This window comes from Odocoileus virginianus, chromosome 26 (genome assembly GCF_023699985.2).
Source record: "Odocoileus virginianus isolate 20LAN1187 ecotype Illinois chromosome 26, Ovbor_1.2, whole genome shotgun sequence".
NCBI classification, from domain to species: Eukaryota; Metazoa; Chordata; class Mammalia; order Artiodactyla; family Cervidae; genus Odocoileus; species Odocoileus virginianus.
This window is the reverse complement of record NC_069699.1, coordinates 35196811-36350243: the sequence shown is the minus strand read 5'-3', so window position 1 is coordinate 36350243 and position 1153433 is coordinate 35196811. Positions and strand designations below refer to the sequence as shown.

Here is a 1153433-nt window from a genome sequence, read left to right as displayed (position 1 = left end):
ATACCATATTCCTGTTTTCTCTCTTTCTCCATTTTCTTTCATAAAGGATTGGGGTAGCTTTAGCAGATAGAAAAGCTGTGATAACTGTTTTAACTTTTGTTCACACACACACATGGTTTACTTTTTTAAACATTTGATTTTTGATAACATTCTGTTAATCTAGACTAGATAACTTATCTGGATCAATACATAAAAATTCATGTTTTAAAAAATAACCTGATGAACTTCCCTAGTGGTCCAGTGGTTAAGAATTCACTTGCCCAAGCAGGAGACACGGGTTCAATCCCTGGTCTGAGAAGATCCCACGTGCCATGGGGCAACTAAGCCTGTGCGCCACAACTGCCAAGCCTGTGTGCTCGAGCCTGGGCTCTGCACCAGGAAAAGCCACCGCAGTTAGAAACCAGTGCGCTGCAGTGGAGACGTGACCCCCACTCGCTGCAGATAGAGAAAGCCCGTGCACAGCAGTGAAGATCCAGCACAGTCAAAAATAAATAAATAAATTTATTTAAAAAAAAATCATGTCATTCTCTCATATAGATGTAGACACACCATAAGTTATCTGAACATTTCCTTACTGATCAGCATTTGCATTGTATCCAGCTCTCTGACACCACCACAGTGCCCCAGTATCAATCCTGATATGCTAGTGCTTTAGTTTTGTAAAAGAGAGTGTCAAAAATAGGGCTGCTGGATCAGGGAATGTGGTATTATTTTTCTCCTGTGCCCTTTGGTACTTGGCTTTTAAGAGTTGATTCTTTATAACAAAGAATGGAGGAAATGAGTGGAACAGCTCCATAATACAGAGGCCGAAAATAAGTGAATTGATCAACCATGAAAAAATTGCTTTTATTGGCAAACATCAGTTGTTGGTTTGCAGAACGGGCAGTTGCTTGTCTCATCAAGTATATGTCTTGACGGCTAATGTAGGGTAGTGTGGCAGGTATGTTTTTTGAGGGGGGAACTGAATCTATGCTATAAACTCTTTGAAAGGGTTTCCAGACAAATGTAGTCAGATGGAAACTATTCAGAAAAAAGTGACAAAGTCTTTACAATAACAGTTACTTCTGAATTAGAGACTTAGGAGATGGAATTTTATCAGATATGATATTTGAGAAATTGAAGTGATCCAATAGTTTGCTTGTTTTATTGTATGCTGTTCATAGCTTTGAAACCATTTTTTACTTGAGCTGAAGTAAAGGAGGGAGAAAAAGGAAAGATTAACCTATTAGTCTTTTGATTAGTTGACCTACCTATTGATCAGTGATAGCAAAGTAATAAAGAACTCCAGTTTGGTAGATAGAAATGGTTTAAAGTTCCAGGGTTGCTGTTGAGTTGGAAGTTTGATACATGTAGCCAAAATGAGAGCCTTTGGATTCAAGATGTTTATTGGAAAAATATTAATTTATTGAATATTACTTTTATATATAGGTGTTTCAGGTGAATGATGTCTCTTAATTTCTTCCAGAAGTCCTGAGGGGAGGGCATGGTTACTATGGTGACTTTTAGGTTTGAAAATCAAGGAATACAGAGTTAAGTAACTTGCCTTTTGCACATGGCTTTATCCTCAGATCCTAGAAAAGGACTTATTAGCATATAGTAAAAATTTGGTCCATGAGTTAAGAAAACTTCAAAGATTCTACTTGTCCATCCATGCCAGGCTTCGAGAGTGTCTAAGAGATTACAGTCCTTCCCTAAAGTCGACCACACAGAACACAGCAAAAGATGACACTGAAGGTTTTTTTCCTCTCAAAACCTACTTAATTTTCCAATGCAGAGTGTGAATGACTTTGACCAAGAGGTCTCCACAGTGTGAGACATGGTAGTCTGGCCCTGGGACAGGACCAGACAGCATCATTATTCATTTATATGCTTCAACTAATCCTTTTTGCAGAAGACAGTTCGGGTATATATAAATATCTCACCTGGAATCTGTTGCTGGCACTTGGAAATGTGGCTCTTTCTGTAAGTAATGTGAGAGTCGGTGCTGGAGCTCTTGTGTGTCTCACCAGAGCAGCACCAGACTGCACCTGGGGCTCACTGGTTTCCTATTCTTTACACTGGGGAAGTCTTGACCACTCTCTTGGGAGGTTTCAGTGTTAAAATCGTTGTTTCATAATCAGCGTCCGTATAATTGACACCCGGGATGTGACGTGGTGTCAGCAGGGAGCCAGCAGGGAGTGAAGTGAGCTTGCCTGCCCGTGTCTGCTCCCTGCTCCTGTCCACAGGTGACTGTTGAGCAACTCCTCAGGTGGTTGTGAAATCACAGTCCTGTAAAGGTTGTTAAAACAAGATTGAAATAAGGGCCTAAGTGACCCAGGCATGGCATTATATCTGATCTTGTCTTCTAGTGAAGAGTTTATTCTTTCATAATTTAATTGTTCACCTTGTTCCAAGTTGGGCTCCTTTTCTGTGCCTTCTGCAGTTCTCAGTTCCCAGCAAGTCTCCTCTCCCCTCACCCCCAATTAATCATTTTCATCAACTTGTCATTATGTCTGATGCTTTTATTCCTTAAAGAAAATGCTTTCAACTTTTTAACTTGCAAGACTGTAGGAAAACCTGTGAAATAGCATAGATATGGCTGCCTCACTTCCAGAATGTGGATATGCCTTCTTAAAAGGAAGGACGTCCCTGGTGGCTCAGTGGTAAAGAATCTACCTGCCAATGCAGGAGACGTTGGTTCGATTCCTGGGTCGGGAAGATCCCCTGGAGAATGAAATGGCAACCCACTCCAGGCTTCTTGCCTGTGAAATCCCATGGACAGAGGCACCTTGCAGGCTATAGTCAATGGAGTTTGGAAAGAGATGACTGAGCAACTCAAGGACAACTTTTTGATAATACTGAAATAGTGTTGCTAGAGAAATGTTTGGGAAACCTTCCTTTTGATAACTTAGCTGATATAAAAAGATAAGCTCAGTCTTATCAAAGGCTCACCAGTCTTAAAAATAACTTCACATATCTAGCTCATTTCTATGTAAAACAAACACTATAAGATCTTGGCTGAGTTGAAAGTTCTGATTACAGTGTATTAGTTTGGTCCGGATTCCTACTGCATCTCCAGTAGGGAGTGATGTGGAGGCCAAGAGATGCTGTTTGCTAAGGGAAAGTAGTATGGGACAGTACTGTATTAGAAAATCAGAGTATTTTCTAATATTTTTATACTACTGGAAAACAGTATTAGATGGTACTTCTGTCTCATCCAAACTTACTTTTATCAGTTTTTTCCCTTTTGATGAATTGGTCATGAAATTGACATGCCTCCTTAAGCGGTTAGATGATTTCTGTTAACCCTAGGTTCCCATTATGAGTGGAATTTTATGTTATTTTATTTTTTTCCTAATCCAAATTTTATTTATTTTTTTATGGGTGGAATTTTAAATTTAGTTTTCTTGAAAAGGTTGACACTGACATAGGTCCTTCCCCTGTTGCCAGAGGAGTAGAAATTCTAAGGATCACTTGGTGGTTATGGGAAGGACCAGTTGTGTCTGTTACTTTCTCTTGGTCGGACTAGTCCCTCAGACTTAACACTCAGCAGCTACCATTGAGAGGGAGCCAGGAAGCTACCTTCTGCCCTGGAGCCTTATGAAGGGCCTTTCCACATTTTTTCTATGCAACAAATCCTGTCCGTTTAACTGGATGCTCCAGTTTTTTGATGTTCTGTGGTTGTGATGATCTGTAGCCTTATATTTTGCCACTCTTTCTCTATACTTCATACTTCAGCCCCAAGAGCATTTGTCGTTCCTGAACATTTCTCTGATTTTTCTCTGCAGCTGAATCTTAATTTACACAGATTTTTGAATCTGAAATCACTTTTTTTTATTATATCTTAAAATCTTCCCTGTCTTATGTATTTCAAAAACCACTTCTTTGCCTAAATGTTGCCAGATTTTAAAATTTTAATCCAATTTGACCTAATGGCTACATGCTTATTAATTTTGCACTGAATTTTTAGCTAGTTATTGACTGGACTGCTTTGCTTTGAATACTTATTTGTGAAGTTCTTGAGAGGCAAGCTTCAAGTTTCCTTCCTCTTTGAAAATTTGCTGGGCCTGGCTTGGTACCCACACATAGAGAAGTTCCTAAATAAATATTTCAAGGACTTTATTGAATTAGGTGTCTCTGTGGAACACAGAAATAACATTTCTTCTAATCAATAAATAATAAAATATTTACTTGGCAGCTTTATTTTGTAAAGATCCATATCAGTGCTGTATAGTAGAATTCTTTTTGATGATGGAAATATTCTGTCCTGTGCTAACACAGTAGCCAGTAACCAGACGTGGCCATTGAGCACCAGAAATTTGGCTAGTGTGACTCAGAAACAGAATTTTAAACTTAATTTAATTTTAATTAACTTTAAATAGTGGCTGTTGGCTGGTGGCTACTGTCTTGTACAGCACAGGCAGAAAAATATTTTAATTTGGGTCATTTCCTCTTTCATTTCAGCTATCTTTGTTAAACACCTATTAGGTAAATGATACTTTTTCTAGACCGTGAAGATACCAGGTACGTTTATTAATTCCAGGACTCAGGAAGCCCTTGGAATACTGCAGAGAAGCTGACAAGATCCCTGCAGTCATTAATACAGGACACAAAGTGTGAAGCTGTCAAGATAGAGAGAATTGGGAACATATAGAAGAGGGTTCTATCAATGTATGGATCATTTGTAGCTGAAATCATGAAGCTGGGCAGTACTGGAGAGGTCAAGGTGTGCACCACAGAGGAGGGTCACTGGAAGTGAGCCTGTCTACTGGCACACAGCAAGAGTGAATTCGCGATCTGTTTCTAGATGCTTGAAACATCGTAGATGTTCCTCCAGCAACTGATTAACTGTATCCAAAGAAGACTCCCATAAAAGTCCTATTACTCTGTCCATTTCTTTGTGTCTAAGTTGTAGCAGTTAAACTTCCAAGGCTTCAGGTACCAGGTGTTAGCGTATATAGTTGACCCTTGGACAACCAAAGGTTTATCTGAGTATAATTTATAGTTGGTCCTCTGTGTCAGCGGTTCCTTTGCATGCAAGGGTTCAACCAGCCATGGGACCATGTAGTTCTGTAGTATTTCCTATTGAAAAATGCTCACCTGTCAGTAGACCTGGAACGGTTCAAACCACCTGTTCTGTAAGGGTCAACTGTAATTGAATCTAACACAGTACCTGTCATGTGGAAGGGGCACAGGAAACTCATTTCTTCGCGAATTCACTCTTTGATCTGTATGGCAGATACTTGATGGTCTGCTCCAGTCCAGGTGCTGTGGCTGCAGTGGAGAACATGACCATTTTGGCCCCAGGTTCTGTGAGACCCACTTTAGTGGGTCATTTGGTGAAGAAATTCCTGAATATCAATAGATAAAACTGATCTCCTGTAGTCATGAAGGAAATGAATGGGCTTGTGATAGACAGAAGCTATAGGCAATCTATTTTACATAGACAGTGAATGAAAATCTCCCAATCATGTGATGCTTTAGGGAGAAAGAATTCCAGGCTAAAAGAGCTAGTCCAACAAAGATCGTGTGGTAGGAGAAAGTGCATGGGTTGCTCCAGCATCTGCTGAAGACTGTGACACTCTAAAGGAGATTGGCATACTCTGAGTTGAGGCCCCAGAGGGAGGGAAGGAGACAGGCAGGAGCCAGATTCTACAAAATCTTTTAGGATGTATTACAGAGAGTGAAATCCTAAGGAATCTGAGAAATGATTAAGAGTGGGCAATATTTACATTTGCTTCAAGAAGATTTACTTACATACATACTCAAAAGGATAGAAATGTGCAGAGTCTTAATTGGTCTTAAGATTTCCTGTACACTTGTGGTCCCTTGTGTTGCTATTTTGAGTAGCCTCTTCTTGGCCTTGGACCAAGATCTGTTAAGAAACTTAACAGAGTTCTACATTCTCATGGGAATGCTTGAAGCTAAGCAGACTGGGGGAACATCTGATGAATCCTTGGAGAAACAAAAATGGAGGGCATAATACTGCACAAGTAGGTTTTGACTCCTGGTCTGATTTTAAGCGTTAGCTCCCTGTGAGAGGCAGTAGTTGCCCAAAAGAGTGATTGTCCCTAACTGCCTCCCTAATTACACATCCCTGTGTTGGGAGCTGAAGACCTGGTGCTTGGCACTGTACGTCATAGGTGACTCGTCCCTAGAGAGAGGAGACTAAACTATGTCCCAGGGATGAGCCTTTTTTCAGTCCTCCAGGCAGTGGGGATGCTGACAGGGGGAGCTGAGTGATATACATTATGTAGAAGGACTTTGCAGGTAGGGAGACATGAGCCAGCTCAGAGAGTACCCATCCCATCAAACCTTCTAGCTTTAGGAAGGTTGATTTCTGAACTTTTCTTATTTAAGCCTTTGCCATAATCAGTAGAGTATGCCAAGAAGTTGGAGTAGCATAGATGCTGTTGCATTCTGTTCATATTTTCTCCTCTCTTTTCCAGCCCCCCGTTTTTTGTTTTGCTTGCTTTCCTTTTTTTTTGCATGCTGGAGTGCATTTCACCTGCTGGTACTTGCAGGTCTTTGCTTGAGGGTTCTCCAGGGCCCCAGGAACCTGCACATGATAGTTGGGGAGGGCTGGGGAAATAAACCCGTGCCCTGGCGCCAGTAGCTCTCCGCCATTGATTGATCAGGTTTGAATACTAACTCCCTGTCTCCTGGTTCTGGGTGTTGCCTGGGTCATCTCTCAAAGGAAGCACTACTACTTGAGTCTTGGCTTCAGGGTCTGTTTCTGAGGAATCCTAGGCTAGGAAGATATTAAGAAGAGTTGACACAACTTCACGGCCACAAGACTTCATTACCAGATAAGGAAGTCACATATGAAACCAAGGTTGAATTTGTCTGAAAAAGACAAAGTCAGGATTGTTATATAAAGTATAATCAGGTCATGAGAATTTGCTTGAAATTAGTCATTTAATCAGTAGCTCTAGGTGATGACAATCAGACTTTGCTTTGTCATTTTGCAGGAAGGACCTTTTTGTAAAGTGAAGCTGGAAGATAGACTACTGAGTGGGGGACAGGCAGACATTTAGGCGCTTTGTGAGAACTTTGGGAGTGCTCCATGGAAGCTGTCGTGAGTGTCCTGTGTGAGACAAGTCAGAGGCAAACTAGATTCTACTTCATTTGGTCTACAAATTGTGTGTCTGTCTTTAAACTAGTTTCTACGTTTTATGTAAAAATTTAAAAAAGAAAAAAACTTTTTCCCCATTGTGTGGCATATGGAATCTTAGTTCCCCAAGTGCGAATTGTCTGTGGCCCCTGCTATGGAAGCACAGAGTCCCAACCTGGAGTGCCAGGGTATCCTGGTTTTCCAGCTTTTAAAAATTGGGGATTTTCATTTGAAAGGCCACTATTAATATCTTCCCTTAATGAAAATTACAGTGCACACATTCTAAATGGAACTGTAAAAGTGAGACATTCTGGCCACATGGAACCCTCCTTCCTGCACGACTGTAGTGCTCCTTTCTAGTCCCACCCTGCTGCTCAGTCATTTCTTTCACTGTGCATTTTCCATTATCTGTCTGGCCTAGGGAGATAGTTGAATTTGCATCCCTGATCTAAGAATCTGTTTTCAGTTCATTCACTATTTGAAAAACTTAATTCTTAAGGCACTCCTGCCAATTAGCTTTCAATATGAAGATAAAAGATCTGTGAAATTAAAATGCATCTCTGTCCAACCTCTTTGTTTTAGAGAGCGATCTACTTAATGGTGTGATACTATGAGTTAATAGGGTTCTGTTAATGAAAACATTGGTTAGTTCAGAGCTCTCCCAGAACGCGCTTCCAGAAGGAATGGAGAGAGATTTTTGTTATTATATAGCTCCTAGAGTGTCTAACTTGGGTCTCTAGTTAGTTAATTTCAACTGACTTAAGAGTGTCTGCCAAAAAGTTGAGGGAACGTGTAGATATTAAAAAGATTTGGATAGAAAAGGTTCTGTGATGACCTCTGTAGGGAGAAGGATGCTGTTGCTGTTACATACTGGGAAATTCATCTTTGATTTCCTTCTACCTACATTTAAAAAGTTCATAAACCTTTAGGAGTGGAAGAGCCAGTGAAATGGAACTTGCATAGTGGTTCCTATAAAATCGGTTTACTTGTGTGTGCATTTCAGTTAAACCATTGAAGGATGACTGGGTTTATGAGCGTTCAAAGTCTTGTGTTTTCTAGGAGTAAATGATAGGAAAAAAAACCCCTGTAACTTCAGTTTGAGGACTGTCCTTTGAAAGGTCATTGTTTCAAGTCTGTTATATTTTCTGGAGACGATGAGGAATATTCTCTGGGAACAACAGATATGGGACACATATCATTTCTGCTCCTGTTGTGGTTCCTTCATTGAAGAAAATTTTGTCTCTCATGATGGTAAGCTTTTTTACCAGAATGATAACAAGACTTAGTTATAAATACACGCAAAGAGTTGATTTTCGGCTGAATTGTGAGGAGTGTTGATTACTTCAATTAACTGAATTAGTTAATAACTGTTCTTTCCATTGTTCTTAATAAATGTGATTTAAATCTTTCAGGGCTTTGCTTATCAATTGTTGACCAGTGGTACCTCTAAGTGAGTATAATTCCAGTTGTGAGCAAAGATGCTCACATCTTTGTAGGTAATTTGTAGAAGTGCTGTGTTAAAAGGGAAACATTCATTCCAGCATGACTTTTTAGGACTTGTACAGCAAGGGGCCAGGTCCTTTGTGCTTCCATCTTTCTTTTGCTTTCATGAAAAAAATTTAAAAAATATTGTTATAAATATTGTTATTTACTTGGCTGTGCCAGGTCATGTCTGTGGTATGTGGGAGCTTTAGTTGCGGCACATGGGGTCCAGTTCCCTGACCAAGGATCAAACCTAGGCCCCTGCATTGGGAGCACAGAGTCTCATTAGCCCCTGGGCCTCCAGGGAAGTCCCTGAAACTTATTTTGCATTTGCTACGTCAGATGTTTATTTTGCAAACCATCACTAGGCTAATTTGACAAAACCATCAGTGCTAATTCAATAAGAGATGATTACAGTGCTTTATGCATCAGTTGAATCATGTGTTAAATCAGTCAATAAATTGAGTGTGAACCATCAGCTAGGCTGGTGAACCCAGCCTTCCCACTCAGGTGAGATGAAAGACAGACATGAGACAAATCATGTCACCACATATTGCTTTAGAGGAAGAGTTTGGTGTGTAGTTAAACAAGAGTGTAGGGTGAGCCAAAAACTGTGACGTGTTAAGGAATAGAGAAATCAGTGGTGGTAATTGAGGTAGAGTGGTCTAGAGGGACAAGGATCAAAGAGAGTATTAAAGAAGAAGATGTAACCTACTTGACCTGGATCATCACAGAGCTCTTGCTTCTCAGTGTGATATTTTAGCTCAAGGTTATATACAGGATGTGCCCTTTCTTTCAGGGTAACTGTTAACATGAGTGTGGTTGTATCTTTTTGTAATTCACTTTTTAAAGTATGTATATACAATGTACTTTATGCTGACCACTGTCCTGGATCCTCAAGGACTTAATAGATGTTCACTGTAGTTAGGGTGGGAGAGACACAGAGGATAGTTCACATGCTGTTATGTGATAAGTGCAGTACTATGAAAGTGTATATGGCGTTTGGGACTGAGCTAGAAATTGTCCTAAGGTGTTAGATGGTGGACAAAGAAAATTTGTGGGTAAGAGGGTGATTCTTGTCCTGAATCACAGGGAATAACTGGAGGTCACTTGGCTGAGAAAGATTGGATGAAGTGTGTTTGCGGTTGGGAATGAGGTTGTTTTCAGTAGGATAGGAGCTGTTTGCAGCATTATTTGTTGCAGCGGACAAAGTGTGAGAATGATGTAGAGATCAGAGCTGGCCAGGTTCACACTGGGGAGACACAGACATCCCCCAAGCCCTGGAATGAATTTGAGGGCAGGCAGTGGAGGTCCATGAGCTTGGATTTCCAACCAGGAGCCTTCTTGTTGGGAGTCTTTGTGCCCTGTCTTGAAATTTGAAATGGAGAACCAAGAACTGAGTCTGTGCAGGAGATTGACTGGGTTAATTTGGGGTGCTAGCAGGGTGTCCTATTGGAAAAGTCCAGTGGGCCATTGGCTATTTGAGCCTGAGGTTTGGGATGGGATGAAGATTTGGGATTAGTTGAAGTCATTGAAGGGTAAGTTATAGAGCAACATTCCCTTTAAGAAATACTGATTTTTAAGGAGCCGTTAATGGACGAGAGACCTCAAAAGAGAAGGCTAGAGAACAGTGAGATTGGAGTGTTGGGTGAGGCACAAAGTGTTTCAGAAATTTTGAGGAGGAGCCTTAATTGATGCCACTGGAGCCTGACTCATAGGAGTCTGCCTCCTTTTCTGAGCACTTAACCTGCACGGCAGAGCTCCATGATAGTTGGGGGGGTGGTGGTGGTGGTTTTTATTGGTCAAGAAGTAGCTGCTGCTGCTGCGAAGTTGCTTCAGTCGTGTCCGACCCTGTGTGACCCCATAGACGGCAGCCCACCAGGCTCCCGCTTCCCTGGGATTCTCCAGGCAAGAACACTGGAGTGGGCTGCCATTTCCTTCTCCAGTGAAGGAAAGTGAAAAGTGAAAGTGAAGTCGCTCAGCAACCCATGGACCGCAGCCTCCCAGGCTCCTCCATCCATGGGATTTTCCAGGCAAGAAGTAGCTATTCTCTAACTAAGAGTTTTCTAAATGTGTATCATCATAGAGAAATGTTTTTGATTCTGCAAAGGCATGTTTTTAACCTCAAAAGTATGTCTGTGTGTGTGTGTGTGTAAAAGGTATCATAGGTTATTCCTGGAAAGGGTACCATAAACAGAGAAATTGAGGCAGACTTCCAAGCTGCCATCTGTGTTTTACCGTTAGCTTTTATGAGGCACAAAACTGGGTGTAAGTTTGTTGATCTTCATAGTTAATCATTTTTAAGTTTCTTGGGCATGGTACTGGGAAATTAGAAGCTTGATAGTATCATCTGGTGATCATGATCTGTTACTTCTACGCACCCTCCCTCGCCTTTTTTACATGTAGAAGCAAATACCATTAACAGCCAAAATGACCCATTTGCTCTCATTATGAGATACAATTCTTTTCAAGAATTTAGTATGCATATCCTTGACCTTTTTTTGGAATTAAAAATTATCTTGAAAATTTACCTCTCCATCTGTAATTTCTGTGGTGTGCTCAAGAACAGCTTAATAGTCTGAAAACGGATGAATTTAAAATTAGAGAGTTGAAGGTCATAACCCAGCAGTGATAACTCAGCTAATGAAATATTCATTTCCAACTAGGAAGTGGCACCGTATATCAATATGTTGTCACTGTCTGTCATTGTTACGTAGAGTGCAGGTATATTTATGCATTTATAAATAGCAGAGGGGAAAAAAAAGAGGCTAATTACATGCAAAACTGTGATGGAAATTTTCAGGGCTGTGCTTCTAACAGGCAACTGCAAACCATTTTTCCAGGCCACGTTTATGAATTAAGTATAGGTTCTGCACATTAACCTCTGCTGTATTTGGTTTGCCGAATGATGTAATTAGACAGAGGACAATTCAGGATATACACATGCTTTTTTAGGTCATATCCACACCAGGGGTTTGTTTATACAATTGTAAAATGAAGTGCAGAATTTACCACTTACCTCAGAAATTTAAACGAGAAATGCTTTGGGTTGAATAATCTAGAAAATTGTAGAAGACATATATTTATATAATTAGCTTTACCAATTAGGAATGAATTTAGTTTAGCAAAAATCAATGTAATTATCCAGATAATTCAAGCTAATTAAAGTCTTTCCCAAATCCTTAGATTTTCATTAGCTGCATATTTCTGGTAAAAGCAGATTTTTGGGTGTTAAATTAGCTTTATAATTTGTGTCAGTCTTGCTGTATTTTGTTGTAGACCTGGCTTCAATTGATAGTGCCCTTTTGAACAACAGATGTTCTTCAGGGACAAGATACAGTGGGAAATAAAAAACATTACCCATCACATCAGAAGCCTGCTTACCCTCGTATTGATAAACCTTAGAATACAGCAGCATCTTTATATCAACATATACACAGACAGCAATAAAGAATTCATTAGAAGTCAAATAAACAGGAGTGAACACATATATAGGGTCGTGATAATATCCTAATGAACAGACTGTTTTACACACACACACGAGCATTTACTGGAAATGAACTCAGTCTCATCGAACCCCTTCTCTTTGATTTCTGTACTTCCTTTGGCCTGGTGGGAGCCTCCCCTTTCCCCCCATTGTGGCTACCCTTTACCCTTTTTTCCTGTAGCCCCATCTCTAAACTGACGGTGACAGCCAGTAGTTAGATTTATAAATAAATGCCACCTTAAATGGATGTCCTGTATAGGTTCCCAAATCATATGTGCCTCTAGCCTTTTCTTCCCATCCACTGTGGAATTTCAGAAAACATACTTTTCCCCGGTTATCTGAGGGAGGTGGAGTAGGTGGTGTCAGATGTTCTCATCATCTTGGTTGCTCAGAAATTAAAAGAGGAAAATTTGCCTTGGGCAGTTGTTACTTTATTTTAGCTTCTGGAAATTTCATTTTGTTCTTTTTCTTCTGTCTTGTTCTCAGCTTCTAACATGAGCAGAGAACACAGCTTGTAGCTTGAGCTCACCTTGTGACCAGGAAAGCACATAATACAACCACACTTTTTTGTACAGTGTTTGACTATGGGTTGACTTGATGGCTAAGCCATACAGAGTATTTTGTTATCAGTTAGTCACTTTCTCTAGTTATGGTCCTTTCTCTTTAGAGAGCTTTAAGAAAAACTGTGAAATGACCACTTGGGTTTGTCCTAATTATTGTAGGAATTCAAGGCTGGTTGGAGAGTCAAGGCAGGGGAGATCTGGAAAAGAGGAAAGAAACGCACCCCGTGGAGCGAGTGTTTGGAACAGGCAGGAGAATGATTTTTAGAGGAAAGGGCTGGTTTTCCTTGCATGGTCCTTTTCTTTTTATATTTGTATCTAATGATTTTTATTTAAACATAAGGAATGACATCTGCCTATCAAGTTTTTGAATTATAATATATTTTAAAGTAATTATTCTGTCTTATTATGTCAATTTAGAATATGCTAAATCTGAGGAAAATTAGCATGTTGTCTCTGAAATGTCCCACTGGGAATAGAAGTTGCTCACACTGTACCTGTGCTTAAATGACAGGGAAGAAGGATGTGCCGAGTTCTTCCTGAGTTACCACCGTGGTGATGTTCCAGGTCTCACTGCTGGCTTTTCTAAGCAAAGTACAGTTTCAGCTTTTAACATATTTCCCTAAGGGGTAAATAGTAGGTAATCTGATGTGCTCCCTACCCCTGTCTTGCCTCTCCCTCTTTTTCTCTCCCCATAGTAACCACTAGGTTGTTCTCTGTTTATATTCCTCACATTTCCTCTTTATGATTAAAGTTATGGAAAATGACTTCAGAAAGAATCTAGCAACAAGAAAAACTTTGTACAAGGAATATTGAATTCATGCTGTTACTCTCTTTTCTGCCTTTTTTCTGAGCAGACCTGATTTGGTCTGCTCAAAACATTTTCTCAGTTTGAGAAAACTCCTCTGTGTTTAGTTTCAGTGCATCGGTTACCTTATAGGCGTTTGAAATGGGGGAGGTTCCTAGTGGTATCATTACTGTTTGTATCTGCAGGGATCTGTGGAGTAAAATGTCCCTGTGATCACAGAACTGTGCAGACAGTAACCAGGTCACTGGGATCTGCTTTATTAGATGCTTCTGGGGGGGCACATAAATGCTTCCTCCCTGACCCCATGGACTGTAAATGTCTGCCTTTGCCTGTTATGGACCTCAATGGTCATTCCTTATTAGAAGCCTTTCATTTTGATGTGATGGACCCAACGATATCACAATGGTTCCTATGGAGTTGTTAAAGTCAGTTTGTTCTTCGAAACTTCTTAAAAAGGCCGATGTATTGACTTGATGGGCTGTAAAGCTACTTCCGTCTATGACAAGAATTACCGTTTTAGGCAGGCATCCATGCCCACGATGGCTGTGCCTTGTTACCCAGTGGAGGCCTGTTAAAGGCTTGAAAGCAGGCTGTTTATTCCCCCGAGGACCTTGTCTCCACTGTTGCACTTGTCTCTTGAAGATGGTGCCTGAAGTGCGGAAGAGTAGCAGCAAGTGGCTCTGTCAGAAAAATAAAGATCTGTAGTGGGTTAGTTGCTCAGTCGTGTCCGACTCTTGCAGCCCCGTGGACTGTAGCCTGCCAGGCTCCTCTGTCCATGGGCTTCTCCAGGCAAGAACATTGGAGTGGGTTGCCGTTTCCTTCTCCAGAGGATCTTCCCAACCCAGGGATCGAACCCAGGTCTCCTGCATTGCAGGCAGATTCTTTACCAACTGAGCTACAAGGGAAGCCCCAAAAATCTGTAGCAATAATCAAAGCAACTGTAGACAATAGCTCCCAGTTTCAGAGACTCCTGCTCCTTATTTCTTGTGTCTTAAGAATTGGCTTATGACCAGCTTCTTCCCTTTCCCAGTTTAATAGCTATTTATCCCCATGGTTCCAACTCTTTATTTTTCAGCTTCAGCGGGTGCAATTTTAGTATCAAGGCTAGGATTCACATTTCATGCCACTTACATTCATAATCAATATTTTTAACTGCAGAAATTGGAGTATGTAGTGTTTCAGAGGGCACTGCTTGTACTGAGATAATCAGAGTATTACAGTTTGTGATTTGGTAATACATGAACTGTTTTAAGAAATATATTCCCTAATAAGATCTCATGTGAAGTGAAAGTTGCTTAGTCGTGTCTGACCCTTTGCAACTTCATGGACTATACAGTCCATGGAATTCTCCAGGCCAGAATACTGGAGTGGGTAGCCTTTCCCTTCTCCAGAGGATCTTCCCAACCCAGGGATCGAACTCAGGTCTCCCGCATTGCAGGCAGATTCTTTACCAACTGAGTCACAAGGGAAGGGGTCAAGACTCCAGGTCATTTCAGCCTGCCTGGTACTTTTCAGATCTCATAGCAGGTCTAACGACTATGTTAATGTAGAAGTTGTCATGAATGCACATGACATTTTGAGATTCCTGCAGCAGCTGTCATGTGAATGGTTTCTGATGATACATTCTCAAGTATGTACTGCTAAAAGTACTGTGGTTTTGCTTAGGTTCATAAATTGAAAGAAATGCTTAATTCAATAATCCATGTGATGTTGAGAATAAAAAAAATTTTTTTTTCCTTCCGAGTTCTTACTACAGGTTGTTCTAGACCAAGGTCACAAACTTTTCCTGTAGACAGCAACATAATAAATACTTTCGACTTTGTTGGGTGTATAGCCCCTGCTACAGCTCCTCAGCTCTGCCTGGTGACAGCAGCCAGAGACAACACCTCAACCAGTGATCACGGCTGTGTTCCAGTGAAACTTGATTTAGACAGACAGAGATCTGACCTTTGCCCATGGCCATTGTTTGCGGCTCCTTTTCTGGGGGAAATTTCTTCTTGCCAAGATCACTTACCACCTTTGGTGACAAATCCTCACTTTGGGACTTAATCACTGATACTGCTGTTTGTGATGCACATGACTTTCTTATCATTGCTGTTTGGGTCCTGCACCCATCTTACATTTCTTTTGCACTATGTTCAATTTAATGAACATATGCCTCAAGCCCTGCCATCTCTGGCTTCTTAAAATACAAAAAGATGACTAAGACATACTCTCTGCCCTTACAGAACCTTATACTAGTTGGGGAGATCAACACATAAATGGGTAACTTTAGTGTCATTATTGCTACAGTAGCTGTGCATAAAATGTTACTGGGTCCATGAAAGGACAAAAATTAATACCGTATTTCTTCTTCAGGTGACTTCTCAGTCCTTTGCACTTAGTCCTTTTTATAGGAAAGAGTTTTATCTTTTCATGGCCCAATGTATCGGAAAATCAATCTATATCTAAATAAATGTTTTATTTGAAAAGAGCATAGAGTTCAGAAATCATAGGTGTCTAGATTATGGTCATGGAGGATTATTCACAGATAGTGATAGCAGATTACTTTGGATATACTTTGTTTCTTTTTTTAGGTGTTAATTTTAGGTTTCTCTTTCAAAGGAGGAGAGGTAAAGATGACATGTAAAACACAGTCCTCTAATCTGGGGGACTGAATTTTGTGCAACGAGTGCATTTCCACAGCTGGTGTATGCTACCTTGCCTAGGATCCTGTTCATCAGGTTATTCAGGACTTCACTTTGAGCAGCTCTTTCCTGTTACTATCAGGGTCTCTGTGGCCATTGGGTGTTTATCTGCTGGGTTTACCCCAGTGGATGGTGTTCACCTGAGTCTCAAGAGTTCACAGGCTGCAGCTGGGCTCCATGGGGTAGACGTGCAATCACTTGGCAGGTTCTGTCCTGGGCGGTGGGGGTGGAGGATGGCTGCCCTTGCCCTGGCTCACGCCTAAACTGCAGGAAGCCTGAGGACTGAGTGTTTTTCCATTGATTGAATAAATCTTTATCCACTGAGGTTTGGGGATGTACTGCTGCGTGGTGGGCTAGTAGGCTTCCTATGGTCAGGCCACTCAAATGATGGCTGTTCTCTTGCCCTCTGTCCATCCCCTGCCTGACCAGTGCTTGCTGCAAGCACCTGTGCTGAGGCATGTGACTGGTCTTCCTGGGGACTTGCCCCAGGCCGCAGCTGTGGACTGATTTATCAAAGGGGTGGGGCGCTGCGTGCTCCTCCACTGGTTTCCATGGTAACTAATGAGCCCACCTGAGGTCAGTGTCAGTTCCCTTATTACTGGTAATCCAGCCTCCCCTTCCACACTCCTCAGGGAGTGAAGATGCCTTTGGCCGCCATGTCCTGCCCTCTGGGTACTGCTCGAGGTGGGGTGTCGCTCCAGGACCTTGCTTCAGACTTGTAAGCTCCCACATCCGTTTAACTATTGATGTCTCTGTTCTTGTCTCTGAGCTCTTTCTTTGGCCTTTAAACTGTGCAGGCACAAAGCTTGTAGACCTGCGGGGTGCAGCCCAACAAGTTGCTGGTTTCTTCCCTGCATTCTTTTTGTCACAAGCCCAAGGTCCATGTGAGATCTATCTTGTCTTCCCAGCTATCCTAAGACCCTATTTATCATGAACTTGCAGTTGAATGAAAGGTGCTTTTGTCCTGTGGTTTGGTTTAAAATCACACTTGATGGCAAAACGCAGGCCAGAAGCTATTTTTCTGAAAACATCAACATTGAGTTTGTTTCAGCTTCAAAAGTTAGAATAAGAACTATTGTGGAGAACAGACTTGCTGCTGATATGTTACTGACCTTCCTAGTTAAACTCTGGATCAAATATTTCTTCTAAAGTGATGAATATATAGTTTCTATACATGTGCCTGTATGCTAAGTCACTTCGGTCATGTCCAACTCTTGGTGACCCTGTGGACTGTAGCCTGCCGGGATCCTCTGTCCGTGGGATTCTCCAGGCAAGAATACTGGAGTGGGTTGCCATGCCCTCCTCAGGGGGTCTTCCCAGTCCAGGAGTTGAATCCATGTCTGTTGTGTCTCCTGCATTGGCAGGAGGGTTCTTTACCAGTAGCACCCCCTGGGAGGCCCTATATGTTTATATGTACAAGTGACTAAATGCATCTGGAGTACTGGATCATTACAGCTACTTACTTTGCTATTGATTTCACAGTTTCCTTCACCGAGACAACTTTTTGGCCTCTGAATGCCTTCCATCTCTAAAGTACTTTGGCTTTGCTGACTTTTTTTTTTTGGTAGTTTTTTTCCTGGAATTCAGTTACTCATGTTGTGATTTAATTATTTTATGTAGGAAAGTATGTCCAAATAAGTCTTTCATCTCTTCCATAAATAGGAATAATGATTGATCTGTTAAGTCTCTGTATATTAGTAAGATGAAGATAAGGTAAAATCTGATCTTTTGATCTGTGGTATATTACCAAAGGAATTCTTGGTTGAGATGAATTATAAATCACCACCTCTTTTTTCCTCTTACTGTGTTAAGGTAAGTCATGGATCATCAGTTTAAAATAACAGTCCAGTCAAGTCCAATCAGTTGTTGTAAATTAACCTTGAAACAGGGGAAAGGAGTATGATGTGATGGGATTTTTGTTATTTGATTTTACTTATGTGCATGTATTTATGCAATTCATCCTAAACTCTTAGATCTCTAGATTTGGGGGTGGCTCTGAGGAGCCGGAAACCAACATTTTTTTAGTGGGTTGGATGAACAAAGTCAGCATTTATGTGGGATGCTTAGAATGTCTTGTTTCTTAGATTTGTAATTCAGGTTTGCTCCCACAGAGGTTGGAGATGATTTCCTATTATAAAGATGAGTTCTTTGAGACATGTTCCAACCTTTGATTCAACATCATAAAGTAATTGGAGTAACTAAAACAATCCTATTGCATAGATAATCTGCTTGAGGCAGAGATTGGGCAGGTATTGGTAAGTTTCAGGTTCTCAGGACAGCTTAATTCATAATAAATGTATCTGTAGTCAGTGATCATTCTGCAAACTGCAGGTCTGTGTGCTAGCTGGGATGTTAAGGCGTTCTTTTGTATTCAGAGGTGTTTATTACTGAATTTATTTTAATCTTATCCCATTTTTTGGATTTAGTTAAAGATTTGCAGAGCTTTAAGAGAAGAAGGAAGCAGGAAAGTACATATTTAAATGCATCTTCATGAATAATAAGCGAGATCCTGAGTTCTAGAGGCTGGAGCGTCTCAGTCATTAGAGCTCATCTTCTGCTTGGGTTGCTGTGGCCTCAGAGGACAGAGCTTTGGGGGGCCAGAATGATAGGATCTGTAGCCTTACAGTTGGTGCAGTGTCTCCAAAAGGGGCCCTGGTAAGGACAGGTATGCTGAGCCCTAACCCCGTCCTCAGCTCTTGAGACTTTCTGGCTTTGTTCAGCCTTGAGCCTCCTGTTGGTGACCTCCTGTGGGCACATGCCATGTTTCTCTCAGATCTTGGCCCTTGCCACCAATGAATTCAGGAATTGGCATTCAGATCTTAGATGTGTTTTAAACATTCTCTTTAACTCTTTTTTCCATGAAACACTTTTCTGTTTTCTTCTCCCGGCCCACAGCTTACCATTCATTCAGTAAATAGCATATTGAAAGAAAGGTGTTGAGTTGAGAGTGGCACAAGAAACTAGTGGAGGACCGGTCTCTGGGATTGAGTGGGCATCATTGTTGGAGGTATCTCAAGATAACATCTCTCTTGGTCCAGTCTATCCATTCCCTAGGTCCCCTCTCCATCCCACCCTCTAGGTCTCCATCCCACCCTCTACACAGGTCTTGTCTGGCTGTCCATCACAGGGTTCAGAACAAGTGTGGGCCACTTAACTAGCCCAGTGGTAGTTAACACATGTTATTCCCACCTTTGCTACCATATTATCAAATAATGAACTAAAATGATTCTATTGCATAGATAATCTCCTTGAGACAGAGATTAGGCAGGTATTTGTAGCATTTTGGGATTCTTGGGACTACTTTATTCATATTAAAAGTATTTTGTTCTGGTTGTATGTCCCAGGTGAGACTGATAAGTGTCTCACTTTAGTTGGCTGGATGGACTCCTTACAAGCAGAGAGTTTATCTTCTTTTGCATGTGTTTATTATCCAGAGGAGAGTGTGTTTTAGTTTTGGCTTTCTGAGGTCAGCTTCTTGGTGTGAAAATTACAAAGAAAATTTGCAGCCTCTTGAACCAGCTGTACCTGAAGTCTTATATCTTCAGGTTCCAATTTAAGTCAGTTGATTTCCTTTATCTCCTCTTTATCCACTTATATTCATGTCCCTTTCAATCAAGAGCTACCGAAGTATTATTCTAGGGAGAGGGGCACACAAAATCACTGATTTTAAAAAATAACAACAAGCTAGTACTCCCAGCACAGGACTTTAACCTGCAAATTGACAGGGGTCCAGATACAGCTCTCTGGATGTGGTCTACTTGTCTTTGCTGTGGCTGCTGCCATCACCACCACCCTACCCTTCTTTGCCAGTTTCCTTTTAGCTGAAAGGATCAAAATTAATTCCAAGTTTGGCTAGGTTATAAAAAATAAACTGTGAGTCATGTGCTCCGTTTCTCCCTGCTGTACAGAAATAAATACCTTTTTGATTATTAAATTGTAGCAAAGCGGATGTTTTCCCATGGCATGTTGAGGTTGTTCCCACCAGATGATGTTTGTGGAGTGGACTGGTGGTCACGGAAGGGGTGGCATCCTCCGCAGCGGGTAATGACCCAGTTTCTGTGAATCTGCTTGGTGCTGGAGGCTCACTTCCATGTTCCAGTTGCTCAGGGGCCTCATGGCTCTGTGAGCACAGAAGATGGTTTTAGTTAAATGCTTTTATCTAAATCCTATCTTTTTTCTTTTTTTTTTAATGACTTTCTACTGTTTTTTTTTATACTCACCCCCATTTTACTATTTTAAAGAATCAGTAAAATTTATGATGATTAATTATTGTGAACATGTCTTTGGGGTATCTTTTTTTAAAGGACATGTGAGATTTATTCTTAATTTAAAAATTTTCCTTGTCTTTATTTTTCTGTTGCCATCTGTTGGTTTAAATTTTCTCAGACTGTTTACAGTTCCAGTTTTCCCTCCATACATTCTCTGGCATTTGGCTCTCCTTTCCTGACATAATAGGTCAGATTTTCAGAAATCTGGCCCCTGTGTAACTTGACTTTCTCCATAGTCAACACACTGCCTATGCCTTCTGAAGTCTTCCATCTCTGAGGTCTTTGAGCAGATGTTAACTGTTTAAATATTTTGTTGTTTGGGTGTAAAGAAAATTGAAATGTAAGACGTCAGTGATAGCATGCTTTGCTTATACCCGAGCAGATTGCTGCCTTCAAATTAAACATGCACACGTATTTAAAACATGGAGAGCTCCCCTTATGCATTTTAACCATAATCTACAGGTTGTATACTCTGAAAAATGAGTTAAATCCATCCAGTTTTAATGGAGATTTTGTTGCGTCCAGAGGATATCTAAAAAGTGGTTTATTTATTCTCTGAATTGGTTTACAACAATGGGCCTTTCCTGGTGATGAATTCAGACTTCCCCATGGGAATGAGAAAGGAATTTGGGTGTGGTTTATACTCTGGTTTATGTATTAGTGATGGTATTTGGTCATCACATGAATGGCTAAAATAAATGAGTAGTAAGTTACTGACGTATAATCGACTGGGGATGCAATATTGCCCTTGGTGTAGTGGTATTGGCTTGAGTAGGATCAGTGACTAGCTTCATGGTCTGCCTGACATTGTGTGCAGGGTCCCACTGAATCCTCCAGACAGCTCGCTTGTGTTGATCCCTATGATGGCCCCGTTTTAGAGAGGAGAGAGCTGAGGTGAGAATGGTTAGCTAGCTTTTCTAGGTCATACAACTGAAAAATGGTGGAACTGGGGCTTTAGCCTGGGAGGTCTGTGTCCAGTCTTTGCATTGCACTTCTGTGTGGTGTAGACTTGAAGAGCACAGGCTGCTAAGGTGAGGAGGAGTTGGAGCCTCTCAGTGTTAGGTTTTTCATCTGTAGAAAGTAGATGGAAACAGTAGCTGCCTTCAGAGTAAGGTTAAATGACAAAGTACAGATGCCTGGCTGGTAAGTGCTCAGTAAATACTAACTATTATCATTGTAATTAAGGCTATTGATTAGTATTGTCTATAGAACTAGATATATATTGTGCATCCTCCTGCCCTAACCCCACGCCACCATGATGTAGAGGCCCCAGGATAGTAAAAGTTCATTATAGCTTTGAGTGTAATCATATCTTCAGGTAGATAATGCATCACTACCTCTGTCGTACATGATATATTAAAATATTGAACAGCAGTAGATTTCTCCTTAACTTTATTCAGATTTTGTCCTTGGCCTGTTCGCCACCAGCCAAAATGAGGAGAAATTTGTAGCTTGGTCCCTCAAGTTGAAAGTGGGCATTAATATTAGCAAATTCCCTTTAATAATCATCACATTAAATTTGATGACCAGAGGGGACATCCTTATAGCTTATAACTGAAAATAATGTCTCTGGGAGACGAGGGAGGGTTTCCCAAATGTTCACCACTGAGCAAGATTAAAGAGACCAGAGACTGGGGCGCCCGATGGCTGGTGTTATTAATCCAGTGGTCCACAGGCAGGTAACCGGCTTTGGGTTTCCTGAGCATCTGTGGCCCTTTAATCTTCACTGCAGAAATAGAAAACAAGGTTGTAGAAACCTGTCTTGGAGCAAGGATTATTGATACTTTTTCCTCTTACATGACTCAAAACAAAAGAGGGCTGTAATAAATAATGACTCTGGTTCTTGGGGTTATTGAAGAGGAATCATTAAATCCAGCAGTTTGGAGAGCTGATAGCTGTCCATTCAAGAGCCTGAATGGGTAGAACCTGGTTCCTTGGGGCAGATGAAACCTTTAATTGCTCATAGAGGGTGAAGGCCCGTGTGGCCTCTGGGTGAGAAGTGAATGTTTGGCGAGGTGGCTGAATCCTCTCTCTTTCCAGTGCAAGCAAAAGTGTTAGTTGGTCTAATCGGACTCTTTGAGACCGCATGGACTCCTTTGTAGCCCGCCAGGCTCCTCTGTCCATGGGGATTCTCCAGGCAAGAAGACTGGAGTGGGCTGCCATGCCCTCCTCCAGGGGATCTTCCCGGCCCAGGGATCGAACCTGCGTCTCCTGCACTGCAGGTGGATCTGTTACCACCTGAGCCGCCAGTGCAGCCCAGGTTCGATGTGAATTCTGAAGTGTGGCCTCTCCAGAGCACTCTCACCTACGTACGTCACTTGGTGTCACTGCTATCACCTTGTTTATTGTTTCTGTCTCTTACTAGACACCAGGGTGAGGACTTTGTCTCTCCACTGTCTACTCAGAATCACTACAGGGCCTGCCGACACTTTGTTCTCTAAAGTGATTTGAATGCTAGCATCAGTGATTGGTTTACTTCATGATACCTCTGTTTTCTCCCAGTTGAAGGGTTAGTTTTTGGCCCCACTTTCGTAAGTGTGGAAGATAATCAGGTTGAAGGGCCATAGGAAAAGGCAGAAAGCACATCCCTCTTCGCTCAGGTTATTAGAGACCGAGGATCACACACATGTTCTTGTTACTCTCCGTGACTAAGATGTCTAGCATCAACTCTTGGATCCTGATTTCCATTTTATCCCTGAATGGCAGAGATGATGTTTACCATGTTGCAGTCTTCCCTTGAGGACTAAATGATGTCATGGATTTCATTGATGCTGAAGTTTTCCTCCCTTCTTCTTCACCTTTTAATATCTCTGAAGTCAGGATGTAATTTCCATCTAGTAGTGTTTGAACACTATTGTCTGGGGCTTTTTTTGTTTGTTTGTTTTAACATCTGAACATCAGTGGAATTGGGATGGTATCTTTAACTTCATGAAATAAGGTAGTTACTGGAGATGTATCGTGGTTAAATCTATAAATGTTTGTTTCCTTATCTTTGTCCTCAGTAACAGAAAGAGAAGAGAACATGGGTATAAACATCACTGTGAGAAAGAAAGGCACCTTCCTGTGGAAGGAGAAGCACAGGCCTTGGAACTGGGAGGCTGGTTCCTTTGCGGTATCAGCATTAGCTGTAGATGGTAGTCCTTACCCATCCCTCTGCCGGGTTTTGTCAGTCAAGGATTTGGCTTTGCAAAGAGGTTCCCTCTGTCGTGCCACTGATTGCCACTGGCTCATTGGAGCTGTTTGTTCGGAGTTGTGAAGCCAAGCCCCAGGACTGTAGGCAGATGTCAGCATTGTTCAGTGCTGGCTGCCGTGAGCCTGATGTGCAGAAGAGCACTTACGAGCAGCCAGCATTTCCACTCCTGGGTTCCCTGGTCTTTGGCTCTAATCCGTAATGTCACAAAGACAGAGAGATGAGTGGGGCCCTGAGTCTTGAAGAAGGAGAAAATGAAGGAAGAAAGGAAGGAGAGCAAAGAAAGGAAAGAAAAGCAGGGTGTATGGAATTTTTCCAGCATAAAGTACAAGAAGTCAGGAATTTTGAGACTGTCTGCTGAATCTAAGCATGTAGTAGTTTGGTTGGGACACTTGTTTACTTACTTTTTTCTTTCTTATTTCTCTGCATTTTAACACAGAGATAATTACATGAACTATTTCTTATAGGAATAAACTTTTATTGTCTTCTTTTTCTAAAATCTTACCCTGCCCAGTCTAGTTTGGAGCTTCTAAAGGGTTTGCTGACTGTGATGTGGGAAAGAAATGTTTCAGATGATTGTTAGAAGTAATGAACACAACTGGAAAAGTACATTCTAACTCAACATTCTAGACCCCCTTCTCTCCCATAAATTCCCACCAAAATACTGTATGTGACAGTAAATGAAAACTAGTTAATTTTTGGGGGGTAGTTAACAAAGGTTCATTAGGTGTTGAATTAGTGTCAGGCATAAAATTACTGTGCCAACAGAGGTGCATATAAGTCAAAGCTATAGTTTTTCCAGTAGTTGTGTATGGATGTGAGAGTTGGACCATAAAGAAGGCTAAGTGCTGAAGAATCGAAGCTTTTGAACTGTGGTGTTGGAGAAGACTCATTAGAGCCCCTGGGACTACAAGGAGATCCAACCAGTCCATCCTAAAGGAAATCAATCCAGAATATCCATTGGAAGGGCTGATGCTGAAGCTGAAGCTCTGATACTTTGGCCACCAGATGCAAAGAGCTGACTCATTGGAAAAGATTCTGATGATGAGAAAGATTGAGGTCATGAGGAGAAGGGGTGACAGAGGATGAGATGGTTCAATGGCATCACCGACTCAATGGCCGTGAGTTTGAGCAAACTCCAGGAGATGGTGAAGGACAGGGAGGCCTGACATGCTGTCGTGCATGGAGTCGCAAAGAGTCAGATACGACTGAGCAACTAAACAACAACCACCACCATCACATGAAATTATCAGGGTAGTGCTGGTTGAAATCATTTGCAACTTATCGCCCTTCCTCTGCGGCTTGTGTACAAAAGCTGGCCCAAGTGGGAATTAAAAATTTTCAGTCCCCTTACTTTTTAAAAAGCCCATTGTTGGCCATACTCCTAAGACTTTCAAAGTGTTGTTGATTTAAAAATTTTTTAATCTTTCAGTTTTACCTTTGTATTGGAAAGGTCCCGTAAGGAAGGTGGTTTGCTTTAATTTTAAAATGTGTTCAGTTGATAGTTGGCTCAAAAAAAAAGTGACTTAAATTACCAGCTTTTATGAACGAGTGTAGGGAATAGAGCTGTCAGGAGAGCAGCGTGTACGCAGGATGGGTCTGAGAGTGCCTGTTGATAAAGCAGTGCTGTGTCGTCAGGCCAGCCTCTGTGCCCGAACATAGCTCCCCAGTCCCAGGACTGGAGTTTTGGAGGATTTCTTGACCTGTGTACTTTCTTCCAAGTTTTAGGGACAGTGTTATTCAGTCACTAAGTCATGTCCAAATCTTTGCAGCCCCATGGACTGTAGCCTACTATGCTCCCCTTTCCATGGGATTTTCCAGGCAAGACTACTGGAGTGGGTTGCCATTTCCTTCTCCAGGGGGTCTTCCTGACTCAGGGATTGAACCCACGTCTCCTTCACTGGCAGGCTGGTTTTTTACCACTGAGCCACCAAGGAAGCCTATTAGAGATATAAACAATTATTAATATAAACATTTTATTTTAGAATACTTGTAGGTTTATGGAAACATTGAGAAAATCTTTCACAGGGTTCTCAAATACTCCATATCCAGTTTTTGCTGATAATATTGACCTCTTTATTTTACCATCACTATTTAGCCAAAGTTGATCCATTGTTGCTAAACTCTCTACTTACTCAGATTTTCTCACTTTTTACCTAGTGTCCTTTCCTGTTCTAGGGTCCGATCCAGGATATCACATTACATTTAGTTGTCATGTCTCTTGAGCTTCCGCTGGGCTGTGACAGTTTCTCGGGCTGTGACAGTTTCTCAGACTTTCCTTGTTTCTGATGATCTTGACAGTTTTGAAGAGTACTTGTCAAGTACTTTGTAGAATGTCCTTCAGTTTGGGTTTGTCTGGTGTTTTCCTCGTGATTGGATTGGGGTTGCAGATTGTTGGGTGGTAGGTCACAGACGTAAAGTACCATTTTCATTACTTCATATCAAAAGTGCATTCTATTAACACTATGACTGTTGATGTTGGTGCTGGTCACTGACCGTGTTTGTTAGGTTTCTTCACTGTAAATTTATCTTCCAACACACACACACACACACACACACACACACACACACACCCCACCCCACCCCACCCCACCCCTCCCTCCCTCTTTGGAGAGAATTCAGTCATGACTTTAAGGAGCTGGGTGTTTTGCTCTACCTTCTTGAGAGTGTATTCTCCCCCTCCTGAAAAAAAAAAGTATTGATTAGTAAGGAGTTAATTTGATTCTTAATTTGAAGAATACCTAAAATGAAGAATACCTCTTTATTTCAGAGGTGGTATTCTATTATAGTTAAGAGTGAAGATGATGAAGCCAGACCAGTGGGATGTGAATTTCGTCTCTGCTATTTCCTGCCTGTGTAATAGGGGTCCTAACAGAAGCATAGCGGCCACGAAATGAAAATACCCTATGGTGCAGTGCTTAGCCCAGGACCTGGCAAATTCTTAATATGTATTGCTTAATAAATACCATTGTGATTATATAAACAAACTACTTTCTCCATGTCTGGTCTTAAATTTATTTCAATGTGTTTTTTCATAAAGGCAATTTTGTAGAAGGTGGTAGGATTTCTAGGTGAGTTGAAGACAGGTGACAGGCTTCTGCAGTCCCAGTTTCAAAATTGAGAACAATCAAATAAGAAACCGTGGTTTAAAAATATCCTGAGCCCTGGTAGAAAATGGAGTTTTCATGAGAAGGGGAGTAGGTGTGGAGACTACATAGACTCTCAGAGACGCATCTCAGCGCCTTTGCTACTTTAGAGCTTGGTTGGTCTTGATGAAGAGCCTCCAGAGCCTGAGAATTCTCTGTGAGGTTGTCCCAGCTCTCCTTCCCGTCTCTCAGGATGGGTGTTTCAAGCTGGAGGAAGGAAGTAACATTTCCCCGTGGTGTTAGGATGCAGAGAGGACTGACCTGTGCTGTGGACATAACTCTGTAACAGTTCCTTTTTGGAAGGAGAAGGATCAGAAGGAAACACAATGTGTTCAAAGTTCTATTTGAGGTGTTGCTAGGCGGGAGCCCCTGACTCTGCCCTGCGGGTTTCAGTGTCCATCTGGGAGGTGACTTTCTGATGAGGTACAGAGTGTGTGACCAGCTGTTCCTATAAACAGATGTACTGGCAGCCCAGGGAGGTACTTGTGAGGTGGGAAATGGTTCCTGACTGCTTAACATAGCTTCAAGAGCATGTATATTTTCATGATACTTCCCAGTGGTCTGTACCTGGAGGGTATAAATGTGTATGTGTGGCCCATCTCTCAGTCTTGTTCAATTCTTTGTGACCCCGTGGACTGTAGTTTGTTACAGTCTGGATTTTCCAGGCAAGAATAATTTAATGGGTTGTCATTTTTTCCTCCCGGGATCTTCTCCTAAGGATGGAACCCGCATATTTGTGTCTGCTGCTTTGGCAGGTGGATTCTTTAGCTCTGAGCCACCTGGGAAGCCCATAACCACCCATAGACCTCCCAGATACAGATCAGTGGGAAAGAAGGGGAGGAGAGGAGGAAGGTGTTGGTTTTAGGAATCCCCCATTGACAAGGTAAAGCAGAAACTCAAGCCAAGTCGGTTTCAACAGTACAGGAAAAAGATAAACGTTGTTGTCCTCAATTTTCGTTGGTTCCAGCTGCTCAGGCCCATGGCGAGAGATGCTGTCTATTTCTGTCTCTGAGCTCTGCCACCCACGGTGTCTGCCTTATCCTGATGCAGGCTCCCCATTGTAATGGCAGTGTTGCTGCCCACAGCAGCTGGTTATCTCAGGTTAACTGAAGTGCATCTGCAACCTGGACGGCGGGGTGTAACCTTGAAAATTAATTTTTAAACTATGAAAATGAGCAGTAACACACAGAAGTCAAGAGAGCAGTGTCCCAGTCCTCAAACTCATTATGAGCTTGGGTGGAGATGGTTTTAATCATGAGGCCATGATTTGGATAGGGAAGGTGGGGCCAACCTAGATAAACTCCAGCATTGTCACCCAGACATGTTGAAATCGGTATCAGGAAGAAGACCAGAGGGGGTTGAAGCCCACCACTGTGTTCCTTCCACAGGCACTGGGTACGGCCAGCCCCGTTAGATGTGTCAGGCTGGGTTGTTTAATAGTAACACGCGGTGCTACAGAGGCAGTGGCCCTGCTTTCTCTTTCCTGTTCATGTCTGCGTGCTCGAGAAAGTTCACCATATTTTTACTGTAGGCCTAGGTTTCTTTATCAGTAGGAATCAGTATATACTCTCTGATGGAAGTCTATTAATCCAACTTTAATTATTAATTAAAACTCCTTTTCTGCCTCCGAAATGATATGGTTTGGGTGAATAATGATATGAGTCAACTGATGGTAGCCCTTGATAGAAACTCCCAGTATCAGATTCCATGACCATGTGGCTCTTTGGCTTGCCACTTCCTAGGACATCGCTTTCACAGAGGGATACATGCACATGGCCGTGGTATGAGGCAGGTCAGGTAGACTTGGTGAGTGACGGGGGACCATGGGATTGGAAACAGCCAGGCCCAGTCTAAAGATACTCACATTTAGGTTTGCTCAAAACTCATGCTGGATATAAAAACGTATATGAGACTAAATCATATCACATGCCCTTGATGTATTCATCTTCCTCTTTATAGGAAGCTGTTAATGATCTGGTCCTTGAGAAGGAGGCCAGCTGGGGCTCACAGGCCAAATTCATCTGCCTGGTTTGCAAACAAAATGTCACTGAAACACAGCTGTACCCACTTGTTTATATGTTGTCCATGCTGCTTTGACACCGTACACAGAGACAGAGTCTGAAATATTTACTGTCAGGCCCATACAGAAAGTTTGCTGATTCCCATTGTAGAACAGTGCTTCCATTAGGAATCTCATGGGAACCATAATGTGAGTCACACCTGTAATTTAAACTTTCTAGTGACTTCATTCAGTTCAGCTCAGTGGCTCAGTTGTGTCTGACTCTTTGCGACCGCATGGACCGCAGCACGCCAGGCTTCCCTGTCCATCACCAACTCCCGGAGTTTACCCAAACTCTTAACCATTGAGTCCCAACCATCTCATCCTCTCTTGTCCCCTTCTCCTGCTCTGTATCTTTCCCAGCATCAGGGCCTTTTCAAATGAGTCAGTTCTTTGCATCAGGTGGCCAAAGTATTAGAGTTTCAGCTTCAACATCAGTCCTTCCAATGAACACTCAGGACTGATCTCCTTTAGGATGGACTGGTTGGATCTCCTTGCAGTCCAAGTGACTTCATTAGAAAAGTAAAAAAGAAAAAAAACTGAAATTAAGTATAATAGTATATTTTATTCAACCCAGTATTTCCAAAGTATTATCTTTCAATATATCATTGATCAAAAAATTATAAGTGAGATGTTTTACATTCTTTTTCTTTCTAAGTCTTGGAAATGCAGTGTGTATCTAGCACTGTAATGACACCTCAGTTTGGACTAAGCCACATTTCAAGTGCCTAATCTGCCATAGGTCGCTCGTGGCCACCGTATTGGATAATGTGGTTCTAGAAAGTATGTTGGAAGCCTTTCTCTGAGCCTGGTGCAACTCAGCAGTACCTTTCCAATTTATGTTCATGTTTTATTGAACAGTTGATGAGGTGTTTTTCCTGAAAGGATTTTTATTACTGCTTCCTGAATATTGCTTTTGTACGAGAACAGTGTGGCAATGTGAACATCCATTGGGTCGGCTAGGCTCTCTACACTGGTGATATGATGTCTGGGAGTGGCTTCCTGGTGCTGGTAAGTCATTTCTTCCTCAAGAGGATTCGAAATATCTATTTGTCTTAGGTCTTCTTCATATGTTAGAATAATTACCATGCATTTGGGAAGTTAACAGTAGCAACGCTAGGGTCTTTTTTACTTCCTCTAGGATGTAACCGTCAGATATGAAAAATCTGCCATGGCTGGATCCATTTACTGTATTAATCACTACTTTTCCCTTGGCGTTGATTTATGGTTCAATGGGAAGTTCTGGAAAATGCATTGTGCAGCCAAGACCACATTCATTCATGGAGAATTTAGAATACACATTTGAAGAATAAGGACAGTGTCCAGGGCCCTTAGGAAAAAGTGTTCTCTCACTTAATTTCCCATGAACTTTCTGTAAGAACCTTGAACCTTGTCCTGTGTATTAGTTTTCTAGCATCTTACAAGAGAAGGGGAGTAGTGTTAATTATTCCTGGCCAACTCACTATAAAAGGTACCTTTGGATTTATCCCAGATTGCCACTGCCATTAATGAAATTTCTTTAAATTTATTCACTTGGCTGCACCAGGTCTTAGTTGTGGCATGATGTTCGTTGAGGCACATGGGGTCTTTAGTTGTGCCATCTGAACTCTTAGTTGCAACACGTGGAATCTAGTTCCCTGACCAGGGATTGAACCTGGTCCCGCTGCATTGAGAGGACTGAGTCTTACCCACTGGACCACCAGGGAAGTCCCACCATTGTCATTGGAGGTTTGATACATTAAGACTTACTTCCCAGACTACATTTCTTATTAGGAGGATTCTGACTTTGTGGTGCAGTCCTGGGTTAATGATTAGAACTAGATTTAGCATTCTCTTCACTGGGCTCTGAGTTCTATCACCTGAATAACTCAGTATGTTGGGCAGAGAGGGTAATCTCATGTCCTAGTTGGATGTGGTTTGCTTTACTATCTCCCAACAGACTTTGCATCCATCTTTATCCCAGTGGTACCATGTGCTAGACTGTATTCAGCAACTTCTTCTGCCACGGGGTTAAAATAAACCTGGTCATCAGTGCCTTTTTGTTTAAGGGTAGTTTAAAACTGCTGATGGTTAGCTTTACTTTCTCATATGCTCATTCTTTATTTTTACTGCAGGAGTTACTGACTTTTTTTTTTTCCTGTCTCTCAAAAAAATCTTTATTGATTCATCAAAAAGATGAAAAGATGTTATAAATGTACTTTGACTTTTTCGTTTCTTTGTGGCTTCCTTGTCCCAACTTTTCAAAATAGGTCTCATAGCATCAGGCATTTACCAAAGCAGCAGTTTTGAAGCCTAGAATTTCCCTCTTTCCTGGTGTATAAAGGCTACACATCTCTTGGCATTTGCCTTTTCGGGGGTTTCCATTTTATGTTAGCACACATTGTGAAGAGTTTGGCAGATCATCTGGGTAGAGATAGGTCTGTTGCTGTTTTTGGGACCTAGCGTACTTGGTGATGGCGGCGGAGGCGTTGGAGATCCCCAGAGACTGGGTGGACCTGCAAATACTCCTCAGCAATGCTAGGAGTGGCCTAAGTAATGTTAAAAGGGACTGTCTCGTTAGCTCTAAAGTCTTGGTTGTCAACTGGCGCCATTTTCTCTCCAGGATGACGTTTGACAATGTCTAGAGACATTTCTGTTTGTTCCATCAGGGCTGGGGCTACCAGCATGTAATGGGTTGAGGGCTGAGATCCTATACATCCACATGGTGCAGAACAGCCTCCCACAGCAAAGAAGCATCTGGCTTGAACTGTCCCTAGTGAGGAGGTTGAGAAGCCTGGCTATAAGGATGCTTTCTAGGGTCGAGCTGTGGCCTGTATGTGTGTTTCTCCTGTTTTTCTGTTTCTTAAATATGCTAAAAAGTGAAAAACCACCAACTATATCCATAATAAATTTCATCTTAAAGAAAATCCCAAGTCTACTTTTCCTGCAAAAAGGAGAGGGGAAAACACACACACACACACAGAAGTGGCCCCATGGTATGAGTTACCCACAGATGATATTAAATCTTTCCCTCTGAGGACTGTTTTCTTGGTTGGGGTAATTAACAGAGCCCAGAAAGTCATGTAGTCTCTTCCAAAGGGTGTCACAGATTTGGTCCCCAGATGAGCCAGCCCACTAGGAAGTGTAATGGTATGAGCTGCCATTATGCCTCAGGATGTATGTATTTTCTGTTTTCTAGAAGCAGTGTTCTCTAGTCTTCTCTAGTCCTTTATACTAGAGGAAAACTCATACTTTTTCATTTTAATGTGTGCTTTCTTGTGAATGGTAGGTGTTTGATAGCGAAAAGGGGGGAAATGAATTTACAAATGTTACACTTTGCAAAGTATGACATGACCTTTTGTTTTTACCTTGTGGAACTGTGTTTTCTATTAAGCTGTCAATCTTATTTTTTCTCTTTGCCATTTCAGACGAGACCACAGACCATTTTGCAGATTTTGATGCATAGTAAGAAGATTTGGTGGGATGATTGCTAAAGTTCTAGGATAGACTTTTGGACCTATATATATATATATTTTTTTTGAATGGACAAGTATCACATGTGCTAAGTATGGTGTTATGTGCCTGGGTGTCTAGTAGGGCTTGCATTCAATCTTTAGCCTGTGTTCATGGGACAGGGACAACTTCAATGATACTTCAGTATTGCCATTTTGTTCTTTCAGGAGGGAGGGAGGCAGGGAGAGAGAGAGAATCCAATTATAGCAAGAACACTTGATTGAATAATCTTGGAGTGGACTTTGTGGGCAATAGTGGTGTTGGGTAGAAACAAAGTTGGGTTTCTAAAATTAGTGAATGTGTCCATCTGTCAGAACAAGTGCATGTGGGCAATCTCCTTCCAGAATAAATCAAAGCCTATTTGCAGAAGATAGGTTTAAGACTTTGTTTCGCCATCCTCCTCTTCCAAGTTCTAAATACATATGCCCTGTCTGTTCTGGGACTCATTTAAGATGCAACGAGTGGAAAATTGAATTTAATGATTAAGTCCCTTTGATTTCTGAGTCGTGGAAATTCTTGTGATTTTTGTGCTTCTGGATTTTCAGTGCATCTTAATGAGTATCTCTTTTTTTTTTTTCCTTCTTAAATGATCTTAAAAATATGATTGAATAGTTAGTGGGTTATGCTGGTTATGTTCATGGCCTAATGAAGGAAGAGGAGGTGAGAAAATAGTTTTCCATGAGCCCTGGTTGAATCAGAGAGTGGTAATTATTCTTTAAATACTAAAATAGAGTTTTCCTTATTAGAAGCATAAAACCAGCATCCACCATCTCTCTGATTTTTGCTGTTGATGTAATTTTAGGAAATTGAATGAACCGAGATGGAAATTAGGTTTCATCCTCAGCAGCTTGTGTACCCCGAGTTCTATTAGGTTTAACAGGAGTTTTGCAGGTGGAGACACAGCAGGACCACAGCCTTTATCACTTCATAAAGAGAGAATACAGGATCATCCCCTTTATCTTGCTTTTAAAAATTCTGTTTTTTCTGCACCCAAGTTATTTATCGCCTGCTTGGAGCGGACAATTCAGGATATTGTGTTTTGAAAAAGAAAAAGAGAAGCCATTCAAATTCCTGTTAAAATGAATGGCATTAGCTGTACATCACTTTCTCATTTCTGAGACTCCTTATAAATCACAGAGAGAGAAAGGGCATTCTACCATTGGTCAGCAGGAGAATGGGAAATTTAATAGTTTGTCAAAGATTAATAAGAAAGGATTACTGCTTGCAAAGACCCTGACTTAGTGAGCAAGTTCGTTTTGAAGTTCATCAAGCTCATAAGCAGATGGAGAGTTTAATTAAAGTTACTTGTCATTACTCACGTTTGCTTCTCCTCAGGCCCTGGGGCAGACGTGTGTTAACTGTGCCAGTGTCTTTTTCAGAACTTAGGTTTGACCTCTAGAGGTGTGGGTTTTTCTTTTTATCCTCTTTGCATGCTTCTTGTGATGATTTAGGAGCTGGTGACTATCTCTTAATCTTGGTCACTTCTCTGTCACAGGTGTTAATCAGTATAAGTCCTAGCGGTTTTAACTGTATTAATGTATGTTTTTATTATTTTGTTTTATTTAAAATTTTTAATTTTTATTGGAGTATAGTCACTTTATAGTGCTGTTAGTTTCTGCTATATTGATAACAGATCAGATGTATGTGTACATATATGTGTGTGTACACATATGTTTATATGTGTGTATTTGAATGTTATTGGTATGAGATTTACTCTTTCAAACTCTGAACTGCATATTCGGACTGTTTATACCATTCTTCCAAGCAAAGCTCTTTCTGTATTTCCCTGAAAGCAGCTTAGAGAATGACTGTATCTGTGAGGATGCAGTTTAGACCTTGTGTGGAGCCAGGAGCACTTTGACATATGGTTGAGTAAAGGTGCACAGGCTTAGGTGGTCAGCACTCGCGGTGCTTCTCTTAGCGCCTGTTTATCAGATTATTGAAAGGCAAGCTGCTTTCCTCAGAATGTGCTCCCTGAGTTTATGTAATCCTATCCAGAGAGCTTCCTGATATCTGAATATAATCAACTCTTAGCACGTGTTACCGGAACTCAGAGTGGATTCTTCAGGGTCAGGGCTTTTGTGTGGAAGTAACCAAATATGCAGGAGACATGATAACCCTTGTCCTGACCTTTTCAAAACTGTAGTTGCTGGAGACAAGAGCCAAAAATGATAAGAGAATCCACTGATTTTTTTTTTTTTTCTGCACAGTTATTTTCAAGCAAGTGGGTACAAAAGTGTTAGCGGTTAAGGTGTAGAGTAGGCTAGAATCCAGTTGTTCTCAAGTCTTGCACCCCTGGGGACCTTTGTAAGTGACACCCCTCCCCAATTCTGTAACTGTGAAATCTGATGTTTTTTCCCCCAAGCATCGCAGAAAATTTGTATGCAGGTGATCCCTTGGTTTGATTTGGGAATCCCTAATACAGGTTATCAACCTCATCATAACGTTCTCTGGCAGGAATTGATTTCTTTGAATGTAAGTCATTTAAATTCCATAATGCAATATTGGATCTTAGAGCAGATTTAATTATGTAACACAGACCGCTGTTTTTTCACAAAACACGCAAAGTGAGGCCTGCAGTCTTTGGAACATATGGAACATTGAGCACAGATTTGTTGGCCTAGATAACATTGAATTAAACTGTGCCCTTTCTTGCCCTCCCACACAGAAATTGGGTAAGGTATCCCAGTGAAGGTTATCCTCAAGCCCAAGCCTGTTATTCATATCTGGCCATGAAAAGAGCTTTTAAACTTGGTTCCTCTCCTAATGGAGCCTTTTGATCCAGGTGGTTTGAGTTAGATCTTTTGTTATCTTAGTTAATGAAAACTGGAGTGTTAGTATAACATTGACTTAAAAAAAGTTATTTCTTATGGAACCTCTTGGGTTTGAATCTTTTTATTCCATTAGATGTATAACCTTAGGCAGGTAACTCTACCTTGCCACACCTTGTTTTCTACACTATAGAGATGAGGGTAATAGAATTTGTAAAGATATCACAGGAATAAATAAAAGAATGTGTAAAGCATTATCTTCTGCATAGAAAAGACTCGATGTCATCTCTTCTTACTGTCCTGGGGGGTGTGGAGATTATAGAATGAATGTGTAGCTGATCAGACTGTGGTCAGGAGCCTGCAGCCTCAAATTTCGTGTAAGGTATAGTTAAATTACCATAGTACAAGTAAGAAGGACTGAAGACTATGAAGGGAAAAGAAAAAACTGATTTCTCTTTTTATCAAAGGAGAACGCAATTGCTTATGGTTTTTGCAGCATCTTGTGAGAGGTAGTGACTTTCATCTTTGTGATGTGGCTTTTTGAGTTAAGCCCAGAGGGAGTGGTCTAAAGGAGTAGGGTCATTAGAAAGATAAACTGGTAGTGGAAATGATATCTTGTATTAGTATCTGGTACATAGAAGGTACCCACGATACAGTGGTTGAAAAGTGTGGGCTTGATGGAGAGAAACTTGCATTGAGTTCTCGTCCTGTGATTTGTGTTATGGGTGTCTTAACACTGACCACCTTGGATTGTATGGAGTAAGTAAGTGAATACTGTGTGTAGCGTGTGTAGCAGGCCATTTGGTGCATCGTAAGCTCTCAGTACCAGTGGTTGGTCATACAATTATTCCCAGTTGATGTGAAGGGAAATAGAAAGACATCAGCTGGCAAGATAGATGTGCCCTGGATAATGAAGGCATTTTAATACTGACCTCAGGAGTTTAGGTTTTGTTCACTTGACAGGTGGGAACTAGGGAAGCATTTTGATCACATGCAGAGACCTTGATGCTATGTGCTCTCATGATTTCAATACAATGCTTGGGAGAATATCAGAAAAAGAACAGTTTCTTCCCACAGATATCTTCCTGTCAGGAAGTCAGACCTTCTCCAGAAGCCCCATTGAACATTCCACCTTGGGGCCCTTCTGCTTGGGATTTTATCTCCTGCCCATCTCATAGCTACAGAAGAGGTTCCTGGAATGTGGTGAAGCAGCTGGTGGTATCTGCCCCTAATGGTATGTTGTAGCCCAAAAGTGTGCTCAGTAGGAGATGCAAGAGAAAAGAAGAAAATACCATTGATAAAGAGCATATGAGCGGTGGTAGCGGGTTGTGTAGATGCCTGGTAAATTCAGTTCCAGACCCAGAGTGAGTTCAGGGGGAAAGTAGGCTATCCAGGAAAAAGTGGTCCACAGACAGTAGAAATTTTGGATTTGAATGCACAGCTGCAAGTACTGATCTGGAAATCATTCACTTGAAAGGTTACAAAGAAATACCAAGATTCCCAAAGAAGAAGAGATGAGAGAGGGATGGATGAAAAATAAATAATAAGCCTAAGGGAGTGATTTCTTTTTAGGGGGGCTTCTCAAAGGCAGTGACATTGCTAAAGGGAATCCTCATTTAATATTTGTAAAGAAAAAAAAAATCCATTAATCCCAATCTCCTTTGAGACACATACCCTCAGTAAGAACAGGGATGTGCGAATTTTACAATCTGTGCTAGAAGACAAGTTTCTGGGTCTGGGGGCCCATTCCTAGACTCAGCTCTTTGGGCAGATTTCTCCTGTCATCACTGTCTAGATAGAAATTCTGTTGTTGCCACTGTGGTCTCTTTACAGACCGTACTGGCAAGTGACAGAGCCACTGAAACTAATTGGAATGAGTGGGCATTTATTATGATGTATTATAGGGAATTCAAGGACAAAGAAATCTAGTCACCAAGAAGGACTATAAATAGATCAGTTGAAGTTGCTTTTGTGGACTATATTACTTTAGGGTTCTATCACCAAGTGAACAGCAGAGAGAGAGAGAAAATGAGGATCTGAATGGCACCTATCAGCCAGTGAATGGATTATTCCTGCGTCCCACGTCCTCTTAGCGTATTTCCATGTACCTGTGGTGGACAAGGAGAGGCTGTCAGCAGGAGGGCAAGCTCAGGTGAACTGTGCAGATCTGATTATCGTGTGTGGGCAGAGCTGATCGTTGGTGCAGACGGGATGCTGTCTTCCTGTCACTGCCCTCGCAGCCCCTTGGCTGAGTGGCTCTGCTCGGCCTCCTGGTAGGTGGACACTTTTCTGTCCCCTAGACTTGGGACTGGACTTTGTCCCGTGGGATATTCTGGAAGCATGTGGGTAGAGGGCTTCCATGTCCTTGTGTGATGTTTGTTGGTCCCTCTGTCCTGCCGCCTGCCTTAAGTGGACCATGACCCAGGTTGCTGCTGGTCCCACAGTGAGAGAGATAGGGGGCATCCTGGCCCCGACCTTTAGCTTTATGCATCATGATGTCACCCAGTGCACCCAAACCCCAGTGAGCAAGAAAGCAGCCTTCCTGTTGTCCACTGCCATACTTCTTTTCTTTTTGGGCGAGTCACACAATATTATTGGAACAGAAATGTGACCAGTTCAACAGCCAAGTTGACTAATAAAGTATCTGTTCTTTGTTCGGAAAACTGAGGAGCGGGCGTGGTCAGCCATGTGGGAAAATGAGTCCATCTCTTTCAAGGTCACGTAACCCGCTTTCTGTTTGACCGAAGCTGAATTCCAGCGAAGCCCTGGCATCAATCACGCCTGTTTTCAGTACTGCGAGATGATCTGCTTTTCCACAGAACACAACTTTCGCTTTCGTTTTCTGATTAACAAAGGCTGGTATGCATTATTAGACTTAATTTAAAGGTATAATCAGCTGTGCCAGTCAGATAAGGAAAAAAATAGTACCATGGACCTTTTCCGAATTCCCACAGGCTTCAGATATAAAAACTCCCTCCAGAGTGCTGACAACACACCTTGCCTGTTATTACGGCTTGGATTTGTTTTGTTCCTCTGCCAGATCCAGAATATCATTAGGTTACAAATCAGATCTAACGGGTTAGATTATTGTTCATCTTGAGCTGTGTACTTTCTCTCCATTAGTTGTGGCATAACAGAAGTAATTTAATTTATTATTAGGCCGTCTTCAAAAGCAGCTCTTATTTCACAGTGTGCGCGAGGACATAGTGGCGAGAACCATGAGTCTTTCCTCAGTGTCTCGGGAGGTGTAAGTGCTAGCACAGAACAGATTTTGAAATGCTGTGGTTTTGCAGGATGAAGAGATGTTTGTACCCTGATGGAGCACATCCTTGCTGCAAAGAACAGATTTCTTGGCAGCTTCTTTTTGGTGGTTTTAGTTTCTTTTTTTGTTTTGTTTTTAGTGTCATGGCAATGACATTAGATTACTGTCCTCGAGGTAATTGAGCAAGGGCTCCTGCCATTCACTCATTCATTCGCTGTCAGTCCATCTGTTAGCCATTCAACAAATAACAGATATTTATTCTCCACCTTCATTCCAGGGCACGATCAATTTTCCTTTTGTACATAATCATCTGTCATACAAGGTTGAAGATTATTCAAAATGGACATTTTACAGTACAATGAAAACTCAGCCAGTATTAACTCAGATTTGTTATTAGATTTCTAAGCTTGCATATAATGCCTTGAAGAGCTGCTTTGTTCAGTAGAGGTTGAGGATTGTTCTGCAAATATGTGTCTTTGCTCACCAACTTGAACTCAGATTCAACATTAAATTTCTTAAGTTTTCAGGGAGCTCAATTAGCTGCTTTCCACAGGACAGGGAAGCCTGGAGAGCTGCAGTCCATGGGGTTGCAAAGAGTTGGACACAGCTGACTGAGCAACAGCGACCAGAGTACAGATTCTCAAGAGGCATCGTGCCTGCGAAGTCACTTCAGTCCTGTCTGAACCTTTGCGACCCCCTGGCTTCTCTCTTCATGGGATTCTCCAGGCAAGGATACTGGAGTGGCTTGTCATTTCTTCCTCCAGGGATTCTTCCTAAACCAGGGATGGAACCCTCCTCGGCTTACTTCTCCTCCTTGGCAGGTGGATTCTTTGCCTCTAGTGCCTCCTGGGGGTCCCTGCGGGGTAGCCTCATCCCCTTAATGGTCTGGGTCTTCAAAGAAGTTCTGTGCCCTCAGGGCTTCTCTGATAATCCACCTTCTGTAGTCCTTCCCAAGTTGGTCAGAGCCTGGAGCTAAATTGGGTGATACAGATAAAAGTGTGGAAGTGTTTGAGGTCATTGAAGCTGATAAAAATGCTGTGAACAACTGTTTTGTTGGTTTGATGAATATTTAATGTGCACCTACTGGTTCGGATTCATTTAAATGTGCATACCTGTCTTATGGTCTTAAATGCCCCGTGCCTTATGGAGAAATTTAAATTTTAAATCCAAAGATCAGTATTGTTACACTCACTGAATAATTGCTTAGATTACCTTAAGCAACTTTTCATCCACTATTTAGCAAACACCAGGGTCTTGAGACACTAGGTCAGTTAGTATGGTGTAGGATATAATAAACCTTCTAGAACGAGTTATTGCATGGGGCTCAACTTAATGGCAGAGGATGGGGAACAAGGTTTTAGAAAGAGTGAGGAATAGAAGAACTAAAATCTGTGTGTGTCTGTGTGTACATGTTTACTTCTACTGATTTATTTTTCAGCCATCTTAGTTTTGAAGAGATCTGGATGCCTTTAAAATAACAGTAGTAGTTCTATCTGAAGTGTTTATAGTCATTTATTGAACTAATACTGTGGTCCTGGCCCAGTGCTGTACGCTTTACGTGAACTATTTTGTTTGGTTTATCCCACCAATCTTATGATGAAGGGGCAGTTAACATTCTCACATGACAAACGAAGTGTTTCTTTATGTCCCAAACATTTACATAATGTTTTAGTATGTGCCAAGCTTTCTCCTAAGTGCCTTTCAGCTATTACATTAATCCTTACAAAAATCTTACGAGATATTATTTTTAAAGACAATGAAATTGAAGTGGAGACAAGTTAAGGCACCTGTCCAAAGTCACAGTTAATAAATGATGGAGGAGATTTGAACTTGGGCCTTCTGGCTGTAAAGTGGGCTCCTCAGCGGTGTCCATTGTTAACTAACCCTGCATGGACATCGCCCCAGATGTGTTCTTGGACCATATTGCATAGGAGCTTGTATTCGGTGGTTGTTTAGTTGCTAAGTCGTGTTTGATTCTTTGTGACCCCATGGACTGTAGCCCACCAGGCTCCTCCATCCTTGCGCTTTTCCAAGAAAGAATTCTGGAGTGGGTTGCCATTTCCTTCTCCAGAGGATATTCCTAACCCAGGGATTGAACTGGTGTCTCCTGCATTGTGGGTAGATTCTGTAGCCTGGAAAGACATTTGTATTCTGTAGCCATTACATTATTCCAGCTCTTGTATGATAGAACAGATTCAAGGATGGACTTTGCTTGTTTTTAACAGAAAGCAAATCTGAAATTCAGCAAGAGAACTATGTCTAGTGGTAACTTTACTTCATTGAGATTTGATCTGCTGTGGTTCAGCCTCACTTTAGTCACCCCATATGTTTTTTTCACTTGGTTTTTGTTTATCCTTTAAGATCTGCTCTTAAAGTCTACTCAGACCTTAGGGAACTATGAGTTATGTGGAAGGCTGCTTAAAATTTTTAAGTTTGGTTTAGCTACCTAGGGTGTGTAGTCTTTTATGTATAAGCAAAAGGGGAAAGATGTACACATGTAAAAACTTAATATACCCTCGTGGAGTATCTCTCTTCTTTTCTACTACTTTTTTTCTCTTTTTTTACACCATCATTTATTTATCTAGGATGATTGGAAGGGACTCTGGAAGAAAAATTTCATTGCATGACTGCTTTGTGCTAAGTATATTGCCAAGTGCTTTGTGTGCCTGATCTCATTACCCCAGGCAGCAACTCTGGGAGGGAGCTACAGTTTTCATCCCAGTTTTTTCTAGATGCTCAGACTTAGGCCAGGATTCAAACTTACATTTGCCCAGCTCCAGATCTAGTATATAGTCCCCTCTTGAAAGACTATTTCAGACTCGAGTTCTGTGACCTGCCTCCTAGTTTGATTGTTAATGGCTTTTGGTTTCTCAAATTTAGTTTTATTATTAAAAGAAATCCCGTTGCTTCTTTTTACTGGTTGTAATCCCATTTCTACTGCAGGGTGGAGATGGGCATTACATTGCAGTGCAGATAACCATTTCCCAGTGCCATCTCTGATTTGAGCTAACAGGAGAATATAAGCTTATATTTTGTTAAGGTTTAGGAATTCAGATAATGGGGCCTCATTATTTCACTGAGCAAAAAGGAGTTTATCCATTCCCTATTGCCAGAGCTTGTTGAGAAACCATATTGCTCTTGTGATCTTGGTCATTACCAGACACGATGAAAGATACCGTGGCTTTTATTAGGTTTGGAGAGGCCAATTCATCCATCCAACAAATATTGATAAAGCTCCTGTTACATGCTGGGCAGTGCCTATAAAGGCACTGTGGATACAGCCGTGAACAAAGCAGATCACTTTTTTAATTTGCTTCGAAACATGACTAGTGCTTAGAAATTCTAGAATGTACATCTAATTATTTTCTCATTTATTTAATTGCAGTTTATTTCATAAGGATAAAGAGTCTGCCCACAATGTGGGAGACCCGGGTTTGATCCCAGGGTCAGGAAGATCCCTGGAAAAGGGAATGACAACCCACTCCAGTATTCTTGCCTGGAGATGTCCACAGATAGAGGACCCTGGCAGGCTACAGTCCATGGGGTCGCAAAGAGTCAGACAGGACTGAGTGGCTAACACGTTCACTTTCACACCTGTTTCATAAACTCAGTGGTTACTGACCATCCTTAACCCCTGAAAATATTAATGCAAATGAAGATCATTCAGTAGCAGAACTAATGCCTTTAGTTTGCTGGTGTTCCTTGCCTGCAGTCAAATAACTTTTTAAGGTTTGTTATGAAATCTATAACGATGACTTCAAGATTGTCTATGGAAGTTTTTACATTTATCTGGTGAGGAAATTGAGACCCAAGGATGTGGAGTTCAGATAGCAAGGTAGCTTTACTTTAGTTCAGAGGAGAAATTTTGACTTGTTGCTGTTTTGTGTCTTGGTATTCCTGAAAAGAATTCATAGTATCAGAAAAATGGCAGACTGTTAAGCTGTATCCCATGAAAGGTACAATATTAGCTCTACTGGTTTTTAAGGTTTAGGAGGCCAAGTATTCCTTGGACATCTCCCCAGAAAAATACGGTTGTGTGCCAGATCTCATTACCCCAGGCAGCAACTCTATCAGGGAGCAACTGTTATCATCCCAGTTTTATAAAGATGCTAAGACTTAGGCCAATAATGGAGATAGAATTGAGACTCATATTTGCCTAGTTCCAAATCCAGTACCTTTTACCTCTTGCAAAGCTGCTTTAAACTCAGATTCTGTGTGCTCCTTGCTAGTTTGGTTGTATATTCAATTTGTTTATATATTATTTGAAAATGGATTGAAGAGGGATATAGATGGCTGGTTTTGTACTGACTTTGGTGAGAGATGATGAAACTTTGGTTGAGAATGGTAATGGGATAAAGGGTAAGCAGGTTTGAAGGCTGATGTCTCAATGTGCTGATTAGAACGGTTTTACTTGAAAATGTGTATGGAAATGGAATTTTTTTTTGGGGGTGGAATTTTTTTCACAACATTAAATTTAGTGCTCTGAAGTTTTTCGGTAGGTCTATAAGGGTTTCATTAGTTGATTCTCTTGTGTGTTTGTGTATTTCATGATAAATTTACAAAGGGCTAATGATAATCTTAGAAAAACTCATTGCTAAATCTTTTAGGTTTAATCTCTAAAATAATTTCATGTTGAAAAGCAAAAAAATCATGGAAAACATGAGGAGGTGGGGGTCTTTGGTTTAGTGAGAGTTGGAATATTTTAATGTACTTTTAGTATTTTTAAGAAATACTGAAAGTTTAATTGGTTGGCTTTGGACTCATTATAAATTGAGTTTCCAGTGAATTCTGGGAAGTGACACCAGTAGTAATGGTTTTTAAACCTCAAACTCCTCCATGAAAAAAATACACCAACTAGGAGAGCTGACATTAGAAACCCACAAACAATATTTGCTATAAAACTAGGATTTAAGATATCTTCATTAGTCTCAGAGTATGTGTGGATGAGACAAACCAGTGACAGCTGTAAGACCTGTGTGGGAATTGGCCCTGGAAGGGAGTGAATGATCCGAAATCCCCCAGGTCAGCTGCAGATCCCAAAGAAAAGTGTGATGAGCCCATAGGAATTACGTAGAAAAGCTGAGAGTTGTAACAGGCCTTCTAGTTCTAGGGCGGGGAGACTGGGAAACAGTGCAGTGTGGTAATCTCTCCGCTCTGTTATTTTATAAACTAACATCCTGAATGTCCCTTCCACGGTAGGAGTCAGCATCAAGGGAGGAGTGCTGGGGTAGAGCCCAGAGTGAATAAAGTGGGGCAGTGAGGGTCAAGGAGAAAGAGGGTTTTGGTAAACGTGTGGGCATGGAAAAGACAGATCTGTAAAAGCAGAAGGTCACAGCTTTTGACGCTCTTTGTGACAGCACTTCTAGTCATTTGAACGAGAACACAGCTACAGACCCTCCCCATATTTGGGAGTATTTATTTTACAGAAAAAAAAAATGGGAATAGGATAGTAACGCCGTACAAAGTTATAATTAAAAAGAAAATAAGGAGCAGTACTCACAAGAGCTGAAAACTGTATACCTGATCTTTTAAAATGGGACAAAGTGTTAGCGTGGTGGAAGTGTGAAAGTTCATTATGTATCAGTATTAGAGAAACAGAAATGGTTTGAAAAGAAAGATGGGAGAGTTTATGAAAAAAGTACAGATAAAACTGATTTTTAGAAATTAAGAGTAAACTAGAAAAATAGGCAGGAGCAGGTGAACAGAACAGTTTATACTTTGAAAAAAGTAGAGGAAGATAAGATGAAATGTTTTAACAGTTAAACAAAAATATAGTAATGAAAAGAATTTAAGGAAATATTATATAGAAACTATCTAAAGAAGTACCAAGTATGTATAACAGGAGACCTATAAGATGAGATTGAAATTAAGCAGAAAAAAACTAATATAAAAAATCATTAGAAAACTTTATTGAAGAAAGAATCCTTGAAGCTGTGTATTGAAAGGGCCACTTTGTTCCTCATGAAATCATCTCAAATCATCACTGTGATATAGTATAGTTAGAGTATGGTCTTTAATGCAAGGAATACATACCTTTGAGCTTCCAAGCAAAAAGACTTCATCACTATAAGGAAGAAAATTAGGTTCTCATGTGACTTTTTTTTGACAGCAGTGCTTTATGCCAGATAAACAATAGAACATCATAAATAAGATAATCATGGAAAGAAGTGTGAGTCAGGGAAGTTATAACTAACCAAGCAGATCTTCAAGTGTAAACTAGCGGACATATTATTGTGAATGTGATAGAAATGAGGGAATATTATTCCTATGAGCTCTTCCTGGAGAGTTTAGTGAAGTCTTAGCTTCTTTGTGCTCTTTGGTTCAGACAACCTTAAAGCCTGAAGAAATGCTGATGAAATAAGTATACCCAGGTAACTAAATGGGCTTCCTAGGTGGTGCAGTGGTGGAGAATCTGTCTGCCAATGCAGGAGATGCAAGAGGTATAGTCTGATCCCTGGGTAGGGAAGATACCCTGGAGGAGGGCATGGCAATCCACTCCAGTATTCTTGCGCAGAGAATCCCATGGACAGAGGAGCCTGGTGGGCCGTAGTTCATAGGGGTCTCAAAAAGTCCGACATGATTGAGAGACTGAACACACTTACACAGGTAACTAAATGGTCAGTAAAGAATCTTTCTCTTTTAGAAGTACTTCAGATAATAAATCTCAGCTCTGTCTTTAAGATTACTAAAATTGTAGTTTCCAGTGGATTCAGAGAGAATTGTGCCAGTAGTGATATAGTTTTACCACCCCTGATAAATTTGCAGACATAGGCAATGATCATTGAGGGCCTCTATCATTATAAATATGGGAACACCTAAACATGATGTACTTCTTGATAGATAGATACAACTCTATCTATGTCTGTCTATCTATCTTCTATACAATGAAGTAGTCTTGCCAAAAATGAAACTTTAGGGTGATCAAGCCTCTAGGTCTGTCATTTACAGAAAATAAATAGTGGTAACAAGTTAAATGACACCTTGGGGATGTAATCAGTAAAACTGGCAAAATTCAAAACATGGAAACTTTATAAAAGACTTAAGTCTTAAAGCACAGTGGGTAAAGGAGATAAAAGGGAAACTTATAGGTTAAAAGAGATTTAGAACGGCCTCAATTTATGTATGGACCTTTTTTGGATCCTAGATCAATCCAACAAACTGTGAAACAGAGAAAAAGATCTATTATAATTGGGAAAATGTGAATATTGGATTTTGTTTTGAATTGGTCATTCATATTTTTAAATATTTTATCATCTTTTGGCTTTTGTTAGTAGTAGTGAAAAGAGTAACTTTAGGGGAAAAAGTCTGGGTGACCACTTAGAGATTATAGGATTTTGGTAGATGTATTAGAGTGAACAGAATCAGTAGGATGAGTATAAATCAAAGTTAAACCAGACAAATGAAAGTAGAAAGATTTTTTTAATATAGGATTGGCTCACATGGTTATGGAAGCTGAAATGTCCCGTGATACCCAGCAGAGCCTCTAGTGTAAGATCCACCTGAGGCTGAAGCCTTCAGAAGAGCAATACCAGTTCAGCAGTCAGGAAGAGCTTGATTTCTCCTTCCTCGGCCTTTCTGTTCTATTCAGATCCTCAACAGCTTGGATGATGCTCACCCACATTGAGGAGGGCCATCTGCTTTACTCAGTCTGTGGATTTAAATGCTAATCTCATCTAGAAGCACCCTTATGGACACACCCAGAAAAAGTGTTTCACCAAATATCTGGGTAATCAAGTTGACATAAAACTAAAGCATTTTTATTTCTCATCCCCATTGTTACTTTTGTCCTCCTAGCTGTAGGTGATCACACAGTAATTCACTGGTGTTGAATCACTGTGGTCCTCAGAAAAAAAAAAAGCAGGTTTTGCTGTTCAGTAAATTGAGGCTCCTGGTGCCTGGGGATCACTCCAGTAACAGCTCCAGTGTTCATCTTCAGGGGTCCGTTTTTTGCACTTCCTCTGTTAAGGTAGTGGGAAATTGAATATGAGTGAAATTTCCTATCTTTTGTGCACCTTTTGGTGAACTTGATTACTTGTTACCTCTTGCTACTTTATAAGACATGTTTTGTTTTGACTCACTGTGGACATATATGGGCTTACTCCCTCTTGTACGCCAAGGATGTCAAACATTACTTTCCTTAGTTTTTTTTAAGTTTATTTTTTATGTTTATTTCTTTATTGACGTGTAGTTGATTTACGTTGTTATATTAGTTTCAGGTGTGTAACAGTGACTCAGTATTTTAGTTATACTACATTTTAAAGTTTTTATGAAATACTGGCTCTATTCCCTGTGTTGTACAATATAGCCTTTAGCTCGTTTATATGTAATAGTTTGTACTTCTCAATCCCCTACTCTGTTTCCTTTCTTTCCACTTCCATCTTGCCTCTGTCTGTTCTCTGTATTTCTGAGTCTGCTTTTTTGTTACATTCGTTCATTGGTTTTATTTTTTTAGATTCCATATATAAGTGATAACATGCAGTATTTGTCTTCTGTGTCTTTCTTAGTCAGAACTTTTAAATGCCATTTTTTTTTAAACGCCATTTTTAGTAGACTTTACATTTTGTACTGTTCATCTCAATGTTGGTTTACTGTAGCTATTGAGGGCTACTTCTTCGCCTTAAGAATCTTAAGTTGTTCAGAAAAAGTAACACTAATAACAAAATCATACTTGTTTCATTTTCATTTGTTCTCCATAAGTTCTAAATTGCCTGCTCTTCTCAGATTGACAGAAAGCTTGATAAGTTTTACATTTTTGATATTATTTAAAATTCTGAAACGTGATATTTCTTTCCTTTCAGAATGCCAGAAAACTGGAGATTAAGTGATAAGTGACTTGTTATGAAATAAAATCTAAAGGGAGAGAGTTAGATTGAATCTAGGGGGACTTTAAAGAGGCAGGTGATGAGGGAGAGACAGAAATGTTAAAAAATATAAACATTAGGAGTAGTGAGTTGTGAGCAAGTTGGTGAATGAGGGGCTTCCCAGATGGTGCTCATGGTAAATGGGTTCAATCTGTGGGTGGGGAAGATCGGCTGGAGGAGGGCATGGAACCCACTCCAGTATTCTTGCCTGGAGAATCCCATGGACAGAGGAGCCTGGCGGGCTACAGTCCATAAGATTGCCAAGGGTTGGACACAATGGAAGCGACTTAACATGCACCCTCATGTGAATAAGGAAAACTATAAGTGATGACAGTGCTAATGACCATAATAATAGATAACGCTGTCCCAGGAAGGAAGCTCAGACCTCCTGGATTTCATGTACCTCTATCAGATTCCCGCTGTTATTTTCTCCATTGTACAGATGAGTAAATGGAGGCACTAGGATTTATGTAACTTGCCCTGGGTAGGCTTAGCCAAGAGGTCTGGGGCCATGACTCAGTAATGTTACTTCCTGTTACACATCCTAGTGAGGTGTCCAAATCCTCCTCCCAGGGATTAAGTGCCCTAGACAGGTTAAGCAACTTCCCTAAGCACTTACGTTTCCATCAATGGCAGAGCCAAGAAAAGCTTCTTTGTTTTCTGGCAGGGAAGCGTTATTTTGACTTTTCTCAAAGAGTTTGTTTGTGGAATAGCTCCTTTAAGGCCACATTCTTGTCTTCTCAGTACAGTTTCTTTGACTTCCTTGCCAGTTTGTTACTGTTCATGTCTTCACTTTCCATCCGAGTTCCCAAGTAGGAAGTCAGTAACAGTTGGGTTTCACACAATAATTGCAAAAGATAAAAGGTAATCTGAAAGTAATCTGGCCTGTTGGGAAGGCCAGCTTGACGTTGAAAAAGTTTTCTTTCTTGTCCCTGACTCGAGGCTTAACTTTCCCTTTAATGAGGAGTAACATGTTCCTGGTGTCCCTGAACTTTATTTGTGATAACTCACCAATGGGAGCGCTCACAGCCAGCACTGGTGATGAATGGTCACAGCGACCTTCTGTAGAAAAGGAAAGAAGGAAATCTTTTCTGTTCTCACAGGGATCTTTCCTGTTTGGAAAAACCAGAGGGACAGAAAAAATAAATGAGGCACTTGAAGGAAAGGAGCTTCATTCTTGAGAAAGTTGCTTTCGTGAAAGTGCTAGTAGCCTAGAGATTTTCTTTCCAATTTAAGCACTGAACAATTTTCCAAGGTGAAGTTATTTTTCATATGGCCATTAATTGGGTAGTTTTGGTGCAGCTCATTGGTATAGCAGTCTTTACTCTTCTAGCTGTATACAGCAGGAGAATTTCCTCTATAACTGTGTCCTCAGACCTTCCCCCAAAAAAGGAGACAAGGAAAAAGGGAGTATTGGTTTTAGACAGATCCTTTCCATGGCTGAGGGTGTGTCTCTTCGGGGAAAGAGAAGAAAGCTGCAGAGGGCAAGCCTCTGTAAAATATTTTTTGTGCTATGTTTCCTAGTCAGGACTTTTCAAGGCATATTATTATCCTGGGTAGAGTATTTTGTGCCTTGTACTTCATCCCGTTTTGTGCACTTTGCTCCTGAAAGTTTGGCTACATTAGGAGATGGATGGCATTAGAGTTAATGATGAGTTGTACAAGGGTTATTAATTAGTGGAATCTTATTACTCAATGCAAAGGCAAGTAGAGCTTAATGGGCTCATTTCTGGTGTGAGAAGTATGTGCAATTAAAATGGAGTAAATTTGAGCTTAAGAAAAGTGATGGGAAACTGAAAAGTTGTGGTTGTTTATTTTTATATTGTAGACAGCAAAACAAATACAGATACAATGAAACAAATTAGAACACCCCCCCCCCAAAAAAACCCCCTGCTTATCATGAAGATAAAATTTACATGGATTTACAGTGGAAGTAGAAATTGATAAAGCAGGACATGTAGAAATATCTTTAGCACTTAGATTTGTTTGTGCAGCCAATTTACTGATGATATGTATCCGTGGGCTTAAAAAATATTTTTTATTTAGTCTTATATTTTAAATTTAAGTTTAACTGTGGTATAATTGACAAAACTGTTAAGATACCAAGTATATGTTATGGCAATTTGAAATATCTATAATATATCAGCTATTTAATGAGTCTAAAAAATTGACACTTATGAGATTTGGGACAGAGGACCATGAATTGTTTTGCAAACCAGCCCAAGTATTCCTGTTGAGTAATTTGAAAATATTCCTGGACTTTTTTTTTTTTTTTTTTATAGAAAGTACTTCTTAAATGAACATGTTCATTCCGTCTGGGAAAGGGAAGTGAGGTTGAACTTTCATAGTTTAGTTTCCTTGGCTGGCAAGATTGTACTTCATAAGACAGTAAGCAGCTTTCACCCGCAAACCATGTAGAGCCTTCTACCACCAGGCTGCTCAAGTAGGACAGTTAAGTCAAAGCAAACCAAAATTTACATTGAAGATGACTCCCCATGCAGTAGGAAAAACCTAGTTGCAAGTTTGTTCCACTGTGAGAGTTTTCAGTGTCATTGGGATGCTTAAGTAAAACTGTAATTTCTCCACAATCAGTTGCATAGGAGATAAGCTAAAACTCCTTAACATGCTCATGCTCATAAGCTACACAGTGTCCAGCTGGCTTCTGTAAATTTCATGACCTACTTAAGACAGAGCCAGAACAGTGGAGGAGATACGCTCTTGGACATTTGATTTCATGAAGTATGGCCCGGAGCCTTGTGCTGAGGTACGGACAGTGACAGAATGGCAGACGGATGTACGGACAGTGACTGAATGGCAGACGGATGTAAACCTTCCAGAGTAGTGATAAGGGGACATTGTCCTCCAGCCCTGGCTCCCAAAGTTGTCTGCTCTAAGAATGATGTGTGAGATCATTCAGAACCCTGAAGATGGACCAGGAAGCTTACTTCCTTTCTTTCCAAGGTCTGGAGAGATTCTGGAGTGTTTACCCTTCTAAGTGTCTCAGCACTTTTAGAAATCATCAAAGAAAAACCCAGTGAGGTTAATATTTCCTCAGATTTTATCTTATAGCCCAGAAAGTTAAATGCTTAAAGTAGAAGGCTAGTCCAATGGAATACGGAATAAATGGGACAACTTCAGAAAAATGCAAATAGATCCTTATGGTCATCTAAGAGGTGAGTTTTCTTCTGGTCATGATCCATAGAAATAGTAAAGACTCGAACATACAGGGAAGCATGGACATTTAAGTATTTCATATATAATTGTTTGGTTTTACAATATGTATTAAGAGTTAAAATTGTTTCTTACATAGGCGACAATATTATGTGGTAGCTAAAGTTCACAAAATTTGAGTAAGACCAAGATTTGATCTCATTTATTCTATCCCTGATTCTATAATCTTGTTAATAAAATGAAGAGAAAACTAAGAATTTTTTTTTTTTTGAAAACTAAGAATTTTGTAAGATTCATAGAAATATTCTGTGTAAATTGCTTAGTGTGCATGGCACATAGAGTGCTTAAAATTTCTTGGCCATCATTGTCATTAACAAGCGTCTGTATAGTTTTCAGAGGATAAATAGGTTTCTGAAATTTTTAGAAAAATCTTAATTATTGATGAATGTAGTTTTTGGATGGCGGGGCCTGGAGAAGCTTCTTCATTTGTTTCTCTCCCGAAGATTCAGTTTGTATATGCTAAAAACATTTGTCCCTTTTCTGTCAAAGGGACCTGTCTCCCCAATGATGAGTTGCATATGGTGAATATCAATGTATTGATATTCAAGATTTGAATACATTCAAATCTTGGAGGCACCAGGATATTAACCTGCAGTGATGCTAAGTGGATCTGACATGATCATGACACGGAGGTCATTGATGATTAATGTAGGTCACAAGGGATCACAGGGAAATGCATTTGTCCTCTCACCCGACCCTCCCACCCCTGCAGATGTTTTTGACAGTAGTTTTGGGATCACCCAAAACTGTGTGTTTTTGCACATCTAGAACTTAAGAATCTGATGTCTCTACTGTTTTTCCCCTTTCCACTGTGGCTATATGTTTCGTGTTTATGTTAATGTCAGCCTGAACTTAAGTAAGATTTTTTTATGGTGATAAAAATATTTGTTATCCTATCACTTGTTTGTTCTCCCACCCTGTATAACCTTTTCTGTAAGCAAAGATGAGTGACTCCACATACCATCTATTTTGGTTCCCTCGGTTTGAAGTTCCCGAGACACATACTCAAATATGAAAGTTTCTGGACATGGAAATGTTAAGAAATTGGTCAGTTCAGTTCAGTTCAGTTGCTCAGCCGTGTCCAACTGCTTGCGACCCCATGGACTGCTGCATGCCAGGCCTCTCTGTCCATCACCAACTCCTGGAGTTTACTCATGCTCGTGTCCATTCAGTCAGTGATGCCATCACTTGTCCTGAAATTATTTGGTGACTGAAGTAGTAATTGATGTGCTTCAAGAAATATTTTGAGCTACCCCCCTGGGCAGATGGTATCACTACATGTCCCTGGTCTCTTCCGAGGTGGGTGTGGTCTGCCCTCATATCTGTCTCATATAGCTGCCTCATATCTGTCTGTCTAGAAGGCTCTGCCTTACCTGTCTGTTTCTTCATATTAGATTACACAGCTATCAAAATAATATAAATTTTAATATCAAGTAGATAAAATGCAAAGATTTTGTCTTCTGAAATAACACCTTGTCACTGGTAGTTCTGTCATTGTAGAGCTAGTTTAGGGACGCAAGGAGATGCTGTCTGTTTTGAGGAATTATTTCAGGAACACAGTACATGCTGTGCTCATTTTACAGTACCTTAAAAACACCTTTACTAAGAGATAGTAAGTGGTGTATTATCTCATGTACTACTTGAAGAGAGATCTTTAGTCTTACTTTATTTGAAAGTGTTAGGTATTGTTCTTACCACTGAACTATGTTTTTCCTTCAGTTGTTTCCTTAAACCAACTCATGATCCTTGGATCAAGTCAATTATGCTCAATTGCCTTATGTTCCACGTACAGTAATTAGTTTTGTTTTGCTGTGAATACTGAGTCACTGCTACACTTTTGCCGAGAGTATGTGAATTTACTCTTCCATGTGCCTTTTCTCTGTGTATTGAGACACGTTACATGGATTTTACACTGCAAACATTTCTGTGAAATAAAATAACTGTCATTCAGATTTTAAAGGTTTAAAAGCCTAGGATTTCAAACAGGTAAGTCACTTTTCCATCTGCAGTGATCAAACCTGGGTGACATGGTAGGAAACATATTTAGTATATATCTACCTGTCCCTCCTTGCCCATAGCCACATGTGTTGTATAACTGTAGGTACCTGGCATAGTCGGTTGCATCTGGGAATATATAGATGAAGAAGATGTAAGTCCTCTCTGTTCCATGGGGAGAATTCAGACTAGAGTGAAATGAGGTAGAGAAGGTTTCACAGTGCCTGGCAGATGCTTCGCACCAAATAATGACCAAGAGAATTTCAGCTCGCAACAGACTGTTGCCACCCCGCGGCAGGTGTTTTATTTAGCCTCTCAAGGAGCCATGTGTGAACCCAGAGGAGGGAGTGACTGTGTGTACAGTGTGTGGACACTGTTGGGGTGGGACGTATTAGAAAGGCTTCAAGTAGGATGATACTGGAGTTGAGCCAGTGGGAATTGGCTTGGTGAAGGCTTATGGGAGAGAGAGTGACAGGTCTTGCCTGCAGTGACAGCAGCTTCTTTGAAGGCCCAGTGGCAAAGATTTTGTGAAAAAAAGATGAACTGTGGTTGTCACTTCCCTGAGGAATCTTTTTATTTGGGCCAACATCTTTTGTATTTCTTTTGTTTCACTTGGTCATGGGTGTAATATAGTTACTTATGTGATGGAGCCTCAACTCAGAAGAGGTCAAGGCTCAGAATGGACCATTTCTCCAACACTATGAGGATTATGTTTTGTTAGTATCGGCTTGCACTGATACAGATATACAACCTTAGCACATGTGTGTGTGTGTGTGTGTGTGTGCGCGCACGCACGCATGAGCGTGTGTGCATGCACATTTGATTGAGGATAAACAGACTTGGTATGCAGTAAAGAAGACATTTGGTGTTTGTTCAGACCCATTCATCCCAACAAAGGAGAAGATCCATGGTATCCTGCATAAAACCTGAAGCACTAAATAATATCAAGAGAGCCTTTCTCAGCCCGCCGCGAAAAGTACATTAATGTCAAGGAAGTGTCGAGGAATTCCCAGAGAGCATTGTAGTTCAGTAATGACCACTATTTATCACAGACGTACACTCTGTTTGTTCACATTGGGTAATGAATGACCTTTCTGTCTCCATGGTCAGGGCCAAACGGGCCTGTGTTGCCTCTGGTGCAGGCTGGGTGCCGTTCATCACACCTCACTTAGCTTACCGCTGCCTTGAGCCATACCACCAGGGAAAATATTCCTCAGGCTTGAAGTATCATTCTGAAAGAAAGTCTTTGTGGGTTAATCACTTCAAAGGCCAATACTGCCTACTGCCTCTGTCTCTGTCTTATAAACAGAGACACAGGTTTGACTAGAGTTTGAATAAAGTCACTGGATGCTGTTGTCAAGAAGCGAGTCTTAACTCACCCCGAAAGTCCATGTCCCCCATGAACGCCCCTTGCAGAGTTTGCGGTTTTGTTTTGTAGGCACACTTGCCTGTAAAGATTTTTTTTTCCATTGAAAATTTTTATCCACCTTCACAGAATAGGGCTGAAGTCCACAAATTTGCTTAGTAAATTTAATTAGCTGGTTTGTCATGACCCTGAACTTGGAGAAAAAGGCAGTTTTGCTTGTGACTTATTTGACTCTGTTGGTTATGCATACAACTAAGGAAGACCATTCCTCTCATTATAGTTTGATAAGTTCATGACGCTATGGTTCAGAGAAGACAAAAATCTTTGCATGGAATGATCATACAGTGCAGTGTAAAGATAGCATCTTTCTTATACAACAGTAATTGTCCCCAAAAGTTGGATTTGCCTCAAAGCCTCATCAAATTTACTCACTTACAAATGTATTTAAAAGCTGCTTCTGAGAAATGCTGTGATGTCACCTGGCATAACCCTGGAACACTGCCAATCCTGGGAACTTGAGTAGCAGATCAGAAGTGTCATGGTTTTGGAAGCCTCGCTATGTGAATTTTGAAATGGCTAGGCTTTGGAGTTGTATGCTGTGAGCTGTGTTTACTCTCTCGTAAACACAGGATGCTATCGTCTTTTAGGTTAATAATGTTTAATTTAGTTGTGTGGCTATATTTCAAGTGTAAAACAGGAAAGAAAACATACATATTAAATACATGTGTCTGTACATTTTTTAAAAATGGAAAGTGGAGAGTCTTCTCTAGTATTGCTGATCCTTGACAGATTTGTTGACAATTTTGCTCTTTTTTTGACTGCATCGTTTAAAACTGGTATGGCTCTCCTCATCAGAAGCTAAGAGATAAGCTACATCATGGTTTGTAGAGCCAAAGTGAAATTTGTGCTTTGATTTTGCTTGGTGGCTTCTTTTCTGTTTTAAGATTCAGTGAGAGCATTTAACACAAATACTTCTAGTTCAGCCTTTGAAGCCTTATCTTTCTCAGTCTGGTATCCTCAAGTTTTTCAAGCCTGTCAGGAGAGGGGTGGACATGTAGTGGTAAAGTATATTTTTTTAATGATCTGTATACTTAAAGCTGATGCAATACCGTTTATATATCTATCATTTTAATGGAGATATCAAATTCATAATACTCCTAGCTGATGTTATAGACTTTTCCACTGCAGTATATTAATAATATGTGTAAAACATTTGCTTTACAAACTTTATGAGACAGTGCAATACCCATTTATGATGAAGAGAAAGAATAAGATGATTAAGACATCTAGTAGTTGAATGAACAGTTTTTAAGTCATAAAACTTGCATAAGAAACAGAGACTTTTTACCTATTAATACTATAAGCCTATCACAAACAGAGTGGGCCTTTTGTTGCACTTTTTGTTTCAGGTGACACCTGCTTTTTATTCCGTATCACTTCTCTTGCTTCATGCTCAACCCAGTTGAGAGTGAAGTCAGACCATTCATTCTTCTTTCATGAGTCTCATTCATCTGTTATCCTTTTGTGTTGTTAATCCAGTTGCTTCATTTATAAATGTTTCCCACTTGGAAATACCAGGAATGGGTGAGTTGGGATAATGCCAGTGACCAGTGAAACACAGAGAAAGCACTACCAAATTTAGGGTGTTTTTTTGGCCTCTCATTTACGGGAGATGACAGTTTTGAAACTTTTTTCCTCATTGAAAAAAGGATAGATTTTTAATAGGAATTGTTGATTCTAACCATGTGTGTGTGTGCATATAGTTATACAAATAGAGACATACATCAACACTGATATGATGGATATTTATGGTGGTAGGATTTTTCTAATAGCTTAGGATAGGAAAACTAAAAAAAAAAAAAAAAAAATCTATTGAGGGGGAAAAGGGGATAAATTCACTTTTAATTGTTTATAACTGTTCCAGGTAGAGTTAAAAAAAAAAAAACAACAAAATATTTAAAAAGATATTTCCAGATGAAGAATTTAATTTATACATTGATTTCTTATAAAATATCCCAGAAAAAGTCAATCAAGAAATTATATCTGCCAAAATAAATGTAATCATGGTGTACAGCCTAACAAGAATTAGGAGGTTCTTTGCATGCACAATTCCATGCAAATGAATTCACATTTCCATCTCGCTGTTCTGGGCATATTCTCTCCACAGCTGTGCTTTTAGTTTTGACATGGTGATAGAAGCTCCACTTTGAAAATTATTTGGATTTTGAAATAGGGTTTGTAATTTGAATTTCCTGCCTAAAATAATGTCTATTTTTTAAAAAAAGTGTTTATGTACCAGGTATTGCTGAAAACCCCACACCTGTCCTAACTCATATAAATCTGCTAGCAACCCAGAGGCAGGTACTGTTACAAACTCCTTTTTGGTGAGTCTTCAGGCTTAGAGAGGGTAAACATTTGATCTGGTGCTGATACAGCTGGTAAGAGACGGGTCTGAGTTAGAATCTAGGCTTTTCTGGCTTTAGAGGTCACCCTGTAATCTGCTGCCTTCAGGATTCAGGCCCTTATCTCGCACCATCCCTCCTGTTTCCCCCAGTGTCCATATAGGTTAGGTGTTATCTTCATTCTACAGCTAGAAAACTGGGACGCAGAGTAAATCCACTGAGTCTAGGGAGTTCTCTATTTTCCTGTTTCTTCTTGTGGCATGGATGGAGTAGAGTTGGATGAGGTGTAGGTGAAGTGCCTTGATTGAAAGTTTTAAAGTGAATTCTGCACAAGAGACTGGATGTTCTGTAGGGCATATACCTAAGTGCCCATAGTTTTGCAGGGCAATTTGCTGCATCTGTCAAAACTAGGCACATCCTTTTGGTGTAGCACATTGAGTTAAAATATTGCAGAAGAAATCGCAAGGGCACTTATTAGCTTTTTACTGATTTAATCTAGTTTTTTCAGAAATTTAGGTTTTATGCTCAGGTAGTGTTGGTGATGGTTCTACACTAATGCAGAGACCCTGCAAGGTTGTTTGCACCCCATGTATGCATCCGCCGGTGTGACTTTTATCCCCGTCCCTTCTCTTGCATTCCATTTTATCTCTTGCCTTTAGCATGAAAGTGTTTTCCGTGCAACCTCATCTATTGAAAGATTGCTTAAATGTTAGGTATTATTATTCACAAGGTTATGGGTTTCCCTAATTTCTTACCTCCATTACCGGTTCAGTTAGTAACTGCTTATAACTACTTATGATTAGTGAAGTGTGAAGGTCAGTTTTAGGACTTCAGAAAGTAAGTAAACATTATAGATAGCTTATTATATCCTTTCTTTTTAGCTTCTTTGTAAAGAAACTACATTTGCTTTGAAAGGAAATTATTTGTTATAGCATCTTCTTCTGACATGCTGCCTCTCTGAAGTCATTTCTTGACAAAAAACATCTCCTGCAGTTAAAATTGTTTGGATGAGTTTTGATAAAAAATAAAAATTGGTCTTAGTGTCACCTGGAGTATTTTTATTGTCAGGTTTGTTCCTGAAGATTTCTTTTTTGGTCCTAAGGTTATTTCTCTCTTAAAAATATTCTCCCTGGTAGGCGGGCAGTTTAAAGTAAAGAACTTTCTTTACTGTTGAGCTTAATTTATTTAGAAATCTGGTTCTGATACATGATGCTGAGTTTGGTTGCTCATCCTGAGAGTTTAAACAGTGGACATATCATGGAATCCAAGGCTCATGGCTTGGGTGGTTTTATTTCAGCCAGATTGTATGTCTAAGCCTTAATTTGTAGGCTTACTTATTCATATTTTGGGCTTTCTTTCCTACTAGCATACCTTTTGCCTGTGTTTTCCATCATTAATTCAACTAAATACCATAGTCCAGCATCATAAATATCAGGTCTACTGAAAGATTATTTGCCTTTGTGTTCAGAATTATCTTGAGAAATTTGGCAGTTTCCTGATCTCTATCGCATTGGATGAGAGGCTGTCTGGCATTTGGTAGCCCTGTTGCTGTGATTCCACCTCAAAGTTTTCTTGGAAGAACAGGAGTGAGATTATTGCATCAGCTTCTGGTCAGCCCTTCCTGCATCTGATGTTCTATGGTAGAGTCAATTTTCTCAGTGAGGCAAGTCTTGTCATTGCCACCATCCAGCTCCTTGAAGGTCAGGTCTTGGTGGAGCTTGAACTCTTACCTCAGTGGTTCTCAAAGTGACTTACCATCAGGATAATTTTGAGTGTGTTTGAAAAGTACAGGTACTCTGGCCCCACAGCAAGCTCTTCGGATGTTTTCAAGCATTGTTCTTAGATCTGTGACTGGGGTCCTTACCTGCCCAGGCTTGTCTCCTCTTTTCAGAACTTTTTCTCTGTCTATGACTATTAATCTTGTCTGTCACATCCACTAGCCACTGACCTTTCTGGTTTAGGCACCCCTGACTTACCCCCTTGTTTTTGCCCCTGTAGTACACTTGGAAATAAATGTCTGGAGGGAATGCGGTTTGAGATTGTAATATTCGGAGTAGTAGGGTTGGTGGTCAAGGGTGGTAGACTTAATTCCAGAACAAGCCACTAGGTTTTCATCTCTCCTGCCTGCCAGCCAACTTCATTTAAGGTTAGTGATACTAAGTATGCGGGTGCGTGCTCACTCAATCTTGTCTGACTCTTTGTGACCTCTATGGAATGTAGCCCGCCATGCTCCTCTGTCCATGGGATTTTCCAGGCAAGAATACTGGAGTGGGTTGCCATGCTCTCCTCCAGGGGATCTTGCTTATCCAGGGATTGAACCTGTATCTTCTGCATCTCTTGGGTTGGCAGGCAGATGTGCCACCTGGGAAGCCTGTTATTAAGTATAGCAGCTACTATTTATGACACTTATATTGTCTTCCAGACACGTTTTTAGTTTCCAACGATGAATTCTTCAGTTTTGGGGGATCCACAAAAATAGGTGAGGAAACTGCGGTCAGGTGCATGCATCTGCTTGGCCGGCCCCTCCAAAACGCCACAGATGAGGTGCCTTAAACAGCTGATTTTGTTTTCTCACAGCTTGGGAGGCTGGAGGTCCACGGTCAAGGTGTGGGCAGGTTTGGTTTCTCCTGAGGCCTTTCTCCTTGCCTCGCTGGCTGCTCTTGGGTCACTTTGTCCTCATACTTCTTTCGTCCATGTGCCTGCTTCTCCTTACAGAGACACCAGTCTTGTTGGCTTGGGCCTCCGTCCTGATGACTGCATCCTGATTATTTCTGTAAATGCTCTGTCTCCAAACACTATGATATACTGGCTTAGGGCTTCAACTTATGAATGGTGGAGGGGTGGCATAATTCAGTCCATAACGCCAGGGGAGGTTAAATGGCGGGCCTGAAATTCTAGATACCGTGAATGAGAGGGAACTGGACCAAGAAGTCAGAAATTTACCAGAAACCTTCTGGGAAATGTACCAGAAGCATTGTCTTCAACTTAGTGTGAAGCAGTTACTGTGGGAAGGTTGTACGGTTGGGTGGCCTACCTCCAATCCATTGAAGAATTGTTCTTTATATTAAATGATTAATTCTAGAGGTTAGATCTGACTGTAAATAAGGGCACCAAAACTGCACAGGTGTATATGTATGTCTGTATTTGGTCTGAATGTTCCCCTTTTGGTTTAATTACAAAATAACATTGTCAGATTTAACCTAGTAAGTTTTAGCATGCCATTGAGTTTTCCATGTTCTTGAATCAGTTAAACTGCTTCTGCAAACTTGCCTAAAACGAATGGAGTGCCTCAAGTGTCATATTCTGGCCTGTGTGGTGATTAAAACCAGACTTTTCCTTTAAAACTCTACATAGGAGTTTATGACTGCAAATCCCTTAAGTAAAGATGATCCTTTAAGTAAGTAATATACTTAAATATGCTGATGTGGACTAAACCTTTTGAGGCAAACCAAGTTAGAAAAACTTTTTAAAAACAGCTGACCAAGTTTTATTTCAATAGCATCATAATATTTTATATCATGTGACTGGTCAAAAAAATGAGAAATTGAGTATTCTTACCATTCTCCCTGAGGTTTTTCTTTTTCATTTGCTTTCTTCTGCTAAAACTGTCATTTGGAATTAGTTCTTGTCTTGTGTTTCTGTAAATAAAATTGATAGCGTGTTATTAGTGTCTTTGTTTCCAGAAATCTGAGAGATTGCATTTAAAAGGGAGCTATATAAAATCTTAAGCTTTTCATGCTTAACGCTTAATGGGTTGGTCTTTAAAAAGTGAACAATAGTGTGAAGTTAGCACATATTAATTAAAATGTCTGGAAGACTAGTGCTTTATGAATTCAATAAAGACGGAGAGAAGGATGCAGGTTTCTGATTTATGTGTTACTATCAGATAATTTTTAATGTAAGCAGATCTAAAACTAAGAAGGTCTATCTCTTGTATAAGATAATAGTTTTCATTTACAGGTTTTAAAAAACTGAATTGTGATACAAAACATCATTGTAAAGAGAAATATGATTTTTTTGTTTCACAGGAAATTGTCATTTTTATTAGTGGCAGGAGAAGCTTACCTGATGTGTTAACTATATTACATAGCTCTTGAGTTGATTATAGCTGAAAAATGCTTGCTGTTCAATAGATCTAAGTTTGGCCTCTCTAAAATGAAAGTCAGCCTCTTATTTCAGATGCATTGGGCATGAGGATATTGTTCAGTTTCTTTAAAAACGTCCAGCTGCTCCTGGAAGCCTCAGATCAGCATGGAAGATAAATGCAAAAACAAACTTAAGTAAAACAGTAAATATTCTCCAGCTGCCAAAAGACTGGAATTTCTAGGGTGAACCAGCTCCAAGAACTTTGGCCCAAAATGTAAACTGAGCTTGATAGAGTTGGGGCTTGAACTGAAAAGATAGGAATTTGCTTAATACAGGTTTATAGAAGCAACATTACTTTTCTCGTTTGAAACAACGCCTTGAAAATATTTTTGATGATGTTTAAGGTTAGGGGTAATGAGTGCTCAATACAGAGAAGTGGAAAAGGAAGAAATATAGAGAAATAAAAAATGCCAATAAATTTTATTGAGGAAAAAGAGTTGCTTTTGCCAATTTGTGGATTTTTTTGCAGTCGCTTTTTCCTACCAGGTACTCTTTCAGCTCTCATCCTCCGACTCTTAGATTTTCTTCATTAGAAAATCACCCTTCTCACACATTTGGATTGTTTTGTAGTCCTAATGCGTCTTAGAGTTGTGTGTATTTTATGTGGTGCTATTTCTTTTCCTCCCTCAAAAAGCTGCTATTAAAACGACTGAATTTCAGAATTCATGGAGTCTTGGAATTTAGGGAACAGAGCACACATATATTTATAGCCACACTTAAAATTTATATGCACGTATATATTTCAATGTGTACCTGCATTTTCCCCTTGATATTGTGCATGTGCATTCCCTAGTAGTATTAAGGTCTTACCAGCACTTTTAACAGCTCAGCCTTATTACTTTGCATGATTGTGCCTACAGTGATAAGATTCAGGTTTAGTCATTTAGGTTGCTTTTATAAAAGGTTAGACTTTTAAATGTAATTAATTTCGTTAAGAACGTTCTTTGTGAATTCTCTGTCTGAATATCCATGACCTGTTGCATTAGCATTCTTCCAGTTACTGAATCTTTAAAGTTTAAAATATTGGAGGTTGTAAACTCGTGTTACCTAAAAGGTGAACGTTGAATTATGATTTGGGCAAGTTTATCATATTTTAGGGCAACAAAAAATTAGACTTTCATCTCTTTAGCTAAGTGATTTAATGTGTAATGAGGATGATTGCTTTTTATTATAAATAATGTCAGAATGTGAATTAACTATTTTTTGCTTTGGTCATGCTAATTTGAGCATGCGATAAAGAATCTTTTATTGAGTACAGAATTACTGATTGCATAATGCTTTCCCAGATATTTTGTAGGTGTGAGTGAATGAGAGAGAATTATTATTATTTTTTTTTTGAAGTTGCCATTGGAGGAGGGAGGAATGGTGTTGAGGTAGAGAATATGTTAGTAAACAGGTACAGAAGATATAGATAATTTCAGATCGACGTTTCTGTTTGTTTTTTTTTGTTTTGGGATACCTTTTATCTGTCCATTGAGCATTTCGCTGAGTAGAACAAATAGGAAAATATTAAAAAACATCCAGTCATGCATTGTGACTGTTGAGAAGCGAAAACAAAAAATCTTAAAGAGGTATTTTATGTGTATCTAAGATAATGCCATTATATTAAGGAGACAAAAGGAGAAGAGGGTGGCAGAGGATGAGATGGTTATGTAGCATCACCAACTCAATGGATGTGAACTTGAGCAAACTCTGAGAGAGAGTGGCGGACAAGGAGACCTGGCCTGCAGTCCTTGGGATTGTAAAGAGTTGGACACGACCTCGCAACTGAACACTGACAACAAAAACTTTTCTTTGGTTTTCCAAGTCAGCTGCTGGTTGAATGGACATGAGTTAAAATGAAGACTTCCAGTGCATGCTCTGGGAGGAGAAATTAAGAGATAGTTGCTTCCTCTACAGTAATTTTAGTTTAATGGAGTTTCTTTCTTTCAAAAGAAAAGAGAAAAATAAAATCTCTGCTATAGGTATAAAGCCATTACTGAGACTAATGAGGCATTGAACTACAGGGTAGACTCTGTTTTAAACCTTTTTATTGATTTCTTTTGACTTTCAAGTTAAAGGAGATGTGATTAAACTTAGCCCTCTTCACCACCACCCTGTTGACCCCAAGAAGTGTTTTCATGCTTAGGAAGTGGCACCAAAAAAAGAACAGTTATGTGTTTCCATCCACTGGCAGTTTGCTAAGTGAAATTAACTAAGAGTAAGAGACTGCCATGGAATGGTGAAGTTTCTTGGGTACCAGTAACCTCATAACCAAAGGACTAGAAGTGGATGTCTGACATGGGGAAGGGAGCTCACTGTGGGCGAATGCTCACTTTTCTTGCTGCTCCAGTGTGAGACTGACTTAGGAGCTATGATCTACTTGAAAAGCTACTCTGAGGTCCTGGGGACAGCCGCAGCCAGAGCCCAGGGGAAATTCTAGAGGCATTGTTGGGGTGGGTCAAGTATTTTTTTGTAGAATCAAGGAAGGCAAGTGTGGACTGCTAACAGAGTTAAAGTCAAAGACTGTTTAGCTGGGTGGAGGGGGAGGGGTGCCAGAGTCCGCAGGAAGGGTAGGACCAACAGCGAGACTTTTAGGATGCTCAGAAATAGGCTGACTGCCTGCCAGACTGGTGGCTTAGGAGCCTGGCCTAAGTGTCCAGTGTCAGGGTGGACAGAGGCATGAGATGGAAGACAGGGTAGATTGGGAACCCAGATACTGGATTTGTTAAAATTAAAGCTAGAAATTAATGTGTGAATTCTTTGCAAACCCAGGGAAAGTACCACCATGACTTTTTATCACAGTTGACAACTGATTCTAAAATTCATTGGAAACATACAGAATCAGAATAGCCAAAACAAATTTGAAAGGAAGAAGAGTCAGAGGACTCAAACTACTTGATTTCAAAACTCTGTGTAAAGATTCAATGACTAAAGCAGTGAGGCCCACAAAAACCTTATTGAGACTGTTACGCAATTGGTAAAAACCGGAAAGAACTCACTTGTGCATCAACTGGTGAGTACAGACTTTGTGGTGTATCCATACAGAGAAATTCAGCTCAGTGGTAGAAAGGACCATACTGCAAACACACACAGCAGCATGAATGAATCTCAAAAACATCATGTTGTGTGAAAGAAGCCAGATGTAAAAGACAGTATACTTCATGGTTCCCCTTTTATAGCATTCTAGAGAAAATAAAACTATAATGGAAATCGTTTGGGTAGTGTGCAGGTGTTAGGGAGAAAATTGACCACAAAGGCATTAGAACATATTGCATTATGGAAATGTTGTATAACTTGATTGTGGTGCTGCTTATACAATTGCCTTTCTTATTAAATAATCAAACTGTACACTTAAAGGGGTGAATCTTATTTTATGTTAATTATAACAAGTTGATAGCAAATGAAAACGAGAGATAGGTAGACAGACTTCCAAACTTTTCTCTTTGAATGTATCCTTGAACGGAGGGTTTGGAAAAATATTTCTTTGAATAGCTGTAAATTATGAATTTTCTAAGCTATCCATGGTATGAACATAAACTGCAATGTTACTGTTCTTTTCCTGCCTTTTATGGCCTTTCAGTGCCTGGAATTGATAACTTTGGGAACTTTTTTTTTTTAAGAAACATTGAACTTTTAGGTGATTTTCTGCTTGAGTACCTGGGGTATCAGGTGTTAGCGTCAACTAATAATGTATTTCACTGGAGCTCTCTTAGAGAAGATATTAGAGTAGTAAAGGAAAAATCTTTTCTAGTCAATGGAGTCCTGCTGATAAAAGAAATAGTTTTGGTTTGGTAATTAAAAAGAGAGGAAAATTGCCTTGGGGATAGAGTTCATGGATTTGGGGAGGACTGAACAATTTGGGAACTGCCAAAGTTCTTAAAATACCTTACATACAAGCACAACCAGCAGTTCAGCTTCACCAAAACATTTCAGTTGCTTTTCCCTACTGTAAGTTGTCTCAAAATGCCCCCCAAAGTTAAATACTATCTCATATTCATTTATAGTTCTCTCAGTTCCCATTTGTACATGAGGCTGTTCTAGGCCCTGCATGTATGTTTTATTTATCTATTAGCTTTTGCTTTGTCAGTACTAAATATAGGGTATACTTTTTATAATGTGATTGCTTCATATTTATTTTCTTTCTTTAAAATTTCCTTACGGTGCATGAACTGTACATTTAACCTAGCCATTTCCAAACATTGGTGATAATGAAGGAATTGGAGGCTTATAGAAACTTAAATGGACACATGGCGCCAAACTGGGTTTTCTTTGCAGAATAATTCAACATGAAACTGGCATAAAAGAGACTTTTTCTCTAAAATGGAGAAATTTTCTAAATCATGCTGGAAGGACAGAGTCATAAGAAAGGTTTCTTTAAATTTCATTTCATGAAATATAACTTAGATTTCCACTTGCATTGCAAAAGCTTGAGTATCTCTTAATACAGTAGTGGCTCTAACAGGTTCTATCATTAGTTTCACAGACTAAAATTTGTTTTTAATGCATGCAAAGTTCGTCTTTCAAGTCTTGGTTCTCATGAACACACCCAGGCTCCTCCTGTCTTGTAGCTCAGCTTCCCCCTCTAGCTTGGAGCATTGTAGACGCCAATTCAAGAAGCTGTGCACATCACATTAGCTTTCTATAATGCACATAGGTCAGTAATAATGAAAGAGTTTGAGAAATGCACTCGATTTGGATCTGCAAGAAGAAAAGAAATCAGGTTTATTGTAGCAGTGGATGTCTCTGCAGCATTTAAGTCAGTGCCCAGCACACACTAACATAAATTGGGTTGCTTTGATGAGGACCCTGAGAATATTGCCTCTCTGGCTCTGGGATAAAAGTGATACAGAGCGAAGGTACATTTGGACCGTTTTCCCTTGAGTACATTTCTGGTACTGACTACAGTCAAGTGTGAAGATTGAGCCGAGGAATGCTGCTCACCAGGGTGGGACTAGGAAAGATTGAGGGTAGGAGGAGAAGGGGGCGATGGAGGATGAGATAGTTGGATGGCATCAGTGGCTCAGTGGACATGAATTTGAGCAAACACTGGGAGATGATGAAGGTCAGGGAAGCCTGGCATGCTGTAGTCCATGGGGCTCACAAAGAGTCGGATAGGACTTCACGACTGAACGATAACAACAGGCTGGTGAGAGAAGGTACAAGTGTATCTGTGTGTATATTTGCATGTATGTGTGGCAGAGAATCTAGCTCCTTGAAGCGTGTGGCACTCTCTGTAGAAACAGTAAGAAATTTTACTACTGCCAAGTGACGGATGCACACAGAATTGATGACTGTTTGGAGGAGCAGGTTACTAACCTTGACTTATTTGAATTGAATGTAATGTAGGGTGTGATGGCATACTTAAAGGTAGGCTTATTTATCTCTTGTCCTGTTCAACGGTGCATTGTTTTCTATAACACGTTTGTTCAGAAAATTTAGAAACCACAATCCCATGAACAAAACATTTAAACCTTTCACTTTTGCTTCACCCAGGGAATTCCATTCACAAGTGTCATGGGATTGGATGGTGACCCAGGTTCTCTTGTTGTGTGTTTCCGCCATTTATACTGACGATTGTTACGTAGTATTTTGCCTAAAATTCTTAACTCTTAGAGCTCTGGTACAAAAACCTATATTTCACGTTTGTTTTACATCCTATTATTGCTTAAATGATGGGTTAAGTTTGCCAGATCCAATATAGGACATACTTCTTGTTGTTCAGTCACTAAGTCATGTCTGAGTTTTGTGACACTGTGGACTGTAGCCCGCCAGACTCCTCTTTCCATGGCATTTCCCAGGCAAGAATACTGGAGTGGGTTGCTACTTCCTTCCTGACCCAGGGATTGAACCTGTGTCGCTTGTGTTGGCAGGTGGATTCTTTACCACTGAGTCACCTGTAAACCCCAGGCTATACTTCGTAGAAGAATAAAAAATCATTTGTCATTTATCAGAAGTTCAAATTTAACTGGTCATGTGTATTTTATTTACTAAACCTGGCAAACTAGTTTCATCATATGATTTAAAAACAGATTTTAAATGCTTTGATACTGTGGGGATAACTGAATTAAATATTGCAATAGTGAAATGTTAAGACTGTATAAACTTGGATAAGCCTATATCTCATTTGTTTCTTTATTCCTAATCTTACTACAATTCCTATCACATAGTAGGTGCTCAGTATCCATTTCTTTTTTTTTATAAATTTATTTTAATTGGAGGATGATTACAATATTGTGATGGTTTTTGTGATACATCAACATGACTGATTAAAGGAAAAAGTCCTTCATTCGTTTTGTCATCCTGTTTCTTTTAGGTTTGTAGCACCTTCCCTGGTTGCCCATTTTAATCATCTTGTGGGTGGAGGTTGTTTCATATTATTTTTGTTTGTTTTCAATGTATGAGTGACTTGAAAGGCACCTTTGTACATAATGCACAGTTCCGTGAAAGAAGAGTTGCCAGTCAACGGTTTTTAGTGGATGCATAACCACTGAGAGGGGATTTTTTTTGGGAGAGCAGCTTGTGATTACCATGTGGAAATTTAACAAAAAGAATGTTAGACTCTAGATGTGAACAGAAAACCTAACAGTGAGCACGATTAAACTGTGGGGTGGCCTCACAAGGCAAACTGTGGAGACTGTTGCTTTAGTCAGTTGGAGGCAGTGCCTCCAACTGGGAAGCTGTCTATTGATCTTATTATCTGGGGACTTGAAATAGGGTTTCAATTTTCCCCTTGAAAAGCCATGATGTTGTTTGTTTTCTTTTCTTTTTTTTTTTTTTTTAAATCACATGCTTCATCCTTAAACTCTCATGCAAAAACCATTACTTGGGCTAAACCTTTCTTGCTAGAAATATCTTCAAGGAACACACTTGACATAAGGATGTGTGTTATAGAAGGTTAGAAAAGAGTTTTTGTTCTCTGTGTTAAATGGCAGGGGCTCTTGGCGAGGCGGATGCCTTTGGAACCTATGAAAATCTTCGTATAATATAAGTCTTTTCCATTGTTTTTACTGGTAAATTAGTGTGTGTTAATAGGTTTTATGAAATCATACGGCAGCATGGTTCAGTGAGAGGGTTTGGGAATCCTAGCAGATGTGAGTTGAGAACTATTCTTTTGTTTTGTCACCTGAAGCAAACTGCTTAACCTTTGAAAGCCTGTTTGCTCATCTACTAAAGTAGGGACAATAATAGAAGTTAATGAAATTGAAGTATGTCTGTATAATGCAGTACTCACTTCAGTGTCAAACATCTGAGAAATGCTGTAAAATTTTCAATTGCTCTGTTTTATTTATACACATACTGTTCAAGAGGTAATTATTGTTACATTGTTTAAGACCCAAAGCTCCAAAAGCAAGTGATTAATCCTGAGAATAGCAATTAATATCTGAGTGATGCATTATCTTCCCATAAGAAGCAGCTAGAAATACAATCATCCATGTGGCTGTTGTGTGTTCCTGGACAGTTTCAGAAGTTAAAGTGTAAATGGAAGCAGCTGCTGTATCAGCTCAAGGCATGGGCTTGTGTGAAGTAAGAAAGCGCCACGTGCTAAATCAAGTCCTGACTTACAGGCTCTGTGTCCTTGGACAGAGTACATGTATTTACCTTCTCTAAAGTTGAAAGTGAAAGTTGCTCAGTTGTGTCTTGAGTCTTTGCAACCCCATGGACTATACAATCCATGGAATTCTCCAGGCCAGAATACTGGAGTGGGTAGCCTTTCCGTTCTCCAGGGCATCTTCCCAACCCAGGGGTCGAATCCAGGTCTCCTGCGTTGCAGGCGGATTCTTTATCAGCTGAACCACAAGGGAAGCCCAACTCTAAAGTTAGGCTTGGGTAACTGGTGGTGACGGTACCGCCTGTGCATTGAGCTTCACATAGTGCCTGGAATACAGTAAGCCATGCGTGAGGTCAGTACAGTGAAAGAGGAAATACTCTAGGCCTATGCTGTCCAATACAGTAGCACCTAGTCACAGGTGACCTTTTAAGTAGTAACGAATTAGAATGAAATGAAAATGAGATCCTCAGAAAACCATAGTTTGAAAAGACACATGTATCCCAATGTTCATTGCAGCACTATTTACAATAGCCGGTACATGGAAGCAACCTAAATGTCTATCAGCAGAGGAATGGATGAAGATGTTGAGCCTATATACAATGCATTATTACTCAGCCATAAAAAGAAGAAAATGGTGCCAGTTGTAGCAACATGGATGGGCCTAGAGATGATCATACTGAGGGAAGTAAATCAGACATGGAAAGACAAATATCATATGATATCCCTTATATGTGGAATCTAACATAAAGAGTACACATTTACAAAACAGAAATAGAGTTACAGATGTAGAAAGCAAACTTAGGGTTACCAGGAGGTAAGCAAGGGGGAGAGATTAATTGGGAGATTGGCACTGGCATACGAAGCACTACTATGTATAAAATAGGTAGCTATTTTGGATAGTAAGAGCCTGCCGTAAAGCACAGGAAGCTCTACGCAGTACTCTGAAATGACCTATGTGGCAAAAGAATAAAAAAACGAGTGTGTGTGTGTGTGTGTGTGTGTGTGTGTACCTGATTCACTTTGCTGTACAGTAGAAGCTAACTTCGTAACAACATTGTAAATCAACTAGACTCCAACAAAATTTTAAAAAATTAAAAAAGATCCTCAGACTTTTGGTTTGAATTGCATTCTCTCCAGATTTATGATTTGGGGTCCTACTTAGCACCTCAAATGTACTTATTTGGCAATAGTCATTGCAGGTGTAATTAGTGAAAATGAGATTATAATGGAATAGGATGAGCTCTTAATGCAGTGTGACTAGCTTCCTTATAAAAAGGAGGAATTTGGACACAAATGTATACACAAGGAGAATGCAGGTGAACTTGACGGCAGAAATTAGTGTGCTGCTTCTACAAGCCAAGCAACACTGAAGATGGCCTAACACCACTGGGGACTAGTAGAGGGCCTGGGACAGGTTGTCCTCACAGACCTCAAGAGGAATCAACCCCGTTTGCTCCTTGATTTCAGACTTCTGGCTTCCAGAATGATGAGACAGTGAATTTTAGTTTGTTAAGCCAACTACTTTGTTGTTGTTGTTGGATCATAATCGCTTTACAATGTTGCCGTTTGTTTCTGCTATACAACAGAGTAAACCAGCTGTATGTATACACGCATCCCTTCCCTCCCGAGCTTCCCTCCCACCTCTGTCTTCACAGGTGTAGGTGAGCTCCGCGTGCTATACGACAGCCTCCCACTCGGTGTCTGGTTTACACGTGCTCGTGTCTATGTGTCATTGCTACTCCTCGAGTTTTCCCATGCTCCCCTTCCCCCTCTGTGTTCACAAGTCCGCAGACTTCTACCTCTGCACCTCTGTTCCAGCTCTGCAAACAGATTCATCTGTGTCATTTTCTAGAGTCTATATATATGCCTAATGTGCAATAAGACCACCCACTTTGTGAGACTTTGTTACACTCGTCTCACTTGCCACTTCCAAGCGGCACTTCCACTGAGTCGCCACATGTGGCTGCTGCGTTGGATGGGAAGACACTGAGTGTTGCTGTCCTTACTGAAAGCACTCTTGGACAGTACTCTTCAGGGGATTCCATGCTGTTCATAGTTTAAGCAAAAAAAAAAAAAAAAAAAAAGTATGAAAGGTTGAATGCGTTATATGATGTATGTTCCTTGTCCTGAAATTGAGGGCAAAGCATGTAAGTGATGTAAAAGTTAAAAAAGAAAAACAAAAAAACTCTTCTTAAATCTGTGCTGGTCAGACAGCCAAGTATACATGGGGACTTCCTGTTCTGGGGGAGATGGAGAAACCGGCCAAGGCAGCCTTGTCTTCTGTGCAGGATGAATTTCTGATTTTGCTTCCCTGGTTAAACTCTTACATAATTGCATTCTATATATAGAGCTTTCCTTTGTATCCAGCTCTACTTTCCCCCGTTGTTTTCTTCTGCAACTGTGTAAGTGTTTGCAAGATGCGTTGCGTCTCCCTGTCCTCCCCGCCCCCCAATCCTCCCATGAGCTGTAAATAGACAGGACAGATGAGGGTTTGCTGCTCCAGTTTTCTAAGTGCTTCGCCATGTGGAAGGGTCACGGAGTCCTCCCTAGTTCCCAGCCATGGCTGAGGACATACTGTGGAATTCTCATGGTCCCTTTACTTTGGCTGGCGAGTGAGTGCCTGAGAACCTGTCTGGGGATAGGGCTGGCTGTGAAAGGCCTCCTTGGATCAGAGGTGAAAACTTCCCTGTGGGCGCTGCCCTTCATCCTGGAGGGGATTTGAATTGGCTGGCAGTGGTTGTGACCTCTGGTGGGGCAGAGTCACCATCCTTCCTGCAGTCTGTGCCCTCTTTTCAGGAGGTTATGCCTTGGATGCGGGGAGAGCTCTGAAGGTCCTTAATCCAGGGAAATCAGTTTGTGTACCTGATCTCCCACTGCTCTTTTCGACCCAGAAATGCCTCTGTTGGGAAACTTGGCCTTCAATGAGTCAGAATTAAAGGAAGATGCTGAGAAATGTTTGCATTTTTTACCTTTTAAGTTAAGGATGTTCTTTTGAAAGTGGGGTGATACTTCAGTATATTTTTAATATCCCTTTTATAACAACTAATGTCTTGAAAAATTATTTTGTCTTTTCATATTACGTTTGTTATTTCAGGCCACTTTTCTCATAGCTTTTGTTAAGTTGAAGTCATTGCTATAATGAATATGGAATGTAAAGTAATACCCTTTCCTAAGTAGCTCAGTATTCTCTTTCTTGAGTTGTTCTATACTCAATCTAATACTCTATTTAGGGGAAAAAATATGTATGTGTATGCGTGTTATATAAAACCATCATCATGTCATACGGTGTGCCAGGTGTTTTGCTCAGCTCAAGGCATTCATTTTAACCTTTAACAATAAATCTTCTAAATAGGCAGCTATAATAATTAGCTTAAAACCAAGATGAGGAAACTGGCATTTAGGGAAGTCTCATGACAGATAACAGGGCTTCCCCACCGGCTCAGTGGTAAAGAACCCTCCTGCAGTGCAGGAGATGTGGGTTCCATCCCTGGATCTGAAAGATTTCCCTGGAGGAGGATGTGGTAGCCTACTCCAGTATTCTTGTCTGGAGAACCCACGGACAGAGGAACCTGGCGAGCTACAGTTCATAGGGTTGCAAAGAGCTGGATATGACTGAAGTGACTGAGCACGCATATACACGGAACAGATCGACTGGCTGGCGATCAGCAGAAAGCTTATCCGACATCACAGCACAGCCCCCCACTCCCAGAGAGCTTGTGAACAAGCAACTCCATTAAGTATAGTTGAATTAAAAATTATGTTTGTTCTTGGAATCTTTGGAGTACATGGGGGCCTTTTTGCAGTCAGAACAAGCCCATTTCCTTTCTCAGTGGGAAACACTCCAAGTATTCCTCTTGAAACAAAAAACGCCAAGGATTATTTTTGCAGACTTCTGTAGAGTGGTTTTTGGACAACACCCTGGAACAGGAAACCACAGTTTCTCCTAAATTTGTACAGGATGGAAATAGATAACATTCTTTAGAAAACCACTGCCACAATTAGTGCTTCCAAATCAACATAATGGTGGATGGTTCAATTTATAAATTTCTTACCTGAATAAAGTATTGGAACCTGCTGCATGAGAAATTCATGAATCTTTTTCCAGAGCTTTATTTTATAAACTGGAAATGCAGCGAAAAGATAGGGGTAGTTGAAGGAAAGGAGTGTGGTATGATTTAAACTATTTGAAAGCATTCCCTGGAAAATGGATTTGAAATAGAACAGGATGCTGTAGCATAAGTGATGAGAACACAATTTGCTGTGACTTTCCTAATGCCCAGAAGCTGTTTATTGTTATTGAAAAGAATGAATGAACTCAATGAAATGGGAGGCCATGATGTGTGAGGGACATTGACACATTAAGCAAAAAATGACTGTCCTTAGACACTGAATTTTTTTTTTTTTTTAATGAAGATACAGTAGCCAAAACTCTGCATAAAACATATGGTAGGTATACTCATAGGCTTCCCTGGTGGATCAGCAGTAAAGAATCCACCTATAATGCAGGAGACACAGTTCCATCCCTGGTTCGGAAAGATCCCCTGAAGGGGGGGACATGGCAATCTGCCCCAGTATTCTTGCTTAGGAAATCCCGTGGACAGAAGAGCCTGGTGGCCTATAGTCCATGGGGGTCACAAAGAGTCAGACACGACTTAGAGGCTCAACAGCAACAACAAGGTATTCCCATGACAACTCCTGAAGTATTGAGGTTACTTAACTATCTAACCTCAAGTCTTCATGCCTAGAGTCATCTTTCCATAGTGGTTGAAACTCCTTTTACATTTGGAGTCTGTTTCTGCAAAGTTCTGATAGCTTAATTGAGCTTTTTCAGATTACTCTACTTTTATGATTAGTTTTTAATTATTGTAAGCAACACATGGTTATATACTGGGGACAAAAATGGAATGATTTGCACAAACCTCATTGCTTGATTCATTCCCTAATTCCAGGCCCCCCTTTTTGTCCTTCCTCTGAAAAGCTATCAGTTTTGTAAATACTGCTGTTTTGCTCTTAATGTGTTATGTGAATGTCTTCATATCTCTTTGGAAAATAGTTAATATCTTTTTTTTAGCTGTGGAAGGTGTAATCTGTATAATTCTGTGTATGTTTGTGTAAATATTATGCTTTTAAAATCTTTTCCCCCTGTTTGTGCCTTGCATATGTTGTCCACATTGGTTCGTATTTGTTTGCTTCATGTTTTAATCTGCTCCATAGATATTTTCTTACTGTGCCTGTTTCCTGGTGCTTTATTTGCTTATCCATTACTTGATGCTTACATTGTTTCTATTTTACTGACATTAAGAAAGAAAATTGACTGAACATCTGTCTACCCTACCCCTTGTACACATGTGCTATTGTTTTGGGGAGGCACATTTAAAATTTTAGTAAACACTGCAAAAATGAGACCACCATCTTTCAGCAGTTTGGGGAGGACTGTTTGCAAAGTGAAACGTGCCTTTGTATGAAATAGGATGCATTTAAAAGTGGGTCTCAGCTCTGTTTCCCTGTAAGATGCCTGATAAAGGATGCTCCTGTGGGTGCCTGCCGCTTGGTTTCTCAAGAGCTGATAGCATCTGTGAGCTCAGGTCCATGTAAGGTGGGCTTTTCACAACGCAGACAGTTCCTGTCGCTCTTTCTGCCCGCTCACTGAGCTCAGTGCCGTGGCTGGCACACATCTGCTCTGTGCCGTCACTGCTGTGTCCACAAGTAACAGGAAAGTAAGTGGTGCTGCATCGAGGCAGTGTTGCAAGCAACAGAAGTCTACTCTGGCTAAACTTCAAGAAAGATGGACTTTATTGCAGCAAGATAAGGGGCCTGGTGAAAATTCTGACAAAGATGAAAAAGTCCCTCAAACAGTAATAATTTCTGGGATGAATCTGCTCTAGACTTACTTGAAATGTCTGTGTCTAAAAGACACTGGTTGCATGATGGGCCTAGTGTAGGAGAAGGTGTATATCCTCCTTGCATGGCCCATCAAGAGAAGACCTAGCTGGGAGAAAAAAAGGTGCACAGAAGGAAATCCAGCTACTTTGAGCAAAAGGCAGAATGCAGATGCTAGGTGGCCAGAGACACACTATCTGCCTGCCACTGAATACCACACACACACAGAACAATTTAGTTTTGACCAATATATTTTATAGCTTATGTTATCAATACCTACCATTTCAAAATTTGATTTTCATATCTAACACTTGTTTGCTTGCATAGCTGGGGAACTGCTTGTTTGAAATATTTTCAAAGAATTAGACTAAGATGAAGTGCATGTAATACATTTGAATTTTTAAATGACTGAGAACTGGCATTAAGTGGCTTGGAATTATTAGACTCTTTTTGCTGGATCTGTGATTCTTTATTTAAAATGATAGAAAACAAATGTTCTGATTGGGATTCTGGCAGAGCTAGCATGCTCAGTTTGTTCTTTTCTTTTGTCCTTTGATGGCATAATTTTGAAAGTAAAAAATTAGAAAGTGTGGTTAAGAAATAATAATTGTAAATTGGAGCCACTTAATTGTCTCCTATTTTATGAGTGTGATTATGTAGGTAGGATGACCCTCAGAAATTGTGATGTAATAAATGTTAGTGCTTTGAAGTTACCAAGTTTTCAGGTAGTTTGTTACACAAACTACTAGTCAATGTAGTACTGATACATCTGAGGCTATACTTTTGGTTGATGGGAACATTTCTGATGATTTTGGGACTTGATTTTAGAGAGTTTAACAAAACCATCTGTGTTAACAGCCTTCTTTCTAAGATGTTTAAAAGAAAATACTAAATATTCTGTTTTCTCTCTCTGCCACCAACATTTCCTAAAAATAACTTTCGAAAAGGAGCATTTTACATGTTGCCCACTGTGCTTTTCCAAGAGGTCTGACTTTCTCTTGTTCTAGTCAGTTCCAAAGGACTGTCATGAGGATTATTTTGACCATGCTTGAGGGTCAGTCATGGTGGATTATCTTCCAAGCGTGCTGTACAGAGAGTATATGATGGGCCACAACCTTGGATAACAGTTGAAAAACTAAATTGCTCTGTTGTGTGTGTGTTTTTTAGCTTGCCCTGCTAGGAGGACTGTACTAGTGTACTATATATTATATGTGTGTGTGTGTGTTTGTATTTATATATGTATACACACATACATGTATGGCATTAAAAATGTGTAGACTTATCAAGAGCTATTCTTAGTGGACAGACATTGGTAAGACATAAACCGGTCTTGTCCTGTGTATAATCATTCCCAGTGGTCAGTACTTACCTGAGGTTTAAACCAGCTGCCAGGTCAGAGTATTACTCTATGGAGAACCACATATCCTAACAATCTATGATGAGGGATGTGTAGAGAAGGGGAATAATGTCAGAGCAGTGGAGAGGGACTTGCTATATTTCTGGTTTCCAAAATAGCTGTAGAAATGTCAGCTTTAGTGGTTAGTTGCTTGGTCATGTCTGACTCTTTGCGACCCCATGGACTGTAGGCCACCAGGCTCTTCTGTCCATGGAATTCTCCAGGCAAGGATACTGGAGAAGGGTTTCCATTCCCTTCTCCAGGGGATCTTCCCAACCCAGTGATCAAACCCAGGTCTCCTGCATTCTAGGCAGATGATTTAGCATCTGAGCCACCAGGGAAGCCCATATCTACCTTATGCATATCTAACACTTTTCAGATTAGATACTCCATTTGTTCTAGTCTTTTTCCCCCTTTGCTGACCGAATCAAATATTTGCATTAATTTTTCTAGTGAAGCTGGAGAGCTGCTGGTGTATAGAGGTATGGATTTCTTTTTTTAAAGATGGCTATGATTTAGCTTTTTCCTGTTTTCATTTCATTGGAAGGAGAACAGAGTTACTGTACGGGTCTCAGTTTTGGTAACAAGGCTTTCCTTGCCTGTGTTGTGCCCGGACCCATGTTTAGGGCCCTTAAAAGACCGCTAAACTCTCTGGTCCGTACTGACACGAGCACCTGGGGGATGAGAGCAGAAAGATGGAAAGCTTTCAGGGGACAACTGAACTCTTTTTATTGTTCTTCTCTGCTGGGTTTTTGTTCTGCGCCACCCCCCACCCCCCAACTTTTCTGAGATTCACAGATTTTATGATCATCTCATTGCAACTTACACATCAGCCTTTTGAAGTTAACTTCTTCCTTGTTTTCATGGTATAGATGGAGATGCTCTCATCTTTCTAAAAACAGGATTCTTGCCGAGGCCGGGTGGTTTTCAGAGTGTATCCTAGAATGCTCTGACTCTTTGGAGTCTTACAGAATTTTGCTTCCTTTATTTTGGTTTTCTGTTTACAGCTTCAAAGCTCAGTTTGAAAGAGCTTTAAGAAATTCTTGTTAAAGTAGACCTGAGAGTTCTGTAATGTTTTACTCAGGGAGCTACAGTAATATGACAGGCGAGATCTTTTAAAAGTAAAGAACATACGTAATTATAATAATTTCTTTTACTTCTCATGTTCTTGGTTTGAATAGTGCTTCAAGCCTCACAAAGGGATCTTGCTGAGGTTAACAGCCTCGAGTTGTTTGAACAGTGTCTGGCAGGGGGTTCGTAGAGAACCTGGGGCAGAATTGACAAGTATTAAACCAAGGAAGCTTAAGGGGAGACTCTTGCTGGGTCTTCGGGTGTTGTAGAGCCTGGGGTTGGGCTTACTGTGAGTTATAGGTAAGCAAATATCTAAATATCCCTCTGGGCTCACCTGGGTTTCCACCTCTTTCTGTTCCTAGAACTTAGAAAGTTCCTTTCCTCCTGTAACTGTTTCCTTTGTTGCTTCAATATCAGATGGTGGAGCTGACCACAGTCTCTCTACTTCCACAGAATGTGAAGATCAAGAATTTTTAAATTGTGGAAATTCCATTCCTGGACAGTCTAACAGTTGGGACTCCACGCTTTCACTGAGGGTGTAGGTTCAATCCCTGGTCAGGGAACTAAGATCCTGCAAGGTACATTGAGCACCACCCCCCACCCCACCCTCACCCCAAAATACCTAGAAGAGTTTTAAAATTGAACAATACATTTAAGATAAAATTTATCATTTAAACAATTTAAAATTGTGCAGTTCAGGGGCTTAGTTCATTCATGGTGTGGTGCGGCCAGCACCATTATCTAGCTCCAGAACTTTTTCATCACCACAGACGGAAACTCCATACTCATTAAGCATTCATTCTCCATTTCCTACTCCCCCCAGCTCCTGCCAACCACTGACTGACTTTTCAAGAATTGTTGAAGGTAATTGAAAAATAAAAACATTTATCTTTTTAAGCTACAGCATAAGAACTAGCCCAAAGAACAAATCTGAAGTGAATCCCACAGTGTAACCCACAGTTTCAGTTTTCTTTTTACCACCCTTCTTCCCCCAATCTCAGTGCTGAACATTTTGGAATGTGTCTTTCACACTGTTTTTTGTTGTTGTTTTTTTTTTAATAGCCTGCACACACATGTACTCGCATATCTTTGATTCATTTCCTTATTGCTTATGAATATGGGATTGTTGTATACACATCTCTCTGCAACTAGCTTTATATATATATGGGCTTCCCTGGTAGTTCAGACAGTAAAGAATCAGCCGGCAATGTGGGAGACCTGGCTTCGATCCCTGGGTTTGGAAGATCCCCTGGAAGAAGGCATGGCAACCCACTCAGCATTCTTGCCTGGAGCATGCCCATGGGCAGAGGAGCCTGGCAGGCCACAGTCTATGGGGTCGCAAAGAGTCAGACACAATTGAGTGGCTAAGCACAGCAGCATATATATATTATGAACATCTCTCCAGTCTGTTGCAAGCAACTTGAACTCATTCACTTTGCAGCTCTGTAATATTTCGTAGTTTGGATCATCCATAAATTACTCAGTCATGCTGCTTTTCATGGCCTTTTGAAGGTTCAGTAATTAATTTATAGAAAGTCTTGTGAGAAGGGCTGGGCAATTGCAATTAGCCCTTTTTGTCTATATGGACAGTAAACCTCAGAGAGATTAAATTATTTATCTTATAGAGTCACAGACATATTACTGCTCTATGATGTGATTACTCAAAGTGAGGTCTTAAGAATCTAATTCCAATGAACTTTTTCCATTACTGAATGCTATGCTTTATTTTTTTAGAAAATAATGCCTTTTTCCGTTGGACATTTATTTTCTGGTCAATTCCCATGCTCCTCTCCTATTCTGTGTGTCTAATCTTTCTTCTTTACTTTATCTGCATAGCGTTAGTCATTTAGTATTTAGCAGTTCTGCAGTTGAAGTGCAAAATACCTTAATGACTCCAGAAATGCTATATTGTAACATCTTATTTAAAATTCGAATAAAGGATTCTTTAAAGATTCCTTAAGGAATGCTATATAATTAAAGGAAATAGACCCAGAGAGCTTATGTGACTTTCAGTTCATGCAGCTTTTCAGTGACCAAGGCAAGACTTGAACTCAGTCCTCCTGAAATCATATCTCATCATGGATGTCAGATATGCATCTCCCACGCCAGTTCCATGGACTGGAGCACCACAATCAGAAAAATTGAAACTTTGATCAATTAATGATGCCTGCTATGAATGGGAGTGGAGACGACCAACTGTGGTAGACATGCCATACACTGTGCCCCAGCATGCCACAGACAAGGATAGTTCTTAAATATGGCTTGAAAATTGAGAACCCTTATTACACGTCAAGGGTTGCAAGAGTCAGCTTGGGAGACCAATCACAAAGTCAAGTTGAGGTCTTATTCCTTACATGGATTTTGGACCAGTTGGCCAACATGTGCTTTAGTGTTTGGTTGGTTGGTTGTTTTAATGAGCATTTGAATTATACTTTGCTCCTGGGGGTTGTTATCGTATCTTTATACTAGTCTTGGCAAGAATAATGTAATTCCTAATATTTTAACCACTATTAATCACTATATTGGTGTTGAATGTTGGATTTGTGAAATTGGCTTTTTTATTTTTTGTTCTGCCATCATATATGGCTTTCATTTGCCTTTGGAAGAAAGGATATACTGGTTTTAATTAAATCTGGGTGTCTCAACATCAGTGCTATGGGTATTGGGACTGGGTAATTCTCCCTTGTGAGGGGGTGTCCTGGGCAGTGTAGGGTGCTTTACCAGTATCCCCAGCTTCTACCTACTAGAAGCCAGTATCCCTGCACCTCAGGGATACTGTGAGTCTCTCCAGACATTGACAAATTCCTCCGGGAAAAAGATCACCCCTGTATGATAGCCACGGAGTTAAACTGATTCATGCTTGAAGTGGGTTGTAATACATTTTTTAAAAGGTTACTTCTCTGTAGACCATTTGTATTTCGAGTGTTGGAAGTGACAGGAAAGAACGAAGGAAAATAAGCACTCATTATCTTGAAAAAGACAGTAGGGCACTTTGCTTCCCTATAGAAAGAAATAGGGAATCTTCAAACACAGAAGCTCGTTTTTTAACAATAGGTGGCACACTACTCCCAAAAGCTACTTCAGAAAGTTCATGGAGAAGATAGTTGAATGAGTACATGTATTTCAGTCCATTTTTATTAGCAATATCACCAACTCCTTTTATTTCTTTTCAATTGATATGCAACTTTAGCAGTGCTTCTATAGCCAAATTTATTCTTGGAAATGAATACAAATTGGCCACTGAGTGGGAAAAATCCAACCTATAATAATATAGTATTTGTAATAAAAAGATTGTATCATCATGGTAGTAAACCAAATTAACTTTGATATGTCAGATGTTTTCTCAGTGTGGTACAGAAAAAGACATTTTTTGTCTTCCCTATGAGATGAGGTATTCTGTCTCATTTTTGAAACAGATAAATGAAGTTTTACTCACTTTTAGCACTTTTAGTTAAGATGCTTTCTAAAACAATACCTGGCTTCTGTTGAAAACATGTCATGAGATGCCAGTTGGGGTTAGCTGAGTTGTGGCACCCTAATGCCTCGTTTATGCTAGTAAAATAGCCTTAACTTTTAATTATGATGCTGTTGTGTGTAGTTGGATCTGACTATAAATTCAATTTTAAAGATAATAACCATGGTACGTATATTTTGCATGATAGACTAGCTCATTACACGCTTCCTTTTAATAAACTGCTCACTAATAAATTTAAGAATAAAGACTATTCTTTCCTTTTCCTGGTTTAGCAAACATGACTTTCATTGTTTTGTATTTGCAGGTCATAATGAGAAAATAAGAAAGTAGAGACAAAAAATTTTCTGAACTAACACTGAAAGTTTTATGGTGGTGTCTTATGACTTGCTTAAGGGTTGGTTTTTAAAAACTTGAAGTGGAACAGGTTAATCTAATGGAGACTCTCAGAAAGAGCAATAGTTTTCTTTTGCAAAATAATTAAGTATATTTTAACGTGATTCTCATAGCTCCTGGGATCTTAGTTCTCTGGGCCCTAAGCAGAGAAAGTGTTGAGCCCTAACCACTGAATGGGCAGGGAATTTCCAGTATTAACGTTTTGAATGTTTAAAGATGCTTGGGAATTGTTGATCATCAGAATTGATCATTTATTATCCACCCACTATGTGCCAGGCATTAAGGCCTTTGGGGCATTGTCTCACTGTAATCCATATGATAATTTTGTAGGAATGTGGAAATTGAGACACAGAGAAAATTATTAAATAGCTCATGTTACAGTGTTATCTGAATCACAGACCTGAGATTCAAACCATGTTTGATTTAAAATTACCTTTTATCTTAAATCATGGAATATCACAATAAGGAAAAATCAGTCATCATGAAATAAAATTATACTTCTTCCCATAGCTCTGCTGTGTATACATCTAATGAAAGGAGAGCTTCTTGTCTGAAGCCCTGGTAAGGAATCCATAGTTTTGGTTGCTAGGAGTTTGCTTGTCAACCAATGAAGTGGTCGCTGGTCAAGACTCTTGTTTTGTTTGTTTGTTTTTTTAAATAAGGGAAATAAGTTAAGAATGGGAAGCTGGTGAATGGCAGGCACATTGAGATAGTTATAAGAACTAATGACCTGAACCCAACAACAGCTTGTCTTATGTCCTTAGGTTTGATCAATAGAGCACATCATTTGTTAACTAGCATATCAGTTTTTAAAAAATGTGAACCATTTTTAAAGTCTTTATTGAATTTTTTTGAATATTATTTTGTTTCTACATTTTGGTTTTTTTTTTGGCTGCAAGATATTTGGGATCCTAGCATCACAATCAGGGATCAAACCAGCACCGCTTGAATTGAAAGGCAAAGTCTCAATCACTGGATCACCAGGGAAGTCCCACATTTCCTTTTAAAATTTCATAAACTTTGGAAAGACACTGAGGTTTTCTGACTTGTACATTAATCCATAAAATCATGCATGATTGCTTTGTCATGTTACTAAAGACGGTGAGATAATAGAGAAGGAAACATTCTATGCTTGTTTCTGAATGAAAAGTTGTGCCTCAAGGTAAGGATGCGAAATTGAAATCGTTGATATGAGTGATGTCAGCTCATAATGAGTTGATATGAGTGCTAGACTGAGAAGGAAATCCTTTTCTTAAATTTTAGCATGTCTTCCAGTCATCATATTTTATTTTGCTGACAGTTGCTCTTGTCCTTTTTTGCTGCCATAGACTCTTGGGTGATTCCTTCTTTGCCTTTAGCAAAGGGAGCAAAAAGGCTTTTTTTCCCCCTTATAGGACTTAGAGGTACAGCTGATGTTTTTAAATAAAAAATTTTGAGGTAACTGATACTTCATGAATTTGTAGTTTCTTCCATTGGTGACATTTTGCAGAATTAATGTGTAATTGTACACCCAGGACATTGACATTGATAGCAATCCCCCTGTCACATTTAGTGATAAGATTTTCTTGTTTTCATTTGTGTGTGTGTGCGTGCATGTGTGTGCACAATGTGCATTAGTGTGTGTGCATATTAACATCCTACATGATTTTATCACTTTTGTAGGTTTATGTATCCACCACCACAGTCAACAGTTGCAACCCCACAAGGATCCCTGGTATTGCCCTTTTATCCCCACACCTACCTTCTTCCTAGCTTCCAATCCCTATCCACCTCTAATACAGCTCCATTTCTAAAGTTTTGAACATTTTCAAAATGTTATATGAATAGACTCATACAATAAATCACCTTTTGTTTGGTATTGGCTTTTTCGACTTCAGTCTGACTTTGTAGTGAATCACCCCAATTGCTGTATATTAATAAGTGGTTTCTTCTTATTGCCAACTGAAGAAAATATGGACTGCTATTTTAAAATGGTCCTTTAGAAAACCAGCTTTTATTATGATAGTTTCAGTGACCTAAGGTGGCAAAGACAGATTGTTTGCTGTAATTGTCATTCTCCAGGGTTTCCAATGAGCAGCTTTTATTGAGCCCCCCAGATTGGCACAGACATCACTCTTCAAAGCTTTTGTCAAACTGGGGGCCCACAAACAAAACCCTTCGAAGACGTTGATCAAAGATACCAGTGTCAGAGTCAGTCCTTGAGGGCAGAAGATGCAGTCTGCCTTTGACTTTCTCGCCATGGTGCTTTTCCTGGAGTCTTGTCCTTTGTCTTCAAAGCTTTGGAGAAATCCTCCACATAAAAGAAAACGATGCAGGGGTCAATGAAGAGGCTTGCCTTTGTTGTCATCTATGTGGAAAGAATTGTTTTCTGCTATTGACAAAGTAATTTTCATCTCTAGGTGAGCCCAGATCAGTTGCAGTGATTTTCATAAGCCTTAAAAGAAAGCGTAGACTGGTGTTATTTAGAGATGGAAGAGGAGAGGAGAACATGTGGCTGGAAACGCCATCGGCATGGCGTTCCTTCTGGAGACTGGGTTCACTCCTCGGCAGTCCTGGCAGTTAGCGCATGTCGATGCCAGTGGGTTTTATCACACTATTTGGGTTTCTGCCATGTATCCTCGTGATTGGAATGCACTAATGGTTTTGACATTCATTGTCTGCATGTACAGTCACGTGTGATTCTTTGTGACCCCATGGACTATAGCCTGCCAGGTTCCCCTGTCCATGGAGTTTTCCAGGCAAGAATACTGGAGTGGGTCGCAGTTTCGTCCTGCAGGGTATCTTCCCTATCCAGGGATCAAACCCACATCTCTTGTATCTCTTGCCTTGACAGGTTGGATTCTTTACCACTGAGCCACCTGGGAGGCCCAGAGATCCATTACGTGTTGTCAGATGAGACTGAAAGAATCTTCTAGGGGCAGAATTAAGATAAGGCGTAAGCAGAGGCTGACGGGGTTTTTATACTTCGTATTATCATCTAATAAATGTTGTGAAAACTTTTTTACATTGTCACCTAGAAGAGCGGTCTTTTTTGAACTTTGACTAAGGAACCTTAATCAGTATTAAAAGATCATTGCTAACAATGTGAGTGTTTCCCAGACTCTTATTTATGTTTGTTGGTTTATTCATTCATTCATTGACTTTTGGTCACTGTGCTGCTTGCAGAACTGTAGTTCTCTGACCAGGAATTGAACCTGGGCCCATGGCAGTGAAAGTGCCAAGTCCTCCCCACTGTACCACCAAGGAATTCCCTCCCAGACTTTTGAAAGAGTGACAGAATACAGTTGCATTTTGCTCATTAAAACCTGTTGCAAAGCATTTCCCTCCTGTTGGGTTAGTTTTTATCTGCCATCAGGCCAATTTGTATTTTAGGAAATACTCCAGGTATCTTATCGGAGAGTTTTAATTCCCCTTGGTTATGGAATCCATATGTGATCCTATATGGCATTTTACCTCTTGAAATCTTATTTGCCTCAAGTGTACAGTAAAAGATTAGGTTTCACTAGGTGACCCCTAAACTCCTCTTCAGTTCTAGCAGTGAAAGTAAATCTGTGGGTATAAAGTAGAAGACCTACTGGGCTTTCTCTGCATTGAAGGTGATGAGATAATATGGTTGCCTGAAATTCTCTGTGGAGATCCAGGAAGTGTCCCAGAGCAACGGAGCCAGTCCTGTCAGATTGCTGGTGCTCAGCTTCAGACATGGGGTGGGAATGTTTGATGGTAAGTTGGCAATGACCTGATGCTGTGGCTTCCCCTTTCTTTACCTCTGTCTTGCCTGACCTGTGCATCTGCCTTGGTGATGTCAAGGAGAGCTTTGAGGTGGTGGGCATGTAGGTGTTCACTTCCAATTTTATATGTTTGAACATTCTCACAATAATAGGACGGGGGGGAAAATGTAGTGGGAATTTTATTGCTGTAACTTTGGGGCCAAAGCAGAGTGTGTATTTAGGCCCAGGTCCTAATAGCATAGACTCAATTCCTGGCTGTTGGATGCTCATCAGGGCTCACCTCTGGAGAGACAGGTGTCTTCAGGGCAGAGATTTGTAGTGGGTGAAGGATGTCTCCACGTCCCCTGTGTCTTCCCTGCCAATCTGCTGTGTAAGGCAGCACATCCCAGCTTCCCATTGTGGGGCTCCAGAACCCCTGTGTTACCTTGAGCAACACGACTCTGGGGTCCCAAGATAGGGCTCTGCTCCTACTTGCTCTTTTCAAGCCTTGGGGTGAGTCTCTCTGCCTGGGACGGGGGGGGGGGGGGGGTCATCATTAAATTCTGAACACGTCATTTAAACATTTAAAAGAAAGGTCAGATTTGTATGTATAGTGAACCTTCAATTCAACTGTTTTCCACTTTCACTAGAAGAGAGTTCCACAGTAAGAATATTACCTGGAATGAACCTCAGAGGTGCCTTACATATTTAGCAGAACTCATTCATCTATATCAGCTATGAAGAGGTTGTCCAAGGTTATGTGCATGCTGGTGAAGAACAACAGCAGTAAGATCGAGGTAGCTCAAGGTCAAAACCGTAGGTCGTACTCTCCCCTAAGTTAATGGAACTTTAGACAAATTAGTTAACTCCTTTGCATCCCTCATTCTTCTCTGTTGTAAAGTGGGGAGAAGAAAATCACTTACTACGTGGGATGTTTATGAGAACAAATACAAACAGCCCTTCCTGTGGCACTTGTCATTGATAAGGATCAGTGAATGTTTGTTAGGGTGGTAGAATTCTTCCTGCCACATAATTATGGCCTATTCTTTCATCTTACTCCTTCATTTATTCACCCAGGACTTCAATCCAGTAGCCCAGAAAACAAAAGTGTTCCAGTGTCTCACAGCACTGTTGGGACTTTGGCTTGTGATACTGATCTCTAAAGACGTCCATCTTTGTCTATCGATCAGCCTATTGATCAGTGGATCATGCTCCCCCTGACACCTGACTGCCGGGTGTGGAGACCCTTAGTCTTCTAATGCTGCTTAATTGTAAGCAAATCCGTTACACTGAGCATCTCAGGGATTCTGGGGGAATTAAGGCAAATCCCAGGGGTATTATGGAACCAGAGTCATTTGCTTGTCACTTGATTTTGCTCTAAAAAACGATCAAGTTCTACTTTGTGTAGTGAACTGAGTCTGTTTCAGCTCTTGATTTTTCACCTTGTAGCTGTAATTTTCTGGCTGCCATTGCCCTCTTAAAATCTGGTTCAGCAGTCACCCGGAGTGTTCAATAACCCAAATGTTTTAAGGTTTTCTCTTCAACATCTGTGCTCTGCAAATTGAGAGGAAACGACAGATTCGAAATACATTCTGAAGGAGGCTCCAGGATTCAGCTCCTTGAAACATGCAGCGTCGGTTTCCTTTTCTTCCTAGATTACTCCCTGGTGTTCCTGTCCATACTATTCCAGTGCTTCTGCAGAAGGTGTCTTGTGAGGTTTCAGTGTCTTGGAAGGGACATTTGTGTCAGCTTGCCAGTGTCAAATTGTCATTTCCTCGTCCACCCCTCTGCCACCCCAGCTCTGTCCCCTCCAATCTACGGGTTCATAGCTGTTTCCAGGTATCCAGAGACCAGGGATCATTTTTATTGGTCACTGGGGATGATGATGCTTTTTGTCCAGAAGCAAGCTGGGGGACTGCATCGTGTATATGACCAGTGAATCTGTGGGGTCAAAAACAGTGCAGCTTAGAATGTAACTTGATGTAACCCTGTTCCATCAACCACCACCGCATCAGTGATAGTAATGGTCATAATAAAGCAGCTACAAGTTAAGACAGCTACACTGTTCTCATCTTCTCTAAAAGTCACTTGAGGAGAGTACTCTTATTTTTCTCCTTTTCTAGCTGATAAAGCTGAGTGCTCGAGGCCTCAGTCTGAAGCACATACCTAGTGAGTGGTGAAGCCAAGATGCAAACTCAGACCACCTCTGCCTAGCGTCAAGTGGGTACTGACTGTGCACCATCCCATTACTCCCTGCAGTGGAGTAAGTGGGGCAAGGCTTCCTTCTGCTCCAGATGGCCTCTTACCTGAGCATCATAAAATCATCCTGTGTTGGACTAGGGTACCCCCCATGCTGGCAGGCAGGTGGCAACAAGCTGCTTCTCCATGAGCGAGGCAGAGCGTGTTTGCCTTCTCATTGACTAAGTTCTCCTGCTTTGCTGTGTCTGCACCTTGTGCCACTGGGGCTGGATCCCTGAGCTGAGCGCATTACCCCAAGGATAGAGTATATCTCCTCTGATGGCCATGTAGCCAGGACAGCCACAGAAGGCCTGGGGTGTTGTACTGGGGTTAATGTCTGTGGAGTTAAGTCAGTGGTGATCCAGGCTTCCTTTGCCAGACAGAGGGACTCTGGTTTGTCCATAGATATAATCTTCAATCTTACATGGCCAGCATAAGAATATGGTGACCTCTGATGGGGCTGCTTTATAAATGAACCAGGGAGTTCACCTATCCCTGCTTCCATGTGCGATGGGTAATTCATGCAGCTCCATTCCCACTACATCCAGGAACAGGCTGAATTTGCTCTGTCCACTCTTTAGGAACTCTGCCTCCTGTTGCTGTCACCGGCTATTTTATTACTTCATCCTGCCTATTAAACATCTGTACTTCCCTTTCCCCACTCCTGATACATGTGAAGACACATTCTTCGTTTTGCCCCTGGTCATACACACTTTTATTTGCACTCGACCCTGATTGCATTCCTTAACCCTCATGTCATAGAGGGGCAGAAGGTGGTGTTGGTTTAGGAATTGGAAGGCTTCTGATCCATCCTGTCCAGACAGGTGAGGTTGAGACAGGGGCTGAGGACCACAAGGAAGAAGGGCAAGCACATCCTTATCTTAGAACACCTGGCTGGAAGTTAGCACAGAGAAGTCAGCATCGCTCCTTCCTGTAAAAATTACACTTCACAGGGTTTTCCCCTCTTCGGAACTGGATGTTGTTTTATCCTACTGGAGATGTGTGTTTGTGGGAAAAGAGACCACAGCAGCACTGGGCCCCAGGTCATAGGAGGCTTGGATGTGGGATTCAAGTCTTGTTGGCTGGGTGGAACATCAGCCTCCCAGCCAGGCATCGTGCTTCATCAGATTGCCCAGGATTGGGACAGCCGCCCTACCAGATGGCTTCCTGGCCCCAGAAGTTCCTTCTGGAACCCATCAGGGTGTTCCTTTCACTGTGATCCAGCAGCAGCAGGCTTGATGGCGTCCCCGCTGGGGGCCTGGCTTGGCTTCTCCCCCCCTGCTGCCTGCAGCCCGCCTCCGTGGCCAAGGAGTGGCTACATGTGGAGACACACCAGTGGCCCCCATTGAGCTGACTTGGTTGCCTGAAGTGAGAATGGTTAAATGGGTAACTGATGGAAGGAAAGCCAGGGGAGGCAGGTCCCTGCTGGGTAGCTGGTTCACTGTGAGGGGATGTGTCCAGAAGTGGGTGACCTTTGCAGAACATGAGCCTGTCCCCTTCTCTTCTTTCCCTCCCTTTTGTTTTATAATAATAATAACTTTCATTCCTCACTGCTTTTTTATGAACCATACACTATAGCTCTTTTCATCCGTTACTCATTTGATCTTTTGATGACTGATCAACCTAGGAAAAGTAGGGAATCAGGTCATTTTGGGGAGTGACAGAAGTGGGCCTTGGGTGGGTCTAACTTCCTGACAATTCAAGCCTTTATCCTGCAGCTCTTCCCCATCTCGCTGTGATCCCTCTCCTGGGATCTCCCTAGAGCATTCATCCTGTATCAGGCTGCTGGTGGAGTTCATAGAGATAGGGGAAATAGCCCTTCTCTTAGTGCATGGGTGTGTGTGCTCAGTTGAATGTGACTGTTTGTGACCTCATGGACTGTAGACCACCAGTCTCCTGTGTCCATGGAATTTTCTAGGCAAGAATATTGGAGCAGATTGCCATTTCCTACTCCAGGGGATCTTCTCAATCCAGGGATCAAACCCTCCTCTCTTCCATCTCCTGCATTGGCAGGTGGATTCTTTACCACTGCACCACCTGGGAAGCCCTTCTTTTAAAAAACACTCACAGTTAACTTGTCATAGGACAGACACATGCTTCTGACCCATGGAAGATGAGAGACAGCCCAGGGCTGTGTGGGGCTCGTTGATGAGTTCCTGCCTGAGTCTGGGGCCTAGAGGTGGGTTGTAAAGTTTGAGGCTAGTGGTCTGTCTTCCACTGAGAGTCTGAGCCCTTGTGGTCTTGTGGACTGAGCACCTTTCTCCCAGCAGCCCAGAGCATGAGACACAGGAATAGTTGCCTTCTTCCGTGACTGTCCTGTGGTTGTGGTTTAACAAATAGACTTGGCTAGTACACCCCGGTTTTTAAGATCTCCTGTTCTACTTAAGCTTCCTCCTTCTGCCCTACCCCCAAATAGTCCCTTCACCAAGGAGAAGAGAGGGTACATGTCTTGAGACCCAGGTTTGTGCCAGGCTCTGGATTGGACATGCAAAATGATAGTTATCTCATATGATCCATATGCAAACTGTGTGCAGTGAGTCATGTTCTGTCCTACCTGATGATGGAAGAGCCCCAAGATCAGAGATTGTCAGATATCTTTTTATCACTTCTTTGCCCACAGTCCTCGTGGGATTCCTTTCCTTTCTCAGAATTGATTCCTCAGTCCCTAAGTTTTAGAAGAAAAGATCTTCTGTGGCCGTACCCCTGGTGGGCTTGCTGATTTTGCTTCTTTCCGGTCACCGCCCCAGGCCCCTGCACCTGGCCTCCCTGCTGTCTTCTTGGATGTCTGGGCTCCCCACCCAGAGCTTTGGATTCCAGTGCCCCCTCTTGCCTTCCTTGTTCCCTCTCCTGTTCCTCTCCCCACCTTCTGGGCTCTCACCTCTCCCTGTTGTATTTTTCCTGTGTGAGTTTGAGTCTGAAGGTTTTGTTGGGCAAAGTGAACACATTTGACCTGTAGAATTACCCTGAGGCTAATTTGTAACAGAAAATTGTTAGTAAAGATATGGGGCTTTTTTGGTTGTTCAAGTAAGCACAAGTAACGCAACAATTCAGGGTCAAGGTCAAATGCTGTTTCTTACAGTTTTCGAAGTTTCTAGGGCCAGGCTTTCTGGAACTCATGTTATTTTGAATTCCTTTGGGCACTGGTCTTTGTACCTGAAATAGCCTCATTTTTAATTCAGCAGGCATATTTATAACAAGGTCTTATTTGATGACTTGCTTAGAATTTTTTATAGATTTTAGCAGCATTGTAGGATCGCTGGCTTTGAGGTTAGTTACCTCTAGGAACTGGTAAATTAAGCCTATTCTCTCTGTGGCTTCCCTGTTTCGCTTAACCTGAGGAGGATGGGGTTTGGTAGTCACTATGGTTTTTTCTGCTGTGGGTTTTATTTTTGCTCTGATGTACCTGTTATTGGGCTCCAGTAACTCCCTCAGCTCTAAAATCACTGTGGATGGTGATTGCAGCCATGAAATTAAAATGGTCCTTGGAAGAAAAGCTATGACCAACCTAGACAGCATATACAAAAGCAGAGACATTACTCTGCCAAGAAAGGTCCGTCTAGTCAAAGCTATGATTTTTCTAGTAGTCATGTATGATGTATGCAGGTGAGAGTTGGACCATAAAGAAAGCTGAGCGCTGGAGAATTGATGCTTTTGAACTATGGTGTTGGAGAAGATTCTTGAGAGTTCCTTGGACTGCAAGGAGATCCAACCAGTCCATCCTAAAGGAAATAAACCCTGAATATTCATTGGAAGGACTGATGCTGAAACTGAAGCTCTAATACTTTGGCCACCTGATGCAAAGAACTGACTCATTGGAAAGGACCCTGATGCTGGGAAAGATTTAAGGCAGGAGGAGAAGGGGATGACAGAGGACAAGACGGTTGGATGCCATCACCGACTCAATGGACTTGAGTTTGGGCACACTCGGGGAGATGGTGAAAGGTAGGGAAACCTGGTGTGCTGCTGTCCATGGGCTTACAGAGTCAGACGTGACTGAGCAACTGAACAACAAGAAGAACATGCTTGTGTATAAAGTGAACTCACTTCCATTGTTCAGCAATGACATGTGTGCTGAGATGCAGGTCACAACCACGCGGATAGATGCAAAGACTGTTCCTGGTCCCTCATGAGGATTCCCTTGCACCCCTTCCTTATCTGTAAACTCCCCTCTCACTGAGGGAAGCACTCTTCTCATTTTTGTGGCCATTGATGAGTTTTGCCTGTTCTGGATCTTCCTACAAATGGAATCATACCATATGTTCTTTATGTTTCTGGATTTTCTTTCTTCATGTCTGTGAGATTTGTCTATGATGTTACTTATGTAGTCTGTTGTGTCTTTTCCTATGTCCTGTTTTATTGCATGTTTCTACCACAGTTTACTTTTCTGTGCATCTTGTTGATGGGCATCCGAACTCTTTCCAGTTTATGACTGCAATTAATATATCTGTTGTGAACTTAAGTTTGCTTTGGTGAACATCTGTATTTTTATTCCTCTTGATATATAAATTAGCATCAGTCTTCCCTGATAGCTCAGTTAGTAAAGAATCTGCCTGCAGTGCAGGACATCCTGGTTCAATTCCTGGGTCAGGAAGATCCCCTGGAGAAGGGATAGGCTACCCACTCCAGTATTCTTGGGCTTCCCTTGTGGCTCAGCTGGTAAAGAATCAGCTGAAATAGCTTTATCCAGGTGTGTGCATATTACAGCTTTTACAGTTTAAATCACTTACATATGTAGTTCTAAAAGTGAAATACAAGTAACTTTAAATGAGGGAGTAGACTAGATGTTGTGTATTGTCTTATTTAATTGAAAAAGTGTTACAATTTAAGATCATCCAAGCAATTGTACATGTGAAATATAAAATTCTCGGCATTGTCTTTTATATCATTTTAGGAAAAAAGTATCTATATGTGCTACTTAACAATGGAAAACTCAGAGTCAGTGAAGTATATTATGTATTAAAACTATTAACATGTATTTCCAGCAAAAGGCAAGAAAACAATGTTATTGTGTCTATGTATGCTACTATATAAATAACATTGTTTTCTTGCCTTTTGCTGGAAATACATGTTAATAGTTTTAATACACAATGTACTTGACTGACTCTGAGTTTTCCATTGTTAAGTGGGAAAAATGATTCTTACTTCCCAGTTCTGTGACAGTGCTGTACAAACTGTAAAGTTGTTTTGAAATGTTAGTTAAAATAGAATTGTAAAAATTACCAATAGCCAGGCTGTTTGTGCCTTACATTGTGAGATCAATTAAGTCACTTACAAAGAGGTCCCTTGATAACTATGAAATCTGCTTTAAAACACTGCTGTCTTGAAATCAGCAGTGAAATAGAATTACAGATGAAGTTCAAAGCAGAGGTTTTAGGAAAAGAAGGGAATCATTGGTTCAGATTGTCGGTCTCTCTGTACTTCAGTTTCCTGGCTTCTAGAATGGAGGATCATTAAGTAGAGCATCTTGAAGGTCCCTTCAGGGCTCCAGTTTCTTCTTGGTTTCTTTTGTTGTTAAAAAAGCATAAAAGTGCTGACTCTCCACTGGGTACTTGATTCTAGTAGGGAAAATATCATCCTCTGGGCCCAGTTGGATGACGGGATGGATCATTTGACAGAATCTGTAGTGACTTCCATGAAATGAAGAAAGTTTGATGTGTTTAAAAAATATTTGCTCTGTCTCTCTTGCCAGGACTGAGCTGTCATGTTAGGATCTGTTGGGTTCCAGCTAAGTTACCTTAAAAGTGACAGGTTTGCACAGGGGAAAAGGGGAGAGACCAGTTTCTCTCTCATCTAAGGTTTTAGAATTCATCTTGTGTCCCGCTAACCGATCGATTCTGGGGTAGGAGTCGTGGTCATCAGGGCAGCCAGTTCTGGGAATCACCGAGGCCTTTTAGAATCGTGGCTCCCAAGCAGCACTGCTGGCTTGTGGTGCATTTTGCAGGAGATAAATGGCTCTCTCTTTTCTCACTTTCCTTTCTGTGTCTCATCACAGCTGTTTAACTTTAAAGGCCACAGGCAGTCAGATTTCAGGGATCTGTATTTTATACCTGAGTGTTTTCGCCCAGCATTTCTGATGCCCAGCTCAAAGCTCTCGACAGCTGAAAATACCTCCTCACTCTGTGTAAGTGATAAGCAAACAGCGAATTCTTGGATCACAGAGCTTTCTCCATAAACTTCATTTACTGTTGGAACCTCAGTAAGAGAAACACTGGTCAAAAGGTCTTGCTGTGGAGTAGACTGGGCCAAATAAATATATTTCCTGTGGAAGTAACATGCACTTGTACTAAATGCAGTGTCTGTCCTGCAGTGGGTGTTTGAAATGCAGTATTGTTGATTTGGGAGTTAGGATGAATTGCTTTTGTCGTGTTTGGCTCCGTGACTTGCTGGCCTTATGATCTTGGACAAATTACTTATGCATTTTGAGCCCCAATTTCTGCATCTATAAAATGGCATCACACTTAGTTTTGAGGCTGGTTTGGTGATTGTGTCATTGCTTGGCTTGTCTGGCCCTTCCTTCGTGCTCACTTAGCATATGGCACAATCATCCCTGAGGTGTATCATTGTATACGTGTGGTCTGACTCTTTGCGACTTCTTGGGCGGTAGCCCACCAAGCTCCTCTGTCTGTGGGATTTCTAAGGCAAAAATGATGGACTGGGTAACATTCCCTTCTCCAGGGAAGCCCCCGTATGTGTGTGAAGGGTCACAACAGTTTCTTCTGTGAGCTGGGCCAGGGTGTGTGTGAGCCTTCTGCACATCTAGACTGTGTGTTCCCAGAAGAATCCAAAGGTTGTGGCGCAAACAGAAGACCCAGCTTGGTGAAACAGGTATGTTTGGAAAGAAAGAGCTTTTCCTTGAAATTATGTTTCTCATTTGCAGTTCCATCTTCAGAAAATCTGAGGCGTTTGTTTTGAATCAGAACCTTCCATCTCTGGACTGACGAAGAGTTAAAAAGTGAAGTAATTGAGTTGCCAAATGTGTCTTATGTTTTCTTCCTCTTTCAGAAGAGGCATTGGATGGGAGCAAATGGATTCCACCATTTGGGGGAGCTCTTCACTAAAATTGAAGATTTCTTTTTGATCAAAAAAATTCCATTTGTAGCTGAGAAAAACTCTTGATACAAGTAGCCTGGGTGACATGTCAGATACTCATCACAGCACAATTTGTGATGCAGAAAACTGGCTACAAACCTCAATGACTCCCACCATGCAATTGGTAAATCCATGTGTTACATTCATGCCTTGGGGGACCAGGCAGCTGCTGAAATGAGTAAATAAGACCCATCGGTCAACTTGAATAAACTTTTAGCTTTACCCGTAATATTTCATTTCTTTAATGTTAAAACAAATCTAAAGCAAATACTATGGAGAAGTAAGTAGCATCCCACTCCAGTGTTCTTGCCTGGGAAGTCCCACGGACAGAGGAGCCTGGTGAGTTATAGTCCATGGGGGCCGCAAAAGAGTTGGACACGACTTAACGACTAAACAACAAAACATCAAAAGTAAAAATACTGAAACATTGAATCCTGTTAAATAAACAGTGGTAGTCAGTTGTATTTTTTTCTGGACATGAGAAGCATTTTTCAACTTTAGGTAGCTGGTAGAAAAAGAAGAGTACTGTAGAATGGCTTATTGGTTGCATTTGGCATTTATTTTATGTTATAAAATATTATTTCCTTCAGGAAAGTAAATTGGGAATGTGTGGTATAGTGATGAATGTGGGTGTATGTTTCTGGGAGCGCCGAAGGAAGGTAGATTTTTCCACCTCATTTCTCTTACTTATCAGGCAGACGTTTTTACCGATTAGCTCTCTAACCTGACTAAGAATGAGTGACGTTTCCGAAGGCAGTGTAGATGAGCAGCTAAGTGATCAGGCCGCCGAGTCAGCTTTTCTGGGTTCGCGTCAGTTCCCAGCCCTCCTGACGGCGCCGTGAGAGGAGAGAGCCTCGGTCGTCTTCTGTCTGCCCTGCTCCCTCTCTGTCAAACAGCGTCCAGGAGAACAGTGGTCATGAATGGGATTATTTCTGTTGATTTGAATCCTAGACAGCGTTTGACACAGCAGAAGTGTCAGCTGTTTCTGTTACTGTGGTTTTTGGTGGCAAAAGGCTCTCTGAAACCAGTTGTAGAGGCTAGCAATGAGAGCCGTGGATCAGACCGTCCCAGCCACAGGAATGCAGAACCCCGAGCAGGACGCTTTGCTCCATCATCTGCTCGTCTTGGCAGCTCAGGCGCTCCCCGGCCAGTGTCATCCACAAGGGCCGTTCCCCGTTTTCTATTTCAGGACTTGAGATGTGGGCTTGGCCTGGCAGCCTGTGCTGGATTCTCTCTACCACCTTTGGGAAGCTTATCTCCTCAAGTTTGACTGGGTCTCATCACAAGTTTTTCTTCTCGGGATTTTGTCTACCTTCTGTAGATTGGTTTTCAGTGTTGCTGTTGGGTTCTGTATTTACTATCTCCAGGCTAATTTCACATTTATAAGGACTTCTGGGATGGGAGTGGTTTTTGGATCAAAGAGGTAAATTGTCTTCCTTTTCACTGAAATATCTACAATACTGTTTTCTTTTTCTCCCTTTCCCTTTTTTCCCTACCTTTTTCTTTGACTATGCCAAGACTTTAAGAGGTGTACTGGATCAGTAGGAATAAAAAATCCTTGCCTTTAGAAATTCTCCTTCCTCTTTTCCTTCTGCCACATGCCCTTATCTAAAGACGGGAGATTCAAGGTGGATAAAGATCTCATGAAATCTCTTGCTCTGGGTTTTGATCCCTCTTCTCCTTTACTTCCTCTCTTGTCCGTGTGTAGAAATCATACACCAAAGCACAAGACCCGCTTAGAATATGGAGTGTTTGTAGAGGCTGCAGCCCTCTTTCTTGGCATCCCGTTTCAGCAATTGACACTCGAAAAAGTGGTTCCTATTGATACCATGCAGGGAAGCGTTTCAGGAGGGCCCTGGGATTGCCTGGGGATGGTGTCAGGAGTACTTGAGTGCCACTGCGAGGCAAAAGGCTTTAGAGAGAGAGAGAGGATCCTCGTTTAAAAGAATCATAATGTTTTTTAATGATAACTACACCAGCTACTTGATTAATCAGTAAATGTCTATCTTTGTAAAGGAGAGAAACTGGCAAGTGTTTCAAAGGGAAGTTACCTCGTGTTTCGAAAAAAGTGTTTGCTCTATACTTGTGTTTTGGTGTTTGGGTAGTTAGTGATTCAGACATCTATCAGATGGAGGTGTGCCTCAGTGATACACATGCACACGTTTCACAGACTGGCTTCAAGCCTTTGCCAAGGGTCTTTCCATTTTTATTTTTAAGAGTGCCATCATTCCTTTCTAGGGATGTAACTGGAGAACAAATCTTGCAGAGATGGTTGACTTTTTTTCTACTTCCTCCATGTACCTAAAATCAGTGTGAAATACTGGCCTGATGCCCCCTTGATACAAAGAACCAACCCAATGTGAGAGACATGAGTGGCGATGGGGAAACTTTACAACTGAAATCCATTTCCTACTTTTTTGAAGTCGTAACCATGATTCACTAAAAGCAGTTTCTCTCTCTCTCTCTCAAAAAAAAAAAAGGCATTACAAATAATGGTAATAAATGTGAGCATTCAATAACCCAATGTCAATGAAAGATTCTCTTAGAATTAGAAACAGTAATCAGGAAGGATACAGTATTACTTCTATGGTATTCTTGCCAAAACAGCATAATGTCACTCCAGTCCTGGGATTCTGTCAGATACCCCAAACTGAGGGTCATGCTGTGGGTCAGGATTCTTCCGTTGAGATGGTGAGAGGTCAGGAAAAATGGAGAAACCGTTAGAGACGGGAGAAGACTAAGGAGGAATTACCGAATGCAATATGGGATTCTAGAACTGAGAATATATGAATGAAAACCTGGAACATTTCATGTAAGGTCTGTCTTTCAGTTCATTGTGTCTTGCCAATGTTAATTTTCTGGTTTTGATCATTGGAATGCGGTTATATAAGATGACATTTGGGGAAGCTGAGTGAAGGAAATGATACTATTTTTGCAACTTTTCTATAGTTCTAAAATCTGTTCAGTGTAAATTGGTTGCTTTCAAAAGCAGTAATTATTGTCTAGAGTGAAACAAGTTAAATAGGTTCTGTTGTTCGCTCATCCAGATATAGTTTAAATACCATTTCATATAAATAGTTCACAAATGTGTTAGTTTTATGAATTATAAAACCATGGAAGTATTAATTCTAAATAATAAATGGCTTTTTTTTTTACAGTGGAGTACATTAGGAAACTTTTTGTGTTTAGTACTTGCAATATAAAAAAATTATAGAAGTAGCAGGCTTAATGTGAAAAATTAAATAATGAAAAGTAGAAACAAGTGTTCTTACTCAATTCCTTTTCCACTCTGCCTTACTTAGGGCTCATACCTCCCTGTGTTAAAAATGAGATACAAATTCAGGATTTCAAGTTCACCAGTGTCTGTCTAGGTAATATGTAGTAGAATGTGATGACATTGTCAAAGCCTTTCTATAACTTACCTTCCTCTTCTCCCACCTAACATTATTAATTCATGGCTTTCTTCAGTACCCGTATTTCTACCTTATGTCATTTATTTGCTGTCAAGTATTACTTCTTTTGCATCTTTTATAATAATGTGTTTTGTTCAGTCAGTAAGTCATGTCCAACTCTTTGAGACCCCATGGACTGTAGCATGCCAGGCTTCCCTATCCTTCACTATCTCCTGGAGTTTATTCAAACTCAGTGTTCACTGAATCAGATAATAATGTGTCTGACTACTTATTTATTGGAATTTCAGCTGTCTTCCAGTTATATTTATGAAGTATTCACATCTCTTCCCCTCTGTGTATTCTTATTTTTTTAATATTAAGAAAGGTAACTTTTAATTCAGGCCTACATTTTTAAATCAGAAAGAAAGTCTGGGTCTTTGCCTTGTGCAGTCTTTGTATTCCTTTTTAAAACTTATTTTGCATCTGAAGTGTATCTAAAGTGTAAATTCCTAGATATCAAATGCCAGGGTCCAAATGTAAGAACATTTTCCATTCAGTCTACCAAGAAGAAAAGGCATATTTAAATGATGTGATTCTTAGCTTTCATGTAATTTTAGTCCAAAGTGGACCCATCAGAAACACATACACATGACTTTGTGTTTGTATCTTTATCGCTATTCCCTGAGTATTGAGGTCGTGAATGTTCTGCATCAGTGGAGAGGTATTTGACAATGCTAACCTGGCCCTCAGACGTTAATTTTGTGTTTTTGAACTTTGGTACAAATGCTTAGGTCCCCAATAGGGGGTTAATATAACTGCAGAGAAACCACATAGGTGCCTAATTTTGGTTGTTTTGTAGTTTATCATTAAGCCAGAAATGGGGAGGAAACAGCTGACCAAACAGCTTGCAGAAATTTATCATCTTTGAGTGTTTGATAAAAATACACTAAATAGAATAATGTTCAGTAGTTGTGTGTAGGCCTTGGTAGTAAAAGCATTAATTGTTCAATTGCATGTCAGAAACACACTCAGGGGGTGTTAATGTCTTTACATATGGAAACTGCTGATGCAGTGGGGTGGAAACAATGAAAATATTGGCGGTTAGGAGAGAGTGTAAAATGAATGCTAGTTGGTGAAATAAAATACCTCTTCGTTTCCAAAATATTTAAACATTGAGCAAGCTGTATGTTTGTAGAATTTATTGGATTAGCAGTGACAACTTTCAACATGAGGAGGACCTTATTTTGAGTATAGAACGCTGGCATAATTACTGAAAGTACAGTAAATGTCCCGCTCATTCTTTTGGTTTAATCTTAACATAATTAGCTCCTTGCACAATAGAGTATTTAATTTGAAATGCTGCCAAGGCTTATTAAGTGAGAGAAGTGCTTCCTGAGATCTCTGTTGTTAAATTTGGGACTTTCTACAGGAGATAATTTGCACCCGAAGTGTCAGGGTATCAGAATTGTTGCACATATTCTGGCATTTATCACCAAAACTCACTGAAACACTTAACATTTTCAGTTTTATTGATGGAGCCTTTTATGAATATTGGCGAATTTGCTGCATCTTGTGGAAAGAAATTAATTTTGGGAGTCCTGACAAGCCTGAGTGATAGATCCCTTTGCCCTGGAGAGCCTTCTTCATTCCGTGACTTGGGTAGTGATGATGAGCCAGTAGGATTTCATTCTTTTTTTCTGCTTTCAGTTCTCTTTAATGGTTCACTGTAGAGTTAGTCATCTTATAGGAAATACAATATGTGAACACCAGTTTCCTTTGATTTGCATTTCTCTTTTTGTTCTTACTTGACATTTTCCCTGGACTTGTAAAGCACAACAGAATTATCCCACATTTTGAAGTTGGAATGCCGAAAATTTAGTTGCCTTGTCAGTTTGTAGATGTATCAAGTGACATGGTTTCACCAGTAATACCTTTTATTCTATAAGATCACCAACCTGTGTATCAGAATTCCTTGGTCTTTTCAACTACTGCCATATAGTAATAGAAAAAAGTCTAATTAGGGTTATAAAAACTGCAAAGTAGCCAATGTAGGTTCACCATGAATAAAACCTGTGGAATTTACCTCATTTCCTATTTTGATAGGAAAGAAAGCAAACGTGAAAATTCCTTATGAAAATCATTGGAAAATGTGGTATTTACATGGTGATCAAACCATTTGAACCTTGATTAATAAGACGATTAAAACCTTAAAGGACAGCTTTCTTCATAGGCTTCTAGGCTATCTATCTCTGTGTCCTCAGAATCAGTTCCAATTAAAACACTGGAATAATTCAAAGTCTAATGTGTGAACAGGGGATGTCTGTCATTTTACTTAGGTTTTTAATTGGTTTTTATGATTTCATTGTAGTTTTCAGTGCACTGATGTTATACTTCAGTAAAAATTATTCTGAGAGATTTTATTCTTTTTCCTGTTTTCAATTTCATTTTCAGACTGTTCATTTCCAGGGTATAGTTTTATATATTTATCAGGAATGCTTCACTCATTTAGTGGCTCTGATCATTTCTTGGTGGTTTCCTTTGAGATCGTCTATATGTAAAATTGTATCTTCTGTGACTGGAGGTAGTTTTACTTCTTCCTTTATGATCTAGATGACTTTTATTTCTTCCCTTGTATGATTGCCTTGGGTAGAACTTCCCGGACAGCATTGAATAACAGTGGTAAGATTGGCCATCATTGGCTTCCTTAGGTATTTTAAAGTGCATTTTTTTTGCTTCCCAGATTGTTTATATAATCTTCTATGGTATTTTTATAATTTTTCTTGTTAGAAGGAAACAAACTCAAAATAATTTATAATTGAGGATGTAGAAGACTGAACTGGAGGTTGTTTTCACTGTAGCATACCCCCTTTTTCTGGACTTGACCTGTTCTGTGTTCATGTAAAAGTTGCCGTGGTGATGATTCTGGTGACAGTCTATTTTTCTGTATGTCTTCATTGTATTGTACTGTAAAAAAGAGCATAACACTCTCTGCTTTATTAATAGAATGGTCACATCAGGCATACTAATCAGGATTTAAATATTCATTTAGTCAGCAAATGTTTATTGCATACTTACCAAATCTCAGGCATGATTGATATTCTGGAGAAATAGCAGTTTGTAAGAAACTTTGGAGGCTATTTGCTGGAGGCAGACTGATTAACAAATTGATAGATATAAAATGTGTTTTGTCTGTTTGTCTCCTCCTCACCCACCACCTTTTCTAGAATTTTTATTTTCAGGTGCATACAGGAAAGGCCATATGGCATGGTGAGAAGGTATAAAATAATGTATTGTGAGGAAGAGCCAACAGCATCAGAAAGGGATTGCCTGCTGTTTAGCCAAGAATCTTGGGATGTGGGTGAGGAGAGAATGAAGTTACATAATAGTGGTTACAAGTATTTGTCCTCTGGATGCAGGAACATACTGATTAGCTTTCAGACTGGTGGCTAATGAGTGGATGTTAGAGTGAGAGAGATTTTAGTATCTTTAAACAAGGAGATATCCACTGGGTCAGTGTCTCTTTGGCTGCAACCAGTTAGATGGGCAGCCACTGACTGCTTTAGATAAAGCATGCTTTTTCTCCCCCTGCAGTTCCTTTCATGCCTTATTGTCTCCTTTTGACATGTCTCACTCATTCGTTATCTTCTTGACATCCTTGTCATGTTGTTTTATAGGGGGATTTTTCTAGCTGTTCAAATGGTCCGTGGGCAGAATAGGGAGGAGTTTAGTGGCAGTAAGAGTAATAGCCTCTTTTTCAAAAGAATATTTTAGTTACCATTTTTCCTGGAAATACAGAGTTGACTAGATTGATTACTTCAGGTATGGAGTACTTCACTCAAATACTTATATACAACACCCTTGCTCCCCAGTATACACAAGTGAAGAGAGAATTTTAATCCAGATCTGTATCCTCTTGACTTTCTTTTCGTTTCCTTAGACTTTCTTTTCGTTTCCTTAGATAGCTCCCAGTGGGCCTCTTAAGGACCATGGACACAGAAAGTCCTGGTTCTGATAATCCTTGGAGATCTGCATTCCTCTACAGTAGTCTTCCTCAGTCTCACCATTATTGAATGTTGCTGGTGTTGTTCAGTCGCTCAGTCGTTTTGGACTCTTTGTGACCCCATGCACTGCAGCACACCAGGCTTCCCTGTCCATCATCTCCTGGAGCTTGCTCAAACTCATGTCTATTGAGTCAGTGATACCGTCCAACCATCTCGTCATTTTTTTTTTTTTTTTTTAAACCATCTCGTCTTCTGTCGTCCCCTTCTTCTCCTGCCTTCAATCTTTCCCAGCATCAGGGTCTTTTCTAATGAGTCAGCTGTTTGCATCAGGTGGCTGGCCAAAGTATTGGAGCTTCAACTTCAGCATTAGTCCTTCCACTGAATATTCAGGGTTGATTTCCTTTAGGATTGACTGGTTTGATCTCCGTGCAGTCCAAGGGACTCTCAAGGGTCTTCTCCAACACCACACTTCAAAGGCATAAATTCTTCCTATTGACATTTCAGTTCAGTTCAGTTGCTCAGTTGTGTCCGACTCTTTGCGACCCCATGAATTGCAGCACGCCAGGCCTCCCTGTTCATCACCAACTCCCGGAGTTTACTCAAACTCATGTCCATCAAGTCGGTGATGCCATCCAGCCATCTCATCCTCTGTCGTCCCCTTCTCTTCCTGACCCCAGTCCCTCCCAGCACCAGAGTCTTTTCCAATGAGTCAACTCTTCGCATGAGATGGCCAAAGTATTGGAGTTTCAGCTTCAGCATCAGTCCTTCCAATGAACACCCGGGACTGATCTCCTTCAGGATGGACTGGTTGGATCTCCTTGCAGTCCAAGGGACCCTCAAGAGTCTTCTCCAACACCACAGTTCAAAAGCATCAATTCTTTAGCACTCAGCTTTTTTCACAGTCAACTTTCACATCCATACATGACCATTGGAAAAACCATAGCCTTGACTAGACGGACATTTGTTGGCAAAGTAATGTCTCTGCTTTTTAATATGCTATCAAGGTTGGTCATAACTTGGCTTCCAAGGAGTAAGTGTCTTTTAATTTCATGGCTACAATCACCATCTGCAGTGATTTGGGAGCCCCAAAAAACAAAGTCTGATACTGTTTCCACTGTTTTCCCATCTATTTGCCATGAAGTGATGGAACCAGATGCCATGACCTTAGTTTTCTGAATGCCGAGCTTTAAGTGACCTTTTTCACTCTCCTCTTTCACTTTCATCAAGAGGCTTTTTAGTTCCTTTTCACTTTCTGCCATAAGGGTGGTGTCATCTGCATATCTGAGATTATTGATATTTCTCCCTGCAATCTTGATTCCAGCTTGTGCTTCTTCCAGCCCAGCGTTTCTCATGATGTACTCTGCATATAAGTTAAATAAGCAGGGTGACAATATACAGCCTTGACGTACTCCTTTTCCTATTCGAAACCAGTCTGTTGTTCCATGTGCAGTTTGGGTCCGTTTAATTCACTGATTGGGCTTCCCTGGTGGCTCAGTGGTAAAGCATCCACCTCCCAGTGCAGGAGATGTGGGTTTGATTCCTGGGTCAAGAAGATCCCCTGGAGAAAGGCATGGCAAACCACTCCAGTATTCTTGCCTGGAAAATTCTATGGTCCGAGGAGCCTGGCAGGCTACAGACCACAATGTTGCAAAGAATTGTACACAACCGAGTAACTAAGCACGCACAGACACAGTTTGCTGATTGGGGTGGGGGCTGTCCTCTGTACTGTAGGATGTTTAGCACCGTTGGTGGCCGTCGACCCACTAGATGCCAGTATTTCTTGCCTCCTCAAGTCATGATAATCCAAATGCTTCCAGACATTGCGAATGTTCCCAGGGGCCAGAGGTGGGTGCGATACAAAAAATGGTCCTGGTGGAGAACCACTGGGTCTATATTAGTTAAGTTACATCTTTTCAGTCTTTAATACCCAGTTGAGGATATTTACCAGTTTTTAGTGATGAAGCATCAACTTTAGTAAAAGACAGATGATGGGTTTGATTCCTCCATGGTTTGTCTTTAAAATGGATTTTAGTAATATTTTTCTCATAGGACTCATGCAAGTAAATACAAACAGAGTACATGGTATAGAACTTGGAAATAGAGAACAAACACTATAATAGATGGTTTTGTTAGTGTGTTTATTTCTAATTTGTGTGTGTGTGTGTGTGTTTATAAGCGATTTCTAAACATTCTTGTAACTCCTTTGAAAGAAATGTTTATTTCAGGGTTTTAATCCCCATTTTTGTTACCCACTCCTATGAAATACATTCCTACAATCTCCTACCCCCACCCCCAGTCAACATGCAGATAACAACAGGCACATATAAAAGAACTGCTGCTTCCCCCCTGCTCGGAGTAAGGACTCAGTGTGATGGGAATTCCACATTTGGTTAACCCCCAGGTACATGGCACTGGTACCGATAATGTCCCTCCTTCTCAATAAAGTACATGCCAAATCTTTCATTTCCTGAGAACATAAGCTGGGAGCAATTTTCCGAATGGAAAATTTGTTTGGCATTTTGAAACATAATTAAAGAGCATCTGGGTAACTCATAAATTGTGGGTCAGTCAACTGCACGTATTGTTTCCACAATGCCAGTGACTGACTGGCTGGAAAGCTGTTTCCCCTGAACTTAATGGCTTGCTTAGATGGATTTGCTTTCTGCAAGGCTAGGTTTGTTAAAATCGCTTTATACCCTTTAGGAGGCTGAAATGTCCTGGAAACTGTACTGTCCTGATATGACATACTTTGAAACTACACTAATGCATTTACTGTGGCATTACTCCTAATTGAATTAGGTAGATGAGTCATGGATCTTGTATATAGATATAGGTTTGACTTGATGCAATCTTGGTGACACAGCATGAAGTATAAGGGCTTTCAAGCTGTGTGCCATTTGTCTCATCTTTATTTTTTTCAAAAGAGTTTAGAAGCCCCACACGTTCCCATGGATGTCAATATTCATAAATTGTGGATTCATGTGCTTCCCTGGTGGTTCAGCGGTAAAGGAGCCCACCTGCAGTTCAGGAGACGTGCCAGGAGATATGGGGAATGAAATGGCAGCCTGCTCTGGTATTCTTGCCTGGGAAGTCCCAAGGACAGCCCTTGGCATTGCAGAAGAGTCATACGTGACTTAGCAACTAAGCAATAGTAGCAAAAAGTGTGTATCTAAGTAACTTGGAGCTCACACTGGTTGACATCTTGGTTTTCAGAGGTTTCCGTCTCTGGATTCACTGTGCCCTGGGTTTCCCTCTGTTCGAATCCCTGTTAGTGTTGTGTAATGGCCAGTTCACTTGCTTGTCTTTCCCATTGTTGTTGGGAGTGGTTGTTTTTGCCTGTTTCTGTGTCATGCATGAACGCACAGGAGATGTTTGCTGACTACAGGAATGACCCAGGCTCCTCTGGCTCTGCCTCCTGACTCTGTTCCAGTGCTTGGCCTCTGTCTTCCATTGCATCTGCTGCCATCTCAGGCTCTGCCTTTGTGGCTGGGCAGCTTCAGGAGATGCTTGATGGTCACTGTAAGGCCAGGCTTCCTCTGAGCAGATAGAGCTCACTTGATAACCTTCAGCTTTCTGAACTTGTCATGAAAGCTGCTCATATCCACAGGAGGCCACCAGCTCATCCTTGGAAGTTCATTTGGACAGAGGTTTTGAGGCTGGACCAACAGTTGTATCCTTCTTGAGGATTAAAAAAAAACAAAACACGTTTTTAAAAAAATTTACTAGTATAAAGTTAATAGAACCTTTGGGGTAAAACAAACAAAAAAAATGATATGAAACTTACATGCTGAATTGTATTTCCTATTTCCTGTCTTCTAATTAAGTCACCCCTCAACTTCTCTCTGTTCTCATTAATGTGTCAGACTGTTTGCCACTTGTCTACTGGCAGGGCTTCTTGTGTTCCCAGTTGTTCTTCATTTAGAAATTCAGCAGTCCCCTTGTTTCCAAGAAAGGAATTAAGGTGGTTTACAGGGTAAGTGTCAATAAACATTTCATATGGACAGAAACCAATATCTTTGAGGGTTAGTATATAAAATACAGCCAGAGATTATGTCAATATAAAAATACATGTTATAAAGTTTGAGGTACCTGTTATAGGTACATATACATGCATAGATACCTGTTACTGGTTACAGGACTTAGCTTGTTATATTCTTAGTAATATTCTTACTGCCTTCAGTTTTTGGTGATTTGCTTTTGGTGATTCAGGTGGCAGAAGGCAGTGACAGTGCCTGACGTCTTCTGGACACTGGCAGCTCCGTCTCTCCTCGTCCCCACATTGTTTGGGAGTTGCACCTTTTTTCTCCTGCCTTCCTCTTTTCATCCCCCTCTTCAAACTGACCTATATGATTGATAAATTGCTATCTATGTTACTGCAGCCAAATGCTGTAGGAGACAGAATATTGATTTAGTAACTGAGTTAAAATTGGTGTTTTTCACTTGCCACGAAAGCATATGATGTGTCAGCTGCATGTAAATCAGCTTTACGGTTATAAAATGCTGGATCTGCCCTAGAATTGAGTCTAGGGGGCAGACTGCAAAAGGTAAGAAATGAATTAATTAAACCAGGAGTCCCCAACTTCTGGAGTCTAATACCTGATGGTCTGAGGTGGACCTGATGCAATAATAATAGAAATAAAATGCACAGTAGATATAATGCATTTAAATCATCCCCAAGTCCCTTACCTCTTTGTGGAAAACTTGTCTTCCTTGAAATTGGTCCCTGATGCCAGAAAGTTTGGGGTTCTTTGCATTAAATGGTTAGAGATTGTCGTGAGACCCTTGGAGTAAGACAGTTATGAAACAATTGGTCTGTCTTGAATAGAGGTTGTAGAAGGTCTTTTCACGGTGCATATAAGCTGAGCCATGAGGTGGGCATGTTGTCTCTGGCGGAAGGGGAGATTGCAGTTTACACAAAGGCCTCGATCCAGCCTGGCAGTAGCTTGATAAGTTTGAAGAACTGAGGAATGTCTGTGTAATTGGAGTAGTAATTTAAATGCTTTTGGAAAATTCAACATTGTCTTTAAAGGCATGCACTTTTTGTGTCTGAAGGCCCTCATCTCTTTTTGGTTTGAAAAAGCGGATGTTTGTTTATACAAGGCTACACGGTGCTTCAAAATTTCTACATGCCACTTCTAGTAAACTGTAAGGCACTGATCTTCAAATTTGATTCCTGACAGATTTTAAATGCCTCTAGCAATAGAAAACCGCAGGGGAAAAGCATGGTTAAGGTTTGGGAAAGAGGGAAGCTGAAGTTTAATCGGAGGACCTGCTCTTCTGCCCAGAGCCGCTTATAAGATCTGTCCTGCATTTGTAGTTGGTAAATAATCTTGACAAGGGGTGCTTGCTTTCATTGTCGCTAGAGCAAAATGTCATTTATTTCCATCTGCCAGTTCAAAAACCATGCTCTTTTATGAAAATGCAAGCAGATGAGGTGTACAGGTGCGGTTTTTGCTATCTTTTCAACTGATTTGTAAATTTCATAGATCACATAACACCATAAACTGTGACAGTTTTGCTTAAAACCAGCAAAAATTTATTTGAAGTTTTGCCTATAAAATCTCTATTCTACTGTACTGTTTCTGAAAACACTTGGGTGGGTTTCTTTCCAATATTGTAGAATATTTGGAACATACTCCAACAGTTCAAGAAGGAAAAATGATTACCTGTTCTCCTGCCGCCAAGGGCTAGCCATCATTGGTGTGTTTTTTCCTAGTTTCTTTTTCTGTACATGCATATTTACATTAATTTATGTAAGAACTCATGCATGTGCAGTCTTATTATCCTTTCTTGTTTTCCTTTCACCCAGCTTTGAGATAAAGATCAGGTATCAGATCAAAACTGTTTAATCAAAAGCAAGGCTGATTGGATGTCACCATTTGTATCTACAGTCATAGTGGAGCATCTTTAAACTTCATATTAGGTGCAAATCTTCAGACCATGAGGAGATGGGGCATGCAAGGAAGAGCTAGACAACACTGCAGGAACATGTCGCAAGTCTCATACCACTTAGAGAAAGGGAACTAAAATGAATAAGCTATCCTCAAAGTTAGAGACCCTGTAAAATACTTGACTCTACTTCCTTGTCGGTATACAAGTTACTTCTCCTTTTACAGGAGAGTCGTAGGTGAGGGGATTTGATGGGAAGTTGCTACTCTCTTAAAGGGAAGGAGTGTAAAACTATTTAAGTTTAGTTGAGTTCAGTTGCTTAGTCGTGTCCGACTCTTTGCGACCCCGGGAACTGCAGCACACCAGGCCTCCCTGTCCATCAGCAGGTCCCGGAGTTTACTCAAACACATGTCCATTGTGTTGGTGATGCCATCCAACCATCTTATCCTCCGTTGTCCCCTTCTCCGCCTGCCTTCAGTCTATTTAAAGATATACATGAAGGTCCATCTAGTCAAGGCTATGGTTTTTCCAGTAGTCATATATGGATGTGAGAGTTGGACTATAAAGAAAGCTGAGTGCTGAAAAATTGATGCTTTTGAACTGTGGTGTTGGAGAAGACTCTTGAGAGTCCCTTGGACTGCAAGGAGGTTCAACCAGTCCATCCTAAAAGAGATCAGTCATGGATGTTCATTGGAAGGACTAATGTTGAAGCTGAAACTCCAATACTTTGGCCACCTGATGTGAAGAGCTGACTCATTTGAAAAGACCCTGATGCTGGGAAAGATTGAAGGTGGGAGGAAAAGGGGATGACAGAGGATGAGACGGTTCGATGGCATCACTGACTTAATGGACAGGAGTTTGGGTAAACTCTGGGAGTTGGTGATTGACAGGGAGACCTGGCGTGCTGGAGTGCATGGGGTCACAGATTGGACACGACTGAGCGACTGAACTGAACTGATAAAAGTAAACATTTCCTGACTTTCCTGGTGGTTCAGACTCTTAAGTGTCCAGTGCAGGGGGCATGGGTTCCGTCCTTGGTTGGGGAAGTTCCACTTGCTATGCAGTGTGGCAAAAAAAAGAGTAAGCATTTTCTCTTGGAATTTTCCAGTTTTAATGTCATATTTAATGATTGTCTAATAGTCCATTTACTTAGTGGCATTTTGACCATACCTTTTTATGGTATTTTTGTTTTATTGAATATATATATATATATATGTATTTTTGAGGTCCAAAGGAAACCATTGCAAAAATAGATGGCCTAGAGCAAATAGAAGAGTGATCAGAGACACTTAACATCTGATGTTGGTTGTTCTACATCTTAGGTGCCTGCTAGAGCCCACCTGTAGGTGTTTCGATCCACAGGAATGAAAGAGGGAAAGGTTGACAACTTGAACCACAGAAACAGAAAGCTTGTAGATTATTTGACAGTAAGATATGTTGTTGGGGGACTATTTCCTGGTTAGTCAAGAACCACAATTATCTTGAGCTTTATTAACTACCCTTTCTATTTTCTGTTTCTTTTCAGATTTGTGTTTTATAATCTTCTTCCAAATAGAAGGGTTTTATTTTCTGCTTAATTGAGTGTAAGCAATTGATTACATGTTTGCTTCATAGACTCTGAGTGTTGTGGTATTTTTCTGCCATTAGAGAATTGATAAGGAAGAGGACTGGACTTCTCTCTTTTTAAGTGAAGTTTTGATTAGGGATGAAGTCCAGCAGTGCTCAGTGTTCATGGATGATCAAGCAAACCGATGAAGCATCTTTTGTGCTCTGCTAATAATAATAATGAAAATTAAAAAAAAAAAAAAAAAACCTCTCCAACTCTACTTTTCTGATTGCCTTCCACTTAAACATTATCTGGAAGTACTGTTTTTAAAGTATAAATAACCATAGCATCTTATTTTTCAGTGCCATCTTTAATACCCATTTCAGCCTGCTAAGACAAATTCAGCCCTTTCTGAGGGAAGGTAAAGAAAGTGAAAACAGATCTGCAGGATGAACCTCTGCTGTGATTCTAAACTGCTGGCAGTCTTTTCTTTGCCCTAACCAGAAGTCATTAAACCAATTTTAACAAGACCTCTAGACACAGCAAAACGCTAAGAATCAAGAGTCCAGCAAAACTTTAGAGGATTTTCTCACTGAGCAATTTCCCAATGTGCGGTTTACAAACATGTCCCAGTCTTGAAGTGTATTCAGATTTCTTAAGGCAAAGATGGACTAAAAACACACTCATCAGAAGGGACATTTACTTACCAATTAATGAATTTGTGAGGACTGTGGATGTGAGCTGCTGTTTAACCTTTTGTTGGATTTAGGGGTGGCTTTGAGCAATAATAACGTTACATGGTTGAACTACTGCTGTTTTGCAAATTGTAAGCCAAGTGTTACCAAGCTTTAATTATGGATGATTGCTTTCGGTAAGCCAAAGAGAGAGAAAAGGGGAAAAAGAGTGAAGAGTTAAATCATCCATGTTTATTTAGGCCAGAAAAACAGGACCTCAGAGTATTTTTGCATATATTTTTCACTCTTAAACAAAAATTAATATACTACTTATCTAAATATTGCTGAGGTCACATTCCCAGAAATGCAAAGATGTTAAAGGAACATTACTCAGTCTAATTTTTCACAAGAACAATGCTGTAGATTGAATTCAAAAGTTCTGTAGATTATCAAAATGAATTGATGTAAAATCAAATCAGGGACATGTGTTAAAAAAAATAGAAGCAATCAGAGATATAGAAGGTACATGTTTTGTAACTGAGTAATTATTCATGTCTTTTTCTGTGTCCTTGAGAGTTTTGGAGACCTTTTGTTTAAAAAAAAAAAAAAAAGAATCATTTGAGACTTCAAAGAAGTTGCAACAATTGTGGAAAACCATTTTTGTATCTCTGATCCAGATTAACCGGTTTTTAAAAAATCATTTTTTCCCCTCTGTATGACACTGTGTAAGTATGTATTTTATGTAGCTAACAATGTGCCTGAATAGTTACAAATAATTTATTATTTATATCCTAGGAATAAGAATTTTTTTTGTGCACCAGTAGTAAATTATCTAAATCAAGAAAATTTTGTGTTGCTATGACACCATTAGGTTCCCTGGTGGCTCAGTGGTAAAGAATCTGCCTGCCAATGCAACCCACGTTTCACCCCTGGATCAGAAAGATCCCCTGAAGAAGGAAATGACAACCCACTCCAGTATTCTTGCCTGGGAAATCCCACGGACAGAGGAGCCTGGCGGGCTGCAGCCCATGGGGTTGGCCACAACTTAGCAACTGAACAACAACCGTGACACTATTGCATAAATTCACTGTCCGTGTTCAGATTGTGCTGTTTGCCCCTAGTGTATCCGTTGGCTGTTTGCTCTCCAGGACAGAATCATACATTGCCCTTTTTTGTCTTGTCCCTTTAGTCTCCTTTAATCTGGAGCAGATGAGGCTGACATCTTGAAAAGTATAGACTAGCTGTTTCTCAGAGTGTCACTCAAATTAGATTTTCCCCAATGCTTCCTTTGATTATATTTAGGTCATGCACCCTGGCAGGAATTATCATAGGTGATGCTGTGTTTTTTTCAGTGCGTCTCATCACAGCACACAGTGACGTGGATTTTCAAAATTTAAGATGAAATCTGTGACCACCAGATCTCTGAACTTTAAAACTACTCCTTTCCTGAGTTATTTGTCAAATAGCAGCTGTATTAATATGCTATTTTTCATTAAATGTTTCCCACTAGTTTTAATATCCATTGAAAATTGCTGATACTGCTATGAAGGTGGCCAAATGGTGGTGATTTCCAAGTCTGTGATTCCTTCGTATTTATTTCTCTATGTTAGTTGGCATTCTACTAAAAGGAAGTACTTTATTCCCCACTCACTGATGTTTATCATTAGGACTCATACATTATTTCTTTATTGAGTGGGATATAATCTATTACTGTGATTATTTCGGTGTTGAAATTGATTGTTCCAGATTTGACCAGTGCGATCGCTTTAAGCTGATTCCTTTGTTGTTTGTGTGTGTCCATATTGTGTCTGATTTGATTAGGAAAGTTAAAATTTCACACAGTAGAGGTGTATTTCTATACGATGTAAAGACTTAACCTTTATCATGTTGTTCTGTTCTACCAGTATTTTACTTTGCTAGTTCAAAAGGCTGTTATTATTTTTGGTGTGTTTGTTGGAGTCGTTAACTGATTTAGACATTAGCGTCTACTTAGAGTTAATTAATGTTGTCTTAAAGTGGAATTTTCCAGTAAGTGGATGATTCTTATGAGGATGGCAACATGCTCTGGCCCCAGAAGTCAGTCATGCTTTGCTCAAGTATTTCCATAATGAACCGCAGATGTGACTTTGTCTGTATTTCCTGCTTGTTATTTTAATATTTAGCTTATTTCCCTCGTCACTTCTGCAGCAGACCCAGATTCATAATCTAGATTTAATTAAAAAAAAAAAACAGAGACTTCTGATACAGACGCATACCTGCAGACAAGTTACAGAACTGAAGTCTGAGAAAGCGCGTGGGGAGGATTCTCTGAAACACGTGGCATCATTTCAGCCAGCGAGCTGCTGAGGTGTTGCCACAGCCTGAGATTTTGCACATAACTATTCTCATGCTTTCTGAAGAAAGATATTTTCAGTTTCTCCCGCTTCAGCTTTTCTGCAGGGTGTATGGGGCCAGCTGTTGTATTCTTTTTAGTAGCAGAGTATGATTTATTTTGCTGTCTGAAGGTCAGACTTGAAACTCAATTGCTCTCCTTGAGGTATTTATTGGATGGGAAATAATCTATAGCTTGATATTTAAGGTTAACCAGATTGCCCAATTTAACTGTAGAAACAATGTAGCAAAGGATGCAGTCATTTCTGTTCTTTGATTAATCTTGTCTGCCTTTTCAGTGGATACCTGTCTTAGGTGTTGGATAAGCCAATCATTCAGCATTTTTCCACCCAAGGTGATGGGTGATGGGGGTATTTGTGGGGGGTGGTGGCCTTTTTATTGTAAGGTTTTGTCAATTTTTAAGCCCTAACTCAGTAGCTCTGTCGTCTTTGAGCTAAGACATCTGGAAGCTTTAACAACAGTGAAATTACAGGCATTCCTTAAGATAGCTGTGTTACTCTGCTTCATCCCTTTTTGTTCCAAATGTGCAGAGGGTTGAAATCCAGTCTTCACTAACTCTTGCATTTGAGAAAGGGTATTTGGTATAAAAATGGGCTTTTTACAGCTGACTTGGACTCAAACCCTGTTTTAGCCATTGAGTTTCTGACAGAAGACATAGCTTACATCAGCAAGAGGAAACAGGAGGGTGTTTTTTCAAATTGTGTTTGCACTATCAATACTTTACATCAGTGTAAAATACCTCTTTGTTTTATAATTAGTTGTGTTCCTTTGCAGACTTTGACCAGTTTAATATCATTACATTTGTTATTGAAAATTCAATGTTTTTATGGATAGAAGCTGTTGACTTCCAATTTCTGTTTTATCTGTTTTAAAAAACATAAAGGCTAATCTCCCTGTGGCTTTTCTCATCCTTCATTCCACTGTGCATTTGATCTCAGCTGGCTCAGGTCTACCCCCTAAGCAATCTTTTTCTTATGTTCTGAGTGATAGGAGTCTACATGGGTTTTTTTATGTGCAAACAGTTTACTTTTTGTCTTACAGTAGGAAAGACAAGTGTGTAGGCTAAAAGTCTTAGTCATTTTATGGTAAGTCAACTTGGCAATGCCCTAATGGTGGTTAACAGATACATGATTTAGAGAATAAAGATCTAGGTCAAGAAATGTTCTTATGTAGATGCCTATATTCTGGAAAGAGCATGGGGTGACTGAGAGCAATGGAGAGAGATCCAGAAGTTGGTTTTAAAGTGTAAAAGTCTTATTCATCTAGAATCTTAGGGAGATGATTCTAGTACAGGCCAATATGATTTGTAAGCCTACAATTTATATATCTGGTATTTAGTGAAACTTTTTTACCTTACTATGCAAAACATTCACTTTTTCACTTTAATGAAGATTGTTGATATAAGATGTTCACCCACATAAGTGTCAATCCTTCTGCAAGCTAGCACTTTTTAAAGAACAGTTGTGTGACTTCTCTAAAATCATTGTTATTTTATTTTATTTTTTTTGGCATAAGTGAATTTAGCTGAGTTTTCAAATAATTTCATAGAATAATAATAACTTTGTTTTACTGTGTGTGAATGAATAATGTGCTCAGCGCTGTGCTATTTTTAAGAAAAAAATTTACTGGATCTTTTCAATAGCTTTATGAAGTAGTATTGTTATCTCCATTTTACAGGTGAGAAAATAAGCCTCAGAGAGCTCAAGGAACATTTTCCAATCTGTCCAATTAGTTAAAGTAGAGGAAATTAGATGCCCGTCTCACCCTGTGTGGTTGTAACGCTGACGGAGTTTAACCCTGTTGTTGGTTATCAGTATCTACATGCATCAGTTAATGGGATAAAACATTAAGCTCTGTTCAGTTTTCAGTAAGATGGTCTTAAGGATTTAGGCTGGCAGGTAACCAGGAGAGGATATAATACAGAATAAGAATCAGACCTGATGTGTTCAAGGCATCCAGTCTCAGTTTCTAAGTAGCAAGGGAGCAGATGGAGTTGCATTTGGACTGTTACTTTGATGGGTGGCACATTGCTATCGCCACCTGCTGATGAAGTGCAGATGCGTGCTGCTGGGAGCTGTATGCTGCAGGGGGCATGGGGAGGGGAGTTCTAATTGGAATGCTCAGAGTGTGGAAAATTTAAGAACTTACTGAAGTTTTAGGAGGTGTAGCATGTTTTGGGAAAAGATATGTGTCTACAAGATGCTGAAAGACGTTCTAGTACATGCTTGAAAGAATCAATAGCTACAAAAGGCCAAGATTGTAAAATTCAAATTCCTTTGCTAATAAGCATAATAATAGCATTGTTGATTACCAGCTAGTATTCAACTGCATAGGTAATAACTAATTTGATCCTCATAAGAACCCTACAAGTTGGGTACTTTTGTTACCTCTTTTCAACAGTCTGAGTAAATAACACCCAGAATGGTTAGATTACACCAACTGTACCTGGAAGAACCATAACCTGGCTTTGATGCTTGAGTTCTTAACCAAGTTTCTGGATTCAGCTGCCTTGGTGGTTTGATGTTTTTGCTAAGAGTCATTTGAAGACTGGGTGGTATTTCCTGTAACAGGAAGGCTTTCCTTCATCCAATTAGTTATCCTGGTGCATTTTTGAGTCTTAAGATAGAAACATTTCCGTTTAAACCTTGAAGCAGCCGTGCCTGTGTGTTCACCATTTTATTCTTAGTATCCAGCGCTGCCAGCCCCTCAGTGGTGTGTGATAAATATTTGTTTGCCAGACTTTGAATTCTGAGCTGAGGCATCTAGTTTGCATCTTTAGGGTCCAAAATAAGCATTTTATTTATATGGACAACTCTTTAGAAATGTAACTGCAAAACTGTTAGTCTCAAGTGTTCTGAACTGCTTTGATCATAGAAAAGGTGTTTGTCTCATAATTAAGGTTATCCCTAATATAAGAATATTAGTGAAGTGAGTTACGTGGCTGATAAAGATGCTTAGTGGGGTTTTTCACAGAAAGAAAATGACACTAAGTTTATGTCTTGAGAAATGGGCAGCTCTTACTGAGTGTTGGAAAAGAGGAAACTAAGCTAAAAGAGTTATCCGATTAATCTTGAAAAACATGAAGAATAAGAAGTGTCTGACTTTGTTGGTAGCTAAGAAATAAAAAGATAGTGGGGCGAGAAAGGCAGAGAACTCATTAGCAGTAACAAATACAGGTTCTTTGATACCCCGTATCTTATTTATTTTTCTGAGAGCTCTTAGAAAGAAGAACAGCTATGTTCCTTTACATGTAATAACTGAGACTTACCAAACATATTTTTCCAATGTCACTCAGATACTACAGAGCAAAGCTGGAATTTCGACTTGGACTTTGTGGCTTGAGAATCGATGTTGTTAAAATAATGGTCAAAAAGAGCATCATCTTCTTGGAGTTGAATCAGAAGATGGAGGCCTAAGAGCCACCTTTGTCCTGGAGGTCACCTCTGCTTGATAGCTCTAAGTTATTGGCTCTAAATAGCTCTAACTATTTGTCCCCACATTTTACATTGTATGTGAGTATTCCTGTGGTTAGACCCAACTCAAGTATGCCCCTGTGTCAAGGAGTTTAAACTCAGCACCAGTGACATTTGGCCCCCATTATTCTTGGTTTGTTGGGGCTGCTCTCAACCTTGCAGAGTGTGCAGGCATCCGTGGCTGCCACTCCCCAGAGGCCAGTAGCGCAACCAGCCCCGCCCTGCTCCCCAGATGTGACAACAGAAATGTCTTCAGGCCACTGTCAGAAGGAGAGACCAATACATTGTAAGCAAGTATTTAAACAGGGTCCTGTGACTTCGTGTGTATAAAGTCGCTTGATAGCTTCTTCACTGTAGGTCTTTTTGAGCACTACTCTGATTTAGTTGGTCCAGGCAGGAACTAAGGAAACTGCAAAGTGATTTATGTGGGTTAGTTCTTGATCCTGTGTTTGGAAGAAATGCCCCCAAAGAGTTGACTCTCACATCTTTTCCTACAAGCCATTTGTGCTTCCAGAGTGCAGTACCTTTGTGGGTATTTAAATGCTTTTCTCCCTGTCCTTTTAATCTTCCTTAGATCTGCCAGCCTGTCTTGCCTCTGATTAAGTTTACAGTTCAGCTAATGATTTGCTCCAAATTCCCCAGCTTGTAAAATCGCATGCCGTGCATATAAATGTGTAGGATTGTGACCTTACAAACTGAGTAGCAGTTATCGGCATATCTCAAGACAGAGGAGGCCACCTTTTTACTTTGAAAATACCACAACAAGGACGTTTTATGATAGGAAGTCAACTTTGGTGTTCCTAAATATCTGTGGGGCTTTCTTGGTAGCAGTTTAGGGCAAAATTTTAATATGAATAGAGGTTGAGACTATTGATTAACAATGAGACCCAGGATTCAGTGATGTGCTGTGGCTCACCTCCTGTGGCTGCAGATAAGCAAGAGCTGCTTCTCTGGGTGACTTCGGCTGGTTTCTAGTATTCAGTATTCTGCTAGCAAAATCTCAGTGGGAAGGGTGTTATACTGGAAGTGATCCTTCGCCTTTAAAGGGAGTCCTTGGCTTTTCAAAACACACTTTGGGCTTGGCTTTGATGATTTTTAAAGTGATACTCTTCATGCTGCTAAGTCTATGTCTTTTTAAAAAATTTAAGCCTGTATCTTTTTTTTTTAAATTTACATATCTTTTGAGATTGAAGATTCACATGCAGTTGTACAGAATAACACAGGGAGACCTCATCCGTGTTTCAGTTGCTTCTCCGAAAGGTAACATTTTGCAAAACTGTAGTGTATCACAGAATATTGACATTATATCATGTGTGTGTGTGTGTGTGTGTGTGTGTGTTCTGTACAGTTTTATCATCTGTTTAGGTTTATGTATCCACCACCATAGTCAAGATGTTGAAGAGTTTCAACACCACTGAGCTCTCTCATGTTTCCCTTTTATCAAGCACACCCAGCTCCCTTTTACCTCCTGACCCCATTGCTGGAAACCACTGATCTGTCCTCCATTTTTAAAAAAAATGTATCACTTCAAAAGTTACATAGTTGGAACCAGACAGTATGTAAGCTATGGATCAGCTTTTTTCACTCAGTAATTTGGTGGGATATACAAATTGTGTGCATAAGTAGTTTATCTCTTTTTACTACTGAGCAGTTGTAATAGTGTAATAGTAGTGTAGATATGGGTGTTAGAGTTCAACCTGTAACTTGGTAAAGTACATCTGGGCTTATTATAGTATCTTTTATAAATAAAACTGCTGTGCATATTCTTGTAGATGTTTTTGTGTGAACCTGAGTTTTCATTTTTCTGGGATAAATGTTCCACCTCTGCAATTGCTGGCTTGTATGGTCATCACATGTGTAGTTTCATAAGGAACTGGTGAATGGTTTTCTAGAGGGACTGCGTCATTTTACATTCTTTACAGCACTGTATGAGTGATCCAGTTTTTCCTGCATCCGTGCAAGTTTTGCGTTGTCCCTGTGTTTTATCTTATCGTTCTAATAGGTGTGTAGTGATCAGTGTGGTTTTCATTCGTATTTCCCTGATGGCAGATGATGTGGGCCATCATTTGCTGTGCTTATCTTCCAATCTGGGTGGTGTCTTCACTGCAGTATCTTTTCATGTCTTCCCAATTTCTTTTCTAATTGGCCTTTTTCTTTCTTTTTACTTCGAATTTTGAGAGTTCTTTATGTATTCTAAATATTAGTCTTTTGTTGGATTTGTGATTTGTAAATATTTTCCCCAGTCTGTATCTTGGCTCTTTGTCCCCTTTGTATGGGTTTTCCTTCATAGAGCATACGTTTTTATTAATCTTGATTAGCTCTAGTATGTCAGCTTTTTCTTTTATGGATCGTACTTTTGATTTCAAGTCCAGTAACTCTTTGGTTAGTCCTCCATCCCAAAGGTTTTCTTAAAAGTTTTAGCATTTTACCTTTAGGCTCGTGATCCATTTTAAATGGAATTTTGTGTAAGATGAGGGGTTTAGGTCAGTGTGCTTTTCTTTTTTTTTTTGCCAATAGGTGTCCTGCTACAGCACATAATGCATCTGAAAACACCATACTTCCTTAATCCTAAGTCTTTGTTAAAAGGAGTCGAATGTATTTCTGAGGGTCTATTTCTGGGTCCTCTCTTCTGTTCCGTTGATGTATGCGTCTGTCTTTCCCCAGTGCCACAGAGTCTTGATCACTGTGACTCTATGGTAAGTCTTAATATCAGGCAGAGTGATTCTTCACTTTTTATTCTTCTTTGTCAAGACTATTTTTTATCTCTTCTAGGGCTTGTGCCTTTCCATATAAATGTTACAATAAGCTTGTTTATGTCTGCACAAACTTTGCTGGGAGTTTTATAGGGATTCCATTAGCACTATAGATCAGCGCGCGGAGAATTGACATTTTTACTATGTTGTGTCACACAGTCTGGGAACACAGTGTGTCTCCATTTGGTGAGGTTTTCTGTGATTTCTTTCAGGGCCATTGGTATTGTTAGCACACAGACCCTGTACATATTTTGTCCAGAGTGTACCTAAGTATTTTATTTACTTTGGGATAACTGTAAATGGTATTATGTGCATTTCTGTTTGCTCAGTGTTAGTATATAGAACTATGTTGTATTTTTCTATGCTAATTTCTCCCCGCCCCCGCCCCCCCCCCCCCAAACCTTACTGAATTCACTTATTTCTAGGATGTCTTCTTTTGTACAATCTTGGGGCTTTTCTATATGGACAGTCATCTCATCTTCAAATGGAGATAGTTTTCTTTCTTCACATTGTTTCTGTCTTTCCTTCTTTTTTTGTGCCTTATTTTAGCAGCTAGAGCTTGGTACCATGATATTTTAGCAGCTGGAACTTGCATTACCTTGCATTGCCTTGGTCTCAGTCTTAGAATAAATATGTTCAGTTCTTCATCCTTAAGTATGTGTTAGCCGAACTCCCTTATTTTTTGGTATATGCTCTGTATTACATTGGGGGTAATTTCCCTCCATTTCTCAGTTCCTGAGTTTTTATCATAAATGCGTATTCAATTTTGTCATGTCTTTTCTATGGCAATGAATATGATCACATGATTTTTTTTTTGTTTGTTTAAATTGATTCCATGGCCTATATATGTATATATATATATATATATATTTTTTTTTTTTTTTTGATATTCAGTTTCACACTTATTTTCATGACATCAGGCTTCAGAAAGGAAAGTCACGAAGCCTGCGTCTTCATCAGTGTTGCACAGAGGTACACTTGCTTCATTGTTTGCCTTTGTGCCTCCTCTGTCTTCATCTTGTTCTGACTTTATCTTTGTTTCTTTTGTCATATTTATTCAAGTTACGCTTCAGATAGTCCAAGCCAGAAAAGTTGAAGGGGGTACAGTTAGCTTGAGACATCTGAATCATCTGAGTTCATACTTAAAGTGAGCCTTTCTGATTTGACAGATGATTTGACTCATTTGAAAATGGGTGTGACAGGTTTCACGGCGTTGTTTCTTCCAGCCATTGCACCTCTTCACTATGTGATTTTTCCATGGTTTCTCTTTTTCTCAGCGGCTGAAGCTTATGGGGAAAAACTTTTAAGTGGAAAGGAGGACACTTTTTTCTTTTTTTAATGTTCCCTTGCTGCTGAAATAATTAAATACAGAGGAAGAAAGACTCAAAAGAAAAGTTTAACAAACAACAATAAAGTAAAAGTGTTTGTGTTGTTTCTGGGTTTCGGTTTGAACCTGAAACCTGGGAATTAATATTGGTATGTCCTGGGGCAACTTGTTTAGCCTCTTACTATTTTAAAAAATCTGTGAAGTGGGGCATCTCTCACAGGGTGGGTTTAATGAAATAATGGAAGTCGCTTGTGCCGCCTGCTGCTGAGGAGCCTTGTATGCTCACTTGAAATGGTGCTGAGTTCTGGTCACAGTGTGCGTACTCTATGTGGAATCAGTGAATAATTCTAGCAGGGAGGAAGAATGAATAGGAGAGGTGGTTGCAGAATGAATGGTGAAATGTAATTGCTCCTTTTATCAGGTCAGAGGCTCCTAAGGGACATTTTTTCAGGATAAAAGCCAAAATACTTGAAACAGTTGTTTTGAGAGGGAATGTGTTGAACGCATGTGACTTGAAAGCGATTTTGAATGCCTTTGCTTCTTGAAAGGGAGCTGCTGGTTTCTGCTTTGGCAAGGTCTCAAAGTGGAGGTGTGGTGCTAGTGGTAAAGAACCCGCCTGCCAATGCAGGAGCCATGAGAGATGCAGGTTCAAAACCTGTGCTGGGAAGAGCCCCTGGAGGAGGGCCTGTCCACCCACTCCAGTATTCTTACCTGGAAAATCCTATGGACAGAGAAGCCTGGTGGGCTAAAGTCCACAGGGTGGTGAGCAGTCAGACACAACTGAAATGACCTAGCATGCACACACAACTTGATTATAATGGTGCTGATTGTTCTCAGCTGCTTTGCAGGATGAAGGGGTGAGCCTTCCCAAAGAACCACCAACAGTGGTTCCCCCACTAAGTTGCCCTACAGACTCATCTGGGGAACACCTGTTCCATGAACAGATTTTCCGAATCTGCTTGCTGGATTCTTTAGGAAGTAGGTTTGGAGGAGGGCCCAGGATGCTACATACACTACTTGAGACAAAGATCCAAAAAAATTATGAAAGAAAATTAAAAGGAGGAGAAGGAGAACCACTGGGATGACATCATCATTAGACATTTAGCAGCTGTCATAGCCTTATAAGTTCCATTACCAATTTTGTGTGCAATCCTAGGAAAACTGCTTAACCTTTTTGTACCTTTCTTTTTCTAAATTATTTATGTGGCTTCACTGGTTCTTAGTTTCAGCATGTGAGATCACATTCCCTGACCAGGGATTGAACTCACGCCCCCTCCTTTGGGAGCATGGAGTCTCAGCCACTGGACCACTCGGGAAGTTCCCTTTTGTAACTAGCTTTTTGAAAGAGGAGGCATGAGGGATAAAAATTTCGACCTATTTTACATGGTTGTTGTAAAGAATTACTTAAAAAAAAAAGAGAGACACACACAAACTAGAAGCGCTTTGCAAATAGAAATTGTTCTGTACATGCATTTTAAAAGAAATGTAATTTTCTAACACAGTTTTAAACACCTGTCAAGTGCATCAGCTCAAATTACAAGTATCCAATGACATGGTATCATGGTGGCCAGAACCCAAAGTTTGGAGACATCAAGGAAACAGGCTAGGGTGGTAATGTCTTCCTTTATTTGTTTTGTCATTAAAAAATAATGCTGATGCCAACCTCTAAAATCCACATTTTCCCTTTTGGTTTGTTTTGTATTTTTAATAGGCCACTCCCACCAATTTTTTAATTGGAAAAATACATGACTTCTTCCATTGTTGCTGTGATGTTCATCCCCCCTCCCCCAGTGTCTCAATTAAAGGCTTGCTCCCCTGTCACAGACACAATGTGGATCTGCTGGAAGTCTGTAAACGGGTGCAGTGTCTCTGCAGTGTTGGCAGAGACACTCTTGGTCCCGTCCCCTGATGCAAGCTGTGTTCTCCTATCATTCATTCATCCTGGCTTGAGAGCTTGAAAGTGCTCCCCTGCACATATGCCCCAGCACTTTCCCCACACCACCCCTTTCTCTCATAGTAAGGCAGTGGAAGCCCATCAGTGCAGAGGAGAAGTTACATCTGGGATTTACAGGTTGTAAACTCATTTTCCACCCCCAAAATTGCTGGCAGAGTTGTTGAGGTTACATCAGATGTCAGACCAGGAGTATATCTGTAGGAATTCAGAACACATTGTTTTAGCCATTTGTCTCTATATTCATGTCCTGTAGTTTTAAAAAGAAATGTAGGTGGCAGTATGGAATACTTGCTTTGAGATTGGACTGGCTGGTCCCAAGAGATTTCACCTCACCAAGCATCCTTTACCTCCTCTTTAATCTGGGAAGGCTACCAGTAATTATCTCACAGAAGTGTTTTGAAGATCAATGGAAATAAGCATAGAAATTTCTTCTTTGGAGGCTTGGTGCATGTTAAGTGTTCCACATTGCCAAGAAGGCATATCTGCTGATAAATGCAGTGCTCCCTTATAGAAGTACAAAGTAAGAGCATGTGGATCTCAGAGGTCGGATTGGTCTGCCTTGAAATATTGTTAAACCCTGGAACCAACAAATGTATCTGTGTATTTTTTACTTTTTTGTAATACTTTCTCTTGAATTATATTTTGAATATGGGGGATGTGTGTTTGCAGTTGTCAGTACAGATGGAAACCACAGAAATTGATGCTGTTGTATGGATTATTTTCACATTGTGTTTATAGGCCAGTGAGCATGAAGGTTGGATTGGTAAGTGAAGAGCTGCCTCTATTTTTGACTTTTCTTGTCAAAAATGTTATCACATGGCTGTCCAATCAATGGATGTCTCTATTGATAGCTGAGGTTAGGAAAGTGTTATCAGTTGCTCCCTCTGGGTGCGATAGGTATTTTGATCAGGTAGAATTAGAAGGAAGAAAACATTAGAAAGTAGTGCTTGAGCACCCTTGCAGAAGGTAAATCTGCAGGGTAGGTGTACAGTCTATGTGCTCCCCAGTTTCTACTGAAGACCCCTCAGCCTGCAGAGAAATGGTCTCCTGTTGCATTGTCCATTAAGACTGCAATAAGTGTGAATAGCAGCCCAGAATCTTCAGTCCAGGAAGCTTAGAGACTTTTCACACTGTCTTGCAGATAGACCAGTTTGCCACCTGTTCTCCCACAGTTACCACCTGCTACTAGGGTCTGAACCATCCTGTTTTAGACAAATTCAGGGTCCACTTTGCTAAAATACCTTCTCTTTCTTTTATGTTTTAACATGGATATCATTGCCAGATATTTGCTTCATTAAAAGAACAAAAAGAATCTATTTAATAAAAAATGATATTTAAAAATAATATTTTGTCATAGTTGTGATCACCCAATTTTAATGCCTTTTTTTTCTCATTGGAGACTTTTCTCTTGTGATGAAACATGGCAATAAAGAGCAAATTGCAGGGATAGTTACGTAGTTTGGATGGTCATGTACACACTACTATGTTTAAAAAGGACAACTAATAAGGAGCTACTGTAGAGCCCAGGGAGCTCTGCTCAAATGTCATGTGGCAGCCTGGATGGGAAGGGAAGATGGGGGGAGAATGGATACATGTATATGTATGGCTGAGTCCCTTCATTGTTCACCTGAACCTATCACAACATTGTTAATCAGCTATATCCCAATGCAAAATAAAAAGTGAAAAATGTAGAGCAAAGTAGATAACAAGGTACTGTGTTCTTCTATCAGCTTGGCTTGGAAAGACTGAACAGGTTGACACTGGTTGGTTGGTTATCACCCAGTAGGAGTTGTCCTTATCTCTCCCACCATGAGGCCCACCACATGCAGACCTGTGAGCTTGCTCTTGAAGTCTAGAGAGAGCCTCCCTGTGTTTTCTCGTGGGCTGATTAGAACTGAGAAAGATGGCATGGCTGTCAGGGTAGCTTTGGAGAATCTTTGTGGCTGCTTGGAGGGAAGCATGTGGTCAGAGAATAGACAAAGAACAGCTTTCCATAGTGTGGCTGTTGACTCACTATTGACTGGGTGAGTTTTGCACTATGCTTATTTCCATTGATCTAATACCTGTGGCCTGCAGTGGATGTGAGTGGATATTGAAACACTCTGGTCAATAACATTTGGGAAACAGAAGAGGTATTAATGTATCTCTGGTCAATAATGTGTTAATACTGCAGTGCTAAGAAGCATAGTGCAGAGGAGTACAAGCCTGGACATGGCTGGATCCAAGGAAGCAAACTTAGATTCATGGAGCCTTAGTTTCTATAACCTGTACCTTGGGATTTACTAATCCTTTTACTGTTTCATGCAATTAGTCATTAACTATACTTATATTTATCCACTGTTTTTAAAACTTAACCACTCTTTTATGTACCACTAAGAAAGAAATCTCACTACTAATTTACCTATGACATTGCAGCGGATGGCTTTCCCTGGTAGCTCAGATGGTGAAGAATCCACCTTCAGCGTAGGAGACCCAAGTTCAATCCCTGGGTTGGGAAGATCCCCTGGAGAAGAAAATGACAACCCACTCCAGTGTTCTTGACTGAAAAATTCCATGGACAGAGGAGCCTGGCAGGCTACAGTCCATGGGTCGCAAAGAGTTGGACACGACTGAGCGACTAAGCACATGTTGCTAAGGATTCCGTCAGTTCTAGCATCTGTCCTGATTTCAGGGAGATACGGATGTGAGTTGTAGAATGTGTAAGGAATCATATCACAAATTTGCAAGGACCATAATAGTTAAGACATTGCTCATATGTTACCAGTATTAACACATAGCGAGTGCTAAGTCATCATTAACTTACTGCTCTGTCCCAGTGGGGTTTTCTTCCTTATCGGTAAATCTTTTTTGAGTGTATAATACATGCCTGGTGTGTTCTTTGTATTTTGCACCTATCAGTGAACAAAGGAGACATAAATCTTACTAATGGTGCCGCTTGCACTCTTCCTTGTGGACAAAAAAGGACCCTCTACCTCCTTAGTAAGCATCATGGTTGACCCCGAGCTCAGCTCTCCTTGTCCACCAGAAAGAGCTACTTTTCTTGGCCATATCCTTAGGGTTGAATGTGTGTGTCAGTAGCATATATACATACAACATCTGCCACGCTCTTTACAGTCTTGTTACCTTCCAGCATTTTCTGTGTACCTCTCCATCTGGACATCTTGTCGCTCGCACAAACCAGACCATGCCCCAGCTCCCTTCTCTTCCCCTTGCTATTTTGTCCCTCCATCTTGCCCTTGGCCATGGACACGCAAGTTCCCTAGCAGTCCCAGAAGCTACCTCTTCCCCTAAGCCTTTCCTCATCCGTCCATCTGAATGCAATTTTTCTTCCTAGATTTTGCCCTTGTACTTCTGTGCCCTTGTTTCTGTGATGGTATCCTCTGCATGTAATACAATAGCCACCTAAATACAGGTTGCTTAAGGAAGCCCAGTGAAAAACAATTACACACCAGAGGTACGTGTTTTTGTTAACACACCATCAGCAAGTCACACCGAATTACACCAATGAATAGTCTCTGGTTTCAACAATGAAGTCCATGGCCTTCTGGTTGGGTCATATGGCAGTCCTGCACTGACTCAATTATTTTTGTATTTTATTAACAGGAAGCATGTCATTAAAATCTGAAGGCCCTCTGCCACCCTGTTTCCTTTTTATATGTATGTGTTCTGTCTTCTCACATTTCTGGACTGACTTAAACTTGTCGTCTGGAAAGACGGCTGCCATTCAGGTACTGGCAGGAAGAGCAGCTTCTGTAAATAGTCTTTTTTCACATCTGGGTGTTCAGTTTCCCCTGCTGGTGCTGAGAGAATCTATGAGCTTTGGATATTTTTTCCCCCCATACCCAGGAGAGATCCAGCCTGGGCTGCTCTCTGCCTCCGCCCCGGCAGAACCTCATTCTGTTCTTCCTTGTCTTCAACACCCAAGTGCAGCGGTGGGACTCTTCCTTAGCCCCAGACCTGCCAGTCCCCGCCACTTGGAACTGGGCCCTGCTGTGATTTTAAGTCTCCATTCAGAAGGAGCTGAGTAGTTGTTTTTTTTTTTTCTCCCCTTTCCCCACCCCCCCACCACCACAGGATTCAAGAGACTGTGAAAGTCTCATGAAAAGAAAAAATTTTGTGCCAAGAGAAAGAAGTGCAAACACCCTCTGTTTTCTGCCTCTGAAAGCAGGGCCTGTGGTTTCTGCTGTGTGTTTTTTTTTTTTAAATGTCGTTTGACTAACCATCTCCCTACAGGCCCAAGCAAATGTGGGCAGTGCTGATGCAGCCTCCCAGGATCCGTTGAGACTTACTGTGATACAGTATTTTGCAGTTTGCAGCATGACTATAGATTGCCTCTTTTAGAGGATTTAAAACCTTCCTGTCAGATGCCCACAGGCCTCCGGCTCATATCTACCTAGTTTGGTGGTCAGCTTTCTAACGCTTACATAATCCCCAAGCATACAGCTGGGGTTTTCACTGCCTTTAAATTGTTACTCAGAATTTACTGTAGTCTTTTAAAAAAGCCAGCCCCTAGGTGGTTTACAAAGGTGTAAATCCAGTCTGTAAAAGCCAGGAAAAGCATATATATGCGTATAGTTGGCATTTAAATATATGTATATGTGTGTGTATATATATATAGGCATTTCACATATGTATGTATTTGCAGTTGACAAAAATCAACCTCATAATTTTACACTTGGTTTTCATCTCAGGCAAGTAGATTGTTAAATATTACCAAAGTATAAAGTGATCTTTGATTTTAATCAGAAAGACTTTCTTTTTGATGCTCAAGAGCAAAGTTGTAAATGGGTGGAAAATTGTACATTTGGTTCCCGCCGTCTACCTTTCCCTGCACTTTGATGAAGGAAGGGCTTTTATCAACACTAGGAAGACCTCAAAGAAGCTGCTTTTTTTTTTTCCTTAAAGGAAAAGACTCCTCCCTGCTCAAAAGGTAGCTGTACTATGCTGCTAGTGCTAAGTCACATCAGTCGTGTCCGACTCTATGCAACCCCATAGACAGCAGCCCACCAGGCTCCCGTCCCTGGGATTCTCCAGGCAAGAACACTGGAGTGAGTTGCCTTTTCCTTCTCCAATGCGTGAAAGTGAAAAGTGAAAGGGAAGTCGCTCAGTCGTGTCTGACTCTTTGTGACCCCATGGACTGCAGCCCACCAGGCTCCTCCGTCCGTGGGACTCTCCAGGCAAGGGTACTGGAGTGGGGTGCCATTGCCTTCTCTATACATAATTGAAAATCAGATGTAATCATTTGAAGAGGATTTTGGCAGTCTGACTGCAGTGACCCGTGTAGTATATGTTGCAGTCATGTATATGTTACTCGAGGAGAGCTAAGCTGGGCATGTCCACTTCATTAGGGTCAACTGAGGTTAGAGAAGTATAGGGCCTTGCCTGTGACCATATGGCCATCACCCCTGTGAGCCCAGGACTCCAAGATCAATTTCTGCTCCTTTAAATAGTCTTTCCGTGTACTTTCTGGGAGCCACATTAGAATCTTCTGTCCAAGCACATGTCTGGTGACTGATTAGGTCTTTGAGGATTGCTTCCCCTTCTGTCTTCTGATTCTGTTTGTTCAGCCCTCAGGATTCTTTGTCTGCCTTCCACACTTAATTTCCCAGATTGAACTTTCATCTTCTCAGGATGTAGGTGGTTCTTTAAATAACATTTGCTTGCCATAGTTTACTAGTTCATCCATTTCTTTGTCATACACTGAACGTTCATCCCCAGGAGTCAAGTGTCTTAAGTGAATCTTGGAGAATCTTTTCCAAGCTTTGGCGTTTATCTGAATGAAAGATCTATACATTCTGAAATGAAACCTACACTATTCAGATATTTGCCCACTTGTAGTTGATTTTCAGTCTTGCTATTGTGGGGTAAACAGAGGTACTATCAGGGAACTTTCAGTGCTGTCAGTAGAAGTTAAAGGAAGAACCAGTGATTCCTTACTCTTCTCTATGTCCATTTGACTGTCCAAATACTTGCCTAGAAGAAGTGAGACATATTTAATATTTGAATACTCATTTCATATATTCATTGTGTTTTCAGGAAGCAAATCCTCTGTGTTTTGGAGGAAATATGCTCTTCAGAAAGAACCATGTGAATATTAATTTTCTCATTAATGTGTTTAATTTTAGAGAGCTGTAAATGTACTTAGCTTTATTTCTTAAGTTTTCATTTAGCTTCAAGGTTGCATGTGTTATCATTAGAGTTGGATAGGATTTTTCTTCATCATGGAGAAAGTAAAGTTTTAAAGAAACAAAATCATATTTGAAGAAAACATTTTAGTACCTGAAATTTTTATGTTATGAGACTGTATTCATAGTAGTCAACCTATTTGAGTTAGGTTTTTAAAGGTCTGACTACTGTTACTTCTGGCTTAAACATTTTAAGAAAAGTGTTCAGCTTTCTCTTTGGGAAGAGCTCTGTTTTTCTCCCTTAATAGGAAACAGAATTGACTGATCCACTAAGTGATGTGGTTGCATGTTTGAGGTGGACAATTTAAAACACACAAAGTTTGAAATGATGTAGCATTTTCTTGAACAGTTGTATCTGGGGTAGCCTTGTTTGTTTCAGTGTGCCCCGCCTTCTCAGTTTCCTTCCCTTCTCCTTTCATATTAATGGTCTTCCACAATAAATACTCATTATAGAATATGCCTGGTTTGTACTGTTGCTAAGAAAAACTTAAGAGTGAGTCTCAAAGACTCATTTTAAACCCAGCAATTGGAAAGCCTTAATCCTAGATTAGTGCTACAAGTATTTCCTCTTTCTCTGTGCTCAAGGAAGTGAAAGTGAAAGTCACTCAGTGCTGTCTGACTCTTTGCGAGCCATGGACTGTACAGTTCATTGAATTCTCCAGGCCTGAATACTGGAGTGGGTAGCCTTTCCCTTCTCCAGCAGATCTTCCCAACCCAGGGATCGAACCGAGGTGTCCTGCATTGCAGGCGGATTCTTTACCAGCTGAGTGGCAAGTGAAGCCCAAGAATACTGGAGCAGGTGGCCTATCCCTTTTCCAGCAGATCTTCCCGACCCATGAATCGAACCCAGGTCTTCTGCATTGCAGGCGGATTCTTTACCAGTGGATCTGTCTTTCTAGCAGGGCCCGATTTACCCTCCTGATTCTTCTCAGCATTGCTCTGCACACTGACTCCCTGCTGAGATGAAATCTGCATGTCATCTTTGAATGTGTTTATCTTTGTTGTAGGTCATTTTATTAGGCAAAACTCTCCTGAAGGGACGTGCAAAAAATTACCTTATTCTATGAGTTTATATTTCCAGTTTTGATGGCTACTCCAACACCAGGTAGAACCATAAGCCAAGTACAGATCACAGCTCCTGTAATTAGAACGCAGATGATCACTCTCCACCCTGGAAAATTCTGAGCTGCTCTGATTTTATTTGACATCAGACTTGTCTCTGGAAGTTCTTTCTCAATTGTAGTAAAAGCTAAAGAATTTGTTTCCTTTCTAAGTGTTCAGCAGGGACAGGTTTGAATCCGTATTTAAAATCAGTATCCTAGAAATGGAAATCTAGTTATGATACATATGTTGGGGAGGGTCACAGGCTACATTTGACCCCAATTCTGGGTATAAACTTTGGAGGGCATGGTTAGAATTGTCAGTAATATAGGATCAGCATTTCAATCCTGTATTATTTAGTGACTCAGCACAGTAATAAACCCTGGAACCTTCTGCTTCTGTGTTTCTTCTCTGTAGGAATTAAGGGCAGATAGGAAGAAAGCAAACATGAATTAATTTGATTTTTATGTGCTTAAGCAGACATAATGAGAATCTGTTGGTGTGGCAGAAGCTACCACCAGTCTACATAAAAATGAGTAATACTGACATTAAAAGACAGGGCATTAATTATGTTGCTGTGGTTGCTGACTTAAATCATTTCAGGGGCTCAGGCTTACACACGAGGGCCCCGTGTCCCTGCATGCCGGACAGTGTGCGGAAGCTGAGAAGACCGGGGCCCTGAGACACTGCCCTGCAGTGTGACACCCGTGACCCGTGACATGGGCTGCTCCTCTCCTTGACTCTGCTTCATGCTTGGTACCATCTTTTCTCAGAAACTCTGAAAAGGCTTTGGTGTTTTCAAAGAGTAGTATTGAAATGGATTTTCCCACCCCTTTTGAATAACCAGGTACTTTTAATAGCAAGGCTATTCTTGGCATCAGTCCTTGGCCGATTTTGTGATAACTTTTTGAGCATGTTGGAGCTCACATACTCTGCGAAAAACCAGAGATCAGTTACCAAATATTTCAGATTTCCTGTTAGGAGGTCAAGAAAATGATACAAGTTACGTAAATGTTTTCTGAGACCATAAAGGAACTGTTCTCTTAGGCTAAATGTACCCTTTCTAGCAAGCTAATATGAATCTCTGTCAACTCAGCTTTTTACATTTTTGGTACTGTGCAGTTTAGATGTGAAAGGTAGTACAGTCATTTAAAAAAACCTCGAATTGGTAAGATTTCTTAGAAAAGTACAGTTGCTACTATTAGTACCATGATATTTATCACTGGAAAAGATTAATTTCAAAATAATTTAGAAATTCAGTTTGTAAAATTTGGTCCTGTGATTCAGAAGGCATCAAATACTTTATGGTGTGTTATGATCCTCAGTTTGTGAAAAGTTCCTACATGTTATATTCATTATTTTTTTCCCTTCATTCTGATTGCATTTTCTCTTTTCCAAAGAACCTCACTAGTAATGGTTTTAATTCACCTGAATGTTTTGTGTTTAGAACTCAATTTGTTATTGTGCAGTTTCAATCAATGTCAGCTTTGAAAATTTATCTCCACTGTTTTATGTACGTCTTATTTGTTCATTGTTTTTGATTGCCGCACAGTGTTCCATGCAGCCAGCCATCCCATTCTGCTTACCCATTCCCACAGGAAAAGTCCCCTTGATTGTCTATAACTTGTGTTTTTCATTCACAGTGCTACCATGAGGATCTTTATACCTGTTGCCTTATAAAGATGTATATGTATAGAGGTAGGTGGCAACACCAACGCGACGGACATGGGTTTGAGCAAGTTGCAGGAGTTGATGAACGACAGGGAAGCCTGGTGTGCTACAGTCCATGGGTTCGCAAAGAGTCAGACATGACTGAGCGACTGAACTGAACTTGTGTGTGTATATGTGTGTGTGATGGCTCAGCAGGGGAAGAATCTGCCTCCAGTGCGGAGACATGGGTTTGATCCCTGGGTCAGACAGATCCCCTGGAGGAGGAAAATGGCTATATGTGTATGTGTGCATGTTTGTACATTTGTGTATTCATCCATCCAAAACGGGCTTCTTGAGTCTTACTATTGAATTTGGTTATTACCAAATTTCACCCCAATCTACTGGTCCCTGGCCAGAATGACCATGCTGCTGCAGCTGCTGCCTAGTCACTTCAGCTGTGTCCGACTTAGTGAGGCCCTGGGGACTGCAGCCCACCAGGCTGCTCTGTCCATGGGACTGTCTAGGCATGAGGACTGGAGTGGGCTGCCGTGCCCTCCTCCGGGGGATCTTCCTGACACAGCGACTGAACCCAGGTCTCCTTTATTACAGTGGGGTTCCTTACTGTCTGAGCCACCATATCACCCTATTATACTTCCATCCTTTGTATCTGGAATTCAATGAGTATACCAGTAATTTGCCTGATTTTCTAATGGTTACCAAGCCAGTGGGTATAAAATGGTAACTCATTCTTTTACTTCTCGCTTCCTTTTGTTGATCTTGAGGTTGAACATCATTTTACATCTTTAACCATTACATTTTCCCCTCTTGGACATTGCTTCCTTAAATCTCCTTCTGTTTTAAATTTTGTGTTTCCCTTCCTTTTTTTGTAGTAGTTACTGTATTTTCTTAACTGTGTTGAAGAAGCTGAGCATGAAGTCATTCCTGCAGCACTTGGAGCTGACTTTGTGGCTGCGCGATACCCCTGAGATTAACCCGAGCCCTTCTTTTTGCCTTGAACAACCTCGAGTCTTGCTCCCCCTGCATAGCAGCTCCTTCGATAAGCTCCTGCCTCCCTGCAGTGCAGCTCAGTAGAAGTGAGCAAACCCTGTCAGGTCCCTGCTTGGCTGAAAAGCTCCAGTGGCTCCCCTTGGCCTTTAGGGGAAAGGTCTGCATCTTGGCTGGGTCTCAGCGTCCCCGCTTGTTTAATCCTTGAGTCTGGTCATCCCCATGCCGGTGTTGCAGCCCCAAGAGCCTCCTTCCTTACCCTTCCAGGGCCTTCTCCGGCCCCGCCTGCTGGGCCCTGTGCTCCCACTGCTGAGTTGTTCCTCCTTGATAAGCTCCCCTCCCGATTTCTCACAGCATCTCCAGAAAGCCCTCCTGTGTCCTCATCCTAGGTGAGGTCTCTCCAAGTTCCCCCATGGCATCCTCTGCTTCCGTCTTTGAAACTCCTTCTCTACCTATGATATCTAATCCATTTTCTGCTTAAAGACAAAAGGGTGAGGACAGAGGCATTTGGGAATTTCACGAGGTCAGTACCTGTGTCTTTGTTCTTTTCTGTTGTTTCCCAAGCATCTAACTTAGCACTTGAGGCACGGAAGCGCAATTAATCTTTGTTGATACAGGAATAAAAATGGATGCACATTAAATGCAAATTCCCTGACTCTGGCTCCGTGACTCATTTTCACTAAACATTTGGATAGATTTATCCATTTGAGCCTTCTTTCAATGCTGCTTTTTACATTTACGATATAAAATACCTTTAATTGCATTTTCCTTGTTGATCGAATATGTTTACTTAAATACATTTCTCTCTGTTATTAACACTGTCTACAGGTTTAATTTTTAATAGAGTTGTGTGTGCAGAATATTAGCTTAAATATCGTTACATATGGTGCTGCTGTGTCACAGTTTGTATAATTGTTCCCCTATTTTGAAGCATTAGGTTGTTTTCAATTTCATTACTCTATAATGAAATATAATATTTCTTGGTATAAATTAATTTCTTTCTTCCCCAAGTTATTTCTTTGGAATTACTGCTTTTGAACAGCTCTTATTAAAGGCTGCTAGATCATTAAGAAAGATTGAAGTTGGTTTCATTGCCAGGCAGTGTGTACCTGTTTATCTAGAGCTCCACCAAAATTGAGTTTTATAATTTCATTGTATTTTAATAGCTCTGAAGTGTAACTCTAAAGCTGTTTCAATTTACATTTCTTTCTCTACTGTTAAATCTGTGCGTTTTTCACCAGGATGATTTACACCCTCTCTTTCCTCTATTTAAATTGTTGGTATTCATTTTTTGATGTCCTCCCAAAGTAATCAAATCTCTTTTTTCTGTGAGTGGTGTAAGGTATAGGTAGTCAGGACCCCATCCTGATTACTGTGTTTTAGGGTGTTTTTGGAACCTCGCAGGATATATTTCTAAAAATATTCTCTGATACTTTTCAAAAATATGTAACAATATACAGTCAGCTCTGGTATATGCTCCTTCTTTATGAATAATTCCCATTTAAATATAGTCATGGCCCTTAGCACTGCTAAAACTAAACCCAAACAGTAGGGCTTCTGTTCATTTGGGTGAGAAATTTTCCCCTGAAAAGATAGAAATTCATGTATCAGAGAGTGTGTTTTCTTGGTTCCCTTTTAAATGTAAAAATTATTTATGGATTCGCATTCCATAGTATCTCACCATCATTTAGAATTAGGTTTTGCTTACTGAACTCAAACTGCAAAGCTTCACTTAAGCATGACTCAATTACCCTTTAATGTATCAAGAAAAAAAAAAGGAAAAGGAAAAAATCCATCGAAATTTGTCATTATGATTGATTCTGGTGCACAGAAGACTGGCAGTCTTTTCCAAAACTTTCATGGTTGTTTTTTTGATCTCTGCCTTTTTGTTTGATATACTTGAATAATCTGCATAGTTTTGATATTTAATTCCCCTTATTCTTGTCAGTTGGGAGCTAGGTTTGGGAGGTTGGCATTTCTTTATTCTCCATGCAGTTAGGGGTTTCTTCTAAAGCATTTAAATTATGCAGAGCCTAGAGTTATTCCAAGAGTGGTTTGCTAAGGGTATTTTGGGTTACCGGGAGGAAACGGACTACGTGGATTTGAAACAAATCATAGCTTGACGGTTAGGTTTGAAGTTATTTTTTTTTCCCCCCACCATTTAAAAATATTTCTTTTTCTTCTAATTTCTTTTCTCTTTACTGATTTCTCTCAGGCTGAAAATAACGTGGACTTTTACATGTGATAGAAGGGCTGCCGTTGACAGCTGGGCAGGATGTTCACTGTGCAGAAGCAGTGTCCAAGGGCAGATGAGGGCTGCATTTCAGAGCATGGGGCACTTTTTCCCACCTCATACAAACACACTGTGTGAAGGTATAGCCACCCTACAGATATGTGACTTCAGCAGCTGCTAAGAGTTTTCTGGGTATTTCTATCAGGGTTTCTTTTCCTTTGTCTTTTTGCAGTCTTGCTTTCATGATCTTCCAAGAAGAGATACCCAGTGGTCTGGACCTTATTTTTGTTTGTTTGTTTGTCTATAGCATATTCCTCAGTAAGTCAACACTTTGACTAGATTCTTGTCCTGTTCATCTGAGTTCAAAGGAGTGTCCTTCATTATGTTACTAACCTCTGAGGGAATACTCTCAGCTTTCAGTTCTTTTCAGTGCTTTCTTGTCACCAGTGGGAATGTCTGGTTTTTTCAAAGCCATGTAAAATGAGAGGTATGGTCTTATGAGAAAAGTTTGGCTCTCGGAGATTAGCCCAAGTCTGCTAGAGAGTTTCTTTTTGTGTCTGTGCTATAACAAAAAGAAAACTTCCTTTTTTTCCAGGCTAATTGGGTGTATTTCACAGTGGGAGCACAAAGGCTCCGGTTTATTCCCTCTCTGAGTCCAAACAGGGGTGGTGGAGCTGCCTTGCTTCTCATCGGAGGCATTTCAGTCCCCATCTTCAGTGGACCAGGACTCAGGCAGATGGTTCTGTTACAGATGTTAGGATCAGAAATTGTATGAAGGTCAAGATAAAGATGCCACTGATAGCTGACTTTTAACATCCTCTGACCCACTTTCCTTGTGTTGGAAGGAGTTCATTTTACTTTACATATCATTTCTTTGTGATTTTGTGTTGGAATCATATATAAGGTTCACTGATGTTCTTGGAGATGAGTCTTTTCCTCTAAGACCCAGTTGAAATCAGTGCCCTCCAGGGATTGAAGATTTCTGCTCCTTCCTCATTTTATAGACCCGTGTTGGGGACTCTCAGCTCTGTTGGGTAGTTCGTTGCCATCTGGTTGTCATCACTGTCGAGGTCTCTCTTCCTGCTGTAAAGACAGCCGTGTAGGAGGGACGTATCTGCCCATCCCCTTGTTTTCCTGCTCAAGCATCTGATAGTATTCTTCCTAAGTCAGAACCAGCTTTATCATCATGAACAAAGATATTGTTCTGAAATGACATGAGTGTCTTTCATTTTCAGAGTGAACTACCTGCCTGATTTTATTAGCTCAGTATTCTTCCTAGCTTAATACCAAGTAAAAGATGGATCCTCAGGAAAAGATGTGTTACCTTAATATTTAAATGAGTTATACAAAGATAGGGCTTCCCTGGTCGCTCATACGGTAATGAATCTGCCCGCAATCTGGGAGGCTTGAGTTCGATCTCTTGATCGGGAAGATCCCCTGGAGAAGGGAATGGCTCCCTACTCCAATATTGTTGCCTGGAGATTTCCATGAACAGAGGAGCCTGGAGAGCTGCAGTCCATGGGATTGCAAACATTTGGACATGACTGAGTGATTGATACAGTAGGGAGATAAGGAAGTGTGTGTGTGTGTGTGTGTGTGTGTACACACACACACACACACACACACACACATACACGTACATGCACATAAAAAATTGCTACCTCTACCCTGAAGAGGAGAAGGGGAAGGGTGGGGAGAAAGATGCAGGCTTTATAAGGGATTCATTTTGGTTTCACCAAACATGACTAGATAAACTCTTTTAAAATGAAAATCTGTTTCTTACAAAATAATTTTTATGTGGACAGAATTTTAAAATGCATTTTAAGATAAAGAGCTCTATAGATTAATCCTGCCTTCCCTGCCCTTGTAGCATGTTCCGAAGGAAGGCAGTCTTTCTCAACCACTTGGGTTTGTTCTGTGTTTACAGAGTATTTCAGAATATCTCTCATTTTTCTCTTGTTGGCTGGAGCATAGCGGTGGTGGGGGAGTTGAACTGAAATCCTGATTAATGTATTTGTGTTTCTTTACCATTTTTAGCAAGAGACAGCTTCGACTTGCAGGAAGGCCTTGTTGTTCTGTAAATAGAGCTGCGGAATATATCTTATTTGTCATCATCTTATTATTCCTTGGCCTGTTTCTAGAGATTAGCACAGTAAAGTTTGTGAGTCCTTCTTCAGAAGCTATAGTTTTGGCCTTTGCTGAGTGAGGCTTAATAAGAACTCCCCAACCCCAGCCCCACAAGTTCAGGGAGTGTTATTTTTCAGATAGTATGGAAACTGAAATTAATTTTTCAATGAGAGCACTACATCTTAGGAGATGTTATTCGAGTTTACCAAGCTTCATTTATATTATCATTTGATTTAAAGTCAAATACCTGAAACTGAATGTAGCACAGTGTCAAAGAATCTGCATGCCAGTGCCGGAGACAGAAGAGATGGGGGTTCAATTGCGTGGTTGGGAAGATCCCCTGGAGTGGGAAATGGAAACCCACTCCAATATTCTTGCCTGAAAATTCCATGGACAGGAGCCTGGTAGGCTCCTGTGCATGAGATTGCAAACAGTCAGACATGACTAGGCGAGTACACACAGACACACACACGAATCTGAATAATATAGGAAATTCCATATAGCGACTGTGAATTTAAGGTAGCCTAGGTTGCTTTCACTGCTACTAAGAGAACAGCACAAATAATTGCAGCCCATTCTTGAATGAACGTGTCTAGTTCTGTGTGACTTAGCACATATAAGGGGAAAATTGTCAAGTAAACTATTCACCTGTTGATTCTTACGAATAGAATATATACAGAAAGCACTGTTAAGTCAGATAAGAATATTATGGCACTTCAGTCCCTCAGCCTGAGTTGAATCAGTTGCATTTAACATGGAAGAAATTTTAATTAACCCTTTAGTCAGGAAACTGAAGGAATATTCTTCTCTTGAGCTATTAAAAGCTGGCTCTGTATTTTTCTTTGTTGTTGTTGACATTTGTAAATTGAGTTTTTACCATGACCTAGACTTCCTTTGGGCTCTGTGTAGAGCGCCATAGTATTTCATGAAAATATAGGTTGATTCAGAACTAGGACAGTGTTGGAAATCATTTTAGTTAGAAGATTATTATAGGTGTAAGTTAAATTTGAAAATCCTAATTTTAGTGCTAAGTGGCACCCTAGAGACCATCTATTTTGACCTCCCCCTCCAGTGATTTTTATAAATGAATTCTATAGGAGAAGCCATGACAGAACTGTGCTGAGAAGAAAATCTCCTGTTCAAATCAGGCACTTTCTTTTGTGCCCTGTAACATGAAATAGTGATCATTTAGGTTCCAGATGGAGTTCTGTAGATGTTGTCTAGTTATTTATCTTTAAATCTGTTTTGGGCGAAAACTCCTATGTAATTGCTATTATATGTTTCGGTACATAATATATACATTATACATCTGTATATTATACATCTGTATATAATATGTACATTTTAACCACTAGCTTATGTTAGACTCCATACATGTTCAGAATCCCTATATATATTTAACTCTTCATCCTGGTCTGGGGCAGTATAGACACTTTTTTGTTTTTAGTATAGGCACTTTTATCATGCCCATTTTTTTCAGTGACGAAACTGAAGTATAGAAGTATTAAGTGACTTGCCTTGGCATGTGACGGATTCATCTCCATTCCAGATCTCAAACTTTTAAACACTAATTTTAAACCTCTAGCCAATACCCTGATAAGTTTAAACATTCTGAAATTTTAAAAACTTAAGTCTAAAAATGTTTTTAAATTCTGAAAATATGATGTGAAAATAACAGGACCCAGAGTGATGGTGAAGGATCTCCTTTCCTGTGGAAATCTTTCCTTGTGTTCTGAGCCATTCGTTCTCCTTTTAAGCCTTTGACCTGTCTTTGCCCCAGTGACTCTATGGAATAAGCCATCCGGGCTGATGGCAGATGTGTTTGGGGTCAAGGTGGCAGCCGATGCTTTCTGGATCCCCTGCAGCTGTGCAGACAGTCTGAATCTGTGCGGTGGAGGTCTGCCAAGTTAGATGCGCGAGACTCCTCCTTATGCTTCAGGAACTCACACTTTCCACAAACCTCCTGCCCTGCAGCGGCTCACATCAGTGCATTGCTATGTCAGGCTGAATAATTCGCAGCATTTAGCACTTAAATTGGCTCATTGCAGACAATCCAATTAGAATAAAGTCTATTATCGTTTGGGTACCTTGGAATGAAATGGAGTGTTTAAGGGATGAACATTCCACGTTGCCTGGCAGTCGCTCTGTGCCCAACTCATCTTCTTTGTCTTGCGGGTTCTCTGCGTCTTGCTAAAATGACACCCTGCCTCTGTGTGAGCCATGTATGAAGTCTGGTAATACGCCTTCCTCATGCAAACTTTCTCTGGATGTGTTAATATCGGGAGGATCCCGAGAGCTCCACAAACACCTCTTCAGATAGCGGTTATGTGTGTCTTGCTCACAAGGGCTGTTGAATTAAGGTTGCTTTTCGGATTGAAGTCCAGAACCCAAACAGACATTGATCCAGGAGGTGATCACACCCTGAAAAAAGACATAAAAGCTTTAGTGATCAGTAAAATTGAGGCAGGAAAAATTTGAGTAATAAGCAGTTTATAGCAGCAGTTCCCAAACTTTTTGGCACCAGGGACCAGTTTTGTGGAAGACAGTTTTTCCACAGATGGGGCTGGGGGTGGTTTTGGGATGATTGAAGCACAGTACACTTAATTGTGCATGTTGTTTCTATTAGTATTATATCAGCTCCACCTCAGGTCATCAGGCATTGGATCCAGGTGGTTGGGGACCCCTGGTTTATAGAACTCCTGTATTTCCCCTCCTATACGTTGGCCAGTGATGAATGAGAAGCAGGGAAGTAATGAGTAGAGTCCGTGTAGTGGAGACATGATTCAAGAAAGAAGCTTGACAGAAAGTCCTTGCATTGGGTGCAGAGAGAAAGATGGTTTCTAGGTGTGGTGGTCGGTTTGTGGGCAGAAATTTTGATGTCAGCAGCAAAGTGTGTTGCATTGTTGGGAGACTCACATGGAGAGAAAAGTTGTTCCTAAATGATGATGTGAGGACACAGATGTATTTCTACTCATCAGGTTACAAATGAGGAAGAAGTCAATTTTTGACTGAAGATAAATATTTTTTATTAATGTATTTATTTTTAATTACCCTCAGATGCATGCTAAAAAACTTGGATTTGACATTCAGCTCCATCATTTTTTAGTTGTGTGATGTACCAGCTAGAGAGATAGCAATGAATCTTTCCCAGCTTCATCTAATAAGGAGTATAACATCCCTCTGTACATAGAATAGAGAAGATAGGAAATAGTATGTAAATGCCTTTAGTAAAATCCGCAAATGTCTATCTGTTTCAGCCATGAGCTCAGAAATCACATGGACAACAAAGATGCCTGGAATAGAGTCCTCTGCCCCTTTAAGGTTTTGAAAAGACTGTACTTGAATTAGTCACCATGAATGGATTGGAGGGCAGGAGCGGGAAATGCCCTGCCATCCCCTGAATATGGCAGTGATTTAAACCATCTCTCTCTACCTCTCCTTTCTTTTTGTCTAACATATACTTTATATCGCTGGCCAACTGATTCTCATTGATTCCTTTTACACTGTGAGTCAAAAAGCTACCTCATTTCCTGGGGAAAGCCCAGTTCTCTAAATATCCTTTTATCCTTCTGTAAATGCTGTTAATGACTTCTTGAGGAAAACTCTATGGCTGTGAGAATGGGACTGGGAAATTTTGCAGTTTGCTCCCACACTATAATAGGTGAGTTGGTTTTTCACTTGGCCCCCAGGGGCGGAAGTGCTCCTGAAAGGTCAGGGCATTGGTGCTTGTAATTCTTGTGATCCCCTGCTTTTGATGTTAGAGACCTGAACCAGAAGGGTGCTGTCCTTGGTAACCAAGGCTTTGGAGCTGCAAAGAGACTGTTTTTACAGGAAGTCTGGTTGACAGATAATCACTTCTCTTGCTGCATTTCAGGTGCTGTGTGGGAGGCGTTGGAAAGAAATGCAGATGTGACTGGTGGCGTGTGGTCACTTGGGAGAGTGCTGTAGGCCTTTCCAAAGGAAGGGACGTAATGGAAATAGCAGGACACCTAGAGAATGGTCAAATGGTTAGTTTTAGTGTATGCCGCAGCAACTAGAAAGCCAATAAAGAACCAGATCATACCCAAGTTTCATTTATTCGTGGACCTACTTAGCCACTACTCGACTGTCATATTAATTAAACAAGGAGGCCATGAGACTGAGGTGGGGCTGAGGCCCTAGTGGCCTGTGGAGCAAACCCAAAGCCAAACCTGCACATGCCTCAGGGTTATGAAATTGACACCTAACACCAACCAATCACAAACTACTAGCTGGGCTTCAGCCAATCAAATTTCCTTATTTTGTTTCTACTTTTTCTCTATGAAAGTCTCTCCTCAGCTCCTGCCGGTGAATATTGTCCTATATGAGTTGACTTTTGATTAAATAAACTCTTAAAATTTTTTTTATGCTTCAGTTTATCTTTGAATACTACCCACTCACCTAGTATAAGAAGCAACATTTAAAGAAAAACTTTTTGCCATGCAGCACGTGGGATCTTAGTTTCCTAACCAGGGATCTAACCCGCATTGCATTGCATCTGCATTGGCAGGGCTGGATCTTAACTACTGGGCCACCAGGGAAATCCAGGAAAGCAACTTTTTTGAATAAAAAGTGGTTACCCTTGGGACTTCCCTGGTGGTCTAGTGGCTGAAACAGCACTCCCAACGTAGGGACCTCAGGTTTGATCCCTGGTCAGGGAAGTAGATCCCACGTGCTGCAGCTGGAGTGAGTGAGTGAGTAAGTATTGAGTGAGTAAGTTTGCGCGTTATTGTCCTGGGACCCAAGGAGAACCCTTCTTTGGAACAGACTCACTAGCCTGCACTTACTGTTTCCTGTCTGGATCGTGTGTCCCTCTTCACCCTGTACCCTGGCCTTCCCCACAGGGCACGGAACTTATTCTTTCACTCAATTCTTGTCTCTGTTCAAACTTCACCTTCCCAGGAAGGCCTCACGTAAGCCCTTGTAGGACAGTACTCCTGTCTGCTCTCTGTCATTTTCTGCACTTCCTTTAATTGTCTTCAGGGAAATTACCCCACCAGCCATTAGTACCATGTTCCACTCGTAGAACTTAACCCTTTGAAACACCTTTTCTTAGTGCCTAGAGTTCAGTGGGAACTGATTACATTTATTTGTTACTTAATGCTGACACATCAGCTCAGTCCATTTCATAAACTTGAGCCCTTTAAAACACTTTCTTTCTTTCCCCTAAACACCACAAAACTAAGCTTGTGTCTTGAAGGTGCTTAGGTTGTGACTCTGAGCTGTGTAATGAGAAATAACGGCTTTAGAGTAGTGCTCATTGTGGGCTCAAATATACATGATATTCACCGCTCCTGGGTATTTCTTTACTTCCTGAGTGAAGCTGCTAACCTTCTCCCAAAAGGAAAGGCCTCATATCGAAACTGTCTATTTCTTATTCATGTTTCTTTGAGGAAGAATATTGAGACATAGCCTGCCATAGATTAATGATCTGCTATATATTACTGAGACGGGTGGGACAGATTGGGAGAGTAGCGTTGACGTATATGTACCACCATGTATAAAATAGATAGCTGGTGAGTAGCTACTCAAGACTTTAAAACATCTATACTCCAATTTAGAAAAAAAAACTATATATTACTTGTAATAACTTTTCAGGCACAGGTATATAATACAGCGTGGGGGAGATTCCTTTTTGATAATGTCAACAGTGTGTAGGGAAAGGTAAAAGTAAAATTTTGAAAAGTTAAAGGTTAATAGGTAATGCATTTCAGTGATTTTTATGTGTTCTTTACTTTAAAAATAGCAACAATGATATATCGCTGCCATCTATTGAGTATTCAACTCAACAAATGTGTAAGAGAAGTGTTAGTATTATGTCTATTTTATGGATTAGAAAACTGAGGCCAAATTATTTACCCCCACCCCTAAGCAGGAACTCCAGCCAAGTTCCAGCTCTATAGAGCATGGTTTTTGGTTTGGTTTGGTTTTTTTTTTCCTTCTTCATCATTGTGCTATTAGGCTACAAAGATACAGTAAAAGGAATGTATCAATTGCTAATTCTGTCAAGAAGTTTCGTTATCTTTGAATATAACTAGTAAGCATCCATTTCCATCATAGCATTTTGCAACAAGATACTTTTATAATAATGTTCAGAGTTCTCTTTAAGGTATCCTCTGGTAGCTCTTTTACTGTAGGAAGTTGGGCCTTTTATCACCCTAGGATCTCCTACTTCTTTTTCCTTTTCTTCCTTTATTCAAAATTTATGTTTCCTCTTGGGCTCACAGAAGGCTGCCTACTATTGTGTGTTCTCTCTGCTGTGGACTCAAGTTGGCTGGCGAGCAGGCCGTCCATCCCGCTGTTGGCTGAGGGACTTGCGATCATGCAAATTCTGACCTGCACTTCCAGGCCCCAGGCTGTATTGCTTCTGGATACAGTGAGTCCGGATTTGGCAGCTCTATTCTGTCCTGCCTGTAACTGATCGGAGAGGAAGGAAGTGGTATTTGTGGAGGATGAAAAGCAGGTTATTGCTATTAATAGGATGTTATATTAAGCACTGTCATTTTTAGCGTATTCTAAAGACTGAATATTGAAGAGCCAGAGGAAGGAGCACAAACTTGCAGATATCTTGATTAAAACATTGGAGCTTCATTGCAAATTGCTCAACTCATTGCGCAGCCCCTATGGGCCTGGTACTGTGCCCCGAACTGGCAGATAGTAGTAAACAAGATAGCTAAGGAGTTTCTTGTCCAACAGGGGAGGAAGCTTTTGAAACAGTCACGCTGGTGAAATACAGGATGGGATGAAGCATATGGGGCGGTGATTTAACAACCTAGGCCAGGGGTCAGCAAAATTCTTCCGAAGAGGGCCTAGTTATAAACACTGGAGGCTTGCAGAGCCATGTGGCCTCAGCTGCAACTTGTCATCTTTGTCACTGAGGCATAAAGCTAACCGTAAACAGTAGACGGATGGACATGGTTCTGCTCTAATAAAACTTTATTTACAGAAACAGACGGCAATCTGGACTTGGCCTGTGGCTCATAGCTTTGTGACCTTTTTATCTTGGGCTCTCACGTGGAGTTCACTCTGTGGTCTTCTGTACGTGACCTTTCACCTCTGTCCTTGGCTTTCAGATGGTTCCCTCGGCCCCCTGTAGCCCAGACTCGCATGGCAGAGGCTGCCACAGGAGCAAAGCTGGGAGGGACGTCCAGCCAACTTCCCCATAAAAATCATTGGCTCAAGCTGGACCCTGTGCCTACCCTACACCCGTTTCTAGCAGAGAGGACTCCAGTTCCTGGGACTGGGTTGGCTCCAGCCTGACTCAGCCCTCAGGTTGATTAGGTTGCTGCTCTTTGATAAGACGGAGAAAGCTGCCAGTTGGGAGCCCACAGTGTTTCCATAGTTACTGAGCTCCTGGCTATGCACAGCTTGATCTTTGGACCAAGGGCATCGGCATCTCCTGGAAGCTTGTTGGAACTGCAAGAACTTGGCACCCCACCCAGAATCAGAATAGAAACTGCTTTAAAACAAGAGTCTCAGGTGGTTTGCAGACACTTTCAAGTTGGAGAAGTACAGGTCTACAGGGTCAAAAAAGGCCATTTTGAGGGTGGTAAAACCAAGAATGGGCGATGGAGTGGAATGAGTGGTTGTGGTTGGTGAATCTCACCTTGGTTCCTGTTTAAGCACCTGAATGTGCCCTTACAATTCCAATTTGTAAGGTTATTCTGCATTTAAACTCAGTGCTTTTTATGGCATTCAGTGTTCAAAGTGGACCACAATTATTCAGAGGACCTATCTCATTCCTTCTCCCCAGGAATTCCTAGCAGTGTTCATGGTGGTATGGGGTCGAAAATAAAAACAAAGTGGAGAGAATAAAACAAGATTTGTAGACATTGTTATTGCTTCTGTTTTGACCCACATTATAGTGCATATTGGTGACATGCCGTGTCTAGCTTTTATCTTGAAAATAATTTGCCATGTTTCATGACTGGTCACTGCGTGAATTCACGTGACCATCAAGTGTCTGGATTCTATTTTTGACGACAGGAAGCTCCACAGTTAAGCAGCCGAATTGCATTTCAGGATTCTGTTTCTATTTTTTGTTCTGTTCGTTTGATCTTTTCCATCGATAGGCATATTACCTTCCCAGGCATGAAGAAGAAAAAAAATTGTTTTTTTTTTTTTTTTTCTAGCTTGCTTCTATTCAACATGCTGACGGCTTCCCCAGGAAATTGAAGCCTGTCTAACTGGAAATATGGTTGGCCGCCTGGTACATCTGTTGGATCCGGACAACAGTCTGTGCCTGTTGTCATCTTTCTAAGACTCGCCCCACTTTCTAGAACTCTCAAGTGACCCTTGGAATTCCATTAGCCAGTGTGCTTTGGGAGCTCAGTGTGGGGAGAGGCCTATTGAAGACTCTTTGCCAAGCGGGCAAGTCTCCCACTTGGCTGTTTGGAGAAGGGTTATATGCTGTACCCTTGAAGCAGGATGAACTTGGCCATGAGTGTCAGCCAGAAGCCCTCTATCCCATTTATGCGGCGGTACTGGCTGGGATCTGAGAAGTACATGATTTCATTTGGGAGCTGACTGTGGTTTGCTGCTAACCATCTGAGTCTGCAAAATGATGCCTTTTGAGCATGACCGGGACAAAATAACCCTGGGGCTGTATTTGGTGTGGTTTGTCAATTAGGTTTAAATGCTCACTATAGGATTTCCTTGCTTTATAAAATTGAGGCCTCCTTTAAAGTTGTGTCATTTCTATGGTTTATAAATCAGATTATCTTCCTCTTGTACTGGCGGTCGTTTACATTTAATAGAAACAGGAGATAAGATTCATCTATAAAGATGTCATAATTATTTGGTAAAGTTGGGTGTTTTCACTTCTCAAAGTGCAGTGTACTTGTACTCAAAGAGAAGAGGCCTGGGAGGCAGGCGGTGGGTGAGGGCCCTTTCAGAAGCCCTCTGTACCTTGGGTGTTCTTTCTCTGTCGGCCACCCATCTGATTCTGAGGGAGAGTTTTCCATGTAGTTGTGGAGGAAGATAAATTAGCCAGGTGATACATTGCTGGCCATCCTTCTGCTGTTAGGAGTGTGAGGCAAGAGGTTAAGTGACACAGTTCATTTCTAAACGGAGGACAAACAGAGGTGCGTAGCTCACTCTGATGCCCACACTCTGCTGCTTATGTTGTTGCCTCTGGACTCTCTTTCCGCCTTCTTTTCCCTGAGAGCATACCCCAGAAACCTCGGAGGCATGCTGACGTAGCGTGCCTGGTCTCCCCCACTCTGAGGCAGCTCCACCGTGAGAGCTCAGGAAAACCAGAGGTATACGTGAACCACACCGGATGCGACCATTTTCCATCTCAAGTGGGCATAGACTGAAACCCAATCATCTTTTCCAAACTAAACTTGTCATTTTGCCTCCTTGTCCCCCCCCTTTTTTAATCCCCGACTTTCTATTGGGCAGATTAAATTACATGAATTTATTGAAAGAAAAATCATAGCAGGTGTCAGACTGCAAGAGGAGGGAATTTATTTATCTTTCAGGAATGGGACCAGTGTTTCCTAGACCCGGTTACTGAAGTTTATGAGCTTGTACATGATAGGATGTTGTTTGGTGGTCTCCATAAAAGGAAAGCTTTTTTTTTTTTTAAATCACCCCTGTGATAGATAATAAGAGTTAGGAGAAGACCATGACACTGGCGGTTTCTTTCTTTTTTTTCATTTTAGTTTTTCCTTCTATTTAAAAAGTTTTAGATGTGTTTTACAAATTACAAAGATGCTGGAGATAGGGAGGCTGAAAATGCTTTATCTCTTTTCAAACTTGATGTGTTTTTATAAAGGTATCAACTGTATTGTGACAGTCTTCAGATGTAATCAAGTGACATTTAAGTATAAAATAGTGTGATTGCAGTAGCACAGCCTTCTCGATTAAAGGTGATTTTCCTCTTTCTTGCCCTGCTGGAGAAGTTTGGCAGTAGCGACATTTGTGGTTATCACAATAGGGAGGGATGTTGCTCCTGGCACTTAGCAGGTAGAGGCTGGGGATGCTGCTGAAAGTCCTACAGCGCGCAGGACAGGACCACCCCCCACACACACACCAGTTAATGTGGCCAGAAATACTAATGCTGATGCTATTGAGAAACCTTGCGGTGTCACAACCAAAACCAAATGCTCTGTCTCTGAGCGTTCGTGCTTTCACGTGACATTTATGACATTACCAAAAGCATGTCTGGAATGCCACATATCACAGGGGAAAAGCATTGTTTTCTAACATAATAAGCATGAGACTTCTGAGCCTCATTGTTTCCTAGAACTTGTTCTCTCTTTAGGGAAGGAAGACAGATTTGCCTTTCACGTTCTGATTTCCTGGTAGATTGTGAAGCCTTATGTTTACGTTTTTTATAATAACATTGGTTTACCAGGTGGACTTAGCAAAATTTCTTTGGCCATATTCTATTAATTCAGTGATTTTTCCAACAAACCCACATGTTCTGTTACTTCAGTGATTTTCCAGCAAACCCATATTTAGTTCTAGGGTTCCTTTCCCAGACTGGAAATCAACATTTCATTGTAAAAGGAACACACGATTCTGGTTCCACATGCTTTTCATCGTGAACGTCCTCTAAGAAAAGCCCATTAATTGAGCCAAATTGTCCTCTGGATGTGGGCTTTTCAGTGTGGATCCCTGCCCAAAAGGTGAGGAGTTAAATGTTCTGCCCATTACAGTTGTGACCTGAGATGAAGAGACGTGCATTTGAAAAATGAGGCTCAGGTTGTCGTTCAGGCACCACACGAGCCCCAGGTCTTCAGACTTCGTGTAGGTATCACGGCTACTCCGGCCCTTCGGCTGCCATGTCTGAGGGGAAAGATGGGTTGGTTCTTTGCAAAGTGACGGCCTTTTGACCTTGAACAGCATTGACATTTTCATACTTACAATTCGAACTGCCTGATTTTTATTTTCTTTTGGTATGTATCCTATGGGAACCAATTCATGTATCCCAGTTTCTACTCAATAAAAGGGCATTCAGTTATCAGTAATAGAATATCAACTTTTAATTAAAGTTATGCCCTTTCTTGCTCTGGGTGCATAGATATTGACACATTTGATGATAGTATAACAGACGGTGTGGCTTTTTTTTTTAAACGCCTACAAATTGCTTTTAATTCTCCACGATCTGGTTGACAATTGCCAGTGTAAGTATTTATAGAGAAAGATAAAGATGGAGCTACCTACACTGTATCTATAAATACAGCTGAATGTACAAAAAGTGATGGTGACAGCCATTTTGGCTGTATCAGATGTGCGTGTTTCTAAGATTTCAGTGTAGAAGATCTGTATTTCTATAAATTAGTTTTCGTGTTTTGTATGAGTTTTTCCTTTTAAAGGTGACTTTAGAAGAAAATTTGACCTGTGATACCAGAAAATTAGTTCCAACAAATTTCATCTGCAAGAATGTTGGTGATTTTTGGATGATCAAAGTTGTGGCTCTTTCTGTGTGTGTGTGTGTGTGTGTGTGTGTCTGTCTGTCTGTCTGTCTCGCTGTTTTTATCTTCCTCTCTCTTCTCAGGAGTGTCGTGAAGAATTAATAGCCCAAGGATGATCCCCTCAGTTCACTTTGGGGTGTAGGATTGGATGTTACCAGTTACCTTTTACTTTTGACTTGTTCCTAACAACTATTTTCCTTGTCAGATGGCTAGAGATACAGATTTTAAGCAAGACTGGAGGAAGAATGTTGAAGGGTATTTGAAAATAAAAATACCTCAAAACTCTGAATGGACCGTGTCCTGTGATTCTTTTTGTGTGGGGCTGGACGTCATCTCTGGATGTTGCAAAATTTAAGTTAAGGAATATGGGTCATAGTGCTGCTGAACCACTGCAAATGGGACGTATAGGAGAAGGCCTGCTGTCTTCGTGCATTGCTGGCAAAGGATCTGAGGCCTCTGGGTACCCAGTGAGTCTTGCTATCTGGCTCCTGCCACACGTACCCCCGCCCCGCCGACTTAGTCTCCCATCACCCGGTCTCTGCTCTCCGTCTCTCGAAGCTGCTGCTCCTGGCTCTTGCCAGTTGAATTTCTTCTCACCCTCAGCATCTCCTCTTACAGGCTTGTTCCTTGTTGTAGCTGTCTCTAAGTTATCTTGTTGACTTTTTAGTCGCTCCAGAATTATTATTATTATTGTTATTTTTACAGTTTTGTATCAGGAGTGTTAATTCTGTGAAGCAAGTTGTTGTGCTTGCCTGGTTGCATCTTCTATTCCTCCTGCCTCATGGAGCGAGCACTCCTTAAAAATCCAGTGAGCAGATAGATACACTTTTACCCCAATCATTTATGTCATAATGATTTTAACATTTAAAGTAGTAGAAATCTGGAAATTCCCTGGTGAGCCAGTGGTTGGTGCTCTGTGCTTTCATGGTTGAGGTCCTGAATTCAGTCCTGGTTGGGGACATAAGAGCCTGTAAGCCATCTGGTGCAGCCAAGACAAACAAACAAACCAAAAATAAAAGGAGTAGACAACCATTTTCCTGGAGTTTTGCTTGACAGAATTTGATAAATAGACTATTGTTAAGCACAATTTGGGTTTCCCAGGTGGCTCAGTGGTATAGAATCAGCCTGCCAAGCAAGAGACACAGGTTTGATTCCTTGATTGGGAAGCTCCCCTGGAGAAGGGAATGGTTACTCACTCCAATATGCTTGCCTGGAGAAGTCCATGGATGGAGGAGCCTGGTGGGCTACAAATCCTTGGGGTCCCAAAGAGCTGGTCACAACCGAGCGACTAAATTACAAAAGCACAAATTGCAGTTTCATCCCATTTAATGCTGGGAGGTGATGTCATGTCCACAGACACTAGGTTTCTGCCCTACTTAGTTCTGCCCACTGTGTCCTCCATGAATTCCTCTGGAGTAAGGTTCAGCTCACTGGATCTTTTGGAAAGGCTGTGGTGTGCCTGGCTCCCGCTGGGTTGTGGCTCCAGGCACAGGTCCTGCCTCTTCTTAGAGCTGCCTTCCCAGCCACCTCATGGCCAGGCTGTGTCCTCATTTTTCTCTGCCCAGGAAGGACAGTATTTAAGTTTATGTTCCACCTTGATTGCATTTTTCGGGAGCACCAAAGCAGCAGTGAAGTCTGTGCTATGTACTTTGTAGTGAAATCCCCCCTCACCCCAACCAAAAACCCAAACCAAAACCAAAGACCATGGCAGGAGATTACAGAGTGATGACTGTGGTGGGACTTCCCTGGTGTTCTGGTGCTTAGGAATCAGCGCTTGCACTTTAGGGGGCGCAGGTTCCATCCCTGGTCAGGAAACTCAGAACTAGCTTGCTGTGTGAAGCATCCAAAGAAAGATGAGTGATGATCATGTAAATTCTACTCAGTGTTTCCCTCCCTGTAGGCTGTTGGGTGAATACCATAACAACCTCATGGTGTTCTGTGCTTATCGCCAAAGGGAAACCTTTCAGCCTAGCATTTTAACATTTTTGAATCATGGCTCGTCTGTGTTGCTGTCCTTTCTTATCAATTGGCAACATTTATTTTACCTTAGATAAGGCAGTTGTTCTTCATTTGTGTTTTTGATTTTTCGCTTTTTGTTTTTGCTATTTGGAACACATTTTTTGTAGAAAGCATTTCCTCTGCCAAAAGCTGCTTCCTCCTTTTAAACGAATAAGATCAGAATTACTCTCCAGGTCAGTTAAAGAGCTATTGCTAAGTGGCTGTATGTGATGGGGTCTACAGATGTGGTGCTGGCTTGCTCCTTTTTTTTTTCCTTTTAAATCTGATAGTTTGGTAAAGCTTTGTTGGCCTGGGAACTGCATCTCTGAATTGGATATTGCATAAATTCTTGTTACACAGCACTGCATGGAATTATCCCAATGTGGGCATTGGTGTTGAACACAGCCGACCATAAAATTCCATTTCGTTTCTGTTGCATAAACATGGGATCACAAATAGTGTGATTATTTCTGGCAGCCTCAGGCATCTTAGCTAGGAGGAAGATGTAGGAAAATATGAATACTTAAATGTATTATGAGCTTCCCAGCATGAGCTGACCAAGTGCCTTTGGCACTAGCCTTTAAAAGGGTCAAGTAGAAAAACATCTAATCCCCATCATTTGCTGAGTTCTGACCGTGCAAGGCACTGTTTTCATGGTTCATTTGCCTTATCACAGCTGGTCCTCACCATAGTACTGTGTTAGATTCTTATTTTATAACTGAGGGGATGGCGGCCCAGAGAGGTCAAGAGACTTGCAGAAATTGTATGGAAAGAGAAAGAGGTAGGATTTTAATCCATGTTCTTTGACTCCAGAATTTACAGCCACGAGTGTAATGCAGCAGTCTTGGTCACAAGGTCAGAACTAGTTGACTTTCCCCACCGTTTCTTTGATCTTTATTGGCTTTCTCTTGGAGATTTCCAGGGGTATCATGCCCTGTTCTTTTCCTCCTCTCAGTATCTTCTGAGGGCAGCCGGGCTCTTAAACTGAGGGGGAAATCTTATCTTGACCAGATCAGAGTTGCAAGCAACCCCCTCACTTGCTGTCTGTCTTTATGCTTATAGAAGCTAATGTACACGATGGTTATGCCTTCTGTCTGGAGAGCGGACTGCCAATTAGGAAACCCATATGGCTAAGGATTTGTGGACAGACAAACAGAAGTGTTTGAGTAGAGTCTCTGCTGCAATGCTATGATTGGGGTTCCAGAAGCAAATAAGTATCTGCAGGAAGGCCAGTCAGGAATGATAAATATGTCACACAGGGGAGGTAGAAGGCAGGAGATTGATGGAGCCCTGGCCTATATGGTAGGGCGAGTGCTCTTTTTAAGTTAATAAAATAACAAAGACAAATTTTTAAAAGTACCCTAGTAGATCTGAATGTTGCTACGATCCAAGTTCATGCTTTCTGAAGAAATAATGTTGGGCCTGTGAAGTCAGAGACTTTGTCTTTTTTTATCCTTTTTTGCTCACAGTTAGTAAATGTACACAGTACTGTGTAGATGCTCATTAACTGTATTATTAATTAATTGTAAGCTTTAGTTTCCTCATCTGTCAAATGCCCATCCAAACTAATAGTTTATAGCGCAGGATTGTTGAGGGGATAAGCTGTATGGAGTACACTTTGCTTATAATGTCCTGTGAATGTAAATGATAGCTCAAATATTGGCTTTTAATAATAGTTTCCACTCGTTGATTATTGCTTCCTACAACATCACTCTTTGCTTTACTTGCTAGCAATAAACTTTTGAAAGAAGTCATCTGAGTCCAGCCAGGTATGATTCCCTTTGACAGTGGTCACTGTCACCCATCTCCTGCTGCTCTTTTAGTCCCATTGTTTCTCTCCATTTTGAAGAGTGTTTTTCAGACTGTATCTCACCCGTAGTAGTAAGATAATCTAAGAGATTTCCCTCTTGTCTCCTCAATGATGCCCCTGTTTTCTTTCTTTGGCATTTATATCAAACATGTAATCAGTAGATCAGCTAGTTTGAAAATAGTCTCCACTGTAGAAAATCACCCCATTAGATATCTGTGCCATCAAGCCCAGCGAAAAGCAAATTTCCTCTCGGCAAGTTAACCACATGTGGGTCAGCCTGGGGTCCCATCTCTCACTCCTGCACCTGTGTTTTCATGCCTGAATATTTTATGGACTCAAACATGCAGTTATAATTACCTCGCTTGTGAGAACATTTAGCTTGTTCTACTGGGTGTTTTGAGTCTCAGTGATGGAGGAAATGTATGCAAGTTACATATCCTCGTTAGAGCTTAAAAAAAAAGGTATCAATCTTAAACACAGCTTTCATCACATTAAGTTCTATATATGTATATATATATATATATATGTGTGTGCATGTATATGTATTTATATAAATTAGAATCTCTGACATTACATATTCTGCTGAATATTCTGAATGCCCTTTGAGCAGGATGCTTAAGTAATTTACAGACTGAATTATGTTCTGGCATTTGCTCTGAAACTTGGATCTTCTAGTACTGGTCTGTCATTCACAAAATCACAGTGTCTTTTCTAGGCATCTGTATTTGGATTTTTGTTCATCTGTTATAACAGTAGCCCTAGTAGCAGTGATTTAAACAGTCTAGTGCATTTCATTCTCATGGAATAGTCTGTGTGTGTGCTAAGTCACTTCAGTAGTGTCCGACTCTTTGCAACCTATGGCCTGTAGACCACCAGGCTCCTCTGTCCTTGGGATTCTCCAGGCAAGAATACTGGAGCGAGTTGCCATGCCCTCCTCCAGGATGGAATAGTCTACACCCAAGCAATTGAATGTTGATACAGTGAAAGTGTCAGCGACCCAGGCTGCATCTATAGTAAGTCTCAGGATCTCCGGTGGTCGCCCCAGCTCCTGCCCTGCCATTATATGTCCTCCAGCCAGCTGGAAGGTGTGTAGGGGAAAAAGAAGGTCTGAGGTTTACATGCTGCTTTCACTCTTGTCCTTTGATCATACTTGCAAATACATTCCTAGCTGCATGGGATACTGGGAAAAGTAGTCACAAGCTTGGGTGGGTAAAACTTAGGAGATCTATTACTCTTTTCTTTCAATTAAGCTGACTTCTCTAATCCTCTAACTGTGAGGAGCCTATTGAGTGACATGATTGCTGGCGTGTCATCCATGCATGTATTGCTTGAATGAATGAATAACATGGAGCCCAGAGCCCATCTCATTTTTGGAACTTCCTGTGTGGATTTCCACACAAATCTCTTCCATCTCCTTTTTATCACTCTTTCTATTCCAGGGTTTTGTAGAATGACTCCATCCCCCATCCCACGGATGTGTCTTTACTTGGTTTAAAGACAACTGCCAAGTGCAACTCCCCCCTCCTCCAGGCCCAGCACCCACATTTCTTTTAGCTGTTACACATTTTCGTAAGCATTTCCTGAGGACCTTCCGCCATCCTTGTCTCTCACCTCCGAGTACATTCCAGTTTTGCTCATTTCTCATTTAAAAGTGTGATCTACAGAGCGGAGCACAGCTTCTCAGCTTTGCAAGTAACAGATGGACAGAAAGCGGTCTGTTTCATGTGCTTTTGATGGACACCCTGTCTTCTCCACACTCTTGACTGCCGCTCCTTTCCATGTGGCTCAGGGTGGCAAAGATACGCATGTGCATTCATACCCACCCACACACGCGACCCTGCCAGAAATACATATTACATAACCTCCGGAGCACATAGAGGCAATGAACTTGCTGGACCCTTCTCTAGAAGCTGGAAGAAGTACCATTTAAGCAGTGCAGAGAGTCTAGGCATAAAAGCTGCTCGGTCATTGGTGCTTTCCATATCACTCTTAGTGTAATAGCACCAGTGTAGGGTTTTTGCTGCTGATTTTGTTTCCTTTTTCCTGCCCTCATTCTTAGATGCTCTTACATTTTCATCTTCTTAATGTTTTGATTTCTACATATTTGCAGAATGTCTCAATTGCGAAGAGTTGCTCTTTATGTATATCTTAAGATTATATTACTATTTGCCACCCTCACCTAACCCTGAGTAAGACCTGCACTTTGGTCTAGACATTTCATTTAGAATGTTTAGTAACCTCCTAGTGGAAGGGATAGCATTTCTATTCTCTCAAAGAAAACTGAGCCTGCTGCTGCTAAGTCGCTCAGTCGTGTCCGATTCTTTGCGACACCATGGACTGCAGCCCACCAGGCTCTTCTGCCCATGGGTTTTCCAGGCAAGAGTACTGGAGTGGTGTACCATTGCCTTCTCCGAAAACTGAGCCTAAGCAATGCAAATGCCAGCCCAGTTTTTGCTTTTCTTTTTTTTCAGAGATGGGATTCAGTACCAAGAGGTCTGATTCTAGGCCTCATGCTTTTGATGATCATGAAGCCCCACTGTATTCACTTGCAGCTTTGGCGCTTAGCTTTTACCAGGGCACCCCTTGGCTGTCATGCTAGTTCGTGCGTATTAAAGCAGTGATAAATGAAAGCCAGACAGCAGTCACACAACCCTTGCTCTTGCCCGATGAGCATACCTGTACACACATGTATGTTACCCACCAGTCAAAACGAACTGAGCCTGGTTCAGTGGTGATACGAAGGAGGACCAGACTGGAGAGCTGTGTTGAGAAGGCCTGATTTCCATGGCAGCTACATTGCTACAATCACATCTCTCTGCTCTTCCTTAACATGTCTTTTTGAAACGAGGGTAATCACATTTGACCCTTTTTAACACTGTGATGGCTCTGAGCTCTCAGACCTCTAAATTCTGGAAGTGGAAGTTGTGTAGTTTATAGCCAACATGTGAAGAGAATTACCAAAAGCGATAATGGGGAAGGAATACCTTCTGTGGTTTTTCGAACTGTCTTCTCTGAAGACAAGGCATTGTTGCCCCCTGTCACTTCGATGAGATACCCAATCATAAGAAAGCGCTCAGTATTTCAGCTGCAAATGTGTTTCCTTGAAAGATACAGAACTTGGAGAACTTCTAGTCTATGAAGAAGTTCAGCTCAGTCATGTCTGACTCTTTACAACCCCATGGACTGCAGCATGCCAGGCCTCCCTGTCCATCACCAACCCCTGGAGCCTAGTCAAACTCATGTCCATTGCATCGGTGATGCCATCCAACCATCTCATCCTCTGTCATACCCTTCTTCTCCTGCCTTCAGTCTTTCCCAGCATCAGGGTCTTTTCCAATGAGTCAGTTCTTCACATCAGGTGGCCAAAGTATTGGAGTTTCAGTCTTTCTGATGAATATTAGTCTTTTCAATGAGTATTCAGGACTGATTTCCTTTAGGGTGGACTGGTTGGATCCCCTTGCAGTCCAAGGGACTTTCAAGAGTCTTCTTCAAGACCACATTTCAAAAGTGTCAGTTTCTCAGCACTCAGCTTTCTTTATAGTCCAGCTCTCACATCCGTGCATGACTACTGGATATAGCTTTGACTAGACGGACCTTTGTTAGCAAAGTAATGTCTCTTCTTTTTAATATGCTGTCTAGGTTGGTCATAACTTTTCTTCCAAGGAGCAAGCATCTTTGAATTTTATGGCTGCAGTCACCACCTGCAGTGATTTTGGAGCCCCCCAAAATAAAGTCTGTCACTGTTTCCATTGTTCCTCATATATTTGTCTATGAAAGGGACTGCCTTTTTGAAAGTCATCAAGTGGAGGGATTGAATATGGCTGCAGATTTGACTTCCCTGCCAGTTGGCTTTAAGGAGGAATTAGCATCCATTTCACTTTGACTCTGGTTTCACCACTGTTGCAAACCATCTTTCTGAATACCAAGGGTGCTCCGACAGGGCTTGCTGCTTTCTCCTATCACAGACATTTTGAACTGCAGTCCTTATGTCAACTAAGCCCAGAGTCTGACTCAGACCACCCTTAGATACTGGTTGTCAGATCCAGAGTTTTCTAAACAATTTGAAATATCCTTCTCCTCACTGAGAATTTAAAGCTGATTGTAGTTCCATTCTTTAAAACAAATGCTTAGAAACGTAAACTCAACTTACCTTTGATGAATGCAACTGAAACAACCCCCCTTTATGAGTTCTCTGTTCACATCTTTGTAACTTAGAAACTTGGAGAAATTTTCACAGCTTTTTGCTTATTTTAGAGGCAAGAAACATGCAGTCAGAGTGATCACATTTTTAGATTCATAACAGGTGACAGCAAACAGAACTGCTGGTGCCACTTCCAAGGCCCAACTCTGGGATATTTATTAACATCTTTTGAGCAACGTCTTAAAATTATCTATTAGGCACAATTTTTCACCCATTCTGACAGATTAGCGGTGCTGCCAAGAAGCTTTTTAAGCTGTAAATGAAAAGAAAAGACAATCCTGCATTTGATCTTGATTTTTTTTTCTTCCTCTTCTTTGAATTATCTTTGAATAGTCTTTTGCTGTGGGTGCTTTTATTGAAATTTAAGAGTATAATACTATCTTTTACTTCTGTGTGGACTTAAGATTCCCCACTGTTCTAAGGCTGCATTTGAAGTTCTCTATCTTACATTGATAAAGGTTTTAAAAGTATTCTTCATTTTAATCGAAATTTCTTCTCTCTGTAGTTAGCCAAGTCTGAGTGGCTCTTGCTAACAAAGATTTTTTTTTAATGTGTTTGTTTTCTTGGATGTATTTTCCCTCTTTCTAGGTCTCCTTTTTTTTTTTTAACTTCCAAAATTTTCTCCAGATTTGCTGAGATAACCATGCGGTCTGGGTATATAAACTTGTGTGTGTATCCATGAACCTTGAAAATGGGTTTTAACAAAGTATTTACATAGTCTTACCTTGCGAATTAGAGACTTTCTGATCTGGAAAAGAACTTAGGATATGTCTCATCTATTTCGCTGGAGTTTTATGTAAATTGAAATTTATTATGAATCAAGTTCTATTTTAGGTATTCTTAAGGAATCTATAACTGCCAGTAGAGAAGGGAAATTGATTTAACATTCGGGATGTGATGAATATCTGTGATGAATATCATAGTGTTTGAAATGTGTAAGTGCTCTCCTTATATTGGTTATACTTTGCTAATAACCTTTCAGAAGTGCTGGCTAATGAAAGCTGTTGCCAGTTCTTCATTTAGGGTGTGGTCAGAGTTTAAAATGGAAAATGATAGCTTTTATTATCATGGTCTATTTTTCTAGAAGAAACAAACAGGTTGATCTTCTGGGATGGGAAGAGATGTTAGCATAGCTTAACGTTTTCGTCATCCAGTGTCTGGGTGTTGCTGGTGTCCAGATTTATGCTTTGGGCACAGAAAGCTTCATATGTGGCTTTGTGTTCCCATTGTGTTTCTGTGAATGGAAAGTAAATTCAGACATCAACAATAATTACTTGAAGTGGCCCACTCCAGTTCAGTGTAAATGTGTCATTTCAGTTATTACACATGGAAATTACCGAGGCTAGTTGCAAACCAGAAATTGGTACTGCTGCGTGTCCATGCTCACCGTTTTGGCAGTGGTTTGAATACTGTGAAGACTAGACCACACTGGGTGTCACACTGGCAGTAGGATTTGGATGGGTTCTTTTTGCACAAATTAAGGAAGTTTTAAAAATAAAACCTTGTTTTCTGGTGCAGACACCTTGTAGTTACACTGGGATTGCAAAGCTCAGTGCAGTAAGGCGACATGAGATGACTCCAAGCAAACCTTAGACAAGCTCCTTTCCTCCAGTCAGTCTTACAAGAGGATGCTTACATAGCACAATTGAGTAAATATGTGCAGAGCTCATAAAAAGTCAAATGTGATTGAACCTAAAGAAAAAGCCAATGCTTAATGAAATTGCAGTGTGAAGGTATACTGCTTAATCTAGCCTCAGAACAAAATGCCAGGCAAAATACACAGAAATTGCTTAAGACTTTATATGATTTTTTTGAGTTCTCGGCATGTAAAAGAAATAAGGCACTTCATTTTAGAGAAAGTAATCTATACTCTGTTTCCGAAATCATGGTCTTCCAGTTTTTATTATTAATATTAATAATAAAAATATTAATTAAACTATTAGGTGTTTATTAATAATGAAATGTTTTGAGAGGTTTAACTTTCTTCTGCTTTAAGACAAGGGTCCAAGTCATACTGACTTTTATTAAGGAATAATAATTGTTCGTTTTGGAATGTTAAATAGCAGCCTCTAGCTTGCTGCTTGATGAAGAATTGGAGTTTCTGCTCCATGTGCTTTCTGCTGACCTCAGTGCCTTTGGTTGGTGTTCACATGATAGATGTGGAGATGGAACAAAGGAAAATGCTGGAGACCTTTTGAATTGAATGAAATCTGGACTGGGTCCACATCTTGTCTTCATCACCAACTTGTTTTTAATGTGGTTTTGTTGCTTAATTCCTCTGTACTCCGTGTAGCTTTGAAAGAATACAAGTCATTTTATAGGAAAATACTGCTTCCCTAAGTGGCATGGTGGTAAAGAATCCGTCTGCCAGTGTAGAAGATGCAAGAGATGCAGGTTCGATCACTGGATCGGGAAGATCCCCTGGAGAAGGACATGGCAACCCACTCCAGTATTGTTGCCTGAAGAATCCCATGGACAGAGGAGCCTGGCGGGCTGCAGTCTGTGGGGTCATAAAGAGGTGGACAGGCCTGAGCACATACAGTGCGCTGAGGAAGTAAATCATTTAGGTGGCAGTTTGTTAGGGCACCAACTGAAAGGTCACACGTGAATGAATGAACTTTGAGTGACATTGGACTTGAGAACTTCTGGTTGCAAAACTTTGAGAATACTTTGAAAGCAGTTCTGAGATGTCATTCTGATCAATTGGTGGCTTTTGCCCTAATTGTTACTGTACCTGACTTAGAATTTCCTCATATACATCTTGTGAGTCTTTCTGCTTTTATTATATTGATAGAATTATACATTTTTCTCCAGACGAGACCAAATTTTATTCTTTTTTTTTTTTTTTTAACTGCGCTCTCTGGATTCAGCAGATGCTATTTGCTGTATATGGTGGTGAAACAGATGTGGTCCAGTGGAAGCAGTTTTGCACTTGAGGTTGTGCAGATTGGCATCCTAATCCCAACAGCAGCCATTGGTGCTACTTGAGTGGATTAATTGACAGCTCTGTACATTCATCATGTATGACATGGGGAAAGAAAAGTATTCAAACCTGTTGAGTGGGTCAAAGATGATAACTCACTATGACTGTAGGAACCATTTTCCGGTAATTCCCTAACGTGTCATTTATATAAAGGGCTTAGCCTCATTCTGAAAAATAAAATTCTATAATTTTAAAAATAGAAGAAAAAGAGGCTAGTGATTTAGGGGTGCCATAAAATGACACTTTGTACTGAAATAATTGCTTAAATTTAGCCAGCAATCATTCCCCACTCCCCCCACCCCCACCTTTCTTTTTCTTTTTTAGAATAGTTTCTAAATTGTCCATCTTAGACATATATGGTTTTTAGTTTAACTCATACTTCAGTTAATACTTTGTTTTCAAATAAATGTTTGATGTGTTATCCAACAGGTAAAAACAGATTTTACTTTATTTTCTGAAATAATCATAGTACTTTGCATCATGAGAAAAATTAGTCATAGCCAAGGTGGTACTCTTCTCTTTCCCTGGGTGTGTGCTATCATGTTAGCTGTGGTCCCCATCTTTACCTGCTGAGCTCTGACTAAGAGGCCACAAAGTTAATGGTTATTTGTAACCACACATTTAGTGTTGTTTTCCAGGTAACAGAACTAAGAAGTGAAATACCTGTGTTTTTCCATATCATGTTTAGTATTTGCCATTGACTGTCTTCACTCCTCTTAAGTTCCCTTTATGGTTATTTTGGTCATTGTGATTTTGCAGATGTTGTTAGTAGTTTGGTCATTTTGAGTTTGCAGATGTTGTTAGTGGATAAAAATCAGGTTCAGCTAATACTTATTGTCTACTTTATGCTACTATCTCATTCAACCACCCAGTCTTTGAAATACATAATTATTTCATGTTTTTTAAGAAATGAAGAATTAAGGCCCAGAGAAGGTTGTGAATGAGCCTAAATTTACACAGCTCTAAAGTAGAAGAGTCAGACAGGTTATTTTTTGTCTCTGTTGCACCAGAGAAACTCTGCCCCACATCTTGAACCAAAGAAATGGTCATGGAAAACAATTATCCTCCAATTAAAAATAAAAATTTTTAAAATGGTCAGTTTTCATTTTAATGTTAAAAATAAACCAGAAAACATTGCTCTTTTATTAACTATGGCTTTTTTTTTTTTAAACTATGTTTTTTAAAACAACAATCCTTGGTATGGAAATGTAACTTTTTCCATAAAAGTTAGGACGAGCTTTCTTCCCAAAGCTAAATGAGGATGGGAAATAAACAGTGAAATCTCTTTGTAGTATACGTTTCAGATTTCATGGCTAGTTTGCTAGTCGGGAGAGGGGTAGTCTTCTTCACTGGAAGGAGAGAACTGGTACTCACAGATTTCTGACATGTGGCTGAGAGTGGATCTGCTCACCAGATGCAGAATGTTGTCTTTGCCTTGCAACTAGTTATGCCAGTGGGTCATATGTGTATAGGTCATTGCGTTTTCATTTCAAGTTTTCACCCCCGCCTCTGATGTTAACGTTCCAGATTTGCAGAAAAATCCCCACATAAAAAAGTAGATATCTTAAAAAAATGATTATTTGTAGTATGTAGAGAACTGAATTTGGGGATGGGGTTTGGGAGGTTTTGGCCTAATAACCACATCCTACTTGGCATTTGGTCATATCATTTTATTGTACTAGGCCTGCTTTCTGAAAATGCTAATAAAAATATGTAATATTGGGTTGGCCAAAAAGTTCTTTTGGATTTTTCCTAACCATCTTACAAGACCTGAACGAGCTTTTTGGCCAACCCAGTATTATAGTCCTTCCCTTGTAGGGTTACAAGGCAATACTAAGGAACACAAAGCAATTAATAATTTTTTAAACTTTAATTGTGTTTATTTATGGCCGTGCTGGGTCTTTGCTGTGCGGGCTTTTTTCTAGTAGTGTGAACTGGGTTACTCTCAGTTGCAGCACATGAGCTTCTCATTGTGGTGGCTGCGCTCGCTGCGGAGCCTGGACTCCAGGGTGCGCAGACTTGAGTAGCTGCAGTGTGCGGGCTCAGTAGTTGTGGCTCCTGGGCTCTAGAGCACAGACAGGCTCAGTAACTGTGGCACATGACCCCATTTGCCCTGCAGCATGTGGGATCCTCCCGAATCAGGGATGCAAACGATGTCTCCTTCATTGACAGACAGATTCTTTACCACTGAGCCACCAGGGAAACCCCAATAAATTCTTAATCAAACATATTTTCATCATGTCATTGATTTGCCACCACCATCGTCATGCCCTAAAATGTTTCATTGTCTTGGTGGGATACTTGGAAATTTTTCATACCACTCACTTTGTGGGTCGTCGTAAACAAAGCCGGAATGAAATGAGAAGACATAGACTCTCAGAGGATTGGGTAGCTGATATTTAGCTCATCGGGTGGAAATGATCACCAGTCACCAGAAGTGGAAAAGAGAGAAAACCAAGAAGTAAGGTTTTGGGGGTGGTCTCAAAGGTGCGGTTATGCATTATATTTCCCCCTTGTTCACATTTAATACAGTGATCAGTGGCTGTATGTCTGGACTACAGCAGCAAACAAAATATCATATTTCATTGGTAATAGCTGAGTTTCACCTGAGCATTACTGACATTTTGTGGCTTCTGTCCTGTGCTTTGTAGGATGTTTCACAACACTCTTGGCCTCTACCCACTTGCCAGTAGTATCACCTCCCAGTTGTGACAGTCAGATCTCTCCAGACATTGTCCAAATGTCCCCAGGAGAATAGAAACACCCCTGCTTGACAGCTGCTGAGTTTCATGATTCACACTTTTCACGTACTAGTGATCCTGTCACGGGGATGCATCTTAAACAAGCGATGGCCAACCCCCTGTAAGTAGGATTGGCAGAGGTGATTCCTCATGGTGCGTAAATGGAATTGTGTGCTGGATGAACACAGTGCTTCAGCAGTAGCATCTTTTCCTTTCACCCTGGTCTCAGAGCTCACGGTTGCCTGGCTGCAGGAGAAGTCTGGAGACTAGATTAGGTGAATTGAAGTTCCTCTCAGTTTGAAGAACCCTGTGACTTTTTCACAGACTGACTCTCCCTTTTCCAAAGGGTCAGTCACACAGTGATCAATTGTCTGTCCAGCCCTTGAATTCATCAGGGAAAATGACTGGGATAGTTGTCAGGTTCTATATTGCCCAAATATAATCCTGAAAAAATTGTCTTTCAGTGTATTCCTGTGAAATGTCATAGACTGGATCTGGTTTAAATCCAGTAACAGGTTGGATCTGGTTTAAGTAGTTTTTACTTGCATGATGTTGCATTTATCTGTGTGAATTTAGCTACTGAATGAAAACTTTTGGGGACCCAGATAAGATGGCCAACTGTTGTCCCCCTTCCACACCCCAATTCTTCCACCCCCTGCTGGAATCCTCATGGTGTTAAAGCTGTTTTGTAAAGTGCTCCCTGAGTTCTGTCCTACAGAAGTGGGTAGACCGAAAAAAAAGTCATTACATTTAGGGGTGTGTTTCCCTTTCTTCTTTAATTCACCTTCCTTGTGTGTGAAACATCCCGGCAGTGGTGGCAAAGGGCAGAGCTGACTTTGTGACCATTGAACGGACTGTCAGTACGTGTTTCAGGGCGTACAGTCTTGGCTGACAAGCTTGAAGCAAAGTACCAGAAACATTCTAGTTTAGTAGGAACTTCTGTATTCTTTCACAAACATCTGATGACTTACCTGATCCCGCTGATGGGGAAGGCCCTTGGAAGGAAAACTTTAAATTGAGGCACATCTGGGAAATTGTGGAAACTGACCTGAACCACAAAGGGTTCATCTACATCTTTCTCTGGGAAACTATGATGATATATGATAAGCATACATTTGCTTACTTATAAAAATATTTATTTATATGTATTTATTTATTTGACTGTGCTGGGTCCTAGTTGCGCCATGCAGAATCTTTATCTTAATTGTAACAGTCAGGACACTCAGTCTTCCTCGTGGCATGTGAACTCTTACTTGCAGCCTGTGGTATCTAGGTCCCTGACCAGGGATCAAACTTCGGCTGCCTGCGTTGGGAACGCAGAGTCTTAGCCACTGGACCACCAGGGACGTTCCATTTATTTTCTGTATTCAAGTAGTGTTGCTAAATTAATAAGGTTTGCAAGAGTTTTTGTTTGTGGACCACCTAATGTTTACCCAGGCGCGCTGTCCTGAGAACTCTGAATGTTGAATTAGCACTGATAGCACCCATAAGGCTAGTCTCATCTGTAGGTAGACACGATCCCCAATTCTGTCTCAGAGATGAGGGAGATGAAACACAGAAGCATGATGTGGCTTGCCCAAACTCTGCACTTAATAAACATCACCATTGAAATGGGCTTTCATCTGTCTTTCCAGGCTTTTTGATGGAGTCATTCATAACTATTTGTACTCTTCTCTCAACCCTGGTACCCAACCATAAAGTATTACTTAGAACATTGGACTTGTGATTTGGTTACTGAATATTCAGACAGCACCAAATTAAGAACTCATTTTACTGGAAGGTTTTTAAGACACAGCGGAGGGTTAGTATTTTGTGTCTGTTTCCTCCAGTCCCAAAGTCAGCTGCACCCTCAGTATCAGTAAATGGAATCATAGGAGATAACGTGTTTGAGATTGTCTGTCTGTCAGATGTATCGTCAAGGCTGTGCTCTGAGTCAGTTCCCAACCGGCTGGAGCTGAGACACAAAATACAGTTTTTCATGTGATAAATAAAAATGTTAATTCCGGCTCTGCCTCAGAGGTTTGGAGTGGGGAATAGAAAAGGATTTCACATAGGGAGTGAGCAAGATTTAATTTAGAAATGATTTCATACGGATCTTGGTTATAATTAAAAAGAATGAAGGGAGAGTGTCAGGCCCCCAAGCCCACACTTTTTGGGGATCTGTTTTACAGGGAGTCTACTTCTATCTCCAGACATCTCCCTATTGCAGGGATATCTGTGCATTTTCATCCAGATGGGATATTTATGTGCAACTAAGACAAGTACAGGTATATTCCATTGCCATGCATTTAGCTCTGTCTCAATTTTATAATTGAGAGGCCAAAAATACCTTGCTTAGTAATTAGTATCGCTTTCTGCATCCGCGTGCTGTTTTGGCACTGCCGTCTCCTGTTGCAGAGACGTGAAGACATCTGTTTACTTTCAACTCTGGAAGACCTTTCCAAGCGCACGAAATATGTAGGACACGAGCTTTCTGAGGTTGAGTGCCTTTCGGCCTCATCTCTTCTAGAACATTTCTACCAAATTATTGAAAATGAGTAAAAACATTTGAACAAATTTAGACATGGTATGATGAGAAATGACAGCTTCTAATAAAGGAAAGAGTGTTCATCTAAAAATCTCTTTTTGGGGGAGGTGTGCTCTGGTGAAGTCAGGCAGGGTTTCAGAGGTTTCCAGCAGAGATTTAGTCCTTTAAAGACAAGGCCTAGGTTTCTTTTTTAAAAAATCAGCAAAGTGGGCTGACTGGGATGATAGTGCTTTTATTAGTGGTGATAATTAGTCCAGCTTAATTATGTCAGCAATCGGGGTTTTGATCCCCTGCTAATTTGTGGGCCTGTAGAAGGAGATAAACTTTTGCAGACTAAAGATCAGTTTTGCAGCTGGCCTGTGTAATGAACATCTCTTCAAAGCATATAGAATGATTGTTTGAAAATTCACAACAATTTACAAAACTGCCTTACAGCACAGAGTGGACAGTTCTTGATTTGTTTGTGAGGAATTACAGATAAAATATACAGGATACCAGGGATGGATTGATTTGAGCTGGAGGGTTCTGATCAACAGTGCCGGGGCAGTGGAGGATGAGAGATTGAGATCAAGTGCAAAGAGGTTCTTAGTGAAGGAATTTGGGTGATATTTAGAGAATCTGCAGATTTGGGGTGGCCCAGATGAAGGTGAGAGGAGGTACGTGTATCCTTTTGGACTTGTTCAGGCGTGTGTAACAGAAAATCCAGAACATACTTCACTGGAGCAAAAGTGGCAATGACTAAAGTAACTGGAACGTTCGGGACTGGGTCTGAGTGGCTCGAGACTCATGCAGCTTGAATGGGTCTTTTTTCCTCTCCTGGAGTGGCTTTCCTTGTGGTGGTCCCTGACCTCCATAGACTTAAATCATCCTAATGGCTGCACTAGCAGTGTCACGAGAACTTGTTTCTCTGGTGTTTCCTGCAAAGGTCTCATCCGTGGACTCCTGCATCTAGAGGGATGAATGTGTCTAGTTATTAGCTTTGGATATCTGTCTGCCTGCTTTTTTCAGAGGACATCAGACTTTGGTTGCCTTTTTTGAGAAAAACTGAGTATGGATTAAGGAGATAGTTGCCCAAAAGGAAATCTGAGTGTGTCATCAGAAAGGCAGGAATTGATGCAGGCTGCGTCTGAACACCAGCCATTTTGTAGGGAATCAAAAAAGAAACTGCAGTCTGATCATTCATTCATTCCCTCATCCTTTCAACACACACTTATTGGGCACCTATCATGGCCAGGCATCATTCTAGGTGCCCGGAGTCTAGTGGTGCACAAAACTCCCCTAAATCCTTTCCTTTGTAGAGCTTATTACATTTTCATGCTGTTGTTGGAAGAGGCAGGAATGGAGTATGTTCTCCAGATATGGAGTGGTGGTTGCTATAGATACAGTAAAGGGCAGAGGGATTGACTGCTTTTCAAGTGGCCAAAGTAATCAAGGAAACAGGAGATGGGGTGTATTAGAGACAAGGAAAGAAAGGATGGAGGGAGGGTTGAACGCTGCCAAAGAGGAGGCTGACATCGGATACCTCAAGTATTTTACACAGCACAGAGGGATTTAGCATAAGTGTGTAAAGAGCCCCTTTGTTAATTGGGAGTGAGAGTTAATGTATTTACCTTTGAGGAGCAGTCATGATACTGTGTCATTTTAGATACTTTGCCTGCCTTGGAAGAAGAACCAAGTTGATGATCTAATAGCTTGTTACCACAGTTAATGTCTATGATTATCTTTGTCACAGTGGGAATATAGCTGTCAGGGAAAGAGAAAGGCATTTCTTCTTCACTTTCAGTAAGGGAGCTCAACTTGCTAACACTCCAAAGAAGATGCAAAGGTAGTTCCTGAAATATATAAGCAAAATCATGCCTTGGGGCATTAACATGTGGTGGTTTTTAATGGGAATGTCCAAAGGGTGTCACCAATGACCCGATTTTCCCCCCAAATGATCTTTTTTGTTTAAGAGTCTGACGCAAGGACTTAACAGCAGCAACAGAATGAGTGTGATAGGGGGCTTTTTATAACTGAGAAAAGTATCAGATTTAAATGAGCATGTGGAAGAATAAAAAGAAGACAGTTTTTCTTGTTGATGGTAAAAGAATGAGACTTCTGTAGCTGTTTATTTTTTGAGGAATGTACAAATATGAAGGGTCTGATACAGGCTGATAAGGATAGGAGCATCAGAAATCAAGTCTGTGGAGGGGAATTAGGGGTGGGTATCTTTGAGGGGGAGAAACCATAGTTCAGGTGAGGCTTTGAGTAACTTGAACCTGGTTCCTCTTGCTTCCCAAGAGCCTGGAGTATCTTATTTTATGCTCAGCTCACCCTGCCTGGAAATCAGTGTTTTCCTAATGGTACATATGAGCTTCCCTGGTGCCTCAGCTGGTAAAGAAGTTTCCTGCAATGTGATGCAAAGAATCTGCCTGGGTTCGATCCCTGGGTTGGGAAGATCCCCTGGAGAAGGGAACGGCTACCCACTCCAGTGTTCTGGCCTGGAGAATTCCAAGGACTGTATAGTCCATGGGGTCACAGAGTCGAAAACGAGGAATTTGCAATGGAGAGAGGTTATGGAGCTAAGTTTCCACTGGTGACAAATGGCAGTTCAGACGGAGAAGGTCAGGACAGTTCTTCTTCCTAAGCCTTTGGGTTTTAGCCACTGCCCTGAGTTTCTGAAACCATCTGGTGAAGTTTGCAAAGGTGATCGGGTCCCGGCCTCGGAGGATTCCCTGAATGACTTTGCATGGTCAGGAGGATAAAGTCTCAAATTGCTTCCCCCGGATTACCGAGTGCTGTCTGAACCTGCTCCGCTATGTGGTCCCCACCTTGGCACGAACTTGTTCTCTCCTTCCTGACCTTCGTTTTGCTCCCACCTCGCTTCTGTTTCCAAATTACTGGCATCTTGTTTCCTGCTATGCCCTGCCCTTGTGCTTTCAGCTCTGTTGTGAGGAGGATGCCTCCAGTTGTATTTTTTCATATTCCTCACTGTGGGAGTTTTAGGGGTATTCCAGTCTTGCAGAAGTTATATCTTGTTATTTTTTTCCACATAGTAGATACTTGATGAAGTGAATATGGAAAGAAAGTATGTAAATGGTAGGTTTGAGAGGGTTTGTAATCGTTGGTATTTCTTTTCAGACTAAAGCCCCAAGAAGAACTTTAGGAGCAGCAATCTTGCTTTAAATGGTTTTTCATTAATTTTTAAAAAAAATCATCAACTCTAGGTTATTTTTGTGTTTGTATCAGGAACCGATTACATTTGCTTTGCTCTGCTCCTAGTAATTGGATGAAAAAAATCTTCATTCACCTGGGAAATCTTGATGTGTACCTGAACTGGCTGATTCAATCCTTGCAGTTATTTTACCATATTTATGCTTGCCAGTAAAAATGTGAGATTGGGTATTTTTAGGTCTTTAGGTTTGTTTGTTTGTTTGTTTATTTTTCATTTATTTTTATTAGTTGAAGGCTAATTACAGTATTGTAGTGGTTTTTGCCATACATTGACATGAATCAGCCATGGATTTACATGTGTTCCCCATCCCGATCCCACCTCCTGCCTCCCTCCCCATCCCATCCCTCTGGGTCTTCCCAGTGCACCAGCCCTGAGCACTTGTCTCATGCATTCAACCTGGGCTGGCAATCTGTTTTACACCTGATAATATACATGTTTCAATGCTATTCTCTATTGTTAATATTAGGAATCAAAATTGGAAAGAGCTCAGGTGATACATGACATACTATATTCATAAACATTTTCATGTTAATAAATACCATGTCCTAAGTTAAATCATGGGGACTTTGCAATAATTCTTTGTCTTGTGGTATAGACAAGGAGTTCTGGTATAGGTGAACCCAGGAGTCTCCAAACCATATCATTTTTCCCTTCCAATGCACTAGTTTTGTGAAACTTGCAGGAACGTAGATCCGGATAAAAACTAATTTTCTTCAGTAGTAGAAGAGGTCATGGATTGTCCCAGTAAGCATTGCTAGGTTTTCTTGCACACCCATGCAGAATTTAGGACTGTTTCTTTTTCAGCTAGTTCTCATCTTTTCTATTAGAAAAAAATTTTCTTTCCTCCCAGTTGAACCCTTTCTCCTAGATACTAGAATTAAAAGTGCCAATCACTTCTAATCCACTCTGTCCAGTGTTTTCTATGAGCCCTTTTCTGTCACTGTTGAGGAAGGGCATTGTTTCCTAGTGGACTAGGGAAGCCCTTCAAGCTGAAGCTTCTCATGGTCTTGGTTTTGTAATAATCCTAACTCTTCAAAATTGGCTTCGTATTCCCATTTTTTAGCCTCTATCAACTGTGTCTTTGTGCTCTTTTGGAAATCAGTCCTTTCACTGGTGTTGTAGGCTTCACATCATGGCTGTATTTTTCTTCAGGCAGCCTTTTCAGAAACACTCTTCATCTTTGTGTGGTGGTAGGAATTCTTCACATGTGTAGATCTGGACCATTGGCAGCAGGATGTATTCCCGTCTATCCTCTTTGATCTTCCAGAGAGGACCCGGAATGTTCCTGTGTATATGCAGTGTCTGGCTGTAAGGCAGTCTTCACACAGTGTTCACAGCGGAAGGTGCAAGGATTTCTTCTTGGCAACAGTAGAGTAATGGTTTTGTAGGAAAGGCCGAAAGTTGTTACTCTGTTGCTGATGGGGTTGTTGATCTGTTCCATGACTGGTATTAACATATAACTCAAGCCCAAACCAAAAATGCCAGAGTTAGAATGCTGCCATGCCTTGGACCTCCGAAGTGGACACAGGTCATGCTTGGCAGCATTAGGGAGAATGGTAACCTGAGGAGACCACTACTGACCTCATGGGCCCGCCTTGGCACTTGACCTATCAGTCAGTATTTTAAAGTTTTTGTGGCAGTTTTGCTTTGAGCATTACAAGGAGGACTCTTGGCAGTTTTGTGGCCTGGGAATGCACAGAAATCTGGAGCAACTGTTAAAAGTGGAACTATGACCACACGACTCCTTGAAAGGTGTTGACAACCTTTCAAGTGATTTTTCCTTCCGTCCGAGGATCCATTCCAGCAGTGGATTTTCTCTGCGACATCACCCTGCCCGCCTCCCTTGCTCTACCTCGGGTGCACAGTTTCCCCTGGGAGCCTTTCATCGCCCTCCAAGTCTGCTGAAGGTCTTTTCCCTCCTCCCAGCCTTGCGTCTCCGCTGTCACCTCGTTAGAGTCTAACTCAACATCAAGGCTCAGCTTAAATTACTTCTCTCACTTCCCGTCAGGCCAGAGCATTTTGCTCGTTCTCCTAACACTGTACATTGTTGTTCCACTGCTGATGGTCAAGGTTTGCTTGAGAGGAGCAAAAACAAAAGGAAAAGAGATACTGGTGTAGGGATTCAGGCCAAAGGGATGGAAAGGCTTGTTCTTGTTGACTTTGTTCTTTGGTAGTTAAAAACCTGGGCTTCACTTGAAAAGGCTGCATGCTACATGAGTCCAGCTATATAACATTCTGGAAAAGACACAACTATACAAACAGTAAAATGATAGACTAGTGGTTACCAGGGGTTAGTGGTTGGGGTGTAGATGAATAGTTGGACCACAGAGAATCTTTTTAAACGTGTTTATTTGGCTGTGCCGGGTCTTAGTGGTGGTAGGCGGAATCTTTGCCATTTAGTGGTGGCATGTGAACTCTTAGCTGCAACATGTGGGATCTATTTCCATCACCAGGGATAAAACCTGACTTCCCTTTATTGGGAGCATGGGGTATTAGCCCAGTGGACCACCACGGAGGTCCCAGGGCCAAGAGGATTTTTAGGGCAGTGAACACATTCTGTATACTGCTGTAATGATGGATGCATGTTGTTATACATTTGTCCAGTGTCAGATTTGCGCACATTTATTTACGGGTGACGGTAGTGTGGACGGAGTAGCGCGAGCAGGCAAGGGTGTTGAATTGACCCTAGGGTCCCTGACTCTCAGGACTGGGAAAAGCTCTGAATACCATCTGCTCCCATCACAGAGATGTACTGTGTAAGGTAAAATGATAGATAAAAGCAGGGTTGGCTCGTAGAGCTTTTGTATTTAATGAAGTAAGCAATAGGGACCTGCGAGAGATTCATGCGAGAGACATTTCTTACAACCCTGAAAAATGGCACTGTTTGGCAGGCAAAATTGGAGGGGAGAGCCCAGACTCAAGAGAGGCAAGGGGGAGAATTTTAAGATGGAAGATTTTTCAGAGGCTGACACTCATAAGATACTTCCCTTTATCCCTTATGAAATCCCAAACTATACCCATTATTCTTTCTTGAGCTCAGATATAGCAGAGGTCCACTGGAAATATTTTGTGGTGAAATGATGGGAATTTTGCTGCATGAAGTAGAAGGATCAGGGGATGTAGAGGGGAGGACATCTCAATGAGGTGTGGGGCCAAGGGCTTAACAAATCAAATGGGGAAGGAGATGGTGAAGAGAAATCAATTCCAGTAAAAAGGGATGCATGTGTCAGAGTTTGACTGAACAACACCAACATATCCTGGGAAACTGCCCTCATAATGGTCTGATCGAATCAACTTGTGATACAGTGTTATAATCATAGAGTATTACTTCAATTTAATGACCATGCATAATGACATCTCCCAGCAGTTAATCTAACATTAACCCCCATCCTAGGTCTTAGATATAAGCTGTACTTGAGGCTGAAAACATGATGGATAAGAATTACTGACTGTTCTGGACCTATGTATATGTGTCATATCATTGAAGTTTATTAGTGTTATTTTTTTCTAGTTCCATCTCTTTCAAATCTTTATCACTGAGAGCCAGTCTTTATTGTTTGTGACTCAGTAGGCTGTTAGATGTTTTTAACTAGAAAGTGTTAATGACCATTTTTTTATGAGAAGTAAATGTTGTATAAATTGAATTTTAATGTTCTCCTTGTCCCAGAGGAAGATGAAAACCATTAGCTAATGATGATGGTAATGTTCAGATTGTTTTTAATTTTAAAATAATATTTATAACCTGTAATACTATGCTGTCTCATTTTGGATTTAGGAAAAATTTATGAACATCTACGTATATGTATGTGAATTAGGCACCAGGAAGAAGATGGCTTAAAAGTATAACTATAGTTTAAGTCTATTTATATGTATGTTTTGAGCTTGAACAATATATGTATCTGGCTAGAAGCCTGCCTGCTCAATTATGACTAAATGTCTGATTCCCCTACAGTTACCCATTATTAAAAATATCCTTGTCTTAAATTTACCTTGGCAGGGAAATGTACCTGTTAGTTATCATACTGTGTTACTCTGGGGAATTCAAGATATGTATTATGTTTCAGTTCTACTGAAATAATAGCATTTTCAGGCACACACACATCTGTGTGTATATACAAACGTGCTTGAGAAAGTTCTCCTTTAACAATAGCTGATGTTAGTATTGTCTGAAGATGAATATGTTTTGCTTCATGTCACTGTGGAATATCCCAGAATTCTTGTTTTTTTCTTCACTCCTAAAATAGGTAACACAACATAATATGTTATGCTCATTAAAGAGCAGAATTTCAGTTTCTGAGACAAAGTTGCCAAGTTCATTATTTCTTTGGAAAGGAATAAATACCCTCTCTTAGTTTAACCTGCAAAATGAAAGAGTATATGAATTGAATGAAATGTATTTATTAAAAAAATCGAATTTTTTGCCTTATAGTTATATGTCTTTATTTCTAACAGACACGTGATCACCATCCGCCCAACAGTGCCATGAGGAATTATGTTTAATTTTTGTTCAATTAATTATTTACATTGCTTCTATCCTCATGGCACCCAGCTCTCATACAAGTACACATCAACATACGTGCTCACCATGTGCTCAGACATTTGTTCCAAAGGGAAAGAAAGAGAACAGGAGACAAGGTTTGATACTGATAGTGCAGCTATATGCAGAATGAACTCAGAACCTTCTTGTTGAAACGTTTGGTTTGGCTTACCATCTGTGTCTTTGAGTGTCACTACTTATTGAAGAAATATTTAATGAGGATCCAGTAGATCATAGTCTAGTTAATTCAAGTGATTTAAAAAGGCTGGTCATTTACCAGTTTCTATTCTAAAAATGAGTTGAATATTCACCTCAATGGATGCATCAGGCCCTAAATCTAGAGATGAAATGTAGGAGAATGAGATAACCCAAGGATGATGTAGTGTGGCACAAAGGACTGTTACTGGTCTGTTAAAATGAAAGAATATTCTAAGAAAGACTTCCACATCCATATGTTGAGCTTTTTGTCACTATTGGAAGAGGAGGAAGGCCTGCCTCTATCTTCAGAGGCATCTCAGGACATGGGGACAACTCTGACCAGACTAATTATGTGACACCCAGGAGGGGGTTTTAGTTATTGGCTCATTTAGCTGTCTTTCTTTGTCCTGGAATAGTGAGCAAGTGTGTTCTAAGTCGCTTCGGTTGTGTACGACTGCGACTTCATGGACCGTAGCCCATCAGGCTTTGTACATGGGATTCTCTACGCAAGAACACTAAAGTGGGTTGCCATGTCATTCTCCAGAGGATCTTCCCAACCCAGGAATCAAATTGTTGTCTCTTGCACCTCCTACATTGGCAGGTGGGTTCTTTACCACCAGTACCACCTGGGAAGTCCCCCTAGAATAGTACCTCAATGCATCTGTCACTCCTTCTAAACATTGATTAATGAAATTGCTTTGTGTCATTGCCATTTCTATGATTTACTTTCTTTATTCTGTTAACTTGTTTAAGGTAAATAGGAAGTTGGGTTGAAAATCTGTTAGTATTCCACATTAATATTAACTTCAAGTCTGTCCCTCATATCAATGAATTACTACAAATAAAAACTGGTAACGTGATGTATGTTGTTTGTCTATAAATATCACCTGAAACAGAGAGCAAATAAAGCCGTGTATGTTTAACTGGGAAGAGTTGAAAATTAATGCGAAATTAAAATATTGTCACACAGATTAGTAGAGGCATCCTCACAGTCAGTCAGTCTCTGATGCCGTTCCCTTTACTGTGAACACTGAATAATAATTATTTTATGAAGGTAGTGCATTGTAAATATTTATAAACAGAAATGTAAAACAGTGAGACCACAGTGAATAAATTATTTTGAAATATTTTAAAATCCAGTTTTTATATGCTTTTTTAGTAAAAATTATTCATGGTGATCAATATTTCTTTCTCACTTGCCATCTGCTCTGCTTCTTTGGCTGTGCAGTTCTAGGTGAATGATGCACTGTGCTGTATAATGCACTCCGCCAATTTATTGACTTGGATGCTGCGTTTTTACAGAGAGCATGCAAACATGTAATTGCTGAACATAAGTCTTCTGGGGTAGGTAATTGCCAATTCTTCCCCATCCCTGGGAACAATTAGGTGATCATTACATTTGCCATGAAATGCCTGTCTCCTCTCTTAGTGCAGGTGGCAGTCAGTAGCTTCTCTATTAGAAAGGTGGAAGAAATTCACTCCTCATTTTCCTAGAATGCATGGTCCAAAGGAATTGTATGTATCCTGTGTGTTGCAGGCAATTTTGGTATTTTTTTCTGTTGCATCTGTTTGTGAAGAGGCCCCATTTTCATGCAATTCCATTTTCATTGATTTTCAGCAGCCAGTTTTGTACTATTGAAAATCACCCCCACCTGAAAGCCTCAGATAGGGTCTTTGGGCTGGAACAATGGCACTTAGGTGGTTTGGCCACCTCTTTCTTAATCTGAAAGCAGATGTCTGTAGCCAGTTAATAGCCTGTGACTCTTGTTCTTTCCTTTCTTTATCTGGCTTAGAGGATTTGCCTTAATGAGGTTTATGTGTTTTCCTGGGTTGTTGGATACACTTTCCATTCCCCCAAGCAAACCATTGTCGGCTTTATTATTATTATTTTTATTTCTGCCTGCCATTGGGCTGGCTACTAGTTTTTAAGGAATTTTCTTGAATCTGGTAAAGTGATAGCAACACAATGATGTTTCCTGTGTTTGCAGACAGATGAGGGTCAACAAGTTTTTTATGCTTCTTTTCCTGTGAAGCCATCATTGATTCTCTTAGTTTAAATAACTAGCCCTCTTTTGGATTCTTCCATAGTTACAGATTTTTTCTCCCCCTGTTACCTTCTTCCATGAGCCTGACCTGCGAAAGTTGCCTTTATGACCATCTCCCTACTGCATGTCAGAGTTTTCTGAGATAAGAACTGACTCTCATTCATCTTTGCTTCGCTCTGCAGAACACAGAATACATGCTTGATAATTGCGTGTTAAATTGGAGATGGTCAAATTTTCTAGACTGAATGCCCCAGACTCCTCATTGTACCAGTCTAGGATCGCTGGGTGGGATGGATGAAAACCTGCATCCACTGTCTTTGGGCAAAGGGGTTTATTTGGAGGATTCAGGGGTTTCCCTCAGACACAGGACTGGACAGTAGATTTGGCCAGGACTCAGGATGGAATCCCGTGGATAAGAGGAGCTGGGAGGGCTACAGTCAGTGGGGTCACAAGAGTCGGACATGACTTAGCGACTACACCACCACCACCCTGTCACAGGATGGAACAGAGACCGTTTATGGGAAAGCCCGGCCAACTCCATTCTCTGTCTGTGCGTATCTCTTGAACGGGTGGTGTTGCTGTGTTGGGATCTCAGCCTCTGTGGAGTCTGTGTCTATAGTTCTTGTTTCCTTCCTTGACCAGTGGAGCCCAGGATAATCTTGCTCTTCTTTCAACTTTTAGAGAAATATACAGAGGTGTTACTTTGCCAACAAAGGTCCATCTAGTCAGAGCTATGGTTTTTCTGGTAGTCATGTATGGATGTGAGAGTTGTACTATAAAGAAAGCTGAGCACCGAAGAATTGATGCTTTTGAACTGTGGTGTTGGAGAAGACTCTTGAGAGTCCCTTGAACTGCAAGGAGATTCAACAAGTCCATCCTAAAGGAAATCAGTCCTGAATACTCATTGGAAGGACTGATGCTGAAGCTGAAACTCCAGTACTTTGGCCACCTGATGCAAAGAGCTGACTCCTTGGAAAAGACCCTGATGCTGGGAAAGATTGAAGGTGGGAGGAGAAGGGGACGACAGAGGATGAGATGGTTGGATGGCATTACCGACTCAAGGGACATGAGTTTGAGTAAACTCTGGGAGTTGGTGATGGACAGGGAGGCCTGGCGTGCTGCAGTCTGTGGGGTCGCAAAGAGTTGGTCACGACCGAGCAACTGAACCGAATTGACGGGTCATTCATTTCACATCTGTTTTCTGCCGATCCCTACCCTGCTCCCCAGCTCTCCATGCTGCTCTTAGGTTTGTCTTTTGCATCACAGCTTCTGTTCATACTCTTCCACATGTCCAGAACACTGCTCCGTCGTCTTTCATATAGAAGATTTGTTTATTTATCCATTTCTGGCTGCACTGGGTCCTCACCACAGCACACCGGCTTTCTCTGTAGTTGTGATGAGCAGGGGCCACTCTCGAGTTGTGGTGTGTGGGCTTCTCATTGCAGCGGCTTGTCGTATTGTGGAGCATGGGCCCTGGAGCTTGTGGGCTCAGTAGTTGTGACTTCTGGGCTCTAGAGCACAGGCTCAATTGTTGTGGTACACGGGCTCTGTTCATCCCATGGCATGTAGGATCTTCCTAGGTCAGAGATCGAACCCAAATTGTGTTCCTGGCATTGGCAGGCAGACCCTTCATCACTGAGTCACCAGGGAAGCCCCACTTCCTTGTCTTTACTTGTCCATCCAGGCTCAGCTTAAATGTCACTTCCTGAAGAGGCCCTGTATTATGTCAAGTCCCCCCCACCCCCAAGAGCTTTACTTCACATTCAGTAATTTCAGATTCTTTCTCATAAGATGCATTTACATATGAGTGTACTTGGTTACCTGTCCTGTGCCTTTCTCCCCTGCTGGAAAGCAAGCTCTTGAAGGCCCAGGCCATCTCTGCCCTGTTCACCATGGGTCCCAGTGTTTGGCATGCACTGGGAGCCCCATCGATGTGGCTTTAACGTGTGCTTGTCCAGCTGCCGTCCATCTCTCCGAGGTGTGACACAGCCTCTTCTAGAACAGCTGAGCCTGAACTGTGCATCAGGCCATTGGTATCAGGGTGATGGATTCCCTGTTTGTGTAGTCGGCTGCCCTGCCACGAATCCAGCACTCTGTAATGTGCATAATAGAATCATTTAGCTTTTGGGGTTGTTTTTCTGCATCATTTGATAAAGTCATAAACTTAAGTTATGAAGTCAACTCTAGAGACTAAGTCTAAGTAAAACAGATCAATGGGATCTGTCTCAGGAGCCAGAAATTTAATATACTCCACTTGACAGCCAACTAGAGTCATTGTTTTTGCTTCCCAAATGCAGGGCTAATCGTCCAGATATGACAAGGGTGGTTTGTATTTCTGCTGAGCATGGTAAGCAGTTTCGTCTTCCTTGCTTCTGGGTCAAAGGATGAGATGGTTTGGGCCTACTGCTCTTGCTGGTGAGGAATAACCACTTGGTATTAGGACTTGGGGGGGCTTTATGAGTCCCTATGTTTCTGATTCAGGTTGCCAAGTATCCCAGCTTCTGAACTCTTACAAGTAAGGGCAGCTAGTGGTGTGGTTTGCCCACTACAGACTGCGTTCAAATCCCAGCCCCTCCACTGGTCAGCTTCATTATCTGCAGCAAATAATTTAGCAGCCTCCTTTCTTCATTTATAAGCCTGTCTGTGCAGGGATCTAGTTACAGATTCAGATGATTAGTACCATCAACACAAGGCCAGCAGTTGAGTGTTGTGTAAGCTTTGACATCACCACCAGCATCATCTCTCAGAGAGATCCCTAAGAGGAGGCACGGCTAATACCTGGAAGGAGGCCAGGAGGTACAGGGTGATACTGAATGGTGTATACATTATCTTGGGCAAGATAAATATTTATAAATATGAATTCATTTATCACTCACTGCTTTGAATTTATCTTCACCTATTGTTTCTGAATGATGCCTTTAGGCATCATGATTGTGGGGACAGACCTGTGCGCTATTGTCCCTCAGCTGCAGGGATCTCTTATGGCTGAGATATACATTGGGTCATCTTAAATCCAACAATTCCCTTGACTGTGTAGAGCAAAAGGAGACCATTTTATGTCACTTTATTACCCACGTCAGACTGGGTTCTTTTTCCTTGGGGCAAGTGTGACTTGATGCTTTGTTTTGTCCCCCAATGTTACTAATCACTTTTAGGCACATCATTTCTCAAGGGTTAGACACTCTTGGTTGAAGTCTTCTTCTGTACACTGTTTTAAAAATAAACATTTAATGGGAAAAGCCAGTCTTGCTTGAAAGGTATTAAAGTTTTTCTGGGTCTCCCTCACTTAGTTTCAACAATGGGCTGGAGATGAAAGGAAGGTGATCTGTTGAAATTGGTTGTTCTCAAAGTGTGGTCCCTGGACCAGCATCACCTGGGAACTTGTTTAGGAAAAAGAAAAAAAAAAAAAGCAAAGCCCATTTCCAGATTCTTGTCCAAGGCTTCTAAGTTTGAAATTCTCAGACTCTTTTCTGTTCTGGTAATGTCCATAGAGCTAGAGTTTGAGCAGCATTATTTGGGCCATAGCTTGTGACCTGATATTTTCCACAGTCCTCAGTCTTTTCTGGTATACACCCAGCTTTACTCCCTGCATTAAATGATCTCTCTTGTACCTAGAGGTATTTTTGTCTGGGGACTGGTTTGGGTTTTAGAGTTGGGTTGCCTTGTGTGCTGATTTACGTTCAACTTCAAACAGATCCAACACCTTAAGCTTTTCAGTCCCCTGAGCTTCTCTAAGCCTGAGAACGAATTTCATGGTGAGAGGGATTTATCTCTAAGAGTCTGTTTAACGTTGTGGAAGACTGTTGACAGCTGTGTTCACTCTCAAGACAAGATCTGGATAATAGACTGCCTAAAGACAGTATATTAATTTTATTCTTTCAGATAGAAGAGAATCAGATCTTCCCAAGTACCCTGGAGAGCTGGGGTTTGGATGAGGTACAGTTGGCTGGGGAACCTCAACTTTGCTCCTTAAACTGCTAAGCTTAAATGAACTCTTTTAACCTCTCTGAGCACAGCTTTGCTCATCTGTGAAATGGGTATAATATAACCAATATCAAATGGTGAGAATTCACTAGTATGCATACAGGAAATATCTTTATTTCAAGGTTCATTTTTTTACGTTTACCATCAAGCTCTTTATAGTCAAAATTGGTGAACTTATTTCTCGATTAATCAATAAGCAATATATTTCATAAATCCTACATGACTCATTTTGTTGATGTGTTTTGAATGCTTACTTGGTACTGGGCACTATTCTAGAAGCTAGCATAACACAGAGAAGTAATTATTGAGACAAGATCCATGCATTTATGGTGCTTCCAACTTGGAGAGGGAGGGAAAAGACAATAAACAAGCATAAGAATAAATGAATGTTGTGATTTTACTTATGCTCTCAAATAGCATTGTTTACAGTGCTTTAGCAACAGTAGCTTGTTCAGAGTATCCAGGAAAGGATCCCTTGCCAGGAATCAACCATGTGGCATCTGCTTCGGAAGGAGCCGACCACAACAGTTACTGTGTGATCTTCTCAGGAATGTAAAACTAAGTCCATGAAATGGAGCACACAGTTTCATTCTGTCATCATAAAGTGGTTCAGAGACTTTCCCAACAGTGTCGCCAAGATGGCTTCATAAACATAAACTGTGACTTAGAGAGGGTAAGATTAGTCAGTAGTCATCACTGAGGTGTAAAGTGGTGAATGAGGTGGGAAACACCCAGAGGAAGAATTTCTTGAATGATCCTCCCCATAGTGTCCACTCCTGGGCAGCATTGTCATGTGTATTTATTGTGGGGTTATGAGTTAATGGTCACTGCATCTGCATTTTTGCATAGCAAAATGTTAGTTGGAGATCAAAACCCCATGTCCAACGTTGCTGAATTCCAAACATCTGAGCTGTCCTTCACTGTAGGAGAAAGTGATAATGACCTCCTCCGCATTTCTCCAGGTGCCTCTGAAGCCAATGATTCTCCATTCATGTGTGTCTCCTCTTGTCTCTATTGCCTCAGCCTCCTTTCTCCACTCTGTTGTGGTTTCTTTGTCTGTCCTTGTTGTGTCATGGCTTTACACAAGTGGCTTAGCCTGAGCCTGAGGCTTTGTTCTCTCTGCTTTTTTAAAAAAACTTTTTGATGATTTGCTGGGTAGTTCCAACCCTCACTATTGTCGTTTGATCGCCTATCCTTTCATTGCCCTAGAATTTTAGAGGAAAATGCAGTCTAGATTAGTGTCTCACAGAATTATTTGGCCTTTAAAAGAAAAAAAAAATTCAACTCAAATGAGATAATTGTGTAGTTAGTAAGGAATCTAGACCATGCACAGTGTTCATTTGACACTCTTCAAAGGGACTTGTATTGATGAGTAGAGAATGTATGAGTTGTTTGGATGTGGATTCTTTCTCTACTATCTGTAGAGATAGTTTTATGTTTTCTCAGTCATTTTGGGGGCCTGCTGTGTGTTCTGAATTGGGTATTAATAATGTTCAGGGAAAAGACCTTGATGCTGGGTAAGATTGAAGGCAAGAGGAGATGGGTTCGACAGAGGACAAGATGGTTGGATGGCATCATGGACTCAATGGACATGAGTTTGAGCAGGTCCGGGAGATGGTGAATGGCAGGGAAGCCTGGGATGCTACAGTCCATGGGGTCACAAAGAGTAGGACATGATTGAGCGATTGAACATAACAACAGATGCTCAGAGTACTAATAATTAATGCTTCACATGTCGTATGCTCAGTGTTTGCAAGGCATCATTTTAAGAATTTTGCTTCATTATAGCACTATGGCTTAGGTATTGTTACCATTCCCATTTTACAAGTAAGAGAACTGAAGTGCAGAGAAATTAAGTCACTTGCTCAGGGTCATTACCTATCAAGTGGCAAAGTTGAGATTTGGTGGTCCAGCTCTAGAATTCATGATCTTTACCCTTAAGCTATGCATGGCTTCTTTTCTTGTTGAAGTGTTAATGTTAGTTGCTGGGCCCTGTCTGACTCTTGGTGACCCCATGGACTGTAGCCCTCCAGGCTCTTCTGTCCATGGAATTCCCCAGGCAAGAACACTGGAGTGGGTGACCATTTCCTTCTCCAGGGGATCTTCCTGACCCAGGGATTGAACCAGGGGCTCCTGCATTGCAGGCAGATTCTTTACTCTGAGCCAACAGGAAGGTTCTTTTTTTACTGAACTTGTCATCTAGTTGAACCTATCCCATACAGTTTTATTTCCAGGACTCGAAGCATACCTTTCTTCCATAACAAAAACAAGTTGTTATTCCAGCTGTGCATTGCCATAGGTTTCAAATTAACAGAGTTCAAAGGAATGAGATTTAACCATAGTTACCGTGCTGTCCCAGCTGACATATGACTTCCGTGTCAGCAAGGTCTTTCATATTGAGTGACACTTACATGTGATATTTGGTTATCGGGTTTAAATTAGGAAGTAGCTTGCATGCTTAACTACCTGCTGCTGAATTTTCCAATGTCATGGGATGTGTCAGAACCAGTGGAGCATTACGAGTTAATTACCTGTATGCACAGCGGGCAGTGCTGCCGATGGGCAGCCCCCAGTGATAGGAAGATGAGAGAGATGACTTGAGACTGGGCTGTTAATGAGTCATCCTGATGAACAGAGAATGGGGGATGTCAAGAGGGCTAGGTATGCCTTGTTCTGATGCAGTGTTGAGCTTGTGAACCAGTGTTTTACATAGGTGTGCTGATGTGAGGCTGACTTCTGGTGGCACTTGTACGACTGGTATTTATAATGCCACTTATAATGCCACATCAATTCCATATGAAGAAATGTGTTCCGAGCAATAGAGCTTCCGATTTAGTTCCCACTCATCTATTAGTTTGCTTCTCACTTTATTCAGTCAAGAAGGATTTACTCGGTGCCTGTTATGTGCCAGATGCTTTTACTACCCTTTTGGGAATAATGAGGAGCAAAATGGGCAGGTGGCTCTAGAATTTTTATATAAGGTTCAGCCACTACAGCCTGGGTGGAAGTTGGAGCTATTGGAGTTTGTCTTGCAGTAATATTGGTATGGCAAGCACTCTGCTTTTATTTAGCTTGTATGTTTGGTTTTTAAACAAACAAATATTTGTTATTTGTTTCACTGTTCTGGATCTTAGTTGCACATGGGCATGAGGAATCTTTAGTTGTGGCATACAGACTCTTTCAGTTGTGCCGTGTGGGATCTAGTTCCCTGACCAGGGATCACAGTTGGGTTCCCTTTACTGGGAATACAGAGTCTTAGCCACTGGACCAGCAGGGAAGTCCCAACTTGTATGTTTATTCAGGTGATCTTGGAGAGGTCCACAGGCAGAGGTCTCTTGTAGCTATTAGTGAAGTCTGCCATGACAGTTACAGTTGGGTTGGTGGGAGGCTGGAGTTGTTATGAACAATATAGGTTTAAATTCTTTTATGAGAATGAATGACATTTAAGAGTAGTCCCAGAGGAAAGCAACATGATTTTCTGCAGTAAAATCATGCAGAAACTAGGCAAGTAAACTAACCTAGAAATGGGGACCAAGGAAGAATTCCTTGATTAAAGTCTCTTCAGCTGTAATTTTTACATGTGACCTGGAGGCTAGGCCTGAGCTGGGCCACTGGGACACCAGATACCAGTTCTACCACAAATGTCCTTGGCTAACCCATGTCCACGTTGCTGGTGGGGAAATGGGCCTGTCATGGTGACTTCTGATTGCCTGTGATTTGATTTCTCACATTGACTTGTAAAATCTTTTTAATAAACTAGGTAGAATGGAGTGTTAAAAATCTCTGTGAGAAAAATTTTATTATTACTCATTTTATCACCAAGACCTTCAATTCATCTCAGCTTTTTCAGCTCCCTAATCTTTGCTCTACTTGTCAGAAGTGGTAAGAAATATTAACCCACCATAGGAATGGTCTCAAGCCTCGTTTCAAATGTTAGTAATGCATCAACACCCTAAGCTGCATTTTAGATGTCTAAATTCATTTCCTCATTGGGAAGAGAAGGTAGATCGTTTAAACACAAAAATGGACTAATGATAATTGATAATCATGACCTTCTGATCAGACACGAGTGCCATTCTCCTGGATTTAGTGCACGTGAATGCTGCCAAACACTGACTAAATTTAAATTTCACTACTTGAGACAAATGCTTTCCATGTTAATTAAGGGAGCCATGTTTATCTCTGACTAATGTTATAGAAAAATGTTCTAAGAACTGGAGTTCATGGATCAAAGTCAATGGATGTTTTTAAAGATGCTGATGTAAAAGGGTGCATGTGTTTTGTGAATACATAGGTATTTACATGTATATAAATGGCTTTTAGATTTTCTCTAGTGAGCATGTCAAAGAAGTGTTTCAAATAGCAATAAAAATGCTATATGACTAACATTCAGTATAATATCGTGGTCTTCTTGGGGAATGTTTATGTTAATGTTTCAAGCATGCCTTACTGGAAGTTGAATTTGAATGAGGAGAAATTGTGCCACGAAGATACCTTTTTCTTTCATGAAATAACTGTTTCTACCATAAAGCTAAGTGGTTGATGCCATTTTGATCCTGTGAAAGTACTACATTTAGCTAATAAAATGGCCCAGACCCTTAAAGTGTGTTATTTTATCAAAGCTTTGTGGTTGTTCGTAGAGTCATGGTGGATATTTAATTTTATATTGTTTTTTCTGCCTTTCAGTATCTCTTCTCTTGCTGAATGGCCTTCTCAGCTATGTTTCAGAGCTATGTTATATTCCACCAAATGATTATAGCCTCTCGTTTTTGAGCCAGGAAGTTTTTTCTTCCTTTTAGCATTGAGAATCAGGATATGAAGTCTATCTGTGCATATAACCCTCTTCTTTTATTAAATTGGGTTTTCTTAGGTTCTTAGATTCCCACTAGATTTAAATGTGAAAATTGTGAAGGCATTAAGTACATATTGTAAGAATTCTTTCCAAAATGTATGTGGTGCCTCTGGAATTGTCTGAGGGTACGTCTAGCCTTGTACTCTTAATTAATGGTAGTTTTCATGTGTGAGAAGATCTGTTTGATAAAGGTTCTGAACATGGTAAAACCAAGGTGCTACCATTTTTGAGTTACCTTTGGGCTGTTCACTGAAGCCCTGTTCCCTGTTGAATGGGAAATAAGGAAGGCCACGGTGAAGGATTATGATGTAGTAGTACTTCCTAGCATCAGTGGTACTGTTTCAGGGGATTATACAAAGTAAATGTGTGGTAACAATTAATCCACCTTCAAGAACATGTGATAAGAGGGCAGCAGGGGATGAGATGTCTAGATAGCATCATTAACTCAATGGACATGAATTTGATCAAACTCCAGGAGATAATGGAGGACAGAAGAGCCTGGTTAGCTAGCATGCAGTCCATGAAGTTGCAAAGAGTTGGACACGACTTAGCAACTGAATAAGAACAACTAAAGAACATGTGCAGGGTAATTAGTTTCATAACCTACCCTCATTTAAACCCTTAATTTCTTCTGAGACATGGTGTCTGTGCCACACATTTTATTGAAAAGTAGATGTCATGTATGATTGAGTACAAATGAGTCATAGATTCACTGGAATTTGTATTCCTACCCAATGTGACTTCTTCATGCATCACTTTCCACATCTGTATAATGGAAATGCAACTATATTTGACACAGGATCGGATGAGGAGTAAAATGAAATGTTGCAGGCCGATTGTCTGGTTAAGTGAATGGTTCACTGCCATTAGCAGCCACGTAGTATTGATGTATCTATTGCGGCAGTAGTCGTAGGCACAAGAATGTGTCTTCTATTCAGGCAGAGAACTTTATCCCTCCACAGAGTTCCAGTATACCTGGATGCAGAGCTCTTTAAAAATGAGCCCTGAAAAAAATAAAAAACCTTGAATGTGATATTTGCAACAATGAATGCATAATGGGGACAGTAAATGATTATCAGTGTGTTATGAGCAAGTTAATTATTCTTCTTGGGGAATTTTAATTATTTCCACACAACAGTTGGGCACACAGGAGTCCAGTAATGAATTGTGTGATTCAAGTTACCTTTCTCAGAAAAAGCATCAAGGAAGATGGGAAAGGCTTTATTGAGAGGAGCAGGATATGGGCAGATTGGTTAGTGGAGGGTGTTCAGAAAATACAGTGAGAAGGTGAGATGAGTCTGCGCTTCAGAAAGGACAGCACGTAGGATGATCTTCCCACAAACATGCTGCAGACTCGGTGTCCTTCGTTTCCTTCATCTTGCGTGTGCTTCAGGGACCCTGGTGAGCACATCTGGCCATTCAGGACTGAGACGCGTGCATGGTCTCCCTGCAGCGGCCCGCCTGTGGAGCTGAGCACCTGGCCCAGCGCGCCTCGTGACTCTGATGGGGAAGACAGATACCTGGATGATGCTTTTCCCCTTGGAAAGCTGCAGTGGGGACATGGAACTCACCCTGTACCGTCTCTGTTATATGTGTAACATCGACTTATTTACATGAGTGTGCAAATTAATATGAAATCAGGGAGGTTCTTTTTGAGATATTTCAAAGTAAGCATGGGATAATTGGGAAGCTCTTCTATCTCAAGCCATACATAGATTCCTGTTGTTTCCTTTGAGCATGGATAATCGTTCATTTCTCTTTAGCCATAAATTTCTTGAGCAAGTTAATGAAGTGCTGAAATGCCAATTTTTTTTGGAATTGGCTGAGGTATATCTCTCAGTTGCTGATGTTTATAATGTCAATTCAGGTTACCTTGATTGACTGGAATAGGATATCTGGGTGACTTTTGGGATGGTGTTGAGAAACTACATCTCCCATGAGGAAAAGGAAAGAATGATTTTAATTCCTTTGTAACATCCTGCCTTCTGTCTGTGTTTCAGAGTTAGGGAAAAGACCATTCTCAAGGAATTTTCCTTTCTCCCTTGTCTTAAAAAATAAAGAAATGCAGCAGACAGAGAGAAACATCTCTTTTTAAAGAGGCCTGAAGAAAACACAGTTATCTTATCTTCAAATTCGTTTTAATATTTGCTACTTTTTGGAAGCCAATTTAATTGCTTCATCTGCTGTGAATAGTAATACTTGAAAGACACCCAGTGTGTTTTGCTTGGAAATTTTACTTGTTAATGTACAACAAATTATACATAAATATGGATGGGAAAAATCACCTTTGGGATTAGAAAGAGTTGTTTGACATAACTAATAATGGTCGATCAGTTCAGTTGATTATTCATGTCTGCCTCTTTGCGACTCCATGGACTGCAACATGCCAGGCCTCCCTGTCCATCACCAATTCCCGGAGTTTACTCAAGCCCATGTCCATCGCATCAGTGATGCCATCCAACCATCTCATCCTCTGTCATTCCCTTCTCCTCCCACCTTCAATCTTTCCCAGTATCAGGGTCTTTTCCAAGGAGTCAGTTCTTCCCATCAGGTGGACAAAGTATTGGAGTTTCAGCTTAGAGCACCAGTCCTTCCAGTGAATATTCAGGACTTGTTTCCTTTAATATGATTTGATGGATATCCTTGCAGTCCAAGGGACTCTCAAGAGTCCTCTCCAACACTGCAGTTCAAAAGCATTAATTCTTAGGTGCTTAGCTTTCTTTATAGTCCAGCTCTCACATCCATACATGACCACTGGAAAAACCATAGCTTTGACTAGATGTTGGCAAAGTAATGTCTCTAATTTTTAATATGCTGTCTAGATTGGTCATAACTTTTCTTCTTTTAATGTCATGGCTGCAGTCACCATCTGCAGTGATTGTGGAGTCCCCAAAAATAAAGTCTGTCACTGTTTCCATTGTTTCCCCATCTATTTGCCATGAAATGATGGGACCTGTTGCTGTGTGTATGATCTTAGTTTTCTGAATGTTGAGTTTTAAGCCAATTTTTTCACTCTCCTCTTTGACTTTCATCAAGAGGCTCTTTAGTTCTTCTTCACTTTCTGCCATAAAGGCGGTGTCATCTGCATATCTGAGGTTATTGATATTTCTCCCAGCAATCTTGATACCAGCTTGTGCTTCAGCCAGCCAGGCATTTCACATGATGTACTCTGCATATAAGTTAAATAAGCGGGGTGACAATATACAGCCTTGACCTACTCCTTTCCCAATTTGGAACGAGTCTGATTTTCCATGTTCAGTTCTAACTGTTGCTTCTTGACCTGCTTACAAATTTCTCAGGAGGCAGGTAAGGTGGTCTGGTATTCCCATCTCTTGAAGAATTTTCCACAGTTTGTTGTGATCCACACAGTGAAAGGCTTTGGCATAGTCAATAAAGCAGAAGTAGATGTTTTTCTGGAACTCTCTTGCTCTTTCAGTGATCCAGTGGATTGTGACAATTTGGTCTCTGCTTCCTCTGCCTTTTCTCAAACCAGCTTGAACACCTGGAAGTTCATGGTTCATGTCCTGTTGAAGCCTGGCTTTGAGAATTTTGAGCATGACTTTGCTAGTGTGTGAGATGAGTGCAATTGTGCGGTAGTTTGAACATTCTTTGGCATTGCCTTTCTTTGCAATTGGAATGAAAACTGTCCTTTTCCAGTCCTGTGGCCACTGCTGAGTTTTCCAAATTTGCTGGCATATTGAGTGCAGCACTTTCACAGCATCATCTTTGAGAATTTGAAATAGCTCAACTGGAATTCCATGACCTCCACTAGCTTTGTTTGTAGTGATGCTTCTTAAGGCCCACCTGACTTTGGATTCCAGAATGTCTGGCTCTAGGTAAGTTATCACACCATCATGATTATCTGGGTCGTGAAGATCTTTTTTTTGTATAATTCTTCTGTGTTTTCTTGCCATCTCTTCTTAATATCTTCTGCTTCTAGGTCCATACCATTTCTATCCTTTACTGTGCCCATCTTTGCATGAAATTTTCCCTTGGTATCTTTAATTTTCTTGAAGAGATCTCTAGTCTTTCCTATTCTATTGTTTTCCTCTTTTCTTTGCATTGATAAGCAAGGAAGGCTTTCTTATCTCTCCTTGGTATTCTTTGGAACTCTGCCTTCAAATGGGTATATCTTTCCTTTTCTCTTTTGCCTTTAGCTTCTCTTCTTTTCTCAGCTATTTGTAAGGCCTCCTCAGACAACCATTTTTCCTTTTTGCATTTCTTTTTCTTGGGGATGGTCTTGATCACTGCCACCTGTACAATGTCACGAACCTCTGTCCATAGTTCTTCAGGCACTCTGTCAGGTCTAATCCCTTGAATCTATTTGTCACTTCCACTGTATAATTGTAAGGGATTTGATTTAGGTCATACCTGAATGGTCTAATGGTTTTCCCTACTTTCTTCAACTTAAGTCTGAATTTGTCAATAAGGAGCTCATGACCAGAGCCACAGTCAGCTCCCGGTCTTTTTGCTGACTGTATAGAGCTTCTTCCTCTTTGGCTGCAAAGAATATAATCAATCTGATTTTGGTGTTGACCATCTGGTGATGTCCATGTGTAGAGTCTTCTCTTGTGTTATTGGAAGAGGGTGTTTTCTGTGACCAGTGCGTTCTCTTGCCAAAACTCTGTTTAACCTTTTACCTGCTTCATTTCGTTCTCCAAGGCCAAATTTGCCTGTTACTCCAAGTATCTCTTGACTTCTTACTTTTGCATTCCAGTCCTTATAATGAAAAGGAAATCTTTTTTTGGGTGTTAGTTCTAGAAGGTCTTGTGGGTCTCCATAGAACTGAGCATAGACCTGGATTACTGTGATATTGAATGGTTTGCCTTGGAAACGAACAGAGATCATTCTGTCATTTTTGAATTTGCATCCAAGTACTGCATTTCGGACTCTTTTGTTGACTATGATTGCTGCTCCATTTCTTCTGTGGGATTCTTGCCCACAGTAGTAGATATAATGGTCATCTGAGTTAACTTTACCCATTCCAGTTCCATTTTACTTCACTGATTCCTAAAATTTGGTGTTCATTCTTGTCATTTCCTGTTTGACCACTTCCAATTTGCCTTGATTCATGGACCTAACATTCCAGGTTCCTATGCAGTATTGCTCTTTACTGCATTGGGCTTTACTTCCATCACCAGTCACATCCACAACTGGGTATTGTTTTTGCTTTGGCTCCGTCTTTTCATTCTTTCTGGAGTTATTTCTCCACTGATCTCCATTAGCATATTGGACACCTACCAACATGGGGAGTTCATCTTTCAGTGTCCTATCATTTTGCCTTTTCATACTGTTCATGGGGTTCTCAGTGCAAGAATACTGAAGTGGTTTGCCATTCCCTTCTCCAGTGGACCTCATTTTGTCAGAACTCTCCCCCATGACTAGTCCATCTCTGGTGGCCCTATAAGGCATGGCTCATAGTTTCATTGAGTTAGACAAGGCTGTTGTCCATGTGATCACTTCAGTTAGTTTTTGTGACTGTGGTTTTCATTCTGTCTGCTGCCTGATGGATAAGGATAAGAGGCTTATGGAAGCTTCCTCATGGGAGAGAGTAACTGAGGGGGAACTGGTCCTTGCTCAGTAAATGTTTAATCCAATTTTCTTTTGATGGGTAGGGCTGTGTTCCCTCCCTCTTGTTTGACTTGAGGCCAAACTATGCTGGAGGTAATGAAGATAGTGGCGACCTCCTTCAAAAGGTCCCATGCACGCACTGCCCCCGACCCTGCAGCAGGCCACAGTCAACCCACGCCTTCACTGAAGACTTCTGGACAGTCATGGGGAAGTCTGGGTCTGTCTCTTGTGGGGTTACCAGTCCTTTCTCCTGGATCTTGGTGCACACAGGTTCTTTTTATCCCCTCCAAGTGTCTGTGTCCCCAGTTCTGGAATTTAACCAAAGTCTCCTGCATTGCAGGCAAATTCTTTAGCAGCTGAGCTACCAGGGAAGCCCAAGGTAGATTAGTAGTGGTTTCTTAATTGTAATTTTTTAAGGTGGATGTTCAGTATTTATTTTAAACTCTCCCTGAAAATTCTAGTTTCTGTATCTGTGTCTTAAAGGCATATTTATTTCTTGGCTTTGAGCTTGGTAGGGCTGAGTTGGCAGGCTTGGAAGAAAACACAAAGTAAAGGGATTTGATCCAAGTTCAAATATAAGAACTTCTACGTGCCACTTAGACTATATAAGAACTTTTACCTCCCACTTAGGCTAAATTTCTTGAAGTATTCAAAAACTCTAAGGTTCAAAGTCCCATATTGATTAAGTTTTTATTTTCTGTCCCTTCATTAGTTCATTAAAGTGTCAAGGTGGTTTGAATGTTAGTGAATAGTAGTATCAAGGAGCACTTGGTTTCCAAAAGTTTAGGTTGCTAACTGTAGACTCCTGATCATGGAAAGTCATTGCTGGGCCTATCTGAGCAAAGTACTGTTGAGGAACCGGGTCCCATTGGGAATATATCCAACCATTCAGTGAAGAAGATCTTTTCCCCGTTTGATAGAGGTAATGTTAGGAAATCAGTGTTGGTACAGTAATTTCCTGTATGTATTACCCATGTTTCTGGTTAAAGAACAGGATTCAAATTCTAGTCATCTTAGTTCCATGAATTTCAGTGATCTGGGTACTGTATATGAACGAAAAAGAAATCTGCAATTTGAAACAAAAGGAAATTGTAGATTGATGAGTACCAGTTCATGAACAAATTACTTCATATTCAGTGTTCCTAGAAGTTTGATTGTGTTGTGTAATACAACAAGGGAGATGTCACATAGGTAGCTACCCAATTAAAACTTCCACTCCAAATCATTTGATAAAATGGAAGTGATGTGAAACTGATTTGTGGTGTTTGTTGGTTGCATAACGCTGTAAATTTACTAAAATAGTCATTGAACTGTATACTTGAAATGGTTGACTTTCATCGTATATGTTATATACCTCAATAAAGTTGTTTAAAAAAACTGTCTATTGTAAACTAAGACTACATTGTTGTTTATATTTGTCAGGCTATTTCTTGACCTGTGTATATATAGCAAGGCACCTAACAGGTGTTTCCCTGTCCTTGCAGAGTTCATATTTCAGAGGAAATGGTGAATAGACAACAGACAGTAAATAAATGAAATAAGTATGTTACAATATGAGAAAATGAGTGCTACAGAGTAAAAGATAAAAAGAGAGCACAAACATGAAGGATGCAATTTGAGTGGCAGGACATTGAAAAAAATGACGCGAGTTATGATCTCAAGAAGGTGAGGGGTTACTTGTTACCTTAGATAGGACAGCAGTAAAATGCTTGACATGTTCAAGGGACAGCCAGGTGGCCTGTCTGGCTTTCATAGAGTCAGTGCATAGAGAAGTGGGAGCTGTGATCAGGAAGGTCATTGGGGGCAGGGAGCAGATGTGTGTGGTCTTGCAGACTATTTTCTAGGTCTCAGGCTTTTCCCTCTGAATGTCAGAGGATGCTGTTGAAGGATTTTAAGCAACTGAGTGACATGACTGGACTTATGTTTTAGTAAGATCACTGGCTGCTGGGTTGATATTAGAGCAATGAGACAAGGTGGAAGATAGCCACAGCAGTCCCTAGGAGAGGTGACGGTGACTTGGACCAGAGTGGTAGCAGGTGGAAATGAGGCGAAGTAGTCACCTTCTGGATCTCTGTAAAGGTAGAGGCTAGCATTTGCTGCTGAATCTGTTGAATACTATCAAGAAGGAGTGAGGAAGGACATCAAGGGTTTTGCCATGAGCGTTGAAGGATGCTTGTAAGGTAGTACAGGCCACATTGTGCCAAGTTTAGGGTAGAGGAAAGCTTTGGAAACTTTTAGGTTTATGCTTGTAATATATGAAATGGGTTCAAGGCATGGGTTTTTTGATCAGTTGTCCCCAAGGGCCTGCGGCTTCTGCTGAGCATCTCATGAGGGTTTGGAACAGTAGCCATCCCAGCTTGCAGGGAACTGTTAGGCTGAGGTTAACAGAGATTCCTTTATCCACCCCTAGTCTCAGATTTACACATGCCCACTGGGGCTCAGGACCTTTTTCGTTATCGAGAACTTCAGACCAAGAGCAGTGCAGGTATTTTGTTTTACTGGTTATTGGCTTTGATTGTGTATGAACAGCCAGTGCAGTAGTTTATTTGATTTCACTTGCTATCCTGGAATTATTTCTCTTTGGATCTCACCCAGGGGTGGAAACAGCCCTAATAACACATATTGCAAAGCAAATTCAGAATGGAATATTAAGTACAGTACTTTAAGTGATCCTTAGAACCACAATAGTTTAGGGGTTTGGTCCTGTGATCCAGTAAATACGGTTAAGAGATTGCTGCTTAAAGAACTAGTCTGTTCTTTTGGAAAGTTTTTTTCCTTATTTTTCTGATTTAGGTGTTTTTGGAGGGATTTGGAGAGAAAATTTAGTGCTAATAAATGAAAACAGCCTCTTTTGCCTAGATATTCAAAAGGTCTACGCTCCTTCCTTAGAAGGTGGTCCCACAGTTGACTATAAAGCTTGCAAAAAGAATGAAGGCTGATTACAGCACATTCCTCCTCTTTGCCCAGCATCTTCTGAAAATGATAATTTTATATTAAGTCTTTGCCTGCATTAGCAACTTTATCTGCAAGGAAGAGACTTCTAAAATGCTAATTAAAGAGCTTGTTTTTCACACCCAAGAGCCTATTGTTTTGGAAATTACTAAAACATTCTCTCTGGGATGTAAGGTCCCCAAGTAAAAAATTCCTGCTAAGTCCATTATGATGATGGCCAGAACTTGACTTAAGCTTGTATTGTTCATGGTTGGAGTTCTAAAAATGCAAAAGGAAAAATGTATGTTCCGTCTGCTGCTTAATCCCATGCTGTCGATCCTAAATTCAGTTTCTTATTAGTCATATTTCTTATGCATCTTGTCAAATACAATTCTTCATTCAGTTGTCTGAAAAAATAGTTTCTCCTCTTTTTTTCGTTAAGCATTTCATGTGTATAGAAAGTTCCCGATATAACTGTGAAATTGTACTCTGTCTTCTTAATAATGTACCTCAAATGTAGTCAGAAGGAAATTTTTTTTCTTATGGTATCACTGGTACTAAATCACTTAGTTGAATAATTACAAGACCAACACTGCACAGCCACACCTTAAGCCAAAATTTGTTCATTTCATGCGCATGTTTAATGCAGTTATTTACTTTGGTACCTTTAAAAGTATCCTTTAAAGTGAGTTGATAATGTTTTAAAAATCTTTTATTACCTGAAATTGGGTATTCCCTCTTTAATATGCAAAGATAAGTGGGGTTTTTTTTGATACTCATGTAATTTGCCCATCAGTTATTCCTTCAGTGGTAATCTCTCAGTGTTCATGGCATTAGTCTTCTCAGGTTTAGTAGGGTAATTCTGGGATGTTAGACCTTTCTGTGACCATGGTTGCTTACTTACTTTGTTTTCCTAATCAGCCTGCCTAGCTTTGGGCCCCACCTACAGACACATGGTTTTATTGAAAAATGTTAGTACTTTGATAATAGCATTTTCTTTGCTGACTATGAAGAATCAAGGTCAAAGCTACTAGTAGGCTATTCAAAATTTGTGGAGCAGAGTTTTGGACCTGGACACATAATCTCAGTTGAAATTGACCTCCAGATTTGGCTAACGTCAGAACTGTCTATAAGTATCTACCTATTCAAGTATTACTGTATCAGAATATTTAAAGAGTTGTCTGTGGAGCCATCTAAGTTTGACTTCTGGCTCCCACTACTTACTTAATGGATTGACCTAAATACCAGATAAATAAACCTTTCTAGGTGTAGTATCTTCATCCATAAAATGAAGATAGTATTGTCAGGAGCAAATAAGATAATCCATGGATTCTGACTGCTTGTCAGGGGCCCATAAATGTTAGTATATAAAGAATATATTTGAAGTGGGAGTTAAAAGCTGCTTACTAGGAGAATCATCTTGAGCAGATTAGAATACTCTCTGATCTTACTCATAATATTGGGTTGGCCAAAAGTTTGTTTGAACTATTTTCTAATACCCTACAGAAAAACCTGAATGAACTCTTTGGCCAACCCAGTATTTAATGAGCATATTAAGGATAATAGTGAAGTTTATTGCTTACATTTGATTTCAGAAGATGATTCTTGAAAAACACAATGTCTTTAGTGACAATATCAGTTCTTAATACTGTTCCTGGCTATTTTCTGTTTCTTATTTTCAGTTTCCTTGATCCCACTCTGGAAGGTGCTGATATGAGAGCTCAGAAATAGTGGTTTCGTTTTATTTTTTCAACTTTTTATTTTGTATTGGAGTATAGCCTGTTGAGAATATTGCAGTAGTTTCAGGTGGACAGCAAAGGGACTCAGCCATCTTTCTCCCCAAACCTACGTCCCATACAGGCTGCCGTGTAACATTGAGCAGAGTTCCACGTGCTGTATAGTAGGTCCTTCTTGGTTATCCATTTTAAGTAAAGCAGTGTGTACCCGGAGGAATATGGGTTATATTCATTTCTTAAAATTTTTTATTGCAGGGTAGTTGCTCTACAATATTGTGCTGGTTTCTGCCGTACATCAGCATGAATCAGCCACAGGTATTCATGTGATGTCTATGTATTGTTTTTAGAGAAGTTTTCTGGTCATCACGTCCATCTCTGGGCTTTGGGTCATCATTTTGTAATCACTGTTTCTGTCATTCTTGGTCAAAAGTGGGCTACCACTTCCTGCCACTTAAATCCTGAAATGAAAGTCTGTTTCACCTGAGGATAAATTCCTTGCTATTTTTCCTGTACACTTTTGTCTTTCACGGTGACCACTTTCTTTGCTGTCAGTATAAATAGATCCCATCTGTCCCTCCTACAGTTGCATTTGTTTCTTCCTCATCACTGATCAGTTCAGTCCCTCTAAGTATAATAGTGATGCCTAAAGTTGATGAGATTTTCATCAGAAATCTTATGTTGATCACAAATTTCTGGCAGAATGGGAAACAGAGCTGGCCATTTTGTCATCTCGCTGATTTGCTGCTTCTGTATATTGCCATTCTGTGCCCTGTTTCTGTCATGCAAACCTTAGTTATCCACTGCCTGCTCTTCCTAGGACGGGTAACAAGGGTGAGGAAATTAAAGTATGTCCTGCCCTCAAAGCACTGTGTGCTGATAATTGCAGGAAGGTCTTTGTTCACAGCTCTCCCTGTTTAAAGCTCTGCCACATGTTGAAAACATTGCTGAATTTTCAAGCACAACGAACACAGGCATCTGTATTTCAGAGAGAAGCCTTGACATGCTATCTCTTGATATTCCTAGAGTTAGGACGGAGAAATGAGGATTCTTGGTAGATTGAAAAACTCTTCCCAGGGAATTCTGGATAATGCTCCACTGTAATGATGGAGAGTTCTATCTTGGGCCCTGGCCTTTTGAGCATTTTTATCATCGACTTGACAAAGGAGATGGATTTATTAAATTTGCAACTGGCATGTTACCGGGAGGCCTATGGCTAAAATTAGATGACAAAATCAGGATCTCTCCAGTTCCTGTGAGGCAGGAATGATGGGTAAAAATTCAATAGGATGTAGGAGAGAAGCAACAGGCACTTCAGCCAAAACAAAGAGTTATAGTTGTGCAGATTTGGGTTCAAATCATAGCCTCAAGTACTTGCACTCCAAGTAAGCGAATCCAGTTTCCCTCTTGTAATAATGGGTATGTTAGTGGTATTATTAGTATATTAGTATTATGATGGAATAATGGAAGATAAAATGGAATGATAGTAGAATGATGAAAACAATTATTCCAAAATGATGAATGAAAGACCAGTGCTGGACTTGATGACTAGAAAACCTCATGAAAAATGAAATCCATATTCCTATAGATACACACTGCTATATTTACAGTGGATAATCCTAATATACCATAGGGTTTTCGTATGGGTTTATGACATAAAATTACAGTGAGGAACATGTGACTTCTCAGTAGTATTGGCTTTTTCAATAGTTGTCTCAGTTTAAAGTTGAAATAGAAGTTCTACTTTCACATGGATCTGACTCAACAGTCACATGAAAAAGACCTGTGGAACACTCAAAGCTCTTGCTCTAGGACAAGCCAGAGGGATGGGATGGGGAGGGAGGTGGGAGAGGGGTTTAGGATGGGGGGAGACATGCGGACCCATGGCTGATTCATGTTGATGTATGGCAGAAAACCGCCACAAAGGAATTATCCTCCAATTAAAGTAAATGAATTAATAAAAAAGGAAAAAGACTTGAGGATCTGTTTTGCCTACAGAATTCTTCAGTCTTTTTCTTCTCAACCTTATTTTCTGTTACTGCCCACTGCCTAATTAGATATTTTTACATGATAGTTTTTGTAAAACACACTCTCTTTTGTAGTAGTTCATACTGTGTCAGCTCTTGGTACTGTCTGTGACTTGTTTCACTGTTCTCAGAACAGTTTCCTGGATCGCACTCTTGAAGGTGCTGCAATGGGAGCTCAGGAAAATGGATTTTATTTTTAATGAGGTTTTAGGTATTTTCCCCCTAATCACCCCTTAGCATGTGAAATTTTAACTTTATAGATTACATCCTCTTAATCACCCCCATCTGATTACACACATACATACATGCCTGTGCTTTAAAGATGAAAATAGTAATATATTTTCCCACAAAGAACAAACTTTTACCCTCCTGGGGCCCCTGTTAGAATGATGCCATCATGTATTAAAACCTTCAGGACTTCCAGAGTCCCTCAAGAATATTCTTAGGTCAAAATCTCAGAAGTGTGTATCCAAAATAAAAAAAAAATAAAAAAATAAAAATTGTTGTTATTAAATAAAGCAGTACATGCATGTATCCTCAATAAATATCTTTCTAGATCATATTAGCATCTTTTATTCATGTGTAAGTAATTTATTTCATGTTCGCTGCTTAGGTGTTCATTTTAGCCTTCCACACACATTCATGTATGTGCATCTTTTGACTCCCATCCTGGAGCTAACCACCATTTACAGTTTAGAAAGCTTCTTTGTAATCTTTGTTTTTTGTCACTGGTCTTAATTTTAATTTTTTTCTGTACATGATCTGATATACTTCTGCAGTATTTTCTCTGTAGTATTACCACTGAATGGTATCAGGTACTCCTCCATGCATGTTAAGTTTCTATGTGTACTTAAGTTTTCCTGTTAAATAGGTTAGTATATCACAAAGGGCATAAAAGAATAAGTAGTGAAAAATATCCTGTTCTTATTTCCTCTTCATTTATTAGTATTATGCTTTCTGAAATATGCTTCCAGGGGTATTTTATATACCTACAGTAAGAATATATGCGTATACGTATATAGTTATATACATGATCATTTATTTTCTCATTTTTTAAAACATAAGCCCGCCTGGACCGTCTGTCCATGAAATTCTCCAGTAGAATACTGGAGTGGATTGCCATGCCCTTCTCCAGGGATCTTCCTGACCCAGAGATTGAAGCTGTGTCTCTTAAGTCTCCTGCATTATCAAGCAAGTTCTTTACCACTAGCGCCACCTGGGAAGCCCCTAACTAACCTTAACCTTAACTTGTTTGTATGAATACAAGTATACCTGAAGAATTAACACCAGGCTCAAAGAAGTGCACATTTTTCCTTTCAGTGTACATGTGTGTACTAAGTTGCTCAGTCATTTCTGACTCTGTGTGACCTTATGAACTACAGCCTGCCAGACTCCTCTGTCCATGGGATTCTCCAGGCAAGAATACTGGAGTGGGTTGCCATTTCCTTCTCTCGGGGATCTTCCCAACCCAGGGGTTGAACCCACGTATCTTGCATCTCCTGCATTGGTCAGGGAGTTCTTTACCACTGGTGCCACCTGGGAAGCCATATCCTTTAAATACTTGTTATCCAATTTTCTTTTATGAAGATTGTTTCAATCTCTCTGTGGCATAAATGAATGTACTTACTTGAACACATCAGTGTATATTTAAACATCTTGGTGTTTCCAGATCGAGTGAGTAAAAGAATGCATCTATACCATTTTAATTTGTGTTTCTTATTATTGGAGTGCCAGAGCAGCGCGTCCTGTGTTAAGGGGCCATTTGTATTCTCCTGTTTTATTTCAAGTGTTGATTCATACCTGTTGCCCATTTTAATGTCTGGTTTTGGATTTATCAGTTTCTAGAATCCCTTAGTATAATAAAGACATTTTCCTTTTTGTGGTTTGAATTGCAAATGTTTTTTGCAGATCATTTGTTTTTAGTTGTTTCTTTTGGTGCATTCTGCTATCAGAAAATTAAATATTTCTTTAATATATTTGATTTTATTAGTCTTACTGATGCTTAGGATTTTACATATGTAGAAATACTTTTCCTACTTCAAACTTCCTCACAACTACTTCTTGTACCTTTACTTATTTTAAATATTTAAAACTTGCAGCCATTGGGAATTTATCTGAGAATAGGATTTGTATACTTTTGAACTGTTAAGTATGGAAGTAGTTTGCTTAGCAAGCCCCTACTGTTGGATATTTACATTGTTGCCAGTTTTTTTCATTTTGTCAACAAAAGGCTAGATGGTAAATATTTTAGAGGGTTTTTGTTTGTTTGTTTTCTTTTTTTTTTTTTTTTTTGGTCTCTCTTAAGACTAACTCTGGAGTTACAATCTGGAAAAAACCATGGATAATACATATGTGAATGGCTGTGACTGTATTCCAATAAATCTTTATTTACAAAAACACATGGTGGGCTATATGTGACCCACGTGCCATAGTTTGCAAACTCTTGTTTTGTAGCGTGGGTTATTCCCATATATCCGAAGTTGACTCCATGGTCTGTCACTATGTGAGGGCAAGTTTCCTAGCTGCTGAGCTTCAATTTCTTAACCTGAGAAAGAAAGAAACATATATACTTGACACAAGTTTTTGAAAGGCTCAAAGAAGATAAAATATAACAAGTTTCATCACGATGCCTGGCATGTAGTGATTATTCTCCGAATGGAATCTCTTTATTCATGTCACTTGATGGCTGTATACTATTAAATGTCAGTCAGTCGGTTTTAGTAGGGCTGGGACTAGAGTGTCAAAAAAACCTCCATAATCAAGAGAAATTACATTTTAATGCAATATTTGCCATTTCTGGTTTTCACTTTTGCCTCAGACTCCAGTAGGACTCTGTACAGGACTTTGTTACTGACAATATCTTTAATTTTTTTTTATATTTTGCTCATCATAGGTTTTTTTTTTTCTTTTTTTGCATTCACTTCGAACTTTAAAATACTTCATTGGAATATTATCTATTTTGATACCTGCGTTTTAGCGAGTGCTTCACCTTAGTGCTGGCCCTTTTGACGCTTATTTGTTGAGTGCTGTCTGTGTACTGAGTGAACCAAGTAGTCAATTATCTAACATCATGGAGGTTATTTTCTCATGAATTGTATACTCGGAAGAGAAATGCACGAGGTCAGGGAAATACAGCTTGGATGAGGGGGCTATTTTAAAAAGCTAAGTTAGCAGAGTGTCCTGTGATTTGATGAACTGAAAGGAGTTTATGTTCCTTTTTTTCACTGTCGCTTCTGCTGATTTCTCCAGGTTTTCCTTATAGATCCCCTTCATTGGATGTTACCCACACTATAAATTGATTGAAATAGAGGAGAGTGTAAGTTGAAGGGAACTATTCACAATGTGTCACAGAGGCATAGAATCCATCATGTTGTTTTGGCTTCACCTCATAAATGTGGCACTTTATGTCTAGACATTTCCCCAGATGGCACTCAATAGTTAATACATTTTGGAGCATACATTCCTCCTTTTATAGTTGTTGCAGGAAGGGTGTGAATCATCCTGTCTGTACCCTCTGAAGTGCTTCCCAGACCCACACACCCCATCCACCCCAGCTCAGCTGTTGAGTGAACACCTCATAAAATGATTTTTAATTCCTTGTTCTTTTCCTCTCAGCCCTCATATCAAAAGGCTGGTCTGTACATTCTTAGCCCTTGCAAACGCCGAACTCCTAAACTGTGTCTGGGAATGTTTCCCTGTTCCTTCTCATGATGGGGATTTCTCATAAGCTAAAGTAGCTTCTGTTCCACAACACATTGTGAGGCTAGGTACTTCCTATAGAGTGAAATGGTGTGAAAAAGGCCTTCCACTCAAAGACAGGAAGTCCCAGCATTGTCTGAGCCAGACTGAACTAGACCCTAATTGTCTGTCTTGTTTGCCCCACCCTGAGATGAAATTGTGACCTTTGGGAACCACGCATGGTCACCTCGGCAGGTCTTCCCTAGGTAGTGACTTGGTTGTGGCTTGTCTCTTAGGCCAAAGACTTCTGAGAGAGGCATCTGGTCCCATTAAGTCAGGGATTCCTGTCCTGTGACCTCTGTGTTACCCACTGTGGATTTATAGCCAGGGACTTCAGGACCTGTTCCCTCTTCTTTTGTCTAAATGAGATCTTAAAAGCCTTACCAAGTTTATCCTCTTCTCTAGGGAGGGAGGAAAGGAAGGGGAATCAGGAGATATTATCCTTATACATTCCATCCAGCATGCGTTCCTGATTTTTATCTTTATAATTTGACATTTTCTTCCTAGTGATGAATGTGGAAAGCACTGAGTGATTTAACTGTTGGTATTTTTAAACTAACATTCTGATTATCTCCTATATTTCTTCAGTCACAAATAGCAGAAAGCCTAATCAAGAAGTTTTGACTACAAAGACACTTAAAATTGAGAAGTCTAGAGATAAAATTTGAGTTTCAGTATTTGTTTGGTCAGGTCCTCTCCCTTCTCCTCACTGCCTGCCTTTTTCCTTGTCAGCTTTGGCCTCCACTTCATTCAGTCTTGGTTCAAAGCCAGTCCATTCCTTGCCTCTTCTCTATTCCCATTCAGGGAGTAGGTAGGTTGTTCCCTCAGACTCAGAATAAAAATCTGGAGCCTGCTTTTGAATGTTGTAGTTCAGTTGCTAAGTTGTGTCTGACTTTTTGTGACCCGATGGACTGCAGCATGCCAGGTTTCCCTGCCCTTCACTATCTCCTGGAACTTGCTCAAAGTCATGTCCATTGAGTCAGTGATGCCATCTAACCATCTCATCCTCTGCTGTCCCCTTCTCCTTTTTCTTTCAGTGTCTCCCAGCACCAGGGTCTTTTCCAGTGAGTTAGCTCTTTGCATCAGGTGGCCAGAGAATTGGATCTTCAGCTCCAGCATTAGTCTTTCCAGTGAATATTCAGAGTTTATTTTCCTTTAGGATTACCTGGTTTGGTCTCCTTGCAGTCCAAGGGACTCTCAAGAGTCTTCTCCAGCACCACACTTCAAAAGCATCAATTATTCATGCTCATCCTTCTTTATGATGCACCTCTCACATCTGTATATGTCTACTGGAAAAGCCATAGATTTGAGTATACAGACCTTTGTCGGCAAAGGTTAGGTTGAATCCTATCAATTCAGTTTAATTTAGTCATGTCCAACTCTTTGCAACTCCGTGGACTATAGTATGCCAGGCTTCCCTGTCCATCACCAACTCCCAGAGCTTGCTCAAGCTCATATCCTTTGAGGCAGTGATGCCACCCAGCCATCTCATCCTCTGTTGTCTTCTTCTCCTTCTGCCTTCAATCTTTCCCAGCATCAGGGACTTTTCCAATGAGCCAGTTCTTTGCATCAGGTGGCCAAAGTATTAGAGTTTCAGCTTCAGCATCAGTCCTTCCGATGAATATTCAGGACTGCTTTTCTTCAGGATTGACTGGTATGATCTCCTTGCAATCCAAGGGACTCCCAGGAGTCTTCTCTAAACCTCCCCCGTAAAACATTTCCTCGGACCCGGGAAATCCCCTCTACTCAGTGCTTTAGTCCTGGATTAAGGCTCCTTCCTGAGTCAATCTCTTGGCAAGGACAATGGAATTAAACTAATGGCCAGATAAGCAATCGGGTGCTATTTTTGGAGCCCTGGAACAGGGTCACATCATCCTGAATGTAGTTTTGCTTGTGGTTTCCAGATGAAAGTATAGATACTCCTGCTTACTGAGCACTATCAGCATGTGTCATGTACTGATGGATGCACTCTGTGTGTGTCATCCTCACCAGATCCTTGTGGTTACTTTCAGGACTGTATACAGTGAGAGTGAATGTTAGCTGAAATGTCAACAGAATTTAATATGCCTGTTTCATTCTTCTAGATGTTACAGGAAGTATTCTTGTAATATTTAGAACTCTTTGAAGTTTTAGAGATGATCTGGGGATGAGCAACATGAATGCTTTTTAGTCCTTCCGTTTTTCATGTATACAGTGTTTTAACTTAACAACACGTAATTAGCTACCAGGGTTGGAAAATGCACCATAAGAATGCACCAGAAGAATCATAAGTTAAGTCCCATAAAGTTTTTTAATTAAAAAATAGAGTAGTTTAAATACGTGCTTTAGATTTGGGAGAAAAAACATTAATTATACTGTTAGGTTAAAAAATGAATATACATTATTTTTGGATTGTTGCTGTTGGTTAAAAGTAGACACCAAGATGCCTGGATCAAGGTAAGCTTTTAATGTAAATTCCTTGAGGGAGGCATTAATAAGCATATTTGACTAGAAACAGCATATAACATGTATATTAGTTTTGTTTTTAATTAGATTTAGACAGAATTCATTATTTTTAATAGCTTTTCATTAGTGAATAGAAACCATTATTTGGATGTGTTATTAGTAAAATAAATTCAAGGTGTATGCTTATTTTCTGCAAAAAGTCTCTTATGTATTTAAAGAAACCATTGTTTGGAATACAAATCATAGACATTTGAAACTCTTTGCTTTTAGACAAAAGTATGATTTATATGCTCTACAGATAGTACTTTTACCTCCTTTTCTCAGCTCAGGTATTAATAGTGAACTATACTGAAGTGAGATGTTTTACTTACAGTGTACAAAGGTCTTATTGCTAACCAGTTATATTTGCTCCTCTTAGTTTTTCAAGTAATATTGTTGGAGATGTGGAGGGGGTTGAGATGTGTCTCAGATTTTTATTTTTCTTTGAACACATTAGCTTAGTTGGGTTCAGAACGTATGCATATCAGCCAAGTTCTTTGAGTTAAATATGCCTTAAAGACGCAGTGCGGGATCTCAGACATGAACCCGGATTTACAGTATTTGCCGTTATTTTCACATGGGGGATTGTCTACCTTAAACAGGCCAGTTGGAATTAATCTCCAGTTGTGTGATTTATTCGGCCTCCTATAGAAATATGTCTTCTTGGTGCTAGTCCTACTGCATTGTAAGCATCTCAAAATGAGAAAATACAATGACTTGTTAATGGTCCACCCTGGAGGTAGAGGTGGGTGCTTTTCATGCACAAATGAGCCATAAATTAAGCTAATAATGTTTTTCCTTAGCTATAATTTGTCCAACTTTTGAAGGTTTTTATGTAACCTTAAATAATGAAATTTCCTTCTTTAGGTCCCCTCTCTTTTCCTTTGGCATTGCTCTGTGCAAATTTCTTTCTTACAAAGAAGTATGACAATAAGCACAGCATTATCTGTAAATCAATATCCATCTCCTTCATCCGCTAGGCCATAGAGCTACCCCCAAATATATAACAGTAAAGTCAGTAAAATCTAGATATTAAAATGTAGCCCACTTAAGAACAATTAAGTTTTATTTGCTTTCTGTGAGTTTGATAAATATGTCGTCTTCTTTCTTCCAACCTTTATTCAGAGCTCTCATGGGTTTTCTGACTAATTTCCATGTTTGGTTCCATTATTCAGTCTCAAATACCACATTGCAGTTTTGGTCTCAGCTCCTAAATCTTCTTTGGTCTGTGACAGTTTTTTATTGTCTTTCCTTGCTTGTCATTACCTCAAGGTTTTTTTCTTTTTTTTTTTTTTTCTCTTTATTTATTTATTTATTTTTTATTTTATTTTTTTTTTTTTATTTACCTCAAGGTTTTTAAAAGAATATTGGCCAAGTGTTCTGTAGAATGTTCCGTTCCTCAGTTTGGGTTTGTCTGATGTTTTCCTCGTCATGGGAGTTACAGATTTTTAAAAAAGAATCCGAGAGTGGTTCTGTACCCTTACTTACCACACCCTATCAAGATGTGCATGATAATCCGTGATACCGAAGGTGGGGTTGACCTCCATCACTTGGCTGAGGTGCTGTTTACCGGGCTTCTCCATTGAGAGGTTGCCTTTCCCCCCCTTTTCTGCCTTATTCTTGGGAAGCTAGTCCCTAAATGCAGCAGGTCCTTGGGTTAAACTTCACCTCCTGAAGGGGTCAGCAGTACTTTTGACTCTTGTCCTCTGCCCATGTGGGAAGCACTTGGACCTAGTAAATTTCTGTCCAGTTCTGGTGTGAATTTCTCTCCTTGAAGTGTCTCTCCTCTCTCCCTGTGTAGGGCATAATGCCTGCCTCCACCTACGTTAGTCCTTGCTTGGGTTATTTCCTTCATTATATATGGTCGGGTTCTACAGGGATTGCTATGTATTTTGTAACACAGTAACAGTGACAGTAATCATACCAGCCACCACGTATCGAGTTTCTACAGTTTTTTTCTTATACTGAGTATCTTCTGTGGATTATCTTATCTGATCCTCATAACCAGCCTTTGAGGTCAAATCACTGCTGTTCCCCATTCGTTGTACGGATGAGCTGACAGAGGCATCTGTCACATCTCCACCCCCAACCACCATTTCTTAGAACTGAGCCTGGTACTGAGCATTTGTTGAGTCAATGTTGAAGTGACTTTGGTGATGAAGTAATGAACAAGACTAAGTTTCCTCCTTGATTCACCTTCTTTGATTAGAGAGCTCTGCTAAAGCGTAGGAAAAATGAACGTCTTAAAAATGATCATTCCCCAAAAGGTTTTGAAAGCAAAGTTTTATCGCATTCCTTTCTTTTAAAAAACTTTCATTGCTGTTGGTGGACTTGTTAAGTTTGCACATAGATTCTATCCTGCACATCATGTCTTTGCTGATACAGTGTTACTGTATCACTGTTCAGATTAATGTAATGTCTTAATGAATAAATGAGTGTTTACTTTGAAAGCTGACATCTTGAGTCCAGGAAATGAAGATTTAGGAAGAAATCAGCAGATAGAAGTGTAAAATTAAAACCAAAGTAATGACAGAGAACATGTCATGAGAGACAGACCTGTGGAAGATTTCTTAATGTCATCTTCCAATTCATGTGTTTGTGGTAAAAATACGTATACTGGGAGCTCATTGTCTATAAAGTTCTATGCTAGAGAGTAGAATCAAGTCAAACAATGTAGAGAAGGAACCTGTTCTCATAGAGTAATGAGCTGGTGAGGAAGCCAGACACTAAAGAGTAAATAATTACATTCATGATAAGATGTCCTTAGGCAAACAAGAACCCATTGCCAGGAGAATACAGAACCCTCTACATTTCTCACGAAAGCCTCCTTGGCAAAGGGATATTTACACTGAGGTCAAAACCCTTAGCCAGGAGTTTCAGATGTGTTCATTGAATTTATTAAAAGGAAAATACTGGAAATTCCCTGGCAGTCCAGTGACTTAAGACTCCGCACGTCTACTGCATGGGGCATGGGTTTGAGCCATGGTCAGGGAATTAAGATCTCCCTTGTGCCCAGCCAAAAAAAGGAAAATATTTTTCATTCTAGATTGAGGGGAAGTCACTGTTAAATTCCCTTGGTACTAATCTGTTGGCAGTATGTCTCAATCAGATCTAATTCATACCAGACTCTTAACAGGTGAACAAGGAGTTACTCTTGGCAGCCAAGCTACCCTGTGGTTTCTACCTCTGAGCCCCATGCCTCCCCATTTTGAGAAGATAGCCTTGCATATTAGATTGTCATGTCAGAGTTGGTGAACTGCTCTAAATAGGTCCAGCTGTTAAAATGCAGATATTCTAAGAAAGAGTCCATAAGAGGAAACCAAAATGCACATGACTTTTTCTTCTTGTTTTAGGTGGGTAATCCCAGATCTGAGAGAGGAAGGCTTCTTGCTGATTGCTTTCCCTCCTTCAAAACTAGGTTTCAGTCAACCACAGTGGTTTGGTTTTGTTTTGAGTCATATTTTTTGCTTAAAGGCATTATTCAAAGTTTTGAAAAACAAAGCATTCAATGCTATGAGACTTGTGCATCTGGAAATGATTAATGATATAATTCTCAGTCCTTTATAAAGTGTCTGAACACTGAAGAGATTTATACAGTGTGGAACGGCCGTGGTGCTTCAGCGTGAGAATAGGTAATCGATACCTGCAAGCTTGAAAAAAGTGTTCTATTTCCTCCACTAATGACATAAGGGGTTTTTGCAAAGCAAGGGTGTCTGGAGCATGAAGCACTCCAAAGAAGAATTAATTTAAAATCTGAAGTGAAAGATCAGTTTCAATTAAAATTACACTTGAGCATTTATTGGGTAGAAGTGTGAAAGCAAGCATGGTAGTTGGCTTAAAGCTTCAGATTTTTACCAGTGAATAAATGAATCTCACTGATATGAACCCTGATTATATTTTTATAGAGTGCTAACTTATATTTCACCCATGCCTGGCAGGTTATGAGAAGTACTGTGAATGGCAAGTATCTATCAGAGGTTACAGAGTTTGTTTTGTTTTGTTTTGTTTTTGTTAGTAGGATAACTACCAGGTGTCTAGGTGTTTTTACAAATGATGGCTTGTGTTCTTAGTTCTTTGGAGTCACATGTGTTAGAATTGATTTTTTACCATGTGTTTTTTTCCCATTGAGTGTAATTTTATTGTAGTAGTGAGTTTCTGAAAGACATTGTATACATACATAAACACACACAATATTCTAGCACTTCACTTTCCATATTTCCAACATACAGGCCCAGTTGTAGCTTAGCCAGAATTAACATGGTGCTCAGTTATCAAATACATCAACGGCACTTTATTCAATTTTTTAAGGAATCTTTTTGGTATGTGGAAGAAAATCTAGAGCAAATAGGATAATTGGAGCCATTCCCATCCGCTTTCCTCTCCTTTTTTTCTTCAACTATATTTATGCAAGGTGAAACATACACAAATGCACACTCTGTTCCTTTGTGACTCATCTCACACAGTCTTAGGGAATTTGACCAAGAGGTGACATGACATGAGGAAACAGCCCTTGACAATTCCTAATGTAGTTGGAATCCTACAGTAAAGGAAGTGGTGATGCTAACTTTTTGCAGAAAGTCTTCTGGCACTAGAAGTAATTGTGAAATGTGCCCTGAGGTCGCTAAATCTTTGCCCAGTCAGTGAATGTTCTTTCTGATAGTCTCTTTTATCTTAGTCTTTGGGATGAGGATTAGGGAAAAGGACCCAGGCATAGAGTGAGGCTGAGCTCTTTGCCAGAGAGCAAGCGTTTGAATCGTTTGGGGGGCAGCTTTGTCAGTTTCTTTTGCAGCCATGGAGCTTCCATTACTGTGACTGAAAAGGTTTTTTGTGGTCACCCCTCTGTTCATGGTACCCCTGTTTGTATCTGCTGTGAGCTGTATCAGACTTAGGGGAATGGGGAAATCCATGGTCAGTGAGTGAGTGGTGGGTGTCGGGCACAGGTGTGGACTCTTCCTTGGTAAGAGGGAGACCTAAGATGCCCTCCTGTCTTCCATCGTGCAAGGTAAGTATGGAATGAGGCAGAAAGGAATGGGTTCATGGATGAGTTGATCACCTCAAGTCACTTGGGCCATTCATCCTCTTTTATTTGATATGTGAAGAAATTTAAAGCTTAAAACACCCCGCTAGGAATACAAGTATGTGTATATGTTTATTTATACACTAAACTCTATTGATTGAGAAGCCTCAGTTTTATCTTCTAATCATTTTACAGTTATTACATGCTGCTATATATAAAATAGATAATTAAGAAGGACCTATAGTATAACACTGGGAACTACTCTATGACCTCTATTCAAAAAGAATCTGAAAAAGAATATATATGTATATGTATAATTGAATCAATTTGCAGTACAACCTGAAAGTAACACAGCATTGTAAATCAACTGTACTCCAATATAAAATAAAAAATTGAAAAATTATACTGTTTCGACCTATTATATATCTGGTTTTCAAACAAAAAATGTATCTTAATCTCTCTAGTAAATGATTTTTTTTCTAGTTGACTACTTCTGCTTTGTCGTGCCATGAAGTTTGTAAAATTTTCTCTCCCTATGCCTGCTTGACACTCATTAGGGTTGTGCATGATAGCTGCATTCTCTTTGTCTATTTCCATGGAATATGTCCCTCCAAAATCTTTATACGAATGCTGAGTCTAGTCTTAAGGTAGCTTTGTATCCCCATCTCCTATGACAAAGAGGGGCTGAGAAAGAGAAATGAGTGCCTTAATACGTAAGTGTTCAAACTGGCTATAGTGAAAAATGTCACAATTAGCCAAAGGAAAACCATATCCTATTGAGTACATTGTTTGTAGTGACTCTCATCTAGTGTTGTGTTGCTTTTAATTTTTTTTCCAGTTCAGAAATTCCTAGAAACATAACAAAAAGTTGTTTCATATAATGTTCACAATAGCAGAACATGCTAAATTGATGAAGGTGTTTTCTTGTGAATAAATGTTCTGTTTATTTTAGGAAAATTATTTTTAAAACAATTTTTTTTAAAATGTGGATAACTCCGAAAACTCTTCTGCTTAATTTTCTTAATTGGGTAATAGAAAAAAATGAGCAAATATTTGATTACAAATCAAGAAGCCAAACTATCTCAAGTGAGATTTTTTACTTACATTTTCTTGCCCTATCCAGCAAGTGGCTTGGGCTGAGCTTTCCAGTGCAGTAACATCGTTGGGGTGGGGATACATAGGAAAATGTATCCTGGCAGATGAAGTGCTTGACTTTTTTGTGTCTTATTCATTCCATCCGTGCCCTTTGAGCCACAGAAATTGAAATCTTGTCTTCTCTTAACAGGTGCCTACGGTCCTGAGCACTGGGTCACGTCCAGTGTCAGCTGTGGGGGCCGTCAGCAGTCGCCTATAGACATTTCGGACCAGCATGCACGTGTCAGTGAAGAGTACCAGGACCTGCAACTTGATGGCTTCGACAACGAGTCTTCTAACAAAACCTGGATGAAAAACACAGGGAAAACAGGTAAACTGCATCTTCTTTACCTGTCTGTAGGACAACATGAAATGTTTCTGGTGTCTCTGGTCTGTACCTTAACCATGACTTGTTCTTTTAGTTGTGCATGTTACTATAGACAACATAAAGCTGAGTGAGAACTCTGGAACTGACCCTCGGTTTAAGAACTGGCTGCTTGCTATACTAGCTGTGTGATTTTGGGCAAACTGCCTAACCACTTTGTGCTTAAAGATTTTTTTTTTTCCAATGTGACAGGGTAAAAATATAAAGATAAAAATGTATATGGATAATAACGTATATGTATCAATCTCATAGAATTGTTAAGATTTGAGTGGGTCAGTCCATGTAAAGTATATAGAATGAACTTTGAGACCTCTGTTCTAATATGGTGACCACTAGCCATATGTAGCTATATTTAAATTTAAATTAATTAAAGCTAAGTAAGATTAAAATTTATTGCCTTAGTTTTAGTAGCTGTGTATAGTTTTTTGTTTCCTGCCTTCTTAGGGTGTCTGTTTGCAATGTTGGAAAGCAGAGGAGACACACATTAAGATCTTTGTATTTTGGGGGTAGAGGTGTAGGGGTCACCTTTATTTTTTTCAGCTTTGTTAATATATAGGACTTCCCAAGTAGCGCTGGTGGTAAAGAATCCGCCTGCCAGTGCAGGAAATGCAAGAGACATGTATTAGATCACTGGGTCGGGAAGGTCCCTGGAGTCAGAAATAGCAACTCACTACAGTATTCTTGCCTGGAAAATTCCTTGGGCAGGGGAGCCTGGCGGGCTATATAATCCATGGGGCTGCAACGAGTCAGACATGACTGTACCTGAGCACACATTAAGATATAACTGGCATATGACATTTTGCCATTTCATTTTTATTGGTCATTTCTTTTGCAGTGCAGAGCTTTTTATTTTGGTGAGTCCCGTTTGTTTGTTTTTGCTTTTGTGCTGTGTTCTCTTAGTGTCATATCCAAATTATCATTGACATGACCAGTGTCAAGGAGCTTTCTCCCTATGTTTTCTTCTAGGAGTTTTATAGTTTCAGGTCTTAAATTTAAGTCTTTAATCCATTTCACGTTACTTTTCATGAGGGATGTAAGGTAGTGGTCCAGCTTCATTCTTATGTGTGAATGTCTCATTTTTCCAACACCATTTATTGACAAGACTGTCCTTTTCCCATTGAGTTTTCTTGGCTCTTTTGTCAATTTTAAGTGAATAGTCATATGTGTGGGTTTATTTCTTAGACTCTAGATTGTATTTCATTGGTTGATGTGTTTATTTGTATGCCGGTTCCATACTGTTTTGATTATCATAGCTTTGGAGTATCATTTGAAATCAAGAAGTATAATGCCTCCAGCTTTGTTCTTCTTTCTAAGGATTCCTTTTCTTATTCAGGGTCTTTGGAGGTTTCATAGGAATTTTAGGATGGTTTTAACTTTTTCTGTGAAAAACACCGTTGGAGTTTTGATAGGAATTTCAAAGAACCTGTAGATCTCTGTGGGCAGTATTGTACTAGCCACATTTTATATGTTCGGTAGCCATATTTAGCTAGTGGCTACCATAACAGGCTGCACAGAGAACATTCTATCTTTACAGAAATTTCTACTAGACATCACCGTGCCAAATGCACAGATGGAAATGCATTTCTTATCTTCCTTGAGAATTTGATTTGTTAATATTTGTTTTGTATTACAATACAGATGAACACTGTCTTATCCCTTTGTGTATCAGACCAGCAGTTTGATCCTCCGGCTTCCTTTTACCTACCTCACCTTTCACTTAGGGTCCATGCATATGAAATACCACATTTTCAGAATTGCTAATGCAAAGTGCTTCCGTCTTAATCACTACCATGCAAATAACAGTTACAGATTGTTGATGGAAGTAGCAGAGATTGCCTTGCTGTGCCCCACTGTTTGATTTGAAAATAACTGCTTAAGTGTTATATTATGGGATTCTGTGGTGCTAAAGGTATTTTTTCTTATTATTTTTCTACTCTTATAACCCAACCCATTAAAACTGACTCACTCTCTCTCTCTTTGAAACAATCCCTTTGTAACCCAAGGATATCAGTACAGAGCACTCCAAACAATCCCTCCAGGACCCTTGGCTGTGCAGCCCTCATGTGAAGCTAAAATGACTTCATTATCTGTCTTTTGGTCCCATTCATGTTGTGGGTCACTGAGTTGCCTTTAAAAAACAACAACAACAATACCTAAGTGGCTGCACATACAACTTTAGGCCTCCATTTTCTTTCTCTGAACCAGCATTTGTCAGAGATTTTTTTGTGGCTGATTGCTTTGGGTTGGTCTGACTTGATCTTAGAATTGTTTCCCACTCAACACAGTGGTTCCTGGCTTCGAGCTCTTTTTCATAATGTCCCCATAAACAGGTCTTTGAGCATTATAGCAGGCTACTTTCTCCTGTACCTTGATTCATCCATTTGAGCAGCTGCTCAGGACAAGCTTGTATACCAGTGATATTATTTATACACCCCTTTTCACCTGCACCTTTCTACTCCCTGAGTTTAGATGGTGTGTTTATAGCTACAACTCAGATTTTCTCTGACAGTAGCTTTGCTGTGTGTTTCAGATGTGAGTGTCCTTTGGAGATCCGTGATGGGAATATTACTCCACAGTCAGTCTGAATGTGGTGGACGAGAGCTTTGCTATGCTGGGGTAATCAGATCTGGGGGTTGAGTGCCACCTTGGTGCCACATTCCGGAAGCCTGCCAAAGGCAATTTGCTGGGCTCTCTGATACGGTTTTCTACTTGACTTGAAACGCTTGACAGCCTTCTGCAAAGATAACATGTTTCAGTGACAGCTTTCAGCTTGGTATCTCCAATGACAGGTTTTAGACAAGTGTAGGGTTCACTCAGTGCAAGTTGATTCATGACCTTGGTCTTCCAGAAGCTTATTATCAATCTCTGTCACTCTGCTTGCCTCCAGAGTGATCCACAAGTTGTTGCCTATCTGTGGGCGCATGCGCCTGACTTTACAGCACAGCCATCCAAATATGAACGCATCTGTCTCTGAAATTCAGAAGTACGGCTTTCTGAGAAGCAGAAATAAATCTCTGTTACTTCTCAAACTGTGCTTATGACTTCAAAATTTATAGCATCATACTCGACAGGCTAATAGCCCATAAATAATCAACCTGTTTCCATAGAAGTGATTTTTTTTTTCCAAGTACCAACCATTAAAAAAAAATTATTTATTTTAATTGCAGGCTAATTACAATATTGTGGTAACTTTTGCAGTAGATTTACATGAATCAGCCACGGGTGTACATGTGTCCCCCATCCTGAACCCCCCTCCCACTTCCCTCCCCATCTCATCCCTCTGGGTTGTCCCAGTTCACCAGCTGTGAGTGCCCTGTTTCATACATCAAACTTGAACTGGTGATCTATTTCACATATGGTGATATACATGTTTCAGTGCTATCCTCTCAAATCACCCCACCCTTGCCTTCTCCCACAGAGTCCAAAAGTCTGCTCTTTTTATGTGTCTCATTCGCTCTTGTGTATAGGGTCATCGTCACCATCTTTCTAAATTCCATATATATGCATTAATATACTGTATTGGTGTTTTTCTCTCTGACTTACTTCACTCTGTATAATAGCCTCCAGTTTCATCCATCTCATTAGAATTGATTCAAATGTGTTCTTTTTAATAGCTGAGTAATATTCCATTGTGTATATGTATCAGAACTTTCTTATCCATTTGTCTGCTGATGGACACCTAGGTTGCTTACACTTCTTAGCTTTTGTAAACAGTGCTGCGATGAACATTGGGGTATGCAGTGTTAAATGTAAACATTGAATTGTATTTTCTGTTCTCTTAAAAGAGTTTTAGTGTATGTTTCTCTAGAAACTTGGGTGCTGAAAAACCTGTCTTGTTCCTTATTTTTTTTTGAATATGCATGAACCTAGGAACAGCTTTATTCTGTTCTTAAAATATCAGATGAGTTCATAAATATTCCAGCATTTTTAGTGAAATGAAGATCCATTTGCTTTGTCTATTACGCCTGGATCATATAAATTGAGTTGAACACAGTACAAATACAGGGCAGGATGCTGTGTATCTGAATTAAATGTGGGAGTTGATAATACCAACAGTGAATAGTATTGATAGGCAAGCTGGATAATATTTGTTAAAGAAAAGTGCATACCGTTGTACTTTAGTTTTATAAGATTTGACCGTTTGGGGAAACTGAATAAAGGGGACACAGGACCTCTGTATTATTTCTTAAAACTACATGTGGATCTGCAGTTATCAGGAAGATTAAAAGTTTAATTAAAAAAAAAAGTATATCATGAGTCACATTGTCTTTGTTATCATCATTCATTTTGGATCTAACTTTCTTGCCTAGGTGCCAAAAAACCTTATTTTTCTTCAGTCATTAATTTTTGAGCCCCAAAAGTCTTTCTTTGAAACTTGCACTTCCACAAAATAAATTCAGGAAGAGATACTCATTTTTTCTGTTGGAAATTTACAGGTCACTTATCTGTAAAATAGACTGTCTTTTGGATATTAAAATATGAATACAGAAAGTTAATATTTAAAGCGGCCTGTAACATACAGACAGTAACTTTCCCATAAAGCAGTTTTAATGTTCATATCTGTCTTAACCTGTGGAGAGGACCATATATCCAATTCGGCATAATCAATAGAGCACTGTGGTTGTCCATAGTCCACTTCTCGAAAGTTGTCTAAAATATCTTTAGAAGACAGATAACATCTCTCTGTTTCTTTCCGAACAGCCATAACTCTCTATTGTGCCAGTTCTCATTTGATTTCATCTCAAGTTATTTCCCTTTCTTTCATCTTTGTAGAATGCAAAGATAATGCATTCAACAAGAACGTTTCAAGATAATCTTGCTGTTCCTAGCATTAGCTTCTAACTAAGTGATTGGAATTTAAGATGTAGATAGTGGTTCTGGTCTATGTTAATAAGCCATGGTCTCCTGTGAGTTTTAAGTATTTGGAGGGTGTTTTTTAGTTTTTATTTTTCCACCTCTTTTTCTTTTACCTTACACTAAGGACAGACAGTAAATACAGTTGCCAAAATGCATGTTACTGCTCTTTCCACACTTCATATTGGTTTGCTCTATTTTTCCTTTGCCTACATTCTTTCTTATTTGTCTACTTATACCTGACATAGATGGATTCAAAAAGTAGTTGTTAAATTAATAAAAGTAGATCAAGAATTGAGAAAGTCTGCATAGGCAAATTGTAGAAGAACCATGTCCTAATATGTTGCTGAGCCCATATAATTCAGACAAAGATTAGGAGACTGTTGCATCTACTTTATTTCACCTAGTCCTTGGAGCTTTTATGATAAAGCAATTCCATAAGAACCCACAGACTTACACTAAGTTTCAATGAACCGTCTCACTGCAGGCTGGTATAAAGAGAAAAATACAGTCTTAAAAACAACCTCAGTCATGTCCACATGCTCATTCCGTGACTGAGCATGTCACCCCAGCTCAGTGCAAGAGGAGCATCTGATGCTGCTTCTCTTTTTGCTCACATGGTGAGCCCCGCTCCACCCCCAGCCAAGCGAGTGTCTGACCAGAAAGGACGCCCTGCATTCATTGCAGTTGCCGCTTGACCAACTGCTGCCTCCATGGCGCCCTGAAGAGTCAGCGTTTTGACCAAGGTTGGTGGAGAAACTGACGAGAGCCTCACTGAGAGCCATCATGGGCTCCTTACAGGGTTTCCAGTGGTGATTTTCATGATGCTTGATTTCTGTCCACACTCACAGACTTCTGTGCTGAGCCCATACTCAGGAGGGAGCTCCGTAGTTTCAGCATAACTGTCCGGGTGTCACATGCTTAGAAAAGCCTTTAACAACTCTGAGATTCATGAGGAATATTCTAGGAATTCTCTGTGTGCTTGTCTTCTTGACTCTCAATATTTGTGCTTCCTGTTCTTTTACTTTGTAGTCTAGTTTTGTCTGTTCATGAGTATGTCTCCACATGCTTTCTGTTTTTGTGGATTTGCTCTCTCCCATCTTTTCTCTCACATCTCCCTGAATTTCCCCTCTCCTGTAACAAGACTGACTCTTGCCTGTTGGTCTGTCTTTACTCCCAGCTCCTAACTTTGTCCCCTTTCTCTTCCTTCTTCCTGTTGTCCTTATAGCTAGTTGCAGATGAGAACCACGGTTTGAAAAGGGGTTTTGTTTACTCCGTGTACAGAGTAGAGAATCCAGCATTGATGGTGAAAATCTAAGTATGTCCTCATTCCAATAAAACCTCTATTCCTGGCATGTTGATGTAGGACAGGTTTTTGGTACAAGTGAAAATACACAGTGATCTCCCAAGTCCATTTTCTTAGGGTTTCCAATTTGGCTTAGTAAGAAACCGTTGCTTATTTTTATTTTTTTCGTTACTTATTTTTATTTCTATCACCCACCACCCTATTGCAGTTATCTTGGTGATCCTTGATAGGTACTGAAGAGGGACGAGCATTGGATCTTTTTCCCTGGATCACATTTTCTTCTTTAAGCTGTGAGTTTTATTTATGCCATTAATGAATTGGTCATGTTGCTCACAAAGCGGCTGCCAAGGTTAGAAGCCGAGCATCAGCCAAGTAGACAGATGTTTGAAAGCATCTGGGTGATCGGCAGCATTGACCCTGGGCCTGCCCAACCCTGTCTTTGTAATACCCTGCAGCACCTCTGGTTAGCTCAAGGTTGCCCAAAGAAGAAAATGTAAGTGTAATTAAGAAAAAATTCCGTTCTTCTTTGGGGGATGCTAAATGTGCTTTGGCTCTTCACTTTTTAAAGTTTCCTGTTTAAAATATCCAGATCCCTTATTATTTAGCCATTAAAAAGAGTGAAATAATGCCATTTGCAGCAACGTGGATGGACCTAAAGATTATCGTACTGAGTGAAGTCAAAGAGAGAAGAGAAATATCATATGACATCCTTTATATATGGAATTTAAAAAGAAATTATACAAATGAACCTACTTAAAAAACAGAAACAGACTCACAAACTTGGAGAACAAACTTAGGGTTGCAGGGGAGAGGGGTAGTTAGGGTGTTTGGGATGAACACATACACACTGCTGTATTTTACATGGATAACCAGCAAGGACCTACTGTATAACAGACAGAAATCTGCTCAGTGTTAAACGGCAGCCTGGATGGGAGGGGAATTTGGGGGAGAACAGATACTTGTGTATGTATGGCTGAGTGCCTTCGCTGTTCATCTGAAATTGTCACAACACTGTTAACTGGCTATACCCCAATACAACAGGAAAAGTTTTTAAAAATTCAAATATCCAGATTCCTGGATTCTTGTCAGCCTGTCAGTGTTCAGTCTTGCCTGAACCCTGCAGTTCAAGTTGGAGCCATTTCCCTAGGTCTCTCTTTGCAGGTTACACTGTGAGCTCTGTTTCCTGCCTGCCAAGCTCCAGATCCTTCCTGTTATTCCCTCAGCCCTCGCCCTGCGCTCAGGTAGTGGCAGCTATCTTCTGAGTAAAGTGAAGCTTAATTTACCAATTACAGAATGGGCAAACCAGCGCTTTCTTATATAACTAGACTCATGTAGGTTTTGAACTTGGAGGGTAATTTTTAAAGTCCACTTTTCTGTGTTTTAGGACACAGAACCTTCTACTGGGTTGTCATCCAACATATTTTATGATTAAAAGGTCAGCTCTTCTGCCTTGTCCATCTTGCTTAGTTCCAGTTCAGTTCAGTTGCTCAGTTGTGTCCAACTCTGCGACCTCATGGACTGCAGCACGCCAGGCCTCCCTGTCCATCACTAACTCCTGGAGTTTAGTCAAACTCATGTCCATTGAGTCGGTGATGCCATCCAACCATCTCATCCTCTGTTGTCCCCTTCTCCTCCTGCCTTCAGTCTTTCCCAGCATCAGGGTCTTTTCCAGTGACTCAGTTCTTTGCATCAGGTGCTGTGGCCTGTTTTCCCCACCAGCTATACACTCTGTGAGGGCAGGAGATAATACCTCATTGAAAATCTTTCCTTTGCTTCCCCAGTAGTTATTGGTAAATATTAGATAAAGTAAATGGTGATGCCTATAGGGAAGTCAGTAGAAGATTAGCACTTGAGCTTGTGTGTGTGACCATCAGACCAGGAGCCCTAAAGCATTCCCTGATGCACACTGGAACTGTGGATGGTTGGGGGTCTCAGCATTAATGATCCAATAATGGTAGTCTTTTCCCATCTTGTAGTGTTGAAAGCTGGTTGACAGGTGGTGGAGGTAAGATACTGAGGAGCTTATTTTCCTTCTCACATCGATTTTTTAAAAACTTTTGGCATCTGTTGCTATTTAGTCAGATTTTAGTGGGAATACTTGCTTTAGAAGCCAGCGTTATTTAGATGCACTGAGTATAATTTATTAAACGTTAATGGATGTCCTGCAAAGAATGCAGCGAATGCCTGGTCCTTAGTCACCTTGTCAAATTTGGAAAGTAATTCGTTATCCATGGTGTGACTCGTATGTCTCCCCTGCCCCTATGCAGAGCATTGTTGCATATGGGAAGCCCTGGACACAGGGGGAATCTATGAAAGCTGTGGATCCTCTTCCTGAAAGAACTGTTATAAACAGTAGTTATACAATGCCATCTACTTTTTAAATATAATCTTGAGGTATACAGTATTATAATCTGACATCTATGTATACTACAAGGTGATCAGCACTCCAAGTCTCATTTACCATCAGTCACTGTACAGTTGATTCCCTCCACACATTTCACCCACCCCTGGTAACTGCACCTCTGATCTCTGTATCTATGAGTTTATTTCCATTTTAGTTTGCTCATTTTTTTTTTTTTTTGAGTTTCCACACATAACTGAAATAATACATATCTGTCTTTCTCCTTCTGGCTTATTTCACTTAGAGTAATATCTTTAAAGTTCATTCATGTTGTTGCAAATGGCAAGACTTTTTTCTTTTTTGTAGCTGAGTAGTATTCCATTGTGTATGCATATCCCACGTCTTCTTTATCTATTCGTCTATCTGTGAGCACTTAGGTTGTTTCTATATCATGGCTGTTTTAAACATAGACATTCACATACCTTATCAAATTAGTTTTCATGTGCTTAGGATAAATGCCCAAATGGAATAGGTAGGTCAAATGACAGTTCTGTTCTTACTTATTCTTACTGTTTTCTATAGTGGAAAAATTCCCACCAATAGTGCACAAAGTCCCCTTTTCTCCACACCATTGCCAATACTTATTTCTTGTCTTTTTGGCAATTGCCGTTGTAACAGGTGTGAGGTGATTTGCACCGTGGTTTTGTTTTGCATTTTCCTATTAATTAGTCATGTTGAACATCTTTTCATGTGCCTGTTGGCCATGTGTATGTCTTTTCTGGAAAAATGTCTACTTAGATCCTCAACTAATTTTCAATCAGATTGTTTGTCTTGTTGTCTTTGAATTCTGTGAGTTCTTTGTATTTAACCCCTTATTGGGTATACACACTGCAAGCACCTTCTCCTATTTAATAGGTTGCCTGTTCTTTTCTTTTGGATTGTGTTTCCTTTTTTTAAGATGTGTATTTATTTACTTTATGGCTCTACTGTGTCTTCATTTCTGCGCGAGCACTTTTCTCTAGTTGCAGCGAGTGGGAGCTGCTCTCTGCTTGCGGTGTGCGGGCTTCTCCCGGCAGTGGCTTCTCTTGTTGCGGAGTACAGGCTCCAGGCGCACGGGCTTCAGTAGTTGTGGCATATAGAATTAGTTGCTCTGCGGCATGTGGGATCTTCCCAGAATGGGGATTGAACCCATGCCCCCTGCATTAGCAGGCGGATTCCTAAACATTGAGCCAGCCAGGGAAGCCCCTGCTTTTTCATTTTGATGATGGTTTCTTTCTCTGTGCAGAAGCTTTTCACTTTGATGTATTCCCATTTGTTTAATTTTGCTTTTGTTTTTCTTGTCTTTGTAGTCAGATCCAGAAAAGAAGGAGTAAGACCCATGTCAAAGAGTTTACCACCTGTGTTTTCTTCTAGGAAGTTTATGGTTTCGGTCTTATATTCAGGTCTTTAATTCATTTTGAATTAATTTTTGCATAAGATATGAAATGGTAGTGTTCATTCTTTTGTATGTGACTGCCCAGTTTTCCCAGCACCATTTGTTGAAAAGTCTATCCTTTCTCCATCATATGTTCTTTGCTCCTTGTAAATTAATTGCCCATATATGTATGGATTTATTTCAGGCTTTTACAATGCCATCTTCATGCAGTAATGTGGTGAATGAATTACTCTTCTGGGCATTCACCCTATCTCAACTATTGTGATCCCACAACAAACTTGTGAAGTTGCTGTTGGATTGTTCCAGTTTTACAGAATAGGAACTGAAACACCCAGAATTGCAGTAACTTTGTCAAAACTGGATAGTGGCAGATCTAGGACTGAAATTCAGACCGAAGCAGCTCGAGAGTCCAGCTCCATTTATGTCCCCGTGCTCAGAATTTTACCTCCGATTTCGGGAGGGCATGGGCCCCCAAATCTGTGAGCAACTGTTGCTGTGGACGTTGGACTCCAGGTTAAGGATCCTGGATTTGAAACCTGTGGCTTCTTCCACTTCCTCCACCATTCTGTTTCGACTTCATCAAAATCCATGTTAGCAGCTGAACAGCCCGAGGGCCTCATTCCTTAAAGTCCCTCCTAGGTAACTTACCTGCCTCCTCATCCTCCTCCTAGCCCATCTTTTTCCAATCTTTAGCTGTTGCTTGCTACCTTCTTTGTTGCTTGCTACCTTCTTAAATGTCGCCTTACCCAGTTTCACTTTTTTGTGCTGTTGTTTTAAAATTTAAATTAAAATGTATTTATTTATTATCATAGTATCATTTACCTATCATGCTATATTACTGTTTTTCAGTTGACTCCCTTCATCTTAATTAAAATGAATTGATTTTAAAACAAAACATTTTATCAACACCTTATTGCAAAAACCCGTGCTATTTGACATGTGATAGACATATGTAAAAAATTATGCCTATAAGCTGTGAAAATAAATAAAAGGTACCAGTGTTACTACTTTCTAGCTTAAATACTTCTAGTAAAAGGGGAAAATGAATGAGTATCATTTGAAGTGTGGAGTGCATATTGGACATCAAATTGAGATTTCTTGTCCATTGATAAGCCCAAAAGGATACAAATAATGGAAATACGTTTTTTACTTGATGTTATAGTAAATTCAAAGTAGCTACTCAACACTTAACATCTCAAGTATTTGGGCCACATCTACCTTTGCTGTTTGTTGTTTCTCCTCAAGGACAGTTTTGTTTTGTGGGAAAAACAATATTGCTTTAGAGTGGAACTCTGTCTGAAAGTGAAAGTACAGGTGTGGTCACCCATCTCCATGGTGCGTAGTTTGACAAGAACCCACATTGACCGTGCAGTTGCTGAATTGCTGGCACTGTGTTCAGCGCTTTTTGTGTATGATTTCCTTCAAACATCAAAACAGCCTCCCCAGGTGTAGGCACTGTTAATGCCATTTGAGCAATGAGGGAAACCGAGACACAGAGAAGTCAGGTAGCTTGCCCAAAGTCACCCAGCTTTTAAGTGGCAGAAGATTCTCACCCAGGTGTGTCCGTCCTCTGAGCTCGAGGCTCTTGCCACATTCTGTGCGCTGCAGCAACTCCCTTTGGTACATTTTGTTGTGAAACAGAGCTGTGTTATCTGTGGTCAGCAGAAACTTGTTGCATGGTGGCTGGGCAACTTCTGTCTTCCCAGTGTTCCATGTAAACTAAAATGTAAGCCGTAAGCTGCTTTCGGAAGGTGGGGGCAGTATGTGCTTGTAGCATGCTGTGTTCTCTAGTGAGAGATACTGTAAAATGAAAAATGAGATTAGTGTTTCAGGTTGTACGGTTGCCTAATTATGCTTTTAATTATTCATGTAAAACAAGTAAAATGACCCCTGACAGAGACATAAATGATTTAGGTAAAATCAAATATTTATAAGATGCTGCTGAGTCCCTGGATGTATTGTAACAGATGCACTCCAAATGCTTTGCCTCCGTCCTTTGGATGCAAAATGGTTATGTATAGAATCTGTAACCGGCTGAGAATCATCAGCAGTGTTTAGGACACTACTGAGCTAATTCATAGGTATTTTGGCTTTGGCACACAGGTTCAATATAATAGTTTATCTTCTAAAACATACTGTATCCTAGATCACCAAACGACAACCCCCTCCTGCTTGTTCGTACCTTTTTTGAATGGTTGGGAAAAGAAAAAAACGAAAAAAGGATAAGAATATTCCATAATCTGTGAAAATTATATCCAAATTGTAGTATGGATAAATTTTTATTGGAACAAAGCCTCACCTGAGCATTTACTTGCTGTGTTTCACTGCTTCTGTGTTATGAACACTGTTAAGTACTTGAAACAGGAGCCATAGGACCCACCAATCCTTAAGTATGTCTTATCTTTACCTTCTACAGAAAAAGTTCGCCAACCCTTGTTCTAAACCATGCTAGCAGAAATAAAGGTGGAACAATGCTGTAGCATATTCAATCAGCCTAAGAAACACTTTTATTTCATCTTATCCTTTAATCTCTATTCTGCTAATTGAATATTTTTCAGAAGTTGGAGGAAAACTGCCTTTTGAATGCAGTAAAAAGGGGTTTACACAAACAGGTTTCCTTCACTTGCTTTTAGTGCTCGCTTTATATAGAGAAGTGCTGAAACTAATTATACTTGTTTTAGAAATGGGTCATTAGTTTAGTCCCTATCTTTTATGGAGAGCTAATTTTCATGCTGGATTTCTCTCTAAGACTCGAACTGGGATCTCTTTAGGAAGAGCAGATGATGAGGGTATGCAAGGTTTTCCTTGCCTTAGAAAAGCTTACCTTTTGATCACAAACCATTTAGTATATTGGTTGGAACTTAATGTGTATTTAGCAGCTAATAAGTGTTTGAATGAATGAATTCATCTCAAACAGAAAGGAGGGAGAGATATATGACTTACAAAATAAAATCTTTTTTATCCACTTGGGTATTCCATTCCTTTGGGAAAAATAATTTTTCTGCTAGTCTAAGTCCATGTTTTTTGTTCTTGATTTCTCTTTTCCAGGTTTTAAGGGAGAGAGATGTGGTTTTGAAATTTAGGATTTGAATTGATTGACGTTTTTTCAGATGGGCTAAGCAAAAGTTTCTTAGAATTAAAAGAAATGGTAAAGTGAAACTACTAAACTGCAGTTATTTGAGTGACTTAATGAGAATTTTGACTGCACTTTCCTGTACACCATATCAAATATGAACACATTCCCCAACCCTGGCTGTCTTCCCTTTATTGTTGCCTTAATATCGGTTTCTTGTTATAGTCACTATGTCATGTCTGACTCTTTATAACGCAATGGACTATAGGCTGTCAGGCTTCTTTGTCCATGGAACTTCCCAGGCAAGGATGCTGGAGCGCGTTGCCATTTCCTCATCCAGGGGATCTTCCTGACCCAGAGATTGAACCTGGATCTCCTGCATTGGGAGATGGATTTTTTACTACTGAAAAGCCCACCTTAGTATTTGTAAACCCTGCAAGTTTTATTACCTGATACGTTGCCTTAGTTTTCTGATTAAAGAAATATGTCTTTTGCATCCAGCTTATGTGTATTTCCCATCTCATTCCAGAGTGAATCTTGGGGTGGCAAGATTCAGGTGAAGGAAGTGAAAGTGTTCGTCACTCAGTTGTGTCTGACTCTGCGATCCCATGGTCTGTAGCCTACCAGGCTCCACTGTCCATGGGCTTCTTCTGGCAAGAATAGTGGAGTGGTTTGCCATTTCCTTCTCCAGGGGATCTTTCCAACCCAGGGATAGAAGCCAGGTCTCCAGTACTGCAGGCAGATTCCTTGCCATCTGAGCCGTTAGGGAAGCCCTAGGAATCAGTGTTTAAGAAAGAGAAATAATTTTGATCATCAAGCAGATTTCGGAGACCTGATTCAAAGCAACTTACTCTGTCATTGTCTGTGGTTTGTGTTTGTTTTTTCTTTTCCGACTATGAAATGGATAAATTCTGAGACCATTCCCTGGGAATTTTCAGAGGTTAGAATCAACTGACTGTTGAGAGCATTCTTTACCTAGAATGTGCTAATGTATGCAAACTGATGTTTTTGACTTGCGTTTTAACAGGTACATGAGGAAATAATTCACATCATATAACCATGAGCTTTATTTAATGCAACAGAAGATACCTTTTAAATTTGGTTTGGAAACTCATTGTTTCACCCCCACACCCTATTTTTCACAGTTGCCATCCTACTGAAAGATGACTATTTTGTCAGCGGCGCTGGCCTGCCTGGCAGATTCAAAGCTGAGAAGGTGGAGTTTCACTGGGGCCACAGCAATGGTTCCGCCGGCTCTGAACACAGTGTCAACAGCAGGCGGTTTCCCGTGGAGGTGAGTGCAACCTGAGATTTCAGGGGCAGCTGGCTCTTGGGCCTTGGCATTAACGGAGAGCTTTGTCTTTACCCCCCAGACATTTTGCGAGTGAAACTTCTACCGTCCTTTCCTTTGTGTCTGGAAATCCTACATATGCAGCATGACAGAGGGATAACTGTTCTCAAATTTCTCATCTTTGTTTAATGGGCGCAGCATATAGAAGTCACAAACATTGTGGTCTGAGTCGACTTAAACCCTTGGTTTATGATTTCAAACCCTTGGTTTCATTTGACATGATTTCTTCTCCCTGTCCATTTCTGAGACTCTGCTTTCTAAAAGTGAAATTCTGTCTTCATTTTGACCTTTTAGAAAAGCGAAAAGGTAGTTGATATGTGAAGGGGAGTCTCAAAAGTATCTCTCAACGGGGAAGCTGCTTGAAAGGTTTGTGTACTGCTGAGGAAGATGCTGTGGCCACTGACTCACTGTTACCTTTTTGGGATTGATGGTGTCGTTTTGCTTCCTCTATGTCAGTTTTCTCAGAGATCCATGCAGAAGAAAGGGTGGGTGCGTTAGTTCATGTGTATCCTTTCGGTGAGAGAGGGAAGGAGCAGTTCTCCAAGCTCTTGTTTTAATCTTTGGTGGGGACAACGCATCTCCTTCATTGCTAGCCTCATTTTTTTATATCTTTAATCACAGTCAGGATGTAAATATTCTTTCCTGGGGACAAGCATATTTGTTGATTATTTGGATGCCCACATGGTAAGCTTTACAAATTTGTCAAAGTAGTAGGTAGGCTTGTACCCAGGCCTGTGACTGAACTCAAAACATGGAATGGCAACTCTCTTAGTGTTTTATGACTTCAGTAAGTCATGATCTGCTTGGGTCATCTGATGAATATTTTCAATCCTTCTCCATAGAGAAAAAATATAAATGTGTATTTGCATGTAATCTGTAGGGTTTTGTCACTCACCCTCACTCCTCCAGCACATTCATGGGCCTTTAGGTAGCCTTGAAGCTTAAGTGAAAAATCCCTGCAAGAGGTGGAGATGGTCTCTTATCCATGATTGCTGGAGAAACCAGAGATCATCATTCTGAGAAAGTGCTGCTTTTTTTTTTTTTTTTTTTTTTGGTGTTGTTGAGCTGATGAATTCACAGTATTAAAAATTCTTTCTGCATTAGTATTCCTCTATCATGGGACTTCCTGTCCTAGTCGCATTAATGTTATGCCTTATGAGTAGAGTTTCTACTTAATGGGCTCTTTTTTCTCCTTTTTATGTTGAATGAATCATTTCTTAGAAATCTTAGCTTGATTTGTACTTGGAAAACTTGATTCCTAGAAGCCAAGTTGCATCAGGTTTTGAAGTGTGGGGTTTCTCTTTTGTTCCTGTTGGCCAGTTCGCATTGGCAGTGTAGCCGAAGGGAAAGTTTCTGTCCAGCTAGGTTTGCTTTAAAGCTTCTTTATCTTAGAATCGGGTTGCCATTTGTCTAGTTAATGTTGATCTGGACAAAAGACCTGTGCTTGAAAGTTGGGGAAACAGTTTGGCAGCTGTCTTGGAAAAGAAAAACTCTGGAGAAAGGAACTGGAAACTCCTGCTTCATGCTGAAATCACATTTCTTAGTGCCTATTTCCTCCTCCTGTTTGATTCTGGAAAGATGAATAGACTAGATACATATTCTTTTGAAAATTTATTGCTTTAAATGAATTTTTTTTAACTCAAAAAGGGCCATGAAATTTAGAAACTAATTAGAAATGGCAGCTACAATGCCCAGACTTACTGTTTGACCAAGCTCTTTGAATTTATTTCTTCTCAGTAATGTCAGATGGTAAGCTGCCTATATTAATTGGGTGCTTCATTGAAACCCATCTGGTTCCTAGCTTGTTTTTCTTTTTAATGTGATAAATATGTTAAATTACTTAGTGGTTGTAGTTGGAGGAACTTGAATTTCAGAGATCAAAGGTAACAGGATCAAATTTAATTGTAAAATACGCACAGAAATGTTGCTCATTTTTGCACAAGAATTAAATTGCTTTGAGTTCCTGATTAACACCAGGTCTTCCTGAGATTTTTATACTGTTTGAACATCTCAGACTTGGTTTATATCTTTCCACATAACTACACTGCTTTTCAAGAGGTTAAAATGAAAGGGAGAAAATCATAATGTACCACATGGTAATTTATCAGCATTGGGCATATTATTGGTCTTTTATAGAGAGCCAGAGAAGGAAGAGCTATTGTGGACGACTGGGCTGGGATTGGTCAAATACAGCATTGATGCTCCACTGGAGATAGCATCCTCCCCTCCAGAGGACATTAGGCATTTTCTGGGGACACTTGTGGTTGTCACCATTGTGGGCAGTGGTGTGCTATCAGCATCTAGTGGACAGAGGCCAGGGATGATGCTAAACATCCCAGTTCATAGGATAGCCCACTGTCACTATTGGGAGGCTCTCGGGAAGAGAAGGCTGTGTGTGTAGTGGAATCCAGCCTTCCTTTACTTGTGTGGCATCATTTTAAGTAGATTTGCGTAAAGAAGCCTCATGGCAGAGTTGTTCCATCCTCCTGCGGTTTTTAGGGAGGAAATTGCCTCTCTTGCCTCCTGGGTCAGTCTTGCTGGTCCTGGTTCCTTTAGATTCCATTTGGAATAAAGTCGTGACCTTGAGTGTTTTCTATTTCCTCAGTTGCCTCGGCCCAGCACTTCAGGTTGGATTTTGAGTTTATGCCCCACGAGATTCTGGACCTGCTCCCTGAGAGTGAACTGCTGCAAAACCAACCTTGTATGTTTTGCTGCTTCCCAGGAATTCTTTGAGGTCATCTGCAACGACTTTGTACACATTCAGAAATTAAACCTCTCCGTGTTTTCCTGGCTGAAATCCTGGACTCAGCCTTGTCGTTCCTGCACTTAAAAAACATCCAGCCTAACAGAAAAAAGAAATGTCCTTGTTAAAGCAAAACAAAAGCCTTTCAATAGTGGCATTTTTTACAGCTCAGTTAAAATTAGAAAAGAAAGTCGAAATCAGATGACGAGGCTAGGAGACTAGACCCACTTTGGGTCCTCAGATGCACTCACCTCCTAGTATTCAGCTTTATCTCTTGTCTAGAAGCAAATTTGTCTGGGTGCCTCTGTCATGTGGATGCTGGGTTATAATGATGAGGCAGAGAGCCTTTTCATCGAGATAATTATGCTCGAGTCACAACACAGATATTGACCAAACACTCACATATACAGGTTTGTAATGCTGGTTGTGAAACAGTCTCTGAAGGAGAAGGGCATTTTGTTATGAGATGAAAGACATCAGTGGAGAACAGGTATTTATTAAGAGGGAAGAGATTAATTGGAGCCTGCCCAAAGAACAGAGGTGTGCAAAGGCCCTGAGACAGGTGATACCTAATTGCTTACAGGTACCTTTAAGCAATTAAGAGAAATCAGTTGGGATTTTGATAGGGTAAGACCCTCCCCCGTACAATGTTCACTCACTAATTTCTGAAACCTGTGAACTTCTTTGTTACTTTATCCAGCAAAAGGGACTTTGCAGATGTGATTAAGCATCCTTAAAGTCAGAAGGTTTAGAATATTCCTATGATTAGGACAGGGGTTCTGTTTGAGTTTTTCCATGGTACTCCACTTTGTTTTACCTGTCCAATCAGCTATCTGTGATGGCTCTGTCCTGAATATTCTCCCTACTCCATACTCATTCCCTGTTTTAAAAAAAGTTCATGTAGCACTAATAGGAATTGAATCATGCCGTGTTTTCGCTAATAACTGAAGTTGGAGTTAATGCAAAGAGAAACCTCCAGATGAAACCCTCTGAGAGCTCCATTAAGGTGGAGGTTCATTGCATGCTTATTTTCTGAGGTAATTAAAATCTTGTTTATTACAATAAGAGATCATGGGAGTTGTTGATTCAGACTTATCGGTGCTTTATGAGTTGAAGTCTTCAATAAGCTTAAACGATCCAAATTGATTATGTGTGCCCTTTCCAGTGAAACTCACAGCTGGTTCACTTCAGTTCAGTTCAGAGCATCTTAGCAAGTGAGTAGAAGCAAAGACATTTTTCCTAATACATACCGTGCACACAGTACCATGTGGTGCAGGTCTGTGATGCCTTAGCCGAAACCCTTGGGACCAGATGTTTTAGAATTCAGTATCTTTTTTAGAAAGGCATGATGGTGCATATGCCATATATATTTACAGAAGACACACAGTGGGGTCTGGGACTATACCCCTTGAATGCATTTATATTTTTGCAGCATGCAACTGAATATTCACACAAGTAGGAAATACCAATATTCTAAATGGCTTCACGTCTCTCCATCTCTGATTTTAGTACTGAATTAGTTTTGCACCAAAATTATGTATATCAATAATAACAACACCTTTGATCTCGGAAGCTTTTGAGGTTTCATTGTCACTGATAAAGGATTTATGGACCTACATTTTAAAAATTGGTCCACAGTGTAGCACTGGTTTATGTTCCAAAGAGTATAGGTTATTTCCACCCATGACACAAGCACACACTAAATTCTTTGTCTCCCTGATAGCCTGTGTATGTCTGGGTCCCACTCTCATCCTGCTCCCTGCTCTGCTCTGCCATGATACCATACAACATTCTTAGTCACAGTTAGGTTTTGTCCAGGGGGCAAGAAGGTGCTAGTGTTAGCCTGACCTCAATGTGTGGTTCAGTCCCATTTTAACGTTCTATTTGAGCCTGCATTCTCCTCCAGTATCCACGTTTGTGGATATGTTACCTGGACCTACTCTGTATTCATTCTTGTCTGCCCAACACCTCCCTTTGTGCTTAGAGTCAGACTGATGATTTTCCTTTCATTTTGTGAAAGTGCTTCTGTCCAGTGCTTCTGTCCTCTTCTGGTTGGATAGTTGACTTGCCTTAAACCCCTAGATTATGTCCAGGTAACTCACATCTGCCTTCTGCCAGGTAAGATACTAAAAACAACCTAAAGGGATGACAAGAAAAACGGTGACATAATGTACAAGTAAAATGAATCCTAGTTAAGATTTTGGAGACATTGGAACCCAGATTCTCGAGTTCTCACACTACACTTCAGCCGGGGCATTTAGCATCCAAGAAGCTCAGCTGTGCCACCTGTAAGATGGGTGTGATAAGAATACACTCATGCTCTTGTGACACACACACGGGCTTCACACTCTGTCACTGTCTCTCCACTCATATAAGCATGGCAGCTACTGCATAACTCCGATGTGGACCAGTCCGGCCAGGGTTCGAAGTGCCATGTGGAGGCCTAGCTTCAGTAGCGTGACATTCTAGAACAGGACTGTGTGGGCTGAAGGCAGTTTGCCCATTACTCTTGTGTGAATTTCTTTTTTTCTGCTGGAAATAAAGGTTGACATATGAAATGCTTTCTTGAAGACTTACTTTATAAAATGGCATTGCAAAGGCTATTAGAAGTCCTCCATTGAAATGTGTTTGACAAGTGAAAGTGAAGTTGCTTAGTCATGTCCAACTCTTTGCAACCCCATGGACTATAGCCTACCAGGCTCCTCTGTCCATAGAATTTTCCAGGTAAGAGTACTGGAGTCGGTTGCCATTTCCTTCTCCAGGAGATCTTCCCAACCCAGGAATCGAACACAGGTCTCCCACATTGCAGGCAGACACTTCACTGCCTGAGCCACCAGGGAAGTGGAAATGTGTTTACCTTTGTGTAAATTGGTATTTTTCTGAACTTATATAACTACTGTCTCCTTCCTTTGTCAGTGTAAGTTAGACATATCACTCTTTCAGAAATGAGATTCATAACTTTCTCCTCTCCTCCCTCAGTCCATTTTCCTTGTAAGAAGTTGAGTCCTCTTCAAATAAATGTTTTTAGAGGACAGAATGGATGATTTGGATTTCTGTCATGTTGAAAACTATAAAACCAGCAAGGCTCATTCACAAAACAGTTGTTTAGTGTCTTTATAAACTCGATGCTGTCTTGCTTTGTCATTACAGAGAACTGTCATTAAAGGGAGATTGAGACATTTTCTACTGAAAATAATTTTTGCAGTACCACGCTTTTTCTTTGGCCTTGCCTTGTTCTTCACGTACATTTCTGCAGCTGTTACAGGTTCTTGGAAAAGCTGCTTTGTATGCAGAGATTCCTCAGTCGGTGGAGCGCAGGACAGGGCCTGGTTTCCTTGTCTTGCCCCATTCTGGAACATAGAAAGTGTTAAAGAAATTGTTACCCGGTTATCTAGTGTTGGCTCTTCGGAGATGTGTCCAGTCCTGTTTTTCTTTAGTGGCTTCCATCACATGGCAAGAGAATTGGTTGGACTTTAAATAATGACTTTATTGAAATAAGGATTCCATGAAATATTTAATTTCCATCTGGCTGATTTTTTTTAATGCATATGTCCCATGTTAATTGGATTTCTTTCCCTGGTGGCTGCAGTAAAGAATCTGCCTGCCAATGGAGGAGATACAAGTTCGATCCCTTGGTTGGGAAGATCTCCTGCAGAAAGAAATGGCAACTCACCCCAGTATTCTTGTCTGGGAAATCCTACGGACAGAGAAGCCTGGTGGGCTAGTCCACGGTGTTGCAGAAGAGTCAGACATGACTGAGTGAGCACACATGCACGCCTGTGTTAATGAAGAAGAACATTTGAGGAGGCCCCAGTACTTAATGTTTATCTCCAAGGACAGAGGAGCCTGGCTGGCTACAGTCCGTGGGGTCGCACAGAGTCGGACACGACTGAGCGCGTAAGCACACACAGTAGCTAAAGTATGCTCAGTGGAGAAGCTCCGGCCTGGCTGTACAGAGCCGGAGAGGAGATTCTGTGAGGTGGAAGCAGTGTCGGTCCCCTACGTGAAGATGTCTGGGGTGTCCAGCAGTCCTCATCACGCGCTATCGTCCTGAGATCTGAACTTGACTCTGGACTGCTTTGTGCTGTGTATCTGTCGCGTGGGATCTGGTAACTGATTGCGTTGAACTGAAAAGCTCAGACAAGCAGAGGATACGCTCTGAAAAGCAGCTTGGTTAAATTGGAAACATTCTCAATAAAGAAACGTGAAGACTTCGCAATGGGGGTGGGGAGGTGGCTTGGACAACCAAAAAGAAGACTTTGGGAGGCCATGATGGCGCCAGAGGTGGTGCTGCTGTTACCGACTCAGGTCCTTGGCCTCATGGTTCAGTAGAAAGTGATAAGGCCACGGGTGGAATTCACACGTCGCTTCACTTGAAATAGTGCTGAGGGAACCCGAGGAGGTTGGGCTGGTTCCTTAAAAGGGGTGAGGGTAAGGGCAGTTTGGTGGGTCAGGCTGGAGGGTTGGTTAGGTGGTCTGCCCCCGCCCCGGGCTGCTGTGCGCAGGGACCGCACCTTGCTTTTGCTCTTGCATCTCAGAAATGTCAGTTTGGTTTTTGGCCCTTTGGTATCTTACTGGTAATAATTGTTCTGACTGGGACTGCTGCATTCATGCGGTTATTTTTATTTATTTTTTTCAACTTATATTTAAAAATTTTTTTATTTCTGGCTGCACTGCATCTTCATTGCTGCACGTGGGCTTTCCCTAATCGCGGTGAGCAGGGTCCACTCTGCTGTGGTGCCTGGGCTTCTCACGGCTGTGACTTCGCTTATTGCAGAGCTCGGGCTCTAGACTGTGTTGGCTCAGTACTCACTGCCCACAGGGTTAGTTGCTTTGTAGCATGTGGGATTGTCCCAGACCAGGGGTCAAATCCCTGTCTCCTGCACTGACAGATGGATTCCGAACCACTGGAGGTCCCTGGTTAGTTTTAGACCCTTATAGTGTCTTTGTATTTTGTTGCTTGAGGAGACAGTTGTCCAGGTGCAAGCACTGCAGCTAAGGGTCCCAGGTTCCAACCTGTCTCACTGGTACTTATGATTGTGTAACAGCGATACTGCAGACACCATTTAATAAGCGTTACTTGTGTCTAGAATGTTTCAGATATTTAATTTTCTCATGTGCCTTATGAACGCGGTGCTCTCATGATACCCATCTCACACATGGCACAACTGACCTGGGATGCTAAGTCGCTTAGCTGAGGTTTACTGTTAGTACTCCAGAATCTTAATGATTATGATCATTCATTGTGTTTGATAAGTTATTTCACTGTGCTTCTTATCATCACTTTAGGTTGTTTTTAGTATCACCAGTAGAAATAGTTCTGTTGACATCATAACCACTATTTATTGTATAACAGGAGAAAAAAAAATCAAAGAACTTAAAATGTCCAAAGATGATTGAACCAGCAGTAAAACCTACAGTAAAAAAAAAAAAAAAAGAGGAAAAGTGAACAGAAAATGCCTTCAGCTTCTTGCCAAGAGATATCTGTAGCAAGCACTACATGTTTTATCTGGCTTGACCACTTTAGTCTATTCTTAATCATGTCGAGAGAGACACTGTCTGATAGAAAATATAATATGACCTATACATTGTAATTTAAAATTTTGGGAAGTCACTTTAAAAGAGGTAAAAAGAAGTGTTTTTATTTTATTTTAATAATTCATTTTACTTTCTATAACGTATAATAATAATCACTGATACAATTTTAATCATCTATTATTTTTACCAAATACATTAAAATTTTGGAGTTCCTAGACAATACTAGTGGTAAAGAATCCACCTGCCAATGAAGGAGACGCAGGTTCAATCCCTGATTCAGGGTAATCCCCTGGAAAAGGGATAGGGCTACCTGCTCCAGTATTCTTGCCTAGAGAATTCCATGGACCAAGGAGCCTGGTGGGCTCCTTGGGGCCGCAACGCGTAAAATTTTACTATTTCAACATGTCGTTGTTGTTTTTCAGTTGCTCAGTAGTGTCTGACTCTTTGCAACCCCATGGACTATAGCACACCAGGCTTCTCTTTCACCATCTCCCGGAGCTTACTCCAACTCGTGTCCATTGACTCAGTGTTACCATCCAACCATCTCATCCTCTGTTGTCCCCCTCTCCTCCTGCCTTCAGTCTTTCCCAGCATCAGGGTCTTTTCCAATAAGCTGGCTCTTTTCATCAGGTGGCCAAAGTATTGGAGCTTTAGCATCAGTTCTTTGAATGAATATTCAGGGTTGATCTCCTTTAAGATTGACTGGTTTGATCTCTTTTCAGTCAAAGGGACTCTCAAGAGTCTTCTCCAATACCACAGTTAGAAAGCACCAATTCTTTGGCACCATCTTTATGGGCCAACTCTCACATCCGTACGTGACTACTGGAAAAACCATAGTTTTGACTATACAGACCTTTGTTGGCCAAATGATGTCTCTGCTTTTTCATATGTTGTCTAGGTTTTTCATAGCTTTTTCTTCCAAGGAGCAAGCGTCTTTTTAATTTCATGGCTTCAGTCATCATCTGCAGTGATTTTGGAGCCCAAGGAAATAAAGTCTGTCACTGTTTCCATTGTTTCCCCATCTCTTTGCCATAAAGTGATGGGGCCGGATGCTGTGATCTTCATTTTTGACTGTAAAGTTTTAAGCCAACCTTTTCATTCTCCTCTTTTACTTTCATCTAGAGGCTTTTTAATTCTTCTTCGCTTTCTGCCATAGTGGTGGTGTCGTCTGCATATCTGAGGTTATTGATGTTTCTGCCGGCAATCTTGATTCCAATTCGTGCCTCATCCAGCCTGGCATTTCCCATGATATACTCTGTATAAGTTAAATAAGCAGGGTGACAATATACAGCCTTGATGTACTCCTTTCTCAATTTGGAGCTAGTCTGTTCCATATCTGGTTCTAACTGTTGCTTTTTGACCTGTATACAGATTTCTCAGGAGGCAAGTAAGGTAGACTGGTATTCCCATCTCTTGAAGAATTTTCCACAGTTTGTTGTGATCCACACAGTCAAAGGCTTTGGCGTAGTCAATGGAGCAGAAGTAGATGCTTTTCTGGAATTCTCTGGATTTTTTCTATGAGCCAGTGATTGGTAGCAATTTAATCTCTGGTTCCTCTGCCTTTTCTAAATCCAGTTTGTGTATCTGAAAGTTCTCTGTTCACGTACTGTTGAAGCCTGGCTTGGAGGATTTCAACATGTAATCAAGATTAAAAGCTGAGATATTTCACGTTCTTTTTTTTTCTTTAATCGATGTATATTTTAGACTTAAGAGATCCTCTCAAGTCAGATGGGTTGCATTTCAGAGGTTCAAGATCCATGCACAGCTTGTGGTTACTGTACCCACAATGTGCAAGACTTGAGGGCACCAGACTTCAATAGCAAAATTTAGATAATAAACTGGGGCTTCCTTGGTAGCTCAGCTGCTGTAAAGAATCTATCCTCCTACAATGCTGGAGACACCAGTTCAATCCCTGGGCTGGGAAGATCCACTGGAGAAGGGATCAGCTACCCAGTCCAGTATTCCTGGGCTTTCCTGGTGGCTTAAACGGTAAAGAATCTGCTTGCAATGTGGAATACCTGGGTTTGATCCCTGGGTCAGGAAGATACTCTGGAGAAGGGAACAGCTACCCACTCCATTATTGTTGCCTGGAGAATCCCACGGACAGAGGAGCCTGGTGGGCCACAATCCACAGGGTCGGAGAGTCGGACAGGAATGAAGCAACTTAAAACAGCACACACAGTTAATAAACTAGCCAAAAGAGTGGCAGGAATTCTTTAAGAGAAATCTTTGCTGAATTTCTGGTAATTTTTGCACTTCTACTCTCCCAACAATAAAACAGACTCAGTAGTTCACTTTTGTGTTGGGATCTGAGTTGGTTGTTGAGAAGCCTTCCCCTGGATGTGATACAGAATTTCTTTTGTTCCTTTATAGACTTTCAGGTCGTTTCTCATTGTTTAATTTTACAACATTTCATTCCTGGGTCTGTGAGCACTATTCTTCTCAGAATCTATTTCCAGACTGAGGAAGTCCAATAAAGCTTGCTGGGGAGACCTTTGTGCCCTAGGGGCAGGGATGGACCTCAGGCAGCCAAATCGGATGCATTGTAAGTTCAGGTCAAGCGGATTTGTGGACATTGGACTGAGAAACACCTACCATCTCAGACAGACATCACTATCATTTTTTCTTTCTTTCTTTTTTTTTTTTGATCCTGTCAAAATTTGAGCAGGAAGGTTTCAAATCATCTTAAATCTAAAGCCTTTAGCTAGTTCTTTAGTGTCAGCATCACTCACAAAACACAGTTGGAAACATTTATAAGGAATAGAAAGAAGTCAGGATTGAAAGAAAGTCTGTTTCCTCCCTCCCCTTTAAATCCCTGGCATAGAATTTCATTGCATCCCCCTTTAACGAGATAGGAGCAGATCCCTACAGCTTCCCGCTCCAATTGCATGGGCTGACACCCTGTCTGTGCAGATACCAGTCTGGGTGCATTTCCTGTGATGTACTGAGGCCAGTTGGGCAAAGTCACCAAAACCCCATTTTAGTTAAATATGCAAAATTTTGTCTCCTGAATGTTTGAGAATGTCTGAGAAGACTGGGCTGTAAAACTCAGGTTAATACATGAAAGATAGCTGGGTTAATAGTAAAATACCTTCTAAATCCCAGCCCTTTCTATTCAGACTGAGCTTTGGTTTTTTAATTTCCCTATTAAAACCTTTACTGCTTCAGTTAATAAAGTTAAACATTCATGGAATCTTCTTAATTTATGCCTCGGTGTTGGCCATTCTCTGATCAAGAAAAGCTCAAGGTGAGAAAAAAAAAAAGAACTCATCCTGTGATTTTCTGACATTGCTCATGCTGCCTCTGACTTTAATTTTGCCTGTCTCTATCTCCCTGTCTCTTTCTTTTTTCTTTTCTTGTTTTTCGTCACCTTATTTATGTTTATTTTTCTGGCCAACATGGGCTGAAATATCATAACTATACATAGGCAGTGCCCTTAGAAAAATACACCCTTGGTCTGTTTTCTAGATTGTTGTTGTTTAGTTGCTAAGTCGTATCTGACTCTCCGTGACCCCATGGACTGCAGCACATCAGGCTTCCCTGTCCTTCCCCATCTCCCGGAGTTTTCTCAAACTCATGTGCATTGAGCTGGTGATGCCTCCAACCACCTCATCCTCTGTCACCTGCTTCCTTCTTGTTAGTGGGTCTAAATGTATAAAAAGTGATCTGTGGTCAGATAGATGTAGGAAATCCTGTTTGTTATGTCTTCCTCTTATATTAATAACGTGAGAGTCAGCTAATATGGTAATACTTGAGGAATATTTCAGTAGAGCAGCCTGCTTAATTTTCATCTGACTTGGAATTTCCCAAGCTCAGGTGACCATGGAACTCTTCTTACTGGTGCCTTCTGAGAAACTAATGAGAATAAATACTCGGGGACACGCAGTGTCACATAGTTCCAAGGACAGCTCCTTCTGACGTCTAGCTGCTAGCTATGTAATGTTTAAATAACTTCCTTTATGTGTCTGAATTATCATGAGTGTTTGCTTGTTAAGTTAGTGGACAGAGCCTTCTCTACATGGACCAGAAAATGCCCTGGTCTCAAGGAACCTTTATTTTAGCAGGTGCTATGGCCCTGAGAGAGCAGCTTGCCTCTCCTGCTTGAGCAAGCAAGGGGCAGAGTGATAGGAACAAAGTCAGCAAAACAGTCACGGTCCTGATGATACGAGCTCTCGTGGACCGTGTGAAGCTCCGTGACTTTTTCTCTAGGTGAGTAACCAGAGGAGCGACATTATCTGGCTTATACTCGAGAAGGATCTTCCTGGCTGCACTTGAGTGTAGGGAACAGAAGTCAGAAGATGATTCTAGTATTCCAAGAGAGAGGATCCTGGCGTGTGTATGCCATAGATGGCACTAGTGGGAAGAGGCTGAATTCTGGTTATTTGACGGAAGAGTGTGTTAATCAAGGGAGATATAATATTGATGTTATCTCAGGAGAAAAAGTTTGTATGTCTTGATTAGGGAAAAAAATACAATTTGAGGAGAGAAAACTGTGGATCAGTCACTAGTCTGTAGGATTTTCTTGTATTTCATTTCGCTTTTAAATATTCTTTTATATCTTTTTTGAATGTTTTATGGTATTCAGATGGTGTTTGTATAATAGGTGTTATATACCAGTTTTGAGTATATACTATTAAGTTCAGTTCAGTCTCTCAGTTGTGTCCGACTCTTTGCGACCCCCGTGGACTGCAGCACGCCAGGCCTCCCTGTCCATCACCAACTCCCAGAGTTTACTCAAACTCATGTCCGTTGAGTCGGTGATGCCATCCAACCATCTCATCCTCTGTCGTCCCCTTCTCCTCCTGCCTTCATTTTTTCCCAGCATCAGGGTCTTTCCCAGTGAGTCAGTTCTTCACATCAGGTGGCCAAAAGTATTGGAGTTTCGGCTTCAACATCAGTCCTTCCAATGAACACCCAGGACTTATCTCCTTTAGGATGGACTGGTTGGATCTCCTTGCAGTCCAGGGGACTCTCAAGAGTCTTCTCCAACACCACAGTTCAAAAGCATCAGTTCTTTGGTGCTCAACTTTCTTATAGTCCAACTGACACATCCATATATGACTACTGGAAAGACCATAGCTTTGACTAGATGGACCTTTGTTGGCAAAGTAATGTCTCTGCTTTTTAATATAATGTCTAGGTTGGTCATAAGTTTTCTTCTAAGGACTAAGCCTCTTTTAACTTGATGGCTGCAGTCAGCATCTGCAGTGTTTTTGGAGATCCCCAAAATAAAGTCTGTCACTGTTTCCACTGTTATCCCATCTATTTGCCATGAAGTGATGGAACTAGATGCCATGATCTTAGTTTTCTGAGCCAACATTTTCACTCTCGCCCTTTCACTTTCATCAAGAGGCTCCTTAGTTCTTCTTCAATTTCTGCCATAAGAGTGGTGTCATCTATATATCTGAGGTTATTGATATTTCTCCAGGCAATCTTGATTTCAGCTTGTGCTTGCTCCAGCCCAGCATTTCTCATGATGTACTCTGCATTTAAGTTAAATAAGCAGGGTGACAATATATAGCCTTGACCTACTCCTTTCCCAATTTGGAACCAGTCTGTTGTTCCATGTCCAGTTCTAACTGTTGCTTCTTAACCTTAACAGGTCAAGAAATCTTGTCAGATTTCTCAAGAGGCAGGTCAGGTGCTATGGTATTCCCATCTCTTAAAGAATTTTCCAGAGTTTGTTGTGGTTCACCTAGTCAAAGGCTTTGACTTAGTTAATAAATCAGAAATAGATGGTTTTTTGGAACTCTCTTGCCTTTTCGATGATTCAGCGGATGTTGGCAATTTGATACCTGGTTCCTCTGCCTTTTCTAAATACAGCTTGAACATCTGGAAGTTCATAGTTCATGTACTGTTGAAGCTTGACTTGGAAAATTTTGAGTATTACTTTACTAGTGTGTGAGATGAGTACAATTGTGAAATAGTCTGAGCTTTCTTTGGCATTGCCTTTCTTTGGGATTGGAATGAAAACTGCCCTTTTCCAGTCCTGTTGCCACTGCTGAGTTTTCCAAATTTGCTGGCATATTGAGTGTAGCACTTTCACAGCATCATCTTTTAAAGATTTGATACAGCTGCTCAACTATTTAAAATTCTGTTACCTCCACTAGCTTTGTTCATAGTGATGCTTCGTAAGTGTATTCCTATGTATATATTATTAGGTATACACCAAGGAAGAGCATAGCATAGAGAAATGATTAATGTAAGCTACAGTTCTGGCGAGGCAGAAAAGGAAAGACGACCTCAACAGAAGTAGGTTACCTTTATTCAGGCAAGGAGGGGCGACAGTCGGCCTAACCACCAGGCTGAGCGCCAAAAGGGATCAGGGAGGCTTCATACTTATAGGGAGGTTTGTGGAAGCGATAAGGGAAACGTCATTCAGGCGGGATATTTTGAGTATTCTTTTGTTGAGATGACACTTGTAGTTGGGCAGGGGGTGATGAGTCTTCTGGGCAGGTGGAGGGGGTGGTAGGTTTCCGGAGAGGGGGTGATAAGTCCCAGATAGATGCAACTGGCCTGGAGCATCAGGATGGAACTGAAGTTACGCTTTGTTTTCTCCGCAGTTCGATGATTCAGGAAGGGGCCTTTGAGACTGCTGTTCTCTTTTCTAGGCTCAAAAGACTCCTTCAGTTAAACATGACAATGATGAGACAAACCCCATCCTGGACGGCTTCACTTGAGTTAGTAGCTGTGGAGTGCTGCAGCAGAACTGGAACATTCTAAGAGTGTGTTCGATATTCCCCATTCCCCTTATTATGTACAAATTTGCTCCTTCTATGAGGCAGGAGATCCTTAATCCATCTGTTTATTGTCTTTGCCACTGTCGTCACCCAGGTTTCAGCCATCCCCATCTCTGACTTTGACTATTGCTGTAATTTCTTCTAAGGTCCATCTTGCCCACCCACGCTTCTCCATAACAATCCACTCCTTATTCAGTATCGACAGTTTTAAACCCTTGAATTGCATTACATTTTTTCTTTAAGATCTTCCAGTGGTTTCTGACCCCATGTTGAACAAATCCCAAAATCCTGCCTCGCCTTACTGGCTCCTACCCTGCTGAACCCTCTGCTTTCACTGGCTGCTTCCTCAGTGGAGGATCTTCACTCCCTGATTATCCCTTTTCCTTGCTCATTCCTTCCCTAATCCTACCCATTACAGCTAACATTGCATGCTTACTCCCCTCCCAACTCAGCCACTTTCTTTCCTATTTACCCAGTTTCATTTTCTTCATAACGCCAGTCCCTTTTTGAAATTGGTTATTGTTTTATTTCCTTGTTTATTAACTTACCACCGCCCCCCACCCCTGTATGCTGCATGTAAGCTTCTGGAGTAGAGAGGAGTTGGTCTGTCTTGTTCACTGCTTCATCTTCACGCCCATGGATACGACCCCAGAAAAGGTTGAGCAGAATACATTTTAGGAAACAAACATCCTCATATTGAATCTTCATCTTGTCCTCTCAGTGACTTCAGGGTGAGGAACTCTAATCCCTGAGAAAAAAAGTTACAACTCATTCCTGTAAAGGACATATAAAGAGACAAGTCCTGCCCTCCCGTCAGACTGCCTCTTGTATTAAGGATGTGAAAGACCCAAATGAATTAGTTACACTCCCCAGTAAACACGCTCATTCTGTTGCCTCATGCTGCTAGGCTGAGGGCTAGGCATACAGCTTGGAAAACTGATTTTTTTAAGGTCTGTTCTTCCAGAGTGGAGCTCTTATATTAACAACCATTACATCTACCTATTAAGACAAATTGTTCCAATTAGTCAGTGAGGTCCAGGTTTTTGAGAGCTGTTAATATGGACATGAGCAATTACTGTAGCAGAGTTAAAAAGGTGTGCCTTTGGGAATTTTGGATTGAGATTATCAGTTTCATTCATGAACTAAAGCAGGAACCTTGAGAATTAAGTGTAGCATTTCTCCACCAACTTATGTGCTAGAAGGTTCTCCTGTATCCACACACAAGGATTATGGGGTTGGCAGTTCCCCTCCTCTGCCTCAGTCTCGCCCGCATCCCAGACCAGTGCCTTCCTCTGTAATTGTCTACAACCAGACACTGTGTTGAGCATTAGGAGATTTTGTAGTGAACAAGATAAACAAGCCCCTTGACTTCAGGGCACCTGAGAGACCAGAAGAGAGAATCTCAACTGGAATTTACATCAAAATCAAGTCGGCATTTTTTAATTTTCGTAAACCAAGTTCAAGTGGTTTCCACTCATTCCTAATTAATGGTAAGTGAAGGGAAAAAAAATTAAACAAAAATGCTTCATTGATGGTTGGTATTTCTACATTCCAATAAACTGTCGTGTATTCCTCCTATGGGCATCATGCCTCTTCCCTGTGCTCAGGTGCTCAGATGCTCTGTCTCCTTTGTAGAGTTTACTAGAATCCTGTAATGGAAGCCAGCACTGGATTTGTAGTTTTAAAAAAAAGCAAATGATTTGTAGGTCCTGGGGGTAATGCTGCCTCTTTTAAGAAGGCCAGTCTCTTTGAATGATTGTGCTTCTCCAAGTTTATCTTAAGGTTTGGTGTCTCAAATTCTTCGATTTGTGTTCAAGTATTCCTGCCTCTTCAAATGCTAATATAAGGGAAAAAACAAAATATGAGAGTTGTATCTCTTGAACACATGAATAAAACCAAACAGATCCTGCTTCAGAGGTAATGCAAAAAGAATAAGATTCAAAAGAGGGCCTTCCCTGGTGGTCCAGTCGTTAAGACAATGCAGGGGACGCGGGTTTGATTACTGGTCAGGGGACTAAGAGCCCACATGCTGCACTGTGCTACCCCAAAGAAAGGAAAACAAAGGTGGACAGGGCTGGATACCATGCTTCCTGGGGAGAGGGAAAGTCCGGATATATGAATGGGGCTGTGAATTGAAGAGAAAGTGAAAGTTGCTCAATCGTGTCCGACTGTTTGCGACCCGATGGACTTCTCCAGGCCAGAATACTGGAATGGGTAGCCTTTTCTTTCTCCAGGGGATGTTCCCAACCCAGAGATCAAACCCAGGTCTCTGGCACTGCAGACAGATTCTTTACCAGCTGAGCCACCACGGAAGCCCAAGAATACTGGAGTGAGTAGCCTATCCCTTCTCCAGGGGATCTTCCTGACCCAGGAATCGAACCAGGGTCTCCTGCATTGCAGGTGGATTCTTTACCAACTGAGCTACCAGGGAATGATTGGAGAGAGGAGGCCTTCAATCCAGTAGTGATTAGACCTGTCTTGTCAGTGAGCCAGCCACACCTGGAGAGCAGATGATCTGAATGAACAGGGGGGTGTGCAGAGTGTAAGAGTGAGTCTCGATATTTGTGAAGGGGGTCTCAAATTGAAATAAAAAATTACCTTAGTACTTAGGAGCCCAGAATGGAACCAAGACCAATAGCAGCTGACCCTACTAAAGAAACTGGTTACAGCTCAGGCACAGCACGCAAGCCAGAAGCAGGTACCTACCATGGCTCCCTCTTTTCAAATAATTCAGGGGGGATTTTTCAACATCTAATTTTCTTAGTCCCTTCTGGGAACTTCAGAGTCAGATGGTGAGAGGCAAAGGCTATTCTCCCAACTTCTGCCATCAAAAGCTGCACCTGGGATGATAAAGATGGTTAACTTTGCAAAAAAATACTTCTTGTATATACTTAGAGCATTCTTCACACATTATGTCATTCAGTCATCACTTATTAAAAATATCCTTCCATGAAGAAAGCAGTTAATAACAAGTATCTCTATTTTTCTGGTAAGAAAAATGAGGTTAGAGGGATCCCGAGACACATCCTAGTAGATCCTGAAGTTGTCTTGGTAGAAATCATCTACGAAGGCTAATGGTCTGTTTAAATGCCGTTTTCTACTGATCATAGAATGATCCCTGTTAACATGTTGATGTATTTCCTTCCAGTATTTGGCAGGAGGGTGAGAAAAGATATAACTATGGTCAGTATGAAAGTGAATACAATCATCACCTGCTTTATTACTTCACATATTGTGAACATTTTCTAAGTTTTGAAATATTTTTCACTCCTTCAAAAATTTTAATTTTCTTACTTGTCATTGCTATAGTCGACCAATTTTTCATAATTAATACATTTTACTTTAAGATCTTGGGAGGAAAAATAAGCAGAACAATGAACCTAATTTAATGTCATTTCTGAGACCTTTTTTTCCTAAGTGGAAACAAGTACAACGGCAGCATATTGAAAGCATAAAAAATATTTCTTTTCTGACTATGCAAATAGTTTTGTAGTTTTTTTTTATTTTCAAGGTAATATATGTTCATTATAAAGTAATTGAAGCAATAGACTAGTTAAGAAAGAACGTGTTTTTCTGGCAAACAGCACTTTTTAGAAATGCCAATGTGATGTGCATAGTTTTTTTTCTTTTTTTCTTTTTGTGCATAGTTTTATAGGCTTGTTTCCCCTTCTAGATGAGAGAAGTCTCCCATTGACAGTAAGTAGCTCTCCACATCATGCTATTTAAACGCTGCATAGCTTGGGTTCTGAGGAAGAGTATTGGAGCTCAGATCTCATCACTGCCACTTTATAGCTTTGTGACTTTTGGGAATCTACTTAACCCACTCCTGTGTCTGTAAACCAGCATTTAGTACTAATATATATCTGACAAAAGATTTTTTGGAGGAATTAAAAGTACTATGTTTACAAAATGCTTGGTTTAGTGTCACAGAGTAGGATGATAGGTAAATGTTTGCCTCTCCATGGTGTGAATGTGACATTGTTTAGTTTAGCAATGATTGTTGATGGAACTTTTGGCTGTTTCCAGTTTTCCCTGTTAGAACCATCATAGCTATATAAAAGCATGTATTTGAGATTAACTCAGGTTCTCTAGGGACCAGCTATGTGACATGAATGTGAAAGATTGGAATTGTCCTAAATGCTATTTGGCTTGCTGACATTTGAGAATAAAGCAACATGAGTCAGAAATTTTGGCTTTTTCAAAAGAAGCTGAAAATCTCTGGTTGAAAAGGCCCCAATCTCTGCATTTATGTGGATACTACGGTCTTTATGTAAAATGTACTCTCTTGGTCTTCACAACTTACTGGTGGGCTAGAATTGATTGGTTGAATTTCCTATGCAGGATGTTTAATCTCAAAGATCGAGTTCCTTGTGTTATAGTTCACTCTGCCTTTACCTTCATGAAATAAGAATATTCAGGATGCTCTAGGAAAAGTTGATTTGTTAGTTATTATATCATGTGGCTTTATATATAGTTTCTAAAACTGTCTATAATAATAATAATTAGTTTCTCTCACCAGAATGCAGTATATGAGTTCCTAATATGTGGCTAATAAACTTCCTGAAATTCCATGTGAAATTTTGTATATTTTCATGTCTTTTTTTAATGGACTGCTTCCTTCAGACTCTAGTATTGTCTTCTGATTCTCTTTCTGACCCTCATCCCTGAAAGAGTGAAGAATTTGGAAAGCAAGATTTTTTATAGGACATTTGTTTTTTGCTTTCTTATGTTTTGAATATATAAAACTTGCATAGTTTTATTCATAACCTCATTAGTAGTCTCATGGATTTTCTACAGTTTTGAAAATTCACAGTGAAGGCAGAAATGAGTGGCTATTCTGCCACCATCCAATGGACAAGGACCATCATTTTCTCATTAATTTCTATACTCTCAGCTCCAAGCACAGAACACTGGACACCATTGATGACCTATGTAAGTTTTTTGTAAAGTTAAAGAATGGATCCATTGCTCTTTATCTTAGTTAATACATACAGGGAGTCTTCCAGCTCAGGTTCACAAGAACTGGCTCACAAAACCTGTCCTTTAGTCAAAGCTAGTTCTTGGTGCACCAGCATCAGTGCCGATTGGGATTGTGTTTTGACATAGTGAGTGGCAGGCACAATGCTTGTCACCTTCCGTTGACTCAGCAGAGAATGGAAAGTTGAGCAGATCCTACTCAACCGGCTTTGTTCGATTTAAGTAGATTATAGAGTGAACGATGGAGGAGAAGAGGACAGGCAAAGAGCTGGAATTTGAATAGGAGGTCTTGATATGTCTAATGTTCTTATGAATGGGAATGGAACCTTGATTTTTGGTGCTAAGTAGAAAGATTGGCTATAGAATTGATAGTCTTGGCTGGATTAGTAAATTGATTTCCTAAGAACTAGAATGATGCACCTTTTTGGTCTGAAATTCACCTGGCAACAGCTTAAGATAAGAAACCTAGTGGCTCTAGTACTTCAAAGGCATTTTGTACATAAGCTAAGTGGCTTTTCTGTAGAACTACTATTTCTACAGAAATAAAAGCTAGTATTTTCCTTAATAAAAGTGGGTAATTGATTTCTTGGTGACATATTGCTTATCTGAAGCATTTTATTTTTCCTGACTGTTCTTTTTTGAAAATGTGTTCTTTAACCTTCTCATTACATGTTTATTAAAATAATATGCTAAATTCAAATTAAAAGGAACTCGTTACTTAGAAAAATACTTCACTAATTAATTAAATTTAACCTCCAAAGGCTACAGTTTAATTTTACTGATACATATGTTTTGGTTAAATTACCTGTTCTAAATAGTTTAATAAAGTAGGAAAAAGCAGTAGTGCTTATTATCTGTTCAGTGAATTAAAGCTTTTTGTTATATTTACATGTAACCCTGAATCAACCTCAGTAATAAATGTATTAGTAAGCAGATACTGAGGTTTTTATCTTTATGGTCTTATTGACAATATCAGATCAGAATTTTCCTTCGCTAGAGATGGGATTGATCAAAAATAGATGTATGGTGACATTTATGTCAGCTGTTCGTTAGCACTAGTAATACAAATATATATTTCCTCAGTGTGTAGCTTTTTAGAAATTTCACCCAAAGACCTCTGTCTTTTCCAGTTCTCTTTACATCTTCTTGATAGGATTTCAATAAGCATTTTTATTTTAAAGTTGTTTGTACATGGTCCATGTGGTTCAGAATATTTCTTATTGCTATACATTTATCCAAGTATTATTTTTAAATAGATATTACTTTTCCCTCTTCATCATCCTGTTTCTTCATCCTTGTGTACTTCTATATATAAATATATTTTAAAGAAAGTCATTTCAAGCATAGGTTACCTAATATAACTTAATTTTCTGAATTGTAGAAGTATCCAAAATCTGCCCTTTTTTCTTTTTGTTTCTTTCTTTTTTTCTTTTACTAATATGGAAACCCAGAGAGGCATAGTGTTTTGAGATCCCAGGAACAACTTTGGCAGTGCCAGAACTTGAATATGAAAAGGTTAAAACGTACAGTCCTGGTTTATGGTAAATTCACAGAAGGTGCTAGTTGCCATAGTGTTTTAGAATATAGTAAATGCTGAATAAATAAGTGTTTTATAAAATGCAAACAACATTACAAGTATTGTGTAGTAATCCTTCAATAATAATAATTCCTAATGGGAAATATTTAAATCTCATTGAAAAGCAGATTTACCTGAGGTCATATCATAATTGCCTTCACAGATACGAAGAGGTTCAAGGAAGTCCAGCTGTGGTCATTACTGAAAAGATGAATGAGATGAGGTTACTCAGAGAGTGTCTTGTAGTGTTACCAACTCTTTCTAGACTCTTACTGTTATCTTTTTCCAAGTCTTTTTGATTTAATTCAGTATACTCAGTTTAAGTCAACGTGGTGGTGGTAATGAATTGAGCTTTTTTAAATATCAAGTCACTGCTACTGATTCCCATCTCTTCACTTTTGCATAATGTGATTAATTTTGGTAATAGTTATAATAAAAGTTTACTTCATTATCTTTTGGGTGTTTTAGTACTAGAAAAATGCCAGCTAACATCTAAAAAACATTTGACTCTGTTACTATCATTAACTTTTTTGATTTTCCATTCCATCAAACTTAGGAAAACAATACTGAAGTCTGAATTAAGCACTAGATTTAAAAAAAGAGAAAAAGACACCTCAATGTACTTTTAAGTAGAAATGGAATGAAACGTAGACTCAAATTAGAGTTGATCAGAGTTTCATCAGCTGTTTGTGGATTTTCTAGCTGTTTACTTCGCTGTGGAATCTTTTGATCATTTCATTGCTTGTTACCCTTTATATCAAGTGAGTATTTGAAGAAAGTGAATAGTTTTGGCTTCAAGTCTTTGCTTTCTAATCCCAAACATGTTCTCTGATACGTAAAGATTGATTAGTTAATGAATGGATTTAAACTTCATAGATCTGATAAATGCTTTAGATTTGAATTCATGTTATTGGGTTTAGCATCAGAAACAGGGCTTTATTTTGTGTAATTCAATGTGAGATTTTCTTATTTCTCAGTGTCATATAGTGGGAAATTATTTTCCATATTTTCAGTAATAATCTAAAAACAGGTGGCTACTTTTGTCATTTAGACCTCACTAGAGCAATATCCTGCTGTGGGTTATTGTTGTTCAGTCACTAAGTACTGTCCAACTCATTGTGACCCATGGACTGCAGCATGCCAGGCTTCCCTATCCTTCATTATCTCCCAGAGTTTGCTCAAACTCGTGTCCACTGTGTTGGTGATGCTATTTAATTATCAGATCCTCTGTCACCCCCTTCTTCTCCTTCCCACAGTCTTTTGCAGCATCACAATCTTTTCTAGTAAGTCAGCTGTTCACATCAGGTTGCCAAAGTATTGGAGCTTCAGCTTCAGCATCAGTCCTTCCAATGAATATTCAATTCAAGGTTAATTTTCTTTAGAATTGACTGGTTTGATCTTACAGTCCAAAGGGCTCTCAGGACTATTCCCTGGCACTACCCTTCAAAACCATCTATTCTTCAGTGCTCAGCCTTCTTTGTGGTCCAGCTCTCACATCTGTACATGACTGCCGGAAAAAACATAGCTTTGACTATACAGACATTTGTCAGCAAAGTGATATCTCTGCTTTTTAATATGGTGAGTTAGTCATAGCTTTTTTTCCCCCCAAGGAGCAAGTGTCTTAATTTCATGGCTGCAGTCACCATCTGCAGTGATTTTGGAGCTGAAGAAAAGAAAATCTATCACTTCCATTGTTTCCACTTCTATTTGCCATGAAGTGATGGGACTGGATGCCATGATCTTAGTTTTTTGACTGTTGCGTTTCAAGTCAGCTCTTAAACTCTTCTTTTCACACTCTCCAAGAGGTTCTTTAGTTCCTCTTCTTTTTCTGCCATTAGAGTGTTATCATCTGCATATGTGAGGTTGATAGTTCTTCCAACAATCTTGATTCCAGCTTGTGAGTCATTAAGCCCAGCATTTCACACGATGTACTCTTGCATATAAGTTAAAATAGCAAGGTGACAGTATACAGCCTTGACGTACTCCTTTCCCAATTTTGAACCAGTCCATTGTCACATGTCTGGTTCTAACTGTTGCTTCTTGACCTGCATTCAGGTTTCTCCGGAGACAGGTGAGCTGGTCTAATAGTCCCATCTCTTTAAGAATTTTCCACAGTTTGTTGTGATCCACACACTCAAAAACTTTAGCGTAGTCAATGAAGCAGAAGTAAATGTTTTTCTGAAATTCCCTTGCTTTCTTTATGATCCAGCGGATGTTGGCAATGTGGTCTCTGATTCCTCTGCCTTTTCTAAACCCAGCTCTGAAAGTTCTGGGTTCACTTAGTGCTGAAGCCTAGCTTGAAGAATTTTGAGTGTAACTTTGCTAGCATGTGAAATGAGCACAATTGTACAGTAGTTTGAGCATTCTTTGGCATTGCCCTTCTCTGGCATTGGAATGAAAACTGACCTTTTCCAGTCCTATGGCCTTTGCTGAGTTTTCCAAATTTGCTGACATTAAGTGCAGCACTTTGACAGCATCATCTTTCAGGATTTTAAATGGCCCTGCTGAAATTCCATCACCTCCACTATTTTTTCATAGTAATGCTTCCTCTAAGGCCCACCTGACTTCACACTCCAGATTGTCTGGGTCTAGGTGAGTGACCATTCCATCGTGATTATCCAAGTCATAGAGATCTTTTTTTTTTTTTAATAGTTCTTCTGTGTAGTCTTGCCACCTCTTCTTATTCTCTTCTACTCTGCTAGGTCCTTACCGTATGAGAGTTATCGTTGTGAAGTATAAAAGCCATGCTTGTGACCCCAGTTAGAAGGGAGACATTTATGTAATAGGTTGGGAGGTAGACCAGAAGGCTTTCATATGTGGGCAGTGAAGTCAAACAGTTATAAAAGGGAGCAGGATGAAGCACTAGAAATTTTTAATATGTGGTGTCTTAGCTGTCACTCTCCATCTCTGCTTAAGAGAAGAACTTATTATAAAAAAATTATAGGTTTGAATGTGTATATATAGCAATAAACATATTGTTGATGCAGATGTACTGTTATTATGGGGAATCTTGCTTTACGTTTTGCTTTGGCATTTGAAAATTCAGCTTTGCAACCTTGGCAGAAAGACTGGGACTCGGGAATGTTTGTTGTTTGTGTTTTTCTACCTATACTTATTTTTTAGGAATTCTCAATTCAGTACAGTGGAAAATCATTTTTTAGTTCTTTTCATGACTGTTTTTCCTTTGTTTTAGTAACCAAAATTTCATCTGTATTTTTGAGTTGATATGACCTGATTTTAAGACTTCAAAAGGGATCTAAGGTTTTGTTCTGTTGACAAACATGAAATGTAACTGTTCTCAAGCAATTTTTTCCCTTTGAATTCTTTCCAATTGACGTCAGTTATTCTACTGGATTTTCTCTTGAGTATCTACCTATCCTTAAAGATCATCCAGTTTCAAAACAGCTCTCTTTCGAACTAATGTAAAAAGTATAAATGTTTTAGCATTAAGACACAATAAAACTAATCTGATTTGAAAAAATTGTTGGATAGGCTATGTATAGACTTCAATGATAACCTGACTAAATTTGATCAGAATTGTAAGAGAAAACCTTAAGCAGTGTCCTCATCAAGTATTGGCTTGTAAAAGGCAAAATCATTTTTATATTCTTTTTTATATTTTACTGATACATTTCTAATCACAAGTTTTGCAAAAAGTTGATAAAAATTGCAGTGCTTTATTGCCATGATGCTTAAATGATTTCTTTTTCAATAAAGCATATGTTATTAAAGAGAAAAATGATTTTGTAACCCATGCATTAAGAGATGCAGTGCCATCTGTCTTAAGGCTTGGTAATCAATGATGTAAGTGAGGCTAGTTTATTTTTCATAGATTTACTGGTGTCACTGCATAAATAGCCATAATGGAATTGATCTCTTAGGGCGAAGCAGCTTTTATCACATACTAGGGTTTGATGATAACTGTATTAAACATTGGTCTTTGATTAGGCTTCCCTGGTGGCTCAGATGGTAAAGAATCTGTCTGCAGTGTGGGACACGCGGGCTCAGTCCCTGGGTTTGGAAGATTCCCAGGAGAAGGTTATGGCTACACACTCCAGTCTTCTTGCCTGGGAAATCCCATGGACAGAGGAGCTTGGCGGGCTACAGTCCATGGGTTCGCCAAGAATCAGACATGACTTGGCAACTAACACTTTGATTGTTCTTAGTCTTTCTTGGATACAGAGGTTCCAGAACTTCATGATTAAAAATGCACGTTTTTTACATTAATTACTAGCCTTTAATACTATTTCCTAGACATGTCCTAATGTTGCATGTCTCTCAACTTTCCTGTAACTCCGTGAAGTGCTGTGGTTACCCTACCATGGCCATCTCCATCGTGTTCATTTCAGAGGCACAAAAAATGGAGTGGTGAGTAAGTGTATAATATTTGAACTCAGACGTGTGTGCCTGGGTTTCAGGAGTGCCTTCACTCCTACTTGTATGACCTGAGCAAGTGACTTGATTTCTGCAGGCCTCCGGTTTCTCATTTTAAAAATGGATATGGGAATTTCCCTGGTGGTCCAGCGGTTAGGTCTCAGCGCTTTCACTCATGGAACTGGGTTCAATTATAAGCTGGGGAACTCTGATTTTGCACGCCATGCTGTGCTGTCAATTTAAAAAAAAAAAAGATATGAAAATCCTGCTTATAAGATTGTTGTACAAAACAAAGCAAATATGTGTTGCTCATACTTGGCAGAGTGCCTAACATAGAGGCAAAATGAAAAGTGAAAGTCGCTCAGTCGTGTCCAACTCTTTTTGAACTATACAGTCCATGGATACTGGAGTGGGTAGTCATTCCCTTCTCTAGGAAATCTTCCCAACCCAGGGATCTAACCCAGGTCTCCCACATTGTAGGCATATTCTTTACCAGCTGAGCTACCAGGGAAGCCCCAGAACATAGGAACAAATAAGTGGTAAAAATTATTAATATTGTTATTGCTTCTACTACTGCTATTATTATCTGCTCTTATTATTTCTACTACTGAGTCAGACTTATTCACAGTAATCATCTAGAGGCCGCATATGTGTTTTATTCTCCTGAGAAAAAGGAAAAAAAAAAGTAATTCTATTTTATTCCATTTTCCTGTGGTATAGTGTTTTTTACCATGTGTGGCTATTTAATAGGGTAAATTGGGGATGACTCTCATTGTGTTCATCCAAAATTGTTTCTCTGCAAAAGATTAAAAAAACAAAATCACCAGTGAATAAAGCAGTAAAGGCCTCCCTTCTGTGCAGATCTAGGTCTGGAGAACATTGTGAGGGCAAGGGAATCTGTGTTTCATCCACTGCTCCCAGAGCAGTCCTACCTAAACTGGCCTCCAGAGTCTACTCTTTATTCTGGTCATGGAAGGTGACTGACTGGCAGCTTCACTCCTGTTTGCTGGCCCCAGTGTGCCTCCTGCCACCCCACCCCCTCTGCTGGAAAATGGAATTCCTACCCAGCGAGCTTGTATCTGAGGACATTGTCTCCTCAGTCCCCCAGTTGGCAGTCAGACTGAACGTTGAAGATGTTCGGGATCCTGGCTGAAAGCCAGTGTCTGCTTGAAAATAATCTGTCCCTTACCTGGAAAAGCCTCTATCCCATGGTAAACCTAATTTCTCCAAATATTTTCGAGTGCTGACTCCTATTTTAAGCCAAGCAGCTGACAAAAATTTGCCTGTAGGCTAGCTTCATCAGACTGTAACCTAGTCTGAGGCCCAGCCAAAGAAAGAAACTTCTTTCACAAGGAGAGATTTTTTCAAATCTGTCAAAACATGTGCCCCAGGTCCCGTGTGAATTTATTTTTTTAAAGGGATTTGCTAAATGGTAACCCAGGAAATGTGTGTGTGCATTTATAGGACAAGGCCAGTGGTTAGAAGAGTCACGTTTTTGTGTTTCAGTAAGTAATTTTCCTTGTTATAATAAAAAATCACAACCCTTGTTGGAAATCTGGTCGGTGCCCAAATGCTCCAGGCAAGTGTTTTCAACTCGTGATTATTTATTCCCTGGATCTGTTTAGATGTGCTATGTGTGAATCAGCCCAGCCTGCATTTAAGGTTTGAAAAATGTTCTTTAGGATTCCTTGGTATCAAAGCATCCATTAATTACTGAAAGGATAAGCTAGTGGTTTACGGGAAGTCGGAATCTGCGTGGCTTTTTGTTCTGACAGGGACAAACGGAGTCTTCCAGAGAAAGGAAAACCACTTTTAAAGTTATCCTTTTAATATCCTGTTGAAAGAGACGTATTTTTTAGTTATAAAGAATTTTTTCAAAATGATCTTTCTGTAGTGACATCCACATTATACTGGAAAATATTCCTGTGTTTCTGGCAACGATACACTAATTACTGCCTATACATTTTTAATCTGTCATATTCTAAGAGGGAAGTGACTCCATCTCCAAACAGGTGAAATGCATGACCAAACACAGTACACGATATGTGGTTTCATTAAATCCTGTTGTTAATTCAGTGAGAAGAAAATTCTTTAGTTGATCAGAGGAACAGGAGTACCAAGGTATTATGATTGCATTTCCAAATATGCACATACCTTACTATTCATTGTCAAATTTTGTCATGATAATCTAATATACTGCTTTGGGAGCTTCAAAAAAAGGAAGACCTGTCACAATTTGAAAGGAAAACATTGTCATAGATGGTAGTTCTGTTAGTACTCATGGGTTGCATAGAACAGAAACCTACTGAAGGCAACTTAAACATAAAAGGATAGTTTATTATAAAAACATAGGAGTGTCTCATGGAATTCAAGGGCACAGATGTGACTAGAAGCAGCTGAAATTTCTGCTTTGTGTCTCCATGGTTTCTTTTGTATCTTCTGCTCTGAGCAGGTGCTCTGAGTCTCTGTGATGCATTCTGATTCTTGATAGTTGCTGAGTTTGTGGATAATGGGTTGATACTCACCCATAATCCTTTGGGCCTAACACCAGAGACCCAGAAATGACAACGTGATTGGTCCTGTTGGGTCAGGAGGTCCATACCTTTTCTAAATCTCAAGGGTGGTGGTCTTGCAGTAACTCTCTGTGCCTCATCTGAACTCTGTCTAGCAAGCATGACTGACCTGGGTCTACATTAGAGTCAACCAGGAGACACTGCTTATTATTTAATTCTCACAAATCCATCTCCCATCTTCAGAAGCTTCAAACTAGCCTCCTTAGAACAGAAGAGAAAGATATCTATTATTTAAAGACACACTCATTATCGAAAGGTTACCAGGGATGTCCTAGCTGCAACTTACATTCCTAGCACGCCCTTAAGAACTGCTAAAATATTAGGTGTTATTTATGGACGAGTCAGAATAGCAGCATGTCCTCTGAAGGGATGCCTAGGTTATTTATTTATTAATTTATCTGTCTCCGTTGGAGAACTTACCATCTGGATGTTGTCCACATTGAAGAAACACATAAATTAAAATCTAAGGCAAATTGACTGCAACATGGGTGACCTTGAAACCCCTCTCATGCCAGCCAGCCACTTCCTGTTGTGATTGCACTGAAAGGCAGGAGAAAAGAGGAGAAATACATACACACATAGTTGTCTGCTCCTATTTATTTGGTGGGATCAGATCTTCCTTCTTAAGACCTTGCGTTTACTTTAAACTTTGTATTATAGATAATAAGAAAATGTGAAGTATGAATACCACGCTAAGGTGACACTCTGGCAACAACACAATGCCTTTTCTCTCGCCTGGCCCCCCTTCCCCCTTCACAAGGCATTGTCCAATCTGATTTTCCAACCTGCATTTCTGGCTCTGCTTGAATGACTGCATAAATTGCTTTTATGATTATCCTTAAGGTCTGTGAAAGGATACAAGTTTGATGAGTAAATACATTGTTTACAATGCTTCTATCATTTGTGTGTTCTGAGCTGCTCTCTTTTAAATTGCATGAGGTTTTTGGGGAAATCATGTGTATCCAAACACAAGTTTAACTTTTTGCAGCTACGTGTGCTACATAGAGAAACAGTTCTTAAATGATGGAAGGGGGCTTACTGCTGGTCCAGTGGTTAAGAGTTTGCCTTCCAAAGCAGAGGATGAGGGTTCAGTCCCTGCTGGGGAAGCTAAGAACCCACATGCCTCATGGCCAAAAAATCGAAACATAAAGCAAAAGCTATATTGCAACAAATTCATTAAAGACTTTAAGAATGGCTCACATTAAAAAATAAGAATAAAATAAAGTGATGGAAGAATTTTCCCTCTGTTTTTAAACTTAAGTCACTTTCATTTCTTTTATTAAAGTCCATTTAGACATATTACACCCCCCAAAAAATTTAGTTTATTAAAAAATGTTTTTGTTGTTACTGATATTTGTATGAGAACTTAATTTCACCCTCAGTGTCAAAATTCTCATCGATTAATTAACTGTAAGAACAGTCTAATTGAAATATTTCTTTAGGGAAATGTTAGGGGTAGGTAAGAGGACATAATATACATAAAACTAATTAACATTTTCCAATAGATGGTACATTTCTATAAATCAGAACGTTCAGCCTAGGGATTTATTGTGGGATTGTGGTTAAATAGGGATTAGTCAGCTTGAGCATGTTTCATAATGATGAGTAGAAGGAATTGGGTTTTTACTGTAAATGCCATCATTGATCAATCAGTTGACTTTCAAACGAGTCTTGAGGAGGCATAGGTCTTTGAGTGGTAGTGGGGAGTCAAGCATCATAAAATCCAGTTTGGGATACCAGACACCATCGTGAACAGTTAATGCATAGCAAACGGGGTGAAATAAAGAATGTTGCATTGTAGACAAACCCAAGGAGATGATGTGAGTGTCTATAGGGGGAGTAATTGTGGAAAAATCTGAATAAGATAAGGAACTGTCATTGACTTCTTTTCAGATGAAGGCTACTTGACCTCTGGAACGAGGCAGTAATTTACACTGAATCCCACTGCCTTTGTGATAGTCAGCCAAGGGGCACGGAGCATTGGCTGAACAGCGGTCTGTGCTGGGTGAACAAGGCGGAACTAGTTGTTGTTTAGTTGCTCAGTCATGTCCAAATCTTTTGTGACCTGCATGGACTGTAGTCTGCCATGCTCCTCTGTCCATGGAATTTCCCAGGCAAGAATACTGGAGTGGATTCCCATTTCCTTCTCCAGGGGATCTTCCAACCCAGTGACCAAACCTGTGTCTCCTGCATTGTCAGCCAGTTCTTTACCACTGAAACCACCAGGTACACCCCAGCAGAAGTGGAGTGAGTGAAAGCTGCTCGTTTCAGGTCCAACTCTTTGTGATACCATGGACTATATAGTTCTTAGAATTCTCCAGGCCAGAATACTGGAGTGGGTAGCCTTTCCCTTCTCCAGGGGAGCTTTCCAACCCAGAGATCGAACCCATGTCTCCTGCATTGAGGGTGGATTCTTTACCAGCCGAGTCAAAAGGGAAGCCCAAGAATACTGGAGTGGGTAGCCTATCCCTTCTCCAGTGGATTGTCCCAACCCAGAAATCGAACTGGGGTCTCCTGCATTGCAGGTGGATTCTTTACCAGCTGAGCTCTCAGGGAGGCCCTGGCAGATGTAGTGCTCATTAATAATTGTACTTAAAAACAACAAGTGGCCTATAGTGGAGGAAAATGACACGAGTCATCATCTAGACTGGAAGCTCAGGGACTCTTTCCTGAGAGGACTTCCATATTTTCTGAAACCTGAAGAATGTTTCAGAATGGGTGAGGGGAACCTGGGGAATAGGATGTTGTAGGCAAAGGGAAGAACAAGTGAAGGCTCAGGGTTTAGGGAGAAAATGACATAGATGAGGGAAAAAGTCCAGGACAGCTAGTTGAGTGGACAGAGTGACAACGTGTCAAGAAAGAAGCCTGGAGATGTCAACAGAGGGATTTGGATTATATCCTAAGGAAAATGAAAATCCTTTAAAGCGCTCTGAAGAAGGAGAGTGATGTGATCAGCGTTATCTCTTAGGTAGCGACTAGAACTGTGGTGCAAACGGTGCCCTGCAGAGTGAGGTCCACTGGGGAGGCTCCCGAGTGGTAGAGGTACATGATGGTGGATCTGACTGGGGGCAGAGGCCTGGAAAGAAGTGGGTTGATTTGAGCACTATTTGGGAAATGAGGTTGACAAGTCTTGGTGTTGGATGTGGAGAGAAAACAGATGATGTCAGTGTTTAGGTTTGCACATGTGAGTCCAAGACAGTGCTCTGTTGAAACCCTGGGCCCTATGGAAGGGGCGGGATGTGTTCTGGTCTAGAGGTACAAGGTGTATTCGACTGGACGTGTCTAAGAAACCGATTGATTAAATGGATCTGCCACTCAGGATACAAGTCTGAACCAGAAATAAAGATTTGAGGGGCATTTGCACCCATGTGGAAGTGAATGGCTTGGTGCTGATGAGCATGACAAAGAGGCCATTATGTTGAATGAGAACCATTCTTCCCAAGCCACCAGCCTTCGGGACACACCTAAGGGAAGAGGTACGTTCAGAGGAGACAGACATGTCTTGGCCCAAGAAGTCAACAGAAAACCTGAGCATACACATATGGCTAGGGACAGACACATTTGTTCTGCGAAACACAGGAGCAGTCCATGGTGTCAGGTGGGAGTAAGAAGTGGGACAGAATTCAATTATAGGAAAACTTAGTGGTGAGCCCCACCCCGCCCCCAAACAGTTGCTTTAGACTTAATATGGATTTAAACAGAAATATTCAATGTACCACTTGCTGAGCCAACCTGAATAGTGAATACACAATTACAGGAAAGTCTAAAGGTCCCAGTGACTGCAGTGGCAACACTGATAGACCCTTTGTGGCCAAGGAAGGAATGAAGCAATGGGGTTTTATTGGAGAGTGTTCCAATTTCACAAAAGTATTGAAGGAAGGAGGGAAGCAACAAATCTGATTTAGTGAAGACATTTTCCTTGACAGCAAGATTTACTCCTGGGTTATAAATTTGCCATGATAGAGACTAAAATGCAGTGAAAGTTAAATTTCACCTATATCTCATTCAACGCCTAACGTGATTTAAATGACAAGATTTCAGAAGTGACATGTAGCCTTGGATCTAAATATATTTTTTATGGCTGGAAATCTTAATTTCAGATCAGTGAAAAATCATGACGCCTCTTCATGTGTAAGAGACTTAAAGAGTGGAGCATTAGGCCGGTGCAGATGGTTTTGTCAGGCAGAACTATTAATGCTAAGGGGAGTCAGATGGCAGAATTTGCACAGGCTTATCTATAAATTCGCTCCTGCAAGATAATATTGAAATGGTTGAATGACCGACCTAGTTCTAAGATAGAGACACGATGAGTTCATCTTGTTTTAATCTCACATTGGATGTTCAGTTTGCCCATGACATGCTGGTGCAGATCTCCTATAAAAAAGTATTATGTGTGTGTGACCCCCGTTCCTGCCTCCCAGCCCAGCTGCATCTGGAAATATGTTTTCTCTTATTATTTCCGCTCCAGTTTCAGTGGCCTTTTTCCTTCCAAGGGGTTTGCTTCTTTCTGTCTCAGGACCTTTGGACCTTCTCGCCTGCCTCCCCCTTTAAACGTCTCCATTCACCTTGTAATTCTTGGTGGAAGCCTTTTCTCTCACTTCCTTCCTGACCTTTCTGAGGTCCCTGTTATTTATTAATTTTTATTATTATTGTTTTTAGCCATTCCACATGGCGTGTGGAATCTTAGTTCCCCAGCCAGGGATTGAACCTGCTCACCATACACTGGTAGCACAGAACCTTCACCACTGGACGGCCGGGGAGATCCAGTTCCCTGTTATTTACTCTCACTGTCCCCTGAGCTTTCGGGGCTGATGGCACTTTCGGGGGGGAGGGAAGAAGGGAGAGAATTTGGTAGCAGCCAACCCTGACTTCTCTTGGGTTTTCATGACCCTTCTTGTGAACTAAAGATTTCCATAGAGAAGATGATGTTAGGAGTCGATGTTTATTGGGTGCTCATTGTGTGCTGAGCATAGGGATTATCTGAATTCTCACAAGAACCCTTCGGTGTTGGTACTCTCCTCCTGTGTGCTGTATGGGGAAACTGAGGCACAAAGAGGGTACGTCTCCCAGCTAGTAAATGCACTGAGTGCCATTTCAGACCTTGGCGTGGCTTCCTCAATGAGGTCTGATGGTGGGGGTTTTTTTTTTAAAGGCGACTACACTCAGCCATGTGCTGAGTCACTCAGTAGGATGTGTTTTAAGCCCCTCTCTCTTCTGGTGTTTCAAGCTCTTCAAAGTTATACTTACTTAGCAGTCGATGTCCGTTATAATTCTCTGTCCATTAGATTGCTCTGTTGTGATGGTGACTAATCCAGTCAAGTGATTGAGACAAAGAAATACCAGCAGTCAGCGCCCCCCCCCCCCCAAAGAAAGTTTAAAAATATCCATCCCAACAGAAGAAAACTATGAATGATTTTAAAATAAATAAGATCAACGCCATGACTTTGCTGAGTTTTCCAGATGATTGTCTGCGGTGAACTTGGCCAGTCACTGGAGATGCCGGTTCGATAAATGTAATGGGAGCAATCTCACTCTATTACTTTTAAATTAACTTAGTCCGTGTGGTTGTCCTCGTCCGTGGCTCACTCTTGGGGAGCGGGACGGTACCATATTGATTCAGCTGATGGATGAGAATATCAAACATTCACAGGCAGTATGAGGGACCAGCATCGCGGCTTCCACCGTGTGCAGACCCCTCGCTTCTGAGTAGGTCAGTGCTGCTGGATGATAACAGAACAACCCTGGGGGTAGACTTAAAAGCTTAACATCAGTGCTTTGCTTGCACCTTGAAAATGACAATTTTCAGACTCTGCATTTGGGGACTGTTTTCTCTTTAAGTACAAGTCGAAGCTAGAACAAAGTGACGTGAATTCCTGGTCATCGGGCAAGACTGATATTTCACAATCTTCCCAGCACCTGAAAACAAGAAAGTAGCTCTTCCAGACATAAAAGCCAATCAAGACAGTTCGGCTTTCACGCCCAGAAGAATGGCCAGGGTGGGTGGGTGAGATGGTGTAAAGATTCTTCCAAGACATTGCAGAGTAATTGGAACAATAACACATTAAAGTGTCAGGAGAGGAGCTGACTAATTGAATTTGCCTTCGTTTTTCTCATCTATTTGCTTTTGGTCCTGTCTTCACTGTCCTCTATTTAAAAAAAATAATCCAAATTGTCCTGCTTTGCCCAGTCCCCAGCATTCTCTCTGAAGTCTTTTATTATTGCAAAGTGACATATGTGAAACCTTGCCACTGACATTCATAGACTTATAATCCTGCTCCTTCAATTGCTTTATTAATACCTTGGCTTTTAGCATAGAAGCCAGCACATTGAAAACCACAGAAAATTTCTGATGATAACAGTGACATTTGTCATCCTCTAATGGAGAAGTGGTGGCTTCCAGGTAGAAAGCTCGGGAGTACATTCAATGCAAAATTCCTCCTTTTAAATGCATTCCTTACTGAGAGTAGCTGTTCTCTCTCACTGGAGTATTCTTAAGCCTCACACAGTTGTAGGTGCATGTCTGACAAATTGGTGGGAGCACTGTTAATAATTTTTAACTATTGATTTTATGGGTGAAGAATTGATGCCATGTTAACACATTATTGACTGGGGTATTTGTGCAGAAACCAACGCCTGTGGCCAGGGATTTGTTATGTAAGTGAATATTGAAACACTCTGGTTAGTAATGTTCAGGGGACAAAAGACATATGTGTTTGGTCAATAGGTTGTTAGTTCAGTGATGTATTTAACATAAGTGCTTTCTATGTGTCAGACACCATTATATACACTATAGACAAAAATTCTTTTGCCCTACATTCTAGCAAAGGGTAGGCAGACCAAAAACAAACAAACACGAATTATCGTATGTTAGAAGGTGTTAACTATTAAATTTGGGGAGACAATAGAGTAAGTAATGCAAGTTCATTGAGCCAGGCATTTGTTCTGGCTTGGGGGTTACAGTTTAAGAGGCCTCATTGAGAAATTGACATTTAGGCAGAGGCCCTGAGGGAAGTGAATCTGATCTGGAGTATCTCAGAACTCTCACAAGGAATTCCAGTTTACGTGGGCAAAAAAAAAAAATCCATATTGGAAAGTAATAAATCCTGGGTCACTGGAGCCTGGAAATGCTTTCCCTTTTTTCCTTTTCAACATGAGTTCTTTTTCCTTCTGTCGAATCCCTGGCATTATTTGGGGACAGTGGCCCACCCTCTGCCCTCCACCCCACTGACAGGAATGGCATGATGAAATCCTGAGAATTCAGAGTGTGACCTTGGTGTGTGACATTCACAGATTGTCAGGAAATCCATTCAAGAGTTAAACAGATGGGAAGGGGTGTTGGCTTCAGGCATGCTTTTGCCTCACTTTTATTGGCGTTCACTGTGATTCACTGACCTGATTCAGTTCTAATGGTTCACTTATACATGCAGCTTATTGGGAAGGAAAAAAGATAAAAATGTCCCCAGAGCAGTTTTACTGAGATTTTGGTCCAAAAAAAGAAACAGTGTAAATAAACAGCAAGAAAAGCCTTGTGCTCCGGAGCAAGCCGAGAGACAAATGCAGGGTAATTTGTACCTCCTCTGATTAAATGGCCATGAGCAGATCCTGGAGCCTCCAGGGCATCTCCTTTCCTCTTGGCTGGGCAGTGAAAGGGCTTCCCAGGTGGCGGTCATGGTAAAGAAGCCGCCTGCCAATGCAGGAGACTCAGGAGATGCAAGATCTCTGGCTTGAGAAGCTCCCCTGGAGGAGGAAATGGCAACCCGCTCCAGAATTCTTGCCCGGAAAAGTCCATGGACAGGGGAGCCTAGCAGGCCACAGTCCATGGGATCCCAGAGTCATAAATGGCTGAGAGACTGAGCATATGTGGGCACAGCTCTGCACTGACATAACTCAGGCCCAGTTGCTACTACTCCCCAGCACCCTGAGTACCACACACATAGTGTTCCCTGATGTACCCAAGCCAGTCACTATGCTTCAGTTCAGTTCAGTTGCTCAGCCATGTCCGACTCTTTGCAACCCCATGAACTGCAGCATGCCAGGCCTCCCTGTCTGTCACCAACTCCCAAAGTCCACCCACACCCATGTCCATCGAGTCGATAATACCATCCAACCATCTCATCCTCATCCTCTGTCGTCCCCTTATCCTCCTGTCCTCAATCTTTGCCAGCATCAGGGTCTTTTCCAATGAGTCAGCTCTTCACATCAGGTAGCCAAAGTATTGGAGTCTTAGCTTCAGCATTAGTCCTTCCAATGAACACCCAGGACTGATCTCCTTTAGGATGGACTGGTTGGATCTCCTTGCAGTCCAAGGGACTCTCAAGAGTCTTCTCCAACACCACAGTTCAAAAGCATCAATTCTTCAGTGCTCAGCTTTCTTCACAGTCCAGCTCTCACATCCATACCTGACCACTGGAAAAACCATAGCCTTGACTAGACGGACCTTTGTTGACAAAGTAATGTCTCTGCTTTTTAATATGCTGTCTAGGTTGGTCATAACTTTCCTTCCAAGGAGTAAGTGTCTTTTAATTTCCTGGCTGCAGTCACCATCTGCAGTGATTTTGGAGCCCAGAAAAATAAAGTCAGCCACTGTTTGCATTGTTTCCCCATCAATCTGCCATGAAGTGATGGGACCGGATGCCATGATCTTAGTTTTCTGAATGTTGAGCTTTAAGTGAACTTTTTTACTCTCCTCTTTCACTTTCGTCAAGAGGCTCTGTAGTTCTTCTTCACTTTCTGCCATAAGGGTGGTGTCACCTGCATATCTGAGGTTATTGATATTTCTCCCGGCAATCTTGATTTCAGCCTATGCTTCTTCCAGCCCAGTTTTTCTCATGATGTACTCTGCATATAAGTTAAATAAGCAGGCTGACAATATGCAGACTTGACGTACTCCTTTTCCTATTTGGAACCAGTCTGTTGTTCCATGTCCAGTTCTAACTGTTGCTTCCTGACCTGCATACAGGTTTCTCAAGAGGCAGGCCAGGTGATCTGGTATTCCCACCTCCTTCAGAATTTTCCACAGTTTATTGTGATCCACACAGTTGAAGGCTTTGGCGTAGTCAATAAAGCAGAAATAGATGTTTTTCTGGAACTCTCTTGCTTTTTCAACGATCCAGCAGATATTGGCAATTTGATCTCTGGTTCCTCTGCCTTTTCTAAAACCAGTTTGAACATCTGGAAGTTCTCGGTTCACATATTGCTGAAGCCTGGCTTGGAGAATTTTGAGCATTACCTTACCAGTGTGTGAGATGAGTGCAATTGTGCGGTAGTTTGAGCATTCTTTGGGATTGCCTTTCTTAGGGATTGGAATGAAAACTGACCTTTCCAGTCCCATGGCCACTGCTGAGTTTTCCAAATTTGCTGGCATATTGAGTGCAGCACTTTCACAGCATCATCTTTCAGGATTTGAAATAGCTCAACTGAAATTCTATCACCTCCACTAGCTTTGTTCGTAGTGATGCTTTCTAAGGCCCACTTGACTTCACATTCCAGGATGTCTGGCTCTAGGTGAGTGATCACACCATTGTGATTATCTGGGTCATGAAGATCTTTTTTGTACAGTTTTTCTGTGTATTCTTGCCACCTTTTCTTAATATCTTCTGCTTCTGTTAGGTCCATATCATTTCTGTGCTTTATTGAGCCCATGTTTGTGTGAAATGTTCCCTTGGTATCTAATTTTCTTGAAGAGATCTCTATAGTCTTTCCCATTCAGTTGTTTTCCTATATTTCTTTACATTGATCACTGAGGAAGGCTTTCTTATCTCTCCTGGCTATTCTTTGAAACTCTGCATTCAAATGGTAATATCTTTCCTTTTTTCCTTTGCTTTTCGCTTCTCTTCATTTCACAGCTATTTGTAAGGCCTCCTTAGACAACCATTTTGCCTTTTTGCATTTCTTTCCCATGGGGATGGTCTTGATCCCTGTCTCCTGTACAATCTCACAAACCTCCGTCCATAGTTCATCAGGCTCTGTGTCTATCAGATCTAGTCCCTTAAATCTATTTCTCACTTCCACTGTATAGTCATAAGGGATTTGATTTAGGTCATACCTGAATGGTCTAGTGGTTTTCCCTACTTTCTTCAGTTTAAGTCTGAATTTGGCAATAAGGAGTTCATGAGCTGAGCCACAGTCAGCTCCTGGTCGTGTTTTTGCTGACTGTATAGAGCTTCTCCATCTTTGGCTGCAAAGAATATAATCAATCTGATTTTGGTGTTGACCATCTAGTGATGTCCATGTGTAGAGTCTTCTCTTGTGTTGTTGGAAGAGGGTGTTTGCTATGACCAGTGCATTTTCTTGGCAAAACTCTATTAGCCTTTGCCCTGCTTCATTGCGTACCCCAAGGCCAAATTTGCCTGTTACTCCAGGTGTTTCTTGACTTCCTACTTTTGCATTCCAGTCCCCCATAATGAAAATGACATCTTCTTTGGGTGTTAGTTCTAAAAGGTCTTGTAGGTCTTCATAGAACCGTTCAGCTTCTTCAGCGTTACTGGTTGGGGCATAGGCTTGGATTACCATGATATTGAATGGTTTGCCTTGAAAACGAACAGAGATCATTCTGTCGTTTTTGAGATTGCATCCAAGTACTGCATTTCAGATTCTTTTGTTGACTATGATGGCTACTCCATTTCTTCTAAGGGATTCCTGCCCACAGCAGTAGATACAATGGTCATCTGAGTTAAATTCACCCATTCCAGTCCATTTTAGTTCGCTGATTCCTAGAATGTCGACATTCACTCTTTCCATCTCCTGTTTGACCACTTCCAATTTGCCTTGATTCATGGACCTAACATTCCAGGTTCCTATGCCATATTGCTCTGTTACAGCATCGGACCTTGCTTCTATCACCAGTCCCATCCACAACTGGGTGTTGTTTTTGCTTCGGCTCCATCCCTTCATTCATTCTTCAATTATTTCTCCACTGATCTCCAGTAGCATATTGGGCACCTACCGACCTGGGGAGTTCCTCTTTCAGTATCCTGTCATTTTGCATTCTCATAGTGTTCATGGGGTTCTCAGGGCAAGAATACTGAAGGGGTTTGCCATTCCCTTCTCCAGTGGACCACATTCTGTCAGACCTCTCCACCATGACCCGACCGTTTTGTGTGGCCCCACACGGCATGGCTTAGTTTCATTGAGTTAGACAAGAGCTGTGGTCCTTTCATCAGATTGAATAGTTTTCTGTGATTGTGGTTTCAGTCTGTCTGCCCTCTGATGCCTCTCACAACACCTACCGTCTTACTTGGGTTTCTCTTACCTCGGATGTGGGGTATCTCTTCACGGCTGCTCCAGCAAGGTAAAAGAAGTGCTTTATTTTTTTTCCCTTTTTTTATAGTTTTTATTTTATTTTTGTCACAGCTTTATTGACATATAGTTCATATACCATACAATTCACAAATTTAGAGTGTATAAACTGAATGATATTCAGTATATTCAAAGAGTTGTGCAACCAGTTAACTATTCAGTCAAATATAGGTATGACGTATGGGCACATGCTCTAACATCAATGTACCAGATACTATGAGGAAGAAGTCAATTGCAAAATACCATGTATTTTGAGATTCTGTTCACATAAACTGTTCAGAATAGGCAAATATACAGACGAATGCTTTTTTTAATCCTAAGTTTACAGATGGGGTTGGTGTGGAAACTCGGACAACCTGGCACCATAGGTCAGGCAAGAATACATTCACTTATATCCAGTTAAATCCTTTTTGTTGACATGATGCTAGACAGTAGTGTTCCTGGAACTGGTCTCTTGATGTTCTGCTTCTTGATTGGCTGGTTTAACTTCTCAAGCCCTCCTCTTCTCTTCCCTTTCATCTATGTCTCCTTGCTGATGTGTCCTCTTTACATAGATGTCCCTTCCCTTCCTCTAAAAGTCTGATGAGTTTAGAGCTCTTTTATTGAGGGGTGGGGGAAGGCTGCCATGCAGATTATAGGATCTTATTTCCCCAGCCAGGGAATGAACTCAAGCCCCTGGCAGTGAAAGCACTGAATCCTAACCACTGGGCAACCAAGGAATTCCCATATAACTCTTTATAAAAAGTTGGTCACCTTAGCCCACTGTAATTTTCTTGTAGTATTTCTGGGAAATCTTAATTGCTTTTGCTGACCACAAATGTACATGAAGAAAGACCAGTACATGCATGTTGTTGTTGTTTTTCTTTTTTTGTAGCTACTGGCAGTGCCTGGCAGAACTCAATATGTACTTGTTGAATTTACCCAGATCCTCCTTCAGAAGTGTTTGTCCAGGGTCACTTATGTGTCAAGTAGTACTTGGGAGCAAGAGCTCTCAATGCAACACCACTGACGTTGGGCATGGTGGTTCTCTGCTGTGAGGGGCCATCCTGTGATCTGAAGGATGTTAGGTAATGTCCCTAGCCTTAACTCAGTAGGTACCAGTAGCACCTCTTGCAAATTTTGACAATTAAGTGTCCCCCAGCTTTGCCATGAGGGCAGAATCACTCCCTAGTTGAGGGACCTGTGGTCTGGATGCTCAGGTTACACAGACCTGCTCTCATGTGCAAAAATTAAACTTCTCATCTCCAGTCCAACTTCTCATTTATCTGGAAAATGTTCCAGGTGGAACAGTTGTGACTGAGTGTCAGTGAGTGAAAGTCAGTTTGGGCTGTCATAAGCAAATACCAGAGACTGGGTGGCATAGACAACAAACATTCATTTTTCACAGTTCAGAAGGCTGGGACGTCCAAGGGCAAGGTAGGGTTTATTCTGTGACCTCTTCTCTTGGTTTCTAGACAGAATCCATTTCAGTCAGTGCTCCCAGGGCCTCCTCATGCACTCGGGGAGAGAGAACAAGCTGTGTGGTGTCATCTTCCAAGGGCACTAATCTTATTACAAGAGCCCCACCGTCATGTCAGCATTTGACACTGATCACCTCCCAAAGGCCCGTCTCCAAATGCCATCATATTAGAAGTTAGGGCATTAACATGTGAGGGAGACAGATGATCAGTCCACAACACTGGGCCTCAATATGTTGAAAGGATAAAGAAGGAGCATGAAGTCCAGTAGATAAAAGTTCACTCATGTTCCAGCTTATTTAGACATGTTATCTAACCTTTCTTAGCCTGTTTCCTGACCTGCTATTAATAAGTGGGGATAAAACGATTTGCTTCATGGGTTTGTTTTGGAGATTAAGTGGAACAATCTAAACGGTCTCATTTTTGCTAGGAAAGGGATATTTGGTCTCTTCTCTCTTAAAGTCTCCTCATACATACCCTGGGTGGGTGATGCAGGCCTACCTTCAAAGTTCAAAAAACATAGCAGCGTTTTTTTTGTAGTTTGTAGCATTTGGTGTAGTCTTTGCATAGCATTTTATTAAATGTATTATAATTTATACAATGGATAATTATGCTTTATTTTTTGGTCACCATAACTGTTATACAAATAAATGGGGCAGAAAGAAAGTGATGGAGAAAGAGAAGGAGTGCTTAAATGTACTACTTAAGCAAAAAAAAATATACACACACACACACATATGTATATATATATGCAAAAAAGAAGCTTCTGGAAAGTTTCTTACCATATCTGTAAGAAACAGAGTTTTCATGCAATAGAGGAAAAATCCATTTTCTTCTAATAAAGCTGTGGAAACAAGATGAGTAATAGCAACATGACAACATAGGGTGTTTTCCAAATACTCTGGTGTTTGTCCCACATTTTCTTTCACTTCAGGCAGATCGTGGCCTTGTACACAAATTTGAACTTCAGATCCATTTTTTGTAGACATGAAGAGAGTCTGTGTACAGAACTGTTATTTGCCATCCTGAGGAATTAACTTCATAGACAATGGCTAAACAAATGTGGCTGTATGTCAGTCGCAGAATACGTTTGGGGCGATCCTCTACGCAGGGACTCCTAGAGCTGTAGAGCCTTTAAATGCGCTTTATAACCGTCTCTGTCTGCTGCCAGCACAGCTGTAAACACTTGGCTCCTTTGCTTTGTAATAGTTACAGCACTTGCCTTTTTTTTGCCCAGATTTAGAACAGGGCTAATCATTAAGTATGTTTAATAAAAAATATCTTCCTAGCCTCCAAGTGACTCTATGTGTTAAATATTTTAAAAAGTTACTGCACTCAGTGAGACACTCTTGACATTAAATAGATTTAATAAGAAATTGTTGGTTTCTGATGGTTTTCAGTGTTAAGTATCTTTTACAGGTAGTTACTTTTCCAGCTGACAGCCAGCTCTAAGTCTTCAATATTTAAAAAGTTGCTTTTATAGCTGCTTTGGTGCATCTGTGTAGAAAACATAAGATGAGCATTGCCTCTAAATTTTGAAAGACTCCTCTTAATGAACATAAGAAGAAAGCATTTTCATTTTCTAAGCATGTTTATATTTCATACACCAAAGTAGATTCCAAGTTGCACAAATTGGAGACAATCTCCCCCCAAATATCAGTTTTCATATCTTGTAAGTTGCCACACGCAGCAGCACACTTGAAGAGATGTATTTATCTAGTGTTGAGTACCTATGGGGAGTGTGCTGTGGGTGATGATTAAGGCATATAATTTTGTTTCCCATGGAAGCTCTGAGACATTGCAGATAAGTAATCTGCCTTCACAGAGTTTATTCCAACTTGCACATGCTTCTCGTGAGTAGATATTTAAGGTAGAACACAGGGCAGTCAAGTAGGAGAATTCAGAGCTCACTCAATGATCGCAGAGAAAGCTGCGCGCCCCCCCCCCCCCCCGGATTCTGTTTTGAGAGCTTCATCCTAGGCCTTATTGGTGTTCAGCTCAAAGTTAGGATGATCTCTGTACAGAGCGTTGGTAAGTTGCTAAGCCATGTCTGACTCTCTGACCCCATGGGTTGTAGCCTGCCACGCTCTTCTGTCCATGGGGTTCTGAGGCAGGAATACTGGAGTGGGTTGCCATTTCCTTCTCCAGGGGATCTTCTTGGATTAGGGATCAAACCCGTGTCTCCTGCATTGTCAGGCAGATTCTTTACCACCGAGCCACCTGGGAAGCCCCATGTTTATAGTAGCTGTCAATAATGTTGGCAACTTTGATGGGTTAGCTGACTTTGGCTAAACCCTGGGGTTGTTCTGTTGCAGGAGGCAAGTGTGGAGAGTAGACATAGGGCATGGTGATGGATAGAGCAAGCTTTGAGACCTGACTCTCCACTTTCCTGAGTGTGTCTGAGTCAAGGCACTTAACCCCTCAGTATGTCAGCCTATTGCTCTGTAATATGTGAGTAATGATATCTGATTCTTGTGGGTTTTGTGAGTATTAAATTAGCTGATGCATACTGAGATTTTCTATTCAGCACCCACAGTATATTGTGCTTGTTATTTACTGTTTTATATTGTGTATTTGCCATTGAATTGCAGAGTTCATTCTTTGCATCCATGCTTCACAGAAAGACTGACTTGCAGACTTTGGAGCCTCTTCAGTGCTAAATTTGATCGTTCCAGTACACACAACTTTGTCACTTCTCTTATAGGACTTGACGAACATCAGTATATTTTCCCACATGTGAGCAGATTGGTGTCAGAAGTTTGTGATGATACCATGCGTGAATTCTAGGGATATATAGGATGCTTAACCTGAAATTAACAAAGGTCTGAGGATGTCTGTGGAGATCTTCCCCATTGTGAAAGTTGCTCAGTCGTGTCTGACTCTCTGTGACCCCATGGACTGTACAATCCATGGAATTCTCCAGGCCAGAATACTAGAGTGCATAGCCGTTTTCTTCTCCAGGGGATCTTCCCAACCCAGGGATCAAACCCAGGTCTCCCGCATTAAGGGCAGATTCTTTACCAGCTAAGCCACAAGGGAAGACTTCCCCTTTATAACGCAAGGAAATTCTCCAAAATCTCTTCCCTCCAATAAAACATGTGACCTATTTCTCCCACTTTGCTTAAAATTTGCCTTTTTGTCATTTTCCCCAGTATCTGACACTCTAGGATGTTCTCCTGGATTAATGTGGTGAGCTGTAAAGATCTCATTTCTGCCTCCAAAATCTTTCATTGGACCTTTGTGCTCAGATGTGATGTGGTGGTGACTATGGAGATGGTACCTCCCTTGTGTTGGCAGTCATCGTGTGCTTGGTATGATGCTAAGTTCCTGAGCTTGTAGGCTCTTCCTCATTCTGTATCATCACCATCCTTCCTGAATGGGCAGGCTTTAGTTTGCCCAGGACTTTAACCCAGGAAGTGGTGAGCTCGTATTAGAACCCAGACCCTACTTCAGCTCCTGTGGAGGAGTGCGGGGGGGGGGGGGCGCTGGTGGTCACTGAACTTCCTTCTGGAGCTCCTAGGATTAGGGGTAAGCTCCGATTTAGGCAAAGTTGACCTGGAACTTCCCCTCCAGCTATGGAGGTAGTCATGAACAAGGTTTCTAGCACTATCGTGGCCTCTCCTAAAGCCGTATCCAGGGGCTGGCATAGAATAAATCTGGGCTTTGGAGGTGGGATTCCAGAGACCATTTGCCTTCAGAACAAGTCCACAGTGGCTTACCATTCATATGTTAAAGAACTGTGATTTATACAGTGTGTCCTTATGCTGAAAACCACGCTGTGTTTAGCCTTTCAGATCATTTAACAATGATTCCAGGTCTTGAGCTCCCTTTCTATATAAATGATCTGTAAGCATGTTGTTCCTTTGCCCCTGCCCAAAACTTCCTTCCTACTTCTCCCCCACCTCACAGAGAGCCAGCCTTCACTATTGCTTTTCCTCTGGGTCTGGCCTTAATTGCCTTATCCTTACACCTTTTATCTTCAGCTTCCTATCTGGTACCTCTCTTCCCTGGTGCTGTTCTCCTCTCATGGCCTCCTTCACATTTTGCGGGAAGTGCTCATTTCCTCCTTGTCTTTCTCAGAGATCATGAGCTTCCTGGTGATGATAAGTCTTGTGGCATCTGTTCATCCCTGTGTGCTCAGCATTTAGCACCTGCCTTGGCTTAGTCAGTATCAGTTGCCTGTTTGAATAAATTCATGTCACATTTGCACCTCAGAACCACTTCAAGGAGCATGGAATTAAGGAGCTGGCATTATGACTTTTTATCTTTTGACCTACATCTTAAAAGGGTCAAATTCTCCAGTTACATACAAGCCATCACAGTGTAGTAAAAATACATTTCCTGTTGAAAGATGCTTTTCAAGGGTACACTTTGTTTCTAAGTAATGTGTCAAGGAAGTTATTGGACTAGATGTAGATGATAAGTTCATCAGTTTGAAATGTTCATTTTTAAAAGACAGAAGGCATAAGGAAAGGCAAAACTCATTTTCCTCTTCTATTTAATTTCATCACATAAAAATTATCTCAACAAATACAAGGAAGCCCAATATGTTTTTCCATTAGGCTTCTCTGTTTATTTTGTAGAATCAACTCTATAGATGTACCTCCAGTGTTTTGTCATCTAGCATGCAATATTGTTTATTTTCATATCCTATTTTCTCTCTCCAGCAGCACATCAAGACTTTTTAAATCAACATTCAATTATCACCAAATGACTTTTCTGCCTGTTTTGGAATGATTTTAATGTGGCAATGTTTATTTTATTAAAGAGTTTTTATATCTGCCTTGGGATAATGCAATTAAAATTTTTCCTTTTACGCAATTTCTACAGAACCCTTTGCATAAGAGAATAAAGACAATAGAGAAGGAAAATGGTTTTGGTTTATTTTAAAAGGGCAGTTAAGATGTCCTCTGTTTTTAAAAGTCTTTTTTTGGCCCTCTGTTTAAAACAGCCTATCTGTGGATTATATCATGCACTTAAGATTTAAGGCATCTTGATGTAGGTATCCAAAAACAAGCTTTAGTCACAGCTCAGGTTCTTAAGTTCTGCCAACTTTACTATTCGGACCGTGATTGCCTCCTGTGGGTTTCAAAAAAAGTAAAAGACCCAACCCCTGTCCAAGGAGTAGTATAATTTCATTAGAAGAAACTACATGAAGAAGAAAAAATAGTCTTAGGAAAGAAGTTTTGAAGTCTTCATCAAAAGCTATTAGAAAACAAGACAGCTTTTCAAAAATCTTACTTGGCCAGTGCAGATGGGTAACACACAAAAAGAACTAGAAGCAACCAGAATGATTACGATGGACAGTGTCAGTTTTCTTGGATAAAGGCACTTGGAGGCTCATTTGCTCCCAATAAGAATGGAGCCAGGGAATCCCCTGGTGGTCCTGTGGTTAGGACTCCACACTTCCACCGCAGGGGGCATGGGTTCCATCACTGGTTGGGGAACTAAGATCCTGCATAGTACAGTCCAAACAAATAAATAAATAGATAATCAGTTAATTAAAAATGATCATGGAGCCAGCACCCTCTAATCTGGCACGAGCCCCTCCCATTTTCTTCTCTTCTCTCTCTGGAAGCTTTCTTTTTCCCAGAATCTGGTTATGAATGCACATCCTCAGCTCTGCTCCTTACTAGCTGTGCACTCCTGAGCAAGTCATATAGCTTCTCTGTGCTCACTTTCCCCATTTTTAACATCAAGGCAATAGTGACACTAGAGATCGCTGTAGGATCAATTGAACTGTCACATTTAAATTAACTAGTTCAGCATTGGCCACACAGTAAATACCCCCAAAATCTTAGCCATGGCTATTAATAAAAAATAAAAATAATCAATGACATATATTATGCAGCCATATTGTCATTGTTGTTAATATCTCTCTAATCTCAGATATGTCATTGCTCAGCCCAAATGCCAGCTCGTCCATTAAGCTTTCCCTCTTCACCCCCTGGAATTAATTGCCCTTCTGTATTTTATACTTTTTATGTATGTTTATTGTAATCCTTAATACTTGATGGATTTTGTTAGGAATGTCCCAGAAACTTGGGACAACTTCTTATGCATCCTTTTAATCAAGCCTGACCATAGTAATTATTTTAAATTAAACAGCATTGTGGTAGCAGGAAGGATAAAAGATCGTGACCTGCATGAGCTTTTTCGATGGCTTTCAGTGCAAGACTAGGGAGGTGATAATATTGTGAAGCGAAGGCAGCTATTTCCTGAAACTCAGGAGAGTTGCCCTGGAGGCTAGCTACTTTCACTGAGCTGTGTGTTTGGATATTTGCTTAGATTTCAGCTGTTGCTTTTCAAATAATGCAAACTCTGTCCTAGGTCGAATATTCATTATGCAGTTCAGGAAGAAGTTTCCCCCAGATGGAAAGCCTTGAATTATTGATGCAGTGTTTATCTCTGAGTTTACTTCCCATCACAACCAATTAAGGCTATTTGGTTTCATTAAAAATAGCATTTTCTCATTTGGGGAAACATTTTATCTGAAAGAAATTTAAATTTACCCAGTTGGAAGCTTCAAAGCTGGTGTCAAGTTAGCCATACAGCCTTTAGCCAAGAAACAAAAAAAAGGAAACATGCGTTTTTCTCCTCACTAGACTGGTTTTTTTCTTCCTTAATTCTTTAAGACTTGAATTACATAAATCCAATCTCATTTTGTCTAGTTTTTAGATTAAAATCTCTACAAATCAGAAAGCATATAAATGGCTTACATGTATAAATACATGTAAGTATATTGCAGTCACCCTAAAAACTGCTGTTTTCTGTACCATGCCGAGTGCTCTGAATATGAGTTATGATCGTTTAATACATGGAGAATGGTATCAGTCTCTCAGCACTTACCATTGTCCAGTCATTACCTTGAGTAAAATGTGTTTGGTCTTCTCTTCGTAGGTTATGATCTGTATAACTCGTGATTCTGAGCTCCTCCCTCTCCCGAGTTCTAGCAGTATTCCATGAAAAGCTATATTGAAGCTTTAACATTTATAATTCAGATTTTGCATTCATTCGTAGACACCATATTTGAAATGAGACTGAGTTACACTTTGGAAGGGCCAAGAGGAGCACAGCAGTAAGGCCCACAGCTGTAGTGACTCTTTGGCGAGGTCATCTCCAGGACACTGCTCTAGTTGGGCCACGAAAGGCTCAGATTCTTCATCAGGAGGCAGTTGATTCCCATGACGCGCTCGCTCCCTTGCCCTCCGCTCATGCAGTGGTTACATGAAGCAGCATCTGACTGTCACGTTGCCACTGAGGGCCCTAATGTCAGCTGTGGGATGCTCCAGTTAGCTCTCCACGCTACCCTCTTTGCACTCAACGTTCTGCAGAAGGCCAGTTATTTTAGGGAAGAAGGGAAGTAGAGTAAAGCTCACGTTGGATGCTGTTGGTGATTAATATCAGGCTGTGTCCCACGAAGATTATCTATTGGTACACACCCATCCACCCTGCCCTGTCCTTCAGGGAATATGTGGAGATGAACTCTACAGGATTCTGCAGTTTACCTCCCTTTCATGCGACCACCCATCTTCTCTTCCTTTAGGGGGGAACCCATGTCTGCTGGATTTGCAAGTTTCATCTCAAAGTTAAATCGGTCTTTCTGTTTAATATATTCGGTGTGACCCAATCCTGTTTACTTCTATGTAATTGCCCTATTCTGAATTTGAAAGTAGCTTCTAGAGTGCAGGAATGATTGTCATTTCTTGGTTCACAACTTCCTGTTGTTTACACAGTATCCCCGGATGTCTTGCTCACAGTTCCAGACTTGCATGAAGTTCAAGTTTTTGTAAGACTTTTATACTCCATTCAGCTGTCACCTTATGCAACATGCATTTGCCCTGGTCTTTAATGCTGGTGTCAGTGCTGAGTTCTTCCGAGATAGTACATGCCTCAGGATGGTAGGACCCCTTCATCCCAGATGTAAATCATCCAGCAGAGGCCTTTGAGTTCATAAATGCAGCAAGCGTTTTCTATTTTCCTACCCTTCCTGCTCCCTCCCCTGCCTTCTTAAAGCAGATTTCAGGTTTAGATTTTCAGAAATACAAAAAACCAGCATGGTTGTTTAGCTCCAATCTGCAGTTAAAACAGTGGGATGCATAGCTAACTTCACTCATATTTTTTTTAGTGTGCATTAGTAACCTGACACTCCATTAATTACTATATTTCATGTTGGAAAGCTAAACTTGCTTTTCATAGAAGCCTGCTGAAAGTAAGACAATTACCTCTGCAAGCCATCTAAGAGTGTTTCATATTTAATATAGCATGTTAACAAAATCTGCTCCATGGAGAAAGGAGGGTGAATTATATACTGATAATAAAAACCCTGCTTTAAAAAATAAATTTAAAAAGAAAAGAAAGTAGAAATGAATGTTGCTCTGTCCCGGGAGGCAGCATCTACACAAGTCAGGAAAAAACTAGTCTGGTTCAGGTAGGTCGTTTTAACCTGCCTCTTTGGCAATTTGTGGCTTTTCTTCTACTTGGCTTTAACTCTAATGGGGTGAGAGGGTGGCCGGTAACAAAACAGTCTAGAGCACATCCTTATTTCTCCCGAGATACAGACTTTGTGACCTCTCAGCATAGATGAGATAGGTAAAAAGGAAATCCTCTGTCTGTCAATGGAAAACCACAGAAACTATTAATCACTTCTTGTAAAGTTGAGATGAAGGAAAACACTGTGATGTTATCATCAGGAAGAACAGCCTTTTATATACATTTACATCTTCTTACCAACTTTTTAATTTACTACCCAGTTTATTTTAATGCCAGGAAATCCCTCGATCACATGTAGACTGAAAATGAATGAGACAATGTATTAAAACACTGTGACTGTCTTTAGAAGATGTTTGTGGTCCTTTATTCTTCATCTGGAATCAAGCAAGTCACCTGTACCACATAACTGCTGTGTCATCACATTTTTATTTGCTCTGTAAAGTTGAGCGTGTTTTCTCCCCCTCCCTCAAGGAGCAAAGTCAGAGAATATGTAGAATTCAAAAATTGGTCCAGTGAAGGCACATAATTTTCATTTAATTAAGAACTCTGAATAAAGGCAGTTTGAGATAAGGTTGAACAAGTGGCCAGCTGCCTGTTTCTCTCTCTGGCCCTTTCAAAAGGGACACGATATATAACTGAGGATTTCATGAACTGAATGAGAAAATATTAAAAAAGGAGAAATGACTTTGACACAAATTTGAAGATGATAACCTTGAGAAAGAGTGAGTAGGTAAAGATCCTGAAAAGTATTTTCTTTAAACCAGAATCTGGGAAAATAAAGTGTTCTCATTGTTCTCCTTTTGTATCCTTCAACTAATGCGTGACTCAAACTATTTCCTGCCCATTTGAGATCTAGGTAATGCAAGCTACGTGTATGCTCTTTTAAGGTTTTAACCCAGATTACGCAAACCTCTCTTGCTTTTGAAAATGAGTTGTGGCGTATCGTTTTTCAGTTTCCAGATAAATTAATAGGTATGTAGCCTTTTGACATACTGAGTAGAGAAAATTTGTTCAGAAATAATTTTGAAAGTCCCAGTTTGGTTATTTTCCATTGGATGTATTTGCATGGCAGTACACATATAATGGAAGTATACTCTGAAAGGTGCTTATTGTTTCCTGTAATCAAATGCATTTTTACTTGGTCACTTTTCAAGTGATGTGTAGGATTTTCATTGTTCTGTGCCCATTAAAATCATCAGCTGGAATGGAACAGCTCGATAAGTTTCAAAAGACGCTGAGAGGTAATTTGTTTTTGAACTTGGCTAAGTTTGGAATACCATAACATGTTGATGTGAAAGCTTTCAAGGGAAATGTACATGTAAAACATTTTGAGTTCTGCAGAACTCAGCCTATATGATAAGTCAAAGGGAATTCCATTCCAAGCAGGCAAGAAAAATATTTCTGAGCTGTAGAGATAAATTCAGAGGAAACTTAAAATTTGTCGGTTGAAGTACAGTGGTGTTGCAAACTAATTTTCATGTGATTCTCACACACGCGCGCGTGCACACACACACACACACACACAGTCATGTGCTTGTGTGCCTTGTTGTGTCTGACTGAGCAGATGCGGAGTGTGTCTGGCTCTGAGACTCCATGGACTGTAACTCGCCAGGTTCCTCTTTCCATGGATTCTCCAGGCAAGAACACTGGAGTGGGTTGCTGTGCCCTCCTGCAGGGGATCTTCCTGGCCCAGGGATCCAGCCTGCAGCTCCTTCCTTGGCAGGTGGATTCTTTACCATTTGAGCCATCTATCTATCTATCTATCTGTCTGTCTGTCTGTCTGTCTGTCTATCTATCTATCTATCTATCTTTCTATCGAGAGAGAGCGCGCCAACACCACACTATGCAGCTTTGGTTCTCTGACCAGGAATCAGAGGCACGTCCCCTGCAGTAGAAGCATGGAGTCCTAACCATTCTACCACCATGGAACTCCCCTACGTCACTTTCTATAGAATCTCTCTCACTTGTTTCTCCCAAGCCTCGAAAAACGTCCAAAAATGGTGTTTAATTGGGGAATATTAGAAATAATTGAAGACGTGACTAAATTGACCGCAAGAAGGTTGTTAAAGATGACAGTGGATTGAAGAGTTAAAGATGATCATACTAAGTGAAGTGAGTGAGACAGAGGAAAACAAATATATGATATTGCTTATATGTGGAAGCTAAAAAAATGACAGAGATCACTTTATTCATAAAACAGGAATTGACTCACAGACATAGAAGACAAAGTTACGGTTACCAAAGGGGATGGCGGGGAGGGGTAACTTAGGAATTGGCTCTAGGTCCATCCACCTCATTAGAACCGACTCAGACGCATTCCTTTGTGTGGCTGAGTGATATTCCGTGTGTATCTGTACCACAGCTGCTTTAACCATTCGTCTGTTGATGGGCATCTAGGTTGCTTCCATGTCCTAGGTATTGTAAACAGTGCTGCAGCGAACACTGGGATACGTGTGTCTTTCCAGTTACGGTTTCCTCAGGGTATCTGCCCAGTATTGTGATTGCAGAGTCATGTGGTACTTCTGTTGCTAGTTTTTTAAGGAACCTGGAGTCTATTATACAAAGTGAAGTATGTCAGAATGAGAAATGCTGTATATTAACACATATATATGGACACACACACACATGTATATTCACCCATATATATATGGAATCTATAAAGATGATACTGATGAACCTATCTTTAGGGCAGCAGTGGAGATGCAGACATAGAGAACAGACTTCTGGGCACAGTGCGGGGAGAGAGAAGATGGGATGATTTGAGAGAGGAGCCCTGAAGCATAGACATTGCCTTATGTAAAGTAGGTAGCCAGTGGGAATTTGCTGTATGAGGCAGATGCAGGGAACCCAAAGCTGATGCTCTGTGACAACCTAGAGGGTGGGACGGGGAGGGAGGTGTGAGGGAGGGGACATGTGTGTGCCTGTGGCCAATTCATGTTGATGTGTGGCAGAAAACATCACTATATTGTGAAGTAGTTATCTTCCAATTAGAAATAAAATAAAAGACTATAAAAAATTAGGAGTCTGGGATTAAAATATGCACACTGCTATATATAAAATAACCCACAAATACCTACTGTATAGCACAGGAAACTCTGCTCAGTATTCTGTAATAACTAGGTTATTAGAGAATGGGAAAAGAATTTGAAGAATAAATAGATATATGTGTATGTATAACTGGATCACTTTGCTGTACACTGAACACAATGTTGTAAATCAATTATATTTCAATAATTTTTTTAATGGAAAAATGGCAAAACAAAGAAACCAAAAAATGGATTAAACTGTTCAGCTTCTAGCCACTCTGAGGCTTTGTGCACTAAAATAAACATATATCCTCAATAGAAAAAAAAATGTTCAACAGGTAAAGCACAATAGAGACATGTAGAAAATAATAGAAACATAGGGGCTTGAGAGACAGCCCAGTGACCTTGTTTTTTTACGAAAATTGAGGGACTTGACTACTAAGTGGTTTTCACCATTGTGTTAGTATTGCTTTGGTTAGGAACTACAGGATCCATTCCCATTTAGCTTAAGAAAATTATGGGGATTTAATGGCTCACTTAACTGAAAAGTCCAGAGGTGAAATTGATGTATTGCAGTGAAGACAAATGACCACTACGAAGGTGTTCTGTGACCTAGCTCCTCCTTTTGGGCAGGCTGTCTCCTTGAGGTTGTCTCCTTCAGCTCCAGCATACCCTCCTAGGTTCACACTGAATGGGAAATCCTGTCTGAGTATTTCCTGGAAAGCACCCCTCCCCACCATCACTAATTTTTCCTGTGTCTGAGTGGATCACATTTCCATTCCTCTAGCCTGGGTGTGTTTCTTCTAAAGATAGGGAAGAAACGGGTATCCCAAGAAAGTTGGAACTTGGTTAACAGAGGCGAGGGTCACACCTCCTAGCATCCTGAAGGTAGCACTTCGAGCTACCTGGGGGCAGAACTGAGGCTCACCTCCAGCTCCTGACTGTATCAGACTGCCATTCTTTCCATTGGGACCATTAATCTAAAATATATTTGAGTGTCATCCACAAGCAAGATGTAGAAAGTAGCAAGAGTCTCATTGCCAAATTGATTCCAGTGTGGATCGGAGTGTCACTAGGGCACTGATGTCCAAAGTTGTTTGCCATGGGGCTTGTCTGGCACGGCTACTCTGACCTAGTAAATCAGAATCTCTGGCACGGGAGCCCAGAAATGTGCTATTTCAATGAGCATCCTGATGATACTGATAAGCAGCCAGTTTGGAGAACTACTGTGCTAGGAAGAAGTGCTCTAACTAAGAATCCATGTGTCTAAGGGTCATTTGTGGATTATTTCTGTCATACCTGCAAACCGTGTTGGAGTTTCTCAAGCGAGGAGTGCGGAGTTCCTGATTTACCAAGTTAGACTCTTCAGTTTTCAAGGACCCCTGCATACGTGCTCATCCACTCAGTCATGTCTCACTGCAACCCCATCGACTGTAGCCCGCCAGGCTCCTCTGTCCATGGGATTTCCCAGGCAGGAATACTAGATTAGGTTGCCATTTCCTTGTCCAGGGGTTCTTCCCAACCCAGGGATCTAACCTGCATCTCCTGCATTGGCAGGTGAGATCTTTGTCCCTGAGCCACCTGGTAAGGCCTTTCTAGGACTCCTAATCTACACCTATTGGAATTTCTACTCTTGAGTTCAGGAATCTGTATTTTCTCTAAGCTTCCCTGGGGAATTTGAATACATGATACAACTGTTCCCCCAAAAGGGCTGTGCAACGCTGACCCATTGAGGCTGAGAAAGAGTGTGTGTTCTTTTTATTGTTCTCAGTTCAAAGGAAGCTTTACTAATATCTGATGTATCCATGGCAGCTGGCACTCTCACGTGGTCTGTGCGCCAGGCGGTCACATGCCTCATGTGGCAGGTATCCAATGGAAAGAATAGGAGTGCCAGAATACATGAGCATTCAATTGCCTTCAGCATATTGTAGTCAGTTGCATTTTATGTATGCCTGTATAACTGAATCTATGTGTTAATATTATGTTTGTAACTGAATCCTCACTCCCAAAATAGGCAAATGGCTTAATCAGCATGCTGTCAGCCTTCTTACAGGTAAAAATTAAGATCTAATCAGATCTGACATGAGAGCTATAAATTATCAAGACAATTTGATATATGCTTTTTTTTGTCCCTTATCATTAGCCATCAACCTCATGTGAAATATATTTTCTTAAGTATTATTAAATGGTGTGGTTGTGTAATATTTTGAAATAATATTTGTTTCACCCTTACTGCATCCATTTTTTTTTTTATTTCTACCTCTGTGCTTTAGAACGAGAGCATCGTGTTTAGTGCAGTAATGTAAACCTATAAGTTATCAGTAAACAAAAGTATTGGGAAAGCTTGCACACCCAAAATTTCTATCAGTGGGCTGGGCGTATGACCTAAATAATAGAAACCACTGCTTTGTAAAAAAGAAATAGCTAGTCTTTAGAGCTCTGGCTCCCATAGTATGGTACATTTGATCAGCCGTTCATTTCCTTATTGCTTGGCTTTAAAATAAAACTGCCATTTAGTATTAGATTTAAACCATAAGGAAAATAACTCCTCTGTCTTCACATGTTCATAAATTGCCTTCACTCCGTCAGGTTTATTTGCATATTTCTTTGCTCTGTTGGTAGAACAGAGGGAGATGCCCAGAGTAGCCAGATCAGCTCATATAACACATTAATTTTTAAAGTGTTCTTTAGATCAGAGTCTCTTAAATTCATTGGTTTTTCCAGTTCCAGTACCATTTGACAAATGCTGTGTTCATTTGCGTTCCCTCTGGCTTTGAAATTTTTTTTCTAAGGGTACATCAAACTCTTGACAGATACTTGAGTGTCATTTTTCTCGGTTTAATATAGACGGTATTCATATTTATAAATGCAATTGCTCTCCAAAGGAAATCAGTAATTTGGAAGCGATTATCCGTATTTCAAACTTCACTGCCTTGCTTTTACTACATGTGAAACTTCTGTAACTGGTGCTTAATATTCCGAAGGCACGATTTGTTTGCTGTCGGAAAGATAAGCGTGACTTCTTTTTCACACCTGTGGTGTGCTCAAAAGCATGCAAGGAGCTATATTCAGGGTTCTTCACTGGCTCTCCAGAGAATGGTGTCCATTCTGAGATTTCTTCTCATTTAAATGTAAACAGAAATCTCAACATCCCTGATACTTTCCCTCAACTGTACACTTTTAAAGGGTCTGGAGGTTCAACCTGGCTGTTAGATAATTTGGCTTCCCAGCTCTGCCAAGAAAACTGTTTATACAGTTGTGAATTTTAAAATTTTTCTATTGTGATATAACATACCTGTAGTCAAGTTGTCATGTAATAAGTGTTCAACTGGATGGATTTTACGTATGTGTATACCCACGTAGGGTTTCTCTGGTAGCTCAGGGGTAAAGAACCTGCCTTCCAATGCAGGAGACAAGGGTTCAATGCCTGGGTAGGGAAGATCCCCTGGAGGAGGAAATGGCAACCCACGGAAATCCCACGGACAGAGGATCCTGGCAGGCTGTACCCTGGCGGGGTTGTGAAAGAGTCAGATACAGCTTAGTGACTAAACAATGACAACAACCAGGTAACTACCATCCACAACAAGATGTTAAACTTTTCCCTCACCTTTAACATCTGCCGAGTGTCTCTTCCTGGTCAGTAACCTGGTTCTTACCCATAAGGGCTCCTTCAGGGTGGTTCAGGTGGTAAAAAGTCTGTCTGCAATGCAGGAGGCCTGGGCTCGATCCCTGGGTCAGAAAGATTCTCTGGAGAAAGGGAATGGCTACCTGCTCCAGTGTTTGTACCTGGAAAATTCCATGGACAGAGGAGCCTGGTGAGCTGCAATCTGTGGAGTCGCAAAGAATCAGATATGACTGAGTGACTAACAGTTTCACTTTCTGCTGACTTTGGGCCTTTCTGCCCCCTTTTGCCTGCTCATGACCAAAGTTAATTGCTGCTGATACCCTAGTGCTTATTGGGTTAGAATAGTATTATTGGTACACTAAACTTCTAGTTTCTATAGTGCTGAACCAGGGAAAAGCCCTGTCTGCCTTCAGAATCTTCTCGTGGGCTTTCAATAGTATGGATGGCGTCCATTATTAGTTGGCTTGTAATTTAAGTTGTAACTTTATCTTCTCTCTCCAGTTGGTCTTCAGTGTACATGCCACCAGCTCAGAGTAGCTTGTTAAGATATTAGTGTCTGCAGATTCATTTGTAACAATCAGTCAATGTCATGAACTTGCTGATGGTAGTGGGGGCCTCCAGGCAGAGAAATGTGGCCCAGATAATTTGATGAAGAGGAAAGAATCTAGAAAGTCTGTCATTCTTCTGGGTGTCTCTTGACTTCACCCAGGAAGATTAAGGAGGAAGGGGCAAGGTTAAAAGCAGAGATCGAGACAGCTGCCTAACCACGCATCTCTTTGGGACATTTGAATTCCTTGAGGTTTATGGAAATGGAAACAAAATGGGAGTCCCTATTATGTTTGTCCCAGGTGGCTCACTGGTAAAGCACCCTCCTGCAACGCAGGAGATGCCGGTTCAATCCCTGAGTCAGGAAGATCCCCGTGAGGAGGAAATGGCAACCCACTGCCGTATTCAAGGGCCTGAGAAATCCCATGGACAGAGGAGCCTGGTGTGCTACGGTCCAAGGGGTCGCAAAGAGTTGGACAAGACTGAACACAAACACGCACGCACCCATTATGTTTGTACCTTTTAAAGCATCACAATTCACAGTCTTAACAGAACCGCGTTAGTTTTTTAAATTTGTTAACCATGTGACGACACACGATAGGGGATTCAAAGATGAAAAAGATGCGTCTTCTTACTGTTTGGTTCTTAGACGGGAGAGGCTTGTGTTTTGCCAAATCAGTCTATAGATGACTTTTCAAGTCTGAATTGGACACAGAAAGTCATCCCTGCCTCTGGAGTTCTGAGGGGAGGCTGGCATATTTCTTAAGAAATACTTTACATAGCAGGTAACTCTTAATTTGAATCTTGAAAGATGATGAGTAGGAGTTTTCCAGGTAAAATTACATCTTGAGCTTTCCTGATTCTGGTTGTTCTGGATTGATACCCTCACATCATAAATTGTTGTTGTCGTTAATATTGTAATTAAGGCCCAATTATGTTTCAGGTATTAGCAGAATTGAGTCCATACTTTCACTGCATTGCAAAATTTAAAGCGGTAATTAATATAAGGCTATTGTTACAGCATTACACTTGTTTTAAAGATGACATCATACTACTTTACATTTTGGATTAGAATTGCAAAATGTGTTGGGGAAAAAAAAAAGACGAATGTGTCCTAGAAGTGGAGCTTCACCAGTTCTAGTCACTGATGGTGGGTGTTCTGATGTGAGAAGAGTTCCTGCCTGTTCAGCATCTAACATGGGCTAGTCACTTGGCTTCCTTTGTCACATGTGCTTTTCACAGCAGCCTCAAGAACTGGATATTGTTATGTTTAATGCCACTTAACAAATACTGAAAACTGAGACACGTGCATAGGTCGCTGTATTGGCTTTCTAGGGCTGTTTTAACAAAGTATCGTAAGTGGGTGTGCTTTAAACAATACAGATTTACTGCTTCTCACTTCTGGAAGCTACAAGTTTGAGATCAAGGTGTCAGCCGGGTGGATTCCTTCTGAGCACTTTGAAAGAGAATCTGATCCGTGCTTCCCTGCTGACTTCTGCAGGCTTGCTGGCCATCTGTAGTATTCTGTGACTTACAAATGCATTACCCCCCTTCCCCTTCACAAGGCATTCTCCCTGTGTGTGTCTTCATGTCCAGATTTTTTCCTTTTTATAAGGACACAGTCATACTGATTTGGAATCCATTCTCGTGACCCCATTTTCACTTGTCTGTGGGCAAGGACCCCTTTTCCAAATAAGGTAACAGTCACAGGTAGGATTTAGAATTACAGCATCAATTTTTAAAAGACTTTTATTTACTTATTCAGTGGCTGTGCTGGGTCATTACGGCGCACGGCCTTTCTGCAGTTGTGGCAAGCAGATGCTCCTCTCTCCTTGTGTTATGCAGGCTTCTCATTGCAGTGGTGTCTCTCGTTGAGGACAGTGTGTCCGTAGTTGTGGCGCATGGGCTTAGTTGCTCTGCGGCATGTGGGATCCTGAAACAGTTCCAACATGGAGTCAGAATTGGCTCTTCCTTGCAACAATCTTAGTTCCCCGACCAGGGATCACACCCATGTCCCCTGCATTGGAAGGCAGATTCTTAACCACTGGGCGACCAGGCAAGTCTCCACAACATCTTTTCAGCCCATAGCTTTACATGAGTTCACCCAGGTAGAATTCAGTAGAGACAGTAATCCAACTCAAGTTCACATTGACTCTGCAGTCAGTAGGCAAACGTGATGTGAACATCTTGTCCAGATAGGATTGATTTGGGAATAGGCAGGGGAAGAAATGTTAGCCTAGTCATCTTGAAATTGGAAATTTTTGTCCAACCTTCTGTGTATGAGGAGCTTCTGAGCCATTGTCCACCGAGTCTGAATAGAACAGAGAAAGTCAAACTTATCAGAGAAACTTATGACATTTTGGGCTGGATAATTCTCAGTTGCGTCATGTACATTGTAAGGTGTTTACTAGCATTCTAAGCCTCTACCTGGGCTTCCCAGGTCACGCAGTGGTGAAGAATCCACCTGCAATGCAGGAGACTCAGGTTCAGTCCCTAGGTTGGGAAGATCTTTGGAGGAAGGAAATGGCAAATCACTCCAGTACTCTTGCCTAGGAAATCCCGTGGATAGAGGAGGCTGGTGGGGATTGCAAAGAGTTGAACACAACCTAGTGACTCAGCAACAACACAAGCCTGTACCTACGACAGGTCAGTAGCACCCAAACTACATTGTGTCAGTCTGAAATATCTGCCGACCTTGCCAGGTGTCCTCTGAAGAGCAGCATCACCCTTATTTGAGAATCAGTGGTTTACAAAGAGAGGAATGGCATTATGGATAGATGGTGCTGTCCTGGCACTTGCTGTGTTGTGCCTAGACTTCATCTTTATTTAAAGGGGTTGCTGGTGGAGAGCATGGGGAAGACAGCTATTTTTGTTGCATTTACAGCTATTTTGTGCTGTCCATGGACATGAGAAGGAAGACAACAGGCAGGATGGAGAGTTGAAGACCCAGTGCACATTAAACATGCTCTCTGAACAATACGATGATTTTTCAAGCAAGCAGGTTGTTTTGGAATAAATTTAAGATTAAAAAGTAAGGGTCTTTCATCTGAACACAAGGGTTATCCACATTTTTAGAAAAACGCAGATGATTCTGATGGCAGACCTGAAGCTAATGTTTCTTCCTTACTCTTTTGGGAGATATTTACAATTAAGATCAGGGTTTTGATGGGCCCTCTGTCTTAGAGGAAGGGATAGTAAACCCTGGCCATATCTACAGGAGACTGTGAGTTTTTTCCTGGGTATTTATGGTAAGAAGCCACAGCCATTCTCAGCTGAACACAGGAGTGTTCTTGGGAAATTCTGACTTAAGGTTCATCTCATCCTTCATCCTCCCATTTCCACTCTTTTCTCCTGTTCAAGAAGATGGAGAGGCTTCTTGGGTGGCTCAGCGGTAAGGAGTCTGCCTGCCAGTACAGGAGACATGGATTCATTCCCTAATGTGGGAAGATCCCACACGCCATGGAGCAAGTAAGCCCATGTGCCACAGCTGTTGAGCCTGTGCTCTAGAGCCCAGAAGCCACAACTACTGACTCTAGAGCCCAGAAGCCACAACTACTGAAGCCCACGTGCCCTAGAACACGTGTTCCTCAACAAGAGAATCCACTGCAGTGAAGCCCACAGACTGGAATGAGAGAGTAGCCCCTGCTCACTGCAACTAGAGAAAATCCTGCACAGCAGCAAAGACCCAGCATAGCCAGTAAATAAATAAAATTATTTTTTAAAAAATAAGAGAAAATGGAGAACTGTAACTCTTCTTTCAGGAGAAATGCTTCTTTGTGGGTTGCTTTGCCAGGGTACCCAGAGAACCCTGTTTCCCAAGATGTGTTGGGGTATCTATACCCCAGGGTTGCCAGGCCCCCACATCAGTCGGTGTGTTTTCTCTTGTCCCCCAACTGTTAACACGGTTGTGTACACTGGTAACAGTTTATAAAACTGGAAAATGAGCTCAGAGCTTCACTGCCAGGAAAGCCAATTCACAAAGATAACTCTGCCAGAGCAGGACCCGAAGAGGTTCACAGCTCCGAGAGCCCCAGTGCTGATGGCCTGGAAGCTCAGTAGAATGGCTCTGCAGAAGGCAGAAATCCATCTGCTGTGTGGTTAATGTTCCAAAAAGGTAATGCCCAAGAGCTCCAGATGGGTGTTAGCATGCTGTTTAAGACTCAGAAAATTGAGAGAGCTGTATGTTCTACACCATCCTGTGCTCGCAGACTGAGAACAAAAAACGGTATTTCCGTGCAGCACAAATAGACAATCATGAGGAGGAATCCGTGGGTAGGAATCATTGAGCCAGCATGTTAAAAATACTTGAGGTGTAGGTGTTTGAAGAAATAACAGAGCCCGATATTCCAACCTTTAGACCAGGACATGTGCTGTATTAAGCTAGAATACAGTGGGCTTCCCAGGTGGCTGAGGGGTCAAGAATACCCCTACCGTTGCAGGTTCCATCCACAGGCTCGGAAGATCCCATGGAGAAGGAAATGGGAACCCACCCCAGTATTCTTGCCTGGAGAATCCTGTGGACAGAGGAGCCTGGTGGGCTGTAGTCCATGGAGGTCGCAAAAGTGTTGGACACGACTTACCGACTAAACAACAGTGCTGTGAATAAAAATATACCCCTCTACCAGTGACCCCTTTAAATACAGCAATGCATGTGTGAACGTATTTCCCTGGCATGCAAATCCCTATGGACCCAGCCTTTAGAAACAGGATGGAAGATTCTGTTTACCTAGCCATGTGTCTGGTACAGCTCCATCCCTAACCTCTGCTCAGTAACTATGTAAGCAAGCTAAGTTACCTTACAGTGAAGAGAGACCTTGCTGGCCAGTGACGTTTGGCTGGATGTTCAGTTTAAGTGGGTCTGCTCTTGAGTTCTCAGTCCTTCCCCTCTCCGCGATTTTGCTAGTGTCCAGAGCCCTGTGACCTCTGCTTGTTCTTGTTCTTGGCTTTCGTTTGTGGCCCTGGGTTGTTTCTGTACCGAGTAGGTGAAGACTGGGCTTCTGCTGAGCTGCAGTGCATACCCAGCTGCTGATGGTTAGCACGACTCCACTAGGCAGTTAGGACCAGGGTGAGTTCAGGGTGCTCACAGCATCTCACAGATAGGTCAGAACTTTAATTGGAAGCAAAGCAGTTGGTGAGACAAAGTCCGTCCATGCTCCCTGAAGACAGAAAATAGAGCCCTAGTGATCAGAGCCGACTCAGGCTGAGACCCTTCAGTGAGACTTTCTGCTGTTGGGTGTGCTCTGCGCTGTGGCCATGAGTGGTCATCACACCAGGAAGAGCCAGGGCTGCGCAGTAGAACCGCCTTTGATGGGCTGAGTGAATAGTCCTACATCATCTGACGGGTCCCATGGGCCCGCCTGGCCCACATCCCAGGCGTCTGATCTGTTGGGGAGCAGCAAGGCTGGGTTCCCGACTGCTCACCAGCTGTTCCTAGAAGCAGTTTCTACACTTTTCTGCATCTCCCCTTTCCTGTCTCTAAAATGAGGACAGAAGCAGTAGCACCTCCCTGTAAAAGTTGTTATGACAGAAAAAGTGCCCTAATTTTTGTAAAGCACATGGCCCGGTGGCTGTTTCATAAGTGGAGCACACAAAAGTATGGGTGATGACTCTGAGACATGGAGTGTCTCACATCCCTGTTTCTTAGGACCTCCTCCTATCTACCTCCTAGCAATCATCTTGAAAATAGCTCAAAAGGGTGCCTCTAAAGGCTCCGAAACACTCTAACGAACCCCCATCATCCATAAAAAAAGCCAGGGAACAAAAACTCACTGATTTTCCAGCTGTCAACCCTTGTAAGAATGTGGACTGACGTCTGGTGGCAAAGAGAGGACTTGCTTTAAAGCATCGTAGAATCTCTTGTTTAAAATGAGCTGAAAAGCTCTCTGGTTAGAAGGATGAATCTCTGCTAGTGGATGTCAGGAGATGGTTACTCTTGTTTGAGGGTAGTGACCAGATGGAAACACATGGGGCTTCTGGGGTCCAGAAGTGTTGCATGAGTGCTCACTCTGAAACTTCACCAAGGTAACTTACAAGTGCATTTACTCTGGGCACTGTTCTGTATGAAAGTCAATACTTCATAAAATTTGATGACGCATCTTGTCCTCTGTATGTTGTTTGGTTCCTGTTTAAGTCTTTCTCTGTTGTTGCTGTTTTTTGTTTATTATCTTAAATACTTACAAAAGAAAGTTTTCTCATTGAAACAATCTTTAAGCAGTACTGAACATATGAAGTAAAAATGGAATCCATTGTGTCATCTCTGCATTTTTAGTTCTCAAAGGTAACCATAGTTGTGCTTCTTATAGGTTGTTCCAATGTTTTCTTCTTCCTCACTGTTGGTGTTTCTGTGTTTTTTCCCTTTTCTTGAACAATCAGATGATTACATACATAGTGTTCCATAACTTCAGTTTTTGACTTAATGGTGTCTTCATGGGCATCTTTGCATGTCAGATATAGAATAAACATCATTCTTTTTAAGAGCTGCATAATATTCCACAGTTTGCTCCCAGTTTATTGAGTTGTTTTCTCATTGATTGACAATGAGTTTATCTACATTTTTTAATAGAAGTATAGTTGCTTTACAGTGTTGTGTTTCTGCTATTCAGTGACGTGAATCAGCTGTATGCACACATACATCCCCTCCCTTTTGGACCTTCCTCCCATCCCACCCTCTAGGTCATCACCGAGCTCAGCTACCTCTGCTATAGAGCAGCTTCCCGCTGCCTGTTTTACACACGATGGTGATTACATGTCACTGCTGTTCTCACAACTCGTCTTCCCCTTCCCTTCTCCCGCTGTGTCCACGTGTCTGTTCTCTATTCCTGCCCTGCAGACATGCTCATCTGTCCCATCTTTCTAAATTCCATACATATGCATTAATATACAGTATTTGTTTTTCCCTCTCTTACTTTCTTTACTCTGTATGACAGACTCTCAGTCCATCCACATCTCTATGAATGATCCAATTTCATTTTGTTTATGTTGAGTAATATTCTACTGTATATATATATATACACACCATATCTTCTTTATCTATTCATTTGTTGGTGGGCATCTAGGTTACTTCCATGTCCTGGCTATTATAAATAGTGCTGCAGTGAACACTGGGGTGCATGTGTCTGTTTGAATTATGGTTTTCTCAGGGTATATGCCCAGTAGTGGGATTGCTGGGCCATGTGACAGTCCCATTTTTAATTTTTTAAGAAGCCTCTATACTGTTCTCCATAGCAGTTGTACCAATTTATATCCCCACCAACAGTGCATAGGGCTTCCCTTTTCAGTACATCCTCTCCAGCATTTACTGTTTGTAGATTTTTTTGGTGATAGTCATTCTTACTGGTGTGAGGTGGTACCTCATTGTAGTTTTGGCTTGCATTTCTCTAATAATGAATGGTGTTGAGCATCTTTTCATGTGTTTGTTGGCTATCTTTACGTCTTCTTTGGAGAAATGTCTTATGTCTTAATTTGCCACCAACTTTTTTGATTACCTTGTTTGTTTTTTTGATACTGAGCTGCATGAGCTGTTTGTATATTTTGGAGCTAGGTATTTTTGTCCATCTCTGTCAATTGCTTTGTTTGCAGATTTTTTTTTCCCATTCTGAATGTTGTCTTTTCTTCTTGTTTATGGTTTCCTTTGCTGTGCAAAAGCTTTTCAGTTTAATTGTGTCCCATTTGATTATTTTTGTTTTTATTTTCAGTACTGTAGGAGGTGGTTCAAAAAAGACCTTCCTGTGTGTTCTGTCAAAGAATATTTTTATTATGTTCCCTGTAAGAGTTTTATACTGTCCCATCTTAGTTTTAGGTCTTTGATCCACTTTGAGTTTATTTTTGTGTCTGGTGTTAGGTAGTGTTCTAATTTCTTTCTTTTACATGTAGCTGTCCAGTTTTCCCAGCGCCGAGTATTTTGCTGTTATAAATCAGACTTCTTGAACTCCATGAATCTTCCTAGTAACATACACAACTCTGCTGGATTCCCAACTAAAACAGCCAATTTTAAGCTCCTTTTGATTTAAACGTACCTTCTTCGTTAAGATTTTGGGCTGGAGTTCTGTGGGGAAGACTCTCTTCGGTGGCGGAATCTCAAATGTGGAGATAATGAATCAAACTTCCTGGATAGACTGCTGGGTGTGTTCACTGTTACATTATGTATTATAAATTCAACACAAGTGAAACAAGCGTTGAGGCATAGTTACACTTAATGTATAGTCTCTCTGGGTGTGTTCTGGTATTAGCTCATCAGAGTGGGGAATGAATGGAGCCAATCAATAACATGATTATTGACTAACACTGTCTCCTACAGACTCTTGGTTTCTTCAAGACCTAGCTTTGATATTTTGTTGTTTTTGTCCAATTCTTTAAACTCTGTCTTTATTCCAAATTATGAACAGTTCCCTGCAGAGTTATAGCTATCAGAATCTCAAGATGTTCTCATTAATGGAGTTATTAACCCCCTTGCAAACCAGCAAGACATTCCCTGGCTTGGACCCAAAGCCTGGAAAACATTGCCTGGCTTTCTCTTAATATTGAGGTAACTAGTTGACTGCCTGAAAGTGCTAATTTTTTTTCCCTTTAAAATGCAGTACCTGATAAAACCCCTGGATAGAGGAACCAGTTGTTATTTGATAAAGCAAGTTTCTTAGAATATTAATGTTAAAATCTAGTTGGCAGTATATAGGTGTTCACAGTAATATTCTTCAGCTTTGCTCTTATGTTTGAAACTTCTTCATAAAAATATGTTGCAAGGGGGAAGGAATATGGAACAGAATGGGAAATGAGAAAATGTAATCAATAGAGGACTTGGCTCTAAAATCATACAGTCAGTGAATTTAGTACTACATAGCGAGCTGAACAGAGACATGTATTTTTTAAAAGGACTTTCATGTAATAATTATCATAGCCAGAGTAATAATGAGGGAGAAGTTATTAATATCATCCATAGGTTTTGTGGTATTTAATCCTAACATCAAACCTGTACACTTAAGAGTCAGTCATCAAACCTCTTTTTAAGTCATCATCATTGAAATTAACCTAATAACATCATCTCAGTTTTTCATATTTAGAAACAGGGATCTAGAAAGTATTAAGTGATTTGTCTCCAATTGTAACACAAGATGAGGCAGAGCTTGAACTGGAACTTAGATGTTCTAATCATATCCGTGTTACTCCATCATGTGTTTGCTCTGATTATAAGATCCCGAAATTCAAAATCATACTCTGGGGAATTCATGGAAAGGAGGCTCATTCAGCACGAATATTATGAACGACGATCAAAGCACTGTTGGTGGCAGAACTCTGTCCTCATTACCACCGAGGCCTGCAGCCATTTCCTAAGAGCTTCTTCCTAAATCACTGCTTTCAGGTTATACTCAGGCCATCAGCAGAGCCATGCTTTGCCCAGCTTTGGGCAGCCTTGCTTTCCTCCTTAATTTGCTGGTGTTTTCCTGACCAAATATACAGTCTGTGAGCATTAGTACTTTGTGTTTACTAGGTGTGCACGCTGTAATTTTATGGCCAGGTAGGTGGGAAACTATTAGTCTAAATAAATATACTTTTCAACAGAGCAGCTGTGTTAAGTGAATTGAATAGTCTGTGTAGGTCAGAAACAGTAGCTCTATCTTTTTCTTTTTTTTCCCTTCCTCCTTTGGAGTGTTACTGAACTTGAATAGTCGTGTTTCACTGCAGGCAGAAATAAATGAAGAGTGGATAGTGTCAGAGTGAAGTCAGGAATAGAGCAGGATCACAGCCTGTGTGACGCTGTGCTGTCTGTCGCTAGGGGCTGATGGATTCATTCCTTTGGAGCACTTTGCTGATAACACAGATTTTCTGAGTTTGGTCCCCCAAATGAATCCATTAGCTTCACCTTCCCCCTCTGCAGTAGTGATGGGGATTTTGATTCTGTTCTTTTATTTTTCGATTCTTCCCTTTCCTTTCCCTCATTTGGAGGAACACCCCCCCACCACCCCAAACACAGAGAAACTATTATTTAGAGCCAGCAAGTATTTTAAACCATTGGAATAGAACAAACTACCTTCCTTGGCTCCAAACCAATCCAAGTCCCCTCTCTAGAGAAAACCACTGTTACTAGTTGGTGTTATTTTCCATAGCCTTTTCTTTCCTTACTGTTGTATATCTGTGCAGATGCATTTGTTACTGTTCAGTTGCTAAGTTGTGTCAGACTCTTTGTGACCCCATGGGCTGTAGCACGCCAGGGTTCCCTCTGCTTCACCATCTCCCAGAGTTTGCTCAGACTCCTGTCCATTGAGTCGGTGAGTCCATCCAACCATCTCGTCCTCTGTTGCCCCCTTCTCCTCCTGCCTTCAATCTTTCCCATCATCAGGATCTTTTCCTGTGAGTAAGCTCCTCACATCAGGTAGCCAAAGTATTGGAACTTCGGCATCAGTCCTTCCAGCGAATATTCAGGGTTAATTTCCTTTAGGATTCACTGATGCAGACAGATACACAACAAATATTTTGTTGTGGGGCTTTTTAAAAATCAAATGTGTGTACCCTTTTCAGGGGAAAATTTGAACGACTTCTAGGGATCTGTCTTAGCGAAAAGATTTTGTGCTCATAGAAGCATATTCACTTAATTTTTGTATCAGTGATTCTTACCATTTCTGGCTTGTAGGACCTGTGAAGATTTTGATGAAAGCCATTGACCACGTGGCATCAGGACTGAAAATGTGGTAATAGGTATAACCATAAGAGTTTATCTGATGAAAAAGGTAGACAGTGTCCAGTGCACACACGTACAACCCTTGGCAGTATCTCAAGGGGTGTGCAGACCCCCAGTTTATAGCTCCATAAGTTGGTTTCCCCCCTCCTACAAGTTTTCTACCCAAAGCTGTTGTCTATAAGGGAAACTTAAAAATCAGAACGAGTTTGAATAGAGCAAGGCAATGCATTTCCTCCTGTGCAAGAAATAGCTCTTTCCTTTAATTTATTCCACAGTCATTTAATGAGTAACTACTGTATTCTTGGTCCTGGGGCCAGTACTGCCCAGTGGGAGAGGTCCCAGCACATCAGACCTGGAAGAGTCCATTGTAAGGGCACCTCATGTGCTGTGCTCAGGCGCTCAGTCATGTCCGACTCTTGGTGACCCCATGGACTGTAGCCTGCCAGACTCCTCTTGTCCATGGGATTCTCCAGGCAAGAATACTGGAGTGGGTTACCATCCCCTCATCCAGGGGATCTTCCCAACCCAGCGATCAAACCTGGGATTCCTAAGTCTCCTGCATTGGCAGGTGGATTCTTTACCACTAGTGCCACCCTTCAGTAAAATTAAACAGAAAATCTGAGTAGCAGAGAGCTGCTTTAAGGAGCAGATATTCTAGTTCAATTGACCCAGCTAATCTAAAAAATGCCTCCTGTGGAGATTACCCTTAGAACATAAGAGGGTGAGGTTTTGATTTATAGAAGTCTGAAAAGCTTTGGAAACCATCCATATTGTCTCATATGTCCATTCTCAGACATGTTTTGCATAAACCTGTTTCTTTGGGAGAGCTTAATTTGGCAACATTTAGCTGCAAAGGGCACACTGCAGTTTTCTGGGTAAAAGTGCACAGCTTCTCTTTGTGTGAAGCTTTCTGGCAGACTTTTGGCTGGGAGAAAGGGAGGAATACAACTAATTCTATACCTGTGTTAATTTTATTTAGCTTGATTGCAGATTCATGGCATCATCATTTCCCCAGAACCTATCAGGGGGTAGAAAGTACAATATCAGAAATGAGGACAGAACCATAATGGGAATTTTGGGTGAGTCAGTAACAAACTGTATTTCAGGTTTCTTGTATTTCAAAGTGGGAGACATATTGCTGATTCCTCGTTGGTTTTGAATGATTTATAACCTTTTATTTGTGGTTGAGTGTCACAGTCTATGTTGTCATGGAAATTCTATTGAATTTATAGGTCCATTTATCCAAAATGATTTTCCAGACTTCATTTCATGGTGAATCATGTGGCTGTTACTCCCAAGTACAAAGCAATTTCTAAAAAGTTTCACATTACAAAGAGCACAAACACTGAGGTGGTTATTTTCCTGTTTTTGAAATACAAATGAGTTCCAGATGCACCTAGTGCTCCCCACCCCCTCTGCTGTGTCCAGGGCATTAAGCTCCACTGCATCTCAGAACCAGGCTTAGGTACAAAATAGCACACAAGGATAGGTTGTTTTAATAGAAAAGAAGGTTATTACAGTCACTCCAGTAGGTGAAAGAGGTCTTAAGTTACTGGTTTATGGGTAAGGGCAAGACCCTGCAATCTTTGAGCCCCATTATAGCAGACTTGTTCCTCCTCCCTGTAAGTTCAGTAATAGGAAAGAGAATATCACAGAGCTTTCCCATAGCCATTGACTAGCCTTCCTGTGGCAGTGGGTGTAGGCATGGTTTGTGCACCAAAGCACTATTGACATTTTAGGCTGGATAATTAGTTGCTTTGGCGAGGAGTATCCTATGCATTGTAGGGTGTTTAGAAACCTCGCTGGCCTCTCCCTAGTAGACGCCAGCAGTAGCATCTGACCCCAAGTGACACCAACCACAGATGTCTTCAGACATCGACAGATGTCCCCGGGGTCCAAAAATCAGCCTGTTTGAGAACACTACCCTAGAAGCTTTGTACCAAGATCCTAGCAATTGCTAATAGGTCATGCTCATGGCTTATGGGGATTCTGGTTAGGATGATCTACCAAGAGGACTTTTAAAGTGTGGGCTCTGGGTTTGAATCCCAGCTTTATTTCTTAACAGAGAAGACATAATATCTCAGCCTGAATTTCCTTTTGTTAAAAATGGGGGGAATAATAGTACTTTCCCTTGTGGCTCAGCTGGTAAAGAATCCACCTGCAGTGTTGGAGACCTGAGTTTGATCCCCAGGTTGGGAAGTTCCCTGGAGAAAGGAAGGGCTACCCACTCCAGTATTCTGGCCCGGAGAATTCCATGGTCTGTATGTATATATAGTCCATGGAGTCGCAAAGAGTTGGACATGACTGAGCAACTTTCACTCACTCACACACCCTCCATACATGCCAAGGATTGAAGGGGTGAATTAATGTAAAGTGTTGTAAAGAGTTGGATACGATATGCTTCAGCAGCCCTCTGCTGCTGCCTCTTAGCTTCATTCTGCAGCGTCTGCCTCAAGGGGATGGGTGGAAAGAAGCAGAGTTGGGCCCATGTCACTGTTACTTGGTCCTAGGCAGGCATGATTCTGCACACACCTCCGCTCATCCACCCTAATTTGCTCTTTGAAGCAAATCAGTTCTCTGTAGCCATAGCCGCCTGTTGGGAGCAGCCTCTGTTGTATGGAATGGGTACAGAACAGGGAAACAAGGTCACCCTACTCCTTTATTATAGGAGAAGATTATATTTTGTTTATCCCAGTTTCAAAATTACAGCTATTTCACTAATTTTATTTCTTTTTCTTTCTTTAATGTGGACCACTTTTTTTGAAATCTTTATTGAATTCATTACAATATTACTTCTGTTTAATGTTTTGGTTTTTTGGCCGCAAGGTTTGTGGGATCTTAACTTCCCAACCAGGGATCGATCCTGCACCCCCTGCATTGGAAGGTGAAGTCTTAACCACGGGACCCACCCCGCCCAGGGAGGTCCCTAATTTTATTTCTTTATTAGGAAAATATATATATAGAGAGAGAAATTCACAGATGATCAGTGTGCAGCTGAATGAATTTTCACGCTCCTGGAACCAGGCCGCAGATCAAGAAAAATCACTTTATCACCGGCTTCTCCCCAGGACCCCTCTTCCAGTTACCACCCGCCAGGTGTTGGCTTGTAACTGCAAGAGTTTTTCCTGATTTTGTACTTCATTGCAGCAGGATCACAGAGTATATCCTTTCTGTTAAAAGAAAAAAAAATCAGGTTTATTTGTCTCAGCATGGTTTGTGTTTGTGAGGTACATTCATACTCTTATGTGCCATTGTTGTGTGTTCTATTATGTAGTCCATTATTGACTGGCATCTGGGTAATGCCCAATTTGGGGTTATTGAAAACAACCTGTGCACTAATGTATTTGGGTTTTTTCCTTTCCTTTTCCCGTCCATTAACTACTTTCTAAAGACATATGATTCATTAGGGGGCCTATCGTATGTCAGCTATTGTAGGAAACACTTTACTTATTTTATTTAATCCTCAATGTAGCCCAATGACCTGTTTCCGATCCTTAGTTTCCTGCTAAGCTGCCAAGACTCAGAGAGGTGACCAACTTCATCTGGGTCACACAGCTATAAAATGGGAGAGCTACAACTTACTCTCTCTTTCTGGAGTCCATGATAAGGGACCAACTGTAGCCAGATGCTTAACCTACCTCATTTGCGTCCAAAGTTAATGCTGAGCTTTTAAGAAATAGCTCACGAATCACACATAGGAAATCCTTCATTGATGGAAGCAAGAGCCTGAACTTTTCCCTACCAGGAAACAGCTTAAAAAGTTAAATGTGTATTTGACTAATAAGATGCAGAAATTAAAAAAAAAAAAAGTAATAAATAGCATAAACAAGTTACACACAAGAGACTTTTGAAAGGGATTCCCTCAAATACCTTGATACCCAATTGTATAGGAGTCATGGCACTATGGTACACGTGGGGTTCTTCTTCTCCAAAAATTTGGATTCCTGCTGTTTACAGTTGAAGATAATTCCATATTACAGGACAGGGGAAAAAGGGGAAATAATTAAGGATTGGCGCACTCCATGGTTAATGATATTTTATAAAGCAGATGCTTCAGAATGTTTATTTAAATGCTGCCTTGCCTGTAAAGATGTTGAATGCCATCTATTCTTTGGGTCATTTCTTCTAAAAATATTCTTGGAATGAAGGCTCTGTGAAGCCCACACACAGGTTTCTTTGCTACACCTTGTGGCATGACTCATTAGGATTGTTGGCTGGTCCTTGGAAACAATTTGTTTTCACCTGAATTTGCATCTCTCTCCTGGTCTGAAGAAAATAATAAAGATACATAGTAATAAAAACTGAGGGCTATGGAGTTTCTTCTTACTTTTCCCAAGCATGCAGTAGTGTTTCTTTATTACAACCATCCCATGAGGTATGCATTACCTCTGACAGAAGGGGACAGTGAGCCTTAGAGACCTCAGGCGTCTTCCATATACAAATCAGGTCTGATTCTGTGGCCCATGTCGTTTGGTCTTCATTTTATATCACCCAGTTGTGTTGTCTGTCAGTTTCATGGATGTTTTTCTGTAGGTCGCAAGAGTGTGAACTGGGTTGTAATAGGGCCTCCATTCTCCAGGGGAGAACCTTGTTAGAAAGAGACAAATGAAGAGGATAAAGCTCAGAGCTCAAAGAAACTCAAAAAGGAATGAAGTTACAGAACAGTTTTCTAAGGTGAAGCACAGAGACATATAGATATATTGGGATACATTTTGCTTAAGATCAGTAGTGACTTTTAGGGTTGTATTAGTGAGAGTTCACCAGAGAAATGAGACCAGTGTGAGAGAGAGAGAGACTGAGGTTTTGTTTTTGGTTTTTTACAGTTTTGGGGTTGGGCAAGTATGAAATATGCAGAGCAGGCTGGAAATTTCAGCCTTGCTGAAGGGTTGTGTTGAAGAGTTGATGTTGCAGGCTGAAGACTGAAGGCTAGAAACTGAGGCAGAATTTCTCGTTGCAATCTAGAGGCAGAATTCCTACCTCTTCCTCCAGGTTTCAAGTGATTGGATGTGGCTCCCACCGTATGGAGAGTCTCGTGATGTAAACAGTAGTCACATTTAAAACAAGACCTTCACAGCAACACGTGGAATACTATTGGACCAAACAAGTAGGCAACATAGCTAGGGCAAAGTCGACACGTTAAAATTAACCCTCACGGGATAAAAGTATAATCACGACACTTTAAAAAAAAGTTACTGGGAGCAAAGACTGTTGATCGATACAAAAGAAAATACCTATATCACAGTTCTGAATTCAGAGTATTCCTTATATATAGTGTACATAGTGGGTGTTTATAATTTCTCTCCATGATTTAGGTGACTAGATTTTCTTTTGTTAGATCATTAAAATTTCAGGCTAGAGTTGCTTGGGTAGAAAACAGTTTGAAATTCCTTGCAGATTAAAGAGAAAGGAATATTGCCTTTCTGTTGAGCAGAACCATACCTGGTTCCACTTAGTCATTTCATAATGATTGTGGATTATATTGCACCTCCTTGAACATTTTCTCCAGCAGTTTTAAGTCCATTCATTCTCTTAATATCCTTATCTCTCTTTGTTATTCATCTCACTGTATAATTTATTCCTGGAAATCACAAGGCCCTCAATGTAATGTTTGTGACTTTATCATTCGACTGTCCTTGCTTCCAGTCATCTAGAGCCCCTACTCATTTTATTCATTCCACGAATGAGTTAATGGAATTTACAAGAACAGCACTGTTCAAGACAAAGTCTTTAACTAAGCAGGTAGCCTTCCTGCCCTCATCAGTCTTGCTGTCTGATGGCAGTGACAGAATGAAGGAATCGTTGAATGTGTGTGATCTGGCTCTTCAGTCGTTAAGGTACAGCATAATCTAAAAATAAGCTTAGAGTAAGAACTTGTTATCCTAAACTTTGTGACATCATCGTTTGCAAATCATCCCACAAGTAGAACCAGCAGATCATTAACTGTGTTTGGATTTTTTTCCTTCGTCTTTACTACACATTTTTATCCTTGGGTGACTTTTTGGTCCGCTACTGTGTTCTCAGCTGGCTGGCTACATGGTAGCCCCAAACACAATCAGAAAAATACATTTCACCTTTTTAGTCCTGTTACGTACCGCCTCCTCGGTGACTTTAAATTCTGCTGTTGCCCTTTCCGTCACCATCTTTATCTCGTCGTGTTTACATCTCATTTGTTCTTTTCCTGTACTTTTCCTGTGTGTTCTTCTGTTCTATTAAGGATGAACAACAGTATCCTGGAAGTGTCTGATCAGTCTACCAGTGTATTGCCTATCCTCTGGGCTGTCTGCATGCCATTTCCTTAACTCATCATGAATTTTTCTTGGTTCATGTATGTTGGAGGAGAGCACATTGGAGAAATACGTGTTCTGAGAGGAAATTAAAATGTAGAGCTTTCTGAATCACCAGGGAACGTTCTGTTGGGTTTCCCGCTCCTGCATTGGAGTCATTTCCTCTTGCTGCCATTACAACAGGCATATGAGAGCTGATTTAAACAAACCTCTACAGCATTAGAAAATAGGAATTCCAGCTTCAGCAAAATCTCCCCTTACCTGGTCCGTGCCCTGTGTTATTCTGTATTCATTTAATGTATGCCTCACATGACCCTGAACCATTTACTACCTTATGCTTTATTGTGGTACATTTACATATGACTTAACCTGAATGTAATCATGAGAAACCACGAAACTGACCCCATTTCCACTTAATAACTGGCCTGCACCCTTCAAACTACCAAAAAAAGAAAAAGGCTGAGTAACTGTCCCAAATGAAAGTTGGGGGTCAGAGGGGTCATTATAAAGAGACATGGCAACTGAATGCAAAGTTTGATCCTCTATTAGATTCCTGGACCAAGATACAAATAATGATCTATAATGGACTTTATTTGGGCACTTGCCAAAAGTTGAAAATGGACTGTGAAAATGATTAATAGTATTATATCAAAGTAAAACTTGCTAATTTTAATAATTTTACTGTGGATATATAAAAGAATATTCTTATTCTTAGAAACAGTACACTTAAGTATGTATTGGTAAAGAGGCATATTTTCTCCCACTTATTACTAAATGATTCAGGGGTAATGTTTGTGGGGAGAGAGGAAACATGCAAATAAGGTAAAATATAAATAATTGGTGGTCCAGGTAAAGGATATAGGGAACACTTAATAGATTTCTTTATTGCCCAGTTTCTCAGATCTTTTCTTCAGCTTCTGTTCACCATGTTTCTTTAGAAGGAGGATTTCTATGCAGTCAGCATCACTTTAGTTCATATGATTAGAAAGAACACACTTTGGGGAAAGCTGAAGGAATGCTCCGAACATGGCACTTGCAAGCAGATGTAGAAAATGGATGGGCTACTCAGAATGCTCAGTAGCTACCAGGACTGTTCCCAAAATGTTTTTGTAAAATAAGTTTCCAGACTATGCCTGGATTTGTCTCATCAGCGGTAACAACAAAATAAAGTCCAATCCCTCAGCAAGACTCCATCTACTTACTTTCACATTTAAGATATCTTTAAAAGTTAAAATTCAGTAGACTGCAACTTGAGAGAGATACTGATGGCAAGGAAAATTGATATTTCAGACCTATGGCTGCTGTTCTCTTTATGAGACATTTTATTATCCTGATGGGTGGAGCCATGATTCAAAGACATTTTCTAAAAATGAATTTCCTCACCCAGTTGTAAATGAAAATGCCCTTGAAGAGGTTTGAAAGTATTTTGTATCACACACTATTCAGGTGATGCATTAAACAATGCCGCCCCTGCTCCTGGACTGACAAATAAGAAAACCTTGTGTGAACTTCATCTGAGGGTCTGGGTTTTAAAAGGGAAGTGAAGTGTAATTTTCTGAATATAGTTGTGCAGAGTTTCTTTCCTGGGTTAGTCTCATTGTCCCCAGAGCAATTCACCCAGTATTAAACTATTTTAATCTGCATCTCATTGAATTCATTTTTCTCAGAGTAAATCCATGATGTCTGTAGCTGTCCAGACATAAAGGTAACACATTTGTAAGTGGGTGGTGCTAGCGTCAATGGAAATTCACAGTCTAAGGAGAACAATTCTGCACAAGCAAGTATAATCTCCAAAAGAATCTACCATCCTCCAGTCCACTTGGGTGTCTGACTTTTCCTAGGAAGTGTCCTGATTTGGGCTCCCTGATCACACCCTTCAGGGAAAAAAATGTCAGCTTGTTCATAACGTGTGGGTGAATTCAGTCAGTGGGACTCTTCGCGTTTGACCTGTATTTCAGCTAGCCTGTCTGACTTCCCTTTTCCACTGGGTAGTTATCATTTAACATCAAGTCTCCATATTCCATCTGGGGTGTGGTTATTCAGAAAATAGCATCATGTCATTTGGGAAAGTGGAAAAATAAAGGTCATAGACGAGAACCAATGATAGCAGGAGTTTTGATTTTCTGTAAGGAGTAGGAGTGATTCAAGAAGATTCAGTGGAATTATACTTCTGTTAGAAATCTTAAGATGCCTGCCAGGTGTTAATGTGATGGTGATGGTGCTTTGTGGACCTCTAAGGTCCAGGCATAGTGCACACACCGTGTCCTATACTGACATGTTTAATCCCCACACTCATCTTACCAAGAGTAAGAATGTGATTCTATACATAAGGAATAATGCTTAGAAATTAGTTTACTTGCCTGAGATCTCACATGCAAGTAAATGAGGAAGCTGGAATTAGGGCCCCAAATCTTTTATTCTTATCTCATACATAATCTCTCAAGAATACTCTGTCATCTGTTTTTATTCTCTGAATTGTGTTAGCTATCAAGGAATGTCCAGGCATTCAAATTGTATAATGATTTTAAGTTGATTTACCTTAAAGGATGAGAAGCCCTTGTCAAAGGTCAGAGAAGGTATTCAAGTGGGGATGAGAGCACCAGGATTTTGCACTCTTCACTAATGTTTTTGTCTTAACCAAGTGAGCATCAACTTTATGAAGCACTTTCTTCACGTGTAACTTGAGTGTAGTCATTTCTGCCCAGCCTTCACAGGGATTGTTAGATGGATTAAGTGAGATCAGGAATGGGATGGCTTTTTGTGAACTGTAAAATCAAGAGTATTATTATCATCATTACCATTAAATTTTTGTGGATTGACTAAAATAGCCCATATTGGCTATTTCTTAAAGCTGAGAGCCCCCATCAAATTCTTATCATCAAAATGATACTTGTCTCTAAAGACATATCCATTTAAGCCTTTAAAATTTTAACATGTGAACTGAATCTCACAGCCTTGGTTTTCTACCTTAGCGTGTTTTAACTCCATTAAAATCTGGCTTCTTAGTAGAGACCATTCACCATGACATGAGTATTAGGTAATAAGATGTTGGGTGTTATTTTTGTGTGTGACCTAAAGTCATCGTAGTTATGTGAAAAGACATGTATTTTATTGATATCTACCGAAGTATGTAGGGGTAGAATGATAAAATGTCTAGGGTTTGCTGTCAAATACTTCAGCAAAGAGAAATATGGATAGATGAATACATTGGTCAAAATCTTATTACATTGGGGAATCTGAGTACACTGTACTATTCTCTCTACTTCTGCATAGGTTTTCCTGGTATATTCTCCTAATATGTTTTTTATTGTTCTTTTTACAGATGCAGATTTTCTTTTACAATCCAGATGATTTTGACAGCTTTCAAACCGCCATTTCTGAAAACAGAATAATCGGAGCTATGGCTATATTTTTTCAAGTAAGTTAACAATGGCTCAAATACTTCAACCAGAGTTCTTTGAGTATTTTTTTTTTAATTCACCGAATTGTTCCATGTTTAATGAATGCATCTGTTTTCTAGTTCACACCTGTCTAAATGAAAGATATTTCATATTGTCTAATGTGTGATTTAAAATGTAAATAAGTATGTTTAGAAACATAATGAAAAATTTTGCATGAATTATTCTGATTTTATTGCTACTTGACTGGTGCACAGATTGAAGAACACATTTATCATCTAAGTTACTTCACTCCTGAAGCGTTTTGAACAGGTTCCTTCAGCATATTAAGAGGCTGATGTTTTTTTTAAAAAAGTGGTTTTCTTTGGAGCAACTTTAAAATTCAACATTACTTGCAAGTAGATTAATAAATCGCATCAGTCATTTCTCTAAAGAGACTTCATTTCTACCCCCTCACTCCCCTCCAGAAATCCCCATGGTAACTAAAATTTTTATTGAGACTGTTTCCACGTTAGTATGTTTATGATCTCCCAGACTCTCTTTCTCTTTTTTGTTGTATTTGTATTAAGGAGTTTTGCTGGCTCATGTGTTGGTTCCATATCTAGAAGTGAAACGTTGCATCCTTCCATAGATAATACTGTCCAGGCTTCTTAGTGTTGATCAGTAGGTGTCTTAACCAAGTAGCCTGGAGGAGACCTGGTGCTTTTTTTGTGTGGGAAGGTAATCTGAGTAGGAGGTGTATGGCTTGTCTTTCAGTCTTGCAATTTGCCTAAAGACCACTTACAAGTGTTCTTTTTACCAACGAGTCATCTTGGGGAAATTATGTCTTTCTCAAAGGAACATTAAAGACATCAGAACCTTCTTCAATATGTGTCTTTAGCCTCCGCCTTTTGAGGCAAGCTTCTTTGTCATTGAGATGGAGCCACTCTTGTGTGGAGCGTGTTAATTTCACTGCCCTTTTTAGTGAGTGACGCAGAATGCACAATTCTCTTTACTGTTTGTCTCTCTCTCTTAATACCCCTCTCCCTTTCTTTTCTTGGATAAAGGCTCAAAGGGGATGTGATTTTTGAAAAATTGAAAAGCCTAATATCCTATCCAAACTTCAGAAACAGTAAGAGTGGCGTTCTACAGCATTGGTTATAACACTAATTTTCATACTAAGGTTTCTGACCTAGTACTGCGCCATGAAATCATTTCAGTGAGTCTTGACCAACATTTTTAAAATAAATAGAATAATACAGAACAAAGTATTCAAGTGTACCACACATAGTAAGGGTAAATAATTTATTTGAACTTGTTTTTTCATTGCTCATACACAGACATGCAAGCAATTGGGTCATTATACTAAATGTGTTTCTCATTGTGGGTGATACTGAAATATTTTGAAATATTTTCTTTACATTGTATATTATGATAATCTCCTCATTGTTCCTACTGTTTACCCAGACATTTCTTCCCCTGATTATTTTCATGAACCATAGTAGAGCGTAGTGTTTTAAAAGCTTACTCAGTAGAGTCAAAAATATGTGCATTTGAATCTCATCTTTTCCACTTAATTATATAATGGTGATGTAGTTGTTTAAACTTTTTGTTTTATTTTTTGGCCACACCATGTGGCTCACAGCATCTTAGTTCTCTGACCGGGGATCAAACCTATGCAATAGGCATTGAAAGCACTGAGGCCTACCCCTGGACTTGCTAGGGAATTTCTAAACTTTTTAACCACAGCATTGTTATCTGTGAAATGAGGATGGCAGCTTCTATATCATCAAGACTGTAGTCATTAAATGAAGTCCCTAGTGCGGGTTTTGGCACATAGTAGACATTTGGTAAATGCCAAACAAAATATGTACCCATATCCAGCCACTTCTGTTTCTGTGAGATGGAGACCCCATGGTGTATGTGTCTTCTCTGCATAAACAGGAGTCTATTCTGGGCACAGCCCTGCTAGCAACTCAGTTGGGTTCTGTCATAACCCCTTCTGCATCTAAAGTGTGATAGATCTGTGGTTGGCATTACTGAGCTTACTTGAACTTCTCAGACTGTTTGTACTTGTGTATGTGTGAGCGTGCTCTCAGTCATGTTCAACTCTTTGCAGCCCCTTAAATTGTAACCCATCAGACTTCTCTGTCTGTGGAATTTTCCAGGCTAGAAAACTGGAGTGGGTTGCCATTTCCTCCTCAGGGATCGTCCCGACCCAGGGATCAAACCTGTGTCTCTTGCATCTCTTGCATTGGCAGGCAGATTCTTCACCACTGTGCCACCTGGGAAGCCCTTGCACTTACATAGTTTTTTCTTACTTTTTATCACTCTCCTCTTAGCACACTGTTTTTCATATTGCTGGATCTCTACTCCTGCAGCCCTGCCTTCATACCTACCCTTTCCTCCTTTTCTGTCATGCCCACCCATGCCTCATCCAACCTGATTCTATTAATACTTTATAAGTCACCTTTTTTTTATAGGAAAATAAAATTTTTAAATATTATTTGTGAGTACTGGAAAGTCTATTTCACAGCATGCTCTACCCAAAAGGCTTCTATTTTTCCAGCTCTAGAAAGTCTTCTTAAATATAAGACAAATTAGAGTATGGGCAGGAGAGGCACATTGGTGTAAAAACCAGCAAAAGACCTCAGTGTGAAATCTATGCTTTGGATTTTTAAAGTATTTCCAGGACACAAGTGCTTGTTCACATACATAGAAATATAATGTGTATTTCATCTGGTTAGTCCTCTAAGTTTTGGCTTGCTATCCTGTGGACACAAAATAGAGGGCAGATAATAAAAAATAGAATAGTTTTTTTTTTTTTAAGATAGCAGCTGCATGGAGCTACTTTCTTTGTTTTTCTTGTAAGTTCACATGCACATTTATACATCTGAGTTCACACTATGTCATTGCAGTGGAAAGAAGATGATATTATTGCTATTTTAATTTGGCAGTCTTTTTAGAACCTGTATTTTGAGATCTTTGTGTTTTGAATCTTTCTAATAAGAATGCTTGATATGGGACTTTGGTATTTCTCCCCCATGTAAAGAAATCTTGATGTACATTTCCAAATTCAAACCTAGTACCTTCCATTTTGGTCTTAAAGCAGTATTTATCATTCTCTCGGGAAAGATTTGATGACTTGTATGGTATCACTTACTACATTAAATAGATGTGGTAAGTGTAGTCACCTCCTGCCCACTAGAACTGGGTCATAGTCCTATGTGATAATGGCTCGAAAGAGGTGAGAGGAGAAAGTTTCCTACTCATGAATTGGCTGTATGCTGCTCTGGTGCCCATAAATGCACAGAATCATTGTTGAGAATCACAGGATATGAATGACCTACAAGTGCATGTCTAGGCAAGGCTAAGTTCTGTGTAGATGCTGTGGCTTTGATGCTAGCTTACTCTACACACTAGAATAATTTTCCCAACAATTTCAGTTTTTCATTATCCGTGTTTCTTTTTTCCCCCCTGATCATCTGCCTGTTACTCCAAGGGGTTTTGGCTGTCTTACTGCCTTTGCTGTAGTTAGGTATGATGAGGTTCTTATGTTTCCAAAATGCCACAGCACACACACCTAACAGACACGTGGTCGACCAGGGAACATATTGGCTCAGTGCGGGTGGTCCTGTTGTAGCTCATGGACATAATGATGGATGCTCCATTGTGCTTACAATTATTTTCTTCAGTTAAACATGGAATATTTCATATAAGATTTCCTGATGATGCTGTAACAATGGAGATCTAAGTGGTGACTGTCTCCTTTGGAGGGGGTGTGAATTTCCATGGTAATAACCCATTCTCTAAGCACTTTCCATGACTTCACTGTCAGCATGACCTTGATTTCATGACCCCAACCTGGGCCCCAGTAACCTTGAATAGTGCCTGACATCCTTTGGTTGCCAACAGAATTGAAGGTCAGTCTCAATGTTGAAATGTAGTGATCCAGGTTTCCCCTGAATGCTTTGTGTGAACACCAGTAAGGGCAGGATCGCCTCCAGGTACAGAGCAGAGCAAATCATGGCAGCCCCACCAGGGTTTACGCTTTGGGGCCCACACAGTGCTAAAAGGCACATTCATTTCATAGATAACTACTGCTGAGTGGAATGTTATAGTTTTCCAACACATGTTACTAAATGCATCTGGAGAAAGAACACCCTTTTCCAGTTCACACACCTTTGAGCTAGTGGCCCTCTGGAAGATAAAGGAGAAAGGAAGGGTCAAGTTTGATTTAAAAGGATTTTCTAAATAAAATAGGGTAAAATAAGACATAGGCGAGGGATGAAGATACTTGTTAAATCACTAAGAGAATAAATAGATGCTTGTTTGGCTAATTTATTAGTACAAAAAATGAGTATTTTCTGTTTGTTAAAATAGAATCTTCTCTGTTAGCCTGTTTTGGAGTCCTGTAGAAATGTAAAAAGCTAAAAGTCATCAAAACGCACTTTTAATGCATTCTCGCATTTGGATAACACGCTCTTTAAAGAAGAAGGATGAAAGCCTGTGTTTATAGGACAGTTAGAATGACAGTGGACTGATTAGGCAATTTGTTGATGATACTTTGTTTTGAAAATAACTCAAAAAGGTTTAATTAATTTTGATGTAAAGTTACAAATCTTCCTTGACAAGTTGAGGTTTCGTCCTGGTAAACATTGTAAATTTAAAACGTAGCAAGTTGAAAGTGCATTTAATACACCTAACTTACTGAATGTCAAACCATCATATCTTGGCCCAGCCTACCTTAAATGTGCTTAGGATATTTACATTAGCCAATGGTTGAACCCGTTTATCTAACACAAAGCCTGTTATTGTCAACAAAAAGTATAGCACAGCCTGAAGTTTTCATTGTCTCATGGAATTTACTGAATACTGAAAGGGAAAAAAGGAAGGGTCATCTGATACAGAAAGGTTATATATGTATTGGTTATTTACCTTGTGACCACGTGACTGACAGGAAGTTGTGGCTCACTGCCTTGCCTATCATCAGAAGACAGTTTATCTTACCATCTTCCTAGCTTGGGAAAAGACCAAAATTTGAAATAATGTGTATCACTTTCACAGCATCATCAAGTCAAAATTATAAGTTAGGGACTGTCTGTATAGAGCAGAGACTACTCAATTCTGAGTGACCTTATGTTTAACTTGACCTGTGTTTTTTTTAGATCAAGAATCTTCTATCATCGCCCTTGAAATTGGGTTCTGGTTTGATTTTTCTGTCTTGCAATCTGTTTCTTCATCATTTCTCTTTGAACTGTTTCCTCCATTATCCCCATGAGCATCAAAATGCCTTGAACCATGCAACCATCTTAATGACTTTCAATCTGTTGCTTATAGAAGTTTGGGATTCCCAAGCTTGTAAAATTTTGATTTTATAGGTTTGATTTTTGTGGGTTTTTTTTTTTTTCTTTTGAGGAAGGACATGATTATCTTTGAATATGTGATGGCGAAGGAATCTTGTTTGTATTGCTACCCAGTTACCATTGTTATTTAAATGCAAGAAATTTTATTTATATTTCCTGATTCTATTGAACTTCAGAATTATAAATGCATGATTCTTTAAAAGCATCTACATTTAGAAACTTTTCTCAGGTGGTTTTCTTTTCAGCTTCTTTGTTAGACCTTGTTGGGTATAATCACTTCTGAATCTTTGCATCAGACACAAAGAAAATTTTTATCATGTCTGCATCCAGGGGCCCAATCAATAGCATGTTTCTTATACATTTAAGAAATAAGTTGAGGTATTTATAGGTTGTCTTATAGTACTTCTTTTTGACAGCCTGTCTTCAGCAACTCCATTGAAGCTTTTTTCATTTAATGCTAGCTTCTGCTTCTTCCGGGAGCATTGAGCCCCTTTGCACAAGTATTTTTTTTTTTCCTATTCAAATTTCTATCCACAGACTGACTGCTCTCATTGGATTTTCGCTAAGGTCAGTTGCTCATGCATTTGGACCTTCCTCACTCTGTCCTAGGAGAAGACAATGGCACCCCACTCCAGTACTCTTGCCTGGAAAACCCCATGGACAGAGGAACCTGGTAGGCTGCAGTCCATGGGGTCACAAAACATCAGACACGACTGAGCGACTTCACTTTCACTTTTCACTTTTATGCATTGGAGAAGGACATGGCAACCCACTCCAGTGTTCTTGCCTGGAGAATCCCAGGGACGGAGGAGCCTGGTGGGCTGCCGTCTATGGGGTCGCACAGAATTGGACACAACTGAAGCGAATTAGCAGCAGCACTCTGTCCTTCCTTCATAGTTGAAAGCAAACTTCAAAACTCAAATGTTTCCCGAGTTACTAACCCATTCTTTATATCACTCAGTGGTGCAGACTGCTTAATTATTTTTCTCCATCTGGAGAGGCTTAGTAATTAAATGAAATGGCAGCACCTGGGATTATTTATAGACGTGGAGAAGGCAGGAGGAGTTCTTGATGACTCATCCAGGGCTGGCAAGGAAGGCTTTTTCTCCACTTCCCTGGGTCTCCCCCCACCAAAGGAGCTGTGATTTGTCCTTCCTCTAACCCACTACTTTTATCACTCCATCTCACAGTCATGCTGTGGTTTCAGTCGGTTTCTTCTGACTTTGTACCGTGCATTCACTGAGGCCTGGGAGCCTCTGCTTACTCATCAGGTGCATCTCTCGCTGCTGACTCCCATTGTGGCTTGGTTGTGCAAGTACTTAGGTGAATTCAGTGAAAACACATTCAGGCTGTCTTGAGTCTTGACTGGAAAAGTGCACGCTGATAACCTGGTAGTGAAGAAGTGATTAGAAACTGGCATTAGGGAGTATTGTTGTTGTTTAGTCACTAAGTCATGTCCGACTCTTTTTGCGACCCCTTGGACTGTAGCCCACCAGGCTCCTCTGTCCATGGAATTTTCTGGGCAAGAATATTGGAGTGGGTTGCCATTTCCTTCTCAAGGGAATCCTCCCAACCCAGGAATCAAACGCACATCTCCTTCTTGGCAAGTGGATTCTTTCCTACTGAGTCACCTGAGAAGGCCCTGAAGGAGTGTAAGACCCAAGAACACTGGACTACAGTCTTGTAGGTGGAGGTCCGTGTCTTGTTCTTCTGCTCCCTGTCCCACCATCCACCTTTCTCTAGCCCTCACTTCAGCATCTTGACCTCACTTGTTGCTCAGGATATTTGTAGTGGATAGGACTAAGTTACAAGAAGCCTTTTAGGATCCCACCACAAGACTGATGATTTGGGTTTTGGAAAAGCACATGCCTAGGTAACTGCATAAGCTTCAGCTGAAAAAGGTGATGGATTTACAGAAGTGTAAGGCTTTTGAAATGGTGAGGGACACTGACCGTGAAGATTCTCAGACTGCTGATCCATTGAGGAGGCAATTCTAACCTGGGACTCCACTGTGTCTAACATTACTCTCAACTGAAATATCTCTGCTTATGCCTGTAGTTGGGAAAAGCATCAGGTCTTGAAACTTCTTAAAAGGTACAGTGCATTCAGAGGCCTTAAAGGAATGTGTTAGTGCCAAGAATATCTGGGTATTTCTATGTCTGAAATTGTTATTATAAAGTTTCCCACTGAGAATTCCCTGGCAGTCCAGTGGTTAGGACTCTACTTCCATGGGGGATGGATGGGTGGGTGTTCTATCCCTGGTCGGGGAACTAAGACCCCACAGGCAGCGGCATGGCCAATTAAAAAATAATTAAGTTTCCCACCAAAATGATTTTATCTCAGTAGATGATGGGTGGAGAGAGAGGCTTTTTTGGATTGTTTAGCTCTTTTTTCATTATACCATGACTCTTTCTTGTGCATTTCCTTCCTAGGGTTAGTTTCTTTGTATTTCAGTGCATCTGTATGTATGACTTTTTTCTTGCTTCTGCTGTGTCTCTGCTTGTGTTGACTCATTTTGCTCATTCTGCGTTATGTTAAGCACCTTCTTCTTGCCATTCTTCATTAGCATGGCGAATGTATCCTCAGAACTGTAGCTTGCCCTCAAAGTAGTTAGGTAACCATAAGCTTAGAAAAGAGGTGGCCTTTGAATTCTTGCTTTACTGGTAGCATTATTTTTTCATTGGGAGATAGGGGAAGACAGATCAAAATAGTTAGATATAGTATTGAGAAAAGTGTACAAGAATTGTGTCTTTATATATCTATAATTTCAGAATGATAAATATTTAATTATAAGAGTACGAATTTCCTATTTGTGAGTTTTAGAACTGGAGTTTCCCCCATTTTTCATTTTCCTCCCATTTTTCTACAAAGCACAACACCAGTATAAACCACCCTTTTTTATTTATGGTGAAAAGTCACCTTTTCAGTTTGTTTGTTTTTTTAACCATCCTGAGAAATAGTTTTTCTTTGTTTGATGAACAGCACATTTTCTATCATGGCTATAGATAATTTTCTTTTTTTTTTTTTTGCCTTAAAGACTGGACCTATGGCCAAGGTGAAATGAACGTCTCTACCCCATAGAATGAAGGGAGAAGGAAGGGAGCAGAGAGACAAAAAGGAGAAGGAGAAAAGTAAGGCGTGAGAAGCGAAGGAAGGAAAAAAATAATAAACCCACTACCAAACACTCAGCAAAAAAAAAAAAAAAAAGAAAAATCCAAGAACTATTTTTGAGTCAGAGACTGAGTGAATTTGTGTCAGGGACTCGTGATGGATTTTTACAACTTCTTACCTAGACTGCTTTTGGGGATAATTGAAGTAAACTAATATGATTCTTAATTTATCCCTTTCCAGTCACTGCTGTTTGAATATCATCCTTCTCACATTTTCCACATCCTTGGTTTTTATCCAGTTATACGTTCAGTTCTTTCACTACATTACCTAGAAGTGTAATTTTGGAATGTTTTGGGCTAATTAAGAGACTGTTTTTTTTTTAATACAAATGCAAGAATTAAAATACATATGTTCCAATTAAACTATTTTAACAGCTAATTGATTTCACAAGACCTACCATTAAGTGAAGGCCAGAGTCATCGTTAATGTTCAGGTGCAATTGTGGAATAGATGTGTGGATGTACAACGTTGCATCTAATGCCCTATGAGGTGTTTTCACTACATCTCCTGTCTGCAAATGGCCTATAATTCAGATTTCCTCTTAGTCGACATTATAGAGGATTATAATTGGTGAAGCATTACATAATTAAGAAACTTTGAAAAAAAACATGTGAAAATCTTCTTTAATTGAATCATTGCACTTCAAGGACAGTCACCAAGTTCTTTGCCTTTGTACATCTCTAAATGATAGTTCAGATTCTACCATTTACTTTAGAACTTAGATGTTTTGGCCAGTCATCGAATCTGATTGTCATAGTCTCAGATGAAACACTAGGAACTTTATAGTGATCCCATTAAAAGGACAGAAGAGAGACTGGCTGTCTGAGAGCGAAGTGGTTGGTCACGGTCCCATAGCTCTTTGAAATCTACTAAGCTAAGAATTCTAGTTTTGTTACTTTGAATCCAGTTGTCTGATTTTTCTTAAGCTCTGATTTCCCTGAAGTAGGTGTACATACCTTAACTATTAATAATTAGATCTCTTGGGACAACTCTACACACAAAGCATCTTGCATCCCAAGGTTAGAAGTGAGTGACAACTCTTTTCCTTCTCTTTCCTCTAGGTAAACTAGTTGAAAAAATGCTTCATAAATAGAATGCAAGCACCACTAATAAAAGTTAGTGTTTATCACAGACTTAATTCGTGTAATCTTCACTGGGACACCCCTCAAGGTATTATTGTATCCATTTTACTGATGTACAAGGTGAGGCATGGAACTTCTTTCAGTATAAATTACTCAACATCATATCAGCCAATAAATGTTGGAGCCAGGATTTCAACAGCAGTAGGGTATCTCCAGGGTCTGTACTCTTTATATAAAACTGAATCAGAAAATTTGGCTTTTCTGTTGGAGAGAGTAGAGAAAGAAGTATATATCATTGGTACCAGTTACTATATATGTATATGTGCTTCGGAACCTCTCTTAATTTTTCTGGTACTGATAAGTTATTTTCTCATAACTTTAACTTTTGTCCTTACTCTTTTTGCCCATAATTAAAACCTTTGATCTCATTCTAAATTCCCTTAGACTCTGTGCCTGTAATTATTTTATAGATTTGATGACTGCTTTTTTTCTTCTGCCTTTTCCCTTTTATGAAAAGGCTATAAAGGGAATCCAATGAATGGTATGGTTAGATAAGGATACTGTGAGTGAACAGAGTTAAGATTTGAACAATCCTTTGTTAACTTTTTTTCATGGCCGTGGTTCTTTGAGGGAAGGGTGCAGGGGATTTCCCCCCAGAGGACCTGAAGCCATGCCTGGCCACACTTCAGTCTGTCCCATTGGGGTAGTGATGCTACTGGAATCTGGTGGATAGAAGCCAGGGATGCTCAGAATTCTGCAGTGCACAAGAGAGCCTTTCACAGCACGGTTTGATCCGGCCCAGATGTCAGCACTCACACTGAGAAACCCAGCTTTGTGTGAGGACACCAGAGGGTTTAGATCTCAATCGATGTGGGCTATCTGGGGTTATTCTGCCAGCTGATGGCTGTAAGAATAACTAAATCATCCCATGCCTGAGAAGTCCCCTAGGACTCTGGTCCACCAGGGTTTAGTTGACTGGATTCTAAGATAAGACTTAAAGACTTAGATGCCTGTTTCCAGGGAAGGAATGAAAATGCAGATATAGAGAACGGACTTGCGGACACAGTTGGGGAAGGAAAGAGTGGGATGAACGGAGAAAATAGCATCACTGTGTATACACTGCCTTGTGTCAAATGTATAGTGAGAAGTCACTGTATAACATAGGGAGCCCAGCCTGGTGCTCTGGGATGACCTCAAGGGGCGGGACATGGAGAAGGGAGGGAGGCTCCCAAGAGAGGGGATGTATGTATAATTATGACTGATCTGTGTTGTTGGTGGGGCAAAAACCAGCCCAGCACTGTAGAGCAATTTAAATTCACTCTGCTTTTACATATTCCAACCTCACCTCAGCCCCTAGAAATTAAAGAACCCAGGGGAAATGTGTTCCCAGGCACTGCAGTGATTTGTGAAACAAGCACTGATTTAATAGCACATTCACTTAGACCTAGAAAAGTAAACAAAGGTTAAGAGCATGGGCAGATGCCTTTGAACTAGACTTCTGTGGGAGCTGGTTTGAAAATCTGAGAGATCAAGGAAGCTCCCCTGGTGGAGGCTGTAGGAGACTGTGTCTCCGTGAATCACAGGATGCTCTTGTTCCCACGGTCCTTGCGCTTTCCTAAGGCAGGGTTTTAACGCTGTTAACACTGGTTTTATTTCAGAGGTCTGTTACGGCTTCTCTCAAAAGGTTTTGACTCTTTGGCCATCTCGGCATTGTCCCAGAGGAGTGAGGAACCGTCTTGATCTGGATGAATCTGATTGTTACTCACCTGTGGTGCTGCTCAATTGAGTTGTCCAAATGAGAAGCTTGCAATTCTGAGTTCAGGGTTTACATGAAAACTCCTGTTTGTTTTCTTTGTCTGTAGCATCTTAATATATATGATGAAATTGCACTCATCTGAAGCCCAGAGCTTTTGTTTCTCTGTATTCTGGATGATGCTTACCTGTCTTCTATTAATATTTTTTGTTACGGAATGTGCTAAATCTTCATCACTGCCCAGGCTTTCTCTAGTTGCGGAGAGCAGGGGCTACTCTCTAGTTGAGGTGCGCTTGCTTCTCATCGTGGTGGCTTTTCTTGTTGTGAAGCATGGGCGTTAGGTGCAAGGACTTCAGTAGTTGTAGCGTGTGGGCTCGGTAGTGCTGTACTTGGGCTCATTACTTGTTATGCATGGGCTTAGTTGCCCCCAGCACATGGGATCTTCCAGAACCGGGGATCAAACCAGTGTCCTCTGCATTGCAAGGCAGATTCTTAATCACTGGAGCACCAGAGGAGCCCTATCTTTTTTTTTTTTTTTTAAGTATTTATTTGGCTGCACTGGGTCTTATTTGCTGTATGTGGGATCTTTAGTTGTAGCATGTGGGATCTAGTTCCTTGACTAGGGATTGAAACCGGGCCTCCCTGAATCAGGAAAGTGGAGTCTTAGCCACTGGACCACCTGGGAAATTCCAATACCTGACTTACTTGAGCATACCTTTGACCCGTACTCCCAAAACACTTATCTGGTATACCACAGGGATTCAATGTAAAGACAAACTGTTTTGCACAGTTCTTTTTAGTTGGTAGAAATCCATTCAACTATTTTTCCATGATGTGGTAACAAATGAAGAAGAAACTTAGTTTTATTTATATGAGCTGCTGCTGCTGCCACTGCTAAGTCACTTCAGTCGTGTCCGATCCCACAGACGGCAGCCCACCAGGCTCCCCGTCCCTGGGATTCTCCAGGCAAGAACACTGGAGTGGGTTGCCATTTCCTTCTCCAGTGCATGAAAGTGAAAAGGGAAAGTGAAGTCACTCAGTCGTGTCCGACTCTTTGCGACCCCATGGACTGCAGCCCACCAGGCTCCTCCGTCCATGGGATTGTCCAGGCAAGAGTACTGGAGCGGGGTGCCATTGCCTCCTCTGATTTATATGAGACTTTTCCTCATTCCCCTAGTATCCACTTCTTCCTCTGTCATCTTGATCTTGGTAATACCGTCTGGCCAGCTGTGATATTTTTCAGGAATGCAGTCCTGTGGTTTGTGAGAGAAACAAGAGACTATTTGGAGAACTTCCATAAAAACTTAACCCTCCTATCTTTCACTTGGAACAAGTAAGCACCCAAATGTGATACAGTAAAACACACAGTATTTGGGGTGTCTATCATTTTTTATTGAAGTATAGTTGATTTACAATGTTGTGTTAATTTCTGCCATACAGCAAAGTGAATCAGTTTTACATACACATATATATCCACTCTTTTTTAGATTCTTTTCCCACATAGGCCATTCCAGAGCACTGATACAATTCTCTCCACTGTATAGTAGGTTCTTATTAGTTATCTGTTTTATATACAGTAGCGTGTATGTTTCAATCCCACTGACCCCCTTACTCACCGGTAACCATGATTTTGTTTATACATTTGTAACTTATTTTTATTTTGGAGATCACTTTGTTTTCTTTTTTTTTTTTTTTTAGATTCCACATATAAGCACTATCACATGAGATTTGTCTTTGTCTGACTTTCTCCCTTAGTATGACTGTCTCCAGGTCCATCCTTGATGCTGCAAATGGCATTATTTCATTCTATTTTTTTTATGGCTGAGTAACATTCCCATTGTTTCTTTATTAGGACTGCCTAGCTGTCTTTTGAGAAAGATATTAGCATTGAATTCCCCTACTTTGGGTTTTGTGGGAGTCCTAAACATACCTATACATTGACTTGCCTGAACACATTTATATAGCAGATTCTATTTTTCTCAGTCCTTTGAGTTCTCTGAATATGTATTAAGTTATGTGATTTTCATGTTCATGCAAATTCCTAGGTTGCTGCATATAAAATCATAGAGTTAATTAATTTAGATCTCGCTTATTTGGCATCTGGGTTTGTCCAAAGTTGAGGTAAGCTGGAACTTACTTAAAGCATTAATTAGACACATAAGTATTACAGATTGCATTGCAGTGAGAGGAACTGCTTAATCTGTGTGTATCAATTGAATATTATCGACCAATTTTATGTAGTATTCATTTGATACCAATCTTTTGGTTCTAACAGAGAACTCTTACATACCATATAAATGGGTTTGGTGAGGAGCACTCCTAAAATCATATCAGTGAGAGCCACGTATAATGAAATAAAAACCTCTGTCTCTAGAGACCTCTTCATGGACCCCACCCCTGTTTTGGTGAAGGGGCTTGAACCATTAAGAAGGCTGATACAGAAGCTGAGCACCAAAGAATTGAGGCTTTCAAATTATGGTGCTGGAGAAGGCTCTTGAGAGTCCCTTGGGCTGCAAGGAGATCAAAGTAGTCAATCCTAAAAGAAATCCACCCTGAATATTCATTGGAAGGACTGATGCTGAAGCTGAAGCTCCAATGCTTTGGTCACCATATGCGGAGAGCTAAGTCATTGGAAAAGACCTTGATGGTGGGAAAGATTGAAGGCAAAAGAAGAAGGGGTCAGCAGAGGATAAGATGGTTAGATAGCATTATCGACTCAATGGATATATATTTGAGCAAACTCTGGGAGATACTGGAGGACAGAGGGGCCTAGTGTGTTATGGATCATGGGCTGGCAAAGAGTCAGACACAACTTAGTGACTGAACAGCAACAATTTCTAAAGTGAAACCCAGTTCAGACTCTTATTCCTGAGTCTTTTTTATCTGTATTTGTGAGGTCTTACTTGACTTTCTGCAGGGTTTTCCCAAGCAGCTTGGCGTCCTTGAGCGCCATTCTGATAAGGCTTCAATGAATTATTGCTATTTTTAGGCACCTCTCCAATGGTGGCTGCCAGGCACTAGTTCTTTTTTTTTTTTTTTTTTTTTTGACTGCTGATATCAGGTTTAGTGTCAGATGTCTCAGGAATGCAAGCAGCTAACACACCTTCAATTACTAGATCGTTCAGGAAAGGAAATGAATGTCTTGGGCCACATCTGAACTTGGCGACCTGGCTACCCTCCTTTTTTTTTTTTTTAAATGGCAATCAACCTAAAGCTTTGGTTCCTCTCTGTTTTATGTTGTACAGGTGAAAGATGTCCTCATCCCACTAAAGTGCTTCAGACGGGTAAAATTCCAAGACTTCTAAAAAAGAGTTACAATTTCCAATTCTCTATGAATATAAACAAATATAAACAAACAAACGAAAAATAAACCCAGCAAGTGGTAGTTGTGGATCCTGGTCAAGAGACTGTTCTGCCAAGCATTGTACATGCATTATCTCTTGAATTGCTCCTGCCAGTCCTCTGAGAAGGAGCTTCTGATTCTAGAACTTTTCTCCGATGCTTAGATTTCCTTTGATTGTGAAATTAATGTTTAAGAAGAAATTTTTGGTAAGGGTTGGCATTTTGGAATGATAGTTCAATCCTAGAATTTACATTTGCCCCTCACTGGCCTGTTCATTTGGACAAAGCTATTCCTTCTCTCGCTGCCTCAATTTCTTTGTCTGTAAAATGGAGATACTGCTATCCTGTTGATTTGTCATGAGCTTCAAATAAAATCGTGTCTAGGAAAGTGCAGAATTTGAACTGCTCTATAAAATTTGTAGTATTTCAATGACTATAAGTAAGTAATCATTTACATGATATTGATAATGAGTAACAACTAGAGTCCAGATGCTAAAATAAAAGGTAATACTTTGTTCTTTTTTTAAAAACAAACTTTTTATTTTGTATTGGAGTATAGCCAATTAACAATGTCGTGGTAGTTTCAGGTGAACCTTGAAGGGACTCAGCCATACATATACATGTATCCATTATCCCCACAAGCCCCCCCTCCAAGCCAGGCTGCCAAATAACATTTAGCAGAGTACCCTGTGCTACACAGTAGGTCCTTTTTGGTTAACCATTTTAAATATAGCAGGCCGTACACGTCCGTCCCAAACTCCCTAACTATCCCTTCCCCTCGTCCTTCCCTCCCTGCTCCAGGCAGCGATAAATCTGTTCATTCTCTGGTCTGTGAGTCTGTTTCTGTTTTATAAAGTGAGTTCATTTGTATCATTTCTAAAAGGGAATACTCTGAATGATTGCTTCCCTGTACCCTGAAGCCTGGGCCAGAATAGATACATTAAAATAATCATACTGCTTTGGGCACATCAAGTAGATGCATTTTCCCAGGCTCCTTGTGTTTGGTGGAGGGTGCTTCAGCTTTCTGATTACCTTGACTGTGAGACAAGGTTCTGAAGTCTAAGTGTTGTTATTGGTGCTGTAATTCAGGAGGAGGTAACCAGACTCAAATTTCCTCAAGGAGCATCTACACATCTCTCTTATTCCTTTAAAGAGCAGCTAAAGTAATTACTCCTAACACCTTGGATGGTGAAATAAATAGTTATTTAATTGGAGCAGGCAGTCAGCTGGGGGAGAAATAAGGAACACGTTGACATGGGCCCAGATGCCTGCACATGGTGAGTGGGGGTGCTCTTTGGAAGTCAGAGGGACCCATCAGCTCTGCCCCCAAGTGACTGCTGAATTCCTAGTCCTGAATTTCACTCCAGTGTCAAAGTTGTAAACAAGGTATCCTTTATCCTTATTTGTGCTGGAAATGTATCCTCTCTTTGGAGATCCTTAATTATTGTCTGCTTGGTTAGAGACACTGCCAGCAATAATGATGTGATTGCCTGAGGCTTCTTAATCCTATGGCATGAGAATGATGCTATGGCAATCTGCTTCATCCATCCCCATGGTCACTGCGCCATTCATTGGGTTGTGAGTGGGAGGTGCTTCTGCGTTTTGCGGCTCTAACTCTCTGTTCCTCCTTGTCCAAGGGGATATGAGCGGCCCATACACATGTCCGTCTCTCCTCTCCTGTGGCTGTTTCCACTGCCTTCTTTGTTCATTCCCTTTGCAAAGCCACAGAGTCTACACGGTGTCCTGTGTACTGTGGGCAGCATGGTGTCCAGAGAACTGAATAGACTGTGGACCCTGTCACATGTTATCAAGGACATGACTCCATGCACACACACATGGATGTGTGCGTGCACGCGCGTGCGCACACACACACACCCTCGTCAGCTCTTTAAGACAGGAACCTTTCTCTGCTGTTTCAATCTCACCGCGTCCCACAGAGGTGTTGTGCTGTGTGCTCAGTCACTCACTTGTGTCTGAGTCTTTCCGATACCATGGACTAGCCCGCCAGGCTTCTCTGTTCATAGGGTTCTCAGGCAAGAATACTGGAGTGGGTTGCCATGCCCTTCTCCAGGGTATCTGCCCCACCCGGGGATTGAACCCACATCTCTTGGGCCTCCTGCCTTGGCAGGCAGGTTTTTACCCCCAGTGCCGCCTAGGAAGCCCTCAGAGGTACTGAACACAAGCAGAAGTCACTACTTGCAAGAGTCTGCTTTCTGCCTCTCAGTTTTCTCATCTGGACAATGGAACAGATAGAAAGAGACCTACCTTTCAGGATTGCCGTGAGGACTGTGTTCGTGAAAATACATGGAATGAACTTGTGCGTGGTGCAGGGTAGGTTCTCAGTAAATGTGAGTTCCTGCTGTAATCTAGGCAGTAGCAGGTATCATTATGTATGCAGTAACAAAAACTGGTCACCGAGAGCTGCGATCATGTGGAAGGAGGAGCCAAGAACCCACACTGTGTGAGAGAGGAAAGGCGTTGTCCCCGCACTGGCGTCATGACGCCTTATCTGTGGTTTGTTCTTCCTCTTCCTCTCCAAGCTCGGGACTGGCAAGAGCAAAGAAGCTTGTCCTCTCCAGTGACTGCACAGTGGGATCACTGAAAGAGCTGTGACTCTCCTGGTACTTGGGGCCCCCTCCCAGGACTTGGATGTCGTTGGTCTGGGCGGTGGTCTGAGCAGTAGTCTTTCTGCCCACCCTCGCCCCTGCCCTCGCCCTTGTGTAGTTCTTAGATGCAGTGCGCAGCCAGGGACGGGCTCCCGGGACTCCCTTGCATGCATGCTCAGTCTCTTAAGTCATGTCTGACTCTCTGCAACCCTATAGACTGTAGCCTGCCAGGCTCCTCTGTCCATGGGATTCTTTAGGCAAAAATACTGGAGTGGGTTGCCATGCCCTCCTCCAGGGGATCTTCCTGACTCAGGGATTGAACCCTCATCTCCAGCAGCTTCTGCAGTGCTGGAGAATTCTTTACTGCTGAGCAACTGGGGAAGTCCCTGGGACTCCTTTGGGTCCCCTGAATTGCCCTCACCCCCTCCCACCTCCTCCCACCCCCGCATTCCCACTGAGGCAGCTGATGATTCACTGGGGCCTTACTCGGCAGTCTCCTTAACAGAGCATGTTCTCCGCTATGACACCCCCAGGACCCTCCCTCTCTCACATCCCAGGGTAGCACCGGTCCCACTTGCATTGTATTCTCAGTTTGCAGTGAAGAGTTTCAGGAAGTGTCGTTGTCTGTGGGTGACTCCACCTTATCCTATCACCCAGGATGGCGATGATCTCCTAGGTGTAGAGGAGCCTTGTCATCTTTCCTACCTCCTAGTTTGTGCCAGAAGAAATTCGGGTGTAGAGTTGTTAGTGATGAGGCGGATGGAAGGAGACTGCAACGGAGGATCAGATGAGTCTACAAGCTTCCCCCCACCTGGAGAGGATGAGTAGGCAGAGCAAGGCCAAGCTGATGCATTAACCCAGGTGCAAGGCCTTGGGACTGTTGTCTTGGGCTGGCTGCTCAGTGCTGGAGACCAGAAGCCCAGCCTTTCCCTCTGGCTGGGGTGTGGCTGTGGGAACTGGGAAGACAGTGTAGGGAAAAGAGCTGAGCTTGCTTTTCTTCAAATAGTTGTATTTAGGGGGGCTTCCCTGACTTGGGCGGACTTCCCTGGTAACTCAGACGGCAAGGAATCCACCTGCAATGTGGGAGATCCAGATTCGATCCCTGGGTCAGAATGATCCCACCGAGAGGGAAATGGAAACCCACTCCAGTCTTCTTTCCTGGAGTATTCCATGGACAGAGGAGCCTGGCGGGCTACAGTCTTAAAAGATCGCAGAGTTGGACATGACTGAGTGACTAAGACTTTCACTTCTTTCCCTAACTTAGACAGGGTCTTGTAGAGGGGAGCTAGAAGCAGAGTTCCAAGGAAGAGAGAGAGCAGTTCCCCAGGCCCTTCTGGATAAATCCTTGTTGGGACAGATCCCCACTTCTGGCGAGCCCAGAGGAAATGGAGAAGAGAATAGGGCTAGAGTGCATTTTGTCTCTTCATCCTCCAGCTTACTGTCTGTTACTGATCACATTAGGGAGGAAAGTCGTCTGTTTGTCTGGCCAGTCCATACCTGTTATCTTCTTTGATGCTCAGACCTGTGGAGTAGGAACTTGCGCTCCTGACTGACAAATGATACTAAGGAACAGACAGTTTGTAACTTGCCCCGAGTCACACAAATACAAATGGAAAACGGTGGGATCAGAACCTATTCTTCCTGCTCTGGAGGCTTTTCCTGTCTTGCCAACCTCAATTGGATCTGCTCCTACCATCTGCTCCACCTCCCTGCTTTTTCTTCCCAGGAGTGTGGACCTGGGGTGGGGTCAGTTCCTCAAAGCATTTCTGCTCAGCCCTTGAGGTGGGTTCTGTGGTGATAGCACTCAGGACATTAGGTGATGAGAACTTTCAGGAAAAGACTTTATTGGGGAAACTTATATTTTGGAGTCACTTCTGCCAGCAGCTCTCTTAACATTTGGAAGATGCTAAGGCTGGAGAGCTAAGTGTTTTCCACTACCTGCCTTCAAAGCACATGATTTTAATTGGCTGCCCGTGGAACTCTACTGCAAGCCCATCGACATTGGGTTTTTATGCTTGTTGCCATGCAGCTGCCCAAGTGTGGTTTCTTCAGTGGAAGATTATGGATGTTCTCTGCTCGGCTATTCCAGGCACTGGCAGCGTCTGCTCCAGATCTCAGGAGCCAAGCCAGACCTCCCCCCAGCCCAGTGTCCCCACTGAGGCCACGTGCAGGGCTGATGCTGAGAAGTCAGCTCAGAACCTGGGCCAACAAAGGTGTTTGGGTTGGGAGACTTGGGGAGGCCCTGGGAGTTCTCAGTTGGCTGGGGGACCCCTCAGCGTGGCTGAAACTTTCTGGAAACCCAGAAGCAGTCCTGTTCACATCTGGGCTGTGGTCTGCCAACAGGCTTTTCTTTTTCGACATTTCTGGATGAGAAAGGCTGTGACCTGCTGCAGAGGAGCACTTCCATCCACAGGCTGCCTTAGCCTAGAGGAACGAAAACCCACCTCCAGTGCCAGAACAGCCCCGCCGTAATCATCTCCTCTCCAGCTTTACACATGAGGAAGTGCTGCCTAGCCTTCTTCTGTCGGGTGAATGTGTAAAATCGGCCCAGATTCCCAGCAAAGTACTGTGCCTTCAATTACCTCCTTGTTATAAAAGCTTCATTTAAAAGTTCTTGGGCCATAAAGCAAAGCAAGAGAGCAGTGTTTACCATCGCAAGTTGTTAAGTAGACGATCTTGGTGTCAGAGGGCACTCTGGTAGGCAGCGATGGTATCAGTTCTCAAGCATTTCCAAGCTGTGTGGCCTCCAGTGAGGCAAAGGCAGGATGCTCTACAAAGAGATTCCTGCAGCTTGCCCTGGATGTCACCTCACTGTCAACTTCCAAGGCTTTTCCGGCTGTAAAAAACAGTATTGGGAGACAGCCCTGATGGTTGAGTGGTTAAGAATCTGCCTTCCAATGCAGGGGACATGGGTTTGACCCCTGGTCGGGGAACTAAGATCCCCCATACCTTGGGGCAGCTAAGCCCATGAGCCTCAACTAGAAAAGCCAGCATGCCACAAGAGCCTGTGAGCTGCCATAAAGACCCAGCAAGGCCAGAAAAATGTTTTTTAAGGCAATATTGGAATGTTACACCAGTACAGTGGATCATGTAGTATCTTGAGTTCTCAGTGGAAGAAGCGTGTTAACTGTCTAGACCTTTCCAGCACGTGTATATAGAATTAGCTGACCTCTTGCAGTGTTCACCAAATATCCTTGTAGCCCAGCATGGGCCAGGTGCTCTGCTGGGCACCAGGGCTGCCTTGCTGAGGACACACCCATGCAGCCCTGGTCCTTGTGGACATCCCAGTCTGTTCGGAAAATAGATATTAATCACATAAATGTGCTTTGGATGCAGGATTAAAGTTGTGTTGAACTCAGTGAAGGAAAGAGACGTTCAGTGCTTTGAGAGCATGTCTCAGGGTCCAGGCCCCATTTGGGGGTCAGAAGAGGCTTCCTGAAGAAGGTGTGATTGCCCAGAATTTCACTAGGTCAAGAAGCTTCAAGGGAGTAGGAGTGTGTGCCATGGCCCCAAGGCAGGAGGACAGAATGCCAGTGGACCTGAGAAGAAACCCAGGGCGGGGAGCTGGACCCCACAGAGCCCGGAGGCCATCTCCTCTGGGGTTTTATCCAGGGGAGCCATTGAGAAACTGGCTGGGGAGCCTAACTTGTTAGCGTTGTGGCGCCGTCTAGGAAAGCTGTGGCTGGGGGACAAGCTGGAAAGAAACCCAAGGAGGATGCACTGTCATCCGTTTGTCATAAAGAAAAGAGATGGCGGTGGCTGGGACCTGAGGAAAAATGATCTCTTTCTATTACCAAGACTGTAGGAATTTTATGTTCTTATGTAGGAGGAAGAAAATTAGTTTCAGGCTCTGGGAGAGTGCATTTGAAGCAACTTGGTGACGAATGAAAAGAATATTTCTGGGGTCGGAAAGCAGGTCAGAGGGGTTTTATGAATGCTGCTCACAGTCAAGTTGGTAGTAACATCCTCATTGTTGTTTGGAGGCCTGCAATTTATCTGCATTCACTTTTCACTGATCGTTGCGTTGGATGTTTTTTTCCTGTTGTGTGTATTTCTTGTTTTATGTGCATTGCGCAAGGGTATTGAATGGGCCTTCTGTCTTCATCGGGTTCCATTTTAATTTTGGAGAGCTGGACAAGGGTCTGATTATAATGATCAGTTCATGTGTGTGTTTCGCCATGCCCTGTCTTTGCAAATACAAGCTGACTGCTTTCTATTGTGAAAAGTGAATTTCACAGCCATATTGTTAAGCCCGTAAGCCTATAGATCGAACTTCATGGGAATTTCATTAGTGTGTTTCTACAAATAGTCTTCGGATGTCTAATATACAAAAATTAGGGATGTCATTCAGAATGTCATGTTAGCTCTTCACCCTCTGTTAAACGACAGATGGATGACCAGACTGAAGCTTCACTATAATTATCAGAATAAAAGAACAAATTAAGTGAATGGTCCCAAGCTACGGTGGCTTTTTAATCCCAATCAGGTTTTATACTATCTTACGGTTTACAGTTCCAAAACCTTCCATTTTGGTTTTGTCAATAGCACAGAAGGATTTTTAAACAAACACAGTTTACTAGCTCATTTTATAAACAAAGCAAAGAGCTCTCCATCTTAAAAGTAAAATGATAGAGCTGAGCTGGCTGAAGATGACACCATTAGGAACCCACTGTCAGAAACTGCAGGAAGCCCCCTAAGGAAATCAACCCTGAATATTCATTGGGAGGACTGATGCTGAAGCTCCGATACTGTGGCTCCCTAATGGGAAAGATGCTGGGAAAGATTGAGAGCAGGAGAAGGGGGCAGCAGAATATTCATTGGGAGGACTGATGCTGAAGCTCCCATAATGTGGTTCCCTGATGGGAAAGATGCTGGGAAAGATTGAGAGCAGGAGGAGAAGGGGGCAGCAGAGGGATAAGATGGTTAGATAGCATCCCTGACTCAATGGACATGAATTTGAGCAAACTCCAGGAGATAGTGAGGGACAGAGGAGCCTGACATGCCGCAGTCCATGGGATTGCAAAGGGTTGGACATGACTTAGTGACTGAACAACAACAAGAAGCAGAGGCTGAACTCAGATTCTCTTTGAACCTGATTGCCTTGTTCCACTTAGTCCTGTGAAGGATATACTGGTTGTAAAACATAATGGTACAGAATTGAGTTACTAAAGGATGGCCTTCCTGGTTCCTTTATAAAGATCTTGCTCATATCGTCTTCCAGCTGAGAAGTGAGAATATGATTCCTATTAAATGCTGTTCAGGATGTTCTGCCAAAGCGATATTGCTTCAAACCTGGGGCTGGTCCAGCAAATGAAAACCTAAATAAACTCCGCAAGAGCACCCAGTGTTCTTTGAAGGACTCCTGGCCTGAGTGTTTCCACATAAATAAATGAACACTGGGTGAGTAATGTTGCATTTTTGACATGCTCTTGTTATTGCTCTATAAGTACAAATTAGAAGGTCATGTTCTTTTAGCGGCAAAAGCGAACCCCCTCCACATTCCTTTCCCAAATTAAAAGTACTGTAGCAGAGTAGGATCTGTCTTTTTTATTTTTTATCGAAGTATAACTAATTTATAATGTTTTGCCAGCCTCTCCTTTACAGCAGAGTGACTCAGTTATATACATGTAGACATGCTTTTTAAAATATTCTTTTCTGTTACGCTTTATCACAGGGTATTGAATATAGTTCCCCATACTATACAGTAGGATGTTGTTGTTTATCCATTCTTTATACAATAGTTTACATCTGCTAAGTTCAGAGTCCCAGTTCTTCCCTTGAAAGCAAGTTTTCTAGGTGATATCGCTTATACGAAAAAAAGTGCATTCCGTTTCTGGTACTGTTGGTATCTAGAGTGCTCGGCAAAAAGAATTTTCAAGAAACCTAACAGTCCAGTAATTAACTTCACTATATTTTGGGTATTAAATAATAATGAACATCATATTATATCTTCAATAAATAATAAATATGGACTAATGTGGTCAGAAAATATCTAAAAACTAGAAATTCATTTTGGTAGAGGATCTTTTCTATGCAATTTCTATTCTACTATGCACTATTCTAAACTACGTTAAACTACATTTACTCATTTTTAATACAGAGAGGTGGTGTTGATTTTCCTCTTCAGTCTTCCTTTAATTTTTCTATTATTTTGTTAGGTACAGAAAGTATATTATATATGTTTTTATAAATATTTAAATGGATAACAGGCATAGCCAAACAATCTCATGAAGAACTCTCTAGAAGAGGAGGCATTTGTGATTCTCAAAAGCACTTTGGGTTAAAAAAAGTTTTTTTCAATGTACAATATAATGCTAGAAAATTAACTTCAGTCATGAAAATAAGCAGTAAATATCTCAGAACAATAATTACTGTCATCATACCTTTCCAGGTTCAAGTGGTCACTATTTGGAGATTTACTAATCCTAATTAGAGATTATCTTCATAAAGGATAATAAGCTTTTGAGAGATTACAAGGCTAATTGGTAAAAAAAAAAAAAACTACAACAAATATTTTAATATCAATTCACCTTTCTACAGAGCATGACAATTTATCACAAGTGTTTACTTATATTGTTTGGTTCTTAAGTTGGTAAATAAGGCATGGTGGATCCCCTCACACCCTTCATCCCGACCCCAGCTTTTCTTCTGGTCATTTTCTTAGCAGGTTTGGGAAAGAAATATAGGAGGTCATGTAACTTGCCCAAGGTCACAGAGTTAAAACTAGCACCCAGACATTTGGCTTTTATGCCTGTGTCCTTTACTGCCTTCCAGGAAAGCTGATGTTTCTATAACTGTTGGCCTTTTCTTAGGCTCCATGGATGGATAGGTTAAAAGAATATTCTGGAGGCCATGCCAAGTGTCTTTGTATATAATCTCAGGAAAATAGCAGTCTTTGATAGTTCCTAACCTTCCATGCTTATATCTCATCCCTAACAAATGGTAGAACTGAATTGGATGCTTCAACTCAGAGGGTTGCAGCCAAAGAATGTGTTCTGACTTTAGGGATAGCTGAATTAAGATATAAGATGTCTTAGAAACAAAAGTGCATATCTAAATGTCACTGGACAAACAAATCCCAAAATGATGAATTTTTATGATAATATAGAATTTGGACTTGTTTGAGACAGGAGGTAGTTCTGATTGCCACCAGCCTACAAATACAGCTGTGTTTCCTGATTTACTTGTAAAGTTCCCGCAACTGGGAATTCTCACCATTAGTGCTAGAATTGGTGCCCTTGTTTAGGATTTGACTGTATAAGGAGAATTTGCTTGTACTTGTGAGTCTGACTGCTAACTGCTATAGTTCAAAGTAGGGTTAGTTTAGGATTTTTATAATCATCTTTCTGCTTTTACCACAAATTCTGATAGAAACAAACCCTCAGTATGGAGTCTGATTCTTTAATTCCTTACCACCTATCACTATATATACTAGTCTTTCAAAATGGTATGTTAGACCTGAAATTTAATCCTAAGAAAATAACTCAAATGTCAGAAAAGTTTTGAATACAGAGGTGTTGATTACACTATTGTTTTTGATAGTTAAAATTAGTGGAACAAGCCCATATGCCCAACATTTTGGAAATGATTAAATGAGCTCATCCTGAAGTTGGAATATTATATAGCAGTTAAAAGTTATGCTGTATGGGAGTTTTAATGACATAAGTCACATTATTGCTTAATACTATTTTGATAAAATGGCAGTACTGTAAGTGAACAAAACAATTAAGAATAGGAAACATATATATGGTACCTGTTACTAGGAGTACATCTAAGCACTTCATATGTATCATCACTTTGAGGTAAACACTCATAGTACTTGTGAAGGAAATACTTTTGGTAACTTTGTTTTTAGATAATAAAAAGCTAGACACCAGTTAGGTCACACATCTAGTAAGTGGAGGAGTGGGCTTCAACCCCTCCACTCCGCTATTACTACTGCTCTGCCCTATGTAATATTCCTAACACATGATGTCACCAGTGCTGTAAAATGTGTTCACATGTGCGTGGAAAATTTGGAAGGATGAGTGACCCAGTTTCCAGCACTGATGACCTATGTGGTGGGAGTTTGTGAGGTTTAATCCTGGTCTAATCTTTTCTGTATCTTATAAAGAACATGCAATATTTCTGTTCTTAGAACATAATGCAGTTTTTAAAATTTTTTACTTATTTACTTATTTTTAGCTGTACTGGATCTTCATTGCTTTTTCTTGTACTTGAGCTTTTTCTAGTTGCGCTGAGTGAGGCTACTCTCTAGCTGTGATGCACAGGCTCTGGGACGTGTGGGCTCAGTAACTGAGGCACATGGGCTTAGTTGCTCCACTTGACATGTGGAATCTTTCCGGACCAGGACTCAAACCCTTGTCCCCTGCATTGGCAGGCGGATTCTTTTTTTTTCCATTTATTTTTATTAGTTGGAGGCTAATTACTTTACAATATTGTAGTGGTTTTTGCCATACATTGACATGAATCAGCCATGGATTTACATGTATTCCCCATCCCTATCCCCCCTCCCGCCTCCCTCTCCATCCCATCCCTCTGGGTCTTCCCAGTGCACCAGCCCTGAGCACTTGTCTCATGCATCCAACCTGGGCTGGTGATCTGTTTCACCCTTGATAATATACATGTTTTGATGCTGTTCTCTCGAAACATCCCACCCTCACCTTCTCCCACAGAGTCCAGAAGTCTGTTCTGTACATCTATGTCTCTTTTTCTGTTTTGCATATAGGGTCATCATTACCATCTTTCTAAATTCCATATATATGTGTTAGTATACTGTAGTGGTGTTTATCTTTCTGGCTTACTTCACTCTATATAATGGGCTCCAGTTTCATCCATCTCATTAGAACTGATTCAAATGAATTCTTTTTAATGGCTGAGTAATATTCCATGGTGTATATGTACCACAGCTTCCTTATCCATTCGTCTGCTGATGGGCATCTAGGTTGCTTCCATGTCCTGGCTATTAAAAACAGTGCTGTGATGAACATTGGGGTGCACGTGTCTCTTTCAGATCTGGTTTCCTCAGTGTGTATGCCCAGAAGTGGGACTGCTGGGTCATATGGCAGTTCTGTTTCCAGTTTTTTAAGGAATGTCCACACTGTTCTCCATAGCAGCTGTACTAGATTGCATTCCCACAACAGTGTAAGAGGGTTCCCTTTTCTCCACACCCTCTCCAGCATTTATTGCTTGTAGACTTTTGGATAGCAGCCATCCTGACTGGCGTGTAATGGTACCTCATTGTGGTTTTGATTTGCATTTCTCTGATAATGAGTGATGTTGAGCATCTTTTCATATGTTTGTTAGCCATCTGTATGTCTTCTTTGGAGAAATGTCTGTTTAGTTCTTTGGCCCATTTTTTGATTGGGTGATTTATTTTTCTGGAATTGAGCTGCAGGAGTTGCTTGTATATTTTTGAGGTTAATCCTTTGTTGCTTTGTTTGCTATTATTTTCTCCCATTCTGAGGGCTGTCTTTTCACCTTGCTTATAGTATCCTTTGTTGTGCAAAAGCTTTTAAGTTTCATTAGGTCCCATTTGTTTATTTTTGCTTTTATTTCCAATATTCTGGGAGGTGGGTCGTAGAGGATCCTGCTGTGATTTATGTCAGAGAGTGTTTTGCCTATGTTCTCCTCTAGGAGTTTTATAGTTTCTGGTCTTACATTTAGACCTTTAATCCATTTTGAGGTTACTTTTGTGTATGGTGTTAGAAAGTGTTCTAGTTTCATTCTTTTAGAAGTGGTTGACCAGTTTTCCCAGCACCACTTGTTAAAGAGGTTGTCTTTTTTCCATTGTATATTCTTGCCTCCTTTGTCAAAGATAAGGTGTCCCTAGGTTCGTGGATTTATCTCTGGGCTTTCTATTCTGTTCCATTGATCTATATTTCTGTCTTTGTGCCAGTACCATACTGTCTTGATGACTTGATGCTTTTTTTTTTTTTTCTTTTTTTTTCTTTTTTTTTTTTTTTAATTTTTATTAGTTGGAGGCTAATTACTTTACATCATTACAGTAGTTTTTGTTATACATTGATATGAATTAGCCATGGATTTACATGACTTGATGCTTTATAGTATAGTCTGAAGTCAGGCAAGTTGATTCCTTCAGTTGCATTCTTCTTTCTCAAGATTACTTTGGCTATTTGAGGTTTTTTGTATTTCCGTACAAATTGTGAAATTATTTGTTCTAGTTCTGTGAAAAATACTGTTGGTAGCTTGATAGGGATTGCATTGAATCTATAGATTGCTTTGGGTAGTATAGTCATTTTGATAATATTGATTCTTCCAATCCATGAACACGGTATATTTCTCCATCTGTTTGTGTCCTCTTTGATTTCTTTCATCAGTGTTTTATAGTTTTCTGTGTGTAGGTCTTTTGTTTCTTTAGGTAGATATACTCCTAAGTGTTTTATTCTTTTTGTTGCAATGGTGAATGGTATTGTTTCCTTAATTTCTCTTTCTGTTTTCTCATTGTTAGTGTATAGGAATGCAAGGGATTTCTGTGTGTTAATTTTATATGGCAGGCGGATTCTTAACTTCTGGACCACCAAGGAAGTCTATAATGCAGTGTTACATAAGTGAGTACATAGAAGCCTTCTTTATGTTTCCCAGAATCTCCTTGCCACTGAGTGAAAAGCCATCCCTATGCTGGCATATCCATGTCTTCGTTTCTGAGCAGTCAAACCACAGTAGTTAGGTTTCCTCTACCATTACATGGATTGCATCAGTCAGAGAGTTAGTCTGGCCATATACCGAGCAAGTCTGCCTAGACATTTCTGTGCTTTTCAATCATAAGCAAAAATTCAAGGGGCATTTGGGAATGTCTGATCAGAATTCTGGATCTCTCGGTGCCCATCTCATAATTTTTTAGTTGATTTGGCTAAACACACGAGCATTTTAGCCATGGGATAAATACTAATGAAGACCTCGTGGAATGAATAATGGGAGGCATTTTTCAGTGGTGCACTGTTTCCATTGAATGATGGGCAGATGGGTTGTTTATGCTCTTTCAAATACAGCCTGGTTTTTATTTTTGTTTTTCTTTTGCTGGTGAAAAGTAGAACCAGAGTTCTTTTGTTTCTTTTTTTTTTTTTTTAAACTCTCTCTGCTAAGCCATATTTAAATGTTTTCCTCTGTAAATTAATTTGCAGTGATAAAGTAGCACCCCAAATGCTAAAGGAATCTATTAAAAGGCATTTGAAAGAGTCCCTTTCATTTAAGAATACATGTGAAAATATTTACCAAGAAATTGTGATTGAGGATTTCCTTCAACATATTTGGAAGAGGATAAGGATGTAAATGAAAGGATTGGTCATGAAGCATAGTGACGAGGGGCTCATTAGAGGACTCATTCTATTTTTGTTTATGTTGAAAAATTGCCATCATAAAAAAGTGAAGCAGAGGCTTCACTGCCACCTTAGCGATTCTACTGCATCATGGAAAACAACACATCCAGTTTGAAAGGCAAACGTTCAGGGAAGTCACATAGAACTTTAATCTGTAAGATGCCAAAACAAACCATTGAAATGTGATAAATTCTGACAGTCTATCACACTGTTTGCATACAGGGCTCAACCATGCCAAATTGACTGGTTGTTGTTTTTTTTTTTTTTTTTTTTTAGTTCAACTAATCTTATGAGAATAGTTTTCATTAATTTTTATGTATGTTCAAGTTGTGCTTTTGAACTATAAGCCTTTTAGAACCTCTTACTCCTATCTGATCTGCGGACTTTATAAAAGTATCTGAAAACAAAAAAGAAAAAAAAAGTATCTGAAATGTTCACCTTTTTTTAAAAGATACTAAAAAAATTCTTTTTCATATTGGCATGTAGGTGATTAACAGTGTTAGTTTCAGGTGCACAACAGTGATTCAGTTGCATGTACATATACGTTCATCTGTGTTCACTTAGATTTCAGACTCTCCGCCTCCACCCCACTGTGTGCTTCTTCAAAAGTAGCAGCGCTTTCCCCTTACCATTCTTATCTAGACCTTGGCAGCGGATCTCTAATTACCTGTGAATAAAATCCAGATGTTCTAGTCTGGCCCAAACTTAACCCTGCAAATGGGGTTTTTTTCTCCTACCAGCCATTTCTTACAGATCGAACCATACAGGCACAAGAGAATAGGCTATTTTAAAACCCCTGAAATTTGTTTCTGAACAATTTCTGAAATATTTGTGTGAAATTGTACTCCCACTGAGTACATAGCTGTGCTCATGTCACCATACACACATAAATAGTAGGTATTATTATCTTCCAAAATACCTTCCTGTAAAATAAATCCTTTTTCTTAAAATTGTCTCTGAAGATGGGCCTTTTTCAGATTTTCATTGAGGTTCATTTTTTTCCAATTTAATGTGTATTTATGTCTTTCCCTACTGTATTATTACTATATTCTATAGTAATATTTTATAGCCGAATAAAGTTTCATTATTTGTTCTCAAATGTAGATTTTTTGAGAGGTCCTTGTGTGCGACCCATTTCTCAGCCTTTGTACCTGGTCTTGAGCTCGCTGCCAGGTGGGTAGTTAAATATCTGTTTTCCTGGTGGCTCAGACAGTAATGAATCCACTTGCCAATGCAGCAGACCAGAATCTGATCCCTGGGCTGGGAAGATCCCCTGGAGAAAAAGTCATGGTTACCCACTCCATTATTCTTCCTTGGAGAATCCCATGGACAGAGGAGCCTGGTGGACTACAGTCTATGAGGTCGCCAAGAGTCAGATATGACTGAGCGACTAACACTTTCACTGTCACTATTCACTTGTTAACATCTTAGTTTTGGAAGTGAGAGGAATAGAATGGGGTTTATTAGGAGTCGGAAATTCTTTAATACTCTTCAGGAGGAAGTATTTTTATCACGACTCCTGAGAGGTGGCCAGTGGAGGGGTTCTGCGAGGGCAGCGGCTGTAACTCAGGGAGAACTGCCCTTGAGATTCTGAGCTTTGCTTCCCATACCAGGACCCTTGGGTGGGCAATGGGAGTGTCCTGTGCTGCAGCTTGAGCGTTGGTTCTTTACATGACACTTACCAGTAACATCTCTCGAGCTCATGCCATCACCTGAATTGGAGACTTAGTATGATTGACAAGTTTTGATAAGACTTCTTTAGCTGGATGCTCTAGATTATTTTAGTGACTTTTTAAAACCCATTTCTCGATGTTGGTACTAAAAATTAGAAGTCATATCATCATCTTTTTTGTTGTGTCTTATGATCCCATATTTGCTAGTATTCTACTTCCCGTCTGTCCTCTGTCATTTTTAGTCCTATAAAAATTTTTTAATAGGCATTTTCTCATAAATTCTGTTTCTCATCACATTTATTTTGTAATTCTAGCTTTTGAACAGTCAGCCTAAAGACTCTGGTCTTTCTACAGCATGCTTGGACTCTTTTATGACACGGGGAAGCCAGCCTTGTGCATGCTGGCTGTGCTGAATAGATGTCCATTAACTCAAAGTCTTAATGAGACTTTGTAGCCCTCAACTCTCGCCAGCTCCCCACCAACTACAGTGTTAAGCAGGGTTTTACCCATCTCATCCCACACATGTCTACACTGAATTCTTCTAAAGGAATAAAATAAGAGTGATACACTTCAAACACCTGAGATTCCAAATCTCATTTTTCAAAAAATCTTTCATGTTCCCATGGTCTGAGATGTTCTTAGTAAGGCCAGCCCTAGAAAGGACTATTTAATTACCCCCTAGTTTTTTCCCTCTCCTCGGTTCCCATGAAGAAATTCAAGCCTATAATGTTTTCTTCTTTTTGATATCATTTTGTGGCAGATGGTGAATAAAAGCAGTGAGCCCAGGCCAGGTGGCAGAGGGTCTGTGTCTGCATTTTGATGACACCTGTCACTGGAGAATCCAGGAACATAGACATTAATTCTATCTGGGGACAAAGGCAGAGGAAGTAGGCAGCCTGGGAAGCCCACCAGCTGAGGAGCTGTATTGGGGTCCCAACAACTTAGGTAATTTTGTAGTCAGATCCAAATTTGTAAACAGCCTGCATAATGCAAGAGTTGCTCATAATTTGAATCATGTTTTGTCTTATGTAATTTTCTTATAATCAGGTGCAGCATCCTGTTGGAATAAAATCATCAATGAAAGAGAAGTGCAGTCAGCTTTGTGCCATTGCTTCTAATGGACCGACATTGTTACTAGCTCAGGTTCTACAATGTTGGGTATATCTTTGATTCTCCAGTCTAGCTGTTCAGAACTATGCTTTGGCAGAGAGTAAGTTGGAATTTCGCCCCTAGACATATCTGTTACCAAGTCAGCATGTCATTTTCAAGTCAGCTGGACTGTCCAACCTAAAAGGCTCTGCTTGCAAAGTTCTGTCCCTAACTTCCTGCCAAGCTAATATCCTGGAAGGTAGCATGGAAACAGAAGAGCTGACAACTTTGAACTCTTGCCATTATACCCTTTTCTAACATAAGGGAGGAAAGGAAGAGGATGCTTAAGTTTTCTCTGTAATCAGCTATGTCTTTTTATCGACCTCCAAGTACCCTGTTATTCCCTGTTCCTCTGTCTCGCTATCTCAAATCATTTTTATGTATGTATAATTTTAGCTACTTACACTCTCCTAAATGTCATCAACAGTGCGTTCTAAGACTCTCAAATTATATCCAAGCTTTTCCAACTTGACCTGGTAAAATGGATTCAGCATGTCTCTGTACTCTGACCGTAGGGGAAAGAGTAAGCTGTGCCTGATTTTGAATCTGAAGGGAGTGATGTGACTTATTTGTCTCACAAGAGTTATTTGTATGGTTTCTTCTGCTTCAAAGCACACATCACACTGGAGCCTACGCTTTCTTTAAAAAATATTTTTTAAAAAGTTCTTGGCTGCGCTGAGTCTTTCTGGCTGTGTGCAGGCCTTTTCTAGTTGCAGCTAGTGGGGGCTCCTCTCCAGTTACAGTGTTCTGACTTACAGTGGACTGCAGGCTCTGGGCTTCAGGGCTTGTGTGCAGGCCTGGCTGTTCCACTGAAAGTATAATCTTTCTGGACCATGGCTCAAACCCGTGTTTGCTGCTTTATAAGCTGGATTCTTAACTGATGGGCCACCAGGGAAGCCTAGGACTACGGTTTCTGCTACACAGAAGAGAGCCCTATGTGCTTTACTTCCTATTGAACTACAAAATGCACCTTTATGGCGACACTACTTTGGAATCTTTGTATTCCAAAGTGTTTTTTTTTTCATTATTATAAATGGCAGAAGGACATGGCTGTGGTGCTCTGTCACCCAACTCATGGACTCGTGGTGAAATGACAGTATGAGAGAGAGCGTGGCTTTCCTTTCATCCTGGACTACCGTGATGTGCACTTACTGTCTTCGTTTGCTTTGTTTTGTGAACCAAATTCAGGCATGAAGTCCTATAGCATTGGAAGTTCCAGAATCATACTCTAATAGCCAGAGTTAAATTGCAGCTCTACGTGCTACTGAGAAGTCCGACCTACAGGGCTTTTGGTCCTTTGCCTCGTTTTCTGGAAATCGGCTTTCCCTGGGTTAATTATCTTGGCTTTATCCAATTGCTGATTCACTCATTCACATAGTAAATTACATGAAATGGCTAGTATGCAGCAGGCACTGTTAAGGTTTTTTCATGACGATGTCAGTAGTGTTTAGTGGAGAACAGAAGAGTGCTGATTGTGTTTATGACATCAAGAACCATTTAAAAATTTTTTTTATTTATTCATGATGGTTGGCTGTGCTGGAGCTTTGTTGTTGTGCTTGGGCTTTCTCCAGTTGCAGGCGGCGGCTAGTCTTCATGGAGCTGCTCGGCTTCTCCTTGTGGCGGCCTGTCTTGTTCCAGAACACAGGGTCTAGACCGTGTGGGCTCAGTAGTTGTCACACACAAGCTTAGTTTCCCAGTGACATGTGGGATCTCTTCGGACTAGGGATTGAACCCAGGTTCCTTCATTGGCAGCTGGATTCTTAACCACTGGACCACCAGGAAGTCCTACAGACGTTTATAATGGTGTGCTTGAGCCCAGTTCTCTGCTGCTTTTTTAGACTTGCTTTTGATGGGGAACAGAATTGACTTAAACACTCCATTGGGGAAAGTCCTCCCAAACAGTGCTTGTGAGAGTGAAATCTAGAACTGTCTGCCGTGCCACTCGTGACCATGGATCCAGAGTTGTAGAGCTTTATGTATTTTTGTTTTAACCAGAAAAGTCTACTGCTAGAAGTTTATCCCGAGGAAATTAACATGGATATGTACCTAGCCATAAAGATGTTCATTCAGACTTAAAAAAAAAATCATAGCAGTGAAAGTTTAAAAGAACCCCTGTGTCCAGTGGTGGGTTGGGTTACATGCGTTATAGTCTATCTGTGCAGCCACTTAAAGTGCTGTTAAAGAATAGTGAACCTTTTTTTTTCTTGCATATACTTTTCATACACTTGGGAAACATAAAGGGGCACCTGAGAATTCAGCTCCACTGTTGATGGTATGGTGACTATTGGAAAGTGACTTAATATCTAGTATAAGCCTGAATTTTTCCTTATCCTTAAAATGGTAATACTTTTATCAGTTAAGTAGTATCATTGTGAAAATTAATGAGATAATTTACCTAAAGTGCATTTAGCATGGTGCTATGCTGTATTCACTTGATTCAGTTGTGTCACACTTTTTGATTCTGTGGTTTGTAGCCCACCAGGCTCCTTAGTCCATGAAGTTTCCCAGGCAAGAATACTGGAATACGTTGTCAAACCCTCCAGGTGATCTTCCCAACCCAGTTATCAAACTCATGTCTCCTGCATTGCAGGCGGATGCTTTACCCACTGAGCCACCTGGAAAGCCCTGTAGCACAGTACTTGGCATTTAATACATGTTAAGAAATAATTATGTAACTAGAGTTATAAGGGAAAACACCTTAATTAAAGAAGTGTGGTCATTTGGGGCTTATGAGTACCTACATTTTATACCAAAAGATGTAGAAACTGAACTGGGAGGATCCAACAATTTCCCACAGATATTTATGGCTGGAGTTTCACTAAGACAAAAGAACATGATTTAGTTGTCGTCAGTGGGAAAATTCATTGTATTTCTAGGGCATGTGTATTAGCAGCAGTGGCCGAATAGCTATATTAAATGTTCTGGTGTGTGATTTGGGTTAATTACTGTCATAGTTTTATTAGGCTTTGACATGACTTTTTTCCCCCAGCAAATAAAACACAAGGAAATTCAAGATTGGTGTTAACTGTCTTGCTGCAAATGAATTTCTAATATAGACAACTGAAATCAACAGCTGTAAAACCGCACTGTCCATAAGAAGGTGAAGATTTCCTCATTTAATGTTGAAAGCTTCTTTTTTATTTTCCCTTCCCCTTGAATATATGTTGGGCTTCCCTGATGGCGCAGACGGTAAAGAATCTGCCTGCCATGCAGAATATCCGGGTTCTATCCCTGGGTCAGGCAGATCCCCTGGAGAAGGGAATGGCAACCCACTCCATCCAGTATTCTTGCCTGGAGAATCCCATGGACAGGGGAGCCTGGCGGGTTGGGGACCATGGGGTCACAAAGAGTTGGACATGACTGGGAGACTAACACTTGAATATGTGTAATATGTTCTGGAGAGAGGTATGGTGAAGTTCCCTCTGAGTGTGTAAGAAAAGAATTAGACTCAAAGCTTTATATAACCTATAATGGAAAAGAATCTGAATGGTATATACACACACACATATATAAAAAATCTGAATCACTTTACTGTACACCTCGAACTAACGCAACATTGTACTGTAATTTTATTATTTTTTTTTCCCAGAGAAAACCAAAATTTTTTTTTATATTATTACAGACTTTTATTTTTTTTTCCTTTAAAAAATTCATTTTATTGTATCTGTTATTTAATTTTGTTTTTTTTTTTGTTTGTTTTTTGTTTTTGTTTTTTTTTTTCCATTTATTTTTATTAGTTGGAGGCTAATTACTTTACATCATTACAGTAGTTTTTGTTATACATTGAAATGAATTAGCCATGGATTTACATGTATTCCCCATCCCGGTCCCCCCTCCCACCTCCCTCTCCACCCGATCCCTGTGGGTCTTCCCAGTGCACCAGGCCCGAGCACTTGTCTCATGTACCCAACCTGGGCTGGTGATCTGTTTCACCCTAGATAATATACATGTTTCAATGCTGTTCTCTTGAAACGTCCCACCCTCGCCTTCTCCCAGAGTCCACAAGTCTGTTCTATACATCTGAGTCTCTTTTTCTGTTTTGCATATAGGGTTATCGTTATCATCTTTCTAAAGTCCATATATATGTGTTAGTATACTGTAATAGTCTTTATCTTTCTGGCTTACTTCGCTCTGTATAATGGGCTCCAGTTTCATCCATCTCATTAGAACTGATTCAAATGAATTCTTTTTAATGGCTGAGTAATATTCCATGGTGTATATGTACCACAGCTTCCTCATCCATTCGTCTGCTGATGGGCATCTGGGTTGCTTCCATGTCCTGGCTATTATAAACAGTGCTTCGATGAACATTGGGATGCATGTGTCTCTTTCAGATCTGGTTTCCTTGGTGTGTATGCCCAGAAGTGGGATTGCTGGGTCATATGGCAGTTCTATTTCCAGCTTTTTAAGAAATCTCCACACTGTTTCCATAGTGGCTGTACTAATTTGCATTCCCACCAAGAGTGTAAGAGGGTTCCCTTTTCTGCACACCCTCTCCAGCATTTATTGCTTGTAGACTTTTGGATAGCAGCCATCCTGACTGGCGTATAATGGTACCTCATTAGCTCAACTCCAGAAAAATAAATGACCCAATCAAAAAATGGGCCAAAGAACTCAACAGACATTTCTCCAAGGAAGACATACAGATGGCTGACAAACACATGAAAAGATGCTCAACATCACTCATTATCAGAGAAATGTACTGTAATTTTAAAAAAAAAGTTCTTTAGAGAAAATATCTTAAAGGGGCATAGAGTAGAGCCTCTATCTGGGTGGATTCAGTATTTCCAATTTGTTCAGCTGATCCTACAACCTTTGAAGATGACGTGGAACCCTTGACATGTGTTTTGGACCATCAGGAACTATTGACTTATCTAGTAACAAGTGGTCTGTTGTTCACACTACAACTTGGATCTTGGGCTCTTCTCCATTTTCTGTTTTTGAAACGTTATTTCCTGTTGGCTGCACTCGGTCTTTGTTGTTGTACACAGGCTTTTTTCCAGTTGCAGTGAGCAGGGTTACTTTTCCTTTTGGTGCTCTGGCTTTTATTGCAGAGCACAGGTTCTAGGTGCTTGGCCTTGAGTATTTACGGTACACTGGCTTAGTTGCCTTGTAGCATGTGAGATCCTCCTGGACCTGGAATCAAACCCATGTTCCGTGCATTGGCCGGCGGTTTCTTTACCACTGGACCACCAGGAAGTCCCTTCAATTTTCTTCATCTGTTAAGTGAATCCTGTACTATGTCATTAATTAGGATATAGCAGTGAGCATGGCAGATGCAATTCTGGCTTTTCGTGTGAGAATTTCTGGTACAATTATTTTCTGTATTTGTCAGGATTATTGCTACCTTTCTTATCAATGTCAAAGTTATATCACAAAAACTGATCTTTATTATAATGTATTTAAAATACAATCCCCAAATTTGTCTTTCATGGTCACCCAACTGAATCTGAATATTACATAATATTGTGAAAATATATTTTGCCCAGGTAAAGTTACATCCTCTATTGGAAAACTGAAAAGGAGGTGATGCAGGCAGATTTTCTACCACATCCATGGTTTTGCCATCAAGAACACAGTTGGATAGAGATGGGAAGGGAGGGTATTCCTGACTCGTGGTGGGTAATTTTTTTCTTGTTTAACTTTAGCTGTGCTCGAGCATCAGGGTGAGTTAGCCTGTTGGTGGACTGTCTCGGCAGATACCACACGCCAAGGAGGGAAGTGCTGAGAAGCCTGCCTCAGACAGGAAAGTCAGATCAGTGTGGATGGAGCTCCATTAGGATGTGCACTGCCTGATTGTTCTCTTTCTTGGGGTGTCATGATTCTCTTCCCGTCCTGGTTTCATTTGGTCCCCTGTGACTTTGAGAGACCTCACAAATGCCTTTAGTAAAGCTGTGTTTTCCCTGAAAGCAGATACCTGATCTGTTTCCTGGAACGTAACTCTTTGCAATGTAACCATTTCATGTTGAAAATCATGTTAATTTGATTTATTTCGTAGCACTGAATATTTTGGGGTGTACAGCTTATACCCACTTTCTAAGGGTTCATATGGTTTTATGAGAAGAGTATAAAAATTGATAGTCATGTAAGAACTTTATTGAAAAGAAGAATGGTAGCTGTCTGCTTCCTTGATTATCTTCACTAGAAATATCAATGTCAGGCTACTCTCAGCATTAAGAACTTGATTTCCTGTATCGAACCATGATCTCTCTCACCTGTAAATTAGAAGTGTTCAAGATGTTCCAATTAATATTGAGAGCAGGAGAAATGTGAAACAGCCAGTTGTAGAAATGGAAATTATAGGCTTATGGTTGCTTATATCTCACTGTGCACAATGGACATGCCTGTGATGGATTATGTCTCAATAAAAATTTTGTCAATAGAATTAGATTATTAGGCGCATCATGGGAGCTTGCTGTTCCAGCCGTTTGTATGGTAAATTATTTATACCATGTAGCATATTCCTGTAAAATGATTAATCACCTCCAAATTTCAGTTGCAATTTTATGTCCCCCGTGTTTTCATAAAAAGGAAACTTCTGGGCCAGAAAAGGTATACTGATATGCCTACAGCATAAAAAATGTATATGAAATACAATATATACTGTGATGATAAAGGCAGCTTTTTATAATTCAACCAAAATGCTTCTTACTTCCAGGAAATAACCTAATAACTTGAAACAAACCTAATGTTTGTTTCAGCTTTAAATAACATTATATAAAATGGATTAAGACTTCTCTGGAGATAATTTTCCATGTGAATTGAGTTTTCAGTAATATATGATACATATAGTAAGTTTTCCTAGCTTACACTGTAATGAAGAGAAAGTGCAAAATATATTTTCTCTTGTCTGCACACAGATATTTCCTCCAGCAGCTGGTAAACAAACCAGTGTCCTGGTCAAAGATAAAACACTGCAAACATGTATGTGTTTATTTGTTCATTCATTGATTACAAATCCATTGAGCAGGTACAGGCATTGTGCCAAGAGCTTGTGCTGTGCTAAGTCTCTTCCATTGTGTCCGACTCTTTGTGACCCCACGGACTTCTCTGTGACCCACCAGGCTCCTCTGTGCATCAGATGCTCCGGGCAAGAACACAGGAGTGGGTTGCTATGCTCTTCTCCAGGGGATCTTCCCAACCCAGGGATAGAACCCGAATCTCTTAAGTCAATTTTGCATTGGCAGTCGGATTCTTAACCACTCGTGCCACATGCCTCTTTCCCCATTCTTTTACAGAGAGAGAGTTTTTCATCAGCATTTTATAAAATTTTTGGCATCTGCTGATGAATCCATGGAAGTTTCTAGCTTCTCCGTCAAACTCTTAACAGTGAGCCGTTTTCCGGCTCTCAGTTATAGATCCCCCGTTTTTTGCCTGTTGTGATGCTTGAGCCAAGCCCTGCGAACATTTCTCCTTCAGCAGCTAGTGCAGTGGTGGGTTTTGTCGCTAGAGGGAGCCAGGGCGCACCACACGGTGAGAGTTTCCCCTCCTGCTCCGTGGCGGAGTTGTGGGCAGTGGGTAGCAAGAGGGCGGCCCTGTGGCTCTCTCCGTAGCAGCTGTCACAGCAGCTCCAGCCCACACCTTCCAGCGAGTTTCTTCACCTCTAGGTGGGCTGCAACTCCAGCCCACGTGATTCCTCAGCAGTTTGTCTGTCCTACGCTGTGCTCTTTGGTTCTGTGTGCTTTCCCCGCCATCTAACAAACCGTGCATCTGGAGGCTGTCCAGCCAGCTCTCGCTTCTCTGCTAACCAGGGAGCCAGTGTCCTGGGCCGTCGCTCGCACACACTAGCAGGCTGCATGCTGTGGGTTCCAGATCATGTTCCTGTGACATCCACACCCTCCCCAAGAAGGTCTCCGTGCCAGCCTTCTGAGTTCTTCATTTCCTCTTTGCCCACTCCCTGTCTGGTCTAAAGTTAGTGGCTACTTTCTGCATTTGCTTCCCCTATTCCCTTTAGAGTCCTTTCTCTTCCCCCCACCCTGCCTTCACCCTCCCCCTTTTTGGGAGTTAACCATCTTTTAGTTGATAGCGATTCTTTATATTAAATTTTCCCTGTTCACGTTACCAACATGGTCTCTGTCTCCTGAATGGACCTTGAATGAAAGGAAAGGAACAAACAAAAATCCTCCTGCAAAAAGAATTACTTGCTATTAAACTGCCAGCCCATGACCAGTACTGTAGTTTCTTTGACCTTCTTTGATATTTCTGCTTAATACCTAATTTTATTTTAGTGTGGCTTACATCAGACATTCCAGAATCAGGTGCAGAATATTCCCATCAGTATCACTCCTCTGAGTACGAAACAGGTAAATACCCTTTTATGCGTTTATAGTATGAAGGCATTTATCCACTCAGCAGAGATTTATTTAGCAGTGCCAGCGTACTTGGCACTGGTGTAGGTGCTTAAAAAAGGCATGATACTCAGGTCCTGCCTTGCAAGTTTGTCAGGGAGACAGGACCTGGGTGTGTGAAAAGTTAACAAAGCAATAGGGTTTGCATTAGCATTTGTATTGCTTCATATTTCTAGACTAAGTAATGTTACAGAACAGCAGTATTCTATTCTGTACAATCCATTCACATTGCTAAGTGTGTGAGCATTCATTTGTCTTTTCAATTGTTTCCTGTTTTCTCTACATCCACAGTAGTTGCTGGGAGTTTTAGGGGCTGCAAATTTGTAGGTCCTCTGTAGTCAATGAAAGTAGTTTATGACACTAGATGTTTGAAACGGTGTCTGAATATGCACACTTTGGGACTTCAGGAAACATTTCTTTTACTGTATAAATTACTAGAAGCCAGCTGCGCAGGATAAGGCAGGAGTGCTGGGTGGGATCTCATTGGTTTGGGGAGTGTGGGTCTCTGTGTGAGGTGATTCTACTTTTGAAGCCTTTATGCAGACAGGATACATGAAGCCAGATTGGGAGTCTGGTATCCCGTCAAAGATGCACACTCTGCAGAGTAATATTTAAGATGTTCCCTTCCCAGAGTTGTTCTAGTGAGTCCCTTGAGTGGAATGGTGTGCTCTTCTCTGTGCAGTTCTTGCAGAGAAGTTAAATCACACAGGCAATGCCTTCGTAGGCTGCAGCTCTGAACCACTGCTGAAGGTGGTGCTCTGAAATTGACTCAACCAGCCCTTCCCGGCATATACCTGAAAGAGCACTAGTCTTGGAAGATGCTTGGCCTTGATTGAAACCTAGGCAATGTTTTCTAGTCTAGAATATCCTCCTCCTCTCAGAGACAGTTCAGTTTTCACATCAGAAGCACTCTGATAAGTCTAGAAATGAAAGGAACCTGACATTTTCCAACATGGTATGCCTTAAATATTGCTCACCCTTTTTTTTCTCTTAAACGTCTGTTGTTCCACCAAGGTTTTCTTTTCCCTATGTGAATTTGGGAACTTGGCCACTTTTGCATATCTTTCTTTAGAGAAGCTTCCTCCTACCTCTGTGTGTGTGTGTGTAACATATGGCTTTTTAAGAAAATATTTGCTGATTGATTGATTGGTTTTGCTTGATTTCTTTGGCTGCACTGGGATTTAGTAGTGGCATGCAGGGTCTTCAGTCTTCATTGTAGCACACAGAATCTTTAGTTGCAGCATATGAACTCTTAGTTGTGGCATATGGAATCTAGTTACCTGAGCAGGGATTGAATCCAGGCCCCCTGCATTGAGAGCACAAAATCCTAGCCAATGGCCACCAGGGAAGTCCCCTCATATGGCTTTTTAAAAAGATTTTTCATGGTCCCTACCACCCTGAAGACTTTGAAGAATTGGGTAAATGGCCTTGGGGCTAGAAGGGAAACCATGCACATGGGAAAGAGGAATTACGACAATGTAGGCAATGCCTTAGGATATGCCAGCAAGACCCCTCTACCACCTATTAGTAGGTGTGTGTTGGTGGTTCTGATGTAGTGGCTAAGTTGTGTCCGACTCCTGTTGACTCCGTGGACTGTGACATTTGGCCAAAACCACTTTTTCTCTCCAGGCCTTAGTTTTTTAATCTGTTACAGGAGAGTGTTGATTTGTTTTTCATAGAAGGTTGTTGTGAGCAAAGTGAAATAATGACCACAGAGCACTAGGTGTACTGCAAGATACATTGTAACCTTAGTAGATACTGTTTTTATGTTGAAAAAGAACAGATTGTGGCTGGTATTTGGGGGAGGCTCTCTGCAGATCCTTCGTGGATGTGAGAGAGGCAGTGACCAAAATCATTTTGAACTAGGTTGGCAGAGGTTCTGCTGGTAAAGTGGAAGAGACTGTAGGTGTCACCAGGTTAAGCCAGATACATTACCGTGTCGCTGAGATGGGTGTATCTGTGGGGTGGGGGGGGGGTGCTGATGTCTGTGAAGAGGGATCCCTGAGAAACAGGCAAGAAAACAGCAGCTCCCACTGCAATTGCCCCTCCAGATTGGCGTCGCGTGTCTACCCTGGTCCCATCTGTTCTGATGGCTCTTCCGGCGGTCAGTTTAGGGTGCATTTGTTTAGGTCTTATCTGCTTTTCACTGTAAACCATGTCACCTCCAGCCCTGTCCCAGTACAGAGAATCACATACATCACAATTCATAGGTGAAAAGTAACGATTCCTCTCCGAGAGCTGATTTCACTCTTGGCCTGTTTGGGCAAACAGCATCTGATGCTCTGCAAATCGTTGTCTTGTTTTCCTTGCCCAGGTCAGGGGGAGGCTGGGCTCGCTTTAGTCCACTGATGTATTCAGTAATGGCATTTTCCGCCCCAGCCAGGTCCACGTGGGAGGAAAGGGGGATTATAGATGAGTGGTGCAGGCATGTGACCTGCTGTCAGCCACCCAAAAGTCATGCTCTGGTTTTACAACCCCTGACCATGTGTCAGAATGACTCCATTTGGTCAGAAAGAACCAAAATGGAACTTTGGTTCTATTGGAAACAAAAACAGCACTGCTGCCACCACTTACCCTGGGCTGTCTTTGCCAAAACACTTGCTTGCCATAATATAGGCATGTATGTTTTTCATTTATCATTTATATACTTGATATAAACACACCAAATTTGAAATGTTTGCAAATCAGGATCACAAAATGCACATATCAAGTTTGATGAATATACAAATCTATCAAAGTTGGTATCTACATATGTATCAACATTCAAATACAGTGTTTTTCCAGAATGGGAACAGATTTTTTTCTAGTTCTACAGAGAATCACCTTGTACAGATTTCAAGCAGCGTGAGGTTCCATTAAGGAGGGGGGGAATGGTAGGCCCTTGATCCCAACAGAGAGAAGTGCTGACGTTTGCTCTGTTTGCCATCCAAAGTTTTAAGAACATTTGTAAACAAGCATCTCCCAAAGAGGATGAAATTCTACTGCAAAGTGTTTTTTACCCTAATAATATATCATAGCCATGTCTTGATGCTGGAAGACACATGTTTTCTTTATCCTTTTTAAGCTTCATAGTGTTACACTGAATGCAATACCATAATCCATTTAACCAGTTCACTTTAGTTTTTTTAGTTGTTTCCAATATAATGAACAACATCAAAGTGTTGTATTCATATCTTTTTGCCTTTTCTCCATATATTCAAGTTTCATCAAAGTGTTGTGTTCATATCTTTTTGCCTTTTCTCCATGTATTCAAGTTTGTTTTTTTTTTTCCTTAGAAGATTCCCTGGGTCAGTGAATGTGCCCAGGATTCATTTTGAAAAGGTGTGACCAGATTATAACACCCAAATAAGCATGCTGTGCTCCTTTGATACGTTTCTTATCAACATGAAGCATTTTTGATTTGTTATCAACATGAGGCATTTTTGATTTGATTTTCCAAGTATATTGTACATATTGTACTATTGTTATACAGAAATAACCAGTGTTGGAGTTACTTACTTAAAGTAAGAGTGATTGCATCTGTTTTCATGACAGCAGTGAGAAGACAGTTAATTCACAAGGTTGTTGTGCTGTTATTGAACCTCATTCTTCCTCCTTGGTATTTGTGTAGCCTATGTACTTCATATGCCTCAGCTATTTAAGTTGTATAAGAAAGTCAGTAGGAAACTCTTGACTAGATATGAAAGAAATATTGACCTATAAACATACTAAGTTAATATAAAAAGTAACTTTTTTAAGCCAAAATAAATATGGCAGTTTACTCAGTTGGGCTAGTATTAGTAATCATAGCTTTGCTAAAATGGGATTGAACTGAATGCTCCCATTGCACAGAGGCACAGAGCTTGTGGATTTTTAGGTCATCAAGAAAATACAGATTTTTCAGCCATCTTGTCTGTCTCCTCTCTTTATCATCCTACCTCCCAATTATTCCTTACCCCAGTGGTCTAACTTCCAGCCAGACAGAATTTTTTTATCTCTCTCTGTCTTCCTAGGAGGTAGTATATATAATATCTAAAATTCATAGATAAACGTCCTCTTGGTTTATCATCTCAATACTAATGCAATTGACTGAAGATCACAAAAAATTTCCTTTCCCTCAGGAGATTATAAAGAATGTTTATCTTTGGCACAGACTCTCAACTAATATTTTGTTCTGTAGTTTTGAATTTCAGCAGAGTTTCAAAGGGCTGGGAATCATAAGCAGGTGGGTAACTGCTTTGTGAAAAGTGATTGATGATGGAGCAAAGACTGTGAAACTCATGTTTGCTCTTCACTGAACCCAAGCAAGAGAAATTATTATTTTATTATTACTCTCTCTATTCTGTAAGAATTTCAACTTAGATTATGGAGTGTAATTGTGCCAGACACAGTACTGGTGGTTCCAAGGCACATTCCTGTAGTGGGAGACAGTGTAAGTGAGAGAGATGTTCAGAAATAAGCTTACTGTGGGATTTCCCTGCAGGGCCAGTGGTTAAGACTCTGTGCTTCCAATGCAGGGGGAAAGGGTTTGATCCCTGGTTGGGAAACTAAGGTCCCACATGCCATATAGCATGGCCAAAAAAATTTTTTTTAATTTAATAGAGTAAGAATGATAAAATGTTTTAAAAAATAAGCTTACTGTGATGTTTTTAATTGTCAATCAGTTTTACTGAAAACAACTTTTCCAGGTATATTGTATATATTGTACTATTGTTATACAGAAATAACCAGTGTTGAAGTTGCTTATTTAAAGCATGAATGATTGCATCTCTTTTAATGTCAGAAGTAAGAGGTTACTGATGATTCTCTTCGAAGTTGAAGGCATTGAGTCTCAAGGTTAAGGGGCTTGCCCATGTCAGTCAGGCAGCCTAAACGCTAACGTTCTGCCCAACTCTTGTTAACAGTCCCTGAGCTTGACAGTGATGCTCTCCTGACTGCCATGGTCAAGGTGCTGATTGAGAATCGTGACCTAGATACCATTTGAACAAAAGTCAAATTCAGTGTCGTTTCTGTGATCCTTGCTTTCCTGAAATATTATACCCCACCATGATGTGCTTTCTTGACTGAAAACCTTCTTTCCATAAACTGCCTGAAATTGGTGATGGTTTATATGACAGAGAAATAATTGCCCACTGAAACAACAGAGTATTGGATACGTAAGGAATCGTACATTAATATGATTAAATTCTCTGTAGTAGGGAATAAGAGCAAACTACTCTTCCCTGGAACTTGGGTGAATCTCACAGATACAGTGATGAGTGAAAGTGGGTGAAACAAGTTCAGTTCAGTTGCTCACTCGTGTCCGACACTTTGCGACCCCATGAACCACAGCACGCCAGGCCTCTCTGTCCATCACCAACTCCCGGAGTCCACCCAACCCTTGTCCATTGCATTGGTAATACCATCCAACCATCTCATCCTCTGTTGTCCCCTTCTCCTCCTGCCCTCAATCTTTCCCAGCATCAGGGTCTTTTCAAATGAGTCAGCTCTCCGCATCAGGTGGCCAAAGTATTGGAGTTTCAACTTCAACATCAGTCCCTCAAGAGACTGGTGTATAATTCCATTATTCCACATGTGTAATATGGGGCTGCCTGCTGGGAGGGGGCCATAAAAGAGCCCCCTGGGGTACTGGAAATATCTGGCTTCATTTGGACTGAGATGTGTCTCTATGTCTGTGAAAATCCATACAGCTGTGCACTTAAGATTTGTGTACTTTACTATTTTGTGTTACATCTCAGTTAAAAATCAACCTAAAAAGTAAATCACAGCACACATTTCATCCATGGCCCCAGTGTCTGTGAAGGGTGATTTAATCTATGGACCTCTGCATCTCAGAGTCGATGCCTAATGAGACCTCTTACTGGCATCCAACTTATGTGCGGATCAGTTATCTGACAACCTTGAGAAGCTTATACACAGGAGGTAACTTTAAAATACTGAAGTTCCAGAGGAACCAGTTTATGCATCGCTGCACCCATATCCTGAAGCGCATATACTACATTCACGAGGGAACTCTCCAAGCAGGCTCTCCCTTCTGGTGACACCTGGCAAGGATACATACACCCTGAGACTCTGGCTTTGTGAGAACCTTTGTCACCCAATTATAATTCAAAAGGACCAGCTTTAGTCATAAGAGTTACATTTGAAGCAACATGAAGGACTAGAGATTGTCATACTGAGTGAAGTAAGTCGGACAGAGAAGGAGAAATGCCATGACATTTCTAATGTGGGGAATCTTAAAAAGAAATGAAACAAATGAACTTACTTACAAAACAGAAGCAGACTCAAAGACTTAGAGAACACACTTGTGATTGCCCGCAGAGGTAGGAGGGCAGCGATAGTTAAGGCGGTTGGGATGGCCATGTACACAGTGCTATATTTGAAATGGATTACCAGCAGGGACCTACTGTGTAGCGTGGGAAACTGCTCCGTGTTCTGCGGCGCCATGGGTAGGAGTGGGGTTTGGGGGAGATAGGAGACACGTGTATGTATGGCTGAGTCCCTTCACTGTTCACCAGAAACTATCACAGCATTGTTATTCAGCTGTACACCAACACAAAATAAAAAATTTAAAAAAAAAATTTACTAAGGCTTAGATTGTTTTGGAGAAGGCAGTAGCGTTTCCAAAGATTTTATCTGAAGTTGTAAGAAAGCTGGAGTGCCTAAAGGGGACCTCTGCAAGTTCACTAACAGACTGCTTTCCGTGGCTCATTCTCCACGCTGTTCTGCCAACAGAATTATCACACTGCGCCTCGCATCACAGTGTGGAACTCTGCAGATTTAATGTTCGAAAACAACCCTCACATTTCACAGTGCACTCTTAGCCTTTGGAATTACTTTAGCAGTGATACCAAGATCTGAGTAACACACCACCTGTGAAAATCTCTCTCTAGATTTTGGGCGATTTTCATGTGGTGTTTACAGATAGACACAGTTCATCTACGACATCAGAAAACTGGGGCAGTTTCACACCATCATTGGAAGCCTCCCTACTTGGAAGTTAAACCTTTTGTAACAACCATCCATCAGTCAGTCATTCCCCCAAAGATTTTTTAAAGGCTTCCTGATGCAGTGCGTCTTCAATAAAACAAAAGTCAAAGTCTTGTCGACATAGTGCTAGTACTGTAACTGCTAATACTCGTATCTCATAACTCCCAGGCTGTGAGGACGTTGCAGATAGATATTTTTCATTCTTTTCTTTTCTTTTTGCTTTTGTTCATGTGATAGATATATCCGCAGTCAGATATATTCTAGTTCAATCATTGGCACTTGTCAGATGCTTAGTATTTGTTGAATGTATGAGTTACTGAGTGAATTAATGAATGAGTATAGTTAGATGGTTGAAGGGATGAAGTTCATTGCTTATTTATTATTCAGAATTTATTTAGTTCACATATGCTTGGCACTGTGTGAAGTATATTAACGTGGGTTATCTCATTTGACTGTCTCAACAGCTCTGTTAAGAAAATACTGTTAGTATCTCCATTTCATAGGTCCAGGAAACTGATGCTTAAGGGAAGTTAAGTAATTTATTTGTGTAAAACTGGGCTTCTTTAACTTTCTATAAAGCGCTAGGTAGTCAATGTTTTTGGCTTTTCAGGTCATGAAGTTTCTGTGCCAACTGCTCCATGCTGTCTTATACTGACTGCAAAAGCAGCCATGGGCAGTATGTAAACTGATGGGCAGGGTTGTGTTACAATAAAACTTTATTTACAAACATAGATGGTGGGATTGTCCCAATGGCTATAGTTTGCTGATCAGTTGGAGTTTGCTGACCCCTGTCACATCTCATCATTGATGGCACTTTGATTTGAACCAAAGCAACATGACTCTGAAGACCATGTTTAATTAGGAGTAAATTGCAATCTGTTAAAAAAGAAAGCGGGCAACTTGCTTTAGCTGTCCTTTACTAATTCTCCTCTTCCTCCTATTATCATTGCTTTTGAATTTTGTTTTTTGACTTTAGCTTTCAAAACCTCCTTCAAAAAAAATAAAATGAAAGCCCATCTCAGTGAAACGTCCGAATAAGTCACTTAACCTCAGGTCACACAGCCAGCATACAACCAGGACTTGAATCAGAAATCCCAGAGTTCTCTCAGCTCTCTAGATACCCTGGTTAAAGTTTTCCTTAAACTCTTTCTCCCTTTTTTCTTTCCCCTTCTTCACCTCTTCAATGACTACATGTTTTGCTTTCAGTAAAACAGACATTGTTAGTGCCTACTCTATGCACTAAAATGAAGCTGGTAATACAAAATCAAATTAAAGAATGCATTGACCAAATTTTCAGAAACGGGGACCAGATTGAAATAGAAAGGGATTTATTTGGGGTTTGCTGGGACTGTAGCCTGAGAGACACAGATTTATGGAACACTTGACTTGTGTTCCATTTGGCTATAAAATGAGGCTTTTAAAGGCAAAAAACATCATAAAGTTATAGTTAGTTACGTGAGTTGTTAATCAAGAATTATAACTGGTGCTGACAAGAAGTAAGGATGCTTGTTAAGCAAGGGTTGACTGGGGTCCGAAATGGTTCGTAGTTTAAAGGAGAGACCTTGAGACCAGCAGGTTGCAGCTGACTGGTGTTCTGAATAGGCCTGGTGGTGTCCATTGGTCTGGTACAGTTCAGAGAAAGTTTAAGTTCTCAGTGGTACAATGATATGTCTGAGACCAGATTCTCAATGACAGCCCCATTACACTTTTGCATGCCTGAACTGTGGTTATTCCATTATAATCTCAATTTGTCATTTGAAAGTATGAGCCCTGCCTTCAGGGAGACAGTCAGGAGGACAGTTAGAAAATAGGTGTTTCAATAGGTCATTAAAGTAGAGTAAGTGCTATGAGAGAGCAGGTGTTATAGGTGAAAGCTCGGTGACATATGGAGGGGGTGAGGACCTCTGACCGGCTTGAATTTCTTGGACCCTTCATCCTAGGTTGGCTCTGATGCACTGACCACCTGGGCTACCCCTTGACCTTCATTCAGGTATTGACAGGCAGAGAGATTGGTGCTTGCAGGGAGCTAAGCAGAGTGGTGGTTAACATATATATAGGATGGGCCAGTTCGGATGGGCGCTCAGGGAAGGTTTCTTGATAGAATCAGACTTAACCAAGGTCTGAAAAGTGAAAACTGTCCTGCATAGAGCTGAATGAGGAACATTCTCAACAAGGATCAGTGGGGAAAGGCCTGAAGGCAGTGAAATATTCAGGGTATTTCAAGAAGAGGAGGGAGGCCAATGAGGCTGGACTGTAGTGAACCATGGACTGAGAATTAAGACTTTGCAATAAGAATCTATAGGTGACCTTGGCCCAGATCCTGGTGAACTTCTAAGCAGGGCTGTGTTGTCATTGGATTTACTTTTTAAAAGATAATTCTGGGAAATTTCCTAGCAGTCCGGTGGTTAGGACTCCATGCTTCCACTGCAGAGGGCACAGGGTCGATCTCTGCTGGGAGAACTCAGATCATACAAGACAAACTAAAAATAATCATAAGTAATAGATAATTCTAACTCAGTGACTCTCGGAATCACCTAGAGAGCTTTTAAATACCCAGAAGCCCAGACCACAGCTCAGGTCAGTCGGAACAGCTGTGGTTGTCTGTTTCTGTTCTTCTCTGAAAACTGATTAGAAATGATAGCAGTGGGCTGCCAGGGGAGAACCATTGGCATAACTGCTGTAAAGAGAAGGACTGCCTGGAGGATGCTGTAAAGAAATCAGGGAAACCAGTTAGGTAAGGCAGTCAGTGTTTGTTTAGGTTCAGGGTGGTGCTGGCCTGGGCTCGAGTGAGATGGAGGAGCTGGAGAAAGGTGAACCAGCTGAAGTCGTGTTTAGGAGACAGAGTCTTCTGGACTTTCTGATGCATCATCATAGGTATGGAAAGGGAAGGAGGAGTCAAAATAATTCCCAGTTTTGGCAATTAATCTACTGGGTTGAAAGATACCATTTTATTGCATTGGAATTTTGACATGAAGGTGAAAGGGTCATGATCAACTGAATTTAGCTTCAGTTCAGTTCAGTCACTATCACGTCCAACTCTTTGCAACACCATGGACTGCAGCATGCCACGCTTCCCTGTCCATCACCAACTCCCAGAGCTTACTCAAATGCATGTCTGTTGAGTAGGTAATGCCATCCAACCATCTCATCCTCTGCCATCCCTTTCTCCTACCTTCAATCTTTCCCAGCATCAGGGTCTTTTCCAGGTAGTCTGTTCTTCACATCAGGTTGCTGAAGTATTGGAGCTTCATCATCAGTCTTTCCAGTGAATATTCAGGACTAATTTCCTTTAGGATGGACTGGTTAGGTCTCCTTGCAGTCCAAGGGACTCTCAAGGGTCTTCTTCAACACCACAGTTCAAAAGCATGAATTCTTTGACACTCAGCTTTCTTTACAGTCCAACTTTCACATCCATACATGACTACTGGAAAAACCATAGCTTTGACTACACAGACTATTGTCAGCAAAGTAATGTCTCTGCTTTTTAATATGCTGTCTAGGTTGGTCATAGCTTTTCTTCCGAGGAACAAGTGTCTTTTAATTTCATGGCTGCAGCTTCCCCGGTAGCTCAGCTGGTAAAGAATCTGCCTGCAATGCAGGAGACTCCGGTTCGATTCCTGGGCTGGGAAGATCCCCTGGAGAAGGGATAGCTCCCCACTCCAGTATTGTTAGATTTCCCTGATGGCTCAGGCGCTGAAGAATCTGCCTGCAATGCAGGAGACATGGGTTTGATCCCTGGGTTGGGAAGATGCCCTGGAGAAGGGAATTTAGCTTGGAATTGCCCAAACTGTTGGTGTGTCTGCAACCCAAAGTAGAGTCTTATTTGCATCTTTGTGTATGTTTGTGTGTGCCTGGTCATGGTACCTCTTTGGGGGCAAGTAAGGCTTTATCTACTTTTGTAAAGAATCTTGGACATACTAGTCATTGTGCTAAACATTAATTTAACCACACTCTGAGGTTATGGGGGAATAGTCTTATTTTACTCATGAGGAAACTGAGGCACAGTGAGATTATAATTGACTTTCCCACAAGCATGAGTCCCATTGAGTGACTAGGCACTTAGTTCAGTTGGTAAAGAGTCTGTTTACAATGCAGGAGACCCAGGCTCAATTCCTGGGTCAGAAAGATCCCCTGGAGAAGGAAATGGCAATCTGCTCCAGTATTCTTGCCTGGAGAATCCCATGGACAAAGGAGCCTGCCGGGCTATAGTCCATGGGATCACAAGAATCGGACAACTTAGCGACTAAACCACCACCACCAGTGCCATGAGCATACGGCTATTAAGTGGAAGAGTTAAGTTTCAATCCTGGGTCTACCAACCTAGCTTCCAAAACTCTGTGCTTAGTCACAGCACTAGTGTTAGAAACCCAAGTTGCTGTTTCGGGTAAGTTCATGACATTCAACTCCAGGAGAGGTATTTGCATTGTTTTTAAGGAGTGACTTATTCTCAGGCTATTGTCAACAGCTGTTTGTATAAAATAAGCTTCATCCTGGTTAAATGTTACCTGCACTTACCCCACTGGGGCCATTTTTTCCAGCTGAGATACTGGAAGAATTCAAAAATCCTGAAGTACTGTTGCTTAAATAAGTAGACTACATGCTCTGTGAGGAAGTCGTATTATTTTCTCAAAGGAGAGAAAGTTGGCCCAGTGAGGCAGTGATTGCTGGAAACAAACTTTCTGTTTTTCCCTTTTGTTCTGCTACAAATGGCACGTTTTATCAATCAAGGCCTGCTGGGAAGGATTTTTGTCTTTACTTTTTGCAGTTTAATTTTATCTTCTGCTGAACTCAGGTGCATTTTAAATACAAAGCCCAAACTGTTCAGTTACTATCCATCTGTGTCCTCCTTGAGATGGGGCTGCTTTTATTGAGAGATATCACTTACTTAGAGGGAATTTCTTTAATTTATGGATTTGAAGACATTTGTCCACTTAAATAATCTTTTTGTATTCCCCACCAAAATGTTGTTTAGCGAAGGCTCTTTAATCAGACACTCTGACAGCTTTAACAATGTCTGCTGAAAGCAGTTTTCACCGGTTTATTGGTGGATGAAGCGGGATGTTTAGAACAGTTCAGGGGTTGATTTTAGAGGATCATGACAAGGAACAGGCACCTTAGAGTCACAGACATCAAAGCCCTCCCGTGGGCATGTGGTTTGGAAGAAATGCCCTTTGAGGTATTGCTTGGGAGAGTGGATTGCTACTTAATCAATCTTCAGAGACTACACTATAGGAGCAATCATTCAGTGCTCCAAACAAAGCAGAAAGTAGAAATACCCCCTCCAAAAGAAAAAAAGGCATCGGGATGTGTAATTAGTTTGCACTTGGCTTGCTTGCCATGACTTAGAAACAGCAGCTGCTCACACCCATGCATTTCACTGTGCACCTTGCCCAGGAACAGATTTCATCAAGAAGGCATTAGGTTTTGTGTTGCCACTTACTGGTTTTCTATGTTTGTTTAAACAAGATAGCTACTGAAAACTGTTCACTCACAATGTGTTATCAATGACTATTGACACTGTTTAAGAATTGCTGATTATTATTTTTTTTTACCACATTTTCCTGGTTAGAACTTAGATTCTAAACATATTGCTTCCCCTTAAACTCTAGAGCTGTGATGTAACATAGCAGCTTAGGTCTGAAAGGGATAAGGGTTTACTCAGAAGGGTGGGAGCTGCATTTTAATTGTTGGTGCAGAGTGAGGACAGTGACGAAGTGTGGATTCTATGAGGAATCCTGGGTGCTCATCCCATCTATGTGAGTTTGAGCTAAACTCTCAGCTCTGAAAGGATAAACATCATGATTTGTCCAGTATCATATCCCAGTGCCTTGTTCTTGACATGTGTGTATCTACTGCTATATCACAAATTACTAGAAGCTTAGAGGCTAAACCAACACACATTTGCCATCTCACAGTCTCTGTGAGCCTTCTGCTTCATGGTTTCTCAGAAGCCTGCAATCAGGGTGTCAGCCGGGCAGGTGTTTCATCTGAAAGTTCAGCTGGGGAAGGATCCATTCCATTCTCACTTGGGTTGTTGGCAGAATTCGGTTCTTCCAGGGCTGTTTTCCTGAGGACGTCGGTTGCCTGCAGTTGCTTGCCACACCTGCCCCTCTAGCATGGTTGTGTTCTTCACAGCTGAGTAGGGACTGGTGACAGTCTGCTAGCGAGATGGAGGTTAGAATCCCTTGTTGCCTGATCATAGAAATGACTTCCCTTTGCTTTTGCCTCATTCTACTGTTGTAAAATACAGTAAGACCCCTACAGTGTTCAAAGATGCAAACATGCCACTGTCTGTCAGCTGTCATACTGTAGTGTTGTAATTTTCAAGGTATTGTACTGTAAGATTGAGGCTTTTCTGGTGGTTCAGTGGTAAAGAATCTGCCTGCTAATGTAGGAGATGCAGGTTCGATCCTGGGGTTGGGAAGACCCCCTGGAGAAGGAAATGGCAACCTACTCTTCTATTCTTACCTGAAGGATCTCATGGATAGAGGAGCCTGATAGGAGAGCATCCATGGTGTCAGAAAGAGTCAAACACGACTTAGCCTCTAAAGAGCAACTACAACTGTAAGATTAAAGACATTTTCTTTACTTTTGTGTTTGTTATGTATTGTTTGTAAAGTATTATGAAACTATTACAGTTCGGTACTATATAGCTGATGGTGTTAGTTGCGTACCTAGGCTAACTTTGTTGGACTTACAAACAAATTGGATTTGAAAACACACTCTCGGAAGAGAACTAGCTTGTATATATGGGGGACTTCCTGTAGGCCACTAGATCAGCCTGGCCTCAGAGAGTGGAGACTTCTAGGGTCTGAGTACCTGGAGTGGGGATCATTGGGAGATTCGTTTAGAGTCAGCCTGTCACAGCATACAACAGGCACTCAATGCGTGTGTGTTGAGTAAATGATCATAAGAGGTGGGTTCTGATGATTTGAGCTAAAGAGATCCTATCATTTCCCCTCTCCCCCACCCTGCCATCACATACTTAGCTATAAGATGAGCAAGGTTTGTTTTAATAATTTATATATGATACCAGTGTGATATTTATATAGCCTTCCCCCATCCTTCACAATGCCATTCGGATCTTTGGTTACTGGACTTAAAGTTTATCCAAAATGATGACCTGACCTATTCCTAAGGAGGAATCTCTTCAAGGAAAGGGTCATATGCTTTGCCTCCTTATGTTTTTCTTGCTGCATATGTGGTGGGGATTTAAAACAGTCCCCACATCCTGCTTCCTGGATTCTGAGTCTTTTGTAAATGGACTGCCCTGAGCAGCTTTTTGCTTCAAGGGAATGGAAAACCAGGGATGAGAGTTCACATTTAATGTGTTTTAGTTGAAGTCACTTGCTACATGTGGAGACAGTCGGCTCTGCTTTCTCCCCAAGCCTCTGATATTGTTGGAGCTTTTCAGTGCATGGCAGGATTATGAGCAAGAGAAAGTCAACATTGTCCAACATTGCGATACCAAATCAAGAGAAACTTGCAGGCAAGGCACTGAATCTGAAATAAGCTTCTCTTGCCCCAGGCTTCTCAATTTTTTTTTGTTTTGTTTATTTAATTTCAAAGGTCATGAGAACATCTGTGTGAAACAGTAGCTTAAGACTCTGGGTCATACTTTGCTGGCTTGGAATTTCTCTTTTGCTTCTTCCCGGTACAACAGCAGCCTTTACATTGAGAAGGCTGGCAGGGGTAGGACAGGCAGGCTCAGGGACACCCCCCAGCCCCGCCACCCCCACTATCTTCTTGGCTCTGAAACACAATGCATTAAAAAGACAAAGAAGGACAAAAATCACCATGTGGGCCCCTGTGGAAGTCCCATTTGCCAGGTGCCCCTGTCTGCCCACTCCTTCCCTTTCTTCTGCTTTGGCTTTGAAACCGAGTGTTGAGTGAGTCCACAGCTAGAGGAAATGGCACTGCAGACCGAGCCCAGGGCAGTTTGATTCTCATGAAAATGAGAAATCGCCTATATTGACAGTAGGCATGCTTGCTGCTGGCAAGATCTGCCGTCGTGCAGATTCGCTCCTGGGCCTCCCTGTCACCCTGCCGGGTTGGCTTTTCCAGTAATAGACTCCTCCAAGCCAAGTCTGACAATTAAGTGGTAAACCCTCTGGTGAGCTGGGGAGGTGGGAACAGAGGGATAGAGAGTGGTCAGTTTAAGCAGACCAAGAGCTTTAAATTTATTTAATCTGTAGCCTTCTCTGGCCATGCACCTCAATTCTCTGGAGATGAATAAGTTGTGAATTGACTAGTCTCCATGAATATTATGAATTAACAGGAAGTAAGCATGTGTCCATGCTCAAGGGCCACTGGAAGTGAGGAGGGTGAATTTTATTAGCATTTATAATTGTGTTGCTTTTTCATATTAATCCTTTCGCCTGGCTGAGGAGTTAGGAATTTTCTCATCTGCTGATGGAAACCAGTCCCAGGAGTGTGTCCTGTCACGTGCTGGAAAATAGATGATGATACGGGGCCGTGACCTTTCCCTCTGACAGGAAGTCTTCCTTCTCTGGTGAGACACCTCTGTGGTGTTTTGCATATCTATTAGATTAGGCTTAACTATGATTCTGGAAATTTTTGATTTGAAGTTAATCCGAGCCTCCTGCTCAGGAATTCTTACTTGGTTACTTGCCACTACTTGATCAGGAGACTAAAGTCATTCATTTCAGAAGTCCTGCAGCCTTTCAGAACTCTTCTTCATCAGCCATGACTCCTTCTGGGTTGTGTCTCTGTTTTCTCCTTGACTTTATTCTATGGCAGTGTGGGGTGCCAGATGCACTTGAATACCTCTGATTCCACTTTTTGCAATCCCACTGCATCAGTGACAGTCCAGAGAGAATCAGAGAGAGTAGAAAATGTTATTGTGATGTCAAAAGGGAAAAAGAAATTTCTACCTTAGAAACTGAGAGTATAGGGTGTACAAGAAGAAAAGCCATATTTGTATTAAAAAGGAGAGTCAAGCAAACAGTGATGTTTTCAATATAGATCAGTGTTACATAGATCAGTATAGTTCAATATAGATCAGCATTGTTTCAACAGTGTTAGTAGTTTTATGCTCTTATCTTCTTGAATGTGGATATATTCTGAAATTATTGACAAGCATTTAATTTATTAATGGCTTCCTTATTGACTTAGATGGTCAAGAACCTGCCTGCAATGTCAGAGACCCGGGTTTGATCCCTGGGTCGGTAAGATCCCCTGGAAAAGGGAATGGCAACCCACTCTAGTATTCCTGCCTGGATTATCCCATGGACAGAGGAGCCGGGTGGGCTGCAGTTCATGGGGTTGCAAAAGAGTTGGATACAACTCTTTATTAATAAAGGAATATGGTCAGTGCTCTGTCTCTGGATAAGGCTTAACTTGGAATGCAGTTTTGTAAAAATAGCCAAGTTATAAATTTTTTTTGTCAGGAACATCTTAAGAACAACTTGAACTCTGGTGAGTGGTACCCAAGGTGCTGGAGTCAGAATGGAAGAAGCTGTAGCATCCTTGCTGTGTGGCTCTTGAAGTGATAGTTGTGGGTGAAGAGAAGAATCAGAGCTGAAATCTGATCACCTGAGAAATGCCTGCCCTTTTCTTGATAAACGCTTTAGGTTCTGAATTCACAGTTACCTGCTAACCATCATTGTGGATGGATCATCACTGCTGCAATTCAGGAAGGACATGCAGAGCCTCCGGGCCTGCTGTTTGTCACTTGCCCCCATAGCCGTGGTTAATGGTGTAGCCTTTCGCCCTCAGCAGGCATAAATCCCTTTTCCCACGTGAGGGTATTGGCTGGATATGACGTTTATAGGACTAACGGAGCAGCTGGTGATGTCGGATTCAAGGCAGCTAGGTTGTCTTGGCCATCCTATTCAGCAGATGGCCAGGACTTGATAGATTGAAGATTATTAGGATCCAAGTCAAGGGCCACATGGCACAGTGGATGGAAAAAGTAAATGGCAGCTCATCTCCGAATGCAGACACACTCAGTCTGGCAGGGCCTCTCTACTTCCATGTCGTTTTGCTTCCAGCAGGAATAAATGCATGTCTGCCTATAGAGCCTAGATTATAGAGAGACATCTCTGGAGATTATCAGTAACTTGGTTACTTAATTGACAGCTGGCTGAATCCTTACAGCTGTAATTTAGAAAGAAAATTTTATGAAGTTTAGGCATCATCCGTGTTTATGTAAATTTGCCCTTTTGCCCAAACCTACATGTCATGGTTTCCTGGATTGCTGATATCCCTATGTCTTCTGGTTATATCCAAAGATATAACTTAAAAGCTTTAATTCAGAGCCCTCTGCTGCTTCTGCATGCTGTCCTCTTGAAGATGACTAAAAGCAGCCATGAAAGCTGCTCCGAATTGGGAGTGCCCGAAGCTGCGTTTTGCAACGAGAGCAGCGAAGGACTACCCTCAGGGAAAGCCGTGTCCATTCCAGGCTCATTTGGGCAGTTGCTGCCTTCTCCATATTACCACATAACTTCTTTGACTCTGAAGTGGAAGGAAGCAAATTTCAAAAGCCAGGAAAACTCCTTGTGTGGTTTTAGCGGGAGCGGCATATTACGAAATGGAGTGGATGTCAAATTTGCATCTTTTGAAAATTGAACTCAAGGAGGTATTATTGCTTTTAGATCCAAGTGCATTAAGAAGTCTCAGGGATAAGATGGCTGGTGTTTGACCTTCATTTACATTTGAGTGTTTGGGTCAGGTTGTTACCCAGTCCTGTGCAGCCCATATGGAATGTTGCATTTGGACTCAGCATTATACCCCAAGCTTCATACTTTGCTTTCTCATAACTTGATGAGATTGGGGATTTCCCTGGTGATCTGGTAGCTAAGACTCTGAGCTCCTAATCAGGAGGCCTGGTTCGATTCCTGATCAAGAAACTAGATCCCACATGTTCCAAGTGAAAGATCCTGCCTGCCACAGCTAAGACCTGGTGCAACCAAATAAATACATAAAATTTAAAAAAATTTAAATTTATCATTAAAAAAAAAAAAAAAACCATGAGATTGTATCCCCATATCACAGATGAAGGCACTGAAGCTCTAAGATTTCCATCTTCCCCCATCCCTTAGCCTCCTCTATCCTGGGCAGAGATCAGAAGTCACCTTGTACACCTTCTCTGTAGGCATATTTCAGAGCTGCCCAAATTGCTTAGTTAATGTCTCTGAGGTTTTTTTAAGTGGCACATTGCTTGAAGCAGTGAGTGGAAGAGATTATTTCAAGTTAGTCTTATGCCTTCTTGGAACAAACCCACTTATTAATATGTTGTTAAGATTCTAATCCCGATTTTTAAATCCAAGACATGAACTGGAAAGTAGGTTCCGTATTATTAGTAAGTTATTTTGACCAGCCAGTAATCTTCCTTTTTCTCCCTCTTTCTGTCCGTCTTCTAAACCTCAACCATATACACCAGCAATAGAAGCTGTGTAGGTAAATGGACATTGCAGAAGGCTTTTCATTTTCAGGATTGCTTAGAATCTAGAGTCTGGCTCTTGAGCCTGAATGAGACCAGCCTTGAGTAATCAAAGACAGAGATGATAGAGTCAGAAGCAATCAGAAATTGAAGGCGGATTAGGGTGCCAGGTAATTTTCTTTTTTCATGGGCTACAACATTATTGGTGGATGTAAGTCACAAGGAATTAGAACACTTTCTCTCTCTGAACTTTCACATCATCTGATAAGCCTAAATGCATTAAAGGGTTCCCCTCATTACAGAACACACCCCTATTATTGGGATCAAAAATCAGAGTATCCAGGGGAGTTTCTTGGTGGTCCAGTGGTTAAGACCCCACGCTTCCAGCGCAGAGTGCACAGGGTCCATCTATGGTTAGGGCACCAAGATCCCACATTCTGCAGGGTGTGGCCAAAAAATAGGAAAGAAAATCAGAGTATCTGTTAAATGTTGCCACAGTGAAAGAAGGGTAACACCATTTTGTAGCAGCTCATAAGTTGATTAAGTTGATTGTAAATGTTGTGTCTTGTGATGTGAGATCTCATTGAGAAACCATCCAGACAAGCCATAAATAAGCAAAGTGTATTAATTAAGAAAATGGTTAAAAAAAAAAGAAAATGGTTGATATTACAGCCTGTCCCCCATCTTCCACCTCTGTACACAGTCATGAAACTGAGGTAAATGTTGCTCTTCAGTAAATGATCCCAATTAGTTCATTGGTGCTTCTGGTCAAGGCCAACTTGGCTGGTCTTTGCAGACTGCAGTTGGTCCTTCTAAGGCTGGATGGTCTCAAATAGACTTACTCTCCTGTCTGGTCATTGGCCTTGGTCTAGGATGGCTTCAGCTGAGACTGCTTGTGTCCACTCCTGTGGTCTCTTGTCCTCTCTTGTAGCTAGCCTGGCATTCTTCACCTGGTGGTTTCCATATTTCAAAGATTAACAAGACAGTATAAACCCTTGCACCTGACAGCCTCTCTCTGCATCGTGTCTGCTGTTGTCTTTTTGGCCAAAGCAAATGTGGTCTTGCCCAGTTTCAAAGAGTAGAGAAATCGATCTGCACTCTTGATGAGAGGAGTAGAAAATTACCTTTCCAAAGTGTGTGTGACAGGGAAGTCAGGAGTTGGTGGCCATTTGCCATTTCCCATATACATTAGAATAACTTTAAGTAGTTGAACCGGCATTAACATGTTCAGCAGCCTGAATCTGGATAAGGGAGAGGGGGGACCATGTTTTTGTCTGTAACTTCAATTTGATAAGGGGTGTTTGTCTGGAGTCTTGCTTTATTCTATCACTCTTAAAGTTTGGCTATTCACTGATAGACTCTCTTATCTTGCATTCTTGAATTGTATTTCCATTTTGGTTAAATTTTAAAATTTTTGATTAGTCTATGCTGTGGTGCAGATATGATTTTTTCCCCATTGTGTGGTGTTCTGTGGATGTTTGCCTTTCAGGAATGTTTTGTTCTACAACCGGTGTATTAAACCCCTGGTTTGAGCTTCCCCTCAGGCTCTTTTGGAAGTACACTCATGACAGCTTCTGGATTTCTACCATTGTGCTCTGATACAGAGATCCCTTTTTTTTATACTTGTAGTCTTTTTGATGTAGTGCCAAATTCCACCTCATTTTATTAGTCTATAAACATAGCCCCATACACAGTGACAACTGTGTTTGAATTTAGTCATAACTCAGGGCTCCAGACATTAATATGTAATCACTGTTAACTCAGAGCATCCATTCTGTGTTTCTGTCTGAACTTAATGCGTGGTTGGAATCATGGGCTAGTTAATTCCTTGCATTTTTCTGAGTGTTACTGGATGTTTAGCAGCAGCCCTGCCTCTGCCCCCTTGATGCTCATAGCCCCACCCCCGCCGCCCTTACTCATAACAACCAACATTGTCTGCAGACATGACTACATGTCTCCTGGGTGGAGATGGGGAGTGGGAGATAGGTAAAAATGCCTCCAGTTGAGCCACTGCTGAGGCGGAAGAGAGAAGGGCATTGCGAAGTATGACTTCTTATTAGAGAGCAAACTAGGATTGGCAACCAGACAAGGAGAATTGCAAGGGAGGAAGAGGTGCACTCATTTTTTCAGTTACCTTAAAATTTAACCTACGGCGGCCCCGGATTCCCCTGGACTAACCAGGAAACATCAAGTTGGATCTTGCTACATGTTGAAAGGTTCATCAATATCTCAACTTCATTATGTTAGAAGTGGCTTAAATGTAAATAGCATCCCTGAAACAAAAAGAAGTTTCAGGAGATACACTGGTCATAGATAATGGATTTGGAGAAACTCAGTTGGAAGAAGTTCAATATACACAAAAGCAGGGAAAATCATATCATGGCCCTTCTGATTCTCATGCCCTAAGATCCTAAATGTGATTAATGGCCAGTCCTGATGCGTGTGTGCCCTGCTCGCTTCCCCTGCTCCCCATTGCTGAATTCCTTGGAAGCACAAATCATTTCATTTGTTGCTATTTCAATATGTGTCTCAAAAAAAGAACTTAAAAACCAAAATTATAACATGCTGGTTAAATTTTAATCTTCTGGAAAAGAGAATATTGAGAGTTATACTGAGCAGTATCAAAAGTGAGGGGGAAAGTATGTGAGTCCGGATCAAAGAAGCTTGACATTTGAGGGGATTAAAAACTCCAGGAGGAGGAGAAGGGGTGTTCCCTGGTGGTTTAATGGTTAGCATTGGCGCTTCCACTGCTGTGGCCTGCATTTAGTCCCTGATCTGGAAACTGAAATATCCAGCAAACTGTACAACATGGCCAAATTTTAAAAAAGAAAGAAAGAAAAAAAAAAGGTTAAAAAAGTAAGCTCCAGTGGGGAATCAAGGTTGGAGACATTGTCTCTTTGAGCTCCTTTCCTCACTGTTTCCGCTGCCTGAGTGACTCTTAGAAATGCCTCTTTGAGCATAAGTTAAGGCACATGGGACTGGGATCAAGAAAAGGAGAGAAGGCTGGCAGGGAACAAATCCATTTTCAAAAAAGAAGAGAAAAATCACAAAAAGGTATTGAAATATTCGGTCAATGATGGATTGCTCTCTGATGACTTTCAATGAATTTTTAGCCAGTTGTGGTCTACTTTTAATAAAACAAAGCAAGGGGAAAGTCAGCTTGTTTTTTAAGATCTTGCTGGGACAACAGTGTTTCTCTCCTGTTCTGATGTATTCTGAGAAGTTTCTCTCTTTTGATTTAGCCCTCCTCACTTGATTTTATGATGTCATAAATCTCCCGTGTTTGGTGAGAGGCATGGTGTATGTGAGATCCAGGCAGCTTGCTCGATAGCATCCCCCCCCTTCTCTTTAGAAGATTAAATTGAGACCCTTGTGTCTGATGCCAGAACAGATTTAACCAGTCATGTTTCCTTTCCATATAGGTCAGTCCACGGGACAATTCCGCACTGGATCCTATTATCCACGGGTTGAAGGGCGTCGTCCATCATGGTAAGGCAGCTGCGCACACTTCCCTTTGGCTGGGGTGGGGAGGGCTAAGGTCTCCACCTGAAGGAGTGGGTTATCTTGCAGAGGACGGAGCATGACACCCATTCCTCATGCCCTGATGGTGAAGGGCATGAGAGCCATTATTTGATGGGTAAAGAGCACACCCATTTATTACCTGCAAATGGATCTGGGTTAACAGTAAGCCATTTGTTTCTCTTCAGGTACCACTCAGAATGCATATGTTATAAATCAGAACCTCTTAAGAGGTACCATTCATACACACTGAACCTGCCACCTGCCTCATAGCTATCCTAAATTGATTCCCTTTTCAAGTAACTTTTCATTTATGAATTTCTTGATTTGCCTCTGAGATTTTGGGGAATAAGTTTAAGTAACTCTGACAAGTCATTAAGCTTTGCTGCATGTGAACAAGTACCATCAGCTACTGGAATGGAAAATGCTGGGCCGTGTTCTGTGCAGTAGACATGTCTTATCCTTAAGCATAAAACTGGGAGGGAAAGTAAGATAGATGGGTTCTGTCTTACCCAACCTTTTTTTATTGGAGGAATTTCCCTGCAACTTTATTATTGGCAATGCATCATTACCTATGACATCAGGATCGTCTAATTTCAAAAGTACCCTGTCATGGGGAGGTGTGGAGTCGAGATGTAATGTAATGATTTGCAAAGTTTTAATAATCTAATTAGAATTCCAAAGACATTGACAGAAGTAGCATTAGTAACCATAATAAATCTCCCCTTCACCTCCGTGGCTGTGATAAAACATCTTCACACCTTTCTGGGAGGGTGTCTCTCCACATTAGCCAACTCTGCCGAGCTTAACAAACATCTGACCAGCTTTCTCTCAGGTAAACAAAACCAGTTTTCAATATTCAGTGGAAGCAAGTAGGATTTGGGATTAATTCTTCTGCTCTTAGAACTGTTCAATCGTACAGCAGGTAGCAAGAATAAACCTAGTAAATGTAGAAAAGTAGGATGAGTTGAAAACACCCCATTGAGGTCTTCACTGTAGGAAATTTCCATTGCTTCTCCATTTCTGAAGAAATCTCCTCACACTAACCTGGGAAGTAGGTGGTATGGACAGTTCCCTTAGGGAGCAAAACACTTTTGCCAACTCTTAGGCTATCTGCCCCTTGAGACTTGATGTTGATAACAGTATAGGAGGAGATTTGCATTGTACTCTGAACAGTTTCAAAAATGCACAGGATGTTGGTGTCACGGGCAACATGCTGTGTTCTCTGAGCTGTTTCTCAGAGGATGCCCTGGAAATCTCCATTGATGAAACAGCTTCTTGAAATTCCAGCCCATTGTGTAGATGATGAGTTTGGGGGGGTTCAAATGTACTGAATGATGGACAGGCGTTCCTTCCCCCTGGCTCTTCTTCTTGTTATAATGCAGTCACCCCACAAAGAACTCTAGAATCTTTGAAACAGGGACCTCTTCTTCAGCCTAAAAGGAAGTGCTCCATCAGCTGTGGCACTTGAATGGGTCTGTGTCACCTGTCACTGGTTCCACCATGATCAGTGAAGGAGATTCCATATGTTGGAGAGAAGCAGTAGGCTTCGTTTAGCCCCCAAGTCCCCAGATCTCAGCAAACGCACTGCATTGTGATCCTTTGGTTCATGAGCTGCAGGCTGGCATGATGGTGTTATCCTTTGTCATTCTCCACAATTACCCTCTAAGAGGCTGTTATGTGTAGGAATGTGGTACCTCTTCTGGCAGGGATGCCCATGATGTGGTTTCAACTCTGCCTCCTAATTGAAAAGTCAGAGGAGACCTGCGAAAAATAGCTGCAAAGGAAGTTCACTACTACTACTTTTTTTTTTTAAAGTTTTAGAAGTCAGCATTCATGTCAGTGTAACTCAGAAGTCATTATCCCCTGGAGGGGTGGACAGATTTCTTCTTTGACACACAAGGGAATGTGTTTCTTTTGTCTCTTAAAATCTGGAAATGCTCTTTTTTAACTTTTTGTATTGGGGTACAGCCGATTAACAATGCTGTGATAGTTTCAGGTGAGCAGCTAAAGGACTCAGCCGTACATATACATATATCTATTCTTCCCCAAATCTGTTTATTAATCATTGATATTTAACAGGAAGGCTTGAGCATTCCTATTTGTGAGTATGTTTGGTTCAGCTTTAGTCTTCTGATCAAAGTCTGCTCTTGGTTTGGGCACATGTGGCTGGCGTAGCGCTAGGGCTTCCTTGAATTATTCATCATGCCCTGTTGTGGAACTCGGATCAAGGTTTCTAATGTCTGGCTTTTATCCTGATTATGTTAAGTAACATATATTGCAAAGGGCACCCAGACGTGTGCCAAGCTGAGGTGAGGAACCGCAAAGTCACTTCTGCGAATGGAGGGACCTAGCCCGGGAGGGAGTCCCAGCCATTCTGGGAGAGGATGCCTTCCATGTTCCAGCACAGGTCTCATCAGGGCCTTGTGGTGGGGGGAGAGTGTGGGCTTTGGAGCCGGACTGGCCTTGGTGGGGACCTCGGCTTTTCCACTTCCTGGCTGGATCAACAGCTGCCTCTTGAGCCCCTCTGAGTAAGTTGACTTGTTTATTCTGCAGAAGTGTTGCATGCCCACTCAGTCTGATCACTGGACTGATGCACTGGTGAAGACGGACACAGGTCAGCCCTCAGGGACCCAGGAGAAGGTGAATGCCACCCCCTCCCCCTATTCTGCCCAGAGTGTCACCCCTTCCAGTCCTTGCATCTGCTGTTTCTGTTTCCTCTGCCAGAGAAGTTCAATTCAGAACCCAGGTGTCTTCCTCTAATTATTTCCGGTCTTGGTTCAGATCTTGCTTCCTCAGACAATTCTTCCTGTATCCTACCCAACTCCCCATTGGCTCCCTACTCCCATCATTCCTTGTCATCTCATCTTAGGTGTCTTTCTTTGAAGCTCTTAAAGGTGTCTGAATTAGCGTTGTTTATTTACTCCTGTGTGAGTGTGCTCAGTCGTGTCCGACTCATGGCGACCCCGAGACTGTAAGCCCCCAGGCACCTCTGTCCGTGGGATTTCCCAGGCAAGAGTACTGGAGTGGGTTGCCATGCCCTCCTCCAGGGCATCTTCTTCACCCAGGGGTCGAACCGTCATCTCTTGTACCTCCTGCATTGGCAGGTAGGTTTTTTACCACTGAGCCACCAGGGAAGCCCATTTACCCTGTATTATCTCCTAAAGTGTAAGCTTCACGGGAGCAGAACCCATGTGTATTTAACATCCTCAGGAATGGTAGCCAAAAGAGTGACTCAAGTGAAGATGCAAATAGGTGAAAAACATCAAAATATAAAATTGGGGAAAAAAAAAAAAGAGGAGGAACTAAAGGCTGCATAGGCTTTGCTTTCATTGAGAAGAAAAAGAAGTAGGATAATATCTTGGAAACTTGGATTTTGCCCTCTGTTCCTGGGTGTGGCTGACTCACATTTTGATAACTCCCATCACTTCTGTCATTCTTCCAAAAGAGAAGAAACATCTGAAATTGCTTTTTTTAAAAAAATAAAAAAGCTTCTCTTGGAACTAGAAGTGTTTTGAGTTGAAGGTCCTATGAGGGATTTGAATGCTCTGTTAATGTGATGAGACATAAATAATCATGCCCTTCACAGAGTGTCTGGCTTGGGAACGATGATAGAGACCTGCACAAAGAAGAAATCAATACGGATTTCTGTTCCAGTTCACCATTGTCTTTTATCTCCTCAGCTCTGGGAGTCTTAATCTTAGAATGTTAATTTCTCGTTAAGTGAATTTTTTTTTTAATAGGAAAACTCTTACCTATTCCTCCAGCTGAAATAGCAATGAGGAATTTGGTTGCACTAGCCAACCACTGGCCTGTGGTCACTGGTGTCCCCTGTGAAGCAGATGCCAAGATTGATTTCAAGGGCAGGCCATGTTTTGGTAGGAAGGGACTGCCTGGAAAGGATAAAGAGGAGAGGGAGCGGGAGTGGGTGGGGAGAGCATTAGAACCCCAACACAGGTCTGACACCTCCAAAGAGAGGGAAGCTCAGAGGACTGGCTGAAAGCATCTCTGAGGAAGTTTCGGCTGGGCCCTCGGAGGACCCCAAAGATAAGGCTGCCCGTAAGAAGAGTCCTCTGTGCAGGAGTGACCCCGCCTTACCTGATGTGGTCACTGACTAGAACATCCTAACATGACCGGTCTCCCTGGAGGCACAGCGGCTGACAAGCCTCCTCACAGCAGCTTGTCTCTAGAAGGAAGATCTTAGGGCTTCTCCCGTGACTGGTCCAGCCGTTCACATTTTCCTTCCAAAGACGTTTTCCTGATCACCTTGCCAAAAGGTTGATGACTTGTGCCTCTCACTTTTCAAATGTGCAGAGCTTCTTACAGGCGCTGCTTGCTCCTTTTGTGCGCACTTATTAAGCACCTACAAGTACACCATGAAGCCACGCATAGAGAGCACAGCTGAGTTTATAGGCAGTCAGGAGAGACCAAGGTTAAATATGTAATTACAGACTTTACTCAGACTTGGGATTACGGAGCAGGCATCTCAGACAAAATGACCCCTGAGACCTAAAGAGTTCATAAACATTGTCCAGGCAGAGAAGGGAGCCTAAGGTTTCAAGCAGCACCAGCATAGAGGTGGCATGTTTGAGACTCTGAGCTCTGAGACCTGGCTTTTCTCATGCTGGGGAGAGAAACCTGGAAACCTCTTGGCAGCGGAAAGTGCGCTGTCTTAAGGGTTCATTTTTCTATGTAAATTGTGATTTTTACAAACTTGAGAGGCGTGAAGAAATAGAATGAAGAGAGGTGATTTGCCATTGATTCTGGTCCTGTCTATCCCTTGAGCCACAGATTGAAGCACTAAACTGTATCTAATCAGAGAATTTATTTACACTACCACTAGCATCTGCTGGAAAGGAAAGAAATTGTGAATCATATTCACTGCACTGACTCAGTCATTCACAATGCTTTTTGTATGTAAGAACCAGGACTTGTGAGCAGCCACACCTGATAGAAATAATTGGTTTCAAAGAAGTTAGTCTGAATTCTAATTTTTTCAAAACCCATTAAAAAAAATTGAATTGGTATAAAACCCTGAATTAGTATAAAAACATACCAATTCCCTTATAAGTAGTTTATACCCAATTGACCAGTGCTAAGAAATAGACACTGTATAATCTTTCAGTGAAAAGGGATGTTTTATTTTTCTTTCAATTTTCAGATTGTCTTTCTATTCTTTATTATAATATCTACCCAAAGAAAATCCAGCAGACTCGACATACACCTAGTCTAGAATGCTGTCGGGCATCGGAAGACAAACCATTCCCTCCTGTCAATTATCTAAGAAAGATTTGGGTTTTTTGGTTTGTTTTGGAAGGAACTTTGATAGTAGTGATAGTTTGATTGTTGACCTTTAACTTTTTTTTTTTAATTTGGTGTTTTTTGACATTCATTTTTATTTACTTATGTATTTGGCTGTGCCGTGTCTTAGTTGAGGCATGCAGGATCTTTAGTTGTGACATGCAGGACCTTAGTTGTGGCATGTGGGATCTAGTTCCCTGACCAGGAACTGAACGTTACATTGGGAGTGCAGACTCTTAGCCACTGCACCAGCAGGGAAGTCCTGAGCTTTGACAGTCTATTTCTCTTTTGTCATCCCCTTGCTCTTTGTGATTTCTTCTTCCACTGAATGTACTACTGTAATGAGCAGGAAGGTATCGACCTCATTCACAGGAAACATAAGGAAGACAGTTAGAAATTGCCTCAGCCATCAGGCACAATGAGATGGCTCTTCTCTCTGTCTTCCCTTCCTGCACACTTCTGAGAAAGTTATCAGTGAAAGCGCACATACATTATCACCTGAGAATGCCTTTCTAGTGGTGTCACACAATGAGGCTCCTACAGGCTTTTCTTGTTAAAACTCAGCACAGCGGAAGTTGAGTCTATGAAAGATCAAAACTTTCTTTGCAGAACGCCTCCCCTAACTGACTAGTTTATTCACTGGGCTCACTTAGAGGGTATTTTTTACTCGTCTTCTCTCCTACTCTGGGATACTCATCATCCACTCACCAGGTCTATGGATGAAGTCCAAGAATAGCTAGACTCAATCTAGGCACCTCGCAGAAAGGGAAGTGATGACATAAATTCTGCAAATCTATGTGACTGCCAGCCAAGGGTTTTCATTCAGTGGTGAGATCTGGTGTGTTCTGCATATCTGTTCTATTCTCCATATCCTACCTGCGAGGATTGAGGTGTCCATGATCGACCCTAACCTGGAAGAGACTCCAGTCCTGAAACAATCTTAATTCCTTCTAAAGTGGTGGGTAGGCTGTCTTGTCAGCTGCCACTGCCACAGATAGACTATTTTAAAAAAAACTAGCCCTGAGCACAGCACTGTTGACATTCTAGGACAGGTACTGTGGGGACTGCAGATGGTGCAGCCTTTCTAAAGGCTGTGTAGCCTTCCCCTCTGAGCCAGCAATTCCGCATGTATGTATGTACCCAAGAGAAATGGCCACAGAAGCATTTGTACACAGGAGCTTTGTTTATAATGGTCCCCAAGTGGAAACAGCCCAGATGTCCTCCAAGAGGAGCCTAGATATACAAGGTTTGGTCTATTCATAATGAGGGAATAGTCTACAGCAATGTAAAATGATGAACTTGATTCACACAAAAATGAAAGAGCATGTGCTGCATGGTTCTATTTATGTAAAGTTCAAACATAGACAAAACTAATCTTGGTAATAAGAGGCAGAATAATGGGGTTAAAGCATACATATATTAAATGAGAAAGGACCCAAAGAAATCTCCCAGGCAGTAACAGTATTATAGATCTGGGAAATGATTAGATGTCATAAGTATAGTATAAACATTTACCATGCTGTCCCCTTAGATTCGTGCATTTGACCATTTGCAAACTAAAGAATAGCACATGTGTATTATGTTAATTTCTCAAAGATACTACATTCACAAAGATCAAAAATAATCTGGCACCATGCTCCAGGTAGTCAAATATTAAAAATCCTTACCATATCAAGTGTTGGCAAGGATATGAATGCCAGCAATTCTCAGGTCTCCTGGAAATGGTTTGGCAGTGTCTAGTCGAATTAATTCAGTAGTTGCACTGCTGTATATGTCCCCTAGAAAATCTCAGATGAAAGCACACCATGAGCTGTGTATGAGAATGTGGCATTCATTGTTTTTCCTGACTGCCAAAACCCAGAAGTGCCCCTGATGCCTGTTGTTAGCAAGCTGGATAAATACAATGAAGTGTGGTCATACAACGAAACAATTCACCCCAGTGGAAAAAAAAAAAAAAGGTAGGGGTGGGGAACCAGAAACCAACACAACATTGTAAAGCAGTTTTCTACCAATTAAAAAATAAAACTTTTTTAAAAAGAAAGGGAAGACCTATTCTGTTGTTTAGGAGTGCACATGTAGGTGGTAAAAGTATAAGAAAAGCAAATAGTGATTATTTAAAAGTAAAGGGTGGTGGTTACTTTCTGGGGTGGGGAAGGAGAATGGTGAGGACCTGACCCTGGGAAGGGGTGGCAGGTCTCTTCATGTTCAGAGTGGTGGTCAGTCCAGGGTTCACTTTAGGATTATTGGTCAGCAGGACATTTATGTCTGTGCTCCTGTCTGCATGTGTGTTAAAGTTCACCATCAGAGAAGACACTGATGAGCATTAGAAAGTCAGAGATGCAGACAGTGCTTTCTTCTGGGACATATCAAGTACCAAGTGGCCTCACAGCAAACAAACAGCGTTTTTGTTTTTACAAACTTTTTATCATAAATACCCCTGACACGTAGTTTGTTCTCTCTACAAATTGATTGCAAGACCCAGGAAAGAACTGTGGCTATCTCGGGGTTGTATCATTGAGTGATGACTTTGGAAGCCAATAGTTCCTTGTGGAATTCAGAAAAAATAAATCAGAAACCAAGGGGATGGGGTGGCAGGTGACAGGTTTGAAAGCAGAGACTCCTCACTGCTAATGTGCTGGTACATGCTGGCTCTGCACCAGGTCAGGGTGTGTGATTTGCCCTGCAGCCATCACTAAATCCTCTAGAAGCCTTCGGAGATTCAACTCTCATGTTCCCCATTACCTAGAAAGGCAAGGAAAGCAGGCAGTACCTGGGTGACCTGAACCAAGGTCTTCGTGACTTCAGACTGCCTATTGTTACTCCCAGGCCAGCTCCTGCTCTGTTCTTGGCCAGGGTTACCATTTGCATCTTTTAGTTGATTGAAGCCCATCATATAGACTTGTTGAAGGGGCAAGTGAAGAAATACTTGAGGACCATATTTTCATCATCACTCCAACACCATTTTGATTATCCTTGAAGCAAAGAGCTTAGCCTGAACTTTCTGTCCAAGACTTAATGGCTGAATCTCCTGAAAATATCTTCCATGGACTTTGGAAGAAGACATCCTAGCACAAGGAACATTGGTAGCAAAGTATACTAGTTGGAAATGGCTGTCTGTGTTATTATAATCCAGCAGCAAAGAGATGGAGGAGAGATGAATTGATATGATTTGAGGGGTTCTTGCCTGTTTTGTATAAGTGAACTTTAAACCCCTTCGATCATAGTGTCCATCCATCAAATGCTTAATAAGTGCTAGTTTGGGTATTGAGGGCAAAATGATCAACTAGATGTCCTCTGCCTTGGGAAAAATTTTAATCTCATGAGGATTTTTTTTTTTTTTTTTTTGGTTCTTGCCATTCTTGTTGTTGAAGGTCAAAGAGATTATTATTTGACTGCAGAGTCATCTCATGTGTTCACATGACTATAGTTGGCACTTTGAAGTTGGTTCTCTTTGTCCCTGAGGTTTTACCTGGGGGCATGATGATTATGAAAGTATCTGCCTCGTATTAATGATAAATGCTTTAAGACAGGGAAAGGACTGAGAAGGGTGCCTGGCATGTGTCCACTGTCCTTGAAATCAGAGGTCAGGAAATACAATCTGTGGGCCAGATTTGGCCCACTGCCTTGTTTTCATAAGTAAAGTTTTATTGGAACACAGCCACACCCATTCATTTACTTACTGTCTGTGACTAGGGCTTCCTTGGTGGCTCAAGACAATAAAAGAGTCTACGTGCAGTGCGGGAGACCCAGGTTCAATCCCTGGGTCTGGAAGATCCCCAGAAGGGAATAGAAACTCACTCCAGTATCCTTGCCTGGAGAATCCCATGGACAGAGGAGCCTGGCGAGCTACATACAGTTCATGAGGTCACAAAGAGTCTGACGCAAATGAAACTAACACTTTAATGAGACTGCTTTTACACTATAATGGCAGAGTTTGTTATTATAACAGAGAGACTCTTTGGCCTGCAAAGCGTTAAATATTTACTTACTCGCTGGTTCTTTACAGAAAAACATTGTCAACCCTGCCTTGTCTAAATGGTAGCTGTAGCTATTCTAGGTCTACTAATAGTGTTGCTTCATGCAGCGGTATGTCCTTTACTTACCATTTGATACACTCTACAGAGATGGGCTTCAGTTTAGATTTTGCCCAAATTGCTACATCATCCAAATATATTTCAGTGGAATTAAAGAGGGTTCTGTTTTAATGTTAACCTTCAAGAAAGAAATCATTCAAATTTTCTCCCTCTTGAACGGAAAAACCAGTACTCTATTATTTACAGGCCACTGATAGTTTTGAACATCTTAACACGCGACAAAATTTCCCCTTTGAAGTTTATGTTTCCAGCATCTAATTACATGGAACTTTCCTGAAGTGTGCTATAAATACGCAGCACCCTGCTCTGGACTAATTGGCTCACGTCTGTTGTGGATCCGGGAAGGGCAGATGCTTATCTGAACCTTCTTTGATCTCAAAATCTTCTAGAAACAGGCCCACTTAAGCCATTTCCACAGTTTCCTGGATTTAGGCGTGTCAGAACCACCACCATAGATGTGGGCTACTTCCATGTCTTGTCTTAGCCAAAGCCAGGAAATGGGATGCTGTGGGCTTTGATCACTGGTAACGCTGTTAACCATCACTGAGACAGAAAAGGCCTTCAGAAGTGATTCCTTTTAGGTTAGATTTGAATTTGGAGGCTCCTTCTCATTTAACCAGGCTTGTTTACCAATATGTTGTCACGAGAATAGGATTGCGGGAGCCCAGGGAAATGCCCTTCTCCTGGTTGTTTCACTGGGGTGTGGAGAGCAGAGAGACAGTTTTACAGTGTCTCCATTGTGTCCTGTAGAAACACTTAGTAAAGTGCTTGGGGCTCCCTGGGGTGACTTTGCTACCCTAGTCTGTGCAGGTCACCTTGGTATAGTAGAAGCAGGGTCATGTCATGGCCAAGAGCAGACGCTCTGGGTTTGAGTTTCAGTTCCACTTTTGACTAGTTTTACAACCTGCACAAATCACTTCATCTCTTTGTGTTTAAATTTTCTTAACTGTGTAAAGTGGTAATAGTAACACCACTTACTGGTTTGTCTCACGGAGCCAATGACTTACTGTACATACTTGTGCCTGGTACATGGTCAGCACCCAGCATCAGCGGTTACCACTGCCCTCCCCTACCCCAAGCGACAAGTTACTGTTGTTACTCGGGGTTTTTTTTTTAATTAATTAATTTATTTTTAATTTGTCTGCACTGGGTCCTAGCTGCAGCAGTTGGGATTTTGATCTTCATTGCAGCATGCAGGATACTTAGTTGCAGCAGGTGAACTCTTATTTGCTGCATGTGGGACCTAGTTCCCTGACCAGGGATGGAACCTGGGCCCCCTGCATTGGGAGTCTGGAGTCTTGGGCTCTGGGCCATTGGGGAAGTCCCAGTTGTTACTTGTTGATGTGGGTATGGTGGAGGCCATGAGGTGACAGGAAATGATTGTGGATCTCTGAGCTCCGCCCCATCACCACCTGGCTATTGAAATAGAATGTGTGTTGCTTGACTTAGTTGGGTCTTTCAAAAATAAAATTAAGTGATGGAGAAAATGGTCACAAGGCTGATTCAGGATAGCCGGTCCCCTTGAGGTCAGGGCATAGGGGAGTGGACCAGGGGCCAGAAAGAGGCTGAAAGAAATGGGAACCTTTTCTCTGTTAACCTCTTGCTGTGTGCTGAGCTCTGCCTGGATGTTTTAAACATAGAGTGTCCTTTAATCTCGACAGTAGCCCAGGGAGATATGAATTCTGAATCCATGGTACAGATAGGTAAACTGAGCCTCATAGAGCTGTCTCATTTGTCCCAGCTCATGGCAGTGGAACAGTGATTTGAACCCATCTGTATTAGACTCAGATTCATTCTGCCGGACCAATTTTTGTTTCCATCCTTGCCTGTCTTCCTAATTATTGTCAAAATCACTTAACTCTGGGTTTCTGCCTAGGTTTCTCCTCTGTGAATTAGGTCGTTGACTGAGTGTCTAAAAGAATATACACACCATGTCAGTTATGGCCACCGGAACCATGTCAGGGAGAGAAGCAGCCAGTGAAACTGTTCCCTGGTAACACTGGGTCTTTGTCACTATATAACTCTATATAATCTCAATGCCATGTTCATTTTAATTGTTGATGGGACTCTGAGCTCTTTGTGTAGTTTCCCTTTGGAAATGTTAATGTCAGCATATACTTCACTCAAACACCAATCCTTAAATCCAAATATCACATTTGGCCATCTGAAGCTGCCAATAAACTCAAGGAGGTTAGATGTCTTTGAACCTGGGTAAAGTGGCTGTTACCTTGGAGGGCCACCCTAGGTCCTTGAATTCAGGAGTCTGATTATCAGGTGAGCACCCTCCTGCGCAAGCTGCCCTTGCTCAGACCCTGCAGTGAGATGCCTTCATGGGAGCCGCTCAGATTTTCTCAGGGCACGCCCGTGGTGAAGGCCGAGGGGCGTGTGTTAAAGTCTCTGCCCGCCCGGCGGAGGCTGTTTCAGAGGCAGAGAGAGGCTCCACAAGCCTGTGTCAACATGTAGTTTGCTCCATTTATGCTTGAACAGGATCACTTGTCCCCATCCCTTCTAAGCACTCTGCCCTTCACACAGGAGCAAGTGTCAGCAGCCTTTCTTGGTAAAAGGATTGATGGCAAAATTGTTTGGGGTCTGCCGGCCATCCGCTGTGAGCTGCAACAAGTCAGCTGCCCAGCTTCAGCCTGAAAGCAGCCAGAGACAATGGCATGGCTGTGTTCCAGTCACACTTTATTTACAGAAGCAGGTACCAGACAGGGTTTGGCTTCGGGGCACGGTTTCCCTGCTTCTGGATTGGAGCTCCTTGGTGACTTGGTTTGATCAATGCTTTCAGCCATGGGTAATGGACCTTTTCTCTCAGGTGCTGTCCTGGGCCCTGGGGATACGATAAGGAGTCACAGTCTTGGTGTAATAGAGCTTCCAGTTTGCTTTAAAAAAAAAAAACAGCTACTGTTAACTAATTATACAAATTGTATAGCTATGACCATTGTTTAATTACCAACTTGTTGCCTTTATTAATGACTTCTGAAGTAATGATTCATCTTACGATTGATGGTGACACGAATATGAAGAAATCTAGGATTTATTGGTTATTTAAAATACACCAGCTGCTGTGTTTGTTCCTTCATTCTCTTTTCACAGTGATTGGGCATCTGCTCTGTTCTGGGCGGTGTTTTAGTTGCTGGATGTACAGGGTACCCAAAAAAGGTGAGGTGTTTTTCTCTTGTGGAATTATCCAACTCTTGAGAAGAGACCAACAGTAAATAAACACAGGAAGGAAAAGATAACGGAAAGGTGAGGAGGAAGGTGATGGTCAACAGGGAGAGGGTGGAGAGACATTGGGCTGCAGAGTTAGGTCTTGGAGGGCCTCATGGCGTGGTGAGAAGCTTGGATTTTACTGGAAATGAAATGAGAAGCCACTGGAGCATTCTGAGCTGGGCAGTGCCAGGAGTAGATTGGTGTCTACGAGGTTAAATGAGTTCTTCAGTCTTCAGAGAGATTTCTTCACCTGATCATGTTTGTATCTGCTGCAGGCAAGGTGCCTGGAGATACGGAATCAGGTATAGAAAGGGATACCCAGACTCCCTCACACTTCCCTCTGTGATCTTGGGTCACTCACCTTCCCTCTCCGGACCTCATTTTCTTTATTTGTACATGAAATAGAACTAGCGTCCTTTGAAACTCTGGAGAACCCCACAGTTCTCTGTGGTTCTTGGTCACTCCTCAGGGATCCCCTTGTTGTAACCTCAGTGTAGTACTTGTTCCTTAAAATCATGTCATGAAGCCTTGCTGAAGCTACACCTTGAAAATGGTCCAGCTTCACTTGGTTACCCCACCTTTGCCATTTTATCCTAATTTTTTTTTTCCATCCTCCTTACAGATGAGAGATGACATGTCTGATATCACCATCCAGTCAGATGGAGCAAGCTTCATTTCTTATATTTAGATCATGAAATGAATTCCTTGAGTCCCTCTGCCACCATCATAATTATAATGTAATGCTCTCTAACATCCGTGGGGGCTTCTAGGTGCCAAGCTCCTGAAATCCTGGAGTTCTGGCCTCAGGCTCTTTCTTCCCATTATGAGTTCCCATTTCTTGTTCCTGTTCGGCAGGCCCTCCTGTCACCAGCTTGTCTGACCCATCACCACTCCGACATCACACAGTTCACACATGCCTAGTCCAGGCTTTAGCCAGAGCTGCTGACTTCAGTTGAGTGTTTTGGCCTCTTCACAATTTTTAGTCAAATTCCAGGTTATCCTTAACCAGCAGCTGATTCCCCCCCGCCCCCCCTTGAGTTGTCAGATTCAGGCTCTTGAACTTTTCTTCCAGTTTTCCTTTTCTTCTCTTCATTTCATCACACACCACGCAGAACCCCTTTGCAGTGGCCTTTCTCTCTGCCCAGAATGTCCTCCCCAGGTAGCCACATGGTTCGTTTCCATCTTCAGGTTTTTCAGTCAGAGGCTTCCATCTCAAGGGGTCTGTGCTTAAAACCCCATTTTCAGAACAGTACTCAGAGAGTCACCTGATTGAGAAATGTCATTCAAATATAAGTAAGTTGTTGGCAGCTGAATTTGGTCTCAAACCCAGCCATGAATAGAGCAGTGGGGAAAAAAAAATGTTTTAGGCTGCGTGGAGAGGCAGTGCAAAGGCCCTGGGGTGGTGTGATCATGGACTAACCAGAGGTCCATGTGGCTCAGCCTAAGGGTCAGAAAGTAGCAGCGGATGAGGCTGCAGAAGGCAGAGCCCACTGACACAGCCCTCATGAAAACTGACTTCTCAGGTGTGATCAGCATTATTAAATATGCAGAATCTCAGTCCCCATTCCCAAGCCTACTGGCTCAGAATCTACAGGCTTCTACAATATAACAGGTGTCCCAGGTGATTTGCATGCACATTGATTCTAAGCAGCAGTATCATCAGTCCTCTCCCATTTAGCATCACCCAATCCCCAGTTTTTGTCCAGTGTCATTCTCTCTGTGCCTTTCCTTGTATGAAGCAGAAGGCCAGTCCTTCCCCAGTGATTTTGAGCTTTTAGGGGAAAATAAATAGCTTTTCCTTATAGAAAGTTTTGGGAAACACTGAAGAAACCAGTCCTTGGGCTAAACGTCGAAGTTTGGGCTTTCTCTTGTTTATTCATATACGTCCCTAGATTAGGTTGAGTTCTTGTTTTGAGGGTTTTCCTCCCTTTGACACCATCACATTCTGTCCATACTCTTTTTTACAATGCGACGTTCTGTTCATTGCAGTGTGTGCGTATGTTTTCAGTATAATTCCGTAGGTCTTGATTAGTGCATAGGTCTGCTCCCTGTGTTGATTGTTCATCATATTTTATAAAGGCTTTCTTTTTTCCTATATAACCAAAGCATTGAAAATATTAGGTTATTAACACACTGAAAAATGCAATCAATCAGATGATTATCATCTAATGTTTTAATGATCACATTTTTAATCCAATTATGCATGTTTGAGTCTTTCAAATTTTCTTTAATTAAAGATTGCCTCCTGGCACTGCTATCAGAAATAAGAAATTGAACAGAATTGAGCCAGATATAATTTAATGTTGAAAGGAAATGCAAGGATAACTGGGCCTCTCCGCATTTAATGGTTGACCATGACTTTAAAGTCCTCATACAAAATTTTCTAATTGATAAGAAAAATTTAATCATCTCCGGATATACTCTGTTTGCATTCAAATAAGGTATTTCTTTTTCTAAATAAACCTCCCCTAACTGATTATTCATATTGTCGTTCAAAATGCTTAAAAATGAAAGACAGAGTTGGGTGAAATGTAGACTACTTAATACAGTGTGTATTTAATAAAAAAGTCATACATTATTCATTTTTGCAATTTGAATAACTTTGAATTTAGCATCCCTGTTCCTCATCTTTTTCTTTGATGAACAATTAATTATTAAAATATAATATTGTCTGCATACAGCACTGGGATCCTTGAAAGTGGAATATGAGATTCATTCCTTTTCAATTCTTTTATCTAGTAATGCACAGTACCTGCTTATTATGGTATAATGGAATGAATGGTGGAATAAGCAGAGTGTTTCAAATATTTTTCTCAACTAGTTAAGTGTCTGGGACAGCAATGTTTCAAATTCAAATTACTAATTAGGGTAAAAGTTGGAGGCAGAGTGTCCTGATCTGGATGGCTTTAGAGTCACACTGCCCGTTTATAATAGGATTCATTTTAACAAGTACTTATCTGTGCTTATTCTGTGCTTTCCTAAGCTCTTAACTAATGTTGATTCATGTAATACATGATAAGATAAGCCTTCAGATGAGTCACTGTTATAATCCCATTTTACAGATGAGGAAACAGTTGCAGAAAGATTAAAGTAATTTGTCTTAGGTCAGGCCTTTAGGTAGACTAATTAGGTTTCAATTCCAGAGGCCTGGCTCTAGCAGTCCCTCCATTTACAAGATGTACATTTATTAAGATTTTCTTAGGGAGTGTAAATTTTTAGATGAAAAGTGCATTCTTCTTTATTTCCAATGGCTATACTCAGGAACTCTCGGTCTTGGGTCCAGCCAGTTAAGTGCCTTGTGGCTTTGGAGGGCTTTGTGGGCAGTGCTAGAAATACTGGGTACCATTTCTAAAGTTATTTCTAACAATTAAGCATTATGAGTGCCCCATCTTGCCAATGGAGCACTCCTATGGGATTGAGCAAAAAACAGAATTTTCAGAAATAGCAGTAATAATTAATGTTTGAGTTGAACTTAGAAAACTCAAAGGAAAAAGAAAACAACTTGGGAGTTAATTCTGTAATGTATGTTCATAGAAGAAACTCTCATTAATGGTGGAGGCCCCTGAACATGTAGCGTGGCCCACCCCCACTTCTTGCTGTGGCTCTAGGATGGCTTTCTAGCATTACCTCCGCTCCACCCTCCAGTACTTAGCTTAAAATCGGGAGTGCGCAAAATGCAACCCAATGACCAAATTGGTGTCACTGTTTTTGTGTGGCTCCTGAGCTAAGAATGAATGGGTTCTCATATGTGAACCTTAATTAAGCAAAACCTTATTCCTGCCTTCTCCCCAGTCCTAAAGAATTCCATTCTTCCCCTTAGCAGATGTATATTTTTTTAACCGTCCTCAGTTGTTGCTAGCATTTTGAACATCGTTAATAAAGTCGTGGAAATGTGTTTGTTATATAGCTACCTATATACCATCTTTGGTTTTGCCTCTTGGCCTGCAAAACCTAAAATATTACTGTCTGGCACCATCTCGGAAACATTTGCTAGTCCCTGGCTTAAAACACAAAGTAATCTCGGCTGCAAGCCACTGTGCTAATAAGAACGTCATGTTTGTTAGTCTGATTAATTGTCACTCCTGAGGGGTAAATAGCCTCAGTTTTCCCATTTTACAGATAAGGGAAGTAGCTCAGAGAGGTTAAGAAGTTTTCCTAAGGCCACACAGCTATTGAATTCTGAAGCTCATGCTAGAGCTTTGGCAAAGAAAACTGTAACCTACAGTGCTCAGACCGATGGAGACTATATCAGACATGCTGTACCTTTAAGGCACTAGTAATTCTGTTTAAAAAAAAAAAAAAGGAAAACACATGCAGAAACATTCAAGGAAGTACATGGCTAAGTATAGGCTTAGTAGTTTAGAGGAATAATAATAATAATAGTAATAATACAAGTAGTAAGAATTAGAGTGAGGATCGTATCTGTCGTTTATGAGATGTTTATTGTTTCCAGCTCTTTCTGAATTCCATTCTCATACTGATTTATTTAATCTTCACAACAGCCTGGGAAGGTTTAGTAACTAGGATCACACAGTTCACAGATGGAAGAGTTGGGATCTGAACCCAGTAGAATGAGAATCTGCTCGTTTCACCAGTTTCTGTAGGAATGGAGAAGTGAAGGTGCTGATGAAGTTTTCAGCGTTCCGTGACATTTCCTGCTCACTGACTTAAGTACTTGTTTCTGATTCTCAGTGGTATCTTTGAAGAAAGAATCCAGTCCCAACCTCTGTATTCTCCTTAAGTTTTTGACCTTGGGTTCATTATTCCTCTTTGGTCTCCTGTTTTCCCAGCTGTAAAATTAAAGAGTTGGACTACACGCGTGGTTTTCCAAGTGTCCCTGGGGTTTCCAGCTCAGCTTCAGCCTTCGTGGCTGCACTCTGGCTGTTTGACTTGCCTGGCTCCTGTGTGAGATGGGGTTTGAAGAAAGGGTTCTTGGGTTCCCGAAGCCAGTGGCCCAGGGGGGTCTAACAGTAGTGACAGTGGTGGTAACAATAAGTATGGAAGCCCCTCCCTTTTTTGTCCATCACTAGGTCTGTCTGCCCCACCAATCATCTTACTCCACCTTTTTTTTTTTTTTTTTAATTTTTAGGTGCTTTGCAGTGTTGTTAGTTTTTGTTGTACAGCAGAGTGAATTGGCTGTGTGTATGCCTACATCCCCTCTTTTTTGGATTTCCCTCCCGTTTAGGTCACCACAGAGCTCTGAGTTCCCTGAGCCATAGGGTAGGTTGTCTTCTAATGAATTAGATTGGAACCTGTGTCTAAAGCCCTTTGGTTGATTTAGGACAGTGAAACACCACTGTATTTGTAGCAGTGGTCCTGCCTACAGTTCCCATCCATCCTTGCCGAATTCAAGAGCCCGTATAGGAATGTATATGAGAGTCCCGATTCCCTTGAAACAGTGAAATTCACCTTGTGAAATTCACCCACCTCTGATTGGCGGGGCCGGTTTTTCTGACTTATCTGTCTGTATTCTTTAAAGCCGCAGCCTCTTCCCAGAGGTGGGTGCTTTCGATGGGGGCTCTGCTGCCCCGGGCTTACAGGGATTGTCCTGTCACTACCTGTCTGCATACGGCGTGCTTAACTGCAACCCTAATATTAGGTCAGGCCCCTCGGGGAAAACTCGGAAGATTTTCCTGTCCTTCAGTCTAGAGCCCTTGATCCTCAGGCAGGTTGGTGTGCTGCGGTGTGATGCCGGGTTTATGTACGACGCTTAGAGAAATGAAGGTGGCAGTTTTTGATGCCAGACCCTGCACACCCTGTATTGCATGGGGCTTTGTGTTGACTATTTGCACAGCCCAGGAAGTCCAGAAGCAGCAAGCAGAGGCCCAAAGGGTTCTTCTTCCCAGCCAAGCCAGTCCCGGCCAAGCACGCTAACAGAGATTTCCCCTATCATTAGGTGGCTGGTAACCAGGTTAAATTAAAGCCTAGATTTGCCAGTGGGTAGAGGGGTGACTCTGTTATTTCTGGCCTTCTATCCCGCAGAAATTGCTTTTGTCGTTTTGATTACAGCACCCTATGATGCATTTATTAGCTAACATTTAATTTTCCCCTTTAAAAAACGAACTGAAAACCTTTGCAGAATCTGCCAAAGTTTCTGAGCCTCATGAATAACTGCTGGCGCTTTACTCTTCACTAGTGACCCAGGGCTTATTGATTTAACCCCTCCGTGCCTTAAATTCTACATCTGGAAAATTGGAATATTCAAAGTACATACGCTAAAGGTTTATAAAGGGAAAGGGTGTGATGATGGCCTCAGACTAATGAAAGCCTGGATTCCAAACTCCGCTACATGGTTGTACATGACAGGACTGTGCATTGGAGATGGTAATAGTAATCCCATGATGTCATGCTTTGTAGGACTTTCTGAAGTATTAAATAAATCAGTCTTTGCAAAACTCTTAGAACAGGGCCTGACACATACAGTAAGTGCTGTTTAAATGTCTGTGGTGTGCTGTGCTAAGTCGCTTCAATCGTGTCCAACTCTGTGCAACTCTATGGCCCTTCAAGGCTCCTTTGTCCATGTGATTCTCCAGGCAAGAATACTGAAGTGGGTCGCCATGCTCTCCTCCAGAGAATCTTCCCAATCCAGGAATCGAACCCTCCATCTCTTACATCTTCTGTGTTGAAAAGCAGATTCTTTACCACTAGCACTACCTGGGAAACCAGTTTAAATTGCAACATGTATATACTCAGAAGAGTGCTTGGTATGTAGTAAAAGTGAAATAAATACTAGGTTTTGTTCAACAAATCTCTACCAAAAGGAAATTTTCATTTTCATTATTCTAATATAGTTGATTTTTGTTGGTTTTTTGCCTTAACCCTCAATTACATAGACCTCTTGAGTCTAAGGATAACACATTTGCCCAAATACCTGTACTGGTTGTTCTAAAGGAAAAGGAGGGAGGAGATGTGAGGCTGCAAAGAATACTCCTATAAGTCACAGGTTGTGTCCATGCAGTTACCTGGAGCCTTGCAGTCCCCAGGAAGTGTCCAGGGGCACTTGTGGAGGAGGCCATCAAGGAGCTAAGGCAAACTGTTAGCAGGTCTGGGCTTCCCAGGCAGCTCAGTGGTAGAGATCCGCCTGCCAATGCAGGAGACACAGGAGGCGGGGGTTCAGTCCCTGGGGTAGGGAGGTCACCTGGAGAAGAAGTGGCAACCCACTCCAGTATTCTTGCCTGGAAGATCCCATGGACAAAGGATCCTGGTGGGCCACGGTCCCTAGGATCACAGAAGAGTCGGATATGACTTAGTGACTGAACAACAGTAACCTTATAGCCCTAAAAGGATTGAGTGAAGAATTCCAGACTGGACATTTGAATAGCCAGGTAGAGGTCACAACCCTCTCTGACTTATGAGAGAAGCTAGGTGATCTACCATGTCTAATGGGGAGGGTTATAATATAGTCCCCTAATCTCTTTTGCTGTTCCTTCCTGCCTCAGGACCTTTGCACATGCTGTTCATGCAGCTTAAAATGCTCTTCTTTTCCTGTTCAGTATCCATCTAGTTAACTTTAGCTTCTTTAGCTGAGTCAGAATTGTGCAAGCTCTGGGGTCAAGGTGCCTGGGCTCATAGCCCAGCTCTGCTACATAGGAACTGAGCTCTTCTCTCCCTTGTTTTATTCACAGAGTTATTGTGCAATATCAGTGTTAGGTCTCAGCTTAAATGGCATTTCCACTACCTAAGAGAAGACCCCCTCCACTTTTGCAAAAAGAAGAAGCCTATTTTCTGGGCCGTCATTTTATAAATTCAGGGCCCATGCCTTGGTTTGGTTTCACTTTGATTTGAGTAAGCCTTGGATGAAGCCATAATGAAACCATTACCAACTCTGGAAATGCAGTTTACTGTTGCCTTAGTTTCCTTCTCCCACTTCATCACGTGGGTGTCCCAGAGTTTGTTCACTTGATTGTTAGTTCACAAGTATTAGATGGAAAAGGGGTCTATGATGCAACAAGGGTGGGTATAGCTGAATCACTTTGCTGTACACCTAAAACTAACACAACATTGTAAGTCAACTATATTTCAATAAATAATTTTTAAACATTAGAACCAACATGAAAAATGGACTTAGCACAGCTCTGCTATATTTAAAATGGGTAACTAACAAGGACCTACTGTATAGCACAGGGAACTCTGCTCAATGTTACATGGCAACCTGGATGGGAGGGGCATTTGGGGGAGAAAGGATACATGTATATGTATGGCTGAGCCCCTTTGCTATTCACCTGAAACTGTCATAACACTGTTAATCAACTGCACCCCACAATATAAAATAAAAAGTTAAATAGAAAGCCTTAGTTAAAAAAATATAAAATATTAATAATTTTAACTGTGATTAAATATTGAAATAATATTTAAAATACAGTGGATTAATTAAAATTTATGAAAGCTGAAAAAAAATTGGAAAGGAGTGAGGTAAACAAAACCACGTCTGTTTCTTTCCTGCAGGACTCAATGACTCAACTGTGCTCATGTTTTGTCTGTTTCCTGGGGAAAGAGAGAGGGGTTGCAGTGTTGCCCACTGTTGTTCACCATGGAACCTGTTTTTCATGAGATGCAGCGCCGTGTGAAGTCTCAGAACACACCCTGGGAAACGCTGCTGTTTTCCGTGGCTCCCACCACCAAATGCTTGTGCTTCTCGGGATGTAAACACGCACATGACTTGTGACGGGGCACCCGCGTGCCGAGGGTTTTGACTGTGTGTCTGCCACCTAGAAGCACTTAACCACTGTGCTTTTCTTTTCCCTCTTCTCCCAAACAGAGAAAGAGACCTTTCTGGATCCTTTCATCCTCCGGGACCTCCTGCCTGCATCCCTGGGCAGCTATTACCGGTACACAGGTTCTCTGACGACCCCACCGTGTAGTGAAATTGTGGAGTGGATAGTGTTCCGGAGGCCCGTCCCCATCTCTTACCATCAGGTAGCTATTTAGCCCCCAGAGGGCTTCCATGCTTAACTTGTTTTATGTTGACTTAACCTAATGACATTGCTAGAATATAACCAGGATAACGATTTTGTTTTTTGGTATCCTTTGCTTCTCACTGGTTCTTTACATTCTTTCCAAGAGACATATTTTTGCACCCAAGAGTTGTAAAATTTAAGACATGCTTGCTCAGCCACAAATGAACTTAGTTGAAGAGAATTGCAGGCATGAAATCTGATACCTTGTAAGTATTCATTCTTGAGCAAATAAAAGCCACCCTCTGTGAAGATGAGACCTTATGCCAGCAACTGTTGAGCTCTTTATATGCGTGAACTCATTTAGTCTTCATGAGCAGTCTTATGAGGTACGTGCTGTTCGTGCCTTCATTTTACAGAAGTGAAGTGATCTGCCAGGGTCACACAGCCAGCTGCGAGGCCAGGATGTCTGACCCCCAAGCTCATGCTCTGAGCTACTAAACCTCCCCCAAAGTTCAGAAAGGAGAAGTTGGTATACATGAAGAAATGAAAGAAAATAAAATGCCACCGGTGGAGCTCTTTCTGTGTGATAGGCATTTTACATGCAATCAACTTTGTTGCAAAACAACATTGAGAGTTAGGTATATTGCACACAGGTCGTACAAATAAGGAAAACATCATGGTGTGGAGAGGTTGGGTAACATGCCCAAGGATTCATAGTCAATGAAGGTTGAAGCCAGAAAACCAAGCCTGAGTTTGTCTAATTGCAAACCTGTGTTGCCAACCCCTACATTGAACTGTGTCTCTCTGAGTGTGGCCTGGCAGATGTCAACAGGAAGGTGGGCTTAGGCTGAGCTCTTAACTGTGGGTAGGAACTTGGTGAGATGGGGATGAGATTGGGGGGAAATATCAGATACAGAGGATCCACCAGGGGGTGAGAGGACTTGATATCACCTCACCCCATGAGGATTAATAGATGGAAGGGGGAAATACGATTTTTGATGAAAAATGCAATGTGTATTGCAGTAAAAGAAGAGTAGATTTCTCCTCCATAATTTCATAAAATAGAACCAAGAACGATTGGTCAGATTTGTACGACGGTGGATTTGAGCTGTTGACCCAGGACTGTTTGAAAAATGTAACATTCTTATCAGAGACATCCATACAAAATGCATCCTTAAAGTTGGTTAGCTAAGAATTAAGGTAATGTAGAGGAAGGGGGAAGTTTTGAAATTACATGATAAATTAATATAATGGAAGAAGACGCAGGCAACAAGATTAAGAACCTAGCTGACATGGAAAATAGTCCAAAGATGTTCATAACAAGGGCAGAGAATACAGTAAAGGGAGTGGGAGAAATAGGATTGGATTGTGCCCTGGTCAGGGCTGTTTGGGGTGTCAGAAACAGAAACTCACTTAAAATAGCTTCAGAAGAGGGAATATTTGAACGAAACGAGAGGTAGGGACATCCTGAGATGAAGACATCATGACCAGGACTGTTACTAGCAAGTGAGGCACAAGTTTTACTCTCTGTCTTTTAGGGGCCAGCTCTTACATCTTAAGAGTTTCTGCCACAGCTTTGTGATTCTATCCTTTTGCAAAACTCTGGTACCATCTCTCTCTCTCTCAGTTTGAGTGTCGTTTTCTTTGGAGGGGATTGGAGCTTAATAAGGTTTGTTGTTCATTTGCTAAGTTGTGTCCAACTCTTTGCAACCCCATGAACAACAACACACCAGGCTTCCCTGTCCTTCACAATCTTCCAGAGTTTGCTTAACCTCATGTCCATTGAGTCGGTGATGCCATCCAACCATCTCATCCTGTCACCCCCTCCTCCTCTTAACCCTCAGTCTTTGTCAGCATCAGGGTCTTTTTCAACGAGTTGACTGTTCACATCAACTGCCGAAGTATTGGAGCTTCAGCTTCAGCATCAGCCCTTTCAATGAACATTGAGAGTTGATTTCCTTTAGGATTGACTGGTTTGATTTCCTGCTGTCCAAGCAACTCTGAGGAGTCTTCTGCAGCACCACCCAGCTGCCAGTTGTTAGTGGTCTGGATCTTGTATCAAGTATTCAGGAAGATAGATCTGAGTAGAAGTTAGCCAACAGCAAGTTGGATGGCCTTGGTCTTGTGTCCATTTCTTAATAAATCAGCCGAGGGGCTGGTTGTGTCCGGAGACATCAGTGTTTGTTGCCATTCTGGGCGGGGAGGGAGGTGGGAATGGAACAGATTATCTAGAAGGACCTATGTGAAGGAGAGAGAGCCCACTCGAAAAAGTAGGTGCCAGAGGAAACAGATTAATTTGGCCTTACTACAGTTGGCAGACATTTTACTTTCAGAGTTTTCTTTTTTTCCTTTTAATTACATTGTGATGAAAAAAGAAGGACTAGCAATTTGGTTGCTGAACAGGATCTGCTGGCTTTAAGGAGATAATGAAATATAAAACAAATTTTCTTCCTCATGGTGAGGCCAGCATTGTTTTATTAAAATGTAAGAAAACTGCAGTCCAAATATTTATATCCTCAAGGTTCGGGGCGGGGGACAGAGCTTTGAAATGGGACCCTTTTTGTCGATCAAGATAAATGCTTTTGTCTTCAAAGATACAAAGGCTTGGGGTAATGAGGTTAGAAAATTCAAGTTTGGCTTTTTTTGTTTTGTTTTCTTTGGAGGGTACCGTGTGAGGGGGAGACAGAGAGAGGTAATTGTTTGGCTGAGGTGAAATAGACCTTTAACACATACTGAGTTTTATTGCAGTTGGGTGAAGCTTAAACAAAAGACAGAGTTTTAGGCTTGGATGTCTTGTCAAGTATTTGTCAATGAGAAGCATTTTGACATTTGGGAACTGGGTATCTTAAAACGTGCTTTGTTAACATCTTTTTGTGCTTCTACTCTGCTACTCATACTCTCAAAGAGAAATAATGGAAGAGTTTTTTTTTTTTTTCCCCTGCAATTTTCAGTATATGACCTCTCTGTAGATACTATTGTTTCAAGAGAATAGTGAAGAAATAAATTAGTCATACTGGCTCCCCAGTTTCTTGCCTCTAAGACGTCTTTAGATAATGCTTCACTTGCATCAAGCACAGCCTCATATATCCTTTCCTGTTTCCCAGGGGAGGAAGCACCTCGTTTTCTTGTGGCCACCCTGGTTCCTGGCTGGTGAGCTGAGTGGAGGTCACTGCTATGTCAGTCCTCAGACAGGAAAGTGTTAGCCATCCAAGTATGACCGTTTCAGCCCTTCCCGCCTTGAGCCTGCCAACATTCTTTCTGAAGTTAGCACAGAATGTTCATTTCAGAAAGGCAAATGGCCAATTCAGAGAAGACAAGTAGGCAGAACTCCATGTCTGCTTCTGTCAGGAAAAAAAAAAAAAAAAGCCTTCCTAGTCATCATCCTTCCTTTTCTCCAAAGACTCTTCTCTTGTACAGGGTGGGGACCTGCCAGCCGTGAAAAGGGGAGCAGGTTCACCCTAAAATAGAGAGCTGAGCGCTTACTGTTGACTTGTATGATGTGGATGTCTTCCTGAGTAAATATGAGCCTCTTCTGTGGGTTTCCTTGGGCATTCAAACCAGCCCTGCAGCCTGTGAGCTCTGACACTGGCTTCTGTGATCTGAATGTGGTGTAGGTAATAGAAGCACGTTGGCTGGCTTGGTTGGCCAGCAGTCAGCAGGGCTTGTGTGGCTCCCCTCAAGGTCAACTGTAAATATCAGGCAAAAATCCAACCGTGATTTGTCACCCAAACAAAACAGCGGCACCCTCAGTCCTGGCCTGGGAGGCCAAAGGGACAGGGACCAGCACGTTAAGATGGGTTCCTGCCTTATATTCATGATCAGTCAGGGAACGTGCTAATCTTTAGTCTACTACCTAGGATGTGTTTTATTCTATAACAGTGGCTGTCAGATGGTGATACTTTGGCCATTGGAGACTACCCCAACCTTCACTTTCCAAGACTGTTGGCTTCTATAGTTTGAAATAGAACACTGCATATAATCTCCCCTAGTATCAGTTTTGTTGAAGTGCTTCTTGGAGGTTCTATCAAAAAGGCTGTTTTATTTGCATGACTTCTAAAAAATTGAAGTTAGTTTATTTTTCATTGGAGTTCATAGTTGATTTACAATATTGTGCTAGTTTCAGATGTACAGTAAAGTGCTTCAGGTATATATATATTTGTCAGATTATTTTCCATTATAGGTTATTACAAGAGGTCCAGTATTGTTCTCTATGTTATGTAGTAAATCCTGTTACTTGCCTGTTTTATGTACAGTAGTTTGTTAATCCCATACTCTAATTTATCCTTCTCCTACCCCACTTCCCTCTTTGGTAACCATAAGTTTGTCTTCTATGTCTATAAGTCTATTTCTGCTTTGTATATATATTCATTTGTATTATTTTTTATATTCCACATATAAGTCATATCATATCATGTTTGTCTTTTTCTCTGTGACTTACTTCATTTAGTATGATATTCTCTAGGTCCATCTGTGTTGTTGCAAATGGCAGTATTTCATTCTTTTATATGACTGGGTAATATTCCGTTGTGCGTTGTGAAGGGGGCCACATCTTAAACTGGTCCTCTATTAATGGGCATTTGGGTTGCTTCCATGACTTGGCTATTGTAAATAATGTTACTATGAACATTGGGATGCATGTATCTTTTCAAATTAGTGTTTATCTTTTCCAGATATATGCCCAAGAGTGGGAATGCTAGATCATATAGTAGCTCTATTTTTAGTATTTTAAGGAACCTCCATGTTATTTTCCATAGTGGTTGTACCAATTTACACTCCCACCAGTAGTATAAGAAGGTTCCCTTTTCTCACATTTTGATAATAGCTGTTCTTACCAGTGTGAGGTGATACTCATTGTAGTTTAAATTTGCATGTCTATAACAAGTAACAATATTGAGCATCTTTCATGTCTTCATTGGAGAAATGTCTGTTTAGGTCTTCTACTCATTTTTTGATTGGGTCGTTTGTTTTTTTGATGTTGAGTTGTATATTTTGGAAATTAACCCTTTGTCAGGCACATTGTCTCCAAATATTTTCTCCCATATCATAGGTTGTGTTTTTGCTTTATTGATGGTTTCCTTTGCTATGCAAAAGCTTTTAAGTTTGATTAGGTTCCACTTGTTTATTTTTGCTTTTGCCTTGGGAAAGTGACCTAAGCAAACATTGCTACAGTTAATGTCTGAAAATGTTTTGCCTATTTTCTCTTCCAGGAATTTTATGGTGTTATATCATATTTAAGCCTTTAAGCCATTTGCAGTTTTATGTGAGGGTCTGTCCTAACTTCATTGATTTACATGCAGCTGTCCAGCTTTCCCAACACTAGTTGCTGAAGAGATTTTCTTTTCCCCTTTATATATTTCTGCTTCCTTTGTTGTAGATTAATTGACCATTGGCATATGGGTTTATTTCTGGGCTCTCTCATCTGTTCTGTTGATCGATACATCTGTTTGTATGCCAATAACATGCTGTTTTGATTATTGTAGTTTTGTAATATTGTCTTAAGTCTGGGAGGGTAATGCTTCCAGCTTTGATTTCTGCCCCACACCTCTCCAGGATTATTTTAGCAATCTTGTGTAGTTTCATATAAAGTTTAGGAATATTTGTTCTAGTTCTGTGAAAAATGTCATGGGTTATTTGATAGGGATCATGTTAAATCTATAGATTGCTCTGGGTAATCTGGCCATTTAAACATTACTTCTTCCAGTCCACAAGCATGGGATATCTTTCGATTTCTTTGGGTCGTCTTCAGTTTCCCTTATCTGTGTCTTATATTTCTCAGCAGATAGGTCTTTCACCTAATGATTAGGTTTATTCCTAGATATTTTGTTTTCTGATGCAATTTTAAAATGGGTTTTTTTGTTTGTTTGTTTTTTACTTTCTGGCATTTCATTGTTAGTGTAAACAAATACAACAGATTTCTGAATATTAATCTTGTATCCTTGTACTTTGCTGAATTCATGTATTAGTTTTAATAGTGTTTATGTGGGATCTTTAAGTGACATGACTTTTTTTTATTTCAACCAATATTGTCCCTGTCACAAAGAGTAGAGCAACTCTTCTGAATTAAGACCATGTTCCATATGGAGCCAAACTGTTCCGGTTTTGGCTATAGTCTTCATTCAAGTTAATCAATTAATCTACTAACTCTGTGCCTAAACTTCCGTCTGTAAAATGGAAATAATGATAATACCTACTTTATGGAGCCATTATAGAGATTCATTGATGGAGTGCATGTAGGATATGCTCAAGACTAGTGCCTGGCACCACAGGAAGTACTCAGAGATATTAGGTGGGTTTCTTTGTTGCTTTTTTTTTTTAAATTGCCGAAGCCACTCAGACAGCACTGTCCAGTATCAACAAACAAGCCACATATATCACTAAATTTTCTGATAGCCACACTAAAATATTTAAAGATAAGCAGGTGAAATTAATTTTCATAATATGTTTTATTTAACCTCATGTATCCAAAATACTATTATTTCAACGTGTAGGACTAGCCACATTTCCAGTGGAATGGCCATGTGTGTCTGCTGATGGTTGGGCCTCTCCTATTTATCTGTCTCAAGGCCATAACAACTGATGAATCACGTAATTCAAAAAGTTTCTGTTCCAACACTACACAACGTGCAGTAATTTGAATAAAGACTTTCTTTCAATAGTGAGTGAAGATGCTATTATTAGCCCATAACAGGTAGGTTTCATGGTTGATTATGGTTAAATCCTCTTCTTTCTGTAGAAGGCCTTTCTATAATCACCTTCACCCAAAACTGTCCGTAGCTGCAGGGAGAGAGCACAGCCACAGACATGGAGCATTCTCAGATTTTATTTTTATAGCCATGGTTCAATAAGTAAAACTTTGAATGCTCCAGGCTACTGGGAATTTCATATTCCCTCGTTACTATCTTGTTTACTCATGCGGCAACCAAACCATACATACCTCTTTTTTTTTTTTACTCCCATACCTCTTAAATGTATGACAAAACTCACGTCCCCATGACCTTAGGTGTGACATTATAGATCCTAATGTTTACCCTGGAGTTTATTATTATTCTTATAATGGACTCTGGCTTTGTTTAATTGCCCTTCTATATCCAGCCTATAAAGTATTGTGCACATCAGCCTTTCAGTGGTTGGTAATTACATTAATTTTGATTTTCTCTCATTTGCCCCCTTCAACCATGATAGTCGTCTCTCACATCTTATGGACCAGATCTTACAAACAGTATGAATAGTTTTCAAATTTCCTTTGACTCAAACTGACAGATTAAAAACTAATTATTCTCTGTAATATTTTTACAATAAAAACTTAAGTTGAATTGATTTATATACACTTCCAGCCAGCACATTTGCAATTCAAGGTTAAAATTGTTCTTGAAACAGCACCAGTTAAAATGCAATTACAACTCCCCAAGCAGGGATAAAAGAAGGAAATGTTTTACATGTTCACTTCAAAAGTTAAAAAGTCAATTTAATATTATAGAAATGAAAACTTTCATTTATTTTCCCTAAATGATAAAGAGTTCGTTAATTATATTCAAGGTAAATCCAAGTGTGTTTATTACGTGCCTCTGGAAGAGAATAAGGGAAAGAAAAGTACAGGCTTTGTGAGGTGAATTCTGTTTTCTGTTTGCACCTCCTGTCTTGTTAATAGTTCCTGATTCTTCCTGTGTTGGGTTGTAGGCTGTTTCTTTCCAGAGTGCAGAAAAATGTGAATAGATGTATATTGCCCGCAGTGAAAGGGCAGTAGTGGTGCCCAGCCTGGTAGGGTCTTTGGAGGGCAGCTGAAAGGAATGGTTTAGGGACTTCTGTACTAACATCAAATTCTGTTTGTCCACTACAGTGTTGCTCTTTCAGTGAATAATACTGAAGACCTGTTGTGCATGTGGCATAAAGTGACTGAAAGTGTGAAAAAACAGAGCCACATAGACCCGGGCTTCTAAGCCTCACTTCACCTCTCTGTTTCTGTGTGATTCTGAGCAAGTGACTTAATGTCTCTAAGCCCAAGTTCCTACTCAGTCAAAACAATATAATACAAAACAATAAAAAATGATGATAGTGCCACCAACAGTACTGGATTATATGAGGATTAAGTAGGAGAAAGCAGATAACATTCTTAGCACAAAAATTGTGCCTAATCAACGCTCAGGAAATATTAGTTTCTAGTGTTAGTGATATCATAATAATATTGTGAATAATGTCACTGTAATGTTGTTATTTTGAGCCAAGACTAAGTTAGAAACCAAAGCAATGTTTATGAAGTGCTTGACAAAGGTACCTGGCACATGAGTTTGATAAGATGCAAATATTCATGACACATATACATAGACACATTACATATATACAGTGTATATATAATAGTATTATACATGTAACTACATATGTATTGTTTACTATATATATATAATGTACATTGTTAATATATATGAATATATATACTATAAGAAAGAAAAGGAAAAAGAAGCTGCAAAGAACTTCTCTGGTTGTTGTAAGCTTAGCACACAATCATAGTTTCTACATTCTTCACAAAATAATAATAGTAACGACAGGTGGCACAGCAGTAAAGAATCTGCCTGCCAGTGCAGGAGACGCAGAGGACTTGGGTTTGATCCCTGGGTTGTGAAGATCCCCTGAAGGAGGAAATGGCAACCCACTCCAGTATTCTTGCCTGGAGGATCCTATGGACAGAGGAACCTAGTGAGCTACAGCCCATGGGGTCACAGAAGAGCCAGACATGACTTATGCACTGATGCATGCACTAGTGACAATAATATTTACTGAGTACCTTTTCTGTGTCAGGAATTATTTCAGGCAGGAAAATGTTTACTGACAATACCTGTCTAAAGGTGTTGGACCAAGGTGTATTTGAGAAGGATCACTGTGTTAGCTAGATCTAGAAGAATGTAGTTAACTAGATCTAGAAGATCTGAACAGATTCCACACCAAATCAGAGGTGGAGCAATCAGAGGTCGGACAGACGCAGCTTTTTAGTTTATTCTACGTCTTGTGCTTTACATGGGCTGCCTTGTCGCCCAGCTCTTGTCGCCTGTCCTGTGAATGGCAGCCCATGGAATCCAACAAACTCAGGGTCCCGTTGGTGGTCAGGTTTACCTTTAGCAACTGTGGGTTTCAAGGCAAGGTTAAGGACTGAGGAACAACATGCCGCAGCTGTGTGTTGAGCTGCAGAAGTTGTCTGGTCCAGATGACCGCTGACCTCCTGCCCAAGTGAAAAATATAGGTTCCCCTTGTCAGTCTGGAGACCATGGGAGCTTCCACTCAATGACCAAGCATGCCCATCACCAGCAGGAGAGGCCACTGACAATTTTTATCCAACTGAGTGGAGTGACACCGTTTCCATAAATGCAGCCAATACCGAAGGACATTTGATGAGCCTGCTAAGCTTGTCCTCCTTTTTTCTTCTTTTATGCGACTGTCAAGCTGTGATCCAGGTGACAATATAATATCGCCGAGGTCATCAGTTCACTCTCAGAACCATCACGCCCTTCCTTTGAAATCTTGGGGCAAGTTGAGTTAATGACAAGGATGTGGCTGAGCTTAAGCCACTGCATGTCATTAGCCTGTAAGAGCAATTGGAGCAAAATCACTTCTGTGTTGAATTCAGAACCTGCCCCTTTTTACAGTTGTATGACTGATTCTTTCCTGAGGCATCAGAAATAAACTTCTCAGGAGTACTGAATGAGAGCTGCGAAGGAAGCAAGTATTCAAGAGAATAAATAAACCTTGGAGTCACGTTGCTGAGAGTCTCCCAGGCCATCCTTCCCTGGCATCCCAGAGATGAAGGAATTTGATGACAGATGGCTGTCCCTTCTAAAAAATTTCTGGTCTTACTTGCTCTGTATGACAGCCCGCTCTTTGAAAAAAAAAAATCAGGCTAATTCATATCAATGTATAACAAAAACTACTGTAATGATGTAAAGTAATTAGCCTCCAACTAATAAAAATTTAAAAAAAAAAAAAAGAAAGAAAAAAAAAATCACCCTGAAGTTAAGGAATTCCTTCCTCTATTCAACTCACGTCTCTTAAGGCTTTAATGCAAACCAATTTTCTCTTATTTGGCCTTCTCTGGATGTGGATAAGAGCTGGTCATCATCTTTCACATATAAGGCCTTTAATCAAATTACTCCTTACTCGCCTTTTCTTCAGGCAAAACAATTCCTCTTCCTTTAACCTTTCCACACGGAATTGTGCTCCTTCCTTTTCATCACGTTGGTTGGTCTTTCCCTTGACTGCCTCCAGAAGGTCTTTGTTAATTCCTTTCATGTAATTTTTAGGACTTATTTTCTCTGAGAAAATCCTGAAGCTCCTCTCACTTTGAGACGCTTTCAGTTCTGATTTTGGTAGTCTCTACCAAGTGTGTGCACCTTGCTAGGTTGAGCTGATTTTTCCTTTTAGCACCTCCAATTATTTTCATCTGAATAGGTCACCTTTAGACAGAGTAAACAGTCCAGTTTTCTTAATTATTCTGCTTTTATTGCCTTTCTCCCTTCATAATACATAAACAGGGCCCATCAGAAGGAAGAATGGAAGAAAGACAAATTCTAAATAGCAACCACGTGAGTTGTTAGAAGTTCTATGAATTGTAGAGAACTAGAATAAAAGGGGAATAACAGGCTACTTTTGCATGAAAGACCACCCTGCTTCTATTCCCTTGGAAAAAAAAGCAGAAAAAGTTTCATGGTTTATTATCACTTTCCACGTGCAAGAGAATTGGGAGAGGAGGTGGAATGATAAATGAATCTGTATACTTAAATAATTTTTCTTGATGGTGTAAATTCAGTGCCTTCTCATGCAGAGAGGAGTTTCAGACTGTAAGCCAGTCATTTTCTGTCATTCTGTGAGGCTGTTAGAGAAACACTGGGGTTCGTTCCAGGCTTCAAGACGCCCATCCAGAAATCCCGGTCCCAATTCTCTTATTATCCATTGGCTTAACCACCTCCTGGTCCTGTAAGTTTAGGGCAGCCACTCCATCTCAGCTTGGGAAGTGGTTTTCTAACACCATTTCCCCTTGTAATTCTCTCCTGCAGAAAGCATTCTGATTTGGCATTCAAGGAGCCGGTTGGGCCAGAAAGCGTTCATTCAGTTTCTCTATTTATTTCATTTTTAACCCCAGCTCAAGTTGGTATTTTGGTGGCTGGACATTTTACGTTATGCTTCATTTCTCTGGTTACAAGAGTATCTTTGTGGTCCATTGAGAACAAATCTCTGTCACTTAGCCCCTGTTCTCTTCCTCTTATATAATAGAATGATCTTTTCTTAAAAAAAAAAAATTATTGGAGTATAGTTGCTTCACAATGTTGTGTTAGCTTCTCTGTACAGCGAAGTGAATCAGCTCTACTTATACATACATCCCCTCTTTTTAAGACTTCCTTCCCTTTTAGGTCACCACAGAGCATTGAGCACAGTTCCCTGTGTAGGTGCTCATTAGTTACCTGTTTTATGCGTAGTAGTATATACATGTCTCCCCGTTTCCCAGTTCATCCCACTGCCACCCTTTACCCCTTATTGTACATACATGTGTTCTCTACCTCTGTGTCTGCTTCTGCTTTGCAAATAGGTTCATCTATACTAGTTTTAGAGATTCCCTATGACCTTTTTTGTGCCATGCAGAATGTTGAGGGCCACAAAGAATCCTTTTTGATAGTATAAATAGGATCCTGGAGCCCTGAATTTTTCTTTGATTTCCCCTAAAAGTTTAGATAGCAGTCTTGAAGAAAATGTTTCCTAGTAATATTAATAATAATGACACCTAATATTTACCATGGGCTTACTGGCTGCTTCATAGATTTTAATCTTTTTAGCAACCTTAAGAAAGGCAGTACTAGTATCATATCCATTTTATAGATGAGGAAACCTGTGTTACAGAAAGCTTGAATAATTTGCTTATGATTACCCATCCGGTAAATGTTGAACTTCAGTAGTTTAACCTGTGCATTGTGGGCTTGTCAACTTTGTGACTTAGTAACTGCTGAACTCTATCCCTAGTATATAAGGAGGTACTTAGTAAGAATTATTGGTAAATTGTGAGTATTTCTAAAGCTCTTCTGTTCCTGGAACTGTTTTAATGACCACGCATGGATAATCTCATTTACTGCTGACCCAAACCCTATCCGGTCGATGTTGCAGTAATTCTCACCATTTTACCAAGGAAGATTTGAGGCTCAAGAGAAGTTAAACAACTTTCTCAGCGTCACAGAGTGGTTGAGCCATGGAGCTAGAATTCCCACCCAGGAAGTCTGAGTCTCAAACTTAGCAGTTTCACTATATAACTCTGTGCTGCTTCCTGTAATCCTGAAGTTCTTGCCAGGGGTTGGGGTGGGGGTGGCTGGGGGATTCCTTCAGAAAGACCCAGCCTCTTGTCTGAGACACGAGCTACAAGAGTTGTAAGCACCTTCCAATGAAGTGCTTTCCTTTTCAGCTGACAGAAAGGAATCCACAGCCAGATAAGCCCATCGGCAGTGATTCCAGCAGGCAACCTGTGTCAGGCCGAGTTTGTCCCACTCGACTTCGGGTACCTCCCACCACTGTGTGTTCTCATCACCCCTCCTGGCTTTGGACCACGCAGCCTTCTAACCAAATTTCTTTTTTCTCCTTTTCTCTGGTTCTCTGTTCAGCTCGAGGCTTTTTATTCCATCTTCACCACGGAGCAGCAAGACCACGTCAAGTCAGTGGAATATCTGAGAAATAACTTTCGGCCACAGCAGGACCTGAATAACAGGGTGGTGTACAAGTCTGCCGTCCGTGACGCCTGGAACCACGACATGACAGACTTCTTAGAAAACCCACTAGGGACGGAAGCCTCTAAAGGTACATTTGGATTCAGTGCCCTTGCCCAGAGGAAGATTTCCTTATCATAAATTATTTTAAGTGAAAAGGAGTTCGGAACCAGCCAAGAACTGGAACTTGGCATTAAAAGCATGTTTCTCTGCTAAAAGAGACTTGTCTGGGTGATAAATAGAAGCATTTGTGGGAATAACTTCAGTTAAATAGATATGTTCAGAACTGCCCTTTTGACTAGCGACATATCAGTCCTTCTCTCTGTAATTTGACCTTGCAGCGTCAGCACCAAGCTCGTTGATGTCTTAAAGCTTTTTAGTGTCTTACTTTTTAACTCTTTCCCTGCTGCAATCAGGTGTTAGGCTCTGAGCTCAGACATCAGGACCTCAGACTTGCTTTCAACACCCCAGTCTTCAGCGTTCTTATACTAACTTCCATAGTAGGCAAGAAGTCCCCCTCCAGCTGTCAGCCTCCACCAGACATCACGTAACCTTTTAAATCTATTGTTAAACAGTTCAATTCCCGGGTCTGATAAACATAAGTTTCATAACTTGCTTGTGTCCTAATCTTTTCCCGTTTCTCCTTTCTCATGGGAAACGGTCATGAGTTTCTCTCCCAGGAAATTGGAAAGTCTGATTCTACCCCCACAGCCCAACCTTCAAGCTCTGTGATTTGTCATAAGATCACGGAGCTCAGGAAACCCTTGGAGGAATAAGGCTTGTCAAAGTCCCAGTATTTGGAAGGGAGGAAGGAAAAAGAAGGTATTTCCTTTGGGTTTGAAGAGGTGGGTCTTGCCCAAGTCAGTTCTCTCCTTTGGAATAGTGAGCTTGGGTGATGCGGGAAGCGCTTGTGTCACTTATTGACAGTAGACTGTGGTATTTTTAGCATCATAAGTTGTATGCAGGGGCTTTATTTCAGGAGTACATACCTCTACCTCCAATAAAACGCACCAGTTTACTGGCATATGACCTTTATAGGAACAAGGGGAGTGAGTTGATATTCCAGAAATAACTGCATTGACGTGCCTTTTGATGATAAGAATGAGCCCATTTTCCAGCCTCGTGTATCTGCAAAGAGCTGAAAGAAGAGGAAAGGGAGTTTTAACAATGTGATCATCTCCTTCCTGTCGGTGTAGTTTTGTCAGACAACTGTGCGAAGAAGCTACTCTGGCCAGGTTCCATCAAGACATACTTGAGAGTCAACAAATTTGGGGCTGACACTTTGTCAAGGGCATCATTTATCAACTGGGAACAGCAGGAAGGTTGAGAAGCATGCAAACCTGTAAAATATCTTGGATTGGACTGGCATGAAGAACCTTATTTGGCTTTTTTTTTTTTAATCCAAGTTAAAAAATAAAGCAAATGGCCAAACTGTAAAGCTTTCTCCCAAGAGAACGTGCTTGGGGAAAGGACGACTCCTAAGGCTGACTGTGTTGCAAGAGGTGGGGCATTCGGAGGATGGGGAATTTTTATCACAAGTGAGTATAGGATCTGGTAGCTTGGAGATGCTGACGTTATGACAGTTACAAAGTTCTTTCCTAATAAATGGGCTTGAGCATCTGATATACCAGCTATGCAGAGAGGGTACATAGTCCTTCTCACCCAAGGAGATTAGAGAGGACACTGGTTTCCATTGTGTTAAATTGTCAGAGTGGGCAGGATCCTCCACCAAATGGGCTTTCTCTGATTTTGAGCAGAACCAAGGACCCATCCTTAGGTAGAGGGAATTAGTTCTTCATCTTATAAGGTTACAGTGATCGTGGTGTGCATCCATTGCTGCCTCTTAAGATGTTTGAATATTAAAATGTTTTGTGATCCTTCTAGAGACAGAGATGTAGACAGTCTTCTTTTTAATTTTTTTAACATAGTGTTGGAGTGTAACCTACAGAAACGTGCACACACAGTATGCATACAACTTGGTGACTTTTCAAAAACTCAATATACTTGAGTGAGACACACCCAGATCCAGAAACTAACATCACATCAGCTTCCCAAAGCACATTCTTCTCCCCATTCCTAGTCACTGCACATTCCCAAGGATAACCATGATCATAGTCTTGCCTCCTGATCGATTATGTATAAATAGAATCAGTTCACCAAGTTCTTTTGTATGTCTTGCTTCTGTTGCTTTTTACTGCTTTGAAGAGTCACCTATGCTATTTCACGTAGTTGTAGTTTGTTCTTGTTGCTGAATTTCAGTGTGTGACTGTACCTGAATTTATCCATTTTAATATACATGAATTTGTAGATTATTTTCATGTGTTGATAATTATGAAATTTTTTTTTTAAATTGCTTACTTGGCTGTGCCGGGTCTTGGCTGCTAAACACGGAATCTTTTTAGTTGTGGCCTGCGAACCCTTAACTGAAGCATGTTGCGACCTAGTTCCCTGACCAGGGATCAAACCCGGGTCTCCTGCATTGGGAGCATGGAGTCTTAGCCATAAGGGAAGTTCTTGAACATGCCTTTTAATCAGCATGTGGACGCATCTCTGTTGGTTATGCGCACCCTGTAGTAAAATGACTGCAGCCTGAAGGAAACATGTGTGTTTGGATCTGATTAGATACTGAACAGTTTCCCAGAATGACTCTATGTACCACTTTACAATTCTGTCAGTGATGTAAGAAAGTTTTCTATTTTTTTTTTTTACACTTTTTTCAAGGCCTAATTCACATATCATAAAGTTCAGGTGTACTGAATGTGCAATTCAGTAGTTTTTATCAAACTCATAGCTGTGCAGCCATCACCACATCTACTCTTAGAATATTCTCTTCACCCCAGCAAGTTCCTTCATGTCCGTTTGCGGTCAGTTCTTTCTCCTAACCTCAACTCTGCCTTTGACTTTAGGATTTTAGGATTTATCCATATTGTAGATCAGTAGCTCATTTCTTTTTGCTGCTGAATAGTATCCCTATTTGTTTTTTAAAATAACAGCTTTATTGAGATTTTTTTTTTTGAGATTTGACTTCAATTTTATTTTTGTGTTTGTTGTTATATTTTCCTGTTTTTTTTTTAATTTATTTTTATTAGTTGGAGGCTAATTACTTCACAATTCACATACCATATAGTTTATTCTTTTACATTGTACCCTTCAGTGGTATTTTGTATTCACAAAGCTATGTGATCATCACTAGGATCTACTTCAGAACTTCTTGTCACCCTCAAAAGAAATTCCATCCCTCTTAGCAGTCACTCCTTTTTCTCCCATGCCTGCGTCCTGCCCAGGCCCAGGAAACCAATAATGTGCCTTTTGTCTGTATGGAGTTGCCTGTTATGGAGATTGCACATAAATGGAATCCTCCAATACTTGACTTTTTTGTCTCTGGCTTCTTTCACTTAGAATCATATTTTCAAGATTTATCCATATTTGCATGTGTGTCAGAATTTCATTTCATTTCATGAACAAACTATACATCATTGTATGGATATACCACATTTTGCTTATCCATTTGTCAATTGATAGATCCCACTTTTGGCTCATTATGAATATCATTGCTTTGCACATGCATGTTCATATTTTTGTCTGGATGTATGCTATCATTTCTCTTGAATATAAACCTAGGAGTAGAATTGCTGAGTCATAGGGCAACTATGTTTGCTTTTTTTTTTTTAAGAACTGCCAAACAGTTTTCCCAAAGCAGCTGTACCAATCTACATTCCCGTCAGCATCATGTGAAGCTTCTGATTTCTCCACATCTTCACCAACACTTGTTATATATCTTTTTTGTTGTAGTCATCCTAATGGATATGAAATAGTATCTTTCTAGTTTTGATTTGCACTTTCCTGATGACTACTGATGTCCCTGTTTGTTTTTTTAATATTTATGTATGTGTTTATTTACTTGGCTGTGCCGGGTCTTGTTTGTGGTTAGTTGCATCATGTGGAATCTTTAGTTGTTGCATGCAAGGTCTTTTAGTTGCAGTGTGTGGACTCTTTAATTGCAGCATGTGGGACCTAGTTCCTGAACCAGGGATCAGACCCAGGCCCCTTATATTGGGAGCGCAGAGTCTTAGCCCCTGGACCACCAGGGAACTTCCTTCCATCCCTTGCATTTAAATGATCTTTCTATTTGTTTCAAATGTCATAGAACTATGGTCCACATGACCAAATGCTCCTCCTGGTATTCCACCAAGAAAACTCAGGTGTTTCCATGGCACCAAAGGCTGAAAGCCAGTCACCAGTGCTGGCAATTATCAGGAATCCTGGACCGCTTCAATTATTGAGCTTAGTGATCTGAGTAGAGAAAAGCCAATACAAAGGAGGACCCCCTTTATTTATTTATTTTTAGCTGTGCTACGTCTTCATTGCTGTGTGGGCTTTTCTCTAGTTGTGGCAAGTGAGGGCTACTCTCTAGTTGCAATGTATGGGCTTCTCATCACAGTGGCTTCTCTAGTGAGAGCAAAGTCTCTAGGCCATGTGGGCTTTCATAGTTGCAGCTCCAGGGGTCTAGAGTGTACACTCAGTAGTTGTGACACTTTTACTTAGTTGCTGTGTGGAATGTAGAATCTTCTTGGATTAGGGATTGAACCCATGTCTCCTACACTGGCGGGTGGATTCTTTACCATTGAGTCACCAGGGAAACCCAGTAACCTTTTTTGATTAAGGACCAGATATTGGGCCACGTGATCTCTTGTTGCAACTTCTCAGTTCTGCCTCTGTAGCATCAAGGCAGCTGTAGGCAGCACATACATGAGTAGGTGTAGAAAATGTCTTCTAAAAAGACTTTATCTGTAACAATAGGTGGCAGTCCAGATTTAGCCACAGAACAATAGTTTACCTACCCCTGCTCTCGGGGATGGCTCAGACTTAGGTGAAGAAATCCAGTCTTAGGCGTGTTTGAAGGTATTTTCATGGTGGCCATGACTGTGCCAGTGTCCATGGCTTGGTTCTGCCTTTCCAAGACACTGCAAGAGGTTTATCAGCTTGGTAACCATTCACTGGCCAGTCCACCCTAAGATCTGCTCATCTTCCACTCCAGATGTGTGAGCAGAGCCTCAGTAGACTGAGCCCCACCTCCCTCATTCCCTGGCTGTGATCATCAGCTGGTGTTCATTGAGCAGCACTGTGGGAGCTGCCTGAGTTAAGGTGCCCCCGTCCTGCCCTTCTGTCAGCATGATCCGACATGCTGGAACCGAACAAGCAGAATCAAGCTCTCAGACCCAAGCAGGAGATGCATGGCCGCACCCGACACCCAAAGACGGGGAGAACTCATCCTAATATTGTATTGATGCCTGAGACAGACTTAGAATGGATATCATCTGTAAAAAAATATATAAAGCTTTAGTTTCCAGGAAATGGAAACAATATTTAGACTCAGTGGATTGTTCACGGGACATCCAAGTCACCACTCTGCCCTTTGTCGGTAAATAACTTGGATAGACTTTCAGATTTAATGGGCTGTCATTTTAGTTGCTCTTAACACATCCCGAGCACATGGAAAAGCACGTCGGTGATTAAGTGCTAAATACTGTCTATTGTAAAGACTTTTGGAACAGTGAACAGAGAAAAATAACTTTCCTTCCAACAACATGAAACATATGGTTTATTAATGTAACGAAACCTGTTCAAACCACAGTGGAATCAAAAGCACTTGATCTGATAATGTGATTTGATGGCTTAATTAAAGTGACACTGTATAATGTAATAAAAGCAAAGGAAGAGGACAGTGAGCTGCCAGGGTCCCATCCAGTCTCCTAAAGCCACTGCTGTGGTTTTTGGAGAATGATTTTTGCTTTTTTTTTTTTTTTTGCTGAATGAGGAATCTCTTTGTTAGTTATATTTTTAGTGCTAAAGATTGCTTCCTATCTTGGTTAAAAGGCAGTTTTTAAGGACATGTACCAGTGTGAGAATGCCTAAGTAACTAGCCGATTTTAAATCAGAACACATAGAGAAAGAGCATCCCGTTTTCCACCCAAATTAGCAAACAACAAAGTAAATCCATGGTTGCTTTTCAAAAGAACTTGACATTGAAATCATGGTTTTCTGCTATTTTGGGAGAAAATATTAATGTTGTTCTATTTTCAGTTTAATCATTTTCACTCACCAGATTAATGAGCTTGAATCACTTTATCTTCATAAAGGAAATTCTGATATGAACACTTAATTCCTTTGTAGGCAGCTGCCCTCCCAGAAACTTTTCCCAAAAGTTACCTTGGTACTTCTAAAAAGTTTCAACATAGAGAAGTATAAGGAAAATAACATTTTAAATGCAGCCCTTTAGAAGATTGTTACCTGTCTTCCTTTATAAGTGGGTTCCCTGGTAACTCAGGTGGTAAAGAATCTGTCCGCAATGCAGGAGATCCCAGTTCGATTCCTGGGTCGGGAAGATCCCCTGGAGAAGGGACAGGCTACCCACTCCAGCATTCTTGGGCTTCCTTGGTAGCTCAGCGGGTTAAGAATCTGTCCACAGTGTGGGAGACCTGGGTTCAATCCCTGGGTTGGGAAGATCCCCTGGAGAAGGGAACAGCTACACACTTCAGTATTCTGCTGTGGAGAATTCCATGGATGTATATAGTCCATGGGGTCACAAAGAGTTGGACATGACTGAGCAACTTTCACTTTTACTTTTTTGGAAAAGTATTACTAGCTGTTACTTTTTATTCTTGGAAGTGATTAAGAAAGAAGCAAAAAGAAAAAAAATAAGGCTGGTTTTTTAAGACTCTCCAACATCCTGGGTTCTCATACTTTTTTCTTCTTTTTTTTTAAATTGGAGGGTAATTGCTGTTCTCTTGTTCTTAGTGGCCCAGCTGTATCTGACTCTTTGTGACCCCATGGACTGTAGCCCACCAGGCTTTTCTGTCCATGGGGATTCTCCAGGCAAGAACACTAGAGTGGGTTGCCATGCCCATCTTGAAAGTGATTAAGAAAGAAGTGAAAAAAAAAATAGGTGGCTGGTTTTTTAAGAATCTCCAACATCCTGGCTTCTCATACTCTTTTTTTAATTGGAGGGTAATTGCTTTAAAATATTATGGTTTTTGCCATACATCAACATGAATCAGCCATAGATATATACGTGTCCCCTCCCTCTTGCTCTCCCCTCCCACCACGCTACCCACGCCATCCCTCTAGGCTGTCACAGAGCACTGGCTTTGGTTCCCTGTGTCACAGATCAAACCCCCACTGGATATCTACTTTATATATGGTAATGTATATGTTTCAATGCTGTTCTCTCAAACTCTGGGTTCTCATACTGTTGAAGGTCATGCCATGTTCTATCAAACACTTTTACATGCTCAGATGTCCCATGATGAATAACTTTATGTGAATAGGTAGAGCGTTGGTATAAGTTTCCTTTGATTGGTTGGCATGAAGTTGATAGTTGACATCTAACATAGCTTTAACTACTTCAGGCTCGTGTTTGTAGGCAGTGAATTTCTTTTCATGTCTCAGGCAACTTCATCTACAATGCAGAGCTTTCTCTAGGAGCTATGCCTGCTGCACCTATGATTTAAAAGGCTACATAGGGGTTTTCATGGACCAGATGCTATACTGGCCTTTTCGATTCATGTATGTTTTATTTAATCCTCAAAACAGCCTCTGTCAGGATTCACATTCATTTATCAAATATTTGTTGAGCATCTGCTATGAACAAGTATTAGGCAGTAGACATAAGGCTGCGCAAGGGAGAAGAGTCTCTTATGGAGCTTAAGTTTTAAGGCAAAGAAAGAAACGAACAGGTCAGCCAATGATAAAGCTATTCTGCAGATAAGATCGAGTGGTTTGCTGGGAGTGGCAGAGTGTAGTGAGGCCATGGGGAAGCAAGCTTCTCTGGATAGAGTGACTGTTCTATTGCTCAGTTGTGTCTAACTCTGTGATTCCATGGACTGCAGCACTCCAGGCTTTCTGGTCCTTCACTGTCTCCCAGAATTTGCACGTCCATTGAGTCGGTGATGGCATCCAACCATCTCATCCTCTGTCATCCCACCATCTCATCCTCTGTCATCCCCTTCTCCTCCTGCCCTTCAGTCTTTCCCAGCATCATGGTCTTTTCCAACGAGTTGGCTCTTCGCATCAGGTGGCCAAAGTATTGGAGCTTCACCTTCAGCATCAGTCCTTCCAGTGAATGTTCAGGGTTGATTTTCTTTAGAATTGACTGATTTGATCTCCTTGCAGTCCAAGGGACTCTCAAGAGTCTTCTCTAGCACCACAGTTTGAAAACATCAATTTTTCAGCACTCAGCCTTCTCTGTGGTCCAACTGGTGGGCTAGTCTACGAAGTTCTGAGAGGGAAAAGTCCTTTGCACAGGCCCTGCCTGAGGCATAGGAACCAGTGAGGGTGAAATCTCGAAAGACCTCCCTTGGTAAGGGAAGACTTAAGACGATATTCTTATAACGGTGCGATGCCTTTGAAGGGTGCTAAGCAGGGCTGTGGAACCACCTGACCAGGTTTTTAAACTCATTGCTGACTGTTAGGTGAGGAATGTTTGCAGTGGACGTGGGGAGAAATTGGCAAGACAGCAGAAGGCCGATAGAAATACTCCTGGCAGAATGATATTGGTTGGATGAGGGCGATCCAAGTGAAGGTAAAAGTCATCTGTTAGGGTTGCATTTTGTCATAGAGTCTCTAATATTTACTAACACTTTGGATGGAGGGCTGGTGGGGGCAAGTAAAGAGAGAAATGCAGTGTTATTGTTTAACAGATGAGGTATCTAAGATTCCAAAAGAACAGGTGGTCATCCAGAGCCTCCCAGCAAGGACGTAGAGTAGAGATGTGAACCCAGATCCCTTTGTGTTCAGATGCAGTGTTCTTTCTATTTCACGAGGGACTGCCAGCTCCCATGTGGATCCACAAGCAGTGGCCTCTGTTTTTAAATGTCATCAGGTGGCTGGAGCAGCACAGTTTATTACTCTTTCTCTGAATGAGTGAGCTTTAAAACTAAACGTCCTTGCGGCAATCAGATACCCTTCCTAAAGATCAGGCTTATCTTCCTGAAAGGAATCACTGGACTCTCTTTATCCGCTTGGCTTACTTTTGACAGGTTATCTTGAGTCTTCAAGGCAGGGGCTACTGAGGCTTTGATCACTGGGTTGCTCCCAGGGAGAGTCAGGGAACCCACCTGATGGGGATGGTAGAGCCTCCTAGACTGAAGATTCTGTGCATCCTTGAATCAACAGGACCTGACACAGTTCCTAAAACATGAGCAAACAGTTACTGTTCGTTGAATGAATGAATGGGGAGATGATATAAGGCCAGTGGGTACGAATGTAGATTTTGAAGTCAAGCACATCTGGACTCAAATTCCAGGCCAATCGTTTACTCCTACATGTCTTTGCTCTAGTAAATATCTAAGCCTCCATTTCCTTTCTGTAGCATGGAGCTAATAATCACATTTCCTTCCCTGACTTTTAAGTGAGACAGTGTACCTCAGTCCAGACACTGTCAAGGCGTTGGTACGTTTCTTTTGTAACACTTTTCAACATCAAAATTTTACATTCACTTGTGTATTTTTTTCCCCCTAATACCTAGCTCTCCCACTACCTTATAAGCTCCATAAGTGGTAAAATTGTTCTTTTCTTTTGTGTTGGTTTTTCTTTGTTAGAGAGAGGGTGCAGTGTTCACTGTTAGCTCCACAGGAAATATTGGAATGGGTGGATGGATGGAGCTAATCTATACATGCCAAGTGGCCAGGAGTAAAAGAATTCTTGCTACAAGAGGTGGCACAGTTGAGGCATTTATAATCTAGCCCAGACCAGGTGCTGTAATGGGGGGAGCATGGCCAGGCACTTGGAGTAGGGTTCCACGCCTCTCCCAGGCTTCCCCAGTAGTTCCACGATAAAGAATCCGCCTGCAGTGCAGGAGATTCAGAAGATGCATGTGCAGATCCCTGGGTCAGGAAGATCCCCTGGAGGAAGAAATGATAACCCACTCCAGTATTCTTGCCTGGAGAATCCCACGGACAGAGGAACCTGGCGGGCTACAGTCCACTGGGTGGCATAGAGTCGGACACAACTTAGCCACTGAGCACTTCACACCTTTCCCAGGACCTGAAATCAGAAAAGCCTCTAGGATTTGGAACGGCGTGACACCACCATGCAAAGAAGGCTTTCCTCTCAGTCCCAAGAACAACCACGCTGCCCAACTCCTCCACCGCTGCCAAAAGCAGAGGAAGGAGGCACCGAATGAGTCAGGCGCTGGTGTCAGGATGCTTCCAGGCAGATCCACTTTATGGTCTGGAAGCTGTTGAGCTGGTACTGGTACCAGATGCTCTCGGCTGTCTTATCATTTTCACACGTTATAGATATTCCCTAATTACTGAATCTTCTATCTCCAGGCAGGTAGGCAGAGTTTCACCTTCAGGGCCGACATAACCACCCTCCTACAGCTTCAGCTTTTCTCTGCCCTCTAGAAAAAACCTTCTCTGACATTGGGTTTGTTTGTGTCGACGCTGTGTACCACAACCTGGAAGTGAATAAAGGCCACCAGCATCCTTCCTCCCAGAGCAACATACTTCCCCTTTCTGTCGCTAACTAGCGGCTCACAGCCCGAGAAGCAGGAGGTGCCGAGATGCCTGCGTGCGTCCCCGCGGAGTCATGCGAGGAAGGTAGCTGGGAGACAGATGATTTGTCTGCTCCATTCTCCCATTCATTCTTCCATGAGCAAACACAGGCTCCTTGAGGCTGATTTTTCTTTAGGTACAAGGAACATGGCCTGAACCCTTGGCTTTTTCAGGGCATAAGCAGTGCAGTCACTCCCCAGCGCCTGAGACTGTGTGTAAAGACACTGGGCGGGAGCCCACGGTGAGGCCTCTGGAATCATTTTCTGTCACTTAAAAAGAAAAAAGACTTATCTATTTATTTGGCTGCACTTGGTCTTAGGTACAGCCCGTGGGGGTTTTAGTTGCGGCATGTGAACTCTTTAGTTGTAGCATGTGGCATCTAGTCCCCTGACCAGGGACCCAGCCTGGGCCCCCCTGCATTGGGAATATGGAGTCTTAGTCACCAGGCCACCAGGGAAGTCCCCATCTTTTCCTCTTTCTTTCTAAGCACAGCCAGGGGTCTTCACAGTTCCTGGCTTCACTCCTGGGTCCTCTTGGGACTGGTTTTGTGATCCCAAAGCATTGGCTTGGACCCACATGAGCATCATGGCCCATGTCACATGTGCGTCTGTGGGAGAGAAGGTGCTATCTGCCCATCGACACAGTGCTAACAAGTATTGTCTGTGAAGTGGACGGAGCCCCGTGGTTTTCATGCAAAACTGGCTTCTGAGAAGAGAGGAGCCTTCTCCATGAGGAGTGTACTGAGCATCTCAAACTGTTGGTTTTCACCATTCATCTAGAAGCCCATCTCCTCGGAGCATATGGATCTGTGTGCCCAGGGGTGGGGATGGGGTAGCTAGGAGTCAGAAGTGGGGCTGTTGCTCCCAAATGCTGTGCAGGTGATTTCCCCCCTGGGGCCCACTCAGAGCACTGCTTGATCACATCCTGGTTTCTCCAATGTAAGTGGCATTTCTGATCTCTTGGGTCCTCTTACCCAAGGCCAGGTGGGGTTGCTTGAGTCCAGTCCTCAGGTGTGGAAGACCCTGGACCAGACCAGAGAGGGCCATCCTTACCAAATGACCTGTTGGTACAGGTGCCACATCTAGGGATTGATACAAGGTTGGAATTCAACCAGTGGAGCACATCCAGTGGCTTCCTTGAGCCAAAACAAGTAAGAAATACAGGTGCCAGGAATCAGATTCAGATCTGGTAACGTGAGAGCCAGAACACTCCTTTTAGATAGAGTTGGTACCTGAGTGATACCTAATTCTAAGAGGAAAGCTACTTTAAGGACCAAATTCAAGCAAAGGAATAAAGCGCTGTGACTTGTAGAGTCTTAGTCATCTAGAATCAAAGATTTAAATAAAAGCCTGGCTAAACACATCAGTGTGGCTCACTAGTTGTTCTGTTGACATGGCCACTGGGATCACTTAAGAAGATAGCTCGTGGGGTCTTAGATCCTGGGTGGTGTTTAGAAAAGACTCCCAGTACTGAGGACAGCTTTTGTTGTTCAGTCGCTAAGTTCTGTCTGCCTCTTTATGACCCCACGAACTGCAGCACTCCAGGCTTTCCTCTTCTTCACCATCTCCCAGACTTTGCGCAAACTTATGTTCATTGAGATGGTGATGCCATCCAACCATCTCATCCTCTGTTGCCCTCTTCTCCTCTTGCCCTCAATTTTTCCCAGCATCCACATCTTTTCCAATGAGTCAGATGTTTCTTCATGATAAACGAGACCATAACATCATGTCAACTGTGGAAACTAGGAGGCTAGTCAGGAGAAGGCCCAACTTCAGCCTCAGGGCACTGGGCATTTGCCCACCTCAAGCCTGCAGCCTGCTTTATGGTACTGACCCTCCGTTGCAGCCCGTGACTAGAGCAAGACTGCAGGTGAAGTTAAGAGGTACCATGGAGAAAGCATGCTGTGCTCAGTTAAAGCAGGGTAGGTCCACTGTGCCCTCTTGGCCGGCAAGCACAGCACATTATTGTTGGGACGGAGGGAAGGGCTCTCGGGCACATGGAATCCAGCCTTGCACCCAGGGTCTGAGAGGCAGCTTTTCTTAGGCAGGACTGGGATGATGCATCACTCTGAACTTGGCCACCTCCCTTAGCACCAAGCTGAACAATGCTATTTCCTGCACAGGACAGAGGTTCCTCCCCTGGCCTTTAGCTCTCAGAGGAAGACGGATATCATGCAGACACAAAGACTCCAAGGAAGAGGGAGAGGTCCGGACGAGCAGAATGTGGGAAAGTCAAACCTGCGTGTTTGGAGGACTCAGGCTGCTGCTGCTGGGTTTTTTGTTGTTGTTGTTGTTGTTGTTTTAATATTTGTTTATTCATTTACTTCGCTGTGCCAGGTCTTAGCTGCATTGCACGGAATCTTCAATCTTGATTGTGGCATGCAGGATCTTTTTTTATTTGTGGCATGCGGAAGTTTTAGTTGAGGCATGTGGAATCTTGTTCCCTGACAAGGAATCAAACCTGGGCCCCCTCCACTGGTCATGTGGAGTCTTAGCCACTGGACCACAGGGAAGTCCCCTGACATGTTTTGAGCCTGTGACTCCATCATACACACCATGCAGACAACCGATGGGATGAGGAAGTTTTCCGGTTTGCTATCTCCCATGGTAGTTGCCACAAAGCTTCTGGTACTCAGTTGTTGACCGAGAAACTGCATTGTGTTAATGCATCAAAGCTTGTTCGAGGGAATAGGGAGGATGCCATTGGGTGACGAAGAAAAGAACCCTAAGGGTGTGTTAGGAAAACTGCATTCTCCCTCCTGGCTAGGTTCTCCACCTCCTGGGTGTTTCTCCTTTCCCTTTAGGCAGAATCCTTCATTCCGGGTCATCAAATGTAGGGGCAGGGGTTTCGCCACAACAAGTAATTCTCTGTAGCACCAGCTGAGTGTCCTACCATGTAACCCAGCTCTCACACTGCCTGGCCTCTGGCCCACAAGACTGCTCCCACCCCACTTCAGATGCCAGCCACCAAGGAGCGGATTCCCAGACTACCCATAACTACTGTCTGATTTGGTTAAAAAAACTGGGGATTCACATTGTTTTCTCCTCTGCTTTGATTAATTTGCTAGCGAGGCTCACAGAACTGAGGGAGACATGTTTGCCAGTTTTTTGACAGGTGTGACAAAGGTGGCAGATGAACAGAGGTGACGGGAGACACGGGGTGAGGTCTGAGCAGGTCCCAGCACAGGACCTTCTGTCACTGCTTTTGGGTGTGCTCACTCTCCCAGGGTATGGGTGTGTTTTCCTCTCTGTTTGAAGAAAACAAAACCACTAACTTTTTTTTTTTTTTTTTTTAAATTTATTTATTTATTTATTTATTTTTGACATAGAAAACAAATTTATGGTTACCAAAGAGAAAAGAGGATAGGAGAAAGTACAAATTAGGAGTTTGGGATTCGCAAATACAAATTATTATATATAAAATAGATTAACAACAAAGTGCTACAATACATCATAGGGAACTATATTCAATATCTTGTATTAAACTATAATAGAAAGGAATATGAAAAAGAAAAATGAATATATACATATATATGTGTGTGTATATATATATATACACATAAGTCTTCCTTGATGGCTCAGAGAGCAAAGAATCTGCCTGCACTGCAGGAGACCAGGTATCTCTTGAAGGAAATGGCAACCCACTCCAGCATTCCTGCCCGGAGAATCCCATGGACAGGGGAGCCTGGTGGGCTGCAGTCCATGGGGTGCAAAACCACTAACTTAAAAAAGGTAAATCCACCCTCGTGTTCATTGGATTATTTACAAATACCCAAGATATGGAAACAACCTAAGTGACTATTGATTGTTGCTGTTCAACAACAAAACGTCATGCCCAGCTCTTTGGATTGCAGCACACTAGCGCTCTCCTCCACCATCTCCCAGAGCTTGCTCAAACTCTTGTTCATTGAGTCGGTGATGCCATCCAACCATCTTGTCCTCTTTTCTCCCCTTCTCCTCCATCTTCATTTTTTCCCAGCATCAGGGTTTTTTCCAATGAGTTGGCTCTTCCCATCAGGTGGCAAAAGTATTGTAGCTTCAACTTTAGCATCAGTCCTTTCCGTGAATATTCAGGGTTGATTTCCTTTAGGATGGACTGGTTTGATCTCCTTGCTGTCCAAGGGACTTGCAAGAGTCTTCTCTAGCACCCGAATTCAAGATGAATGGATAAAGAAAATGTGTGTGTGTGTGTATACACATATATATATTTAATATATATTTATTTATTTACAATGGAATAGTATTCTGCTGTAGAGAAGAATGAAATCTTGCCAGTTGCAACAGCATGGGTGAACGTTCAAGGGCTTCCCAGATGGCGCTAGTGGTTAAAAAACCCACCTGCAGGGAGGGGGGATCAGGATGGGGAACATATATAGTTCCATGGCTGATTCATGTCAATGTATGGCAAAAACCACTACAATATTGTAAAGTAATTAGCCTTCAGCTAATAAAAATAAATGGGGAAACAAAACAAAATAAATAAATAAATCATTTTTATGCAAATGTTAATTACACCTTAAAAAAAAAAAACCCCTCCTGCCAATGCAGGAGACATAAGTTAGCTGGGTTTGATTCCTGGGTCTGGAAGTTCCCCTGGAGGAGGGCATGGCAACCCACTCCAGTGTTCTTGCCTGGAGAATCCCATGGACAGAGGAGCATAGCAGGCTTTGGTCCATAGGGTCACGAAGAGTCTGACACAACTAAAGCGACTTAGCATGCGCATGGGGGTGGTGGACTTTGAAGGCATTATGCTAAGAGAAATAAGTCAGACAGAGAAAGATAAATACCATATGATCTCATTTATATGTGAAAACAAAAACCAAGGACATAGATACAGGGAACTGACAGGGGTGAGGTTTGGGGTGGGAAAAAGAAGTGAGCTAGTTTTTGCTTGTTTTGTTTTTTGGTTTAAATAAATTGAACGATTTTGAAAGGAAATTTTGAAAAGACTAAGAGATATTTCTAGTATTACTTGGGAAATTACAAGGTTTTAGGAACTATGTGCCAGGAACCCGTGGCAAAGACCAATATATATATATATTTTCTATTGTAACAGGTTAGAGTTTGCATGATTTAAGACAGCATAGATTTAAAACTTGAAAACAGTTGTTTTCATGCTTGGGGGAACTTGGGGTCTCCCACATCTTGAGAAAGTGGTCCTCGAGTCAGAGCTGGCAGGGATGGACTCAGATCCACACACTTACTTCCTTTGAGACCTGGGTCTCCACCATCTTCCTCCTCATTCTCTGCTTGCCAAGTCATGGTAGCATTCTTCCCAATTTTCCTACCTCAGGGACTTTGCACAAGCTCTTTTTCTGTCATCCATATGTAAGTTTCCTCCCTTCCTGCTCGTATTATAAATACCTAATCATTGTTCAGATTTCAGTTCAAGTATCACTGTGCTTGGTCAGCTTTTCCTAACCAGTCTCTCAAATCTAGGTCATAGTTCTTTATTAAACCATTTTACAGAGTGACTATGACATTTCCCTTAAAAGCATGTAATCACATACTCCCTACTGCTGGGAGTATTTAACCTTTTTGATGCCATGGACTCTTTAAGCCATGAGCGGGTGAATCCCATAGACTTCTAGACTTCTCATACTGATGGTTTTCGATCGATTACTGAAGAAGCCAATTATCCTCAGATAATATGAAAGTAATTTTTAATTGTAACATAATAATTGATCTGTTTCTTGATGAAGACATTCAATTATAAAACCTTGCAGCAAATCTAATAACCATTATAATTTCAAAATAATAATGAACACGAAGGAAAATTTGAAGTATTAGCAATAACTGCAATCAAATAGGAATGTATCTGATTTCTATTGGTGATGTCACACAGTTTCTGCTGACACTACAGCAGTTTCCAACATTTGAAATATAAGGAAATGCTAAATTGTAGTTAGAGATTAGCAAAAATAAAAATGTATCTTTTTCCCATCCAAATGAACACATTCCTGTGGATTCTATCCAGAGCCCCGGAGGAGCCCCAAATTGAGAAGCCAGTTTTAGCTGGGGTAAAGCAGTTAATGTCTGTTTCCCCTCTGGGCTGTAATCTCCAGACGATCAGAGGCCGTGTCATCTTGTGTTCACATTTATTCCTAGTTCCTGCTGTATAGTAGGTGCTTAATAAATATTTAACAGTTGCTACTTCTTATAGCAACCCGGCAACATAGCAGCCAGTGTGTGCTTGCACGTCTCATAGATTTATTCCTGATGCTTCCACCCAAGCTTTATCCCAAACCACTCCACTTGCTGTGTCCAGAGCTGAAAGAGTCTGACTCCAGAGTGACAAAGTGAGTGAATGACCCTCTTGAATCTCAGACTCTAAAACAGAGGTAATGATGGAACCAGCAGCCCCGCAGAATGACCTGAGGATGTGATGATGTAATTTGTGAAACACACAAACTCGGCCTGGAACCAGGCTCCTCAGATAGGACTCGTGACTGTTGGAATGTTGTCGCAGAACAACACAGTCAAAGGCCCTGGGGTGGGCACCCTGCACTGCCTCTGCTGTGTCCAGCCTCCCCGTGATGGCTTGAGGGGACCACCAGCTGAGTTTGTGTTTCTGATGGAGGGGAGCTGCACTTGGGCTGCGCCCAGTCTTGAAAGTGAAAGCGAAGTCACTCAGTCGTGTCTGACTCTGTGCGACCCCACGGACTGTAGCCCACCAGGCTTCTCCGTCCATGGGATTGTCCAGGCAAGAGTACTGGAGTGGGGTGCCATTGCCTTCTCCAAAGGAGTTGGAGGCTACACTGACAATTGTCAAGATATGCACACTCTCATCTGTCATTGAGAACAAAGAAAACCAGAAAGAAGGGGTGGGAAGAAAGCTTTTTTGCACAGAGTATTGTTAAGCAGGGGGCTTTCCACTTAGCTCTGTGGTAAAGAATCTTCCTGCCAATGCAGGAGACACAAGTTCAGTCCCTAGGTCGGGAAGATCCCCTGGAGAAGGAAATGGCAGTCCACTCCAGTATTTCTGCCTGGGAAATCCCATGGACAGAGGAGCCTGGCGGGCTACAGTCCATGGAGTCAGACACGACTTAGCGACTAAACAACATTAACCAGGGAGGAGGCACAGACCTGAGGCTGGAGTGGGGATGTATTGTGTCTGTATGGGACATTTTCCACCTTTCAAGCCCTTTGAATAACCCTCCTGACCTCTTCAGTACCCTCCTGACCTCTTCAGCACTGTTTTGCAGATGGGAGAATAGACCTGGGATGTGTTGATGGAGAGAGTATGTATGATCACTGCACCTATCTCCTTGGTATGGAATACGGCAGGCTGGGGCCAGTTCTGAGACCCCCTCCCACTCGGGGTACACAGCCCAGCCCAGTGGCTTTAGTTCTCTAAATACCAGTGTCTTCATTCATCTTTCGGGGAGAGGGTGGCCCTGTGGACTATCTGAGAGGAAGGCACGGAGCCTGACCCCTGGCGGGCGTGTGGCAACTCCATCTAGATAAGAGTCCCGGTGTTGTCCTTCCCCCAGATACCAGGGCTGGGACCCTGCTTTGACCCGGTTCTGGCACTTTGCCCATGTGGTTTCCTCCCTTTCGGGAGCTCTTGGGCAGTTTTGGGGGAGGTGACACCCCCCACCCCCCTCAGAGTACCACGATGCCAGGTTTAAAGTCCTTCACGATCAGCTTTGGGGGACTTCGTGTTTACCCAGACCTTTTTGATACAGCCCTTCAGAAACAGAAATCCTTCCCCGAGGCCATTTCTTTGGAAATTTTCCCTAAAGCGCTCCATATTCAAGGGTTCTTGAGTTAGGCCAGGCGAGAAAGCAGTGACAGGCATTAGGTGGTCTGAGGCCAGGCTGGTGGCTGAGAAGTTCCCACCTGCTCACGAGGACATGGTACTCCTGCTCTCCCCCCCCCCCCGCCTCCCCTGTGGTCTTCCGCTGGATCTGTGTGATGTCACCCCATCCGGTCCCCACTTCACAGGAGGCAGCAGTCTCTTGTCCGTTGACAAGCTCTGTGAGAGCGCGGATGGCCCAGATCCCTGTGTTAGATGTGTGCTGTTCATTTGACACCCGATCAATAATTGCCCGCTGCCTCAGGCGCAAAACTCGAAGGGTCTGGTGGTGGGAGGAGACCTCCAGGGAGGATTTCAAATCCAAATCATGTAAGGCACTTGGAACTTACACTGGCTTTCACAGAGAAAGTCTCCCACTAGTTTATCTCTAAGGCCCCAAATGAAGAGGATTGGGGGTGGAAGGGGGAATCTCTCATATATTTGTGGAACCGCCGAGAAAGTATCCCTGACGTTGATTGAGAATCAGAGGACCTTGGGTGCTCGGCTAGAAGCCTCTTCATTATGTAACGAGGGCTGGGATCATAATTAAAGGTGGTTTAGAAGGAAGGTAGAGATTCTTGGAGCTGGCGCCCAGCATCAGCCAAGATGCCTGTGAAATGCAATCAGACTCCGGTGGGAAGGTAATCAGGCCTCCAGAAGGGGAGGCTGATGTCAGGAGCACCTCACAGGGGATGGTTGTTCAGAGAGCCGGGTGTGGTGCCTCCTGCCTGGTTAAAAGGCTTTGATTTTGCGCAAAAGGATGTATCAGGATTGGCCGACGCCCTGTGGTAGGTGCAGTTGTGATGGTCATCGTCAAGGGCATTGGGCATTTGCTTCCTGCCTAGGGCCAGGCAGCTGTGAGTGAAGGCAAAGGAGGGCGGTGGGAACTGCAGCAGATACGAAGGCACAGCCCCATCTGAAGGTGGAGCTCTGGGAAACCACTGCTGTGTGGATGCAGGCCCGATTGAAAAGCTGGTTCTACATGTAAAATATACAGGTTTTTAACAACTTACTGACCAGAGATGTATTAATACGTCTCTTGTTTCCCAAATGTTATTGGCCAGAGAGTTTTGATATTTGCTTACGTAACAAATCACCAGCCACAGGTGTTAGTTTCTGCAAAAATCCCCTGGTCAGTAATCCCCATGTGGGCCTGGCAGTTTGTCCTTGCATGTTCCGCTGGGACTTGGGCCCTCAGCTTCTGGCTGAGCCACAGTGGCCTCTGTGATCTTTATCCCAACCTGTGAGGAGGGTATTGCCAGGTACCAGCCACCCATTTCACAGATGAGAACACAGGGGTCTTTATAAGTCTGGCTCCAAAGTCCATTCTTTCTTCATTATCTCAGCTCTTCTAAGCTGTCCCTTCTGTGATGTACCTCAGTGCCACTTGTATCTGATGGATAGTTGGAATTTTGATGGAGTTTTTGTAGGAAGGAAGGGCGTGCATCCCTGAAAAGGCTGGCCAAGTGTGGAAGCACACGGCCAGAGCGTCAGGGAGACTGGGTGGAGCTGGCCCGAGAGGAGTCCGTGAGGAGGACGGGGAAGGCCGTGAGGCTGGAGACATCGGAGCGGCCACGTCACAGGGGACCTGTGGGCCGCGGCGAGACCAAGGAGTCAGTTCCATCCACGCCATTCATTCAGCCCACGTTTACAGGGAGCCCACTGGTTGCCAGGCTCTGATTGGGTGCCAAGGAGAGTGTAGTAAACAGAAGTGTGCAGCCTCCTCATGGAGCTCACATTTTAGCAGTGAAGTGTCATTACTCACTGCAGGCAGTCCCTGAGGTCAGTGGTAGGAAGCACTCTGTGGGAAGGGCGCCTCTCAGGCTGGGGAGGGGGCAGAATACAGTGCGGAGAACACACATGCGGTCAGTATGGTTGGATGGCATCACCAATTCAATGGACATGACTTTGAGCACACTCCAGGAGATAGTGAAGAATGTGAAAGCCTGGCATGCTGCAGTCCATGGGGTTGCAAAAGTCAGACACGACTTAGCCACAGAATCACAAAATGTGTTTCAAACAAAGATTTAGCCTCCCTTTAGCTTCTGTGTATGGCATCAACAAACCATTGATCTACAGGCCAAAACTCTCCCCACCAGCACCTTTTGTGCACCCAGGAGTTGAGAGTGGTGTTTATAGGTTAAACAGTTAAAGAAAGAAGATTTCATGGCACATGAAAATGGTATGAAATGGAAATGCAGGATCCATAACCAGTTTCATTGGAGCACATACAGGCGCTTCACGTACAGATGAGCTGGGCTGCTTCTGTGCTTCAAAGGCAGAGCCACATGGTGGTGACAGACGCCACATGGCTGGAAAGGTCAGGCCCACTTCTGTCCTACCCTTCACAGGGCAAGCGTGCCCACCCCCGTCCTAAGTCCTCGTGATCTGCACGAGGTGCTTCCTCCCAGTCTTCCTCCCTTCCTTCTAGTCCCAGTCTAGCCCAGAACACCCACCGTCTCAGGGAGGAGGGGAGCAGAAGGGCCATTTCTGCCCCACCTGCTCTTCCCGTAGGCTTAGCTGGGGGTCCTCAGCCTGCAGGCCCCTGACCTCTGCTTCCGTGTATAACCTTGACAAGCTTGCGTCTTTGGAGGCCCCTTCAGTTATGGCTCAGACGGTAAAGAATCCATCTGCAATGCAGGAAACCAGGGTTCCATCCAGGGGTCAGGGAGGTCCCCTGTAGAAGGGAATGGCAGCCCACTCCAGTATTCTTGGCTGGAAAATTCAGTAGAGCAGCCCGGAGAGCTGTAGTCCATGGGATCACAGAGTCAGACACGAGTGAGCACCTAACACTTTTTTCAGTTACTGAATTCTCTCCATGGCTGGTGGTCCCATTAGAGTGAGGCCAGACCTGCCTGTGTTGTGAACTTAAACCAATATTTTCTAGCCCTTTAAGACAGTGGAATTCTATACTGTCATCAAAACAGTAATACCAAATTCTTTTTTTTAATATATATATTTGTTTATTTGCCTATGCTGGGTCTTAGTTACAACATTCAAATTCTTAGTTGTGGCATGTGGGATATAGTTCCCTGAGCAGGTATCAAACCCAGGCCGCCTGCTTTGGGAGTGTAGATCTTAGCCACTGGGTCACCAGGGAATTCCCCCACATTCTTCTTGATAAGACAATGTTTCTATGACTTACTGAGTAAAATAAAATGACAAGAAACTCACTCATAGAGCCACAATGCTTTATATCCCATTTATGTCAAATTGTATGTATATATTTTTGCAAATGTACAAAGATGTTGGATCCCCAGAAAGTTAACAGTAGTTATCTCTGGATACTGAGATTATGGGTGATATTTTTAAAACTTTCTTCTTACTTTTTTGGATGACTTTGGTTGCTTTTTAAAAACATTAACATGAATCATCTTAATCAGTAAAGAAAAAGCCAGCTATTTTAATTTCAAAGAACAAATAAGAAGAATGGTTGCATCCGCCTGTGGGTGATAGAATTATTTATGTGGTTGTGATGTAACTGGTAGAGACACATGCATTCCCATACGGCTCATCCCTAATTGGATCTTCAGAATAAAGGAGATAGGTAAGAACATGGGAGAAAGTGGGAAAGATCTAGAAGTCAGAAAATCTGACATGGTCATCATTGGAGGGGACACAGTCTTTCCAATATGTAGATCTCCTTGGTTCGTTATTGGTATTTGGATAGATGGGAATGTAGATCTTTTCCTGGTTCGCCCCCACCTGCCCCCCAACCTTTACACTCTAGAGAAACTCAGCCACGTAGGGGTTTTCTTTTTTTAATGATGTATTGGCGCCACCTAGTGTCAGCACCCTGTCATCTCACCCCCTGTCTCCGGAGGAGCCGACCATCACATTCTTTGTTTGATGTCCCTGCTCTGGTGGCATTTGCGCAGCAGGCAGCGAAATGCCTCCCGGGGTTCTGCAGGGCAGTGGGGATGCCTCATTAATTTATCCCTTCCTTCCTGTCTCAGTTGCACAAAGCGAATCTGTCCGACTGAAGCGGGGTTTGGCAGTTGAAGAGCAAAAAAGGGATGCCTCCCTGTCAAAACCAGTCTCCACTTTTCTCCAGCAGCTAGCTCCTTAAAGCCCGTCCCTGCTTTTCTGGCAGGAAAGCCATCCTCCCCAGGGCTGCCTTGGGCTTGGGGCTCCCATGTAGCAAATAGGGGACTCTGGCTCGTGTGGGCTGCTTGGCTTGTAGTTGGGCTCCCGGGAGAAGCCAGCACCAAGCTCCAGTCCTCCAGGGCCGCCTCCCTCCTGCTTGCCACGGCGCGGTGTCGTCCTGCCTGACTCCCTCGCCCCATGCCCCTCCTCGTCCAGCGCACCATCGGCTTTGCCTGTTTGCTCTAGAACCTGGTCCTGTACTCCTTTCCTCTCCCAGCTTGACGAGCACCCCCACTGTCTGCAGCACCTCCTCCCAGGCCTCCCTCCTCCTCTCTTAGCCCCTCCGGTTCTTCTCTGCTCAGCTGAAGCTCCAGGGAACTTTGTGAAGTGCCCACCTTGCCTGTGTGGTTCTGTGGTTCAGATCTTTCCTGTGTCTTCTGAGTGCTGTAGGGTAAAGGCTGGAATTTCCCTCTGGGCGTGCAAGGCCTCCCACCTTGCTCCCTGCGCCCCGATTCAGCCCCACTGCCTGTCTTTGGTTCCCCCAGGCCTTCTGCCTCCTGAGGTCCCTTGGCCCACGCTCCCTTCCTCCCCCGACTCCCACATAGTGAGTGTCCACTCAGCCCTCAGTGGGATGTGTCTTCTTCAAAGGGCCTTCCCCAGACCGCGTCGCATGAGTCAAATCTAAAAAAGTGCTTGGAACATGCAGCGCAGCTCTCCTCCCCTTGCCCTCCCTATCCTGGTGTAACAGTAACTCCACACGTGTCATTCTTTGCTGAATCGCTGTCTTCCCCCCTTTAGACCAGCGGTTCCCAGCCAGGGGAGGTTGGCCCCCTGGGGACATTTGTGGTTGCTTTAACTTGGGAGGAGAGAGCTACAGGCATCAAGCAGGTAGGCGCTGGGATGCTGCTAATCATCATACAGGGCACATGGCAGCCCCCAGGAGCAGAGACTCTCGTCTGGCCTGAGAGGCCACTGGATTGCTCAGCTATAAAAAGGAAGGCATTTGAGTCAGTTCTAATGAGATGGATGAACCTAGGGCCTATTATACAGAGTGAAGTAGGTCAGAAAGAAATATATTGATTATTAACACATACATATGGAATCTAGAAAGATGGAACGATGATCCTGTGTGCAGGAGAGCAAAGCAGACACAGATGTAAAAGACGGACTTTTGGACTCAGTGGGAGAAGGAGAGGGTGGGATGATTTGAGAGAATAGCATTAAAAACATGTGCTTCCGTGGTGGCACAGATGATAAAGAATCTGACTGCAATGCCAGAGACCTGGGTTCGATCCCTGGGTTGGAAAGATCCCCTGGAGGAGGGCATGGCAACCCACTCCAGTATTCTTGCCTGGAGAATCCCCCTGGACAGAGGGGCCTGGTGGGCTACAGCCCATGGGATCAGAGGAGTCGGACACAAGTGAGTGACTAAAGACAGCACAGTGCCTGCACGTTGCCATAGGTAAACCAGATTACCAGTGCGAGTTTGATGTGGACGCAGGGCACCCAGAGCCAGCGCTCCGTGACAACCTGGAGGAATGGGGTGGGGAGGGAGCGGGAGAGGGCTTCAGGATGGAGGGAACACGTGTATGCCTAAGGCCTGTTCATACTGGTGTATGGTAAAAGCCATCACAACATTGTAATTTTCTCCCAATTAAAAAATAATAAATTCAAAAATGTCTTTTGAGAAAAAGAAAAACCCTGTCTCTGCCCCATGGAGGCAGGAACCATGGCCACTGTGAAGGAGGATGTCTGGAGAGCCAAAATGCCATTGAAAGGCTGGCTCGGCACTCTTGGCCCTTAAATGGGCTTGTCCATAGACAGGTACAGAACCACCGCATCCCTTCAGAACTGCCGGCCACAAGGCATAAGGGGGAGGATGAGCCCGACTTTTCCTTGTGCTCTACCTACATCAGGATAGTTACTCAGAGTCCTGCTGCTCCCAAGAGAGTCATCCTGACCTTTTGTGCCTTTGCTTTAAAAATGATTTGGAGTCCCGTTTTTTAATGCTGTTTACACTCTGGTCTATTTACAGTAAAATTTGGTCTACTAGTTTTAGTCGAGACATTCCACAAGTCAAACGGCCTCGGTTTCTAACAAAAATTTTGTTGTGGAAGCAAAGGCCAGATGACTAGGCAAGATTAAAAGAGGTTAATGCATTATAACAGCTGAATCTAACCTGTGATGTGGGGGGAAAGGGTTGTAGACTACCTTTTGGAGACAAGTGGGGAAATTGGAATGTGCATGGTGTATCAGATAATATCAAGTTAGTGTTTATTTTCTTAGGTACGAGAGTAGTCAGCGTGGGCTGCTATATCACAGGCCATAGATTGGGTGTCTTAAAACAACAGAAGTTTATTTCTCACAGTTCTGTGGTCCGGGGGGTCTGACATCAAGGTGCCAGACTCGCTCTCCGGTGAGGACTTGCTTCCTGATGCACAGGCGGCGGTCTTCTCGCTGTGTCGTCATGTGGGGAAGGGGTGAGGGAGCTCCCTGGGGTCTTATCGGGATATTCATCCCACTCTCGGAGGCTCCCCCCTCACGACCTACTTGCCTCCCCACGCTCAACCTCCTATTACCGTCTCGTTGGACATTAGGTTTCAGCACATGGATTTAGGGGCACACAGATACTCAGATCCTCGTCATTACAGAAGAGAATGTCCTTATTCTTGGGAGATACAGACCCAAGTATTAAGGAGTGAAGTTCAGAATGTATATACCTTGTTTTCAGGGATAAAGCAGGAAAATGTGTGTGTGTGTGTCTGTGTCTGTGTCTGTGTGTTGTATGTCTGTATGTGTGTGTTGTGTGTGTGTGTGTTCGTGTGTGTGTATTGTGTGTCTGTGTTGTGTCTGTGTGTGTGTGTTGTGTATCTGTGCTGTGTGTGTGTTGTGTATGTCTCTGTGTGTGTCTGTGTTGTGTGTCTGTATGTGTGTGTTGTGTCTGTGTGTATCTGTGTGTTGTGTGTGTGTGTCTGTGTGTGTTGTGTGTCTGTGTGTGTGTGTGTTGTGTGTCTGTGTGTGTTGCGTGTGTGTCTGTGTGTACAGAAAGAGGAGGGGAGAGGGAAAACAGGTGTGGGGCAGTGTTAGCAGCGGGGCTCTAAGTGGCAGGAGTGCGGGCACTCCTGGCCCTGCCGCGCCAGCGTCTCGGGGCTGTGGCCCTCGGGAGCTCGGGGCACGGGGTGCCGCGGGGTGCGCGGGCGTGGGGCGCGCGGCCCTTGGGAGCTCGGGGCACATGGGCGCGGGGTGCGCGGGCAGAGCCCGGCGCTGAGCTCGGCCGTGTGTCCAGTCTGCAGCTCCCCGCCCATCCACATGAAGGTGCAGCCGCTGAACCAGAGCGCGCTGCAGGTGTCCTGGAGCCAGCCGGAGACCATCTACCACCCGCCCATCATGAGCTACATGGTGTCCTACAGCTGGACCAAGAACGAGGACGAGAAGGAGAAGACGTTCACCAAGGACAGCGACAAGGACTTGGTGAGACCTCCGTGTTCTGAGTCAGGGCGTCCGCGGCGAGGGGGCCCCCGTGTGTCTCCTGGGGTGCTTCCTCTGTGACGTTCCAGCCCCATGCCACCGTCCTGGTGAAGGCGGGTACCACCGCGGGCACCACTGTGATGCCACGGCTCCCCCGCCCTTAAACTTGCCGGCCACACCACCAGAAAAAGTGTTAATCTGTTTGCAGTTAGGCCCTTCAAAACTGACTACTTTTTCTTTCGTTATTTAAAAAAAAAGACGCAGAAAGCCTCCACGAAGCCCTCGTCATCTGATAGCATTATCGTAAATGTGACGTGGGTTACACAATTGTACAGCGGGGCCGGGCACGGCGCAAGCACTGTCGGTACTAGCTGTTATCACCACCGCAATTATTCCCCCTCTGCCTCCCTCCTAATTCCTACTCTTGTCAGCCCCACCAGGCAACCCTCTGCAGTCCCCACCGCTCCCTCCTGTCACATTTCATCTGCCTCACACCTTCCTACCTGCGAGACCCTGGCGACCACGCCATTTTTAACCCCTGTTCTTAGGCTCTCAGACCCTGTAATACCTGACTTCACTTTTGAGCAACACATGCCCAGTTCTGTGTCTCATCTTAGATGTGCATAAATATTTAGTGGCCAGCCCCCAACAAGTTGGCCCTTGAGAACAGATGTTTGCAGAAGCCAAGTCTTCTCCCCCTAGAAAAGCAATCACTCCAACAAGCGCTGGTCTTCACATCTTTGCCTGGAAACTCAAAGCGACACGTTTGGGTGTGAAAGCCTGGCGTTTATCGTTAATCAAAAGAAGTCTTTGAGATAATGAAGCCCATCATTGTAAATGTACATGAAAAATGTAATAGCACCGAGTGGGATTCTTAATGACTGTTACTGCTTTTTTTCCTTGCAATACAGAGTCCCCAGGGCCCGTTCAATCACTTACAGAATAATACTTTTCGTATTGCTTCAGATGACGATTCTTTTACTTCATTTCCATTTATATTTTCAATTTCCCCACTAGACGTTGTTATCTGGGTCACATTAGGGAATGATGAGCTTCATGAAATCGGAGAGGAATCTCTTGAAAGGCACCCAAGGTTGTGATGTGTTTTAACCTTTTCTCTTGTCAGGACCAGAAGTCTGGGAGGGAGGTTTCTCTTTCTGAGCTAAGGGGGGCTTGCATTAATCAGCAGAAACTAGCTAGGCGCTTATTCGGTTTCTTATACTAAGTGGGAGATAATTAAACATGCAAAGATGAATAGATACCAGCTCAGAGTGAATTCTAATAAATCCCTGCTTAGAGGAAGCAGAGATTTTTGCTCTGCACAGAAGACGAGGTCACAGGTTTAGAGACTGAGGCATAAATGAGTTTCAGAGAAAGAGAGAGATGTAGAAAAAAACATGCTTTGACAGCAAGTTCTTTTTTTATAAGGATTTCTAGGGGTGGTTCTTTTCTTTTGGGACACACAAAATTAATTTTCTTAATTCCTCAAGAAGTCGAGAGTGCTGACTTAGTGGCAGCCAAGTTTTTCTCCAATTTAGAATTCTTGTGGCCCAGAAACATTTCTCAAACATTTTCCTGGCTTTTGCCAGCATCCTCCCGACACACACACCCTCACTGCCAACCTAGGGAACAGGTGTTATTGCCTGCCTTTTCCAAAAGGTAGGCTGAAAGTGAAATAACTGGACCCCAACCTCCCGCTGTCCCCAGGAATACATATGCTAGGCAACAGGCAGCAGGCATGGCCGCAGTAACTTGTTAATGCCTCTTCAGAGGTTTTCAATAGCTACCTTGGGGAAAACCCACTCAGTGGTTAAGCTCCCAGAGCTGATTTATGGATCTGGCCCAGAATTCTGTGACGAGATATTTCATCATCAGGGAGTCTTTAAAAATCAGTTTCTTTTGCTTATCTGTTTCTTTGGGCAAGCAAGCCCTGCCAACTTTTTTGGCATTTTCCATTTTCTGATTTTTAAAAGTCTCTTGGAGTAAAGCTTTGCAAGATGGGGATCTGGATTTGGCTCCTGACTTGGGACCAGGGATTGGGAAACTTTTCTCTTGAAAGAGTCAGAGAGTTAAGATTTTAGGTTTTAAGGCCTCTGTGGGCAACTACTCAACTCTGCCACTGAAGGGTGAAAGCTGCCACAGCAACAGGGAAATGAATGGGTGTGGCTGTGTGCCAATAAAACTTTATTTATAAGAAACGAACAGCGGGCCGGATTGGGGCTGTAGGCTGTCACTTGTGAACCCCTGTGTTAGACCAGGGCCGTGGTTTCTGTTGTGCAGTGAGGACTACCAGTGTACAAAGCTCACTTGACCTCTGTTGTACAGAAGTCCCAAGAACCCTGCGGGGGAAATCTTACTCTCTCCGCTTAACAGCTGGAGGGAATAGAGGCCAAAAGACCCTGAGCAGCTGACTCAGAATCATACAGCTGGTGAGTGGCATGGCACAGGTACATCCCTTGTCCTCTGACTTCCTGTCAAGTATTCTTCCAGCTTCGTGCCTTGTGTTATCCAAGGTCAAGGTACAACAGTGCCTTTAAACTGCAAAGAAACAGTAACGCGGAGACTTGGTTGTGGCTGCTCTCAACTCTGTGTGGCCCTGGAAATTCAGTACACTTGATGATTCTAGACGTTAAATCATTATCGTTTACAAGGTAGAGCAGTTTTGATAGAAGTCCCAGCCTCATGGGTACAAACAGGGCTGAAGGCACGCTCCAAGACAGGGTCAAGCACCTGTGTGTTCCTTCTCTTACTCTACGTATTTTTGTGTTGAAAACACATTCCCAGGTGAGGTTACTTCTGAATGCTTGTTCCTTTCAGAGCGAGCCTTTGGTCAGTGAGGAAGCATGATGTTCGTTGGGCTTTGCCATGGTACCCAGAAACCTACACGTGATGCTTGACAGTCTTTGATGTTCAGCTTTTGGATGCACAGTGTGCTCTGGCCTTTAGCACCAGCTCACGCCTGTCCTTTCCTCATCCTGCAGAAAGCCACCATCAGCCACATCTCACCTGACAGCCTTTACCTGTTCCGGGTCCAGGCCGTGTGTCGCAACGACATGAGGAGTGACTTCAGCCAGACCATGCTCTTCCAAGGTGAGGAGCTGGCCTTCTCATCTGCCCTTTACCCTTCTCCTTTGGGCTTTGTCTTTCTTCCTGTTTAGGTGCTTGCACGTGAGACTTTGAACCTGGCCTAAATATCAGTGTGGGCTTTGCAGTCACATCAGAAAAGCCTGGGCCGTTTATGCCTATCTTTTAAGTAGGGGGTTTCACAGGCCAGAGGAGGAGAAGAAGGGTAAAATGATTATTTTTAAAAATTACCGTGATTTTCCAACCGTGGAGATCCAAGCATGTGTCTACTATTATGTCAGATCATAGAATCATCTCCTAGTCATGTGGAGGAGTACTGTCTCTGGATTTCCAGCATAATTCAGTTAGCTGATTTAGGGTCTAGTGGAATGTTTCAGGTCAGCTTTGGGGCATGGCAAGAGGAGAATTCACTTTGGTGAAGAATTTAAAGGAACTCTTAAAAACTTTGTCATCAAGATGTCATTACAGATGTCATCTTTAAATGGAATATTTTTTAACCAAAATCAATGTAAAATACTCATGAACAGCAACAAAAAATCAAAACTGCGTGAAGACAGGATATTCTCTATCTTACTTGCCCCACGATCATCTCAGCCCTGGTTCCAATAAAACTTGATTAACAAAAATTGGCAGCTGGCCTGTGGGCTGTAGTTGGCAGACCTGGTTTTGTGCAGGGCACAAAGACCAGTGTGGAGGGAGCGACCAGGGCATCAGTCTTATTGTTCTGCCTGTCTGATGTCCCCCTTGGGAAGGTTATTTACTTCCTAGATCCTTGGTTTCAGAGACACAAACCAGGCCAGTGCTTCTTAACATTTGTGAGTTATGTATCTGGGATGAAGGCTTTGGACATTTTTCCTAGAAAATGCCAGAAGTTTGCATGTCGCAGCTTCCGGAATCTCAGAAAACCTGTAGATCGTAGATCCGGCTTCACTGCCTGGAATCCTGTGAGCAATGCACGTTCACGGGCCCCTCCCAGACTAATCATCTCGGAATCTCAGAGGATGAGGCCCAGGAATCTGAATTTGAAGCAGATGGCTCAGGTACCAAGCATGCACATGAGAGATGAAGTTGCTGACTCAGAGCCGGGGCCCTGACTTGAGGGCCCCAAGTTGAGTCCTGGCTGCCACTTAGTCTTTCTGTGACTCTGAAAATGTTGACTAATGTCTCTAAGCTGCAGTTTCACAGTCTGAAAGTGGTAGTTAGGGGAGTACTGCCCCCATGGGCAGTGACAGGGTGATGCATGTTACGTAATTAGCACAGAGCCTAGTGCTCAATACCGCCTTAGTGTGAGGCTTAATATAAAAATTAATATGTGATGAACCCAGAGTAGGAACCCCCTCAGCTGAGATTCCCTCCAAGGATCCCTTCTAGCTTTGCAGGTTTGCATCTAGTATTGAAAGAGCCTCTGCTGATGTTCACATCAGCTCATTCTTCCATTTAAACGACTTGAAATTAGCACGGATGTATTTTTTTCACGAGTAAATCGCACTCAGCGTTTGTCTACCTGAATGTACTGGCCTATCTGCTTGTGTTGAGCAGAGGCCACAGGCCAAGGCCAGGTCTGTCTGGGCCAGCCCACGGGAGCCAGCAGGTGAAGCCAGAGTGTGAGCTCGCTGAGGCCGGGGCCCCGCAACTTTGCACATAAATCATGATTAGGTGCTCATGTGCTCTAACTAGGAGCCCAGAATCTGCAAAACCGCCTTTCCTGATTAATAGGTCCCTGAGCTCACTGGCTTCTGCACAGACTTTGAAAAATGAAATGTTTGTAATATAATGCAGTTCCCAAAAGCCTCGTCAGCTGTAAATTCCAAGCACGGAATAGTTAAAATGTCTGATCACGGTGACTCCTTAAAGATGGCAGTGCCTCCTTTGCCTGAAGACTTCCCTTGCGCAGGGGTGGACATGCATTCACTCATTTTCTGTATCAGTGTTTGTCCCTGCATGTTGACAAAGGGACACACATTGGCTTTGGGATCTTCCTTGCACCTTCCAGTGGGCAGTGGAAAAACAAAATCTGCCATTTAGCTAGCACACTTTTTCTGGTGAGCCAGCTAAGAGCTTGTAAGCAGTAGAGACCAGAGTTCAAAACAGATCAACTTTTAAGAGTTCAGTGTTAAAAGGGAAAGAAATAAACTTAGGGAATTTCATGGACACTTTGTTAAGAATAATTAGGCATCCTCTTGATAAAGTTTGCCTCTGATTTGGCGGCATGAAAAAGCCATGTGGAATATTTTCATTATTATAGTAAATAACACGGGTTTCCCCGGTGACTCAGTGGTAAAGAATCTGCCTGCAGTGCAGGAGATGTAGTATACGTAGGTTTCATCCCTGGGTTGGGAATATCCCCTGAAAGCGGAAATGGCAACCCACTCCAGTATTCTTGCCTGGAACATCCCATGGACACAGAAGTCTGGCGGTCTGTGGTCCATGGGGTCACAAAGAGTCAGACACAACTGAAGCGACAAAGCACAGCACAGCACATAGTAAATATTTATGTCCTGTATAACATAATAAATAAGTTATGCTTACTTTACTGTAGTAAGTATGATAATTATAATGGTGATCATTGTCTGTGAAGTGGCTCCCAGTTACAGAGCGTTTGGCCCTAAGTCATCTCATCTGACCTCGTGGCAGCTTGTAATGCAGATTTTATTTTCTAGAGGGGGAAATGATGTTCTGAGCAATCGAATAACTTGCCCCCCCCCAAAAAAAATAATTTGACTACTAAGCAGAGTCCAATTTCTTACTCCAAAGCCCAGTCATTTATACACAATGACAGACCACCCCTAAAGCATAAATATTATGCTGTTAAAGCATAAATATTAAGCCGTCTTCAACAAATGGCTCAAAAGATTGATTGCCAAGTGTTCAAAAGGTTTTTTGCAGGTCTCAACAGTCGTGGAAAATAAGGGCTTGTAAGCCTTCTCTTTGAGCCACAGACCCATCAGGCATCCTGGCCAAGCCATCAGATGCTCTCTCAGAATGGTTTAAAATAAATAATTAAAATATATAGGAAAGGAAACCAATTGCACTTAGATACAGTTGTCAAAATATTTTAAACATGCAAATTGGCAACATAGTCATTGCTGCACTTCTTTTATGAAAGTATTAAATGACAAGTGGTGGGTCTGTTCGCAGTGGTGATTTCTGAGTAGCAGTGAACATAAATGATACTTCAGAATAGCTCCAGCAACTGTAAGGCAGCAGGAAAATATCCCATTTCAATCATAGACAGAGATGCAGGATGGTCCTGCTAAAAAGAGCCGAGATTCCTAGCTTCCGTTCCTCTTGCAAGAAGAAGCGACATCTCCCTGACGGCTCAGTGGAGACATGTGTCTCCTTTTCCCCCCATCCCTGAATTCCACCAGGCCGATGGACTGGTGATCTGAAAGGCCCTGTAGAAGCTTCCTAGTCATCACAACTAGAACTGACCCCAATGGGAATTGTTCAAGATCAATGAAAAGCAGGCACAGTGATGGAGTGGCCACTGAGTTTGTTGGCCTTAAATTAAGGCCTTTGTAAAGGGCAGGAAAAGCAGATCTCTTAGGAAGCTTTCTTCCTGTGTTAACAAAGGGAGGTGTGTATACCTGTCTGAGGCAGCACAGTATTGATCCCGAAGCAGCTCACTGATGGTGGGAGGTTATATTTAGTGCCAGGCAAGGACTGTTTGCTTCCTGGTCTGCCTCATCTGACCTGGTATTGACGTGTATATCAGTCTATTCCCCACAGTTGTCTCTTTACATGTTTCACTTTCCAGCTGAGCAAAGTGACTATATCATTAAGTTGGGGGTTGCAAATGTAGACACCCTGTGGTCCAGCAGGGAACCACATACACATGAGGGGGGACCATCATGGAAAACTGGAGAGGTGCCCTTTGAAAGGGGGTGATGGATGCTTAGCCCCTACCAAATGTTTTCCTCCAGGAAGGTGAACCTTGGTTTTGCTAAAAATTGTAATTTTTTTTTTTTAGGATGAGCAGAAAATTGGGATTTTGAGGTTAAAGCTGCTGTTTAAAATGTTGACAGTGAATTCATTGTTGTTGTTTCTTTTTCAAAAAGTTTTCAGGGCAAATAAAAAATAGTTCAGGTATTTGCCCCACTTCTAATTTAGGTAAAAACTCCAGCAGATACAAATGTTATTTATTTGGGAATTTAGTGGGTTTTTGCACCTTTTTCAATGCCATGTATGTATGGGAAGCAAATGTTTATTTTGTATAGGACTATTGTTTTTGAGATCAGCACAAAAGGTGAGTCTGACAAATAGTTAGATTACAGTTCTTACATTTTTTAAGGAAGACATAAAAAGTACTAGTTTCAGGTAGACTGTAATAGTTTAGGATGCATATTATAGTCCCTGAAAGGATAATATAAGACATTATCACCAAAAAAAAAACCAATAGAGAGTAACAGTGGAGTAATACGAAGTTCAAAAACAGACAAAATGTTGACAAGGGTCAGAGCGGTCGTGAGAATACCTCCATGGAGGCATGGAGAATGTCTATATTTTAAGATGAGGGCGAGTTATACAGCAGTAAAAATTAATTTGACTCTACACTGAAGATTTGTGCATTTTGCTGTATATAAGTTTTATCTCAATTTAAAAAATGATTACAATTTTGTAAAGTTTTAAACTAAGAGCTTAAGACAAGAATCAGAAACTGTGGCCCACAGATATGGCCAGATACAGCCATCTGCATGTTTTTTGATGACTCACAAACTGAGAAGGGTTTCACATTTTTTGAAAGTTGGGCGAAAAAAATGAAGAGGAGTATTTATAACATGTAAAAATTATGTTTTTCAGATTTGTGTAGGTAAGTACAGTTTTGTTGGAACAACACAAGAAAGTTCTGCTGTTTACAGTATAATTTCTTTCCTTCTCAGCTAATACCACTCGAATATTCCAAGGGACCAGAATTGTCAAAACAGGAGTGGTAAGTAGAGAATGTGATTGCTTTGTCATGGGTGGTTGGTAATTTGCATGCATTTAGAACTGTCACCACAAGGTGGCAGTATGATGTTGTCAAACTGCTCAATGAGAAGTGGTTAAAATACTGAATAAATTAACTATACAGTCCTTATAATTCAGTGCAATACATTATTTTAAAAAGCTGTGCAACAGAGTTAAGCCAGCAGTGTTATACTGTATTGTTTTTGTCAAGATAAAATTTCTTAATGGTTTATAATTTGTGAGATCATAGGATGTAAGAATGCAAAGGAGTAAGGACAGGCTCAGATTGAAAGGTTGTTATTTGACCAAAGTTATATGAATTTGCACATGTTTGGAGCCTCAGTGTCTAAATTTTCTCCTTTCTAGTATGACTAATAATTGTAATAATAATTGCAATGTTGGTAATAACAAATCCTACAATATATTAACTTTTTCCTGGGTTTCAGGCACAGAGTATTAGTTTATTTACCCCTCACGGCATCCCACAAGTTTGGTATTACTATGACTCCCATTTTATGGATGAGGAAGCTGAGGCTCAGTGAGTTAATATGCCCAGCATCTCCCAGAGAGCAAGTAAGGTATCATGCTCAAGCCAGACTGACTGCTCTGTCTCCAGTGCCTTATCATGGGTGGCACCTGGCATTTCATTGACCAACTTCAAAACTCATCGTTTGCTAACTTGATCATCCTTAAACTACAAACTTTTCAAACTGAAACTTGAGACAGTGGTGAAATCTAAGTGGTTCTGGCTGTATTACTTTGAACTACATAAATGATGGGATGGAATTCTGGATTCTGTATATGAGGTTTCAAAAACTAAAACGAATAAGTCAGAGCAGCACTTATATTTGTAAGGTACCGTGTTCAAATACAGTCCCTCCATGAAGCCTGATTTAGTAGGATGGGAAGAAAGAGCTGAGACTTGTACCTAGTCAGCCACACCTCTGCCCCTTAATCTCTCTGTGCCCCGTTTTTCTCACCTGTAAAGTAGGGTGATGTTCACGTGTGTCCCCGGGAGAGCCTGGGATGCCCAGGCACATAGTTGGAGCTTTTTAAATGGAACTCTTACTGTCATCTATACAAGCATGTATTTCGCTGTGATTAAATCTGGAGAGTCTGAAATCAGATACAGCAGGGTGTACAGTGCCTGACACAGGGATGCGGGTGTAAACCGGCTCCCGAGGCCTGCAGTGTAGAGCGTGGCCTGACTTCTGACCTGGCTACTGCAGACACGTACCGGCCACTGTCCTCTGTCCACCCACTTCCTCACTGTAAGATGTGCAGCCAGGTCCTGGAGAGCTTCTGTAGACCTCAGAGCTGTGAATTGTCCACAAGTGCCACAGTGTATGCAGAAGCTCCTGTCTCCTCCAGGGTCACTCCAGCAACGTGTGACCATCCGGTGTTGCCTGCGTATTGCTTATTTGATGTTTGTCTTTCAGACAGGGTTTCCCAGGTGGGTAGAGAACCCCGTAGCACTAATGCAGCTTACTTTTTTACCACTTCGCCTCCTCCTCCTGAGCAATATCAGTGAAAAGTTGAAGTTGGGTTTGATATGTAGATTACAAATTTTAAGTAATTATAAAAACGTGAAGAGTGATGGTGGTCAGCCACGGATGGCCTGTTGTCAGCTTTGGCACCAGGCTTTGGGAGACCCTGAGAATAAAGGTGAAGATGAGTGGAAGCCCTTGGAGGGTCCTGTCTAGGGCCTAGTTCCCAATCCCAGTGACTGACACCCAGCTTTCTCTTCCTCCCTCCCTTCCCCCCACTTCCCTGGGCAACCCCTTCAAGCCCACAGCGTCGCCGGCCTCTTCGGCTGACATGGCCCCCATCAGCTCAGGCTCCTCCACCTGGACATCCTCCGGCATCCCCTTCTCCTTTGTCTCCATGGCGACCGGGATGGGCCCATCGTCCAGCGGCAGCCAGGCGACCGTGGCCTCGGTAGTCACCAGCACCCTCCTGGCCGGCCTGGGCTTCAGCGGCGGGGGCATCTCCTCCTTCCCCAGCACCGTGTGGCCCACGCGCCTGCCCACGGCCGCCTCAGCCAGCAAGCAGGCCGGCAGACCCGTCCTGGCCACGACAGAGGCCTTGGCCAGCCCCGGCGCCGACAGCGATTCAGCGCCCAGCAAGGACGGCGAGGGCGCGGAGGAGGGCGCAAAGGACGAGAAGAGCGAGAGCGAGGACGGCGAGCGGGAGCGCGAGGAGGAAGGCGAGAAGGACTCCGAGAAGAAGGAGCGGAGCGGGGTGACCCACGCCCCCCGGGCGCGCAGCCACACCCGGCCCGCCGCCGCGCCCTCGGGCCCCGGCACCGCGGCCCAGGAGGGCGCGCATCAGACTACACCCGGGCGCGAGCGGGCCCGCACGGCCAGCCCCACCGCCCGGGCCCAGGACGCCCTGGACCCCCGCTCGGCCACCCCCACGCAAGTGCCCCCCACAGTCACAGAGGAGCAGGACGAAGACAGTGACCCCGAGGTGCCATCCAGGAAGCCTGTGCCCCCAGGGGACCGGTTTCCCGAGGACAGCAGGTTCATCACTGTTAACCCAGGTAAGCGGCCGCCCCTCCCCTGAGCCTTCTCGCTGATGTGAACAGTGTTACCCTTGAAGAAATATGTGAGGGTAGAGAGTGCTTAGTATTCCTGGAATTGTGTGCCTGTGTGTGTCTCTTTCTATTTTCTTCTGGTAAAAATTACCTTTTCTATTAAAGTGGCTGGACTAAGTCTTGCCCTATACTTGCTTACTGGTAAAGTCGACTTGCCTCAGCATAACTCCAGGCACTTCAGCCACACCATGAAGTAAATGATGGAAAAAAACATCCATCTTAAGAAATGTATTCTTTCAGATTTCTTTCCTTAGGCTTTTATCCAGCCCCTGAGTTTCTGGGCTGTCTGAGTGGTGCCAGTCGCTGGCCGGGGTGCTGACCGAGGTGAGCATGATACCTGCAGCTTGACGCTCACAGGGTAAAAGAGGATGCCGAAAGCAGGGAAGTTAGGAAACAAAAAGGTTGGGAAGCAAGCAAGCAAATCCATGGGCAAGTCAGAAGCCTCACTAACTGTTGTTGGAGACTGTGAACGGTCACAGTAAAGCAAAGAAACAGGGTGGTGTCCAAGAAAATAATCAGGAAGAGGGCAGGGAGCTATTTTAACCACCAAGGGCCACTCGGGGGAAGTGACTTTATATTAAACCTAAAGGGGTGAGAAGCTCCAGCGTGGGGAGTACTGGGCTTAGTTCATTCCAGCCTAAGAAATAGTACCCTATTTGCTCTGTGAATTGTGCATTTTATGGATGATGACCCCAGGGCACGGCTGGCCTGCCCTCCTTGGGAAGGACATGATCCCCATCTTCCTGGCCAGGGGTGATTTTGTGGCTCTGTCCTAGGCTCACATGTTATTGAAACATCCTGTTAGTTTTTACAAGGGAGTCCTGAACATGAGGGGTTGTTATTGTTGTGAGGGTTTTCTTAATAAGAAAGTCTCTCTTTTGCCAGACTACAAGATGTTTAGTAACAATTTTTTTTTCTTTTTTTTTTTTTTTGCGTCTAAGCTGTTGTGGAGTTATAAGAGTGCAAAAAAAAAAAGCAACTGGTAAATATTTATTTGCTTTTGCACTTGTAAACATTAAAATTCATCTAAAGCTGAGACCTCGTATGTTAAGATACAACTTAGAATAAATTTTCATGTTTTGAATTACGTTCCTCCTTAAAGCTGGTATGGACTCATGTTTTGAAGTGTGGGTCTGCTGTGGGTGCTGCTCACTTTGTCCCAGTTTTAGAGGAAGGTGCAGAGTAGTCCTCTAAGGATCAAGTAAAGGAAATATCAAGCCACTTGGAAAGCTGCTTGTAGCCCTTCCTGCAGGAGCAGTGACATTGCCTCCAGGAATTGATGTGGAAAAGTTGGATTTCTTGCGTTTGGAGATATTAAAAGAGATATTTGTGGAGTACCTACTGAATCCCAGGCGCTGGACTAGGCGTTGGGGATAGACTCTAGATCTAGTCAGGCTTGTGTTCTCCTGAGGTTTATTTTCTAATGGAAAAGCTTGAGAGTATTCCAGTAAATAAACGCGTTAACATCAAGTGCTGGAGTTGGGGTCAGGGACAGTTTTCATCCAGTGGTCGAGGAAGGGCATCTGAGTGGAGACCCTGGTGGTGAGAAGGAGCTAGCTAGACAGTGACTCACGGAAGAACATTCTGGGCTGTAGGAGCAGCAGGTCCAGTGACCCTAAAGTGGGGGCTAATGTGGATCAGTCAGGGAGCCATGAGAGGGCCAGTGCGTTGGGACCCCTGAGATCAGGGATGCAGGATGAGTCAGAGCAGAGCTTAGTTCAGGAAGGGGTTTGTCAGCCATGCGGAGGCTTGGGTTCTAAGCGATGTGGAAAACCAGCGGTGGATTTCCCCAGCAGAGTTACTCATCTGATGAACTTTTTCAGAAGGTCATTTCGGCCTCTCTGTGGACGTTTAGGGAGGCAGGAATGGACACAGGAAGCTGAGTTAGGAGGTGATGACTGAGGCAGTTTGGACCAATATGGTTTCTCCACAGACAGTAGTGGACCTGTAATTGATTTTCAGGCTTGAACAGTTTCGCCTGCATACTAGGGGCTCTGGCAAAGTAGCCTTCTCAGCTGGCTCCTCTTAAACGTCTCTTTGTCCACACTCCTGAAAAGCTCTCCAAGCGATGAGCTTGAGGCTTTGGCAGTTTGAGAGACTGGTGAGGGTGGGGGCCTGGGATTCAGTCCAGGTGAGCGGAAATGAGTCCTTGCAGTGGCAGTCAAGTTCCTGATTCCAGGGAGAGGGGAGCAGAAACAATTGGTAAATCCTGCGGAGGTTTCTGCCTTCAGGTACAGGAACTGTGAGTCTCCAGCTTCGACCCTGCACGCATCTGAGTGTCCACGGTCTTGGCAGAGTAGCTTGTGGAGTCAGATCCTCCCAGGAGGCTCTGCCCTTTATTCTCACAGGGTCCACAGGCCAGTCTTGTGCTCAGCATCCTCATCTGTAAGGTGGACATAACTAGAGCCCTAGTGCTGAAGGCGGTGCAGATAAACGGAGTCACACGTCTTGTCAGTGACACGAGAAGAGGAGCTTTATGCAGCCTGAGGTTCACATGACGGCAATGGCGACTATGCGGCAGCCCTTTGCAGGTCTCCTGCAGTCATCCTGGGACTTTAAAGAGCGGGTGGAGATTGTGGTCCCCAGTGAGCTGGCGCTAAAAACAATCTCCAGAAACTCCAGTCTGTCCCCAGCGCTGGTAAAGCAGAGCATCTACCTTTCCACCTTTATCTCGATGGGGAAGTCCACTTCTTTGCAAGGTGGCATGTAAGCAGCCTGAAACACCCCACAAATGGGTGGATGTGGTTTGAGTTCTGATAAAACTCAGCTTTCAAAAACAGGCAGTGGGCCTGATTTGATCAGCACGCTATCATTTGCTGACCCCTGTAGCTTTACACAGAAGTGTGTGTGTTGCTCAGTCATGTCTGACTCTTTGGGACCCCATGGACTGCAGCACACCAGGCCTCCCTGTCTCTCACTGTCTCCCGGCATTAGCCCATTGCCCATTTGCCCATCACGTCCATTGAATTGGTGATGCTATCCAATCATCTCATCCTCTTCCACTCTCTTCTCCTTGTGCCTTCAGATAGTTTGGCCACCTGCTGGCCAGCTGACTCATTGGAAAAGACCCTGATGCTAGGCAAGATTGGAGGCAAATATATGTGTTGGTTGGTTAATATATATGTTAACCATATGTGGCCCATTGGTTAATAAAAGATATAAGTAACTTAAGGGTAAAACCCCACATTGTGCATGACCCCCAAGGTCTCACTTTGCCTCGATCCATCTTGCCCTTTTCTCCATCTGCCTCCTCCAGCCTGGTGTTTATTTTTTTAAACGAAATCCCCATCATTTTAATGTTAGTGGCGACTTCTTTTAAAGACTCTGAATGTACATTTGTGTAAATCTGTTCCACATTTATTTTTTCTTCATGTTAAAAACAATTCTTCCAGTCGATATTTAGTCTCTTCAAAAAAAAGCTTTAACGTTGAACAAATTGTGTTATTTTTTTACCAGCCTCTCCAAAAGGCTTATTTAAATCCCCTTGATGTTTGATAACATCTTTTCAAAAAATCCTATGAATAGTATCTTCGGTATTAACTTGCAGGGAAGAAGCGAGAACAATTCTCCAGAAGAAAGGGGCCAGTTCAGACACATGCAGAAATCAGGCAGGTAACAGCCAGGGTCCCTCCCTCAGCAGCCACAGCCCAGATGTGGTGAAGACACCCCCAAAGGCCTGTTGATGCAATACAGTGTTCTTGAGGTGGAACGCAACATGCGCTGGCAGTAACACCTCAGGGTGGGCGCAGTCTACAAACTCATCATTTAACGCTGGGGTTTTCCCTTTTTCTTTCCTTATATCTGGAAAACTCCTTTTTCAGACTGCATCCTGCTCAGAACCCCATTATGTAAACACTCATTCACCAAAAGCTGGCTGAGTGCCTCCTCTAGTTCAGGGGTCGGGAGAGTACAGTCTCCAGACCAGATCTGGCCCTTGACTGACTTTGGTCCTAACCCTGAGCTAGGAATGGGCTTCCCTGGTGGCCCAGTGATAAAGAATCCCCCTGTAATGCAGGAGACTGAGGTTCGATCCGTGGATCGGGAAGATTCCCTGGAGGGGGACATGGCAACCCACTCCAGTTTTCTTGCTTGGAGAATTCCGTGGACAGGGACCTGGGAGGCTACAGTCCACGGGTCGCAAAGAGTCAAAAGGACACAACTGAAGCAGCTGAGCACACGCATAAGTCAGAAATAGACTGAGTTGGTCAGAGACTTGGAGCTGCTCTTCTGCTCTGACTCCGAGTCGAGGGTGCTAACCTCCAGCCTCCTCTCTCCTTTGGGAAAACCTTGAGTACCTCTTGGGAACACTTAGGCTCTAAGGAAGGCCAGCTTGAAAATCTCTACTTCTAGAAACAGTTGCATCACTGCTTAATATTTGTTCCATGCTGGTGATGTGGGTGCTAAAAGCCAAAATGTAATGTCACTTGTCTTACACAACCCCAGGTGGCCTCTGTTGTCCTTGTGGCCCTTAGACCAGTGGGGAAACCAAGGCGTGCATGCTAAGTCGCTTCAGTCATATCCAGCTTTTTGAAACCCTAGGGATTGTAGCCCACTAGGCTCCTCTGTCCATTCTCCAGGCAAGAAGACTGGAGTGGGTTGCCATTCCCTCCCCTAGGGGATCTTCCCCACCCAGGGACTGAACTAGAGTCTCTTATGTCTCCTGCATTGACGCCACCCGGGAAGCCTCAGGAGACCAAGGCTTAGAGGTTAAGGAATTTGCCTGAGCAAGACGTGACGAGACAGGGGGTCAGACACAGGCCCTGAACCCACCTGGTGCTGCTGGCCTCCTGCCCTTGGGGCTTATTTGCCAAGTGGGCAAACCGGGATGGTTTCAGATGAATTATTAAGTATTAAGTGAGTATTTGAATGTGTCCTTGTAAAAAGAAATCATTTTTTCACTTTTGGCACAGACTCTCAAGATCACCTAGAGATAAGCTTGTTCCCTTTCCTCACAGGGATATTTGGTGATATTTGGAAACATTTTCAGTTATCACGACTGAGGCTGGGCCTGCTCCTAGCATTACATGGATGCTACTGGACATTCTGCAGGGCACAGACCAGCCCCACAACAAAGAATTTCTTGGTCCAAAATGTCCATAGTGCCATGGTGGAGAAACTCAGATTTATAGGTTGACATAAAATTCCTTTTCAAAGAGGTTTACTTGGGAGGGAAAAATAGGAGGTAATTTAAGGTCAGAAGTAAGTAGCAATAGAGGCTCATGAAGACAGAGCAGACGTCATGACTGTGAAATTTAGCTGGGGTTTGTGGAGTGGGGGGAGATGCTTCATGCTTGGTTTGATTGGTTGGTTTTTTGTCTCTGCTGGGTCTTAGTTGTTGTACGTGGGATCTTCAGCCTCCATTGTGGCGCACAGAATGTTTAGTTGTGGCATGCAAACTCTCAGTTGGGGCACGTGGGGCCTAGTTCCCTGACCAGGGATCGAGCCTGGGCCCCCTGCACTGGTTTCACAGAGTCCTAGCCCTGGCCCAGCAGGGAAGTCCCTGCATGCTTTACTTAAAGTAAATTAGACCCGGCACTTGCATGGACTGTCTTCGCAGTTTTCAGCCTGGCTGGTTTTGTTGCTCAGGCTTCTTTTGTGGGGAGGACTTTCCTACATCATATGGCTTGCCCCAGCTCCTGACTGTGATTTCTCTGCAAGTGTTGGAAAGAACTAGCTTGGGTGCCCTGAAGTCTCCAGTGTGGTTTAGTTTCCTCCTAGAAAGTGTCTGGGTCCTTGGAAGTTTCTGTTCCTCACTGAGTGATCTCGGAACTAGGACAGGTTGTATATCTCTTGATGTAGAAAACCAGACCTCACCAAGAACAAGCAAGTTTCCAGAGAGGCTGGAGCAAAGGATTCTGGTTCTAAGGGGCTGTATGTCTGACATGAGTCCTGATTAATGGCAGAGACACATGATGTTGCAATGAAGTATCTATGGTGGTGATTTCCGGTAGGTTGGGACCCAGGACCTGCCGTGTTTATGGAACTTGAATTAAATTGGGATTTATCAAGTTCCTTCAGCGTTCCAATGCCTTATTGAAATACAGGTGACACTTGCCTTGTTTTGAGTCTGAGCTCTGTGAGAGGTGGTAAGGGGGCTTATTGATGACAACTCCTAGTGGTGATGTAAATGGAAAGACATGGAAAGACATGGATGCTCTAAGTCGAGCTCAGACATGGTCATGGGAACATGAAACCCATGTCCCATTGCAGGAGAGTATATGTATTTGTCCTCACAGTCATGTCTCTGCAATAGCAGTTTATCTAATGCCAGGGCCTCAGAAAATAAAGACAAGTTTTGTGGCCCTATGAAAAAAGCAGCTTTCTTTTGACTTCACAGCTGTCAGGGGTGCTGGCACAAAACTCAAAAAACAAAACAGAAAACAACAAGTGTTGTTGAGGATGTGGCAAAATGAAGATTGTTGTGCCCTGTTGAGGGGAATGTAAGATGGTGCAGCCACTTGGGAAACAGTATGGAAGTTCTTAATAAAACTAAAAATAGAATTGCCGTATGATCCAGGAATCGTGTTCCTGGGTATTTACCCAAAAGGATTGAAAGTTGGGTCTTGAGGAGATATTTGAACTATCATGTTCATAACAGTGTTATTTATAGTGGCCAAGTTTCCAAGGAATGGAAACAACCCACGTGTCCGATGAGTGATGAATCGAGAAACAAAATGTGGTATATACATAGAGTGGAGTGTCGTTCAGCTTTAAGAAGGAAGGAAACCCTGTCACAGAGCTACAACATAGATGGACCTTGGGCCAGTCACAACACACACACACACACACACACACACACACACACACGCACACACAAGTCCACTTACATGAGTTACCTACAGTAGGGTAGTCAGGTCATACAGAAAGTTGAATGGTGGTTGCCAGGGGCTGGGGCTGATGGGAATTGTCGTTTCATCGGTACAGAGTTGCAGTTTTGCAGTTGAAAAACAGATTTCTTTGAAATCAGTTGAGTAACACTGTGATATGCTTAACCCTACTGAACTGTACTCCTGGAGATGGTAAAGATGCTAACTTTTATGTGTGTTTTACCACTATTTTTTTTTTAAGTAGCACCTTTATTCATAGCTGCAGCTGGTTTTGAAGGAGTGGCATTATCCAAACACCATCTAGTCTTTCGTGACTTTAAACCCAGGTACAGATTTTGAGTGTGCAGATTGTCCTGCTCTCAATCTCCCTTGAAATGTGACTGAATCCACCTTTCCCCAGCCCCTGAGAGCGGCCTGTCAGGATCCAAGCCCCTTTCAGTCTTGACCACGTAGAGGTTCTTGTCCCGAAGCAGAAGTTGAGCCCTTCCTGCAGGGTAGGAAGTGTCTCCTACGGGTCCATCTGATATTTCCCTGCCTGTAGCATTTATAGTACATTGTACTCCGTTTTTATTTGCTTCTACTGGGATGAGAGCCAAGCCAGTAAAAGGCAAACAGCATTAATTCAGTGATGACATATGCCACTGAAAACTGTTTTTCTTTTCTTTCTTTTTTTTTTTTTTTTTTTGAGAAAGCAGAATGGAGGCAGTTTACTCAGATTCTTGTGGATGCTTAAATAAAAGAGGAAGATGATCTGTGGGGAGGTCATTCACCCTCCCCCCGCTCTACACACAAATGCTCAAAGAAGGTTATATATTAGCATTTTGCTCTACATTTCCACTGGAAGATGTTTCTGAAACTGGATCATACTCTGAGTCCCAGGCCTGCCTGGCCTGACATCTTCTGACCCTCCTAGCAGCACCTCATCTGCACAGCACATCCATGGGAGGAGAAGGGGGCATAAGTTGATATCCCCTTCCCATTTTTATCCTCTTAGACAGAACAGCAAGATGCAGCCTGGAAAGAGTAGGAAAAGGTTCTAGGTTCACAGAGAGGAATGGCCCACGCTGTAAAGATGGAGCAGCAATCTGACTCACTTCTCATTGGTTGAAAACTAAAATCATTTTCAGGATAAAAGCTGGATTGGGAAAGCTGCCTGGTACAGCCTCTCTCGTGAGCCAAGTTAGTGTCTTCAGAATCCTGGTCAGGAGTTTGATTAAACCATGATTTTTGCTTTTGATGATAAGGCTTTTGTAAAAGCCCCAGGTGTATGCGCGTGCGTGTGTCTTCCTGCTGCTTCCTTGGGTCAGAGTACCATACTGCAGGTTGAAATTCAACTGGCCAGAGGGAGCTGGCCGCTGGAGTCGGGTCAAGAAAGCAGGTCTTCTGTTGCATTTGGGAGCAGTGAGGACTGTGGCAAACCAGTGAGCCATAGCTTGGCCTTAGAGAGTATGCTCCTTGCTTCCAACTGATGTTTGCCATCTGGGAATTCAGATCTGTGATATGGGAGAAGATTTGGAGTAGTTTGTTTTTTTTTTAATTTATTTTTGATTCTGATTTTTTGCTGAACTCTCTTGTTTGGGAAATCTTGGCACCTACCTCACAATTTAATAATTCCCAGGGGAAGGGTGCCAACCCACACGTCTGTGGGCTGCCAGTTCACACTGCCCATGGCAGGCAGGAATGGCTGGGCTGGTTCTGCTGGTAAAACCAGACCAACTGGACAGATCAGAGACGGAGGCAAGAAGGTGCTATGTTAACCCAGTGGTCCTGCACTTGTCCTGGTGTCAGAGTTTGGGCATCACAAAGAGGCAAACTCTCCTGGAGCTGGACACCCCAGCTCTGCTGTACCATTCAGGAGGTAACTGGGTTATAAGTGAGCTCTGAGTACGAGTGAGCTGCTCCTAACTGTTTTGTTGTGCAGTCGCTCAGTCATGTCTGACTACAGCATGCCAGACCTCCCTGTCCTTCACTGTCTCCCAGAGTTTGCTCAAATTCATGTCCATTGAGTTGGTGATGCCATCCAACCATCTCATCTTCTGTCGTCCCCTTCTCCTCCTGCCTTTGATCTTTCCCAGCATCGGGGTATTTTCTACTCCTAACAGTTTGGAGCATCTAATTTTATGACAGTCAGCAATGTCGCCTGGTTGAAAGGAAGAAAAGAACGAATGTTCTCTGGACACAGGTGCTGGGCTGAATGCTTGACTGCTCAGGGCCGGCTTTCTGAGGATGCAGCCCACGTGGTCACACAGCCCTGTGCTCAGAAGGCCCCGTGTTACATGTATGTTCTGCTGCCACCTCTTGAAACTCTTCAGTAAGTTTTGAAAAAGAGGCCCCATGATTTCCTTTTGCATCTCGCATAGTCTGCTTTGCGTAGGTTATCTTATTTAATTCCCCTAAGTCCCTCAAGAGGTGAGCATTGTCCTCTGTTTCCCTTTGATAGAGGAGTGACCAGAGGCTCAGAGACAGACAGTCAGTTACCCAAAGTCACAGAGTGGAAGAGGCCTGAGGCAGGATTTGTATCAGAATTTGCAATCCTGGAGGGCAGGATCTTGGTTTCTCTGAAAAGTCAGTAGTATGTTCTAGCGTTTGGGGCCTTGGCATGGGGAAGATTGTTGGGAGACCGAGGGCTTGGGGGGAAGAGTGTAGACCCAGCTCAGGTGGCAGGTTATGTGTTCCTAGTTAATTTCTAGTAGTTGACTGATGGCACTTTCTCCTTTGAGGGCCTGCTGGGCCATACCGCGAGTCAGGCAACAGGACCAGGGTTTCTTCCTGAAGCACGGCAAGAAGCAGGGTGCAGTCTAGTCTTAGGACAGACTTTGAGGTTCTGGCTCTTCACTGGCGGTCACCTCACAGGCCGCCTCCACTGCCGACGCCCCCAGAATCCACTTGCGGTTCTGTGTGATTGCCACGCATGCCCTCGTATTTTATAGGGGGATTCAGATTCTGCAGACACCTGACGAGTGCTCTCCATTTGCCTGGTGCTATGCTAGGGTGCTGAAGGGGGAGAGGACGGTGGTGGTGATGGTGGTTGTCACAGTTGATATTGTTAAGTAGGTGCTTATGGGTGCCAGGCAGCTCGCTAAGGGTTTTATCGAATTAACTCGTGTAATCGTCACACCCCCTCCCACCCCACTGTAGTGGGAAGTATCATTATTTCCATTTACAGATGCCAAAACTGATGCCCAAACATCAGTTAAGTAACTCCCCAAGTGTTGCGTGACTAGGAAGAGACAGAGCTTTATTACTGTTCTGTACGGAGACCATCAGGCCTGCTCTGGGGGACCTTAGAGTGAAGTAATAAGAGAGTGCTTGGCATTACATGTGCTGTAAGAAAAGTGCATGATGACAACCACCATGGCGAGGATTAGAGGATTTACTTAGTGTTTGCTCAGTGCCGGGCACACGTCTAAGCATTCTGCTTGTGTCTTGAGTTTTCCCACCACATCAGGGAAATAGGTTCTTGTCTCCCCCTTTTATAGATGAAGAACTCCAGGCCCTGAGTGATGCAAGTTATCAGTTAGAGGTCATGTAGAAAGTGGCAGAGCCAGGGTTCAAGCCTGTAATCTTAACTGCGCCTTCCAGAGAGCACAGACCACGGGTTTGGGGAGAATTCACAGAGGAGCTGATTCCTACACCTGACCCAGGATGGAGGGATCAGCAGGAGCTTCTGGGGACAGGATGGAGCAGTGTTCCCGGGCGGTGAGCTCAGCAGGGTCAGAGGTCGAGAGGTGGCATCATGGCCCCGCTGGTCACTGGATGGGTGGGTGTGGCTGGAACCCATTGCAGCAGAGGTGGGGTAGCAGGAGATAATTGGGGGGCGGGGGCTCACTCATGGAGGACCCTGCTGTCCCCAGGGGCAGTGCGGGATTCCTCAGGAGAAGATGCACTTGACTCTGTGGTCATGGAGTGAAGTTCCAGGCTCCTGGTACCGTGAAGACGAAGCAGGACTCTTGAGTGTTAACATGTAGTCAGCTTTGTTGTGCCCAGGTGGAAATCCAGCGGCACTCCTATTTTTGCCTGGCTTTTAGGTAAACAGCCTAGGCATATCCCGCTGCCCGTCGTTAGTCCAGGTGGAGAACAAACTGCTGTCAAAATAATCCTTAGCTTTTTCTCTCTCACTGCCAGCTGCTGCTGGTCTGAGTTCTCCTCCACAAATGCCACCATTCAAGGGGCTGTCTTGAGAGGGACTTCAGATATTTTTACTCCCTCAACCTCTAAAAAAAAAAAAGTGCTCACACAGGCATGATGAAATGTTAGAAACAGCTCCGTTGTGAAATCGGAGGGAGTTTTGGGCGAGGGTCATTTTCAGTGATTTGAGGATGTGTAGGATGGGGACTTTGCCTTCTGCCTCCTCCCCACCCCTGCCTAACCATGCAGTAGCCCAGACAGGAAGCCTCTTCTGTGTGAAGGAGCGGAGAGAAATAAGACACTGGGTATACCAGGACTTCCCGGGGTGGAAAATGAGTTCCCTGGTCATAAGGCGTTTACGTCAGCCCTCCTGCCATATTTTCCATGAACAGCACCATCGCCACTTTGAGATTCCCCACCACCGGCCACATGATTACCTGGCTGGGCTGCCCCCTGCTGGAGCCCTGCAAAATTCTTATTTGCAACTGATTCTTTCTGTGGCCGGTGACCGGAGGTTCACAATGAAAGCACGATACATAGAGAGAGATTGTACATCTGACGCTTGTCCGCCTCAGCTTACAATCTTGCAGGACATGTCCTCTGGCCTAAAACCAGTTCCCTTCATCCAGCCTACAAACCATGGCTGATGGGGCCTCCAACTCTCCATTTTGGATCACCCCCCTCTTCATTCTCATACCCCCTCTACTTCAGCGCTCTCTCTCCAGAACACATCCGTACTTGCCCTTGACCTGGCTAACTCACCTTCATCCTTCAACTGCCATCTGAACATCAGGAAGCCCCACCAGAATCCCTGGGCTGAGACCACTGTTCCCCTGGACCCCATGTGCTGCCCCTGGCAATTCCCACCCCACAGACACAGAGTTGTTCCCGTCTGATGTTTTCTTGCCTCCGCATCCCGTCTCGCCATGCCTGGCATGCAGTCGAGACTTGTCAGATAGATGCCTGATGGAAACCTCTGGGGCATGCTATTGTGAGAAATGGGCTAGCACAGTTAGGAAGGCTCTTTATAAATCTCCGATTGCCCTGCTGAGGTTTTTTCATCAGAGTGTGCTGCCTCTGTCTTGTCACCTGTGAGCTGGGCATACGTCTGGTCCCGCCTGTGCATGAAACAAAGGAGAGGATCAAAGTCAATTACATTTGAGGAAACCCAAGAAAAAAGGCTGTAACCCATTTCTTCCTCACTCCAGGTCTTGCCTCTTTAATCATCTGCTCCCGGGGCCAATTACCTCTTTCCTGCTCAGCCCAACCCCTCTCTCCTGGAAACCCAGCCTGATTAGCCCTTCACGTAGTCCATCCAGCACAGGGGTGCTTGGGGCTGGCTGAATGCTGGCCTCATTTTTGCAGAGCAGGAGGAATCCTCGCTGAGCCCTGCAGCCAGCAGTGGAGGTGTCTGTGGGCTTCTCCCTGCCATCACAGGGAAACTTTGCTTTCTCACCACATGCGTCTCCTGACCGTCTCTGTGCTTCTGGGCTCTTCCCAACCCCACGCCGCCCTCTGAGCTTCCTGCGGACCACCTGGAGATTTCCAGGCATCGACCCCACTGTTCATAGATTAGGTTCTCACCTGAGTCTGCTGGGAACTTGTGAAGATCCTTGTGGCCTGAGAGAGAGGAGGAGGAGCTGCTGGGGTAAGAGGTGCTAGCCGACCTGAGAGAATCTTCGACTATTCCGCAAGCTTCCCCTCTTAACCCCCAGACTGGCTACTGTTGAGGGGCTGATGTGTGCTGGGAGCAGAGAGAGACGGGGCTGCCTGTCTGAGAGCCTTTAGAAGGATGGTGTGAGGGGGCAGGTGGGAAATGGGATCAAAGGAAAAGCTTTTGAACCAGATTTGAGAGAAAAACGGGGTCTCTGGGGATCTGGGTGGTGGGAGCTTATGGGCGGAGGAATCTGGGTGCTTTTGCTTGGGTGTGCTATTGTTCAGACTTTGAGAGGCTGGTTGAGATTCTAGGGTGAGAGCACCATTGCCCCAACTTGAGTCCTGCTCCTTCCCCTTGGCCGGGAGACTGGGGGATCCACTCTTGGACAATTGTCCCACCAGGACTGTTAGGGAGGGTGGTTTCCCACAGCAGGGCTAGAGGAGGGGGTAACGGACGCTAAGCAAAGAAATACACACCCGATCAGTCACAGCCGGTTATCTCAGTAAAACCCATCTTTCCTTCCCTCCCTCCTGCCCTGGCAAAACTGCCCGGCTCCCCTGTCCATTTTCCAGAAGCGGGTTCAGTGCTTCGTTCAGACCCGGGCACATTTCTTCAGTATATCCAGAGGCCACTCAGGGCCAGTAGCGTTCTCAGAGCGAGGCTGGGTCTCTGGCATCGGCTCAAGTCTTTTCACAAACATCTGGACCTCTTATCTTCAAACCCATCCCACTGGCGACTACGGGGTGCAGCCTGCAGAGCGGGCCCCGCCTGGCTTGGGACTCCCCAGGCAACGGCGAGGACAGTGGTTTGCCCTTCGTCACCGGGCAGCCCCGTTCCAGGAACCACCCAAAAGTGGAGCAGAGCTCTCCAGCACACTCAGGCTCCCCTGGCTCCCGCGCTCGGCTCGCCTCTGCCCTCTAACTGGCACGGTTTCTCTTTGCAGCAGAGAAGAACACCTCTGGGATGATAAGCCGGCCTTCCCCGGGGAGGATGGAGTGGATCATCCCTCTGATTGTGGTATCAGCCTTGACCTTCGTGTGCCTCATCCTTCTCATTGCTGTGCTCGTTTACTGGAGGTGAGTCGCCAGGCCGCCCTGGCGTGGGCTCGGGTTCCACCGTCAGCACGTGCCCAGTGAGGGGGGCTTGACCAAGGGGAGGGGGCGCCCATGGCCTCTTCACTCAGAAAGGTAAGGCGGCTGCAGTGCGTCTTGTGTTACCACCTGGGAGACCCGCTTTATCTGCAAGAAGCTGGCGATTCAGAGCCTCTGTTGAGATTAAGGCACCCATGATGAGCTCCTAGAATTTAGTGCCAAAGAGGCTTTTGCTCAAAAATCAGGGAGATGCGAGTTCAGATACCAGCCCTGCTACTTGCTGGCTACAAATCCCTTTTCCCACTTTGAGCTTTAGTTTCTGAACCCGCAAAATGAGTTAATAAGTTTTTGAGCTTTCCCAGTTTCTCTGAGACCGCGCTCCACTTTGTCATAACCACATAATAGCACCTCTTGACCTTAAAATTTTTTCCATAGCCTTTTACTGAAAATTCAGTGATAGAACATTTATCATATTCTGTGGCATTTAATACACATAAAGATATGCAATACACATAAAGAGGGCTGATGGTAAGTCATCCTTATACTAGCATCATCCTTGAACTGATTCTCACTGCTTCCCGAGGGAAGCCTATTTGAAGCTTCTATTTAAAAGTTGTGTGTTTTTTCAGCTCCACACTGTCAGCCAGTTTAACTGAGTGAGATAGGCTGGCCCACTTGGCTGCCCTGGCAGGCTTCACCTCTCAGACTGATGTGGGAAGCTTCTGCCCTTTAACAAGCTTCATCAGTAATGAACAGGGGTCATGTTCCCCCCACTTCTGTCCATTCATTCAATGAATTTTGAGCCCCTGTTGTGTTGCAGACACTCTTCTTTCATTGAGCTCACATTTTAGTAGAGGAGACGGGGAATAAGTAAGCCAACAAGATGATGTTAAGTGTGCAATGAGAAAAGTCAGTCTGGAAGGTGGAGGGGGATGCTGAGGCTTTAGGGTGAATGGTCAGAGTGGTGGTGGTGGTTATTGCTTGGTTGCTAGGTCATCTCTGACTCTTTGCAACCCCATGACTGGAACCCTCCAGGCTCCTCTGTCCCTGGGATTTCCCAGGCAAGAATACTGGAGTGGGTTGCCATTTCCTCCTCCAGGGGATCTTCCCGACCCAGGGATCAAACCTTTGTCTCCTCTTGGCAGGCAGGTTCTTTGCCACTGAGCCACCCAGGAAGCCCTCGGAGTGGTTAAAGAATACCTTATCCCTGGTAAGGGGTATTTGTCCAAAGGAGTCGAATGGGCTCCATTTGGGGCAGGTTCCAAGCAGAGGAAACAGCATGTGTAAAGGCCCTGAGGCAGGAATGTGCCTACTATGTTTCAGGAAGAGCCAAGAGCCGTGGCTGGAGCAGATGAGTGTGGGAAGAGAGTGTAGGAAAGGGTATCAGGAAGAAGCAGGATAAAGGGGAGTTGGGTCATGTACAGCTTTGTGAACACTCCAGACCTCTGGAACACATTGCCTTTTACCATGACAGAAGGACTGTTTGGTAGAGAAGTGTTGTGACTCAGGATTCCTTGGCTGTGTTGCAAAGACCCCTGAAAAGGAGCAGGGGCAGGGGCAGAGGCATAGAGACCAGCTAGGAGACTATGAACTTGTCCAAGAAGGAGTGATGGTGGCTCGGATGAAGGCAGCCAAGGTGGGGTCAACAGAATCTGTGAACAGATGGTGTCCCTGGGTCTGTTCTCAGTCGGAAAGGTCAAGGGAATAAGGAAGGGTTCATCTGAGGCCTTCCCCTGGCGTCTAAGGGTAACTGTGGTGCTGTTCGCGCTATAGACCAGCTAGGTGATAGCTGACGTTGTGTTTCAGGGTGAGCCTAGGAACACTAGACTCACGTCCCTGTCACCCTTTCTCCGGGACATGATGGTTTACAAACAGATATTGTCTGGAGCCCACCGATTGGCACATCGGAGGCTGCCTAACATGATCTGCCTAGGGTTAAACTGAACGCCTAGAGGTAACGAAAGGTCTGCTCGCCCTCCCCTTGTCTCTGCTTAGTGCTGTGTGGTTTTATTCGCAGATTCTCCCCGGGAAGGAGCAGAGAGGGCCCACTGCTGCCCCAGGCTGGGTAACCCTGGCAGCTCCAGTGTGAAAAAGCTGCTGTTCCCAGTAGTTTTAGCACAAACCTCAGTGTTATTTCTGCTTGGCCCACCTTGGTTCTCTGCCTACCTGATAAGGATCATGCTGGCCACTGAGGACCGTGGCTGTTTGGCCAAGCAGATGTGGATACCAGGCTGACCAGACAGACATGTTGATGGCAAGCTGCTTGCCGGAAGGGGCTGTGCAATGTCGTAAAGAGAGCTTTTAAGGCCCTTCCCTTCAAGATGTATTTCCCCATGAGTTCATACTGTGTATACTTTTGAAAAACTCAGTGAGTCTGAATTGCACATACGTATTGAATAATATATTATTTCATGGTTAAAATATGTTTAGAATGTTTTGTACATGTTATTTACATGTTAGTTACTATTAGTTGCTCAGTCACGTCCAACTCTTTGCGACCCCATGGACTATAGCCTGCCAGGTTCCTCTATTCATGGGATTCTCCAGGCAAATATACTGAAGTAGGTTGTCATTCCCTTCTTCAGGGGATCTTCCTGACCCAGGGATCAAACCCAGGTCTCCTGCATTGCAGGCAGATTCTTTATCATCTGAGCCACTAGAGCAGCTGATATTCATATTACATGTGTATATTCAAAGCTTGGTTTAAAGTAACGAGAGGTTTAAGCCTCCTTCAGTAGATACTGCCTGTGAGTGGAGGTGTTTTGTTGTTGTTTTGGAGGGGGAGTTTTTTGAATGCGTGATTTTCTTTTTTTTAACAATTTTATTTACTTTTGGCTGTGCTGGGTCTTTGCTGCTATGCGGGCATTTCTTTTATTGCAGCGACTGGGGTTCCTTTCCAGCTGCAGTTGGAGGCGTCTCCTTGCTGTGGCTTCTCCTACTATGGAGCACAAGCTCTGGGGCGCACAGGCTTCAGTAGCTGCAGCGCGTGGCTCCCAGGCTCTCGAGCACAGGCTCAGTCGTTGTGGTGCACGGGCGTGGTTGCTCCGCAGCACGTGGGATCTTCCCAGATCAGGACTCAGACCCGTTGTCCTGCATTGACAGGCGGATTCTTTACCACTGAGCCACCAGGGAAGCCTGTGAGTTTTTACCAGACTCCTAACATGCCAGTACACAGGAATGAGAGCAAAGGAGAAACTTCTTTCAGGACAAGCAAAGTGAAATTGAATTAGCATCAGGACAGATGAGCTGGCCAATCATGAGAACAGCCTAGAGGGAACAAGGATTTTTTTTTCCTTTTTTCAAGTATTTTTTTTTTCTTTATTATTAACGTGAAAGAGAGATGTGTTGGGAGAGTCCACAGAGAAAATGCATACATGCTGAAGGGATGGGCGTTCCCCTCTAGCAATGCGGTTTTGAGGCTGAAACTACAGGGCTCCTTTCCTGCCTCTGAGGCACAGTGAGAGCAGATGGCTGGCAAGCAGACTTGACGTAAGTAGAACACAGAGGCAGATGAGGACCTCCTGGAGTGTTTCCTCAGGTGGCAGGCCTCATGCTGAGGTTTCAAACCAACTCGCCATGGTGGCAGTTTCCATAAATGAGGACTGAGTCTTCGCAGCTATTGCTGTGGTTTCTGCATGTTCACTGAGGCTGAACTGCATGGCCCAGACGTGTAACCCTTCACTCCCATTGGCCAGACATGGTCACACAGCCCCAAGAACACCCGGGAAGTGGGAGAGTTCGCTGGTATTCTTGGAGCACCACCAGAAGTGTCCTCAAATGTTGGCATTATTGGGTTGGGTTTATTGGGTTTCTTGAAAAGGACAGCTTTGGAGGCCAAATACTAGTTTTGTTACATTTGGCCAAAACTGAAAAATATAGATAGGATGGGAAGCCCAGGTGGCTCAGTGGCAAAGAACCCGCATGCAATGCAGGAGACACGGGAGATGTCATTTCCATCCCTGGGGTTGGGAAGATCCCCTGGAGAAGGAAATGGCTCCCCACTCTAGTATTCTTGCCTGGGAAATCCCGTGGACAGGGGAGCCTGGTGGGCATGGGGTCTCAAAGAGTCAGACCACAACTTAGTGACTCAACCTGCAGAAAGTACAGGTGGAGCCCTCAGATATTTTTGTTTCACTGGAAGGTGTACAGAGGTCCACTGGGGACTATCTGAGCAGTATTTTCACAGGTATCAACAGGGGTTTGTGGGAGAAATTTGTTTTGAAACATGGTTGGCTGAGATGTTACTAGTAGCTCCCTCTCAAATTCTCCTTGCCAGGGTCCGCCTTGAAGAGATGTAGTCAAATCCCTAACAATGCAAAAGTTGCTGCAAAGCTAGAAATCAACATGCAGAGCATTTGGGGACAAGGGACAGAGTGGTGGGGCGGCTAATAAGGATTAACTCCAGGAAAATCTTGCCTCCTTTTACGAGGGGTGCCCTGTGTGTGCCTTTTAAATAGTGCAGCCCATGTCAGCATGCAACAGTGCAGAGCTGTACTCATTGCTGTTGAAATGAGGGGGGAGAAATCAATTCCGTACTTTCTGAAGTGTGCCATTTTGGCCCTGTTCCTCCAGACAGTAACAAAATGCACCTTTTGAATGACTACAGTCACAAAGTACATTCTGAGAGCTCCAGCCCCCGTCTCACCAAGACAAGCTGTTTTTATGGCACTAATGTGCTGGCATTCCTGAAAAGATTGGGAGCAGCCCAGCTGCTGCCACTCAGAAACAAGAGGAAATTTTGGAGAAGGTTTCTTTGCGATTTGCATCACTTAAGGCTGATGCTGGGGAAAGAGCTGTATATAGGACGTCCAGTCCATATGCTAGGGCACGCACCTTGTTTGTTTATTATCTTGGAATAACTTAACACCGTGTAAGCCATTAGCGTCCACTTAGAATTTTCAGGATTGGGAAGATATTTTTAAATTTTTTTTTCCTGTAACCTTGAAGAAAACTGCTTTGAAGGTAGCTCTTCTCTCTCTGATGAGCAAAGAAAAGCCTTACCCCTGAAATGGCTTCATACATCTTAAGGTCTAAACAGCCAAGAGTCTTTTACTGAGTATTCAGCATATCACACATGTGCTACAGGGATTTCATTGCCACGTAATTAAACATTCAAATCCTCGGAATTATTACATCCATTTTTGCAGATCAGAAAACTAAAGTTTGGTAAAATCACAAGTGAGAGCATTCATCTCTAGTGGCTACTGGATTTGAACCCAGCCAATGTGACTTCAGGTGGCACAGGGGTAAAGAATCCACCTGCCAGTGCAGGAGATGCAAGAGATACAGGTTCAGTCCCTAGTCTGGAAGATCCCCTGGAGTAGGAAATGGCAACCCACTCCAGTATTCTTGCCTGGAGAACCCCACAGACAGAGGTGCCTGGAGGGCTCCAGTCTATGGGGTCGCAGAGTCAGACACGACTGAGTGCACAGCACAGGGTGACTTCGTTGCATTATTTGGCCTAGATGAGGAATAGCTTGTCTGGAGGCATTCACTTCCTTCCACAGTCTGTTTTTATAGCTCATTTGCTTGTTGAAAAGATCTTACGGTTTGGACTTGCCAAAGTCGCAAAGGAGAAAACTCGAGGACCAGCTCTATTTTCAGGTGTTTAAGAAGCAGAATAGATTTTGATGCTGAGTAATACCATCTACCTGTCCTGTTCTTCATCCCAGCTCATCAGTGCTATCTTACCTTGATGACAAATTGAGCATCTCATTGACCATAATTGTAGCTTGGGAGAGAACTTTCCAGAAGTGTAAAACAGCTTTACTTCTCAGGTTCAGAGTGAGCTGAGCTAAGTACAGAGACTCCAGAAGAGCAAACTGGAAAGTCTTAAGTGGGGATTGTTAAAAAGTAACCCCCATTGGTTGAAGTTTGGTAGTAGAAGGATTTCACTTTCTGGTCTGAGAAATCCACATCCCTCTTGAGCACACGACTGAACCATCTGTAAATTCCATGGTACATCAGTCCATACCAGTTTAGCGTCATAGACAGGTGGAAAAAGGTCTCTCTTTTTACTCTCATCTTTAGACTCCCAGAAATTTTGCCCTCTGTCAGTGCCTCCTCATTTAGAATGCTGTTCGTGAAAGCAAGTGTGTTTTGTTGACACGGCAATTTTTCTCTCTCCTAGATGTCTGGGGGAGACAGTGTAATAAATAGGAAGGAACATACACTGCAAATGTGCACGGGGTTTGAGTTGGCATGACAGTGGCTCCGGCAAACAGACAGATGCACATGAGGTCAAGTGTGGGCATGTGCGGACATCCTTCTTGCTGGAGGAACGGTTGACCACGTGTGCCCAGCAGAGCTCGGGTCCCTCCTGGGTTCCACAGTAGCAGCAGTACTGTGAGCCGGGTGCAGACTCTCTGCCCATCTGCTCTAGCGGCAGGTGCTTCCAAGCCTGCTCTCCAATCACTGGATTTGGTTTAGACATTTGTCTCCCACCCCATCCCAGGAAGGTCACAAAGGAGCTGGTGCAGTAGCAATGATTCCTCCTGTGCGTGACTATGAACAAGCTAGCAGGGAGGAAGCATGATAATAGTCACAATAATAATAATATTATTATTAAGTAATAATAATATTATTATTAAATAATAATAATAATAAGCGCAATAATAAATAAGTCACAGCAGCCAATAGTGGTGAATTAGCATAAAGCAAACGTGACATGACTTAATCCTCACAGCAGCCACGGGTGTTGGCCACAGTGTTAGGGACTGTTCCTTCCTTCCCATTGGAGGAAACGGTGTCCCGAAGGGGAATGGACTTGCCCAGGATCACAAGCTAGTACCTTTGAGAAGTGCAATTGACCTTGTTTTTTTTGGCTGTGCCATGCAGCATGTGAATTCTTAGTTCCCTGACCAGGGATTGAACCCATGCTCCCTGCAGGGGAAGTGTGAACCATTGGACCACAAGGGAAGTCCCTACAGTTGACATTCGAACAACGCAAGTTTGAACTGCAAGGATCGACTTATACTTTGGGTTTTTTCTAGTAGTCACCGCTGCAGGACTATGCAGTCTGGTGTTGGGTTGAATCCATGGAATCACAAATGTCGAGGAACTCTGGATACAGAAGGCCAAGTACATTGTATGCAGATTTTTGACTGTGCAAAATGTTGGCACCCTTATCTCCATGTTCAAGGGTCAGCTGTACTCAAACCTAGGCCTTCGTTTTGTTTTATTGACCGAAAAGACCCTTTACAGGTGGCTCATGTATTCCTTCCTTCCTTCGTTTATTTGAAGACATTTCTTAAGCATCTAGTTTGTGTCAGGCACTGGAGATAAGGCGAGAAGACAGAGGTCCTGTCTCAGGGAGTGTGTAGGCGGTCTTCCTGGTGGCTCTGTGGTAAGGAATCCGCCTGCCAATACGGGAGACACAGGTTTGATCCCTAGTCGAAGATCCCACATGCCTTGGAGCAGCTAAGCCCATGCGCCGCAGTTATTGAGCCTGTGCTCTAGAGCCCAGGAACCCCAACTATTGAGTGGGTTGGGGGTGGGAACCCCAACCCCATGTCTTGCAGCTACTGAAGCCCACATGCCCTAGGGCTCTTGCTCCGAAGCAAGAGAAGCCACTGCAATAAAAAGCCTGCACGCCACGGCCAGAACATAGCTCCAGCTTGCTGCAACTGAAGAAAAATCCCACGTAGCAACAAAGACCCAGCACAGCCGAAAATAAATAAATAAAGTTATATTTTTAAAAAGTGCGTAGGTTAACAGAATAGATGAACAGGTAGAAAAAGGTTGTCCCAAGTAGAGGTTACAAACTGGTGGCCTGTTTTACTGGTTTTGTGTAGCTGACCTCTTATTTTTAGAAATGAGAATTACTTTGAAAATGGGAAGATTTTGTTGAAAACTCCCACTGTCTGGATTCTCATGAGAAACACTGAGGTGTGAGGCCACTGTTCGCACACTCTCTCATGGCACTAGTGGGCTGCACAGACCTGACTGTGGGTCCCTGCTCCCGGGTCTTCCCATCTCTGCCCTGCCCTCGTATGTGCATTCCCACGGCCAGTGGTGATGAAGGGAAACTGTGCTCTGGGAGGTACTTGACCATCGCCAGAGCTGGGCAGAAGGGAGTCAGGGACGGCTTCTTGGAGGAGATGTTTGGCTCTGATGTTCATAGAACTGAGAAGAAGGACAGGTGTTCAGAGTGGAGGAAACTGTGTGTGAGCTGATAGAGCAGCATGTGTTCTTGTGTTTGGTACTGCTTGGGGAAAAACACTGGGACTGCCCTTCCTCTTTGCAAAATGAAGTCCACTTTCATGGGCAGCCTCAGATTCTTTATAAGGGAATCTGGGGCATGTATAAAGGCACTGGGTCAGTCTGAGCTGCTCTTCTGCGTCTCATGTGAGGGAGGGAATGAGGATCAAAAGATAGGTTTACGTGCAACTTTTCTCAAGTCTGGAAAAAGTCAAGCTTCCAAGTCATAATTTTTGGTGGCTTTGTGTGATCACCTTTATCATTTTGGAAACAAACCGCCCTCAGGGCCACTTGTATTCCAAGCATCATTTTTTTCTTTTATAATCTGATAACTGCTCATGTCACTCACCTCTGTCCAAAACGTGTACCTGTAGCCATAGTTCAAGAAGGTTTTAATGTAATCATTAGGAATAATTGTTGCAATCCAGCTCTTCAAAGCCTGACAGTGTGTGGAGCCAGTGGGGAGAAGAAAGTGCGTTTCCTAATGCTGAAACGTGGCTTGCCTCCGAGGATTTTTTCTAAAGACTTGGTTGTGTCTTGCTCTGAGATGCTAAAAGATCATGGGGGTGGGGAGCCTTTAGAGACCCAGCTGTTACCTGCTTTTTTTTTCTTTTCTCTGGACAGCTGTGTGCAGGGGAATCTGGGTCACGTGGCAGATCCCAGGCAACTTTTTGCTCAATAACTGTTTCCCAAGTGGCTACTCAGGGCCCTTTCAGAATTCAGGAGACCCATCCGTTGTTATAGTAACCAGCCCCCTGCTGTCGAGTTGGCCCTGAGATGCCAGCCGAAGCTCTTGGAAGCAGGGAACACGTAGCCACTTAGACAAAAGCAGGGAGAAACTCACCACTAAAGATTATGCACTGTGATACTTAAGAGACAGGACTGAGTCTGTGAAGAAGTGAATGGATACATTTTTCAACCTTGCTGGCTTTGCAGGAAAGGGAAGCTCCTAGACATATTCAGTGTCGGCTACATCACCGGTGCCTTTCTTTGTATTTCTCAGAATGAAGAGTCCTCCCTCCCAGGGTTGATGAGGTCTGTCTTGTTGGGTTTCTCAGGTAGCCCCCTCGATTATTTGGGATATTAGTTTTGTAGCATTTGCTTCTCAGCGGAGTGTTGTCAGTTTACAGGGTGGGAGTTTGAAGCGCCTGCGATTGTGTGTGAGGAGAAACTGCGGAGATAGCCGGCTCAGCTCCAAAATTCCTGAAAGAGTGAGTCTGGCAGAATTCAGAGTAGGGCTAAGGGTTGAGAAGAAGTCTAAATATTTTAGGAAGCTGCAAATTTCAAGTTCTTATGAAAATTTGCAAAAACACTCCCAACACACTCGTGATTCCCCGGGATTAATGTTGGTAGCCGCGCTGTGTGTGTGAGAGAGAGGTTTTGAGGACAGTTGTTGCAGTTCCACTGTGTGCTCAATAGAGGGAGACAAGGAGTTCTGAATTATAGCACCCTCCCCCCTCCACTACTTTTTAATCATTTTCCCAAGTTTTGACTTATCCCTCATTTGGTTTCGGCACCAAGCTCTTTCACCCACTGTCAAGGCTATTAATTATCAACATAAAGGAAACCTTGTATTGATGGAGAGGAAAAAACTAACAGTTATGCATTAGCGAAAGTCCATTCCGAGAAGCAGGAAGCCACCAAGACAATCAGAAGTTCACAAATGTTCTTTGAAATCGCGTCCTGAATGCAGAGTTCTGCATGAGATTAAGAAGAACTTCCAAAAAAGGAGAACGTTTCCATATCCTTGTTAGTCTTTACTGTTCTATTAATGGAGTTGAGAAAGAATAGAAAATCCTTTTGATGTGAAATCCTATAGCGCAGGTGGTTTGGGGGTTACATATAATTAAAGCAACATTTCTCAGGGTGACCACAGTGCATCTTTTTAAATACTAGAGCCAAGGTTCCAGTGCTCTGCTTATTTAAGTATTAAGAGGAAATTAAATGTCAGACCTAGTGTACTGCAGTCACTTGCCCGCTGCTACCCCACCCCTGTATCTGAGGTGCCCTCGTGTGATTCCACCCCCTGTATTATGAATCAAAGTGTCTTTCCAGAGATGAGAGACATGCATGGGGAAAAGACCAAGCCCCAGACCAGTCTCACAGCACCAGTTTCAGAGAAATTGGTGGCAGAAATGAGGTTCATTCAAACGGTGCCCAACCTGTTCCTGCCAAGTTGTGTTTATCCCAGTGGTGTTTTAAGCCATCCTATTTGCCAGAGGAGCTTGTCAAAGGTGGGAGGCTCATCAGAAGCCGTTACTGGGTCGGTGGTATCCTTAACCTTCTGATCACAGTGGGGGTGATAACAGATTGCTAGTATCTTAAAGACTGCTTTTTAAGAGCAGAATTTCCCTGTTTGCATTTCTTACCTCAGTTGTGAAAAACCTTAAGAAGCCCAGTTATCTTTGTGGGTAAACCCTTCTCTTTGGAGCATGCCCCCAGCGAGGTCTGGTGGTGGGGTTGGTCTGTGAAATGGGAGGGAGGGGTGGCCGATTGAAAGTACTGTCTTCTACACCTGTTCTCTTCTGTTTTTTGTCCATTTAGAGGGTGTAACAAAATAAAGTCCAAGGGCTTTCCCAGACGTTTCCGTGAAGTGCCTTCTTCTGGGGAGAGAGGAGAGAAGGGGAGCAGGTGAGGGGCAGTCAAGCTGAAGGTGGGGAGGGGGTCTCTTTGGCCGGGATTGGCTTGCCGGATTTTTGTTCTGTTGCCATGGAGAGTCAAGCCTTCCAGACAGCCCAGTGCTGAAACTCACCTGTTCTACCCCAGCTCCCAAAAGGATGGCTTGCAAACACCAGTGCGGCTGGCGGGCAGTGGGTAGCGATGCCAGTATGTCCTGTGTGTGCTTGCTTTGCCTGATTTTGCCGTTGGAGGGGGATGTTTTTTATTTCTAGGATGGGGATATTCTATGTTTATGTGTTTGTATGTCTGTTGCATCCCTTTTCTTTCTTAAATTTCAGATGTTTGCATGTTTGAGAGCTTTAAAACCACTTTATGCATGCATTTAGCCTTATGAGTGAAAAGTATCTTTTAGAAACCTAAATTTGTCAATGAGTTAAAGAAGAAGGGCTGGAAGAAAACAGAGAAATAAATGGGTTACAGCATGTTTTTTTCCACAAGAAGGCTAAAATTCAAATAAATACAAGAGTTTTTGATGACTTGAGTACTTGAAAAAATTATTGTCCTGGAGAGATTTATAATAAACCTTTAGAAGTCAGGGTTATGTAATCTTAATCACCACACGTAAGCCCTTGATACTTTCTGTAAGGCTTATCTAGGCAAACTCTACTTAAGATGATAATTAATACTTTAATATTAAATGGCCACTTAGAATAATTCACTAATCAATGTTTCGTTGTGAGTAGACCCTTGTTCCTTTTCAGTGAACCAGTTTATTGAATTTATATTCGACTTTTTGCATGAACTTATTTGTCTCCATTGGTTGTGGCTAAAACAGATGATGAGATGAAATTGTAGCTATGTACCCACTATAATCTGGGATAGCTGTGAGATCTAAAAAGGTATAGTATAAGAATTGTGGAAGATTAATGAGGAATTCTATGATCTATCTTCTTTTAACCTGAACAGTGCAATTTTGGGCTTTTAGAGAAAGGCAGTAACTGCTAACTGGTAATGCAATTATTCTTTCTATCATCTCTTTTTCTTTATTGAAGTCTTTAATTTTGAATCCCATTTTCAACACTTCAAGAGTAAAAACTGAAATAGAAAACCCTCTGTATAAGTTTTAGATTCAAAGATCTAGTCTTAAGAGAAAGACCTTGGACCTCACTTAAATGACCAACTTTCATGCCCAGCTCATTATAAATATAATGTAGTTTTGACTCTTAACACTTTAAAAAGCCATCATTACCTTGTGAATGGTACAAAGATAAATGCCCATCCAGTTTCTAAGTCCTTTCCAGACACAATGCCACAGCCAGGTGGACTGTTACTAGCTCTGATTTTTGTATTTGGCCCCAAATGAGCGAGTGGGCTCGTTAGAGAGGCTATGTTTTGTTATAAAGCACTCAGTCCCTCTGGTATCTTCTCTACCTCTGAGTGCCAGAAGCTTGGGGGAAGAACAGTTTTATGTAGGTCTAGAAGTTTCCCGAGGACTATCTTGGGAAACTGCAAGTATTTATAGAATTCACCTACTTGTGAATCATAGTTTTGACTTTACTTTTTTTTTAATAGTGTAGCAGCTAAGACAGACCTTGGCTCAGGGAGTAGTAGCTTCTAACTGCAGCTCTGCCTCTTTTGTGACTATGACCTTGAGTTATTTACCTAAGCTCTCTGAGCCTCAATGGACTCCTCCAGAAAATGGGTCTGTGATGGTTCCTTGTCGTGGAGTTGTTGTGAGGAGTAAATGTAATATGTATAAAATGCTGACTGTGTGAGATCTATTACACCATCAGAAGACAAGGAGATCGAGGCTCTGAGAAGTTATTTGTTAGGGCCACGCTGCTCAGGCGACCCAGTGGGGACGGCCCCCTCTGTGGTCTGAGACCCGAGCGATGACCCTTCTCACACCCCCACGTGCTGTGCTAACCACTCCCTGGTGAAGACCTGGGCCGCATGCTGACCTGATCTGCAAGTCTCTGCTCTTCTCCTCCTGGCTGCCCCGCCATACTCTCTCTCCCAGGCTGCTGCAGGAAGGTGCCCTTCCATCGGCTCCTCTGGCTCCCACCTTGTCTCCTTTGTCTAACCTCACTGGCTTTATCACTCCTCCTCCTCCTTTGTGGGAGAGAGGGCCCTGGGCAGTCCCAGAGTGGACACGATCGCCAATGCAGGACCAAGGCTGTAAGAAGTCGTTGTTGATGATACCCTCCAGAAAGGAGAAGAAAAGGCAGTGAAAATCAGATCCAAATATTTACTTTCTCAAGCAAGTTGTACGTTTAAATTTGGAATAGGTAATAATTGACATGGTTCAGAAAGCAAAATGTATGAAATTATATTTACCCTGAGATCACTATCTCTTCACCCAAACACCCGCCTGCTTCCTGCCCCATTGTAGACAAGTAACCATTCAGTTCAGTTCAGTTTAGTCGCTCAGTCGTGTCCGACTCTTTGCGACCCAGTGGACTGCAGCACGCCAGGCTTCCCTGTCCATCACCAGCTCCCAGAGCTTGCTTGAACTCATGTCCGTCGAGTCAGTGATGCCGTCCTCTGTCGTCCTCCTCTCCTCCTGCTTTCAATCTTTCCCAGCATCAGGGTCTTTTCCAGTGAATCAGTTCTTCACATCAGGTGGTCAAAGTATTGGTGCTTCAACTTCAACATCAGTCCTTCCAATGAGTATTCAGGACTGATTTCCTTTAGGATTGACGGGCTGGATCTCCTTGCAGTCCAAGGGACTCTCAAGAGTCTTCTCCAACACCACAGTTCAAAAGCGTCAGTTCTTCAGCTCTTATCTGTCTTTATGGTCCAACTCTCACATCCATACATGACTACTGGAAAAGCCATAGCTTTGACTACACACACCTTTGTCAGCAAAGTAACATCTCTGCTTTCTAATGTGCTGTCTGGATTGGTCATAGCTTTTCTTCCAAGGAACAGGTGTCTCTTAATTTCATGGCTGTAGTCACCATCTGCAGACATTTTCAAACCCAAGAAAAGAGTCTCTCACTGTTTCCATTGTTTCCTCTTCTATTTGCCATGAAGTGATGGGACTGGAGGCCATGACCTTAGTTTCAGCTTTTTCATCTCCTTTTTCACTTTCATCAAGAGGCTCTTTAGATCCTCTTCACTTTCTGCTATAAGGGTGATGTCATCTGCATATCTGAGGTTATTGATATTTCTCCTGGCAATCTTGATTCCAGCTTATGCTTCATCCAGTCCAGTATTTCACATGATATACTCTGTGTATAAGTTAAATAAGCAGGGTGACAATATACAGCTTTGACATATTCCTTTCCCAGTTTAGAATGAGTCCATTGTTGCATGTCTGGTACTAACTGTTGCTTCTTGACCTGAATACAGATTTCTCAGGAGGCAGGTGAGGTGGTCCGGTGTTCCCATCTCTCTTGAAGAATTTCCCATAGTTTGTTGTGATCCACACAGTCAAAGGCTTTGGCATAGTCAATAGAGCAGTAGATGTTTATTTGGAACTCTTGCTTCTTCTATGATCCAATGGATATTGGCAATTTGATCTCTGGTTCCTCTGCCTTTTCTAAATCCAGATTGAACATCTGGAAGTTCTCGGTGTTGAAGCCTGGTTTGGGGAATTTTGAGCATTGCTTTGCTAGTATGTGAGATGAGTGCAGTTGTGCGGTAGTTTGAACATTAGTTTGTGCAGTAGTTTGACATTGCCTTTCTTTGGGATTGGAATGAAAACTGACATTTTCCAATCCTGTGGCCACAACTGAGTTTTCCAAAATTGCTGGCGTATTGAGTGTAGCACTTTCACAGCATCATCTCTTAGGGTTTGAAATAGCTCAACTGGAATTCCATCACCTCTACTAGCGTTGTTCGTTACGGTGCTTCCTAAGGCCCACTTGACTTCGCCTTTCAGGATGTCTGGCTCTAGGTGAGTGATCACACCATCGTGGTTGTCTGAGTCATTAAGATCTTTTTTGTATAGTTCTTCTGTGTATTCTTGCCACCTCTTTTTAATATTGTCTGCTTCTGTTAGGTCATACCATTTGTGTCCTTTATTGTGCCCATCTTTGCATGAAATGTTCCCTTGGTGTATCTAATTTTCTTGAAGAAATCTCTAGTCTTTCCCATTCTGTTGTCTTCCTCTGTTGTTTGCATTGATCACTGAAGAAGGCTTTCTTATATCTCCTTGCTATTCTTTGGAACACTGCTTTCATATGGGTATATCTTTCATTTTCTCCTTTGCCTTTAGCTTCTCTTTTCTCAGATATTTGTAAGGTCACCTCAGACAATCACTTTGCCTTTTTGCATTTCTTTTTCTGGGGGTGACCTTGATCACTGCCTCCTGTATAATGTCACGAAGCTCTGTCCATAGTTCTTCAGGTACTCTATCAGATCTAATCCCTTGAATCTATTTGTCACTTCCACTGTATAATCGTAAGGAATTTGAATTAGGTCATACCTGAATGGTCTACTGGTTTTGCCTACTTTCTTCAATTTAAGTCTGAATTTGTCAATAAGGAGTTCATGATCTGAGCCACAGTCAGCTTGTTCTTGCTGACTGTATAGAGCTTCTCCATCTTTGGCTACAAAGAATATATAATATACATATATATAATATATATATAATCAATCTGATTTGGGTACTGACCATCTGGTGATAACCACGTATAGAGTCTTCTCTTGTGTTTTTGGAAGAGTGTTTGCTATGGCTAGTGCATTTTCTTGGCAAAACTCTGTTAGCCTTTGCCCTGCTTCATTTTGTACTCCAAGGCCAAACTTGACTATTATTCCAGGTATCTCTTGACTTCCTACTTTTGCATTCCAGTCCCCTTGATGAAAAGGATATCTTTTTTGGGTGTTAGTTCTATGAGGTCTTGCAGGTCATCATAGAACCATTCAGCTTCTTTGGCATTATTAATTGGGGCATAGACTTGGATTCCTGTGATATTGAATGGTTGGCCTTGGAAACGAACAGAGATTATTCTGTCGTTTTTGAGATTGCACCCAAGTACTGCATTTTGGACTCTTTTGTTGACTTTGAGGGCTACTCTGTTTCTTCTAAGGGATTCTTGCCCGCAGTAGTATCTGTGGTCAAGAATTAAACTAGGTCATCTGAATTAAACTCTCCCATTCCAGTCCATTTTAGTTCGTTGACTCCTATAATGTCAACGTTCGCTCTTGCCCTCTTCTGTTTGACCACTTCCAATTTACCTTGATTCATGGACCTAACATTCCAGGTTCCTATGCAGATTGTTCTTTACAGCATTAGACTTTACTTCCATTGCCTGTCACATCCACAACTGGGTGTTGGTTTTGTTTTGGCGCCATCTCTTCATTCTTTCTGGAGTTATTTCTCCACTCTTCTCCAGTATCATATTGGACACCTACCGACCTGGTGAGTTCATCTTTCAGTGTCCTATCTTTTCACGTTTTCACACTGTTCATGGTTACCATTAGTACTAGTTAATTGTCTGCTCTTAGAGATGGTTTTGTGTGTGTGTGTGTGTGTGTGTGTGTGTGGATATATATGAATTTACTCAGTATATTCCCTTATCTCCTTTTACAGAGCAAAATACTACATATGCTATCAGAAACCTTTGTTTCACATCACATGATTTTTTTCTCTATGCACATGTAGTTCTCATTCTTTTTTTACAGAAGCACAGTTTTTCTTTGTATAGTTGTGTTGTGATTTATTGCACCATTCCCCCATGGCGGTCATTTTGGTTGCTTCCAAGTCTTATTATGACTGACAGTAGTGTGGTGAATAACTTGATATGTTCTTTTGCAAGTTGATAGGTCTATTTCTAGTGTAAATTCAAGATACTGGCTGTATTCTGAGCCACATCCTTTCATGACTTTGATAGTGCCTGTTTGCCCTGCCCAGGGCAAGGCGGGCTTCTGCCAGAAATGCGTGAGCCTGCCTGTTTACCTACAGCTTCTCCAGCACAGCATGTTGTCAAATTTTGGTATTTTTGCTAACTTTACAGGTGAAAAGGAAAAATGTGTCTGAGTGTATTTTATCAGTGAGGTTACATATCTTTCCAATGGCTCTGCCACTTGTATTTCTTTTACTATAAATTGTCGATCTTTTGCTCATTCTTTCTTTGCATTGCTGGTCTTTTTCTAATCAAGAGAGAGATCTCTTGTCAGCAGTACAGGTTGCAAATGTATTTTTCTAACCTGTACATTGCCTTTTAACTGTGTTTATGCTGCTGCTTTGATGTTGATATAATCAGATTTATCCATAAAGTCTTCTTTTGCTTTCTGAGTTTTGAATTCTCATTGGAAAGTCTTTCCCCCAACCGAGGTTACTTTTTTTTTAAGGTACTTTTATGGCTTCAAATGTTAATGTGAAATTCTTAAATCACTTGGAATGAAACCTGACTGATAGTGTGATGTCTGAATCATTTTTTTCCCCCAGATGGTCCCAAATATTTTAAAAGTACTACAATCTGGGGCTGTTTAGTGGAGAGGCACATAACACCTCAGTCGATCCTTAAAATAGCTCTCACAGCAAAAACCTGACGGACTTAGTTCAGTCACTATGTTCATGAAATAAGTACTTGGCAAAGGTTTTTACCAGGCCACTTTATGATACAGATACTCAGTGATACATGCAGTAAATGAAATGTGAATTTGCATTTACTAGCTCCTGCCTGAAATAAGCTGGACTGTCCTGTCCCTGTTAACCCTTCCAGTCAGCAGGGTGTTGTGTCAGTCTCTTGCAACAGTGGGAAAGATAAGGTGAAGAGTTCCCGAAGCCTCAGTTCAGAAATTGAGAACATCCAGATCAGCGCACTAACAGAACCGGAGTGGACTTGAGGCCTTCTTTCTGGGTATCAGCCGGGAGTATGGCAAGGACTGTCGAGTGCTCACTTTCTTAAAACCAGCTGGAATGTACACATTGCCCTGTTCAAGTTCTGGTCTTGTCAAAATATGGTTCATGAAATTACCTTTTCCTCTCGTATCTCCCGGAAAGCGTTACCAGTACTTGAGGGTGTCTGCAAGGGTCTCCGGGCAAACTTAATGTCTAGCCTGGAAGTTTGCTGCTGCTTCTCTGCGTATTATTTGTTAATTTTCTCCCACCTTCCTAAGATGTTAATTGGAGGCAGTTTGTATCCTCCAATAAAATTCTCACTGCAGAAGTCAGAGTCTTGTCCCTTCCAGTTGTAACCAGAGTTGGATGGGACATCTCTCCTATCCACATGAGATCCAAACTATTTCCAAACATTTTCTCCTTATTTAATATATTTGCTCTGTTACCCCACCCACCCATCATTTCCAAAACAATTTTGTTCGCTTTTCTCTTCCTTTCTCCCATCATCTCCTCCTCACACCAGACAAGCCCCACTAATCCAGAGTATGACAGTCATCTGTCCTAGGATGCCTGGGAGCACCCTCATGTGAATTAGGCCATTAGATTATGCCCACGAGGATATTAGTATTTGTCAGATCTCAACATCCCTTTGAAGGTTTAAAAGAATATGCAAATAAGAAGCACAGGTCTGAATTCCTTTTTTCTAGAAGATGCCTTCCTGAAGAGATACTCTGAGTATAAACCGAGTTTTACAGAGTGATTTCAGATGCAATAAAGGGAACTTAACGCAAGTGAGTGGTTGCACATGAAAGCGTCTCTGCTGAGAACTGACATGGGCCTGCTTTCCAAGGCGGGACCCCTGCTTTATTTCTAGCAGACCCTCCTCTTTAATGAAAAAGCCCATCAACTCCCACAGCCTTTCCCTTCTACTTTTGTCTTTGCTGGTTTGATTTCTTGAGATGTTTTGCCATAATAAATCAATCTGTGTCTTTTTCACATAGCCCTCAATCATCTTCCTCGAAGGCACATGACCACTTTCTATTTATAAGTGGCTCTTATTCATACACGGTTTACTACAGCAGCTCCATTTACAAAAGTAAATATTAACATGATTTCTGTGCTTGACGGCATGAGAATGAATGAGATTATTAGCAAGCATGCCACCGTGACGTTAGGTGAGGGCAGTATACAGATCAGTTAAGATTACTTAATTAATATTCAACAGCAGCTCAGCCACCTGCCTGTTCTAGCCTCCAATTAGCATTTTGAGCTGCACACCATGGACAAACTCCTTGTCAGTCCAGTGTGATTACAGAGCCATTGAGCTGAATTTGAAGACAGTGACTTGGTTCCTAATCCCTGTTTATCAGTATTGGGTAGTTTCATAATCCCAGGCTTCCCTGATAGCTCAGTTGGTAAAGAATCTGCCCGCAATGCAGGAGACCCTGGTTCAATTCCTGGGTCGGGAAGGTCCCCTGGAGAAGGGATAGGCTACCCACTCGAGGATTCTGGCCTAGAGAATTCCATGGACTGTACAGTCCATGGGGTTGCAAAGAGTCAGACACGACTGAGTGACTTTCACTTTCACTTCCATAGTCCCAGGTTTTCATAGGAGTCTGCATATTGTCCTGTGGTCACCCATGCCCCATCAGTTATAGTGATGCTGAGGGAAGTGTTACCATAAGCCAAGGACCCTGGATGAGAACAAGGTCTCAAGCTCACCAAAGAGATGTCCAGTTTGACCCAGGTGTCTAAAGGCTTCAGAAAGTCTCGTATAAGCAGATCCAGATGTCTGCCGTCGGCGGCAGTGGAGTTCCAGACAGCTACGAGATAGAGTCTTCCTGGACTGGAGGTCAGCACTTAGCTTTTGCAAAGTATCTTGTGTCTAAAGTATCCCAAGCTTCCTGTTAGAGGGGCAGAAAGAGATCTGAGTAAGGAAATTGTGAGGACATGTCAGAGGCTTATCTGGGCAGGTACCCAGGAAACCAGGAGGAGCAGAAAGGAAAGCCTTTTGCGGAAGACTGGTCCTTCTGGGTGATTCTTGCAAAGAAATGCGAGACCAGGAGGGCGAACCTGGAAGGTTCCTGCTTATCTCCGTAGTTTTGTTTGAATAGGAAGCCTCTGTAACTTGAGTCTGTTTATTAACAGTGGGCACCACCAGAGCAGCTGGGTGTGTGGGGGGGGTTGGGGGGGGAGGTTCATTTGTCAAGAGGGCCAATTAAACACCCCAGTCTCTCCTGTGCTGGCAACATGCGTGTTCCCATGGGGAGCTCTGGGGACTGGCGTTGATGGCTTTCGCATCTCAGTCCATATCTGCTGCATCTTGACTGGAAGATGTCCTTGGTACGTAGGCTGTGCTGTCTCAAGAGTAGGATTTTTGATTTCTGAAAAACTCTCTCTGCAAAGTATCTGCCTGACTTGAAAGACTGGAAAATTGTTTTTAGAAATTTCAACCTGACACCCATTGTTTGTGACTGTAAACTGAAAACTATGGGTTTTTAAAAGCCCGGCTGATCCATACATACATACCCAGTCCTACCACGAGGCCTTCAGACCCTGGATGGGTTCTGGGCCCCAGGTAGTGGGGTGTGGTCTTGAAACCAAGGAGTTTCTAGCCAGAATCCATGTGCATCTGATCACATGGAGAGAAATGTAGGGCACCATCCTCTTGACTTCTAGTCACAGCTTGCTTATACATCTTAAAACCCAGGAGCCCATGTTGGTGTTCTCAGAAAGGATGAATGAATGGAGAGTAGTACAGAAAGCCTGTTTCCACTTAGCTACTTAGAGCTTCCTGTAAGATGCACATAGTGGACCACCTTTGGTCAAAAAATAGAGGCAGTTGGCTTGTATTCAGGGGCTGTGTTGTGAGATGTGCATACGTTTGAGTGTCAGACTCTCCAAGGTGAGAAATGCTTACTCTGTGAGAGGCTCAAGGAAAGTGGGACCCACAGACTCACATCTCCTGTTTCATTTTCATTCTGCTCCAGCTCCCACTTGAGTTGAACTGAGGAAAAGTCTCTCCTGCCAACTTGAATGCCTCTTCCTTACATCCATCTGGGAGCATTCAGTGAACGTGTGGTGGAACTCTTTATTGTGGTACTTGCTTCCTAGGGGTGGGTTTTAGAAAGCCCTCTAACTCGATTGGTTTTCATTGTTCAAGTGGCAGGACGCTTGCAATTGAGGACATCACAACATCATGAACTACTTAACAGTCAAGTTCCTATCTATAACTGGAATTCCTTCATGGAAACTAAAATTTATTTTGCTGGCAGACAAGCAGAGCCATAAAGCCACAGAGGTGGCTTAAAAGGTAGCTGTAGGAGGAACAACTTTGATTTGAGAAATCTAACTTTTTTCTGTGCTCTGAAACTTGTTTTCCATACAGTGGCAGCACACTTGGTCTCTCTTAGAGAATTCCATCCTATGTCTGAGAACTTAGGTTCTCACAGAAGCAAAGCAGGAAGACTTTCTGCGGTTTTGTTCAAGTTATGTGCAATACAGTTTTTCTTTCTGTGTTTGAGATGAGCTTGTGTTAACATCCTTGAATTCTTAATCCTATTTCATTTTCTCATACAGGACCCTTTAAATTGTAGAGTCTTCACTGGGCATTTTAAAGGTGCCCGCCATCCAGGATTGTTTTATTTCTTTAGGGCTTTCTTAGGCCTGGAGACTCTCGGGAACCGGTTTTTCTCTAGCAGTGTACCTTCGCCAGAGACAGTCACTCCCGAATTCGGGGACAGTTTTTGCAGGAGACACAGGTCTGTGTACCCACCCTGGGCCTGCCCAGCTAGAATCACCGGGAACGGGGCTCCCCGACGTGGGGTTTAAAAGCTGCCCAAGGCAAAGAGCTGCGTGCTGCTAACAGCCGCTACTTGATTGAAGCTTCAGTGGGGAGTGTTCTTGTGAGAGAGAGAGGGGGGCTGACTGACTTCAGGACCCTCCAAAACTGAGGAGAACTTTAAAAATTCCTAAACTGAATGTAAAATAGATAGCCAACAGGAATCTGCTGTACGGCTCAGGAAACTCAAACAGGGGCTCTGTATCAACCTAGATGGGTGGGATGGGGCGGGAGATGGGAGGGAAGTTCAAATCGGAGGGGATATATGTATTCCTATGGCTGATTCATGTTGAGGTTTGACAGAAAACAGCAAAATTCTATAAAGCAGTTATCCTTCAATAAAAAAATAAATTACAAAAAAAAATACAAAAGAAAAAAATAGTAGAAAGTAAGGTTAAACCAAGTAATTTAATTTGCCTTTTTTGTTTGTTTTTGCTCTTAGTAATGTGAGTTGTGAAGTAAGCCTTTTCTCCTCTTTTGCTTAGCTGGTTTCCACATCTGAAAATGACTGAGCTAGTTCAGCATGGGAGTAAATACTATATTTGTGATCTTAAAGGAAATAAAGAGATTATTAGGGAAAAAACAAGATTCCTAAATTAGGAAGCACAGAGTATCAGGAAAATACTTGCTGAAAGGTAGATGAGAGGAAGTAAAAGATAACTAATTTAGATCATTACTGAGCCAGTCAGGGTCAGTGGGAAAAAAAAAAAAAAAGATCTGTTTTCAGTTTCTTAAAGCAGACATGGTGGGAGGGGCAGAGAAAAAGGAAAGAAAGAAAAGGGAGAAGAGGCGAATACAAAATTTATGGTGAGTATCCAGGGGACTATAATTTGTAGTTAAAACTGTTTTTTGTTTTTTCTATTCCAAACACGATTGAGTTTATTTCCCTGTTCGAGGTACTGGCATAAACAAATGCTCAGTGTGAAGAAAAGGGTGGCTCTTGATCCGAAGAATCTGTTTCCTTCAAGGAGAGATGTTCAAGTCAGTAACTTGAAGGAGAACTGAACCTAAATAGAACTTTAAATTGCATGCGTAGTGACACACTGAGGCATTTTCAGAAATTTTATCTCCATTTCCCTGAACTCAGAATTAGAGACAATACAGCCTCTTGGAACCCATCACAATTTAGATATTTAGAGGCATTAAAACTCACACTTTCTTTTCATCTTCTCCAAAATCACTTGCCTTTACTTTTTTAATTCCTGGGTACTACTGAAGGTTTAAAAAAAAAAGAAGAGACAAAAAACCCCGAAAAACATCTTCTGAGACTTCTCTGAGATGAGCAAGTCAAATAAAATGTCGTGTGGTACTGACTCTGAACCAGCCACTTTTCTTAGGTGTTGAACCCACAGTGTAGAATTTGTACCCACAGAAGATTCATCTCCACGTGGTCAATGGTAGTGGAAAGGAGGCCAGAAACCAGCAGAATCATCAGTCTCTTGACCACAGTAGACCCCCCCCACCAACACTTATTCAAGAAATAGGAAGTTAGACATCTAACAGCGCAGTGTGTCCATAATGTGGAGATGCAAGCAGGCTGAGGATGTCAGTTCATATTTGTTAGCAAGGAGGTGGTATAATATGATCTCATTTTGTTAAAAGACCTGTCTGCCTGGCGGCATGTGGATGAGAGTCCAGCAGTAGCCCCTGCTGGATCTCCTTGCTCCGCTCTTGCTGCTCTGTACTGCGTTCATCATGCAGCAGCCAGAGCGTGCGCTGTGAAGGGGGTGAGTGAGAACGTTCCAGTCTGCATTAAAGCCCTGTGTTGGCTTTCCATCGCTCACAGATGCTAACAAAGTTTATGGCCTTGGATCTGGCATGACCTGCCTCTTGCCCACCTCTCTGGGTCTACTCCTGTCCCTGCTCTTAATTCTGCCTTTCTTTCAGTTCCTGCAGTGGATAAGCTTGCTCTGTGCTCAGGCTCTTTAACCAGCTTCTGATCTTCCTGGCATGGTGTTCCCCACGCCTTCCCATGACCCTTCCTCCTTAATCGCGTCTCAGCTCTGAGGCCACCTCATCAGGGAGGACCCCTCCCTCACCTCCCCCGTCAGTTATCACCACCTCATCCTGTTGTGTTTTGTTCATAGCTCTTGATGCTTTGAAACTGTTTGTTTACTTGTTTGTGGTTGATTTCCCCGAAAGAACATAAGCACCACGAGGGCGAGACCTTGTCTATCTTTTGTTTATTGTTCTGTCATTGTCAGTGGTCAAAGAACAGTCACTAGATGAGGGAAAGTGTGAATGATACACCCCACAAACAGCAGTAGTAAAGATTACTGAGAGAAGGACAAAAGTAACTTGGATTTTTTTCCTCCTTTTTTTCATTTGTATCAATAGTTCCTAATTTTTCCTGCAGAAAAGTTGTGCACACAACATAATTCACTAAATTACTCAAATGCTTAGCCAGGCTCAAGGAGGTGTTTTTAAAGCTCCCAGAAAGAGAATGTGGTGCTGAATGCTAAGCAGTGGGTGCCGAATAAATGCTCACTGGGTCCACAGAAACCTCTTTTCCGAGGGAAAACGTTTGCCACCGAGTTCTGTAGTTGGGTGCCCATCCGAATCCATGTGAGGAAGGGAAGCCCGGTGACCTGCCTCCGGGTGCGGGTGTAGGGGCCTCGGTCCTGGAGCTTCTGACCTTCATCCCCAGGGTGTGCCCTTCTCTGGCAATCCCAGCGTCCTTTGCTCCAGGGAAAATCCTTTATAAACAGCCACACTTGGAGCATGCAATGTGCTTCAGTCCATGCTGCTTTTTTCAAAGAGGACGTGGAGCCTCTGGCCTCACGTGTGACTGAGGGTCTGAGTGAACCGTCTGCCTGTTTTCTTCCAGGAAAAGAACCTGCCATGTCAATTCGTGCTTTCCAAGTCGTTTGATGTTAACAGTCACTTGGTCAACGCGGATTGTTTTGACTAATGCTTTGTATTTTAGAAATCTATCAGGTAGCATAGTTATGGTCTTAGAATAGTGAATTCTTTGCTATGTGGTATCTTTTTCCACTTTTTTTCCCCCTTTTTGTGCATAGTTCAAATCTGAGCTGGTAACCTGGGTCATTCATTTCACTATCGTGCAGTACTTTTTTGGACTACTAAATACTTAAGTGGTCCAATATCTTAAGAAAAACAGATACTCCTCAGCTATGACGCTGGGTGGTTATGGTTGTAGCTGGTTGGCAAAGTCTCCATCCTCTGTGTTTTAACTCTTAAGGTTACATTCTGGAAATCTGTGTTAACTGGGGACAGGGACATGGAGGTGGCAGGGATGGAGGAATAGAAAGTTTAATGAAGAGCTTAAACAGAAAGAAACTATCACAAAATCATGGTTTGTTTTTTTTTTCCACATGAATCTGCTTCATTTCACATTCAATAGAAGATCCCGTCACTGCCGTAGCCCTAAAATACTTTGTATGTTTCATGTCCTTGTAGCTTAGGTCAGACTGACTGTTCCTTCCAAATTTAGGGGTAGACAGCTAGATGGTGAGCGGTGAAAACGTGTTCTATTCTTTATACTACAAATGCCAGGCAGTTCATAGGAAAAAACCATTGTTCAGTGCTCTGCGAGAGCAGTCCCATGAGACGTGTGCCAGGAGAGGGAGTGATTTGTGTTCCGGAGCCTCTCATGGCAGGGAGCAGCCCTCCAGACTGCTTCCATAGCCGTGCCTGGGCGTGCAGTTGGTTAGAACTACTTCCTGTCTGAACATAGGCGCTGCTTGAAGGAAAACACTTCGCACTGGGACTTGTGATCCTTCTTGACTGTGCGTAGCTATAACAGCTCCGTGCAAACCTACAGTTCCAATAATCTGCAGAACTCAGAGGTTTCCTCACTGCCACCAAGATCTCCTGTACTCTCTGAGGTTCCCTGGTATTTCCTCTTCCCCCCAAACCCTTCTGCTTTGGCTTCGTAGAAACGTGAGACACCCAAGAGCATCATCGCAAGAGTACTTGCGATCAGGTGAGCCAAGACAGCTCCAAAGAAAAGTTGACTTACTCCAGTGGTAGGGATACCCATCGCCTACCCCCCGAAAAAGTGAAGCTCTAGTTGGGTGTACCCGGGGCCCTTGGGAGACGCCAGAGGCGTGGCCTCGGTCCCTGGGACCCCAAGCACCAGAAGGCTGCCGCCTGCTTGTCTCAAAGACCCAGCAGTGGGGCCAGCTATTGTGAAGCCCCTCTGCCAGATGAACAGGGACCAGTCTCTGGTCACAATAGCCATTCACGCTGAGCAGCCTCATTAAATATTCAGCTGGTGCTTCCGGCAGCTCATTAGGGCCGCAGTGAGCAGTGACGTGGCCGCGGGAACACCGAGGGCCGGCCGGCGGCAGCAGGCAGAGGCTGAGCGAGCCGCCGATGGCTTTTCTGCTCCCCGCCTGTCCGGTGATGACCAGTGTCTGCTCCCTGCTTTGTCTCAAGTCCAGGTAAAAATCAGACAGAACCCCTGACATGCAGACGACACTCGACAGCGTTGGTTGCGGGTCTCTGATGTGGTCTGGCCAGGGTGCTTGCCCCTGGAAGCCCTCTGACACCCGTGAAGAGCTGTCTGGGGCTCGGGGTGGGGGCCTCCGCCGAGCGCTAACAATAGGGTGCTATTGTGTGCTTGGGCCGTTCGATGACTGCATTTGGAAGGGTTCGAGGTATGGTGTGAACTTGGGTGCTGAGAGGTTAGAATAGCGAATGATTCTTCCTCTGAACAGGGTGAATTGGGGAAGATTGTGAGCTAATCCTTGCAGTTCATACAGCAAGTTTCCTCAGTTCATGCCAACTTTTCATGTGTCTGAGTGGCTCATGACTAACTTCTGTCCCTTTTAACTCTCGGGATGGGTACAGTGTAATAAAAAGTGGATATTCTTCAGCTGCGGGGGAGGGGGGGGGCTTCCAATCTGCTGGATATCTTCCTCCTGTATCTTGTTCCTTTCCCATGGGTATGTGCTCAGTGCTGGGTGAAACAGAAAGCCGGGAGAGTCTGAAAGAATTGAAAGATGGTGAACTCAGACAAAGTGTATTTCTCTTCTCTCACTGTTTGTTTCTCTCTTTCCTGCACAGAAAATGTTTTCAGACAGCTCATTTCTACGTGGAAGATAGCAGTTCACCTCGGGTGGTCCCCAATGAAAGTATTCCAATCATTCCTATTCCGGGTAAGTAAGACACAACTCCTGTTTCCAGTGGGCTAATTGTTTTTCTTTTTTGTTCTCAGTGTTATGTGACAGCCGTAACAAAATATTATTTTTATAGTCTTTTCAAGCTCATCCAGTCTAAGAGAGCCTTAACTAAGGGTAATTTAATGAAATCTTTGCTCCTTTACATATCTTCCATGTAATGAAATCATCTTTCAGAGAACAGATGACTATGAGTTCACATGATGTAGAGTCTCATGAAGAAAGGGAAGAAAGAGTAGAAAAAAGGGGAAAACATACTTATGTATTTGCAGTCTACTTGGACTCAATTTTGTTATAACAGGCAATGTGTGCTTGCTTTAAAAAAAACTGAAATACTGTTACATATATATTTTAAAGTTTTATCCTAAGCTTCCTTACTCTGAAAATAATTACATGATGGTTGAAAGTTTTCGTACTTAGGCTCTTTGTATGGGGATCTAGAGAGATGTTCTTGGTCGGGTATCTGTTTCATTTGTCCTTGGTACAAATAGGGAATGCTCAGGTGCTGTTGGGGTAGGGATTGGTGAAAAGTGTTAAGTCTCTCAGCCATGTCCAGCTCTTTGCGACACCATGGACTGTAGCCCACCAGGCTCCTCTGTCCTTGGAATTCTCCAGGCAAGAATACTGGAGTGGGTTGCCATTCCCTTCTCCAGGGATCTTCCCGACCCAGGGATCAAACCCAGGTCTCCTGCACTGCAGGCAGGACACTAGTGAATCTCAGCTGATGCCACAGAGGGGAGAAGTTCGTCAGTGGCTTAACTCTGATAGATGGTATGAGTGATTTAAAGGTGGCCCCCAGTGTTTTTTGGGTTTCTCTGGGGGCTCAGATGGTAAAGAATCTGCCTGCAACGCGGGAGACCCAAGTTCGATCCCTGGGTCAGGAAGATCCCTGGAGAAGGGAATGGCTACCCACTCCAGTATTCTTGCCTGGAGAATTCCATTCCACCAGGACAGAGGAACCTGGTGGGCTACAGTCCATGGGGTCGCAAAGGGTCAGACATGACTGAGCAGCTAACACTCACTTCTTCACTTCTCCATCGTTTTTATTTGCAGTCCTCTTCTTGTTGTGCGAGAATCAAGTGTTCTTCCTCTGGGTTGCATTCTGTACTTGGAAACACGTATTTTAATTGTATACATTCATCCTTTTGTATTTTACAATGGAGTAGTGCAGCCTATTAACAATGCTGTCACGGTTTCAGGTATACAATAAAGTGACTCAGCCATAACACCCATATCCATGCTCCCCTAAACTCCCCTCCCATCCAGGCTGCTAGGTAACACTGAGCCGAGTTCCCTGTGCTGTACAGTAGGTCCTTGTTGGTTATCCATTTTATTTAAATATTTATTTTACTCATCTGTCTGCAGCAGGTTTCAGTTGTCGGATCTTTAGTTGACACCTAGGATCTAGTTCCCTGACCAGGAGTTGAACCCGGGCCCCCTGCATTGGGGGCACAGTCTTAACCACTGGACCACCAGGGAAGTCCCAGTTATCCATTTTACATATAGCAGTGTGTACACGGATCCTCTTGACATCATTCTTTTGTAAGCAGAGGTGCTGTCTCCCACTCCCCTGCAGACCCTGGATCCCAGCTGTCTGCCTCATTCTCTAGAATGGTTTTTTTCATCCTCTAGTACACCATACTTTTTACTTGGTTTGTGGTCTCCCCCAACTACAATGAGTGCTTCCCTAAGGCAAATGGATGTCTTCTTAGTGCAAGAATAAACACCTGGCACATGGTAGGCATTCTCGAACTCTCTGGATGAATGATGAATATGAGCAAAGCTTCCTTACAGTTCTTTCAAGACCTTTGCCATGAGGCTCGGAGATGCAATACTTTCTGAATCCCCAGAAGGAACCCTGCTGTTGTTTGCACGTCTTCTCTAGATATGGTTGGGGACCGGTTTGGCCCTATATGTCTCTATAGGTTAAGACATTAGATATTGCTGGAATTGGCCATGTTCTCACCATTCTGTGAGCTTCTCTCACTAAAGCTTGTCACACAGCAATGAGAGGGTAGCAGAAAAGTCTCTGGGTAAGTCCCCCACTGGATCGTTCTGTGGCTGCTAAACAATTCCCATACAGATGGGTAGGTTTTGTGTTAGGTTTGTTCTCCACTGACCCTCACCCTTTATTACATTCTTTGCGTTTGAGAAGAGGCAGACAGGAACCAGCCCCCCATCCCCCTGGAATAAGTTTTGTTGACTCTACCGCATTTGTGCAGCAGTGCGTGTATAATCATTTTCCTCTCGCATCACCTAGAATATGTGTTGACCTCTGGAAAATGCCCGAGGCCTCTCCCCTCTGAATTGATTCAGCCAACAAACACAGCTGTTTCGTAGCTATGCGATTGAAATCCATTTTAAAAGGTTAAGTGGTGAGATACTTATTGCACTGTCTTTGCATTTTTAGTTTCTTTCCCCCTGGATAGGGAATCAAAACACCAAGGATCTCACCCTGCCTCCACCATGAAACCTAGGTCAATGACTTGACCTCTCTGAGCCTAGTTTCCAGAATCTGCAAAGTGAGCGGGATATTAAAGATCGCATGAGGTGGTACACATCAGGGCAGTTTGGAAACATTCATGGAAGCCAGAGTTGTCAGCTGTGGATGCTCACCTTCCCAAATCGTGGTATCATTCCTCCCAGCATTTGTGGACAGCAAGCATTTGCACAGTCCCCAGGTTAAGACTGTCCCAAACACAGATCCACATCCACTGGGTACAGCCGGCTTCACTGTGTTCTTGGGCTTGGATTTTAGGACTTTTAGTTCCCTGGAATCCTCAGAAAATGTCATCAGTCGTGGCCGCTTTGCTGCACCTCTGAGTAGGTGTCTTGGACCAGAAATGCTCTTTGAATGTCCTCTGCTTCATTTTCCAGCAGCAAGTAAAAAACTCATAATCCAATAGCATATCTATTTAAATGTGAGAGTCTCACTCATTGATGGTAGAAATACATGAAAGGAACAATTCCACGGCGTAAGATTCTCCACTAGCTGAGAAATCCACAGAATCCAGTTGAAACTCCCTTGGCGTAGTAGATGCATCCTTTTTTTGAAATAAGATATTTAATATAGGTCCCTGTGCTATATAGTAAATCTTTGTTGCTTACCTAGTTTATTAATGTTCTGGCCACGCCACAAGGCATGTGGGGTTTTAGTGCCCCAACCAGGGATTGAACCCTTGCCCTGTGCATTGCAAGTGAAGTGTCCTAACCATTGGACTGCTAGGGCAATCCTAGTAGACACATCCCCTTGATGAGTTCTGACACATTTGTGAGAATGAATGACTTTAAATGGTGTAGTGTTAGAGGACTTACCTGGAGAAACCAAACATGAGATGTTTCTTCTAGGGTTTCCTCAGGTTTTTATAGATAGCAGTAGCCTTCCGTGGGGATGTGCCTAGACAGAGAACTTATATCACCCTTCACCGAGAAGTTGCCTTATATGACCTTTCTTTAAAAATCTTTCAACCAGATCACAATCCCTTATTTTTCTTAAAACTACACAATCCTATTTAGTAAATTTGTAGCATAGTTTGTAATTTCATTAAGTTTCAGCACAGTTTTTCTTTAATTGAGACCTCCTTAGTATCCTTTTAAATGATTTACCTTAGGAATTATCTAATTTTTATAATTTCTTCTATGTGGACCAGTTTTACAGTCTTTATTGAATTTGTTACAGCACTGCTTCTGTTTTGTCTCTTGGTTTTTTGGCCATGAGGCATATGGAATCTTAGTTCCCCAAACAGGGGTCAAACCTGTGCCTCCTGCATGGGAAGGCGAAATCTTTTTTTTTTTTTGGATTTTAACCCCTTATTTTTATTTTTTATTTATTTATTTATTTTACTTTACAATATTGTGTTGGTTTTGCCATACACTGACTTGAATCCACCACGGGTGCACATGTGTCCCCATCCTGAACCCCCTCCCACCTCCCTCCCCATCCCATGCCTCAGCGCCATCCCAGTGCACCAGCCCTGAGCACCCTGTCTCATGCATCAAACCTGGACTGGCGACTCGTTTCACATATGATAATTTACATGTTTCAATGCCATTCTCCCATATCATCCTGCCCTCGCGCTCTCCCACAGAGCCCAAAAGACTGTTCTGTAAATCTGCGTCTCTTTTGCTGTCTTGCTTATAGGGTTATCGTTACCATCTTTCTAAATTCCATATATATGCATTAGTATACTGTATTGGTGTTTTTCTTTCTGGCTTACTTCACTCTATATAGTAGGCTCCAGTTTCATCCACCTTAGAACTGATTCAAATGAATTCTTTTTAATGGCTGAGTAATATTCCATGGTGTATATGTACCACAGCTTTCTTATCCATTCATCTGCTGATGGACATCTAGGTTGCTTCCATGTCCTGGTTATTGTAAACAGTGCTGAGATGAACATTGGGGTACACGTGTCTCTTTCAACTCTGGTTTCCTCGGTTTGTATGCCCAGAAGTGGGATTGCTGGGTCATATGGCAGTTCTATTTCCAGCTTTTTTAAGGAATCTCCACACTGTTCTCCATAGTGGCTGTACTAGTTTGCATTCCTACCAACAGTGTAAGCGGGTTCCCTTTTCTCCACACCCTCTCCAGCATTTATTGCTTGTAGACTTTTGGATAGCAGTTGTTCTGACTGGCGTGAAATGGTACCTCATTGTGGTTTTGATTTTCATTTCTCTGATAATGAGTGATGTTGAGCATCTTTTCATGTGTTTGTTAGCCATTTGTATGGCTTCTTTGGAGAAATGTCTGTTTAGTTCTTTGGCCCGCTTTTTGATTGGGTCATTTATTTTTCTGGAATTGAGCTGCAGGAGTTGCTTGTATATTTTTGAGATTAATTCTTTGTCCGTTGCTTTGTTTGCTATTATTTTCTCCCAATCTGAGGGCTTTCTTTTCACCTTGCTTATAGTTTCATTTGTTGTGCAGAAGCTTTTAATTTTAATTAGGTCCCATTTGTTTATTTTTGCTTTTATTTCCAATATTCTGGGAGGTGGGTCATAGAGGATCCTGCTGTGGTTTATGTTGGAGAATGTTTTGCCTATGTTTTCCTCTAGGAGTTTAATAGTTTCTGATCTTACGTTTAGATCTTTAATCCATTTTGAGTTTATTTTTGTGTATGGTGTTAGAAAGTGTTCTAGTTTCATTCTTTTATGAGTGGTTGACCAGTTTTCCCAGCACCACTTGTTAAAGAGATTGTCTTTTCTCCATTGTATATTCTTGCCTCCTTTGTCAAAGATAAAGTGTCCATAGGTGCGTGGATTTTTCTGTTTTGTTTCATTGATCTATATTTCTGTCTTTGTGCCAGTACCATACTGTCTTGATGACTGTGGCTTTGTAGTAGAGCCTGAAGTCAGGCAGGTTGATTTCTCCAGTTCCATTCTTCTTTCTCAAGATTGCTTTGGCTATTCGAGGTTTTTTTATTTCCATACAAATTGTGAAATTATTTGTTTTCTGAAAAATACCTTTGGTAGTTTGATAGGGATTGCCTTGAATCTATAGATTATTTTGGGTAGTATACTCATTTAAGATTTCGCCTTCCGATCCATGAACACGGTGTTCATGGATCGGAAGGCAAAATCTTAACCACTGGACTGCCAGGGAAGTTCCTCTAATTGTTTTTATGTCTAAAAATAGTAGGATATTTATAGAACTAATATGGAATACTTACCCTGCCCACTGGATCTCACTTACTTGTCCATATTCGAAACCTAACAGGAAGACTTCTAGGTCCTAGATGTATCAACTTAAGTTATTTCACCATTTGAACCCCTCTCTTTCTATCACTGATTTTTCAAAAAAGGTATTTCCAGACAATGACTAGTAAACTGAACCATTACACAGTTTTGAAGTGTGGGCAACAGAGACTGAAAATTCAGCTACCGAACTGTTGTAGAGTCCCTAAGTCATCATTATAAAATGTGTAACATACTCTGATCCTAGAACTTACTTTGCATTTAGCCTTCCTCAGAAAATATCATCATCATCTAATATTTATTGAGTATTTATTGATCAAAACTATGTGGTTTATGTTTTTTTTTTTTAACATCAATTTTAGGGAAAGTGGTGTAATCCATACCCCCATTTCACAGATGAAGAAACCGAGGCTCAGAGATATCCTTTAATTTGCCTGAGGTTGCATGGATAAATGGTGGGCTAGCATTGGAATTCTCTGTGTGACTTCAAAGCACAGATGCTTAGAAATGGCTCTGCCACCTCTTGGCATGTTCCTCTGACAGTTCTGATACCTGAGGACTTCAGCCTCATTTGGATTTTGCTTCCTTAAATCAAGGCATCTTCAAATACATGTGACTGTTCTCTTAAAATTTTTTCTGGATTTTCTTCTTTCAGTAGCACTGACCACTTGCTTTTCCACTAAATTCTCCTTCATCCTCCATGAGAGCATTTCATCATTCTTCTGCTAAAGTTTCCTCCATATCCAAAATTAAAAAAAAAAAAAAAAAAATTTCCTCTGTTTCCTAGTCATCTTTATTCTTTTCTTTCCTAAAAAAATGACTCCCGCCCCCTAATATCTCCATTCCCTGTGCCAAGTAGGAATTTGTGATTTATTTTTTATGCTCCAGGTCTTAGTTGCCACACATGGGGTCTTTGCTCTTTGTTGGGACATACTGACTCTTCTGATTGTGGCATGCAAGCTCTTAGTTTCAGCATGTGGAGTCTAGGAGTCTAGTTCCCTGACCAGGGATTGAACCTGGGCCCCCTGCATTGGGAGCGCAGAGTCTTAAACACTAGGCCAGGGAAGTCCCAGGGCTATGTGATTTAAATGACTTGGAGAACAGCTCAGAAACATGTTGAATATTGAGTAAATTTAGACTCTAAATCACCAACTTTTGGATGATTCTGCTGTGGTGCAAATTCACGGATAAACAGCTCTGATCTTGAAATCCCAAAGCATAAGTAGAACCAGCAAGTTACACTGGCTCTTAAAAAAATATTATAAAATAGACAAAAGGTTAAGGAAAGCTTTGCTAAATAACCTTTTGATACTCATCTCTTAGAGACAGATGTTTATAGGAACCTTTGAGGAAATTTGAGTTATCAGGTTTACTAGCTCTAACTGAAATTTAGGAATTTAGACTCTTCATAGTGTCCTGGTTTAATTGGCAAAGATAGTGTTGTAAGAATGAAGACTTTTTTTTTTTTCACCTAAATCCTGTACAGTGTGGAAATTATAAACCCAGTGTGGCAGCGAAGGTTGGTTAGCCAAGCATATGAGAGAGAACTCTTTATGCAAACATTTTACCAGACAGTTCCAATCACTAGAGAAGTGACATCTTTTATTAGGAAATTTTTTTTAAAAATTCATTCATTTCTTTGGCTGTGCTGGGTCTTAGTTGCAGCATGTGGGATCTTGAGTTACAAAATGCAGGATCTTTAGTTGTGGCATGCAGACTCTAGTTCCCTAACCAAGGACTGAACCCAGGTCCCCTGCATTGGGAGCAAAGAGTCTTAGCCACTGGACCACCAGGATAGTCCCTATCATGAAATTTTTTAAATTGCGAAATCTGCTCTGTGTATAATGCTTGAAAAAAGTATGTAGTCTTCTTCCAGATAAGTTAAATTGTGACTTCTTCAGGAGAATTAAAGGGGCTTTGACTCTTAATACATCCCACTAATGGCTTTTCAAAATCAATTGTTCCATGCTTACTGATCTCCCATTGTTGCTCTGGGAAGATAAAGCATAATTGAATGTAATGACCTAGCTATCAGCCCCGTTCTAGGAGTCTGTCTTCTAAGATATTGAAGTAGTCACAAACTTGTGTCCTTTAAGATCATCATCATCATTTTTATTTTGACCACGCTGTGCAGTTTGCAAGATTTCAGTTCCCCAACCAGGGATTGAACCCAGGCCATGGCAGTTGGATCCATATTATTATTAAATTGATATTATTATTAATATCTGCAGGTATTTTTAAAAATCTACTGTTTCCACCTTTGGGGTAATCTTTTGAAACACCAAGCTTGTGTTATATTTTCACTGCAGTTGTTAATTAAGGAATTACATTTTCACTGTAGTTATTAATGAAGCATTATATGTAATATGTCATCTACAAATTATATTCAGTGTATTATGCTACTTATTCTTTTAGACTTTCATCATATGAGGCTTTTTAAAATCAGAACTCAGCTCATTGAATTAGCCTGTTTATAGAGCATGTTGAAAGGGCTTTTACAAATGTGCCTATTGTCAAACACAAATGTCCTTATAAATGTTTTTTCTCTGGAAATTAGAAAATCTAACTTTCTAACAAGAACATTACAAAACAAAATGTTGCTGCTAACCGTTAGTTTAGAAATCCAGAAAATGATTCGTGCCTTTCCCGCAGTTAAAACACATCTTAATAATTTGAAGGTCACTGGCTTCAGCAGGGCGCCAACACATAAAGGGATTTTAAACATGCAGTTTAAACCCTTGGGATTAAACCAACCTTGTTGGCATATTTTATTTATACAGAGATTATCTCCAAAGGAGATTCATTGGTCTTTTGACTATAATGAAGCCCTTTCTTTATTGACTTCATTGTGTCATAAATGAAAAGAGATTTCTTTTTTATGGCAGGAAATAAAATGTCCTCATCTCCACAGCACTCCTTGCATCCTAAGAGTCTGATTTAGACAAAAATCTATTGTGTCCTAAATCAGGAGCTAGAAATCTCGATAATCGTATTTACTGTTTGCTTTATCTGCTTAAGTTGACACAGGTATTACCAAGCAGAGAGAGAGGCCTGAACTTGGCTTCTGAGATGAGAGGCTGATCCCTCCTCAGCCAGGAAGGAGACTGAGTTCTCAATAGTAAGGTCTGTCCACTACATGGGTGCTTAGCAGACCCTGAAAACAGCTCAGTCATGGGGCTTGGGGTCAGGGGGATGCCTGCGTGTGACTAAACTGGACCCAAGTACTGGGCTTTCCCTGCCCTCATATAGATTTGGTTGGAGTAGGGTTGAAGGAACTGTTAACCATTAAATGAAGTTCGCACAGGTTGGCCTCAGTAAGTGACTGAAGGCCTTCTGAAATGTTCATGGTAAATTTATATGTATGCCCACAGAGTAAACAAGCAGTGATAATTTTCTGAAACAGACCTGAGGCCAGTCAGCCCCACAGCTAAGCATCTTAGAAGGCAGGAAGGTAAATACCATGGTATTTTATTTACCTGGTATCTTCAGGGTGACCAGAATATCAGTGTGAATTTTCCAGGTAAACCAGAGTTTACCTTTGAAGCCAAAGTGATTCATTTCAGCCCATTTTTGTTGGAGAACTTCTTTAACACGTATTGTAAGGTTTTTTGCCCTCTCACTGTATATGTTCAATTTAAGACCTAGAGAGGTCACATTAAGGCCCAAGAAGCCAGCTTTGGGCTCAGCCTGGCCCAGCCAGTTGATGACAGTGGACCTTGGCCAGGTTCTTTGTTTCTCCTAGCCCCTAGATCATAGGATCTTGCATGCATAGCGATTCTCACCTCATAGTAAATCATAGCTTTATGCACTTACTAAATGCCAAGCTCTCTGCTAAGTACTTATGTTTTCCAGTTGGTTCGCAATAGCACTCTGAATTAGCTGGTTCTGATTTCCAATTAGATGAGGAACAGCAGTCACAGAGAGGTAAGGTCCTGTATTACCAGGCCTGCTGATTCTGCTTTTTCCACTTACACACTAGCTCTGGGTACCTGATGATCATGAGGCATTCTGGCCGTGGTGAGAATAAGAGCTACAGAGTTACACGGAGTTGCAGGCTAAAGACCCTCCCGCCCTGCTCTGTGCTAGGCAAGACCCTCTGCAGCGCCCCCCTGTGGTGGGCGTCCAGGGACCGCCGCAGTGCTGACTTTTTTTCTTTGGAATTTCAAAGGAAAAATTGCTGAGTTTTTCCTTTTGGTTTATCTGCCGTTCCTTAATACTAAGAGCCTGCAAATTTAGCATGGGTGAGTTCTCTCTAATGAAATGGGTCTGAGCGCGCAAGCACAACAGAGATATAACAACAGATTTTAGAAGCAACTTTTTTTTCTTTCTGTTTTTATTGAAGTATAGTTGATTCACAAAGTGATGCAGTTATATATACACACCCATGTATATGTATTCATTTTCGTGTTCTTTTCCATTATAGTTTATTACATATTGCATATAGTTCCCTGTGCTATATATAGTAGGACCTTATTGTTTATCCCTTCTATATATAGTAGTGTATATATGTCAGTCCCAAACTTCTAATTTATCCCTCCTCCATTCTCTTCCCCCTTTGGGAACTGCATGTTTGTTTTCTATGTCTTGTGACTTTGTGTCCATTTTACAAATAAATTCATTTGTATCACATTTTAGATTCTACGTGTAAGTAATATCATATGGTATTTGTCTTTTTCTTTCTGACTTACTTCACTCAGTATGACAGTCTCTGTGTCCATCTATGTTGCTGCAAATGACAAAATTTTATTCTTTGTTATGGCTAAGCAGTATTCCCTTGTGTGTATGTGTATGTATATATACCGTTATCTTCTTCATTCATCTGTCAGTGGACATTTAGTTTGTAAAAGCAGCTTTTCTTTATGTGCACATGCATTTCTCTCTATTTTTTGCAGATTTGCATTTGAGGTAAACATTAGCCAGCTCTTTTCTCCCTCTTGGAATCTCTCGCCTTCATACTTTGTTTTCAGTAGAGGTTCAGCCTCTTACAGTGCTCTGCTTTTGATGCGTATGAACCAGAAACTACTTTCAGGCTTCATCAGAAGTGGTACATAAGGATGTTTTGTTGTGGACTGACCAAAATGAAGGACCTCTAATGTGCTCAATTTAATTCCAACCACAAAAGGCTAAAATCTTGGGAAAAAGTATAAATAATATTATTTAAGACCAGCAAGCCCACTTTTCCTTATCCTCAACTGACTGTATCAAATATTTTGTAATAGGGTAATATAGTGGTGATAGTAGTTATCCCATTTTTGCCTTATTTAAACCTTTGGTATCTGAAAGGTCTATACTTAAAAATATTGGCACAAAATGATACTGTGTAGTCACCTTTTATCAGATTAACTGACACACTATGCCTAATTTCTTGCTTTTCCTTGCACCCGTGGTCTGAGAACGAAGGTGGTGTGCCCCATCACATGGGAGCACAGGCTTTGGGCTTAATACACCAGGATTCGAATGTCGGCTCTGCCGCTTAGCCCTGGTGTCGCTTTGGACAACTTGCCTCAGGTTCCTTATGTGTAAATTGAAGATGATGGCATCCTCTGTGCCTGGTCCTGGTGAAGATATGTGTATGCAAAAGGCTGGGCATAATCCCTGGCAATCAGTAAGGGCTTCCTTCACATTTCTTTCAACTCTATCATTAGACATTTCACTGTATCATAGTAACCCAACGTCTAACCTGTAGTCAGTGAAACCATCTTTGTTTTTGTTTAAATCATTTTATTTATTTATCTGTGCCAGGTCTTAATTACAGCACATAAGATCTTCAATCGTGACATGTGAAAACTCTTAGCTGTGGCATATGGGATCTAGTTCCCTGACTAGCCCAGGGATGGAACCTGGACCCCCTGCATTGGGGGACGCCGAGTCTTAGCCGCTGGACCACCAAGGAAGTCCCAAGACATCTTCATTTTGATTCCAGCTCTTTTCCTGTTCTTTATGTTTCTCCCCAGTCACCAAGTTGTCAAACCCACCCGTTTTCAGACACTGGCAGTCTTCACCTTGGCACTTCCCGTGGTTCTTGCTCTCACTTTCTTCTGTTCACTAAACACATGTTGCCCTTGAGCAGACACCATCTCGCTAATACCTGGCTGAGTCCTAGGGGCCCAGTAAACACCTCTTCCAGTGGTTCCCCTTCATTGTGACCTAGACAACAGCCGCTCTCTCCCACCAGAAGCACTCTTTGCCTTGGCTCTGCACCCAGCTGCCACCGCCACACGCCAGGCTTCAGTTCATCTTTCCAAGCTTGTGTTTTCAGCTCTTAAGATGAGTATGAAAACAGTGCCTATCTCTTAGGGCTGCTGGGAGGAATGAGTACATGTTAATGCATATAAAGGGCACAGAAGATGCCTGGTCCAGAGTTAGTGCTGCTGATAGTTGGGACATTTGTTAATGGAACTCGGCTGTATAGGTGGAAATAACATCTCACAGATGGGTATCTTCTTGTAACAGGCTCTCTGCAGATCTAAACTGAGCAGATCAGGTCTACGATGCTGTCCTAATTGCTTGGCCTTCTGGCTAGTTAGAGTAATTTTATAATTATCTGGCTCATGTTGAGAGAAATTTAATAGAAGACCAGTGTAAGAGGAAAACTATTAGGACTTCTAATTAGCTTCAGCCTTATATTTATCTTAATATCGAAGGAAAAAAGATTTACGACCCTTCAGTTTCATTTATCTTGACTGAAAGACAAAAATGTGTTATCTGGGTGGTCACTGTACCACGCGTGTTTATGTGTGTGTTTGTATCTTTCTGTTTGGTTGTTTGGTAGTTTGTGATGTTACTGGTGGTGCTTGGAAACCTAGAGGATTGTGATTAGACTTCTTTGGATAAAGAACCAGATGTGCTCTCACACATAATGCGTCGTGTATTTCCACATGCAGTTCTCGAACTGAGCTCTGCTGGGTTTTGCTGCTTCTAACCATGGGAGGAGTGGACCGACTGATTTATAGGCATGTCTAGTGTTAGCTTAGATAGTATAGTTGAGCATTTTGTAGGAAAAAAGAATAAATTGTTAACCTTAAAGTGATTTTTTTTTTTCTTTTTTTAGTGACTTGAGCAGGACTCTGCCCTTTAAAACACTGTGGTATGTACCTTGGAGTAAAATAACTCTGAAGCCGAACTGGAGTCTTATTTTGAACTAGAGTCCATGTACTTAATCATGGCATGCATGCCTGCTAAGTCGCTTCAGTTGTGTCTGATTCTTTGTGACCCCATGGACTGTAGCCTGCCAGGCTTATCTGTCCATGGGATTCTCCAGGCAAGAATACTGGAGTGGATTGCCATGCCCTCCTCCAGGGAATCTTTCTGACCCAGATTTGGAACCCACATCTCTTGATATCTTCTGCATTGGCAGGAGGGTTCTTTACCACTAATGCTACCTGGGAGTCCATGTACTTAATTATGGCACCTGAAGTTTATTGGGGGTTTCCAGTTCTAAACTATCATTACAGAATAAATGTTGCCCTCAACATATTACACTATTTTTTTTAAACTTATTTTGTACTGGGGTATAGGTAAAGAATTCACCTACAGTGCAGGAGACGCAGGTTCTATCCCTGGGCGGGAAGATGCCCTGGAGAAGGAAATGGCAACCCACTCCAGTATTCTTGCCTGGAAAATCCCATGGATGGAGGAGCCTTCTGGGTTACAGTCCATGGGGTCCCAAAGAGCCAGACCCGACCGAAGTGACTTGAGCACAAGTGCACATAGCCGATTAACAGTTTTGTGATAGCTTCAGGTCGGCCCAAAGGGACTCAGGCATGCAACCTATTAAATTATTTACCATGTCACTCCAGTTTAGGAAACAGTGTCTTTCATGAAATGTCTTTCATTTCAAAATAAATAGGAGAAAAGTGTTGCTTGCAGTCTGTAGGCTGGAGTGTTTGTGGGGCCAGGTTGTGTCCCATCTTATTTATGTCGCCTCTTGTTCAAAGATGAGTTTATTCTTGGGTTAACCTCTTAGACACACTCGTTTTGTACACATTAGTTCTTTTCTCAACTTAAGATCTTTTCTTTGCCACTTGATCTTTATTATAGAATTTGCTTACTTCTAAACATTTTAAGTGAAGTGATCAGATAATTTGGGAAATTTTTCTTGAACTGTGCATTCTGCTAAATATTCCGGGGAAACATTTTGGCTCAGCTCACTTTGTTAATGCCGGTTACATCATTATGGGCGCTATAGATTTCTTGGGCGTGCAAAATGATTGCATATTCATGAACATCTTCAATCCTGAAATATTTGTAAATAACTTGGCAATTTTTTTTTCATAAGGAGGCCTGTTAAAATGATTAGGTCTTTAATGGTTCACACAGAAAGAATTGGTACTTGCAAGGCACCCCCTATTTGATAAGTCACATTTCTGCACTAAGGAGTTTGGATTATGAACGTTTATAAGTCACCTTCCTTAAACAAAGTATATGAGAGACGCTTCTTTTCCTCTTAGGAATGATTCAAGTTTGAAAATGTCAATAGATGCAAAAAGCCACCCTTAGAGCTTTGCTCTCTCGAAAGAAAGTCGAGAAGGAATGACATAGTCAATGTTAACTGTCACCAGATGAAGAGAAATCAGATTGTCAAGCCTGGATCTATAACATTCTTGCCAAAGTAGGACCTCATTTACACATACAGATCTTCATACCCTTTGCTAAGAAAAGCATCTGTGGCAGTTTAGATGTTTGTGCGTTTGCCAAAGATCTTTCACTCTGAATAAAGTAAATGTCATGTCTGTTGTTTATCTCAAATTCAGCAGAGTATTTTTAAAAGGAAATATTTGCGGGGGAGGGGCGAGGGAAGGAGAGGAGGGGGATTGTCGGGCAGCTCCAGTGAGTGGGGTGTGGTTGTTTTCCGTCCGTCCTCAAGGTGCAGAGTGGAACTGGGTAAATCGGTGTAAAACACTCATGAGGCTCACAAACTGAAAACGTCCTTTTGAAGTGACAGCATTACAAATAAATTAGAATGTGGAGTCTTCCCGAATTTGTACCTAGTTCTGTCAACACCAAAAGAAAATCCAGTTAATTCCATCAAACTGGTTGTTTGGCATTGTGTAGACACAGCTGTCTCGCACGAAAATTGTGAACACGTAAACGTAGATGGCAGTGTACCCAACGCCGGCTGGTACAATGGCACCTGTCTGTGACTGACTGTGATTGTGTATAAAGACTGCAGTAGACTTCAAAGATCAGAAACAGAACTGAGTTGTTCCAGCTGCAGTCTGGACCCCACTGAATAGCAAATTCTTGAAAAACCTAGGTCGTGATAACATTTCTTAACAAACAAGTACACTTGGTAAATTCAGTTTTAGTTAAAAGTATGATGTGGTGATTTAAGTACGTAAATTGCCTTGAATATGAAAACTAAAGGTAATTCTTTACAGACCATTTTTAAAACCATACTTAGCTTTTAGGCATTCAAAAATCATAATGAGACCCCAATGCCAAGTAAATCCAGAGAAGGCATTTTTCTGGAAGACGTCTATTTTAGGTGATATAATTATATCACTCTTTGCAGAAATCAAATACCTGTCTTCAGGAATTCCCTTATCGGTGTCATTTGTTTCTGAAAGGACTCTATGTGACTCTGAATATTATTTTATTCCCACAGATGACATGGAAGCCATTCCTGTCAAACAGTTTGTTAAACACATTGGTGAGCTCTATTCTAATAACCAGCATGGCTTCTCCGAGGATTTTGAGGTATGTTTCAAAACCGGACTTTCCAGAAAGCTAACTCTTCTTTTACAGGGATGTGTCTGTAAACTTAAAATGAATGTATCTCGAGCATCACAAAAGCAGTCACCGAGGGAAGTGGGGACTGGCTCTCTCTTCCTTACACTGAGAGTTCTCGCGGGCCTTCCTTTCCCAGTGCAAGTGAGGTGGAGGAGGGCTGGTTGCACGCTTCGTGAGCGCGCACTTCTGTGAGAAAACAGGCTCAGCGGCAGGACAGAGGCAGACTCGGACTCTGTCCTGCATTCTCCCTGGGACAGCGGTCGTCGGGCAGAGGACAGGCTCCTGACTCCACATCCGTTCTGGGGGCACACGCTGTAGGGGAGAGCGCGGGCTGTCAGTCTGAGGAGTCAGAGGCCGGCTCCGCCAGTAGTCATCTTTATCATTCTGGAGTCAGTCATTTCACCTCTGAGCCCCAGTTTCCTCATTTCTGTGTGATTTTATTTATTTATTTGGCTGTGCTGGGTCTTTGTAGCATCACAGGCTTTCTCTGGCTATGGAGAGCAGGGGTCACTTTCTAGTTGAGATAGGCCAGCTGCTCATTGTGACAACTTCTCTCCTTGCAGAGCACAGGCTCTAGGGCGTGCAGGCTTCAGTAGTCGCGGCTCCCAGCCTCTAAAGCACAGGCTCAGTAGTTGTGGCACACGGGCTTTAGCTATTTCATGGCACATGGGATCTTCCCGGACCAGGCATCGAACCCGTGTCTCCTGCACTGGCAGGCGGGTTCTTCACCACTGAGCCACCCCAGAAGCCTCCCCCATCCCCCGCCCTTCATGTTTGAAAATGGCAGTGACATCACCTCCTACCCCAACCTGTTGGCAGAAACGAATGATGAACATACCGGAGAGTGCTAGGTTAACAGTTAAGCCCGTGCAAAAGTGGATTGTTCTTGTTCTCGCGATTATTAAGCCGTGGAGAGGAGACACGGGTGAGCACAGCCTCCTGATTTTGAGAGCCGGCGTGTAGGAAACAAGGTAGAGAGCAGCGCGCACCGCCCTGCCAGCTCCGGGTCCCGTGCCAGCTCGGCAGTGACAGGGTGTCAATGGGGAGCTATTAAACAGACTGCCCTTTTCTTCACTGAGGCGCTTCACTGAGCCACATCTCTGGCAGCCTGAGTGGCGCTGAGGGGGCCAAGTTTTCGTGGCAGCTCAGCTGTCTTCTAGCTTTGTGGGTAAGTCAGTTCCTTTCTGTCTCATTTCTCCTTTAAAATGGAAATGACGCCGAGGGTGCTAACCTGCCCACCTCTTTTCACAAAATTGGTCCAGGGGCTCACTTGCAATAATGGAAGGGAAGCCCTTGGAGATCACCTAGGAGCCATACGGCTGGGAGGCTCAATTATTTTCGCACAGAGAAGGAGAGAGAAAAAAGAAGACCAGAAGCCCTGTTTCTATGCAAATTTTGGAGTCCCTGAAGGCCATCCTAAAGGCAATTATATTGACAACTTGTTTTAAATGAAATCCCTCTCCTAGCTTTTTGGTTCTTTGTTTATTTCTGGAGCAGAAGCAGAGCAAAGGTGGTAGAAAGAAGGACCCTTCTGATATATTCTGCAGAGTCATATGTTTCCTGGAAAAAGCAAAAAAAAAAAAAAAAACCACATGTCAAGTGCTTAATGCGGCTATTAGATGCTGACCCAAAAAAAGGTGCCTGTCCAAGTACAGAGCACATGGTGTGAAGTCGGACATTCTGCATTCATGAGGACAGCACATGTGTGAGGTGTTCGAGTGATTTAGTTCAATTGACTGCTGGCTGGATGACTGAGCAAGAATATTGAGGCATTTAACAATGTTGATGGTATTCCGGACAAACATTCATCCTCTCGAGACGAGAATTTGATCAGGATGATCAAATGCAGCTCCAGTTTCTCAATTATTTATGATTTGAGACCCCAGTGCTATTCATCACAGCTGGTTTTGACACCATTTAATTATTCAAAATAATCAGCTACACCTCTGTAAACTGGCTCTGACTTAAAATGGGCTTCACTGCATCAAAATCACGCCTCTTAACAAATCCTGGGCATCTGCACCCTATTTCTACCCTAAAAAAAAAATTACTGGGGCTGTAGCTTTTGTCACCTATATTGAAGTCTATAGCTTATCACCTGGTATGTTTGGGACTGGAACGGGAGGGCTGGGAGAAGGGTGGCTTTGTTCTAGCCTGTTATTTCACAGGCCGTGCTGGTTTGAAAGGTTTCGAGTCAGGGCTCTTCACCCTAGCAAGAACATCCTTTCTTCCAAAAAAAATAGTAAGACAGTCATGCAGAGAAGGAAATGAGACAGTAGAAAAGCCTACTACTATACTGTCGGTCTTCTGATTTAGGAGAAATTTGAAGTATTTTAAAACAGTAGTAGTGCTCCTTTTGCATAGCTCTGCTAAAAAGGAAAACGGTAATAGGATCTTTAACAAACTATCAAGGCTGGTTATTTTTTTTGGCTGCACCATGCAGCTTGCTCTCGGTTTCCTGCCCAGGGACTGAACCCAAGTGCTCAGCAATCAACACTGGACCACGAGAGATTCCCCTACCAAGCCTATTTTATAGACAAGAGATAGTCATAGACTGTAAAAAACTAATAATAAGGTCAGGACAAGAGATTTTGCGTAATTCAACAAGAATAAAACAAAACCCTCATTGTGTTAAGAGAGTAGAAACCTCAACTCCAGATTTCCAGGTCCTTTTATGTGGAGTAATTACAGCCGGTATCTGCTTGGCACCATTGCTCAGATTATTTCACTCATTCCTCAGACATAACTCCCATGAGCTGTGAGCTGTTTTGTCCCCATTTTTCAGATGAGGAAGACTGAGGCATTTGTTAGTTCAGTAATGAAGTGGCAGCAGTAGGACCATTTTCCGATCACTAAGACCAAAGCTTTCTGATTCAAACCCACATGTTTAAGCCTAAAGCCATCCAGACTCTTCATTTAAGTAAGTAGTATCCTGTAGTGAGGAGAATTAACCAAGATGATCAGTGGCTGTCTAAAACTGATCATGGCAGCTGACGGACCAGTAAATTCCTTGGCAAGAAAAGTAGAAGAGGGAGGTTAGACTAAAGGAGCTACCCTACCCCCCACCCCATCCCACAGCTAAGAGTACTGGGAGCCCAGTACGTGATCTTTATTGTCTAGAGCCTTCCCAAAGGGCTGAGAATCTGACGTACAAAAATCTTACATAACTTCGGAATAGAGGCCTGAAATTAGTCCAAGAATGAAGCTTAAGATTATAGGAAAAAACCACTTAACAGTTAATATTGCCCAGGTTTTTATTCAGTTGCTCAGTCATGTCTGACTCTGTGCCCCCATGGACTGCAGCACACCAGGCTTCCCTGTCCTTCATTATCTCCCAGAGATTGCTCAGACTCATGTCTGTTGAGTCCATGATGCCAGCCAACCATCTCATTCTCTGTCGTCCCCTTCTCCTCTTGCCCTCAATCTTTCCCAGCATCAGGGTCTTTTCCAATTTGCCCGTGAAAAGACGTTGAAGGCAGTCATTCTAGAGTTACTGAGTCCCTGCCATTCTTTGGATGTGGTATAAGGCACAAAGATGGACTGGACAGAGAACTTCCCTCAGAGAGTTCATTCTGGTTGGGGGAGACCAAAGTGAACACAGCTAATGCAGAACGAGGGCAAAGCAAAAGAAGTGCCAATCCAGGAATGAAGTTCTGCCAGGAAAGCAGAGGAGAAAGGCTACTAGGAATTTTGATTGGGTTTTTCGGCAAAAGTTCTATTATTTGCCCCATCTTGTTTTCAGATAGTGGAGGGAAATGGAAAAAAAAAAAATTGGTGAATACCTGTCATATGTTCAGAATTTTGCTGCTTACAGGAGAATGAGAAATGATTCGCTGGTAATTTTGAGTCTTTGTCTAGAGGTGATGCTGAATGCAAGCTGTTTGTCCTTGTCAGATAAATTTTGGAGGCTGTTAAAAAGCTGGGGACATTATACCTCTAGCAGATTTTGCAGTCCCTGGAAATAGCATCAATCCTGGTGTCAGGATAGTGTTCAGTGACTATTCCCTTGGCTACCTCAGCTGACTTCAGCCTCACTCTTCCCCCGCCTCCCAGGTCATAATCAAGGAGGCTTCCATAGGCTCGGTGCTAGCATATAATCTTTCAAAATCAGGGGAGCTGTAAGGCCCTGTGGGTCAGCAAAATTAATAGGCAGGGGTCAGGAGTATCACAGGCTTAAAGGTGGAGTGCAGAGATGAGGCCAGAGGTCCAATACCTCCTTGACAAGACCCTTTGGGGAATCGAGTCTGTTAAAATTAACTCCAGCTCAGCTGAATTTGGGCCAGTTGCTCCTCTTAAATCAAGAGAACAAAGCTTTGTCCACCCGAGCCCAGGCACCAAGGGGCCAGTGGCCGCAATCGCCTTATGTAAGATGCAGAGTTCCCTTGATGCTGATGACACATACCAGGGAGTTCCTGACAGAGGCGGAAAACTGCAGAAAGAAGGCTGCCTGCAGGCTGGCAGTTTCCTGAGCTTCAGTGACAAAATGCCAGTGTGGGTCTTGTATGACCCAAAGGAAAACTTTGTAAACCCTTATCATGAGAGAAATCATAGGTGATGAAGTTGAGGTTTTAAGTTGAGGCTCTTACGAAGAGTGAGGAAAAACGTGTTAGTCAAGTTGTACAGGAAAAAATAATTCTGTTTTATAGACCAGCTATAGGATAATAGACCCTGGGCTAGTTGCTTCAGAGATGGGTTGATATTCTGGAGGGTAAGGCAGACACTTGAGATAAAGACATACGGATTTAGAGGGGGGTGAAGAGGAGCACAGGCTTTCCTGAGTAAGGAAAATTGCGATGAAGCAGAGAGCAGGAGGTCGTACAGGCTGTTCAAAGGGCACCGAGTTAAAACTGGCTGGCGTTGGGAAGGAGGAGGTACATAGGTGGGGGCCCTGAAACCCTGACTTGGGGGTTTGGAATCTCTCTAAGAGGTGTCTGAGCAAGAGAAAAACACAGGTAAGCAGCCTTTGAAGAAAACCAGTATGGCAGTAGTGGTCCCCTGAGCAGAGGGGAGGAGAGGCCGGAAGATGGTGTGACCAGTACCTGGTGAGGGCCAGCTCCGCGTCCGACACTCAGCATGCACCGCGCTGCGGGCCTGACTTATGCTCGGGCAGGACAGGCCCCTGAACATAGATGGGGGCTGCCTGAGCTCAGACACTACAGCTGTCAGACACACTCGGCCCAACACTTGGTCACCAGGTCCAAGATATTTCCTTCTCAGCTTGCTTCACTGTGAAGCTGAGTAACCTGAAAGATTTCTAGATCTGTTTCAGCTATTTTTTGTTGTTGCTTAAATTAAGCTTCTGAATGGGAGGACAGGAGGTCAGCACGTGCCTTTGGACAGCCTCCTCCATCTACAACTCCAGGCAGGAGGTGATGTAGCCCATATCACCTCCGAAGAACTCTGTATCTGTCAACTTGGAGTTTCCTTTTTTCCTTTTGGTTCATTTTTTTAAGTTATGCTTTGTTGCACATCTCTTCTTTTCAGTTGGCTCTTCCTGGTGGTGGTGTGTCCTGGTGATTTCACATAGTATTCATTTTGAGAATTCCAGCTCTGTTGTAGAGACAGTAAAGTGCAAACAAGCTTAAATCTTAAACTTTTTATCTGGGTACTGACTAAGTAACTGTACTGTACACATTCTATTGGCCAGTGTCACTTCAAAGGGTCTTAACACCTATTAAAATCACATTAACTTGGAAATGCCAGTTCAGCTGGAGAAAAAGCACTCCAGGATCGGATGATATTATCAGCATCTGAATGAACCAGGCGGTACTGCAAGGAATTACAGATGACATTATTATCCACAAGACAAAATCAGAAGGCCGTAGGCCAACCCCTTGGGTTCTCATAAAATCAGATTTAGCATTATTTATGGCCATTCTTTGTTTTCTGTCATTCACATAATTGGAAAAGTGAAATAGAGGCGACAGATCAGACCAAGGGTTTTAGATAGCGCAGACTTTGATTGGCCATATTGAATGGACGCTTTAAACAGTACAGACAGCTGCTCCCACACAGGCTCAGCCAATTGCATTAGACTGTAATAGAGGCCCCACCTCAGTCCAGTGAGTGTGGTCAGAGTCACACAATGGGGAAAAAAAATATATCAATAAGGCGAATCTCCAACTAAAGTACTCAAAGCTGAAATCTCAGCACAAGATATCTGAACAGCTCAGCCCAGAAGAGGTACATGCCAAAGGTATGACCTTCAGAACCCAGGAACCAAAGCATGTCAGCTTATTTCAGAGATTTGTGGACAGGCTGAATTAATGTCTTCCGGAATACAAATCCATTTTCAAAGGTTTTCTGCCCCCGAAACTATTCAGAAGAGTACGCCTTGGGCTTTCAAGGCAGTCCTGAATGGCAGATATTCTGAGTGTGGCTAGCATTGCTCCTGTTCCTGGAGATGTTAAAACAGCAGACTCATTAAATTACGCTCACATTTTATGTCTGTTTTAGAGAAAACAGCCAAAGGCAGCCTTCAGGCCTTTTAAACCAGCATTTGCCAAACTGTAGGTTATAAACCATTTTAGATAGAATAGCAGGTATCAGAGTTTATCACATTTAGTCAAAGTAAAAAAAGATAACGCACTGTCATGAAAAACACACTTTCTCCAGAGAGATGAATTAATGGATGTGGCTTTTCTTTCTCGCTCTCTTTCCTTCTCTCTCTCTTTTTTTAATGTATGATTTTGTGTATTTACTTTTGGCCGTGCTGGGTCTTCCCTGCCGCACGGGCTCTTCTGTGGTTGCGGGGAGCCAGGGCAGCTCTTGGTTGCAGTGCTCTGGCTCTCCTGGTGTGGTTCCTGGGCTCTGGAGCCCGGGAACTATGTGCACGGGCTTAGTTGCTCCGTGGCATGTGGGGTCCTCCCAGACCAGGGATCAAAGCCACGTCTCCTGTACTTGCAGACAGATTCTACCGCAGAGCACCTGGGAAGCCCCCTCTTTTTCTTCCTTTCGTTCTTTCTCATTCTTCCTTCCACCGGGAGTGCCTCCGATTCTGAAACCCTGAGTGTACATCCTCCAGGAATCAGGTGTCTGTGAATATGGTGTTGAATACGTAGTGACCTGTTGTTTTTTGCCTCCGTTCTTCGATCATGGTGCGCCCCTCGTACGTACTTTGTGAATATAAAAGACAGCCGGTTCCTTATCGGTTTCCCTTGCGTGGTGAACGTGCTCTGGGCATCATCCCTACCTGCCGTGCAGCTCCTTTGTGAAGAAAAGTCTGCACACTCGTAAACTCCGTTACATCTGTCACATGTCAAAGGTTTTTCCCGGTCCCCTCATGTCGCTTTGCCCTGCTCTTTGTCGCAGCTGTGCACTGCAAATGACTTCCTTTATTAGTTAGCGCCAGTGGTTTCTTGGGATTTGAAGCATATGGTGTAGAAAAATTTGGGTTTTTTAGCAATCTTTTATTAGGCTAATGGATAATGTTTCTATCCATGGCAAAGGTAATAGAAGAGAGTTGCTTCTCCCATGACTGTTTTTCTAAAGAAGGATCATGTAAATAAAATTAGAGTTAAAAATCAGTGCATCAGAAAACAGAAAAAGAGACACAGATGTACAGAACAGACTTTTGGACTCTATGGGAGAAGGCGAGGGTGGGATGTTCTGAGAGAACAGCATTGAAACAAGTATACTATCAAGGGTGAAACAGATCACCAGCCCAGGTTGGATGCATGAGACAAGTGCTCACGGCTGGTGCACTGGGAAGACCCAGAGGGATCGGGTGGAGAAGGAGGTGGGAGGGGGGATCGGGATGGGGAACACATGTAAATCCATGACTGATTCATGTCAATGTATGGCAGAAACCACTACAATATTGTAGACTAATTAGCCTCCAACTAATAAAAATAAATGGAAAAAAAATTAGTGCATCAGAGCCATATGTGGTTAAGTCAGATATGACAGTTTTTAGGTTCTATTAGTGTCATTTTAGGGCTTCCCGGGTATCACTGGTGATAAAGAACCTGCTTGCCAGTGCAGGAGACATAAGAGACACGGGTTCAATCCATGGGTCAGAAAGATTCCCTGGAGGAGAGCATGGCTACGCTTTCCAGTATTCTTGGCGTGGAGAACCCCACAGACAGAGGAGCCTGGTGGGCTACAATCCACGGGGTCACAAAGAGTCAGATACGACTGAGGCGACTTAGCGCGCGCACACACACACACACACTGTCTTTTCAGGGCTGAGGATAGTCACTTTGTAGTCTGTTATAAAACAAGGCTGTGCTGACCATAATATAAGCATATTGCAAATCATGTTGGAGATTATTCTTTTGTCTGGAATATTTCTGTTTATCTTTTTAAGACCCAGGTGAATTATCTCCCACCTAAACCTTCCTCTGTGTTCCTATCCATTTCTTCAGGCCTCTCTTCTACTAATCACATTTGACTGTCATCATGCTTTTATATGTTTTTCTGACCCATTTGACTGCAGCATATTCAAAAAGAGACACTTTCTGTAATCCCCATGCCTACGTCAGATCTGAAGCAAAATGAGTGGTTGATGAATTAGTAAAGAATGGAATCCTTTTATTTTGTTTTCATCCTTCATACATCTGTTATGAATATGTTAGTATTCATTTCTGAAGTTGAGTTTGGGGAGGTGATAGTGGCCAGTGACTGGGGAGTGAGTAAAGGCTCTGGGCTTTTGGGTGTCTATAGATTCTTTCTTTCAGCTGTTGTTCAGCATCTAAAAGCATGTCTAAAACTCTTGGTAATCTCCCTGTTTATTTCCTTCTCTAGGAAGTCCAGCGCTGCACGGCTGATATGAATATCACTGCAGAACATTCCAACCATCCAGATAACAAGCACAAAAACAGATACATCAATATTTTAGCATGTGAGTAATAAAGTTTAAACTATCTTCAACTGCAAGGAAATGAAATCTTCCTGCTGGCTCAGTACACTTGCAAGTTTACCTCGCATTGGCCTGTCTTCTTCAACAATGTGTAAGAAGTGGGGACATCCTCTGCCCCCTTAGTGTTTCATGAAGCTGTCAGATCTCTGCTGTCATAATCAGGCGATCGAAGAAAATGTTCTGAGCTTTACTGTTTTTACATGAAGTGATTTCGTATCCAGTGTTGGGAACCAAACTTTAATGTCATGTAGTTATCCTAACATTGTTCTTAACCAGTGGGAGCCAAGCCTTTTAATGCAAATGGAAATACTGACAGCTGAATCGAGGAAGTTGAATTTCAGAGCAGTCTTTCAAAGATTAGGTAACTGGTTTATTCCAGTCCTTCTGGCCTATGTGTTTAGTCCTGTCTAAAACATTTCCAGGGCCATGAGTACCCTGGAAGTTCAGGAGCAAATTTAAATAAGAGTTCTTCCAGAGCCTCAAGGATGCTAGGAGGACAGGCCACTTCTGTGACTGGAAGGCCACTTTTCACAGACACCAAGACTTGACTCACTGGTCGAAAATACACACTTCAATATTAAGGGCAGGAGCACAGATGTTTATGGTTAACATATACTATGATGAGCATAGTACATACAATTTCATGTAATAGTGCATTTAAAGTTACACATTACTGTAGATGGATTTTTAATACTACTTAGTGAGATATAATTTATATAGCATACAAAATTCATCCATTTTAAAGATAATTTGATTTTAAATTTAATTTCAGTGGTTTTTAGTATAAAGAGTTGTACAGTCATCACCACTATCTAATTTTAGAATATTTTAATCACCCCAACATGAAACCCCTTATGCATGAGCAGTCACTCCTAATTCCTCCTGCTCCCAAGTCCCTAAAAACCACACCTACTTTCTTTCTCGGTATATTTGCCTATTCTGAGTATTTCATATGAATGGAATCATACTATATGTGCCCTTGTGTCTGGCTACTTCTCCTCAGCATGATGTTGTTAAAATACACACATGGAGTTGCTTTTATGCCTGAATAATGCTTCATAGTGTAGATACACCATGTTGTATTTATTCATTTCTCATTTGGTGGACATTCGAGTTGTTCCTACTTTCTGTCATTAATAATGCTGTGATGAATATTTGTGTATAAGGTTTTATATAGACATCTGCTTTCAGTTCTCTGGGGTATATACTTAGGATTAGAATACCTGGGTCATGCGGTAACTTTGTTTAATATTTTGAGGAACTGCCCAACTGTTTACCAAATTTTACATTCTCTACAGCAATATATGCAGTTTCTAGTGTTTCCACATCCTTGCTAACACTTGTTACTTTGTTTTTTCCCCGATAATAGCCATCCTAATGAGCTTGAAGTGGTATCTCACTGTAGTTTTAGTTTTGATTGGCATTTCCCAAAATGATTAGTGATGATGAACATTTTTCCATGTGTCTATCGGCCACCTTGCTGTCTTTTTTAGAGAAATGTCTATTTAGATCCTTTGCTCATTTTTATATATGTTTACTCCTTTCTATTGTTGAATTCTTGATAAATTCAAAATATTTTCTTATATTCTATGTGTCATCTTTTCACTTCTTTGATAAATGTCCTTTAAAGTACCAACTTTTAAAACCTTGGTGAAACCCAGTTTTTTTGTTTGTTTGTTTGTTTCCTGTGCTCTTGTTGTCATATGTAATGAACCAGTGCCTAATCCAAGATCGTAAATATATACCTGGGTTTTTTTTTGTCAGCATCTTCTGGTCTTAGCTCTTACATTTAGGTCTTTCACCCATTTGAGTTAATTTTTGTATACAGTGTGAGGTAGGGGTCCAGCTTCATTCCTCTCTATGTTAATATCCATTTGTCTCAGCACCATTTTTTTAAAAGTTTCTTCTTTCTCCCCATTAAATTGTCTTAAGCACTCCACAGAAAATCAATTGACCATAAGTGTGAGGGTTTATTACCATACTTTCTTTTCCACTGATCTTTATGTCAGTGTCACACTGTCTTGATAACTTACTGACCATGGCTTATTTGGAAACTGAATCCTTCAACTTTAGTCTTCTTTGTCAAGATTCTTTTGGCTGTTTTGGATCCTTTGTTTTTCATATGAATTTCAGGATCTCCCTGTTACTGCAGAAAGTGTAACTGGGATTTTAATACAGATTATATTCATTCCGTAGACTGATATGGGGAACACTGACATATTAATAGAATTAGCTCTGCCAATTTATGAAGATAGGGCATCTCTCCATTTATGTAAATCATCTTTTATTTCTTTCAGCAATGCCTTATAATCTGTATGTTACAAGTATTAAGCTTTCATTGAATCTATTTCTAAGTATATTATTTTTTTTTGCATGGAGTTGTTTCCTTGGTGTTTTCAGACTGTGGATAGAAATGGGATTCCTGTATGTTGACCTTGTATCTTACCAACTTGACTGAGCTTATTTATTAGTTCTAAAAGTTGTTTAACACTTCTTATCTTTCTGGTCATAGCCATTCTAACAGTTATGAGATGCGCATTTCCCTGAAGATTGGTGATGGTTGAGCTCCTTTTCATGTGCCCGTTGGCCATCTATATATCTTCTTTGGGAACGTATATATTTAGGTTCTCTGTCTATGTTTTCATCGATTGCTGGTTTTGCCAGCTATTGATTTGTATGAGTTCTTTTTATATTTTGGTTATCAACCCCTTGTCAGACATATGATTTACAAATACTCTCCCCCATTCAGTAAAGCTGCCTTTTCTTTTGTTGATGCTTCCTTTTGTTGTACAGAAGCTTTTAGTTTGACGTGGTCCCACCTGCTTATTTTTGCTTTTGTTGCTTTTGGTGTCAGACTAAAAAAAAATCACTGCCAAGACCTATGTCAAGGAGCTTTCTCTTCTGTTCTCCTCTAGGAGTTTATGATTTCAGGCCTTAAATTCAATTTCAATCCATTTTGACTTAATTTTTATGTATGTTGTAATATAGTAATCCAGTTTCATTCTTTTGCATATGACTGCCCATTTTTCCCAGCCCCACTTATTGAAGAGACTGTTCTTTCCCCATTGTGTGTTCTTGGATTCTTTGTCACAAATAGATTGTGTATGTGTGGGTTTATTTCTGGACTCTCTAATCTATTTCATTGATATATGTGTCTGTCTTTATGCAAGTACTTTTCAAATTATTATAGCTTTGTAATATCATTTGAAACCAGGGGTGTGATGCCCCCAGCCTTCTTTCTCAAGATTGCTTTGGCTGTTTGAGTTCTTCTCTGGTTTCATACACATTTTAGGATTGTTTGTTCTGTTTGTGTGGAAAGTGACATTGGAATCTTGATAGGGATTGCTCTGAATCTGTAGATTGATTTGGGTAATATGGACATGTTAACAATAGTAGTTCTTCTAGTCCATCCATGAGAACAGCATATCTTTCCATTTGTGTCTTCAGTTTCCTTTTAGTGTTTTAGAGTTTTCAACATACAGGTCTTTCACCTCATTAGATAAGTTTATTCCTAGGTATTTTCTTCTTTTTGAGACAATAATAAATGGGATTTTTTTCTCAATTTATCTTTCTGATAATTCATTCTTAGTGTATAGAAATTCAGTAGATTTCTGTGTGTTGGTTTTGTATGTTGCAGTTTTACCAAATTCATTTATTCGTTCTAACAGTTTTTTCATGGAGTCTTCACAGTCTTCTATATATAATGTCATGTCATCCGCAAATGGTGACAGTTTTATTCCTTCCTTTGAGTTTGGATGTTTTTCATTTCTTTTTCTCGCCTAAATGCTCTGGCTAGGACCTCCAATACCATGACAAATAAAAATGGCAAGAATGGATATCCTTGTCTTGCTGCCAATCTTAGAGGGAAAACTTTCAGCTTTTCATAGTTGAGTATGGTATTAGCTGTGGACTTGTCTTATATGACCTTAGGGTTTCTATGTACAACCTTATGTCATCTGTGAGTATAGTTTTACTTCTAGAAAAAGGTTTAAAAGAACTGAAAGTCATCTTTTAATAAGAGTATTTGTTTCAGTTATCTGAGAGAATGAGGAGGAGAAAAAGAGAACAAGGAAGAAGAGTCAAACTTTACTTTTCTCATCAGTCTTAGGATGGATTGACTCAGGAAGCGTTTGTTGACCAACTCAGTCAAGGCTCAGCTCCCTGAGATTCTGAGGAATTGTGCATCTCCAGACCTCATATCTGACCATAGAAGTCAGGCAGAGATACACACATATATATGCCTCACATATGTCCACATCACTCTCTCCACCATGGCAACCTCTACTTCTAGTGACCTCACTGCCTTAGCTAAAAGTATGTGGCAAAGAGGGAGGAAGTCAGAGCAACTCGGTGTGATGTGCTCAAGGGTCATCATATTGTGCCAGAAAACCACCATTTCTGGTTAGATGTGTTTGTACTTTCACAAGTTTACTTGAGGTATAATTTTCATAAATTCAAATTAGATGTTCTATTTTCACAAGTTCAGAGAGTTAGATTTTGGTACTATCTTGGCTACTTGGTCAGATTCTGGGCACATCACCCATCACTTTGGTCTTCCCCTATATTAATGCTTTCATATAGCAGAGAATAGCATGGAAATGTCATGGAACAAGTAGAATTAGTCCATGAATGTGCTGGATACACAATATAGGAAGAGCCTTTTCTCATGGAACCATCACACCTTTCAAAGCAGACGTGTATGCCAACTCCAGTATTTATCTTTTTAGCCAGTGTTTTGCCTTTTTGATTGACTATGAAGGATGCACCTTGAGCATGTGTTCTTATTTGTCTTTCTGTGAAACAACAATATAATGCTACAAAGAGTTTGAATCCAGATGCCTTAGGAGAATATTTTCATGTGGGGCCCCTGTTTAGATTCAACAGGCAGCCCCTGTTTAGATTCACTGCAGTCTGTGCGTTTCTCAGCACAAAAGGTAGTTCATAGTTCAAGAATGTGGAGGGCTTCCCAGAAGTGCATGATGTAGTCTGAGGTCAGTAATGTCCACGCTAATCCACTCATTGGACTTCTTTTCAAACTAGGCTTTTATGATCGTGATTATAAACAGAAATGTAAATCAGCTTTTGCCCATTCTCTTTCTAGCTAGGGGGAAAAAAAAAGTATGACCTCAGCTTTCTTCTATTTGCTACCCTATAAATACAAGCTCCTTCTGTTGGACAACCAGAGGCATGTATCAGGACTCACCTTTTGTTCACAGGCAAAGGTTAAGTGGGTCTTGAATCTGATCATGGACTTCAGATGCCTGTGACGAGATTACTCTGAGAAGCAAGCTCCAGTTCCCTCAGTTACTCAGGGTGGTGGGGAGTCCAGCTGAGTGGCATCTCCTAAAAATTGATGTTCTGGATTTGATATAAGAAGCACCTTTTTATATCTGTACCAATGGACAGAGGGGATGGAACATAGGTATTCAAAGATCTTGGAAATTTGTTTTAAGATGTAGGATATGGGAGGTTTCAGAGGGTTGCATCTTGAATCATCTTACATGAATTAATAAGGACCAACATTTGCATTTCTTGCCTATCAGCACTCACAGGTCAGAGCACACGGTGGGAGTGTCCCCATGATATGGAGATGGGTTTGAATGCTGTAGCTTTGACGTTTTAGTTGTTCTTCTGCCCAAAGGTTTCTGGGGGTGCCCTGGGAGATGCCACATTGCCTCTTTGCTTTGTTATGTGCTTTAGAATGCTGCTAGTTTTTGAATCATACACCTTGTTTTCGCGTTTTTCCTTTCTTACCCTCTATAGACGATCACAGTAGGGTGAAGCTGAGACCTTTACCAGGAAAAGACTCCAAGCACAGCGACTACATTAATGCAAACTATGTCGATGTAAGTCGGAAATGTTTTCCTAAACCTGTTTCTGATAAATGAAGAGTGCTGCTGAGACGGCTGAGTGTGTTTCCGTACTGCACAGAGCATGCATGAGAAACGCAGCCTATTCAGTGTGGAAGGCACTTGAATTATTTACCCAGTCTGTCGTACTGCTTTCATCTTACTGTGTGCTGTGTCATCTTTGAAGGGTTACAACAAAGCGAAAGCCTACATCGCCACCCAGGGACCGTTAAAGTCCACGTTTGAAGATTTCTGGAGGATGATTTGGGAACAAAACACTGGGATCATTGTCATGATTACAAACCTTGTGGAGAAAGGAAGAGTAAGAACTTTTACTCATGTACCTTCATTCAAAAAATTACTTGTGGAGCGTCTGCTGGAGGGCAGAAACTTGATAAGGCCAAAAGAGTTAGAGAAATGAGGTGTCCTCCATGCCAGGAAAGTGGGCACTTGCCAGAGTGGATTAAACATGATGATCAAGGTGAACAGGGTGTCTGTAGGTGTTAATCTGTCTTTCTGAAATAGATTAACAATACATTTATAAAAGGCTTTAAAAAAAGAGGAATAAGGTATTAATTAGGAAGATGCTGCAAAATGCATGGACGTATCTATAGTACAGATATCTTTTTAAAGAGCTAATGTTTGAGGTGAGATTTAAACAATGAAAGAGAAGGCAGGACATTCTAAGTACAGTGGATAGAAAGAAAAAAGTAGGGACGGTGGAAGAAGCAGTATATAGTCAAGGAACTACTAGTAGTTCAAATCCAGGGGAGTAAAGACTGCTTCAACACCTCGACCATCACTAAGAGAATCTTTTTTTAAGATGATGAGTCATATTTTAACTTATCAGATTTTGAACTTACATTAGATATTAATTAATTAATGGAATGGAATAGAATAAGGTTCCAGGCTCTAGTCCCTTACTCAGAATAACTACTGCCTCACTTCGTAGAGTCAAAATTGGTGACCAGTTTTTAACACAGAGGCCGTCACAGTTATAAGAGATTTCCTTTTCTTCCCCCCTTAGTGTATTCAGCCACATATGGTATGGCATATCGGATCTTAGTTCCCCAGTGAGGGATCCTGCCTGCACCCCCTGCATTGCAAGTGCAGAATGTTAACCACTTGGCCACCAGAAGTCCCACCAGAGACTTCCTTTTACCTGTAAATGCAGGCCAGCCTCCCAAGTGATACTTAAACTTCCTTGGCGACATATCATACCTACATTTTGTATAGGTCGAATATATAGGACTTTCCTTAGACCCTCTTTAAAGTACGTCATGAGATGCAGGATGGTCACAAACACTAAGCGCATTCCTCAAATGATCTAGCCCACATGTGTCCCAAGATTAACCTCTGCAGGGGTCGCAGCTGCTGTCAAGGACTTAAGCCCATTCATTCCTGATTTAGTCAGCCACATAGTGACAGTACCTGTGTTTCAACACTGCCATTTGAAATCACATTACCAACAGTGGAATTGTGGTATTGATTGCAGTTATAATTTACAACTTTATTAATCTTTTTTTGCAGCGAAAATGTGATCAGTATTGGCCCACAGAGAACAGTGAGGAGTATGGAAACATTATTGTCACCCTGAAGAGCACAAAAGTACATGCCTGCTATACTATTCGTCGTTTCTCAGTCAGAAATACAAAAGTGAAAAAGGTATTGAAGGGGTTGGGTGGGCTGCCAGGGCATCTCTTTTTAAACTAGTATGAAAATCACTGTGCGACCAAGGCCAACTCTCATAACCAACTTGGTTTTTTTAAAAAAGTATTTTTGAAACATTTTCTCACAACTCTTTTGATTGACATCAATGTATGGTGTGAAAGATATTGGCAAAGCACATAATAGAATTTAACTGGCCTGATTGAGTTCTTTAATCTCTTCATGAAGGAGGCTTCATTTGGGGCGGGGGAGGAACCAAAGGTCCTCTGAGGTTTTGGTAACCAGCAAATAGGACAGCATCTGTTTGGTAATTTAGCTTTTTAAATATTATTTTCTGACAGCTTTAAAGCATTGTTTCCCAAAGTGTATCCCAAGGAATACTAGCCCTGCAATATGCTTGCAAAACTCAAATTCTGTGATTCAGTAAGTGTGGAAAATGAGTACTACATGAGCCTGAATTCTCCCTTAAAAATTTACAAGGAAAACAAGCACCCAGAGTGCCAGAGTAAGGAAATCAATGTAACTTTGTCATGTTTCCTAATGTGATTTAACAATAAAAGAACCATTAACATCCTGAGAATCACACTTGTGGAAACGCCACTGTCACGTTTTCTCCACTGTCCCAGTGAGACTCACAGCTCACTGGCACTACTAGGAACTCAGGACAGATGCCCATTAGGACAATGTGGAGTGTCACTCACTCTGTGGAGGCTTCGGTAGGCAGCTGTTGGCAGCAGTGGCTCCTCATTTATTTTTCTAGGCTTGGGCATCTTTGGGAATGTGATAAAACTGTCTGTCCCAGAATTCACATTTACTCAGGTTTTTACATACTATTTCAGTGGCTCTGAAGCCCATTCATGGTCCAAGGTTAACAGTCCTTTCCATGTACAGTTTTCTTCCCAAGAATGGCAGAAGTGTTACAAAGATCAGCAGCACTGTCTTCATCTGTGCTCTCTATACCAGAGTTTTGAGTTGGTTCAAGCTAACCAATAACCAGTTTATACTCATGAAGTATAAGGTCCATTAGTCATGGAAACACCTCAGGTATTTAAATGTGGCCTACTTAACTTACTCTTATTTTAGAAATAGCTTAAGTCAGAGGATATCAAATAGGAATGTCGGGTGTTTTGCACACTGACAGTAGTAACTGAAAATGAGGAAGAAAAAGAACAAGGAGAGGCGACTGGAGAATTAATAATCAAGGACATCCAAGCCCTGTAGCACGGGGCCAAGCACTCTACAATGTTCACTGTCGATGGGTTAATGTCCCTGAATCATCAAAAACATTTTTAAATTTTACAGGTGTTGATAATAATAATAAAACACATCACAGCAACTGACCTATTTGAGGAAGATGGTCAACCAAAGTGGTTGAAAGGTAAAAAGTTCAGCCACTTAAAGGAAAACAACTCTTAAAAAATTCATCTTGAAAGGGACAGATAAATTGACTGTTGTCTTGGACTCTAGAGGTTGAGAAGGATCTTCCCCACACTTCCTGGAGATTGCACAGCACACGCCCTGAGGCTCCTAAAGGATCAGCCTAGACAGCGGGGAAGGAAGGGGAGTCTTGGCGCAGTCAAAGGGGCTGGGGCAGGAAGTCAGGAGATGGAAGTTGTTTAGTTGCTAAGTCATGTCAGACTCTCTGCGACCCCATGGACTGCAGCCTGCCAGCCTCCTCTATTCCTGGGATTTCCCAGGCAAGAAGCCTGGAGTGGGTTGCCATTCCCTTCTCCAGGGGATCTTCCTGACCCAGAGATCGAACCCCGTGTCTCCTGCACTGGCAGGTGGTTTGTGGTTTCTTTACCACTGAGCCCTCAGGGAAGCACCTAGCAAATAGAAATCTTGTAGGCAAATTACTGAGCTCTTTGGATAGGTGCAGATCCGGAAAAACGAAATACGAAACATTCATTCTTGGTGCAGACTGAAACCACATTCTCTTCTATGAGGTATCTGAGCCTTCTCATCCTGCTGGGTCATGTCCTCATCTGTGGCCTGAGAGGACCACAGAGAGGATGTCAGCATTAGGGCAGATGGGAACAGAGGTGGTGATTCCTGCCGCCCTTACAGCATCTTCGTCTAGAATGCCCGATCTCGGCTTAAAGACATCTTTTCTTGCCTTTCTCTTAGGGTCAGAAGGGAAATCCCAAGGGGCGGCAGAATGAACGCATAGTGATCCAGTACCACTACACGCAGTGGCCCGACATGGGGGTTCCGGAGTACGCCCTCCCGGTCCTGACCTTCGTGAGGAGGTCCTCGGCAGCCCGCACGCCGGAGATGGGCCCTGCGCTGGTGCATTGCAGGTGAGGCGCCACGCGGACTGGGAAGAGCAGGGGCTGTGGGCCTTGGGAACCGGAGCCACTGTGGGCCTGCCGCTGCTTTGTCTGACACAGATATAGAGTCTTCCACCCAAAACTGGGACCGGTGAGACTTGTCACGGTTAAAGGAGGTCACTATAGTCCTCTAACAGTAAGAAAGCAGCTGCTGTTTGTGAGGGTAAAACAGAATGAACTCTTAGAGGATAAGTCTCCAGTTTGTATAACACCATCTCATTACTGATAAAATCCAGTGTTATTTTATAAGGCAGTTGTTGGTAGCTCCTAATATATAAGGAAATGGCAACCCACTCCACTATTCTTGCCTGGAGAATCCCATGGACGGAGGAGCCTGGTGGGCTACAGTCCATGGGTTCGCAAAGAGTCAGACACGACTGAGTGACTTAACTAATATATAAAAACCATAAACACAAGATTAGAACTTCCCACACTAGAAACTTTGAGGGTTTTTTGTTGTTGTTGTTTGGTTTTTAATTTTTACTGAAGTATAGTTGCTTTAGAGTGTTTGTTAGTTTCTGCTGTAACAGCAAAGTGAATCGGCTATATGAATACATATATCTCCTGTTTTTTGCATTTCCTTTCCATTTAGGTCACCACAGAGCATTGAAGAGCTTTTGAGTTTTTGACTATGGCTTTTCTGTAGGGTTCCTTCAAAGAATAGTATTTATTTTCTGAGTAAAAGGCTTTGAGCTTATAGGTACTATATAAAATACCTTTGTAAAGCACGTATAAAGCCTGTTTTCCCTTCTAAACTACCTTAAACAACCTTAGTAAATAGTAACATTAATGCTCAGTTGTGTCCGACTCTGCGACCCCATATCCTCCAGGATCCTCTGCCAGTGGCGTTTCTCAAGCAAGAATACTGGAGTGGGTTGCCATTTCCTTCACCAGGGGAATCTCCCCGACCCAGGGATTGAACCCATGTCTCTTGGGTCTCCTGCATTGGCAGGTGGATTCTTTACGCTGAGCCATCTGGAAATCAACCTCAGCTGGTTGTTTAAAAATGCTTTTACTGTATTTTTAAAATTTTTTTCTTGAAGGATAATTGCTTTACAGAATTTTGCGGTTTTCTGTCAAACCTCAACATGAACCAGCCATAGGTATACGTATATCCTCTCCCCTTTGAGCCTCCCTCCCCACCCCACCCCCCTAGGTTGACACAGAGCCCCTGTTTGGGTTTCCTGAGCCGTGCTGGATGGCTTGGCTCTGGTGCTCAGACAGAAGTTGCTGCCTCTGTGATGTATGTGACATGGCCGCACAGCTTCCTGGCACTTGTTTGAGGCGGCTCCCCTAACAGGTGCCCACAGAGCAGCAGGGGTCGAACCTGCCTTCTGTTCAGAGTGCCACGAGAGCGCTCCATTGTTGCTAATCCACGTACAGCCACTAAGATAGAAGAGAGTCTACCAGAGAGCTTGTGTATCAGCAGAGTTGTGTCAGACGGGGAACCTGCTAGGGGGATGGGGGCAGAGATTCTGCCAAAAAGAAGTTTGTTGTTCAATATGCAGGACTCGGGTCTCCCTGGGGGTCTCTCCTGGTCCACCTCTGGACTATGAAAGGAACGTATCCTTTTCAGCAGGAACTTTCCAATACTGAGCCCCCTGGGGAGTCTGGAGAGCAGAAAGCGGGTGTGTTGAAAGGACGATGGGCTCCCCCAGGATCGCTGGGGGAGCGGGAGACCCAAGTGATGCCTCCGTGGGAGTGGTTCTGGTGTGGGCATGCGGCTGCCAGGAGGGATGCCTTGGGCTCCCTGGCGTCATGGACTTAGATCCTTTTGCTTGAGCTACAAGGAAGGCCAAGAAAGCTCGTATGTAGCTTATATATATATATTTTAAGTATACGTAGTCTCTATTTTCATACAAGGTATGAAGGTAGTCTTCCCTCCACATCAAGACTCAAGAGGCAGGAAGGACCCTCTTGTGGTTTGTGGATACCCTCCATACATCGTAACCTGGCAGGTCCCCCGAACAACGGGGTTACTTCTCAGGGCCTGAGAGGCCCGGAGGCTGCTTCTGCAGTCCGCGGTGTGTGCCCGGCCCGAGCAGCAGGGGTGCTAGCCGAGCGTCTGCCTCTCTTCCAGCGCTGGCGTGGGCAGGACAGGTACCTACATCGTCATTGACAGCATGCTGCAACAGATAAAAGACAAAAGCACAGTCAACGTCCTGGGATTCCTGAAGCATATCAGGACTCAGCGCAACTACCTCGTCCAGACTGAGGTGAGGAGAGGCTGCTGCCCCCGTGGGCTTCCCGTGAGCTGGAGCGGGAGGGTGAGGGAGCGTCAGCAGGCAGGGCCGGGAGGAACCCACAGGGGTTTGGATGGGAAGCTGTCCTGACGAGGATATCTGGTCGTCCCCCACTTCTGTGCGGATAGGAAATGAAGCCGGGACACTGTACCTAGTGCTGCGTGGTCGCGGCTCTGGGAGTTAAACATTGTCTGGCCCCAGAGGATGGTTCTAAAGCCCTCCAGTGAACACGCGCTTCCCCGCTGCGTGTTCGGGCGTGGTGTGGAGTACAGAACCGGAGCCAATGCGGTCCCTGCCCTCGAGTCGCCTCTGGCGGGCTAGGCAGTGAGCACTGAGGGAATTCACGACGAGGCCGCTGCCCGGGAAGAGCTCCTTGAAGGCAGAGTTCCTGCAGGAAACAGGCGGAACCCGGCGCAGCTCACCTCGGTGGCCGTCTGGCCCTCTGCCTTTCAGGAGCAGTACATCTTCATCCACGATGCCTTGTTGGAAGCCATTCTCGGGAAGGAGACTGAAGTGTCTTCCAGTCAGCTGCACAGTTACGTTAACAGCATCCTCACACCGGGAGTCGGGGGCAAGACACGGCTGGAAAAACAGTTCAAGGTAGTGCTTTGAGTACATTTCTTTGGGCAAAAAGCAAGGAGGTAAGGAAATGCCTTGAGTTGAGGGGTCACGTCTTTTTTGCATGAATGTTTAGACTGAGATGGATGACTTGGTGTACTCCTGAGATGTAATACATGGGAAAATCAAGCTGCGGCTTGTTTGCAGCTATCTGAGTACAGAGTGCTGCGCTGTGTTTTCTTCTGTGAAGTTTACAACTTTATTTGAACGTAAACACTTGCCCCTGGCCACAATGACATAATATGTTGTTAGTTGTTCCAGTGAAAACAAACAAACAAAATCCCCTGTATTTTTTCTGACCTAATTTATCTTACCCTTATGAAGAACGGCTATTTGTTGACATTATCTTAAAAGCTGAGCTCTTTGAAAGACTATCCCAGTATATGATTTAGAAACTAAAAAAGACTTACTAAGCAATACTAGAGAAAACGTTAATTCTTCCTAAATGGGGTTTTGTATCTTTGATAGGGGCACAAGGTGGGAAGACAGGGTTATGTGGAATTGAGTGAAATAAGGTGAAAACAGAGACTATAAGAACTATTAAAGTAATTAAGGTCAGAGCAGCTTAGCCATCTCAAAAGTACTGAATGCCTCCTATTTAGTAGTCTCTCATTAGACTTTAAAAATCTGTCTTTTTTGTACATTGTTCTATTTCTCATTTTGTGTCAAGATAAAAAGAATGAGATGAATCACTGCAGTTTTCATTTTCATGGTAAAACTTTCCATAGACACCGAAACCTTCCTTTGAATCTCAGCTGAAGAAATGAGACTGTCAAGCAAATGATAACAAGTGACATGAAATGAAAAATAGATTAATTTCACCAGGTTCAGTCATAACAACTTTACATTTCCAGGTCTCCTTTTATAATATCCTACCCACTCTAAAAACCATTATGTTAATTAATAGTGAGGACACAGTGTCTTATTTCAAATGTTGAATATGCATTCTTAAAAATTAATATTTCTTTTTTTTAAAATCATTTTTTATTGGGGCCTAGCCAGTTATCAATGTTGTGATGGTTTAAGGGGGCCAGCAGAGGGACTCCGCCGTATACAGACACGCATCCCTGCTCCCCCACACTCCCCTCGCCTCCGGGCCGCCACGTAACATTGAGCAGAGTTCCCTGTGCTCTACGCTAGGTCATTGTTGGCTGTCCATTTTAAATATAGCAGTGTTGAGAACCAGTATTTTTTAAATTCTTTGCCTTTTGTTTCTGAAACATTTGTTTATACCTTGTTTTAAAAAATTCATCAAAGGAGACAGGGTTGTTTATTCTTTTACAGGTATAGAACTTACCTAGAAAGAAAACACAAGAAACAGGAACTCAGGCTGCCTCCAGGGCCCTGGACAGTGTAGAACAGGAGACCATTCCCATTCACTCTAGTAGAGAGCGCATGGGGAAAATCCACATGAATTCAGTAAATCCAAAGAATTCATTCAGTAAATCCACATGAATTAAATAAATACAGCTTACATAGAGCCTGCCGTCAAGAAGCCTAAGGCCTAAAAGTGAGTAAAACAAGATGCAATCCACCGAGACAGCTGAGGGAAGTACTGCTAGTGAGACACAAACTGTTCTTAGGGTGCAAAAATGTTTAAAAGTCATTAGTTATCCTATTATTGGCGTTTTTGCCAGATCATCAAGCAGATGCTATCAACTATAGCTTTGTTTTTGTTCTGTTGTCTTTCCCAGCTTTATTGAGATAGAATTCTAAGTTTAGGGGACACAAGTATGATTTGACATTTATGTACACACTGGAAAATGTTTGCCACAGTAAGTTAACACATGCACAAATATAGTCCTTTGAATGAGGACGAAAATGTTGCTTTTCTTTCAGCTGGTCACACAATGCAATGCAAAATATGTGGAATGCTTCAGTGCTCAGAAAGAGTGCAACAAAGAAAAGAACCGGAACTCTTCAGTCGTGCCATGTAAGAGCTTACCTCGGTTCAACTTGACTGTGTTTGTTTTTTCTTGAGATTTTGTGTGTTAGGTGAAGAGGCAGCCACCACCATGGGGACAAGTTATGCTCAGGACAAACTGAACAGATGGCAGGGGTAGCTGTGTCTTTGGGGCAAGAAATCAAGTTTACCTCGAGACTGAAGAGTTAGGCTACTTCTACCATGGCCTAGCTTAAAACCCTAGAAAGAAAGGTCAGGTCATTATCACTGTGGCATGAATGCTCTCTTAAAAGAGAGAGTCCTGGTTTAATCTGTCCAACTGGAACTACAGTTATTAAATTATCCTGTCCGCTGAGACCAAGACATTTCATAGGTGGTGACCACCGTGTAAGTAACTTGGGACTCAGCAGAGGGTACTGTACGTATGCCATAGAGACAGACAGGGAATCGGTGGAGAGATTCTCTTGATCGAAAAAGGCCAAGATTTTCTGAGTGCTTCCTGAACAGAAAGATGAAGGTGAGGCGATGCAGAAGGGCAGAGTGCAGTGTGTTGGTCTAATTGTAGGAACATCAAGCCAGGGTCAGCAGTGACCTCAACTCCTCTTTCGTCTCTGGCTTCTTTGTGACCTCCTGAGAAAGCGTCTCCCACAGCTGCATGTTATTCCCATAATGCCTGCGTCCTTCTGGGCACATGCAGATGGATGTGCAAAGTTTTCTTTTACATTCAGTCTTAGCTGATAATGCTTTAGCTTGGTTAACAACATAGGTTAAGTCTTAAAAAGAAACAGGACCCAAGGGACTCTATGGCGCATCAGGTAACTCAGCACCATCAACAAGGTGCTGTTGATGGTGTTTTGGTGACCAAGGCAAATGTGTTTTTGTTTTTTCTGTCATAGCTGAACGTGCTCGAGTGGGTCTTGCACCGTTGCCTGGAATGAAAGGAACTGACTACATTAATGCTTCTTATATCATGGTGAGAGTCAACAGTTGGTTATAAGTAAAGTCGCTTACATTGAATGGTGCTAAAGAGCAGACACCACCTATGCAGCTTTGATTTTTCAAATACTTTCTTGGTGTGTAATATCAAAATTGGAGAGATTTCTGCATCTGGAAACCTTTAACAAAGGATACCTAATCCATGAGGACACAAAAATGCTTAAGAAACAAGCTTGTTAAGGAAGTGATCGTCTTACTGATTTCACCCATCTAGTCTTGGAGTAAATGTTGAAATTACTGTTAAGTAAAAACAGCAGGGGGAATGAGAAGTGAATAGGGCACAGAGAGAACTTGTCTCTACGTGTTAGCAGAAGTATGTCTAAAAATTAGCCAAGTGCACCGAAAGCCTCTTTGGATTGTTTCAGTGAGGTTAGCACCATGCTGGTCTTATTTCATGAATGTGTTTTACTACCGGGGAGTTAGAATAAGACACTCATAATCGCTGGTTTTTCATCTTCCTAACTAAAGGGCTATTACAGGAGCAATGAGTTTATTATAACCCAGCACCCTCTGCCGCACACCACCAAGGATTTCTGGAGGATGATTTGGGATCACAATGCGCAGATCATCGTCATGCTGCCGGACAACCAGAGCTTGGTAAGTGAGGCCACGAGGATCCATGACCTTGTGATAGGGCGGTAGTGTCTGCATGAGCTGGGGAGGGAATGTAGACTGCTCATTTCATAGGTCTGCTCCAATCCTTGATTCCTGATTCTTAGTGGTAGAACCCCTCAACTCTACTGTACACAGTAGGTGACAGAAGGTTTTGAAAAAAAGTTCTTTTTCCAACCTCACTAGTGTATGAACTGACACTGATCTCTTCGTTGCTATACGTCACTGTTGAAAAACAAATGAGTAATAATAGTAGTCAACATGTATTGATTATATATCACCTTGTTTTTACATGTATTAACTCATTAAATCATTTCTACAACTTGATGACATAGGTATTGTCTTCACCTCCTTTAGGAGCTCAGAAAACTGAGGGAACTAGTTTGCCCAGGGGCATATACAAATAATTACAGCCATGATTTGAGTCCCTTGTCTTATTTTGTTATTGTACATGTCAACCCGACATCATAGAAATGTTTCCCAGTCCCCCCCCCCCAAAAAAAAAATCAGTATCAAAAGTACCAATAATGTATCATCATTTCCCCCCACTCCATTAGGCAAGCCAGATCTGTTACAGGGAAGGAGAAAAGGAGAGACTTTTTTGTTGGAAATTAACAGTGCTTTTTAAAGACCTCAACTAAGCTACTAATTCTTTCTCCTCCCTTTAGTCCTTCCCTATCGAGGTCTCCAGACTTTCCAGGTGGATCAGAGGTAAAGAATCCACCTGCCAATGCAGGAGACCTGGGTTTGATTCCTGGGTTGGGAAGATCCCCTGGAGAAGGCAATGGCAAGCCACTCCAGTAGTCTTGCCTGGGAAATCCCATGCACAGAGGAGCCTGGCAGGCTACAGTCCACAGAGTCACAAAGAGTCAGACACGACTTAGCAACTAAACAACAATTGAGGTCTCTAAGACCCTAGAGGAGAAGGGTAAGCACGTTTATGAAAATAAGTTTTAAGTGATACCACTGCACTCTCATTGCCTCAAGTTTTCAATCAGTTGGGTCTTCAGAAGTTACTACGAGGACATGGAAGCACACAGAGTAAAAACAAAAACAAAAATGATCTGCTTCCTTGAATGTCAGGAGTAGTGAGTTTTTTAATCAGAAAGAACAGCATGTGACTGAACCCCTAGTCTTGATGACATGCGTTTGACTATGTGCCCAGTCAGTAGGAACTTCACTTCGTCGCTTTCTGCTCCAGCTTCAGAATACCAAGACTGCTTCTGTGTGATAGAATGGCAACAGAGTTGAGAATCTTAAGCTAAAAACTGGAGTGTAAATTTTCAAATTAGCTGGCAATAGGGGTCTCTTCTGTTTGGCATATGGAAATTGGAGGCATTTAGGGTTGTTAAAACGTGCATTTGTTGGATGAGTCAGTGTTTTTGTTATCCTCACGGAACAGAGGACAGCCACTGAAAGCGTCTCTACCCACAAGCTCATTTGCACGGGCAGGCGAGTGGGAGCCTGGATCCAGTGAGTCCGCTGTGCGGGCAGCGAGGCTGCAGGCCCGGCCTGTCACTTCCAGGTCTCTCTCCGGCCCAGGGAGGCGATGCTGGAGTCCGGCACGTCCTCGCTCATAGCTCAGAGGTGGAAAGTCAGATTCAGTACCGCGTAGCATTTTCTAAGAGCTTTCCTGCTGGCTGAGTCGATAAAGAATCTGCGTGCAGCGTATAAGACCTGGGTTTGATCCCTGGGTCAGGAAGATCCCCTGGAGGAGGACATGGCAACCCACTCCAGTATTCTTGTCTGGAGAACCCCATGGACAGAGGAGCCTGGCGGACTATAGCCCATGGGGTCGCAAAGAGTCAGACATGATAATGTCTCTGCATTTTTTGTGTGCTTTGTTATTTATCACTACTGTAACTTTACAAGACCATGATTCTGTGGATGGTCCAAAAGTCACTGTGGCCAAGACATCTTTGCCTTATCCATAAGCAAAATGCTGAAGTCAGTGGCATTGTTTCTTTGTAATAGTCTGTCAAGTTGAGCCATTATTCCCTAGTTTACTGTCATGTGTTCAAAACTGTTTTTCTGCCTTTCTTTCACCTTTTTGTCAGTTGCTCGGTTGTGGGGTTTGTGACCCCATGGACTGTAGCCCACCAGGCTCCTCTGTCCAAGGGGTTCTCCAGGCAAGAAGACTTGAGTGGGTTGCCATTTCCTCCACCATTACTAACTCCTTTTGGCAGTTGTTAGGCCAATTAGAGAATTTCTAATTCATATTATCATCATAATAGTTATTTGAGTTACATAGTTTTATTATTCCCACTTTTCCAATATGGAAATTAAGGCTTAGTTAGATTATTCAGGATCATATCCAGTCCTATGCTTAATCTGTGTATTTGGTCAAATTTAGAGGCCTTGTTCATCATGTCTTTGTTGTTGTTTTAGTTGCTAAGTGGTGTTTGACTTTGTAACCCTATGGACCAGCACTATGTAACCAGCCAGGCTCCTCTGTCCATGGAAGGCCAGAATACTGGAGCGGGTTCCTATGCCCTCCTCCAGGGGATCTTCCCGACTCAGGGATCAAACCCACGTCTCCTGCATTGCAAGTGTGTTCTTTACTGCTGATCCACCAGAATATCTGGTAAAGGGTCCTAATTCCACATCCTAGGGCACAGTGTATTAAAATCCAAGACAGTTACAGACTTCTTTTGTATAGACTAAACCCGATTGCTAATCTGTTTCCCCTTATGCTGAGCTTTAAAAATAAAAATGTACTTGGCAATAAGCTATATTGAAACTTGAAAGGGTGATAAGTCTTATTGGACTGTTGGCTCATTTCTAATGCAACAATGTAAGATTAAACAAAACCTTGCTTTGAACATTATTCAGAATTATTTCTGACTTCACTAGTATAGTGTCTAGGCTTTTTCAGGAAAATGCCCATAGAAATCTATATTTTACAAGCAAACTGTAATTTGCCATTTGAACTGATGAGAAAAAGGAGACAAGGCTCATCATAATGACTGTATTTCTCAGTCTCCAACCGAGGCAACGGTTATCTTTTTCTTAGGCATTCATAGTTTTCAGGGAGATGATTCAAGTATCAAGCCTGAATACTGTATTAGTTTCAGATGTATAGCTAAGTGATTCAGTTATTTTTTCTGATTCTTTTCCATTACAGATTATTACAAGATACTTGAATATTGCTCTCTGAGCTGTAAATTGTTATTGCTTATCTATTTTATGTACTGTAGTTTCTGTTACTGAATATTTATGTTTACTCTTAAAATAGATAAACATTTAAAGCTTGCCTGATTCAAGACTGAAAGACTTGAAGTCTTAACATTGACAGCTTAACTTCCCTTTTACAAAGCACCTTATACTTAGAGCCAGCATGCTTATTTATGGACCCGAGCCTTGGTGTTTTCATCTACAAAGACAGAAGATAAAAACTGCCTTCCCTCACTAGTATATTAAGAAAAGTACATAAGATAATGTTTACAAAAAGTCTTTTGGAAAATGCTAGGCAACTGTAGAACTCTTAATAATCCATAGAATAACAATTAGCGTATCTTAGTTGCATTAAGCCACTGTGAAATAATAAAATTGATAGGATAGGAAATCATATCTCCTTTTTTATTTTCACACTTACCATTCCACAGCATTTCTCAGCTAGGGGTTAGACATCCCCTACAGAAGGAGCCTTTTTGGTTGTTAGAGTAACATAGATGAGAGGTGCCAAAAACCAGTGATTGTGTTTTACAATAAAATACAATAACCACTGACCGCAGCATGATGCAATATGGGTATATCAATAATTCTGTGAACCCAACTTAAAAGATGATCTGGGAATTATGGGAAATTGCAAACATTAAGAAATTGGTAAGAAAATTCAAGAACAAATGGTTGACAGCCCTGCAATTAATTTTTTTCTTTGGTGCCTGTAGGCTGAAGATGAGTTTGTGTACTGGCCCAGTCGAGAAGAATCCATGAACTGTGAGGCCTTTACCGTCACCCTTATCAGCAAAGACAGACTGTGCCTCTCTAATGAAGAGCAAATCATCATCCATGACTTTATCCTTGAAGCTACACAGGTAACCTCAACCTCAGGTAACAGCTGTACCTGGATCCTGGGTGATTCTAAGTCACAAGGAAGTAATCGATGACCCTGGTTACAGGCCCAGGCAGGCGTCTTGAGTATGACCTAATTTTAAATGTGCACACTTCCTTTTTTGCTTCCTTCAAGTATTTGCTTTTTCCAGGTGGAAGGATGAAATGTAGCAGTTCCTCTGATTGAGCGTGCATACAAATGGGCATGTTGACCTAATTATAAAAACAAGATACTAGAGCTCTGTAGTTACTGTGCCATCAGAAATGTAAGCCTTACAATATGTTGCAGAGGGGATAGTATTAAGATTATACATTAAAAAAAGAAAATACACAACATTTTGATGAGTAATTAACTACCTTCCTATGGAGTGGTTAAGAGGGGAGCTATCTTATTCAGTAAATTAAATACTGATGTCCTTACCCCTTCCTTGTTTTTATAGGTAAGATAGAATAGGATATAAAGTCTTTTATAGTTTGTTGTCCCTTAAAACGTTTGCCCGAACAGGATCCTGTTTCACTATGATAACCTCATTTGTTGCTTCCCTGGTGGCCTGGCAGTGAAGAATCTGCCTTTAGTCCAGGAGACACAGGTTCCGTCACTGGGACAGGAAGCTCCCCTGAAGGAAATGGCAACCCACTCTAGTATTCTTGCCTGGGAAATCTCATGGACAGGGGAGCACAACCAGAGTTCATGGCATCAGAAAGGATCGGACACAACTGTAGCAACTAAACTTCCACACCACCAGTCTCATTCGCTAACTGTCAGGCAGACCTCCCTAGTCCTTCCTCCTCAGAGCAGTTTGGGTCTCCTGGCAATGATGGCATTCTTCAGTTATCTAGACCATGTACTTCCCCAGGAGCAAGTTCTGGTTGTTAAGACATAGATAGGATAAAGTGAAGGATGACCTGTGACTCGTGTCATACTGGTTGCAGGATGACTATGTCCTCGAAGTTCGACATTTCCAGTGTCCCAAATGGCCCAACCCAGATGCCCCCATCAGCAGCACTTTCGAGCTTATCAACGTCATCAAGGAGGAGGCCTTGACCAGGGATGGCCCCACCATTGTGCATGATGAGTATGTACCAGTTTTCTCATTTTCCTGTTGCGCTGTGATAGGAGGAGGGAGGAAAGAGAGACCTTACAAACCCTCTCTCTGTGTGTGACAATTCCAGGGTATTGCTAATGTGCACATATTGTGGTTTCTACCGGGTACGTGCGGTTTCTAGTGCACCTGTGGAAAATGTTATTCATTTTAGTTTGCCAAGGGCTTCAGGTTCTCCTAGAGTACAGGTTCATCTTTCTAGATAGGACTGTATATTAGCCTACCACAATACATCTGCATGCTTTCCTAGATTTTCTGTTTCAGAAATGCAAACTAGACAATTACTTACATGTTTACAGTTATATTAATTTATATGTCATAGTTTATATTATCTTTAAATCCTTACACTGATTTTCAACAAACACTAGGTAGAAAACCTTTTAAAATATGTTTAGCTGATTAGTAATCAAAAAGTTAACTCTTATTACTAGTAATATTTATAGTTTACAATGTGTTTTGAAGTTTACCATCTCTGGAAGTTTAAAGGCAAAGCATGATTTGCTTCTAGCTCAAAGCTGCTAAGTGTCTGAATGGAGTTCAAACCCAGCGCACTCTCACTTTAATGAGAGGGACAGGGTCCTAGATATACCTGACGGTGTATGAATATCTGGAGTCAAAAATCACAGATGGGACTTGACCTGCAAGACAGTGGCAGATGGTTTCAAATCTCACAAGCCTCTAGCCCAAGTTCCAAGGTAGGTAGCTTCCTTAGTCAGCAAGTTGTTAGGCATTTACTATGTAAATTAAATTACCACCCTCTCTGCTAGTGTAGATATTAATACATTTCACAGTAAAGCTTATAAAATAAGCCTTTGCCTTGACCTGATGCTGTCACAGGAAGTGAACAGAGACTTCTGGCTGAGGTCAGTACTGTCACCAGTTTGAAGCAAGCCACATGATTGGCTCCTTCCAAGGAGTCCGATGGTCTTTTTAAGTGACTATTTCAAAATGTTAGCCTGCCTCTTAATTAGATTAAGAAGAATTAAGAGGCTACAGTCTATGATGTCCCAAGAGTTGGACACAAGTTACCAACTAAACCACCACCAGTAAGTAAGATCCCTGGAAATGTGACAACCATCGGTACTGTTTAAATGACACAGCCAGCCTCAAAATAACTAGGTACTTGCTCCTAGTCTATGCAGCTGTAGGATATGCAGTTATAGCAAAAAGTGAGGACTGCTTCTAGAGTCCCCCCCCACCCCCCACTCATCTGGGTTGGTTTTTCAAATACCTTTTGGATTTTACCAACTTTTACCAATTCAGACTGAATTCTAATGTTGCTGCCCAGTTTTGTGACGGATTTTGCGGTGCTAACAGTACTCCAAGGATCTGCCCTTCAGTCAGGAATGCAGCTGATCTCATATTAGAGAACGGAGAAAGGGGCGAAAAGTACAACTTTAACAAAACTGTTTGACTCATTTATCTGTATACAGCTTTGGGGTGGATTGTCTTCTGCAGTGATTTTCATTTTACACTACATGCTGCATATGTTACCTCTGGATTTAATCAGATATAGCTTGCTCTTAGGTCTAAATAAGAAAAGAGCAAGTTAATCCTGTACTAGAGCATCTTCATATGTTATGTGGGTGAGCTGGATGAAAAGCCGCTGAAGATCGTGTTCATTCATTTATCCACCATCTTTAAGACAGAAATGAGTCCCTTAAAATTATTTTTCTACATTACTTGAGCAAATTTGAAGTTTTTAAGTAGTTGCTAGCTCTAGTACAGCACTCTGAATGCCAGTTACCTTTCAGTTTCCATCTTACTTACCTTTTGCACCCCTAAATATCCCTTCCTGCAGACACCTTAAGTCTAGTATCTGTAAGTCCAAACTCACCCTTCAAGCCTGCTCCCATCCCCTTGGTGGTACAAACCAGAAACACATCAAAGTTCTTCCTTGTGCCCCTCACCTCCACATATCATTGGCCCCCAGGACACTTTCCAAATCCTTCCGCAATCTGGTTGAAGTTTACTGCTCCAGCTATCATCCCAGTCCTCCTGTCCTCTCATTCAACACACACCTCAAAAGGCACTCTCTTTGAAACTGTCTCTAATTCATCCCAGAGGTGATCCTTCACAGACAACACATCTTTACCAGTGCCATTCCTATTCATCATATCCGCTTCTCACTGCTTGCTTACATGATTGTCAGCCCCACACTGCGGAGGCCAGCAGTGCTAACTCATTTGTCCCATTCTCCATAGAGTGTAGATAAATACTAGTAGATAAATGCTGGTATGAGTTGGTACTGTGCTTCAAGCTAGGATGACTTACCCATTATTCAGGATATGTGCTTATATATGAACTTCCCCCGGAGGGCCTTGTTTTTGTTTTGGTTATTGTTATTTTACCTGCCTACATTCATCTGTGGACTATAAAGCTAATTTACAAAGTTTTTAAACCTCTGTCAAAAAATAGATGGGGGCAGGCTTGGAAAGAAGGCCTGGGTGCTTCCACTGAAAGAGTTAAACTTTTAGCGCACAAACTCTGTGATAGCTGCCTGGTTCTCACAGCTGTGTGCCAGGTGAATGGAGTTTCTAGATAAAACTATCTCTAAGGGTAAAACTTCCTCAACAAAAAGTAAGCTCATTCTGTCTGAGCACAGGTTAAAGGCAAACGCCTTTGTTCTCAGCTTCCTATGTTCGTCTGCTCAAGACAGTTTTATCCAGAGGCTGATCTGTATCATTACTTGTCAAATGTTAAACACAGGGCCTATATTCCTAAGAACAGTGTGGAACACAGTCATGGTGTAAGAAACACTGTTTTATGAGACAGTGGTAGATTAGACCTTCACTTACATAACTAAAAGCTAGTTTCTTGTGTGAATACTACCCACCCTGTTGGATGCTAGAGTGGGCTGATTTCATTCAGCAGTTCTCAGAGTGGGATCTGAGGGTCCCTGATTGGGAAGGGTGGTGGGGTGGTCTCTTAAGACCCTTCCAGGTGATCTAAGCAGACACAACAGTTTTCAGAACAATACAAAGGTACTGGTTGCGGTCTTCACACTTATTCTGTCTTGAGTGTACAGTGGAGTTTTTCAGAGCAACCTGACCCAGATGACATCCCCACTCTGACAGCGAAGGGACTGTGTGCTTGCATGGTTGTGTGTTTCAATGTTTTCTCAGCTCTAATGTCTGATACAGTGAAGACTGACAGCTAAAGCCCAAATAAGCAAAAGCTCTCTTAGGGGGTTTTCAATAATTGTTAATTTTGACCCGAGAGGGTCTGTAGCAAATGCTGAAATATATGGACTACTTTCTGTACCAGCTGCTGTAAAGACACCCCCTCAAGTTAGAACTAATTGAGTCCTCCTTTTAATCAAAATCACCCCACGAGGGGAGTAGTTTTAGGATCCACTCTTCCTGTGTGCACAGGTATCTGGTTAGTAAGGGTCAGAGCCAGCACCAGCTACTAATGTGTTAAGTCCAGAGTAAAGTGAAAACATAGGACCCCCTTTCTCAAAAATTATTACCAGTAAAGAATTTCCAGTTAAAGAAACAATCCTAGTTACCATCACATCAACAAGAATAAAATACCTAAACTACTGCACAGTTGCACTCATTTCACATGATAGTAAGGTATATAATGCTCAAAATCCTCCAAGCTAGGTTTCAATAGTACGTGAACTGAGAACTTCCAGATGTACAAGCTGGATTTAGAAAAGGCAGAGGAACCTGACATTAAATTGCCAACATGCACTGGATCACAGAAAAAGCAAGAGAATTCCAGAAAAGCATCTACTTCTGCTTCAATGACTATGCAAAAGACTGACTGTGTGGATCACAACAAACTGTGGAAAATTCTGAAAGAGGTGGGAATACCAGACCACGTTACCTGCCTCCTGAGAAACCTGTATGCAGGTCAGGAAGCAACAGTTAGAACTGGACATGGAACAACAGACTGGTTCCAAATTGGGAAAGGAGTATGTCAAGGCTGTATATTGTCACCCTGCTTATTTAACTTATATGCAGAGTACATCATGAGAAACACTGGGCTGGAAGAAGCACAAGCTGGAATCAAGATTGCTGGGAGAAATATCACTAACCTCAGATATGCAGATGACACCACCTTTATGGCAGAAAGTGAAGAACTTAAGAGCCTCTTGATGAAAGTGAAAGAGGAGAGTGAAAGAGCTAGCTTAATACACAACATTCAGAAAACTAGTATCATGGCATCTGGTCCCATCACTTCATGGCAAATAGATGGGGAAACAATGGAAACAGTGACAGACTTTATTTTTGGGGGCTCCAAAATCACTGCAGATGGTGATTGCAGCCATGAAATTAAAAGATGCTTACTCCTTGGAAGAAAAGCTGTGACAAACCTACACAGCACATTAAACAGCAGAAACATTACTTTGCCGACAATGGTCCGTCTAGTCAAAACTACGGTTTTTCCAGTGGTCCTGTGTGAATGTGACAGCCGGGCCATAAAGGAGGCTGAGCGCCGAAGAACTGATGCTTTTGAACTGCGGTGCTGGAGGAGACTCTTGACAGTCCATCCTGAAGGAGATCGGTCCTGGGTGTTCACTGGAAGGACGGATGCTGAAGCTCCCATACTCTGGCCACCTGATGTGAAGAGCCAACTCCTTGGAAAAGACTATAATGCTGGGAAAGACTGAAGGCAGGAGAAGAAGGGGACGACAGAGGACGAGATCATTGGGTGGCATCACTGACTCAATGGATATGAGTCTGAACACACTCTGGGAGATGGTGATGGACAGGGAAGCCTGGCTGCTCCAGTCCATGGGGTCACAAAGAGTTGAACACGACTGAGCAACTGAACAACAGCTAACACCATACAAAAAATAATTCTAAACGAATTAAAAACCTACAGGCAAGACCAGACACTATAAAGTTCTTGGAAGAATGCAGAACCGCATTCCCTGATGTAAGTCACAGCAGTGTCTGTTTTGATCCATGTCCTGTATTATGGAAATAAGAAACACATTAGACCTAATTAAACTCAAAAGCTTTTTTGCACGAATAAAGGAAACCACAGACAACAAAAAGACAGCCCCCAGGATGGGAGAAAATACTTGCAAACTCTGTAACCAACTAGGGATTAGTCTCCAAAATATACAAACAGCTCATGCAGCTCAATATCCTAAACCAAACAAACAAAAAGTGGGCAGAAGACCTAAGTAGACATTTCTCAAAGGAGACATACAGACAACCAACAGGCACATGAAAAGATGCTCAGCACCACTCATTATTAGAGAAATGCAAATCAAAGCTACAGTTAGGTAGGTCTCACACCAGTCAGAATAACTTGCCTTTATTTTCTCATCTACTTCCACAAGTCTTATAAGCTTGCCTTGCCATTATTCCAAGATTAATGTATATTCAAGCTTTAACTCTGTTTTCCTTCCTGCCATAATGATTTTGAAAGGAAGCCTCACTTCCTTCATAGTGAAAGGGTTTTTACCCCTGCATTGCCATCTTGGTTATGATTTTTAAAACATCGTATAAGCAAAACAACAATAATTGTAATTATACAAAGTAGTTGCTTTCAATAATAATTATATGAAGTAGTAAACAGTGTGATTAAATGGCAAAAGGCCATAGGTATTATACACCCTGATGATACGAGGAACCCCAGTGTCTCTTCAAATGAATATAGACAGAGCCACTTGAAAACATTCCTGTACATTGGGAACTTGCTTTCATTTCTTTGAGGCATTGACAGAGGAAGATGAGAATACATTTTAACAGCTAAGAGTTAAAGAACTATTGCTCTCAAGGGGCCCTTTAAGAAAGTGGCAAGCTACCAAACCAGTGAATTTATATACTATTCTTATATTAGCTAAGTTATAAATTACCTGTGTCACTTTTTCACCAAGTCTTTGTAATGTAAAGTGCAAATGCGTGAGACTTGACAAACACCCTTTAATCCTACTGAATTCCCTAACTTCTGAAAAAGGATGGCCTTTTTCAGTCTTTCAAGACTGATTACTTTATAAAGTATCTGTGCATTTGATTGATTTGACCTAGTTTCTAGTCATGTTTAAAGTCTCATTTTGTAGGAATTTCCTTTTATTTAGGTATTTATTTAAGAGTGGCTAAGTATTAAGGAAAGACAACCCAGGCAAACAGCAGAGTAATCCCACACAGAGTGCGCACTGCATAATAAGACACCCAATACCTGACTTTCCTAACTAATGGCTATGCTTAGCTTGAAGGGGAGAAGGAAGAAAGATTAACAGTTCACAGAATAGATTAAGCAGAGATTAGAAGGTTAACTATTGAAAAAAATTAATACCAATGATTGGGGTGGAGGAGGGGGGAAATCCCAGCTATGCTACAATGAGAAGGTAAACCCAATTCATTTTAGAATCTGAAGAAAGACAACATGATGAACAAGAAGAAAAAATACAGTGAATCCGAGTTAAAAGAGCAGTCATAATTGTTTTAAAATAATCCACACAGAGATCTAAAGAGTTAATGAAATGAATCAAATACACTTATTATGAAATTGGGACAAATTAGAGGCTAATAAATGGAAAGGTTAAGAGATGGGCTAGTAGTAGAATGGACAAGCTGCAATTAGACTCAGATATGGAAGTCAGATACAGAAGTTCTGACATCAGTCTAAGGGGGATGATCTATGGAGAGATAGATGAAAGAGGAAGGAAAAAAGTTGAAAAAAAAATCATGGCTGAAGATTCTATAACAACTAAATAAAGGGATGGGATATTAAAATGAATTATCAGGATACAATGAATAGTAACACCTGAAAACCATAATTAACAAGGCTGATCCAGTAGCGACCTGTAACAGTATGTACCCCATCAACAGAGGAATGGATAAAGAAGACGGGGTACACATACATACCGGAACACTACACTTGCATTAAAGAGAATGAAATAATGTCATCTGCAGCAACATGGATGGACCTAGAGAATCTCATACTAAGGGAAGTAAGTCCGAGAGAGAAAGACAAATACCATGTGGTATCGCTGATTTATGGAATTTAAAATATGGCACAGATGCACCTACCTGCAAACCAGAAAAAGACTCACACATACAGAGGTCAGACGTGTGCTTGTGAAACAGGAGAAGGGGAGTGGGGAGGGTAGATGGGGAGTTTGGGGTCTGCAGATGCAACCTGTTATACAGAGGACAGATAAACAACAAGGTCCGATCATATATACCACAGGGAACTTTCTGGCATAAATTCTCATGGAAAAGAGTTAAAAAAAAAAAAAAAGAATGTATACATGTGTTTAACTGAGTCACTTTGCTATACCGCAGAGGTTGGCACAACATTGTAAGTCAACTATACTTTGTTTCTAAAGTTCTACTTTTTAATTTAAACATTTCTAAATTAAATACATAAATGTTAAAGTCTGTACCCAAGAGAAGGAAGGACATTCCGAGTACCGGGCGAGAAAGACAAAAGCAGGGACAGTGGAAGAAACACAGTGTGTAGTGAGGGAACTACCAGTAGTTCAAACGGGGGCAGAAAAGACTGCCTCAACACCTTGACCATCACTGAGAATCTCTTAAGATGATGATTCATATTTAAACGTTACTGGATTTTAAACTTAGAATACTTGTTAATTTAAGCTGGAATAAGGATCCAGGCTACGGTCCATTACTCAGAATCAGTACTGCCTCACTTTGATCATGGAGTCAAATTGGTGACCAATTTTTAATACGAAGGCTCTGATCATTACAAGAGTCTCTTCAGACAGAGATGGTTTATTTATAATTACTCACCATAAATGAAACTTGACTATATTGTTAAAAAAAAAAAACTGGTAAATTACACAAGGCAACATTCATTGGTTATAATGCATTATTTAGAAACCAACAAAGAAATGAGACCCCGAATTGTTACATCCAGACCCTGAAGTCCTTACATCTGGTATTAGAGATAACTCATAGGTTAAAGAGGTAGTGAAAATAGAAATTACATATTCCTAGAACTAAATGATGCTGAAGGCACTACATTTCAAAACCTAACAGGACACACACTCAGAGGGGGGAAAAAAATGTATAGCCTAGGTTGCATATATTAGAGGAAATATAAAAAAAGCAAAACAATAAACTAAGCTTTCAATTGGAGAAGCCAGAAAAAGAACCAAATATATCCACAAAATGTACTAAGAAAAGCAAATAGTAATGAAATGGAAGTAAGGATGAGGTCAACTTCATTGCTTAAATTTTGTTAACAAGAGATACAACTTTGGAAAATGGTGAAAAAAGCAGAAAAGGCATAATTTATCATTGGGGAAGAAAAAAAATCTACCACTTAACTGTAGTCCTCAAATGTTTCAAAAATTGTTATTTAAGTGTGATAAGATGATGTTTATTTTTAAAGTCCTTTTGGAATTTTACACTGATTTATTAAGAAATCTGGGGTTTGCTTCAAAACACATGTGGCGGAAATAGACATGAAACAAGACCAGCTGCAAGCCGATGATTGTTTTAGTGACAGAGCCATGAGGGTTACTGTACTGTATTTTACTAACAGGTTAAAAATCATATAAATGTTTTAAAGGAAACGAAATAAACTTTTTAAACTATTTATAATACTATACCAATAAATTGTTAAGCCTACCTAATCATAATAAATGATACTTAGTGAACATATGGCACTTACCAGTCTCTGTTCTGCGCCCCCGACGTGTATCAGCTCCAGTAAAAAAAAAAAAAAAAAACCCTCGTCTCCCAAGCTATGACCCCAATTACTTACCTGGATATGCATTGTTTATTCAACCTCAAAATGGGGATATTAATAGTACCTGGATTTTTCTGAGGACTAAAATCGTTGGCACATATAAAGTACTTAGAAGCCTGGTACATAGAGTTTTCAACCTGTCAAGGCCCGCTACGTTTTGACCAGGCTACGCCTGAGCAGGAGCATACGGAGAAAACAGGTATTGTAACCTTGATTAAGAACAGAGACAAAGCTAACGCCAGAATGGGACAGTGTAAGCCACTGTTGCTTACTTGAATATGGGTACAAAGATCTGAAGAAAATGCTGTCAAATAAAACCCAGTGTGTTATATTGAAAGAATTACATACATCACTTAAAAAGATTCCTCCCAGAAATACAGAGCTAGTTAAACGGTACCAAAAACTGCTCTCAGTGAATTCAGGACTTTAGGAACTTTTTAAAACTTATAGATGTTTGAAAACATACAATAGAATGACACCCATTCATGATCCCCATCCCCCAAAGAAAACACTCTTAGCAAACTGAAAGTCAAAAGCATTCTCTTTAACTTGTTAAATGTTACTTCTCAGATGCCTATAGAAATACTTTTACTTAATATTAAGAAAGTAGAAGCTTTACCATAACACAATATGGTACCTCTTTACAGTGTCAGAATGGAAGACTATTGATATCCTATCCAATGCAGTAAAAGCAAAAGATTTAAGAGGTATAAAAGAAAGACATAATCGGCATTATTGGCAGATGACGGTGCAGCCAACTAACCTAGAGAGGCCACAGATTATTAGAACTTAAAATAAGTTCTACATGGCTGAATACAAGTGCACCATGTGAAACATCAGTAACTTCCCTACATATCCACCGAAATCAAACACTGATGTCCTAAAGAGAGCCCATTCTTTGGAGTAACAGAACCTACCTAAGAATCACCCTAAAATGACATTGGCAAAAACTACACAGAAAACTGGACTTTCCTGGTGGCTCAGTGGTAAAGAACCTGCCTGCCAATGCAGGAGGGTTTGATCGCTAGGTCAGGAAGATCCCCTGGAGAAGGAAATGGCAGTGTTCTTGTCTGGAGAATCCCATGGACAGAAGAATGTGGTGGGCTACAATCCACGGGGTCCCAAAAGAGTCAGACACGACTTTCCAACTGAACAACAACATGCAGAAAACTATAAAATCTAATTGAAAACTACAAAAGACCTGAGTAAATGGAAAGAAAGATACGTTCATGAACAGAAAAACTCAAAAAGAGGTTTACTTCCACAGATCTACTTAAGATATTCAGTGCAGCCTAGCCAAAATCCCAACAACTTTTTATATTCCTTGACAGTCCAATATCAGTTAATATAAGGTAGAATGGGATGAGGTAGAGGGTAGAGGTGTATGGAAATGAGTGTACAAGTGAAAAATGCAAGTACATACGTCCAAAGCCCTAAAAGTGAAACAGTAACTGTACCTCTAGCAGCCAAGACTATTGTATAAGCCTGCTTCATCAAGTATCAAGACTACTAAAACCCTATGGTAATTTAAACAACTGTGGGGAAATACAGGATGAAAAAACAGAGAAGCAGATTAAAGGGCCAAACTAGAGAGTTCAGCAATAGGCCTGTGTATGTGAGAATTTGGCAAATGATTAAAAAGGCAGCTTAAATCCACGAGGCAAGAGGAGACTATTCACTGTAATATGCTGGCGCAAGTGGTTATCTATTGGAAAAATCACTAAAATCAGACCCCTACCTTACATCAAAACAAGAATAAGATTCCAGTGGATTAAACAATTAAATGTAATGAAGTAGAAAATTGTAGGAGAGTATTTTTTAAATACTGGGCTCAAGAAAGCATTTTGAAATGGCCTGATGAAAATACCTGCTACCCTCTCTAAGCCTTTTTTGTGTCTGTGTGTGAGGCAAACAGAAACATATTTTTCCAAGAATTTTATAGAAGGTGGTCATACTTGGAAAGTTCCACTTCCATGCCAGAAATAATTACTAAATATGAAACTCACTGAAAATTTTCTGATTTGCCTTTTGAGCCATAGATTTCCATTTTTATTCAGATTCTGGAAGTTCAGTTTAGCCATTTGGAATTTAAAAAAAAATTTTTTTCCAGAGCTTTTTGCCTCTTTCTACTTGTCTCATAGCCTTCAGTTGAAATCCTCATAATATTTTTCCTATCACATTACCCAACTCCTCCCTCACTTCAAATCTTCTTACTGCCCTCGTTAAGTCTAATTTTGAACTTTTCAAATTAGACATCAAGTTAAATATCTGATAAACCATTCTCAAAAGAGGCCACATTTATAAACAAGTGTCACCTTTACGCTACCCTTAAAATGTCTCCTCTTGTCAGCATTTCATTCATTTCTGTGTTCTAGAATAGGTATCAATACAGTCTCCCTAGCTTCGCTAGAAATACGTGAAGGTGACTTCATTCCAATATGTTCAGTCTTTTAGCGATTCTGAAATGGCCTTTTCTTTCTTCTGCCTCCCCAAGGTACGGCGCAGTTTCAGCAGGAATGCTGTGTGCTCTTACCACCTTGTCCCAGCAACTGGAGAATGAAAATGCCGTGGATGTTTTCCAGGTTGCAAAAATGATCAATCTGATGAGGCCTGGAGTATTTACAGACATTGTAAGTACTGTGTTTATTTGCAAAACCTGTACAACATCAGCTGAAACTCAGCCTCAGCCTGTACAACAGCAGTTCTCAATGGGCGTGAGGGTGGAGTAATTTTGCCCCCAGGGGATGTTGGGCAGTGTTGGAGACCCTTTTTTAATGATCACCACTGGGGATGGAGTTAGGTGAGTGGAGCCCAGGGACACTGCTAAACATACCACAACACCTAAGATGGCCCTCTACAATAAAGGATTCTCTGGCCCACACGTCAAAAGTGCTGAGCTTGACAAACTCTGCTTTCTAGAGTATATAGTGTTTTCTGACGATAAAGTACAGATTTCATATTATCTTAGTGGACCATCAACACTGAGAACTCATTCCAAGGGAAGAGAGATGAAAAGGACACGAAGCAGGTGTAGGTTTTGATCATAAAGGATTCCACAGATGATTTTGTAAGTTTCTTAAAGAGTGTAGACATATTCCCGTGTCCCTAGTGTATTTTTCACAGTTACATTTTTAATCAGTATTTTTACCTGCAGTGAAATGAGATGAAGCTGTTCTTCGGCTCCAAAATCATCTTCCTCTCGTTTTCCAGGAACAGTACCAGTTTGTCTACAAAGCGATGCTCAGCTTGGTCAGCACTAAAGAGAATGGAAACGGCCCCATGACAGTGGACAGGAACGGCGCTGCTCTCACCGCGGACGAGTCGGACCCTGCCGAGAGCATGGAGTCGCTGGTGTGACTGGAATCGTGAAAGAGTGCTTCATTTGTAAACCTTCTGAAGACTGAGAACTTTTTTGAGGCCTTTTTTTTGCCAGACTCTAGGTCTAGGTTATATGATAACCCAGTTACTTTTTTACACTGATAAAAGTTTTGATATTTATTTTTTGCCATTTTATGTCTTAATGGTATCCTACTGAGCATATGCACCTCTGTTCATTTCCCACAGTGAAACGCGGTTTTACCTAGTTTGCACTATCTGATCAGTGTTACTGCCTATAATCTGATACTAAAGCAAACCCTGACGTGACATTCCACGACACCATACATGCTACTTTTTAATTCAGTATAGTGAAGGTCTTTGTTAGGACAGTGACTCTTGATTTTTTTTTTTTAATTATTATTACTCTTGCTAAAGCAGCTGCATCCTCCTGGCAGGCAATGCTGTCCTTTTCCTCAGTCCTCTCCTATTTTTTAAGGCACTGTTCAATACTTCTGTATGCCTTCTGTGTTTTAATGGAGTGGATGAGCACTGTTTTCTTTTAAAGAATAGTGGGGTGGGGGGGCTACTCTGAAGGTCTGTCAATGTCATGGCCTTGAGAGAGTCCCATTTGTGATGGTGAAGGTGTCCATTAAGAAACAAGAAGGTTTAAGAGTCATCTGATGTGAACATCACTTCTTAGTTTCAAAGTTATATTCCTAGCTTTAAAAAATGCCCAACTGTGTCAAAATAAAGGATATCTCTGTATTACAGTTTTCACAGTAGCTATGTGGACAGTGTGTGTTATTTCCATTTTGATTCTCTCAAATAGTTACATCACTGCCCCCCAAATCAGGGCCATCTTTTACAAGAGATGGCAATATTTTATGTAACTCCAGTTATGAAACCCTTTAGTGAGTCTTCATTAATGCCTCATGGTTTATAATTTCATACCTCTTGGCAGGTGGAATAATGCAAATCTTGGCAGGTGTGTAATTTTGAAAGTAGTCATGGAAAATATTCCTATTACTCATATAGCAATCTAATAAAAAAACTACCTATAGATTTAACATTCTTATATTCTTTTCTTTCCTTTTTTTTTTTTGGCCAAATATTTCATGATAAAGTTCATTAATTACATGCATTCTTCTATTTAAACTGAAAATATTGTATTAATTAGCAAAAAGTCTTGGGACTATCTAGGTTCCTCCACATGGAGAAATCTGACTTGGAAAGAGACAATTAGAATTTTGAGTGAAAGGTAACAGTGACATTTTCAAAGACTTCGTAACAGTAGGAGACAGCTTTGTATGCTTTTATGTATTCTAGCCTCAAAAACAGGTTCACTTCAGTAAAAGAGACTGGTCATAGGGACACAGAGCCCAAGGTGGTCATCTCCCAGAGCCATATTCACCCTGCCGTCCATCATGGGAAAATCAGGAGCGCTCACAAGAAATTTCAGTTCAGCAAGTTAGAAAGATAAGCTACTTACTGAGATCCGTTTCTTCTGCTGCGTATTTGCTTTTGAGGGGTGACTTCTGTCAGAAGTTAAGCCATCACCAGGACTGAGCCTGTGAAGAGGAAAAGGGTTTTGGTTATTTTTATTTTTTTATGTCAATAAACATCAACCAACAGGTCACACTGGCTATGACCATACTGTCTGGCTAGGCATTAAAACATCTGTGATAAGCAGCACTGAGATTGTTTATCCTGAGTTGGTTTTCTATGAAGTTTGTCAGAGCGGAGCTGAAAGGACCAAAGCTGCTGAGGCCTCCTGGCCCGGGATTTCTAACACGTGGGCCAGGTCAACCATATTTTCCTAAACGACATACCTTGCCAGGATTCCTCTCATCTTCCCATCGCGCAGACTCGGCCACACGGGGTAGTCCACCATTCATGAACTGTGAGGGCTTGCTGGAGAGAGTGTGGCCGGGTGAGCCGTTTCCTCAGCTGTTATGTGGTGGAGGACACAGACACACTCACCGTCCCTCCGCTCCCGTCAGAGGTGACGTGCGGAACCTCTGCCTAACACTTGAGGGAAAAACCCTGACCTCCCGAACGCTACCACGACCGGCTGGCTGAGGGAGATCAGGAAGGGGAAGGTTTCAGCCTGGTTTCACCTCAGCACCGCAAGAGCCAGGCCACCGCAGTCCATTATGGAGGTCGCTTCCGCTGTACGGAGTGCTGACGTGAGCTGACTCTTCTCAGTAGGTGGCACGGGGGGACCTGACTTTCAGAAGTAACGTTCAAGTTGGGGTTTGTGGTCCCTCTGTAATTTTTTCAGACACATGGCAAGTATTCTCTCCTGGGCTACTTTTGTTTTCAGTCACTCGTGTCCACCCCTTCGCAACCCCACAGACTGCAGCCCGCCTGACTTCCCTGTCCTTCACCATCTGTGCTATTACAGAGGGTCCAATTCATGGAAATTCCTACCCTCCAATTCTGTGACCATCTCTTCCATGGGTATCAGAATCATGGTAAAAAAGAGAGAGAGGTCAAAGATAAAGCAGAAACATCACAAGGATGGCTTAGAATTTCTCTGTGAGCATTCAAGTGTCTGTAGTAGGCCTGATCCAAAGTCTACAAACCCTAACCCACTGAACCACAAGCAACTGCTGTTTGCCCATCTTGCCAAAATGGCCCAAACACACTTTGTGGAGGATGATTATACTTAACAGTTCCTCACTTCTGTATAGAGTGTATCCTATTATTCTTCATATGGCATTGGCAAATATACGCTTGTATCTTTCCAGAGGCAAAGAGTTTCAAAGATGGTGTTTTCTTTGAGACAGAAGCACATTGCTTAACTAAGTAACAAAGTTATTAGCTCATGCACTCAGGAAGCAAGGAAATAGCTATTGCAAATTACTGTGTGCTATGTTAGAAAAATAAGCTTTTAGAGTGTGTGAGTTCTAGGTAAGCAGAAGGCACACATTCAAAATGAACTGCAAAGATCAAGACAAGCAGCCATGCTGGGCATCAGAGAAAACACACCTTGTTGCCACGAAGAACCTTACCTGCATCTAAAAGTTACAGTTCTTTCATATTTAAAAAAAGGTTTCCTTCTGAAATTCAGGATGATTAAGATGAGGTGAATTGCTTTTCCTAATCTTTATGCCTTGGAGCTTTCAGAGTCAATTTCAAGCTGCAAGGTCAGAGATGTTTATGGCATTTAGGGTCTGGTGGCTGGTGGTTTTAGCCCGCAGTGACGTACTGAAATCAACAGATAACCTTAATTATTTTATAATGACACAGCACAACTGCCTTGTTACGAGTTTTCTTAAATGCATATATACTGTATTTAAAACTTAAAATATAGATAACCAATTTACCAAAGACACATACTAATTGTAAGCAAAAAATTTTAAGAAAGAAACCCAAACTCATCATAATTTAGGAAATAATAATCAAAACGTAGTTTGTCTTAAGAATCTAGCAAGTTATATTGGAAAATGCATTTCCAACTCCTGAGTCCTAAAGTTTATGTTCAAATGGTGCCAGTGAATTTTTATATGAAGGGAAAATGCCTGCTTTTTTTTTTTTTTAAACAGCTGTAATCTCACTTGCCCCTTCGCGCTTGCCCATAGCTGCCATCTAACATACAATACTGGCTTCACTTGTCTCTAGAAAGAAGGCATGCAGCAAACCAGGAGGAGTTGTAAGAATGGTATTTGGCCTCTACTTTGTCTTAGCTGTTAAACTGTTTTTAGTATTTTTGTTAAATATTTGCAAAGGGAAGCATTTTCTACAGAGGATAATTAATTTCAAGAAAAATAATCTTGAGTTTTAAGAAATAAAACATCTCCAGAAAAGGAGACAAACGATTTTATAAAATGTCGCAACTCTCCAACATTTGGGGTAGTGACTCCTTTTTTGTTAGGACATTTGAAACTAGCAAGTAGCCATTGTTTCTTAAAAAAAGAAAAAAAAAATTCAGCCTTTGTGTGGATTCATGTTTCTTTCACTTCATTTTGAAATAGCGAAAATCATTAAAACTGTAAATATTTTGTTGCTTGGATAAGCATCTTCTGGGAACTTTGTATCTATGGTATATAATCATAGAATTTTATATTTTCATATAAAGCTAATTTTTTTCTAGTTTCAATTCTGTCATAGTTTTTTTTTTTTTTTTCCTTTGTGGTGGATATGTGAATTCAACTTTCTGTGTATTGAAGTAGCAAGAACCATCTTTGCATTCCAAAAGAATCCAACATGTGTTATTTCTTTGAGGCAGTGATTGTGACAGTTGGGTTTTCTTTTTTAATTTCATTGACCATTTGTGCAATAGGAATTAGACATAATTAGTCACACTGAATACATTTGTTGCATTGACCCATTTGGATAAAGTGCTGTTTTTGTTTTTTTTAATTTGTTCGGGGGGAGGGGTTTTGTAACCTGAAATTTTTCCCTTTTTTCTTCTGTTTAAAAGTATATCAAATCATTCTATTATAGTGTTATTTAATATGTAAATTGTATTGCTATACATAAAATAAAGTATGGTTTTTGATGTATTCATTAGTGCTGAGCATTTCTAAGAAAATACCTACATCCAATATCAGATTACTCGTTTCTTTTAATAGGTCACATTTATACACACAGACCCTTGGTCTTAGTTTTCATGGTAGTAAATCATTATTAGAAGTCATCTTCACACAGGCAGAAAACCACAGAAATGTCTTTTCTGAGTTCTTCCTCCTTTAAAGAGTAAACAGTAATATTTTACCTGCATGGCAAATGAAACTTTGCTCACTTTATGAACCTCATGCTAAATTATAAGTAGAATTATTGTCTTATCCAGGGTATCAACTAGATTTGGAGCAACTCCTCCCTCTAAACATTTACTTTGTCAGCAAGACTTCAGGAGGATCTATGAAATACATACATAAGACCCTGTAACTCCTACTGAGCAGAAATTTTGCCATCTCCAAACACGAGTCCCCAGATGGGCAGCTTGGGTCCACCACTGTCTGAACTTCGAGCAGCACGACATCAGGAATTCAAGTCCTCACTGTGCCTCCAATTTTTCTTTCCAGCAAGATAAAGAACTGATGGTTCACTCTCTGAAAGTAACTGGGAATTTAACAAGCAGCACATTAATCCTTCTTGTAGTACCGACAATAACAATCAGCACCGAAGAATGCAACTCTCTACTGATGTGACCCTTTGAGTGCGTGCTCAGTTGCCCCGTCGTGTCTGACTCTTCGTGACCTTGTGGACCACAGCCTGGCAGTCCGTGGGGTTCTCCAGGCAAGAAAACCAAAGTATTCTTCCTTCCCCACTTCCTTCCCCAGGGGCTCTTCCCGGCCAAGGGACCGAACCCCCATCTCCTGCATCTCCAGCACTGGTAGGTGGATTCTTTACCACTAGCGCCACCTGGGGAGCCTGGTCTTCCTCAAACACCCAGGGGGACTCAGTCCTCTCTACCAACTGTTGACCTGTAGATCATATTCACTCTACAGATACATTGAGGCCATCATCTTTATCACAGTTATTAGTTTCCAACATCTAAAAAGTGAAAACATTTTACAGTAAGATTCAGATTTCAAGCTCTTTTCGAAAACGCGCGTGGTGTCACAGCCCCAGGCTCCTGTTCTCACTGGAGCGTCATGAGCCGTGGAGGCGGCGCTGCTGCCCCTTTTAGGTGATGCGTGTTCTCCCCAGTTCACCCGCGTCTATGCCTGTCCCACTATGTCAATCTGCCCGTCACCAGTCTACCCTGCCTGGATCCTCCGAGCAGCTGCACATGATTTTCAGACCATCATATGCCTCAGGCTGGTAAATCATCAACCAAAAGGATCAGAGAAGGATTTATACTGGTCTTCCATCATTAAAATAACAGGAAGCCAGCAAGAGGCAAAGAGGTGTTTTAAGAGGCAGGAGGTATGACTGTTCAAAATAATTAACAAATCTATTCTCTACTCCACGGCTTTTAAAGGAAATAAACCAAGACAAGAAAACTTCATTTTTGTTACAAAGAATGGGGCAAAGAAACGAGGGCCAAAAGCCACTGGTCCAAAACCCCATTTTCAAACAGTTACATTAGATGTTGAGCATATGAATATTTAGAAACAAGTCACTACTAACCAAGTCTAGATTCAGAGACAGAATTGAAAGCACTGTTCTTATATTTCTGCCTGTTTTGGTGAAATAACATAAAGGTACTAGAAAATGACAGGAACTAGAAACCAAGAACCAACAAGGTAAAACTGACTTTTGTGATCATGAAGTTTGGCCGCAAGAACAGGCCCACAGTTCATTAGGATCTAACAACTATATTTGAACTGTGGTGTGGAGAAGACTTAAGAGTTCCTTGGACTGCAAGGAGAGCCAACGAGTCCATCCTAAAGGAAATCAGTCCTGAATATTCACTGGAAGGACTGATGCTGAAGCTGAAACTCCAATACTTTGGCCACCTGATGCGCAGAACTGACTCATTTGAAAAGACCCTGATGCTGGGAAAGATTAAGGCAGGAGGAGAAGGGGACGACAGAGGGTGAGATGGTTGGATGACATCACTGACTCAATGGACATGAGTTTGAGTAAACTCCAGGAGCTGGTGATGGACAGGGAGGCCTGGCATGCTGCAGTCCATGGGGTCACAGAGTCAGACACGACTGAGCGACTGAACTGAACTGAAAAAGAGAAACGGATGTTTTTCTCGCAGGGCTGCTACAAGGAGTGAATGAGAAGTTCTTGAGAAAGTCAATGAATACTAACTTACATACCTAGCCTATAAGTTTGCTTTAGTTTTAAAAAATTGCTTAGCAAACCTTTCTTCAACCATGAAATACAAAGTCAACTACCTTCGCTTACCCAACTAACAGTAGTGGTGAGGAATTTCTTCACTGGTAAGGAAACGGAGCACTTCAAACCAGATCAAGGGATGATGGGGACGGAACTGGATGGTGAGCGTGACCCAGACAGCTTCCTGTCCAGAAACGGGAGCGGCAGCCCAGATGGTCACGGTGCCCGAGCCTGAGTGTCTAAGCTTCTAATGGCTGAAATCTCCATTCCAAGGAAGTTCATTGTTTTCTTAAGAACAAGCTTCATAATTTCAGAAGAGTGAAGCCAAAAGCTTCGTATCGGTTAACATCCAACACCAAGGGCAGAACATTGTGCGGCCCTATTTAAACAATGAATGCTGTTTCCACCTCTGGGGACAGTGCCCGACCTCAACCCTCAAGGCCTACACACTAGTATACTAGTGATAATTCCTTTTCCCTCATTGACTTTTATCTTCTTTACTTCCCACTGCTTTCAATTTATCACCGTCATCATCAGCCATCGTGTTTCCTCACCCCAGACCTATGCAGCCTCTGATGATCCTACTGTGAAGAAGTGACCATAAATTAGAGACCTTTCCTTTTTCTTTACCAGATTCTTATAAGCCTATAAATCACATTATTTCAGACTATCTGATTATATATGCAAGATAATCTGTCCCTCTGCCAAGGCTTTATTGAATAAATAGGAATAAATAATTAGAATACATAATGAGTGTTTATATTTGAACTCTTACTATATTTCACTGTAATTGTTTTAAATGTACACCTTTACCTCTTTCTGTTCACATGTTTATATATATGTCTATATATATATATGCACAAACACACATATATGTACAGAAACTGGAATTATTACTATCTGATAGTTCAGAGAAGATATTTTAATCTCTGTATTTTTCTGCAACTTTAGAACTTCATGAAAAGGTTATCAGGGAAAAAAATATTACTTTCTATCTCACTGAACAGAACATCTCATACTGTTCAACCTAAGTTCTCTTATATGAATATAACTTCCTGGAGGGAAGACAGTCTGGGAAATAATTCTAAGAAATTAAAAAAATATTGATGCCTCATGCTTTAATTTTAAAAGTCTTGAGAGTTTATAATTTTATTCATAACATTTAAAATCTTATTTCAGTATTAAATACACTTTAATTCCATGAAAGAAAGAATTAAAAACACATATCCTAATACTTAATATTTTCATGATTCATGAATCCTGTAAATGTCTCAAAATTCATCTTCTAAAAATAATATGAGATGAGCTGTTACAATAGGATATTAGGTATGAAACACCATTTTTCATAGAAAGATGCATAATAATGGTGTAAAATTAAATGAACTTAGTAGTAGGATTGATTATTTCTCAAGACACCTTTTGGTGGGACTTAACTCTCAACATTGCCTAAGAATATTTGAACTGTTTTTTTTTTTTTTTAAAAAGGAATATTTGAACTGTATTTTTTGTTGGGCTATTGAAACAAGTTGCATAGCATTCTTTACTTCTAAGTTTTAACCAAACCAACAATCAACTGTTTCCTACTAGAAAAAGCATGTGCTATTAGCGGTTTCACTTTTTCAATACTTTCTGTGGGTGCAGACATGAGATCACCCAGGTCATGTTTTTCTAAAACCATCCCCTGACTTTCAAGAATTATCCCCGGAATTTTAATGGACAAAAGATTTTTTTTAACACCTCCCACAGTAAAGAAAATAAAAACAAACATAAACAAATGGGACCTAATAAGACTTAAAACCTGCGGCACAGCAAAGGAAACCATCATCACGACACAAAGACAAGCCTCAGAATAAGAGAGAATATTTGCAAATGAGCAATGAAAATTGGGTTAATCTTGAAAATTCACGAAGTGATCATATAGCTCAACACCAAAAAAATAAACAACCCCCAAATAATATAGGCAGAAGACTCAAACACATTCATCCAAGGAAGACATAATGGCCAAGAAGCATATGAAAAAATGCTCAGTGTCACTAATTACTACAAAAACACACATGAAACTGCACTGAAAGTATTCACTTAACAAGGATCAGAATGGCCATCATCAGAAATTCTATGAACAATAAATGCTATAGAACGTCTGGAGAAAGAAACAGACCCTACAAAGTTTTGGGAACATAAACTGGGAACAGCCAAAACACAGAACACTATGGATATTCCTTAAAAAATTTGAAAACTGACCTATCACTTGACTCTATCATTCCACCTGGGGGCAGATATTCAAAGAAAACACAAAAAATACATGCTGCTTGCTAATCTCTGCAGTCGTCTCCGACTCGTTGTGACCCCATGGACTGTAGCCCGCCAGGCTCCTCTGTCCATGGGGTTCTCCAGGCAAGGTACTGGAGTGGACTGCCATGCCCTCCTCCAGGGGATCTTCCAAACCCAGGAATTGCACCCACATCTCTTATGTCTCCTGCATTGGCAGGCACCACTAGCACCACTTGGGAAACCCACAAAAAAAACACACGCACCACCAATTTTCCTTGCAGCACTGTTCACAATAGCCAGGATGTTGAAGCAAAACAAAGCACCAACAAAAGGATGCATAAAGAGGTGGTACATATATACAGCAGAACATGCCTCAGACATTAAATCAAGAAATGTCCTGTGGTAGGTAACCCAAAATCACTTCAGTACAAGGCAAACCTTGAAGAGACCAACCTCAAGGGGTGAACATGAATGAAAACTCTTTTCCCTCCCTCCCTCCATGTCACTCTAAAAAAGAGAAAGAAAAAACACACAGGTAATTTTGACCCACATCATTATCTGTTATGGAACTGCAAATCTAAACTACCACAGGTATCACCTTGCACTGGTCAGAACGGCAATCCTCAAGAAAATTACAGACAGTAAAAGTGGGAGATGGCATGGGGAAAAGAGAACCATCCTGCCCTGATTTGGGGAACAGAAATTGGTAACAGCCAGGATAAGGGACGGTATGGAGCTTCGTTAAATACGTTAAGTTGGGCTACCACACGACCTGGAATTCTCACTCCTCAGCCTCCACTTGATGAGAAACCACAGTATGAATCAACACAGCCTCCCCATGGTCACGGGAGCACTATTTACACTGGACAAGACACGGAAGAACCGAAACGTTCACCAACAGACATGGGTACAGAAGACGTGGCACACACATATAATACACATACCATGGAATATGCCTCAGCCATAGAGAAGAACGGGAGAATGCCCTTCTTTGGTTCACACGAAAGGAAGGACACACGGATACACTGAGAGATGATCACACTACGTGAAGGAAGCCAGAGAGAAAAGGCCGGGTAGCCTATGCTATCACTTCCAGGTAGAATCTAAAAATCGGTATCAACAACTCATTTACAATCCAGAAACAGTCTCACAGTCTTAGAAAACAAACCTCTGGTTGCCAAAGGGAAAGGTGGGGTGGAGGGAGGCATACACTAGGAGGTAAAGATGGATATATGCACAGTAACATACATACGGAACACAATCAACAAGGCCTACTGTCTGCTCGAGAAGACTCTTCAGTGTCCCTCGGACAGGAAGGGGATCAAACTAGTGAATCTGAAAGAATACCAACCCTGAACGTTCACTGGAAGGACTGAAGTGAAGCTCCAACACTTTGGCCACGTGATGCTAAGACCTGATTCACTGGAAAAGACCCTGATGCTGGGAAAGCCTGAGGAGGAGAAGGGGGTGGCGGAAGATGAGATGGTTGGATGGCATCACCGACTCAATGGACATAAATGCCAGCAAATTCCTGGAGACACTGAAGGACAGCAGAGTCTGGCATGCTGCAGTCCAGTGTTGCGAGAGTCGGACATGAACTACCGACTGCACGACCTCATCGCCAACAACAGCACCGCTCTGTGATCACCTACGTGCGACATGAAACCGAAGAACACATAGATGCGCATGGATAACTGCATCAGCGGATTTAAAAGACACCCGAATAAATCCACCGCACTCCATTATAAAATAAAAAACATGCAAAATTTTTAAAATGCCAGCAGTATAGCCCTCAGGCCTGAGTGACCTGGCCTCTTGCTCATTCCTGGAGTATGAGCAGTCTTGAGTCCCAGGTGGGACCAGGTTGGCCTGAGGGAGCTAGGGAGGATGTGCCAGCAAAGGAGGCCCCCTTGGACCTGGAGTGATTGATCCCCTGTGGATGGGACCTCAGTCTCCAGATCCAGGCTGACCTCCAAGAGCTCACTTTTGCCAAAAACCGATGGACCCAGTGGGCAGGAAGAGCTCTGCAACGTCTCTCGGTCTCCAAGTCTGGTGGTGGTGTTCAGACCAATACAGCCTCCATCCACGAAGTCTCCATACCTAAGTACCATAGCACCCTCAACGGCACATTTTGGGGAGGTCTTGGGATTTCTCTGAATGCTGCAGGGGAAGGAAAACAAGTCCTGAGACAGGAGCCCTGGCACGTTCCACTCTCAGCTAACCCTGCATCCTGACTTTCTGCAGGACTCCCATCACCAGAGGAACCCGAGTGGGGCAGGGAGAAGTGCTGCCGCCTTGTGGATATTTTCAGTCATTACAACCTGAATACTGGTGCCTGCAGCGATTCAAATTCACAAGGCCTGCGGGGCTGGAAAGGACACCTTCCCTGGGGTTGCAAACACAAAAGCAACTCAAAATAAGGCCAGCCTTAAGAGACCAATCACAGGGATCAACATTAACACACTGTGATTTTTGTCTCCATCCTTATCCTGCCCCCCCAAAAAAGAAAAAAAAAATGGAAGGATGCTCTACATTGCTAGTTATTAGAAAACAGCAAATCAAAATTACCATGAGGTATCATCTCTCCCTGGTCAGAATGGTCATCCTCAAAGGACTACAGACAGTGAAAGAGGGAGACAGCTTGAAGAAGATGGAAGGCTCCTACCCTGTTTGGGGGAATGTAACTGGTAACACCCAGGATAAAGGACACTATACAGGTGCATTCACTACTTTACACTGGGCTGCCACGGGACCTGGCATTCTCACTCCTCAGCCTATACTTGAATAGCAAACATACTATGAATCCATACACGCTCCCCAAGTTTCCAGTAAACCTATTTAAACTGGACAACATAGGTAACCAATCAAAACCAAAATGTTGACCAACAGACTGAAGGTTACAGAAGATGTGGCGTCCACACACACACACACCCCATGGAGTATGCGCCTGCCACAGAAAGAATGAAAGAATGCCTTCTGCAGCAACACGGATACACCAGGTGAGGACTGTACTAACTGAAGGAAGCCAGAGAGAACAGGCCGGGTAGCCTATGACATCACTGCCAGGTAGAATCTAAATACTGATATCAAACAACTCATTTACAGTCTGAAACAGCTTCAAAGTTGCAGAAAAGAAAACTCTGTTAGGAAAGGGGAAAGGTGGGGTAGATGGAGGCATATCTTAGGGGTGAAGATGACCATATGCAGAATAATATACATATGGAACAAGACCTACAATAGAGCATGGGGAACTCTACTTAACACTGTGATAACCTACCTTGAAAAGGAAACTAAAGAAGAATACATATATGCATAGGTATGACTGAACCAGGGGTTTGAGAGGACACTGCCAATCCACTGGATTCCATCATACGATAAAAAAGTAACATGTAAAATTTTTAAAAGGCCAGCAGTCTTCTCAGGCCTGGGTGACCTGGACTGCTTGCACATCCCTGGAACCTGAGCAGCCTCGGGTCTCAAGGTGGTACTGGCTTGGCCCGAGGGAGCTGCAGAGGATGTGCCAGCAAAAGAGCCCCCTTGGATCTGGAGTGACTGGTTCCTGTGATGGGACCCCCATCTTTAGATTCAGGTAGGCCCTCCGGGAGCAAATCCATGCCTAGGGCACTTTAAAAAACGATGGACCCCATAGGCAGGAAGGGCTCTGAAATGTCACCTGGTCTCCAAGCCCCCCCAGGCCTGGCATATTGCACTCGCACCCACAGCCCTGCAAGGGGACTTTCTCCAGGGCTCCAGGTGCACGAGGAACCCAACAGGGGGCGGGGGGGGGGGGGGGCATGAAGTGCTGCCGCCTTGTGGACATTCCCTGTAACTACAACTTGAATACAGCAGCCTGTGGGCAACCAAACGCACAAGGCCTGTGGGGCTGGAAAGGACACCTGCCCTCAGGCAATGGCCTGGGTTCGCTAACCAAAGAGCAACTCAAAACAGGGCGAGACTCAAGAGACCAATCTCAAGGGGTCAACTGTAACACACCCTGTCTTTGCCTCCATTACCCCTGTGTCCCTCTCTCTGTTTAAAAAAGAAACAAAAAACCCACCCACAGGAGAGGATGCTCTAATCACTAATTATTAAAGAACGGCAAATCAGAACTAACATGAGGTTATCACCTCCCACTGCTCAGAATGGGCATCCTCGGAATGTCTACAGGCAGTAAAAGTGGGAGAAGGAATGGAGAAAACCGAACCCTCCTAACCTATTTTTAGAAATGTAAATTGGTAAAAGCCAGGAAAAAGGACATTATGGATGTTCCTTAAAATACTTTAAACTGGGCTATCTCAGGACCTGGCATTCTCACTCCTGGGCCTCCACGTGATGAGGAACTGTAATATGAATGGACACATGCTCCTCATGGTTCACTGTGGCACTATTTACCCCGCATGAGACACGGAAGAATCAAACTGTTCACCAACAGACTGACAGATACAGAAGACGTGGCACATGTATGTGTACACCATGGAATATGTTGCAGTCATAGAAAAGAATGAAAGAATGCCTTTTGCAGCAACACAGATACACCATGGGATGATCACACTAAGCGAAAAAAGCCAGAAAGAAAATGCCAGGTAGCCTATGATGTCACTTCTAGGTAGAATTTAAAATTGATACCAAACAATGCATTTACAGACCAGAAACAGTCTCAGAGTCAGAAAACAAACCTCTGGTTTCCAAAGGTGAAAGCTGGTGTAGAGGGAGACATCTTATGGGGTGAAGATGACCATATGCGCAGAAATATACATATAGAACACAATCAACAAGACCTACTATAGAGCATGGGGAGCTCTACTCAAGACGTTGTGATTACCTGCATTGATATGGAAACCAAAGAAGAAGACATATATGCATGTGCATGACTGAATCAGGGGTTTTCCAGGATACTGTAAATCCAATGGTTCCATTATACAATAAAAATTAACATGCAAAATTTTTAAATTGCCAGCAGTATTCTTGCGCCTGGGTGATGTCGGCTGCACACACATTCCTGGAAGCCTAAGCAGCCTCCGATCCCAAGGTGGGTCTGGGTTGGCCTGAGGGAGCTGGGGAGGATGTGCCAGCAAAGGAGGCCAGCTGGGGAGGATGTGCCAGCAAAGGAGGCCAGCTGGGGAGGATGTGCCAGCAAAGGAGGCCAGCTGGGGAGGATGTGCCAGGTCCTCTTGGACCTGGAGTGATTGGTCCCCAGTGGATGGGACCCCAATCTTCAGATTCAGGTGGGCCTTCCAGGAGCACATTCATGCATAGGGCACCTTAAAAAAGATGTATCCGCTGGGAAAGAAGAGCTTTGAAATGTCACCTGGTCTCTAAGTCTCCCCAGCCCTGGCACCTTCCATTCTAATCCACGACCTTGCAAGGGTACTTTCTGTAGGGCTCCTGTTGCGGGAGGAATTCAAGCGGGGCATGAAGAAGTGCTGCCGCCTTGTGGACGTGTCCTGTAACTACAAGTTGAATACAGGTGCCCGTGGGTAACAAACTCAGGCCTGTGGGGCTGGAAAGGACAGCAGCCTTCAGGCGATGTCCTAGGAGAATGTGTTGCCTCAACAATTTAGGGACTACGCCCCTAAACAGCAGGAAATAGTTACGGAATGAAAACGACGCCCCTTTCCCTTGGCAACATAATTCTCCTAAAAGAAAAGAGGGGAATGAGAGAGTCATTTCCTAGGCAGGTTGATAAGAAGTCAAGGGGTCCCCAAGGGGAGAGAGGCCTGGAATATTCAAGGAGGAAGAAAGGGCAAACTCTTTACTTATTTTCTGCATTCCTTAGGATTATATAACAATAATGTATCCTGCCTGAGGACAGTCTTTGGATTAAACCCTCTGGCTAATTCTGTTATCTTAAAACATAAACTATGGGAGTAGGTCTGGTCTTTACAAGGATGTATCCTGTCGGAGGACAGTCTTTGGATTAAACCTTCTGGCCAACTCTGTTATCTTAAAATGTAAATTATGGGAGTAGGTCTGGTGAGGTCTTTGGATTCATTGGAGAGTATATAAGTCCATTGCTAACACTAGCAAGGGGGTACTCTTTATAGCCCCTTCTGATGCCTATGTCAGAAGCTTTCTCTATCACCTTTATACTTTAATAAAACTTTATTGCACAAAAAAAGAAGTAAAAAATAAATAAATAAAGCAATTCAAACGAGAAACCTCAACAACCTTAAGAGATCAATCTCAAGGGCTCAACTTGAACACACACTGATTTTTGCCTCCTTCCCTCCTGCCCTCTCTTTCTCTTTAAAAGAAGAAAAAATACCAAGTCAACAGAAGAAAGGAGCTCTACACCGCTCATTATTAGAGACTGGGAAATCAAAATTATCACGAGGTATCCCCTCTCACTGGTCAGAATGCTCATCCTCGAAAGACTATGACAGTAACCATAGGAGGGGGCTTGAAGGAGACAGAAGGCGCCTACCCTGTTTGGGGGAATGTAAATTGGTAATTTACATGCCCCGGATAAAGGACACTATGCAGGTTCCTTACAATACTTTAAACTGGGCGATACTTGTTCAGGCGCTCGGTCGTGTCTGACTCTCTGACGCCATGGGCTGCAGCCCAGGATCTTGCATTCTCCCTCCTGGGCCGCCACTCAGACAGTAAGCACAATAATATGAATCGACACATGCTCCCCGAGGTTAAAGCAGAACTGTGCACACTGTGCAAGACAGAAAGCAACCCAAATGTCCACGGACAGACCGCTGGCCACAGCAGACAGGACAGCAGACATGGTATATACACACACCAGGACTTCCCAGGTGCCGCTGCTGGTAAAGAACCCACCTGCTGGTGCAGAAAATATAAGAGTTTGAACCCTGGGTTGGGAAGATCCCCTGGAGGAAGGCATGGCAACCCTCTCCAGTATTCTTGAGCGGAGAATCCCACGGACAGAGCAGCCTGGCGGGCTACAGTCCATGGGGTCGCAAAGAGTCAGAGGCAAATGAAGTGACTCAGCATAGCACATGCCTCAGCCACAGGGAAGTACTGAAAGAATGCCTTTTGCAGCAACAGGGATACACCTGGTGATGATCATCCTGAAGAAGGAAGTCAGAGAGAAAAGTCCGGGTAGCCTATGATATCACTTTTGGTACAACCTAAAAATTGATAACAAACAACTCATCTACAAAACAGACACAGCCTCACAGTCATCGAAAACAAACCTTTGGCCACGAAAGGAGAAAGATGAGGTGAGAGAGAGGCACATCTTGGGGGTGAAGGTGAACATGCGCACAGTAACATGCATATAGAACATAATCAGCAAGACCGATTATAGAGCACAGGCAACTGCTCAAACTCTGTGATAATCTACATGGGATGGGAAAATGAAGGAGAATACATACATGCTTATGTAAACTGAATCAGCGGTTTTCCAGGCCACTGTGAGACCACTGGATTCCATTATAAAATAAAAAATAACATGCAAGAATTTTAAAGTACCAGTGGTATTCCCCTCAGGCCTGGGTGATGTGCTGAGATCCCAGGAGCCTGAGCAGCCTCGGGTCTCAAGGCAAGACTGGGTTGGACTTGGGGAGCTGGGAGGATGTGCCAGCAAAGGAGCCCACGCTTGGACCTGGAGTGATTGATCCCTTGTGGATGGGACCCCCAATCTCCAGATCCAGGCAGGCCCATTTATGGCTTGTGACTCCATGGACTGTAGCCTGTCAGGCTCCTCTGTCCATGGGACTCTCCAGACAAGAATAATGGAGTACATTGCCATTCCCTTCCTCAGGGGATCTTCCTGACCGAGGGACTAAACCCGGGTCTCCCTCATTGCAGGCAAATTCTTTACTGTCTGATCCACCAGGGGAGCCCCAACCGCTCCCAGGCCAACAAACGGTGGTCCCGCTGGGCAGGAAGAGCTTTGAAATGCCATCTGGTCTCCAAGCCTCCTGGTGGTAGGGCTCCCACCAGTAGCCTCCTTCCCCAGAGTCACCCCACATAAGTGCCACAGCACCTTCAGCAGGGCAGTGTGGGGACTGCTTGGGATTTCTCTGAGCAGTGCAGGGAAAAGGGATGAAGTCATGAGATGGGAGCCCTGGCAAACTGCATGCTCATCTACAACCTTGCAATGGGACTTTCTCTAGGGCTCTCATTGCAGGAGGAATGCAAGTGGGGCATGAAGTGCTGCCTCCTTGTGGAAAGTTCCTGTAACTACAACTTGAATACAAGTACCTAAGGAGCTCAGTCCTGGGTGTTCATTGGAAGGACTCATGCTGAAGTTGAAACTCCAGTACTTTGGCCAACTCATGCGAAGAGTTGACTCATTGGAAAAGACCCTGATGCTGGGAGGGATTGAGGGCAGGAGGAGAAAAGGAGGAGAAAAGGATGACAGAGGATGAGATGGCTGGATGGCATCACCGACTCGATGGGCATGGGAGGGAGTTGGTGACGGACAGGGAGGCCTGGAGTGCTGCGATTCATGGGGTCCCAAGGAGTTGGACACGACTGAGCGACTGAACTGAGCTGAAGGGCAATTCAATATGCCAGTGAATTTCGAAAACTCAGCAGAGGCCACAGAACTGGAAAACGTCAGCTTTCATTCCAATCCCCAAAAAGGGGCAGTGCCAAAGAGTGCTCAAACGACCACACAATTGTACTCATTTCACACACTAGCAAGGTAATGCTCAAAATCCTCCACGCCAGTCTTCAACAGTACATGAACTAAGAACTTCCAGAGGTTAAAGTTGGATATAGAAAAGGCAGAGGAACCAGAGATCAAATTGCCACCATCCACTGGATCACGGAAAAAGCAAATGAATTCCAGAAAAGCAGCTACTTCTGCTTCATTGACTATGCTAAATCTTTAACTGTGTGGATGAAAACAAACTGGAAAATTCTTAGAGATGGCAATACCATACCACCTTAACTGCCTTCGGAGAAATCTGTATGCAGCTCAAGAAGCAACAGTTAGATTCAGACATGGAACACTGGAGTGGTTTCAAATTGGGAAAGGAGTATGTCAAGGCTGTATGTTGTCACCTGCTTATTTAACTTATAAGCATAGTATATCACATGAAATGCTGGGCGGATGAAGTTCTGGAATCAAGACTGCTGGGAGAGATATCAATAACCTCAGATACACAGATGACATCACCCTTATAGCAGAAAGCTAGAGGAACTGAAGAGGCTCTTCATGACAGTGAAAAAGGAGAGTGAAAAAACTGGCTTAAAACTCAACATTCAAAAAACTATGATTATGGCATCCAGTCCCATCACTTCAGGGCAAACACATGGGGAGACAATGACAGACTATTTTAGTGGGCTCCAAAATAACTATGGACAGTGCAGCCACTGAAATTAAATTTAATGGTGCAGTCGTGAAATTAAAAGACACTTGCCCCTTGCCAGAAAACCTATGACAAAGCTAGAGAGTATATTAAAAAGCAGAGACATTACTTTGCCAACAAAGGTCCATCTAGTCAAAGCTATGGTTTTCCCAGTTGTCATGTACAGATGTGAGAGTTGGATCATAAAGAAGGCTGAGTGCCAAAGAGTTGACGCTTTTGAACTGTGGTGTTGGAGCAGACTCTTGAGAGTCCCTTGGACTGCAAAGAGATCAAACCAGTCCATCCTAAAAGAAAGTAACCCTGAATAGTTATTGGAAGGACTGATGCTGAAGCTGAAGCTCCAGTACTTTGGCACCTGATACAAAGAGCTGATTCACTGGAAAAGACCCTGATTCTGGGAAAAACCGAGGGCAGGAGGGGAAGGGGACGACAGAGAATGAGATGGTTGGATGGCATCACTGACTCAATGGACATGAGCTTGAGCCAACTCTGGGAGATGGTGAAGGACAGGGAAGCCTGGAGTGCTGCAGTCCATGGGGTTGCAAACAGTCAGACATGACTGAGGGACTGAACAACAGGCAGTTCAAACTCACAAGGCGTGAGGGACTGGAAAGGACACTTTCCCTCAGGCAATGTCCTGGCATTACTAATAAAAAACCAGATCAAATCAGGGCAACCTTAAGAGACTGATGAGAAGTGGTCAACTTTAACATACACTGATTTTTGTCTTAGTTCTTTCTGCCCTCTCTCCCTTAAAAAAAAAAAAAAACAGCACAACAATGTTCTACATCACTCACTATTAGAGAATGGCAAATGAAAATTATCACGAGGTGTTACCTCTCACTGTTCAGATGGCCATTCTCAAAATGACTTTGGACAGGAAGAGTGGGAGAAGGCTTGAGGAAGATGGAAGGCTCCTACACTGTTTTGGGGATTGTAAATTGTTAACAGCCAGGATAAAGAACACTATTGTTGCTGTTCAGTCACTCAGTTGTGTCTGACTCTTTGAGACCCCATGGACTGCAGCACACCAGGCTTCCCTGTCCTTCACCATCTCCCAGAGCTTGCTCAAACTCATGTCCATTGAGTCGGTGATGCCATCCAACCATCTCATCCTCTGTCGTCCCCTTCTCCTCCTGCCTTCAGTCTCTCCAAGTATAGGGACTTCTCCGATGAGTCGGCTCTTCACATCAGGTGGCCAAAGTATTGGAGCTTCAGCATTAGTCCTTCCAATGACTATTCAGGGTTACTTTCCTTTAGGATGGACTGGTTTGATCTCCTTGAAGTCCAACGGACTCTCAAGAGTCTGCTCCAACACCACAGTTCAAAAGAATCAGTTCTTTGGCACTCAGCCTTCTTTATGATCCAACTTTCAAATTCGTATGAAACTACTGGAAAAACCATAGCTTTCCCTAGATGGACCTTTGTTGGCAAAGTAATGTCTCTGCTTTTTAATATGCTGTCTAGGTTGGTCATAGCTTTTCCCCCAAGGAGCAAGCATCTTTCAATTTCATGGCTTCAGTCACCATCTCCAATGATTTTGGAGCCCAAAAAAATAGTCGCTCACTGTTTCACTTGTTTCCCCATCTACTTGCCATGAAGTGATGGGACCAGATGTCATCTTAGTTTTCCGAATGTTGAGTTTTAAGACAGCTTTTTCACTCTCCTCTTTCACCTTCATCAAGAGGCTGTTTAGTTCCAATTTGCTTTCTGCCATAAGGGTGGTATCACTGCATATCTGAGGTTATTGATATTTCTCCCTGCAACAGATTCCAGCTTGTGCTTCATTCAGCCTGGCATTTCACATGATGTACTCTGCATACAAGTTAAATAAGCAGGGTGGCAATATACAGCCTTGATGTACTCATTTTCCAGTTCTGACCTAGTAGGTTGCTCCATGTCCGATTCTAACTGGAGCTTCTTGACTTGCATAAAGGTTTCATAGGAGGCAGGTGAAATGGTCTGGTATTCTCATCTCTCTAAGAATTTTCCAGTTTGTTGTGATCCACACAGTCAAGGGCTTTAGCATAGTCAGTGAAGCAGTAGATATGTTTTTCTAGAATTCCCTTGCTTTTTCTGTGATCCAACACATGTTGGCAAGTTGATCTCTGGATTCTCTGTTTTTTCTGAATCCAGCCTGAAAATCTGGAAGTTCTCGGTTCATGTACTGTTGAAGCCTAGCTTGGAGAATTTTAAGCATTACTTTGCTAGTGTGTGAAATGAGTGCAACAGTGCAGTAGTCTGAACACTCTTTGCATTGCCCTTTGTTGGGACTGGAATGAAAACTGACCTTTTCCAGTCCTGTGGCCACTGCTGAGTTTTCCAAGTTTGCTGGCACATTGAGTGCAGCACTTTCACATCATCATCTTCTGGGATCAGAAGTAGCTCAACTGGAATTCCATCAGCTCCACTAGCTTTGTTCATAGTGATGCTTCCTAAGGCCCACTTGACTTTGCATTCCAGGATGTCTGGCTCTAGGTGAGTGATCACACCATCGTGGTTATCTGGGTCATGAAGATATTTTTTGTACAGTTCTTCTGTGTATTCTTGCCACCTCTTCTTAATCTCTTCTGTTTCTTTTAGGTTCACACTGTTTCTGTCCTTTATTGTGCCCATCTCTGCATGAAATGTTCCCCTAGGATCTCTACTTGGCAGCTCCCTAAAGCACTTTACACTGGGCTACCACAGGACCTGGCACTCTCACTCGGATAGTAAACATGTGAATTGACACACGCTCCACAAGACTCAACTAGGAGGGTTTCCAATGAATGAGATAGGCAAGCAACCAAAACACCCACTGACAGACTGACAGATACAGAAGACGTGGCACATTCATACACTGTATCCTCCACGGACTATGACTCAGCCATTGGAAAGAACGAAAGAATGCCTTTTGCAGCAACATGGATTCACCGGGTGATGGCCACAAAGAGTGAAGGAAGCCAGAGAGAAAAGGCTGGGTAGCCGATGATATCACTTCTGGGGAGAATCTAAAAAATCAATGCCAACAACTCACTTATGGACCAGAAACAGGCTCACAGTCCTAGAAAACAATCCTCTTATTACCAAAGGTGGAAAGGTGGGCCAGAGGTAGGCATATCTTATGGGAGAAGATGACCATATACACATTAATATACATAAAGAACACAATCGACAAGACCTACTCCTAGGGCACAGGGAACTCTACACGCTGTGACCACCTGTATGGGACATGAAACCGAAGAATAATATGTATATGAACACACGTAACTGAGTCAGGGCTTTTACAAGATACTCTAAATCCACGGGACTCCATTATACAACACAAATTAACACGCAAAATTTAAAGAATTGGCAATGGTATTCCTCTCAGGCCTGAGTGACCTGGGCTGCTTGCACATCCCTGGAGCCTGAGCGGCCTCAGGTCCCCAGATGAGAGTGGGCTGGCTTGAGGTAGCTCAGGAGGATCACCAGGAAAGGAGCCCCTCCTCGGACCTTGACTGATTGGTCCTGGTGGATGGGACCCCAATCTCCAGATCCAGTCAGGCCCTCCTAGAGCTCATCCACACCTGGAAAACCTAACAAATGATGAATTACTACAAACCGCCAATGGCATACCCCTGAAGCCTCAGTGACCTGACCTCTTGCATATCCCTGGACCCTGCGCAGCAGTGGGTCCCCAGGCTGGACGGCACTGAATCAGAGGGTGTTAGGGAGGACAGATCAGCAAAGGACTGCCCTTTGGAGGAGGAGTCCCTTGTGGCCTGTGGATGAGACCCCAATCTCCAGATCTAGGTGGTCCCTCCTAGAGTTCATGCATGCCCAGGGTACCCCCAAAATGGTGGATCCACTGGGCAAAAAGAACTTTCAAATGGCACCTGGTCTCCAAGACTCCCAGTGGTGAGTTCCCACCAGAAGCTTCCTTCCTTGGAGTTGCCCCACCTAAGTACCACAGCACCCTCTGAGTGCAGTTCAGGGAGACCTTGTGATTTCTCTGGGGGTAGCGGGAGGCGGAAGAAGTCACGAGTCACCAGCCTTGGCACAGATTCTTTACCAGTTGAGCTACCGGGAAACCCAAGCCTCAGCACATTCCACTCCCACGTACAACCCTGCAACGGGGACATTTCTCTAGGGTCAGCTCGTTACCCTAGTCGGACAAGAAAAGGTGCTGCCGCCATGTGGTCGTTTCCTGTAAGTACAACTTAAATAACAGCCTGCAGGCAATTAATTCACACGGTGGGCCCTCAGGCAGAGCCTGGGTGTGCTAACAAAGTGAAGTCGCTCAGTCGTGTCCCACTCTTTGCGACCCCGTGGACTGCAGCCCACCAGGCTCCTCCATCCATGGGATTCTCCAGGCAAGAGTACTGGAGTGGGGTGCCATTTCCTTCTCCAGGGGATCTTCCCAACCCAGGGATCAAACCCAGGTCTCCTGCATTGCAGGCAGACACTAACAAAAAGGCAACTCAAGACAGGGAGAGCCTTAAGAGACCAATCTCCAGGAGAAAACTTCAATGTACACGTCTTTTGCCTCCATTTCCCTTGCCCTCTCTTTTTCTCTAAAAAATAAAAAGTTAAATAAATTGACACAGGAAAGGATGCTCTAGATCATTATTAGAGAATGGCAAAATCAAAACTACCATGAGTTATCACTTGCCACTGCTCAGAATGGGCATCCTCAAAATGCCTGCAGGCAGCCAGAGAGGGAGAAGGCATGGAAAATAGAACCCTCCTCAGTTCAGTTCAGTTGCTCAGTCGTGTCCGACTCTTTGCAACCCCAGAGACTGCAGCACGCTAGGCTTCCCTGCCCGTCACCAACTCCCAGAGTTTACTCAAGCTCGTATCCATTGAGTCCATGATGCCATCCAACTATCACATCCTCTGTCGTCCCCTTCTCCTCCTGCCTTCAATCTTGCCCAGCATCAGGGTCTTTTCCAAGGAGAACCTCCTACCCTGCTTCTAAGAATATAAATTGGTAAGAGCCAGGAAAAAGGACACTATGGACATTCCTTAAAGTACTTTATACTGGGCTACCTCGGGACCTGGCATTCTCACTAGTGGGCCCCCACGTGAGGAGAAACCATAATATGAATCAACACATGTTCCCTGTGATTCACTGTAGCACTATTTACCCTGCATGAGACACAGAACACTCAAACTGTTCACCAAGAGACTGAAGGAAACGGAAAATGTGGCACATACATATAATATATATAACATGGAATATGCCATAGAACAGAATGCAAGAACGTCTTCTGCAGTAACATGAATACACCGGGTGATGATCATACGAAATGAAGGAAGACAGAAGAAAAGTCTAGGTAGCCTATGATATCACTAACAAGTAGGATCTAAAAGTCATTTATGGACCAGAAACAGCCTCACAGTCTTAGAAAACAAACCTCTGGTCACCAAAGGGGAAAGGCGGGGCAGAGGGAGGCCTATCTTACGGGGTGCAGATGGACACAGACACAGTAACATACATATAGGACACAATCAACAGGACCTGCTGTGGAGCACAGAGAACTCTCCTCAACACTCTGTGATAACCTATATGGAAAAGAAACGGAAGAGGAATACATAAATGCACTTGTATACCTGAACCAGGCTTGAATTCACTATTCAATAAAAAACTAGCATGCACATTTTAAAAAATGCCAGCAGCATTCCTCTCAGGCCTTGGTGACCTGGACTTTTTCACATCCCTGGAACCTGAGCGGCCTTGAGTCCCAAGGACCCCAAGACTAGGTTGGCCTGAGGGAGCTGAGGAGGATGTGCCAGCAAAGAAACTCCTCTTGGACCTGGAGTGATTGGTCCCCTGTGGATGGGACCCCAATCTTCAGAGTCAGGTGGGACTTCCAGGAGCACACTCATGTGTAGGGCACCGAAAAAAAGATGCAGCCACTGGGAAGTAAGAGCTTTGAAATGTCACCTGGTCTCCAAGTCCCCTCAGCCCTGGCCCTTTCCACTCTACAATTTAGCAAGGGGACTTTCTCTTGGGCTCCAGTTGCAGGAGGAATTCAAGTGGGGTATGAAGAAGTGCTGCCGCCTTTTGAACATGTCCTGTAACTACAACTTGAACATAGGTGCCTGTGAGAAATACAAACTCACAAAGGCCTTTGGGGCTGGAAAGGTCACTGCTCTCAGGCAATGTCCTGGGTTTGCTTAAAAAAAAAAAAAAGGCAATTCAAATCAGGGCAACCTTAAGAGATCAGTCTCAAGGGGTCAACTTTAACACACATTGATCTTTGCCTCTGTCCCCGCTGCCCTCTTTCTCTCTCTTTAAAAGAAGAAAAAAACCTAATCAATGAAGCAAAGGATGCTCTAAATTCCTCATTAGTAGAGAATGGCAAATCAAAACTATCATGAAGTACCATTTCTCACTGGTCACAATCAGTTCAGTGCTCAGTTGTGTCCAACTCTTTGTGACCCCATGAATCGCAGCACGCCAGGCCTCCCTGTCCATTACCAACTCCCGGAGTTTACCCAAACTCATGTCCATTGAGTCAGTGATGCCATCCAGCCATCTCATCCTCTGTCATCCCCTTCTCCTCCTGCCCCCAATCCCTCCCAGCATCAGGGTCTTTTCCAATGAGTCAACTCTTCATATGAGGTGGTCAAAGTACTGGAGTTTCAGCTTCAGCATCAGTCCTTCCAATGAACACCCAGGACTGATCTCCTTTAGGGTGAACTGGTTGGATCTCCTTGCAGTCCAAGGGACTCTCAAGAGTCTTCTCCAACACCACATTTCAAAAGCATCAATTCTTCGGCACTCAGCTTTCTTCACAGTCCAATTCTCACATCCATACATGACCGCTGGAAAAACCATAGCCTTGACTAAATGGACCTGTGTTGGCAAAGTGATGTCTCTGCTTTGTGATATGCTATCTAGGTTGGTCATAACTTTCCTTCCAAGGAGTAAGCGTCTATTAATTTCATGGCTGCAGCCACCATCTGCAATGATTTTGGAGCCCAAAAAAATAAAGTCTGACACTGTTTCCACTGTTTCCCCATCTATTTGCCATGAAGTGATGGGACCAGATGCCATGATCTTAGCTTTCTGAATGTTGAGCTTTAAGCCAACTTTTTCACTCTCCTCTTTCACTTTCATCAAGAAGCTTTTTAGTTCCTCTTCACTTTCTTCCATAAGGGTGGTGTCATCTGCAAATAGTCACCCTCAAACGACCAGGACAATCAAGGGGAGAGGGCTTGAAGAGGGAAGGCTCCTACCCTATTCTGGGGGAATGTAAACTGGTAATGGCCCAGATAAAGGATATGATGGAGGTTCCTTAAAATACTTTAAATTGGGCTACCACAGGACCTGGCTTTCTCACTCCTCGGCCTCCACTTGGATAGGAAACATAAACATGATATGAATCCACACATGCTCCACAAGGTTCAAGTAGAAGTATTTACACAATGAGACAGATAAGCAACCAGAATGTCCACAGACAGACTGATGGATACAGAAGATGTGGCACACAGATATAATATATATAACATGCAATCCATAGAAAAGAATGAAATAATGCCTTTTGCAGCAATGGGGATACACCAGGTGATGATCATACTAGGTGAAGGAAGATAGAGAGAAGAGGCCGGGTAGCCTATGATATCACTTCGGGGTAGAATCTAAAAATCGGCACCAACAACCTTTTTTGGACCAGAAATAGCCTCGGAGTCATAGGAAACAAACCTCTGGTTTCCTGAAAGGAACGATGTGGTGGAAGGAGGCATAGCTTAGGGGGTGAAGACGACCACGTGCACAATAACATACAAAGAGAACGGAATCAACAAACTCTGCTCAACCCTCTGTGATAACCTACACGAGAAAGGAAACCGAAGAATACACATATGCCTAAGTACAACTGGACCTCGGGTTTTACTGGACACCATAAATACACTGGATTCCATTAAGCAATAAAAATTAACATGCAAACATTAAAAAAATATATCAACAGCATTTACCTCAGGCCTGGGTAACCTGGGAAGCTGTCACATCCCTGGAGCCTAAGCAGCCTCGTCCCAAGGATCCCAGGGCTGGGTTGAACTGAAGGAGCTGGGGAGGATGTGCCAAGAAAAGTAACCGCCCTGCCTTGGACCTGGACTGATTGGTCCCTGTGGATGACCCACCAATCTGCAGATCCAGGCGAGCCCTCTTAGAGCTCACCCTCGCTCAGGGCACCCGAAAAAACGCTGGACCTGCTGGGCATGAGAGCTCTGCAACGTCACCTGGTCTCCAAGTCTCCCGGTAGTGGGGTTCCCATCAGCAGCCTCCTTCCAGAGTCACCCACCTAAGGACCACAGCAACTCAGGAGCAGAGTTCAGGGAGACCTGGGTATTTCTCTGGGAGGTGGGGAGGGGGATGGGGAAGAGTCACGAGACACCAGCCTCCTACATTACACTCTAATTACAGCCTTGCAAGGGAGCTTCCTGCAGGGTTGCCTGGGGAACCCTGTGGGGCATTAAGAGGTGCTGCCGCCGTGTGGCCATTCCCTGTAACTACAACTTCAGTACCAGCGCCCGACGGCTATTCATTTACCAGGCCAGCGGGGCTACCTGCCCTCAGGAAGTGTCCTGGGCTTACTAACGAAAACAGGGCGAGCATTAAGAGACCAGTCTCAAGGGGTCAACTTTAACACAACAGTCTTTTGCCTCCATTCCCCCTGACCGCTCTTTCTCTCTCTTTAAAAAATGAAGAAAAAAAAATCAACACAGGAAAGGATGCTGTACATCACTAATTATTAGAGAATGGCAAATCAAAACCACCATGAGGTATCACCTCCCAGTGCTCAGAATGGTCATCACAGAACGCCTACAAGCAGTAAAAGTGGGAGAAGGTGTGGAGAAGATGGAACTCTTCGACCCTGTTTTTAGGAATGTAAACTGTTAACAGCCAGGATGAAGGACACTGTAAGTGAAAGTCGCTCAGTCGAGGCCAGCTCTTTGTGACCCCATGGACTGTACAGCCCATGGAATTCTCCAGGCCGGAATACTGGAGTGGGTAGCCTTTCCCTTCTCCAGGGGATCTTCCCAGCCCAGGGACTGAACCCAGGTCTGCCCCATTGCAGGCGCCTTCTTTACCAGCTGAGGCACACGGGGGGCCCCAAGGACACCAGGGAGGCTCCTCAGAACACTTTAAATTGGGCTACCACAGGGCCTGGCTTTCTCACTCCTGGGCCTCCACTCGACGAGAGAACGCAACATGAATCAACACATGCTCCACAAGTTTCAAGCAGAAGTATTTACACTGGACGAGATCAGGGAGTAACCAAAACGTCCACCGACAGACATGGCTACAGAAGATGTGGCACATGAATATGTATATCATGGAACATGCCTCAGCTATAGGAAAGGATGAAATAACGTCTTTTTCAGTAACACGGGCACACTGGGTGATGATCATACTATGTGAAGGAAGCCAGGGAGAAAAGGCCAGTAGTCTATGGTATCACTTCTGGGTAAAATCTAAAAATCAATACCAAAGAACTCATTTACATACGAGAAACAGCCTCAGAATTGTAGAAAACAAACCTCTGGCTACCAGAGGGGAAAGCTGGGGGGAAGGGAGACATACCTTACAGGGTGAAGAGGACCGTACGCACAGTGGCATACATTAGAACATAATCAATGAGATCTCCTGTAAAGCACATGGAACTCACACTTTGTAATCACCTACATGAAAAGGAAGCCAAAGAAGAATATATATGTGCATATTTATGACTGAATCAGAGGTTTTAAAAGACACTGTGAATCCACTGGATTCCCCTATACAATAAAAACTAACATGCAAAGTGTTAAAAGTGCCAACAGTTATTTCCCTCATTCTGGGTGACCTGGGATCCAGTCACATCCCTGGAGCCTGAGTAGCCTCGGGTCCAAAGGTGGAAGCGTGTTGGCCTGAGGGAGCTGGGCAGGATGTGCCAACCATGGAGTGTCCCTTGGGCCTGGAGTGACTGGTCCTCTGTGGATGGGACCTCAATCTCTAGATCCAGGTAGGCCTACGAGCACCTAAAAAATGGAGGACCTTCTGGGCATGAAGAGCTGTGAAACGGTACCTGGTCTCCAAATCTCCCAGTGGTGGGGTTCCCACCAGCAGCTTCCTGCCACCAAGTCACCCCACCTAAGCTCACTGCACCCTCAGGAGCAGTGTGGACGGACCTCGGGATTTCTCTAGGGGGTGCAGGGGAAGGGGAAGAAGTCATGAGACATGAGGCCTGTGACATTCCATCTAATCTGCAGCCCTGTAGGGGTTTCTCTCTAGGGCTCCCGTTGCCTGAGGAACCCAAGGCGGGGCATGAAGCGGTGCTTCAGCTTTGTGGACAGTTTCCATGACTACAACTTAAATACCAGGGTGTTGTTCAGTCACTTAAGTCATGTCTGACTCTCTGCAACCGCACGGACTGCAGCATGCCCGGCTTCCCTGTCCTTCACTGTCTCCCAGAGTCTGCCCACACTCATGTCCACTGAGTCGATGATGCCATCCAACTATCTCACCCACTGGGCAATTCAAATTCATAAGGCCTGGGGGGCTGGAAAGGACACCTGCCCTCAGGCCATGTCCCAGGCTTGTAACAAAAAAAGCAACTGAAAACAGGGCTAGCTCTAAGAGACTGTCTCAAGGAGTAAACTTTAACACACCCCGACTTTTTGTCTCTGTACTTCCTGGACCCTGGTTCCAAAGCTAAATCTCCTCTGGAGATCAAGAATCTGACATTGTTCACGGTAAGCTATCATCTCTGTGTGTGTGTATATATAGGTATGTATGTGTATACCTTTCCATATATAAATACATATTTATATGCACACACACATATAGCTTGAGATGTGACTCAGTCATGAAAAAAATGATAGAATGCCTCTCCCAGTAACATAGCTAGACCCGGAGATTATCGCACTAACTGATGTAAGTCAGAGAATGGCAAATATCTTATGACATCAGTCATATGTGATTTCTAAGTTTAAAAATGATACAAATGAACTAATGTACAAAACAGAGGGGTTCACACATATGGAAAACAAACTTCTGGTTCCAAAGGGGAATTGGTTTTGGAGGCACAGTGTGGGTGGGTGTGGGGATAAACTAAGAGCTTGGAATCAAGATCCTCTCACTAGTCAATATGGGTTAGATAATCACCAAGGACCTACTTCTGCAGCAGCAGGAGATCTACTCAATATTCTTCAATAACCTATAAGCATAGGGCTATCAGAAAGATGGGGATCTATATGTGTAGAACTGAGTCACTGCACTGTACACTTGGAAGAAACACAACATTGTAAATCAACTATACTTCAGTATTTTCTTAAGTTAAAAGTAATAAAAAGAAAACGAAAATGACGCCAAGGAAGACCATGAAACCACCGTTGTTCTGTTTGGTTTTTTGCAGTGCCAGGGGGTGTGAGAGGTCTCAGGGTGAGGTGGAACGGATCACCCCTGTAACGGAAGCACCAAGTCTGAAGCGCTGGGCCACCAGGGAAGTCCCGAAAGAGAGTATTTTTCTCAGTCAAGTCAGTTTTCTCCTTTTTTTTTTTTTTCATGAAAACATTCCTCTTTTGAAAGACAGAATTTTCCTGAACATCTTTGGATAAGGCTCACTCTACTTAAAACTGTCCCTAGGAATGACTTCAAAATCTAAATATAAATACTTGTTGTTCGGTCACTAGGTCATGTCTGACTCTTTGCAACCCCATGGACTGCAACATGCCAGGCTTTCCTGTCCTTCACTATCTCCCTCTTTTAAACAATTATGCCAGAAATAAGTGAATTTCTTTTCAGCCATCTAGGGATTAAAAAGTGTTACACTTTTGTGCTTCCAAGCGATACCTCAAACTTCAACAGACTTGTTAACTCTACTCTCTTGGAAATCCTTACAATGTGCATTTAAAAACTTTAAAATAAAGTTTAGATTATTCACTTTATCAGTCACTTTTGAGAATTAAATTTTCTAAGTTCCAAAATGAAAAGTGGATACTCAGTTCTTTTGAGTCTATAAAGCATGAGAAAATTAGTTCATAAAGCCTAATAAAAAGCTCAGGATACTATTTAAAGATTTATTGTCAAAACTGTACCTTTATTTGCATGTTTAATAAATATATATTTTTTCCCCCCACATACTAGTTTATCCATCTTTTCAGGTCGTTATTCAGAGATGAGAGAAAATACTATCTTTGGAAAGACATGAATCAGAAATTCAAAGAATAAATCAGAACTAAAATATACCTGAGCCTTATATGTGGTAATTAAAATATACCACAGCCTTGCTATGAAGGAAACTTTAGTCCATGAGATCCAACTATGTTCTAAATTTCACAATTTCTGTTTATTTTTTTACCACATGGAACAAGACTATGTGGGATACAGTGTAATAAAATAGATCTGCTTTACCACGACACCCACTCAATAAAGAAAATCTTGCAGGCCGCAGTGTCTCTCAATTATGAAAGCACGTTCATATGCATTTTTTCATTGGGCCCTCACAAGTATCAGCTGAAGTTGAGAGAGATGGTAATGTTTTCTCTGTCTGGTCAATGAAGAAACAGTTCTTAAGCAGGAAATCTGGAGCTAGAAGCCGTGTTTTCTGATTTGGCGACCTGGCTGTTTTACCACACTGCCTCTCTGGCAAATATCAGTGCCCGGTTCCTCAATATTTCTGTTGTAAAGGTCAAACTCTTTAGTTTTATTCACAACATAAACTGGGTTAACATTTGTATAAGGTCTGTGATAGGAAAATGAGCTATTTTTAAACCTCCTCTATATGTGTCATGTTTAAGGTTGACCTACTGTGAGTCAAGGTAGAAATTTTGTAAGGATACAGTTATGTATAGCAAAGTTGGCACAGACATAAATTAAGTTACATTTTTTTTCTTCACAGAATTTTCTGTAAAGTCTCATAAGTTCTATCAATAGACTATGTTTAAACCATCAGTGAAAAGAAAATGATGAGCTTAAAAAAACTGAAAAACATTCCCAGATGTCAGAAAAAAACTTCTCTTACACAAACTGATAAAAAGTTCACATGCAAAACTAGATTACAACAAATACTACAAGGGAATATCTTGATTTCAACAATGCTGAAATACTCTTAACAATTTAACATATCTTCTGTGGTATGTCTACTGAGAATTATTTCTCTACCAAGAACTTATATACTGATGTGTGAAACAAAAAAATATATAAGTATTTACTCTTATTTCTCTAAATCCTTAATTGTTCGACATCAATGCAAAGTATTACTATGAAACATCTCCAATATTTTATCGTGAACATCAAATATTAACACTAAGAGTGTAATTTCAGAAAGGATAACTTTCTAATAGATTTTATATCATAACTATTTCACATATAAAAAATCACACCATGCATTTGGTAAGTCACTTAGGTGAGTATAGTTGTGCAAAGCATGTTTAACATATCATTTTTAAATACTAGCATATAATACAAATTAAAAAAAAAAACCACTGGGGTCAGTGGCTACAATGATGGGCAACTACACTGAATGCACAGCACTGAGGCACCTGAATCAGAACTTCGCTTCTGCACCCTTTTCCAAACTTGAGGCGTCTCTTCGAGCACTCAGTATCAAAGTGGCTGCCTAGATCTCCTTTGTTCATGTATTTGACAATACTGTTATGTGGCGTAGGGCTAGTGGCTGTTCTAGGTACTGAGGAATCAGCAGTCAGTAAGACAAACTTCCTGCTCTCATCAAATTTATATTCTAGTGGGCAAGTCAGACAATATAGCAGCTATGTGTGTTTGTGTCTATATGTTAACACACACATGTCCGCAAATGTACTATAAAAACAACGGAAGAGAAGATGATGGTGAAGGGATTATTTTTAACAAGGTGGGCAAGAAGGGATCCTCTCAGGGAGGGACATGTGAAGACCATGAAAAACTGTGGAAGATGTTCCTGGCAGTGAGAACTCTGAGTGCAAAGGTTCTTGAGGTAGGATTGGATTGGCTGGCATCAGCAAGATCACAGTAAATGAGGGGTGATCTGGTCAAAGATCAGAACACAGGTAACCAGGCCTGACCGAGCAGGGCCGGGGGGAAGGCGCATGGGTCGCCCTTGAAGGGCAACGAAAGATCACCTCAGGGTTTGAGGATGAGAGTTACAAGTTCTGATTCACGTTTTGAAAAAGAAAAAAAAAAAAATCCCACTGTGACTGGGGAGAAGATTGAAGAAAGGAAAAAAAGTAGAAAGAAAAACTAACGAGGAGGTTTTCATGCACTCGGCTTTAGTACTTGCCTATTTGGACCCAATGTAGGTGGCATGTGCTACCCGCAACAAATTACTTCCAAAACCTAATTTAAAGTTATTCTCTGAAAGTGAAGTTAGGAAGAATCAAACTGCAAAGGATGGGGCAGATATCTGTAGCTATTACTCAAGAGAATGATAGCGAAGATGAAATTGAAGACTTTTAGAAAGCTCCCCAAACCTAATTTTAAGAGAACTGAAGAGCAATCTCAAGAAAGTATGGTTAGATGACAACCATAACTAAAAGATCCAAAATGTTATTTGAAAAATGGGCTTACAAAGTGACAGTGGTACATACTGAGCCATCGGACCACTGGTATGTAGGTGCATTGTGTGTGTGTGTTTTGTTTTATATTCGAATTAGTTGCTAACGCTGAAATATTGGAAAATTTCACATTAAAATTCAAATTTCTGTCTTCACTTTAAAAAAAATTAGAAGCTCTGCTAATTTATATTCAAGCAAAGAAACAGAGCAGCAACTGCATCAATCATTATAAAATTCTAACGGAAACTTCTGTATAATAAATGGATAAAGTTTTGGGGGTAACATAAGACTGTTTTTATGTTGCTTAAAAAGAGGAAAAGAAACAAAGCATTTATCATGCTGCCAAGTTACATTCAACAAGCATTCATCAAGAAACTATTATAAACCAACACCTGTTATTAGGAGTGTGCAGTCTGGGGAAATAACTCCAACAGCACTAGGGACTCTACAGTGGGCTCACATCTCTTATTACAAAGTCGGCTTCACATGTATCCTACCAACTCAGGTGCTCGCGTTCACGCTCTGGTGCCTCAGTCGTGTCTGACTCTTTGTGACCCTGTGGACTATAGCCCTGCAGGCTCCTCTGTCCATGGGATTCTCTAGGCAAAGTGCTAATTCCAGGACCTGAGCTGTTCGGGGCTACTTGGAACCTCTGAATCTTCGTGTCCGGGGCTTTCCAGGTGGTGCTGGTGGTGAAGTTTCCTCCTGCCAACGCAGGAGACATAAGAGACACGCAGAGGGCTGCTCCTGTTTTGCTCTAAAGGAGTCACGGTTCGCCCGTGAGTTGGTTGCTTTTTCTCCCTTGACCTCTGTGCTGCCAAGGGTTGTCTCAATTGAGCTGTGCTGTTTCAAGGGGCAAAGTAAGCAATCCTCAGTTTACGCTTTCCTTATGTTTTACGAAAACCGGATTTTTTTCAAAGCTAGTATGTCATAACTCTCTTAATTAAGCAGCTAACAGTTCCTCTTTCACTGTTCATTCCTAAGTACCAGCATATAGCACAGTCAAAATGCCCTCTCCCTTCAAGGGTGAGTGTCACTGTAAGACTGTCTTGTCACTCTGCTGATTCTGCTGCAGACAGCCTTAGGGTCCATTGTGGCTGCCAGCAAGAGGGAAGATTCGCTTTCCATCAGTTTGATAGAAATTCATACCAAATTCAGCGATATACCTGACCTATGTTTGTTTAGAAGTCCTTTCTATGAATCTTTTTGAAGATTAAGCACTTTTGCAAACCATCAGCTTAACTGTCTATTAAAGACTTAAAACACAAAATTAATGATCTCATCGCATGTTAACAAAGAAGTTCAATCAAGTTGCTGTGATATAACCAGAATTATGGCTGACAGATTATACCAGGACATACAGTAACATCTACCCATAGAATATAATCTTAGAAGGCCTATCATTCCTTAGAAAACACTTCCCATGTAACTCAACATACCGAATAAAGTTAATTATATATTCCTCCTTGAGGTGTCTTAAGGGCTCCCTAAAGAACATTAAAGTCAGCTGGAAGTCAAAAGGAATTTAATTAAAATTTGACATTTGGGAAGTTAGTCAAAAAGTCTCAAAATACTTGGTCAAATAAGATCATTGGTCACTGTAAGACAACATAGTCTAAAGTTAATGTACACTATGGCACAAGATCTAGTACTCAATTAATCTTTAATAAAGGGATGACTAAAGGGTAAATAAATGTGGTGAGATTGGTTAATACTGCTATCAGCTATGTCTTCATTAGCAATCTTGTAAAATTTGATGTTGCTATTCTGTCATTAAGTCAGGTCTGACTCTTTGCAACTCCATGGACAGCAGCACACCAGGCTTCCCTGTCCTTCACTATCTCGCAAAGTTTGCTCAAACTCATATCCATTGAGTCAGTGATGCCATCCAACCGTCTCATCCTCTGTTGCCCCCTTCTCCTCTTGCCCTCAATCTTTCCCAGCATCAGAGTCAGCTCTTTGCATCAGGTGGTCCAAGTATTGGAGCTTCAGCTTCAGCACCAATCCTTTCAATGAATTTTCAGCACCGATTTCCTTTAGGATTGACTGGTTTGATCTCTGTGCTGTCCAAGGGACTCTTGTAAAAATAACGGAGCCCAAATTTCTCCGAGTTGCTCCTCCCAATGTGGATCTTTGTGTAGTGGTTGAAGATTTTGGAGGAAACCTGAAATGCTCATAACTATAGGTTCAAAGGAACCTCCTCTGAAAATACATATTGATATTATCTCCTCTTGGGAAACGAAACCTCCTTCAAGTTACAGCATTTTAATGCAGTGCTGACTGCATGGAAACTTACCAGAAGTTAAAGTTTCTGAAGCAGTTCTTATGCTGGCAACAAAGGAGAAATCCCTAATTGGTAGAACACAGACAACTATTTTCTGACAAGGAGGCACATTTCAAACCTGTATGTCAGGAGGATATTACTGAACTGCAACGCTAAAGCTGATGGTGATCTCCTTAGGAAATTGGTCTCAGCTTTAGGAATGATTGCCCTTTTGAAGTAAAAAGACCAACATCTGACATAGTTTGCAATCCCAACATCCCATGCTATGAGTCACTACAAGATTGATTCCTAATCCAATGTTTGCCTTTTTTTTTCTATTATAAACTTTATAAATGCAGAAAACTTGAAAGAAGAAAACAAAATCACTCACCATTCAAAGAAAGTCAGCTTAATATAAAATCTGGAGTATTTCTCACCTGTCATTTTTCTATGTGTATTTTAGCATAATTATGTTTGTGTATTACCTGGAAAGATTTTACATTCTGATTTTTTCCAATTTAACATGATGATATAGCATTTCTTCATATTTTCTGCAAATTGTCCACATATATTAACAAAATAAATTTATCTAATTTTAATCTAAATTCTGCCTGATCTACATAAAACTCCTTTCTACTCAAAACGTATATCCTACAATCCTACTATATACTGAAAACTTTCTCCTTTATTTTCAGTAGCTTTAACTACATATTTAGCTTAGAATCCTCAACTCTAAAACATCTTAATTTTTAGTGAAAATCAAGAAGCAAGTGATTGCGAATTGTCTGTCATACCAGCATTTTCTGATTGTAAACTTATGCTTTAGATTTCCTCTCCTAAGAAGGCAAAGGTTAGTACACTCAGATTTGCCCAGTAACCAATGTTCTAATATTTTACCCTATTTGAAATGACCCAGATAGTCAATGAATTCTTGCCATTTAACTTAATTCAGTTTCAATTTACCAAAATCTGAAGAGGCTCTTTTTGACAGACTTAACGTTTCATTATATCAAGTTACTGATGTTTTCTTGCTGACAAGTTTGCAACAGATATAAGGTCTTACTTGATCTCTAACAAACCTAGGTACAACAGTACCGCTACATTTAGCAAAACAACAAACTCAAGCTAGCTTAAATATGAGGTATCAATTCAGTACTCAATATTTCTCACATCATGAGGACTGGAAATTCATTTTGGCCTATTTTCTAAATATTATCAAGTATTTAATTTGCAAGTGCTTACTTTTGAGTCAGTTAATAGAGCTCATTTGCAAATTAACTCAGAAGTATTATAACCAAAAATGATCCATTTCTGGAGAATGTACCTCAAGGGACTGCATTCAGCAAACAAATTTGAGTTTCCATAGCATGCACACTAACACACAAGACAAATACAAACACACAAAGAACAAAATCTAATTCCAGCAGGACAAAAACAAAGGGGTGAAGATCAACAACTTCCTCAATTTTTTCAAAGATTCCTCTTAGTAATAATAAACAACGTGCAAATGGAAAGACAGGAAATCAGGACCACGTGTGTCTTGGCAATTCACCTGACAAAAACAAAACCAGAAATAACAGCTGGAATAAGTTAAGTTTACTGAATTGACTGCATGCTTTCTTCTAGAAATATTTTTATTTTCTCAGTACCAGAATTCTGAAAAAAGTATTTCATCAAGCCAGCTTTCTCAAACTGCATATGCAAAAAGAACCAGTTTTGGAATTTCAGAAGTTTCATCTTAACCAAAGTCCATCTCCCCTCCTCCAGAGTCTTAAGAGTGGCCACACAGTGTAAAGAAATCTTTTTTATTATACCCTAAGGGAACTATAAGATGAAATAGAGCTCTGATTATCACAGCAGGTGTTGTCAAACAACAACAACAACAAATGCAAGGCAAAACGGTCTCCCTGATAGCTCAGCTGGTAAAGAATCCGCCTGCAGTGCAGGAGACCTGGGTTTGATCCCTGGGTTGGGAAGATCCCCTGGAGAAGGGAAAGGCTACCCACTCCAGTATTCTGGCCTGGAGAATTCCATGGACTGTGTAGTCCATGGGCTCACAAAGAGTCGGACATGACTGAGCAACTTTCACCATAACAGTCTCTCAGGATCACAGTTCCCTAGAACCAGAAAGCGAGATACCCACACACTGTCAAGGGAAAGTGCCAATCAATGTTCCACCACAGGCAAAACCCAAAGCAGTAGGGAAGGATACCTGGTGTTGTCACATGCAAGCTCCATTATTCAAAGACATCTCAGCCAGCCAGCACAAATACTGATCCACACACACAGAACAAACAACACACATGGTCCCACACACAGAAGGACAAACTGGAGGGCTCACCCCAAAGCGACCCACACGCAAACACCAACAACACAGAACCTACAGTCACAGAGACAGGAAGTCACAGGGGGAGGAGTCTAAACTCCACTTCCCTCCTCGCCAGAGGCCTCCAAGCAGAGAGGCCCAGCTCTCAAATCAGAATGGATCACTTCCTGCAAGGGAAGCAGCCCGAATGGAGCTGACGAAATTCCTAGCACTCACAAGCTTGATTGACACCAAACGGGGACCACAGCTCTGGACCTTTCTCAGCTCCAACAGCCTCCTGCCTTGGGGTGGCCTGGCGCCTGTCAGGGACAGTCCTTCCTGGTTCCCTGGAGCAAAATGAACTCTGGCAGCTGCTGGGAACTTGGAAGGGGCTGCCCCTGCCTGGGATCAACCTGCCATGGGCACGGATCTCCTGGCTGGCTCGCCTGCTCTGTTACATTACCACTGTGAACTAAATACTAACATGTAAAAAAGCCTATTTTCAAAGACAAAGCAAAGCAAAAATGATCCCAAATGAATACGCTGGGATATCTGTGCCAGGTTTTGGAGTGGACTTTTATGGAACACCTTGTGTATGAAAATCAGCTTTGCTTGTATTAAAAATTTTCAAGACGTTAAATATGTAACAGTTTTCCCAGTGGCAGATGGCTTGAATTGATATTGGTAAATAACTGTACATAAAATAAAACTACACTGAATTAAATGTTAGCAAAAATGGCAAAATAAAATACAGGCTCTATGCTACTGCACAGGTGTATGCCATATTACCAGCTGAAAAAATCTTGCAATTACAGGCTTCCACTATTTATTTCATTTGTGTGCAATTACACTTTATACATGTTTGTTTAGTAATATCGATCCAAGACATCATTTTGAGAAATATAATTAACTGGACGGTAGAACAGAATGTGTGTGTGTTTTACTGTTTTTGTATTTCTGTATTTCAAACAAGTTGGTCTATGTTAGTTGTGTTTAACTGCCATCTAGAGTTAAAATGAATCCATTTCCTTTCCCCTCTACTACTCTTCAAAATTTTAGGCATATGAGCCAACATGCTTAACCCCTTCATCATAACAAATATTCTTCAAACAACAAAACTGTAAAAGGATAACTATTCAACTTTTCGAAGCACTATTAAATTTCTACTGGCTGTAAGTATTTTAAGTAAAAAGTGAGGCTCACATTTAATCTAATTAAAACATTATTTCTGAATGTATAAACAAATCAATGAGCAACTAATACACATTTAGACTTGGGGAAATACAATAAAAACTTTAACTTTCTATTTCTATATACATAGCCTATTTGTATTTTTTTCAGAGTCTGAAAAAAGCACTCATATATAAAGATATTATAGAATTATCCCATTTTTATACCTGAAAAATTTGATTATGAAAATCAGCCAAATTCCAAGTGTATATTTATCTAATTAACATTTTTTATATTCTTATGTTAAAAGTGGCATCCAGGGACTTCCCTGGTGGTCCAGTGGTTAAGACTTCTCGCTTCCAAGGCAGGGGTGCAGATTTGATCCCTGGTCAGGGAACTAAGATCTCACAGGCTGCATAACACAGAAAAAAAAAAAATTAAAAGTGGGGTTTGTATTCAAATCTGAGGAGAAGGTTTGCAAGAATAAATTGTCAGTAAATTGCTCAGCTTTCAGCTTAAGAAAAACATGATTGAAAAGCAGTACCATCTAACCTGACACCTAAGCAAGTAGATAAAGAAGAACAAACAAAACCCAAAGTTGGTAGAATGAAAGAGATCATAAAGATCAGAGTAGAAATCAATGAAAGAGGAATGAAGGAAAAAATGGAAAAGACCAATAAAACTAAAAGCTGGTTCTCTGAAAAGATAAGAATTGATAAACCTTTAGCCAAACTCAGCAGGAAAAAAAAAGCAGGAGAGGGGCTCAAGTCAATAAAATTAGAAATGAAAAAGAAGTTGCAACTGATGCCACAGAAATACAAAGGATCATAAGAGACCACTTCAAGCAACCATATGCCAATAAAATGGACAACATGGAAGAAATGAACAGATTCTTAGAAAGGTACAATCTTCCAAAACTGAACTAGGAAGAAATAGAAACTGTGAACAGGCCAATCACAAGTACTCAAACTGAAACTAGTTTAAAAACTTCCAACCAACAGAAGTCTAGGGCCAGAAGGCTTCACAGAAGAATCCTACTGAACATTTAAGGAAGAGTTAACACCTATCCTTCTGAAAGTCTTCTAAAACTTTCCAGAGGAAGGAACACTCCCAAGCCCATTCTATGAAGCCACCATCACCCTGATACCAAAACCAGACAAAGATACCACACACAAAACAAGAAAATTACAGGCCAATATCACTGATGAATATAGATGCAAAATCCTCAACAAAACACTAGCAAACCAAACACAACAATATATTAAAAGGATCATACACCATGATCAAGTGGGATTTATCCCAGGGATGTAAGGATTCTTCAAATATGCAAATCAATGTGATATGGGTGTTTTTTTTAACCTGTGCCAAACACATTAAACCACAGTAATTTCTTTGACAATATTTTTACAAATCATTAGGTCCTGAAACTAAGAAGTTCCAATGCAGTAAAAATGCCAGTTTTGTTCTTTCAAAAGGAAAGTATTTAAAGTTTTCAAATAGATACATATACCAAACAATAACGATGAAAAACCAGCTGCAGCAAATAACCTTGAAAGTTCTGGATTAACACAATGGCACTGCATTACAAAAAGGTGGACTACCTCACCAAGTAGTCAAGCACGCATTTAAGAAAGTTTTTAACTGCTTAATCAATACTGGACTAATTATAAAGATGTTACAGAATTTATAAGAGCAAAACGAGGCGGGGGGGAGGGGTGGAGATGGAGAAAATAACAGGCAGGAAGGCTCTGAAAGAGAAAATTCTTTCTTCAAGAAAAATCCGAGTTAAACAGTTATAGTGAAAATTGTGAATGAATTAAAAGCCACTGCGAAAACAAGGAGACAGGACTGAAGTAAGGGGATTAAAAAGGACTTTATAAATTATTCACAGCTATGAGCACATTCCTTTGAGGCAGAAGAATCACATGAGCTTTGAATCACTAAAACTTGGGAAGTAACAAGTATATATTTCTATGTATACAATATACAAATAATTTGCTGCAAATTATCATGTATGCTGTCAACTTTAAAATTCTAATACTGCTTCAAGTGAATTTTTGAACTAGTGAGGTTTTTTTATTTGATACCCCCCAACCCAAGGAATAAGCAGGGTGACAAAATACAGCCTTGACGTACATTCCAGGATGTCTAGCTCTAGGTCAGTGATCACACCATCGTGATTATCTGGGTCATGAACATCTTTTTTGTACAGTTCTTCTGTGTATTCTTGCCATCTCTTCTTAATATCTTCGGCTTCTGTTAGGTCCATACCATTTCTGTCCTTTATCGAACTCATCTTTGCATGAAATGTTCCCTTTTATATGCAGAGTACATCATGGAAATGCTGGGCTGGAAGAAGCACAAGCTGGAATCAAGATTGCTGGGAGAAATATCAATAACCTCAGATATGCAGATACCACCACCCTTATGGTCGAAAGTGAAGAAGAACTAAAGAGCCTCTTGATGAAAGTGAAAGAGGAGAGTGAAAAAGTTGGCTTAAAGCTCAACATTCAGAAAGCTAAGATCATGGCATCTGGTCCCATCACTTCATGGCAAATAGATGGGGAAACAGTGGAAACAGTGGCTGACTTTATTTTTCTGGGCTCCAAAATCATTGCAGATGGTGGCTGCAGCCATGAAATTAAAAGGCGCTTAGTCTTTGGAAGGAAAGTTATGACCAACCTAGATAGCATATCACAAAGCAGAGACATTACTTTGCCAACAAAGGTCCGTCTGGTCAAGGCTGTGGTTTTTCCAGTGGTCATGTATGGATGTGAGAGTTGGACTGTGAAGAAAGCTGAGTGCCGAAGAATTGATGCTTTTGAACTGTGAAGTTGGAGAAGACTCTTGAGAGTCCCTTGGACTGCAAGGAGATCCAACCAGTCCATCCTAAAGGAGATCAGTCCTGGGTGTTCACTGGAAGGACAGACACTGAAGCAGAAACTCCAATACTTTGGCCACCTCATGCGAAGAGTTGACTCACTGGAAAAGACTCTGATGCTGGGAGGGATTGGGGGCAAGAGGGGAAGGGGATGACAGAGGATGAGATGGCTGGATGGCATCACCGACTTGATGGGCACGAGTTTGAGTAGACTCTGGGAGTTGGTGATGGACAGGGAGGCCTGGCGTGCTGTGATTCGTGGGGTTGCAAAGAGTTGGACACGATGGAGCGACTGAACTGAACTGAAATGAACCCAAGGAAAAGGCATATGCAAATGCTCAGTGGAACTCTCTAGGACTGAGCATAGCTTTGTCAGCATGGCCTTGTTCTCCCGTCTACAATGTTGGCACCAATTGTGACAATGGTTTCTCACTGCAAAAATCTTTTCCTGCAATGGACAGATTGGACCTATCTGATAGCTAACTTGATAGTTTTATCTGACTGGACAAAGACTGACAGCTTACTCATTGACCAAAGATCCCAAAGAGGTATCCAGTTGTAAATTCTTTCTGGACAAAACCCACCAGGAAACAATTTAAAGCATTTCAGATCTACTTGGACTGTATAAAATTTTTCCATGGTAAAATGGACAGTCTGCATCTATGGAAAAAGACACGATTCTCATTCAAAGTGAACAAAAGCAGAAATACAGGTAAGCAGACCCACTTTTCAAATTTCATCTGGGACTTCATGAAATAGGAAGAAAAACCAACTCCGTTTCAGGCATGAGGTCTCTATTTTTTTTTAATTTGGCTTCCCTCACGGCTCAGAAAGTAAAGAACCTGCCTACAATGAGGGAGACTCGGATTCAATCCCCAGGTCAGAAACATACCCTGGAGAAGAGAATGGCCGCCCACTCCAGTATTCTTGACTAAAGAATCCCACGGACAGAGGAGCCCAGCAGGCTGCAGTCCATGGGGTGAAAAGAGTAGGACACGGCTGAGCGACTAACACTAACACACAGAATAAACCCAAATGAAGTCTAAAATGACGGCCTTTGTACAAACCATAACAGAATTTACTGTTAGTAACTTGGAGTCTTTGAAATTGTCAAGGATTCTGAAATTCTTTCAATTATTTCTTACTCTACAGCATGTCCTGCCTTTTTCATCATCAAGTCTTCCTCTTTTGTCATCATTTCTATTCTCCACTCATCAGTCTCATCTACAAAAACACTCCCTCTCTTTATTACTGTCAATCCTCTATTTTCATATTCTCTGGTACCAGAAATAAAACTTTTAAAATGGGGGGGGGGGGAAGAGGGGAAAACACTCTTCTCAATGCTTCCTTTCTACTGGCCCTCATTCCAGGCGTGTTCTCAAGCACACACTCCTGTGCCCACTGAATCCTTCATACAGAACACTTCACACCCCACTCACCCCATACACCCAATCACAAAGACAGACCTCCAAACTCTGTCCATTTGCAAAGTCTCCAAATCCCACCCACTTCTCAAACTCCACCACAGTCTCCCAAAGTGCCATCGAGACTATCCCAAGTCAAACTCATCTCTCCTGCCTTTTCTAGCTCTCTCAATATCCGAAAGATATATTTTAATTACACATTCTCAAGACAATATTCATAACTACTTAGAATACTAACATCAAACAGGCTGGAATGCATTTACTAGCAGTGGGCTCTAAAGTCATTTAAGTTAGTCAAAACTAAGTCTCGGTTTTCTCAACTATGAACACGGGGATAATAAGAGTTTGGCACTGTTGCTCATGGCGTAGTTATGAGGATTAGAAGAGTAATTAATGCAAAGAGCCTACTACAGAACATGCAGTCACTAAGTATTAGCCATTTTTATGCTGTCAATCATCATCCTCTAGCTTCGCAGATGCCTGAAGAGCCCAGCCAGCCTCTAGGCCCTTGAGGGCAGAGACTGAATTTTACACATGCTTAATAAACACATCTTTATAACTAAATCACACGTGTTAGTCACTCAGCTGTGTGCAACTCTTTCCGACCCCATGAACTGTAAACCTGCCAGGCTGCTCGCTCCATGGAATTCCCCACGGACATGAAAGGCTAAGGGGATAAGTACAGTATACTAATGCACAGAACTAGTCTAGGGTTAGGAAGCAATAGCCACCACATATTTAGAGAAGGCCTCATTATGGACCAAGCGATACTTAGTAGGTTATGATAATTTTCATGGCATGCCATAGAAAGTACCTAAACTTACATAGCAAATACAGAAGCTGTATGTTAATAGCTAGCCTGTGAATTGCCAGAGATTCTTCTCCCCAGCCAGGCATCTCACAGGATCAACCATGGATTATATCAGGAGGAGGGGACCTATCATAGCAGATCTTTAGGCAGAGAGTAAATACTGGAAAATAAATTCTAAGTGACTGTGAGGTAGCCCTACTTACATTCTCCTAAAAATTGCAAGAAAATTTCTAAAGCATTCTATAGTTTAATGCCAAGGCAGGATATGACTGAAAGAAACTGGATTCAAAGGTCAAAGACCTGGATTTGACCCAGCTGTGTCACTACGCAAGTTTACATAAAGGAGAGAGGTGAGAAGTTTGTTTTAAGCAACATACCAAAGCTTTAATGTGCTGTCTCTCAGCTCCCTACTTCATACACCGCATTAACAATTTAAGAAAAATCCTTAATTTTTAACTTCAATAAAAGATAAACAAGAATGCCTTGACTCCATTCTATTTCTACAACACAAGACCATTTAGAGGTCTATTTTTTTATCTTTACTAAGTAAAGCTAAAGGTATATACTGTCATCCTGCTTATTTAAGTTATATGCAGAGTGCATCATGTGAAATGCCAGGCTGGATGAAGCACAAGCTGGAATCAAGACTGCCGGGAGAGAAAAATCAATAACCTCAGATATGCAGATGACACCACCCTTATGGCAGAAAGTGAAGAAGAACTAAAGAGCTTCTTGATGAAAGTGAAAGAGAAGAGTGAAAAAGCTAGCTTAAAACTCAACATTCAAAAAACTAAGATCACGGTATCTGGTCCCATCACTTCAATGCAAATAGACGGGGAAATAATGGAAGCAGAGACAGCCTATTTTCTTGGGCTCCAAAATCACTGCAGATGGCAACTGCAGCCATGAAATTAAAAGAAGCTTCCTCCTTGGAAGGAAAGCTATGACCAATCTAGACAGCATATTAAAAAGCAGAGGCATTACCTTACCTACAAAGGTCCACTGAATCAAAGCTATGGTTTTTCCAGTAGTTATGTATGAATGTGAGAGCTGGACCATAAAGAAGGTGAGCATCAAAGAATTGATACTTACGAACTATGGAGTTGGAGAAGACTCTTGAAGAGTGCCTTGGACTGCAAGGAGATCAAACCAGTCAATCCTAAAGGAAATCAATCCTGAATATTCGTTGGAAGGACTGATGATGAAGCTCCAATACTTTGGCCACCTGATGTGAAGAGCTGACTCATTGGAAAAGACCCTGACACTGGGAAAGATTGAAGGCAGGAAGAGAAGGGGACGACAGAGGATGAGATGGTTGGATGGCATCACTGACTTGATGGACATGAGTTTGAGCAAGCTCCAGGAGTTGGTGATGGACAGGAAAGCCTGGCATGCTGCAGTCCATGGAGTCCCAAAGAGTCAGACATGACTGAGCAACTGAACTGAAGTAAAGCTAAAGTCCTAGCAACTGAAGACACAGCTATTTTACATTATGATGAAATTTCAACAGGGAGAGTTATTTAATCCATTCATTCAAAAATATTTACTGAGCACCTATAGTCAGTCAGTTTCAACAGCTCAGTAAATAAAAAGAGACAATTAAAAGGAAGTTCAAATTCTAGTTGGAGGTGCCTAGTAAACAAATGAACAAGTGATTAGAAAATACGTGGAATGATACTATGTTCTGGAGAGAAGTAAAGCAGGAGAAGGAGCATGAAGGGTGAAGAGACAGACTTGTGATCCTCCACTGGAGGTTCAGGGACTTCTTCACTGAGGAAGCAGCACTGAAAGATGAGAGTGAGTCTGTGTCAGTATCTGGGGAAAGGGCTTTCCAAACAAAACACACAAGTGCTGTAGTCCTCAGGCAGGAGATAAATTTAATGTAGATATTCTGGAAGAAAAAACAAAATTTAAACACCTAGAATGGAGTCCTAGCTCTTTGCCCTTTACCAACTCAGTAACCTTCAGAAAGAAAACATTACCCCTCCTGAACCTCAATATTTTACTCTGTAATTAAGGATACTACCATGTAACTTACAAAATTCTTTCAATGGGAATATTTAAGAATTTACTTTACAACACCGAAGGATTATTACCAAATGTTTTTGTCCCGAGGGCTGTGGGAAATCTAATGGAGGCTCTGATGGCTTCCAGCTACAACTTAAATCAATGATCAAGTTTGTTTCCTTGTTTGTCAAATGCGGAGAATGGCATCTATCTCACCAGGCCTTGTGGGGATTGAGTTAATGAGATCATCCACAGAAATACAGGAACTGATACGCATATTTCTCAAAAAGTGAAAGATCAGCATTATTATCCCTATGGGGGCTGCCCTACAAGCAGGAAGAGCTCTGCTGTCCGGCTCAGCAACAGACGCCCAGGGTGAAGTGTTCTGAAGCTATTCCTTGGGCAAGTGTAGACCTGATTGGGCTTATACATCGTTAGTCACTTCAGTCGAGTCTGACTCTTTGCGATCCCATGGACTGTAGCCCACCAGGCTCCTCTGTCCATGGGATTCTCCAGGCAAGAATACTGGAGTGGGCCACCATTTCCACCTCCAGGGGATCTTCCCAACCCACGGATCAAAGCGCCTCTCCTAGTCTCCTGCTTTGGCAGGTGAGTTCTTACTACTAGCGCCACCTGGGAAGCCCTGATTGTAAAGTCTGTTTAAACACTTTGCAGGACTCACTAAGTGTTTTTCTCTCCTCCACATTCTACTGTGATGTTCCGGATTGTAAGAAACCATTTTCATTCTCTTAAGTCTTTTCAATACATGCAGGTACGCTTAAAAGAGGCTTGAAATTAAGCTACCACCAAAGTGATTTTCCACCCAGTTTGTGACGTCTTCACAGCCCTTCTTCGGAGCCGCCTTACTTCACTAGCGTTTGGTGCTAGACGCGCTCCTTTTATAAGTACGTGATGACATCACTTCGCGTCGCGCTTGCGCAGCTTGGTGGCGTGGCCACGCCCACGCCTGCGCGGAGACCTAACGTCCGCACAGTCTGTGGCGCGCCTTCCCGGAAGAAGTCAGTACGGGGCTCGGTGAGTGAGGTCCGACAGTAGGACAGCCGGCGGGTGAGTGCCCCGAGTGTCCGAAGGACAGCTGTGCGCTGGTGGTGAGGATGCTGTTAAAGGGGGAAGAGGTAGGATGACGAGGAAAGTTCCCGAGTCCTTCCAGAGTAAGCGAGAGTTGCAGTGGTTGGTGAGCTGATGACTCCGAAAAGCTGCGGATCTTCGGCTCAGAAGGCAGACTTTTTCTGAAGTGCTGATGCTGGTCGCCACAGAAAAGAAGTTACCATGGACTCACTTCCAGCGATTTCCTTGAGTTTGCATTCGAAACTGGGAGAAAGGCCTGAGGTGATTTCGTCGGAAGTATCTGTAATTCGACCCCTTCCTGGCTAGCCTGCGCGCGATTGCTGTCCGCGGTGCTGAAAACAGCGGTATCTTCAGGAAGAAACCCGTTGAGGGCAGGGCAGTATTTACATTTTCCTCGACTTTGCTCAGAGACCTACGCTCTGTGTGTGTGATGAAGGAAGGGCTCATTTTTTAATTTTTTTAATCAGTGCTGGAAACGCAGGCGACGAGCAGACAACCAGCATTAGTTTCATAAAATTTAGGAAAGCCAGTGCTTCATTCTAAGACTGATTTTTCATTCTTTTTTTTTTTTTTTAATTATATTATTTCGGCTTGGCTGCATTCTCTCTTTGTGCAGTCAGGAAACTTCAGTCCGTGCACCCAACCAGATGATTTGCCTTCAGACTCACAGCCATCCAAGTAGTTCACTAGACCTCTGTCTGTATTGACCCAGGCACTTCTACCAAGGTGAGCTTGCTTATGGTATACAGTGTTTTGTGAAAATGGGTTTTCCCAAACTCCCCTAATGAAGAGTCCAGAGCAGCCAGGGTAAGATGAAACCACTTTAAGGTGCTTTTCTCCCCAGTTAGGCATGAAAAATACTTCCCCATTTGGAAGAGAGATAGTAGAACTGGGCAGTCTTCCAATAAAGGAAAAACCATGAGTTTCCAGTTGGTTTTCATATTTGTTTGTCTCTCTGTGTGCCTGAGGGATGGTGTTTCTCTGAATTATACACAGTGGATTTTTTTTTTTTCTGTTTTGTTGATTCAGTAAAATGTTTACTAGTCTTGGTACCAGCTGCTTGTTTGTTTTGAATTCTGATTAAGGTTAAAGTGTGTGTGTGGCTGGGGGTAGGGGACAGGGGAAGTATGCTGTGTTTACCTGTGTCAGTGTTCTGGGATGCATGTGGCATCTGGAAAACTATGCATTGTGAGTAAACATATGTAAAATGAAAGAATGCATTTAAAAACATCATCACAGCCCAAGCTGTATTTTTCCCTTCTGAGACAGAACCAATAGATTGAGATGCTGAATGATCAAAATATTGCAAAGCTAAGGCCATGGGGTAGAAATAACTTTGAATGTCCTTACTATTTAGCAGAAAGCTTATCAAGGCAGCTTTGATTAAAGATGACGTCTCTGCTCACTCAAGAAATTCGCCTTTCTAAAAGACATGAAGAAATGTAAGTTGTTGTTGTTGTTTTAAAAAGGCTAATCTCAATGTATGCACTGTACTGGCTTTATTAGTGACACTGTGTGCACAGGAAAACTTAAAAATCTCTAAGTATGTCATTTTTTGTGACACTTGAGAGATTTTGGTTTTAAGGAATGTCATTACCCCTCAAGAACAACAAAGATTAAAAGGTCTGATTATGTTTTATGTCTTTAATTTCTTGTTACTAATATCTAGATAAATTCACTCTCCCTCTTAGCTGCTCTATGCTCTACACTGCAGTTCAGTGAACTTCTCTAAGCCTTTTACCAAGACCAGCTTTCATGAGTATGTGACCTGTATAGTCACAGGCCCTGCACTAGATTTAGTCTAAGAGCAACATTTTCATTTTGCACTGGGCTCTGCAAATTATATGGCCAGTCCTGCAGTTTTATTTAGTATTAACCCTTCTCTAACCACTGTTTTTGGGCTCTCATGTTTTGCTTTTCTTTAAATAATTACCAGCCTCTCTGCCGTGGCCTTCTAAGGTATTTTTTTTATGAAAATGACTTTTCAAAGACCTGGCTTTTTATTTCTACTCTCAAGAACAACCCTGTGCAACATACTGTTTCCTGAGAATCTCCTCAACTCTTTGAGAGATAGTTAGACTATTACTGTACCATTTGTGTATTTTTTCTCATTTGATCACTTAATAAGACTAAACACTTACAAAAGGAGCATTTAACCATGGAGAAACTTTTGAAGTCTGTTATATATAACAAAGTGCTTTGATAATTTATTTACAACTTTCTACATCTTCAATTAGTTTTACCATGTTGTGAGTATGCATGTGTACACACAGCCTCTCACTCATATATGGAACTATCATCTTTCTCTTGGAAAAAGAGGAAAAAAATATTTTTATTGCTGCTTCAAACATATGGAAGTTTAGCACAATTCTAAATGTGTAACATAAGATTCAGGGGTACTGAAGTGTTAAGCAGAAGGTTTTGTATAGCAAGTCATACCAATGTCTGTGTGGGGAGGTATATTTAAGTGTGTGTACAAAGGGGTATGGATTACAGTTTGCATTTGCACTAAATATTTTCCAACACTTTAAAATACTTTCAAGACTAGAGAGGTTAAAAAAACACAAGTGTGTACTTACAGTGTAAATATGAAAATAAAAATAATTTCACTGAGACTGAAGACTTCCTAAACTACCTAAGTTTTTCACTGTCTTATTAACTGACATATAGTAACTGACTTTAAAAGTAGGTTGAACTGGAAGTGAGGTGCAATTAAGAAATGATTTATATTGGCCAGGCAATAAAATGTTTCTTTTTAAAATCTTTACGTAATCATTTTTTGGTAGAGTATCACAAAGATTAATGTTACTTCAACGAATGGAGAATAAACCTGCAGATCAAAACAAGGGAAAGGCCTCACAGACACAAGCAGCTAATGCTGCTTTACAAAGGAATGTTAGTCTTTTAAAGGTAAGATTCTCTGAATGAATGAAACCTATTTTCCCCACTTTTGCAAAAAGGTTTTAATTCAATTTCATTACTTTGATTTATGTAATTCCTTTGAGTAACAAATAGAATTAATGATACACTACTATTTAAATTCATGTTAACTGGACAAGCAGCATGGATTTTCACTTATTAAAATGAGAGCCTTGACGTTTGCTTAGGCTAATGAAAAATCAATAACTATAAAAAGAACTTTAAAGCCATCTTTGTACAAGAAGTAATGAATACAAGACATAGCTTCTGGGGACTTCCCTGGCATCCCAGTGGTTAAGAATCCATCTTCTGATGCAAGGGACATGAGTTGGATCCCTGGTCAGGGAACCAAGATTCCTCATGCTCATATCGCAACTAAGACCTAACGCAACCAAAAAAAAAAAAAACAAAAAAAAAGACATAGCTTCTATCTTCCATCTTCTTTTATTTGTAGGGAGATTCTGAAACACGATAAAGTACCTATCATATGCTAGAAACAATCTAATTTTGCCCTCCTGGGGCCACAGTCAATATACAGATTTTGTATCTAAGGTAACAGATTTCCCAGGATCTTCTTTGATGGTGATGGAGGAGGTGGTCAAAGTATGTGACTGCGCAGGGCCTCACCATTTGGCCAGTGTGCCCATTTGGAGTAAAATCATATGTGTAACATTTTTGGCTGCTTGCTGTACTTTGCTTCCAGAATTGTATGGCTTCATCCATAATTAAAACCCTAAAGTTTGCTTCCATTCGAGCTTCCAAGAGATCCTATGACTAAAACATTTGGTAGTAAGGCTATATTATTTAAGTTATAAAGCAGTGTTTTCAGTTTTTTATTGTTAAATATTTTCATCGATAGGCATGATGTAGTTCTCTTCTGTCCTCACTAGAGGATAAAGGAAGAGGAAAATTCAGTTATCTTCTCAGCTTCTGGCAGTTTGATCCACAGTAATTTAAGTCACAGCCATAGTGCTACCAAAGCATTCTATATTGCCATATGTCTTACTTGCCCAATGGTATTTGCAATATTTATTTTTAAATGGAAATATATAGGGTAATCTAGAAGTTGCTCTGAAAAGTCAGAAAATCCAAATTGGAAGTCTTCACGGCTTGCTTGCTACTTGTTACGGTGAGTGCAGGTAATATCGGCGAGTGCAGGTAATATTGTCTTCCTTTTAATGCCCAAGTATTTGACGAATGCCCAGCTCTTTACTCTTGAGCTAGTTTTGAGCAGAAAGTGAGGGTAACAAAGTAACTACAAGTTAGCTCCTTTACATCAAGTAGCTTACAGGCTCTGTTCATGACCTAAAATATATGCAAAACAGAGACCCTGTATGATCAAACATTAATTACACGCTGTGGAATACTCAGCACTTTGCTGTGTGCTCAGTCGCTCAGTTGTGTCCTACTCTTTGTGACCCCGTGGACTGTAGCCCACTAGGCTCCTCTGTCCATGGAGATTTTCCAGGCAAGAATACTGGAGTGGGTTACCACGCCCTCCTCCAGGGTACTCAGCACTTTAGGAGTGTTAAAGTACTTAGCACTTTAGAAGTGCTAAAAACTCTTGGAGAGCTAGAATATTCTATGAGGTCTCAGAGAAGAAGCTAAGCTAAGTAGGAAGACATTCCATTGAGTTCTCAAGGACGATCCAAGACCAGAAGAAGAATGAACGGCATATTAATGTTCACGGGATCCTAAGCTAACTGGCTTGGAAGGCCCCAGGAAACAGGCTGAATGTATATTGTGAGATGAAATGAAGTTGAGACTTGGTATGTAGAGATAATATAGTGTTGTGAGCAAAAAAAAAAAAAAAAGCAAGACAAACATATGAAAGAGTTTTTAAGAAAGATTCATTTGCTATTTAGCAAAGTAATTTCAAAAATGGAGAGATTTAAGGAGGTAGCTAAGAAATCACTGTCATATCTAAAAGGAAGGTAATGAACCTAGTTTCATAGTCTTGAGAAACCAGTTTGGTATGGTGTTTCTTCCCTTAATTATCAAAATAATACACTCTCATTATAAAAAAAACTTGAAAGAGCCAAGATGGAAAACCTTCTATATCATCTGCCTGTCCAGAAATTAGTATATTTTTCTATATTTCTTTTCAGCTTTTTATAAACATTTTTTTAAACTCTCCTACATCCCAGGTAAAGTTACAGATGCAGTTTCCCCCTAGTTTGTAACATGTGTGCTTAGTCACTTTGAATAATTGGATATGCAACCTTTTTTTGTCCTTTCCCTCATATATAATTTTTATATACAAGGGATATAATTTTAGTGGCTCTCCCACAGAAGTTATTGTTAAGATAAACAGGACTTGATTACAGAATTTGAGCTGGGAAAGACTGTAAAAAGCATATAGCTTTAGATTCTTATCTAAAGTATTTTTTGTTTTGCTTTGTTTTGTTTTTTAGCATAAAAACTTTCCCTGCAGATGTAAAATAAAGGTCTTCCCCGATACTTAGTGGTAAACAACCCACTTGCCAATGCAGGAGATGCAAGTTCAACCCCTGCGTCGGGAAGATCCCCTGAAGGAGGGAATGGCAATCTACTCCAGTATTCTTGCCTGGGAAATACTATGGACAGAGGAGCCTGGCGGGCAACAGTCCAAAGGGTCACAAAGACTCAGACATGACTGAGCACACACAGTAGATAAAAGTGGTCCTGCTCTGGCCCAAAGTCCTACAGTCCCTTCCTTGACTGTACTGCCGGGGCTCTAGAGAACTGGGAAAACCACTGATCTGGGCGAATCCCTTAATTTATAGAGATGAGAAAACCATAATGTATCACTCCTAACACCCCTTTGCAAGAACAGATTAAATAGGATTTCTTGGGCAGTTCAGTGGTTAAGACTCTGCTCCCAATGCAGGGGGCACAGATTTGATCCACAATCAAGGAATAAGATCCTCCTGAACACACACACACACAAAGAGATTAAGTTAGAGCAGGATAGGTACTTAAGTACCAGGTGCAATTGAAAATGTTGCCCTTAAAACCTGGTAGCACTCCTATAAGATAGTAAACAAAGTAAGGATGGCTGTATACTGTCCATTATCTGACCTTATTCCCATCTTCTGAACAGTATCATGAACACTAAAAGGGCAAGAGCTTTAACTTTAAGAAAGAAAGATACAACACTAGCATCTTTCAATGACATGTCTTTATACTTGAGAAGCCAAAGTTGTTTCAAAACTAGTACGAGTTGAGTAAAATTAATAGGTAAAACATAAACATATAAAAATCAATAGCAATCCTATGTATACAGGTGGAAAACAGAGATCACATTCACGTTAGCAATAAAATTATAAAATACATACTTGGGAATGCTCTTAACAAAGGATCTGTATGACTGCTATGAAGATAATTATTACACTTCAGTGGCAGTTTTAAGGGAAAACTTAAATGAAGACATAAGCCTTAATCCTGACTGGGGAAACTATTATTTTTTCTAAGTCATCTGTCACAAAATTATTTTTTGATTTAGTAAAATCCCAACAAAAAGTGTCTTTAATTGCATTTGAATAAATAAATTAGCACAAATCTCAAAGACTGATTTTAAAAGGGGAATGAGAGTAATCCCGTCAAAGATTCAAACTTAGTAAAAAGTGTATATGAATGTAAGTAGTGAAGAAAATTCACAGTGAAGGTTTAGTCAGTAAATGTCATGGAAGACGGTGGATTTTGAAAACTGGCTAAGTGATTTTTTTTTCTGTTACCGTTAATACAATGAACTCTGTCTTTTAAAATCAAACATAAATGGACTTAGAAGCCTGAAAATATTTTATTCTACAAATATTTCCATGATATAAACCGCCCTCTCTCCCACCTTTCCCTCCACAAAATTTAGTTTAAACCCCAAAAGATGCTTTTTTGGCAACAGGTCCAAGAGGACAGAGTGAGGAGAACGAGTGTCCTCCAGCAGGTCAGACACGCAGCCAGTGTTCTTCAGGGACGTCCTGGAAGCCTCCACAGGGCAGCTGGCAGTCACACTGCCACCCAGGATGGCCAGTACTTGCCGGCCCAGGCCTCTGCTCTTTCCTCTCACATTTCTCACTTTCCCCAATGTGTATGTTTAACACATGTCTCTGCGTTCTTTGTACCAATGACCCTTACACTTCATGTCTTTCATATCTTACTTTTTGTATCCCAGAAATCGCCACTCCAGCAGCTTAAAAGATTAAACCCAGCCCAGCCGCAGCTCGATGGGGAGGGAGGGATGTAGGCAGGGAGGAGCAAAGACAGATCTTGGTACTTGATGCTTTGTGCTCCTTCCTTTTCCTGTTCAGGAGTCAACTTGTTTATACAGGCTCCCGAGTCATGCCATAGAGTCACAGTTATACCGTCACCCACTGGAAGCTTGTTTTTTAATTGCTATGAAAAATCTCACAACTATGCAAAAGAAGGGATAGAAGAATATTTCCATGCACTTATCACCCACATTCAATCATTGTCAGAACACAGCCAGCTTGTTTTGTCTATACTCTTCACCTCTACCCCCTCACATCACTTTGAAGCTAACCTTCAGACACTGCATTGTTTCACCTGTAAATATTTCTGTACATCCCTTTATTTCAGTGTCTGTCACTAAAAGATAAGGACTGTTTTAACCAAAATCAAAATGTCAGTATCAACCTAAGAAATTAACAATAAACCCTCAAATAGCTAATCAGGTTCCAAATAAAATTCAACTTGTAATTGATAGGTTTCCTAAATTTCTCACAGTCCTCCCTGCTCTTTTACACCCACTTTTAATACATTTGTTAAAGGAATTGGGTCATTTGTCCTGTTGAGTTTCTGGGTATCGCTACTTCCATCACTGAGGTACTCATTTAACATGTTGCTCTGTTCCCCCTCATTCCTTTTAATATAATTGACAGATCTAAATTGTGTTGTGAAACAGAAATGTGGTGCAAGCCACATATGTAATTTTAAATTTCCAAGGAACTAATTTTAATAATGTCAACCTGAACAGATTAAATCAAATGTTAAGACTTCAAACATATTTCAAATGTAATTGCTATAAAAAGTTAGTAAATATTTTATATTGTATTTTCTTACTAGACCCTCAAAATTCAGTGTGTATTGTACATCACAACACATCTTAATTCAGACGTGTATATTTCAAGTGCTCAGCAGCTACTTGAGGCTAAGAAATACTCCATTAGCAGTGCAGATTATAGAGAGGCCTGAGCAGATTCAGATTCTATGTTTTTGGGAAAAACACTTCCATAATGCCAGCTGTCTCTCTTATTTTGGAATGTTAGGCATTGATGATCACTGCCTAAGTATACTCATTAGGGGTTATGAAAAGCAATATTCAAATTATTTTATTCCTTCTCATTCAACTGCTGATTAGTTATATTAAGAGACACTTGTCCTCATCAATTATTTGATTACACTGAGGTATATTTCATAGAGGAATAAGCATGACGAATGCTTGATTCTATTTAGTTTTCAGAATAATAGGTTGGCTCTCTACTGTCCTGCAAAAGTGACCAATTAGGTGTTGTTGGTTTTGGTTGGTTTTTTACATTGTTTTGTGTTTTGTTGCTGTTGTTTTTTGAGGTGTCCTGGGTTGGAAATGTTTCAATCCATTTCAGTATTTATTCCCGTTTATTGTCAACTTGTTCCATTTTAAACAAGTGGGAACCTCTTCAGATTAGCTCCTGAATGCCTCTGCTGAGATCTCAGCAGCATGACCGTTTCCTTTCTGTTCTGATGAAACATTCCAGGCTCATCATGTGCATTTGTTGCTGAGACCTGGAACAGCCACTGTTCCAAGGAGCCCTGGATCCTTTTGGTAGGAAATATGTTTGGAGCCCTCTCTCTGGGTAATGGTGGTGTTTATTTTGACCTTTTTTTTTTTTTTTTTTTTAAAGATAAGAGCTCCTATCAGAAATTCCAGGATTCTAGTTTGCAAGGCTTTTAACTTAAAATCATAGATTTTATACCTCTTCTTTTTCTGAAATCCAAAATCTGTTCCCAAAGAAGTTTCCAACACCAGCACAACTACTTCTGTACCTTATGTCCTATGATCCAGACAGCACTGTCACTATCCATGTGATTATAAAGAATCGTTTTCAGTAAGATGCTTTTACTAACATTCTTTTTGTCCTTAGGGTGTATCTCACTAGGGGTGCTCACTCAAAATATTGTGTTCTAAGGTCACTTGATATGTTTATTCTCTGTGTAGTTATGCCACCTATTAGACAGCAGTTAGATCTGTTTATTTTCAAGCTGTAGGGACTGCTTTGTCAGTTGTTTTCTAACTACATACAACTTTAAATGGTCTAGTGACAAGTCTATACAAGACAGCAAGGTAGTCAGGTAAAGCTGGCCAGCAAGCCCCTGTTCTCCTCTTTCTTCCTTTTCTTCCCTTACCCCCTTGGGTACTTTTTTCTTTTTCTTTAAAGGTTCTGATTTATACTCAGGATTCTTTGACCCTTCAGCCTGTATTTACTTAATGAATATTTCAGTACCTAGTACATACCCTGCACTTACTAGATTCTCAGATGCTTAAAGGTTATATAAGACATAGTCCTTTCCTTTAGGCAGCATATAGTGGAAAAGAAGGTTCTTAAGCTGAAGGATTAAGATACAACTTGCTACAGAAGGATGCTGTCAAATTGCTGAGATTCTGAGTCAGGCTAAGGAATGCCTGCTTGATCCTCTGTGTTATGGGTACCAATTTATCTTTTTTTTAAATCTAGGGGAGGACATATGTAAAGTAGCTTTTAGCAGAACTAATCAATTCCAAGTTATGTATGTATTAAAGTACGATATGGTCTAGGCATGAGTACAAGTAAGCATTAAGTATTTGTTGAATGAATAAGTGTAATTAGAAGGCCACAGTATTAAGAATCACATGAAAAGGCCAGAGGAGACATCCTGAGAGAACAATATAGGGAGTGCTGAATTTTTAAATGGCAGGAATAAGATTTGGAATTACACGATACAGCATAGGTATCTGAGTGGATAGAATTCCCACTAATATACGTGTTTAATACATTCAGTGGAAAAAGATGACTTTAGTTTTATCAGGTTTAGAATTAAGGGCCAGGAAGAGAAACTAGCCATCCTTCTATGATAATAATTGATACTGGATCAGAGACAATCTTGGAGGCAGAAAAAGTGAAAAGCTGGGGCCAGATGTCTCAAATCTTAAGAAAGCCCACACTGAGGATTAATGAGAGAAAAAAAGAGCCAGCCAAGGAGCAGAGGGGGAGGAGGAGTCCGAGAGGTAAGCGAAACATTGAAGGAAGTGAAATATGACTTGAGCTAAGGAAGAAGTTCTCTCGAGGGGTGATAATCCCTTGTCCAAATGCTGCAGAGATGACAGCCGGGTTTGGCGGACTTGGGCCTGCTTTTCCAGGCCATGCGTCCCTCTCCTCCTGTCTGCTCTTTCCACTGCAAATCTGCTCTTCTCTACAAGATACGCAGTATTCTTATTTTCTGATCTTTAAGAAAAATGTTTAACCTTGCCTATAGGTCGCAAAGAGTCGGACACGACTGAGCGACTGAACTGAACTGAACTGATAGGTGCTAGCAGCACCTAGATCTCCCAGTTCAGGTAACTTTGTAACTGTTCTTAGAATAATGGTAACATTGGGATTGTGAGTTTTGTTTGATTCCTAGATGTATAAAGTGGTTTTCTCAGAACCCTGTTGAATCTGAGTGTAAACAGAAGAGTTGGTATCCCCTGTCTGTTGTATCACTGACATCAAAAGCCCTCTAAGCCTGCGTGTTGGTCGTGAACTGCTGGTATGGGATAGAGTTGCTAATAGATGAGCTTTTTATCCCTAAATCATTTTCTTTCCCCTTCAAATCACCTTCCTCCAGACAGCAGGTGCACTAATGGCTGTGCAACTTTGGGGAGTCCCTTTAGGGAATTTCCTGTTTTTCCCTTTTCCATTTCACACCCATCCCTTGCTCCCGCCGCTGCCATCTGCTATCTCTTTTCTCCTGTTCAGCGTTGGCTTCTTCACACCCCACTCCCACGCCCTTTTCCATCGCTCTCCTTCTGTCCAACAGCCCTGCACTCAGATCGCTCCTGTGCTTCTACATGGAGCGGAGAACTTTTTCTTTTCTATCAACTTATTAAGCTGAGAGACAGAATTTACACAGCCTTCCCACCAGCGGCCCTGTGAACTTGACAAACCTGAGCAAGCAGGAGACAACAGAGGTGCTGATTTGGGGAGAATTTACTACGCGGGGCTTGAGTATCTCTCTAACAACTTGTAAAGTCTTACATTTCTGGGCATGAACTTTATGTACAGATCTAGATAAAATTGTTCCTGAACTATGAATCAAGCTTAAATACTCTTGTGTTTCTACATCCATAAGAGAAAACATAAGTATCTACATGTTTAAGTACTTGGTAACACATAGTGCTTGAATGCCATGAGCTGAAGGATATACTACCTCGCAATAAAATTTGCCTTTGAGATTAGCTTAGAAATCTGGTACTAAAAGTCTAAACAGCGTAGCAAAAGGTTCTTATTGCAGAGTACTCAGGTACCTCATGGACCTTTTAAATATAGGGACTATTTGCCTATGTATAAAATTCAAATATGAAGTCCTGCATAAATGAAAGGTGTGTCATTAATATACCATGTGCATGATCTAGACAGACTAGAACTCTCCACTTTGAAGGTTAGCCTAGCGTGGGTCTGAGGATCTGATTGTTTTTAGTATTGGAATATTTGACTATTTTATCCATCTGGCTGTTTTTAAAGGATTTTAAAGCTAAGTTAGTCCTCTGAGCAGTTTTAGAGGAAGTTCTTTTTCCAAGAATTACTGGCATTTACTAACTACTTAAAATGAAAAAGGCAGAACTTACATGTACCACCCCATCCCCTGCCTTTTATTTTAAAATAAGAAACACTTGCTTCTCTGTTTGCAACTGGTTAATTAAGCAGTGATCAGTTCTGTCAGCATCATCTCCATGAGTTTAAACTGTGTATGCAGAGGAGAGTTGAAGCAAGAGATTAGAAATATATAGCTTTTGCTATTAGAGGTGCTGTGTGTGTCTGTGAATGTTTTGAAAAATGCTTCTATCTGTTTCAGGATATAGAAGCAGCAGAAAAGTCTCTACAGACCCGGATTCATCCAGTTCTACCACCTGAGGTGGCTGCTCTTGAGGTGAGAATCTTAAGGAACACATGTCCAACAAGAGACTCCTATTCTGTCAGTAGTGCATTTTAAGTGGCTCTGTGTATTTCCCAGCTTTCTGCATCCAATAAAATACACAAAATGTATCTGATTGATCTCTCTGTCCACAGTGCCATACCTTGTACAATGTAGTAGTCTGTAAGTATTTTGGTTTTAAAAAATTGTTACATCAAGTGAAAATTTTATCGAGACCTTGTGTCTTTTCACCAAGTCACTTAGAAACTACTTTCTTGTTAAATCCTAACAGACAATATGCACTAAATCTTAAGATGACAGCCTCACCAAAATGCTTTTCCTGTTGGCTGATGTTACAAGTAGCAGCTCAGTCTCTTCACCGAAAAATGCAACCAGCGCTATTTAAATGCATATTATCATGCAGCACAGCGTGGCTTTTGTCTGTTTGATTTTGCTCTGTTCAAGAACAGATTGAGAAGATGGCTGGCAAAAATAAACCATAGTTGGTACATGCATGTAAGTGTGCCGAAAGGGAATTGCTACATATAAAATAGTTTCACTATATTTTTAATGACCTTTTTCTAAGTGCAGTTTTGCTTGCTGCCTAACCAAGGAGGTGAACAGACTCAAAAATGAAAGGCTGAGAATTTGCCCCGCAATCTTCTGTGTCATCTAGGGTAATAAGAAAAGGCAGTGATCAAGGACAGAAAAAACTCCCGTTCAAAGTTGTGCCCTGGGCATGTCTTTTTCTTTGTTGAATTTTCCAATACCTTACCCTGGCCTGCACAGGGCCCACACAATAGGGGTTAATCCAGCCGTGAATGGCGGAGAAACACCCAACCACAGGCCTCGGCTGGTATTTTTCTTAGCTAGTCTCGCACAGCAGGATGGCCCCTGTTTTAAGTACGTCAGGCTACTTCTCAGACCACATGCATAGATGCCTAGATAAATGGAGTCCCATGCCATCTTCAGCTTGCAGAACTCCCGTTATCTTTTTTTTTTTTTTTCAAATGACAGTATTTTATTTTTTTGGTCATGCAGCATATGGAATCTTAATTCTCTGACCACAGGTCGAACCCAAGCCCCCTACTGTGGAAGCGCCGCATCCTAACCACTGGACCACTAGGAAATTCCTCCCACCCCATACCTTTTTATTGCTCAGAGTGTGTCCCCAATGCTATCTAACTCTTTGAATTTCCCAAGATGAGACTGATAGTGACGATCTCATGTAAAATGCCCTCCTATGACGCAGAGTTTTTGGCAGCTTACTTAGGACAGTCAACCTTGAGTCCAGCCAGCTCAGGACAGCCGTCCAGTGATGCAGCCGGAGCCTCTGTGGCTTAGGGACCGCTCCAGCCAAGGCAGAAACACAGCACCTCAATTTCCAAGTTGTGTGAATTAAAAATAGCTAGGTGATGTTGGTGTTATTTTGTCATTATCCAAAAAAGCGTGGGAAGAAGCTACAATTTGCCACATCAAGTGCTGTTCTAAAAGACAGAGTGGATACGTATTTTTAATGTTTCTCCCTCGTACAGTTAAGGGGTTAATTCACCCGAATCCTGTTATCATCTTTATATTTCAGTTCCTGATCTCATCCCAGGTCACTTCTTTTTCTGTTCATTCTAAAGCAGTTGTTCACAGTGAATCATGTCATTGTGATAATTATAGTATGAAGAGTCATTTGGTACGGGATTAGAAACATTAAACAAGAACTTTTAATGATTTTTGTGGCCATAAATGATACTACTGGGAATAATCACATGATTGGCCACAAGAGGGCGTGTAAAATCACAATAAAATTGTAAAACCTGTAATTCTGCCAGGCTCTGGTTTTACTGAGAAATTTGAAAATTAACACTAGTAAGTAGCCAGATTTTTTTTCTAAAATTAACATAAGATATTCTGCAGAGGAAGTGCATTCTACGTATGTGTGTGAGTGTGTGTGAGTGTGTGTGTACACGCACACTTAAGGGAATAAACATTTAGACTGTTATGAAGAGCCAAGTTCAATTGCTTGATATGCTTTTTCACTTTTGGATGTTTTTTTTTCTCTCCCCCAGACTCTTTACTGGGCATCAGTAGAAGAATATATTCCCAAATGGGAACAGTTTCTTTTAGGAAGAGCACCGTATCCTGCTAGTAGTGAAAATGGAAATGAAGCAGAAGATACCATTCAAAAGAGGGCACAATAGCTTCTCCACATAGTATTTCAGAAACCTATCTAGTAAAGCTGTATATTAAAGAGCATTCAGGTCACTGCGGGGACTTTGGGAGTCAAAAAGATTGCCTCATTACGTTCTCTGTGACAATGAAGGTTTGAGAATCTACCGGCAACTTTCAGGTTATCACTGAAAGATCTACTGCCATTTCAGTGTCATAAACTTGTTTTCTACCAAACCCACGGAAGTGTTAAAAGCTGATATTGGAAAATGGGCTGTTGATTAAATAAGTTGCTAACTGAGTGTTGTGTGCTGTTTTGTTTTTTTCTAATCATATACCATGATTCTCATCTAAAGAGTGAATACCAGATTATACATTTTCTAGAATCTTTACTTTTCAGTTATTTTATTAAGACGATAAGGCACAAGATCCAAGAGGTTTGCTTACATTTTAGTTTTTTAACAGGTGAAAAGACAATGACAACTGCTTTAGTACAGTTAACACTGATTAGGAAATGAGTCATAGGATTTCGTCCCTCATAGATAACTGATCCTGTAAAAAATTCTGGAAGAAAGAAGTAAACTGTTAAGTGTTCAATAAGCAGCTAGTTTCAGCAGGGCTCAGACTGGGTTCTGAAAAAGAACTAGTAGAGCTGAGAATGGTCACTGGATTTTGAGTTGATTATTTAAAGAGCGCCAACCTGTGAATACAAGTAACTCCTCTTATCTTTTCATCTTTAAATCTGCCCTTCCCTCTCCCTTCTATTTTTGTTATTTCTCAAACAACTGTCAGTCAGAAAGCTTTGGGTCACAACCCTGAACAACCCTGAGACTGTTCAATCCACCACTGCTGGAGAGCTTAAAAAAAAAAAATTCTAATTTTTCTAATTATAAAAGCAGCTCCTGCTTAGTAAAGGGAGTCCACATCACAATGAAAGACTTTCCATTTCAAACTGGTGTGTAGTTTTATAAGATAATAGGACAAGCTGGAAAAAAAAAAATCCATTGTGCTGATAGTTCCTTTAAACTACCATCTTGGAAATATCCTGTTGAGTGGGTGTTGGTGTGGGTAACAATAATGTTGTTTTCATAATATGTGCTGGCAGATGAGCACACTTCTCTCCAGTGTTAACAGTTGTAATTAAGGAATAAACAGCACAGAGTGTCAGTCCGATGACAATTTCATCTATAGTGTCACAATACAAAATGTCACAAAATATTAGAACTGTTACATAACTATAAAAAGGATCGGCTTAAAAGCCGAAAGCCCTTTAAAAAGCAAGACAGAGAAAGGAAGAAAAAAGAAAACTGGCATAGAGACCAGAACAATTTTATACCTTCTCAAGAATGTTCTGTCACGAAAATAAATTGATATATTTTTTTTTTCCTGTTACATTACAGTTTGGTTTCTAGCCATCCAGTTGATTTAGCAGGAGAATGCAGGGCTTTTTAGCAGCTTCGAATTGGTAAACAGATTTAGATGTACTAGGGAGAACATGAGGAAGTTTTTTTTTCTTAACATCCAATCTTTCCCAGCATATGCACATAAGAAGGTGAATGAAGCAATGTGAAACTTATTTCTCTTTAGTCAAGTGGAAAAAAAAGGCTAAACATTTGTTGAGATGGTAAAATATTGTGTCAAGCAAGTAGGCACATTCCAAAATTAAACAGTGGTTGATACGTGAACGTCCTCAAATATTTGAGCATTACGCTTCCTTTGAGTTCTGTAAATTAAATCACCAGTAGGTTAGATTAAAATACAAAATGAATAGCAATGTAACCATCTCAGAAAAGGTTCAGGTTTTTTCTCCCCCAAATTGATTAACTTGCTAAATTGTGTTTTCAATAAGCCTAAGTTTAATGTTCCCCAGGTTATGATTTAGGGCAGAGGGGAAGGGATTTCTGGGCTTTGACTGTTCCATTTCCCCCATTTCTAGTTAGTACCTCAACAACTCCCAGAGAGGACTCTATTCCTGGCCCCCATAGAGCCTTTCCCCAGGCCCCTCCTTGTAGCCTGGAACAGATTGCACCACATGGTGTATGTTAAAAAAAAAAAAAAAAGTGCCCAAAGGGACCTGGATACCCCCATTAAAGGGAGTTATAGTCCTCATATCAAATTAGCTTTAGATAGGAATTTCCAAATATTTTTTTTCTGTAAGGAGGGGAGAAATACCATATCTAATACAGATTTTGGACGTAATTAGTAGGAAAAAGACAAGGAAAAAGAAATGTCATCCATTGAGTCTTTCCTCTCTAGTCAGTGCTCTTACATATACTATATTGTATATCCACTAGCTTTTATGAAAACTATGAGTTTCTTTTTTTTTTTCTTCAGATTAATGGGGTTTTCTAAATAAAGCTTGTTCCAAGAATTTTTCATAGCCTTTCTTGGGTTACTGCAAATGCATAAATATTCAAAGCTCACTCAAAGCTGAAACACTTCTAGTGTATGATATTATTAAGCTACAAAATGCTAAAGATCAGAAGGAGCTGTAGTTTTTCTCCGAAATATTAATTTTACTAAAGTACTCAGGGAAAAGCCTAATACTCTGGAAACCAGACATCTGCTCTTTCCCATGCGTAGGGAGCAGTGTGAATGAAAGGGATGTCAAAGGACAGTTTTTCTCTGCCTTCTATACAAGGTGTTTTAACTTGCTAGCTTAAGATTTAGATGAGAATTAAAATAATCTTTAACAGTCATTACCATTTTGTATTCTCTGCTTCATTCTCCTTTGTCTATTAAGAAAAAAAGGTGTGTGGGTATATTTATTTTTTGATTCAAAATTAAATTTATTTGGAGATTTTATCACTTTTGAGGCAACTGGAGACAGATTAAGGGTAAAGTGAGGGAACATTTATGTGAAAAACCAGGATACACAATCATTAATTTTAGACAGGAGGAAGATATTAGCATTAAACCCACAGTACGGTGGGTTATATTGTGTAAAATTTAATGCACAAGGCCATGAATTTGTCTTATCTACAAAATACATTCTTTTCCTTCCTAAGTCTATTGTCTTTTTACTCTAAGCCAATTCACATCCTTTTATTTTTATTTTTTTTTTAAAGAAATCCTCTTGTTTAGAACAAAAAGTTCTAAATCTCCCTGAAGAGTTTTCCCCTGCTTTTCAAGAATTGCCCAAACATAATACCTACACGACTTAAAACATTCTTCATTTCAGTAGTCTATTTTGACTCTTCCACTTTAATTAGGATACTAAGTTTGTTTTTAAGAGTTGCTGACCAAAATCTCCTCTTCAGAGAAGGTAGTAACTAGATAGTGAATTCAAACAGTAAAAGAAAAGTCTGTGGAAAATATGGAGAAGGGGAAGAGGAGAGAAATTACTTTGAGAAAGCTTCAAATTGAAACAAGAAAGTGTGTCTGTGCCTCTCTGTTTGGTGGTGTTTTTGTTTGTTTCTAATTTAGAAGTCAATTTGTCTACATAGGAAATTTAATTCCCTACTGCTAATAAGAGAACAGTTAAAAGAGTTTCCTGGGACAAACATGGAGACATGTCAAACTTCAGCAATTACGTAGAGGACTGATTTGTGAATTTGACACCTGGCATTGTGATCTCCCTTTCTAACTGGAGCTGAGATTATATCCTTAGTAAAATCCAAGACAAGGAAAACCAGTCCAACAAAAAAGAGGCTAAAAAATGCTTCCGGACATCATCTTACCTCTCAGAATCAAGTTTCCTTGCTTACAAGAGAAAGGACTGGGTTTCCAACATTGTAATAATGTTTTAAAGTTCTTGCTATTTTAAAAACTCTAATTTGTGTCTCAGGCAGAGTCTGAGACTGTTGAAGTAGTAGCCTCATCACAGTGCAAATCAATAAAAAGTTGCGGAGAGGAAACAATGAGGGGTTCTTATTTTAGAAAGCAGGAATGATAGTTGCTCTCATCTTGACAACTATGATCCAAACTGGATCATTTAACCTCCACGTTTATAGTCAAAGGTTGTTTTTTTTAATTACTCTTTAATAAGTCTAAGCTATCAATGTTGAAAAATTTCTGATGTTTTACATAATACCACTTTGGAGACAATCCTATTAAATTAGAAGGAAGCAAACTTACACTTATTTTGTCTAGTCTATCTCTGGCTTCTTTCATCTCCCAATTAAGTGTTTTTTATACCTTGTCTCTTTCTACATTTACAAGGTCTATAATACTTACAAGCATATTTTTGTACTAGAATGTTTTACTCCAGGAAAGTACTGAGTTATTCAAAAGAAGCCAAATCTAGAGCCTTTTAAAATGATACCAGCAAACACAAAGCTTGAGCATCATTCATGCATTCCCTAGACCTCACTGCCTGCCTACTGTGTAGTAGGCACAGTTCTAAGCACCAGGAATATAGCAATACACAATACAGCCAAAAAACAACAAACCTGTCATGGAATTTACATTCTGGAATGGGCAATGGGCGGAAGGGGTTGAAGATAGTGAAATAAAAAAGAATACATGATCTTATAGATGATGATAATGTCTAATAATGTATGAACTTCTAAAATGTCTTCTCTATGGAAAAAAAGAAAGCAAATGTCATAGTTTCACAGGAAATATGACTGGAATAGAGACTCCCCCCATCCCCATTCATAGATCTTGAGTTAGGGTTGTCCAGTGAAGCAACATTTCCACTGCTACTAATTTGGAAGCGATGTAATCTTAATGGATAGGGAGGTAGTTGTTGAAACATACAATCGACCAGGATGGAATCATGAATAGAAAACCTGAACAAACCAATGATAAGGAAACTGAACAGTAATCAAAACCTCCCAACAAAGAAAAAAGCCCAGGACCAGATGGCTCCACTGGTGAATTCCACCATGTATTTAAGTAAGAATTAAGGTGAATCCCTCTCAAACTCTTCAAAAAAAAAAAAAAAAAATTAGAGGAGGAAACATTCCAAAACTCATTTTACAACGCCAGCATCACCCTGACATCAAAGCCAGATAAGGATACCACAAGAAAAAAAAACAAAAACAAAACTTAGACCAATATCCCTGATGAACACAGAGACAAAAATTTTCAATGAAATATTAGCAAACTGAATTTACCAACACATTAAAGGGATCATACACCCTGACCAAGTGGGATTTATCCCTGTGACACAGGGATGGTTCAACAAAAACATCCAAAATGTGATCTTGTATTCATGCTCAGTCAGTCAGTCTTTCCCAACTCTGTGCAATCCTGTGGACTGTAGCCCATCAGACTCCTCTGTCCATGGAATTTCCCAGGCAAGCATGCTGGAGTAGGCTGCCATTTCCTACTCCAGGGGATCTTCCTGAATCAGGAATTGAACCTGCGTCTCTTGCATTTCCTGCATTGGCAGGCAGATTCTTTACCACTACACCACCTGGGAAGCCCCCAATAAATGTAATACATCACATTAATCAGACTGAAAGATAAATTACACACACACACACACACACACACACACACACATATATATATGATCATCATAATAGATGCAGCAAAAGTATTTTACAAAATCCTTTCATGATTAAAAATCCTCAACAAATTGGGTAGAAATCTCAACATAATAAAGGCTATATACGATAAACTGACAGCTAACATCATACTCAATGGTGAAAGATTGAAAGCTTTTCATCTAAGATCAGGAACAAGAAAAGAAAGCTCACTCTCACCACTCTATTTAAACATAGTACTGAAACTCCTAGCTAGAGCAATGAGGCAAGGCAAAAGAAAAAAAGGCATCCAAATCAGAAAGGATTAAGTAAAACTGTGCAATAAGCACATGATAAGTACATGATATGGCCTATATATATATATATATATACACACACACAATTTCTAAAGACTCAACCAAAAAAGTCTTAGAATTAGTTGATGAATTCATTAATCAGTAAATGCAGGATATACAAATATACAGAAATTAATTCCATGTCTACACATGAACAGCATAATATCTGAAAAATAAATAAAAATTATCCAATTTGCAACAGCATCAAAAATAATAAAATACTCAGAAATAAATTTAACCAAGGAAGTAAAAGATTAAACAATGAAAACTAAGATTTTGCTGAAAGAACCTTAAGAAAACACAAATAAATGGAGAGCTATCCTATGTTCATGCATCAGAAAAATTATTTAAAATGTCCAGACCACCCAAAGGCATCTATAAATTTGATGCAATCTCTATCAAAATTCAAATGCCATTTTTTACAGAAATAGAGAAAACAACCCTGAAGATTTTGTGGACCCACAGTTCAGTTCAGTTGCTCAGTTGTGTCCAACTCTTTGCGACCCCATGGACTGCAGCATGCCAGGCCTCCCTGTCCATCACCAACTCCCGGATTTTACTCAAACTCATGTCCATTGAGTCGGTGATGCCATCCAACCATCTCATCCTCTGTCATCCCCTTCTCCTCCTGCCTTCAACCTTTCCCAGCATCAGGGTCTTTTCAAATGAGTCAGTTCTTCGTATCAGGTAGCCAAAGTATTGGAGTTTCAGCGTCAGTACCAGTCCTTCCAATGAACACCCAGGACTGATCTCCTTTAGGAGGGACTGGTTGGATCTCCTTGCTGACCAAGGGACTCTCAAGAATCTTCTCCAACACAACAGTTCAAAAGCATCAATTCTTTGGCACTCAGCTTTCTTTATAGTCCAACTCTCACATCCATACATGACTACTGGAAAAACCACAGCCTTGACTAGATGGACCTTTGCTGGCAAAGTAATGTCTCTGCTTTTTAATATACTGTCCAGGTTAGTCATAACTTTTTTCCCAAGGAGCAAGCGTCTTTTAATTTCATGGCTGCAGTCTCCATCTGCAGTGATTTTGGGGCCCCCCAAAATAAAGTCTCTCACTGTTTCCATTGCTTCCCCATCTATTTGCCATGAAGTAATGGGACAAGATGCCATGATCTTAGTATTCTGAATGTTGAGTTTTAAGCCAACTTTTTCACTCTCCTCTTTCACTTTCATCAAGAGGCTCTTAATTTCTTTGCTTTCTGCCATAAGGGTGGTATCATCCGCATATCTGAAGTTACTGATATTTCTCCCAGCAATCTTGATTCAAGCTTGTGCCTCATCCAGCCCAGCATTTCTCATGATGTACTCTGCATATAAGTTAAATAAACAGGGTGACAATATACAGCCTTGATGTACTCCTTTCCCGATTTGGAACCAGTCTGTGGTTCCATGTCCAGTTCTAACTGTTGCTTCTTGACCTGCATACACATTTCTCAGGAGGCAGGTCAGGTGGTCTGGTATTCCTGTCTCTTGGAGAATTTTCCACAGTTTATTGTGATCCACACAGTCAAAGGCTTTGGCATAGTTAATAAAGCAAAAGTAGATGCTTTTCTGGAACTCTCTTGCTTTTTTGATGACCCAACAGATGTTGGCAATTTGATCTCTGGTTCCTCTGCCTTTTCTAAATCCAGCATGAACATCTGGAAGTTCATGGTTCACAGACTGTTGAAGAATGGCTTGGAGAATTTTGATCATTACTTTTCTAGCGTGTGAGATGAGTGCAACTGTGTGGTAGTTTGAGCATTCTTTGGTATTGCCCTTCTTTGGGACTGACATGTAAACTGACCTTTTTCAATCCTGTGGCCACTGCTGAGTTTTCCAAATTTGCTGGCATATTGAGTGCAGCACTTTCACAGCATCATCTTTTAGGATTTGAAATAGCTCAACTGGAATTCCACTAGTTTTGTTTGGAGTGATGCTTCTTAAGGCCCACTTGACTTCGCATTCCAGGATGTCTGGCTCTAGGTCAGTGATCAGACTATTGTGATCATCTGAGTCGTGAAGATCTTTTTTGTACAGTTCTTCTGTGTCTTCTTGCCACCTCTTCTTAATATCTTCTGCTTCTGTTAGATTCCTACCATTTCTGTCCTTTATTATGCCCATCTTTGCATGAAATGTTCCCTTCGTATCTCTAATTTTCTTGAAGAGATCTCTAGTCTTTCCCATTCTGTTGTTTTCCTCTATTTCTTTGCACTGATCACTGACGAAGGCTTTCTTATCTCTCCTTGCTATTCTTTGGAACTCTGCATTCAAATGGGTATATCTTTCCTTTTCTCTTTTGCTTTTTACTTCTCTTCCTTTCACAGCTATTTGTAAGGCCTCCTTAGACAATCATTTTGCCTTTTTTGCACTTCTTTTTCTTGGGGATAGTCTTGATCCCTGTCTCCCATACAATGTCATCGCGAACCTCCGTTCATGGTTCTTCAGGCACTCTATCAGATCTAGTCTGAATTTCGCAATAAGGAGTTGATCATCTGAGCCACAGTCAGCTCCCAGTCTTATTTTTGCTGACTGTATAGAGCTTCTCCATCTTTGGCTGCAAAGAATATAATCAATCTGATTTCGGTATTGACCATCTGGTGATGTCCATGTGTAGACTCATCTCTTGTCTTGTTGGAAGAGGCTGTTTGCTATGACCAGTGCATTCTCTTGGCAAAACTCTATTAGCCTTTTCCCTGCTTCATTCTGTACTCCAAGGCCAAATTTGCCTGTTACTCCAGGTATTTCCTGACTTCCTACTTCTGTGTTCAAGTCCCCTATAATGGAAAGGACATCTTTTTTGGGTGTTAGTTCTAGAAGGTCTTGCTTCTTCAGCATTACTAGTTGGGGCATAGGCTTGGATTACTTGATATTGAATGGTTTGCCTTGGAAACGAACAGGGATTATTGTGTTGTTTTTGAGATTACATCCAAGTACTGCATTTCGGAGTTCTATAATAATTAAGACAGTATAGTAAAAAAATGAAAATAACAACAGATACATGGACAAAAGAAACAGAATCAAGAGTTTGGAAGTAAACCCTCACATATACAGTCAACTAATATTTCATAGAGGAACCACGAACACTCATGGGAAAGGATAGTCTTTTCAACATATGGTAAGAAAACTACGTAACCACATGACAAAAAATGAAACTGGACTTTAACACCACTCACAAAAATTAACTCAAAATGGCTTAAAGACCTAAACATAAGACATGATAAAAACAAAACTCCTTGACATTGGTCTTGGCAATGATTTTTTGGATACAACACCAAAAGCAGAAGCAATAAAAGCAAAACAAACAAACAAGCATGACTACATCAAACTAAAAAAAACTTCTTCACGATAAAAACAAATAATAAGCAAAATGATGAGGCAAACTACGGGAGAAAATATTTTCAGACCATATAATGAATAAGGGGTTAATATACAAAATATATAAAGAACTCACACAACTCAATAATACCACCACCAAAAATAAGTAATTCTATTTAAAAAAAAAGAGGAACTTATGACATTTTTCCAAAGAAAGTATCTAAATGGACAAGAAGTACATGAAAAAGTACTCAACATCACTAGTCATCAGAGAATCAAAACCAAAAATGAAGTATCTGTTAGAAGGGCTACTATCAAGAAAAAACACACAAAAAACCCACAAATGTTAGGGAGACTGTGGAGAAAAAGGAACCCTTGAGACCAATGGCAGGAATGTAAGTTGGTTCAGCCCCTATGAAAAATAGTTTGGAGGTTCCTCAAATTAAAAACACAATCACCACAGGATCCAGAAATCCCACTTCAGGTACACAACCAAAGGAAGTGAAAATAGAATATCAAAAAAGATATCTACATTATTCACTGCGGCATTATTCACAGTAATCAAGACAGGAAACAGCCTAAGTGCCCATCAAGAGATGAACCGATAAACAAAACATGGCATAAGAAACATTTATATGTATAACTGATTCCCTTTTCTGTATACCTGAAACTGGTGAAACACTGTAAATCAACTATATACCAATAAAAAAAAAATAGATACCAACAGGGACCTACTGTGTAGCATAAGCAACTCTACTCAATACTTTGTAATAACGTAAATCGGAAAAGAACCTGAAAAAGAATAAATACATGTATATGTATAACTGATTCATTTTGCTGTACTTCTGAAGCTAACACAACACTGTTAACCAACTATATTCTAATATACAATAAAAATTTTTTAAAAAGAAATTTTGGTATACACTGGAATATTATTTGGTCTTAAGAAGGAAGGAAATCCTGTCATTTTTGACAACATGAATGGACCTTGAGACTGTTATTCCAAGGGAGGTAAGTCAGAGAGACAAAGACAAATACTGTATGATATCATTTCTATTCAGAATGTTTAAAAAGCCAAACTGATAGAAACAGACAGCAAAATATGGTGGCTGGGGCTTGGGGGAACTGGAAAGATGTGGAAGATGAATGAGTTCTGGAGATCTAATGCACTGCATATTGATTACAGTTTGTAATACATTACTTAATACTTCAAAACTAGTGAGAGTCTAGATCTCAAATGTTCTCGTCACACACAAAAAGAAGCAATAGTTATATAACAGGAACTAAAGTTGTTAGCTAAAGCTACAGTGGCACTCATAAGACAATAAATAAATGTATCAATTCAACATGTACATCTTAAATTTATACAATGTTACAGGTCAATTATACCTTAACTTTGAAATGTGGTTTATCCATAAAATAGAATATTATTTGGGAAAGAGATTCTGACACATTCCACAACATGGACGAACCCTGAAGACATTAGCTGACATAAGCCAGGCCGAAAAGGACACACGTTGTAAGATTCCACTTACCTAAGATATCTAGAGTAACCAAAGTCACAGAGACAAACTGAGTGGCTCCCAGCAGTGGTTTTGTGTCTATGAAACTTCTTGTAAACAACATTCTCGCCCCAAGTCTGCCACTAGCTGCCACTCCGTTCCCTCCAGGGTTTGAATCAGAGCTGTGTGGTGCAATGGAACTTTCCTCGATGGTTGAAATGTCCTGTGTCTATGATGTTCCAAGTGACAGCCACTAACCACATGTGGCTACTGAGTATTTAAAATGAAGCTAATGCCCCTGAGAAGCTAAATTTTTATTTAAGTTTAAATTTGTAGAAAAAAAAATCTTTAAATATGTCTGTAATAACTTTTAACTGTTTCATGAAATCTAAATAGAAATCAGGTATTTCCAATGAAAATTTCATATCCAAGTGCAGATGTGCTATCAGTGTAAAATATACACTGGATTTCAAAGACAGTATTAACAAAGCATTGTTTTTATCTTGTTAATAAATTTTGCATTGATGACATATTGAGATACTTTCAATATAGTGGGTTAAATGTATTACTAAAATTAATTTCACTTATTTCTTTTTATTTTTTCTAAAGTAACTGCTAGAAAGTTCAAAGTTCCATATGGGTCTTACAATATATTTTACTGAAGAGTATTAAACTAGACAATTTCTCAGAGCCACAGCAATTCCCTAAATCAGGAGCTTTATAAACATTTCCTAAAGTCCACTCTAATATTTAAGAACAAAGACAATAATTACTGAATTGGGGGGGATTTAAAATAGCTAGTGGACATTTCATACTTCCAACATTTCACAAGTGAAAGTTTTTTTAACAGCAGAGGAGAATATTATTTTATCCTCAGAGTTGTATTTAGACACATTCATTTTTAGAATCTTAAGTCCAAGTACAATGCTAAGAGATACTAGATGTTCAATAAATATGTTGCATCAATATTAAAACGAGGACTTGCATTTTGACCAGACTCCTAATTAAGGTACATTTGATGAGATTATTATTATTAAAGGTCAAATGGCATGAAGCCTCAACCCAGATAAAATAATTTTGCATTGGTTTTCCTATGGTACAAGGTAAAAAGAAGTTGGCTACTGAAATCAAAGCTCTATTTTTCCTCAGAACAACTTAGTAGTCACTGGAAGCAATATTAATACTTGGTGATAACAGCATCTTTTATAGGAAAAGTACATTACTGACTACAATTAATCATCACCTTGCAGATGGTGAAATGGAAGGACTGTGACATTAAGTGACAGTATAATTCACGTCAGTGGTTCTCTTATTATACCTGGATACTCAGCACTGTTAGTTTCTCTTTCCCATATTCCCATTCCCACACCTACAGGTTCTCCAGAGGAACCATAGAGAAGCAATTACCAGTTAAAATTAGGTGGAAAGGAAACACTGTTTTCACAAAGCACATGTTTCAACTTCATAAACTAATAAACAGTCTGAGTCCAAAATGGGATTAGCATCATTGTCACTCACTAGTGAAAGGCTCTGAGCAAAGCCCTTTGCGTTAACCTTTATTTGAAATTCTCTTTTTTTTAAAACAAGCAGATACACCAGGTTCTTGAAGTGTCTTACTCCGCTGGTATGCCAAGACCAACGTCAGGAGGTATGGTGCTGTTTTTGTATCAACTGTAACTGCCTGCTCATCTAATGGAACATATTTTCTTCATCCACTCCCTTACAATGCTCATCCAATTCAGGCTCTCCTCTAACTAGAACAAAGCCTCCTTTATCTCATTCCCCCTTTTAAAATGGAATTCAGAGTGAAATTCAGTTCAAGAAATTATTACCGAGACTCAGAATAGCCTAAGGATTGCGGATGGAGACCGACAACACGGCTGCCCCAGAGCCTCTTGTCTTTAGGGGGGTCACCTGGAGAGAGAGCAAGTGCAGAGTGCTAACAGGACCAAGGTGGGACTGCCAGTGCAGTCTGAGGAATGGCAGGGGCTGGGGGATGACAGGCGTGGGGAGCTGGAAGCTGGGAGAGAGAGGAAGCCAGGGCTGCATTCTAAGCAGCTCTGAGCAGAAGAGCAGAAATCGGCTAAGGCCCTTCCAGCCTTCAGAGAGCAGAGAAGCAAAGGCCACAGCTCTCTCACAGTACCCAACCTTTATCAACGTGGGGATCTCCACTTCATCATGTGATTTTTTCCCCCAGCTCTCTCCACTGAGACTTCTCAAGTCAAGTCACAACTGTCCTCTGTCTCACCAAGTCCAACGTGTGTCCTAAGTATGCATCTTTTAACAGCATACGATACATTCCCTGTCTCATTCCTGAACTCCTCCTGGTTTCCAGAGCCCTGGCAATCCTGTCTACTGTCTTCTCCTTCCTAGTCTCTGCCTCCAGATACTGGAGGAGCCCTCAGCTCTTTCTCTGACCCTATTCTTCTCTCTATTCCTCCAGTGATAACACCCAGTCTGTGGGATTAAGCATGCTCTCTCAAGGCTAGAGCTAGTGTTAGTCACTCAGTTGTGTCCACCTCTTTGCGATACCATGGACTGTAGCCCATGGGCTCCTTCGTTCATGGAATTCTCCAGGCAAGAAAAGTGGACTGGGTAGCCATTTCCTTCACCAGGGCATCTTCCCAATCCAGGAATTAAACCAGATCTCCTACATCACAGGCAGATTCTTTACCATCTGAGCCACCAGGAAAGCCCATTAAGGGGACTACTCTCAAATATATATTCCCAGTTTTGATTTTTTTTTTTTAGTTTAATACCAACTCAACACCTATAGCTATTAGGTTGTTGCAAAAGTAACTGCAGGTTTTGCACTGTTGAAATTTGCCTTTGAGATTGGAATACATTCTTAAATAAATGTGGTTATGTTACACATCATTTAATGCACATTTCTTGCTTATGGTTTTTTTTTTTTTTGGCTGAAAACTTATTACTTGCTTTTATATTTATTTTCAACTATGGAAATGATGTTAGACAAAAAGCAAATTCTAGCAATTTTCTTTAGTTCAAAATGGGTTGCAAAGCAGTGGAGACAATGCATTTGGCCCAGGAACTGCTAACAAACACACAGTGCAGTGGTAGTTGAAGAAGTTTTGCAGAGAAGACGAGACCCTTGAAGATGAGGAGTGTAGTGGAAGTTGACAATAACCAACTGAGAGCCACCATCGAAGCTGATCCTCTTACAACTACATGAAAGTTGCCAAAGAATTCAACATCGACCATTCTACACTCACTCAGCATTTGAAGCAAACTGGAAAGGTGAAAAAGCTCAGTAAGTGGGTACCTCATGAGCTGACTGAAAATCAAAAAATATCACTGCTTTGAAGTGTCATCCTCTCCTATTCTATGCAACAACAGTGAACCATTTATCTACCAAACTGTGTCATGTGATGAAAAGTGGATTTTATACAGCAACCTGCAATGACCAGCTCAGTGTTTGGACTAAGGAGCAGCTCCAAAGCAGTTCCCAAAGCTAAACTCGCACCAAAAAAGGTCATGGTCACTGTTTGGTGGTTTCCTGCCTGTCTGATCCACTACAGTTTTCTGAGTCCTGGGAAAGCCATTACATCTGAAAAGCATGCTCAGCAAATTGATGAGACGCATTGAAAACTGCAACACCTGCACCCAACACTGGTCAACAGAAACGGCCCAATTTTTTTCCATGACAACGCCTGCCCACACATCATCACACAACCAACAGTTCAAAAGTTGAACGAATTGGGCTACAAAGTTTTGCCTCATCTGCCATATCCATGTGACCTCTTGCCAACTGACTACCACTTCTTTAAGCATCTGGACAATTTTTTTGCAGGGAAAAACGGTTCTACAACCAACAGGGTGCAGAAAATGCTTTTTAAGAGTTCATCAAATCCCCAAGCACAGATTTTTACACTACAGTAATGAAGTTATTTCTTGTTGGCAAGTATGTGTTGACTGTAATGGTTCCTACTTTGATTAATGAAGATGTGTTTGAGCCTAGTTATAATGATTTAAAATTCATCGTCCAAAACTGCAATTACATTTGTACCAACCTAATAGTAGGCATGTCAAATGTAACATTTCTTAGAGCTCTAGATTTGTCCCCTCAAGCCTGCTCCCCTCACAAGTCTTCTCTACATTCTAAGTGTCATCAGTATCCTCGAGTAGCTCACATCACTCTTGGAGTCACCCTCATCTCTGCCTTTTCCCCCTCGTACCATACATACACATGTATCATCCACCATCATCCATCAGCCACTCATGCCAGCTCCACCTACAAAATACATCCTGTATCTCACTCCTCCTCACGACCTCCAATGCCGTGACCCCAGACACGCTTGCCTGGGCGTCTGCAATGCTTCCTGCAATATGCACTCGGCTGTTCTCCACGCTGCCACACTCGTCCCTCTTCCCACCCAGAGTCACCTAAAAACCACTGTCCCAGCCGCAAACCTCCATACCCTGGAAATAAAAGCACCCTGATCGTGGACCTCAATGTCCTTCATGATTTGGATCCTGGCTACCTCTGTGACATCATTTCCTGCAGTCTGCCCGTTGGCCTCTGGGCTCCAGCCACACCAACATCCCTCTGAGCCCTCACTTTCACCTCAGCGCTTCGACACTTGCTGATGCATCTCCTGGGACGGCTCTTCTTTCCCTCACTGCACTCAGGTCTTTGCTCAGATCTCCCCTCTTAGTAAAGGCTTTCCTGGCCACCTTCTCCCTGCCCCTATGGCCACAATCTTCATCACTTTGTTCACCTTGTCTCCACCGGACATGACATTGAGCCTCACACCCTTAATACCCTGTCTCTTTCTCCCACTGCAATGCAAACCCCAAGGAGACAGAGGCCCTTGCACTGTCACCGCACTGTCTGCTGTACGGCCTGGCACCTAGCAGGCACTTGAGGGATATTATTTTAAATGACTTTAAGGAGAAAGAAGTTAATACCTTCCTTCTGCTTCAAGTTATACTTGAGCAGAGTGTACCTCTGGAGGAAAAAACTGGCAAATAGCCAGAAACAGAGAGAGAGCAGAGAAGCCACAGCAGAGACCCAGGGTCCAAACAAGCAGCAGCCAGCACGGAGAGCCAGAGGCAGAAGAGGTGCAGAGAGAAAACTGCGACTGCCACCCAAGGTAGGAAATGATGCCAAGTCTTGAGAATAATCCTAGACACATGAGCTACACCAAGATACCATTTCTCACTCATCAGAGGGGAGCAAGTAACACAGAATGGTGTCAGTAAGTGGTAACAACATGGGGAAAACATCCTCTTGGACGCTGCTGGTATGAATGTAAAGAGGGCAGTATTGCCACTTTGCAGGGCAGCTTTGCAGTATCGATAAAATCCCCAAATTCATACAGCCTATCATCCGATATTTTCATTTATAGGCTAGAGCTGTTCACACAGCTGGAAGTGAGGCATATACAGGAATGCTGCCTGGAGCTTGGCTTGTAGTATTCAACAGGATAGGACCAACTTAGACATTCTCAGTAGAAAAATGGAGACAAGCGTGCTATCTACTCATATAATGGGGTATTATACAGTCGTTAAAAGGCACAAGCTCGATCTACATGTAACAACACGGATACCACTCTGAGATACATTTCTAAGTGGAAAAGGGGATATGCAGCCATTATTCACTATATCATTTCTACTAAAAATGTGTACATACCCCTGATGAACATATCTGCAGAGCGCAACGGAGAGACAGATGTGGAGAACAGATGAATGGACCAGCTTGTGGGGGAGGAAGGAAAGGTGGGACGTATAGAGAGTAACATGGAAACGCACATTACCGTATGTCAAATAGACAGCCAATGGGAATTCAAACCGGAGCTCAGTGACAACCTAGAGGGGTGGGGTGGGGAGGGCAGTGGGAGGGATGTTCAAGTGCAAGGGGACAGTTAAACCTACGGTTGATTCATGCTGAGATTTGGTAGAAACCAGCATAATACTGTAAAGCTAGTATCCCTCAATTAAAAATAAAAAATAAAAAAGGCTTGTGGATAAGAATCAAAAGTTAAAATATTTGTAATGTTTGTAAATACACTCTATGAGACACGCTTGTAATATAATAGTAAATGATAAAAACAGAATTTCAAATCCTATCTACATACCATAATGTTTAACATTTTAGAAATGAAATACAGAATAATGGATTTAAGAGGCACACTAAAAAAATGTATACACATAAGATTACTACACGTCTCACAAGAATAGAATGTTTTTTGTATGCTGGAGGACACAAAATCAAGTAAATTGTCCAAGGGGAGCTCATCTTTATATGTAACACCTTACTATCTTACAGGTAATTTACAGAGAGAACTGTTATTGTTGTTTAGTCGCTAAGACGTGTCTGACTCTTTTGCGACCCCATGGACTGTAGCCCCCCAGGCTTCTCTATCCATAGAGTGGATTGCCATTTTCTTCTGCAAGGAATCTTCCTGACCCAGGGATTGAACCTGTGTCTCTTATGTCTCCTGCACTGGCAGGCAGATTCTTTACCACTGAGCCACCAGGAAAGCCCACATACACATTTTATTGTTTTAAGAACACATATGGGCTTCCCTGGTGGCTCAAGAATCTTCATGCAATGCGGGAGACCTGGATTTGATCCCTGGGTTGGGAAGATCCTCTGGAGGAGGGCATGGCAACCCACTCCAGTATTCTTGCCTGGAGAATCCCATGGACAGAGGAGCCTGGTGGGCTACAGTCAGTGGGGTCACAAAGAATCAGACACGACTGAGCAACTAAGCACGGAAGAATACATAGGCATATATTCCTGGAGCAGGAAGATGGAGGCAAGGAGTAGGTAGCAGTAATTGAGACTAGGGCGGCTACCTGGGGCAAGCAGTGAACAGGCTAGTGTACCACAATAAGTCTTGCAGACTTCATTCAATGATTCTACACCATTCATCCATTTCTCCAGTTTAATTCGTGGCTTTGAGAACCAAGAGAAATTTCTCAATAATTAGGACTGACCCTACACATTTTTAAAATGTATTTGAAACGATTACATTGTCTTGCAGCCTTCTACAACCATCACGCCTATAAGCCCCTTTTATGATGTACAAAAGTTGCCCTGCTAAAAGCATTATATTCTTTAGACGTCATTAAAAAAAAAAACAAAACAGAGGCTGAATATGGCACCTATTAAATTACCCTCTTTGAAATTCCAGGAAAAAACTTGAAGTTGAAAGAAAAACGAGGATGCTTAATTATAAAGATGTTTTCAGCCTGCATAATTAACTGCTTTATAGTGACAGCATTCCGTCTATTAGTCAGCATGTCATTCACTCGAACTTGTGCTGAGCTCAATGGTATTAGGTATTCAGACTACATTGATGAGCAAGGACAATCCCCACTCTCATGGAATTTACAGACTAGGAAGGGAAAGGTATTAGATATATTACTGCAACAAAGAATGTAAAACTGCAACACGAGCTGACTGTGGCTCAGATAATGAACTCCTTATTGCAAAATTCAGGCTGAAATTCAAACCACTAGGCCATTCAGGTATGACCTAAATCGAATCCATTATGATTATACAGTGGAAGGGACAAACAGATTCAAGGGATTAGATCTGACAGAGTGCCTGAAGAACTACGGACGGAGGTTCATAACACTGTACAGGAGGAGGTGGTCATCAAACCGTCACAAGGAAAAGCGATGCAAGAAGGGAAAATGGCTGTCTGAGGAGGCCTTCCAAATAGCTAAGAAAAGAAGAGGAGCAAAAGGCAAAGGAGAAAAGGAAAGATATACCCATCCAAATACAGAGTTCCAAAGAATAGCAAGGAGAGATAAGAAAGCCTTCCTCAGTGATCAATGCAAAGAAATAGAGGAAAACAACAGAATGGGAAAGACTAGAGATCTCTTCAAGAAAACTGGAGCTACCAAGGGAATACTTCATGCAAAGATGGGCACAATAAAGGATGGAAATGGTATGGACCTAACAGAAACAGAAGATATTAAGAAGAGGTGGCAAGAATATACAGAAGAACTATACAAAAAAGGTCTTCATGACCCAGATAACCATGATGGTGTGATCACTCACCTAGAGTCAGACATCCTGGAGTGTAAAGTCAAGTGGGCTTAGTAACGTGAATGGAGAACTTCCTGATGTACAAGCTGGACTGAGAAAAGGCAGAGGAAATAGAGATCAAATTGCCAACATGTGTTAGATCACAGAAAAAGCAAGGGAATTCCAGAAAAACATCTACTTCTGCTTTATTGACTATGCCAAAGACTTTGACTGTTTGGATCACAACAAACTGTAGAAAATTCTTAAAGAGATGGGAATACCAGACCACCTTACCTGCCTCTTGAGAAACTTGTATGCAAGTCAAAAAGCAACAGTTAGAACTGGACATGGAACAATGGACTGGCTTCAAACTGGGAAAAGAGTATGTCAAGGTTGCATTTTGTCACCCTGCTTATTTAACATATATGCAGAATACATCATGAGAAATGCCAGACTGGATGAAGCACAAGTTGGAATCAAGACTGCTGGGAGAAATATCAATAACCTCAAATATGCAGATGACCCCACCTTTCTGGCAAAAAAACATGAGGAACTAAAGAGCCTCTTGATAAAGGTGAAAGAGGAGAGTGAAAAAGCTGTGTTAAAACTCAACATTAAAAAATGAAGATAATGGCATTCAGTTCCCTCACTTCATGGCAAATAGATGGGGAAAGACTGGAAACAGTAAAAGACTTTATTTTCTTGTGCTCCAAAGATACTGTGGACCATGACAGCAGCCGTGAAATGAAAACTCACTTGCTCCTTGGAAGAAAAGCTATGACATATCTAGACAGCATATCAAAAAAGCAGAGACATCACTTTCTAACAAAGGTCTGCATGGTAATAGCAATGGTTTTTCCAGTAGTCATGTACGGATGTGAAAGTTGGACCATAAGTAAGGCTGAGTGCCAAAGAATTGGCACTTTAGAATTGGCACAAAGAATTGACGCTTTAGAACTGTGGTGCCACAGAAGACTCTTCAGAGTCCCTTGGACTGCAAGGAGATCAAACCAGTCAATCCTAAAGGAAATCAACCCTGAATATCCATTTAAGGACAGATGAGAAGTTCCAAGACTTTGGCCACCTGATGCAAAGAGCCAACTCACTGGAAAAGACCCTGATGCTGGGAAAGACTGAAGGCAGGAGAAGAAGGGGACAACAGAGGATGAGATGGTTGGATGGCACCACCGATTCAATGAACATGAGTTTGAGCAAACTCTGGGAGATGATGAAGGACAGGGAAGCCTGGTGTGCTGCAGTTCATGGGGTCCCAAAGAGTCAGACAGAATTAAGCGACTGAACAACAAAAACAATAAATAAGTTCTACAAAAGAATGGCCCGTGGTGTTTTAAGCACATAATGGGAGAATATGACCTAAAAAGGTCACAGAAAGTTTTTCTGGAGAAGTAGAGACTGAGGTGATTTAAAAGAAGAAAAGAAAAAAAACTATGTTCCGTGGATAAGGCAGTTAATTCCTCTTGATAAATGGAACAGCATATGTAAACATCCTGTGGCCCCATATGCAAAATGCTAAGATTTCAAAGTGCCTTTGAGGACACAATAGCTGAAAAAAAAAATGGTTTTGTTTGATTTTTGCTGTTTCCTAATTTCTTTACCTGGAGAAAAATGATGAAGATATAAAATTGATATATCATGTAACTAAACACTTGAGCTTGTCATCTTGCTCTGAATCATGTTTTTTTTTTTTTTTTTTTTTTTAAGTGCCAAACAAGGCTTTAAATCCACTGCTTCAGAATGAGACTACAAGTCTGAGGCTGCTTCATCTTCTCTGGTCTGAGTTACTTAATCAAGCTCCACAAATAGTCAAATCAATAAACTCTTAGAATGAGTAGCCTGTATATTCATAATATAAGAAAAATTCTTATACCTCATGGCGGGGGCAGGTGGGTGGAGAGCCAAAGCATTTCTACAGCTCCATATAAAAGACACAAGCAATTGATGGCTGAAATTTTAACTCTGGGCTACCTCCTGGCATGTACAGAAACTGGCTGTCTACAAGAAGAAAAGTTTGTTCTTGAGTTCCCAACAAGCATCAGTCAATGCCCTCAGGAATAACTTTCCAGACTGTTCTTGACTACAACCCATATTAAGAAAGCTATCTCTCATTGTGACTTCCCACAGATATACAGACACATAAATAAAAGTTTTATGTTTCAAATAAGCCAACTGTAAAAAGATTTTTTAAAAAAGAGTTCATTGCGGCCTATGGTCAACTAACCTCTGACAAATGAGGCAGGAATATACAGTGCAGTAAAGACAGTCTCTTCAATAAGCGATGCTGGATGGAGATGCAGATAGGGAACAGACTTATGGACACAGCAGGCGTGGAGGGGTAGGAAGGAGCGTGTGGGATGAATGGAGAGAGTAGCATGGAAATATATACACTAACATATGTAAAACAGATAGCCAGTGGGAATTTGTTGTATGACTCACAGAACTCAAACCAGGGCTCTGTGACAACCTAGAGGGGTGGGACGAGGTAGGAGGGAAGTGACATACATATGCTCACGGCTGATCCATGTTGATGCATGCCAGAAACCTACACAATATCGTGATTACTCTTCCATTAAAAATAAATTTTAAAAAGGTAAGTGGTGCTGGGAAAACTGGACAGCCAGATGTAAAAGAATGAAATTAGCATACTTTCTAACACCACACACGAAAATAAACTTGAAATGGATTAGAGACCTAAACGCAAGGCTGGATACTATAAAATTTTAGAGGAAAATATAGGAAGAAGACTCTCTGACATAAATCACAGCAAGATCTTTCTGGATCCACCTCCGAGAATAATAAAAATAGAAACAAAAACAAACAGAAGAGAACCTACAGAATGGAAGAACATATTTGCAAACCAAGCAACTGACAAGGGATTAACATCCAAAATAAACAAAGAGCAACTCAGTATCAATAAAACAAACAACCCAATCAAAAATGGGTGGAAGATCTAAATAGGTATTTCTTCAAAGATGACATATAGATAACCAAAAAGTACATGAAATGATGTTCAATATCTAATCAACACTAATTATAAGAGAATGCAAATCAAAACTATAATGAGGTATCACTACATACTGATCACAATGGGCATCATCAAAAAAAAAAAAAAGAAAGAATCTACAAGCAGGAGTTCCCTGGTAGCACAGTGCATAAGAATCCGCCTGCCAGTGTAGGGGACATGGGTTCGATCCCTGATGGGGAAAGATTCCACATGCCTTGGAGCAGCTGAGCCCATGTGCCACAACTACTGGAGTCCGTGCACCCTAGAGTCCAAGCTCCACAACAATGAGAAGCTGGTGCACCACAACTAGAGAAAGTCTGCATGCAGCAATGAAGACCCAGAGCAGCCAAAAATAAATAAAATAAGCAAAAAATAAATGTAGTAGCCTGTGTACATGTCAAAAATATTTAAAAAAAAATACAAACAGTAAGTGTTGGAGAGGGTTTGGTGAAAAGGGAACCCACCTATTCTATTGGTGGGAATGTAAATTGGTGCAGCCATTATGGAGAACAGTACAGAGGTGACTTTAAACGCTAAAAGCAGAGCTACCATATGATCCAGCAATCCCACTCTTGGGCGTATGTTTGGAGAAAACCGTAACTTGAAAAGACACATGCACCTGTGTTCACTGCAGCACTATTTACAGCAGCCAAGACATGCAAGCAACATAAATGTCCACCGACAGAAGAGCAGATGAAGGTGTGGTACGTACACACAATGGAAGGTTTTAAACATTCAAACAACAAAATAATGCCTTTTGCAGCAACATGGATGGACCTAGACACTGTCATACTGAGTGAAGTCAATCAGAAAGACAAGTATCATGATGATTGCTTATATGTGGAATCCAGGGGAACAAAATGGTACAAGTGAACTGACAAAACAGAAATAGTCTCACAGATGCAGACAGCTAACTTCCTGTTCCCTGGGAGAAAGCGGGGCGGGTAACTTGGAAGGTAGTGATGGACATATACACACACCTACATATAAAACAAACAACTAATAAGGACCTACTGAGGGCTGCCCAGGTGGCACAAGTGCTAAAAAATCCACCTGGCAATACAGGAGACGCAAGAGGCGTGGGTTCAATCCCTGGGTCAGGAAGATTCCCCTGAGCAGGAAATGGCACCCCTCCAGTATGCTTGTCTGGAAAATTTCATGGGCAGAGGAGCATGGCAGGCTGCTATCTACTGGGCCACAAAGATTCAGACATGACCAAGCACACACAAGGACCTACTGGGCAGAGGGAGCTCAAAACTCAGTAGCAACCCACATGGGAAAAGAATCTGGAAAAGAGTAGACACATGCAAATGTAGAACTCATTCACTCTACACCTGAAACTAACACAAATTGTAAATGAGGGACTTCCCTGGTGGTCCAGTGGTTAAGATTCTGTGCTTCCACTGCAGGGAGCAGGGGTTCGATCCCTGGTTGGGGAACTAAGATTCCCACATGCTATATAACGTGGTCAAAAATAAATAAAGTTTTAAAAATAAAGCTTTGTATGGATGATGTCTCAAATGTATTAAATAACATTATTTTAATAAATATTATAAATTAATTATACTCCAATTAATTGTTTTTAAAAAAGAGTTCACTGGGGAAATTAGAATATTTGGGTATTTTAGAGATTGGCTATTACATATTAACTGTTAATTTTATTAGGTTTGGTAACAATTACATTGTGGTTTTGTAAGAAAATGCACACACTTAAAAATATATATACATCCTGAAATATATGAGAGTAAAATGAAGTAATGTCTGGGATTTACTTTAAAATATAATTGGCCAAAAAAGAGATAAAACTGGTATGGCACAAATCTTGACAACTGTTGGATCTGGGTGATGAACATATGTGAGTTTATTATATTATTCTCTCTACTTTTGTATATGCTTGAACTTTTTCATAATAAAAAAACTAAGTTCAAAGGAAATGAATCTACTCTTACCTTAGCTATGTATAATGCTCTTTCATATTTCTGGTTTTTTTTTAACTAAATAATAGAAGGGGAAAAGAATGGTGGTGGTGACCCTCTAAGTTAATTTAATGATGCTCTAAAGGTTTGTGTTACATGGTTTGAGATTTCTAGCTACCTGGTCTTTACTCTGCCCACATGGAATCATTCTATCACAAAAGAGACATCTTGGTCACTTGAATGCAAATCAAAAACAAAAAGCCTAATTCTATTCAATGTTTCCAACTTCCAAAAATGTAATGCTTCCTGACATTTCCATAGTTGTCTATTTAAGTTCAATGTAAATAGCTGCTGCTACTTTGGGAGCGCCTGATAATGTCTATCACAGTACAAGGATGCATGTCTCTCTGGTGACATCTAAATGTTGATCTTGTAAATTCTACAGCAACACATAATGTAATACAAGGATATGCCAAGTAGCATCAAAAACATTTTTTTTTCAAAAGCTGGGTTTAATATAAATGTCAAATCAACTCAGAGGAAAACAAATTACAAAATGTATTCAGATGACTTCAGCTAATTAATTATCTCCATTGATAATATTTTGAACTTTGGATGCATAGGTTATCAAATGCATCGTTTCTGTTGTTAGTTATAATTGCTAACTTACACAACACAGTGATTGTATATGCTGCTAAAATGTAAGACAAATTATTTATTTTTATTTTTTATGTGGGAATTTTATATTTTTATGTGGGAATTTCCAACATTAAATTTATATATACTGAGTGTTTTTATTGTACTGAGATATGGATTGAAAAAAATGTGCATGATCCCAAAGATAAATATATTACACTTGGCCTTCCTTTTGATCACCTGGGGGAAACCACCCATCAGTTCCAAAATGCCACTGTGACTTTGTGAATGTGACTGGCTATCTAACATTTATAACACTGCTTCCTCCACCTGCTTAACTGCAACTTTATTTTATTCAAATATCACCTTTTCCCAAACCTCAAGCGCTTTAGGGAAGCTGGGTTACATAAACCCTTTTATCTAATCCAGTTATGGCAACCCCCTTCTCCCTGCCATTGATTGGTTTAGGAATGAACATGTGATAAAATTCTGGCCAATGAGATGGGAGAGTAAGCCAGTTTGGTGGGGGGGGGGGGGTTCTGGCAAAGTTTCTCCTGCTTCTCTAAGAGGTAAAATATTATTCACTTGGACACTGTCAGAGCTGCACATGAGGCTGGGTCCCCTGCAGCATCTTTCTACCAGCCTCAAAGAGAACTTCATCACATAGAGGAGAACCAATCTAAGACAACCACACATAAAAAGACGTGAGGCTCCTACTTCTGAGCTTCTTACAATGTGAAATGGTCAGTTTCCTTACCCTTTAAGCCTCTTGCATGTTACTTGCAGCTAAGAGTTCTTAAATGATACATGAGCTTTTTTAGTATTTTAAACTAAACTTCCTATCTATTACTTATTAAGTAAACTGTGAGCTTAAACTGAGTGGATCTGTGTGACTCCAGAACAGCTGGTCATTTCAGCTCGAAACACAAGTTGGGATGGGATCAAAGAAAAACACTAATGTACCAGTCTCTGAGAAATTTAGGAGTACTCTAGCCAACACGGTGAGGCTGAGTAGAGAGAAGAAAAGATCAACAACAAAAAAATTGGTGCCTAGGTTAACACTATTAGAACAAGGGGGCAAAAATTCAAACGTCTGAATTTCATCTATCATAGATCTCAAAATGTCTGGAGGCATGACTATAAGGTGTCAGCTGCAAGTGAGAAAGATCTCAGCTAATGATCTCAGACTACATGTACTGTGTGGTGTATCAAAGCAGGTGACTTCTGAAGTTAAGTATCAACAGGGGGAGAGATGCTGATCTAATCTAAGGGCTGGAGAGAAAGAAGGAAAATGACTGAATTTTGACAAGAGATCTTTTTGTGGGAAAGGGGATGCTAGGCCACCCTCATTTCGCAACTGATGAGAAACGATTAGCTAGGCAAGGAATGGGCAGAAGTGCTGTATCACTCTGTCTTCACCAAGGACTCTTCATAATTTTTAGAAAGGCATGCCAGGTGCAGGAAAAAGTAGGTAGCACTTGGTTTTCATTAAGTTCAGGAGGATAATGTGAAGATAACTGTTTTGACTCAAAAAACATCTTGAGCTCCTTGAAAGAAAGGAATGATGTCATTTCTAAATGGGAATTATGTATTTTATGTAAAGGAGTTATATGCTTGGCTTATGCTATTTAAAGCAAAATGATCACAGCATATGTTTTGTTTTTTGTTACTTAAGTGACATTCAATGTTAGAACATCACCCAACACATAGTAGGCATGCAGATTCTGGTTGAAGAAATATTTCTTGAGTATTTACTAGAACAAGTTGAAAAGGTGGAACATTTATTCAGCCAAACATAGGGGCAAAAGCTTTCTTGACATGTAAAACTTCTAAATAAATTTTAAATCTTTTCCTTTTTGTGTGTGTGCAAAATACACCTTTTAGAATAAATTATTTCTATTATTACTTCTGGGTTTTTTTTTTAAGCTGACAGTTTTTTAAACTAGCAAATATATTTTTAAACAGTTTCTAAAACTAAAGAAAGCTTGATAATTAGGTGTAAATAGAGATGTGAGTGGCAATTCTATTTAAACTCTTTAAAATCCATTCTACACTTGTTAGTATTAATACAACATTTGATTTTTAGTAGAATTTGAATGGAGATAATGTATAGCTATATCTGCCTGTGACAGAAGCTATCATGGATTTCAAATATGTTTATTATTTAAAATCCCATAAAATAAATCTAATGGTTCAACAGGGATTTTCATTAATAGGGACAAGACTTTATAAACCACATTTGCAAAGTGTACAAAGCACATTTAAATCTAATCTGACCCACACATGTACAATTTCTTAGAAGCTTATCAAATCCAAGCCTTTGAAAATGCATACACTGTAACAGATTTTTCAAAAACATGATGGAAAATATATACCACCCAGCTAAACACTCTCTTGATTTAGAATCGAGGCCTATATGTTTCTATTTCCATAGTGACTATTGCTGTGGAATCGACATGTTTTAATTTAGATTTGAGATTATAAACATCGTTTGGAGACAGAATTTATTTTCTCTCCTACAACTTCTGAAAATTGATCAGTCTAAGTGCTACAGAACAGAAGCAATTCTGAAGTAAGATGTAGAAATTATTTGGCTTAAGGGCATTTTTTTATTAACAGAAGATGAGTTTTTATGAAAATTCATGGCTTTTTAACCCTTACAATTTTTTCATGAATGCTCATACTTTGTAAAAATACTCTAAAGAAGGGATTTCTAACAGGCCTCTCTCAGAAGCATTTGAACTGTGCTGAGATGTAATTATTTTGTTTTTTTAAATCAAGGTCATGAGATAAGGATTCTGCAAATATTTTTGCCTAAATTTCTCAAAAGGTTAAAATGGGACTTTTCTTTCCTTCATTCCTCATCTGAGAAGGGTAGTTAGAATGCGACTCACATTTAGCAATGTAAATTAGCAACCCAAATGACTAATGAAAAGAGGAGAATGAATTATATTCTTTTTAAAATCCTTATTTATTTTGCGGGCGGGAGAACTGATGCATGGCAGCTTTCATCCTTCCTGGTTAGCTCCTTGCTTCTGTCTCGCCTGTGTCTCCTGAATTCCTTTTTTGGCCATACCCCACAGCGCCTGGGAACTTAGTTCCCTAGCCAGGGATGCAACCTGCACCCCCTGCAGTGGAAGCGCAGAGCCTTAACCACTGGACCTCCAGCGAAGTCCCTACTCTTTTTATTAATGTCTTCCATGAGCTTTCTTTTTCTTTTGGAACCCCTACTCTCCCTCAGCTCAAGAAGCTTATAAATGAGGATGGGCAGGGGCGAGGAAGGTGGTGAAAGCAGCAGAGGGTGCCAAGAGCTAGGGTGGAGAGCAGCTCAAGATGCTGGCTGAGAAGAAAGAGCAAACCCAAGGACAAAAGTGAACCCTGGGAGAAAACGAGGTGAGCAGGGACACGTCCCAAGAGCTCTACGAGAGGAAAATGTTTTATACCCTGAAAGGAAGGTCTACTTCTGCAAATAAACAAAAACAAACTCAGACAATTCCCTTCACAAGGTTCATATGACCCCCCACAGCCAAGCTGCTATAGAAGCAGCTGCCAGTCCCCACCTTGGGACCTGCAGGGACTAGAAAGCCATACTAATTAAAGTCACTCTTGAACTACAGCTTTTAGTTTTGGAGAAATAAGGTTGAAAAATGCTTCATAAATCCACTCTCTTCAACAATTTCTGATTTTTTTGTTCTCTCTGAAGAATAAAGCTAAGCCAAAAGTTTATACACCCCAATTCATTGATAGAACTGCTCCATCCTCAGAAACCAGCTTCTCAGCCCAGAGATGGTCTTCAATGAAAAGAAACTGTGAGTCCGCAGAGGGGAAGCCAGGAGAGATGTCAAGGAAAGGAGAAAAAAGATAGCAAGATACTTTGTTTCATTCATGATTAGCCAGACTCACCAATGATAACTGAAAGTTAAGGCTTTGCAGTATTACTGCAACATTATTTCTCTCAAAGACTCTGAAGTGTTTGCTGAAGATCTGTGTGTGTGTGTGTGTGTGTGTGTGTGCGCGCGCGCGCACACACACACACACACCAAGTCAATTCTGTCATGTTTGACTCTTTCAACACTACGGACTGTAACCCACCAGACCTCCTCTGCCCATGGGATTCTCCACGCAAGAATACTGGAATGGGTTGCTATGCTCTCCTCCAGGGGAATTTTCTCAACCCAGGGATCAGAATCACCTCTCTTACATCTCCTGCGTTGGCAGGTGGGTTCTTTACCACTAGCGCCACCTGGGAAGCCTGTAGTTTATTCAAATGTGTCTGGCACACTCTTTGAAGGGACCGCATTTACTATCCAGGGACAGATTAATTCATTCTTCGATGTGATATTCAGTGAATGTTTGCTGGAACCCTGAGGGCCATGAAGAACAATGGGGCAGATAAGAAAGGCCAAGATAATCATTCATTCCAAATTTACTAAACACCTCTTATGTGTTATGTGCTATTCTGGGATCCAAGGAATACAGCAATGAAGAAAATACATAAAAATCCCCACCCTAATAAAGAAGGAAAGGGAAGAAGGAAAAAGTGGGAGTGAGTGTGACGGTGTGGACATAGAAAGGAAAGTTTCACATTTCAAACTGACTGGCAGGGAAGGCCTTCCTCGGAGAGCAAGAAGTGAGTAAAGACCTAAAGAGAGAGAGAATCCATGGGGGAAGAAAAGTTCCAGAGGAAGGCATGGCAAGTGCCAAGGTCCTGAGGCAGGGGCTTACCCAGCATGTGTGAGCAATATCAAGCAGGCCTGGAGCGAGTGAGGGGGAACAGGCCGACGAGCTCAGACGCCAATTTAAGGGGATGGGTGTGGGACCTTGAAAGTCAGAATTAGGCTTTCACTCTGAGTGGTAAATGATATTTACCCATTCAAGGGCTTTAAGCAGAGGAGTGATGTGATCTGATATCTTGCAGCAAACGGTTACTGGGCATCTCCTGTGGGCCAGGTGCTGTGCTAGTCCAGACATGTGGGTGCTGGGGATGTGCCACCATTATGGAAGACGTGGTCCCTGCCCTCGTGGAGCTTAGATTGGAGAAGGACAGAAACACAAGCAAGAAAATCAGCTGACAAAAATGGCTAGTTGTGATCATTCTGAAAATAAAATCCAGGTCCTTGCATCCTTGCATAATGCTAGATGAGGCTAGAGAATGGGTCGAGGCGTTGAGGAAGACATCTTCAAGGAGGTGATGCTGGAGGTAGGTGAGTCTTCAATGAGACAGAGGAGCTAAATATAATGATGGGGAACACAGTACACCGGGCAGTCCGTGCTAAGTCACTTCAGTCGTGTCCAACTGTTTGCGACCCCATGGACTGTAGCCTGCCAGGTTCCTCTGTCCATGGGATTCTCCATGCAAGAATACTGGAGGGGGTTGCCATGTCCTCCTCCAGGAGATCTTTCCAACATCAGGCAGAGGGGACTGTATATTCTAGAGCCCGAGATATGAACAGGTGTGGCTTGTTGCAAGGACAGAAAGACACTAGGACAGCTAGTCCGCAAAGCATTGAAGGACATCAGACACAGGATGGGATTGTAGCCTCAGCAGACTGGAAAGTGCTTGAGCCCCGGGAAGTGATCTGAAGAAGACATTGGTGATCCAAGGAAGAAAAATGTCAGACATCAAACAAGAGCTACAGACAAAAAGCTGTGAGTTTTCAATGAGGCACTTGGAGGAAGGAAGTTATGTTGAACTAAGCTTTGAGGGGGCAGAGAACTGAGGCACGTCAGGAGTGGAGAGGACCCTGAGAAGGCGGGAAGGGCACAGAAGGAGTGAACCCTGTCATCAGCACTTGCCCCAAAACAGCTGAGCCCCACTGCAGTCTTTGGGAACTCCCTTTTCCCCTAAATAAAAGGGCATGTGCCCGGAAGCTTTGAGAGAAATAAAAACTACTATTCACAAAATTCTTGTGCATAGTAAATGCCAAACAAATACTCGTTCTCATGTGTTAGTCGTTCAGCCGTGTCCAACACTTTGCTACCCCATGAACTATAGCCTGCCAGGTTCCTCTGTCCATGGGATTGTCCAGGCAAGAATACTGGAGTGGGCAGCCACACCCTTCTCCAGGGGATCTTCCCAACCCAGGAACTGAACCGGAGTCTCCTGCACTGGCAGGCAGATTCTTTATCATCTGAGCCACCAGGGAAGCCCATGAGTTCTCATGATAGAACATAAATGCTGCTGATTCTTGTCCCCTAATTAGAGAGGAGGGAACCAGCAACAGTTATCTTCTAAACTTTGTATATCCTTTTCAACACTCGATTTTTTTTTTTTTAAGGAGGAAGTACCTAGCTTCATTCAGAGCTAGATTTGATGAGCGTGGAACTGGGCGCGGGACATACACGGCTGACAGCCCCACACTGTGGTCCCCCCAGTGAAAACAATAAAGGAAAAATTAACCATGCCTTAATACAAGCCCACCTAGGATGAAGGAGGTGGAGTGAGGGGAGCCAGGGCTCTTTTCAAGGATAAGCCTCACAAAGACCAGACCCACCCGCAATGTCACTATCAAGTTTATATTATGTACGTCCTTCCTTTCCAAGAAAGACCTTTGTGATGCAGGCTATGCTCGAAGGACGAGCAGGAGCCAGCCACAAGAACAGTGAGGGAGAGGAGGAGGCCACTTTATAGAACAAGAAGCACAGGTGCAAACTATCAGACGTGGGGAAAACTCCAACCAAACAAAACCAGCCACAATTAAAAAAAAAAAAAAAACTCATGGGGAAATGAAAATCTCTTCTCTCTTGCAGGCACTCTGGCATCTATTTTCCCAGAGGATGGAATACCTAACACTGACTTCCGAAGCTATTGATTTCCCATGATCTAAGCAGAAGTGATGTGAGGAGCACTTTAAGCACAGAGCTTCCACTTGTGAGTTCCTCGGAGCACCCCTCGAGGGACGCAACTGCAAACAGCAGTGCATTCTTCTTCCAACACAATATTCCTTTGCAGTAGATCGTCAGTGGTCTTATGTCAATTTTAAAGATTTGAGAGAAAGCCATCGAGACCCCGCATCTTCTTCAAATTAATCTTCGGCCTACAGTTTTAAATCCCACGTTTACTCTGGCTCACTCAAGACATCCAGCTCCGCTCTGCTCTCCTTCCCAGAGAGAACCTGCACATGTTATCACAGACGTGTAGTGTGTGAGAAATTTATGTGAGAGAAAATTCAGGCCAAGAGGACAATTTATCTAAAAGTCATGCATTTTCATGAATTAGCCACAAGTCAGAGCATTTTGACTTTCCACATTTTTTTCCCTCTGTGAGCTCTGGACATGACAGAAGTCGGCTGGCACCTTCTACTTATTACTATACAACCCAGCTGGTGTTAACCTGTACGCCGGTTTCTGGGTGCACACTTCACAATATTCAAGACCGAAGCACTAACTTGAAACCTATTAAGACAAATCTGATCAAGGAAGCTGTTCTGTTTTCTGGCGTCTCTTGGACAATGTCAGAATATAACCCACTGTCCTTCGTTATGGCTACCAGGAAGTCCAGTGTCTGTCACCCTCAGTAACCCTTTCTCTCAGTAACCTAGTAGCCCATCTATTTTCCTCCCATATGTTACCTTGACTTAATATTTTTATTGACTACCTTATTAAAAAGTGGTTTTGAGTGAAATTAGATTGATTTACTTCTGGAAAGGGACAAATGATAAATGATGGTTCTTGGCTCTTAGGTCCACCAGGTTTTAGGGTCCATGTCCTTCAACAAACAAGGCACAGACTTCTAGGTTCAGACCCCAGGAAGGGAAACCAGCCTTCTTCCATGGTACCGCTTGACCTCAGTCAGTATCTTCCTAAAGTCTACGCTGAGATGTCCTCTTTTTCAGTCAGCTTCACTTAAGTTGTTCCTACATCATGGGAGTACAGAAAAAAATAACTAGATTATATCCTAAGAGCTCATTCTTCTTTACTGTTTTTGTGGGGAAGAGGGGTATCTTATTGTTTCTCCCAAAGTTCTATTGAGATAAACTGACACAACGTTATATCAATTATAAGATGCATGACATGCTGATCTGATACACGTATATTGTGAAATGATCACCGCTACAGTGTTAGCTAACACCTCCATCACGTCACATAATCACCATTTATATTCTGTGGTGAGAACATTGAAGATTTGTTCTCTTAGCAACTTTCAAGTATAAAATGCAGTATTGTTAACTAGACTTACAGTGCTGTCTATCAGATCCCCAAAACGTATGAAACTTCTAACTGGAAGTTTATACCCTTTGATCAGTATTTCCCCATTTCCCTCCCTGAGAAATTTTCCTAAAGCTCATCATGGTGGTGCTGTATTTTTAACTTTTCCCTGAGTTCCTTGGCTGAGCCTCAACCCCACCTCTGAAGACATTTTTATTCTGTATATAAATATGATGTGTGGATAGGGTTATAGAGTTTTCTTCCTCCAAACTTCTTTCACGTCGCAAAGTAGGACATGTCTACTTGAAAGATTCTCACAACCAGAAGAAGCGATTTAGGCAGACTATAAAAATGAAGCGCATGGAAAACCGATCTTGAACTTCAGATGTTCTGTTTCTAAGGATTACAAGGAGAAGGTGAATCATGGGTGAGATTACTGTACTAGTCAATATTTTTGGTTATAAACTACAGAAGAGAATTCTGGCCAATTTATGTGGAAAATTAATTCACTGGAAGGTTATGAGGGAGCTAGCAGAACAGAAAGGAAGGTTGTAATAGAAGGTTTGGAAGAGCAGGAATTAGGGCAACTCAGGATATGTAACAGGCTGACCCTCGGGTCTCCTTGAAATGAATGAGGTCCAGTCATCTGTAGTCTTGTCCCTCTGCTCAAGAGTTGAATTCCAAATAAAGCATCTGCATAATTCAACTTAAGCTCCACACCTGTCCCCTGGCTGGTGGACATGTCCCAGGGGGGACTTCTTCACAATACCAAGGATCTGTGCTCAGCGGAGAACGGCAGCTCCCTCAAAACAAAACCAGAAGGCTGATAACCAGGAGGGAAAGCAGACAATGCTCAGGCGAAAACAAACAATGCAACCGTGCTTATGAAGCATCATTAGCGGCAGTCACTGGCGTGAGGACACCCTAGAACCTCATCATTCCGTGAGCTGGGTGACAATTCGCTCTGTCACTCCCCTCTCCTGACACGACGGCCAGGGCTCTGACTTCTGTGACTTCAGGAAGTGAGAGAAAAAGACTGGTATCCTGGAAAGCTCTCACCCAAAAGTCTGTTAAGAGTCTCAAGTTCCTAAGACAAGCAACCACCTCCTTGTGGAAAAATATGGCCTACCCAATATAACTGTTAAACAGTCACATTTAAGTCAAGGATGTGTTGCTTCGGTGATTCCATCTGGAGACTTGGCTGAGAAACGCGCGCTTTAAAAACATGGCAGCAGTATCTCTTTCTATAAATTTTTTTTTTAACTTTGATCAATTACCGTGTCATTCAGTGGGAAAATGATATGTGGGTCAATGGCCTATAGCACTCACTGCCCAGGGGTGCTTTTTCTTTTGTGTATCATACCATGGAAAACCCTTTTACCAAGTCCCAAGCAGATTTTAGAGGTACCAACCAATGGATAATTAGGAGTTGTGGGGGAGGAGAGGCGTTGAGATTAAGTCCAAGTGGATTAACTCCAGGGGCCAACTTGAGTTGTGTTGATGCTTCTGTTAGCTGGTACCTGGATACAACAGGGTCTTGAATGGTATCATGACTGGTACCGATGACTTATTTCAAGTAGCCTTCTCCCACATACATGTTCTATCAAGTCACCCTCTTTGATTTCCTTCCTGGTGTTTACTAGCATCTGAATTTGTCTCCTGTTTCTTGGAGTGTTCATCACCTGTGTCCCACCATTAGGATGTTAAGATCCACAAGGTCAGAGTCTGTCATGTTCACGGCTGCATTCTCACAACGCTGGCACATAGTAAGCCTTCAGTAAATGTTTTAGGACTGAACTGTTACCAGATGAGGGTACCAGGGGCTGCCCAGAAGATGGAGCAGGTAACCTCCCTGCCCGTGGGGAGGAGCGGAAGTTCTTAGCTAGCTCATTTTCGTGTACCTACTATGTGCCAAGCATTGGGCACACGGCAGTGAACAAGGCGGACAGCCTTGCCCTTGTGGTGCTTATTACTTTGCTAAAGACCTTGCAGGGCCTTCCCAGGGCTTGCAGGGCTCAGTGGTAAAGAACCCCACATGCCTGTGGCCACAACTACCGAGCCCACGTGCTGATGCTGCTGAAGCCCATGTGCCCTAGAGCCTGTGCTCCGCAACAAGCGAAGCCACCGCAGTGAAAAGCCCGGGCAATGCAACTAGAGAGCAGCCCCTGCAGCAACGAAGACCCGACCCAGCCCAAAATAAATCAAGTTACCAAAAAAACAAAACACGGCATCACGTATCTCAAAATTTGAAGGGTACCAACTGTAGTATTAGCAAGTAGTAGTCAGAGTAGAAAGCTATAATTTATTGCATGTCAACTATGTGCCAGCCACTTTACACATACTATCTCACTTAAGTCCTTCTAACAACGTTGCTATTGGCAAAGAATTTAAAGATGAGGCAACTGGGTCTCAATGTTAGAAGCTTAGTCACACAGCTTAGTCTAGGGTACTCCACAAAGTCAATGATATTTGATCTATATTCCCTGCTTTACTCAGAAATAGGCAGGCTTCAGCAGCCAGGCAGATGCTGACAGGGTGCTAAGGTACCAATTTTTGCCCTAAGACACCTCAAACTCCAGCAGAACACCGCATTGGACCACGCGGGAAATTAGAACGCCAACAGTCCCTCCCTCTTAAACCACATCATTGATATGTGGTTTGTCTTTTGTTATCTGAACATTATTGACCAGGGATATATCAATTTGTTTAGACAGTGATACAATTAACATCACTAGAGCTGTAATGTTTGTTAGAGCTTAAATTCATCAAAGGTTCATTATACAACTTACTACTATCATTATCACATTTTGCTCCGTTAGGTTTTTCCCCAACTCATGTATATTGTAAACTCAAGTTTATTACTGAAAAATTTTCAAAATCGGCACATGGTAAAATTTTGAGTGAAGAAGAATTTTTCGGTGAATTTATGAGATAGTTTCTCTGATTCTTCAAGTGACACATACACTCGTGTTTCTGAAGAGGACAGTTCTTCAGAATATAGTTCTAATCAGGTGACCTCAATATTAGACCAAGGGAAAGACAAAAACCTTAGTGATTGACTGTTAAGAGAAGTGAAAACGAAACTCATGGTACATGAGAAGACTTTATAGGTGTGTCGGGTATAATTTATTGGGTGTAATACTCCACAAAGTGTTAATTAAATAACGATTAATTTTTGGTTTGTCAAAATAAAAACTGCCAGCCAAAGCAGTAGTTTCAGCAAGAATCACCTGGTCAATAACGAGTTAAGGTATAATCACATTCCGGTGATAATCATTACAGTCATTTACCTAAACACCTGTAACGGATCAGGTGTTTGATTAGCCCCACTGCATTGAATCCTTATGGCCCACGTTATTGCACCCATTTTGCAGAGAAGAAATCTCAGGTTCAGAGAAGGTAAGACTGTAGTGCAGAGTTTTACAGTTGCTCAGAGGCACAACTAAATTTCAAAGTCACACTTCTCCATATTAAACCCAGCCACACCCAACCACATCTAGACGCATCAACTCACCGTCCTTTCACCTGCGGGCTTTCACGTGGGCTGCATGAGATGGCTCTTCTTCCATTTCTCCGTTGGTAATGCCTCCTGCCTGCTGACGACTCAACGCAGGGACGACTTTCTCTAACCAAGCATCTCACACTTCCCTTTTATCTGTCCAATGTCCATCAGGAGTCGCAGAAGTCAGAGCTGGGAGACTCCATTTTAGAGCAAATAGCCATGAAGTCCATGTGTGCCTCGGGCTTCAACCATACCAGAGTCCAACGGGGTCTTTCTGGGCCGCCTTTCGATTCCTCTCCCTCTCCACCTCTGATACTTTCAGTACTGGAAGGTCTGGATATTGTAATAAACATGCATAAACCACAACACTGTAACAAACACGTGTACACCGGTCCCCAGACTTAGGCCGAGTCCACTCGCGAGCCCCAGGAGAACGGCTTCCGCCTTGACCCACGCCACGGCGCAACTTGCAAGGCTCTGATTGGGTCACGTGACCAGCCCTGAGCCGTCACCATGGCCAGGGAGACGCCAAACTCTGATTGGTCAGACCTGGGTCACGTGCCCACTGTGGGGCGGGACCCACTTTAACCATACAGATGGAGGGTGGGGGGGAGGTGGTGTCTCAGAAGGAACTGTTGAATGTTGTTACCAGAGGGGAGAATGATGCTCAGCAGGCAAAAGTAACAGATGTCCACTACACACCCCACCCCAGACAGGACTGAATGCCGAATTTCATCTTCATGACCAGGTATCATATGGGGATTTTTGTTGTATGTGATTTCCACCCCTACTCTATTATAAAGGGCTTCCCTGGTGGCTCAGAGGTTAAAGCGTCTGCCTGCAATGCAGCAGACGAGGGTTCAATCCCTGGGTCAGGAAGATCCCCTGGAGAAGGAAATTGCAACCCTCTCCAGTATTCTTGCCTGGAGAATCCCATGGACGGAGGAGCCTGGTGGGCTACAGTCCACAGGGTCACAAAGAGTCGGACACGACTGAGCGACTTAACTTTCACTTTCACACTTTTCTCTTATAAACTCTGAGGTAGAGGCTATGTTCTTCTCTTCCTTGTAATTCCAGCACCCAGCATAGTGTCTGACACATTGGAGGTGTTCTTATCATATTTGTTGGATGAATGAGTGTATTAATTTATGAAGCCCTCGGGAGAAGGCAATGGCACCCCACTCCAGTACTCTCGCCTGGAAAATCCCATGGACGGAGGAGCCTGGTACCTGCAGTCCCTGGGGTCGCGAAGAGTCGGACATGACTGAGCGACTTCACTTTCACTTTCATGCAGTGGAGAAGGCAATGGCAACCCACTCCAGTGTTCTTGCCTGGAGAATCCCAGGGAGACGGGGGAGCCTGGTGGGCTGCCGTCTATGGGGTTGCACAGAGTCGGACACGACTGAAGCGACTTAGCAGCAGCAGCAGCAGCAAATGGTGTTACTGGGGCTTCCCAGGTGGCACAGTGGTAAAGAATCCACCTGCCAATGCAGGAGTCACGGGTTTGATCGCTGGGTTGGGAAGATCCCCTGGAATAGGAAATGGCAACCCACTCGAGTATTCTTGCCTGGAAAATTCAATGGACAGAGGAGCCTAGTGGGCCACAGTCCTTTTATCTTTTAAACATAGCATCATTGTGAGGTGGAAAGAACACAGATGCTAAATCAGTGTTTCTTAAGGGTAGTCAGGAACCAACTGCTTCAGGTTACAGTGCAGATTCCTGGACTACAGAACAGAACTGTCCACCCAGCATCTCAGTAAATTGAATTCAGGTGCCTTTTTCTTTTTTAAAAGTTTCTTTTATTGGAATGCAATTGCTTTACAATGTTGTGTTAGTTTCTGCTGTATGATGAAGTGAATCAGCCTTATGCATACATATATATCCTCCCTCTTGGACCTCCCTCCCACCCACGCCCCCCATCCCACCCATCTGGGTCATCACAGAGCATGAACTCAGCTTCTGTGCCTTACTGCAGGTTCCTACTAGCTATCTATTTTATATTAATACATGGTAGTGTACATATGTCAACCCTAATCTCCCAATTTGTCCTACCCTCCCTTCCCACTCTGTGTCCACATGTCCATTCTCTACATCTGCATCTTTATTCCTGCCTTGGAAATAGGTTCATCTGTACCATTTTTCTAGATTTCATGTATGTGTGTTAATCACGGTATTTATTGCTCTCTTTCTGACTTACTTCACTCTGTATGACAGACTCTAGGTTCATCCACATGTCCACAAATGACCCTATTTCATTCCTGTTGGTGGCCGAGTAATATTCCATCATGTGTATGTACCACATATTCCTTATCCATTCATCTCTTAATCGACTTTCAGGTTGTTCCCATGTCCTGGCTATCATAAATGGTGCTGAAATGAGCACTGGGGTACATGTGTCCTTTCGGATTATGGCTTTTTCAGAGTATGTGCCCAGTAGTGGGATTACTGGATCATATGGTAGTTCTATGTTTAGTCTTTTTTTTTTTGTTCCATCTGGTCTTAGTTGCAGCACATGGGATCTTCATTGCATCACACGGGCTCTTTCATAGTGGCATGCATGCTTAGTTGCCCTGCAGCATGTGGGATCGTAGTTCTCTGACCAGGGATCGAACTTGTGCCCCGCTATCCCAAAGCACACTCTTAACCACAGGACCATCAAGGAAGTACCCTATTTTTAGTTTTTAAGCAACCTCCACACTGTTCTCCACAGTGACTGCATCAATTTATGTTCCCATCAGATGCAATTTAAACAAAAATGTTATTTGGTTCTTGTATACCTTCCTTTTAAAACCATGACCCATATTTAGACAGAATCATCTGAGTATGAGTCCCCAGCCCATCGCTTTCCAGTCATGTGAACTAACAGAAATCATACCTTCTCAGCAACTAGGTTTGCCTCTCTTTAAAATGGGGCTGACCTCCTAGGAACCCAGTGGTACCATTAAAGAGAGGGGACAGCGACACAGAGGAGAGGAGACTTGTCTCAGGTCCCTCAGCTGCTGTGAGGGTGGCCCCGGTACCCCTTCCAGGCTGGGGGATCCCAGGAGCAGCGGGGGAGCTGGGAGTGGGGACACAGGCCCCGCTCTCCTGGGAGGGAGGAAGCAGCCCTCAAATAAACTGTTTTAAGTGTGAAAAAAATAAAAAATAAAAAATAAAAAATAAAAATAAAATAAAATGGGGCTGAGAAAACTTATGTAATGAATATGTAATGAGGAGTCAACAAGATAACACAGGTAAAATTTCTTTAGGAAGCTCTGCCTTCATGTTTTGCTACTTGAGTTTTTCTAATAATTACTGCTAACTTCTGGAATTCTTCCTATGTACATGCCAGGTGCTATTCTAAGTTCTAATTATATGTGTTAACTCATTTAAGCCTCACAACAGCCCTGTGAGAAAAAAAATTTTTTTTTCCTTTTAAGGTACAATTGACACAGAACGTTATATTAGTTTCAGGCACGATAGAAACTATTCCTATGTTGCAAATGAAGAAACAGACAAGGTAGTCTTCCCTGAGAAGTATCTGAGCTAGGATTTGAACTCAGCTGTTTTGATGCCAGACCCCAGGCTCCTAACCACTCACTGGATTTTCTCCTTATAAATAAGAAGTTATCTCTTACAAGGCAATTCATCAACACCCACCTTGTGGGGGCGGGGCAAAATGAGGACAGTGAAACTCCTTGAGGAAAAAAAGAACTCCAAAAATGACCCAGGACTGAAAAACACTAAAGGAGAGAAACCACAAAGATCATGTGTCAGGTCACATGGCCTACACAGGATGCCCTGATAAAAAACAAATTATATCAGATTCTGATTGATCTACAATAGAAAAGTCTCACTTTCTCCTCTGTTTCCTGAAATCTACCTTTCTAGATTGTATAACACCTCTGTGCTTTGAAAATCAGAACTAGTCTTTCATCCTAGATGACTCTTTTTATTTTGAATTGGTATACTTTTTCTTCCCCATTCTTTACTTCTAGGCACCAATACATTTTTTTCATGAAGCATGAGCAAAGCCTGAAGTGCAAGCCAAGACCTCAGAAATGTGATCGCTGTTACCAAGGATTTGAGAGTAAGAATACAAAACCTAGAATCAAGATTTCAATGCTGCACTCTAGTATCTGAGGTGGCACGGGTCCCACATCAAATATGGAATAAATAAGGCATTAAGCAACCGCACGATTTGTTCTGGGTTCCTTAGCTGGAAGTTGGGCTTCCCTGGTGGCGCAGACAGGAAAGAATCTGCCTGCAGTGCGGGAGACCTGGGTTCAATTCCTGAGTAGAGACGATCCCCTGGAGAAGGAAATGGCTGCCCCCTGCAGTATTCCATGGAGAATTCCATGGACAAAGGAGCCTGGCGGGCTACAGTCTATGGGGTTGCAAAGAATTGGACACTTAACACACTCCTAAGTTGGAAGTGGAAAACCCCATCACACACCATTAGGTTCTTTTTACCTGGCTTTACTGAACACTGAGTGTAAAAGAACCCCAAACACTTCCGCTGTTGGGAATGTCTGGACATTTATGTTTAATTGGGATGTAATATGCATCTGAAATAGACAGATATGTTGACCTACTTTGTTAAGAAGTGGAAACATTAAAGTGACGCTGCCTCTTAATGCCAGATGAGCTAGGAGAAATAATTTAAATACTTGATCACCTGGTCCACAAAGCCGTGGGTGATGAGTGTCTTTCTCTCCACGTCTGTGCCCTGAGTAGAATTAGGAAGGCAGTCACCTGGGGGGTGACAGTTTTGAATGGTCACTAGGAGGGAGGGTAGAAGAACTGAATGTGAATTAGTGACATCTGGTATCCCGGTGGGTGGGAGCGGGGTGGGGGTGGTCTATAGCTCTAGAAGAGAGAGAGGTATAGTTCGAAGAATGCTGGGAGCTAATAACCAGATTACCAGAACTTGTAGGGAGTCCTCAAAGGCTAGCCTGATACATTTTTTACTTGTGAAAGAAACATCCAGAGGGTTGGTGGTGGGCACCAAGAGCTTCAGATCAGCGCCACCAAAGGTGTGCGGCTCGTGGTGGAGTTTGCTCTGTGCTGGCAAAGCCCACCTTTCTGCCTAGCTTTTTGCTCTTGGCTGGTTGAGTTCTGCCTGTCTGTCCAGTGTCCACCAAGGGGCCTGGCGGCGGCTCCCTTTTCTTGGGCTCTGTACTTTCAACCAGTTTTGAGCAGCCCCATTTCAGATTGGCCTTTTTATGTTTGATATAAAGAATAGTTGTTGGCCAATTTCATCTTTTCATCGCTGTTCTCTAGGCCTGAATCCAAGCAGTTTGTCAGATGCTCATTAACTCCCCCTTTGGCTCTTTCTGGTGTGTCTCCTAAGCTCATTGTGCCAAGAACTAACGCTTTCTTTTACACGATTCTCTTTCTCTGCTCCATCAGGGAGACAAATTACTTTCCAAAAGGGATCGCCAGGGATGGTTTAATGAGAATTTCTTTGGGGCTAGGCATGGAACGCAATGTAGTTAACATTCGGTGGACTTAATTGGACTTTTCTTTTCTGCCTCTTTTTAAAAAAATCTGAAGCTATCCTGTTAATCTCTCATTTGTAATCAATTGTGTTGACTAAACAAAAGTCTAGGTCGTCTTTTCTTCCTGTCCCAGACAATCCTTTGTTGCCTCTAAATGCCTCATTCTTGAGTGATCCTGGTCGCGTAGATGGGCCCGATTGTTGACAGTTCATTATTGCGCTTTTGTCCATTAATCTTTCTTGCTGTGTTTTGCATGTGCATGCCTTAATGAGCTCCGTTGGCAATTAACATGTTTCTAGGAGCAAACTGGTTGCTCAGACGTTTGAGAGGGAAGTGCAGGGAAAAGGGCAACGCAGCTGCCTTGAGGTTGTTTATTTCCCAGCGTTTTCTCAAGACTCCAGTCCTCTCTCTGGCAGCACCCCCCTCCACCCCTCACTGTTATTCACTCCCCAGCTCATTCACCACCAGCACACCTGGATGCCTTGTTGCTGTGATTCTCGGGCCTGGCTCAGGCGACTCCCTATCCTCTTGTGAGCCAAACAGCAAAATGGGGACCTTACAGACACACTTCTGCAGCCGAGGCAAGAGTGAGCACAAGTGCCCCCCAAAATGCGTCTGGATGCTGGCAACTTCTCTGTGTCGCTCTTTGCAGAGAGGAACCTCTTACCCGCCTAAGGCAATAGGACTGTACAATCTGTTATGTACAAGGCTGTGGCTTTGGAAGAAGGAGGGGTTTTTTTTTTTTTTTTTGAGTCTTGCTGGCAAGATTGCTGAAGTGTGAGCAGTCATGGACAGAACAAACATCTTGTAGGGGAAAAGATAATTGGAGTCTTTTTTGTGTCTGTGACAGGATTCCCCTCCCCCGCAATTTGATTTTTTTAAAATATTTTTTAAGGGCGGCCTCTTCAATTTAATCAAGGTTAGAATATTAATATGTGGCTGATGACTACCTTGTTTAAGTCATTTGTTAATAATGCAAACTACAAGTCATGCAAACAGCTTAATATTAAGAGGCAAAAAAAAAAAAAAAAAAAACCCCACCAAAACCCCCAGAAAATAGAACCTTTCACCCATCAATTCCGATGCATGGGGAATAACCTAGAAGGATCTCAGTGAGGACAGTTACTTACAACAGCTTAGCGTTGGCGTCAGAACCTGCACTGGCTGTGAAAGGTGTTTAGTCATACATAGAGAAGGTTCCTTTTCTCCTCACACTACTTTCCAGGTGAAGAAATCCTTTTTTGAATCCCCCCCAACTGAAGGAAGCAGGTATCTTAAACTGAGGAGGAGGGACTTCAGGCGAAGCAGCGCTAAGCCCTATAGATATGGAAGAACTCTGTTTATCTACAATTACTGCCAGATGTGAAATAACACCTTCTCAGGAGAGAGCGATTGACAGGCGCTGGTGTGAAGGTTAAGTAACAATCAGGTTATGAGGGAAAAACCTCAAGGAGGTTGGAGGAGTCAAGTAACTCTGCTCAGGTTCCACTCAGAGTTCTGATTCCTTACCTCTCCCCGACGGCAGAGAGAGATGAGCGGTCCAAGAGAGAAATGCCTCCTGTTCCACGCATTAGTATTATCTCATTTGCAGTCCTTTGCAAACATGGGGCATCTTCAACCTTCTTCAGAACCGTCACCTGGAAATAAATGTCTCCAGTTTATGAGATGGGCAACCCTTTTAGTCCTTCTCCTATGAAAACATTACAGAAGAATTTCTTCAGAGAACCATTCTCTCATTTGATGGTTAGAAAGTCATTTCCCTGGATGGGAGTGCCCCATCGATTTTTTATTTATCTTTTCTTCTTAAGGAGAAAGAGGAGAACCGAATCACCTTTCCCGAATGCAGGCCAACTTTTTAAACCCAATTCTCTAAGAATTCTCTAAGAGGAGGCTTCTGTACTAAATTTTGTGGTGTCTGCCCCTTGCCCAAAGTTCTGGAACTATTTAGGAAGAAGGTGGGCTTGCCCTGGCCAGTGTCTGGTCTCCAAGAAGCCCCTCTGCCAAGGATCCTTCCAGAGATGCAAGAAGCAAAGGGTTTTTGATTGAGACAGTCGGAGGGCACCCAAGAGCTCCCAGAAATGGGGGAGGGGTGTGTATCTGTGAGGCGGGGCTAATAAAACCTAGGGAAATAAAACTGGGATAGGATCGGACTCCTCAAAGCAGCCCGCAAGCCCCCTGGGGATAGATGTCTGGGAAGAGCAAGGCGCTATTTCCGTATCTTTAGCCGCCAAGTCCTCCTCGCCCAATGTGGGGTTTCCTGGGGTTTGTGGCATCCACCGAGATTTCGGAGTTAAATCTGCATATCCCTCTGGGTCCCAATCTCCCCTCAGCGAAATGCAGCCAGAACGAGCTAACATTTAAATTCCTCCTCGCTTCCTCGCCCCCCTCCCCTGGCTGCGTCTTCCCAGACTTGGGAGGGGGAGAGGAATACCAAAAAAAAACGAGGACGATCTCCTTTCAGGAAATGGAATTCTAATGTACACGTTCCTATTTCTGAATCGGAGGTACTAAAAATACCCCCGCGACAGCCTGAGGAAGCTGTCGCTGTCCTCTGTGCAAACAAAATCGACAATTCTCCTTCCCCGCGCAATGGGTCTGCGAATCCGGCGGGGGTTGGGGTGAGGACCCAACCTTTGGCTGTGACCCGCACGGAGCTTGCACCCAGCAGCCGAACGTCTTCTCCCGAGTCCCAACTGGGACATTCCTCCCCCACCAACGAGAACTGAAGGCAGTTGGGATTTTCTAAAAGCCTTGACTCCGATTCCTGACCCTACCTAGTCCTGGGACCCTAGGCAGGTCATTTGGTTTTGATCTCTGCCTCAATTTCTCCATCCTTCCACAGGATGAGAATAATCACCCCCCAGCTTGCGGGTTGTGAACGTTCGAAAGAGTATGGTTTGAGTGGCGTGGAGCAAGCGCTCCGGCAATGTGAGCTTCTTTGATTGTGGGAGCCCCTGGCGCAAGCAGCGCTAAGCGCCTACTGTATACCGGGCTCTGGCATAATCCCCACTCAAGTCACTTTCAGACTTACTTGGGGATTTCCTTTAGCATCAATCATCTTTCCCTCCAAATACCCTCTACCTGCAGTAGGAATCCGCGTGGGATCAGCGCCCAGACGCCGCCGCCCTAGCCCTTGCAGTGGCGAGGCTGCCTGGAAGCCCACTCCCCGGCCCCGCGCCACATTTCCTTCTGGCGCTAGGGAACATTGTTCCAGAAAACGTGGGCTGAATCGCGGCGCGAATATTAGGGGCGGGAGGAGAAGGCCCGGCGCGCCGAGCCAGTAATCCGAGCTCTTGATTATCCAGATTCGGATCAAACGGGGCGGCGGCGGCCGGCCCCCTCCTGGGAATGATTAGATGATTAATGTAATGCTGTTTGAAGGGTCTCTGTTTTCTCTCTTAATTTGGGTCATTACTTAGAAAGCAAGCGTGAGATCATTTCATCAGCGTGCTCGGCGGCGGAGATAGCTATTCAGGAAATGGGCTAACTGCGCGGTAATCAGAACTCGGGGCGGCGGCGGCGGCTGCGAGCTGCGGGAGCCCGGGTGCGCCCTCCCGCGGCAGGGCGCACAGCACCCGGAGGCCGGCCCCAGACCACAGCGCGGGCCGTGGAGCCCCAAAGCCCCGGATGGGCTGGGACACTTGGCCCCCAGTTCTCGCCGCCAGGAATGATTGAATGGAAGAGTGGCTCCCCTTACATCACCCAGACAAGAGGGTGTGCCCAGAAGCGCCCCGGCGCGGCAGTGCTCCTGCCATTTACCCCACTGTGGTGCGCCTCTTTGCTCTAGGACACGCACCTCAAACCTGCTCGCCAACACCTAGCCACTTTTAATCCCTTCTTTTTTTAAAAACTCACCCAAATATGGCAACACCCAGAATCCCTTGGTCAGAACAGTTAGCAAATAAAAACTTGGTACAACGTGAGGGCCGTTGCATCCTTGGTTCCTGGGGGCATCTGAACACGTTAGCGTGGCAGGAGGACCGATATAGCCTTACCCTGGTCCCAGTGCCCACAGAAGACGTCGCATGCGGGCGGCCGAGAAATGCTAAAAATGCCTATTTCTTTTTCATTCTTTAGGGTTGCTGAGCTGACTTGCGGCGAGGGGAGGGGGGGGAAGAAAAGACGCACTAAGGATTCTGTTTATTGAGTTATATATGTATATATTCCGTGTTCGTGTGTACAGGAGAATTTACATGGCTGTATAAAGATGGCTGGGGGCGCCGCGCTCTTCCGGGACGTTCACGTGACAGGCTGGGGTTAAAACCCACCGCCGCCGGAGGAGAAGCCAGAAGCCGAGGCCTGGAATTAAATATGTTTCGGCGCGCTGGGTTTAAATAAGTTTCCCGAATATACAAAGGTGGGGAGCCAGGCGTTTGCTGCCAGTCATCGAGGAAACGTTTAGCTTTCCAAAAATATGCTGGTTTCGATAAATAGATTTTAGCCTTTCTGCTATAGCTTTTTTTTTTCTCTCTCTCTCTCCTTTCTCTTAATTTTAGAAATAAGTTTATACGTGTGATCTGTTTGGGGGTTGGATAGGACTGGAAGGGAGGGTGAGGCAGGAGCTCTCAGCTCTGCACTGTCCGAGTCAGGTCCTTTGTGGAGGGGGCGGCGGGGCCCACGCTGTCGTGGAGTTTGCGCACGTGTTTCTTTAAGTCAAAGTTTCTGCAAAACCCTTTGCCGCAAGTGGCGCACGTGAAAGGCTTCTTGTCGTTGTGGGTGTGCATGTGGAAGGTCAGGTTGTAGACCTGGTGGAAGGCCTTGTTGCAAATGGTACATTTGTACTGCTTCTCGCCGCTGTGGGTCAGCTTGTGATTCTTGTAGTTCCCTACAGGAGACCAAAAACAAAAAGGGGGGGGGGATAAAGTGGGACGGGGAGGGGCCGGGTGTCCCGGGGTTGGCTCAGGTGCCCGCGTAAAGAAGGCGACGCTTGGCTAGGCAGGCGCGACCTCTCCGAGTGAAGAAGTTGTCAAACTTCGTACGCGTCAAGCCCCGGGCTCTCACTACAGGATGGAGGGCCGAGTCCCGCGTAGCCGCCCCGCGTCCCAGCCCCACCGGGGCCTGAGGCCCGAACAGCATCCCTCCCGCTGAGCTCCGCCGGCCCGGAAACTTTTGTGCTGCCCAGAGAGACGCATGGGGCCCTTGTCCGGGCCGCCGCCTCGCTCGAAGAAATTCGCATGAACCCGGGCTTCGTCCCCTATTATTATTATTATTTTCTTCTTATTATTTTTAAAGTTACTCCCTGTGGTCCCCTAACTACCACTTGGAGATCCGAACGTGCCTGGAAAAATCCAAGCAGAATTCTGGAGACAGTAGCGGTTTCCCCCAGTCTAAACTGTTCCCAGGAGGTGGGTTACGCCTCGAATTTTTTTTTTTTTTTTTCCATTTTCAAAAGAATCCCGGGTACAAAGGGACGCTTCCTCCACAGGGCGATACCTTGTCTTTCTCCAACTTCCTTTCCCTCTACCCCTTTCCTTCTTCCCATCTCCCTAATTCACAGTCTACCCGTGCAATCAGCTTGAGTCCAGCGAGCTCTACTAACCCAACCCGGAGAGCTTCCACCGAAACCCCGTACAACCCGATTCCAAAGAAATGCTGCGCCCGAGCCCGAGGCCCTCGCGCGCGCTCTCTCCAGATCCTTCTTTGCCTTCCCGCTAGCGATGACCTGCCGAGTCCCAAGGGGAGGTGAGGAGAGGGCCTCGCCCGCACGTTACCTTTTTGGTGAAAGCCTTTGCCGCAAAATTCACAGACGAAGGGCTTGTAGCCCGCGTGGATGCGAATGTGTGTGTTGAGCGTGGAGCTGCGGTTGAAGGCTTTGCCGCATTGGTTGCATTTATGCGGCTTTTCCTGCGGAGAGGGGCGTGCGCATCGTGAGGCTGAGGCCCCGGCAGGGAGAAGCCACCTTGGGGGGCACCTGAAAGGGGCACGCCGAAGGGACAGGGGCCTCTGGTGGGGGTTATAAGGGGAACCCTTGGCCATTCTCTCCCCAACCCCATCACTTAGTTCCGGGTGTTGGGTACGGGTCGGGCTGGACCTGGGGCCCACGTACCTGGGTGTGGATAATTTTGTGTCTGCAGAGCGTGCTGGCCTGGCGGAAGCCTTTGCCACAGACTTTGCACACGAACGGTCTGGCTCCGGTGTGGACTGGCATATGGCGGGTGAGGTTATAGTGAGCGTTAAATACCTATGGAAGCACACACGGGGGCCTTGTGGCTGTCTGTCCAAGAGTCCGCCTGGCAGGGCCGTGGGGGGCGGGCGCGCAGAGACCACCTCCCCCAACCGAAAACCCCCTTCAGAAACCACAGCCCTTTTCATTTTGTAAAGAGCTTCCCAATCCACTGTTCGTGCCAGTCCTGTGAGGCCGCTGACAAAGGCATTCCCATTTTATAGAATAAGAAACTGAGGCCCAACTGCGCCCTCAATTCGGGTAGACAACTACTAGGGAGCTCGCAAATTTGAGAAAGGGGCTGTCCCGGCTGCCCCTCAGGGAAGCAGCTGCTCACCCCTCCCAGCCCCCCAGGACCCCGAGCCTCACCTTTCCGCACACCTCGCAGGTGAAGTTTTTAGGCTTGCCGTCCGCTGAGCCCCCGGGCAGCTTGCTGTGGCCCTTGACGCCGCCGCGCTCGGCAGTCAGGGCCGAGTTCTCCTTCAGCACCTGCTCCAGCGGCGCAGGCAAGCGCTCCTTATGGGCGTAGGGGGCTGGATGGGCAAACTTGTCCGCGGTCAGGCCGGCCAGCTTGGCGTTCTCCAGCAAAAAGAGTTTGGGGTGCGCAGCCAGGGCCGCGGGGGCCTGTGTGTTGAGGAGACCGGACGGGAAGAGGTGGCCGCCGAGGAGCTCAGACGGCGGGTACGTGGCGGAGTCCAGGTAGTTGAAGTAGTAGAGCGAGCCGCTGGCCGGAAGCCCCACCGCCTGGTTGATGACCTGCGGCTTGATGACCCTGCCCGCGGGCAGCGCCGACGGTACCAGGCCCAGCTCGGCCTTGCAGCACACGCCACAGTTGGTTTTGCACAAGCCGCTGGCGCCGCACACCGGGGCCCCCCCACCGCCGCCTCCACCTCCTCCTCCGCCGCCGCCGCCGCTGCCGCCCGCCCGGAGGCTGCTTTTCCAGAGCTCAGAGTAGCTGAGCAGCGTCTTGGACGGCATCTCGTAGCCTAGGGGCTGGAGGGGGATCATACAGGGCAGCGGCGAGCAGAGGTTGAGCAATTTCTTGCCCTGGCCGCCCTCCGCCTCCAGTGCCCCCGGCCGGGGCTCAAAGGGCGCGCGGGGCTCCGACGTCTTGGCCATGATGCGCTCGATGGAAAAGGCCAGAGTCTTGGAAGTGGCCGGCGACGCTCCAGCGCGCGGGCAGGCCGGGGGCACCATGGTCTCCAGGGAAGCCGAGCTTGCCATGGCGCGCCGAGCCGAGTCGTACCGGACTGGGCCAGGGCGCAGCCTCTCTCCTCTAAGTCTGCATTCCGGAAAAGGCAGGGAGGGAAACCGCAATTTAATAAGCACCTTGTCGGGTCCAGGTCACCCATTTGCATTCAAATGAACAGGGGCAGAACAAAGTGCACCCAAGGGTACCAAATTACCGCCCATTAACCCGCCGCGCGGAGCCCACCAGCCCCTGCCCCGGGACTTTGAAAGGGGGGAAAGGGGGAGGGCTTACAGAGGAAGGAGAGAGAGGGAGAAAAAGAAAGAAAGAAAAGAGCCTCAAATTAACCCTCTGAGCCGCTCCCTGGACCCCGGCCTCCGCCACGCGTGCTGGGAGCTAGATAGTGAAGGGGCAAAGTTAAAGAGGACCGGGAGAGCCACCTCGCATTTACCTCGTTCCCCCACCGCCAAGGAGATGCGGTCCGAGCCATGCAGCCTGTCTCCTCTGTCACATTTTGATGGCAAACATCTTCCCCTCCGCGTGAGATCACTGTCTTTTACATTCAGCTGACATCACATGAAGTCACTTGAAGTGGAATGACATGGGCGGCGGCGCGGCTCCCGTAGCGGCCCCTGTGTTCCACCGCGCCTGCCGGCCGCTGCCGCCACCGCCCCTCAAACTTTAAAAGGAGGCAACTGGCGCCCGCGCTCCCCTCGGGAAAGTGCGAGCGGTTCGCGAATCGGGAAGGAGGGAAGAGACGGGAGGGGGAGGGGGAGGAATCGTGATGGTTTTGCCGGTGGAAAAAAAAAGGGGGGGGGGAGCCCAAACCCAGGCAGAGTTCCGTGCGTGATTCACAACTTTGGGGGCCTATAGGTTTGGGGGACGCGGAGAGGGCAAGGGTTCCCGGGCGCGCCGCCTCAAAGGGACCCTGGATGTCCGTCTAGTCACCGAAGTATCCCTTAGCCCTCTGCGGCGCGCTGGGCATCGTGCTAATAAACTGCCATTTACCCACGGAGCCGGCGCCAGCCCCGAACACGCGCAAATGATAATTACCTCATTAGGATGTGGCGCAGGGACGCGGGCGCCGCGCTTGGAGGGGGGAACTTGTTAATGGGGAAATATTAATTTATGCAAAAACAACTAGCTCGCCTTGGCTGGCGTCGGAGGTCGGGAGAGAGCTCCCGCAGCCAAAGGACGACCCCGTAGCGTCCGGAGGAGCAAGGCCGCTCGCCCAGATCCTGGGGGCTTCGGCGCCTGGAGGGTGCGCGTCCCCCTCTCCGACTCGCTCTCCGCCTGCGGCTGAGGGAGGCTGCACCCCGAGCGGGAGGGCTGTTTGAGAGCTTGATTGATCGGGATCGCTGATTTGTGATCGGGTTTCTGAGGCAAAGCCCGACTCCGCTGCGGGTTCAGGGCTGCGAGCAAGGAGGATTCCGAGGGCAGGTCTCCCCGCTGATGGGTACTTACTGTTTGTATAATTGAGACGGTCCAATCTCCACCTGTTTAAGGAGCAGATTGAAACAGCACAACCTCCCCTGGATCCTATTAAAACGTTTTTCCTCCTAAGGCCATTCAGTCGAACCAATTTTCCGAAGTGATTCATAGAGCTGAATTCTGCCAAGGCAGCTCTTTCACTTTTAGCCACTAAAGCACCGCGTGGAACCGGGTTTTGTGTTTTTCTAAAATAAAGAGAAGGATTATCAGAGGGGAGAGGGAGGAGGACTGAAGGGGGGCGGGCAGAGACTTAGTGTGGCCAGAGGTACACGCAGAGGGAAGAAAAGGCCCTTTTCTAGACAGGCCCCAAGTAAGTTCGGAGGAATTCAGCGTTTTGTGCCTCTCCACAAAAGCAGCGCGCTCCACGCTTGGTTTGGAGGGGCTGAATTCATCTGTTTGCAGACCATTCCACCTGCGTATCACAACAAACTGCTCAAAGACGCTCCAGCACTTTTAACAGGCCGGGTGCTCTTGGCGACAACAAAAGTGATCAAGGTTGAGGGTTCTTATGGGGAGGGGGACAGCGGCTAGCAAGAGAGCGAGGGAAAGAATTACGTTTAGGAAAGGAGGAGAAGGGGGATTCTGGGGTTAAAAAAAAAAAAAACTTTTGGAGGGTTTTGTTTGCTGGACAATTATATCTTGCCTGCCGGCTTTTGCAAGACCAGGAGCTTTGTAGCAGCAACTACAGTTTCAGAGGATTATGGTTGGTATAATATGAGCGAACAGGGCTGAGGGTTTGATAGTGTATTCTCTCTCCAAAGGTGGAGAGAGTGCTCCAGAGAGTGCTGGTGGGAAAAAAAACCCTCTCCCATCTCACTCAAGAACACGTCTTGAGGGGGCTGAGTGCCCCATCCCAGGCCTCTCTCCTGCTAAACATCCCAGGAAAACCAGCAGGGGAAAAAGACAGGAAAGGTCTAGTTTTAAATTCAGGCAAACCACTCGTTTCTCCCCTTTGGAATTTCTCTTTCCTACCCACTCCCCCTCTGATGTGTAACTGCAGACAAGATATGGATGTGGCAGGTGAAGGAAGGAAAAGTGTACCTTGAAGGCTAGGAGAGGGAGCAGAGAGAGAGGTCTCCGGGGGAAAGTGTCCTGGATGGCCACTGCCATGGTTTAATTCTTCCACCCTGCCAAGCCTGGAAACTACCCCTAAATTCAGCACTCCTGAATCTGTTATCCAGCATTCTGTGCTCACCCCCCCCCCACCCCCAACTTCCAAATTTCAAAGCTAGAAAGAGGCTAACTCCTCTGGAAGAGAACATTTCCATATAGCCTATTTAATTTAGATGTTCAGAGAGGCAGAATTCCAGACTCAGTATGCCCCCATCCCTATGTTAATGTAAAAACAAGACAGATAAACTACCCCTTATCCCACCCCACCACCAAACAGGAAACGATTTAAATCAACAACTCACCCTGACACTGAAACAGTATCAATAACACCCGAAGGTCTCACAACCTGAATTTCTATCCCGAATTTCCTGTGGATCCTGTTCAGCCATCAGCACTTGCACCCCAACCCCCTTTCCAGTTTGGGTAATTGTTGATCTCGGCAGCAGCTCGAAAGATCTGCTGGTCTGAAAGCTCCATCAGGCTGAAAGGCTTCCAAAGACTTCCCATGAACCTGCCTTGCCATCCCTAGTGCTTTTTGTAGCTGCAGAAGCCATCTCTCTCTCCCCAGCATCACAAAGGAGTGCTACCTCCACAGAAAGAAAACATTTGGGTAAAAACAAGTTGCCCCTAATGTGCCTCTCTTTCCAAATGTTGGGTGAATACACTGGCTTTTATGAAAGTATTTAATTAGCTTCCACAAACTTCTCCTTCCCTGCCTGCAGATTATATTGAAGTGGAGGGTTGGAAACTATTTTACACCTTGCCACTCACATGTTAATTAATCTCTATCTAACCCTAATTGCAGTTTATTCAAGCACCGCTCAACAGCTCACCCACACAATAAACAGTGATCCTACTTTTATACATATTACTTCACGTTAACACATTGAGTAATTAACTCCAGTACCAACTAATAGTGCAAACAAATATTTTCTGTAAACGAGATGATTTCAGGCAGAATAATAGAGGACTGGGGAAACGTGGCACTCGGTGGAGGCAATGCTGAGATTTCGATTTGCTGCTCCTAGCCCTCTAAATTCATTCTCAACCGCAGCATCTTTTTTCCCCCTGAGGCTGAAATGCTTTTTAGAAAGGGGGGGTGGGGAGGGACAGTATGGAAATGTGACAATTTTTTGGAGTTCTTGGAGGGGTTCTTCAAGAATAAGGACAACTTTTTTCCACCCACACATTTTTAGCGAAGGAAAAAAAATCTGGAGTAACTCGACAGTAAGGGCAATAGGAGGCTAGCTGGAGAGCAACTATCTCAGGGATGTGGATCCATTCATGACAAGTTTTCCAAAACCTCCTTCTCTAAGCAAGTCCTTGTCCTTTTAAGCAGTGGTTCTAGGAGAGAAGTGAGCAGTGACTATCCAGATAGATAAGAAACCCCAGGCTCTCTCCCAATGCAGACTAGCATACATGTGGCTCTGAGGGGCTGGTGCCTTGGTCTCACCCCCAAACAAGGCACTTGACCTGGAGGCCCGCGGCCGCGGCGCCAAGCAAGGCCCACTAGGCCTCACTCAGCGCGCCGCTCTGCCCCGGGGGCCAAATGACAGGGTGCCTGCCCGCAGTTCCAGAGCACCCGGGCCAGGGCTGACGGCCTTGCTGGACGGCGCGGGCTGCAGCCCTTCGAGGTCGGCCTGTGAGCCCTGGACCCACCGTGGGGTCCTGTCGGGCCCTGTGGCCTCAGCTTCAGGCCCTTCTCCTTCTGGGCGCCTCCGCCGAAAGCCAGACGCTTTCGTCTCGGCCCATCTGGCCCACGTTTGGGCCTCCACAGCTCGGCCGCGATGGAGAAACACTGCCAGGGTTAAGCCTGACGCCTCTCGGCGGCCGGCGCTCTTCCCACGCTGCAGAGCGGGGTGCCAGGGCCCGGTGCTCCGCAGCTCCGCTGGGCCTGACCCGGACCGCGACCTCGGGGATCGGCGGCTGTGGGACGCCGCGCCTGGAGCCAAGCCGCTCGCACACCACTGACTGCGGATCCAGGCTCAACCAGGGACCGGAGCGCAATGTTTTAATTGAAATCGCAGGTTTAAGCACAGCTGGCGGCTGTCTATTGATTTTGCAGAGGCTTCTCTTGTGGGAAGCATATTAAATATGACTGGCACGGCTAGAGTCTTCCTCTCTCTACCCCCTCCCTCGGGCCTTTTTATGGTCACTAAGCCGAACACTGTTAAGGATGACTTTTGTTTTCAAAAATGTCTTAATGCCAGAAATCGCCCTCACTTTAGAATAAATTACTTAGCAGACGCCTTCCCAGGGTGTAGACAACCTCAGAGGAAAACCCCCCTCTGGAGCAAAAGCTCACACGTTTGCATTACTTCTGAGATGGCAGAGGGAAAAGGCAAGCATTTCTGCTCCACAGAAGTGTTGCAATTCCAGCCCTGGTGGCTGTGTCTCCTGGTGCTAGATGGCAAGAGGCACTGTTTTTTTTTTTTCTTAAGTATTACGATTATAATTATTTCCTCACCCTATTATTAGGTTGCAATACATAATATAGTGTCCTGTGTCCTCTCCTCAGGGAGCTGAGTCGCTTGGGGGCCACGGCAGGCTGGAGGCTGCTGAGTTTGGAGAAACACCCACTGGGCAGATTTGATATTGTTTCTCACCGCTGCCCTGAAACTCGTTTGGAAACAAACAAACAAACAAACAGAAACCAAATCAATCGAATAAACAAACCCAAACCAAACAAACTTCATGGTTTAAGGAGTCTCCCTCTCTTTCTTCTTCTTTCTAAAGGGATATTTAGGATCGGATTTACCCGGTGCTGCGTTTAATCGCTGAAAATAGATTAACTTCTGCAGAGAAATTCTTCTGCGATCTTTTTTTTTTTTCAATCCCCTAGGAAGCATTTTATTGAAAACATTCGAACCGGCTTGCCAGCGGCGGGCTTGTCCAAGGCCCAGGGGCCTCCGCCTTTAGTGCCCGCAGTGAGTTGGATTAGTGCGTCGGGAGACAAAAGAGGCCCTGATCCCCCGGCCAGGCAAGGCCCGGAGCGCCTCGATCCCGGTAACGTGTACCGCGCGAGCACAGTCTTGGGCCCGGGCCTCCAGGGACAGATGGGCCAGAGCCGTCTGCATCTGCCCGCGTCCTCGGGGATGCTGCGGCGCCCACAGCCAGGGTGGCGAAGCGCCCGGCCCACTGCACCCGGCTGTTTCACAGCGCCCCTCGCATCCGGGGACTGGTTTGCAAATCTCAGTGCACCCACAGACTGGTTTTCACCCTGGAAGAGGAGAGATGCCTATACATCAAGGGCAGCCGGCTTTGCTGCCAAGGAGGGAGGGGGATGGTGCTGTGAACCTATTACAGTTTCCAGGACCCTCTCAACCCCCACCTCGATCGCTGCAGAGGACTTCCACCTCATCTTCCGAAATCGGGGGCAGTGTGCGCACTCTTTGGCCAGAGGGACCCTCCCCAGAGAGCAGATCTGCAGCCCCTACACGCAAGTTTGGTGTGCTGTCCCCTCTGCTTTCGATGCACATATAACCACACTCAAGCATATATATGCACATGTAAGTATATTGTGTGTATATGTATATATGTTCACTGCTCTCCACAACCCTTCACTTAAAATGCCTTTTGATTAGTACTCTGAATCCAATACCTGCATGTCGCAGTTTGCCAGCGGACCTGTCATTTCCTGAGCTAATAGTGGGGGCAGGTAGTCATCTTGTAAATGCCTTTTTTTCTTGCCACGCGATTTCCAGGTGCAACTCAAAGGAAACAATAGTTTACAAAGAACGGTTATATTTTATATATATTTTATACACTATGTACATACATATAAGTGTGCATTATATATATATATATATATATATATATATATATATATATATGAAATAAAAAGGCATTTTGGAGGAGTAACAGACCCTGCAGCTCGGATGCTGTCGGATTTCTAACTCCCTGGGAAGACGGCTTAGGATCCTCTGTGTTATTTAACTTGGCAGCTAGTTAAACTCCGCGGTGGAGCCTGCCCAAAGGTATTAGCGTTAAGTGCTAAGAGCTGGAGTTAAGCCGGCAGTGAAAAGGAGGGACTGGAGGGGCCAAAGGGGTGAGAGGAACTGATTCCAGGTTCGCCCAAACTTCTGGAAGTCTGCCGGGCAGAGTAGGTCTGAGTTGGATGGCCTGTTGGATAAGAATCCCGAACTCTGTGATCGCTTTACAAGTGAATCTCTCGGTACGGTTTTCTTTGCTTGGTTGGTCTGGTTTGGCTTTGCTAGGTGTGCATAAGAATGGAAAAGTTCTTTCCTGCCCAGTTTTCTTGAGTTCTTACTAGTTCACGGGAATCCCATCTGCTCACCTCTGGAGTTTGCAGTTGGGCTTAGGTAACAAAATAGGAACTGTAAAAGTGCTAAGTAGCGCTCCACCAAGAATGAATCAATCTCTTTCTGCTTCCATCCCTGTCTCCCTCTCACATACAGACCTTCCCGCTTTGCGGGTTCAGCTAGGGTGGCCATCAGTAAATGATTGCTTATTACTGAGGGCCTTTTACATGCCAGGCACAGTAGTAGCTAAATGTCCACTCTAGTCAGTTCTCAGTTTTGTCCTATAAAATCAGTACCCACAGCAAATGTGCCCATTATACAGACAATATGTCCAAGGTCACATAACTGGCAAGAGACTGTTTTAAGAACCCATACTCCTAAGGACCGTGCCACAAAAAACACCACGTAGGCAATTAGCCTGAGTTGGCTGGTGGAGTGTAAACTGGGAAAATTTGGAGGAGAGTGTAAACACTTGGAAAATTGGTTGGCAGTAACAATTAAATTTGAATATGTGCATTCCTTATAACCCAGCAATTCCACTCCTAAGTATATACCCAGCAGAAGCATGTACTTAAGTTCACCAAAAGACAGGCACTAGAATGTTCACAGCAGCACTATTTGTAATAGTCCTATGTTGGAAATTTCCTGAATAACCATTAAGTGTGGTACCCATAAATAAATCAAGATAAAATAATATACATCAATAAGAATCAACTAGCCACTACTAAACTAAACATGCCAATGAGTTTCATGAACATAATATTGACCAAAGCAGCCAGATCCAAAATACTACACACTGCATGATTTCACACTGCATGATGTTCAAAGTAGGCAAAATTTGGGGTCATAATGGGGGCTTCTGGGGTGCTGGTAAGGGTTTGTTTTCTGATCTGAATTTTGGTTTGTGAGTAGTTTTGAACTGTGCACACTTACTATGTGAATGTTTTGTATATGTTTGTTATACTTCTATATACCAGTTAAATACACTTATCTGTTCACATTTTAATATATCTATTATAATATCTCTTAAAGTCAAAGTGTTATTCACTCAGTCACGTCCGACTCTTTGCAACCCCATGGACTGTAGCCTGCCAGGCTCCTCTGTCCATGGAATTCTCCAGGCAAGAACACTGGAGTGGGTTGCCATTCCCTTCTCCAGGGGATCTTCCGACTCAGGGACTGAACCCAGATCTCCCGCATTGCGGGCAGGTTCTTTACCATCTGAGCCACCAGGGAAACCCAGTATCTCTGTATTTTTAAATAAGTGGATTACCAGCCTGAATATATCTAACTAACTCCCTGTCCCCAGTTTCCCCAAAAGATAATGCTCCTTACCTGCCTCTTGAGTAATGTGCCTTGCATTTCTTCCTTTGGACCAGACAACCACATCAATTAATTGGGCTCTCATAAAGACTTAAAAATAAGCAGCTTCTAGACTTCTAAGACAATTGTCTTTGGAGCCTGGGCAGTGGATCCAACTTCCCAGGGAACCTGCAATGGGCTCAAAAATGCTTAATCAGGGGAGTTCATTTGAAGCATTCTGCTCACCCAAGATCTTAGCATAGGGGTGGCAGCTTTGAACTTGGACCTGTACCCTTTGCTGCAGGTGAAGCAGGTAAAGGACCCTTGGCCAGGAACTGCCTCAAACCTTCCAGAGACACAATCTGGCAGGTTGCGCTGGGAGATGGAGATCTGGCTGAAGGTGGAAGGATGGGATATGGGATGCTGGTAGGGACTAGCATTAATAGAAAGCCTTGGCAAATCCTTAGAGCTCAACTTACTGGTTCCTGGCCCAGAGGAGTCCAGAGGGAAAAAAGTCTTGGCTGCCTGGCAAAGTGACCCAGTTAGCATAAGGGGCAACGCTGCTTTAGGAGAGGGTGGGGAAGTGTATTTCAGCAGGAAAAAGCCTTGGGGCACAGAAATCAAGTACTTGACAATTTCTTTGTGTAAAGCCAAGGTGAATTCTACTGGGGGCAATGGTTGCAAATCTGATCTCAGCACTTTAAGAAAGAAATCTTAAAGAACCTACAACTAAAGCAATTAAAGAGAGCTATAATTAAGACAGACTAAAAAGATAAAAATTATCCGGCAAGTAGATGAAATAAGACCCAAAAGTGATGTAGTGAATGAATTTAGTTAGCCTCATCTATCTGAGACTTTCTGTACTGGGTATTTACAAGCTACATGCCAGAGATATAGTGCTTACCAAGATAGACACAATCAATACCCTCATGCCTCTTGAAGTCAGTTTAGTTGCTCAGTCGTGTCTGACTCTTTGTGACCCCATGGACTGCAGCACGCTAGGCATCTCTTGGAGCTTGCTCAAACTCATGTCCATCGAGTCAGTGATGCCCTCCAACCATTATCCCCTTCTCCTCCTGCCTTCAATCTTTCCCAGCATCAGGGTCTTTTCCAGTGAGTCAGTTCTTTGCATCAGGTGGCCAAAGTATTGGAGTTTCAACATCAGTCCTTCCAGTGAATATTCAGGACTGATTTTCTTTAGGATGGACTGGTTTGATCTCCTTGCAGTCCAAGGGACTCTCAAGAGTCTTCTCCAACACCACAGTTCAAAAACATCAATTCTTGGGCACTCAGCTTTCTTTATAGTCCACCTCTCACATCCATACATGACTACTGGAAAAACCATAGCCTTGACTAGATGGACCTTTGTTGGCAAAGTAATGTCTCTGCTTTTTAATATCCTGTCCAAGTTGGTCATAAATTTCTTCCAAGGAGCAAGCATCTTTTAATTTCATGGCTGAAGTCACCATCTGTGGTGATTTTGGACCCCCCCCTCCCCCAAAAAATGTTTCTCACTGTTTCTTTCTCCATCTATTTGCCATGAAGAGATGGGACCTGATGCCATGATCTTAGTTTTCTGAATACTGAGTTTTAAGCCAACTTTTTCACTCTCCTCTTTCACTTTCATCAATATGCTCTTTAGTTCTTCGCTTTCTGCCATAAGGGTGGTGTCATCTGCATATCTGAGGTTATTAATATTTCTCCTAGCAATCCTGATCCCAGCTTGTGCTTAATCCACCCCAGCATTTTGCATGATATACTCTGCATATAAGTTAAATAAACAGGGTGACAATATACAGCTTTGATGTACTCCTTTCCCAATTTGGAACCAGTCTGTTGTTCCATGTCCAGTTCTAACTGTTGCTTCTTGACCTTCTTGACCCACCTACACATTTCTCAGGAGGCAGGTCAGGTGGTCTGGTATCCCCATCTCTTTAAAAAGAGTTTTCCAGTTTATTGTGATGCACACAGTCAAAGGCTTTGGCATAGTCAATAAAGCAGAAATAGATGTTTTTCTGGAACTCTCTTGCTTTTTCAATGATCCAACAGATGTTGGCAATTTGATCTCTGGTTCCTCTGCCTTTTCTAAATCCAGCTTGAACATCTGGAAGTTCATGGTTCACATATTGTTGAAGCCTGGCTTGGAGAATTTTGAGCATTACTTTGCTAGTGTGTGAGGTGACTGCAATTGTGTGGTAGTTTAACCATTTTTTGGCATTGCCTTTCTTTGGGATTGGAATGAAAACTGACCTTTTCTAGTTCTGTGGCCACTGCTGAGTTTTCCAAATTTGCTGGCATACTGAGTGCAGCACTTTCACAGCATCATCTTTCAGGATTTGAAATAGCTCAACTGGAATTCCATCACCTCCACAAGCTTTGTTCGTAATGATGCTTCCTAAGGCCCACTTGACTTCACATTCCAGGATGTCTGGCTCTTGCTGAGTGATCACACCATCATGCTTCTTACATTTGTTCATTCAACCAATACACTTACATCAGTACCTTCTATAAACTAGGCTATGGGCTCAGAAATGGAGAAAAGAAAAAGGGCATGGCTAGGGTAGTGCAAGATTCTCAAAGAGGGCAGAGTTTGAGGGAAAAAATAAAAAGCATACCCAAAGAACCAAAACATAACCAAAGAACTCCCTGATAGAGAAGTTAAAAAATTTAAAAGCTTCTTACTCCAGCAGAGGCTACAGGCTGAACTCATAAATACCAGTTCTCCAGAGGCATTTCCATGATGGGTGGGTAGACCCCTCTCTGACAATTTATCATCTGGTGCTTTTTTCCAGAGACAGAATTTTCTGGTTTGGATGGAGCATGGCATTTCTTAGGATATTAGGACATAGCATGAAACTCCTTTCTGGGCTTGGAAGGGCTGAGTGTCTTTGAACCAGAGAATGGTTCTAGAATCAGATCAGGTTAGAAGCCTGGCTTGTCTGTGAGCTGTGGATCTACAGGCAGGTTACTAAACATCTCTTCAAGTCTGAGTTGCCCACTTTGGGCAGGAGATGAACACCTATTTGGTCTCAGGGTGGTGAGGACAAAATGAGAAAATGTAGAGAGAGCTCAGCACCCGTGACGGGCCAAAGGAAAGCCTTCAGGGAACATTTGCTGTAATTATTATTTTAAGTGTTGTTATTTGTAGATATGGTCCTTCAGTCTGATGGGTGGTGAGATGGGAGAAGACAGCCACAAACTTTTACTTTGCTCTGTACTTGTTTTACTTCTTTTGGTAAATAAAATGAGGTGGTTTTTCCTCCCCTGATTTAAAAAGTAAGCAGTAGAAAAAATATTGGAAAAAGCAGACAATTACAAAGAAGCATATTAAAGTTATATTAAAATTGTACCTAATCCTATAATTCAGAAATCACAGACAATGCTTTGGTATATATTGTTTCTTTGCCTTTGAATGGCTGCCATCATAGGATATATACTGTGTGATAATCTGCTTTTCTATTTAACATAGTATGAATGTTTCCCTGGTCTTAAATATGCAACTGAGTCATGATTTTAATGTCTCCATGGTACTCCACTATCTGGCTTTAACAGGAGTTAGACAGTCCTTTGTCGTTCAATATGTAGGTTGTTCACAAAAAAATTTTTTTTTCCCAATAGTTCCATCAGGAACATTCTCACACATTAATTTTGTGCATAGCTAATTCCTGTAGGATAAATTCCCAGAAGGAGAAATACTGTGGCAAAAGATATGCACATTTTTAAACTTTAGATACCAAGTGACAAATTGCCCTTCCAAGAGGGGGTACAATGCCTCCTTCCCAGCGTCTTCACTAACATTGGGCATTGTCATCTAAAAAACCCTGACCAATCCGATAGTCCCCACGTGGCATTGCATTGCTATTTCTGCCTATCTGTTCCTGCCCAGGGCAGACTCAGGTGCCGAATTATGAAGAACTTGGAATGTAGGAATACTGGTACAGACTAGGGTGACAGAAGAGAGCAAGAAATATGGGAAAGGATGTCCCAGAGAGAGAACCATCCAGAGAAAGCAGGGAGGGACAGCGTCACATTTTGGGGGCATCCAAATGGTTCTAGCTTGCTTCCTAAAGCGTGAGCGTTTCCTGAGAAGCCTGCTCACACCCAGCAGAAAGTGAGCTGCTGCCTTTCTACCGCTTCTAGACCATCTGTACCTTCCCCAGGCTGGCCTGCCCCTAGGTCCTGCAGGTGGGTGCCAATCTGTAGCTGAAGGTCCAGCCCTGGGAGTGCTGGGCTAAGGAGGCTAATGTGGTCTGTCTCCCTCCCAAAGGCAGCTAGACCAGTTCAAAAATCTCTCACCATGCCCAGAAGAAGAATCAGAATCTCCAGGCCAAGGAAATGACATGAAACGAGAAGCATGGTCCTGCACATGAGACACAAGTAAGAGAGGATCTAAGGAGATTCTCGTGCTGAACTTGAGCCTCTCTGCAGGCAGAGAGCTGCATGATTTTCATTACCTCTCTACCTTTCCTGGTGATTAAAAACTAACCAAATCTTAACAGAAGTTTTCAACACACACAAAACAAATACCGAAGAATATAATGAATCCATACACAGAGTTCCAGTAAGACCAGTCCATGGCCAGTCGTGACTCATAAACGTCTCCATCCACTCATTCCCTCACATCGTTCTAAAGCAAGTCCAAGACATATTATTTCGTCATCCATAAATAATTTCAGTACCATCACCTAAGATATTAACAATAATTTCTCAACATCATCAAATGCCCAGCATTTCAATTTCTGATTTTTAAATAAATGTTAGAATCTTCAGTAATCTTTGGCTTAAATTATGATTCAAATAAAGTCCGTATATTACAATTGGTTGTTATGCCTTATAAGTCTCTTTTAATTTATAGATTTCTCTCCAGCTCTTTTTTCCCCTTGCAATTTATTTCTCTAATGAAAAGTCAGATTGTGTTGTTGTTGTTTTTGTTCTATAGAGTTTTCTTTCACAGTCTGTATTTTGCTGACAATAGCTACAGTTTTGGCAATTTTAAAAACTCACGTCTTAAGATGTTGTCCTCACTGCCACTCTGTGAACCTCCCTTTGAGAGCAAATCTTTGCTAAGTCCTGAGGTCTGTGTCCTCCTGGAGGGTAGGGCCATCTCTTGTGCAGTTTTCTCACTGCAGCCATTTGCACTCAGCGCTTGGACAGCAGGCACATCTGGTTGGCTGGATGAATCGAATGCCTGAAAGAATTACGTTCTTTTCATTTCATTTCTGCCGGGTACATCCCTGCACTCGGCTTGCAGCCCTGCATTATACTACATGTATTTTTTTCCCCATGTGTGGTTTGTGTCTAAGGACAGGAGAGACCTCATGCTGCTTTTAAAAACACAGACCTTTTTTCTACTGCCACCTATAAGAATGCTCCACACAGATCAAGATTCTGAGTTATGACTAGTTCAAAGGCCAACTGACTTTTCATCCTCTTTGGTTGAGTGTATACTGGTGCTTTCATTCTCCTTGTATTTTAAAGTGTTAGTTGCTCAGTCTCGTCCGGCTCTTTGTGACCCCAAGGACCGTAGCCTTCCAGGCTCCTCTGTCCACGGGATTCCCCAGGCAGGAGTACTGGCGTGGGTTGCCATGCCCGTCTCCAGGGCATCTTCGTGACCCAGGGATCAAACCCGCATGTCCTGTACTGCAGGCAGATTCTTTTACCATCTGAGCCACCAGGGAATCTGGCTGTTAACTGAGAAAGAAGGAAGCCCTCTCAGACTTTTCCTTGGATATTGAGAAGATATTTAATTCCAGAATCAAGATTTCCTTTAGAGCTGCTGCTCTCTCCCACCCACACCTCCACAGGTCCCCTGGGGGTGGAAGTGGAGGTGGTACGAAGCTCTGTACAGGGGAAACTTAACGTTCTATAAATAAGGGCTTGCTTAAGGAGTGAAAGAAGAGCTGTAGCAAGGATGTCTCTATCCCTCTTGTTAAATTAACTTGGAGCACATGCTTATTTAACATAATCAAGTGTAGGAAGAATTCTCCTTCGATTTCCTCGCAGATTAAATTTTCACTTAGGACACATAAAGGAGTAAGTAAATTAATATCGATCACCTAGGATCTTATTGGTGGATCAAGGTTTTATGTTTCTAGACTGAATGACTTTAATTGCTAACACTTACTGCATTCAAGTAATGTAATACGTATGCAATGAAAATCAAGTCTCCCACCTAAATCTCTGGCCTCTTTCCCCAGAGGCAACTACTTATTACGATTTCTTACTATGTGCCAGGTCCTGTGAGCTTAATAATTATTACCAGTTACTGTTATTATTGCATAAATAGTGTGAACTTGTAAAGCAAGTAGACCGGCTATCTTCATCTTCAGATGAAGTAAATGAGACTCAGGGGTTATTGGTAATTAGCCTAAGGCTGCATGTTTTTGGTTTTGTGTTTGTTATTTTTGGCTGCACTGTGCAGATGTGTTCACACTGTGAGGATCTATGACCAGGAATTGAACCCATGCCCCTGCGGTGGAAGCACTAATCTTTTTTACCACTGGACCTCCAGGGAAGTTCCACAAGGCCACATGTTTAGGTGAGAAGCAGAGGCAACACTCAGAGCTAGCCAGCATGGGATCCTACACCCATGGTTCTTAGCCATTAACCATCCTCTCTAGAAACACAAAATTGTGACCTGCTGATATCCTCGAACAGTAAATTGTAGACTATCATTTGTCAAACTGTTTTTGCCAGTTTGATGGTTTGAATTTCTTTCAAAAAATTAAAACTCTACAGCTTACATGGTTTGTATAAGAAAGGAAAAGCCACAGTCCCCATTTTAGAGGCAAGGAAATTAGGAAGAAATACAATGGATAAAGCAAGGAGTGGGATGGGGAGGCAAAAGATGAAGAGCTTTGGCATAAATTTTCAACTTTTCTCTGTGTGCGTGTGTATGTGCATGTGTATGTATGAGTGTGTTTATGTGTGCACAGTACGTAAACAGTAGACACCTTTGATAGTCTGGTAAGACTATGGACCTCTTCTCAGCATAATGCTTTAAAAGGCATAAAGTAGATATAACTGCAAAGCAGACCAACCACATTGATACACAGTTACCAAAATCTTTAAAAAAATCAATGTGTGGCATAGTGATATATGTGCTTCCTTTTCAATGCATTAAATAAGATCTGGTGGCAGGTGTAATAACTAAGGAAATTTAGAAGTACTGATGAGTGTAAATGATATTTTTGAGATACTCCAACAACTGTAATGTGATATGAAAATATCTGTGATTTCTCTCGGTGACAAAGTCACAGATGCTACTATGGTTTGCTGTCTCTCTTTTTTTATTCTTTCTTCTTCAAGTTCACAGACCTCTTGAATTCTAGCCCAGCACTCCAGGTTCAGACTCTCTTGCCTGCAAGAGGACATGAGCAAAGCTTAGAGAGCAAAACTTACCCTTCCAGCCTGCACCTGCTACTACTACTGTACTGCAAGTCCACATTTTTCTTGTCCAGATGATGCTCCGCTGGGACACTGTCAACCGCAGATTTATTTAAATGAAACCCCTTTAAACTGTTTTTAATTTGAAAGAGTATTGAGTGCATATGGTTAAAAGAACCAAACATAAAGCAGTATGCCCTGAAAAATACACCCCCTCTCCCAGAGGTGGACACTGCTACCAGGTTCTTCTGAACCCCTCCTGTCCTACTCCGGGCTCTTGGCCACCAGCAGCAGAAACTGACAACAGAGAAGGAGCTGGTGCAGTAGCTCAGAGAAGCCACTGAAGGCTGGGGAGCCAGGCTCAGTTAGGAGCCAAGGGACAAGTTAAGTGCGGCACAGACACGAGCGCCCCGCAACAGTTCTGCTTGGGCTGCTGTTGGCAAGAGCCTCGTCGCTGGAAACACCCTGGTCTAACCAGCAGCCACACTGAAGGGTGTCTGATGCTGCTGTGCCTTGGGGTCCTTCTTTTAATGAACACACTGTAGCAATAGGTCATGCTTAGGGTATTGTTCTGGTTATTTCTGTTTTACACATGAGAAAACTGAAGCCTAGGAAAGATTAGGTAATTTGTCTGAGGTCACGTGGTAGGTATGCCCACCGCTTGGCTGAAATCTGAACCAAGGTGAGCCTGACTCCAGAACCTGAGCTTGTGCTCTTGATCTCTGTTACTCCTTTGTGCTGTAACCGTCACCCAAGGGCCCAGAGATCCTGAAGCCCCTGCTTTCACCTTTACTTCCCATTACAGAGTGGTTTGAACCCCTATCCTTTGTAATGACAGGATCGGGGGCCCCTCTCCATCCCAAGGGTCATCTTTTTCTCACATCCTGGGAGCAAAGGGGTGCTTGTTTCTCATCCATTCCTGAGCCAGTTCCCAGTTCTGCCTATGCCCTCAGTTCACTATGTGGGAGGCGTTCCCCTGGGATAGATACCTCCTTTTCCTTGCATTTTCCCAAAGAAACATTAATCCTGTGTGTACAGCAGTGTTGTTATAGAGGTGGTGTGGTGGCAGAGGTAGATGCAGTGTGAGCTTATTCCTGTTTTTGCAGTGGAAGGATGAATTCCAATTTCAGACATGTTAAAAATGAAAAGAAAAAGGTTTGTCTTTGAATCAATGAAACGTAAGAATTGATTTCACTTAGAGAAGAAATGGATCAGAGATGGTTTTATTTCTTTTCAATGTAAGAAGAAACCATTTCCTTGGTTGGGAGATCATCAGTCTAGGTTAATCTCTCCAAAATTATTTTATGAGAGATATCCTGAGTTCCAGAGAGAAAGACATCTCCCCTGCCTGCCAAAAATCACTTCATAGGGGTTCAACGTATAGTATCACGAGACCAGAGACTGTCGTTTAATTAAAGCGTCCTCTGAAGAGTTCAAACTTTCCAAATACATTACGATGTCAGTATTCTCCATATGCTCTGGAATTTTTAGTCTATAATCTTGATGTTTGGTTTTTTTTGAAGGGTGGTTTTTATTTAAAATGAAAGTAATTGCACTAAAGAACACGGTGGAGGAATTTATTGTGCTCCAAGTTCCATTCCGGGAGGTGAGTGGGGAGACTCCGTGAGGTGCCTAGTTCAGGACCATCCATACAGTGACATCAGAATTTGAGACCTGGTCATACCTTCCACCTAATCTGTACTTTTGTTTGCATGAAACACTGGCAGTATTTGTCTTTTTATATTCCCTTTGGTTTTACACGCATTCCAAAATTTCCAACACTTTCTCTGAAATCCGTACTATCTTCAATCATGTTTCCTGCTTGGAGATTTAAGCAAAGCCTTGTTTGTTCTTTGCAGTTGTATTCTCTACCCAGGAAACAAGCCAACTTGTTTCTGATGGACAGAGGGAAATATGCCAGCTTAGCCATGTTTACAATTCCTTTTTGCCATCACATCATCAGTTCTTAGGAAATAAGGAAATTTTTTATTTGGGTACTCTTGGCTTTTTGTTGCCTTTGCAGTCCTCTCACTTGTAGTCGAGTGTATTAACTGTGATCATTTTATCCCTCTGTTTGCTGGTGACTGTGATTGAACTGTTGTGGAGTGTTCTTTGACCTTTTCAGTATACTGTCATCAGAAGAGAGGACTCCGCTGGCTGGCGGCACTGTCGCCAGTCCTCTCCTTTTCTGCTTAGTTACCACAAAGGCAAATTTACAACTTTAGATGAAATGCATAGTTTCATAAGAAGGGAAACAGATGATAATTTTAGTATTTAGATGGAGAAAAAAACAACCTTGAATAAAAGATGAATATTGATTTTTAAAAATTTGTTTACCCAGAATTGCAGAATTGTGCATAATGTGATTTCAGTTCAGATTTGTTAATCATGTGCTGATGGAAACTGGCCACAAAGAACACTTCTTTTGGATTTTAAAAATTTAAATAAAATGAACTTCTTAAAATTTATGCTGAAATAATAATGATACAACCCTGGCTGGTTGATTTCCTGAAATTTTTACAGAACTCCAAATTTATGACAGCCTATTCTGGTGTGCACCAGAAGTTTGGGTCATCTTAGTGATGAGGTGGATGGTTTTCCTAAGGCTGTTGAGATTCTTCATCTTTTTTTTTAATTTTGTAACTCTTTCTTTATAGACAGAGGATACTGTAATAAATTCAGTCTATACTTTCTTAGTTATGATCACACTCCAGTATGCCTCTCTGATGTTCTCCCATTCAACCAACATTTCCTGAATACCTACTATATTCCAGGCACCTGAATGGCACACACAAATAGACGTAGATTCCCTGACCTCAAGCAGTTGGCTGTCTGTCGAGGAGACAAGACATAATAATTAAAAAAAAAATCAGTATAGTATAGTGCAGTTAGACTGGGATTGAATTTGGGGTGTTTCTGAAATTCTTCAGCCACATTTCAGACAGTCTCTTGGGTCACTTCCACAGATGGCTCATTTCCACCATTATGTTTTGATTCATCCTAGATTTCCTCCTGTAATTTTAGTTTATCTTATTTTGCTCTTGTTTCTTCTTTGATTAGACAATCTCCTTAAACACAGCACAACCATTAAAAGTAATACAGAAAATCTGTATGTGCAGACATGGAAATGATCCTTCACCGATAAATGAAAAATATGATTTGCCTCAGTAGGCTCAGGCTGAATCCCATTTGTGAAAATATATTTCTAAATATATATATAAATATATAAAAATATAAATATATCCAACTGGATATTGGATATATGTATTATATATATAAATATATATCCAATATACTTATATATAATTTGAACATATTTGGAAGAATATAGGCCCATCTGTTAGCAATGGCTACTTTGGGGAAATGGGTTGGGGAAGGAAGAGGCTTCAACTTCGTGTTTCATAGAATTCTGCTCTATTTGATTTTTTTTAACTCAAAAAATTTTTTCTTTAAATATTTTGAAAAAGTAAAAATCCTAGTTAGCTCTTTGTTATACAGACCATTAAACCCAAACTAAATGAAACTTGAAACCTTAATGCACCCTTCCCATCTTAATCTCTTCTAACCCCCTGCATAAATCTTTCCATGAAGCCAGGTTCCCATAACACACCAAGCATATTCATTAATGTCTCAAGTCAACATGTATTTGTTGAGCACTTACTATGTTCACTGGGAATCCATCAGAGGAAGGGGAAAAAAAAAAAAGAACAGCTTCAGCCAAGTGGCACATTCCTCTCACCTCCCTCTGTTGCTCTGGACCATGTCTCTTCCTATCCTTTCTTTGGGCTCTCCCAGGCCCCCTCCTCCAGGAAGCCTTCCTTTCCTTTTCCCTCCTCTGAATCTTAGAGTATTCAGTATAAGTCTTTTGAAGACTCATACTGGCTAGACTAAAGGTTCTAAGAGAACAGTAATGTGATGATTTACATTTTCATACTTTCAGTCTTCATTTATTAATCATATATGGAGTGACTACAATAAGGATAGAGCAGGGAAGTTGGCAGGGATCACATCCTCTGGCAGTGGAGAAGAGCTACATGAAACATGTAATGATGCAAACAGCCCCTCCAAGAATAGTGTGATGAACAGTATGAAAGAAAAGGAAAGCGCGTCATGAAGATATATACCGGGAACGTGGATGCTGGACTGAGGGTGGGGTTTGGAAGGGCTTCCCTGGGGAAGTCAAATTTATTTAGCTGGGATGTGAAGGAAGAGATGAAGTGCTTAGAGGAGGGGCCCAGATGGGAAGCACCATGGTGCACGGGAAGTAAAAGATGGCAAGTAACCTAGAGAGACTAACTAACCTAGAGAGAGTAACCTAGAGAGAGAGGGGAGTCAAGTTACCAGAGGAGGCTGGTGGGGGAGGTGAGGATCCGATCAGATATGACCTTGTATGTCCCTCAACGAATTTGGGCTTCATTCTATTGGCAAAGGTAGCCACTGAATTCTTTTAATTGGAGGATGGACAAGATCACACTTACCTTTTAGAAAGGTCCCACTGGCTAATGAGAGGGAATGGATTAGAGAGCAAGCTTGGGTGTTTCTAGCACTGGCCAGATAGTAGGACTCAACTCTCTGTGGACTGATTGCTAATAGAGTGAATGCTTTTCCATTAGGTTAACACTTCCCTCTAAATTTCTATGTCTCACCATCCATCTGGCACTTTTTCCTACAGCCTCTTCCTACCAGTGTTCATATAACTCTAGGATTTTCCTCTTTTAAGAAAAGGGAATAAAACTTAAACATGCAATTCATGAAAGGCTACCCAAACTGCTATTATATGTGTTAAAAGGCAATCAATTCCATTTGTGTTAGCACTGAACTACAATTATAAACCACTGCACCACTTACCAGAATGATGAAAATTAAAAGTACTGACAATACTTAGTACTGTCAGGGCAATACCTATGGTTGTCAGGGACTTTGGTTCTCTGCTGGTAAGACTGTAACTCTGTTCTTGCTCTGTGGCAAACTGGCAGTATTTCCTAAAAATGAACAACATATCTTTACCTTCTAACCCAGCAATTGTACCACAAGTTATGCACAAAGAAATTCATGGCAGTACGATATAAAGGAGCCCCCCCCCCCAAAAAAAAACACAAAAAAGATGTTAACATAGATAAATACACTGTAGCATAGGCAAACATTGGAGTGTATAGAGCACTGAAAAGAAATGAAGCACATCTACACCAACAGTATAACATAAAGCAAAAAGATTAGATACTGTGAGTCTAACTGCACGAGAGTTTTAATTTAACTGATGCAATCAGAAACCAGGATAGTGGTAACCTTTGGACAGTGGTCACCTCTAAGGAGGGGGAGAGACTGGGAAGGGGCATGGGCCTGGGTCTATCTGGGGGTGTTCATTCTGTGCCAGTTCTTGACCTGGTGGTGATTCAAAGAACATGTTCACTTTCACAAATCACTGAGCTGTATGCTTAGGATGTGCATACTCCTTTGCAGGTATATCATATTTTAATTTAGAAAAAGGAGAAGCAAACTTCACATTACATCCCAAAGGAATAAAAAAGAAAGCTCAAGGTTCCCAAATGGTCTCCTTTCCAGTTTTGAGCTCAGGATAATCTGAATGTAAACTTGGTCAGTTTTTGGTTTCTGAGCCCTTCGGACGTCATTTTCTTTCCCCCAGCCCTCCCTCTATGGGGAGGGATGGTGTCCAATAGGACCCTCAGTGCTATGCTGCGGTGAATTCTTCCTTTGGAGGAAACTTAATAAAAACAAACCAACCTTGCTTTAAGGCCTTTTCTAACTTGCTTCTCTTTCTGCCTTTTGGGTTGGTTACCTCACTCCTCCAGGCTCCTGAGCATTTTCTTCCTCTTTCCAACTCCTATACACTGGGTGATGTGCTCTCTTGTCCACTGTTTAGGCATTTTTAATCACCTTGAGAAACAGACTTTAGTTTTGCAACTCAAAATGTCAACGATACAAATATATCTTACAGCATTCTAACTCTTCCACCCTGACTTGGTGCTGTTGGGCAATCAGAGATGTTTTACACCTGCATCCTCAGTTCAGTTCAGTCGCTCATTCATGTCCAACTCTTTGCGGCCCTATGGACTGCAGCACGCCAGGCTTCCCTGTCCATCACCAATTCCTGGAGCTTGCTCAAACTCATGTTCATTGAGTCGGTGGCAATCAGAGATGTTTTACACCTGTATCATCATTTGTTTGAACAACTGTGTGCTAGTATCTCTAGGTGAGTGTTTCTACATGGAATTGTGTCACCATGGGGTAAGTTTCTCATCTAGAATGAGCATAATTACAGTCCTCTCTCTGTAAGGTGGTTGTGAAATCTGAATGTGGTTAAGACATATAGAATGTATAAAATGAGTACATTTGATAATAAAATAGTTGCCCAATAACAGCAACTATGGGTATAAAATAGTTGCTCAATAAATGGGAGTTATTCTCAGTACCAACGGCAGGAAGTACTGGTGATTTCTTCCTGCAGATCTTAAGGATTAAACAGAGTGAGATGTGCTATATTTAGAGGGGTTGATCTGTCTAGACCAACTGGTGAGCATTTTGCTTGGTCCTAATGCAAAAGTAGTTCCTTCTCTAAGACCTTTCTCGGCCCTAAGGAAAAGGTCAGATTGATTTAGTGGCAGACACAAATAAAACAGGTAAAGCTACCAAAATGGTTGTCTTTTAAATTTAGGTGATCATACGACTGACAAAGACTGGGGAGCAAGATGAGTACTCCGTATCTTAGAGAATCTTGTAAAATGCTTTAACAAATATATAAGAATCATATATAATTGGCACACGCTTTGTTTGAATGCAAACACTGCTGTTAAAGTGGTGCTTAAAAACAGTTTGTTGGCCTTCGCTTCATACAGGAGAAACATTTCTCTCGTTTACACTACTCTCTTGCTTAGCAAACCCTTATTTATCCTATAATGCAAGTGTAATCAGCCCAACATGTCCAAATGCCCACAGATTCTGAATTAGTGGAGTCTGCATTAATGGAATTTTACACTGTTTCTCATGGAGACAAGCGTTTCTAAACTACCCACTCCAGCAGTTTTGAGAACACTCTGTGAAAAATGACCCCTTGCCTCCTCTTGCCCACATCTTCCTGATTTGTGTGTTTTAGTTCCAGCTTTCAAAGAGATGCAGGGAAAAAAAGACTCAAAATTACTCTTGGGACATCTGAATAGTTATTTATTGAGAAGCCACAGTTTTGCACACTTTCATAACTGTAGGCTTTACATAAGGCAAAAGCAAGATGGACCTACTACTTTACACAGAAAGAAAGGGCTCTGCAGAGGACCCCAGGGTCATGCAGTTACAGAACAAAATGCAATGTACATGACAGATATAAAAACCAGCGTGGAACAAAATAATTTTAAACTATGGTTACAATCTACTGAAGGAAATATCCGTATCTTAATATAAACACATTTATAGTCTAGGGTCATAATTTAAATATTCAGGTCTTCTTTTTTTTTACATACATGGTTATCGAAACATAAAAGCGTAACATTTAATAGGATACACTTTGATAGAAGACAGTCGCTCTGAACTGTGCTGGATGTCATGAGAGGATCGCTTGTGCCATGGCAATTAGGAGGATCAATCCATTGGTATGTAGCCATCCTTTTTTGGGTAATTATCTGGATAAATGACAGGATGGGTTAACAAGGATGCCAAGGGTTTGTTTTTTCAGTTTCAGGGGAAGAGAAGGAACCAAAAGTTGGTTGTTGGAGACTTGCCTTTTGTTTTCCAAAAAACAAAGCAGATCTATGTGTCTTAAATTCATTTATTGTAGTTATTTAAATAACTGGCATCCACATACAGGAAATAAAGAAGGTACGTGGCGTACTCGCCCTTATATCCATTTACCGTCAACGTGCACACACAGCACATTAATGAAGCATCATTGGACTCTGTTGTACACAAGGGTACACCTAGCAATTGAGCTATGTATTCTCCAATATGGTATTTGAAAGGTCATTTGCTAATCTTGGTACCACATACCTAAAATGGCAACTGTCTTGGTACACATCTCATGGGCATGGTAGTTGACAGAAAATTCCCTAATGGGGTTAACTAACAGACTAAAGGACATGCATTGATTACAAGACTCTGTCCTAGCGGACCCTAAGCCTGAGCATTCTAATCGTCCTCTTCGTCTTCCTCATCGCTGTCCTTCATGCTGATCCCCTGCAGGCCCCCACCCTCGCTCACAGACGCTGTGGCCTCCTCCACAGTGAGACGGTTCCGGATGGTTTCATAGGTCTTGCTGTTTAAGGTTGAGTCCAGGACTCCTTGCAATCGGAAATCTCTATAGGTTTTCTAAAGAGGGAAAAGATGCAGTGATGAGGGAGATCTCATCTCCATGGGGGGTGGGAGGGGGCTCAAGGCGAGTGTGGGGGTGAGAACAGTGACCACAGCTAAGTGTCACACTGCATGCACTGTCACATGAAAAGCCACCATGCTCAGATTTCACTTGTACTGAAAACTGAGATTCGTTGAATGACAGAAAATGAGAAATGGTGACAGGATAAACTGTATTAGATGAGACAAAGCAAAGAACATAAGCTTATTTATTCAGTTTCATAAAGGGAAATGTTCCATCATTGTTTTGGTTCTCCTTTTTTTTTTTTTTTTGGGTCTGGTTCTTTCTCTTAGGTTACTAAAGTATCATATGATAGACAGTGTGAATAGCTATAACATATAAATAATGGATTGCGTGAGATGGTATTTTGTGATTTCTGCTGCAGTCTGGTCTTCAGTATTTTTTGAGGCTTGTGACTGCATATCCCTTTGTCTCATTCACAAGACAGACATATGCATATCAGTATATAAAACTGATCACGGGCAGCCACAATTAGGGGGAAGATGGAGCGTTAATGCTTCATCAGTATGTTGCAGGCATGTGACTCATGGCTTGCTTGTCTCCTTGGGAAAGAAGTGTATCTGTTCTGTTCACAACTTCGTGGTCTCAGGGAAGAAATTTGGCTCTTTTTCAAGAACAATGGTTTGGTATTGCTGTACCACCAGTTCTTTCTTTGTTCCTTCAGGCAATTTCTCTTGGATTTCCTGAGGTATCCCAGGGACTGTTTTTCTAGGAATCCCTTTGCGTTAATTGAACATGACCAGAAGCATCTGGCTGTTGTCTACTTCGCAAAACATGTTTTTTTGCAGAAGGTCCCTCTCTAACTACAACTCTCCTCATCACACTGCATATCATTTCAGCTACTGATTCTGCTGTTTGTTTCTCCTCTTGATATGGGAAGCATGCTAAGGGGTCAAAAGAAGGTACAGTAACGTACTTCAACACCACTTGGATTATGATTTCTGGTTTCTAGAGTCCATCTGACGAAGTCCTAGTGTCATTCACCATGTCAGCCACCCCTGAAAATCACATGTGGTCATGACTGCAGAGTTAACTAGTGAATGCTATTAAGCTCAATGAAGTCCAGTAACAAAAGATTATAAATAGGATGACCATGGGTTCCCTTTGCCAGGTTATATCTGTGGTCCCAAGATGATTATCTGTTTTTCTTTCTTTCTTAACAGTAATCTGATCATCCTAACTACTTAAAAAGTACATCTTAATTACTTAAAAGAAATTCAAAGGTTACCCTAACTGTGGCTCAAGCTGCAAAGCTAGGTAGCTAGTAGAACTGTGTCTTCACCTGGAGGGGGTATGGGTAAGAGGCTGATTAAATGCCAGTGTGGTGGAGACCAGATATCCAGACAATTTACTTGGTTTTTCTGTACTTTTCAATCATTTAGAATTGGTTGCCAGAATATGATGGGGAAAAGAAAGGTAGAGACCATTCAAATATTCTCCTCTCTATTCAAAGTCCAGAGCAGTGTGTTTCTCAACCAGATTCCGCATGTCTAATGACAAGAGTTTTTGTTTTTTTAAGTACTCCATTGTGCAACACACAAGTAGGGGCTCAACTAATATTTGTCTGAGGTTGGATGGATGAATAAATGCTTGCTGGATAACGAATGAATGGATGAATAAATGGAGTGGATGGAGAGGCAGGAAAAAAAAGCCAATTATCATTGGAAGTTTGCCGGAAGGAGGAGGCGGCCCCTGGTTAACGTACTTAGCGAAGAGGTGGTGAATTCTGCTTCATCCCTCTGTGTTGTGGCTGTAGTTAAGCCGGGCCCACTTTTGGCAAAACTGAAGGAGTTCCTTTGGCAGGGACGTTTCTGTGTCCCTTTCCCTATGGCTCATGTCTGTGTTGTTTTTGGCAGAGGCTAAGAAGCAACCTCCTCTCTGACTTTTTCTTTTTTTTCTTAATAAAATATTGCTAATTCCAACAGTCTCAACAAAAATCTGGAAATATCAGTAATGGGAAGATATTGTAACAGACTAAAATGCATGACTTCCCAGGAAGGGTCACATAGAAAAAAATTCCCCTAAGAGTATTTATAGCCAGAAAATGGAATTCATCAGATCAGGCAATGGTCAGTGAGGTTGCCTTAAGGAACTTACATTTAAAAATATGAAAATAAGACTGGGTACATAGTCCGAGTGCATACATTTCTTTTTTAGGAGCTGCAGTACACTGTCTGTAACCTTCCCTGGGAGGACTCTTTGTGAGATCAAATGCATATGATAATAATTCTCCTTAATTACACTCAACGGAACAGTAATTGGTTTTAAGTCAGCACTGGGGTAGAGGAGTACCTTGAATGAAATGGTGCTAATCCGAAAGAGACTAAGAAATGGGGCGGGCGGGAGGGGGGTGACTTTTGGCAAACTGTTACGAAATAGAAATTCAGCCCTGTTTTATTGTTAAAATATTTTTAAAGAGACTTTGTGCTTTGAATGAGATTTTTGCATACGAATGTTTTTAAAACCCTCTACGGTGCAGCATCAAATGGAAACTGAAATGATCAAAAACGTATTTACCCCCTTCTGTGATCTTATTATTTCATGTAAACCACTGAGATTTCACGCTGAAATAATTATCATTAGTCCAAGGCACACACACAAGAACAGGGGAAAAAAGCTACGTTCAGGGTATGTTACCTCACCTTTGTGATCCTTTACATTTGATTGTATACACGCATTGTAAGAGAAACTACTTCAATTAACTACAAGAACAATATTGATTTGCATCCTGATAATGGTCACAGGACATATTCAGAAGGAGCTGGAGGTAAATATTTCTATTAAATTAATTGTGGCAAAATTTAATTTAATTAAACCATAAATGAAATTCATAATGGAGGTGATTAGCACGGCGGTACCCCAAAGCCAGCTTCTGAAAGTCTAATGCAAAAGGGCACAATGGCTCTAGCAGTATATTTGCATGGCAAATACATAAAGTATTTTTCCAGTCTGGATAACGTATCAAATGCCTTTTTATTAAATTTCCCTTTGATGTCTGAATAATAAATTAACCAGACAGCCCACAATGATTTCATCAGTTTTTCTTGCCTGAGATACGGTTTTAAGAATCGTCTTGTTTCATACATAAACTAATATTCTTTTTGTTAGAGAAGTCCTACAGTTTGCCAATGAAATGTATTTCAGCCAGTTATTTGCAAAGGAGAATCACCATGTTTTATTTTACCTTGACCATCCTAATTAGAGTTTTCAACTGATAAATGTGAAGCTGTAAGTCCATCCGGTCCGTCAGCCAGGTACAGATCACGTTCATGGAGCTGTTGTACCATTGCTGAAAAAAGAGACAAAAGTTCTCCAGGCAACACATCATGGAGCATTTAAACAGCAGAGAAGGAACAGGCCACGTGTGAGCACCCTGCTCTGCTCCAAGAGGAAGACAAAATGGTTAAAGAGAATTTGAGAGCACAGAGATCACAAACAGGGATTTGACACAAAGTCACAGGGTCCCAGGTCAGTCGAAAAGAGAGTGGTTTGGACTCTGGGTTGAAAACAGAACTCTTCCCCTCTACACACCTCATATGCAATCAATTCATAAGGACCACCTTTTGCTCTGTTGGTTCACTTTACTCAGCCGAGATATAAGTCACTGTGTATGTCCTAACGCCATTGTCTCAGGGGTCTGGGAAGATGGGGGACTACTCCACTGAGCCAGTTGATGCCACTGGCTACTTACCTGTAGAGAAATCCAGACCCTGTCTGCTTAGGATGGTTCTGGGAATCAGGCTGAGAGCCTTAGGAATTTAGGGCAAAGTTTACCTTCATTTACCCTAATGGGGCATCTGAATAAAAACAATGAAGGAGGGTTTCTCTTTAAGGGCCAAATTATACTCTGGGCAGCTTATGTGGCCTTACATTGACTGTGCAATCTGTTTTAATCTTAACACCCAAAAATTATGGAAGATGAGGGGGGGAAAAAAAAATCTACAAATGAGCTCATTTCAAGCTGTTGAAATCATACTTCCCCTTAAGGGGGTTAAATTTTGCTTCTTGTCTGTGAAAAATGCTTGAAGCTGTGTCACTTTAGACTGCCACCCCTGTGGTGAAGAGAGTCTCTGGTGCGGTATAATTTTGCAGCACTGCTCATATATTCATAAATCTCACTCGGAGACATATGAACAGTGTTATGAAGTGTCAGTACGAAAAAAAAAATCTAATCTTTTAAACTTCACCAGGTTTCATTACGCGTTGCCGCTTATACCAAACAATTTACAAATAAAATGAAAAGGTGTGGATGGACCTATATATTTATTTATAGGAAAGTATATGAACTGTGCACAGAAAAGACGTAAAAAAAAAAAAGTGGTTAAAGAATTGAAACGTTGCATACTCTCCTGCTAACTGACACGCACATTCACACACACGCACACGCACACCAGTGGAGATTTGAAAAGCATAAATAAAAACATGTTTCTGATGGTAACTCCACCCTTTCTCACCTAAAGATCATCCAAAATCAGTTTATGCCTAACACTCACAGTTTTTCCGAAGCCTTGTTTCTGACTTAATTTCTTAAAAAAAAAAAATTAATTTGGGTTTTTACTTGCAAGGTAGAACTGCCAAGTTTCACCTTGCAAGAAACGACACAGTCGCAGCCATGGCCCCTCTCTGCAATCTCCCGTTTCGAGGCTCTTTCCTCATCAGAGCCAATTGTGGCTCTCCTTGGAGCTCAGCCGCAAACAGAGACCACACTACCCCAATCGAGGCAGCACTGCAGCCTCACAGCCAATTTCTGCTCTTTTAAAGATCATGGAGGCGAAACTGTCAGTTTCGGGGAACCTTCTGTCCCTCCCCCAAAGAGTGGGCAGGGTGGGGCGGTTCTTTTTCTTCAGATCTACGGTTCACCCCATGTCGGGAGATGGTTTGCCGTGGTCAAGCTACTTTAGGCATGGACAGATTTTCCCCTCTAGGAGTGAAAACATTTTACTGAAACATTTTTTTGGGGGGTGGTGGTGGTTGTGATTATTGGGGTTTTTTTGGCACCTCCTGCCTTGGGATCCTGGAGCTCTTGCTGTCACTGCATCTGGGTTTGTTAAGGGGCTGGGACAGGAACATGACTAGGTCATGGGTGCGGCCCTGCTTTACTCTCAGCAACTGGGGGCCCTCTTGTGTCTACCCCAGGTCTCAAATGCCCACATTTACTGGCTTTATCTGACATGCAGTCTGGGGGCTCAAATAGTCTTATTTTGAGAGTCATGAGCAACGTCCCCCAATTCCCCTACTCCTACCTCCTGGGGATGGAAAATGACCCTTGAAGGAACCTGGGTGACCTCCCCGTCGATCCAACCAGACCAGGGCCCCATGATGGGTTCATCTCAGGGACACAAAAGAGGAATGTGGCACTTGGGCTTCTAGGCAGAGGTGGCATTTTGCTTTGGCTGTGACAACAGGCAAACCGGCGCTGGCTTCTATCGCTGCCAGCAAGCCTTGTGCAACATGCCTTTTTCTCTTTGCTGAGAGACATGCCACCTTTCAGGGGAAGAAAAAACTAACGAGCGCCCCCCACCCGCTATTTCATATAAGTAATTCCCATTCTTGTGAAAAATGGGTTTTGGATAGTCAAACAAGAACAAGAAAAAGGTAGACTGTTCTCAATACTCTTTCTGTGCTGCTGAAAGGGAGATGGATGCGTCAGCTTATCACACTCACAGATTTCCACCCCAGGAGAACAAGAAAGCCCTGGAACATCCATGCTTTTCCTCCTGGATCTCACATCTCGTGAAAGAAGTGTAAAAAATGTATGATGCCCCATTGGCTACGCATTTCAAGAGGCAAAAGGGAGTAAGTCACTCCTTTCCAAACCTTATGCTCAGGAGATGAAATTGGAGGCACTTTTGGATGAAGTGCGGCGCTAACTTGGTTTTCCAGGAAGGCGCTTACAGGCACTTGGATGTTGGAGGAAGCAGGAGTCACTGCCTTTGAGAACTTGAAAACGTTAAGGGGTGAAAGGGCTCTTCCACCTTTGACCTCCACCTTGGAGGGGAGGCAACCAAGGCCCAGAGAGGAGAAGTGACTTGCCCGCAGTCACACTGCTAGTGAGTCCGGAAGTGGTGGTTTCGCAGGGCTAGACACTGGCAGGAAAAAGCTGATCGTCTAAAGACTGCTACCTCGGAGGGTGTAACAGTGCACGAAAGCTAATCTGGTGTATCTCTCCCAACTCTACATTCGGGGGTATCACATTGATAGCTAGAAATAGGCCTTAGTGGGAGTTCTTACCCTATGGGAATTGGCAAACGCCACCAACTAGGGCCTTCTCCTTTCCAGAAAGCCAGTTGTTACAGCATTTCATCAGCATATTACTGGTTGTCTGGGGTGTTCTGCTTTTCCTCATGCAGTTTACAGCGCTTATTAATCAGGTTTGCTTTATTTGAGATCGATGCTAATATAGCAGATTTGTTATGATTCTTTGAAAGAGGAAATTAATACAACATTTTAAGTTCTGCCTGCTTTGTTTTGTCTTTGGTTCAGATATGCCTTTTCCAGAGATAGCCACAAAAATTTTGGTAAAATACACTCTAAACCCTTAGAAATAAAAATTGTGAGGGCATGGCATATACTATGCCTTGCCTTAGTTCAGGCATATTAACTGGAAACTACCTACATAAGGTTAATTTAATCCTAAAAAAGCCCTCGAGAAATAAAATCACCAGTTACTGGGCACCACGAAAGGACATTCCCTAGGGAATAATTTGGTGAAGGTTTCACAGTTACAAGCCAAAAGAAGAAAGGCTACTAAAGCCTTGGAGAGTTGGGAACTTCTTGGGTAGCTAAACCGCTGAAACTAACATGATGTTGTAAATCAACCACACTTTAAAAAACTTTTTTAATTGAATGCAAAAAATAAATAAAGAGCACTTGGAAGGCTGATCTAAAACCTTGCCATTAATTTTTTTTCTTTTCACCTTCCTTCCTTTCTTCCACACAACTGTTAACGTCATAGGCCTGACCTCCATTTCACCTAGGTTTGTGATCCTGGGCAAGTTACTTACGTTCTCAAATACTCAGTTTCCTGATTAGCCAGTGGGAATTAGTCACTCTTTCACAGGCCTTCCTGATGGCTAAATGAATTAATGCTAATAAAGCTCACATCACAGTACTTGGCACGTAATAAGGCCTCAATAAATGTTAGCTGCTACCACAACGAACACTACCATCAACACCATAACAACTGTCACCATCACAGGTAACATCGTCGTCGTCATCACCATTACCATCATCTCTCTCCTCTTTTTCTGTCTCTTTCTCAACCCAAGAAATACCACAAAACAAGGAAGAACACAGAACAAATGACCAGAGAAACCCATGCGGTGGTGGACGAGATCACTCCTATTGGAATATCTCTGGGATCACATGACTAGCTCTCAACAAAGCGATCCTACTGTAGAGCTGCTTTGTGTTAGAGCATCACCCAAACCTATAAAACCATCCTGAGTGCATTATACACATTTGAAACTATACTGACCTAGATTTAAATATTGGATTCAAAGGATTCTGATAAGTAATGAGTGATTTTGCAAACCCTATGTGGATAAATTACACCTTCTGCTTGGGTTGGATACTTATTAGCTGGATAAACTCAACTCTTAAGCTACTTAATTCTCTGACCCCTAGTCTCCTCTTGGGGTTAATATTAGTACCTACTTCACAGGATTACTGTGAGAGTGAAAAGAGGTAATTGTGTAAAGTGCCTAGCAGAGTGACTGTCACATAGTAAGCACTCAATAAAATTTAGCCAGGATTGTTACTATTACTCCCCCAAACAGGCCAGGTATCCTTTTACTAGTAATACACAATACAGAAGAATTTTCATGATCCATTTCTAGTAAAAATCAATATGCAGATATACTCAAGTCACACATTCTGCCCTGCAACTAAATAAGTACACTGACTTCATGCAGAGGAATCCTTACACATAACATATCTCTTCTATAAGTGGGGGTTCACTGCAGCTAGGATTAGGGTGAGGCAGGATCTTGCAAGTGCAGGATTGGATGCTGCCTTTAATTACTACAAACTCAAATATGAGTTTGTTCATCATGGATGTCTTGCATTCAATTTTTAAAAACATATTAAGACATTTACCTTGATCACTCGTTAACATTTTGAAACTGACAAGTGATTCATTCATCTCTTCCCCAGTCCCTACACTTGGGTTCACTGTTTATCTGGGAATTTTATCCTCTGGAAGTGCCATAGGATTGTGAGATGGGATAGATAATTCACACCTCACTGGACAACATGTTTGGGTTGTTGTACTGGATTTGGATAATCCCTCATCAGCGGGATACAGTGTTACCATGCTATAAAAAGGCTGCTGCCTTCATTCCTCTACCATCACAGCCACCTAGATGAGTCTAAATTCTCCACCCTCCCCCACCTTGATGTTAATTCAACATCCTAAAGGGACCTTTCTGTTAATGACTCATTTGTTTTCAGAGCCAGCCGCATTGCATTCGTGAGTGGCAATGAAAATAAGGAATAGAGGCTGAAAAGGAGATAAAACGGCTCAGTAGTGTTTCCATATTCACTAAATCCAAGGGTTAACGTATCTGCTTAACTTACATAGCTGCCTATCACACCATACCATTCCATAAGACTGCAGAGTCTATAGTTTTGACAAAGTGCTATTTTGTATAGGATTCCTAAGATACACGCACACAGAGTACCCAAAATTAATAGTTACCTACTCATTGAACATCGAGTCCTCAGAATGTACAAGTAATGTGCACAGCATTCTATAAGCATTATGTAACTTCACCACAGAGCTGAACTCTTAAAGAGTATCAACAAGGGGAGAGATGGACTGAGAGTTTGGGGTTAACAGATGCAAACTATCACCTATTGGATGGATGGGCAACAAGGTCCTACTGGATAGCACAGGGAACTATATTCAATGTCCTGGGATAAACCATCATGGAAAAGAAAAGAATATAAAAAAGAATGTATGCATATGTGCGTGAATGTGTGTATAACTGAGTCACTTGCTGCACGGCAGAAACTAACACCGTATTGTAAATACATATTGTAAATACATCATAATACATAAATATGTATTATAAATATGCATTATAAATACATCAATAATAAAAATAAAAAATATAAAACAAAACCACACACTTGTTCAAGTATCAATGGTATTAACAACCCTGTTTTATAGATGAGAAAAAGGGGCATAGGTAAGTTAAATAAGTAGCCTGTATTCAGATGACTGGTAAGCAGTGGAGCAGGCCTCAAACTGGTTATTTACCACTATACCTATGTAAGTTGTCACATTTAGCTCAATAATTTTAAAAACCAATGGCTTGTTTATATAGAAACAGATCTGCTTGCCAGGTACCCTTTCAGCAAAGTCATTCAGCTCGGAACTTCTCAAAGGAGAAGTGTGTGGGTGGGTTCCAGTGTTTTTGGAACTGTCTCCCACAGAGTCTAAGCTTGGCCTGTTGTTGATAATATTCTACTTTCTATGAGCCTAGAAAGTTGCTAGGTACAGTGTGTGGAGTCAGGGGTTTTCCCACAAAAAAAAAAAAAAACACCACTCAACAGCCTTAAAGAACTAATAACGGATGAGAGACAATCATTGCTGACTCTTAAGAGAAATGATTCAAAAAAGTTGGATGGGGGTGAGGGGTGCTATTTCTTAGCTAGCATTAATGTATTTTCAATTTCTCTCTGTAGTCCTACCTCATCGCTTCTTCTCTTCTCTTAGGTTGGTAACTCAGCAATTGCTACTAAGAGAAAACTCTCACTGTGGGCAGTTTGAGTTTTCAATGACAAATACAACTAGAAAAACTGCCTCTGTCACAATGGATTGAATTTTCCTAACAGAGTGTTGGAGATACAAAAGTTATGACGCTGACCAAAATTTCAGTTCCAAAAAAGTATCCATCATAAGCTTTAACACTGTCTGTGAACGGGGAGAGGAAGAGTGTCTTGGGGAAATTCAGTTTCATGTTCAGTTAAATAGGATGTCATCAGAAAGGGCTGAAAGACAAATTATTTTGGGCGGAATATTAAATCCAATGAAAATAGTCTAATGCAAAAAGTTCTTCCTGTGTTGCTTTTTTTTTCAAAGAAAAATTTTATTGAAATATAACATGCACACTATAGTGTACCACTTTTAGCAAAACAAGCATTTACACACAAATTTCAAGCACATGCCTACAACGGAAGGTAATATTTAGCCCAATACATGAAAATGTACCCTTTCAGAAATTATGGTATTTGGCCTAAGGACCAATAACCACACCACGCACGAACACATCTCTTCACACACCTTCTTTGATTAAAAACCGTAACTCGGTCCTATATAACCTACGCATGAATGATAGTCAAAATTTACAATGATTTGAGTTCTACTGTTGATTCATTTCCAAATACATGTTTCGTTTGAAACTGGCATGTTCACCCTATTCATGCCAGGGAGGCAAAGTGCTAAGTGCCTGGGCAATTCATGGATAAAGTCTGAACAGTTGAGTCTTTATTATCATCTACAGTCTCACTTCACAGATTATGAAACTGAAGTTCAGAGAAGCAGAGTGGTCTACCAGCTGGCAAGAGATGGAGCCTCTGGCCTCAAGAGGCTGAGACGAAGTACAGCTTAAGAGACTGGACTTGAATCAGGCCTGTCCTGTGTTTGAATCCTGATAAATTCCTTTTCATCCCTGTGCCTCAGTTTTCTTATCTGCTAAATGGGGATGATGAGAAAAACCACTTAGGGTTGCTATGGGGATTAAATGAGTTAATACATGTGGCATGCTGACAACAGCGCCAGGCACATACTATTAGCTGTTACTATCTAGCCCTGCTGTTCTACCTTATTCCATGAATAAGAAATATTAATAGTACCTTCCTAAGTGCTAACTAGTCAGGGTTGTGCAAAGCTTTCTGAGCAGTTTCCATTCTTCGAATAAGACCTGAACAAACAGGTAATTTACAACTTCTTGATAAGCAACGTGTATTTCTGAACTGAGGAAGCACAGTGAAACCTGGAAGATTTTTATTTTTTCTTTGGAAAGTACCCTTTCTCCAATGCAACACAGACAGACATCAGAGAAACTGCCTCAGCACCTTGCCTGGACTGTCTAATGAAGAAAGGACATTTTATATGTTGGCAAAGTGTCAAAGAGGAAGATAATACTTGGACCACACCCATGTGACTATGTTCCTCATGCTGCTTTTTGTGACAAAAGTGGATTATTATTAGCAGAAAGGAAACCTGCAACCTATTTAAATGGCTGCATTGAAATACTGTAATGAAATATTTTACATTCGAAGCTTTCAATGGATATTTCTTTCTTACAATTTGGGTAATTTAAGAGCATGTGAAAAGCTTCATAAAGGTTTCCTCCACACTCCTACCAAAGTCTCCAAAGCTTTGTTGACCTGGGCCAAAATTCCACAGCCTTATGGGTTTCTCATGGCTAAGGATCTGGTTGTATTTGATGTTCTACTCCAGATTCAGAGAGGATTTGACAAAGGCTTGGCATGTTCAAGATATCTGTGCCAAGTCAGTGAACTCTAAAAGACTGCACACAAGTTTCAGGATTTGTCACAGCCCCCAAAGGGAGCTGATATGCTTCGCTAAGAGGGTGTATCATTTGAGTACTTAAAAAAAAAATGGTATGTAGTTGAAAGATGCAATCTTTTGCCTTACTTGAGTGGCACTGTAATTCAGGATTTGATTCACCGAAACAACTGCTTCTAGAAGTGGGTATTTCCAGTCACAGCTTCAGGACGCCCAGATAAAAGCACAAAGATACCACAATCAGAGGGTACAGATAATCAGGGTGACATTTTAGGCTGTCCCAAGAGTTCTTTTTAAGTTGAAGGTTTTTTTTTATTATTTTTTTTAATCTTTAATATTTTGGCCACCTGAGGCAAAGAACTGACTCACTGGAAAAGACCCTGATGCTGGGGAAGATTGAAGGCAGGAGGAGAAGAGGATGACAGAGGATGAGCTGGTTGGATGACATCACTGACTCAATGGACATGAGTCTGAGCAAGTTCTGGGAGTTGGTGATGGACAGGGAAGCCTGGCGTGCTGCAGTCCATGAGGTCACAAAGAATTGGACACGACTGAGCGACTGAACTGATAATTCTCTGGATGGCTAAAAATCATTTCATTGAAATCTTTACAAAGCTGTCATGATGCTGTGGCTTTTCAGGGTTCTAAACACTGGACAGCAACCTCTGATAGTCGGATGCAATCCAGACTGTGGGGGACGTCAGAGGCAACTTGCTGAAACCATGGCTCCAGAGACCTTGGCTATCTACAACCTGGTATGAAGAGAACCCAGCAATTCTTTTGCCTTTAGTTTCTTTTCATAAGGAAGAGACACTGCAAATAAAATATTTTTTTTAAACTTTGACTTAAATTGATACTTTTAAAAATTTCTTGCTTCTTCTATAGGAACATATATAGAATTTAACATACGGGAGCAATTTTATTTTTAATTTCCTTCAAAAGGGCCTAAATGACACCTTAATATTCTTTTATTAAAATAAGCAGTTATCTATTCAAGACCAAATTTTACCTGTCTAAACCTGAAATACAGAGAAATGTGCAACAAGCAATGTCTTCAGGAATGACATTTCAAATAGATGTTCAAAATAATGACTACTTGGACTCTTGACTAAATGCACTGTAGCCTTTTCACCAAGTCAATACCATCACTACTAGTTGCCTGGGAGAAAATACAAGGAAAGTTAAGAGTCCCAAAGGGTTCTTTCTAGGATCAAATCAAGCAGGAGAGTTTAATTCAAAGGTTATATTTATACAGGTTATACAGGGATCTCTCTTTGGAAGATACTTTTTTTTTTAATGGTTTGATAAACTTGTTGACAATCTCAGTAAGCTGTCCAAAACACCCAAAGCCATACAGGAAATGAGTTTGTCGCTTCTGAATCAATCAGACTATGTGAAATCCAGCAGGTCACAAATCCCCTTGTATCCCACCCAACCCCACATCTCAGTATGGTTGAATAGTCACCTGCAAGGAGTTGAGACAGTATTCAAAAGGTCTGCTTTCCTAATACTTCTAAGATATTTCTGGAAAGTTTTCCAATTCTGAATGAAAAAAACTCAAAGATCAACTCACAGGTATTTACCTAAAGACAGAAAGGCACAGAAGGGAGGCACTAAAGTGAATTTTCTACTGTCAATGCAATTTCAACTTACATTTGGATACTACTCTTCCACCATTTCCACAACCTGAGTACATGCTATTATAAGAAGATGGGAGATCTAGCAATTCCACAGATGCAAAGAAATGGAAAGCAGGATCTTGAAGAGATATTTGCACACCTATGTTCAGAGCAGCATTATTTACAATAGCCAAAAGGCAGAAGCAACCCAAGTGGCTATGGACAGAAGGATGAATAAATAAAAGGTGGTATCTATACATGATGAAACAGTATTTAATCTTAAACAGGAAGGAAATCCTGTCAAATGCTATAACATGGAGAAACCTTGAGGATACTGTGCTAAATAAGTCAGTGAAAAAAAAGACAAATACTATGATTCCACTTCCAAAAGGTACTAGAATAGTCGAATTCACAGAACAATGTATGAATGTGGTTGCCAGGGGCTGGGGAGGGGGAAAATGGGGAGTTACTGTTGAATGGCTATAGACTTTCAGTTTTGCAAGCCTTAAAAGAGTTCCATAAATTGGCTGCATAACAGTGTGAATGCACTTAGCACCACTGAACTGTACCATTTGAAATGGTTAACCTGATCAATTTTACATTATGCTTGTTTTTACCAAAATCAAAACAAAAAGATGGGAAATGCAGAATCGCTCCCCCGATTGAAAAGGAAACTTTGCTAAAGAAAGCATGGCCAGGTAGCAGTGTACATGTTCTAATCTGGAACACCCAATCGTGTTTCACAAAAAGCCAAAAAATGATGTGCACGAGGAACGGGGGCCGGGAGGAGATGATTTCTCAAGGCCAAGTTCTGCGACTGTGCAGAACAAAGAACATATCTGGTAGCATTTGCTCAGTCACTTATTGGGTTTATTTAAAACATGCCACGGGGCCAACATTTCTAAATCTGTGAAAGAGAATTAAATGAAGCCTAGAGATGAGAACTGAGAATCCTCATAGAGGATTGGGTCCAAACAGCCAGAAAGGATGCATTTTTCACACCGCGTGACACATCACCTCATATGTTTTCACGGAGACTCCCCCGTCCCCTTCCTGCTCTCCGCCCCGATGTTCCCCATACAGATTTGATCAAGCAGCGCTCAGCCCTGAGACCCCGGTTTCCTCTGCCCAAAAGGGCAGCGGCTCCACCATTCAGAATCAACCCCCCCCCCAATAACAGACTTATTAAGGTTTGGAATGTGTGTTTAGGAAGCCCATATTTTAGGAAACAATTACGTAGAATTAGGCTAATAATGTGAGGCAGGCAAAGCTTTTGCCCTTTGCTGAAAAATAACTCCTACATGGAACAGTTATACTAATAAAAATCATGTATTTCTTAAATGCCTCAAAATGATCTTTGTACCCAGCTCGGCAATTAACACTGCCCCACTGAGGAACATTTATTCCCCAGGCTAAGGAGGATTAATCTCCATGTTTGCTCGACCAATGTCTTCCTTCGCTGAAAATACAGTATGAGGCTTTGGGATGGAAACAGAAATTTCTGTAAGTGGGAATCTCACAGGAGGCTTAATTCCCTTCTCATCCTAGAGGGTGGTGAGGTGCCCAGGAAGGGTTGGGTGCCCCCCACCAGGCCCACTGGAGGCCCATGCCAAAGACCTCCTTGGGCCAGTCCTTGACCCTGAGGAGGATGGAAAGGCCTTTCTTTGGGTGGCCTGGGCCTCATCTACGGAGGGGGACTTTCGCTTCCAAATCCCCAAGCTGACTCCTTGTCACTGTAGCCATTCCAGGACCTTCTTCTGGGCCAGAATCTACAGATTTCCCACCTCCAAGCCTGGGCAGGAAGTGACCGCTGGGCAAAAGGGGGACACAGACCCTCCCGTTGGACGCTTTGTCTCCTTGACAACACCCCAGCTGGTGGCCCGAGGAACAGACTTAATTTCTTTTCTTTCTCTGCCCACCCTTCCCCACCCCATACTTCATTCCCTCTTTCTGTAGATGCAAACGTACGACATCCAACATAAAGTTGCCGAAATAGCAATCTTGTCTCTGAATATATAAATTGCAAAAATTGATATGAATAAATCTGCAAGTAGCACACTGATTGTGGCACATTTTATCAAAAAACGGCGCTCGGGTGCTCGCTGGCTGGGGAGGGGGGTGGTGTCATTACACGTACAGAAAAACATCTGCAAACTCCCAGCTTCTTTACTTAGAACTGAATGGAGGCATGACCTCCTGTTCCTTGCCATGAACCCTGAGTTCACACTCATATTTTACATGTTACAGGAAGCCACAGCTCGCCCCAGGGGTGCTGCAAACAGACACGCAGAAGCCAGATGTAGGCCCCCACCACCCCCCTCGCCCTTAATGCACCTGAAGAAGCCGGCAACTCGACATTCAAAAGCTGACATGCTCGTAGCTTAAGGTCACTTCAGATTTTGTAAAGCGGAGGACAAAACCAGGAATGCTTCTAGGGCTGGGCTGTCAGCGGGGAGGCGGAGGGATTACAAGAAACCTGTGACTCTGCCTCTTTCTGCCTTTGCTGGTAGTTTTTTTGTGTGTGAACAAGTGCCATACAACAGATTGAGCCTCGTATAAAGGCCTGAGACTGTGCAAGGGCCCCCCGCTGGGCCTCAGCTGTGCTTGCAATTAGCAATAGGCACGGAGTGATTATTGTTGGGGTAGCGGATGGCAATGCGAAGTGACAAGTTTTATGGGGGAAGTTGGGAGTGGGGATGCTCGGCAAGTTTCTCTTTCTTTTTTCTTTTTTCTGGTTCTGCAAAACCCTATCCTTGGGCGGCTGCAACCTCCCATTGCAGTGAAAGCTATTCCCCCCCCCCCACCCCCCCGCTTGTCATTTAAAAGAGATTGAACAAAATTGGTGAAAGAATATATTTTTTTCTTGGTGCTTCAGAATGCGGGTTTTCTAGGTCAGAGCTTCCTGGCTGCCCTATTTAATGTCAGAAATACCCATTTGCCTCAAATTAGCAGAGATCTGGGAGTTGAGGGCAGGAGATTAAGCATACAAAATTACTCAGCAGGTGACGGTGGGGTGGATTTGAGGGTTGAGAAGTCTTTAAAACTGACTACAAGACATTATATACTTCTGACAAAAGAACATAGTAATCCTACCTGCTTGCTTTAACCACTGTTGTTTGCCTATTATTATGTGCTTTAATGCTCATGAGAGCAAAACTAGTGCTGATACTACTCAATTACCATAGTAACTCACACCAGTGACCTCTTATCTCAAGGCTCCCAGCCCAGCTGAACTAATCCAAAGAGTTTGTGTCTTTTTATTTATTTAAACGGTGACATATACTTGGGCTGGAAGGCTCCAGAGGGAGGCTACTCCTCTCTTTGTCCAAGGTCAGAACTTGTTTTGAGATTTTGAGTAAGGCCTTTTCACCTTTTGAATCCAAGGTGGTTCTGAAGTTTATGGATTGGAGGCTGTGGGATGTCTTTAAAAACCTCTATGAAGACAGAGGACAAGGTCCAGTAAAGACCAACAACCTCCCAGCTGCATGATAGTCGTGTCGCCCCTTGGGCCTCCTTGGGAGGGGGAAAAGTGGGAGACTCTTAATGGGGAACGTTGGCTGTTTTATCCCATCCATGGGGCCAAATGCAGACAAGACAAAACGACTAGCCAGAGGAATTTCATCACAAGCTTTTAAAAAGAAATACAAGCGATACTAGCATAACATTTTCAAGCTTTTCAACTTTACCTGGCCTGTGAATGTGTTTGTGGTGCACATATGCATACTGTATACTAGGTCTGAATACTACTGGTGATTCAGAGCCACAGGGTTGCACTAACACACCAAATGCGCTGGAAAGTCCTGCAGTAAAGAAACCCACTGAACTTGGCTTCCTATTTTCCAAATGTATTCGACTAAAGGATCACTCTCCATGAGCCATCTAGTAATAGCTTTCAGGGTACTAATGTTCCACTGAATCTGCTATGGAAAAAAATTCTATAATGACATAACTAATAATAATGAACAATAATAGTAGTAAAAATAACGAGAGCAAACATTTAGTGAGCACTTTTTATGTGTCAGGCACTATTCTAAGCAGTTTATATGGGTTAAACTCATTTAATTCTAACAACCTCAAGAAATAGTTACTTTTTAAATTCCATTTTACACTTCTATAGCATCATACAGATATGAATTCATACTTCATGAAAGAGGGAGAAAAGGAAATATAATCCATATGTAATAAGCTGGCTTTTAACATTCATTCTATTTTTCCTGTTTCCAGAGATCCTGAAGCATGTAAGCTCCCCATATATATATGTATTATATTATGTATTATGTATTATATTATGTATTATAAAATACATATATATTTTCCCCTATAACTCAAGGCCCTATTTAAAATCAAGTTAACTGAAGAGTGAGGCATGACTCCCTGCAAAATCCTTCTACCTCTGAATTTAAGGTACTCAAATAGCAAAATAGACCTCTCTCCTCTGTCTCTTTTGATTAGCCTCCAATGCCCTGCTGTCCTGGAAAAAAGAATCCAATTTAGGTATCAAAATTAGATCTGTGCTTTCCTGTACACAACGTGATTTCTAAAACTGCTGGACACCTAAGTAATTGAATAAAAATGTAACTAGAGGTCAAGCCCTGAATGGAAGATGGAACATGGGCCCAACACCAGCTGTTCGAACACCCCGTGGCTGACCAATGGGACCTATCACTGCAAGTCTGAACATGCTTGTGTTTCGGACTTTTGTTAACTAGACAAGTTCTTTAGCAAATGTCAGAAGCTGATACCTAACTTTCTGCAATCCGTGATACTTAAGAGAAAAGGAAAAAGCTCTCTCAGGTACCTGGATTTTCTCAGGCTCTTTCTTTCTCCAAGAGATGTAAATAATGAGCCAAACGCGATTAATCCCCAACCAGCTTCTAGCCAGGCCTGGGCTGCCGCCTGGGCTGCCCAGGGCAGGTGTGCAGTTTGGACATTAACAAACTCACCCCGGTTAACAATACCTTTTTCTGGGGCCTATTTTTCTCTGGAGATGTTGGGGATTTAGTCCTGGGCCTCCCTGGGCATGAGAAAATGGACCCCCATGCCTTGAGCCTCTGTCCTCTCAAAGGAACCTACTGTTTTGAGAAAATGTATAGTTACAATCCAAATTCACACTTTCAAGTCATCTCAATCACTTCAAGCTCAATTATGTCAAAAAAGAAACTCTAGTTTTGGTGGGACATCCTACCAACCTATTATCCATGTGAGAAGGGTGAATACTTTATCTGAAAACTGCTCTCTGGGACGCATACAAGGACCTCAGAGGGAGGAGAGAGATTCATCCCAGGAGCGGAAATCAGATTGTTCACGAACAGCATCTGCCCGCCCCCGGCTGCTTCATAGGTACGGGAAGTGCATCGAGAGTTAACTGCATTAATTCACAAGCAGATTGACGTAAGCAACTGAATAAGAAATCTGCATACCATATAGAAATGATTATAGAAATCATACTCTAAAATAAGGATTGTAACTTATGTACCGAACGGAAAGATAAAGTGGAATGCCAACTCTGTCTTTTTAAAACAGGGTTGGTTAATCACATCAAGGGGCTAATTTCATAATTTGCACGTATTCAACTTTGTCTATAGAGTCATGACTCATGAGAGTTTTGTGAGTCAAAGTTGAAGTTCTTATGTGGGAAAATTCATACTGACTTCAGGGAGTTCTTTTTCTGGGCTGAGGTTGTTTTAGTCCCTACCCTCAATATTAAAAACCACCACCACCAAAAGCCATCATCTGCACCTTCACATAATCTGTTATTCCACGGAAAACATTCAGGTAAACAGACAAACGGGTTGGTCCAACTGTTGGTCGAACCACACAGTGAGTTTCCAAGCAGAAGATGATTGGGTACTTATATACCATTCAGGAGGCAGAGTTCAGAGCCCCAAGGATTCTAAGACAATAAAGCCAACAACTGTATCTATGGGTCCAGGACCCTTTTCCAAAGTTCTCTAAGCAGTTTTAAAATTACATCAATGTCAGTTCTCAGGAACCTGGGCTCTATGGAGAATAGTTTCCCATAAGGAAAGGGTACCATCTTTTCAGGACCAGAGACGGCACTGATTTCCAAGAAGCTGTCCACGGAACAATACTCGAATGCTGGTTCCGAAATGCCAGGTTTCAAAGACAAGTCAGTGGCATGAGAATGTAGGAGAAAAGATGGTGGGGGCACTGAGGAAGACTTCTCAAACTCTGAGGAGGAAACACTTACAGGTACGTGGTGATTGCCCCTATATAAAGAGGATCAGAAGGCAAGTTCTGAGGCCTGGGGCTCAGAGATGAAGAAGAGAAAATCAAAGTGCTGCTTTTTAAAAAGTTAACATGTGTTTTCACCATGTACAGCTGGGCTCTGCTTCCCAAAGGCGCCCTTTCCTCTTGCTTTATTTTTAATCTCTGTAAACCATATTCCCCACTTATTACTTCTCACTCAGTGTGACTCTTTTTTTTTTTTTTTTTTTTTACCTTTCTGGGAGGGATGAAAAAAGAAAAAAACTTTACATTTGCCAGATCACTAACCCAAACCTCCTTCTCGGGAGCTCGCCACCTCATCTCCGCAAAGGGCATGAGCCTCAGACCACCGTCCTCACTCAAGCCATGCACCTGAGCCTGCTGGGTGCCCTCGCTGTCTACAGATGCTTTTGGATCCACCAGCCAGGAGACAGGAAGGCTGCGTCAGGTGCCCTGTGCAGCATTCAGATGGGTCTAGGACCTGAGCGCAGAGAGTTAAACCGTAAATTAGCCATGAGTTAATATGTGCAGGCTGAATCCCTCTGCCTTGCCATTAATGCTTTCCGTCCACAAGGCTCCCTCCCCCTTCTCCACCCCCCCTTCCTTTTTTTGAGGCGACAGAATAAGAAATTAAACACTTGTGGGTTCATTCGAAAGAGTGAATGAAATTGAATAAGCTCTCAGTACTTGAGGCGCACAGCGAGTGCCTGAATGGGGCAAACCTCCTAAGTTGAATGGAGTGTCTTTTGGGACCAATTTGTCTCTTTTCACTCTTTATTCTTCCCTTTCTGCTGACAGATGTACAAAGGCGGAACTGCGCCGTGCAGCTTATCCGCAGGCACCCACAGCAGCTGTCACTTTTGTCGAGCAAGTTAATCAAGCAAATGCCACCATATCCCACTTTCTATAAGGAACAACATGTTATAGACAGTAGTCTTGCTAGAAAGAGACTTTATTTTAACTTTGATTGGCTTGGTTCCTTGGCCCCTCCCAATGCTTCCCCCCTTTTCCCCCCAAAAGGAGGGAGAATGGGGGGACTGTGCCCAAGCCAAAGATTTGGCTGTGATCACATTATAGATTTAATAATAATACTGTGTGACAGGCTGAAGACTTGATTCCAAGTTCTATCCTAAGGACTGAAGGATGCCCTGGGTCTGGGTGTTTTTTTTTTTTTTGAGCATGATATTGTTTGTGCTGGACTGTTAGGCTGTGTCTCAAGTTATAAAAAGAAAAGCTGAGGGCAGAAAATAGTATCACGCCACGGATGTCTTGGATTAATTTCATTCTGTTTTCCTTTGTAAAGCAGGTTGCATTATTTACATGCTTCTTGTAGTAAACCCCCTTGCCTGGCCAGGCTCACAAAAGCTGAGCTAAACGCAGAATCACTCATCTTTGTGCATCTTGCTGTTCATGAGTTCTCTAAGCTGAGTGCCCAGATTTATTTCTAATGTGCACCAGCACGGGCCATCAGGCCTTCATGTCTCTAGTTCTCTGTAAGCCAAGTGGGGAGCCTGTAAGAGGATCCGAGCACGTCTGCATCCACGTCCTCCCATGCAGTGGTCACCACTAGCTGGTGACTTCCAGAAACCACAGGCAGAAGTGAGCTTTAGTGAACAGTATACCACTGCTGGACCTTGCTGCCACCCGTGAGCCTGCACTCACTAAGGAAGCTGAATGCCCAAAGCAGACATATTTTCAATAAACAAACTCTTTAGAAACAATGTGGAGAGACAACTTTCCAGCGGCCAAGGGATTTGCTACTTTCAAGGGTTGGCTGACAGCTGACGATCTATCTGGTAAGCTCTTTAAGGCTTCAGCACACACACATACACACACACACACACACACACACACACACACACAATTCCTTCTTCCCTCCCTTTCTCCCTCCTTCCTTCCTTCCCTTCCCTTCTTCCTTCCTCTTTTATCACCCTGTCAGATTGTTTATCATAATCTTCGGCTGGAAATAAGTCAAGGAAGGACTTTGGTGAAACCTGATCGCAAACTTTCACATTGCTGACATCTCAGGCATTGTTGGATAATGACCACATAATGATTTAGTTGCAACTGCATTTGTGTTACGAATGGATTGTATAACCGTGTTATTCTGTACTTTCCCCCTCCTGTAAAGCCCTGCTGATCTGTGAAACTTCATAGTGCCATTGACAACGCAGCTATGTGGGCAGGTTAAAGGAGTCCATGGGGCCTCGTAGGAGACTCTGGGGCATTGTTGCTGAATTATACCACTTGTGTCAAGGTTTGCTTAAGGAACTTAAGCTGCTACCCTAAACCATTTATCAACTGTCTGGGATGTAATGGTATTGTGTTACCTGGCCTCAAATAAACCACAAAACTTTATTCTTATGGGATAAAGGATCTTAGACAGCACCCAGAGGGAAATACAGACTGAAAGCTGAAAGCCTAGGTAGAAGTGGCTTTTGCAGCACATATGGCATGCAAGCTTCCCCACTGTGCTGCGGTCCCTTTCTGCTGAGGATGGGGTTTCACCCTAAAGTGGGGACAGTAGAGCTTTCTGAGTTCTCCCACCTTTAGGTCTAGATCTGCTGGTACAGGTGGAACTCCAGCTTGATGACAAAATCCTCACATTCAGGAAGAGGCTGGGTTGAGTTTTCAATAAAGAGTCTGTCTGATTAGCTATGCAACTCCCATCATTGTTAGTGGACAAGCCGTGACTAACAAGCTATTTTCTACTTGGGGGTCACAACTGCAATTTCAGTGTGGAGTACCGCTTCGGTAGCAGGCAGGAAATAATGACTGTGTTACTGTTACATGCGTGGTGGATGAATGTGGGAAGCAGAGCTCTCACTGGATGGGAATATGAGGGCGCACATTTGAAGACTATAGTTTTTTTTTTCTGAAAGATATCATGGTTAGGTGTCTACTTTGCATTGGAAAGAAAGGACTTTGATCTAGGACTGATCACTTCCCTGGCTTCTGAATTTACTGATGTCAATTCACCTCTCAGTGACTCAACTTCTTTGTAAAAACCCACTTCACAAGAAAGTTATGAGAGTTACACAAATGATTACATTAACTTCCTAGAACTGTAACCCTGGTACATAGATGGTACCCCATAAATATTGGCTTCCATCAGCCTCAGTAGCTGTAAAGTGGGGTTCATTATGTATCTACTTTCTAGGGCTGTGAAAAGGACTTACAAGAAATAACACTTTTAATGAGACGATGTGGTTACCGTCAATGAACAGTCAAGAGATATACATAAAAGAAAGACTAAATAAACATTATCATTATTATTAAACTTGTCAATTATTGGGATGCTTCCTCCCTGTTTGTACCTAGAAAGCAATCCTCTTCCCTCCCTTCACAAGTCCTCTTTGGGACTGACTCATAAAAGCAACTTTCAGAATGCATTTTGGGCTGGTAAACATTTCAGCCCCATCTTCCTAAGGCATGGGTATGACAGGAGGAGCACTGTATTTGGAGTTGGGGAAGCTATTAGCAATACTGGATAACTCTCTCTCTCTACACCTTCATGACTGGAAAGTGTCACTTGGGGTTAAGCAGGGTAAAGCCAGAGCCCTGAAAGATGCTGACCCAGAGAATTAGATCTGGTTTCAAATGCTCAGTAAGGCAGAAAATAGACCTAAGACATTTTAGAAAGTCTATCCAAAGTAGGGGTTGAAAGAGAAAAAGGTTTTCTAATAAATCTTCAAAATAACTGGAAAGCTGAAGAGCCAAATGGACCCAAACAATTCTTTCCTCATTAAATTAACCAGAATACTATATATTCAAGGTTTCTGAAAATAAAAATAGTTGCAAAAATCCATAGTGAGACATCTAAAGGATTTAATTACTATTTTTGAGTTAGCATTGGAAATTACAAAGTCCTTTTAAAAAATCTTCGACAAGGTCCATGAGACAGGCTAGGGATTCATCAATACCTGTTTAACACACAGTTACTGAGAGTTCATGGATGCAACGGTGAGTGAGAGAGAGAATACGGCTGCTTTCAGTGTGGTGGAGGTGGAGGGTGGCAGAGGTGGGAAAGCCAGTTTCAAGAGATGGGGTCCCTGGGACTTGGGGGTCTTGGGCAAGCTCTTTTTGGACCTTAGGTTCCTATCTTAAAAATGGAAATAATAGTACCTTCTCCTATCTCTTTGTATGCTTGCTATATATATATAAATAGAAAGGTTATAAAGTAGTTTTGTTGGCCACAAGATGGAAAGGTTATTACTAAAAATAATAGAACTAAACATGTCTTTTTTACTAAATCAGGACTTACCAACCTTACTAGTGTTGAAATTTGGGGTCAGATAATTCTCTGTTGTAGGGATTTTCTGGTGCAGTGTCATGTTGACCATCTACCATCAGATCTTAGTAGCACCCTTCCCACAACCCCAGAGGTGTGACTGTCAAAAATGTCTCCAAATCGTTTCCAAATAAACTCTGGGTGGGCAAAATGATTCACAATGCAGAAAATACTGCTCTAAGTCAGAGATTCATGATTGGATTGAACCCTTGGACTTGTTTCAAAAAACAGATGCTTGAGCTTTATCTTACATTTACTGACTCAGAATCTGCAGTATACAGCTGGAATGAATACACTTTTAAAATAAAATATATATATAAAACCCCCAAATTCTAAAGCCCTGTCTAAATATGATTAAAAAAATCAGACAATTAACAGAGGGGTATCCTACATATCTGACCAACATTCCTTAAAATTTCATGTTATTCAAAAAGGAGCCTAACATGACACACAACTGAATATACTGAGATATGATCAACAGGATCCTTGAACAGAAAAAGGACATTAGGTAAAGCTAAAAATGTATGAGAGAACTATGGCTCACAAAAATATGTAAGTAATTCTTATGTACACCTCTGGTTAACATGCACATATTAAAAGACAAAACAATACCTATTAATGTAAAAAGAATTTAGTCCTTAAGATGATGGAGCAGCTGATGCCTACATGGCAAATATCCAGATGCCTGGACTGGAGTCATCATAACCTGGGTGAAGCTATCACTGAAGTTCTGAAAGGACATATCCAAACATAACTCCTGCTGAGGCTGATGAACCTACGGTGGTGGTGAGTCAGGGACGCTCCCAGAAGAAGCAATACTGTCTCCCTGCATAGCACCTGAGCACAGAATCCTATCTCTTTCTCTTCTCTAAATCCAAGACGCCTGCCCAGGCTGGCTCCTCCGGGGCACTATCTCTTAAGGCTCCATCCTACAGGACTTTGCTCTAGTTTAAAGCAGATTTCCTTAAGGGAACCCTCCTACACTGTTGGTGGGAATGTAAACTGGTATAGCCACTATGGAAAAACAGTTGGAGGTTCCTTAAAAAACTAAAAGTAGAGCTATCATATGATCCAGAAATGCCACTTTTGGGCATATATCTGGAGAAAACTCTGATTTGAAAAGATACACACACCCCAGTGTTCGTAGCAGTATTCTTCACAATAGCCAGGACATGGAAGCAATCTAAGAGTCTATTGACAGATGAATGGTTAAAGAAGATGTGGGGTGTGTGTGTGTATATATATATGAATATTACTCATCCATAAGAAAGAATGAAATCATACAATAACATGGATTGGATGGACCTAGAGATTCTCACACTAAGTGAAGTAAGTCAGAGAAAGACAAGTATCATAGGGTATCACTTATGTGTGGAGTCTAAAATATGATACAAATGGACTTACATAATATAAGCAGACTCAGAGACATAGAAAACAAACTTTCGGTTACCAAAGGGGAAACAGAGTCGGGGAGGGATAAATCAGGAGTTTGGGATTAGCAGATACTAACTACTATATATAAAATAGGGGAACAAAATCCTACTTTATAGCACTGGTAATTATATTCAATATTTTATAATACACCAGAATGGAAAAGAATCTGAAAATTCTCTCTTTATATAGCTCCATCACTTTGCAGACAAAGAAAAACTGACATAGTATTTTAAATCAACTATACTTCAATTAGAAAAAAATTTTTTTCTTTAGAGATCCTGTAGCACAACTGGGTTCTTTGTTACTTATTATTATATTCTCTGACTATTTCATCTCTGGCTTTTCAAATTCCTGTTGACAAGGAATATATCATTACTTTTCTGTGTCGCAAAGCCTGCTTTAGTGTTAGGCCAGAATCTGCGTTGGTTTTCACGGTGCTACCACTACTGATGGGGACAGCAACAAGGAGGGGCATTTGTGGAGTAATTTTAATGCGCCAAGCATCACACGGTTTATTCGTTGCCTCGTTTAGTTGCTCTAATCCAAAGAGGTAGGTACTGTTTTTATCCCTATTTAGGAAATCAAGGTTACTCAAAGTCACACAACAGGTAAGCAGTTGTAGACCCAAAAACTGACCTTGGGGCTGTCTTACTACAAAGCCTATGCTCTTAATGTCTGCTTGACATAAAGAAGTTAGTTCCTTAAACACTTGAAAGGACACTTTTTAGTAAAAGGAAGGTGTGGTGATTCATTTAACTGACAAGATTGGAGGTTAACTGCAGTGCTGAAGTTTCATGGGAACCACTCACAGATAAGTGTTAAGCTCAAGATGAGAAAGGCAGGTGTTAAAGATTCTTTGGTTTTTATTTTTGAGACCCTAAAAAGAGGTCTTTGGATGAAGCTTATCAAAAGGATTTTGGACTAGTTTCTGATAAATCTCCAAAGTCGAGTATTCTTTAGAGTCAGAAATCGGAATCCCTTGGTAAGAAAATGATCCGAAGAGAATTGCATGATTTTTACCAACATTTAAACAACCCATATCATTGAAGACAAAGGATTTTTTTAATTACAGACATTTTGAGGTAGATAATTCTTTGTTGTGGGGCTGTCCAGTGCAGCATTCCTGGTCTCTACTCCCTAGATGCTAACAGCACATTTCTACCTGTGACAACTGAAAATGTCACCAGACATTGTTGAATGGTCTCTGCGAGGTGAAACCACCTCTGGGTTAAAAAAAAAAAACCACTGGTCTAGTACTCCCCAAATCAGTGAGGTACCTGATAGCTGGGTCTCTTCTCTTTAACAGGATGGATCCCTAGGCCAAATAATGAAGTTTTTGAACAAAAAGAGGTGATGGTTCTCTTCCTTAAAAAAGGTGTAAAACAGGCTCAAGGATGTCTTGTATGACATGAAGAAAACAACTAATGTTTTGCAGTAAATGTAAATGGAAAGTAACCTTTAAAAATTGTAGAAAAAAATTTTTTAAAAGCCAAGTGGGGGGAAAAAAACCCCACTGACTTAAGAGAATTGTACTGGAAAACTCATGAATTTAACTTGGTTTACATATTATTTGTTCTTTGCCAAAAAAAATTTTTTTACACAAAATATGATAGGATCTTTTATATTCTGGATGGCATGAAGATCTGGTAATTAATAATAATCCCATCCTGGGCAAGACCTGGAGATTTGTTGGTATAACAGGCATTAGTTAGTCCAGGGATGGCTAGGGTGAAAAATTCTGCCAAAGGCAGTCAAGGTGACCCAATGTGGCAAGTAGTGCAATCATTATTAGCCTTGTGATACAGGAATATTCATACTGGTGGCAAATTGCTAGACTCCATTAACTGGATTTTTAGTCCACTTAGCAGGAGTTTAACAGAACAGGAGGCTGTTAACTGTTTTCTTCTGAACTGGGAATTTAGGGCGAACGAAGTATTCAAGTTGAACCTTCTTTTCAGGTTTTTGGACACAAAAATAACTTGTAGCCACCGAGTAGAAGCAAAAAAAAAACAACAACTTTTTTTTAACCAAGGTCCTGATGAAATTATAAAAAGCAAAGCAACTGAGGGAGGTCAAAGTGGGAATCTGTACCGCTGATCCAACTTGCTGCTCTGGATCCCTCACCCGGCTCTAAGCGACTCATCCCGGGACACACGGTGAGGGAGATGGAGACTCCTGGATGTCTCACAAGCTTGTCCTCTCACTGCACGAAGCCCCCCAGACATAATCTACTTCCAAGACAGGCACAGCCTCCATGTCACCTCTGGGGTTGACAAGTGGATTCTTTGTTGTTGACGCTACACATACTTCTCAATGTGAGCGATGGCGGTGGCAGAGGGACACGTGACACGTAGAGATGTAAGGCTCCCTTGTTTATGTGGAGCATTAACCTCTGGATCATCCAGATCAGTGGTTCTCAAACAGGAGTGATTTTGGTACCCCCCGCTCCATGGGTACTTCTGGAAACGTCTAGAGTTTGGGTCATTACAGTTGAGAAGGGGTTGCCCCTGGCACCTAGAGGGTAGAAGCCAGGGGGCTGCTCAACATCCTTCAGCACACAGGCCAGCACACCCACAACAGGAACTACCTGGCTTCAAATGTCAGTAGTGCCGAGAGTGAGAACCTCTGCTAAGGACCTCTTACAATCTGCACATCATATGATGAAATTATTTCATTGGTTACCATCAAGATTTCTGAAAGACGGGAAAGAAGATATCACACTGCACCTCACACAGGGTGAAAACTGTTTCATAAACTTTTGTTGCTGTGTGTATGTGCATAAATACATACTGGGTTGTAATATAAAAATGTGCTTCTTATTGTGAGTCACAGGCATATAAGAGAGTCACTGATCTTACCCAGTACTTCTCAAACGTTAAATCAACAGAGGATCTTGTTAAAATGTAGATTCAGATCCGTTTCAGCTGGGGTTGGGCTGCAATTCTGTACTCCCAGAGGAGACAGATGCTCATGATCCACAGAACCACACTTTGAATAATAAGAACCTAGATGATATTTAAAATCCATTCATTAAAAAATTTTAGGGCAAGCGAATATGACTTAGACATCAAAAGACAGTGAAATCTTATGATAGTAACCTCTACAGAGCACTGCAAGGAGGGAAGTATTTGGGGATTTAGTACATCTCGTATCTTGAAACTCAGTGTGATAATATTTGTTCCACAAAATGTGCCTTGGCTACTGTGTGTGCCTGTGTGTATGGTGTGTGTGTGTGTGCATGCATGTACATGTGTGAGTCTGTCACTTACTGCCTGCATGCCATAAGTCTGCCATAAGAAAAAAACAAACCTTTTCTAAGACACAAAAGTATTGTGTGGGTCATGTTAGCAAGGATACTGTGACCTTCATGTAACAGAGCAATCAGCTTGGCTTCTTAGTATGACTATTGGAACATTCTACGCTGGAAAAGAAAACAAATTAACTGTATTCACCAAATGTCTCTTGGAACACAGAAAGCTGTTCTGATAAAGATACTTAGCAAAACTCTTTGGTAGGCGCAAGCTCCAGCAAAAATTCAAGACTGGTTTTATGTCAAGTTTGCCTGAAAGTAAATGAGATCTATTTCTATGAATGGCTTTAGAGACAATATCTAGATCAGAAAGAACTACTTGAAGACATGGCCTTGAAATATAAATCTGTAAGAATGATGCTAACAAAAAATAAACACTTCCTTTTGGATAGTAATAGCCCATTTGATACAATTAATCAAAATAATACAAATCTATTAATGCCTCCTTATCTTTTCCGCATGCACAACTGTTGAAACCTCAGGCATGGAAAGAAGCCTGTGGAACAGAAATGTGTTTCTATACCTAAGACTTGAAATGCAAAATAATTGCTATCATTTACTAGTTATTGTGAAGGATATGTATTTGAAAATTAGATTCACTGCCACACGGCATCAGAGGCATGAAAACATTCTTCTTTCCACCCCCTCCCATTCTAGTAGAGTTTGCTTTTGGTCATGTCCAAGATCACCATTATTTGTGCCTTACTCTTTGGGCTTAATATCTGAATAAACTGCAAATATTCCAACAAGGGCAGAACTAAGTCTTCTTCACCTTAATAGTGGAGCAAATAGCACATTTGCTAAAAGCAGATTTACATGATGGGAACCAGGGAAGTCATGAAGACATTGGGTCTTTAAGGAGCACTGGATAAAAGTCATGAACATGAACTGTTTTCTAATTTCAGCTTGGAATGGTCCCAAGTCTGAGGTTCATGTGCAAGAACTCAAACCCTAATCATATGTGTGTGTGTGTGTGTATTTTATATTCCTTATAATGTTACAAATCAAGGTGAGATGGACAGGTTTTCCACTTCTCAATTCCCTCTGACTCTGTGTTCCGTTTCCACATTCTACTTGGGAAATGATACTTGGCCCAGGACATGTCTGAACTGCCAAAATTTACCTTGGGATTCACGATCAGGTGGGAAAAAAAAATCAGTGATCTTCCCTTTCCTATATTTCCTGATTCATTCTGGATTTGTTTTCCTGTTCCAGTATATATAATCACACAGATTCTCAAGGATATCCTAGGAGCCTGGAGAAAACGCTCTTTAGCCTCATCACTGAGGATGATGGGGTTGAGGTCATAGTTCAATTAAAGCTGGATCTGAGGAGTATTGAAAAGCTCAGCTTCAGACTGATTTGAAGGGCTTAATTTCAGATTGATAACATCAGAGAAAATCCTAGCAGAATTAACAAAGAACCCTTCCAAACGATGTGAGGTGGGGAGTGGGGGAGGCCAGTCTAAGTTCCCAGCCCAAGATTTCACCAAAGCAGTTACAGTGAGATGAGAAACACTGAACTGGGACTTCAGATTTCCTCCTTCAGCTCAGATACCTGTGCCTTAGTGCAGGAAATAAAATCACCATAGCTCTTCATATGGGCAACTTGTTCCTGACCTCCGTGAAGTCCTTGTGGTTTAGCTTTTTCTTTATTTTAAAACTAGGTTCAGAAATTTTCCTTACATACAGAGAACAGCTTTAAACACACACACACACACACACACACACACACACACACACACACAAAAACCCTGGTTGAATTATGCTGAGTTACTAATTATGTCCAAAAGAACTACTTGGTTGAATTCAGCTAGATACATATTTTTTTCTTCCTTAAATTAGTTCTATGTTTAGATGGTAATAAACTCCTCCAGTCTGCAGAACAATTAGCACGACGGTCCCTTTAAGTCAGGATCATGAAAAAAGGGCCAGTGCTGGTAAAAAAGAAACTGAACGTGCATCTCCACCAGAAACAACATGTGGCCCTGAATCACAGCCTGGGTTGCACAAACCAACTATAAAGAATATTTTGGGGACAAGTGGGAAATTTTGAATATGGACAGTGAATTAGATGAACACTTACTGACACTGAGAATCAAGACCATCAATTAAAAATAGCAATTTTTCCTCACTTACTTTGGTTAAAAGTATATCATATACATAAACAGAAAAAGAATCAAAGAATAAACACTGCCTGCTGGACATGTAACATTTTCTTATTTTTGCTTAGCTGTATTTTCTAAATGTCTAAAATGTACATTTGTTTCCTCTGTAATGATAAAAGGTATAGTCACTCCTTCCTATCCTTCCCTTCCCCAATCAGAAGGTCAACTATAAGTTATTTGCCAATATCCTGTCACTTTGTTTAGGGGGTAGGGCTAGGTCATTTCAGTTTCGATGGAATGAACAGATAGTTCTGAGATGATGATGATGATAAAAGACTGGTCCAATTTTTAACTATGGCAGTCTATATTCATTATGTTCTTCAGTCCTCAAAACAACTGTTAAGAAGTCAGTTTCTTCATAGCACAGAAAACTAAGGCTCAGAGAGGTTAACTAATTCACCTGAAGTTAAACAGATCAGAAGTGACAAAAACAGAACCCCTTCTCCTGTCTGGCTTACTTCAAAAACCCCAGCCCTGATCACCATTCTTCTACCTGCTTCAGAACTATGTTTTGCCAACAGTACCAGGCTACTGTACATCCTGTAATTCTAAGCAAGTTTGGAGTTAATGCCTGCAAGTGACGGCAAGATTCTTACAGCACCTTCACATGGATATGGGATTTTGTTTAACAAGAAAAAAAGATGCCTGGGAAAAGCCTTTCTACTTCAGGGATGACGATGATGTGATAATGGTGGCGGTGGTGGCTGACACTTACCAAACGCTTCCTGAGCCTGATGTTGGCAGGAGTGTATGGTGCTTCACCCTCATAGCCACTCCACAAGAAGCTTCTGCTTACTATCATCTCTTACATAGATGAATCAGCTGAAACTCTGAGAGATTAAGTACCTTGTTCATGGTCACCCAGCTTGTGAGGATCAAGGGTGAATTCGGAAGGTTCCAGAAGACAGGCCCGGGCTCACTACCCAAGAATGCCCATGAAGGGGCAGCCAAGCTGGCTTCTTGCTTTTAGAGGAGATAACTCACTGTCTCAGGGTCTTGAACTCCATATGCCTTGATTTTCTTTAATCAGCCCTTAGAACCACAACCTATTCTGTTGGTGAATCTTGTATGCTCTCCCCACTTGCGTTCTTTTGGAGGTAACTTCCCTCTGCGGCACAGCTAGCCACACACCGGACAGACATCGCCTCAGAACAGGTTTCTCTTGCTGCCTGGTCTTCCGTAGACTTCTTTCCCCGAGCAGAATGGCTCCTACTTTGATTGATACATGTTCACTTAGGTTGTGCTTTTGTAATTTAATCAGGTTATCTGTGGCGTCTTATATAAATAAATACAGCAAACATTTTAATAGGCAGGGGTTTCAGTTTTCAAATTACCCCTTTAAAGGGACATATTCACACTCAATTACTGGGCTGACACATAAAGTGGACAAATACAAGATTTGATAATGGAACAGCAAATTAAAATCCGTGAAAGGCAGAGAATATGGGGCGGCGGCCCCAACCGAACCTGACTGCGCTGCCTGATTAAGTGCTTATGAGACGGTGTGGTGAGGGGGCCCTTTCCTGATCTGATAACTGCCACGGAGAAGCCAAATGCAGAGTCAATCTGCAAATACTTAATCCTCCAGAAGGCAGATTAAGTGTATAATTGACCTATATAATCCACGTATCATCTCCAGCCCAGTGTGCCCTAGGTCTGGTTCACGGTGACAAGGGGGCCTGGGGAAGGCGGTGTGCATGCAGCATTACCCCCAGTGTGGATGCCATCCAAGTTCGAGATGGCTTTTTAATCACTCATCTCCGAGCCTGTGAGGTTTAAGCAGATGAATTCACCCTAAGCACATCTCTTTTAATCCCGATTTTCTTCTCAGTCTGTGTCTTCAAGAAGTACAAGGAGGAAAGAAAATAAATTAATTTTTGTTTAGACCTTGAAATCTTAGGTGCTTCTCTTGATGATCTGATCTCTAATTTCCAAAAGCATGTTTTTGTTTCGGGGGAAAATGGTGAATTAATCACCAGAGGAGGTGGGGGGAAGCTATCTGCATGATTTATGGACACTCAAGCTTTAAATCGCTATCTTTGAGTTATTTCTTGGGCTGTGCTTTCCTTTTCAAGCTGCTGCTTCAGGAATATGGAGATTATTCATCTCCATGTTTTATATTTTCTTTAAAAGTCAGCAATAATTTTCAAAGAGGCCAAGCTCTCACTTGAGTCTGACAGCAATCAGATTCTCTTTTCAGAATTCAGCATCTTTAATATAATTTTGATTTCCTATGATTGTATATATCGGCATATTTGCTTGCTCTAAGCCTCTGCATCTTCTTTCTCCCCAAAATATTATAAACTGTTATTTTGTAGCAATTAGAACTGGTTTACAATGGCTCACCATTTTTTTTAGCCAAAAAAAAAAAAAATTACAAATATGCAGATGAAAAAATGTACAGCTACATATCTGAAATACCAAGAAAAACAGTTTAAGGATTCTTTTCCTGTCAGCACTTAATTTTGAACTGATCAGTGTTTTTTTTAGGTGCATGACTAAAAAGGTTGCTAGCATTTTATAGGAGGACTATGTGAATCAATGATTAATAAACAGGGAAACTTTTCACTGCATTGAAAAGACTTGGTGAGACAACATTATGCTTGACTGTATTTCTTCAATCAACCTAGAAAATGCCTGTTTAAAAAAAAATTTTTTGGCGAAGATGAATTTGGAAAGCTGTTCTTAAGTTACATAATAAAATAGATAAAAATGCAGAACATTAAATATAGAGCCCCAAATGCTATGCCGATAATCTCCCACAAACACCCAATTCCAGCCAGAAGTACAATGATGAGGAAAAAAAAAAAACCCAGCTCAGACAGAGACAGAGAGAGAGAACATGGAGATCGGTGCTTGGTTAAAACGGAAGATGCACTCATTAAATGACTGGGTATTAGTCTAAATATTCTCAGGAACAGATACACACTGAAGCCATCCAGCCTCTTCCACAAGGTACACTCAGAGGCAAAAAAAAAAATAAAAAAGAAAAGCAAATGAAAATAATCCTGAATAACAAGAACTTAAAGGACTTCCCAAGTAAATCAAACTGAGACTTTGAAACACCGTTAAAAATACAATGGGAACTCTGAGAACACGCCTCTGAATGACAGATGCCAGCAGGAACTAAAAAACAGAATGACACAATAATCAAAATCAACAACCTCCAAACAGCAAACAATCTCGGAGATACATATATTTTTCCTCATTCAAAATGCTAATGTTCTATTATTCATTTTTGCCATTTATCAAAATGCAACAATTTGGAAGAGACACCTCTCAGATCAACAAGTTTTTCTCAATAGCTTTCCGCCAATTGTTTAGAAACCCGCCCCAGGATCACTATCATTAAGAATGAAGTTGAAAGGGTAAGTTCACTGTAGCAAGAAATGTAGGGTGAGAGGTTTTACAGACACCCTTTTTGCCTCAACATTCTGATTCCCTTGGGTAGCTTAGTGGACAATGAGGGCCTTCCAGAGCATATATGTAAAGAAAGAAACACCCTACTTGAGGAAACAGAAGTCGAAGATAATCAAACATGTTGGTAATCTGATGTTTTGCTGCTAGATTATAGAAAAACAGTAAGTACTGAATTAAATTACTGGGGCTGCATGGTAATGAAGCTTTTTGAGAAGCTCTGGGTTTTATCGAATGACAAATGTTTTAAAATCATGACAGATTCAAGAACTTTTCCTGCACGACATCAGTTAGGTTGCCTAGCACCAATATTCTGTAAATTAGGGGAGAAGGTTATTTGGGAAGTAAAGAAGTAAATGGCACAGAAATTTGCTATCTTGAAATAAAACTGCTGAAAAAATTTTTTCCCACAGGGGTGGGAGTGATGTTCAGTGCATGATTGTAATGGTTAAGTTTTAAACTCAGATATTCAGGGAAGTGCAAATAAGATTCCTTTGGAAAAACAGAATTAGGACAATGGGAGATTAAATTGTGGGGATTCTGATAATGTTACTGATGCCATTTTACGCTGGTCAGTTTGTAATCCCACAAGGGATCTGACATACTTGTGAATTTTTGAATAACTCTAAACATAATTTGCATCCTGAGAAACATACTCTGTGTACTGTTTCTTTTGATTATTAATTCACACCAATGACCAGAGGGCTTGAATTTGCCTCTGTTCTTCAACAGTTGGGCAAGTCCAGTTTACCATCTGTGCTGGCCAAAACTACGACCGTACTTTTTAAATCAAGATCTAGTTGTACTTTCCCTTTAAAAAAGCCCCAGAAAAGGACAATCTGCCTTGCTGCCTTCGACAAAGCTACCTTAAAAACATTTTTCCCCCACCATGTACGACTTCTAATTAAAAAAAAACAGGAGGAAAAAGTGGGTTATTTGTCAATGAAATAATAGGCTAAACTGTGGATTCAATATGAAATTCAGTATTAGATGTCTGCAAGTTCTGGAGAGCATTGGGTTACTCACACACAGTCTCACACAGAAACACGCACACACACGCACACGAGGGCCACACAAAACTGAGAATTAGAAGATACTGATCAAAGAAAAGAAAAAAAAGGCAACCTAGGCATTGAAAAGAACAACCCCACAGGCTTCCTGAACATTTGTGGCTTGGAATTTCATTCAGCGGAGATGGGCAGAGAGTCCACACTCCAAAACGCAGACCCAAGGGTGCTGCCTGACTGTTTTCAATGCCTGCTGGCTGGGTGATCGGGCCCCAGACACTCCAGGCTTGGCACTTTCATAAAGGCACGCATGCAGAGAAGGCAGAGGGCCCGCCGGTGAGCTTTATGCATGTATGAGGCATTCTCAGTGGATGTGGGCCATGCTAGAAGATGTACACAGGAAGATTATTTGATTCTAATTCATGCCACTTGATATAATGTGATAAAACATTTGACATGAGAGATAAGTTCCATTTTAATCTGAGAGAGGACGGGTGGGAATTAAAAAGTAAGAAGGGTTTTCTCGAAGAAAGGTGATGCAGAGGAAAGAGCGATATTGAACACAGAAAGGGGATGATTAGAAAAGAGAAAAAAAAAAAAGACAGGAGCCTTTTCAACACACGAGGAAAGCAAATGAGCTGGAAGACAAAGCGCAGAAAAGTCAGGAGCTGCAGATTCTTAAGCGGTGCCAACAATGAGCTCACTTAGCCATGGAACAAAAACACACACACACACACACACACACACACACACACACACACACAAACTCGATGTAAATTGCTGAACACAATCGCGGAAAAAATATAGAAACACGGATTCCATAGTAGACCAAAACATTAATGTTCGAGCTGGCACTCAAAATACAGAAACCTGGACAGGAGGAGCTCACGCTTCACAAGACAGAAGTAGGCCGTACAATCAGAGCCACACGGAGACAAGTATGCCGGCTTCCATGCACTCTGGCCGGGTCTACACTGGCAAATTCGGTGGGAACTTGAAACAAAATATCTGGCTAAATTAGGCAGCCCCATCTGCTTTGGCCTGAAAGAGGCAGAAAATTTGAGACCGAAGCAGATTCCTTTTTATTTTTTGCTTTTTACCTCAGTGGTTTGCTTTGGGAGTGCAGATGTAGTCACAGTGGAAGTACGTTTACTTGGTAACTATTACTCCTCAGAAATTTGTTCTCTGAACGTCAAGCCAGGTCTGGCAGCCTGATGTAACTGCTCTTTATACCCCTGCTTCTTTTTCCAAATTTTTAAGAGGGTGGGGTGGGGAAGGTGGGGAAGGGACTCCCCAGTTTGGACAGCAAAAGAACAAGGAGCTGACATTAAGTGTTTGCCAAAACCCAGGGCTAGCTAAAGATTTCTAGTCTTCCAGAAACGCAATCATCTTTCAAGTGATAACGATGCTACGTTTCCTGCCACAGCTGTGAACCACCCTCAGGAGAGGGCCAGTCGCAGTCTCCCGGGCGGCAGGGAACATCTCCCTAGAGCAGGGCTGGGTTGCAAGAAGGGGAACCATGACCCAGGAAGGTCTTTGCCAGTTAGAGGAAGCAGCCACCTCACAAGCTTCGTGCAGGGAGGAGCCGGCTTGTGCGAGGCTGTGTGCCGCGCTATGTATCACACGGGTGAGAACTGAGACACGGCCACGCCAGGGAGGGTTGGGGACAGACACAGGACAGATAGGAGCCTAAGGCGGAAGGGAAGGAAAAGATTTAGTTTGCATCAGGACCAATCCATTTTCTCAAAATGTGACTTATCCTCCTGTCTCTTTATTTTGTCACATTTTGGAGGGTCTCCTCCTTGGCCTTCAAGGAGGAGAAGGCATTTACTTACATCAAATAACCTTTCTATATACATCTCCTCATTGACCTTATCACGAAGGACATCCTGAGAGTGGCGGACGAAAGTCACGTATGCATCGGCCACGTCCATCCCAGGTTTCTGCAAAGAGACAGGAGAATGTGAACATGGAATTCTCAGACAGTGGCTCTTTCTCGACTACCCCTGCATGCTCTTCCCACTTCACCCTGCCTGGACCCCCAGTACTTCCCCTGGAGTTTGAAGCTCTCCCCTAGAGCCGGGAGCTGTCCAGAGTACACTGTATCCAGAGGGTCCACCATATATGGCATCACTCTCCACAGCCTGGACTGAGATTCCAGGAACTGAAACTGATATTAAAATCTCCAGTTCTTTCTAGAAATTCAACCTGGCAAGAGGGGAATTGAGATTGCAGGGTTGTACAGGTTTTTTTTTTTTTTTCCTATTATTATTATTATTTTTTTTCTGGCAAAGATACTCTAATGGATAAATCTTCACCAGATAACCCAGAGATATTCTCTGGTTTTTCTTTTGGTTGAAAGCTCCATCAAAAAATACTCAAAAATACTCTATCTTCCACTGTCTGTCCTTAAGTAATATTAAAAAAGTGACAGCTTTCCCTGATCCCCTCAATTTAAAAAACTGAGGATGTGACAAGTAAAAAAATTCTGTTTCAATCTATACAGCCTCCTACCCAAGTCATATTGTGGGGGTAGTTTAACCTGAGTATATAGTGAGTATTTCCTTATTAGTTTACTCAAAGGAGACATTCAACCAATTGTCTTTGCTTCCTGGGTATAGCTTTAGAGTCCAAGGATTCAAAAAGATGGGGAGGGGGAAGGATTAGACTTTTAAATAAATTAGATGTTCTGGAAAGGTAAGCAGGTGGTCTCATTCAGTAGTTACAAAATCATTTATGGTAAGAAAAACCAAACAAAACTAAGAATGCATACTGCTTGAGCTGTCGCAATCAAAGTTATCTCCAAAGAAACCTATTAAAACACTGTAATATGGGTCATTAGGAGAGCTGCCACAAATCCCTTAAATTTCCACAGTCGATATGTATGTTTGCTAATAACTAAAAAGATTAGTTTTCATTACTGTGATTTTACCTTAGATCACAAAGTATCATTTCTCTACAAGACGTGACTGTCAGGCACTGCAAATTGAAGTTAGTTAACACTTCTGTGTAATTTCCAGGGTGAAAATGAGGAAGGTTTGGAAACAGTAGGACTGTATTTTTTTTTTTCCTGATACAAAGCAAACAATTATCAAGCAAAGGGCCAATGCCTGGCCCCTGGGACGCTAGTAACATTTCTTAACACCTGCTGAAACAATGACAAGGTATTAATTTGAAAAACAATGAGGACAGCTCAAAGCCACAGTAGTCAACTGCTACACTTTCAAGCAATTTTCAGCGAATGGATTGAGCAGGCTGTGTGATGGTCCTATAATTGTTGCAGTTTTATGATACAAAACCGTAGAGGTTCTCCAATGAGATGGAAGTGATAGCTATCAGTTCTAAGCTGGCAACTCTCTCCTCCACTCCCTTTGGCAGCCGCACATCACAGGGCGTCCTCAGTGGTGATGGGGACCCCTACCTGGGGCACTTGAGAAACTTATTATTGTTTCCATTTCTTCCCTGGTGATACTTGTGGCAGACGTTTCCTGGATGCAGGCAGCCATCTTAGAGCTAAGATTCAAAGCCAAATTCAGCAGACCTATTTGTAACCACAACAGTGATCTACAATAACAGTTATTTTCACCCCTCCTTCTCTTTTCACTAAATTGCTGTCCTTAAAGGGGCTTTTCATTTATGCTTTAAAAACTTTGAAAATAAATATTAGTGCAGTTCAACTCACCCAGGGAGTTAAAAAACTGAGTTTTTGACTGAGCTTTTACTTTTCTTCATAGCACTCACCAACATCTGACACTGTATAATAGATTTATTTGCTTTTTGTCTTCTCCCACTTAGCACATAAGCTCCATGAATACAGGGACCTTATCTGATCTATTTTTTTTATTGTATCCTCAGCACAGAAATGATGGCACATAGTATGTGCTCACTAAATATTTTCCAAATGAACAAAATCGTGAATGAATAAGCCTCTGTCCCACCTCCTTACTTAAACTACTCAGTCACACTACATGGATTTTTATTTGATCCCCCACACGAAAATCCTTTCAACTTCTCTGGGTTTTGGTTATAACCATCTGTAAAATGGGATTAATAACAGCTTCCCTACTTACCTTCAAGGATTGTTATGATCATCAGCTAAAATAATGGAAGTTAAACTGCCTCAAAGGCCATAAATCGCTATTCAAACATAAGCCACTGTGATTCTCATCCCCGCATCCCCCACAAGATTATGTCACTTCATGACCCTTACCTACCTCTGGAATCTATTTTGGAACCAAGAAGGAAAAAGTTGCCTCAGAGAAACCAATGTCAAAAAAAAAAAAAAAAAAGACCAAATCTGCATGAAAACGTGTTTTCTCAAAGTCCTCTGGTCCCCATGTTTTTGACCAACTTTTTGTTCCTTTGGTGGACCAGGAAGGGCGATGAGGGGACTTATTTGAAACAGAGGTGCTGACAAAAGTTATCACCTTTCCTGATACCCTTAGCCTGTGGGAGAAGGCTGCCAAACTGGAGCATCAGACATGTAGACTCAGCATACACTGAGGTTTGGGGCTGTGAAGGGCTACGTCTTGGGAAGTCCTTGTGGGAGCAGGTCACTAAATGGCCACTGGGGATCCTTGGTTACAGGGAAAAGGTTCAAGAACTGTTAGTTCCCATTTAAAAAGGTAGAGAAGGTTGTGCAATGCATTCTAAGCAGGTTTTCAACCAAACTGGTTAAACTCGTAACTGTTCACTGACCAACAAGCTAACTTGTAGATATAGATGAAAAACATTCTTGGTTAAACAACTGATGCTATTAGATAAATGAAGCTTCCCTTGTGGCTCAGCTGGTAAAGAATCAGCCTCCAATGCAGGAGACCTGGGTTTGATCCCTGGGTTGGGAAGATCCCCTAGAGAAGGGAAAGGCCACGCACTCCAGTGTTCTGGCCTGGAGAATTCCATGGACTACAGTCCATGGTGTTGCAAAGAGTCGGACACAACTGAATGACTGTCATTTCACTTTAAACCACATGGCTATCTAGTAACAATGGGAAAAACTTTAGGGGATGGTTTTTAATATTTCACAATTACATTATTTATTTTAAACGTGCCTTGGACAGACTGACAGCATGAGATGTAGATTTTAGAAAATAATTAAATAATGACTATATAAATCCCAATATAGTTAACTATAATCCATGTGTGGAAGACATAATTTGAAGAAGCCACTTGGTGGCTTGGAAGAAATAGGACATTTTAATCATGGCATGTTCCTCCCAGGATATTTCTGAGCTTGAGGGAAACGAATTCAAATTTCCAGCATCCTAAAGCAAGCCCTAATTAGGAATGCAAATCTGCTCTGTACTGAAGGGGCAAATACTCCACCTAAGACAAAGAGATGTGCTTTGGGGATCACGCAATGTGTTGAATGACTGGTAACAGCGCTTGTCTCTCTTAGTGGAGATAATTAAGAGACAAACCTCTGCGGTAACTAAATACTAGTCCCCACAAGAAACTAAACCAATAAACCGTGTGCCAAAAACCTCACAGGGCAACAGAGGTCAACTCACCAGAGCTAGAAACAACTTAAAAGATGATTTTATCCAAGAGCTCCTAAACCTGGCTGCAAATGAGAAGGATATGGGAAGCTTTGAAAGATAGTAATGCCTAGACCCCATACCCAGAGATTCCGCTTTAAGCTGCCAAGCAACTTCATAGTGATACTTGTAAAAAACTCCCCATGTTTCCAGTATACAACAAAGGTTAAGAATCACTCATTTAGCCCAATGGATCCCAAAGTTGTGCAAAATACCAGAATCTAGTGGACAGCTTCTTAGAGATCTCCAGGCTTCACCCCAGAATGGCTGAGTCAGAATTTCCAGAGGCTAGGGACCGGGAATCTCTATTAAAACAGCAGAAACAACCGAAACAAACCAAAAAACCTTGCCAACTATCACCTCTGCACATTCTGGTTTGGGGACTACTGATTTAATAGGTGATATTTGCTGGTGAGCTGGTAGACTGGCTCTTCAAGACAAAAACAATCAAAACCCACCAATGCTGAAGTGTAGTGCTTGACAGTTTCATGGTGTAAATACTCGCCCCAAGGCTGAGTCTGAGCTTCCAATGTGCCCTCACTGAAGGCAGAGCTGGAAGCAGACACACACCATTGACCCTTGGGAGCCGGGGTCAGTGGCTCTATGTATCAACGGCTAGCACGTGAATGTTCATGCAGCCATCAGCTCGTCCGGTGACCGTGGCAGCCACTGAACCTCCCTGCGCCTCAGTTTCCCCACTGTGAAACACGGGGGTCCTATTACTCCCCTCCTAGGGCTCTTTCGAGAAGTAAATGATTATTGAGAAGTGAACTATCATTTACTCTGGGTGAAGAATGTATTTATAGTACATGTGTATCCTGTACTAACGTTTTCTGGAAAATTACTCATTAAAACATTTGCTATAATATTATTGTCTGAGCCACCAGGTGCAAAAATACTCTAAGGAACTTAATTTTAAAGTTGAGCTTTGTCCCAAGGCATACTAATGGGTGAAATCATGGTGAAAGAGCACATCTGACATGCTGATCGTATTTTTCCTAATATCCATTAAAATAGTTTCTCAGTTTTCCATAAAAAGATGTTTGTCTATGCACTAAAGGAAATCATATCAGGCAGATGATGTAGTGTTTAAGAACATTACGGCTCAGCTGTGCCTCTTATGAACCGTGGGATCCTCAGCAAGCCAGCCTTGCAGGGCCACCATTTCCTTATCTTGCAGGGAGATTGTTGTGAAGGTTAAACGTAAAGTGCTTCGAACAACACCTCGCACACAGAGGTTGTTTATAAGGCTTGGTTGCAGTTTTTGTTACTATGAGATTGTACACTGTTGGTGGAAAATGTACCACATTTGGGGACATACTGCATCATTTTCTCTGTCTCCTTAGGGGGAGGAAACTTGAAAATTGATTTTTGTTCCTTTTCGTGTCGACGTAGAATCCACTTTGTCCTCATTTTGACAATAAATCCAAGCCTGGCTCACAGGAAGTGGGTCGAGCCAAATGACATTTCCAACACTTGACTTTTTTTGACCTCTGCCCCCAATAATTTGACCTGCCCAATAATTTCAGCTGACAGAACCAATTGCCAGATCAATTTCCTCCCCCCACAAACATTTAGGTCCTGCCCACTGGTCACCTGTTTTATAAGTCTCATTGGTGAGATCTCCCCTTTGCTTTGAGGTGTAACAGAAAACAGACTTCAGTTACCAGGTCTTTGGGTTGGGGACTAGAAGCTCCCTTTCTATGACTGCTGAAGGCCCGGCTAAGCCAGGGTGGATGTCAACAATTCATCCTACCTCCTCCCGTGGGCAACAGAGCAGAACTATCTCCCCCCACCCCACCCTGCTCCTGCTACAGAAATACCTAGAGAGTGCCAGGTACAGCGCAGAGTGTCCCATATATGTGCCATGTAACCTGCACAGTGAATCTGTGATGTGGGTTTTTATCCCTATTTTAAGGATGGAGAACCAGACTCAGAAAACTTGAGTAGTTTGCTCCCCGTGAACTGAAAGTTTCTACTCTGGGGCTTGCAAAAATAAATTACTTCTCTCCTAGCTCCAGGTATGTGAGCTTTTTCTCTTTTCCATTATGAGGACTATCTACGTGAAGGAGTCGGGGGTCCCCCGATGAGAAGTATTATATAAATTCAAAGCATAATTATTGATTGTACATTCTTTCATTAAACAAACAAAATATATGCTAATGCTAAACTCCCTCCAATTTTCCATTTTGCCATCCTTTGAGAAATAAGCCAATAAACCATTACACACTGAGCTTCCTGGGGAAATGAATTTAAATGTTAATATAAATCCTTTTAGAAAAAAACAAATTTTAACAAATAAGTATTTGAACAAGGAGGGTACTTAACCACGTTCAGAATGAGAAACCTCAGTACAAGGCCCTTGGTGGCTGTTGAGATAAGCTCTTTAAATTTAATATTTTATAATAGACTCACACCTCTTTTGTTAGAAATGGAGAAACAGAATCATTTTCTTTTCCCCTTTATTGGAATATATTTAAATCTCTCCAATTTTATTTTGCTAATAAGCAGGCCCAAGTCGGTCTATAAATGTATCCTGATTTATCACAGGTAATCCCACACTCTAGCATTCATGTGTAGTACTTAACCTCAATTTAAATGTAAATTTTGGGCAACTTTGAGTGCTTTATCTGTGAACTTGGAGAGCTCTCTTCATTAATGAGGTCTGGACTAATTATAAGCAGTTTTGTAAGGTTTCTTTAAAACAATTGCAGAATTGACCCCAAAATGAACAAATTCCGAATTTGTTTTTAAAAAATGCTGGCATGCTTGTGCAAATTTCTAGCTCAACGCCCTACTCCCAAGGTGTGCGCACAGGAGGGGAGGGGAGCCGGATGATAACAGAATGAAATAGACCAGAGAAACCAATGGAAATGGAAACGAAAGTTAATCGGGTTCACCCTCAAATACAATCTCTTTTTCCTGCTCAAAGAAACCATACCCTCTTCTCAATTCAAAACAGTTTTACCAGGAAATATTCTTGCCTTCCTTTCTTCTGGCGATTCAAGTCAGGACTACACAATTTAGTGGCAACTAATGAAAAAAGCACTATCAAAATTCTCATGAAAGCCAACCCCTCCCCCCAACAAAAACAGTTTTCAAATACTCACAGGTACATCCACGTATTTGGAAGCTGCCTTCACCTAAGGAGGAAAGAAGAGGATGGAAGTGAGGCTGGTGTTTATGTTTAATTGTTCACAGCTCGATGCTGTATCACCATCAGAGTTAAAACAATATGCTGGCAGACGGAGCTGACCAGGAAACACAAGAAAGGTACGAAAAAAATAAAATCTGTTTGCTATTTTTTTCTGCAAGAGACCCACTGCTTTGGAGGGAAAAAGAGTGAGAGAGAGGGAGGGAGAGAAAAAGAGAAACACAGCAAAATTTTACTGATACACTGGACCTAGTGTGGGAGTTTTGCATTTTCCTCCCTCCCCTTTAAAAAAAATTATTTATTATTATTATTATTATTTTGATGTGGACCCTTTTTAAAGTCCTCATCAAATTTTTTACAATATTGCTTTTGTTTCATGTTTGGATTTTTTGGCCACAAGCCAAGTAGGATTTTAGCACCCTCCCTTCCCGCCGCACCCCAGTATTGGAATCACCACATCTACGCACATGTCTCCCAGGAAAATATCCAGGGGAGTATTTGTCCCTGTTGCTCTTTTCTCAAAGCCACTTCTTAAAATGTCAACTCTTAGGGTATATATAAAGTTAACCTTAAAAATGCATTCCAATCTACATTAGGTGCAGACAAATACTGTCTGATTCCACTTACATGAGATACCTAGAATAGTCAAATTCATAGAGTCAGAAAGTACACTCGTAGATGCCAAGGGCTGGGGGTAGGGTGGGGTGGGAGATGAGGACTTGGTGTTTAATGAGGAAAGAGTTTCAGTTTAGGAAGGTGACAATTTCAGGAGATGGATAATGGTGAGAGCTGTACAACAATGTGAATGTACTTAGTGTCACTGAAGTATACCATTAACTATGGTTAAAATAGTAGGTTTTATATTATGTCACTTTTACCACAATTACAAACTTAAACAACAAAATAAAGGAGAAATCAGTGAGCCAATGGGCAGAGTAGAAAGAGTTCAGGATTTGGAGTCAAAAGTTCTGTAAGTTACAGGACTGTTAATATTAATAGTTGACCTTCAGATCATCACTTTGAGTCCCTTCGCCTAGGTTACTCAATTTCTAGAACAGGGTGAAAGCACTGAGTACTTTGTATGGTTGATAACCTGCCTGATCAAGTGACAAAATGTATGAGAAAGTGTTTTGTAAACTTTAGAGGGTGGAATACACACTGATTAGTAAATTATTGAGAGGGCAATGCATTCTATCTTCTGAAATCACCACCAACACCCTAGATGATTCCCAGAGTATCCTGTTACAGATTCTCTGAGAACCCCACATTTTTTTTCTTTGCAAGTTCTGATTGCAACTGCAATTCAGTCACTTCTCGGCAATGTCTGTCTCCCACACAATATCATGTCTTGCCCATGTCTCCTGTGACTCATTTGGTACCTGGCTTAGAAAGGGCACATGGGGAAAACCTGTAGAAGGAAGGAGAAGAAGCTAGTGACCTGTGCTGGCTTCAGGATGCTTAAGGGATAAGCAGACAAGACCGAGAAGTCACTGCAGCAGTCAGCCGGAAAGCCCAAAGCTGGGCGCTTGCAAGGCATGGAAGGTGACCTCACTGGGCTGTTAAGGGGAGTATGAGGAAAGCTTTCTAAATTTTGCATAATTAACATTTTGCTAAATGATTCTCAACCCGAACTATTTCCTCTTTAGTCCTGTTCTAGAATTTAGTTTGAGCAAAAGGGCGACTCCTTTCATGTCTCCTGTATGTACATTAACATACAACATATCTATGATGTTTTTCACTTTGCAAAACTTTCATGTATTGTTTCTTTTTTAAGCCAACCTGCAAAAGCGGGGAGGGCTATTAATCCTATCTATTGACTACTGAGAACATTAAAACCCACTGAACTTAAAAATTTATTTGATCATGACCTGGGCCAGAAGGCAGAGAAGCCCAACTAACATGTGGGTCTCCTGAGCCTTAACTTTTCCTTTTGAACACCCGATCTTCTCACCACTGGTAGAAAGTGTGAGGAAGGTAAGCTTCAGTGGTCAGGGCAGGCAACTGCTGACAAAATAATTCTTCTCAGCTACAAATTGCCTCCTTCGGTCTGTTGAGTGAGTGCTTGGCAGTTGGTAAGAGTTCTGCTACAGCTGAAATGATCAACCTTTCAACACACCCACTCTTCCCACCAACATGTAGTTTTAACCCAGAAAAGGACACCAGTCAGAGCCTATTCCTTTCAGATCAGATTGGGAAGATAAGGGAAACTGCATTGGGATGAAAATCATCCCCTCTGCTACATGCACCAGCACTCAGTTCACGGGTTTTTTTAAAAATTTGGTAACTGCTGACTTGCACTTAACCTTATTAATCTTTCTCCCACCCCATAATAAAAAAACAGCTCAGAGTAAGTTGTGGTCCTATTATTATCTAGAAAGATGTGCTGTATCATTTTTGGTTCTGGCCACTGAACTTGAAGGAAGATGTTGAGGACCCAGGGCAGTCTGGAAATGTCTTCTACATGGAAGGGCTAATGGCAAAGGAAATGAAAACCTTCATGCAGTTCAGCCAGGTCCTTCACTGTAGAAGGGTTGAGCCTGGTCATGGTAATTCTCGAGCATACAATCAGGAAGGATGAGGAACACAATGTGACTCTAAGAGAAGGTGCAAACAGCTATCTTGGTTCAGCCAGGCACCGGCCGTCTCTGGTGACGAAGGACACCTTGTGGAGGAGCTCATGCATGAGGTATGCAAGATGCTCCGACATGAGCCTTTTCTCACGCGAGAGATCAGCCCTAAGGCTGCTTCCCACTGTCTGTTGCTCATCTTCTTAAGAGACAGAAAGCTGAGACTTCCCTGGTGGTCCAGTGGTTAGGAATCCACATTGCAATGCAGGGGTCGTGGGTTCGATCCCTGGTCCAGGAGGATCTCACGTGTTGTGGGCCTACTGAGCCTGTGCTCTAGAGACCCAGAGGCACAACTGCAACTACTGAAGCCTGGGTGCCCTAGAGGCCATGCTCTGCAACAAGGGAGGCCACCGCCAGGGGAAACCTGTGCACCGCAACTGGAGTGGGGCCCCCGTCCACTACAACGAGGAAGCCAGTGTGCGCAAGGAAGACCCAGCACAGCCAAAAATGAATAAAGAAGTAAATTTTTAAAAAAGAAAGAAAGCTATCATTAGTTCTGCTTTTTCGTTGGTTTGTTTTTAGCACACATGTCGAGATGTAGCAGACTGCGTCGGCTAACAGAACCAGGATCTGAACTGTGGCCCCTAGAGAGCTGTTTCTTGCTTAATGTCAACCTTTAGGTGCTTTTTTTTTTTTTAGTATCCAAAGGATTGGCCAGCTATACTCTTAAGTAGAGAGGAAGCACAGATCCTCCCAACTCAATAGGGATTTCAAATCATTGTCAAGGGTCACAAAATCTGAGTGCACACCAGGTGACTTTGACCAAGTTAATTAACTTCTGAGCCTACTCTGCAAATGCGACAATTATAATGTCCCTCAAAGGAATACGAGGGGATTGGAAGAGGTAATTCAGCTAAGGGTGGAGAACAGAGCTGAGGATGTGGTAAAAGCTACTGCATGTCCCTCTTCTTACTGCAATGTTGGATAACTGGTGTAGATCAAGTACCAGCGCCACATCCCAGTGCCCATGGGAACAGTTTCACTGCTCATGTCTAGTCCATGGGCAATTTCTCACCATAAAAAGGATGCTGGAATCTCCCCAGGTTTTCAGCAGGTATCTTAGCTGATTCTCAGTCTGGCAAATGTCCTGTCAATTCCATGAACACCATATGCAGTGGACTCTTCTCTAGAACACTGAGGCAGTGTTCCCTTCTACTGCCTTCCTCAGGTTGCCCAAGCCAGGGCAAGAGTGAGAGGGCAATTCCCCAAGTCACGGTGCTCTGTACATCCAATCACATATCCCTAGCACCTTCTGGTACAAGGCTAAGTGCCCTGTGGCACAGGAGAAAAGGCTGAGGGAGAGGGGTTTGCCCAGACACCATCCTTTCTCTATAGGGACCCAACTGCCCTCCAAAGGAGAGGCAAGAACTGTGACTTCAGCTAGACTTCATTTCCTGAGCCTTCCTACTTTCCCACCATCCCCTTCGGTGGGACAAAGAATGCCTGCCTCCTCTCTAGCAGTATCCATAAACACCCCACCCTCACCTCTTGACCAGACAGAGCCAGTTCTGGGTTCAAAAGACACACAAACTAGGAGAAGTTGATGGAGACCAAGGGTGAAGGTGGGAAGACCAGCTGATCATATTTTCACAGGTCTTCAGGAAAGAACGATTCTCAGCTCCTGGGCACTGCATTAGGGGATAGGGATGGGGCCACGGATCCTTGACTCATGGCCTCTTCCTTGGATGGTGTCTAAATGCACAATCTCTCCAAACACCCAGAATGAGTCATGTCCCCCGCTACGACTCATAACTATAAGTAACATTTCTTGAGTGCTTCCTACTTGCCAGGTGCTGAGTTAGGAAGACTGCACTTGTTATATTTAATCCTCACAACAGCCTTTGAAAAACAGTCCTATGAACAGTCCCATTTTACAGCTGACAAAACTGAGGCTGAGAGAAAGGAAGCAATTTGGCTTAAAGTCACACAGGTAGTAAGTTACAGCTTTGAACCTCACATCCCCCAAGCTGCCTATAATCCAGTTTAAAAAAAATCTATCAAACCACTTTTATTAACCAGTCATATTTAAGCCTTGTTTCTCATAGTATGCAGACACAACCTAAAATGGCTTTTCCTCGAAAAATATTTGAGAGATTTGAATAATAATCTGTGCCGACTCAGGGCAGAAGGTCCAAAACGGTTTCTCTGGCTTTGAATGTCCCAGCTAATTACCTAGACCCTCCACCTGACTTAGCGTGTGTAGACAGGCTTAATGGTTAGTCTATTGAGCTCCTCCATTATTTTTCAGGTGCCCAAAGGTAATCTTTTCATTGAACACTCACCATTCTGGGATTTTCACAATGCTGATGACTAAGGGATTTTCTTCTGCCCAGTCCTAATAAGGGGACCTGAGTTAATCATTGTGTGGCTCTGACAGGGAGCACGGCAGGGGCTTAAACCACTTCTCCTGCTTCATTAGGGGAAAAAGCAACCCAGGTGCAGACCACGAGGACCTCAGGGTTTGATACTATTAAATCAATGCACAGACAAGAAAAAAAAAGTGGATTAGGCCCTTTTTGCAAACAGAAATCTGGTGGGTAGGACGCAAAGATGGAAGAAAAAAGAAGTCAGAACAGATACCACTGCATTAGCGACTGCCTGAGCTCTTTTTCTCCCTGTGGTCCCTTAAAAAAAAAAAAAAGACAAAAACCAACCAAGCCAACGATTTATTCTCTGCACGAGCTGACTCCACCCGTGCCTGTCTGACTTCACAAGAGCTTTGAGCTGATTTCTCTGCCTTTGCCTAAAAAACGCTGACCACACTGCTCTTTCAAGGGCCCAGCAATATCTGCTTCAATTATTGGCTTGTGAAATATCTTCTGCAAGGATCATGGTGCTATATTGCCTCTTTTTCCATTTCCCTAACCAAGAAGATCTTAGAAATCTGCTTTTTTTTTTTTTGAGAGTTGAGGCAATTCAGTATCTCAGTATCGTACTTCGTGACACTACCATCTATAAAATGATTTTATTAGTTGAATTTTATCATTTATCACTACCCTCATGTCTAGATTGTAGGCTCCATGAGGAATAAGAATTTCTTTTTTTTCTCCTCACTATCTACACTACCTGGTATATAGTAGAGGCGCAATAAAAAATAATCAACAAAGACAGGGGACTCTACTCAACACTGTGTAATCACCTATATGGAGAAGAACTTGAAAAAGAATAGATATTTGTGTATGTATAACTAAATCACTTTGTTGTATACCTCAAACAAACAGAATTGTGAACTATATTCCAATATAAAATAAAAGATTTAAAAAGTATTGAAAGAATGACTTTCTGAGCATGGTACTCTTTATTCCGTACCCAGGATAGAAGCTTCCAGTGCTCTCTGGAATAATGCAATACCTGGTACACAGTAAGAGCTTAAGAAATATTAGCTAATATTGTTACTAGTGTCTAACTCACATGTAGTTAGCTGGGAGCTGACTGTACCAAGTGAATTCTGAGCTGTAGTTTACAGGCTAGCAAAAAGGTTGGCAAACTCTTGCCTGTGGGTCAAATCTAGTCTGTTGCCTGTTTCTGTGGGGTTCACAAGCTAAGAATGATTTTCACATTTTTAAATGAAAGAAAATGAAAAGAAGAATCATATTTCCTGACATGAGACAATGACAAGAAATTGGCATTTCAATGTTCATCAATAAAGTTTCACTGGGACACAGCCATACCCATTCATTTACATCTTGTTGATAGCTGCTTTCATGCTACAAGGCAGAGCAGGCGCTGCTGTGACAGAAACTATGCGACTTATAAAGTCAAAAATATTTACTATCTGGCTCTTTCCAGAGGAAATTTTCTGACCTCTGGACTAGAACTTGCTTAAGTGGAAGCCACTGGGATGAGGGTGGGGAAAAAATCATAAAATGCACATTTCTCATCTCAGTATGACCATTAACTAGTTGCCTGTCTACTTGTCCAGCCTGTTGGCCTCCTGTCCTTATCTATGATAATAGGGAACAGAGCTCAGAGTCTTCTCTGGATTTCTTACAGAAATGCAACTCTTAGATGGTGTATGAGGCAGCTGCTAGGAAGGATGTGAAGCAGGGAACACTTCCCACACCTCGCTGCTGCTGCTGCTAAGTCGCTTCAGTCGTGTCCGACTCTGTGCGACCCCACAGACGGCAGCCCACCAGGCTCCGCCATCCCTGGGATTCTCCAGGCAAGAATACTGGAGTGGACTGTTACTTCCTTCTCCATCCCACACCTTGAAAAGTTCATACATACTCTAGCAGGAACACAAAAGATTAATAATATTTTAATATTAACAAGAGCTCTGGAAATGAGGCTCCAGGAAAAACTGCAGTAACAGGGAAAGGGAAAAAACAACAGAGATAAATAAAGACCCTTTGCACAGGTACCAGATAATGCAGCAGGGCCCAGTGGGCAGGACCGGCAGGGAGACAACAAGATTACAACAGGCAGTGTGCGCTGCCTGGGCACTCTGTGCCAGGTACTGTTTTCAGTGTTTTTTATGAGCCACCTCATTAATATTCCTGGTACCTTTGAGATAACATCATCTGTACCTCTCTGGGCTGTCATGAGGTTTAACTAAGATGATACACACATGGGGCATAATAAAGGACACAGCAAGTGCTCAGTACTTGCTACTGTTACTACTGTTGGAAGTGCAGGCCAATCCAACAGCCCTTCTATTCCATTAGTGAAATCAGCTGATTTGCCTGGAGCCCCTCCATGTGCCCTTCTGTTTCCTCAGTCTCTAGTTCTCACGCTCTCTTTTGCTGTGTGGCAGAAATGGAGTGAGCTATACACGCACATGAGCCCCTGTTATAAGCACTGCTTAGGCCAATAACATGGGAGAAACACGACTGCATCATTAATCAGCAGATTGCAACTATGTGAAAAAGGATGTGGGCATTTCTAACAGGGCTCAGAGGCAGTGGAGAAAAGCAGTTGAGAGCACAGACTCTGGGGTTAGATGACACGAGGCCAAATTCTAGATCTACCACTTATTAGACAATTTACTTCACGTTTCTGTGCCTCAGTTTCCTCATCTATAAAATGGGAATAATAGAGCTTTTCACGGAGTGGATGGGTTATTAAGTAAGTTTCCAGAATAGCTCCTGGTTCACAGTAAGAACTATGTGTTAGCTCTTCATATCATTTCTGTTGGAAAATCAGGTTGTTCTAAGTTGTCAAACTTGTATATTGAGCTTGGTCTGGCCCTGCACTATCAGACAGGTACAACTGTCTATTTAAATTTAGATAAATGAAAAAGAAATGCAACTAAAAATCAAACTTTTTAGTTGAACTAGCCACATTTCAAGTACAGGTGGCTATCATATCAGACAATTGAGATACAGAATAGCTCTATCATTGAATAAAGTTCTACTGGACACTTCTGGTCCAGATTCAAGAGACATTCATACATATAGGTTATTACATTTTTTTGTGATAAGAATGAAGAGGTGCGTCATTCAATTCTCTGATCAGAACACAAGATCAGCTGGAAGAAGAAGCAAGGGGAAGGAAGAAGCCATGGGTGTCAAGAGCCTCATCCTATGGATGAAACAAGAACTTAAGGCGGATGGGAATTATGTAAAGTGATCAAGATTCTAAGAGATTGCTGGTAATATAGATGCACCTGTAATAGAAGGGAGCTGGGAGAAGAAACAGAGAGGGTAAAGTGAGTAATGCTCTACCTACTATAGCAGGGAAAAAAAATCATCTCTATGATCGATAAACCAGAAATAGCAATTTAAGAGCAGCACTTAGAGCTAGGAAGAGAAAAGCCAACTTGTTTAAAAGGGTCCCTTGTGGAATGAGGGATTGAGAGTGGAAAGAAATGGGACTGAGAACTGTTGCTTTTAAAAAATTATTACTGTGTTTCTGTACTATTTCACATTTCAAATATGTATGTATATTTCTTTCATAAGAAATTATTACAAAAAGAACAAAACCAGCAATAGAATTTTCAGCATTCTAGCATTTGCAGGAAGACTGTATCTTCTCCAGGGTAACTTCTTCAAGGTTTTTGCTTGACTGAAATCATGTTTCTGAGCAGCAAAACCTAGCTAAAACCCCCCTCAATACAGAATCTGGATGCTCTAAGTGCATCTTGGGAAGAGGAATGAATTGGAAGTGCCAAGCCAGGGACTGACGGCTTGGGGGAGACAGAATGTGCCAGTGGGTGGATGTACTGGGACTGTGTGTGCGGGTGAGCAGTTGAGCAAACCTCGGTGGCTCTTGCTTGGGGCCAAGTGACAATTACAGTGAAAGCCCCTTCCAATCCTTTCTAAGCACTGGAGAAAAACACAACCCTGAAGTGGATCCGGAATTGCAGACAGCATGACGGATTCCCAGAGCTCTGCCACCAGAAGGGCTGAAGTGCTTTCGACACTTGCTGAAGATCAAGGTGGTTTCTGGCCAACTGGGAAGTGCTATGCCCGTGTCAGCACCGTGTTCAAGCTGCACAGATGCACATTCAGTGTGAGGCCATCTTCCTCCACTTTCCTTTTCAGGAGGGCAGGATTTTAGAAGTGCTGTTTTTACCAGATGTGGGAACTGTGACGTCAAAAACTGTTTATGGGTAGGTCATTAGAAGGCCGCTGCTCAGCAAGATAATCACTGGCTTTCAAAATGTGATTCACATTTGAAAGACAAGAGTCAAGCATCAAAATGTTTTCAAATAAAATTTCTCTAAATTGCCTATAAGTGGAACTTAAGCTTTTTTTTTTTTTCTCAGATAAGAGAAAGACAGTATTGGATTCTAAATTCAGACCCTCACTATTGTTTTTTCAACGACTGGCTCTATAAATTCTGGGAAAGCAATTGTCTTTTCACAGACAACACAGAAAGAATACTTGCTATGAAGTGAAAGGGGAAGTGTTAGTCACTCAGTTGTGCCAGACTCTTTGCGATCCCATGGACTGCAGCCCACCAGGCTCCTTTGTCTATGGGATTTTCCAGGCAAGGATTCTGGAGTGGTTTGCCATTTCCTTCTCTAGGGGATCTTCCCCACCCAGGGATCAAACCCAGGTCTCCTACACTGCAGGCAGATTCTTTACCGACTGAGCTACCAGGGAAGTCACTTGATATGAAGTTGTACATAAAAATATGGATGTCTAATTTATAGTATCTAGCCAATTCTTTTCGTAACATGTCTTCTCATTTTACAAGTGAAGGAACTATCACTCAGAGAGGTTAATCTGCTTTCCCCAGGGAACACAGCTAACACAAGGCAAAGCTAGGATTTGAACAAAAATGGATCTGGCTTCAAAGGATTCACTACTACATTATGCTGCCCCCTACCCTGCCATACTTCTGTTCACTAAACAACTTACCCAAGTTTGAGGCTAAAATCCAGATCATGGCTTATGGATCTACTTTGAAAAGCAAAGAGGGTCTGTGCTCAGGTGCTTCAGTTCTGTCCAACTCTTTGAGACCCTCTGGACTGTAACCCTCCAGGCTCTTCTGTCCATGGGATTCTCCAGGCAAGTATACTGGAGTGGGTTGCCATGCCCTCCTCCAGGGATCTTCCTGACCCAGGGATCAAACCCATGTCTCTTATGTCTCCTGCATTGACAGGCGGGTTCTTTACTACCAGGGCCACCTGAGAAGTCCAAGGAGGTAATACTATGATGCTATTCCCCTATCATCACAACAAGACTTCCTATGTAACAACTGATGGAACCATCACGGATATTCCGAATAACCTCTGAGGACCAGTGCAGAGCTTCAGAGGGACTGGGGGAAGGTGGGAGAGAGCCCAGGCTTCCCTGGAACGTCTCCTTAGGCAAGAACATCAGTTGCAGGGCTGCTGGTTGATTGCACAGCTTCTGTGCATGTTCATAAATATTGATCATGATTAAACTATTATCATAGTAATGAGGGTAATAATACCTCCTCCAGCCCATCCCACCACACTACTCTAAGTCCCCACCTTTCATCAAACAAAGAGCTGCTGGCACTGCTGGGGAGTTGGGCAAGAGGCAGGGAAATGATCTCTATTAAGCAAAAGCATTCTGTTCCATGCGCTGATTAGGCGCCGCAGCCTCATTAACGAGGAGAATTGTTCGCGTCTCCTGTTGCTCAGGGTACTGTGCTCCGAGACTGGGTCCAGGAAGTGTATGTTCTCATCTCTCTTCCCCCCTGGGGCTTCCGAACAGATGCCCGATGGAAGGAGACCTGTTTTTCTTTCCACCCTCCCTCATTTCTGTCCCAACCACTACTTCCCAGGGAGGATTTCTGCAAGGCTCAAGGGCTTCTCCCAAACCACCCTTTCTCCTCATGCTGCTGAGACTCAACAATGGTCACAAGCTCATTATTTCCCTGGCACGAAGCTAAGCGATTTATTGGTAATTAACCCTCACACTGGGAGGCATGATGGTTACTACCCTTTAGAGATGAGGAAATTGAGGCTCAGAGAGGTTTAGTAACTTTCTAAAGGACCCAAAGTTGGTAGTATCATGGAGCAGGTGTGTGAATGTGGGTCCGCTGGACTCCAGGGTTTGTGCCCTCTCAAGCGTGTTGAGCTGCTCTTCCATGTGCCTATTTACATGACATCCTCTCACTTTAGGGGAAACGTGGAAATGCAGAATGGAAAGCTCTGATTCTGTAAACTCTCCATGAAGGAATAAAGGCTTATTTTTATTTGATTATATTGGGACTTCCCTGGTGGTCCAGGGGTTGAAAGTCTGCCTTCCAATGCAGGAGACGCAGGTTCAACTCCTGGTTGGGGAACTAAGATTCCACCTGGCCCGGGACAGCTAAGTCCATGCGCCACAGGCACGGAGCCCGCCTGCCCTAGCGCCTGTGCTCTGCAACAGAAGAACCCACTGCAAGAAGCTCGGAGACTGCAGGCCACAACGAAGACCCAAGACAGCCAAAAGACAAAGAAACAACAATAATAAAAAAGTAGGGGGCCCTTGCCCACTTCTGGCATTTTCGGGTTTTATCTTGTAAACATCTCTCAGCACCAACTGAATGTAAGCTGGAAGAGGCCAGGGGCCATGCCTTACCCATGTCCTTGCTTCCACATGGCCCTGGTGCTGAGCCAAGGTAGCCCGTACTGAAGAGTAATGTTTCTACACAAGGGGACCACTTGTCACCCCTGCTGCCTTCCCCGATCCCTGCAGCTGCCTCACCTTGAACTCAACAGTGTACACTGCTTACACTACTGCTGCCAGAGATAGCCTGTCTCTTAGAGCCAGGCTAGGTCTGCTACAGAGTGAAGCATTTTTTCTCCCCCCACCCCCTCCACTGCATCTCAGGTAAAGATCAGGGAAAACAAACACACTGATAAGACAGGAGGTCTGGTGGGTTCTATGTCAAAATGACTTGTTCAAGTCATTTTCCTTCTCTGGTCTCAGTGTAAACAACTGCAAAATGGGGTGGCTAGAATGCATCACAGCTTCCCAAACTTCTGGCATCAATACCATCTTCCTGATTTGGGCTATTGCCCATGGGCCATCTGTATGTACTATATTTACTTATTTACTTAATATTCTCCTTTAAATTGGCTTACTTTTTAAATACTTAATTCTAAAAAGAAACCCGGTATCACTGCCATAAATGGAAACTTAGTATCACTCTCAAGAAGAGAAGGTAAGCACAAAAATAAATACAACATGCATATGATGAAGTGATTACTTTCTAGGTAGACAGGGTTGCCTGCTAAGGGTGCTGTGTCTGAGGCTGCTCATTCTCTCTGTCTCTCTTTTTGTTGGGCATGAAGATATGAAAATTTGGAGAAGTATGAGAGGCAAACACTCAAAGGAAACTTTCTCCTTGCTAGAAGGATATGGAGGGAAATACGATTAAAAAAGAAAGAACCTTCTCACAATTTGACTGATGCTATTCAATACTGAGTTTTTGCCACATCTGATACCTTTTCACATAACATGTAGACTGTCCCCTACATTTGGTAAACACTCAGTGATACTCTAGGAAAGGCTGTCAAAAACGAGGAGGAGGAGGAAGAGGAGGAAAGGGAATAAGAAGCAGAAACAGCAGCCTTGGTTGGTAGAATCTGCCAATTTCTGTGGTATAAGCACTTTTCCTCTGGTCAATCTCAAGCTACCAACAAGGTATCACTCAACGTGAATATGAAAAGAACTGCAAAGAATTTGCTCTTCACGGCAGGTAGGAGCTGAGCACATCACTGGAAATAATGGACCAGAAAATCTCAGGTCTTTCCGTTGTATGTACTCTAGATTGTAACTTTCAGTTAACAGAAATAAAGCCTTTAAAAAAAAAAGTCTTCCCTAGTCTACAACTCTAGCTCAATAATTTGCACAGAGCCAGCATTTAAAACATGGTGGCTGAGTAAGTAGCTGACTGTATTACTCAGGATTCAGTGATATAACCACAGTAACAACCGCAAACATAACAGTATTAAAACAAGTATTGAATGCTTGAGTGAAGTCGCTCAGTCATGTCCAACTCTTTGTGACTCTTTGAATGCTTATCCCATTGCAGATATATAGCATTTTTCTCATTTATTTCTAAAAATATCATATAATCTAGGTCTTATTATTATTCCTATTGTATAGGTCAGTAAATTAAGATAAGAAGTTAATTAATTTGTTCAAGATTATAATCTGGTAAGGGGCAGAACTAGACAAGCAAGTATGGCTTGGTGTATGTTGAAATAAACTTGGCTCAATTTAACATATGCTTGGTGAATGGGAGATTCAACTTTGGTAAAGGAACTATTTTGATTAATAGAGAGGTATTCTAGAGATTGTGTATGAATGAAAAGCTCCTGAAGAATTAAAGTGAGAAATGCTAAAAGTATAATAAAGTTAATGGAAAATATCTTTGAGGAATCCAATATCCAGATATGGAAATGTGCTGAAATGGAAGTTATAGGAACTTATAAGGCAGTTTTGGTTGATTCTGTTACAGTAATAGTTTGGGTTGCTTAGGAGAAAAGATGCTATGCTAAGGACTAAACCAGTGAGAAAACTGCTGGTTAAAAGCATCAGGGTCATTTCAACCTTCCCACAGGTTTAAGCTGAAGGAAGGCTGTTGTTGCTTACTTGCTCAGTCAGTTCAGTCACTCAGTCGTGTCCGACTCTTTGCAACCCCATGGACTGCAGCACTCCAGGCTTCCCCATCCATCGCCAACTCCCAGAATCTACTCAAACTATGTCCATCGAGTCAGTGATGCCATCCAACCACCTCCTCCTCTGTTGTCCCCTTCTCCTCCTGCCCTCAATCTTTCCCAGCATCAGGATCTTTTTGTTGAGTCAGTTCTTCCCATCAGGTGGCCAAAGTATTGGGAGTTTCAGTTTCAGCATCAGTCCTTCCAATGAGTATTCGGGACTGATTTCCTTTGGGATGGACTGGTTGGATCTCCTTGCAGCCCGAGGGTCTCTCAAGAGTCTTCTCCAACACCACAGTTCAAAAGCATCAATTCTCTGGTGCTCGGCTTTCTTTATAGTCCAACTTTTACACCCATACATGATCACTGGAAAAACCATAGCTTTGACTAGATGGACCTTTGTTGGCAAAGTAATGTCTCTGCTTTTTAATATGCTGTCCGGGTTGGTCACAACTTTTATTCCAAGGAGCAAGCATCTTTTAATTTCATGGCGGCAGTCACCATCTGCAGTGATTTTGGGGCCCCCCAAAATAAAGTCTCTCACTGTTTCCATTATTTCCCCATCTATTTGCCATGAAGTGATGGGACTGGATGCCATGATCTTAGTTTTCTGAATGTTGAGTTTTAAGCCAACTTTTTCACTCTCCTCTTTCACTTTCATCAAGAGGCTCGTTCGTTCTTTACTTGCTAAGTCGTGCCTAATTCTTTGCGACCCCATGGATTGCAGCACATGAGGTTTCCCTGTCCATCACTATCTTCCAGAGTTTGCTCAAACACATGTCCATTGAATTGGTGATGCCATCCAACCATCTCATCCTGTTACCCTCTTTTCCTCCTGCCCTCAGTCTTTCCCAGAATCAGGATCTTTTCCAATGAGTGGGCTCTTCGCATCAGGTGGTCAAAGTATTTGAGCTTCAGCATCAGTCCTTCCAATGAATATTCAAGGTTGAAGGAAGCTTAAGAATGGCTGTTTATGGAACCCCCATAATATGCCATGTATCATACAAGGCCAATGCTCATTTTGTACCTAACTGTTCCCCCGAGCCTCTGAGGTAGGCATTAGCATCACCGCTTTACAGATGAAGAAAGACTCAAAAACATTCAATGACTTTCTCACATTTCTGTAAGTCTGGGCTTCACAATCACTTCTCTTCCTCTGCCTTTCTGGGGATAAGCTTCCCACTGCATGTGACTCAGAGGTCTGGTCAGAATCTCTATCTTTTAATTTCAGAACAATTATTTTCTGTTTGAAGCCATGCACAAGTTTGTTAGGTATTTCTTTCATAGCTGACATTTCTATGACCCTGCAGTTTAGCACCTCACGCTCTAAAGAAAATACTGTGTCTGTGTCATGTTCACTCTGAATACTTATCTGTTTGCTAAAGAATATTAAGGGAAACGGTTAACTTGGATGCTTGCTTTATTTCTTCTGAAGGGTTGCCTTGGACAGCAGGTATATTAACTGTCATGTGTGTTTTCAAGGCATGAACTGGAATGAGGATGATGTCCTACTAGGTGACAAAATTATCTGTCACAGACCCCAAAGTGGATGTCAGGTTCTGAAATACTGGGGAGCAGCTGATGAAAGAAGTCCATGGAAGACATGGCAGATCAGTATTTTACAGTTCTTGAGCATTTCAGGGCAAGCTGTTTTTGTTTGGTCCATGTGAACAAAACACATTACACAACCTAAGTCTTGCTTTTCACTAGTGGCTCGAAGCTTCAAAATGAGAAGACCACAAACCCAACACTAGCTTGTAGCAAGTAGCTGGTCTCTCTATGACTTCTCTTAACTTTTCCAACTGAATCAATTTCCATAAAGTCTCCATGCAAACCCTGAAATCCCATAATCATGGGCCCCAGACTAGATCCTTAACTCCATCCAACTCCACCCCTGTCATTTTCCCCCTTTTGCTCTGGCCCTACCCTGAGTCACAAAATGAACTGACAGTTTCCAGAATGCAATAGACCTTTGGGGCTTCCTTGGTGTCTCAGACAGTAAAATGTCTTCCAAAAATGTGGGAAACTGGGGTTCGATCCCTTGGTTGGGAAGACAGCCTGGAGAAGGAAACGGTAACCCACTCCAGTACTCTTGCCTGGAAGATTCCATGGATGGAGGAGCCTGACAGGCTATAGACCATGGGGTCGAAAAGAGTCAGACACAACTGAGCGACTTCACTTTCACTTTTCACTTTTTTCTTCTCCAAGTCTTTGTACTTTGGACATTCTTTGTTTTCTTCTTTACCAGGTGAGATTTTATCTATTGGACCTCTGCTCAAACGCCTTCCTTCTATGGCCTCCCAGATGAGGCTGGGTCCCTTTGGGCTATAGTCCAATTGTATCAGCTACTCTCTGAATAATCGCTAGGCTTGTAAATTACTTGTTGAGACTATCTCCCTCATAGGAATATACAATAAGAGACATTGTTCCTCTCATTCATTGCTAAGCTCCCAGTGCCTAGCACATAGTAGGTGCTCCACAAACATGTGTTGAATGGAGCAGCATAAAACTAAAGATTGTTCAGAAAGCATAAAGGAAGTGGGGAGATTCTGAATGTCTACTCCTTTGGTTTTACTGCAAAACTAATTGGCTGGTGGGTAAATTATAACATACTTTTGCTGGTAAGATGTGAGAAATAGTTGACTCTTTCCCTTAAGAATGATCACAGATAGTCGATGGTTCTGGGAAGAGTCACTAATTACCTTCATCTATGGGTTTCTTAGCTTCTATGGGGAATAACATTCTGGTGATAATTAAGCAGTAGATCTAAGGTGGAGTTTTATCAGCTGTGGAAGACTCAGCTGGGCACATTACTCAACTTACCTCATCTGTTAAATGGGATAATCATCATATCTATTACATTGGGTGATTGTGAGGATCGGATGAGAAAATGCATGTCATTCACTTAGCACTGTGCCTGGCACACGTCATGTTCAAAGCATGTAAGCATTTACCACCATGGCTAGTGCTTCTGTCCAAGGCAGGCCCCTCTACTCTGAAGTGCAGAAGCCAAATGACTTGAATCACATGAATCTAGCATCCGATAATTTGATGAGGTTATCCTCTGAAGATGAACCAAGAGCTCTGTCTACACTGCCATCACCAGCCCATACTGTAAAAAGCCATTTCTCCCATGCTGGTGTTCCCTGAAGCCAAAGGAAAAATGGAACGCTATCAGAGGTAATACTGATAAGTCACTACCAACCTCAGCCCACCCTAAAATTTGAAATGCTTCCTGAACAAAATGTTCTGTGGACAGAAGTGAACACCCTGGATCCAGTTCTGGCCTTTGACCAAGCTGGCAGTCGTGCTCTCTGGCCTGCCATCAGGGGCTCTGCACTGAAGCAGTCCAAGCTGCTGCTTCATCTGCATGAACATCAGCCCTGGCCTCGGATTCTAGCAGGAAGAGAAGCATGTCCATTGCATTTCATATCTAAGAGGCAAAACAATCAAAATGCTGACAAAAGGGAAAAAGGGTGAATGAGGGTAATCTGAGACCTAGGAGACTGGTCAGACAGTGGAGCTTGGGCCCCTCAACAGCCCTAATGTGGGCTTTATCCTCCCTAACCTGAGCAGTTTCCATGCTATGCTGTGACCATCTCAAATGGATGTGGGTGATGGGGGGGAATCTTAGGTAAATTTTAGGGGGCTTCCGGGAATCTGATGTAATCATTCTGTCTGCTGGGAGTGGGTGCCTCTTACACCCTCCCTTTTTCTTGGAGGCTCCGGAGTGAACAGGGAGAGAGAAGGCTGGCCAAGCTGCAGGGCTTAACCTCCTGAAGCCTCACTTTCATCATTTGCAGGAGAGCCTCGTTGCAGCAGGATTGTTCAGAGGATTTGACGAGAAAAAATATATTTAAAGCACTTAGCCCTGTGCCAGGCACTTAGCAAGTGCTTAAAGGATAGGAGCTGAAGCTCTTGTAGCTATTTTGGACTTCCGAATTTATCTACCATAGCCATCATCAGATTACACTGAGGGGAATTCAAAGCCAAGAGGTGGTCCTGTGTCCCAGGTCACACAGTTTGCTGGTGAGGGGCAGAGCTGTCCCGCCCCCAGTCTCCCCACTCTATGATGTCTTTCTTCGCTGAATCCCTTACTCTCAGGACTCATCTGGCTTAGCTGAGTTCTCCATAAATCACACTTCTCAAGCTTCCCACCTTGGTCCCCTGCAACTGAATCTATCCTCCGCATCTACTCAATCCCTAAACCCTCTTGATGCTCCTTTCAAAGTGCCCTGTGAAAATGTCTCCTCTGCTTTCCTGCCATGTGGCCACGGCAGCTGTTGTTCTGTCCAGAAGCATCTACTCTCTTTACCCATGTCTGGTCCCTTTACGTCTGGTTCCTCCATCTCCTCCTCGGAGAGACCGTCCAGGACCATCGCAGCTGGAGGAACGCTGCCCCCCTTCTCTCTGTCTCCAGCCTGTGGTCGGTACAGCGGTGTCCCCAGCCCCAGTAACTTTCTCTTCTTTCTCTTTGTCTCCTACCCTCAGTGGAAGCTCCCAAAGGACAGAGAACACGCCACCCTCACTCACTGCTGGGTCGCTGGCACTGACATGATCCACAACACACAGGTGTGGGGTAAACACACACCAGGTGAATGAATGCATGAGCCAACAGATGGATTCCAGAAACAACAATTTGGTAACACCTGGACAGGACCAGGGCAAAGACTGTAACTTGCTGGGAGGACGCCCTGGACACCTGTTTGGCCCCCCCTTCTTGGCCTCCTAAAAGAACAGCGCCAAGCTACCCACAAAGACGAGGAGTCTTCCAGGCGGGCAGCCCACACAAAAGCACATCTTGCAGTCGGGGGAAATGGGCGGATGGTTGCTAATTGCGACTTCCAACTGGGCTGATCTTTCAAAAGTTCGAAAGGCGCCTGCCTCCCTAAATCCCGGGCTGCTACCGCTGCTGGGGCTGGAGCCGGAGGAGAGGAGGGGTGTGCCTGGGCGCCTCTTGGGCTGGCACGGAGAAGACACATCTCCTCCTCCCTCCTCCCCCCCAGCTCCTCTCCAAGAGAGGAAGCAATGCAGATGGAGACGAGAAATAAATATTCCTGCCTGCTCTGTGCCACTGCAGACGTTTTCCAAAATGTCTGGCTTGGACCATGAAATCAAGCCCACCCAGGAAAGGAGGCGCTCAGCGGGAGAAAGAGGGGGAAAAGGGTGGCATATTTGTCGGTACTTGTCAGCTTTCTGGGGGGCAGAGCACATGGCTCAGACTTGGCAGCCCCACTGAGGTGGGGACGTGGTAAGTGCACAGTAATACTTAAGGAACGGAATCAGAAATGGGAGCGGAGTGAAGGAAAGCCTGCCAGGATCTCGGCAGCATCCCTAAGCCTTTGTCCGCGGTCGCAGGACTCCTGGCTGGTCCCCCTGTCCTTGGTGTCGAGGCCCGGTCCACAGTACCTGCTGTCTCCACGCAGCCCTCCGACCTCCACCCTGCTCTGGGATGGTTAACACCACTGGGCCGCAGGCAGTCTTCAAAGGCCCTGTGAGATTCGGGCAGGAGCCCAGGATCCACGTGTGGAGACATTCCTGCCACCTCTCTGTATAGCTCGCCTCCTCCAGCGCTGGAGCACCAGCAGGGATGAGAACACAGGCTGCAAATGATAAGTGGGTGCTTCTGGCCTTGGGGGAGCCGAGCAGGTGGGAGGAGTGGCATTAAGGAGGGGACGTCACGGGCCCACCGACAGCCCCACAGTGTCCCGGGGTGACGGGAGCTTCACGAGGCGGGCTGTGTGGCTGCAAATGTCTCCCAAAGGGGAGATTGAGAGGATGAGAATTCTAGCATGAACACTCTGGCATGTGCTAGGTCTTCTTTGTTTCTAACCCTGCCGTGAGAATCCCCCTAGCCCCACGTTCCTGTCACCTCCAGACCACCTTTCACTAGGTCCCCTGGTAAGCGGGGAATGTTCCCCTGGCATTAGGGTGGGGTCCTTAGAGGACTCAATTCTGCTCCAGGAAGAGCAGAGAGGCCTTCATGGTTTGCACTGGTTCGAATCCAGTGCAGCGAAAACAGTTGCTCAAAATGAAGACTCAAGGAAAGTGGTTATCTTTTGTGGGTGTCAGGGTAGTGTTTTCCAAAAATGCTGCCTTTAGTTCTGCCTCTTTTCACCATTTCCGTGACTTCACTGAGGAAAGAGAGATTATCTAATATTTCCCACTCATGTGCCCTGAATCCTTCTTTATGAATCTTTCCCGCTCACATGCCCATCTGCCTTCTAGTGTCAGGCAATTGCCAGCTGAATCCCACTCTCTCCAGGAAGCTGTTTGGTGGTGGGGGGAAGCTGGCAGAAGACCTGAGTTCCTGTCCTCATTCTTCCCACTGCTGTGTGACCTTAGATAAATTACTCCCTGTCTCTGGTCCTTGGCTTTTTGGTTCATCAAAGAAATGGGTTGGATAGGGTTCCTTTTGGCTGTGACACATCACGGGTGGTCCTACTGAGTGAATCAAATTGCTATTCTCTGTCATCATCCTCTTCCCATCCCAACTTTGCCAACAGATTCCAGAGACCAAGGCCATCACACTTTAAGGACTAAATTCAATCCTTACACTTGAGAAGGTCAGAGCTGCATATCAAAATAAGCTGGGCACATAGATAAAGTACCCAGGAAATCTAATGTATGTACTAGGGAAAGCCCAAAGCGGGGTATATTTGGAAAGAACTTGTAAACATGTATTAAGTTTGTAATGCAAGATCACCTTCTTAGTTATCTTTTATTAATCAATGCTGCCATTTACTGAAACCTACTATGTGTTACGACTATGCCAAGTCTTCCACTCACATTATTATCCTCATGACAGCTCATTACAGAAGAAATTACCTACTCTCCACTTGCCTACAACATCGGTAGTTGACATGAATTAACACAGAGAAACATAAACCGAAAACAAAAGGACACAATGGCATGCCTCCTACAAACCAAAAGCAAACTCAGGCTCAGAGAGGATGAGACACCGACTCTAGATCACACAGCTGATTAATACAGATAATGGGATTTGAATCCAGGTCTGCTGGATTCCACAGATGACGATGTGCTCCTCCCCTGGCCCGTGCTGGGCTCTACCTTGCCATTTGATGCCTGTCTAGGAGATTCTTCATCTCCTAGAAGAGAGGTTTTGAAGCACCCATAAATAGCAGGTCCTAAACTGACTGCCTTTCTTGTGGTGTTGTGAGAGGAAAACAGCTGGTCTACCAGCCAGCAAAAACCTTGCTGTGAGAAATGGCAAGAAAGCACGCAGCAGCAGTGCCCACCTCGCACAGGAGGAAGGGTGAACTGGTAGCCCATTTAAGCCACCATCTCCATGGATCACTTACCTTGAGTCTGGCTTCTGCCCATGACCTATTGCACTTCTGAGTCCATGTGGCATGTTGGCACAGAACTAGAGCTTTCCCGAATGTATGCACATTGGATCATGCGCAGCAGAGGTTGTAAGCTCGTGTCCCCAAGCCCAGGCCAGTAAGGGAATGAGCAAAATGGCAAGGAAAGGGGCCACAGGGAACTGGCAAACACCTCTCTGATCTGTGGGGACTACCGACCGAGTTCCAGCAGACTGCTGCAATGCACACATGCAGACCGAAGGCTGCCGACTGCCTGCCTTATGAAGAAACCCGGAATACTGACATCTCTGAGTTCTCTTGATTCTTAAATGTGGGCAGCTAATTCAGTAAAGAAAGGTGTATCTGACATGGTGAGGACCAAACAAAATCTACTTACAAGCTCTATCTGACTTTTAGATCTCTACTTGGTAATCTCTAAAATTAATTCTCATTTGCAGGAAAAGGAGCCCAGAAATACCTGAGCTAGCTAAGGTGAGCACAGACTGGCAACCCTCTTTGGATACATACATATTAATAGAGAAATATATGTGTCTGTGTACATGCATATACATACATACATATTATATATTCAAAATTAAACAGAAATGATTTGGATTACTTGTTGTTATGAACTGTTCTGCTTATTTTCCCGTGTTATTATTATACACTAGCAGTTGACCGCAATGAACATATATATACAAACCTAAACCAAAATGACATAAAAAGTACCTCGCCCCTAAACCCAAACCCGAATTAGAACATAAACCAGGAAAAGAAAGAAGCTCTTTACTTACGGTAAATGACAAAAAAGAGGAAAACAAAGTCCCCTCATCATATCTGGACAACTTTGCAAGCACTCCTTCCAGGATTGTAACGAACTAGCAAAATAGCAAAAAGGGAAAAGAATCATTATTTCAAACTATAATTGCTCATAATAAAGAGCAACATTTTCCAACCTCCCAGAGACCAGCAATGAGCCCTTGCTCATTTTTAAGTTCTATTATTTGGTTCCTGTCTTTGGGGAAAGGAATAGACTGCCTTTACATAGAAATATTTGACTTATTCGGCTTTCTCTTCATTATTATGTGATTGCAAATATAGAGTGTTACAGAAGTGCAAAGTGACAAAATATTATTGAGTTGCATATAGCATGCGATAATATTAAATGCACTTTTCAAAATCCAAAACTGCGCAAAGCAGTTTTTACGTTACATATTAGCACTACATTTAATCCAATCTATTTTTATTTGTATTTTATCAGTAATTTTGGGGAAACAGAAGTTTAGCACTGGCAAATATAAATGTCTTCCCATTCAGCATTACTTAGTTAAAATTCTATAATTCATGAGGGTGACTGAAATAGCTTTATCTGACTTTTATGTTTTATTATGACTCTCACTGCATGTGAAACGAGGGGAAAGGGGGTTTTCATGATGGCAGAATTCCTTATTACCATTTAACTTTCTGTTTTTAAAAAGCTAACTTTGTCAGGGCTGAAAAACAAAACAAATATTTCCTGCATAACCTACTGCAACATTGGGGGACAAATTTTTATTAGGGTAACATATGCCACATCATCAATTCATCTTCACTGGGCTCACAATCATCAGAAAAATCCTTTAGAGCTGCAGCTGGGTGACATACTATCTTGTTTCCTGGGAAATACAAGCACCCAGCGCAACTTTTTAACGTGTTACATTTTAATGGAAAAGCAGACATAACAAAGCAATATTCACAATGAAACATTTCACCTGAAGCTGAAGGTTACCTTTGCAACCAAGAGTGTTATCATTTCTTTAACAGTTTCTTCAATTAGTTCATCTATTTTTGAATGGTATTGATGCTAAAGAACACAGAAAGACAAACATTAGCATGTTTGGGAGGTGCTGGCACTGCATCCGTCGGTAATTTTTAGACAACGCAATTTATAAATAAAACCTGGCCGGCAGACCTATTTTATTTCCATAGTCCCAGAAGCAGCTGTAAGATTCTGACTCCATGTCTTTGATGAAGAAAGATCAGAAGCTCTTAAAAAAAAAAATGACCAGACGCGTTGTTCCTTACCCAAAGCTTTTGCTGGCTTTGATATGTGTAGACACACACATTTACAAATAGGATGCAGGGGTGGCTTAACAAATGGTCTGGCAGTGTGTTGATCTGGGTCTTATAAAGCAAGACACCGCACTGATTTAATATAGAGGATGAAAATTATCTTTAGGAAACTGCTGGGTGATGTGACTTTGGGAGTCACAAACTCCAAAGGGAATGTGAGCAAGACTGACTGATTTTGCACGAACTGTTCTCAAGTCATCAGATCCTTCGGGTTACTGCCTGAGAGCTGCCCAGTTACATCTCCAGGGGTTGACTCAGTCTAACGGTAAAGTATCTCTCTAGGAACCCTTGTGGCAGTTACTCAGTTTCTTCATTTGTGGAGGAGCAGACCCAGGTTTATAGATTCTCCTGAGACGACTGCTAAGTTTTTCAATTTCTTGTACTGCCACTGTCAATTAAAACTTAAACAGTAATGCAAAAACAAATCCCCACACAAACAAAAATCTGCTGTAAATGCCAGGGAAAAAGGAAAAGCAATTTCAACAGAAGATACTGCATGCCAGCTCCTTGACATTTATTAGATCATTTTAGTATCCATTTGAATTATTCCATATTTCCTTAATAAAAAATAACAATGCAAAAATACTGCTATTTGGAAAGGAAAATGCACTTACCCACTCTTTAGCAAACTTTCAGAAGGATGATTAATTAGGAACAGAAAAGAAACAGTGCAAATAAAAATTAGGACAAAAGGACACATGAGAAAAATCAAAATTAAACAAAGCATCCAAAAAGTTATGAAAACATACAGAAATAATAAGCCATAGTAATGTGGTTTGATATTCTGATAACTGGCAATTAGGAGCAAAGGGATCTGAATTAGGTAAATTCACTTAGTCATAGGTGAATTCTGATTCTAACTCGAAGACTGAGATAAAGTCCCAGTGCAAAGTTGGGAAGTCATGATGTCTAAGAAAATACGGCTCAGTTTCCTCATCTGCAAAAACACCAGGTAATACTACTACCACCCAGGACCAATGGTAAGGGAGGCAAACTAGTAGGGAATAAGGCAAACTCCGTATGAAGACATTTAGCATTACTAAAATGATGATTAAACCAGGGCTAAGTCTTTTCCTGCCAGTCCTGCTCTCAAGCTCAAATATCTACTTTGAAGATCATACTGAGGGTCTAGATGTGAAACCATTTTGTCAATTATAATTGCAATTCAAATATTTGTTCAAGGTCATAAAAGAGAAGATAAAGTGAGGGAGTGATCACCATCAGTCATCTCATTTTAGTTTTTATTTCTTTATTTATTGAAGGATAACTGCTTTATCATTTTAGTTTTTCATTTTAGTTGATTAGAGGAAAATAAGAACATGAATGGTCCATGTTGGCTCTACTGGTAGCTTCATGAATGTAGCATAAACCAGTAAGTGGCATAAACCTTGAGGTAAATAGAAAAACTATCTGCAGGATTCTGTGCTAGAAACACAAAGAAAGATGTCAGAGCAAAAGAATTTCAGGAGTATTGACGAGGCTCCAAATTCATTTTTAGGTCTTGAGATAAGATCCGGAATCACATGCTTACTTTCCTTCCCCATGTGACTGCCTCACTCTGCTAGATTTTCTTTAGCATTACTATAAATGATTCACCTTTATTAAACTAATTATGAGGCTTACCTCAGGAAAGCTAGCTGCAGGCAAAATAATATAATTTGAAATATTAAATGAGGGGCTTCTAACCAAGCAAAGAACATCACTGAGAACAGGAGCTCTCTCTTGAAACACTTGGCTGAAATGGCAAACAAAGCCAATAGCAATCACTCTCCACGCTCTAAGAAAGATTCAGGCTTTGGCTTTCCTGGTGGTCCAGTGGTTAAGAATCTGCCTGCCAATGCAAGGGACCAGGGTTCGATCCCTGATCCAGAAGGATCCCAAATGTCTGTGGAGCCTGGGAGCGGCAACTACTGAGCCTGCACACCTAGAGCCTGCTGCGTAATAACAGAAGCCACTGCAAAGAGAAGCCTTCTCATCGCAACTAGAGAGACGGTAGCCCCCGCCTGCTGCAACTAGAGAAAGTCCCTGCATGGCAATGAAGACCCAGGGCAGTCAAATATACATAAATAAATCTTAATTTTTTTAGGGAAGTTTCAGGCTCTCGATTGGAAGATTAACAATGTTATTTTGGCTTCAGAAGTGAGAGAACCTGAAACCTTTTCATTCTCTAATGAATCCAAGCTAAAGTTTATGGAGACACGGGAACCTCTTCCTACCTTCAATATTGCCATGCAGAACATGGTCCTGAGCATTCTCCAGGGAGAATCACTGTCTCTCCCTTTCTCTCTTGGTGAATATTGTGATCTCCACATGTCTACACCTTTTTTTCCTTCTTATGAAAAAAAGCATCTGCCATGATTATTCTGCTTCTGACTTCCAGAGGAAAGACTTGAGCATGGTCATCTCTGCTGGTCTGTTTCCTCCTCTTCTCAGTGGGGATAGAATTAAACCTCTTGTGAAAGTAGAAATCATATTCACCAAACAAAGTCATGAAAGGATGCTCGAAAACATGATTTAGAAACCCAGAACTGCTATCTGGCAGAATCGCTACGATAGTTACTAATTGATCACTACAATGTTTACATGTGTGCATACATTCTCTCTGCTGTGCTATGCTCAGTTGGTCGTGTCTGGCTCTTTCTGTCCTTATGGACTGTAGCCCACCAGGCTCCTCTCTCCATGGGATTCTCCAGGCAAGAATACTGGAGTGGGTTGCCATTTCCTCCTCCAGGGGCTCTTCCTGATGCAAGGATCAAACCTGCGTCTACTGTACTGACAGGTGGATTCTTTACCGCTGAACCACCAGAGAAGATCTTATATGTAAACTATAATCTGAATTAAATAAAACCTACTTTGGGAAAGGTTGTAGGGCAGGGTAGTATCTACTCTGTTAATCATGTAGCAAAGGGTTACATATCAAAGCAGCCCCCCATTGCAAGTCAAATAATTACAAAAAGACATGAATTCCTTTTGCCATATTCTTCTGAGACTTATTTGATTGACTTGCTTTTCTGCAGAAATAGTGACCAAGGAATCTGCCTTCACTCTGTTCTCTCAGGAGACACATTGCTCCCTGCAGATGAGAAGCTCCATGAAGGCATATAAATACTACTGGGGCATCTTTTAATTACCATCCCATCTAGATAGTATTTCCCTGGTGGCTCAGATGGTAAAGAATCTGCCCGCAATGCAGGAGACCCGGGTTCAGTCCCTGGGTGGGGAAGGTCCCCTGGAGAAGGGAATGGCTACTAGCTCCAGTATTCTTGCCTGAAGAATCCCATGGACAGAGGAGCCTGGAGGGGTATAGTCCATGGCGTTGCAAACAGCTGGACACAACTGAGTGGCCAACACTAGATAATACTAGATTATCTTGTCACAAAATTTCTTGCAGTCAAAGGAACAATCCAATTCTGTCTGTAACCTCAGTCAGTTCAGTTCAGTCGCTCAGTCGTGTCCGACTCTTTGTGACCCCATGGACTGCAGCACGCCAGGCTTCTGTGTCCATTACCAACTCCCAGAGCCTACTCAAACTCATGTCCATCCAGTTGGTGATGCCATCCAATCATCTCATCTTCTGTTGTCCCCTTCTCCTTCCACCTTTAATCTTTCCCAGCATCAGGGTCTTTTCAAATGGGTCAGTTCTTTGCATCAGGTGGTCAAAGTATTGGGAGTTTCAGCTTCAGCATCAGTCCTTCTAATGAGTATTCAGGACTGATTTCCTTTAGGATGGACTGGTTGGATCTCCTTGCAGTTCAAAGGACTCTAAAGAGTCTTCTCCAACACCACAGTTCAAAAGCATCAATTCTTCAGTGCTCAGCTTTCTTTATAGTCCAACTCTCACATCCACACATGACTACTGGAAAAACCATAGCCTTGACTAGATGGACCTTTGTTGGCAAAGTAATGTCTCTTCTTTTTAATATGCTGTCTAGGTTGGTCAAAGCTTTTCTTCCAAGCAGCAAGCATCTTTTAATTTCATGGCTGCAGTCACCATCTGCAGTGATTCTGGAGCCCCTCAAAATAAAGTCTCTGTTTCCACTGTTTCCCCATGTATTTGCCATGAAGTGGTGAGACTGGAAGCCATGATCTTCGTTTTCTGAATGTTGAGTTTCAAGCCAACTTTTTCACTCACCTCTTTCACTTTTATCAAGAGCCTTTTTAATTCTTCTCTGCTTTCTGCCATAAGGGTGGTATCATCTGCGTATCTGAGGTTATTGATATTCTTCCTGACAATCTTGATTCCAGTCTGTAACCTAATACAGTACAAAAGGGGATCCTGCCTACTTTGGCATTTTTCAGTCCTCTCTGTTGGTTTTCTTAGGTTGGTTTGACCCTAAGGGCTTCCCTGGTGGCTCAGCTGGTAAAGAACCTGCCTGCAATGTGAGAGACCTGGGTTCGATCCCTGGGTTGGGAAGATCCCCTGGGGAAGGGAACGGCTACCTACTCCAGTATTCTGGCCTGAAGAAGTCTATGGACTGTATAGACCATGGGGTTGCCGAGAGTCAGACACAACTGAGCGACTTTCGTGATAATCATAACAATATTTCGAAGTTATATTCTAGGGCACTAGGTCATGATGATAGCAAGGGAAGCACTGACCTTCAATGGGATGGAAAGTTTGGAGAGTTTACTTTTGCTTCTGACGAGCAACGAATTCACAATCACTTTGAAAATTATTCCACTTGACTTCCTGTGCTGCACATTTTGCCTTGTCATGGAACAGATTGTGTGTATGTTGTCTTTCTGTTAAGACCATCTGACCTTGGAAATGAGATGAAAACACACTAGACCAAGTGAGAAACTATTTAACACACAATTTCCTCTCTATTGGTGCTTCACAAATTTTAATGAAAAAATAAATATTTAAGATGGAAAAGTATGGTTAACAAATGTTTCAACAGCTGCCTTTAAATGAGACTTTACCCCAGTGATGAAATTCAGGAAGTGATCTTAAAATTGGAGAATGCTGTATCACCTGGTTGGTATCTAGTCCAAAATACCTTAAGGGAGTTGGAATCTAGGTAGAAACAGGTATAAATCACTAGATACATAATGAGTTTACTATCAAAATATTCACAAAATGAAAAGAGAGTGAAAGTGGAGTCTCTCAGTCGTGTCTAACTCTCTGCGACCCCATTGACTGTAGCCTGCCAGGTTACTCCATCCATGGGATTTTCCAGGCCAGAATATTGGAGTGGGTTGCCATTCTCTTCTCCAGGGGATCTTCCTGACCCAGGGATCGAACCCAGGTCTCCTCTCCTGCAGTGCAGGCAGATTCTTTAGTGTCTGAGCCAGCAGGGAAGCCCCACAAAATGAAAGCTACATAAAAACATTGGACTTCTTTCCACCCAGTATTGTGATGTCTCTAGCCATCCTTGGCCAATCTCACTTTAACAATTGTTTTACTTTGGAGATGAATATCCCCATTCTACAAATTGAGAAACATTGAGAGATCATTTGCATGAGACTTCCCAATAAAGTTCGGGCCAAGGTCACAGCCACAGAGCAAGATGTGTGAAGGAAGAACATATTTACAATGATATCTGGTTTCATTCTCACTGTTCTCAGTCATTTGGCATTCTGAGGTCAGAGGAGGCCTCCTTTCACTTAGGTGTCTCTGATACAGTTGTATCAGGGAGAAATGGCATGGCAGGTCACTAGCATGGCTTGGGAAAGTGACAGGCCTAGGGTAAGTAAGAATCACAGACTAGAGTACAGTATTGGATGGGCTCTTAATAAAGATCATTTAGCTCAGTTGTCTGTGCAGTAGTTCTGGGAAATTGTGAAACATTTGTAAGTGTCAGTTATTGTTTCCATTAAAAAAAAAAAAAAGAAAGCATGTTGACTCATTTAGGGGTAAATATATGAAGTTTTTTCTACTACACGAAATAGAATAATGTCCAGAAAGAAGCAGTCACTGCTGTTTAGACTTGAAAATGTTACTATTTGGGAATATCCAAGACAACTTTCTAATCCTACATACAGAAATTAGGAAGCTTTATCCCCAGTTTTGACAAGCTACATACCTCTCAAATGTGTGTTGCGTACTCTCTCATCTGACAAATGACAGCAAGGTTATGAGAGTAAGTGACTTGCTCAATGTCATATAGTTTGGTAGCTAATGTGTAGAACTCATATGATTTAGTTATTAAATCCATTGGACAATTTATTCAAGGAAACCAAGGCTTCGAGATTAAGCCAATGTCATACTACTCTAGCACAGAATAGATCAGTGGTAAAAATAAGAGACAGTCAACTGTGATAAAAAAAAACTGGTTATTTCTCATCCTATATCTCCAACCAGGGTCTACAGGTTGGCCTGACAAAGCCCTAAAATTGTACAGTGAAATTTATGAAAGTATGTTTTTTTTTCTTCTGGGAAATGGCTTCATCCATTTCATCAGATTCTCAGTAGGCTGCCTGACAACACCTCCCTCCACTCCTTTATCCTACTCCCACTACCCTCTCAACTCCAGTTCAAAAAGAAAAGATCAGAGTGACTAGTTCTGTTCAAAAAGATGGTTCATCCATCTGATCAGGTAGGTAGGATTTCTATAATCAAGGCCACAGCTGAGTCAAACTGAAGAGGGACTGTAAAAGCTGCCACAGGGAAAGGAAGGTCAATCCTAGCATCACCACCTTTTCCTACCCTGAATGGTGCCATCCTTGTGAAACTCAGTTAAAATGGGCATGCCAAGCAGCTATGAGGAGAAACAGATAAAATGGATTTAAAATTTCTTCTGTTTTAAACAATGTTACCAAGAAAGTGAAAAAATAAAAACCAACCCATAGAAGGTAAGAAAATACCTGTAAATCATATATATGATAATGGTCTCATATCTAAAAGATATAAAGAACTCTCATAATCAAACAACAGATAGCAGCCCAATTGTGAAAAGGAGCAAGAGATTTGAGTGAATAGACATTTCTTTAAAGAAGATATACAAGTGGTCAATATGCTCATGAAAGGATGGCCAACATCACCACAAATCAAAACTATAATGAGATTCTGTGTCATCCACAATAGGATGGTGATACCAAAAAAGATGGTTAAGAAGAAGTAGTATTGGCTAAGTTATGGAGAAATAGGATTTCTCGTACATTGCTGACAGGAATGTAAAATGGTGCAGCCACTTTGCAAAACAGTTTGATTGTTCCTCACAAGGTAAACAAAGAATTATCACATGAGCCAGCAATTTCACTCTTAGGTATATATCCAAGAGAAGTGAAACAGAGGTCCACATGAAAATGTATACAGGAATGTTCGTAGAAGCACTACTTGTAGTAGCTAAAAAATAGCAGCAACTCAAATGTCTATCAACTGACAAAGTGATAAACGAAATGTGGTATATTCATGTAATAGAATATTATTCAGCTATAAAAAGGAAATACGAATACATGCAATAACAATGGGTGAATCTTGAAGACAGTTTGCCATGTGAAAGAAACCAGATATCAAGGGTTACACATAAGATGCCAGTGATATGAAAAGCTCAGAATAGGCAAATCCTTGGAGAATGTAAGTAGAGGGGTGGTCTTCTAGGGTTGGGGAGGGAGAATTGGGGAATTACTACTAATGGGTCTGGGTTTCTTTTCAGGGGGATGAAAATGTCCTACAATTGACTGTGGTGATGGCCACATAATTTTGCGAATGTACTAAAAATGACTGAATCCTACTCTTTAAAAGGCTGAATTTTATAGTATGTGAATTATATCTCATAACATCAAAAAAGCTCAAAGGGAGAAACATTTAGAAGGGATGGAACTTTGGAGTTTGAATTCAAAGGTATTTTAATGAACTTTAGATATCACTAAGAACAGGCTTTTAAAGTAGACTCTGTGAAGCCTATAAGATTGTTCAGAGTCCCCCAGAGAAGTGTGGGTGGGTAGGTGGCTAGTGGGCAGTGAAGAAGTGCAGAGGTGGAGTGGAATATGGTAGCTTGGACTCTGGGCCTCCTATTTCTTGAATTCCTGCCCCCTCCATTTCATCCAGAACAATTTAATTCATTCCACATGCTTGCCTTCTTGGTGAGGTCTGAAGAATCGATAGCTAAAAACAGCCATAATGAAACTATCCTTTTACAGATGAGGAGACTGAGTGAAGAAGCTGAGTGACTTGATCAGCTCCAGTTTGCAGCACCGCCCGGGCAAAAGAACCAGGGTATGGATGCCCATCTAACCTATGCCTTCCTCAGGAGGCTGGCCTGTGCACCTCAGCTCTTCTCTGTAACTCTTTCTGGATACTGAGCCTCCAGACCAGTGGTTTTCACAATGGGGTCTCCAGACCAGCCAGCAGCAGCAGCATCACTAGGAAATCTGTCAAAAATACAAATTATTGGACCACACCCCAGACCTATCAGAAACTCATGTGGGGTGAGACCCAACAATCTGGGCTTCAAAAAGCTCTCTGGATGAGTCTGATAGGCACTGAGACCGAGAACTACTGCTCCAGATAGTCCTCATGCTGTGAACAGAGCCAGCAAAGAGAACCCTGGCACTCTGTGTTTGACCGTAGTGCTTAGAGCATAGCCCCCCGAGGCAAGGTGCCCTACAAGAAAACCCATCAGGAGCAGCAAGCTAAGCGGGATGGCTGAGGAAGCTGATCTGGAGGGGAAAGAAGGTTAGAGACAATCTTGCCAGGAAGAGAATACCACCAACCACATTTAAAAATGGAAGGTGCTGAAAGAGAAAATAAATAACGAATAAGGAGCAAATATAATTTAGTAAAAATTCTGAGCATATAAGGCTGGTATCGAAAGATCTGATTTAGGAGCAATTTATGCCAATTGGCAACAACATGAGAGTTGCCAGAAATGTTTCTGAATTAATTCTAAATTGGTATATGAATATCTAGCTGGCTTAAGGCCATCGGAGAAAAATGATCATGATAGTCTTTAATCAAGCCCAAGTTGCTGTTTCTTTCTCCTTTACATTTTAAATACCACTTTGGGATTGGAAACTTAAGCAAAGGACTAAACTTTTGGTCAGGGAAGATTCACAATCCACTCAGTCTAAGGAAAATGAAAAGCTTGGGATTTCTTGGAAGTTCAAAGTCTGCTATCTGGGGACTGGGTGGCAGGGTGATCTAATGCTATACATGCTGGGGGCTGTGTGATGCTAGGAAGAGCTCTCTCCAGCTGCCCAGATGCTCAGGTAATGAAATGCCCTTCCCATGAGAAAATGACTTGCATTCTTTCAAACACACCTGCTGTAGATGCCAGCCCAACAAATATGGTCATCAAGCTGGATCTGACTTAAAGGAACTATATGGCCACCCCAAGCCCAGCCGAGAATCACTTCCAAGCGACTGGCATAGTCATCAGCACACACCTTAGAAATTTACTTAACGAACAGACAGCAAACATTCATCTGTGGCTTAATCCATGTTAGAGTGTATTTCTGAAACTAGCAGGCTAGAGTAGATGGAAAGAATTTGTGAAGTTTTCTTCTACATGATCAATGGAGGGGGGGGGATGAAATCTGTATTTTTTTTTTTTTTTTTACCTCTTGGCCCATTTCCATGCTGCAAAGTTTTGTTGATTGAGCTTTGGCATCAACCATAACATTAAACATGGTGCATATTGACTGTGGGACTCGGAAATCTGTTGATCGACTGGTTTTTTGCAGCTTAACTTCAAATGCAATTCTGGTTCTATTAAAACAAAGTAGGAAAAGACCAATTCAGCATTCAGATGGCAGCAGGTGGAGGAGACATTTTCTGAGAGGTCAGTGAAAAAGAAAATTGAAGGCTGTAATCAGTTTCAATTGACAACGACTTCACATGTGTTCTTTTAAAAGTGACTTTCCCAGCTAAGGAAGCCTATTCACAGAGACAGCCATGTAAACCCTTCCTTTCTCCACAGCACATGGAACACCTGTAGCTCGGCGTATTTCTGTCTATAGTTTACATGCTATGGAGAACCCTAATTGCAGAAGAATGAATGAATGAACAAAAGCTCAATTACAGCATTATAGCATATATAAGTTTGTTCACATTTGCACCTGACTACCTTGAAATACTTCATTAAAAAACAACAACCCCCACCCCCAAAAGCAGTTTCTAATGTTAGAAAATCTCATGGTGGGAAATATCTTAAATGGCATTATTTTTTCCCCCCTTTCTTGTCGTGAAAGAGAGAGACATAAAAAAAAAATTCAACAAGTTTATTATATTGCTCTAAAGACTAAAAATATAGAATGGTTACCTTTGGGGAGGAGACTGAAATTAGGAGGAGGGGTCCTGGAGAGTGCTTCTATGTTTTTTTTGGACTGTTGCTGGGTTTTTGCAATGTTAAAGTATTGCTTTGCAATAAGATTATATTATTTTTACAAGTAAAAGCATCATAATATACTTACCATTTCAAGAAGTATACAACGGTGGAAACTTAAAGTGACTTAATTTTGACATAGGTCAAATTATGATCCCATCAATGTGATAACTGCTCACAGGAAAAACCTAGTCTGACATGAGCAGGTGGTAATACAGGGCTGAGATGTAATCCTTGATATCAGCATTGTAAAGGGGACCAGTTACGATTTTAAGAGGTTTCAGAGAAGTGGGTCAATGTCATGATATGTCTTTTAAAAAAAAAAGCACCTGGTGAGTAAGTGGCTTTAATAAAGCTCCTTCCGTCTGGTGCATCTTTTGAGCACTGTTCACGGTCAGGTTCTGGAGATCACGCAGCCACGAGGAGAGCACTGCTTTAAGAGGTATTTGTAGCAGTTTTCTAACAGTGCATAGGGAGGACCACACAGCTAGTTAGCTCAGGAAAGGATGCCAGCTTGCTAACACACCCTGGGTGCATGCAGGGAAGCCAAGTATAATTTCTAAGGTTGGAAGCCCAGTTCTTAAAGAAAAAAAAAACTAAAAGGAAAAAAAAAAAAACCCTTAAAACACTCCTATATATTATATGATCATGTTAAAGATAAATGTATCTTGGCTCCCAAAGACTCGGTGCACTGAAGAAGCTTTCTAATCATGATGATCATTTGAAGCTACATTGAAAATACACTGCTTTCTGGTTTTGTGAAAAGGGGGCCTGATGCGGACTGACGTGGACAGGTCCCTGTGCTGATCTTCTGAGGTTTGTGCACCAGTTCCGGCCCCAATTTGAGAAATGGAAATGCTAAATCACTCCCTTACAATGAAGTAATCGTCTTCTGTTTTCACAGGAGAGCTGTTCAGAGCCCTTGGAGTGTGTGGCTGTGAAAAAAGGAAGCTGAATGCAAAATTAATATGACAAAGAGGGCTCCATGGGATGGGAAAGCCAAGGTCAGTTAATACACTGCCTCTCAGAGGGTGGTTAGGGTGCCTTATTTTGTGTGGATCTCACATAAAGGAGACCAGAGGCTCCATCAAATGTATGATTTCGATTGGTGAGAAACTTGGAAATAAGTGCCTGATTGACTTTCAGGCACTGCGCATTTACACCTATGCAATAATGTTCTTGTCCTTCTAGAACAAGACCCTTTTATTCTCTCCCAAAGAGGAAAGCTAACGTTATAGGCTCTACTCATGTGCATTCTATGTCTTACAACATCCAAGGCCTTCTTCACTTTTTAACTTCTGAATCTGGAGATCTGGGGATGGTATTTGCCACTATGCTTGCCCTGATCTGCTTTTGTTGGGGCCTCAGTTGAAAGGGACATCGGGAAATGTACATGTCCAGCTCAGGTACATGTGAAGCTGACCAACTTCTGTTCACAAAAGGTTACCTAACAGCTCCTCAGGCATGAGGAGGGGACCTGAGGAGGGTGAGGGGCTCAGAACGAACAAGACACACTTCCTGCTTTTCAGCAGCCCAGTCTTGGAGGTGGATGAACCATAAAGATGTGTGGTAAGGGGAATTCCCTGGCCGTCCAGTGGTAGGACTCCGAACTTCACAGCCGAGGGCGTGGCAGGTTCAATCCCTGGTTGGGGAACTAAGATCCCGTTAGCCAAGCCACGTGGTGAGGAAGGAAACAGAGTCACTATCTACCTTTTACATCCCTTGTCTTCCCTTTTCCTTCCAGCATCTCCCTATTTCTTACTCCATACTCAGAAGTCTGGCTTCTCAGGAAAGGGCAAACAAGTCTTTATGTACAATTGTGTGCACAGACCAGAAGCTAGTAAGGCTTCATTCTAGTGCACTGTAGCCACTAGTTGTAGATCAAGGGAGAACTTTTCAGCACAGGGAGACTGCGCTGCAAGGAGTTTTTGGTGGGATGGTATGACTTTAGGGAAAGATTTGCTTTTCCTAGAAATGAGCATGTAGGAAATGGTGGAAATCAAAACCCTAAGGAAAGATTTTGACCACTGGTTTGAGAAATAGGCTCGCCTTTGGTTCTACGATTGGGAAAAAAATAGTAAAACACAAAACCTGAGTCCCTAAGACTTGAAGCTCTTAGAAGTGCCATCAGACACCTGCCCAGAGTCCTTGGTGCACACAGCCCCTTTCCCAGTTCCTGCTGAGATGCTCCCCAACCTGGGACTGTGCTGTTCTTTTGCCTTTTCGGCTTCTAGTTTTGATGTTATTCCTTCTCTTCTGTTCTTGCAAGATACAAGATACCAGATTCAGATCACTCTCAGCCAAACCCAGCCCCCATCACACACAACTGATCCATCAACTCAACTACACAACATCTGGAGATCCAGAGGAATCTGTGGTGTCCAGGTGACTGGGGGGTTTTGTGAGCGAGGAAAGATAATGAAACAGTTATGAACTGGAAAAGGAACTTGGATGTGTGTCTGGAGATAGACAGGGTGATGATAATGATGTCAAACCAAGGCAAATCTCTATACCTCTGATATTCAGATACAGACACTCCAAGAGGGAAGGGATGTGATCTCCCATCCTTCTTGGCATGCCAAGAACTCAGCACTGTGCCTGGCAGACAGGAGGAGCCCAAACAGTTTTTGTTGAGTGGATGTGTCCTGTCCTCATTTTCTTCTTATTTCTTGGGAAACTCTTACCTAGAAAGGCAGCATTCCCACCTCAATCCCATAAGCCATGGTGACAAAGTGGGCAATGTGTAGGAAACCAAAATGTACAATTAATGTCTCATGCCCGTTTGTTGCGATCTAGTTAGATTCTGGGCAAGATAACTCATGGTCAGCATGTGGTACGTGCTCACAAAATGAACAGTGCTGTGGAGGTCTTGTCCACATCACTGGAAAGTCAAGAGATGCCTGCTCCCTGTGCTTAAAACAGTGGATTAGTAGGTTCTCCTCTTTCTCTCCAGCCAGCTGTCCACCCACACATACGTTTAACAAATACATATTAACTAAACATTTTGTGCCAGACACTTATGGGAATTAAGGATACAGAGACAAGAAGGACCCTCTCCTCACAGAGCTGAATGAAAACATGGGCAGCCTTATTTTGTGCCCTCTTTTGTTGGGTTTGGCAAGATGTGGGAAGGGGAACAGAAGCTATAATGTGGCCACCACTCCAGCTGACTATGACAAGCAGTCACCTTCTCCCAGATGCTCCAAGTGACGGCTGACTCAGAGCCGCCACCCATCCCTTCCTGAGTCAGTCCACACCGGGGAAGGCGTGCAGAGCCTGTCCAGCCACCTGTGCTCACCTTTTGACACAAGATTCGATCATGTCACTTGCCATCAGCTTCAGCCGTTGTTCCAGGTGCTTTCCAAACTCCTCTTCGGGCCAGTGCAAGTCCCGAATGAAGGTCTGCAGGGCATCGAGTTTCCAGAACAGATCTTCTGAAGTGCCTGATCCATTACTGGCAGGATAAAAATGAGAAAACAAGAGTCACCCGCTGGCTGAGGGTTCTGCAAAAGCTGACACGAGAACAAGGGGGGGACTGGAAGGCTTAAGGCAAACAGTGGCTTCCACATACAAAACGACGGGTGTTGGCGGTGGAGGCGGGGGCAATCTCCACCGGCGATTAGAGTTTTACCATACATGACTTAGCAGGCTTTGTTCGGCCAATTATTCCAGACCCGTGAGAGGTCTGAGGACGTGCTGCCCCATCACTCCAACAATGTATGGTAAAAATCAGCCTTCTTTTAATAACCACATTAACACATGTGATGATTCAGATGAAGGCCACGAACCAGGGGGAGAAGTAGGTCTCAACGGATAATAACTACATGGCAACATGCAGTTATTAGAATTCAGGGTTTCATGCATTTCCCCAGCTCCCCTCCAGAGTGGAGGCCTCCTGGAGACTGCACAAGACTTTCAGTTGTAAAAGGACAGTGCTAACAAAGTGGTGAGCGAGGACCCACTTTCTCCCTTGAAGAGCTGGAAAGAAACTAGGGTGACTCAAACCAAGCCGAGTACACCTGGATGCCTTGAATCTGAGATTCTTGCTCAGTTTGGTTATTATTCCAATTTTCATAGACCAGCCCATTGCATGGCAGCCCCAAGACAGGGTGGGTTGTGGGGGCAGGTGAGTGGACAAGGAATATTTGCAAAGCTTTAGGGCACAACACCCGAGCTCCTGTGCTGGTGCACCATCTTACCCAGTCCTCTGTACAGATGGAGAAACTGGTCTCGATTCCTTTCTGTACAATGACGTTTAAGAAACATTTACCCAGGGCAGCGACGGAAAGCCTGTGTACGGGAACTGCTCCACCTCCCACCCTCTCAACCTCCTCTGGCTGGCTTCCTCTTTGAAAACAGTTCCACTGGGAGCTCTAAGGGGTGGCCATCCCCCACCCCCTTCCTCGCATACCACTAATGCTAACACGGCAATTTATAAAATGTCCAACATACCATGCATTACCACTTGTTCTGACATCGTCTATAGAAACAGATGAGAGTGGGTGTTTCTATTGTGACAGATGCCAGCTGCATTGAATTAATGCTTCAGAGAGAGAAATATAGCTAGTGCATAAGTGCATACACAGCTACTGCGGGGGGGTGGGGGTGGGGGGGCAGACTCCCAACATGCCAGGAGGGAGCCCACGGCCTGCACCAACAGGGTCACGTTCTCAAGGACAGACCAGTCTGAGGTCAGTACGTAGATGTATCTGACACGAAGGAGCAGGTAACATGGAAACACGTCCTTAAAATGAAAGGTGGCAAAGGAGGAAACTGAAATTATGAAAAGATATAGAATCAGGCATTTCCTGGTGGGTGACTGAGAATCTACGCCTTCTTTTCAGATACTGTGATAGGCACTGTTCAAAAGTGGGGGAATGCATCATCAAAGTTCAGCCTTCCCCCTATCCCGTCCTAGGCTTGGGAAAAAGAAACCCCAACTTTGTCTAGTCTAAACCCCGTTTTGGAACTGCATGGTTGTATGTTTTAAATCATTAAGTACATATGAATGCAATAATTGGTATTTATTACAACAACATTTTGACACCCATCTGGTTTCAGAGTTTCAAAAAATTCTTCTAGGGTTTTTTTTCTTTTTTCTTTGAAGAGCTTATTATTAAGTTTTGACATGAGGAAAAGAATATTTTCTTTTTATTTTTAAGATAAACTGTTAATGTTAAGGCAATAGCACCAAGATTATTTTGATTGCTGAGCAGTTACCAAAATGTGTTCCCACTCATGCCTTAATTAATTGAACGGAGACCATTATCTGCTTTATTACAATGTCTTGATTCATATCTTTTCAAAAACATGTCACAGAGCATGCACAGAAGGAGGTAAGGGAAGCTTTCAGATATTTATTTTTAAATTTTTAACAGATACTACCTAATCTAACTTTTCATATAGTCATCTTAGCATGAATATGATTTATGTTTTTTTTTTATTAAGAAGTTTTTTTTTCCCCTCCAAGATACAAATTTTGGAGGTTTTAATTTTTCTTCGAAAGAAAATCAGACACATTGACCAGATGATTTCTTTGTGAACTTTTGAGCAAATATATGAGTTTTAAAAAAACGTTAGGCGGCTTTGGAGGAGCCAAGTAGAGCAGTCATTCTAAAGTTCTGTTCTCTACCTGGATTACTGCAGAAATAAAAACATGGAGGGCCATCTTGATGAATGTGATTCTGAGATTTCAAAACATCACTGCCAGTTTCAGATCATTTTTTATTCCTTTGATAATAACACTTCCCTTTGAAAATGTGCCAATTTATTCTTTCAAGAAAAAGCTTATCTGGCCTATAATTAGCTGTGGTCTAAGACAAGGATCAAAGGAGGGTACAGGATCACTAAACCTTCTTTCACTTATTAAATCATGCATGTGGTTCTAATTTAATTTTCCTGAGGGAGGATTTCAGGGTGCTGGATCTTCTTCTTGCTTAGGAAAGAAGGAGAGAAGATTCATTTCCTAGGCTAGAAGAAACAACTTCTCAACCTCCACCCTTCCAGCTGCTGGCTTTAAAGGGGTGACCTGACCTCCATGGAAAAAGCCCATAAATTGCTGGCATTTGGATGACTACAGAGAAAGGCCCTACACTGAAACCACAGATGATATGCTCATCCCCAATTTAATGGCACTGTGTTCTCAGATCCAGAGATCTTCTTGCTATCTAGATCTCAACACTCCAAACTGTATTATGACCTTGGAACGTACTTTAAATAACATTTACATTACTAAGGCTTGATCCATTCAGAAATTTTTGTTTAGCCCAGAACATACCATTACTATATTCTGCCATTTGCTGACACCAGAAATATGCTTTATGGTTTAAACATTATCTAGGAATTTTTTTATTAAAAACAAAAAAACCAAACCAGCTTCTAGATAGGTGTGCTTTTCTCTCTGATTTGGATCAAGCCAGAAATGACTGGCCAGCCCAGCAAAGAGGTTTCCTAGACTATTTTTGGGTGATTAATTTCTAAGTCATGTCACCTGGATTAGAAAAAAAACAACAACAAAAAAGCAAAACATGGGAAGAAGCCTTTTGCAAAGGAATTCAGGAAGTGAAACACAGTTCTCAAACATTCAGTGGGCGTAAGACAAATTGTTAGTGCGGTATATATAGCCAACGTCTTATAAACACGCTGCATGCCAGAAATAAACAATATTGTCTCTGTATGATCAGCAAAATATGTCTAATTATCCATCTCCATCTCTGTTATATAGGATGTATAGAAATAAACAATACATATCCATGCCAAGATCACTTAAATTTAAATGAGATCTAATGTGAACTGAATACACACTCAGCATCATATATAGCAGCCATCCATGACGGTGCCGAAAAAGTAGGCATTTGTGGGATGCCTAGAGGGATGTTAACTGGTAGATTTGGTACTTTGGGAAGGTTCACATTGGGTAGGTTCACATTGGGTAGATTACTGGTTAAACTCCTGTGGAAGAAACAGACAGAAAGAAAAAATACCATCACAGTGACAATGCAGATGTGGCAGAAGCGCACGACAGCTGTAAATAAACAGGCCAAGTCCACAGAAAGACAACAGTGAAAACTTAAGCAACACATTTCAGAAAGCAGCTTACGGATGGGGCGCTGTGGTGTGGCTCAGTTGTTCAGAGAGAAATGATAGGAATTAATGGGAAAAAAAATTAACCACAGAGCGACTGAAAAGCGTGGACACTCATGGACACCTATATACAATGATGTTACACATGTTATTTCAATGCCTGTGTGAGGGGCTTTCAGTTTCCAGATCCACTGCTGTGAGGGTCTGGACCTGTCTCAGACAAAAAATTTTAAGTTGAGGGAATTCTTGGCCTTGCTGTGGCTAGGGCTGCAGTGAAGTAGCTGGGACTGACAGAAAGGGTAGAACACTTTGATTTTTTCACTCTTGTTTCTGAGTTATTTTTGATGGAGGCACATTTTCTTAAGTCAGAGAGTAGGTACAAGATGGAGCAGGAAATTCACCCACTTGAACCCATACATAATGATAGTGGACAAAACCTGAATTCTTTCCAACCCCTACTTCTGAAGACAGTGTATGTGCAATGGGGCATCAGGGTTGATGGCAAAGATAAAGGAATTGTGTCAAGAGGAACAATTAGCTTTGTATAATTTTATAGAACACTTAAAGAAAATGGAGACCTCCCCTCCCAAACTAAGTCTAATTAATGTGGAGAAATGCTTACACTCAAAAAAAGGAAAGGAATCCCAAATTCAGCTCTCATAGTAAATTCTTTGACCACAAAAGGATTTAAAATGCGGTCTTCTGCTATAAGCAATTACTTCTGAAAGTGAGATAGAGACTGGAGGAAAGGATGACAGGGCCGTGTAGGGGGCTGGGGATATTCTGTTTCTTGATGTGTGTGATTGTCATTTGAATATTAATCAAGTTTTATATTTTCTGTAAAAAGTCAAAATTTAAGTTAAAAAGTAATAAACAGTTAAAAATTGTGACCTTGTATCAGGTTTTCTTTTTGAGCAAAGATTGATCAACTGAGGTAATGAAAGAGAGATGGATGGCTTTATGAGTAAAGAAAGGAAGTAAAACAAAACGAAAACTCCAAAGCGAATCAACCACCTCTCTTTGGAGGGACTGTGTCATACACTGCTCAACCAGCTGGCATCGTGCGATTCTGTAGTGGCATTTCAAGGGTGTTCCATCCAGCCAAAGTCACTGGCACAGTGGAGCCCAGCCTAACTCTGCATCTGAGAGGAGCCTTCCTGTTTAAGTGGAGTTGACAGCATTTTGGCAAAGAAGTTGAGGTTTTCTTTTTGGATCTTGCAGAAGAAGAGCAAGTTTTGCCAAAGCAGCTCTGCCCCGGGCAAGCTGTATTTGACTAACACAGCTCTTGCAAAGGCTGGAGCTGCCTCTGGGCTTGCTGAGGGGGGCAAGTCTCCTGATAGGTTTGAAATTTTGGACCCCTGAGATAATCTGGACATCTGTCTCCCTCTAGAAATGAGCTGGCCTTTCATAATGGGAATAGAGCCCTGGATGGTAGATGGAGGAACCTAAGATGCAAAATTGCCAGCCCGGCATTCTCTTCCTCAAGGGAAACAGGTGTCTCGAACGTTTGTCCTTAACACTTCACATTTGGGGAAAGCCAATTACACTTCTCTGCTTGGGACGAAGGGGCGCTCTCGTGGGAATGATCAAGAGCTTAGCTAAAGCTATTAAGTAGAAGGAAAATGGAACTCTGACTTCCATGTTTCTGTTTAACTGAGGAATCTGACTTTGAATTTGGTCCCTGGTGGTTCTCATTCTTAAACACTGCTATGCAATAAAACCATTGGCGATTTCCACTGAGACATGTGTAAGCCTATATAAGCAAATGTGATCATTAAATGATACACACACTGAATATTGATCAAGGAATTAGAAGATCTTTCGAGATGGCAGCTTGGAAAGTTAAAATGTCAATTCTGAGCAAATTAAAAGTAGCTAGGAATGAATAACATACAAATATATGCAACAGCAACTCAATTTAAACATATTAGCGGAGGGTGGGCACACAAATTAGAAATGAGTTTTGTTTTAAACATGAAAAATTTTTTAAATACTTAGATTAATCAAAACATATTGTATTGGCAAAATATGACATTTGGCCAGACTGCTGTACTGGACTCATAGAAACATTTTCGTTCTGTGACATATCCTTGTGATCTAGTTTTAAAAGGCTGAAGAAACATGCTTGACATTTCTGATTTTAGCAAAATAACATTGTGTATTACTAATGTTATTGATAATTCATTTTGATATTAATAACTTATATTAATCATCTAAGAGTCAATTTCAAGCATTATATGTGACTCATATATATGTGAAAGGGGGAATTTTCCTGTAGCACTCAGGTCTACAGGCTCCTGCAGTGGCTGATGGATATGACAAATTATTACTTTAGAGGGTTGTTTAGCAGCTGCATAGAAACAAGTCCAGCATACTTCTCTGTAAAAATCATAATTGGGTATCTCTGGATAGTGTAAGAAGTGTAAATTGCAATCGTTAACAACAGATACATGTTAAAATTTGCTATTGTAACAACAGATTAATGTTAAAAATTAAGACTCATTCATTTTGGGTACTGCTGAATGAGTTTGGGGACATTTTCATTTTGGAGACCTTTTTCAGGGTAGCTCCCATTCATGTCAAAGTACTCATCCCTGGAGCACTAGATTAAAATACTCTCAGTTGCTCTCTCTCACAAAAGGATGAAAATTACAAATGTGTACACATCTCATCATGTCTATGGATGATAGAGTCATTCCTTATTTCCAGGATTAATTTTGGGGCTTTCCTGGTGGCTCATAGGGTAAAGAATCTGTCTGCATTGCAGGAGGCCTGGGTTCGGTCCCTGGTTCGAGAAGATCCCCTAGAAAATGGCATGGCAACCCACTCCAGTATTCTTGCCTCGGGAATCCCATGGACAGAGGAGCCGGGTGGGTTATAGCCCACGGGGTCGCAAAGAGTTGGACACAACTGAGTGACTAGCACACTTATGTCTTGGGCAGAGAGGGTATTGTTGGGTCTTCTCTCAAAGTCTTCTGCTTTAGATTTCTGGATGGGGTTAGATTTAAGACACAGAAAGCCTTCCATTGTATGAACCGTTTGTTGCCTGGATACATGTAGTATATCTTGTCTTGTCTGTGTGCTCTGAACACTAAAACTTCTTTCCTGGCGTACTCTTAGGTCTAATCCCTACTTTGGTCCATGGGGCACTCTTGGATATCTTTCTAGAGTTTAGAGGGGGTGTTTCTCAACTTTTTGTTTACTATCACCACCCGCGTTCCCCATAAGAGTCATTTTTCTTGTGTGCATGTTGCTCAGACCCAACCAGATTGAAACCTCCATTCAGGGGAATGTATCTCTTTTTTTCAATTTCTTTTTCCCATAGTTCTCCTGTGGTACACTTAACAGTTTTCAGCCTGTAAGGGTTTCTTAATAAATATCAGCTAATCAATACATGCTTACTGAACACCTGCCCTAGGTCCTGTCTGAGGGGTTAGGGAGGCACTGCTGATTAAATGTGTTTATGGAATGATATGGAAAATCAGATTTTCTAGAATGTCACTGTTAGAAGGTCTTGGGTATTCCAAGTTCCTGTTTTACAAAGGAAGACACTGAGGCTCAAGAAGGTCATTGGATTTGCCCAAGGTCACTCAGCAAGTTACTAGCAGAGTTAAAGAGTTCTTCCTCTTAGTCTAATATTTGTCTATTTCATACCAGGACACCTGCATATTTCTATGGTATCTTTGGCCTGACACTTTATTATTATTAAGATATTGACATCTTTAGTAATCTGGGAAAAGACATTATTTTAATATTTTTCACATGTCTATCTCAGGCAGAGAAAGTTCGTGAGCATTTTGAGAAATGAGAAACCCAGTTTTTCCAGTGTGCATGTATCAAGAAGCAGAGTTTAGTTATACAATTCAGAACCATCCTGACCTGAAAGGGTCAACTGTGAAGGGTGGATTCCTTGTGCTGGGAAGTGAGACTGGAGATGATCTGCTGGCGAAAGAGCAGTGCAGGGGGCTTTCTGCAAGCTTTAGATTAGATGCTTTCTAAGCTTTCTTCCACATGGGGCAGGATGACATGACTAGCAACAAAGCAACTCTTAAAAGCTGGTGGAATGCGGTCCATCTGCGAGGACCAGAAGCTCATACTCAGGCCACTGGAAGGGTTCTGAACAACCTGCCCAGCTGTGGGTGGCGGCCCTATGACGTGTCCTGATGGAAACCCCTGAGAGGGCCACGGGCTCCAGCCCGGGCTTGCCCTCGAGAGGCTGACTGACTTCAGCTGTGGTGAGAAGCTATGGGATGACATTTTCCACCAAAGCCTGGAGATTCAAATCACGACCACCATCTGGTTTAACGGACACAGAGATGCAGCTCCCCTTTTCTCTTCTTGCAGAGATGGAAGCTCACCTTTTCAGAGAAAGGAAGCAATAAGGACCTGGTCATTTCACCCTTTCTATCAAATGACTTCAGTTGTATGAAACCCAAATGATGATGCTCTATTTTCTTTTACAGGACCATATTTTGAAGGAAGAAAATCTGAGGGATAAAGAATACTTAAACTCCTTTCTTAGGAACTTTGATATATTGGTAGCATTTCCTTGTCAGAGTTCTGTTTTGCCTTAACATGTTAAATATTTTGTTAACTCTTGAACAATGTGGGGCTTTAGAAGCACTGACTCCTGTGCAGTTAAAAATTCACATATAAGTTTATACTTAGCCCTTGTACCCATGGTTCCTCCTTATCCTCAGTTCCATTTCTGTGGATTCAACCAACCTCTGTGTAGAACTGTCATATTTACTACCAGAAAAAAATCCCTGTATTAGCAGACCTGTGCCAGTCAAACCCATGCTGTTCAAGAGTCAACTGTACCAGTTTTTCCTGAAGTAGGTTTTACAATGCATTTCTCAGTCATTTTATGTAAATCAGGCGCTATAACGATGACTTTTGAAAAGTAGAACAGTACTATTTGAGTTTAAGAACTGTTTGGGAGAAAGGCTGTGGTGTTTGTTCTGCGTGTATGTGTGTGTGCTGCAGGACCACGTCACACAATTAGAGATGACTGAGCAAACTACCCAAGTAAACTTCTGATTTCTGAGCACCCTGATGAGAGCCATTCCAAAAGGATCATTCTTTACCTGAGGGAAAAAAGGGATCTCTGCGTCTTTATCAACCCTCTATCTAGAGGTCAGACAGAAGCTCATGCTTTCCTTTTACATGGTAAGAAGCAGAGCGATTTATTCCTTCTGATCCCATTGGTGCGCTCTCAATTTTGTATTCCCTTTTATACGCTTTACATGTGCCAGTCATTCTGCAAATCTGTTCCACGGTATCCACATTCTGTTTACAAATCAGCTAATAAAATGTAGGTGATTTCAGACAATTTAAATTTAGCTTATGTATTAGCTGGCATTTTCTAATACCTCTACTTACTCTGAAAACCATGTACTATTTAGTATGAATTAAATAAACCGCAGTCATATTCATGAGCCCACTCACAGCACAGTTTAGGAGAGAAAAAAGCTACTTAAGAAAAAAACACATCCCTATAAACTATTTTTAGGTTATTAGTCACAAATGATCAACTCTTTGCTAATTTTCAGATCTTTAAATTACTGATCTGAGAGTTCATATTTTATTTATTTCTACCCCTTAAAAACACTATGTGAGAACATTCTCAGACCAAGACTTCCACCCATTTCCAATTGTGAAAATGATTCTGAGTCTACTTTTACTTCTGACTGATTACGTATATGTTATGGTGCAGAAAGTTTCTGAAGAATTTAATAGGTTAAAAATGACTTCAGGGACGTGATTACAAAGCTTCAGGACAAATCTCACATACTGAGTAGAGATGTTTTTAAAACTTAAGTTTTACAGATGAGAAGACACTTACAGAGGTTCAAGCCCTTGCCTGCTGGCTAGTAACTGGAGAACAAGGCCCCTGACTCTAGGGCCCTTTAAGAAACAGGAACATCCAGAAGCCCATCACTTCCTCCCGTGTGTGCTGATGGTAGTAGCCTTCACCATTTAAACCCAAGTAAGTAAATGCTATTTTAAGACCACTGCTATTTTCAAAATGTGAGTACTACTCATTTTGATCTTTTTTTTTTTTTTCACAATCGTTCTGCACAGGACAACTGTCTTTATTCGAGTGAGCATTTAAAAAAGTACACTCGTTCATGCTTGATCATCAAAGGACCCGTTTCTATTCTCATGAGTTGAAAGTCAGCAGGGTTGTATTAAGAAACTGTTGTAAACCTGAGAATTATAAGCGAAAATTTATATATATATATATTTTTGTACTTGCAAATGAAGAGCTACTACCTATTAACCTGCTCGGTAGGTTAGAAGTTAAGAGACTCAATTAGGCTCAGAAGTCAAGAGACTTCTTATGTGGCTCAGATGTGGAAAGGGGGGTGTGGGTTGAAAAACCTATTTTGCATTGATTCTTTTATGAGTCAGAATCTGACCCAGTGTAATATCAGAAGGGGAGTCTTGATTCAGAAAACCACTGAAACACAGGCTGCAAGTCAAGGCTCCCAAGTTGAGAGAAGGCTCCTGAACATCTCTGGAGCGCCTGACAGGGTGCGGTGCACACCCTCCTTCACGTCGCACTGGTTGCCACATCCCACAGACGTAAAGGACCAAAAGAACAAAACGGTTTGCCTACAGGAAAAAAAAAAAAAAGAGAGAGAGAACCTAACAGAGCAAAGCTCTTATCAGGCTTTACTGGAGCTTTTCTAAGCCTATCAGAAAATTCTCTCCCTCAAGAAGTTCTTCACGTCTCCAGAAACGTGGTGGGGGGAGGGTCTGAGACTGACCCTCCGGCAGCCTTGAGTGACAGCCCGGCTTCCTCGCTGGGGAGTGGAGGTGGCACTGAATCTGCCACCCATTTCTGACAGGGTCTGTCTGCCAGGCAGCCATGGAAACTCAAAATCACAACCTAAGGGTTTCCTGTGCTTGGTCCTACAGGATAAGTATCCTGCTAGGAAAATAAGCAGTAATTCAGGAAGTTTTAGATTAAGCACAGGCAAACAAGTTTCGGTATTACTGTACTCTCCGAGTTTTGAAATACTCCTTGGAGGCTACCCAGGAGACAAGGGCGTTGGGTAGATGAGGGGGGTATGCAGAGTTTCCTAAACACATCTGGCCACAAAGTCCTTTTCTTGAGGAGCATCTCAAAAGCCTAGGCCAAGAAATGACAAACTGGCTCACAGGCCAGTTTCCTTCTTTTGTAAATAAATTCTTAGGGGAATATGGCTACACTTGTTCATTTACTTATTGTCTGTTGCTGCTTTAGCACTACTGTAGAGTGGAGAGTTGATACAGATCATGTGGCTTGAAAAGCCTAAATATTTACTATCTGGTCTTTCATGAAAAAAATTCCTGACTCCTTGTCTAGATTCCTATGGAATCCACTTTGGGAAATGTCAATTCCTAGGGGTAAAACCACTAGAGTAAGATACACAGTACAAATATCGTAGGCAGGTTTATATCCCATATTGCTTATCTATCTTGTGCTATGAAATGAAGATTTCATTTCATGAAACATTTCTCAACCTCTTCCCCGCTCCCCTCCTTGGACAAGGAGGGTATGAGCATCATAGTTGTGAGTAATGTGTTTGCTTGCCGTCCATGTAAACAATGGAACACCATAAGACACGATTAATCCATTTCTGTATGACTCTCCAGCCATTTGCACCCAAACTCCGATAGTATCAAAAGAGGTTTCCTTACTTGACTGGTTCCCATGACTCCCGCTCAAAGCCCCTGTGAATGGATTGTGCAATTGAGGACTCCATCAAATCCACATATCTAACCACAAGTGGGGCAAACAGGTCTTGCAGGTGTCTGTGAAATTTTCCATTGCACAAATTATCTAGAACAGATAAGCAAAAGCTCAGTAAGAATCCACGGTAGCTTTATCAGCATACAATGTTGACACAGAGAGGACTGTTTTCTCTTTTAAATATACTGCTTCTTAAAAAGCCAAAAAGGAGGAGGAAGAGGACGAAGATGAGGAGGAGGAGGATGGGAAGAAGAAGGAGGAGAAGCAAAGCAAAAGGTACATGAATGGCATCATGCTTCAATCTGCGTGGAAGGATAATGGAATTCAAAAACCTTTTACTCGTTTGTGTCACTCTCCAGAAAAGGGAAAAAAAGAATGCCCCCGTAAAGAACAACAAAAGTAAAAAGTGGTCCTTTTTTTTCCCGTTAGGTTTTCTTTATACCTGCTCCCTTTCCCTCCTTATGCTACCAGGAAGAAAGAATTCTGTATCCCTTCTTTCCTTCATCATTCTCTCTGAGGAGGACGGTCTATTTCATGGCTATGTGGTGCTCTAAGACACTCTGAAACACTTAGGTGTTACTTAGAGTGAAATTGTTTTTCATGTAGGAAGCATCTTTTGATTAAAAATTCAAAATGTGTAGAGCTGAAGTTAATTAGCTTGTTCAAGAGCAAATAAAACACACAGGCATGGGCACCCCTTTCTCACTGAGCTTGGGTTTTTCTGCCTAGTGAAGAGAGGGCTTCCTGCAACATGATGCTTGTTGGAAGAAAGGGAATTTTATCAGCTGTAACCTTTTTTTTTTTCTTTAAAGTAATCATAAGACTCGGAAGAACTGTGTCCAACGTGTAGCCTGCCCGGGATAAACACATTTGGGTCATCAGTTATCTGCACACTACTTAAGCCAGTCAAAGAGTCAGAGATGATACATACAATCAGTCCGGAGAAAATCATTCAGCAGCTGAAACAGCGGGAAGCTGTCCCACGTGTCTGGGGGCTGCACTTCCAACGCCGCATCCATGTCCACTGCAAAGAGTGACAGGAACGTCTCGGCATGTTCCACCATCAAGTCTGACCACCATGCGAAGGCCTTTGAGATGTGGCAGAAAAACAACAGATAAAGAGGTGATGAGCTTTTTGTCTCCGACCTAAGATGTGAAGTCAAGCCCTGGATGTTAAAGACTGATTGTGCATCCAGCAGGGTTTGGTAATTTTATTGTAAAGAGAACAGCACTTTGGGATATAGCTGGGCCTCTACGTGGCCCAGGGCAATAGTTTTCATGATTCCAGGCCTGCTTTAGAAATCTGCAGCTGTAGAAATGACAAGCACAGAACTTCTGTTCAATTTACAATAACTCAGTACCTTTTGAGTCATGCTCTTTATCGCTCTTGTTGACTAGTTCTTGCTCTAAAGTATTAGAATTTGGGAGTTTCTTCACTGTGTTTATGGGTTTTCTGCTGGTCTAACTTGAAAATTGATAATTATTGTTTATTATCTCTACGCATCTGGGGCCTCATTGTCTGTGGTTTCGTACAAGCTCAGCAACTCACGTTTTCCCTACACATTGGAAATGTTACTCCTATTTCATACCAAGGCAAAGGAAACCATTGTATTGTCGCAAAACTTTTGAGCTGAAATCTCTTTAAGCAAGGAGCCTCTGGTTTTGCATCCTGTCTATAGGAAAGATCAGGCTTTAAGCTACGAGACACTCAGTAAGATTAGGACTTACTTTTCTGAGGGTTGGACACATATGTACATTGAAAACCAAAAATATCAGTGAAGTAACTCATTTTCATGCACATGGGTCCTTGGAAATCACTGTGCAGGGTCTCAGAGGTGACATTCACATCAGATGGGCCAGATGTGAATGCAATTCAAAGGCATGCATGCATGTTGACTAATCATTTCTGGCAGGGAGCATGCAGAATGAGTGGCAGTGTCAACAGGCCCCCTTTTTATCCCCTTTTGCTGATTTCAAAGAGAGCAGAAAAACAAAAACAATTTGCCAGCCCTTTTTATTCCCCTACCTCCCCAACCCGTGCCATAAAGTATTTACATGGGAAACACTTTCCAGAGCATTCATCGAAAAAAAGATGGGAAGGCATTTCAAAACATGAAAGATGATTATGGAAATAATTCCATAAATAAAAGAGGTTGTTCAATGGCCAAGCTCTTCTGTGACCTCTTAGTTATCTGGGGATATTCTAACAGCCACCAGGAGGCAGAATAGGGGTCCACCTCTCTTCTTTCATGAGATTTCATTTTACTTACTTCTCCTTTATCAACATGTGGCTGGTTTGCAAATTAAATGGAAAAAATCAAGTCATGGACCATTCTGCAAGGGCAGCTTGGCTGGAAATAGACACCTGCTGTTTCCATTTTAACTTACAGTAAAACCTCAGTGATTCAGAGTAAGGGAAGAGAAGAGATGCTGGTCTGTCAGCAAAAAAACCTCAATTACTGGGCTTTCTAAAAAAGAACGATCATTTAGCTGCTTTTCAAAGCAGTCTATACCTGGGAGCCCAAGTACAAAGTATTCATTGATTAGCTATTACTAAGCATATGGTAAACTTAAAAGTATTTTCTAAATTTCAAATAATTGTAGATAAACTGACTTATAAATTGAAGTAAAAGAGATGGCAGCTTTAATTTCATAGATCCTGGGATAAAACTTGGAAGAAGAGCCTTTAGAATTTCTAGAGAAAGTTGAGATCATGTCAAACATTTTACTGAAGGGCAATTAAAAGAGCCACATCTGTAGTTGAATTGTCACAAATTAGGAGGAATTGGGTCTGAATCGATGAGATTTTACTGCAGTTTTACCATCTGAGGATGACAGCCCTGGGGTCTGGGGCTTCTTTCACTGACTACCTGGCTAAATCCAGCGAGGGAGAAACCCTCCATTCCTCCCCCAGAGCTCTCCTAGCCATCTGCCTTCTAGGCAGAGACCTTCTGAACCCTCGAGCTTGCTAGAGTTCCACTGCTGCCACCCAGCCCTATGTGGAGGGCTGATTCTCATCAGTTCTGATGGAGGATATCTGCAGTAATCACAAAGGCGCATCAAACGCTGGCTGCTACTTATGCTTTAGTCATTTGTTTCCCTTCACATCTTCAGAGTGAGTTCAAAAGAATAGTAACTGGGGAGACTGAAATGCCTTCCCAGACACAATTTGGCTCTAGGGTGACAAGAAAACAAAACAAAACAAAACACAAAATGAAACAAAACAAAAACTAATCCTAAATGCCTAAAATAAAAATTTTCTCACACCAACCTCTTATCTGGTTCTTACCAGCTTTATTGAAAAGTTGCAAACCAGAGGCCTTAAGAAGCACCCATTTTTACTCTCTACAGAAAATTTAGTCCCTTGTTAGAATCCGATAAATTGTTGAGAAATTATCTACAGTTGTTATATTAATAATCATAGATTGGCAGCCCTGTGAAGAACAATGACTACTGCAATATGAATTATTACCATTAATATCTGGCAGAGAAACCTGGTATTCTAGTGAAAGAAGAGAGATTAAATAGGGGGGTTGTTGGAGAAGTGAAGTCCAAATTTATTTTTCTATACCCACAGTAATTCTTTCAGAACCTCATAATTAAACTGACTCACTGAGAAGGAGAAAAAGATTTAATCACCAAAAAAGCCATTTCTTAATTTTAATCAAATGAACAGAGTCTGTGTACCTGGACTGGGCAAGGCAAAGGTTTAAAATAAAATAACAATGACATCTATATTTACTTTATACTTGCTCATACAGGTGAATGGTATTTTTGTATGTGTCTATGCGTGTCTAAAATCTTCAGAAATCTTTTCCAAAGACAAGAAAGAGTTGTACTTTGGTTTCTAGATACTTACCCAGCGTTTTTCATTATTTAAAGGCAAAGATGTACACTTTAGGAGTATGGTCAACCACACTGAACACACTCTATATTTTCTACACAAACTACATGTATATATGTACCCCTATGTGTACCACAATACATATATACATATACATACGTATACATAGAGAGAGAGATTGGGAAAGTGAAGTTAACAGTACATGAAGGTATAATTCCTGTGTGTGTGCGGGTGTGTATATGCACATAACTCAGGCTCTGAGAGCAGAATTATGTTGTAACTTGGAGATTCAGATGATAACTGCTACCATCTACTGCGTGTGTGTGTGTGTGCACATGACAATATTCTTAGCTGGTGGGGATTGTGTTTTCTCCTGAAATATTTAATTACTTTATATTGGAATTCAAAGTAGTTTTAGGGATTATTGACTTCTGTGGGGGAGGGGATCCCATTTGTCACTTTTATTAGCGTGGTGCCACCAAACAGCATGACTGCGAAGGTCCAGCTAAGATTCATGTTTAGGATTTACTGATTTTCTAGAGTTCACTGGGCACCTAGAGAAGATGGCAGTGAGTACTGGTCAGGAGGAAAAAAATGTCATCCTTTATCCTTCTGGCAGCAAAACCTCACCCTCTCATCCTCGGTGTGCCACGGCAAATTTTACTTCTTTAGTAGGAGCTAAGGGTCCCTTGAGCAGGTGTTACCCTGAAATCAGCTGGACAGTTTAAAAAAAAATCACCAGGGCTGAGGGAAATGCCTCTGTGCTCACAGATGGGTAGTTTTTGATCAACTGAGTAATGCAGTTTTGTGATTGGGTGAAAGGACTGATTTCAGAAATAAACCTCTACATTTATCAAAAAGCAAACTTTTGGGCCTCTGAATTCCAAAGTATACCAAAGTCTTCATTCCTCACTTCCAAAGTCAGTAAATGAGAACAGAACTGAATTTATTTCTGCCCTATTTATGAATGGCTTTTGAACATGTAAGATTCAAATACTTTTGTGATGATGGTTATGAGGGTAGTTTAAGATGGTGATTAGTACTGAGTGAAGAAGGGCTTTTTGGAAAACTGGGGAAAAGAGGCTTCTTTGGAATATGAACTTCTCTTTGGTACCACTTGTGAGTCATTTGGGAAAATGTTCTCCTTTCTCAGACTGCAGTAGCCTCAGAAAATAACTTGATTAAATCAAGCATATGTGTCCATTTCCTTCTTCAATCATTCACTGAAAGAAAACCATCTGCTTTGTATCCATGTCTTCAAAAATCTGGTCTGAAATATTGGGAAAAGCCTCAACACCCAAATCAGGAAAGGACTGGCCAGATCCCTCCATGCCTCTGGAGATGATTCTGCGGACACCCAGAAAAGAACATACTTACCATCACAATGAACCCCAGATGCCCCCATCTGAAAAGAACATCACATAGGATAGAGTAGAATAAAAAACTCTAGCCCAACTTAATTTTCTGTCTGAAGGTGTCTACATTTGGAGGGTGTTGACTTGGCCCCTCTTCTCACTCCTGGCTGTGCATTTGCTGGGTGTTGCAGGAGTTAGTTGCACCTACCTCAAGGGGTCTTCACCCCATTCTCAGTGAGGGTTTGGGGGACATCATGATTCGTTGGCACTCTCTCTATATATAAATACTGTATATATGGTTCACATACAGACAGTTGTAGAGGAAGATTAGTATCACTCTGGCTAGCTACTGGTAACTAGGCTCAGTACTCATCTGCTGGGATGAAGGTAAGTACAGACGGACAGAAGAGCTACAACACGCTAAGGGGACAGAGTCAAGGCAGCGAGGAGGCGTGTGTTGGGATGTAACCGCAGTCATTGTTAAGTATATCAATTGCTTCATGCACGCACAAGAGAATCACCCACATTGACCCTGCCGTGGAAGGCCACCCATTTCACAAGCAGTCCACTGGAAATTGCTGTTACATTCCTTGGGTCAGTGTTAGGAAGCAGGGGCACTGGGAAAAGTCCCATTAGAAGACATGGTACTGGAAGGGCATGCACAGACTATGACAGCAGGTGGCTGACTCACTCATTTGGGTCACATACCTCTTTTCCCTGCCACGATCAGCCAAGATTGAGTGGAACAGTAGAAAAACAGGGAGGAAATTTAAATATGCAATCAGGCATTAGTTGGGATGATTGTCTTTATGGTGTATTATTTAACTATACTGTTGATTTTCATTTACTCATGGGAATTAGCATTTTAGGTGCCTTTGACATTACTTTTTTTGATGCGCTCTTTTCCCCCTTGTAGATCTGGTTGGAGGGGAAGAGTGAGCATGAGTGAGGTTTTTTAAATAGGCGATTTTAAGAGAAATGCTTTTAAATCTCAGTTTTGAAACAAGTGGTGTAACAGTTTGATCCTAAGGAAATCTTGGAATCTTTTCTTGGAAGGGGTGGGTTGTTTAAGTCCTTACAGGTTTGGGATTGAATTAGCCTCTAAATCCCTCAGTGTATAATTATCAAAATAATAATTTTGACAGTGGCTAGTTAAAAAAAACAGTAAGCTGTATTTATTTAGATGTAGGTTGGAGAATCAACAAGTTGAACAACACAGAATAATTTGTTTCTGTCACTGAGTTTAGCAACCCAGGTCATCTGAGATTAACAAATGAAGACTCTAGGGCGAGTAGACTAAGTTACAGAGATAAATTCAAAAAGACGGCTCTCAATCCACACACCAAATAAATCAAAACAACAGTGGTAGCAACAGAAACAGCCACAAAAGACCAAAAAGTATCTCATATGTTCCTGACAATAACCATATGCTGCTTGAATAATTATCTCAAAGATATACTCACCTCTTTGGCTTGTTGCTAGAAATATCTGAAAACTCAAGCTGAAACGTACATCACACAACCCACTTTTTGGCTGTTTTAAACAACCCTGTAAAGGATCCTCCTTGCAAAACTGCCACTTTCATTTGCTTCACAAGGTCAGTTAAAAGAAAACAGGAGTTAAGACACTGTATTCACAAAGTTGCCAGTAGAATCAGCTGTGCAGCATCTTCTGAGGAACGAGAGACCCTGCCCCCCTGGCACCTGCTTACCTCTGCGTGGTGCTCTTCGTTCTGCTGAAGAACTTCAATGACTAGTTCAGCAAGACGTATTGTATCTTCCAGCTTTTTGGCAGGAGTGATTAACCGGCCTACATTTTCTGTAGTACAAGAATTTGTGTTAAAATTCAGTGAAAGTGGTGGGCTAACTTTGTGGCCATTAGAACTAGTGGATAAGAAATTCCAAAGATTATCCCCCCGCCCTTTTTTTTTAAGGTTTCATGCAAATGTTAAGTGCCATATAATTAGTAGTGAGCAAACCAGAAAGCCATTTTATTAATATCATCACCATCATTATTATAATACATACTAAGAGAAAGCAGTGCTCCAGCTTCCAATTTGCTTATTAAAGCTGTATGAAGACTATGACAGCCCGTTACAAATTGAGTGACATTTTGTACACATGTTCTTTAAAGACAGCATAAATGGACTATCGTATATCCCTCTCTAGGCAGTGTTTCTGCTACCTGAGTTGGGAAGATGGAACAGAAGCTTAGTCTTGATTGCTGCTCCATCTGTTTCCTGGCTTTGTCCCTAAACAATACAACAGCACTGTTTTTCATTCAAGGTCTGCATGTTTAACAGGTATTGGAATGTTCATTTTAAAAAAGCAGACTTAAAGGTCTGGCTGTTTTAAGTTGTCCAGGGAGGAGACTGAAAATCAATGGACATTCCCAGGCCATTAAATAGAAGGCAGGATAGAATTTTTAAAAGAACATAGGGTGTAGCGTATTGGATGAAGTGGTTTGTCCCACTGGTTTGTACAAGTGAAATTTTATCAGTGAGATGGCAACAATGCACTTTGGGTTCTACTGTGTTGAAAGGGCTTTTATTGCACTTAAGAACTAGCTGAACCCTGGTTTCCAAACTCTGGTTTTCGTTTTATCCTTTATAGAGCTAAATTCACGAAGGTTTGGCAATGTTATTATGTTACAAAGAACTGTATTTTTTTGTTTCCTGTTGGGGTGTGGCAAAGAGTAATATTTGAAACAAAGATTTCCTAAGCCAATGAAATGGCCTGAATTCAACCAGTCTAAACTCACAGGTGAACTTGTAGTTTGTGCTCAGACCCCGAAGCCTGAGTCATCTATAGCCCATGGTGTATAACAGCAATTAGGATCCTTTAGCACAATTCCACAAGGAGGGTATACGTGTGCACGAAAGGACTGCTGAAAGTTATTTCAATCTCCTCATCTGAAGCAGACATGTTCTGACTTCAGGGTTTTACTTGCCAGAGAAGGTAACTCAATACTTCACAGGAAGGGCTGGTGTGCTGTTGGTGGTTTGGTTGTGTGTGTTTGTCAGGGGAGTGGTAAACAAAATGGTAGGAGGTGGCTAATTTAAAAAGAAGAGAAACAAGTAGTTTCTCATAATATTTTCCTAATTTTTTGTGCATTTGTTATATAGGTGATGAACATGGAAGATGATTAATAATGTAGGATTTAACAACAAGAAAGAAAAATTCTGTGAAACACTAGGGCAAAAGGAGTGGTCCAGCCAATGGAAACTATGAATGATGGGTGGGGTTGGTCAGATAATTGAGGTGGTGCAAGTTTCACTCTAACAAGGCTGATGACTGGTGTGAAAATGAGCTTTTTGGAATCAGGCCAACAGAATGCTCCGTTGTCTTTGCCAGGTTCAGGTGGAAGTGTGGCTGCATAGAAGGTCAGGGCTTGACGGTGGGAGCTGTGGGGAAATAAATCTGCAGATTAGACAGAGAATCTCCACCCAGATAAGGAGATGTGCACAGCTCAGGGGCTATCTCACTGCCTGGTCCACAGCAATAATACCTGGAGAAAGACCGAGTGATGGGTTTGATACCTGTGCCTCTGCGGTGCCTGGTCTGTTTGTAATTTCACAAATGGACTATCGTAATTTCATTAGTAGACTTTCAGGCATTTCTAACAAACATACTGTGTATATATGTTGAGGTAATATGTGTAGAGTGAGGTATTTGCATTTTGATAGTAAATATGCACAGGCTACTTTTTTGTTAGTTGATATTCACATTTACACATCAATTTGCAAATTCCTCATCCTATGCTTATTACCTATTCGACACATACACCCACATACACACATCACACACTTACATACATTTTCTAGTAACCAGACAAGCCTGCACGTTAATACAAATCTGCAGGAAATCCCACTTGGGGCACATCTTTGAAATCTCTTACTTACAAAACAGAGAATAGTATCCTTTTGGGCAGAACACTTATCGAATCTAGGGAAATTCTAGATGTCCATGACATGTGGTGCAGTAGTGGAAATCATTCCCATCAATATTTTTATGTACTTTTATTTCAAAGATGTAAATGATTTTTGTGTTGGGAGAAATCCAAGATGCATAAGTTAGGATCACCTGAAGATTTGTTTTAATATGCAGTGCTCTGATATTGACTACCATATATATCAATAGATACACATAAAGTGTACATGTGCACACAATCTTCCTGTGAGTGTGTACACTTGTACGCAAATATGTGTATGCCTGATGTATATATACAGACAGTATGTTTAATAAAATCTTTTGCAATTTTGCTTTAACCAGCAACCATTTCACGTAAGTAGGTTAAGTATGCTTGAATCTAGAATATTTGATCTTTCAATGAACCCATATAGCCAGACTTTCATTTATTATTAATTAGCTGCAATTGCATTATCTGTAGATCAAGCTACTATATTGAGACACTTTATTTTCCTCTTACTTGCACTGTTGACTCACTAGTTAGTAAAAATGGTACTAAAATCAACTTGTTTAAGATGTTGTCTTTAAAGAAAATATTGTGCAAAATCCTGTAGCCCCTCTTCCATCCCCCCAACAGAGATCAAGGAGAAATTTGTGCTTAGAAATGATTTTTTTGGGGGGGTCATGTCTGCTGTCTGCAATATCTGGAAACATACTGCAATATTCCTATCACCCAATCTTGTACTAGCTGGAGCACTGACACAGGGGAACTAAAAATACAATATACTTAGTAAACATTTCATACAACAGAATTGAAGCTCATAACATAGAAAAAAAATCATCATGCAAAATGTTATGCAACAATGTTATTTTGTGCTGACACTGAGATTTGAAAATGTTGCATATGTCAGACAGAGCTAGACAAAAAAAATGTGGACATTTGGAAATAATGCTCTCTTTTCAAGTCTCTCAAAACCTACGGTGTCAAACTTGAGAGTCTGAGCCTCAGGTTAGTATGCTAAACAAAATTTCCAGAGAAATGAACAGAAAAGCAAACTAAACTAGAAAGCTGTCGCATAAAGGAAACGTAAAAGTTTACAGTACTTGGTTTTGGCCTAGGCATGCCTTTGAGCCTCTGATATAACATGCTGGTCTGCGTTTGGGTGGGTGGAGGAGGCCCAGGAGGTGGCGGGGGAGCTGCTTGGGTAGGTGAGGAGAGACGGTTTAAAAAAAAAAAAAAGTAAAGAGACAAAGTGACTATCACAAAGGTGACAAGTAAGATGACAAACTCTGAAAAGAACAACCGAACAAGCAAAAATGATCACACACGAATGGAGAGCTGCTGCTTTCCTGGTGTGACTGCAGCGTTACATAGGTGTGACACTGCCTGTCGAGGGACGAGACTCTTACCACCTTACTGAGACACTCAGAGGCAGAATGCCTTCATCCGGATGGGAACATGTGGGTGATGGTGGCGGTACCACTGACCGAAAGAAGATAGACTTCTTGTACAGTAAAGCACACCTAAATGTTAACAGCTGCCTCCTCCTTCCAGATGTCCAGAAATAGCACTTGATGTCAACATAGTTGGGGGATATGACTTCTCATCCTCAAGAGGGTACTTAACTTCCTATGGAAGCTTCTCCCCTCTAGTAAGCCTTTCCAGGCTTCAGCTTCCTCCTCTATAAACTGAGACTATTAACGTCTTCTTTTTGTATACCATGAGGGGTTGCCAAGAACAGCAAAGAAAACAATGCATGGGATGGATCTCTGTAAAGCTTCAGGTGCCTACAAATCTTCACTGTTATCTCCCACGTGGTGAGAGGGCAGGAATTAATTGCTTTGCAAAAGCAGATGAAGGGCCATTATTAGTTCAATTGAGCTGGGGAATATTCTTGCTCCCTTTGTGGAATTTCAACATGTCAAAATCTGTCATTTTGCGGGAAAAAAAAAATGTGTGGTATCTGATTGTTTCCAGCTCATTTAATTATTTTCAATTTGGAATTCTCATGGCTTTTATATTGTGGGTTGAATCATATATAAAAACTTGCCAGCTTATCAAATATGTTACTTGCTATTCCAAATGTTAGAATACGGTAATCAGCACTTGACCCATCTGTCATGTGGTTTTACAGTATCAGCACAGCAAACATCCTATAACAATAGCCTCTCCTTCAACACAGGCGCTGAGCACCATCAGCTTCTGCCATTCTCTCTCTGTAATGAGTGTCTCATTAACCTCGGACCTGGTCCTTTCTCATGGTTTTCATTTATAAAGCAAGCTGTATGGTGAGGGGGACATACTACATTGCCAAGTCTGCTCCTTGGTTTGCTTGAATTTTTCAATTGGGAAAATGAAGTTTACTGCAGGCTTATAGGAAATGGAATTCTAGCAGCAATAATAAAAAATACAAGAAATAAGGATAAATATAATATCTTGGCAAACCATCTCTTAAAAGCAAAAGTTGATATCATCCGTTTCTTGTGGGATCACCTCAATGTTTGAATTGAAGGACTAAAAAAATATTCTATTCCCCAGTCTCCTCTTATTTAAATTTTTTGTTTGGGAAAGAGTGTATGTAAATAGACTTTTTTAAAAAATCAGTTTTAAATGACAGCGATATAAAGGAAGGCAATTACTAACCTCTTCTTTATGAAAAAGAATTCTATATTTTATGTCTTGTTAAAATCTGCTTTTCCACCTACAGCGGGGTGCAAAGTTGGGAGCACTTCTGGTAACACCTTTTCTGGTTCTCTGAATGAATGTGTATTACCCGAGTGTGCAATTCTTAGGGAAACTCCTCATTTATTCTTTCCCAGATAACAGAATCTGTGTAAACCACTTCGTAAGTCACTTTATAAAACAATAAAATGCCCCAGGGCGGATCCGTAACCGGCAAGGCAGCAGATACATATTTCAGCTCAATGGGTCTCAATGAAAATTCGTAAAGGGATTCCCTCCTGCCAACTGTCTGTCCAGAATTCTGACAGTGAGGTTTGCCACCATAGAAAAACAAGCTCCCTATTTTTTTCCCCCTCACAGAGCAAAACAAAAACATCATACCTTGGTTTCCAACTTCATTTACCCAATTACCATTGCTCATGTTTACACAATTAAATCTGCTTGGCTTCCAGAGAGGGAGTTAAATGTGACTGCAGAAAAATAAAAAAGAGAATTCCTCTGCAGGCTCAGCTAAGCAAAGGAAGAGAGGCATCCAGGAGCGAGAGATTCTCCAATAGCCCTTAAATAACCTGACCAGCTCTGACTCCAGCAAGCCAGTTAATTGCCAGTTCCAGAAACATTGTATGAGAAATGGATATGATTGATGGAGAGCACACTTAAAACCAAGTTCCAACCTATATATGTTTTGCTAAAGATGCCTGTGTTTGTATTACGTTATTACTGGAAATAATTACCCTGGAGCAATTCACTAGGATTTGGAGGTAGGGACGGATAAAAGCTAGAGTGGGAAGAGAAAGCCAAACAGATAGCCACAACATGCTTCCCAGAATATGCTGCCTACCTAAAACAATGACTCCATGGACCACACATTTCAAACAGGGTCATAATTCAATGTAACTTCTTCAGTGGGGCAGGCCGTCATGTATACTTGATCCCCTGTACCTTCATCACTCCCTTTCAGAAGATTCCATTTTTAGGGCAATATAAAGTATATGTTACTAAAGACCAGTAGATGAGTCACTAATTGTTTACCCTTTTTATTGAAGTCATCTTTGACTTCTCCCCATAACGACATGGGTGGTGTGGCCTGTCCAATCTACCTCTACTGTGTCTCTTGATTTTACCTCCCACTATATGAGATCATGTGGCTATACTCTGGCTGACAAAGTAGATGTCCAACTCACGTCTCATCATCTCCACCTCAATGGTTGCTAAAGACTCCAAACCAGCCTTTAGTTTCTTCCCTCCCTTGTAGTTCATTGCTCACGCAGCATCCACAGTGATCTTCATACAGCACACATCTGAACCTATCATACTCTTGCTCAAAAGCCTTTAAGAGACTCCCTACCATGCCTCCCCCCAGCCCCAAGAGTTATACCGTCATAACAAAGACTCAACTCTTCCGTTGATACGTCTACTTGAGCTCTTATGGTCCCTGACTAACAGCCAATGATATGCATGTTTGTCTTTCCCTGTACCCAGTGAATTCTGTATTTCTAGGGACTAGTACGGTACCTGGCCCAGAGCAGGAAATTCTCAGTGGATTCAGCCCAATGGTGTGCTTTCATCGAAAACCAAACATTCTGTGGTTGCAATATGCATAAAAACTATATGGGCAACTTTCATCTCTTAGCCAAAGCTCCTGGTTATGGAGAAAATGCATGTAGCTGAATTGCTGAATAGCAAACATTGTAACTTCTACTTGTAAACCAGAGAATAACTTCAGGTGTTTAAATGCAATGAAAAATGGTTTAAGATAATGAAAAATCTTTGCATTCAAGTTAAAATATATTATATCCACAAGAAAGAAATAATGCTATTAAGATCTATACATACACACACACACAAAGATATATATATATAGACACACACACATACACATACATACATATATATATATGTATTTTTCCTCCAATTTGGTATCTTTATATCCACGGTCAGCCTTGTCCTCGAGACTGAGCTGTTGTACCTAAGAAAAGTAAACTTAATTCTGGAGAGACACAGTAGTGGACAACTGCTATTCTTGTATGTGCAGTTGCCTTGCTTAGAATTGCCTCTCTTCCACTCTATGTCGCTTTAGTGGGAATGTTAAGCAATGAATCCTAAATAGGATCAGCCATGTGAGCTAAGCAAGGGCAACCATAACACCCCACGTCATCATGGGTATTTTGATTGACTCAGGGACTAACATGTGACCCAAGCTTGGCCAATAGGAGTGTTCTCTGGAACTGTACACAGTTTCATAGAGAGGAAACCTCCTTTTTCCTCGTGCCTCAGCATCTGGGATAAAAACCTGGTGGTATCTGTGGCTATTTTGCCCCCAACCCCTGCTGTCATGACAGTCACATTAAAGAAGACTAAGAGCAGCTGGAGAGATCAAGACACAGTAAAAGCCTTTATTTCTGAGTCTGATCCCTCCATGCCTTTCCTAGCTACACAGGCCAAAAATGACCTTTTCTTGCTTAAGCTACTTACAGTGGTGGTGGTGGTTTTTGAACACTTGCTCTAGTAAGACTACTTATTTAATAAGTACTATTAAATATTCACCCAGTCCCCAAAGAAACGTTCACTTATATGATTGTGGGTGCTCTAGGACAGACTCTGGGACATCTGGTTGGGTAAGGAACACCCCCGGCAGTGCTAGGGAATCAGCCCTGGGCGTCAGCACATCCTCCTCCGCCATGCCCAGGTGAAATCCCTGTGTGTGGCATCCCTGCAGCATCCTGCATCTCCCTCTAAAACACAGTCTCCAGATGAAATCACTTGTCTTACTGCCTGTCCTCTCCCTGAGAAGTTTACTGGGAGCGGCCTGAGCGCAAGGGACTGGGCTGCTTTTTCTCATGGCTCCCTTCCTTGGCTCCTGACCCAGTTCCTGGAACTCAATGGGTATTTAACACATGTGGAACTATATTGTAACATTTTCTTTTGAAATTTATGATAAAGAGATAAATCGGCTGCTTCTTACAGTCCACTGACATTCAAACCGCAGCCCCTGCTGCAGCAGCTTCATCATCAGTGTGTTAGAAATGCAGATTTCCATGCCCCTCTCCAGACCTACCAAATCAGAGTGTACGTTTTAACGAGATCCCCGGAGATTTGTATAAAGATCAAATTTTGAGAAGCACTGCTTTCTGTTCCATTTCTGAAATCCAATAATATGTCTATATTGTACATTTGGATTTGGGGATTTCCTTTTAAATAATAATATACCAATAATGACATACTTTATGTTTATAATAACATATATAAAACTTTGTCTCTATAGATAGATAGTAATGAGGGCTTATTATGTACCAGGCACTGTGTTAAGAGCTCTGCTGGAAATGTATGTTTTAATCTTTGCAACAACACTTTAAGAGGAGGAAACATTATTAGCCCCTTTTACAGAAATCAAAGGGGCTTCCCAGGTGGTGCTAGTGGTAAAGAATCTGCCTGCCAATGCAGGAGGCGTAAGAGAGAGGCAGGTTTGATTCCTGTGTTGGGAAGATACCTGGTGGAGGAAATGGCAACCCACTCCAGTATTCTTGACTGGAGAATCCCACACATGGAGAAGCCTGGTGGGCTATGGTCCACAGGGTCGCAAAGAGTTGGACATGAGTAAAGCAACTTAGCACACATGCACAGAAAACAAAAGTGAGACTTAAACAGGTTAAAAACTAATTGGAGCCAAGACTGTGTGATATAAATTTTTGACATAACAGATCCTGGGTGTTCAGGCTGGTCCTGGGAGACTGTTTTCTTGGAGCTGTGCATTTAGGATTCTGGTATGTGGACTCTGGAATCCCTCAACTGTCACACTAGAAACCAGTTACTAGATCATGAGTGGGGACAGTATCTCTTGAATGAAAGACATGGCAGCCTGGTGGCCGGGGGGTCAGTGTGGGGGTGGGTGAAGACCCTAAAGAATGTGCAGGACCCCAGACAAGAGTTGCTTACTTGCCCATCTTATTTTGAAACTGGCTTCTTTTCTCTATGCCTTGGTCTCCCCATCTGTCAAATGGTGGTTTGGGATTAAGTGATTGAGAAACCTCTTCTAATTTTATCACTAACAATCACAAGTCTTTCATAGTACAGAAGTGTAAAGTGTGGGCTTGGAATTAGGTTCATGGTCAAATTCTGTCTCTACAACTAACCAGCTGTGTGCCCTTGGGCAAGTTACTTAACATCTCTCTGTTTCATTTCTCTGCATTTCTACAGACAACAGTGATTTTTTATTTCATGGAGTGTAAGAGGCACATTTGAACATTTCTGAAATTGGATGCATCTTACATTTGATGGTGTGTCACAATTTAGTTGGCAGCATTATTTTATTCTTAGGACTACATAAATTAATGGTGCATCTTTATAATTGATGGCTTTTAGATTCAATGAAATATGGCAACAAAATACTTATAGAATTGTTGTGAAAATTAAATGAGATACACATGTATCTACTTAGCACATACTAAATTCTCAATAAATGACAGTTATCGTGATCGGCAGCATGTCTTTTTGTTCTGGGAGAAGAGATGTCAGTTTCATATTTATTGATTCATGGCATATTTTTAACACATCCTCTCTTCCTCCAGGATCTTCCTTGTTGAGAGTGTTTGAAACATGTTTCTCCCTGCCCTCCTCACTTTTCATAAAGTATAGATGAGATACTAGTCTACAGGATAATTCTGGCTTGGAAACCCTGGTTTATGTATCACTGAAATAAGAAAGATGAAAAGATGAACATTTACTCCGCAGTGTTTAAGACAGGACGTGTTAGATTGGCCTTGTTTTCGGAGTTTAGGATGGCCTGGGTCTTGCTAAGATGGGATTTACCCTCACTGGTCTCTTGGGTGAGTGGCTCCATACTGTGTGCTGTTGCGTGTCACAAGCTTGCTTGTCTCTTTTTTTCTTCTTCAACTGGACTCAGACCTATAAGACTTGATGGAGACAGGGAAAGATATGGAACCTCACTACTACAGAATCTGCCTGAAAATCCTTTGGATAAATTTGACTTGCTCTAGAAGGTTTCTGTCATTTGGGAAGAAAAGAAAAATCCTCAGTTCTCTGACAATGTCAGGGGATCTCACTGCCCTCAGGAAGACTTCAAAGGGGAAAGATTTTGGCAATGATCTAGGCCCAGAAGACTGCTCTGACTTTGGCGGTTTTCCTGAAATGAAAGTTGTAAGTAATTGTGAATTTATCCACTGAATGAAAGGGTATTATCCAATTGCTATCATGCTGGCTGGAAAGGTTGAATGGAGGAAAGAGACCCCTCCCCCACAATAAAAGGAAAAAAAGCATGGTGTTTGAATTTAGAATGATGTGGGTTCAAATCCTGCTGAGAGTGTCATTTATCCTTTCCAAATCTCAGCCTCCTCATCTGGAAGAAGGGCAGCAATGAAACCTTCTCAATGGGACTAAGGTAACAAATGAATCAGATCCTTCTTATTAAGTCCTTAGCACAGTGCTTGGGCCCATGGGTAGGCTGTCTGTCTGTCTGGCTATAGATCTATCTATTTTGCAAATCCTTGCTGTATTTGAAGGAAAAATCATACAAGTATTTAGCCGAGAACTGAGGCAAGCCAGCAACAGGGGTGTAGACTTTCTCAGAGATTTGCTGGGTTCAGAACATGTGACGGTTTAAATGGAAATGTATTTAAAATAATAGAATTCATTTGCAGGAGTCACAGCTTTTCTTTCATAGAGTAACAGCCTTTTACATCTCTCTCTCTCTCTTTTTTTGAGATACTGTAATTAAACTGAACATGCAATTTCTAATAATGCTCTCAGACAGAAAGCATAAGTCCACCAAAATGCCATCTGTAGAGTCCCGGAGTCTCACAAAGCACAGTCTGACTGCAGGCTTCAGCAGCTGTCTGTTTGCACCTCGATTTTTGTATGGATAACTCCAGTTGTGCCTGGCCACCTCCACACAGTTAGTTTTGCACACCTATTCATGTATTCACGCTTTGTTCCCTCTACGGAAACTGAAAAGGTAGGGGGAGAGTAAAAATAAAAGATGTAAAGATCAGGAAAGCAGTGATTATGATTTTGATTACAGCTGAGATCTACTTTGCCCAGAAGGGGCCTTGGATGTACCACGCTTCAAACCCAACTCTGCTTTGATCTTAACTTTTAGGTCCACTTTTACCTTCTCCCTCCTCCTCAATGCCTTTCTCTATCTTTGCCGGTATGGTTCTTCTAGAGTGCAAATCACCAAGCTGCCCTCTTGCTTAAAGAGCCTTACTGGCTCTCTGTCACCTTTGGATGGGAGACGTGGAATTTTTCTTGTGAAAACTGTCTACAGAAATTGGTACAGATTCCAGGTGAAGAACCCATGGGCCATGAGAGACCATCTGAACTCTGTGTTATAAACGTACAGATCTCATCTGCCGCCTCTGCTGCTATCATCGGCACCCACTCCTGCCGTCACTTCAGCCTCGTACAACCACCCTGAGCTACAGAGAGGTTCAGAGCATGGCCTCTGCCTGGCCTCAGGCTCTGGCTCTGCACTTAGGCTTCTAGGAACATGTTATTTAACCTCTGCATATCTTAGCTTGCTCCTTTCTAATATGGGAATAATAGTAGTAGCTATCTCATAAGAGATTTTGAGGCTTAAATGAGTGAATACATATAAATTACTTAAGAGTCATAGGTGGCGTGTAATACACACTGAATAAGCTTTAGCTATTTTTATTAATGCTATGGTTTTATGTATTTGCACATATTACTCTCTTTAGCTAGGATGCCTCTCCACTTTCCCATCCCACCTTCTTTTCACTGATTCTATTTCATCTTTTAAGACGCATTTCAAACTTGCCATCCCTGGAAAGACTTCTATGGCTTTCCAACAATGCCTTCTTACACACAACTCTACGCATTAGTGTTGCTGAGTACAAAATTTGTCACTTACATTTAATTACCCAATGACACATATGCCCTATGAGGGTATCAGCTGTTTCTTCTGGTTTACATAGTCCCTGGTTTTACCAGTGTACCTGGCACGTGGCAGGCTCCCACTAAGCACCTGTCGAATGAATGAATGAATGAATGAGTGAATGGATAAATGAATATCTTCCTTTCCAGGGAGAGAAAAGCTTGTATGCCTTGAACATAGGTTTGTGAGTCTCCAAATACTTATTACTAGCCTAGTGCTTGGCATGTGCTCAAAAATGCTTTCTGAATTGTTCTGAAACACATTCAACTTTACTCAAATGATAATTATCTTTGGAGAAGTCTTTAGACCTTAAAACCACAATCCATACTATATATTTGTTCCAGCTTTCCTCAAAATAGATTCAGAAGTTTGGGGACCAAACAAGAAGAAAACTGCCATAGCCAGAAAACTTCTAAGGGCTTTCCTCTCATGAAACTTCTAGCAATGGCCCCCGTTTGGCAACCTGTGTGTGCATCCTGCCCCATCACATGGTACATACAAGAACAACACGGAGACGACTCCTCTCTGCCTTGGCTGATAAACATTCATCAAAGAACACAAACTTCTCAATAGAGCAGAAAACAGGAAAAAGAAATGAAAAACAAAAAGGAAGATTAGTTTGCTTCAGTCACTTTAAAAAGAAAAAATGTACATGAGGCCAAATCACTGGAGTCCTTGAAGCCAAAGATGAAATGAAGCTCCACAGCAAACCATGGTTCTGTCCCTTCGAAGCTTATGCCTTTACAGAAAGTCTGCTCTACACAGGTCAACATCTTGTGGGCAAGAGATATAGTGAGACAGCACAAATTAACTCCTTAAGCATCACTGCAACTCCACATCAGTCTTTGGGAGTACATACGTTAAGGAGCTATTAGGAAACAAAAACAGAAACAAAAAACTAAATATGACTCAACAGTCCTGATAGTTTATAATGCATATACAATGGGTTCACCTGCATCCTTTTGATTCTCTATTTGAAAGAGAAAGCACAACAAGGAGAGAAGAGAGAGAGAAACAAGAACACATATGCAGGATTAATGAGCAAGTGAACCAAAATGCCCCCCACTTATGTGCGACACATGATATTGGAAAGGGAAAGTTGCCCTTGAGTCCCCACGCCCGGAAGTGTGGGGGCAGCAAAAAAAGGCTCCTTCACAGACGTGAAAAATGCTGCACAAATAGAAAATTAGTGAAATCAAGTTTTAATGTGAAACCAAGCTATGAAACATACATGAACTCTCCAAGTGACAATTAAGTCATATGTTCTAGCCAGAGCTTAGAGGACGAGGACAAGTTCAAATCTTCAGAAAGAACAAGGAAAAGCTTCCCAGCTTGCGCGAGAACAGACAGGAGGCATATAAGAACTCCTTTTACATAGAAGGGACCACTTGTGCGATCTTCTACCCACAGCAGTTTGACATCTTAAACATGGAAAAGAAAGCACGGTTTTGCCCCAACTGTCCTTTTCCTGACACCTAACACACGGCTTCCCACCTAGCTGCTATCTTTTGATTGTGTACCAGTGACAAGCACTTTACAAACTGGGGTTACACACAAGCAAAGTAAAAATGCATTCAGGTCACAGACAGAGAATAACTGAAAAACTTACAGACAAAACTGAGTTTATCACAAACAAATGGCTTAATTGTCTAACCTGTGTTAGGCTGATAAAAAGTGACTGGACTTCTCACACTGGGTTTCACAGACAGAATCAACAGACAAGCCAATGCTAAAAAACTTGAAGCAAGGAGAGTGAGTTGATTTGGATCTGGATTTTCTTGAAATAATGAAAACAGAAAGAGTGAAGACAGCATGGTGAGGAGGTGGTAGGTACTCACGAATGGTTAAATCCATCACTTGGGAGGCCAAGCAGAAGACAGGATGCTCATACATTTCTCTCTTTTTCCCTATAAAAGAGGATTTGGGCATGCAAGAGGCTTAGGTCAGAGGTCAAGAGGTTAAAGGTCATAGGTTAGAGGAAAACGTTACATTAGCTCAAAGGAAAATAGCCACAGAATATTTTGGGATAAACACAGGATAAAAGAAAAAAGGAGTATCAAAATTGGAGATCTACTGGATTAACCATTCAGCATGCCGTGAGTCACGAGAGAGATTGTGACCATGATTTTACACGTCTCTTTAGAGTTATTTGCAAGAATACAATGACCGAAAACATCATGATAAAGGGAAACAGAATTTCATTGATTGAAGGCTCCAAGATACTAAGGATTTCAGACTTTAGTATCTAAGGCTCTTGAGGTATTTCTTCATAAACATAGTCTCCAGCAATATTACTATAACTTCTTTCCAACATTCTCAGGGAACTAAGCTATTAATGGTCACAGAGAAGCTCAAATGTCAAGATTTCTTTTCTGGGGGTAGGATCAGAACCTTGTAAAAGAAAGTTGACTGGTAGTAATATCTTTAAAGCTGCCATGTCTCAGCCTATGGTGGACTATGTTCATGAAAGAAAACCTGATACATGCAGCCAGAGGATGTTGGGTTGTCTGAATTAACAATCCCAGCATGCTTTGAAATTGGTGTCACAGCCACTTTTACAGAGGTCAAGTCAAAAAGTGGCTGAGCCAATCACGGACAAGGAAGGAGAGAAGCGAAGAGAGCAGGTAGTGTGGAATGAGGTACTTCTCTGACAAGAGAGTTGGAAAAAAAAGATTGATTTCTTCAAAGAATCCCCAGACCTAAAAGTCACAGTGCAAAAGATAATTAACACAACCAAGAAGAATTGAGGCACAAAAGGAAATTACAGACCAGCTGATCTACTTTGGAAACGAATGCATTTTTACTTACAGATCTTAAAGTTTGTTTTTGGATATATTTATCTGAAAGAAGAGAGAAGATCTTACCAAAAGACTAGTCACAGCTAGACCAAGACCTACGTACGAGTCAGCGGACATGGCAACCGAACGTTTCTTGATCCCATCGCATCTCTGGCCTGGCCTAGAATTATTAGGTCCCCAGTTGACTTTAACAAATACAACCAATCATTATGTCCTGGCAAGGTAAATGCTGGAATCATTATTTGCTAATATAGCCCTTTAACAATCTACTTGTTCCTCTATTTTTGTCACTCATTACCAAGTCAAGAGTTGATAAACATCCTTTTAGTGCCCAATTCTTAAGTGTTTCTCCCTGGATGCATAACAACGAATTCATTACCACTGGTACACAATTTGCATTGTCAGACAGACAAAATTGAGAGAGGGAGGACATGGAATGTACAGAACACTGCAAATTTGACATGATCTTAACCTAATTCTCTAAGGAAACAAGAACTTTGGCAGGGTAAGTGATGGGGCTACAGTAGTTAATTAGGTCTCTCTCTCCTTTTTTTTTTTTTTCCAGTCATGTCCTAAAGGCAGACAATGGGTATTTGCTGAATTGACTGGGTGTTTCACAAGGGAGAGAACATCGGATTCCAGAATGCGGACACAGCGAGTTTTGCACACAGAACTTCCACATTTATACACTTACACCACGGGTCAAGTTGGGTGTGGTTTTCAAATCACCCTATAGCAGCCAACAGGGTAACAATGAAAAGTAATTAATACCTTTGCAAACAAACAGGTCCCAAAGAACCATATCTTCTCAAGTAGGGTGGACTCAAAGTGCCTTTGGACGATTACTTGGTCATTAGTGACCACATCCCTAAAACCTGAAAGGGGAGTGATAACAACCATCCTAGGTTTGGAGTAGCAAGATTGAACAAGATCTATAACAAACCAGGAGCCATCAGAGACAGTGGAACACTAACCTGCCATCAAGTTTGAAAAGCTACCAAGAGACAAGATATGTTCAAGGGGCAAGAAAGAGTTAAGCAAAATCTTGACGTTGCTTTATTCAATTCTTGTGTTACTTCCAATGCAATGATCAGTGGACAACAAACTGTTTAGCTTTCCTCTATTTAAAGAAGGTAGCCATCCTACAGAGCTCTTTCATAGAAAAACATTAGCCGCAGAGCAAAGTTAGGGCCAACACCAACACTTGGAAGGATCTTAGTTGTCCTATGACATCCTATATTCAACATCCTTTTCTACAAAGACTGTTTCCTGAGCCTCTGTTCTTGAACTCATTTATGTGGCCACAGCCGAGGAAGCTATCACATTTCAAGTGTTTTACTTTCAGCTTAAATACAGAGGTGGGCCACTATTTTCTGGTGCCTGTCAGGAAAGAGAAAGACTTCCCCAGGGAGGCATACCAAAATTTCAGTTAAAAACTGGGGGCAGAAGGGGGTCTTACCTTCGATTTTGGCATACTCTGACAGTCGAGAATAGTTGACTAAAGCAGCTTGCTCTAGACATTTACGGATGACTGCTTTTACCTCCTCTTGTGGCACTGGGGTTACAATGTCTTTCATCAAGACCTACAGGTGGAAAAACAAGGTTCTTCAAATGGTTCAATGAAATGTGTTACCCATTCATACTTACATAATTCAGTTTAAAATTAATTGTGAATGCCTCTTTGCAACTTAATACTGATCAAGCACCATGGTTAGAGACAAAATAAAAAATTCCAGTGCACAGCTAGGCTGTCAAAGCCTGTCCATGATTCACGGAAAGGTTAGGAGCATATCATCAATATATCTTAATTATTTGAGAGACTGGCAGTTTTCTCATATTTATTCTGATATTTGATTAACAGTAAAAAAAAAAATCTAAAAACGAGAAGCGAGGTAAAAAAATGGTAAAAAAATCTTCTAAAAACGAGGTCATTCAACCACAATATTTCATCACAATGATGTTCATGTCTCTGTGTACATGTCATCTGTCTTTTATTTTCATTCTTACCCTTTCCAAGAGTGAGAGGGTAGCTTTCAAAGCACCTTCAGGTCGACCAAATGGAAAGCAATACCTAAAACAGACAGAAAAATGTTCAGGTTGCCGAACTGATTGCATTTTAGCATGAAATATGCTATAACTTGATTCCTATGGCAACTCTCTCTGAGGAACAGAGAATGCTTTTTATTTTGTCACGTTGTGTTATGTTAATCTGAATTCACACCATATATGTGTGTATATAATGTATATATATGTGTATGTGTGAATAATGACTAAAGAGAGACTCTGCAAATGTCTGCAACAGAAAAGAATATTTCCAGTGATGACATAAGGTTCTGTTTAGATTTCTATTGTGAAGCAGAACCCTTTGTTAGCTCAATTGTGACCTTATATATAATTATTGAGACTGGCATTAAGAAATAGTTTTACTTGAAAGAAGCTAAACTTCAAACACACCTAAATCCCTAGAGGATTAAGATAGGAAATACAAGAGTGTATTTTGAGCAAATTCATGATTCTGCTAATTGTCTTGCCTTGATTGTAGTTTTTAATTGCTATTTGATCTTTTGTTACTGGCAATGTATCTTGCATAGAGTATACAACCAGTAAGGATTTATCCAGGGTTTTTTTTTTTTTTTTTTTTAAATGTGTATCACACACAGATTTTTATTTATTTTTGTTGCACCACATGGTCCGTGGGATTTTAGTTCCCCAACCAGGGGTGGAACCTGGGTCCACAGCAATGAAAGCCCATGTCTTACCCACTGTACCAGTAGGGGAGTCTCTATCCAGGAGGTTTTTTGATGACACAGATAGTTCTAGTGACTATTTCGGGCAGTCATAAGCCTTTCAAGACACTGCCTCACGGTACAAAGGGAACAGGACAGCTTATACAAAGAGGGCTTTGTTCTTTTAGTGGAAATAAAATGAACTTAAGATTTCTAAGTCTCCAGAGTATTAGCAAACTCTTGTCTTATGCTATGTTATAACTTGATTCCTATGGCAACTCTCTCTCTGAGAGTTGGCTTTTTCATTCATTATTTCACATTTTTTTTTATAGCTGGTTTTCCACATTGTACTGGTATCAGATGCACAGCAGAAGTGGTTCAGTTTCATATATATATATATTTTTTCCTCAGATTCTTTTCACTTATAGGTTATTATAAAATATTGAGTTTAGTCCTCCATGCTATATAACAAGTCCTCATTCAGATGTTTTTAAACATCCAGTGTGTCTCTGATAGGTTTATAGTTTTAGAAAATCAAGCCCTTAATAAGCCGTTAATTTGCCCCTCCCCAGGCTCATTCTCCTAAAAAGCCCTTTAACCCCAGATCCTTACCTAAAATGTGTAATCTGATTTTCCAGGAGAACTCGGAGCCTCTCCTTGATTTCTTCAAAACGTTCCTTTTCTTCAACAGTCACAGTTCCGATTCCATCAGGCCTGAAAGGAGACATGTCATGAGGTGATGGGAACCTCATATGCTGACACCATCAAATCAAATCTCTAGCAGGAGGAAACTGTCCATTTTAGAAGAACAACTACAGTGATCGATGTGACCTTAGGAGAAGTCCCGCTTCTCGGCTGGTGACTAGAGGGGATGGGGTACGCTGAGGTTATCATTTGGAGACATTTGCAGAACTGTCGCTCATTTATTGTGAAATGATAAAATGCACAAAGTGGTGGCTTGCAGGTTAAAGCAGCTTCTAGATCTGTTCTGTTTGGATCACAGCTTCTGAAATTTTGAACCGCTTGCCAACATTTGTTTTTTTAATTAGGTAAGTTTTATTATACACTTCTCTTAGAAATGTGGAACAACTGGCATTAATTGGCAAGGGGCAGAAACAGCTTCTTCCTTGGCTGTGGCAGGTCGCTCTTCTAGTCCACATTTCTATATGTTACCTGAATCTCTTGCAGGCACTTAGGTTTGAGACTCCTGAATTACGCACACAAACTCCTATGAAAACCAGGTGCCCCGTAAGTGTCTATCTTCCCCAGAGCTCAATGCCAATAAATGACTCAATTTCCATAATTACAGATGTTCAGATTAATTTAACCACTTATATAGTAACTAAAGAACAAATTACAAGACAGTGTAGAAACTATAAGACCTTTATGAAAGAAACTGAAGAAAACAGATGGAAATATCTTGTGTATATGGACTAGGAGATTTAATATTGTTAACATATCTATACTGTTTAAGTCAGCTATGTATTCTATGCAATCCCTACCAAAATTCCAATGGAATTTTTTTCACAGAAATTCTAAAATCTGTAAGGAACCACAGAAGCCCCAAATAACCAAAGCAATTCTGAGAAGGCCAGAATAAAGTTGGAGGCATCATGGTTCCTGAATTCAAACTATAAAATTGCAGTAATCAAAACAGTATGGTACTGGCATAAAAACATACAGATCAATGGATCAGAGTTGAGAGCTGAGAAATAAACCCTCGCACATATGGTCAAATAATACGTGACAAGGGAGCCAAGTGTAGTCAATGTGGAAAGGACAATTTCTTCAATAAATGGTGTTGGGAAACAGGATATTCACATACAAAAGAATGAAGTTGGGCCCTTATCTTAGAACACTCACAACAAAGAACTTGAAATGGACTAAAGACCCGAAACTGTAAAAATCCTAGCAGGAAATATAGAGGAAAAGTTCCTTGATATTGGTCTTGGCAATGTTTTTTTTTTTTGAATATGACACCAAAAGCACAAACAACAAAAGCAAAACAGACAAGACAAAAAAGTGACACTTTAGCAAACTAAAAAGTTTCTCCATAGCACAATGTATAGACAATCTATACAATGAAAGAAAATATTTGCAAACCATCTATGTGATAAGGGGTTACTATTCAAAATACAGAAGGGACTCATAAAAAAACAGCAAAGACCCAAATAACTTGATTAAAAATAGGCAGAGGACACAGACATTTTTCCAAAGAAGACATATAAATAGCCAGCAGGTACATGAAAAGATGCTCAACATCATTAATCAACAAGGAAATACAAATCAAAACTATAATGAACTATCACCCCACACCTGTCAGAATAGCTGTTCTCAAAACAAAAAGACAACAAATAAATGCTGGTGAGTCTGTGGAGAAAAATGAACCCCTGAGCACTGCTGGTAGGAATGTAAACTGACACAGCCACTGTGAAAAACAGTATGGAGGTTTTTCAAAAATTGAAAATAAAACTGCCATGTGATCTAGTAATTCCACTTCTGGGTATATATCTGAAAAAAGGAAATCACTATCTTCAAGATACAACTGCACCTTGTATTAATTGCAGCATTATTTACAATAGCCAAGATAAAGAGACAACCTAAGTTGGGTATTGACAATATTATCGACACAGATGAATTGATAAAGGAAATGTGATATATACAAAGTAGAATATCATTCAGTCACAAAAAAGAAGGAAATACTGCTTTTGTGACCACATGGATGGACCTTGAGGACATTATGCTAGGTGAAATAAATGAGACAGAGTAAGATATACAGTGATATGTGTCTGATAAACATATATCACTTACATGTAGTATCAAAAGAAGCTGAACTCATAGAAAAAGAGAGTAGAATGGTGGTTTCCAGGGTGAGGGAGTGAGTGAAATGGGGAAATGCTGGTCAAAGGGTAAAGCTATAAGAAGCTATAAGAAGAGTAAGTTTTGGGGATCTAATATATCCTATGGTGATTATAATGAACAGTACTGCATTACTTACTTGAAAGTGTTAAAGTAGATTTTAAATGTTTCCAACACACACAGAGACACACAGACACACACAGTAAGTATATGAGGGGATGTAGGTGTTGATGAACCTTATTTCAGTAATCATTTTAAAATGTATACATGTATCAAATCATCACATTGTACACCTTAAACTTACATCATATATGTCAATATCTCAATAAAAGCAGAAAAAACAACAAACCACATCGGCTATCTTTTGATCTTAGTGATCTGCTGCTCATTTAATAAAAAGGAATGACCCAGCATAAATAAGTGAACTTCAGTTTAGTCCCAGTATTCTCATGTTTCTGAATCACCAATAGGTTCACACACATTTTCCTTATTTTCTCTGGCCCATTCAAGTTGAGAATACAAAGGAAGGCTGCATATTTATAGCCCAAACTTATCTGTGCCAAATTAGACGTAGGATAATCTGACCCATTCAAAGTCTTCAGCTACCCAGATCTTGCAGTGACTTGTTTTGACTACTGGCTGAGCCAGTTTGCAGATTGGTGCGTCACTATGAAACTTCTATTGGAACATTCTTCAGTTTGCAAATGCAAGTCATCTTGAGACCAAACAAATGGTCTTATTTATAGGCCTTCTCAAGGATCCAGCAGAAGTTGGGAAAATCCTGTATACTAGACCAGTCTGACTGCACAAAAGACTTGGCAAATGATATCAGTGTACCTCCTGTTAGGGGTTTATTGGTCAGCTTCCCTTCTTTTTAAGTACTAAAAATGCCTTATTTGAAAAAAGAAAAAACTTCCTCTCCCCCATTTTGTAGAAAATACCCCTAACAGTAAAATCCTACACTGTGCATTTACTGACACCCTCCTGAACTTAAGTAAATGCAAAACAGTAAATACCAGGTAGGCAGTTTGAATCTATACATGTGTCCTTACATTTAAATTTTCAGAAAAATCTCAAATGTTACTTTATGAAATTTATTAAAAAAATTTTTTTAAAACATGAAATGCCCACAAATCTGTAGTTAAACCTCAGGATGAATTCATTGGCCCCACAAAATACATGTGACACTTTCTGTAGTAACATCTCATGTGTCTGTTATAATCTAAAACTTCCTCTGGCTATGGCTTTTGGATTTTGTTTACACAAAATTCAGCTCACTAATGCACTGAATACACATTTATACAGTCATTGTGTGTGCATACCTGCAATCAATTTGGGAAAAGTTGAGCCATTTTAAGCATTTTGTTTCTTAGTGGGGAATTAAGCCAGAGAAAAATGCTATTAAATATAAGGCACAATTCAGAGAGGAGTTTATAGATCACTAGAAAAGCCTGAAAACCATTTCACAGAGGCAGCCAGAGATGTCTGTGGCCATTACTAGGAAATAAACCTCTGTGTGAAGAATATCATTCCTTCCTTACCCAACAAGCTTTCTAAGGCAATTAGGCAATTAGGAAGCAGCTCTCAGATTTGTGTTTGAGATGATAAAAACTGAACATTTAGTATGTGCCTGGTTTTCCTGTAATTCTCACTATAAATGGCATTTTAAACATAACACTTATGATGTTTTCCCCTTTTGTTTTAATGATTCACATTTATAATGATTAAACGTATCAGATGGCAGCTTCCATGTCTCCTTGGATTACTTTGTGAGCACTGTTAATCTCCCTATCCAAAAAAGGTAAACAATGAAAAATTGTTATCTTTTCTTAAATTTGCTTCTTAATCACCTATGGCAGTGTGAACACTTTCATTTTAAAATAAATGAAACAAACTAATCTGAGTCTGTAAGATGCGCAGTGCAGAGTTCACCAACAAAAACAGGTGATAAAACATATCACGATTTAGACATCCAGCACACATTTATTTATAATTGCCAGAATTGCCCTGAAATGATGCTGGTAGTGGGGGATGTTATTTTACAAATCGAGGGAGAGAAATGCAGGAATAATAAAATTTGTCTAAGATCACAGATTGTCACTCTTATCAGTTAAAACGCAAAAATAACCTTGGCTGCATTGATTTCTCATAGTTTTTGAAAATTCTGTCAAACATCAATTTCTTTTCCATTGACCCCTATAATTCATCAATGTTAACTGTACAGGTTTACATGGATCTACTAACTGAAAAATCCTGTTCAATATTCTGGGGAACATGGTTCTCCCAGAAGCAATAAATACCTTCCCTAGAACAGGGGCCACACGAGCCTATCTTAGAATCACACAGAAAGCCTGTGAGACCTCAGACTGTGCGGCTACCTCAGACTGTGGGTGTGTGGGGGTACGATTGGTTGGGGGGGGGCGTACCTGAGAACTGGCCTTTCTAACAAGTTCCCTGATCCTGCTGGTTTGGAGAACCTTACTTTAAGAACCACTGCCTTAGAGAGCAAGAAAATATTTGGTGGGTGGCCGAATACATGAAAGGGTATTTTGGTTCAGGATTTCTCTTGGATTAGAGTGAATCTGGAACCAGAGATTTTCTCTAAGTACACAGTCCACTTAACGAAGCTAGCAACCCCTTCCAAAAATGGCATTTGCACTGTTTCCAAGGTGCCATTCCAAGCAGTTCTGGTTGCAAAATAAACAGAAGAACTGTACTGGTGTCGCTCAGAAGCCATGCTTTGTTTCTGCGTTCTGGAAACATTTGGGGGTGATTCTATAATTGTCATAAAACTGGCTCTGCATCCTGTTCTGCTCTCAATACTTCTAACACTTAAGGAATCAAAAAGAATGAGAGAAGAGGAGGGCTGAAGCTGGATCTTTACACTCCTACCTAGCAAATCCCAGGCGGAGATGCTTCTTCACTCAGGACACATGTCTAGGAGCCTGAATCCTCCGTTCTCCTGGATCCTATTGCATTTTCTGCTGGTGTTTCTGTACATCTTAGGGGCCGCCGCCACTCTCTTAGAGCACCTGGATCTCCCTTGGAGGAATGCCCTTAGAGCACCTGGATCTCCCTTGGAGGAATGCCCTTGGCTGCACTGTGCACAAACTGAGGTGCCTACTCTGTCGCCAATGCTGCAGGCTTCATACAGGCCGGCTCCTCCCCTGGGTGGTCACTGGACACCTTAGCTGGACTATGAACTACACTCAGCCAACTGGACACTCCTTCCTGGAACTTCTACATCAAAGAAATAACGCAAAGATAAAAGAAACAGATGGGGTTTGCTCATGCGAGCAGCTGTGCCCTGCTCAGCCTGTCTCCCCATGTTTGTAGTTCTTAATCTGTGACTGTACCTGAGAACCAGGAGAGAGCTCTGCGAGGTCCCACCCTCAATCTCTGACTCAGAGTGTCTGCATCGAGGCCTACACGTCGTCAGTTTAATGCCCTAAGTGATTCTAACGCGCAGGTAGGACGGCACGTGGCTTTCATCCTGCTTCCCACTTTCCAGTCACTGCCTTGATCCCAGTTTTCCCCTCCCTTTCTTTGAGGTTCCTGGCATCATCCCAATAAACTTTCTTTTGCTTAGATTATCCAGAGTTAATTTTTGTTTCTTACATTGAATCGATGTACATGCATAAAGTACACATTCCCTCCTTTCCCATGTGCTCAATTTTAGTAGAAATGTTGATGCCTTTGAATCTAGCTTTACAAACATACACACAAGGAAATGTGATCCCTGGTCACTGGTTCCACCTAACTGCACACTGGCTAACCACTCACTTCTTGTATATCATGATCCTGCAAACTTGAGACAATATGCAGGTCAACTGCAGTCATTTTTGGAGCCCTGTTGAAGACTGGAAGCTCTCCCACCTGCAGGCCATCACTGGAGCCAGAAGTGGGTCTCTCGGGCCATGACAGACTATATTGCATCTGACACAGCAGGCATCTCCGGAATCCACCTTTCAAGTTTTCGGCAAACCGTTTTCTCACTGTCCTTCACAAAGTTGACATTTTCGGCAGCACGATAGGAAAGATGTCACGTCGGCTGCTCTTCAAGTTCTTGTCACAGTGGTTAGCACCAGTTCTGTCATCTTCATTCTCCTCACAGCCTCCCATCTTGAGCCATGTCACAAATAATAATACATCTAGAGTTGTGTTTTTCTCTTTTTTTTAAAATCAGATTAAAATGACCCTAACCCAGCTGCCCACACTTCAGAACTAGTACTGCAAATTCTTCTTCCTTTACCCAAATGTTTCTGAGCTAGAGCTTGTTACTTAATGTCTGCTGGAGGATTAATCCAATATGATTAAGCATGAGGCTTTTAATGTGAGAACACTTTATCTTGATATTTGAAATTAAGTGTGAACAACTGAGGCAAAGAATTCAAACTACCTTGTGTTTGGTGAAAGTGAATTGACATCTTTGGGACTGTTAAATTGCCGTTAGACACCTAGGTGGGCACATGGAGTCCTAGCATTTAATTATTCTGCCAACAGGGTGCTCTATATTGAAAGCTGGGCCACAAAACCTCCATTTGGAAGGTAAGATATCTCTTCAAGAAGGTCAGGTTGCTAAATTAATTTGAAACATATTGAATTAATTGATGGATGTGTTCTGATACTGCATCTATCTGGTAATCAAGTGCAGAATCCAGTGTGAAACGAAATGTGTGAATTCAACAAAAGGGGAAAGCGTGTCTGGTCCACCTCTCTGCATTCAGCCAGCTTTAAGCTCCAATCACTATCAACAAGGGGTAAAACTCCAGCTGAAGTGGGAATATACTTTCTCTCCAAATGCAAATGTCCACATATGCCGGTGCAGGCACCGTAAACACGATATATTCTCTCTCTCCAAATGGATGCATGCCTGCAGACCGCAGTATGGATCCATGAAAATGTCCTTAAACAAGCAAGATAACCGAATCCTGCTTGCTACAAAATTGTTCCAGCCCAGAAACATGAAAGCTGAAAGGGTCAGAGTGGAACAGAATATTTTAGTAGCCGTTCCTTGCAATGGTCCCTAAATAGAACATTCAGACTAAACACACACTCTTGACCTCTCTCTTTAAAAATTGACTTCTAGCAATTCTTAATCCTTACAACTTTCAAAATGACACTTTTGAATTTAATCCTATTGTGGAATATTTTCCTTTGTCTCTTTCAAGTGGTTAATAACTCCATGTTTATGAACACCAAAGCAGCACATCTCAAAAGGAGGCATCCCCACTTGCTCATCTGGATGGTTTGTATAATCTCTAGCTTAATTATAAATTGTAATTAGGACTCTCACATCCTGTAGTCACTGCTTCATTATGAAAGCCCAGCCTTACCCTTTCCTTCTCCTCTCCCTCCAGCCCATGCCCTTTTCTAATTATGCCCTGATGCCCTGGGGCTCAGACACGCTGCTAAAACAAATATATCAAAGTGTTTGTATCACAAAGAGTAAGCTAGGAAGCAACAGCAACCAGTTTCTACAACATTACAAATGCATAGTGAAGATTCTTGAGACTGGTTTTAGTCAATTTGAGAAAGAGGTTAGACCAGGGCAAAAATACACAAGTCAGGTTTTTTGTGACTTCTTTACTGCTTTTCTAAACATGGAGCTAAAACCCAACAGTATCAGGAGGTGTCTTTACTCTCTTATAAGGATGGGAGTGATAGAAGTCTCTCCCTACTGAACAATCTCAGAATGTGTAAGTTATTGGCACAAGGACATTAATCAAAGTGGCTTAGGCTCTGCCCAGGTGCTGAGTGAAGCAAGAGCCCCAGAGATGATAAGAAAAGTGATATAAAATGTATGCATTGTAGGAGAGTGCATATTTCTTTCTCCAGAGAAGGACCAATTTCTAAAATTTTTACTACAGATTTTTCTTTTTGAGGACCAAACGAAGAAATGAGTTTCTTTATTTCTAGACAAGCAAAGACACCTAGGTTTTAAACTCTACCTTGAATATGCAATGACCCTATGTAGAGCTTTCTGAGTGGTTCAGAGCAGTAATATCAGTGGTCAGAGTTTTTGGGTATCACATCTACCCTAAAAAGGGTATGATATCTGAAAATATATTTTGTAACAATGAGCACAGCATAAGGACACAACAGTGGAATTTTAGAAGAAAAATGCACATTATTTTAATTTTTTGTTATGCACCAATGGGACAGATATCCAGCACATTTTATATAAGATTTTATGTTTGAATTGGAAAATTTGCTGTTCTCATGGGGCAAATTTCCTTCAGGAAGAGAGTCACATGGGTTAAAAGATAGCCTACAAGCTCTAGAGAGAATTTCTTCTTGGGATGCAGACTTTTACATGAAATATCTTTGGACTTTTTCCCTTCTCTCCTTCGTCCGATTAGGTGAGGCTGGTTTATTAGGATTTAGAGAATGACGCAGGCCAACACCACACTCGGAGCTGAGAGGCCAACCAGCCAGATGCTCCTGTCCACAGATGAGATAAGGCCTGTGTCCGCATGTAACATGGGACCAGGAGTGTGAATGCCACTGTCACCCCCACCCACCCCTGCCTGCTACCAAACTGCTGCATTCACAGGCTGGTAAAAACAGAACTACCCTGCTATCCTCTTTTCTCTCTTTTTGGGGGAGGGAGAGTTAGAAAGCACCAGACATAATGTCCTGATGACTGTATGTGCATGTAACACAGAGAGAAAGGGAGGAAAGAAAGGAGGGAAGGAGATACTGGAGAAAAAAGGAAAAAATAAATACATATGCAAAATGACTCCTTTACTTCTAGGTAGGCATTCCCCCCACAATAAATAAAGGCAACCATGATATGACATGGATTGGGAGTAAGGGACCCATACTGAAGGCAAGGACATGGACAATAAAGCAAGTGCTGAGGTCCAGGGGAGAGAAGATAGAGACCGGAACCCTGGCAGTGGTCCTGAAGGTAAGGAGAAACAGGCCGACTTGAGAGATGTAAAAGCATTGGCAGGGCACAGGAACTAAATCCCTGTGATGCGCTGAGGAAGGAGACATCAAGGACTGCTCCCAAGGTTTTGTCTTGGGCAAATGGATGGGTGGAACCACTCAGTGACTTAGAAACAGGAGTAACAGGGGAAAAGTGAGTTCCATCTGAGTGCTCAGCGACTAAGCCACAGGGATCGCACGGCTTCTGCATGCAAGCAGCACCTTGGCTTCAAATGCATCTCCCCAAAGAATCCTTGGACACATGTTCAGAGATTTTTAGGACTCATGCCCTCTTGCATCTGCTTACAGACGCATTAATCTATGCAGCCTACTTTGGATTGGGGTGGTTGGCATTATGGATTTGTTAATTGCTGATACAATGTACTTTCTCCGCAGGCCATATGTGAAGAGCAGCACTGGCATTCAAGAAATGTTAAATAATAATGTAAATGAGAAAAATTTCCAATCCCAATAATAAAGGGATCCAAGGAACATTGACGCAACTTGCAATCATCAGAGCTGTTTGATTGCCTTGTCACTGTGGGACAGTGACCAAAGTGATGTTAATCTAAATGTCATCTAGAAAGAAGACTAAAAATATTATGGTGAAAATTAAGTACTGCAACCTTAGGAGCTGATTTAAAAATTAGAAGATATAGTAATTTACATCTGTGGGTTTGATGATCGCCAAGAGCAACCAGCTGAACGTACTCACATTTTCCTTTTCTTTCCCCTCTCTCTTTGCAAAAATGGGCTCACTTTTAAAGAGCTAGTTCATACTAGTGTTCCCTCAATAATGGTTCTTAAATGCTGCTACACATAAGGGTTTAAAACCAAGATGCTTCGGTCATATCCTAGACTAAATCAGAACCACTGCTGGTGGGGCTAAGGCATCAAAATTTTTTTAGGCTCTTGAAGTGATTCCAATGTGCAGCTAAGTTTGACCACCAAGGTCTTGAATAAGTAGGATCTGAAGACCAAATGCCTTAGAAATACCTGGGGAGGAAATGATTAAAAAGGGTAGATGCCTGGCACAAGCGAAGACTTGCTGAACTGAATTACTTAAAGATGGGACCTCATTCTCTCCATTTTTACAAACTTTCCATGTGATGTCTGTGACAACCCCTGCACAAGCTGAACATCAGTGTCAAGCCTTTAGACACAGAATATGCCTGTAAAAAAGGAACCAAAATCCAAATAAAAAGGAGAGATTCCATCCCAACACCTGGAAGTTTGACGCTTTGGGTTCTGTTTGCAGGGGGCTGCCCCGTGCACTGCAGGATCTTTAGAAACATCGCAGGCCTCCACCCACCAGAGAACAACAGCAGCACAAAGCGAGAATCAAAACGGCCCCGGACATCGCCAAGTGTCCCTTGGGGAAGGGACCACCCCAAGTCAAGAATCTCAAAGATTCCAGACATGTCGACGGTTCCACTATCTTCCACTGCTTGGCATCATGAACAGAGAAACTGACCAGGTATGTCTACTCTGGATTAGATGTTCTGGATTCAAGTAGGGTAGTGTTAGGCTTCCCAAGTGACACAGTGGTAAAGAATCTGCCTGCCAATGCAGGCGATGCGGGTTTGATCCCTGGGTCGGGAAGATCCCCTGGAGAAGGAAATGGCAACCCAGTCTAGTAGTCTTTCCTGGGAAATCCCATAGTCAGAGTCCTTCGGGTTTCAGTCCCTGGGGCTGCGAAAGTCAGAGCCGTAACTTGGCGACTCACAACAGTAACGGCCATAGTGTCTCACAACGACGCAGCACAGGCTTCCAGAGAAGACGGGACAAACTCAGTCACCAGCATCGGAGTGATCACTAATGATGTCTAGCTGCAGCAGGGCTGCGCTCTGCCCCATGTTTGGGGCTGCTGAGTTATTAATAGGTAAAAAAAAATCAATAACTGGACAAAAAGCTATTTTTTACCTAAAGTTGGTTGTGAGATGACAATAGGAATGGAATCTATTGTTGAGTTAAATTCAGTTAAAGGGCAGTTTGTTTCCATGGGTCATGAGTTCCTTCTGACTGTGAGTCAAAGAAGAGCTAACCTGTCCACATGCAAACAGTGTTCATCCTGGTGAGAGAGGCAGGAAAATATTTTCCAGTGTTAATTGGTGCTCAAAGGAACCTCTCCCCTAGGTGGCCCTAAGCTCCAGATACACTCATTTTCTACAAGGTCAAAATCACCAGGTGGGCTGGACTGACTGTGGACATCTTCAGGACAAAAAGGGAAAATTTTAATTAATTTTTTAAATTAATTTCTTTAATTAATTCAGACAGCTGCTACAGTAGGTCACCTGGAAATGTTGAAACTCATATTCAATGGGCTGAATTTGCATCTCACACCACACAGAGTGCTAATGCTGGGCAGGTAATAAGGCAGAGAAGTTACGAACCCAAGCTCCAAAGAGAGAACAACCATGTTTGCTATGTGAGCCATGCTCACTGAAGACAGTGACTGAATTTATCTGAGCCTCAAACCCTTCATCTGTTAGGTGACAGTAATAATAATACAGATCTCACAGTGAAGCATTAAGGATAAAATGAGATAATATATGTAAATAGCACTTCACACAGTACTTTGCATATAGAAAACACATTAAATGGTGATAAGTATCCTTATTTTAATTACACTTTTTTCTATGAAATCTAACAATGGTCTATTTAACTTAATATAGCCCATGGAAGATAATTTTAGAGGTTTATGGAGTATAACAGATGCTATAATTCTATGTGCTTATTTTGCAGATGAGAAAACTGAGGCACTGAAATGAGATATGATCATCTTAGATTTATTGAGAACAGGCTCTAACACTCAGATCTTTAGAATCTACATACAGTGCTGATGTGGTACAAAGAAGAACTTTAGACTCAGAATATTTGGGTTTGCCACCTCAATTTTCAGACATTCAGTTTCATCATCTGCAAAATGGGTATAAAAGCACCTGACCTGAAATGTTACAGCAAGTGACATGTACTGAGACAGGAATATGTTAAAAGCATTTTGTAGACTGCAGAATACCACACTTAAGTACAAATATTTAAGATTATGATTTTTTCTTTCTTAAAAAAATAGCAAATACAGACCCTTATGTGTATAAGCCTCAAAGTACCACTCACAATCTTTCCTGGTAGTTTTTCATGGCACAGGAAACAGGTCAGGCTCCAGGAACTGCAGCCATTTGCTCTCTGCTCCGCTTCAGTGCTGATCATGCCAAAACCAGCACCTCGGACAGCAGCCAAAGAAGCCTCCTTTTCATGCACCCTATAATACTCTGCATTTTCTTACCGACTGCAAGCTACTTCTGCCCTGCACTCTGACCCACACAGGGAAACACACAAACTCCACTCCTCTCTGTGTATACTGCAAGTTCAGAAGATGGGTGTTCCCATGAAATCGGGGCTTTCTTTGACCTTCACTATTAGACTGGCATACAATGATCCACTGCCTGCTTCATTTCCTAGGAAGTGAACCTGGCCTACAGCGAACTGTATGAATGTGAGGACTTAACAAAGTTTCAACTGAGCAAATCCACAGTGAAGCACAGAGCAGAGCTCCCTGCGAACTCTGTGTCCTTGGGCAATCCCAGGGTCAGAGCATCCATTCCAAACCTCACCACGAACTTTAAACTGTCAGTGCTAATTTGGGGCGAGATAGGGAGGGTGAAGAAGGACATAGGGATAATGCTGGATATAACTGTACACCTACTTAATTTCCTTTAAAAGGGAATAAAAGCCACCAATTCGCCATTTTACCAATTCACAAAGAGAACATCTAAAAGACACATGAAACAAGAGAGGATAAACATAATTTTAGAACTTAAAAGTATTTTCAAGGTGACTTCATCATATAAACGATTCTATGAGGAGTCATTAATTTGGTGACAGACATTACTTCGTGCATTATAAACAATTATTGGAAAATGGATTACTTTCATGTGATAAATGTAGAACTGAGAGGGTCTGCTGAAAATGATGGACCTACTATAAAGGTATAAACTCATTTTATGCCAACCCATTTTATTTGCTCCTTAACCATAATTTCAAAATTATAAATCATGGGTTGCTTATTATGAGTGACTTGTTAAGCTACCAGGCCCCTAACTAGATGCCACTAAAAAAAGCAATCTGACTCATGCTTCTGTTTACATATTGCTCGATTAGTTTTTTTCAATATGAACATGCTTTAAGAGTCACTAAATACCCGATTCAAATTCAGTCCTAATACATGATATTTTTGCCCATTGCTAGCGTGTTTTTTTAAAGCGCACCTTCAAACAGAGACTTCAGGAATACACAAAGCTTGCTGTTTGTTAAGGCTGAGATTCAGCATAGATGGGGGAGAGGGAAAGGTCACAGACATCCCAAAACACAAGCCAATACACACAAAACATCTTACCTTTTAGGCTCTGGATTTGCCTGGGTTTTGGGATTTTTTCTTTTTTTGGATTCCTTTTTGGTATCTTTTTTAGCCTCTGGTTCAGATGGGGAGGGAGTTTTGCTCCCTTCAGGGTCTGTGTCTGGTGGCAGCCCACCAAGGTACGCATGCATTTGTTGACTTTGGAGAGGGGGTGGTCGCATGGAGCATGCACAGAGTGTGGCCAGCCATGGGAGAATCAAGAGCACACATACATGCACAAACAAAAGAAAGAAAAAGAAGGATGCATCAAACAGCAAGAGCAAATGCATTCAAACTAAAATAATAAGCAAAAAAAAAAAAAAGATGCAAACTTGCATAAGGAAAATCAGAACTGAAAAGAAAATAAGAAATCCAAAACTGTTTCCATGACAAGATGTATAAACCTAACTGTGAATCAAGTGGCAGTCTTACAATATGAAATCCAGACAATGTGTATCATAATTCATGATGATGTTTACCAGGGAGTTTACAAAAACACTTCATTATTTTATAACACTTCCTTATTCAGTAACATATGTAGAATACAGTGTGACAACCCAGAGAATATAATGCAACTTCTCTCTCTCTCTCTTTAAAGAATTCAGTCCAAGAGGCTGTAACAGATAGTCATCAAAGTGTACATATTTATAAAAAGCAGAATTATGCAGAGATAGTCCCCAGGTATCAGAGTTTTCATGAATATCTTTTATGCAAATGAAAGGTCATGTGCTGGGCTAGCAAACCTGGTAACAATGGGAGGTGACGAAAATCTTGTTGCCTGTTAAATATTCAAACCTACAGTGCTATTGTTACCCAGCTCTAAATGTTGAAGTTGCATCTCATAAAATCTACCAGCACTAGAAAGAGGAAAGGCACAAAACCAACCCCACAGATATTCCAGAGTTGTATAGCTTGCAAAGATGACTGACACAGTTCTGATTTAAAAGAAAAAGTTGTCAATTCTGGATTCTCCCATGTAAGACTTTCCCCAGAGCAGCAAGCTTTTCACTGCAGGCTGGGTTTCTGAAGCCACCTAGTTTTCCCTGGGTGTGCCTTCCCTGGCTATTGGTAGGGGCTCGTGGGGTAATGGAGGCTTCTCTTTATAGTAATGTGAGGCTACACACACTGGGATAGTAAACTGGCTGTGGCAGTGCAGAAATTTACTCCAGGTCTTCAGAGCCAAATGGTACCATTCTTAAGTTATTTACTGCTTTTTGCATTATTCAGAACATGGATCTTTTCCTCCAGGAGCTGGGCAATGTCTAAAGAAAGAAAGTACTTAGTATGAAGTTAGGAGAACTGATGTTCTGGTCTTGTCTGTAAAACCTATAAACCGAAGGGGATGACTCCACCATGATCTCTGAAGTTCCTCCCAGCTCTCTGGTTAAACTCAAAGTGCCATGATTATCTACGTCTCCTAGCATCACCTTGCTTGCTTCAGCCCTTGAGTTTCCTCTGCTGAGCATTTGTACATGCTCCTCCTTTCTCCCAGGACCACTCAACTCCAACTTCAGTACTCGGGCCAAGCATCACTTCCTCAGGGAGACTCTCCCAGCGTCCTGCCACCCCATCTGAATCATGGTCCTTCATTAAATGCTACCATGGGATTTTATCCCTGTTTCTCAAAGAATCAATTTCTCTGTAACTCTGCCTTTGCTTAATGTCTAGTTTTTGCTCACCATGTACGCAGAAGGTGTACCAGAGATCCTGACCTTCAGTAAGGAGCCATTTTTTTAATGAAATAAATAACAACAACAAAGACAGATATTTATTGAGCCCTTGCCATGTTCCAGGCATTGTGCTTAACCTTTTATATCCACTTACATCCTCTCAACAATCCCATGGAGATTCTATCTTCCCTGTTTTACAGATGAGAAGACAGAGGCAGAGAGGGTTTAACTGCTACCCAGGTAATGCTAGCAAATGGAGCAGCTATTATCTGAGTCTAGATTGTTTTAACTTCAGAGACCACTCTAGAAGTCCTGTTTGCTGTTTCTGTTGAGACTCAAGAAAGGAGAAGCAACTCAGACCTGTGTGTATGTTCTCTGTGGCTGGGTGGCTGGTGTGTGTGTGCCCACACGTCTGTACTACTGAGCGAACAGGAATGGGGAGACTTAGAGACGACAGCAAGAGCAGGCCCAGCTGTAAACCACTGCCAGCACCTTAAACATCTTTTTAAAAGGAACAGCCCCCGGACACGTGCCTACCTGTTCCCATGGACGTGGGACGCACAGAAGGCGAAGCTATAGTGGAGGAGGGTTGGGTCGATCATGGCGCCGTTTTCTGCCCGTTCGAGCAAGTCTCTGAGGTAGCAGAGATGGCGGTGGCAGCCTCGGACTCCGTTCCGGGCACAGTACTCGTCTAGTACAAACACCTGGCCGGGACTGAACCAGCCCTGATCGGGGAATAAAGGAGAGACCGTCTTTCAAATACAGGTTGGGTTTATTTGGGGGAGAGCTCTACAGTTGGGGGTGACTGGAGAAGGGGGTTAAAAACAGCCAGGGCCAACACTTCCTGATTGCTCATTGAGCACCGGTCACTCTGTCAGACACCGTGAGTGCTAGTGGGTTAGTCCTCACCAGAGCCCTGTGAGGGAGATGCTGCTCTCCCTGCTGGATGGATGGGAAATCTGAGCTCAGGAGTACATGGAATTTCCCTAGTGTCCCACAGCTAGGAAGTGATGGAGTATGGATTAGCAGAGGGCAAGATTCCAGAAACAAGAGTCTCACCCACTGCTTTAACACTGAACCATAAACCCTAAGAGCACTGGAGTGGGGCCAGGGCCAAGTCTTGGTTGCTGATAAGAGAAAATATTAACATTAATGCCTTAAATTGGTACAGTGCTTTACCCTTGACAAGAGCTTTTAGTTGAGCCCATGACAACCTCAAGAAGTATACAGGGCAGGTTTATCTTTATTTCACAGATAAGGAAATGAAAATAAGAGCTCACAAATAATACAAAACAGCCAGGACTCAAACCCAGCTCTGTCGTTCTCCATATCTTCTGTATTTTTAATACTCTGGAGCATTAACAAATACTAGGATTGCTCTACATTCATGCCAGGACTTCTAAATCCTTTCACTTTGGAAGAAAAAAAAATTTTTTTTTTTAAGATTTTAAAATGAAGATAATAACAGAACTTTCCAAAAAGAACATGACTTTAAGTTCTCAAGTTGTGAATCATATAGGATTCAACTAAACTGAGAGGAGCTTGCTGTGCCCAGGCTGAGTGTTTTATAGTCTCCCTGGCAGTTATTTGTTTTCTTATTATATATTTGCGTGCTGCAGGACCACACAAAACTCTGCTCTAAAAAAGAATTGGGCTGGAATCTCTGATGCAGAGCACAGTAGGAGGTGCCATGGTGTAGAAACTGCTGCCTCCACCAAGCACTTAAGAAAAAAGATGCTCAGTAAGGCCCAGCGACTTGCCGCTCAAAGTCACTCTTGGGACAAGCCTGTAATGAAATCACTTCTTCCAGTCTGATTACCTTTCTGAAGCCAGAAATAAAAATTGAGGTGGTACTTTGTAAGCTGGGAATTTAGGATGATCTTAAATATAAACCTAATTTTACTGTGAGGGTCTTCTCTGAGTCATCTTTTGAATATACCTCTCCATCCTGGGAGAGAAAAGGCAAAAGGAGAAAGTGACTGGGTGGCAGGTAGAGGCCACAGAAGTGCAGCGAGGGAGGCCCCCCCAACACTCGGATCTTGTGCTAGGGATCCGGGGAATCTTCGATTGACAACATGCAGCTCAGCAATGCATCCGACGAAAGACGGCATCTTTCCTATTTCAAATGATAAGTTACTGCAGAGGGCGGGAGAGTAGTCGAGGCAGTGGGCTGCCCCTATAGGCAACTTCTTTGCCACTCCATCTGCTACCCCAAATGCTAAATCTTAGAAACAACACTGCTGTGAAAGATTAAAATATATTTTCTACGACTCAGATGACACCAAGTCTTTTGTAGATGCCAAAATAGCTGCTTTGAAAAGAGTTGAAGAAATATCAATTAGGAGCTCAGTCGAAGACACAGAAAAATTTATGTATCCCTGCTGGTCGGTCTCCAAAACTGACTGGAAAAAAAGACTGTAATAATGAGAAAATGGAATGTATGGAGGCAGGAGATGAGGTCCTCTTAATGGTTCTTATTTTCTGAAATTGGGGGATGATGATTAATACATACAGGTATACAAATAGGGAAGGAAACTATTTTACACTATTCACAATTAATTTGGGGTTTTTAGGCCTGAATATGACTAGCAGGAAGCAAGCTTCAAAATTTCATTTCTGGTTTCATTTTTTAGAGGGCATTCACTCCTCAGTGATGAATTTCTTAGTGAAAAAGAAAACTGTTTGAAGAAAGTACGATTTGAAAAAAGTCTTGAAAATAATATGTCTCAAAAGCATTCCTCAAGAGACTAGGAATTATATATAATAGGAAACAATTTAAGTTCAGAGGCAAATTCTTACAAGTTTCATGAACACAATTTATAATTATGTGAATAATTACATAATCACAGAAAACACATTTGAGAAAAACTGCCTTGCAATGCAAGGTAAGCCTTTTTTTTTTAAAGTCAAAATGATGTATTCCTTTTCAGTTTGGCAAAGTTCAGACTTCTGATAATGTGATTCTAAACCTGAGATAATCAGTGAATCTTTTATGAGACAAAGATTAATAAATTATCCCACATGATCCTGCTTCTGTTTTTTAGACTATTTTATCTGTCATTTTTATATTTTGGCTTCTGACAAAGAACAAAAAAAGGAATTTAAAAGAAAAATTGGAACAGATTTAGGAGAAAGCCATGTCATTTAAAGAAAAAAATCCAGATTTTCATTATATTTATGTTGATATAAATAAAATGTTAACCTGAGTTAATTAATATTAACAATATACAGATATATTCATCTTAGCATATGGAGTCAGAGATGAGGCTTTTCCTCTGTGTAAAGCCGTTGCACCCTTTCCCCTCACCTTTCCCATCTATAAAGTGGGATCAATAGTCTATCTTTAAGAAACAACAATTTCTGGTTTGCAGAAGAAAATAAATTGAGTCTCTTTTAAATTGCATAGTATAAAGCCCAAAATGTATCTTCAGAAATCCAATAAAGACATAATAGCAGTCCCTTGCATTTAAATGATTTAAATCAAGGCTTAAAACAGGATTTTAAGAAATGCCCATGCTCTTGCGGGAGAGTTGGACTTCTAACCATCTTAAGCACCATAAGAAAATCCCCTCAGAGGGTATAAAAGTGCTTTGAATACTATGTAGGGAAAAAAAGCCACCCAAACGAACCAACCCAAACCCATTTAGCTTATGAAAGGGGAAGTGAACTTTATTGACAAACCATTTTAATCTTTAAAAATATAAACAAAAAGGATCTATTCACTTCCGAGACAGGAGCACAGGGTCTTATTATCTGGAATGAGGTGGGAGGGGGATCTTGAAGACTAAGAAACCAAGGCAATTTTTACAAGTTCTCTACAAGTAGGTGCCAAACCCGATTATCCTCTTGAGAATATTTCTCATGTAGCAGCTGAAAGGGGGAAGCTCAGATAGGGAGGCTGGGGAATTGGATCTGTCTCTACTGGTAACTTCCTCCCGCTCTGTCTTCTTTCTTTGGTAAGGAAAACTATCTCAACCCAGGAAATCAAGAACACATTTATAATTGTTAAAGAGGCTCCGTAATGGGGAGAAGAGCTTCTGACACAAAGGTAGAGAAATATTTTATCTTTCAAAATGTTATTGCGTTTAAATTGCTGTAGACCAAAGAATATACTTGCCAGGCAAGAATAGGAATCATTAAGTCTGTGATCCAAAGTTAGGCGTTGCACCATCTCAAAGAGGGAAGCGTGGTCAAAGTTACAGGGGTTGGAAGAGATAAATTCATCCATGCCATGTTTTTGAGCTCTATCTGCGTCTGTTCATTTATACATGTAGAGAGAGACACAATTTAGAGAAACATCGCATTTTCTTTGACATTTCAAATACACAGGAATTCACTAAGCATTACGAACGCTAGCTGTTTTCCCGTCGCCGCCCACCAACATCCCCAAGATACTCTTTTTACCTCCCATTGTCAACTTGCATCACTTACTGGTGAGTTTATTGCATTTCGGCAAAAATATATTGGCATCAACATGTTTATCAAATGATCACAACTCTAGTGCATTTATGTTGTTCTTGAAAAACTAAGCACACGACCGTAACTTCGCCTGTGTTTCACCAAACACTGAAAGCAGATCGGATCTTTGCTTACAAAAGCCTATTTAGCTTTTTGATTTTTAATAGATTCTGCCATTCCAGTGGTTATGTCTAGAGCAATTTCTCTACAATTACTGGGATCATCTGGAAAAAAAGGGTGATGCTGATTCTCAGCAAAGTGACAATATTAGTATCCTCCCCTTTCAAATCCCCGTGGCCAATTTGGTTGCACAAAAGGTTTGGGTCCCCATCCTCCAAAATTAAAACAAAATAATAACAAAAGATTTCCATTGAAACCTGGAGAATAAGTTCACTGGGAATTTAGTTAGTGATAGCAAAGGATACTGCCTGAGATAGTGTGCTTACTCAGTTAGCAAAGCTTATGAAAGACAAACAAATTTACTCAGCAAGGGCTATGATCTGCCATTTATTGTGAATTAATAGTCTCAATGTATTCACACTTTTCCTTACAGGGTGAAGGCTGCAGGCAAAACCTCCTAAGGGCTAACTAATTAATCTCAATATGTGTAACTAAAATAGTCTATATTCAATCGGCAAAATAACTCAGAGAATTCAACTCAAGCGAGACCAAGCAAATCTTGGAAGAGGAAGGAATGAAGGTCCTAGAAATTAGATCACTCCATCTCATATTTACTCACTCTCCTGAAATGCTGCAGGGAAAAAGAATCTTAAATCAAGCAAGAGTGTATTCATCTCCTTGCGTGCAACATTCTACTCGAATACAGGCACCTGCCAGGGACCAGCAATGCTGTCAGGACATGCAGAGAATGGATTTCTGACTTGAGAAGGTGTTTGAATAATATTTTCAAATGTGGCCTTCATCCCAGGCAGCTTTTTTTTTCCTTCCCTGCTTGGGGGCTGACTGAAAATGGGGTATAGTTACAGTGTAATATTAAGATAATGATTTTCCCTTGTATTATTAATGTTGTGGATCATTCCAATCTAAACGCATGGTATGTCAGATGTATGCCTTCTTCCTATTAGCTTTTTAAATCTTCAGTCATCTTTCAGAGAGGGAGCAAGTGGTCAGTGTTTGAACAGGATGTGTTGTTTATGCCCAAGACACACAAAAGCAACAGTTTTCAGAAGGCAAGTCAAAGAATGTGTGTTTTAATAGCCAATTTGCTCCTTTCAGAGGATTTTGGAAGGGCTATCACATGCGCAGGAATTTTATTAGAGAATCTGCCTCTTTGCTGGGTCAACTGCCTGAGATTTGTCTTCAGGAAAGTGCTTTCAATTTGGAGGTTAGGTGCTTAATCTTTGAGTATCTTTTGTCTGGTAATGTGGTCTCCAAGCTGTATTTCTTGTTCGACTCAGGATGGCTGGAAAGAGAGGTGGCCAGGAAGTTAGTTCTGGAGAAAAAGCTAGCTTGTTTCTGCGGGGTGGGGTGGGGGGTTGTGTGTGTGTGTTTCCCGTGGCCCAAGGCAAGTGGTTTGAACCTGCTCCAACTTTAGGTGTCGTCCTGCAAGATGATACTCCTGTAACCCAGGTGGTACCGCTCCATCACCTAGGACAAATCTGCTCTTTTAGCCCCATCGTGTCAGTCCCTGGAGAAACTAACAGTGGGGTACACACCCACTGCTTGTCCTGTTTCATCCTCATAAAAAGCCTCATTCACACTGTGCCTCCCAATTTCTAGCAGATAGATAAGGCGAGTTTCGGCTGGCACCAGCTTCCTGCTCTCAGATTTCCAGAGGAGGCTGCAACTGGTCAGGCCATTCACCTTACCAGCTTGGCTCTGCCATTTTACTGTTCTTCAATTATGATGATGCAAACGGTCACTCAGCTAGAGAGAAGAGGACTCTCTTTCGCGGCTGTTAAAAATATAGCCCGTGTTTCAAGTCTCTCACTCTTTAACTGCTGAGCCTCTAGAAAACTTGGTGATGAACTATTTTGCTTGGCTGCCAGTTCAGGAAATGGATCTGCAAAGAGAGCTTGGCTCCTCCGTGGAGACCCGGGTACAGACCCATCCTCCCGCCTCCCCCCCATCCATCATCACAAGACAGCTTCACCACGCTAATTCTTGGCTTAGACTTCATAGAAAGAACAATTTCATTTTTACTGACAATTTAAAGCAGGCTTTAAAATAGGCTTAAAATCCGCCTGTTTTCCTTTTCTGAAAGTAACCCTGTCAACATAAAGATTCCTGTTTCCCTTCTTCCTCCTTTTGTCTCTTGTCAGTTCACATGGTGAATGAGCCTGGGACTGAGGGAGGAGGTCTGGACCCTTCCATGAGCTCCGGTTTTAAAGAGGTGCGGGATACTGGCAGAGGTGTCGATATGTCTGAGCCTCAGTTTCCTCATGTGTAAAATGAGCCGAACTTTCAGTTCCCTTTCTGCTGTCACTGTCATTTAATCATTCTTAAGGTCCCTTTCACACCTTCCATGTGCGTGGGATGGAATTTAATGCAGTGGGAATTTCCAGCAAGTAGCCGAGCAGCCCCTGGATTTTGCTTACATAAAATCATCGTTTACCCAGAGTTAGGCTCATTGTCTCAGTGGTCCCAACAACTCAAGAATGCTTAACAGGGTGGCTGGCTCCCATGAAATTTCTGAGAGTTTCACTGAGTTTATTACATTCAGGGGGAGGAAAAAAAGATGGAGAATCAGTAGGTGGGGAATGCTATTTTAAGGCGCCCATGGAAGGGATCTGACTTTGAAGCTCCATCCAAACATGGATTTTGACATTTTTGTTCTCTGCTGTGCTCCCAGTAACTACAACAGAACCTGGCACACAGCAGGTACTCAAGACATATGTGTTAAAATAATTAATTTATCAGTATCTCATCAAAATAAATAAATTCACTCGGTTGACAAATATTTTGTATTTCTTGACTTTGGGAAATGTTGACACGTTAAATTCAACAGGAACAATTTATCTGAAGTAGGACAGCAGTTGCTTAGATGGCTGGGCTTAGAGAGTCACAAAGACTGAATGTGAGGCCAGCTCTGCTGTTAGACGGTATGAGACGTGAGGAGGTTGACTAATGTTTCTGAGTCTCATTTTCCCTCACGTGTTAAGTCGAGAAAGGTGTTTGAGTCTACCCTCAGAGGTGGTTGTTGACAGGATCTGGTAAGAAGAATCTGTAAAGCACCTAGGTACCTGGCATATACTAGGTGCTCACCTTAGCTGTGAGTGGACGAGCAGGTTTCTCACCACTCTCAAAGTCAGTTGGTCTAATATTCTCAGAAAGCCAAGGCTGTCTCTACATTGATTACTAATGTTAGTTAGAGGTTGCCTCTTAAACCTTATTGTTTCTAGGAAGCTGAGAGTCCTTCCCAAGCTCTCTGCTTTATGCCTCTCCTCTGGCCCTGTATAATTAATTCCTAATCTCTGTCTCTGTGTTTTTGATGGGTGATGTTCCAATTTCTCTGTGGTCAGAACACACACTTAAATTCCCTGATAGATAATATGTTTCTTGAGGGTACGTTCCTGATCTGTTATTTTCCCTGCCAGCTCCTGGAGGAGCCAGGTCCTTAGGAGGTATTTATTAACTGACTTACTCTGACACCTCCATCCCAGGAAACTTCCCATCGACTTTATTAAGGAGTCACACACATGGGGATTCAGATGGCATCTTGCAAATCCCAAAGTGGGAACATGTGCTCTTAGGGGGGAAAAAAATCTTATAAAAGGAAACAGAATTCTAGGTGCAGGTGTCTTTGGATACCATTCAGATTGTCTGCCTGTGTCTCCATACATGTCTAGGACCATATGCATTACATATGTTGTCTATTTTAAAATAAAACACTGCAGCGGTCCAGCTGTTCTAAATTCTGTTTCAAAGAACTTGTGGGTGCTTCTCAAGCAACACCATCCAGTCATCCTTGCAATGGCCCAGTCTGTTCTTCCGCAGTGCTGAACATTAAAAACTAAATGCTCTGTGCAATCCCATTTTGCCCTGTACAAACGATTGGAACAGGCTGATGAGAGAAAAAGAAAACTCCAATGTTGACATTAGCAAGGGGAAAACAGCCCAGAGCAAAAGGGTGAGAAAGTCAATTCCTGGATTCAGGACACCTTGGGATCCATTTCTTTGCCAATGTTTGGCATGTGTCAAGGGAATGCAAATGAATTTAAATACTAGGCTGAGCAAAACAGAATTAGGAGGGGAAAGTAGAAGCTTAAAGCTCTAATGAGGTTTGGATTAGCTCTTGCTTTCAGAGACACATACCAATGTTCTTTTTCATTAGTATCTGTGCATTTTTTTTAAACTTTTTTTAAGAAATCAAGGATTGACTGAATTTTAAGAATTTACTTCAATCTTAACCTTTTTCAGACTTGGCTGAATAGTTGCTAACTCTTGCTTGGTTTGCAAGGGCTTAACATGTACTGAAAATGGGCTACGTAATTTCATAGGCTTTGGAGCAAGGGCATAATTCAACACATCTTCCAAACAATGCTACTTGTTTCACTTCTGGGCTTTAAATGTATAAAGATTTTGAAGTCCTCTATAGCATGGGCATAGGAGAATGACTTCACACTGAACTTAGATGAATAATGGTGCCTAAACTACATTTATAAATTTAAGGAACTATCTATCAGTGGGCATCCATGATAAAGGAAAAGGCTGACAGACGCATAGACTTCAGGAAGGCAGGTATCCTTTCAAGTGGAAACTAACTAAAATCTTTACCCCAAGTTTGCTTGAAAACAATTTTGGTGTGGCATTTAAGGAATATTGAGAAAGTCACGGTTCCTGGAATGATATGATTATGTGGACTTTACACTCTCATTTAATCTGCTTAAATTTCAAGTGATGTCCCTCATCATTTATCTGTTCTTTAACCCATCATGATGTTTGGGTTTACTTCATGTGTGATATTTTCTCCCTCACAATGGGAAAGCATGTATCATATTATTTCATGATCTCTTAATAGCAAGCATATTTGTGTGATCTTGTTTCTGATCCAAAAAATATTTAGATAAGTTTTCGGTAAGGTCTACCAAATGGAATTTTCTTGAGGGGAGTGGATAATACAGTTTTTCAATTTTCATTTTATGGAGACTTTATTATCCCAGCAGCTCAGGGAATGAACACAAAAGGTCAAATCTCTCTTTTTATTTTGTAATATTACATTTTAGAACTTTTTATAGGCTAGAGAAAAAATTCTGCTGTTGAAAATAAACTATGACTACGTTGCAATAAATTGTCTGAAGAGGCTCCTTTCTCTAATGAATCCCTTTTATAATAAACTAGAGGTAGCTGTTTTATCACTGAAATTTAGAGCACAGTTATGGCTGCTGTTACTCCTGATGGATGCTTGAGGCCAGAGAATAGCTAATGTAACTATAAAGTCATTGTGAACTCAAACTGCAAATTAAAAGGTGACTTTGTATCTTTCTTATATGGAAAATGTGTGCTTGTCATATCTGCTTGACAGTGTAAGAGTGAATGTATGGTTTGGACAATAACGAACAATGACAGTAGTCAACCTCATCAGAAGACATGAAATAAAGAAATGACAATGATTGATGGCAGCTGGCTGTTTATGGACTTTTCTAGAAGAGTTTTTCTTGGCATGATCAAGTAATAACCAGGGGATGTTGCTCCCTGCCTGAGCTCTGCACAGCAAGCAAAAGACTGGTCCTCCCCTGCCTGCTGCCCTTGAGAAACAACTTAATTCTTTCAAGCTAACTTGCATGGCCAACACCGAAAGGCTTCCTAAGAAGCTATCAAGGGCCACACTGCATTTTGCAGAAATCACTGACAGGACAACCACAAGGATAAACATGTGATGTTGATTTCAATGTTCATCTTTGTGATTCTTTATAAGGCAAAACATCATCAGAGATTTTTGTCAGTGATCAGGAAACAAATAAATGATCTGTAATTTTCCCTGCTTTACTTACAATTTACAGAGCACTTGATAATATTTTTATGGCACTGCAGCATTGAGCTAACAAAATTTTTGAGAGTTAACTAATTAATAATGTCTCCTGTAAGTCACTATAGGTCATGAAAATACTCAGTTGATTAGTGAACAATATGTTAGACGTGCCTGAAGTAGGTAACAAAGAAGTGACCCTTCATTTAATATGATCTATTGAGAGCCTACTACAGTATTTGGAAAATTTTGGACCTTACTGTGAGAGTCTATTCTTCTAAAAAGTCATATACTTTATGGAGAGAAGAAATGTGATTTATAGTGTGGTTTGGGGTCATGCAAGTTAATACTGAATTCATTCTCTGATGTTGCATTCCTGCAATGTAGTAACTGCAAGTTGACAATACAAGAAGATAGAGCAAAAAATCTCCTTAGACAAAACTCTAGAAAGGAATTAGGCAAATGACTATTTGGAAGTCTATTAGGATATCAACATGTTGTTGTGCAAATACACATAATTTTACTAGAAAAAAATTCACTCAGTCATCTATTCATCCATCTTGTAGATTTTTTTTTTTAAGTATAGTAAAATCCTAAATTTACACTAAGTTCACATTTTCCAGTAAGCTTTTAAGAATGCCTCATCAGACATGGAAAGGAAGGAAAGTTAAATTAAGAATTAAGTATCTGCTTGGAGTGGTAAAAAAATAAATAAAAAATCTGTCTGCTAGCCAGGGGTACATTTATGCAAAAGAAAAGAAAAAAAAAAAAAGGAGGGGGAAAGCAAAATTAAGAAACAAAAAGAATCAAGGACTATTATTAAATGGTCAGGAGAAATGATGCGACCTACAACTTCTAAGTGAGCTTTCAGAATACTTGAGTACATATTTGCCTGCTCTCTTGACCAATTTTTCTAGCTCCCTCTAATGTCAAGTTTTCCCTCAACACATTTTTGGTGACTGACTTTTTCCTCTGTGAATAAAGGAACTGTGTACTCTGTTTTAGTAATGACTTAAATAGTGAAGAGAATGATTTTTCTAAGTTTTAAAGTTTCTTTTTTTTCTCTTACAGGTGTATTTTTAGAAAAATGAATACAAATACAAATGATGTAAAAAATGTTATTGTTGTCATTGTTCTTGGGAGAGCAATGGAAAGAGATTTGAGACCACAGGTCTAAACCCTCCACGACACTGTGAGATTGTGAATCTGAAGTTTCTGTGAATAAATTACATGATTTCAATTGTGTCTTCAATTTCTTGCTTTTGTGTGTGGTAGCTGAATGTATTATATCTCTCTCTTAAAAATTAACCTCTACTGGGTCTTATAGTACACCCTCAGTTTAGGCAGAATGAATTCTTTCATTTCAAATGATGTATTTACTTTATTAATTATGTTCTGCAACTTCTTAGAGTCTTGCTCAGTTACCATCTTTGGGTTTCCTAGCCCACCTTTCTGTCTGTTAAGGTATCCATGGTTACCACACCATTGGTTCTCTGACCATTCTAACCTTTGGAAAGGGAAAGGAAAAACAACAACAACAACACATCATCAGAGTGCAAAATGATCTGTTTTCAGGCATTAAGCAGTCAGGTAGCTGTGAATTCCATGAAACGAAGGCATTATTTGCCATTTCGTTGCAATGTTCATTAATATTCTTGGAATTAAAAAAAATAGGAGATGTTAATGGTTGGCTTTACTCAGAGGATCATTTGATGCCAATATGAAAGCCAAGGAGAGGAGGCAATTATGCACACATCACATGCATCCTAGTTTCAGTATGGAAGCTTACATTTCCAACCTAAGGTCAGGAAAATTACATAAAAAGTTTTACTACAAAGTCTAGACATGAGGAAGATTTCAGAGGAGAGGGAGGAAGCACATTGCAGGTGTCAGATAATCTAGTCTGATTATCTGAGCTGTGCTAGCTATAGGGGAACACTTACCCTTCAGTCCAGCTAGAAGTTAGCAGGGTAAGAAGGAACAAACCAGAATAACATAAAGACTAGCAACAAGGCTCAGGAAAGCAGACAGGAGTTCTAACCTAGCAGCTAAAGTTCTTGGGTTCGAGCAAAGATTGAACAAGAAAACTTAAATGAAACAAAACAAAAAAACAAGAAAACCAAAGCCAACCCCCTCCCCAAACCAACAGTAACCAAGGTCCCCCTAACTGTTGAAAGCTCTTCAAGTGGTAGCCAAGCTAGAACAATTCTCAAAAACATCCCACTTCAGGGATTTATGATGTGATTAACAGTTATTAGTTGAGAAACAGACATTAATATGAGACTCATTGCAAATGATATATCAAATAATCATTGACCAAATAGCAAAGCTTAAAATTCCCACTCCCCTCCCAGTCTTGAGAACAGAGGTACTGATCTTTACTGTTCCTCTAACACACACTGGACAGGGATCAGGTGTTTCAATGAGAGGCCACTTGATATAACAAATTGTGGCAACACTCAATTATAGATTTGGATGTCATTTCCAAAGTAAGCAACATTTGCCTTAAGAAATTAGAAAATTATAAGTATTTGTTGTAAAGAGTTGTATAGGTAAGCACTGACAATTTTTTTAAGTTTTAAACAAAACAAAAAAAAAAAGAGAGAGAAAATTAAATCAACAATAACACACACCAAAAAAACCACAAAAGAACAAAAAAGTTGTAAAGTTTGGTGGAACCCTCCCAAAATTATTTTAGAGTCACATAGAAACTAATGAATAGCAGGATCTATTTTTTTTCCAATTTTCCCAATTCCATATAAATATTCCACTCCACTCTTAGACGTGTCTTTTCATTTTGAAATCGAACTTCTGAAATTGCAAAAGAAATAGTCTGCACCCAGAAGTCTGTCAAACTGAATTTAGAAAGACCCAAATAAACTCATGATTACAGTCAAGTATCCCAAACTGTAAAATGTTCCATTCTCAAATTTCCCTTGAGCAGACAGCGACGTGACAAGACTGGAGTGTTTATTTTTCTCTATCCAAAAAACCTCTTGCATTTTTCTGTTAGCTTCCCTTTGCCATGTAAATACTAACATAGTGATTACAAAGCTAACTCATTAAAAAGTTCTTCATCATTCACTTGCAAGGACGGCAGCTACTTTGAGTAAATATTCAAAACTGGGGATTTAATGAGATGTGCACAGAATCAAGTATTTAACAATGATCCTTACCTTTTAGAAGTCAACAAAATCTTTTTAAAATGCAATACTTGATTGTATTTACTCCTTTTGTTAGAGTCTGTGACCGACAATGTTTGTGATGTGACAAAATAAACTGAGGTACAGACTGAGAAGCAAATGTCGGTGAAGGGTCAACACTTGCTATTTCTTACTATGTTGTGATTGTTTTCCATTTTTCTGTCATCTTGCTTCGCAGTACTGCTGCTGCTGCTGCTGCTAAGTCACTAGGTAACCAATTTGTCGCAGTCTGCCCGGGACTAAACAGTTTCTGGGACACAGGGCATTAATTGTTAGGATAAGGCAAGTTTCGGCAAATTTGGATGAGCTAGTTAGGATTCTAAGTATGAATAAACACTAAATCTGACTTAGTTAGTATAAATCTAAACCTAATCTGTTTAATAGTGAGGGTTTGAATATAAAGGTTTAAATTCAGTTTTGCAATAACCATTACATAACTTCACTCTACGGCAGATTCCACTCAATATGATATATCCCCCACTCTCGGCAATTTTTGGGTTGTTTCGCACAACTACTCACTGACACCACAGAATGAAAAATTCTTGGATCCCGTTTGGATCTTTTTTGTGGGTTTTATACTTGACTGTAAGTGACTGGGGATCAGATACAGAAGTTTGGGTGGGTCAAATCCTGACTAGATTACGATGCTAGTTTCTAAAGTATGGGAACAGAGCCTCACTTTCTGGTACTCTGGCCACAGTTTTCATTAAGTGCCTGCACTAGCAATAGACAAAAGTCTGGAGTAGTTAAGGCTCTTTTTCAGGGGTAGTAGAGTAACCACGGGATTACTGGGTTTAACGCTAGTGGGTTGAAGATCCATGTAAGGAGCGTCATTGACTGTGGGGTCAGAAGCATACGGTTGTGCAAAGCGGGCACTGCACAACTCGAGAGGCACCGTTCACATTTTTATCTAGGGGAAAAGAGCCTCCTGAAGGGCACAATCTGCACGGCTGAAAGCAGTGGCCTCCTTCTTACAGAGCCTGGTGTGGGGGTACACCTCATGTTCTCTAGAGACCTTCTGTTGCCAGGCAGCGATGAGGAGGTAATAGAGAAGGGAGTGGCTCTGGCAGCAGGTGCTGATAAATCCCTGGCGCATGACATCCCTGACCTTTTCACTCACCTCCCAGCCTGCCTCACATGCTCTCGAGGGATGATACTACTTATCCGCATCCCCAAATTTTAACTCTCAGAATTCTGCTTTGGATGTTCTATTTAATAAAAGCTTCCTCTGTCAACTAGGATAGTAACGTACATCAACCTTGCGTGTATGCAAACAAATCTTCTAGCTGATGCCTACTGACCAGATTCTAATTTCATAGCTAAATGAATCCTACCCACAGAGGAAACTCTAAATCAAGAGCCCTAGTGTATTTCCATAAAGAGGCATGCATCCCCTTCAACAGCCTCTTTCAGTCATCACTTTTATAGAATCTGTGTCTGGTCTCCATTTCATTTTACCCCTGAATTTCCATTCTCTTTCCTATACTAGAGAGAAAAAAGTGGACTGATCACGAACCAAGTACTAGGTTCTTAATCTGGGGAGACAACAGAACAGAGACACTGAATGTAAGGTGAAATGACTTCAGAAGAAATGGAAAGTATTTGGAAATAAAACCAAGATTTTCCAAATATCACCTGTGATACATGTTTTATGAGGTTGATTTAGATGGTGATCATAAATTAAGCATTTGTTTCCTCATACACAGATAATTCCATCTCAGAGGGATATGATATGATGTGTTGTTTCAAGATTCATTTATAAGGAGTCTGTCAGGCCAGGTGAAAGAAGGGCTTCTATTACAGAGGAATTTTTATAATTAAGTTAATATTGGGGATGTTTTATTTCAACTAATGACTAAACCATTTACAAAGAGATGCTTCTTTTCTTTTTGCTCTCAGATAAAGTTAAGTGTCACAAATGTTACAGGAAAAAAGAGTAGGAAACTTGGTGGAGGTCATGATCAGAAGGGCTATCCCTCCTCCCCTGAGCCCTTCCTCGACTTCTTATTTGTTTAGGGTTTTCTGTGTGGAAACCAGCATGATTGTGTGATTATTTACACTGTCCCATAGGGAAAGCATCTTCCTTTAAAAAAACCATCAGTACAGGACAAGAATCCCTGGCAGCACCTGATGGGTAGTATCTGTCATTCAACAAGAATGTTTCCCCACCAGCAAAGGTGTAACAAGATTTAAGAACACAGTCTGGTTAAATAAAAAACAGACATGGAAGTGGAATTCATCAGGAGGGAATTACCTCTACTTAGTTGCTATAGCGACAGAATTATGTGGTCCATGTTTTAAGAATAACTGAGGGGAGACTGTATGAAAGCCCTGGGTTCAAGGTCAGGTTTCCGATGAGGGATTTTCACACTTGCTTTCCCTTTTGTTGCGATTCTTTTCCCACAGATGTCTATGGGGGTAACTTCCTATCATTTGGGCTTAAGCTCAGATCATCTGTGTTATATTTCCTCTCTCCACTCTCTCACCAATGCATGACGTTCTTTATGGTGTTTCTCAGTGTGTGAAACTATCTTACTATTTTTTTTTTTTTTTTACTTGGTTTACTGTCTAGACTTCCCCACTGGGCTGGAGGTATCCTAAAAACAGGTATCTCCATGTCTTCCTCATCAACATGTCTCATCACCTAGACAACTGCTCAGTGAACTACACTGAATGAGGAAGTGCCATGCTAAAGACAAGACTCACCATGATTATTGCTAAAAACTGACGTGTACCTATCTATTCCTAATTGACCTGTATTCAGGGTATGGCAGACATCTTTACTTAGGGTGAATGCTTGTAACTGAAATGAATCTGGTGCTTTATGTTTCCAGTGTTTCCATTTTATTTGTTTCAATAAATATCTGCAAGAGCACGCTGTCTTTCATCTTACCCTGTGCATCCAACTTGTCCCAAGATCAAAACTATCTTGGTAGCAAGACGGCATGGTGAAAGGGCAAGAAATTAAAACTAATGCTAAACCTATAGGGAGGAGAGACTGGAATATGAACTGGGACTGTTTAAGAAGATGGTTTCATTTCTGGGTTCTGGTATTTTAGCTCAGAATGGGATTTTAGATACTGTGTTATTTTCTTGTGTGTGTTCCTGTGTCCCCCCATCCTCCCCTACTGCATGTGATAATGTCATCATTTATTTTTAAATGGTTCTAAGTTGCATATTAAAATTTATTCCAAATTAAGCTCTATTTTAAAGTTACTTTCGATAGGAAGAAATGAGGCAAGGACATACATAACCTACTATATTTGAAAGACTCAAACAAATACCTGTTTGGCTGTGAATTCTAAACTCTCATCAAAACAGAGGGAAAAATTCACCTGAAACATATTTTTCTTTGTTTAGTCCGGAGGAGGGGATTGTCAAGTATTGCACTTTAAAATTACTTTTATCTAACATTTTTGTCCCAACTCTCCCCCTTTGAATTAACTTTTTTTTTTTTTTAGGCAAACATGATTTTGAGCATCCTTAATATGAAAGCAACTAGATTTTCTAATTCAACCTTAGAAGACTGACTTTACTCTACAGAACTAGTTTTAACAAATGGCATATTTACTTACAAAATTGGGAGATAGGGGCATCCAGCTGAGGCACATTCCCTCCCTTGGCATTTAGTTTCTGGACTTGGGTTGGGGGCACAGGCTTGTGTGACTGCCCTGTGGCCCGATACATGGCCTGGACCCAGAGAATGCGATCTTGCTCATCATCACTTGCAAATATCACGGTGTCTCCTTCTTTGACTGCATTGAAGAAGGCTCGGCCACCCTCCAAACCTGGGTTAAAAGGGAAGAAAGACTAGTAAGTTGAGCTGCAATGTTTTCAGCAGGACTAAGCTCTGAGCAGCGGTCTCTATGCTTTTCCTTGGGCTGGAGAAAAGAGGTGCATCTCTTTATCTAACTATAGGATAGCAAGTCTGATACGATGATGTCCAAGAGGCATTTTGAGCCTGGCTCTTGTCTCCTGCCACCTTTGTTTTATTGGAGACAGAGTTGTCAACTGAACTGCCTAATGGCAGGGTAATTATTCATCTATAAACATACCTTTACTTTTCTATTTTAAAAACAAGCCAGATGACGACAACAGAAATGTCTCCTGACCCCGCCTCTCAAGTCCACAACCTCAGGGACCTTTTGGACTCCTGATTTTTCTCTTGCTGCCTATTCCAATGAAATTCTGAAGACTCTACTTTCAGGACATCACAACAAAATTTGACCTCTTCTTCCTTCTCCAGGGCTGCCACTCTGAATTCACCCACATTCATCTCTCACCTGGATTATTCTAGTAGCCTCCTAACTGATCCATCTGCCTCCACCCGCACTCTCTATTCTTGACCCTCCAGATGGGAGCCAGGGTAATTGGTTTAGCACAAGAGTCAGGCTGTGCCATCTCTCTGCTCAAAACCTACCAGTAGCTCTGCATTTCACTTAGAGGAGAAGTCTAGGTTCTGACAAGGCCTGCCAGACCCCACGTGAACTGACCCCCCACTACTTCCGCCTGCCTCTCTTACCATGTGCACAAGTATGCACCCCGTTCACGCAGCCGTGCTGGCCTCTTGCTGCTCCCTGAACACTCCAGGTGCATTCTGCCTCAGGGTCTTTGCACAGAGCTACTGCCTGTGCCTAGGGCTCTTCCTCCAGTTATTCTCATGAGTCACAGCCTCACCTCTTTCATGTCTTTGCTCAGACATCACATGCTTGTTCAGGCCTTCCCTGACTGTTACCTCTCCTTACTCACCTCTCTTCTCTTGCATTCTTTTGCTCCAAAGCTCTTACCACCTCAAAAAATTTATAAAATTTACTTCCTAAAGGCATGGAGTTTTTGTCTCTTTTGTTCATTGCTGCATCCTGGTACCCAGCACTATGCCTGGCAGACAGCGAGTGCTCAACAAATACAAGTTGGATGAATGAATGCTCTGCAGACCCATTCTGTCCCATAAGCAGTTCTCCAAGTTAAAATTTAGAGAGAAGTGGGCAAAAGAAGCCTATCTCTGGGCTCAGACCAGAGCTACATTGTGTCTGTCAACATATTTCAAAAGCCCATATTTTTGGGGTGACTGGGACTCTCTGTCCATAAACAAAGCTTCACATCTTCACCAGTTTCCTCATCATTTCTCTACCCTCCAACTATCTCTTTAAAGGTGAAAGGGGAGTAAGTGGAATAGTTAGAATCCTGAAACCAACAGGGCCCAATTGCCAACCCATTTGACATTTGCCTTGCGAAAGATTGCTGGTGATGTTAAGACTTATCTATTGTGCCGACAATATTAATTCAAATGTCTACTTCATAAGAACGGGTGTGTGTTAATAATTTTGCACTTAGAATTGCCAGGGATTATAGAACAATAAAGAGCATCTTTTTTATATGAAGAGTTGAGGGGTATAGCAATTTCAATAAAATATTTTTTGTGGCTGTGATTATGAAGCAATATTTTGGTTCTTTTCTTAAAAAGAGCTTTAAAATGTGTGATGTGGATAGGATGGTGTACAGTGAGCAAGCTGGAAAAACCTGATGAAATGGATAGACAGAACCGTAAGAAGGAAAATTTTTCAGAGAGAGAGAGAGAGGAAGAAGAACTTTGAGGAATGCTTTAAGCTCTGAAAAGTGGGTACCAAGGAGCTAAAAGAAAAGAATGGGTTCAGTAGAGCTTCTTCAGTCTAGTCTCACGGTAACCCCTGGGATACAGTACTGTGATAGTGCAGGGGAACTCCAGGCCAGCCACCACTGGACGGGACCTTTCCCCTGCCCCACCACCTCGCATCTGCCAGGGCCTGAAGCTCAGAATAGGGACATTGCGTTCTTGGAGCTACTGTCAGAAAGTCATTTCATGGCGCTGACTCAGGAAGGAGAGAGGTAAAGGTGCAAAGATGCTAGGAAGTGTTGAGATCTTTATGGACTCCTCCCAACGGCCTTATGAAGTGTGTACATGTGTCCATGTACTCAGTCGCTCAGTCGTATCTGACTCTTTGCGACCCCATGGAGTATAGCCCGCCAGGCTTCTCTGCCCATGGAATTTCCCAGGCAAGAATACTGGAGTGGGTTGCCATTTCCTGCTCCAGGGGATCTTCCCGACCCAGGGATCGAACCCACATCTCCTTCACCTCCCACAGCGGCAGGCAGATTCTTACCACTGCAGCATCCGGGAAGCCTGTAGAGAATGTACATTAGTGTCCTTATTGTATAAACGTGGAAACTGGGTCAGAGAGGAGGAGCTAACTATCCCATGAACACAAAGTGGAGCTGTGAGGATCGGAGCTGGGCTTCTGACCCCAGCTGTCTGACTCCAGAGCTGACGATTACAAGCACAGTCCCGGACCACTGCAGGACCCGGTCAGCACACCTGGCGTGCAGCAACTGCTCTCAGAGGATGAGTTACTGACAACACAGTGGAGCCTAACCAGGGGGGATGAGGCCAAGAGAAACCTGTGAAGCAGGAGAAGCAACGACAGTGACAGCAGTGAAGAGCAACAGAGCTCTTCCAGAAAGCCTGGGAGACCAAGGACACAGCAATGAGGATGAGGAGAAAGCAAGCAACCAGCTCAAAGAAAACCAAAGAAGAGAAGACGACACGAACACCACCGTGTGCTCCCAGGCAGCATTCTTAAGCAAGGCAGCAGGTCCTGGGGACAGAATCTGCAAAATGCAACGTATGATAATGTCTGGGCTCTCCATGGAACACCCCAAAGGGACTGACCTTCAGGAACAAGAGGACATGTCTGGGAATAGATGGAGGCAGCCCAGGCAAGGAATGCTGGCCTGTTCCCTGGCCGGGGATAGCTGTTTCAACCACACACATGGACATAGTCTATTTAGGGTGGTAAAGTTGTTGAAGATTTAATTTAGTCATTGAAATTGTGCCACCGAATTATTCCAAATGAATATCCTTTTATTTGAAGACTTCCTTATTTAATCTGATAGGAACTGAGAGATTGTTGCATACTCTTTGAACCATACCCAGGGAAAGATAAAGGGAAGAAGTTTCATCTTTAGATTAAAATGAAGAGCCTAAATGTAAAAACTACTTACAGTTATTTACCAATTCCCCAAACAAACCTTTCAAAGACCCTATACTGGAATAGTTGATTTAGAGCCAAAGCTTGTATCTGGGTGACTGCTGCATCCCAGGCTGGTACAAAGGCAAGGATGTCTATGCTATGAGGCTATCTGCCCCATCTCTACCAGTTGGTTCCACTGACAACCAGAATAAAGCCAAGAGGAGGAGAAGGACAGATGGACCCAGAGGTCCTGCTTCACGTGCACACTCACCTTTCAGGCAGCAGTAGGGGAAGCCTTCTCAAATCTCTGAGGACACTGGCCAAATTGTGTATTAATTACCCTGATCTTCAGCTGGCAAACTTTACTGTCCAAAAGAATCTCCTAGAGTGCTTATTTATTTATTATTTAGTAAGTGACTGATGTGGGCCATTTTTAAAATCTTTGTTGAATTTGTTACAACATCGCTTCTGATGTTCTTTTTTTCTCGGGGGGAGGAAGGCATATGGCACCTTAGCTCCCTGACCAGGGATCAAATATGCACTGAAAGGCGAAGTCTTAACTACTGGACACCAGGGAAGTCCCCAGAGTGCTTATATGAACAGGAGGATTCTGGTTCTTGGTTAGGTCTAGGGTTCAGGAACTATTATTTTTCACAATCACTCTTTAAAAAATTCTAGGTTAGGTTTTTCCCATGACAATTGGGAGTATCTGAATCTCCATTTTCAATCAAACGTTGCTTTGAAAATAACTAGGACTTGGCACACAGAAAGGCAGAGAAGACTCTGCTTATTATTCTCAAGAACATAATCACTTTGGTTTCCATTTACATCCTTGGTAAAGGAATTTATAAATTATATCCCAGGGGATCAATGTGAGGAAAAAGAAGAGGAGCTTTTATAATGTACGTGCACAGCTCCTTTTGCATGTAGATGGAAGGGCCATCTCCCTGCTGTAGAGAGGTCCGCCTGCGTCCGTACGAGAAGATAACAACTCGAGCTTCACTATATCTGCACACACAGCTATGTTTTACTGCAGGTGCCAAAGGGTGAGACGCGTTAGACCTCAAGTCCCAGCGCTGCCTCCAGCTTTACAAAATGAGATGATAATTCTGGTCCTATGTACTTGGTGGACTGCAGTGAAATCCAAATGCTATCATGTAGAGGAAAGGAAAAGGGAACTGGCTTAAAAGGAGGTAGTGTCACAAGACAGTGCTGCTTTTCCTTCTCATATTGGTCCCTGAGTTTCCCACTTTAAAGTGGAGGTCTTGGGAAAGAAGGGCTATTTCTCTGAAGGGCATGCCGTGATTTCAGAAGAAACCACTGCAGAATGCCACGAGGGTTCGTTTCTTAATACAGGGGCCACATCCTTTGCTCAAGCTGTTGCGTGAAACTGGCTCAGACTCCGAGGTCCTGTTCATGAGGAGGGATTTCCAGGACGAGCCTTTAAAGGCCTGACACATCTTACGTGGTCAGCTCTGTATCGTGCTCTGGCAGGACGCGAATTATCTATGGAGCTCTGAGGGGGCAGGTCTGGCCCAAAGCACTCGGGAGTGGCAATTCTGATGCCCACTGAGATGATAATTTTCCCAAGTGAACTGGGCCAGAGGTCTTCCCAGTTACACCTTTTCAGGTTAACGCCCCATCTTCTTTCAGACTCTGTTTTTCCTTTATGTGTATTTTGTTGCATGTGGAAGAGCAATATGGGAGTAGAAAAAAAGGTTTTGGGCCAAATAATGCAGTATGGTTGGAAATGCTTTCCTTGTGCAGATTTGGCATAAAAATAAACTTCTCTGGGAGAGGGCTGTTGGTGCCTGTTGCTCATTAATATGCTGAAATGATTTCGCACCCCCCCCCCCCCATTTTGAAGGTTCCTTGAGGCAGATTTCTATTCATTTTTTTTTTCTTTCTGGGAAAAAGATAACATGGGTTTCGAGAGAGGTGTGAGAGGGCAGGATGTGGAACTTATGCAATATAGAACTTCTGAGAAATACTACCATTTGTGTGGTTCTCTTAGTTACATAAGGCTGAGGAGTTTGGATGTCTACGCTGCGGACTGGTGTCTTTTTAGGAGGAAAAAAAAAAGGTTTAGAGAAGACTTTCTTTTCAAGTACTATCAGATAACTATGACTTGTACTTAGCAAATGTGGACCTATAGGGCAGGCTTACCTGGACAGAGACACGATGCCTGCCAAGCACACACGACTGGTGAATCAGACACAGACACACACACACACACTAGTCATAGGAGCACATGTAGGACTTCTTTTTCAGGATTTCTATTGAACATTCTAGGGTGGAATTAAAATTTGAGGTGGGCACAGCTACATCAAAGAAAAACGTACTACATTTTCATTTTGGTTTTATGAAGATCCCCTGAGTCAAAACAAAGCCCCGGACTGGAATTGGCACTTCTTCATTCAGGACAGAACCTCCAGGGGATGGTGAACTGTGGCTGTGGCGCCCTAGTAACTTGGCTCAGTTAGTGTCCAACATGGAGGGAAGGGAGAGAGTTTTGTGGGTTCATGGCCTAGCAGGTGGGCAGGTACCTGGTTGGGGGTCCGTGTAATCCACGGTGTAGCCATCCAGTTGGAGAAGTTCCTGAGGCTCGGCTTTTTTCTCCCGGTAACTGCACATGGCAAACGTGTACTGACTCACCTGAAAGGGAGAAGCAGAGACGTGTGAGGTTGATTCCCTAGGGCCTGTCTTCCTTGAATAAACCTTCCCCTTTCAAGCCTGTCCTTTCCCCTGAGGCCCTGCACTCCAGAGCTGGGCTCAGATTGCATTTTTCCATATCCTGGCTGTGTGACTTGGAGCAAGTTAAGAGACTTCTCTGGTCCTGATACCTCACCTGTAGATGGATATAATCTGAGAAACTACTTTGTCGCTGGCTTATTATGTAGACTGAATGAGTTCATATGTGAAATGCATTTCAAATCTTTCCTTGATGCTTAGGAAGTGCTTGAGAAAAGTTAGCTATTATCATTACTGCTATATTTTAATTGGCTAAGCTACATGAAATTCACATTTGGGGAGGTCAAAACTGGTTGCATAGCAGCAATTTTATAGCTTTTACCTACTATGACTTTGGCCCTGGCTCTGGCTGAGGCTGTCATGCTCTCAGACTCGACACAGGTCTTTCAGTCGTAAGTTAGGGACTAGTTTCTTATTTACACCCACCTCCATTTCTTTTAGTATTTTACGTTTTGCAGGTCAATTCTCTGCACTGAGCCACTCTCATTTCTTCCTTGCCCTTCCCACAGAAGGAGTGCCTTTGGTCGCTTTGAAAAGTCTTCCCTTCATCTCAGACAAGTGCAGGAGTGACATGCTGTCAGAAGCAATGAGTGCTTGATCTCTAGGCGCCAGTCACAGGAGAGCCACCCTCAGCCCCTGTCCCTCACCAGCCTCCGCCCACGTCAGTGCTGGGTGCAAGCTCCACTGCTGCAGGCCGGCCTTCAGGATCCTGTCGCCACAGTGCATCCAGACCCAGCATGGATACTGAGCATTTCTACATCCAGCCTGTCTGCAAGGAGCCCAGGGAAGAGCAAGCGTCCTTCAGGCTTCAGGCTAAAAGCTCAGGGGCATATTTGCCATCCACGGATGTCAAATGTCTTGGAGGAGTGCCACATCCCTCATCTCTTAGTTCTCTTTATTAAAACAGACATTTACTAAGTGAACTTTGATCCCGGCAGGGGATATTTTTTTTATCTCCTCCATGGGTCAGATTTGTCCTTTTTTTAAATGGTAAGAAATTAGAGCTCTCAAACCCTGCGTATATCTCCCACCAGTCCCTGGCCTGAAGGTCCCAGCGGTAAGATAACAGGAGTCCTCAGGAGAATGTTTCATTGGTTGGTTTATCTCTTGCTGCCCTCTGTTGGTTTCCGATGAAAACTTTCTGCCTGACTTGGATTTCTTTACTGTGCTTATAGTTTACAGAATCTGTTCCTTATACTGCAGGGTCTTGATGGGCTTCAAGGGAAACATAAAGCCACTAAGAGTATGTTCCTAAGTGGACATGTATTATGCTTTGCATTAAGCATCTTCTTCTAAAAAGGAGGATTCAGAATGGAAGCTTTGCATAGGGGTCACACAGGCCTGGGACCTCATCCCAGCTCTCCTAAGTTCTCATACATGTAGCTCAGAGTCTTTGTCTGTATTTTACCTGTCTTATTGTGGCCGAAGAATAAATTGAGTGGTGAAGGGTTTTTTACATTGTGTGTGATATTCACCTGGCAAATAATCAATATATGCATTTATGCAAGCAGTTTCCTTGCATTTGGCACTACTTTCTCCTACAAAGTAGCTGAGCAGGTATATCTGCCTACCAGATTATAAGTCCTTTCAAGGCATGCCTAGAGAATCATACATCTTCATTATATTCCCCTTGCCATGAGCAAAATCTATGATGAGATGGGCATTCACTAATTGAGTTTGATTGACTCCTGAAAAATGAGTATTATCATCCAATAGAGAGGCTTCCCCCCTTCCAGATTTACATATGTTACTCCAGTCCATTACTGATCCCAGACACAACTGATTCTCCATACCCAAGAGTAAACAGATATTGCTGAAATTGCTCTGCAATGATATTCTTTGCCTCTCTGGTACCCTGGACATTTTATAGCACGTTAATGTGATGATCAGGCAGACAGAGGGTTGGGGACGTTTATCTGAGATCGGTGAAACAGCACAACAGAAAGGTGCTACCTCAAGGTTCGGGCACTTACTATTACTACAGCTTGGGGCTTTCTGACTTCTACTTAGAGCCTTGCTTCTTGGAGAGCTGTACGCTGCTGCCCCCTTCTGGTAATACTGTCGAAGTTGTTCCAGACAAATTTTGGGCGCAAAGAAACTGGCTTATCAGGACCATTTTAATAAGGAATTTGGCAACTTACTTTAGGAAAAAAAAAAAAAAGGTGGAACGAAGGAATGATTTACTTTTGAATATTTCTAATTATTGCAAGGAACCTCAGATTTTCTAGAGCTCTTCAAGTGTGAGGGAACAGCAAGTGTTTGGGACTTGCTAAACTGTTGTAAAAGGAGGCAAAAGGAGACGGGAACAGTAGAGGATGAGACGGTTAGATGGGCATCAGTGACACAATGGACATGAATTTGAGCAAACTCTGGGAGATAGTGGAGGACAGGGAAGCCTGGCATGCTACAATCCATGGAGACGGAAAGCGTCGGACATAACTCAGCGACTGAACAACCATGAAGTCTTGCAATCCCTGACCTGCCGGAGTTTGCTGCATGCAGAGGCTCCTCGAGAATGAAGCCAGTTTAGGGGAAAGCATGGTCAAGAGGCTCTAGAAGCAATGACGTTGCTCCAAAATCAGTGCATGGATGGATGAATGGATGATACATGAATAGGTAAGAGATTTGTAATTAAAAAAAGATTTGTAATGGAATAAGTGCAGTAAAATGCTAATGGAAGAATTTAATCGGTGCTTTTAGAGGTTTTCACTGTAAAATTCTTTCAATTTCTCTGTACGTTTGAAAATGTTCTTGATAAAATAGTAGGGATAAATTAAAAGATAACAGGAAAAAAGCAAAGAAATGGTTCAGATAGAGAGACTGAGTCTTGGTGACTTTGTTTAAGCTCTGGACCCAGCTATGCCAGAAAAACTCCAGCTAGTTAGTAATTTAATAACTAACCAATATAATTCTTCTAAAACTTAAGCTAATTCAGGTTGATGATTGTTGTTCACAGAATATAAATATAAACGTCTTTCAGGGCACTTGTGAAGTTGAGTGGGAAGAATGAACATTCATTCAGCAATAAATCATTCACATACTCCATGTCTTACAATTCACTTTCATGGTTAACTTAATATTGATTTCTGGATGGTAACTATTGTGTTATGAGGTGTTTTACATTATCAGGCAATATGCTAGCTTATTCAGATCTAGATTTTTAGAAAGTTGGAATGGTCAGAATTTAGGGACATTATATTATTCCTATATTTTCTCAGGGCTTCCCTGGTGGCTCAGGTAGCAAAGAATCTGCCTGCGATGCAGGAGACCTGGATTCGATCCCGGGGTCGGGAAGATCCCCTGGATAAGGAAATGGCAACCCACTTCACTATTTTTGCCTGGGAAATCCCATGGACAGAGGGGCCTGGCAGGCTAAGTCCATGGGGTTGTAAACAGTCAGACACAATTGAGCGACTAAAACTTCCACTTCACTTTCATATCATCTCTAGGGAATCAGAGACAAGGTATTATTTCGGGACTACATTGGCTCTAACTGATGCAAGGGACAGAGCTATGGGCCGCTGTATCTGCACAGTTTCCTCTGAGAGTGTGGCATCATGGAAGACACCTGCCACCAGAAGGCCCATGTGAGGCCGCACACTGGCTGTCTATGAGCTGCTGCTCCGGGCGGGTCATGTAAGCAGCCTCAGCTCCTGTCTCCTCCCCTGTGGAACGTGGGTGGTGGTGGGGCTAAGATGGGTCCTCACTGCAGTACAGAAATATTGTGAAGGCCAGCTTGATGAACACCTTGTAAACTCCGAGAGGCCGTAAAATAGAATTATTAGCATTATTAGAGAAATCATAGAAAGGTGCTAAAAGGGGACAAGTATCTCAGAAATAATTTGGCTGAAGACCAGTTAAAAACTGATTTTAACAAGAGATCACTGGGGCATGGAAGAAAAATATTTTAAAATAAGAAGATGCTAGAGGTGAGGCTTTCTAATCTGATATGGATGAGGAAATGGCTGCGTCCACTCCTCCCCTTCCAACCCAAGATGGGAAGCTCAAAATTGGAGCTAATCTTCATCTTTAGCAGTGGTCTGGTCACAGTTCCTGACAATGGTAATCAACGTGCTTGGTCCTGACCATGCGCCAGGCAGTTACTCTGATGCTCATTTTCTTGGAGAACATACACTCTGAGAGAGCACAGTCTACAAGGAATGAGAGGCTTGGTTTAACAGGGACAATGACTTTTGAGCGGTGTTTCTTCACAGGTGGTCTCTGGACACCCTGCGCCAGCACCTCCTGGGCTGCACGTCAAGGACACAGGTTCCTGAGCTCCCTCTCAGAGTCTTCTCTGTGTCAGAGGCTTCTGCATGCCTCCCGAATCTGCATTTTAAACAACACGCAGTCCAGGCAGTCCAGGTCCGTAACCGGAAAACACGGTGGAGCAACACTGAAGTCGCTGTCACAGAAGCCCCCTGCAACGGCTTCATTCCCATCAGGGCTGGGGGTGCAGACTCCAGTCACACTCACCATCATTTTAGCCTTGATCCTCAAACATGGGAGCTGCTGCTTTGGCTCAACACTCCTCAAAGGGTGGCCTCTGTCCCTGGTTAGTAGGAAGTCCATTAATAAGCTATTTTTGTGTTCCCAAGGTAGTAGCTTAGCTCTAAAAGGAAATCTCACTAAGACAGAATGCAAAAATTCTGCATTATGGACAAAAAAGGAGACCATGTGCGTGTATGTGTGTGAGAGAGAGAGAGACAGACAGACAGACAGCTGGGGTGGGAGAGGAGATGGACTCTGAGACTGGTGTTGGATGTGTTCTCTCTTTGGGCTTTCCAAACAATTTTCCTTATATTACATCTAATGGAACTCACGATCCTGTTGGAAATTATGCATCACCAATTCTCTATTAAAAAACACTCTGTCTGCATGGAGAGGAAACAAACACTCATTGAGTCATGTAGGTAGCTGTGCTTCCCGAGTGGAGGCTTCATGTCCACAGAGACCCCTCTGAGGCTGCTGGGGAGTCAGGGCAGGACAGGGTGGGGGGATCTGCTTCCTTCCCTGGCTCCCTCCGCCATCCCCAGATTTGATCAGACCGGATCTCCTGTTTGTTCTTGGTCGCATCACACACATGTGGGATCTTAGCTCCCCAAGGAGGGATGGAACCAGAGACTCTGCAGAGGAAGCATGGAGTCTTAACCACTGGACCACCAGGAAGTCCAGGTTCTCCTGTTTTTACTTTTGCATGTTGGGTGTCAGTGGGACAGTGTGGTGGCTGAAAAGAAATTCAAAATCATCTGTCTGTTAGACTGGATTCCACACCACATGCAGCTGCCCGGCGCCAATGGTCACCACTTGGACCACCATCTTTCTCTTCAAGCAACTTGGGGTATTTTTGGTTTCCCTGAATTGGGCCAGGATTTGGGGCCTTGAACTTCTCTCTTGCAGTTCTGTTGGCATTGGCATTGATACAAAGTGCTTAAGTTTTTGTTTATCATTTTCATAGAGTGCCTGTGTGATCATCTAAACAGCAGAGATGAAAATATGAGCGGAATCCAAAAGTGATGCAGTATTTTTCAGGCAGGCCACTAAAGCTGCTTTGGACACTGTTGTAGTGGACAGGACAAAGATGTCAACAAAACCTGAGCTCTCCTCCTGGCTCCCCCATTACCTCGGTGATGGCAAGGCTGTCGTATCACCTCCTGGGTTTACACTGAAAGAGAAGGTTTAGTTTGGGGGATCCCTGTACCCGATGTACCGCAAGGGCTCTTTAAAGTGAATGAGGATCACGTGTACATGAAACATCTCACGAAATCCTTGTAGGAAAGATGCTGAGCTTTAGGCGGGCCTCCGATGCCCTTTCATGATTTTCAGAAGGGAGCTCAGAGCTTGCTTTGTAGCTACTGGGTGATTCTTATCTTCTTTTGGTGGAAGGCTTGGTGTGAAAGCCCTAAAATGTCTGTGTTCCAGTTGCATTGCTTACAACAATCATTCTCTTCTTTTGGGTTCAGTACATATTGTATAGACACAGCTTCATTAGCATTTTCAGCACAATTACTTTTTTTTTCCTGAAGAGTGAAATCTCTCCCGAAGTAAGAGATCAGCCACATCTCCTAAGCACTCTGTCATTTCAAAGATTATCAGAGGAAAGTCTTGTGTCCAGTAACCGGCTACCACAGTGGGAGACGAGACTTTGTCTCACATGACTAGGCCACTTGTCCCACTTCCTCTGAGAAGGTGTCACCAGCCACTCTCCAGGCCACATGACCTTCCCTTTCTCAGAACCACCTGAAGCACTGCCTGGGCTCTTTCTCTCTGCTCCTTTTTCTTTTTTCTTCCACCAAACACTTCCTGAATAAGCATGCCAGATCCTGAGCAGGACAGGGTGTGTGCTGGAGCTGAGGGGCGGGAAGGACAGCTAGAGGAATCAGAGACAGACCGACCCTGAGGCAGCTTACTGTCTATGCAGGAGGCCAGGCTCACGAGTGATTCTAGGGGGCTGCTCTGCCCAGTGGCAGGCACAAAAGGGGAAAGTCACCCAGAATCCAGCACTACTTCTTTTGACGTCCGTTCTCTCAACCTACATGCTCTCTTTAGAGTAGACATCACCTGCTTGTGCCTGCTCAGCATTCACTTCTGCGTCTGGTAACGGCACCCTGATTCTGCACTGGAGACAGCTCTGTGAGTCAAAGTGCCATGGCCTGCCCTGTGAAAAGTTGGGTGTGTGACACGAGCTGGACTGACCCAGTCCCCTGTCTCAAATCTGACCCTTGAGTGGAGATGCGAGGATAGAAAATGGTCAGAGCTGATTCTGTCCTACAGCCACATCAATGACACTGGCCATGGTTCCTACCGCCTGAATTTCTGGAACTCCTCTGGGAAGCAGCTTTTGCAACAATCATATCAACTACCACAAAAGCCTTCCAAAACACATTTTTTAAAATCATAATTGCCTTGCATCTGTTTCTGCTGTCTGCTTATGAGGAACTCTAAGAGATACGCTTCTGGAAGTACGGACTAGGTCTCCAGGTTCTTCTCTATGATCTATCAATGCGCCTTAACCAAAATAGGTACTGGATAAATGGTGGTTAGCTGATATTCCGAGGAAATGTACTACAGGATTAGATGTCTTCTATCACTTAGATGTGGCTCATTTGAAAGGGTGGGAAAAATTCCAAAGTTTTCCTTTGGTTAATTTATTTTGAGGTTTTGTTGTATCCTATAGCAATCATGAAAGCAAAGATCATGTCTTGCTTACAGCTAGAGAGACCAAGTCTGCCTTAGAGGCTCAGCAGAGGCCTGGGTAGATCCACAGGTCTAGCCTTAGAAGCTCAGGGCTGGTAGAACTTTCAGGGCCATTTAGACTAAGGGGCAGCTGCTTTACTGTGAGATTTCCTAATTGGTAGAGCCCAAAATACTAGTCAAGGCTCTTTGCAACCTCAAGGACTATAGTCCGCCAGGATCCTCTGTCCACGGAATTCTCTAGGCCAGAATTCTAGAATGGGTAGCCATTCCCTTCTCTAGGGGATCTTTCCAACTCAGGAATTGAACCAGGGTCTCCTGTATGGCAGGTGATTCTATACCAGCTGAGCTACCAGGGAAGCCCCACAGCCAACACAGTAACCCAGAAACACCTTTAGTCACTTAAAATTAAATTACAAGTTGACTCAATTTATGACATGTTTCAAAGTACAGCATAAATTAATGTTGGCAAAATGGATTATAGTTTACACGCTCTGGTGGAGCTTACAAATTAAAAAGAGGTAATGGAAAATTCCTTTGTAAATTGAAAAATCCTGATGCAAAAAGCAAACAAACCAAAAACAAAAAGAACAAAAAAGAAGAGATTTTTCAAGGATACATGTTACTATTCTGGAATTATATTTTTCTTAAGGAAGCAGAGAAGAGAGCAATGATGTTATTTATATATAACTAGTGTATTATTAGTATCAATATCTGTACCTACACCTGCATCTATATATACAGACATGTTACTGGCTGCACAGTTAGTAACAGTCCCAACTGAAGAAGCCCAAAGGACATCAAAAAGGAAAACTCCACAAGTATTAGAATCTGAGCAATACACATATTCATGAAACAGTGTCTACAATGATTTGTGTTCAAAAACAAAAAAAAAACATGTTAATAAACAACATGAACAGTTTGGTTAATTTTTTTAAAAATCTATGTGGAAAGATGTTTAGAAAGGTAATCTTAATTATTGGGGATCTGGAAGCCTCAGAAATCAGTAAGACTGGAATGTTTTTCCACAGATAATTCACAATCAAAATATGAAACAAAGAAAAAGATGTAAAAAGTCCAACTTAATTCTGGCTTTCTCATAATGACTATCTTAGTGCTTTTAGAAATAGCAGATTCTTGTAAAACAGTGTTAATGTCCCTGTTTCCCTAATCAGGCACATGCTTGCTCTCTCCCTGGGCCCTGCATTGCCGGCAGGGATGAGGGGCTACTGTTACCACCTTTCATATATATTTCTGTATTGTTAGAACTAAAAAATAATTAGCATGTATTAATGTTTAGAATTTTAAAGTCATGTAAAAGGAAGAAAAGTAGCCATCTAGGTACTGGAAATGTTCTGTATCCCTCGTGGTGACTGCATGGATATGTAATAAATAGAAGCTCACTGAGTTAAACACTCGAGCTTTGTGCACTTAAGGTAAATTATATAAAAAACATTAAAGTGCTTAGTCGCTCAGTCATGCCCGACTCTCTGCAACCCCATGAACTAAAGCCCGCACCAGGCTTCTCTGTCCATGGGGATTCTCTAGGCAAGAATACTGGAGTGGAGCGGAGTTGCAATGCCTTCCTCCAGGGGATTTTCCCAACTCAGGCACTGAACCCAGGTCTCCCACATTGCACGTGGAATCTTTACTGTCTGAGCCACCAGGGAACCCCCAAAACATTAATGAACCCTATCACATGTTTAAAAATAATGGCTCTTAAGATTGATAGTAGAGTTGAAGAGTTACCTGCACTAAGACAAAGAATCTTTTCTTCCATCTCTTCCAGACATTCTTACCGATGGCCCATAAATACCTAAAGAAAAGAAAAAGACCAGAGGTGCATTAAGCTTGAGCAAGTGCACTGTTTAATCTGCTTTACCATGAAGCTGGGTGCTCATGGACAAGGAAATTCACAGGGCTCAGGAACAGAAAGCAGATTCTGGGGTGTGGTTGAGGATAAGGAACAGAAGGCAGGATTTACTTCCACTTATAGAAAGCACTGTGGCCCATCATCAGACCTGACTTAAATTCCTTGTCGGATTCCAGAAAGTACCTTGGAAAATGTTACACTGCACCTTAATTTGTTTATGTGCTAAAAGTCTTGTAGGTAGGGAAACTCCTGCTGCTGCACAAGAGAGAAAAGAATAGTGCTAAATATTACAACTCCAACTCTTTCACCTCTTCTCAAGTCTTAACTCAGGAAAAACTTCCCTTGTTTGCTTTTGCTGTGATTCTGGCAAATGAAGGTACGATACAGAAAAGAAGTTTCAAGCTGACGTAGCAAGTCCTCCCTACACCTTTCCCTCCTCTCCCAAATGCTCGTCTGTTGATGGAAATCATTCTTCATACAGGAAAAAAAATTAAGGAAGGTTAAGAATTACAAAGGCACACTTCCAAGATTCTATCATCAGTGTAACTGACTGTTACTGATTCCTGAATTTCCCCCTTCCTCTGCCTTGTGGACTGATACATGCTGAACTGGCACTGATTAAGGGAGGGAGGTTGGTGCTTTTCAGGCTCTACTGGACCGGAAGAGAGACCTGGTCACACTCAAATGCATCCAAATCTTCGAGTTCCCAAACTGGCTTTACTTGCTATCAAAAGCCAGCTGGCCTACTTCCAACTCCCCACTTCACCTGCAATCAGACAGAATTTCTGCTTTGGAAGGTAACGAAGAATGCACCTAATGAAAACGTACACTGTTTGACAAATTTCAGGGGCTTCTGGGAGTGGCTGGTGGCCAAAGCACTCAGACTTTCAAGCCACAGACCAGAGTCATCCGGGTCCTCATGTTCATTCCTCAGTTGCAAGTGCAGCTGATTTTTACCTCTTGCAAAGGTCCTCACTCTGCTCACACCTCCCGCCTTTCAGTCCCAGGCCACATTTGAGGGCCACAGTCAACCACAGACCAGAATGATTTGCATCCTCTTTCTGGCCTTAGGACGGATCCTACCATCTGCACATTCTAGCATGGATTTCCCTGGGGAAACACTTTCACTGAGTCTCCCCTGTAGACATGTAGACTTCAGCCACTCACACTGCACTTCCATGATTTATTTCAAATCAGTCCATCTATCATGTAATTTACTTGCCTTTTTTTTCTTTAACTTATTTAACATGAATAAGTTTATTTTGAAAGGAACTGTCATATCATGTTTATATTGATATTCTAATCTTATACTGCATAATACACATTAAAATATGTAACTCTTTAACTATATGCTTATCTGTATATCATAAATGCTGCTGTGTCGCATCAGTGGTGAGTATACACTTGGTGAAACCTTAGCCTGCAGAGACAAAACAGAGCATCTGCATCTGGCTCGTCTATGCTCTCTGAATTCAGCTTCTGTATCTTATGGCATCTCTACTCTCTGACCACAGCATAGTTTCCCATCCCATTACCTTTGTACATGTTATGGTACCTGGAATACCTTCTCCCTGATCCCTACGTCAGAATTCATATTCTTCCTAAGTTTGTACTCTTACCTTGATGCCATCACCTCCTGGGCCCTGCATATAATTCTGCTGGTTGTTACAATGGTCATACTGCTATAATTTCTTTATTTTCCTATGTATTGTTTCTACTGGATTGTGAGTTCCTTGAAGGAAGGAAACTTCTTTCTTTTTTTCTAAATACTCCATTCTAAATTCCTAGCACAATTTTTGATGTATGGTAGGTGGTCAATATACATTTGCATAATATTTGTATAATATTTCAATTAGTTCTGAATGCCAGGCTCTTGAGAAACCAGAGCCATCTTTATAAAGTTTTCTGATGAGAGTTTCAAACATGGCATAGAGGCATGCATTTCTTTGCAAAGTTTTTTGACATTTTTTTCCTCTCAAAATATATCCCATCTATTTTTTTTTTTTAATGTGGATCATTTTTAAAATCTTTACTGAAGTGTTGCAATATTGTTTCTATTTTATGTTTTGGTGCAAGGCACGTGGGATCTCAGCTTCTCCACTACGGATTGAACTTGTGCCTCTTGCAATGGACAGCCAGGGATGTTCCCTATCTGATGTATTTCTGTATCTACTGCCACTCCCCATTCAAGTTATTATCAACTCTATCTGGGCCACTATTCCTGTGGCTCCTACCTGGTCTCCCTGCTTTCACTGGAACTCCATTTGTTATATAACAGAAACACAGTGACTTTTTAATGGGTCAACTAGATCAGAGAAGGAGATAGCAATCTACTCCAGTATTCTTGCCTGGAGAATCCCAGGGACAGAGGAGCCTGGTGGGCTGCTGTCTATGGGGTCGCACAGAGTCGGACATGACTGAAGCGACTTAGCATGCATGCATGCGTTGGAGTAGGAAATGGCAACCCACTCCAGTATTCTTGCCTGGAGAATCCCAGGGACAGAGGAGCCTGGTGGGCTGCTGTCTACGGGGTCGCAGAGTCAGACACGACTGAAGCGACTTAGCAGCAGCAGCAGATCAGGAATACACTCAATCTAAATAAGAGTGGGAAACTATGAGAGAGTTTCAAGTAGGGGGCAGTGACACATTTATGTTTCTAATTAAGATGAGCCCAGTGGCTGCTGAGTGGTTCATGCACTGTAGATTGAAAGGGCAAGAAGGAAGGCAGGGAAATCATTGAGGAGATGGTTACAGGGGTGCGGACCAGAGGATTGTGGCTGAGGCTGTGGAAAAGGCTGGTTGGCTGGTAAGTCTATCAGCTCTGAGGCCAACATGGTCAGCTCTGGTTATGTGGATCATCTAGCTGCCTTGGACAGTGCTCTTAACCTTCTTGAAATATATTAATGTATGGACGGTGCTCTTAATCTTCTTGAAATATATTAATGTATCCATAGAAGAAATGAACATTAAAAGGAAGCCTCAGCCAAGTCTAAGGACAGAGCGGCTTATTGGTCTGTACTGATTAAGAGTATACTCTTCCAGTTCTAGTTCTGCTGCTTAATCCAAGATGTTGGACAAGATACTTAACCACTTGGTACTCTGGAAAAGCATGGCCAGAAACAGTTCTCTCTTGCAGGGTTGTTGTGTGGATTAAATGAGATGATGCTTGTGAAGTATAAGCACAAAGTATGGCAAGAAGCAGATGCACAATGAATGTCAGTCTAATTATAGAACATACAAAAGCATATCATTACTAATAGTTATTAAGAGCAACATATGTGGTAAGATTGTATTTGAACTGTGGTGTCAGAGAAGACTCTTGAGAGTTCCGTGGACTGCAAGGAGATCCAACCAGTCCATCCTAAAGGAGATCAGTCCTGGGTGTTCACTGGAAGGACTGATGCTGAAGCTGAAACTCCAGTACTTTGGCCACCTCATGTGAAGAGTTGACTCACTGGAAAAGACCTTGATGCTGGGAGGGATTGGGGGCAGGAGGAGAAGGGGGTGGCAGAAGATGAGATGGCTGGATGGCATCACCAACTCGATGGTCATGAGTTTGAGTAAACTCCGGGAGCTGGTGATGGACAGGGAGGCCTGGCGTGCTTCGATTCATGGGGTCCCAAAGAGTCAGACTAGACTGAGCGACTGAACTGAACTGAACTGATGTGGTAACAACTCTCTTTGCACATATGTACACAGGGAAATAGGTGAAATGAAAGATCAAATAAAGACAATAGGCAAAGATTTTTGCATTTTAGTAATGACTGGTAAAACTGTAACAATTTCATACTTTTCTAGCAGCTACTACCCATTTTTTCTTTCTTCTTGACCTAAATATGCATAAAGAGATTTAAAAAAACAAACACAGCTACTACATCTAAAGAGTTATAGTTCTTTTAAGTTGTTGTTTTTTTTTTTTTTGGTGTGGACCATTTTTAAAGTCTTTATTGAATTTGTTACAATACTGCTTCTGTTTTATGTTTTGGCTTTTTTGGCCACAAGGCATGTGGGATCTTAGTTCCTGACCAGGAATCAAACCACACCCCCTGCATCGAAGGCAAAGTCTTAACCACTGGACTGCCAGGGAAGTCCCATAAAGTGTAGTTTTAACTGAGGAGAAGGCAAGTAGGAAAATGAGTTCACTTGAAGTCACAGAATATAATTCATACGGAATCATTAGTTTAATAGAAATACCAGCTACTGCTGAGCGAAGCCTTACTGTTCTGTGTGGTGCCCAGTACTTTACATGAATTGATTCTACCCACTTGGAGGAGTGAAGAGCTTGAATCTGGAGCCATGTTGCCTAGGGTCCTGAGATACTATACATCTCTGCCTCAGCTTTCTCCTCTGTACAATGGAGATAATAACAGTAGTACCTACTTCAAGCACTGTTGTAAGGATTAAAGTAGCTAATAAAGTAGAAAGTGCTTAGAACAATATCTGGCACAAAGTAAGAACTTACTACTCAGCATGTCACTATGTCATTACTCCTATGTTACAGCTAAGGGAAATGAAGTTCAGAAAGCTCAAGTAACTTCTCGAGGGCTTCAAGCTGGTGAATGACATCACCAGAATTTACACCTGGAACAGTGGTTCTAGACTGCCCTTTCAGCATGCTATTCTTCCTCTTGCAAATCGCAAACTTTGGCTTTTTTTAATCGAACTAAGAACATGAATGGCTATTCCAATCAGAGAAGACTTGTGGTTAAAAGCTACTGAATAGGAAAGCTGAGTGGGATCAGAGAAAAATTAATCCTCCTTTAGAAAGTATCATTTGGTTTGCCTGAAAGAAGAGTTTTCCATCTGAGGTTTTCCTCAGAATTTATTGCTAATCTGGCACGTAACAGAAGATGTCAAAACTGAGAAAAATTGAGGGCTACAATGTACTGTTTCTGTCTAGTCAGCTCCAGCTCTGTATTTTCTTAGGTTGGAACATGCTCCTTAAGCAGAATGGAATGCACCTGGAGCAGATGGAATTCTTTCACTGTAGATACACAGGTGGTTCCCCCCCACTGCTCCCCACCTCACACTCCAGCTCCTCATCCTACAGACAGACCTGTGTGGGCAGTGGCCTTCAGCTGTCTCTTCAAGCCATCCAGATATGCAGAGATCTGGATTTCGGAATAGACATATCAATATTATAGTGCTGTGAGCCTAAGCTAAGCTGAAGGGCTGCATCTTAAACTCAAGGTGGAAGTGCTGAGGTGGGAATTAGCCTGCCACTAGCTATCTTTTGGCTTAGCTACCCCATGCCTCAGTTTACTCAGCTATCAAATGGGGATGGCACAGCATCTACCTCATTTGGTTGTTGTGAGGAGTGATGAAGATGACTTACATAGTAACTGGCACATAGTAAGTGCTCAGTAATGTTAAGCATTATGGATGTTTGTTGTTATTATTATTAGTAGTAAAACACAGTGGTCCTAGTAGAAAGAATTATTGAGCTGGCCAGAAAGTTTGTTTGGGTTTTTCATATGATGTCACAGATAATCCCGAACAAACTTTTGGTCAACCCACTACATGCAATTACCAACTCTGTAAAGGATTCATCATTGGATTCTCTATTTCAATTTGTGTTCGGCTTTTGGCACACATCTGCTGGGAAATAAAGCAAGGTTCACATATTTGGGTTTGAGGCTCCAGGCAAAACTCTGCATCATGATTCTAACATATCCTTGCTTGTAGCATTTTCTTAAAATCCATGCCTGTGAGACACTGACATCCCTGCCATTCACTGGTGGCATTTTAGCTATATGAGAGTCCAGAGTGAACTACAAAGGACTACAAAGGGAGGAGAAAGATCCACTTGGGTTCAGTTCAACGTTGGGGCCAGGAAATCTTGAACAAATGCATGGAGGAGTCAGTCCCTGGCACCAGCATCCCTCTGCTCTGGGACCATCTAGCACAGGAGCACCCAGGATGAGGCTTGCCTAGTTGTCATTTGTGTAAAAAAAAAACAAACCAAGGGGCAGTTTCCAAAGTGCAGTCTGTGAATGTCCTCAGCTCTGTTTATTAAGCAGTCTGTGTTCAGCACTAGGTGAGCATACAGAGGGTGTTCAGTGGCTTATCGTGGGGAAATGCTGATTGTGTGTCCTCGGATGTCTCCTCGGGTGCCCAGAGATGAGCCTCCCGTGCAGGCAGAAGAGTACATGGCCCCCTCACAACATCTGCCAGAACCACTTTCCCCTTACGAAGGGGTAGCGGTGGCTGAGAGAGACATGGAAACCAGGGAGGCGGAGGTTTCATTGTTGGGGGGCTGTGAAACCACAAGTCATGGAGGAGCCTAGAAATGAAGAACTGGTGCCACCTGGGTCGAAGTGGAGAGTGAGCCTCGGTCCTCAGCATGTAGGAGGCCGCACTAGCTCTCCTCCGTGTCCCTCCACTCCTGTGTCACCACGGTGCCTGCACCATCACAATATAATAAGGCAGAGATCGCTTTGAAGACAAAAGAGGACAAAAGCCATTATTTCTACTAGGATGCTTCCCTCCATTCATTGAGGAATGAAAGGGATTACCAAGTGCTAAGGCTCCAGGTGCTTCCATCTTTCTGCAGCATCTCAGCAGGAAAGGCATGCACTGAGAAAAGGTGCAAAGGATAGATGAAAGCAAATGACATGGACGATGACAAAAGCCACCACTACCAACTCTCCTGTAGCTGTGGCTGTGGCTCTTCCCATGCTTCAGATCCTGTCCTACATGCTTTACAGTTATCAACTCATTTAAGCCTCACAACAATCCTCTAGGACAAATACCATTACCTCCATCTCAGGCTGAGCAAAATGAGGTTCAGAGAGGAATACGTTCGAGTCTTGACCTAATTGGCATTTATATAAAGCAATATGATGAAGATGGAATGGAATAATAAAGTATTCAACTAATTCAAAAGAAGGTAGAAACAGAGGGAAGAAGGGAATAAATATCAGTTGGGACACACAGAAAACAAACATCAAGATGACAAATAGCAATTTAATTTAAGCAATGTTATCAATAGCCACATTAAATAGAAATAGGCTGAATATCCCAATTAAAAGGATATTTAGTGCACAATGGCAGAGATCTTCAGGTCAGATTAAAAAAGGCAGACCTAACTATGATTCCTGCAAAAAATACACTTTAAATCTAAAGACACAAATAGGCAAGAAAATAAAAGGATGCAAAACGATTTATGATGCCAACATTAGTTTTTTAAAAATCTGGAGTGTTTACATTTATTACTGTCATGCCAAATAAATTTCAGAGCCAAAATATTACCAGGGATAAGGATCAATTTATAGTGATGAAAGGGTCAATTCATCAAGACATGGTCATTTTAAATGTTGATGCATCTAATAAAAGAGCTTCAAAATGTATGATGCAAAGATGGACAGCTTCAAAACATATGATGTGAAAATGGACAGAACTCTCAAGCAGAAAGAAATAAAGCCACAATTATAGTCAGACTTAAATGATACATAGAAAATCAATAAGAATTTAGATGATTTAAATAACATTATCAGCTAACTTGATTTAATTGATCTAATTATAGACAATAAGCCTATGGGAAATAAAGTGGAATCCCAAATATATCCAATTAGGTCATTCTAGGTAGTACTGAGAGACTATGTCAAAATGAGTGGTGCCTTGAAGAGTTATGGGGCAGGAAGAAGAATGTGACTGTTTTGAAGAACAGGAAGTCTAGAGCAATGGCACAGCTAAAAAGATGGAAGAGGAAAGGGGATTTTTAAGAAGCATGGCTGACAATTTTTTCAGTCATTTTTTTTTCCTTTTCTTTTATTTTTATTAGTTGGAGGCTAACTACTTCACAATATTTCAGTGGGTTTTGTCATACATTGACATGAATCAGCCATGGAGTTACATGTATTCCCCATCCCGATCCCCCCTCCCACCTCCCTCTCCACCCGATTCCTCTGGGTCTTCCCAGTGCACCAGGCCCGAGCACTTGTCTCATGTACCCAACCTGGACTGGTGATCTGTTTCACCCTAGATAATATACATGCTGTTCTTTCAAAACATCCCACCCTCGCCTTCTACCACAGAGTCCACAAGTCTGTTCTATACATCAGAGTCTCTTTTTCTGTTTTGCATATAGGGTTATCGTTACCATCTTTCTAAAGTCCATATATATGTGTTAGTATACTGTAATGGTCTTTATCTTTCTGGCTTACTTCGCTCTGTATAATGGGCTCCAGTTTCATCCATCTCATTAGAACTGATTCAAATGAATTCTTTTTAACGGCTGAGTAATATTCCATGGTGTATATGTACCACAGCTTCCTCATCCATTCATCTGCTGATGGGCATCTGGGTTGCTTCCATGTCCTGGCTATTATAAACAGTGCTGCGATGAACACTGGGGTGCACGTGTCTCTTTCAGATCTGGTTTCCTTGGTGTGTATGCCCAGAAGTGGGATTGCTGGGTCATATGGCAGTTCTATTTCCAGTTTTTTAAGAAATCTCCACACTGTTTTCCATAGTGGCTGTACTAGTTTGCATTACCACCAACAGTGTAAGAGGGTTCCCTTTTCTCCACACCCTCTCCAGCATTTATTGCTTGTAGACTTTTGGATAGCAGCCATCCTGACTGGCGTGTAATGGTACCTCATTGTGGTTTTGATTTGCATTTCTCTGATAATGAGTGATGTTGAGCATCTTTTCATGTGTGTGTTAGCCATCTGTATGTCTTCTTTGGAGAAATGTCTGTTTAGATCTTTGGCCCATTTTTTGATTGGGTCATTTATTTTTCTGGAATTGAGCTGCAGGAGTTGCTTGTATATTTTTCAGATTAATCCTTTGTCTGTTGCTTCATTTGCTATTATTTTCTCCCAATCTGAGGGCTGTCTTTTCACCTTACTTATAGTTTCCTTTGTTGTGCAAAAGCTTTTAAGTTTCATTAGGTCCCATTTGTTTATTTTTGCTTTTATTTCCAATATTCTGGGAGGTGGGTCATAGAGGATCCTGCTGTGATTTATGTCAGAGAGTGTTTTGCCTATGTTCTCCTCTAGGAGTTTTATAGTTTCTGGTCTTACATTTAGATCTTTAATCCATTTTGATTTTATTTTTGTGTATGGTGTTAGAAAGTGTTCTAGTTTCATTCTTTTACAGGTGGTTGGCCAGTTTTCCCAGCACCACTTGTTAAAGAGGTTGTCTTTTTTCCATTGTATATCTTTGCCTCCTTTGTCGAAAATAAGGTGTCCATAGGTACGTGGATTTATCTCTGGGCTTTCTATTCTCTTCCATTGATCTATATTTCTGTCTTTGTGCCAGTACCATACTGTCTTGATGACTGTGGCTTTGTAGTAGAGCCTGAAGTCAGGCAGGTTGATTCCTCTAGTTCCATTCTTCTTTCTCAAGATTACTTTAGCTATTTGAGGTTTTTTGTATTTCCATACAAATTGTGAAATTATTTGTTCTAGTTCTGTGAAAAATACCATTGGTAGCTTGATAGGGATTGCATTGAATCTATAGATTGCTTTGGGTAGAATAGCCATTTTGACAATATTGATTCTTCCAATACATGAACACGGTATATTTCTCCATCTGTTTGTGTCCTCTTTGATTTCTTTCATCAGTGTTTTATAGTTTTCTATATATAGGTCTTTTGTTTCTTTAGGTAGATATACTCTTAAGTATTTTATTCTTTTTGTTGCAATGGTGAATGGTACTGTTTCCTTAATTTCTCTTTCTGTTTTTTCATTGTTAGTGTATAGGAATGCAAAGGATTTCTATGTGTTAATTTTATATCCTGCCACTTTACTATATTCATTGATTAGCTCTAGTAATTTTCTGGTAGAGTCTTTAGGGTTTTCTATGTAGAGGATCATGTCATCTGCAAACAGTGAGAGTGTCAGTTCTTCTTTTCCTATCTGGATTCCTTTGACTTCTTTTTCTGCTCTGACTGCTGTGGCCAAAACTTCCAAAACTATGTTGAATAGTAGTGGTGAGAGTGGGCACCCTTGTCTTGTTCCTGATTTCAGGGGAAATGCTTTCAATTTTTCACCATTGAGGGTGATGCTTGCTGTGGGTTTGTCATATATAGCTTTTATTATGTTGAGGTATATTCCTTCTATTCCTGCTTTCTGGAGAGTTTTAATCATAAATGAGTGTTGAATTTTGTCAAAGGCTTTCTCTGCATCTATTGAGATAATCATATGGTTTTTATCTTTCAATTTGTTAATGTGGTGTATCACATTGATTGATTTTCGGACATTAAAGAATCCTTGCATTCCTGGGATAAAGCCCACTTGGTCATGGTGTATGATTTTTTTAATATGTTGCTGGATTCTGTTTGCTAGAATTTTGTTAAGGATTTTTGCATCTATGTTCATCAGTGATATTCGCCTGTAGTTTTCTTTTTTTGTGGCATCTTTGTCTGGTTTTGGAATTAGGGTGATGGTGGTCTCATAGAATGAGTTTGGAAGTTTACCTTCTTCTGCAATTTTCTGGAAGAGTTTGAGTAAGATAGGTGTTAGCTCTTCTCTAAATTTTTGGTAGAATTCAGCTGTGAAGCTATCTGGTCCTGGGCTTTTGTTTGCTGGAAGATTTCTGATTACAGTTTCGATTCCCTTGCTTGTGATGGCTCTGTGAAGATCTTCTATTTCTTCCTGGTTCAGTTTTGGAAAGTTATACTTTTCTAAGAATTTGTCCATTTCTTCCAAGTTGTCCATTTTATTGGCATAGAGCCACTGGTAGTAGTCTCTTATGATCCTTTGTATTTCAGTGTTGTCTGTTGTGATCTCTCCCTTTTCATTTCTAATTTTGTTAATAAGGTTCTTCTCTCTTTGTTTCTTAATGAGTCTTGCTAATGGTTTGTCAATTCTTTGTCAGTCATTTTGAAAGATGTTTTCATTGGGTATATAGATCTGAGTACATTAAAGGTGTTGCTCTTCTGTCTTCCCACTTGTAATGTTTCTTTCTCTAAGCATTTTGAAATATATATTCATTTATTTATTTTGGCTGCACTAGGTCTAAGTTGCAGCATGTGGGGTCTAGTTCCCTGACCAGGAATCAAACCTGTGCCCCTCGCATAGGGAGCATGGGGTCTTAGCCACTGGACCACCAGGGAAGGCCCTCACTTCTAATGTTTCTAACAAGCACTGTTTTGTTCTTTCTTACATTTATTTATTTGTTAATTGAAGGATAATTGCCTTACAGAATTTTATTGTTTTCTGTCAAACCTCAACATGAATCAGCCATAGGAATACATGTATCCTCTCCCTTTTGAGCTCCCTCCCATCTCCTCCCCATCCCACCCCTCTAGGTTGATACAGGGCCCCTGTTTGGGTTTCCGGAGCCGTGCAGCAGATTCCCATTGGCTATCTATTTACACGGGGTAATGTGAGTTTCCACGTCACTCTCTCCACACGTCTCACCCTCTCCTCCCCTCTGCTGTTTTGTTCTTCCGTGTGCAGCATTTTGCTGTCCTCCGGCTGCTTTTATGATTTGCTCTTTATCACTGGCTATCAACATTATACTTACGCTGTTTTTCTAGGTTTTTTTCCCCATGTTTCTTAAACATGTGTTTGCTGAACTTTTTGAAGTTTTATAGTTTTTATTAAATAAAAAAAAATCAGCCAAAAAAAAGAAGAATTGCTGTAAATTACTTCTTCTTGAGTGGACTGTGGTTCACTGAATGAATTCTTAGTGGAGCTATGGGAAGCTCTGTATTTTATTCATGTTTCAGGTCCTCCATCAAGTTGATTTCTTTCATTTCAAATGGAAAGAAAACACAATCCTAGAACTGACTCTGATGCTTACTCTGTCCTGGGCAAGTGTGCTCACCACGATAAACCTCAGTTTTCCTACGATAAACCTCAGTTTTCCTATTCGTAAAGTGGACATTCATTCATCCATATTCATTTATATAGCAACAAATTTAATGAACTTTTAGTACAGTCAGGCCCTGTACTAGCTTCTTTGAACAAAGAAGATAAATGCCTCTGCTGAGAAGGAACTCAAAGTCCAGTGGGGAAGACAGATCACAAAATAATAAATGAAGTAATAGCTGGTATGTGAGATGACTGTAAGTGCTCTGGTGAAAACAAAGAAGGGTGAGAGAGAGAAAAAGGCAGAGAGAACAGGTGGACCAGGAAAGGCATTTGATAAGGTGCCAGAGAGGTGCAGAAATCAAGGGGAGTCGTGTGGGTACCTGGGTGGGGGAGAAGGCACTTCCCCAAGGCAGAGGAAACAGGGGGGGCGAGGGCCCTGAGGTGGGGGTACACGTGAAGTCTTTGGTGAAGAGCAAGGGGGCCTGTGAGGCTGGAGCCATGACCAAGGTCAGACAGGCAATGGAGTCTTTATCAGATAGGGTCTTGGGGCCACAGAAACAACGCTGACCTTCATTCTAGATGAGCTTGGGGAATCACTGGAGATTTTCCAGCATTCAGGTGGGAGGATCTGACTCGTGTTTCTTAAAAATATTGCGCTGGCTCCAGAGTGGGAGATAGCTGACAGGAAGCAAGGGCAGCAGCCAGGGAACTGCTTACGAGGCAAGCGCAACAAGCGAGGGGGTGCAGCGGTGGTGACGGGCGGTAAACTCTAGATTTACCTTGGAGGCGGAATGAAGAGGACTTGATGATGGGTGAGGTGAAGTGTGGGAGACAGAAACCTGTCAGAGATGACTCCAAGGATCTTGGTCTGAGCAGCTGAGGGAAGGGAAAGACTATTTACTAAGATGGAGGGATAATGATACCTAATCCTTGGGAGGCTGTTTCAGGGATAAAATGAGATGATGCAAATGCATGCAGTTCCAGAACCTGAAAGCATCATATGGATACAAAAGATGAAGAATTAGAAAGTCACTGAAGAGCTGCTCATGCTCAAACATCCCCAATACTCCTATCTTAAAGCCAAAGACCAGTGCTGATTTTCTCGCTGATAATTTCCCATTCAATCAAGAAAGCTATTCAAATGGCCCAGTGGCTCATTCCAGCGACCACAGTCCACACAAAAAAAGAGTCAATCATAGTAATTCTAATGTTTCTTTTAGAATTTTAACAAACATTGAACTAGGTACAATTTATTGGGGTGGCCAAAAAGTTCATTCAGTTTTAAGTAAAAATTAAAAACATATTTTTTATTTTCACCAAGAACTTCATTGAACAATGTATTTACTAATCAAACAAAGTTTTTCACCAACCCAATATAATCTCAGCTGTAATTCTTAAAAATTCCTTTCTCTCATTCTCTAAGCTGTGACACGATTCTGATATTTCTATCCTCCTTCCCCATATAACAGGGCTTCATAAAGCTATTTTAAGTTCAAATGCAAAAAAAAAAAATAAATAGTTGAGAACACTTTTTTCCTTGCATCATCCCTTGAGTAGCTAAGGTTGTTCTGATTTTAGGGCACAGTGGGTCAGACCATGTTTTAAGGCAACCACCATTCACTTTTCAGAGCAGCTCTATGCCCTCCTGGTATATTTCCTGGCAGGGGTAGTTTTTAAATGGCAGCTTAGTAAACTGAAATAGCTGTGAAGCCCATCAGAAGTGAGTTACAGATTTATCCTGTCATCCATAAGATCAAGATGGCCTGAAATATGTTAATAATTCTACAACTGAATCAAGAGAAAAATTACTTAACTCAGACTGGTTAGAGAAATGAAGAGAGTGTAAAAAATAGGAATTTGTCTGATGAGGAAAGGGATATGTATGTCAAATGTTTGCAGTGGGGATTAAAGAACAGAGTGTTTATAAAATTCCTAGTTCAGAGCTTCAAAGGGGCCTAGAAAGTGGGGTGAGCTACTGATCTTTTTAAGGAAGCTTTTTTTTTTTTTTGAAGCATATTTAAGGACAGATACATTCATTCATATTCTCTTTTTTGTCTGCTTTATCCTCTTCACTTCGCCCTTATCCCCTCCATACTGCTCACTCATGTTCTTGTTCTGTTAGCAAATATATACCAAGTATTTATGAGACAATGTCTGCATCAGACCCAAAATCTGTTTCTGGGTGCCAGAGGAACCCAACAGAATTCTCAAATCCTTTGTCTTAAAAGTAGGATATTTATATTGAACAAGACAAGATTTTAGGGAGAAATTCCATTTAACATTTTGGGAATAAGTGTAAGGAATATGATAAGGAGGAAAAGCTGACCTCAGAAACATGTCACAATCATTTTCATGAGTTGCTAATGTAACTGAAGCGAAGCTGGATGCCCTCCATGAGGGATGGTTGGAAAAGGACAGAACATATAGCAGAGCCATGGCTCACTCTCCTACAGCCTTTGCACAGCCACAGGCAGAAGAGCTTTGCTAAAATCCCACCTCACACTCTAGGAACAGTCTGGCTAGCAGATAATGCCATGGAAATTCCTCAAATCTCAGCCAGAGCCCAGGTTCAGGACCTGGTCCTTAGTTTGTGGGAGGCCTTTGCTTCCTCTGGAGTTCCTCATACCTGACCCCCTCCAGTGCCCTGGCTGGTATCTTTCCCTCAAATCCTGAGCCTTCTCTGTTCCCTAGAACCTGGAAGCACCAAGACCAGAGTGCTGCTCTCTACTCGGATGACAGGCTGCCGTGGTCTGCCCAGTTGCTGGGATGTGAACCGCCTATCCTGACCACATACCTCTGGACCTCTCATCCCTCTGGATCTCTCATGGGCTTCAGTTTAAATGTCTTAACCAGTGGCTAGTTCAGGGTATTTGGATTATAAATTCCCCAAATCTCTAGCACAAAACCAAGCTTCAATTTTCATGTCAATTTTACCACTTAAAGCAGAATGATAGCTGGTTGGCTGTGGTACGTGCAGAATCCGTGGAAAACAACCCACGCCCTTTCACTGGTTAAGCATTCCCCTTATCAGAGTTAAACAGTCCAACTCCTTTCTAAGTGATCACATTTTCTGAGCTTGTGGGATCCAAGCAATTTAGCTTTGGGTGATGGTGCTCAATATAAACCCACGTGTCAATAAACATTTCCTGTACAAACCACTGGTTTGATCTATAAAATAAAACTATGTTTTATCTATTTTTTTTATCCTACTTGAAATTACTTTATTGGTCATTCCTCTCAAATCTTAAGAAACTTAAGACAAATTTTCCACTTTGTGGTTAATTTAAATGCTACGCTAAACACTAAAACTGATTCAATGTGAATTGATTGTTTGAAGGTTGCCTAAGGCAACTGCTCACACCTCCTGGATGTGATTGTTAATGAAGGTGTAAGTGCATGTGTCGGAGAGTCAGAAAGATCTAGATGCCTTTAAGAAGGTACGTGAAGCCAGTAAAATCTCATAAACCAGAGCCTGGGGCTGGGAAGGTTTTGAACTGTACTGGAAATTTTTTTAGAAAGGAGAAAGAAACAACTATCCTGACAGTTTAGCAAAAATGCAAATACAGTAATCATAAGGATTAAGGAAGTCTATAGTAAATATCATAGTCATGTATTTTAATAATCTCTCATATATTTCTTTATATTTTATTCCATGTCATTCTCCAAAGAACTTTTTTTTTTTTAAAATAAAGAAATGGATGAAGAAATTACCCCTCAAAGAAGGAGCACTTACCCAGAATGCTTCATATTCTGAGGTTTATCCATTCGGACAGCAAGTTTGATTTTGAGGTCTTGATCGGGGCAGTTTTTGGAGACTGTCATTTTGTGCCACTCTGACTGTTTGGGGCTGTTGGGGGTGGGATGGAGAATAACCTGCAGGGAAAAAAGACAACCATCTTAGCCAGAAAATAGGAACACAATATGGATATGTTTTCACAGATGAAAAACTTTGCTGCTGAGAATTGAGGGTCTTATCCATGCTCCACGGCCAGCAGGAAGGCAGTTAAGGCCTAAACATCAGCCTTAAATCCAAGGATCCACCTACCAACTATGGCTGACTGGTGCCACGCAGCCGGGCCTGAGGACAGAAGTGGCATTCTTGGTTTTCTTCTCTCTCTCCCTGGCTAATTCTGAAAGGGCAGGGATCATAATTTCTGTGATCATGCTTCTGAGTAAAGCAACACAGAACTAAGAATGAACTCCACATATTACTCTCCTCAAAGATGGCTGCAAAGAAGGAAGAAACATCCTTCTATAGTAGAAAGAACGTCTATTCCTTTTCCCATTCTTCAGGATTTCTTCTGCTATCTCGAGAGGAGAAATCCCATTAGGGTTGCAGGGGAAGGAGGAAGGGACATGATTTGATGGGACAGGCTTAGAGTTCCACACTTCAACCTGGATGTGACATCACAGAGCACCCAGCTCTGTCCTGGCCCAGAGGGAAGCACACACAGCTCGAAGAAGGATAGGCTCTGAGGAAAGGCCTGTCACCAGGGTGCTTCAGAGATGACAAAGTGACGTGGGTCTTCCGTCCCACCTCTCATTGTCACAGGTGCCGTAAGTGAAGCCAGAAGGGGACCCACTTCTATAAATCCACTTTTTCCTGATGTGACAGAGCTCTCACCCAGGAGTCACCTGGGGTCCAGGGAGCACGCATTCAAGAGGACCGAAGTATCTGGAAAACCCCCTAAACAAAGGGAATGTGAACCAAACACAGGCGTGACCAAAGCCGGGCCTCTGCTTCTGGGATGGTAGAGAGCCCTGGTTTGGTGCATGCTGTTTGGCCTGTTTTCAAAGCCTCTCTTTTCTCCAGGTGCAGCAAAGGCAGCCCCCTGCAGTCTGCAGGAGGACGAGGGAGGAGGCGGTCAGAGCCTCAGGGCTGGACACTCCGGCCTTCCAGGGGCTGTCCGCCTCAGTGCGGTCACGCAGGCTTGGCCTGCGCTTGGAGGGAGGAGCACACAGCTTCCTGTGGGACTGAGGAGCAAGGGCCTGGAGCGGAACAGGAGATCATGGCAGGAAAATAAAATCAGCCCACTTCGACATGTCTTGCCTGCTGATTTTTGACCCCTTCTGATTCTAGGCCTGACCCTTTTATTAATCCACTCAGTTTTGTCTTTCTGATGAAACAGAATTTGTACATTCTTGATAACTCCAACATTTGAGTCCTTTTAAGGTCTAAAGACCTGATTAAAATACAAGAAGGCCTGATTTTTCAAAACTGAGGCTGCCAACATTTTTGGAACATTACAGACTTCAGTAAATTTTTTTTAAGCAAGTAGCCAAAAACCTGTAAATAGATTACTAGTAATATAAAAATTAATATAAATATATATAAAACATATATCCATTTTATATGCTGTATCTTTACTTTATATTAATACTGCATTACATATATTTTAAAACATACACAAACAGAAGTTTTTAAAAGATGGGTTAAAGATTAAAAAAAAAACTTCTATTTTTATTTTTTACTTTATTAATGCTTTTTGACAGTGCCATTCTTGCGGGATCTCAGCTCCCTGACCAGGTATTGAACCTGTGACCCTCCCAATGGAAGCACAGGCCACCAGGGAAGTGCCCTCAAACTCTAGTTTTAAACATCTTGCTAATGCTGGTGGCTTTCTACTATTATTAGCTATATGTTAAGGAACCATGTACAGTAATACAAGGCTCACTGTTAGTGATACCAGATGTGAATCCGTGGTTCAAGAGGACTTAATGGATAATTTCATACTGTTTTGATGGACATCTCATCCTGAGCACACTGGCATTGTTTTTATCTCATGACATGGATGGCAGAACATTAGCAGGACTGATGTCACCTCCACTGTTTTCACATTTTTTGCCAGACTTGTAATACCAGCACTGTCTTTAAATCATAGCTCTTCTGTAGTAATCTTTCTGGTCATTTTCTCATTTTGTGAGGGCTGATTTAGTGGAAATTTCTATCACAAAATGTCATCAGTCCACTTACCTGGCACTAGTGAACCGTGACATGCCTTGGGCCACCGGAAGGAAACCAGTCACGGTGCCACTGGGTTGTAGAGATCTCTCGTTATCTTTCAAGATAACGCCTGTCCCTCTAGGTCACCTCCATCATGTTCCACATCCTGAGAGCCCAGACTGTGGAGGCAGAGAGTGGGCCCTGCTGATCTTGGTGAAGCTGACCTTGTCAGCTGTGCTCGTTTGGCCCAAGAGGTGATGAGTGGGGAGAGGGGGTGATGTGTTGGGAAACAAGGATGGGGCGGAGCTGATAAGGGAAACACCACGAGGGCCAGAACAGCAGCAGGTAAGGCCCAGGGCCTCCTTCTGCTTCTGCTCATTTGGCAAAATCGAAACAGGCACTGGGTACCCAGAGCTCATTAACAGGCCATCCACCATATGGATCCTGGGCACATTTCCCATTGGCAATATGCTGTCCATTCGCTGACACAAATGGCCACAGATCATCACTGTCCACTCCACAAAGGCTTCTTCCCCCATTTGATCACTCCCTGGGGAGACCTCGTCTCTAGGGTGGATAGAGAGATGAGTTCACTGCAGTCTTCCTCCATCTTCATCCCCACCCTGCCATGTGCCCGACAGGCTGCCAAATCCTTTGTAAGTGTCAGCCCCGCTGAATTATTAGGGTCCTTCTGGGGGCACATGAGTACACATGAGTCCTGAGTAGTCCAGACACCTCATCTAGACATTCCAGGCTGCTAATCAAGCACTTTGTCATCTCAGCCGTGGTCCATGTGTGTTGTGCTTTGATGTGGTAATGCTGATGCGGGAACACATGCCATCCCGAGCAGTAAGCTGCATGCCAGCCGGCCCCAGCTTCCCTTCAGTACCTGGGCATCCAGACAGATCTTTCTGGTGGATGGCTTTACACTGAGTCTTTACCTGGCTTTATTTACCTGACTGATCCCCTCCAACACTTAGCCTGTAAGTCTCTCCTGATCTCTGCATTCTCCTGGGTCAGTGTTTCTGCTCCTCAGACTAGAATATATCCCCTTGCTATGTGTTCCCCAGGCATCTTTCTCTACCAGAGCACTCACCACACTACCCTGTAATTTCTGGGTTTTTGTCTCCATCCCTTATATTTTGTGAGGTTACGGACTTTTTTCTGTCATTCCTGTTTGCTCTGTGCATGGCACACATGACCAGACATGGCAGGCCTGCAATCCTATTTGATGAATGTGTTTGACAGCACTGCAGTGTTGGCAAGAGTGTGGGGAAACAGACATTCCCTCATGCCTTTTGAGAATTATAAATTGGGGTACACTCTTTGGGGCCTCCCAGTTGGCATTAGTGGTAAATAATCTGCCTGCCAATGCAGGAGATCAAGGGACACAGGTTGGATACCTGGGTTGGAAAAATCCCCTGGAGTAGGAAATCACAATCCACTCCAGTGTTCCTGCTTGGAAAATTTCATGGACAGAGAAGTCTGGTGGGCTACAGTCAGCGGGGCAACAAAGAGTCGGGCACAACTGAGCGACTGAGCACATGTACTCTTTAGGGGACAATTTGGTAGTTATCGGTCAAATTTCAATTTTCATGCAACAAGGTATTTTTTGAAATTTACCCTATTTATGTACACAAACATGCAAAGAAATAAACAAGGTAATTCACAGAGGCACTGTTTACACAGCCAGAGAGTGGAGACAGTCTAAACAAATACATGTACATAATGTACGTGGCTATGAAAACAAGAGGGAAGTCAATATGTGGTGATACAGACTGATCTCCAAATATGCTGGTATTTCGAGTGAAGTGCGGAGCAATATGTATCCAACTATGCTCTTTTTCTCTCTCTTTTTTAAGAGAGATATATGCAAATATGTTTGTACATACTATGTTTATACCTCCTAAGAATATCCGGGGAAGAATACACAACACATCAAAAACAAGGTTTTTCTCTGGTAATAGATACTAAAGTTAGGTGGGTGGGCTCATTCATTTTCATTACATATCTATTTTGATTATTATTTTTTTAGTATATGAATAAATTACTTTTTAGTTAGCAAGATGAATAAAAATGAAACATAAAAACACAAGTAGAACCAACTAAATACTATTACATGAAGGAACTTAGCACCAGAATCTTTGAATGTGGCTGTCTCCTGCTAAACTTGGGAAGAATCAATGCATAGAAACACTCAGTTGAAGGAATCTCCCCCAAACTCCCCTCCCAGGGGGAGAATGGCTACATGTGTATATACATATGGCTGAGTCACTCTGCCGTGCACCCGAACCTATCACAACGCTGTTAACTGACTATGTCTGCATGCTCAGTCACTAAGTCGTGACCGACTCTCTGCGACCCCATGGGCTGTATGTGTAGCCCACCAAGCTCCTCTGTCCATGGGATTTTCCAGGCAAGAACACTAGAGTGGGTTGCTATTTCCTTCTCCAGAGGATCTTCCTGACTCAAGGATTGAGCTTGTATCTCCTGCATTGGTAGGGGGATTCTTCACCACTGAGTCCCCTGGGAAGCCCCATTAATTGGCTGTTTGTTGTTGTCGTTGAGTTGCTAAGTTGTGTTTGACTCTGAAACCTCATGGACTGCACAGCTTCACTCTGCAGCACACCAGGTTCCTCGGTCCTCCACCATCTCCCCGAGTTTGCTCAAATTCATGTCTGCTGAATGGGTGATGCTATCTAACCATCTCATCCTCGGCTGCTCCTTGTTAAAAAAGACCACTTCTGTCACCCAGCTGCTGCCTGTGGGGGTGCTGCCGGCAGAGGGCGCCCGCCCCTCCAGCACTAGGGCCAGGTAGGCTAGCTCCACTGCAAGGTGGAGTTTCCCAGGCAGGAAGGAGGGGTAAACTGCTCTCTGGCGGAATCTGCAATGAGACTGGAGGAAAGCATAATTCATTAAGAGATTAATGGCTGTGAGGGGCTGTGGCAAACTCACGGTCTTCACCCCAACAGCAGAGGAGTTTTATTTTTGCATGTGAACAAAATGGTGTAGTAAAAATAGCCCTAGAGATGAGGTGCCATAATTCCTGGCAAGTCACTTACCTCCTCTGGGCCCAAGAACAGAGGAGGGCAGGAACTGGACCTTCTCCCTAGGGTTCAGATGAAGGGTCAGTGAGGGGCTGTGGCCTGGCCAGTGGCAAACATGCAACAGCGTATGGGTCCTGAATGAGGGGTGGCTGTGTGTGTGCACGTGCACGCCCTGGAGGAGCCTGCCTTCCACAGCAATCAGTTTCTCATCTTTAAAGTAAAAGGCTTTGACTAGACCAGTGGGTTTTAACTTCTCTGAGCGGAAACAGTTTTAGGAAGCTGGCGAACACTTGGATTAGCAAGCATTACTACTTCCCCCGCCCCAACGTCTGTAAACAATTTCAAGGGGCTCCTGAGGCCCATGGAATGGACTCAGGTTGATGCCTCCTGAACTTGAGTCTGCTAACACTAATATTCTAGGTCTCTGAGACACTCATGACTCCTGATTTGAGGCTTCACGGAAAAAGAAAGGTTTGAAGAAAAAGAAAAGACAGGCTCCTTCCCCCATTCTGTGTGTCTCTTCCCCTAGGGATGGAAATGAGTATTTGTCATTTCACAAAGAAAACAGGTAAACTTCTTCTTACTTTAATCCCCCTTCTTTTTCGTGTGTGTGGGGAGAGGTCTTTTTGCTATTAGTCTTGTTTACTTTTTGTCTTATTTCAATCTGTGGTCTAGGTCCTAGTAATACGATTCTATAGAGTTCTACAGATGAAAACCAGTTAAAGGAAATGAAAAAACAAAGGTATGAAAAAGAAAGTCTGGTTAACGTGCTCTTACTGGTGTTCTTAGGCACGTGTACCTTAGGCGCGCCTTGAGGTATTCTGTCCCTGCACGACAGAGATGATGTGTCAGAGGCTCAGAGAGGTTAAGTGTCTTGGTTTGTGTCACAGAGCTTTCAGAAGGGAGTATGCACTCAACCACGGCAAACGAAATGTGCTGGGCTCTGGGTACAGGTATAAGGTGGTAAACAAAATAATGTCCAGTTTCATGCTCATGGTCTCTCTCTTGCAATGGGAAAGAGGGATGGGGGCCGGGGCAAAAAAGGGGGTAGGGGATTGAGAGGTACAAACCTCTATATATAAAATAAAGAAGACACAAGGCTATATTGTACAACGTAAGGAATATATCCAGTATTTTATAATAATTGTAAATTTGAGTATAATCTATGAAAATACTGAATCACCATGCTGAACACCTGAAACAAAACACTGTGAACTGACTACACTCCAATATTTTTAAAAAGGACAAAATTGCTTTCTATCTCCTTGGAATTTTTACAGTCCAGTGGGGGAGATAGAAGCCAAAATTTCTGTAAATTCTCTCAGTGATAAATTCTGGAGGATGTGAACAGGGAAGGAACTGAGGGGGTAAAGGCAGGAGGATGGGCAGTCCCCAAAGGGCTCTCCGAGGAGGAGGCGGCATTGATTAGAGAAGCAAGCAGCCTCTGGCAGGGCTGGGTGGTGGGAAGAGGGTCCCAGGCAGAGAGAAAGCCTCCTGAGATGAGGGAGAATCTGGCGTACTCGAGGGACTGAAATCTGGCCAGTGATGCCGGCGCATCTGGACGAGGGGTGAGGGGACAGAAAATGAGGCGGCTGGGGAGGTGGGCAGAGGCCAGGTCACATGGGTCTCTGGGCGTTGTGCTCCAGCTCTGATTTCACTGTGGAGCCGTGGCAGCACTATAAGCCAGCAAGGGGAAAAGTCCACTGGAGTTCTGAAAACACTAGCTGTTTGGTGCAGAGTCAGTCGGTAGCTGAGATGAAAGAAGAAATGATTCATAAAAGAAAGGATTCAAATAAGAATTAATATCTCAGTGGTGCTCAAAGGGATTGGTACCACCCCTTGAGATGTTTCAGAAATGTGGGGGACAGTTTTTGGTTGACAAAACAGTTGGCGCTGGCCTCTGTTGGTATTGAACGGGTGGGGCCCAGGGGTACTAATCACCCAACCACAAGTGAGCTATTCTCTACGATGATGAATCGTCCTGCATTCTGCCTGACTGTTGAATACTCCCATCAGATAGGAACGAAGGTAGAAAAAACTGCTGATGATCAACCGAGTCTAGATCCTAAATCTGTGTTTACACGTATACTCTTCAGTGTGCTTGCATGTTTCTAGGGAGCACTTACCCGTCCCAGCTCCTTGTCCTCCAAGGCCAGGACTCCCGTGCTCTCCGTGAACAGCTTCACCTTCACAGCGGGCAGTGCGTGGGTTGTAGAGAAGTCGCCCTGGGTGCCCCAGCTGTGGATGGAATCGGAGAGGTCACTGGCGAGCCCTCCACTGTCACAATGCTCAACTTAGCCCTGCCTTCCTCTTGGGTTGGGTGAACACAGGGTTAACCTGAGGCATTATCACTGGCTGTCACATCCCTCTTCCCTCCCCTCCCAAGCTGCCAGAATGACAGAAAGTGTTAATTAACTTGTTAGACAAATGCAAGACAGATGCTCAGAAAGTTGCCAGGGGTCTTCACAGAGCACTAGAAGGAATCACTTGGAATTAGCATGAAATCAAGTTGGTGAGAACTTTGTCCCATGCACTTGCTTTCCCCACAAACTACTCCAGGGTAACTGCTAACATTTTCTTGTAGCCAGGACTCAATCCCTAGTTCTTGGAAACTGCTGTTACAGATTTTTTGAGATGGTGCTTCCTCTGGCCGGACCTAACATATGACTACAATGAGACCTCACTAGGAGGGGGTTAGGGAGTCCTATTTCCACTGACATTCAAAGATATGTTGACTAGAGCGATGGCTGAAAGCTTAGCCCTGATAAAGAGGAATGAAGGTGGAAAGAGGTGATGAGGGAAACCCCCTTCCCCACTCACCAATCTCTGGGAACCATAGTGGATCTCCCGAGAGGGGAGCCCCTGGCTTACCTGGCATTTGCCAGTCTGGGTTGACATGAGCCCCTGATGGGCCCCTGACATGTGACCTTTTCATTCATTCGCATGATTCTCAGAGCCACTTCCATCCACTCTGTACCTGAAATAGTGTGATCTTCTTAAAGTGCTGAGTGGATTACACTGAGCTGCTGCCCTAAACCCTTCCACAGAACCTGCTCCATTGTGTGGGGGCCATCCAGACGCCGGGTGCGGTCTCCCCGCCATCCACCAGAGGGTCATGGGCTCTCCATCCTGCTACCTCCAGCTGCTGCCTGTATAGCTCCACCTGCTTGCAGTGTTCTCTCCACCCTACCCCTCTCCTGGCGAACTCTTCAGGGCTCCGCTTAAATAACCTACCCAGAGAATACGTCCCTTGAACTCCCAGTCTCAATTTGGTGCCAGTGTTAAACTCTCTTGAACGTACTGTTTAATTTTCTTTCCTAAGAATCACAGATTTGTAATGACTGATTTACTGTGGTGATTGTTTAGTAACTGAATCCTCTCATATTCTGTAAGCTCCATAAATGCATGACTGTGTATTTTGTTTATCTTGCATTACCACAGTACTTAGCACACAAAAGAAACTTAACAAATATTTGTTGAATAAATAAATTATGCAAATACATATTCTTTTACAGAATTAGGAAATAGGAATAGATATAATTTTCTACAGAAATGTTTCTCAGTTTGCCTACATAATGGTCAATTTCCATATTATAGATTACTCACTGAACATTATTTTTAATGATTGTAATATTATGGATGCATCATAATTTATTTAACCATTGCTCTATTACTGAGATTGGGTTGGACATTACTTTTTAACTTCATTTCTGTGTATTTCCTTGGGAATCAGGGAGTTAGATGGGAGATCATTTCTTCATTCATTCATCAACAAACACAGTAGTGCTCCTACAATGTTGTGGGAACTGCGCTCATCAATGATGATTTTCACGGTTTGGAAGTGATCATCCATTTCCAAAATGCTTTCCACACAGGTGGTGACTATCCTCCTACCATATGGGAAGGAGAGTGCAAATCACATGGCTTTTTGCCTCCTCTGGGTGTTCCTATTCGTTTTTTCTTCTGGCCAATTTTGTCACTGTTGTCTTCATGGGCATTTCTGTGGTAAATAGCAGGCTTGACTATTTCACTCTATGTTTGCTGGCTGTTTGTATTTCTTCATTTGTAAATGATGGAACCCTGGCTTCTAATCTCATGGTTGTACACAATAGGCTAAATCTCACTAACTTAACTCAAAAACATGAGGTACCTAGAGAGCTGGTAAGAGAGCACCAAATGGAGACAAGGGGCCATCCAGCTCCACGGGGATCCAAGTGTTTGAGGACCACGGAGACAACACCACAGTCACAGAGAGAAAGGCAGAGGACACGGAGAGCACGTGAGGCAGGGCGAGCAGCAACAGGCTTCAAATGCAACAGCAAAATGTGAGACGTACAGATGGAAGCAGCTCATTTTGCTCATCAGCTACTGCAGCTACTCCTAAGCGCCTAAGATGGGGAGCCTCTGTCCTAGCAAAGGCAACATGGCAAGGCGTGAGGTTCTGAACCCAACACTCCTCATTCAAATCCCGTTAAGTCACCGACAAATTGTAGGACGTGGGCGAGTCAATGTCCCTGAGCTTCAGTTTTCTTAGTGATAAAATAACATAATTTCAGAGAATAGTTATAAATAGCAGCAGGCTTCGGACAGGGTAAGAGCCCCTCAAACTCGAACTACCTTCCTTACCCAAATAATGATACATAGATGTATTCTAGAAACTGTGACACTCACTGATCTTTTGCATTATTCATTCAACACATATATATTAAGCACTTATTAACTATCTGACCCTTTGCTAGCAAACAAGAGGGACTTAACCCTTCCTACTACACAAGGTAAAAAGTTCATACTGTGCCCATTTCAAAGATGACAAGACTGAGAACTTCAAGATCTTGCCCATTGTATTCCAGTGAACTGTGATTGGTTTGGGCTGGAACCCAAATCTCTTAATTCCCATTTATAGCTCTTGCTGCTATTAATGTTGTAATATTCAACAGCAAGCATTATTAACAATTTGGCAGTGATCATTACTATTTATGATTAATTGTGCTATGAATTTCTTTGGGCATTTATCATGCTTAGTCAAGGAAATAAGGAAGATTCCTGATGGAAACCAAGAATATTCTAAAATGAGGTGCTCTATCACGGTCACAAAGATGCCTTGATCCCAGGTCCCTGGGCATTCCTCACACTGGATACCTGGGACACTGTCCCGGACACTGCTGTGTAAGGATTTTTCTGGCCTGTTTGGTGGGCATGAACCCAGTCTGCCTGGACCCCTGGTACCACCTAAGGCTGCTCAGCTCATGAGGCATTCAACATGACTCAGACCGTGGGGCAGGGCAAGGTCTCTGAGACCCCATCAGCTGGATGGAGTTCAAGCTGCTGGAGGCTGTCCTGACAACTCTGTCCCTTTGACCAGTGATTTCCTTTCCCTTCAACCAGGCTTGCAGCTGTGCCCCTGGCTTCCTACCATGACCCTTGGCTCACCTCAAGTTGCTTGGTTGCTTCCGACTCCCAGCTTATCCCCCAGATTTCAAAATGGTGACCCGGCCCAGTGGAGCAGGAAAAAAGAGAAAGCCCTCAGTGTAATCAGGACCAGCTATGTTATTTCCAGGGTCTGGCACAAAATGAAAATGTGGGCTCTTTGTTCAAAAGGCAGGAAAAAGTGCCCTTAAAGACACTAAAATACAGTGTTTTCCTTTCTCTGCATATTTCCTCTGTTCAAACACATGCATGTTATTCCATAAGACCCCACTTAGCTTACTCAAGGTCAAAGATAAAAGAATTAAGAATTTCAAGATAGGAATGAAGAGCATGAATGATACCAAAGGGTCTGCGTCTGAGGCCTGTGCAGCCACAGGGGTCACAAGCTCATGAATCAGGCTCTGAGCCCAAGGCCACCCTGTCTGTTTAGTGTGGTCAGAGAGCGGGCGATGGTGGTGGTCGGGGGGAAGGTCATCACAGTCACAGGACTCTGTGAATACTCCCAGCTCCTTTTGGCAATGCTTCCTATTAGGAGGTGCCCCAAGGAGATTTACTTATCAGTTCTTTCCCTGCCCCTCTCCCCTCTGGAAAAAAAAGTCATGGAAATGTTCACTCCTTGTCTTTTTCCAACCATGGAAAAGACCTGACTATAAGAAAAACTGCTAATATTTCTTGAGAGCTTAGTATGTGCTGGTCACACATACCTATGGTCATATGTGTATTTTTATCTTGTTAAGCTCCCTTGGTCATCCTGTGAAATGCATATAATGATCTCCCCCCTAGTGACAGATGAGGAAACTGAGGCTCAGAGGGGACAGTCATGTGTCCAAGGTCACAGCAAGCAAATGCATTCTGGCTCCACCACCCAAACTTTTAGCCATGCTGCCAAACTGCCTTCCTCCCAAATGCCACCAACTTACTCCTTAGTGTCGGGATCCTGTTAACATCAACTACCTCTGTAACTCAAAGGCAGAGTTCTGTTTCAGAAGGGATGAGACCACTCTGAATTTACTTCACATGTTCAGTATGCTTCACAGGGTGCTACATAACCTGCAGACAAATCAGTTCATAGTGGAATCTAGTCTTCTTGGTGGAGCCAAACATTGATAAATGCATCTGTTTCTCATGGTTGCCTTCTTCTCTGCTCATTTATTTTCCTTTGTTGAGCACTCACTGTGGCTATTAAGATGAATACCTCTTCTCAGAGCTTCACAGGACTGAAATAAAATTCCACTTTGATTGGAAAAGACCAGAAGTTGATAGTATTTATGGCAAGTGGCAGTTGGGAAGGTTAACTAAGTTCTCCCTGAACACAGGGTACATAAAGTCAAGTGGGTGAGGTAGCCTTCTTCTGAGATCTTATCACACCTGCTACTGTACTCACACTGTACAATCAGCTCACAAAAGCACTAAAAACAGTTACCAATTCAGTGCTTATTTTGCCAGGTTCTGGGCTGAGCACTTTTCATTGATTATCTCATTTAATCCTTCTGAAAGTTCTGTAAGGCATATCCTGTGATTACTGCCACTTGATCAGTGGAGAAGCTATCACTTGGAGAGGTTAAGTAACTGGGCCAGGGTTTCAGGCTATCCCAGAACTGGGCTTCAAACTCACAGTTTCTGATCTTAAAGCCCATGCATCAAACCATAGAGCTTGACTGCTTCTCCATGACTCACTAAGCTGTATTAGAACTGACAATCATCTGTGTGTCCAGCTCCCTTTCTAGATGAGTATCTTGGGGCAAGGAGCATGACTTTTTAAAAAAAATCTACTGTACCAAACACAGGGCCCAATACACAACAAACATTTGTTTAATGACTAGGAAGATGTGACAAATTCAGAAGAGTTATGTCACCAGATTCAGGGGACTTATGAAAAGATCAGACACAGGAGATACCCAAGGGTGTGACTGCCTACTTTAAGCCAAAGAGAGGGCTTTATCTCCTTGAGGATTAGCTGTGTTGTTGAAGCACAAACATTCTGAAGTGTAACACAGTGTCTGGGAACATTAAGAGAGGACCCAAAAGACATAGCAGCAAGAACAGAACTCTGACGAGCAAAGAGAAGGTCTCTGAAGGTCAAGAGTGGTGAGCTCATGAGGCCAAGGCCTGGAAGCAATGTGGGTGCCGACAATATAATGCTGGAAAGTGTCACTGAGTTACCAAATGAACTACTGTTATTACTTTTGGTCTTTTCAACCAGAAGCAACACAAGCACAGACTGCGCAAATGCAATCATCCACAGTGGCACCTCCAAATATGAAGGAACGTGTATTGAGACATGTATGCTCACTCCAAATCAAATACCTTTCGCAAGAAGGTGGAGAACAAAGAGAAAAACAGCTGAATAAACTATATGTGCCTTGGTGTTGGATGAAGCTCTGTCTGACTTCCATTGCTTAGGACTCAGACCTGTACTTTGCCCTCCTGTATTTAGAGAACACTTGCTGAATGTCTATCCTGTGCAAATCACTTTGCTAGGTGCTGCTGTGGATCCAAAGATGAATGAGGTGTCAGTGCTGCCCTTACAGATGTTATATTCTACTTAGGGACATGTCACGTCCAGAAATGACAACAGCTGTTATGTGTGAGTTGGAGCCTCGACTTTCACATCTGTAACTGGGGATAAGAACAGTACTGATCTTAGAAGATGGTGGAAGGATAAGTAGGAGATAAGCTATTTGCATATACAGTGTTCAACTCAATACCCAGCACGTGGAAAGCACCAAAAAAAAGTAAGCCTTCCATTTTAGGATTACAGACCACGGGTTGATAAACTAAAGTCTATGGGTCAAGTCTGGCTGACTACCTGCTTATGTATGGCTGATGGACTAAAAATGGTTTTTACATTTTCAAGTGGCTAAAAATAATCTAAAGAAGAGTTATATTTTGGGACACATGAAAATTAGATGAAATTCAAATTTCAACACCTTACAATAAAGTTTTATTAGGACACAGCTACACTCATCCATTTACAAATAGCCTTCCGCACTTCAAAGCAGAGATGAGTAGTTATGACAGAGACCTTACAGTCTACAAGCTTCATTTATTTACTTTCTGGTTCTGTACCGAAAACGTTTGCTGACTCCTCCTACACACACAGTTCAATCACCAGCTCAGTCTAATGGGAATGTTTTTATCTTCATTAGCAGATTAGGAGTATGCTCACCACAGCACACCCACAAAGATAAACTGTAAACACGCACTTGCAGGGAGAGCTCGCCGCATGGTGCTTCAATGTGCTGCTCGAAACCCTTCCCGGAGCTCTCACCAGGGCTCTTGGTGTACAGGAAACCTGGGGATTGGGTATCACCGTGTTTCAGACACGTGGTGCCCAAATGCTGCTTTCAGATCCACTTGAGCTGGCTGAGTCATTCAGCCACACTATATCATTATTAATATCAAATAATAAACAAGAGTAGCAGATAATTCATATTTGGGGAAGGATGGAGATGACTTTTAAAGTCACAGCACGTTATTTTTCCAAACCTGTTCCACGGCATTACTGCTTTGAAAATGAACGCTTTGATCTGGGATGGGGCAGAATAGGGGAGAGGGATGTGCTTGGGTGGAGGAAGGGAGGAATCTACGGGCAAAGCCACCTTCTACTGTGTGTTCAGAGAGCATCTGCTCCGTCGCAGTCCCATCTCTGTTTACTATTTAAAGCCTCTTATTTGCGGAAGCCTCCTCAGACCATATGTTATCAACAAATGTTGCTAATCAAATACACACAGTAATTTTCATTAGAATTTCCCCCACCCCCCTCATGAACAAAAAACAACATTTGCCACAAAGGGAATATACCTCCCAAAATGACAGTAAACATCCATTGCAAACCTCTGACAACAGAATGATATTTATGAATGCGTATGTGAGGAAGCCAAGAACACATCCATTTTAGGCAAATAAGGACCCTTGGAGAATAGGATTTTGTGCAGTTTGGTGTTGGGGGGGATGATGTCATTAGTTTCCATGGCAATGCTCAGCATAAGGCCATCATTCATGCCATGGAGACTAGATTTGCATTTCTTCAAGGTATAGGGCTCATGTGAGCTGGGTGTTAGATTGGTACGGTTCATAAAATTAACTGTGGGCTTTAACAAGGGAGAAGTGTCATTTCAGGGAATGAAAGTCCCTTGGTCCTGTTGCTAAGAGGGATAAAGTTATTAATTGCCTGGAGACAACTACATTAAAATCTTTTGGCCTGCCTTTCAAGGCAGACGGCATGCTATTCTACATCAAGCGAATCAGTTGTACCACCATGATGTGTTTCATGCAAACTAATTGATAGGATGTGACTTGGGGCCTTTAATGGACTAAAGCTAAACTCCCTCTTGTCTATACAAATGAGGTGTCTGCTTTGTAGAAATTGGGTTGTCCAGGAGGCAGAGGGATGGAGGCTCCAATCTGCCTACCTGACATTTCCACTGGAACAGTTCCTCTCCAGGAATCAGAAATCCAACGTGTCCAAACCTCAGCTTTCACTTTCTCCCCTCAAATCTGTCCTGCTAAGGCTTCTCCAGCATAGTCAAAGGAACTGTCAGGCACTCAGAAAAGAAAGGTTAGAAGTGCCAGAAAGAGGGTGGATGAGTAGACAGTTAGAACTTTACCAAGAACCAATTAATTACCCGTACTTCTTTATTTGGTTTCTTGTCTGTCTCCTCCTGCAAGAATGTAAACTCCTGTGTACCCACGATGTCTGAGGATGGCTGTATCCCTAACAACAAGCACAGCACCTGGCACGTGGTGCATGTCCAATAAGCACTTCCTGAAGGAATGGGTTCAATGAATTGACTTTATTCACACTCATATGCACATTTGGAGATGAGATTCAAGTTGAAAGAGAAATTTAACAATGTTGGGTTCACCTGGACTTACATTCTTTGGCAAAGTGAAAGAGGAAGTACAGGAAAATTCTTTATCAAAAACTTTGTAAGAGTGGGGACCAAGCCCATCACTGTGGCAGTCCAGTGTTTAGCTCTGCCCACTTAAGAAGGAACTCGATAAATGCCTGGTGAACAAAGGCCTGAGGAGATCAAGTACAAAGGTCTGCCTATCAATCCTTGTTTTCTCATTAGCTATGTGACCTTGGACAAACCATTGGACAAACAACTTACTTATCTCTATAATAAGGGCAGGGAAACTAATATTTTTTCATCCTAAAGATGGCTATATGATTTTGAGCATTTCCTTCTGATTCCTTACAGCTTTCATCTCTCTGCTTATATTACCCTTTTGTTCTTGTGTGTTATCTTTTTTTTTTTTTTTTGCTATTAGAGACCTTAGTATATTAATTATAGTTGATTTAAATCTCCAGTCTGATAATTTCAACATCTTTACTGTATCTGAGCTTCACTCTGATACCTACTCTGTCTCTTCGAACTGTGTTTGTATCTTCTCATCATTTTTGGTGAAAGTGACGCACTGGGTAAACGGAACCCCGAGTGGCTCCAGGAGCACTTTCTTTTCCCAGTCCTTGCTCCAGTAGGCTATGATTCTCTGTCTGTCTCTCTAAATTTGGGTGCAGTGGTTTTCCCTGTGACTTAAACTCCTTGATGGATCTAAGGAGAGCTGCTGATTTTCTGTTTGTTTAGCCTTTTTATTATTTTGACAACAAAACCCATGCCTTACAAGCTCTTTACATTCCAGACCAGAAACCAGAAATTCATTAAGAGCCTGGATCTGTCGAGATCCTATCCAGCTGTGAGAATCAAGGCTGCATTCCTTATTGGAGGCTGACTCATAAGAAAATATACAGATGGTCAAAAAGAGAGTCTAAGTAGGAAACTCAAGGCTGGAGTTAAGTGAGAGAATGGTGTGGGATTAGGGTGGAAGGGGTGGTATGCAGTGCTGGTGCAGTGGGGTGGCGTGATCCTGGGGCTGGGAGTCATGGGGTTTGCAGGGCTGGGAGGACATGTCAAGGGCTAAATCATGAAGATGACAATATCTCATGCGACTTGAGTGGCAGGGTTTGAGTTTGTGGCATGGAATAAAGATATCCTCTATCATGATGAAAGAGGGTGAGTTTCCGTCATTTGAAATGATGGCTGTCTCCCCATTCTGAAGTTCTCCTGCATCTCTAGCACCCAGCTGTCTTTCTCTATCTGTTTATTCTACGGTCCCATGGACCATTAGAGGAAATGAACTGTTCACTGCATGACAGACACCAAAAAGATGCTTGCAGGAGCCGGCTGAGAATATGTTCATTCACCTTCTTCTCTCTGTGACTCAGCCAGCCAACCCTTATTTAATTTCCCACACTACGCTTTTTCCTATAATTGTTCTGGTAACCTGAGCTGTTTATTTGGGTTGCAACCTGTGATTCTCATAATAACTGGGAGGGCCTGTGTCTTTAGAACTTGAACCTGCCTTAGGACACCTTGCAGCTTCCAGAAGATTTACACAGTCAGGTACACAGTCAGGGAGACTAATGCTGTCAGAAAACCTGGCCAGGGGAATTACAAAGTGCATGGCAAACCCCTTCGCACTCCGTTAGTTCTACTAAGAACCTGGACCAAATGATGAAAAACAACTAGGAGAGACAGAGCAACAGACTGAGTGGACTGAGGCCCTGATGATCACTGCAGCCAAGCTCCTCATTTACAAATGAGGAAGCTGGAGCAGTGGAGATGAATCTTGAAGGCAGGTTGTTTAATTTCTATCATTTCACAGTTCATTATATCAGGCAAATGAGTCAGAGTTCAGTTTTCGTGTCTATAAAACGGGCACATTATGAGTATCTACCTTACAGCGCTTCCTACTTGCCTGTCCCCCAATGAAATGAGAGAAGTGCTGACAGTTCGCATTATCTATGGAGTGCAGGATTGAGAGAGCAGGCCTGAGAGTCTAGCAACCTGGGTTCTACACCCAGCTGAGCCACCGAGTGGCTATCTGAGTGACTTTAAAGAGCTGACTGAATGTCTGTGGCCTCCATTTTCTTACTTGTAAAATGAGGACATTAATAATGCTTCCCCCTTAGCATCCCCTTGTTAGAATTAGGTGAGAAAAATGCTTCCCAGTCTAGACATCAGTAAGACCTCCACAATTATTTAGGACATCTCAGAAATACACAACAGCACTCCCACAGCCAGCAGCAGAATCAAACATCAGGTTATGAGCTGACCTTGCAAGTGTTTTCAAAACCATCTGGGCAATGACTTTTGTGTTTTCTCAGCCTGGGGATGATAAAATTGGGACTTGAATTTGGGTTGATTATTTTGGCAACAATGGCACAGGACTAAGAGCTGAAAACACACAGTCATTTTCTCAAGACTTCCTTTTCTCAGGAAGGGTCTGAAATACTTCCTCTTGCCCTCATCCTGTTTATTATCCTTCTCTGGCTTTGTCTTGACCCTGGGGGGAGGGGCAGTGTATCAGACTATTATTCAAAGGGATTCACTCTATCCTGCCTTCTCCAGGAGAAAAGCTTTCTTCCTGCCCCATTGGTGTTGGGTTTGTCCATGTGACTACTTGCTCTGGCCTCCTTCTGGGCAGAGTATATAATCCCCAAATTTGACACTGAAACTGCCCAGGTGACTTTCCTGGGCCAATGGGGTATTAGCAGATGTGACGGAAGCAGGGCTGGAAATGTGCTTGAATGGTTGGGCTTATTCTCCTGAGCCTCTGTCATCATTGTGAATAGAGTTTCTTCCAGGTAGCTCTGGACCTTCAATCTGGATCCCACAGTGATCTACCTGGAATAGGACTGAGCTCAACCCAGAGAGAGGAGCTAAGGCCAACCAGAGCCACAGCTGAGGCAGAGCCACCCAGCTGAGCTTGGTAGGAACTGGCTAACCCCCAAGCAATATGCACACGAGTGGACGAAATAAATGACTGTGTTTTTAGCTACTGAGTTTTGTGATAGTCTGTTACACAGCAACAGATCACTGATACAGTGCCTTCATTTGGTGCTTAATCACATCATCCTCGTTCTATTCTATGTCATATAGAATGGTCTGGAGCCCTCAGCTAGGACAGTACATATGGGAGACCTCACACACATCTCATAGTCCTTTCATATTATTAAAAAGTCTATTGCAGTCACTCAATAAATATCCGTTTAAAAATCTTGTTGCTTTGAAAAAAACAGTTCCCAGCTCAAATGTCCTCATAAAACCACCTCTCTGTCTGCCAGTGTCAAATGAGGCTGTCTCTCCACAGTGTAAGAAAAGGACTCAGGCCTGAGGGTGCTGGTGAAGGCTGCCACAGGCGCTGACCAGGTCCCCTAGGGAGCAGGAGGGTCAGACCCATCCTAAGGCCAAGGCAGGCAGCCTGAGTCTCTCACACCACCTGCGGCCAAGCGCTCCCAGGGGAAGACTTAACCACATCAAAGGCATTCCAGATTAAGCCTCCCACATGGAAGGCGATGAGCGTCAAGCCAACCTCGGCGACACTTGAGTGCCCCCAACATTTGCGGCTCCGTCTGAGTGGGCTCCCGAGCTATGGCGGGCACACAGAGGCAGCACTGGGGGTTCAGGGATGGCCACTGGGAGCATCGGCTGCCCTCCAAGCGCCAGTCTATTCCTGTGAGACCTCCCAGCAGCCTCTGATAGATAGAGAGGCCTCTGGGAGCTATTGTTGGCTTTGCTTCCCTGGGCTGGGTTCCCGTCATCCCACAGAGGGGGATCTCCGAGGACACTGCTGTGAGCCGAGCTTGTCTCATTCCCCCAGGGACTGGCTGGTGGATCTCTTCTTTTTTCTCTCTGTTTCACATTTGTGAGGAACCACCGGGAGTGGTCATGAATGCCAGGAGTCTTAGAGGGAAACGCTGAATAGGCCAGCTGGCCAAATGCCCTCCAGTTAGGACTGAGGTGTTGTCTTAGAGCACTGGGAAGACTGCTTTCGAGACCAAGTGTGATGGCACAGGTCCAAAAGGAAGCCAGAGACTTGTTCCTGAAAAGTGACAAATCTCATCTGTAGAGAAATATCACTACCACCCAACCATCCAAGGTGTACTGACACTGGCTTAGTGGGGTGAAAACACTGCCTACGTTTCCACTCAAATCTGGCTCTCCTTGCGCTGACCACAGGGGTCCTCCACAGGGCCCAGCTACAATAATTTTGGAACTCCCACCCACACAAATATTAAGCATACTAAAAGGACTCCTCCATACCATCTTGCCAAAAATATACACAAAGCTAAATGAAAGCTGAATTGACTTGCCATCGACTAGTGGATGTAGGGTAAATTTAAGAGACATGTAATTCAGTATTATTTTTGATTTTGTAATTATCTTCAGTTTGGAGCTAAAATATTTCCTTTTGAGGTTTAGCTAATTTCTCATCCTCTTAAGGAACATCTGGGCCCCAGGCACTGTACCTCTTGGAGCCTAGCACGTAAGATGACTCTGCTGGCTAGACTGTCTCAGGCCCAGATGTAACTAGTATTTCATGACTGGCACTTGCTTTTCACTCTGAAATAATACATTTGGGGACTTCCCTGGTGAGTCCACTGGCTAAGACTCCATGCTCCCAATGCAGGAGACCTAGGTTCAATACCCATTCAGGGAACTAGATTCCACATGCCTCAACCAAGAGTTTGAATGCCACAACTAAAGATCTCAGATGGACCTGATCTTTAGATGGACCTGGTGCAGTCAAATAAATAAATAAATATTAAAAATGATCTAAAAATAACAGTAATAATCAATTTGAAGTCCCTGCAATTGACAGGAGCCAGGATGAGCTTTAACCCCCACTCAATGCTGACTTGCACACATCCTCCCAGTACAAATCGGCTTCCCATTATTTGCCCAGAAAAAGCAAGCAGGCAGATACTGTCATAATTTTTTCCCACCTGCAAGGCCCACGTGCTCTCTTGTCTTAGTGCCATGGGAGACATAAACCAAAAGCAGGGAACTCGGCCAGGTGTACCTGAAAGGCTCAAAGCAGGAGCCAACCACTTGCCTCTGGACTAAGTTTTCTCACTGGCTCTGGGATTTGACAGTAAGAAAACCTCCTTCTTTAGCCTCCAGGATTGAGGAAGGTCATAATGAATTTCAGTGCTTCAGAAGACTTCACAAATGTTACTTAGCTGTTTATGATGGAATCTATTTTTGTCACTCTAGCATAACTGAGTCCTTCCTCCCTGCGTCCTCTTCTGCCTTGTGTACAGACAGACTCCAGCCTTGCAGTGAAACCCCCTGGAGCCCATCAGCTCAGGGCCCTTCTCCACGCTCTCCACCGGCTGCTTTGTCAACAGAGTGCAGAGAATGTAGGTGCAGCCAGTGCGGAAACCTAACGGTGCTGAGGCTAGGAATGTGGGTTCTAATGGTCAGATGCTCTGGTTTTGAACTTGGCTCCATCTTCTAGAAGCTGTGTCATCATGGGTAAGACACACTACCTCTTGGAGCCTCCGATTCCTCATCTGCAAACAGGATAAACAAAATACCTACCTCATAGGGTTATTATAAAGAATAAGCCATATCACTCAGGTAAAGCGCCAGCACAGTGAACACATGTTTGGCTGAACAAAGTTAGCCACTGTTATTAACTGTGGGGTCCTGGAGGTGGCAGGGCTTTAAAGGACCCTTTAGAAATTCATGTGTTGAACTTGGAGGTTTTCTTGAAGAAAGCTGTGGTTAAACCTTCCTTTGGCACTCCTGGGTTGTCAGGAACAGCCAGCATTTACATACCATAAACTTCTCTGTGCCTACACCATGATGGGCTTGTTTGCAAATTTTCTAAACCAGGATAACTACCCAGATTCACTCAAATAGCAAGAGAAGCATGGGTTTCCTCCCCTGGCTCTCCTCCTGCCTCACGGGCCCTGCCTCCTCAGTCCCCTTTGCTGCTTTTTTCATCCTCTCCCCCCAGACCTCACATAGCCAGGCTTCAGTCTATGGACCTCTTCTCTGTCTGTATCACTGGTTCTCGTGGGGATGGTTCTGAGCCCCCAGGACACATCTGGCGATGACTAGAGACATTCTGGGTTGTCATGAAGTGGTGGGAGCAGGTACTGCTACTGGCATCTAGAGGGTAGAGGCCAGGGGTGCTGCTAAACATTCTGCAGTGCACAAGAGAAACCTTAACAACAAAGAATTATCCAGCTCAAAATGTCAGCAGCTCTGAGGCTGAGAAATCCTGGCCTACACCAACCACGCTAATGATGTCTCATAGGCACCCCCAACTTAATACGTTCAACACTCAACTCCTAATCTTACCCATTCCAATTCAGATCAGCTCCCCTGAAGTCTTCCTCGGGTCAGCAATGGGCAAACCCATCCTTCCAACTGCTCTGGCCAAAAGCCTGGAGTCATCTGTGACTCCAGAAGATCTACTGGTCCCTATACATTTTCAAAGTATAGGCAGGATCTGACCACTTCTCACCATTCCACTCATCCAACCCTGGCCCAAGGCACCGTCATCTCCTCCCTGACTTATACACTGCCTTCTAATTTGTTTTTCTTCAACCCCTGTGTTCTCCAACCACCCTCCTCCCCAAAAGCCATAGTGATCTATTTTCTTTTAATTCATTTTTGTGGGAAGACAGTTGCTTTATGATGCTGTGTTAGTTTCCACCGCACAGCTAAGCGCATCAGCTCTGTGTAAACACATAACCCCTCTAAGATGTAAGCCACCACAGAGTACTGAGTCCCCTAGCTATAGCAGGCTCTCATCAGTGCTTTACTTTATACACAGTGGTGAATATACGTCAATCCCGATCTCCCAATTCATCCCACCCCTCCCCCCTTGGTATCCATAAGTTGGGTCTCTGTATCTGTATCTTGCCATAGTGATCCTTTAAAATGCAAGTCAGCTCTCGTCATTCCTCTGCTCAAAACATTCCAGTGCTTCTCCAGCTCAGTCAAAATAATCGACAAAGTCTTCACTATGGCCTCCAAAGCCCTACAAGAGTTGGACTTGCATTGCCTCTGATCTTTCCCACTTTCACTCTCATTCACTCAGCTCCAGCCCGCGCAGTCTCTTTGCTGTTCTTTGAAAATGCCGTGCACATTTCCACCTAGCATCTTTGCACGTGCTGTTCCCTATGTCTGAAACGCTTCTCCCCCTCCATACCCTGGATGAATTATTCTCTTGGTTTCTTCTAGGCTCTGCCCAAAGTCACTTTATCAGTGAAGACTTCCTTGACCACCATGTCTAAAAAAGAACATCCCCAGGCTCCTTATTCTCCTTCTCTGCTCCATTTTTATCCTCAGTGCTTATCACCATCTGACACGTATTTCACTTTTGTCTGTTTACTGCTCATCTGCCCCCACTAGAGGCCATACCCTGTGAAGAAGAATAGCTTTGGTCAGCTTTGTTCTCTGCCACATCTGTATCAATACTAGTGACCTGCACATTTTAGACGCTTCACAAATGTCTGCTGAATAAAGAACTGATTCTGAAATAATGCTATTGATGAGTTCTGATTTCAGAATAACTTTCATTATCGATAGAATATTCCAATTATTCTAGGCCAGCTAGAAATCTGTTCTACACTGGGTAACCAGGGGAAGCTACTTAAAATCTTTGGAACTCAGCTTCCTTATCTGAAAACTCATCAGACTTTTCATTCATAGATTGCTATGAGGTTCCATGAAATAAAACACATAAAGTATTTGACACAGTGTCTGTAACACATAAAACACTGAATAAATCATAATAGGCATAGTGATAACACTGGAGCTGTACTTGGGGAGTTTCTCTAGTGTGTAGAGGCGCTCACTAAGAACTTCCCCTTGAGCTGCCCAACTGCAAAGACTTTGCTAGACTGTTCCACCTGCCACTTCCCTACCCATCCCCTGACAGACTTTCTGGGTCAGGTCCAGGGTTCCCCTAGGTTTCTGAGCCCTCTGACTCCACGTACTTTAGACCAAATCAATTCAATAATAGATACAGGCCTAACTGCTGTTGTCTACAATGGAGATGAATCACTGGGTGCCACGCAGATGACTTCTGCCCTGGACTTGCAAGATGATGGGCAGGAACCATAACACAGAATTGGGGACAAAAGGGAACTGACTAGACAGCTGCCCTTACTACTCTCTCTGAGTTTTCCAGTGAATGACAGCAGGCTTATTGATTTTGCTTTGATATTTCTCATTTGTTGTTGGTTTTTTGCTGTTGTTCATCTGTTCATTCATTCACAAATTCACCAACCACTCTATGTTGATCGCCATATGTGCCGGGCACTGTTCTAGGTTTGAGGCAAGAGTCAGTGAATAAGACAGAGAAGGTCCCCCGCACTTACGAAGAAGGTTTTATCATTTGGGCCTGACAGATAATAACCAGATAAATAAGTGTGATGATTTCTGGGAAGGACAGACGCTGTGAAGATAGTAGAATGGAGTCACAACACGGAGAATACCGGGGGCAGGGCTACATTAGGTTGGATGATCAGGGGACAGACTGAGGACATGGTGCATGAGCTGAGACCAGAGGGGAGGGTCTGCCATCAAGCTGCCCACGTCCCTCTTTGTCCCCTTCCTCCAGTGGAGTAAAGCGAGAATGAGGTGGGGTACCACGGCAGAAGGGAGGGGTCTAAGCCCTCGGTCTCCAGCTAATCCCTGGTACCCAGTATCCTGAAAATCCTCACCGAGTAAATCAATGAGTCTGGTTTGATATCCCCCCTCTCTTTACTCCCTCCCTTTTCCCTAACTTCCTTCTTTTCTCCCTCCCTTTTCTCTCTGTCTCTCTGAAGACACTGTCTGAGTAACTTTGTTTAAGATCAGAATTCCCAGTATCTAAGTGTTTAAACCCTCCCCTCACAGTTTCCAGATTTATATAAATGATAAAACAATTCACGACCTCGAGTGCACACTGCCACACAGCTTCAGCCCCTGCCCATGAAGGAGGGGAGCAGAATCAATACCACACAGCTCTGCAATTAAGTTTGAGCGTCATCCCCCTACAGAAATCTGCATGCCTTTTTCCGCTGCCTGCAAACATCCCCTCTCCCTCTAATCTGTAGCTTAGGCTCTGGCAGTTCATCACAAGCACAATAAAATCAGGTTTATTCCCTTCATCAATCATCCAAGAAAATTTATAGAATTGTGGTCATTAATTTCATCATTTTAAGTGGAGGGGGAATAATAATTTCATTATCCACTATTATTGCTTATAAATTTTTATGAATTATTTGTATCATTAAAAATTCAACATGTGTCTAATGTGGAAATGCAGAACTGTCTGGATCAGACAGGCCTTTTTCTTCCTCTGTCAGGCACAAACATTGGTGACGTTTAGGGCACTGACATGCTCTCTTCCCTTCATACAGGGTGGCAGAAGTGGAGTTATGCTCTGAGAGAGAGTGAGAAAAAAATGCCAGAAAATCATTAAGAGGCACAATGGATGACTGATATATGACTTAGCCCTTCCAACAGCAGTGATATTGCAGGATGGTTTAAAAGACTGACATATTCATACTTTACCATGAGGAGTTAGACGGCAATTTGATGGTCATGTGCAAGGATCTTGGCTTGGCTAGTGCTTTACCTTTAATAATGGATCATGTTACAGCACGCCTTGTGTATAATTCTACATTTCCTTATACTCTGTCACTGTCTTAGCGTGGGCTGCTCTAACAAATACCCTAGACTGGTAACTTAGACAACATTTATTTTGTTTGGCTACTCTAGAGTCTGGCAAGTCCTAGCACTAGCACGTTCAGTGTCTGGTGAGAGACTGCTTCCTGGCTATGTCTTCACGTGACAGAGAGATGATCTCTCCTTTGTCTCTTTTACCACCTAATTCCATTTATGAGAGCACCAGTCTCAAACCTAATTATCTCACAGAGGCCCTACTTCCAATTACTATCATGTGGGGCAATTAGGGCTTCAACATAAGAATTTGGAGGGTGACATGAACATTCAGTCCATAACCTTATGTCCCTGGACCTCTAAAATTCCTGACCTTTCTGAAAGGCAAAATGCCATCCCCAAAGTTCCCCCTGAAACTCCAAAGTCTCATGTAATTATCATCAGGACATTGATTTAGCCAATGCTGATTCTGTAATAATGGATCACGTTACAGTGCATCTTGGGCTTCCCTTGTGGCTCAGCTGGTAAAGAATCCACCCAAAATGCAGAAGACCTGGGTTTGATCCCTGGGTTGGGACAATTCCCTGGAGAAGGGAAAGGCCACCCACTCCAGTGTTCTGGCCTGGAGAATTCCATGGACTGTACAGTCCATGGGGTCATAAAGAGTTGGACACAACTGAGCGACTTTCACTTTCACAGTGCATCTTGTCTGCAATTTTACATTTTTTGTATACCGTTAGCAATATTTATTAACTACAAATCTTTGACACGATGCTCAACACTATATGGATATCATGTGCATGAATCCTCGCAACAACCCTATGATGTAGGTATGACCACTTCTATTTTACAGATAAGGTATTCTAGGGATTCATCAAGGCTGAGGGCTGTTTTTGAGTGTCTAATTCCACAAGTATTTACCATGAGGTATAGTCCATCTGTATTTTGTTAGGTCTACATTTTACTAAAGTTGTTGAGAAAAGTTAGGGACTTTTTAAAATTAAAAATAATTTTTATTCAAATGTGCTAATCCTGTAAAAAAATTTTGCAGAATAAGGTATCTTACATTTTCTAATTTTTTTTTTTTTACATTTTCTAACTTTATGATACCCTGTCACCCTGGGGAAAAATGTACAATCAATCTCTTGGAAGACATGAGTTGGTAATCTACTCTTTGCACATTACAAGCTTAAGTTCTGAGGTGCTACAAAGATGTCTGGCTCCCAGTTTTTGTTCTTGTTTGTTTGAAGAACAAAGTAATTTTCTAAACAATTAAAAAACTGCCCAGAGGAGCTAAATGGTTTAACATAGTTCAAGAAATGTCCCAAGGCAGAATACAGCCAGCTAATAAATGGATAATAGAGGTAATGAATACTGTGGTTCAGAAGACAGTGAGACTGATGTACTTTCAGTGATTTAAAAGTGCATCATGGTGGGGGCAGATGCAACTAGCAGAGGTCCTAAGAATTGGTAAAATGCAGATGTAGAGAACAAATATATGATGTCAAGGGTGAATGGGGTGGGTGGGCAGAATTGGGAGATTGGAATTGACATATATACACTACTGATACCACTTATAAAATAGCTAGGGCTTCTCTGGTGGCTTAGTGGTAGAGTCCACCTGCTAATGGCAGGAGACACGGGTTTGATCCCTGGGTTGGGGAGATTCCCTGGAGGAGGAAATGGCAACCACTCCAGTATTCCTGCCTAGGAAATCCCATGGCCGGAGGAGCCTGGTGGACTCCAGTCCATGGGGGTCACAAAAATGTTGAACATGACTTAGTGACTAAACAACAACAACAAATAAAGTAGATAACTAATGAGAATATATGGATTAGCAAAGGGAACTCTACTTAATATACTGTGGTGAGCTAAACAGGAAGGAGGTTCAAAAGGGAGGGGAATGTGGCGGATTCATTTTGCTGTATAGTAGAAACGAACCCAACACTGTAAAGCAGCCGTACTCTACTAAAACTCAGTTTAAAAAGTGGATAAAATATGGATGGGCAGAGGCCATATACTGGGGAGGGGCAGTTGAAAGCACTGACACTAAAACTCCTTCAGGGGAGAGGGCGGCTACTCAGTAGGAGCTCTGTAACAGAAGCTAACACACAAGCAGGCGGTTCTTCACGTCCACAGAGAAGTGATGGCAGTCACCGAGGATGGCTGGCTGAGGCTTCTGGGTAAACGGCAGGAATCTGTAGTCTGGTATGATGAATGAACTATCACGAGGCAGGGAGAGACGGCCCAGAGAAAACGAGTGAACTCGGTAAGGTTTATGGACATCTGTTATTTTTCCTGCCCAACATTCCTGCCCCGGCCTCTAGCCACAGTGCTGTAATTCTGCCTCGGCAACCACCTCTCCCTGACCTTGGTTCCTATGGTTTGAATGAAGCTGACCCCACTCCTGAACTGAGAGGTGGCCATTCTTGACGCTATATTTCCTAGGCTAGGATGACTGAATCAAGTGTGGATCTTTAACTCAGTTGATTAAGAGTCAGCTAAACTTTGGCTAAAAAACAAAGGACAGATGCTTTTCCTTTAGGGTTACTACATGCAGAATCCACCTGCAATGCAGGAGACCCAGTTCAATTCCTGGGTCAGGAAGATCTGCTGGAGAAGGGATAGGCGACCCATTCCAGTATTCTTGGGCTTCCCTTGTGGCTCAGCTGGTAAAGAATCTGCCCGCAATGCAGGAGACCTGGGTTCGATCTCTGGGTTAGGAAGATCTCCTGGAGAAGAGAAAGGCTACCCACTCCAGTATTCTGGCCTGGAGAATTCCATGGACTGTATAGTCCATGGGGTTGCAAAGAGTTGAACATGACTGAGTGACTTTCACTTTCACTACATCCATAGAATGTAACCCATGAACTATTAGCAACAACCAATTTGCTTCCATAAGGGAAGAGGTTACCTGAGAATGAAAGCAATCCAAAGGGATACAGCTGAAGGAAGGAGAAACATTTGATGACACCATTTGAGATTTAGGATCCAGCCATGCTGGCAGGCCTAGACACTTCAGTTAAATGAAATGATGGACTCCTATCTCAGTCTAAGCCAGTTAGAATCAGAGTCCTGTTCACTGCAACAGAAGAAGTAAAGCAAAGTCCCAACTGACCTGCTCGTTGCTTCTTCATTTACTTCTTCCCACATTTCAATCACCTCTTCCTTTCAAGTGCCTGCAGCCTCATGACCAGAGTCTGACATTTTGCTTTTCAGCCTGCATTGGCACTACTCTATTATTTGAGCATTTCTTTAGAATTCTTCTTAGTCAAATCTACTTGCCCTGTGTTCTGTTCCTCCAGGTCCTTAACAGAATACAGATTAGTCAGAAAATACAAAATTTCCTTTATCTATTCCTTCATCTCATTTACTGGCCATCCCTAGGTTGGGAAGATACCCTGGAGGAAGAAACTGCAACCCACTGCAATATTCTTGCCTGGAGAATCCCCATGGACTGAAGAGCCTGGTGGGCTTTAGTCCATAGTGTTGCAAAGAGTCAGACATGACTGAAAGGACTTAGCATAGCAGAGCATAGCATAGCATATAGTAGGCCTAGGCACTGTACTCCATACTTGGAATATTAGGTAGGAAAAAGTCCCTGATCTCATGGAGCTCCACTGCTAGCTTAGTTGTACAATAACTTAATCTTACTTAGGTAACAACGACTAGGAATGATCTAACCTAGGGATCAGCAAACTATATCTTATAGGCTAAACTGGGCCTGCTGCTTGGTTTTGTCAATAGTTTTACTGGACACATCCATGCCCATTCATTTACACACCACATGTGGCTCCTTTCACATGAAAAAGGCAGAGCTAAGTAGCTGTGACAAAGACTGCAGGAGTTTGCATTTGATATATGGTTCTCCACAAAAAAAGTATGCTGACCTGTGGCCCAACCTTCTTCCCAAGGTACTGCATATGTGCAGTGCAAGTGAAATCCCAAGAGATCTGGTGTCTCAGTTCAGTTCTTTTTAATGGTGGAGGTAAATAAAGTGTATTGAACTCTTAGGAGAATGGTGGGCATGTCTGAAACACCACTCTGCAACCACTTTTTCAAAGTTACAGATTTTAAAAAACCCTATGCACTGTGCATTCTATCCCATTACATAGGTTTCTTGTTTCAATATAAAAATCTTTCCAATTTTATCAGTATGCTGGTTTAACAGGAAGATGCTCCTTGTTGAACTCTGGGACTTTGGGATCCATGCATGTTCCAGCTGGAAAAGCATTGCCTGTGTTCAAAATAGCATGTCTCTAAAGCGGGGCTGTTCAAGTCGAGGCTGTGGGGAGGGTAGGCTTTCTTTAGCTTCTGTGGCACTTCTGCCACCATCAAAGGCATGACAGCAATCAGAAATGCCTGTGCTTTGGAGTGAGTTCTGGCCCCAGCATCTGCTCCTTCTGCCTCTTTGGAGTACTGAGAATTTACAAGGCTCTGAAAAAAATTTTCGGTGTCCTATTCTTGTAGTTTTGGGGGAAGCAGTACAGTTTTTTTAATGAGAGGAGACATTCAAATATTATTCCTTAAGCTGGGTTTTATGTCCTCCCCCCAGTGATCTCTCTGTTACGGCTCATCAATACATTATTTGTGGACAGAGACTGCTTATGGACACATCTCTTGATTTGAGGTTATGACTATGGATTTTTTGTTGCCTTTATTTATTTGTTGGGCATGTTTGGCGGTAGAAAAATCATTTTGTATGGATGGAGCATTACACTCTTACCGATGTACAAAAAGGTACTCATTATTTATTGGGTGCTATCGATTGCTTTTTTACTCTTGGACAACTGGGAATCTGTTTATATTGTTAGGTTTTGTTTACCTCTATTGAAAAAAGAATCGCTTAGCAAGACAGACTCAGTTCCTTCCTCCTGGAAGGGTAAGGATGCCAGGTAAGCCTGAGGGACTGTTATCATTTAGGGCTGTCGAATGGCTCACTCAAAGACTCTGACTGAGGGCCTACTATGTATCTGGTCTGTGCTAAGCACTGTGTCTGAAGGATCTCACTGAATTGCTACCCCTGTCACTGGAAGGTACAGTCTTCACCCCCCAGTTTACAGACCATTGATATGCTCAGTCTTTAAGCAACTAGATCAAGGTCACTCTACTAAACAACAACAATAATAGTAAATCAACACAGCTCATTATGCTGCATACTGTGCCGCACACCTTAAACCCGGTGTCTTAGTCCATCACGGCAGCAGCTTTAGAGAGCAGGTACCATTACCACTGCAGTGTACGGAGTAGGAAATGGGGCTCAAAACATCAGCCCCGTTAGAGAACCTGCCTGCAGGTCACCAGACTAGTAAGCAGGGAGGCTGAGACTCCAGCCCCGACAGCCTGACCTCAGAGTCATCTTTTCAGAAAGCCATGCTAACATTCATGTCTTATTATCAGAAAGTGAAACTGGGATCCAATAAGTGAAAACCCTTCTACCCCAGCAGTGCCGGCTTTGAGCAGCCACTGGCCTGGCACCTCTGGCCTGGCCTTCCTGACGCTGAGCAGGAATTCCTGCGTGGAAGAGGAATCCCAATGCCCCTTGCCTCTCTCAGGATGCTGGGTGCTAAGTCAGAAGGAGCACGGGATGCAGAGTTTGGAGGCCTGGGTTCCAGCCCCCACTAGAGTCCCATGCAACTCTGAATATGCTCCAGGCTCTCTCTTTGATCAGCCACTGCATCTGTACAGCAAGGGGTTGGATGGGAGGAATTTAACCCTCCCTTCTGGGTCCAGCATCTCTGCTTCTGTCATTTAATCTCTGCCCAAGATATTGGAGATTTTCCTGTGACTTCCGTATGAGTACAAAATATAGACAAATCTCTGGATGTGGGGCAGTCACAGAGTTTTCTAGGAAGTGGATGTTGAACTCGACATTATGGAACTGAGTTGGGGCCACTCCTGGGTCCTGCACCTGGAGGGAAGGATGGAAGGCAGGCAGCAGAGGTGCAGAGAGTGGTTGCCAGTAAGTACAAGGAGCGGCCCGCAGTAAACAGGAGATTGAATGCCAGCTAGGTGGAGCAGGACGGCAGGCTTCCGGGCTTGAAATGCTTGCTGGGTCGGCAGAATCTCAATGACCTGAATCTCACTCTCCTCTCTCCTAACAGTGACCTCATTGTCCCCACGCTCCCTAGTTCCCCTCGCTAGGGAGTCTTGCCTGGGAGTGTGGGATGCACGGGGAGTCTGGGATTAGCAGATGCAAGCTATTAAATACAGAATGACATAGATAAACAGGGGCTTCCCTGGTGGCTTAGTGGTAAGGAATCTGCCAGCAATGCAGGAGATGTGGGTTCGATCCCTGAGTTGGAAGATGCCCTAGAGAAAGAAATGGCTACCCGCTCCAGTATTCTTGCCTGGGAAATGCCATGGACAGAGGAGCCTGGTGGGCTAGTCCATGGGATCACCAGGAGTTGGACACTAATTAGCGACTAAACAACAACAGCAGCATAGATAAACAACAAAGCCCTACTGTACAGCACAGGGAATTATACTCCATAACCTGTGATAAACCATAATGGAAAAGGATATGAAAGAAAATACATGTGTGTGTGGTGTGTTAGTCGCTCAGTGACTCTCTGCAACCTGGTGGGCCATAGCCCACCAGGCTCCTCTGTCCACGGAATTCTCCAGGCAAGAACACTGGAGTGGGCTGCCATTTCCTCCTCCAGGGATCTTCCTGACCACAGGGATCCAACCTGTGTCTCTCGCGTCTCCTGCATTGGCAGGCGGATTCTTTCCCATGTGCCACCTGCCAAGTCCTGCAGTTCAATAAGACAGAAATGAAGACTTTCCTGTGTCTGCTTTCTCCACCAGTAATGGGTCCTCATTCTTCCCTTATGCAAATCCCACTCAGCCCCAGGCACCTTCCCGATCATTCTGGCCCCTGATCACCCCTCCCTCCTGCTGCAGTTACTCCAACCCGCAGAGTTTCTTGAACTGGTTCCCTGAGTTGGTTTCGGTTTGGAGCTGGTGTGTATCGCCAGGCAACCTGGCCCAGGGCTGAGTGGGCCCTCCAATGTCTTAGAGGGTCTGAGTGTGGAAGGGGGATGAGTTGGAGTTAAATGTCCCCAACTTCTGCATACCTCTCTACTCTCAACAACAAAGACTATACCGCATTTGGACTCTGCCAGGTTGAGTTCTAGGTGTTGTGGATACACCACAGGGTGCAAAACAGACCCACACTTATACTTGTGTTCCAGACCTTTAAGGCTTGTTTTTCTGGGTCATGAAACTTCTTCTAACAGCTAAACCCTCAAGCCTAGATGCATATGCACATCTGATTTGTTTTCCAGAACATGGTGATAACAGGCTTTCCTGTTTTATATAAAGTCCTTTATAATCAGGACTTTAAAGGCAGACAGCCAGCCTTACTGAAGGAAGAAATACAAACGTGTTTTATAAATGGAAAGGGCCAAGCATTAGGTATACTGGTATTTTTAGACATCTTGGTTCCTTCTTATTACAGAATTCTTTGTTTATCCCCGAGCTAAGCTGGGCTTCGAGGACACACTGGCCTATTATTTGTTCACCGGTAAGATACACATAGGGCTTTCCAGGTAGCTCAGTGGTAAAGAATCCACCTGCTAATGCAGGAGGCATAGGTTCAATCCCTGGGATGGGAAGCTCCACTGGTGAAGGAAATGGCTATCCACTCCAGTATTCTTGCCTGGGAAATCCCATGGACAGAGGAGCCTGGCAGGCTACAGTCCATGGGGTCACAAAAGAGTCAGACATGACTCAGCAACTAAACAACATCAAGTAAAAGTGAAAGTTGCTCAGTCGTGTCTGACTCTTTGGGACCCCATGGATAGTAGACCGCCAGGCTCCTACGTCCATGAGATTTTCCAGATAAGAATACTAGAGTGGGTTGCCATTTCCTTCTCGAAAAAAATCGAACCTGGGTCTCTTGAATTGCAGGCAGACTCTTTATCTGAGCTACCAGGGAAGTCCCAAACAGCAACAAAGATAGAAATTAAGGATTCCTGAAGCCCAGGTGAAAAGGAAGCTATAGCAGAAGTTAGCCACTAGGTGGCGATCCCAGACCGTGAATGCCTCCCCACTCAGCCAGGGTGGATTTTCAATCCTATGTTCCCAAGCACATTTCCACTGGCTGCAGAAATACTTCAGCAGACCTAAAAAGGTTCAACAAGGGCACCAGGCCCTCTATACTCTTAACTACCTTATTACTTCAACAAGTGACGTTAACTGATATATAAGAGGAAAATGTACTAGTGTTTACATTCATGGGTAATTTAAAAATGCACCTTGGATTTTTTAAAAAAAAATATGAACTTTGATTCTGCTTTATACAAAAGCATAACAGTGATAGAAGAGGTCAGAATATCTCAAGAAATGTCCATCTCTCTTCTCTGTGTGGGGTGGTTATATCTATGTCACTTGTCCAGCGCTGACAGGCCAAAGCACAGCCATGCCAGATTTCATGCCTTAGAGACTGAAACTTGGATCAGGGAGACCGGAGTGGAGGTGGGGGGAGTTTTAAATGGAAAGTGTCACTGGATTAGTCTTTATTAGTGGCTAGCAACTACCGGGTATTTAATTAACATTGAAACACAATCCTTCCATGTCCTCTGATGCAATCAATTTAATCAGGCTCCATCCCTGGATGCCATCAGGAAATGGACTAGACCAGAATGTATTTCTACTTATTTTTGGCATGTAAGAAGATAATAAATATGACTCAAGAATAAAGCCCTAAATTGATTTATAATCAATTCCCAGCTTCCCTGCTTGCTAGCAGTACATTGGTCCCTATTTGGCAATAATATGAAGAGGGTTAGAGCTCGGATTGGCCATTTTTTTGAGTTAACCATCAGACAACCAGGTTCTTTGATATAGTTGTTCATTGATGATACTGCCCACAAGGCCAATGAACACAAACTGTAACTTCCCACAGCTGAACAATTCTTTCTTAAACTACCATTTCAGTCAGTGCAAAGTAAATGGTTTGGTATTACAGATAAAAAGGACTATTAGTTAAATCAGTGGTTCTCGGTTGGTGGGGACTTCACCCTGCTCTTCCTAGGAGACGTTTGGCAAATGTCTGCTGACATTTTCTGGTTGTCACAGCCAGGTGTGTGGAGAAGGAGGTGGCAACCCACTCCAGTGTTCTTGCCTGGAGAATCCTGTGGACAGCGGAGCCTGGTGGGCTGCCGTCTATGGGGTCACACAGTCGGACACGACTGAAGCGACTTAGCAGCAGTGGGAGCAGCAGCCAGTGTGACTGTGCTACTGGCATCTATTTAGCTTATATTTATAGAATTTATTCTCTTCCCCCCTATAACTTCTAAGAGCCTTTTAGAACTTTTTAGAGTTCAGGAATACTGATATGTATCCTACAACGCACAGGGCAACCTCCTGTAACCAAAAATTGTCCCCAAATATCATTTTGCCAACAAAGGTCCATATAGTCAAAGCTAGGGTTTTCCAGTAGTCACGTACGGATGTGAGAGTTGGACCCTAGAGAAGGATGAGTGCTGAAGATTTGATGCTTTTGAACTGTGGTGCTGGAGAAGACTTGAGAGTCCCTTGGACAGCGGGGAGATCAAACCAGTCAATCCTAACAGAAATCAACCCTGAATATTCACTGGAAGGACTGATGCTGAAGCTAAAGCTAAGCAAATACTTTGGCCTTGAATTGAAGAGCCAACTCACTAGAAAGATCCTGATGGTGGGAAAGACTGAGGGCAAGAGGAGAAGGGGATGACAGAGGATAAGATGGTTGGATGGCATCACTGACTCAATGGACATGAGTTTGAGCAAACTCTAGGAGATAGTGAAGGACAGAGAAGCCTGGAGTGCTGCAGTTCTTGGGGTTTCAAAGAGTCGGACATGACTTAGCGAATGAACAACAAAATATCAACATAGTGCTGAGGTGGAGAAACCCTAGTCCACATTTTTCAACTCCATCCAGCGGTGTGGAAATTCTAGGTATTTCTAGGAGTTACACAAGCCAGTGAGAGGCCTGATGGGGCTGTCTGTGTTTGGGGAGGACAAAATGTTTGGTTCCTTAATCTCTGTCTTTCTCACTGTCTCCCCACCCCCATTCTAGTGTATTTGCATACTCTTCCCAACTCCAGCTGTTGGAGAACTGCATCAGATCATCCATCTGTCTCTAGGAAAGAGGAATCCAAAAATGCAAATGACTTGTTCTCTGCTAAGTACACAGCTGTGCAAAGAACCATTTAAACCAGGGCTGGGAATACATTGTTTTTTTTTAAAGAAAACTTCTATTCTCAAATTTCTCCAGCCTCTTAAAGAATCTCTTAAACAATCTCTTGTTGAAAGATTAAGTTGTCCATTTCAGATGAACCTGCTTCCTGCTCTACTGAGAATTTGGAAATTTTCAAAGACTTTTTTTTTTTAGGAAAAGTCTGAAAAACTTTCAGGAAATTTCTGTCTAACTTCTTTCCTTTCAAGAATCTCCCCATTTCACAAGGCAAGTTATCTAATGGTACTGAGTCTCAGCTTTTCTTAGCTGTAAAATGGGGATGATAATACTTACTTTACAGAATTGTGCTGAGGTGGGTGCACATGAATATTCAGCAGAGGATAATCCTCTCTCTCTGGCCCCTCCTCCAGGCATTGGTTTGGCCTCCAGTAGCCATGTCTGTCTTCTATGAATTTGCCATCGTGGCCACAGCTGACTGACTCAAGGATGAGGACTTGACCTAGTCTGAGCCAATCAGAATCCTTCATTCCAGAGTTGGAAACTTACAATGGGGAAGCCCAGAAAAGGGTAACAGCTAAAGCTGGGTCTCACTGATGGCAGTTCACCAGCATTCTTGGTTCAGTTTTCATGTTATCCCTCACAAATGTCCTTGTGTCTTTAAGTTCCTTTCTCTGAGCTTAATTTTCAAGAATCTTTTTTTGCCTTTGACTCAAACCTATATTTAAAGATTTCATTCTCTTCTTTTTTATACCTTTTTACAGTCCCACCACAGTCCTGAATTTGCAGGTACTTCACAGCCAAATTCAAAGGCCATTTCAAAAGCCATCTCCGCTAGGAACACTCTTTCGGTTTTCCCAAAAAGAAGGAATCTGCAGTTCACCTCAGAATGGAATCTTTTCTATTTCATATTCATTCTGGATACACATTTCTTATTTCCCTGTGAGTGTGCATGCATCTTAAGGGCAAGGTCTTTGCTTTTCATTTATTCATCTTTGGCCTCTAGTTGTGTTTTACAAGTTGGATACTCAATGGAAATTTATCAGATGAATGAATTATTCATTTTATTTATTTGTGGCCTGGGAACTTCTTCAGTAATTCTTATCTCTTGTCTTTTTCAAGGCTATAATAAAAAATGCTCACGCATATAAAAGTAAAATTCAGAGAAAAGCAAGATGTTTCCTTCTCCATGGGCCTTTCTTTGGTTTTCCCATCAAGAATTAACACTTTCATTTGATGTGTTATTCAGCTAAGTCAAGAGACAAAGTTAGTTGTGGAGAAAAACATTTTCTTTCTTTTGTTTTGACTGTCCACCTTCAGTAATGTCAATTAATTTCAAACATTTGAAACTAACTGTTTCTCAGTTACTTTACTTCACAAGCTGGCATGGAAGATTTACTAAGCAGAGAGAAAACCACAGAATGTTCTTGGAAAATCATTCAAGAAATTCAGAGTATATTTAAGCTCTTTAGCAGACAGTTATTGAGTACCGTGATTCTCAAAGTGCAGACCTCGTGTCCTGGAGATGGTATGAGGGGGCACAAAGAGGGGCAACAAATGCCTGTGCTAGACAGGCATTCTCTTCCCTTCCTTCCGACTGCTCAAGACGCTTGGCTCAGCGTGGCATAAGGAGGCCTTGAATTTGCTCATCCTCTTTTGTTGACATTTGACGCCTCCTTCTGCAGGGAACAGATTCAATCTAGAATTTACTAATCTTGTTTTGTTTTCACTGAAGTTATTTTTACGGCTACTCACTATTCACAATCAGACAGAAAAAGATCTCCTTTAAATCTAAGTTCTAGAACAGGAGTAGATTTTTTTAAAATATGAATAAAACAAATAATTAGTGTTGCTTGTATGCAGGTATGGTGTGAGGGTGGTCAGGAATGACTGTAGTTTTAGTAAAGACAGAGCCAGTGCTAAACACTGCATATTTAAGTGCTGAGTGATTTAAGTGCAGTAGATGGTAAAAATATGATGGATTTGAAAAAGGGAGGGTGACTTACAAGTAGATATATGTCCTAATTCTTTTTAAAGTCAAATATAGAATTTTTTTCTGCGAAAAATGAGATTTTTCTGTGAAATCTCATTAATATGTATGCATGAGGATTTGTTTTTACATAATGTTAAGTCCTTAATTCCTCTGAATCATTTCCATATTATAGTCTACCTTCTTTCTGGTTTGTGTGTACATAATGTGTGCATCTTGTGCGTGTGTGTGTGTGTGCACATCCTGCTTTCAACAGAACACAATGGCAAACGTCAACTGTCATATTCTGATTCTGACAAACTATGCAAACCTCTGCCTAATCCAATTATTCTCTATAATTAAAGCAGTTAGTTTTAAATTACAACAGAGCTCAATTTTAAGGGGAAAAATAAATCTCTCTTTTTAATTTTCTAGTGCCTTGGTTTTATCCAGCTTTGCAAATCGTACTTATGGCCTGTCTATAAAAATAAACCTAAATGTAAATTATGATTTAAATCTCTATGGGCAAGCTGTTCTGCCTTATTTGTTAGAAAGCAAATAAGACCTACTTTATGGCCTGTTTACAGAACTGAAAATTTCCAACTGAGGGATTTTAAAAAGACAGCAACCATCTTGATGTCGTAACTACAGAAATGACTAAACAGATTAATGCTCTCAGAATAACCTGACAATCTTGAAAACAAACCATTACTTGATGTTTTTCTTTTAAATTATATGGTGATATGGAATTTTAAAATTATACATAAGTATATTACTTCTATTCACCATTTAAGCTGTTATTTATACAATCTATAGAGACAGAGGGCTCGAATCTGTTGAGTATTTTTGTGAAGCAGTTTTGATTACAGGCGATCACTTAAGCCTGGCTTCACTCCCCTCCCTCGCTCCTTCAAAGTATTTTACTCTTAGTTCACGCTTTTAAAACCACTGGGAAGAAACAGAATTCTCCCTCTCCATGAAAAGCCATTACTATTTGAGATCTCAAATATATTCAGCCTCATACTATCATAGGAAATTCTAATTGTGAAGCTCCAGGGTAAGCAACATGTTCATAAATCAGTTGATGTGTCCCTGAGGAAGTTTTTGCAGGTAACATTGTTCGTGCTCATAATGTCTAAATATTTAGGTCTGCTCCACTGTAAGTGGAGTGGAGTATTCCTCTTCCTCTGTTCAGATTCACAAATTAGGAGGAAACCAATTAGGAAGGTGTCTGCTGTGCGACTCGCCTCCCGTGGGCATAACGAGAGTGGAAAGAACCCCCCTCCCTGCCCCCGGCATCTGTGGAGAAATAAAAAACTGTGTGGGCCTGCAGTGCTACAAGGGAGAACGTCGCCTGAGCCACATCACTCGCTCAGGGCCATGACACTGAGACGGCAGGATGCAGATGAGACGCAATTCCCAATGCACGCTGGCCAGGAAGCAATCAATTTCTCCCAGACTAAAAAAAAAAAAAAGGCATATAAAAGCACAAGAGAATTAGAGAGCTGTTAACACAGGGACAACTCTGAATCCCCTATAGTAGACTAAATGTATATGTTTGTGTGTGTGTGTGTGTGTGCGTGCGCGCGCATGCAAAATTTACTAATTACCAGCACCAGGCTGCCTGCGGATACTGACTTAGCAGGTATGCTGACAGAACGAGCAGCTCCTCTGTCATTCAGGAAGGGGCACGACCACTGTCCGACCGCTCAAACCCCAAACTGAGACCTCATTCTGGATTCTCCCCCCGTTACTTCCACACATGCACATGTTTAATTTTACCATGAGCCTTTTTGCATCATTCTCCAAAACATATCTGTTTTGCTTCACTATCACTCCAGTCTAAGTCACCATCATCTCTTGCTTGGACAGTCTCCCACTAGTATGCTTCCCACTAGTTTTCTAGTGTCTCTTTTATTTTAAAAAAGGACAGATATGGAATTCCTTTTCTTCTGAAAATTTTAAATAACAGCCTTATTCATGTCTAATTTATATACCATAAAATTCATGTTTTAAGTGTAAAAGTCAATGATTTTCAGTAAATTTACATGATATCAGCCATCATTATAATCCAATTTTACAATATAACCATCATCCCCAAAAGATCTGCCTGCAATTCTGCCTGCAGTTCTAGGGAAGCACTAGTCTACTTTCTGTCTCTATTGATTTGACTTTTTTTGCATGTATTATATAAAGGGGATCACATACCATGGGGTTCTTTGCATCTGGCTTCTTTTACTTATAGTGTTTTTGAGGCTTATCAGTCTTGTAGCATGCATTAGCACTACATTGCTTTATGTTGGCAAATAATAGAGCCACATACATAATTTCTGAAGCATAATAATTACACAACACCCACGAAGCTATCACTCCAGAAGGTTACAAAGGTATTTAGGGCTCTGTTTATCTCCTGACCCATCACACTGGACTCACACAGTACTTGGTAGGGGGGTCATCCTTTGCTCACAGCTTCTAGTGGCTTCCTCTGGCTGTTAAACTGAAATCCAGGGTCGCTGAGTGACCCACAAGGCTCTATCTACCTGCTCTGGCTGTTGTCTGTTTCATGACAGTCCCCCTTACTTATGAATTCCAGATACAACACTTTTCTTTCATTTCCTTGACCATCATAAGCTATTCCTACCTCAGGGGCTTTAAACTGGTTCTATTCTCTTCCTGGAACATTCTTCTGCTTGATCTCCAGATGGCTGACTCCTTGACACTGAGTTCTCAACTCCCAGAGCAGCATCTCAGGAAGAAATTTCCTGACCAATTTATTAATAATGGGAACTTCCCCCGATCCAGCCATTTCCCCTCATATTACCCTTTTTCATTCATTCATAGTACTCACGGCTGTCTTAAAGGGCTTCCCTGCTTCCCTCCGGCAATGCAGCAGACCCAGGTTCAATCCCTGGATTGGGAAGATTTCCTGGAGAAGGGAATGGCTACCCACTCCAGTATCCTTGCCTGGAGAATCCCATGGACAGAGGAGCCTGGTGGTCTTCATTATTTCAGTTCAGTTCAGTTGCTCAGTCATGTCTGACTCTTTGTGACCCCGTGATTTGCAGCATGCCAGGCCTCCCTGTCCATCACCAGCTCCCGGAGTTTACTCAAACTCATGCCCATCGAGTTGGTGATGCCATCCAGCCATCTCATCCTCTGTTGTCCCCTTCTCCTCCTGCCCCCAATCCCTCCCAGCATCAGGGTCTTTTCCAATAAGTCAGTTCTTCACATGAGGTGGCCAAAGTATTGGAGTTTCAGCTTCAGCATCAGTCCTTCCAGTGAACACCCAGGACTGATCTCCTTTAGGATGGACTAGTTGGATCTCCTTGCAGTCAAAGGGACTCTCAAGAGTCTTCTCCAACACCACAGTTCAAAAGCATTAGTTCTTCTGCATTCAGCTTTCTTTATGGTCCAAGTCTCACATCCACATATGACCACTGGAAAAACCATAGCTTTGACTAGACAGATCTCTGTCGGCAAAGTAACATCTCTGCTTTTTAATATGCTGTCTAGGTTGGTCATAACTTTTCTTCCAAGGAGCAAGCGTCTTTTAATTTCAAGGCTGCAGTCACCATCTGCAGTGATCTGGGAGCCCAAGGAAATAAAGTCTGTCACTGTTTCCATTGTTTCTCCATCTATTTGCCATTAAGTGATGGAACCGGATGCCATAATCTCTGTTTTTTGAATGTTGAGCTCCATGGACAGAGGAGCCTGGTGATCTTATTTGTTTACATACTTATTTTATGTCTCCTCCACTAGAATATAGGTTCTCTGAGGGCAGAGACTGTCTTGTGCATTGTTGTACTCCTGTGGCTAAAGCAGTGTCTGGTTCCTATTTTATATAAATGACTGCTGAATAAATAAGGAAACAGAATATGAATCAGTGTAGAACAACCAGAATATACCAGGATGCAAAGTAGATCAAGAGATCTGTAACAGCCAGGCAGCAGAGTCACATCAAACCATATTGATGTGGTTTGTATCACAATATTTTTGTATCTGCACTATCTCATTTTCTTTTTAAAATAAGCAATTCTAGGAAGAAATTTTAATCACTTGTCCCTTGATTAGATTTAACCTCATGCAGAGAAACTATGTACTTCTAATCAGCACCTTGGGTCTAAAAAATCACTGCAAATACTGTTGGTCTGGAGTTTTCTGTGATTTATCCTCACTTTTTAACAAGGTGCTTGATGTCAATTTCAAGAAACATGGTTTTAGTTACCCTGGCAACCTAGGTTTAGAATTAAGCCCTATTAACTGCCTCTCTATTTAGAGTGTCCTCAAGATCATGTGCATTTCTCATCTTATTTCTTAAGTGCTCCATTTTGAACATGGGTCAAATCTTTTTCTTAGTTTACTTTTTAAAAAGAGATATGAAATTTCAAAAGGAAGAGAAAATTCCTCAAATTATATCTATGTCTGCATCTCAATTATGTTTATATTATTTTGTTTTTTCTCTATACATTTATATAGAGGAAAATATATCTTTTTTTTACTATATATTTTTCTGTGTATAATACTTTTTCCTAGATCCTATAAAAAATAGGTATTAGGTAATGAAGTTTGTAGCTGATCTTAGGTTACTTTAATTAAAGACACTGGTATTAACCTTGGTTCCATGACTTGCCTGGCAGACACATTTTCACTTGAACTTAACACACAATGTGGATCCCAGTAGGTTAAAAAACATGGAGAAAGAACTAACTCCCAAATTCTATTCCAAACAGGACTCATATTGTTACTAGTTATTGAAGAAAATCTGGAAAATTTCTGCAACCAGTTGTATCTGTTCCATGTGCCTTGTCTCTCCCTGTATAATTTAATCTGCAACTCTGTTTTCTCTTGATGTTTTACTCACCCAAGATCCTCTACAAATATAACTAAGAAGTTAATTCTTCTCACCTCAATGTATAAACATCACAATGTAACCTGTTTGCTTAGTTATATCAACTATTACTCTGCTGTTTATATAATAATTCTAATTGTGAGCTTTTTGTATGCATCCAGATAAATGGACCAAATTCAGATTGCTCAGTGAGGCTGGAGAACAACCTTCATTTGAGCAGAATGACTTGTCTGCTGTTTGTATACAAAGAACCGAACTGCATCTTAATTTGGGGCTTCCCAAATAGCTCAGTTGGTAAAAAATTCGCCTGCAATGTAGGAGTCCCCAGTTCTATTCCTGGGTAAGGAAGATCCCCTGGAGAAGAGAAAGGCTACCCACTCCAGTATTCTGAGGAGAATCCCATGGACGGTATAGTCCATGGGGTCGCAAAGAGTCAGACATGACCGAGCAACTGTCACTTTCAAGTTTAAAAGCTGCCAGGAATTCTCTGAGGCCCCAGAGACAAAGACAGCATCTTGATGGCTGAAGCTCCCAATAAATAAACTCATCAAAGTGACTATCAGTCATATCCTCTCCCTAGCACCTCGCTTGCACGGTGACGGAGGCTGAAAATCTGTGTTCACTTGAAAAGGGTGACCAACCATCCCAACGTGTTCCAGGACACAGGATATTTAGTGCTAAGACTGGCGAGTCCTGGGCACACTGGGAGAGCTGGTCACTCTACTCACCAATAGGAAATACCTATGAACCATTATCCCAGGAATTTCTCCAAGAGAAACAAACATACATGAATACAAAGATTTCCATACAAGGGTCTGTATCATGTGCCTACATCTGTGGAGTGTTCAGTATACCCAAGCCAGGCCTCACCAATACATGAACCGTGAACTTCCAGATGTTCACTCTGGTTTTAGAAAAGGCAGAGGAACCAGAGATCAAATTGCCAATATCTGCTGGATCATCGAAAAAGCAAGAGAGTTCCAGAAAAACATCTATTTCTGCTTTATTGACTACGCCAAAGCCTTCGACTGTGTGGATCACAATAAACTGTGGAAAATTCTGAAGGAGATAGGAATACCAGACCACCTGACCTGCTTCTTGAGAAACCTGTATGCAGGTCAGGAAGCAACAGCTAGAACTGGACATGGAACAACAGACTGGTTCCAAATAGGAAAAGGAGTACGTCAAGGCTGTAAGTTGTCACTCTGCTTATTTAACTTATATGCAGAGAACATCATGAGAAATGCTGGGCTGGAAGAAGCACAAGCTGGAATCAAGATTGCCAGGAGAAATATCAATAACCTCAGATATGCAGATGATACCACCCTTATGGCAGAGAGTGAAGAGGAACTGAAAAGCCTCTTGATGAAAGTGAAAGAGGAGAGTGAAAAAGTTGACGTAAAGCTTAACATTCAGAAAACTAAGATCATGGCATCTGGTCCCATCACCTCATGGGAAATAGATGGGGAGACAGTGGAAACAGTGTCAGGCTTTATTTTGGGGGGGCTCAAAAATCACTGCAGATTGTGATTGCAGCCATGAAATTAAAAGACACTTACTCCTTGGAAGAAAAGTTATGACCAACCTAGACAGCATATTAAATAGCAGAGACATTACTTTGCCAACAAAGGTCTGTCTGGTCAAGGCTATGGTTTTTCCAGTGGTCACGTATGGATATGAGAGTTGGACTGTGAAGAAAGCTGAGCGCCGAAGAACTGATGCTTTTGAACTGTGGTGTTGGAGAAGGCTCTTGAGAGTCCCTTGGACTGCAAGGAGATCCTTTAGATCTCCTAAAGGAGATCAGTCCTGGGTGTTCTTTGGAAGGACTGATGCTGAAGCTGAAACTCCAATACTTTGGCCACCTCATGCGAAGAGCTGACTCACTGGAAATGACCCTGATGCTGGGAGGGATTGGGGACAGGAGGAGAAGGGGACGACAGAGGTTGAGATGGCTGGATGGCATCACCAACTCGATGGGCATGAGTTTGAGTAAACTCCGGGAGCTGGTGATGGACAGGGATGCCTGGCATGCTGAGATTCATGGGGCTGCAAAGTGTCAGACACGACTGAGCAACTGAACTGAACTGAAGTATACCCACTCATAGGTGCAGAACTACAAACTGGAAGAACACCACCAAAACATTTATATTCACTGTTGATGGATATTGGGATCATGAGTAAATAAAAATTCTCCTTACAATTTCTCTCAGTTTTTGTCAACATATGAATTTTTTGATCTGAAACATCAAATCTGATTTTTAAAACTGAACCAATAATAAGAACAAGCATGGTGCTTTATACAAAACAGAAAATATTATCTGATGTTTATGTACAAGATATGTATTTTCCACCCACACTTTTTCAGCACCTGCACCTGTTAGAAGAATCCTAGGTCTAAGACTCCACTGTGAAGTTGGAGTCAAACGTCACTTAAATATAACTAAACATGGTTCTTAAGAAAGCCTTTAAGTACTCAACACTCACATTATTTACAGAGTGCTGCTGCTTCGTTCGGTGATGTTGAGCCTGTTGTAGGTTACTTCTTGAAATCCTTTCACATTCATACCTCCCCAAGCACAGTGCAATCCGATTTTTACACCAAGCAGGGCATGTAAGCTTGAGGGGGAAGCAAATGCTTTTCTTTTTTGGTTTGGTGTCCATGTCACCCTAATGTCAGCATGCAGCATTCTGTAAAAGGTGTATCTTTGCTAAGGTGGAAAGAGAACAGGTGTGGCACAGCTGTGGAGTAATCCTCACAGAGAACAAAAGACCCAGCCAGGAAACCGACTGTCCCAGCTGTACATCCAGGACCCATGGGGTTGTAAGAGATGCCTGCTGACTGCAACTCACTCAAGGTCATTCACCAAGACACTGGAGCCACAACATACATGCTGGCAAATAATGTGTGCAAAAGCAAGGTTTGGGGGTAATAAACACCTACAATCAGGGGGAGAACCAAGAGATGACAAGGGCTAGAATGCAACACAGTACCATGTCTGAGGGCAGAGTGCTCCCCTTGGAAAAGAGTAGAACATGGGTATGAGTAGTCTTGGTTTGAGGTCCCCATGTATCTTTTTTTTTTTCAATTGAAGCATAGTTGGTTCACAATATTGTATTAGTTTCAGGTGTACAGCATAGTGATTCAGTTGTTTTTGCAGGTTATATTCCACTATAGGTTTTTACAAGATATTGGATCTAATTCCCTTAACTATACAATAAATCCCATACGGCAATCCTTGTTGCTTATCTGTCTTATGAGTAGTAGCTTATACTTGTTAATCTCATACTTCTAATTCATCCCAACTCTGCTCCTTTCCCCAAACCATAAGTTTGTTTTCTATAAGTCTGTCTCTGTTTTATTAACATATATATATAGTCATCTGCATTCTTTTTTTAGATTCCACATGTGATATCATATGGTATTTGTCTTCCTCTGTCTGACCTCCGTCACTTAGCATGATAATCACTAGGTCCATCCATGTTGTGTTGCTATGAATGACATCCTTTCATTCTTTCTTATGGCTGAGTCTCCATTGTCTGTATGTACCACATCTTCTTGAACTTGTCCCTTTCACTCCTGTTCCTGGGTACCAGCAGCCTCCATCATCTCCCACATGACTGCAACAGCCTACCAAATGGTGCCCCAGCTTCCACGATGGCCCATGGGGTCATTCTCCACACAGCAGCCAGAAGGATCTTTTAAACACGTAAATACCATCAGATAACTTTCATGCTTAAAATCCAAACTTCTGACCTTAGCCTCCAGACCCTGTGGGATCCACCTTCGGCCATCCTTGGTAACCTGCTTCTATCTCCCTCTGTCCTTGCTCTGCTCCAGCCCCTCTGGCTGTTTATCTGCCCCGCAATCATGTCAGTTTCTGTTTAAGGTCCCTGAACCCTCCAGTCTCTCTATCCAGCTCTTTGTCTGACCAGCTCCTTCTTGTTTAACTGTCAACTCTTGGAGACACCTTCTGACCAACCTCATTCTAACAGCTGCTGCTTCCCAACTCGGTTAGTCTCCACCAAATCTCTTTGCATCATTTCTTCACAGCAGAGCTTGAGGGGCCCTAAACCTGCATTTTGCATGAAAAACAAATGGATAGAGGGTGACAAATAAATATTTGACCAAAGTTGAGTATTAATGTCACAGAATAAGCTGTTGAGAATACAAGAATCAATTGAAATTATAAAAAAAAAATAGATCTACCATATGATCCAGCAATCTCACTCTTGGGCACATATCTGGAGAGAAATAAAAGATGCTTGCAGCCTAACGTTTGTTGCAGCACTATTCACAATAGCCAGGACATGGAAGGAACCTAAATGTCCATCTATGGCTGAATTGATAAAAAGAGATGTGGTACATATATACAATGGGATATCACTCAGCCACTACAAAAGAATGAAATAATGTTATCTGCAGCAACATGGATGGGCCTAGAGATTATCTTATTGAGTGAAGTCAGAAAGAGAAAAAAATAGTGTATATTAATGTATATATGTGTATAATTATATGTGTATAATAGTGTATATTAATGTGTATATGTGGAATCTTAAAAAAGGGTACAAATGAACTTATTTACAAAACAGAAATAGAGTCACAGATGTAGGAAACAAACTTAAGGTTATCAAGAGGGAAGAGGGTGGAAAGGCTAATTATAAGACTGGGACTGACTTTTACATGCTGCTGCTGCTGCTGCTGCTAAGTCACTTCAGTCCGACTCTGTGCGACCCCATAGATGGCAGCCCACCAGGCTCCGCCGTCCCTGGGATTCTCCAGGCAAGAACGCTGGAGTGGGCTGCCATTTCCTTCTCCAATGCATGAAAGTGAAAAGTGAAAGTGAAGTCGCTCAGTCGTGTCCGACTCTTCGCGACCCCATGGACTGCAGCCCACCAGGCTCCTCTGTCCATGGGATTGTCCAGGCAAGAGGACTGGAGTGGGGTGCCATTGCCTTCTCCGATATACACACTACTATATATAAAATAGGTAACAATGAGAACCCACTGCATATCACAGGGGCCTCCACTCTGTAATGATCTAAGTGGGAAGAGACTCTAAAAAGCTGGATATATGTGTATGTGTAACTGAGTCACTTTGTTGTACAGCAGGAACTAACAACATTTTTAATCAACCACACTCCCATAAAAATTAATTAAAAATAATATGAAGAGATGTTAACAGATTTAGTCATTTATCTAAAAATATTATCCTGTACTTCTGAGGGGAATACAATTCAGGAGAGTATTATTTTTAATTTGTAAAGCAAGTAATTTAGTTATAATTTTATTATTACAGTTTTAATAGTAACAATTCAAGCTTCTGTTATGCGGTGTAGGAACAATAATTTCCTAGCACTGTCAGCTAAACATGTCCCCTTGGTGCTGTTATATGGCACATTTAAAGATGGATGCCAAAGAAATATTTACTTTGCCTTGAGCTTAGTGAAGGTAGAATATTTTGGGGTCAATTCTGACAATGTGGGAAAATGCTAACAGTGAAAGCAAATGATTAAGCTTTCCTTCCTTTCATATAGCAACTGACTAATGTAAATTTAATCTTTTTTTTTGTATAATGTGATGAATGCTAGAACAGCAAATGGGTCTACCCAAAGATTAGAATTATGATATAGCCTAACCTTAATTTTTCTGCCTTGACAATTATTTAAATTTTACAAAGATTTCTTGGCTCAAATGGAATATGATAGTCATCCTAAAGATATCCAGTTATATTCTTTTAATAATCACCTACTTATTTAACTCTTTGAAAATCTTAATTTTTTCATATAAAATAAAGTTTTAATGGTACATTATTATGTTGACATTTGATAATAAATGTATGTGTATATATATATCACTGACAGAGAATTTCAATATATAAAGCATATATAAAGATTTTTTACTCTAATACACATTTGAAATGCTCACTTCTATTTCAGAATATGCAGATATTAACAAATAGCAGAATGATATATATCTTGCTTTTATTTCAGATAGTATCACACGATTGCCTATGATGGTTATCTATATCACTGATCATACTCAAGTGCAAAGATGCCAGAGATGACTTTGAGATATCATCTGACTGTCAGGCATTCCAAAGGCAAGGCTAAAGCAAAGGTACATAGATTCTGGCTAAACAGTAAGGCCAAAGCCAAACTTTGATGCATCTCTACTCAATGACCTACAGTGGCCTTCTCTATTGTTTGCCTGTCCCCTTAGATTGTGGGTGCCATTACGGTGGGATTTTTGCTTCTTTTGTCCACTGCTGTATCCTCAGCACCTTGCACATGGTTTAGCATATAGCAGCCACTCAGATAAGCAAGATAAAAGGAAGAAAGGGCTAGATGAATGAACAAAAAGAGTATGGAGAATGCTATCTTGTGCTCCTCTCCCTGTGATCTGATTCTCCACTTGATCGACAAATACTTGAGGGATCACTAAGTAGCAGGCCCATGGGGTGGGTGAATTCTGATCACAAATGACCAGAAAAGCAAAATGAGTTTTTCCAGAGGTTGCCATGTCCAAAGACCAGGCTAGTTTCGAGGTGTGTCTTGTTTGGGGTCTCTCTAGGGAAGGAGAATGAGAAAGAGAGAGAAGCATTTTTCAAGTTTCAAATATTTGGCTCAACAGAAAATCACCTAGTTCTGTTGCTGGAGTGGATAGCAGAAACAACAGGGAGAAAAGCAAGGTGACAAGGCATGGCAGAACAGACCTGGGGCTTCAGACACTGACATTCCTGCCTCGGACTCCTCTTTCCTAACAATTCTCAAACACTGATATTGCAACTCTACTGTATTGCTTGATATATGAAGTAACAGTAGACAAAAGATCTCTGTATTCCTTGTCTCTCTCTAGCAAATTTACGAAACAAAAATCCATAACAGCAGAGCCATGCCTTAATTAGCTAAATGTCAAGTCACTCCCAAATTTTCAAAAGTTATTTTACCCTGTGATGTTCCCAGTGATTCTTTGGAAGGGATGTGTGTAGTGTGTATGTACTGTACTTTGTTCATATTTGAAAAGTAATAGTGGTTTGCTGTCAGGAAGAACTCACAAAATGGGTTCACTTTATTTTTCAGGGTTTTTTCCTGTTCTTCTGGATGATTTGCAGCCATTTCTGTTCTTTCGGATATTGAGAACTCATCTGAGTGGAGATATCTCTGCCACCGTGACATTTATGGCCATGAGGTTTCCATGACGCCATTTAAAGAGGTTTACAAGTCCATTCTATGGATCCACTTTTTACCTTTGCCCAGAGTCCTTCACCATTTGCCGTTAAGGCTTAGACCTGAGTAAATCAAGATTTATTAACCATCATACATGTAAGGCATTACAGGAAAACTAATTTGATACCTGGATTTTAACAAGTATGAGTAAAGAATCTATATACTGTTGGTGCTCAGAGGTGTGGTTGCCCTGTATGTCACAATAGCACACTGATTATTGTTAAGAGTTACTAGGACAGTCAGTAAGGGGAAATGATATAAAAACACACTCTGACCTCTCTCTTCCCCCAACAGCAGGATATAAATCTCCCACGTAGCAGTATCTTCCATACACCAGGAGGGCAGAAAGCATCCTGTCACTGAGCTGGTGGTTTAAGGCTAAGAAGACTATAAAAATACACTTTCTTGCTTTTCATTAGTCTCCAACCATAAGCAAAAATCCTCTTGTTAAATCTTCACAAATTAATAATTTGTTTGTCTATAAATAATATATAAATAGCCTAGTTTGGTCACTTTGGGGGACCTGTTTTTATGAGACCTGTGTATAGAAATTTACTTTTTTTCCTATTAATCTGTCTTGGGTCGATTTAATTATTCAACCAGCCAAAAGAGCTGAAGAGGGATGGTGGGGTAGCGGGAATTTGCCCTCCCCCAAAATGTAAATGAATACATTTCAAGGCAAACTACAAGAGGCTATCTCATTGAAAGAGAAAGTATCTTAAACTTCTTTAGTTCATACCACCTGACTTTGATGGCCTGTGCTGTTTTTTCCTCTCCATCCTGTCTCCAGTTGATGGCAACAATAATTATAAAAATAAGAATAATAGCCTTGCATTTGTGCCAGTGCTCAGCATATATTATTAAATAGATACCTCATCAACAACTTTCTAAGTATCATTAGCCTCATTTTACAGATGAAGAAACTGAGGTTCAGAAGGATTTAGTAACCTACCCACTGTAACAATGTCAGTGGCACAACTGGGGTCCAAACTAGGACTGTCTCAGCTTTGGGTGAGAAAAATACCCAGGTGATATTTTGGGTGATACCAGGTCCTGTATGATTAGATACATGCTCGAGCATCTATTCTCAGGCACTGGAAAGCATTTTAGCAATAGAGCCCTTTCTCCTTTGGCAGACCTGGCTCTTTGCTTTTCACATACTTGGAATCCTATAACCTAGGTTTTGGGAGTTGTAGGATTTTAGCAAAGCCTGCCTAACTTTTCTAAGCTTTTTTTTTTTTTTTTTTAAAATACATAAGGAGGGGGAAATGAGCATCTATTTCCTAACACTACCATGTGGGACTCACTGATATTATACTGGGTTTTTGCTACTAGCAATGTTTCTCAAGAGATTACGATATGCCATCCACTGGACTCAGCTCTTAGCTTGAATCATATTGCTTTGCAATATTAGTTCCATGGGGATAGGACGTATTACTGTCTCCACTTCAAATCAGAAGAAACTGAAACCCAGTGAGGAGCATCCCCTTGCCCAAGGTCACCCAGCGGGTGAGTGGTGAGGCTGGGATTCACACCCAGTTCTGTGTGACTCCACCATTCAGTAGCAGGTGGCTCGGGGCCTGCCACCCGCTGTATTTTAACAAATGGCAGGAGCAACTGCCATGGATGTGACTTCTCTGAGGAAGGAAGAGGCCCAGCAGCAGCTCTCCTGGAATTCTGTAAGCACCTCCAGGGCAGGGCCACCTCTCTGCAGACCTGCACACACAGCACCTCGCCACGTGGCTCCCTATGGGCTGGGATCTGCCATGGGGCTGAGTGTCCGCACTGACGTGGACACCAGTGAGACCGCACGTTCATCACCATTTACACAGGGGCAGCGAGTTAGCCTCCAAGAAAACCGAGCTGATGGAAAGGAAATGAGCCTGTTAGACCTTTCTGCTGAGTAGTTAATGCTAATTAGAATACTTTCTGTTAGGGGAGTGACTTCTCTCAGAAAGGCAGGGTAACAGAAAGAGTTAAAAATACAGACTTTACATTTGGCTCTTGGCTCAGCTCTCTATCATCTGTGCGACTCTGACCAAATCACTTGACCTTCCTGAATCTCAGCAGTTTCATCAGTAAGATGGGAATGACAATAGTACCTATACAGTAATTTCAGTAGAGCATTAAAGAAGACATTGACTAGGAAATACTTGGTATAGCACCTGGTCACCGAAAGTACTGGATCAATGTTAGTGATTACTATTTCAGACCCAGCTCACCTTTCCCCCCATCTCTCCCTTCTCCCTCCAAAATAAAAATGAAGCCAAGATAACAGCTAACATGACTACTGTGTAACAGGCACTGTTTTTAAGTGTTTTATATATGTTAATTTAATTTTCCCAAGAATTTGGGAAATGAGGCATAAAGAGGTGACCTTCCCAAGGTCACAGAGCTGAGATTCAAACCCAGCACTCTTCCTTCTCATTCTGAACTCTTATGCACAGCACAAGACTGCATCTGTGCACCGATGAATCTTAACCAAGTCTCTCTTGTTTTCTTATTAGTGAGAATTTAGAGTTTCTGGGCTGTATCTCATTACTACAGGTAAGTGACTATAAGACATTATACCCTATATTCTCCCTGATCACTAAATACCAAATATAGTGGTTTTCACAATTGGGTGATTGGCGAAGCCTCCTCCTGGGAGACTGAAGTACAGAATTGCATTCTTTATACCCTCCTTGTGCTCAGGCATGTCCGACTCTTTGTGACCACACAGACTGTAGTCCGCCAGGCTCCTCTGTCCATGAGATTTCCCAAGCCAGAATACAGGAGTGGGTTGCCACTTCCTTCTCCAGGGGATCTTCCTGACCTAGGGATCAAAGCCACATCTCTTGCATCTCCTGCATTGGCAGGAGAGTTCTTTGCCACTAGCGCTACCTGGGAAGCATTGGGGAGACATATACTGAATTAGATTTCCACTGGACAGTGATGGGCAATAAATCCAGTTCTCAGATCACATCATCATCAGATGTAATTGCTCAGGAAGCTCTGGCAAGGTACTCGAGGAGCTGAGCTAGAAAGGAAATGGACCTACTGTCACTTACTTCTTAAAGAGCTATCAAAAAATCCACTCTTGTTTCCTACCCAGCCAATGTAGGACTCTTCATGAAATCAGAACTTTCATGAATTTCTCACATCTGGATGGAGTATCATGGTCTAATTACCAAATGCCAATCACCACATAATAATCTGATTCTGGAACTCCTATCAACTCTAGACATTTTAACCAACTTCATGTTACTGCCTGAAATTTCCGCATTAAGTTCTGCTCCTATGGCTCCTCTCAGGATCAGGTAGATGGAGAAAAAAACAAATCAAAGCAAAACTATAGCACTCTGGAGGGAGGAGGAGTCTTGGATACTACTTCTCAGGATGTGGTGAAGCTGGAAAGCTTGGTGACCTCGTGAGAGAGGGTGGCTAACTGAGAATGGAGCCAGATGCAGCACTCAGAGCACCTTCTCCAAAGCTTATTCTCTAGCATCTGCTCGTTTCTACTGTCCCGTTGATTGTTGTTTTAGCAGCCAGCTTCCTTTCACCCTCCAGCTCACAAGCAAACACAAACTGGCTGTCAACACAAGTTGTGGCTTCTGGACCAGGCTTTCTGGTCTCTGAGCACCGCAAACTGTGATTAGAAATGTGCTTCCTCCCAACTCAGACATCTTCAGGGAGCCTAGCAAAACTGAATTTCTGGGTCAGTGTTGGCCTTTACCATTTATGATTTAATTAACTCTGAATGAAGCTAAGCCTTTTCCTCAGAAAGGAAAATCCATAGAAATGGCATCAAGTTCTCACTCAGTATTATATAACTGTCTTCTGGACTATGACCTTGAGCTGAAGTTTCAAGAAAGGTAGACAACAGAGAAGCTGATTCTCAGGAGGCCTCACTCCCTTTCCCACGTGGTGGCTTTGCAGTTCTCAAAACTTGAAGTGGCTCCTGAAGAATTGATCACTCTGTGGTCCGAGCATGGGGATGTTTCCAGCCAGCTTTTTCAAGGCTCTACAACATTGAGGGCCATGTCTGTATTATCTTCCAATTTATACTGATGCCTGGCCAACAGTAGGTGTTCTTATTTGTTGACCAAGACATCCGTGGTTTCGAGTTTACTCTGGTCCGTAGAGAGGGTTCAGGTTTCAAGATGGAAATCCAACTGTACCCTCCTTTGTCGGCTTAAAATCTTCTAATGGCTGGATCCTGCTCATCCTTCAGGTGTTATATCACACACTACCCACTCTGAGTGGGCTGCCTTGGCCACTTGAGTACCCTACATCCCTGTTACTTTTTACTGGAGCAGCCTGTTCATTTCTTACAGAACTGAATTACATTCTGTTTTTATCATGTGTATTCATTTATTCACTTGTTTACTGCTTGTGCCTTTTACTACCCCATGAGGGCAGGGCTTGATGTGCTAATCACAGCTGTAGCCCCAGCACTCGCTGGCCACAAGTAGAGCATCCCCCATACCCTTGCTGGGGGAATGTAAGTGCTGCCCTTTGCATCATTCCCTCATACCTAAATTTCAAAGGGGGACATTCAGGAAACGCACTGTTTCCATTTAAACCATTCCAACTACACAAGAAAAGATTTTTAGCTAAACTGAAGAAGGAAATACCATTAAGATGATGATGCATTAGACAAGAAACTGGAGGGCATGACTTCCTTTCTGACTTTGTAACTGACTTAATGTGGGGCAATTTAATGGAACTGTGTTCCTGTGAATAACTTGGGCATAATAAGCCTGGCCCAACTCTGTATTATACCATTAGGACAAATTATATATTTCACAGAAGAAAAATGTTATAGCAAGTCTCTGTATTTTGTTCTTTTTTTTAATTAAAAATATGTTCTTATCAGATAAGATGCCATTAGAAAACGCTATGGCTATAGCACAGTATACTGTTAGGATATTTTAGTTTCCTCTCTTGGAAGATGTCAGGAAATGGTTTGATCATATTTTCAAATTCCTGACAGTAATAAAATCCATATATCATGAAGCCCGTGGTTTGTCAGGGAATAACAAAGTTGTTAAATAATAAAATACCAAGTGGCATTCTTGGCTCCAGTTCAGAACAATATAATTTCAGAGAAGCTAGCACAATATTGGGCTGCTAACTCCAACTGCCTTTCTTTTCAACAGAATTACTTAAATTTCTCCTGTATTTAGTCCTCAGCACATACTATGATTGGATGGTAACATGTACCATGTAAATCCACTGAGAAGGACAGTCATTTGGGACTGCATCTTGTACTCAGGGAATATATCAGGTTTCCTTATACCATTTCTCCAAATTAATTTGCATATCATCTTTCCAGTCTTCGCCATTTCCACATACCAACACAAGATAGTTACGTGATTTTTTAAAAAAATCATACTTAGGTACCACCTGTGTTATTATTTGCTTAATATATTTTATTTAAATTAATTCACTATCTAAATGTTAATATAGATCTTTAAATAAAAAAAAAAACCTATGTCACCAACCATGACTGGAAGGTAACAGAAAGTGTAGTCTTTATTATCTCATATGTTTTTTGTTCATTAGTTTGTTTTCCGTGTCCTTTAACAGAACAAATGACCCATGAGGCCAAGGCCTGATTTCTGTTATTATGTCCATAGCCCCAGCACTAGTTGGACGTAAGGAGAGCATCCAGTACACTTGCTAACAGAATCTAAATGTCTGCCTTCTACATCATTCACTTATACATAAACTTCAAAGGAGACATCAAGGAAAGATAATCCATTCTCATTTAAATCATTCCAAGACCCAGTACACACAAAACTTTTAGTTAAATGAGATCTAAATCATGATATTAGATTCTAATGGAAGGCTCTTATCTGCCAAAGGTTCTGAGTGTGAGGCTGGTAGGGGTATTAAAGATTTCAGTTTAGTTCAGTTCAGTCACTCAGTCCGACTCTTGCGACCCCATGAACTGTAGCACACCAGGCCTCCCTGTCCATCATTAACTCCGGGAGCCTAACCAAACTCATGTCCATTGAGTCAGTGATGCCATCCAACCATCTCATCCTCTGTCAGCCCCTTCTCCTCCCGCCCTCAATCCTTCCCAGAATCAGGGTCTTTTCAAAAGAGTTAGCTCTTTGCATCAGGTGGCCAAAGTATTGGGAGTTTCAGCTTCAACATCAGTCCTTCCAATGAACACCCAGGACTGATCTCCTTTAGGATGGACTGGTTGGATCTCCTTGCAATCCAAGGGACTCTCAAGGGTCTTCTCCAACATCACAGTTCAAAAGCATCAGTTCTTTGGCGCTCAGCTTTCTTTATAGTCCAACTCTCACATCCATACATGACTACTGGAAAAACCATAGCCTTGACTAGACAGACCTTTGTTGGCAAAGTAATGTCTCTGCTTTTAAATAATGCTTTCTAGGTTAGTCATAACTTTCCTTCCAAGGAGTAAGCGTCTTTTAATTTCATGGCTGCAGTCACCATCTGCAGTGATTTTGGAGCCCCCCCAAAATAAAGTCTGACACTGTTTTTACTGTTTTCCCATCTATTTGCCATGAAGTGATGGGACCGGATGCCAGGATCTTAGTTTTCTGAATGCTGAGCTTTAAGCCAACTTTTTCACTCTCCTTTTTCACTTTCATCAGGAGGCTTTTTAGCTCTTCTTCACTTTCTGTCATAAGGGTGGTGTCATCTGCATATCTGAGGTTATTGGTATTTCTCCCAGTGATCTTGATTTCAGCTTGTGCTTCATCCAGCCCAGCATTTCTCATGATGTACTCTGCATAAAAGTTAAATAAGCAGGGTGACAAGTTACAGCCTTGACATACTCCTTTTCCTATTTGGAACCAGTGTGTTTTTCCATGTCCAGTTCTAACTGTTGCTTCCTGACCTGCATACAGGTTTCTCAAGAGGCAGGTCAACTGGTCTGGTATTTCTATCTTTTTCAGAATTTTCTACAGTTTATTGTGATCCACACAGTCAATGGCTTTGGCAGAGTCAATAAAGCAGAAATAAATGTTTTTCTTAAACTCTCTTGCTTTTTCGATGATCCAACAGATGTTGGCAATTTTATCTCTGGTTCCTCTGCCTTTTCTAAAACCAGCTTGAACATCAGGAAGTTCATGGTTCACGTATTGCTGAAGCCTGGCTTGGAGAATTTTGAGCATTACTTTACTCATGTGTGAGAAGAGTACAGTTGTGTGGTAGTTTGAGCATTCTTCGGCATTGCCTTTCTTTGGGTTTGGAATGAAAACTGATCTTTTCCAGTCCTGTGGCCACTTCTGAGTTTTCCAAATTTGCTGACATATTGAGTGCAGCACTTTCTCAGCATCATCTTTTAGGATTTGAAATAGCTCAACTGGAATTCCATCACCTCCACTAGCTTTGTTCGTAGTGATGCTTCCTAAGGCCCACTTGACTTCACATTCCAGGATGTCTGGCTCCAGGTGAGTGATCACACTATCGTGACTGTCTGGGTTGTGAAGATCTTTTTCATACAGTTCTTCTGTGTATTCTTGCCACCTCTTCTTAAGATCTTCGGCTGCTGTCAGGTCCATACCATTTCTGTCCTTTCTTGAGCCCATCTTTACATGAAGTGTTCCCCTGGTATCTCTAATTTTCTTGAAGAGATCTGTAGTCTTTCCCATTCTATTGTTTTCCTCAATTTCTTTGCACTGATCGCTGAGGAAGGCTTTCTTATCTCTCCTTGCTATTCTTTAGAACTCTGCATTCAAATGGGTATATCTTTCCTTTTCTCTTTTGCTGTCAGCTTCTCTTCTTTTCACAGCTATTTGTAAGACCTCCTCAGATTAAAGATTTACCAGAACCAGTATAAGCATTCTCCTTGACTTGATCAGAAAAACTGAAAAATACATGGAGGGGTCACTTCCTTCTCATATTGACTTGATGTTACTCAATTCTAGGTCTTCCTAACACCTAACATGATCTCTGCGATCAGCAGAGTAAGAGTGCCACCTTCAGAAACCACTGCCTTTGAAGATCTAAGTAGACATTTCTATGTCTAAATAAACATTTCTATGTCTAAACAGACATTTCCGTAAAACATACTGATGGCTAAAAAGCACATGAACATATGCTTAACACCACTAGTTAATAGAGAACAAAAAATCAAAACTAAAATATAGTATCACCTCATACCGGTCAGAATGGCCATCATAAAAAAATCTACAAATAACAAATGCTAGAGAGGGTGTGGAGAAAAGGGAACCCTCCTTCACTATTGGCGGGAATGTAAATTGGTAAGAGCCACTATAGAGAGCAGTAGAGAGGTTCCTTAAAAAACTAAAAACAGAAGTATCATATAATTCAGCAACCCTGCTCTGGGGGATATAGCCGGAGAAAACACTATTTGAAAGGATATATGCACCCCAACGTTCACAACAGCACTGTTTACAATAGCCAAGACATGAAGGCAACCTGTCCGTTAACAACTGAATGGATAAAGAAGTGGTATATACACACAACGGAATAAAACTCAGCCATAAAAAAGAACGAAATAATGCTATTTGCAGCAACATGAATGGACCTAGAGATGTTCATACTAGGTGAAGTAAAATCAGAAACAGAAAAACAGATGGCATATGATCACTTATATGTGGAATCTAAAATATGACATAGATGAACTTATCCACAAAACAGAAACAGACTGACAGATTGAGAAAACAAGCTTGCAATTACCAAAGGGGAAGGCTGGGGAGGGGAAAATCAGGAGTTTTGTTTTAGTAGAGACAAATTATCATATGTAAAACAGATGACCAACAAGGACCTACTGTATAGCACAGGAAGCTATACTCCGTACCTTGAAATGAGCTAGAATTGAAGAGGATAATAAAAAGGATCTATAACTGAGTTACCTTGCTGTACACCAGAAACTAACACAACATTGTAAATCTATGATATTTCAATAAAAAGTAAAAAGGAAGAAAAACACAGCCTTATGGTAAGAAAATTCCTCTGCTCTATTTCACAGGAGGTGGGCAAATATATCCCGAGTTCTTGAAACCACAAAGTCTTTCCCTTCTCCATTTCCATACCCTCCTGAGACTGCTCATTGAAAAATGGGATTTCAATGACTCCTGCCCTGCCTCAGCACCCTCATCAGTTTCCTACCAGAAGCAGAAATGGTATGTTGAAAATGAGGGCAATAATTTTTAAAGTAAGTGCATCTCTTGAAAAAATCTGATCATATATTTTGGCTTCCCACTTCAAAGACCCAGGAGAGTAGGACAAAAGAATTGAGAGGATACATGGTCTGCTTCAGAATAATCCACCTGTAGCCAAGAGACGGATACAGTGAAAGATGAGAAGGGGCTACACATACACACTCACACACATTTTTTTCAGCCACACAACGTATTTCACACATGAATACAGCATTCTTATAATATGCACCTAACTCAAAATGACCACCTGGGGGCAGGACTCTGGTTGAAACAGAAGATGCAACCTTGATAAAGGAAGCGAGAGAGCTTGAACCTTCCACTGCTAGGTTTGAACAATACAGAGCAGCATTTTCAATAGATGCTAATAGGGGTTAGTTGAATAACATTTGGGAAACTCATGGATAAACAGACAAGATTTATTTTTCTTTGGTAAATCTTCAAAGCCTTTAAAATGCCAATATGCACTGTGAATAATTCAGAAAGAAATGTAATGCCTTGCATTTCCCAAAGTCACTTGACCATGATACCACTCTCCCATCTTTGTTTTTTTTTTGGATTATTCTATACATTAGAGTCTCAAAAAAAATACTCTTGGACAAACTGGGTTATGCACTATATTCCTGAATTTCTGACTGTACTTAGGAAAAAAGAAAAAGCCAACTTCCTTATAGACTAGGACATGATAGGATAAGATATTAGAGTTCCAGCAAATGGGTAAAATACTTGGTAGCAGCAACAATAGAATTTATAAGTACTACATAAAACAGGCTTCAACGGAATCCTGGTTTTAGAATGTGTCAATAAAGTATGGGCATCAGTTGCTTGCAGGAATAGTCAGAGACAAGAATCAGAAGATGAATAGGGCAGGAAAAGGGCTAAATTCGTCAGATGATGAAATGGAGTTATGAGAGCAGATGAAGGATGATCCTCCAAAGGGTACTTTTTGGGGTAATCGAAATCAAGTAGCAGAGATGACAGTTAGAGATTAGTAATGGGAAAAGCTGTGAGCAGAAGCAAGGAGGAAAGGAGAAGAAATACAAGCTTCAGAGAAAAGAAATGATGAAGAGGATTCTGAGTAAGTCCAAACCAGAGGGAAGAAGAAAATGCACCTGCATGAACACGCACAGGCTCCTTCATCCTGTCAGATGAAACTGGAGACAGAGGAGCAGTATTAGCAGTGAACTATGATGAAGAAAAAGGCAAAGAGAGAAGTGGAAAAACAACTATGGCTTTAGAAGGCAGATGAGCAGAGGTTATAAGGAGAATTCATGTAGGAAGGAGAAAGGAAGTGACAGGAAGAAACATGAACTTTGGTAGACCTCTTTGAGATCTCTAGAAATGGCAAAAACAAGGCACTTGTACCTCTTTTATCATACTGATCATGCTTTATTTTCCTCTGAATATAGATCTGGCTTCAGAATCCTTCTCAAAACAGCACTCTAGTTAGCCACTCCTCACTGATTTGACCTGATGCTAGTTTTGAAAGCTGCGTTATATGGTATTAAAAAACAAAAAATACAAACAAGCCCTCTATGGGGTGACTGAAGAGTAATAAAGAAAAAACAACTTCTAGCTAGAAAAGCAAAATGCTTCAATGTGAGATGTTTATTAATATGGACATAATAATGTACACGTATGGAAGTGAGTAAATGTATATATGAGACATCAGCATTTCAAACAGGTAGACCAAAGCATTCAATATCTGCAATCTGAAACTCTGCTTTAAGCATTCATATGCACATGAAAATCAGCTCATCCTTCACCTTGGCAACTGAAACCGTTAAACCCCATAAACTGGTATGAATTACATTTTGAGTTAAGTAGCTGATATCAAACAACAACATGTTCAAATAATCAGAGTTTTCTCCTTCCTTCTCTACATATGACACTATATTGGGCTCAACTTCTTAAAAGGTTAGCATGAACACCAAAGAAGTTCTCCTTCCCACCACATGACACATTTTTCAAAAGAACATATAAATAATGCAACAAGCTAATAGCATTGATTATGATCAGGCAATGGTGACAGCTGGGGGAAATATTGGGATTTTTATCAATGGTGATAAAAAAGAAAACACATTCATTTTCAGTCTGAAACTAAATTTTTAAAAAGGGAGGAAGGATGGAGTGTGACAGGTTGCTTTGGTTCCAATTTCCTGCTCCACACGTTCATTAATTTCACCCAGATCTGAGCATCTGAGGCCTTTGCGTATTCATACAAAGAACCACTTGAAGGCACACAATGCTCTCAGATTTTCCCTAGTCAGGGAAACATTCAGTGCTTTCTTTGAACTATTTTGTTTGACTATCTCAGTACGTTATTCATGTTCTGCCAAACAGCTCATAATGCTTTGAGGGAGGAGAGCTGCTATTAGGGGTTATCCTTTTTGTGACTCTATTCTGAATTAACAACAATAAAAAAGATGTTCATTATGCTAGGTTAGTTTAATTGAGATCGAAAAGGAGAGAGGCAGTGGGGAGGGAGGGAAGAGAACAGTGATCTCTCAAGAATTTTTTGCAGCCTGAGCGTCTATTGACCCAAATACATTCATCATCATGGCTCCTGGGAACCAATGCAACAGAATCCTAAGTGGCCTCCTACATTGACTCCAGCCCTTTTTACTTCGGCCAGGGTAATCCTCTCAAAACACATGTCTAATCATACATGCCTATCCTTCCTCTCTGTGGTCTAGCAAGGTTCTTCATGGTGTGGCCCCTTCCTGCCTTGTGGCAGATTATGGCATACCTTGTTCTCTGGACTCCAGCCTCACGGGCCTTCTTTCAGTGCTGCCATGCCACAGGGCCCTGCTGGCCACAGGGCCTTTGCACAAGCTGACTCTGCACGGAATGCTCTTTCTACTCCCAACTCCTTTGCTCAGCTTTTATAATACTAGCCTAAATGTCTTATAACTTCTCAAGAAGGCCTGCTCTGAATCTGTCTCTACACACTGGTTCAGGTTCCCCTGATGTCTCCTCACAAAGCACTCCTTCTTCCTCAGCATTTGTATCTATTTGTAGCTATAAATTTGTGAGAGCTTTTTTCTGCTCCCCCACTCAACTGTAAGCTCTGTTGGACTATAACAGAGACTACTTTCCTCTCCACTGTTCAATCATGCACTATACACACACACAGTGAGTCCTTAATAAGTATGTGCTCACCTAACAAATTAATGGATTGTGCCTCATGTAATGTACTGCTTAGCTGATATATTCATAACTGTGGCACACAGAGAAAAATTTTGAAAAAATGCTTATACTGTAAACCAAATATTATTTAGTAAATATAATACAAAAAATTCTATCAAGCTCCCCTGCATATCCTATTGAAACCAGCAGGTGGTGACTAAACTCTGTCAGGTAAATACATAAAATCTCCAGAAAGGAGATTGTATCTCACATTTCCTTCTGTTCTCTGCTCTGAAGGAATGGAATCCTTATTAAGGCTGCTAAGTGAAAATGTAGTCAAGTCATTCTGTTTGGAGAATAAACAAGGTGGATATCACTATAACCTTCTGGGGGAACCAATCTTCAACTTGGGAGTTGGCCAGAATGATGCCATTGAGAAGAACCACCTGGAAGGTGAACCATGGAGAAACATAACTTACGTTGGTTTTGAAGCCTCGGCCTGGTCAGTCTGTAGTTTCTCTCCTCCTTCCACCTCCATCGTGCAATATACAATGCGATTTGGAGCTAAGGATTTGAGGCCTTGGACTTCCATGATTACCACCTGGAAACAGAATTGCACACAGCCGAGGTTACTGTCAAAGTCTATGGACAGCATCAGCCAGAGGAAAACAGATACATTAAGACCTGTCTCATGCGTATACACAAAACCCCAATAGGTATTTGAGAACTTCAGTCAGGTTTCTACCAGCCATTTTGGGACACGTCCAGTACAAAGCTGCAATTCTTCATAGTATAACCAGTATAAGCCTCCCAGATGGAAAGGCAAGGTTCACTAACTCAGATGCACACAGGAGCCAGATTAAGTGGAATGGGCTACTCTTTTCTGTGTTAAAAACACATAAGATCTTGATTTTTCATTTCCACAAGAAATAGACTCTCCTATTTAAAAAAAAATACAGAGTCTAGCTTTTAACTCAGAACCTGATGGAGACATAGGCCAAGAAATTCACTTTCCTCTTTACAAAAAAGTAAGTGATAACATAAGTGTTAAGATAAAGGGCAAGCACCATTTGGCATGAGAGTTAGACATGCAAAAGGGAGTGATAGGGACTGTGGCAAACTGGAGAGCTCCATTTAAAGGGGCCAATTGCTACTTTGCCACAGCCCATGTTGCCTTGCTTTATTTCAGTCTAGAGGTAAATGGATTGCCAAATACTCCACCTTCTGCTACCAGCAAATGGAAACCTGAATCACAGTCAAAGTTAGAAATCTGAACTTGAAATTGTGACAATAATTTTAAGAGAGAGAAATAAAATTAACAAATTTTGTGCAGGCTAACACTGTAGAGTGAAAAAAAAAAAAGCCTACAGTTGTATACTCTCTGTTTAGATTGAGGAAAAGGCTGGGTTTGGATTGACCAAGTTGTATTATTTACAACTCCTAGAATTTCCCACCACTACCTTCCAACTCCATTCAACCACTTGCTATTTTCATATTTAGTGGTACACACTGCCACTCATCAGAGGGGAGGTAGCAGAGAAGAGAGAAGAGGAGACACTGATTTAAAAATCAGGAACAAATGACTTGCATCAGAGATTGATACAGACCAAGGGATATTAACAAATCACTGACTTTTACTCCAGAAGAGCTAATGCCATTATACAAGGAGAAGGATATGGGTGTGCAAACAATGTACGCTTCTTTAATGGGCTCGATTCAAAGAAGTCTTAACACAACAGGGCCTGCAGTGCCTCGGGATTCACAAGTCAATTTTCTGCATAATAGCCCAGGGATTCTCAAATTCTGTGTGAATTAGAATTGCCTGGAAGGATAAGCCAGACACTGCTGGGCTTCACCCCCTTAGCTGCTTACAAGCAGGTCTTGGGTAGAGCCCAAGACTTCTCATTTGTAACTAGTTCCCTGGTGATGCAGATACTGATACTGCAGATCCAGAGGCCAGTATACCACTCATCAGATACTTGGCAAATTTTGACTATCAAGTCACTCTACTTTTAAATCTTCTGAGCCTCCGTTTCCTCATCTGTAGAGTGGGGATAATGGTACAGGTTCTATCTCTGTGGCTACTGTGTGAGGATCTAAAGAAATATGATGCATGTAACTGAACATCCTTTCACTAGGTGGAAAGAATCATCAAAGGAAAAAAATGAGATGCACTAGGAAAAGAACACAATTTTTGGAGTTTTAAAGATCTGAGTTCAAATCCTGAACCTGCATCTTCACTAGCTGTATAATGATTTACAAGGTTCTTAACTACTCCAAGGCTTTGTTTCCATATCTGCAAATGCCTTGAATGGTTGTTGTGAGGATTCACTGAGTGAATGATGGTGAAGGATTCTACAGATACCTACTGCTTTTCATCAGAACCCTTCTCCCCAACCACCACCTGCCCAGGGACACTCCCCTTGTATTCCTGGACATCAGTTCTCCTGCTTCAGGTTAACTGTTCTCTACTGTCCCTTCCAGCCATGCAATTCTATAATTATATAAAATATATCTGGTACGAGCCTGCGGATTCAAACCTAGTCTGCCCTGATGAGATGACAGTCCTCTCTCTCTCTGCCTCTTTTTAGACCCCCTCGCTGTGTCCACCAAAACACATTCACAAACAGATACACAAGGCCTTCTGTTGCTGACTTAGAATGATGAGCAATTTAGAGTTCTAATTACAAAGTATTTGGGAAACCTAGGGCATTTCATTTTGTACTTACACTTAAAAGTTACAGCCTGTTTGAATCATGTACACAGGGAGTATGGCTACGGCCTCATCCACATCTGTATTTTTGACAATCAGCTGTTTAATATTGAGTATTGATAAAGAATTAGAAAATTACAGATTTAAAAGCTTCATGAAAATCAATAAACCACTTTCCCCTCACCTTTTAGTAGGAAGACAAGAGGCAGTAGGGAATAAATTGCCACCTTTAATTGGCAATAATCAAATTCAAAGACACCTAAGAAAAAGCATTCAGTACCTCAGGTGGCAGTATTAAAAAAAGGAAGGAAGTTTATGTGAAATTACACTGGTGATTTTTTCATGCACCAAGTGCTCTATATTTAACTGAATACCGCCTCTTCCACTTGCAAAATACATGTTGAAAATACAGCCATGTGACTATTCCAATCTGAACTGAGCACAGTAAAACAAATTACCAGCAGTTCATTCACAGCAAGCCTTAATGACGTTCTAGAATGTTAATTTATATCTTTACGAATTTTAATTAAATCTATAGAAATTTGATCCTTTCTCTTAGTTTCCTCTCTTGGATTATCATAAAATCCTTACAGAGTTTGAGCTTTCATACTTTATGAATGACTCTCCAACTCTGGAGTATGTAAGGAGTACCTGGATAGCTCCTTAAAACACACGTTCCAGGGCTATGCTCAGTGTGGAGATTTTATTCCTGACAATTTTATTGAGGCATGTTTTACATATCATGTAATTCACGATTTCAAGTACACAATACGGTAATTTCAATAAATTTATTAGGCTGTACAACCATCATAACAAATCACTGCTTGGAACATTTTTCTCTCTCCCAATAAGTTTCCTTATGATCGTTTCTACCTCCTGTCCTAGACAATACTAACCTACTTTCAGTTTCTGGATATGTGCCTTTTCTGGACATTTCATACTGATGGCATCAAATAATATGTGGCCTCCTGCATCTGGCTTCTTTCACTAAGCATAATGTTTTGGACGTTCATCTATATTTTTAAAAATGTATCAGTAATTTATTATTTTTTAATTGGTGAAGAGCATTCTATGGATGTACCACGTTTTTGTCTATTCATTCACCTGTTGATAGACATTTAGATTGTTTCCATTTTTTGCTATACTGAATAATGTTGCTATAAACATTTGTGAGCACGTCTTCATGGAGACATGTATTTTCATCTCTCTAGGGCAGATATCTAAGAGTGGAATTGTTGGATCACCTGGTAATTTTATGTTTACCATTTTGAGAAACCACAAAGCTACTTTCAAAAGTGGCCACACCATTTTATATTCTCTTCCCCTAGAGATTTGGGTCAACAGTTCTGAGGGTGCTGGAATGTGCACACTGAACCAGTTTTTAATAATTCTGATGCAGTTAGATCAGATCCACTCCTTACACTGCACATATGATAAAACAAGGATGTGAGTCAAAGTGTCAGAGAACTACTGACATGTTGAGACTTCTGCCATAATTCTGGCCCAAACGGATTCTTTCTTGGGGTGATGAGACAAAGTAAACAAGTCTCCACTGCAACAAGGGCCTTTCTATGGGGAAGCCAATGGGAGAGAGAATCAGAGAGAAAACTGTCAACCTACCATGAAATGACGCTAGATTGATTTTTTGAATATGGGTCACCAAAATGTTAAACTTTCTAAATTGTACAAGATATTTACAAAATCCTTCAGAGCTGCTTTAAGATGGACAAAGTAATTCAACATTAAATTTAGTAGGTGGTTCTTAAGATTGCATTTCCTAAGGAAAAGGATGGTTTCCTGGAGATGGGAAATTACTTGCTGATTAGCTGACCCATACCTAGCAAGCTGTTATTTTAATAACTGCTCCTGGGGAGCAAAAAGGAGAACAAGCTGATTGTGATGCATCTGATCACCCTGTCTGGCCTGCTCTACCAGGAAACTCAAGGATTTAGGGCTTTTTACCTCCAAGGAGAAGGACAGCACGACGTCCGATTTGGATAGCTGGTTCTCACTCTCCTCGCCCATGTCAATGATGGAAGCGTTGTGGCTGCGTTTGAGCTTCTGAAGCTTGAACTCGCCACCTTTGGACACTGGCATGCTCTCCAAATTAGCCATGAGCAGGTTGACGGATGATTTCAGCTCCTCAATGTACATGTTTTCCATTTCTTTGGATACGAACTTGGGAAATTTGCGCTCCTTGTAAAGAAAAAGAAAGGAATGAGCCATGGAGTAAATAAAGGCTTGATTTACATAAAAGATTTTCATCTTTCAGCCCTGAGTTCTGATGACATCTACCACTAGTGAAATTTTCCCAGATACTGTGGCACATGCTAGAAAAATGTTCAGTCGAGTTGAGTAGACAGCTGCCTGCCTTCTAGTTATTTATCATCTCTAACAGGTAAGAAACACATAATACACAGTAAGAAAGAGAGAAATGTTTTATTATAGTTCTATCTTTTTTCACCCAGTTATCTCCAGAATATCTGATCTATGGAATGAAAAATGGGGTAATGTTTTTTCAAATCTGGTTTCAAATCAAACAGTTTTTCTTTTTTAGGAAAATGCAGTCGTTTTTAAGCTGAAGAGACAGAAAGACACCTTATTTCTGGATATCTATAGAGATTTTCTCACATGAATAATTCAAAATGAGCTCATTTGAGATGTTTCAAATGTAGCCTGTGGCTATTTCTAAGAGGAATTAACTGTTTTCAAGAAAAATTGAAAGAAAAATTAATGAAGTGATGAAAAATATGATTAAAATTCCTTAGAAAAGAAGATAAAACAACTCAATATCAGAACTGAACTCTCTGTTCTTGTTTTTTGCTTTTTTTTTGACCACCCCATGCAGCATGTGGGATCATCAAACCCACACTACCTGGAGAAGTGTGGACTCTAAACCACTGGACCACTGGGAAATTCCCCTATTTTTCCTTTCTTAAGAGTTCAGTTGTAATGGCAACTTGCTTTAGCCAGGCTATGTGTTTCTTCACAGCTCTAAGTTGTCTAGATGTCTCGAATGAGTAGACTCTGGATCAATCACTTTCTCAAAGAATCAGTCCTCTGCACTCCAGCTCTATAACTGAGCAGGTGAGGGGCAAGTCAAATCAGTTTGATGTCTTTTTTTTTGCAAGTGACAGAAAAATCCAATTTGAACTGACTTAAACAATAAAAGGAATGCATTAGTTTGAAAATGTCCTAGGGTAGCACCAGCTTCCGACAAGGCTGGAATGAGAAGTCAGATAATATCATTATAGCTGAGTTTTTCCTTCAAAACTGGGTTTGGGTTTCTCTGAGTTGGCTTCATGCTCAGTCTGGCTCCTCTTTATGTCATAAAAAGGTTGCTAAAGTTCTGTACTTCAGAATACCACAGCACGCTATCTAAAGAAAGAGTGAACATCTTCTCTCATGATGCTCACAGAAGATGGAGCATCTTTATCTCAGAATTCTCAGAACTCTGATTGATGTGCATACCCTGAACCAGTTTCCATGGCCAGTAGTGGGTCATGTTGAATTGCTTAGACCTGAGTTATGTCTTCTCTCTCTGTGGCTCATGGTAGAACTCCACCTGGATCACAGGGGACACGGATTGGAAACATCAAGGTAGATGCTATGATGGAAGTAGATGAGAAGTGAAGTCTTCCTGAAAGATTCATGGGTGGCTTTCCAGAGAAGGTGACCCTTGCGCTGAAAGTGTGATGGATGAGGATGAGTCTGACACTGGGTTGACGTGACTGAGACAGGGCCACTTGTATTTGCCGATTTTCCATGAAAAATATAACAGGCAACCATAAATCCAAGAAGGTCTATATAAGCTGAACATGGTTGCAAATATTTCCCCATCTCTTTTTGAACATGGCACTTCTTACAAGTGAAGAGAAGGATGAGGTAAGTTAATTTATGTTAAGGCTGCCAAGCAGCAAAGGATACATAATAATAGCCTGAAGGCTGTTACACTCATATATCTCCTTCCTCCTTATATGTGGGCCCAAACCTCATATCTGTATGGGATACTGGGGGAGCTGGGTAAGTGGTATCTTTAATTTGTACTAGAAGCAGCTGGCCCTGCAGTTGCCATGGAGATGGAGAGAAAAACCATCCTGACTAGGAACTGGGTTCTTTCCTGCCAATCAGCCTATCAAGTGTGATCCCTCATCACACACATCTTTGGGACTCACTGAAGGCCTTTTAATTTGAAAGGCCTTGAAACTCTGCCACAGTCTTGAAACTCTGAAAGAAGACTCAGTGGTTACAGACACCACAACTTTGGCCCAGAGGTGGCTTCCACCAAACTTTCTACAGCAGAGTATTGGAAAAATCCAGAGTGATCACTCCTCCCAGAACTTGGACAGTTCCTAACGACAGCATAAAAACAGGCTCATAAAACTGAAGTCTGCAAGGGAAAACAAGGCCATTTTTCTGCTCTGAGTACTTAAGCCTTGAGACGCAATAGTATTCTGTCAATCTTGGCTGAGGTTCTAAAGTGGTGTCTTCAGCAGCACACCCATTATAAACACATTTCAAAGCTGAAGTTGTGCCAAAATAAGGAAAATGTAGTTGTCCATCTCAATTGCTACATTTCCAAGCATAAAGGTAAATCAGCCTTGACAAAAGGATTGCTTATTCATATTGCTTTATGAAAGACACAGCACACGGGCACACGGGTGGAGAACGTCTCCCATAGACATTCTCTGCCAGTCACTCATTTTGGTTTCAGGATAATAACATTCCACAGTGGGGACAGCCTCCCAAGGACCACTCCTCACGGGGTTACTGATGCTCGGACACACTGAGGGATTTGGGGAACATCTTGAAAAACAGCATTTGAAAGTGCTAACAGCTCTGTCAGTCATTTGCTTTGCTTTTATGTCTCTTCCATTTTCACTCATTCAGAATGAAGCAGCTACATGTAAAAGCTGGCAAGGGTACTTGGATAAAGAATCCTTAGACCTCACAAGCACAAATAACATTGCAGATGGTCAGAAGGAAGGCTGTGGTACAAGGACACTCTCTAGCTGTGGAGCTTGCCTACAGACATGCCAAGGCAGTACGATGTCTCAGATCCGTCCTGGGATCGTTAGATAGTATGGCTGTCACTAGGAATGAAAGAGTCAGCTGAGAGGCAGGTGTCCAAGGTTGGGGGGATCGCCAGAAAGCGACCAGGTGCCACATGACACATGTGGTGCGAGAGGCACACGCAGGTCCAACGGGCACCGAGGAGCCTTGTCCAGCCCACACTGGTGCAACGGGCTCGCCCTGAATCCTGGGTCTGCCATGCACTAGCTATGTGACTTTGAGCAGGTTTCTTCCCCTGCCTGAATAACAGTGTTTATATCTGAAATGTGAATGACAAACCTTAAAAAGTTATTGTGAAGAGTCAGAGATAATAACATTAATACTTTTTGACCACTGAGCATTCATAGACATACATATACATGTATACACATATACTCAACCCATATATATACACACACACACATATATGTATATGCACACATACATATAATCCTACACAGATGTACATATCAAATTATGTCAGGCACCATGCTACTACTAGCACTCTAATAACAACAATAGCAATAGCGATAGCAACAACAGCAATAGCGGTGAACGCGGAGAAGACCATGCTGCTAGGTGGCATTTACAGGTCCTGGGTACTAAGTTAACACTTTCTATGTTCTACCTCCTTTAATCTTTCCACAACCCAGTGAGGCTGGTGCTGCTATTTATTCCCATTTTCTGGACAAAAATGAGATACAGAAGTTCCATCCATAATCAGCAGAACTGAGCTTGAAACCCAGAGCCGACACAACAGGGCTGGATTATCTGGCCCCAAGTGGCGTCGGGGCTGAGGTGAATGCTTCGGGGCCTCTCAGCAGGGAGCACCCTCCACACGCCTCGCTGGACAGCTCACAGCGCTCAGCAGAGCTTGGGCCAGAGCCAAGTCCTCCACAGCAGTGGCCACCCCACCATCACCAGCCAACGTGGCCTGTAAGATGCGGGGTGACGGGTGAAGCATAGGGAGCGATGGGGGAAGGGTGAGTGTCTTAAATGAGAGAAAGGAGGTCTTGGTAGTAACTGTCAAAATCAGCATCCCAGATACTAGAAAGCACTTGGGGCACAGCTAGTACAGCTTCCTGGGTTGGTTCTTTTACTCAAAGCTGTGTTTAAGTGGCTTCATTGCACTTCCTAGCTTTTATGAATTACGTAGACTTACTTTCCCTTGAATGAACCTCCCTGGCATTTAGATTTTTGTTTGAAGTCAGATTCCGCTGGGTTCTTAGCTACCTGTCAAAGGTCAGAGTCAGAGAGATGCTCCCTACACATATTTTTCAGAAAAAAAATTGAACTAAATTACTATATGCTTAGACACTGTGCTACTTTATCACCCAGGGTAGACGCCAGGTCCAAGAACATTCACTAAGGTGGACGTGGTATCATTCTCTGGAAGGAGAGGATCCACTCTGATCTGATTTTGGCAATGCATGGAGCAGAACTCTTCCATCATGGAAATATTTGGATGCTATTTCTCACGTAGGCACATCATCGTGTTTGCAATGGGACCATGGTATGAGATAGTCATTTTGCTCTGCAGAGAATAGGGTTTAAATGGCAACTCAACATTTAAATGATAGTTTGAAAAACCAATGGTATTTCACTCCCAGCGCTCTGCCTCTAATACTGCAGAAGCTGTAGCATTTGTCTTATATAATTAGCTCAAAACTTTTGGAATTTTACCCCAAAATGTGGCCAAAAGAACTGGCAAATATCACAGCAGCACTAATGCCACAAGCTGCTGGTTTAAGCTCCAATGTCAACTTCTAATCACATAATTTAAATAACTTAGACTTAATTCCTGGGTGAAATCTGGGGACACTTTAATGTCAACATGAGAGGATTTGGGAAAATGTTTGAGCAGGGATTAAGAAGTCTTTCCTATCAGATTTTTAGAAATGCATTCAGGTCCTGTCATGGAACTTTTAAGGCAGCATGTCTGATGTTCACAGTGAGGGCTCACACAGCCGTCTGTCTGATGATTTGTTGGATGTTGGTGAGACTGAATTGACAGGTTACACGGTAGGGCTGTGGGTGGAGGAAAGCCACATCACACTTGGCTCCCTTCTCTCTGAGGAAGAAAGGACAAACACCTGCCTTTTCGTTTAAGTGCGTGAGGATGAGAACGCTGCTGGCAGAACCACCAAGGTCCCTACCACCTCTTTCCCAGATAACCAAGGTAGAAGGGATTCAGAATTCCAGGAGCCCACTCTGCTTGCTCTATACTAATGCTTCATTGGGCTGCTGGATGACCTGAAGGGAATGCACAGTAAATGGTTGTGGAAGAGAGAAAGCAGGCTCCAAGAGAGGCAACCAACTGTCAGGGAGGGAGGAGCTGGGACAGTCTTGTCCTGGTGGAACTTCCCACTTGCCATCTGACTACTAAAAAGAAAGAACGTGAAGCTTGGAATTAAAGCACTCAGCTTCCTCCTTACTAACTAGGTGTGCTCTGGTGCACCACTTACACTTTCTGATGTGCCTGAATTGGGCAGAATTATTGCAACGCCCAGAATTGTCTGTCACAGGTCTGAATAAGACTTTATGTGAAGGGACCGGGATGGGGAATACATGTAAATCCATGGCTAATTCATTTCAATGTATGACAAAAACTACTGCAATGATGTAAAGTAATTAGCCTCCAACTAATAAAAATAAATGGAAAAAAATAAAATAAAATAAAATAAATAAAAGAAAAAAAAAGACTTTATGTGAAATCACACAGTCAGTGTGATTTAATAAAGGACTGATTAGCAGAGAGAGGTCAGGATGCAGAAAAGTGAAGGCCTGGGTGAAAGGCATGTCAAACCCTTGGACTGGGATGATGGGGAAATGAGGCTTTGTGTTTGGGATGGCATTTTGGGATGGTAGTGTGCATGATGGTTAAGAGAGATGGTTCTGGTCACTGAACGACCTTGGGCAAGGCCTCTAACACCTATGCCTCAACTTCCTCTATTACCCTCAAAAGGGGATAATGATAGCACCTTTCTCATAAAGTTGTTGAAGGGTTAGATAGGTTCTCAGATGTAAAATGATTAGGAGAGAGTGGCACATAGTAAACACCACATAAGCAATAGTTATTTTGTGTATGTCTTCAAGCAGCTCCCAATTTATGACCACTCTACCCACAGCCCCGCTTTTAAAGTTAGCATCCTCATCCTCAGTGATGTATCACCAGCATCCACATGTTTCATTAAGACCCTTACTCCCTTTCATGGTGGATCAATCAATTGTTCCAGGGGCTGGCCCTTGAACTAACCTGGGTCATTCAGAGGTCTGACTCTTGAGATTGCGAATGTGAAAGGGGTAGTGAATAAAGGGGAAAGAGGAGAGAGGGACAGAGATCTGAAAGACAGGTTGACTGGTTGAATCATTTCCTATCTGGCCATGCTGAAAACCTGTGGAACAGCCATGTTTCTCATTTGAGCAGCAAAGAAAGATGGTTTGCAGAGAAAGAAGGAATAATGAATGGGACACAGACTCAAGAGAAGAGGGGAACCCTGACCCCTGGGTGGCCCCTGGTTCCACATTCTTCCTAGATCTTGGCTGTAACTTGCCCATGGGCTCTGTGAGACATTACCTAATTCTTAGAATTGATATCCTCTTGTAAAAAGCTTCCCTGTGTTGGAGCTTCTAATTTGCAATCAAGACACTCTACTCATCTTATAATTCAGAGAACAGAGTGAATTATGTATGACAGATGACATCTATCTCCAGGAATTTCTGGTTATGATATTTACAGGAGCTGAAGTTCAGCCATATGGGTTGAATTGCACACCCTCAATAAAATTCACTGTGATGCTAGAAATAGAAAAAACAGGACATGCTAAAATAAGACAAGCAAGGGTGCTTTGTTTCAATATCTCTTCATGAACTAGCTTTTATCTAAGAACTTGATACTTTATTTAATTTCTAGTAGACAAGATAGTTCTCACTCTTCCTTAGTATTAGCCAGGTTAGTTTAAGCAGAAGGAGAATTTATTTTCCTTGGCATTCCACTAAGCTAGACAAAAAGTAGTTCTGTAGCTGCAGGTCAAGAAGTAGATCCGGGGGGTTTGAACATCCTGAGGATCTCAGTATACGCTGTCTCTGTTTATTTCTGTATATTGGCTTCACTCTTTTCTCTTCTCTTCCCTACATGGAAGAATTATACATGACTGCAAACATCTTTTTACCACTACACAACACAGCTCTGTTGGTTCATGGTCCACAGATCTCAGGGGTTTCATTGGTTAGGTGCACCCATTTCTGGACCAATCATTGGTAGCCAGGATAGGCTGGAAGCTGTGACTGATTTCACTCGCATGAGGAGCTCACTTCCAGGACCAGGTAACCATGGCAAGAAGGCCAAGGGCGTGAACGAATATTGCACAAGAAAACAGTAAATGTCCAGGACAGCAGAAGATAGTAGTGGGCAGACTCACAGAAATCCTCCTGAATGTTTAAATATATGCTCAATATACTCTGAAATTATTCTCCATTCTCTGTAAATTGTGACCCAGATTCACTTCAGTTGCATATTTCACTGTTCAAGAAAGTCTAGTTCAAAGGTGTCAGTAATACTCTATTTGGTGTCAGAGTATCCAGTGACGTGGGCCAGGGGAGAGAGTTTCTTCATCTATTGATCAGAAATGAGCAACTTGGCTCACTATGTTAACAGCTGTTCATCCATGGTATTTTAAAAATTAAAATTAGCCTACATGAGTTTGTAAAATTATCTTGGTAAGCCTCAAAGTAAACAAGACAACTCAAATAAATGTGCCATGAGCTCATTTTAGAAGTGTGTATAAAATTTTAAGTGGCATGAATACTTACTAGCTGTGGATATAATAGCTGCCTAAGAGCAGGACATGGATGAAATGACCTCTGTTTTCTGGATTATCTGCCAAGGAGACACTGACTTTAGAGAAGTACATTTTAAAGCCTTATGGATGTTTACTCCCACATTAAGCAGGATTTTCAAACTGAGAGTCTTTTACACTACCTTTAGCCAAACAACTGGATACTATTTTTAGCCACCAGACTGACTCGAATATCAACTTTGAAGGTGTCCAAAAACAAGATGCAAAATATTTCAACAAAACTGCTTGAGCATGAAAGGGAATTTTCCTGCTTCTTGGAATCTCTCTTGGGTTTTTCCTCCAGTAGAATTCCTTTCCATGGGTGCAAATCCTGATACACTTCTTCCCATAAAGAGGAAGGCTGAACGCCAAGCTCTACTCTGCGTCCACCTTCCCCATCCTCAATTCCCACAGCCCCCACCCTCACCTGCACACATGGCCTGTGGCTCCCATAGGAACCGGTAGGATGCTGTTATTTAAAATGTTGATATTTTGTTCTTCATGGATATTTTTGCATAGGTTATTATTTTTAAAGTATTGCATTCAAATATTATTTTGATGCCCACATCCTCCCATCCAGAATTTTTTTTTTAAATTTTTTCCATCCAGAAGTTTTAAATTCTGTATCTGAGGTGAGTACCTTGCCCTGTGTCAGTCCTGATACTTAGTCAGACTTGAGTTAAAGGTCTAGTGTAGTCTCTTAACTGTTACAGAACTGTTTAGCTTAGATTTTTTCCCATCTCTAAAATAAGAATAACTGAAATGTCGTTAAAGGACTGTTTGGAGGACTGAATGAGATGGTACATGTAAAGCATTTAACATGCTTGACACAAAGGCAATACTCAATAAATACCACTAGTGTGACTACTGTGAACAACAAGACAAATGGCAGTGTAGTAAGAAGAGCAGATAACACAGGCTGACAGTCATCATTAGGAAGACATAATCCCAACGCTAAAGCCATCCTACCTACTGGGAGACTCAGTCATGCCAGTGAAGAATCACCATTCAATGAACTGTCATTATAAGGGTTTACATATGGCGAAAAAGAAAGCACAAAAGTGGGAGGACAAGCTCCTAGAGAAAGGGTCTTAAGTTGAGGACTGAAGGCTGAGTAGGACGGCATGATAAGTAGAAGAGAGGAGAAAGGTCATTCCAGGTTGAAACACTAGTGAGCACAAAGGCACTGGGGCCAGAAAGGGCCTGGACTAGTCAGAGGGAGACATTCTCTGCAGCTGGAATGGGGAGTCCTGGTGGGAAAGTAATGGGAGGGTGAGGAAGGACACAGTCTGTGGATTAACAGCCTTGAATGTCACTCTAAAGGAGCAACTTCTGTTCTGGGGACAATGGAGTATTATTCTACTGAAGGATTCTGAGGCTCTGTTTTGAGATGTCCATATACAGGGTTTAGAATGACAATTACGTGCAGGATGGACAGAAGATGGCGAGGGAGTAGAACTAGAGATCCCCATTTGGAGGCTACTGTAAGATCCAGGCCTGGAAGATGAGGATCTGAACTGAAGCACTAGCAGCGGTGCTGGAATGCAGTAACAGGGATCTGACCCACATTTGGGAGGCAGAATCAACGAGCTGGGTGGCAGACCGGGTGTGGAGTGTTGTGGGGAAGGAGAAATTGACAATAACCAGGACGTTTCATCCACAGCAATTAGACAGAGGACACATGGAGAGGAGTAAAAGTAGGTATGTGCTCTCAGTCAGAGGGAGAAGGTAAGGAGTGAGATTTTGAACACATCCAACTTAAAATGAAGGGGATTATCAAAGTGGAAATGCTCAACAGACAGATGGAAACACAAGGCAGGCACTCGGAAGGAAGGCAAGGCTGGGTCTGAGTATGGAGTGGAGTGCAGGAAATACATGCATTGTCTCAAGGACAGCGGCCCCGAGGAGGAGGGCTGAGGACTCCATCAGGATGACTGTCCTCATCTTTCTTCCTCTCTGATTCTCAGTTTTGTCTTTCCACGGCCCTTAATAGTCAGTGTGAGCCCTGTGCGGGACTCAGGCCTGGTCCCCCAGCAAGTGTCCCCAGAGTTTCCTTACCCTGGCTATTTGGTCTGCCATTTGGAGACGGCCATCCAGCTCTCGTCTGATCTGGGCTGCTTGCTCATCCGGATTGTCCAGCTGCACAGAAGCACAAACATGGAGACTTTGAATTTGGGTGACGACAGAAGCCCACGAACTCATGACCTTACAATTAACACTCTTACTCTGTGCCCTCATGGACCTATTTCACTAAAACTTAAGTATTGTGTGACAGACCAATCCTTTTAGACAGTGTGATGGAGTAGGCAGGCTGTTGCTAAGAAAGGCATCTGAATGAACTTGGATAGAATCACTTATGAACTTCTAGGCAGTAGTATTTCTAATGAGGGCCTGATGCAGCACTTCCATTTGGGGTCCAACGAAGAAAGTGTTCATAGGGCAGACATACAGGGAAGGAGATGGTAATATAATCACTAGTGATGTATGGAGCAGACACAGTTAACATCCAAAGCACCTACATGGTATATATCCTGCTGCTCTCCCACCCCTGGACCATGGGTGATTAGTCAGTTATTGCATCCTTTCTCTCTGAGCCCTGAGACCTTCCCAACCAGTTCTCCTGATGGCGGCAGCCTCTCAGGTGGTGTTGATACCTTATATACACTACTATGTATAAAATATTGATAGATAACTAACAGAACCGACTGTATAGCACAGGGAACTCTACTCAGTGCTGCGTGGTGACCTACATGGTGAGGAAATTCAAAACAGAGGGGATACATGCATATGTAGAGCTGAGTCACTCTGTTATATAGCAGAGACTGACACACACTGTACAACAATTATATTCCAATAAAAATTAATGAAAAATTAAACAGTACGGTAGAGGCAGGTGCATGCCTCCTTCTAACTAATTGAATGCATGCCTTAGAAACTATACTGAGTGTGCTTCAAAGGGAGGTTAGCCATGAACTGTTTGTGAAATTTGCAGTTAATTACCCACTCAGCTGACTTTTGCCACATCTATATGAAATTTACATGTGGTTAAAAAAAAAAGAAAAGAAATCAATCTTTGCCTTTTCTGATGGGGAGACAATCCCCTAACTTCTCTGGTGTCAGTTTTACCATCTATAGACTAAAGGTGTTGGCTATGTAATCTCCAGCATCCCTTTCCCATATTTCTACAAATCTGTGAAAGATATTGGCAGGTATTTCTACAAAGGGCCATATAACGAATACTCCAGGCTTTGAGGGCCATAAGGTCTCTGCTGCTGTGACTCAATCCTCCAAATGAAGCATGAAAACAGACACAGACAATATCTAAATAAATGAGCAGTGCCGTGTTCTAATAAAATTTTATGAACAACAGGTGGTGGGCCATAGTTACTGATCCCTGCTCTAGGAATTAAAAGTTCTCTCTTCATTTCTAAGCAAGCTTAGCACTACCCTTCAAACTGTAATGAGACTGCTTTGTTCAGTAATTGATACATTATTTTATTCACAGAAGAGTTTAATAAGTACGGAACAGTGACATTCAAAAGGGATGTCCTCAATTCTTCGTTTCAGGACATATTAACTCACAACAAAAAGTCAATTAAGAGCTTGTGAGTTTTCTAAGTCTTTTTCTTTCAAGAGCCATTTTTATTCAGAAATTTGAAGATGAAAACCCAACTCCACACTTAAAAAAAAGAAACTCATCTACGCTATGAAATGGTACAGAAAATAAGTTATGTCTCAGTTAAGTTCAGTCACTCAGTCATTCAGTTGTGTCCGACTCTTTGTGACCCCGTGGACTGCAGCAGGATTCCCTGTCCATCACCAACTCCTGGATTTTACTCAAACTCATGTCCATTGAGTTGGTGATCCCAACCAACCACCTCATCCTCTGTCGACCCCTTCTCCTCCTGCCTTCAATCTTTCCCAGCATCAGGGTCTTTTCAAATGAGTCGGCTCTTTCCATCAGATGGCCAAAGTACTGGAGTTTCAGCTTTAGCATCAGTCCTTCCGATGATATTCAGGACTGATTTCCTTTAGGATGGACCAGTTGGATCTCCTTGCAGTCCAAGGGACTCTCAAGTATCTTCTCCAACACTACAGTTCAAAAGCATCAGTTCTTTAGTGTTCAGCTTTCCAGTCCAACTCTCACATCCATACATGACTACTGGAAAAACCATAGCCTTGACTAGATGGACCTTTGTTGACAAAGTAATGTCTCTGCTTGTTAATATGCTGTCTAGGTTGGGCATAACTTTTCTTCCAAGGATCAAGTGTCTTTTAATTTCATGGCTGCAGTGACCATCTGCAGTGATTATGGAGCCCCCCAAAATAAAGTCTCATTGTTTCCACTGTTTTCCCATCTATTTGCCATGAAGTGATGGGACCAGATGCCATGATCTTAGTTTTCTGAATGTTGAGTTTTAAACCAACTTTTTCACTCTCCTCTTTCACTTTCATCAAGAGGCTCTTAATTTCTTTGCTTTCTGCCATAAGGGTCATATCATCTGCATATCTGAGGTTATTGATATTTCTCCCAGCAATCTTGGTTTCAGCTTGTGCTTCATCCAGCCTGGCATTCTGCATGATGTACTCTGCATGTAAGTTAAATAAGCAGGGTGACAATATACAGCCTTGATGTACTCCTTTCCCTATCTGGAACCAGCCTGATATTTCATGTCCAGTTTTAATTGTTGTTCCTGACCTGCATACAGATTTCTCAAGAGGCAGGTCAGGTGGTCTGGTATTTCCATCTCTTTAAGAATCTTCCAGAGTTTGTTGTGATCCACATAGTCAAAGGCTTTGGTGTAGTTAATAAAGCAGGAGTAGATGTTTTTCTGGAACTTTCTTGGTTTTTCGATGATCCAGCGTAGGAAGTCAAGAAACACCTGGAGTAACAGGCACATTTGGCCTTGGAGTATAGAATAAAGCAGGGCAAAGGCTAACAGAGTTTTGCCAAAAGAAGGCACTGGTCATAGCAAACACCCTCTTCCAACAACACAAGAGAAGGCTCTACACATGGGTATCACCAGATGGTAAATACTGAAATCAGACCGATTATATTCTTTGCAGCCAAAGATGGAGAAGCTCTACACAGTCAGGCAAAACAAGACTGGGTGCTGACTGTGGCTCAGATCATGAACTCCTTATTGCCAAATTCAGACTTAAATTAAAGAAAGTAGGGAAAACGACTAGACCATTCAGATATGACTTTAATCAAATCCTTGCAATTATACAGTGAAAGTGAGAAATAGAGTCAAGGGATTAGATCTGATAGACAGAGTGCCTGATGAACTATGGAAGGAGGTTTGTGACACTGTACGGGAAGCAGGGATCATGACCATACCTAAGAAAAAGAAATGCAAAAAGACAAAATGGTTGTCTGAGGAGGCCTTATAAACAGCTGTGAAAAGAAAAGAAGCCAAAGGCAAAGGAGAAAAGGAAAGATATACCCATTTGAATGAAGAGTTCCAAAGAACAGCAAGGAGAGATAAGAAAGCCGTCCTAAGTGAACAATGCAAAGAAACAGAGGAAAACAATAGAATGGGAAAGACTAGAGATCTCTTGAGAAAATCAGAGATACCAAGGGAACATTTCATGCAAAGACGGGCACAATAAAGGACAGAAATGGTATGGACTTAACAGAAGCGGAAGATATTAAGAAGAGGTGGCAAGAATACATGGAAGAATTATACAAAAAAGTTATGTCTACTATGATGTAAATAAGAAAACTGGATAATTTACAATCTTTTTTTTTTTCTTGGAAGTACCATGAATAGCCTTCTTCAGTTTGTTTTACAAAACATAAAATCTACCTGGCTTTATGCTCTGTCTTTTTATCACCCTATTCAATTAAGGAGTTGCCTTATCGTCTCTCTTCCACAGGTGTTTTTTTTTTTTTCATTGAAGGATAATTGCTTTACACAATTTTGCTGTTCCAGAGTTTTGATGAACAGAACTATTTTCTAGATCATGAAGACTGGATTATAACTTTTGGCCACATAGTTAGCATTTCTCAAAGGGTGTTCTGCTGAACAACAACCTTATTAGATACTCCAGAAGAAAGGACTTGGAAAGGCTCCAAAAGAATGTTAGATAAGCCTGGAAAATGCTGTGTTGAAATACAGTTTCTGAGTTCTTCAGTAAGGAAAACTGTCAGATTTTGAAATATTTCAACTACTATTTAACTTAAAATTTTATTTTTCTGCATAATTCCCAGAGAACAAGAGTTGGAAATCCTGTTCTAAATTAATCAGCAGTCACACCACTGACCAGGGGTCCATCCATCATAGCTTGACAGCTGGCACACACAGGAAACCTGGAATCCTTGGTGCTGGTTTTAAGCTCCAATTAAGTGCTTTTTAGTCTGTTTCTTAGAAGCTTCAGACTTCTTCATATCCAGGTGCAAACCCACTGGGAACACTTAGAAATGTCTCGTTCAAAATATGTATGCAAAATATATATACATCTGACTACTTCACTGAGAAGCAGCAAAATTATTTGGTTAGAGGCTACAGTCACGGGTTCTGTCAGAAGATACGGTGCTCACAGAGGCTAAAACTGAAAAGAAAAAAAAACGTAACAGAACTATTTCCATTATGAAAATTCTCAGAGGTGTCTGAGGGCTCCCACCGGCCTCACCAACTACAAATGGCAAAGCAAGCCAGCAATGAAGATGAGCAGGCTAGGTCTACATGAAACATCATTCATTCATTCATTGGTTTACTTATTCATCAAATTTTTATGGAATGTCTTGCTATGTGTGATACTGGAATACAGAAAGGAACAAGATGGACCCAGCCCCTGCCTCTATGGAGCTCAAAATCTAGAAAGAACAGGTATGATTATTTGAATAATTTGGACACAAAAGAGAGGGATTAGCATTTACTGATGCCTATTAGAAGAGCAGGTATTGTATGACGTATATTAAGCCCTTTTCTCAGGGGTTCCAAGAAATAAATCTTAACGTGCATTCTCCTAGGAAAAGGATTCTGGGCCAGGAAACATTGCTTCCTCCTGAAAATTCATAACACATATTTACATAAGTAATATTTAGGGAAATTCTGTAGTAAATAAGCCTACTTAACTGCATTTAATATTGTCTTTGACATAGTTATTTCAGTGAAAACAAGTGTTCCACGGGGTAGTGTGGGAAATTCCCCATGCAAAACATCTTTATGAGGAAGGTACCTTCATCATCACCATTTTATAGACGAGGAAACAGTCTCTGTAATGTTCAGGAATATGGTAAAATGGCATGAGCCATGTGACATGGAGTCGGCCCTGCCTCAACCTGGAACTCTTCTTGTTCTGCTTAACGTTGACTTTCTTTTTTAGCGTGTTGTTCTGGTTTTCTCTTTGGCCCTGACAATTAACTCCTCACTCTTACTTTGTTTAATTCAATACAAAGAACCCCCACCGCCCCATGACTGGGGAGAAGAAAAATATCTACCCTCTGTTTCCTATCATGACTGATTTCTTCTGGGCAGGCTGCAGCAGTGCCAGAGGCCTCCCTAAGAAATGACAGCAACAGGCATGTCCTTATCCTGGCTCGGCCTCTTAGCAGCTGTGTGACCTTGGGTAAGTTACTTAACCTCTCTGTGCTCAGGCCTCCTCATCTGAATAATCAGGATAATAAGTCTACCCAAGGAGTAAAGAGGATTCAGTGAGACCACAGATATAAAGCGTGTAGCCCACTCCTTGGCACGCAGCAAACACTTAGGAAACAGTGGCTGCCAGCTGTGTTATAACAGCTCATGCTGGCTGTAATTCTGGCGTGGCCCACAGTGGGGCATCAAAGATTCAGATGAGAAGGTGCCGGATGGGCCAGTGTCCCTGCCAGGTGTGGATGTGGGTGTCTTGGTCTAATCTTCTGTGCCCAGAAAGGAAACTGATAGGGGCTTCCATTTCTGGACAAATTTTCTCGGCTTTTCAGTGTATCCTACTTTCTCCAGGGTCAAGTCCTTTGCTCTGTTGGACTTTAATTAGCAGGAGTGACCAGAAGGTGGACACTGCTGCCTGAGAGTTAATGATCTGAAGGAAAGATGGAAACAGAAATGCAACCAAAGATCCTGAAAACAGTCTGGCGTGAGAGAGGGGGCCAACTTCCACCAAAAGGCTCCACAGACCCATGGGATGAGGCCCCTCAGAAATAAAGAGAAATCAAGCAATTACTTTCAAGAGCTGAGAGAAAAAGCCAGCAAGGGAGCTTCCATGGAAACAAGGTTCTGTTTACCTTGCTGGTCTTTTCCACCAAGGAAAGGAGAGATCCGCTGGCGAACCAGGCCAAGGGCAAACCTTTCCCGCCGACAGCTCATTAGGGTTAAAATATGTACATGTGCATGAAGGTTTTTTACCTAATTAGCCAAATAATCTTCCTACTAGCAGGGGTCAGACAGAGGCAGCGTGGCTGTTTTGATTTGCCAGCCAAGCAAAAGGAACTATTTCCCTGGGCTTTTCTTTTAAAGTGATGGAGAACTAAGCTCGGCACAGGGTTAGTGCAGACAGGTATCACCTCAGCCAGGGGTTCAAGCCCATCCGGAGGTCGAGGATTCTCTCCACTCACTGCTGTGCCCTTTCGGTCAATGCAGACACGAGAACTCGGCCATCATGGCTGTCGGGCTAGCTGGCACTGGCAGGAAGGGGAAAGGAGGAGGTGGAGGACCCCCAGGGGGAGTCTGTGCCCAGCTATCCCGATCCTTGGCTAAAAGACCCTGTCATATCTTTTAACCTCTCTGAGTCTCAGATTTTTGACTGCAGAGGGAGAACTATTTTTCATCTTGCACAGCTACTGAAAGGACTGAATGAGACCTGGTGCTTCAAGGGAAGTCAGGCTGACTTGGGTTCAAACCTTGACTTTACAATTTTCTTACTCAAAGGGATCAAACAGGTGACTGAACCCTTCTAAACCTCAGTTTCCTTGTCTGTAAAAAGGGGAGAAGATTAAGATACCCACCTCAGTGTGCTTAGAACATGATGGAGTGGAATGATTATGGTGTGCACATACAAGAGCCTACAGCTTAGCAACTAGTTTCTAGAATTAACTCTTTGAAGGATGGGTGCTCATCAGATGTTACCTCCCCTCCGTGCCCTTTGCAATGTATGAAAGAAACCAGGCTGGGGGACCGGGGAGCTCTGGTGTGGACTAAAGGTACTCGTGTTCTGTTTATGATTTGAACTTAGCCGGAAGATGTCAGGTCAGAGTCACGATCTCTCTGTCCACAACCCCATCATCTGATAAATGACAAACCCTAAGAGATTATGTTCCAGGAGTCTCTGAAAAACCTAGAGGAACATTTCTCAAAGCTATACTCTGGGGAACACTAGTTCTAGGGATCCTCTATGAGATAGGGTTCTGTGTGTTCCTCTCTCCCCTTTCTGAGAAGCATGAAGACACGTAAGTGGGAAATGCTCCATGGAGGCAAGGTTGTATGGGTCCATATTTCCCAAACATATCTGACCACATGGGTAGTACATTTGAACACCTCACACATTTTGGGCCATGGTTGCCTAGGCATTTCTCCCATGTGCCTCACTTTTCTCATGTCCACAGATAGAATTTGGTGTGGGGGGAGAAGAGGAGGAGGCAGAGAGGAAGCACCTACACTAGCAAATAAGTCTATGTCTCAGTCAAAAGGGACCCATCTGGGAGACCCCGTCTGACATCTGGGGTGACAGAGACATCATGCCAGGGCCTGGGCACGCAGCCCCCTCACTGGCCTCACAGCCCTGGAGGATGGGCCTTGCCAGTGCGCCTGGAGACATCCTTGGGTACCAGCTTTCCCTAGGGATGCCTCAGTGCTCTGGGGCTCACACATTATCATTTTGTGGAGGTGAGTCCAACTCTGGACTCATCCAGTCATCACTGTTACTGCCACAAAGCAACCCACCATGAAGCGAAGAAAGGACTGTGGTTCAAATATGCAGAAAATTGAAATAAACAGGCAGAGTACTTGATGCACTGTTTGAGTAATTGTTCTGCTTTCTGGACTAATCTCTAGTCCTCAGCCTCAGAGCAAATGGACCGAGTTCGGTCTCAGGACTATACTGACATGACCCAGAACTGTGGCTGGAAGGAGACTCAGAGATGACATGCTGACTTCAGGGTAGAGACCCTGCTGAGCTCTGCGGCCTGTCGGGCACCACATTCCCCCTCTGTCCGCTCCACTGTTTCCTCCGCCCAGGCCTCTGGAAGGGCTGGCTTGCTTCTGCTGCTGCGCACACTGTCCGCCACACCTGGAGCACTCATCCTTGTCTCCTCCTTGACGTAACCCTAGCCCTAACCTTCTCCACCCTTCAGTTTGGCAGCAAAATCTTCTCTGATCATACCAGACTTGGTGAGTTTCTCCTGCCGTATGTTCTCCCAGTGCTGGGCACGTTCCCTTTATCAGCATTTATTGCAATTATAGTTTTACATCCACTCATGATATTATGTGTTGTCCACCTACTAGACTGTAATCTCTGTGAGGGCAGGGGATGTGATTTTTCCCACCTCTGCATCCCTGGCACCCAGCCTGGTGCCAACTACAGAGTGTGCTCTGATGACTGCCTGGCCAACTAAAGGACTGAGTTAACTAGAAAGTAACCCACCAACAGTCACAGCACCATCATCAGTGAAGAGGCTTGGACTATGTCCCCAACCTGCCCACTTCTAGGCTCTGTCTTGCTGCTTAATGCTGTGTCCTGGGATGGGCCACTTTCCCTGAAATACATAAAGTCTGAACTTGCCTGGCTTATACCCAGTCACATCGCTGATAAAGCATCCTTAATTCTGAGCTACCGGGGACCAAGGCAGGTGCGCCTATCAGCAGCTGCAGGGCAAGCCACCTGCTGACCTCAGTTTAGCTCCATCTGTTCCCTTTGTTTCCTTTCTGCTTCCCAGGCTGCTCCCTCGGTGCCCAGGGATTCGTGTCTGAGAGGGAGCTGCCAGGAGCGACTGCGGAGGAGAGCAGAGGCCCCTCCCAGCATTCCACCCCCCCACACCCTGTCCTCCACAGGCCTGTTTTTTCTTATCCTCCTTCCGAGACAAACCGCTCCAGCCAATGCTGCCTTCCTGGTGCACTGCGGTCTGGAAAGTTACAGCCAGGACAGAGTCAGTTTCCACCCAGGGATGTGGGTGCTGGAGCTCAAGCCTCAAGAACAGACTGAGGTCTGGACAGGCCTTTGTTACTGGACTCAGAGCCCGGCCGCCGCCTCCAAACTCCTGTCCTCCTGCCTCTTACAGCCCGTCTCCCCTCTGTCCACCCCCAATGTGGAGGCTGTGGAAGAGGCTCACACCTCTCTTGTCCAAGATCAAATGCTGCCTTTCTGCTTTGAAGCCGAGCAACACTGAACAAGTTATTCCATTTCCCCAAGTCTTCACTTTTAATTTTTCAACTCTGTTAACTCTATGACGGGAATAATAATGAGGATAACTCCTTCATAGGGTTGATGAGAGATTAAGTGAGGTGGTATGTGTACGATGCTTAGAAGAGTGCCTGGCCTACACTTTCTGTAAATCTTAGTAGCTATTAGCACTTGGCATTCTGCAGCCCATATACTTCATCCCTACACAAGTTCTGATTCTATTAACACTTAAAATGGCAGAACAGGTTTCCCCTAATTTCATGCAGGAAAGCAAGCTTCAAAAGATGAAGTCGTTTGCTGGTAGTTTCAGAGACAGCTGACCCTGCACAGAGGGTATAACCCTGAGAAAATAGAGCATCAGAAAACCTGAATTTTTAGAACTAGAAAACCTTAAGATCAAACCCCACCTTCATCACATACTCACTGTGTGACCAAGGCCAGGGCACTCAACCTCTCTGAGCATCTATACTTGGAACTCTAAAATAATTTCCTCAGGGGACTACTATGATGACAATAATAATAGACACTTCCACACTCTAGGGGTTTGACACACTGTAGGTTTATTATTACTTCTATTAGTATTACTGGGGGCGAATCTGATGAAATCTGCAGCCTTGCCTCTGATGTGAGTCTTTATGAGGGCTCTGTTTCAGGGTTATTTGTGGACTTTGGTATCCCGTGCACACTCAATTATATTCTGTTTTCATAAAAAAAAACATTCAACATTAGCAGAAAAGGTAAAATAAGACCATTAGTGTCTTTCTTTCCAGTGCCTTATTCCCGCTCCAAGAGAAGACCTTGAGTAGGTCAAAGTCTCCATTCTGAATCCATTGCAATCCTTGATTGCAAAATGCAAGGTTTAGCTCCCAGAGTCTGCCAGCCAATGAGAACATCCTCCGCATCTGAGTCACCCATTTTATGTCTTTGCTGGCTTCTGGCAATGCAGTAAATATAACCCAAGAGCTCCAAATGCAGTAATTCTCTGAGTGAGCAGCAAATAAATATATAAAAATACCCCAGAAAGGAAACCAATCCATTCCTTTATGATCCTGCAGTGCTCAACCAGCCTCCCCCTACCCCCAGCCAAGTCCTGCAATGACCTCCCCTCTGCCTTCCACCATGTCAAATCTGATGTATTGTTCAGGGGGCTGGTTCCAGACCCGTATTCTTCAGGGAAGCCCTCCTGGATTGCTCTGGTCCATATCAAGTTGCTCTTGTAGGCAGTGCTGGCCTGTCTAGCATCTCAACCTTCTCTGTGTCACGTGTTTTGGATTTCTTTTCCTGCCACAATAACTGTTCAGTTCAGTCGTTCAGTCGTATCCAACTCTTTGTGACCCCATGGACTGCAGCATGCCAGGCTTCCTCTCCATCACCAACTCCCTGAGCTTGCTCAAACTCATGTCCATCGAGTCAGTGATGCCATCCAACCATCTCATCCTCTGTCGTCCCCCTCTCCTCCAGGCTTCAATCCTGCCCAGCCTCAGGGTCTTTTCCAATGAGTCCATCAGGTGGCCAAAGAACTGGAGCTTCAGCTTCAGCATCAGTCCTTCCAGTGAATATTCAGGACTGATTTCCTTTAGGATCAACAGTAGGGCACAATAGTCAGGGACCCAGGGAACCAGAAACAGTCAGACCTGGTCTCAAAACTTTGCTCTGCCATTTACTAGCAGACAATAAACTCTGTGTCTGCCGCTTCATCTGCAAAGTGGGAGTCCTAATACTAACAATGCCAACAGCAGAGGTTTGTAGCGGGAATAAAAGAAGATAGCACTCATAAAGCACTTATCGCGGTGCCTCAAATACGATGCGAGGACACAGAGTCAGGCTATCATTTAGTACTTTTGGGGCCAGAGCCTATGAATTTTGTCCAGCATGAAGGACGCAGCTGTGCTTTTCATGGATCATCTTAATGATCTTTACTCTGGGGCTGGGAGATGCTCCAGTTCACTTAGACCATCCTGAGGACATAGAGATCAAAGCCACTGAGACAGCAGGCGTTGTCTTTTAGGGTGGGAGTGTGGCCACTGAAGCCTGGGGGTACAGAAGCAGCGGGTGGTTTCTGTGCTTGGGACTAGGTTGGCTTATTCCTTCTTAACTACGAAGTCATATCTATCTCCTGAATCCATCTAATCTGTTCATCTACTTTCCTAGGGCAGGTTACCACTGTCTCCACCATGGAGCACTGGCCTGTTTGCCCGCATCCTGTCTGACACGGCAGTTCTCAACCTGGCGCTACATGAGAACCATCTGGGGGGCAGGAAAGACAATTCGGATACCCAGAATACACCCAGATCAACTAAATCAGACATTTGGCTTGGGGCTCAGGCAGGCATCATTTTTTTAAAAAAAAAAAACCTTTTCAGATGATTCCAACATGCAGTAAAGGTTGAGAGTCTTTACCAAAAGCCAGTGGTTCTCAAACTATGGTGAGAATCCACCAGAGAAACTGTTAAAAGAGAGTTTTGGGCCTCATTCCTGGAAGCTTTGATTCAGTAAGTCTGGGGTGAGAATCAAGCATTTACTCATTCTGAGTGATGCTGATGCTGAGAACTGCACTCTGAGGGGATGCCTACAGTGTGTTCTGCTCATCTTGCTCGAATGTGCATTTCCTCACATTTCACTCATGCTTAAGCCCCTACAGTAATGCTGTATTATCCTTGTCAATAGTAGTCTGAGATCCTTATCAAAGCAGACTATACTACAAAGCTAAAGTCATACAAACAGTATGGTACTGGGACAAAAACAGAAATATAGATCAATGGAAACAGACAGAAAGTCCAGTAATAAACCCACACACCTATGGTCAATTAATCTTTGACAAAGGAGGCAAAACTATATAATGGAGAAAAGAGAGCAGCTTCAATAAATATGGTTTGGAAAATTGAATGTTTACATGTAAAATAATGAGATTACAACATTCTTTAACACCACACACACACACACACACACACAAACTCAAAATGGATTAAAGACCTAAATGTAAGACCTGATACTATACAACTCTCAGAGGAAAAGATAGGAAGAACACTCTTGACATAAATTGCAGCAATATATTTTTTTTCAACCAGCCTCCTACAGTATTGGAAATAACAAAAAACAAACAAATTGAACTTAATCAAACTCAAAATCCTCAGCACAGCTAAGGAAATCATAAAAAAAATGAAAATACAATTTGCAGAATGGGAGAAAAGATTTTCAATGATGTGACTGACAAGGGATTAATCTTCAAAATCTAGAAACAGCTCATGAGGCTCAATTAAAGAAAAATTTACCAAAAAATGGGCTTAAATAGACATTTCTCCAAAGAAGAAACACAGATAGCCAAGAGGCACATGACAAGATATTCAACATCACTAAATTATTAGAGAAATGCAAATCAAAACTGCAATGAGGTATCACCTCACACCGATCAGAATGATCAGCATCAAAAAGTCTAGAAACAATAAGAGGTGGAGAGAGTGTGAAGAAAAGAGAACCCTCCTACACTGTTGATGGGAATGTAAATTGGTACAGGCATTATGAAGAACAGTACCAAGGTTCCTTAAGAAACTAAAAAGAGAACTACCATATGACCCAACAATCCCATTCCTGGACATATATCAAGGGGAAAGCATGGGTCAATAGGATACACGCACCCTAAAGTTCCTGCAGTGCTGTTTATAACAGCCAAGGAATGGAAGCAAACTAAATGTCCACTGACAGATGAATGAATGAAGAGGATGTGGTACATTTATACAATGGAGTACTACTCAGTCATGAAGAAGAATGCAAAAACACCATTTGCAGCAACATGGATGAACCTAGAGATTATCATGTTAAGTGAGTCAGACAAAGATAAATATCATGTAATATTGCTTATACACAGAATCTAAAAAAATAATACAACTGAACTTATTTACAGAACAGAAACAGACCCACAGAGTCGGAAAACAAACTTATGGTTACCAAAAGGGAAACGTCGTGGGGGAGGGATAAACTGGGAGTTTGGGATTGTCATATACACACAACTATATTTAAAATAGACACCAACAAGGACCTACTGAATAGCACAGACAATGCTGGTCAATATTCTGTAATAACAGGATATTGGGAAAAGAATTTGAAAAATATACATATATGTATGACTGAATCAGTCTGCTTTACGTGTGACACTAACACAACATTGCTAATCAACTATACTCCCAATACCTTCCAATGCAAATGGAAATGAAAAGCAAAAACTAAGCAGAGGCAGCATTACCATCTGGCTCCTGGACATCTTTCTAGCCTTTTCTCCCACTGCTTTGTCTTCTCCTCCAGGCCCAGGCCACTCTGGGCTGCTTCCAAGTTCTCAGACATGACATACTTACTCATGGCCCAAAACCAATGTGGGTATGCTGACTTCCTCTGCCATCTTCATCTGGCTGACACTCATCAACCCAACTTCTAGTCCCCTTGATGCTACTTCCTTAGGATACTTCTTCACCCCAGCCAAGGTCACTTCCTCAGGGTCCCCACAGCATGTTGAACCTCCTCTTCTACCAGTCAAATCACATGTGCCATTATTTGCTCCAGGTCGTGTTCTTTGCAAGACTATAAATGCCTTGACAGGGACCATGTCTATCAGGTTCACTACAAAATCTTCTGATACATGGTAGCTATGCAAGAAGTATTTGCAGAATTAACTTTGAGACGGAGATAATAATGTCCACATGGCAGGGTGGTTTTGATGAATTAATGAGACAAATTTGTTGAAAACACTTAGTGTAGTGTTTGATATTTAATAGGTGCTTAAATTATGACCTCCTGGAATGAGAAGTCAAGTGGGCCTTAGGAAGCATTACTATGAACAAAGCTAGTGGAGGTGATGGAATTCCAGTTGAGCTATTTCAAATCCTAAAAGATGATGCTGTGAAAGTGCTGCACACAATATGACAGCAAACTTGGAAAACTCAGCAGTGGCCACAGGACTGGAAAAGGTCAGTTTTCATTCCAATCCCAAAGAAAGGCAATGCTAAAGAATGCTCAAACTACCACACAAATGCACTCATCTCACACGTTAGCAAAGTAATGCTCAAAATTCTCCAAGCCAGGCTTCAACCGTACGTGAACTGTGAACTTCCAGATGTTCAAGCTGGATTTAGAAAAGGCAGAGGAACCAGAGATCAAATTGCCAGAGATCAACATCCCCTGGATCATTGAAAAAGCAAGAGAGTTTCACAAAAGCATCTATTTCTGCTTTACTGACTACGCCAAAGCCTTTGACTATGTGGGTCACAACAAACTGCGGAAGATTCTTAAAGACATGGGAATACCAGACCACTTGACCTGCCTCCTGAGAAATCTGTACACAGGTCAAGTAGCAACAGTTAGAACTGGACATGAAACAACAGACTGGTTCCAAATTGTTGAAAGAGTACATCAACGCTATATATTGTCACTCTGCCTATTTAACGTATATGCAGAGTACATCATGTGAAATGCCAGGCTGGGTGAAGCACAAGCTGGAATGAAGATTGCTAAGAGAAATATCAATAACCTTAGATATGCAGATGACACTACCCTTACGGCAGAAAGCAAAGAAGAACTAAAGAGCCTCTTAATGAAAGTGAAAGAGGAGAGTTTCTGAAAAAGTTGGCTTAAAGCTCAGCATTCAGAAAACTAAGATCATGACATCAGGTCCCATCATTTCATGGCAAATAGATGGGGAAACAATGGAAACAGTGAGAGACTTTATTTTTTTAGGCTCCAAAGTCACTGCAGATGGTGACTACTGTCATGAAATTGAAAGACGCTTGCTCCTTGGAATAAAAGCTATGACCAACCTAGACAGCATATTAAAAAGCAGACATTACTTTGCCAACAAAGGTCCGTCTAATCAAAGCTAAGGTTTTTCCATGTTAGTCATGTATGGATGTGAGAGTTGGACTATAAAGAAAGCTGAGCACTGAAGAGTTGATGCTTTTGAACTGTGGTGTTGGAGAAGACTCTTGAGAGTCCCTTGGACTGCAAGGAGATCCAACCAGTGCATCCTAAAGGAAACCAGCCCTGAATATTCATTGGAAGGACTGATGCTGAAGCTGAAACTCCACTACTTCAGCCACCTGACGCAAAGAATGGACTCCTTGGAAAAGACCCTGATGCTGGGAAAGATTGAGGGTGAGAGGAGAAGGGGATGACAGAGGATGAGATGGTTGGATGGCATCACCGACTTGATGAACATGAGTTTGAGTAAGCTACAGGAGTTGGTGATAGACAGGGAAGCCTGGTGTGTTGCATTCCAAGGCGTCGCAAAGAGTCGGACATGAGTGAGTGACTGAACTGAACAAAATTATGACCTAAATAGAGATCTCAGGGAACATGGTTTAACTTATTAAGTCCTCCTTGAATGTATAACTGAAATTGAGAAGGGTCAGAACAAGTAACTGAAGTGGTAAAAGTCACAGACGTGTGAACCAGTCGAACTCTGGGAGCTTCCTCAGTTGGAACCTGGTAGCATTAATACTCAACTCACCTTTTAAAAAATATTTGCTTAAACACTTGCTATATGCCAACCATTGTGCTATGCAATGTGAAAGCAGCACAAACAGAAATAGCTTCTGTGAGTTTATGGTCCATATGAGAGCCAACAATATTGAATACTGAGTATATACTATGGCCTGGCATATTATCTAACTTTTGTTCCTTGTCATGTTTAATCCTTGAGAATATTACTATTATAATAAAATCCACTTTCCAGATGAGGAAACTGAAGCCCAGAGGGATCAAAGTAACACCTCAAAGTAGTGGGAGGGCTGGGATACGAATTCAGTTCTGTCTTAATCCAGAGTGTAATCCAGACAGCTTGCTGTCCCAACACTCAGTGCGGATAACATCCAGGATTCTTTCAAAACCAAAAAAGAAGGGTTACCCTCCAATTAGTAAACTATTTCACAAATGTAAATTATTATGTTTGTTGTTATTAATTTTGAATTTATTTTTTATTAACTTCTCAAATTCTGCTCATGCAGCTCATCTGATAAAGCAAAATGCTGATCTGATAAAAAATGATCACTTCAAAATGAGCCACAAGAGATTTATGACATGAATATGATAGAAAAGAATATGCCTTTTTGTTCTGTTGAATCATTTTGATATCTCAGCAGCTCTGAAGTATGGTGAAAGGCAATTTATAACTGACAAAAATAATGCACTCAATAATAAATCCAGAAAACATCCATTAAAATCTAAAGTACCTTTACACACTAATAAAATCAAATGCTTTTGCTAAAAATGTCCACGATTTTAAGAGGAACTGAATTTCATTTTCAAATATTGACATGCAGTATGAAAGTTACTCACAAGGTCAAAATGAAATCAGGTTTTCCAGCTTCTGTAATTATGAATTTAGTAAATAAGTATATGTACATGTAGGCAAGTGGGTGTGTGTGTGCATATGCACATTTAACAGAGATCTCAACCAGAAGAAAACATTCAGAACTCTCAATCATAAAGCTGTCCGTCAATTAAAATGGAGGTAAAGTTGCATAATTCCCAGAATATGTGAGAACTGTCACATGCACCTCTCTCTCCTTTGTAGTACGTCACAAATAAAAGATGTGTTTAATTTCTAGTCCCAGCCTGATCATTATACAAGTTCCTAGTAGAAATTGGGTCTATTCATGAATCTACCCACCTATATCATTATCTCACTTTGCCTGCCCTGAAGAGTGTGTCTACCTTGGTGATACCATTGTTCAAAGCCAAAAATATTTATGAGGGGTGTATTTCACCTTGATTAAGACCTGTCAAAGGAACAGTTAGTTTCTGCTATCAAATCCATAACCAAGTAGATACATTTTATTAGTTATTTTAGAAGCACCTGTGGGCAAGAGGGAAGAGATAGTATTAAAAAGAGTGAGATTCTAAATTTTCCAACAGATGGGGGAAAACAAACGACAAAAATCCCACCCAAATTAAGGTCAGTATTGACTGACAGCTTTCTGCTTGCAATAGTCTGTATCATGTGCTAAAGATGAGCAAAGGCATCAAGGTATCATCTACTCTAACACATGTGATATACTGCTATACTAAAAATGTAAGTAAATAGTAAAAAGTAAACTCAAAAAGGGAAACAAATTCATCACGAAAGCCTAATGTATTCAACGGTAACAAATCAACAGTGAAATCTCATGGTTGTCTGAAGTCAACAAAGGCTGATTTCTTGCTCACCCTACATGCCCTGGGGGCCTCTGCTCCACAAAGCCACTCAGGGATCCAGGCAGATGGAAGCACCACTTTGTGACTCTGCCATCTCAACATGTGGCTTCCAAGCTCACATGACAGGGAACACAGAGCATGCACAACCCACGGCCTGTTTGCTGGAGCCAGTCCCAAGGTCCTAAATGCAAGGGCAGCCGGAAAATGTCAAAGAACACACAAAATCTTTGCTGAGCATTTCTGTCTCTGCCACAAAAAGCCACTACAGATTCTGGTTAAAGCGCTTATAATATAAAGTCTATCTTGAATATCTGGAAATTGCTTGATTCTCTATTTTACCTGATCTGTGCTGACAATTCTACATCATTTCAAAGTAATGCAACTGAACTTTGTGTAACATAATTAAATTTGTATTGTGAAAGGTAAATACGGCTGTGGCTTACAGGAGGGAAATAAAAGAAGTGCTCTTCTTGGAAAGAGAAGCCTGCAGATAAACAGTATTTTAACCAATATAAATTAAAACAGTATTGACTGAAATACACAATTCTGGCACTGAAGCGGTTCGAATCAAGACAGCCGCAGGGTCTCATAATCTAATTTATTTCTAATGTACTCAAAGTTGTCCAGGCTAAGAAGTACTTTGAGGGGCAGACCACTATCAAGACAGATGATTTCCTCATCATCTGCCATCAAATTATAGCAAAAATCTCTTGAAGTTTTATTTACACTTGACATGCAAGACAAAATCCTCTGTGAAACAGTTTTTTTTTTTCAATAATAAAGAGTAAAGAATTTTATTTTTTTTTTTAATTTTTTTTTTTTGAGCTGAAGATGCTTCGTGAAACAGTTTTTAAGATTAGATAGCCCACTTACTGAAGTTACCCTTTTACATTTGCAAAAACATCTAAGTTGAATTTTCCGAGCAAAGGGAATGCTTTTTAGGGGAAAAAAATTTAAAGCAATTGTAGCAAATTTCTCCCCAGCTCATAAATTACTGTAAAAAGTCTCAAAGGCAAAAAAATTTAGTCAGGGATCTCATTTAAACACCTTTAAAAAAAGAACAAGGAAAGTAAATTCAAAAATGGGGGTTTTGTTTTTAAAAAGCAATACCAAATATATGTATCAGGTCAATGCCCTGCTCTTTTTATGTTAGCATTCCTGGACACAGAATTGATTTGTAAAATGATGCCTTTCAGCAAGATGTTTACTGTATTCTAAAGCAGCAGAGTGGAAAAATACATTTTTGAGAAATGGTTTTAACACGAAGTGAAACTCAAATGATTTTCAAGTGAATAGCTCTGTTGGGGCCTGACACAAATAGGTTTTCAATATATACTTATTGGGTGATTGCCTATATTTTATCCTCCATGTAACAGGGAACCTTCGGTATTCTAAGCTGATCTATGTATTTTTAAATTTAAAAATTATTCTCTATGAGATGACTGGATCAGCTGCTTAGTCATTTTATTTGAGTAAAAAAAGAATGGAGGTGTACAGCACAGGGAATATGGCCAATATTTTATAGTAACTACAAATGAAGTATAACCTCTAAAATCTGTGGATCACTATGTTGTACTCCTGAAACTTGTATAATACTGAAAATCAACCATACCTCAGTAATCTTTTTTTTTTTTTTTTAATTAAAAAGAGGCCTAGGGGCTTCCCTGGTGGCTCAGTGGTAAAGAATCTGCCTGACAATGCAGGAGATGCTAGTTTGATCCCTGATCTGGGAGGATCCCACATGCCACGGAGTAACTGAGGCCGGGTACCACACTACTGGGGCCGTGCTCTGGAGCCCAGGAACTGCAAACGACCGAGCCCACGCCCCACAGCTCAGGTACCCCCTGGAGCCTGTGCTCTGCGACGCAAGAAAGCACCGCAACGGAAGCCTGCACACAGCAACCAGAGAGCAGCCCCACGCTCCGTTACGGGACAGAAGCCCACGCAGCAACAAAGAGCCAGTGCAGCCAGAAAGAAATAAATGAGGAAAAAGTTTAAAAGGCTGAAACATTTGAACTTCATGACTTGGAGTAAATGACATGTTTTTACCAGTTTATTATTTTGCTTTCACTAAAAGAAGCACCTTTTAAAAAAATAATAGAAAAAAGAGAGATCAAAAAGTACAGGGTTTAGAAAAAATAAGAATACTTAAATAGATGAAAGATAAATGAAAATCCTTCAGAAAGTTGAAAGGACTGTACAGAGATTATTGATGTTGTTGTTGTTGATACAGTTTTACCTCCATTTAAGTCCTACAGGCATTTTGCTGACATTTTAGCAAAATGTGTGCTTCTAATTTCTTATTGTGAAATTCTGTCTTAGAGATATCAAATCACAGTGCCACAGGACCCTGTTGGTTTTAGACGGTGCTTAATGGATTCTGTCCTTACAGTTTGACATGTGCAGTTGAGTTGGAAAACGGCTGATTAAAAAATTTAGAGTCAACATATGCAGCCAGCCTGCACGGAACAAGATAATGCCCTGGGTGACAGCCTGTGGCTTTGATGTAGGACAGTTGGAAGGGGTCCTGTGCTGCTGAGAGGAACTCAGACAGCAGCGCCCAACAAGGAAAAAATTCTGAAAAATTCATAAGCTGCTCTATCATTAATAATTAATCCCCAAGTCAATAAGCTCTGGCAGTTTATACTGGCCAGCACTGGGGAACAGCCAAGGACTAGAACTATGCCTCCCTCTGTAAACCTTTCTGAAGTGATTAATTTCACATCACCCTTCAGCTTCTTATCGGAAAAGCAAGGCTACAGAAATTCAGGAGACAGTCCTCAGCATAAACCATAATATCAGCTATCATCATGTATTAAGATGAAAGTACCAGGTCTCTCCTTAACAAACTCCTGGGAAATGGTTTAGATTTGCTTCTTAACCAGGTGGAGGTGGCTGGGGGTGGGGGTATTCTGTTCCCCAGCGGACACTGGTAAACCTTGGATCATTTCTGGTTGTCACAACTGAAGGAGACAGTGCTACTGGCATCCAGGGTATAAGATGCCAGGGATGCTGCTAAACATCCTACTACACAACACACAGGAAATTCCGACAGCAAAGAATGACCCAGACCAAAATGTCAGTAGTGCTGAGGCTGAGAAACCCTCTTGTAGATGCTGACTTCGGGCATGCAAGCTGTTTGCTCTGACAACACATGATTATGAGGGCAAAAAGAACATGGCTGAACTGACATAGAGGCTTAACTTCAGCATGTTAATCCTCGAGCTGTTAAACTCTTTCCAATGCTAGCCGTGCTGAGATCTGAAATAACTTGAGGAAAGCAAGAGAGAAGAGTGGGGAATTTCAGCAGTTCAGACTGGTTAAAAACTTGGTTTGACAGGTGTCAGGCTTCCAGAACCAATCCAGGCAGGTGTATGTGGAAGCCGGTGTGAGAGGCTGTTGCCCTGTGGGGTGTGTAAGACTTGGCCGAGGCGGAGGGGGCGGGGGTGTGTGTCAACCCCTGGAACCCTGAACGAGAGAGTTCAAGTGCATCAGCCCACCTGTGTTCTGAGTGTGTTCGTGACACAGGCTTCCTCGTCCCAGGGAAACCTGCAGCAGGGTCTCCAGAAGCACGGTATTTTCTCTAACATTCTGTCAAGTGGACAGTGATGGTAGCACTCACAAACCAAGACCCAAACCTGTAGGTCATACAGCCACCTCTCCTTGATTTAAAAGCCTGAGATGCCTCTTGGAGCTGAATCATAACCTAAGAAGTAGAAGACCTAGGGCTGGATGGAAGTGTGGGTAAGGAGGGTGACATTCAGGTGGTAGTTTAGACGCTAAGTCGTGTCCAACTTTGCGACCCTATGGACTGTTGTCTGCCAGGCTCCTCTGTCCATGGGATTCTGTCCATGACATTCAGGTAGCTGATCCTTTAGTCCCTTTAATCTAACCCACTTTAAGATAAAAGTGGAAAAAACTACTTCTTTTTTTCAATCATACAAAAGATTTTTGCTGTCTCTCTTTACTAAGTTCCATTTTCAGCTATCTTCTTAGGCTTCCCAATGTCACCAATTCATAATGAAGAAAAAAATGATGCTTGATTCTAACATCTGTGTTTCTGGAGATTCTTCCACTGTAATGAGAAACCACACTAATCTTTTATAGAAGAAAGCTTGTGATGAATTCATTTTACCAAAGAATATCTTAAGCCAAATAGTTTCTCTTCTCTGATAAGCCTCACAGTAAGTCGGAAGTTGAGATTCTGGGCCCAGGCTTATATTACCCATCCCTTGTTAAAGTTTTCTGGAAGTATAAATGGATGCATATTTTTATATATAATTTCTACATAAACAAAGCTGCAAATAAGCTACATGATGACCCAAGGAAATGTCTGCCATGGGGTGTTGAAAGGGACTGTTTCTTTTATTCAGGATTTGGAGACAAACTTCAGGGGAATATCCACATCCTACAGGGCTTATCAAGAGTCATCCAGCCTGACTTGCTACCCCTGCGCATCCCCCCAACACCCTCCCCGCTGAGCTCGTCCCCAGGCCTATGGAAGTAGAGGCCTGGGAAAGGACAGGAGAGGGAATGACCAGAAAGAAACAGAATTATCAGGGTTCCTGGGACGCTGCTCAAGGGGCATTGTGATGGCTTGTTTTTGTGCTCCCTGGGGGACTATCTGCTACTTCTCCCTTAATAATTTGGAGATACTGGAGGCCTGTAAAAACAGGGTCATTTCATTTTTCCTGTTGGATGTTTGGCTTGCAGCCAGCTGGCTTCTCTACGTCCAGACCATTGCTGTTGTTTAGTTGCTCAGTTGTGTCTGATTCTTTGCAACTCCACCGACTGTAGCCCACCAGGTTCCTCTGTCCATGGGATTTCTCAGGCAAGAATACTGGAGTGGGTTGCCATTTCCTTCTCCAGGGGATCTTCCTAACCCAGGGATCAAACACACATCTCTTGCATTGGAAGGTGGATTCTTTACCACTGAGCCATAACTAAGGTTATTTTTGGCAACTTGGTTATTTGGATATGATATTATAGATACTTTGAAAATAAATAAAACCAAATACAAATGTGGGTGTGATTAGTATAAATCTACCCATGTGAAGAGTTGACTCATTGGAAAAGACCCTGATACTGGGAGGGATTGGGGGCAGGAGAAGGAGACGACAGAGGATGAGATGGCTGGATGGCATCACTGATCTGATGAACATGAGTTTGAGTAAACTCTGGGAGTTGGTGATGGACAAGGAGGCCTGACGTGCTGCGATTCATGGGGTCGCAAAGAGTCGGACACGACTGAGCGACTGAACTCAACTGAACTGACCCCATACAGTGGTGCTAATAATAGATATCATTCACTGTGACTAAGAAAAGTCTGCACATTAATTAAACAGCTAAGATGAATGATGGGTGTAGTATGTGGCCCTCAGCTAACTAGATACTGTAGGTTAGATCTAAGACACAAAAAGAACGGAGGAGGAAGGCAGGATGGTGGTGGAATATACCTGTGGACTATTTTTACTACGACTATTTGGTACCACAAAGATGAATGAGTTTCTTAAGGACCAAATGCACACAGAGAAAGATGGCCAAGCTAGAGCCATCTTGCCGTAATCCTGTCCAGAGAGGTGGATACTGGTCCGGGAAGTCCAGCAACAGGAGGCTCTGGCATGGAGTCCCAGAGGTAGGAAGGGAGGAGTGGTCAGGAGACAGGAAGTTTCCGAAGAAGGTCTAGCTCATGAGAACACATCTCTGCACAATAAGGATCTCTTGGGCTGCACAGACCACCTCAGATGCACTGCTGCTCCATCCAGAAGGCGCCTACTGTGCTCCACCCTAAGGCGATTCCTGCCATCTCTCCTCTGTAGGGCAGGCTTTCCATGACATCCTGTCTTTCAGACTCCTTTCCCACAGGATCTCAGAAAACCACACACTTATTGTCAGGGACCCCAGGGTAGTGTGCAACTTGGTATTATGTGTAACACATGTCTAATGTTCCTATGAGACTAGACATTTTGGAGGGCAGAAACTACATCTGGTTTCTCTCTTGACCTCTGACCAGTGAAGAAGGAAAGAAATGGTGGACAAGATTTTTGTTGTCTGACAAACCCACATAGATTCGTCTCATTTAAAGTCTCCCACAAAATCTTGTTTTGAAGAATTCTGGTTCATCAATCACCAACTCAGCTTCAATACATCTATAGTATCTCTAAGGTTCCCTGACTTGACTCTAAATTCTGTTACAGACTAACTTATGCAATAGATAGAGAGGAAAAAGAGATGGTGGACGTGGATAAAACAGAGAGAAGAATGGCATTTAGGCCTTTTTTCCTTTCCAAAGAACTTTACTTGGGGGTGGGGGGGGGTCATATTGAAAAAGACACACCATGTTTGCATCTGTAGAGGAAATAAGAAGTATGTATTGCTGGGCTGCATTATTAACTAATGAATTCAAAGGCAATAAGAAAATAGTCAGAAGTTACAAGAGTGAGCTATTTTTGGCAACACACGGAATGAAGTCAATTTGGAAAAGGGGAGGCTTCCTTCTTTAATAACTGAAATCCTATTTCACAGTCCACAGATTTTGTGGCTGCGCCTTGATACCACAATAAAGGTATTTCTAGAATCAAGGAAGTAACTCAGCCTTTTCTTCCCTGACATTAAAGATAAGTATAGGAGCTATTTTTCTTCCTGTTTATTCTACTTTAGCATAGGGAACCTATATCTCTAGGAAGTCAGTGAATCACTAAACGACCAGAAAATGCCAGGATGGACACACTCAGTCTTCATTAAATCCTAAAGGCGCTTAATTGAGAATCGTTAGAAGGAAGCCCTGAGCGCTAGAGATGCTGTGTATACCTTCTCTGAAAGCACTGTTTTTTCCACTGGAAATATTAGTGTTTCAAAAATCACCTCTGAAATCTGCTACTAACAAGTCATAGGATTTCCAAATTAGTCCACTTTCATACGCTCCCTCACTTTGCTGAAAATTCAGAGTTGGAAGCTGAGAGTTCAGAAAACTAGTTCTGCATTTCAAAATTCTTATTTTAAGAGATCCAGCTCTAGGGGCAAAAAAAGTTTCTAAAACAAACTATAACAAAGGCAGCTCATTCTTTCCTTCCTCATTTGCTTCTTTCCACAAATACTAAACATAGACTGTGCCAGGTAATGTGCTAGGTGTTAATACACTGATGAGCATAAATGAACTAACTGGCCCTCCCCTCATGGCATTTATAATTTACAGAGGGATGCTAACATTAATCACATGAGCATGCACATCAATTGATGTGCAATGTAAACTTACAAACAGACACCTGCTCCAAATGATGAGAACAAGATTCAGAAAGAAGTTCTATTTAGTAACTCTTGGATTGAGAACTAAAGATACACAGAGATTAACTGGGCAAAGAATGAAGAAACACATTACAGACAGGGCAGTACTGTCAACCCTTGGTATCCACAGGTTTCCTAACTGTGAATCCAGCCAGCCACAAAACCAATTATTGTTGGCTGAATCTGCAGATTTGAAATGTGCAGATATAGCAGGCTAACTGTAGTCTTTGGACTATGCCATTTTACAGAAACAATTTAACAAGTGAGGATTCTGGTATCTGTAGGCTCTGTGAACCAATCCCCTGTGGATAATGAGGGGTGACTGTGTATGCAAAGGGCCTGTGGCAGGAGAGAATGTGGAAGCAATCTGTACTCACTATGGTTAGAGTACAAGGCGAGGGGGAGAGTTGTTCAAAATAAGTTTGGAGAGATAGACAGGGGTCAAGCCATGAAATGGGGTCATGGAAAGACTGTGTGGGGTCTTGTAGGTCATGGGAGGGTTATTTATCTTTATCCTACAAGAGCAGGAAACCACTGGAAAATTTAAAGCTGGAAGGTAGGGTAGGAAACATGGGCACAAGGAATGAGAAACTGACTGGGGTTTAATATGGCTCATCTGGAGAATGGATTGGGATAAGAGTAAATCCTGTTGATGTGGCCAAGTCAACTGAATAGACCAAGCTTCACTCTCTTGCCTTCTAGCTTCCAGTGTTGCTATCAAATACATACATACATACATACCTTAAAATCATTTACTCTTTGTTACTTAATCCTATTTTTGCCCCATCTCCTGGAAGCTTGAAGATTCCTCTTTGATCCTAATGTCCTGAACTTCCAGGCTAAGGGTTTTGGTGTGGATCTGTTTTCATCCATTTGTGCTGGATACTTTCAATCTGGACCACATTTCCTTCAATTGTGTGAAATCTCCTTAAAATTATGTCACTGGTAATTTCCTCACCTTCATTTCTTCTGGCCTTTGTTTCTGGAGCTGTCATTCTGATGATGGACCTCCTGAGCTGATTCTCTTATTTTTTTTATGCTTTCTTCCCTATTTAAAAAAACCTCTTTAAGTCTTTGCTTCATATTCTAAAAGAATTTCTCAATTTATCTTCCAACCCTTTTATTGCATCTTCAGTTGCTGCTATCAAAATTTTTATTTCCAAGACTACTTTTTTTGTTCTCCAAATGTTCCTTTTTTTGTAGGTAATACACTGTTCTTGTTCCACAGTTGCAATATTTTCTCTGATCCCACTAAAGATGTTAGCATCTGCTGACATCTTCTTCCTCCTCATGGTCTATGTTTTCTCTGGTTTTCTAATCTGTGATTTTCCTTTTGGTTTCTATCTTCCTTACTAGAGGCCTTTCTCAGGTGTCTGATAATCTTTGGGTTTGGGTCATTTTTTTAAAGGGAGTGGGTAACTAAAAATCTCATTGGAAGCACTGAGAACTTCAGGGAGCTTTTGACTCAGAGTACTTAAGATGATGTGGAACTTTATTTGAGGGAAATCGCCAATGTCACTATCTCCAGATGTGCCCTGTTGAATAGATTCCCCAGAGAAGATGCTTCCTGTCTCCTGCTTGAAGAATAAAGGCCAAATTATCAGTATTTGGTTGCTACACAGCAGGGGAAAGCCAAGGATCTCAACACCTAATCTGCATCTGCCTACTTCATCCCGTTTCACCATATCATCTAGACTTTTCGACTGTGCCTGGTTTATCCCGTCTGGAGACCCTGTGCTTCACCTGCTTCAGTCCTGTTCCAGAAGGACGTGGCTGGAGTTCTGAGGGTAGCAACGCTTCTTAGGCTTTCAACCAATTCTTCTCTTTAGCTCCTTTTCTTAAGACCTCACTTTCATATATATATATATATATATAGACACCAGTTTCTGAGCCATTTAAGGCGATATATCCTAGAGTGCTCAGATTTCTGTACTGTTGGTTTAGGATTAGACTTCCTTGGGATTGTGAAGTCATTTACCTCTTCCCTTACAGCGTTTTGTCATTATCTTCTCTCCTCACCCCCCCCTTAGCTACTAGTTTGGAGAGCTTAGACTGGAAGGAAGGATGGCAGTCCTGAGTGTTTTATCCACAGTCCTTTAGTCACTGATTTTCCAGCTGTGATCTCCAGAGCCCCAAGGCTCCAGGCAGGTGCCTCAGGGCCCACACCAAGGCCACGGGTGGGGCTCCAGATGTCCTGCCTCACTTTTAGGCACAGCAGCTCTAGACTTTAATCCATGAGACACCTCATTTGAAAACAGGATTCTGCTGCTAAAAACAACTGCATGTCACTTACAAAAAATTCTATACTTGGCACTGAAACCTATGCATGTGCATGCCCAAGGAAAGAGGAGTAGAGGACATAGAGACGCCAAAACGTTCACAATAACAGTCCCCAAATACAGTCTCTGACTAGAACCTTCCTCTTGTGGGCCCGTGTTACTCCTGAGATCAGGAGGTGGACTCTATTTCCCCTCCCCCTGGATTGTGGCTGGCTTTATCACTGGCTGTGGCTCATTAGGCCACAGGAGAGACAGGATGTGGCCATTAGGTTCTAGAAGCTCTGAGTTCAAGCCTGAAGTAGACTGGAAGCTTCTACCTCCTGTCTGTTGGTGCCCAGCTGCTATACTTTGCAAAGCGCAACACACATGAGAGGAGAATTAAAGCCCATCAGTACTTTAAAGTATTGTACTGTAAAGTCAGTCAGTACTAACTGCAAGCAAGCCATCAACACTCCAGTTCAGTGGACACTGAGGGTGATTACTATCCGAGCCAATAGCACATAAAGCTAGAAGAACCACCCTTCTAAAACCCAGCCAACTCATAGGATCCTGAGAGGTAATGAAACAGTTGCTCTTTGAAGTCAGAATTTTGTGGCAGCCTGTCATGCAGTGACAGATAACTAAAACAGAACATTCTAGAGGCTGTTTTCTTCTCTGTAGTTTTCTGATTTTTAAGACTTTTATTTTGTAATAAACATGCTATTTAATTCCCCTTCTTTAAAAATAAGCTATAAAAATACGTAAGTAGAAAAGTGACTTTTTTGCCCTTATGATTACTTCCCTTGTTCAGTTTTCCTAATTAATAGTATGTACGATGGCTATCAAGGCATGAGCGGTCGCAGAGCAGAATAAAGCTCTGTGTTCACAAGTTTCCAACCTGACAGGACATAATTACATGCCAACATACATGTGCACACGCACACACACACACACACACATGCACATGCCTGACACAAGTGACCCAGACTAGATGGATGTAAATCAAGGAAACAGTTAGCAGACTTTCTATGGAAGAATTTAGTGAGTGTAAACACACCATACAAATCAAAGAAGTGGCAATAACGATTCTAATGTTTTCAAGGGAAGCGAGGAGCTTAAAAAATCATCTCATCCTAGTATTTCAGCTCAGAGGTTAGTAAACTGAAGTCTAGATTGTGAAGTGACTCATTTACATCGCCAGAAAGTGGCAGTGAAGAACACTACAAACAAAGATCCATGCTAAAAGAGGAAGTTAGCTGCATACCAGTGAATGAAAATTTTCTTAGAAGCTGACATGTTTTTGGCAAACAGAAGACTATTTTACTTTTCCTGATAGAACTCTTCAGAAGCATAAAATACTTCTGCCTCCCTGTGGAGGGAAAACAACAATAAAGGACTAACTTATTCAAAATTATTTCAGAAAGCAAGGTGGGGGAGGGAATCAATGTTATCAGCTGACCTCAGTGGGCAGGAAGATGTCTTCAGTACCAAACAAGAGAAACAAATTTATGTATTAACTGTGAATCTGAGAGACATTTCCCTTGATTTCCTGAAGCTTTATTTTTCTTGCCATTAGACTTCATGAACATTTTAAGTCATTATATAAAAAGCGATTAATCTGAGGACAAGCAGAGGCAAATAAAATCCCCCAGTTTCATAACAGCATATGCTTTAGGATTTTTCCATTTTCATTCTTTCTGAGTTTGCCTCTTTGAACGTCCTATTTATGGAATATATTTCATGATGGCACCTCATCAACCTTGTTTTAGTGAAATACAACTCATTTGTATTTTAGTGTGTATTCCCTTGTGACCATTTAACATTATGCATTTTGGTAACATCTTTCACTTAGGGAGTATCCCAGAATGCACTGGGTGGTTAGCCAGGAGTGAATTTTAAGCCAGCGAGTACCAGAGAATTGTCATCACTACACATGCCCTTTGTACAACGCTTCTCTCCATACAGTGACACCCGGAAGACACCGGCCTCATGCTAGTCCTTGGTAACAGAATCGTGATAATGGTCACGGCTGAGGGCTGCCACCAAGCAGCACGGCTGCAACAGCATCACTACAGCCTGGGAACTGCCATCAGGAGGGGGTCACTTCCTTTATGGCCAAAGGCTTGCAGCTTAAAACGGCATGAGGAGCTTTCTTTATGGCAGAGAAGAGGGATCAACGGTCCTGTTTGTCTAGATTAGGGTTGAGGGGGGATCCACAAGGGGGTGGCAAATCTCTTCCATCTGTTCTTGTTTTTCTAAAGGGCTGATGTCAGTCATCAATTTAAAATGGCTAAAATTCCCTGCTCACTGTCCTCAATATCAGTTTATAGGTTTGTAAATTCATACTGACCTCCTCAGGGAACTTGTGAAAAAGTCCCAAATGGGGAAGGAAATACTGCAAAGTGACACTTGATTAAAAGAGAAATGATTTCAATCAACATTCCAAATGTCAGGGGCATTTTAGGGGCACACTGTTAAGAAATTCTAAGAAAAAGCACTTAAGCGCTGCCAACAAAAGGAATTTCTTCTTGTTTTTAATTAAATGACAAGAAAGAAGGTAAATAATCAGACAGGGAGGCCCTTAAGACCCCAGGGTACCAGGCATTGTGGGCCAGCATGGATTATGGCTTGAACATTTTCAGTTTTCAGGGATGAGTATCATGACTACTTCACCTTTCTGTTAATATTATCTTTTGTGTATTTTGAAATCTTGCCCTTAAATTTCAACATTGTGCATTACTGCTACTTCCTACCCTCCACATTTTTTTTTTGCTTCCGCCTTAACGAACGAGTATGGTGGAAAGCCTCTTATTAACCGCCCCTGCCCTCCACTTTTTGTAGGATTTGTAAAGAATTTTTAAAGACCTTATTGCCCCTGTGTAACAATGGTGTAGCAGGTGGCAAGAACAGTGCTGTGAAGCAGCTGGAACTGAAATAAGTCATACTCATCTTACAGTGGAGGAAACTGAGGCCTGAAAAGGTAAAGACTGACTTCTAATGTAAATCACTCATTTAATCCCATCATGCATTTATTCAACAGCTATTCAGACAGCAGGCACTATGCCAGGTATGCCACCACATTACAGAGCTGAGGTGGAAAAGTACTGTGGCCAGCAGACTATGTTTGGGAACAGAGATGAGGATTTAATCAAAAATTTCCATCACTTCATTAGGATTTCTCACTCTCAGCATGACTAACATTTTCAAATGAACAATTTCTTTGTTGTGGGGGCTGTCCTGTAAACTGCAGGATGTTTAGCAGCATCCCTGGCCCCTGCCCAATAGCAACCAAGGGCAAACCTCTCCCACCTGTGATAACCAAAAGTGTCTCCAGACATTGGCCAGTGTCCTAGGGTGGGGTGGGGGTGGGGTGACGGTACAAAGTTATCTCCACTGAAAACTACTGAGATAACTGAATTTGTGGCCTCAGGCCCTCATCTTTAAAGTGGGGATAACCGTTTCTACCTGTCAACATTGCTGTGACTAATGAATTGACCAGAGGTGAGTAATGGGAGATGTCATTTACAATTGTATTGTAATTACAATAGATGTATTACAATTCTTGCTCCCACCATCTTTAAACATCTTCCCGTCCTAGTCTGTCATCATCTCTCATCGCCTAACCTGTAAGGAAGATTTCAGGTTTGAAAAGGCTTTTCCTGGGTTGACATTTTAGAACTTTCCAAGCTCAGAGGCCCTGTGCCATCTTACTGTCCCTTCTGTGAACAACGCAAACAAAAGATCACAAAGCCCTCCAATATTTAGTGTCAGAGGAACTGTGGATCCTATAACCCACTGCCTCCAAGTGGTTCATGACAGCAGAGAGGTGATGTGGGAAGAGAGGAAGAGGAGAAATGAGTTGACAATGTCAGCAATATTCTCTAAATGAGTCCCAGATTGGGGGGCGGGGGGGGGGGCTTTCCAGTGTATGGAGTAAGTGTAGCAAATGATTTATCTTTTGTCGACTTCTGTTGTTACTAGGCTGTGATTTGACAGCTGGCAAGAGTTTTACTGATATCCATTTGTAGAAAAACTTCCTAGTCCTAATAATAAATACATTTTGAATAAGGAAGGGCTAACGTTAGATTTCATCCAAGTAGTAAAGTGTTTTCTCTAGGCAGAACAGAACATTTTTCTCTGCTGCACCTGAGCTGGAAAAAAAAAAAAATGCATTCCTCTAGTCCCATTTTTTTGGTGTTATTACCTTAGATGGCTTATAAACACTTTCCCTATAACATGAAATTTGAATCTGAAGAGACAGTACACAATGAACTTTAAAATCATAATGTAAACATAATTAAGAGATAATGCCAAGAGGATAGAATGTCATCTTGAGATAATGACCTCCAACTGCTGTAAAAGTATGGAAGGAGAAGAAAACTGATGCCCAGAAATACAGGTTGGGCATGAGCCAAGACCTTCACTTGAATGTCAGTGCCCTAGGGCTCTCTGAGTAATAACCGAATCACTGCTTTATAAAATGTAGTTAATTCTCCATCATTCTCAGGAGGGGGGTTGCAGGGCATAAAACAAAAGACAACATATTAATTTCTATCTGTATTACTGTACTTGTATAACCATGAGTTTACTTGACATTATAGAATTTCTTTTTGCCAAGGTCCCAAAATTTATAAGATGCCTGGTCTGAATCTTTCAAAGCCATAATTTCTGCTTCTGGCTGATAAATCATTTCATGCAAATGTGCTAATAGCTTCTTAGGTCATCTTTCCCAGCACATACATTTCTCTTTAAATAACTGGAAAAGCTTCTAGGAAGAAGCAGCTCCTAAGAAGGGCAAGATGGGTGAGATTTTGAGGAGGCAAGGAGAGATGTGCTCAGAGGCCATTCCAAGCTCATGGTGGTAGAAAAGTCAAAGCAAGTGGAGAGGGATGACAAGCGGTCTAGTTTGGCCACAGGGCAAACTGGTCAAAAAGAGTAACAAGCATTTTAGCTGGGAAGAGTCCTGATTCTCTTTAGACTAGAGTCCCAAACAGGTATCCTGTTTGCTATCTTTGCAGTAAAGACGTGCTCTGCTTGTCCTGTGCAATATGAATTTTTAATCAAGACTTTCAGTTTCTCTTAAAAGAAGAGCTGTCCACATCGGGCCCGATCCTGAGACAGCTGAAGTTGGTGAGCAGCTGCCTCCACACTGTGAGCCATTTATTCTCCAGTTGGCCACAGTCCCCACCATTCCCTACTGTTTCACAGCATACCAAAAGGAACAAAGAAGCTGGGCTTTACTGTCAGTTTTTTCTTAGGATAGAGAATCAGAATCTCCAAGAAGATACATGGTTGTATTATGTTTTGTTCATCCACTGACAGTCATGAAAAAGTTGAATTTTTTGTACCAGACTCACTTCATTCATTTCTATCACTCTCTCAGCATCTGAGATCATGACCACTGCTTTAAACAGAGAAAGAGGTTTAAAAGGTTTTCGGGGCAGGTGGTGACATAACCAAATCATACCTCAGTTTGGGCATAAGAAGCTACATCAGAGAGAAAAGAAGGAAGAGTGCTCCAAGACAGAACAGAACTGGCATGTGACTGCAGTGCTACAACTCGAGCTCACGGGGTCTAAACCAGGCTAGCAGAAGAAGCAACTGAGATACAGGGGAGAAGGAGATGACATTTTGGGGTTTTTATTTTAGCTTCCTGAGGTTTTTATTTTGGTAGGATCAGAAAATGGAAAAATAGAAGAAGGAATTGGAGTGCTGAGCTGAGTGAGGAGCTAGTTTTGGATATGTGCTATTAAGGATAATGGGCAGATGAATTGGAAATAGGAGACTAGGGCATAAGGGAGAGAGACCAGAGAGGAACTGGGAATCACTTGAATGCAAAAGGCAGCTGATATCATGAAAAGGAAGGTCATTAAGGCTGAGGGACAGCATGCAGAAAGAGGAGAAGTCCATGTAAGAACCATGGGAAGAGCTACATTTAAGAATGTCTTAATTTGTTCAGGCTGCTATAAAAATTCTCAAGAATTGGGAGGCTTATAAACAACAGAACTTTACTTTTCACAGTCAAGTTCAAGGCTCTGGCAGATTCCCTGTCTGGTGAGGACCTACTCCCTGGCTCACAGACGGCCATCAGTCCCTGAATCCTCACATGGCAAAAAGGGCAAAAGAGATCTAGGGGTCTGTTTCATAAGGCCACGAATTCCATTCATGAGGATTCCACTCTCATGACCTAATCACCTCCTAAGGGCCCTGCCTCCAAATACCCTTACACTGAGAACTGAGTTTCAACTTGTGACCTTTGCAGGGACACATTCAGTCTACGGCAGGGAGCTACAAGGCAGCGAGCAGAGAAAAGGAGGAAAACCAACAGAGCAAAGCAGGATGAGAGGCGGGGACCAGGGAACTTTGAGATAGAAGGACTTGCGTCGTCAGGACCACTGAATTTAGAGGCCCCATGAGGATGATGCCAGATTCAGAGGAGTAAAGGAGAAAGCTGAGGAATGATACATATTAATCGACCTATTAAGTAGATTAAAGGCTTAATCACCAGGGTTTCTGAGGATCAGAAGTCAGGAAGTGAAAAAAAGTACAGGAACTAAGGGGTCAGAAAGATTTGTTTCATTAATCACCTCAGTCATTTACTAGAGAAAGTTCTCATAGAGAGTAGACAGCCCTTCCATTGTCACCAATGACATTCTGAAATCTGGCATACCCCGTCAGGTATTTCTCAAATGAGAAAACTTGTTTGGGGCTCGTCACGGATGTGTGACTTTTGTTCTATAAACTCATCAGTCATTTGGACATCAACCACTTGAATTTCCCGGAATACCACCACTCCCCTTATGACACGGTAGAGCGCATGCAGGGCGGGACTCTTCCGGGGTGTGCTCACCCTGCAGAGGGATCCTTTGCCCCGTCAGTGGCCCACCGCTTTTCTCCCAGTGAACTGCCATTTCCCAATTCCATCTTGTTCTGAAGGAATGGCGATTTCAAGCAAGGTACAGTCTTCCCACCCACTGTCCCCATTCTTCTCCCAGGCCAAAACATGAGCAGAAGGCCCAAGACAGTCAATTGGACCTTCTCCCTAGAGTCTTAATCTCAAGCAGAGGAGTGCGAGAACATATTTCAGTTGGAAGTCAGTCATTCACACGATGGCACCTTGAAGACAGTGTTCAGGGCCATCCGTTGTTGTTACCCTCAGAGCAGTGCTGTTCCTGTCAATCCCCAGGTCTGACTGTTGTCCCTTAACCATCACTGAAAAAAAAAATCACTGTTGCTTAAGTTAGCTGGCGTCAGTTTCAGTTGCTTGCTCCCAAATATTCTCACTGCTATGTATCTGCTTAAGAAGACACTACAGGTGAGTTTTACTGATGATATGAAGCTGGAAATCAAGATGAATGACCTGGAGATTTGCATGATTAACTATGAACAGTATTTGGAACCATACCATGAATATTAACTGCCAGCACAAATTCTCCTCAAAATACACTCCTGTCACTCTGTGGGAGCAGGACCAGTGTCTGTCCTTCCTCACGACAGTGCTCACCCTTGGAGCAGACCTAGCACATAGTAGATGCCCATTAAATAGGTGAGTGACATAGCTCACATATTCCTCTGTGAGAGAACATAGGAATACATGTTCTCTGCCATCATGGCAGCCATACAGAGCTTTACATTTTGTTTCTCATAAAACTCCTCCAAAGTGAATAGTGGGCTACTTTCTTTATAGACTGGGAGATTGAAACTGAGCCCCAGGGGACTTTAATGCTTGACTTGGTAACAAAATACAGCAGCTCTAGGGGCCATTCTCATCTTCTCTGGAGAAATTAAAAAGAATCACCTTAGGCTTCACTGGTGGCTCAAAAGTTAAAGAATCTGCCTGCAATGCGGGAGACCTGGGTTCAGTCCCTGGGTCAGAAGATCCCCTGGAGAAGGGAATGGTTACCCACTCCAGTATTCTTGTCTGCAGAATCCCATGGGCAGAGGAGCCTGCATTGCAGACTCTTTGGGGTCACAAAGAGTCAGACACAACTGAGCGACTAACACTTTCACTTTTCACCTTCAGGCTTTCTCTCTGCTTGCTGCAGCATCGTGGAGAGCCAACATCCACCCTCCAAATTCCGCTCGCACTTACCATCCTTGCTGACCCTGGACCTTAGGACTAAGCTTGGAAACCTCAATTCATGGCTGGGCTGGATTACTGCATGAGTCTGAGAGACAGAGACAGAGAGAGACATGCCCACACACACAGAGTATTTCATCTGCCTTGTCACACAGTATCTTAAAAATACATGCACCTGGCACAGAGAGTAAGACACACCTCAAAAATGATTCTTCCAACAGCAGCCAGGGATGATATTTCCTCTCCTGGAAGCCCCTGAGTTAAGACAGCGAATGAATAGATGGTATGTCCCTGTCCGGATACACATGGACTTTCTTTTACAAATACTGTTTGTCACTTAGCATCCATCATTTAAAATTCTCAATCCCAGTGTCTTTAAGAAATCTGTCAATGATGTTTTTTCCCACTCGGTCTTCAAACTCCGCTGTGCAGCAGAACTGCATGATAGTTTGAAAAAAATGTGTGGATGCTCAGAGCTCACCTCAACTCTTGGGGTCAGGATTCCCAGAGGAGAGAGTTCCACTCCCTACATTTTTGCCCCACTTCCAAGGAAATTCTTAGGTTGAACCAAGTACAAGTGCCGCTCAGTAGAAAGGAAGCATCGGAGTCCGAGAAGGGAAATGCCTGGCACACACAGGACTGCGTGTTCTCCTGCACAGAGCAGACATCACTAACCCATCTCCGTACTCTTCCCCACTGAGCCGCGATGTTGCTCATTCACACTGCTACTACTTGATCAGAGCTGGCTCAGGAGAAAATCCTCTTTGTTGGCCCAGGAGATAATATTTATATATGGTTCTAGCTATCTGGAGATGGGTTGAAACCAGTAAGCACACATCCTGCTGTCTTACTGCAAACATAAGCCTGATCCTGTATCTTGACAGATACCATGAGATTAAAAATAATAATAATAATTAAGTATTATTGACAAATAAAATTGTTCAAAAATATTTCAGGTGTACAATAGGATGATCTGATACATGTACACATTGTGAAGAAATTCCCGCCATCAAGTTAATGAACACATCCATCATCTCACAGATAGACCTATTCCCCCCCCCCCCCCGCCCCAAGAATACTTGAGTTCTGCCATCTTAGCAAATTTCATTTATATGTTACAGTATTATCAACTATAGTTACCACATGGCACATTAGATCCTTGCTGGGGACAGAGGGGTGGGGACATATGAGATGTCGGTAAAAGGGTAAAAACTTTCAATTACAAGATGAATATGGGTACATGTCACTATCTTATTCCAAGCCACTATCATTGCTCACCAAGATAGTTCACTAGCATGCTACCTGATCTCCCAGTTTTGATTATTGCCCCCTGTATGATAGTCTCCATACATAGCTGAGGTGAGGGTTTTAAACAACAAACTCTGTTGGTATTTTTACTAGGATGATATTGAATTTATAAACTCATCTATAGAGAACTGACATCTTAATAATCTAAAGTCATGTCACTCATACACACACAGGGAACTCTACTCAATATAAAAGATCTATATAGGAAAAGAATTTTAAAAAGAGTAGCATATGTATAACTAATTCACTTTGATGTATACTGGAAACTAACACAACATTTTAAATCAACTATATGCCAATACAAATTAATAAATTATTTTTTAAAAAAAGGAAGGCATGTCATGGTCATACTTTGAACCATCAGTGTCTCTTGTTTCCAGAATAATCATGGCTTCTCAGCAGATGATGTGATCTCTAGTCACCTCTCTAACATCATCTTGAGTTACTCTTCCCCTTCACTGATCTTTTGTTTTAAAATATATATATGTGTATATATATATGTATATATATATATCTTCATTTTCACTGAATTATATAGCTAGCTTACAACATTATATTACTTTAAAAGTGTACAATCTAGTAATTTGATATTTTTAGATTATACTCCATACAAAGTTATTATAAAATACTGACTATTTCTTGTGCCACACATTGCATCCTTGTAACTTCTTTAACAACTGGCTGGTCTGTACTTCTTAATCCTCTTCACCTATTTCACCCCTCCACCCACTACTCTTCTCTCTGGTAACCAGTAGCTTGTTCTCTGTATTTGTGAGTTAATTTCTGTTTCATTTGTTCATTTGCTTCATTTTTTCTGGATTCCACATATAAGTGAAAACATACAGTGTTTCTCTTTCTCTGTCTGACTCATTTCACCAAGAATTACTATAACACCCTCCAGGTTCATCTACTATACCATTGTATATGTTTATATGCCACGTATTCTTTAACCATTTTTCTGTTGGTGAATACTTAGGTTGTTTCCATGTCGACTACTGTAAATAACACTGCTATGAACAATGGGATGCATGTATCTTTTAGAATTAGTGTTTCCATTTTCTTCAGCTAAAAGCCCAGGAGTAAAATTGCTGTCTCATGTGGGAGTTCTATTTTTAATTTTCTGAGGATCCTCCATACCATTTTCCATAGCAGCTGAATCAATTTACATTCCCACCAACAGTATAGAAGGGTTTCCTTTTCATGTCCTCACCAACTCTTGTTATTTGTTGTCTTTTTAATAATAGTCATTCTGACAGGTATGAGGTGATACTTCACTGTGGTTTTGACTTGCATTTCTTTCATGATTAGTGATGTTGAACACTGATCTTTTGTGGTTTTTTCCCATTTCCTGAACAGCAAGTTTTTACTCATTCCCAAAACCCCTACACCTTTTCTTCCCTCTGTCAGGGATACTTAATCCCTTCTAAGACCCTGATGCTGGGAAAGACTGAAGGCAGGAGGAGAAAGGGACAACAGAGGATGAGATGGTTGGATGGCATCACTGACTCAATGCACATGAGTTTGAATAAGCTCCAGGAGCTGGTGATGGACAGGGAAGCCTGGCGTGCTGTAGTCCATGGGGTCGCAAAGAGGTGGACACGACTGAGCGACTGAACTGAACTGAATTGAATTTCCATGTTGGTTTCTCTCCATCCTTCCTTGGATGGAGAATTCACTTCCTCAGAGAGGTGCTCTTGTCCACTCTAAGCAGAGCTCATTACCTCTCACCCATTACTCTCTATCACGTCTATCTGTTCATTTCCTTCCCAGTCATTCCAACAAACCATGATTACTTTGTGCACTCATTTGTTCACTTATTTTTTTTAAAACTGTTTCTCACCCTGAGTTCTAAGCTACACACTATGAAGACAGAGAGCATTTGTCATTCTCATCAGGTGCATCCCCAGCACCCAGCATCGGGCTGGGCGTGGGGCAGACTCTCCGTAAGTATTTGTATCATGTAGGGGCTAGGAGTCTGCAACCCTCTTTCCTGCTTTGTTGGCTGCTCCCTGTGTGGCTCTGACACCAGGGGTCTCTAAGGAGGAGCTGCAGGTGGAAGAGGAGCACGGGCTTGCCCCTTTCTGTTTGCTCCTTTGGTGGGAGCTGCACCTCAGCAAAACATCTTCCTCCTGGCCGCAGCAGTGCCTTCTCTCAGCAGCAGCTGAATCCCATGTGAGAGACTGTCATTACTTGCAGAACCAATCTCAGAGAAACCAGCATCTCTTACCAGAGGACGGGTTCCAGACTGGCAGGGCCCTGTCTCTGAACTCAGAGACATCATTGTCAGTGCCCAGCAACCTCCTCAGAGGTGTTCCCCTCTTCCTTAAGCTTCTAATTGTGAATAATTACGATGCATTCTCTGTATTCCCTCAACTCTAAGTGTGGTGGCTGCTTCCTGTAATTGCTGTCTCTATAATACTTACAGTTCTCTTTCTACCTTTGCAGCTACTCATTTAACAATGTTTTAAATGGTTAAGCATCCTTTAGATTAAACCCTCTCTGTTAAAATAACTGGACTTGGTTCTGTCTCCCAAGTGATCCTGACCAACAGGGGCGGACAGACTGAGGGCAGTGGCGCTGCTACAGCCTAATGGGCCAAGTCTCAACCTTGCTTAGAGAGGAAGTGACACAGCAAGAAGGCCTACTGGTGAAAGGGTCCAATTCACTTATTTAACAGACCACCAAAATGACAGACTGAAAACCCTATTAGACAGAGAAGGTTTCTACAGAAGCAGAGGGAAGAGAGACCTTTGCTCATTAGTACTGCGCTGTGAAGACGGGCCGGCCCTCTGTCTGTGTGGTGGTCCAGAGAGACAATGCATCAGTCAGGGCACCTGGGGCTGACTGAGCGAACAGGGCTCTATGCACAGGAGGACATTCAGATGGATTACATTTCCAGAGCACCTCCTGCTGATATCCTTGACTGTGGAAATCAGCCTTCTTTATTGACTATGTCAAAGACTTTGACTGTGTGGACCACAATAAACTGTGGAAAATTCTTAAAGAGATGGGAATACCAGACCACCTGACCTGCCTCCTGAGAAATCTGTATGCAGGTCATGAAGCAACAGTTAGAACTGGACATGGAACAACAGACTGGTTCCAAATAGGAAAAGGAGTACATCAAGGCTGTATACTGTCACCCTGCTTATTTAACTTCTATGCAGAGTACATCATGAGAAACGCTGGGCTGGATGAAGCACAAGCTGGAATCAAGATTGCGAGGAGAAATATCAATAACATCAGATATGCAGATGACACCACGCTTATGGCAGAAAGTGAAGAAGAACTAAAGAGCCTCTTGATGAAAGTGAAAGAGGAGAGGGGGAAAGTTGGCTTAAAGCTCAACATTCAGAAAACGAAGATGATAGCATCTGGTCCCATCATTTCATGGCAGATAGATGGGGAAACGGTGGAAACAGTGACTGACTTTATTTTTCTGGCTCCAAAATCACTGCAGATGGTGACTGCAGCCATGAAATTAAAAGATGCTTACTCCTTGGAAGGAAAGTTATGACAAACTTTAGACAGCATATTAAAAAGCAGAGACATTACTTTGTCAACAAAGGTCCATCTAGTCAAAGCTATGGTTTTTCCAGTAGTCATTTATGGATGTGAGAGTTGGACTATAAAGAAAACTGAGTGCCAAAGAATTGATGCTTTTGAACTGTGGTGTTGGAGAAGAGTCGAGAATCCCTTGGACTGCAAGAAGATCCAACCAGTCCGTCCTCAAAAAGATCAGTCCTGGGTGTTCATTGGAAGGACTGATGTTGAAGCTGAAACTCCAATACTTTGGCCACCTGATGTGAAGAGCTGACTCATTTAAAAAGACCATAATGCTGGGAAAGACTGAAGGCAGGAGAAGGGGACAACAGAGGATGAGATGGTTGGATGGCATCACCAACTCACATGGACATGAGTTTGGGTAAACTCTGGGAGTTGGTGATGGACAGGGAGGCCTGGCGTGCTGTGGTCCATGGGGTCACAAAGAGTCGGACACAACTGAGTGACTGAACTGAACTGATAGTAATGCCTGACCTACGTACAGGGCTTTAGAGTTTCTAGCACATTTCTATAGATTATCTGACTCAATCTTTCAAGAACTTTGAGAGCTACAATGCAGTCAAGTACACGAGCTTTGGAGACATGAAAACTTGGATTCGAATCTTGGCTTGATTACTTCTTAGCTATGGAATCCCGGGCGAGTTAGTTAATTATTTTAATCCTTAGTGTCCTCTTTTTCACAAATGGACACTCTGGCATCATCCACCTCATGCCACTATTGTAAGAAGGTGGGAAAGAGGAAGTAGCTAAAGCACTCAGCATACTGCCTGATACAGTAACTGCTTACTGATGCTCACTCTTACATTGTGGAAGAGGAAAGAGGAAACGATGGAGGGAAAGTGCTTGGCTAAAATCACTGAGCGATGAAAGCAGGCCTCACACTTTGCACTCAAGTTCCCTCACTCTTTTCACTGGCAGCATCGTTGTTCCGGAAGCCCATCTGCCAGGGCCCAGGCCGCTGTCCTCCCCACGCACGCCCTGCACCGGCCGTGGGGTGTGTGAACACCTGCTCTAGTGCAGCTCTTGGGACCCCCTTCCCTGGGGAGAATGCCTGTGAGTCGGGCCTCCTTTTGTCACCCTGCTGGGCCTGTACTTCCTCAAGCAGGGTGATCACCTCCTGCGTCACTGGTTTTTAACTCGGCCTGTACTTTGGCATCACTTGACAAGCTTTAGAAAAAATACTGTTATCTGGATTCTCACTCCCAGAGATTCAGATGTAACTAAACCAAGCTGTAATCTAGACCCTGGCCCTTAAGAAAAAAATTCTCTTGCATTTACTGAAAACCCAGGGTTGATCAATATTGTGTGAGTCAGGGGTTGACAAACTACAGCTCATGGACCAAATCTGGCCTATGGACTATTTTTTAAAATAGTTTTATTGGAACCTAGACCAAACTTGTTTATTTACATTTTGTCTACGGCTGCTTTGGTGCTATGAAAGCAGAGTTGAGTGGTTGCAGCAGAGACCATACAGCCCGCAAAGACTAAGATATTTACTAACTGACCCTCTACAGAAAAAGTCTGCCACCCTCTTAAACTAAAGGTCTGTGTGAACTCTACAGGTCTTCCATCTCTACCACACTATGGATCCAGGATTCCTATCTGATAATTTAAATAATATGGTCAACTTAGAGAAATGATTTTCAAACTTTTTAGACCACTTCCTAGAGTAGGAAACGCAACTTATAACTGTGGTAGTTTGAATAAATTTGTCTACAAAGTCTTTGATAGTCTTCCCTTCATGAGATGCAGCCTTGTTCTTCATCTTTTGATTGAGTGTGGGCTGGACTCAGTGACCCAATTCTAAGGAAAAGAACTCAGCAGAAGTAATGATTTGTGACTTTGGAGATTAGGTTATAACAAGAAAGGTACTGTGGTTTCCATCTTGGTTTCTCTTTCTCTCTTTCTCTCTCTGTTGGATTCCTCCAGGGATTAAATTAGATAAAGCAGACCAAGCATTTGGCATAGTGTCTGGTACACAGTATGTGCTCCTTCATAAATTTTGGTTTTCATTATAAATCTCATTAAACAATCCACCTGCCAATGCAGGACGCACAAAAGAAATGGGTTTGATCCCTGGGTCGGGAAGATCCCTTGGAGTGGGAAATGGCAATGCACTCCAGTAGTCTTGCTTGTGAAATTCCACGGACAGAGGAACCTGGAGGGCTCCAGTCCGTGGGGTCACCAAGACTTGGACACCACTGACAGACCAAGCACAGCACAGCACATAGTTATCATCACTCAGTCCTTGATAGGGACTCACTCGTATTACAGATGAGTTTTACATTTTAAAGAAAGGAATTGGGTAGCTAATCCTGTGACTCATTCCTATCATTAAACTGGGAATTCTAGGACTAATGCTATAATCTCTATTTAGCTTTTACCATGCCCCTGGGAATGTACTTGCATTTCACATGCTCTGTCTCCCTTAAACCTCACTGGAACACTATAAGGACTGTACCCTTAATATCCTCAGTTTATGATTAGGAAAATGGAGCACAGAATTTTTAAATAATATCCCCAAGGCTACACAGCTAGAATTGTGGGAACTCTTAGTTGACCCCAGAAACTACAGTCTTGTTCACATTATTCCTCTAGGACAAGAGAAAGCAGCTACTCCGGGGAAAAGTTAAAATAACTAGCCTTGGTAGTTGGAGGGAGCAGGGTCCACGAGTGAAAAAGCCCAGAACAGGGGCCCAGAGCTGTCCCACTTAAAGGCATAGGGATGAACAGAGCACAGATGAAAGCCCATCTCCTGGCCTCTGCCAGAGGACCATGAGACCGCCGGGGAGCCTTTCTGAAAAGCCCGAGGGCAAAGTGATGCTTGGAAGAGATGCCCTGCTTGTCATCTGATTTTACTGGAAGATATATACAGGTTCATGCCTGCAGGCAATGCCTTGGGGTGCAGAAGCAGTTCCAGAGAAGGGTGCCTTACAGAATGACAAAGAAGAACGGGGTACAGCCTCCTGTTCCCCAGCAGAGGGAGGTTTGCTCATTTATTCACCGAATCATACATTTATGCAAATATTCTAATGCCTATTACATGCCAAAGACTGGGAGACACAAAATAAATAAAACATGGTCTCTGTCTTTAAGGATCTATGGAGACCAAGGTCCAAGTGACCAGTTACTATGTATGGGCTGAGCCAGACAGAAGGAAGTGCAGCCGGGGCCCAGCTTGGGGATGCTCCCAAGGATGACACAGAGGAGCAAAGGACATGGAGAGGCCAGCTGAGCTATATCATCTACAAATAAATGGCCACTTGCAGCAATATGGATGAAACTAGAGACTATCATACCCAAGTGAAATAAGTCAAAAGAGAAAGACAAATACCATATGATACCACTTATATGTGGAATTAAGATATGACACAAGTGAACCTATCCCTGAAACAGAATCACAGAGAACAGACTGGTGGTTGCCACGGCAAAGGGGCAAAGGGGGGTTGGGGGAAAGATGGAATGGGAGGCTGGGGTTGGCAGGTCCAAATTATTATATACATCATGGATGAACAACAAGGTTCTACTATCTAGCACAGGGAACTATACTCTATGTCATATGATAACTATATTCAATGCTCTATCCTGTGTGTATACACACACACACACACACACACACAGTCTTTTTAAATACTCTTTTTCATTATGTATGTATTGCTGAACCACTCTACTGTATGGCAATAATTAACAAAACATTGCAAATCAACTACAATTTTAAAATATGAAATAAATGGATTGGTAGTGATGAGGCCACAGAGACACGAACACACATGAAAAATATGGACTTGGGAGTATGTGGTGACTGACTGGATGGAACTGAAAGAAATGCAGGAGTTACTGGGATGATTTTTAGTCTGTATCTGGCAATCTCTGTCCAATGGAAATTTCTATGATGATGGAAATGTTTTATCTGCATTGTTCAAGATGGTAGCTGCTAGTTACATGTAACAGTGGAACACTTAAAATATGATTAGTGCAACTGAGGAGTTAAATGTTTAGATGCTTTTAATTAATGTATATTTGGAGCACTTTAAATGAATTTTCTCATTTAATTACCAAAATGAATCCACGCAATAGGTACCACACTTAGGTCCATTTCACAGGTGAAGAAAGAGGCACAGGGAAGTGAATCACTGGACCAGAGTGACTCAGCCAGTAAGGAGAAGGTGAGGTGAGACATCCTGGCCCCAGAGCCCATGCTCTCTGTCACTCTAAGTCAGCATTCTGCTCACACAAACCCTTCTGTAGAGGTAAGCCCCATTTATGTAACAAACATGTGAAAAGCTTGTGAGATCTCTGACAGAAGAACTATTTACAAGGTATGAAGATAGCTTGTTCTTTAAATGAATACATGTGTGAACATCCTGGTTCAACTTTTTGGTAAATCTATAGAACTTGGCTGAGAAAGTTCACACCTCCAACTGAGTGACTCTACTTTATGAATTCTGAAAATGTATTAAACGACTCAAGGGACTCTAAACACTTTTCTACCACGAGTCACTTAATCCAGGAAGGGACCTCTCAGTGGGCATGGAGGAGGGTTCTGTAGTTCACTTAAGGGAAATGAGTGACATTTTTTACTTCCAACGTGGGGAATGGGCATTAGAGCTCACCGCTGGAGATGATTGTGCGGATGTGAGAAAGCCCTTGGGAACATCCTTCTACAGTCCTCAAAGCCTGCTGATATTTGGCCCATCCCACCAGGAAACTGAAATTGTATTCTGACACCAGTTTTTTTTCTTCAGAAGGATAATGGCAAGTTGAAGAGAGAAATCTTCGAAGTGACAGACCCCAGGGAGGAAGTCAGCATGAATTACGGAGCTCTAGGACAGATTTGAACTGGCGGCTCCTAGGGTGATGAGGCACAGATACAGGAGACTGGCAAGGTCACCAAATGTGAGAGTCCCAAGATGAAAAGCAGGCAAACCACACTGAGATGAAGTGCTAGGTCGCATTTTCTCTGAGTTGCCAAAGGTGAAAATTTGAAAGATGAGGAAAGACCCCCAGTGAGCCAGTGCTGTGTACAACACAATGTTCAATTCAGCTGACCTGTTCTTACAGCAAAGCACTTCTCTTTGCAAGTCCTCTCGTTTAAAATTGGGTGTCCACAACTGAATGCCTGGCAAAAGGAGAAGTTTTAGCTAAGCGAGACCTGGTCAAAATGCTGCAGGTTGTAACTCTGACTTCATTCATTCATTTTGTCCTTTTATCGGACACTTACGCCATGTTAGGCAATATTTCAGGTACTGGTGACACAACACTGAGGAATCAAGTGAAATCTCTATTTACTTGGAGCTAAGTTGAGTGCTGAAAAATTGATGCTTTTGAACTGTGGTGTTGGAAAAGACTCTTGAGAATCCCTTGGACTGCAAGGAGATCCAACCAGTCCATCCTAAAGGAGATCAGTTGTCAGTGTTCACTGGAAGGCCAGATGCTGAAGTTGAAACTCCAGTACTTTGGCCACCTCCTGCGAAGAGTTGACTCATTGGAAAAGACCCTGATGCTGGGAAGGATTGGGGGCAGGAGGAGAAGGGGACAACAGAGGATGAGATGGTTGGATGGCATCGCCGACTCGATGGACATGGGTTTGAGTAGACTCTGGGAGTTGGTGATGGACAGGGAGGCCTGCCATGCTTCGAATCATGGGGTCGCAGAGAGTCGGACACGACTGAGCGACTGAACTGAACTAAACTGAACTGAATGTTCTAGTGGGGAAAAAAGGCAATAAACGGGAAAATAAAACAAAGAAAACAATTTCAGATTATTATACCTATGTTGCAGAAAATAAAGTAAGATGTTACGACACAATGGCCTCCTTGTATAGGGGTGTTTCTCTTGGCCTGAGTGACAAAGGGTAACTGTTCTTTACTCTCAGAGAGCATTTCTTTTGTGCTCTCTGACCCTGATCTACCAATCACTCCTAATAAATCATAGCTGTGGAGATGTCTGTCTGTGATATACTCATTTGAGTGTACATTTCACTTTGACTTGACTCATTCTTCTTTCCATTTGACTCACGCATGCTTTAATGATACCTAAGGAAATTAGCTAATATCCACTGGGGTTCTATTTATTTCAACTACTGCTTTCTTTCTTCACTTTTTTACCTCTACCTAAGACTCCTCATTTGGTCTTCCTTTCATAAGGCAGGTTTTCTTTCATCAGTCTGCTCTGAATTTGGACTCAGTGCTAATGATGATGGGTTTATTACATGGAAATTCAAGTTATCATCAATGATGAAAGCTGGGGGTTACTGAGGATGGTTTCCTTCTGTAGTACAAAGCTGATATCAGCCAGACATAGCACTCTTGAAATTCTAAAATGGTGCCACCAAATTTCAGAAGGCACAGGAGGATCCAATATCAAACAGTACATAATTTTTTTTAAACAGAATTTTCAGGAGCTCTGTAGATTGACAGCATTTTAATCAATATACAAACTGCAGCTTGCAAATATTCCTTTCCCCTTTTCACTGTACAATTTCTGGAAAGCCCAATAGAGGGAAGTAACTCCTAAAGGTGTCAGCAAAGTAGAAGCTTCAAGAGAACAGAAAAATCCCATATAAATTAACTAAGTCCAGCATATGTGCACTTTGATGATGTCTGTGATTCCAGATTGGTATTAAAAATAACCTATAGTAATATTCCTGTAAGACAGAAGAGTGCTCTGCGGGGGGTGGGATGGGAATGAATAAAATCTGCCTCCTGGGCTGTGTTCCTCTCATTAACCTGATGATAGATTTTGCAGGATTCTTCCATTGTCTGTGTCACATGTTCTAAATCTGGAAAGGTAACAGTGGCTGGATGAGGGTGCCTAGGGCTCCTCTCTCCCCTGCAAGACAGCATCCTTATCATTACAGGCGGCTAGGCACTAAGGGATTCTCCTTTGCCCACAAATACCCACATCCTTTAGTTCACTCTTCCCTCGGTTGCTCCTGATTTCCCATCAGTGAGGCTTAAGAGGGGGCCTGCCTGGCTCGCCTCCAATCTATTCTGCTTTCAACAGAATGTCTGTCTTCACAAGCCGTTCTCCCTGTATGTCTGTCCAAATTTTCCCTTATTATAAGGACACCAGTCATATTGCATTAGGGACCAGCCTAGTGATTTCATTTTAACTGGATTACCTCTGTAGAGCTTCTATCTTCAAATAAGGTCACATTCATGGAGGGTTAATACTTTCAATGTGAGTTTTTGGGAGATACAGCTTATTCCATAACAAGAAATCATGTCACTTTGCATCCATGACAATCAACACAGTGTCTAACAGGTAGTAGGCACTTAATAAACACTTCCTGCATGAAAGGAAAAATCAAAAGCTGACAATGAGCCTTGAAGGAGAAACACTGGATTGGTAATTTTCCATAAAGGAGGGTGATGGGCTAACTACGCTGTCAAATGCATTAACATCTAACCCCATGTGGCTACTGAGCATCGAAACAAGACTAGTTCAACTGGAGCTGTGCTGCAACTGCAAAGCGCATTCCAGATTTCAAAGACTTAATTTAAAAACATATACAAACACTGTCTTAATAATTTTTATATTTATTATACTGATGACAAAATAATGTTGGGCTGTATTAAATAAAATTTAAAATACTATGAAAATAACTTTTACTTGCTTATTTTTACTTTAAACGTAACTATTAAAATTTTTAAATGATGTATATAGCCTGCATTATATCTGTATTGGACAGGATTGGAGCAGAGAGAAAGCGCTGAAGTAGGGAGAGAAAGGAAAACATAGTCAGGAAATAATAACAGTAGTAGCAATAACAATAAGAAAAATATTTGTGTATATTGTTAAGCATGCAAATATATTGCCAGTGTATATATATTACACAGTGTGTATGTGTGTGGGGGTGTGTGTGTGTGTGTATATATATATATATATATATATATATGTTGAGTACTGTGTATATAAAATCTCAATCTTCATGATCTAATGTGGCAGATGTTATTATCATCTTCATTTCACAGATGAGGAAAGTGAAGGACTTGGAGGTCAGGTAACTTGCCCAAGGACGCTGTGAGTGGTGATTTAAATGCAGCCACCCTGGCCTCAGAGTCCTCTGCCTTATGCACTGCTTCCTTTTCACGAGAAAGTTCTCTATGGAGAAGGCAAAAGCATTGAAAGAGCCAAAATCTGAGTTAGGGCATGCAGAATCCCCCACTGTAGAAAATTCAACTACCTTCCCTGCCTAATTGGACGCCAAACCCAGCTGAGTCCCTGGTGCCCCTGCTATCATTGCCTCCAGGGTTGGATCAATGCTGAAACAGAAATTAGAGTGGCTGTGGCATCCATAGCAACCGCACCGGATAAAGGTAGCGGCCAGGGTGTAGTAAGTGCTTTTCAACTTTGAGGGCCTGGGAACGGAGCAGAAAGCCAGTGCAGACAGAACAATGAGCTAACAACCTCCCTCTGCCAGGGCTCAGAGGAAAGGAGCTCCGATGCCAGCACACCTTCCCTTTCACCGCGAAGGCGTTTGAAGGTACTTGCAAGACCTAGCTCAGAGCTTCCAGCTTCTGTGATCCAGCATCTTACAGCTGATACTGGCTTTAATGAGAGAATCTCCAGCTCCTGCTCAAACAGAGGGGTGTGTCCAACCAGTGGTCTGACAAATCAGGTCACTCCCTCCTCTATCCCAGTAATAATGGTCCCTCCAGGAAGGGGAACAAAACAAAACTACATTTTTTCAGACTTGAAGTCATTATGAGAGATGTGTTGGAATCCCCACTAACTTCTTTACCCTCGGAAAGGACAGATTGTTTGCTCCCAACTACAGTTTCCTTATTTGTAGAACTGGGTTTTATTTAATACCATCAAAGGGTTGTTGCTTATGATTAAAGGAGATACTGTATATGAAGCACTTGGCCCAGTAACTCAAGTATTCAGTAACTATTTGTTTTTCTCCTCCTATGTGTCAAACCTCATGTTATTCATTGTTCCTTAAACACATTCCTCAGGTCCCAGATCAGACCTACTGAATTACAATCTCTGGGGGGTAGACTGGGAACTTTATACTCAACATGCTCCCCAATAATTCTGAGAATGACCACTAAAACTGGAAAACTCAAAGGTTCCATGCTGATTGTCAATAGTGCTAGCTATTACCTTACTTCACTTCATAAAAACCCTCAAGAAGAGAGATTCTCTTTCTCCATAGCCTCACTCCTTATTAGCTCTCTAATATGCCTAGACTTAATGACTGAATGAACGATTACCTTTTGTGAAGCTTCCAGGTGGTTCTCAATCTTAGTTGCACATTAGAATCAACTGAGCAGGGACAGGGGAAGCTTTTTAAGAAATACCTATATCCAGAGAAAATCATACTTCAAAAAGACACATACACCTCTGTATTCACTGCAGCACTATTTACAACAGCCAAAACATGGAAGTAACCAGAATGTCCATCAACAAATGAATGGAGAAAGGAAATGTGCTGCATATATTCAATGGACTATCTCTCAGCCAGAAAACAGAATGAAATCATGCCACTTGCAGCAACACAGATAGACCTGGAGAGGATCACACTAAGTCTGGTAAGTCAGAGAGAGAAAACAAATATCACTGGGATCACCTACAGGTGTGATCTAAAACCTGATAAAAATGAACTAATGTATAAAACAAAAACAGACTCACAAACGTAGAAAAGAAGAGTATCCAAAGGGGGAAGTTAGGGATGGGGGAAGGATAACTTAGGAGTTTGGGATTAACATATACACACTACTATATGTAAAACAGATAACGGACTGAGTGTGTACACTCAGTCACATTCACTCTTTGAGACCTTATGGACTGTAGCCCATGAGGGTCTTCTGTCCATGGGATATCCTAGGCAGGAATACTGGAGTGGGTTGTGATTTCCTCCTCCAGGGGATCTTCCCAACCGAAGAACTGAACCCATGTCTCTTGCATTGGCAGGAAGATTCTTTACTACTGAGCCACCTGGAAAGTCCCTACTGTATAACACAGGGAACTATACTCAGTATTTTTAAATAACCTATAAGTGAAAAGAATCTGAAAAAAACAGATACATATGTATTTATAAATGAATCACTTTGCTATATACCCAAAACTAACACAACACTGGAAGTCAACTATCCTTCAGTAAGCAAAATAATAATAAAAGAAATAATTTAAAAAGAAAAACAAGCTGATTCACCTTGCAGTACAGCAGAAACTAACACAATATTGTAAAGCAATTATACTCCCATTTAAATACCAATTCCTGTATGCTTCTGCTCTTGAGATGTACTTATTATTAAGACTTTTCAGTGGTGGGGCCTGTGAACAGCTCTTTGTAAGACATATGGAACATAAATGCACAAATCTTCAATGTGGAGCTCAATGATATTTTGTGTATAGATAGAAACCATTTAACCACCACCAGATCAAGACATGGAACACTGTCAGCTGCCCAGAAAGCTTCCTCACGCCTCTTCTAGTCGATAACACACCTTCCTCTCACTCACTCTCATTGACAGATTCCAAGAATCTGCATACAGCAAGGTTTGAGAATCACTCACCCAAATTCTAGACCACTGGACTTTCCATCTATCCTCTACATCCCTTTTGTGAGCTTGTCTTTGGGCAACTTCTTTACGAGATGATAGAGAAGAGGAGACAATAGGATGAAAATTAATTATCAGAGCAAATAAAAAAGGAAATACGTTCTGTCTAGCCCAACCATATCATTGCTGCCTACTCACGCTTATCGCTTCTCTCAATCCCTAACTTATTTCCTCTGTGCCTATTCCTCACGCTATCAGGACCCCCACGAATCACTGCTTCACTGAGGTTTGTGCTCCTACCAGGAAGCCAGTCTCTGGTTTTAGCTGTAGCAGAAAAGCAAACAAGAAACAAGGTGGAGGTCTTTATTTTCTTCTGTGGCACGAACACGTTGGCACAGACTGGTGAATTCTAGAGACCCCTTCTCACCTTATGTTTTAAAATTCATACAATAAGATATGCAGGATTACCAAGAGAACTAATTATGTTGACATACAGATATCAAAACAATTTGAAACATCATTTTTAATAAACGTGCTTATTTAACAACTCATTAAATAACAAGGTCCAGCAACAAATCTAATATCCACGGTAATTTTGATGGAGTGATGAGTATAAACAGTATTTCAAGGCATCTGCAGCAACTATGAAGATAATATGCAAGCAGATGTTAATATCATTATAGTTGGTTGCCTACATTTATAATTGAACTACCTGCTAAATTTCACATAAAGGCTAGTAAAAACAAACATGTAACTTTTTCCCCCCATTGAGTTCATGGATCTCTTGAATGGAATTTATGGACTCCCTTGTTGAGTCTCGCTAAATCCCCTGAGTAAGCCAGTTTCAAATTCTTGTTGTCTTGTGATTTTCTAGATGAGAAGCCATACTTCAGGTGATCAGCTGGGCCAGCTTGGTCATACTACCTACAAGGGAGCTGAGACAAGGAGGAATGAAGTGACTGTCCAGGGTCGTGCAACTGGTCAGAGGGATTGAATTCCAGGCCTTTTCCCATGTCAATCCTCCAAGTTATTGTTCAGTTGCTAAGTTGTGTCCAATACTTCACAACCCCATGGCCTGCAGCACGCCAGGCTTCCCTGTCCTCCATTATCATGTCAACCTAGCAGCTTGGAATAACCTGACTGTTCTCTTGGTTTACACCAGCTCTGCAAAGTATTTGTTGTTGTTCAGTTCTCAGTCATGTCTGATTCTTTGTGACCCAATGGACTGAGGCACGCCAGGCTTCCCTGTCCTTCACTATCTCCCAGAGTTTGCTCACTCACGTCCATTGAGTCGATGATGCCATCCGGTCATTTGCTATTTATTGACTGACTGTATTATTTATTCATAGTATTGCTTTAGAGTCTAATAGCTATATTCATACCTGTTATTTCCTTATTATAACTTCAAGTCTAAGACCAAGGGATTCAGTCTTCTTTTGTGACCTCACTAACCCCAGAGTGGATGCTTAATGCCAGTGGAAAAAAAAATCCCCCACATATTCCTGAGCTGCAGCTTTTCAAATATCTAAAAATACACAGTGACAAAATGGGATGACATTATCATTTTATGCAACTTTAAAATGTATTTCAAACATCTTTCTATTTCAGAAGATACACTTTATTCTTTAACAAATGTAAACACTTTTGATTGTATGATTAAGCCAAAACTTTGAATAATTATTCAATTGATGGCATTTTGGTTGTTTCTAATTTTAGCTATTAAAAACAATGCATATTCATGTATATAATTATTTCTCCCATATGTGAATGCTCTGTACCATTTATTACTAGAAGTGAAATTATTGGATCAAATAGTATTTAATGACAGATACATCTTTTTTGTCCTCTAGAAAGGCTGTGCCAATTTATATTCCTAAAAGCAAGATGTGAGAGTGGCAGTTCCCCCACATCCTTGGAAACATTAGGTATTGCTAGTTTTTCTATTTCACTGTTGCCAATATTTTAGATGAAAATTCAGACACTGCTATTACATATGCATTTCTCTGTTTATGAGCAATATTGAAATCTTTTTTATATGCTTATTGTATATTGTATGTATTCAGTGATCGTTCCCTTTGCTCCTTTTACCATTTGGCTTATTATAGATGTTTCTTAGGTGATAAATTAAAATGGAAGACTTGTTGCTCACCTCTGAATTTCATTTTACCAATCTGCATCCTTAACTTAATTAGTAAAGAGCTGAAGCATTGCTATTTATACAAAATATGAACAGTCAAAACTCCTCTGGAATTGAAGGTAGGGTTATAAATAAAAGACACTTTACAAAATACATAAACTATGGTTTTACAAACTTGCCTCCATTCTTTTCTTTGACTTTACTGTAGATGTCTATCCCTCCTTGACAAATGATCAGAAATTGTGCTCTATAGCAGTTCTCTGACATGATTTCGTATTATTCACCTGCATTTCAGACCAGGAGGAGGAACTGGCCAGAAAGATTAAGACTCAAGGTCATAAAGTTAATGGACGTAAATGAGCCAATGTTAAGCCAGGCCAGTTCTGAGAGTTCTAGAGTTACAATGTCAGGACTTCTTCCTAATAATCCTGTAGTCTTGCATCACGGCTGAATTGTTATACATTTTCTCCTTTAAAGCGTAAAAATAACACTGGTCACCATTGACTGAGCTTTTATCAGTGCCAGACACCGTAATTTTATGTTTTATCTTCTTTAATCCTCATTGAAACTTTATAGGGTAATGTGCTGGGCATTTGTTTCCTTGTTTTTCACTATACACACTGACCCTCTTTCTCCTGGTAAAGGACAACTCCTCAGAGGCGGAGGTGGGGGGAATTATCTCTTCCTTACTGTTTAGTCATGGTGGGACCTGACAATTAAAGAGTCTTGTCAAGGAGGGATATTGTGACCCAACCCTGTCCAGTACTATTCTCCAGGGTCTTAGAATCTAGTCTCTCTGTTGGAGCGGATTCTCCTCAAGGGTTGTGACCTGTGGGGACTTTACATTAGGTCCTGCTACTTAGATCCTTACAGTCTCCTGGCTTTCTGCCTTTTCTGAACCTAGTTTATGGCTATTTCTTTGATTCTCTGAATTCTACATTTCCTTCCAGAATCAACCAGATTCTGGAAGTTAAATCAACCAGAGTGTTTGTGTATCTTCATTGCATAGATGGGGTATCTGAGGCTCATCCGACTAGTAAATTAAGAAGCTGGGGACTATCAAATCCTGCTCCATGCCAAACAGCTCTTCAACACTGATATGTACTCCAGGTCACAGTTAGTTGCTACAGAGGAAAAGTAAGCAAGTAAAGAAACTCTGTAAGTTTCTATTAACTTCTATGTTACAAAGTATAGTAGTTGAATTTAAAAATCCTACTCATAATGAAGGAATTGCACGTGTGAGTGGCTCAGTCATGTCTGACTCTTTGTGACCCTATGGACTGTAGCCTTCCAGGCTCCTCTGTCCATGGGATTCTCCAGGCAAGCATACTGGAGTGGGTAGCCTTTTCCTTCTCCAGGGGATCTTCCCAACCCAGGGTCCCCTGCATTACAAGCAGATTCTTTATCATCTGAGCCACCAGGGAAGCCCATATAGAGTATTAAATAGCTTAATACCAGGTTTAACTAATTGCCCATTCTTCTCAGTTTTGCTACCCTATACTACCCATGAGACAGGAGGAAAGGAGGCAGGGTACAACCTTTAAAAGAATAACACGGACTTTGAGAACATGACATATTTAGAATCAACCAGGCCCAAGATGGCAAGTCTGACTTTCAGTAGACCTTACACCTCATTATATCTGAGGGTATAAATGGCAACCCACTCCAGTATTCTTGCCTGGAAAATCCCATAGACAGAGGAGACTAGCAGGCTACAATCCATGAGTTTGCAAAGTGTTGGAACCAACTTAGTGACTGAGCACATAATAAGAATAATCTCAATAACCTAAGGGTAGAGGACAAGTTGGGACAGAGAGGAAACAAAGATGACCATAACTCGTGTGGCAGGTGATAAGAGTTGCATGACAGCTTCATGGGAGCTCCTTATAGTATTCTTACATGTGAGAGGTTCAAGTGTTCATTTTATTATTCTTTATATATGATAGATTTGTGTCATGAAATTAATTATTTTTTTGGTTTACCCAATGCCTGCAGTATTTATTAGACTCTGAATGTCATTTCTATTCAGCTGTTGGGCCTTGGACAAGTTACCTTAACTTTCTCTATATCTCAATTTTCTCACCTTTAAAATCAAGATAATGGTAAAACACATCTTATAGCATTTTTTGTGAATATTAAATTGACAATCTCTACACTGTACTTAGCCTGGAGCCTGAGATATTATAAAAACTGAGTGTTAACTTGAGTTATTATAATTATTAGTAATATACAGAATTTTTGAGGTTTTTATTCATTCAATATTCACTAAATGCATATTTTGTTTCTGATATTTTGGTGAGCTTGTTTTTCCTCCTTAGAATAGTGTAAAGAAAAGGAATTTATGGGAATTAAGGCATTAAATTACATTCATTTAAGTCACAAAAGACATCATAGCCATGTTATATTTCAGTAAAAAACAGTTTTCCTATTATGAAATGTTAGGAGTCCATGCCTCATACTAACACATGCACATCAAATACAAATGCTACCTGAAGACAGATATGATCTTTTAAAATGAAATATTAAGACATTTGCTAAGTAACTTAAAATTCAGTGTAGCATTTAGAATACTATCAGATTATGCAAATTCATATGTATTTCTTATTTATAAATGAGAAAACAACATACCACAATGCAAAGAACAACATTACAGTTTATACTACTGTAAATCTAAATTCGTAGGATAATTTCCTAAGTTTCGTAGGAAAAATCCAGAAATCTTAGGATCCAGGTCTCTGAATGATAGCTTTTAAAATGTAAGCCAGATCTTTATGCAAACTTGGAACATTCTGTATCATTTGCCTGCTACATAGTCTGACAGATCACAGCACTTTGCCATTTTCTGAAGGTGGCGTTACATTAGATGTCATTATATTAGATACTGTCACCCAAACAAGAAGACTTAACTGCTATTTTCTACCATGTGTCTATCTCAAAATCAAACCTTTACCAATGACAGAACTGGGGCAGGAAGATGACAGGATCTTAATCTTTTACATCAGACTTAACGGGTTATCAGTATAATTAGCTGAAGAGGATATTGGTCCTTCATCACCCGCTTGCTTGACTATCTCCTATCATGTAGTTTGATTGGGTTTTTGACTGAATTACTGGGTATCTCGGACAGAGTCAAAGCCTCACAGAGTCTGAAAATCTAATGTTCATGGACCAAATGATCCTATTTTTCTAATCTCCTGGTGGCACAAATTTAGATTCTAGAAATATTAATGGCTCATCAGGCCAACTCCAAGCAGGCAAAGATAATTAAAAGACTGGTGACGTGCACAGGGTAGGCATCCAAGCCAGCCCTTCAATCTTAGATTGTTTCAGAATTCCTCAGTGGCAGGGCAACTCATTCTTCCATAAATGGCCACAGAAAGTCTGCACTTTGGTATCTCCATTCATTCCCCTCTTTTTCAATAGACCCATTACACTGAAGACCAGGCAGACAAAACAATCAATGAAGAGTTGTATTACTTGTCCATCACAAACCAAAACGAGACTGGATCTGCTACAGCTCAATATAAAATCTCACATGTTGTCACAGTAAACATACTATTTGTTGAATGAAAGAAAAGAGAAATGTCAGATGTTCTGATAATGATGCACATTAGTTTTGTGGGATTTAGTACTGATTACACAACTGAATACCTCAACTGTATCTCATACCTATGTGCATGCCTCCTGAACATGCCCACTTAGATACCTAAAAGAAGTATCAAAGTTAACTTGCACAGAAGAGGAACTCTGGTTTCACCTACCCCCAAACCTGCTCTTTTCTCACCTCTAACAGTAACACCTACATCCATCCCATTGCTCATATTTGGAAACTCAGAGATCATCCTCTTTTCCCTCACATCCCATATTAGGTCTAGGTGAATTCTTTCTAGCCCTGTATCTGTACTTTCTGCTGAATCTGACAGCTTCTCCATATCTTCCAACCACCATCATTGTTCACTCGACTGTGGCTCTGGGTCCCTCCTGGTCTCCCTAAGTCCATGCTTGCTCATCCTCTGCCTTAGTTTCCACAAAATAGCCAGAGCATTCTCAAGATATAAATGAAATCTTATCACAGCTCTGCTTAAAATTCACCAATGGTATCCTGTTGCAGATAAAATGCAATCGAAACTCATGACCACAGACTACTAGACCCCACAAGGTCTGGCTCTTGCCCATCTCTCTGATGTCATTTCCTACCAGCTGCCTCTCTGTTTTCTGTGCTCCTACAACACCCTATACTCATTCTCTTGTTGCCATTCCCTTCACCTGGAGACTTATTTCTACACAGCTCACTGCTGAATCGCTCTAATGACTGAGTTCTTGGGCCAAATGTCACCTCTCAGAGTGACTTCTTCTCCTGGCCACTCCAGCTAACAAAACTGCTCCTCCCCTCCCTGATACTTCATCCCATAGTCTTCTTTCATCTTATTCATAACATTTACTACCATCTGCAATTATTTCATTTAATTATTTACATGTTTACTGCCCACCTTCTTTCACCAGAATGAAAGCACCATAGAACTAAAAACACATCTGACCTGTTCACATCTGTCACAGTCCCAGCTCTAGCACAGTGTCTGGCTCATTGCAGCTTCTCAACAAATGATGGCTATGCTCATGAAAAAACAAATTAATGCATTTTAAAAAACCCATCCATTTAACTGTCTGAGGGCCCACTATAAACTAAGAACTTTTCTCTGAGGGTGCAAGGGTTATACAATCTCTACCCTTATAGAGTTTCTAAACTGTATCTTTCAACTCAAAAGGAAAGAACCACAGAGCTTACTGTTCTGTGCAAGTTTGAAGGGCAACAGCCAGGCGCTCTCTCTCTCTCCTCTACCCATGAGCTTGGCCAGGTGAAATTCCTAGAATGCTAGCTGGAGAATCCTGGATGCTTCCAAGCTGAGTAACTGTTGCTCTATTCTTCACATCTATGTAAAGATATAGATGTGAGACTGGGTGAGCTCGGCGAGTAATAATAGTTTTGGCAGGAGACCTGGCAATGCTAATCCTCCATGGCTAAGGAGCTGACACAACCCTCCCGTCTGGCAGACTGAGTGCAACCCACACCTCCAGGAGGGAGCAGCCTATTGTCAGATGCATTCGGGATGTTCTGCTCTCTGCAGGCAGTTGCACTGCTCTGACGCTATGTCGTTTCCTTCCCGGAGTCTGTGGGAGGCATCCCCAAGTGTGAGAAGTACAAAGGGACACATCAGCTATACAGACAGTGGCTCCAGTTTGCAGACAGAGGCTCTGGGATCCTGGTTTGCAAGAGAGGTTCGGAGTATTTGCCTTAAAATGCTGCACGTACAGGTGATCTGATTTCAGAATATCGCTGGTGAGGGAAAGGAATCAGGGCCCTTCCAAAAACAAGGATTCTTTGCAAGTTCAGAGGTCATGGGAGTGTTGTCTCTGGGTTCTTATGCCAACTCCTTGAATTAAGTGCTTCAAAGGCTTCACCTCATGGCGGAGATAAAAGAATCAGGTCTTAACCAGACTTTGCCTGGGGTCTGCACAGCCTGGGCCCTGCCCGCCCCCCAGTCCCACCAGCCCCCACGCCCCTCCTCTGCCCTACTCTCTCCCACACACTGCTTCCAGTCCCTCGCAGTTTGAGTCCCTCTCCGGGCACACGGCCTTTGCATATACTGTTCCCCCGTCCTACACTTTTCTCACTCACCCTCTGTTCACTGAGTGAATGCTACTTACCTTTACATATCAAACTCAAAGATCAGTCAAGACTAGCTACCCCTGACCTCCTAGCCTGTATCAGATTCCCCACAGAGACCCATTTCTTTAGTCTCTTGTTGTCGCTGCTGCCCTTGTTCAGTCACGCAGTCATGTCTGACTCTTGGCAACCCCGTGCACAGTAGCACACCAGGCCTCTCTCTCCTCCATCATCTCCCAGCATTTGCACATATCCATGTCCACTGAGTCGGTGATGTTATCTAACCATCTCATCTTCTACCGCCCCCTTCTCCTTGTGCCTTCAATCTTTCCCAGCATTGAGTTTTTAATCTCAGTTTAATACTATGAACTCATTGGTGAGATCCTGAATCTTGGCTTCCCCCAAAGGTCTGTACAGTACGCGGGTATAAGGATTTTGTGTGTTCATCATCATATACCCAATGCCTAGCACAGTTACCTTCAGCAGGTATTCTGTTAAATATAATTGGGTAAACTGTAAATAAAGGCGATACTTTCCTGGAAAATACACATCCTGAAAAATGCAGCCATTGCCAAAAGAAAAAAAGTTCATCCCACCCTTATGCTAGAGGTCTAAGTTGGTTATTCGTCCTTTGAGCAAAATCTATCGTCTCCCTATCTAAGCTAACACCACAGGAGTAAACGTGCTCTAACGTGAGGGTCTGGGTGGGGTTACGTGACTAGTTCTGGCCAGTGAGTTGTGAGCCCATGTGCTGTGGGTCACCTCTAGGCTTCAGCAAGACCCATCAGAGTTTTCTGGATCAAAGAGTAATTATCATGATCAGAGCTGCCTTCCCTACCTATAAGTGGACGTGTAACATAAAAAACAAACAAAAAATAAGCCCGTGTCTTTGAAGCCACCGAGATTTGGGGGCTGTTTGTTACTGAAGTTACATCAGCTTATATTGGCTGATATACGAGCTGAATCCAAACTTCCTGGCTTAAAAAAGTAACACAAACAAGAATAATGACAGTAAGAATGATGGGCATTTACTGCAAAGTTACCACCTGTCAGGGATGGTTTTACACATTTCAGAGGAAGAATCTCACATCAGTCTCACAGAAAATGATATAAAGGCAGTAATTTTTTTTACTCTCAGTTTAAGATGCAGAAATTAAACTCAGAGAGGTCAAGGACATGTGCAAAGTCAGTGTCCTTGTGAGAAGCAGAGCCTGACTCCAAAACCCATGAGTGAGAGGCCTCCCCAGCTTAGGCAGAACCGTGAGTGGATTTATCCGGCACGCGTTTTCACCTCAGCACTAACGCCATCTGGGGCTGGTAATGCTCTGTGGTAGGGGTTGTCATGGGGATCTTTAGCACCGTCACGACCTTCAACCTCTACCCGACTCCTGTAGCACCCCTTCCCTAGCTGAACCCCAAATGCCTCCAAATACTGAAAAACATATGGCAGGGGGAAGAGACGTTCAAACTGCCTCCAGCTGAGAACCACTGGGCAAGCAGCTAATTTCATCCAGTGCTGAGAGCCTTAACACAGGATTAGGCTCAGGGATGATGCTGGCAAGATGGAGGAGGCTGGTGCCTTCAAGGAGCTTCCAGTTTTGAGAAAAGAACCGGATGGTAACCACACATTCTGTGAACAATTCCTTGTAGAAAGTGCTACCAAAGACCGTTCAAAGCCTTCAACTGGGATGAAAAATGTTCTTGGATCTGGCTGCAAAGAGGCCATTCAGAGTGACAGATTTTTATCACGAGGAGATATTAGAGGTCTCCAATGAATGCCCGTAGATTCTGCTGAACCCAACTGTAACCAGGCTCTAAATCACCTTAAACTCTAAGGTTTCTCTGGCTCAAGGGACCCTGACACCAACCTTAAGACTGGCAGACAGGTGGAGAAAAAGGGACCCAGCGAATACAGACCCTCTTCAGCAGCATGGGGTGAGGGGCTCACCTCCACCATCTGAATATACATGAGCTTGACTCTGCTAGGCCTTTTATCTGTCAAGTGGCTGTCAGAAAGGCTCAGCAGGTCTGGGGATAATGTACTTGTATGTTTATCAGGCCAAACAGAAAAAGCATCCACTGAGACTGAAGGATAGGGAAAATACATTCCTCTAAAAATAAACCTGATTTTAATTTCAAACTGGGTCAGTTTGGCTTGGGAATTATTGGGGAGTGCAGCTGAGCTGCTCCGGAGATGAAGTGGAACCCTTGCTAATTTAATTTGCATATGCCGCTTAAAATGCAAGAAGCCTGCTGCTGGGCTGGCAGCACCCTTTCTGGCCTCCGCAAGCTCTGAGAGGCACGGCAGGCACTGCTGTCTCAGAGAGGGGTGGGGGTCACTGAGGCGCCACAGAAAGCCTCTTAGCAAGGCCATGCGTCCAGGGCAGGGAAGGGGAAGCGAACCCGGTAAAGGGGATCACAGGTCAGGTGGCCTCACTCGGGTCCTGCTGTGTCCAGGAGAACCTGCCTGTGGTTTTCTGGTGCCAGGGGAGGAAAGTCAACTGTTTCCCTGCATGCACTTCACCTTGATGTGTGTGTGCTCAGGATATGGCCAGGAGCTCCAGTGGAACAGGGGTGCCAGAGAAGTGAGGGCATCTCTATAGGACTTCACATCAGTTCTTCCTCCCCCAGCTCCACTCACAGGCAGGGAGAAACCACAGACTCTTCGGACACTTTTTTACTCTCTGCCTCCTTGATTTCTTCCCCATCCACTTGTCTATGGCTTATATAATTTGCTTTGAAATGTTCCTCCTCCTTTCCCTAAGAACTCGTCAACTCTCACCTGGGCACCACTGTCAAACTGTCTAACTTTGCAGTTTCTAGATTTAGGAACTTTATGGACTAGGAATCATAATTTTAAAATAGACTAAGGCACAGATATACATTTTGTCTTGTTCTAGTATGGACACTGAAAAAAAAAAACCCCTAGTAGATGGACATAGTACCATCTACTATAGTACTATGAATGCTATTTCACAAACAAAAGGCATTTTGACATCGAAAAGGTAGAAAAAACAGCAGTCTTTGAATAGTAAGGGATTCTCAAGAAAGTACAGGGCTTCCCAGGTGACTCAGTGATAAAGAATCCACCTGCAAGGCAGGAGATGTGGGCTCAGTCCCTGGAGAAGGAAACAGCAACCCACTTCCAGTATTCTTGTCTGGGAAATAACATGCACAGAGAAGCCTGGTGGGCTACAGTCCATAGTGTTTCAAAGTTGGACATGACTGAGCATGCATACAAGAAAGTACAAATAGAACAATGGAACTCTCACCTACATGGTCACATATGCAACACAACATAGTCTTTACTTTCCTTATTTCTTGATGGATCAGTGAAAATGCTGGCAAGAACTGTCACCAGTTCAAAGGCTCACCTGTGGGCAACAGCATTCTAACTTATTTCCCTGACTAATTTCTATCAATCCTCTCCAGGAAACCTCCAAAAGACACCTTCCTAAAAGGCAAATCTCATCATACATCCCCACAGCTGAACACCTGCAACAACCCCTCAACTATCTTCAGGAGCACACAAGGTAAGGGGAATATAGAGAAATTCAATCACTCTCCTAACACACAGCAAGCTCCTGACTGAGCCCCAGGATACATGACCATAACCACTGCTCTGAGACAGTAAACTGCATGCACGCATGCACGTACCCTGCATGGCTGGCTGCCTGTCCTCTAGGCCGGCTGGAAGGCTTCATCTGCCTGCCTTTCCTCCCTTCTCGTGGACTGCCAACATCTGAATTCCTCAACCTGTCCTCAACACCCCACTTGTATGTCTCCATCTTGCGTCCTTTATTCCACATTTAAATTCTAACAGAACTGTCTTCGATGATGGGAACATTCCACATTTGTGCTCAGATGACAGCTAAGAGCCCCACGTGACAAGTGAGCACTTGAAATAGGGCTACTGTGACCAAGGAACTAAATTTTTATTTTCAGTAAATTTTAATTAATTTAAAATTAAATTAGTAACCTGTAACTAGTGGCTACTGCCTTGGACAATGCAGGTCTAGACCTTGCTCAGAGATAATAACCTGGAGCCCAGGTAAATCCTTCCATAAATGTTCAAAGGGAAAGTATAGTGTAGCAGAGCCAGATCCACTGGGTTTGAACCCAAACTCTGTGTCTCCGTTTCCTCAACTGTGAAACAGGGATGAAAATAGTACCTACCTCCTAGGGCTGGGTGATGATTAAATGAGTTAGTATATGCAAAATGCTTCGACGCCACCTGACATATAGGAAACCGTGGTATGTTCATCAATATTGTTAGTCAGTTTACACTGCATGTAAGGCCCTGGGATCAAGTCTGGACCAGTTGCTAAAGACAGGACACTAGTCTCTGCTCCTAAATTGATGCTCTGGAGGTGTCACGACTCCAAACACAAGACTGCTGGAATCTCAGCCACAGCAGCAGGACCTCACATGATACAGGAGTGCACATGCCTAGCAGGAGAATTTATCACCACCCCCCATATGAAAGAGAAGTTAGCGTCTCTCATGAAGGATGATCTTCTCATGAAGGATGATACTCCAACAAAGGGCTCAGAAGAAGGACTGGAGTGGGAGAGAAACAGGCTGAGGGAGGAGCAGTGTGGGTATTTTAAAGCTCCATCCTTACATAATTGAAGGATGCTGTTGGACTGTGGCTGTCTGCAGCTATTGTTGGTGACTCTGGCCTGGCATAGATCCACCCTGGTAGGGGGACAGTGAAAGAAATGGCCACTTCAGGATCACAGAGGGGCTTTTGGAATCATTCGGTTGGAAGAGTAATTACACCAATTTCCTTCATAGTGCTTCACAGCATAAGTAATGCATTTATATCTCTTTCTGCAAACTGAAGCTCTTGACTTTCCTATATTCAAATCTGAAATAAAACTCTGGTTCTAGAGGAAATGAAAGAGTCATGCCCCTCAGACTCAACAAAAACAATCCCTAGGTTCCCAGTAGATTGGGCCTTAGCTACAAATACTAAAGGGATAGAGTATTTGTCTACTGCTAGCAGGAACATTGACCTGGCCTGCACAGGAAGAGACACAGAATTATCTTATGGCATGAGATACACTCTATAAGGAAGGCTAATTTTCTTTATCCTTAATTACAGGGACCCAAGATTGTTCAGTTTCTAGTCATACGGGGGATGTAAAATATCTTCAAGCGACCCATTAACTGTATTGATCGATGGCTAGGGAGAAATAAAACAGAATTCTGGTAAAAGAAAGTAAAACCAATATTCAGCTCAAAGTAATTAACCCTTCTGCTCCCTTTATATTTTTGCCACCAACCAACTCACCCTCTTTCTCTTTCTTTTATAATATCACAGTAAGATCAGAAGACCCATCCACCAGAGCGTTAAGTTCTTGCTCTATTTTTAGTTTTATCTGGTATGGGAAGGGATGTGGGAGAGTTACACAGAATTATACACATTTTAACAGGCAACTCTCTTTTAAAAAGTCATTGCTTCAAGGTGACACAGATAAGGCCTATTTGTGGGTGAAAATGTGAAGCACCCAGATTCTCTCACATTCCTGGTAGCAGTTTCCTGGTAAAACTACCCTGGAAAATGGTCTGACAATACCTACGGAGGAAGAACATCTGAGTATCTATCCAGCTGGCCCTCCGTACCCATGGTTCTGCATCTGTGGATTCAATGAACCAGAAGCAGAACCTGCAGGTCCTTGGGCCAACCATGAAACTGGAGCATGCAGGGATTCTGGCATCTGCAGGGGATCCTGGAACTAGTACCCCACGGATATTGAAGGATGAATATGTCTATATGCCTCATGATCCAGAATTCTATTCCTAAGTATGTACCAAAAAATGGATTCTAACATTCATCAAATACCATGATGAACAGTATTCAGAACAGTTTTCTCCACAGTAGCACAAAACTGGAATTAAGTCAAATATTCATCAACAGTTCATCAAACCTTGATGTATTCACAAGCAGAATGAATGAAAATGAACTACTCTTAGTTACCTGCAACAATAAAAAACACATCTCATAGATATAAAGTTGAGAAAAAGAAGGCAGACACAAGAGGAGACATACAGATAGATAGATTCAGACTTAAATTTAATAATTTACAGAAAATTTAGAACAGGCAAAACTCATCACCAAGAACAGTTTCAGAGAGTGGGCAATCTGGAGAGAAATGCTGATTTGAAGAGCTCAATATCTAGTTTTTCTCTGATTTCACAGCTGTCTCCACAGCAATAGTCACAGACTTTATATGGGTAAAATCTTCAACAAAAGAGACCTGGATGCTCCAGTCCTTTTCAATAGCTGCCTGGGAGAGTGGCCCTGTTTAAGTGGCATCTGCAGAGATGCAGGCTTCCTACACGTTTTCTCATTAGGGAAAGGTGCTGTAAGTGATAATACTAACATAACTTTGAGTGAATACACCATGGAGGCCTTTTATACTCACTGTCTTGAGAGACAAGGCTAACGTTTATTTAGAAGTAGACATTGTTATCTCAGTCCAGAAAGCCTGCGATTCATCTGGTGGACACTGGATAAAGAAAATGGACATCGCAATAAAGCTTCTCCCCAAATACTTAGTTTACTTGTACCTGGAGCAAAATTAAAATGATCGCTGGTCTTCTTTTTCTGTTGATCAGGAGCAGGGGCAGCTTTTCAGAAATGGCATAAGCTCAATTTGTGCTTGTGTGGCTCTCATCAATTTATAAACAGCCACTGAAACACAATGATTTTTTGACTACGTGTATAATCCTACTAGGTCGGGAGGGCACATCTGATTTTCTTTTGCATGAAGAGAAATTGAGGCTTAGGGGAAGGAGAAGTCCCCACTCAAGGTCCCACAGCTAGTAAGCAGCAGGGCTGGAATTCAAATCCCGAAGTGTCCGTCTGCAAAGTCCCCATTTCCTTTATTGTACTGGCTCTTTTCGTCTGGCATGGATTGGCCTTTTCTCAGACTTGCAGGAAGAGAGATTTATATGCTCTTTATTCCACTGAAAAAAATTGTTTCCAACTTAATTAGGGAAGTCTTTCTTAAAACTAACACTCATCTCACTTTTTCCTTAAATAAATTCATTAAAATTCTTTGAAAGATACTAAGAGTCATATCTCAGCTTTTCTTTTTTCTACTACATCCTCACATCCTCGTTTCTTTACCTTTCTCTCCTAACAATAATTATTACCAAAGATCTTTAATAGCCCCCTTACATATGGCATTGAAAACTGGAGTTTGAACTTGAAGGAACCTTTTGACCCAGTGTCATTTCATATCCAAATCTCAAGATTCTCTCAATGATAAGATCTTGAGTAATGGGCAAGTTAACTCATTGTGAAGACTGCTTGGGAAAGTCTGAATATTTTTGTTTAGACAGGATGAATTTAGTAATTCTCAGGTAACTCTTTGGATCAAGGGGAAAAGAAAATGAAATCAATCTCTTGTCTTTTATCTCCCTTTCTCTTAGAAATAAATTTTATAAGCTTGTCCTAGGGGCATGGAAGTCACTAGAAAGAGATGCATGTGTCAGTTTAAAATGTTAAGCAACTTCACACATCTGCTAAAACGGGTAAAAACTTGAAATTTGGAATCAGATCTGGAATCCCACCAAAAAACTGCTAGTTTATTTCTCCCAGCTTTAGTTTCCTTGTCTCCAAAAATGGTAATACTGGAAAATTTCTTCCTCCCCAAAACTTACATACGCTATAAGCTCTTGGTGATTAATGATATGCATTATAAACCAAAGATTCAGAAATATCTATGTATTACCATAATCGATTAACTTAATCTATTAAAGCTTATTTAAAGCAAAAACATGGTAATATTAAGAGTACTTATCTGCATAAGACAATGCATACTTATAACCACCCCAAGCATACATATTAGTCATTGTTATATGTACTAGCTTTTGTAATTAATCCTCTGGCCTTAGCATCGAGGATCTAGAAACACAGGGTGGATTCCAGTTGGGTTGGTGACAGCATCCTCAAGTATTCACATTGCTGAGTCCATTGCCTGACTCTGTGCAGTTTTCTCAGGACTGAAGTTGGTGTGGGGCTCAGCACCGTCTCTGAGTAACTGGAATCATTCTGTTTGTTTCTCTGAGCAGGATCACCTCATGATGGGGTGACTGGATGGCTCCCTTCCAAATGTTCAGGATCGGTGGGTTTCCTTAAGAAAAATGCTCAGGGAATGTAGGGATGGAACATACTTGCATTACATGTCAATTATGCTTCCAGTTTAAACCACAAAGGTGCTGAGCAGGTTACTGGAGAGACAACTTGCTCATTCAACCCAAAAAGGAGAGAAAGTCATTTGCACAACAGTCAAACTGACCTGTAAAGTGGGGTTAAAGTGCTCAGTCTTTAATGTCAGAGAGACTTGGGATTAAATCTCATTCCTGCCACTTACTAGCTGTGTGACTCTAGGCAAGCTACTTAAATATCCTGTGTCTCAGAAATGAAAAGGACTTCACTCATTGGGTTTTTTATGTGAGAATTAGATTGTCTGACACATAATAAGCACGATTCAAATTGTTATTATTGCATCACAGTTGTTATTGTTGTCTCTAGAAATATCAGGTAACCGTGTATATTCTGCCTTTAACACTTTCTCATTCTATATTAACAGGGGAGAAAGACCTCCTTTGCATCTCAAATTGTTGTTAATGCTACTTGCTAAATATTTCTATTATTAATTCTCCTCTTTACTAGGCTCATGGTAAAGCTACACTTCCTGGTCTTCTTGTGGTTTATGAATCTGACCATAATACAAGGGTTGTGAGGGCAAATGGTATGAAACTTCTGAGATGAAGCATTTAATGGCTGGTTTGAGACTCATAGAGTTTCTGTCCTGGCATTGCTTTAGCCACTGAGATGCTGGGGCGATTTGTTACTACAACCTATTAAGCCAAGCCTGACCATATCACATCACCACTGATGGTCCAGTCATTTTCAGCTGTTGGTAATTCTGCCCTCCTCTGTGGGACATTTGGAAATGTCTGGGGACATGCTGTTTGTCACAAATGGAGGAGTGTGTCAACTATTGGCATCTCGGAGCAGAGGCCAGGGATGCTGGTAAATGTATTGCAATGCATAGGGCAACCTCACAGGGATGAATTATCCAGCTGAAAATGCCAATAATATTCTAGCCCAACAATGAACTGCCCTCACCCTCTTAAATCTGCTCCCCACACTCAGCTCACTACCATCAGCAAACGTACCCTTAAAGCTTGTGTCTGCCACAGGGACAGTGTTCATTTCTCACCACACATGGGTACCTGGAACACCGAGTCACATTAGGACCAGTATTCTGCCTCTGAGATTCTGCCGACCATCCTTGCAAAGGTTACCCTGGAGATTGAGCCAAGCCTGTAACCCCGACATTACAGGAGAAAAATAGTCACCTTTCTCAAGAGAACTTGTTTGGCTATTTCACCACAAGCTGCTAAGGCTGCCACAGAGTTAGACGCTGGCCTCGTCCTTTTGTACATGACAGAAAAATCTATATTCTGGCTCATTAAACATTTCAGCATGAAGGTCTGAAAGGAAAGGGAATTTGGCACAGGTATGAGATGTCCATTTGGGTCCAGGCTTCCAACAGTCTGATATCTGGGTTGGGATACTAATAGGCTTCCTTCAAAGAGATGACTGTATGTGAGAAGTTTAAAAATGACATGGGCAAGGTAAGAGTATCACCAGGACAAGAACCTCAACCTCCCGATGACTCCCAAATCTTCAGTCTTTCCTAATATGTGCCGGGAAGGAGGGTGGGCTTGGTGAGTGGGTGGTGGTGATGGAATTAGCTTGGGCTTGAAAGTCTGGTTGCCTTGAATTTTTAAACTTATTTTCACTTGTCTCCTCTGTAAAAGCTGTGGTGAGAATTGGGAAGCACATATGGAAAATTTGTAGTACAATGCCTGGCATGTCATTATTACTCAATAAATAGGGACAGTGCAGACAGTGCAGACCTTCTTGCTGCGGCAGGGGTAGCATAGGGGTGCGAGGCTGAGAGGGGTAACATAGGGGTGCAAGGCTGTTGGCTACTTTAAAGGTATGAGCTTGGTGAAGAAGGCAGGGAAGGGAGGTGACAAAAACCCAACACAAACGTCACTATCATTTGTGTGCATGCCCCAATATTTTCTTACCTTCCAAATTAGGTAAGCCAAATTTGCAATGACAATTTATTAATAACTTTCATCCCAAAGAGGGTTGGCTTTGTTGGAGTGCATACTCTCAAGTCTCAGCAATCAGAGTCCCCTCCCCTGGGACAGCTCTAAGTCCCTGAAAATTATCTGAAGGATGACGACTCCAACTGTGCTAATTTTACAAAGCAAATAAACTGTAAAAAGGATCTAAAAATACAGTTTTTTTCCAACACATAGTTACTAAGGCCTAATATGTGTGAGGTGCTGGTTAGTGAGGAGAGATCAGACAGGCTGGGCTGCTGTCCTCATGAAGCTCACTTTCTTGTGGAGGAAGGTGACAATAAGTAAAATATATGAATGGCAATTTGCACCAAACAGGAAAAAAAAATGGGTGCTGGATTAAAATGGCTCAAGGGTCACATTTTCACATTCAGTGAAGGCCGCTTGGAGGTGGCAGCACTTAAGCTAAAATATGAAATATAAGTAGGACGTGAGGAAGTTCATTCTAGGAAAAAGGATAATTAGGAAAAGCAAAGAGCAAGAGTATGTTTCACGGACACTGTCTGTCTCTGAGCTTCCTCACAGTCTGGTGGAGGAGGCCCTTGTGGTGGGCAGCTGCGGATACGGCCCCAGCGACCCTCACCGCAACATTCACATTCTCATGTCGTCTCTTCAAGTGACAAGTAGCTTGGCTCTAACAAATCAACACAGGAAAAGCTATGGCGTGTCAACTCGGGGATTAGCTTATAAAAATTACAGCAAACTCAGTCTTCCTAGCAAACTCTTGCTGGCGCAAGCTGCCATGCTGCAGTCTCACTCGCATGTTGAAAAGGCACCGTCCAACAGCCCACAAGGACCTGAATCCTCCCAACCACAAAGAGTGAGTTTGGAAGCAGAATCAGCCCTAGTTGGGAGGATTGTAGCTTCAGACAATACCTTGACTGTAGCCTGTGAGGAACCCTGGGAAAGAAGACCTAGCTAAGCGATGCTTAATACCTGACCCTCCAGAGTTATGAGATAATAAACGTCTGTTGTGTCAAGCCCAAGTAACTTGTGGGGTAATGGATTACAAAAATATATATAATAGAGCACGCCTTCATTCTTTTATTCACTCACTGACTCAATTATTCAATAAACCTGTTTTCAGATATCCTGCCGGCCAGGCAGTGGCCTGTGTGTTAAGGAAACGATAGACTTCACGGACCCCAGATGCTCACAGTCCAGAGGCAGAGGATGTGCACGGTACTATATTACAGAGTCCCTGTGCTCTCCGCTGCTCCGTGGCTGCCATGTCTTGTGCTGGGAACAAACAGAAGGGAAACAACTCTTCCTGGCAGAGCCAGGGAAGGCAGGAAGCGAGGAAAACTGAAGCTCAGAGAAGGTAAGAAGTTATCCAAGGTCATATAGCTTTTCTGACTCATTCCACTCTGCTCAAACACGTGTTTATATCCAGTGTGAGAGACCTACAACTGACCTACAATTCTCAGACTGCTTCTTTTATGCTTCTTGATAATCTAAAAGCTACTATATGCTGAAAGGGATTCTTTGTTGCACATGTAAGATAAAGCAATGGGTTAATCAGGTTTCTGTAACAAAGACTGAAGTTACACTTTCAATTAACTTTCATAAAACAGAAATCAGACCACTCTAATCTAACTCATTACTCTGAATGCATTTGTGCACGATGCGGGCTCACACATCTCTACACAAACAAAGATGCTGGTGCTGGACAGAAAATGATTGAAACCGTGCTTCATGATGGAATCTAATTAGCAACACAGATTATATACACAGGGATGTGACAAAGGCAATGATACCAGAAGAGCATTCATGAATGCTTCAGAATTTGAGGAAACTTGCCTGAGAGCAGAGCCTAAGGTTTTTATTTTTGGTTTGATAATTTGCTAAGCCTGTAACCTAAAAGGAGCCTAATTAAAGTTAATGAGAAATAATCTCTAGCTTGAAAGTTTTATTTGATATTTCTGTGCAGAGCTCTTATGCTTTTTCTTCCTGAGGTCATGTCCCATATTAATTTCAAAATGAAAATGTAAAAAGCCCTTGTTTATACTTTTTGTTTTATTTTTTCCTCTTTCTTGCTCACTTCCCGCATTTCATGAGGTAAAATGTATTTATTTTGAAGCATATTTTATGAGGTATGTATACAGTAAAGTGTAAATTCCAAAGGCATAACTTGGTTAGTTTTCAGATGTACACCATGAAAACACGATCCTACTCAAGAGACAGTAAATAGCGCTGTCCAAAAGGACTTGGTGAGGCGTCTGCATTGTCCACTTTGACAATCACAAGACACACGTGGCTACTGAACACTTGAGATGTGACTAGTGTGAACTGGATTTACAATTTAATTCAATGAGGTAAGTGGCTGCCATTTTGGATGTTACTGGAATAGAACATTCCTAGCATCTGAGTACCTTCAAATCAATACCTACCCAGTTTCCCCTCCCTCTCTGCTGATGCAATCATCATTCTGATTTATGTTATCATAGATAGTTTTTCCTGATCTTGAACTTCAAGATAAATGTAACTGAATTTCAAGGTACATGAAATTCAAGATAAATGTCTGTGAAATTCATTTTTCATTGTTGAATGTACCGGTACTATTCTTCATTTTAAAACTGCCTGAATATTACATTGTATAACTATACTATGGTTTGTGTATCACTTGATATTGTTGATAGATATTTGGGTTGCTCCCAACCTTTGGCTACTGGCAATGACACGTCTATAAATATTCTTGGCAATATCTTTTGGTGGACAAATATACTCAGTTCTCTTGGGTAGGTACCAAAGAATGGAAGGGCTGAGTCTTACCACAGTACCACAAAAAATGCAGTAAAGCACATGCTGCATTATTTCCATTCTACAGAGAAGTACAGTGATGCTTAAGGAAGGTAAGTGACTTGTCCAGGATGTACACTGGTAAGGTAAATTCCCTGTTGACTTCTTTCTTTACTAAAATTTACTTTTCTCCCATAAAATCAACCAATCAAAAAGAAAAAAACAAGACTGAAATGAGTCAAGTATATTAAGAATTCAACAGCACACACTTCACTTCTGGGTTATGCAATGACGGTCTTCACTGCCAACACTGTGAACCACCATTATATGTCCCACTGTTCACAGAATGGACATGTGCAGTCTGTTTTGTGTTAAAAACCTTTGGGGTTGTAAAAGTAACATCTGATATTCAAAGGGCAACTTTGTGGAAAGTAAAGAATTATTTCTGTGATCATGCGATATATTATTTAACTCAGGGGTTGGCACACCACAGCCCTGGAGTCAAACCTGCCAGTTGCCTGATTTATAACTAAAGTTTTGCCAGAACACAGGCAGCCATGCCCATTCCTTTGTATAATGCCTAAGGCAGCTTTTGCTACAATGACAGAAGTGAGCAGCTGCTATACAGGCTGCAAAGTCCACAAAGCCTAAAATATTTAGCAACCCCTAGTTTAATTCTTCACTGAAAACCTTTGTAAGGTGAAAGTTCATGCATGCTTTTGTGGGTGTTTTTTTTTTCTCCCAAGAGCAACTGTGTTCTAATTCTGAGGTTCCTAAACCCAGGAAGGTGCTCATTATGCAAGACATGTTTTCAAGTCCTCTTATTTGGCTTGATTACACACTAAAGGGGACAGGCAAGAAAGACAAACATTTCCTGTTCTTCACCATCCTCTGAACACTGTGAGGCTTGAAGTGTGTTTCTAAAAGTGAAATCAGGACACATTAGTACTGATACAGGAGAACCTAAATGAGTGAAGCAATCATAAACCTTACTGGTTACCAGTGAACAAAGACACATTCACTAAAATTCTAACTAAAAAATACACAGTGTAACAGATGTCGAAAACAAACATGGTTACCAAGGGGAAAACAGTGGGGGCAGGGATAAATTAGGATTGACATATACACACATCTATATATAAAATAGGTAACTAATAAGGACCTATTATAGAGCACAGGTAACTCTATTCAATATTCTTCAATGACCTATATGGGAAAATAATCTTAAAGAGAGTGGATATATGTATAAGTGATTCATTTTGCTATACAGCAGAAACTAACAACACTGTAAATCAATTATACTCCAATAAAAATTAAAAAAAAAAGAAAATGCAAAGAACTGAGTGTCAGCTGACCTTTCTTTTCCTCCAATAAATTTTAGGGATAAAGGAATAGGTTAAATTAAAAGAGATTCAAAAACACTAAGTACAATACATACATATCTGTCTTCCTAGAATAAAGGCAGGATTGATAAACTTTCTACTTACTTTTCAGAGCCTTCTATGTTGATAGAAAATCACCATTATTTTCAGTAATTGCATGAAAGACTGATTTAAATTAATTTATTCATTTTAATTGGAGGCTAAGACATACAATCTGGACTTCAAATCCAGGTTGCTTCTGACTGACTGACCTTGGAAAAATTGTTGAACTTCTTTCTCTTTCTCTTTTTTAGGTTGCTTATTAAAATGTGGGTAAAAATAACTAGCTTACAAGCTTATTATGAGGATTAAATATGATAATATATGTAAAGTACTAGGCTTAGTGTCTGGCATGTGGTCAAGGCTTCATATCTGATAGGTGTTATTACTCTTCAAACTGGAGGTCGGACATGGATGGGAGGTGTTCCATGAATAAAAGTTCATCATGAAAGACAGAACCACTCACAAGCTGGGCAGGAAAGAACTACAATGTTTTATGCATCTTTCACAAAGGGTGAAGACAAAAAAGTTAACCACAAAATTTAATCAGTAAACAACACTCTATTATCCAAGTTTCTGCAAACTGGAGGTTTGAATCATTGAAGAAGAAGAAAGTAAATTCAAATAATGATCATGGGGAGTCTGGGTTGGTGAAGCATGTCAGAAGACCTGTAAAATATCTCCCTTTGCATAGCTGGGTTAGATTGGTTTATAATAGCCTCCCTCATTTGGTGAAAGGTGGCAAAGTAGAAAATACTATTTTTGTATGTCCTTTTCTGAAAGTACACCTCTTTAACACCTCTGATTACAATTTCGTGGTTCAATGCTTATGAAAAGACTTCAAATAAACCGAGTGTATTTGTAATTCCATTTTGGCAACAAAGGGAAGAGCTTTGTAAAATGTCTCCAGCAGTTTCAAAGCCTGCATAGAAAATGTCCAACTTCCTGTTCCTCAGATCCAGGATATCCACTGCCTCTCAATTTCAAGGTTCCATTGCAGTCCATCTCACCAATATAGCAGGCACAGTTAGACAGAAATGTCTAACCACGTGTTCTACGAAGCACTGATAGAGAAGCAAGAATTTTCTGATGACTCTGTCATGAAAAGTCCTGATGGAATCATCAGAGAATTGTTGCTCTGGGAAATTAAATATTGCTATCTGGCCCCATGCCCTCCACATCTTCATTGCCCACTAATTTTGCTCCTGCTAACAGAGAAGAAAAAGTTCATGGGGGTGGATACATCTTGATCTCTTTCCATATCCCAAGAAAGCTGAAATTAAAGTACATCTGGCAGGCAAAGCCACTGAAAACCAGCAATCCATCAAATATCTAATGACTGTTAGAGGCAGCGAGTGAACTTAATTTCTGTACCTCGTCCTTCAACCCTGTGATGGGAGAGACAGACAGATGTGACCTGAGGGAAGGTCTAAGGCCACCGGCATTCTGTGAATCTCATGTGAAATCCACACTATAAAACAGGAGAATAAGCAGTTTGATTCTGGTCTCAGACTAACATGCCTGTTCCATTGCTGCACTTTGCCTCAAGGGAAATAAAGGAGGAAACACACACCTTTGTAGAATATGGGCATTTAAGCATCCAAAGACCAAAAATGCCTTGGCCTCTCCATTTAGTGATTTGGTCAATATTTAGTTGAACATCTATTGTGTGCCTAGCATTGTGCTTAAGTATTGACCATATAGTGGTGAGTGCAATAGACATGGTCCTTGCTCTTAAATAAGTGAATCAGGAGAGGGAAGCAGATAATAAGGGAACAAATATCAACTAGTATGAAGAATTCATGCTTTTGAACAGTGGTGTTGGAGAAGACTTTTGAAAGTCCCTTGGCCTGCAAGAAGATCCAACCAGTCCATCCTAAAGGAGATCAGTCCTGGGTGTTCATTGGAAGGACTAATGTTGAGGCTGAAACTCCAATACTCTGGCCACCTGATGTGAAGAACTGACTCATTTGAAAAGACCCTGATGCTGGGAAAGATTGAGGGCGGGAGGAGAAGGGGACGACAGAGGACGAAATGGTTGGATGGCATCACCGACTCAATGGACATGAATTTGGGTAAACTCTGGGAGATAGTGGAGGACCGAGAAGCCGGGCGAGCTGCAGTCCATGGGGTTGCAAAGAGTCGAACATGGCTGAGTGACTGAAATGAACTGAACTGATGCAAGGTAATTTCAGATTGTGTGATGTTCTATGATGGTAAAAAGCAGGGTACCGTTGCAGAAAAAACCAAACCCCAAACAAGGAGAGGCCTATTTTAGGTGGAATGATAAGGGAGAGTTTCTCTTAAAAGGTTACTTGAAGGAGTTCTATGAAGAACACCGGAATGGGGGCAGAACAACTGTGGCAGAAACTGGGATGATCCCCAGTGACCAACATTCTACTCACGTGCCCTTGAGGGTGGGGAACTCTATGTTGTTGTTGCTGTTTAGCTGCTAAGTCGTGTCCAACTCTTTTGCAACCCCATGGGCTGCCAGGCTCCTCTGTCCAAGGGATTGCCCAGGTAAGAATACTGCAGTGGGTTGCCACTTTCTCCTCCAGGGAATATTTTCGACCTAGGGATCCAATTTGCATCTCCTGCATTAATAGGCCGATTCTTTACCACTAAGCCAGCAGGGAAATCCAGGGGGACTCTATGACTTGCCTCTAATTCATAATATATGACAAGAATGAAGAGATTCTGCAGATGTAATTTAACTCCTTAATCAGTTGACTTTAATAGAAAAGGATGGTTATCCTGGATGGGACTGACTAAGGTGATTAAGATCCTCTCTTTTGAAAAGATTTTTTTGACATGGACCATTCATTAAGTCTTTATTGAAACTGTTACAATATTGCTTCTGTTGTTTATGTTTTGATTTTTCAGCAGAGAGGCAAACCTGAATCAGGGATGGAACCCACACCCCCAGCACTGGAAAGCTAACTCTTAACCAGTGGACTGCCAGTGAAGTCCTGATTAATCAGAGACTTGAAACACCAGACAAGTTCTCTCTGTGGCTGGCTTTGAAGACTTCTACAGCTGCGTTGACATGTATAGCTGCGTTGACATGAGAACATAGCCCAGTCATAGTTAATTCCAGCCCTGTGAGTCCTTGAGCACTCAGAGAACCCAGCTAAGTAATGCCAGATTTCTGATCTACAGAAACTTTGAGATAATATATGGAATGTGAAGTCAAGTGGGCCTTAGAAAGCATCACTACGAACAAAGCTAGTGGAGGTGATGGAATTTCAGTTAAGCTATTTCAAATCCTGAAAGATGATGCTGCACTCAATATGCCAGCAAATTTGGAAAACTCAGCAGTGGCCACAGGACTGGAAAAGGTCAGTTTTCATTCCAATCCCAAAGAAAGGCAATGCCAAAGAATGCTCGAACTATCACACAATTGTACTCATCTCACACGCTAGTAAAGTAATGCTCAAAATTCTCCAAGCCAGGCTTCAGCAATACGTGAACCATGAACTTCCAGCTGGTTCAAGCTGGTTTTAGAAAAGGCAGAGGAACCAGAGATCAAATTGCCAACATCTGCTGGATCATCAAAAAAGCAAGAATTCCAGAAAAACATCTATTTCTGCTTTATTGACTATGCCAAAGCCTTTGACTGTGTGGATAACAATAAACTGTGGAAAATTCTGAAAGAGATGGGAATACCAGACCACCTGACCTATCTCTTGAGAAACCTGTATGCAGCTCAGGAAGCAGCAGTTAGAACTGGACATGGAACAACAGACTGGTTCCAACTAGGAAAAGGAATACATCAAGGCTGTATATTGTCACCCTGCTTATTTAACTTATATGTAGAGTACATCATGAGAAACGCTGGGCTGGAAGAAGCACAAGCTGGAATCAAGATTGCCAGGAGAAATATCAATAACATCAGATATGCAAACGACACCACCCTTATGGCAGAAAGTGAAGAAGAACTAAAAAGCCTCTTGATGAAAGTGAAACAGGAGAGTGAAAAAGTTGGCTTAAGGCTCAACATTCAGAAAACTAAGATCATGGCATCTGGTCCCGTCACTTCATGGGAAATAGATGGGGAAACAAGGGAAACAGTGGCTGACTTTATTTTTTTGGGGCTCCAAAATCACTGCAGATGGTGATTTCAGCCATGAAATTAAAAGACGCTTACTCCTTGGAAGGAAAGTTATGACAAACCTGGATAGCATATTTAAAAGCAGAGACATTACTTTGCCAACAAAGGTCCGTCTAGTCAAGGCTATGGTTTTTCCAGTGGTCATGTATGGAGGTGAGAGTTGGACTGTGAAGAAAGCTGAGCACCGAAGAATCGATGCTTTTGAACTGTGGTGTTGGAGAAGACTCTTGAGAGTCCCTTGGACTGCAAGGAGATCCAACCAGTCCATCCTAAAGGAGATCAGTCCTGGGTGTTCATTGGAAGGACTGATGCTGAAACTGAAACTCCAATACTTTGGCCATCTCACATGAAGAGCTGACCCATTGGAAAAGACCCTAATGCTGGGAAGGACTGGGGGCAGGAGAAGGGGACAACAGAGGATGAGATGGCTGGATGACATCATTGACTCGATGGACACGGGTTTGGGTGGGCTCTGGGAGTTGGTGATGGACAGGGAGGCCTGGCGTGCTGCGATTCATGAGGTCACAAAGAGTCGGACATGACTGAGTAACTGAACTGAACTGAGTATCTTAAAACACTGAGTTGGTGGCAATTTTTACACAGCAACACAATGAAAACAAATACAATACCCTGAGCAGGAAAAAGCTATAAAAGTCACTGGGAGTTGTTTTGGGGGTGAGCAAAGAGGAAGATTGCCAGGAGGTAAAATATGGGCTTGTCTGTGAGAAAACAGAAAAGTTTAGGCTTTAACCCAGTATCTGAAACATGGTGGTTAGTGCACAGTAAGCAGGTAAAACATTTGTTAAATTAATGAATGAATTTAGGAACAATGAAAGTATACTGCTAAATAAAAGTGTTTAATACCAGACTGCCATGTCCATCTCCTCAGATGTTAAAACATTTCTTCAGTAGGTATTTATTGAAAGACCATTATGTACAAAGAAATGTAATATTGACAGAGAGCCAAGAAAAGTGATTAAGAAATACAGCCAGGACAAGAAGCAAATTCTGAGACTATAGATCTTCTGGAGACTTATGGATTAGGAAAAAAATCTACTTAAATAGAGATGAAAGATTCTATGGGAAAAAAAAAATATCTACTTAAATAGAGATGAAAGACTCTATAATGAGGTATAGATCCAATCCAGTAATCCGGGTCACAGCTGAAAGCTGATAATGTGAGTTTACTGCTCAGAGTCTAATAAACTATCTGAAAAGCTGCCAAGTGTTCATCAAGTCCAAGGAAGAGTGCCCTGTAACAAGATCACATCATCAAAAGCCACATCAATGATGGATTGGAGGAAAGTAATCAAGCGTTAAGACAGCTAGTAGTGCTGTAATGGTGGGGAATTTAACACTGAAAATGCAAAGATGTTTATAGATTGGGAAATTATATTCTATGTGTTTCTACTCAAGTGTTCTGGATTATATGAAAGAAATCTCTAGAAATTCAGAGAAGATAAATGAACAGCATACTGTCATCTTCATTTGTTTAACTGCAGTGTGTATGTTACCTTGTGGCCCAGGAGGCACAAATGATGGCTGAGGAGGTTAGACTCATATCCCCACGTTTCCAGGAGAAACAGGTGACATCAGTAAGGGCACAACCAGAAAGAAATGCTGTTCTCAAAGAGCAGAACTGAAACATGAAGAAACAACTAACTTTCTTAGCTTCTACTCATCCATATCCCCTTGGAAATTAGTTGGGTTGCTTCCCTAAGAAGGTTTATCTTCATTTGAAAATACATAAAAGTGAAACACCTCTGAAGTGTTTTTCAAGGAGAAATGCCTGCCATTCCAGAACAGAACAATTAAGGAAAACTCATGTAGTTAAGCATATGGGTAGGAAGTTGCAGACATCTGGTACATCCAACTGGGCATTAAGTCAATTCCAGATGTGGAGGTTACTAGAAAGAAGGAAGAAAAAGGGTGCTTTGCATTCTTTAAACTTTTAAAGTACATCATCATCATCTTTGCATTTTATGAAAATAGAAAGCAGGTCTGTGTTAGTCCCATTTCTTAGATAACACCCATTCTCAGAGTTTATCCTATGTTTTTTGAGTAACAGATTTCAACTCAAACGACCATATAATTGCTTCTTCTCAAGAGTTTGGGAAAATAAAAACAACACTGTTTTCATAATAGGAGTTTTCAATGAATTTACAAGGATGATTATGTTGTATGAGCAAACTCTTCTCTGAGACAAGAGCCATGAAACTTCAAACACAATAGTCTTTAAAAAAATTCCATGTGTAAATATGGAGACATTTATTAAGCCTCCTTGCTTTTTTTTTTAGAAAAAATAATTTGATGGACATTCATTTTTCAGAATGTTGATGTGTAACTGATACAATCACTCTTTGTTAAACATCCTTTCTCATTTGAGATGAAAACAAGTTCCTGGCAGTAGCTCACAAGAGAAATCACAGAAACCATCAGAAAACTGCACCAGCAATCAGATTATACTTTCCCCTAAAATACAATATGCATACAAGGAAATATGCATGTTTCTAGATTGAAAGCACCTATGAACCGCTCTCTCTCATAGGAAGAAGGATCAGAAAATATAAAACAAAACAAAAAACCAAAACAAGCATACTTTTGCAAATGAAAAGTATATGATTTTCAGTTCTATGTCTTTGCTCCTACAAGTGGATAGAGTACTGCAGAGTTGAGTATAATCTATGAGAAAGCTAGTGAGTGTATCTATAATTTCTGAAACCTGATTACAGGGTGTTACAAGTACAGACTTCAGGTGAAATCTGTTCTGGTTAGTCTGGGGCTATTTTCAGGGATGGTGTCAAAGGGATCTATCTCATCAATGTCAGTATTTAAAGGAAGTGGTCACCAGAGTCATGCTGCCCACATCAATGGTGGTATGAAATCATGTCAGAGGGAGACTGATAAAAGAGTATCTATTTTAATGGTTATGGTTCACATTATTGCATAGTATTTTTAAAAATCTAGTACATCAAAGCTGTGATTTCACATGTATTACTTCTAAGGTAAAGGCAGGCTTACAAATTGAGTTAAGTGTTGGCTTAATTACGGATATTAAGTAAATAATCATACAGGTAGTACTTGGAAATGGTATAAAATCATGAAGGTGATATACCAATGACTAAAATCTCAAATACAATGCTGAAGATAATTTTCTTCTTTTGACAGCTTCTTTGTTGAGATTTTTGCTATTTGTTTCTATTTACAAAATACCTATATGCTTAAGGCAGAACACATGAAAACACCAAAAAAGTACAAGTGAAAAACACAAAAATCAATCATAATGCTACCCTTAAAGATAATCGTGGTTTAGATTTTATTGTTTGCCTAGCCAGTCCTTATTCCATAAAAATGGGATTATGTCTTCACACTGGTCCAAAGCCTGACTTTCCACTTAGAAATATCTACCAAACATTTCCCCACTTGGTAAGTGTTCTTTTTCAGCAACTATTTTGCTAGCTGAAGAGTACTGTCTCATACGGTTAAAATCTAGTTAATTAATCCCTTCCTACTGGGAATTAAGGTTGTTCCTATTTTTTTCACTGTCATATAAAATGCTGCAGTGAACATCTTTGGACTTAAAACTCTTGATAAAATCTCTGAGTATCTACTTAAAACAAATTACTAGAAGCAGAGCTGCCAGGTTAAAAGGTTTGCCAAATATAAAGGTTGTTTGGCTGCAAATTAACAGATTATGCTACAGAAAGTTTACCACAATAAATCATTCTACCAGTAAGTAATGAGAATACCCATTTCTGTAACATTTGTAATGTAGCATTGTTACCAATGGTATATTTCTTTTAAAATACTTCTGATTGTCAATACAAGTATATAACTCAGATGACTAAAAGTACGGAACTTAGAAATTCTACAATCATATATTCAGAATTATTTTGTTTTTTTTCTTTGTGAATTACCTGTACATGCTCTTTGCCCTGATTTCTACTGAGGTGAACCAATGAAGCAGTAATCAGACTAGGTGTCAGTATAAAATAAAATAATAAATGACTTAAGTATTACAGTCCCAAGATGTACTTCCTTTTTCATTTCTTATAACTCTCTTTCAGCTAAGGGGACAACCATTATTTCGAGGACAGAAGACATTATTCTTCTATATCACTGTATTTTTTAATATGACATAGAAAAATCTTGAAAATAAGTAGAATAAATTAATTTTTTAGGAGAAACAAGTAAAACAAGGTCCTGCCACTTTACCGTAGTCGACAAGTTCAAAGAAACCAAGAGGTAAGACATGGCATAAAATCATTCCAATAATGCTGATGTTTAAGCAAGAGCAGAAAATCTTCATGATAAGCTCACCACTGAAATTAGAAAAATTAATCCCTAGAAACATTTTATGCCCTAGAAACATTTTATGCCTAGCAAGTTTAGGAACACTTGACTAACTCTAATTCTGTATATTACTTCCCACTTAAGTGGGTGATTGTCCATCTTTTTGAAGCTATCACAACTCATCTTCTTGTGGTAGAGAAGAGGGTGGTGATGGATGGTTTTGCTACATGCTTACCCCAATCCACAAGTGCTACATGGGATGCAGTACTAATATGTTAATTTAAAATAACAAATAAATTTAATCTCAAATTGAGGCTTGAGAATTTCGAATATTTTTTAACCCATCACAGAAACTCTCTATCTGTGGGTAGGAAACCAGGGTTCTGAACTGAAGTGGGCTGAGAGGAAAGCAGGGTGTCAGGAATACCTTTGAATATAATATATATATTATATTATGAGATGTCAAACAGATTCCTATTTATTAAAACATTCAGAAATTTTAGGGTGAGCTATAATGGTTGATAAGAGCCTACCAACTAGTTAGAACAATCTGCCATCACTCATTTATTAATGCAATAGGCATTTATGGAACACTTGTTTTGTGTCAAAGTATTGGAAATACTTTGACAAAGTATTTGACAAAGTATTTTCAATACTTTTTGGAAATATTAGCAAATAAGGCAGAGATTAACTACCGTCCTGATAAGGCCAATATTCTGCTGAAGGATGGGCAGAGAGGGTAAGACAGATAGTAAACATAAAAACAGGTGAATAGGGAAATGGAAGACAGTGGTAAAGGCTTTGATAAAAATCAAACAGGGGAATGGGAAAGAAAGTGACTTGGCAGGGTGTGAAGCAAGGGAGAACTTTAGACGAAGTGGTCCAGGAGAGCCTCATGAGAAGCTGACACTTCAGGTGTGCCAGTCATGCAAAGGTCTTGGCAAAGAGTATTCTAAATTGAGGGAAGAGCAAACGCAAAGGCCCACAGCCAAGGTGATATGTTTGGGAAACAGAGAATGCCAGTGAGAAAGCACATAGGGAAAGTGGTGTGATCCAGGCTGATTCCTGTTCTGCCTCAAGCCTTAGCTATGAGTAGGGATGCCATTCTAGGGGTGAGGGGATGGCCATGGAAGGTTTTAGGCGCAGAATTGGCATGACCCAGTTTACAATTTTAAAAGATCACTTCGATTGGTGTGTGGTGGGTACATTTTCATAGGCAAGAAGGGAGGCGGCGTTACCAGTTGGGTAAACACTGATCATCGAAGTAAATGATGTGTGCCTTGAATTAACAGATAGTCATGGAGGCAGGAAGAAGAAAATCTCAATATCCTGTAGTTCTTATATTAAACATTTAATTATATACAATGGAATATTACTCAGCCATTAAAAAACAATGAAATGATGCCATTTGTAGCAAAATGAATGGACCTAAAGATGATCATACTAAGTCTACTATACATAAATTAGATAATTAATAAAGAGGTACTGTATAGCATTGGGAACTCAATACTCTGTAATGACCTATATGGGCAAAGAATCTAAAAAAGAGTGAATATACATATATGTATAACTGACTCACTTTCCTATATAGCATAAACTAATACAACACTGTAAATCAACTATACTCCAATAAAATTTTTTAAAAATTAAAAAATATATATATTTATGGCAGTGTTCTGATGGTGTCTGTTGACTTTTTGCTTATTCCAATAGACTATAATAAACTTTAATTGCTACATTTAGAAAGTGTCCCAAGTTACTCTGGGCTTTGCACACATGCATTCTTACAACTGCATCCCAAGCTTATGTGTGGGGAAGTTAACTCCCAAGGCCTCAAAGTTATTTTAAGTGAGGAGTTATATTAAGATTTACCAAAGTTTACTGGATTCTGAGCAAGGAACAACAGTTAGCCAATGAACTACAGTGTCCTCATTTAACCAACTTTAGGGGTAGAGTTGTACAGGAAAACCAGGGCACAGCTGAAATTCTATAATGGTTCTTAAAAGGCAAAGGGGAGCAAGATTACTAGGAAGGGAAGCTATTGTTTAAAAGAGCATTTTTCTGGGCCCTACCTTGAGAATGCAGAACCAGAATGTAGGGCTGGGGGCTGGAAATGTGCCTTTTAAAAATGCTCCCAAGAGACACTCAATAAAATTTGTAAAGTCTGCTGAGTAGGCACACAATAAATATTTGTTGAATAAAGGAATATAATGGGGAAAGATTTGCAGTTAATGAAGATCTAGAGTACTTCACTCCCCCAGATTTCCATCCAGAGAAAATATAAGCATGCATTTTTTGGGTGGGCCCAAGCTGAGCCTGGAGGAGGGCACGGCAACCCACTCCAGTATGCCTGTCTGGAAAATCCCATGGACAGAGGAGCCTGGCAGGCTACAGTCCACAGGGCTGCACAGAGTTGGACATGACTGAAGCGAATAAGCAGGCACTCAAGCAGAGCCTCAGGTAGCCACCTCAGATCCACTTGGAACTTTATGGTGTGACTAATATATGGGTACAAGGCAGGTTTTATGGAAGTTTTGTTTTAAATAATTTCTCTTGACCAATTGTGTCACCAAATGAGGAAGTACAAGCCCTTCAGCTGGTAAATACCATCTATTTTAAAGGCACGTAATCTTTTTTAAAAAATCATTTTGATCTTACGACACTTTCCACAAAGGGGCCAACTGACACGATACACACAACATCTAGGGTCCAGGAGATTTTTAGGAGCTCACAAAATGTTTTCATTTCTTTTAAAAATCAGACGAAAAACCTGAAAATATTCTAGACTGGACCATATTCAACTTTTACCAATGCAGTTACAAAATGTAATTTAAAAATACTTAAAAAAAAAAATCAAGATACGCACATGAAGGCAACAATGACTAGGGAACATAGAAGTCGTCATAGGGCCCTGCTTTTTTTTTTTTTTTTTTTCCTGAGCTGCATAGCTCTGGGGATATTAGTTCCCTATCAGAGAAGCAACCCGAGACCCCTGCAGTGGGAATGTAGCATTCACCCCAGGCCACCAGAGAAGTCCCTGGCCCTGCTCTACTCACAGCCCTGGGCCCAGGTGACAGCTTCTTACCTGGCAAGCATTGTACAGCAGCTGATGCTCGAACTTCTTGATCCCAAGAATGTTCTGGAACATCTCGTAGAGTTGCTCTTTGCTCAGAATCAGCTCGGAAGCGGCGCTGGCCGTCATCCGGGCCTGCTGCTTCCTGGGGTCCTCCTCCCCGCGGTAAATGGCATCAAACTTGGCCATCCAGGAGCTCAGCACGGTCTCCTTGCTGAGGCCGTCGATCTCCGGCAGGCTGCGCACGCGCTTCTCGATGTGCTTCTTGAAGACTTCTCGCGAGTCGTTGGCGGAGCAGCCGCCGCTCTGCACCATGCGTGCCACGCGGTCGCTCTTCAGGAACACCTGTGTGGGAGGGGGCGGGGCAGACGTCAGAAAGCTGCCCTGGAGGAAGTGTTTCCGGGGGTGGGGGCGGGGCTGACCCCTTCGAAGGCGTCCCAGGAGGCACCGGGGTGGGTCACAGCCTGACTGCTACCTCCTAGCTGGGGGAACTCCGGGGAGTCTCTTAGGTGTTCTGCTTTTGTGTCCAAATCTGGAAAATGGGAATGACAGTGGTATTTCCGAGATTGTCCCAAGGATAAAATGAGACAGTCATATCCTGAGAGGCAGCTTAATATAGAGACTCAGTTGCTTAGACTGCTTGGGTCCTCTCTCTGCCACTTACTGGCCGTGTTTCTTCCAGCAAATTAGCCTCTTTGTACTTCAGTTTTCTCATCTATAAAATTGGGAAAATAGTAGTTTCTACAGCACAGGTGCTTCTAAATGAATAAATGAGTCAATTATGATAAACACTTGAAAGAGTGGCTCATATTAATATCATATGGGTTGTTGTGGTGGTGGTTATTATTTTTATATGTAAAATAGTTGGTATGATGTCTGGTTATAGCACTTCACACAGTACATAGTCCACTATTTACATCTCATTTTATCCTCTCAGTGACACTCATCACAATTCATATTGAAGAAGGATTATGTAAATATGTATTTCATGCCTGTCTCCCCTCCCCAAATGTAAACTCCACGTGGGCCGGAAATGTGCCCTTCTTCTTCCCCCAGATATCACCCACCCATCTTTAGAGTAGAGCCTCCTGCTTTGAGAGTGAATAATGAGGAAGGCAGGCATTACACTCAATCCATTTTGTAAATGGAAAAACCAAGACTGCAGAGAGGAGTCTTTTTTAAACTCATATTAACTCAAAATGGACAACTCTATAAACACATGGTCTCTTGACTTCACCCTGGTTCGTCCCTTTCCTATGAGTCTCACCTACCTGGTGGGACAGCCCTTGCTTATTTTGCTAGTGCTGCCTTGATCCTGGGATAGAGCAGCCATTAATGACAGTTTGCTTTCACTCCATTTGGGAGCTTATATAAGCTACACAGTTCTGGGGTGTCATACAAGGCAGTAAAGCTGCTGCTTCCTATTCACCAAGAAGAAACACCTGACGTTTTTGAGCCGTGTCCTGTCCTGGTCACAGTTCAGAAGCTGCATAAATAGCCTTCCAGAAGCAGAACAAATATTCACTTCCCTGTCAGACTTCAGAGAATGCTTGTGGTAGGCGATTGCTTGGGGGGCATCTCATTGCCTCCTACTTCATCACAAAGCCTTCCCTGGGGAGGAGAGATGTTAGAAAGTTGGACTCCATTTATTGTCAATGAATGAACTAATTCAGAGAGAAAAAGGACCAAGGATTTATTTCCAGGCTAGAGGCCACAGCCTGCTTCACTGTGCTTGAGAATGGTCCTCAGTTGAGACCTCAGAGTTCATTAAAAATCAATTATTAAAAAAAAAAAAAAAGTTTCAACTGAATCTTGAGGCTTTAAGAGCTTTAATGAGCTAGCAATTCACCTGAAACTCTATAATGCTTAATGCAGGTAGTTTCTCCATGTAACAAACACACTGTGTTTCAGTTATAGGTCTAGATCTCAAAGAACATCAAAGTTTTGAAGTAAAAGAGAAAGTTTCTGGAAAGACAGTATAACACTGTGACATGACCTGTAAACCATACTCCCAGGCCAGCTCTGGCATTAACTTTCTGTGTAACCTTGGGTAAGTTACCTCATCACTCTGATGCTCTAGTATCTTATCTATACACTGAGGGAGTTGAACTATAAAACTTTAAGCTTGTCTTTTAAGCTGTTAAGTTTATACTCTTACTCATGAGTCCATTCATCCTTTCTTTAGGTACTCACTGGAGGAAGGCATGTGCCAGGTGCCAGGGTTAGAATGAGGAGGAAAAAGATGCTGACCGAGCCCTCACGCCTCTGTGACACTGTCCTAATCATCCCATACAAATATCATTACAACCTGGGACAAGTGCTAACCAAGGGAAACTATGCAGGTTCATGCATGCTTGTAACCAGGAAAAAATTCCAATATGTGGTCAGGAAAGCCTTCCTGGAGGAGAACTCCTTTAAGGTGAAATGTGAAAGATGGGTAGGAGAAGAATGAAAGAAGGAATAACATATGTTAACACACTGAAAAACAGTGAAAGTGAAGTCGCTCAGTCATGTCCGACCCCATGGACTGTAGCCTACCAGGCTTCTCTATCCATGGGATTTTCCAGGCAAGAGTACTGGAGTGGGTTGCCATTTCCTTCTCCACTGAGGATCTGAGGAAATAAGAAGTCAGTGTGGCTGTGGCAGGGAGAAGTGTGAAAATGATCAGTATAAGATAGGTAGAAGGGGCCAGATGGCCAACGGCATGGGAAGTTCTATTAAGAACATTAATTCTCATTTGAAGGGCACTGGGAAGCCATTGAAGGCTTTAAACCTAGACATGACACAATCAGGTTCACACTGTCTGGCTTTAATGTGGAAAATGGACCTGAAGAAGGCCAAGAGAACAGACAGGAGGCCAGTTGAGAGACAGCTTATGAGCACAGGTGAGTGATGGTGGTAGCGATGCAAAGGGGTTAATTCTTTGCTGTCAGCACTAGTGAATATTAGAGGTGACTTTTAAACATTCACTCAACAATGAAGCCACACTCTCCTTCCATTTGTCCATAGCAGGGTCCCACAAACCTGGAACAGGACCCCATTTCAGGTTCTCAGAACCGTATTCCTTTCCCCCATAGCCCCTCCACAGCTGCTATCTGTCATTTGTCTAACTTTAGTTAATGTCTGAGGCTCCAGCTAGACTATATAAGTCCTCAGAAGGCAGGAGCTGTATCTGCTTTGTTCCTATTATTTTTTTCCGAGTGCCTAAGACAGTGCCTGGCACATAATTGGTGCTATGTCAAATGAGGAAAATCAGTGAATGAACAACATGAACAAAGCAGACATCTCAAAGCAGAGACCCTATGGAGATTATATCTGGATGGAGGAAAGAAGGTAAAGAAGATACCAGCAAGCATAAATACACTGGTCTCTTAAAAACAATTGACTGACACTACATTTTCCATGAGACCTGACAATAGGGGATAAGAAACGAGGAAGTGTTAGTCTCTCAGTTGTGTCTGACTCTTTGAGATTGCATGGACTATAGCCCACCAGGTTCCTCTGTCCACGGGATTCTCCAGGCAAGAATACTGGAGTGGGTTGTCATGCCCTTACCTGGGGAAGAAATGAGGGTATTGGCACATTGGTCCCAGTCAGCATCCGTAACTGGTGATCCCTGGGTCCTACACATATTATCTGCTTTCCATAGGCCCTTCCTTTATACACAATAGCCACTAAATATGTATTTGTTGTACTACAAGCAGATGGCTTTAGACAGTCACATAACTTCTATCAACCTCACTCTCCTTCACCATTACCTGGGGTTTAGCCAGCCAGCCTTCTCTGAGAAAGATCAAATTAAAAAGACTCTGAGAAGTGGAGGGTTCCATCTGTCCACAGGTAAGATACAATCGCGAGGCCCCGGGACAAAAGGAGATGAGTGGAATGTTAAGAGAATAGAGGAAGGAGGCAGAAGATGGAGGAGACGGACAAGTGCCAAAAAAGCAGCAAGACAGCCACGAGGAGAAACAGTGGCAGCAGAAAGCTAATTTTCCAGGCACATCATCTGTCTTGGCTTCTCAGTCTTGTCCGAAAGGAAGCCAGGCGGGCAACGTACTTGTGTGTCTCTAAAATGACCCTTGAAATTCATTTGTACCAGGAGCTCTATCTGGTATTTTGTGTTTTGTTTTCTGTTTCATTTTTCAGTGGCTCTTGCAAGAGACTTCAACTCCAGGCACAGCTCTATGCGGCACATCCATAAATCCTCCCCGCTTCTCTGCCAACTCCCAGACAGGCCATAATGGGAGAGGGCAGATAAACAAATAAATACGAAATAGTGAAGGGCAGTCAATTCAGCAACTCAGCCTCATCCATCAGTCCTTCCCTCCATTGCCAGAGCCAAGCAGCCTCAAGGTTGTTTTAGAAACACAGAAGCGCATCGGTACTTAATGACAGTACATGCTATGGGGTGAAGCTGGCCCAGCTCCTGCTTCTCTACAGACAGGCTGAGGACACAAGGAGGATCCTCTCCTGCTCTGCAGAAGTACATCATTTCAACAGAAATAAGAAAAATACCTAGATGCTAGAGTAAATAAGAGTTTAAAGGCCTACAACAACCAGGTTACTAACGTTTCTGATGACTGGCACACACATAATGGTAACCGCGGGCTCTAGTGTCAGACAACCTAGGATCAAATTCCGGCTCTACCAGCTGCTGGCTTTGTCAGCTGAGCAGCTTCATCTTTCTGGGCTTCAGTTTTATCATCTTGCAAATGGGAATCAAAACCACCCTCTGGTGCAGGACTGGCATGGGAATTCAATGAGACAATGAAAAGTCAACTGATGAACATGCTGCTCCAAGAATGTGATAAAAGTTAACTGTTATTTTTAAATTGAGTATTACACAGCCATGGAAAAAGATAACTTTTCTCTTTTATCAGCATCAAAGGATGTCCATGACATGTGGCTAAATCAGAGACTTCCAATGGTAGGGGTGAAGTGGGGCTGGGGCACAGGACTATAACTTTTGATTGAGAACATCACAGGTACTGTAAGAAAACTGTTTACTGATGATTGAGCTAGCACAGGTGTGACTTTTGCAGAAGCAGAAAGATGGAAAACTGTGAAATTAAACAAATGAGTTATTAACATTTTTAAGTTATTTTCCATTTTAATATGGAGCCCAAGGAGCTATCTTTACAAGTATATATATATATATATATATATATATATATACCTGGAAAGACATATACCAAAATTTAATAGTGGTTGTCTAGCATGATGGGATTAGAGGTATTTTCCTAACCATTTCATTTCCATTTTTTCCCTATTGTCTAGTTTTATAATTGACATGTTTGACTTTCACAGTTATATAAAACACCCCTTTCTACGTGGGAAAGTGACAAATTTTACTTTCACTGAGTCAAGAAGCATGTAAATTTCTAAAATAAAAAGCATCTTTGGATCTTTTTTGTCAGAAAGTAAGGGGAACCTAGGCAAATTTAAGAAACACATCTGAGGCCGTGACCTATGGTAAGTGGTGGTAGGTTAGGAACAAAAGTAGTTCCTTTGCCCCTTTCTATGTCCTTTTCCCCTGCGTTGACCTTGTACCTTCCATCCTCATGTCAAGGCCCCAAACTAGGGAGTGGATAGATTCTGTAACTTTCAATCCTCTTTTATCATTTATTTCTATACAGCAGGTGGGCACTATATCACCACTCTCCCCCTCTAACCTTAATATATTCATAATGACACTTTTCTGTTGCAGATTTATGATGAGGTTGTATGTCTGAGTGTGTGTGTTTGGAATTTAATCTTGACAGCAATTATGCACGGAAGATCCTACTACAGATGAAGAAACTGAAGCTCGGAGGTGGCTGAGGTCCCACAGCTGGTTTGCAGCCAAACCAGAATTCACCCCCACTTTCAGACACTCAACTCATCCTCTTGCTTTTGGTCCCCAGCCTTTTTGACACCAGGGACCAGTTTCATGGAAGACAATTTTTCCACAGACCGGGGAGAGGGGAATTGTTCTGGGATGATTCAGGCACATTACATTTATTGTGCACTTTATTTCTACTATTACATCAGCTCCACCTGAGATCATCAAGCATTAGCTCCCAGAGGCTGGGGACCCCTACTAGTCTTAACCACTCGGCCCTCTGCCCTCTCCTTCCTTGCCTGGTTTTTCCCACAGGAATAAGTGCCTTTTAGAATGGCTGGTTACTCTTTTCCCAGGCCACTAAGGAATCATAGTGGTTTTGCCTATGATTGCCTATGAACATGCATAGCTTTGTTTTAGAAAAATAGCCAGGTGTGACCTGACATCTACTTTTCTTAGATTAAAAACAGTTCAGTGCTAAAGATGAAATGACATATGTCACCCTGTGCAGAGGACCCCTGCAGGTTTTGCCTGCCAACCATCCAGCCCCTTCTGTAACAGCACCTTGGTCCAAGAACACCTTTATCACTACACGCTATTTCGCTGGGGCTGTCACTCACAGGACCGAGTGCTTCCTTTGCCAAGTGGTGAACTGGGACCCGAACTTGGCATTCAGACTTCCCCTTCTGGGGTTCAGATTCAGAGTGGGGAAGCATAAGAAAGGGATGGGGTTGGAGTAGATTCATACCAGTGATGGGGTAAGCATTATATCCTGCTACCCAGCTTCTTGAGGCTAAGCTATCCTGGGTCCCATCTTTTCTCTAGATGGTTTTTCTCTTTTGATAACAAAACAACAGTTGTTGTTATTAGGGTTTAATTTAGCTGCAGTCAGTTTCTGTTACTCGCAATCAAAGAACTGTTGGATACACCATTCAAATCTAGTGTGACAAAAACTAACTGAGGCTTTGTTAGAGAAGATCAGCTGAAAATAAAATGAAACTAAACTAAACTCAGTCATAGCAGTGGTGCTGGCTACAGTCCAGACAGCAGCTGTCCTGCTCTAACACGAGGCTGGTCTGCATGCCTTCTACCGTGCTCTACACTCCCCGGTCCCACCAGATGCCCCCAGGTTTCCTTCCAAGCAGGGTCTCAGTGAAGAAAGTTCTGTAAGACCCTTCCATCTGCCTCTTTGCACTGCTGTTGGGGCCAGCCTGTGAAGGAACCAAAATTAAGCAGGTAAATGGGGAGGGAGGTGAGGATGAGGACGGAGGGTGAGAGGGCTTATGTTTCACAATTTGTCTTAAAAGAGCTGAGAGTTAGAAAAATGTGGGCGCTCTGGAGAAACGGGGTGGGGGGCTCTCTGATGCCTTAGCACTGTGGCATGGAAACAGGATGAAGTTGCTGAGCTGGATCTCAGAGCATCCACCTTGGTGCCCAGCCTTCAAATCCATCATGAGAGAGATTAAAGGATTAATCTCCTGCCCTGCTTGATCTGCTTTGCCACAGGGAACCTTGGTCTCCCTTTATCCTGGCCCAGCTCTGCTTCCAGGCCTGACCAGCTTGCAATGAACGCTGGGCAGCTGGGCTCAGACTGGGCTGGATGTGGGTGGGCACAGATGGAAAAAGGACAGTGGCTCCCCACTCCCTTTATTTAAAAAAAAAAATGCTCATTACTACTCTAGCAGGTTGACAAAGCATTACTGTCTTTGCAAAACAATGCTATTTTCAGAAACTGACTTTAGTATTAATAACTGACTATAGCAATCTCAGAACTTTTGGAGAAAAAGTTTCTGTTTGTCTGTTTTTAAATTGTCATTATCACTTGTAAACTGGGACATGTCAGGATTGGTATGGTGGGACGGAGAGAGAGAGACAATGTGCAGGGGAGTGGAGGTTGAGAATTTAGGAGACTATCTGTTGGTTTTGCCTCTTAAGCATATATTCCCCCTTCTATTAAAAAGCATCCCAGTTTCTTAATGGGAAACCAGGCCATTTCAACATAAATGGTTCCAATGGGACTGAACCTGCACTCCAGCTCCAGAGGTGGTGTCTGTCCTGGGTCTGATCCTTGGTCTACCTGACAAGGCAAGCACTGACATAAAAGCGACTGGATCCCAGAGGAAGGGATGGGACTCTGCAACTGGGCAGAGGAAGAGATACTAGCTCTCCACTGCCCAAGAGTGAAAGGAGAGAGAGAAAGGGATGAGTAACCAACTTGGAGCACTCCCAAGTGATGTATCAATCCTGATACCTTGACTAGGGACCTTTGCTTCAGAGGATTAGGCTCCCCAAGAAACATGAATCTCAAGACACTCTAAAGCTTTACTAATGAATACAGTAAATAATTCATACCCAACATTATTTCCTGTTACTCAGATCTCAATATTAAATATTCAGTAATTTCTTTTATGTCTGTATTCTCATCAGACTAAACAGACGCACTTTCAAATAAACTAGCCACTATAGAGGAAAATATCAGGACCACTATAGATATCATGGTAATTTCCAGGGACTCATTAGCAAGTTGATGACTATTAATTTTCAAATTTAATTAATAGATAGAAATGGTGCTTTCTTGTAATTTATATCATTAGTCAAATGAGCTTTCTAATTAAGATCTGCAATCTGCAAATTTACAAACTCATGAATGACTCTAAACATGGAGAATTATTGATAAATGTCTGCCTGGTCTCAACTGGTTTCCAGATTTTGACAAAAGGGGGATAATTGGTTTCAAGCCCTGGCAGTTTCTAAACAGAACCTTCTTAAATATATTTAGGTTATTCACTGCCATACAACCACTGTAATTGCAGATCTCATTTCCATTGTCCCTTAAATCTAACCAAAAAATATGGCATATCAGATGAAGCACTAAGTTCAACCCTTATTGGCAATCATTAACCCTGTTTGTAAAATGAAAAATAAAATTAAATCTGACATATATAAAAACAAATCAGACTTCTAAAACAGATCCAAATAGAAATTTCATTGAGGAAAAAAAAGCATGCAAAGTGAGTCTGTGGATGGACCTAGCAAACATCAAGGAGACAAAGGCTGTTTACTATTAAAGGATAATTAGCAAATCAATTGGAGAAGGCAATGGCACCCCACTCCAGTACTTTTACCTGGAAAATCCCATGGACAGAGGAGCCTGGTAGGCTGCAGTCCATGGGGTCACAAAGAGTCGGACACGACTGAGCAACTTCACTTTCACTTTTCACGTTCATGCATTGGAGAAGGACATGGCAACCCACTCCAGTGTTCTTGCCTAGAGAATCCCAGGGACGGCGGAGCCTGGTGGGCTGCCGTCTATGGGGTCGCACAGAGTTGGACACGACTGAAGCGACTTAGCAGCAGCAGCAAATCAATCAATAATATTTTCACAAGATCTCATTGCAATCTTGCTCCACTCTTTCCATGAAAGAAGGAGTCAAGTGCTTAGCAACAAGGAGCGTTTCACTGAATCAATCAACGGACATTTTTAAAGCATCTACTGAGAAACACAGCACTCAAGGGCAGAATAAGCATGTGCTTATCGACTAAAGCAGGGACACCTGTGTTTTTGTTTTAAAACAATTTTCTACCTAAAAATTGAGTAAAGAAAGGAAAAAAGGAGGAAGGCATTTTAATAGCTATGTGACTTTGAAAAACTGACCTAACTTCTCTGGGCCTCAGTCTCTTCATTAGTAAAATGGGAATAATATCACTGTTGTCAAGATTAAACAAGAAATGGTATGTAAAACACTCACCACTCTTCCTGGTATAACAATTTAGTTTCCCTCACCCCTTGAACAAAATGCTTCTTTATACTCCTTAAAGTTATAATCAATCACAGACCTCTTGACCTCAGGAAGGATGGCCCTGTAGAAGGCCAAGGCTACTGTTCTCACTGACCAGTATTTCAGAAACCCCAGACTTCAGGTTTGAGCAGTGTTGGCATTCTTCTGTCCGGAGAACCTTACCTCATAGTAACTCTGGACAGCGTTCATGAAGGCTTCATCAGCCACGATTTGAGTTTCCCCATTGAGGAAAGCCTGAAACCGGTCCTTGACTGTCTGCAGCTGTTGTTTGCTGATCTGTAAGAAACAGAGAAGGAGGAGATGGTGAGGCCCTTCTCTAAACAAGGGTCACAGTTACGTTATATTGAAGATGCCAGGCCCATTGGCATGCTGGAGCTGGCATGTACTGGCATGTGGAAGCTGATTGCTATATTTGCAGAAATTCTGTGAGGCAGTTGTTAAACATATCATTACTAAAAATTAACATTAATTAGAGCTAAATTATATTAAAAACAAAATTAAAAAACTCAGAATTCAATGCTTCCTGATTCTTTGATTATTATCTGTGTTTCTGAGATTACTTACATCTATTGTATTTCCATGGTGGAAATGATAGATAATGGGGGTGCTACCATACATTTCTTTCCAGTTTTGCATTCAATTTTTTTTTTTTTAATTTTGAGAGATAGATATCAGCCAAGGTGGGAGTCTGTATTCTACAGAAATTAGCAAATGCTACAAATCAGAGTTGGATTTTGTTGTTGCTATTTCTGCTTTTTTGAGATCTGTTTTCTTGTTTTTAACACACCATTGAACAAGCCCCTCGAAAAGGCTGAAATATCCTGCTTTACAAAGATATAATAATCAAAATAGCATGGTACTGGCATAAAAATGGACACATAGATTAATGGAACAAAAGTGAGAACCCAGAAATTAACCCACATATGTATGGCTAACTAATATTTGGCAAGTGAGCTAAGAATACTTAATAGAGAAAGGACAGTCTCTTCAATAAATGATGTTGGAAAACCAGATATTCACAAGCATCAGAATGAAACTGCACTCCTATCTTCTACCACTTTTATACACACACACACACACACACACACACACACACACACACACTCCCTGATAATTCAGTTGGTAAAGAATCTGCCTGCAATACAGGAGATCCTGGTTCAATTCCTGGGGTCGGGAAGATCTGCTGGAGGAGGGATAAGCTACCCACTCCAGTATTCTTGGGCTTCCCTTGTGGCTCAGCTGATAAAGAATCTGCCCACAATTTGGGAAACCTGGGTTCAATCCCTGGGTTGGGAAGATCCCCTGGAGAAGGGAAAGGCTACCTATTCCAGTATTCTGGCCTGGAGAGTTCCATGGACTATAGCCCATGGTGTCGCAAAGAGTCAGACATGACTGAATGACTTTCACTTTCACAAAAATTAATTCAAATATGTTAAAGACTTAAATGTAAGACCTGAAACTGTCATAACTACTAGAGGAAAATATAGGGTAGAGCTTCTTGACATTGGTCTTGGCAATGATTTTTTGGATATCACACTAAAATCAGAAAGAATAACATCAAAAATAAACAGATGAGAATACATCAAACTAAAAAGCTGCCACATAGCCAAACAAACAATCAGCAAAATGAAATATAACCTATGGAATGGGAGAAAATATTTTCAAATCATCTATCTGGTAAGAGGTTAATACCCAAAAGACATAAAGAACTCATATACCTCAACAGAAAAAAAAGAAAAGATTAAAAAAATGGGCAGAGGACTTGAATAGACATTTTTCCACAGCAGACATATAAATGGCCACTAAGTACATAAAAAGACGCTCTATTTTACTAATCATGAGAGAAATGCCAATCAAAACTGCAATCACTGCACATGTGCTAGAGTAGCTATTATCAAAAAGATAAGATATAAGTATTGGCAAAGGTGTTGAGAAAAAGGAATTCTATTAACTCTTGCTAGAACTGGTGCAGCCACTATGGTTCCTGAAAAAATTAAAAATACAACTACCATATCATCTAGCAATCCCACTTCTAGGTATACATTCCCAGGAAAGGAAGTCACTCTGTTGAAGAGATAACTCCTTCCCATGTTCATTGCAGTATTATTTATAATAACCAAAATATGGAAGCAACCTACTGCCCATCAATGTATGAACGGGTAAAGAAAATTTGATATATATACATATATATTTGTGTGTATACACATGCACATACATATACATACATAATACATATATACATTGTAATATTATCATACATACACAGATACACACATTGGAATATTACTCAGCCATAAAAAGAAAATCCTCCTTTTGCAACAACACATAGGGACCTTGAAGGCACTATGCTAAATGAAATAAGTCAGACAGACAAAGATACATACTGTATGTTCTCACATATGCAGAATCTAAAAAGCCTGAACTCATAAAAATAGAGATATAGAGACTACAATAGTGGTTACTGGGGGCTGGGGGTGGGGGAAATGGAATCAAAGAGTGAAAATTTCGAGCCATAAGATGAGTATGTTCTGGAATTCTAATATGTATAACATAGTGGCTATAATTTATATTACTCTATTAAGCATTTGAAAGTTGTAAAGAGAGTAATGTTACATGCTATCACCACAAGAGAAAAATGGTAATTATGTGAGGGGATAGAAGTGCTAACTAACCTTCTTGTGGTAAGATTCTGCAATATATGCATGTACTGTATTGCCACACTGCACATCTTGAACCTATAAATGTTATATTTCAATCACATTTCGATAAAGCTTGGGGGTAAGTATCCTGCTAAGTGCAGCATGGAAATAGACAAAACGTTTTAAACTGTACTGTTATTCCAGGGTGTGGCATAGATAATTGGAGCAGTAAGTTATATGTGATTCTCCACCTCATCAAGCCTGCATTTCTTCCCCACTTAGGAAAGCATCCCTGAAAGATTCCTATTTATTTTCTCTTCTCCATCCCTTATCATGCTGTGTTCCACTGTCCATCAGTCTCAGGAAGCCCTTCCCAAACCCTAGCCTATATTTGCCTGCTAAGTAATTCCAGGCCACATCATGTATTCTAACTACTTGTTAGTTACAATCAAATCTGTTAGATGATCTGCCTCTTCTTGCTATTTTGTTCACTGCTGTTTCCCCAGGGCCAACTTAGTACTTTAATACATGCCAAGTATTCATGTTAAATGGATGAATGAATGAAGTGTATGGAAGATAAATTATTTTTGAACATCCTTTCATCATTTCTAATTTATCTAAAAAGAAAGTCAGCTAAAAACTTTGCCCTTTTAAATGTTATTTATACAAAGGCATGGATTTCCCTGGTGGCTCAGATGGTAAAGAATCCACCTGCAATGCAGGAGATGAAGGAGATCAGGTTCGATCCCTTGAGTTGGGATGATCCACTGCAGAAGGGCATGGCAACTCACTCCAATATTCTTGCCTGGAGAATTTCATGAACAGAGGAGCCTGGTGGGCTACAATCCATGGGGTCGCAAAGAATCGGACACGACTCAGTAACTTTCACTTTTCGCACAAAGTCACACCTCCTAATTGACAATAGGATGCTGTGTCTGAGAACTGCTGCTCTAGCAGAAAGACAAAGAAGATCATTTCAGGCCCAGTTCTATCAACCACTGTGTCATCTTGCAAAAGTGACTTATGTTTTCCGAGATTGCCAAACTTACAATTCATTGCTGGAATAGGGCCATGATTAAATAAGTAAATGTTATCTCATCCTCAGTTTTCTCACTTGGAAAATAATCCTAATTACTCACTACTTTGGGATAGTTATAGCTATTCAGTGACATGATACAAGTTCTTTCCTTCTTTTTTTTTTATATTATGAGTTTCTATATACATTGAGAGTGTTTTCATCACTTGAGTCAAAGAAAGTCTTGCTAGTAGAAAATAAGGCTAAAAGCTATAGGAGACTGAAGCCTGGTGTGGGTTTTGACTCCATCAGGAAATGAATTGAAGCAGAACAGATTTTTGAGAACAGATATACATGAAAGTTGGGGTGCTTTAGCTAATTTTTTGTACTTTGGGAGAACTGGGGAATGGTGAATTTGGAGGCAGACATAGAGGGCTTTCCTGGGGGCTCAGTGGTAAAAAGCATACCTGCCAAGGCAAGAGATGCAGGTTTGACCCCTGGGTTGGAAGATCCCCTGTAGAAGGAAATGACAAACCACTCCAGTATTCTTGCCTGGGGAATCCCATGGACAGAAAAGCCTGGAGGGTTAAAGTCCATGGGGTCACAAAAGAGTCAGACACGACTTAGCAACTGAGCAGCACAAAGTAGTTAGATTTGCATCACATTCACAGCTGTTTTGTTCTAGAATGCCAGGGGCCAATGTAATTTTATATTTTCTAATAAATTTTCATTTTCTAGTCACATTTCAAAAAGTAAAAAGCAGGTAAAATGAATTTTCATATACTTCATTAGTCCCAACATGTCAAGATACTATCACATTGATTGTAACCATTGGAGAAATTATTAATAAAATAGTTTACCTTCTTTTTTTATACTGTGTCTTTGAATTCAATGTGTGTGTGTTTTAGTTGCTCAGTCGTGTCCGACTCTATCTGACCCCATGGACTGTAGCCCCCCCTGGCTGCTCTGTCAATGTAATTGTCTAGGCATGAATACTGGGAGTGGGTTGCCATTTCCTTCTCCAGGGGATCTTCCCAACCCAGAGATCAAACCGGGATCTCCTGCATTGCAGGTGGACTCTTTACCAGTCTGAACCACCAGGGAAACCCGTGTACACCTAAAGTATATCCCAATTCAGAATAACCCCACTGCCAGTGTTGAATAGCCACAGGTAGCAAGTGTACAGTGTGGGCCTAGAGCATGGAATAAGTCACTTCTACGCTGCCTAAGCTTTACTGTTCTAACCTGAGTATATTGATTATCAGTGGAGTTGTACAGAAAATCATACATATAGTTTTATATATTGAAATATCCGGCAGCAGTTGATTTACTGATAAAAATGACATCATCACATGAATATCTTTTAAGCAGGCTGATTTAAGTCACAAATCTTTACAGTACAGAACCAACTGAAGCATCTCACAGAATTTCTTGCTCAGAATTCCTTCTAAGTCTGGATCCATACCAACTCTGCAAGATTTGGGAGTTGGATGCAGTGAGGTGATGGGCAGGAATGGAAAGGAAAACAATAAACTATGCTTTTACCTTGAGTGCTTAAATAATTAACATAAAATGAGGTGCACACAATCTAGAAGACAAGGATTGTTGACCCAAGCCAAATCCATTATCACTCTTACCTTTTGTTAAACAAGCCGAGTGCTCATTTATTCAAGAAATATTTACAGATAACTTATTGCCTGCCTCGCTCTGGCCCTGCCCCAGGCCCTGAGACCAACAAAACACATCACTTCTCATCTTACCCACCAGGGCTAGGCCCTAGGGAATCAAAAGCAGTAAAGGATTGCCCTCAACGACCCTGCAGTCTAGATGAAGAGAAAAAGCATACCAAAAAGACACAAAAGTATGGTTTAGGGTTTCAGAGGAGAGAGATTACAGACTATTAAAATCTCAAAAACAAATCTGAAATAGATATATGTATATATGTGACTGAATCCCTTTGCTATACACCTGAAACTAACCAAACATTGTGAATCAGCTACATATACTCCAATATAAAAATTTTTTTAATTACCACAAATGTAATAGTTTATTAAAAAAAAAAAAAATCCCTGCCAAAAAGAGAAGGCCTCCAGGAACATTCAATTGAGTTCATAAAACTCAAATCATGAAGCCTCACAAAACATCCCCCACTTCCCTGGATACCCCAAGCTCAAAGCAGGAGAGTCAAGGACATGAATTCTAGTATGTGTTTATGTCTGGGCTTGACACCCGCCTATCCATGCTCACTTCTTTCCTCACCATGAATCAAACAAACATTGTGTCCATTTAGTCAACTCACTAGTTGTGTCTCACTAGGCAAACAACTAACCTCTGAACACCTCAGTTTTTTATCTGTAAAATGGGGCCAATAGTGACTTCATAGGATTGTTCTCAGGGTAAACTGGGATAAGTAAAATATTCATTACAGAACTTGGAACAACATGAACGCTCAATGAACATCAGCTGCTGTGATGATTAATTCTCATCTTTGAGTCTTTGCCTACCATTCCCTCAAGAAAGTACGCCTATGGGAAAATTCATTATGTATCCACAAAATCCAACCCATGAACTACTTCCCCAGGTGGAATTTTCTACTTGTTCATATCTTTGGTCACAACCCTAAAAGTACATGCACTGTACTATGAAGTTGTTCTGAGCACCAGTCCTTAGAGGTGGGGTCAGGAGCCAGGAGTTGAAAATGTGGGCTTGGAGTCAGAGAGATGTGAGTACAAATACAAGCGATACCCCTCATTTCCAAAGTGGGTGACCTTGGGAAAGTTATTATCCCTAAGCCTTTGTTCTTCCCATGTTGGACTAGCCAAAAAGTTCATTTGGGCTTTTCTGTGAGCTGTTATAAAACTCGAACGGATTTTTTGGCTAACCCAACATAACATGGGGATTACAAAACCTACTTCTTAAGGCTTCTCTGGAGAGAGGAATACGACATGGAATGATATAGCCAAGGATCTTAGCACACTCTCCAGAAGAGTTGAGTGACAAGGGGTGGACCACACACAAAATGTCCAAGGCCCTAAATAATGCGACCTCTGTACACTCCCAGCTTCTGGTCCCACTGTATTCTCCACTGACTCTGCTCCAGCCACACTGACCTCTTTTCTCCTTCTCAATGCACCCTGACCTTTCTTGCCCAGAAGCCTTTGTACCTGCCATTCCCCCTGCCAGGGATGCTCTTCCCTTTCCTCTCCCCAAGCTCTCAACTTCCCACCCTGAGGACTCAGCCTACCTGGTGTCTCCCAGGAAGGTCTTCTCAGCTCACTCTGCCTACCATGACGCTCCCCCAAACTACTCTCTATCAAGTTGCCCCAGACCCTGTGCATTTCCTCCACAACCATTATCACAGTCAGCATATATCTTTTCTAAGATAAATTAAACTGAATTATAACCTGCATGTAGGAAAATATACACCCTAAGCACAGAGCATGAGAAATCTTCACACAGTGAAATTTCCTGTGGAAATAATTCTCTTTTCAAGATGACCTGGACCCCAGAAGTTTTTGTACTTTCCCAAAGCCATTGCCCCTCTCCAAAGGTGACCTGACATATCATCAGAGACAGATTTTTGTCTGTTTTTGAACCTGATGTCAGTGCAGTCAAGCATTATGAGATTCTGGCACATGGTTGGGGGTAGCAATAGCTTGTTCATCCTCATTGCTGAGTAGTAAAGCATGGTATAATTTTGTTCTTTATCCATTCTCCTATTGATGGACATCTGGACCTTGTTTCTCTATGATTCTACTAACTTTTCATTGTTTATCTCCCCATAAGAGCATTACTTGTTTCACAGGTAATGAGAATCACATCTGTCTTGTTTACTGCTGTGCTTCTAGTGCCTGGCACAAAATGAGCTCTGATCAAATATGTGTTGAATCAATATGTAAGGTTACTAAGTGGTTAATAAATCCCAGGCACAGTGTTAAAATTGGAAGAAAAAAAATGACCAAGGCACAATCTTAGTTCTCAGTTTTCTCATAGCATAGTCAGAGATCATATTCATCTTTGATTCCTTAGTATCCTTTCACTGAGTGTATGAATGAATGAAAATCTCTCTTAGGAACTCCCATAAATAACCAGACTAAGAACCAATCTGTAGGATAGAATTTCTCTCTGGATAAAAGTAACTGACCTACATAGGATTGAATCCTGAAGGTGACCTTGCATGAACATACCAAGATAATTGGTCAAGAGTAGCTGACTGCACAACTCTAAACAGACAAACAGGCCTCTACGAGCTGCTTATGAACAGAATCCTCCTAAAATAGAAGCCCATCTCAAAGTACTCAATATGTATGGAATCCTCTTGTGCATCAGATCAGAATTCAGAATTGAAGTAATGAGTTCCAAGAGCAGAAAACCTGAATGATGAAAGGTAATTATTGCAGAGGAAAGTGCTGCAGTGGCATTTGCTAGAACTATTCAAGCATTCTTGGTTCAATCCACCTCATTAAGTGAGGCCTGAAAATTTCCCCTGCATTTCAGGCAGTATGTAATCTACCGAAGCATTCTGGAGAAGTATCTTATGGGACCCACAGTGAAGAGAAAAACCACATGTTCTAAGGGCTGGTCTCAGGAGAGGGAATGTTGAAGTCAAAGCTCAGGTCAAATCTCGACCTGAATGCAAGTCCTTGGGCATGTAGTTAACTTGAGTTTTCCTGTCTGTAAGTAGCAAATGATCTTATCTACTTTGTATGGTTTTTGTGAGAATGAGATGAAATATGTATAAGATAGCAAGTACATGGTACAGAGTAAGGACTCAGTGAATAAACAAAAATAAGAAGTATTTCTGTTACAATTTAGTTTTCCCTTTTTCCCTGTCAATCTTTTAATCTTATTTCAATGCTCCTTTTTTTTTTCTTGTTTATTCAATCACTTGAAATTACATTTACCCCTACTTTTTCCTCCCAGTTTAGAGGCTGAAAAGCCAAGTACTCTTTCCCAGCATCCTTGCAACATAGGTAGCCACGTGACAGAGGCAGAAAACTACTGAGGGTCTTCTGGAAAAGCTCTTGAATGAAATTCTCATTAAAAGGGATCCATCCGTTGTGTAACACTTTCCTTCCTTGCTGCCTCCCTCTTTTGCTGAGAATAAGGATATTTTGTCTAGACCTGTGCTGTTTATTGTGTGACCATGAAGGAAGGTTGACGTTGGTACTTTTGAGGGGCTGCATGAATGTCCATAAACACCCATCTGTGGCCTTCTCATTATGTGAGAAGAAAAGGAATCACTATTTGTTTAACTCATTGTGTACTTTCTCTTACTTACAGGCAAATGCTTTCCTAATGGATACATGTGGCTTTCGCTAGGCATGAAAGAAAGCATGCTTCCTAAAGTGCTTATTGGTTAATATGCTTCCTATGACAGGAGCAATGTATTATGAAGGAGGAAAGAAGCAATGCTTACTAAGAGAATGAGTCTAATATGGTAGCATTCTGACAACTGGGAAAAGGTAACAAAAATTGTTTTTGAGTGTAAAGAGATGTTTCAATTACACACATACATGAAATCCTTCTCTAAAGTACAAGGTCAGCACTGTAGATTACAACATGAGCTATGATTTTTCTTTGTCAAAAAAGAAACTTGGGGGGACTTCCCTGATGGTCCACTGGTCCAAACTCCCAGCACAGGGGGCCTGAATTCAACCCCCGGTTGGGGAACTGGACCCTACATACCACAGCAGAAGATGCCACATGCCGCAGCTGAGACCCAATGCAGTCAAATAAAAAACAATTTTTTTTAAAGAAATGTTTACTTCATTATAGAAAATAGACAAAAATATCAACAAGTGCTTTAAAAGCTAAACGTTTAATCCGGAGCAATGAGGACAATGTTGATTTAATTTCTTTTCCTTGAAGGTTATCGAAGTTTATGTTGTTGGCTCATTAATTTTATTCATAAATAAAATCTCTTCTTCCTACAATTAAACTAAAATATTTTGTACAATAAATCAAGTCTTGCTTTCAGGAAAATTAAAAATCATTCTTATCAATTTCTACATCGTGAATATGTATACAACATATCCTGAAAAAGAGATGTTAATGTGAATTTCAAGCATTTTGTTTCAGAAGAAACATTTGAAAGGCTTCATCACATAAAAATATAGTAATTCTGAAATGGAAGTTGAAGGCACAAAATTATGGAAGATGGGAGAAGTGACAATGCAGCTGTAACTCTGATTTTCTCTTTGCGACATGGTTTCCCAAATTCAACTATTCAGGTAATGCTTTCATGAGTATGCCCTCTCTATATGCTTCTCTATATACCTCTCTAAATACTACTATTTACTTTAAATTTTGTCCCAAGTATATTTCAAATAGCTTCATTTTTAACTGAAACTTTAAACAATAATACCTGTGCAGGCACAGGCTTTATGTACTAGCTGTAGCTAACACAGGTATGTTAGCTAACATACTCTGATCTTGTATACATCTACCACATTTTTAAAAGTGCTTCTTTAGAAAAAATTTTTCAATCTGCTATATATAAATGTTCTGGCTCAATTTTTTAAATTTAGGGCAGCAGCTGAATGTCTTTACATTAATTACTACCTGTAAAAAAATTAACACTGAACTTTTAAATCATTAAATAATAGAAAGACAAACCAACTGTGTTACTCCTAAAAAACTGCTGGGGCAGGAGAGAAAGAACAAAGCATTCTATGACCCAAGAAAAGTGACCTTCGTAGGAGAATCTAAACACTGATTAAGCTGGAATTCTCTGAGAAAGTATTTAGTAGGAGAGAAAAAAAATTAGGAAAAGATGAATCTAGAGAATGAATCAGACTAATAGTTGGATTAAAGATGGGATGAGAGGAGGCAAAGGGTACAGTAGAGGTAGAAGCAAAGAACAGCAGGAGGAAGAGGGGATAACTTGTCCACGCACTGCAAAGCTCTGAAAAGCTGGATTAAATGTCCTGCCCTTGAATGCAATACTCACAGTTTAAAGGAAAAAAAAATTATATTTTTTCCAATTTGGAAGCACTCAGGCAGCACTCAACTGGAATTTTCTGACAGGTGGTTAAAGATGGATGCTTAGGCTCAAGGCCTCATGCAGAGTTGTTCTAGTTGTCACAGGTCTCAAATATTTTGGTTTCAAGTCTCCTTGCTGCTGCTGCTAAGTCACTTCAGTTGTGTCCGACTCTGTGCGACCCCATAGATGTCAGCCCACCAGGCTTCCCCGTCCCTGGGATTCTCCAGGCAAGAACAGTGGAGTGGGTTGCTATTTCCTTCTCCAATGCATGCAAGTGAAAAGTGAAAGTGAAGTCACTGAGTTGTGTCCGACTCTTTAGCGACCCCATGGACTGCAGCCCACCAGGCTCCTCCGTCCATGGGATTTTCCAGGCAAGAGTACTGGAGTGGGGGGCCATTGCCTTCTCTGTTCAAGTCTCTTTACATTTTGATAATTTATTGAAGACTCCAGAGAACTTTTCATCTGTTTACAAAAATTTACATCTGTTGATGTGTATTGTAATAGAAATTAAAACTGGATAGCTTTAAATATTTATGAATTCATGGAAAACAACAATATACTTTCCATGTGTTAAATCTAAATTACACTTTAAGAAAATAACTGTATTTTCCCCTGGTGGCTCAGGCGGTAAAGAATCCGCCTGCAGGGCGGGAGACTCGGGTTGGGAGGATCCCCTGGGAAAGAGAATGGCTACCGCCCCAGTATTCCAGCCTGGAGAATCCCCTGGACAGCAGAGCCTGCAAGGCTACAGGCCATGGGGTCACACAGAGCCGGGCTCGGCTGAGCCACTCACACTTTCACTTTTCAAAAACAAAAATCAGCGAAATCCCTGCCAACAGGACATAGTGCTGAAAATCTCCTTAAAAATTAACAGAAGACAGCCGGATTCTCATATCTGTTTCTGCAGTCAGTCTCTTGTGATATGCTGTTTTGGTTGAAGCTTGTGAAGAAAATCTGGCCTCCCACAGATACACGGTTGAAAAGGGAGGAATATTTTAATAGCTTTTTGAGAGAGATGTGGATTATCTTTGATAATATACCAAAGTTCAGCCAGAATATTTTCTTAAAAGTCAGTTGCGATGTAGAATTGGAAACCTCATCAACGTGACTGGGGAACAGCAAGCTTTTATGCTGTTTTGAGAACACTGCCCCTGTGGGCATATGTTAAAGCACAACAGGATACAGGTTTTTAAAAGCCTCAGAAAGGTGGTTGTTCCTATTGTTTGGTCGCTAAGTTGTGTCCGACTCTTTTGCAATCAGACCTGCATCTCCTGCATCTCCTGCATTCTTCTTCACCACTGAGCCACTCGGTAAGTCCCTGGGGGAGGGATAAATTAGGAGTTGAGGATTAATATATACACACTGCTGTATATAAAATAGATTAACAACAAGGACCAACAGAGGGAACTCGACCTAATATTCTGTTATAACCTATATGGGAAAAGAATCTGGAAAAGAATAGATACACTGTATATTCATAACTGAACCACTCTGCTGTACCCCTGAAACTAACACATTGTCAATCAACTCTGTGTGTGTGTGTGTGTGTGTGTGTGTGTGCGCGCATGCACGCACACTTGGTTGTGTCCTACTCTTTGTGACTCTATGAACTGCAGCCCATCAGGCTCCTCTGTCCATAGAATTTTCCAGGCAAAAATATGAAGTGGGTTGCAATTTCCTACTCCAGGGGACCTTTCTGATCCAGGGATCGAACTTGCATCTGCTTCATTGCATGCAGATTCTTAGTCACTGCACCACCTGGGAAGCCCAAAGTCTATACCCTAATATAAAAATTTAATTTAAAAAATAAAATAAAAATAAAACAGCACAAAGTAGGGAATGAAGATGACTGTGATTTTTCCTCTTCTACCACCATTGAGCTATATGACTGTGGGCATCTTGCCTAACTTGTCTTGACATGGGGATACTTATATACATTCTAGGTTTTGGAGATTATATTAGATAATTTATTAAAACAAACTAAAGTTTGAAAATAATGCTACAAGATGACTGTCTTTTTTTTTTTAAATTATGCCAAACAATGTCTAACAAGCCTACCCATACATCACCACATTCTCATAGGTTTGTTTGACCTATTTGTTTCTATTGAATAGAGCTCAGATTCTGTGAAGCTAGAGTTTAACTTACAGAATATTGATAAGTTGCAAATTATTTCTGTCTTGTAGAAAGAGATCATTTCCAAAGTTACAGAATTATTGACACTGACCAATTTTGAATAGAACTTAGAAAACTCATTTTAGCATCCCTTTGCTGGCTGAATATATAAATCACTTCTCCTCTAATACACTTTGAATTAGATTTCCTTCCTTCTGGTCCTTTTAATAAATAGTTAAATTAGTCTTTGGTAAATGCTCATTATGTATTTATATGAGTCATGTTTTGAATTTTCTGAAAAATATACTTTGACAATAGGTGAAGACTTATCACAGAACTTGGCAGTTAGGTGCTACTAAGTGTTAGTCCTGTTCTTTCTTTGTCCAGGACTCAGTTTCTAACTTATACGGAGGAAAAGTTGGCCTGATGTTTATTAGGGTTCCATTTGCTTTGCTGGATGAGTCTGGCTGCTAATGTGGATGGGACCTCTTAGAGACAGGCAACCTCAGGTGAGGGAACACACGCTTACTTACTCACATAACCTGTAACAAGGGCCTTGTGGCAGGGTAGACACCACAGTCTCCCCGAGTATTGTTCACTGCCCCGAGGGCTCACAGCAGACAAAACTACAAGGCCCACAGGAGCTGAGTTGGGTGCTGCCACGCGCAAGCGCAGTGAATCTGTAGGCACGAAACACTTTGAGGGTATGTCAGGACATGCATGCATTGACATACTTCCATTCAGAAATACAGAAGTCATTCCTACGCAATCCTCTTCCTTTCAAAGAACAAGCTTTCAAGTTGGGTACAGAAACCCAGAAAAGAGCAGATAACGTTGGGTCAGGCTCGTGGGCCTCCGATAAATGGGAAATGACACGCTGGACACCCAGCATGGGGAGCCCAGATTCCTGAAGCAGAAACAGAAAGAGGGGCAGTGTGGGACAAGGCTGCTGCAAATAGCAAGGGAAATTCTCCTAGGAGGGCACAAAAGACAGGCGTGGGGAGGAAACTACTCCTGGGGGCCAGGGTATGCTGTGTAGGTATAGGGGGCAGATGGCAAGTTCGACCCCTGGATCAGAAAGGTCCCCTGGAGTAGGAAATCGCAACCCACTTCATATTTTTGCCTGGAAAATGCTATGGACAGAGGAGCCTGATGGGCTGCAGTTCGTAGAGTCACAAAGAGTTGGACACAACCGAGTGTGCGTGCACACACACACACACACACACACACACACACAGAGTTGATTGACAATGTGTTAGTTTCAGGGGTACAGCAGAGTGGTTCAGTTATGAATATACAGTGTATCTATTCTTTTCCAGATTCTTTTCCCATATAGGTTATAACAGAATACTAAGTCGAGTTCCCTCTGCTGTACAGTAGGTCCTTGTTGTTAATCTATTTTATATACAGCAGTGTGTATATATTAATCCTCAACTCCTAATTTATCCCTCCCCCAGGGACTTACCGAGTGGCTCAGTGGTGAAGAAGAATGCAGGAGATGCAGGAGATGCAGGTCTGATTGCAAAAGAGTCGGACACAACTTAGCGACCAAACAATAGGAACAACCACCTTTCTGTGGCTTTTAAAAAACCTGTATCCTGTTGTGCTTTAACATATGCCCACAGGGGCAGTGTTCTCAAAACAGCATAAAAGCTTGCTGTTCCCCAGTCATGTTGATGAGGTTTCCAATTCTACATCGCAACTGACTTTTAAGAAAATATTCTGGCTGAACTTTGGTATATTATCAAAGATAATCCACATCTCTCTCAAAAAGCTATTAAAATATTCCTCCCTTTTCAACCGTGTATCTGTGGGAGGCCAGATTTTCTTCACATGCTTCAACCAAAACAGCATATCACAAGAGACTGACTGCAGAAACAGATATGAGAATCTGGCTGTCTTCTGTTAATTTTTAAGGAGATTTTCAGTACTATGTCCTGTTGCCAGGGATTTCGCTGATTTTTGTTTTTGAAAAGTGAAAGTGTGAGTGGCTCAGCCGTGCCCGACTCTTTGTGACCCCATGGACTGTAACCTTGAAGGCTCTGCTGTCCAGGGGATTCTCCAGGCTGGAATACTGGGGCGGTAGCCATTCTCTTTCCCAGGGGATCTTCCCAACCCGAGTCTCCCGCCCTGCAGGCAGATTCTTTACCACCTGAACCACCAGGGAAAAATACAGTTATTTTCTTAAAGTGTAATTTAGATTTAACACATGGAAAGTATGTTGTCGTTTTCCATGAATTCATAAATATTTAAAGCTATCCAGTTTTAATTTCTATTACAATACATATCAACAGAGGTAAATTGAATAATGAAAAGCAAGCAGACCACAGGAGGACAGAAGTGTTTGTTACAAAGGTCAGGCGTTCCAAGTCTTTGCATTTCAGACATCATCTTCTGGAAGGGAACTCTTTTATTTTAGAAATGAATAAGAGACCAGAGTAGGCTATTACACCCTCTACTACACTGAAATTTCTTCTTTCTTTTAGGTCCCCAGATTGAGTTTTGTTCATTTTGTTTTTGTTCTAAAGAAAACCTTCAATACCAAATTCTAATCATTCATACCCTAATATTGCTCACCTCCCTTGTCTCCCCCAATCCTCCACCAATAGTATGCTGATGTCTGCTCTGCTAAGAAGTCTAGAAATTTGGTGTGGGTGGAAAGGAAGAGAAGCATCATTCTGGAACTTGTTGAAAAACTGAAAAAGGACAGGATGTCCAAAGGCAGCAGACAGACAGAGATGAGAGGGGAAAAAAGCATCTCCCCCTCTTGGCAATTTTTGCACAATGCAGACTAATGGGGCATCCTTAGAGTTTAACATCAACACTGACCAAATTTCTGGAGCTCAAATTCATGCATCTCTCTATCCATTCACATATTCATTCATTTACATTCAATCAATTATTTATAGTTCATCACTACTGTGTGTCAAGCACTAGTGTCAAGCACCGTTCTAGGCACTGAGGAGCCAATGATAATTTTAAAAAGCAAAAAAAAACCCTTGTCCTTTTGGAGGGACGAAAGGACAAGGAGGGTCAGCCACTCTGGTTGACCCTCATGATACCTAATGGATGGTAGGAGTTCATGACCAATGTTTTACTTAGTGTACAATTAAAAAAGAGGTAAATTATGACTTATAATTTACCATATAGCCTCCAAAGGGGGAAATAAAATGTCCTCAAGGGTGACACTTGGCTATGAAGGACAACCAACTTTCTTTCTCTGAAAGGACATGCAGAGTTGTGCTATGTAACCCTGGACAGGAGGAAAAATAGCCAAAGAAATTGTCCTTGGTGCTTAATCCCTGCATTCCAGGAGTTCTGAGTACACTCTAGACTGTTACTTTCCTAACAGCACCATCTTCCATCCTTCCAGAATATTCCTGTGGTTCCAAAAAGAAAACAAACAAGAAATAGTACGGCTCTCCTTGAACAAAGTTGACCCAGTGTGAGATCTAGGGGAACATCAGTAAAAGGCTGACTTTGTTTCAAGCAAAACTGGGAATGGTGCACACTACATTTTTCCATCATCAAGAACTTCTCTTTTTCCCTCCATTGACCCAAGTCGTGAAAGTTGTCTCCTTTCTAAAACTCTGCATCTATCACCTAATAATATTTTTGCCCTAATTTTTACTAATTAAAGGCCAAGTAAACTTTCAGCTAGGGCTTCCCAGGTAGCTCAGCAGTGAAGAATCTGCCTGTGATGCAGGAGACGTGGGTTCGATCCCTAGGTGGGGAAGACTGTCTGGAGAAGGAAGTGGCAATCCACTCCAATATCCTTGCCTGGGAAATCCCGTGGACAGAGGTGCCTGGAGGGCTACAATCCATGGGGTTGCAAAAGAGTCAGACATGACTTAGTGATTAAACAACAACAAACTTTGAGCTTCTAGCAGCAGTACCTTCACAATGAATTGGTAGAATTCCAGGCCCAGTATTTTAGTTATCCTGGGATAATAAAGAAACAGCAAATGAAAATCCAGGTTTGGGAGCTAGACAACAAGGTGTGGTTTGAATCCCGGCTCATCACGTATTAGTTGTGTGATCTCAGGCAATGCACTAACTCATTAGTTATGATTATAAAGTTAGGTGAAAGTCACTCAGTCGTGTCTGACTGTGTGACCCCATGGACTGCAGCCTGCCAGGCTCCTGTCCATGGAATTCTCCAGCAAGAATACTGGAGTGGGTAGCCATTCCCTTCTTCACAGGATCACCCCAACCCAGGGATCAAACGTGCATTGCAGGCAGAGCCACTAAAGAAGCCCACAACAAGTTTTTAAAAAGCCATGCCATTCATTAAAGTATTACTTAAAAGAGCAAATGCCCACTACTGAGGACTGATTGAAAATACTACTGTATCACATGCAATGGAGAAGTGTATAATTATAAGAAAGGAATGGAGAATAGTTTTAGATACTGATATGGAATATCCTCCAGTATGTATTTGTTAACAGGAAAAAAATACACAGAGAAATATGTATATAGTATGATATTATTTATCTAAGAGAAAAGGAGAGAAACATACACACATTTATAATTAAAAAATGGAAGGTAAACCAAAGTCTAAAATGAAAATCTTTCTCCAGATTGCAATCTAAAATACCATTTCCCATGAAAACTGACCAGCGCTCCATGCTAATTTCCTGTCTAAGGCATGTAATGTACATGATAACCCCTATCTTACTAGAAATTAAGGGAGCTATCAAAGACTCCTGGAATCTTGTTAAAAGGAATCAGGAATCAATTGGAAGAGATTCTTACTAGCCAGCATGATTTGAGAATCAATAAAAATAATGACCACCCAGAATGTCAAGTATGTTCAAATCATAACAGTACTCAAACAAAACAAAACAAGATCCATAATTTATTCTCTTCCACAGATGGTAAGGAACCAATCTTTTATTTTGATAGGATAAACTACCAAGCATTTTTTTTGGCCTTTCTTGTGTGATCTGTACCTCAGAGTAAACAACAATTGATAAAAGAAACTTTGTCTTTATAGACTTCTTCCAGCTAATATGTGAGAAAGAGTACCACTTGTCACAACTCCCTAAAATAATGAACCTAGCTAACTGTCATCAACGGCTATTAAGATTCCAAAAGGAAGAGAACTAGTCATTATGTGACTACTGACAGAAATTCAAATACTGCCTTTGAGGTATTCTTGTAAAAGAATCAAATCTTAATGTGACAACCCACCACTGCATCCTATTGCCAGTTTATGGGGATTGCAGACGATCAAGTTAAAAAATTAAAAGGAGGTGCAATCAGCAAATTCCAGACCATGGGAAACTGTTCAAGACAAATGACCTGATAAAATCAACAACAAAAAAAATCTGCAAGCAAAAATAATGATGAAAGATTATTTTAACTTTAAAATAGGGAGAGAGGAAAATCTATAGATTAAAAAAAGAAAAGAAGTGTTATACCAATCACTTACAATATATGGACCTCATCTGGAATCTGATTTGAGTGAACAGACTAAAGACATTTGTGACATCTCAGGGAAGTTTGAAAACCGGTTGGATTTTGATGTTATTAGGAATATTGTTAGGGCTTCCCTGGTGGCTCAGAAGGTAAAGCGTCTGCCCGCAATGCAGGAGACCCGGGTTCGATCCCGGGGTCGGGAAGATCCCTTGGAGAAGGAAATGGCAACCCACTCCAGTATCCTTGCCTGGAAAATCCCGTGGATGGAGGAGCCCGGTAGGCTACAGTCCACAGGGTCGCAAAGAGTCGGATATGACTGAGCGACTTCACTTTCACTATCAAGTGTAATAATGGTACCATGGCTTATGCTAAAAAAAACAGTTCCTTATATTTTGGAGATTCATACTAAAATATTTACGGGTGTAATGATATTATGTCTGGGATCCACATCATCATAATTCAGTAAGGAAGCATGGGGAATGTAGAGGAAACAACTGACCATGAAGTGACAGGTAATAGGTTGAAGGGTGGATACATGAGGGCTCGTAACACTAACCTTTCTACTTACTTATAAACATTTGATATTTCCATAATTGACAAATAGTTTTTCTCAAAGTAAATGAGTGATTGAACTCTGATGGCAGCGGTATAAGGGTCAGGAGCAGGGAATATTAGTGACCAGGGCTCTTTAGAGCAATTTAACTTCCCTACCATAACAATGCTGAGTCTCAATCTCCTAATACCATAAGTTTCACTTGCTTGTACTGTACTTTGAATAATTTAAAAAACTGGAATAGCCTTTTTATACAACTGCAGTGTTCACCCAATTCATGTATGGTAAGATTTCTAGCCATTCCCCAAACTGAAAGAATGCAGAAAAAGAACTCAATGTATTACCATTGAAGACCCAACAGCTTTCCACCTCCCTTCCCTGTCTGAGGTGGTCATGTTAATGAACACAGATTCAGCACAAGTGAGTAAGGAAATGGCCGAATCAAAACTTCCTTTCTTACTCTGACTCAGCCTTGTAAGAATTATAAAGATGAGCTCTTCAAATCTATCAAGAGGTCAGCCCTCCCCAGTGCAAAGTTATGAGAAAAATATTTGATAGATGGATAATCATCATTAACAGTGAATGAACTATGTCCCATGCAGACTACCTTGAGAGGTTAGCTAATGATAGCTTGAAGCCACCACAATTAGTAAGACACAAAAACACCAAGCACCTTAGACACAGAGACACACTCTTTAAAAAAACTAAACAAACAAACCTGGTGTTATGGAAAGAGCAATTTGAAGCAAATAATATTTTCAGAAATGATTCATTTATTGTGTGATGTTAGGACATATCTATATATTGATGTATCTTAAAAATCTCTTTAAAATAATGGAAAAAAGTTTATAAGCCTGATTAATCAGCATTCAGAAGTTTTCAACTTAAGAGTTTAAGTGAGTTTTAAACAAATTAAAAAATATAAAAATGCACTTGCAGAACAACAACAGATTGACATAAGAAAAGACAGCTATGCACTAAGTGGATTTCAACAAAAATCTTTGCATAATTGGTGGGAAGAACTGAAATATGGTTAACTTGATCTCCCTATAGTTCATTCACTGTTGATGACGATTATTCATCTATCAAATATTTTTCTCATAATTTTGCAACACCCCCCGAAAAAAAAAAGTGCAGCCAAAAAAAAAAAAAAAAGTGACACCCAATTTCCATTTGGATCTAAGGATCTTTCTAAGGCATCATTTCAAGTTTTGACAACTAGTGGAAAAAACCTCAGAACTGAGCCTTTGAGCTACTTATTCAGAAAGTGTTAAACAAAAATTTCAAAAATACTGAAGAATATAAGCAGGTAGCTTTCACCAAAACATCAACTATAATTACATTTTTATGATATCAAAAATATTTCTGTACTGTTGATAAATTTAACAAAATCAAATATTTCATCTTTTGTCCATCTTTCTCCATTTATACTTTATATATTTTATTATATATATAGTATATTAGTACAGTATAAATAATAAGTAAATATAAAAGGGGTATTAGTAAAATGTTTTACTGATGGAGTGTGTGTTCAAAGGAGTTTGCAGATCATAGATATAGTGATTAAAGATCTTCATTCTGGAATCAGACTGTTTGAATTCTAGACCCACTGCCCAGTAGCTATGTGGTCTTGAGAAAACAGACTGGCTTTTCTAAGCCTGAGTTTATTTGTAAAGTAGGCATACTCTTAGTATCTTCATTGTGATTGCTGTAAAGATTAAATGGAACTAACATATGACATTGTACCTTTGTCCCTGGCACGTGCAAAGTATACGAAATGATAGGTACTGTCCTCCTTCACCTCCTCCTCATTGCCATCCCTGTGGTCATCACACCAAGATCATCATTATCATGCAACAAGCAGGCTGGTCACTACCATCTACGTTATGCTCTAAATATTAAAATTTGAGTAACCTTCAGTGTGTCTTGGAGGGAATCTCACAGTTGTATAAGAAATTCCATAACTTATTTTGGCAGTTTTATTAAAGGCTTGACTGCTCAACTAGGTCAGGTGTCCCTTAATGATGCTTTGAATGACATGGTATGTAACACACACAGTCAACTCTGGAATAACTGAAGGGCAGAGAACACAACACCTTTCCTACTAGTTACCTCCCTTAATTTGTTTACAAAGTACAAATATGTGAATGAAAACTAAGAGGCTCTTGGAAAAAATCAGCCAGGGCACAATGACAGCACTTTTCACCATATGCATCCTTTCTATAGCTCCCTCTCAGGTTCTCCTTGTGTGACAGCATTATACAGTTTCTATAGCCCTGGCTTTCCTTAGATGAGAAAAAACCAAGTTAAGATGGAATTGAGATAAGCATGCACTTTTTAGGGGGATATCCAGAAAGCTGGTGACTTATAGAAAGTTACTCATTTCTCCATGTTCACTTAAATGTTTCATGCCAGAAACAAAAACTCAAACAACCCAATCTTATATCTAAAGGTCCAAGGTCAGGGGCGTCAGCCAAGAGGAGCTACCCCACGTCCAAGGTAAGGAGCAGCAGCTGCGCTTTGCTGGAGCAGTCGTGAAGAGATACCCCATGTCCAAGGTAAGAGAAACCCAAGTAAGACGGGTAGGTATTGTGAGAGGGCATCAAAGGGCAGACAGACTGAAACCACAATCACAGACACCTAGCCAATCTGATCACATGGACCACAGCCTTGTCTAACTCAATGATGTCAACTCTAAGCCATGCCGTGTGGGGCCACCCAAGAGGGACGGGTCATGGAGGAGAGGTCTGACAGAAACGTGGTCCACTGCAGAAGGGAATGGCAAACCACTTCAGTATTCTTGCCTTGAAAACCTCATGAACAGTATGAAAAGGCAAAATGATAGGATACTGAAAGAGGAACTCCACAGGTTGGTAGGTGCCCAATGTGCTACTGGAGATCAGAGGAGAAATAACTCCAGAAAGAATGAAGGGATGGAGCCAAAGCAAAAACAACACCCAGTTGTGGATGGGCCTGGTGATGGAAGCAAGGTCCGATGCTGTAAAGAGCAATTTTACATAGGAACCTAGAATGTTAGGTCCATGAATCAAGGCAAATTGGAAGTGGTCAAACAGGAGGTGGCAAGAGTGAACATTGACATTCTAGGAATCAGCAAACTAAGATGGACTGGAAAGGGTGAATTTAACTCTGATGACCATTATATCTACTGCTGTGGGCAGGAATCCCTTAGAAGAAATGGAGCAGCCATCATAATCAACAAAAGAGTCTGAAATGCAGTACTTGGATGCAATCTCAAAAACAACAGAATGATTTGTTCATTTCCAAGGCAAACCATTCAATATCACGGTAATCCAAGTCTATGCCCCAACCAATAACGCTGAAGAAGCTGAAGTTGAACAGTTCTATGAAGATCTACAAGACCTTCTAGAACTAAGACCCAAAAAAGATGTCCTTTTCATTATAGGGGACTGGAATGCAAAAGCAGGAAGTCAAGAAACACCTGGAGTAACAGGCAAATTTGGCCTTGGAGTACAGAATGAAGCAGGACAAAGGCTAATAAAGTTCTGCCAAGAGAACACACTGGTCATAGCAAACACCCTCTTGCAACAACACAAGAGAAGGCTCTACACATGGACATCACCAGATGGTCAATACCGAAATCAGATTGATTATATTCTTTTTTTTTTTTTATTATATTCTTTGCAGCCAAAGATGGAGAAGCTCTACACAGTCAGCAAAAACAAGACCGGGAGCTGACTGTGGCTCAGATCATGAGCTCCTTATTGTCAAATTCAGACTGAAATTGAAGAAAGTGGGGAAAACCAATAGACCATTCAAGTATGACCTAAATCAAATCCCTTATGACTATACAGTGGAAGTGAGAAATAGATTTAAGGGACTAGATCTGATAGACAGAGTGCCTGATGAACTATGGACGGAGGTTTGTGACATTGTACAGGAGACAGGAATCAAGACCATCCCCATGAAAAGGAAATACAAAAAACCAAAATGGCTGTCTGAGGAGGCCTTACAAATAGTTGTGAAAAGAAGAGGAGTGAAAAGCGAAGGAGAAAAGGAAAGATACTCATTTGAATGCAGAGTTTCAAAGAATAGCAAGGAGAGATAAGAAAGCCTTCCTCAGCGATCAATGCAAAGAAATAGAGGAAAACAATAGAACAGAAAAGACTAGAGATCTCTTCAATAAAATTAGAGATACGAAGGGAACAGTTCATGCAAAGATGGGCTCAATAAAGGACAAAAATGGTATAGACCTAACAGGAGCAGAAGATATTAAGAAGAGGTGGCAAGAATACAAAGAAGAACTGTACAAAAAAGATCTTCATGACCCAGATAAGCACGATGGTGTGATCACTCACACTCACTTAGAGCCAGACATCCTGGAATGTGAAGTCAAGTGGGCCTTAGGAAGCATCACGACGAACAAAGCTAGTGGAGGTGATGGAATTCCTGTTGAGCTATTTCAAATCCTAAAAGATGATGCTGTGAAAGTGCTTCACTCCATATACCAGCAAATTTGAAAAACTCAGCAGTGGCCACAGGACTGGAAAAGGTCAGTTTTCATTCCAATCCCAAAGAAAGACAATGCCAAAGAATGCTCAAACGACCGCACAATTGCACTCATCTCACATGCTAGTATAGTAATGCTCAAAATTCTCCAAGCAAGGCTTCAGCAATATGTGAACCATGAACTTCCAGATATTCAAGCTGGTTTCAGAAAAGGCAGAGGAACCAGAGATCAAATTGCCAACATCCATTTGATTGTCGAAAAAGCAAGAGAGTTCCAGAAAAACATCTATTTCTGCTTTACTGACTATGCCAAAGCCTTTGACAATTTGGATCACAATAAACTGTGGAAGATTCTGAAAGAGATGGGAATACCAAGCCACCTGATCTGCCTCTTGAGAAACCTGTATGCAGCTCAGGAAGCAACAGTTAGAAGTGGACATGGAACAACAGACTGGTTCCAAATAGGAAAAGGAGTACGTCAAGGATGTATATTGTCACCCTGCTTATTTAACTTATATGCAGAGTACATCATGAGAAACACTGGGCTGGATGAAGCACAAGCTGGAATCAAGATTGCTGGGAGAAATATCTATAACCTCAGATATGCAGATGACACCATCCTTATGGCAGAAAGTGAAGAAGAACTAAAGAGCCTCTTGATGAAAGTGAAACAGGAGAGTGAAAAAGTTGGCTTAAAGCTCAACATTCAGAAAACTAAGATCATGGCATCCGGTCCCATCACTTCATGGCACATAGATGGGGAAACAGAGGACATAGTAGCCAACTTCATTTTAGGGGGCTCCAAAATCACTGCAGATGGTGATTGCAGCCATGAAATTAAAAGATGCTTACTCCTTGGAAGGAAAGTTATGACCAACCTAGACAGCATGTTAGGAGAAGGCAAAGGCACTCCACCCACTCTCGTACTCTTGCCTGGAAAATCCCATGGATGGAGGAGCCAGTCCTCCAGAGTCCATGGGATCGCTAAGAGTCAGACACGACTAAGCAACTTCAGTTTCACTCTTCACTTTCACGCATTAGAGAAGGAAATGGCAACCCACTCCAGTGTTCTTGCCTGGAGAATCCCAGGATGGGGGAGCCTAGTGGGCTGCTGTCTATGGGGTCGCCCAGAGTCGGTCACACCTGAAGCGACTTAGCAGCAGCAGCAGCAGACAGCATATTAAAAAAGCAGAGACATTACTTTGTCAACAAAGGCCCATCTAGTCAAGGCTATGGTTTTTCCAGTAGTCATGTATGGTTGTGAGAGTTGGACTATAAAGAAAGCTGAGTGCAGAAGAATTGACTCTTTTGAACTGGTGTTGGAGAAGACTCTTGAGAGTCCCTTGGACTGCAAGGAGATCCAACCAGTCCATCCTAAAGGAGATCAGTCATGGGTGTTCATTGGAAGGACTGATGCTGAAGTTGAAACTCCAATACTCTGGCCACCTGATGCAAAGAGCTGACTCATTTGAAAAGACCCTGATGCTTGGAAAGATTGAGGGCAGGAGGAGAAGGGGATGACAGAGGATGAGATGGTTGGATGGCATCACCAACTCAATGGACATGAGTTTGGGTAAACTCCGGCAGTTGGTGATGGATAGGGAGGCCTGGCATGCTGCGGTTCATGGGGTCGCAAAGAGTCGGACACGACTGAGCAATTGATCTGAACTGATATCTAAAGGACTAGGAAAAGAACAAACAAAAACCAAAGTTATTAGAAGGAAATAAATCATTCAGATGAGTACAGAAATAAATATTTGCTTCTTTGAAAAGACAAACGAAATTGATAAAACTTTAGACAGACTCATCAAAATAAATAAATAAATGACAGAGGGCCCAAGGAAATAAAATTGGAAATGAAAGAGAAGCTACAACCAACACTATAGAAATATAAAGTATCATCACAGATTACTATTAACAACTATACACCAATAAAATGAATGACTTAGAAGAAATGGAAAATTATTAGAAACATATAATCTCCCAAGACTGGATCAGTAAGAAATAAAAAAAAAAATGAACAGACCAATTACCAGTAATAAAACTGAGTTAATAATAATAAAACCTCAACACACAAAGGTGCAGAACCAGAACTTCACAGGTGAATTCTACCAAACATTTAAATAAGAGTTAACACCCAGCCTTCTCAAACTACTTCAAAAATCTGAAGGGGAAGGAATCCTTCCAAATTTACATGATAAGCCCAGCATCATGCTGATAACAAAACCAGACTAAGACACCACACAAAAAAAGAAAATTAGAGACCAACATCACTGATGAACACAGATGTAAAAGTCTTCAACAAAATATTAGCACAGCAAATTCAACAATACACTAAAAAAGGCCATACACCATAATCAAGTGGATTAACTTCAGGGATGCAAAGGTGATTCAATATCCTCAAATCAATCAACATGATACATCACATTGACAAACTTAAATATAAAAATTATATGATCATCTCAATAGATGCAAAAACCTTTTGACAAAATTGAAAGGGACTCCTTGTGCACTGTTAGTGGGAACGCAAACTGGTACAAGTGCTATAGAAAATAGTATGAAGGTTCCTCAAAAATTAAAAATAGACCTAGCATGTAATCTAGCAATTCTACTTCTGGGTATTTTTCCAACAAAAACACAAACATTAGTTTCAAAAGCTATATATATCCCCACCATAGCATTATTTATGAAAGCCAAGACATAGTAGCAACATAAGTGTCCACTAATGGATAACTGGATAAAGAATATGTGGTAACTATCTAGTAGAGTATTACTCAGCCCTAAAAAAAGAGTGAAACCTTGCTATTTGCAACAACATGAAATGACCTAGAGGGTATTATGTTTAGTGAAGTAAGTCAGAAAAAGAAAAATACCGTATGATATCACTTATGTGTGGAATTGAGAAACAAAGCAAATGAACAGATTGAAACAAATGAACAAGTTTGAAACAGGCTCAGAAACAAGTAGATGGTTGTCAGAAGGGAAGAGGATGCGAGGGATGAGTGAAATAGGTGAGGGAGATTAAAAAGTACAAACTTCCACTTACAAAATGAGTATGTCACAGGAATGAAATGTATAGCATGGGGAATACAGCCAACAATATTGTAATAAATTTGTATGGTGACAGACAGTAACCAGAATTACTGTGTAATGTACAGAAATATCAAATTCCTATGTTGTGCATCTAGAATTAATATGGTGTTGTAGGTCAATTATATTTAAAAAGAAAAAAGATGAATGCCTTCAATCCATGCATTTTAAAGATCTATCAGGATGACCTGGGAGACCCACACAGCTGCACTTTTAAATTCTGCAAAGCCATTACACATGTCCTTTAATCCCCGTTCTAGTTCCTGATTCAATGACATGACTTGCTGCCAAACAGACTTTCCAGCAGAGAGGGCTTCCCCGCAGTAACAAGGTTATTAGTGTGTTTCCAATCAGGTGACTGGCTTATTTGAATAATCTGCTGTCTTGTTTCTCCCTGTGTTGTCAACCGGAGAGCTAATGAATACAGGCAAAATAAATCTCTTCTTACAAAGGAAGTGAGATTTCACTCAGGTATTTTTCCAAGAAGACAAAAAAAACATTCCTGTGAATTTCAGATTTGAAAGGCTAGTGACTTAGGGTATTTTTCACTGATTCTAAAGAGGATTGAAAACAGGAAAGAGAAGTTAGTTTCTAAGATGACTCTGGCTGTACATTCAATCCTGGTGATTTGGCAGTATTTTCAACGATCAGAAAAAAAAAAGATAAGAATGACCTCACTGACTTCTGCTGAGAGCAGGGATTACCCTCTGAACAGTTGGTTTTACAGAGCAGTTTGGGGTAGCAAAGAGCACAGATTTTCAATCTAGGTTAAACTGGTTTCTGGTCACAGCTCCATAGTTCCCAGCTATGTGGTCCTGGACAACTTAATAGATTCTCTCAGCTTCTGAGAATAAATAGCACTTACATCTGTGCTTGTTGTAAGAATTAAATGAGATACTATGTATAAATGCACCCTTCCCAGCCAAAAATAAGCATTCATTCATCAGCACTGTGATGACCTTTGTTACCACCACCACCAGCCTGACACTTTGAATTAAAAATGGAGATGGTTTGGTTAGAGCTCCAGTTCCAACATTTTCCTGGATCTCTGGAGTGCCAGAAGCATTTGCTTGGCAACTTTGGGTCTTACTTTCATTTAGTCAAAAATGGTTCAATAAAAATCTGCTGCAAGATTTCCCAAATGACAAGCTCAGCAAAATCTAACACACTAATCTCAGAATTTGAAACCCAGTGTCAAGTCCATAAAACAGAACCCAGGGAACATAAAGCTGGACATATATTCAGTGTTCAATCACTCATGGCCATGAGGTTCTAGTATCAATGCTCACTGTATACTGGGGTATTCATTCAGATCTAGACTTGATGCTAAGAGCTTTCTGTGCACTATCTTGGGTGCTCTTCTTGACAGCTCTGAGAAATAGGCACTGCTATTGCAAGTGAGGAAAACAAGACTTATGGAGGCTGGGTAATTATTCTATTATTGATTTTAATCTTTTTTACATTTTAATAAAATTTCAATTTTATTAGAGTATAGTTGATTTACAATGCTGTCTTTGTACAATCACAGAGCCTGGATGGCAGACCCAAGTTCTAAACTAAAGCCAATATTTTTAATTGTGCCACATTCCCTGGAAAAAGGAAAGATGACGCAGATCCAATCAGTAGACATACAAAAAAGCACTAATGTTGGACATGGCACACTTCGATCATTTTTCTGTTGCTGGTTTTCATAAATTTAATATGGTAAATTTGCCCCCAGTGAGTTGTATTCTTTGAGTCTGAGTAGCTGAGTCGACTTCAAGTGACAGCATGAAGTTTAACAAATAAACTGGCAAAAAACCAAGCAAACAAAAAAGGCAGAAACCGGCGCTATACTGAACATGTTCCAAAGACAGTCAGCACAGGAAATGACCCACAGGAGAAAACAAAAGGGATTAGGTTGGAGTTTTCAAAGGTGTTATGCTTATTTTTAGACATTACTCCAAATAAACCTATAAAGATGTTGTCATGCAGTGAGAATGTGTGAGCCATGAGAATAATAATAACTTCAAAGGCAGTATACTGTAATTAACACTTATCAAACATCATTATGTGCCAGACTCAAGGCTAATAAATTTTTATTGAGGGCCTACTATCTGTGAAGTACTATTCTAGGTTCTACAGATAGTCTGAAATAAAATGAGTCCATATTTTCAGGGAGTTTACTTTTGTATATTTTCTCTAAGGTTCAGGAATACAAGCATTTTGGAGTGGACTTTGAAACTCTGCAACAGGGGGCTTAAATTTTTTAAAAATATTTCACCAAGTAGTACCATTTTGGGGAACTTATCATAAAGAAACTTATGTCAGTTACTCCTACAACCACTGGGTGGTTTAACATAATAAAAGGAAGAAGTGATATAAATGCTGCTGTGAGTCAAAAGGATATGTTTTGTTGTTAGCATACAATAAAGTTATTACTCTGGCCACTAGAAATTATTTAGAATCTTATGAAATAATTTGGGAAAATGTTAATGATATTACAAAGTAATATGTGATATATATTTTTATAAATTTCTTGCACAGAAAAATAAGGTTATATAATCACCAAATTCATAGTAATAGCTCTGAATAACTGCTATGGGTGATTTAAATTTTATTCTCTTTTCTCATTTGTAGTTTCTAAATTCCTGTAATGAGTAGGTACCACTGATACAAAAAGAAATTACTTTGTAAATGTTGTAGCCTTATTTGTTTCCATTCTGAACAATTTGTTTCCAAATTCAATGTGGCTGTGTATGTCTTCCATAGCAAGGAAATAAAAAGGGCAAGAGGAAATAAAACAAAATAATTAGTGCAAGGGGAAATAAAAAGTGTTCTTCAGTGATCACTGCATCATTTAAAGGTTGATTATCCAGAGGGAGAGGGGAGGGGTGATTAGATTCACATCAGTTCTGCAAATATCACCTTGCACCTAAAACCAGCTCTAACCAGCACTTAATTGAAATTGCTTCTCCTTTTGAACCTTGGTTTACCTATCTGCAAAATGAGAGGATTGGACAAAATGACTTTTCAGTATATCGTCAATGAGCAAAAATGATTTTCCTTGCTTTGCTGACAATGATCTTGACCTCTAGATACCAAGGCATAAAAGCTGAGTGTTATACAAGATATCTATCTACAGATAGATAGATACAGTGAAAAGTTATAACTGTGACTAAAAAGAATCAGAGTGCACTGGTTTTGCAGGTATGTCTTCATGTTTTCTGAGTCTAAGTAGAGCATTTTCAATGAAGTTCTGGTGCTTTTGGAGTCGTGACAATCCTGTGACTGGTTATTATTTTTTTTAAGTGTCTTTTTTTTCCTCAAGCACATATGTTGGATCCTAAACATAGAAGCGAAAATATATTTACCAGTATTCTTTGCACAATATTGACATTTGGGTATCAAAGATTTGGGTATCTGATATATAGGTAAGATAACATAAGTGTTAATGAGAAAATAGACACTATCTCAAACCAATAAGATGAGATATGAATGTATTTGTGATTCTTAAAGCAGGTTATATTTTTCTATACTACCTGGACATTCTCCAGCAGTGCAGAACCATAGGACTTTCTGTGATGACCAAAGTGTTTCCGATCTGCTTGTACAATATGGTAGATAACAGCCACGTAAGTCTATTGAGCACTTGAAAGATGTAACAAGTGCACATGGGAAACTGAATTTTCATTTTATTTAAACTATTCTAAATCTAAATAACCACACAGTAGCTACAGGCTTGCAAGACAAAATGTGGCCTATGAACCAGCAGTCCCAGGGTTACCTGGGAGTTTGTTAGAAATGCAGACCCTCATTCCCTACCTGAAACCTCTGGTACCTGATGCTGCATTTTAACAGGATACTCCGGTGATTCATATGCAAAGTAACAGTTCAGAAGCAACCCTCTAGAGACAACTGCTCAACTTTCCATTTCATCAGTCAGTCAAATAACCAACAGATCTTGCCATCAGCAGCAGGTACTAGGATCTCTGTCCCTGGCACCAGACGCTGGACTAGGCAGCACAGGGCAAGTAGAGCGGCTCCGGAAAGCATCGGGCTGAGGGCATGAGTTTGGGATCAGAGTCTTCCTGACATCGCCTTCTAAATGTGCTATCCTGAGCAAGCTGCTTTACTTCTCTGAGACTGTTTCCCATCCTTTGAATGGAAACAATCTGTAAATATTAAATGACAATGCACATTAAGTGCTGAGCACATGTCTAGCACAGAGCAAGCCCTCAATAAATGGTTCCTGTTGCTTTCATTATCAAGGCTCTTACCATGAAGCTGCAGGAGATTCACACTCAACACCAGTGGTTTAGACAAACCTTAGAGGCCAATGAGAAGGTAAACTAGAGTCCATGCTGAAAAGACGCTGACTCACAGCATTCTCAGGGAATGTCACTAATCTCCAAGTTCAGGAGGTAGGAAGAGGTAGATCCTCTGTAGAGACACATTTTTTCATAAAGTAAAACACCATGAGATAATCAGTGCATTTGGATAAAATGTGCACTGTATTAATTTTTAAAGGCCGCATCCTCTGTCATAGGCCCTTAGTAAGTCCTCACAACTACAGTGCACATAATTCACTTATGGAACAAATAATTATTGAGAATCTCCTTTTGGGAGGCAGTACAGCATAAAGATTTAGAACATGGATTCTGGAGTCCAATTACCTGGACTGGAAGCCCAGCTCTGCCACTTATTAGAAAATTTTTCCTGTGTCTCTTCATCTATAAAATGAGAAAAGCAGTAACATTAACCACACAGGGAGGTACAAAGATTAAATGAGATGATACATTCCAAGTACTCAGTGGAGTGTTGGGTACTCACCAGCTCAGTTAATAAACTAGAAAGACATGAGAGGTGAATAAAATAAAAACATACATATACCCTTAAAAAACCTCAGTAGTCAAGTGAACCAAGAAACAAAACAAAGCGACAACAACAAAAACTGCCTAAAGGTTATCTGTTTGAGAAGTGTTCGAAAGTACTATTCTTCACTAGTTCTGTCCCTACTTTGCTCTGTTTTCAAACCAATGTTGCAAGAAGTTGGGAATGCCAAGTTCACAACATGCATACAATGGGGAAATAAATTGCCCAACATTTAATATGGTGTAGAATATGGCATCACTCTTTATTTGATCTATTAGAACAGGTCTATTAATTGGAAGCTTTCTTTCATGATCTCTTTGGGGTCAATGCTGTTGTTAGAGGCGAAACAGAAACTTATTTATACAAAGCACGGCCCTTTTGGTTTTCTCTGTGAGTCTTCTTGGAGAGAATCCAGCTCAGACCTGAATTATACAGAATCAGTTTCAGTGTTGCTGCTGATCAAATTTATCCATGAACTGAATTAAGAATTATGGAAGCGGCTGGAGCTAATATATGCAGCAGACCATCCCATTAAGCATCCTTTCTCATTTGCCAGCATGACTGTTAAACCAGAACACAGACCTTTTGACACAAACCACTGCTCAAAAATGACTGCACCAAATAACCAGGAGCCTGTCCCCTGACATAGTGTGACCCTCCCCAAAGAAAACTTGGTTGTCTCACATGGATTAGGGACAAGGTTATTTTCTGAGGGCAGTTAATATAGTTTTTAGATAATTTTACTATATATGTTTATAGATTTCCAATTTTCAGAGAAAATTAAAGAAAAAAAACCTAAAACCATCAAAGGATGAGGTGGGCATGTAAACACACATGTACGTTTGATGACTTTGTTTCTCAGAAACACTATTATAAACTGTAAAACATCATTATTATAAACTGTAAATAACGCCATGGATAAGCTCTTGAAGAGCAGGAATTCCAATTCTATCTAATTATGCCCCCCTTCTCTTAATGCCCCACAAAACCAAATAAAACCTATACTCAAAATTTGTCAAAATAACAGCATAAATAAATGGGCAAATTTCCAACCCAGATGACAACTCTGAATAAAAAAAGTATGACAAGAGTAATGATTTAGAGTTCGGGCTGTGAAATCAATCTGGGCTCAAATCCCAGCTATGCTACCAAAGAGTTCTACTATTATTGTTCAGTCACTCAGTTATGCCTGACTCTTTGCAACCCCATGGACTGCAGCACACCAGGTTTCCCTGTCCTTCACCATCTCCCAGAGCTTGCTCAAGCTCATATCCATTGAGTCAGTGATGGCATCCAACCATCTCATCCTCTGTTGATCCCTTCTCCTGTTTTCAATCTTTCCCAGCATATCAGGGTCTTTTCTGATGAGTCAGCTCTTCACATCAGGTGGCTAAAGTATTAGAGCTTTAGCTTCAGCATCAGTCCTCCAGCACCACAGTTCGAAGGGATCAATTCTTTGGTGCTCAGCCTTTTTTTATTGTCCAGCTTTCACATCCATACATGACTACTGGAAAAACCACAGCTCTGACTATATGGACCTTTGTAGGCAAAGTAATGTCTCTGCTTTTTAATATGCCATCTAGGTTTGTCATTGCTTTTCTTCCAAGGAGCAAGTGTCTTTTAATTTCATGGTTGCAGTCACCATCCACAGTGATTTTGGAGCTCAAGAAAATAAAGTCTGTCACTGTTTCCACACCTTGGCAAACGACATAAAGCCTTTAGAGTTTTCCTGTATGTAGAGTAGGCATAGCAACCTTACCCACCTGATAAGAGCAGTTAATAATACTTAAATCAGCGATGGAAGCTTGCTTTTACATCAGTTTGTATGAAGAGTCTTTCTAAGCACTTTTTCTCTACTCCTTAAATATGCTTCATAAAACCCACAGGACATACATTATTATCTCCTCTTACACCCATTTTACATGCTAAACCACTTCAGTCATGTCTGACTCTTTGCAACTCTATGGAGCATAGCCTATCAGGCTTCTCTGTCCATGGGATTCTCCAAGAAAGAACACAGGAGTGGGCTGCTGAGTCCTCCTTCAGGGGATCTTCCCAACCCAGGGATTGAACCTGCATCTCCTATGTCTCTTGCATTGGCAGACAGGTTCTTTACCACTAGTGCCACCTGGGAAGCCCATTTGACAGATGAGGAAATGAAGCCATACACTTGGTAATCTGCCAAAAGCCACAGAGCTGGTAAATGCAAGATGCAGTATTTGAACTCAAGGAGTATAACTTCAGAGTCCATGTGTTAACCCTTGTGCTGTGAGTTGTCTGACATAAATCAGCATCGATGTGAGCTATTTTTATTCCACTTATGCTAGATAGTAATAAAAAATAGAGCAGAAACCATTGCTAACCCTCCTATGTCACTGTCAGTCCCTGCCTAGCGATAGGAGGACCCTGCTGATACATTTGTGGGGGCTAGAAAAAATCTGTGGCTTGTGTTTACAAAGGAGGGACAAATGGTAAAGAATACAAGAGTTCTTTCCAGTGAATGTTGGGGTCTCAGTAGTTTAGGTAAAGAATTTCCTCAAATCTAATTTCTGCCTTCTCCTCCCACGTATCAGTTTACAGAATGTGGGGACCAGTCTTTAGCCTGTGGGAGACTCTCCTTCAGACCCGTGTCTCATTGCCAGAGCCTCATGGACCCTACAGGGTCCGTTCTCTGCAGGCTTCTGAGTCTTTGGCCTCCGAGTAACCCACAAGCCAACCTAAGTTTTACTAATCATCTTCCTTTTGAACTCAGGCCCTCTAGATTCTCAACCTGACCTCTATATCATGATAGATTTTCTCTCCCTCAAAAATCTTGAATCTGTCCCTCCTCAAGGCCTTTGCATGCACTAGAATACTCTTCCAGCACCTCTTGACAAGACTGGCTTCCGGGGCAGAATCAAAGATGGCAGACGAACAGGGGAAGAAGACTACCTTCTCCCCTACAAATACATCAAAAGACCATCTCCACATGGAACAGTTCCTAAAGAACAACTTCTGAACGCTGGCAGAGGATCCCAGACATTCAGATCTCCTGAAATGAGGAACTTTGACTTGTGTGCCGTGTGGCCTGAGAAGTCTTGATGTTACTATAAGAGGTCAAGCCTGAATCCCAGAGATGGAAGACTCAATTCCAGGACTATGGAGCATTAGAGAACTCCCAACCCCATGGAACATTAATAGATGAGAGCCCACCCAAAGGCCTCCATACCTATGCTGAGACCAAGCTCCACCCAAGAGCCAGCAAGCTCCAGTGCAGGATGCCTCATGCTGATCCTCCAACAAAACAGGAACGCAACTCGGTATGTTAGCAGGCAGGCTGCCCAGACCCATACCAAAACCAAAGGCACCCCAAAAATCACTTCTGGACACTGCACTGCCCTCCAGAGAGATGAGATCCAGTCCCATCCACCAGAACACAGACACAAGTCGCCCCAATCAAGAAACCTCCACAAGGCATTGGTCCAGCCCCACCCATGGGGAGCAGACTCCACAGTTAAGAGAAACTATGACTCTCCAGCCTGCAGAAAGACTGGTTTCCCACCCTACCAATTTTAGGTATCATCTCCAAAATCTTCTTCTCAAAGACACTTGCTCTAACCATCCAGTCAAAAAAAATCCCTTCTTTCTACCACCTGTATCTTATTTATTTCTTTAAAGCACTTTTTTTTTTTTTTGGCAGTACTCTAAGCTAATGCCCTAGAAGTAAGCTCCATAAAGGTCCTTATTTATCTTGCCCATCACTCCACCTCTTACATTAGCACATGGATGCTAACAGTAAACACTGGTTCAACAAATAGGTACATGTTGTCTTCTCTGCATTAGCTGCATGCCTCACACTCATCTTCTCACCTCCCCGGAATTGTATTTTCAAAGTCTTCTCTGCCTCACTGTCTTCCCAGCTCAAGTTCTTCCTCATGGGCTCATGTTCATTCATGTCTTCATGCAACAAACATATATTGAATAGCCAGAAAACACCAGACACTGATGGACAAATGTGAATAAAACACATTCTGGCCCTTGTGGAACTTTTAGTCTATTGCACGGGGCAGATGTGCCCAGATGATTTCAACAGAAGCTTCTGTCTACCACTGGTATTAAGGAGTTCAGATGGGATCTTAGCTAAAACCAGTGCAGGGGTGGGGAGACTTCCCACAGGGAGTGAAAGAGGAGCTGGTTTTTGAAAGACAAGTGGGAAATAGTCAAATAAAGAAAACTGGAATGGGCATTCCAGATAGAGGGAAGAGCATGAACAAAGGCACAGAAATCATGATGGTGGAGAAACTCTAAGTGGTTAAATATTAGATGGTGAGGTGTAAGGAAGGCCCGGATCATGGATGGTTGTGAATCATGTGTTAAAAAGCTTGAACCTAGGACTTCCCTGGCAGTCCAGTGGTTAAGAATCTGTGCACTGCGGGGGGGCACAGGTTCGATCCAGGATCGAGGAACTGAGATCCCACCAGCTACATGGTGCAGCCAAAAAGTAAAAAAAAAAAAAAATCTAAAACTTTATCCTATAAGCAATGGGGAGCTATTGCGAGTTTTATTCAGGAGAGTAAAATCTCCAAGGGAAGCTTGGATTTTTAAAAAAACAACCTCAAAATTTCCTTTCCTTGAACTCTTGAAGGACAGCAATTCAGAGTTGGCCAACTAGAGAGAAAGAAGAAGGAATGAGTTACATAAGAACACAGATGCTGTGTGAAAACGATATCAAATTCTTTTTTTTTTTTCTCCTGCAAAAGCACTCTCTCTGCTATAGGCCTTTTTTTTTTTTTTAATACTGGCATCATTTGCTTAAGCTAAGAGATGATTTCTCTCTGATTGGAAACCATTTCTGCTGCAACTTAAATGACCTACATAAACATTTTATAGCCGCTCAGGATCAGCATACTTGAGAATAAGCTAGACTACTTCATAAACTGTGCCTTTAGTGCTGCAGGGGAAAAAACTAAAACTTAATAAATGCAGAGCATGTTGGAATCAAAAAGAAGTGTGACAGAAGTTCTTTGGATAAATATCCCACTGCTCTGAAACCACCAGTTTTCAATAATTTACTATCTAGTAATCATCATTTTATATAGCAACTTGTTTCCTCTATGGCAAATATTTAGATGTAAGTATATTTTGTAAAACAGCAAGATAACACCAGAATTCCATAATTCCACAGATTGTGGAGTTAGAGTGACCTGCATTCAAGAGTTGAGGCTGCCACTCTCTGTGTATGTGACTCAGAGACAAAGTCACTAAACCTCTCTGAGTCTCTACTATGTATGTATGTATGTATGTGTGCACTCAGTCATTCAGACATATCCAACTCTTTGAGACCCTGTGTACTGTGACCTGCCAGGATCCTCTGTCCATGGGGTTTTCCAGGCAAGAATACGGAGATCTTCCTGACCTAGGGATCGAACTCGAGTCTCTTGCATCTTCTGCATTGGCAGGCGGATTCTTTACCACTGTGCCACCTGAGCTGCCCATGTTTATATACAAATGCGGATAATAAACGGTTTACCTCTATAGTTGTAATGAGGATTGGATGAGGTTATGTGCTTGGCCCAATGTCTGGGACATGGGAGCCAACAGAAGTAAGGTACCACCACTGCCTCCACCATATCACGATAGGGAAATAATGCACTATGGCATTGCTAAAAATTCTTGTGACAGCTTTTCTTCTTGACTATCCTTTCAAGTTTGCTTATATGCCAAACATTTTGGGAAGACAGAGATATGGAGTCTCTACAGGACAGAGGGAAGATTTGTGTACAACCAGGGTTATAACTGGGCAAAAACTGGGCAGGTTTACTGGCAGCACTCACATAAAACCAGAGTTCCCTAAGCTCAGGGTTCCTCAGCTATGACACAGGCCCACCGACTACACAGTATCTATCTGGGCTCCTCCCTAAGGCCCCATGCGCAGTGGGGGACCCAGGGAGCCACCACGAACAGGAAGGGAGTGCAGGTCCCAAGTCATGCCCTAAGTTGGACAATCCTTGGGCCTTGCCATACTTCTGGGTCATCTGCCAGCATCCATGATTCTCTGGCAAGTTAACCTGTTAGCTTGAAAGTAGGGTAAAATCTCAGACCCTTCACAGTTCTTGAGAAGCACCTTCCTCTTCATCATGCTTCTGAGAGAAGAAAACGTTGAAAACTGATAATAAGGTCTTTGTCCAAAGTGAAACTCCTTATGTGATGCAGGCTTACCACTTCCTCTGAAGGCACTCATCATTTCAGTTTAATATTCCCTGGTGGCTCAGATGGTGAAGAATTTGCCAGCAGTGCGGGAGACCTGGGTTTGATCCCTGTGTTGGGAAGACCCCCTGGAGGAGGGCATTGCAACCCACTTCAGTATTCTTGCCTGGAGAACCCCATAGACAGAGGACCCCAGTGGGCTACAGCCTATGGGGTCACAGAGTCAGATACGACTGAGCGAGTAACAGTTTTCAACTAATTTATTCTGTTTTCACTCAGAATCATGTAGATAAATGGAAATATAATTAACTGGATAAATATTTTAAATGCCAGTTATCTCGGAGTATGTTTACTGGACATGAATTAACCTGATTAAATACAGAATTACATTTCAGTTACAAATTGTAGATTTGCATTTTCCTGGTAGACATAAACAGATGCATTTACTTCTTGTTTTGAATACACAGAGTTCAAAACAGAGCCATCCAGGCAATTGGGTACATATATTGTGCCGCCATGATCTTGCTGAATGTGTTTCTTTAATATCCTTTTTAATCTGTGTCATTTTAGTTAAATGATTTGGAATAAACCAGAACAGTAGCAATAAAAAGATTAAAACATCACTCCCAGAAAACTCACTTATGAAACATTCTTCTTTGATGTCTTAGTAATAAAACAAATTTACACCTAGAGCTCCCAATTTACCCTTCTATTTTTATAAAAAGCCCTTTGTTAGTTTGCTTTCCTCCATACCCGCCCCTTTCAGGGTAAACACATAGCCTAGCTATCTTTGTTAAGGTGGCAGACTAGGGTACATGATTAGAATAGGATTAAATGAGTTACTAAATGGACCTTGGTTCAAGTACTAGGTCCCTCTCTATGAATACCCTTGGACTGTAAGCCCTAACTTCCTTAATCTGTGCTATGGCATTATAACACATACCTCTAAGACTTACATAGAGTTTTAACTAAGGGCTAGTGCTTCATGAGTACTACCTTCAGTATGCACCTATAAAACAATAACAGATGATCTATCCAGTAAATGTCATCAATGCAAGAATCTTTTGGCAGCTATAGGGCCGAATTAAAAATAATTCCTGCGAACAAATGCATAATTCATCATCTCTCTGAATCAGTCTTTGTATCCACTGAGCAATTTTCTACCTCACTCCAAGACTAGGTCAAATTCTGCTGAAAAAGTGAAAGTGAAAGTGTTAGCCACTCAGTTGAGTTCGACTCTTTGTGACCCTATGGATGTAGCCCGCCAGGCTCCTCTGTCCATGGGCTTCTCCAGGACTGGGCAGCCATTCCCTTCTCCAGGGGAATTTTCCCAATTCAGGGGTCAAACCTGCGTCTCCTGCATTACAGGCAGATTCTTTACTATCTGAGCCACCAGGGCAGCCATTAAACCCTGCTAGTCCTCCTAATAGGTGTCAAGCACTTTCCTCTTCAAAGTGCTGGTCAGAGCTATCTGACATTTATTCGTGTGATTCTTTGATGGGGTTCTTTCTCCTCTACTACACCTTCAGCTCCATGAGGACAGACTTGTTTCCCAGTGCATGAAAGACACACAACATATTTTGATTGAATGAATCAAGTCTTTGACTTCCTTTGATGGGGGTAGAGTTGGATACCTTGGGTGAAGAGAATGGTTTTAAATTAAAAAGGGGTCAAGACACCCCTTTGAGAACTCTAGTCAATACTCTGTAATGGCCTATATGGATAAAGAATCTAAAAAGAATGGATATATGTATATTTTCAACTGATTTATGTATATGTATAACAGAGTCACTGTATACAATACTGTAAATCAACCATACTCCAAAAAATTTTTTTAAAAAAAGACTTCCCTTTGACATCCCAGATGTTGAATAAATTGAATAAACAGGCAAATATTTATGGACACTTATTAAGTGACACATAATAATGTTAGACTTTCAGAGAAGGAAATGGCAACTCACTCCAGTATTCTTGCCTGGAGAATCCTCAAGGACAGAGGAGCCTGGTGGGTTACAGTCCACGGCATCACAGAGTTGGACATGACTGAGCAACAAACACTGAATGTTGGATTTTAACACTATTCAAGTCAAGAATCTGAGGCTAGCTCATCATGACATATCATTTTTTTCCAATTTTTTTTTTCCATTTTCCATCCTTCTCTATCTTACCATTCTCTGAGCCAGAGAAAGGACACACTCTTCTGTGCCACCAAACTAGGTCTTCACCAGGTGTACCCGTGTTGCTGGGAGGCACTAGTTCTCAATCAGTGGTGGCACTGTTCCAGGGTCACCCGGGAGTGCTGAGTGGGCTTCTGAGATAAGCAAGAACAACTTTCATCAGTGGAGAGGGCTTTGAGGCAGGCAACGGTGGCTTCCTCCAGCACATCTCATTATTTCACCTTCCAAGTCTGTTTCAATGTCCAGGAGAGCTAAACCACACAATTCTACATCACTACTCTTGCTGCATAGTTTATGAGCAGGTGGGCCCATGGGGATCGAGTACCCACTAGCTGGGGAAGGAGGGAAACCATTGCTTGGAGGTGGCTGACTTGAAAGAATGATGTCTTGAAGCAAATGAAGGGAAAGCTTAGAGAGGTGCCCAGAAGACATCCATGGAGCCATGACTGGGAGATGGGACTGGAGGTGTTTTAGTTTTTTTTTTTCTCTTTCTCATGTAAGAGTTGTACCATAAAGAAGGCTGAACTTTTGAACTGTGGTACTGGAGAAGACTCTTGAGAGACCCTTGAATTGCAAGGGGATCAAACCAGTCAACCCTAAAGGAAATCAACCCTGAATGTTCATTGGAAGGACTGATGCTGAAACTCCAATACTTTGGGCACCTGATGTGAAGAGTCGACTCCAGAAAAAGACACTGGGGCTGGGAATGATTGAAGGCAAAAGGGGAAAACAAAAGGAGAAGGGGTGAGGGGGACAGAGGATGAGATGGTTACATCAATCTGAGAAAACTCCAGTAGACAGAGGAGCCTGATGTGCTGCATGCAATCCATGGGGTCGGCAAGAGTTGGACATGACTTAGTAAATGAACAACAACAAGGGACAACTGACAAAGTCTGGACATGCTTTTTGTTGTCACAACCAGGAGAAGAAGGGAGGTGACTATTAGCAGCTGATGGGAAGAAGGCAGGGTTACTGTTAGACATCCTACATCAATACTCTAGCCCCGGCCCAAGGTGTCCACAGTGGTGAAGTTGAGAAACCCCCTGAGTATAGCTATCTGATCTTCAGTTTCTCAAGTTTCCCAGGCTTCTGTTTTCTCTTCTATAAAATGACTATAATCATAGATCTTATCTCACAAATTAGATGTATTAAATGAGTTATCATCTACATATAAAATGCTCTGAGCCCACAGAAAATGCACACTACATGTTAACAAACATTAAGTTGCTGCCCAGTTTTAAATACTTTCATTTCCCCACTGCTTTTAGAATAATTTCAAGCTCCCCACACATCCTGTACCCTTCTCAAACTGCTCTTGTCCCATAGCCTCTCATCAGAGAAACCTCACTCACCAACGTTTATTCCCTGAACATACCCAGGTCCTTCCTGCCTGGGTGGGGGTGGGAGTGGGGAGTGGGGTGGGGGGGTGTTGCACATACCAGCCCTTCCCTAGAGGGCCCTCCCTTGTCTGGGAGTTGGAAAGCCCCTTCTCTTCCATCCTCACTCACCTTACATACCATCTCCTCAAAGAGGCCTCCCTTATCAGACTGCTGAAGGAAGGCTCTGGTTTTGGTTCTGGTCATGGCCCCCACTTCTTTTACAGCCCTGGTCACAAAGGGTACTTATTATTTGCTTGCTGACTTGAGTAATGCTTCCATCCCACCACAAGTTGTATGCTTGTTCTGTTTTAGCCAAGGACTTGAGTGAAAACTCAAGTTGAATGAAAGAACTGGAAGGCTGGGAAGATGGGTCTTCCTTTGAGACTGGAGGAAAGGAAACAAAGAGGGAAGTCCCAGAGCCATCTTAAGGTGGAGGGGCATCCTCCTTTAATAACCTCAACTTTCTCGAGACAAGAGTCTACTGTTGCCAGGGGCAACCACTCTAGATAGAATGGCACTGAGCCCAAGGAAGAAAAAAGGGGAAAGAGAAAACACAATCAAACTAGGTTTAACGGCGATCCTTCTTTAAGCGAATGCTTAATTCCCCTCATCTATATTGAATTCATTATTTTTACAAGTTTGCAGCATTTGTTTCCTATAACAAAGAGCCTCACCAGAGATTACAGCTCAGAAATAACAGTGTGTTCCAACAGACTGCTCCCTGGTGATTTGAAATGCCCCTGGAAGTAGCTCTATATTGTTACCACCGTACAAGTTCTACAACGTAAATCTGACATGAGTGATTTAATGCTGGATAGTTGTAGCTTGGTTTGTAACATATCACAGAGATTTCTATTTTTTCCTTATATTCTTTATGTATCTATATTTCCTTTGTTTTTTGTTTTTTTTCCATTTATTCATTCATCTAATCATTTAGCATAGTGAAGGACAAAGTCACTGAGTTTTGAAGTTGAAGTATATATTGGGTTGGCCAAAATGTTTGTTCAGGTTTTTCCATTAGATATTATGGGAAAACTCAAACAAGATTTTTGGCCAACCCAACACATACTATCACCTCATCTTTTTATGGAAGGAGGAGGACAGAAATCTCAAATTCAATGAGAAGGAACAAGAAAGGAGTAAGCATGGGTCTTAAGAACCAGTATCAAGTAACTCAGAGGCCCAAAGACAGATGTACAGGGACGGAAAGCTTCTCCGACAGGATTTGTGAACCCTGGGACCACCAACATTTGGAATGGATGGCTGTCCAGGGCAAAGAAGAAGGTTTACTAGGATCTTTGTCTTCTACCGCTAGATGCCAATAGCACCTTTTCAGCAGTTAAAACTAAAAACATCTCTTGACGTTGCAGAGGGATGTCTGAGTGGTAAAACTGCCCATGGAACTGAGAATTCATTTGCTAACCTGCTTTCAGCACTTTTCTGCACCAGGTCTACTATATACATCATCTCATTTACTCCTCAAAAGCAGCTTATAGAGTAGATATTAAATTCATCCTTCTTTCTCAAAGGAAGAAAGTCAGGCTAAGTCATTTATTTATAGTAACTGCCCTCAATCCCACAGTTAGGAGGGGGGAAAGGCATAATTCAAGCTGAGGTTGATGGGATTCCAAACCTTAGCTCCCAACTACTGTATTAGGAGGAAAAGTCTTTATCAATCTACATTAAAGATGAATTTTCAACATTTTATCAACCACATTCCATCAGGTTCCATTTTCTTTCTTTCCACATTTATTTTTTCAATTTATTTTAATTGGAGGCTAATTACTTTACAATATTGTAGTGGTTTTTGCCATACATTGACATGAGTCAGCCATGAGTGTACATGTGTCCACCATCCTGAACCCCCCTCCCAACTCCCTCCCCATCCCATCCCTCAGAGTCGTCCCAGTGCACCAGCCCTGATGGCTCTGTCTCATGCATCAAACCTGGACTGGCAATCTATTTCACATAAGGTAATATACATGTTTCAATGTTATTCTCTCAAATCATCCCAACCTCACCTTCTCCCAGAGTCCAAAAGATTGTTCTTTATATCTGTGTCTGTTTTGCTGCCTCAAACATAGGGTCATCATTACCATCTTTCTAAATTCCATATATATGCTTTAATATACTGTATTGGTATTTTTCTTTCTGACTTACTTCACTCTGTATAATAGGCTCCAGTTTCATCCACCTCATTTGAACTGATTAAAATGCATTCTTTTTAATAGCCGAGTAATATTCCATTGTGTATATGTACCACGGCTTCTTTATCCATTCGTCTGCTGATGGACATTTCGGCAGGTTGCTTCCATGTCCTAGCTATTGCAAACAGTGCTGCAATGAAACTTGGGGTGCACGTGTTTTTTTTTCAATTCTTGTTTCCTCAGTGTGTATGTCCAGCAATGGGATTGCTGGGTCATATGGCAGTTCTATTTCCAGTTTTTTAAGGAATTGTCACACTGTTCTCCATAGTGGCTGTACTAGTTTGCATTCCCATCAACAGTGTAAGAGTGTTCCCTTTTCTCCACACCCTTTCCAGCATTTATTGTTTGTAGACTTTTGGATAGCAGCCATTCTGACTGGCATGAGGTGGTACCTCATTGTGGTTTTGATTTGCATTTCTCTGATAATGAGTGACATTAAGCATCTTTTCATGTGTTTGTTAGCCATCTGTATGTCTTCTTTGAGAAATGTCTGTTAAGTTCTTTGGCCCATTTTTTGATTGGGTCATTTATTTTTCTGGCATTGAGCTGCATGAGCTGCTTGTATATTTTTGAGATTAATCCTTTGTCTGTTGCTTCATTTGCTATTATTTTCTCCCATTCTGAGGGCTGTCCTTTCACCTTGCTTATAGTTTCCTTCGTTGGGCAAAAGCTTTTAAGTTTAACTAGGTCCCATTGTTTATTTTTTCTTTTATTTCCATTACTCTGGGAGGTGGGTCATAGAGGACCCTGCTGTGATTTATGTCGGAGAGTGTTTTGCCTATGTCCTCCTCTAGGAGTTTTATAGTTTCTGGTCTTACATTTAGATCTTTAATCCATTTTGAGTTTATTTTTGTGTATGGTGTTAGAAAGTGTTCTAGTTTCATTCTTTTACAAGTGGTTGACCATTTTTCCTGGCACCACTTGTTAAAAAGATTGTCTTTTCTCCATTGTATATTCTTGCCTCCTTTGTCAAAGATAAGGTGTCTATAGGTGCGTGGATTTATCTCTGGGTTTTCTGTTTTGTTCCATTGATCTATATTTCTGTCTTTATGCCAGTACCATACTGTCTTGATGACTGTAGCTTTGTAGTACAGTCTGAAGTCAGGCAGGTTGATTCTTGCAGTTCCATTCTTCTTTCTCAAGATTGCTTTGGCTATTTAAGGTTTCTTTGTATTTCCATACAAATTGTGAAATTATTTCTCTAGCTCTCTGAAAAATAATGTTGGTAGCTTGTTAGGGATTGCATTGAATCTATAGATTGCTTCTGGTAGTATACTCATTTTCACTATATTGATTCTTCCAATCCATGAACATGGTATATTTCTCCATCTATTTGTGTCATTTTTTAAATCTTTCATCATTGTTTCATAATTTTTTATATATAGGTCTTTTGTTTCTTTAGGTAGATTTATTCCTAAGTATTTTATACTTTTCATTGCAATGGTGAATGGAATTGCTTCCTTAATTCCTATTTTCTTGTTGTTAGTGTATAGGAATGCAATGGATTTCTGGTTGTTGATTTTATATCCTGCAACTTTACCATATTCATTAATTAGCTCTAGTAATTTTCTGGTGGTGTCTTTAGGGTTTTCTATTAGAGGATCATGTTATCTGCAAACAGTGAGAGTTTCTCTTCTTTTCCAATCTGGATTCCTTTTACTTCTTTTTATGCTCTGATTACCATAGTTAAAACTTCCAAAACTATGTTGAATAGTAGTGGTGAGAGTGGGCACCCTTTTCTTGTTCCTGACTTTAGGGGAAATGCTTTCAATTTTTCACCATTGAGGATAATGTTTTTGTGGTTTTATTATATATATGGCTTTTATTATGTTGAGGTATGTCCCATCTATGCCTGCTTTCTGGAGGGTTTTTTGTTTTTTTTTAATCATAAATGGATGTTGAATTTTGTCAAAGGCTTTCTCTGCATCTATTGAGATAATCATATGGTTTTTATCTTTCAATTTGTTAATGTGGTGTATCATATTGATTGATTTGTGAATACTGAACAATCCTTGCATCCCTAGGATAAAGCCCACTTGGTCATGATGTATGATCTTTTTAATATGTTGTTGGATTCTGTTTGTTAGAGTTTTGTTGAGGATTTTTGCATCTATGTTCATCAGTGATATTGGCCTGTAGTTTTCTTTTTTTGTGGCATCTTTGTCTGGGTTTAGTATTAGGGTGATGGTGGCCTCATAGAATGAGTTTGGCAGCTTACCTTCTTCTGCAATTTTCTGGAAGAGTTTGAGAAGGATAGGTGTTAGCTTTTCTCTAAATTTTTGGTAGAATTCATCTGTGAAGCCATCTGGTCCTGGACTTTTATTTGTTGGAAGATTTTTGATTACAGTTTCAATTTCCATGCTTGTGATGGGTTTGTTAAGATTTCTATTTCTTCCTGGTTCAGTTTTGAAAGGTTATACTTTTCTAAGAATTTGTCCATTTCTTCCAAGTTGTCCATTTTATTGTCATACAGTTGCTGATAGTAGTCTCTTATGATCTTTGTATTTCTGTGTTGTCCGCTGATTTCTCCACTTTCAGTTTCTAATTTTGTTGACTTGATTCTTCTCCTTTTTTTCCCTGATGAGTCTGGCTAATGCTTTGTCTATTTTATTTATCTTCTCAACGAACCAGCTTTTAGTTTTGCTGATTTTTGCTATAGTCTCCTTGGTTTCTTTTTCATTTATTTCTACTAACCCTGGGGTTCTTCATTTCTTTTTTTTTCTAGTTGCTTTAGGTGTAAAGTTGGGTTATTTATTTGATTTTTCTCTTGTTTCTTGAGGTAAGCTCGCATTGCTATGAACCTTCCCCTTAGTACTGCTTTTACTGAATCCCATAGGTTTTGGGTTGTCATGTTTTCATTTTCATTTGTTTCTATGCATATTTTGATTTTTTAAAAAATTTCTTCTGTGATTTGCTGGTTATTCAGAGGCATGTTGTTTAGTCCCCATATGTTTGTATTTTTAATAGTTTTTTTTCCTGTAGTTGACATCTAATCTTACTGCACTGTGTTCAGAAAAGATGCTTGAAAGGATTTCAAAATACCCCACCCACACCTATGGATAGATCAACTAAACAGAAAATTAGTAAGGAAACACAAACTTTAAAATATACAATGGACCAATTAGACCTAACTGATATCTACAGGACATTTCACCCCAAAACAATGAATTTCACCTTTTTCTCAAGTGCACACAGAACATTCTCCAGGAGAGATCACATCCTGGGCCATAAATCTAGCCTTGGTAAATTTCTTTCCACATTTATTGACACCCTTTGTATGCAAAGCAGCTATATTAAATGATGGAGGCTGGAGAAGCAGTTTACTTCTCATTTCTACTCATCTCCTTTCTCCTCCGTGCTTTGTGTTAGGGATGTCAGTTTCTACATGGTCTTAATCAGCTTCCTTATCTTCCGGCTTTCTGTTGGGCTCAGCCAATGAGAAGCACCACCAAGAGACCAGAGGGTGGGATGAGACAGAAGAATGTATTCTACTGATTCCTTTGGGGTCAGAAAGCAGTTTGGTACTTCTCTACCTAAAGCTGCTGTGGGGTGGCTCTCGTCCCCTGCCTCAGCAGGCTATGTGCACTCTGGTTTCCTTGCTCCTTCTTCCCTTATGTCGTGTCTGACTCTTTACAACTTCATGAACTTCAGCCCACCAGGCTCCTCTATCCATGGGGATTCTCCAGGCAAGAATACTTCAGTGGGTTCCATGCCCTCCTCCAGGGATCTTCCCAACGCAGGGACTGAACCCAGATCTATCACATTGAAAGTGGGTTCTTTACTGTCTGAGCCACCAGGGAAGCCCTTATGGGTTTCCTTTATTCTGCCCACTCGTCTTTAAATAATCCCTTCATTTAGCCCCCCTCAATTATCCAGTCTGTGTAAGCCACCTGTTTTTAGCTAGGATGCTAATGGCTGTTAAGGAAGAATAAAAATAACTAATAAAGGAAGAGAGTCTAACCCTTATCTTGGAAAATGTTCATCCTAATTGGAGAAGAAATCATGCAAACCAAAGAGTAATTACATTGTGAGCATAGAAAATGTGATATACTAATGATAGTGGTCATAGCAAAGACGACAATTTAAGCATCTTCTTTAAACCAAAGCATTAGAGTCTTCCTCTCAATCTTCACTGTAATCCCATGGCATGAGTATTACTGGTCTCATTTATGGTTGAGGAAATAAAGATTAAGTAACTTGTTCAAGGCTATATAACTAGTAACTGGCAGAGCCTATTACTGAATTTAGTGGTCAAAGTAGAGTCAAATTGGAATAATATTAACCCCAACTGCAACCAAATACACTTAAAAAAAAAAAAAAAGCATGAGAATCCACATATTTTAGAGAGAACTGTTTCCAGTTGAAAAGGCACTAATTCACATAACACTAATTCAGAAATTGTCCTTGCTCTGGCAAGCAATCAGCAACTCTTCCTGAATAAGAAGCTGGAAGAATTATCTCCTTCTTAACATTTACAGTCTTAATTGAGACAACGAAGGCTACAGCCCAAAAGTGATCAGTTTTTCAAATCAAGACCTATGAAAGTTAAGAATTAGTTTAATGGGCATTTAGTTTCTGAAATAGCAATTAATTCGTACACTTTTGAGACAGTAGCATTCACTGTGTATTATTGGCTAAAATGGGCCTATCAGTTCAGTTCAGTTCAGTTCACTCAGTCGGGTCCAACTCTTTGGGACCCCATGGATTGCAGTATGCCAGGCTTCCCTGTCTGTCACCAACTCCTGGAGCTTGCTCAAACTCATGTCCGTTGAGTCAGTGATGCCATCCAACCACCTCAATTCTGTCATCCCCTTCTCCTCCTGCCTTCAACCTTTCCCAGCATCAGGGTCTTTTCCAGTGAGTCCGTTCTTTGCATCAGGTGTCCAAAGCTACTGGAGCTTCAGCTTTAGCACCAGTCCTTCCAATGAATATTCAGGACTGATTTCCTTTAGGACTGACTGGTTTGATCTCCTAGCAGTCCAATGGACTCTCAAGAGTCTTCTCCAACATCACAGTTCAAAAGCATCAATTCTTTGGAGCTCAGCTTTCTTTATGGTCCAACTCTCACATCCATACATGACTACTGCAAAAGCCATAGCCTTGACTGAAAATGAAAGTCAGTTGTGTCCAACTATTTGAGACCCCATGTATTATACAGTCCATGGAATTCTCCAGGCCAGAATACTAGAGTGGGTAGCCTATCCCTTCTCCAGGTGGATCTTCCTAACCCAGGGATCGAATCAGGTCTCCTGCATTGCAGGCAGATTCTTTACCAACTGAGCTATTAGGGAAGCCCACAGCTTTGACTATATGGACCTTTGTCAGCAAAGTAGTAACTCTGCTTTTTAATATGCTATCTAGGTTGGTCATGGGCTTCCCTCATGGCTCAGTCGGTAAATAATCTGCCTGCCATGCAGGAGACCCAGGTTCGATCCCTGGGTAAGGAAGATCCCCCGGAGAAGGAAATGGCAACCCACTCTAGTATTCTTGCCTGGAGAACCCTGTAGACCGAGGAGTTTGGCTAGTTACAGTCCATGGGGTTGCAAGTCGAACACGACTTAGCAACTAAACTACCACCAGGTTGGTCATAGCTTTTCTTCCAAGTAGGAAGTGCCCTTTAATTTCATAGCTATAGTCATCATGTGCAGTGATTTTGGAGCCCAGGAAAAAAAGTCTTTCACTCTTTCCATTGTTTCCCCATCTATTTGCCTTGAAGTGATGGAACCGGATGCCATGATCTTTATTTTTTGAATGTTGTTTTACGCCAACTTTTCCACTTTCCTCTTTCACTTTCATCAAGAGGATCTTTAGTTCTTCTTCACTTTCTGCCATAAAGGTGGTATCACCTGCATATCTGAGGTTACTGATATTTCTCCCAGCAATCTTGATTCTAGCTTGTGCTTCATCTAGCCTAGCATTTCACATGATATACTCTGCATACAAGTTAAATAAACAGGGTGATAATATACAGCCTTGATGTACTCCTTTCCCAATTTGGAGCCAGTCTGTTGTTCCATGTCTGGTTCCAACTGTTGCTTCTTGACCTACATGCAGATTTCTCAGGAGGCAGGTCAGGTGGTCTGGTATTCCCATCTCTTGATGAATTTTCCAGTTTGCTGTGACCCACACAGTCAAAGGCTTTGGCATAGTCAATAAAGCAGAAGTAGATGTTTTTCTGGAACTCTCTTGCTTTTTCTATCAGGGCCTGTCAGAGACCAACACATTTTGACCCCAAAGTTTGACCTTGTCATTTCAACCACAAATGTTTTGATTATAAACATTAATCAGATCTAAACCAACACTGGATAACTGCCATGAAGGCAATAGTTTCTCCAGTAAATGACATTAAGCCAATTTAATTCCTTAATCAAATTTCTATCCAGCACATGTGAATCATCTCCAGTTTTTCTATTTTCATGTTTTTTAATCAAAGTGATCTTCATAGAGGTGAGCTCATTTCTTTGGAAACTTCATCAATATTTTCTTATTTTATCCGATTTTTTTTTTTTCACAATGACTTCAAAGTTTTTTGTTTTGTTTTGTTTGTTTGCCACAGTGAATTTTCTCATTGTTACCAAGGCTAATTTTCCTGGGTCAACTTCTACAAAATCTACATTTCATCAGGAAGATGTTATTGTCCATCCATTTTTAGGCAATATAAAATTTTATCATGTGCAGTTTTAAGAATCCTTAATGTTACTCCATTTGAATTTCTAAATAGAGTTAAAAACCATTCTCCATAACCAGGTATTAATTGGAGATGTCACCCATACAGGTCTACTGTGAGGATTCAGGAACCCAATGTATGTTTCATGCCAACCACACAGCTGGGATGGGGGAGAGCCTGCACAGTCAAGCCCAGCTCTCCCTTCTCCACCAGTAATGAGCCTAATTTCAAAACCAAAGGAATTAGAAAGGGGAAGCCAGACTCACACTAGGGGAGTCGCTTTTCATGTTGGGGGTGGGGGATTTGGTTCCTAGCTTTCATCAAGCTTCCAAGGAGGTGGAAAACCCAACCAAAGTTGAGTGTCAGAGATGTAAATTCTGTAAGGAGTTGGATGTAAAGCACACTGAAATGAATCCAGTCAAACACTTCACAATATCTTTAATTTTTAACTGAGAGAGTTGCTTAAAATTTTGACCTAATAACTCTCTCCTCTAGTTTCGGCTTATCCCACCCACTCCTCCTACTGGCTAATCTTATGAAAATCTTTGAAACCAGCCTTTCCTGCACCCCTTCCTTCAGTGTCTTGTGCGTTGCATAATCATCACCAGACTTAGCTACTTGGCATTTAACTCTCTCACAGAAGTACACACTGTCCACACTGCAAGCTCTGAGAAAATGCATTTCATTTGGCACTATGGATTTACAATTATTTGTATTAAAAGAATCATAAGAAACAGTGTTTGTAGATGAAGCAATATGTCATGTGACTGTCAAAAGTCCTGCATGATGAAGACTTATTTCAATCCTATTTATCCTTCAAATACCATCTATGACTCGCCCAACTCTTCTTGAAGCTTTCTCTCACATGTAAGCCACCTCATATTTTTGTCCAAGCACAGTAATTCACAATTTTTTCATACAGAGTAAGGACTAGCAACTATTAAGTAGTCAGAACTGAGTCAGTTTTTGTTAGAAAGTATCTTTCACACCCAGATGAGGACACTCATTATCTCTGTGTCACAGTTTAAGCAAATTTATCACCTCATCAAAAGATACATTGTGCTGGAGTTTGAATTAAACTTTTAAAAGACTATATTTATCTTGCCCTAAGGTTTTAAAGGCATCACCGACTGGATGGACATGAGTTTGAGTAAACTCCAGGAGTTGGTGATGGACAGCGAGGCCTGGCATGCTGCGATTCATGGGGTGGCAAAGAGTTGGACACGACTGAGTGACTAAACTAACTAACTAAACTAAGTTTTTAAAAGTGCCGTTTATTTACTTAAATATCCCCCCGAGGGTTTAAATGTTTCTGAATTACCTAAAAGTCCTCCAACATGTTACATATGCTCACCCTATGAAAAATTATATGTGAAATCAAAATTGTTAAATGTTTTCATTCTGGAAACATTTTTACACAATAATACTGACAATTTCATTCTAAAAATATTTACACATATTGACATGTTTATATGTCAAGTGAAAATGTAAAGGGCAGGATATGCACTTATATAAATATGGTATGACCTCAAAGACAAAAAAAAAATAGTATCTAAAAACAATTGGAAGAAAGGCACAAAAAAATTAGGCTATTTTTATTTGGTGGTGGGAATGGTGATTTTAAACTTATTTTTTATATACTTTTCTGCATGAGTATGTTTTATACAATAAGCATATTTTTGCCAGTATAATCAGAAATATCCCCTTTTTTCAAAGCCCTTTCCCCTTCATCTGTAAGATGGCTTTTTACTATGAGATGGCAATGCCCACCCAGAAAGGCTAGCTAATATGCCCAAGGTGAATAAGTTAATTAGTACCCACACTCAAGTTTGAACCCATAAACTGTCGTCCTTAAGAAATGATTCCTTCCCTGCTAGCAAATGAGTAACAAATACTCATCTTCTATATTCAGAGTCAGAGTTAAGATGCAGCCACAGGAATCTCAGCTTCAGATATGCATGTGACCTCATTTTAAAGGCAGCAAAGAAAACAACTGGCATTTGCTGTCTCAGGCCACACACGCTTTCTAGATAGTTCTTGGGCATTATGCAAATCACTCACAGGAGCAATTCAGTGGTTCAGAGTATATACTCTCCATCATTGGAAATAAGACACTCATACTCTTTTATGAAATTGATGCTGGACTCTTTTCTGAATTATAAGAGATTGAGTGGTTCTACAGCACTCCATTTGAGACAACTCCCCAAAGCATTAGCCAAAGGGTCTGCCAGCAACTGATTTATGTGTGCATAAGAATCCCCTTCCAGAACACTCTTGGTTGGTGACCTTCTGATCCTTTGACTTCCTAATGGAAATTGAAAAGCATGTGACTAGGGATGTGGGGAGGGGGGTGGGTGGGGGTGGGACGGGGCACAGGAATGGAAGAACACTAGTCAAAAGTGTCTAAAGCAGGTATTTTGATTCTAACAACCAATTCCGACACATGTGGGTGTTGAGCAGTGTTATCCCACACCAGGGGTTTCCCTGGTGGCTCAGACAGTAAAGAATCTGCCTGTGACACAGGATACTGGAGTTTGATCCCTGGGTTGGAAAGATCCCCTGGAAAAGGAAATGGCAACTCACTCCAGTATTCTTGCCTGGAGGATTCCATGGATGTGGAGCCTGGTGGGCTACAGTTTATGGGGTCACAAAGAGTTGGATATGACTGTGTGACTAACACCCTACACCAAGCAAGTCTCCCATCTTTGATTCAGTTCTGACACTATCTGGAGACAGCAACAAATGCCACAGGTTAAGGGCTCAGTCTTACTGGATAGTCCGTTCCCCTGCCACAGATTCCACTCACAAGTTCATTTTGTTACTCATGCTTCTGACTAATCAGCTATAAACCAGAGGTTTCCATGACCTCTACCTTGGGCTCTGTTAATTTGCTAGAACAGCTCACAGAACTCAGGCAAGCACTCATGTTTTGTTAGTTTCTCTTAAAAGGATATGATAAAACATATGGATGAGCATCCAGATGGAAGGGTCATGTAGGACATGATGTGTAGCCTCCATTCTTCTCTGGGTACCTGCACAACCACATGTTCACCCTCCTGAAAACTCTTCTAACCCCATATTCTGGGGATTTCTATGGAGGCTTCATCACACAGGCATAATCAACCATAAACTCCATTTTCAGCCCTTTTCCCTTCTCAAGAGAATGGGAGGTAGGGCTGAAAACTATAAGTTTCTAATTATGGTTAAGTCTTACTGGTGACCAGCCCTCCGTCAAGAGCCATGTAGGAGCCCACTCAAGGTTGATCCATTGGAAGAAATGACACTCTCATCACTTAGGAAATTGAAAGAGTTTTAGGAACTCTGTGCTGGGAACTGGAGGAGAGAGAAACCAGTATATATATTTTCTGTTATCACAGCACCTCATAATCCATAATGCCTCCCTACACCCCCAGATCACCACTTTTCATACACCCACTTTGCTTTCTTATCTCTTTCTTCTATTTGACTCTAAGCTCCTTTGCAATAGAAGTGTGCTTGGTTTATCACTAAATCCCTCATTCTTTGCCTAGTTGCCAGCACACAATAGCAGCTCAATAAATCTTTGTTGAATGAATGAATGAATGAATGAATAAAACACATGGGGTTTTTCTCTTCAACAAGAAGCATGGCTATATAAAACGTCTCTCTTAACTGCACACAATTGGCACTTACTAAATGCCCTAATCATTTTATGATAAAAGCTATGAAACAAGATAAAAGGTAGTTGCAATCAAGCTAAGACCACGTAAGACATGGAATCTGTGGGTAGATGTAGAAAGTAAGTACTTAGAAAGCAAGCACTTCTAATAAACACAAGGTCATATTGTACAGCACCAGGAACTATATTCAATATCCTGGGATAAGTCATAATAGAAAAGAATATAAAAAAGAATAGATATATGTGTATAACTGAGTCACTTTGTTGTAAAGCAAAAATTAACACATTATAAATCAACTATACTTCAATAAAAAATAAATTTAAAGAAAAGTATGAATATCTGAAAAACTTATGTTTCCAATCCTGCGAAGCTCATTTTTTTTTCTTCTTCTTCTTTTCCTGGGCCAAAGCACCAGTCTTTGGAAGGTAATGGGAAGGTTTAAACATATCATAGCGAATGTAATGTGAGTCACATACATAATTTTAAATTTTCTAGTAGCTTTCAATAAAATACGCTGAAATAGACAAAATTAATTTTAACCTTATACCTAATCCAATATATAATATTTAATCATTTAAAAGGTAGTCAATATAGAAAGTTTTATTTTTACTGTTTCTTTAAACCCATGTGCATTTCACATACAGCACAGATTTCTAAATTTCCAAAATCTCGAATTAAATCTCAGGAAGAAATTACATCATGGGAAAACCTTATTGAGGTTGTCCACAAATTTACAATTCCTTCCAAACCGACAAGCCATATTCTGAAAACACAGTCATACTTTTGCTTTCTCAAGAACAGGCTTCAAGTGAAGCTGGGGTGTATTTTGTGGGCTGTGCGATCATTAGGGTCTAACTCCATGAAACTTAATTGTTGAGCACAAGGAGTACCCACTCTCTACTCCTTCAACTGTTTTCATTAAAGTTCAAAGCAGTTAGTTGATGATATGAATCACTAAACAAACTTTCCCATTTTAAAAGCAAATGCAATTCTGAAGGCTCTGCAGAGATACAAATCTCACAAAACAGGTTTGCTTCACTTCTGTCTTCTTTTTGGTCCTTCCCTTATCAGAGCTCATCAAACCCCTTTGAGAAGGTTTTGGCCTTCTTGAAGATGCGCATGGGTGTTTTTTTAAAAAAAAAACAAAAACTTAAATTTCTGATGCTGAGACGTTTAGGAGACTACAGTTCTGAAGACAAATGGAGACAAAATATGTATGCATATATTCACCAGAAGACATGTACCAGCTTGATCCCAGCAACACAGACTGTAATAGTCTCAAACTGCAAAGAGCTAAAAGGTCTATTACCAGTAGAATGGGTGGAAAAACCGCCTAGTCACTGAACTACACACAAAATGAAAATGAATCCACTGCTCTACATGCAACAACATGGATGAACCACACCCACAAATTAGTGAGTGAAAGAAACCAGAAACATCACACTATGATTCCATTCACATAAAGTTCAAACCAGGCAAAAGTAATCCATGGTGTTAGCAATCAGAACAGTAGTGAATGTCCATGGGAGCAGTGATTGGTGAGAGGAGAGCTGGGGGACGGATGACATCTTTTTTCATGGTCTGGGTACCAATTATACTTGTCAGATCTCTCTGACCTACTGTATGTCTATTACATAAAAATAATGGGGCACATAGAAAGTTGGAAGCTTGGTGTCACACACTGCGATCTCACGTGTTCCTATTAAAGATCAGTCACTTTATGCTGCCTCTTGCTTCCACCTTTTTGAGTTTCTAAATAAGCCAAGATAAAACAAACTGATATGGCTTTTGTGTAAAATCCCCCCCACCCTTCTGTGCCCCTGCCTTTGTTTTCTCTCTTTTTGTCTGTCTCTATCTCTCCATCTCTCTTTCTGTCTCTAATGCTTTCTGTCTTCTTCAGGCTTGCAAATTCACTGAAAAGGGAGAGATTAGCAATATGTAAACTTCTCTACTTGAATTAGAACAGCTGTGGACTGTCTCTGAGCCTTCAAGTTAATCTTTCCATGATGATGTGGGGATCATGAAGAGTTAAAGTATTTTCTGTCAATTTTGCATTTCATTTTCCAATTTCAGCTGGAAGAGAGATCAATTTTTCTCCACCCATCCAGGGTTCATGGAGATGATCACAGAAGATGGACATATTTTTATAAAGCTTTAAATTAACAACTGGGTGATAGACACTCTGACCTGGCCTTGCTATGAATACTTAGTATAAGACAATTGGATAAGGCCAAAAGAATGAAAACAATGTTTCATACACCAAAACATATATATATATATGTATGTATATAAATATATAAAATACATATATATTTGGGCTTCCCTGGTGGCTCAGATGGTAAAGAATTTGCAGTGCAGAGACCCAGGTTCAATTCTGGGTTGGGAAGATCCCCTGGCGAAGGGAATGGCTACCCGCTCTAGTATTCTTGCCTGGGAAATCCCATTGATGGAGGAGACTGGCAGGCTGCAGTCCATGGTCACTAAGAGTCAGATACGACTGAGTGACAAACATTTTCACTTTCATATACACACACACACACACACATATATATGCACACGTACACAAACATATATATATATATAATGGTCAAAACAAAAAATCTTTCCCATTTCAACTCTTCCTGCCTCTTTGGGAAAACTGTAGATGTAGGCTTTGGACACCATCATGAAGGAACTGAATACATTCTGGATTTAGTTTGTTTCCTGCTACCCATTCTCACCCATCATCAAATAATTTTTTTTCCAAAGGTGGGTATTTTATTAGTTCCTACTACAAAAGGAACTTTCATTAAAAGGATCTTATTCCAAAGCATCATTGGAAATTTGAGCTGAGAACTTAGAAAAAAAATCTATTGACAGCCTAGAGTAAATAAAATACTTTACGGTAAGAAAAAAGAAATTTCTACTTGATGGAAGGTTAAAAAAATTAAATAAAAATCAGGCATGGCTAAATGAAAACATCCTGGCACTGCTGGGTAAGATGACCCTACCATCTTTGCAGAAACCTGTCTTAGTGCAGAATAGTATGAAACTATGCATTCAGAAAGACTCATGTTAACTAAAAACAGAGCTACCATATGATCCTGCAATCTCACTCCTGGGCATAAATCCAGAGATAACCATAATTCAAAAAAATACTTGCACCCCACTGTTCACTGCAGCACTATTTACAAAAGCCAGGGCATAGAAGCAACCTAACTGTACATCAACAGAGGAATAGATAAAAAAAGATGTGGTACATATATACAATGGAGTAATACTCAGCCATAAAAAATAATGAAATAATGTCATTTGGAGCAACATGGAAGAACCTAGAAATTATGATACTAAGGGAAGTAAGTCAGAGAAAGACAAATACATGATATCATTTATATGTGGAATCTTAAAAAAAATGATACAAATGAACTTGTTTACAAAACAGAAACAGACTTGCAGACATAGAACCCAAGCTTATGGTTACCAAAGGGGAAGGTGAGAAGAGAGGGATAAATCAGGACTTTGTGAATAACAAGGAAATCAGTCCTGAATATACATTGGAAGGACTGATGCTGAAGCTGAAACTCCAATACTTTGGCCACCTAATGCGAAGAACTGCCTCATTTGAAAAGACCCTGATGCTGGGAAAGATTGAAGGCAGGAAGAGAAAGGGCCAACAGAGGATGAGATGGTTGGATGGCATCACCGACTCAATGGACATGAGTTTGAGTAAACTCTGGGAGTTGGTGATGGACAGGGAGGCCTGGTGTACTACAGTCCATGGGGTTGCAAAGAGTTGGACATGACTGAGCGACTGAACTGAAGTAAATAGTACTATATATAAAATAGATAATCAACAAGAATTTACTATATAGTATAGGGAACTCTACTCAATATTTTATAATAATAACCTATATGGGAAAAGAATCTGAAAACACAGATAGATAAAACTGAATCACTTTGTTGTACGCCTAAAACTAACACAACACTGTAAATCAACTGTACTTCAAAAAATTAATTAAAAAGAGAAAGTCTGAAGTTTTTTCACAGGTGAGTCTTAAAAATCCCATTTCTCCTTGAGTAATTCAAACAGAGCTGACATATAGTCATCACTCCTTTCTCATTTCAGTCTTATACTAACATCCAGATTTCAAATCTCCACAATCTGCAATGACAAAATTTCTAAATGATCCAGAAGCTTTGTCAAAGTCCCGGTTTCCTCCACTTTCTCCATATCAAAATGCTCCAACCACAACTGCAGATGAAGTGAAGGATTTGTTTTAAACTTTTCCTGGCCTTTCTCAACCTTGACCTTCTAAGAATAACAATCAAATGTTCAAGGTCAGGAAATAAAGACAGATGCGGCCCTGGAGCAAAGATCATGGAGAGTCTCTGGCGGTTTGAACATCTTTCCTCCCTAGGATTTGAAATATCTCTTCTCCCTTACATGTAGAACCAAAAGTTGACTGAGCAGCCTTTCTAAACACCGGGGTAACAGACTATTTGATAGACACTGCATAATTTGTTTGCTTTTGCTCTCTGGCTAACTTCAGAACCTCATATCTTGAAAGGTCAAGTACACAGTATTGAAAAAGGTACTTTCTTGCTCAGGGATGGTGGGGTTATCACAAGTCAATTGCATCTCACTTGCCTGAAGAACAGGGAAGAGCTCTGTGTGACCTTCAAAGGAACCACATTAATCAGTATTTTCGTATGAGATGCAATCTATTTGCCACCTCTGTATTGAGTATTAGCAGACTGAGGCTGTACGTGTGCTTAGTCGCTCAGTCGTGTCCGACTCTTTGTGACCCCATGAACTGTGTAGTCTGCCAGGCTCCTCTGTCCATGAGGATTCTCCAGGCAAGACTACTGGAGTGGGTTGCCATACCCTCCTCCAGGGGATCTTCCCAAGCCAGGGATCAAACCCAGGTTTCCCACATTGCAGGCAGATTCTTTACTGCCTGAACTACCTGAAAAAGAGAAATCATCTGCTGGCACATTTTCACATGACTGAGCTTGTAGAAAGCTTTTGATTCCTTGAATATCATGGTTCTTTAGCACTTTAGCTCTCTAGATCCATGAAGCAAGGCTCAAAACAACTTCCAAATCTGGAGTTTTCTTTAAAGAAAAAATTTCTAGAGTTTATTAAATAATTAGGCGGAATTCATTGTTTAACATTTTCTTCTGAGTATAAATACAGGTCCTTGAGTAAGTAGCTTGTTTAATGATACTATGTGAATCAGTGTGAAGGTTCAAGGAATTATTGGGTAGAAGCCTAATATACTGGGTCAAGAAGCTTGTGTGCTAGACAGATTGGTATAATAGGAACATGAACACAAGTTTCAAATGGTTTCTAAACCAGTTTTGCTTAGAAAAGGATGCAAATTGCATATAGATTTCCACGTTCAAATGTCTACATTACCACATTTTCCACTGAGGGAGGAGAAACAGGATGTGTTTTAGAATGCTACTACCAATGGACCCAAGGGCCCTTTGATAATGATAGTAATACCTTCTGTACAACCCACACTTGGTTAAAGTGACTGTGTCCAAGCTAGGAATTTTCTAGCTGAAGTTTGACATTAAAATTCAGTGCCAAGTCCACAGTGAGAAGAAAACAACATGCTGAGAATCATTTTTCAAATGTTTTTCTTGACAATTTAAAATAATCACCAAGCAAGCCTCTGGATGGGAAAATCTCAACTTATGGTCATTGCAAATAGCCAAAGACTTAGCAAAGTCATATCTTTCTCAAACTTGACTAGATTTCAGAGTCATATGGGGACACAGACTCCATACACTGCATCAAAATCTTAAGAAAGGCTAAGACAAGGAAGCATTCCTATACTCAGAAATAAAAAGCCAAACAACCCAACTTTTAAATAGACAAAAGATCTCCTACTGTTGGTGTGAATAGAAATTGGTTTGGTCACTATGGAAAAAAGTATGGAGTTCCTCAAAAAAATAAAAAAATAGAATTGCCATATAATCCAGCAATCCCAGTCCTGAGCATATCCAGAGAAACTATAATTTGAAAAGATATATGCACCACTTTATTCATAGAAGCACTATTCACAATAGCCAACACACAGAAACAACCTACATGTCCATCAACAGATAAATGGATAAAGAAGATGTGGTGCATATACACAATGGAATACTACTGAGCCATAAAAAGAATGAAAGGATGCCATTTTTAGCAACATGGATGGATCTAGAGATTATCATACTGAATGCAGTATGTCAGACAAAGAAAGACAAATACCACATGATACCATTTATATGTGGAATCTAAAATATGACACAAATGCACTTATGTACAAAACAGAAATAGATTCACAGACATAGAGATCAGACTTGTGGTTGCCAATGGGGATTTGGTGGTGAGGGAGGGATGAATTGGATATCCTATAGTAAGTCATAATGTAAAATAATATGAAAAAGAATAGTATATGTGTGTGTGTGTGTGTAAAACTGGACCACTTTACTATACAGCAGAAATTAACACAACATTGTGGATCAACTATATTTTAATAAAATAAATACTAAAAAAAAGGAAAAAAATGGACAAAAGGCTTGAACACATACTTCAAAAATGAATATGAAAGAGTGGCTAATAAGTTCATGAAGAAATGCTCGACATCCTCATCCATCAGGACAATGCAAATTAAACTACAAGAAGTATTTCAAACAGGTAAGTATCTCAAGTATATGAGTCAAACACACCTATTTGAGTAGCTCAAATTAAAAAGACAGGCAACCAGTGTTGGAGACTGTTGCTACATTTTACACATCAACTAGCAAGGGACTGGGGGTTAGGATCTCAATATATTTTTATGGTAGGAAGGAGTCAACCCCTAGCAGTCTCCTAAGGCTGAATTCAAGATGTCTGCAGGGCTGGAGTTTTATCTGGAAGCTATAGGCAAGAATTCATTTCTAAGTTCATTCAGTCTTGGCAGAATCCAGTTCCTTGCAGCTGTAGGAATGACATCTCTGTTTCCTTGCTGGCTGTCAGCCAGAGCTGCTCTCAGCTTCTAGAGGCCACTGATATTTCTCATCATGTGTCCACCCCCATCTTCAAGCCAGTAATAATGTATCTAATTCTTCTCAAGTGTGCCATCTCTCTGACTCCACCTTCTGTCCACGAGCCAGAGAAAATGCTTTGCTTTTAAAGGACTTATATAACTAGATTAGACCCACTAGAATAATTTCACTTTTGTCATAGGAATTTGACATAATCAAAATACTGATATTATACTCACAGTTTCCACTTTTACGCAAAGCAGAAGGAATTACACAAGGGTGAGGGTCACTGGGGTCACTCTTGTAATTCTGCCCACCAGATCTTCCTTGCCAGTCTATTTTGCAGCTATACTCAAATGTCTAATTACTCAAAAATTTGTCCTCCAAGTTTGATTGTAAGCTCTAAGGAAATGAGTGCTTACTATTCATAGTCGGCACCTTGTACACCTAGCTTAACACTAAGAAGGCTCTGTTTGAATAAATGAATCAACAAATGGATGGATGGATGGATGGGATGAAAGTTCAAAATACAGTAGTTGATGCATTAGCTTGTTCATTAGACTTAGGAACAATAGGGAACGCAGTCTTGACAGATGGGACTTTTGTTTTCAGGCAGAAGAATGGTGGGGAGAAACTGGGTTTGCAGCAGAAAACCCGGATGTCAAGGTTGAGATAAGGAACCCAGAACCTTGAGTGAAGATAGTCAGAAACCTGCTAATGCTTAATCTCCATTAGCACATAAGAAATGACCTGTCATTTACTCTGCCATTTTCTGTTGGGTTTCTCTAGGGATATCCATTACCTTTTCAAAAAATTAATAGGTGCAGACAGCTAGATGACAGCTAATGAGAAAATAGAAGGTGCATTTTGCACATGTGCAGGGCTTCCCTGATACTCAGTTCTTAAAGAATCCACCTGCAAAGCAGGAGACCTTGGTTCCATTCCTGGGTCAGAAAGATCCACTGGAGAAGGGATAGGCTACCCATTCCAGTATTCATGGGCTTCCCTTGTGGCTTAATTGGTGAAGAATCCACCTGCAGTGCGGGAGACCTGTGTTCAATCCCTGGGTTGGGAAGATCCCCTGGAGAAGGGAAAGGCTACCCTCTCCAGTATTCTGGCTTAGAGAATTCCAAGGACTATACAGTCCATGGGGTTGCAAAGAGTCAGACATGACTTTTGCTTTCACTTTTCAACTTAGCTGATGCGATTTAAACCAGCAGGTATATCTGTATTGCTAAAATGAAAAACCTACACTCAGTCCTTAACTGAATTGCTATATGGAAAAACAACCTCCTTCAAAGGACAAAATCCAGAATGGGCTGCGGCAAAAAAAAAAAAAATTCAAATACACAATGCCATATTTCTGATGAAATAACCAGACTCGTACATTCTAAGTTGATAAAACTTTCGAGGTTTGTCCTCACTGAGGGTAATGCAAATGGTTAGCTTTAATTATAGCTCCTCTTTGGGTGATTCAGTGAAAACACTATTTTTAAGTGAGCTTTTAAAATATCCTTTTTTATTTCTTTAATGTAAGAAAGTGATCGGGGGCAGAACGCCTGTAGGTAACACAACAGTAGACTTCAAAGAGGAGCAAGATCAATATGTATTCCCAGGACTAAACTACACAGCTGTAGTTTGCAAATGTGAACAAATTTTAAGGCCCTCCTCTCTCCACCCCTTAAAGGCTTAATCCTTTGACTGACAGTTACAGTCCTATCAGAAAGCAGGACTACACTTATGCTGATTCTCTGTAGGAGGTAAGTAAACCTTAATCTGTTTAATCCCTTCATCCATGATTTCTTTGACTGAAGAAAAGCAATTAGGATTTCAATTCTTGCTGGTTTCCTTTACTAGGAATGAACTGACTGGGATGTTGGGGTGGGGGGAGGCTGCGGGCGGGGTAAGGGGAGGCTGTCAATCCCATCCTTGCTGAACCTTAGGGGGTTGCAGGTTTACAAGTCATGGGACAGCCTAAGGGCCAGTGTCTGTGTTTTTCTGCCATGGCTCTCACTTTTTTCTCCATCTGACTTCTCTTTGCAGACATTACATAAGGCAGAAGGGCGAAATGACCTCAAATAATCTCAGATTAGGAGGACTTGGACAAAGAATCAAACCCAAGCTGACATCCAAGGTTGACATCACCATTACCATTCAAACTCCAGATTCTGAAACATTTTGCAGCTGGGGTTTTGGTACCTGTTGGTACCATCCTCAAAAAATAGGATGCATCATTCAAAGCTACATAGATTTCAAAACCTAGCCAGATATTTGACAGAGAGCTAAAGCTACTGATATCTCTTTAATGCATGAATATTCAACAGTTACTATCTGCTAAACATGGAAGCAGTTATACCACATGTGGCAGCAGTGGGCCAACAGCACCTTGAATCTGGAAGTCAAGTCTGAGACTACAGTGATAAATCTGAGTTCTCTCAGAGGCTCTGACAGTGCTCTCTCCAGTGCTAGAAGTCAGAAGATGTACAGTCTGGAGGGTAAGCTAATAAAAAGAAATGAAGGGTTGAATGCAATGGCAGGAAATCCAGGCACCAACAATTATTAAAATAATTCCTCAGGTTCACACCTGGGGTTCCCTTTCTTACAAAAAAAAAATCTGTGGTGGCAAGGAAAATAACATTAAGAGTGATTTTCCTTATATCGCTCATAGCACAGTGAAAGATATTAGCACTTTATTTTTTTTTTTAAAGATAATCCTATAGACTACAGTGTATTCTATCAAGAACTGATATAATTTGGTGTACTTAAAAAGAATAGCCCAGGGACTGAATTATTTTAATTTTCTTCTCTAATGAGAGGTTCTTTGTGGTTCTTCTAAGAACACTTGTTTTCTCTGTCTTCTGTCTCCCACATCCTCTCCCACACATGTCAAAAGAAGGAAAAAAAAAAGGGCACATAAACTGGGACTGCCTGGTGAAAATATTATGTAGTGGGAGTGAAGCTTGTACCTTTCAAGAAGTATGTGCACATATGTGCTTGCAAATACATATGTGTACACATATATCCCACATGAAACCTCTAATTTTCAATTTGCTATTCAAGGGAAAAATCACTTTTATTTTTTGTATTTGTATATTTTAAAATTCATTTTTATTGGAATATAGTTGCTTTACACTACCATGTCAGTTTTTTTCTGAACACAGCAAAGTGAATCAGCTATACATATATGTATATACCCTCATTTTTAGATTTTCTTCCCATCTGGGTCACCACAAAGCACTGAGTGGGGTTCCCTGAGCTATAAAATAGGTTCTCATTAGAAAATCACTTTTCAATTAGGAAACAGCAAAATTGTCTGGGTATCCTTGTCCAACACGCTTCTTAATTTCACAGCCTTTTGTTTTACATTGCTGTTAAGGTGCTGACCAGGGAGTCAGTCTCAAGAAAGTTAGAAAATTCAGATTTGCGGTTTCTTTTTCTCAAACCTTATTAGCTAAGGGGAAATTGCTACTACCGGGTAAATGCCAAAGATCAGGAATGCTATTAGGCACTTTATGTGCCTTATGTTAGGGGTTTGCAGTGTGATCACACAGGAATCCAATGCGTGCAATACCTGGGAACTTGTTGGAAATGTACACAATCAAGCCTCACCCAAGGCCTAGGGAATCTGAAACTCTGTGGTGGGTCCAGCAATCTGTTGGGACAAGCCTTCCAGGTGATTCCAGTGTATGTTCAAATGTGGGAACCACTACTTTGTATCATTTAAACCCCTTAACTGCTTTATGAAGTATGAATTGCTAGGTGCCTCTCCAGTTTCCCCTAAAGGAGGATAGTGAAGCTTAGGGGGGAAGGTGATCTGCCCCACAGCTGGTCAACAGTGGGGCAAAGACTTAAACTCCAATGATTCATGCTTCTAACCTTAAACCTTTTCCATGCAGTCCTTCCTTTATTACACCTGCGGTCACAACTCTTCTCCTACCCTTAGCCCTCAGTCCAACAGACATGGCATCATACAGGTGAGCTAGGAGGTGTGAGTAGCGTTTAAAGCATCAGGAGAGTAGCCCAGGGTGATGATCAAATCTTCGTATTTCTGATCTCAAGAATTCAGACTTTAGCCTCCCAACTCTACACAGGTGGGACGCCGTGCCTGTTCCTAAATCTTACCATGTCCTTGAGACACAGCTCTTCACTTCTTCGAAAGAACTCTGTTTCAGCTGATAGAAGAGAGAGAGCAAGTAGAGGACAGTCAGATTCTATGGGGAGCTCCTGAGACATTCCCAAGACCAGTTTGTTTCACTGATTGAAGTTATCAAGAAAGAGTTTTAAAAAGAGGGGTTTGTTGGACTTTCCCAGTGGTCCAATAGTTAAGACTCCTCATTTCACTGCAGGGGGCATGGGTTCCATCCCTAACTGGTGAACTAAGATCCACATGTGCTGTGGCACAGCCAATAAATAAGTAAATAAGAGGACTTGTGCTAAGTTTATATTTTCCTTAAAATTGGTGCCATCGTGCATGTAAAATTGGTGAGATTTGAATAAGGCTGATGGGGTGTACTAATTTTGTGGTTATGACACTGTGCCATGGCTATGTGAAATGTTTATCCCTAGGAGGAACTGGGTGAAGGGTATACAAGATCTCTCTGAATCATTTCTTACAACTATATGTGAATCTTCAACTGCCTCAAAAAGAAAGCTTTAAAAAAATGGTGTCATGGGGGCATCGGGGAAACAAACAGATGTTGGTCAAATAGTAAAACTTGTTAGAAGATGAATAAAATCTGGAGATCAGACGCTGGCTATAACTAATAATACTGCATTTTATCCTTGAAATTTGCTGAGAGTAGATCTTAAGTGTTTTCAACATACACAAATATAACTATGAGGCAACAGGTGCATTAATTAACTTGACTGTGGTAATCATGTCATAACATATAAATATATCAAATCATCATATTGTACACTTTAAAAAAAAAACATGTCATGCAACCAAATTTATTGGCTAATCAGATTTCAATAAAGCTGAGGGAAAAACTGGTGTTATGCAAGAAGGACAGGAAGTGGTCTAAGGAAAGTAACCTAGGGCTATGCTACTTCAAATCTTTAAAGGTCATCCCTTCCTGGGCCTTAGCATCCCAACAGCTTCCTGGCAGTGAAAAGGAAGGCTCTCACATCATTTTATTCTCTCACAGGAGTCATTGAAACCCAGATGCTTTTGCTCACTACTGAAGTCACACTCTGAGGGAGGGTCTCCGTGATCTGGTAATCAGTGGGCACGTTTAGCACCCATCCTTAGGCATGGTTGCTAGGTAACAAGGCCACTCTCTGCTATTTTGGTACATCATCTCTCAACTTACTCCTTCCTCGAAAGGGGTGGACAGGTTGTGAAGAGGGAGTCTTTGTTGGAAAGAAATCTGTTGGTTGCTGCCTATTCAGTTCTTTTTTTTTTCCCCCTAAGCTGCCAGACGGAGTATTTAAAAATACACCTAAGCTGTTTTGGGTGGCAGGAATGTCACATCAACTGCCTGCCTGTTAAAGGTTTTGATGGGAGGCTTCATGTGACATCCGGCCTTCCAGTCGATTGCCCCCCACCCCACCCTAGTTTTATGAAGGAATCTCTCCACCCTCTAAGTGGAAATACATTATAGTCCCTAAGCATGTCTTTCCAGGAAGTCTGAAAATAAGATGAATGCTTCCATTGGTGGCAAGGTGTGAAAACAGACAGGATACTCATTCTTCAAGCAAATGTTGGGGGCTGGACAAGACGAATATGTTTTTACTAGAAACACTCATTATGCCAAAGACATATCATTTAACCCTCACAATACCTGTGAGGTAAGTATGTTAATCTCTATTTTATGGGCAATTGAAGACTAGAAAAGTGAATTAATTTACCAGGACCCAATAGCCAGGGAAGGTGTGGTGGGGGGGTTACAACTCAAACTGGACACTTTCGAACTCTAAATTCATAGTTATAGCAGTTATGCTATGTATGCTATGCTGTTGTTGTTTACTTGCTAAATCATGTCCGACTCTTTGTGACCCCATGGACTGTAGCCCACCAGGCTCCTCTGTCCATGAGATATCCCAGGCAAGAATACTGGAGTGGGTTGCCATTTCCTCCTCCAGGGGATCATCCCGACCCAGGAATCAAACCGGTGTCTCCTGTATCTCCTGCACTGGCAGGCAGATTCTTTACCACTGAGCCACCACGGAAGCCTATGTATTCTAAGGAGACTTCTCTAATTGCAGATTTTTCATAACCAGGAAGCTATACTTTCTGCCATCACAGTTGATACTTTCAAGAATATATCTTATAAATGAGAGGGGCTTTCTTGTTTTAAGAATAGAGAGAGCCAGAAGACCTTAAATGATCAAAACCAACCATTTTTGTGGTATAGATGAACCACAGATGAACCTATTAGCAAAGCAGAATATACACAGAAGTAGACAACAAACATATCAACAGCAAGGGAAGAAGGGAGGGTGGGATGCATTGGGAGATTGGGACTGACATATGCGTACTACTGTATATAAAATAGAAAACTAATGAGAACCTACTGTGTAGCACAGGGAACTCTATTCAATGCTCTGTGGGGACCTAAATGGGAAGGGAGTTAAAAAAAGTGGGGATATATGTATGACTGATTCACTTTGCCATACAACAGAAAGTAACTCAGCATCATAAAGCAACTATAACAAAAAAATTTTTTAAAGGGGGAGTTAAATAATTTTCTAATTCACATTGAAAAAAATAACCTCCATTTTGGCCCAGATTACACCATGTTTAAAAAAAAGGTGGGAAAGGGAGATTATAGATCGGTATGGTTCACAATTTATTATAAAATGCTCTGCCTCTCTTTGGTACTTAACATAATCATTATAATACCTCTCATGCATACAATGCTTTAGGGCTTACAAAGCACTTTCACATATATTATCTCATTTGATCTTCATAATAATCTGTAAGCTCAATAGGACATTTCACAAATGAGGAAAATGAGGTTCGGAGGGTAAACAAATTGCCAGATCACTGTTTCTCAAAGAGGGAACACCTGAGTCTTAGCCAGGACACAGCTTCATCACGTAGGATGGTCTTGTGCACTGCAGGATATATAGCCATCCTGGGCTCCCAGGCATTAAATGCCAAGGGCTCTGACTAGTCATGATCACAACTAACCCCCCATCCAACGACATTTTCAAATGGGTACTATGGGAAATGAACATACTATGCCCCAAGGAGAGCCACTGATATAGGGCGGGGTCAGGGTGGGGGATCACACTTTAGTTAACCATGGAACAGGGGCTCAAATCTGGTCTCCAGATGGCAATTACAGTGCTCTTTCTAGGCTCTCATGGTGTCAGGCCATCCAATGTGTAGTAACATAAGCAGGGCTGGGTGGTCTTCATTATACAGGTCCCATCATGTCAAGGAGATTATGGTAAAGCAACTGGGCAGAAGGATAGGATGATCACCAAATAACTGACCAAATGGCCAGTTGGTCACTGAGATAATCCTACCTTTGCCATAAAAGATTTTTGGGGTTTTTTTTTTTGACATAAATTACCAGAATCTGCACCAAAGGGCAAATGGACGCAGAAGCCTTATATAACACAAGGATTAGATCTAGATTCATCTCTCCTATCAGCAACCTTCTAATATTCCATTTAATTTAATGGTATGTTTATAGTCAGGGAACCAAATTAGATCTTTAAGTATATTTCAACATGTAAATACATACCAACAGAGTTTTAAAATTAACTCTTCTACTTATTATACTACTTAGAACAGAATATGTCTTATATTTCAATTTTTCTATTGGGGTTACAAATTGGCCATTTACGAACTCAATCCTGCAATTAAATGGGCATGTCTACTTTGGCCTCCTTGATTTTTTTTTTATTAAGAATTTGATTTTGGTTTCCTCTAGTTGATATGCACATACTGCCTTTCATCACAGTCCCGACCACTCCTAACTGTATTCCATTTAGTTTATTTAATCCTTTACCTCATATGTATGGTTCCTGTAGGCAACTGAATTTCATGGTCATGTAAAGGTGCGTAGCCTTGGGATTATTACATGAGAAAGAAAGGCTGAGGATTCATGAAAAAGATAGCATATCAAGACTTACGGGCCTAATGCTAATGACTTAAAAGTGTACAGGCCATCTGTATGTCTTCCTTGGAGAAATGTCTGTTGAGTTCTTTGGCCCATTTTTTGATTGGGTCATTTATTTTTCTGGAGTTGAGCTGGAGGAGTTGCTTGTATATTTTTGAGATTAATCCTTTGTCTGTTGCTTCGTTTGCTATTATTTTCTCCCAATCTGAGGGCTGTCTTTTCACCTTGCTTATAGTTTCCTTTGTTGTGCAAAAGCTTTTAAGTTTCATTATGTCCCATTTGTTTATTTTTGCTTTTATTTCTGAAATTCTGGGATGTGGGTCATAGAGGATCCTGCTGTGATTTATGTCGGAGAGTGTTTTGCCTATGTTCTCCTCTAGGAGTTTGATAGTTTCTGGTCTTACATTTAGATCTTTAATCCATTTTGAGTTTATTTTTGTGTATGGTGTTAGAAAGTGTTCTAGTTTCATTCTTTTACAGGTGGTTGACCAGTTTTCCCAGCACCACTTGTTAAAGAGGTTATCTTTTTTCCATTGTATATCCTTGCCTCCTTTGTCGAAGATAAGGTGACCATAGGTTCGTGGATTTATCTCTGGGCTTTCTATTCTGTTCCATTGCTCTATATTTCTGTCTTTGTGCCAGTACCATACTGTCTTGATGACTGTGGCTTTGTAGTAGAGTCTGAAGTCAGGCAGGTTGATTCCTCCAGTTCCATTCTTCTTTCTCAGGATTACTTTGGCTATTCGAGGTTTTTTGTATTTCCATACAAATTGTGAAATTATTTGTTCTAGTTCTGTGAAAAATACTGTTGGTAGTTTGATAGGGATTGCATTGAATCTATAGATTACTTTGGGTAGTATAGCCATTTTGACAATATTGATTCTTCCAATCCATGAACACGGTATATTTCTCCATCTGCTTGTGTCCTCTTTGATTTCTTTCATCAGTGTTTTATAGTTTTCTATGTATAGGTCTTTTGTTTCTTTAGGTAGATATACTCCTAAGTATTTTATTCTTTTTGTTGCAATGGTGAATGGTATCGTTTCCTTAATTTCTCTTTCTGTTTTCTCATTGTTAGTGTATAGGAATGCAAGAGATTTCTGTGTGTTAATTTTATATCCTGCAACTTGATTGTATTCGTTGATTAGCTCTAGTAATTTTCTGGTAGAGTCTTTAGGGTTTTCTATGTAGAGGATCAGAGAAATGCAAATCAAAACCACAATGAGGTACCATTATACGCCAGTCAGGATGGCTGCTATCCAAAAGTCTACAAGCAATAAATGCTGGAGAGGGTGTGGAGAAAAGGGAACCCTCTTACACTGTTGGTGGGAATGCAAATTAGTACAGCCACTATGGAAAACAGTGTGGAGATTTCTTAAAAAGCTGGAAATAGAACTGCCATATGACCCAGCAATCCCACTTCTGGGCATACACACCAAGGAAACCAGATCTGAAAGAGACACATGCACCCCAATGTTCATCGCAGCACTGTTTATAATAGCCAGGACATGGAAGCAACCCAGATGCCCATCAGCAGACGAATGGATGAGGAAGCTGTGGTACATATACACCATGGAATATTACTCAGCCATTAAAAAGAATTCATTTGAATCAGTTCTAATGAGATGGATGAAACTGGAACCCATTATACAGAGCGAAGTAAGCCAGAAAGATAAAGACCATTACAGTATACTAACACATATATATGGACTTTAGAAAGATGATAACGATAACCCTATATGCAAAACAGAAAAAGAGGCTCTGATGTATAGAACAGACTTGTGGACTCTGGGAGAAGGCGAGGGTGGGATGTTTCAAAAGAACAGCATTGAAACATGTATATTATCTAGGGTGAAACAGATAACCAGCTCAGGTTGGGTACATGAGACAAGTGCTCGGGCCTGGTGCACTGGGAAGACCCAGAGGGATCGGGTGGAGAGGGAGGTGGGAGGGGGGACTGGGATGGGGAATACATGTAAATCCATGGCTAATTCATTTCAATGTATAACAAAAACTACTGTAATGATGTAAAGTAATTAGCCTCCAACTAATAAAAAGAAAAAAAAATAAAATAAAATCATAAAAAAAAAAAAGTGTACAGGCTTCGATTTATAATAGCCAAGACATGAAAACAAATCTAAATGCCCACCAACAGATGAACTGGCAAAGAAGATGTGGCATATAAATAAAGTGGAATACTATTCAGCCACAAAAAGAATGAAATAACACCATTTGCAGCTACATGGATAGACCTAGAGATTATCATACTAAGCAAAGTCAGAAAGGGGAAGACAAATACCCCATGATATCACTTATATGTGGAATCTAAAATATGATACAAATGACTTTATTTACAAAGCAGAAACACACTCACAGACATAGAGATAAGACTTGTGGTTGCCACGGAGAAGGAGTGGGTGAGTGTTGAACTGGGAGTTTAAGATTAGCAGACGCAAACTATCACATATAGAATGGATAAACAACAAGGTTCTACTGTATAGCACAAGAAACTATATTCAATATCTTGTAATAAACAATGGAAAACAATATGTATATAGGAATAACTGCATCATTTCGCTGTATACTAGAAATTAACACAATATTTTATATCAACTATACTTTAATAAAATAATAAGTGAGGGCAGACTTTTCACTTTCAGAAACCTTGGCTTTGCTACCAAAAAAAAAAAAAAAGAGAGACTAGCATTATAAGTTACCCCATGTCATATGTTACTGTGAATACCAAATGAATGGATGATATGAAAACACTTTGATAAAGTTCAAAGTGCAGCATCCACCGATCCACAGACCAAGGGTCTACAATTTATTTAACATTCTTGGTTCTTGGGTTCTGGGCCAAGAATAAAGAGCAAATCAAGGCTTCATGGAGCTAGTATTAGCTCTCTAGGCTTTATGTTCAATATTAATGAGTACTCTGTTAATTTTTGACAGCCATCTCTTTAAGAGAAGACCAAAAAATAGTCCACCTTGAGAACAATGCAAGGTAAAGACCAGAGAAGCTGGAGGAAATGTTACTTCAACTCTCCATTTGATTCAAGAGTTATCCCTGCCCAATGGCCAACCTCTTGTCAATAAACAGCAGTGTTTGCTCTGCTGACATCTTACTCCTTTTTTCTTCAACCACCATCAGCTAGGTAAGTCATCCTTTCTTTGCTCTAATAACATCCTGTGCTTAGCTCTGTGAAGGCATCTATCACATTGCATTGAAATCATTCCATTTCAGAAGACCATAAACATCTTCACACAATCCTGACCCAGGTAAAGGTCTGTCACCTAGTAGGTTCTGTTGAATGACCCAACTCATGTTCATCATTGAAAATTATTCTCTCTCTCCTCTAGACCACAGCAAGTCACCAAAGTTACTGCTCTAGGTTATGATACAAATCAGGATCACCTTCAACATGAAAGAGAAAATTTACCCCCACCTGAATGAACAGTGTTCTCCCAGTCCACTGTAATCATAATCATCTACCAACCATTCTTTCCCCCATTGGATATGCTTGTCAGTCAAACTCGTACACCAGGGAGGGAAATGCTGAAAATGTCTCCCCCTCATTTTCCCTGGAAAAGTAAATACAGGGAAAACAAAGTAGGAGGAGAATGGCTATGCTGAGTGCTAGAAGCTAAATTAATCACATACCCCACAATTCCAGTTGATCATAAACAATCTCCCTACAGGAAATTGGTTCTGTAACTGCACAGTCATGATTTAAGAAATCCTCCAATACATGGCCTTTTCAATGATATAAAAGCTATTATACTGACTGATGGGATGTGCTGGACTTGGACATTTCTCTCCCAAGATAAGAATCCACATGCTTTGTGGAAACCTTATTACATTATTTTTACATTAGGAAAATAAACACATACAAGAGACCATCTGGTCCAAGCCCAGGCAAGAGATGCCATAGGATATTTCTATTATTCAGTCAGTCTTTTTATAAATGGATTTATAAATCTTCACATATCCTCATGTAAATTGTGGACTTTACCAACTGCTGTCCATGGAATAATTCCAATTTGCTGGGGAGAATTTATTCCTTCATATGCACAAATCACTGCATTTTCTAGATGTTGTAGACAAGTATGTACATTTCAAAGATGATAACCAGGATAACTGCTTGATAACAAAATGCAGCCATTTTAAGAGTGGCAAGGCAGGGAGCCTCCCTGAAGTCCTGGGCAGCTTTTTCATAGAGCCTGCTCATTTTTAACAAGCATCAAAATAGCTAACACCTATTGTGTGTTATATGCCATGTAGTAGGCAGCACTTGATACATACTGAATCCTTGTAAAAACTCACTAAGTAAATATTATTATCTTCATTTTCCAGATGAGGAAATTGAAAATCAGAGAGGCAAAGTAACTTTTCTAAGCTCACACAGCTCATAAGTCACGGAGTCACTAGTTACACCTGGGTAGTCTACCATCTCAGTCTACCCCTGCATGTGACTACTTCCATGACAATGGTCCACTGCCACAGTCACTGCGGAGAGCATCAGGTTCTCTGGGATGAGCACTGGGTGCAAGTCTTACAACTGGATTGCAGGCATGGCTCCATCACCAGATTACTGTGGGGGTTTCAATACATCACTTAACTGCTCTTAACCTCCAGGATCCATATAATTCAGGCATAAGGAAACACAGGTGTTCCTAAAAAATTTTAAAGGTCACAGATATGATTTTCTAGAATGTAAATTCTGTGAACACACTCTCCCAAATAACTAGGACTATAGTAGGAAGTACTCGAAAATTGTGGTTGAGTGAATGAGTGATACAACAAAGGAAAAAGCACTACACAAAAGGCATTGAATTCAGCAAACATTTACAACATAGCTGATCTGAGCTGACTACTTACTATGTGCTACTATCCTAACATGAATAGAATCATTATGCCTCAAGACCATGGTGCAGCATAGATATCTGTATCCTCATCCACAAGAAACAAGTAAGGAGACAGATACATGAGAGCTAAGCATCTTGCCTGAAACTGCACAGCTAAATCTTAAAGTTAGTTTTTCAAACCAGATTCCCTCTGGTCAATATACAATGGGAATACAAAGATAAATTACTGAGACTGATAAATCATCAGTCTCTTAAGAAACTTACTGCTCATTGCTAATAGGTAAGCCATGGGCAGAAAAATAAGGAAGACCATTTGGTTTAGTTCATTTCAGTTCAGTGGCTCAGTCATGTCTGACTCTTTGTGATCCCACGGACTGTAGCACGCCAGGCTTCCCTGAGCTCCCGGAGCTTGCTCAAACTCATGCCCATCAAGTCGGTGATGCCATCCAATCATCTCATCCTCTGTCAACTCCTTCTCCTCCTAGGCTTCAATCTTTCCCAGCATCAAGGTCTTTTCTAGTGAGTCAGTTCCTTGCATCAAGTGGCCAGAATACTGGAGCTTCAGTTTCAGCATCAGTCCTTCCAATGAATATTCAGGACTGATTTCCTTTAGGATGGACTGGTTTGATCACCTTGCTGTCCAAGAGACTCTCAAGAGTCTTCTCCAACACCACAGTTTAAAAGCATCAATTCTTTGACCTTCAGCTTTCTTTATGGTCCAACTCTCACATCCATATACTTCTACTGGAAAAAACATAGCTTTGACTAGACGGAATTTTGCTGAATGATTAGTTGGTTTTAAGCTAGCTTTTTCACTCTCCTCTTTCACGTTCATTAGGAGGCTCTTTAAGATAAGTTTTAAAAAGCAAAACAGAGAACAAATACAGGAAATTGAGAGTAGTTCTGAATGGGTTTGTCAGGGCTACTGTTTTAGAAAAGGCAGAGGAACTAGAGATCAAATTGCCAACATCCACTGAATCATCGAAAAAGCAAGAGAGTTTCAGAAAAACTTCTATTTCTGCTTTATTGACTATGCCAAAGCCTTTGACTGTGCGGATCACAATAAACTGTGGAGAATTCTGAAAGAGATGGGAATACCAGACCACCTGACCTGCCTCTTGAGAAACCTGTATGCAGGTCAGGAAGCAACAGACGTGGAACTGTCCGTTCCATCGACATAGAACTGGACATGGAACAACAGACTGGTTCCAAATAGGAAAAGGAGTATGTCAAGGCTGTATATTGTCACCCTGCTTATTTAACTTATATGCAGAGTACATCATGAGAAACGTTGGGCTGGAGGAAACACAAGCTGGAATCAAGATTGATGGGAGAAATATCAATAACCTCAGATATGCAGACAACACCACCCTTATGGCAGAAAGTGAAGAGGAACTAAAAAGCCCCTTGATGAAAGTGAAAGAGGAGAGTGAAAAAGTTGGCTTAAAGCTCAACATTCAGAAAACTAGGATCATGGCATCCAGTCCCTTCACTTCATGGCAAATAGATGGAGAAACAGTGGACACAGTGGCTGACTTTATTTTTCTGGGCTCCAGAATCACTGCAGATGGTGATTGCAGCCATGAAATTAAAGGACGCTGGCTCCTTGGAAGGAAAGTTATGACCAACCTAGACAGCATATTAAAAAGCAGAGACATTACTTTGCCAACAAAGGTCCATCTAGTCAAGGCTACGGTTTTTCCAGTGGTCATGTATGGATGTGAGAGTTGGACTATAAAGAAGGCTGAGCGCCGAAGAATTGATGCTTTTGAACTGTGGTGCTGGAGAAGACTCTTGAGAGTCCCTTGGACTGTAAGGAGATCCAACCAGTCCATCCTAAGGGAGATCAGTCCTGGGTGTTCATTGGAAGGACTGATGTTGAAGCTGAAACTCCAGTACTTTGGCCACCTGATGCGAACAGCTGATTCATTGGAAAAGATCCTGATGCTGGGAAAGATTGAGGGCAGAAGGAGAAGGGGAAGACAGAGGATGAGATGGTTGGATGGCATCACCGACTCGATGGGTTTGGGTGGACTCCGGGAGTTGGTGATGGACAGGGATGCCTGGCATGCTGCGGTTCTTGGGGTCTCAAAGAGTCAGACATGACTGAGTGATTGAACTGGACTGAACTGTTTCTAAATTTGGGCTACACTTTACAATCATTGGAGCTTGGCACTAGCAGTTTAAAAAACACCCCAAGTGGTCAATATTTGCAAGTAGGGTTAAGAGCCACCAGTTCATGCAAATCTCTTAATGGAGTGCTTTATGCTAAGCTTTAGGGAAGGGAATCTGTGAGGTGACATTATGATCCTAGGAGAAAAGAGAGCATAAATGACTTCCCCGAGGCCACACCATAAAATATGCCAAAGTTAAAACAGAATCCAGAAACTCATATTTGGGAGCATTTTGAGACAAAGATGCTTCTATACTTGTTGCTGTTGCTGGTGCTGTTCAGTTGCTAAAGTCGTGTCAGACTCTTGCTACCTCATGGACTATAGCACACCAAGCTCCTCTTTCACTAACTCCCAGAGTTTGCTCAAATTCATGTCCTTTGAGACAGTGATGCTATCTAACCATCTGATCCTCTGTCACCCCTTTCTCCTTTTGCCCTCAATCTTTCCCATCATCAGGTTTTTTTCCAATGAGTTGGCACTTTGCATTGGTGACCAGATATCAGAGCTTCAGCATCAGCATCAGTCCTTCCAATGAATATTCAAGGGTTGATCTCCTTTAGGATTGACTGGTTTGATCTCCTGGGCGTCCAAGAGATTCTCAAGAGTCTTCTCCAACACCACAGTTCAAAAGCATCAATTCTTCAGTGCTCAGCTTTCTTTATGGTCCAACTCTCACAACCATACATGACTACTGGAAAAGAGACAGCTCTAACTATATGGACCTCTGTTGGCTAAATGACGTCTCTGCTTTTTAATATGCTGTCTAGGTTGGTCATAACTTTCTTTCCAAGCAAGTATCTTTTAATTTCATGGCTGCAGTGATTCTGGAGTCCAAGGAAATAAAATGTGTCACTGCTTCCACTTCTTCCCCTTCTATGTGCCATGAAGTGATGGGACTGGATGCCATGATGCTCGTTTTTTCAACATTGAGTTTCAAGTCAGCTTTTCACTCTCATCAAGAGGCTCTTTAGTTTCTTTTCACTTTCTACCATTAGAGTGGTACCAACTGCATACCTGTGGTTGTTGATATTTCTCCTGGCAATCTTAATTCCAGCTTGTGATTCATCTAGCCCAGCATTTTGCATGATGTACTCTGCATAGAAGTTAAATAAGGAGCACGACAATAGACAGCCTTGACATACTCCTGTCTGACTTTTGAACCAGTCTGTTGTTCCGTGTCTGGTACTGTTGCTTCTTGACCTGCATACAGGTTTCTCAGGAGACAGGTAAGGTGATCTGGTATTCCCATCACTTTAAGAATTTCCTTAGTTTGTTGTGATCTACACAGTCAAAGGCTTCAGTGTAGTCAATGAGGCAGAAGTAGATGTTCTTCTGAAACTCTGCTGCTACTTCATATAGCATCAAATATCACTCGGAAGGTGGTTTCATTTCACAAGGATATTGTAGAGGATAAACTTCAGAGCAGAATTTTCACCTAGCACCATCAATTTCAGCTTGCTGTGCACTTGTTACCAGCAGGATTAAGGAATGGAGAGAGGGGATGGCCGTGTTTAATTCTGTCTCTCCTCAGAGAGCTCATCAAGAGCTTCGATGTGAAAACACAAAGCTTATGTTAGTCTGTATCTATAGAACCTAAATGTAGAAAGACAAGCCGAGGCGTTGGCTGGTGTGATGGATGGAGCCAGCTACTGCAACTGCTGAAAAATCTCCCAGTCTTATAGTCATAAAACTAAAGGGCAGAGCAGAAGGGGCCATCTGCTTTCACTGGCTATGGATCCATGCCTGCTTGGAAGGAAGGAAGAGACCCTCCGCTTCTTTCAAATAACAGCAACCAACAACTTCTCCTTGCTCATTTTTGGAGGAACTGCTTATTCTAGGTAGGAAGAGTTTTAAATATGTTCCAATATCTAAAATTAGGAAAGAGTAGGAAAGCAACAAGGCACTGTCTTTTTGTTTCCAGGTCTCTTTCAGTGTTCTGGTCCCAAGGAGAGTCCAGGCTACTTTTCTAGCCTTGGGAGAAGAGAGCACAGATTTTTCAATGATTGTTATAGTTTTAACAGGTGATAGTTGCAACTACTATGGTTACTAGTACCTTTTAATACTATTTTTATCCTGGAAAAGATGATGCATTATCTAAGTTCTGGTGTCTGCCCTGGATTGCTTCAGGATTCCTCATGGGAACACAAAGCAGACAGAAGCTGGAGCTGAGCTAATTTCACTCCCCTTGCTCTATACCCTTCCCTTAAAGAGAGCATCTCTATTTTTATCTGTTTGTTAGAGTTCTATGTAAGATTGCTTTTGATAAAACTTTTCACTTACTAAAATAAGTTGATTTGGGAAAAATCAGATCATTAACCATGTGTATGGTATTATCTCAATTTGCAAAAATATACATATGCACATTTATTTTATTTTATTTTACTTTTTAGCCATGCCCCAAAGCATGTGGGATCTTAGTCCCCTGACCAGGGGTTGAACGCATGCCCCCTGCATTGAAAGGGTGGAGTCTTAACCGCTGAACTACGAGGGAAGTCCCATATGTGCATTTATACTGTACAGAAAAAAGAAACTTTTGATGAGTGATAGCTCACATTCTTACTGTTTTAATTGTATTTTCTAAGTTTCTAAGTTCTCTGTCACAGGTTTTTGTAAGAAAAAAAAGAATTACGAGTGTAAGTAAAAGAAGCCTTGATGTTTTCAACACTTTTGGACCTTTGAGGACTCCTTGGCAATGTGAAGCTTGGTACAACAAGAAGAGATGCTCTTCTAGACATGACTGAGGATGACATTCTGTTTCCCATGTGGAAGCATTCATTTTGGGTATCTCTGAAGCTCAGGGCAAGTTGTTGGCTTTCAACTGGCACAGCCCAGCATCCCTAAGACAATTGCTATTTCCAACTGGACGGAGATGGGATATCCAATAATAAGCAATTCACACTTAAAGAACAGTCTAATCCAATTGAGCAGATGCCCCCACTTTATAGACAACAAAGGAAGAGGAGAAGTGATTGCTGAGGCCACCACTCAGTGGTGATGGAAAAATCAGGTCTTCTGAGTTCTTCTAAATCAACTGGGCATAGTTAGTCCTTCTTCAGTGCCAAAGCGAGCCAGAGCACAGTAGTGAAGGGTACCAACTCTGAGGTCAGACCACTCACCAGCTACAACCCACACAAGTCACCTGTCTTCTCCACGCTTCTGCTCCTTCATCTGAAACATCAGGACCAGGACCTTACTGTACAGGGTTGTTGTGATCCAAAAATCTCATGCCTGTCAGCCAGCGCATGGCTGGACCTAGTCTGGTCTCATCAAATATTTCCAAGAACAATAAGTATTACTATATTTTCTTTTCTCCTCCCACCTATCCGCATTCCCCGGAAGCATCAAATTGAATTTAACTGTACATCCAGTCAAGTTACAGAGGATAAGCTAATGTGATAGGTAAGAAGCTTATTTGCTATGGATAAAATAGGGAAAATTAAGACTGCAATATTCTCCCAATGACAATTCTCTTACACAAATATACCCAGGTAGCGGTGAGCAGTATCATAATCCAGCCTGGCATCACTAACCAACAGGTGATGGAATGAGGAGTCTTGGAGATGCCTCTGAAACCTGCAGGTCTCCTGGTTCCACAGAGGTGAGCAGCACCAGTTAAAGTGTTACAAAGAGAAAGCCTTTGGTTTTTAGAAGGTGAATTAAAAAGTCAAAGTCAGGAAGCAGGAGGGAGTAAGTACAAGCTATGCCACACTTTAAAGACTTAAAACTCTGAGATGTTGTAAAGGAAAAACCCAGTGAGGTCATTTAGCTGGCATTCTGAAACAAGGGATTCTTATCAGTCTGTAGGGAATCTATGAAACTCCTAAAACTATGTGCAAAACAGTGTGTGGGTGAGTGTTTAGGGGGCAGAAAGTCTGCAATCTTCAGATTTTCAAAAGAGTTAAGACCCTGTCCAAATCCTGATTCTGCCAATTTCTAACTCTGCAATTGTAGTGAAAGTCACTTAACCTCCCTGGGAATAATAATAAAATTTTACCCCATACTGTTATCATGATAATTTACTGAGTTAATATTGAAAACACACTTAGAAAAGTACTTAGGGCACACTCAGTGTTCATTCACTATTATCATCATCATCACCCTGGATGTAGAAGGAACTGCTTGCCTGTGGGTCCTGGACAAACCCTGCCCTATAATTAATGAACAAGTCATTTGAGAGATATGGACATCAGATGCCCAATAAATAAAATGGGATGCTTCCCAGCTCTAATACTGTGGAACACCTGTTTTGCTCCGGGCGTTGGGCAGGCCCTTTAAATAGCAAGGTAAGATAATGCCCCTTCCCAGGAGGAACTAACTCATGGTCTGGGATGGGCAAATGAGTACAACATAAACACAGATAATTGTAATTAACTGCCAAATTCAATAACAGAGGTACATTCAGAGGATGACAGGGACACAGATGGGAGATGCTAATTCAGTTGTGGGCAAAAAGGACCTTCAACACTGGTCCAGGAAAGCTTTGCTTACAAAGATGTTATTTAAGAGGGATGGAGGAAATGGTCAGAGTCCTTTAGGTAGAAATATTAGCAAAGACCAAGAGATGAGAAATAATACTGCAAGTGTGAGAGGCCGCAGTGGATTCATGGTTCTGGAGTCCAAAATATGGGATAAGAAGTGGTCAGAAGGCTAGACCATGAAGGGCCTGGATGCCTTGGAGAGGAGCTAAGACTCATCATGAAAGGAACCTTGTAAGATGTAGGCAGAGCTGTGAAGATATGTTGGGGAGGCCAGGACTGGAGGGCACAAACTAATGAGACTAATTATAAGAGGTTTTGAAGTACATACACACAGAGAAACGAGGGTAGCAAGAACTAAGGCCAAACCATGAACTGTGATTGTGGCCGAGGGGACACCGAGAGGAAGAAAAATACACAAAACACTGAGGAGATAAACAGGAAATGACGTGGTGACTTATACCCTGGATGCAAGGGAGACATATTCAAGGAAAACCACTGAGGTTTCTGCTTGGATGACTGGGTACGTGGTGATTCCAACATGTGAAATTAGAAGAATGAGGTGGGGCTAAGCAAATGTTTAGGGAGACGGTGTGGGATACAGCGAGTTGGAGCAAATTGAGGAGGACATACGGAGTGAATCCAGACTAGGTCTCTAATAAGGATTAAATTAGACAATGCACATAGATTACTTCATGAACTACAAAAAACTATCATCATTATTTTTGATTTCAGCTTACAGCATAAGCCTCACAAGTTCTTATCTAACCTCTTTCAGCCTTAAATGTTCCATACCCTTCAATGGGAATAATAACCACCCATCATCTCTAACTCATAAGACATTTGGGTATAAAGTGAAATTGTCTGTGAATCATCAAGTTCTTTCTCAGAAAGACCCATAAATCTAACAATATTATTAAATGGCATTACATTCAAAGAGATGAGACTGTGTACAACATGATTTTCACAGGATTTAGTAATGAGAAGACAATTACAGTTCTGAAATGCATGGTTTAACATGACAGTCAGATTGCCATGATAATTTTAATCATGTGAGTGAGAACTTAGTTTTCTTATCAGTCATTTGTCTATTTTTTGAGAATTCTTTTCTAGAAAATAAAATACTGTATATGTTTTTGTATATGTTGTGTGTGTGAGAGAAACTGAAAGTATACATCCCTCACATGTACACATGGGAAATAATAATAAACAGCCTTGTGTCCCTGGGGGCTGGTTAACTAAAGCTGAGGAAGTCATACTTTTCATAAAAAGTTTTTATACTGTAACAAACTTTTAACCAGCAGAACTGGCTCATAAGAAATAACCAATACTCACAATCAAGGATTAGTAATTATCTAAGCTATCTGGTGAATCTTGTGTCCCAAATGAGGCTGACTCCTATTTGCATATTTAATTTTCTGGGTTACTGCCAATCTTTTCTATCGAGCAAATCAAGAAATCACAATAGAATGTCAGCTGAAATCCTGTTCTGTAGTACTCATCGTGGTGTCTCCAATTACCAGACAGGCTTTGTATTCATTCATCTAACAGTCCATTTACTTTTGAGCGAAATGAACTTGATTTACTCCATTTCCATCTCCAAACAGTAAATGAGATGCTAAACTTCTTCCTGTAACACATTCTATTCTTTAACAGCCCTTATTGCCAGCAAATATATCCTCTTAGTTTCATCTAAATCCATTATTAAGCACCAATCAGCACGCACAAAGTAGAGAGGAAACCTTACCACCTAAATCCATAAGTAAGAGAAGAAAAAAAACCTTTTAGTCCAAAACAAACAAAAGGAAAGCTACTAGCTAAGAGTCTCATCGGGCATTCCTCAGAGTGAGGAATGCATGGAAATGCTAATACATTTCCATTGCATTAGCAAAATACTGACCTCATTGCATGTATAGTTTGAGTACAGATTCCAAACCTATGGCTGGGTTTCTTCTAGTATAATCAAGAATGTTTTCCTTTTCTTTAATATGCTCTGAATAAAATTGAACTGTGCGTTCTCTATAGAAAGTACATTTGGGGCTTTCCCTCTTCTTATAAAGTGATTTCTGCTTATAGTCCAATTAGCTGTAGCTTAGTAATCTTTTTGGACAAGGAAATGGCAACCCACTCCAGTACTCTTGCCTGGAAAATCCCATGGACAAAGAAGCCTGGTAGGCTATAGTCCATGGGGTGGCAAAGAGTCGGACACGGCTGAGCCACACCACTTCACTTCACTTAGTAATCTTTTGACAATGTAAATGAGGCAACCTGCAAAAGGCTTTCTGCAATAGAAAAACAAAACAAAAAACATAGTTTACTCTATGGGTTTGTCTCACAAGTATCTTCTTGGAGAGGGAGAACTCCTTATTTCCTGGGTACTCATTTTGACACTTGGGCTTGAAAGCCATAAAATAATTTAGCAATCGTACTCCTGGGCAGGTATCCAGAGAGAAACCTTGATTTAAAAAGATACATACACCCCAGTGTTCACTGCAGCACTATTTACAATAGCTAAGACATGGAAACAACCAAAATGTCCATCAACACATGAATGGATAAAGAAGATGTGGTGCATGTATATAATTTATGACACAGCCATAAAAAGGAAAAAGATAATGCCATTTGCATGAATCTAGAGATGATCCTACCAAGTGAATGAAGTCAGGGAGAGAAGGACAAATACCCTATGATATTACTTACGGGTATGATCTAGAAATTGATACCAATGGATTCATTTTACAAAACAGAAACAGACTCACACACTTAGAGAACAAACTTCTGGCTACCATAGGAGAAAGGTGGGGCAGAGGGAGGGATAAATAAGGAAGTTGGGATTAACATATACACAGTAGTATATATATACACTGAAAGTGAAAGTGAAGTCGCTCAGCCGAGTCCAACTCTTTGCGACCCTGTGGACTGTAGCCCACCAGGCTCCTCCGTCCATGGCACTTGGGCTTGGGCTTAACAGCCATAAAATAATTTAGCAATCGCACTTCTGGGCATGTATCCAGAGAGAAACCTTGATCCAGGCAAGAATACTGGAGTGGGTTGCCATTTTCTTCTCCAGGGGATCTTCCTGACCCAGAGATCCAACCCAGGTCTCCCGCATTGCAGGCAGACACTTTAACCTCTGAGACACTAGATAATCAAAATGTCCTTGTCATATAGCACAGGGAAATCTACTCAACACTCTAATCACAGTGATTAGGGGAAAAGAATCCCAATGGGGAATAGATATGCGTGTAACTGAACCAGCTGACTGCACACCCGAAACAAACAAAACATTGTAAATCAACTGTATTCCAGTATACAAAAAAATTAATTTTAAAAAGAAAAGAAATGGCAACGGCATTCCCCTCAGGCCTCGGTGACCTGGGCTACTGGTACATCTCTGGAGCCTAAGCAGCCTTGGATCCCAAGGCTGGACTGGGGTGCCCCTGAGGAAGATGGGGACGATGGATCAGCAAAGAAGCCCCGCCTTGGACCTGGAATGCCTGGCTTGCGGTAAACAGGATCCCAGTCTCCAGGATCCAGGCAGGCCCTCCTATAGCTCAACCAAGCTCAACCCAAAGGAAACTGGATCCTCTGGGCTGAAAGAGCTTTGAAATGGCACCTGCTCTCCAAACCTTCTGGTGGTGGGGTTCCAACCAGCAGCCTCCTTCCACAGAGTCACCCCACCTAAGCACCACAGCACCCTCGGCAGCGCAGTTCTAGGAGGACTTGGGATTTCTCTGAGGAGTGCAGGGTAAGGGGAAGAAGTCATGAGACAAGGACGCCAACACATTCCACTCTAATCTACAGCCCAGGTTGCCCAAGGAACCCCGGTGGGGCAGGAAGTAGTGCTGCCGCGTGTTTCCCATAGAAACAACCTGAATACCAGCGCCTGCAGGCAGTTCAAATTCACAAGGCCTGCTGGGCTGGGAAAGACACACGCCCTCAAGCAACGTCCTGGGGTGGTAACAGAAAAGTAATTCAAAACAAGGAGGACCTTCAAGAAGCCAATTTCAAGAGGTTGTTTAATGCACTACTGTTTTTTCTTTCTTTTTTTTTTTTGAAAGCACATGAAAAGATGCTCCACATAGCAACTTATTCAGTTCAGTTGCTCAGTTGTGTCCAACTCTTTGCGACACCATGGACTGCAGCACGCCAGGTTTCCCTGTCCATCATCAACTCCCGGAGCCTACTCAAACTCATGTCCATTGAGTTGGTGATGCCATCCAACCATCTCATCCTCTGTCATCCCCTTCTCCTCCTGCCTTCAATCTTTCCCAGCATCAGGGTCTTTTCAAATGAGTCAGTTCCTCACATCAGGTAGCTAAAGTATTAGAGAAATGCAAATCAAAACTACAAGGAGGTATCACCTCACACCAGCCAAAATAGTCATCCTTAAAAAGACTACAGACAGTAAGTGTGGGAGAGGGTGTGGAGAAAAGGGAACCCTCCTACACTGTTTTTGGGAATATAAATTGGTTAACAATGAAGAACAGTATGGAGGTTCCTTAAAAAACTAAAAACAGAGCTACCACATGATCCAGGCATTGCAGTTCTAGGCCTCTATGGAGAGAGAAACCATAATTTGAAAAGATGCATGCCCCAATATTCACTGTAGCACTACTTACACTAGCTAAGACACAGAAACAAGCAAAACGTCCACTGACAGATGGATGGATAAAGAAGATGTGGTACATATATACACAATGGAATATGACTCAACCATAGAAAAGAAAGAAATAATCCCTTTTCCAGCAGGGAAGTGAAGGAAGTCAGACAGAGAAAAACAAGTATCTTAAGATATCACTTATATATGAAACCTAAGGAAAAAAAGATATAAGTGAATTTATTTACAGAACAGAAACAGACTCACAGACTTCTAAAACAAACTTGTGAATACCAAATGGATAAAGGGGGGGAGGATAAATGAGGAATTTGGGAATAACATATACATACTACTATGTGTAAAATAATCAACAGGGACCTATTGTATAGCACAGGTAACTACTCAATATTCTCTAATAACCTATATGGGAAACTAATCTGAAAAAGAATGGATATATATATGCATATGTGATAACTGTCATTTAGCTGTACATCTGAAACAAACACAACACTGTAAATCAACTATACTATACAATTAAATTTAAAAAAAAGATAGAATTCTATAGTTCTCTGGTATTCCCTTGTAACACCAGGATTTCCCTCAAATACCACTTTGAGATTATGTCTGCCAACTATAATGTTGTCTCCCAAATAAGTCAATATATTATTTCCCTCTGGCTTATGGTTCTTTCCCCTTACAAGTAAGGATTGAGAAACTGATTTATTTCCTGTAAGTAAAGACCATCATTCATTTACTAAAATGGTATCCATTTAGATAACCTATATCCTCAGACAAAAACCAAACATAAAGAAATAATTTAAACCCACATCCAAGACAGATAATTCTCACTGAAACAATCGAAGACATCAGGGACAGTTTATAGAGAAAATAGAACCTACATGGACCTCATTCATCACAGGTCAAGAGGGCACAGTCTTCATTTATCTACCTGGCAATAAGAAGAGCTGACACTAACACAGCACTCACCCATGCCATGCCATTGTTCTAAGAGCTTTACAAATAGTATCTCAACTAATTTTCACAAAAACCCAATGAAATAAGTGCCATCATTCCTCTTTCTCAGATGAGGAAACTGAGACACAAGAAGGTCAAGTAATTTGCCCAAAAAGATGGTAAGTAGTAAACATGAGATTGGCACCCAGGTAGTCTGGTTCCAGAGTCTATATTCTTACCCACTATGGAGTGAGGATTTTTTCAGTAAATCTGTCCAGTATACATATCAAGCTAATACTGTTTTTAATTTTACAGTAAAACTACAAGTTTAATTTTCTGCTTGATTGCCTCAATTATCTATCTACTCATCTTCATCATGATATTAACAATAACAATAATCATAAGTGTTATTTATTACAGGTTGATGATGAGCCTACCACTAGAATAAGTACACTGCTTAGATTACCTCATTTAATTGATTTCTTATGAAAATTCTACCAAGGCAGAAATTAGCCTTATTTTATAGGTAAGGAAAGCAATGCTCAGAGAAGTTAAGTGCCTTTCACAAGGTAAAAATCAAAGAAGTGAAGAGTCAGGAATCTAGACTTCATGCCTTCCAATAGTGATACATGGCCTCCATCTCACGCTACCCTACAGACATGGCATTTGTTTAGAATTATGATAATTTAAAACTTTAACACTCACCTTCATGATGCACAAGATGGTGTATAGTGCAAACCATTCACACTGCTTGACCAAGGTTCTTAGAATGATACTCAATGAACCTGGCTGCAAGTTAATGGTTTTCCTAGCTACTGGAAGGTATGGTATTTTGTAAAGCACATGATAAACATGTTTAAAATAAAAATGATTGTTAATCATAAAGTTTACCAACATTATCAGGCACTGGTATGATGATTTTCCTCTATATTCCAATAGATAATTATTTTCCTATTTTTTCCTGAATTACAAAAACATTAACAGGTAATTCTATCAAGGAAGATCTTTTCCATGAGAGAAGTGATGCAGTTTAAAGTGAATTACTCTTCCAAGTATTAAAATCAAATAATCATTTCACTGATTATTAATAATCACTACTAAGGAGAAAACAATTAATTTCACATTATTTACTTACTCTATTTATAGCTAAAACCACATGTGTATCTTACATTATTCCTGACATGAATAAATAATAAAGACTCACAGCCAAGAAAGAGAAATATCTGAGCTTTCTATGTTAAAGACAGATGATATTTCACATTTGTATTTCAAAGAGAAACACAACTGACTTATAAAACGTCCCCAAATAACAGTGATGCAAACAAGATAGCAGTTGGTTTGTATGTGTGTACTGGCACATATACATACCCAAGCAATAGATGGAGGAAAGTATTAGAGACCTGGACTCAACCTTAACTGGGCCCCAGTAACTTCCACTTTGCTTCTCCATCGTTTTCAAGACAAAATTTCTGCCTCATGGTACGATATGGTTGCCCAAGCTCCAGTCATCAAGTTTGTTTTCTAACTAGTGGAAGAATAAAAAGGAGGAAGGAGAGGCTCCCTTTTTAAATGAAATTTCCTGGAAGTCACTCAGATACCACTGACCAGAACTTATTCCCAATGCCATATCTAACTATAATAAAAGGGGTAGCAAATGTCTTTATTTTGTCTTCCAGCTAAAAAATAAGTCCCCATTATTAGGAAGAAGAGGAGAATGGATGTTAGAAGAATATTAGAAGCTTCTACCAGAGCTTAAGACTATACAAAGATCAATAGTTTTTCCTGTAAAGTAAGACATTCTCCTTGGGCTTCATAGGTATTCTCTTCCCAAAATCTTAATTCAATAAAATCTAAAACCTTAATTCAAATTGCATAATCCAGAGCTGAAAATAGACATTTTATGTATTTGAGAGCAGATGGTATTGTTTTGCTTTTGTAAAATGTCTTTCATTGAGCCTCTACCACCACTGTCTAGGAAAAGAAAGGGGGAAATAGTGCCAAATCCATCATGTTAAGATAAGACCTCTCCTGATAAAGTTAACAATCATGCGAGTCACCCATTTGCATAGTCTTTCATTCATCAAGTTTAAAACACAGTGCTGATCAATAAGAGAAGTCTTAGACATGATAAAACCTAAAAGAAGGGAAAAAATAAAAGAGTAAAATTATCTTGTTTAGAACAAGAATGCAGGCTGGAATGTGCAATGAAAGCAAAATTTGATTTGGGTTCAGGTGGATAATACCTTTCTTTTTGACGTTAATTACCTGTTGCTATGGCTTCCCTAGTGGTTTAGACAGTAAAGAATCTGTCTGCAATGTGGGACACTTGGGTTTGATCTCTGGGTCTGGGCGATTCCCTAGAGATGGCTACCCACTCCAGCATTCTTGCCTGGAGAATCCCATGAACTGAGAAGCCTAGTGGGCACATTCCACTGGGTTGCAAAGAGTAAAAGGTACGATTGAGCAATTAACACTTTCACTGTTCATGGGTTATTTTAGCTTTTTAAAAAAAATGTTCAATTGATGAAAAAATTTCTCCATTCTTTCTACCTTTTCCTTTTTACACTAACCTAAACTGAGGAGCACTTTGGCCCCTAGGGCAAGCCTGTCAAAGCCAAGGACACACAGCATCCAAGCTTGGAAGGAAACAGGAAACAATCTAAGTGTGAATACAAATTTAAGAAGACACAAGGATCCATAGTTATCATGGCCTCTGAACTATTCGTTAAAGATCAAAGACTTGAAGATCTCAAAGGGCGGATTACTTAACATACAAATGCAAATAAGAAATGGATTCTTAATATAATATATAAACTAGACAAACTGCTGACCATTCTCTGTTAGTCGCATGGAATTATGTGGCAAAGTGAAGGCTCAGTTTCAGACAAACTTGTGGTCAAACTCTCGGTCAAGCTAATCAAGATTCTTGAAGGGAAATGAAAGTCACTCAGTCGTGTCTGACTCTTTGTGACCCTATGGATTGTAACCCGCCAGGCTCCTCTGTCCATGGAATTCTCCAGGCAAGAATACTGGAGTGGGTTGCCATTTCCTTCTCCAGGGGATCTTCTCGACCCAGGGATCGAACCCAGGTCTCTCACACTGCAGGCAGAGTCTTTCCCATTTGAGCCACCAGGGAAGCCCTGAATGCAAATGAGAAGCTAATTCTGGTTAACTGAACAGCAAAAGGAAATTATTAGACAAACACTGGGTAGGCCTCAGGGTTTTCCGAAAGGCAGAATGGGTTTGGAAAAATCGGCAGGTACCAAAGCTAAGCCACTGAGATAAGAGGCAGAACAGCTTGGAAATAGCCACAGACACTCACCATCACACAGTGGGGCTTTTAATTCTGCTGCCTGTATTACCATTGGAGAAAGAATGCTATCACTATGAGTGAAATAAAGTTTAAAGTGTTCCCATTCCTTTGCTTCAACTGTTCCACACTCAGATGGAATGCCCACTCAGAAGGAATGGTCAATCTGATGTCAGATATCCAGGTCTTGCCAAAGAGCATCTTGAGTTTCTATCAGAGGAAACTGGGCCTATAGTTCAAGACTTACTGTTAACAATTTCTCCCAAATAGAAGTGTTCAGAGGTTGGCAGTCAAAAATGCAGCACTTCACAAGGAATCAGCAACTTATCAGAAATCTGATTTTGAACAAGACACTTTAGCTCCTAGTCTCAGATCCAATACTCCTAAAAAGGAGATACTGCACATCTCATAGGGTCATTTTAAAGATCAAGTGAGACTATAAAAATTATAAGGCTCAGAATAAGCATTCAATCTCTTGGCCTAATGTCCAGTTTTGTGACAAAACACAGGGAGCATGAATGATTCCATCAAAATTAATAGCATAACTCTTTTCACTGCTGTTATCGTTATCACTGTAATTATCAGGAGTGGGTTTCGAGAATTTAAATTTCCAACTCCATTTAAGCCCTGCTTCCCTGAAGTATCTGATGTAATTGGTTGATATGTCTCTGAAATTTCTTATCATCTACCACTCTTTCTTCCTCTTCTTCCTCTCCCTTTCTATCATCTATCTTTTCCTGTGACTTTTATTGTTGTTGAAGAGACGTGGTGTTGTATTCTGAGGAGTTTCTGCTAGCCCACATTTTCCTGATTTCATCTGCATTTTTCTTAGGGCATGCTCCTTTCTCAGTTGTATTTCCTATACTGTGATAGTTGGATCTAGATGACTCATCAGATTCAAGTTCTGTTTTCTGGCAAGATTACTCCATAAGCAGTATGTTTTCCCTCTAACTGATTTCCAAATATAATGGTTTTCTAGCACCCTCCAGAAATAGGCCAATGAGATGAGTGTCTCTCCTTAGTATTATTATAAACTTAGAGATCTAAATAAATATGATAGGTTTCAAACCATTCCAGTTATTATCCTTATTAATGATCAACTGGCGCCTCTTTTGTCCATCAGAACCTATTTTACTATCCTGAGTCCTTTTCATACGACCCTAGAAGTCTTTGGTAACTTTGTCAATAACTACTTTGCTTTTTGATAAGACAAAACATTCTTACCCTACCACTTTCTGTTACAAAATGCCATCAGCACTACTTTTAAAATGACTTTTGCATCTATGCTTTCTTTTTCTTCTGCCAAGAGTCAGGTTGAATTCATAATGGCCCCATCAAGAGATTGTTAACACATTATTTAACTTGACTCCCTTTCTCTAATCTTTCCTTACCCACACACCAGTGACTTATCCAAAAAAGACTCATGGAAGCATCGTTTCCCTTTATTTAAAAATCTTTAATAATTCATCTCTCCTTATATATAAGTCCAAATTTACTGACCTGATTTTTGAAGTTCACCATGATCTGGCCCCAGTTAGCCCTTGTTTCACTATGAATTTCCTAAAGCACATTCTATTCTCCAGCCAAATGATTGCAGTTAATTTTTTAAAAATGTCCTGCACTTCTCCCTCTTCATGACTTTGCTTAAACTGAGCCATAATTTCCACTTTTGAAATGACAGTAATAGTTCAAGACTTCGGTTAGAAACCACCTCCTTCTGGGAGCTTTCACAGGCCATGAACCATCTTTGTCTCTTCCTTCTGGCATTTTTCACTCAACATTTCACAGGCTAGTTACTCATCTACTTGTCTATGTGGACAGAATGAATGCATAAATAACTATGACCTTAAAATAACTCAGGTCAGAGCTATGTTACTAAAATTTTAAATATTCAATTATTCTTTTATTTTTAAAAAGTGTTTAAAAGACACTGGACTGACAATATTTTCTGGCATCTTTTCCCCCCAATTCTCCAGTGATATGTAAATAAACTGCAAGCCCTAGGAAATCTACCTAAGCAGTGATTCAAAGACTTATCTCAAACTTGACATATTAATTTTGCACAAAGAGAATGAGCTGAATTCATAAATGAATAGCAGAATAAACAGGGGGAAACATCACTGTGATCACTGCCACTTTCACCACCTCTTTCTGTTGGCAGACTTAAAGAAAAGAAAGAACCTTCAGAAAATAAAATACAATTCTACCAAGGCAGGTCAGAATGGATTCTATTATACTCAGTCACAGTTTTTTAGTATTTATAGCCTAAGGTCAAGAACATAGTCATATTTTGTGATAAGACATCTAAAATATATATGGCCAAATAAGTAAAAGAAAAAAACTGAATTCTCTCTTCTTAGTTTCATTTTATGCTCAACCTACTGCTGCTTCACTGAATGCATTTCAGCATTTACATGGTTTATTTGGAATGACTACAATACAGAAATCTCAGCTCAGAAAGCTATCAAAGTGACTCGCTTGTCAACAACTCCAACCCACAAGTTCAACACTTCTTAAATCATGTGAATTGAGAGAGAGAATCTATGGGTTGGAACTGATAGAATAAAATTACTAATCTCGCTGTCAAAACAGTAAGTTTCTCTGCATGTTCCTTTCATAGTTTTGCCCTGTGAAGGTCACAGCAAGCAATCAATACATCTAGTGGCAGGAACATTCATCTGTTTTGATGCAGGGAATCTTATTTCCAGAGTCTCTAAATTTGAAGAGTGTAATTTCAAGCCTGAAATCACACCTTTCTGAGGGAGGACAGTCATTAATGACAAAGGGAATTCTAGGAAATGCCTTTCACACTGGGTGTTCTCTCCTAAGAATATAGGGACCAGTAAGATTATTAATAGCTTTGCTTAGGAATTTTATATGTTGCTTACCTTCATGGATGTGTGTGATAATTTTGACCAGGTTGAGAAAGGTCTAGTTTACAAAAGACTGCACATATCTTTTTGTTGGATGGAGATTGTGCAGTCATAAGAATATGATGTTTCATTTTCCTTAACTTCTTCCCAATACGAAGCTCCTACCCTGAGCCTGAAAATACTTGTCCTCTGTACATGATAAATTCCTCATTAAAAAGACAAATAGTAGTGAAATTTAAATGGAGTGCGAGGTTGGTTTGTTTTTTTTTAAACTCTTTCAAAGTTGACTGCCCCTTATATTTTATATATTTTTATTTCAAAGAATCAAATGTAGAAATTCATTCAATACATTAAAAAAATTTTAAGTCTAGAATCAGGAATTTAGAATGAACCTGTTCAAAATAGACATAAATCGCAGCATGGTTATTGAACTCTCTTCTCTTGGTGCATATTTAATTTTCACTAGACATTAAATGCCAGTTATTTTCAAAGAAAACTATAACTAAAATTAACTGTTCTGATTTTAAAGTTTTCAAATTTTATATACCTGGAGTAGTCTCTTGCCATGTATAGTAGTAACAGAGAAGTTAATGTTAGCCAATAAAATTAGAAGAAAAAGTAAACATATTGGAAAAGAAGTAAAATTATTATTTTAATTTTAAATAACTCATTATCAAGAAAACCAAAAAATAGCTTAAAACTATTTAGAATGACAAGCAATAAGTATTTTTAAAATTTGTATGCTTTATTTATTCATGTCAACAAAAACATAAAAATACTATGGAATTCTTCTTGTCTAATGGAATCAAGATAGCATTTCATGGGTTAATGTTTTTTTTTTTAATTAGTTGAAGTAGAGGATCATAACACAAAAGGTAACCCAATTTTACTTAAAATTTATAACTATCTATTTGCTGACTTTTTGATGTAGGGTTACAACTTTGCCTTTATGTATAGGTTTCACATCCTCATTAATTTGCACAGTATATGGGTTATGATTTCCATTTTTTATTTCTTTAAAGAGGAATAAAAATTAAGGAACTTGCAAAGCAATCTGACCAAAAAATCCTTTAGATACCTACTGCTTTTTCACCAAAATTATATTGCAGTTTTGCCCAACTACAACTCTATGACATTTTCAGATGTAATTCAAACTTCCCAGAGGAATCAACTTAGATAAAATAAACAGACTATCTTTTGTTTTTAAAATCATAGCTCATTAAGTTAAATAACTAATTGAATATGGGATAGATAAATAATCTAATTGAATATGGGATTATAATAACTACTGAAACTAGCCTAAACAGGTTTGGGAAACACAATTACTCTTAATGAAAAAATATCTCAGTTGATAGGGGCACAAGTGGACTAGAGAGCAGCCTAATGGACTCGAGCACCTTTGCTTTGCAGAGTGAATAGAGAGTTTAGGTTAATGCAAGGAGTCATCTAAGAGTGCTGAACTCATAAATGTTAAGGCTGAATTACAGATAAATTTTGCAATAAATATTTAGGGCATATATGTTGAAAAAATATATTAGGAAGCTGAGGTACATCAAAATATTTGAATTAATGCAGAGAGCTTCTTAGTTCTTAGACAGGATTACTTCATGTCATAAAGATGTCAGCTTTCCCTACATTAATCTACAGATGAAATGGAATTTCAATCAAAATCCAAATGATCCTTTATTTTAAAACTGACAGAATCAGTAAATAATACTTTCCCAAAGGGGGAAAAATATCCAGAAGACACAGGGATATTCTGAAAAGTGTAATGAAAGAAACTGCTTGTTAATATATCCTAAAATTTAGCATAATGCTATGATAGTAGTGGTGATGGTACAGGATGTAAAAGATTAATGGGTTTCTACTTACAACACAAAAATAAAACCAAATATTCTTATGAATTTAGTGTTTTTTTAAGAGGTATTTAACTGGTGAGCAAACAGATTATTTAATATATGATACTGAGACAATTGGCTAGTTCTTTGTAAACAAAACAAAGTGGGTTTCATATTTCATTTATTAAAGCATTATACATTTCTGACGAGTCAAAATTGTAAAGGCAAAAAGTGAAACCATGACAGTCGTAGAAGAACATAGTATCAACAGTTTTATAATCTTTAGGTTAAAAAAGTATTTCTTTTCATGAAACCCAAAAACCATAAAGGGGAAAACTGGACAGATTCCACTACATTAAAAAAATTCTGTTTAGCTAAACATAATGAGGCCAAAAACATAACAAGTAAACATAAAAAAATGTCTAACAACAAATGACAAAACATGAACTGCACATATATGAAAAGGGTGTTAAGACTATTGAAATAGAGCTTTTTAAAACAAATAATAAATAGAAAAATGAATGGAATGTAAGAGAGAATTTTAAAAGACAAAATACAAACAGGCAATAAACACGTAAAGAGGAAATGCAAATACAAAATTTTGAAAATCATCCATCTAGTTGATAAAATTGAATGAAAAATAATATCTGGTTTTAATATGGGGAATCAGATATGATCATGTCCCCCTCATGGGGGTATAAATATTTACAGATGGTTTGGAAGCTGGTAACAAACCAAAAATAAACATACTCTTTGTATTAAGGGCATACACATTTGGGGAAGTGTGGAAAAAATATATATATATGCAAACATACTGAAGAATGATTGTAGGAGCAAGAAACAGAAATCAATAGACAACCTGTTGAATAAACTGGATTACTACAAGTCATTTAGAGGAACACTTATTTTATATTTACTGACATGGAAAGGTTTTCTTTACATACTGTCCTTCAAAAAAGGAAGTTGCAAAACATTATAGAATTACTGCTTGTATACAAAATATATATGTATAAAATATCGATCTCTTTTTCTACGTCTCCATGTAGATAATATAAATATATTTTGTGCATAGAGTGGATATCTCTGAGTGGTGGAATAAGGAGATTACTTTTAGTTCTAATTTATGTATTTTCTATTTGATTTTTCTGTAATAAACATGTTTCAATTTTATTTACAGAAAAATATGTAAACTAGTCAACTTAAGTCAGACTGAAAGTGAAAGTGAATGTGTTAGTAGCTCAGTTGTCTCTGACTCTTTGCAACCCATGGACTGTAGCCCACCAGGCTCCTCTGTCCATGGAATTGTCCAGGGAAGAACACTGGAGTGGGTTGCCATTCCCTTCTCCAGGGGATCTCCCAACCCAGGGATTGAGCCCAGGTCTCCCACAATGCAGGCAGATTCTTTACCATTTGAGCTACCCGGGGAGGCCCACTGAATTCACTTTATCATTTTAGTTATAATACAAGTTAACCCTGTTGTAAGACATGATTTATATCTAGCCAACAAACCTTATTTTTGGCCCCAATATACATGGAGTTAGAAGGAAATAATTCTTATTTTACTTCTCACATGGCAATTAGGATTCCATTTCTACTGATGGCTGAAGCAAAATAAATCTAAGAGTTAAGGGCTGAAAATTTGAGTCCTGCAATTCCTGTTTTGAAGAAAATTGGAGCATGGATACACTAGTTTTGGCCATAACTCAAAATTACTTAAAGAATAAGAGAACTTACTACATTATTGGAAGTTCAGATGAAAGACAGACTCCAGGTCTGACCTAATGTTGTTGCCTATTACTATTATATCACTAGAAACTCAACTTAATTCCATATCGCAACTACTTTACTCTTTAACTTTGGCGTTAGGCTAAAATGGGTCTTCTCATGTTTCTTTTTTGCAACGTTTTTTTAAACTGATGTCTAGTTGATTTACAATGTGTTAGTTTCAGGTGTACACCAAAGTGATTCCTATATGTATATATATGTATACATGTAACATCTTCCAATCATCTGTTGATAGACGTTTAGATTGATAGATGCTTTGGATCTTTCCATGTCTTGGCTATTGTAAATGTATTGCAATGAACACTGGGGTGCATGTATCTTTTCAAATTACAGTTTTTTCCAGATATATGTCCAGGAGTGGGATTTCAGGATCATACAATAACTATTTTTAGCTTTTTAAGGAACCTCCATACTGTTTTCCATAGTGGCTGTACCAATTTACATTCCCACCAATCTTTCACCAGACTCATCAAGAAAGAAAAAAAAAGGGGGGGGGGGGGACGGAGAGGGGAGAAGAGAGAGGGCATAAATCAATAAAATTGGAAATGAAAAAGAAGTTACAACCAACACCACAGAAATACAAAGGATTGTAACAGACCACCACAAGTAACTATACACCAATAAAATGGGCAATCTAGAAGAAATGGACACATTCTTAGAAAGTTATAATCTACCAAGACTGAACCAGGAGTAATATTAATAGTTCAATTACAAGTACTGAAACTGAATCTGTGATTTAAAAACTACCAACAAGCAGAAGTCCAAAACTAGATGGCTTCACAGGAGAATTCTATCAAATATTGAGAGAAAAGTTAACACCTATCTTTCTGAAACTATTCCAAGAAATTGCAGGGGAAGGAATACTTCCAAACTTCTTTTATGAGGCCATTATCACCCTGATACCAAAATCAAAGATATCACAAAAAGAGAAAATTATAGGCCAATATCACTAATGAACACAGACACAAAAATCCTCAACAAAATACAAGCAAACCGATTCCAACAATACATTAAAAGGACCATACACCATGATCAAGTGGGATTTACCCCAAGGATGTAAGCATTTTTCCATATCCACAAGTCAATCAGTGTTACACACCATATTAACAAATTGAAGAATAAAAACCATATGATCAAGAAAAATATGACAATCTCAGTAGATGCAGGATGATTTTTTTGATAAAATACAACATCTATTTACGATTAAAAACTCCAGAAAGTGGGCATAGAGGTAACATAACCTCAACATAATGAAGTCCATGTATGACAAACCCACAGTTAACATCATATTCAACAGTGAAAAGCTGAAAGCATTTCCTCTAAGGTCAGGAACAAGACAAGGATATGTACTCTTACCACTTCTAGTCAACATAAACTTTGAAGTCTTAGCCACGGCACTCAAAGAAGAAATGAAAGGAATCCAAATTGAAAAAGACAATATAAAAGTGCCACTGTTTGCAGATGATAACTATACATAGAAAATCCTAAAGATGCTACCAGAGAACTACTAGAGCTCATCAATGAATTTAGTAAACTTGCAGGATATAAAATTAATACACAGAAATCTGTTACATTTTTATATACTGGCAACAAAAGATCAGAAAGAAAAATTAAGAAAATAATTCCATTCTCATGGTTCTAATTTGGCTCATAGTAGCAAGATGGCCCATGCTTCCTTGGTATGTCAATCTAAAGAAGAGGAGTAAAACTTTTCTCCCAAGCATAGTGGAATGTAAGTCCTTCCTTTAGTCTGACTGGATCAACTTAAGTTACATGGTCACTCTCACTCATGAGCCAACTGCATTTCCAGTACAGTGCCATGTGCCAATTGGCTTGCATCTACAAACTCCATCTATTCCTGATGCTAGGAATGGGGAAAAATAATTACCTAAAACCCCTGTAATTCTGCTTGGCTTTGGGGCATGAGTAACAAGTATGTAACCAATGTTGCCCACTAAAAATGACAATTTGGGGTATTGACAAGGTACAATTGAAACTTTCATTTGAATTATCTCTATGGGTTGATCACATTGATTAAATTTACTATATAATTTGAGGGATTATCCACATCACTTTAATGATATGTTTTGCTTCAATGAGTTTGGAGTCATGAAACAAGTGTAAATTTTCACTCAAATTAACATAAATGTCTCATTTTGCTACTGTCCTCAAGAAATCTGGCATTTTAGGTAAGCAGGTAAATTTGGTGTAATTAAAAGCAAAATCAATTACTGCATTCTCTAAATATCTCTGTTGCTATCACATGTAAATCCTAGGAGTGAACTGCTTTTGTTCCAAAATCATAGCTCAATGACAAAAGATAATATTGAGTAATAGATTTTGCTGGAAACAAAGAATATGCCAGAGGACAGTGATTAAAGAAATCATTATATAAAAGTATTTGGATGAGTACACAAAACAGAAATACAGAGTTCTTACTGTGAGTGGAAAAGAGGACAATATTCTAGATCATAAAATCACCCTGAATTTTGGTCTATACAGTATGTAGAATGTTAAATTGGTTTTCTTTTCCATCAAGTCTTTTTGAACACAGTCATTTATTGCCAGGTCATAAGCAGTAAACTACGTAAACTAAGAGCATGGCATCCAGTCCCATCACTTCATGACAAATAGATGGGGAAACAATGGAAACAGTGACAGACTTCAGTTTCTTGGGTTTCAAAATCACTGCAGATGGTGATTGCAGCCATGAAATTAAAAGACGTTTTCCCCTTGAAAGTAAAGTTGTGACCAACCTAGAGAGCATATTAAAAAGCAGAGACATTACTTTGCCAACAAAAGTCCACCTAGTCAAAGCTAAGGTTTTTCAGCAGTATTGTATGGATGTGAGAGTTGGACTATAAAGAAAGCTGAGCACTGAAGAATTGATGCTTTTGAACTGTGGTGTTGGAGAAGACTCTTGAGAGTCCTTTGGACTGCAAGGAGATCCAACCAGTCCATCTTAAAGGAAATCAGTCCTGAATATTCATTGGAAGGATTGATGCTAAAGCTCCAGTACTTTGGCTACCTGATACGAAGAGCTGACTCATTTGAAAAGACCCTGATGCTGGGAAAGGTTGAAGGAGGGAGGAGAAAGGGACGACAGAGGATGAGATGGCTGGATGGCATCACCAACCTGATAGACGTGAGTTTGAGCAAGCTCCGGGAGTTGGTGATGGACAGGGAGGCCTGGCATGCCGCAGTCCATGGGGTCGCAGAGTTGGACACGACTGAGCAACTGAACTGAAGCACTAAACAGACACTTGATTTAGTATAATATTTAACTTATGCTGCAGCATATCTACATTTCTTTAACGAAAATGGATGGTCTTCTGTACACAGATAAACAGAGGTGAGATTAGGTGATTATGTTTTGCCCCCCTGTAAAGAGGTCAACATAGCCTTCTGACTCAAAGCCTAATTGAATATTGATTAAAAGACAGCTTTGAGAAATGGAAGGAAAAATAGGAAAAGCTCTTTGGATCCAAAAACAGATTCACAATTGTTTAGAACTACTGCTTCAGTGGGGTGGGGGTGGGATGGGGGAAGTGGGCTTCTGATTAATTAAAACAAGTTTAAGTCATAAAGTGTCTATTTACTCTAAAGGTCTATAATGCTGAATCATAATATACAACAGTACTGTGTATACATAACATACAACAGTACTAGGCTGCCTGTGGCAAGTAGATAGTGGACAGAAATCCTCTTCTTTTCTCCATTGCCAGGCAAACAGGAAAGCTGACAAATGATGGGGTCCACTGTCAAAGCCCATGGGAAGCTATTTCTAACCTGGCCATGGAAAAATGTTTGAGCAAATCATGTCTTTTGCAAATAAGACATTTTGCTTGTGCTCACATTATTCCTTGGAAAATCTGAATTTTCAACTGCCTTATGGGAAAATTTATCATGTTAAGAGAAGCCTAAGGCCAGTCACCCTCCATCTGGCAATTGCTCAGATGTCTGCATTATCTGTAAATGGGCTCAGGCTGCCTATCAAATAAAGAACACACAAAGACTACTGGTATTCAGTGTTAACCACCACGTGGTCCCAATCTACCTTTCCAATCTCATACCTTGTATGTGCTCTCTGCTCTGGCTTTCTGAGGATTCTGTGTCTTTGCTCATGCTCCACCCTAGAATATCTATTCTCATGTCTCTGCACATTCAAATACTACCTATTCCTCAGATGCAGTGCAACCTCCTCCAGGAAGCTGATTCTTGGGTCATTAATGTAGCATTCTGAAGCCTAGATGATGTAAGAACCTGGTGACCCAGCAATACCCAAATCATAACTTGGACCAAAGTCACCTATCTTGGAGGAGAGTTATACACACAGATAATGACAAATGGAAAATAAAATCCTTCTTTATTACCAGAACCTCTCAGTTGCTCAGTCATGTCCAATTCTTTGCAGCCTCATGGACTGAGGCCCACCAGATATCTCTGTCAGTGGAATTTTCCAGGCAAGAACACTAGACCAGGTTGCCATTTTCTACTCCAAAGGATCTTCCTGAACTAAGGATCGAACCTGTTATCTTTTGAATCTCCTGCATTGCCAGGTGAGTTCTTTACCACTAGTGCCACCTGGAAAGCCACTTTACCCCTAGTATTTGAATATGGGGAGACATGAGAATAGATTTCAAAGGAAATGTATTGCCTTCAGTGTAACACCAAAATGAAAAATCAAAATTAATAAATGTTGAGCTAAATTTCCACCTCCAAACGTCTGTCAATCTCATTCATGGTTAAATTTCAGTTCAGTTCAGCCGCTCAGTCATGTCCAACCCTTTGCAACACCATGGATGCAGCATGCCAGGCCTTCCTGTCCATCACCAACTCCCAGAGCCTGCTCAAACTCATGTCCATTGAGTCGGTGATGCCATTCAGCCATCTCATCCTCTGCTGTCCCCTTCTCCTCCCGCCTTCAATCTTTCCCAGCATCAGGGTCTTTTCAAATGAGTCAGCTCTTCACATCAGGTGGCCAAAGTATTGGAGTTTCAGCTTCAGCATCAGTCCTTCCAATGGATATTCAGGACTGATATCCTTTAGGATGGACTGGTTGGATCTCCTTGCAGTCTAAGGGACTCTCAAGAGTCTTCCCCAACACCACAGTTCAAAAGCATCAATTATTCGGTGCTCAGTTTTCTTTATAGTCCAACTCTCACATCCATACATGACCACTGGAAAAACCATAGCCTTGACCAGACAGACCTTTGTTGGCAATATCTCTGCTTTTTAATATGCTCTCTAGGTTGGTCATAATTTTTCTTCCAAGGAGTAAGGGTCTTTTAATTTCATGGCTACAGTCACCATCGGCAGTGATTCTGGAGCCCAAGAAAATAAAGTCTGTCACTGTTTCTACTGTTTCCCCATCCATTTGCCAAGAAGTGATGGGACTGGATGCCATGACCTTAGTTTTCTGAATGTTGAGTTTTAAGCCAACTTTTTCACTCTCCTCTTTCACTTTTATCAAGAGGCTCTTTAGTTCTTCTTTGCTTTCTGCCATAAGGGTGGTGTCATTTGCATATCTGAGGTTATAGATATTTCTCCCGGCAATCTTAATTCCAGTTTGTGCTTCATCCAGTCCAGCATTTTTCATGATGCACTCTGCATATAAGTTAAATAAGCAGGGTGGCAATATACAGCCTTGACATACTCCTTTTCCTATTTGGAACCAGTCTGTTGTTCCATGTCCAGTTCTAACTGTTGCTTCCTGACCTGCATACAGGTTTCTCAAGAGGCAGGTCAAGCAGTCTGGTATTCCCATCTCTCTAAGAATTTTCCAGTTGTGGTGATCCACACAGTCAAAGGCTTTGGCATAGTCAATAAAGCAGAAATAGATGTTTTTCTGGATCTCTCTTGCTTTCTCGATAATCCAACGGATGTTGGCCATTTGATCTCTGGTTCCTCTGCCTTTTCTAAAACCAGGTTGAACATCTGGAAGTTCAGGTACTGTTGAAGCCTGGCTTGGAGAATTTTGAGCATTACTTTACTAGTGTGTGAGATGAGTGCAATTGTGTGGTAGTTTGAGCATTTTTTGGCACTGCCTTTCTTTGGGATTGGAATGAAAACTGACCTTTTCCAGTCCTGTGGCCACTGCTGAGTTGGCCAGGAGTGGCCACAAACTGATTAAATTTAGAGCTCATAAAATACTGCTACAATGAAAAACAATTGGTGATCGAAATCATAATCATGTGTTAACCTCATACAAAGAGTTTCAAAAACTGAAAATAAAATTTTATTATTCCATAGTAAAAAAAAGATGAGTGGGTGTTGGATGTGAGGTACGTTTAATATATTTGCCATGAAACTTTCTAAAAGTGTGAGTCAGAAATTACATTGATTCTCCAAGGTCTGTACTGGCCCAGTTTGTACGTAGGGTGACTCTAAGACCAACTCTGTGGTGAAAGGGCCCTAGATGCATTCAGGAGGCCCAGGTTGGTGTTCTATGGTTCTGTCCAACCAGAAGGACATCTTTGGACCCCACTCCCACTCTAAAACAGGGTTATAGGATACATACTCCTCCTTCGCAAAAAGGTTGTTTTAAAGAATAAACAGGATTACCTCAGCAAACTTGCTATAAATGGTAGAAAAAGTGCACTACTCTAAACACCCATGAATTCAACAATCATAAATTCATGCTTCAAGTATTTACTGAGCATTTATTATGGGTATGCACATCTACCAGACAATGGTGGATACTAAATGAAATCTCTGTAGCGTCAGGTGAGAGAAACAGGTATACACTGAAGTAAGATGTGCCCAGTGCCATAATATGATTAAAATAGCACAAGGTTAAGAGTTCTGACCAGAGTCAGGCCATCTGGGCCCAACCCAGCTCTACCTCTTAGTAAATATGTGACCCAAGACAAGTTTCTCAACTACTCTGCCTCTCGGTTTCCTCACTGTAGGGTTAAGAGGACTAGCATCTATCTTATCAGGAATAAATAAGATAGAACCTTATAAATTTATAGAACAGTGAGTATAACAGGGTAAAATCCAATAAATAGTCACTATTTGTTCCTGTTTTTAATGCCTAGATGCCAGCATCTACCTAGGATTGTGATGGGCAAGATGGGAAAGGCCTTTGAAGGTAGAAGAATGTGTAGAAAAGACACAGTGTCACACAAGAGCATGCAACAATGCAGGGATGTTAAGGGTTTAACACATTATTGACGGGAGATGTTCTACAGTCATGATGTTAGTTTCTGCAAATATCCCCTGCCAATAATTGTTAATATAGGCTGAAGCCAAGGGCGTACACAGAATTGAAGGAGTTGAGGTTGGATGGGAAGGGAGTTATGCCATGCAAGTGAGTTTAGAGTGGATCCTGAATAGGCAAAGGAAAGCTGCAGAAGCATTCTAAGCAGGAAAAGGACATGATCAGATGTGCTTCAGAACGACCCCTCTGAATGGAATGAGGACAAGAAAGCAAGCAGAAGGAATAGTTAAAATGTTATTGTAAAAATCCACGCAATTCATCATGAGGGTCCAAAGCACAGCACCAGTGATAAAGGTGAAGGAGAAAGATATGAAAAGTTTATTAACTGGAACATCAACAGGATGAAGTCATGTGCTTCAGTCTGGAATAGTTTGGTTATACAGCAGCAAGAGAACTGTACTCCAGAACTCTAAGAAAATCAATTTATCCTGAGTTAGAAAATAGAGCTGCAAAGAGTCTTGGTGAGACATTCTACTGTTGACTACTCTGAGGATATCCTAGGGGAGATGTGATGGAGGTCAGCGCTCTTCCAAGTGTAATGTGTAGACCTGTGCCATTTGTGAACTGCTCCTTATTGGTCTGCACCAAGATAAAGTGCTAGTACTGGAAACAATACATCAACTTCATCATGAGTCAGTTCAGCTGACAATTTTTTGCAGCAAGACTTTCTTGAAGAAAGCAGTGAGCTGACTTACATTCTAGGGCAAGTTCCTTATCTCCTCATGGACCTGTGACAAAACATTAACTAACTGCGCCAGTGTGAGACCACCCCTTCAGCAACACTGATGTATGGATTAGACATTTGGTGAGAGGTGTGTCCTGGAGCTCCAGACTTGAGAATGGAAGTGTAGAGATCATCAGTGGCAAGGTGGCTTAAACAACAGAAATTTACCATCTTATAGCTGTTGGCAGGGTCAGCCTCTGAGAACTGAATGAAGAACATACTTCATGCCTGTACCCTAGCTTCTGGCCATCCTTGGTGTCCCTTGCCTGTAGAAGAGTCACTCCAATCTCTGTCTTCCTCTTCACATGGTGTTCTCCCTGTGTACTTCCTCTATGTCCAAATTTCCCCATTCAATAAGGATATCAGTCATCATGGATTAGGGTCCACTCTAAGTTTTAAGTTGGCTTAAAACTCAACATTCAAAAAACAAAGATCATGGCATCTCGTCCCATTACTTCATGGCAAATTGACGGGTAAAAAGTAACAGTGTCAGATTTCATTTTCTTGGGCTCCAAAATCACTGTGGATGGTGACTGAAGTCACAAAATTAAAAGACACTTGCTCCTTGGAAGAAAAGCTATTACAAACCTTAGACAGTGTATTAAAAAACAGAGATATCACTTTGCTGACAAAGGTCTGTACAGTCAAAGATATCATTTTTCCAGTAGTCATGTATGGATGTGAGAACTGGAAGAAGGCTGGGTGCTGAAGAATTGATGCTTTCAAACTGTGAGGCTGGAAAAGACTCTTGAGAGTCCCTTGGACAGCAGGGAGATCAAACCAGTCAATCCTAAAGGAAATCAACCCTGAATATTCATTGGAAGGACTAATGCTGAAGCTGAAACTCCAATACTTTGGCCACCTGATGCAAAGAGCTGACTGACTGGAAAGACCCTGATGCAGGGAAATATTGAGGGCAGGAGGAGAAGGGGGCAACAGAGGATGAAATCGTTGGATGGTATCACTGACTCAATGGACATGAGTTTGACCAAACTCGGGGAAATGGAAACTCAGGGAAATCTGGCGTGCTGCAGTTCATGGCATCACAGAGAGTCGGACATGACGCAGTGACTGAACAACAATGACCTCATCTTAACTAATTACACTTACAAAGATCGTATTTCCAAATCAGGTCCCACTATGAGGTACTGCAGGTTAGGATTTCAACATATGGATTTGGGAGAGACATAATTAAGCCATAAAGAGAGTCAAGATGGAGATGTGAAAAACACTAATATTTAAGATTCAGATGCTCACCATATACTGCCTTACATTATGAGCTCTGTTCATTGCTGATGTACTTCAACATCTCAACAGAGTGATAGATTCTTAGAAACCAGGAAGGTTGTCTGAAATGTCTTTCCATATTTTGCCTACAGGATTTAGTGACTTTCTTGTATTCAGAAGTGGGACAAAACAATGTCGTCTGATGATGTATAACAAACAAAAATTGAATATGGAAGAGCCCCCAAGAGCTGTTTTGAACACAGTATGTTGTGACATTCGCTGCCTTATAGACAACAGTTGCTGTACTTGTCAGAAAAATAACCAAAGGAGATGTTCAAGATATATTTTAACTCATTTGCTTAAACAACTCTATGCCTACCATCCACACCAAAAGGCTGTTCTGCATGGGCAACAGAAGGCATAATTATTTGCAAGATTTTTCAATGTTTTCCCTTTGTTTTCTTCAGTCACATAGTAGCTTCTCTGTAGCACTGTGCACATTTGCCAAAATCCCATTGTCTTTCTGAAAGCAGTACAGCCTCTAGAGGGTTTGAAACTTAGCCTATGCTCCCCCAAAACTTAGTGATTAAAAAAAGAAGTTAACTGCCAAGTTATCTGAGAAATTTCCTATTGCATGAAATGGTCCTGAAAAACACAGGCTGATATTTTCCTCCCATAGGCTACAGAGGACATCAATATATTATCAGTTTATTCAGTATCTCTCAATTTTAGAAGGATAGCCAGAATCTTGAAACACTTGGAAGCCTGATGATTCAATTTATTTTTCAAAAATCTCAGATGTTTACTCTGCTTGTTTAAATGAAAGGAGTGACTTAGCAAAGATAATTTTCCCTTTGATTAGTGAAAAGCATCAGGAAAATCCACACCTAAGCAGTTTTACTTTACAGATATTTCACACCCATCTTATATTCTTATTACCTCATCCAATATGCAAAAGCACTAGAGTCATTATTTATTTACAAGCTAACTATACTCAAAAAGGACTTTGGACAGCATACAATGACAGAGAAAGTAGAGCCAAAATCCCATAGAAGAATAAAAGTAGGGAAAAGAAGCATATTTACTTACATCTAAATATGTAGAACTTGGATTCTATTATGTAACTCTGACAATGTTGAGATTGAATATTTTCAACAGCCTAACTGTCTCTAGTACTGCTGACTACTCATTATTTTTTTGTTCCCCTCAGAAAGAATTAAGTCAAATAAGACATATGCCCAATATGTTAGTTCTCACGTTGGCTTAAGGTTTGGCCACTTAAACACACCCTTTGGTGATTCAAATTCAACTGAGATTCGGTCACTATGAGAAATTCCTAATTGATTATGATCTTTGAAAGAAAACTTTCTTCTATAACAGAACTAGAAATTTGTCAGTTGTTGGTATAAATAAACTAGACTAGGGAGACAATTGATGCTATGTTTCTACAACATAAATTATTTTGAAAACATGGAGTAATTGGCTTACCCTCCATGTTTTCCAATAAGATTTTGTAAAAGTATGTAAGTTGTTTGTCCATGATCGAGACAGACTATAAGACTCCTTCATGTCCACTCATTAGAAAGTTTCTAGGAAATAAAGCATCAGTGCAGAATTTCAACAATGTTTACAAGCATCTACTATGTTCCAGGCACTGCTTTAGGAGATGGGGAATCAAAAAGGAATAAAAATGTGGTCCCCATCTTTGACATTCCTAGTGGGTGAGAGGCACTCACAGAACATATAATTTAAATACATAGGAAGAAAAGTAGAAACAGACTAGGGAATTATAGGAGCTCTTAACTCAATATAAAGCTTTGGGTACAATTACTTGAAGGAGGTAATACCTGAGTTAATTAAGGGACAAACAAGAGCAAATCTAGAGAAGACAGGTAGAAAGCTATTCTAACAACAGAAAGAGCATGAGCAAAGGCACTGTAGTATGAAACAGTGTGGGGGCATTTGGTGGACAAAAATGCAAGAAAGCTATTATTAGATTGGCCAAAACATTTGTTTGGGATTTTCTGTCACATGGGAAAAACCAGAACATTTTTTGCCAACCCAATACTATCACTGGTAATATTTGTTCAACATATACCAGCTTCCCTGGTAGCTCTGGTGGAAAAGCGTCTGCCTACAATGCAGGAGACCTTGATTCGATCCGTGGGTCGGGAAGATCCCCTGGAGAAGGAAATGGCAACCCACTCCAGTAGTCTTGCCTGGAAGATCCCATGGACTGAGGATCCTGGTAGGCTACAGTCCATGGGGTCGCAAAGAGTCAGACATGACTGAGCGACTTCACTTTCACTTTGACTTAAGGGCTGTAAAGCTCAGCATTCAGAAGACTAAGATCATGGCATCTGGTCCCATCACCTCATGGGAAATAGATGGGGAAACAGTGGAAACAGCATCAGACTTTATTTTGGGGGGCTCCAAATCACTGCAGATGGTGATTGCAGCCATGAAATTAAAAGACGCTTATTCCTTGGCAGGAAAGTTATGACCAACCTAGATAGCATATTAAAAAGCAGAGACATTACTTTGCCAACAAAAGTCCATCTAGTCAAGGCTATGGATTTCCCAGTGGTCATGTATGGATGTGAGAGTTGGACTGTGAAGAAAGCTGAGTGCCGAAAAATTGATGCTTTTGAACTGTGGTGTTGGGGAAGACTCTTGAGAGTCCCTTGGACTGCAAGGAGATCCAACCAGTCCATCCTAAAGGAGATCAGTCCTGGGTGTTCACTGGAAGGACTGATGCTGAAGCTGAAGCTCCAATACTTTGGCCACTTCAGGCAAAGAGTTGACTCATTGGAAAAGACTCTGATGCTAGGAGGGATTGGGGGCAGGAGGAGAAGGGGATGACAGAGGATGAGATGGCTGGATGGTGTCACCAACTCTATGGACATGAGTTTGAGTAAACTCCGGGAGTTGGTGATGGACAGGGAGGCCTGGCGTGCTGCGATTCATGGGGTCGCAAAGAGTCGGACACAACTGAGCGACTGAACTGAAGCAGTTAACATAATTTTTTTCTTGCAATCCTCCCTATTATTTCCCCCCATTTTATACAGGAAAGAACTAAGACTTAGAGAGATTGGATAATACATCGAAAGTCACACAGCTACTAGGTCAAAAAACTGACTAGGCATTTGAAGCAGAGACTAATGACCTGCAGAGTTAACAAAGTGTCACATCAAGAAGGAATAGTGATGTATTGTACTCTCAACCTCATCTACTCTGTAGATGATGCTATAATGGTAACCATTTATTCCTGGGTCTACTTAGCATATCAGTAAGGATAATGATCATGAGGATGAGAGCAATACTGAATATAATGCATACTATGGTCAGCACTTCACATAGAGTCCTTTCACAGATTAAAAAAAAACAAACACAAAATTGTACATATCAAATTAGCAATAAGAACACTTACATACTACTCACCACATGCCAGGCACTGTTCTAAGAGCTTTACTACATTAGCTCACTTACTTTTCACAAGAACTTAATGATGGAGACACCATTACTATTCCTACTTTATTGATGAGTAAACTGAGCCACAGACTGTTTAAGTAAGCTGCTCCAAATCACAGAGCCAGCTTGGGGTATATCCAGAAGAGCAAACATAGGCATTCAACTTTCAGAATCTATGCTCTTTCCTGCACTATACATCATATGTCAAAAGCAACGGCCAGGCTTTAAATCACTGACTGACTTCATCACCTTTTCTTTGCCTGCTAACAACAGAGAAGTAATTCTTTCACATGCTTGGATGGACAAATGAAAAAATAATAAGGTAATTCTGACTGTCAGCCCTCCAATTCTGTAGAAACTATAAATCTGATCCCAACGGAGAAACACCTGCCAGAGACAGGTAACACAGAGTTCCAAATTCTAGATCTTTTTCTTGGATGCATTACAGAGGCAAGGGTGAGACCATCAGTATTAGAGCAGCAATGGCAAGAAGGGACAGTGTTGGAAAGAACCAGATTGCTGCTGTCCTACCAATCAAATTTCTACGATGTTCCTCTTAGAACAAGCATACTTTATTTATTTAAAGTGATTAACATTCCATTATTTAAGTGAAGACTCTTAGTCTTATTTCTGTTGTGTTTTGCAGATTCATTAAAAACTCAGCTCAACTTTGCTATATTTCCTAGTTATAAGAGGAGCCAAAAACACAATTTTTTACATGTAATATCTTGACAATTTTAAATGTTGAGAATGAATTCAAAATTTTGAAAAATATACTGCAGACAAAAATATACTTTCAGTCCATTTCATCCCATAAACTGAATCTCTTGCATGGTTTGTAGCCTTGTAATCTTTTAAGATTTAATCTCCTCACCAGAAAACACAAAGTGAACTCTTAACTTCATCTCAAATTCTTTGAAGATAATGGCTTATTTTATAATGTCAAAACATACCAAATACAAATTTGAATGAAATTATGTCTTGATAATGAGTGACCTCGTACCCAGAAATATCAACTATTTTATATCAAATATTATATACAAATATGACAGTAGAGATTATTTGAGGGTTCCCTATCCCCTCTTCATAAGGCAGATGTAGAAATTATCCCAAAGACAGACAATGACTTTCTGCAATCGGTGGTTTATTAGTGGTAGAGTTTGAACTCAAAAATAGGTTTTAATACATGACCTTTCTTCTCATCAACCAGCTTTCTTCATTGTTAAGGAAGTCATTTGAACTCCTAGATTCAGCCATGATTGCACCTTGCACTGGATTTTTAAATTACATGCACCAATAAACCTTTCCTGTCCCCTTATTTTCCTATTGATGTAGCCACTTCAGTGGGGTTTCTGTCATTTAGAAGCAAAAGAATGGGATGATTAATCCCAGAAACAGTGACTCCCTTCCACAATCCTCCTACATCATGCTTTTCTCCTAACTGGAATACCTGCCTTTCCTTATGGTTACACAAATCATGCAAATTTTTTAAGACCTAGTAAAACTGAGCAGGATCCCATGGGGCTCCTGGACACAGAAGCCTTTCTGTGCCCAGCTCCCTGTCCCGCCAGCTCCCTGTCCCGCGCAAAGTGCACCCAGTTTCTTGTTTGTACGAAACAGGCTTCAGCCTCCATGATCCTCCCTGAGTTCCAAAGGGTAAGCTTCAAACAGTTCTAATCAAGGGATGCAGAGACAAAGGAGGACCAGTCAAGAAACAATAGTGTAGCCTTGAGACAGGAGCCTGCCTCAAGGCATATACAGAACAATATCTTTCAGCTCTTCTACAGAAAAAGAGCCTCACAATAAATGGACAATGTTAACTACTTGATGAAACAATCTTCATTCCAGAGAAAAGGTCAGGAGATCACCTGAGGCCAGATTAACACCCTGAACATACCCTGTTCTTTATCAGCAACCGCATCCTTGAACCACTGCTATAAAGCTCATCAAATTCCTCCAGGTTGGGACGTGCAGTTTTGAAGGGCACAAGTCCACTGTGTTCCCTTGCTTGGTAAAGCAATAAATCTATTCCTTTCTACTTCACCCTGAACTCTGTCTCCAAGATTCGATTTGGCACCAGTGCATAGAGGCTGCGTTCTTGCTATCACTCACCCTAGTCTACTTCCCTCATGAAGATTTTCACTACTACTATATCCAATCCTGTACATGTGCATACACACGTGTGTACTCTCTCTCCCCCTCTCCTACTTTAGTATTTGTAATCCAGTCCAGTTCCAGTTCAGTCGCTCAGTCGTGTCCGACTCTGCGACCCCATGAACCACAGCACGCCAGGCCTCCCTGTCCATCACCAACTCCCAGAGTCCAACCAAACCCATGTCCATTGAGTCAGTGATGCCACCCAACTATCTCATCCTCTGTCGTCCCCTTCCTCCTCCTGCCCTCAATCTTTCCCAGCATCAGGTTCTTTTCAAATGAGTCAGTTCTGTGAATCAGGTAGCCAAAGTATTGAAGTTTCAGCTTCAGCATCAGTCCTTCCAATGAACACCCAAGACTGATCTCCTTCAGGATGGACTCGTTGGATCTCCTTGCAGTTCAAGGGACTCTCAAGAGTCTTCCCCAACACCACAGTTCAAAAGCATCAATTCTTTGGCAACATCTTACAATTTAACACTACCTTATTCTCAATTTATCTGACATCTTCCAAACTAGAACATAAACACCCCAGTTCAGAATCTTACCTCGCAACTTATCTTCCAGTTCTTCATAAAGCCTGGGAGAATATTTGGTGCAATGAATAACTGATCTTGCTCAGAACTTAGGTCTAAGTAGGTAAAATACCCCTGATCATTCCAACTTAAGTTGCATAAACACTTGGCCCCAAATACTGGCTGTATTTTAATGTAACAGCCTATGGTTATGTATTAAGTTTGCTTTTGAAGGAAAAAGACCTTGGAATTATTTGACTTATACCACTTTACACAGTACAGCTTATCAGAAATGAAAGATTTAATTTCCTTTGTTGTTCAGTCCCATTTTAGGGAAGCAAAAGGCTATTCCAAGTGTGTAATGAGGCAAGAACTTCTCTTATTACTTTTTGGTTTTCTGTATCTTCAAAATGTCTCTCCTAGTACCAGTGCATAACAGTTCCTGCCCATTGCACCAAGAAGATTGGGGGATAGGGGGAATGCCAAAAAGCAGATTTAAAGAATTCAATTCTTTTCCTGAAGAAGAGAAAAACATAATTCTTTTTGAAGGAATCCTGTTTGAATAGTCATTTAGTTTTCTCAAAAGGTGAACATATTTTATTTTTTAAAATGCAAATTGTATGTTGCATCAACAATGCAACCCTTCAGATATTTGAAGAGTGGAGCTAACCTAAGTGCCTCAAAGCATATCTGAATGAATGAATCACCACTACTGATTTAAAATACACACACACTCACACACATATTTAGTAACCTAGCACTTGATCTTAAATTTTATGAAAGTTATGGGCTTTTGAGTCATAACTGAACAACAAAGTCAAAGAAGTTAATGAATAAAGATGGAATTTCTCTGGCTAACAGTGACTCAACTTTAGCCATAATTTTAGAGCAAAATATAAGCTGAATCACATGGAAATGAGTAACTTGATGACTAGACCAAACGTGTTGTAAGTTCAAGTCCTCTTGAATAAAGAATTCATATAGAAGAGATACAACTTTAGCATTGCCCCTTTCTCTCATCATATATTGGGTTGGCCAAAAGTACCTTTCAAGTTTTCTATAAGATGGTACAGAAAAACTTGAAAGAACTTTTGGCCAACCCAGTACATACAGGTGTTGTTGTTGTAGTTGCCCAGTTGTGTTCAAGTCTTTCGACCCCATGGACTGCTGCATGCCAGGCCTCCCTATCCCTCACCATCTCCCATAGTTTGCCCAAGTTCATGTCCATTGCATTGGTGATGTCATGATGTGTATTTATGTGTATGTGATGTGCCTGTGTGTGGAGGTGAACACATACAGGTGGTACAGTGGTAAAGAATCCACCTATCAACGCAGGAGATGCAAGAGAGATGGGTTCAATTCCTGGGTCAGAAAGATCTTCTGTAGTAGGAAATGGCAACCCACTCCAGTATTGCCTGGAAACTTCCAAGGACAGAAGAGCCTGGCAGGCTACAGTTCATCGGGTTGCAAAGAGGTGGACATGACTGAGCACACACACATAATACATACAGACACACATGTATACACACCTACATACACACTCATAATTCATTCTGGACATCCGTAATCCAGGCATTACAAATAGTTCCCAGCCAAGTTAAAAAACAAAAAACAAGTCATGTCAATTTACATATTACACAGAATTGTTTACAGTGCCTGCTTTTACATTCCCTCAGAAACATCTATAAGTAGGTAGTTCATATGAGGCAGCCACTCATCACCATTACTACGTGATTTAGAAACATATGGTGTAGCTCTGCCATGCCAGCTTCTAGGTATTCACTCTAGCATTCTGACAAAAAAGAAAAGAAAAAGCTCAGAACTGTTTCTCAAATTATCATTTCTCATCTGTTAAAACATACATCGTGACAACCTGATGACTAGGTTTCTGTTGTGGTCGTAAACTATCATTACCAACACGCTATATTTAGATTTATGGTAGTACAAGGCAAGTATACCTACAAATGATAACATATTGAAATTCAGCAGGACTCTGTGCAGTTTCTGGGTATAAATCCTTTCTGTGTTCACCCGTTTCTTTCTTGTAGGAAATAGACTTTATGTAACCTCCAGGACCTCCCCTGTGTTCCAAAGAGCAGGTTCAAACCCGCGCTAATCAGAAAAGGGAGGGGATGCAGAGACAAGGGAGCTGCAGTCAAGAAATGATGGAGCCTTGCTTGGGTCACAGGTACTGGTCCCTCCTCAAGGAATGTATCGATAGCATGGCTCAGTGGTGAAGAATCCACTTGCCAATGAAGGAGACGTGGGTTCGACTCCGCATCCGAGAAGATCCCCTGGAGAAGGAAACGGCAACCCACTCCAGTATTCTTGCCTGGGAAATCCCGTGAACAGAGGAGCCTGGTGGGCTATACTCCATAGGGTCTCAAAGGGTCTCAAAGAGTCAGACACAACTGAACACATACGCAGGCAACACTATCTTTGAGCTCTTTTGGAGAACTAAAGCCCCCACCCGGGGGGGAACGGCAACTTCAGGCTGAGGCAAGATTCCCAGAGCACCACCCTGTTAACTTGTCACCAACCAATCAGAGGAAAGGCACACAGTCTGCAGCCTTCACCCTAAATTCTGCCTAAAAACCTTTTCCAAAGCCATCGGTGAGTTCAGGGGTTTTGAGCTCGAGCCACTGGTTCTCCTTGGTTGGCCCTGCAATAAACCTTTCTCTGCTCCAAACTCTGACATTTGATTTATTTGACTTCACTGTACATCAGGCACATGACCTTATTTGCTAACAATATTTTCACATCGTTTGTTTCAAATCCCTTCTTTTAACTGGGAAGATTTTTTGAAAACCTAGGCATTCTCTTTCCCAGTAAAAGTGAAGCCTAAGTAATTAACTATCAGAATGGTCCAGCAATGGTATCTTTTCCCTCTGTTCTTCCTCTATTGTTCTTTTGGGCTAATTTTTTTTTTTTTCAGCTCAAAGTTTATAGAAAGACTGACAACAGTCAGCTGCTCAGATTTACCAGCTAATAGCCGTCTCTCTCCTTCATGAGTGAAAGTCACTTAGTCATGCCCAACTCTTTGTGATCCCATAGACTGTAGCCTGCCAGACTCCTCTGTCCATGGGATTCTCCAAGCAAGAATACTGGAGTGGGTAGCAGTTCCCTTCTCCAGGTGATCTTCCCAACCCAGGGATTGAACTAGGGTCTCCTACATTGCAGATGGCTTTTTTACCAGCTGAGCTACCAGGGAAGCCCTTTCTCTCCTTCATACTCTTTATGAAATTAGTTCTTAAAGGATTATTTTCCCCATGTTGATTTTTTTGGTTAGGTGTTCAAAGTGGAAGGGGCAGGCCTCTCTCAACTTAAATAGAAATAATCCTGAGTCAAGAAGTACACTAGACATGTTGTCAGGATGCTAGCCTTCTATTTTTCATTTAGAATACTTCTGGCCAGTGTTGCATATTAAAAAGATAGGATTTGAAATCAGAGAACCCCATGCCTAAATTCCCACTCTCTCATCTGTCTATATAGCGCTTTACACAAATTAGAAAAGCCTCATTGAGTCTCAGTTTTCTTTTCTAAAGATGGGGATGGTAATCATTACTGCTAACTAAAATCTCTCATTTATTTAAATGTCCTTAGTTTTTACCTAACTTCCTATTTCTGTTCTTAGATCATTTTCTGTTCATAATTCCTACATTGTTAATTATTAGAAGAATATAAAATGATCTAAGGATGGAAATAGGAAGTTAAGTAAAAACTAAGGACATTTAAATAAATAACAGATTTTAGTAAAAAATGTATAGCTAGTGGTTCTTTAATTGTACTACAAGTAGCCATACTACTATAAGATAATTATAGAGGAAAACTGACTGGGTTGTATGGGAACTCTATACTATTTTCTCAACTTTTCAGTAAATCTAAGACTCTCCTTAAAAGAAGTCCACTTTTAAAAAATGACTTAAAGTAAGTGCCCTGCACTCAATAAGTACTTAAAAAACAGTAGCCAATGTTACTATTATCAAGTAAACTATTTGGTTTCCTGAAGTTTATGAAACTCTATATAATATGGTCTTCCTCCACCCCAACTTTATTGAGATATAATTGACACACAACACTGTGTAACTTTAAGGTATACAGCACAATGATTTGACAGTATGATCTTTCCTTTTCCCCAATTTAGCAATTGCTTTTCATAAGCAGTTCTCTCTGCCCCAGCCATTATCACTCTATTCCCTTTCTCTACATAATTTTTCCTCTTTTTCTAGTTCATCCATTTCTATTCTACAATCTTATGTTTACTTTACAATTAGTTTTTATTTCCCCAAGATGAATTCAATCTTATTTCTTGGCTTTAAATTTTGCCACCATGATTATGCAAACTTTTACTTTCAATGACTGCTCTTTAAAAAATAAAAATCAAAGTTCAAGCTTTCTACTTAGAGAAAAATAGCAGACAGTTTTTTTCCAAAAAGGCACCAAACACAAAGATATAGTAACGGGGAAAGCATGTTTTGGTTTTTTTTTGTAATAAAGAGATAGATATTCAATGTACCAATATAGACAGCAGCCCAGAGGCAGCTTTGCCGGGATATGTATTTAGTCTGCTGCAACAACTAAGAATAGTTTGACCAAATGCCAGTGTTATCAATCTGTCCTGGCGTCCTTCTGATATTAAAGTCATGTGTAAAAACACACCTCACTTGTCCCTCAACCAGAGCTTTGAATGGATCTGGGTAAAACATACCAGATCAGATCAGAAAAACCAGCCTCGTGACGCTCTTTCTCAGGTGGCTGAAGCTTCTGTTTAGAAGACCTGGGTCTTTATGAGAATGGATTTCTTTTCCCACTCTGCTACTGGATTTCAGCCTGTATTTGAAGGACAGAGCTAGAGAGCCTTTTGACTGATAAAGGGAAGTTTGTTTCTTAACTTTTCTTTAAGTGACAACAGCTTTTCATTGACAAAGGAACAAGACATCTTTAATGGGTGCCATTATTAAAGGGAGAGATTTTGGAGATGGAATTTCCCCTGCTATAAAGACACAATTACCGAAATAATTTCGACCTGAAGCTTGAAATACCAGGCCCTGTGAACCCAAGCCTCAACCTTAAAAGACTATCCAAAAACTTTTATGGTTCTGAAAATACTTTTGCTCTAGGATAGTTCAAAATACACATGGAAAAAGCAAGGAACCACTGATGAGGGGGTGGGGCATTAAGCAAGGAGTGTGTAGCCCACCTGTTCTTTCTCAACCAGGAAATGAATTTTATCTTTAATAAAACTGATAACCAAGCTTGTGATAGCTGAAATAAATCATCACTTCTGGGTGGTTTGTGTACATATACATGCAAAACAAACAGAGAAATCTGTGCTAACTCAAGATAAGGCTGGATAAATATAGGAAAACCTAACACTCTACTCCAGGCAACATATAAATCAGTCTTAAATGGCAACAACCCAGAAATCCTCTATTTTAAGAAACTGGTCTCAGTAAACTCTGAGAGGGTTAGAGCTGGCTTTAAACGCCTCTCACACAGCCCCTTTGCGGGCTTCACTGACTTCTGTTAGTTCAGCTATGGCAGACTCCTCTAAAAGACAGAATGAGATGCTAACTTGCTTCACACTCACTCCAGCTGAGTACCTGACTCTTCTGGTCCACTACCCTCGACCTGCATTAACTAACCCCTCCTTTCTCTGGTTGGAGAACAGCTGATAGAATTAGGCACTTTTTTCACATCAAAGGCAGCCCGGAACCGCCTTAGCCTTACCCCAACCTCAGACACAAAAAGCTTTTTGATGCTTATAATTGCAAGGCTTTTTCCAGCTGCACTTTACTAAGCTAGTAGTGGCAGGGCTTGGAGGGCCTAAGAGAACCAGAAGGTGGCGGCGAAGTCACCTTGGGAAAAGAAGGGGGTCAAAGGGAGAAAGACAGAGGGGGCTGACCCAGGGAGAAGGAGCAGGTGCGCCTGCCCCTGCTCTGGGGTGAGTGAGCAAGGGCAAGGGAGATGGGAAGGAAACCCGGCCAGAGTGAAGCGGTGTCCCAAGGACCCCCAAGTCGACCCTAATCTGTGATCATCTGACCCGGGTGGAGGGAGGAGGGTGCCCTTCGCAGTGTCACGGAAAGCTTCGCCTTCTGGGCTCGCTTTCTCCCTCCTGCCCCTGCGGTGTCTCTCTGCCGTGGTCAGCCTGAGCGCGGCTCGGAGGCGCTCTACTTGCTCGGTACCGGAGCCCCCACCTACCCGGCGCCCCTGCCCTCCCAGCGCACGCCCAGGAGGGCGGGCCGGGAGTTGAGCGCAGCCGCCGGCCGCTCGAGAGTGCTGGGAGCCCTGCAAGCGAGCCAGGCCTCTCTGGGCGCCGCCGGCTGCAAGTCACTCTCCGAACCTCCCGGGCCACAAAGCAGAACTTGCCCGCCTCGCTCCCCAGCAGGGAGGCCCAGGCACAGGGTGTGCGCTCCAGGCCCTTTGCTGGTCCTGGGCCGCTCCTGGTGCGCCCCGGGCTGGGCTAGGCGAGGCCCGGCGGCGGAGGGGGGGGCCTTGTAACCCCTTCCCCGGGGCGCGGTCTCCTCCTCCTCCAGCTCCTCCTCGCCAGCTGCGCCGCCAGCTCCCATTGTTCGCCCCGCCCGCCTGGCAACGTCCGGGCGCTACTCGCAGGGCCTCCCAGGCGCACCTACCTTCTGCTGCCGGCGAGCCATGTCGGTGGGCTGCTTGGCGTTGAAGGGGTAGGCGATGCAGCGCATCACGAACACGTAGAGCTGCAACCTCTTCTTCCTCTCCTCCTCTTCCTTCTGCAGCCGCTCCAACTCCTCCTTCTCCTTCTCGCTCACCACCGACGGGCTAGGGCTGGAGGGTCGGCCGCCACCGGCGCGGCTGCTCGGCTGCAGCCCCCCGGCCCCGCCGCCGCCGCTCGCGCCGCTGCCCCCGCCGCCGCCGGCGCCCATGCCGGCCCCGGCGCCGGCCCCGCCGCCGCCCCCCAGCCCTGCGCCGCCGCCCGAGCCCTCGCTCGTGCGGCTGGGAGACAGGCGCGCGCCGGACGCGGCCGAGCCCAGCACCTCCTTGCCGCTCTCCTCCTCCACGATCTCATCCGATTCCTCTTCGCTGGATGAAGGGTCCAGCATGGTGGCGCCTGGGGAGGGGGGTCCCTGGAGCCCCTGGCTTGGGATGCAAAAGGTGGGGGGCGCTGGAGGCAGCTGGGGGTCGGCTCTCCCGGCTGGCCGCTTCTCCCCAAATCAGGGAGCAAGCGCGCTGCTGCTCAGCCTCAGCGACTGCTTCCTCCGCTCGGCGTTCGGGAGCTGGGCTCTGACCCAGGAGCACGAGGGGAGGAGGGGAGGGGAGAGGCGCGTCCGTGGACCCGAAGTGGGCAAAGGAGGGAGTCAATTGCGAGCCCCGAGCCCAGAGCAGGATGCCATCTGCAGCCGCTGAAGGAGGCGCCTCCAGAAAAGATGCCGAGTGTTGCAAGCTGTCGATGCAGCCTAGAGCCGGAGAGGCATCTTGCCGATTGGGGAGGGAGCGGCGCTTACGTGTTTATTGGCTTAACTCTCCCGTGTCCGCAGCATAAAGGGCGGCTGCAGCGGGCTGGAGCCGGAAGACCGCGGAGCGTCCCCGAAGTCTCAGAGCTTCCGTAGTGACCCCAATGCTTTCTCGTCCTCCTCACTCCCACCCCGCGGTGGCTAATTTCCCCCTTGATGCCCAGCCCTCCTGGTTTCAACCTCTCTCCCCGTCCCGCGAACAAAAAGTTTTTGGGAGAGGAGGAAATCAATCAGTGATGACTTTTTGTCAGCTGTTGGACACTAAATTCAGAGATCTCACTGAGACGAAGTCGCCGAGATGTTATACACAAAAGAAAGGCTATTTCCTATAACCAGCTTTCCTTACACTTTCCTCACCAAACAGCCTGTTTGTCCCACCTGTGTAAACTCCAACGCCAGCGGTTTACTTTACATACACCCAACCGTGAAGAAAAGATTTTGAGCGGACTGATGTATCCACCATGCAGCTCAACTCTTTAAGTAGAACCCCCGCCCCTGCCTACTCTGCATTCTTCATTTCCAAGAATTGGTAATACTTTATGCTGAGGTGAGCCTACCATGGAAATAGAAGGGTTTCTTGTTGCTCAGCCCTTCCTCCATTCTGGCTCGCTGGAGTATCTGGGTGGAGGGTTGGGGACCCCAAAATCAGACAAGGATACTCTAATAACTGAGCGCAGCAACATCGAATGCGTTGACTGTCGCGCTGTGTTCCTTCCTGCTTCTTCCTTATCTATTAATTCAAAGCAGCAGATGGTGCCTTCCTTCCCCCCGGCTCCTTTCACTTAAGCCAATAAACCCAGCGCACGGGGGAGCTGGCCAGCGTGCTGAATCTAATCAGCGACCCACAGATGGATTGAAAACAAACCAACACTCTTCACCTTTTGATCTTCGGCTATCCAGAGACCTCTCTTGGCCTTCCCTCACCCCATTTATGTAGTTTCAATGCTCTAATTACTCGTAGATATTCGTGGGAGTTATTGTTGAAGTGTACTGTGAATTTAAAGTTTGTATCACATCTGTCTTTATGTATTTTAAAATTTACCATGACTATCAATAGTGTAGGCTTTGATAGTCAAAGGAAGTTTTAGCACCTTTTCACAAAGTGAACACTGTTCTAGGTGCTTGGAGTAGGTGAAATTTTTAGAAGACATTCTCTTAAAGAGTCTATAATCCCCTTTGGAGATACAACACAAACACATGAAAAAGATTGACAGTGCTTATTTCAAGGCAACATATAAACAAATCCAAGTTAGTAAACTGCTAAAAGCTTGCTTGAATGAAGCAACGAGGAATGGAAGAGAATCATATGTTTCTGTAAAAAGAGACTTAAATTTTAAAGAAAGGAACCATATGACTGAATGGTGGAAAGGGAAGATATTATAAGTAGCAAGAGCAATTTGCAAAGCCATGGTGATAGGACAGAGGACCGAGTAAGGTACAGAGTGTAATGCAGGCAGTGTGTGGGTAGGAAATGGGAAGTGAGGAGGAAAAAAAGTTGAAATAATCATCCAACTGCCCAAATTGTGGGGGTGGGGGTGGCAGTGTCATCTTTGGGACACAAAGAAATAAATGGCTAGCTAACGAGCATGTGACTTCTGCACAGAAGGCAAGACAAAGTCATTTACTAATTAAATATTTTTAAGCAAGATAAGGCATTTGAGTATTATCACATTATGCACTGGTAGAAGCGTGACCATGAACTGTCTTTAAAACCATTTGGAATTTCTCAATCACTGTAATAAATTTTTGTAGTTTTGTATTTTTAACAATGTATTTCATTAAAACATAAACTCAGTATCTACCTTTTGTTACTCATATAAGCCTATGATTTGGCTATTAAATATGACATTGCTTAGATAAATTTAACTCTTCTCAACACACCCATGAGTGTTCAAAGGAGACCAACAGATTTTACAGGAAATACTTTTATAATTTTTTTTCCAAAATGTACATCTTGGGACTTTCCTGGTGGTTCAGTGGTTAAGACTGCACTTCCACTGCAGAGGACGTCACAAAGTACATCCTTTCAAAGATATTTTTTACCTTAGCTGAAAGTTAAATGTCCTTGCAGATATTATAACTTTTTTTTTCTGCTGAGGATAAGATATCCCAATCTGAACTCCTTAGGCATCTAAACTAGAAACTGTGGCTTTCCTAGATGCAAATTTTTATGAAAAAGGAAGAAAATTATCCCAGAACACATCCAAAGGATCTTAATTATTGTCTACCTTTTGTTAACATCCATATCTTCTTTTTAAAAGTACAATTCTACCATAGATTCTGATACACATCAGTATTTATATCCTCAAACAAGCTATTTTAGGTGTTGCATGCTTGCCCCCACCTCCAGTTCTGCTTTGTAGGAAACTTGAATAACCTTAAGGTGATGGAATAAATTTTAGTCAGCCATCTGGAGACCATATCATGAAAGTAGAAGTTATAACAGTGAATTTTTTTAATCCCAGCAAAATCTAGAGGAAATGGAAATGACTGAGACATTAAACTAGGGTTTTATCATCTGGACCTTGATTATTTCTAGACCTCATTCTCCACTGAAGTGTTCATTATGATTGCATAAAAAGTCACAAGTATGAAAGAATAGCTGACTCATTGACAATCAACAGATACCTTGGTGAAAAACCATCACTTCTTTTTGTCACTCATATAACATGTTTCAATCAAATAAGCCTGAGTTCAATGCCCATCTTAATGATTTTCTGTGTTTGTTACTAGAGGATAGTTTGGCCAAATTAAATATATATTTTTAAAATCTCACAATAAATTTCATCCATCCAATAATCTCATCCAATCAATATATATATTTTTAAATTTAAGAACAGACATAAACACCAAAAAGGATAAATTTGAACCTTATGGTATGCCTAAATTCAAGTTAAGTGCTTGGGATCTGGACCCAGGCAGTTCTGCCTTTGCCACTTAACAGCAGAGATACCTGAGAAAATTGTTCAGTGACTCAGACTTGGTTTTCTCATATATAAAATGAGGGACAGTAGTACTAACTCACCTTAGAATGACAAGAAAATCAACTTGAATAGTATAAAAAAAGTATTTTTCAACAGACTTTAGGTTTAAGCCTTTTTTTCCACTAAAAGGAGATGGACTTTTTTCCGCTAAAAGGAAAAGGACTTCATTTTATTTATAAATGAAGTAACATTGAACATGCATAACTGAAAGGAAAAACAACACTAAAAAATCAAATAACCCAACTTTCTCACACTATATTAAAAAATAAAGTAAAAATGAATTAAAGACTCAATATAAATTAAACCATAAAACTCCTAGAAGAAAACATAGAGGATGTTCACTTTGACACTAACCCTAGAATACTTTGGGGGGTATGTCTCCTCAGGTAAGGGAAACAAAAGCAAAAATAAATAAATGAGAAAAACGGCATCTGACCAAAAGCTTTTGCACAGATAAGGAAACTATGAAGAAAATGAAAAGGCCACCTACTGAATGGGAAAAGATATTTGCAAATGATATGTCTGATAATGACTTAATATCCAAAATATATAGAGAACTCATACAACTCAACATTAAAAAAAAAAAAAAGATTTAAAAAATGGAGAGGGGGGTTCCTTGATGGCTCAGTAGTAAAGAATCTGCCTGCCAATGCAGGAGACATGACTTTGATGCCTGGGTCAAGAAGATCCCACATATCAGGGAACAATTAAGCCTGTGCATCACAACACTTGAGCCTGTGCTCTAGAGCCGAAAAGCACAACTACTGAAGTCGGGGAGCCCTAGACCCAATCTCTGCAACAAGAAACCGCCACAATGCAAAGCCTGGACACAGCAATGAAGAGCAGCCCCTGCTCACTGCAACTAGAGAAAAGCCTGTGCTGCAAAGAAGAACCAGTACAGCCAAATAAATAAATATCATTTAAAAAATAGGCAGAGAACCTGAAAAGATATTTTTCCAAAGAGGACAGACAGATGGCCAAGAGGCACATGAAAAAATGCTCAACATCACTAATTTTCAGAGAAATGCAAATCAAAACCACAGTGTCAAACCTATCAGAATGGCTAGTATCAAAAAGGCAACAAATAACAAGGGTTGGCAAAGATGTGAAGAAAAGGGAACACCTGTGCACTGTTAGTGGAAATGTAAATTAATGCAGTCACTGTGGGAAAACAGGGTGCTGCTGCTAAGTCGCTTCAGTCGTGTCTGACTCTGTGCGACTCCAGAGATGGCAGCCCACCAGGCTCCACTGTCCCTGGGATTCTCCAGGCAAGAACACCAGAGTGGGTTGCCATTGCCTTCTCTGCTAAAACAGGGTGGAAATTCTTCAAAAAATTAAAAATAGAACTACCATATCATCTAGTTATTTAACCCCTAGGCATTTATCTGAAGAGAGCAAAAACTCTAATTCAAAAAGATATGTGTACCCCTATGTTCGTTGCAGCATTATTGACAGCAACCAAGATGAGGAAGCAACCTAAGTGCTCATTGATAGATGAATAGATAAAGGAGACTTGGTGTATATACACAGTGAAATATTACTCACCTATAAAAAAGAATGAAATATTGACATTTGCTATAATATGGAATGGGTGAAATTAACTCAGATGACCATTATATCTACTACTGTGGGCAGGAATCCCTTAGAAGAAATGGAGTAGCCATCATAGTCAACAAAAGAGTCCAAATGCAGTACTTGGATGCAAATTCAAAAATGACAAAATGATCTCCATTCGTTTCCAAGGCAAACCATTCAATATCACAGTAATCCAAGGCTATTCCCTGACCAGTAATGCTAAAGAAGTTGAATGGTTCTATGAAGACCTAAAAGACCTTCTAGAACACCCAAAAAAGATGTCCTTTTCATTATAGGGGACTGGAATGCAAAAATAGGAAGTCAAGAAACACCTGGAGTAACAGGCAAATTTGGCCTTGGAGTACAGAATGAAGCAGGGCAAAGGCTAATAGATTTTGCCTAGAGAACGCACTGGTCATAGCAAACACCTTCTTCTAACAACACAAGAGAAGACTCTACACATGGACATCACGAGATGGTCAACAACTAAATCACACTGATTATTGAGTCGGTGATGCCATTTAACCATCTCATCCTATGTCATCCCCTTCTAACTTCAATCATTCCCAGCATCAGGGTCTTTTGAAATGAGTTAGTTCTTTGCATCAGGTGGTCAAAGTATTGGAGCTTCAGCTTCAATATCAGTCCTTCCAAAGAAAAATCAGGACTGATTTCCTCTAGGAATGACTGGTTGGATCTCCTTGCAGTCCAAGGGACTCACAAAGGTCTTCTCCAACACCACAGTCCAGAGCATCAATTCTTTGGCACTCAGTTTTCTTTATAGTCCAACTCTCACATCCATGTATGACTACTGGAAAAACCATAACTTTGACTAGTTGGACTTTTGTTGGCAAAGTAATGTCTCTGCTTTTTAATATGCTGTCTAGGTTGGTCATAACTTTCCTTCCAAGGAGCAAGCATCTTTTAATTTCATGGCTGCAGTGACAATCTGCAGTGATTCTGGAGCCCCCCAAAATAAAGTCAGCCACTGTTTCCACTGTTTCCCCATCTATTTGCCATGAAGTGTTGGGACCAGATGCCATGATCTTAGTTTTCTGAATGTTGAGTTTTAAGCTAACTTTTTCACCCTCCTCTTTCAACTCTCATCAAGAGGCTCTTTAGTTCTTCTTCACTTTCTGCCATAAGGGTGGTGTCATCTGCATATCTGAGGTTATTGATATTTCTCCCAGCAATCTTGATTCCAGCTTGTGCTTCCTCCAGCCCAGTGTTTCTCATGATGTACTCTGCATGTGAGTTAAATAAGTAGGGTAACAATATACTTGACGTACTCCTTTTCCTATTTGGAACTAGTCTGTTGTTACATGTCCAGTTCTAACTGTTGCTTCCTGACCTGCATACAGGTTTCTCAAGAGGCAGTATTGTAGGTCAGTTATACTTCCAAAGCAAATAAACTCATTTAAAAATGATCAGATTAGTAGTTACCAGAGGCAGGGGATGGGAGGAGGGGAAATTAGATAAAGGTAGTCAAAATGTCTGACAAATGTTCAGTTTCAAAATAAGTAATTATGAGGAATATAATGTACAAATGATAAATATAATTAACATTGTTGTATATTATATTTGAAAGTTGTTAAGTAAATCCTAAGAATTCTCATCATAAGGAAAAATATTTTTAAAATTTTGTATCTATATGAGATGATAGATTTGCACTAAAATTTTTGTGGTAATCATTTCATAATGTATGTAAGGTGAATTACCTTATTGTACATGTTAAACTTATACAGTGCTGTCAATTATACCTCAGTAAAACTCAAAGAAAGAAAGAATCATGTAACCCAGACATAGATCCTGAATAGGATATTTGCTTTCTATTTAATTGATCCCTGTCTTGCTTTAGATAATATTTTCAGAGACTTAAAAAATGGTTTATTTTGTTTGCAAAAGCTACTCTTCATCATTACTGTTTATCATATAATAAATCTTGCTAAAGTGGGTTAGGATGGAATTAAAGGATAATCATAAGATGAAAATAATAGAATCAAGACACACAAAAACATCTTCTTTTACTCTAGGCAACAAAACAAAATGTTTTAGAGTAGTAAATAATACTACTTATACGAATTGGTCTTGGAAAATCACCTATTAAGAAGATGATAAAAAATGAAACAATATATTTTACAGTAAATAATTAACTTGAATTCTGAAAACCAACTATTCACAAGAGTAATCACATTTCTTCTGTATAAAATTTCTCTTAATAGAAGTAGGAGCTAGATATGGCATAGACTGAAATGCAGTTTGTGCTGCTGTTTACATGGATGAAGTGAAGGATTAAGACTTTTGCCTTGACCCTGGGATGCAGTGACGTGACAGGAAATAAAGGGGGAAAAATATCCACATACCGGTATCCATATGAGATATTAGGTTGATATTCCTGTAATTAGCCCAGTTTTTCAATTTGGCTTATATTGGTATATGCTGCTACCACTATACTTTAACCTTTTCAAAATAATTTTTTGGGTTGATTGTCTGGTTATAGTAAATAGGTTTCGCAGACTGCACTGGCTTTGGACTGGGAGGCTTTTAACAGATTTTAAACAGCAATGGCTGTTTAAAACATCATATTTTCATATTAATAGGTTTGTTTTTCATTTTAAACAATTGAAAATGGTAAATTCCTTCAGTGTAGGCTACCCTAAAACACACAGGTCTTTTGAATAATTAATCTTCTGGAGGAAAATAATGAGGAAGGAAAAGAGGTTGAGAGAGGCTTGCTAAATGAAGGGAAAGGAAGCGAAAATGTAATGATGGGTCCTGATCAAGGGATAGATACTAACATTGGGATCACAGGTCAAGAGAGGTTAACCTACTGAAGAAAAGACTTTAAACCAGATCTAGTCACCTACATGCCATTAGCAAAAGGGAAATTCGTAGATTACAGCCTGGACTCTGCTCATAAGAGTGTCCCCCTTCTTCTTCCTCTTCTTCTCAGAGTGACACTGACTCTTTCTACAGTTGGGTCTACTATTCCAGACCCTTGTTCTTAAGAATGCCATTACTCTTCTCTTGTTTCTTTCATTAGTAAGAACTTTCTGCCCAATGATTCCAAAAGAACCTTTAGGAAGATGCTAATCTGCATCTTGTTGTACCCAAGAGTTTACCATGAAGAGCAATGTGCTTATGTAAGGGTCTAGGGTTGCATTATGAAAAGGTTTAGTATACTCCAACCAGGTCCAACCAGTATATTCCAATAGTAAAAATTCTGTTCTTTCATCGTCCTTCATTCATCCTGTGTGGTTCTTGGGAGAAATACATAAGGAACGATGGTGGATAAAAATCACAACGCCATTACGATGGTAACTAGGATATGGCTCAGTAATCTACCCCGCCCCCAGAACATTGATAATACTTGAATAAAAGATACATTTTAGGCTTTGTTTCTAAGCAGAATCTCTACCCCGATCATCTAGAATTCCTACTTTTATGTTTTATCACTTTCTGACTGATTTTGAGGCATAGGAAATGAAAATAACAATTAAGTGCAACTGGGCATGCCTGCAAAGAGACGTAGAGAGAAGGCACTGCCTCAAGACTGCAGGTCTTGAATCTACTCAGCCCAGTCACACGGAAGAAAAAAAACAGAAGAGACAGACATGACTATCACAGCTCTTTGATGCACAGTGACCTGCCTACTCATGAACATGCTTCAAGTATCATACATTATCTGATAAATCTGATTAATATGCTGTCTTCTTGAGGAGAAGAGAGAAGAGAGCCAGAAGCTTGCCTTTCTCCCTGCAAGAGACTTTTCACCAAGTGACTCAAGCTCTCAGATCCCTGGCTCTCCTGAAACTAAGAATACAACTGAACCACTGAACCTGTTTCTTAAGAGTGGGTCCCTCTCCATCAGTTTTATTTATTTGGAATTCTGACACTTTTCTTGGCAATGTCTTTGAAGGAGATAAGTGAACGTATGTGCTTAGAACAAAGTATAGTAAGCTTCTGTTAAATGCCAATGGAGATGTTGATGCTGTTGGTAGCTATCATGAAATTTTATTCCAAATGACAAGACTAGGCTCTGTTTTTTGGAAATGGGAAGAGGGGTGCAGTTACTGAGATCAGTGAGAAACCTCTTGCCCCTTAAGAGAAAGGCAAGTTAGCATTGGAAACCTGAGGCAGACTATGAGAGTCTACACCAAAGCTACAACACTTGGAGGAGGTGAATATTGTGTTGTTTGAGCAAAGATTTAATACATCCCCATCTTCACTTTTCTGATATCTTGATCTACTTTTATATTTTTAGAAGATATATGAACATAAGAAGGAGAATTAAGTGAAGACAAGGGCAAAGTTGTGAAGCTAGAAGAGTTGGCTAGAACTCTAAGGGGAACCCTTGGGGTATATTTAAACAGGCACATCAACTGTCATAGAGATGCCTTCATTAACTTTTCCTCACAAGGCATGACTTTATGGTATAAAAAGACCAGTATACAGATTTCCCTTGAACAGGTAAAGAGCTATCTCCATCTCAGACAACTCATCATAGGAAATGCAATAAATGTTTAAAGAATATTCTGCACTCAAAGTTAACTCACAGTGAAGAGAGAGACAGCAAAAAGTTAGACCTAAATCATAAGGCCTTATCTCTCTTCCCACTATTATTTATACTGCACAAAAAATCAGACTCCCGTGAGTCACCAAGCCATTCATATGGTCAGCCGTTAAAACAACACATTTACCATTTAGGGGCCGTAACCTATTCGATTACTTCAGAAAACGTGTAGAAAAGGAAAACTATGTGTGTGATGATGATGCCTTCAGGCATAGGTTGAATAATCACAGAAAACTGAGTCATCCTTTTTTCCCACACCCATACATATGCATGACCTCTGACAACTTCACAGGGAAGGGGAATGGCTTCATCAGGGAGTAAGTCCATCACGGGGCTCAATTATGTGTTCAAGGTTACTCAGGGCAACTGAGTCTTCAGTTCCCTGCTGACAATTTACTAGCTGCATGATGAAAGTGATGAATGGTGCCCAAATTCATGATACAAAATATAAGACTTTAAAATTCATTTCTCATGGGAATAACTAGTTTTAAAAATAAGAGAAACTGTAGCCTGCAAAGAGTCTGTTTTTACCCCCAAATTTGCCCAGGTTAACTGGCATTTAGTTGATAAGAGAAAACTTTTAAGATCTCCACATCAACCTTATATTCCATAATTATCAATACAGTTTCATGGTCAAATATTTGGTCTTTTTGACTTCATTATTACCTTTGCTGTTGCCATGGTTTGTATACTGTTTTTCTAATGCTTATAGACATGATTCACTGGGTAAAATATGTCTATATACCACCTGTTTTACTAAGTGAGTTGCTTCTAGAAAGAAAAAAGAAACTCAAACTGAGAATTATTAAAACACCAAATTTTGCATAAAGGATATGAGTTGTGCCTTTGGAGTTAGGCAGATTTCAAACCCCGGTTCTAGCAGCTGTGACGTGAAAAAGATATTTCTTTGATTCTCAATTCTTTGACTTTAAAAGTGGCAATAAAATACCAATAATAAGATTTTGTGAAGGTGAATTAAATTCACATATCTGAGGTGCTTAGCACAAAGGCTGGCCCCTGTTCAGGAGATGGAAGTTACTGTCAGCGTTATACATCAATTTGTATCCAACTCCATATGGAAGAACTCAAAGAAGAGAGGTGTCCAGTACTTGCCCACTGCAGAGAGGACAGGTCCTGTTGGAGAAGTGTCTATAAAAATTCTTTGTTATCAAGATCTTATCCTTCCATCTCTGAATAAAGAACTTCATTTGAGATAGCTTACAAAAACACATCAAGTTATCATTACATGCTTTATCAAAATTCATCTGAGGAAGAACTTACTTGCCAATTGACCAAAGAATAAGGATGTTATAACCAGACTTGTAATGAGGTTGACATTCCTGGAAGGAAAAAAAAGAAAGAAAAGGCCATTCAAACATTGCTTTTTGAGGGCTCAGCTAAATAGCTTTCTGAGAGAGCTCCACTAGCTTGTATTTGCATAACAAAAAGATTCCCCCACCTTCCTATAGTCTTATTTGCAGATTCCCAAATAGAATATTTATTAAAGTCTAGATGCAATTAAACCTTTTGTGAAATTTGTGTTTGATCATGAATAGGGGTGAGTCAGAAAGTCTGTGAACGAGACTGAAACATAAAGAGAAGTACACAAGAAAGCATTCTTATCCTATATTTAGCCATAACATTGAAATGACGAAAAAAGAGAGAAAACTTTAGAGTAAGATGAAGTTTTCCATTGAGTGTGTTCATAGCTAATCTTGGTTTCTTTGTTTATTGCTCTCATTAATTCAACCAACATATGCTGGATGTTGAAAGATTTGCTTATAAAATGGTGATGGGAAAGGTAGTCTTGCCCTAACCTAATCTGTCTGGATTCTGAAAGTGCTTTTGTATGAAAGGAAAATTTAGTGAATCCTCTAATAGTAATGTGTTCCATTAACATAACAAAACCATGTTTCAGATTACTACAAAAAGATGCCACAAAAATCTAAGCTTTTATATTTCACTCTAGAAAATTAAAAAGAAGTCTGTTCTTACCTCTATTATTGTTCTGAACTAGGAATTCTTTTAAAATAGTCTGCTTTACTAATTTCAAAGAGGTGGTTCCTAAAGAGTTTACACAATCTGGAGAGGTATTGGGGGAGGGGTCAAATAGGGTGATTTTTTCCTAACATAAAAGAGGGTTTAATCTAATCAAATAATTGGTCCATAATTCAAGGAAACCAGAGCAGACTTATGCATTCAGATGATGTGATTGAGTAAGCGAGAACAAATTTCCTCTCACTATGATTTTGTAGATTTAAATTTCCCAAACTAATTTTCCTACCACCTGACCTTATTTTCTCTTGCAAAAGCAAAACAAATCAGCTTGAGAGGAAAAGGAAAGGAAAACAATAATCTATGTTTTCATGTTCCTGGATTATTTGATTCCCTGGGTAGGCTTGTCTCACTTACTTATAATCATACCAAAATATTCATAATTTAGAAATTGGCAGGAAATGAAACTGCAATCCTTCTGTCCCTGTTGGAACATATCAGGGAATCAGGATTTTCTCTTACCCCAGAGATTCCTTTCAGCATGTGCCAATTTTCAAGCCTGGGGATGCTAAGTGAGAAGAATTACATGTGAAACCTTGCAGTGAGCCAATAGTTCTGGTGTATGTGCCCTGCAAGTGCATTCCAGGACCTCAAAGGCACTTCAATTTTGCTAATTGAAACGTGGTTATGTTTTTAACCATGGGGCCCAGCACCGCTTGTCATTTAAGTTAGATTTTGTGAGCAGAGACTCTGATAAGTCTTATCATTTATTTATATCAGGTATACATGGACTTTTAATAATGCTCATCAAATAATTTTTGACTTTAGAGTTCAACTAATTTTCCACTGGTTTAATGAACATACCTACTTGTACCCTTTATTGAATTTCTGTTATGTACCAGATTGTGGGTAAGATCCTGAGAAGGCAAAGTCAAATGAGCCCAGTTTTTCACTTGCAAGGAGCTCACATTCTAGTTGAGAATAGAGGCAATAAAAAAGGTGATGTCTTTCTCAAAGAAGAAGGAGGACAGAAGGGGTTTTGGGGCAGGGTGAATTATCTGAGCAGAGACTCCAGGCAGATTGCAGAATGGCAGTGGAAGGATCTCTTTGGACACTGGAATCAAATGGGCCCAGGCTCAAATCCTAACTCTGTCTCTCTAACTCACATCAACAATGTAGAAATTGTTTAGAGCAGCTGAACCTACTCACAACCTGCTCTGTTATTGTATTTTTAATTTAGAGTTTTATTGTTAGATTTAAAGAAGTGTAAGGTTAAGTAATCTTTACAATTTGTCCTATTTGGGGAATGATGATTATAATGACAGATGTTATTGATGATAATAAAGATGATGAATACAATGTTCATTTATAGGGCACCTGCTTCATCTATGCAGACACTAAGGACTTCATATATTTTCTTTCATTCTTTTTTCCAAACAAGTGCCTAATGGTCTCGATTTTAACTGGTACTGTTAAGACACCTTGATATACTACTGTATAGCACATAAGGTTCTAAGACTGCCTCTTGCTTGTAGTTTGGATTCCAGTCATTAGAAAAGCCATCATTAAAAAGATTTGAGTCAAATCCTTTATCAAGTAACCTGAAAAAGACATGTGTCTTGGGCAACTTACTTAATGTTTCAGGTCCCCAACTTCCTTTGCTATGGTACCAGTATTGGGTTGGTCAAAAAGTTCATTTGGGTTTTTCCATAAGATGTCAGGGAAAAACTGAAAATGAACTATTTTAGTCTAATACTTCACAGGATCACTCCAAGGATTAAGAAGTAAGGCTCAAGAAATGTACCGTTAACTATTAGATTTCAATAATCATCACGTATTTTTTCCCCCTCCCTATTCCTATGGGTACAGCTATTAATAACAAAAGCAGAGCTCAAGGTTCCCCTTTGATTTTTTTCCTTTTTTAATATCACTTTAATGGCGGGCTTCTCAGTAAAGATATTTGACTTTGTGGGGTCAGTCATCATTTTAGCACTTTCATTTTGCTTCCATAAGACACCATTCAAATACCATTAGGGACAACTCTCACTTCATCTTGTCTGCTCCCTAGAAAGCCCCTTGGGTTCAATTTGCAACTGATAATAATTTTGTACTCCATTTTCATTGATAACATCTGGTCCCTACTTCCCATCCCTTCAAAATTCCAGTTAAGAAACCTGGAAACAAGTTTTTTCATTTTCTTTTGTCTCTCCCATGGGCATTATTCAGTCTCAGAGCTCAGAAGGCATGGCTGTAAAATAACTACTGTCTGCATTACCAAAAATGCAGGTTATGGTCCATAATAAAATACATTTTACAGCACACTTCTATCTCTGGTGGCATGAGGCACAATCAAACCTCCAAAGCCCATAAAACAACATTAACTACAGATGTCACTGAAAGTGACTTTGAGTTGAATTTAGGAAGGAACCTGAAGCTTCTGGAATTTTCAAGGTAAGTCTCTTGCCAGGAGCTGGAGAAACAGGACCTATTGCTTGACAATCAAGCAGGAAGCATTACATTACTTCTGGTCTTCTTTTTTTCTCCTGTCAATCAAGTTTGAACATCACTCCTTCAAGCGGGAACTTTTCCCTGAAAATCAGAGGGCACATGGTAATAGAAAGCCTTACTTTGCATTTGCCGGTAACAACTTGAAACATCTGCTCTTACCACCAGGCTGTAGGTTTCAAATATTGGTGTGCATAAAGGATGCCTGGACACAATCTTAAAGATGGAAATTTCTGGGCTCCACCCACCAAGTTTTTGATGTATTAAGTCTATAGTGGGTTTCTAGAATAAGTGTTTTTGTCAGGTGCCCCGTGGTGCAAATGGTCCATATCCTTCCTTTGATAAATACTACTTAGGGAATTCTCTTTCCTAAGATAAATGGATGGAAGGGATAGGACAGATCCTGGATTATTACTTGTGCAGAAAAGTGCTGGGCAGAAATGGAAAAAAAAGAAAGGCATTTTCTTTTTGGGGGGAAAAACAACCAGAATGGGGTCTTAATGATAGTGTCATTCTGAGGGAGTCAGAATGAGGAAATACCCAGGGCTAAGAAAACGGCAGTGTCCACAGATCCCCTCCTGTCCTGAAGGGTTTGTTTTGTTCTGAAGATGCGTTTCCTCCCTCTCTTCTCTCCAATCTGCTCCAGGGTGACTGAAGCAGCCACTCTGCCCAAGGACTTCCCTGCCCTCTTCCAAGCTGTCATTCTCAGCACTCCAGACTCTGCTTCTTACTCCCCGGTTCCAGGTTTTAGTTTGATGGAAACAGGATGAGAACACCAGATGCAGCCCTCTCGGCGAAGTGAAGTCTGGGCGCCTCCCAGGCCTGGCCCCCTTCCCCACCTGAGGGGGGAGGAGCGGCTCACCAGGGAGAGCTGGGAATCCCGGACTGGAGTTCGCGCTCGGGAACGGAACCCCTGCGCACTGTATCCAGGTGGATATTATAACCATCTTATATGCCAAGGCTTCCATCTCACTGTGTTTCAATCCATAGGAAAATGAGTCAGGGCCTACATAAAAATTTCCTTCTGGATCCTGCTCAATGGGAAATATATTTTAAGAAGGGAAAGCTATTTTTAAGGATTGCTTTTATTAGTCTATTGATTCCAGACCCCAAAATGGGTCAGCTCTCCTCCTGCTAAAGGTATTTTTGCGAAGTTGTTAAATAAATGCAAAGTCATGCCTTTGCCACTTGGAGTCCTGACCCACTCTTCAGCTCTGCCGAGGGTACGGGATGATTTTGTTCTTAGCCTATTTTGCTGTCAGCCTATTTTTCATTCACTGAGAATCTCTGACCCCTCCATCCCAGGTTAGGCAGTCTGGAGGCCCAGCGGGATTCTCAGATTCCATCTGCAGTTATTTTAAGAATTTCAATTACATAAGCAAGGCCCTTTTTAGAATCCCTTCTTAGGGTCAGTCTCACACAGGACATCCTGAAAATTGCTGCCATGAGCATGTGAGTGGCTTTTGCTATTTGGTCTTTGACGATAAGAGCTCTGAGGCTGCTATCACGGGAAGGAGAGGGTAGGTCGTCTGACTTCTACCCCTACAGAGCTGCTGGGAGCAACCCTCTTACACCAAGGAAACAGCAGAGGGAATATCGGCTTTGGTTATAATAAAGAGAAACTCAGCTCACACTGGCTGAAACACAGGGAGGGATATACTGGTTCACACTCCTCAAGTCTAGCAATAGTGCTGCCAGCTTGGTTGGGCCAGAGCTAAAGAGACATCATCTAGATTCAGTCCCTTTGTTTTGAGTTCTGCTTTGCTTTCTGTTGCTTTTACTCAATGGAGAAGAAGGTGGCAAACCACTCCAGTATTCTTGCCTGGAGAATCCTGTGGACAGAGGAGTCTGGTGGGTTGCCGTCTATGGGGTCGCATAGAGTTGGACACGACTAAAGCAACTTAGCAGCAGCAGCAGCTTTTACTCCAGGTCAGGCCTTCTCTGTGTAATGTCCTCTCCAAGTCTAAATAATATACTTCCAATTGAAGTCCTTCGAAAACAAATGTTCTTTCTTCCTAAGAGTCCTGCAAAAATTTAGACTAAAACCTCCTTGGATTGATTTGGGCCAAATGCCACTTATGCTCCATCACCATGGCTAAGGGCATGCGTGCTCTGATTGGCTAATCCATAATCACACACCCTCTCTTAGAGTCAAAATCACCCACTAAAGGATGTGAACTGTGATGGGAAGATGTGGCTCCCCCAGGAAAATAAGGGTTTGGTCCTTGGAAGAAAAATCAATGCATCTCAGTGAGGAGGAAAACAACCCAAGTACATATTACTCAATTAGGCAAAACAAAGGATGTCTGTGAGGTCCCTAATGGACTTCTGGATTTGAGAGCCAGCCACAACGCCCAGGGCCCTCACAATCCTATATCTCATGAAGCCTCTGAAATATGGCCAAAAGAAGAGGAGTAAAAAACAAACCCTGTCATGGTACACCACCTGCTTGTACTGCTGGAGAGTTGAGTCCAACAGTTTGGTCCATTTTAGCTCTTACATATCACAAGATCTTATTTAACAAGAGAAAAATTGCCATTACTGAGTGTCTACCATGTGCCAGGTGATACACACACACACACACACACACACACACACACAGAGCAAATAACCTATCTATTCATACTGCTGGTCTACGCATGCGATTTCCACTGACTGGATTATGGGCAGTGGAATAAAGTAAAGTCCTAAAGGCACAGAGGTGGTATAAAAGCTTCCCGAGGGTAGGGAATAGATATTGTTCATTTCTGTACCTTTATCATTTTACTATTCTGGGTACTATGTAAAAAGTACTTTTAAAACCTTAAATCATTTAACTCTCACAATAACCCTATGAAGCAGTTATGATTTGTAAACTCTATATTACAGATGAGGAAACTGAGGCATAGAGATGTGAGGGCTGGAATTCAACGTCAGGCGGTGTGACCTCACAGCCCCTTCTAGAAATGATGAGCTGGAATTCAAGCTCAGGCAGTCTGACTTCACAGATCCTTCTAGGGTTCTGTCTCCCTGAATCACAATTTTGACAGAACCATGTTGGGCAGCAGAGAGATGGTCTACACCTGCACTCTCCATTGTGTTACTCGTCACATATGCCTATTTAAATCAAAGTTTATTAAAATGAAATGAGAATTCAATTAGTCAGCTCACTAGTTATAGTTCAGGCGTTCAATAGCCACATGAGGTTAGTACAGATGTATTACAGAACAGTTCCATTCTTGACAGAAAATTCTATTAGGTAGCAGTAGTAGATGAATTCTAAATACCATTCTTAGAGCGGAACTGACTGTTTTCCATGGAGCATTTGTACCCACCGAGGTGGCCGTCCTTCTCTGCCCACTCCTTTTACACCCTCTCTTTTCTGGGCATCGCTACAGGCATATCAGGCAGGAGTCAACAGCCAGTAAATGCACCCTTTCCTCAAAGTTCTGCTTCGAGCTTTTTCTTTAAATAAACTTTTATATTGGCGTATAGTCATTTAACAATACTGTGATAGTTTCAGGTGACAGCAGGGTGACTCAGCCATACTGCTAAGAGTTTTAAAGCAGGAATCTGGCTGCATTGTTGGCAGGAGATCCTGGCAAAAGTGAGGATGCATATATAAAACTGGCTTGATATCCTACAAGATACTGCTTGTGTGTTAAAAAGCCCACTATTTGGAGATGCAAAGATCCTGATCTGAACCCCAGATCACCACATACCTATGGTAGGACCTCAGGGAAGTGGCTTGCGCCTCAGATCCTCACCTGTAAAGTGGAGGCAATACCACCTGCCTTCTATCAGCATTGATGTCCTTGACATAGCATCTGCTGACGGCCAAGAATTGGCAGCTGCTGTGGTCACTCTTATGATGATTACATAACTTGGACGACCCCAGTTCTCCAGCCTTCAGGAGTCGCCCTTCTGTTAAAAAACAAGGCAGTATCCTGAGCCAACTCTCAATAGACCACACAGTTCCCTTACTAGATAATTCTAGGGAGGCTTCAAACATTCCTCTACTCACATCAGGTTCTACCTGTTGCTCTTTAATCTCTGGGTTTGTTCTGGGATCCAGAGCAGTCAGGAGCTAATGTGGTTCACACTGGGACCTGCAGAAGGGCCTAAGGGCTCCTGACCACTTGTTTCCAATCAAACCACAAGCTGGATCTCATGTTCTCAATCCTTTTCTGCAGCCTTGATTCTAGCATTGAGGCCCCTATTTCTCTCTCAGAGACAGAGTCACTGTGTCTTGGTAAGAAGAGAGCGTCCTCACAAGAGTAAGAAAAGCAACTACTGAATGAAAGAAATGCTTAAGGAACCTCAGAAAAAATATTTAGAGCTTCTTTGAAGGACTATCACATTTGAGTAGCACTTTACAAATAATGGCTCATATTACTGAGATCTCATTATGTGCCAGGCACTGTGCTTGCACTTTTGAAGGCATGATCCCATCTCATTCTTAAATCAGTGGCTATATTACATTCTTAAATCGAGGTATGTATATTATCCCCTTTTTGGAAGCTGAAGCTCAGAGGGCAAGTAATAGGATCAAGATTACCCAGGAGGAACCAGGAAAGCCACAGAGGTTGGATAACTGCAGAGTCTGTATTCTTAACATCTATTTTGCCTTCGATGTTTTTTCAGGTGTGTTATTTCTTTGACTGCAGTGACCTATTAGCTCAGGGGTCAGGGGGCAGTATTAGCCCCATTTTGCAGAAAAGAAATGGAAACTCAGAGAATTTCAATGAATTTCTCAATGTTACTGAGATCTCCTGAGTTCTACTCCAGAGAGTTTTCATTACACTAAGCAGAAGGGAAGACGTTCACAGTTCAAATTCTTCTCTGCTGGGTGTTTAAAGCCCTCAAGATACATTTTCATAGCCATCTCTGTGCTATGACTTCAGTTGAAGTGTGACATTAGTGACCATAAGGGAATTGTTATTCATTATAAGATATCTAATATGTCAACTGGGTTCCAGTTTAAGAGAACGACCTTCTCCCCTTTACCTAACAAGCCTTCTTGAGATCCAAGACTGCTTTATCATCCTGCAGACAAAACTGGCTTTCCCTTTGTTATCTGTATTGCCCCTGACTGTTAAACTGCTTCTCTTTCCCAAGGCTGCGTGACCTCTGCTCCCCTCAAAAAAAAGGGTCCAGTCTCACGTTTTAAAAACATTTAGTTACCTTTGATTCTTCAAAATAGGAATTAACTAGTGATGGGTAAACTTAGCATTTTAAGGAGGAAACAGCACACACTGGCTGATGAACTATTAGAAATCACTTTAGCCTACTTCTCTGGGGGTTGAGTGGCTAAGAATCCTGCCAGTGACTGAAGCCCATGCACCTGGACCCTGTGTTCTGCAACAAGAGAAGTCACTGCAATGAGAAGCCCAAACAGCCAGAGGGTGGCCTCCACTTGCACAGCTGGCGAAAAGCCTGCACAGCAGCCAAGAATGAGCAAAGTGAAAAATCAAAAAAAAAGTAAAATTTAAAAAATCACCTTGCTTATTCTCTTTACTAAGAAGTTGTCATGATGCTGAGAATGGGCCATGATGAAGGGCCTAGTGGAGCCACCATCACACGTTCATATCTGAACTCTCTGTGAAAAGCTCTTTCCGCAGGTCTCAACTGGGGACCTTGCTTGGCCCTGTGCTATGAAGTGTGTGTGTGTGTGCGCGTGTGTGCTCAGTCGCTCAGTCGTATCCGACTCTTTGCAACCCCATGGACTGCAGCCCACCAGGCTCCTCTGTCCATGGGATATCCCAGGCAAGAACACTGGAGTGGATTGCCATTTCTCTTCCAGGGGATCTTCCCGACCCAGGGATCAAACCTGTGTCTTCTATGTCTCCTGCATTGGCAGGTGGTTTCTTTGCCACTGAGCCAGCTGGGAAGCCCTGATGTGAAGTGTATTTGTGCCAATAAATTCACTTGGAATTCTGCTAATCATTCTATTTTATGTTATTATATGATCCTCAAAGGGTCCTAAATATTCAGAGGGACAATCATTACTTGTAGTTATAATAGCATATACATTTGGATTGCAAAGTGGGTTGCTTCCTTGAAAAATTAATCTCTTTCAGGGTATGTTTCTTACAGAAATAAAGCATCTATGTATATAATTTATTAATACATAAAAATATAGATACCTAATATATAAATATATAGAGATAGATATAGATATTTATTGTAACATTACAGTGGAAAAGAAAGCAGGAAACCAAGTCCACTGATAGAGGATTAAATTATGACACATTTATACTATCAAGTACAACATAGCTGTAAATTTTTTTTAAAAGTGCATTAATCTCTGTGTATTAGCCTAAAGGAATGTTCATGATATAATTGTCAAATGAAATTGTCAAATGAAAAAAAAGAACTTCAGAGTAGAGTGAGGGATATGATCCCATTTTTATAAAATACTATGTCCAAAATCTATTTGTGAGCATTTGTTTTCACATGTTTGAATGAACACATGTTAGCACATGTTGAATGTTAGTTAACAGGTTAGTAGATAGTTACTACCTACTAATCTATTAACACTGGCTTGGTTACCCAGAGGGTATGGGGTGGGATCTTTGGAAGGGAGAGCATATTATTAACTTTTGTGTGTCTTGTCATGATACGTACATATTATACTTAATCTTTTTTTTTCAATCCAATAAAATAAAGTCAATAACAAGGGGGGAAGAAGGTGATTTAAGGAAACAACTGTCTGTGCATGTCACTTCTGGCCAGCGCTACCTGGGAGTCTAGCCCAGGTCCGAATCTTCTGATCTTCAGAACCAGCATCTTATGACTAAAAATAGAAACAACCCCCCCCCCCCCCCCCCCCGCCCCGCCCCACATAGGGTGAGGTTGGACTGTCACCTGCTAAAATTCTCCTTCAGGAGGGCAATTCCAAAGAGACTAGTGGAAAGGTTCCTGTGACAAGGACCAAAGAGATACGTCTATTAGTTTTCTTCCTTCTTATAAAGCATCTTAAAACTGTGGGAATGATTCTTAAACTCAGTATTCCTGGACAAGGAATACTGAAGCATTTTGAGTGGGAGAAGAAACGCTGGTGTATTAAATGAAGTCCCTGGCAGTCTCTGTTGTTAACAAATCTGTTCTTCCCTCCCCTTCTCCCTCCCTTCTTCCCTTGCCTCCTCCCTCCTCCTCTCCCTCATCTTTTACTTGTTTCCTTTCCTTCTTTCTCTTCTGAAAAAATATTTCATTTATTTAGTATTTCAAATGGAGATAACATCAGATTCAGTGCCTTAATTCTTTGGCTGGCCGTAAAGAAGTGGGCTAAGCCTCCCATGCCACACACACAGAGATGGTCCCTGACTTGGTTCAACTTACAGTGTTTCAACTTTACCATGATACCAATGGGATAAGTGTTCAGTAGGGACAGTACTTGGAATCTGGGTCTTTTCCTGGGCTGGCCACGTGTGGTGCATGTTCCCTTGTGACACTGAGTGGCAGAAGCCACTGCAGTTCCCAGTCAGCCACGCAATCACCAGGTAAACAACTCATAAATGTACCATTCTATACCCAACCACTGTGCTTTCCATTTTCAGCACAGTATTCTATAAGTTACATGAGATAGTCACCACTGTGTTATAGACTAGGCTTTATGTTAAATGATTTTGCTCAACCGTAGGTTACTGTAAGTGCTCTAAAGCATGTTTACAGTAGGATGGGATAAACTATGATGCTTGGTAGGTTAAATATATTAAGTGCATTTTCAACTTGTGATATTTTCAATTTAAGATGATGAGTATACCAGGACATACCCTTACTGTAAGTCGAGGAAGATCTATATAAGTGTGTGTGTGTGTGTGTGTGTGTGTGTGTATATATATATATATATATATATATATATATATATATACATATATAATATATATATATATATATCTGTGGTATGTGTCTGTGTATGTATTTATATGTGTATATATATACACATAAGGGCTTCCCAGGTGGTGCAAGTGGTAAAGAATCCACCTGCCCATCTCTGCCTGCAGGAGATGTAAGAGACGTGGGTTTGATCCCTGGGTCAGAAAGATCCCCTGGAGGAGTGCATGGCAACCTGCTCCAGTGTTCTTGTTTGGAGAATCCCATGGACAGAGGGGCCTGGCTGGCTACAGCCCATAGGGTTGCAAAGAGTTTGACATGATTGAAACACCTCACCACACGCATATACACATAGACATAAAGAGTATATGCAAACTGCTCTGCACACCCTGAGGTTTCACTTTGGCATACAGAGGACTGACTGCACCATGCCATTTTATATAAGCAATTTGAGCATTTTGGTATCCAAGAGGGCTCCTGGAACTCATCTACATGGACACGTGGATGACTATAAGTATTAAGATGGAGTGCACACTTTCTACTCCAAACATATTGCAAAAGTGGTCACAATATTCTCTATTACATTACATTTAAAATAAAAAATAACTTGTCTATCAAATGTTAAAGTTCACACACTTCCTTCAGTTTATGCTGAATCCAGCTTGCATCATAGTTTTTGGTTTTATCTCCCATTTGGGGGAATCACATACATTTTAGTAAATAGGATACCTCTGTTGGGCAATTTATTAGAGACATTTTTTCCTAAAAACTTTCACACTTTAAGTGAAAAGAATCATGTATATGTTGTTGTTCAGATGTTCAGTTGTGTCCAACTCTTTGCAACTCCATTTGGCCCCATCACTTCATGGCAAATAGATGGGGAAACAGTGACAGACTTTTATTTTCTTGGGCTCCAAAATCCCTGCAGATGGGGATTGCAGCCATGAAATTAAAAGACCCTTACTCCTTGGAAGAAAAACTATGACCAACCTGAACAGCATATTAAAAAGCAAGGACACTACTTTGCCAGCAAAGGTCCATCTAGTCAAAGATATGGGTTTTCCAGTAGTCATGTATGGATGTGAGGGTTGCACTATAAAAAAAGCTGAGTGCCGAAGAATTGATGCTTTTGAACTGTGGTGTTGGAGAGCACTCTTGAGAGTCCCTTGAACTGCAAGAAGATCAAACCAGTCAGTCCTAAAGGAAATTAGTCCTGAATATTCATTGGAAGGACTGATGCTGAAGCTGAAACTCCAATACTTTGGCCACCTGATGCGAAGAACTGACTCATCTGAAAAGACCCTGATGCTGGGAAAGATTGAAGGCAGGAAGAGAAGGGGACGACAGAAGATAAGGTTGGATGGTATCACTAACTCGATGGACATGATTTTGAGCAAGCTCCAGGAGTTGGTGATGGACAGGGAAGCCTGGTGCGCTGCAGTCCATAGGGTCACAAAGAGTCGGACACAACTGAGTGATTGAACTGAACTGAACTGGATTGCAGCATGCCAGGCTTCTCTGAACTCCATTATCTCCCAGAGTCTGCCCAAACTGAAGTCCATGGAGTAGTAGATGCCATCCAACCATCTCATCCTCCGTCACCCTCTTTTCTTCCTGCCCTCAATCTTTCCCAACATCTGAGTCTTTTCCAATCATGTGTGTTGATCATATATATATATGAATCCAGTTAGCACACAGTGGGAATTTATTAAATAACTAGTTGATGTTAAGTAATAGAATTATCAGAAGACAGCATCCAATGTCCTGAATACTTTCTGGATTTTTCCCAGTTGTGAGAGCCTTTTGCATCTTTTCTCCTCTCTCTGAAAGCATTAGAATTTAGCCAGTAATTTTTTATTTCTCTCTG

The 1153433-nt window shown here is 41.6% G+C and overlaps 4 protein-coding genes, 1 long non-coding RNA gene and 1 other non-coding gene across 27 annotated transcripts in view; 3 read left to right on the top strand and 3 right to left on the bottom strand.

Moving 5' to 3' along the window:
• Positions 1–532953, top strand: part of PTPRG (protein tyrosine phosphatase receptor type G) — a 751060-nt gene extending 218107 nt beyond the window's left edge. Inside the window, exons 3-30 of one of the 5 annotated variants that reach the window (XM_070455761.1) lie at positions 206105–206284; positions 220493–220641; positions 297943–298038; positions 359622–359688; positions 381085–381242; positions 393850–394042; positions 419677–419861; positions 422840–422948; positions 427823–427872; positions 429678–430431; positions 444044–444173; positions 454932–455018; positions 470672–470763; positions 486083–486174; positions 494953–495049; positions 500831–500913; positions 501104–501238; positions 502447–502581; positions 504712–504884; positions 506995–507130; positions 507611–507757; positions 509615–509708; positions 510575–510651; positions 511143–511271; positions 515177–515323; positions 516273–516415; positions 527622–527757; positions 528338–532953. In XM_070455761.1, the coding sequence (XP_070311862.1) occupies positions 206105–206284; positions 220493–220641; positions 297943–298038; positions 359622–359688; positions 381085–381242; positions 393850–394042; positions 419677–419861; positions 422840–422948; positions 427823–427872; positions 429678–430431; positions 444044–444173; positions 454932–455018; positions 470672–470763; positions 486083–486174; positions 494953–495049; positions 500831–500913; positions 501104–501238; positions 502447–502581; positions 504712–504884; positions 506995–507130; positions 507611–507757; positions 509615–509708; positions 510575–510651; positions 511143–511271; positions 515177–515323; positions 516273–516415; positions 527622–527757; positions 528338–528484 (4121 nt within the window). In that variant the 3' untranslated portion in view covers positions 528485–532953. Of the gene's footprint in view, positions 1–206104; positions 206285–220492; positions 220642–287906; positions 288009–288288; positions 288354–297942; positions 298039–359621; positions 359689–381084; positions 381243–393849; positions 394043–419676; positions 419862–422839; positions 422949–427822; positions 427873–429677; positions 430432–444040; positions 444174–454931; positions 455019–470671; positions 470764–486082; positions 486175–494952; positions 495050–500830; positions 500914–501103; positions 501239–502446; positions 502582–504711; positions 504885–506994; positions 507131–507610; positions 507758–509614; positions 509709–510574; positions 510652–511142; positions 511272–515176; positions 515324–516272; positions 516416–527621; positions 527758–528337 lie in introns of those variants that run through there. The other 4 variants (XM_070455760.1, XM_020891424.2, XM_070455762.1 and 1 more) reach the window with 4 other exon arrangements.
• On the bottom strand, positions 83226–83298 carry TRNAE-UUC (transfer RNA glutamic acid (anticodon UUC)). Its single transcript has one exon. It is a non-coding gene; the product is annotated as a tRNA-Glu (tRNA).
• Positions 532954–575064: 42111 nt separating the features above from the next.
• On the top strand, positions 575065–589705 carry CEP15 (centrosomal protein 15). Of its 2 annotated transcripts, none has more exons than XM_020891444.2 (5): positions 575065–575925; positions 576560–576641; positions 577986–578109; positions 587185–587259; positions 589305–589705. In XM_020891444.2, the coding sequence occupies exons 2-5, from the start codon at positions 576589–576591 to the stop codon at positions 589434–589436; spliced, it is 384 nt and encodes a 127-aa protein (XP_020747103.1). In that variant the 5' UTR covers positions 575065–575925; positions 576560–576588; the 3' UTR covers positions 589437–589705. The 2 variants fall into 2 exon arrangements, with proteins under 2 accessions (XP_020747103.1, XP_070311860.1); XM_070455759.1 differs by having other exon boundaries at positions 576557–576641.
• A 36084-nt stretch (positions 589706–625789) lies between these two features.
• Positions 625790–643338, top strand: LOC110136061 (uncharacterized). The gene is made up of 3 exons (XR_002313516.2): positions 625790–625959; positions 629190–629281; positions 643167–643338. It is a non-coding gene; the product is annotated as an uncharacterized lncRNA (long non-coding RNA).
• On the bottom strand, positions 634827–641017 carry FEZF2 (FEZ family zinc finger 2). The gene is made up of 6 exons (XM_020891523.2): positions 640951–641017; positions 638496–639720; positions 637225–638137; positions 636739–636873; positions 636404–636536; positions 634827–635517 (listed from the first exon to the last, which is right to left on the bottom strand). The coding sequence occupies exons 3-6, from the start codon at positions 638077–638079 to the stop codon at positions 635258–635260; spliced, it is 1383 nt and encodes a 460-aa protein (XP_020747182.1). The 5' UTR covers positions 638080–638137; positions 638496–639720; positions 640951–641017; the 3' UTR covers positions 634827–635257.
• Positions 643339–660760: 17422 nt separating the features above from the next.
• CADPS (calcium dependent secretion activator) lies at positions 660761–1140569 on the bottom strand. Of its 17 annotated transcripts, none has more exons than XM_070455753.1 (32): positions 1140533–1140569; positions 1012101–1012214; positions 1002330–1002662; positions 918232–918312; positions 908246–908479; positions 904050–904171; positions 849285–849396; positions 841901–842040; positions 826279–826345; positions 817131–817239; positions 811153–811365; positions 798105–798241; positions 794525–794712; positions 792318–792476; positions 778742–778843; positions 777411–777474; positions 776863–776986; positions 774444–774512; positions 764114–764206; positions 760813–760919; positions 756173–756193; positions 754834–754990; positions 753851–753992; positions 745883–746029; positions 742377–742532; positions 738315–738462; positions 728467–728541; positions 727493–727576; positions 705635–705667; positions 698823–698930; positions 665160–665264; positions 660761–661911 (listed from the first exon to the last, which is right to left on the bottom strand). In XM_070455753.1, exons 2-32 carry the CDS (start codon positions 1012125–1012127, stop codon positions 661732–661734), a joined length of 3837 nt encoding a protein of 1278 aa, XP_070311854.1. In that variant the 5' UTR covers positions 1012128–1012214; positions 1140533–1140569; the 3' UTR covers positions 660761–661731. The 17 variants fall into 17 exon arrangements, with proteins under 17 accessions (XP_070311854.1, XP_070311842.1, XP_070311845.1 ...); XM_070455741.1 differs by lacking the exon at positions 1140533–1140569 and adding an exon at positions 1129265–1130583; XM_070455744.1 differs by lacking the exons at positions 764114–764206; positions 1140533–1140569 and adding exons at positions 773558–773575; positions 1129265–1130578.
• Between the last annotated feature and the right edge of the window lie 12864 nt (positions 1140570–1153433).

Excerpts from the sequence above, each read along its gene's own strand:
- FEZF2 (XM_020891523.2), bottom strand. The coding sequence starts at position 638,079 with ATGGCAAGCTCGGCTTCCCTGGAGACCATGGTGCCCCCGGCCTGCCCG. Across the intron at positions 636,874-637,224 it reads CCTGCGAGGTGTGCGGAAAG|GTATTTAACGCTCACTATAA; the intron begins GTGAGGCTCGGG and ends GTGCTTCCATAG. Across the intron at positions 636,537-636,738 it reads ACAAAATTATCCACACCCAG|GAAAAGCCGCATAAATGCAA; the intron begins GTACGTGGGCCC and ends CCCTCTCCGCAG.
- CEP15 (XM_020891444.2), top strand. The coding sequence starts at position 576,589 with ATGACGTCTCTGCTCACTCAAGAAATTCGCCTTTCTAAAAGACATGAA. Across the intron at positions 576,642-577,985 it reads TCTAAAAGACATGAAGAAAT|AGTATCACAAAGATTAATGT; the intron begins GTAAGTTGTTGT and ends ATTTTTTGGTAG. Across the intron at positions 578,110-587,184 it reads GGAATGTTAGTCTTTTAAAG|GATATAGAAGCAGCAGAAAA; the intron begins GTAAGATTCTCT and ends TATCTGTTTCAG.
- CADPS (XM_070455741.1), bottom strand. The coding sequence starts at position 1,129,708 with ATGCTGGACCCTTCATCCAGCGAAGAGGAATCGGATGAGATCGTGGAG. Across the intron at positions 754,991-756,172 it reads CACATGTTGATAAAGGAGAA|GCCTTCGCATGGTGGTCAGA; the intron begins GTAAGTAAAATG and ends CACATCTCAAAG. Across the intron at positions 746,030-753,850 it reads GAGTCATGGGAACCAGTCAA|GAGTTTAACCAGTAATCTAC; the intron begins GTAAGGAAACCT and ends TTTCTTCCACAG.